Source organism: Triturus cristatus, chromosome 11 (genome assembly GCF_964204655.1).
Source record: "Triturus cristatus chromosome 11, aTriCri1.1, whole genome shotgun sequence".
Lineage (NCBI taxonomy): Eukaryota > Metazoa > Chordata > Amphibia > Caudata > Salamandridae > Triturus > Triturus cristatus.
In genome coordinates, this window is record NC_140594.1 from 1,176,496,010 (window position 1) to 1,177,649,442 (window position 1,153,433).

The window sequence follows — 1,153,433 nt, forward strand, 5'->3', positions numbered from 1 at the left end:
GTCGTGCGGCAAGCAAGGAAAGTGACTTTTTATTTTATATTTATTTTATAATATGAGGGAAGATGTGGCGAAACTACTTGAGTGGCCGACTTTGAAGCTGGGGAACTAAGTTGGAGTCTCGATGGCAGGGTCAACATCCTGTGATTCTGGGCAAATCCTTTCACGTTTCAAACTTGCAATGTTTGCTGCTTGCCACCGCCGATATTTATTTTCATCCGACATGCGCAGTGTCAAAGCTTGCCTCCTACTTTGTTAAAAGCTTTCCTCTTTACTGTTCCCCAATGCTTCTTTTTATAAACACCAAGAGAGGCTGTGGCATAACTACTTGAGCGGCTGACTTGGAAGCCGGGCAACCGGGTTCGAGTCTTGGCGTCGGCTCGACATCCTGTGATTCTGAGCTAATCACTTTCCTCATTCCTAAAAATGAACGAATGAATGAAATAAACTGGTGCTCATGTACAGCGCTCGAATACCTTTGGGTCGAGTTTGCGCTATATAAAATGACAAAGAAGCAAAATAACATAGGCGCCTTACATGTGGCGCACATGCATGCACCTACCCACCACCCATTTGCCAACCCGCCACTCTGAGTAGGTGCCAGGTGCCACTGAACAACCCCATCAACATCTGAACGGCTCCTTCCCTCCTGCAATTGAGAAAGGACTGGTAGAGCCTCCTGTTCAAAGAACATTACCTTCCCACGAGCGAGGAACCAATTTACAACTTGTCTCTTGGAAATGATGACGTGTCGCATCTCGGAGCTCTCAGCCTCTGTGCAGTGCTCCTGTGCCTCCAGCTAGGTTTGTGCTTTCCAAACACCAATCTATACCCAGATCGAAACAAAACTGATAAGAGGGGACAGTGGTCAGTGATGGCCAGAGCCTTCTGTTCTGTTTAATGCAGTGCTTAATTTGTGCCGGTGTTTTCTGTATTCCAGCAACAACACTTATTTCATAACACCAGCACATATTTAAGACAGTCCTCCACATGGTGGCACTAAGAACTATTAAATAAAACAAGCCATGAGCAAAGTGTTTAAAAATTACATATGCAAATTAAAATACAGGGTGATCAGGCCATTCTTACATCGTTAGATCACATAGTACAGTCCAATTGTCACATTTTTAATGGGACGAAGGTGTCACTGGCGATCAGCGGTGCTGGCAGGGATCTGAAGTGGCACAAGCAGCAGTGGCCTCCTGAGGGATGTCTTGGGGCCTGGCTCTTATTATTTAACCCATTAAGGTCGGAAGTTGGACCGTCATGGCAGGGCACCCAGCACCCATACCTGTTCATCAGCACAGAATTCTCTGGCAGTCTTCAGAAAGTAACTCGAGACCTGGCTTTTCGACGCAGACGCAGCAACCTCAGCACTCAGATACCCCTAGGGGTGATAGTGTTGCACTTTATAAATGATTGATTGATTAATGAAATTCCAAGCTCTTGTTTCGGGTCTCTCGTGATAGTCCTGGTCTGCAGGGCAACGGCTCGGTGCCATCGGGCATACACTCTTGCCCTCTAAATGTCCCAGTACTAGTCCCCGGCTCTTTCCAGATCGTCCACAGCACCACAATGTCTCGCACCTCTAGAGCAGCCATTGAGCCAATCACAGACCACACGGGCAAGAGCAAGGGTGTGGGCACATGTGCTCTGTTAACACTCTTTGGCCACCTTCCAAGTTTCAGCAGAACAACATGTCTGATCTTGGGCAAACACTAGCTTCCCCACTTACATCATTCAGGTTTCGAATGAAAGAACTTGCAGCTAGAGCGCCCAGTTTTAAATCTGTACTAATTTTTTATAGTTAAATACAGAAAGAAAACTTTTATTTTCCTGTCTGTATTTATTGGTAAATACAGAAAAATACAGAAAATAGGCCATCTTTGGATGATTTGTTTCTACTGTCCATCGTGAGTGCCAGGTCAGTAGCTGGAGAGTGAGTGGTGGGGATGCGCTTGAGGACCTTCCTGCTTCTTTTCACTTTTCTTTTGGTTCTGTCAGTACTCACCTTTGCCTGGCTGGGCCCCGGGCTAATGTACATGCCCCTGCTGCTCTGGGAGTGACCTTAGATCACCGGACATCGCCGCCACACCCTGGTGGGACTCGGAGCCCCAGGGTGCACCACAGCGCCCTTATTACCAACAGCTGCCGCTGGGGGAGGCGTGATCATCGCGCTATAAAGCGCTGCCTCGACCCCTGCGGCGTGGGACGCGTGTGGGTTGCGCCTGGTCAAAGCCCGGGCCAAGGGCGGGCCCGTCTGATCCCGTCAGAGGCAGTAAGAGGCTGCGCTGGGCCATCCCCCTATTATCTTGATCCTGAGACTGTCAATTGTTCATTTTGAGTTTTAGTCATTTTTTGGGGTAGGCTCTGTTTAAATTTGAATAAGCGTAAGGATCGAGGTGTTGTAGGGACCTTAGACGCCTTCCTTCTGAGGGCAGAATCAGCCCTCATAAATGAAATCAAATTAACCGAACGAAGATTGTCTTTAGAGCCCGTACCCTCACAGAGCAGACTCTCCCTGACGCCTGTATTCACGAACCGAGGGAGAGCACCCAGTAACGAGCCGTCCCCTATACTGATTGGCACCTCACCACAAGCTGTAATCAACCGAGATTGAGTCTTCCCCTCCCCTGGAATCTGAGGGAGTCCCTGGGGGGTCTAAAGTCCTTACTAGAGGGCAAAAGGCCAATTGTAGGGTAGATACTGGCGCTGAACCCCCAAAGAAAAAGAAAGGTAAAAAGACACAAAAACAGAGTAAACCAGCCCAGAATATAAATAGGAGAAAAGGGATCAGTCACCGACTCTGAGAGGGGCCCTCCATTATCTACAAAACAGAATGAGACGGCTAAGCTTGCAGATGGTATACTAGACGAGAATTTCTGGGGAAAGCTTGAGTTAATGAGGACAACTCTTTTGGAACCTGTCCTGCTGAAGGTGACTAATTTCGAAACTAGATTAGCAAAGGTGGAAGAGATGGTGAGCAGTCGACACCTAGCTACAACGGCACTCGGCTCCAAATTAAAAGAATGCTCTCCACCTGGTGGGGGAGCAGGTATGGCCTCCGGACCATCTCTGACCTCCAATTTAAATAAACAACTACATAGCAGGACTAACAATAATAACTCCAATGAAAACCTAGTATGTATTAGTCAACATCCTCCTGAAGTTGCTCGCCACGCTACAGCAACCCCTAATAACTTGCCTGGCTTAGCAGGGGAAGTAGAGACCATTAGAGAGACCGCTATGATGAATGGTGAAAATAGAGTTCAAGAGAGGGAGAAACACTTCTTAGAACATTTAGATCCCACTCATAATTCACGGCAGATCATAAATCTTCCTCCAGAAGCAACCCCGTACACAGTGGTTTTAACGAACGTTCCCCCTTGCTTATATAACGACTTCGAGCACTGGTCCACGCTAAAGAATAAGTCCCTCCATTTTCTAACTACAAAGATTGGTCTGACCAATCATCTGTTCTCAGATTTTAAAATGGCACGTAGGATTGGATGGGTAACCCTTTACCTAAATCACTCGTGGAGATTGTGTTGTTTTAACCTTTAGGTCACCCTTATTAGTACACACAATCTTGGAAAAGGGCATTAATGGACCTGTTAACCCGAATGCCATAAACATACTACCGCTGGGATATTTTTATAGACCATGCAAGTTTTTACAACATCAAGCCTATATGTCCGAGGGAGATAATTATATAGGAAGAAAGCAGTTTAGATACCCCATTCCAACTTATAACCGCTTTGATGCACTGAACTCCCTGGAAAATATTGATTGACTGGACCTCGGGAATGTTCTCGTACCTTCCAGCCATGTAAACAGGACTAAAGGAGGTACATTAGCAAGGGATAATTATAACTCCCCCTAAACCTGTACCTGAAAATACCAGAGACGAGGCTCGAGGACACATGGACTTGAATATGGAGCGTCGGGTCGATTCTCGGGATACCGTAGACCGCCACGGTTTACATATAGATCTATCTAATGATCTTTTCAAAAGCAGAGGAGACGAGGTACGAGGGCTTTTAGCCCCTGAACATAAAGTCACGATCGACTCTGTCGATCTCTACAATGCTCCATATCTATCCAGTCACACGCGGAAGGAATTGGAGGGGAGGTCAACTTACCCCAAAAACTGTACTGATGAGGGCAAATTTCTCTGTTCTAATATTGCATCATGGAACACAGCTGGGACTAGTTCTAAACTAAGTAACCAACTATGGTGGGACTTTATTACCAAGTTCGAAATTTTGTGTCTTCAAGAAACTTGGACCAAGGAAGAGATACATCTGAACGGATTTAGGACAAACCATACCCCAGCAGTTGAAGGACAGAGCGGTAGGCCTAAGGGTGGTCTGTGTACATATGTATCGAATACCCTGGAAATAAAGAAAGTCACGCTGTTTGCCAATGATGACTACCACCACCCAATTAAAATGGATGTGGACTCTACTTGTTCTATTGTTCTGGTTAAGTTTTATAATAATATACCGTCAGGAAAAGCGGGCACTGTCTTCACAAATATCACTGAAGTCCGCTAGTAGAGGAAAGTTAAAAGATATTATGGTCATTCTGGTAGGGGACTTTAAATGTACGCTATGTCCCAATGCTGGGGATAATCTATGTGGAGTCTTAAGAGAAGACGCGGTAGGCTCGTCACACTTTAGGCATACTGCCTTAGGCGAACTGTTTAATGACTAAATGAGCTATGTCCATCTCCTGCCCCTCTGCCATGGACGTTTAATGGGAGGGGACTTTGCTCTACGATTGACTACATACTTATATCAAGTAATTACGCACGTAGTCTTTGTTCTTTTTTGTTTCTGGAAATCCACTTAGTGATCATTTCCCACTTTGCCTGACGATCATACTGCCATCTAGCAGGAGGCTCAGAACCCATAACAACAATGATCAGCTGTTAGAAACTTTAGCTATCGGGAGCAGCAATGGCTACTCTCTTCGTTGGGCCTCGGCAGACCAAGAAAAACTGATCAATACAGTGGTAAAGAAATGTAAAATTGATTTAGAGCTTTGCCTGAGTGAAGAAGCTGTTCCTGAAAAGATTTTAGCTTCATTTCTGGGTATAACCACTGTAATAAATGAGTCCCCCACTAGAAGGAGGAAAAATAATGACCCACAACATGGGTGGTTCGACGTAAAATGCACCCAAGCACATTCCCGGTTAAAAAAAGAACTGCAGAAAATTCCTAGAAATGTCACTGCAATAAGGATCGACAGAGGGGCAAATAAACAGGCATTAAGGGGTAGAAAGGCTACAATGAAGGAGGAGGCTTGGGAGGCCCTTTATCTGGTCTCAGTAACTAAAGATAGTGCTGCATTTTGGAGGGCAATTAGGGCCCCCTTTTAAACTTGTGAGATGGGCCCGACAACTGAGATAGCTATAAATGAGGAACAGTGGATAAACCACTTTCCCCAGGTATATAAAGGCGAGGGTACCCCTCCCATGGATGACAATCTTCCCAGGAGATCCCCGGTATACTCTGTTCTTTGGAGCAAAGAGAACTAGGGTTTACCCTAGAGGAGGTGGAGGGGGCTCTCCACGCCAGTCAAAGTGGCAAGGCTCCTGGCCCAGACGGGGTCCCCGTTGATATATTTAAATCAAGCATCTCTATGTGGGGGCCCCTTCTGGTTCAGGTGCTTAATGCTAGCGGCAGCACTAATTTTTTACCTACCTGGGTAGTCTCCACTATTGTGCATATTTTTAAAAAGGGCGATAGGCACGATCCGGGATGCTATAGACCTATCTCCCTACTGGACGCAATAACGAAGGTGGTAGGTAGAGTCCTTCTCGAGCGCCTTCTGGATTGGGCTGAAGAGAACTCTGTCCTGTCAGACGTGCAATATGGCTTTCGTGCCGGGGTAGGGACTATAGAGCAGGGCATAAATCTTTCTCTTCCGGTGGGGAAATATACAAGGCCTGAGAAAGGTAACCTGTTCTTAGCATTTGTGGACCTCAAAGCCGCTTCTGACTGTGTGGTCCATAGTAAATTGTGGTCAACTTTAGAATTTATGGGGGTTGAATCAAACATTATTTATTTTCTTAAACGTTATTACTGTGATGCCAAGGCCCGTGTCCGTTATGGTGTGAGGGGAGAATGCTCAGAAGCCGTTCCGATTAGGAGCGGAGTCAGACAGGGTTGTGTCTTGGCTCCTTTCCTTTTCAACCTGTATATAAATAGACTAGGGGAGGCCCTTCTTAAGGATAACCAGGACTTTCCCCTAGTAGCAGACCGATCAATTCCAGCCCTCCTGTACGCGGACGACGCAGTATTGATGTCTCGTACCCAAGTAGGCCTTCAGCGTGTCTTGGATAGTTTTTCTCTCTTCATGAAAGACCTAAGCTTAAGAGTAAACTCATCCAAAACTTTTATTATGCGCTGTGGTGCTGGCATCAAGAAGCATAAGGATATGTTTGTGGCAGGGCAAAAGATCGGGGTCGCAAAGAAGTTCTCATATTTGGGTATACTTTTTGCCCATAATGATACCTGTGCTCAAGCAGTTTTAGCCAAAAGGTTGGTACTATTACGCACTACATCAGCCTTAACTACTTTTGCCAGAAAACTGAGAAAAAGACCCCCTGTAGAACTTCTAAAAATCTATAAAGCAAAGTGTGTTGCAGCGGCAATCTATGGGAGCGGGGTCTGGGGTTTTGCAGATCTACTCCCAATCCAGAGAGTTGAAAACTCTTTTTTAAGATATATTTTATGCTTACCGAAAGGTTCTTCTGAATGCGTCTGTCATGCCGAGTTAGGGCTTGCATTTATCTCTGATTTGATCAGGCTTGAACCTGTGCTTTTATGGCACAGACTGTGGTTAAAAGATGAGGCCAAATTAAACAGAGAAATTCTTTTAGATATTTTGAACCTGGACGGAGCAATGAGGATACCATGGCTAAGATATGTGTATAATTTTCAAAATGATCTTGGCCATACTGAGTTTTTTTACTGACCCTAGCACCCTTAAGCTTACATCAAGGAAAAAATTAAGGAAAGAGGGTATGCTGCTGCTAGACTTTAATAGAATAGCGTCTGAGATTTTAAAACGCACTGTTCTGAACAATGAGATGGTTTTAACTACTTTTAACATTCAACCTTATTTAACCTATGTACAAGGCGTTTATGACAGGTTTTTATTGATTCGTTTTAGGCTTGGAGTCTTCCACCGACTAGTCACTTTTCCTACAATTAATGACTGGTCTCATAATCTCCAAGCCTGCCCTTGTGATAATTCTTCCCCCACAGTCCACGATTCATTTTACCCTCTTCTGTAAATTCTATACGGCTGTAAGGCCTCTGTATTTATTGCCTATCCTTAAACAACAGGGGTTACGTCAATGTCAACCAGCCTTATTGGCTTTACAATTTTTAGAAAACGAACATACGGTTTTCAGGATATTGATTTTCCTGAAAAAAGTCTTGTTCCACAGGAAGCAATTGTCCGTGATCTAATAAACGGTGTCAAGAGCTTTTCTTAGGTTAATACTGTTTTAACCTTTTAATGCTGGAGTCTAAACTAATAAACGTGTGAATTTTTTTATTTTTTTTCGTATGAATTATAGTATTGTATTTTCATTGTGCTTTTATGATTGTCAGTATAAACAATCGAATAAAGCTTTCTTGACTTGAGTGGTGGGGGGATGAAAAAAAGCCAGTAGATTTCCAAACGAAGCTTCATGAAGTGCAGACCTACAGTCATTGATGCTATTTTACAACGGAAGTGTTTTCAGATAACCTGTTGCACAGTACACCACTGAAGCCTTTAGGACATTCACATGCGAGTATTCATTTATTAGTTAAATACATGTGGAAAAATACCCATTGCAGCTTCATTGATACAGTAAAAGACACACAAATGATGGATGGAATGCGGAACAAATCAAAGATTCACCACTAGTGATTTGCATATGGCTGGATTTAAACTGGAATGGCCTGGGGAGTTAAAGAAACAATGGATTTAGGCCCAGATGTCTGTACTGGGGTGAATAAATGACAATGTTCTGCGTTCTGTCCATCAATTCCTCTTTTTGCATTGGTCACGCTGAGTGGGATGGGTATGCCCAGAAGTGGGTTCCGTGCTCTCCATGCCACTGGAATCAAGCTAGCCTGGCTGATGAGGGATGATACCCCGAAACTGGTCTCAGGATGCTTGTTTCCAGTCCAGGGAGAACCTGGCCTGGCACTTCAGGCTGAACTGTTCCCAAGAGGGCGCAGGGTCAAAGTGGAATGGCATGGTGAGCAAACAAAACGATGGCTTTAGGCCCAGATCTCTGTACTGGGGAGAATGTTTGACATATCTCAGCATTCTGCCCATCAACTGTTCTTTTTTCATTTATACAGTAAACACAAAATGACAATGAATAAATACAGAAAAAATAAGCAAACAATAAATATGGATATATACAGACAAAAATCCTTTTTTTAAAAATACCATAAAACTGGGAGCCATACTCGCAACCTCCTTTAATTGGATACATGCCAATAGCCAAGAGAATGCATTTATCGAGAGTCGAGCATGTCAAAGGCGGGACATGGTGGCAATGGATGGGAGGAAATGTGGAGGCTGAAAACAGAGAGAGGAGCCCTTGATAGATGATGGCTAAAACACATTCCCATCTCCCTGGATTCTAGGAATTGTCCATGTTTCTTCCAAAGGGTGCGGACAGGAGAAGAAACAATATGAAAAGCGAAGTGAACTGACATGGGAGTCCTATTTACTGAAGGGGTGCAACATAAGTCACTCCGTAAAGAGATCATTTTCTTTGTAGCTAATTTTGTGCCATATTAATACCATGCATTAAAAATTCTGCAAAGCTAAAATATGCAGTGCAGAGGAATTCTGCGATTGTGAAAAGTTACCCAGCCATCATCCAAGCCACATCTTTTTGAAGGGCTGTGAAACAGCAGACACAACGCTTGTCTAAGTGGATCAAACTATGACGGTGAAGCGACAAATTTCTATTCTGAGAACCCCCCTCGTTGACACGCGTGGGTTATCACAGCCCAGGTGCTGCCTTCACTTCTGAACCAGAATGTCTGGATATCAAGGCAGAAATTTGTCTGAGTATATTTCTCGCTGAATATCTGAACATCCAGATCCTGTGGTGAGAAACCGTTGATATTGGCTTTCTTGAAGCACAACATGTCACGATTAAAAATGTCTTGCTTGGCACGGGAGACGAAACGCTGCATCTACACTAGAGTTCAGATTGCAGCTCAGCTGGTGATGACATCCATCATCGCTGAAATATATCTACCGACGTGAGACACCGATGTGTTTCGTTGGCTTCGCATTCACTGTCACCAACTATGAGTCAATAACAGGTCAAGCTGAGCCAATTCAGATCAATTTCCCAGCCTCAGAACTGGCAGCTCCGGGTGAAGTAAGAATATGATTTCAATTGTGTTTTTTTTTGTCCTAATCTTTTACTAAAGGACAGGAACAAAGAGTGCGATGAAGATGCCAATCTTATTTGTACTAGGAGAGAAACATAGGTCAGAATAGTTGTAACACCTTAGGTTGAAGTATGGTCCACATCCATTGTACTCAAGCACAAGCGTAACGTAGAACACGAGACGTTCTTGTTTACAGTGCAATACCGTCCCTGAAGCGGACTTAGGGCCTCATATAAATCTTGGCGGATGAGTTACTCCATTACACAACGCTGATGAATACCCCGTCCGCCGAAATATAAATCTCATAATGCAATTTATATTTCGGCAGATGGGATATCGGTCACCATAATGGGATTTATATTTCGGTGGACGGGATATCTGTCCCCGTTGTGACGGAGTAACCCGCCCGCCTAGATCTACATCAGGCCCTTAGAGTTGAATAATGTGAAAGAACAGCTCCTCAGTGCCCATCCCAGTCTAATAGATTTAACAACAGAAATACTAACTGCCTGTGGATCACGGAGCAAAGTGGCCAAAAAGTCGAGTGGCGCAAGCTCACAGAGTAGTGATAGGACTCAAAGGTTATCCCTTACTGTACACAAGTGTCTAGTCGCAGTCACATGGTTACTTCTAACAATGAGCACAAGTAGGGGCTGAGGCTGAGCTCATGGAAGCAAAAGAGAAGGTCTGCTAGATAGTAACATATCTAACTCGTTTTTGGCTCAGGAAATTCCTTGTGCCGTTTCACACCTCGGAAGTCAACATACAAAGGTGGCTCCATGTCAGACCAGCAATTCTTGTGTTCAGTGTTAGCTTCAGCAAGGAAACATGACTGAAGCAAGTTATAGTTATCCTACAAATAGTATATATGGTTCACATTTTCCAGATGCTAAAAGGAAATTCTTCATTTTCTGGAGCTATGCTGAACCCGCATGAGAATATCATTCTGAGAACAAAGAAGAAGGCAGAGCAGCCAATGGGATCTGCACAATTCGCTATCTGGGCCCAGGGAGCCGGAGGGGACCCCGGGAGATTATCAAAAGGAATGAATGGTTGTCAAACAACTCAAGGTTACTTCTGAGGCTCCAGAACTGGCAGAAGGATTTAAAACACACTGTACAGCATGGAGGCTTGTGACTTTAATGCTCTATTTTTAGATTAGATTAAACTTTTTCTGGTCCTAAAATATACACAAGGGCTTAACTGAATTACTAAAAATAGCACTTTTTGTACTACAGGAGAACTAAGCCATCAGTCTAGTTTAAATTCCGTCAGCTTTGTTGGCCTTTTGGAGTTTTTTTGGACTTCAAGAGTCCAAGAGGCTGCAGTATGCCCCTGATCATGACCATTGGTGTAGCTAGGCCTTGTGATACCCGTTTTGGGAAAAAGGGGGTGGTGATGGACAGAGTTTCTGAATGATGCAGAATACTCTTACCAAGTCAAGAGATCATGGTTTTAATCCATCACCATTTTTTAGCTCACTGCACCATCCCAGCTCAGAACCTGGCTACATGCAAATTAGTCTGTACCTGTCCCAGTGCATGATGGGAACAGGGCAAACCAAACTACCAAGCCAATTCTTATACTGGGAAGGAAACAAGTTTCCGGGGACCGGTTTCTGGCATCACAGCCTTCGTCGGCCCGGCTTGCCTGAATCCTGATGGTGCAATGAGCAAGGGACTCACGTCTGAGCATACCCTCCCACACTGAGTGTGGATAAAATCGATTTGGGAAAAAGGGGGTGGTGATGGACAGAGTTTCTGAATGATGCAGAATACTCTTACCAAGTCAAGAGATCATGGTTTTAATCCATCACCGTTTTTTAGCTCACTGCACCATCCCAGCTCAGAACCTGGCTACATGCAAATTAGTCTGTACCTGTCCCAGTGCATGATGGGAACAGGGCAAACTAAACTACCAAGCCAATTCTTATACTGGGAAGGAAACAAGTTTCCGGGGACCGGTTTCTGGCATCACAGCCTTTGTCGGCCCGGCTTGCCTGAATCCTGATGGTGCAATGAGCAAGGGACTCACGTCTGAGCATACCCTCCCACACTGAGTGTGGATAAAATCGATTTGGGAAAAAGGGGGTGGTGATGGACAGAGTTTCTGAATGATGCAGAATACTCTTACCAAGTCAAGAGATCATGGTTTTAATCCATCACCGTTTTTTAGCTCACTGCACCATCCCAGCTCAGAACCTGGCTACATGCAAATTAGTCTGTACCTGTCCCAGTGCATGATGGGAACAGGGCAAACCAAACTACCAAGCCAATTCTTATACTGGGAAGGAAACAAGTTTCCGGGGACCGGTTTCTGGCATCACAGCCTTCGTCGGCCCGGCTTGCCTGAATCCTGATGGTGCAATGAGCAAGGGACTCACGTCTGAGCATACCCTCCCACACTGAGTGTGGATAAAATCGATTTGGGAAAAAGGGGGTGGTGATGGACAGTTTCTGAATGATGCAGAATACTCTTACTGATACCCGTGGCGGTCCCTGCATTTGTCACCCGTGGAAGGCGAACCTAAGAGCAGGGGAGGGGCCGCTGCGCCCAGAACTCGTTCCGCGCCCCTCTTGCTACGCCACTGATCATGAATTGTACCATTGTGGATCCACTAGTAATGTGGAAATACATCAAATGCCCCACAAAAGATATCAAATGAGAAATCACCAAACCTGTGCATGACCAAGATTGTTTATGGGGTCAGGAATAAGCTAATGAATCTAATCGACCCAATATTGTTCAAAAGATTCATGTACCTGTAAAGACCTCCACATGCATGCTACCTGAACCCTGGAAATAGCGCGAGAAAGCTGAAAATTTGGGTGGGCATAAATCCCACAGGGGGACACATCATGGCAGACTAGAGATGTTCTGATCTGCATCGGTCTCTCTCGTGTTTAGACAGCAGCCGTGTATTCACATGAGCTGAGGTTTGGGTCATTGTTGACACAAATCTATATAAAAGAAAATTCAGCAGTAAGTATGATGCAGATGATGCACAGACCAGCTGAAACTGGACCCACACTCGGGTATGGATCACACAGTTCTCTGGTTTTGCCTTGAGACCACTCAGAATTCTAGGGCCTGGCATTATGTCAAATTAGTGCCGCACGTCCTCCAAGCTGACACTGAAAATGTCTGAGATCACCTCATCTCCGAATTCAGCGTCTGCACCCCAAATAATCATAGTTGGCAGGACCTCCTTTCATCATTTCTCTGAACTTCCAACACTGTGCCCAGGTGACTATTACCCTTGTGCGTCCACATCAGCATTATGCCTCTAGGCAGCAACACATCACTCCCGAATATCGACTTCATAGATACAGAATATTGCAGCAAGGCGTCTCCTGCATCTTAAGCACGAGGACCACAACTGTCAAGCTCTTGGTGTCCTGCACAGGCAACTTGAACCTAGAAGAGCCCAGTGGAATTTAAATGTGGCTCTGTTTGAAATGCTGCGTTTGATTCAGGACAAATAACAAATCTACCAACAGCACAACAAAGATGCTCCTGTGGGTGGGATAATCACAGAATTGGAGGAACGCATCAAATAGAAGCAAGGCAACTGAGAGTGCCATTAAATCCATCTAATCTTGAACAATGATTGGCTCTGTGGAGTATGGTATGCAATGCTGTCCACAATAGCATGGAACTTCGAGTTGAACCATGTCACTTCGCCTAATCCAAGTTTAGTGTAAATCCCTCTAGCATTGTTTGCTGTGACAGTTTTTGGATCTCTGGAAATTACCATGGTGTTTAAAACTTTTGGAAGCCTATCCGATCATTTTTCCCCCTTGATAGGTCTTTGCAAAGCTCTTTAGCATGGAGTAATTGTGGATATATTGGATTCAGAAAAGCTTCGTCAAGTTTCATCAAACGGAGCCAAAGTTATTTTAAAAAAATTACAATACATTGCTGTAGGAAGTGCGATGTAACCAAATCTTGAGTTTTGACGGTTACTCTAATTATGTCTACTTCTCCCGGCAATCAAAGGGTTAGTGTGGATTTTTATTCTGCGTCAAGACTAATAATCACACGTGTGCCCTGTTTCTGATGAAATTCTTCCTAAATGTTCTTAGACTGATACAATATTTCTTCGGTTTTAGGCTTGTTTTGGCACAATATATGGGACACACCTTTAGGATTTTGTTAATGCTGTAACACTTAATTGCATTTCAGTTGCCTCATGATGTCATCTGAAGCAAGTTATGGCAAACACAAATGTTTGTTTCTGTTGTCATGGTGAAAGCCCTGCAGCTGCCACTTGGACCGCACACAACCTCATCTAACACAACAGGCGTAGCACTGTGTATACAGATTCATACCGCAGTGTGTTTATTGAGAGAACTGGATGTCCTCTGTGCTGTGCAGACCAAACACTGGACACAGCATGCTTATTTCTGTTCTCATAAGAACGTGCCTGTTGAAGTCCAACCGAAGAGTCACAGTGGAGGCAGAATGACCTAGATACAAACTGTGGGTGGGGGGGGCTACAGTCCGCTGGGGGGCTAGAGTGCTTGAAGGAACACATCTTTAGGTCTGGAGTTAGCCAATAACTTTTGAATTTACTAAAATGTTATATACAATATAGTTGTAGAGGCTTTCAGCCAACTCTCTTCATTAATTAGTCTTTTGTGTCAATTCACATTGTTCTTCAACCCCCTACAGCACACGGCATGAGGCAATACGTCAGCCCGCATCCGCCGTGAGTACGCGAACTCTGCGCTTTCACATGAGACACGTTCACACACAACGTATTACCATTCAGTGCAGGCACTACAAAGGCGTATGAGTTTTTTCGGAACAATGCTTTTAACTAACGAACAAATCTTTGTATCTGCAGAGGACAGAACACGCGAGCAAAACAATTCTCACATGAAAGTTTAACATTAAAACTCAGAATGTTAAGACCTCTAATTATGCTAAGTTAGCACAACAGTTAAAGTGAACTGGACATTTGAATATAGGTGCACGCATATTCATAAGTACATGTGATGACTATTAGGTGAAACAAAATCATGGTTACATATAACTGTGCGTTACATCTTAAAACATTCATATATCTATGAACGAGAACTACATGTTTATGAGAAATCTTCAACATTAGTATGCAACCATTAAACAATTCTTATTATCCTAGTATGGAAAATGTCCTACATTTGAAACTCTATTGTTTATTAGAATATTAAACCACATGGAGCATAGCTTGCGCCACTCTGCACAAATCAGCGTAAATATGTGACGTGTAAGGGTGGAGCCAACATTAAGCTGCTCCACTGAGAAGAAGGGTTCAGCCATCGTATCATGAAATGCGTGTTCGTGAATGGCCTCCTCTCCGTGAGAATCGTGGGAGTGGGGCATCTTGAGTGTGCGTTGCTGAATTACTTTGATCAGAAGCCCTTCCCACTCTTCTTAGAGGAGACCCTCTCTGCTCCTGCCTCAAGAGTTACTCATGAACACATTCATTCTCAGCTACCTCGCTGAATCTGTTTGTTCCTACCTTTTAGAGGCTTTGCTTGCTGACACCTGCTTGACATCTCTCATGAATTCCCCCCCTTTTCCTTTTAGCTAGCATGGAAGGGAATTTCCATTCAGAGGAACTGAAAGTCAGGCAACGTGCTTATAACAACTTTAAATAGTCTGTCTTTGTTGCTATTTTGAATCACTTTGAATGATACTGACCAATTTATTGATATGAGGATCTTTGATTGATGACTACTTTTAAAGATCTGAGTTTGTAACTTTGCTGCTCTGCTAATAAATCTCCATGGTTTGCAAATCTTCCAGCCTCTGTCCTTCTTGTGTGGCCTCATGTGCTTCACTGGCATTGATGTATTTTTGTTTTCCTGATGTTAAACTTCAGCCCGGGTTAAAGGTCCAACCACGCGAGTGCAGCTTGTACTTGAGTTTGCACCAACCGTCTGCACAGTGCAAATCCCATCCCGCTGCAACAGGTTCACCAGTATATCTGAACTCTTATCTATAGTTACAGCCACCTAATGTGCCTGTTTATGTAAGCTGTGCTGCGAAGTTACCACTAAGGGGGTGGCGGGGAGGGTATTTAGAAGGGCTCACCTGTGGTGGATTTGGACTCAAAAGACCAAGTCAAAAGGTAAAGTTTTGGACCAGGACGAACCTGATTGGTGTATCTGACCCACACGATTGTGGTCCACCTGAAATTACGCCTAGATCCCAGAATACCACACCCATAGAGTAGCGTTTTCTCTTTCTACTTTTGGGGATATTTCTCTTAAATCTTTAAACCGTATTCTTCTGGTTCTCCGGATTGTCAGTTTTGTGTCATTCTGTTTATTAACCGCGACTCAATTTTTCTAATTCGGTTTGAGATTTCTTGTGCTCTGTTCTGTGCCTTTTGCGGTTTTGGCACTGCCTCCATTCTGCACTCATTGCCCTGAGTGAAGCCAGTCTGTTCTGAGCCACAGCTTCCAGGGGATTTGAGTTCATGGTAATTTGGTGATTTTGAGGTTTCACCCTGAGAAGGGCTGTGATCATTCCTTGAGGTGGGTAGTCACCCTGGCCTCCCTATGATGTTGTATATTACATTTATAGTCTCTTCCTCTGCAATAAGGAAGGAACACTAGCTGCAGCGTGTGCTGTGTGCATGTTACATGAAATAGTCGAGAGTCACACTCTGCCTAGGCGGGGTACAATTTCTGTAATGCTGCTGTACTTTCACATGGTGCTTGTTACGCGAAATTCTGGAATTTATGCTATTCATCCAAATCGCATAATTCCAACAATAATTTAGCACGAGCGCACATGTATAACGCAAATAAATGACAGGAAAGCGAGCAACTTATTTGCAGCACTTCTGTTTTTTTTTTTAGACTGAAACTCATATTCAGGTCTAAAATGGAGGCAAGGACACATTTCATGCTAAAATATAGCGCCAAATGCAAGTTTAGCACTTTACAGAATTTTGGGTAATTTTCCAGAAATTCCCCATGAATACAGAAAAGAAATTATGCAAATTCAACACAACAATAATTCTACCCACAATGCAGTACTAGCTGATCTGAGCCTTGCTTGTATTGTGTCTATAATGAAAAAAGTTACCATCTTTCCTGATACAAACATGCTTTCGGTGCTGCTTATGACTTCAGACGTCTAGGGTTACCAAGAGCTTTCCTCACTCCTGCAGGCGCTCCTATTAAGAAGAGATGCGATGTAAAGTGGTTGCTTGATGCTTTTCAGCTCCCAAGGAAGGCAGCAGTTGTTAAGTGTGCTGCACATCAATCTGCCCATGATGGAATGTCTAGGGAAAGGCTCTTCTTCATAGAGCTGCTGACAATGCAGCCCGACATCCCATTCTGATGTGCACCGGTCTGTATCCGAAACTATGGAACCCCTTATGTCTAGGCCTGGGCTAAATTTCCGTTCCGCTCGCGGAAATTGCGATAATTTGACATTTTCGCGTTCCGCGGAGAGCGTGAAAATGTCAAAATTTCCACATTCCGCAGCTTAGCGATAATTTGGTTCTTGCTCGCGCTGTAAAATAATACATTCTCTCGCGCGCAATCGCCTTACCTGAATCCCCGCGTTTTCCCGATCCGGTCGCGTTCTCCACGAGATGTTGGATTGTTGGTAGCCATTTGCGCTGTCTCGCGACAGTTCGCGCCCGCAGTAACGTCTTTCTTCTCGCGATCATGCACCGCGAGAAAAGTGAAAACAAGATGGCCGCGCCCGCGCGGAACCGCATGGGTAAGTTGGCGAGCCGCGACCGCGCAGAAAAAACCGCGAACGGGCGGGAAAAAAACTTCCGCATCTTCGCAATATTTCCGTGTGTTTGCGGAGATTTTTAACATATTATCGCGATAATTTGCGAAAGTCGCTTTCGCAAATTCCTCCCACCCCTACTTTTGTCCACATAAGAAGATGGTATCCCTACGGGAGCAGGCGCCAGAGAAAGGAAACATGATGTACCCATGGTAGAGGTGCCTCAGACATGTGGATTACACAGTTGGTAAAAGCACTAAAACACCCAGGCAGCCCATCTAGTGCTTAATTTGTAAAATAAAAACAGGTCCGGGACTTTCGTCAGGAGGCCACTGCAGCTCGCACCACACATTGCCCCCGCCAGCGCTGCCAATGACAGTAACAACACAACTACTGACCACCACACTCCTACAAGTACGACAATTCAGACTAATCCAGGCCCCCAAAGCTATAAGAATGGCTCGGGCAGCAGGTAATAGTCAGTTTTAATGTATACTGAACTAATAATTGACTGTTGTGGTCATCCCAGACCACGCCATCTTAGAGCAGGCCGCCGCCACCACCAGTGTTGACAATTAAGTGCCAGTGCCGAGCACCGGAAACCACCGGCTCAAATTAAGCACTGAGACCATCTTTATCCCCTTGGGTCGTTTCACACATAAAGATAGATTTAATTCAAATGTTTCTCTTCTGGCTATCCTTTGAGTTTGGTCTGCACGGTATCTGCAGGGGATTCTGAATGAGGTCTTTAGAATACTGAAAACAACCGATTCAATCCCTCAGCACCTTCCGTTCTCGGGAACAAGCTGCGTGGCCCACCAGGTCCACCAAAGCCTGCCATGACCTGGAGCCACTAAAGAACAAAACACATAGTCCTATCTGGATTTGATTAGGAAAACACACTATTTTAGAAAAACTTTCATGAATTGAAACACAAAAGATGGGGCTTTAGGAATTGCCTATTCTTCAAAAAGTTTTTTATTTGTTTGTTTTAAGCATTATTTCATTGTGTGATAAAGACAAACATTCCTAGTGCAAACATATATATACACGATATGAATAACAATCCAATACATTAACCGCACCCTAGACAATTTAAACATTCAATCTTCTACCATACTTGGCCAATCCATTCATACCCAAAACAACTGACTCATACTTGACTAAACTGAAAGGTCCTTAGACAACTACTCCTTATTGAACACAGATAGTTTATCCGTGTTGGACTTTTTAAGACAGTTAATTTCTTAATAGACACTTTAGACCCAAAGAAAACATCAAGAGCAGGACTTTTTATATGGAGTGTGTAAAGGACCGACTGGTCAACTGGTCTACGCGTTTCAAACCTCTGACATTATGAGGTTCTCATCAGGACCAATGTAATCTGAAAAGGAAATCAAAAAAAAAAAAGTTTGAATTACTACTCTAATCGGTAAAAACAGAACTTGAGCCGGCCTCCATTCTCGACCTGGCATACCCACCGGAAAAATATATGGTCTCAGCCTGCTTTAAATCCAAAGAATGTTTCAATCAGCTGGTGCCTGGAGCTGAAAATGACCAAATGTAACAGTAAACCTACTCGTCGGATTAATTCGTATCTAAATAAGACAGACACACAAGGACAGGACAACATACAGGAGGGTTGCTCACCCTGCGATTTTGGCTGGTCAACGAGTATGGCGGGCATATGTTCCCTTTGATTTTTTCGTGGTCGGGCTGTAAATGCTTCTACCAACAGAGGCTGTAAAGACAAAGCGAAGTCGGTGTCGGTTGCGCTTGGCTAATACTCTATAGCGCTGAGACGTAATTTTAAGCTACCCCCGTACGGGGAACCGGTGGTTCGTCGCCTACCTGGTAACGATTTCTTTGCGTCGTTCCCACCGTCCAACGAAGCCATACACAGGAACCGGGGGTTGATTCCGTAACCCGGAAGTGAATTTTGGATCTTTTGAAGAAAGGTAAAGCGCATGCCCAGGAATCATGGGATTTGTAGTTCTTTGCATTTCATCAAATACAATCTGGCCAAACAAGAGAAAGATGCTTTGCTTGCACTTAAAAATGACAGGTCAGTGGTAGTCAAACAAGCTGACAAAGGAGGAGCAGTGGTCATTTGGGACCTAAATAAATACAAAAAAGAAGCGCTACGTCAACTAGAGGACGCCAGTTGCTACCGTAAAATTGCAAGGGACCCAACCAAGGAGCTACAAATCCAACTTTTTCAAATCATCGAGGAAGGTCATACACAAGGATTCGTTGGCCCAAAGGAACGAATTTTTTTACAAAATAAGAATCCTAGGATACCAGTCTTTTATGTCATACCAAAACTACATAAAAGCGAAATAGACCCCCCTGGTAGACCAATCGTCTCAGGGTGTGAGTCGCTCATTGAACCAGTTGCACAATATATTGATTTCTTTCTAAAACCTTTCATTAACGACATTCCAGCCCACTTGAAAGACACCACAGCTTTCTTGAACCGAATAATAACAGTTCAATTTGATAACAAAAATCAACTAATGGTGACTCTAGACGTGGTGTCACTCTACACTCAGATTCCCCAAGACCAAGCACTAGAGACTCTAACATGGTTCCTTGAGAAAAGAGAATGACCAGTCCAGGTACCATCGGATTTCATTCTGAAGCTTGCAAAATTTGCACTATCGAAAAATTATTTTTCATTTGACTCAGATTTTTTCTTTCAAATCAAAGGCGTGGCGATGGGGTGTCCTTTCGCCCCAGAGCTAGCGGTGCTTTTTATGGGACTATACGAAAAGAATTTCATCTACGACAATAATCCATATTCGGCCAATATCTCGAACTATATGAGATATATAGACGATATCTTCCTAATTTGGACTGGATCCCAACAACAATTGGACGAATTCGTAGGATGGCTCAATGAGCGCACGAGAGACATCAAATTTAACTGTACGGCTTCAGATAAAACAATAACATTTTTAGATGTACAAGTAGAAAACCTATCTGGACAACTAGAGACCACACTCTTCAGGAAGCCTACCGATCGGAATAAGGCATTGCATTACACCAGCAATCATCCCCGGAGCTTAAAACAGAACTTACCGTTTGGGCAGTTCCTGCGGATCCGCAGAAATTGTTCACGGAAAGAGGAATATTTTTCACACGCCAACAAACTTAAAGACCGACTTCTTGAAAGAGGATACCCACGAAGACTACTCAAACATTCCCTAAAAAGAGCTTGGTGGACACCAAGGGAAACTTTATTGGTGAGTAAAAAGAGGAATACGGCCAACAGACCTGTTTGTGTAACCACATTCTGCCCTAATTCACATCAAATTCGCAAACTAGTCTTGTCGAATTGGCACCTGATCGACGGTCTACATAATGACTTTTCTACACCACCCCTATTTGCATTCAAAAAAGAAAAAAGCATAGCCAACTTCATTGTAAGAGCAGCTTTGCCCAAACAACAGCCCCCTACATTGAGAGGGCTACTAGCCCTGCCTCCAATCGTCGGGCATCACAGATGCGGGTCCTGCATTTGTTGTGATCAAACTGTGGAAGGTGATACGTTCACCTTTAGTAACATCTATTGGAAACATGAGGCTTTCACCAATTGTAGAACGAAAAATGTGATTTATGCAGTCACATGCCCATGTCCCAAATTGTACATAGGTAAGACCACCCAGGAAGTACGACAACGCATCATTCAGCACAAATCAAGGATCCGACGTAAAGTTGAAAACGCTCCATTGGTGAGTCATTGGACCATACTGAAACACCGCGAGGAAGACCTCAAGTGGACAGTTTTGTCCAAAATCGAGCTAGATCCACGAGGGGGTGACTTAGACAGTCGCCTGAGCCAAAGGGAGTCATTCCTAATCATGAAATTTAACACCACGACCAACGGCCTTAACGAAATAGCGGAGATATATAGACCACTCACGACGTGAGCATGACCTGTATACTTTTGACAGTTCATTTAATCGGGTTGCCAAATTCCTTTAAAGATATTTGTTTTCCCGGGCATTTCCTTTAATAAAAGATCTTTCCTACAAACAAGCAGTCCACAAAGTTGGTTCTATATTGGTCCATTCAGAATTTTTTATACCTCTCGTGATGAGTACATGATATAAAAATGAACCAAGTTTTTGTCCAAAGGGCTTGCTATCATCAACTCAATGCTAAACTACATTTCCCATCGTCACCATGCAAAGAACTACAAATCCCATGATTCCTGGGCATGCGCTTTACCTTTCTTCAAAAGATCCAAAATTCACTTCCGGGTTACGGAATCAACCCCCGGTTCCTGTGTATGGCTTCGTTGGACGGTGGGAACGACGCAAAGAAATCGTTACCAGGTAGGCGACGAACCACCGGTTCCCCGTACGGGGGTAGCTTAAAATTACGTCTCAGCGCTATAGAGTATTAGCCAAGCGCAACCGACACCGACTTCGCTTTGTCTTTACAGCCTCTGTTGGTAGAAGCATTTACAGCCCGACCACGAAAAAATCAAAGGGAACATATGCCCGCCATACTCGTTGACCAGCCAAAATCGCAGGGTGAGCAACCCTCCTGTATGTTGTCCTGTCCTTGTGTGTCTGTCTTATTTAGATACGAATTAATCCGACGAGTAGGTTTACTGTTACATTTGGTCATTTTCAGCTCCAGGCACCAGCTGATTGAAACATTCTTTGGATTTAAAGCAGGCTGAGACCATATATTTTTCCGGTGGGTATGCCAGGTCGAGAATGGAGGCCGGCTCAAGTTCTGTTTTTACCGATTAGAGTAGTAATTCAAACTTTTTTTTTTGATTTCCTTTTCAGATTACATTGGTCCTGATGAGAACCTCATAATGTCAGAGGTTTGAAACGCGTAGACCAGTTGACCAGTCGGTCCTTTACACACTCCATATAAAAAGTCCTGCCCTTGATGTTTTCTTTGGGTCTAAAGTGTCTATTAAGAAATTAACTGTCTTAAAAAGTCCAACACGGATAAACTATCTGTGTTCAATAAGGAGTAGTTGTCTAAGGACCTTTCAGTTTAGTCAAGTATGAGTCAGTTGTTTTGGGTATGAATGGATTGGCCAAGTATGGTAGAAGATTGAATGTTTAAATTGTCTAGGGTGCGGTTAATGTATTGGATTGTTATTCATATCGTGTATATATATGTTTGCACTAGGAATGTTTGTCTTTATCACACAATGAAATAATGCTTAAAACAAACAAATAAAAAACTTTTTGAAGAATAGGCAATTCCTAAAGCCCCATCTTTTGTGTTTCAATTCATGAAAGTTTTTCTAAAATAGTGTGTTTTCCTAATCAAATCCAGATAGGACTATGTGTTTTGTTCTTTAGTATTTCGGGCTCAGTCCTGCTGGTTTTTCGAGCCAAAGCCCTGTTTTGGTTTATGACCTGGAGCCAGGCGCATGGATTGATGTAATGATCCACCTGCAAAAGTCATTGCTTCAACCGAGAAGGCAAGGTCTGCAACAAATTCTTTTGATCACCACCACTGCCAGGTGCCAAGGACTGCTGGCCTGGATCCCAGCATGCACTGCAAGCTGCCTAAAGCGCCGAGATATGATGGCTCTGCTGACAGAGGAGCTCCTGTCCACAATGGCGCACCACAAACACACCATGAAGATGCAGTCCCTCCTCCTGCCCACAACTACAGCCTGTAACTCCAGTAGTGGGAAGCTCCACAGCAGCTGCTGGATCATTTGCTGTGTCAGTCCCTCTTTGCAGCGAGCCTGCTTGGTAGGTTCATCTTGTGGATGTTTCGGTGGAGATGGTGGTGGGCTCAAAGAAGTCAACCACCTTCTTGCTGATATACAAACAAGTTGTCCTTCCACGCGAGTCTTGCAAGTTACTCTATACTTGTGAGGTTCATCTGATGGCTGTATTGGTTAACATGGTGGTGGGCTCAAAGAAGTCAACCACCTGCTTGCCGCTATATAAACAAGTAGCCCTTTCCTCGTGAGTTACTCTATACTTGTGAGGTTCATCTGGTGGCTGTATCGGTGGAGATGGTGGTGGGCTCAGAAGTCAACCACCCGCTTGCCGCTATACAAACAAGTGGCTTTTTCCTCGCGCGTTACTCCATACTTGTGAGGTTCATCTGGTGGCTGTATTGGTGAACATGGTGGTGGGCTCAAAGAAGTCAACCCCGCTTGCCACTATACAAACAAGTGGTCCTTTCCTCACGAGATACTCTATACTTGTGAGGTTCATCTGGTGGCTGTATCGGTGGAGATGGTGGTGGGCTCAAAGAAGTCAACCACACGCTTGCCGCTATATAAACAAATAGTCCTTTCCTCACGAGTTACTCGCTACGTGTGAGGTTCATCTGGGGGCTGTATCGGTGGAGATGGTGGTGGGCTCAAAGAAGGCAACCACCTGCTTGCCACAATACAAGCAAGTGGTCCTTTCCTCGTGCGATACTCTATACATGTGAGGTTCATCTGGTGGATATCGGTGGAGAGGGTGGTGGGCTCAGGGAAATCAACAACCCGCTTGTCGCTATACAAACAAGTAGCTTTTGCCTCGCGCGTTACTGCATACGTGTGAGGTTCATCTGGGGGCTGTATCGGTGGGGATGGTGGTGGGCTCAAAGAAGTCAACCACCTGCTTGCCACTGTAGACAAGTAGTCCTTTCCTCTATACTTGTGAAACCTGGACATGAGACTTGGCTTGGCCCCCGCAGTATCTATACAGGATTTTGGGATGCCCAACACATATACCTTATCATACTTTCATAATCACGTTTTTACATCATTTCGTTCTCTAGTTCCCTTACTCATATTTACTTCTTTCATTTAGTATTCCCTCTGTTTTTTTTTTACTGTCATCCTTTCCTTCCACTTTTCTTTCAGGCAGTCTTTCTGCTGCAGCATGCCAAACATTGTGGTTGCCTTGGCTGATTTCGTGTAGAGATGGCCCATGGGCAGCAGAAATGTGAGAAACAGACCAGCTCTCAGCAGCCCAGCTGTTCAATCAATCAATCATTTGTAAAGCGCTACATACCCGCGAGGGTCTCAAGGCGCTTGGGGGGGCTGCTACTGACCGAACAGCCAGCTGTTAGCTCCCTCATGGGGCCGGGCCAATCCGGAGGCAGCGTCAGACCTGACACAGACCCAGGCTGGCTTAATCGAGATGTCTCCCAACGACCGAGAGCTGATTCGGAGAAGTCCGAATGCAACAATGGCACACTTACACATCTTTAGAATGGCACAAACAATTCTATTACAAATGGCAAACAACCATTGCAGCTATCGTAATCGCATTAGCAAAGCCAAATACTATGAAATGAAACACAAATCAATTCTTAACATTATAAAAACAACTTAAGAGAAGCCAGTTGTGTGCAGCTGGGGAGATCCGCCCGATTCCTGCACATCTCAGCAGCCTGGAAGCACCCGGCCTCACTTTGTTATCAGTCAAAGTGGTCCAAAGGTCAATAAGAATTCATCCTTCTAAGTCTCCTCTCAGCGCGGGTTTCTCCTCCCCAGCTACTGCCTAGAACTTGGCCTGCTCCTACTGTGGTGTTGTCATTTAAAAAACAAAAACACACAATTCTTGCTTCCCAAAGCAGGCTAAACATGGCATGTGCATATTGCTGCTAAATAAATATGTATCACATACAAATATCTGCTATAGAAACTGGGCAAAAAAGCCAGTTCTGATTCTGGCTCATCAATGCAAAGCCACAGAGATCCATCAGTTATGGTCACTTGCAGACACCGTCCCTCCCACTGCCCACAGTGTGGTTCTCTTGACAGCTCTTTTTTTTTTTTTGCAGCGTCGGCAAATTAGAGTTTTGAGCATGGCGGGCTGTGCGAGTGATGGTGTGTGTTGTATGTGGTGATGAGCACCACTGACATTATATGGGTTGTGTGCATGGGAGCCAGAACCAGAACTTAGTAACTGTGCGAATTTCATTGTTTTTTTAACAATGTCCTTAATTTCCAACTCCCACTCCGCCCTTGGCTGTGTGCAGCGCTGGCTGCCCACAGGGCTTAGACTGTGCCCTGCCCTACACCTAACCCGACGGGCGACCATCCCCTGCTGGCAAGCCTTTGGCCACAGGGCCAGGCCTGTGGCCAGTCCCTGCACTCAACCCACCACAGACGGTCTGGCCAGCAGGTGTTGGCCACAGGCCTGACTGGTGGCCAGTCCCTCATCCGAACCTGCCACAGGCCCCATCTGCGCACATCCTCTGGACAGAAACTGCACCCAACCGATTGTGGGGGTTAGCCAGAGTGGCCACACAACCCTCTGCAGGTAGCCAACCAGTGGGTCGCAAGCCTTCGCCCGCCATCAAGACCTCCGGGATGGGGTTGGCTCCTACACTTTGTTCTGATCTTTTATTTTTTATTTCTGGATCATATTTAGTCTTCATACCCCAAATCCAAGACATGCGGCTTCTTTTAAGGGTTCACAGTACCTGGGCAAGACATGCGGGGATTCGCCGAACCCCGACACGCGATATGGGCCTGGGTCGGCAGTACCTGCCTCAGACCCAGACTAGTGTCTGGGATCCACGGGACCTGTAAAGGTACTGTGGTTCCAGCAACAACATTTTTGTTTTAAATTAAATGTACTCCATGGGGCGGGACCCTCACTGTGGCCTGGAGGTCAGGATGTGTGCCTACCCTGCTCCTTTATGGGGTCTTTTACATCTTTATTCAGAGTATAAGGCCCATACCCTGCATCCTAAAACAGCTGCCGCAAATCACTCGGATCTGTGGTGTCACCTCTAGAACCGCAGATCTGAAAAGGGTGCAGGGAGACGAGGCTCTCTCGTCCAATGGGAACCCATGGATTTTTTTTTCTTCATTTCTGGACTTTCAGGAGATCTTTTAAAGCCCACTCTACAACATTTTTTCAACACTTACATCTCAATCTATGAACAGATTGATACCACACAAACAAAGCACACGTTCTGAGCCCTTTTGTGCCAATTTTTGTGTAAATCCTTTCAGCGTCTTGGGCTGCGGGTGCGAGCAAAATTCCACGAGAGCGGAAACGTAAAAAACACATTCTTCCCCACAACTGCCTTCAACTTTTTTTTGACTGCACAGATCTTTACGAAAATGAGTGAGCTGAATCTTACCTGATTAGGCAAAGATATCAAATTCTGTAAATCCATTCATCGGGTCAAACGTTATGGGCAACTTTAAAATAAACAAGCCTTTTCAATGGACATTACAGCTAATTTTTCTTTTGTCACCTTCAACGCACTGTGGTAATAACAGAATTTGAACTGTGAGCTGTAGTAATGTGTGGATCAGCGTTTATTTGTAGAGTGAATCAGCCTCTTTGCAATGACGTCAGTGGGGCTTCTAGGCGGTCTTGTTCGCGAGTGCGCGTAGTGGCTTTTGCACGATAAGCTAACCTGGCTGCCAGTGACGGCTCCTCCGTTATGGTGGAGGAGCGTCGCCCCACCGCTCGGAGCCAGCCGATGAAAAATAAAACATAATAAAGAAATTATCATTTTATTTTTCACTGACTGAGCAGAGTCCACCGAGTGGCCCAAGTCTAGGGCGGGGCCATCCTCTATGGACAGCAGCAGGGAGGAGGAGAGTTAGCGACTCTAAGTGCGCATGTCTGTTTGGCCGACTGCCTTAGGACAGCCAAACCGACATGCACACACACATTTCTCGAACCAGCGGTGTTGCACAGCCAGGTGGAGAAGAGACACAGGCTCCCTGTCCCTGAGCGAGCATCAAACCAGCCCTGTCAGACCAATCCCGGCGCTTCTCTCATGCTGGGTAATAGCATAGTGTGGCCCATGGACTGTCGGGAGCACAAACAATCTACCTACTCATGCAAGAAGCTGAACAATGGCAGCAGCAGGTAAGTACCTTTTTTTATTATTATTTCCCCCAGCAGTGCCCCACCACTTTTTATTGGCAGCAGCCGCCACTACTGGCTACACTAGACACTGCGGCTTTGCACGGGCTTTGCTGCATTCTCATTGTGTTCCTAGTTGCTTTGTTGTTCCTGAGTAACCGCTTTAGTGAGGCGGTCTGTACTGTTGCTCCTCTGTGATCTATGGTGCATTCCTTCATAAGTGATATGCAAGACAGTCGCGTGACATAGGGAAGTTTGACGGGCAGGAGGTGAGCTCAGGAGATTTAGAGAGTACGATCTCTTTCTTTGTTGCTAAATAAATTCAAGTGAATCTACGGTGGCCCGTGTGTTGCCGCCGTCTCCACAAAATTATTCGTCCACATTATTTCAGTTTCAAAATTCTGCTGAAAAACACCAAATCTCTTCCATTGTACAGCAGCAGAGCCTGGAAGAGGCAGGGATTACTGGCTCACATGAAAGGCATATTCTACCCATTTTAAAAAGCAATAGCAATTCATTGAGCTCTCTTGAATAAATACATTGGCTGGGCTGACCTGGAAAAATTGCATTGCCACCATCAAGGGCTGAAGTCAGTCCAACATTACATCACCACCGTCTACTCTGAAAAGCCCTGCGCGTGGAATTGTAATTTACAAGAGCCAGTCTCCTTCCAAACATCTCATGCCCTTGGGGAAAACTAATTTGTAGCTCAGTATAAAATAAAATGGATACAACCTGCCATGAACATGCAAAGTGTCAACTTTCTTCTAATTTTCTTTTACAGTAGAATGTCAGATGTTTAAATTATGAGCCTAAAGGCGTGGTTTGATTTATTAAGTTATAAAATTTGCAGCACGCTGCAACAATGCAGATGCGCACGCTTTCAAAGATGTTTTCTCTTACCTCCCCACTGTCTAACATTGAGGTGTGGAGGGTCACCATCTTTGTTACCCAACATGTAACAGTCTGAGAAAAATACATCAGTTGGGTGCCAATATTCCCAACAATTCTCTTCCTTCACCCCACACCCCATGTCATTTTAACAAACATAAAACACCACAAAGGGACATTTGCAGTCTAAAAAAGGACCAGCTTACTTGTGCCCCATTGGACTGAATCTCACTTGAGACCACAACACATCCACTTGCAGGAAACCTCATCCTCCTCAAATGGACCTCCATCACCCCCTCCTCAGGAACCTCCACTGACTTCCAATCCAGAAAAGATGCCAATTCAAGATACTGATACACGCTTACAAGGCCCTTCACGACCAAGAACCAGCATGCATTAACCACCACCTGAACTACCACCTACCCTCCAGACACCGGTGCTCTGCCTCACCTGCCCTCGCCCACATTCCCAGCATCCATTGAAGCCACAGTGGAGAAAGCTCCTTCTTCCACCTCGCCGCCACATCACGGAACAACCTTCCCCCTCCACCTGCGAACAGCATCCTCACTCACAGAATTCAGAAAGGTACTAAAGACCTGGCTTGTTTGACTGATCGCAGCAGGATCCTTGCGCCTTGATACCCTCATGGGTGATTAGCCATGCTCTACAAATCTGGATGGATTCCCCTTGCTGTGCTGGGTCCATGCAAAACCCCAGCTTAGGTACACAATAAACCTCAGGTTCTAAAATGCTGCATTGACCAGGTCTAGCTTAGTAATGGGACCCAATAGACTCTCTCTCCCAGTGGGCAGTTCCTGCAGTTCTCAGAATGACACCACACAGCAAAGCAGAGTTTCCATATGTTGATGGATGGTCCCCCAACTTTGCGATGTCTGATTTAAATGTCTTCAGTATGTAAGCCATCCACCCTAGGCTCCCTTTTCAACAGATACCTTTTCTTTATTTCCAAGAAAACACCTTTGGATATGGAATATGTTGTTCCTGTCCATTTTATATTCCAAATTTTGATATGCCAGAACCTATTAAATTTCAGAACTCTGCACCAAAGCTCTTTCCACCAGCCACCAGGAGGAGGTAGGAAGAGCGGGTCAAGCATTCTTGAATGTGCAGTAGTGAAACTGGATCAGAGCCCACTGGCCACCAAGGGCGATACGATGTGCTCTGTACGAGTGGCTTAGGCTGGAGCCAAAGCCTTGTACCAACAGTGCCTTTTCAACATTGGAGAGTTGTGAAATGATGCCAGAAGTTCAAGGGTGTCAGGACTTCTTTCACTACCTGTAAAGGATTCTTTTCCTAGACAACCATGGGCCTTTTCCAGGGAGTGGTTCTGCACAATGCATCCTTGGAAACAGGCAAGCTGACCTCTCTGCTGCAAGGCCTGAGCCACCAGACCCAGAAAGGCCTTCAGGGAGTGATAATTGCTCATCTTCTGGGTGCAACAGTGCAGTATCACCAAATCTAGAGGGGAATGGTAGTTGGACTCTTCCTACATCCATCCAATGGTGCAAGACCATGGATGCCCAGACTCAACCCTATGGTGCAGAGCAACATCTCTGCAGAATGTGAAGTCTGGGTTGCACTATCCATGACCTTTGATAAAAGAGCTAGTTGCAAAAGTCCTCAGCCACCTTGGAAGATATGGTTCTGTGATCCAATGTTTTCATCCTCCTGGGGGTTACTACCACCATTCCACATGGCCTATGAGGGTGAACTCCACATGTTAAGGCCCCTGGATTAGGTGTTGCACTGCCCATGCTGCACCCATTGAAAGACCCTGTACTTCTCTCTCCTGTCTTCCTCCTCTGACTGAAATCCAACATTTGGAGGATGGGGCCATTTTTGTTCTGCGTAAGGGACCGGTGGAACTTCAATGACCTCTTTGTGAGGACAGGGGCACCTACGACAAGCAAGAGCAGCTCTTGTACACAGGAAAATAAGAAGGTAGGATGCTGGCTGATGATCTGCTATGCTCTGGAACATTATTCGAATCAGATGCAGCAGCTTCTTCCGTCTTGTGAGGCTCACAGGAGAACCGGTTGTCAGTCAGTGCCAAACCTCCTTTTGTCACGAAGAGACATTCTACAGAATATACACTGAGAATAACGTTTTATGAAAACAAAACTCCTTTGGTAGTGGTCATGATGAGTATAATTGGGACTATAAAAACAAACAGAATAGTGACAACAACAATAGCTAATAAACAATGTTAGACAGAAATGCAGCATTATAATGGTATTTTTGGGTTTCAAAGCGTTTGTCCTTCAACCACTCCCTTCATGCTTCTAACTAAGTTATCTTAACACCAAATGGAGCTTGTCTGAGTTCTTCAGGTGTCCTTGCTTTTCATCTGCACACCTTGATGGAACAACAGAAATACTGTTCCACATGAAGACAGCTAGTGTCCCACCAGGCTGATGAGCATTGTCCGGAAGCCCAAAGGTCCCTGTTCATGGCCTTTCAAAAGGCGTTGAGGCTCATGCCCAAAACCATGCAGGTTGGTTTCTTTGTATTTAAATAAAATACTCTTCTCAGATTGTTTAGAAAATAATGGGGACTCTTATAAGTACAAACAACACAAAATGTAATATTTATTTACAATTGAAACATGGGCTTTCAAATAACTGAATATATGAAATGCAATGGGGGATACAAAAACAGATTTTATTTTCAATAGGTCACGGTAACCACGATTTTCTGGACACATCCGGCTTCCCACTGCTCAGCGTAGGTAGTGGTAGAGGAGAAGCTACTTAAAGTAAGCTCTATGCCATAGAGGTTCTAAAGTTGCTAAAAATTCTTGGTTAATAATTAATACAAGTCTAACTTCTTTTCTTTAGGAATAACATTCTATGGATAGTTTGTAATTATACATTTGAAGACTGAACTAAAGGTTCTCTTCCACTACCAACATCCAGAATTAAGGATTGACCAGTGGTTCCCCTAAAAAGAAGGCCTATGGTATTTCAGTGAGTTTGGAGTAGGGTCAGGCCTCTACATTTCCAGGGACAGCAGTACCAAAAAAAAAAGACTCTTATGATAAGTATATTCTGGAAAGTTGAGGAAGAAAGTGATCTTTTAAAGGGGACACTGCATTATCATCGCACTGCACTGACTTCATCATGCAGAGGTTCCAGATGGGGCGGGAAAGTGGGGGCTTGCTCCGGCCGCCAAAGGGCATGGGGCTATGAAGGGGTAGAGGTTATTTTTTGGTGGCTTAGGGTAATGGAGCTGTAGAGATTTTTGTGGAATTGCATGCCGTGTCTAGGTAGTGACAAACATCAACGACCACTGGGGACACCCATGCTGCCAGCAGAGTTTCACAGTACGCAGTGGTGAAGGAAGCTAAGGATGCGCCACTAGAACGTAAACATTGAAACAAACTAGTGCTTCGCTTGAAAGAGGGATACCAAGAAAATTGATGATTGACCAGGGAGTTCAAATGATAGATGACATTTGTAAATATTTCAAAGGTTTAGAATCAATTGAAAGAGAAACCCCAAGCGAAAGGATTTGGGGACTTATTTAAGTGAATTGCATTATAGTTTGCATCTTGCTCTGGAGGATTATCTGGTTTGGAAGAGGGTAATGTTGTGGTGCTGGAGATCCACGCTGCCTCCGGTCACTGGACCCCTCCACTTGTGCCATTGAGCCGTGGGCTTCCCTCTCTGTTCTAAGCCCTGCTTAGATGGGTGCAGCAGACTCAGGGATGCTACCTTGGGAGAGAAAGAGTACAAGGTGAAGAGATGCCAGCATGTGTGTACAGGAAGGCTTGCGTGGATGAGCAGTTTGTGACTGTGAAGGGCTAGGAATAGGCTATGTTTACCCGGAGGCAGGCGGGGCTGGGGGAAGGAGGTTTGACAAAGTGATTTGGGTGAGGTCACGAGTCCTGAGGAGTTGTGTTGAGGTGCAGGATGGTCTATATTGGAATAATTTGAGATTATTAATTAAGGTGGAAGTAAAAAACAAGTATGAAGAGAGGGCTGATAGAGAGAATGAGTGCAACAAGATCAGTCAATCAATCAAGGATTTATGGAGCGCAGTACTCACCCACGAGAGGGTTCGGGCAGCTCTGTGGTCCTCCAAAGACCCTGGTCTAGAGCAAACAAGAGCAAACTGAGCGGACTGGAAACTTGTGAGGATCATCGGAGTGGCTCGGAGATGGGCAGTGTAGACTACCAAGTCCGCAGCGGATATTTAAGTGGTTTGAGAGTCTTTTCCTTTTAATTTGGAAAAACAATCTAATTTGTAATCTGTGTAGTTTGTGTTACTGTCTTTTTGCCCCATTAGTTTTCTATTGTTATATATGGGAAGGTGGTGGATTAGGGTTTGGTCTGTGCTTTCTTTGTGAAACCATCTAAGGATGGGATTTCATCCACAAATCTAAGTTACTGCATGAATCCGGAGGCTACTGATGGCCAACCTGTAGATGGTCAGATGTGAGGCGGCATTTACTTCCATCCATCTGAAAATCTGTGTATTCTTTAATCAAATATTTGTAATATTCTTCTAAACTATTTAAAATTGTTTTATTACATGACAGTCCTAACTCCTCAGTCGTCTTACAAAACATAGTTGTAAACCAACAGTATTCTTGCAGAAATGACCCAGACAAACTCCTATCCTAAAAGCCGGTATGAGACACTATCAAGAATTTCTCTAAGGTAGTGCCCATCTTGAACATTGGTTTTTGTGACACTACTGGCGCTTTGTTGAAATAACTCTCGCCTAATGTAAAAATTATTGTAAAGCTGAAACTAGGGTTTGAGAATAGACCAATTGCTTCCATTCTGCTCCAACTACAGGCTTGTATATTTTCGTCCAAAGTACTGATAAAACTCTAAACCAATGTTATCACTTTGGATAAGCTGACTTTTTTTTTTTTTAAAGGATCTACCATACGAAATGGAAGTTAACTCATGTACAATGGAAGGAAGCATGCTGGTGCTCAACCATTCCCATCCTACCCTAGCAGGTTGAGTCTGAAGCTATCACCGATGTCAGTCTTGCATGGGTGAACTGAGAGTAGTGTAGCCTGTTCCCCACTGTGGCATGATCCACCCGTGCTGGGGAAGGCCTGGCAGGGAGGGCGAGGCGAAGAACACCTTTCTGAGAAAGTTAACAGAGCTATACCGTGGACCCCATAAGCTCGAGGACACGGAGGCCTCACGCTTAGGAAGAATCAGGTTTTAGAATAAAAATCACCCTGAACGACCATATAAGGATGCACTTTGGGACCCTGTATTCCAAATTTGATAAAAGTTTGCAGGCACTAGAAGTCCCTGTGGCCCTGAAGAGAAACCTTAATTCAACTCCTGCCGACCTCTGGAGATATTTATAGCATTAGGGAGAGACCTGCACTAACCTCTTACATAAATACAGCACAACCTTCGGGGGGGGGGGGGGGGGGTACTCAAGAAATCTTTGCTGATGCCTTGAGATGTTAGTTACTCATTAAGATTAGGCCAGTTGAATTTTGCAATTCTGTGGCAGGGGGGTTTTCCACATAATTATGGATCTGCAGCAGTTGCCACACAATCATCATCTTATACATAGTTATTAAATGTTAACAAAACAAAAAAACAGATGTGTTGCAGCGCAGTGGCAGGCCCCTCTCTGGTACTGAATGCTTTATTTAGGTTTTGTCGCGATATTAATGAGGAGACACCTTTGCCGACTCTACCATATAATTTGACCCTCTCTTGCTGCCTAAGGCCAGCGGCTCTATCTACAGGGAAAGAACTGAAGGAACTTTGGAAGTATCGCACTGAGGCTTCAGTATCTTACCAGGATATATACAAACCCAGGACGTATGGAAGCCATGCGGCCATGCGCTTGGACATTTAGTTGGAGGCTGTGGGATGGTGAGTTGGAGGCTGTGGGATGGTGAGTTGGAGGCTGTGGGATGGTGAGTTGGAGGCTGTGGGATGGTGAGTTCGGAGCCACTGGCTGGAGATGTGGGGGTGAATGAAGGTGAATTTGGTTACTCTGGAATAGTTAGTAGGGGCTCCTGGATGGTGAGTTTGGGGCCATGTGATGGTGAGCTGCCATTATAGGGTGGTGAGCTGGGCCTGTGTGCTATTGATTAGGAGGCAAAAGGAGAAAGCGACAAGTCTCCATCTGAATTGGGAAAGCAGGGGTCCCCAGCATAGATTAAAGTTTCCTGAAACATTAGCAGACACTCGTTGGAGGCGCTGTCCCTACCTGTTGGCTGTTTGCGAGGGCAGGCGGCTGTGTGACTCTTCTCCTCTCGCCGCGCTGGTGGTGTGTGTGGCGCTAGTACCGAGACGGGTACACCTAAACTACATCCCCCAGGCTCCTTTGCCCTCTGCCTGTGATCCCGGAAGCGGCATTTCGCGCCCGAAGGCGCCTTAAAAACAACTCCGCCCTCGGCAGAGCGGGTTTCCTGAAACATTAGCAGACACTCGTTGGAGGCGCTGTCCCTACCTGTTGGCTGTTTGCGAGGGCAGGCGGCTGTGTGACTCTTCTCCTCTCGCCGCGCTGGTGGTGTGTGTGGCGCTAGTACCGAGACGGGTACACCTAAACTACATCCCCCAGGCTCCTTTGCCCTCTGCCTGTGATCCCGGAAGCGGCATTTCGCGCCCGAAGGCGCCTTAAAAACAACTCCGCCCCCGCATCGCGGGACCGCGCGCGGGCGGCGCCGGGAGAAGCCCGGGACAAGGGCGGGACCGTCTGTGGCCGTCCGGGGCCGTAGGAGGCCGGACCGGGCCACATCTCTTGGTTCAGTTAACCCGCACTTTCATTTTTAATATTCTCTTTGGACTTTGACTGTTGTATTGGTTATGTGTACTTTGATGGCTTTACATACACTCACCGTATAAGGTTGGTTTGCATTGAGTTGGTCATTGTTGCATTGGAACGATAGTCATCATGGGGAAACGCAAGGCCCTACTTGTCCAACCGGATATAAGGCAAAATAATAATTCTTTACCAACTTTGACAGCTATTGACCTTATGCTTCAAAAGACAATTGGGGTAGTTGCATCCGCCATTGAGAGCACCGAAAGGCGCCTGTCACTTCCTGCAGGCCTGCCTCCGCCCCTGTCTGTCAATAATGCATCTATTTATACTACTTTGTCCCAGGATTCCTTAATAGTACCATCATTTATTGGTCTCCCAGTAACAAGACCACGACAAGAAATAAGGGATAGCGTAACACCTCAGCAGCAGACTGCTGGTGACCTTTTGTCTACCCAATCTAGGCTTTCCTTGTCTCCGGCCATATTTTCCTCAATAGATCCGCCTACGTCCCCACCTTTGCACGAGAACCCTATAGTACAGATGGGACTAGATTCACCCTTAGGTCCAATTTCCACTACTAGTTCAGTGCTTAGCATTAGTGATGACGTGCCACAAATGACAACTAGAGGCCAGAAGGCGAAGAGTAAGCAAAATTATTGTAACAAGGAAGGGCCGCAAACAATTAATGTTACAAAGAAGCGACCTATTAAATCCTGCAAAGTTGTTGGCGAAACTAAGGTGATACAAGGAAAAAGAAAAACGGGTAACAACAATACTTTAGCTGCCCCTTCCAATAGCTGTAAGAATAATCTGATATTAGGGGAGAACTTTTGGGGGAAAATGGAGGGCATGTTAACTACTCTAATTGCACCGCTCATGACAAAATTAACAAACATTGAATCTAGGGTCAATGACATGGAAATTCATGTAGCGGGAACTTCAAATACCCCAGTGGTTGACGCACCTTCTATTTTACCGACTGTGGCACCCCAAACATCCTCTCTAACCGTCCATGGCAATCCAGCGACAATATCAAAGAGGTTTGATGGTTCTACACAGAAGGAGGCCACTGGTATAAGTGACACTACTTCAGATGGTATAAACATCGTTGGACCCCCAATTCCAGCTCACAACGTAGACCCCACTAATGTAAGACCTGTTACAGACATTAATGAGACATCATCTACAGCTAGCTTACCTACGTTGAACCTTCCTCCTGAGGCCTGTCCCTATACTGTGGTACTAGTAAATGTTCCATCCCTTCCTCCAAATGCCTTTGAACATTGGTCAACATTGAGGAACAAGGCCCTTCACTATTTATCTACTAAATTTGGGTCGAATACAGCTCTCTTCTCAAATTTTAAAATGATAAGAAGAGTTCGCTGGCTAGGTCCGTCAGCCAAATCCCTGAGAGGAGACTGTGTGATTATATCTTTCCGGTCCCCTTTGCTGGTCAACCATATACTTGAAAAATGTTACACCGGCCACTTAGTGGCTGATTATGTCAATATCGTCCCCCTTGACTTTTTCTATGCCCCTTTACAACGGGAAAGACTGAGGGGTCATGGCCCTCATTTGTATAACCTGGGGTACCCCCAAGGGGAAAGATACAATATATCAACATTTAATCACTTTGATATTCTAAGTGGCCTAGATTGTAATGATTGACAGCAACCCCATTATTCCCAAAACATTCTAACTATTGTGGCAGAAGACAGCCGTGACCCTATGGATGATAATAAGGGAAATTTGGGGGCACCATGTAACTCATTAGACTCTGAGCACAATGTAGGTGGGTCGGTAGATTTGGACGTAGGACCTGGGGAGGGAATTGAGAATGGACTTATACTTTCCTCGCCAGATTCCACCATGACTCGGCCTGTTTGTCCCCCCCGAGGATCCCTTCCTTGCAGCATTTGTTCTTGGAACATTGCTGGTGTTAAATCTAAAATTGGTAACCCACTTTGGCAAGACTTCATTAAATTGCAAGATATTATTTGCTTGCAAGAAACATGGACCAAGGACCCGGTACACCTAAATGGGTTCAAAACATTTCATACCCCAGCGGTGGGTACCCAGCATGGCAGGGCCAAGGGGGGTTTGACGACCTATATCTCCAATAAGCTACATACTTTAAAGATTATGGAACCAGATATAGATTGTTATTTCCAGGCTTTAATAATAGTTTTGGATTTATCCTCTCCGATTGTATTGCTCAATTTATACAATAATATCCCCGCCAGGGAAGTCAATACTGTCTGTAAAAAGCTGGCCAATGTACTTCTTTCTCAGGAAAAAATCTTTGGTTTTAATTTGATTATACTGCTTGTGGGAGATTTCAATTGTACTTTATGTAACATGACGGCAGATAATAGATGTGGCTTAGGTAGTGAGGATGATGGTTTGAGCTTGTCCCATTTCAATCATTCAAGCCTGGGTGATCAATTGAATGAATTTATTGGTCAATTTGACTTGGCCTTCATAAACGAGGTGTGTTCAACACCATTTCCCCTTCCACCAACTTTTAATGGGCGAGGCTGTATTTCCACGATAGATTTTGCACTTATTACTAATAGGCATGCTCGTGCGATTGCTACCTTTGAGGTGTCCGATATTGCATTAAGCGACCACTTTCCTCTTTGTTTTTCCATTTTCATCCCAAAGTGGTCTGCTCCAAAAACTGCCTCTGATATAGATATATTATGGGAAAACCTTGCCATTGGTTCTACCAACGGCTTTACGCTTAAATGGGATAAGGTGGACCAATCTCATACGCTACAAAAGGTGCTTACCAACTGCGCTTCTGATTTTATTACATGCCTAACAGAGGATGCTCCCCCAGATAATATATTGGCTTCTTTTCTGTCAATATCTAATGAGATTAGATCCTCCTTAACACGACAACATAGACATAAAGTACAGAGGAATAGCTGGTTTAATTCCAGATGCACCAAAGCGTACTCCCTCTTAAAGAAGGCACTTCATAAACAACCCAGGTGTTCAGAAGATGTCCACAATCTGAGGCTGCAGTATAAACTCGCTATTAAAGATAGGAAAAAGGAGATAAGAAAGGATACGTGGGAAGCTTTGCACCAGGCCTCGCTATGCAACGATAGTGCAAGCTTTTGGAAGATCATCAGAAACCCCCTATTCAGAGAAGAGGCATGTCCCACCTTAGAAGTCGCAATCTCTGAGGTTGAGTGGATTGATCACTTTTCAAAAGTATACGAGGGGGACGGTACGTATTCCACCTCCTGTAACCCCTCTGATTATCCATCTTTGAGAGACATGCAGTTTTCTCTCCCCGAGGTTGAAAAAGCGATCCAAGCAAGTAAGGGGGGGAAGGCCCCCGGCCCAGACGGTGTGTCCATAGACGTATTTAAGGCAGTTATGTCATTGTGGGCACCCCTACTGGTTCAGGTGCTAAATGCTTGCTGTGCATCTAGCTTTTTATCCACTTGGGTGGAGTCCATAATTGTTCCTATCTACAAAAAAGGGGATCGTCATAAACCGGCCTGTTATAGACCTATTTCTCTTTTAGATTCATTTACAAAAATAGCGGGACGAATAATTCTGGACCGACTACTTCGATGGGCTGATGACAATTCTATCCTCTCTGACCTACAATACGGTTTCCGTACTGGATTAGGAACTGTGGAACAAGGCTTAAATTTTCTGATGTTAACAGGGAAATATACCAGAGCCAGGAGGGAGAATCTGTTTGTAGCCTTTGTCGATCTTTCAGCCACCTTTGATTGTGTGATTCATTCCAAACTGTGGATATTATTGGAACAACTTGGGGTTGAAGATAACATTATTTATTTTCTTAAATGTTTTTATAGTGAAGCTTCTGCATCTGTACGTTACGGCCAAAACGGGGAATGCACCGGTAAAATCCCAATCAGGAGTGGGGTCAGGCAAGGTTGTGTCCTGGCCCCTTTCCTTTTTAATTTGTATATAAATGGTTTGGAGAAAGCCCTGTGCAATACCAAATTTGATCCCCCCTATGTTGCTGGCCGTCCAATCCCGTTATTAATGTATGCGGATGACGCTGTATTGATGTCCCGCACTCAACTGGGACTACAGCGCGTGGTTGCTAGTTTTGCCCTCTTCATGTCAGAATTGGGCCTAAAAGTAAACATAGCAAAAACATTTATCATGCACTGTGGCAGAAGTGTAAAATCAAAGAAGCCTATTTTTATTGAAGGACAACGGTTGGTCTTTACTCAACAATTTTCCTACCTTGGCATCTTATTTACGCAGAAGGATTCTTGGGGCAAGGCATTGGTTGCAAAAAAACAGGCGATGATTCATTCGACAGCTGCTCTTAGGTCCTTCTCGGGGAAACTAGGTACTTGACCCCCCGCAGAGCTAATTAAAATTTATAAAGCTAAATGTTTATCTGGCGCCATGTATGGTAGCGGAATATGGGGGATAGTGGACCCGATCCCGCTCCAGGTTGTTGAGAATACCTTTTTGAAATTTATCCTCGCGGTTCCCAATAGTTCCTCTAGTTATAATTGTCACACAGAACTGGGTCTCTCTTTTATATCCGACCTTATTAAGCTAGAACCCGTACTGTTATGGCACAGGGTATGGTCAAAAGAAGAACCTAAGCTTAATAGAGATATTTTGTCAGATGTTATTAAGTCAGATGGATACATGAGGATACCATGGCTCAGATATGTACGTAATTTTCTATCTGATATGGGTAAATTAGAGTATTTTTTAAATCCGTTTACTACCTCAGCTATTTCCAGAAAGGATCTTAAAAAAGAATGCCTGACACACCTAGAATCCTTAAGATGTGCTGTGGAGGTTTTAAAACCAACCGTCCTTCAACATGAATTAGTTTTAACTACTTTTAATATTCAACCCTATTTGACTTATGTACCAAATAACTTTGACCGATTTTTACTTTGTCGTTTTAGATTTAATGTCTTTCACAGATTGGTCAGCTTTCCCACAATCAATGACTGGTCTCATGATTTGTCCCCATGCCCCTGTGATGAAACCTCTCCTCAAAGCACCATGCATGTTGTATTATTTTGTCGTTATTATATCCATGATAGGCGAACTATATTATTGCCCTTCCTAAAGATGATTGGACATCGTCAATGTCGCCGTGCACTGTATGAGATCCAATGTTTGGATAACCACCTTTGTGTTGCAACAGTCACTTCTTATTTGAAAAAAGTGTTTTTTATTAGAAAAAGGATGATCTTATAATGTATTTTACTGAATACCTTTGGGCATCATGCTCTTCTTAACCCAAGTTTTTATGACTTTCATGTATTGCTGTATTTTATTTATGTACACTTTTATGATTGTTTTTGCTTACAATCGAATAAAGTTTTTCTGATTCTGATTCTGATTAGGAGGCTATGTGATGGTGGGTACTGGTGCTTTGGGGCGGTGAGTTGGAGACTACTGGATAGTGTGAAGGGCTATACGATGGTGAACAGTGGGTCTATGAGATGGGGAATAGTGGGTCTATGTGATGGTGAGTTGGGGCATATGTGATGGTGAGTAGTGGTGCTATTGGATGGTAAGTTGGGGGCTATGTGATGGTGAGTAGTGGGTGTATGTGATAGTGAGTTGGGGCATATGTGATGGTGAGTATAAGTGCTGCTGGATGGTGAGTTTGGGGGCCAAGTGATAGTGAGCTGCCAATATATGGTGGTGAGTTGGGCCTATGTGATGTTGAGTAGGAGGCTATGTGATGGTGCATACTGAAGCTTTGGGGTGTGAGTGAAGACCATTGGATAGTGTGAGGGGCTATGTGATGGTGAATAGTGGGGCTATGTGATGGTGATTTGGGGAATATGGGATGGTGAGTAGTAGTGCTACTGGATAGTGCGAGGGGCAGTGTGATGGTCAGTACTGCCATTAGAAACTATGCCAGAAACAGACACCTTTAATAAAATACATTTAAAGCTGTGTAATGTGGTATCTATATGCAAATCCGACCTTAGAGGCGGAGGGGTTTCGCAAATAGATATTCATTAAAATTAATCTGCAACAAAGAGAAACTACTGGAATTGAAGTGTGGCATTTTCTTCTTGCTTTCTTAGACACTTTATTCATTAGCATCCTCTTGTGGGGACCCATGAAGAATGGATGGATAAAGGGAAGAAGGTGGAGAAAGCGTCAGTTGCATGTTAATCCCAGGTGAAGGAAAGGCAGGGGAGAGGCTTCCGGTGACTTCATTGGTCATTGATTTCCAGACGAGTCATAAATTGAATAATCGTTGATGTAGAATGAACAGTGCTGATCTCCAGCTTGCTTCAAGGACATTACATCTGTAAGCCTAAGATCAATCAATACAAAGGTCTAAACCAAATCAGACACCGAGTTATTGGGGTTGTTCAGATATTTGCAGCGACAGCAATTCAGTGACGGAGCCGTCTACCCAAAGTGTTATTACTTCACGCGAGCGGGCACTGCTGTGGCAAAGAGAAGAGAGGAACCAAAAAAGGAATCCGCAGCTTCCTCCCATCCAATGAGAGGCAGCAGCTTCTCCTGGTCAGTTCTTTTAGGCGTAAAGACTGGTGCTCGTAAAGCAAACCGCGATGCACGTGAGGTCACTGATCAGCAGCAGCTCTTGCTCAGGAGTGTCCTCCCTGAGGAACACACAATTTTAGCACTTTCACTTCTCATTATCATATTGGTGTTCGCCATCTGAGGAAATAACCAGATCAGGGAACTCGTATCACAGACCGCTTTTGGGGTCTCAGAGCAAAGACGCAGTGGTACTGAGGGGGCAGCTGGAAATCTCTCTCAGAACCTGGTTTCTCTGCAGATTTCCTGCACTTGATTGCTCACCTAGGACTCCAAAGAGTCGGTGGTTGGGTCGGGGACTCGATGCAGGCATCGAAGGACAGAGGACCTCTTTCTCTGGCCGAGCAGCTGCTGTCTCAATATGCACTGGTTTCACTAGATCTGAAAAGTACCTCCTAGGTTTCAACTCCTTGGGCTCACTGGTCCAGCACCATCTGCCCCCGGGTCTGTGTTGGAGTCCACCATTCTTAGCTTCCTGCGCAGGGTGGAGTGGATCCTCATCCTGGAAGGCCTTATTGGAGAGATCGACACTGGAAAAGTTACCAAGTGCAGAAACAATCAGAGCAGAACCAGTCATGCTCCCCGTGGAGCCAAGGCAAAGTCTAACATGTCATTCAAAAAGAAGAGGGATACAAACTCTTTGCCAACTCCACTGCTGAGTTCTGCCCAAATTCACGTCTCTGGACCCCTCCTCAAGTGCTCAGAAGAATCCTACTTATCCTTGAAGCCAAGCTTTCCATGCATAAGGTCAGCCACATAGAGGCTTCTGTACCGGGAAGGGTCTGGGGAAAGGAAGGCGGCTGGCACAGTGAGTTTTGGCAACCTACTGCCCATTGGTACAACCAAAGAACGCTCCACTATCCAGAGTCATCGGACTCCAGCAACTGATGGCGAAGATAAAAGAGGCAAACACTCAGTTCATGAAAGCAGAACAGACACGGGCACTACTACCCAACTGGCTTGCACAACATAGTGGGTTGCGGTGGGGGGTGGCGTGGTCAATGCAACGACCACGCAGCAGAGGTTGTTTCTTTGGTGCACGCCTTTCAGTGAATGGTGAGTGGGGTAACACAGCAAACACATTAGATGATGGACGGAGCGCTGAAACTTTTTAGACACTCACCCCGAGTCACAGATCTGGGTTGAATCCATCATCGTTCTTTAGCTCACTTTGCCACCCCAGTTCAGACACAGCTATATGCAAATCAGTCTTGACCCTGCACCTCATGGGAACAGTCCAGCCCGAAGTGCCAAGCCATGTCTTCCCTGGACCGGAAACAAGCATCCTGGGACCGGTTTTGGGCTAAAAACCCTCATCAGCCAGGTTAGCTTGAATCCAGTGGCAAAGTGGGAGAGGAGTTGGCCTAACAGGGCGCTCGACCTCAGACCTGGGGGAACTGGGTTTGAGTCTCGGTAATGACGCTAAACATCCAGTGATTCTGGGCAAATCACGTAATCTCCCCGTGCCTAACAAAAAATGAATGTGTGTCCTCATGTAACGTAACTGGTGCTATGTAAAGCACTATGATACCTGATTGGATTCGCGTAAAGCTTGCGCTATATTAAACACTGGAAAAAAAAAATAAGGAAGGGACCCAAGTCTGGACATAACCTGCCAACTTAGGGCAAACAAAGCAAATCCAGGGAGCTGGACAGATCGCTGAAATTTTTCAGACACTCACAGATCTGGGTTGAATCCATTATTGTTCTTTAGCTCACTTCGCCACCCCAGTTCAGACACAGCTATATGCTAATCAGTCTTGACTCTTTGCCTCATAGGAATAGTCCAGCCCGAACTGCCAAGCCATGTCTTCTCTAGACCGGAAACAAGCTTCCTAGGACCGGTTTCTGGGTAACACCCCTCATCAGCCAGGCTAGCTTGAATCCAATGGCAAAGTGAGCAAGGGACCCATGTCTGGGCATAACCTGCCAACTTAAGGCGAACAAAGCAAACACAAAGAGATGATGGACAGAGCGCTGAAAGTTTTCAGACACTCACCCCCAGTCACAGATGTGGGTTGAATTCACCATCGTTCTTTAGCTCACTTTGCCACCCCAGTTCAGACCCAGCCATATGCAAATCAGTCTTTTTTTTTTTTTTTTTTTTGAAACCGTTTATTGCAGTTTATAGAAGTTACAGGTATGGGCCTACAACCACCCGGCCGGCCGCTAGAGCATCAAAAGCATATTACATACATACAGCAAAAAACTTTCTCAGCGGTGCACAGTAGGAAGACAGGAGTGATCAATGGTGCAGGTCTCCAAGCTCCATGCCCACAGTACGGTTCCATTTTCTTAACGCAAAACAACGTAAACAAACCACAACCGCAAGGCAACCCTCAATCCAAAGTGACAACACGTGCTCCATAAGTGGGGGATCCAAACCAGCAGCAAAATTCTGAAGAGGGGGACGGGAGTAGATCAGGGACTGGGGGACCGCGCGCCCGCGGCCAAGGGAGGGGCGCCATCTAGGGAGACGGAGCCGGCGAGGCCGCCGGTAGCAGCGGCGGCTCACAAATACCCCCGCGGTAGGCGTTCCAGGGGCCCCAGAGTTTCATCCACGCCCCAGGCTTACCCCTCGCCACATACACCACCCTTTCACGAAACATACACCAATCCATATGCTCTTTCCAGGCCGACACCGCAGGGGGCCTCTGGGATCCCCACAATTGGGCAATATCACGCTTGGCTATCATGTATCCCAGAGTCACCCACCGCGCCTGCGGGACCGAGTAGTCATTTGGTTCCCAGACGTTCAGCAAGCATCTCCTCGCTTCAGGCAGCAGCGCGACACGCGTAACCATTCGTAGAACCTCATGCACACCACGCCAGAATCGCTCCACCTTCGGGCACTCCCACAGTATATGCATGAAAGTCGCCAACGCACCACAGCCACGCTTACACATTCCATCACCAGCAAAACCCATACGTAAAAGCCTTGGCCCCGTCACGTAGACCCGGTGAAGGATCTTGAGCTGGACGAAACGAAGGCGAGCCGGGATGGCCACCTCTTTCGGAGAGGCCACTGCGGAGATCCAATCCTCGTCGTCCAGCTCCAGCCCGTCGGCAACCCAAGCCTCGCGGAGACTAGTCAGCAGACACGATCTATCGTTAATCAATTTTTTGTATATGAGGGAGATTGTGCTGTCCGGGACATGGCCATCTAGCACTCTGTCCTCCAGGGGGGAAGACTCCGGAATGGATGCAACATCCGGGAAGACGGAGCCCAGCGCATGGCGGACCTGTAGGTACCGAAAGTACTCACTGCCCTGCAGCTGAAACTCCGCCTGCAGCGTCTCAAAAGTTTTGAATCCCCCCCTCGTCCAGAGATCTCCCACCGTGCTGATTCCGATCGTGTCCCACTTCTCGAAGCCCTTCGACGTCCACAGGGAGCCCAACCTCTCAGATGCATACAGCGGAGACGCTCGGGTCAAACGGTCCTTCCACCCCATAGCTGCATTAGCCGCGTGCCAGACACGCACCATGACACGCGTCGGTCCCGTCAAACGGGAGTCGGGCGCGCCAGAGTAGAGCGCTCGATTATAATCGCCACCGGGCAGAAGCGTCCTGTCCATCTCAAATGCCGGGTTCAAGGCGGGCCCGTAAAGGCCATGATTAATTGCAGCTAGTTGGGAGGCCCAGTAATACCGTTTGATGTCCGGGAGGGCGACCCCTCCATCGTACCACGGGAGCGTCAATTTAGCCAGAGCAATACGCGGCCTCCCGTCCCAGAACAGACGCCGCTGGAGGCCCTCCACCTCGCGAAAATAGCGTGCCGGGACCAGGTCCATGGTATTCTGGAGGGCGTAGAGGAAGCGCGGCAGGGACATCATTTTAAATAAGGCCACTCGGCCGAGCGGCGAGAGCGGCAGACGCCGCCAGCGCACCACGTCCTCCCTCAGACGCTGGAGGGGGGGCAACAAGTTCTGCTCATAGCGGGCCTCCGGGTCAAGAGTGATATATATACCCAGGTACCGGAAACCCTGGGAGGCAATCTGGATCGGACAATCCCGTGGCAAGACCGGGACCTCCCCGGAAAGCACATAGACACAGGATTTCGCCCAGTTGATGACCAGGCCTGAGTTGCGACCGAAGGAGCGCAAAACATCAACCAGGACGATCAGTGACTTGCGCGGGGAGGCGAGATACAAAAGGATATCGTCAGCATAGAGGGACACGCGGTCCTCATGCTCGGGGGTCCAGCGGAGACCACGGATAGAAGGGTGCCACCGCAACCACTCCGCCAGGGGCTCCATGGCCAGGGCGAACAGGAGAGGCGACAGGGGACAACCCTGTCGCGTGCCCCGCCCCAGCGCGAATGGGGCAGATACTCGCCCATTCACCACCACCTGCGCCAACGGGCCCGAATATAGCAATTTGACCCAGCTGACGAAACCCGGGCCGAACCCAAACTTCGCCAGCATCGCCCAGATATATGGCCATTCGAGCGTATCAAACGCCATGGTGGCGTCCAAGGACGCCAGGATGGCCGGCTCCCGCACAAATGGGACACGCGCGAGCACCCCGTGTAAGCGCCGCAGATTAAGCGCCCTGTTGCGGTGTGGTATAAAGCCCGATTGGTCTTGGTGGACCAAATCGCCCACCACGCCAACCAACCGGTTGGCCAACACCTTGGCGAGGATTTTGGGCTCCGCGTTCAGAAGCGAAATCGGCCTATAGGATGTGACCCGCTCACGGGGCTTCCCCTCCTTATGGATCACCACAATTGTAGCCAGACGCTGGTCCGGCGGGAGGGAGCCCTGCGAGTGGGCCGCAAGGAACATCGCGCGCAGGTGGGGCGCCAACACATCCGGGCGTAGCTTGTATAGCTCAATGGGAATACCATTGGGGCCCATGGCCTTGCCGGATGCAACCGAGCAAATAGCCGAGGCAATTTCGTCCGAGGTGGGCGGGGCATCCAGCGAATCCCTGTCCTCCACCGTAAGGGAGGGCAGTGCGATGTCCCGAAGCAAGGCATGGGAATCTTCCTCCGAGCAGGGAGAAACCGGGGAGTAGACTTCGCGGAAATAATCCGCGAAGCAGGAGACAATGGCTTCCGGCTCAGTGACGCACACACCATCCACGCTCTCAATCAGAGGCACCACGCGGCTCGCTCTTTCCCTCTTGTCCAACCACGCAATCAATTTGCCAGCCTTGTCACCCACATCATACAATCGCCCCTGCTGCTCTCTTCTGAGGCCCCTGGCCGCCTCCGCGACGAGGGCCCGATAGGCCGCCTGCTTTAAGTGCAAAGCATGCAACTTGGCGTCTGTTACCCCGCTCCCCAGGTCACCCTCCAGTTCTGCAATCTCGGCCTCAACCCGGGTCACCTCCTCCCGCTCGCGCCGCCGGGCATTGGAAATAAAGGAGAGGGCCTCCCCTCTAAGAACCACCTTGAAAGCCTCCCACAGGGAGATGGCAGACGGGACCGACCCCACATTCTCATCGAAATAGCGCTGTAAGGATTTGATCAAGTCGGCACGAATGGTGGGGTCGCGCAAATACCATGCATTGATCGGGGCCACTCTGCCATCCCCCCTCGGGAAGACATCGAAATGCAACAACAATGGGGAGTGGTCTGAGATACCCCGTGCCAAATGGCGCACCTCCCCCACCCTCCCTGCCTGGGCCGCCGGGACAAGGATGTAATCAAGCCGCGAGAGGCTACCATGGGCCCCCGAGTGGAAGGTGTACTGTTGCAATACGGGATGCTTTAAGCGCCAGCAATCCACCAGGCCCAGCGTGTCTAAAAGGCCGGGCAGCCACGCCTGTGCCCGGGGGAGGTCCCTAGGGGGATGGCGATCCATAGACCCAGAGGCAACCGCGTTAAAGTCCCCTCCAACCACCAACAGGCCACCCGGAAGGTCCAGAAGGAGGCGCCCCAGGTCCGCAAATGTAGTGGCTTGTAACCCAGGCGGGACGTACACTGATATAAAGATAAACACTCTACCCTCCATTCGCCCCACCAGAACAGTGTAGCGTCCCCTCTCATCATGGCGCACCTCGTCAATCTCCAACGGGAGCGAGTTCTTGACCATAATACCCACCCCCCGCGAGCCCGAAGTGAAGCCGGAGTGGGCCGCCAAACGATATCCCCGCCGATTCATTGCATGAAAGGTGTTACCTATAAGGTGTGTCTCCTGCAGGAAGACAACATCTGGAGAAATACGTTTTAAATACTGCAGGACCACACCACGCTTAATCCTATCCCCCAGGCCGTTAACATTCCATGACAACACAATCAAATCCCTACCCCCCATCATACGTAAAAACAATCGGTCGCCCCCCACCGAGCATCTTAAAAACAACAAAACAGTTGCGGGTTTGCCTTGCGGTGCTAACAAACAACACACCCCCCCCACCCCCCGGTCCCAACAGAACTCCCCCCTCCCTGCACCCCTGCATGAGCCCAGATAGCCCCCCCAAAGTGCAGTGTGCCTGTCGCCCCATAGCTAAGTACTAACTAGTCCCCCCGAGGAGGAGGGAAGCCCCCAGCAGACCCCACCCGACCTCCATGGGAGGGGAACATACGAAAGCAATATATGGTAAAGGAACAATATCCAGAGCAAGGCCTATACAGTCACCCCTCAATTCTGATCCGGCGGGCCCTCCCCGCCAGCCGCGCCCCCCCCACCCCGATCTCCAGGCAAAGTATCTAACCAGTCCCCAGCCACCTCGGGCCGGTCGAAGAAGTGCGTACGGCCATCCACCTCCACCCTCAGCTTAGCCGGAAAGAGCATTGAGTACTTGAGGTTTAGGTCCCTTAGGCGACGTTTAATACCAAGAAAGCTCTGTCGCTGCTTCTGGACCGCCGGAGTAAAGTCTGGGTAGAAGTGTACATCCATGTTATCCAGCCTGACCGGTCCCTGTTGCCTGGAGGTCTGGAGGATGGCGTCTCTGTCCCGGAAATTAAAAATCCGGGCAATAATAGGCCGCGGCGGTGCACCGGTCTTAGGGCGGCCCCCAGGGACCCGGTGGGCACGCTCCACCGCAAAAAGCTTACTCAGCCCCCGGGGCTGGAGATGGGTCAGGATCAGTTCTTCCACGAAGAGATCTGCCGCCTCCGCCTCTCGGCCCTCCGGCACACCAATAATGCGAACATTGTTCCTCCGGGCCCGACCCTCGGAATCCTCCAGTCGCCGGTCCATCAGGGCGCTCGCCTGGCCAAGCCGGCGCACCTCCTTCTGGAGGGCCACCACGTCCGTAGTGAGGCTCGTTGTGGTGTGGGCCAGGGAGTCAACTCGGTCGTTCGTTTTTGACAAGTCTGCCCTCACAAGGCCCACATCCACCAGGACCGAGTCAATTTTTTGCGCCAAGGTATCGAAACGCTGGTCCACTGAGGCCTTCATCTCTGCGATGGCGCCCATGACGTCCCGGAGGGTCAGATCCACCGGTTGGGCAGGCGCCTCCGTCGGGCCCACCAGGGATGACCGCGATGTCTCCGGAGAACCCTTCTGGAGCGTGTAGCGATCCATACTATTGGCCTGGTGCGCCGTGCCACGGCGGGTTGTCTTCATCTTCGCCCGGTCGCCATCTTGTTTGGTGGACATGCTGGCCCTTCCACCGCCGTGCCAAGATCTCCGAACGGGCCGCCACACCAAATCACGGGTGTCAGGGGGGGGGGCGGGGGCGACCACCGGGCCGCGGGTCAACCCACCGCCGGCGGGTCAGCCGGGCACCTGGACGAGGCAACACCACCGCACCCCGCTCCGCAGCCCGACCCCGCCTGAGGCAAGGAGGGCGCAAAAGCGAAAGTGAAAGTGCGGGGTACGCGAGTCGCCCAGCCCCGCTCGCCGCTGTTATTAACTTCGTCCCCGGATCGCCCCACTACTCCAATCCGGGGGGCCGGCTAGGAGAAGGCCGCAACCTTCAATCGATGCTCCCACCGGTGTTCGGGGTCCGATTCGAGCCCAAAAAACGGGTGGCGCCTCAGCTCGGGTTCACCGACACAGTCCCCTCGACAAGGACAGGATATCGCCAGGATTAATTCAGGAGGTCGCGGAGGTCCTCGGGAGCCTCGCACCTACGCGGCCATCTTGGTTGCGCGCTAGGCTCCTCCGCAAATCAGTCTTGACCCTGTGCCTCATGGGAACAGTCCCGCCTAAACTGCCAAGCCATGTCTTCCCCGGACCGGAAACAAGCATCCAGGGACCAATTTCTGGGTAACACCCCTCATCAGCCAGGCTAGCTTGAATCCAGTGGCAAAGTGAGCTAGGGACCCAAGTCTGGGCATACCCTGCCAACTTAGGGTGAACAAAGCAACAGAACCATGGTATAAAACAGCCCTTGTGAGGAACCGTTTGCTCACTAGCCTGGTTCTTTACTCATTCTCAAGGTCTGCCAGCACCAGGCAGGAGTGAGAGTTAACAGCTGTGGACAATGGGTCAAGAGCAGGTTGGACATAGTGATGAACTTACCTGAAACCATCCATCTCAACTCCCCCCTCAAGCCAGAAAGGTGGGCTGAGACTTGCTCTCCAGCAACCACTCATTGAGGCAGAAGAGCTTGTACACTTGGTGCACTGTACCAGTAACACAAAGCTCAGAAGGAGGTCGATGTCCAAGCTCAAACTGAGGCATTTCCCTGAAACTTTGCACCTGTTTGAGAGCGGAGACAGGGGAAGGAGTCCGGATTTATGCAACAGCACAAAAGATTCTCAAACAATGCAATGTTCGTATCCGGAGGTTCTCTGCCCCAGGATGGTGAACGAAGTCTTGTTCCTGGACCTTAACAACTAGATGAGAACAAGTCTTCAGACAATTGTGGAGAACATAGATGCACAAACCTGTGTATTCACTTTCCGGGGGATCATGACTATGTGTTGAGTATGACGACTGATGGATAGGTGTGAAGGGGGCATTGATAAGGTGCCTTGCCCCCTCACTCAATGACAAAGTCCTTCTAAAAGCACCCAGTTTCCCATATCCCATACTTACCTCTTGACTCCTTTTCTCAAAAAGGAAATAAGCACCTCCTTCTGCAGTAATATCACATTGTCAAAGTCAGATTTTGACACTGCTGTAGAGTCCAAAGGATATGTGCAGTGCATCGACGTGAAGGTGGAACCAGTTCAGGGAAACAGCTGCGCCCCTCAGCGTCCAGATGATCTCGGACAGGCCCTGAGGCGTGGTATTTAATCTATGATCTGGACTGTCCACTTCCTCTGGGTCCACCCTCTATAGGTGGCTAAGAATAACCTTTTGACTGATGATGTTGCCGAGAGGTCTACAGTAGTGGGAGCCGCTTCATCCACGACCATGAAGCGATCATCCACAAATGATACTAAGACAGATGGTGGACCCCGATGAGAGAAGCACCCGATCTGGCTCAGACTTAACAGATAATCCGATTCAATAAGGAACTAGAGTTGTCAAAGCCCCAGAGACCTTGAGTGTCATGTTACTAGAGGTGTCAGCTGTACCATGGGCCTTCATTGAGACATTCTGGTGGGTATGCAATAAAAAGCCAGAGTGAATGGCATTCGAGTATCCTGTTGATCCGACTCGCGTCTCTGGCATAGAGTTTCAGGTAAAGTAGAGGAAGAAGATGGAGAAAGCATCAGTTGCAGACTACAGAGCCTCATTGGCTGCGACAAGGGTCGGTGGGTAAGTTATGGGCCAATAAGAGCGCAATTCCAGCTTGTGCCTTGGACAATGTCAAGGGAGGTGTCTTTAGGGCTACTGCGGCACACTCTTTGTCCAAGGGGACTCATATTCCCTCAAATGAAGCATGTGAATTCCCGAGGGAGGCAGCAGACCTTCGGAATATCAGTCTGAATTCAATGAGAACAGCTAGGGGAAGCAACAGAAGAAATCAAGAGAACCACACAAACACAAGAATACCTGCACATGACTGTAGCAAGCAACTAGAAGGCATATCCACTCATATCAGAAAAGCAACAGGCCACAATCAGCCACTGCGAAGCGTGTTGTGGAGCCACTCCCTTGATGCAGGCCCCGAGAACAGAGCTGGAAAGTGTGCGTCTTAGACCCATAGATTAATCATGGTCGGCACCATCACGCATCGGGTCGCCCTTCCACAATCTCTTGCCCAGGGCCTGCAGAGTTAACAAGGGAGTTTAAGGGGTACTCAGAACCAAACATTGGGGTCAATGATTCTCACACACATTGCCAGAGGTCTGCTTTTGAGCTACCCCACATCAGAGCCTGGGCTTGAGTTTGGCACTTGGTGCGTCAAGGAAACCATCTCTTGGACAGCAGGCTAATTTAAATAGGCCCAGATCCTGAAAGTGAAGGGCCTCGGATGGTTGCATCAGGACCACAGAAGGCCTGCAGTGGGGACACAGTGCCAGAAACATGACACTGGTGGTAGAAGAAGGTGCGGTCGACACTGCTGCCACAGATTACTAACACTGCCCGTTCCCTTGAATTTGAGCTTAAGTCTTTGGGCAAGGTGCGGAACTTGCCCTTTGTCACTCAGGCACATTGATGGCAAGGATACAAGTTTGGCAAAGGCACAGAGTTAACAAAAGGGACTGCTCAAATGTGGACTACAAAGAATAGCTCCAGAGGGCAAAGATAAGATCAATCTAACAGTGCAAGGATCCAGTGATGGCATGACACAAAGATGGAAATGCAGTGTGCCGAACTAAGAGGGAAAAGGAACTGAATACAAAGTGCCAAGAGCCTTGCTATCAAAGTCATGTGTGTTACAAAGAACCATGCTCAGAGCTTCAGCTAGGCTCATCCCACTGCTAAAATAGTCTCTTTCACTTTTGAAAGTGCACCTCAGGGATTTGATGGACATATGAAACGGGAATGTCTTGTCCTTGCTATAAACCAAATAGATTTGGGTTCAGCTGAAGAAGTTGTTGTTGGGCTCCAGGTGGACTATGGTCAAAGGAGTTTGAAATGTAATGGTGTGAACGTCTGGACGGACACACACAACCCTTTGGTGGGAACCGACAAGCAATAGATCAAGGGTTCTTCGGTGACGGGAGAGGCTCTGTGGACTAAATGTCAAAAGACTAGGAACCAATCATTTATATCAACCTCAGAATCTTAGCAGTGCAGAATAGATTTCACAATTTACTTATACACAAAATGTATTTACTTATATCATCCACTAAAAGTCTAAAGATGATCTATGAGGATAATAAAAGAGAGAAAGGGTCAACAGAGGACTAGAATGTTCAAACTGGTCGATAGAAAACCCTTCGGTCCAGAGATCTGTGAAAAGTCAGCAGTGAATCTATATCGGTTATGACTTCACCTCTGTACTATGTATCTCCAGTAGTCAAGAATAAACACTACATTCAGAAAGAAACTCAACATGGGGCTTCACATGCATACCGACACAGCAGATGCCCTCACTGTATGAACTTACAGTGCGGGGTCTTTCATGTCTAAACCTTTTTGTATAAATAGTTTAGAAGAAGAGGTCACTGCCTCTTGTTTGCTGCTCTGCCCTGCTGGAGGGAAACAACTTTCTTACACTTTACTTAACTACTTGGCATTTTCATGGCAAGCAGCAGAAGGTAAAGGTAACCATGGGTCCTTCATCGCTAGATGACATGATATAAGACTGCTTTTATCTATCCCTCCATCGGTGTGTTGACCAGCACTCGGAGGAAAGGCAGGCAGAAAAAGCAGAGGTCCAGCCACATGCTGTGGTGTGTTGGGAGGCCAGGTGGAGAGGGAGTAAGATCAGCTTGGTGTTGAATGACTCTGGCCACATCACACACAGTGAGGCATTTAAAGGGGCAGCAACTTAGTGCGGCTTCATACTCTTACCAAGTTAATCTTACAAGAAGGGATGTTAAGCTCATCTTAGGTGGGGTCTTGTCGTTGGTACCCACCATAACCGCACCACTTCCAGGGACTTGAGCTTGCTGGGGGGTCTTAAGGGCCATCGCACAGCAGAAGGCCCTCACTGTACTCTTCTGTACCAGGTATGTATAAGGGAAGGTTTGCCGGCTGTAGCCTGTTCTGTGAGACACCGCTGTTAGTGGTCGTTATTGTGGGAGTAACTTAAGATTGAGGGTTTATTAGGAGACACGAACTGAAGGAACTGTTGTATGTAGTTGTTGGCAGGAACCATCCACTATTCCCTGATGATGCTACCAACTACCAGCTCACACTAACCTGCCCATCCCATTCCTCAGCAAGATCAAACTAGCAGTCTATCCTCAACACCAAGAGCACAATAATACCAACCATCTGGTACACAAGTAAGAATCGGGCTGCAGATCACACTGCGGCACCAAGACAGCTCCTTACCAATCACAGACGGCCCTCGTCCCTTCTATGCTACCAACAGCAGTTCATTCACATGGGGTTCTCCAGGCCCCAGAAGCTCCATACCACCTGCTGACTCCCACAGGGCTCCATCGTGTCATTTTTACTCTGCAAATCCCACCCCTTGGGGGCATACTCCCCAATAACGGCATAGACGTTCACCACGATGCCAACAGCACACAAATGTCCTTGAAAGCTTCCTCCAGTCCAGACATCCTAAGCCTCAAACACTGCCTGCACCACAACCAGACCTGGACGTCTAGCACCTGTGAGAAGCTCAAACCCGCGAGATACATTTCCTGCTCTTCATCAGGATCGAGCAAAACCTTTCCCTATTCTGGCTCAATGGCATGAACCTGGGTGGATTGTAATCTAGATTTTCACTCCGTGCCACGTCACTTGAATTCACCACTGGTACCGCCATCACCAACAAGGAGCGCGCCTCAAAGAAAAATCAAGCAGCCCGTATAAGCTTACTCAGCATTAGAACGGGAGGGTGGGCTGGTTGTATTTTTTCAGATCCTGGGAGACGCGTGCCACAGCGAGTAGGATGCCCCGTAGGGTGCAAGTGTGGCGTCTGGGCCGGGGGCAGTCCTACAGCTGCCCTCTGAAAGGAACGGCGTCACTTTCTGTAGTAGGCAGTTGGTACCAGGCGGTCTTGGTTTTCTTGCCAATATTTTCCTTGCGGGTCAGGTGGTCGTCTCAGCTGTTTATCCAAGTGACCCGGTGCCGTAACATAGCAACAGTCCAGTTTGCTTTCAGAACCCCCTCCAATCATCCACTTACTGTATCTTTGCCTTTGACCCCGTACAGCGCTCCGCTGCTTTTCAGCTACGTTCATGCTATACAAATAGAGCTTAGAAACACACAGGTGTGCGCGGGGGTATCGTGAAGGAGGGGAGAGGACAGGACCTGCTGATTGGTTCTCATATTGTAGCATGCTAAAATACGAAAAAGCAGAAAGGGGGCTGGCAGGAGTCTAGCACCGAGGTGGTGATGCGGGAACCAAGTACCAGCACGCTGGAGGAGGTTCATGGCTAGGATTTCTCTTTTAGAAGGAAAATGAAAACAAGAAATACCTGTAAATATATGTAAGGGACGCAAAATGCCCACACAGGTGTGAAGTTTGCATGCCAGTGGAGTTTGGCAAATGATGATGTCAGAGAACCAATGCTTTAAACCATAGGTACTTGTAAACATTTGCCCAGGGGTCACAAAGTTTGGTCTGTGGTGTGACCGAGGGCCGCATTGTGGTGGTAGGGGGTCCTGGGTGGATCACGATTGTGTAAGGCGGTTTTTAAAAAAAGTTAAATAAACAGCAGGCATTTATTTGCAGGTTAACTAAAGTTAAGTGGTGCCAGACACCACGCTATTTACTTAATTTAATCTGCAAATAAATGCTTGCCCTTTTGTTTTAAAAAAAAAAAATAATCTGAATATTAGTGCTCAGCAAGTAAACAGCAGTACATGCTCTTTGCTCACCAGGGGGGCCGCATGTAAAGGTCAAGAGGGTCGCAAGTGGCCCCCGGGCCGTACTTTGAGTATCACTGCTTTAAATGGACCGTGCCCTGCAATTGCAAAGGAAGAGGTTTAGAGACAGGAATCCATTGGTCCTTCGTGACCTCCGCCCTCAGGGTCATCAAGGGCGTAGCTACCATTGGTGGAGAGGCCCCTGGGCCCAGAGCCCTAAGAGGACCACTGAACCCTGACAATTGCTATATTTTACTACCCCAGCAGCAGTTAGAGGGTCCGTTTTCCTTGCTTGCACCAGGACCCATACTATCCTTGGCCACTACTGCTGAGGGTAGTGAAGTGGGAAGAGAGAAGCACTAATCCAATCTGGATCACCACAGCCTGAGTGATTTGCATGGTTGCATACACAGAAATGTCCTGCCTCGGGCAGAGTGCCCAAGCCCCCTCTGTAACAGATGACACCCGGTGAACACCCTTTGCCACCTTTAATGAGTGATGAAGTGTCCTGGTTGGGCAGGGGTGTACAAGGCCACGGCTGGATCCGGTCACCCCTCCAAGCCGCACTACACTCTGCTGCACTTCACACATCAGCTAAAAGCCAAACAGACATCAAAGCTAAGCCTGTATCCAGGGCTCCCTGAAAGGCGAAGTATTTTCCACATAAAACTGAACAAAACGTGAGCAGAACAAGAGACAGCAGGAATTTTAAATGTGTTGCACCCTGCCCTCAAGTACCCTCAGAAAACAAATGATGTACTTTATTAAACTTCTAAATTTAAAAGATATACTAACACTGGCAATGTATACAGCACATAACAAAAATGTGTTACTTGACAATTAAAATGTATTATATCATTTTTATTCAGCCGTAATCAGATCACCCTATGCAGTACAAGTAAGTCTTTGAAGTTTGTACCCGTCCTACTTTGATCAGTAATTGAACCTATGACCTAAAGTAGGCCTGGGCGGTGAACTTCGCGCCATTCACGGAGTTTTCTGCACTCTCCGCTTCGCGATGTGCAGCAGAGTATTTTCCCCCGCTCGCGAATGGTAAGTTCGCGAGCGCGAGCTGTCGCTCGGGTAGAATTTCTACCCGAGTGGCAGGAATACCAGCACAAACTGCAGTTCGCACTCCACTCCGCCACTCGTGGAACTTTGTGGAGTTTTTTTAAACTTCGCAGAGTTCCGCGTAGCAAAACTCTGCGAACTACGCCCAGGCCTGACCTAAAGATTACACCTGAAAGCCAAGTGCATTAACTCTGTGAGCAGTCCTCTAGAACTGAAACCGGTCACCCACAGATTACACAGAATGTTCTACAGCAGACACCTCACCTATTTTACCAGTACCGAAACATGTTGAATGCACCCACCACTGCAGCAGCTCTACTCTTAACGCCCCTTCTCCAAGCTAAGATACAGGCTGATGCACTGATACAGCAGGAAAGATAACTACCTCTGAATATAGCGCCTCAGAGTGTTAATAACCGCTGTAATGCTATTTCATTTAGCGGCCTCCAAAGGATGGATGGCTCAGCTGGGATTCAAGCTGGTGACCTGCACTTTACAGGAGAGAGGTCAGGCGCAACCATTAACACAATGAGCCATTGCAGCCTATATATGTAGGAATTAAGACAGCTCAGTCAGTTAATAATATATAGGCAACTTGAAAGTCACAGGTTCAAATCTTGTTAAAGATAACACAGCTTTTCATCCTCATAAGGTTGATATATGTCCCACTTTGGAGTTTGGAAATAACACCAGTTATCGACAGTGCCGCTTAATATCAAGATCATGGTAATGCTGGGTCTTACCGTTAGAACCAGGAAGTTCACTCATGTTCCTTTTGAGTGGAAGCTTCTGAAGATGTCTATTGATGTTTGGACGGCTTATGATACCTACGCTTTTCTTTGGGGAGTCAAATAAACTTGTTTTCCATTCACCTGGTGTTTGTGACGAGTGTTCTTTGCAGCAGAGTTTGGTGACAAGGAGTTGGGCGGGCGTCCACAGCTCTGAGGTAGTCCAGGAACCCATGGCGAGCAGTCGTTCAAGAAAATTAGGCCGCATCCCAACGCAATGTGAAAGCGCCCAAAATGTTTTCAATTTTGACTTTTACTTTTCTTATTATCACATGAGCAGCAACAGCTCAGCTCCTGCAGCGAGACATTGAGCGCGCCATCAGAAAAGCACGCGTGAGCTCCATACCACGAGCACCGCTTTCACAGGCAGAACAAGACACAAGTGCAACTCCAGGGACAACGAGTCAGCATCTGTTTGTTGAGACGCTAAGCATGTGCGGTACGAAGCCGCCATCTTGCATTGGGAATACGTTCACATGAATAGATTGATCAGCATGGTTCCGGTGATACACACCCATTACTAACAAGTTCTTGTCTATTTTCTTATCAGCATGCCAGAGGTGGTACGCACACCTTTTTCTAATGAAAATTCAACCATTTCGTCAACTTCGATATCCGCAGTGATGCGAACACTTTGTGCTGCAATGCAAGCCAAGTACTTTATTTGAGATCTTTTTTCCAGTTCTCTTTTGTTCTATATTCCTTCCTTCATATTTTGACTTTATTTCATTGTCATTATCTGTTTGTGCCTTGGATTCACACAGTGCTACAGTTACGCCACCTTTATTTCTATCTCAACCTGGACTACCATCAATAAAGTGGGAAGACTGGGTGGAAGTGTTCGAGAATTATAAAGAACTACATCGAAGCATTACATGGACAGGATTTTCGTCCTTCAATGAAAAGACTGTACAAAGTGTGGCTGTTAGCTTGCACGCATGTGTAGCGTAGCAGTGGTGTGCGTGATGAGAGTTCAGTAGACGTACTTACCGATAGGTTGGTAAATGTGGGCAATGAAAAACAAGACAAGGGGATGAAGTGTAGACCAAATGCGTAACTTGTGATAAATGGCAGGGAGGTAGAACATATGGTGGACTCCGGATCAATGTGCACTATTTTATGGAAAAAAATATTGAAACTTCAATCGGTGCATAATCACCTAAGAATATTTGCCCTGGAGGCTATCAAGGTTGTCAAGCATGTTTATGAATGCTAACATCAAGGATGCGCAAAGGAAGGTTAAAGGTAAGTCTATATAAAAGAAGATGGTCTACCCACCCTTGGATGGATGGATCAACATAATAGGCACTTTTTCTACAATCCTAGGGCTCCCAAGCAAATAATGGTGGTGGAAGATGTTACTTAGAAAGATGGCGGATGACATGATTAGTGGAGGCATAATTGAGCCAGTTTAAACTTCTAGATGGATTTCACCAGTGGTCATCGGTGAGAAGGCAGATGGCAGTTTGAGATTTTGTGTCGCTCTTAAGTTACTGAATCAAAACATCATCATAGGCCTATATCCTTTACCTAACTTTAATAAAATGATGTTGCTAAGATGTAACAGGTATTGTTTCAAAGCTTGATTTGTAAAATACTTACCAATAGATCAACTGACACGATGATTCAAAACCTCATACAGCGCACTTATAGTTAACACGTATGCCGTTAGGTGCATCAGTAGCAGCACGTGTTTTCCAGAGGATAATGGTCTAGGTGTTTCAGGGAGTGTCCAACATCTTCTATTTTCAGGATGATATTTTAGTATTTGGAGGGAGCAGTGATCAATGCAATATGGTACTTAGGCAAGCAGGGCTGGATTGGGAACAGCAACCAGCCCTGGCAGATTGCTGCTCGACCAACCCTGGGAGCGGGGGAGTGGGGGTGCTAGTAAGAAGGACCGCTCCCGCTTTTGTTACAGGGGGATGATATTGCAGCACTGCTGCAAAACCGGCCTCCGGTGACACAACCAGACCCCACGGACACAAAACTGGCCCCAACACCTCTGGCCCACCGGGGAAATGCCCGGTGCCCGCTATGACCAGTCGGGCCCTGTAGGCAAGTTTTACACAGACTATCAGAACCGTGTCTCACTCTTAGGCAAAATAAATATAAGTTATTGGCTGAAGAAGTTGAGCAGTTAGGCTACACAATTCCTGCTGAGGGAGTTCAACAAAAAGTGTATTTGTTAAGTGCCAACAAGATAGCTCCTTTGCCCGCCAACAAAGACCATTTTTATCAAGAGGTTTGCTGATAAGACAACTTGCCTCAGATCTTTGTTGAGGGAAGGTTTCAATTTGGTGTGGCGTGTTGAGCAACAGAGGTGTTTTGAGTCAACGAAAGAAGACCTCTGCAATGCGGGCATTCTAGCATCATTTGACACCAGATTGCAACAGATGCTTACTGTTGATGCCAGTGCTACGGGTGCAGATGTCCCGTCCCACAATCCAGGATTTTATATTGAAAGATCTCATCTTCACCCGATTTGTGGGCCCCTTGCCTTGAGGTTGCCTACCCGTACAGGAGGATTTAAGTATTATTAATATATATATAGAAGGGTTAGTGATTGGTGGGTCATCAAATATTGACAAGACTCCCCCTCCACCAAATAGACGATGAGGTTCTACAAACAAACTTCCCTCGATGTTCAAACGTAAGTCTTCAGCGTATCCTTCGTCTTCTATGTTACAAGCCCGCTTACTGATGCCGAAAGGCCTGCAAGGAATATTTGAAACAATAGAACTGAAAGATGATGTACTGAAAATGTGATCCGTTCATTTAGTAGCAATAGCATCAGAATTAACGCAAATACATCTTTGTAGTGTGACGGCCTGAAGCGAATTAAGAGGCCGAATTACAGATGAGGAGGTAAGGATACCTTACATCAGGATAGTGTTGTACTTGTTATAAAAGTTATATTTCATTAAGGAGGTTGTATAATTTAACTGGTGAACTTGGCCCTTTCTACAGGGTCCTCTCCAAACATTTCTCTCCTCTTATTTTTGCTGAATTTGTTTTCGGTGGCCTTAGGACTCTAGTGCTGGTTAGCAGTGGTAAAGTGCACAAAGTACTTGTGCTCGCTTCATAATACACGGTAGAATTGGCTTAGACCCAGTTGGCATATTTAATTTACAAGTCCATAGTGAAGTGGCACCACATGTGCCCAGGGAGTGTAAATTAAATGCTAATAGTGAGACTGCAGCACTTATTGTGCCATCCACTTAAGCAGCCCTTTAAACATGTCTCAGGCTTGCCATTGCAGAGCCAGTGTGTGCAGTTTCAAGCTGCCATGACGACCTGGCAAAATAAACCTTTTACCAGGCCAAAACCCTCCTTTTCAACACATATAAGCCGCCCTTAGGTTAGGAGCTAGACAGCCCAGAGGAGAGTGTGCAATGTATTTCAAGGTTGGACATGTACTTTTAAGTTTTACATGTCCTGGTAGTGAAAAACTCCTAAAATGGTTTTTCATACTGCAAGGCCTGTGGAAATTTAGCCTGCAAACTGAACATTATCTGCGCCATCTTGCCTCTCCCCAGCGCCACGCACAGCGAATGCACGGCCGCCATTTTAGGCACCCCACTCTCTCCCCGCTCACTCTCGATCGCCAGCGCTTTCCCCTGGCGCTGCGAGCATCCCCCGCGCGCCGGCCACCCCCGCTCTCTCATACAGGCCATAAACCCTCTCCTTCTGCGCGACCCTGCTACGGAACCACATCCGACCGACATCCCATACATGGTCATGCCTCTCCTTTGATAACCCCCTTCCTCTGCGCCCCATTGTCCGAACTGGTCCCAGGCCATCACCTAGCCCTGCGGATGCAGTTTATTGCCCCTACTGTAAGGGAAACACCCCGCATCAAAGGGATTACAGTAGATCAAAGCCCCTACCCCCTGAGACCCGGCCGGTTGCACACACCCCCGGGAATTAGCGGAATTCCCTGCTGCGCGATAGCCATCTCCCACTGCGGGTAGGGTGGGAACCTCTACTGTAACCATGTGTGGGATCGGATCTGAGCCGGGGCTTCAGGGGATGTTCTTTCATGCATCAAGAGAATCTCAAGAATGTACTATATGTAATAAAGCAATAAACCGGTGTATAAGAGACCAGGTCTCAGAGATGCAGTTAGAGCACCTCGTGACGATACCTTGCTGTCTGATCTGATGTGTTCTGCTCCGACGGAATAAAACTTTGTTTCCTGCCTTCCAGTCTCCGGCGCCTGCCTCTTTTATTGGTAAATTATCGAGTAGTATGAGAGGCGATTACCGCCGGGCAAATACTTGAAAGGTTATCGACTGAAACTGCCGCTACCATTTAACAGGCCCATCTTTCCCATAGGGTAACATTGGGATTACCTTATTTCATTTCATAAGTGTAAGTTCGAAATGGGAAGAGATAACCAGTTCATGTTTGGGGTCTCTGGAATCCTAATGTAAAATCCTAATTTATGGTGAAGTTGGATTTTAAGTTACAGATATCAAAATAGAAAGTTGGTGTTTTCTTACCTTATCCATTTGGTGCCTGCAGCCTGTCTCTGGTTAACATGACTGGGTGTGGGTGACAGTGGACTTTGTGTATTCCTCCTATGTAGCCACATACAATGGGGAGTTTAGGTGTGACTGGATGGGTCATCACTGGCAGGATGGAAGTGAGGAGCTGGGCCCAGCCCCACTTACACTTGGATAGGCTGTGTCCTGTCCTCACACAAAGGTCTGCATATCCCCTCTAGTTAGTCTGGAGCCAGGGTCAGGAAGAGGGCATCTGTGCACTTCAAAGGCATGTCTCTAGAAGCTTATCCTCGCTTCAAACTCACAACTGTGTATACATGTTGAACCTCAGACACCACCTCTCCAGTACACTGCTGGGCCTGTGGATACTCTGCCAGAAAGGAGGGCTGCTGAAAATACTGTCACTCTATTGGACTGCTGCACTGAATGACTGCAGCACTGCTGCTCTATTGCCTGGGTGAGAAGGACAGGACCTGCATCTCTTGAACCAAAACCCAGAGTTACTCCATGGGCTAGTTGGCTGGCCTCGTGATCAGATGTCTCAGGGACATAACAGGCTCCCAACAGCCTTGAACCCAGCCACCTGCACTCTGCCATCTGTGAGTTTTGCCCTCCCAAGTGGTGCCACCCCAGTCCTTGACCATTGGAAGTGGGGCTGAAGCAGCTTCTGCCCAGTCCTGCTGCAGTCCTCATCTGAACTCAAGCAGCATGAAGCCCTGCAATGCCTCACCGCTTACCTTCCAGTCTCATTGGAATTGATGCAGATCGACGCCAAGCCCCACCAGACAGCTGTCAGCTCATCGAAACAGACACTAAGCGAAGCACGGACTCACAAAGTTTGGCTGCACAGGTCCTCTTAACAGATGCAGAGGAATGCCAAACCTCGCAATGCCTCACCGCACAACTCCTCAGAACAGATGTAAAGCGATGCCAAGCGTCGTAAAGCCTTCCTACAGAGCTTTCTCGGAACGGATGCTGCATAGTCTTGCAACTCTGCACAGACATGCACCAGGATTTAAGGTATTTTTGTGCAGCAGACCTAGGTGGGCACTCCATCACAGTCGGCCTAAACTTGTGACTGTCCGGATCCGGCACGACCAGATAGCCACAGTTGGCACTTTGCGCTCTTAGGTGCTATTTTGATTGCAATCTTTAAAATTGCACATCTCCAGATCTACTGATTAGGTTTGTTTTATTTTGGTCTTGTTTTATTTATTAAAGAAAGGTTTGCTGTTCTAACTTGGTGTGGGATCCTTCTGCATCATGTTTTTCACTTTATTACTGTTTGAAGTGTTGCACAAATACTTTATACCAGGTGTCTCCGACCAGTCGATCGAGAGCTATCAGTAGCCCCCAGATACCTTGTCGGCACTGTGTAATCGCGAACTGCACCATGCACAGCACAAGCGGGCGCTGCTTCCTTTCTGCCACATGAGTAGATTTTTACTCGAGCAGCAGCTTTCTCAACGCGAATGGACAGTTTCTCAACGCGAGCGGTCGCGAGTATACACTAGCACTTGCAATGAGAAATCTCACCGGGAGGTTGATTTTCCACGCTCGCCAACTTGATGTAGACGATGGCGAATGAAGGAGAATCTCGCAGGGAGGTGGATTTTCCTCGCTCGCCAACTTAACGTTGACGAACGGGAGCGAGGAAAAAATCTCAGCGATAGGAGCAGAGTTCACTGCCCAAACTTAATGTTAATACATTTTTGCAATTCATGCAGGATAAGGAACAAATCAAGTTCAGATATTGTTTCATATAAAAGCAATAAAACATACAGTGAGTAAGATTGACAATATAATTAAGGGTATTTTGAGGGCAATTATAATTAAAGCAGTGAATGAGTCGTGGAATTCTAGTATTTTAGATGAGACCCATTTTGCCAGTCTGAGATCAGTTCGTGATTCATAGGGTAAATACAGCATTCGGAGTGAAGTTAATTAGGTTTCTAAATCTTCACATAACCTATTAGTACTTTCCTGGAACATACAGGATTCAGAAAATTAAAGGATATGGAATTTTTCAAGAAGAACTTCTTAAATTGTGTGAATATTTGTTTGTAGAAACACCCTTAATAGAGGTTTTCCCCCCACAAGTGCATAAATACACTTTCTGCAATAGTTCAGAACACGCTTAAGGCGTCCTGATGTCATCATCAACCATTGTGGGCCTGAAATGATGTACTATCTTTTAATATTAAATTCAATTGCAATTGTCTCTCTGCAATTCTTTTCAACCTATGGTGAAGTTGGATTTTAAGTTACAGATATCAAAATAGAAAGTTGGTGTTTTCACAAACTACTCTGGCGCACTAAAACATCTGCAACAGAAGTTTGAGATCCCAGTCAAAGGAGGATGGGGAGAGAAAATGAAATTCAGAGGCAGGGGGAGAAAAAGATGCACCAGAGAAAGCGTCTGGAGTTGTGCATAAGAGGTGGAAGGCTTGGAGAGCAGATATCTGCACTGAAGAGGGTAAGGGCAGCTGAAGCAGGGCATGGGAGGTTAACGTGTGGGCTCAACCTTTTCTCTCTGATTGGAGGGTAAACCATTCACCACTTCACTGGGCACAGACAAACCTCTTTGGGTAAACGCCCAACTTCCGACATACATCCGCAAGCAAAGATGTTGAAAGAGAAATAACTGGTGGATGTGAGTTGTGTGTGTCACCTCACAAGATAATACTAGGTGGTCATTTAGAGCGCCAACTTCTCATTTCCTACCGATTGGTGCCAAGGAGTCTTTTAGCCTTGCCCCGAGAAGACACTTACCCCAGCCCCGTTGGGCCTTGAGGATTCAACACAATTTACAAATTGCATTCATCTAAAATCAAAGGGTGAGATCCATCCACCCATCTATCCCCAACAAACCCTCTCAGATTCTGAGTCCCAAGTTTGGTACAAGACCAAAGAAGAGTGCAATCAACAAACAAAGTTCTCAGCCTGCCATGCTTCTTAGATCACTCGCCCACTCTCCACTGGCAAAGAGCTCTGGAAATCAAGCAGCATCGGACTTCTGGACTACTGTCTGCCCTATCCCAGCCACCCACCCCCGTTAAAGGTTTGAATTCACCAGAAACAGCTTCCCTGGTTCATTTGTCTCCAGATGAGCCACGGACTAAAAGTCTTTCAAATTCTGTACACTTTCCTGTAAATGCTTCAGTACGTTTTTTTTTTATATTAAAAAGTCACCGTAGATAGAGCAGATGATTGATTGGATTTTATGTTCAAGCGAACAGCCTTGCTATCATTAAAAATATTATTTAACAAAAGTAAAACCTCAGACCTCTGCTCCCCCTGTTCCCCACCAACCACTTCTCAACAAGGAACTCAGTCAGTTCCCAATACAAACACCAGAAGACATCAAGACTGAGCTCTGAATTGTGGGGTTCACCAGTAAATCTCTCTCATCGGGATGCCTTCAAGGGTTATCCATGAGGTTCCTTACTAACGTGGGGGGCTCAGGGGAAGAACAGCACGATAGGGGTGGCTCGAACCACAGATATGAAATAATTCACACAACAGCAGTCAAGGTACAACAAGCAGTTTAATAAACAATTCTAATTAGTAAAAAGGAAACTGTGACTCCTTTCAAAAGAAAAAGGCATACCATAATTGCATATTTTTGGATTTCCAATACAAAATAATCCTCACCAGTTAGAAAATGAAAGAGCATGAGAATGTACACATATTTCATATAATTGGATAATGCATAATAAGAATATAGAAATATAACAGGACTATAACAAGTTTCAGTCCCTCTGTAGTGTTTTGAAAAGGCACTGCATTGATACAATAAAACAATCACTTCCTATGCCAAAGAGATTTTAAAAATACAAAACGGTTATAGTTCAAACTACTTTCGGAATAAAAACGAATACATAATTTGAACAGAGCAAAGATAATGCATAAATCTTGGAAGAGGGTACGAGGAACCGTGCCTGCCATCAAAAACAACAAGTTGGAATGTTCTTGGAAATCCTGCTCTCCCATTGGTCGCCTTGGTGGGTGTGAGTTCCCAGGAAATTCCCCCCTGCAGCAGCTTGGCTCAGACCTGCTGTTTTTCATGGCAGAGCAGACTGTTTTCAAGGTAATAATAAAACCCTTCAGAGGGCTGACCAACGAGCTGGACTTAATGGGAGCAGAAAGGTTCCAATATTATCTGAGATGTGTTTATGAAGGCCGTAAAAGCCTCAGAACCTACTTAAGCTCAAACTTAATGACTCGGGTGTTGTCATTGCTTCAATCACACAAGTACTATTAATATGCGGATGCTCTATGAATATGTAAACAAGTTATCCTATGATCCATCGCCATCTTAGACATGTTACTGAGACATCAAATTTAGCTGAAGAAGGAAATGTCCTTTTTTTGGGCTACGCTTCCTTCCTGGCCCTGGGCCGCATCATTGGGTAACAAATAACGGAACATGAATTCCACAATATTAAAGGCAGTGGAACAAAATCATGTCTTTAAACTCCAGGACTGACAACCAAAATATTTTCTGTCTTACAAGGCGGATAAAAGAAATCTATTCTCCGCAGAAACCCGCAGCAATACAAAAATCAAAAGCTTTCACAGCAGCCCTCACGGAGAGTAGGAATGATTGTAAACGCGTTTGTCAATGAGGCCAGTCTTAAAGTTATGATACAAAGAATTCTACTACAAAGTAACTCCCTGAATTGTTGTGGGTGAAGAAGTGTGATGCACAGCCAATTGGCTCACGCTGTATTTGCATAGTAAGGTTCAATAACAAATATCAATAAATGTCCCAACCCCAACATGAGAATTGCTCAGCGTTGCTATGGAACACTACAAAGCTTCACCCGCTTGGGTGCTTGCGGCGAGGAAGGAGGACCGAGCCTGCAGAGATTCAAGAAGCTAAAGCTCCTTGAAGCCCACATGCCCACGGGCAGAGAAGCATCTCCGTGCCAGCCCAGGAGAACCCACATTTCAGAAGAAGTAGAGTCTGTGGAATTAACAAACAGATGTTCCCTCACTGTCCAATAGCAGGACGAGGGGACCTCCAAATGCAAGTATTAACTTCAAGAGCAGCTGTAAGGAAGTACCCTTCAGGAGAGACACTGAAAATGAATATGTTCTCAACATGCAAAGTATATATGCAAGGCATGTGAATGTTCTGGATCTGGGGACTTCCTTCCCAAAGGAGTCATCGCTGTCCTTCCGAAGGTACCACGGCCTTCCAAGCATCAGCTAGTGATGCATTTATCAAATAGGGAAACAGGAGCTGACAGGAGGGAGTCCCTGTGCCCCTGTTAGAAAGATGTGCCCGGCTCTTTGCCACCATCATTGGCATTCAATGACCGGACGCTCTCAGTGCTCAACTTTGGTAAAGAGTCTCTGAATGGGCACGCTTGATTGTCTTTCGCAAGTACCGTCACATACCGAAACACTTACTGTCATAGTAATCTGTATTATGACCCCTTCCAGCACCACTTGGGCACAGAGTCTTCTACTTCTTACCATAAAGCAAGTGACAGCACAAAAAGCACCGATCTGCCTACACCAAGCACTACATTTTCACCTAGGATTGTTTTGTTACGCAAAGAAACCAATAAACATACAAAAAGGTATAAATATTGACTGAAGCATTGAGTCTTTAGACCCACAAGAACCCTATACATCAGTTAGAAAGGCACTGTCATTTACTTAAAGTATTTTTAAATTCTACCCCAGGACATATCTGATTTATTTTGGAGGCAGCAGTTCCTATAGAGAAGTGGCAGGAAGGCGACAATAACAATAACGAACAGTCTACCAAATGCCCCACGGGACATCACGCCTACGGTGTGCAGTCACCTAGAAGGTAGAAAACAGACATCCTCACACCCTCCTTATGTAAAAAGAAAGAGGTAAGCTTTCTTTTTTTCTACAAAATGTATCTAGACATTTTCTGTCCCAGCTCTGGTGGAATTCGGTGCAGACCTCTGTCCAGGTCAGGCAACACAAACCCAGGCCAAGGTATTTTATTTAGTTGGGGGTTATCCTGCCCCACGGTGTTTACCCTCTCTGCTACCACCTCTAGAGCATTGGTTATATCCAGGACAGCAGCAGTGTGACCAAGAAATGTGTGGCGGGCTGTGATTGACTGGTGGAAACAGCACAAGTGTGAGCACTGAACACCAGCTGTCAGTCACCAGGTCGCAGAGGGCACATACACCAGTGCCCAAGACAAGGAAATGTAGAAAAGACAAGGATCATATATCCTCTACTGATACGGGTTTTGTGTTACACCAGCATCAGGAAAGTGTTGCCTCCACAAAAAAGAAACCTTCAACTGACTTTGGCAGATCTGTGGGCGATGCTTGAATCTTGACACAACTAAGCACGCTTTTCAGATGTACACAATTCAGCAAAGCAAGATAGGTAGTAATGTGTGGCGGACGTAAGAGTGCTCGGAGCTGGGTGATGCCAGAATCCACCATGGTGCTTCCTAGTTCAACGTGGAAACAAAACAGGCCCTCACTCCTGACTACAGAAAACCTGGTGCTCCCACGAGCAGCGCCAGCCGCCGTTCACCACAGTGCCCTCACAAACCACGGCGGTCTTATGTGAGGAGGTTGAGAAAGTCCCACGAAGTGGAAGCGTGAGAAATAACATCAAAAAGTAAACCTCACACCAGGTGCAGGTCTCCATGCTTAGGGTTGTGTTTCACTGCAGCACAGAAAGGGAACTATGACCTCACATTTCTCATGTAGAACTAGACATCCCAAGGCGTGGTACGTGGAAAATGTATTTTTCAGAGGCACATGGCAGCGTTGTACTCTGGTAAGGTGGAAAATAGCCTCCAGGTCCGCCTGGCAAGTACCCCAAAGTGGAAGATGGGTGCAACGTGACGCATCTCCAAGCGGTATACGGAAAGAAGCGTGCTTCAGTGCCCTGGTCTCCATTACACCCAGAGTCGTAGGTCGAAAGGAGAGTGCATTTATGTTGCATCACACAGAGCGACAAGCTGGTCAACGAGCAAAGTTCCACAAAAAACATCAACAAAGGAGCTGAGCACCTATGTCAATACATGTGACTTGCTGCTGCTATTTTTAGGTTACATTAAATGTTGGTTGCTGTACATATTTTCTTTCTATAGACCCTGCCCCTGGCTTCTAGATAGTGGTCATTTCCACAAACTCCCATTCTCCTCCTGCCACCAGGCACAAGTGTTGTGTAGAATGAAAGCCCCAGCACCCCGGCAGCACCCCAGCGCTGCACGATCTGTAGCCTTCCCAGAGCAGGAGCTCAGAAACCTGAAGCTGATTTTCGAACAAGAACTAGATGGAAAGGAATAGATTGGCCGATGCTAGACGCCCACTCAAAAAATGTAAAATACCCCCCCCCCCCCCTTGGTTGGCTCGGAGGCCCCAGAAACCACCATCACCAGCGGAATGGGAACATCTCACTTCCGAGCCTTGTCCATGTTAAGCAGTCAAAGCAAAGAAAACAGCAGATGAAAAGAAACACGAAAGTGTGAATGTTTGGGAATTAAAAGCATATGTCTGAATGCGCACACACTACTCGCAGCCTCTACTGTGGCAGTAGTGCCGAGGCAGCAGACATTCTACAAGGTGAGGAACGGGGCTTGCGGTTCGGTGCGCCACTCTTGGGCTAACCTTTTACTCACTGTGTGATTCAAGGCAAGTGCCCTATTGGAGGCATCTTGGAGGATAAGTTCCTAATGCATAACAGGGGTCAGAGTCGGCTCTTCGGTTTAGGAATGGAAGCCTCGCCCATCTTTAATAGCCAAACTGGGCATGAAGCCTGGCACTGCCCATGCCAACAGACTCTGAAATCTCACTTGACCCACCCAGCACGACTCCTTCAGCCGTGCATGGCTTGCACAACTTCGCGTGCTGCACTACAGGAGAGGGGCTGGTGCCCCCCTGCAAAGACCCAAGGATCATCAGTTTGTCACTCGTGAGAAGCGACAGCCACTTTCACTGCGAGCGCAGCTCTTGGTCATGGTGAGTCACTGACCGGAGTGGATGTGTAGCGCCAAAACACCACGTTTTGGGGACGAGAACCCAAGTGCATTCTTTAAAGGCATTCCTGAATTATAAAACAACAATATATAGACACCAGAGCAAGGCCCTGCCCCTTGGGGGCACCGGGGGCGCTGGCCATGTGTCCATTTCAGTAAAGTGGGCAGTCTGTGCAGACATGCCAAGCCAAGAACAAGCACGTATGAAGCATGGTCACCTACTGCACATGGCTCGAGGCGTGTGTAAACACAGACACAGCAGAGCAAGGCCCTGCTCCTTGGGGGCGCTGGGGGCGCTGGCCATGTGTCCATTTCAGTAAAGTGGACAGTCTGTGCAGACATGCCAAGAACAAGCACGTATGAAGCAGTGTCACCTACTGCACATGGCTCGAGGCGTGTGGAAACAAGACAACCCAAAATGTGTTGACTAGCAATCAGCGTGAAAAAAACAAACACGTGTGCTGCTCAAACAAGCGTCTGATCAACTGAGGTAAAGTAAAGGTAGGAATCGGAGTTTAGCACCATATAGAATGTTACAGAAAACAGACTGAAGAAAGAAATCAAAGCAAGCTAGTCTATGTTTTATAGAGGAAATTTAAAACACCAATTACTGGCAGATTTTTTAAAAACAGGTGGCTGATTAGGGCCTCCTCTCTGTCAGGTCAAAACTTAAAGAATTCTGACATCTTAATCGTGGCAACAAGACCCTGGTGGGCTCGGGGTCCATGAGATGTAGCGGGGTCATGCAGCCTCGTGGCGTTCCTGCTGGAGGTCACGAGGCACACATTGTGCATGAACGATGACGCGCTTCTAGCGCACCAAAAACGACCAAGCTCCGCTTGGCGCTTGGCAGAGAGAGAACTGCCCGCCCTGTTCCCAGCTCCGCCGCGCACGCAGTACCAAAAGCACAACAGCGTGAGATGTTTTTTTGTTTCTTGGCAGCTGCGGAGCCTGGTCAGCCCTTCATGGTCCGGCTCCAAGCCTGGAAGCCATGTGCTCGGCAGCAGGCTTTGAAGCGCTGCCTTTCTGGGAAATGTTAGTCAGACCTGCATTCCTCGCTAAGTCAAGTCAAAACTTACTGTCTCCCAGCAGCCCCCGCCCCCCTCGGGCCGCGCTGTGGCCTGAGCACGTCCGCGCTCTGCAGCATTACGCACACCGAACCGAGGAGCTAAAGGGGCTGGCTCCACGTGCCAAAGAAACAGGCTCCATCCAGCCAGGTGCCACCAGAAGGACAGCTCCAGCGCTTAGAGGTCTGTCCTGGGAATGTGAACACTATGGAGGTGCTCCAAGCCAGTCCGCCAGCTAAGAGCACAGCACCGCGCGGGAGTGAGCTCCAGGCGCGCTCCCGCCCCAAGGTGGCGCCTTCAGCCAAGATCACAAGATGTCAACCAACTGCAAACAGCACATCCTCTGTGTGCATACACGAGGGACGCTGTGCAGGAGCCAGGAATGCAAACACGGATTCGAAATAGACAAAATATTTATACACGCATCCGGGTCTGTCAAGGCACAGCGCGTCCTGTGCCACGAAAGCAGAACGTGCTCAGATGGGAGAGGCGAAGCTAACTGGAATTTGCTCCCACCTGTGAAGAGCAGAGCCGCAGACTGTTCCAGAGATGGGAGATTAGCAAGCGCTAAAATGCCTCGAAAGCCGCCATGGAAAAAAAAGCAAGCCAGGATGCGATCCAGCTGTGAGCTCCTGCAGCGGCTGGCCACACGCACTGTAGTGTGTGCGTGTCCCTGGCCGCGCCCCAGCCGTCCTAGCATGCTTCCAATTTAGAATTTCCAGTAACCGGTTTACTATGTTTTTTAACCCCTTCCAGCTAGTTTGCCAGTAAGTCTGCGGCTGAACCAAAACAAACGCCTCCTCACAGACTCCCTGGCCAGCCACCGAGGACCGCGCCTGCGATGCCGGCAGTAACCGCATCTCTGGTGCGTGCCGCAAGAGGACTATGGAAAGCTCGCGCGTACTGAAAACAAAGGGGGTTCTTTTCTTTGGCAATGCCTGCTCTCACTACCTCATGCTGGAGTGATGGGGTACTGCAGATGTACTGGCGTACTGAAGTTTGCACGACAGAGCAAGAATCGGGCAGGAGGAGCGCACGGGTCAAGCAGTGGGAGAGCAAAGGCCAAACACGGGAAACCATGGTCCGGGCAGCAGAAGATGGACGGGGCATCAGAACAGATCCATGGTCACATCAAGGTTGGACACTAAGGTGAGGAATACCACACTCCTCACCATTACGAACAGGAAAGACACCCCATAAACTGGTGGAGCAAATACTTCATCTTGTGACCCACTACCGTGGTCTGTTAGGAAGACACACAGAGTCAACTTGTGTGTCTAGGCATGTCAGACCTCCATGACTATCTGAAGTAAAGTCTTCTCTGAAGGCTTTGTGCTGCCAAGAAGCAAGGCCTTGGAGATCCACGCCACCTTTGCGTCTGCAAGTGGTTGGCGCCTCCAAAAGGAGAGAAAGTGGTAGCTTTACTGTGCCACCTAGTGGAGGTAGCAATTAACAGGAAAAGGAACAAAAATTGTTTTTTCGTGTGGGGAGTACTCCAGAGGCAATACAGCATTTTGCCTTGAACACCGAACATTCCTCAAGAGTTCTTGCACCCGCATCAGTCTCATGAACTCACCTTCAACTTTCCAAAGCCCAATATTGGCACATCAACGTCGAAGTAATTAAAGTGCAGTATAGCTGTGCAAATCATGCGAGACCAGGACCAAAGCTATAAAAAAAACCAGCCAAATTACAACAGCTTTTATAAATAGCAAAGTGGCTGAAAGATGAAAAAGTGGACAGGGCTGCTAGAAAACCATCACTTCTTTTGTGTTTAGTCCTACAGGAAAAAATGCAAAAAACGCTTTGTGATTCACAGAGATGGCGTCGGAAAATGAATGACAAGACCTGGTTTGGAAATCCCAGGGCATCTTGGGATAGGTCGGGTCCAGGCACCTAGTGGACATCACATGTGCAGGGCTTAAACTTCATACACAGTGACCAGACAGAAGCACTCACACCAAACCGCTTCCAAGCCCCAAAACAAGGCGCGGCAGAGAAAGAGAAGAAAGAAGGTGCTAACTCCAAAGAGTTTCATGAAACCGAGACCAAAAGCAAAACAAAAGATTCTCAGATTTGGAATTACCAATGACAAACTGTTAGTAAACATTTTTCAAGAAGACTGACAAACGGAGAACAAAAATGATATTGCTATTAACATTTCAAGCAATAAAGTTTAAAAAAAGTTTTTTCTGGCATCCTCTGATGTGTCTTCACCTCACACATTTATGGATCAACACCTCTATAAACTCTGACAAAGGAACCAGGCGCCCTTGCTGGGCTTCTATCTGACAATAAAGGAAATAGTCTGGTGCCCTAAAGATGGAGACAAGAGTGACAAATTTGAGATGACTGTCACCAGGAGAAGTCGCCAGCCAGCCAGAGTTCAGGGTCAACTCCGGTATGTACTCGGGACTGGTTCATCTTCACCCTCATTGCACTGTGGCAAAATGGAGGCATTTTAGAAGTCTAAGATCCAATTGGACAATAAGAGAAATTAAATGCAAGAAGATACTGAGGTGTTGTGTCGCTGCCTCAAAGCCCACTCGGGACACGCGCTAAACGAATTGTAGACGTAGCTCCAAAGGGGACAGCTACCTTTAAGTTGTGAAAGAGACCATAGCAGTCCAGGTAAGAGCTGTGAGCGTGGTCTCTATTTATGCAGATATTCTTACTTCATAAATATATATAAACTGAGGCCTAATCGCATTGGTGCAAGGAGAAGAAAAGCCAAAGGTGGATCAGAGTGAAGGCTTTGGACACGCTGCTGGCCATGAAGCATCTCGCTTACTGATTCGGAGACGTTAAAACCAGTGGACAGTGTCGACTCTCAGCACAGAGGATGACCAGCGTTATGGAGAAGCCCCAACTAGGCAGGGCACAGAATGTATGTGATAGTCGTGCGTCTTCTAGTAATACTCATTACTACATGCATGGTGGTCTTGCGTCTTCTACGAAGACGCATTACTACGTACATGGTGGTCTTGCTTCTTCTAGTAAGACACATTACTACGTACATGGTGGTCTTGCTTCTTCTAGTAAGACACATTACTACGTACATGGTGGTCTTGCTTCTTCTACTAAGACGCATTACTACATACGTGGTGGTAGTGCTCATTCGTGTTTGCTCTTGGATTTGATTTGTAGTGCTCATTTGTGTTCGCTCTTGGATTCTATGTGTAGCGTTCATTTGTGTTCGCTCTTGGATTCTATTTGTGGCACTCATTTGTGTTCGTTTTTGGTTTCTAGTTGTAGTGCTCACCCGTGCTCTTCTTCAGGTCTGTGTGTGTTTTAGTTTCCGCTGGTAGCGGCTCATTTTAGATCTATCTCCAAGTGTTCTTCAAATTCTCAACTTCAGGGTTGAATCTTAGGTTCAGCCAATAGTGTTAACTTCTTCTATGGTCTTTGCGTTGGTGTTTCCCTTTTAGGTCATATTCTGATAGCGGAGTCATCCCTTAGTGTGATATAGTCACAACTTAAGCTTTAAATTCCACCTGTAATATGTACATTTTTAGGCATTAGAGCTCTATTGATCTTTAAGCTCACAGCTTGTGTCCGATCTAAGCTCATCTTCTAGTCCTGGTGTTTTCTTTTAGTTTCACTGCTTAAAGTTTTACCCGTGTGTCCCCTAGGATTTTGCTTCTGAGAAGTACTTTATATATAAAAAAAACATACCTTCTCGCCCTAACTGCTTGGTGGAATTTGTAGCTCACGCCTGGAATGACTGATCTCAAGGCACCATATTGGAAGACTAAGCGAGTGGCTGAGAGACGTACATATTTTGATTAAATGCCCTTATACAGAAGTAACCCTGGTAAACATTCAGGCACTGCATACAAGAGGCAGAGGCCACATATTCAATCAGTGAAAGGTGAGTTTTGGGTGATCAGTCCGCACTGAAGAAGTCACTGTTTATAGGTCTTCAAAATACATGTAGTCCAAAAATAAAGCATTTGCCCGAAATCCTTCCTCTACAAGACAGGGGTTTACCAGCCAAGGTTAGCCTCGTCTGCTCCACACCCTACCCTACCTGCCGCTGAAGCTATGGATGATCCGTTTTTGAAACTTGGAAAATTGAGGGAGATGTTCCCCGACATAACTCTGATGCACGGTTCCAGAATGAATATGTTCCCTAAATATCTTTGGAAAAGCCTTGAAGGCAAAAGCGGGGGAGAACATCTGTGCAACCTGAAGATTAACTGAGGTAGCTAAAGATAGTGTTTCAGGAAAACAACTAGTAGGCTTTGTAGACTACAACCTACTTTGGTAAGTAGTAAAGATACTCTACAGACCACGCCCTACTCCACGAGAAGGGAAGGCACTCTACATACCACACCTCATTCTGCAGAGCAACAACACCACTACAGATCATGCCCTCCTCCAATGAGTAGGTAGGCACTCTACAGAACATACTCTATTCTGCAGAGCAGAAAAGATACTATGCGGACCTCGCCCCCTTTGCAGAGCAGCATATGCACCCTAGTACAATCGTGCCACGGTTAACCTAACAGTATCAACACAATTTATAAAATGGGTAATCATCAAAAAGCTACACAATAATCTGGGCACCTCTACAAGTAGAAACCCTTCACCCTTTCCAGAGCCACTCAACAGCATGCGGCGGAGGTGGCAAACACTCATAACCCACCACCTGACGATCATTCACCCTCTCTGGGGCTTTCACATATATGCACGTTCTTCCCCCCCAAAAAATAGAAAAATCAAGTAGCAAATTCATCTTGGAGATGGGTCTCTTGGAGCACAGCGCCAGACATCCATCACATTCCAAGGACGGTGGATGCTTTAAATAAGCGAAGCTACAGACAAGGGCAAAGCTAAAAAAAGAGACTAATGCGTTGTGAGCTACGTGTTACCAACACATGAGTCTTTCTATTATTTATAGGCGACCTCTCAAACCCCAACATGTCTGCCATTTTCTGGATCAGCCTGTGTTTGTGTACTTACATCTGCTTTGCATACGCCAATCAATTCACACTTTTGTACCAGAGGTATGCTTTAAAATAAGTTCAGAAATATCCATGTATCCATGTGAAGGTGATAAACGATGAAGAATACCTACAGGAAAGATGGGGGCCATTTCATGCACGTGTCATGTTCAATGACACAACCAGGGTTCTCGGCGCTTTAAGAGTCAAATGAATCAGATGACACTGGAGAAGAGCAGTTCAGAGGTGTGGCGATGGGACGTGAAGGGGCTGTGCGATGGTGGGAAGCCGAGGACCACATCTGAACACACCAGCCTCTCAGAGGTAGGATCACCCTGCCATATTATTGGGACCTCATGACTGCTCTGGATTGGGGAAGAAACCTGAAGACATTCAGCTTATTACTGGCAAAGTAAAGCAAATGATGCTGGCAGTGGCCTTTTACCACCCACTATCATTTATACACTAATACTGCATAGAAGAACATGGCTTCCTGTATAAATAAAGAATTTAGGGTTTGTGTTTCCTATTGTTGATGAATGTTTGTGAACTTGATCCACGAGCTTTCAAGAAGCGTTTTCTCTCAGTGGAAAGCTTACCGGCCATCGCTGCTAAACTAACGCATGGAAGCATCAAACATTAAAACCCATCGGCTCGTTGATATTTTCAATTATCACACACACGTAACACACGCATACAAACTCAACCACACTCACAAGTTAGTGTCCGATTGTTAGGCTAGATCAGTGAGTGGATTCCCAGATCACTCCACCAAGGATCCCTGCTCAGGTAGGTCCATAGCAGCATGCAGAAATGCACACTGGGTAACAGGAAAACGATGGGTCGCTACTGTCCGAGCAAGAACAATGATGACCGGAGGTCGACAAAGTACAAGTTCAATGTGTGCGGGGTCCAGGAAGATCCTCGTGCTCAACACTTGTACTGGCCACAATGGCCAACGCTCCAGCCATCTCACCTACCCTTTGGCACAACAAAAGAAAACTCCTTCGACTCCCACAACCAGCACTTCAACAACGCTCTTAGGAAAGAGAGGGGACGAGAATCATGCATCTACGACAACACCAACAAGTTATTGATGGCTATCAAAGCAAAATTACCCAATTCAGGACAATAATATACTCAATCTTAAGCCACACAAATTTCTGAAACTACCTGTGTTGTAAGTTTTGTCCCTGGAGTGTTACCAACATGTTATAAAAAAAATGCACATTTATGTCTGAAGGCCAACTGACAGGGTTACAAAGCACCAGTGAACTTTTAATGTCTTGACAGGCTAACTAGCATTTCATGCCGATGTGCAAAAACAGAAGGTTGTGACACTATAAAGGAAGGCCAAACCGGTGAGGACATTCAAGTTCCCGTATAATTCATATGAATACGATCAGAAAAAGTTAACTGTGCTTAGACAGGGAAAGGCATTTACGCGTGTGAAGACCCATCATAGAGTCTTTTGTGTTCTGTCTAGTGTGAGAAGGTGAACCTATCCTCAATGTGCTTCAAGTGGTCTATTAATAATTCTGCGTCATTTTCTAACTCAGTCCTCTTTGTCGTTCAGTACGAATGAAGGCCCAGAATAGGGGAGAAGTGACCAATACACAAAGATGTGCTTTCTTTTTAGCATGCAGACTTCGAAGTGGGCTCAGAGGTCAGTGCTGGCCTTGGCGGTCAAATCCCTGATTCGGGTCGAGTTGCAGGTCTTGCAAAGGATGTGTCCATCGAGGGGGTAGCAGCCCTGGTTGTCACCTTCAGACAGGAGGACTCTGCAGTCCTAAAAAAAAAAGAATAAAAAAAGGAAATCAGCAAAATTATGGAAAGTACGAAGGCCGACCATTCTAAAAGGTAGTTCAGAAAGGGGAGTCAAGCAGACTGGATGGCTTAGAAGGGGCAAGGAATGGTTGCTCATGGTAATAATAGTCCCCTAATTGAATTAACTTCCAGAACTGTGTAAGGATCCTCCTTGGGCACCTCTGTGCCGAAGAAGTCTGGTATACAACAGCAGAATTTCCTCTGAATGCCAAAAGTTGTCCTACTGGAGGCAAGATCTGGAACACCTTTTGGGCCTCAAATGACTGAAGGAGTCCTGAAGCACCAGAATAAGACATTTTTCTGTCCCTGTCTATTGACTCTTACGAAACACCCAACTTAAGCACCTTACCGAGGCTAAAGTCCGACTGATCCTCAAGGGTGCAGGCCCCTAGGTTCCCAAAGACCTTCCAGCAGCATCAGCTAAGACAACAGAGCGTGAAAACAGTGGCAAAGCCAAAGTCCATAGGTCAAAAACATTCACAGCTATAACTGGACCATTTACAGATAACTCACTTAGTGATGGAATTCAAGCGTATCCAATGGAGGTCGAAAATGAAATACTACGACTTAAAAAATGAGATGGTTTTCTGCAATTTCTTTAGGCTACTCTGAGCAAGAGGCTGGTGAAAAGAGCTCTTCATGAGGACACTGGCTCTTTTGCATTATTTTCAGTGTTCCATGTCAAAGACACGCTCTACCATTGAGCCAAGACTGGTCAGAAGCGGAGTCTTTTATCTCAGATAATGTATTGTTGCTCACAGTAATCGCATTTTAAGTAAACGTGCACGATCCTGCTCACCAGCCTTCCACTGCTCCTACTGAGATACAATGCAAGGAACAAGACTGAGTACAGGGTGGACGCCCTTCTGTTCTAGCACGCTTCTGTTCTACCAAGTTTCGGGAGGATCATAGGAACCGGCTGAGCTTATGTGATGAAGTTCAGTACCAAATGAGAGATGTATTTTCAGGTATTTTGGTTCCATTTAAATCTGAAGTATCATTGGCCAGTGTTAATACTTCTTAAGACCATAAGGGGAAGGGGATTAGGGAGATGAAACAGATCCGCTTTCTGCAAAAAACAACCAGCATAAAATTCAATTTTGTGCTTTTATGTTAAAAGACAAAGTTCACTGTAGTTAACTGGAACCATCCGCCACTGGTTGTTTTAATTAAACAGCTTCAAACCCCTAAAGATGAAGCAGAATTATAAATCCCTTAGGATGAACTTTTCATGTTAATGTCCCCTTAATAATCACATTTTTTATTTAATTGCTAGCCAAGATTTATATTTGAATACTTTTCTAATCAATTATTGTTGTAATGCAATAACCAATATTTAAATTGTGTTATTTTAGTGATGTTTTTATTTACTAGAGTATTATAATTCTAATATACGCCCGTATATAGATACGATTCTCCCATCACCCTACAATGATAGTTTGGCGAATGACTGAGTTACCACACTGGTACTTACCCCAAACGATTGAGTGATAGCAGCAGAGATGTGTATTTACATGAGGGCAGATGGACAAGATGTGCTGCTGTTAGATGGTTTACTGAGGCCGTTGAAAGTAAACAGCGCTATGAAAAGCTGAAGAGTCACAGGATGGATTGAAGCGCCAGACTACAACTGACGAGGTTCTTGCTTGATGGTTCCTGGCGGCATCAGCAAGGTCCCCTTCTTCAAATATGATTTTTATTAATTGCCAGGCATGGAAAGAGTGCTAGTGTTTTTCTTTTGCATGAATAGGCCCACCACCACCGCAGGTGAGGAGGAATTCAATCAGGGAATCTAGAATGCATTCCTTCCTTCGTGAATTATGTTCAGATATATGAACCATTAAGGGATTTCTACTACTAAGTGGAAAGAGTACGCTCTGATGTTGCACCCTCGGGCTCACTGAAGAGGGTGCTCAGAATTCTTCTGCCTTGTTATTTCAGCAGAGCATCTCATGAATCAACAGCTTCTGTGGTGGAGCAAGTGCCTCCATCCATACCTCTGTCACCAACAAGACATGTTTACACACTTCCAGCAGACTTGAGTAACTTACCGATGCAAGCTCAGCAAATAACCCAAACCCAAAGGCGTTATCTCGGTCTTCACAGTATTGGTGACAATCTCTACAACCCTAACCCAACCAATCCTGTCCCAGGCCACATTCCACGCAGAAACACAACCAGCGTCTTCACTCGCACCCTCCGTCCCAGGGTTTGGGCTTTTACTGCGTCCGACACAGACGTCCCTTTGTATGCGAAGGAAGACAAGCAAAGTGGAAAAATGATGCAAAACTGCAAAGGAAACTTACAATAAAGGTGAAATTTAAGGGACAAATAACCATAAACAGTGAGCAGCTTCCTTGTTGCTGGACAGACACAGGAAGGTGTAACAGACCAGCTGACAGGAAACTGCCCTTTCTGTAATCTTCACTCCGCCTGTCCAGTCCAGTCCAGTCCCTATGCTTGCCTTTGGGCCCAGGCCATGGTAGTCTTGTGCACATCAAGAGTTGGTTTAAAGATAAAGTTCAGACGAGGGAAACATCTTGGAGGAATCCAGGGATGAACTGTTGTCTCATGAAATTCAATGAGGAAACACCTGAAACGCTGAGGACTTCAGCATTTGCATAATGGGGGCTACCAGGTATTTCAATTGGACAGCAGTTGTAACTGGGCATTAGTAGGTATTATCCGAGAAGCACAGGAGATGCTCTGTGGGCAAGGGCATGGCTACAGAAAACCAGCAGTGAGCAAGGAGCATGGTAAGGAATAGCATATAGCTTTCAGTTCACAGTTTCCAAGATTTGGAAATGTTATAAAATAGTCTGAAGTTCTCCAGGTAGATCAACAAGAAAGCTGAAGAATGGGGGCATGCTACTTAGCAAAGTTCCAGCCAGGTGCAGCTTTTGGGGGCCCAGAAGGCAGCGTGGTTTGGCTTTCCCTGTTCTTGACCCTGCTATGGACCAGACCTCCTTTGGGTGTCCTGCAGATGGCATGTCATGGAAGCCTGAGTAAAGTTTTCAAGTCATATTGGTTTAATTCACTTTTTTTTAATGCAACTTTGCATTTATAGTGCCGAAAAACCTTTGGGCTACTCTCTCACTCCCTCATCAATCTGACATCAGTCAATGGGCCATGGGTCTAGGGGTCTTTGAGGGGGTCACTGATAAGGCCAGAGATGCTGGACAAAGATGGTTCCAACAAGGGAGACGCTGGCTGCCTGCAATCAATAGACTGCAGCGATCTGGGACTTCCTAGGTGGTCACTTTCATGGCCTGAGGAGCTGAACAAAGATGGTACGATCGAAGCAATGGGCAGCGGGTCTCAGGGGAGCTTCCAAGGTAGCCTTGCTGGGATTCCTGCAGTCAACGTGCAGCAAGTATATTGTAGGATTCAAGCAAGGGGACGCTGGATTGTCTGCAGTCAACGAGCCTTCTACGGATGTTGATTGCATGGCCAGAGATGCTGGAAAAAGACGATGTAATTCAAGCAACAGGGAGGCTAGACTGCGCACAGTCAGCAGGTCTCAGGATCTCCCAAGGTGGCCAAGCTGCGTTGCCTGAAGTCAGCTAGCGAGTCCTATGGTTTTCCATGGTAGTCACTTCCATGGCTTGAGATGGTATAACAGAAGCAACAAGGAGGATGGATTCTCTGCGATGTTTCCAGCAGCTTTCATCTGATCTCTGACTGAGAAGTGTCTGAATTCTCCTTCCATTTCCCCCTAGAAGGTGGATTCTGAATGTGGAGATGAACAATCCCGGGCAATGGTGGCAGTGAAGCCCTCCTCCCACCAACAGAAACCACCGCTTTGATCAACCTTATGTAGGCGACTCATGCACTATTGAGACAATGAACCGTCCGGCGTCTACTCGCTATGGGAGACAGGAGACTTTTGCCATATTGACTTGGACCCTTATCAGGGGTTTGGAGTGGATGACGTTTCGTGATTGCAGTGAGCCGACAACACCCCGTATCCAGAATGTTGGCTCTGATTAAAGGTTACAGTTGAACATTTACGCTGGGATTAAACAGGAGCTGGTTTTACGGTGTGGAGTAGTACTGTAATTGGGACTTCACACCAGGATCTATGTGAAGTTTTAGGTTGGCAGCTGATGCGTCAGAAGGACTGATTAATTATCATATTACGCTGTCTGCACAGATATCTCGCCCTGATGAAGTCGTCATTGCGATGAAACACGTGTTGGCTAAACTGGAACAAAGTTATTTTTTAAACAAAACTTTCTTAATGGTCAAGACCAAGTGCGACGTTTAAAGCCATAAGGCTGTATCATTGCATTTAGAACCCTGGCTCTGTTGTGGGTGTAGGGGGGGGCATCCCTCCTTGCTTGTGCACCGCATCACTTATTTACATACACCAAATTGAGTGTTGTCTTCTAGGTGAGTGCCAGGGAACCCAAAGGCACCGGTTTGAGTCATATGAGCTATCACAAGACCCTAACAATCCACCCCACAAAGGTAAACCGGTTTCTGTGAGGAATCCGTGGTACACCTTGGTAATGTAGCACAACCTGCAAGACTTTCCTCTGAGAAATGCATGTGGTATAAGATCTGGAAAGAACCACACCAGGTTAACTAACAAGACATTCCTCAGTAACAAAAAATGTAAAAAAACAACATCTGATGCATCGATCAAAAGTTAAAACAAAAATTAAAACTAGCTTGGGCAAGCATTGAAAAACAATGGTTTCAATGTTATTCTAGAGGAAATGCAAAAATAAATGTGTTTAAAAACTCAGGGTTCTCCGAGAAGTTGACCAAGACCTAACATCCTATGTGGCCAAACCACAATGAATGGGGCTGAACACAAGTTGGTGGTTGGTCCCGCACTTAGTTTTTACCTTTAGAATTGGAAACTTTTCTGGAGGAAACATGAGTTGGGCCAGGAAGACCTGAAGGCTGTAGCCAGAAAGGGCTATTCTGTGGTCACTTCAAACTCCATACAAATTCTAAGTGGGTAAAACATCAAACTTGACCCAAGCAAAATCTGGCTTTTCTATGGAGAGTTGGCAGGTTTCCACAGTCTCCAGACGGTGTATTCTGACACGGTCTAAACTTTTACCACAAGCTGTGGTAGCAGTACTACCTTTCTTCAAGACATTATCTTCAGACTTTAGAACACATCTCCCTGCTGTAGAGGGCTCCCCACAACTCTTTCTAGGGCCACAAGAAATGTTCAGAACCAAATTGCCAGCTCTAATTTTCCTCCACAGGGAACAGGTTCAAGTCCCTGGATCTCCTGTACCCTTCGTGCTCATGAAGGAAGTTCCACAGAGGGAAGCGGACCGCTCTGGTAGAACTTCATCCCATGTAGCCTGGTCCGTTAGTAAGGGACTGTTGCCACAGGTCCCCGAGAAAAAAGTTAGTTAGTGCGAGCAATGATTATAATAAATGATGTTTGGCTGCAAAAAAGGCGTTTGCCAACGCAGCAAGCAGTGCACTGGCCAGCGACTCCTCTGCATGAGGAGGGTCAAGCAGGCCTTGAGCATCAAAGGACATCTCATCAGAGCCAACACCTGAAGGCCTTGTGGACGGCGCTGAGCCACCTGGTCCAACAGACTTCTCTACCGATGCATCTCTTTAGTGAACCATCCCACTTCGCAGGCTTCTTGGAAAGTTCACTCAAGAATGTAGTGGAAGAGGAAACTAGAAAGGGTTTTAAGTTAAAGGCCAACTCGTGTCTAACAGACTTGAAAGTATTTAAGATCTCAGCACATAGGCGCTTGATCAAACGATGGGGGCAGGGGAGGCACTCGCACTGTGTCCCGATGAGGCAATGGGCTCATAAGCGAATGAGCCCAGAGCACACAGGTGGGTGATCAAACGATGGGTGCAGGGGAGACACTTGCACTGTGTACCGATGAGGCAATGGGCTCATAATCGAATGAGCCCAGAGCACACCGGTGGGTGATCAAACAATGGGTGCAGGGGAGGCACTCGCACTGTGTCCCGATGAGGCAATGGGGTCATAAGCGAATGAGCCCAGAGCACACAGGTGGGTGATCAAACGATGGGTGCAGGGGAGGCACTTGCACTGTGTCCCGATGAGGCAATGGGCTCATAATCGAATGAGCCCAGAGCACACCGGTGGGTGATCAAACGATGGGTGCAGGGGAGGCACTCGCACTGTGTCCCGATGAGGCAATGGGCTCATAATTGAATGAGCCCAGAGCACACCGGTGGGTGATCAAACGATGGGTGCAGGGGAGGCACTCGCACTGTGTCCCGATGAGGCAATGGGCTCATAATCGAATGAGCCCAGGGCACACCGGTGGGTGATCAAACGATGGGTGCAGGGGAGGCACTCGCACTGTGTCCCGATGAGGCAATGGGCTCATAATCGAATGAGCCCAGAGCACACCGGTGGTTGATCAAACGATGGGTGCAAGGGAGGCACTCGCACTGTGTCCCGATGAGACAATGGGCTCAATCGAAGCCCAGAGCACACCGGTGGTTGATTAAACAACGGGTGCAGGGGAAGAAACTAAGTTCGGAGCACACAAAGGTCTCAGTCACAAAATGCTGCCAGCACACACTCCACATAAATTGCATCTACCATGAAACACACACGCAGTCCTAGGCCGAGGAGTGCTCTGTCATTAAGCATGATCAGAAGTTTAATGAAGAATGTGTATAGGTTTAGTTCAGGAATTCAGGGTTATGAGGTCACATGTTTGAGTGTTTTTCCATTTTAAATCTGTAACTTGTAACTGAACTATTATTTACTATGTGTAATAAAGTATTGTATTGATTTGTATAAAAAGGTCTGTCTGCAAACAGGGATTTGACAAAAACCCCATAGGTCGCTTGAGCAGGGGGGAGGTGCAGTCCGTTGTGTTTTTCTCCCTCTCGCGACAGTTAGTAAATACTACTGTGCATTGCCAAGAAGAGTTTGTGTTTTTATTCCAGTCTTGGGAGATTTTGTCACCCTGCAAAGCAAACATGGACCAAATAAGCTGTAAAGAGGTAAAAAAGGAGTGTTGAGTTCAATACTGGCCTCCTACGCATAACAGGCGAGTGCCAGTTCCTCAGAAGCAGCAGGTCTAATGATGCAAATCACAGTTAGTACTTTTCAAATGTCTTTGTGGCCAACAGCGATTGCGTAGGTCCTAGTACAGCTATTCAGACACCGTTAATCAAAGCACCTCTGACTGCTGGAAGGCAATACTGGGCTTGCAACCTTTCCAAGTGTGTGATACAGTGCACAGTACCACATTAGCATATCACCAAACATAACTCTGTCCCCAAAAGTGGTAAAATTCAATTACACTAAAACATCGAAAGGAAGTTCTTTAATTAGTAAATACATTCCAAGGAAGACAGTCCAGAGATTTGAAAAGAATTTTCTAAGCAAGTGATGTGCTAAACAAGTGAGCAGCATCACACACAATACTTAAGTATGTGGTAGTAACAGTCTCATATTGGGTCACGAGGGGCACACTTACCTCACAGCGGTAACAATCAACGTGGAAGTCGCGGTCCAAGGCGACAATGCGAACGGTCTCCTCCTGGCCGGCGGCCGGCATGATGGCCTCCCTGCACACTGAGCACCTTGGTGCAAATTTTCTGAAAAGAAGCCACAAGTTTTGTTACACACTGAGACACGTCACACTTGTTGGCTGGCATCACCTGTAGTGCACAGTTAAGCATAGTATTGCATCACTGCAGACATTGAAATAACCTCACCCCAAACAGGGGCATTTACCCTTCCAAGGTGGGACTGGGTGATATGTTATGGCCCCGTTTCTTCCACACAACTCCCCAGGGTATCACTGGAGCTCTCCAGGGCACCTTCAACCCGCATCTTCGGAGCTCCTCCCTGACTGAGAAGTTATGGACAGAACAACATGTTCACTGTTGTCACCTACAAAGACTTACTTCAGAGTCCAGGAGAGACCACCACACACGGTAAGTATCAAAATGTCACATTAGCGACAACTATTAATAAACACGGACTTGCCTCACTTGGATAAAAGGGAATACACGCGATGTTCTATGCCTTGCGACCCCCAGTGCTCAGAACCGAGCCATTAATTCTATGGCTGTGCATTCATTTATGTGGTCAAAACAGTTAGAATTTCTATCAGAAACAACATACAAGAAGCAGAACAATCAGGGGCCAAAAACCAGTTTTGGTGGTCAACAAAGAATCAAAAATAAACTAGATTGAGGTGGATGCCCTGGGCATCATTGTGCAGGTGGACGAATGGCTAGAACAGACGTGTGTTGTACACATTCACACCACAGACTTCACTGGACAAGGGAATGGCACATAGTGACATGCATCAGGCGCGACTGACATTATACAGATGTGTTGGTTTTCAATAATGCATTTTATGTTTGTTATATGCTTTTAAGCTGGGTCTGGTGGCTCAGTGGACTAACGCATCCACTGTAGGGGCCTGTGTTCGCCCTCATGGTCACAGGTTCAAATCCCAGCAGGTCCACTCAGCCTTTCAACCATCTGAGTTTGATAAAATGAGTACCATTGAGTTGGGTAACAAACATCCGTTGTTCAGCGCCAAGATGCGTACAGGTGAATGTGCGCTTTACAAATACACATGTTATGTTATGGCAGCGTCTCCCCGCTGAAATAAAGTTTTATCTGATATTCAGACAGTGTTGGGGGTATTCTTGGTTTGGTTAAAGGGAAGTTTTGAAAAAGATGTTTTGAAATCAATTTGGAAAGAAATTACGTTGAGCTCGTGGATGTCAGGTAGGGGGAATAAATGCCAGAGGGACTGAGTGGAGGGAGTCTGGGAACTGGGTGGAGGGAGTCTGGGAGCTGGGTGGAGGGAGTCTGGGAACTGGGTGGAGGGAGTCTGGGAACTGGGTGGAGGGAGTCTGGGAACTGGGTGGAGGGAGTCTGGGAGCTGGGTGGAGGGAGTCTGGGAACTGGGTGGAGGGAGTCTGGGAACTGGGTGGAGGGGAGGGAGTCTGGGAACTGGGTGGAGGGGAGGGAGTCTGGGAACTGGGTGGAGGGGAGGGAGTCTGGGAACTGGGTGGAGGGGAGGAAGTCTGGGAACTGGGTGGAGGGGAGGAAGTCTGGGAACTGGGTGGAGGGGAGGGAGTCTGGGAACTGGGTGGAGGGGAGGGAGTCTGGGAACTGGGTGGAGGGGAGGGAGTCTGGGAACTGGGTGGAGGGAGTCTGGGAACTGGGTGGAGGGGAGGGAGTCTGGGAACTGGGTGGAGGGAGTCTGGGAGGCGGTCTGGGGATGATGCTACTTCTCTCAGTTTGGCATGTCTCCAGGACTGAGGGGTGAGATCAGAGGTCTCTGGTGGAACACCACCAATACATAAATCTATTGGAGCGATAGGCTCTTGACAGTCTTCCAAAGCCTTTCGGCCTTCAATCAATGGCAGGTTAATACAGACATGTCCTCCACGTGCTACTTCAACAAAGCGGGCCCTCCATCTGTAGGTTATGCTACGTTATGTTATGTTAACCCGACTTGTATAGTGCAACATCTGCCTCAGCAAAGAGGCACCCCGGCGCTGACAGCAGCAAGACATAGAAGCTAATGCCTAAGCCGGGGGGAAGAGATAGGTTTTGATATCCTTCCGAACATCAGATAGTTGTCCAGACAGCGGAGCTGGGCGGGGAGGGAATTCCAGAGTTTGGCCGCTAGGTTACAAAACAACCGTCCACCAGCACGTGTACATTTCACCCAAGGGACGTTAACCAGGCATTGCCCCAAGGAGCGCAGATGACGCAAGGGTGTATAAGGCACTAACAGATTGGGCAAAATACCCGGGGAAGAGAGCTTCAGAATTTTAAAGGCCAGGCAAAGGGCCTTGAATTCGATGTGCTTGGCCATAGGCAGCCAATGTAATCGTCGAATGGCACCGGTTGTCGGGCAGCTCGTAGGGAGCCCAAGCAGGGCTCTGGCTGCCGCATTTTGGGCCCTTTGCAGACGCATGACCTCTGCCTTATTTACCCCCAGGTAGAGTGAACTGGCATAGTCCAATCTAGACAGGATAGCCGCTTGGACAATCATTTGTCGGGTGGATGGGTCAAAGTACCCAGGCAGGGTTTTGAATCCCCACTAGCAGCACCTCAGATTTATTGGCATTGAGCTGGAGACAGTTGGTGGTCATCCATTTCGTGACTGTCACCAGACCACTCCCAAATTTGGGAGCGTCCCGAGGAGAGTCGTCTGAGTGATCCACCTGCGTGTCATCCGCTTAAGAGACAATGGAGAGACCCCAGTCCCTGGCCACCACAGCCAATGGTTGTACATACAGATTGAATAGTACAGGACTCAAAGCAGAGCCCTGTGGTACACCCTGACCCATAGACTGGACACGAGAAAGAAAAGGCGGGGCAGTAACCTGGAATGTTCTCTCAGAGAGGAACGAGCTTAACCACTCTAGAGCTGAACCAACGACACCGGCCTCCTCCAGACGATGTAGTAAAATCTGGTGGGAGACCGTATCAAACGCGGCACTAAGATCTAATAGTATCAGTGCCGCGGTGTTGCCAGCATCAAGAACGGACCGCAGATGTTCGGTCACAGCAAGTAGGGCGGTCTCCGTGCTGTGACCTGGGCGGAAACCATTCTGGAAGAAATCCAGGACATCGTGATTATCCAAGAACGCCATTAGAATGGAATTAATGAGTGCCGCTGCGATCTCAGCCGCCCAAGGTAAGAAAGAAATCAGACGGAAGTTTTCCAATTTGTCTGGGTCCAGTGAAAGTAGGGGGACCACCATTGCCTGCTTCCACAGCCTAGGAACCACAGCAGTGGGGAGAGAGGTATTAATCACCTGGCACAGAGGTGCCAAGAGTGCAGGCAGCGAGTTCATGAACTGGTCTGGCTTAAGGGGGTCTGCAGGATAGCCAGATTTAACTTTGCAGCATAGCAGACGAAGCTCATCCTGTGAAACCGAGGGAAAGGTCGTGAGAATATGGGTAGTAGGGGGTGTAAGAGTAGGGCTAGGACAGAGAGAGACCCGAGGGAAGGATTTATATATAGTTTCCACTTTCGTGACAAAAAAGGTAGCCAAGTCCTCACAGTGCTGCTTAGACGTGATCACAGACGACGTAGGGTTTTTCCGTAGTTTAAGATCATGAAGTATTTTGAAAACACACTTGGCTGGATTGCTGCTAGACTTAATATCATTAGCAATGTAGGCAGCCCATAGCCCGATGGTAGCTCTTAATAGCGGCCTGATAGCGTCTCTTAGCCGCCAGGTCGTAGTCCCTCCTCCAATCCCGCTCCAGTTTTTTAGAGGCTTTACGCATGGTGGCCAGTCTATCAGAGAACCAGGGGTTGAAGTTAGAGTTACGGCATTTTGACCATATGACGGGAATGAGAGAGTCCAATGTTCGAGTAATCCAGTCGCAAAGTATATTATATGCCACGTCTGGATCACTAGGTAGCTTAGGAGTTTCTAGGGCCAACAGGGCATGAAATTGCTCAAGGTTCAGTTTTTGCCATGAGCGCTTACGACAAGACTTCTGAGCAGCTCTATGCAGGGGTTCAGAGGTCGGAAAGGACACAGAAATGAGAAAGTGGTCAGACCAACAAACCGGGCTAGGTGTATTGAAAGTAAGGGAAGGGAGGTTGGACCAGCAAGTGACCTGCCGCATGAGTAGGACCTGCAACTAATTGAGTTAGTTGACAGGCGGCCAGGTCTGCGAGAAAACTACTGATTTCTGTATCTGTATGGCAGTCAAAGTGTAGGTTCAGGTCACCAAAGATGGTAAAGTTAGCTGTTCTCATTGCCAGGGCACTTGTGATTTCAATGAGTGCGGATTTAAACTCCTTGGCTGGTCTAGGAGGGCGGTAGACCAGCAGTCCTGACATAGCGTGGTTGGCGCTAAAGGAGATCGCGAAGCGTGCGCATTCGCAACCTGCCACGAGCTTTTTAACAAATGTGCAACCATAGCAGGATTTAAAAATGACACCGATACCGCCGTCTCTCCATATCCTATTCAAGATCAAAATACGGTAGCCAGGCGGAAGCGCTAGCCCTGGCTCCGCAACCATATGATCAGAGAGCCAGGTTTCCTTTAAGAAAAAGACACCAGGAGCTTCATCCTGTACTAAGCCATGTACATCCAAATAGTGTTTAGCCAGTGAACGGCAGTTGAGACTCAAAATTTGAATGAAAGGCCTAAGTGAAAGCAAGGGGAGTGGTGGAGGCAAACTTAGTATGGGAATTGAAGCCACAGCGGATGCAGCAACATGGCCCTTCCAGATGGCCAGTTACCGGCTGCCCACACGGGTTTACCGCTTTATTAATGGGCCATAGATCCTCCCTTGAATATGACAGAGCACAACGTTAGTCGCCGACAGCATGTCTGGCGATGTCCAGGCGCAGATGGGCTTGACTTTGGTGCGCTGCCTACGGGTCCGCTGTGCGCGTCCGCTGCGCTTAGGCGCCATTAGTTCTTACAGTAAGGAGGCTCACCAGAGAACTCGGGAGACTAGAGCGTCACCCAACAAAGATGGCGCCCTAAAGTGGGCCACAGGAAGTGAGGAGGATCGAGAGAAGTACCTTCTGACCGGCCGGACCCATTCCACACAATCAGCACAGCCGCTGCGGTGGACCGAGGGACAGGCGGCAGAAATACAGTTAAAACCAGAGGTGGGTCAAATTCAAGTAAAAACAAATTAAAATTACAAAAAGATAAAAACTATAAAATTCAGGCACGAGCTGCATGCCACTCAACTAGTGAAAAGCACAGTACAGCAGAACATTAGCAAGTGAGGAAACACGGCAGCAGCTCCTACCACGCGAGCCGGCCCCTAACTCTATGTCCTCGGTGTTGAATCTGTGGTACAGGATGGCTCTTTCTTGATCTTCTCTACAGTCACCTAGCAGGATCTCTCAACACCAGGGTAGACACACTCGACAGGTGTCATCTTGATGACTACAAGTGGTGTCTGATTCAGAAGGAGACGAAGGGCATCCTGGCACAGGGGCACGTCCTTGGTAGACATTTTTGATACTTTTGAAAACGTGTGGTGACCAACGTTTTGCGCTCTGAGATTTCCCTCTTTGGGTTCTCTAGGAGACAAGATTTGCCTCCGTCAGCATGCTTGATATGAGATACCGTGGGTACCGGAAACAAAAGTCCATTGGGTTGAGAACAGCTGATTCTGATGGCACCATACTGGGTTCAGAGAGTCTAGTACTCGGAACCCCTGACTCGGACCATACGCTATCCACTGTAGCGGTCTTTTTTTAAGTATATGGTATCCACATTGGCAGTGCTCATGAAGAACTACTCAGCAGTACTTTGCGAACAAGTACTACATAGAATTCCTAAAGGGAGCCATGTTTCCATCCTCCTCACTTCAGTCTCGGGGTCTCCATCCTAGAGACACAGCATGCAGGCAAGTAATAACCTTCCACTCTCTGGGGAAGCTATACTTATTCAAGTCAAAGTATGCTTTATTCGAATATCATTCATAAAAGCAAAAATACAATTACAATAACAATTTCATACAATGGTTAAAATAAGATTAAATTATGATCAATGATCAAATACAAAGCATACGTGTACAATTTTTGTCTTATTCATGACCCTATAATACGTACTGTTCTTTTGGCGGTAAGTAATTACATTTTAAAAACACACAAGATAAATAGTTTAGTAAAAGTGCTTATAGAACCATAATAGAAATGCAGAGAAAATGACATAGGACGCAGGAGAGAATAATCAAGAGACTAGCAGTCTCTCCCTAATCATGAGAATAATCAAACGACTAGCAGTCTCTGTCTAATTGACCACGCCCAGCCTAAATATTTTGCAGTGGCTACTGAAATCCATGGCAGAGTGCTGGTACATATAATACGCAGGGCCACATTACCACTGGTTGTTCCTAAGTTTTTACACATCGGGGACAGCCAGTTACGCCTTGGGACTGCGTAAAACTTACAGGCAAATAGAAAATGACCAATAGTTTCTTTGCTAGTGCCACAAGCAGGACATCCGTCACAAGAACCCCCTTCCCACTTAGATGTCAAGAATTTGAGGGGAAGTGCACCTGCTCTCAATTGGAAGAGAAGTTTTCTTTCCATGGGCCTTGTTATAATATCCCAATATGGTTCTAGATGAGGATACATCTTGGCCTCTATGAAATCTGCAGTCATAGAGCCAGCACTCGAACTATTCCAATGCCGGCGAGCAACCAACTCCCAGTAAATATTCTTTAAGGTGCTTTTAGATGGGAAGCTGGCTCTCGCCGGATCATCCCAGAGTGAGCACAAACCAAGCTCAGAGAGGGATGTCCTAAGTGATTTTAGCCATCCTATTTTGTGATAAACATCAGACCTTATAATGTCTAAAAAACCATCTGCATAATGAGAAAGGACAGGAGTCGTCCATAGCCTGCGCCAATACAGGATAGGGCGAAGTTGTACCAAGTCTGATATTGCTTTTCTACCCAGGTCATATTTAAGGGGCAACAGTGGGGTACTTTTAGGGACGCCTGTTATTGCCCGTAAAAATTTGTTCTCCGAGGATTGGAGAGCAGCAACCTTCTCAAAGCCCCAGAGCTCGGCACCATATAGAGCGGAGCCTAGAGCTTTTGCTTCATACACCTGTAAAGCAGGTTTTACAGGTTTGGTCAATGATTTTCTATGCTCTGTAGAAATAGTACCTGCCAATTGCCTGTGTCTAAGTGTAGCAATGTCAACATGATGCCGCCAATTCTTCTCGCTAGATATATGAATGCCCAAATATGTGAAGGTATTCACTACTTCTAGCGGGCGATCGTTTAATATGATTTTAGATTTAAAGCTACGGTGGGGGTTGAATATCATAAGCTTTGTTTTGGCAGTATTAACTTCTAATCCATACTCCCCACAAAATTGATCAAAAATAGACAAGGCACACTGCAATCCACTGGGGGTTTTAGATAGGATGAGCGTGTCATCTGCAAACATTAAAATAGGGATTTTAGTCCCAGCTAAAAAAGGAGCGTCCACTTGTGCAGAGGTCATGCGAGCAACAACATCATTGATATATAGGGTAAAAAGGACAGGAGCCATCGAACATCCCTGCCGGACTGCCCTCTCTACAGGGAAGTCCGTGGTTACAGAACTGAGTCCTCCCCACTGAATTCTGGCATAGTTGGATTCGTGTAGCCTCATTATCAAAGATAATAAATCACTAGGAAGACCCTGCTTATTTAGGGCCGTCCAAAGCTTAGATCGAGGGACAAGGTCGAAAGCGGCCCGTAGATCGACAAAGGCCGCATACAAGCTTCCTTTGCCCAGCACCACCGTCTTCCATTGTAGCAGGGTGAAACGGAAAACCTGATCCACCGTGCTTGTGGACCTTCGGAAGCCAGCCTGGAATGGTGAGAGAGCATTAGTCTCATTCACCCAATCCAGGAGCCTATTGACGATCACACGTCCCACGACCTTTTGAATGGTATCTATGAGGCTTATTGGCCTATAATTACCCGGAAGGGATCGATCGCCTTTCTTAAAAATAGGAATAATAATTGCACCCTGCCAGGATTTTGGTACCGCAGCACCCAGGGCAATAGCATTGATGAGAAGATGGATATACTGGCACCAGCGATCCTTGTCATTTACAAATAGGTCTGCTGGCACGCCATCAAGACCAGGGGCACGTCCGCAGGCAACCGTGTTCAGGGCCAGCATGATTTCAGCTATACAAAAGAGATTCACTTTGGGAAGGACTACACTGAACTCCTGGGTCATGTTATCATTATTTGGAACCGCGTACTGCTTTTTAAAGAACTTAATCCATTCTTCTTCAGGCACATTATTATGAGGGGACTCAGGAGAACCAGATTTTCCCCATCTGACAATGTGCCAAAATGACCGGAAGTCCCTACTGTCACTGGCTGCCTTTAACTCGATCCAGTGGTGTTCATCCCAAGCTTTTTTAGCCTTAGATATACTAGTTTTATAGTTCTTTCTAGCGGCTTGGATTAAGATAGATTGCCCACCCTTGATAGCTTCACCTAAGGCTAGTCGTGTTTCCCTACATTGTTCATTGTACCACTTAGCAGGCTTAGGGACTCTATTTCCTTTGTTTTTCACGGGTTTGAGGAAATACTCCTTGATTGCACAAAAGAGAGAGTTGTGTAATCCTTCAACCTTATCTAAGCCAGTGCTAAGTGGATTAAAGTGCTCTATAGCTGATATTGCTATGTCCACCTGACCATTGATCTCAGCAATGGCCTGGTGGTTAATTGCTACATTTTCCCACCTTAGTCTCCACATATCATGTGTGGGAACAATCCGTGGAGGAACGGTCACAGGAGAATATGGAGGTAAAATGGTATAAGACCACCATTTGTGGGTAGTACACAGGGGATTATGGTCGCTCTCGATCCTTCCTACAACCTCCATGTCACCAATCATAGGCCATAATTTTAAACTACATAACACATAATCAATTCTGTTGTGTCGGCCATTGTCAAATGTACTTGACCCATTCCTGTCGCTACTAGTCCTACCATTTAGGGCTCTTAAGCCCTTTTCATAGCATAAAGTATTTAGGCCAATAACATCAGCAGTCCACCTCAGAACCGGTGAAAGCTCTAGTTTAGGGACACCCCATTGTCGGTCCTTCTCATCTCCAAATAAGTCAGTCATTAATTAAGGGTTCAAATGTTCTATTAAAATCGCCCGCAATAAGAATATTGTTGTTTAAGGAATAGGTGTCGAGAAGACTAGTTAAAGCAACTAAAACATCAGACCCTCCCCCCCTTGTTACTCCGGACATAAATGTTATAGATATCCAATCTACCTAATTTATCTAAGTCCAATCTGATTAATTGAATGTCTTGATTTTTGGTATCAATGATTGTAATGACCAGCTTTAAACACTGGCGAACCCAAATTGTTAAGCCTCCCATGGGTCTACCCCTAGGGCCCTTTGAGGCTGGCACGGAGTAATTCAGATATCCCTGAACAAAACAGGGTTCACATGACCAAGTCTCCTGGAATATGCATAGACCGTAGTTATTAACAAAACAGATCCAGTCTACAGATTCCAGTTTGGAAGTCAGCCCGGCAATATTCCAGGACAATAGGCTCCCCGTAATTCCCTGGGAGTTATTAGGGCAATTAGCTGTTAATAAAGGATCGGGGACTTGCTTAGAACAAATGTCTGTAATTATTTCCGTTTGTTGGTTTCTAATCTTATTAATAAAAGGAGATGAGTCAAACAATGGCTCAGCAGGGCTCACTATCATGACCTGATTGTTGTTAAGTCAATCTACATCTTCAAGGTTAGCTAACACCTCAAAGCGATTTTCCGTCAAAAACGGAGCATTAGATTGAGTACTGGGTGAAGCCCCACGATGAAAGGTACTGACTGGCCTAGGTCTAGGGAAAAAATAAGTTAATTCCCAGGTAGTAATAGGGGACCTCCTGTAATTTGTGTGCCAGTTTAAGATGTGATTGACGGCTCTGGGGTCCCTAAAGTTAATCAAGATAATGTCTCCATTTATATTTTTTTTTGGTATATTACCCAGTCATGGTAAACGCCTAACATGTAAAATTTCCCCGTTAATGTACGAAGGGAGAGGACGGTTTTGTCCTAACCAATGAATGACCTTGTTTTTCAGTTGTGAATATCCCTCTATGGCATCATCCTTCAAAGTGGGAACACCCGCAAGCACCACTACAAGAGGGACCGCTTCTGGTGGAAGATTGATAGAAAGTGGTCCATGCAACTTGGCCGTAGGAACCAAGCAGCGACTCTTTCTATCAGCCATTGCAACCCCAAGTGATGGAGTGTTTCCTCCTCGGCAAGCTCCATCCTGATTTAACTGAATTGACTTGGGAATGTTAGATCTTCCTGCGTTGTTATTCGTTATGTTATTTGTACTACAGTCACCCTGTCTAACTATCTGATGTAAAGGTAGAGTAGAAGGTGAAACCGCAGGAACAGAAACAGAAGAGAGCAGCATTGTTATCTTTACAGGATTCATACATGGGTCTCCTTTGCCACTCATTAAAGATTCTACTTTTGCCAGCCTTTTTTCAATACTTTTTAAGCTGTCGACAATGGGAAGCATATGAGTTTTAAATAATTTGTCTATGTTGCCCATTAATTCCGCAATCGTGATATCATTTACGGAACAGGATACCGAGGTACCGGGGAGAAATATATCATTGGTGCCATGGATAGGGCCATTGTCAGTGCGAACCAGAATAGATTTATAGCTGGGTTTATTGTTATTTTTATTTTTATGAGCCTCAGAATCCAGCTTCCTCCTTTTCCTAGGTAATGGGCCTGATGGTTTAGGTGCCCCAGGGGAAGTAACATCTCGGGATGAGGGTGCCATTACTTGTGATTCATTCAATACAACTGGTTCACTAGTTACTTCAATAGGAGAAGATAAAATAGAAGAGGACAGATTTTTAGATGAGTCGACTATAATTGAGTTACCAGGAAGTGTTAAGATATCGATATTGTCCGGAAGATGCGAAATATCATGGTGAGGAAGGGCACTTTTGTCAGGTGAAGTTACTTCATGAAAAGAGTTTGAAATTAAAGACATATTTTTTATATGCTCTATAGAACTACGACGCCTCGCCCTTAATTCAGCAAGGGTAGTTTCACGATCTGACTCAGAATTAACTTTCCAAAAGTAACCATCGAGGGTTCCCTTATTAGAGTTACTGGTCATGATGGAGAAAGTGTTGGTACTCTACCCATGTAAATCAAATTTAAAAATACTTGGACGCAACAATAAAAGAAAGATATAATACACAAGCGTACAAAAGCCAGTAATGGCAGCAGCCGCACAAACAAAACAGTACCGCCAACAGTCAAGGGGGTAAGCCCGGCCCGGCCTCCTTCGACTCCTGAGGGCTACAGAGGGCCCGCCCTTTGCCCGGGCTTAGCCCGGCGCCGCCCGCGATGCGGGTGCCTCTACGATCTTTCATGCGCCTCCCTGGCGCCAAAGCGGCGTTGGCGGGTCCCCAGCCGCAAGGGATTGTGGGGGATGTAGTCTCGTCCCCGCTCCGCGGCTGCTGGTGGTGATGGCGGCGGCGGGGAACGAGAAAGCAGCAACAGAGGAAGAGTCTCGCTGTCTGAGGACAAATGCAATCCCCCTCAAGGCCAGTCTGCAAAGCAACACAGAGCCCGCTCCGCCGGTGCCTCTACGATCTTTTATGCGCCTCCCTGGCGCCAAAGCGGCGTCGGCGGGTCCCCAGCCACAAGGGATTGTGGGGGATGTAGTCTCGTCCCCGCTCCGCGGCCGCTGGTGGTGATGGCGGGGAACGAGAAAGCAGCAACAGAGGAAGAGTCTCGCTGTCTGAGGACAAATGCAATCCCCCTCAAGGCCAGTCCGCAAAGCACCCAAAACTATCAGTGCAAACAACTGGCGGGGGCTGAGTCTTTAAGTACACTATAGTTTTTTATTCAGTTATTTACTTGAAATGTCAATAATTTAAAGATCGGATCACAGCCATAATCCTGCAATATCTCAAATGATGGATTCCGAATATCTTTATCTGCTTCTTTACAGCCCACCCAATCTCTCGCGCCTATTCTATTTGGTGCCATGCCAACCCAGGGCCATCCAAAATAGATCCCACAGGCCCAAATACTCTGACTCACAACCCACAGAGTACCTGTTGGAAAACCACACTCCCACACTGAAAGGGTGGTGGTGATCTTCCGGACACACTGTGGTAGCTTGGCTCGAGTGGTCAGGAATCAGGCTCCGTGCTAAGCATACGCCATACCCAAACAATAACCATGCGTGCATCCGTTTCAAAAACGACTCTACACCATAAAAATTATGAAAATATCTTTCTTTATCTTCTTTTTCTCTTAGTTGCTGATTGGTTAAAATAAATAACAATCACAATATACAAACTTTAAATAGTGCAGGTCAAATAAATACTGGCTTAATGATTCAATAAATAGGGGTGATCATAAATACTGAAGGCATAAATAAAAGTGCAATACATCCAGGCAATTAAATATTCTGAGGCAATAAATACTGTAAACCAATAAATATTGTGCATCAATAAATACTGTGGACCAATAAATACAGTGAAGCAATAAATAGGTTAAATACAATAAATACATTGCCCCTAATAAATACTTAAAAGCTGACAGTGACACTCCTAGAATCAGATCACTTTTGAACTCCTAAGGGCTGATTTGGCCCAGGCACAGCTTGTGGGGTTGTGGAAGGCTTGGGGGTGTCTACTCCCTGGCTTGGACAAGGCTGAGGCCTAAACTGAGGTAGATCAAGGGGGGAATACCAGAGACCTGGCTCTCTCCCTCCACACAACTTCTCTAGATTAGTCCCAGCTCACCCCTGGCACAGTCAGGTTGGTTCCAGCACCTCCCTAGCCCCTTAGAGCAGTCTCTCAGGTCTCCACAGGGCCTTAGGCGCCCTCTACTCCACTTACTGCCCTTTTTCTGATGCTCCGACGCCGCTGGAGTCGTGTCGACGCCGTGAGGCGGTTCCAGTTCGATGTCGGCGGCCTCGGCACAATGTCAGTTCTTTGACGACGCCGGTAGGCGGCTCCGGTCTCGATGTCAGCGGCCTCGGTTCGATCTCGACCTCCGATTCGATGGCGTCGGGCAGTCTTTACTTGATGTCGACCTCGGGCGGCTCCGGTCCGATGGCGACCTCGGATTCGATGACGTCGGCCGGCCTTGGCTTGATGTCGACTTCCGGCGGCTCCGGAGTGCGATCTCCACTCCCGACCTCCGGTGCTCCTCTCCTTAGGTTTCCGGCGACTCCGGAGTGCGACCTCCACTCCCGACCTCCGGCACGATTCTCACAGGTTCCGGCGACTCCGGAGTGCGATCCTCACTCCCGACCTCCGGTACACCTCACCTCGGTCTCCGACGACTCCGGAGGGCGGACTTCACTCCTCCGATGACGCCGCTCACTCGACCTCTGGTGACTTCCTCCTCGACCTCTGGTATTCCTCACGACCTTTGACGGCGCCCTCTCTCGTCCTCTGGCGGCTCCGGGTACGACGTCCGCTTTCCAGTCGGCGCCGCTTCTCCACCTCGGGCTCCCGGTCTCAGGCTACTCGACGTCGGACTCCAGGGAAACCAGTTTCCAGGTCAGGATCTTGCTGTTCTCTGTTTCTAAGGCCTGTTCCTGCTGTCCAGGTCCTCAGGATGGTTTTTCTTGCTTCTTCCCACACAGGGCTCCAGGCTGGGCTCAGTCAGTAGGGACTAGTATCAAGGGTGGGTTTATGGACCCCACTCCAGGCACAAGTTTCCACCCCTGCTGCCTCACTCCTTCCTCCTTCAGGTTTCTGCTCCTCTCTCTTCACCAGTCAGGTGCCAACTGCCAGCTCCAACTGCCAACTCTCTGTCTTAGCTTCCCAACATTCTAAACCGCCTCCAACTGTCACAGGGTTCTGGAATGTTCTGGAAGGTGCTAGTAGGTTCCAGTGGATGCTGGTGATGTCACAGGTGGCCACCATTTTGTGCTCCAGGCCCTCAGACAGAAGTTTCAGGGGTAGCTAAAATGGCTCCCTGAATCTGCAGCAACACGAAAAAGTCTGGTGGTTCCCACAAAGGAAAAATTCAAACAGGGGTTTGAGGCAAAAGTGGGACAAAATAAATAATGATGAGGAGGGACCACCCAAAGGGCTGACAGGTCTAACACGCGTCCCCCCCAGCTGAAAGTGGGGAGAGCTACCCAACCCCTTGGGAGTTCTCATCACTAAGGCGGAAATACCTTGAGAGACCGTCTGCATTGGCGTGGTCCACTCCAGGCCGATGTTCCACCTGAAAGTCCATTCCCTGTAGGGAAATAGACCACCTCAACAACTTGGGATTCTCCCCCTTCATTTGCATCAGCCAACGAAGGGGTCTGTGGTCGGTCTGAACTAGGAAGTGCGAGCCAAACAGGTATGGCCGCAACTTCTTCAGAGCCCATACCACTGCAAAGGCTTCACGCTCTATTGCACTCCACTTCTGTTCCCTGGGAAGTAGTCTCCGGGATAGGAAGACCACGGGTTGATCCAGACCCTCTTCGTTGAGTTGCGATAACACTGCCCCAATGCCATGTTCTGATGCATCTGTCTGGACAATGAACTCCTTGGAAAAGTCTGGGGCCCTTAAGACCGGGGCCTCGCACATGGCTTTCTTCAATCTCTCAAAGGCTTGCTGACAAGCCTCCGTCCAGACTACCCGTCGAGGTTGTTTCTTGGACGTGAGCTCCGTGAGGGGGGCTACGATGGTACCGTACCCCTTCACGAAGCGGCGGTAGTATCCCGTGAGGCCCAAAAATGCTCGGACCTCAGTCTGTGTCTTGGGGGGTTCCCAGGCCATGATGGCCTCGATCTTCGCCTGGAGGGGTTGCACCGCTCCCCTACCCACCAAGTGTCCAAGGTACACTACCGACCCCTGCCCGATCTGGCACTTGCTGGCCTTGATCGTCAATCCAGCTTGTCTCAGGGCCTGGAGAACAGCTTGCAGGTGACGCAAGTGATCCTCCCAGCTGTTACTGAAGACGGCTATGTCATCCAGATAAGCAGCAGAGAAACTCTCCATTCCGGTGAGGATCTGGTTTACCAGGCGCTGAAACGTGGCAGGTGCGTTCTTGAGCCCAAAGGGCATCACACAGAACTGGTAGTGGCCATTGGGCGTGGAGAAGGCTGACCTTTCCCTTGCTCCATCAGTCAAAGAGATCTGCCAGTACCCAGAAGTAAGGTCAAAGGTACTTAGATATTGGGCAGCTCCCAGCCGGTCAATCAATTCATCCGCCCTAGGGATCGGATGAGCATCAGTTTTGGTCACTGAATTCAGTCCCCGATAGTCCACACAGAACCTCAGTTCTGGTTGGGCACCCGGTGGTGCAGCTTTTGGTACTAACACCACCGGACTGGACCAGGGGCTGCTAGAAGGTTCGATCACTCCTAGCTCCAGCATCTTAGTGACTTCACTATGAATGCTGGCCTTCACCTTGTCTGACATCCGGTAGATCTTGGACTTCACAGGTGGGCTGTCTCCTGTGTCCACGTCATAGACGCACAGGTGAGTCCTACCCGGGACAAGGGAGAACAACGAAGAGTACTGCCCCAGGACCTGGCGACAGTCCTCCTGCTGTTCAGGAGTTAGGGATGGGGAGAGAATCACTCCCTCCACCGACCCATCCTTCTCTTGAGACGCAAACAGATCAGGGAGAGGCTCGCTTTCCACGTCCTCTCCTCCGTCAGTCACCATCATCAAGATGACTTCGGGCCTCTCGTGGTGGGGTTTGAGGCGGTTGGCATGCAGCACCCGCAGGGGCTGACGAGGGGTCTTCAGGTCCACCAAGTAGGTAGCCTTACCCTTCTTCTCCAACACCTCAAAGGGTCCTGACCAGCGATCCTGGAGGGCACTAAGCTCTCCCGGTTCGATCACCCACACCTTCTGGCCAGGCTCCAACTCCACCGGGTGAGCATTGTGGTCATACCACGCCTTCATCACTGCTTGGCTGGCTTCCAAGTTGTCAGAAGCTTGCTTCCACAACTTAGCCATTTGGCTCCGGAAGGCCAGCATGTAGCTCACCACATCCTGGGGAAGCTTTCTGGGAGTTCTTTCCCATCCGTCTCTCACCAGGTTGAGAGGTCCACGTACAGGGTGCCCATACAGAAGCTCGAAGGGGCTGAAGCCCACTCCCTTCTGTGGCACTTCCCTGTAGGAAAAAAGTAAACAGGGTAGGAGGACGTCCCATTTCCTCCGCAGGCTTTCAGGCAGACTTCTGATCATGCCCTTCAAGGTTTTGTTAAACCTCTCCACCAGACCATTTGTCTGGGGGTGGTAAGGAGTGGTGAACCGGTATGTCACTCCACACTCCTTCCACATGGCCCGCATGTACGCTGACATGAAGTTGGTCCCCCTGTCGGACACAACTTCCTTGGGAAAACCCACTCGGGTAAAGATTCCCATCAGGGCCCTAGCCACAACAGGTGCCGTTATGGTCCTCAGAGGTATTGCCTCTGGGTACCGTGTGGCATGATCCACCAGAACCAGGATAAACCTGTGACCAGCTGTAGTCGGCGGATCTAATGGACCCACAATGTCGATGCCCACCCTTTCAAAGGGGGTGCTAACGACAGGAAGTGATTCCAGGGGAGCTTTCAGCTTCACCCCTGTTTTCCCACTAGCTTGGCAAGACACACATGTCCGGCAGTAGGTATCGGACGACACTTTCATCTGAGGCCAATAAAAGTGTGGGACAAGACGGGCGAAGGTCTTGTCTTGCCCCAGGTGTCCTGCCAATGGTATCTCGTGAGCCAACTCCAGAAGGAAGGCTCGATAACGTTGAGGAACTACCAAGGCTCGTGACAATCCATGTAGGGGTGCCTTGGGTTCACTGTAGAGGAGGCCATCCTCCCAGTAAACACTGTAGTTCCCTTCAACGTTCCCTGCTGCCTGGGCTTCGGCCTGTCGCCTCAGCCCCTCAAGGGTAGGGCACTCCCTCTGGCCCTGGCAGAATTCCTCCCTGGACGGGCCTCCCTCCACGTGCCACTCGGCCGGGATGCGTAGGTCCTCCAGGTTGGTAACGTCCCCCACCGCAGACTCCTGGTCCACCACCTCCGGTGGCCTATCCGTCCTACGGGGTGGGGACGCCGAGGCAGGCTCCTCCTGTCCTCGGTTCTTCCCTTGACTGGCAGCTGGCTGGGCCTTTGTTCCAGGCTCCAGCCGAAATGAACTCCCTCTTCGGGTAGTCGCGGACCTTGTGCTAACACAGGCCCAATCAGGTGTACCCAGCATCTCGGTGTGAGTCCGGTATTCCACCTCCTTCCAAGCGTTGTGCTCCATGTCATTCCCCAGCAGACAATCGACTGGCACGGCAGGGCTTACGGCAACTCGAAGTGAACCTGCAACCCTCCCCCATTCAAAGGGAACCTCGGCCACTGGATAGTGGCCTGTTCTGCCGTCAGCCATCGCGGCTGGGTGGAGTACATCGGGAATTACCTGCTCTGGAGACACCAGTTGGCTACGCACCATAGTCATACTGGCTCCTGTGTCTCTCAGAGCCTCCCCTCTTTGGCCGTTGATGGTGACCCACTGCCCATACTTTGCGGTATTTGCGGGCACCTGGATCTTAGGAACCATCTCCCGTTCTCCCAGGGACACTAAAGTGACACCCGCCCACTCCCTTCCCTTAGTTAAGGGCATCTCCTCCCCGAGCACTACACTAGCTACTCCGGGGGTCTTTCCTCCAGTGGGAGGGGGTGGTCGTTTCAAGCACTTCGGATCTCCTTTATAGTGTCCAACGCCACCGCACTCATAGCAATGGACAACCCTTGGCTGCTGACTCTGGCCAGGATTAGGGTTTCTGGATGGGTTAGCCCTAGGGGTGAATCCTGTTCCCTTCCCTTGGAAGTTATTTTGGGGGCCTTTGGAGAACTCCTTTTTCTTTTCCCCTCCCTCTTTCTTCTGGGGGGCGCCCTGTCCGGCCTTTTGAGTATCCCCTCCAGTCCCCCTTGTGGACACCCGGGTACTAGCCCAAATGTCCGCCTCCTCAGCAAGCTTCCGGGGACTGGTCAGCTTGCTATCCACCAGGTGTTGCCGCAGTTCAGGGAAACATTTCTCGAGCAGGTGTTCCTTCAGTACTAGGTCAAACAACCCCTCGTAGTTCCTCACTTCACTGCCCTGAATCCAACCTTCCAGTGCCTTCTTTGCATAGTCCATGAAGTCCACCCAATTCTGTGTGCCCAGTTTGTGACTACCCCTGAACTTCTGTCTGTACTTTTCGGGTGTTAGTCCAAACTTCCTTATGAGCGCCAGTTTCATGGTGGGGTAGTGGGTCTGCTCATCCTCTTCGAGGGCCAATAAAGCATCCCTACCAGCTGGAGGCATGTACTTGTACAATCCCCCTCCCCAGTACTTCTCTGGAACCCCATGGGCCCTCAACGAGACCTCATAGGCCGCTAGCCACTTGGCGATATCGTCGCCCACTCCATAGCTAGCTACTATGTCCTTTGGCAGGTATGGTTTAGGTTCCCTGGTGATCTCTTGGGTTTGGCTACCACCATTAGGAACAGGTTGTGCCCCGATTCTCAGGATCTGAAGATCTATTTCTTTCAGTCGTAATTCATGGGCCACCCTCTGCTCCTCCTCCAGCCTTGCTAAGTCCCATGTGAGCTGTCTTTTCTCCCTCCGGTCTGTTAACTCCACTTCAGACAAGCCACCGCTAGAGGCACTGCTGCCCTTCCTAGAAATGGTTCTGGGCCCCGCTGACAGGTTCCCCACCTCAGGTTGGTACATCTCAGCCCCCTCGGTGTCAGGCTCTCTATCCCTGTCCTCCTCCTCAGCCTTGCTTTCTCGGCGTGCCTCCCCCCAAGCCCTTAAGCTGGTTTGGAGTGCACCCTTCTTTGCTCCTGGGGGACAGTACACCCCCTCCCGCTGGCAAAACTCCCTGAGTTGGGCCACAGTGTACGTTTCTAGATTTTCTAGTACAAATTCCATCTCGCCCACTCAGGTTAGAGGACAGGTTTTGTGCAGTAACTATGCAGGGGGGTACCTTTAATAATACCTCCTCCCACCACCAGAGTAAATTTGGAAAAAAACAAAAACCCACAATTAGGAAGGCCGCTTTGAGAAAACTCCCGGTGTAGGCCTATGGACTACCCACAGTTATTGTTGAGTATACGTAGGCACAGCTCAATCCCACCACTGAACACCAATTTATGTTGGAAAACCACACTCCCACACTGAAAGGGTGGTGGTGGTCTTCCGGACACACTGTGGTAGCTTGGCTCGAGTGGTCAGGAATCAGGCTCCGTGCTAAGCATACGACATACCCAAACAATAACCATGCGTGCCTCCGTTCCAAAAACGACTCTACACCGTAAAAATTATGAAAATATCTTTCTTTATCTTCTTTTTCTCTTAGTTGCTGATTGGTTAAAATAAATAACAATCACAATATACAGACTTTAAATAGTGCAGGTCAAATAAATACTGGCTTAATGATTCAATAAATAGGGGTGATCATAAATACTGAAGGCATAAATAAAAGTGCAATACATACAGGCAATTAAATATTCTGAGGCAATAAATACTGTAAACCAATAAATATTGTGCATCAATAAATACTGTGGACCAATAAATACAGTGAAGCAATAAATAGGTTAAATACAATAAATACAGTGCCCCTAATAAATACTTAAAAGCTGACAGTGACACTCCTAGAATCAGATCACTTTTGAACTCCTAAGGGCTGATTTGGCCCAGGCACAGCTTGTGGGGTTGTGGAAGGCTTGGGGGTGTCTACTCCCTGGCTTGGACAAGGCTGAGGCCTAAACTGAGGTAGATCAAGGGGGGGAATACCAGAGACCTGGCTCTCTCCCTCCACACAACTTCTCTAGATTAGTCCCAGCTCACCCCTGGCACAGTCAGGTTGGTTCCAGCACCTCCCTAGCCCCTTAGAGCAGTCTCTCAGGTCTCCACAGGGCCTTAGGCGCCCTGTACTCCACTTACTGCCCTTTTTCTGATGCTCCGACGCCGCTGGAGTCGTGTCGACGCCGTGAGGCGGTTCCAGTTCGATGTCGGCGGCCTCGGCACAATGTCAGTTCTTTGACGACGCCGGTAGGCGGCTCCGGTCTCGATGTCAGCGGCCTCGGTTCGATCTCGACCTCCGATTCGATGGCGTCGGGCAGTCTTTACTCGATGTCGACCTCGGGCGGCTCCGGTCCGATGGCGACCTCGGATTCGATGACGTCGGCCGGCCTTGGCTTGATGTCGACTTCCGGCGGCTCCGGAGTGCGATCTCCACTCCCGACCTCCGGTGCTCCTCTCCTTAGGTTTCCGGCGACTCCGGAGTGCGACCTCCACTCCCGACCTCCGGCACGATTCTCACAGGTTCCGGCGACTCCGGAGTGCGATCCTCACTCCCGACCTCCGGTACACCTCACCTCGGTCTCCGACGACTCCGGAGGGCGGACTTCACTCCTCCGATGACGCCGCTCACTCGACCTCGGGTGACTTCCTCCTCGACCTCTGGTATTCCTCATGACCTCTGACGGCGCCCTCTCTCGACCTCTGGCGGCTCCGGGTACGACGTCCGCTTTCCAGTCGGCGCCGCTTCTCCACCTCGGGCTCCCGGTCTCAGGCTACTCGACGTCGGACTCCAGGGAAACCAGTTTCCAGGTCAGGATCTTGCTGTTCTCTGTTTCTAAGGCCTGTTCCTGCTGTCCAGGTCCTCAGGATGGTTTTTCTTGCTTCTTCCCACACAGGGCTCCAGGCTGGGCTCAGTCAGTAGGGACTAGTATCAAGGGTGGGTTTATGGACCCCACTCCAGGCACAAGTTTCCACCCCTGCTGCCTCACTCCTTCCTCCTTCAGGTTTCTGCTCCTCTCTCTTCACCAGTCAGGTGCCAACTGCCAGCTCCAACTGCCAACTCTCTGTCTTAGCTTCCCAACATTCTAAACCGCCTCCAACTGTCACAGGGTTCTGGAATGTTCTGGAAGGTGCTAGTAGGTTCCAGTGGATGCTGGTGATGTCACAGGTGGCCACCATTTTGTGCTCCAGGCCCTCAGACAGAAGTTTCAGGGGTAGCTAAAATGGCTCCCTGAATCTGCAGCAACACGAAAAAGTCTGGTGGTTCCCAAAAAGGAAAAATTCAAACAGGGTTTGAGGCAAAAGTGGGACAAAATAAATAATGATGAGGAGGGACCACCCAAAGGGCTGACAGGTCTAACAGTACCACTACACATGCGCGCCCCCACGGCATGCACTGCGCGCGCGTCCACGGCATGCACTGCGCGCGCGTCCACGGCATGCACTGCGCGCGCGTCCACGGCATGCACTGCGCGCGCGTCCACGGCATGCACTGCGCGCGCGTCCACGGCATGCACTGCGCGCGCGTCCACGGCATGCACTGCGCGCGCGTCCACGGCATGCACTGCGCGCGCACGGCATGCACTGCGCGCGCACGGCATGCACTGCGCGCGCACGGCATGCACTGCGCGCGCACGGCATGCACTGCGCGCGCACGGCATGCACTGCGCGCGCACGGCATGCACTGCGCGCGCGCACGACATGCACTGCGCGCGCGCACACGACATGCACTGCGCACGGCATGCACTGCGCACGGCATGCACTGCGCACGGCATGCACTGCGCACGGCATGCACTGCGCACGGCATGCACTGCGCACGCACGACATGCTCTGCGCACGCACGACATGCTCTGCGCACGCACGACATGCTCTGCGCACGCACGACATGCTCTGCGCACGCACGACATGCACAGAGGATACACTTGCAATGTTCTGTGCGTCATATAACAGCACAACTTTACATGATAGGGGCCGGTAGATTGAGCTCTCACTCACACAGAGAAAAGTGTCTGGTCACACTACAAATTTAAAAACACAGTTTGCTGCTGGCATCACTTTACGTGATGTAGCTGGGCGAAGGATGGTAATCCAGTGCCTGGTATGAGGCATGCTTGGTGCACCTCTTCAGATCACAGGTTCAAGGTCTCGCATAGTCTGGGACAGGGCTATGCCTCTGGACACAAAATACATTAGCCTGGGCAACAATAAAGTCAGGAACCCAGTTTCATAAACATTCAGGCCCTCCGGGCTGGGCTACATGCCCATTTCCAATGCAGTGGACATTCCGTTCCAACATGCTCCTTGCGAATAGCCAGGGGGGAAAAAATCTGGTGAGCTGAGAAGCATGCCAAGATTCTGGAAAAACTAGAGTGCATGAGAACTCATAACAGATTCTTTCCAAGTCTGCTGGAGACTGAAAAAGTTGGCAAAGGGGAGCAGCTACAGAAAAGCATTAAAAGGTCATGGAGCTTGTCTGATCTGCCACACAGCTTGGACTCCCTGGAACTGTGGGTTTACCGGAGTTTCTTCCAGAGTTTTGCAAAACCTTTGTTTTGAACGCCTCAAGGGGCCGCTTTACAGTTACGAAGGCAGAAAAGATGGTAGCGAGGGAGCAAAGCACCTGACCAATGAGTCCCGGCTCAGACTTCCATCACTCAAGTCCACCACATTTAAACTACCAGATGCTCTACTCCCATTCTGATTACATGCTCCGCCGACACCGTGCTCCCTTCGACAACGTGCTCCCTCCGACAACGTGCTCCCTCCGACAACGTGCTCCCTCCGACAACGTGCTCCCTCCGACACCGTGCTCCCGTGCTCCCTCCGACACCGTGCTCCCTCCGACACCGTGCTCCCTCCGACACCGTGCTCTACATTTCCAAAACTTCTGCCCCACACTGATCATCTGACTTCACACTTCATTTCCTGACTACCATTCTTCATGAAACAAATACCCTACTGCTCAAAGAATGCATTAAAAGTATCCCTACCTCCCAGAAGAGTGCACAGATGTTAGGAGTGAAAGTGATGCATGCATGTTTTAAGGTTAACTTCTTGCCAAACCGACAGAGCCCTCACACCTGTAGCATTGGTCAAACAAACCATAATGTGGCGCATCTGAGGAAGGCCTTCGATGGAGGACACCCAACTGCAGGAAATAGAGGAGCAGCTGGACAACGCACAGGGCAGGTGGGTGCAGCGCTCTTAGTCTTAAGCTCCTGGTAGTGGCATTTATGTGGGCACGGACACGAAGCTTGTTTTAATACAGCCCGTGGGTACTTGTTGGTACCTTTTCTGCCTCATAACCGACACAATGGGGGCTTGAAACTAGAGGGGGGTGCGCCACTGAAAGCATGAGCCTGGTGCCTGGTTCCGGCTCAACGCGAGGTCCTCTTGCACCTTGGAGGCCAGAAGGAGCAGAGCTTTCATCTGGGTTTTACTGGCCACCTCTATCTCTCCGACCTCTTCTCAGTGGCGGCTCCTCCACTATGGAGGAGGAGCGTCGCCTCGCCGTTTAGCAGCAGTGTAATAAAGAAAAACGGAATAACTTGCGCTTGTTATTTTATTTTTCCTTGCTTAAGCCATTTTTGGGGCAGGGCTTGGCTGTCATCACAGCCAGCTGGGGGTCAAACAGTCATGCGCACTTTGCATCTTACCCGCCAGGCTGTAAAGTACTTGTCCCTTGGTTCTCTATAGGCCAGTGTCATATGGGGGGGGGGGGGGGGGGGGGGGGGAGCGGTAATGCTTTCATGTTTAAAAACGACCACTTTTACAAAATGCCTCCAAGCGCAGTGATGTAAACTGGTGTACTAAAGTGACACTTCCGTGTGTGAAAGAAGTACACTTTTTACAATTTTGACTATATGTGATTTTTACATGATGTGCGCTGCATGATTCACACGCCAAATATTCCAATGGCCATGAACCCCCCCCCCCCCCCCCCCCCCCTTAGTGTTCATTTCTTGCCTCGTTCACCGCTCCTTCAAACGGTGCAGCTATTTCTTTACATTAAGGCGCACAATCAACACGTCACTGCTCACTCCGCAGGAAACTACTTCCAATAGTGAGACGACTTGAGCACCATTGGGTGGCTCTTACCTCAGCTGCAAGACACAATCTGTTCTAAGTGCACGCCGCGTGAGGTGCTGATATGCGAGTCCCGGAAGTGTTACTGGCAAGTATAGACCAAAAGGCGAGCAAGTAGTCCCCTGAAGGGCCTCCAAATCTATAGTCACCTGTAGCGATCTGTGATATAATAATCCACATTTGTAAAGTGCGAACAATCACCCGCAGGGGTCTCTAGGCGCTGGGGCCGTCGGGAAGATTAAGCAAGCTTTTGCCCAGAGTCACATGGTGCTGGGCTAATCTGCCGCCGGCACCAAGGATCGAGCCGTGATCCCCAGATTCCGGAGTCAGTCACCCTGGCCGCGGCGCCACACCTCTTGCAGCGATATAGGACCAGTGTGGCCCCAGGGTCACCGGTGCGCTGTTCCTGACTAGGCGGCTTGATATTCCCCGCCTTTGGAAGGAAGGTTAAGTTGTTCACAGACGGTGGGGAGGAGGGAACCGCGATGGTCGCCATTCCTGCATCCTGGTTTGGTTGCAGGATATTTCAAGACAATTAGCTGCGCTGATAGAAGATCAAAACAAGACTGCAAAGATGCCTCGAAAATTCGGATTGCCTATGATTTAAGGTGCCTGCAAGGGATTATGAGCTTTAAAAGAAAAGGCAAACTAGGGAGAGGATTTGCCCTAACGGCTGGAGCGGTCAACCTCGGAGCTGGGGAACTGGGTACGAGTCTCGGCGTCGGCTCAACATCCTGTGATTCTGGGCAATTCACTTAATTTCCCGTGCCTAACAAAAATGAATGTATCCGTCTGTAATGCATCTGGTGCTCATGTAAAGTGCTCTGATACCTTCTGGTCGAGTTCGCACTATATAAAACTAAATTAAAAATCTATAACATCCTGAAACATTTCATGGACAGCAAACAACGGACACGTGTGATCCTCTCCTACTGATGGCATCGAGCAAAGGATACAAGCTAGAGTCACCAGAGAAGGCATGTGGAAGAGTAGTAATGAAAGAGCAGTCTTGATTCTCAGCAACGCTCCCATCACTGAGCCGCCCATCTACAGAGACCGGTCCAGAAAGATTCAGAGAACCTTCTCATAGGGTCTACAGAGGCCTCGGCACAGTATCATCTCTTCACCTGTGGAGGCGGAAACTAGCACACAGGGCGGCCAGCAAGCCACTCCATCCAGGCCTGGATATCAGGAAATAAACGGGCTGGCACCTGGACACAAGTGGAGAAATGAGGAAATAGCACTACCCACTGAGGAGGCTGGCATCTGGACATAAGTGGAGACATGAGGGGGTAGCACTACCCGCTGAGGAGGCTGGCACCTGGACATAAGTGGAGACATGAGGGGGTAGCACTACCCTCTGAGGAGGCTGGCACCTGGACATAAGTGAAGACATGAGGGGGTAGCACTACCCGCTGAGGAGGTAGAGAAGGCATTTTACTCTAGCAAAACCAACAAAACCAGGAAACTGGTCATTAAAGGTATAGGACTGGAAGCCCGGGAAGAGGGGCTACTCATCCTCTCAACACTGCACAAGCTTGGTGGACGTCTTCAAAGACAAGACTGCAAAGATCTGAATGAACTCTCATACGATAAAGAGACCTCCCACTTGGACCCAGTGTCGCCTAAGAGTCGTCAAATCCTTGACGCTCGAGCGAGCTAACAAGGCGACTCAAAGCGGTCACCTCTTCCAAGCAAGCTGGGTCCACTGACAAGCACGCGGACACCTCCTTGGACACCGTGGGGATTATTGACCTATCCCAACCCCAAAGAATGGTCCCCAGTGTTCTACAACAAGGCACACTGAGCGCCAATGCTCATGCAAAGCCGCTGGAGTCTATACAACGCTGGCCCTTCTTAAACCTCGTCCAGAGAAAAATCACATAGGATGAAAGATGACAGAGAAGCAGCACTATTGCATATTAAGGAAAACCTCCTCTTGCGCCTCAAGTTCGATCCACTGGAAACGCCAACTCTGCGGCACCTCTCTTCAGCCTACGGTAGGGTGGGCATGAAACGAATGGAAAGACTCAAACAGTGGGGGGTGATCACTGGTAATGCTCTACAGTGACGTCACACTTTCTTCTCGCTTTCTAGCCAGCTCTTCAATTGACCCAACTACATCGTTGACTACCTTCTTCAAACATGGCTTTTCCAAAGACCCCTCCTCAGCCTGATTGTTGCTCCAAGCGAGCTAATTCCAGAAGTACGCTGAAGGCACAGACCTCCACATCTGCCTTGGTAAAATTATGGCACAGCAGCAAAAATTGAAAAAAAACTGCTTGATGCAAAATCAATACTGGATGAAGGAGAGCTGTTTACATTAAAGCAGGCTTGAAGGTCCTTGGTGGCGAACAGTCAGTAGTAAACCTTATATGCCACAGTCGGCCTGGGCACCAGCACCCCCGGGGCCTGCGCACCGGCACCCCCAGGGTCTGTGGCCCGGCACCCCCAGGGTCTGCGCCCCAGCACCCCCGGGGCCTGCGCCCCAGCACCCCCGGGGCCTGCGCCCCGGCACCCCCAGGGTCTGGGCCCTTGAACGCCACAGTCTGCCTGGGCCCACTGAGTTACATGCACTGCTGACAGCCATGATTCCCCCTTTAGCTGCGAGACTATGCAGCACAAGAACCTTCTCCCAGTCATCTTTAAAAAATATTACCAGAAATATCCACGCATACTACTGGAGAGGTGACAAAATGACGTTTGGCTAATTATGTGTCACACAATAAACATGAAAATATTTACTGTAAAAAATAATGCAAAATCTGGACTAAGACCTGCATTGGCATGGACCCCACCCTGTTCACTGGCAGTAAGCATGCTTACTTGGCTGCTAGTAAACGAGCAGAAGTCCTAATACACTCTGTTAATTTCCACTTACAAGAAAAGGAAAATGTTATTTACCCTGAAAGACTGTTACTCCTGCCTGCCATGTAGGGTTGGGTTCAGAAATTTGCAAGTTGTTTTCCTTCGAAGAATTCTTTTCAGTCACGAGATGTCCTGCGAGTTCTGCTTTAGCAGGAAAATCCAGATGGGCACTGACTCATGGTATATTGTTTTCCACAGCAGGTGAGAATGTTTATGGAGTGTCTTGTTAGCGTGGCATGATGTACTATGCATATTGTGCAGGGTTAACTAGTTAATAGGAGGGATCTGCCATTAGCACAGGCCTCAAGGGAAGACGGCGAGTGTGAATCTACAGAACTACATGCTATGAATGAACTAGTTACTTCCCTTCAGTAACATCTTTTCTGGTAGAGACTACCTACCCACCGATTATTCACCTTATGAATAGTCCCGTTTATAAGTCTGGATCCAGAAACTTTAGCACAGCAATTCCCTCTTGCACAGACAGGTGGCGGTGTTCTCTCTGCCTCGTGCCACTCCGTCCCACGAGAATGGGATGTCGGGACCAGTATGTATCCGCCACCTGCTCGTGCCGGTGTCACTTTCTTTCTGAACTCTGTCCGTGCCAACAGACATGGATCTCACAGAAATCAATATGAAACTTTTTGGGATGGAATCTTAGGATAGGACTTTACGAAGCCATACCACAGAAAGGGGAGAAGGAAGGGTAGGTGAAGAATTTGCAATCAGGCACTCTACCGGAAAAGGCATTACCGAAAGTATCGTGTTCTTCTGATAGACTTCTAACCGTAGACTGCACACCTTTTGAATAGAAGCATTACCTCCCCGGTGGTAGGTCTGTGCAAGGACTCAGACCAGGATATCCTGCAGCATAACTCTGGCAAAGTGCTTGTACCACTGAACCTGGCTATCCAGGCAGTAATGTTTGGCGAACGTGTGGAAGGACAGCCATGTAGCTGGCTTCTGTCGAAGACTGGCACACCGCGTGCCAGCAGCCTTTGCTTTGAGGAATGAGCAAACGAGGCATCTGGGGGCTGCTTATTGGCTAGTCCATAACAGATCTTAATACACAAGATGATCCATCTAGAGATGCTCCTTTTGGGTACGGACTTCCCCTTACATGCCCAAGAAAACCTGATAAGCAGTTGGTCATCCTGTTGAAATTCCCTGGTCCTCTTGATGTAAAAACTAGGGGCCTCTTAGGATCGAGGCGACGTAGCCCTTCCTTCTTTGATGGACGAGGTGGTGCATAGAATGTTGACATGGCAATGGACAATCCTAAATGATAGGGCGTCACTGCCTTGGTTAGGATTGCTGCTTTTGTTCCAAGGACTAATTTGTCTGGAAAAAAGGGAACAAATGTTGTAACAGAAGATGATGCTTGAAGTTCACTCACTTGCCTGTCAGAGGTTATTGCAACGAGGATACAGTTTTAAGCATGAGTTGGCAAAACGGTAACTGTGTATAGGCTCAAAAGGGAAGTACATAAAAAAGTCAATACAAGATTTAGTCCCCAGTGCAGCATTATAAAAGGAGTAGGTGTGAACATAAAGGTGAATGTCTTGGACTTATTAAGGCGGAGAATGGCTGGCCTTGATGAAGAGGAGTTGTAGTGCAGAAGTCAGGTGTGATTTCGGCACGTTGATGGAAAAAACCATTGAGTTTAATAGGTTGGGCATCGTCTGGCAGTGGTTAGAGACTGTTTGAGGTGACTCCGCCTTCAGTAACTAGTCTTCCAGGTATGGGAAGACTGGTGTTCCCAACCTCTGCAGATGGCAGCAACCACCACCATTGCTTTTGTGAACACCAGAGGTGCACTGGCTAAGCCAAAAGGGAGCACAACAAACTAAGTGCCCTTGACCTATAGGGGCAAGCGGTAGTCTGAGAAGTATAACCCTCTGAAGATCCTCCATGAAAACCCCGACTACTGGAATCCTGAATAGAGGTGAGTGTCCGTATGTATCAGGTATGTTTGCCTAATCTTCCTCATTATGTACAAGAGGCATAGGAGAGGAGGAAAAGCATAGAGAAAGATCCCTGACCAATTAATCCATACTGCAGTGTTGTGGGTACCTGGAGGTGAACTTTGGGCATTTTGAGTTCTCGAGGTGACAATTGGGTCTATTTGTGGGGTGTCTAAGGCTGGAAGTACAGTTTTAGGACATAAGGATGGAGTTCCCACTAGCGAACTTGTTGATGCATCCTGCTGAGCAGGGTCTGCAAAGCCGTTGTCCATCCGTGGAAGGTGTTCCTGCTAGGAGGTGTATGTTGTGGGCAATTGCCCAGTATCAAATCTCTAGAGCTAGCACTCCGAGCTGGAGAGAAAGGGTGTTGCCTTGTTTCAGTAGGTAAAACATGGTGATGGTGGTGTCTGTCTTGATGAGAACTGTCCTCCCTGGAATTATCTGGAAGACGGCTTTGATGGCTAACTGCATCACTAGCACATCTAGGTCATTGATGTGGGGGCCCTTGTGCCGAGGAGTCCACAAACATGTCATTCAGATGCACCCGCACCCTGTGAGAGACCGCTGTGGTGATGGCCACTTGCTGAATGGGGTCCGTGAAGGGCCTACCACAAATCAAATTGTTGCTGTTTCACTGATGGAGAGTGGCGAGTGCAGGCCTTCATCAACACTAGTTCTTCCCAGTAACCCTCCATCTATGACCACTGTCCCGTGAGGCACTCTCGTAGGAGGCGCATATGGAGCCGTGTGAGGTACAAAGGAGATGTATGATACCATCATCCCTAGAAGGCACATCATGGTTCTGAAGTTGAAACTTGGGCTGAAAAAGAGACAGCAGCTGCAGGAACGCCAGCACTGTTTGGTTGGTGTAGTATTCCCTGTGAATGTGTTCAATAGAGACTCCAAGAAGGGCTGGATCCGCAGAGGTTGGTGGTGGGTTTTGGAGGCATTTATTGTGTATCATAAGTTGTGGAGCAGGGAGATGGCTGTCTAAGTGCAGGCGAGGCATTGCTGTCTGCTGCCGCTATTGATCAGCTACTGGCTTTGCAGTTCAAGCTGGACTGTTCCTACTGGAGCAGGATCAAGACCGATTCGCATATGGCTGGATCCAAACTCAGGTGGCAGGGTGGTCAAAAGATCAACAGGTTGGAATGCTACCCGAGCGACTGCCAGTGGTTAGACTTCCTGAAAGCATACTCCCATCAACATTTGTGTGTTTGGTGTACCGGCACATGTGGCCAAGGGTATGCCCACACATGGGTCCTTGCTCACTGTGCCACTGTAACCAAGCTACACTCAACTGAACTGCCCCAATCAGGGTGAAACCAGTCCTGGGTTGCTTGTGTTCCAGTTTGGAAGGGACCTTGCATGGCAGTTCAGGCTGGTCTGCTCCTATTGGAGCAGGATCAAGACTGACTTGCATATGGCTGACTCCAATCTGAGGTGGCATGGTGGGCAAAAGAACAATGGGTTGGAATGCTACCCTGAGTGACCGCTTGTGGGTGGACTTCTTGCAAGCATTCTTTCCATTACCTTTTGTGTTTGATTTACAGCTAATTGCCGAGGCATGGGAACATGTCAGATCCTCACCTAAGCCACCCCTACCACAGGTGGGCCGCCACCACTGCTAAGAGCAGAGGCATGACGTCCTGCAGAGTAATCATATGCAAATGTTCCAGAGCTGATGACTCAAATATTAAACCGACTATCCTCATTTATGTGGGTTTTTGGTCTCTTTTGCTAAGAGTGACCTATTGCTGCTTCTTTTTTAAGTTTCACCCATTACTTGCTAATTTGATTCTAAGAATTCCTGGAAGAACTATTTTTTATTAATGCTTCATTACCATTGTTTTGGGGACACAGGGTGCCTCAGTTTTTGGTGCAACTGGAGTTACAGTTGGCAGAAAGTATAACTAACCACTCCTGCTTCACATGCCAAGGAGCAAGTAAGATTGTTTGTGGTAGAAACCCCAAGTTTGTTTGATGGTGGTAGACAAAATTGGTGGTTTGAGAGAACTGAGAGTATCTGAAAAAGTAGTTCTGAAACGTGCGTGAAAAGTCATAAGGGGAGAGTGGTGGGTTGGTCCCAGAAAACTGTAGACAAAATTGATTAACTTATCCATTGAGGGATGATTGGGCAGAAAACAAAGGCCCAGGTGAGAGAACAGTTTTGACGGCCGGGTGTCGACAGTCTAGCTGCAGGTGTGGTGAAACAAGGAGCATTGTGGGCAGCAATCAAATCTCAAGAGGTTAGATCCTCTTATCTCCAGTGCAGCTCCAAGAAGTACCTCCAGTGCAAATTAGAGCTTAACATGGTGGGTCCATTTGAGCAGCTTCTCACACAACCAGAGAAGGGTGTTCTGTTAATAGTAGAGTGTATGTCTAAATGGGTAACCACGAGGTATGCAAGTTCTGTGAATAGTAAATTTCAATCAATCAAGCAGTACTTGTATAGCACAACTTATCACTCGTGAGGGTATCCAGGTGCTAGGTTGCTGGGCTTAGTCAATAAGCCAGGTCTTGAGTGTCTTCCTGAAGTCCATCAGCAAGGGGAAGAGGAGTTGGCCTAATGGCTAGTGCGGTCGACCTCGAATCTGGGGAACCGGGTTAGAGTCTCGGCAATGACGCTGAACATCCTGTGATTCTGATCAAATCACTTAATCTCCCCGTGCCTAACAGAAATTATGAATGTGTCCTCATGTAACGCAACTGGTGCTATGTAAAGCGCTCCGATACCCGATAACGGGTTACGTTTGAGCTATATAAAACTCGTAAAAAAATAAAAAAGAGGTGGAGAGGTGGAGAGGGAGGGCATTTCAGGACTTGGCGACGAGGTGGGAGAAGGAGCGACTTTCGCTGTGGCTACAGCGGATGCGTTGCGTCTGTGCCAGGGCAAGGGAGGCGGAGCTGAGGTTTCTGGTTGGTTGGAAGTTCAGGCAGTGGTTCATGTATGCTGGTCCTTGGTCATGGAGGGCTTTGTGTGTCAGTAGTTTGAAGGGGCATCTTTTCTGGGCGGGGATCCAGTGGAGGTTCCTCAGGTGCTGGGGGATGTGGGTCAGTTTGGTTGATTTTGAATTTCTGAAGAATTAGTTTGGTAAGTGAAGGAAGACCAAAATCAATTGTCAAGGGTAATAGTGTCCAATTTGTGTCACGTGAGATGCAAGAGTTCTTCATGGGATTATCCATAACTGATCAGATGGAATGGTGGAAACAATGAACATAAGGGTCAAATCGTGTGCAGACAGCGCAGCTGAATTAAGGATGCCCTGTCTGGGAAACACAGTACCATGTCTAACAGTGCAACCCAGAAGTGAACTCTCCTAGGTTTGCAAGAAGGTTAGCTGGGTAAAGTTCTACCCAGTTTGGCTCAAGCATGGTGTAAGAAGGAAAGGACCTGAAAAATAGGGCAACGTCACAAAAAGGAGAGTTAATCAGCAGTGTGACAAGGTGTGGTATAACAATTGAAATTTGTCAAGCGTGGTGACTGGATGGTGGCAGATAATGTGGTGGTGAATAAAACAGACGTGGCTCACGCAGGCCAAGCCTCAGTGAACGGGTCATTTCATGAATGCTGATGTGAAGAATAATATGGTGGATTTGGATACCAGGGGAATGTTGAGCATATCCAGATGGATAAAGTGGCCATGATGACTCCAGGGACCGGCCAGCCTGGAAAAAGCCTATTTACAAGGATGAGTCCAAAAGAGTCCAAGAGAGCACTTGCAAGAGAAACCAAGCCAGCGGGGCTTCCAGGCAGACTTTTCAGATGAACGAGGTGGACATGGAGACACAGCTTATGTAAAGACTTTAGAACCAATACACATTAAAGACGCCCTTGAACGCGTTTGTAAGTCTTATGTTGTCATGTACATAGTCGCGTGTTGCACCATTTTCCAACCACAAAAATGTCCCCTTCCCCATCCCATTGTTGCCCTTTCCTCATGACAGGAGAGTCGAGCTACTTGTGTACCTTTTGTTTTTGGGATATGACATGTGGAGCTCATGATTAGACGGCATGCATTAATAAACACTTATCGTTCAACCGCCACCTAAAATGCCCTGCAGGAGACTCTGCTTGCTGCTACACCGGCTCAAGTGAAGGTGTTTTAGCCAGAACAATCAAATGAAAGAAAGGAAGACTTACTTATGAAAGTCCTCAATGCAGTGGATGTTTCCGGCAGCATCGACGGTGAAGGGGATGCCGTCTAGGCTGCGGTAGCACACCACACAGGTGAAGCAGCGAGGGTGGTAGGCCTTCCCAGTGGCTCGTAGGATCCGCTCCATGATGGGCTGCTCGCAGACCTTGCACTGCTCCAGTGTGCTCTGGAAGGAAAACAGAGCACGGTCCGTGAGACACCAAAAACAGATAGTAACTTGGAGTTACACCACCAGCATTGCTCCATGAAGTAAGCACCGATGGTGCTGACATAACATGGACAAGTGATCCCCAAAAATGAGATTAGCTTGAGTAACATGATCTGTGAGTAATCTACCATCTTTGGTGGACAAGCTCTCCTTATCTGGGGCTCATCGTACAACTGCAGCCAAGAGACTATCAGAGTGGAGACAAGGAACTGCAAAATAAATAAATAATAATCAGGGCACCAGGCCATCTCCATTTATTCACCCTGGTTCTGAAACATCAGAACTGTATAAAACCTGCTCCAAGTAAGGAAAGAGCTGAAGACACTCATCTTTGAAGAACACTAGATCATAACATAGAGGCAGTCCACTACACCCTCGGAAGCCTTCAATCCGTTGTAGTCCACTACACCCTCGGAAGCCTTCAATCCGTGGTAGTCCACTACACCCTCGGAAGCCTTCAATCCGTGGTAGTCCACTACACCCTCGGAAGCTTTCAATCCATTGTAGTCCACTACACCCTCGGAAGCCGTCAATCCGTGGTAGTCCACTACACCCTCGGAAGCCTTCAATACATGGCAGGCCATTGCACCCTCAGAAGCCTTCAATCTGTGGTAGTCCACTACACCATCCGAACCCTTCAATCTGTGGCAGTCAACTCCACCCTCGGAAGCCTTCAATCCGTGGCAGTCCACAACACACACTGATCCCTTCAATCCGTGGCAGTCAACTACACCCTCAGAAGCCTTCAGTTAGTGGCAGTACGCTACACCCTTGGAGCCCTTCAATCAGTGGTAGTCCACTATTCCCTCAGAACCCTTCAATCTATGGTAGTCCACTACACTCTCAGAACCCTTAAATCTGTGGTAGTCCACTACACCCTTGGAAGCCTTCAATCAGTGGTAGTCCACTTCATCCTGGAAACCCTTCAATCCGGGGTGGTTAACTACAGCCTCTGAACTCTTTAATCCGTGGTAGTGCACTACTTCCTCAGAACCCTTCAATCTGTGGTAGGCAACCACACCCTCGGAAGCCTTCAATCTGTGGGAGTCCACTACATCCTCAAAAGCCTTCAATGCATCATAGTGCACTACACCCTCGGAGGCCTTCAATCAATGGCAGTATACTACACTCTCGGAACCTTTCAATCAGTGGTAATCCACTACACCCTCAGAACCCTTCCATCACTGGGATTCCACTACACCCTTTGAAGCCTTCAATCAGTGGCAGTACACTACACCATTGGAACCCTTGAATCCGTGGTTGTCCACTACAGCCTCGGAACCCTTGATTCCGTGGCAGTCCACTACACCTTCAGAACCCTTCAATGAGTGGCAGTCCACTACACCCTCTGATGCCTTCAGTAAGTGGCAGTACACTACGCTCTCGGAACCCTTCAATCACTGGGAGTCCACTACACCCTTGGAACCCATGAATCTGTGACAGGCCACTAAACCCTCAGAAGCTTTCAATCACACATTGACAGTATTTTTGCCTTGGTCCCTGTACAGTTGTGTGTCTTGTAAATAGCTCAGGCACACAGATTACAATCCAGGCAGGGCGCACCCGCCTTTTGTGTTTTTGGAGAACAGGGGTACAGCTGAGTGGCAAGAGACACCGGTGTGCTCCATGAAAAGGGTTAATATGATTGAAAGGAAAGCCTCCATCATGCTAGGCCACGATTCACGCGTGCTCTTTAATCTCAGTTTTTTAAAATAAAACAAAAAGGGTTACCTCCCTCACCATCAATAGAGAACTCTTTCAGCCTCGGAAGTTCCTTCTATTAACTCCAGGTCTAATCAATGAATGTACGATGTCACTTTATATATATATATATGCGTTTTTACATGTACCAAATTTGAGTGAACACTTTATGTGAATTAAATCACTTTCTAATCAGTAGCATATCTTTCACTGTGTCAAAACGTTTTCTTTTTAGACAGTAAAAAAGCACTCTAAGGCTTTCATGTATCAACATGGAAGAATTCATGCATTGTTAGAAACACAATTTCAACATCTAAATCATAAATCAAAACTCTATTAATAGACACATTAAACTTTACAAACATGTCACAATCGCATAAGTTGATACTGTGAAAACAATCCTAAATCTTATATGTCCTACTCTGTATTTACATGTCGGGGACTATCAGCTTTTCGGCTCCACAGTAGTTCTTTTGTACGTAGTCCTAATGAGGTCAGAGAAATATAAATTGTTTTTTGTCTGTACTGATATTTTCAGATTAGGCAGTCAATTATTTTACTTTATACTTAAAGAAATTGACTCTTGGCCTCAAAGATTCAATGCCGACGCGTTTTGGCCCTCATGGTGAGACCATAGGATATTTCAAGCAGAAGGTCTTCATCAGGGCGGGAGAGACTTTTTGTAGGACACGAGGAATTCTTGAGCGCATGCAGGAAGTCTACCAGTAGTGATAGGGGAACTTATCCCGTGTGTGATGCTTTTCTTCTCGTCTCTTTAGTTGTCAGTCTTCTTTGCAGCCTTAATCTTATTCTTCTTCTGGGTGCAGCACGGCGCGTTCACGAAATTCGACGGCTTCCGTATCTTCAACTGGTTCCTGTGTTTGTTCGGCGGGGTCTTCTTTTGGCGCACAGTCGTGGTGGCTTTTGCACTCAAAGCACTTGGGGCCTCGTCAGGGCTGAAGCACCATAAAATGCCACGAGGCTAACTGTCAGTAGAAGCTTCCCTTATGAGACTTAAAAAGAGAGATTCTTCTTGGATTCTTTTCAGGGCTCAGCTGATTGTTTGCTGCTGTGCTGTTCCTTGTGCAAACTGCATTGTAGCGCACATGTCACTTTTTTTTTACATTTACTGCTCCAAGATGTGAACTCACCATCTTGGAAAGGAAAATGAAAAAATAAACATTACACAGCAGCAATGTCATCACGCATGCGCACTCACACATCGCATCTTTCTTCCCTGATGCTGTTCATCATTGGCAGAGAAACACTTATGCTGAAAGATATCAACAAAATCCATCAGAAAAGCTACTAGGTCCTCAGTCCCATTAGAAGGCCAAACCGACTGCATTTGCTAGTGGTTGTTTAACAAGAGATCCGCAGGTATCGTCAATCCTGTTCACACATACTGAAGCTCTAGAAAGCACGGTTTTTCCACAGAGGAATGTTTGGAAGATAGGCTGCTGCCAGAGGGCTGTAGGGGAAGATTCCAACAACATCTAGCCATCTCAGACATGGCCTAAGCAATAAGGCCTGGGCATTAATAAGCTAATAAAGCCAAAAGTAAGCCAGAGAATGAAAATTGATTTTAACATCTTTTTGTAAGAATTGCAATGATTTTAAGTAATTGTGCAATAAAATATATCTAATAATAATGTAAACTTTCAGCGCGATGTGCCTCTACCGATTACAGAATTGTGATCTCAGATAAATGTCCTGCGATGGAAGTGGAGCCAATTAAAAAAAAGTATGGGAATTGTGATGCTGCATGCAATGGGGGCGGGGTCAATAAGCGTGGGGGCAGGGTCAAAGTTGTGGCTAAAGAAAAACTATTCTGCAAGTTTTTTTTTTTTTCACTTCCAGGTAGCTACATATAAAATAGCGCACAGCATAAATTACTATAGGTCATTATGAAACCACTATTAGTTAATGCACTGCAGAGGTCTGGGTGTAACCAGAAGGCCACGGAATTAAATCTTTTTTGGTGCAGTGGAAAATAAGGACTTGAGTATTTTTTGGGCTATAAAGTCCCAGCCTGTGAGAGAAAGCACCTTGAATACGCAAGTCATTGTTTTAAATTCGCATTATACCCGGTGTAAGATAGGCTGCTACAAATTGAGCAAAAAGTAGGGGAACGGTTTTTCAGATATTTAAATAAGTATGGGCGCGTCGTGCCCCTCCAATCCCGCCCACTTCGACCACTGGATAAATCCCAATGTTCAGGACAAGGCAGACAGGGAATACCACAACATACTGTGCCTCCTGCGAAGGGGTTGCAAAACATGTTTACCAAGTTGTGACTCCAGGTCACAGGAGGTGCCAGAGGCCGGGTCACACCTTGAACTGAGGCTCCATGCGATGCCCTTAAAAATGGGCTTGGAGCTGCCCAAGTGGGTCCAGGAAAGAGAGCCCATGTGTAGACAGACCTTGCATCTCCTGCTGAGGGCCCTTGCAAGGATCCAGGCCCATTTGACCCAGGCCCTGACGTCATCACAAGCGCATGCTGCATTTCTTGTGCATGTGTACAGCACTGGAGCTGTGTATGAGGTCTCCGTGTTGGTGAAGAAAGGACACATCTTAATGCAGCCTTGAGTATCTCAAATGCAAGCCCAAAGCACACCAACAGGTCCTAGCTCAAGGAGATGCTATACACGTGTTGTCTTCGCAGGTGTGCTGCCACTACCGCTAGGCACTTGGCAAACACCCGTGGTGCTGTGGTGACTCCGAATGGGAGCACTTTGAATTGATAGTGTTGACCGTCCACTACAAATCGGAGAAACTTCCTGTGAGTGTTGTGAATGGGAATGTGGAAATAGGCGTCCTTGAGGTCTAGGGTGGCAAGGAAGTTCTGGGAGAGTAGGGGAAGTACCTGCTGGAGTGTGACCATGTGGAAATGGTCTGAGTGTATGTAGTGGTTTAGGGGTCAGAGGTCCAGGATGGACCTTAGAGTGTCCTCCCTTTTCGGTATGAGAAAATATAGGGAGTAAACTCCCATGTTTTGTTGGTGGGCAGGAACTGGTTCTATTGCACTCTTTTGTAGGAGGGAGATTACCTTCTGCTTTAGCAGTGACAAATGTTCCTGTGACATTGAGCGCTGTTTGGGTGGAATGTTTGGGGGGGTAGATGTTAGTTCGAGGCAGTAGCCTGACCGAATTTTCTGTGTCACCCATCTGTCTGAGGTGATGGTAGCCCAGACAGGAAGGAAATTGTGGAGTCCGCCCCCGACCAGAGTGGGATGGTCTGGGGGGAGTGGAGGGAAGTCATTGGGCGGGGGTGGAGTCAGAGCGGGAGGTGTTAGTTTTGCCTCTGCCTTTATTATTGTTACCCCTGTAGCCGCCTCTCTGGTAACCCCTAGTGAAGGTGGATTGGGTAGGGGCCCTATAGGAAGTGGAGGCGCTGTTGGAGGAGTAGCCTTTGGAGTTGCTTCTAAAGGAAGAGCGGCGAAAGGAGCGCCTGGGACCTTGTGACTGCAAGGCTCCCATAGATTTTGCCGTGTCGGTGTCCTTTTTCATTTTTTCAAGGGCAACGTCGACGTTGGGGCCAAACAGATGTTGCTCGTCAAAGGGGTGGTTGAGGATGGAACTTTGCACCTCGGGTTTGAAACCTGAAATTCGTAGCCAGGTATGCCTACGCAGGAGGACACTGGTGTTAATTGCCCTAGAGGCGGTGTCAGCTACATCGAGGGCGCAACAAATGGAGGTGTTGGTGATGGTTTTACCCTCCTGGATTAGCTCGTTGGCCCTATTCTTGTACTTGTCAGGGAGGTGTTGCATTATGGCTTCTAGTTCATCATAATGTGCCCTGTCATATCTTGCTAAAAGCGCTTGGGTGTTTGTAACGCTCCATATGTTGGCAGCCTGGGACACAGTTCGCTTGCCAGAGGCGTCCAGGAGTTTGGACTCCTTATCGGGTGGTGGAGCCTCACCTGATGCGTGGGAGTTTGCACGCTTTCTCGCATTGGCGACTACTAGGGAGTCTAGTGGTGCGGGGCCTGATGTAGGTGGGGTCTGTAGGGCAGCCTTATACTTTTTCTCAAAGCGAGGATTGATGACCCTGGTCTTTAAAGACCTCCGGTGCGTGCTTAAGCATGGGCAGAATGGAAGTGGCCCTCTGTGTAGTGTCAAAAGTATCTAGGAGGAAGTCCTCTTCCACGGGGTCTGTATGGAGATAAACTCCGTGGTAGAGTGCAGCCCTATGGAGCAGTTGGTTAAACCCCATTGTGTCTTCAGGAGGGGGGGCGGTCTTGAAGGGTAAAGGTTGTCCTGCGGGATGTTAGGGACGTCTGGGATGTTGTAGTCGTCCCATGGGTATGGGGAGCCTGTAGGAGTGGGGTCCCCTGTGGGCTGGTTATCCGGCCCGTCCCCTGTGTCGTCATAGACTTCGTCATCATCCTCATAAGGAGAGTGTGTGGGAGAATGATGTGGTGGGGGAGGCGGAGGAGGTAGAGGAGGAGGTGGAGGAGGAGGAGGTGGAGGAGGAGGAGGAGGAGGAGGTGGAGAAGGAGGTGGAGAAGGAGGTGGAGAAGGGGAGGGGGTGGAGGAGGGGGTGGAGGAGGGGGTGGAGGAGGGGGTGGAGGAGGGGGTGGAGGCAGTCTCAAAGGGGAGGTAGCAAAATCTCTTCTCTTTGGAGGTGGAGCTGGGGCAGGCTTGTCCAGCGGTCTCTTTTTGATGCTGAGCATCAAATGTCCAGTTTTAGGGTCCTTCACAAGTGTTTTTTGTAGTGGATCGGGCCGAAAAAGTTCATCTGTGGGGGGCCGATCCTTCGGTGCCAAATGTGTCAGAGCCGTAGGTTTCTTAGGCGTCGACTGGCCATCGGTTCGTTGTTTTGAACCGTGGGACTTCGAAATGTCGGTTTGTTTCCTTGGTTCCGAGATGACTTTTGGCTTCGAGGTGTGGGTTTCGATGGCCTTTGTTTTTTTGCTCGGCTCCGGGGATGGTGTCGGTACCGAGGAGCTAGTGCCAGTCTTCGGCGCCGAGTGCTTCCGTGTGGAGCTCGGCGCGGAGGAGGAAGAGGCCCGTCTTCTTTTTTGGTGCCGGTGAGTGTTTCTCGGCACCGACGGCAGGCTGGCTCGTGCCCGAGCCACCGGAAGGCTTGATGGGCTTCTTTACCGGGCACAAAATCGAGGTATGGGAAGCAGTGTCTTTGGTCGTGCCTAGGCCCGAGGGCGAAAGGTTGACCAAAGCCTTTTTTGATGTCGAGGGTGGGGGTTGATGTTAGTACTCACGCCCCTCTGTGCCAGAGTGATGTCCTCAACATCAGAGTCGTCGGTTTCGGAGGCGCAGATGAGGCCCTCTTCAGTGTGCTGCTCTTCCGGAACATCGACGCCTTCTCCGAAGATGTCATCGGGGATCGAAGTCGACGAGTGAGCCATTGTTCTCCTCACTCGTCGGTCCCGAATAGTCTTCTTCGAACAGAAGGATTTGCAAGCCGGACAGTCTCTTGTCTCGTGTTCAGGGGAGAGGCAGAGGTTGCACACCTCATGTAGATCGGTGTGGGGAAACTTCGACCCACATCGAGGACACTTTTTGAATGGCGTCCTTTCCATCAGCCAGGACAGGAGGCCAGGTAGGCCCAAAGACCTTCGTTGACGACCGGAATCGAAGACTTGGAAGATGAGTCGCGTCGAGTGTGGAGATCGCGATCGAAACAATACCGCAGAAAGGGAAAGGATTGCACACCGATCAGAAGAACTGAAACGGTTCAGAACCGGAGCGCGAACACCACATCCGAGCCCGATGGCAGAAAAAAACAATCTGAGGATGGAGCCGAAGCCCATGCGCAATACGATCCTAAGGAGGAGTCACAACTGCAACATCCGGGCCCAACACCAGATGGCGATCTATGCACAGTGTGTAATCTGCAGCTCATATGCCTCGAACAATCATTTCCACACAGAGTGGAATCTACTGATGTGTGCAAGCCTGTGTACACTGCAATACATTTACATTAAAGAGCAACCTTAAACTACCTTGAGTGCACTGACCATTAGAAGTGCAAGTTTCCACCATCCCATTCCTGTTTAAACGCTTGCTTTTATGCTACTACCAAAGTGCTCTGGAAGTGTTTCTTCCATCATCTCATTCCTGTACAAGTGTTTCTTCCCACCTTTGCACTTGACCCACCACCGATTCCAGTGGACATGCATATTCCTACCTCTTCATACCCGCCTAAGTGTTAGCTCCGTCACCCACTTCCCACAACCACCTTCTGGTAAAAATGATGCTCACCGCAATGCATCAATCCATCAAAGTGCTTGTTTCCTGAAACCAGTCCCAGAGGAAGTGCCTGTTTCTAGCAGCCAGTGCCATTGAACGTGCTTCCCCCATATACAAAGAAATAACCATATGAAGAAGAAATTCATACACCCCACCCTGGACAAACTTGAGCCAACCGCAGTCAGCGAGGGATGCCGTCTAGTAAGGCATGAGCTGAAGAGAATTCCATCAACTAAGCCTAAGGAGATACCCCCAATCAACACACAACCAACTGCAGAAACTAAGGCAGCGATAAGGTACCACGGTACCAACAGCACTGATGCCTGGCGGAGACCTTCTAAGCACTACATTCATCCTGTTAGCGCTTCATGTTTTAAGAGTAGGTGGCCTTTGTTGTACGGTCAGTGCGCCACCAGGTGATTATCTGCACTTCAGCGTAAAATGCTGCAGCGCTGCACAAGTAGGGAGGGAAATAAAAAGATATTACCTACTGGCGGTCGCCAGTAGGTAGTTATAGTTAGGACCTATTTTCCATAGGAAGAGCATTTTTTGTTTTCCCAATAACTTTGGCGCCAGTTGACGAATCTATGTGAATTTTTCAGAACTCGTGGGGCGCTCCGGTCAGCTCCGGTCTTAAAAGTTTCGGGGTGATTCAGCAAGCAGAGGCCGAGAAAAAAGGGGGTCCCAAAACGTGTTTTCTCCATGTTAATTCCCATGGGAAACTTTAGACACGGCTATAGCCCGAACTGCTGAACGAAATTACACCAAATTTGACAAAAAGGTAGCCCTTGAGCCAGAAAGAGACCTTTTTTTTTTTTAAATGGTGTAAATCCGTTCAGTAGTCCCTGAGAAATTCAAAAAATAGAGGTCGAAAAATCAATTTCCCATAGGAAACTTAAGACACGGTTACAGCCGAAACTGCTGAACGGAATTACACCAAATTTGGCAAAAAGGTAGGCCTTGGTTCAGAAAGAGACCTTTTTTTCAAATGATGAAAATCCATTCAGTAGTTGCAGAGAAGATCAAAAATAAAAGTTTACATATTTAGAGGCAAGGAGGATCAGCGCACCCTCCCGATCACAAGCTGAATTCCAATTGCCTGTCAACACTCCAAACCAGGAAGTGTTGGCAGCCATCTTGTGCCTCGGTAACCGAGGCACAAGAAAACAGGGAAACTGGTGCAAAACAACAAGAAAAGGGGGCAGGGTAGAAACACCCTGACCCCCTAGGCCTGCTCATGGCCCAAAAAAGCATTTTAGAAATAAAATAAAAAAAATCGGCAAAATGCGCAAAGGATCCGCGGATCCTACCATGAAAATAAAAAAAAACGAAGCGCGGGCTCGGTATTAATTAGCCCCCAGGTGGGCCAAGTCCCGGGGGCAATGTTTATATTGTGGAAGGGGGGGCCCACCAGCCCGGGGACCACCACCCCCCGGCGCTTGTTTTTTTTTCAAGTAAAGACCCTGTGTGGGGGAGCTCGAGCCCCCCACACGCCCCGGAGACCGCCACCTCCCCGGGGCACTAAGTATGTAAACTCGGGGGTTCGTCACAGACCCCTGAGCCCCTGGAACCACCTCCCCAAGGCTTTGCCAATGTTGGGAGCGGGGCAGCGCGGGCTCCCTCCTGGAGCCTGTGATGGCCCTGGGGACCACCACCCCCCAGGGCTGCCTCCTGCAGTGTCCCGAGGTGCCCACCCCCGGGACACTGCTGTTTGCTATGGCAGGGTAGGAGCATCGCGACTCCCGCCCTCCCATAGCAAACTGTGGTTTGTATTTTGGAAGAGACAGCAGGAAACCTGCTCTCTCTTCCAAAATACAAACCACATTGCTTTTCCACACAGGGAGCTGCAGGTCAGCAGCTCCCCATGTGCAAAAGCAATGCTGGCTCCCTCAGGAGGCGGGGAGCCGGCAGGGACTGTGGGGGCATTGGCGTCCCCAAAGGAGAGAGCCAGCCCCAGGGGATGGGGTCCCCGGGGCTAGAGTGAGTGCGTCATGAGTGATGTAATATGTGACGTCGTCAGCAGTGCATTGCGGGGGTGCGAATTATAGTTAGCTGAACTAACTACAACGGGGGAATTTCTCTGGTTTTGTATGAGTGAAATGACCAACTATAACTTACCCTAAAACCTATGTTTTTTTCAGTGAATTTCTAAGGTTTTTTAAATGCAAATTTCTAATTATAACGTGCCTGAAACCTATGTTTTTTTCAGTGAATATATATTGATAGATGTATATATATATATATATATATATATATATATATATAATGATAGGAAAGCAAAAAAGATCGTGGCATGGGGAGGAGGAGGAACTCTTTGCCCAACATTAAAAAAAAAGGATCAGCCCATGAAAGCGGATTCAAGTCCTGGATCAAGCCTGCTACCAAAGCCCCAACCAGGGCTCTGCCCTTCATGGAATAAACCCTGGTCACCTATGCAGGACGTCTGTGGAGCAGGACTAGGCAGGGTAAAACATACTTATTCTAGTCACAAGTAGATGGGCTGCAGGAAGCGTTCCCATCACAAGAGAAGCCCTGCTGAAGACCCTTCCGTTGATGGAGTCGCACAAAACATTTGACACAACACACAATTGAGCTAGTAGTTCGCTCAGTGCAACTGATGTTCATTTTTAAATTCTCTCAACGGCCCCTTTCGATAGTGAGACTGATGTGAACTGTAGTCTATAATGGAGTCATCATATATGCTAATTAGGACTCATTAGTACTAAGCAGCATCACATATTTCACAGCCGCTACAAACCTGCCTGTTGGACCTGTCAGCCCTAGGGTGGTCTCCCCATCTATTTTTGATCGTGCCTCATTTTTTCCACCCTCATTTTTATGTTGGACTTAGGTCTCCGGGCGCCTTTTCATTGCCAATCAGTGTTAAGGTGCAGGTGCTCCCTTCTCCCAAGATGGCTGCCACAGGCCCCTGCTACTGCGGAGTGGTCTTCATTAGTAGCACCCTAGCTGCCAGGAGCTGGTTGGGACCCCACAACAATGTTGCGACACCAGCCCGCCTTTTTTGTCCCATAGGTAGAATGGGGAAGCTCCTGGAATGTGCTGGAACCTTCTAGAAGGGAGGTGTGGTTTTTACTTTTGCCGCCTTGGATAGAGGTCACCTGACCTAGGGATACTTAACAGAGGGAGGGAACTTTTTCTAGTCAGTTGGCCAGTGGGGTAAAGCAGAGCTGGAGAATCCACGCAGGAGTTTTAGGCGGTAGGGCCTAGCCAGGGACTTATGCCTCTGAGAGTGACAGGATTTAGGTGCTGCCTCTTAAGTGAGTGAGGGATCCTGTAAAGCCCACTGATCTTGCCCAGCAGTAGGAGGACCCAGGGAACCTCTGCCCAGCCTGACTAGGAAGGACCTAGTCGCCAACTCAATCCCTACCCCCCAGGAACAGAACCCCCCAAGGGCGCCAGAGACATCTGCGCCATCAGGACTGAATGCCGAAACCTCATGTCCTGACTGCATGCTGAAACTGAATGCTGAAACCTCATGTCCTGACTGCATGCTGAAACTGAATGCTGAGACTTCATGTCAAACCTGAACACTGAAACCTTATACCAAAGCTGATTGCGGAACTGCTGGGGATCAACCAGGTACTAGCGCTGAGACCCCTGCGCTCCCTGACCTGGCCTGAGATCCCCTGCATCAACCCCCGTTGAGCGCGGAACACTCCTGCTTAATTTGACCCCCCCCCCCCTTTTGGCGCGGGGACCAGAGCGCGCTCACCGCGGCCCGGAGGCCTGAAGTGTGCCCCCTCATCGCGTCGAGGCCCGCGGAGAAGCCCGGGGCCCCGTCGCTGCCGTCGCAGCTGCTGGCGGAGGTGTGTGAGGCCGTGGCCTGTCCCCATCGCGGAAGGACTGACTGCGGAGTCCGGAGCTGGGTCGGACGCCTCCAGACGTCGAGATCAAGGTAAGCCCGGGAGGCTTGGGACGGACCTGGTGCGCCCCCTACAGACCGGGAGCCGCACCGCACCCTGAGATCCTGGTTCCCCTCCGTGGGAGTTCCCCCCGTTCACCCAAGACTTTGACACCCCTCCGAGGGATTGCCCCCCTTCATCCAAGACTGTCGAGTAGCGTTGTGCCCCACGAACTGCACAGAAGTACTTGAGGCTTGCTTATTACGAGTAGCGTTGTGCCCCACGAACTGCACAGAAGTACTTGAGGCTCGCTTATTACGAGTAGCGTTGTGCCCCACGAACTGCACAGAAGTGCCGGATGCTTGCCTATTACGAGTGGCGCTGTGTTGCAGGCTCTGCTCCGAAGTGTTCAATGCTAGTTATTACGAGTAGCGCTATGTTGCAGGCTCTGCTCCGAAGTGTTCAATGCTAGTTATTACGAGTAGCGCTATATTCATAGGCTCTGCTAACAAGGATTCAAGGCTTAATTAGTACGAGTAACGCTAGGTTCATAGGCTCTACTCAAAAGTGTGCAAGGCTTAGTTATCACGAGTAGCGCTGTGTTCTTAAGCTCTGTTCAAAGGTGTACACGGCCTGGTTGGCGCGTGTAGCGCGGTAATCGCCCACTGAGGCGCTACGATTCCCAGTCCGTACAGCGGATGGTAAGGTATACGAGTGTGGCCTAGGGCCTCAGAGGGAATTGCTGGGGAAAGGTCGCCAGGTACTGCCTACAGCACCGTTATGTATGAGTGGTGCAACAGATGCTAATCTATGTAATGAACTGCATTTACATCTAATGAACTATATTGACGTATAACTGAGTAGATAAACTTGAGTTGTTTACATAAACCCTACAGTGTGGCATCCCTTACTGTGTGCGTTCCCTGCTTCAGAGGATGTGTGTGTTGTATGGTCGCTTTACACATAAGCCTTTGGGTGCCCAGCCGCTCGAGTCACGTTACCCCCTTAGGGCTTGGTGACCCCAGGTCTTATACTGCCTATATTTCCCAATCCCTAGAAATGAGCAAGTTAAGCTGCAGCAACAAGCAACCAAAACTCTTCCAAATGTAGGACTCCATCATGAGACCTCTGTCTCAGCAGGTTCACACACCTGCAGCAGACACAAGTGTGCAGTGAGAGCAGAGGTAAGTCCACAGGCTCGCCATTTTGTTGGCTCTCACGAGAATGTCACCGCGGTCGGCGTTGTTAGGTTCGCCTTCCATTCTGCGGTTAGTCCCTAAAGTCAAAGCCTTTCCTGTTGGACTTTCTCAACACAGAAGCCTTCACTTATACAGAGGCACAAAGCGATCAATAACAGAGACCAAAGCATAACGACAACCTGAGAATGTGGACTGGCGCACTCAGCCCAAAAGCAGGAAAAAATAAAGACCTGGGAGCGAAGTGCGTATAAAACCATTCACTGGATCTGCATTAAGTTCAAAACAAAATTCAAACCAAGAGACCCATGCCAGAACCAGAACATATTGATCACCCAAGACAAACCACACTGGATGAGCGGGTACCATTAAGTATGGAGATGAAATGAACTAAAGGCCCATTTCAAGGACCTTAAGTTAAGAGTTTATAAAGAGGGCTACACAAACAGTTGTGATGGATAGCACAAGGGACAAGAATAGTTGACATCCACCTCTTGCTCTCACCGAATCCAAGAAGAATCACTCTTTTTAAGTCTTGCTTAGAGACAGCTTTGTCAAACTACCCATTATGTGCAGTACCAATACATATAAAGGGCTCTAGATCAGCCCATAACTTATCATTGGCTATCTTTCTGGTCAATCTCATTTGCTTACTTCTTATTCATTGGTTTGATTTCCTCTTCTTGTTTTTGTCAATCTACTTTAACATGGCTATTTAAGTTGTTCTGATTGGATGAATTGCGTCCTTCTGCTACTAACAACCAAGGGTTCAGTTTTTTGTTTTTCTGTAAACACTCTGTGGAGGTGCATGTGTTTTTCCATTCCTGTGTGTGCTTGCTCTCCTACACCTCTCTGTTCTCGCTCTGCTTTTTGTTCTCCCACTAGTACCTCTGTTACTCTACAGCCTCTCCACTCAACTGTTGTTTTTTATCCTACTAGCAGTTCCTTCATTGTTCTGCTACCCTTCCCTACTACTCCAGCCCTCTTTGTCCCCCAAGCCCTCAATATTGCTCACCTTGTGCATGTTCAACCCCACTGCTCTCCACTCCTTTGTTGCTTTTCTTTCCTCACCAACCCCTGTGTTGTTGAGTGAATGGGTCATGAACCTTGCAGCCATCTTGATGCAGGTTTTTTCTCAAAGAAAACATTCAAAGCTTTCCTCATGCACATCTGCACTCAACGCTCTGCCAGTCACTTTGAAATTTTGTATTTTTGACTATGCCTTAGAGACCATTTTTGGCAAAGCTCTCACGTTTAAAAGGCAAGACCTGTTAACTTTGCCAATGCTTGTTGAAATATGGAACCCAACCTTGTAAACGATTTGGAAAAAGCAGCAAGTAAGCTCTTAACACACTGTGCTATGTTACATCCCCAACAGTACAACAAGAGGTATCACAACAACTGCCTATGACTGCAGCCCAGAACCAGCCTTCACTACTGAGCGGTAGGCCTGGGCATAGTTCACGGAGTTGTGCTATATGGAGCGCCTCGAAGTGCCGAAAAACCTCTGCGGTGCTACGCGGAACTCCACGACTGGTGGATTCTTGTACGTTACGCTCTTCACGCTGATTTTTAGTGCCAGGAATTTCCCCCGCACCGTAAAATCAGAGCGAACGGCATCACGCGGAGCCTTGTTGTGGATTCAGTGCTGTCTGTCATGACGGCGAGCCTTCAATGAGCCCCATGTCAGAGCATATGGTGGACTCCCCCTGTGGTGGACTTGCATGTATTGAGAGCTTGGGTCCGTGCCCGCGAGTTGGTTGCTGCTACTGAGACAGCAGTACATCTTCCTGGCAGGTCCCCCCCGGCATGCCCCCGCAAGGCTCCTTCCTTCTGCCCCTCACGCACAGCTCGTTGGAGTCGGGGGTTGTTTTCTGGTCTGCATCAGCAGTGGATCAAAGGGGGGCTCTTTGTGTTCACCCCACCAGTAAAAACAAGTTTGAGCAGGCCTGACTCCAGCTTCCACTGCTCCTGAATATGAACTCTTCCTGTGAGCCAGCAAATCAATTCACCCAATGATGCTTTCCTTCCTCAGCGGTCGATGTCTCCGTTATCGCCTTTGGCTAAGGTGTTCGCAGGCTTCCTGCGCTTTTCTTGCTGGCCTGGGGCTGTCCTGGCCTAGAACAGCACCTCACTATGGACTGCTGTAGAGATTGTAGAGCCACTTTGGTTGCCTGCTTGTTCATCTTCCATGTCCACTGCATTCCCTGAAGCTTGAAACCCTATCCTCACCCAGGGGTGCACAAAGTAGGCCCCCCAAGTGCTGGGGAGCACTGCCTTTTGACAACTAAAAATATTAGTCTAGCCAATTTTTTTTTTCAAAGGTTCACGAGGGACCGGCAGCTTCCTCAACAATATAATTTTGCAAAAACTGTCACCAAACATTGACAAAGCCAAAAACGTTGGTGGATAATGTCAGACCTATTAATTTTGCCAAGGCTTTTAATTATATTTTTTCTTTCTTTCAAATATTATTTGGATTCACATCATTCACCCTCAACAAAAAGCTCCCTTCCTCATAAGTACCCTTTTGTCCCTTCAAACGTGTCAAGCAGCACACGTGCCACACCTTGTCTATTCTATAAAACTTGTAAAGTGCATGGCTACCTGGCACCCTCCCAGCACTAGAATCGACAACACTAGCTAAACTGCAATGCGGTGGGAGGGGGCAAACTCATGAACTGCGAAGTTTTCAGAGCCTTTCTGAAAGGAAGTTCTTGGTCCAGTCAACGTAAATCAATTGGTAAAGAGTTCCAAAGTTTCGGGGCCAGGTGGGCCACCGAAAGCCCGCCTCATCTTGGACGGTGGGCCGAGAGCGATCCAAGTAATCTACCAGGGATATAGGGAGTGGCTAAAGCTTTTAACAACACAAGGCTATTGTTATAAAACTGCACAGCTGCTCAAGCAAAGGCTAATGAAGTTTGCCCAAAGCCTTTCTGATAGACTGATGCCTTGGGATGTCCAAGAGGATGCGAGCAGCAGCATTTTGAACAACCAGCAGTCTTTTTAGCACATAACGGGGAGAACCAAGATCCAAAAATTGCCATCGTCAAGGCGTAAGATTATCAGAGCCTGAATAATCAGCCTTCTGAATGGGAACCGGAGAGGGTCGAGGGCCTTCCTGAGCACTCAAAGAATGCCGTAACAGCTTGCAGCAAGCTTTTGTGCTTGGCAGTCCACGTTGAGGTTGTCATTAAGCCAAACACCCAGGCTCTTTATCGTTCATTTAGGGCTTGGAAAGCTCTCAAGACAGGCCAAAATGTTGGCCCAGGGTTTCGGATACTGTTGTCCAGCAGCATGACCTCGGTATTGTCTTTGTTTAGTTATAGACAACAGTTTGCCATCCAGCTGGTCACTTCCTGTAGATAGAGGGCTAGCGGGGGTTGATTTGAGCGGAGTTCTGGAGAGATTGACGTAACTAGCTGGCTGTCATCAGCATAGGAAACTAGCGAAAACCCACAGCATCGCACAATTTCTGCCAGAGGGCGAATAAAGAGGTTGAAGAGGGTGGAGCTTAGGGCAGAACCATGAGGCCGCCCACAGATCATGGGAAGACTGTAAACGGACAGGTCTGACACTTGGAAGGCTCTACTCTCAAGAAAGAAGTGGGACAATTCAGGGTCTGACCTTCAATGCCTACGACAATGTAAATGTCAGATGGCTTACCAAACACTCTGTGCACTGCTTGTTAGCACAGGATATATTTTCACCTTGGCTCCCAAAGGAGACAATGATAGACCATCGACACAGTACTCATCTGTTGGCTTGACTGCTACATTCAGCAGGGGGTGGTATAGAAAGCAAGGTTTTCTTTTGCTGTAATTAGTAAGTTTGAGCAGTGAACTAGTTTTTTTCCTTGCTCATGTTAGTCAACGTACGTCAAGTTGGCGAGCAAGGAAAATCCAACGCCCGGCAAGATTTTTCCTCGTTCGCGATCATCAACATCAAGTTGGCGAGCGTGGGAAATCAACCTCCCTGCAGGATTTCGAAAACGCGGACGGTGAGATTTTTCATTGCGAGTGGTCGCGTATGCTCGCGACGAGAAACAGTCCGTTCGCATTGAGAAAGCTGCCGCTCGAGTTAAAATCTACTTGAGCAGCAGAAAGGAAGCAGCGCCCACTTGCGTTGTGCATGGTGCCGTTCGCGATGATTGCACAGTGCGGACAAGCACCTGGCACTGAAAATCACAGCGAACGGAATTTATCTAACAATTGGATTTATTGCTTGCTGCTGAACGCTATCTATGTTAAAGTCAGGAACCTGATGCAGCCCACTTGGTTGCCATCTTTGCAGGTCATCCTTTGCCTGAGAAGAACATGGGCCGATGGGCTATTTAATACTAAATGAGCAGAACCAGACTGTCCCAATCACTTAATATGCTAGCAGCTGCAAGATGGACAAATGTCCAGGGAGAAGATCTCCTCTTCATACCCTGGGGTGACATGAGTGCAGGCATCTACATGAAGCTGGCTGCCCCAAATGTCCTCTGGCTCATGCGGCTGATCTGCGCGTGCCCTAGACTTGAATGCCCTTTCCATTTTTTCAAAATGGGTGCCTTTAATAAAAAAAAAATTACAAAAATGCAAAGACTGTCCTGAATTACACATACAAACACCGAGTGTTGAACCTGCTTCTAAACTATCTGGGTAAAGCAGACAGCACACTGGAGCTACTCTACATGAGCCCCAGACTCTGACGACCAGACCTCCTGGCTTATGCTTGCTCTTGAAGCACTCACAGAGGTCCGCTTCATGCCCAGCGCCTCTGGAAAGGCAGGGCAGCTACTTCCCACCATTGTCCAGAGACTAATATCAAGAACCAGAGAAGGAGCAAAGAAAAAATTATTCTTTATGGGGCTCGTCTAGTCCACGTCCTCCTGCACTTGGGAGCAACTCCTGCGTTTTCAGATACTGAGGAGCTTTCCACCATAGCTCATTGCCTCAGTGTCCTCTGCTAGCTTGGAAGGAACCTACAGAATAAAGCACACATGGAGGAAGACAGGCCGAATTCATCTTATTTTCATCCAAAGCAGAAATGTTACCCCAGTGGTCAAGTGGAGAGCACAGCACTCCGGAAGAGGGTGCTTCTCTGGTGGTCTTCTAAATTACCTTCACCCCACCCACGACTAGAGCCGCTCTCCCTGCCAACAATGAGAGCCGCTCTCCCCACCCACAACTAGAGCCGTTCTCAGCATCCACAGCCTGCTCTCTGATGAGTGGAGAGCACAGCACTCTGGAAGAGGAGGCTTCTCTGGTCTTCTCCTACATTACCTTCACCCCACCCACGACTAGAGTCGCTCTCCCCGCCCACAACTACAGCCGCTCTCCCCACCCACAACTACAGCCGCTCTCTCCGTCCACAACTAGAGCTGCTCTCTGATGAGTGGAGAGCACAGGACTCTGGAAGAGGAGGCTTCTCTGGTGGTTTTCTACATTAACCTTCACCCCACCCACAACAACTAGAGCCGCTCTCCCCGCCCACAACTAGAGCAGCTCTCCTCGCCCACAACTAGAGCCGCTCTCCTCGCCCACAACTAGAGCCGCTCTCCCCGCCCACAACTAGAGCCGCTCTCCCCGCCCACAACTAGAGCCGCTCTCCCCGCCCACAACTAGAGCCGCTCTCCCCGCCCACAACTAGAGCCGCTCTCCCCGCCCACAACTAGAGCCGCTCTCCCCGCCCACAACTAGAGCCGCTCTCCCTGCCCACAACTAGAGCCGCTCTCCCTGCCCACGACTAGAGCCGCTCTCCCTGCCCACGACTAGAGCCGCTCTCCGCATCCACAGCCTGCTCTCTGATGAGTGGAGAGCACAGCACTCTGGAAGAGGAGGCTTCTCTGGTCTTCTTCTACATTACCTTCACCCCACCCACAACCCACAACTAGAGCCACTCTCCCCGCCCACAACTAGAGCCACTCTCCCCGCCCACAACTAGAGCCGCTCTCCTCGCCCACAACTAGAGCCGCTCTCCCCGACCACAACCAGAGCCGCTCTCAGCATCCACAGCCTGCTCTCTGATGAGTGGAGAGCACAGGACTCTGGAAGAGGAGGCTTCTCTGGTGGTTTTCTACATTAACCTTCACCCCACCCACAACAACTAGAGCCGCTCTCCCCGCCCACAACTAGAGCCGCTCTCCTCGCCCACAACTAGAGCCGCTCTCCCCGCCCACAACTAGAGCCGCTCTCCCCGCCCACAACTAGAGCCGCTCTCCCTGCCCACAACTAGAGCCGCTCTCCCTGCCCACAACTAGAGCCGCTCTCCGCATCCACAGCCTGCTCTCTGATGAGTGGAGAGCACAGCACTCTGGAAGAGGAGGCTTCTCTGGTCTTCTTCTACATTACCTTCACCCCACCCACAACCCACAACTAGAGCCACTCTCCCCGCCCACAACTAGAGCCACTCTCCCCGCCCACAACTAGAGCCGCTCTCCTCGCCCACAACTAGAGCCGCTCTCCCCGACCACAACCAGAGCCGCTCTCAGCATCCACAGCCTGCTCTCTGATGAGTGGAGAGCACAGCACTCTGGAAGAGGAGGCTTCTCTGGTCTTCTTCTACATTACCTTCACCCCACCCACGACTAGAGTCGCTCTCCCCGCCCACAACTACAGCCGCTCTCCCCACCCACAACTACAGCCGCCCTCTCCGTCCACAACTAGAGCTGCTCTCTGATGAGTGGAGAGCACAGGACTCTGGAAGAGGAGGCTTCTCTGGTGGTTTTCTACATTAACCTTCACCCCACCCACAACAACTAGAGCCGCTCTCCCCGCCCACAACTAGAGCCGCTCTCCCCGCCCACAACTAGAGCCGCTCTCCTCGCCCACAACTAGAGCCGCTCTCCTCGCCCACAACTAGAGCCGCTCTCCCCGCCCACAACTAGAGCCGCTCTCCCCGCCCACAACTAGAGCCGCTCTCCCCGCCCACAACTAGAGCCGCTCTCCCCGCCCACAACTAGAGCCGCTCTCCCCGCCCACAACTAGAGCCGCTCTCCCTGCCCACGACTAGAGCCGCTCTCCCTGCCCACGACTAGAGCCGCTCTCCGCATCCACAGCCTGCTCTCTGATGAGTGGAGAGCACAGCACTCTGGAAGAGGAGGCTTCTCTGGTCTTCTCCTACATTACCTTCACCCCACCCACGACTAGAGTCGCTCTCCCCGCCCACAACTACAGCCGCTCTCCCCACCCACAACTAGAGCCGTTCTCAGCATCCACAGCCTGCTCTCTGATGAGTGGAGAGCACAGCACTCTGGAAGAGGAGGCTTCTCTGGTCTTCTTCTACATTACCTTCACCCCACCCACAACCCACAACTAGAGCCACTCTCCCCGCCCACAACTAGAGCCACTCTCCCCGCCCACAACTAGAGCCGCTCTCCTCGCCCACAACTAGAGCCGCTCTCCCCGACCACAACCAGAGCCGCTCTCAGCATCCACAGCCTGCTCTCTGATGAGTGGAGAGCACAGCACTCTGGAAGAGGAGGCTTCTCTGGTCTTCTCCTACATTACCTTCACCCCACCCACGACTAGAGTCGCTCTCCCCGCCCACAACTACAGCCGCTCTCCCCACCCACAACTACAGCCGCTCTCTCCGTCCACAACTAGAGCTGCTCTCTGATGAGTGGAGAGCACAGGACTCTGGAAGAGGAGGCTTCTCTGGTGGTTTTCTACATTAACCTTCACCCCACCCACAACAACTAGAGCCGCTCTCCCCGCCCACAACTAGAGCCGCTCTCCTCGCCCACAACTAGAGCCGCTCTCCTCGCCCACAACTAGAGCCGCTCTCCTCGCCCACAACTAGAGCCGCTCTCCCCGCCCACAACTAGAGCTGCTCTCCCCGCCCACAACTAGAGCCGCTCTCCCCGCCCACAACTAGAGCCGCTCTCCCCGCCCACAACTAGAGCCGCTCTCCCCGCCCACAACTAGAGCCGCTCTCCCCGCCCACAACTAGAGCCGCTCTCCCCGCCCACAACTAGAGCCGCTCTCCCCGCCCACGACTAGAGCCGCTCTCCCTGCCCACGACTAGAGCCGCTCTCCCTGCCCACGACTAGAGCCGCTCTCCGCATCCACAGCCTGCTCTCTGATGAGTGGAGAGCACAGCACTCTGGAAGAGGAGGCTTCTCTGGTCTTCTCCTACATTACCTTCACCCCACCCACGACTAGAGTCGCTCTCCCCGCCCACAACTACAGCCGCTCTCCCCACCCACAACTAGAGCCGTTCTCAGCATCCACAGCCTGCTCTCTGATGAGTGGAGAGCACAGCACTCTGGAAGAGGAGGCTTCTCTGGTCTTCTTCTACATTACCTTCACCCCACCCACAACTAGAGCCTCTGCCAGTCACACTCTGTGCTCGGCTGAAAAGTGGGAGTCAAATAACGACTCTGTAGCTAAGCAGCTGTCCCATGGGGCTGCGACCGTGGGGTTCCAAGCAACACCAGAGACAGCCTGGGCATCACACTGGTCTATTACATGCCCCCTTGATCCCCTCGGGATGGGTAACAGTGAATAAAAGGGGTGTGTCCTACTGGAGAATTCTGAATGACATCAAATGGACAACAGGAACCACCAGTGGACAGAAAAGAAAACTAGTCCACGGCACACAAGCTAGCAGGCTGGGATGTCGAGAGAAGGGGATGAGAACGCCCTATGGGGAGTGTGACTGCTTTTAGTGTCGCCTGGGAAGAACAGTTTCAAGGTTTTTTTGGGACTTGGATAGTTTGGTTGCATCTTAAGGCATGAAGTGTTTCCACGCATAGATTCGCTCCGTTTTAAGGGCCTCTCTTGTAGTGAGTTCTCTCTGAATACGTACAGGCATTGTTAAGTTAGCATAACCACGTTAGATGTTAGAAAGCCATCTTTTTGCTTTTGCACACGGCACTACGTTTACATGTTATTTCTTAAAACAGACTGTTGACTCGAGACTTGCTTCACACAAGCGCGATCTGTTGCTACTATCCCAAGCTCTGCGCAGCGACCTTGGTCTGTACATGGTGTGACAAACAGTCTGGGGTATTACACAATGCATGTTTTTCACTCTAGGTTGATCGGCCCACTATTTAGCCATAACACACGCGCAGCTGCAAATGCCTGAAAATTAGTGCTTTTAGTATCACAGACATCATGTTTATTATTCAGACCGAAGACGAGCCTTCCTGCGAGAAGACTTCTGATGCTCCTGTGATGTGATTTCACTAAGCTGATCTTTGAGGTATGGGGTCCCCTATTCAAGCCTAAGAGACCTTCTATTAGCATAATAATAATATTAGCTTCTTAGTAAAGGGAAGGTGGTAGTATCCACTGTCATTATAATATGATCACCCCTTTTATATTCTATGGTATTGTAACTATGTTGCTGGTTTTGATATTAATCATTTGTCTGCTTGTATTAGCCAAAGTACTGCATCTTAGGACACGTGGTCTATAAAAATAAACCCCTTTTTATTTACAACGTGTCTCTGTTGATTATTGTTGTGGACTGATGTGAGAATAATATACGAACAGGTATTTCCGATTCCCACCATTCCTGAGTATGTACTGAGTCGCTTGTTCTGGGTTGTCTACACATTGGGACCGCCGAGCTAAATCTCGGATAACGAATGGGACACTTATGCTAGCCGGATACTGGGTTCTGGGTTCTGAGGTGAGTTTCTGGTACACCACAATTCACTGAGGTCCTGGGGTTCTTCGCATAGTTCTGTGTATCAGCAGAATCCCTGCAACATGGCGCACCTAACGTTTGGTCTATGAGTTGAAACGCCTTAGTAGTGCTTACATTTAGTCCACAGCACCCTCATTCTTGTTTCCGGATAACAAGTCTGACGGCTTTCAAACCTACCTAGTTCTATTGATATAGGTTCCTTCAAGCTTGATTATTAAAAAGGTTATTGAACCCTTGTGCTACTGAATAATTGAAGTGTAGCTGGTCCTTATGGCAATTAATATTGCGGCGCATAGCCGTGCGGCCCTGAAACGTCACTTGACGCAGTATGGGGTGCCGGACGCGGGCATGGACGTCATCTTTGTGGTGGGAGCCGATGCGGCTCACCCCTTTGAGTTGTTCTACTCTTGGGTGACGATTCCGGCAGTCAGTGGTAATGATAATACATTTCATTCTTACACTGCCACTGCCGTGCCTGCCGCCTATGCGCCTTATAGGACACAGGAGATACCAATATCTGCTTGGCAACATCAGATTTGGTTTAATGGCGCCCTCCCCCATGTGGTTATACCGCCGAGAATGGGCCCTTTATCGATTGCGGGGGCCACTTGGCCGGTACTAGCCGGATTTACGCCTCATCCCCGTTACCTCACGGTGACGGTGGATGAATTGCGTGTACTACACACTGCCCTTATAACAGTATATAGGGCGTTGGTGCAGTATGTGTCGCGCACTGTACAGGCGGGGGCGCCTGTTAGTGCGGGACAACCTAGTGATCGTCACGCGGTGGTCATTAGTCCTGTTATGGTCAATTCTGTTGTGGGCAAGCGCCCCCTCGCAAGGGATGATTATCCCTTTTGGCTTGCTGAAAAATTTGACCAAATAGAGGCGGTTTATCCGCATACAACTCCTGTGGAAAAACACAGGATCCTCACCATTAGTTTGCCTAAAGACTTAGTTCCCCATATAGATGACTGTGTATCCTGGGGTAAGATTTTTGCTGCGACGTACGCGCAGTGCTTCGGCACTCCGTCTATGTTACAGCTGCCCTCCATCATTAAACAGGTTCAAGAGGACCATGGAGCGGAGTCTGCGATAGAATTGGGGATGCGGCTCCTCGGAGATTTTGGCCTGGTGGCTACCATGATAATGGGAAACCTTAAGGGTGATGCGTTGCACTTTCAGGTTCGTAATGAACTGAAGAAGGTTGCTGAAGAGGACAAGCCGCAGGAATTTGCTAAAATAATCGCAGAAGCATATCGTGATTTGGGTCGTAGCTCTTTAGGAGTTAAGCCTGTGATCAGGAATCCGGATTCTAAACAGCAGGGTAAGGCAGGAACTTCTGGTAAGGATGAACGACCCTTTTTTCCAAAACAAAAGTGGCCGTTTAAACAACAGGGCAAGCAGCAGCAGAAACAGGGCTCTCGGCCTGCCTCTCCCGTACAGTCAAGTAGTGAACGCACTTATGATCTGCGAGATCGTGCTACTATTAAGTCTCCTGATAGATTTCAGGTTTCTGAACCGCGTTCTCCTCGTTCTTCACAGGAAACATCGGCTACACAGTCTGGTGGCGGAGGCGGTGGCAAAGGTCGGGGTGCTCCACAACAGCGTGACCAACCCCGACAGACTGAGGGTAAAGGCAAGCAGGACGAGTTTGCTCGACAAAGACCCCCGTTTCAGAAGAAGAAAGTGGCGGCTCTGACGGCAACTTATGCCTCAGATAGTGCGGACACAGCTTCAGAACCGGACATGGGCGCTGACGCTACTAGACAGCGCAGCGGAAATTACCATAGTCCGTCAAGCTCTGCGTCCATTTCTGGCGGCGACAGCAACTGATGTATTGGTTACTGTTGAAACAGCTGACACCAGAGTGGCTCCCCCTGATAGACTTTATGAAATAGTCTTGTTAATAGAGGGTGACATACAACGTACTATAAAAGGGATTTTTTGGGATAATCTGACCACCACCTATGATATCCTCCTAGCGGAGGCAGATTGGCCCCCGGCCTTCATTTTGGATGCTCCTAGAGGGGAGGAGAAAATCCTCCCGTCCTTTGCGCACACAGTGCCTAAGGACCAAGCTGAAATGTACGCTGGTGAGTGGGCGCTGGCGCTTGCGCCAGCGGTATATCGTACTCAGGTGGGTTGGGACCGGTTGTCCCCCTGCCATGAGATTCCATTGCGGTCTATGCCCCAGCCTCAGCCCCAATATCCCATGCGTCGTGAGGCTAGACCTCACGTCGCGGCGATCCTTGAACAATTGGAATATCAGGGTGTAATTGAAACATGTGTGTCCCCTATGAATAACCCTTTATTCACTGTGACGAAGCCTGACGGCTCGTACCGTTTAGTTTTGGATTACCGGCACCTAAACTCCCATTGCCGGACCTGCGCGGTACAAAATACACATAGCTCGGCTCTAGTCGACAGTCTCGTGCGTAAACGATTTAAAACGACACTTGACATTTCCAATGGCTTTTTTAGCCATAACCTGTCCACACTGAGTAGCCAGTGGACAGCGTTTACCTCGGGCGGTAAACAAAAACAGTTTACGAGATTAGCCATGGGCTACAAAAATAGCCCAGGCGTCTTTTCCGCTCGCGTGGTCTCTCTCTTAGAAAGAATAGATCCCGAGGCATACTCCTATGTTGACGATATCTACCTAACGGATGATGAGCTGTTGCCGCATCTGTCTCGAGTCGACAATATTGTAGTGAGTTTTGCTGACTATGGCTACAAATTCAATTTTGCGAAGTCTCACATCGCGGAATATACAGTGTTGTTTTTGGGCTACGAGCTCAATAATGAAGGAAAGGGGTTAGCTCCCCACTTTCTGGAGAAGTGCGCATGCTTGAGTGCGCCAACGACACTAAAGAAATTACAATCTCTACTGGGCTTTCTGAATTTCGGCCGTACGTACATTCCTGATTATGCCCAGCGTATCAAGCCGCTTTACGCCTTGGTACAACCCACATTTTCGAAGTCTAGCTGGCAGCTGGAACATTCTAAAATTCTACAGTCTTTACAGGCTGACCTTCTTGCTTCACAATATTTGCTGACACGTGATAACCGCACCAACCTGGTAATAAGAATAGTGCCAGGCGCCGTGGGTTTCACGTATTTGACGTTTAATGAGGGCGATACAGTCCCCATTGCGTACAAATCCCACTTGTACACCTCTGCTGAATTACGTTTTTCCGCGGTCGAAAAAGTTCTGACTGCTGTACAGATGGCGATCCTTAAAGAACGCGCACTGTCACATGGGAAACAGATTCTGGTTGTAACACCCTATCCCGCCTTAGAAGCGGTGACAAAGGCAAGTGTACCAAATTCTAAAGCTTTGCATCCTCGGTGGATACAATGGGCCACAACACTGACGTCGCCAGACGTCACCTACATCTTTGATGCCTCATTACAGACTCAAGAGTTCTTGCAGTATGAATTCGTTCATCCGGCTCCTCTGTCTTTGCGCCCGCTCGAAGAATACCATTGTGTCATATACACTGACGGGTCTGCGCAGCCCGCAATTGGATCAAAGCACGCCTACTCAGCGGCTTGCGCAATTGTCGTAGGTACTTTCGTAAATGGTGAATTCCAATCTGATGCAGTGCATACGCAGTCATTGGGCGATTGTACCGCGCAATTGGCGGAGCTTCGGGCTCTAGTGCTTGCACTGGAGTTTGCCGATCCCAGAGTCACTACACTAATTGTGAGTGACTCTTTCTACTGTGTCCAGTCCTATAATGACAATTTACACTTCTGGTCTCAGAATGACTATCGAGACACGAAAGGTGGCACAATTAAGCATAAAACGCTTTGGGTTCGAGTGGCAGACTTTAAAGCACGTCTCCCTCTCGTGAATGTTATTCACACTCTTGGTCACCAGAGACTTGGTGTCCATGCTGTCGGCAACAGCTTAGCTGACGAGGCAGCAAAAACAGCAGTGGCTACATACTTAGTGGCAGCAGTTACCAGATCAAAGAGTAAGATTGATGATGACATCTTGGCAGCTATTGCTGCTACAGAAAAGGGAGGCGATTACCCGAAGGGTTTTCCTTCTCGTTACATTTACCATTTAAGTCCTGATAATGTCCCATTAGTGAGGATTAACGACGTTGGTGACAGAATTATTCCCAACGCGGACTGCAGACCCGCACTGATTTTGGCTGCTCATGAGGGGTTGGCGTCTGCCCACGCCGGAGTGTCAGCCACTATATCTCTGCTACAACAACGTTACTGGTGGTTCGGTTTATATAAACAAGCGCGAGCTTATGTCCTTGATTGTGACATTTGCCAACAGATTAAACCTTCTACTGTTGCGCGCCCATCACAAACACAGTTGTACATTTCAAATAAACCATTTGGTTGCGTTTATTTGGATCACTGCGGTCCTTTTTCTTCAGATACTGCGTACAAGTACATCTTGGTTGCAGTAGATTCGTGCACACGTTTTCTGTGGGTATGGCCACAAAGGAGTGCCGACTCGCGGACTGTCATCAGGGATTTGCGTGTCTTTGTGGGAACTTTTGCGTGTGGTACCTTCCATTCTGATCAGGGCCCTGCGTTCGCCTCTAAGGCTTACAAGGAGGCTATGAGAAATTTGGGGGTCCTAGTCAAATTTTCGTCCCCCTACCGACCTGAGGGTAATAGTGTGGTGGAGCGAATGAACCGTGACTTAAAGCAATCATTGACAGCCCGTGTTTTAGGCACAGGCCGGAACTGGCTAGCCCATTTGTATAACGTTCAACGTGCACTTAATAATCTCCCTAGAAGGTCTCTGGGTGGGCGGACCCCGTACATGATGCTCTTCGGAATCAGAATGTTTGTACCAGACCTTGATGGTCTAGACATGGCGGCGTCGACCGCACCCTTTGACGTAGATGATCACTGTGCTGTTTTACAGACTCTGCAAGAAGCCAGAGACACTCTATCGAAGGAACACATGCCCTCCACATCTGAAGCTGAGGTTCAGATTCCGGTAGTCGGCTGGCTACCCCGAGTTGGTGATCTGGTCCGTGAGAAGGTGGAGAACAAGAAGGAGTTCGGCCCCTCTTATCGTGCACCAGTTCCAGTGCTTGGAGTGCAGGGTACAAGAACAGTCGTTTTACCTCCACTTCCTGGTCGCAAAGAAAACAGGTACATCTCTATTGACAATGTCAAACTTCAGCGAGTGGCCGATACTTCTTAGTGTGACTCCAGCAGTTTCATGCCAGACGATGCAAAGAAATTCAATGTTGACTCTTGCTTCTAACACCTTGCCTGATGTTGCCATCGAGATGCAATCGGTTACTGATCCCTTGTTGATACCATCGGCTGGTGGTTTGCCCGAAGAGACTGAGTATGCTTATCCTACACGTGGTCCCTCACCTGTTTTACAATCTACGGCGCTTGGACAGTCCCGTTTCTCCTTTGACACTAACTCATTGCCCTCAAGCCCCCCATCGAACATTGCAGTTTTTTTCAGCTGGTTTAAGAGACATTTTTTGATTGCCCCTTGGACATACATTTGGCTGTTGCTTTTCAGTGTTTTTTTGTTTATGTCCATTGGATTTGTAATAGTTTTTTTCCGTCTTGTGGATGGCCACTATCTGAGTGAGAGATCGACAATTAGACTTATCAATGGAACTTTGGCCCCCCACTCCTCGTCCCACATCATGAAGAGGGACCAGACTTTTGTGAATATTACTGCCTGGCCCGTCTTGGATGGAATCGCATGGGATGCTGTTAAATTCCAAATTCATGGGCCTACAGAGGTCATTAATGTTCCTAATGTATTTCGTGTTTCTATGGGTGATGTGGTTCGGCAGAACATACGTTCTGATGATTGGGATGTACACGCCATTGAATCACTGTTTTCTGATTTGAAATATTATGCCGCTTTTGATGCTGAAGATTTGTACGAAAATGCGGCTAATTATGCGGAACAGTATTGTTTTCAACATTATGGCAATCATTTCCTGCATAAAGCAAATACATTTAGAAATTTTGTAAATTTTACCCAATGGGAACACTGTCCTACTCCCGAATTCGGAAGTTCACAAACACTAGTTAACAAGTATTCATATTTTACCGATTTCAGTGTTTCCAACCCGGCAGCGTTTTATTTTAAGGTGCTGCCTGAGTCTGCCGCAAAGGTTAGACTGACACACACGAAGCTACTTTATTCTAAGTCCTTTATGGACGAGTTGTCAATCAAAGGTTATGATGTATGGAAGGCTACTATTGATCTAAAGTCAGTTTGGGGTTCCAAGCCGTGGCAGGTACAGGGTACAGAGGCTTTACATCGTGCCTGTCTTATACCAAATCATATTTTATTTTTAAATTCATCCATCTTCCAAACCACCTGTTTCGGATTGGCTACTTCTAAACAATTAAAGTCACCTTCTGTGCCAGATCTGGGCGCTTATCCCAATTGGGATAACCACACAGATCTGTCCCGCGCTGCTTTGCAATCCTTAATTTCAAATATATCTTTCAATATTTCAAAAGTTAATAGTGAGGGTTGGTTAGTTTGGCAAAGCAGTTCAGATATCTGTCAACGACGTTTTCTGGGACTGAAACCGGGGTATACTCAAGAACGTGTAGACCCTCGGTTTGAGTCGTCACATACTGTCACTACATACTCTGTGGGCAAGTTATGTCAATCTTGGCTGCGACATTCCACTTTGGCGTCTGTCAAGGATCACTTATCACAATTACATGACAGAATAGATTTGAATGATTTTGTTAAGGGTCCTGTGGGCGGCAGAACCAAAAGGTGGGCGTATGCTATTTACAACGAAGTCTGGAAGTTGTCACAGATTGAGGCGGCTTCCAGATTGAGAGCGATTGACCAAGCAAACATGGAAAAGGTTTTAGCCGTTATAGATAATAGCATTAGCACTCTCTCTTCTAGGATTTATACATTAGATAATATTGTTTCATCAGTTGTTGATATTGTGCATGATGATATGTCTGTGTTATATCATGGTCAAAACCAGTTGCGTTCTGTTATGCAGTTTGCATGGACGTTGCAAACGTTGAAGGCAGGGAAGGTCCCTTGGGACTATCTGAACACTACATCGTTATTCCTTCCCTTTAACCTTACTGACAAGCAGCGATTTATGTCCATGAAGGATGCTACATATTCATTATTACATATTGAAAAATTAGAACCGTTGCCCTTCTCAGTAGCGGAGATCAATTCGGCTACGTGGCTAGCACACGGATTGATAATTCTCCCTTTTGCGCTTTTTAAGTTTACATCTTGTATGAAACATTATGCTTTAGGTAGATATGAACCGCTGGGCACCGCTTTCATACATGAGGTTTGGTCCCTCCCCTTTACGTATAGATGTACTAGGGACGGAACTGAGGTTTATTTGAAAGGTGAGGAATGTACCACGTCACCAGACCATTCCTTAGTATGTAGGCACATTCAATTACACGGCGCATGCAATGTACAAGCCCCGAATTTGGCCTGCGTTCTGCGAGGTGTCCCAGTGCCTGTGATTACCCCCTCTTTTACGCTGCTTGCTAACGGTAGTTATTTGATTTTGAATAATGAAGCTTGCTGTGGGATGTTAGTGGGAATCCCATACATAGTAACTGTCTCGCAGAAAGTTGTCTGCTGCAATAATGTTCTCTTTCCACCCCCGCATGGGCGGCTGGATGTTTCTATCTGGCCTTCGATTCCAACCTTGAAAGCAGAGTTCAACAAGTTGAGCAGAATAAGAGCCTTATTGTCCCAAAAAGAGGTGTCTTTGACTTCCTCTCGTGAAACATTCGACCTTCACGTAGCTAATACGCGCACAGAGGTACAGGCGCTTCTGAATACTGACCTCCCCCTACATTTCGGCTCTTTGATCCAAACTATTTTCAATGCCTCGTCCACGACCGGCCTGGCTCATTTTTTTAAACTTGTGGGCTCGGGTCTCGTGACCTCTTTCCAAACTATTTTTGGTGTGGTTCCGGGCTTTTTTCATTCCCTTTTCTCGAGCATCTTTGGAGGTGTTCCGCTACTTCTGGCGCTAGTGGCAGGTGTGCTGCTTTTCCTTTTCATACTACGAAATGGCTGCTCCATCTGTGCCACTCGTGCACCTGTCCCGCCTGCAGCTTCTTCGGGATAGGATGCTTGACTTTTATGGAACTCTGCCATTGGCGACATTAAGCCTGGCGTATGGATTGTCCTTCCGGTATTGCTACTTCACCTGCGTGCAGCCTGTGCTACACTGCCTGGATTGCCCCTTTGAATGGCCTTTGGATTTGTGCTTGACCAGCCTGGTGTCTCCGGTGCCGGATTTCGATCGACTAATGAGGCCCTTAGTGTCTCACGAGTTGACCTGTTCTGGTGTCCGGATAATGGCTTGTGGAGCGGCACATGGGATCCTGGGTAATTGGGACATCTCTACAGCTGCCTACAACTTCTTGGCTATGAGCTATTTGGAGGAACATTCCGGGTGCCCTCTGATCGTGCTGGAAGCTCCGCTGATTGAAGAACACGTGTGTTCCTTCTCGTTGATGGATTGGATGGCTGAGACTTTCGCTGGCCCTGCAAATGATTTTTTGTTGGAAGCGGTTGCCACATATGCTGCCTATACATTCATGGATTGACTGAACTATCGTCCTTGGCGCCTGTCGCTCCTGGACTGCACCCTGCCGCGGCATGTACACTTTTTTATTTTTTCTCCCTGATGGTTGTTTTGAGTTTTTTTATTTTTTGAATATATTTTTTCCCGGACTCCACAGTATCCCCTGTTGCTTTTCAATTTTTTTCGTTTCAGACTTTAACTCATTCTGAACCCTTGAATTGGTTACGCCTTGTTCTGCTCTGACGAAACTGAACTCTGCGTTCTCTCTTTTCTTGCCTACTAAATAGTGCTTCGATCAAGGGGGCGTGTAGTGAGTTCTCTCTGAATACGTACAGGCATTGTTAAGTTAGCATAACCACGTTAGATGTTAGAAAGCCATCTTTTTGCTTTTGCACACGGCACTACGTTTACATGTTATTTCTTAAAACAGACTGTTGACTCGAGACTTGCTTCACACAAGCGCGATCTGTTGCTACTATCCCAAGCTCTGCGCAGCGACCTTGGTCTGTACATGGTGTGACAAACAGTCTGGGGTATTACACAATGCATGTTTTTCACTCTAGGTTGATCGGCCCACTATTTAGCCATAACACACGCGCAGCTGCAAATGCCTGAAAATTAGTGCTTTTAGTATCACAGACATCATGTTTATTATTCAGACCGAAGACGAGCCTTCCTGCGAGAAGACTTCTGATGCTCCTGTGATGTGATTTCACTAAGCTGATCTTTGAGGTATGGGGTCCCCTATTCAAGCCTAAGAGACCTTCTATTAGCATAATAATAATATTAGCTTCTTAGTAAAGGGAAGGTGGTAGTATCCACTGTCATTATAATATGATCACCCCTTTTATATTCTATGGTATTGTAACTATGTTGCTGGTTTTGATATTAATCATTTGTCTGCTTGTATTAGCCAAAGTACTGCATCTTAGGACACGTGGTCTATAAAAATAAACCCCTTTTTATTTACAACGTGTCTCTGTTGATTATTGTTGTGGACTGATGTGAGAATAATATACGAACAGGTATTTCCGATTCCCACCATTCCTGAGTATGTACTGAGTCGCTTGTTCTGGGTTGTCTACACATTGGGACCGCCGAGCTAAATCTCGGATAACGAATGGGACACTTATGCTAGCCGGATACTGGGTTCTGGGTTCTGAGGTGAGTTTCTGGTACACCACAATTCACTGAGGTCCTGGGGTTCTTCGCATAGTTCTGTGTATCAGCAGAATCCCTGCAACACTCTCGGTTTCTCAAGGTTTGGCAGATTCCAGAGAGATGCCTGCACTGAAGGTTTTCGGCGGAAAGCAGCTAGGGGTCCACTTCCGGCCCCAGCACTTTGTCCCTGGAGGAGTCCTACATTTTTCTGCAGGATTAAAAAAATAGAGATAAATGCCACTGAAAGGAGTGGCGTGTGCAAGTGTTCCCACACCTAGGCCTTCAGATTGGAACTGGATTTATATAGCGCTTACTACCTCTGACGAGGCGCTGAAGCTGCTGGCTCTGTATCGAGGGAGCATTTGCAGGTCTCAGAGAGGTGGCTGCATCTTTAGGCACCCAGAGGAACATCGGTCTGAAATGAGTCAGCGAGGCGCCTTGTTTCTGAAAGGTTGGAGCATTTTGTGGAGCGCCCCCGGACGCAGATGTCCACACACGGCCGCAGATGTCCACACACGGCGGCCGCAGCAGGTTATTGCCGCGGTATTTAAAGCTTTGCATTTAGGTAATGACCGTCCACAGAAAATGGGAAGCGAGCCGCCGGCGGCACGGCTGATTACCGCGCTCCCGCCTCGGAATATGTTTTCTCATTTGAAGAGAGTGAAATAATAGAGGGGCAGAAACGCCATCCACGGGGATGTTTGTGCAATTACCAGGAGAATGGCAGAAAATTGACCCATTTCCTCTAAAAAGATCCGTTTCATTTCGGAACAGTCCGTCCTCTCCTTAGGGCAGAGACTGATAGCCGCTCGCAGCCTTTCCTATTCCAATTAAATGTAGTGCAGGCTCACCAGACGAGGCGCAGACCCCTCCGAGGCGCAGACCCCTCCGAGGCTGTGCACTAGGAGTGCAAACTCCACCGACCCCTCCGAGGCTGTGCACCAGGCGTGCACCCTGCACAGTGCACAGTCCCCTCCGAGGCTGTGCACCAGGCGTCCGCTCTCCTGCCTGCACAGACCTCTCCGAGGCTGTGCACCAGGTGTGCACCCTTCACCCTGCACAGACCCCTCCGAGGCTGTGCACCCTGCACAGTCCCCTCCGAGGCTGTGCACCAGGCTTCCGCTCTCCTGCCTGCACAGACCCCTCCGAGGCTGTGCACCAGGCATCCGCCCTGCACAGACCCCCTCCCAGGCTGTGCACCAGGCGTGAACCCTCCACCCTGCACAGACCCCTCCGAGGCAGTGCACCAGGCGTCCGCTCTGCACAGACCCCTCCGAGGCTGTGCACCAGGCGTCCGCTCTCCTCCCTGCACAGACCCCTCCGAGGCTGTGCACCAGGCGTGCACCCTGCACAGACCCCTCCGAGGCTGTGCACCAGGCGTGCAACCTCCACAGACCCCTCCGAGGCTGTGCACTAGGCGTGAACCCTCCACCCTGCACAGACCCCTCCGAGGCTGTGCACCAGGTGTCCGCTCTGCACAGACCCCTCCGAGGCTGTGCACCAGGCGTCCGCCCTGCACAGACCCCTCCGAGGCTGTGCACCAGGCGTCCGCCCTGCACAGTCCCCTCCGAGGCTGTGCACCAGGCGTCCGCCCTGCACAGTCCCCTCCGAGGCTGTGCACCAGGCGTCCGCCCTGCACAGTCCCCTCCGAGGCTGTGCACCAGGCGTCCGCCCTGCACAGTCCCCTCCGAGGCTGTGCACCAGGCATCCGCCCTGCACAGTCCCCTCCGAGGCTGTGCACCAGGCGTCCGCCCTGCACAGTCCCCTCCATCGCTGTGCACCAGGCGTCCGCTCTCCTCCCTGCACAGACCCCTCCGAGGCTGTGCACCAGGCGTGCACCCTCCACAGACCCCTCTGAGGCTGTGCACCAGGCGTGCACCCTCCACAGACCCCTCCGAGGCTGTGAACTAGGCGTGAACCCTCCACCCTGCACAGACCCCTCCGAGGCTGTGCACCAGGTGTCCGCTCTGCACAGACCCCTCCGAGGCTGTGCACCAGGCGTCCGCCCTGCACAGTCCCCTCCGAGGCTGTGCAACAAGGCGACCGCCCTGCACAGACCCCTCCGAGGCTGTGCACCAGGCGTCTGCCCTGCACAGACCCCTCCGAGGCTGTGCACCAGGCGTGCACTCTCCACCCTGCACAGACCCCTCCGAGGCTGTGCACCAGGTGTGCACCCTCCACTGACCCCTTCGAGACTGTGAACCAGGTGTGCACCCTGCACAGACTCCTCCATGGCTGTGCACCAGGCGTCTGCCCTCGACCCTGCACAGACCCCTCGAGGGTGTGCACCAGGTGTCTGCCCTGCATAGACCCCTCCGAGGCGGTGCACCAGATGTGCACCCTCCACACTGCCCAGACCCCTCTGAGGCGGTGCACCAGGCATCCGCCCTCCACCCTGCACAGAACCCGCCGAGGCTGTGCACAAGGTGTATGCCCAGCACAGACCCCTCTAAGGCTAAGCAACAGGTGCCCGCCCTGCAACGACCCCTCCAAGGCTGTGCACCAGGTGTGCACCCTGCACAGACCCCTCTGAGGCGGTGCACCCCCCCACCCTACACAAACCCCTCCGAGGCTGTGCACCAGGTGTCTGCCCTGTACAGACCCCTCCGAAGCGGTGCACCAGGTGTGCACCCTCCACCCTGCTTAGACCTCTCCGAGGCGGTGAACCAGTCGTCCGCCCTTCACTGCTGTGCACCAGGTGTCCATTCTCTGCCCTGCACAGACCCCTCCGAGGCTGTGCATGAGGCGTCTGCTCTCCGCCCTGCACAGACCCCACCGAGGCTGTGCACCAGGTGTACGCCATGCACACACCCCTCTAAGGCTAAGCAACAGGTGCCTGCCCTTCAACAACCCCTCCGAGGCTGTGCACCAGGCGTGCACCCTACACAGACCACTTTGAGGCTGTACACCCTCCACCCTACCCATTCCCCTCCGAGGCTGTGCATCAGGCATCCGCCCTCCGCTATGCACAGACCCTGCCGAGGCGGTAAACCAGTCGTCTGACCTTCACTGCTGTGCACCAGGCGTTCATTCTCTGCCCTGCACAGACCCCTCCGAAGCTGTGCACGAGGCCTCTGCCCTCGGCCCTGCACAGATCCCTCCGAGGCAATGCACCAGGCGTCCGCCTTCCACCCTCAACCCTCAACCCTGTGGTTGGCTGGACGTTTTCACACATGTGAATATATGTTCCAAGAGAGATAATTAAGGATTGAACTGTTTTTTTTACAAAGATACATTGTCTTGGATCTTACTGGAAAGGAATATACAAATATCTTCCTGGTGCAGCATTCCACTCAAAGTATCACAAAACTCACCAGTACTGGAAATACAAACAAGGGATTCACTTTCAATAAACAGATACTGCGTGGGATAGTGATTGTGTGTGGCATGGGGATGCAGCGTGGGCTGGGCGTGCGGCAATTCTCCGCGTGGGACGGCGAGCTTCTGTCGGTACAGGGAGTCAGTATCAAAGCCAGGCTCCGCTGCTGAGCTGTCCAATGACTGTGGCATGGCTTCTCTTCTGCGGCGCGGGCTGGCCAGAGGCTACCTCCATGTTCAACCAATACCTGTCCGGCTGCCTGACCGTGTGCAGTGGCACTCAGTACTATGAGGGCCCTCCTATGCCATTATTACCACGAGGATGGCATAGGAGTCTGATCAGTGAGGTAAAGAGCTGGGAGAACAGGTTGGCTGCACAACTGCTGGCCTAAGATATGAATAGGCTTTCCTGTTTTCAATTTCTATTTTTGGTTAATTCTGGTGGGGTTTTTTCAGTGTTTTGAAATGATCTCAATACCTTAAAAAAAAAGTGGTTATCAGTGGTTGTACATTTTTGTGCCATTAGAAACAGAAACCGTGTTTTCCGGTGACTATGGAAAGTTGTGCTTTTATTATTACTTGCTTCTGTATTGATAGTGCACGTGTATAGACAGTGTACATGAAGTGTATACGAGGTTCAAATCCATTTTTACAAATCAAACTTATTGTTGTACACCGTACAATACCTCTCCAGTGAGTCTTGGGTTATGCACGCTCGCTCTTTCCTTCCCATGTAAACGGTTATCAGTGAAAAGGCCCTCTCAACATTAACACTTGAGACGTGCAACGCCAAAACAGCCAGTACACAATTTGGTAATTTTGGCCACTGAGATAGCTTTTCCTTCCAATACTAGTGCACCTGAAGATTGTGATTCTCTGGGACAGGATCTGCATCAAATTCTTTGAACTGGGCGTAGATGCCCTCAGGGTTATTGAAGCAGGCAAAAATGAAGCGGCACTTTTGAAAGTCCAGAGACAAATCCCCTTTCTGGAAGGGATCTATAACTTGTGCACAGTACTACAGTGAGGCTTCATTGACTTAAAATGCCACGGTTGGGGAAAGGACATTTCTATGCATCATTGCAAGCCCTTTCTCATACATTATAAAATAACATTTCCTAAATTGCTCCTCAACACATTTCTTTGCTTACTAAGTGGCAACCACTCTAACATTGAACATGTTGCAGTGCCAACGTCACTAAAAATGTTGCCCAGCCTACTCTCAAGGAGATATTTCAGATCTAAACTAATTATGCTGAACACTTAGAAGGCAGGATTGTTTTCAGACTCTAGTTTTTTATTATGTCCACTACAGCAGTCATGTTTTCCTGTAAAAATCTAAGAATACAGTAAAGTGTACTTTTCCATCAATAAGCAACCAAGAATCCTCACATTGTTGTCTTTGGTATAATTACTCAGCAAAACTTCTGTAAACGGTCGCCACATGGATGATATAGCATTCACGGGCTCTAGGACTAAGAACCATCCGCTAAATGACACAGTTGGGATGACTCTTTCTTTAATGCCACACAAAGCACAAAATGAGAAATATTTGCGTTTTAGTGCCGACGCATAACAAAACCGTGCACCACAATGGACTAGAAAGTCAATAGCATTCTTCATTAACTCGGAAGCTTGTAAGGATGCTTTCAGCATGCCATCTAGCAAGTGTCAATGATCTCCTACAGGGAAGCACTTCAGCATCGATTTTGACAGGTCATCACAGAACATTTTCTTATACGTAGCTGAATCACTGCAAATGCAAACAACATCTGTGTTGAACCTGGTAAGAACTTTAAGCATTCCAAGTGACGCTGCGTGCCAGGTTTCCCAAAGGTCTGGTGTCCTGTTTTCACCACTATCCCAGATGCTTGGTGAAAACTCTTTTCACATATACCTGTGACTACACTTTGCATTGCATCGAGTTTAAAGCCTGGGGTGTTTGGCAATTCACCTACTATCAATACTGACGCCATAGAAAAGGGGGCTGATGTGTCAAGGGGCTTGACCCATTCTTTGTGGGTGAATGTGATGGTGCATACTGAGAAAGATTCTTATGAAACCAGCCATTTTACCTATCAGTAAAAGAGTCAAACGCAGCCAAAACATAAAATATGATTATTTCCTGATTCTCTACAGTTTATAAAATAATCAAACAAGACCTAAAACATGCTTTTACACCCTGCATCTTTAGACTAAAGACCACAAAACTGAAAAAAGGAAGAAGAAACATTATTTTAGTGACACCCCTAAACAACAAATCTCAAGCAGAATAATGTTAGCCTAGTCTTTCTTGCGTCTGCCTTGTATAACAAAGATACATTGTACTGGCCCCTTCACGAAGAAATAACAAGCATTGGCATAGCCAATAGGTCTCACCTTTGGGACCTTATAAGTGTTTAGCCACGCAACAGTTGATGTTTTTGCACCAAGGATATTGTGCTGCATAACTAAATACTTATAAGGTCCCAAAGGCGAGACCTATTGGCTATGCCAATGCTTGTTTACTAGTAGGCTCTACTTAGGCATAGTAAAATCACTTGGGCACTTTACATACGGAGCGGTTCAATAAAGAGGTGAAATGAACTGAAATGATGTGAAATGTTTGAGAAGAAGCATACATATATATATATATTCTTGCACTGCACTTTAGTTTTTGGCACAGTATATTTTTAGGAATGCTTCTTCTTTCCCAAAGTTCTGAATATCTATGGGTTCCCTCAACCTTATTGTAGCTCAGGAAATGCAGTTTACTTTTTAATTGCTGGTGAAATAGAGATGTATGTATTTCAGCGCTTTAAGTTTTAAGTATGCAATGTGCAAAATGCAGACAAATGGATGGGGAATATATATACATATAGACACGCGCATTTTTTGTGGGGTATTTATTGTACTGCACTTTAGGTCAGTATGCCTTTATATGTTGAAACCCAGAATTTATATGAGGGTACATAAAGATCATCTGAGAATAGTTTGTGTAAAACCCGAACAATTGAAGATTGGTTAAAAGGGCATTCACCATATTTTGTGCTTTTTTAGGAGACACATTTTCGGGACTAAACGGAGCTGAATTATAACATGTTTAAGCGATGGGCAGGCTATGAGTGCATTTCAATTGTGAGCGCTGCCCACTGGGGGATCACACTTTAGATAAAACCCGATATTTCCTGTACCATGTTACCTCCTTCCAAACAGATAAAGAAGGGAAGTGGGCCCCTGTTAGTGGTTTAATTAACAATATTAAATGTAAATATAGGTTCAATCTATGCTCCAATTTTACACGACCCAGCCCTACTGGTAGAGTTGTATCAGACATTCTTGACCATCCCAGGGAAAGTGATTTAAGGGAGGATTTTATTTCCTTATGAATTCAGATCTAGATTATTCACCCGATACTCAAACAGAATGAGCTGTGAATAGCCAGAGTCTTGTCAGATTACATGAAGATTCTGAACTTTATGGATTTATGGCGAGAGAAATATCCGGACAGGCGTGAATATTCCTATATTTCGGGAAGGCATATATCTGTTGCAAGTGCAATAAAACATCCTTCTGTTTTTTAAACACACAGTAAAACAGCTTGCAAGCACCTCTGGAAATTCTACGTAGAGCACAACAAGGTCTTCAGATTGCCAGAAAATGATTCCAGCTCCCTGTAAAGGAAACTAAACAAGATTGGTTCACCGAGTAGCAAACATCGGTTCAATGGTTGGACAGCCTTTCAGATGAGCAGAGACCTTTCCGTTCAACCCCTGCTACCCCAAACAAGAATGTGGAAAGGAGCCCGAGTAAAGCCTACCCTAAAATGACAGGGGGAGGAGGGGGACTCATGGCTGAGCGGATCGCATAGTGTAAACATCACACATGGAAAATGAAGAAATTGAAGAACCACTAAAATGATTGCTCCATCCCCATTGAGAAGCTCCAAGAGAGTAAAATGTGTTAACAGACCAGAATCGCAACAAAAAAAACAAGTGCACCATGGGAAGAAAATGGACCACAGAGTGGACTGTATAGTTCGCCCACTGACCGTAGCAAGTCACCAGAGTTTCCCACCCCTCGTCAACAAAACCCTTCAGGTGAAAGTGACAGTGATTCTGGCCAGCCTGAACGAAGAAGGCAAGGTCAAAACAGTGAAGAGTCCTACAACGGTCTCGTCGTAATACCAGCAGTGGCAGCGAATAAGAGAATTGCAACAGGGAACATCGATAGAACAGAAACAGATTGCGACAGGAGAAAGACATGGTGGATTTAGCACCACAGTAGAAAGCGGTCTTGAGATGACAAAAAGAGAAAAACCAGGCTGATCCCAACTTCAGGCAGACCAGGCACTGATCCCGGTCAGAAGGAACTCCTTGACCCATCTGGTTTATCAGTCGACCAATTAAAGGAGAATCCATACACTGAGATATCGACTCAGGGGCTCCCTGTTCGCATCAGGCATTCCCATTGACCTTGGATCTTCCGTCAGAATAGATGCTCCCAAGGTTCTGATGGGGAGAGATCAGTCCTGTCTGAAGTCAATGCAAAGAAAGATATGATGCTTCTGATAGATCGTGTTCTGGTGGTCACGCTTCACAGCAGAGGAGAAATGGATCCAAAGACAGCCTGTTGGACGGAAAGTCTCCAGTGTCCACGAGCAGCCTAGATAAAAAGCACAATGTGTAGACAATAACAAGCATTGGCCCCGCGACTGTAAAAGTAACGCTGCGCGGCCGCGAAAGTCATTGCGATCATGGTGAAAGTGATTGCGATGACGCGCTCTGTGCTCAGCACACGGGGAAAAAGTGTAAGCATTGGCCGCGACCGGGAGTTGTGTGCGGCTGCGCAAAAATGAAATTAAAAAAACGCGAGTGGTGACGCGAGTGGTGCGCGCGCGCGCGACAGGAAAAAGTGCTGTGCACGTCATGCACGCGGCCTGACTCCTACAGCGACGACCGCGTACTGACGAGGCGCGCTGTTTCAAAGAAAATTACGGAACCCCAGTGAACCGCCCTGACCTTATTGCCGAACATTTGCTGGATTTGTCCCTTGAAACCTCTGGTGGTTCATTTTTGGACATTGAATGTCAAGGTTGATTTCAATCTACTGGACTCCAAGGCTGAATCCTTGAATTCACGTCGCCTATAACTGATAGGTTGCCCAGGCCCAGTCCTGATGAAGATCCGCAAGACCGAGGCAGTTTAATTTCCCTTATGGTCGCAAGTCGGATCGAAACGTCGACGCCCCTCTTTGAATCCAGTCTGTACCCGAAATATCCTCTTCAATGTGCTGAATCAGAATTAATTTCTGTGTTTGAACAATAGCCAAGGATCCTATGAAAGACATTGGGACAGACCATTTAGGACGGTGACTTGTAGCCGTGCCCTCTTGCCCCGACATATTCAATTTCGGATAAAATGTTGAAATATTCTTTCCTCTGATTTCCTTACACTTGAGCACCCTCTCCTTTTCACTGCACATCCCTTCTGGTGCAACCTCTCTTTTTTGATTAATTCATTTGTTTAAATATCACATGGATGGCACTCTTCCAATATATAATTGAATAAATACATGATGAATTCTCTTCCAGGTCGTTTGTCTTCTGTTTATTGTATTAATTCATCTAATGTTGTGGTTAACTCAACCATAAAATACGAAGCAATTTGATTAATTCATTCAGAATATAGGTCCAGGACCACTGTTTTTTGTAATATACATTACCCAGGTCCTTGACCATATTGGGTTACCCCGTCCTTTATAAAGATCACCCTTGAGCTCTGTAGGCATGGCACTCAGCCCTGGAGCTCCGCAGGCATGGCACTCAGCCCTGGAGCTCCGCAGGCATGGCACTCAGCCCTGGAGCTCTGCAGGCATGGCACTCAGCCCTGGAGCTCCATCCCAGTCTGAGGCACGACGTCACGAACGTCACAGGAAGGATAGATGCACATATAGGAGTATTTGAAATTAGAGAAACAGGCCAGGAGGCATTGTTTGCCAAGAGGGCCCTTGGGTACATCATGAATCCAGGAAGCCAAAGTGAGTTGCCAGTGCCAAACAGGTCCTGGTACGAGATGGAAATCCACTTGTCCAGCAGATTACCACCATGCCCCTTATAAGCTGCCTCTCCCCCTTGAGGGCCAGTAAATGCCCACGGGGCACATACATTTGATGACAAGTATCTGGTACCCACGCTGTGTCCCGCCTCGTAGCCAGTCAACGGTTCCACTTTGCTGTTTCAGTAAAGAACCACCTCTGAACACTAGAAGAGGCTCAACTCCCACTGCTTGAAGCCACCATGATTGAAGAACACAGGGGGTGCTTTCACTCGTGCAGAGCCAGGCCACGTCAGGAAGCCATCCTAACGCACAAGCCCCTTTCTGCACTTCTTGTCAATGTTGAGGCAGCTGCTGTCAGGAACCTAGTCCTCACCAGAATTACTTCACTTACCTATTGAGAGTCAGCAAAGTGGTATTCAGGTGGGTAACAAACTGCTACACGGAACTAGCTACACAAACTCGTTATGGTTCGGCATGCAAGTGTTTCTACTTCCTTACAATGCACTACTCTGGAGGGGGGGGTCACCATGAATATCCTATACTGGTTCCTCAGAGGATATACCATAATTGGTGGTATACAATCGCTCCTCTGCCGCTCCTGTGTGGACCCCTCAGAGGATCGTCTCAGAGGATATACTATAATTGGTGTTATACGGTCGCTCCTCTGCCGCTCCTGTGTGGACTTCTCAGAGGATATACTATGATTGGTGGTATACGGTCACTCCTCTGTGGACTCCTCAGAGGATTATACTATGACTGGTCGTATACGGTCGCTCCTCTGCAGCTCCTGTGTGGACTCCTCAGAGGATATACTATGACTGGTGGTATACGGTCGCTCCTCTGTGGACTCCTCAGAGGATATACTATGACTGGTCGTATACGGTCGCTCCTCTGCAGCTCCTGTGTGGACTCCTCAGAGGATATACTATGATTGGTGGTATATGGTCGCTCCTCTGCCGCTCCTGTGTGGACTCCTCAGAGGATATACTATGACTGGTGGTATACGGTCGCTCCTCTGTGGACTCCTCAGAGGATATACTATGATTGGTGGTAAACGGTCACTCCTCTGCGGCTCCTGAGTGGACTCCTCAGAGGATATACTATGACTGGTCGTATACGGTCACTCCTCTGCAGCTCCTGTGTGGACTCCTCAGAGGATATACTATGATTGGTGGTATACGGTCGCTCCTCTGCCGCTCCTGTGTGGACTCCTCAGAGGATATAATATGACTGGTGGTATACGGTCGCTCCTCTGTGGACTCCTCAGAGGATATACTATGATTGGTGGTAAACGGTCACTCCTCTGCGGCTCCTGAGTGGACTCCTCAGAGGATATACTATGATTGGTGGTAAACGGTCACTCCTCTGCGGCTCCTGTGTGGACTCCTCTGAGGATATACTATGACTGGTCGTATACGGTCGCTCCTCTGCGGACTCCTCAGAGGATATGCTATGATTGGTGGTATACGGTCACTCCTCTGCCGCTCCTGTGTGGATTGGTGGTATACTCTCACTCCTTTGCCGCTGCTGCGTGAACTACCCCAGAGCATGTACTTTAGCTGAGGGGAGGGTGCACCCCCTGAGGCTAGTCCCACTCATTCCTGGGCAGTTTCCTCTGCTCCACAGCCGATGTGGACTCTCCACAGAAGGCAGAGTTACATAAGCACAGTCTCATCTAGTCTTACGCTTGCTGCGCACAGTCATGAAAATGAGTGGATACGTGATGTCCACTGTGAAGAGGAATGAGCTGTCTGTACCATACGCGTGTGACACCAAAGCACAGCACAGATCACACTGGTCCCCGACACTTACTCACTCACTGCCCATCCTTAGAGCAGCGTCTCCCGCACACCCTGGGCCTTGCGCTGAGTCAAACCACCACCCATATAGGCCACATGACAGTGTCACTCTTGTATCCAAGCACTCACATGGTGCAGCGTCTACAAGCTCCTAGTCCGGGGCACCAAGCGCTTAGAAACTGATTGACTTACAATACAAGCTCGTCTCACTTAAAAGCGCCCACTGTAAACCAACTCCAACACCGACAAGACTTGGGCCTACTTCGGAATCCTTGAAATCCGGGAAAGAAGGTACCAGACTGGAAAAGCGCTGCGAGGCGATAGTAGCGGGGGAGCCCACGGTAAATAAATGGGACTCGTCTAATGTAAAAGCACAGCGCGCTGCTGACTGAGGCGAAGCGGAGACAGGCGGATTCGTCCAGACTCCAGAGGTGAAGGATGCGCGGCTAAAACCGCTGAGTAGGTAGAACTCTGAATGAAGCGAGAGGTAAAGAAGCTCTACTCCTAACGCTGAAGGCAGGGCGGCATCACTGCTGTCAGACCCCACTGGGCCCCAACACACCTCGCAGTGACCCCAGCATGTGAAGAAATGCAGCCGATAGTCTGCGAACACAGCTGCCCATCGCTCGGCCACTGGCAGGAACACTTGTGTGCATTTTATTCAATATGCCCAGCTCGCTGCTGCTTCAGACTGCCACTCTGCTGGTTCAATGCCTTGGCGCACGGGCCACTCTGGGCACTGCCCAGACCATACAAGGAGGCAACGTAAGCCTCAGCATTGACACCCTGGAGGTGGCGTGGGGCACACCAGCAGGGGCCTGTGGAGGGCAGGGGGACACACTGGGCGCTGCCCAGACCATACAAGGAGGCAAGAGAAACCTAAGCATTTACACCCTGAAGGTCATGTGTGCACCCCCAGCAGGGGCCTGTGAAGGGCAGCGGGCACACTGGGCACTGCCCAGACCATACAAGGAGGCAAGAGAAGCCTCAGCATTTATACCCTGAAGGTGGTGTGAGCACCCCCAGCAGGGGCCTGTGGAGGGCAGGTGGGCACACTGGGCACTGCCCAGACCATACAAGGAGGCAAGAGAAGACTCAGCATTTACACCCTGGAGGTGGTGTGGGCACACCAGCAGGGGCCTGGCTGTGGATGGCAGTGGGCACAGTGCGTAGAACAGGGAGGTACCCAAAGATTGTGGCACAGCTTAAGCCTCCCTGATGGAGGATGAATGAGTGACTGAATGGACAGTAAGACCGTGAAAATTACTACTCCTGGTCAGCAGCTTGCAGAGTGAGCGATAACGAGCTTGGGTCCACAGTCCGAGATGGGTCATCTTCTTGTCCGTTCCTTCTCACTCTCTAGCCTTAGGAGAGATGGACAGGATTCAAAAACCTGTAGGCACTCTCATTGGCCATTTCCACAATCTTTCACTACATCTACTGTGTAGACATCATACCAACACTGATGGACCTCTGTAGGCTCTCCGTGAGGGTCCGCGCCATCCTCAAAACCAGCGGCATCATTTACAAAGCCAACACGACCCGCACTCGCGCTTATCTTGCAGACACGCTCAACATCTCTGCTGGTTCGCGGCACACCCACAGCCAGGACACCAACCAACTGCGGAAGAAGTGTAAAAAAGAAAAAAATAAGGCAGCAGGATTTTCCAGGGATGCGCCCCGCATCTGAAATAACATCCCAAAGTCCATCAGGGACACGGCAATGCTGCGCCAGTTTTGAAAAGATATGAAGATTCACCTCTAGATCACAACGCATTAACCGTGCACAACCCAGCGCCCTCTGCTATCTCTTGTTCACTTTATGAACAGGTAACAGAAGAGAAAGCTGCCTTGGGAATGGTTAATGCATCCCCATGGAGTAACAGTTCATGCCTGCCTCCAAACCCAGTTACCTCTCCTAGCACTTGTTGACTGCGTGTTCTCCTGTGGCCCTCTCTGGCCGTTTGTCACTCTTGTGGTGGACACTCGCGTTCCACCACACCACTCATTTCTGCCGTGAAGATATCAGGTCGGTAGGGACACCACCGTCCTGTCCCAGGTCTCCACTTCAGAGAGCTGTGCTGTTTCACCACTACTGAACCTATGCACAAATGTGTTCGATGCCAATGGTTTATAGAAAAAAAAGGTGGCCTGGAAGATGGCATCGTGGAGGCAGGTACTCGTCATCACGCCCAGCCTTACAAACTGTGTAAAGAGAAACAAGTGCACCCAAAGGGATCGGTCAGGGACCTCGGGAACTAATATGTTACAGGAAACAATGGTCCCTGAAAGCAAAAAGGTTAGTAATACAATGAATATAGCCTTAATCGGTTCTATATTACAACCAGTGTCCAGCCGGACAAAGGCACCTTTAATATACAGAATTTAATTACAATAATCAAAGGAATGTAAGTTAAATCTCAGTGGGATACAAGCCTGTATCCTACAACTTACATATCGCAAGGAGAGCAAAGTGTGAAAACTACTTAGGCAATTTACATGGGTGTTTCAATCAGTAAATACTTCAGATAGTGAAACATCTGATACATACAAGGTCACCTTCACAGTAATTTATATACAATACATAGAGTGTGTAAGGTAGACAACTATGTCGACGGCGTTTCGATCCTTATCAAGAGGATATCGGATCATCATCAGGACTAATTAAATAAAATTGCCCGTACATAAATGCCTCGAGTATTAAAGTATATAAATGAACGACGTCGAGGGCAAGGAAGGATTTCCAGGAATGTCCCAGGTGTCGCGAGTTGGGCTCGAGGGAAAATATGCGGCGGGGATTAACATCCGGGGGTGAACATGGCCCACAGTAGGGAATCCGTCTCGTGCATTAGAGAGGAGAGTGTTCCGTTGGCCGCATCCAATCAGGAAGGTAAACACCCATGTAAATTGCCTAAGTAGTTTTCACACTTTGCTCTCTGTTGGACAGGCCCCACGAAGGGCTTGCTCCCTCCCCGCATGACAGGGCCCAAGCCCCGGCTCGCCAGGCGTGACCCACGAAAAGCACCCGCACCCCATCTCCCGACGGAACTCCTGCCCTCGGACCTCCATGTATCACGGGCCCCAGCCCCCACCGGCTCCCCCCGGCCGGGTCAAGCCGCCATCTTGGGCCCTGCACCACGAGGCCGCGTGGCCTCCACCCGACCCTAACCCTGGGCCTGGTCGGCCCCGACATCCCGGCACCACCATCCACCCAGGAGGTGAGCGGACCACTTGGCAGGTCAATGGGAGAACGAAGCGTCAAGGGCTCTCCCCCGCCAGGTGCCGATCGCCTCCAGCTCCCCCAGGCGCTGGCTCCACCCCCTGCTGGGTGTCTGGACACCTTCATCCCGGGCCCTCCGACCTCCAAGTGCGAGGGTCCGGACATCAAAGGGCGCCTGCCCTATAACTGGGGCAGCTCCGGAGCAGGAAGGCAGTTGTATCCTGGAGTCGAGAGACCCCGAGAGAACTCAGCCTTGACGGACTACTGGCGCTGCCGTAGCCCTATCTTGCGAACTATCGTCCTGCCTGCTGGCGCTGCCGCGGCCTTCTGCAACATCCATCCTCGTCGGGACCTGCTGGCGCTGCAGCGGCCCGTTGTAACGACCATCCTCACCGGGACCTGCTGGCGCTGCCGCGGACCGTACATCGACCATCTTCACCGGGACCTGCTGGCGCTGCCGCGGACCGTGTACCGACCATCTCTACCGGGACCTGCTGGCGCTGCCGCGGCCCGTACCAGCTAAACCACCAAGCTCGAGGATTGTGAGCTAATCATCATATCACCCGAACTACCAGACTGGTAAACAGACTGTCCCGCTACCCCTTTCCCTATCCTGAGAGACTTAAATCGAGGGGACCCCTGAGTCCAGACCTCCTTGTACCATTTCATCGTACCTTAAGAAGTGCATATAAAGAACGCTAAATCTTATCCTTGTGTGGCATCTGTCTGTGGGGGGGGGGGAAGTTATTTGTCTGTACGATCGCTGGAGACGGCTCTCCCCGGAGACCTCTCCCCCTGACCTCGGCCGACCCTCCCGGTCCGTCTAACATTGGTGGCCAGCGGCGCGATCCGAATCAACGCGTAATCGTACAGAGAGTAGCTCACCCCACGACAAAACCACGATGTCAGCCAAAGATAGCGGTTCCACTGAAAAATTCCAAATGGATAAGTTGGAAGAATATAGCCACCGCGAACTTAAACAATTCTGCATGGAACTAGGCATTGCTACCACCGGCCTGAGTACCAAAGATGATTTAAAGCACGCCCTTGAGTCGTGGACAGAAACTGGGATCGCCGGATCCTCCGACCAAAACAGTGTCGCACCAGAGGGGAACGCCACGGCTCCCGAGGAGCGGGGAACGGGCCTCTCGCAGGAGGAGATCCAAGAAAGAGAAAGAACCAGATTACACGAGTTGGAAATGGCACGACTCAAGATGGACGGTGAACTCAAGCTAGCCGAGCAGAAACTAAATTTAGAGCATATGCGGCTCCGAGAAGAACGAGAAGAAAAGCAGAGACAGAGAGAGCTTGAGGAAAAAAGAATAACACTCGAACACGAGCGCAAATTGGCGGAAATAGAACTTCGGAGACAGAATAAAGAGCCGGGGGTGCCTGAGCGACCGCACACCCCGGGGCCAACCGAGAAAAAAGTCCACATCCCCAAGGATGTTGTCCGAGAGTATGTCCGAGAAGACGACATACAACAGTGGTTCAAAGCCTACGAGATCGCCATGACCTCCCACCGGATTGACCGGAGTGATTGGGGAGCCGGACTATGGGGGAGGTTCATCAACGAAGGTCGCGATGCCCTATTGCAGCTCCCAGATCACCAGATGTCGTCCTACGACCACATGAAGGCTGCCCTCCTCACCCGCTACGGCCTCACACCCGAGATGTACCGCCAGAGGTTCAGAGATTGCACCCGGATCCCGGGTACAACTTGGGTGGAGTACGTTAACTATTTCAGCCGAGCCTTCGAGGGTTGGATCAAGGGGAACCATGTCACGACCTACGAACAACTCTTTAACCTTATGGTATGGGAACACCTGTCGAACAACTGTTTCGTCGAGCTCAGGCAGCACCTCCTCGACAGTAAATTGACTGACCCCCGGCAGCTCGCCGCCGAAGCTGACCGATGGGAAAGCACCCGGGTGGGCCGGAGAGGGCCACACGAACAAAACCGAAGCAACCAAGGCCAGCACCGTCCTCGGGGAGGAGGAGGAGGCCAGGGGCGAGGGAGAGACGCCCTACCGGCAACACCCGTGGCCAGCACCCCGCCTCCGGCCGGCCGGGGAAACCCCCCGATGCGTCCTGGGTTCCGAGCCAACGTCACGTGCCACCGATGCCAGCGAGTCGGCCACTACGCCAATGACCCGAGCTGCCCGCAGAACCAAACACCCAAGCCCCGCCAGGTACCTGCCGCCGCCCTGGGGGAAGAGCGATTATCAGAGGAACAGGAAGAGTATGAGCCGGTCCAGCAAGAGTGGGAGCCGGCCGCCATGGTCCTGGCGTGCCTAGGGGGAAAAGACATGGTCCCGCGGGCTCCCCTACCCGCTAACACCAGGAAATACGGTCAGTGGGTGACCATTAATGGACAGCGGGCCGAGGCCTTACGTGACACAGGCGCCAGTGTGACGGCCGTCCGCTGTCACCTGGTGAAGCCCGAGCAGATCCTGCCGAACATTCTCTGCCCCGTCCGCTCAGCCGACAATTCTGAAAGTCTGTGTCAAATGGCCTGCGTCCCATTCGAATGGGGAGGGGTCTCCGGCCTGTTGAAGGTGACGGTCCGGGATGATGCCCCCGTGGACTGCCTCCTGGGGAATGACCGAGAGTTCCCCGTGGGCCACCGTCGAGAGAAGAGAGCACCTGGGGATGCTGGGCCTCCCGGACTGGGCCTGCATAACCACCCGGTCCATGGCCGCCCGGGCCGTCCCCCGATCAGAAGACCCAGAATGGCCAGCACCTCCGCCCCCGGTCGCCCTAGTAGGAGACAACGACGAGGCCAACCCCACGGAACCGACGACCGAAGGAGACGCGCAACCCCCGGACTTTCCCGGCCTGGCTCAGTGGCATCAAGAAGGGGGGCCCACCCAGGAACAGTTCCGCCAGGAACAAAAGACCTGCCCCTCCCTCGAGGGACTCCGCCAACAAGCCAGCGCCCAGAGCGCAGGGGACTCCACCGGATCTCACTGGGTCTACTGGGATAACGACCTGCTATACAGCGAACAAAGAATCGCAGAGCTAGGGGCCGGTCGAGTGCTGGTGGTACCTCTCCGCTTCAGAGACTTCCTGCTCAACCTGGCCCACGATGTCCCCCTGGCTGGACACCTGGGCCAGGACAAAACTTACAGTCGCCTAGTGACCCACTTTTTCTGGCCGAAAATGAGGAACGACGTCCTGAACCACTGCCGGTCCTGCCCCACGTGCCAAGCCAGCGGGAAGAGTGGCCGTAAGCTGAAAGCCCCTCTGCAACCCTTCCCTGTGGTCACCACCCCGTTCGAGAGGGTAGGAATAGACATTGTGGGGCCCCTGGACCCCCGCACGGCACAAGGACACAGGTTCATCCTGGTACTGGTGGACCACGCCACCCGCTACCCCGAGGCGGTGCCCCTACGAACTGTGACAGCTCCGGTGGTTGGCCGGGCCCTAATGGGGATCTTCTCCCGGGTGGGCTTTCCCCGAGAAGTCGTCAGCGACCGAGGCACGAACTTCATCTCCAAATACATGAAGTCCCTCTGGCAACAATGCGGGGTCACCTACAGATTCACGACCCCATATCACCCCCAAGGGAACGGACTAGTGGAGCGTTTCAACCGCACTCTCAAGGGGATGATTGGGGGATTGGAAGAGCCCCTCCGTCGCCAGTGGGATGTACTACTCCCGTGCCTCCTCTTCGCCTACCGAGAAGTTCCCCAGAAGTCCCTTGGCTTTAGCCCTTTCGAACTCCTGTACGGGCACCCTGTGCGAGGGCCCCTCAGCCTAGTCAGGGAAGGTTGGGAGTTGGCCCCCCTAAAGACCCCTCCAGACGTCTTCAAATACCTCCTGGCCCTACGCAATCAGACCCGGCGCTTCAGGGAGATGGCCAAGGCGAACCTCGAGGCCAGCCAGGAAGACATGAAGAGATGGTATGATCACAATGCCTCCTCCGTCGAGTTCGAGCCTGGTCAACAAGTGTGGGTGATGTCCCCCACCGAACCATGTGCCTTGCAAGGTAAGTGGACGGGGCCCTTCAAAGTGGTCGAGCGCAAAAGCCCCGTCACTTACCTCATCGACATGGGGACCTCCCGGAACCCCCTTCGGGTCCTCCACACCAACAGACTCAAACCACACTTTGTGCGCTCAGAACTCAGCCTCCTGATGGCTACGGACAGTGGGGCAGAGGAAGACTCCGAACCCCTCCCGGATCTCCTGAAGACTCAGGAGAATGACGGTTCCGTGGACGGGGTCCGGCTCTCTGATGCCCTCACCCCGGAGCAACGCCAGGGCTGCCGGAACCTCCTGCGGCGGTTCGCTACACTGTTCTCCCTCACCCCCGGGGTCACCCCTTGGTGTTTGCACGACGTGGACACCGGGGACAGTCCCCCTATCCGGCACCGGGCCTACCGCGTACCAGATCGGGTACGGGCCTGCATCCAAGAGGAAGTGGCCAAAATGCTCACGATCGGGGTCATCGAGCCCTCGGACAGTCCCTGGGCCAGCCCGGTTGTATTAGTCCCCAAGGCCGCTGCCCCCGGCACCACACCTGAACTGAGATTCTGCGTCGACTACCGGGGCTTGAACGCTGTCACCCGGACCGACGCTCATCCTATCCCCCGAGCGGACGAACTGATCGACCGGCTGGGGGCCGCCCGCTACCTCAGTATCTTCGACCTAACAGCGGGCTACTGGCAGATGGGTCTCACACCCCGGGCTCAGGAACGGTCCGCCTTCTCTACCCCCGATGGCCACTACCACTTCAAGGTCATGCCCTTCGGCATGAAAAACGCCCCCGCCACGTTCCAACGCCTTGTGAACCAGGTCTTGGCGGGGCTCGAAGAGTTCAGCGCTGCCTACCTGGACGATATCGCTGTATACAGCCGCCACTGGTCCGACCACCTCCTCCACCTCCAAGAGGTCCTACAGGCCCTCCAGCGGGCCGGCCTCACAATTAAGGCCGGCAAATGCCAAATTGGCCAAGGGTCCGTGACCTACCTTGGGCACCAAGTGGGAAGCGGGCTGGTGGCCCCGCTGCAACTTAAGATTGCTGCCATCCAGTCCTGGCAGCCCCCCGTCACCCAGACCGAGGTCCGAGCCTTCTTGGGGCTCACCGGCTACTACCGGCGGTTCGTGAAGGACTACGGCAGCATCGTGGGGCCCCTCACGGGTCTCACGTCCAAAAACCAACCAAAACGGATTAACTGGACCCCCGATTGTCAAGCGGCCTTCGAGAAGCTGAAGGCCGCCCTGTGCACCGCCCCTGTGCTCCGGGCCCCCGATTACGGTCGGGAATTCGTGGTACAGACAGACGCCTCCGACCACGGCATCGGAGCGGTTCTTTCCCAATTGAACCCCGAAGGTCATGACCAGCCGGTGGCCTTCATCAGTCGACGTCTCCTGGCCCGAGAACAGCGCTGGAGCACCATCGAGAGGGAGGCCTTCGCAGTGGTGTGGGCCCTCAAAAAGCTCCGGCCCTATCTCTTCGGTACCCACTTCCGGGTACAAACCGACCATCGACCCCTGCAGTGGCTGATGCAGATGCGGGGGGAGAACCCAAAACTATTGCGCTGGTCCATTTCCCTACAGGGAATGGACTTCACCGTGGAGCACCGACCGGGCCAAGACCACGCCAACGCAGATGGCCTGTCACGCTTTTTCCGCCTCGACGAGGAGAGTCCCCAAGAAGATGGGTGACTCTCCCCGCCTTCAGCTGGGGGGACGCATGTTGGACAGGCCCCACGAAGGGCTTGCTCCCTCCCCCCAAGCCCCGGCTCGCCAGGCGTGACCCACGAAAAGCACCCGCACCCCATCTCCCGACGGAACTCCTGCCCTCGGACCTCCATGTATCACGGGCCCCAGCCCCCAGCCCCCACCGGCTCCCCCCGGCCGGGTCAAGCCGCCATCTTGGGCCCTGCACCACGAGGCCGCGTGGCCTCCACCCGACCCTAACCCTGGGCCTGGTCGGCCCCGACATCCCGGCACCACCATCCACCCAGGAGGTGAGCGGACCACTTGGCAGGTCAATGGGAGAACGAAGCGTCAAGGGCTCTCCCCCGCCAGGTGCCGATCGCCTCCAGCTCCCCCAGGCGCTGGCTCCACCCCCTGCTGGGTGTCTGGACACCTTCATCCCGGGCCCTCCGACCTCCAAGTGCGAGGGTCCGGACATCAAAGGGCGCCTGCCCTATAACTGGGGCAGCTCCGGAGCAGGAAGGCAGTTGTATCCTGGAGTCGAGAGACCCCGAGAGAACTCAGCCTTGACGGACTACTGGCGCTGCCGTAGCCCTATCTTGCGAACTATCGTCCTGCCTGCTGGCGCTGCCGCGGCCTTCTGCAACATCCATCCTCGTCGGGACCTGCTGGCGCTGCCGCGGCCCGTTGTAACGACCATCCTCACCGGGACCTGCTGGCGCTGCCGCGGACCGTACATCGACCATCTTCACCGGGACCTGCTGGCGCTGCCGCGGACCGTGTACCGACCATCTCTACCGGGACCTGCTGGCGCTGCCGCGGCCCATACCAGCTAAACCACCAAGCTCGAGGATTGTGAGCTAATCATCATATCACCCGAACTACCAGACTGGTAAACAGACTGTCCCGCTACCCCTTTCCCTATCCTGAGAGACTTAAATCGAGGGGACCCCTGAGTCCAGACCTCCTTGTACCATTTCATCGTACCTTAAGAAGTGCATATAAAGAACGCTAAATCTTATCCTTGTGTGGCATCTGTCTGTGGGGGGGGGAAGTTATTTGTCTGTACGATCGCTGGAGACGGCTCTCCCCGGAGACCTCTCCCCCTGACCTCGGCCGACCCTCCCGGTCCGTCTAACACTCTCCTTGCGATATGCAAGTTGTAGGATACAGGCTTGTATCCCACTGAGATTTAACTTACATTCCTTTGATTATTGTTATTAAATTCTGTAAATTAAAGGTGCCTTTGTCCGGCTGGACACTGGTTGTAATATAGAACCGATTAAGGCTATATTCATTGTATTACTAACCTTTTTGCTTTCAGGGACCATTGTTTCTTGTAACAGCCTTACAAACTGAGCATCTTTCACTGGACTCGTCACCATGCTAAGCTTCACAGCCTGAGCATCTTTCACTGGACTCGTTATCACGCTCAGCTTCACAGTTTGAGCATCTTTCACTGGACTCGTCACCATGCTAAGCTTCACAGCCTGAGCATCTTTCACTGGACTCGTTATCACGCTCAGCTTCACAGTTTGAGCATCTTTCACTGGACTCGTTGCCTTGCTCAGCTTGACAGTCTGAACATCTTTCAGTGGATTTGTTGCTGTGCTCAGTGCATTTCCCATAGTCCAGTCTACTCTTAACTAAAGCCTGTGCTACAGTTATATGTCAGTCCACAGGAATCCAGCAGAAGACTTTCCTCAGAAGTTTAAGTATGACAACACATTTACCACACAGCCTTGACTTGCTCCTACATGAATGAGTTGTCGTCGATGAAAACCTCCATATTTTTTGCCACTTTCTTGGGCTTGGGAGCTGAGCCTAGGGCAGTCGGCCACCAAGAGCAGTCCCAAATCTGGTGAGCACCCCCAAAGAGCCTTTAATTTCAGACAGTGTGCTCTCATCTAACTTGACACCTCCGTAAGACAACTAGTAAGATTCTCCCTTGTTTCCTGATTTTTTTCTGTCCTTCGAAATTACCAGTTGGGTGTCATTTGCGTAGGAGTAGATCTCAAATCCCCATTTCCTGACAGTTTTCATGATGGACGAGATGTACACATTGAAGATTATTGGGCTCAAAGAGGAGCCCTGAGGAACTCCGCCTTTGGACATACGGGGAAGCATCCTAAAAGTGTCTAATTGCACAAATTGGGTTCTCGTAAGTAGGAGCCGAACCATTTTAGGGCTTTGGAGAGAATCCCAATCTCAACGTTTCTTTTTATCAGTAGATGGTGGGAAACGGAATCAAATGTCTCTCGGACATCAGGTATCAGGAGTGCGACCCCACCCAGATCCACTTTGAATCTGATGTTGTCTAGTACGGCAAGGAGGTGGATTCTGTGCTGCTGTTAGCTCTAAATCCCTTTAGAGATGGGTCGAACAGGATGTTTTCAAGAAAGGCGCTGAGCGTTGAGTAGTCTTTCTAGAACTTTCGACTTGTAGGGAAGCAATGAGTTGGGTTGAAAGTTTGATAGGATTTTGACATCTATGCCCGATTATTTTTGCTAAGGGGAGAATTAACGCTGGCTACCAGGCATCAGGGCACACTGCGGTAGATAGGGATAGGTTGAAAATTTGTGTCAGAAGAGGGCTTAGTATGGGCGCCAGACAAGCGAAAAAGTGGCGATTCAGACTCAACTTCTGTCATCATTGTTTCTACTTTTTCTTCAGAGAAATTTGTGTAATTCCTTAGTTCTGAGCTACCTACCATTGTGGGGTTAAATTGTTCCCAGGGGATCTCTTCTAAATGGGGTTGTGTATAGGCCTGGGCTAAAATTTCGTTCCGTTCGCGGAAAGTGCGATAATTTGACATTTTCGCGTTCCGTGGAAAGCGCGAAAATGTCAAAATTTCCGCATTCCGCAGCTTGGCGATAATTTGTTTCTTGCTCGCGTTGTAAAATAATACATTCGCGCGCGATCGCCTTACCTGAATCCCTGCGTTCGCCGACAAGTTTTCTTGATCCGGTCGCGTTCTCCATGAGATGTTGTATTGTTTTTAGCCATTTGCGCTGTCTCGCGACAGTTCGCGCCCGCAGTGACGTCATGCGTCGCGCGAACACGTCTTTCTTCTCGCGATCATGCACCGCGAGACAACTGAAAACAAGATGGCCGTGCCCGCGAGCAACCACATGGGTAAGTTGGCGAGCCGCAACCATGCAGAAAACCTCGCGAACATGCGGGAAAAAAACTTCCGCATCTTCGCGATGTTTCCGCGTGTTTGCGATAATTTTTTACATTTTCGCAATAATTTGCGAAAGTGGATTTCGCAAATTCCGCCCACCCCTAGTTGTGTATCAAAGGTTGCATAAATATTGTCGATCTTATGGGTGAAGAAATTGCCTAGTTCTTCACAGCGAGTAGCTGAGGGTGTGATTACCTGCGATAAGCAGGCTGTTTGCGAGAGTTCTTTCACAATTTAAAAAAGCTCTTTAGAAGAACTGCCATTTTCTTCCAGTTGCTTAATGAAGTAATCTTTTTTGACCCCTTTGAGTGCTCAATGAGAGCTGTTCAGCGCTCTCAAATTTTTGACGATCCTTATTGCATTTGGAGTGCCTTCAGGCTTGCTGCAGCGATTTACATTTCCTCTTATTTTCAATTTCAACTCTAGCGAGTACCATTTTCACGTAGGCGGGCTTCACTGAGATTGTTTTTCTTTTAGTGGGGCGCAGTTACTCAAGGAGTTGGTGTTTGCGATGTTAGCCTTCTCTAGGCAAACATCGAGCGACGACCCCTGTTCGAGCGGCGAAAGGGACGAATTGGTTGAAAATGATTCAGTATTTCTTTTGCTCCAAGCTTTAGTGTGCCTTTTTAGGTCGAGGGACCATCCGGTCTGCCGAAGGCAGAACCGGAAGTCCGGAGATTTAATGTTTTGGAGAAGAGGGGCTTGAACCCGCCCCTCTTCTCTCCTCTTCTCCATTGGCTGGCCTCTTGAATGCTGGCCAGCCATTGGAGAAGAGGATCGTCTCTCCGAACAGGCCCCGTCCTTTTCGGATTCGGGGGCGTGTTTTTTGCTACTTTTCTCATTTTCTCCTCCAGCCAATGGCAAGAGGAGAGAAAAGAAAAACACGCCCCCGAATCCGAAAACGACGCTGCCTTTCTCCGAGGCATTTCTGCTTCGCCTCGGAGAAAGGCGGCGGTGTTAATGGCGTCCTTGTCTATATGCATCAGGTGATGGTCGCGTGCAAAAAGGAGCCATGGAGATATTTCCCCTGCAGATATTTTCGTGCCAGTTGCTTATTGCATATAGGGCCATACCTAATATAGCGCTTTAAAGCAGTTTCTAGGAAAATAAACCACTCGTACAAAGGGACGATCAGGCTGCGGGGTCAGGTGGCAGGGAGTGTAGTATAGCTTTGTAAATCACTAGCCCAGGCGGGTGCCCTGCGAAAAGAACTGTTACGACTCGACTGTCTGTTCGTTTATGGTAAAAGTGTTTCTAAGCGCTTCTCTCAAATCAACGATTATGTATTCACTTCCTGCAAGGCCGATTTAGCATTTCGTGTTCCAAAGGCGGACATAATAAGTAACAATAAATTGTTCAAATGTAGCACCTGTGGTTTAAAGTGATTCGAAGGCACACCGCTCTAACAAACGCTTTGTAAAGCAAAGTGCCATTAAAAAGAGTCACCAGAGAAGCAAGTACTAGGATGAATCGATCAGCGAATGAAAGGCTGTATATCTGTCCGCTGTAGTCTTCGAGTAACGTGTCTGGTCGAAATATACACCCCAGGCAGTGAACTCCATACAGGAGGCAGCTGACATGCGGTGTGGCCGCACAAAGCGCTTGATTTGTGAGAAGAGTGGCCAGCGCGCGACACTTGGATGAATGCATTTGCGCCCAATGATATTATAGAATGTCAAATGGATAAAAAAGGAGCCAATTAATAAACACATTAATGTGGGAATTATAAATACTCTGATCATGGGAGGGATGAAAGTCAAATCTGCTCGCGAAGGCACGGGGGAATGCCTCACGATTATTAGAATTCATCGGAAAAATTACATTAATTTTAAGATGTGAAAGACTCCTGCAATGGTCACGTGGAACCAATGAAACCCCTAAGTTGTGGGCTTCTTCCAGCCGCTTCAAGCAGACCCGGTATATCAAACTCAATATTTTATGTGGAGACCTGAATCCCTGCTGTGGAGACACGATGCACCCGAGTCCTGTACGGACCCTGGTGCAGGGGGACATTTTGCAAGTATCGCTCCGTCCACACACTGCACCTCGCCCGGGCGTGAATGTATTTATGATACACGTCCAATTGGATTATAGCATGTCAAATGTATAAAAGGGAACCGAAGTGTGTGTGTGTATATATATATATATATATATATATATATATATATATATATATATATATATATATATATACACACATATACATATATATATACATATACATATATACACACACACACTCTCTGCTCCCTGGGAGGACTGAAAAGCAAATGTGCCTCTAATGCACAGGGGAATGCCTCACATTTATGAGACATTGACTGACCTGTGAGCGCGAGCTCTGTCCTGCGAGGTCCTTCCTGTTGGGCTGTTTGTTCTGCGGCTGCACCTCGCGGAACCCGCTCCGCGGGTCCCGCTTCGCCCGTGTGCCTGGGCGCATCGTTGCTGATTCCTGACAGGGGAGCTGCCTGAATCTCGGGGAGCAGGGCTGCGAGCGCCAGGTGAGGATCAGGGACTCCATTGCCCAGGAGTCCCTGTGCTGCCATCATTTCCTGCACCTGGACGCTCTCCCTGCTGGCCACGCCCCCTAAGCACAGCTGAAAAGAGCCTGCTTGTCCCTAGCTCTTTGGGAGACATTGACTGACCTGTGAGCGCGAGCTCTGTCCTGCGAGGTCCTTCCTGTTGGGCTGTTTGTTCTGCGGCTGCACCTCGCGGAACACGCTCCGCGGGTCCCGCTTCGCCCGTGTGCCTGGGCGCATCGTTGCTGATTCCTGACAGGGGAGCTGCCTGAATCTCGGGGAGCAGGGCTGCGAGCGGCAGGTGAGGATCAGGGACTCCATTGCCCAGGAGTCCCTGTGCTGCCATCATTTCCTGCACCTGGACGCTCTCCCTGCTGGCCACGCCCCCTAAGCACAGCTGAAAAGAGCCTGCTTGTCCCTAGCTCTTTGGGAGACATTGACTGACCTGTGAGCGCGAGCTCTGTCCTGCGAGGTCCTTCCTGTTGGGCTGTTTGTTCTGCGGCTGCACCTCGCGGAACACGCTCCGCGGGTCCCGCTTCGCCCGTGTGCCTGGGCGCATCGTTGCTGATTCCGGACAGGGGAGCTGCCTGAATCTCGGGGAGCAGGGCTGCGAGCGGCAGGTGAGGATCAGGGACTCCATTGCCCAGGAGTCCCTGTGCTGCCATCATTTCCTGCACCTGGACGCTCTCCCTGCTGGCCACGCCCCCTAAGCACCCTCCCCCTATATCAGGTGCACCTTCTTCCGCGGCGCGGGAGCGCGCGGGAGGGCGCCGGGAGAAGCCCGGGACAAGGGCGGGACCGTCTGTGGCCGTCCGGGGCCGAAGGTGGCCGGGCTGGGCCTACCCTCTTGGATTGTGCTTCCGACCCCTGGTCTCTTACACTCGGTGGAGCCGCCCGCCGAGTTTAATTTATTGTGAACATTATGCCGTCCCCTGCAAGGGAGAGCACCCCACTAAAACCGGGTGGAGCAAAGAATAGGACTCTAGAGAATTATTTCTCCCGGGCAGTGGGGGAGGGGGACAAAGAGTGTAATCTGTCCAGGTTAAGGGCAGAACGGAGACGCTCAATATATAATATGAAAAACACGCCCCTCAGAGACCAACTTATTTTACCAAGGGAGGAGTTGTCCCGAATTGATGATGTCCCACTATTGCTGAGGGATTGCACTAACATGTCACCAGTTGAAGCCTTGAGTATAGCCCCAGAAATTAGTCCTAGCCCCCCAAGGGTGACCATTGATTTAGTGTCCCAACCCCCTCCGGCCCCTCCAGCCTCGAAGATTAGGAAAACTAAATCTAAGCCAACTAACACACAAGTAGCCTTTGGACCTCCTCCAAATAAACGCAGGAGGAAATCGAGGGGAGCTCAAGGAAAGAGCAAACCCAAGGTTCCACACTCGGATTTTGGGAAGTTTTTAAAAACCCCCACATTAGTAGAGAAACCATTGGTCGATTTACACCCTAAACCCATTGCTCATGAGGATCCAGCTCCTACTATGATAAAAGACACAGGAGTTGGTATTGCTAATATTCCCTTGTCTGTTGTCCCGCTGGGAAACCTAGAATTTTTGCTAAGGTCCCTGTTATTACCGATCAGCGAGAGTATTAAAAAGATTGAGATCAGACTAACCATTTTAGAGGCCACATTGGGCAGTCTGAAAACTCCAGCTGGCAGACAGGGAAGGCAATCAGAGTCCACTCCCTCCACTGTAGCCCCTAAGCAGTCGGCAAATAGTGTCGCTAATCCAGTCCCTCCACAAGCTGTGAATGTGGCACCCTCGCAACAACCCACAAGGCCAAAGCCTGCAATAGCTAAGCCCCCTAACACCAATATGCCCAACCCTCCTTTAGGATCTGTACCCCCGGCACAGCCGGTAGACAAGAGCACCCCGACCCCTTTAATGAAGCTCACCCTGAGACCACGCAGACCCAATTTACCTCCAGAGACCAATGCTTTTACTGTCGTTATGGCAGGTGTCCCCCACTTGAGGAAGGTGAAACGGAGGACTTTTGTGCCCTAAAAAGTAGGGTAATCAAGTGGTTAAACATAAATAGACCCCTCCCGACACACTTTAATAACGAAATTATAATGGTAAGAAGGGTACCATGGGTGGGAAGAACACAAAAATCCATTAAAGGGGACTGCATACTGGTGAGTTTTAGGGACACAGGAACGGTGTCCCATATATGTCAAGGGAAAAACAGATCTAGGGAATCCACCATCCAAACCCTCCATGTGTCGTTCTTTTTTCCCATCATCCCAGTCCTATCTCAGCAACCCCAAACTCATGACAACTGGGAGAGGGTTGGCAGGAGGGGGAGTCACCAGGCCTTTAACCCTAGGCCGTTTTTTGGCCGACCTGAACAACCCTTTTTTTCCTATAACCGGTTCCATTGCCTAAATGGCCTTGAAGGGGTCGATTGACAGACAGACAATGCCCCCCAGGGTTGTATAGAAATTGGAGGTACGGTAGAAAGACTGGAGGAGCAAAGATCCAAGGCTCAGCAAATCCAGGTGGTTGGTGAGGGGGAACCAAACTGCGTTGTGCCAAAGGAAATAGTTGTAGACAAGACAGGAGGGGGACATGGGCAGGGAATGCAAAGATCAATGTGGGAAAGAAGACCAAGGGCCCAGGGGGGTGCTGAATGGAGTGGAGAGGGTGTGAGACTTATCTCATGGAATATAGCGGGTATAGCGGGCAAATTCAACAATAAGGAATGGGTGGACTTCATTAGAACATTTCACATTATATGTGTACAGGAGACATGGGCTGTGGAGAATAACTACCATCTGCAGGGGTACAAGTGTTTTTTTGTTCCCGCCCGAAAATCTAGCTCAGGGAGAGCAATGGGCGGTTTGTCCATCTATGTAGATTTAGACCTGCCAGGCACCTGGTCCTTTCCAGACTGGTTTTCATATGGGATACAGGCGGTTCGGTTCCAGGGAAAGGGGTTACGTTTCTCTGTTTTTAACATATATAGCACCGAGTTAGAAAATAGCCACACCCCGGTATTAACTGAACTCGACCAAAGGTTAGGAAAAGAAATCATATCCCAGAATAAGGGACCGTCTGGTGGACTGCTTGTGGTGGGGGATTTTAATTGTCACCTTTGTCCGGCACTGGTCAAAAAGAACACAGATTGGGCGCAATGCCCAATTGAGAAGGGACCGCATTTTTCTCACTCGCCTACTGGGTCGGCTCTTAGGTTGCTTCGGTTTAAGTACGACCTAGAGCACACCATTAATATGGTAGACCCACAGTCGGATGGTACACTCCCACCAACTTTTAAGGGCAGGGGCTGCTCGTCTATTATAGATTATATCCTGGTCTCGAGATCCCTGGTTAATAAAGTAGTCAGTGTAGGGATAGACTGGAACACTTTCAGCGACCATAACCCGCTTGTTTTAATGCTCGCATATAGGGCGGGTATTGGCTCCAATGCCCATCGTTCAATCGTGGAGAGGGTCACCGATCAAGGCAGGAGACTGAAATGGTCCAAAATAGATGGGGCAAAGTTCTATAAAAACCTGAGCGATAAGGGTCTGCTGGCCATAAATGAATGTTTGGATCTGGAAGTCCAGGGACCAAGGTTATTAGAAGCATTTAACCATATTGCCAACCTGATAGACGGATTACTAAGGTCCAGTGCGCCCACGCGTAATCTGGTCAATCCCCGGTGGTTTGATAAAGATTGTTCCAAGGCACTGAGGGAACTGAAATGCTCCCTTAAGTCAAAACCACGAGATCCACAAGTAATCAGGGCATGCAGAGAAAAATATAAAAAAGAGACCAAAAGGAGGAAACTCACCCTGCAGGCAGAAGCTTGGGCAGATCTGAGAGAGGCAGGGGAAAGAAGGGACCTAGCGGGGTTCTGGAGAATCATCAATAAACCGACCTTTCAAGAAAATGATTCTCCGGAGATAGGGGCTAACATCCTCCCGGAGCAGTGGGTCACACACTTTAGGAGCCTGTATAACCATGAATCGGGTCCCCACGTAGAGTCATCAGTAACCCCAAGTCAGGCTCCTCCGGTAGTATTTACCCTTAAGGAGATCACGGCAGGGATGGAGAGTCTAACTAAGAATAAAGCCCCGGGCCCAGATGGAATTCCCCCTGACCTTTTTCTTAGTAATATAGATCTTTGGGCCCCACTGATGACCAGGGTCCTAAACACTGCTATCACCTGCGGTCTCCCTCCATCATGGTCTAAAGCGATCATTGTGCCAATCTTTGAAAAAGGGCAACAAGGACGACCCCAAGTGTTATCGGCCTATTTCCCTGATTGACGTCTCGGCTAAACTTCTGGGAAGGGCACTCCTGAACAGATTGTCCGAGTGGACCGAAGAGAACAACATCTTCTCGGACACTCAATATGGGTTAAGGTCAGGGAGGTCCACCAGCGACCAATGCCTGAACCTATATATGCTGACTGCCAAATATACTCTGGCCAGTAAGGAACCCATTTATATGGGATTCATGGACCTGGCAGCAGCATTCGATCACGTCAACAGAGGGAAGTTGTGGGACATGATGGCAGGGATGGGGATCGAGAGCGGCCTAATTACCATACTAAGAGAGCTGCATAGCGACACCACGGCTAGAGTTAGATTTAACAGGGAGGGAGGTTTGACAGACTCCTTTCCATGCAAAAGTGGAGTCAGACAAGGTTGTATTCTTGCCCCTTTTTTGTTCTCCCTTTACATTAATAATTTGGAACAGTTTCTTTTGGGCTTAAAGGCAGATTCCCTAAGGGTTGGGACGCGGCAAATCCCTGTCCTGCTTTACGCAGACGACGCGGTCTTGCTGGCGCGTACACCACGAAGCCTACAGATTCTGATAGATGGGTTCGTCAAGTTTATGAGCGATCTGGACTTATCTGTCAACCTAAGCAAATCTTACGTGCTCCTGGCAGGCAAAAAACCTTCCTCAAAATGTTCTTACACAATAGGTTCCCATTGTTTAGAGGTTAAAACGTTCTCCTATCTCGGAGTAACCTTTGATGGTGCTCTTCAATTTAACTCCTTGGTGGAAGAGCGCTGTAACAAAATGATTGCCTCTAACGGGGCAATAGCCGGATATGGCAGGAGGTTGGGCAGATGGAGTCCGGAACAGGTGATGAACCTGTACGGCTCCATAACATGCGCTAAAGTAAGCTATGGGGCAGAAGTTTGGGGCTTCGTGAATATCTCTAGAATTGACCAGGAAGAGAACAAACATCTGAAATCTATCCTGAGGGTACCACCCAGCACTGCTGGACTCATAGCTCACAGGGAGCTAGGGAGGCCATATCTGGTCGATTTGTTAAAACTTAGGCCAATTGTGGCGTGGGTAAAAATCTGGGTAAATCCAGACGCGCATCTAAGTAGAAAAATCTTACTGGACTGCCTAGGTAGGACCCACTGCATGCGCATCCCATGGCTCAAATATGTGAGAAACACTCTTGAGGAACTAGGGTTTGGAAACCTCTTCAAGAACCCCACCACCATTTCAGCACAGCACAAGAAACAAGTAGGGGAAATTTTCCTAGAGCGGAAAACCCAATGCCGTGCTCTGGCTGAAGGGGAAAAAAAGTCAATAAGGGCTCATACTTTGGTGAAGAGTGTGGAGGGTATGGAGCCCTACCTGTATCTTGTACACAATACACAGGACAGATTTCTTATGTGCCGTTTCAGACTGAGCCTACTTCCTTTTATGTTGGCCTCGCCAGCAGGTTTTACCATGTCAATCGAGCAGAAGGGACCCTGCGGCTGCGACAATCGGTCTCCGCAGGACTCCCTTCATTTTACTTTGCTCTGTCCCTATTATTCAATGCCCAGGCGTAGATTCCTAGTAGACATCCTAAAAAAGGCCCACCTGGAACATGCCAGAGATGCACTAATCTACTTGCAAAAAGCTTCTGACCCGCTAACCTTGTGTTGTGTTATGAATTTTATCAAGGTTGCGGTCCGGAGGATTAAAAGACTTGTGACTCCCTGTTTTAAATTTACAGCCTTGTATGTTAGTATTTTATTGTTATTTATGCACAAGGATCTTGACTAATATTTAATGCCGTTTTATCTATGTATATGTATGTGTGCTTTTATGGTGTTTTTTAATCACCGAATAAAGATTCTTGAATTGAATTGAATGTGAATTCATCAAAACATTAAAAAAAAAAGATGTGTATCTTGTATTAGTGACGTGGAACTAATGAAACCTTCAGGCTGTAGCGTGCTTCTAGGCGCTGCATGGGTTGAATCTCGAAATTATTTATTTCGCACAGCGCCTACCTCAACTACTCATCTACAAAATAGTACTATGCATCCAGAAAACTGCCCCTTCCCTAACCCCCTGCCTCGTTATCGTGAACTGCAGTGAAAAGCCAGTATCTGCGCTGTCGTGACATGATACATGCAGGGAACGTGGGCGAGCACAGCCCCATTCATCATAATTAAAAAGAAACGGCTCATTAAGTTACCCACTCATCCTTCACGCCTTCTTCAGGTCGCGGTTTTGACGCTCAAAGGCCGGTCACCGCTTTTATTTTCGATAGGGGTTCAGGGGGGCTGTATGCATCATGCTCATATCACAGCGCTACCCACACTAAACCCTCACACGTGTGCTCTTTGTTGAACCGGACCAAGCACATATTGTCATCGCCGTCATCATTTTCAATTTCTGCGCAGAACACGCGCTTTTTCCGGTTCTGTCCCATTTCAAAAAGCTGGAAGCTAAGAACATTATATATATATATATATATATATATATATATATATATATATATATATATATATATATATATATATATATATGTATATGTTGCCAATAAGTTAAGTTAGATGTCATTGGGTAAGGGTCGGGAGCACATCACATTTGCCATGCCATGAACGTACTACGACTGCCACGACTGTTGTTTTAAAGCACTTGGAAACAGCAGGACTGCACGAAGCGCTATTAATAGCATCGCCGAGATATCGTCTTGCACAGACTTTGGCAGTACACTGCGGGAACATACAGCACACGTGCCTACACGTGCAAACGCATCCTCACCTGGACGCAACAAATGCACGTGCAATGCCAGTCCGCGTGGCATGTACCATGCTGCCCCCTTCTTGAAAGTATGCATTTTCATTCATAACATAAAATACACGTCTGAAGCTTGGCCCTGACGAAGCGCACGTGCCTTAAACCTCGACAAAGGGGCAGTTTTCGCTCCGTTTGTACCCTGTGGGTGTGAGTGAAAAATACTTTATTTGTACTTCACAGCTCCTCGCACCACCACACACGTTATCAAGCATATGACACAGGGCTGTGCTGAGGAGGTCACAGGGGCAGCTGCGGGCACGGCTTGCACTAGTGTTTGTTAATTCCTGACCCTGTACGGTGCGCCTCGAAGCTCTTGCTTTCCAGGGTTCGTTCACTTCATCTTTCCAGATAAAAAAAAAAGCGGTTTCCGCTCTTTATATCGAAGATCCACAGGTCGTGGGGATAATTGATGAATCGTGGCCTCCTTCTTCGCGTCGATTGTGTCTCCTGCACAGCTCGCTGTCAAGTCATCGATAAACGTATCCATTCGTGTATCCATTTATCCAGTGACTCGCCCGGTGATGTCCATGTGTTTATTCTTGTGCTCCAGATGCAAGCATTCAGGACGGAGAGGCTTGAGGCGAGGTGCAGCGCCGGGAGGCCGAGGCCTTGGCAGTCGCTGCGCTTTACACCGTCCCTTGGATGCGGTGCGCTCCCCCCGGCTCTCTCAGAGGGCTCTGCCGGGGCCCTCCAGTTACAGGGAGCTGTGCCCCAATCAGTGCCCGGGGGAGTCCCAGGTGGCCCCCACCGAGGTCAGGGCAGGTCTGAAGCGGCCAGGAGATGGCATGGCCCCTGGGGCCACCGGTCCCAGGTCAGCAAGTTCACCCGTCGTGTCCCCCTACTGCCCCCTTTCTGGCAGCACCAGGCACCGTTCAGCCGTGGCTCTCCCTCACCGGCCATGGGGTGCGGCTCCCGTCTGTCCGCCCTCTGCTTTATTCGCCCCTATGCTCTCTCAGCCCCCACACACCCCTGCTCCTGGTCACTAGTCTGTTCACAGCCCCTCCTCCACTCTCACCTCTTCTCGAACTCTCCCCCCTCTGCCGACCTTCACACCCGCCGCTGCCCCCACTCCAGGATAACACCCTCTCCTACCTGCAGCGCCTCGGCTGTCTCCTCGGGTTCAGGTGTCCCTTCCCCGCCTCCACGCCTTCCCCTCTCGGCAGAGGGCGCTGCACAACCCGGGTCCACGTTCAACAAACTTAGTTCTACCTTCGCCCATATTCCAGGAACTCCTCATTCACCCGCCATTCACCCCTCTCTTGCCCATTCACCCCTCTCTTGCCCATTCACCACCTCCTGCCCATCACCGCTCTCCTGCCAGTAAACGCTCACCTGCCCATTCACCCACCTCCTGCCCATTCACCACTTCTCCTGCCCATCACAGCTCTCCTGCCCATTCACCGCTCTCCTGCCCATTCACCGCTCTCCTGCCCATTCACCGCTCTCCTGCCCATTCACCGCTCTCCTGCCCATTCACCGCTCTCCTGCCCATCACCGCTCTCCTGCCCATTCACCGCTCTCCTGCCCATTCACCGCTCTCCTGCCCATTCACCGCTCTCCTGCCCATTCACCGCTCTCCTGCCCATTCACCGCTCTCCTGCCCATTCACCGCTCTCCTGCCCATTCACCGCTCTCCTGCCCATTCACCGCTCTCCTGCCCATTCACCGCTCTCCTGCCCATTCACCGCTCTCCTGCCCATTCACCGCTCTCCTGCCCATTCACCGCTCTCCTGCCCATTCACCGCTCTCCTGCCCATTCACCGCTCTCCTGCCCATTCACCGCTCTCCTGCCCATTCACCGCTCTCCTGCCCATTCACCGCTCTCCTGCCCATTCACCGCTCTCCTGCCCATTCACCGCTCTCCTGCCCATTCACCGCTCTCCTGCCCATTCACCGCTCTCCTGCCCATTCACCGCTCTCCTGCCCATTCACCGCTCTCCTGCCCATTCACCGCTCTCCTGCCCATTCACCGCTCTCCTGCCCATTCACCGCTCTCCTGCCCATTCACCGCTCTCCTGCCCATTCACCGCTCTCCTGCCCATTCACCGCTCTCCTGCCCATTCACCGCTCTCCTGCCCATTCACCGCTCTCCTGCCCATTCACCGCTCTCCTGCCCATTCACCGCTCTCCTGCCCATTCACCGCTCTCCTGCCCATTCACCGCTCTCCTGCCCATTCACCGCTCTCCTGCCCATTCACCGCTCTCCTGCCCATTCACCGCTCTCCTGCCCATTCACCGCTCTCCTGCCCATTCACCGCTCTCCTGCCCATTCACCGCTCTCCTGCCCATTCACCGCTCTCCTGCCCATTCACCGCTCTCCTGCCCATTCACCGCTCTCCTGCCCATTCACCGCTCTCCTGCCCATTCACCGCTCTCCTGCCCATTCACCGCTCTCCTGCCCATTCACCGCTCTCCTGCCCATTCACCGCTCTCCTGCCCATTCACCGCTCTCCTGCCCATTCACCGCTCTCCTGCCCATTCACCGCTCTCCTGCCCATTCACCGCTCTCCTGCCCATTCACCGCTCTCCTGCCCATTCACCGCTCTCCTGCCCATTCACCGCTCTCCTGCCCATTCACCGCTCTCCTGCCCATTCACCGCTCTCCTGCCCATTCACCGCTCTCCTGCCCATTCACCGCTCTCCTGCCCATTCACCGCTCTCCTGCCCATTCACCGCTCTCCTGCCCATTCACCGCTCTCCTGCCCATTCACCGCTCTCCTGCCCATTCACCGCTCTCCTGCCCATCACCGCTCTCCTGCCCATCACCGCTCTCCTGCCCATCACCGCTCTCCTGCCCATCACCGCTCTCCTGCCCATCACCGCTCTCCTGCCCATCACCGCTCTCCTGCCCATCACCGCTCTCCTGCCCATCACCGCTCTCCTGCCCATCACCGCTCTCCTGCCCATCACCGCTCTCCTGCCCATCACCGCTCTCCTGCCCATCACCGCTCTCCTGCCCATCACCGCTCTCCTGCCCATCACCGCTCTCCTGCCCATCACCGCTCTCCTGCCCATCACCGCTCTCCTGCCCATCACCGCTCTCCTGCCCATCACCGCTCTCCTGCCCATCACCGCTCTCCTGCCCATCACCGCTCTCCTGCCCATCACCGCTCTCCTGCCCATTGACCCATCTCATGCCCATTGACCCATCTCATGCCCATTCCCCCCTCTCCAACCAGTAAACCCTCTCCTGCCCATTCACAGCTCTCCTGCCCATTCACCGCTCTCCTGCCCATTCACCGCTCTCCTGCCCATTCACCGCTCTCCTGCCCATTCACTGCTCTCCTGCCCATGACCGCTCTCCTGCCCATGACCGCTCTCCTGCCCATGACCGCTCTCCTGCCCATGACCGCTCTCCTGCCCATGACCGCTCTCCTGCCCATGACCGCTCTCCTGCCCATCACCGCTCTCCTGCCCATCACCGCTCTCCTGCCCATCACCGCTCTCCTGCCCATCACCGCTCTCCTGCCCATCACCGCTCTCCTGCCCATCACCGCTCTCCTGCCCATCACCGCTCTCCTGCCCATTGACCCATCTCATGCCCATTCCCCCCTCTCCAACCAGTAAACCCTCTCCTGCCCATTCACAGCTCTTTTGCTCATTCACCTCTCTCCTGCCCATTCACCGCTCCTCCTACCCACCACCGCTCTCCTGCCCATTGACCCCTCTCATGCCCATCCACCCCTCTCCTGCCCATCCACCCCTCTCCTGCCCATCCACCCCTCTCATGCCCATTCCCCCCTCTCCAACCAGTAAACCCTGTCCTGCCCATTCACCACCCTCCTACCCATCCACCACCCTCCTGCCCATCCACCACCCTCCTGCCCATCCACCCCTCTCCTGCCCATCCACCCCTCTCCTGCCCATCCACCCCTCTCCTGCCCATCCACCCCTCTCCTGCCCATCCACCCCTCTCCTGCCCATCCACCCCTCTCCTGCCCATCCACCCCTCTCCTGCCCATCCACCCCTCTCCTGCCATTCACCCCTCTCCTGCCCATTCACCCCCTCCTGCCCATTCACTGCTCTCCTGTCCATTCAACCCTCTCCTGTCCATTCAACCCTCTCCTGCCAGTAAACCCTCTCCTGCCCATTCACAAACTCTCTTGCCCATTCGCCCCTCCCCTGCCCATTCATCCCTCTCCTGCCCATTCACAAACTCTCTTGCCCATTCACAAACTCTCTTGCCCATTCATCCCTCTCCTGCCCATTCATCTCTCTCCTGCCCATTCATCCCTCTCCTGCCCATTCACCTCTCTCCTGCCCATTCACCTCTCTCCTGCCCATTCACCTCTCTCCTGCCCATTCACCTCTCTCCTGCCCATTCACCTCTCTCCTGCCCATTCACCTCTCTCCTGCCCATTCACCCCTCTCCTGCCCATTCACCCCTCTCCTGCCCATTCACCCCTCTCCTGCCCATTCACCCCTCTCTTGCCCATTCACCCCTCTCTTGCCCATTCACCCCTCTCTTGCCCATTCACCCCCCTCCTGCCCATTCACCCCCCTCCTGCCCATTCACCCCCCTCCTGCCCATTCACCCCCCTCCTGCCCATTATCTGCTCTCTTGCCCATTCACCACCTTCTGCCCATTCACCGCAATCCTGCTGATTTACCACTTCTCCTGCCCATCACCACTCTCCTGCCCATTCACAGCTCTTTTGCTCAATCACCTCTCTCCGGCCGAGAGTTGTGCTGTGTGTCCGGTTACTTTCATGCGAGCTCTTCCGAAGGTAGTTTGTGGCCCAAGGACTATAATGGCTGTAGTTTCTATGCCCTATAGAAAATGTAGCTGGATGGATGTCACTAGATGTACGTCAGGCGGCTCTGTGTTTTTTTTTTTAGAGAGCATGCAGTCCATAAAGCTGGAGCAACGAGCTGAATCCCCCGAGCCACGGCGAACCGAGCAGACCGAGTAAATACTGCAAGCTGCAGTCGAGGGATAACTGCGCCTAGCTCGACAGCTGCATGGCCTAACTTCGAGTGCAATGCCACATCCCCTCGTTAAAACTCACTGGAGAGGAATAGTCGTAATCTCAACAGTCAACGGGCAGGAAACGAGCGATCCTAGTGGAAAACGCCACAATTAGCGATATTAAGGGCCTAATTATCATGATTCGTGTAAATGTGTTTTACTCTTACAGTAGTCCTGGTTTACTCATGAATTTCAGGTATAAATCTGTCATTTGGGACCTCAGTAGAAATGCGTACTATCATGGAAGATTTTGTGTAGGAGTAAGTGTGCCCTTCTCTTGTAGTGCTGGTTTCAAGAGTGAACTAGGAGTGCTCTTGGCTTACTTCAGGCTCGCCTCCAAAATTCAAGAGTCCTACGAGAGTAAGCCACAGCATCATCTTTGTTACTCGGTCTAAGAGGGTTAAGATTGGATCCTGAAATTTGAATGACCGATTTCCCGGAGGCTCTTCGAAGGTTGCTAACAGCACTCCTGGACCTCTAAACTTACATGTCGTGAGAGAATCTGAGCTTGCTTTCGCCACACCTCCCGTCAGGCATGCTGGTGCCCTTCCAACAATTGATGAGTGAGCTTTTAGGTGTGCAGCTGCTGTCTGTGTTGAAGCCTGCTGTGCTCAGCCTTGTACTGCAGGTAAACGGAGTGCTCTTTCTAGAGTCTCTTCTATCTCCGAGTAGTACACTCGTGGTAAAGAGGTCAAGGTGCATATTTCTTGGCTTCTCTTTATCTCTACATTTTGCTTGATGTTTATTATTTTCAACTCTTCTCACTTGGGGCGTGCACTTACATTTCGTCACCTGAACTGAAAGGCTAACTAGAAGCAGAGCGGCATGTCTGCTACATATAAACATTGAGTAAAACATTAACTTCAACTGTGTGGCTCTGTGTGTGTGACTCTGTGTGTGTGTGTGGGGGTGGCTCTGTGTGGGGGTGGCTCTGTGTGTGTGGGTGGCTCTGTGTGTGTGGCTCTGTGGCTCTGTGTGTGTGTGTGTGGCTCTGTGTGTGTGGCTGTGTGTGGGTAGCTTTTTTTGTAGGTGGCTCTATGCGTGGTGGGTCTGTGTGTGTGGGTAACTCTGTGTGTGTGTGTCGGTGGCTCTGTGGGTGGCTCTATTTGTGTGTGGGTTGCTCTATGTGAGTGGCTCGGTGTGTGTGGGTGGCTTTGGGTGTGTGGCTCTGTGTGTGGGTGCAAATGCAATAGGTCACGCATTTGAGAGTGATTAACCAGTTCCCCGCTCATGACGGAACCACTCCGTCACGAGCCACGGGTGCGCTGTGCTCATGACGGAGTGGTTCCGTCATGCTGCGGCCGTTGGCGGCCGCTCCTCCCACGTGGCGCTAATTCCCCGCCTGTGCGGGCGATTAGCGCAGTGGGTGGAGTCATGACAGAACCACGCCGTCATGAGCACAGCTCACCCGTGACTCATGACAGCGTGGTTCCGTCATGAGCACAGCGGCGCCGTCAACCCCCCAAACCCCACCAGCGCTGCGGCGGAATTCGCGCCGCAGCGAAGGGGTTAAGCTATTGACATTGTAAATAACAATGCTGTTTCTTTAAATGTTTTAAAAACAAAAACAAACAAAAATAATGTCATGAGCAATGCCAATACCTTTAACTTTAACAATGCCGAGACCATTGCATTGTAAATGCTTGTTTGATTTAGTGAGAGTGAGAAACTACTCAATGAGCGGTCCGTCCAAAGTAAGGGATTAATGTTATAGATTGAGGGGGTTTCAATATTTGAAAGTAGTAGGTCCAATGGATAGCCTGTTAAGTGGGGAGGATCATAAGTCCGTTGTTTGAGCTGGACGATAGGCATATCGCTATCCAGTCGTCTGCAAAGCGGGTCCTCTAGGGTTTTCGTAATCAGTTGCTCCTGCTGGTTACACCCTCCCATTGGTTTCGTCTCCCTTGCGTTAATTTCTCAATATTGAAAAGCCCATAAAATGAGCAATGGACATTATTTTCCAATACTTTTTAATCATTTAACTAAGGTCCCAAATTGTTTTGAATTTGTGCGACCTTTATTACAAAGTTGTGAACTACAGGTCCAATATTTCACTGTCTGCCTCGATCAAGAGCAGAAAGCGTCCCATCCAGTCACAGCTTGTGATTTCATGACACCGGTATAATACCCTGATTGAAAGCAAAAAATATTGACTTTAAAATCTGGCAAATTTTTAATTTGTACTTTTCTGTTTTTTTCCATTTGATTTGTGCGATTTTGTATTATTTGACCTTCGTCTTGCTCCTGTCTTATCAGAATGATCTCCTTTTATCCATCTTCTTTCATCTTCCTGCTTTCACTCACATCTGAACGCACAAGATGATGGACGGAATGTTGCACATTGGCAAAACATTCACCCCCAGTCACAGATCTGGGTTTAATCCATCTTTATTTTGCTCACCACGCCACCCCAGTTCAGACATGGCCATATGCAAATCAGTCTTGACCCTGTGCCTCATGGGAACATTCCAGCCCGAACTGCCAAGCCATGTCTTCCCTGGACAAGAATCAAGCATCCTAGGACCGGTTTCGGGGTTTCACCCCTCCAGTGGCGTAGTGAGCACGGGACCCACGTCTGGGTATACCCTTACCACATAGAGCGAACAGCAAAACACACAAGATGATGGACGGAATGTTGCACATTGGCAAAACAGTCACCCCCAGTCATCATTGGCTGTAGTACAATTCTTTGCTCGTTACTTTTTTGTTTTTGAGAATTTGTCGTATACATCGTTTGAGGTACAGCGTCTCAGAAACTTCCATGTATTTTTGTCTGTGTGGGCACGAGGAAGTATTCCGTTGCTTTTCCATTCAGGGGTAATTAAGGACGTGAGCTCTGGTGCTTCTCTGCAGGAGCATGGGTTTGGTGATGAACCCAGGAGCTTCTACAGGTGAAATTGTATTGGTGTAACATGGAACACGTTCAGCGGCTTCACAAAGTGAGGGTGTTAGGAGACGATAGGGGACTTTCGAAGAATAATCCACAGGTCTCAGGTGCTCGACACAGGCATAGCATGGGGCCTGGTCTAATAGTAACTCTCGTAACCGGCCCAGCAGGGTCCACGCTAGTTGTATCAGAAGACCCTGTGTGGATGAGGTGGGATGAGAATTATTTGAAGGGAAAGGAGGGAATAGAGCCTTAAGAAGTGTATTTTATTAAAATATTTTACCAAACAAGCCTTCCAGACAATTGTTATGTATCAAACAGTCGTAAGTCATTCCTTATTCAAAAGGTAAGTATTCCTACTCATGGAGGCTCAAGAGACAGCCTTCAGATTATCCTGCGAGCAGTGGCGTAGCAAGGGGTGGGTGGTCCGCCCTGGACGGCACAAGTTTTGGGGGTGGCAGCCAAGGAGTCTAGCTATGCCACAACCTGAGAGCCTGTAGGAACTAACACTTCTGTCACCAGAGTGTTGTGCTGAAATAAAATGATTTCACATATGAGGGGGCAGATCACCAGGCAGCAGTACCTTATTAAGTCTGGGGCTTTAAAGTACCCGCAAACTTAGAATTACAAGTAACATGTTCTGAGGATATTTCAATTGAGAGTCTGGATTATTTGCTTCTATTGAATTTCACAGTGTTTAGTGACCGCACAAAGTTGATTTTCTGTACCTGAGGTTCCCTGTCATTCTCTAGCACCAGGTAGTCAAGGGCTGCCTGTCTGCAAGTACCCGTGGCTTCTGCTGGCTTAGTTACTAGACTTTGCCAGACCATGGTGAGGAGGGTTGCCTGTCAGAGCAGGGCTTGGGGTGGAGGTGGGGGACACCTTCTGACATCTTATAGACCTTATTGAAGCTCAGGCAGTGGGGTCTTGATGCTGGTGCTGGACAGAGATATGTCTGTCCTGGCAGCTTTTGTTGGAACGCGTTTAAAGACACTGGTCTTTAATGCTATTAACAGACTTTATTGTGCATGTGATCATTAAAGCCAGTCAGAAGTAATACCAGTATGCTCGGCTGTGTCTGTGTGTTGCCATTGCTGCCAGAAGAGGTTGGTAAGAGGTGCAGCGGAGGTCCAGGATGTCCCTCTTGGTGTCTTCTGGTATTACAGCCTCAGCGGTGACGCTGGAGGAGGCCAGCAGTTTGAAGAGGGCATCCTTCATGCTCCTGCTGCATGCATCTCCTGGGAGATTGGGGTTGACAAAGAGCTACTCTTGTAATTGGTTCCGGCAGACGTGGTTAACGCCGCTGTGCCTACCGCCCCGGCTGCCCCTCAACACTCGCTGGTTGGCGCTTTTCCTCCATTCAGTGAACTAGCTGATGCAGCCGCTGCCAACCCCCGCTGGAAGATCTGGATTGGGAGTCTGAACAACTACTTTGTTGCAACATGCGAAACAGATAACACCATCAAGAAGTCCCTCCTGCTTCACTACGCAGGTGAGATCTACAAGCTGTTCAAGCACCTGCCCAACACTGGGGCTGTGGCCGACTATGATGCAATGGTTGAAACGCTCAATGCACACTTCGACCCACAACTAAACCCAGACTATGAATGCTTGAAGGTTTGCCAAGCTCGCCGACGTGAGGGCGAGTCCATGGACACGTTCTACGCGTGTCTGCGTGAATGGGCTAGCACCAGCACAGCGGACGACCAACCAAAGGAAGTAAAGGCACAAAACATTCAGAGCTTAGGGAACAAGACTCTGAGGGGCGTCATCCTGCGACAGCCACTAGGATTCCCCTCCCCTTTCACAGTCAGGGGCCCCACTGCTGTCCTACATTGGTCCTTAGCAGAGTGGGGCCCGGATACGGACACCCATGCCCTGCACAGCCCCCATCCCAGGTGGAGTACCCCTGCTTCAGTACATGCAGCTGTGAGACCTTCCCCAGGGATCGTCAAAGGAGCGCTCTTTTAAAAGAGAGAATGCCAAGGGTTCAAGAACCCATGGCTACCGAGGCCTCTTGCGTCACTGGGCGCGAGGCGCGCTCCCTTTAAAGCCAGCCCGTCAGGGATGCTTCACGCTCAGCAGCGGACTCGTACATCTGAAACAAGGACAGCATTAAACACATCTCCATAATGGAAAGAAAAAAAGTGTTTAAACAGCAATAAAGGAGATTTAGTGCTATTAATAAAGAGCTGCCTAAAATCGTTGCGTTCCCATTGGAATAATGAATGGGGCGCTTCAGGACACGACGTGCAGGGGAAATGAAGCAAGGCTGCATCCGAGGTCCTTGGGCTTCCTCTGACCTCAGGCCGGGGTGAGAACGCAGCCCTTCTGTACTGAGGACACCCCGTGACCGACATTAAGGCCCCGAAAAAGAGCAGAAATTGTAAGTGCCCTGCAGTAATCGGCATGTTAAGGAGCAACACTTTGCTACCCCATCATGAGTGCAGGGTGGACGTGAGTGGACAGCATCCGATCACAGCATAAGTGCAGGGCAGACGTGAGTGGATGGCATCCCAGCACAGCATGAGCGAGGGATGGACGTGAGTCGACGGCACCCAACCACAGCATGAGTGAGGGGCAGATGTGAGTGGACAGCGTCCCACCATATCACAAGTACGGGCGGACGTGAGTGGATGGCGTCCCACCACAGCACGAGTGCAGGGTGGAAGTGAGTGGACGGCGTCCCACCACAGCACGAGGGCTGTGGCAGACGTAAGTCTATGGCATCCCACCACAGCACGAGTGGAGGGTGGATGCGAGTCTACGGCGTCCCACCACAGCACGAGTGGAGGGTGGACGTGAGTCTATGGCGTCCTACCACAGCACGAGTGCAGGGTGGATGTGAGTCGAAGGCGTCCCACCATAGCACGAGTGCAGGGTGGAAGTGAGTGGATAGCATCCTACCACAGCATGAGTGAGAGGCGCACACGAGTGGATGGCGTCCCACCACAGCACGAGTGCAGGGTAGACGTGAGTGAACGACGTCCTACCACAGCACGAGTGCAGGGTAGATGTGAGTGGACTGTGTCCCGCATGAGTGCAGGGCAGACAAGTGGACAGCGTCCCACCACAGCATGAGTGCAGGGCAGACATGAGTGGACGGCGTCCCACCACAGCATGAGTGAGGGGCAGATGTGAGTGGACGGCATCCCACCACAGTATGAGTGAGGGGCAGACAAGTTTGGACAGCATTCCACCACAGCACGAGAGCAGGACAGATGTGTGTGGATGGCGTCCCACCACAGCACGAGTGCAGGGCGGACATGAGTGGAAGGCGTCCCACCACAGCATGAGTGCGGGTCAGACATGAGTGTATGGCGTCCTACCACAGCACGAGTGCAGGGTGAACGTGAGTGCAGGGCAGATGTGAGTGCAGGGCGGACATGAGTGGATGGCGTCCTACCACAGCACGAGTGCGGACCGGACGTGAGTCGACGGCGTCCCACCACAGTAGGAGTGCAGCGTGGACGTGATTCGAAAGCGTCCCACCATAGCACGAGTGCAGGGTGAAAGTGAGTGGACGGCATCCTACCATAGCATGAGTGACAGGCGGACGTGAGTGGACGACATCCCACCATAGCACGAGGGCGGGGTGGACATGAGTGGATGGCGTCCCACCACAGCATGAGTGAGGGGCAGATGTGAGTGGACGGCATCCCACCACAGTATGAGTGAGAGGCAGACGTGAGTGGACGACATCCCACCATAGCACGAGGGCGGGGTGGACATGAGTGGATGGCATCCCACCACAGCACGAGTGCAGGGTGAACGTGAGTGCAGGGCGGACATGAGTGGACGGCGTCTCACAACAGCATGAGTACAGGGCGGACATGAGTGGAAGGCGTCCCACCACATCATGAGTGCGGGTCAGACATGAGTGTATGGCGTCTCACCACAACTTGAGTACAGGGCAGACATAAGTGGTGGGCGGACGCAAGTGAATGGCGTCTTACCACAGCATGAGTGCAGGGCAACCTTCTCTTCCCACATCTATCTCTCTACATCACCTATTTCCACTTCCCAGTAGACTGTTCTTTTCGGTCAGACTTAGTCCAGTACATTAGTGTGACCAAGGCCGGCTTTAGCGCTGGCGGTGCCTGGTGTGACAATCTGTTTTGGCGCCCCACTCCATGACCTCCTACTCAGATTACCTCACTACCACCCGGTAAAAGTGCCCCTCATCTCTCCATAGCCCCTCTAATTTAATTTGTTTTAAAGCACTGGTAAAGGCTGGCTTTACTAATCTACTCAGTTCTCCACATAAAATACAGATCTGTTCTTCGCAGCAGGCACATTAACCCTCTGCACTACTTTATGGTGAGTCAAAACTGCCACTAGACAAAAAAAAGTCTCTATCAAGCACATCACTCACAAGACTTATCTTGACATTTTTAATGCTGCTTGAAAGCTGGACATTCAAGGAACTCTGCAGCAGGTGCTTTTAAATCATACGTTATTTCTAAACACAGAGCCTCCCCTCTCCGTTCACTGCCCCCTCCAGGCCAGCGACCAGTGCAGTTGCACCGGTCGCACCACCCTAAAACTGGCCCTGAATGCGACCATAGCCTAATTCTCCTCAGGTCGCTAGTTATTTCACCCAATGTACCAATATGTATGACCAGACAAGAGTACATTTTGAATTTGGCAAATATCCCAACTCAGGAGATCCCATCTGGCCACACCATGACTCCCCTCTTCAAAGTTTGGTGTGTGCACATCTCACCAATTGCGCCCACGAAGCTATGACATTCTCTACCCTTGTTCTGCTGCCTCAAATGCAATTCTCTCATCCCCTACTCTCAGATTGTAACTGCGAACACGAATCTATCCTGTAATGGGAGACAACACCGACCTCTTGTACTGCCAACACGAATCTCTATCCTGTAATGGGAGACAACACTGACCTCCTGTATTGCGAACACAAATCTCTATCCTGTAATGGGAAATGACACCGACGACCTGTATTGTGAACACAAATCTATCCTGTAACGGGAGACAACACTGACCTCCTGTATTGTGAACACACATCTATCCTGTAATGGGAGACAACACTGACTTCCTGTATTGTTAACACAAATCTATCCTGTAATGGGAGACAACACTGACCTCCTGTATTGTGAACACGAATCTCTATCCTGTAATGGGAGACAACACTGACCTCCTGTATTGTGAACACGAATCTATCCTGTAATGGGAGACAGCACTGACCTCCTGTATTGTGAACACAAATCTATCCTGTAATGAGAAACAACACTGACCTCCTGTATTGTGAACACAAATCTATCCTGTAATGGGAGACAACACTGACCTCCTGTATTGTGAACACACATCTATCCTGTAATGGGAGACAACACTGACCTCCTGTATTGTGAACACAAATGTCTATCCTTTAAAGGGAGACAACACTGACCTCCTGTATTGTGAACATGAATCTATCCTGTAATGGGAGACAACACTGACCTCCTGTATTGTGAACACAAATCTCTATCCTTGAATGGGAGACAACACCGACCTCTTGTACTGCCAACACGAATCTCTATCCTGTAATGGGAGACAACACTGACCTCCTGTATTGTGAACACGAATCTATCCTGTAATGGGAGACAACACTGACCTCCTGTATTGTTAACACAAATCTATCCTGTAATGGGAGACAACACTGACCTCCTGTATTGTGAACACGAATCTCTATCCTGTAGTGGCAGACAACACTGACCTCCTGTATTGTGAACACAAATCTATCCTGTAATGAGAGACAACACTGACCTCCTGTATTGTGAACACGAATCTATCCTGTAATGGGAGACAACACTGACCTCCTGTATTGTGAACACACATCTATCCTGTAATGGGAGACAACACCAACCTTCTGTATTGTGAACACAAATCTATCCTGTAATGGGAGACAACACTGACCTCCTGTATTGTTAACACAAATCTATCCTGTAATGAGAGACAACACCGACCTCCTGTATTGTGAACACAAATGTCTATCCTTTAAAGGGAGACAACACTGACCTCCTGTATTGTGAACATGAATCTATTCTGTAATGGGAGACAACACTGACCTCCTGTATTGTTAACACAAATCTATCCTGTAAGGGGAGACAACACTCACCTTCTGTATTGTGAACAGGCAAGAAGCGGTCAGGCGGCGCACTGTGACCTATGTAAACGTGTGCCGTGGTGCAAACAGGAAGTGTGCCCTATGTGTAATAGGGCCCCTAGCAGGCACAGTTGATTTTCCTTTTTATGCAGTTTATATAGCATAAACTCAACCCAATAACAGGGGCATAACAGAGGCTCCTGCAGCCCCTGTGGCACAGAAAGGCCCCAACCGTCCAAAGGGACCCTAAACCTCGAAGGGGCCCCTAGGCTAATAAATATCTGTAAGATATGGGAGACTCGGGGAGGGGAAGGGACCCTCGTCATATTAGTGTCCTCATCATTGTGCGTTACGCCACTGACCCGTAGGTACTGGAGCGCTTTACACGAGCACCAGTTCCATTATACAAAGACACATTCATATTGTGTAAGCAGAGGGAGATGAAGCGATCTGCCCAGAATGACGGGGTGTTGACCCGCTGCTGAGACTCGAACCTGGTTCCTCGGCTCCAAAGTTGACAGCTCTGGTCTTTGCTCCACATCATTGTAGACTTCCTGAACGGCCATAATCTCTTAATTACCAAAAACATCTAAACTAACTTAAAGGTAACGATCCAGGTGAAGTGGTTCAGTCTTCGGACTGCGGACCAGGGTCTCACCACATTAACAGCAGTTGCACGTGAGTGTTGACTTGTTCCCTCCTGAGGAATCATCTCTTCCACAAGGGCCTGTGCTAGCGACTCCCTCCTCTGTAGGACTGCCGCCCACGCATTACTAAGACCAGACTCCATCCACCGTGCCCCTGCTCCTTCTTTCACTACTCACGATCCCACGCCGCTCGGCTCCCAAACCTCACTGAGCGCCAAGACACCCTGGACACTGAACCGTGTCCTAAGTGCTAGCTTCTGTTTCCTGAGTGTCACGGTACCTGGTTCCACATTTCAGAGGAAACACACTTATCCACTCCCTTCAAACCAGTCTATCCTTACGGAAGGCAGATTATAACTAGGGGTGGGCGGAATTTGTGAAATCCACATTCGCAAATTATCGCAAAAATGTTAAAAATTATCGCAAACACGCGGAAATTTCGCGAAGATGCGGAAGTTTTTTTCCCGCATGCGCGCGAGATTTTCTGCATGGTTGCGGCTCGCCAACTTACCCATGTGGTTGCTCGCAGGCGTGGCCATCTTGTTTTCAGTTGTCTCGCGTTGCATGATCGCGAGAAGAAAGACGTGATCGCGCGACGCATGACGTCACTGCGGGCGCGAACTGTCGCGAGACAGCGCAAATGGCTAAAAACAATACAACATCTCATGGAGAACGCGACCGGATCAAGAAAACTTGGCGGCGAACGCAGGGATTCAGGTAAGGCGATCGCGCGCGAGAATGTATTATTTTACAGCGCGAGCAAGAAACAAATTATCGCCAAGCTGCGGAATGCGGAAATTTATGAAATTTTTGCGCTTTCCGCGGAACGCGAAAATGTCAAATTATCGCAATTTCCGCGAACGGAACAAAATTTTAGCCCAGGCCTAATTATAACTGGGGGGGCATTCGCAAGTAAAGAGCTCACCGAGTCCCGTTTCCCATGACGTCACAAGTGCAGCACTTGGTGCGATCTCCCTCAATTAGCAAAAGAAAACCGTTTTTCTCCTTACTATAAACATTTTTTTTCCATCACCTACCCCACGCCCAGTCATAACTGGGGTCGTTTCACCTCTTCACTCACCATGTAATGAAAAGGTGAAAATACTGGGCGGATGGACGGGAACCAGCACGGCGACAAGGAGGAGTGAAACTCTACGCAATGAGGAGCCCCATGGCCAACACCAGACCTCCATAAGCATTGGCAAAGCCACCTGGAATGCCACTGACAGCCAGCCTTTGGCTTTGCCAATGCTTGCTTTGTTCCGTCATTGCCGAGCTGCCGAGCCTGTTCAGAACATAAACAAAAATTGCCTGAAGGGTAAAATATATTTTTTAGTCGTAAAAATTACAGACTGATAGAGGCCTCCAAAGTCCACAGAACGGCTGAGTGTGGACTGACGCATCGACCCCGGCTGTAGTGGGCAGAAGTAAAATGTGAATGTCTACAATAGACCAATGGCTGAAGAGCGCTGGCTGAAAAGACCTATAAACATAGATGTACCATTTTAGTAAAACCAAAAGGTCTTGTGTAAGGCCAGACCATAAAAGGATATTCCATTTGACAAAGAGGGCAGTAAACGCAGGGAAGGCGTCCCAGCAGGAGACGGAGGTGCCCGGGGGTGGGAGCAAAGACACAGGGCACTCGGCAGAAGATACCACTATTGTTAATCCTGGGGCATCTGATGGGCGAAGGGTCCACCGTGGACCACATCTGCCCTCCTTGGCAACCACGCCCATTCCTGGACCTTCCAGCTTCTGAATGCAGGTGACCGTCCACACCGGTGCCCCCTCCAAACACAATAAACCCCTCGCAGGCACTAGGGAGGCTCCCAGCCCCTGGTTGCTGCAGCCCTTCTGGCGAGCCTCCAGGAGTCTGCGAAGGGAGTCCTCAAGGGTGTCTCTAGGGCGCACCGCCTCTGAACGCACAGGACGTGCTGTGCTGGGTTTGTCACGCAATGTGTGACCTTGTGGTGCAGCCAGGCTTCTGACGGACACAAAGCAACGTCACTTTAAATGGTATCGTATGAACCTGGTGTTCCAGGGCATCAAGACGATCTTCCATTCCTTGCAGATGTGGAGAGTCCGGTGCAGTCTGCACCAGTCCCTAAGCTACACAGACACCAGAGCGGCAGAGAACTCACGCCCTAGTGCTGCACCACATCCGCCAGTACCCATGTAATAGCAAGGGCTGTGCAAGCATTACATGCATAAACATCACTCCCATTATTACACTTTTAATCATCTGTGCATCTCAAACCTAAGAAAACCTTAAATATCCTACCCTATCATGAAAGGGCACTTCCTTGGACCCGAGAGCTCCCCGCTTGCCAGGGCTGAGACAATCTTCAATGCAACCCAGAAGAGACCAAAACTCTGCTGGACAGGAGACTGGTTGACCCCCTCCTACGGGGTGGCCAGGAATTTGGGGGTGCTATTAAATGATCATTTATCCTCGAAAGCACACACCTATTCTGTGGTGAAATCTTGTTTCTGGATTCTAAAAAGGTTTAAAAAGTTTCTATATTTTCTGCCGCGGGATACTCAGAAATGAGTGGTGCAAGCGCGGATCGTCTCCAGGTGAGACTATTCTAAGGCTCTCTACTGGGGTTTAGCAGAGTATCTCTTACATCAGCTCCAAGTGGTACAGAATACTGCAGTCCGCCCCTTGTTCAAACTCAGGAGATGGCTTCCGGGTCTGGGCTCCGAAAGCAGCTGCCCTGGCGACCAGTGAGCAAAAGAAAGACATTTGAAGCCCTAACAATGGCTTACCAAGCTTCTCATGGAGCGGGTACCAAATATCAATGCCAGGAGTCGAGAACATTGCCCTTCAAGGGCCTGCGCTTGAGGGGTGCATGACTGCTGGGGGTTCCAAACTTCAAGAAAACGAATCTGGCGCTCCCCCTTTTCGGTTTGAGTGGCTATGATTTGGAATCTGCTCCCTCGTCAATTAGGAAATAATATGCCAATGAGACTTCCTTTCGGAAATTGTTAAAAATCCATTCATTGAGCCTATAACACGCTACACTACACCTGTAGATGCCTCAGCGACTGGACAGTCCCAAGGAGCCGCGCGCTTTAAAAATTCAGCCATTCATTCATGCAACTCCGACAGAGTCAACGGTTAACTCTTCAGACTACGAGACTTCGTGCCATTTAATAACAGCATCATGCAGCTTGGTTTTTATTACGGAAGCGCACTCGCTACTGTCCGATGATTACGTATCTTATAAGGCGGACTGCACAAACATAGGTTAAATCTACATGTGCAGTGTCAGTGGAAGGGACTGTGGAGGGAGCTAAATGAATCCAAAAATTATGAGAATATTTTCTTGCATCCCACTCTTTAATTCAGTACGTTTTCTGAATGGGCCCACATGACTGGTCCACAAGATGCGTTTCAACCCTTTGTGGACTTGATGGGGTCTTCATCAGGACTAGGTTTCAGTGTATAAATATTTTTCAAGACTGATAGAGCATCAATGAGTTTGCACACATTAATTTTATTGAGTTGGTAAGAACATGACCGAAATAATTGTATGTCTGCAGCTCGGCATGCAGGCTATCGGTCTGTTATCAGCGGAGCACATAAAAGCTGGACATAAATTTCTATATGTGACTAAATATGTAGCTACATGTCTTCAGTTATATTTGGACCATAACCAGAGTGTCCAGCTTGTGTCACTGGGAAACATGTTATCGCCCCTTCATTTATTTCTTTAATCATTTGTTTGATTATAGTGAAAAAGAAAGAATCCATGTTAAAGCTGGTACAAGAATGGTAGGCATGAGGGAGAGGATCAGTGACCCAACATCAGCGGATTAGGTTTTCCATGTAATTAAGTTCTTTTTTAATGGCTCGTCTCTAAAGATCAGTTTGTTTTCAAATTTGGATTAAAAAAAAATACTTCTATTTCATGCCATAGCCACCCCGTTACATGGCAGAAGTGATGATCTTGGATCATACAAAAGTTATTACAAAGGCAAATATTTGCCAATTGTATAAGGAACTGGTTGGACACACTAATATCTTGTGCACTTTTCAAGTCCAGTTCTGTCAGTTCAAGAGCTGGTTCTTGGAGACTCTTTGCACAGAGCATTTGGATGACCATGATTACCAATATCTGGGTTTCTCAGTCCTCGAGATCACCTTTAAAAGAATTGATGCCTTTCAGGAAGGCCACTGTTTTGATTTTTAATTTTTAAAAATATCTTTATTGGCATTTTGAACCAGCACATAAGACGTTATCACAGGAATTTTACGTAAACACTCGCTCTCCTCATCCCACTTCTCAACAGAATTAGCTGGTACTTCATTATCGTCTTCAACATAAATATTGTACTAATGATGAACAATACTTCTATTGCCCAAAAATAGCTTTTTGTTGTTAACCCCCTCCCCTCGTAACTAACCCTCCCTTACCACCCACTTCCGTGTCACGGTTCTAGCACCACATCTCTCCTGGAACCATCATTTGCCTATCGTGTCCCTTCACGTCTTACCCCACTGGTATTCATCTCTTTCCTACCGTCTGTAGAGTGATCTTAAGGGGCAGTGTCCGGGTCAGTGGTGTCTCAGGTGGTTGTATATCTTTCATGTCCATTAACATTGCCTCCCAAATTCGTAAATCGAGGAAGGCCACTGTTGCCAACATAAAGGTTTTCTAAAAGTGATGCTATAGTTAGATAATTGTTCTATTATGGATCCACATCCTGGTGGGTTCTTGAAGTCGGGAAGGACACAGATTACAGGCAATTCTTTCTGTGTGATATCTAGATACCCATAGTCCTTTCTCGACAACCATCCCTCAAGCAGAGTTTATTCAATAAGCTATTTAATAAGATTGAATATGTTCGATGGGGTCAGTCTGGATTTCTTGTAGCGCTGCATACTCAGTTGATCTTGTATCTCTGTGTTGTGCTCAGTGGTGCCCTGAATAATGAATTCTGTGCCTTTGTCTGAGGGTTTTATTGAGATGTTTTTAATCAAACTCAAGAAGGGCTTGAGCTTGGGGTCGGTGATAAATTAGAAAGGGTAAAACATCTATTCATTTCCAGTGTTTCCAATTGTTCAAATATATTTCCCTTTTGAACACCAGAACTTCTGGTGTCAGGAGATGGTTTGGTGGATTGAAGGAGGGCTTCATTCTTAAACCAGTTTCATCCTCTTTAAGATCAATTATTGTCTCAGAAAAAGATACAGAGATGAATTATAACAAAACAAATTCTATAGTTCTATGTTTGAAACCAGTTCGGTCAGAGTATAGCGATGGCGCAAAGGGTGTTTGTATCCCTGTGACACCCTCTACCACAGCCTCAATCTCTTAATTGAAAAAGGTTGATCCCTTCCTGATGGCTGCGATTGTCGCTGTCTGAGGGATAGCATTCTTGATTTGAACTGAAGATGCCGCTGAAAGACTGACGAAGCGTTTCCTTGGCCACCAATGGTGAGGACACAGCAAATATCTTATTTCCAGATCAGGGTTTGAGGTTTAGATCAGTTGTGAGTTAAGTATGAAATGGAGCTGCCAGTTATTAAAGGTAACTTTTGAAAAAGCTTTTTTATTTTTTAGTTTCATCAGGCACATTCAATCAAACTTAAGACACACTCTTAAAGACAAATGACCTGAGGAAAAAAACAGCAGTCTGGCACAATGCCCTGAAGTGGCAGGCCACTGAAAGCAGAACTAGACAGTTTTTAATGGATGGGTGACAGACTAGTCAACAGGAAACAGACCTAGATGAAAAGCAGCAGTCCTAAATGAAGTAGGGAAACATTTGTTTGGGTACAATCTGATGTACTCACTGGATTCAGGGCAATAATGAACCCACACAAAGAGGCAGAGGAGAATGTGTTACTCCTGCTCGGTGTTGCGTGCTAATGTGACCACCGCTGCGCCACGTGCAAAGTACAGACCTATAGGCTTCTCCTCCCCTCACCACAAAAAAACATTACTCAGCCATGAATTTGCACCTTCAGTAATGTTACCACTGCCTGGTCTCGGAGTGTGTCTCCAGACAACAAGGAAGAGTTTTTTACAGAACAATGGCGCTTACTACTTGACACTTAGCAACTACTTTAAAGAGTGATAGGGAAGGGACGGAGAAGCGATGGACAAGACTACTGCCCAGGGTGGGTGATACACACTGAACATATCCAAGTTCATGAAGGTGCGGTGAAGCAGAATGCATTTCTTTGTTTGTATTTTTTTATTGTAATGCACAAAAGACAGTTTTTTTTGTGCATGCCTTGTACGTTTTATTTCTAAAACCTGGACACATTTTAGAGAAATATTTTTGGGGAAAACAATTGCAATCTACAAAAGATTCCCTCGTCGTCTGCTCTCTGTGTGCTGTTCACAGCCTAATTATTTGAGAGGTCTCTAAACACTTGTGTAGGAGCTCAGGCTTGGTGGCATTCCTATCCCTGGTTCCTTGCCACAAGCATGGTCTAGGAGACATTTTTAAAAATAACAGCCCTACCAATCGTTGACTGTAATTTACAAGTACTTGTTTATGCAAGAGTTTAACCTAAAACTGGGAAATAAAAACCAGTAGGATCCCTTCCTACAAGGCCTGAAGCAGAACCAAATCAGATGGATTAAACAGCCGAAACGTGTTGCAACTTATAGTAAAGCTCACCGAGCTCTGTTCAGGACTGCTTTCTAGACATCCACGCCTCAATATTTTCCATCCGACTTCTGTTGCTACATGCAAAAAATAAAAGTTCTCTGATTTCACAAACAAAAGTATAGGAGTGATCCTGCTTTTACAGAGCTGGAAGCACATTCTAAGAAAATAAATCATTTTATAACTAAATGTGTTCTCTCGCCGTGTTGAGTCAAATACCTGCAGCTTATTTGGATGCGTCTCCTCATAAAGCCGAAGCATGACAACCATGCCTGTAGCTACTGTCCAGAGAGTCCGTGATGCCGAGGGCTACAGTGCAGGCCTGTGCAGCAATGAAACAACTAGTATTCATTACAATTCAAGTATCCGACTCTTGGTAATGTATCTTATGTTTGTATATAGGCGCTGTTATATGTGATGAGATTAAACTATTCTCACGGAGTATACTTCCCGATGTCTATCGTCTTGAAGTGTGTTTTTTTTTCGATTTAAAACCAATAAAATATGTTGAATCAATTTTTTTTTTTTTAAAGCAACCAGCTAGGATGATCACCAAAGGATCAGACAGGAGCATTAAGAATGCCAGAGAGGCTTCTACTGTTTTACTGAAGCTCTGTGTAGTATCTTTTCTTGAGCATGCAGGGGGTACTTTCTGTGATGCCGCAGAACGGAGCGTGAAGTATGAAAGCATAGGAGGATGGGCTCAAGGACCAGTGTGCACACAGGGTGAGAGCCTGCTAGGTGTGTACTGCTGTCGCTGGTGTCGTGACAAGACTTGATGACAGACCTCTTGGCCTATCATCTAATAAAGGAGTTATCTACACTAGACTGTATCAGAGATCAACTCCCCCCCCCCCACTCCATTGAGCATAACATTTTGGAGACATGTTGGAAAAGGGTACCTGTGGGTGTCCTGAGGGGAGACTGAGGCTGTGCTGACTTCGAGCCTAAGCCGAGGCTTACCCAGGCACACCCTGGATTCTTCAGACCATTGTCGACCTCACTGCAGGATGAGATGAGCCATTTAAAGAGGCTATATATATTGCAAATCTTCAGAGTGATGCCAGGGCTCACTGGGGGACATTCTAGCCTCATGGAGATGCAGGGGCCACCAGGCGCATTTCTGCGATGAGCCCAACCCTGGCATAGGCTGACCTCGCTGGGCCTTCTATCAACTCACTGAGGCTGAAGTGGGCGACTTTGTGACCAGAAGGATATAGCGGTCCATCGCTCACCTTTAGATCTGTAGACTAAGAGCATTAGAGCCCACCTCTAGCTGGAGGAGCATCTGGGAAGGGCTGGTAGACTATCACTCACCATGGGCAAAAGGAACTAAGAGTGATATACAGCAAGAGTGTAAACAAGGGCTTACATCACTGTGAATGGCTCATGGCAGTGTTAAAACGCGTGATTTAATTTTCCCAAAGGTAGGGTTGAATCTCTCTGGGGCGCACCTGCAGCCAGCCTGTGCACTCATGTTCAACTGCTGAAAGTTTTACAGATGATTTTTCGCTATTGTCAATCTCATATTCAAAAATCACATCACACACACACAACAAAATTTGTCTGCTTCCTCCTAATTAAGGTGAAATGTTCCTCCCAGAAGGCGAACTCAAAATGGTAATGCAAGCATATGGTCCTCTCAATCTTAAATGGAGGAAACGCAGTGTTTGCCAGTCTCTCCGAGCCTCGATTGGCCCCCTTGAAGAGCATCATACATCTTGCTGTGCGCTTCATCAAAGGCGTCTTGCAGTTCAATTGGATAACTGCTGCGTCTTTAACCCCAAACAGATCCCTACACCGTTCCTCATCCTCTTCACAGGAAGTGACATCCTACTCACGCGACTATCTGAAGACTGTCCCCAATCCCAAAGGCCAAGATCAAGAATTCAGGTCTTCATGTAACTGGCAGCAACAACATAAGCAAGAAAGAGAGGGTGGAATAGAATATGTCAGCCGCTCATGCTATGCTCAGGGGATCTGGCAATCCATCAAGTTAACTGGTGACAGCACTTCAGGAAGGTGCTCGAAATCCGCACTTCGAGTAAGACCTCACCAACATCCAACGAGGACTTCCATTGACATATGCGCCCAACAGTCCCCATAACCAGAGTGCACTGCCTCAAAAGCCTTCTTACCTGATCTACCTCAATGCCCCTTCCAGTAGTTCTAGCCTACAGCTCTTCCCCTGAATTGGTAGATCCCAGATGATTCACACCCAGGGCTGGTGCTTTAACACATAGGTACATTGGTTTTCGTGCCATAAGAAAGGGGCAAAAGGTTACAGTGAAAGGGCGCTTGGTGCACGTACATAATATGGCCAATAATGTACTTCCTCTGTTGCATGGACATGGCCAGGATGAAGCACAATGGCTATTTCAGTCAGGGTGCTGACGGGAGAAATTCAGGACACCGGGCTAGAGGGGTTTATTCTACACTCAGAGGTGAGCGTGCTTACGGCTGATGATGGTGGGCTTAGAAGGCACCCTTTATGGTGGCGAGCTGTTCCAGTGCAGATCGATTGTTCTGGTTTTTCAGTGTGGCTGCCATCAGTGAGTTTTGTGTTGGTGCAGATCTTTTTTTGAGCTACTCGAGGGGTGGTGACCTCTTGCAGGACAATGGAATGAGCAAATGAGTGTGTCTGTCAATCTATCTGTCTCTGGTGACAGCTCAGCAGTTTGCCGATGAGGCAGCCCTCGCCAGACCTATTTTTTTTTTTTTTTTTAAACCGTTTATTGCAATCTCAAGAATATACAAGTATGGGCCTACAACCTTTCGGCCGGCCGCTAGAATGACAGGAGCATATGACATACGTACAAAAACACTTGGCGTTGCAAAGGAGCAAAATAGGAGGTACAAGCGTCGTGGGCCACATCACTCTGACCCCACGAATACGGTTTCATTTTATACAAACAACACCAAAACCACACCCGCAAGGCAACCTGCAATCGAAAGTAACAGCACGTGCTCCCCGAGTGGGGGACCCCAGCCATCCACAGGAGTCTAAAGAGGGGAAGGGGAACAAATCGAGGACTGGGGGAATTCCGTGCTCAGGGCTAGGGAAAGGAGTCAACTAAGGGGACGGGGCTGGTGAGGCCGCAGGCAGCAGTGGTGGCGCGCAGATACCCCCGCGGTAGGCGTTCCAAGGGCCCCATACTTTCACCCATGCCCCAGGCTTACCCCTCGCCACATACACCACCTTTTCTCGGAACATGCACCAATCCATGTGTTCTTTCCAGGCCGACACCGCCGGGGGCCTCTGGGATCCCCACAGTTGAGCAATGTCACGCTTAGCTATCATATATCCCAGAGTCACCCATCGCGTCTGCGGAACCGAGTAGTCAGTTGGTTCCCACACATTCAGCAGGCATCTCCTCGCTTCAGGCAGCAGCTCGACATGCGTAACCACTCGCAGGACCAGACCTATTTTGTTGATGATGTATTTCTTGGTCGGTAAAGTAAATAAACTATTTACATCGGAGTGTGTCATGGATCCTTCATACGAAGCCACCACCCTAGCTTCAACACTCACATGTCTTATGTAGTCAAACATGGACAAGAAACAAAAGCAATTAGGAATGCAGGGGCGAAAAGTAGGCCTTGAGGAATTAAGATTTACCATGCAAGTCTAAACAAGAGATCATTCCAGTACCGGACTAATGAAGGGAAAGGAGACACGAGAACAGGATCAGAAAGTGTACAGAAGGGAAAAGCGGGGATCAGAGAGAATGGAAGAGAGAATGGAAGAGAGCCGGATCCGAGAGAACGGTAGAGAGCAGGACCCGAGCGAACGCAAGAGAGCAGGACCCGAGCGAACGCAAGAGAGCAGGACCCGAGCGAACGCAAGAGAGCAGGACCCGAGCGAAAGCAAGAGAGCAGGACCCGAGCGAAAGCAAGAGAGCAGGACCCGAGCGAAAGCAAGAGAGCAGGACCCGAGCGAAAGCAAGAGAGCAGGACCCGAGCGAAAGCAGGAGAGCAGGACCCGAGCGAACGCAAGAGATCAGGACCCGAGCGAACGCAAGAGAGCAGGACCCGAGAGAACGCAAGAGAGCAGGGCCCGAGAGAACGCAAGAGAGCAGGGCCCGAGAGAACGCAAGAGAGCAGGGCCCGAGAGAACGCAAGAGAGCAGGGCCCGAGAGAACGCAAGAGAGCAGGGCCCGAGAGAACGCAAGAGAGCAGGGCCCGAGAGAACGCAAGAGAGCAGGGCCCGAGAGAACGCAAGAGAGCAGGGCCCGAGAGAACGCAAGAGAGCAGGGCCCGAGAGAACGCAAGAGAGCAGGGCCCGAGAGAACGCAAGAGAGCAGGGCCCGAGAGAACGCAAGAGAGCAGGGCCCGAGAGAACGCAAGAGAGCAGGGCCCGAGCGAACGCAAGAGAGCAGGGCCCGAGCGAACGCAAGAGAGCAGGGCCCGAGCGAACGCAAGAGAGCAGGACCCGAGCGAACGCAAGAGAGCAGGACCCGAGCGAACGCAAGAGAGCAGGATCAGATCAGAGAGAACACAAGAGAGCAGGGCCCGAGCGAACGCAAGAGAGCAGGGCCCGAGCGAACGCAAGAGAGCAGGACCCGAGCGAACGCAAGAGAGCAGGATCAGATCAGAGAGAACACAAGAGAGCAGGATCAGATCAGAGAGAACACAAGAGAGCAGGATCAGATCAGAGAGAATGGAAGAGCATGAGATCAGAGAGTGGGAAGAAGAGATTAGAATCGTAGAATGGGGGAGAGCAGGATCTGAGAGTGGATAGAAGAGAAAAGAATGGAATCAAACAGTAGAGAGTAGAATAAGAGAATGGAAGAAAGCAGGATCAGAGAAGGCAGAGGTGAAGCGCAGGGGATCAGAGTGCAGAGGAGAGTAAAATCAGAGAAAGGGAGAGAGCGATATCCGAGAGCGGATAGAAGGGAAGACCGTGGGATCGGAGAGCAAAAAGAAGAGAGCAGGATCAGAGAGAAGGAAAGTCCAGAGTCTGAGAGAATGGAAGAGAGCCAGATCAAAGTGTGGAGAGAAAGGAAGAGAGCTGTCTCCGTCATATGCTTTTTCCCCACCTCTCTCTCCTGCTCCTCCAGTGCTCCCTTATCCCACAGTCCTTGGTTTAAATTTCTGGTTTTTATTAAAGTGTTTCCTGTCATATTGGATCAATAAATAAAGAAACAAAGCAAGTGGCCCCTGAGGGATTACTCTGGCATGCGTATCATTATACATAGGTGCTCCAGCGGAATGGCACAACGTTTATTTTGTGGGCGACGATTGTACAGCAGCGCCACAAGGCATTGGCAATCCCAATAATTCCCAAAAGCGAGACCTATTGGCTTTAAAGGAGAGGCTGGTGACTGCAGGAGGAAGCATTGACAGAAATGAAGGCAATAACTGCATAGGCCAACAGTGCAGCATCAACATAAATGCACAGTGCACCAGTAGAGAGCGCTGTGAACGTAGAGGGATGCACCCAACAAGAAAAAAAGGAGCAGTTTATGGGTTATCTTCAGCACACAGAGGACAGGGTTCGGTTTATTGGACGTTGCTAACAATGAACCACCAAGACTTAAGGAGGCTCTGGGGGGATGCCACGTGTGGCGAAGGAAGGACAGATAATGAAAAATGGTCACAAGCTTCCGAGGGTACCCCACATTGCCCCCTCATTGTATACTATGTAATCACAATCAAATTACTGACCACTATTAAACAAAGCAATACACCTGTCAGACTAGATGGCGCTAGAAAGCTAAGGAGGACAGAGAATAAGAAATGTTCTGAAGCTGAGCTCAGCATTTTCAACACAAACAGCACGTCTCTCTCAGACTGCTGAGTCAGCAGTAGGTAAGCTCACAGGAGTGAGTGAGAGGACAGCTTCAATCAGAAGGGAGTTCTGCTCTCTGTAGAGGTAGAAAAGAATAAAACCGCTCTGGCTATTGCACATCATCAATGCTGAGCTGTCTTCCGCTGCCTAGTGCAGACAGTACTGGAAGTGACAGGTACTGCCGAGGCAGTTTTATCAAGCGCATCCGCCTCACAGAGTACCGTAACCGTCTCAGCCAGCACCATTCAATATCAAATAAAATGGAATAAACAATTCACTGCATCCAAAAATCTGCTGACCTGGGTGTTTTACTCACGGGTCCCTCAGCGCATCTGCAAGACAATATACATTCCGTCCCTAGCCAAAAGAACTACCTTACATTATATATATTATCTACTGGCGGTCGCCAGCAGATAGTTATAGTTAGGACCGTGTTTCCATAGGAAATCTCAAAATTCTATTTTGAATAACTTTGGCGCCGGTTGACGAATCTTCGCGAAATTTTCAAAACTAATGGCGTGCTCCACTCAGCTTCTACCCGGGGGGATTCGTCAAGCGGGGGCCGAGAAAAAAGGGGGGTCCCAAAACGTGTTTTCCCCATGCATTTTCCCATAGGACCCTTAGTCGAAGGTACAGCCCGAACGGCTGAACAGAATTACTTGAAATTTGGCAGAGAGGTAGTCCTCAGGTCAGGGATGTGCCTTTTGCACATATGGAGTCAATCTGTTCAGTAGTTCCTGAGAAAATTGCATTTAAAAGCACATACATATCTATAGCCGCGCACCGTGTGCGCACCTTAACGTGCGCAAGCGTAATTCTGATTGGTTGTTACATGTCAGTCAACGTTCGAATCGGTCGAAATCAGGAAGTGTCGGCCGCCATTTTGTTTGTTTTCAGTGCGAGAGTGGAAAAGGAAGGTGGCCAACGTGAAAAGGGGGCAGGGTAGAGAGTTCCTGACTCCCTAGCTTTGTCAGGGGGTCCCTGAAGGACCCCGAAGGGAGAAAAAAACATTTAATTTTTTTTTCTTTTAAATCGCGGGGGTGCGCGCACCGTGCGCGCACGGTGAAAAACCATTAAAAAAAATGTTTTTAAATTTAATACGTAGTTTATTGTCAAATATATAAAAAAAATAATACATACATAACTTAGCATTTAAAAAACAGTACAAATTCACTTAAAAAACCATAGGTTTCACACGTTATAGTTAGGTGGATATTTCACTCGTAAAAAACCAAAGAAATTTCCCCGTTATAGTTATTTTAGATAACTATAATTCGCGCGACCGCCACTCCATCACAAGGATGTCATCATCAGTGATGTCAAGAGTGATGCCACTGACCATGTCATGAGTGATGTAATATGTGACGTAATGAGCAGTGGATTGCGGGCGCGCGAGTTATAGTTATCTGAAATAACTATAACGGGGGAATTTCATTGGTTTTTTACGAGTGAAATATCCACCTAACTATAACATGTGTGAAACCTATGGTTTTTTAAGTGAATATATATATATATATATATATATATATATACATATATATATATTCACTGATAAAAACATAGGTTTCAGGGACCTTGAAGTTAGAAATTAGCATTTAAAAATCCTTAGAAATTCAGACACAAAAACATAGGTTTCAGGGACATATATACTTAGAAGTTAGCATTTAAAAAACCTTTGAAATTCACTGAGAAATCTATAGGTTTCAGGGATGTTATAGTCAGAAATTTGCATTTAAAAAACCTTTGAAATTCACTGAAAAAACCACAGGTTTAAGGGACGTTATAATTAGTTGGACATTTCACTCGTACAAAACCAGACAAATTAGTTTGTTATAGTTAGTTGAGCTAACTATAACTCGCGCCCCGCTGATGGCATCACATATTACATCATTCATGACATGGTCACTGACATCACGGATGACATCACTGATTACATCATCCACGTGATAATCTGATGCACCTCCTTACACCCTAATATAACCTTTGATTCACCCACTCTAAAATACAGACTACCATTTTTGAAATCACAGACACACCAATACCTGTTACTACATACCCACTCACTGATTCATAGGTCTTTACACACATCCACTCATTCACCCCTACAGTCACTCATACAACATAATTATCAATGCCCCAGGGAGGTGGCGGTCCCCGGGGCAGTGTGGGAGGGGGCAGCAGCCCACCCCCATGCATTTTTTGATGAAAGCCCCGGGGAGGTGGCGGTCCTTGGGGCTTGGGGAGGCCTGCAAGGCCCCCGCACAAATAATAAAGCCCCGGGGAGGTGGCCATCCCTGGGGCTGCAGGGCCCCTCGCAGGGGCCACTACATAAATCATGAATGCCCCCAGGGCCTGGCCCACCCGGGGATCTTAAAAAAATGTAGCAATTTTCAGACGGAGCTGCACCGGGTGCGCCAATCCGGCTAAACTTTAAAAAAAAAAAATGCTTTTTTTGGCCCTGGGGGTCTCTGTGGGACCCCCTGACCAGGCCTAGGGGGTCAGAGTGTTTTTACCCTGCCCCTTTTCTTCAGTTTTATTGTCTCTCTCACCTTTTGTTTCTTCTCCCTCCTTAAATGGCCACCTGATAATAGTCAATAACTAGTGCCAAAAAGATTCCAACCTGGTGGGCCAGTCAACTGGATGGCCAGTAACAGCTTCATGTAAAAATGTGGAGCAGACCAGATTGTACGGAGTGGCGGTCTCCAGAATTTGTCTAGGAGAAGACACCTAGGGCATGGGAGATAAAATAAGAGACTGACATTGGTGCGGGTAAAGGGAGTGAATGAAACATAATCCATGCCAAAAGTCAAACCGAAACCGATAACATAGTAATGCAAAATGCATAAATATTCTAAAGTGTTGTCTGCATCTCAGGGGGTCGCTGATTCACTGGGCAATCTGGGAACCTGTGAGTCACATTAGTCCACACACCCTTGGGCCGAAGGAACTCATTGTGCAGGCTGTGCCACTGTAGTCAAAGTTGATGAGGTGGGGCATGTTAAATCTCAGATGATAGGACCTCTGCAACATGGTCAAGAGGGCCTCAGGAGCCGAGAAAACATTTCAGAATTGGAAGATATGACTCAAAAGCATCAGAGCCCAGTCAGCGATGCCATCCAATGAGCTACAATCAAGACCAGGAGATGAAGAGGGCAGCAGAAGACAGAACAACCTATCCTGTATGGAGTTCCCTGAAGGATCTGAATACCAAAAACAATTCCTAAAACAACGGCCAACAACTATCATTCACTGTGCGTCATAACTGAACGGGTCATTGGCTGTTGAGTGCAAAACCCCCAACCCAGGACCAGCACTTAAGTATATTGCCCTTTTCTTAAATTTTAAGACATGATTCAGAAAGAAGTTAGATTAAGGGACAAATTCTGATATATATATATATATATATATATATATATATCCAGATTATACACCAGCAAAAATCATATGAGCAAGTAAATCAGAAGCTTCGGGAAATAAACTTTAAATGTGTTTTACTTTTTCCTGCCAAACCAAAGGTGATATTCCAAATGAAAAACGTTTGTCTACGAAATCCAGATCAAGCTTGGTCTTGTGTAGAAGCAAGACACCCAGGTGGCTACAGGAGTCACTGGAATAAGTATCAACGCAAAACGGCAGAGGTGGCAAGACCAAAGGAAGAAAAATCAACCTGAAAAGAATGACCAAGACCTGGCACAATAAGCAACATACCCGAGACTCCTAGCTAAAGAAATGGTGATGCCCCGGGTGGGGGAATCATTTGACTCTGTACGTGCAAGAAGCTATTGAAGGATCATCAATTCGCACGTGACAGACCTACGACTATCTGGGCATTGAAGCACAATTGGTTGAGCAAGAGGAGCTATGAACTACAATTCCGATGTGGAAATCGCCTCAGGAATAATGTGATGTCGAAGCAATGAGAGATGCCAACAAACTTGAGACAGAGAATGTACGTTGTGATCGGTCCGAGTGCTGTTGTTCGGGGCTCAGCCGGGGAATGGGAGCTGGGAGCATGTTCTCCACCCAGACTGTAATGCAGCCTGGATGGAGAACATGCAAAGTGTGCATGAGTGTTTGGCTGGCCAAAGAGGGCTGGCCAAACATTCATGCTCCCTTGGAGTGGGCAAACCACTCCTCTCCTGCCCTGCTCTGTGAGCAGGGAAGACCCGCCCCACCCACAAAGCTGCCGCAGCATGGAAAAAGAAAATGATAACATCGCGTTATTATTTTATTTTTCCTTTCTTTGCAGTGCTGAAGGCGGTGGGGCGAAACTCCTCCGCCTTAGTGGAAGAGCCGCCCCTGGGGTCATGGCTATGAAGGACAGTGATTAAACTTAATAAATCTAGGCAATTTGAAGGGGGTTGAGGGAGGGAAGTATTGATAAAGGTGGCATGTAAAGGTTTTGTAGTGCCAATAGGTAGAGACACTGGAGTAGCAAATTCCTTGCCTACAAAGGTAGCTGGCAACCTCCCATAACGCCACGTTTAAAAACAAAGAATGACGACTATGACAAGGAAAACCCAGAGGAGCACCCAGCACAAACCATACGAGTCCGGTGACAAGGCATGCAAGCAAATTTACTGGTCAGCAAGTAAAGTATTAGAAGAAAAAACTATTGCAGCAGGTTTTGGTTGTGAGAAGCTGATGACAGACAGAACTGCAACAGCAGAAACATTCCTCAGCTACTATAGGAAATTGTATAGCAGGCAAACCCACACACTGGGGGAAACGGAGCACCCGCTAATAAAAGAGCTTCTGGTGCATCTGAGGATTCCCCCAAGTTAGATCCTTAACGGCAGAGGAGGTACTTTGGGCCATCGTGGAGAGGATGTCTGGGAGAGTCCAGGCCCGAATGGAATTCCAGGGAAGTTCTTTAAAGGTATGCCTCACTGGTACTGCCCACTTGCAGCCGTTCTTTTTGGATCCGGATCTTCATGCCATCTCCCTAGCACTCGATCTTCGTGGCACCACCATTTCCGTAATCCGAAAGCCACACACGCCGCCAAAAGACCGTTCCACTCACCATCTCATTTCCTTAAATTTAGGCTTGTATAGTTTAAACAGTTTTACAGACTTTATTATAATCTGCCCGGCTGCATCGTGTGGGTAAGGTTTCAAATCAAAATTGTTTAGACTGTAAAAATAAATAAAACAGTCCCTTTCCTATATACCACTCAATGTCTAGTCATTCAACACTACTGGAAGCCGAATCCACCGTGCTGTAGAGGGTGGTGTTTCAATCCAGCAAGTTTGACCCCAAGCTTGCTAGACGCCGTGTCATGGATAGATGGGAGGAACCCAGGAGCTTAAGTTTAGTCGCCATGGGCATCTTGGTGGATAGGAGACACTGCATGCCACTGGAGGAGCGATACACCCCCTACCTTCGAAAAGAGTTCGAGGATATGAATTTTTATGCCACAGCAGAGAAAACAGTATGTAAAGCAAGAGGATGCCTTGAGAAACATAAAAAGACACAAATTCTGCTGGGAACACTTCAGAATGACTCAACCCTCAGTATGAAGAGAAACTTGCCTTCCCTAATGTCACGTAACGTTTATGTAGAACCAGACAAAGTGATCACTGTTCTAATTGAATATGCTGAATACCTCGTGTCTGTTTTGTTGTCAAACAATAAAAAGTTCAATAAAAACAGCTAAAAACACAACGTTTTGTTCTCTACCAATCTTAGGATGCTCAAGTTCGAAATTTGTCGCGCAGCATGGAACTGAAGAAGGCACGATTCTCCGGAGCTACCTCACATGGCCTTGGCCACCAGTTATAAAAATAATATTAGGGGAACAAAGGCGGCACACATTTGAAAACATACGAGTCAACGCCCAATCGATCAAAGGAACTATTCAACGTCGTTAGTAAACTCAAGTGCCCCAAAGTTACTCCATTGGCCTTCTCGCCCTCGCTTTATTTCGCATATGATGGGCAAGGTTCACGCATGGGCCCTCTTGCAATGACTGCGATACAGACCCCACTTCTAGAGATCTTCATTCATGACTGGACCTCCCTGGAGCACTCAAGGAGTGCCATGCACCAGCCAGTGTCTCATGGAGCCGGCCGCCACACATTGCAGAGGGTCCCAAGCCTGCCAGCGGTATGAAGCTCTTCAGTCCATGTAACATGCGAGCTTCACGCTTTGTTCAGAAGTCTCCCGGGCCGTGGGCTTCTGTTGTAACTTGGACGTTAGTTGTGGCAAAACCTCTTTTAATGAAGCCCTCCTTGCGAATGGAGGAATTTGGCAATTTTCAATCAATTTCTTTAGTTGGACAGGACACTTGATACAGAATGCCAGAGGTGTCGTTCAGTGGGCTGTCTCAGCTGCTGGTGCAGGAGGACCTCTGATCCGCGGCAGAATGGTTCTTCCCCACTTATACTTTTAAAATATGGTCAGAGGCCAGAGAAGAGGTGTCCATCTTTGGTAGCATAGAATCGAGGCCATGGAACATGGACTTTCCAAGGGCTTCTATCTGCAGATGGTCGGCAGAAGTAGTGAGAAAAGTCATCCTAGGTTTAATCTTCTCTAAAACTGGATTTAGGTCGGAAGATGAACATGAGCTCTCTTGCACCAGAGAGTCCCATCAATAGTGCAGGAGCGCTGCAGCCCGGAAATGCAAGTGAGAACATTCGGGAGACTAGTAGACATGTTAATCCAGATGGGAAACCAGTTAGGCTCCCTTAAATAGCTCAACCATGTGCATTACTAAGCGGAGATGCCCAGTAGTCAACTACTGAGGAATAAGCAGATACTCCTGGTAGAACAAAACTAGTCTTTGTCCCTACTTCCATCCATACTCAGATTGGCCCTCTAAGAAATGTAAAACCCCAACAGTGGACGGCTTCCCGAGGAAGCCACAAGCAGACAAGATGCTACTGGTTGGGCCCCGCGCAGACGGGTGGACACCTTCCCCACACCAGAGTACCTATTTAAGAACGATCAATATCACTCGATTGAGACGGCTCAATACCAGCAGCGAGTGCCTTATAAGCACAACAAGAAATTGTCATTTAGTTAGATTTGAAAAGGAATTTGATTGATTGGTCTATTCCCGCCGACCAACCTTACTGTGAGAACTGGTGGAGTGACCGGCCACAGGGACCACGTGGAGCAAGGAAGATCGGGCATCATTTGTGTAACAGAAAAGAGGGCATTTGTTAGCTGTGCTGTGGAAACCAATTTAATATTTGAAATACATTCTCACCGAGTACATCAGTGGAAGAGAGGAATGAGCATAGCTGGAGGTTCACACGAGGATCCGAAAGGCACCCCATAACATTCTGCCATAGAGGGCTGTATTGTCAATGTGAGACAGTAAAAATTAATTAGAGACAAATAACTCAATTTTGCGCTCTTCTAATGCAGGGAGTTTACAGTCGAGCAGCCAAGAATTCACTCAGCATAATGAAGTGCATAAGTAAAAGCCTGAAATGACCAGCGTGATTACTGCAGTGTCCTGATGCGGAGACTCACCCAATGTGACCCCAAGTGACGGGGACACCGGCCGTCCGCACTCGCCAGCGGAGGCTACAGGCGTTTTATCGGAGTATGGCCGGAGCTCGCACATGCAGAAGCAATCTGTTACATTTGCGTCTACATTTTTTGCCAACAATTCGATCAATTATTAGAAGTTCTGGCAAAGACAACTTAAGAGGTCTCTCTGATCACTTTCTAAGGATGAAGGCCTCAGATACACAGTGCATCTGGGCCACTCGCACCGCTCTCCCTTTGTATCTAAAACACAAAAATGAATCTTGAAAAACTAAAAAAGAAAAACTGAAATTTGCTAGAGTTTAGTAAGTTAACTAGAACTTGTGCCCCCGTCATGCATTGCTCATGGCCTCACATATTAAATCACTCATGACATGTTAAATGACATCACTGGTGATAAACAAACCAATTTACTCTATGAACCACTAGTTCATGACAAACAAAGTAGGTTCAAAAGTGTCCACAAGCAAATACAGCACAGGTGGATTATGTGTACGTGCCCGAAATTGAAACCGTGCAGTCCTGTACGCAAGCCTGGTTCAGTATGGAAAAAGTTATATGGTGCATACTTTAGCTACCAGTGAAGTTTCAACTGTAAGCAGTACTTCATTTATACACGGTAACCAAGAGCAACTAGAGTGAGATGCAAACATAGGCTTCAATTAGCTTGGGGCTTGAATTCAAGGCCTGTTGCTAAAATCAGATGGAAAAGTGGGTCTGCATGGAGCTCGCCGAGTGCCTTTCAGTTTGAAAAGCGCATAGCAAACTGCCACGCTCATTGGATGGTGCCATAAGTAATGTCATCCATGATGCCATTAAACGCGTCAGGAAGCACGTAATATGTGGGGTCATAAGTGGTGCATGGTGGGTGCAGAAGCTCTACTTAGGTCAGTAAACTATGAATGGCGAAATTCAGATTTCTTCGGTTTTTAAACCTTTGTTTTTGTATTAATTCAAGACCTAACTATAATGTCACTCTAACCTTTGTTTTTCACCGAGTGGCTAGGATGTTTCTGGACACCCCCTGCCCCAAAGTGCTAGGGGGATCAGGGGATCCCAAAAACATTCCAGGAAGGAGCAAAGGTGGACATTTTTTTGGAACGGTTTGTGATCAAGTTATTAGCAAAATGAAAAACATATCTACATATGTGTGTATCTATCTATAAACACACATGTATATATACACACACACACACACAAACAGTGGGGGGTTTAGGAGTACAACTGGTCATGTAAAGTACTGACAGAGACAACGATTAAATATATTGCAAGGCTACAACAGACCGATCCGTTCTAAACAGAGTGCTTGTCCTTTTTGATAAAAAACACAAACCTTTTTTGTACATTTTGTCTCTATATGTTTGATTGGACTTTGATCAAAACCTCTTCTTGAAACATCTGTTGCTTCTGCTCACCTATTTGTACATAACCCCCTTTTCCTTCCACACAGAGGGAACAATGTATTTGTTGCAGTGTTATTCTCATCAGCATTAGCCAAAGCGTAGTGAATTTTGAGTAATGGTGGTAGACCTTGTAGACGAAGTGTGTAAGGAAGGATTTGTCCACCCCAGAGCAATCTACAACAGGGTCATTCATACTAGGGCGTTTGAACAGGACCCATTGGTCTGCAGTGCCAGGGTATCACGCGACAGACCTATGAAGGGGCATCAGTGCCGATGCGAGGTGCTCACCCAGATTAGCTAGGTGGTCCTTCGAGTAACTAGCCAGTGCGGTTTCAGCCCTTGGCAGCAATGAAGTCTGACTGGCAATTAAGGAAAAAGTTGCCTTATTACATGTTTTCCTAAGAAATGTTGTGTGATGTCAGTTTTCAAAGTGTTGCTCGCACGTTTCTGAAGAGAGAGACAAAGAAAAGTGGTTGGCTGGCACAGTGGCCCAGTGATGGTACTCACGATGTAGCATGGCTCGCAGAAGGCCTTCTTATCCAGGGCGTAGAAGGGATGCCCCCGCAGGTTGTTGTTGCAGGTCACACAAGTGAAGCAGTCCACATGGAAGACCTGGTCCATGGCTGTGCAGCCGGTGCCTTCTCCGACAACATTCTCCCCACAGCGGGAACAGCGCCCTGGAGGAAGGTAAAGTCAAGAGGCGCTCACTTACTGCGATGGCTTAGCCCATCTCTGAAATAATTACACATTGCACAACATTGCGCGTTCCCCATGCTGTACGCGGTAAAGCTGCTCTGCACTGTGTTCACTTCTACCCTGCAGAACACACAGGTTTGTTTATTTATTAACAATTGACGAGATCTTTGGATGCAATATCTTAAAATATCTTTATTGATTTATTTTGTATCTACCTGTTTTTTTCTTCAATATATCTCCTTACTCATTTAACATATTTCTGGCATGCTAATTAAATCATAATGAGTCATTCTTGGAGCCCATTTATTTTGCTATGGAATTTGGCATTTTGCCTTCTGTAGTGACAGAATAAAATCTGAGCTGGATATTCCCACGCTGAAGTTAAGCTCCAGCCATCTATAGCCTCCACTGCCGCGATGAGATTAAATATATTGTGCAGTTTCTCAGGTAAAGTGCCCTTCAGAGCCGGGTCGGATTGGGATTAGGCCGGGCAGTGCCAAAAAAAATGTGGCTCACATTTGCGGATCGGGAACTTTCATGAAAAATCATTTGGTTAGTTTCACTCATTTTTAGGGAAATGTTTGGTAACCTAATCTTTTAAAAGCCTATAGAATCAGTAAGATTGATGAAAACTAAAAGCACTGCATTTTGGCCATGTGGGCGAGGTGAAATAAAATTGCCAAATTACCACAATTACCACTGATCTGGCTACGGTTGCCACCTGGCTGTTTTTTGTTTTTTGACTGACATGGCCTTTATTTTAATTTGCTGGCTAGTGCGAAAATGAAGAAAACCACTGAAAGTCTGTATTTTTTCCTCTGATCAGTTTGTATTTTAAACAGTCAACGTAAGGTGAAAGCACCATAAGATGTGTTCTAAAGCTGCCTTAATCATCCGTGACTAACAACGAAACTAAACAAAAACAGAAAAGCCATAAAAGAATATGGATATTTTTATATAAATATTGCTGTCTAATTACCATGGTCTGGCCATTGCAGAATTTTACAAGTATAAATTGCTGTTTCTAATTTCTTTAAAAAAAAAAAAGTTTTATATGCTGTGACCTCAGCGCTAGGGAACTGGAACAATTTACATGAGTATCAGTTACACTACAGAAGATGAAATTCATTTTTAGGTTTTGCCTGCACAGCACGTGCTTGTGAAATCTATTGTTTTTAATTCAAACTTAAAGGGGGCTTACATCCCACCCCCTCTGTTTCCTCGCCTTTCATTGGTTCATGTGCTTGCCACTTTTCCTTTATTTCTATTGGCTGCAGCATATTTTCCTGCATTTACCAATGGTTGTTCCTCATCTGCTTCTCTTATCAGTTTCCCGTAGCCGCAATACTGATCACATCCGCTTTGGTTGAATCATTTGTTCATAAAGTTTTGCCTCTTTTACCTTGCAACAGATTTATATAGCAAAACGTATCCGGAGCGTTTTAGTGATTTGCCCAGAATCACAGGATGTTGCTCCCCCAGACTCGAACCGGGATCCCCAGCTCTGAAATCAGCAGCTCTGGTCGCTGCCCACATCCTCTCATCTCCCCTGATGTTTGCAGGGAGCTCATTCCTTTGTCCCCGACTCGGACCCAGCTCATTATCACATATGCAAAGTATTACCAATGCTTGTAATATATCGCGATCTCACTGGAAGGTATTCAAGCGCATGTTGTTTAATTTTAATCGTTTTTCAGCCTCCCTCCTGCTGCTGCTTGCCGTAGCGAGAAATTGAACCTTCGAGAGCCCCATAACTGCTTTTGTGCTTTTCCATTCAGGTTCGGATTCTACTTAATCTCCCCCTGGGTAAACAAGTTTACTTTCGGCTCGTTTGTTCGTGGCTGTCCAGATTTACTGTATGTTGCTTCATTCTTCACGCACAACACTATTTTCCAGTGTTAAAATAACATAAAATACATAATTTAATTATCCTCCATTTAAATAGCGCAAAATCTACATAGCTGTTTATAAACCTTGTACTAGATCGTTACATACTTTGCAAAACCACACACTTAAATGACACAAAGTAGTTCAAAAAGGCAACCTGCATTTGCGGAGGTTTTCGAACATCATCTCACCCGTAAGTGCTGCCTACTGGACATTCACAGTATTAACCCCCACAACTTGAAGTGCGGCTTTCAAGACTTCTTTTTTTAAAGCACATGGCGCCTTCAATTCAAAGTATAAGAGAGGATTTTCGTAATAGCATCAGTTTAACATTTGGTAATGTATAGCCATTTACACAGTTTACAGACCATTCAGTGTGAAGCATTTCATAACTTTTCTATGGTATGATAAGATGTCTTCCAAGGAAACAGCCTCCCACAAGGTAACACCAGCAACAATGCTTGCATTGCACTTTGAAGAGAAAGCCGAAAGGATATGGCATCGAAAGTATGTTTATTTACTTTGCTTCAAATAAGGCTGCCCGCATTTGCTGATGTTTTCCGACAATGACCCCAACTGTACCTGATGCCCCCAGGACATTTACAATATTAACCCCGCAACAGGGATTACTGCTTTCCGCACTTCTTTTTTAAAAGCTCTTACCGCCTTCATTTCAAAGTATTAGACACTATTTTAGATCTGGCATCAGTTTAACATTTGATAAAGTAGAGACATACTTAAAGTTAAAGGGTTATGACAAGGTTAATAAACTTTGTCGGATGCATTTAATTTTTGCTCACCAAGCTAATACAAACAAGCATTGGCATAGCCAATAGGTCCCGCCTTTCTGACCTTATAAGTGTTTAGCCATGCAACTGTTGCATAACTAAATACTTATAAGGTTCCAAAAGAGAGACCGATTGGCTATGCCAAGCGGCCGCGAAAGTGATCGCGATCAAACATCAAAGCGGCCGCAAAAGTGAAAGTAATCGCGGTCAAGCGCGGCGCCTGCGCACATGCACTGTAGCTCTAGGCTGGCCTGGTAGCACTTTTTGGAGCCCTCTCAAAAAGTCTCACCAGACCAGCGCATGCGCTGGGTCAGGCGAGACCTAAAAAGGGTATCATTAATCACATAGACAAATCCTATTGCATTTATCAATGCTTGTTACTTTAGGCATTGGGACAAAAAGTGATTTGCCCAGAATCACAGGAAGTTGAGCCGACGCCGGGACTGGAAACTGGTTTGCCACTTGCTAAGTCAGCAGGTTTGTCTGTAACACCACCTCCTCTCTATGGTAATAAAAGCATAATAAAGGTTGCCTCACAGCGCGGTCTATGCAAATACACACCAGGAAGCCTGGAAGGCTTCTCTTCCTTCACCCCATCCCCAGCACCATAGCCTCTGGGCAATGGAGGGCTGAGGAGGGGTCCAGAAAAAAGACACAGCTACTGCTGCTCCAGTGGGGGCTGAGATGTGAATGGCTCATAGCTAGAAAATGCTGCCCCAGCCATGCCCTTGCATACTCCTACCCTCCATTGCCTGAATGTGATGGCCTGGCAGGGGAGGGGAAGGGCCAATACACTGCTACTGGGCCAAGCCAGCCCCACGGGGTTAGAGGTCAAGGTAAGAATGGCCCAAAAAATGGAGCAATACCTGGCCCCCCAGTAAGGCCGATTGTCACACTTACCACCCTCCCTGCCCACCATCACTTGAAGTGCGATGGCCTGGCAATGCGGAACGAAACAGAGGCCCTTAAAAACATGGCTGACGTGTCACGCTTAGGCACTGGCCCTTTGGCCAATGCCCAACGGCCCACCTTCCCAATCCGACCCTGCTGCAGAGAGAGACACGCTGATGCACCCGTTGACATCCTTTACTGAGCACCCTGGTTCTTCTCTGAAGGGCTGGTCAGAGGAGAGAGCGCTGAAGGGCGCACTGTGATGACATCGGTACATGGGAAGAGACGGCGCTACCTATTCCCATCCAATAGGACGCAAGTAGAGCCCTGGAGTGATGCCGGCAGGAGACATGATGGACAAGGTCTTGCCTGAGAGAAAGATCTCCTTTGAAGCTCAGGCAGCTGGATTAGGCTGGCAGGAATGGGGCAGCCCTGCACAGAGGAAATAGGGACTTCACAATCTGATTTTATTTCAAGTGCCTACAAACTCTAGCAGACTATTTAAGTTGCAAATCATATGCGTAGGAAAGGAAAGGCATGCTGCTGTAAAACTAGGAGAAGAAAGTCTAAAAAGGCTATGAGGATTGGCTAGGCTTCCCTACCAAAGCTGCCTGGTTTACTCTTTCAAACGCCTCGCTACACCCATCACAAGGAGAACATCGATTTGCGCCTGAAGTCAGAAGGCACATTAGCCAGGTGCATTTGATAAATCCTGTCTGAATTTTACCATCCAACCTTTTACTCCGGTGCTGGTGCTGCCATGAATCTGGTGACCTAAAAGTTCAATAGGGTCAAAGCCCGATCACTGGAGCCCGCTTGGCCATGTGGCACTTCCCCCCGTGGCTGGCGCGTGAAGACGGTGGCAGAGCAGCCTGCTCTCTGCCTGCGGAAGACACTGGACCTGGAGGTGGAGCTGCCGGGACCACCAGGCAAATGGAACTCTGCGGTCAAGGGAGCAGCGCTGAGAGAACCAGGTAACCTTCCAGCCTGGTCATGAATGCCTACCGAGTCACGTGTGTCTAGAAAGAGACAACCTCTACGGCTTCGGCCTTCAGGTCTTTGCTGCTGTAAATATTTTGGATGGATGTCAGGGTTCCAGTCGACCGGTTACTCCATATATTCTGCCACAGAATCCATTGAACATTTCAGACCCTCACAAAGGCTTCAAGGTCTGAAGGTGCAAACTTCAACTGGATCAGCTAACCTTTGAGATCATGATCCCGCACATGTCCGCCACACGAGGCGATGGGGTCCCAGCCAACCTCATGGACGTCACTGTTTCCACAACCCGTACTGTACACCTATCTTTATTAAGTAAAAATGTTATGTTGCGCTAAGTAGCCCGTGAAAAATCAGCCAATGTCTCTGGAAAGATGGTCTGCTAAACCCCTTAGAATGCAGAAAGTACATTCAGAGGATATAGTCAAAATAGAACCACCTCCACCAGCTGTAAATAAGGGCAAGAGCTTGCTATAAGGAACGCAGATGAACAAGGGGAACTAATAAGAAAATCATATGCAGCTACAACACAAAATAGAAGTGATAAGTAGCAATTCCAGCCGCCTTTGGCCGGTAGAACTTTCAAGGTAGTTTATCGGCGTGGACTGTCCATGCTGCCCTCTACCGATGCTTGGGCAAGGAAGACATCAACAGAGTTTGCCCTCTGACATGTTGGTTGTCTTTTGATTGTATTTTTCTTTTTTATAACTAATGTCAAACTTGTAATCCTTCAGTGGCCCATGTATCACTTAAAAATACAACTTTAAATTAAGCTCCAATTTCCAGGCAGGTTCCACGGTTCAAATGAGGACCTCCATTATGGGCCGGCACATTTGACGCGAGCCTGGGCAGTTCAGCGCTGACCGAGCTGTACAGAAACAAGTCTGCATCAGTTGGGTGGCGCAGAATCAGCCAGCGCGGGTAATGCCATCTAATGTGTAATCCGGCCGTGGTGTTCATCGTACACCGTTTAGCGTTGTAAGATGCGACCACCATTGAATCACAGCCTTAGGGGCTTTCAAAGCAGCCTCGCGAAGAGCCCGGCCACGCCTCCTGTGAAGACTCATTTCACACCTTGTTATGTCCCAGTAATTGAAGCACTGGCTGTCTGTGCTTCATGGATTCATGTAGATTTATTTTTGCCCCAATAGTGATTCATAAGCGATGCTTAGAATATTGCATTATCACCTAGAACAGTGACACAAGGGCCACCACGAGTGCACGTCTACTGGCCCTTACTGATCTCTCCATTCTTTAAAAAAACAAATGAGTTCCCTTGCAGAAGAAAGGGCCAAAAGGCAGGCTAACCACAGACTGGAGCCCGTGCACAAGCACGAAAAGCACCAAGTGTGCCAAGGAGATTCCTAGCGATTCGCTTGATCACAAAAGTGCAACGTAACACATAGTAACATCCTGATCAGCTCAGAATAAGCTGATACAGTCTTCATGGTAGGAGACACCAGGCTGAAGGTCCAAATGAAACCTCCAAAAGGAGCGGATCACACACCTTTGGGATTTAGCATCACCTGAGTGACACCAGAACCTCTCTCATGGATACATGCCAGCACACACGTGTCTGGGGCCCTCTCAAGCAGGACGTCAGCACACAATTCTCTGGCACTCTCGTGTGCATCTCAATATCGTGCGCGCTTTGGAAAGACCTCCAGTATTGCTGGATTCCCAATCTGAACAGAGCTCCTCTCTGGTTCTACGGCTAACCCTCTCAATAAATGTCAAAGGTCTCCACTAGACTCAGTCACCTCCCCACCGAGGCAGAAAAGCAAACTCCACAAGGTAGAGCCTTGCATGGTCTCTTGCCCTCATCTCTTTTGGGATTCCGGCAGTGTAGTAGAGGGCTGGCTGCTTAGGAGGGCTCTTAATTTACAGCTTCTTATCGATCTCTTGACAGAAGAGACGAAGGCGACAATGGTGGCATTGAGAAGCAAAATAGATCCTTTACAGGTCACGCGCTGAAGTAAACTGCAAACATAACACTGCAGAAGAGGGCAATGTGTGTTGTACGAGGGCAACAACCCGCTTCATTCTACATTTTGCGGAGGCCATGATGAAAAGAAAAGGAACAGAGAAACGTTTACATTCTTTCAGTACACCACACCCACTCCTCAACTGGGATGGTGTGAAGTGGTTCCGAGGACAAACAGGAGCTGTAGGTAAAGACTAGGCGCACTTCCAGTTGCAAGGAAGCACAAATGAATCACGAGAGGGTCTCTCTTACAAACTGGAAGCATTAGCACCCCGACCAGAGGATTCCCATCCACCTGGGAAGGAACAAGAGCAGGTTAATCCGGCCTTTCAGCATACGTGGAAGACACACCGCATGGATGACACGAGCACTATGGCACACGCGTGAGAGGGACTAAAATGGTGCTAATGCTCCATCAATCAATTGCACGTTTGTAGAGCGCGTCAATTCGCCCCTGAGGGTCTCATGGGCTGGAGAGGGTGGCTGCTGTGTGGTGGTTTCATCACTTGACCAGTCTGGCCTTCAGCCCTTTCCCGAATTGCTGGAGCAACGGTGCGGCCCCGAGATGCAGGGGGAGGTTGTTCCATGCCTTGGCTGCCAGGTGCAAGAAGGATAGACGTGGCTCTCGAGACAGAACAGCTTCCTGTTCTTAGAAAGATGGAGCCCTTCTTTGCAGCTCTCGGTGTCTGTGCCTTTTATCCCTCGAGGTCACTGGGCTCCAAGAAGCCCTCGGTGCTATCCAAGCATCACCACGTGAGCGCGCACGCCTGCCACATCAGCCTTACGCGAGATCTGGACCCAAGACAAGCGTACTCCGGCTTGTGCCGATGAAAGCCGCTCTTTCACCCTCCACGGAGCGCCAGGCTCCAGGATAAGCTTCTGACACCCATCAGAATAAATTAAATACAACTTCATCCTATCACTAACATCCCTCTGGCTGCAACCGATGTGTTCCACGCCGACCTATCCTGGCTCCGCCCCACTGAAGGTTCAGGAAGAAATATTCGGCAGGACAGCAACACTTAAAATGCTTAAACGAACACGGACACTCAGCTGTACTCCCTTTAACCTGATGGATGAACCTGGCAGAGCCTGCCTCCTGCGTGGCACTGGCTGCTCCTGGGCACCCCTAGGACAGCACTCCTGTAAAAGATGCCAAACGGTGGAGGGCTCGAGCGGAAGGAGGGATCCTCCTCGGCACAGGAAAGGCTGCCTCGCGACACTATTTAATATCCTGTTCCCTCAAATAAAAAAAGTTATGTTGTTTTCAATGTAAGAAGCAGTCCCAAAAGTGACGCTTGAAATTTCGCCCAGAGGCAGGTCCAACTGTATAAACATCCCTGCACAACAGCTTTCAGCAAAAACCGCACCAGAAAGAAAATGCGCGCCCTGAATGAGCGCCACAGAGCTCCAGTCCCAGTGACCTTTAACTGCAATGTGTAGTGTGGGCTTCACGCCTTGCACTAAACACCAGTGACGCGCAATTGTTGGCATTCACTCATTTAATCTCCCGTCTGCTTTTTGAACATCCTTTTAATGGCATTTTATGGCGAACGGTGAGTTTATTAATGTGACATACCATTTTCTCGTGGCATTTATCCCAATGACACTTCCGGTGTCCTAATAACATGCCTTGTTTGCCAGGATACCTTTAACCTGCCTTTCCACCCCTGCCTCTTCCAGTCATTCAGGGACTCACCACTGGACCCTCTCAGCCCCATCTAGCCAAACACGTGCCTCATCTCTGGTACCACTAATCATGGATTTAAGTAATGAACCCTGGGGGGGGGGGGGGGGGAGGGGGGGCAATGCCTGGAGATGTCAAACAGAGCATCGTGCTTACAAAAGCGTCACAATGAAGCGTAGATCTAAAACTCAGAGGATGGTTGTCCGTCGCGTAAACAAATACGACTGTAGTTTGCTTAAGTCACAGACACGGACATCCAGAGCGGGCACAGGTCACGTTGGCCACCATTAGAGCCCTGGTTCACCCTCAGTGTTCGGATTCATCATTACCATGGTAACCTACTCACAGACAACGGGCTCCACCACCTACTCACAGACAACGGGCTCCACCACCTACTCACAGACAACAGGCTCCACCACCTACTCACAGACAACGGGCTCCACCACCTACTCCTACTCACAGACAACAGGCTCCACCACCTACTCACAGACAACAGGCTCCACCACCTACTCACAGACAACGGGCTCCACCACCTACTCAAAGACAACGGGCTCCACCACCTACTCACAGACAACAGGCTCCACCACCTACTCACAGACAACGGGCTCCACCACCTACTCCTACTCAACTCACAAACAACGGGCTCCACCACCTACTCCTACTCACAGACAACGGGCTCCACCACATACTCACAGACAACGGGCTCCACCACCTACTCACAGACAACGGGCTCCACCACCTACTCCTACTCACAGACAACAGGCTCCACCACCTACTCACAGACAACGGGCTCCACCACCTACTCCTACTCACAGACCTCGGGCTCCACCACCTACTCACAGACAACGGGCTCCACCACCTACTCACAGACAACAGGCTCCACAACGTGGCCGCTTTTTTCCTAAATGGTATCTCCATAGCAGGCCTTTCCCAAATTACTCCTGCACCTCCCGGCTACACCTCAGACCAAAACTCAAGTAGTTTCCATATAACCTCCACACCAAATATTGCCTCTGTGATCTGCTCTGGTCACTGCACAATCTGCCTCCACATACCCCTACGTACTACATTTAGAACTTAAGATTCACGGCTTCCTTGTAACTCCAGGACCAAAGGCAAACTTCACACAGCATCAAATCCTTTTTTGCACCAGGACTGCTAGTCTCCTACCTTTAGAAAACCCATCCAGACGCACTCTAGTCTCTACTACAATTTCAGATATCTTGCACCAAATTTCTACTTCAAAGAGGATTCGTTCACACAAGGAATCAGGGGACAGCTGGTAGCCTAACAGCCTTGGACTCATTAAAAAGTTGTTGAATGCAAGTTTAAGAATAAAATAAAGAACATAGACCACTCCCTCAGACTTGCAAGTGGACAAACGAGTGTTCCAAGAGCGCGGCGGTGCATCTTTGGGATACGTTACAGAAGATGCGCTCGCATTCTTTACTTTCATGAAAATTGATGCAACCCTATATCGTACAAGCTGGACTGGTCAGCAGGGTGAGCGCGGTTCACACATGCAACTTGCAACCCCTGTATTTCCACATCAGGCTTCGGCTGACAGGCATGAGGCCAACCCGATTCCCTCATGCAACTCCAGCTGTTATGGGTCTCCTTCAAGGTGGTCCTAGTGAGCATGAAGAGCTCGGCCCTTGGGTGCAATGTGCGCGTGCCGCTGAACCCAGCAGGAGAGGTGTCCGTGATCCCATGGAGCCAGGACTCTCTGGCACACTCATGGAACGCCGACACATCACAATGCTAGGAGCTGCCTGAACCACGTGAAGGTGTGATCCCCCGAGGGCCTTCAGCTGGTAGAAGGTAAGTGCCTCCGCCACAGGTCTTGACACCTGGATCAAGTCTGGACAAGTCTGACTGAAGGGGGGGGGGGGGAAGAGTCGCAGATCCTGCGCTTTCACTCTCCCAAGCATTGCCAGCATGCATGTCACTGCATGAGGAACCAGGCATTTATTTTCATTTTCCCTTGTATTAGAGCAAGTTCATACACAGTTTCTGAACTCCCAAAATGTGTCAAACTGGAGCAAACTCTACCTTAGCACCAGTAACACTGAGTTAGCTGAGCCTGTGATCTACGGTATCCCGGCGCACTCAGTTGCCAGTTCACGTCAGGTACACAGCTACGGTGAAGGCCCTTGCAGGGTGCACCACTGTGCATCAGGGATTCACCTGAACACCCAGGGTCCCAAATTGAGCCAGGAGCAGAAGGTGCGCCAGTTAATGTGGTTACGGTGCCAGCGATGGATGTTCCCTTCTACCATCTTTGAAGCCTGCGCTGTACGTGCGCTCACACATCCGTCAAGGGCAGTGTCGCTCTGCGTGCAAATGGGGGAAACATCCCCGCTGTAAGCAGGGCCACGAAGGTGTCTGCAGTCAGCTGAACTGGGAAATCAGTCTCCTCTCCCCTAGGGCACTGATTTTGGGCATTGGGGTTGGCAAGGAAATGATGACAACAATGTGTCAGTCAGTACCTCATCGCGTACTTGCTTGTACCAATGCAGTTTCTTTTCCATTTTCCTGTTTTACGCATTGTTTTGGCTAACAGTTAACTTTGCGATGTCATCGAGTAGTTTTTGTATTAATGTTTTGAGGCACCACATCTGTACAGAGAACGAATCAGCCACCATTGCTCCTGTCCTCAGCCGTTGAACCCAGAGTTAGAAGCAGATAAAGATATTAACAAGGGGAAACACAATTAGCAGTCATTAGTCAAAAGTTATTTTCCTGCCTGCTCGCGGAGCGGCAGAAGAAACTTTGGAAGCCGACCTGAGACAATGGTCGGAGATGGCGATGTGCGCCTTCGATTGATGAAGATGTGCAGCAGCATGGGACGAGGGCTATCGAGGGCTGAGAAAAACAAACCAGCTTCCAGGTCTCAAGGACATGAGAAGGCACTGCGCCATTGTCCAGCTCAGAGAGTTGGCCAACAAATGAAAATTTGGCAACTTCAAGAATCTACTGATCATCAATCAATTTCACTGATGTACGAACAGTACGAGTTTAAATACTAATATTGTAATGAGGAACTTAGTTCGGCTACAGATGGCATCAAACGTAGATCACATGAATGAAGTGATAATAAAGGGGCGTGTGCTCCAGGATACGTGCTAATAATGCTCAAAGCAAAAGAATGAGAACAGGAACAAACAGCAAGTTGTGGGATGGTTGAACAGCCTAGGTGTACAGATGTGGCAGTACAGGACACATCCTTAGCAGTCCCGTGTGTGTAGCACGATGTGCCCTAAGTAGAATCCCTATAAAAGACATTGTGAGCCCGCACACGCAGACAGAACACACTTAAAAAGTACATATGGTAAGCGAGGTGCACCACTGTTTGCAAACCCTGGTGCAGCAGGCGGGAGGTACTAGCAGGTTCTTCTATAATGCAACTCTAGATGGCAAACTGGCCAATGACTTGGGGTCGGTACATACCTTTTTTAGGGAAGGATACATTTGTTGAAGTTTGGAAGGGAAACTACAGCTCATGTAAATGTTTGACCATCGTGTATGTGGCCGTCGAGCAAACCATGAAATGTGAGCATCGGATCACATGAGGCCGAGATACATTGCTCAAAAGAGTTCGGGATTGTTGTGTCTACAACAAAAAAATGCTAGACCGACTCCTGACGCGGAACAACTTGTCGAACAGCAGTTTAGAGGGCACGGAGTTCACTGAAAAGTAGACCAAAGAGTTTTTCTAGAAGTTGAGTGCGCTGAAGGGGGTCGTATGCAGAAACAAGGTACACCAGTTGTATGTAAGGTGCACACGGCTCATCACCATATGCAGGAACCATTAGATAAGGATCTCAGAAAGGCCACTGCAAGTCTACAATCATCAGAAGGTAGAACCTGTGGTCTGGAACTCCAAGAAGGAGACCCTACCACCACCTAGGGAGATGGCTAACCTTGGCTGACGATTCCAGAGATGCGGTCATGTTAGGGGATGTACCGATACTTACTGTTTTGATATTATCTTCTGCATATTTACAAGCCGTCCCCTCAGGCTCTCCTCCAGCACGCGGCAGCCTTGATCTGCTGAAGGGTGAGCCTGGCATGCAGCCGGTGATGCTTAGGGCCCCAACACTGCAGATGACCAGAGGTTAGGGACAGCTGTCTTGAGATGAATTAGGAAAAGGTCAGGCTTTGTATGACCTGCTGAATGTTCAGAATATTAAAAGGACCATAAAAAAGGACCTGCACGAGTTACAGGAAGGTGAAGGTAACTCACCTGGAGACCTGAATGAAACCCAAAATCAATCAAGTTGATTGATGTGCAAAAAAAAAAAAATAGTGAAAGGAGAAGGACCCTTGGGCATCACAAGTGTGATTCCTACTAACCGTCAATGCAAAGCAGCTCTTTATTATCTTATTACAGGTTCCTTCTGACACCAGAAAGCGCATGTAGTGAGAAAGCGGTGTCACTACTCACTTGCATTACAAGCCCGCCCAGAGACAGCGTAACGTTTCCGTGTGGGTTTGCTGAACGGACTAACACATGGTAGGACGGATTCTAAATGAGTCCTTCTAGGCCTTCTTGGAAATAAATCCCTTGATTCGAGTCGAGCTATAGTCCTGTTTCTCTACTTCCAACCACAACAAAATTCCTACAAACGTAATTGCTGCAAATGAACCGCCCTCCATCATTCAACCTTGAATGAGCTCAGCTATCCTACAAGTACCTCTTACACCCGTCTCAACACTCACCTGGACCACCCCCCCCCCCAAAAAAAACCCTAACGCAGTCTTGTGCTGCAATACATATGTTGTTGACCTTCAGCAAAGAGACCAGAAGTGTGGTAACACTAATACTAAATGGAAATAAGTATTTAAATAAATACATTCTGGCTTTGCATTATTAACAGAATTGGAACAGATTAAGAAACCGTTCAAGGCAGAGGCATAAGAAAACCCACAGCCAGGTGGCTATTTTTGCGTGTAATCCTCAGATAGGTCTTGTTTCAGGTTCCGCCACGTGCACAATTCAGGGTGAAGCCACTCTTTGTCTGATGAGATCCCCGGCCCATCGAGTCTCCAGCAAACCCAAGCAGATGCAGTCCGAATGAGCCCCTTGGCAACCATCAGCCATTACCAGTATTACCGTCCTGGTTGGGTACTCTACGGTGGACAATCAGGCCTCAGGTACAGGCGGGATAGAGGCGCAGACGGGCGTTTCCAGAAGGTCCTAGGCTAAAGCAAGATTACAGGCAGAAGCAAATGCACTATTACACAAGAAGCGTGGGCTCGCCCTTACCAAAGTAATCCTCGGAGGGAGGGTGCTCCATGTCAAACAGCATCTTCTTGGTCAGACGTTCGAGCTCGTCCTCCGGTCGGGCTGCAGACGCAGGACCAGGAGTTGGGTAGCCGCCCTTGAAGGAAGAGAAGAGAGGACATTATAGACCTGTGAATGCGGTCCAGTAACCAGAAGACACAAAACAATGCCTACTGCCCGGGGATGAGGTCCAGGAAGCAGGTAACAGGTAGCAATGTCTACTGACGATGCAAAGACCCTTCAGATACCCAACAGGGCCTCCAACGTATTAATAGGCTACAGGGTGCTGTTCTAGGTATGCAAAGAATTATAAACGCAATTTCAAATTTCACTTCAAACTGTGTCAGATTCCATCAGGCTGGGTCTGAGTGAGCAGAAGAGAGGTTCATCAAAAACCCCAAATGATTGTCGAGTCTCTGACACAACAGGAAACAAGGCAGTCATATGAAATTATGAAACATCCTCTTGACTGCGGGCATGAGCTCGTACAGGCAAAATGGAATATATATGGAGTGCAATGTTTTTTTACAGACCACACGTCTTGGGGAATGACCCACGTCAGGTCCATGGGCTACAACGGCCTTGCCTCTCATTACCCTCAACACACATGCGGACTCTGCACAAACCATCCAGCATCCACCTGCAGGCACCCAGGCAGCGGACTGGAGTCTAGAGGGGTCTTCTTTGCAATGCACCCACCCCAGCACCACTCCATACAGAAACAAAACTCCTGGGCCCTTACTCCATGAGAGCACCACCTACCTGTGTGGACACGGCACACTGCCAGTGAGTAACGGTCAGGTGGGTAGGCGAGAAGGCTGGGCAAGTACTGGACAGACAATTTCTGCCCAATTCTGTTCGCTGGTGTAGGGGTCACTCGGGAACTGCTAGTGTCTCATAACCATGGGTTATTTAAGATATCTCCAAGGGAACCCATGAACCACAGCGGAAAAAAGAGAACATCTTCCGTACAAGAGCTCACAACTTTTTCCGGTAATAGTTGCATGATCTGTAATCTCTCTCACACACCCTTAAAACATGAGCACACAACACAAGCACTATCGGTGTAACACAACCAAACCATGTGTCTGAACATTAAGCACGTCACCCACCTCCCTAATAAGTCACACTACAACACTTCTACTGCCCAACATTCATGGACACCTAGAATCAATTCGGGGTGCAGTGGAAGAGTGGCTCAAGGATTTGAGGGGTCCACTGCACCCCAATTATTGTCTTACCACCACAGTTTGGAAAGGGACCTGTTTTACTTTCTGACAATATGGCCAGTGCCATCCATGTTATGCCACCGCTTCTGTTGGTGAGGACTTCAGCTCATTGGCAACCTTAATGCATAAAGGGGCAATAGCCCTGGGCAGCAGACATCTCTGCGGTTCTCTTTCCCAATCGACTGGTCCACAAATGTAAAGAGATGTCACATGCACCGCTATACAAAACACAGCCCAGCTATGGAAATGACCTCACCCTTGACGTGGAGTAATCCGACAACCCAAGGGACAACATTTGGATGTAAATTTAGGCAAAATTATTTAAATTTACTTATTTTTGGGCATACACATTTCACCCCTTTTAAGTCAAAGTTTTGCAGTCTCTGTTTGCAGCTTCACGAGTAATATTCTAAAGGCCTCTGATGTTACACGCTTACCTAGGCAAGCATCAGTGAAACATCAATGTGTTACTGCCAGGGAATAATCAGTACTTTATCATAATTGGATCATTCCAAAATGTTTATGGGATCAACAGTCTGTGGGTGTAAAAGTAAAATGCGATCTAAAGGCACTTAAAATAAAAAAATAACTTAAAATCATCATCAGCCATTTTATGATTGTCATTAAATTACCGTCAAACCAGTTTTATTGCCCGACCGCTTCGAGGTCTAGATCTCAAGTCCATTTAAAAAGTAATAACTTGCTTGGATTATACAAGTCCTACGTCTGCGTGCTGCTTCCTACACCCGCATGCTGCTTCCAACATCTGCGTGCTGCTTCCTACACCCACGTGCTGCTTCCTACAGGCCCGTGCTGCTGCCTACACCCGCGTGCTGCTGCCTACACCCGCGTGCTGCTGCCTACAGCCACGTGCTGCTTCCTACAGGCCCGTGCTGCTTCCTACAGGCCCGTGCTGCTGCCTACACCCGCGTGCTGCTGCCTACACCCGCGTGCTGCTGCCTACAGCCGCGTGCTGCTGCCTACAGCCGCGTGCTGCTTCCTACAGCCGCGTGCTGCTTCCTACAGCCGCGTGCTGCTTCCTACAGCCGCGTGCTGCTGCCTACAGCCGCGTGCTGCTGCCTACAGCCGCACGCTCCAGTCACACTCACTCGTGGAACAATTAAAGCGTGCATCCTGTGCTTGGCCAACGTCAGTCAACAAGAAGAAGTCAAGCAACAGAAGAGCAGCACTTGAATACCGCACCATCCGGGGCTAGAAAAAGGAACGCATCCTGTGCCTCGAGGTCTGGTGGTCAGAAAAAGAACACACCAGGACACAGGCTTGCAACTTCACTGACCGCTTAGAATCCTTGGAAGTAAGGATCATGGGAGGTGCAAGGACCTCAGTGGTCAGTGGGGATGGAGCGCGCGTCCACCAACCACATTATAAGCACTACCCTTGCACGTGAAAGAGCGGGGACCGCCTTGCATCTTTGGATGCTGCGCCTCTGAGCTAAGACATGCCACCCACTGGTCAGCGACATCTGAATACCCACGTCCGACCACTTTATGGCTGTACGTGTTGGAAATGTTTTCATGTGTTAAAGGCAGGAGGCCCAGAGAAAACCACTAGCAAAATATACACCTCGAGAATGGAAAAGAAAAAGTGGAATGTGTCTATTTACCTTATCGAAAAACAATGTAAGGAGGGCATGAGAACAACATGATTGCATTTGCCTTCTCATAAAGGTAACTGCAAATAAAAAGCATCAGGCAGGAAGGACCTAAATCAGACAGGAGATGAAAAGGAAAGCAAGCGAAACAAAAGCACGAAGCACATCTTTCTCCCACTGTTTGAAGGACCGCGAGAGGCTAGCATTATGCTATCCGATAGAGGCGAGATGCGACTCCATCTTACTGCGTGATCATAAGTGTGGGGATCTGTAGGAGAGCAGTTCGGACCGATCCAAAACTGTGCAGCTGAGTTCCCACAAATCAGCCAGGAGATGCTGGACATAAATGTAAGCCTCCAAGGGATAACTGCTTTTTACATTAAGGACTGAATAAAAACTATCTTTTCCATCATCGAACGTTACGACTTACTCGTCTCGCTCGCCACCGGCTACCTTTCCAATCTAGGTTACAGTCTGGCTTTTCTGCGCAGTCGTCAAGTGTAATTATGGTCTGGCACGTCAGTGTCCATGTTGTTCGACTATCAACAACACCAAGATCTGCTCCATATGTTCCACGTCTGTCACATCTCCTTCACTCGCCATGTGCTCCTTATGCCTTAGTACACCGACGCTTCGGAATGACATCCGTCTCTTCGAACATGGTGTCCGCAGCGCAACTGGGCTCTCTTCGTACTCGCGCTGCTGCCCAAGCAGTAGATACAGGAGATCCACTGAAGCCACATTTGGGTGGTTTGTGTCTTCCAATCCAAGGCTCCTTTCAGTGTTCCTCTCCCCATTAGCCTCAGCCAAGCACGAAAAGAACGGAGTACACAAAGGCACTGCCATCGATAGAGCGGAACTCACGAGTGGGATGGGTTGTCTCAAGCCCAAACAAAACTATGTGGCAAAAGAATTCGATGGCAGTCCACTCCGAGGCCACAATGTATGGTTTACATGTCGCTAAACTTGAAGGTGATGTGGTGACGCAGGAATACAAAGCAATCGCTACCCAATGCAAGGAATTAATACGCGGTCTAGACCAATACTGCAGTCATCACGCTAATATGATAGTTGACGCCACAAGACCTTCTCCCAGACGTACTCCAAAGACCACGCTTGAGTGGCAAACGGGAAGAATACTTCTTGCTGATGCCGTTGTGTTAACGGTGGTAAGTTGGCTCTGAAATGCGGGTACCATGTGAAGCCTCCAGACCTTGGAAAGTTGGCAAAGCGCCAAATCAGCACCAAAACGTCCGCATAGAAGACATGTAAAGCAATATCGGAAGGTAGAATCAGTAACAGGGGAAAGAGGACTCCCTCACACCACGCTCCATTAGATGCCGGCAGCTGCAGCATAAGTCCCCCACATCCATATTAGCAATGGCGTGGAAAATGACAATTTCAAATTAAAAAAAACCTGGAGAAGGAAAGGCCTTAGGCCATGAGAACTGGAAGTAACCACACATTTGAGCGATTCCTCCTTGGCTGTATAAAACAAGCATTTGCAATGCAATAGGTTTCGCATTGATGCGAGTTTGAGCTATTGACATTGCAAATAGCAATTCCTTTTATTTTTGTTTTTAAAACATAAATAAAAGGCATTGCCATTTACAATGCCATTAGCTTAAACTCGGGTAACTTGTTTTTGCTGGTGCTGCCGTTGATGCGGCCTTGGGGGGCTGTGCGCTTGATCTTCCGGATTTGCTGCTGGTCGCATCTTAGTGTGGATTTGAACATCTTTGTCTGCAGATCTTGGCGCACTCTCCGTGTGTGCTCCAGTTGCTTCCAGTGCCGTTTCGTCAGCCTGAGTAGGCGACAGTCATATAAACTTTCACTGGAGCACAAGCTACGGAATGCAAATGTTGCTTTGAAAGGCTGTGCACTTCAGCTGGCACTCGGTGTGTTAGCATCAGTGATAGTGAAAAATAATTTAAATCTGTTCTTTCCCATGTTGTCCAAGTACCTCTCACTGTAAATCAGTGACTGAGGAAATACATGAGTCTGTAACGGACAGTGTTTTGAGAATGCGATTACTATAACTTTGTATGTGCGTGAGTACAGATGTGTGTACACACACACACACACGTGCACAAACACCCTTCACGATTGCCCATTATAGATGGCTCCACCAATTATATTTGTGGCCAGTTGCATCTCCTTCCCCTGTCCCCAAGCCCCTAGAAATCACTTCGAGATACCACTGGGGCTGTAAACATCTGCGCAGTTTCAGGTCGAAATCCCACTGAGGTCTACTTTGCCTTTCATCCTTCGGAGGTCCATAAAACGAGTGCTCGGTCTTTTACGCGAGCGTAGCTCTGCAGCATCATTTGTAAAGCGCCTAGGCAATTTGGAAAGAGTGTTTTGTGGCCCGTGGGAGTTGAGTATTAATACAATGCCCGTGGGTATTGAAAAGTAGTATGGTGACTCGCACGTGCAGGGCCCTAGATTCCTTCCCGCTGGTCTTTATCTTAGCATGACATAAGTCGCCTAGCAGCTTCGTACAATACAGGTCACGGGTCCTAATGTTGGCAGGGCTGTTACAGCCTTTCATCCTTCCACTGTCATGTGGTTGCCATTTCGTTATGGAACAGCCTCCCTATTCTCTAAATGTGCAACCACATTCCGGTTTGGCGATTACTCCTCCGCCATCAGAGACGCACAAAGGAGCTGTCACATTCCGGACCCTAATGAGTCACTCAGGAAGAAGAGGGGGAGCAGTGAGAGCCCCCCGCCAGGAGATGCAAGCAGGGCTAATGTACACCCTGGCGGGGGCTGAAACCGCTCACTTTTGTGATGGGGCCAGTGCGTGTGTATTATGAGGGGTAGGGATGTAGGGGCATTGGGGGTTTACATAGCAGGTGTCGACTCCCCAAAAGATGATAATATGTAAAGAATAGGCTTTCTTTACTTTGGATAATACAACAACCCCCCCCCCCGCCACCACTCCCCCCCCCCCCCCCCCGACTCCTTTCACCCCAAATCTTTTATGTAGCGCTAGTTAGATGCCAGGGCCAAGGAGGAGGTCCAGCCGGGTTGGGAGGAGAGTGACGGGGTTGGGGGGGCAGTGGACTGTACTCCAACTGTTGCTGCTAGATGTAAACCTTTATTGTTTGATGGTCTGAAGTCAGTCAGGGACAGCAGAGCTCGTGTAATCTTAAACCGAGGCGGTCTTTCCACTTTGTGTTCACTGCGGTTAAACGCTCCCTGCTGACCCGGCTCATAACAGACCGTGGGACCCTGGCAGGGAGGCTGCATGAGGGTCTCTGCCCATGTCACTGTCTGACAGCAGCTCCAGGCCTTGTAAATGTGAAAGGCCACTCTACCTCCCAGGTTACTCATCACAATTGACAACAAGCCCTTGTGACGTAGCACGTAAGGATCAAGTGCGCCCGCCGTAAGGCGTGCCTTGCTCTGAGCATGGCGTATTTGTGGTATGGGTGTTTGAGTACGCAGCTGACAGTTGGGTCAGGTTCAGAGACCCGACTATAGCGGACCTAATGCTAGGGTGCAGGCCGGAGCAGTGGAGAGGGCTTGAGAGCAGTACCGGGGAAAGTCAGATCACTGTATTGGATCGAAGGAGGTAGCACCTGGGAAGTCTTCACAGCAGCGAGAAAAAGCAGACACACTACTGCCGCCGTTGTAGGGGCACTTGGACCCACAGCGCTGCCCGTCCCGGGATTTTAACAGCATCGTCCATATCTGCAGCGCCAATGTACAGGAGCCGGTAAGTGGGGCATGCTATACGTGTAAAGCGCGCCAAGTTTGGAGCACGCGTGCGCATTAAAAAAATAAAAAAATTGAATGAGGCTTGTGAGGACGGAAGGGGGACAAGAGATGTGCACATGATGTGTCTGTACGTGCGTGTTCACGGGCGCGTTCACAACCTCCAGTCACCTCTGCACGTGCCCATCGTCTGTCTCCCTTCCGAAGCAAGTCAGTAACAATAGATCTCACTAGCGACAGCGCTTTCGCGCTGCGTCGCCAGGCGAGACTTAAAGAATAAACAAAGGGCTTGATGTACAAGGGGCAAGTAAGAGATTTGAAAGGTACACTTTTATAGTCTTCTGCCACCAGAAAAACGTAAGCCCATTTTCAGTTTTTTTGAATTCTTGTAGCTGACCAAGTCATGAGCAGCACTATCTCTGGCTTCCCACACAGTGTGAAGTGCACTGTGAGTATATGTCCTGGTCCTTTCGCGCTTCGCATTGGATCTCGAAGACCGAGGTCTGGGCTACTGCACGGTCCTTGCACGTGACTATGTCAGAGTCCTCAGGATATAACAGCCGCCATCATTCTACCCCAGAGAAGACTGGGAATGTGCAAAGGCCATGACTGCCATACCATCACACTCAACACTCCGTTTGTTCTCTCTGCAGCACATTTCATCCGCAGACTAATTGTTCGAACTTGGACTTCTGCTTCCGGCTGCGCCTACCTTTGGTCCTCCCAGGGGTGATCTTGACTGGGATTACACTCATGTTCTGGGGGATTTAGGGATCCTTTTGCCTCTGTGGACGGGTCTTCTGAACTGCAGCAGATTACCAACCTGTCATATTGGTTTGGCAACCTTTGAGGGATTGTGATCAGTAGTACAGAACCTTCGGATATTTCCAGGATTCCCATGGTCCATATCGCTGAGCACCGTTTCACTGAAGTAATTTTGCTGAGCACTATCCTTGCCGTACACTTGTCGCAGAGAACAAGAGTAAACGGGCCAGCGTGTGGAAGCCGACAAACGGGTTCAATGGTGATCCCTGGTGCCAGCACCTAGCCAGTACTCCACCACTGTTGTGTTGCTGCTGGATTTCACTCGCACCTAAGTTCAGTCTCCAGGAGTTTTTGGAGGCCTTGGTGATTAGGTTCCACTCTCAGTTCACGGTTCATGGCACTGTGGATGCCCAGCACTCTGCCGCCATGCTTCTCTGCCCTGAAGCTGCTTAAAAATCCGATGCAAGTTTGACAAAGGATGCTTTTTACCACAAACTATACCACATTCCTTGAACCTTAGGACTGTGGCTCATCTCCTGCATAGCCTTCCAAGTACCACCTTAGATGTTTTACTCTCTGGCTCCTGGGCTTGGGTGGGTCTCAGTTAGGTCTTCGCGAGCACGTCGCCTGCCATCTGGCCCACGTTTTAAAGTGTTGGTTACGTCAACGAACCAGGAGATTCAAAAGTGTCATTTTAAACAAGTCCATTTTTATATAGCCAGATGGCAATCCTAGGACAGCACAAGGATGGGTCTTGTGACCTAACATTTAACCCATTTCAAGCATAAAAACACAGAATTGGCCATCAGGGGAAGGACTGCGTCCAACAAACGCCGGTGAGCATGGAGAATGCCTTCCTTCTGTCCCAGTGACGTTTCGGCTGTCTACAGTGTACAGCAAGCGGCTTCAACTTTCTAGCATTAGCCAAAATTTAGGCCATGTGACAAAAATATGTGAAAATCTGTTTTTAATGTAGGTTACCAGCTGCGTGACCGCAAAAACAGGAAGTCTTGTGGTCTGCATCAGTGGACGGCAGTTGAAGAATGCCTCGAAGAAAGGAAAACAGCGAGCGATTTACATTTTGAACCAAGAAGTGTGAGATTCTGGAACAAACAAATAAAACCACATCGGTTGCATGGTGATCTCTTTCTGTAATGTTCCCATACACTGAAGAGCACCCTTGATGAGAGCTGTGCAAAGAGAGGGAGAGAGATGAGACTTTCCTAGTTCACCTTGCGTGGTCACACTGCTGGAGAGGGCCACGCCGCAGTCTCAAAGGAGCAGGGACAGTAATTGTCGGGGGACACAACAGCAGGACTGAAGTCTGGAGCATTTGTTTGTACATTCCTGAAACTGAGATGAGAGTTCAGTCCTTTCCCAGCAAAATGTATTCCAAACGGAACAGTGTTGATTCTGGACTGAAAGAAAAAACATACATTTGCAGGCCAGGACACTGATGGGCATTGCCACCTGCTGAAGGACCTTGAAGAGTAAAATGGGCTTGAGATTGTTAAAACAGTACAAAAAAGTGATGAAACCGAACAGGCCATGTTTCAGCATCTGCCGACACCATCAGGCGTGCATGTCCTGGGTTTCGGAAGCAGCCTCTTGCTCTGTTGAGAACATGCTTCAAGCACTCAATGAGGTCACATGCGCTTAATAGCCATGTGCGCATGCTTCAAAGACCCATAATTGTTGGTAAATTTACAAATCTACTCACTGATCTCTCATCCAGAGTTTTGTGGAGGTCCCTAGGCTACAGCTCAGGGGTCTGCACAGTACTGTAGTGGAGGCCATCGCGAGCAGCGCTACAGCTCCCTGTCCATCGGTCATCGCAGGCGTATTTTAACGTGCCCACTGGCACGCCATGTAGAACGCTCCTGCAAGGATTTTGCACACTTTGTGCTCACTGTGACTGTTTAGCGCCCATCTAAACCCTGTCATCTGGCCTTATTTTCACACCCTTTTCTGACCCTGCTGCTCTTCCACTCTTTCTGGGTTTTTCTCAGCGACCATCACAAGTCTGAGAGCCCAGTTTTAGAAGAACACTATTCAGTCGTTACCACAATTCTCCTGTTGTCTTCCTTTGAAACAGGGTTCCCCAAAATTCCCTCTGGTGTTTCTTAGGTCAGGACATTGGCCGCTACCCCGACTTATGGCCCCTCCTATTTTGAGACTTGTATCCAGAGCCGATCATGCGAGGCATTCCCCTTTCTTTGTTACTTAGGAAAGGTTATAAAGGGTTTTTAGATAAAGCACAAAAAGAAAAGACGAAGCACAGACGGCAGTCCACATATAAGAAGTACATGTATGTGGTGTGATGACGACAGTGAAGAATACCACACACACCAGAACAAGATATTAACAGTGTAACTGACCAACACATAATAAAATCAATAACATCTTATGATAAACAAATTGATAAAAGATAGTAATAATCTCACACCTCCTAATCTGAAGAAGTCGTCATCCCAGGAGCGCTCCTTCTCAGGTAGTGCTCCTAAGATTTGCAAGGCACTCCCCAAGGAGGTCTGCCATAAACCCTCTTTTTCTTGCTTCAAACGGAACCTCAAATCTCTACTGCTCAACAACTACTTCAACATGCGCACAAGATGACCTACGTTTCCCGTAGACCCAACCTACCTCAACAGGATTCATCGTGATGGTCGCCCGACTCTTTCAGTCTCTAATCTGGTCTAAAGCCTTTACCCTGATGTCGCATTGTTACATGCTTGCTTGACTATTTGACCACCTAATGCTGTATTGTTCTATAACATTTTCTTTACCGCTGTTTTACCCCAATTCTACCTTTAGGAAATGAATTCACTTAACCTGTTAAGCGCTCCGATACCTTCGGGTCTAGCTAGCACTATATAAAACTCAAAAATAAATAAAATAGCAGAAAAGTACGTGTAATTGTTGACACAGTGGCTATGTACCATCAAAGTGGATGGGGGAGAAAGGACATATCGGGGTATGGAAAGTTGTGTCTAGTGTGTAGGTGGGGGAAGTGACCATAACAGTAAGATAGCGAATGCATCTTATCGACAAAGGAATCTAGCGAATTCCAGATTTTCTGGGCGATATTGAGGGGAAGCAGGAGCTTATTCTGAGAGGTGCGAGTGTTTCCTAGTTAAGTCATCCAAGCCCACCAGGAGTGATACAACATACGGTTGGTGGATATTCAATCTAACAGCACAACCTTCACTGGGGTTGTTAATAGGTCCAGAAGGGCCAGATCCAGGACCACTAGATCCAAACCAGAGCAAAGCGAATGCGGGCCAAAGGGGACTGTTGGGAAATCTAAGGTTACATTTATCGTAAATAAGCAGTTGAGCTGTTTTGTGATTTTGGACCTAAAACATCTTGAGAAATTTACATTTGAAAAAGTTGCCACAGACTTCACTACAGAACCAGTGGCATTCCTGCATCCCCTTTCTGACAGAATCCCACGAGGCACCCCGGGTACTTGATTCAAATAAGACGGGTAGCTGGGGTGGGTCTATGGAACAGCCTAGTTTCCACAAAGATATGTCTCAATAGATTTCCTGTTTTTGCAGAAATGTGACCTGTCCGCTTGGCAGGTTTGCAGAGCACTGATCACCACAAGGCTGCAGTCCTCCCAGTGTTGCATGAATTTACCAACACCATCCAAACGGCCCATGGACTCTGGGCCCTTCATCTACCTCTGCTGGTTTTGGATCCGTCAATGTGGCTCTGTGGATCGTTGCAGCTCATTTGATTGGTCTGCAATGCCCATTATAGGCGGTTGACATCAGGCAAGATATTCAGGACCTTTAACCCCTTCCCCACTCATGACGGAACCACTCCATCATGAGCCCCGGTCGCCGTGTGCTCATGACGGAGTGGTTCCGTCAGGCTGCGGCCGTTGGCGGCCGCGCCGCCCACGCGGCGCTAATTCCCCGCCTGTGCGGGCGATTAGCGCAGTGGGCGGAGTTATGACGGAACCACTCCGTCATGAGCACAGCTCAACCGTGGCTCATGACGGAGTGGCTCCGTCATGAGCACCGCGCCACCGCGCTGCCCCCAAACACCCCCCAGCGCTGCGGCGGAATTCCCGCCGCAGCGAAAGGGTTAAGAGAATGTTTATTTGTGGACGATCTCCGTCAGTCAATGTTTCGATTTGGGATGTGAATTTGCTAAGCAGGCATGAGGCTTCCGTAACCAGCTTTAATGGCAGACAGAGCTATTTTGATCAAGCGGATAGTCCTCAAGTTGTTGACATATTAAAAATATATGAAACGGAAACTGGCACCACATGCTACTTTCTCACTGGGTTGACATACTCCGTTGCTACCTTTACAATCTCCAAAGTGAGGGCATTTGCATTGTTGTGTAAATTGAGACCACCTTTGACTTGTGAACTTATCTATTACTGCCTGGCAAGAGTTCTGCTTGAATCCAAGGTGTACTCTACTGTATTGATCTTTCATTAAATATTTTCAGATTAACTTATTGATTCATTTATTACTATTGTGAGGGAAACAGCATTTACAACCCATGCTTTAGATCGCATGCCATTACAACACGGTGGTTACAATGACCACGTTGTTACAACGCAAACCATTACATCGCAAGTCGTTACAACGACTTGCTGTAGGGGGCAGACTGTGTTGGATTTACAAGCCGTGTTTTATGAAGCCGCGCAAGGATTCCTCACAGCTGCAGGTAACTCCTGAGAAATGTACAGATCACTAAAGATTCGTAGCTCCTCCTCCCACATCCGAGCATCCACTGTAGATGCAACGGATGGTTTATTGATGCGGTCATAGAACTCGCTCCTTGACCAGGGCATCAACCAAGGCGTTCAGCACTGCAACGTAAGAGTTACACGATTTACTGAGCGATCCAGTCTTCACCTACCCATGTGATCAGCACGACAGGAAGTCTATGTTTTACCTACTTTCTTCAAAGTACCACAAAAGAAAGTATCTCAGTAAACCACTTTTACTTATTTCAGCCAGGGAAAATTTAAAGTTTCTAAATACACAGGCAACAACTTTCGCTCTTAGATCTCGTAAGAGCCTGAAATGAGTCAGTGAAGCAGACTGAGGTTTGGTTGTGGTCTTGTTTCTGGTGGGTCACATCTCTCAAAGATAGAATGCGAAACAAACTACTTTTGTGCAGACACAATCTTACATTTTTATTTTAGGTTTTTGACACTCTCCCAACCAATTTCCAAAGGTGTGCTGAGCCTTTTGAGAATGTAAATAAGTTGTATTCCCTTAGCTGCTTCGTTTGTTGACACAGAGGAGCTCTCCTACAGTCGCATGAGAGCCTCTACGACCACCAGTTAATGTGCGTCACAGATGCATCACAGCATTGAGTGAAGACCATGGCCAGCCCCCTGAGCGCCCATGACGTGTGCAGAATCACACAGCCAAGGTGGCTGTCAACAGCCAAGCACAACTACATACCCACCCTACTGGCTCTCTGCTGACTCCAGGCTTAAGTTCAAAGTTGTATGCTGTCAAAGGGGCACTTGTGAACTAGCGTCCACCCTTCTCCTCTTCACAAGAGAGTCGAGCCACTTCTGTTGGGAAGCCTCTTCCCACTGACCAGGTCTCACGAATCCCAACCCCCGTTGGATCCCCTTCTGCTGTGCACCGCTGTCGTTAAAACCTTCTCTTAGAACCTCCCTAGACACCCTTTGGGGAGGGCTCAATTGCTTGGCAGGTTGGGTTGTCGATGCTGTGACTGGAATATGTTGGAGGAGGACTCTGGTCCACATTGTTAATGGTTTCATTGAATTTATCTTAGCAGCTGATGCTACTTCACAAACATTATGTGAATACCTTGTACTAAGAACGTTTCTTCTAGTCCAACAAAGCTGGAACCAAGTTACAAAAACATGCTAAAAACCATAAACAGATGCATAATCGAAGCATGGCAAAATCAGATCTCTTTACACAACAAGTGATTAGCACCGGTGCAAGTTAAGCATATGATACCCATACGATTATCTACTGAATGCTCATTTCACCGCATTATTGCACTGTGGTTGGTGGGTTCCACCCAGCAGATCAACTTGTACTCTCCTGATGAAGTCTTGTGTAATGTTGTTTTTACTGCAACATGGCTCATAAATAGGCTGACCCACTGCAAAACCGTCTTGTAAACGTATAGCCTGTCTGTTCATCTTTTGCTCACATCTTTCTGCACCACAGAATTCACTTCTCTGTACATCCATCAAGTTCGAATTGTCATACAATATAACCCTTTAATATAGAAACTATTTCATTATGTTTTGGTTAATTGTATTGTTTCGTTAACTCGCAGTTAATTTAATTATTTTCCTATATTCTTCCTGGTCGCAATGGTTACATTTTACAGACCACAAAAGTACCTCATTTTGAGGACATCCTCTGGGAACCACTGGTTAATATTCACTTATTCTGGATCAATGGAATGCAGGGTTGCCCATTTTTAGGATATGTTTTAATAAAGGGGGTGTGAATTTGAAAGCAAGAAGCCATATATTAAAACCTAGTGTTATACGAGCAAGTGAGCCGCAGGACAAACGTGAGGGACATGGCAGCGTATCCTGCAGCTTTACTGAAGCTCATCTCAGTGCGAAATATTAAAGGTAATAATTGTGTCATATATTGAATACCCACTCACCTAGGCTTACATCTTATATATACTTGGCAAGAAATCTCCCCAAGATGCTGTACTGCCCTTCTGACCCTTGTCCACCACAAACCTTTAAGAACATTCTTTTAACTACCACTGCTGCCACACCACACTAGTCAGAACAATCATCAATATTTCTTTAACAGGAGGCTTTCCAGAAGATTGAAAAAGGCATACATATACCCATTATTTAAGAAAACAAACCTGGACTCAAATGATCCCAACACCCACAGACCGATTATAAAGGGACCTTTCCTGGGCAAACTGATAGAAAGAGCAGCATTCACCCAGATGTCACAATTCATTCAAGATAACACCAGACTTTCAAAATTCCAAACATTCAATTCAGGAGGCAGCACAGAATACAGTTGACCAGAACAGGGTTGCTGCACTACTCCTCTGATCAATGAACTTCAGCCTCACAAGCTATAAGAACCAGATGATGACCCAAATACTTCTTAAACTAGAAAACCCCAACGACATTGGAAACTCAAAAATCTTTAGTTGCCGCCGAGCCGTTGATGAGTGGATGACAGAGGCATCTCAAACTGAATACGTCCAAAACTGAAATATGTACATGCGGCGTTCGGAAAAATTAATTAACCCCACACAAGATCCACGGATAACCATCTTCAGAAGACTACTCAAGAGTTCGCTCTTTCCTACATGTCCACCGTACCCAACAGCATATGCTTGTAATCATGTATAATTTGATTACCATATTTTCTTTTGTTTGTACAAATGTATATACTACTTATGGTTTAAAAATATATATAACAGATATTCTTATTGGTCTGCTAAACAAAATGTATATATTATATATGAGATATATATATATTGTAATGCTTAACATATAAATAGGCCACTGCATAGTTTACTTTACATGCACGTTATTTGCTTATATGCTTATTGGGCTCCGTTTTATTTTATCTATCAAAATGTGTAAATATGATCATAACAATTGTATCTATTTGTGCTTTATTACTTAGATATTGGGGGGGGGCGAATACAATTAAAATAAACAAATACAAATGTTATAAAACAAATTTATCAAAAAAGCAATACAAATAAATTCATGAGGTTTATGTACAGCAACACCTGAAATTCTGAGATTTTATATATTTATCCATGCATGTACATATGGGACTTTACTTAATGCAAATTTATATCTCTATTATGCATGTATACCTTTTTAATGTAGTTATGTATCACTTTACTTCCACTGTAGAAACACAAAAACACAGCTCTCTCCAATTCACTCTGTCTCGCATCCCATACCTCTTTCAATATATCCTCTACCTCACCCCAAACCTCATGTTACTACTATGATCTCCCAAATAACACTTTCTAGACTCTTCCCTTCTTTATCCTATTCAATCCCAGTAACGACTTGCATCTTCCACCGCTCCGTTTAACAACTTCTATTTCCTTATACTAATCCGCCACTAATCCACTTTGGGTTCCAGGGTAGCGTTCTACTCAACAGAAAGTGTTTCAACACCTTTTAAGGGGTAGTAGGCGCTATATAATTACAATTACTCAGACCATTTTCATTTCTGCCATGGTGAGCTTCTCCACGGGTCCCTCGTTGACCGTTTCGTCCGACAGTAACAGAACTATTGTTTGATTTTAAAAACTAATAGATTATTCAGGATTTGTTCCTAGAGCAATATTCGGTCATGAATCTTACACCATCTGCTATCGTATTTGGACGGCATCCATCTTTTTATGCCCTGAAGCACCGAAGGCTCAGATAAACCTGAAGAACGCATAGCAACCTTACCTCCTATGGCTTCAGAGGACAGCAAGACATGGGCCTAGAGCAACACTTCTGACCAGCCCTGGCCTGCTGAAAGTCCCTTCTGAAATATGCTAAGATCCCGGCCATGAGCTCACAGTTCTTTGATCGAACTTATTGTTTCTATGAGGTTTTTTAAATTGTTTGTTTAATACTCTTATGGAGACATAGTGCGTTTACGTTTGCTTTAACAAAATGAAATGGTGAGCCGAAGGAAGCGATAAGAGGGTAGAACACTGGTGGTCACAAGGTTTCTTGCGTTTGACAGCTCCACGCCTGAGCAGCTCGCCCAGCAGGGGCCTAGCAGTCATTGACGCAGCAGGTGCAGTGACACCTGGGCCCAGAGACCCGAGGGGCCCATTGAACCCTGGAAATTGCTTTATTTTACTCCCCAAACAGCAGTCACTGGGGCCATTTTCCTTGCTTGGACCAGGGCCCATGGAATCCTTGCTACGCTACTGTCACATGACTTAAGGTTTTTCTGTACATGCTGGGACTGCTAGTCCTGAGTGTAGGATAGCATCGACAGGACTACAAATTCCAAAAAGGAAAGCAAAAATCTTACATCTCCGTCCTTGCTGTAATCCCCAGTGCGTGCAGCACCTCGGAGCACACACTTCTGCTAGGCCTGGCTCTTTTGCTAATGATGAAAGGGAGTATTGCACTTATTTTCAGGGCCCAGCATGTGTGTGTGGGGGGGGGAGGGCAACAGGTTAGAAGAAAGGCAAGGCCATGAAGCCAAGGTCTAGTGATGCTGATGGGTGAAAGGGTATCCCATACAGTGAGACAAGGGGGGAGCAGGTCTGAAGCCTTGGCGCAGCATCCTGAGGCGTTACATTAATGGTCCATCAGTGCCTTAAAAGTGGTACCCGGAGAGTGAGAACTGCTGTTTCCGCGGAGACTGAGCGGGCGCCCAGGCGCCCACCTTAGAAGGAGACCATATCTAAAGGCTTGACAGTTTATGAAAGATTGAGTGACTGAAGCCCAATAATGTGAGTTTTGAGACCAGAACAAACTATGCTCCTTTGTTTCGGAGCAGTTACTGGACACTTAGGGATGTACTGCTTGTAACTTTGGGGCACTGAACTGAGCTCATCTGTGGCCGCCAATGAGAATCGGGCAAACACAGCACTGCTTGGTGTCTGCGCTCACACTGCAGCGCTGGGACCTGTAATCTCCATTACACTGACTCAGACTCTTTCGTTACAATCCTGGGGTCCTGCGCTTAATTTGTAAAAGAATGCATACCGGGCCAGATGTTTTGCTTGGAAGCCCATAGCTGGAACTGTTAAAGTTCAGGGTGCTTCACACCAGGTCAGCCTGGACTGGATTCCACCTCCTGCCTCTTTGATCAGCGATCAAACACTCCCCGCCTCTTTACCTTCCTCCTGTAGGTTCTTACTCATCTCTGGTTTCTCTCTTTGCCACGGTTTGTTCGTTTCTATTCCTATTACCCCCCCCCCCATTTGTATTGTTTTAATCTCTTGCTTTGAATTAAAATTAGTGGCGGTGGGCTCCCACCAGCTACCACCCGCTCAAATTCAACCCCGTCGGGAGCCCGCTCATCTGTGCTGCTGGGACAGCACAAAGCACTTTAGTGAGGTATTTCAAGGCCTAGGAGAGCAGCCTTTATCCAGAAGTGTCTCCTTGTCCTGGCTGTGTAGTCTTTCCACCACCTTTGTGCTGCATGTGTCCCTCCTTGTGGCGAGAACCTTCTGCCGCATGTTGGCTATGGACACCTGCGGCCTTGCGGCATCTGCGCACGGTTTGGCCAGGCAGTGTCACTAATGTGAGGTCAGCGCTGGAGGCAGAGGCTTGAGGATGAAGCATGAGGACAATCAGTCCAGACCATGGAGACAAACTCATTCAAGGGGTCATTCGCCCAGACCCCCCCCCCCCCCCCACCATCCTTCCCTGGTCCCCTGGGAGCTGTGCTGCACATGAACATGCCAGCTGACATAAAAACCTCTGGGCGAAAGCTTCCAGTTTTGTTTTGGAGACAGCCCATCACCCTTTCTTATTCTTCTTTTAATCCCCGATTCGTTTTCCTTTTTTCCTGGCTGTCTTGGTGTCCTGATCCAGTTGTCCCTGATCATCATAATTTCTGGATTCACGGGTGCCTAACCGTGACGCTTCTTCATATTATATTCGCTCCGCTGGTTAGTCCTGCCTAACCGCAGTGCTTCTCAGTATTGAGTGCTCGCTCTGCTGGTTAGTCCTACCTAACCGTGACGCTTCTTCATATTATCATATTCGCTCGGCTGGATAGCCCTACCTAACCATAATGCTTCTCAGTATTGCATGTTCGCCCAGCTGGTTAGTCCTACTTAACCGTGATGCTTCTCAGTATTGAGTGCTCGCTCGGATGGTTAGTCCTGCCTAACCGTGACGCTCCTCAGTATTGCGTGTTCGCTCGGCTGGTTAGTCCTACCTAAACGTGATGCTTCTCAGTATTGTGTATTCGCTCGGCTGGTTAGTCCTACCTAAACGTGATGCTTCTCGGTATTAGCATGTTCGCTCCGCTGGTTAGTCCTACCTAAACGTGATGCTTCTCAGTATTGCACGTTCGCTAGGCTGGTTAGTCCTACCTAAACGTGATGCTTCTCGGTATTGAGTGTTCGCTCTGCTGGTTAGTCCTACCTAACTGTGACGCTTCTTCATATTATCATATTCGCTTGGCTGGTTAGCCCTACCTAACCATGATGCTACTCAGTATTGCATGTTCGCTCGGCTGGTTAGTCCTGCCTAACCGTGACGCTCCTCAGTATTGCGTGTTCGCTCGGCTGGTTAGTCCTACCTAAGCTTGATGCTTCTCAGTATTGTGTATTCGCTCGGCTGGTTAGTCCTACCTAAACGTGATGCTTCTCGGTATTGGCATGTTCGCTCGGCTGGTTAGTCCTACCTAAACGTGATGCTTCTCATTATTGTGTGTTCGCTCTGCTGGTTAGTCCTGCCGAACCATGGTGCTTCTCAGTATTAGCATGCTCGTTCAGCTGGTTAATCCTGCCTAACCGTGGTGCTTCTCAGTATTACCATGCTCGTTTTGCTGGTTAGTCCTACCCAACCGTGATGCTTCTCAGTATTGGGTTTTCACTCCGCTGATTAGTCCTGCCTAACCTTGATGCTTCTCAGTATTGCGTGTTAGCTCTGCTGGTTAGTCCTGCCTAACCGTGGTGCTTCTCAGTATTGCGTGCTCGCTCCACTGGTTAGTCCTCCCTAACTGTAGTGCTTCTCAGTATTGCATGATCTCTCCGCTGGTTAGTCCTGCTTAACCGTGGCCCTTCTCAGTATTGAGTGTGTGCTTCGCGGTTAGTCCTGCCTAACCGTGGCCTCTCTCAGTATTGCGTTGCTCGCTCTGCTGGTTAGTCCTGTCTAACCGCGGTGCTTCCCTTTATTGGGTGATCGCTCTGCTGGTTAGTCCTGCCTAACCGTGGTGCTTCTCAGTATTGCGCGTTCGCTCTGCTGGTTAGTCCTGCCTAACCGTGGTGCTTCTCAGTATTGTGTGTTCGCTCCGCTGGTTAGTCCTGCTTAACTGTAGTGCTTCTCAGTATTGCGTGTTCACTGCTGGTTAGTCCTGCCTAACCGCGGTGCTTCTCAGTATTGCGTGCTCGCTCCGCTGGTCAGCCCTGCCTAACTGTGGTGCTTCTCAGTATTGCATGATCGCTCCGCTAGTTAGTCCTGCCTAACCGCGGTGCTTCTCAGTATTGCGTGTTTGCTCCACTGGTTATTCCTGCCTAACCGTGGCCCTTCTCAGTACTGAGTGTTCACTCCGCTGGTTAGTCCTGCTTAACTGTGGCCCTTCTCGGTATTGAGTGTACGCTTTGTGGTTAGTCCTGCCTAACCGTGGCCTCTCAGTATTGCGTTGCTCGCTCCGCTGGTTAGTCCTGCCTAACCGCGGTGCTTCTCACTAATGCGTGCTCACTCCGCTGGTTAGTCCTGCCTAACCGCGGTGCTTCCCTTTATTGGGTGATCGCTCTGCTGGTTAGTCCTGCCTAACCGCGGTGCTTCTCAGTATTGCGCATTTGCTCTGCTGGTTAATCCTGCCTAACCGTGGTGCTTCTCAGTATTGTGCGTTCGCTCCGCTGGTTAGTCCTGCTTAACTGTAGTGCTTCTCAGTATTGCGTGTTTGCTGCTGGTTAGTCCTGCCTAACCGCGGTGCTTCACAGTATTGCATGCTCGCTCCGCTGGTCAGTCTTGCCTAACTGTGGTGTTTCTCAGTTTTGCATGATCGCTCCGCTGGTTAGTCCTGCCTAACCGCGGTGCTTCCCTTTATTGACTTTATTGGGTGATCGCTCTGCTGGTTAGTCCTGCCTAACCACGGTGCTTCTCAGTATTATGCATTTGCTCCGCTGGTTAGTTCTCCCTAACCATGGTGCTTTTCAGTATTGCAATGTTGCTTGGCTGGTTAGTCTTGCCTAACGGTGCTGCTTCTCAATATTGCGTGCTCGCTCGGCTGGTTAGTCCTGCCTAACCGCGGTGCTTCTCAGTATTGCGCGTTCGCTCCGCTGGTTAGTCCTGCCTACCCGCGGTGCTTCTCAGTATTGTGCGTTCGCTCCACTAGTTAGTCCTGTCTAACCGTGGCCCTTATCAGTATTGCCTGCTCGCTATGCTGGTAGTCCTGCCTAACCATGGCCCTTCTCAGTATTGTGTTCTCGCTCATCTGGTTAAGTCCTGCCTAACTGTGGTGCTTCTCACTATTATGCGTTCGCTCCGCTGGTTTGTCCCGTCTACTTGCTACGGTCCCTTTGGACCTTTTCTTCTTTCAGTTATCTTTATGCGCACTCTCAGGCGTTTTCTGTGCTATGCAGGCTTTTTCCTCATTGGATAGAGGCCTCATTTTGCAGGGCCCCCTTAATTTAGCCAAGACAAAAGCTATCAAAAAAGAGTTTCTTTACCTTGGTATCTAAAGAAAACATCCAGTGATGTGACCACGGTCTCCTCCTCTTCACACTCGCCGTTCGGACTGAGGAGGAAGAGGAGCAGTTACTTCAATGCGAGTGACTTCAGGAACCCAAGCACTCTTCTCCCCGACCCTCTCGCATGAAGTCTCTGCTTGAACTTTCAGACGGTGTCCCCTCGTGCGAATGTTCTCTCGAAAGAGCAAGCTACTTCCATTAGGAGACTTGTTGCTGGAGTATGTTGTTCCTTCCCCTGGATTACCCAACCTCCTATCCGGCATCTACACTCAAGATAATGTTTCCTACTTGGTGTAGGCATGTAAGCGGTGTCTGTGTAGCAGGAGCCTAACCGGAAGGCGGGGGAGCGCTGCACATGTATGAAAGGAGGGATGTAATCACGCAGTAAGTGAAGGCAGGTCTGTGCTGGGTTCACGGTGGAGTGAACTACCCACTGAGTCATGGAATAGTGTCCTTCAGAGAAAGGGGTCTTCAGCTTCTTCCTGAAGTGCAGAGTAGAAGGGGGCCCTAATGGACACGGCCTGCCACTGCATATTCCAGTCATCTAGATGGAGAAGGCCTACTGACTACTTTTTTTTCTTCCTTGCACTGCTCAGGCCCCAGCCTAAGGGTGTCCTGACAGCGGGGGCACCGAGAGCCACCATGGATGGTGAGATGATACTTAAGAGGGGTTGCCAGTTATGATGGCTCTGTTGGAGCTGAGGTGGAGAAGTGAACTAAAGAACGATGATGGATTCAACCTAGATCTGGGGGTGAGCGTCTGAAAAGTTTCAGCGCTACGTCCACCATCTCTTTGTGTTTGCTCTGTAGAAGAAGCAGCTGGCCCTGGAGGTGGGGTGGGCTGACCAAGGATGCCAGTGGAGTTCCATTAGATGTGGGCATATAACATCAAGGCCCCGGTGAGGCGTGCTGTGGCACAGAAAGCATTCAAGTGGGGCAGTGGGGCATCTGCAAGGGTAGGGAGCAGAGCAGTGCAACAATCCTGTTGCGAGACACGAAGGGCATGAAGACCACTATGAAAGACAATTTCTAGGAGCATCAGTTGCACTTTCTTTTGAAAAACATCTTGAGTCAAGACACCTGTGTTTTCTTGGTGATGTGTCCCTTGATGGTGAGGACAGCGTGGAGCGTGAACCTGGGGGACTTGGCACTGATCGAATATGTGGCTTTCAACCTATCGGGATCATGAACCAGTCACAGCCAGAATTGGGCTAGTTTTGTTTGTTGTTGGCAACTGGTATGGGTGAAGGCCAGGCAGTGTTTGAGGCTTCGGATGTCTAGAGCACATCTGGTTCGCGCAGAGGTGTCACTGGCATATTAATGTATATTGGTGCCGCTATCAGTCAGGTACCCGGAAGAGGTTATGGATGATTGGCACAAGATGTGACTTTGGGGGGCTTCCATGTGATTGGGTCTGAAGGTGGCCCCGAGAATAAACCGGTGTCCGGTGGAAAGGTAGAGCTGAACGGTGGAAACCATATGAAAGAGCTGGGTCACCGAAGACTGCGAGGCGCATGGCGTGGCAAACAGCAGAGGGCACAGTGTCCTGTAGGGCATGAGGGTGAAACAGCAGCAAGCCTTTCTAGCCTCTTCACAGGACACATGATGCTCCCGGCTCAGCCAATAGAGAGGCGGGTGATCCGGGAGAGAGGCTCACATGAAAGGAATGACATAAGTTCGGTATTCACTGAGTGTCTGCAGGTTTACAGGGCAGTCAGAGGCCCATCCCTTGGTTTACACAATATACAGCGCTATCCTTCAGACACAGTATTTGAAATCACAAGTCCACTCGCGGCACTTCACGGTTCTGATTTCCATACAGGATAAAACTTTCAATGGACAGCGAAATTGCGACGTGGATTGAACATTTCAAGTAAAAAGGTTTATTGCTTGAATGAATAACCTATTCATTTTCAGCATGTGTAGAAATATTCAATTCTGCGCTATATAAGGGGCTCTTAGCCTCGCAGGCACACGAATGACCGCTCTTCTGCGAAAGCCACCGATTCAAGCGGCAGCACAGCTAGGCGAAGGGCAGCCATCTTTGACAGTTCACCACCAGGGGCACTGCCCACACTTGTGTTAAGACTTTAATAACCTGAGCATCAAACTCCGTCACTTCCAGGCTGGGTGTGTGTGTGTGTGTGTGTGTGTGTGTGTGTTGTGATGTCCAGCAGTCTTCTGGATGGATAAAGGAAGCAGGACCTCAAGTGTAGCTGTGAAATTGTGGAAAAAATATACTGCCTCTGAACACCTAGGTGGCAGGGTGGAGTCCGCACACTCCTAGTGCACCTTCGCTCAGGGGCGGTTCATGGTACAGTGCAGTCATGAAGACCCGACCCGTGGCAACAGTGTGGTGTCAGGAGATGAACGCAGTTTTGGACATGGTGTTGTGTAGTGTGCTGTATCCCCCATTTCCTGGCTGGGTGCCGATCCACTGCGCTCAGACCAATCACAAAAATACATTGCAGCATTGTGATAGGCTATCTGGCAGATGGAAGTTCGGGAGCTTCCTGCTGCTTCCTGCATCCTGGCACAGGACCAGAGTCAGGAAGAAGAGGACGGAAGAGAGGCGGCGGCTGGCCGGCAGTCATCACAGATAAGTAACTTTTTTGTCCCCCCCTGCCCCGCCTCACCACCCGGGTCCAATAGCAGCCGCTACTGTTAGTATTGTCATGTGAACAGTACTGGTATTGATTGTGTCCAATGAGCACTGCTCCCCATGGTTGTGTGTGGTGCTTTGTGATCAATGTTGGTGAACTACAGTATCGTACTTAGTGATGGCCGTGGTTGTGTGATGTGTCGTGTGAACAGTGCTGTTCATGGTGGCTTCTAGTGTCTTGTCATCGGTGCTGGTGAGATTTGGTTTCAGTGCAAGCCACAGTTGTGTATAGTTTCTTGTGATCAGTTCTTGCCATTGTGTGTTCAGTATTTTGCAGCCAATGGACTGCTGGCCATGGTTGTGTCTATTGTGTTGTGACCACTGCTTCCCATGGTGGTGTGCAATGTTTTGTGATTAATGTAGAATCCTGCACAGTGCTGATCATGGTTGTGTCTACTGTCATGTGATCGGTCTCGTCTAATCAATCAATCAGGATTTGTTGAGTGCGGCTACGTCAACCATGAGGGTCTCAAGGCACTGTCGGATAGCGCGGTCTGTTCTCCAATTGAACATCCATGGCACGAGGTGCTTCTCATGCCGTTTGTTATTCGAAACAAAATCTGCTAAATCACAAACCAGGTCCGCTCTTGTGCCATAACTGTTTTATTCAATGGGCGATGGTCTGAATCCATCAGCAGAGCCTACCAATTCACTCATTCAGCCCTGCACGGATGTCGAAACATCAACATATATCTCCTTATGTTCTTGGAGTATTTGTAAATCCGCAGTGTGCCATGTTGTACACACATGTATGCTTCAACAACGTGGCTTAAGAACTAAGGAGCATTTATGGTGTCTTTTGTATATATTTTAAATGTTTATGGACACACTTAAGCACTGTGTCGTATGCACTTTTTATGATTCACACTGTCATTTGCATTTACATTGGAGGAGAATACAAAGCAGCAACAGAAATTATATCAGTTCCATTGTATCTTTTTCTATGCAACCCAAATGAGAATTTACCATTAGGCAGCACAAACAATACATTCACTGTGCTTTAACCAGATTTACGTAAGAGATTACTACTTCACACAAACAGCCCCACGGTGAACCCTGCACAAGTAACTTATTCAGACCCTGGTCCTCGTGGGCATACAGGGTTGTCCTTGTGACACTATACACACAATACTTAAACAGCAATTAAACAAGAGCCAGAACAAGTTTAATAAAATACCGGGCCTTTGGGTTATTGATGCTATGTTCAACTGCACACTGGATCACCATACCTACCAAGCTTCTTATCCCATAACATCAGACACTGAGGATCACCATACCTACCAAGCTTCTTATCCCATAACAGACACCGAGGATCACCACACATACCGAGCTCCTTATCCCATAACATCAGACACCGAGGATCACCATACCTACCGAGCTTCTTATCCCATAACATCAGACACACTGAAGATCACCACACATACCGAGCTCCTTATCCCATAACAGACACCGAGGATCACCACACGTACCGAGCTCCTTATCCCATAACAGACACCGAGGATCACCATACGTACCGAGCTCCTTATCCCATAACAGACACCGAGGATCACCACACCTACCAAGCTTCTTATCCCATAACATCAGACACACTGAAGATCACCACACATACCGAGCTCCTTATCCCATAACAGACACCGAGGATCACCACACCTACCAAGCTTCTTATCCCATAACATCAGACACACTGAAGATCACCACATGCATCAAGCTTCTTATCCCATAACATCAGACACACTGAAGATCACCACACATACCGAGCTCCTTATCCCATAACAGACACCGAGGATCACCACACGTACCGAGCTCCTTATCCCATAACATCAGACACACTGAAGATCACCACACATACCGAGCTCCTTATCCCATAACAGACACCGAGGATCACCACACGTACCGAGCTCCTTATCCCATAACAGACACCGAGGATCACCACACATACCGAGCTTCTTATCCCATAACAGACACCGAGGATCACCACACGTACCGAGCTCCTTATCCCATAACAGACACCGAGGATCACCACACGTACCGAGCTCCTTATCCCATAACATCAGACACACTGAAGATCACCACACATACCGAGCTCCTTATCCCATAACAGACACCGAGGATCACCACACGTACCGAGCTCCTTATCCCATAACATCAGACACACTGAAGATCACCACACATACCGAGCTCCTTATCCCATAACAGACACCGAGGATCACCACACGTACCGAGCTCCTTATCCCATAACAGACACCGAGGATCACCACACATACCGAGCTTCTTATCCCATAACAGACACCGAGGATCACCACACGTACCGAGCTCCTTATCCCATAACAGACACCGAGGATCACCACACGTACCGAGCTCCTTATCCCATAACATCAGACACACTGAAGATCACCACACATACCGAGCTCCTTATCCCATAACAGACACCGAGGATCACCACACGTACCGAGCTCCTTATCCCATAACATCAGACACACTGAAGATCACCACACATACCGAGCTCCTTATCCCATAACAGACACCGAGGATCACCACACGTACCGAGCTCCTTATCCCATAACATCAGACACACTGAAGATCACCACACATACCGAGCTCCTTATCCCATAACAGACACCGAGGATCACCACACGTACCGAGCTCCTTATCCCATAACATCAGACACACTGAAGATCACCACACATACCGAGCTCCTTATCCCATAACAGACACCGAGGATCACCACACGTACCGAGCTCCTTATCCCATAACAGACACCGAGGATCACCATACGTACCGAGCTCCTTATCCCATAACATCAGACACACTGAAGATCACCACACGTACCGAGCTCCTTATCCCATAACATCAGACACACTGAAGATCACCACACATACCGAGCTCCTTATCCCATAACAGACACCGAGGATCACCACACCTACCAAGCTTCTTATCCCATAACATCAGACACACTGAAGATCACCACACATACCGAGCTCCTTATCCCATAACAGACACCGAGGATCACCACACGTACCGTGCTCCTTATCCCATAACAGACACCGAGGATCACCACACGTACCGTGCTCCTTATCCCATAACATCAGACACCGAGGATCACCATACCTACCAAGCTTCTTATCCCATAACATCAGACACACTGAAGATCACCACACATACCGAGCTCCTTATCCCATAACAGACACCGAGGATCACCACACGTACCGAGCTCCTTATCCCATAACATCAGACACACTGAAGATCACCACACATACCGAGCTCCTTATCCCATAACAGACACCGAGGATCACCACACGTACCGAGCTCCTTATCCCATAACATCAGACACACTGAAGATCACCACACATACCGAGCTCCTTATCCCATAACAGACACCGAGGATCACCACACGTACCGAGCTCCTTATCCCATAACATCAGACACACTGAAGATCACCACACATACCGAGCTCCTTATCCCATAACAGACACCGAGGATCACCACACGTACCGAGCTCCTTATCCCATAACATCAGACACCGAGGATCACTACACGTGCCGAGCTCCTTATCCCATAACATCAGACACACTGAAGATCACCACACATACCGAGCTCCTTATCCCATAACAGACACCGAGGATCACCACACGTACCGAGCTCCTTATCCCATAACATCAGACACACTGAAGATCACCACACATACCGAGCTCCTTATCCCATAACAGACACCGAGGATCACCACACGTACCGAGCTCCTTATCCCATAACAGACACCGAGGATCACCATACGTACCGAGCTCCTTATCCCATAACATCAGACACACTGAAGATCACCACACATACCGAGCTCCTTATCCCATAACAGACACCGAGGATCACCACACGTACCGAGCTCCTTATCCCATAACATCAGACACACTGAAGATCACCACACATACCGAGCTCCTTATCCCATAACAGACACCGAGGATCACCACACGTACCGAGCTCCTTATCCCATAACATCAGACACACTGAAGATCACCACACATACCGAGCTCCTTATCCCATAACAGACACCGAGGATCACCACACGTACCGAGCTCCTTATCCCATAACAGACACCGAGGATCACCATACGTACCGAGCTCCTTATCCCATAACATCAGACACACTGAAGATCACCACATGTACCGAGCTCCTTATCCCATAACATCAGACACACTGAAGATCACCACACATACCGAGCTCCTTATCCCATAACAGACACCGAGGATCACCACACCTACCAAGCTTCTTATCCCATAACATCAGACACACTGAAGATCACCACACATACCGAGCTCCTTATCCCATAACAGACACCGAGGATCACCACACGTACCGTGCTCCTTATCCCATAACAGACACCGAGGATCACCACACGTACCGTGCTCCTTATCCCATAACATCAGACACCGAGGATCACCATACCTACCAAGCTTCTTATCCCATAACATCAGACACACTGAAGATCACCACACATACCGAGCTCCTTATCCCATAACAGACACCGAGGATCACCACACGTACCGAGCTCCTTATCCCATAACATCAGACACACTGAAGATCACCACACATACCGAGCTCCTTATCCCATAACAGACACCGAGGATCACCACACGTACCGAGCTCCTTATCCCATAACATCAGACACACTGAAGATCACCACACATACCGAGCTCCTTATCCCATAACAGACACCGAGGATCACCACACGTACCGAGCTCCTTATCCCATAACATCAGACACACTGAAGATCACCACACATACCGAGCTCCTTATCCCATAACAGACACCGAGGATCACCACACGTACCGAGCTCCTTATCCCATAACAGACACCGAGGATCACCATACGTACCGAGCTCCTTATCCCATAACAGACACCGAGGATCACCACACGTACCGTGCTCCTTATCCCATAACAGACACCGAGGATCACCACACGTACCGTGCTCCTTATCCCATAACATCAGACACACTGAAGATCACCACATATACCGAGCTCCTTATCCCATAACAGACACCGAGGATCACCACACGTACCGAGCTCCTTATCCCATAACATCAGACACCGAGGATCACTACACGTGCCGAGCTCCTTATCCCATAACATCAGACACACTGAAGATCACCACACATACCGAGCTCCTTATCCCATAACAGACACCGAGGATCACCACACGTACCGAGCTCCTTATCCCATAACATCAGACACACTGAAGATCACCACACATACCGAGCTCCTTATCCCATAACAGACACCGAGGATCACCATACGTACCGAGCTCCTTATCCCATAACATCAGACACACTGAAGATCACCACACATACCGAGCTCCTTATCCCATAACAGACACCGAGGATCACCACACGTACCGAGCTCCTTATCCCATAACATCAGACACACTGAAGATCACCACACATACCGAGCTCCTTATCCCATAACAGACACCGAGGATCACCACACGTACCGAGCTCCTTATCCCATAACAGACACCGAGGATCACCATACGTACCGAGCTCCTTATCCCATAACATCAGACACACTGAAGATCACCACACGTACCGAGCTCCTTATCCCATAACATCAGACACACTGAAGATCACCACACATACCGAGCTCCTTATCCCATAACAGACACCGAGGATCACCACACCTACCAAGCTTCTTATCCCATAACATCAGACACACTGAAGATCACCACACATACCGAGCTCCTTATCCCATAACAGACACCGAGGATCACCACACGTACCGTGCTCCTTATCCCATAACAGACACCGAGGATCACCACACGTACCGTGCTCCTTATCCCATAACATCAGACACCGAGGATCAACATACCTACCAAGCTTCTTATCCCATAACATCAGACACACTGAAGATCACCACACATGCCGAGCTCCTTATCCCATAACAGACACCGAGGATCACCACACGTACCGAGCTCCTTATCCCATAACATCAGACACACTGAAGATCACCACACATACCGAGCTCCTTATCCCATAACAGACACCGAGGATCACCACACGTACCGAGCTCCTTATCCCATAACATCAGACACACTGAAGATCACCACACATACCGAGCTCCTTATCCCATAACAGACACCGAGGATCACCACACGTACCGAGCTCCTTATCCCATAACATCAGACACACTGAAGATCACCACACATACCGAGCTCCTTATCCCATAACAGACACCGAGGATCACCACACGTACCGAGCTCCTTATCCCATAACATCAGACACCGAGGATCACTACACGTGCCGAGCTCCTTATCCCATAACATCAGACACACTGAAGATCACCACACATACCGAGCTCCTTATCCCATAACAGACACCGAGGATCACCACACGTACCGAGCTCCTTATCCCATAACATCAGACACACTGAAGATCACCACACATACCGAGCTCCTTATCCCATAACAGACACCGAGGATCACCACACGTACCGAGCTCCTTATCCCATAACATCAGACACACTGAAGATCACCACACATACCGAGCTCCTTATCCCATAACAGACACCGAGGATCACCACACGTACTGAGCTTCTTATACCATACCATCAGACACCGAGGATCACCTTACGTACCGAGCTTCTTATACCATACCATCAGACACCGAGGATCACCACACGCACTGAGCTTCTTATCCCATAACATCAGACACTGAGGATCACCACATGCACCGAGCTTCTTATACCATAACATCAGAGACACCAATGATCACCTTACGTACCGAGCTCCTTATCCCATAACATCAGACACACTGAAGATCACCACACGTACCGAGCTCCTTATCCCATAACATCAGACACACTGAAGATCACCACACATACCGAGCTCCTTATCCCATAACAGACACCGAGGATCACCATACGTACCGAGCTCCTTATCCCATAACATCAGACACACTGAAGATCACCACACATACCGAGCTCCTTATCCCATAACAGACACCGAGGATCACCACACCTACCAAGCTTCTTATCCCATAACATCAGACACACTGAAGATCACCACACATACCGAGCTCCTTATCCCATAACAGACACCGAGGATCACCACACGTACCGTGCTCCTTATCCCATAACAGACACCGAGGATCACCACACGTACCGTGCTCCTTATCCCATAACATCAGACACCGAGGATCACCACACGTACCGAGCTCCTTATCCCATAACATCAGACACACTGAAGATCACCACACATACCGAGCTCCTTATCCCATAACAGACACCGAGGATCACCACACGTACCGAGCTCCTTATCCCATAACATCAGACACACTGAAGATCACCACACATACCGAGCTCCTTATCCCATAACAGACACCGAGGATCACCACACGTACCGAGCTCCTTATCCCATAACATCAGACACACTGAAGATCACCACACATACCGAGCTCCTTATCCCATAACAGACACCGAGGATCACCACACGTACCGAGCTCCTTATCCCATAACATCAGACACCGAGGATCACTACACGTGCCGAGCTCCTTATCCCATAACATCAGACACACTGAAGATCACCACACATACCGAGCTCCTTATCCCATAACAGACACCGAGGATCACCACACGTACCGAGCTCCTTATCCCATAACATCAGACACACTGAAGATCACCACACATACCGAGCTCCTTATCCCATAACAGACACCGAGGATCACCACACGTACCGAGCTCCTTATCCCATAACATCAGACACACTGAAGATCACCACACATACCGAGCTCCTTATCCCATAACAGACACCGAGGATCACCACACGTACTGAGCTTCTTATACCATACCATCAGACACCGAGGATCACCTTACGTACCGAGCTTCTTATACCATACCATCAGACACCGAGGATCACCACACGCACTGAGCTTCTTATCCCATATCAGACACTGAGGATCACCACATGCACCGAGCTTCTTATACCATAACATCAGAGACACCAATGATCACCTTACGTACCGAGCTCCTTATCCCATAACATCAAACACCGAGGATCACCACACGCACTGAGCTTCTTATCCCATAACAGACACCGAGGATCACCATACCTACCAAGCTTCTTATCCCATGACATCAGACACACTGAAGATCACCACACATACCGAGCTCCTTATACCATAACAGACACCGAGGATCACCATACGTACTGAGCTCCTTATACCATAACATCAGAGACACCAATGATCACCTTACGTACCGAGCTCCTTATCCCATAACATCAAACACCGAGGATCACCACACGCACTGAGCTTCTTATCCCATAACATCAGACACTGAGGATCACCACATGCACCGAGCTTCTTATACCATAACATCAGACACCGAGGATCACCACACGTACCGAGCTTCTTATCCCATAACATCAGACACCGAGGATCACCACATGCACCGAGCTTCTTATACCATAACATCAGACACCGAGGATCACCACATGCACCGAGCTTCTTATACCATAACATCAGACACAGAGGATAACCACACGTACCAAGCTTCTTATCCCTTAACATCAGACTTCGAGAATCACCTGCATTTCTAAACCAATCTCCAGATTTGATCACCATCCATCCTCATACCACCCTCGCCGCGACAGGCTCACAAAGCGCTAAGCCACCATCATTTGGTAGAGAAGAGCCTTACACATCTCAAACCTATCTCTACAGCGTCTGCTTCCACAGCAATGGGGTGCTGCGTGCTTACATTTAGCCAATTGTCGTCTCCTGGCAGTGGGGAAATGTAAGTGAAAGAGTCCATGGAACTACTGAAGAATCCAATCTCTCCATAGAACTTGGTTGGATATTTTTTTGACTCCCACTTTACCACTCCGGATCACACAAATTCGGTCAAGTAAGGTGTTTTTTATTTTATTTTAACAAACACTCTGTGCAGTTTGATATAAACGCGTTGGCCTGGGATTTAAGCACTAATATGCAGAATCTTGTGAATGCCCAATGAAGGTATAACAATGAAGAACATGAAAAAGTGAAGAAAAATATAGTAAAGGATGAATATTAGATATATGAAAACCTGCGTCTGTGGTGTTTACGTTACGCCATATGGTGATATATATATTCTATCTTCAATGCGCCACTTTTGATTAATTCCTTCTGCCGGAAAAAAGATGGACATGGACCACCATTCAATCGTGCTAGTGATTTTATTTCAGACTGGCCACCATAACGCGTTTTGGCCTGCCAACGCCTTGAGATTGGTGGATATAGATATATATATGGTATATGGGGTAAAGTAGCTCTACGAGAAGTCAGCCTCAGTTATCTACTCCCTCGCCTGTCATTAGTTTATGTCTGACACCAACATATGCTGCCGAGTCACTGAAACCAGAGTAGACAATCTCTCTGCACTCCTGTTTTCTGGCCCGGGTGGGAGTCCACCTCAAGCTGTTTTACCCTCTGTATGCCAATTAAACACACTACTGCACCCTGGCAACTCAAAATGCCCACTGATCACACACACCAGCAGAAGAGCAACACGTGTTCTATTCTGCGCGTTGGTTTCATAGCGGTGAAGGTTAATTTGAAAGAAATGGAATGGCAAATTGTACTTGTATAGTGCTTATTTTTTTATCATTTTATCACTTCAACCAGAGCGGGGCTTCAAACTTTAACCACGCATATCGCAAGAGATTCAAATGTGACTGCCCCACGTTTGACTTTGGTGCCAGTGTTACCTACTGCTAGTGACATCACCCCCACAGTCGCTGCACTCTTAGCTACAGCAACTGACAAGCCATCACATGCACACACATCCCTGCCAAGTACCACACATCAGGCGTTAGACCAACGCAATTCAGTGTGATGGTTCGCATCACTGTTCTGAAATGGAAAGTCACGCATTTATAGCGCCTCCCCGGCTGTCATGCTGGAGGGCTGTTAGCACCACTGTCAGGAAGCTGGCTGCAGCGCATTGTGTGCGCTGCTTGTGGCATGATTGGGGGGGGGGCTGGCTCAGGCAGGCTGTGGTTACAAAGTAACAAGAGTAGGTCATTGACCCATTCACGCCATTGAGATTCTCTGTGACATGATGTTGCATAACAGAGTGAGACAATCTGCAAAACAGCCAATGGCTACCTCTGAGAGGACCAGGGGAGGACAGACACACTGTGTGACTCAAACATTAGCGGGTCAGGACGGCGCGGCAGACTGTAGTTTAAATTCGGCCGCATGCCCCGCTGCTGCTAGCATTGGGTGTTTTTTACTCTCGCTGTGCATTACGTGACTCTGTTGACCCAAGGCTGTGGGCGGACCCGGACCACCGCGGTGGTGGTACCTACGTGCAGTCCAGCAGCCCGGAGCCCAGCAACCATAATTTCAGAATCTAGTGGGTGGCACTGCGAGCCGTCGACACTACTCCTGGACCGCAGCAGAGTCCGTTCAGGGGGAAGTCGTTCAGGCAAGCTTACTATTACACTTACTATAGCGTGCAATGTCAGTCACTGTATGGTACAGTGACTGACATTGCACGCTATAGTAAGTGCCACTAGTACCGCTACAATCATCCACTCAGTTGTGTAACGTGAAGACTCGGTTAGCATATATGTCTTAATTCACCACTTACTCAACACCTTAGTCTTCATAGTATTGTATTTATCTGAATTAACTTTACATCACGTTGAAAGCAGGTCGTGCCATGCCCTGTGAGTGAAACGGGAAGCGTTTCAATCACGGGGGAAACCAGGGGGTGCTTTTGCACCCACTTTCCAGTACCAGCCTTCCTTCAGCTCAGAGTGCAAGTGACTAGTAGTGCAGGTTCAGTGAGATGCATCATAAACTACCTGGCTGTAAAGTTAGTATTACAGGAGGCTGGGGACTGGACGGTAGACTGACAGGATATGAAGGAAAGTAAAGGGCAGTGTTGAGGGCCGGTGGTGCAGTGGGAGATCCCAGGGTCACTGAGGGACAGGGATGGAATAAATGAAGGTGACTCTCCTGAGGCTTGCCTGGTGCTGCAGCAGGCTGGGCAGCACTCCGAGTCGGCGAGTCAGCTGACTGTAGTAACCCAGTAATTATGATCATTTATTAGCAGGCAGCTGAGATCATCCGAGCTAGGGCCTCTCGCATCCTGTTTGGTACAGTCGTGTCCCACAGTGCTCTTCCATTTGTGGTGCTTTGCAGCAGTTATAAGATGATCTTAGAGTTTCCTGATGCTCAAATGGGTGTAATTTTTGATATCTGAATGTTTCCCTCATCTTTGCTTGAGAGAAAGTGTCACTCAGTGGTTGAATGTCACTCATGATTACAGTGAAATTATGAAAATGTCTCACATAAGCAATCTGAAACATTGGCAGCTATGCACTGACAGCCAGCGACTGACAAGCCATCACTAGCACACACAGCCACTGCACGCTAACCACCAGCGACCGGTAAGCCATCACTTCTACTCACAGCCACTGCATGCTTACCATCAGCCATTGACACAAGCCATCACGTGCACTCTCAGCCACTGCACACTTACCATCAGCCATTGACACAAGCCATCACTTGCACTCACAGCCACTGCACGCTTACCACCAGCCATTGACACAAGCCATCACATGCACTCACAGCAACTGAACACTTACCATCAGCGATTGACAAGTCATCACATGCACTCGCGGCCACATACACAAGCCATCACGAGCACTCACAGCCACTGCACGCTTACCATCAGCGACTGACAACATATCACTTGCACTCACAACCATCACATGGACTCCCCTCCACTGCATGCTTACCATCAGTGACTGGTAAGCCATCATGTGTACTCACATCAACTGAACACTTACCATCAGTGACTGACAAGCCATCACGTGCACTCTCAGCCACTGCACGCTTACCACCAGCCATTGACACAAGCCATCACTTGCACTCACAGCCACTGCACGCTTACCACCAGCCATTGACACAAGCCATCACTTGCACTCACAGCCACTGCACGCTTACCACCAGCCATTGACACAAGCCATCCCTTGCACTCTCAGCCACTGCACGCTTACCACCGGCCATTGACACAAGCCATCACTTGCACTCTCAGCCACTGCACGCTTACCACCAGCGACTGGTAAGCCATCACTTCTACTCACAGCCACTGCATGCTTACCATCAGCCATTGACACAAGCCATCACGTGCACTCACAGCCACTGCACGCTTACCATCAGCCATTGACACAAGCCATCACTTGCACTCACAGCCACTGCACGCTTACCACCAGCCATTGACACAAGCCATCACATGCACTTACAGCAACTGAACACTTACCATCAGCGATTGACAAGCCATCACATGCACTCACGGCCACATACACAAGCCATCACGAGCACTCACAGCCACTGCACACTTACCATCAGCGACTGACGAGATATCACTTGCACTCACAACCATCACATGCACTCCCCTCCACTGCATGCTTACCATCAGTGACTGACAAGCCAGCACATGCACTCACATCAACTGAACACTTACCATCAGCGACTGACAAGCCAACACATGCACTCACAGCCACATACACAAGCCATCACGTGCACTCTCAGCCACTGCACGCTTACCATCAGCGATTGACAATACACTAGCGTAGTTCCAGTGACGGCTTTTTTACCTAATCACACACAAACCACCATTAGTACTCACAGCCACTACACCTTTACTGAATGCTACTGGCAGAAACGTCCATGTGTACACCCAGGCACTGCATGGGTAACAACTGTGACTGAGCTAACACCCATCATAAGCACTTCGAAGCACTAATCTCTCACCAAATAATTTCTTTATACGAGTGTAAGAGTGCTTGACACTCTTGCACTCACAAAAGCCAAAACTGGAAAGGATCATGTCAATCTCCTAGTACTAAATCAGTCCACAGCAATAAACCACCCAGCACCACCTGAACAAACATGGAATCAGTGAAGGGATCTGGTACATGCCAATTGGGGGCTTACATGTAGTCCACCACTGCAAGTGCCAGAGTGATCTGCCTGGACAGCAGGACCACCGGCTGGAAGTGGCCTCCCACAAGCCTTCACTGGAGAGACAAGAAGCAAGGCTACTGGCCCCAGCCTTGAAAACATGGGCTGAAGGAGGCACTCCAGGGCTCTGGGCACACCCAGCAGCCCCACTGTAGATCTCTGCAGCCACCAGCATGAAGAGGCCTGCAGGGGAGGGTCATCACAGATACATTTTCAGTTTCCTAGGAGATCATGTGGGTTTACTGCATATTCACGCTGTGAGACTACTGCAATGAACACTCCTCGCAGTAGAGAGTCCCTCAACGCAGCGCGAGACAGTTTAAGATCTATTGTGCGAGACCCTTGCTGGTTAAATTTAGACACAAAGAACTTCTCCGATGGAGCATTTGAATCCTGGCCAAGCTGCTGGGATAATTTGAGTAACAACTACATGATCAGTGACCGCTTCCCCGTTAGAAGAGACATGCGCAATGGGCTGACAGGAGCAGGCTACACACCCTGGGGGCAGGACGGAGTCGGGATGAGTGCACTCGGAGGAGAGCTTTCTTATGCCTTCCCTGTCTGACCTCGTTCATGTTGGAAGATGCTCGAGGCCTGAGGGTGCAGGGAGGGGGCACCTTCCTCAAGGCAATGCCCCTTGTTCAGCAGATACATGCCATGGATGAGGGGGGGTAGCTTTGCTTGTAGCTTCAATCTCATGTTTCTTGGGGACTTTATATTGTTCCTTAAGGAGGCGCCATCAGCAGACGCCTTGGGACCCTGATGGATCCTTTGACCGGAAAGGGGGGGGGGAGGGGGAAGACACAAGAGGGGGTGGTAGAAAGACGTGACTGGGGAAGAGGCACTCACAGGTTATATTATTCTCTTTCGTTCTTTCTCTCGTTTGGTCTCATTCCAATATCCCATCTTCCTCTGCTCTAAGAGAACCCCAAATAGACCGGATTCTTCAGTACTTATTTACACACTTGTTGCTCTATAACCCCAGCAATTGGACATGTACCACATTTTTAAAAAACGTATTACGAAATGTTTAAAAAAACGTGCCAGATTTAAAGCTATTACACCGTGTTGTATCGGTGAGCGCCGTTCTTTCCGAGGTAGGTTTAAAGTGTGATGTATTTGCGTTGCCAAAGCCCCGTCCAGGGGCAGCTCCTTCATTGGAGCAGACGAGCGCCCTCCCAGACTTAAATGCCCCAAGAGAGGCCCCTGACACAAAAAATAATATGGTACTGAAGTTAATTCATTACCATTTTATTTTTGTCAACCCGTCCTAACTCGGGAAGGGGTGGGGCCTGCTGAGTGGCAGCAGTGGCGGGTTGCCTGTCCACATGCCGCATTAGCTGGCCATCATGACATGCACTATAAACCTCTCGTCCCAACTGTCTTAGTCCGCTGGGTAGAGCCTGCACAGGTATCTACTGTCCTCGCCAGCACCGAGAGAGGTCGCTCCCTCCAATCCTGGCGCTTATCTCATGCAGAGAGCAGCAGCAGGATTGGTCGAGGAGGTTAGCTGGGGTCCTGGAAGTGTTGTCGAGGGCCGGAGCGAGAAGGACGTCTCTGCGCGAGCAGGTAAGAGTTTTCTTAAATGTATTTAATGTATTTATGTTGTGCGCCCACCCGTCCAACCGGCATACTTGCCAGTCGCCACTGGCCCCATTCTTCCAGGGTGCGAAGGTGTCTACTCTGGGTGTTAATTAGGCCGGGCGAGCAGCTGCTAGCGCCAGTATTGGCGATTTTGTAAAGATCGTGGTGAACAGTGAGAAGACTGCAGCAAGGCCCCCCTCATATCAAGATGTAGCCAGGGCTCTAAGTGGACCGGGTCCTGCTGGGGCTCAGCACCGGCAGCTCTGAAATGCAGGTGCTGAGACGGGTCTCTATCCGGCTCTCCATTTTTCCCTCTCTCTCAGGGTGAAAAAAAATAGTCTTAACCCTGCAGCAGTGCCCCCCTTCACTGCCTTTCATGTAACTTCAAAGAGATTCGTTATAGTTCTTTCACAGTCTCATACTTTCATAAATATTATATACAACAGAGCCATAGTTGTTGCTTATTTATCTTATGCAGCTAACAACCATTGACAAAGCCAATAGTCCCGGCTTGCTGTAGGTGTAATGTTACTTTTATTATATATCTGGAGGCAATGACAGATGCCGCAAAATACCAGTTGAGCTGCACGCTATGGACAGACTGGACATATACATGTTTTTAAGCCACACCCTTAACTGCATCGACCACGCCCCTTTGAAAGACCCACCCCCCCCCCCCAGTTTTTTCATCCCACTTAAAGCCCTGCCTTCAGCTATCTAGAAATGGGTCCCTCTCATTTAGGAGACAGGAATCAAAAAATAAATGTTACAAGAAATGCTGCAATTGCCTGAAAATAACATTATCTTTCCAATGACTTATCAAGTTTGTCATTAAGAAATATCCACCTTAATTTGTGGTGCACCAGGACCTGAAGGAATTCAAAGGACTTGTGATGCACACGGTACTGGATGGTCAAAGCAACGTCACTCAAATACTCTTCTAGAATTAAAAAATTCTATACCATTACGGACAATAATAAACTAAACTATGAGAACATCTCAAACATCCTGTACCATTACTGAGAACACTAAACTAGACTCCGAGAACATCTCAAACATCCTGCACCGTCACGGACAACACTAAACTAGACTCAGAACATCTCAAACATCCTGCACCGTTATGGACAACACTAAACTAGACCAGGAGAACATCTCGAACATCCTGTACAGTTACTGACAGCAATAAACTGGACCAGGAGAACATCTCGAACAGCCTGTACCGTTATGGACGACAGTAAACTAGACTCAGAACATCTCAAACTGCCTGTGCCGTTATTGACAACACTAAACTAGACTCCGAGAACATCTCAAACATCCTGTACAGTTACTGTTAGAAATGGGATTTCTGGTTGGCTAAGGCTTGCGCCAAAGTCAGGCAGAAACCACCACTCTAGTCAGGGCAAGGAAGTTACACGCCAAAGATAACCCCTGCTCACCCCCTTGGTAGCTTGGCACGAGCAGACAGGCTTATCCCTGAGGCGATTTGCACCAAATGCCCCTGAGCCTCGCAGGCTCTAAACAACTATCTCCATCGCCGCTGGAGCCTTCACGGCTCTTGGACTAACTATGCCCACACAGCCCCTTTCACCAGGCTGGTAGCAGCCCCCACTCACCGGACTCTTTCTGGCGGGTCGTCTTCCTGCTCGGCCGACGACACGAGTGGAGCACACAGCGCTCCGACCTCGCTGGGCTGCGGGGCTCTCTTTCCGCTCACGAGAGCCCCGGAATGTCTTCTCTCCTGGGCTGGCCACTGGGGGGGGGGTTGCGGGGCTCCCTCACATGCCGGGAGCTCCGGCCGTAACACGCACCTCTCCGCCTCCCTCAGCTTCCGGTCCGCGATGAGGACCCGCCCACATCCAGGGCTTCACAGGCTGCTTCCGGGTCGCCGCGGGCAGCGCGGCGGCCCTGAGAGTTCCGGCGCCGTACCACGGGGCACACCGTTCTCCGGGCACACCATGCGGGGTGGGCACCCGCGGCGGGCACAGTATGCGGTGTGGGCTCCCGCACTGGAAATAATAATAAAATAAGCGGGGTAGGCACCCGCAAGGATCAAGCAAAACGGGGGAACCCCTACGTCGGGGTTCCCTCCTGGATTGTCGTAGCGCCGCGCTACGGGCTTCCAGGCAGGCGCTTTTCCGGGACAGCGCTTTCTTGATGCTGGGGGCCCCAATAGAGCGCTCCTAGCGCTATAAGTCCAGAAAAAGCGCTTTCAGGCGCTCAGGGATACAAATAAAGTGCTCCCAGCGCTTAGGAGGATAAAACACAGTCCAGCAAGGTCCTTCCCTGCATACAGCCAAGCAGGGGTGGGGGGGGGGGCAGGCTGGACCCAGAGCCAGCTCACTGGGCCTCCAGGCAGGGAGGTAATCCAAGTGGCGGTCCTCTGGTCCAGCAGCAGCAGCGCCCCTCAGGTAAGATCCTGGCAGAGAACAGTTTCTGTGGGGACACAGCCCCATTTTTATACAGGCAAACCCTTTGTTCTGGGTTCAGGGTGAGGGGGAAAACCAGTCGCAGCTGGTTGGGGAGCACCCTTGATGTGCTCAGCCCCTCACTCTATTCACTGGAAGGGCTAGGGTCGTCAGTCGCACTACAGGGGGCGGGGCCAGCATTGTGTTTGGAAAACCCTGTCCTATTCAGGACCCAGGTGGACTCCTCCCACCCATCTAGCTGCTGATCTCCCCATTCACCACTGGGTGACTCATCCTGACACTGGGGAATCCCTAGCCCGTCACATGACATGACCAGCCAATCACGCGACAGACACACTGCACACAGAAGTGCCCACTTCTAGAAGTGGCACTTCCACACTAGGTACATACACGCCGCACACATCATCGCGCAGCATTCACTCCCACGAGTCCGCACATACCAAACTCGGGCCTGCACACCCCACGCATCAGGAACTACTAGGGACACATACATTCCCCATGCATTCCTATGGGAGGGCAGGCCTATCTCACCACATGCACTCAGAGCCCGCACGCACTTTACCCTGGGACACAGGGAAAGTGCGCAGAAACCAAACAATCACCACACCAAGTCATCCGTAAAAAGAAAAAAGTTCAGGGGTGAACCTGCCAGAAGGGCCAAGTCCAACAGTTACTGACAGCAATAAACCAGGTCAAAAACATCTACAAAATTCTGTACCATTACGGACAATAATAAACTAAACTATGAGAACATCTCAAACATCCTGTACAGTTACTGACAGCAATAAACTAGACTCCGAGAACATCTCAAACATCCTGTACAGTTACTGACAGCAATAAACTAGGTTCAAAACATCTCAAACATCCTGCACCGTCACGGACAACACTAAACTAGACCAGGAGAACATCTCAAACACCCTGTACCGTTATGGACGACAGTAAACAAGACTCCGAACATCTCAAACATCCTGCACCGTTACTGACCACACTAAACGAGGATCAGAACATCTCAAACATACTGACGACACTAAACTACACCAGTAGAACTCAAACAACCTGCACTGTTACTGACACTAAACTAGACTCCAAGAACATCTCAAACATCCTGTACAGTTACTGACAGCAATAAACTAGACTCCGAGAACATCTCAAACATCCTGTACAGTTACTGACAGCAATAAACTAGGTTCAAAACATCTCAAACATCCTGCACCGTCACGGACAACACTAAACTAGACCAGGAGAACATCTCAAACACCCTGTACCGTTATGGACGACAGTAAACAAGACTCCGAACATCTCAAACATCCTGCACCGTTACTGACCACACTAAACGAGGATCAGAACATCTCAAACATACGGACGACACTAAACTACACCAGTAGAACTCAAACATCCTGTACCGTTACGGACAACACAAAACTAGACTCCTAGAACATCTCAAACATCCTGTACCATTACGGACAACAATAAACTAGGTCAATAGAACTCAAACATACTGTACCGTTATGGATGACACTAAACTAGACTCCGAATATCTCAAACATACTGCACCGTTACCAACAACACTAAACTACACAGTAGAACTCAAACATCCTGCACGGTTACTGACACTAAACTAGACTCCGAGAACATCCCAAACATTCTGTACCATTACTGACAACACTAAACTAGGTCAATAGAACTCAAACATCCTGTACCGTTACGGACGACACTAAACTACACCAGTAGAACGCAAACGCCCTGCACCAGTACTGACAACACTAAACTACACTCCAAGAATAATTCAAACGTACCATATTATTACTAACATTAAACCACACTGAGAGAAGCCCAACCAAGTGTTACTGAACCAGGAGTGACATTGTAATACACTCTGAAAACACGCCAAATGTACATCATGATGTACCCTGAGACACCTGAGTAGGAGAACCATTGCATACAATAAAATGAGGGTCTCAAGTCGCTGGCCTAAGAAATGCTCAGGGCCAAACTAAGATTAAATTAGGATTAAAAGTAGACAAGTCCAGTTTATATTTAAATTTAGGGAAAAAGACTTTTCAGGAAAAGGATCAAATAGGCAGATTGCATGGTCTATAGCAGGTTGGAGGTTCAATGGGTTTTACGTACGCCGGGTGCAGTGCGCAGCCTTGAAGCACCACCTGAAGTCAAATGGACCAGAACGAAGGATGTCCTTCCATCGTAGGCTGCCTCTGCTGGTGTCACTAGGAGGTAAAGCATGTCAGAGGGTAGTCCTAACGCAGGACAGGGCATCTAAAGGGACGATCACTAATGAAAAGATGGCTACTTCATCAAGAAACTCAGTCTTAAGGAGCAGCTCCTTGATAAATGGATAAAAATGTGAAACCATAGGGAGATTTAAGGAGCCCGACCTTGGTTCCAGTAGGAAGAGCTCGGGTTCTTTCGCCATTCACCTGCAGCCAACGTCAACTTATCCCGTCCTCCGTATCCCTCAGACAAGTGTAAGGGGCACACATGTGTGCAGACACCTCAACCTTAAGAGTAGATGTGGTCATCTGCATGTGACTAGAGTAGAAACCGGACTCCCAGCGGGGTCTATCCGTGGCAGCGCCAGGCCTGAAGGGCCACAATGATGATCGCGGTAGGCTAGCCCGGAATGAACCCGCTTTGACTTTATAACTTTAGAAAGAAACAAACCACTTAAAAGGAGTGTGTGACCACAGCCATGGTTTCTACCCAGTGATTTTATAGCGTCCGAACCACTGTTCTGGAAGGCGAGTAAGTACCGCCGACCTGGACACAATGCAGGTTCCATCGGATCAGCTGGACGGAAGCTTCACTGCTCGGATCTAGCAGCTGGTGGTGGAAGAGATGGGAGTCTACCAAGCCCAGACTCAGCACCAGTGTGCAGCTCTCAGGGGCAGCAGCAGCCAAGCAGATGAAACACTCACTTCTAGTGAGAGCTCACTGCTGACTGAAGGAAGGAGAAACATACCTTGGCATCGCTGCATTAATCCCCATGACATTTACGACCCATTAAACAGCGGCCTGTCTAAGGAGGAAGGGGGCCTTGTGTGGGCACAACATCATGCTGATGGTGTCATCATGATACACCACTGTGGAAGGAAGTCCAAACAACATCCTGACTTTATCAGACAGTCCCAAAAAGGAAGAAGATACTGAGCAGCAATAGATCTAGTGGGTACCAGAACAACACCCGCTGCACCCAGCTGGGCACCCTTTGATCCTCTCCGTCTAACCAAGAAGAACATAGAACAGTTCAGGAGAATGCCTTGTATGGAGACAGCACTGACGAAAATGCAGGATTTAGAGTCCGGAAATTTCAGACCAAAGCCCTTCTAGGAGCAATGATCAGGCAAGTGCTGAAGGATACAGAGGGTAAGACTGTCCTTTGAGAACCTCCAGCCCTTTACATCAGGGGGAGAGGGACTTCCAGCCAAAATCACTAGTGGCCGAAATGGCTTCAGAGGGTTCAAAGGGAGACGCTATAGAATGATGGCATGGTCGGAGGGCTCAATGCCAGAATCTCTGGTGAGGAGACATCTAAATGGCTTCAGAGCGTTCAAAAGAAGATGCTAGAGTCTAATGGGAGGGTCAGACTGCAAAATGCATGAATCTCTGGTGAGGAGACATCTGAACGGCTTCAGCATTAATGCAAGCTTCTCTCAAAGAAGATGTCCAGTGCAGCGACAGCCTTAATGCAAGCTTCCCTCAAAGAGATGCTCAGCGCAGCTGCAGCATTAATGGAAGCTTCCCGCAAAGAGATGTACAGCGCAGTGTCCCTCAATCATTTAGTTTGATTTTGATTGGAGGAACTGGATGGAGAGGCATGGTGGAGCTGTGGGGAGGTGGACGAGATGCAACAACGGTGGGAGGGATGTACGGATGGATGGACGAACTGATGGACAGAGGCCTCTGAAGGTAAAGGTGCAGGTGTCTGCCGGGTGGCTCTCCATCCGGACCGATCCTGTATCACAACTTCTTTCTGGAATGACGGGAGAAGGTTAATCCACACGGTGCTTGGTCTGACATGGAAGGGAGGAGGACGCACCGACTCTTGCTAGAAAGAAGTGGGCGCGGCTGCTGCCTGGCCTGAAAACACACGTCCTCCCTGCCAGGCACTAGGTGGCGGCTCTTTAGTTCCAGATGCAGGTTGAGGCCTGCGCCTTCAGAGGCGTCATCACTTCTTTAGGTTCTTCCTCTCGTTCTGACGTTTCACCACTTCGGAGCACAGATTCAGGCACACCACGGCTGTGTCTCTCTCCATTCTCACCTCCTTATTTGAAGCATCTTCCTCCACCAAGATTCCTGGCTCAGTGCCTCTTCTCTCTGGTTCCAAGTGTCTATGATTTGATCCCAAAAAGCTGCTTTCTTCCTGCTATCTATCTGGATCTCCACGGAAGCCATGATTCCCTGACCATCCGTGGATAAGTCGGCCTTGACCACTACCTCTTACTCAGGGCACACGTCGTATAAAAAGAAGTGGGGGGACTGACCAAGTCAGACACTATGCAAGTGACATCATGACGTGTGCCATGACATCACGATGTAGCACTTTAAAAGAAATAAAATAATGCTATTTAACTTATTTGTGTAAATACTGGGACAGACCACCCCATCTGACAGTCTTACAGTGTCTGTACTTATAAGCAGGGACAGAACAAAGGCAAAAGCTGCCTCCCTCAAGCACCTGTGAAGGGATAAGCTGTGTGCCTTTGTTTCCCCTCTGGTGCATTTACATTTGAGCATGAGGTTCTAGGACGCCGCCAGTCAGAATATTCAAACAAGCATTTGCAATACAATAGGTCTCCCAGTTACACGAGTTAAAGCTATTGGCATTGTAAAAGAATATGCCTTTTATTTAAGTTTTTAAAACTAAAACAAATATAAAAGGCATTGTTCTTTTCAACGTCAATAGCTCAAACTCACGTAAATGTGAGACCTATTGCATTGCAAATGCTGGTTTAAAAGATGTTCTCTGCCTGCACTAGTCTAGCCCTGCCCAAGGCACTTAATTTATCAAAAACGTAACTAGCAGGCCCCAGGGTATTTCACAAAAGGCCGTCCAGATTGCACACCACACCAGTGCTTCCAAGTGCCTGGACCACTGTTACCGTCAAACCATCACACTGCAACAGTTGTGACAATTTGGATTATTTCATGTCACAACAGCTGTAAAAATGGCCTGGACGAAGTATTGTCATCTTAATTCATACTGAAAGTTAAAATGCTTCAGATACACCACCTCGCAGAACTTGGGTGAACACGACTTCATTTGTGCCCCATTAGATCTGCTGTAGATGCGAGGGTGCCACCACCCGCATCCTTACTCTTTCCTAGTCACTCCCCCTTCAGCTGAGTTTCCGGCGGGAATGGCCATATTTCACGAGTGTGTTTACGTTTTTGCTTTGGAATTCTGCGAGCTGTGGCAGCGCTGCGAGCCCCGGAGTACGGAAGGCGAGCTGGCCGAACAGGTGAGGGCGCAGCACGGCATGCGGGCAGAGCATGCCTCTGGCTCAGCGGGGTTGGCAGCACCTGCGCAGGGCAGCGGGCCCGGCGCCGCGTTGTGTCACAGAGCTTTTCAAAAGTGATGCACGCTGCCTATAGGGCATCTCAGTTTCCCCGCACTGTGACCGAAGCTGCCAGGCACCATCCATAATAAAGAGGGCAGAGTTAGTGCGTGGAGGAGGAAGGAGAAATCTGAAAGAGGATGAGAGAGCGGGGGCTGTGATGAGACATGAGAGGCGGGGACGAGAGTGGGGGGCAGAGAGGAGCGGATGAGAAGATAAAGTGCTGGTCTGAGTTAATGAATGATGAGAGCTGGGGGTGGTGAGTTAACGGAGGTACGCCTTGTGGCGTGTTAAGAAACACAGGACGCCACCATCAAAGGTTCGCAGGTAATTTGATGTGACTGCTTCCAACACCGTCACCCTGAAACTATGCAGGAGAAAGCAGGCGAGCCTCCGATCTGTGTGCAACTGTTCTCCTTCGGCTTAAACAGCATCCGGAAAGGGATCTCCTTCTGCTTTTTCAACTACAACCCTTAACGTGGCAGTTTGGGATAGAGCCGATCTCCTGTGCCCCATCTTCTTGCTGACTTCGCGGTTACTGATGACAAGGTAATTCATACTCGTCAATCCGACAGATTTGTGAGGTAGGATATCACTTTTTTGGCAAACCCAAAGATTCCACTGATTCGAATGCCTTTGCGAAGCTGCAGGTTGAGTTGAAATCCAGCTCCCCGAGGAAGAGAGGGTCCCGGAAAGCAGGGTAGTATTGCATACTTTTCTGATGCTTCTGAAGTTACGGACTGACGTCACTACAGCACGAAGGAATGCTTGATGATGAGATGTGTAAACAAAGAGATAACTGGCTACAGCGCATTAACGTTCGGTCACTCAGTCATGGCATTGTTAAGAAACTGTCATCATTACGCTACCGCCCTGTCTCCTTTTCGGACTGGATCCTTTATTGCTTCACGGCTTGTTTACTAGAGATAATAACTTGCTTCACGACAGCCGTGAAGCAGACGATCCAGTCCGGATGGGGCAGACGAAAAGGGGAAAGGGCGGCAACAAAAAAGCATCCTTTTCAATGGGAAGCCAGCGTTTAGCATAAACGCTGACGCGACCCATTGAAAACGATGGGCGGGGCTTCAAGTCCCCTCCTGAAATCTACTCATGCACAACATCTCTCGTTGAGCTAGCAGCGCATGCGCTGCAACGCTAGGCAAGACCTAAAAAAGGAGGCCTGGTGGCCCCTTACCTTCGGCCTGGCTGGAGGTGGGAGAAAAAGCCCCCTCGCTTCCTGCACGTTGCTGCTGGAAATGGAAAGCAGACAATGTGCAGGGGCTGCTGAACCTGTCTCGGTGTCTTACACTGGGGCAAGTTCAGCATATTTCTATGGGGCCCAACTTCCTGGCAGAGGGGACGGGTCCACCCTGTGAAAATAGTGGGTGGACCCCCGACTTGTGCCCTGCTCTTACAGAATTGCTTTTTCGTCTGTGTCTTCCTGCGAGCTCCCCCCCCACAACCCCCCCCCCCCCCCCCCCTGCGAGCTCCCCCCCCCCTTCCATCAGCTTCAGCAAGTTACAGGCCGCACCAAGGGTCTGCCAGGCCCTCGATGGGCACGTGTAAGGTGGATTTGTAGCGTGCTGCTCCTCAGCTCCGAGGGTATCTAGGCGCTGCACTTCAGTGAAGAATAGCCCTGCAGGTCAAGGGCGAGGCCAGAGATCCCGCTCAGTTTGTTTCTTTTTACGGGAACGGACATTTTCCCGCCTATACAGGGTAAGGACTCATTTCTTAGCGCCTTGGTTCAGTCATGCCCTCCTGTTGGCGCTGCCTTGGATCGAACCCCAGGCCTCTAGTCCAGTCCCTTCAACACACCGGGCAGATATCCTGGCTCATCACTTGTACCTGATGTCACGGACCTTTAATCCACACTTGAGGTCCACCTGAGAGTTGAAAGTTAGCGCGAGTTTATTTTGCAAACTATTCACTCTTGAAGACGGAGAAACCGTCTCTGCCTGAAACTGCAGGAGATGGACCCCGGAACTCCCCCTTTCCTGTGGCTCAGCTGCACCGAACCAGCACAGACGCGGCAGCCCATATGAGCTCTCCGGGTGGTCGCTTTTGTATGCAATCATGTAGCAGGGATTCATACCGTGGGTGTAATGTATGTTCAAACTCAAGGGCTCGCTTCAGTCCCCTCTTGACTGGCTTGTTATAATTCCACATCCACAAGTCTCCCCAAAACGTCTCCAGAGGCGCTGCCCTGGGGTACGCCAGGGACCGTCTGAAGGCCACCTTACTCCTGCGTTCTGCCACCCGGCACATGGTTCCAGTTGGGTTCCTCACTGGCCGGTCCCCCAACTCCTAGCCACAAGCTGGGTCTGGTGGGTCAGTGGACTAAGCATCCACTGCAAGGGCCTGTGTTCGACCTCATGGTCACAGGTTCAAATCCCGGCGGGGTCCACTCAGCCTTTCATCCATTTGAGGTCGATAAAATGAGAACCATTGAGTTGGGTAACAAACATCTGCTATTCAGTGCCTTGAGACCCATGGGCGAGAAGTGCGCTTTACAAATATACGTATTATGTTATGTAGAGGGCTTTGGCACCATTCTAGCGACCAGTGACGCCTACTACAATTGTCAAAGCGCTGGTCTTTCTCCGTAGCCCTCAAGCGCTCTGAGGTATGTGACAGTGCCATGCAGGCGCTACAACAGACCGTATATAAATACCCATTAACAGAATGGTAATTTCAAAGTACCTTAAGCTCTGAACCATCTTAGTCTTTGTGAAACGACAGCGATGCACCGCGCGCAGACGCGCACATACACAGTTTTCTGCCAGCCACGACAGAGAACCCAATTGCAGTGCAGAGCCCGGTAGGCGTGGATGAAAATCACCTTCATTGTGCGCTGTGTACGGAGTGTACAGTCCCCGCCGGCCGATGACGCCGCCTTAATGCCGTGGCCTCCAGAACAGCGCGCTGTGACGAAAGCGTAACATGCTTTGAAAGGACTACGGTGTCAAGCATCCTTCACAACAAAAATACAAGACGCTGTTCACAAAAACCGGAGAGCGACTCTTGGAAACAGTAAATGAGGCTGGCTCGCTCCCCCGCGGAACCCATCAGCTCGATCACTAAATTAATGACTAGTTCTGCGCACCTAACAGAAGCGCCGTGAGCGCCTTGCTAGGCGCTGCATGGATTCGCTGTTTATGAAACGGCATTAAATGCCGCGGAAGATGCGCGCCTGAAGTGACGCAGGCTACAGCGGGGTGAGGAGTTGAGCCACGGCGGACTCAACGTGCGTGCAGGTATGGCAGCACCAGAGACACAAAGCACACACGCATGGCTGGTGTCCTTTATTTAAACTCTCTGGCCACGCCTGGCCAGAGAGTGATACAATGTGTGGGGGTTCTTCGGGACAGGGTCATCGGTCTAGCTAACCACTAGACAGCTACATCCCATCCCAAATCTGAGTTTAACGAAACGATCATCACAGTTCAACATGCAAATTCTGCAAGTCTCTGACCCGGCTTCGGGTTAGGCCGGAGATCATACCTTCGTTGTCTTACTCGTTGGCTGGCGGCTGGGCTGCTTGCCTCAGGGCATCCAGAGCTGGGTGTTGGTTCGTCTTCGGGGTCCGGGTGGGCTGTCGCTGCGTTTCTTCCACCTTCTTCGACGGGTGGAGGTGAGACTCTTCCTGGCAGGTGTCGCTACCTGCTGGTTGGTTGCCGGCCGGCCGGCACATCGATCTCTGGGGCTTGGACCCTTTAGAACCAGGACACATTCCGGGTGATTGTCTCGCCTCCCTTTTCCGCCGTGAGTCCATAGACCACGTTCATATGCCGCGCGGAATTTGCCTCTGCTCTGGCGGTTTCTCACCAACACTGTGTCCCCTTGCAGGATTACTCGGGGACGGGCCCTTCTCCGTCTATTGGCTTTGTCGTTGGTCGCTGATCTGCGAGCCTGCGTGTCTTCTGGGTCATAGGGTTCTGGTGCCCAGTTGTCAGCCATGGGCAGCGTGTCTCTCCTTGGTCCTGCCAGCATCAGCGACCACGGAGACCTCTGGATGGTGCAGTGCGGGGTGCTTCTGTGTTCTCGCAGGAATCTCTGAAATGCTGCTTCGGGATCTGTTTTGTCGGCCAGGGCGATACGGAACGCCTTGTTTAGGGTTCGCATACATCGTTCTACTCCGCCGTTTGCTTGGGGCCACTGAGGAGTAATACGATGGTGCTTTACCCCTCGCTGCTTCAGGAGTTCCTTGAACTCTCCCCCTTGGAACGGGGGTCCGTTGTCGGTCTTGACTTCTTGTGGCAGTCCAAACAGTGCCAATGCCTTTTCTAGGACTGGCTGCTAAATGGTTAAACGCCGTGGACGGAAGTATTTCTACAATGGGGTACTTGGTGTAGCTGTCAATGATGACGGCCGTCACTCTCCCATCTGGGAAGCTTCCAAAATCTTGACTCACCCATGACCATGGGGACGGGGGCGGTTCTTCGGTTATCATCGGTGCCGGAGCTTCCGGATTACTGGTGAGCTGGCATGCTCTGCAGTTCCTGACAATAGTCTCGACTGCTTCCTCTAGCCCGGGGAACCACACTTTCTCCCTCATTCAGGACTTCATCCTGTTGGTCCCTTGATGGCCTTCGTGTGCCAGGATAGTTGCCTGCTCCTGGAGATCCGCTGGCACTACGATTTGTGATCCCCTCAGTATTACTCCGCTGTCGGCACCGCTCAGTTCTTCTTGGATCCTCCAGATTTTACCTAATCGAGCTCGAGTGGTTTCGGTCCATCTGCTGACATAGTGTAGGAATAGTTCCCACAAACCTTTCTGCAGGGTTTCTACCACCCGCTGAAGGACTACGTCGGTCTCCATAGGTCTCTTGATTTCTTCGATGGTGAGGGCTTTGGGACAGGCCCACTGGGAGATCATATTTATGTAGTTTCCTCTGTGTTGTTCCTGTTCGGAGTCACAATCAGCTGGGCTTGAAGGGTGTCGCGAGAGGAAGTCGACCGGGTTCTTGGCTCCGGGTCTGTACACTAGATCTAGTTGGTAGTGCTGTAATTGTATGGCCTAGCGTTCAATTCGGGGTGGTGGATGTAGCAAGGTACCTTTGAACAGTGACAGTAACGGTTGGTGATCTGTCACGACACAGAACGGATGTCCGCTGAGGTAAAGATGAAAGTGGTTACATGCCCACTTGATGGCGAGTGCTTCTCGTTCAATTTGCGAGTATCTGGTTTCAGTCAGTGTAAGCGCCTTGCTCGCGAAGGATAGTGGGACCCATTTTCCGGGCTCTGCCTCTTGTGTTAGCAGTGCGCCTAGGCCGACGGGGCTGGTATCCACTATCAGTTCAGTTGACTTGGTGGTGTCAAAATATGCCATGGTTGTCTTCTCTTGCAACGCTGCCTTCACTTTACGAAACGAGTCTTCCTCCTTTTGGCCCCATGTCCACACAGCATCTTTTTTTTGTCAGTGCCCGCAGGGGCTCGGAGCTGGTGGCAAGGTCGGGAAGGAATCGTCCGCAGTATGTTGCCATACCTAGGAAGCTCTGCACTTCAGACGTTGGTTTGACAGACTTCTGGGGGTCCACCTTCACTCCTTTCTGGCTGAAGACGTAACCAAAGAAGTCGATGGACTTTTTGAAGAATTGGCACTTATCCTTGTGGTGGGTTACTCCATAATCAGCAAGTCTCTGGAGAGTGGCTCGCAGGTGCCGATGATGTTCCTCGATTGTTGCGGAGTGGATCAGAATGTCGTCGCTGACATTTAGTACTCCATGAAGGCCAGACAGTACTTTCACTGTATTTTGGAAGATTTCCGCCGCTGAGGAGATGCCAAAGTTTAACCGCTTGTAACGTCGGAGGCCCAGATGAGTAGAAAAAGTTGTGATGTACCGACTTTCTTTGGCTAGCTTCAGTTGGTGGTAACCAGCATTAAGATCCAACTTGGAAAACCACCGGGAACCATTGAGGTCTGCCAGGATGTCATCTACGGTGGGTGTGATATGTCTCTCCCGCTTGATGGCTTGGTTGGGCATGCGCATATCAATGCAAAGCCGGATATTTCCCGGCTGCTTGGGCTTCTCCACTATCACCATCGGTGACACCCATGTGGTTGGTCCGGTTACCTTTTCTATGACACCTTGTCGCTCCAGTTTATCTAATTCTTGTTCTACGAGCAGTCGGAGGTGGAAAGGTATTCGCCGGTGCCATAATGCTATGGACGCCACTGCCTTGTCGATATGGAGTATCACAGGTGGTCTTTTTATACTTCCTAGGTCTTTGAACAGCTGGGGAAACAGCTCTAGGATCTCTTCAGTCTGCAGTGTCCTCACCGCATTGGCAAAAGTCACGAGGCCCAAGTCATCAGCTGTGTGGCTCCCTACAAGTATGTCCACCTCCCGGTCAACCAAGTGGAACGTCATGATAATCTCATGACCCTCAGATTTCACCTGGACCGTCATCTTGCCTTTCAGGGGTAGCGGTGTTTGGCTGCCGTATGTGAAGATCTTCACATGTGACGGCAACAGTACTGGCTTCGGGTTCAGCCACTTGTATTGTTCAGCCGCTTGTATTGTTGGTACCCCATGACGTTTACGGACTTCCCTGTGTCGATGAGCGCAGTCACGGGGGATCCAGCAATCTCAATGGCGCAGGTTGGCTGGGGTCATCGTCTTCGCTTGAGGTCACTGGCAAACAAGATCATGTGACACTCCCCGTCTTCCTCAGTTGATGAATCCTCGAGATACTGCCTGTGCTGCATTGTCGGCCTACTTCCCTTCAGGGTTTCCGGTCCCTCAAATGTCAAGTGCCTGACTGCTTTCGACAGTGGTCTTCGGCCGGGGGCTCCTCTGTTCTTCATGCCTCCACGGCACACGCTTGGAAAATAATTGGGGATGTTGCATTTTGAGCATACTTAGCCTCGTGCTGGGCATTCTTCCGGCGCGTGTTCCTCTCTTCCACAGTACCCGCACTGCGATTTTCACGCGCTTCTGGGTGGCCTCAGGCTCCTCCGTTGCGCGCGTATTGCGTCCACTTTCTCAGTCTTCACCCGTCGCTGGCTGTACCCCTGGTTGGGTCAGGGCGGCGTCCATTGCTGTTGCCCTGACATCCGATAGGTCATGTGACTGTGCCAGCGCCAAAATGCCTTCCAGGGATATGCGCGGCTGCCGGAGGATGAGGGTCCGCAGGGTTTTGTTGTGGCACCCTTGGATTACCTGTGCTCGTACTTCTTTGACTTGGTCATCTTCGGTGCATGTGCTTGCTAAGTCTCGTGTGAAATGCATCCATCGACTCCCCTTCTCTTTGGCGTGCCTGACAGAGCTTGAAATGTTCGTAATCGGGGTTTAGCGGAGGGTCAAAGTGGGCATTTAGGGCCCTCACTGCCGCGTCGTAGTCTGTTGGTGGTCCCATGTTAGGGAGGTGCGCAAACAGTTCATATATCTCATCCCCTGCGAAGTGAAGTAGCAACGATCGCTTCACTGCTCCATCAGTTTCCCTCGTGGCGATGAAGTAGTTGTCTAACCGGCCAATCCAGACAGTCCACCTGGGGGACGCCGTAGATGGGTCGATCAGCTCGCTGAACGGGGGAAGTGCGCCAATCTGAGAGTGTTGAGCTACCTGTAGTGCCACAGGGGCCGCCGCCTGCGGAGCCGCTTGCTGAGCTGCTGGCGCTGCTGGGTTGGACATGTTTCTGGCAGGATGTGGGACTTCAGTGACACTGCCTTACCCCTCTGCTGATACATTTCTAAGTTTCTGGCCTGTGTAGCAGTTCAGTCTCGTGGGGCATGTAGTGGTGCTGGAAAAGCAGCTTGGGGCACCCCGGAGACGCTGTGGTGCAGTGTGGCACTCGGTGTGGAGGAACAGATAAGGCACTCTTGCTCCTTGTCGTGATAGAGGGCCTCAGCGTGTGCGCATGTGAGAATGTTCCTTTTCTCGCGCTCAAACCAGGAGGAGGGAGCGGGGCTTCGCGCCCGTGTTAATTGCCCTGTGCACGAGCTCCACCGGGAGAGGCCGGGCGCATCAGCGCTGCGGAGCGCGTCAGGCGCACGGGAGATTGCTGATAGCTGGAAGCGCTTCTTACCCCCACGGTGCTGCGGCTGCATGCGCCCGATGTAGCGCTCTCGAGATTAGCGCTGGAGTCCACATGACGCGGTCGGCAAGCTCAACCAGGCCGACGGGCCGGGAGCGTTTCACCGGGTGACTAGTGAGAACAGGCCACGTTGCGGGACCCATCCTCGTCGCCAATGTGGAGTTGAGCCACGGTGGACTCAAAGTGCGTGCAGGTATGGCAGCACCAGAGACACAAAGCACACACGCATGGCTGGTGTGAGCCGGAAGTCCCGTGCGACTCCGGCGCCTTTATTTAGGCTCTCTGGCCACGCCTGGCCAGAGAGTGATACAATGTGTGGGGGTTCTTCCGGACAGGGTAATCGGTCTAGCTAATCACTAGACCGCTACAAGGAGGGCCCCGGCGCACATGTCGGGCCTCGCCACCTCCGGCTGGCATCTCTCCTTCCTGCAGAACAGGGTGTACTCTGGAGATCACAGGCTGTGGAGAAGGAGAGTTATTCAAGAGCAGGTCAGCTTGCCTGCTGGCTCTGGGTTCCATCTCACTAGGGCCGCAAAGGGTTGTGCGCCTGGAGGCGCAGCGTGCACGCACGCAGCGCTGGGAGGACGGGGCCTGAAGAGTTGTCTGTGCAGGACATATTGGGGCCTCTGTGAGCCCATGAGAAGCTAGCAAGCGCCGGTAACACTGCGATGTAGAGCTTGCCACCTTTGGAGTAAGCAGGACGCACGGGCACAGCATCCTTTCATTTAACAATGCCTCTTACTTCCACAATTCCCCGGGGGACTCGCTCATGACCCTGGAAGGCAGGGGCACCAGTGTGCCCACTCTGTTCAGATGGAGGGAGGTAAGGTGGTCTCTGGCCCCGGCAGAAGGGCTCAGTCAATGGTCCACAAGACAGCAACGAACAGGGTGACCAGATTTCCAACACAAACCAGGTGCACACTTTGGAGGACTTTATTAAAGTCCCCAACTGCAGGTCCCAAATATCGGTGCAACTTAAGCAGTTCTTTAAATCTCACAAAGACACTCGGACATGGGATGTTGGTAAAAAAAATGACCATCCCTCAGGTCTCTCCATTGCCCTCTCCCACCAAACCCTCCTGCCAAGGATCACACAATCTCATGCTGGACTTCGCGGTGCAGCAGTGACCGGCTGAGCTGCTCAGACCTACCAGTGTACTGAAACCACAGCACGGTGTGCGTCTCTTACACGTCATTCAGCACACTGCTACGCGCTTACACTCATACCACGATAACCGCACCTGGATGCCATCACACAGAGGCTGAAAACAAAGACAACATCCTCTCCATCCAGACACCCTACAGGGTGTAGAAAACTAACCACATAAGCAAGCCCCTCAGCACCCCACAGAAGGGTAGTAAGTGCTATATAAATGCCGCAATACAATCGGTCAAGCGCTGGATGCCATCATTTGACTTTGTCAAGGCTTGCTTTATGCTGGCAGCGTTTTTGTAAATGTTTATGTTGGGGGTCACTGCTGGGCACTTGCCAATATAACAAAAAAAAAAAACTGTCTAAAAGCACACATTGTTTTGGTCTCACAAAGCACGTTGCCATAGTAGTCCCAGGGACTCGAGGGAACTATGTTGTGAGCGGATGTGCTTCTTGTGAAAAGGCAGAATGCCATCACTCAGTGAAGTCAGCCAATGGCAAAGGGGTGGACCTACTGTCCAATGCTGCACGGCATTGTGGGTGGAAGCAAAACATTCAAGGCAACCCCAGAGTGATGGATGAAGAGGGCTGGCTGAGGGCCCTTGTAAGTTTAATATACATTAAATTATTACCAAAATCAAAATGTATTTATAAAGTTTTCTATAGCGCGAACATGACACGTGAGGGTATCAGACCGCTTTACATTAGGGGATGAAAGAGAAAAGCAGGAGACATGAGAAAGTCAATAAAAATGACTCGGCTAATACTAGACCTAAAAACTGCAGCAGGCAATAGACAAGATTAAAAGTGGACACTAACCATGAACTAGGACTACACTGACATCCTACAGACATACGTGTCAGTCTATCTGGAAGATAAACACACAAAAATCATCGTTTGAGGTTCTGCCTGGAGCAGCGTAATTTAGACTCCACCCTCTACATATACTGTGCAAACGATATAATCTGTTTTCAACATGTGTCTTAACTCACAAACTTGGGTGTTTCACCTATATGCATTATTGCAGCTAAACCCTGCAGTGTGCATTTAGAAATCACATGTAGTTGTACTGGAGTGTCTAAATAACCCATGTATTTACATTTATTGTGTAGTCACACTATAACGATGACCGCTTGCTATCCTATGATCGACAATGTTAGAATGAGACTATTTTGTTTTTCGAGCTAACTTAGCTAGACTCTAGGCCTTAGCTGGGTGGTATCTTACAAAGTAAGAGAGTTACCCAGTTAGGCCAGAAGGGACTGGGTAAGAAAGTTACACAAAAAAAGATTCCCCTCTGTGCTTCAATTTATAGAAGTAGTGTCAACCAAATAGTAACCACTCAACCAAAACCTCTCTGTAAATAACTCATAACAAAAAACCTTTTATTCAAACACATTTATTACATAAAATTCATATTAAAACATATCATATTCCATAAGTACAGTTTTTGTATATATTATTAAAATATTGTTAAGAAACTAATGAAGATAAATTTGTTCTTATTCAATATTTTTTGGGAATTTTTTCGCATGAATTTCTAAAATCTTATCACCATGTATATATCAATCCTAATTCTTTAAAAACAATTGTGAACAATTATACACACAATTTAAACAATAATAAAACAGTTGTCTAAATACTAATCCACATTAAATAATACAAGTGTCAAATAATACAAGTGTCGACGAAGCGTTTCGGCGATTTTATCTCCGCCTTCTTCAGGACTTGTACATAATATATAATTCTTTGTCGTTATGAAACCCAATTAATCACTACTTTCATAGGTCAAATTAGATCCTGTGTGCCTATCATCCAGATTAGGGTACACGTCTTCTACCATAAGCCTTTCAATTATTATGATCCCCGATTTCTTTGATTGCCAGTCTCGTGTGAGTCTCGGGATGCCGAATCCCGAGTCGCACATGAGACCGACATTCAAAGATATGGGGATCATAATAATTGAAAGGGTATGATCACAGGCACCTCGGGACGAAGAAAAACGGAAATAACATAATGAATGCCCTTAATGAGCTGAATGTTTGTCAAAACCTATAAAAAACGACCATTGGCGTAGTACTGGGCAACTTATTATCTAACGGAAAAGTTTCCCAAAATACAAGTTACTCAATGGAAGGTACTGTTCTCTTAATAGATGGACACATTTGGATGTAACAGACTTATGGTAGAAGACGTGTACCCTAATCTGGATGATAGGCACGCAGGATCTAATTTGACCTATGAAAGTAGTGATTGATTAATTGGGTTTCATAACGACAAAAAATTATATATGATGTACAAGTCCTGAAGAAGGCGGAGATAAAATCGCCGAAACGCTGCGTCGACACTTGTATTATTTGACACTTGTATTATTTAATGTGGATTATTATTTATACAACTGTTTTTTATTGTTTAAAATGTGTATAATTGTTCACAATTGTTTTTAAAGAATTAGGATTGATATATACATGATAAGATTTTGGAAATTCATGCGAAAAAATTCCCCCAAAACATTGAATAAGAACAAATCGATCTTCATTCGTTTAACAATATTTTAATAATATATACAAAAACTGTACTTCTGTTTTAATATGAATTTTATGTAATCCCTTTGTTTGAATAAAAGGTTTTTAGTTATACAAGTTATTAACAGAGAGGTTTTGGTTCAGTGGTTACTATTTGATTGACACTACTTCTCTAAAATTAAGCACAGAGGGGAATCTTGTTTTGTGTAACTTAGCTGGGTGGTACAAATGTTAAAACTGCTACTATGATGCTTATTCCTCTCGTTACAGGCGCATCATCAAGTACCTCGTTAGCTAGAGAAAGAAATACTACACGTTCCCAAGGTGAAGGGCTTAGGGGCATTACATTGACGGTCCCCGGTCACGCTGGAACACAAGATCAAACCGAAGCAAGACTCGACACCGCAGTGACCGACATTGGGGCAAATAAATAACCCTGGTCCTGCCGAAGGGCCAAGTGGTATGACCAGCAGAAACCGAGACTGAGGCGAGTGGCCATATTGGCAAGGGAGAGTGACGCCAACTTTGTCGCTTGAACGCATACCACAAACTGTTGTAGAGGAAGCAGACAACAGCATTGCTTAGCCTCCCTAGCAGGTAGAAGGACCACTTTACACATACAAGCGGTGGACGAGGTACAAGGAGTGAAGATGATGGGAATACTGCACAGCGGTGCCCCCAATTACCGAAGGTCAGACCCCCCTCCCGGACATCTCGGTTGTTAGCAGATCTGTAAATTTCCGCATCTACAAATCAGGATGAGAACTATTACATGTTTTCCCACTAAAATAGAAGTGTACGTGTGTCGACTACACGCTAAGAAGGAAATTAAATTCTCTGGTAAATTCAGAGCTAAGTGGGCTGTTTTGCTGGGAACGTGGAAAAACAGATAAATTGACATGGCCCCATTGGCCTTTCAATGCAAATAGGACTACACAGGTTTAGCCTGCTCTAGTGGCTGGTAATTCACGTTTCCATAGAGATACCACGGCTCTAGCTCATAAAGATCAAATATAGCCTGGAGAGCTGTGATGCATGGGTCTCAGATAGCAAAGGGCTCCAAAGAGATGCTCGTCCGCTCTCTGTACTCTCAGCCGCTTCACCAACAGGATTATTTGTTACATTTAGTTCAGTTTACCTGCTCCGTGTGGGATATTTGCTCTTATCACAGCATTATTTATGTAGGTTATTGTTCCCGTTGTCGAGTTAGCACTGAGTGACATACATATTTTAATGTACGCTGATGACATTGTGATATTAGATCTCACACCGATTGGACTTCAAAGAAATTTAAATGCACTAAATTGCTACGCAAAAGAAAACATTCTAGTCCCAAACATCTTGAAAACCAAAATTGTATCTTTTACGGGGAAAAAACGACTCCAACCTTTCAATGGGAGCTTGGGAGGAAAACCACTGGAGTCCGTTAAAGAATACACCTATTCAGGTCGAATTTTTTCCCAAATGTTGCAGAACTCCTCCCATTTACATCACATAGGGTGAAAGCCAGATGCCCATATAGGGGCACTGCTGAGGCTAAACTCTTCTACCAGAAACATGCATTTCCAACCTTTGCTAGAGGTTTATCATATGAAAATCCCTCCCATCTTAACATATGCCTTGGAGTATATACATATTAAAACCGGACAATTTGCAAAAACAAGAGAAGGGAATCTTCTATGCAAACTGGTAAAAGTAAATCAAGCTGTTTCGGTCCAAACACTTTGCTCCGAGCTTTCCTCAGCTAGTACATATGCTAGGGCTATCTCGAATATAATGAGATGCGCAAATCCCCTTTTACATGCTGATCCTGGATCTTTAAGGTACATTTTAAAATTGGAAACTTTCGGAGATGGGTCGTCGTGATACAAGTTCAACAAGAATCTTTATATAGCTCTCAACCGGTCTCACTGCACAGTAACACTTTTACAAACTTTGACACCGGCACATCTGAAGCTCTTATTAAAGAATCTGACACCAAGAATAAGCTTTGACCTGGATGTAGAACATTGTATTCAATTTAAACACTCTTCACAATATGCAAAGAATATAGAATATAGATCCCCTGAGAAATACACTCCTTTTTCACTCGATCACAGGGTACGGTGCTGTATTCTTCCACTGAGGTTGGAAATCCTCCCTTTGAATATATACATAGCAAAGTGGAACAACTCTGAAAACACAACAGGGCTCTGTGACCTGTGTAAGGGAGGAACACAAGATCTACCCCATGTATTGCCAGTTTGCCCTAATCCAACTTTGGTAGATGCCCGGCGGCGGTATTTAAGGCCCATTAGTCTCAGATACAATGTCTCTTCTACACAAGAAATCACCACCTGAGGAGTTTCCCTGTTATCAATTGTATAAATTCTTAAAGAGCTTTTTAAAGTTTTGATGTCTTATGATAAATGTTTTAAATTTATAAATGATCAAAGCTGTTTTTAAGGGTATTACAATCAAAGTTTTAAAATTATGTCTGTGTATTTGTTGACCTCAGTAGGGGTCTACACCAAATAAATTTGATTTATTTTGAGTTAGAAATACCCTTGTTATCAGACTTCGACTTAACGTAAGTTTAAAGTCACGTTTAAAAATGGTAAATTTAAAATCCGCAAACTGAAAAAGTCCATATGGTAGTTGTAACAGCACCAAAGTTTAGTAACTGGAAATCAACCGTTTCGATCCGAGGCCACCGAAATCATCTGTGGAGTCCCACGAAGGATCATCACTCAGCCCCACCCTCTTCAACGTCTACATGAGACCTCTAGCCGCCATCGCACGCGAACACAACCTCAACATCATCTCCTACGCCGACGACACCCAGCTGATCCTCTCCTTCACCAGAGACCCGAACACCGCCAGAGACCAGCCTACACGAAGGGATGAAAGACGTCGCCGAGTGGATGAAGAACAGCCGCCTGAAACTGAACTCAGACAAGACGGAAGCCCTCATCCTGGGACCATCACCCTCCGCCTGGAACGACTCCTGGTGGCCCCCAGCCCTGGGCACCGCCCCCAAGCCAACAGACCACGCATGCAACCTGGGCTTCATCCTGGACTCCTCCCTCTCGATGACCAGACAAGTCAACGCCGTATCCTCATCATGCTTTCACACCCTTCGCATGCTTCGCAAGATCTTCCAATGGATCCCGACCGAAACCAGGAAGACGGTCACCCAGGCCCTCGTCACCAGCCGACTGGACTACGGAAACACCCTCTACGCCGGAACCACAGCCAAGCTACAGAAAAGACTCCAACGCATCCAGAACGCCTCCGCCCGACTCATTCTGGACATCCTCCGACGCAGCCACATCTCCGGCCACCTGAGGGACCTGCACTGGCTCCCCGTTGACAAGAGGATCACGTTCAGGCTCCTCACCCACGCACACAAGTCTCTCCACGACCTGGGCCCCAAGTACCTCAACGACCGCCTGACCTTCTACACACCCACCCGCCAGCTACGGTCTACCAGCCTCGCCCTCGCAACCGTACCACGCATCCGAAGAGCCACCGCCGGAGGCAGATCCTTCTCCTACCTGGCGGCCAAGACATGGAACTCCCTCCCCATCCACCTCCGGCTGACCCAGGACCCCCTCGCCTTCAGGAGACAACTCAAGACCTGGCTGTTCGAGCAGTAGCAGACCCCTTCCCCCAAGCGCCTTGAGACCCTTCCGGGTGAGTAGCGCGCTATACAAATGCTATGATTGATTGATTGAACTGGTGAGCATAACATGGAGGGAGAATAAAATGTGAATTCTGGCCAAGGCAGGGATGCGTGGTACTTGTGCCCACCCGTTGGATGGCAATGCCTCATGATACCTCCGGCAGCTTCTGGAGGGCACACAGCGCTGCTTGTTGCCCTCAGATAGGTCAAGGAGGTACCCGAAGCTGCACTAGTAACATCTGCTACCCCTGGGGGGAAGAGGGTTTAGCAACGCTGCTCCAATTCACTCTTCGCACACCTTGCAAACTGAGAATGGTCCAACTGCCTCCCGTTTTCCAACTTCAGGTGAGCAGTCAATGCCGCACTAGCAGCTCCTACAACCACCCAGGTGGGCTACAGACACTATCTATACCACCCCAATAACTCCTGGCATGCCAAGATTTGTATATTATAAGGCACCACCCCATCCTCACCACCAGAGGGAGGCAGTTAACCCTGTCACGGCACGCTCTGCCAGCCCCTGTCACGGCACGCTCCACCAGCCCCTGTCACGGCACGCTATGCTGGACTGGCACGCTCTGCTGGACCGGCATGACCCTGCCACGGCATGCTCCGCCACACCTGGCACGCTCTGCCATGGCACGCTCCGCCACGGCACGCTCCGCCACGGCACGCTCCGCCACGGCACAGTCCCCAGACATGGCACGGCACAGTCCCCAGATATGGCACGGCATTCTTCCCCAGACACGGCACGCTTTGCCAGACATGGCACGTCATGCTTCATCAGATACAGCACACTTCACCAGACATGGCACAGCACGCTTCGCCAAACATGGCACGGCACATTCCCCAGACCCAGCACGGCACAGTCCCCGGCACGGCACAGTCCCCAGACCCGGCACGGCACGGTCCCTTCCCCAGACATGGCACGGCACAGTCCCTTCCCCAGACATGGCACGGCACAGTCCCTTCCCCAGACATGGCACGGCACAGTCCCTTCCCCAGACATGGCACGGCACAGTCCCTTCCCCAGACATGGCACGGCACAGTCCCTTCCCCAGACATGGCACGGCACAGTCCCTTCCCCAGACATGGCATGCTTCCCCAGGCACGGTGCCCTCCACCAGACACCGCACGGCGTGCTCTGACCAGACACCGCACGGCGCGCTCCAACCAGACCCCGCACGGCGCGCTCCAACCAGACCCCGCACGGCGCGCTCCAACCAGACCCCGCACGGCGCGCTCCAACCAGACCCCGCACGGCGCACTCCAACCAGACACCGCACGGCGCACTCCAACCAGACACCGCACGGCGCACTCCAACCAGACACCGCACGGCGCACTCCAACCAGACACCGCACGGCGCACTCCAACCAGACACCGCACGGCGCACTCCAACCAGACACCGCACGGCGCACTCCAACCAGACACCGCACGGCGCACTCCAACCAGACACCGCACGGCGCACTCCAACCAGACACCGCACGGCGCACTCCAACCAGACACCGCACGGCGCACTCCAACCAGACACCGCACGGCCACTCCAACCAGACACCGCACGGCACACTCCGCCAGACACCGCACGGCGCACTCCGCCAGACATGGCACAGTCGGCACGGCCGCAGACATGGCACAGTCGGCACAGTCCCCAGACATGGCAAAGTTCCCATGGTCCCCATACATGGAAGGGTCCCCATGGTCCCCATACATGGAAGGGTCCCCACGGTCCCAAGATATGGAAGGGTCTGCACAGTACCTAGACCCGGACATGGCACCCGCCCCAGACCCGGCACAGGACAGTCCCCAGACCCGGCACATTCCCCAATTTTGGCACAGTCACCAGTACCGGCACGGCGCGCTCCGACCAGACCCCGCACCGCGCGCTCCGACCAGACCCCGCACCGCGCGCTCCGACCAGACCCCGCACCGCGCGCTCCGACCAGACCCCGCACCGCGCGCTCCGACCAGACCCCGCACCGCGCGCTCCGACCAGACCCCGCACCGCGCGCTCCGACCAGACCCCGCACCGCGCGCTCCGACCAGACCCCGCACCGCGCGCTCCGACCAGACCCCGCACGGCGCGCTCCGACCAGACCCCGCACGGCGCGCTCCGACCAGACCCCGCACGGCGCGCTCCGACCAGACCCCGCACGGCGCGCTCCGACCAGACCCCGCACGGCGCGCTCCGACCAGACCCCGCACGGCGCGCTCCGACCAGACCCCGCACGGCGCGCTCCGACCAGACCCCGCACGGCGCGCTCCGACCAGACCCCGCACGGCGCGCTCCGACCAGACCCCGCACGGCGCGCTCCGACCAGACCCCGCACGGCGCGCTCCGACCAGACCCCGCACGGCGCGCTCCGACCAGACCCCGCACGGCGCGCTCCGACCAGACCTCGCACGGCGCGCTCCGACCAGACCTCGCACGGCGCGCTCCGACCAGACCTCGCACGGCGCGCTCCGACCAGACCTCGCACGGCGCGCTCCGACCAGACCTCGCACGGCGCGCTCCGACCAGACCTCGCACGGCGCGCTCCGACCAGACCTCGCACGGCGCGCTCCGACCAGACCTCGCACGGCGCGCTCCGACCAGACCTCGCACGGCGCGCTCCGACCAGACCTCGCACGGCGCGCTCCGACCAGACCTCGCACGGCGCGCTCCGACCAGACCTCGCACGGCGCGCTCCGACCAGACCTCGCACGGCGCGCTCCGACCAGACCTCGCACGGCGCGCTCCGACCAGACCTCGCACGGCGCGCTCCGACCAGACCTCGCACGGCGCGCTCCGACCAGTCCCCGCACGGCGCGCTCCGACCAGACCCCGCACGGCGCGCTCCAACCAGACCCCGCACGGCGCGCTCCAACCAGACCCCGCACGGCGCGCTCCAACCAGACCCCGCACGGCGCGCTCCAACCAGACCCCGCACGGCGCGCTCCAACCAGACCCCGCACGGCGCGCTCCAACCAGACCCCGCACGGCGCGCTCCAACCAGACCCCGCACGGCGCGCTCCAACCAGACCCCGCATGGCGCGCTCCAACCAGACCCCGCACGGTGCGCTTTAACCAGACCCCCCACGGCGCCCTCCAACCAGACCCTGCACGGCGCGCTCCAACCAGACCCCGCACGGCACGCTCCAACCAGACCCCACACGGCGCGCTCCAACCAGACCCCACACGGCGCACTCTGCCAGACATGGCACCGTCAGCATGGTCCCCAGACATGGCACAGTTGGCACAGCCGCAGACATGGCACAGTCGGCACAGTCCACAGACATGGCAGGGTTCCCATGGTCCCCAGACATGGAAGGGTCCCCACAGTCCCAAGACATGGAAGGGTCAGCACAGTACCTAGACCCCGACACGGCACCGTCCCCAGACCCGGCACAGGACAGTCCCCAGACCCGGCACGATCCCCAATTTTGGCACAGTCACCAGAACCGGCACGGCATGCTCCGCCAGACGCGGCATGTCACGCTCCACCAGAGACGGCATGGCACGCTCCGCCAGACACGGCATGCTCTGCCAGATGCGGCACTGCACGCTCCGCCAGACCCGGCATGCTCCGCACGGCACGCTCCACCAGGCACGGGACAGTCCCCAGACCCAGCACAGCAGGGTCCCCACGCTCCCCAGACATGGCAGGGCACAGTTCCCAGACATGGCACTTCACAGTCCACAGGCACGGCACTCTTGCCAGTCCCCAGGCACAGTATACTCCGCCAGACCTGGCACTGCACGCTCCACCAGACCCGGCACAGCCGGGTCCCCAGTCCTGGCATGGCACAGTTCTGACGGTCCCCAGGCATAGTACGACAGTCCCCAACGTCCCCGGGCACGGCATGCTTGCCAGTCCCAGGCATGGCACGCTCCACCAAATATGGCACGCTCCACCAGACATGGCACTGCAAGCTCAACAGACCAGGCATGGCAGGGTTCCCAGTCCTGGCACGTCACAGTCCCCAGACATGGCATGGCACAGTCCCCAGACATGGCACAGTACTCTTGCCAGTCCCGGCACGGCACGCTCGCAAGTCACGGCACGCTCACAAGTCCCGGCGCGCTCGCCAGTCCCGGCACACTCGCCAGTCCCAGCACACTCGCCAGTCCCGGCACACTCGCCAGTCCCGGCACACTCGCCAGTCCCGGCACACTCGCCAGTCCCGGCACGGCACGCTCGCCAGTCCCGGCACGGCATGGCCCCCTCAGTCTTGGCACGGCCCCTCAGTCTTGGCACGGCCCCTCAGTCTTGGCACGGCCCCTCAGTCTTGGCACAACATGATCCTGCATCCTACCAGGGAAGCAAAGCTCCCGACAGTGCCACACTGAAGGCGCATCTTGGGTTTTTGCCTAAGAGACTTCTGCTTCTTAACGCCTTCACAATTTGATGCATTCCACTCGGACCTACTAGTTAGGCTTCATGGTACTTTAAATGTTAGATTATTCATGAACACAAAGGAAACAACAAATCTGTAAAATACACAGACTATTCTCAAGACCTTACCTTCACTTGCTGAACAGCCGGTGGTGCCTGGGGCGCCGGGAGAGGGTCTGTGATGTAGGTTTTCTTTGAGTTCGGTGATATATAAGACCCTGCAGGGATCTGCCCCATGGAGGGCACCGCAGAGAGATGAGACGGCTCTTGTTTCCAGGTAGCTTGGGGAGTGTAAGCAAGCTCAGATCCATTCCTTCCTCCGTAGCCTAAACTTCCTGAGTGGTAGGGGTCTTGGTAAGAAGCATGGCTTGGAGGTGGATAGCCATAACCAGGCTCGGAGTAACGCACCGGCTGGGGTGGGGCGTAGCCATAATCAGGCCCACGCTGCTGTGGGACGTTATTCTGGGCAGCGCCAGGGGGGCGTACCTGCTGTTGGCCGTATGGCTGGTTTGGATTGAGGTTGTACTGTGGTCCTGGCTGCGGGGCTGAGGGCACAAAGTGAGGACTGGGCTGTGCAGACTTCACCTGCACATTAAAGGTAGGCCGCGTGGGAGTGGACGCGGTTGTGTACGATGCAGGCACAGGCTGGGGTTGAGTTTTAGCTGGGCCTGTGAAAGCAGCAGGCGTCGGAGAAGGCTGAGAAGTGGTCTGAGGCTGTGGCTTAGCTGCAGACTTCTTGGTGGCCGTCAACGGAGGCTGGGTTGGGATGACCATTCTTTTATGTCCTGTAACAGGAGTCACTGCCGGAGGGGAGATCACCTGTAACCCGGTGGGGAATCCAGAACTCTGCAAAGGAAGGACATGAACTTTAAGAGCAGGGGTAAACAGATAATGCAACACTTACAGAAGCCAGTAATACATATATAGTTAAAGAGCTAAAGAAAATGCACATCAAAACAGGATATGGACATTCCATTGTGTACAATGAGCACGGAGTTGAACACCCAGCGTACGCCTTAGATGAACATGTGCAGGTGAGATCTCTTGAAGAACAGGCTCTGTCAAGCTTTACATTGCACCCTACAGCTCACGACACCGGCCACAGCCTAAATTCAACGTGAAGCTTCTTCAAAACCGAAAACTAAGAGCCTGCATCCTCAGTTGCCACATTTTATTCATTCATATTCGTGTTAAGTAGGTCTCTGGGTGTTGCCTCCGGTGGTTGCGAATCATCACCCCCTCTTTTCGGGTGTTATCCAGCCAGGATTGGGCTGTTCACTATGTGCTACCTGGAGGGATGAGGATGTCACAGGTGGGCACAGGCTGGCAGAAGGAGGAGCGCTCTGGTAACAATGGGCAAGGGAACAAGGACACGGGTGCAACACAACGTCACATCCGTGAATTCATGTTTGTACTAGAAGAATATAGTGTTTGGTCACTCATGAAACTATAAAACAATGGAATCATCGCATTGAAGTCAGTAGTACACGGGGCTCAAACAACTAAGTCATGGAAGTAGATGGTAAAATGTACCAGCTGGGCGCAGTCTCGTCTCATTGCTGTCTGGTGCACCCCCAGTTTATCTACCACAGATGTGCTCATGTTAGTCCAATGTGAACCCCCAGATCATAACATTACCAAGATATAAACAAATGTTAATCTTTGGCAGGGGCGACTTCTTCATCAGGGTGGAGGAGTGTTGCCCCACTAAATAAAAATGCCCCAGAGATTAAAAATAAAATGGGAATACAGTTAATGTATTGCCATTATATTTGTTGCTACTCCGCCCCGAGTCGAGCGTCAGGGCGGGGTGATTGCTGCCGAGTGGCAGCAGCAGGGAGTGGTGGTGAGCTGGGCACAAATTTAAAGTGCGGGTGTCACTTTGGCCGGCTGTCTTGCGATGGTCAGATATGCACACTTTAAACCTCTCCAGCCTAGCTGTATCAGACAGCTAGGTGGAGAGCAAGCACAGCCCTCCTGTGCCCAAGAAGCGCTGAGAACCCGCCCCATCCAATCCTGGCACTTCTCTCATGCTGGACAACATGCGTGCAGCGTCTGGAATGGTTAGGGGAGTTGGCTGGGGTCCGTACTGGACGGCAGAACGCACCAGAACCTGAGCGAGGACATGCATCAAGGCAAGTGAATGTTTTATTTTACTTTTTTTAATGAGCACCAAATCGCTGAGGTATTACATAAACATTTTCACGTTAAACATTTTACATTTAAAATGATAATGTATTACATTTCGCAATGTAGTTATTGTTCACTTTATTCATTACGTGCATGCCAATTTTCTCCGAGTAGGCACGCCACCCACACATTTGCCCACTTTCACCACTTTCAGCAGTTGGCAGCCGCCACTGATCGCGGGTAGAGGTTTTCTTCAAGGCGCTTACAAAAAAGATGGAGACGGACATCACTGTGAAGGGGAGTGGAGCAGGCACAGGGGAGGTCCTTACATTCTGACTGTATAACAGTAAATCCTACACGATGCATAAGTGACAAGTTATTAAAATGTTTCAGGTTTGTGCAAGTTCCACACTAAAGACAGCTACTAGGATAAGCGAGGCTGCAATTGGCTTGCTTCTCCCGCTACTGGGCGCCAGTGAAGATAATATAGCGCTTCAAACCACGCTCCTTCTGTGATCCATCTCTAAGCACATCGCAGCCTGGGGAAGCAATCTGAGCGCTTGTTCCAGAGTGCTGGAGAAGAGGAGGCCCACCGCTGGCCCTAGCGCCTAGACCCAGGTAAGCAGTCACTCGGCGCCTTCATGGGGTTCCACCTGTTGAATCAGGAGGCGCTGTAAGGGAACCCAAGCATGGTAGTAGCACTAATAGACCCCGGGGCTCATCACTCAGGAGCTGTGACAGACAGCAGTGACCCGACCGGATCCGGAAGCTGTTGTCAATGAGCTGGGTCCGGATCAGGGCCGGTACCAGTCACTTCACTCGTGCCACGGAGGCAGGCTCGGAATAGACTCTACCCGGATATTAGAGCTACGCATGCGCTGTAAGAATGTCAGCGGTAGCTGCCTGCGTGACTACCTGCACCAAAAACAAAATGAATAGAACCTATTCTTCACGGAACTTTTTATAGCGCAAGTCATCCCAACGTACAGTGTCGTGGAGCTTTATAGCACAGGTGTGATAGTAAAAAGGTGCACCCCCTATACTTTCAATGCTACATAAGACAATGAGGGTCACTAGGTGTAGGAGTCGCACAGCATCCTTACAGAGAGGCACAATATACTAAGAGCTTGGATTTGAGAAACCGGTCAGAACTCGAAGTATAACGCAGCGGCGGGGATCGCCTGCACTAATCAGTCTTTATCACTACCACTGGAACCAGTCAGAACTCGAAGCGTAACGCAGCGGCGGAGATCGCCTGCACTAATCAGTCTTTATCACTACCACTGGAACCATTCAGAACTCGAAGCGTAATGCAGCGGCGGGGATCGCCTGCACTAATCAGTCTTTATCACTACCACTGGAACAGGTCAGAACTCTATGCATAACGCAGCAGCGGGGATCGCCTGCACTAATCAGTCTTTATCACTACCACTGGAACCAGTCGGAACCAGTCAGAACTCGAAGCGTAACGCAGCGGCGGAGATCGCCTGCACTAATCAGTCTTTATCACTACCACTGGAACCATTCAGAACTCGAAGCGTAATGCAGCGGCGGGGATCGCCTGCACTAATCAGTCTTTATCACTACCACTGGAACAGGTCAGAACTCTATGCATAACGCAGCAGCGGGGATCGCCTGCACTAATCAGTCTTTATCACTACCACTGGAACCAGTCGGAACCAGTCAGAACTCAAAGCGTAACGCAGCGGAGGGGATCGCCTGCACTAATCAGTCTTTATCACTACCACTGGAACAGGTAAGAACTCGAAGCGTAACGCAGCGGCGGGGATCGCCTGCACTAATCAGTCTTTATCACTATCACTGGAACCAGTCGGAACCAGTCAGAACTTGATGCGTAGCGCAGCGGCAGGGATCGCCTGCACTAATCAATCTTTATCACTACCACTGGAACCAGTCAGAATTCAAAGCGTAATGCAGCGGCGGGGATCGCCTGCACTAATCAGTCTTTCTCACTACCACTGGAACCAGTCAGAACTCGAAGCGTAACACAGCGGCAGGGATCGCCTGCACTAATCAGTCTTTATCACTACCACTGGAACAGGTCAGAACTCTATGCATAACGCAGCGGCGGGGATCGCCTGCACTAATCAGTCTTTATCACTACCACTGGAACCAGTTGGAACCAGCCAGAACTCAAAACATAACGCAGCAGCGGGGATCGCCTGCACTAATCAGTCTTTATCCCTACCACTGGAACCAGTCAGAACTCAAAGCATAACACAGCGGCGGGGATCGCCTGCACTAATCAGTCTTAATCACTACCACTGGAACAGGTAAGAACTCGAAGCGTAATGCAGCGGAAGGGATCGACTGCACTAATCAGTCTTTATCACTACCACTGGAACCAGTTGGAACCAGTCAGAACTCAAAACGTAACGCAGCGGCGGGCATCACCTGCACTAATCAGTCTTTATCACTACCTCTGGAACCAGTCGGAACCAGTCAGAACTCGAAGCGTAACGCAGCGGCAGTGATCGCCTGCACTAAGCAGTGTTTATCACTAACACTGGAACCAGTCGGAACCAGTCAGAACTCGAAGCGTAACGCAGCGGAGGGGATCGCCTGCACTAATCAGTCTTTATCACTACCACTGGAACAGGTAAGAACTCGAAGCGTAACGCAGCGGCGGGAATCGCCTGCACTAATCAGTCTTTATCACTACCACTGGAACCAGTCAGAACTCGAAGCGTAACGCAGCGGCGGGGATCGCCTGCACTAATCAGTCTTTATCACTATCACTGGAACCAGTCTGAACCAGTCAGAACTTGAAGCGTAGCGCAGCGGCGGGGATCGCCTGCACTAATCAGTCTTTTCACTACCACTGGAACCAGTCAGAATTCAAAGCGTAACACAGCGGCAGGGATCGCCTGCACTAATCAGTCTTTATCACTACCACTGGAACAGGTCGGAACTCTATGCATAACGCAGCGGCGGGGATCGCCTGCACTAATCAGTCTTTATCACTACCACTGGAACCAGTCAGAACTCAAAGCATAACACAGCGGCGGGGATCGCCTGCACTAATCAGGCTTTATCACTACCACTGAAATCAGTTGGAACCAGTCAGAACTCGGAGCGTAACACAGCGGCAGGGATCGCCTGCACTAATCAGTCTTTATCAATACCACTGGAACAGGTCAGAACTCTATGCATAACGCAGCGGCGGGGATCGCCTGCACTAATCAGTCTTTATCACTATCACTGGAACCAGTTGGAACCAGTCAGAATTCAAAGCGTAACGCAGCGGCGGGGATCGCCTGCACAAATCAGTCTTTATCACTATCACTGGAACCAGTTGGAACCAGTCAGAACTCAAAGCGTAACGCAGCGGCGGGGATCGCCTGCACTAATCAGTCTTTATCACTACCACTTGAACAGGTAAGAACTCGAAGCGTAACGCAGCGGCGGGGATCGCCTGCACTAATCAGTCTTTATCACTACCACTGGAACCAGTCAGAACTCGAAGCGTAACGCAGCGGCAGGGATCGCCTGCACTAATCCATCTTTATCACTACCACTGGAACAGGTAAGAACTCGAAGCGTAACGCAGCGGTGGGAATCGCCTGCACTACTCAGTCTTTATCACTACCACTGAAACCAGTCGGAACCAGTCAGAACTCGAAGCGTAACGCAGCGGTGGGAATCGCGTGCACTAATCAGTGTATCACTACCCACATTAAGCTTTTTTGCAGCAATCAAGGAGGAAAAAGAAAACAAAAGGGTTCTGAACCCACGCCTTGAAGTGTGCATGAGGCTTCTTGGCGCTGCTCACTCAGCTTTATTAGAGGGACTGCAGATGATTAAGGGCTAGTAACAACCAAAGGATCTCTTTGCCAAAAGCAGTAACCCGCTGAGCTATCCACATAGGATGCAACTCTGTGACGCACACTGCACTTTTGTGCTTCGCAGGAGGCTCATTCACCCTCTGTGCTACTTTATGTTGAGCCAATACGGAGTCTGTTACTAAGAACACACATCTGGAGAAACTCCAAGAAGCCCCTTTCAGCTGAGAGTTATTATCCGTCCCCTGAAAGCTGCTGGGCTGCAGATCTGTGAAGCAGGAGCGTTAATCCGAGGTAACGTCACCGGTGCTCATGTACAGCGTTCCAATACCTTCGGGTCGAGTTCGCGGCGCTATATACATCTGCATTAAAATAAAACATTACATAAAAAAATAAAAAACACAGGACATTTTAAACCGTAGTCCGTGACCAATTTGGATAAGCTGGAACAGATTTCCGGTCAGGTGTGTCCTTAGTTGTTTCCAGGTCCTTTGCAGCAGAGTTTAAAAATGAATGCTCAGGTTGATGGTCAGGCCCCGCTTTGTATGGCCCCGCCCCTCTGCGTGTGCCAGGCTAAAAGCTTGATAACATGAGGGTGGGGGCGGCCCTTATACCGGAAGCTCACTTAAGAGAAACTAGGCAAGTAAAGAGAAAATTATAAGCATGTGGTTAGGGGGTGAAAATGGAAGGATTCGGGTAAAATGGCAAAATAAATGCAATTAAGAACTCGAAGCGTGTATTGGGAAATTCCCAGACTACGGCAACGTACAGAGGAAAGGCTGCTTGCCACTGTACATCTTTGGAGACCAGTCAGCTGAAGACCTCACACGGCTCCAGTTTTAGCACCCAGGCCTACTTCCTGTAAACGAAATCGGTTCCTCTTTTACCTCCTGGGGTTTCTTCTTTCTCAGCCCAAACCACAAACCAAACACTTCTACGAGAAACAAAACTTGAAAAAAGCGTTTTCTGGAAAGCATAAGTGTGTGAAAAAGGAAGGGCCGTGGTTCCCCAGCTGCCGAGAGGCTGCGACTGCGGGGAGGGCCCAGCGGCCCCGGTTCGGTTAAAGTCCGCGGAATTTCCAGCAATAAAACCCCCAAAGCAGGTTTCTTCAGCGCCCTCACTCCAGGCAGACGCCTGTGCCCGAGGCTAGTTATAAAGGCCAGGTGTGGCGACCATCACTGTCATTCACTCAGCCCCAGCCTTCGTTCGTGCATTCGATCATTCGATCATTCGTTCATTCATTCGATCATTCATTCATTCATTCGATCATTCATTCATTCGTTCATCTAATCCTAAACTCCTTTTACCAAGCTCCAGACTGGTGATGAGACAAACTCTCAGGTAGCTGGGAGAGGGCAGACGGACTCAAGGGGGCAGTCCTTGCAGCCAGGCGCAGCCAATAAGGTCTGGTTTCCATTTAGAGTCCCGGGTCAAACATTAGAAAAAGGCTTCCGGAGAGTAAAAGAGAAAGACCTACACAAATACATTCTGTATACAATGCATCCATCAGCTAAAGTTTACTGAGTTTGGATCAGACTACTGAGATGGCAGTGTTTAATTTGAGCCGGGGGTTTCCGGTGCTCACTATCGACACTTAATTGTCAACACCGGCACCTATGCCACTCTGCCACATGGTGGCACGGTTTGTCTAATTTGCAAATTAGCGCAACAGTTGTTAATTCATTTGATATACATAAAAATGACTAATGATTGCTGCTCAAGCCACTGTGATAGCTTTGCGGCCTGGGACAGTCTGAATGGTCCCATTTGTAGGACTGTGATGGTTTGTAGTTGTGTTGGTACCGTCACTGGCAGCGCTGGAAGGGGTGGTGGATGGTGGAGGTTGCAGTGGCCTCCTTAGGAGGGCTCTGGCACTTATTTACATACAAATTAAGCACTATGAGATGGTAATATAGTCCCGCGTGCATTGCAACGCGAGTACTTAATAGGAGAGACAGAATGATGCACCAAACACCCTATAGCGTAGGGAGACCTACTCCTCTGGGCGCAGCCAAGCCGTTCTAGGTCTACATCAAAGACTTGGTAACAAGTAATTCAGACAGCGGTCATATCAAGTCAGACTTCAAAGTAACAGTAATGCAGCCAGCGTCAACGGTGGCCAGTGGTTCCGATTTCACAGCCTTGGTCACAATATTTTATGGATACAACTGGGATTCAACGAACAAACACCATACAAATACAGAGGGCAGAGCTGATGGGATGCTTCAGTCCTTCCTGGAGAATCGCTCTTTGTGTCTTTGAGGGTGAAGCTGCATCAGAGCACATTCCTTTGCAGTGTGGAGCCCCCCAGGGATCATCTCTTAGCCCTACCATGTTTAATATCTACATGAGCTCCTTAGCTGAATTGGTGTATCCCCGGGGGATCCAAATTGTCACCTATGCAGATGACACACAGCTTGTGGTGTCTCTAAGCCAGAAAGGAAAACGAGAACCGGGTCTTGTATCTTGTTTGGGAAAGATTTCGGATTGGATGGACAAGTCATTTTTGAAGCTAAATGGAGCAAAAACTGAACTTATGCTTCTTGGGCATAATGTTCCCACCAGCATTGAAGCTTCTTGGCCCAGGTGTCTAGGCATGCCACCTGTACCAAAGACTAAGATTAAGAGCTTAGGAGTTTGGCTTGACTGCAAGCTCGATTTAAAAGAAGAGGCGTGTAAGGTGGCGTCTAGCTGCTATGGACAGATCAGGATGATCAGGAAGATTATTCCTCTTCTTCCTTTTGATGCTAGACGGGTGTCCGTCCAGGCGCTTATACTTTCGCGACTGGACTATGCAAATGCAGTGTACCTTGGTGCCCCTTTGGGTCTTTCAACAGGTTACAAATTGTCCAGACCTGTGCGGCCCGCCTACTTATGAACACTCCCAAACATAGTTCAGCTAAACCCGCATTGGCCGCCCTGCACTGGCGCCCGGTTCAGGCCAGGATAGGCTTTAAGGCCCTTTGCATTGCTCACTAGGCCATTGCTGGGAAGGGATCACCTTTGATTCAGTCGCTGGTCCAACTCTATGTTCCCAATAGGACGCTGCGATCTAAGCATAAAGATTTGCTCAGAGTGCCTATGATCAAGCGAGCTCGCTCCGGAGGTCGTCTATTTTCGTAGAACGTAGCTATGCTATGGAATCTCTTGCCTGAGCACATTCTAATGCGGATTCTAATTACTTTAGTTTTAGGAAACAGTGTAAGACCTTCCTTTTTCGCTGAGTTGTGCCTGCTGAATGAGGTGTCATGAGTAAGCGCTGGGATGCCTATTGGTAGCCATGCGCTATACAAATGCGTATTCATTCATTCATTCATTCATACAGAGTCTTGGGGTGAGTACTTTACAATCCGCAGCGGTCAGACCGTGTTTGCAGACAGGGCTCCCATCACACTGGTTGAAGTCGTTTGCCACTGGTGTCCATGAGTTCATCCTCCTATGAGGCTGCGAACTGGGCCAAATATATTCCTTTCCACACTGGACTCTCACGGGAGCCTGGGCGAGCAGCCACAGGCTTCTCTGGAAGCTAGTGCGGGAGGGCAAGAGCTCTGAGGTCAACAGGCAACCAAAAAAGCAAGCACTGTCCAACCCACTGCTGATGTTTTAAGTAAAAGAAAGTATTTAATCTTCTGTGTTAGTAAATACTACACATCCCAAAGGGGGTTTAGTTAGAGGGTTGTACACCGCTTACAGGACTCAATGAAATGTGGATCTCTCTGTGGTGCCGGTTTCCTCTCCCCTTCCCCTTGTGTGACTGCGGCAAAGGTTTGGAGGTGTGCATAGGCCAGGAATAGATGGAACAGATGCGGATCCCTAGTCAGTACCCCAAAGACTGACCCTTAGGTTGGCTAGAAACAGTTTTCCCCTGTTCGCATTCTGGCACCGTTTCCCAGTTTGGGCAGACACCGGGCAGCGTAACCTGCTCCGTGATGCTGGGGAGTCCCAGGAATGGGCTGGTGCGATAAGCGTCTTCAGCCTCTGGAGCTCTGGGGCAACAATGGGAGACCATTGTAGGTGGTCTAGGCCCCTTCGAGAGCAGGGCTACTGAGTATGTTGCTCGGCGGGCATCACAGCCTTCAGCAAATGCAGGTGGGCATTCTTCTTTGGCAGTGGTGGCGCTATGCCCGATACAGGTAGATGCCCAGCTTCAGCAGTTGTGGCCATGAAGGCCAATGCAGGCAGATGCTAATCTTCAGGAGACGCTGCATCGGCTCCTCACAGGTCGCAACAATAGGCCCACAGAGTTGATAGCGGGATCCCTGGGCTGCGCTGTGGACAACTGGGTGAATCCCTCTTTACACAGCGGACAGTGAAAGCTGGGTCATGAGACGAAGGACTCTGCAGTCTTCGGGGCAGGCCTGGTTCCAGCACAGCCTGTACAATGCTAGGCCTCTCCTCCTGGGCGGTCTCTGATCCCGGCACTCTGAATGCTCATGCTTCTAGGTGCTCTGGAAGACCCTGGGGTTCTCCAGCAAGCTACAGACTTCCAGTGACATCCCCTCTACTCTGGGAGACTGGCTGTCACACATACATCAACCCTGGTGTCCCAGCAGTACTTGGAGTACTCTCAGGGGCACCCCTTTCACTGGTCAAGAAGGTCTTGTAACATGAACAAAATGGTGTGCCAGGGAACCCATCTTTATACACAGTTTCCAGACAGATGTGGATCAAGTCTCCCAGCCTCAGAAATGGTTTGAGTTGGTTCGCATTCAAATGTCGCTGCCTGGCTGCTCTCCAAACAGCCTCGGTGCAGACTGACGGTTCCTACAAGAGGGGGCAATGGGGCTGGCTCGCAGCACGAGTGTCCACATCAGGGGACAGTGCTGTGTGACGTCTCTGCACCTAGATGCCGTCACCTCGCTAAAGCAGTCATCAGAGCCGACAAAAGGGCAAATCCAGCCTAGACATTACCTCAAATTCACCAACCGCAGTCACAGTGCCACCATCCCCAGATGGCAAAGTCCTAAGTTCAACATAACAGCAGACCTTAACACGAGAGGCGCCAGTAAACTGCACTCACACACACAGAGAAAAACCCCTGCTCACAGTATAAATTCACAAAACACTGCGCGGTTCGAGCACTACTTTATGTGATGGATCCAGGCAAGGACAGTAGTCAGCTGCCTACTATGAGGGCAGTGGGGTAAAGCACTTTCATTTCTGGGAGCTGGAGGGCGGTGTTCACTGAATTGTAGTGGAGATTGAAAATGATAGTGGGTACCGAATTAGGAGAAAGGAGTACCCCCAGGATGGTTCCCGGGAGGCCTACTGCATCCAAGTAGTGCTCCCAGTCAAAGATGTTCAAAGAAAGCTGCTTTTATGGCTGATGTGCATGCAGCTCCTTCAACTGACTGACTGACGTGGGCACACATCACCTCTAAGAGGTGGGCAGGTGTTGTATGCGCACATCTCCTTCAAGAGATAGATTGGCGCCTATGCACATCTCCTTTAAGAGATGGACTGGCGTCTACGCACACCTCCTTTAAGAGATAGATTGGCGTCTACGCACACCTCCTTTAAGAGATGGACTGGCGTCTACGTACAGCACCTTGAAGAGATGGACTGGCGTCTACGTACATCACCTTTAAGAGATGGACTGGCGTCTACGTACAGCACCTTGAAGAGATGGACTGGCGTCTACGTACATCACCTTTAAGAGATGGACTGGCGTCTACGTACAGCACCTTGAAGAGATGGACTGGCATCTACGTACAGCACCTTTAAGAGATGGACTGGCGTCTACGTACAGCACCTTGAAGAGATGGACTGGCGTCTACGTACAGCACCTTGAAGAGATGGACTGGCGTCTACGTACAGCACATTTAAGAGATGGACTGGCGTCTACGTACAGCACCTTTAAGAGATGGACTGGTGTCTACGTACAGCACCTTTAAGAGATGGACTGGCGTCTACGTACAGCACCTTTAAGAGATGGACTGGCGTCTACGTACAGCACCTTTAAGAGATGGACTGGCGTCTACGTACAGCACCTTTAAGAGATAGATTGGCGCCTATGCACACCTCCTTTAAGAGATGGATTGGCATCTACGTACAGCACCTTGAAGAGATGGACTGGCGTCTACGTACAGCACCTTTAAGAGATAGATTGGCGCCTATGCACACCTCCTTTAAGAGATGGACTGGTGTCTACGTACAGCACATTTAAGAGATGGACTGGTGTCTACGTACACCTCCTTTAAGAGATAGATTGGCGTCTACGCACACCTCCTTTAAGAGATAGATTGGCGTCTACGCACACCTCCTTGAAGAGATGGACTGGCATCTACGTACAGCACCTTTAAGAGATAGATTGGCGTCTACGCACACCTCCTTTAAGAGATAGATTGGCGTCTACGCACACCTCCTTTAAGAGATGGACTGGCGTCTACGTGCAGCACCTTGAAGAGATGGACTGGCGTCTACGTACAGCACCTTGAAGAGATGGACTGGCGTCTACGTACAGCACCTTGAAGAGATGGACTGGCGTCTACGTACAGCACCTTGAAGAGATGGACTGGCGTCTACGTACAGCACCTTTAAGAGATGGACTGGCGTCTACGTACAGCACCTTTAAGAGATGGACTGGCGTCTACGTACAGCACCTTTAAGAGATAGATTGGCGCCTATGCACACCTCCTTTAAGAGATGGATTGGCATCTACGTACAGCACCTTGAAGAGATGGACTGGCGTCTACGCACACCTCCTTGAAGAGATGGACTGGCGTCTACGTACAGCACCTTTAAGAGATAGATTGGCGCCTATGCACACCTCCTTTAAGAGATGGACTGGTGTCTACGTACAGCACATTTAAGAGATGGACTGGCGTCTACGTACAGCACATTTAAGAGATGGACTGGCGTCTACGTACAGCACCTTTAAGAGATGGACTGGTGTCTACGTACAGCACCTTTAAGAGATGGACTGGTGTCTACGTACAGCACCTTTAAGAGATGGACTGGCGTCTACGTACAGCACCTTTAAGAGATGGACTGGCGTCTACGTACAGCACCTTTAAGAGATGGACTGATGTCTACGTACAGCACATTTAAGAGATGGACTGGCGTCTATGTACAGCAACTTTAAGAGATGAATTGGTGTTGCATACACAGAGCTCTTACAACAGATTGATTGGTGTCTATGTACAGCACTGAGAGATGGATTGGCATCTACGTACAGCTCCTTTAAGAGACGGATTGGCGTCTACGTACAGCTCCTTTAAGAGACGGATTGGCGTCTACGTACAGCTCCTTTAAGAGACGGACTGGAGTCTACGTACAGTACCTTTAAGAGATGGATTGGCGTCTACGTACAGCTCCTTTAAGAGATGGCTTGGTGCCCACGTACAGATCCTTTAAGAAATGGATTGGTGTCTACGTACAGATCCTTTAAGAGATGGACTGGTATGGGTGTAAGAGTCCTTTAATAGACAGAATGGCGTGTAGACATGGCTCCTTTAAGAGTTGGACTGGTATGGGTATATGGCTCCTTTAATAGATAGACTGGCGTGTAGACACGGCTCTCTTAAGAGATAGACTTGTGTGGGTATATGGGTCCATTGATCGATTGAATGGTGTGGAGGCATGGCTCCATTAAGAGATGGACTGGTATGGGTATACGGGTCCTTTATGAGAACGACTGGCGTGTAGACAGCTCCTCTAAGAGTTGGACTGGTGTGGTCATATGGGTCCTTTGATAGAATGGCGTGTAGGTACAATTCTTTTAAGAACTGGACTTGCATGTAGGCATGGCTTCATTAAGAGATTGACTGGTATGGGTACACGGGCCCTTTAAGAGACGGACTGGTATGGGTATACGGAGGGTTAAGAGATGGATTGGTATGGGTATAAGGGTGCTTTAAGAGATAGACTGGTGTGTAGACACAGTTCCTTTAAGAGACTGGCGTGTAGACAACGCTCTTTTAAGAGATGTACTGGTACGGATATACAGGTCCTCCGAGACAGACTGGTAGCAACACATGGCTCCTTTAAGAAATAAAGTGGTATATGCACTGGGTCCATTTTGCTTTTTAATTCCTGGTGCTTCGTAATTTTCCAGTGAAATTTTGCATTGTGGACACATCCTGTCCCTCTGCCCTAACTAGTGTTCTAATAGCAATGAAATTTACCATTATATATATATATATATATATATATATATATATATATATATAACGGGCGCAATAAGATAGATTGTTTTTAAAGAGAAAGCACACTCAAAACCAATTGGGACTTTTATTTAGAGTGTCATCGGGTACATTTGACAGAACTGTGCACAAAACTGAAAGCATACACTGTGCTAAATAGTAAATCGGAGACACCGACAACTTTGCTTGAGCTGCCTATGCGACTCAAAGATCATTCGATAGCGATCACAATGTGCTTGGTGTCTAGTGTGGCGTCTCTTAGAGTTATATATACATACTAATGTCAAATGACCATTCCAGGGTTTTTATCTGTAAAATCAAATTTTCTACATCCAGCAAGGGATTCATTACAGGTTTTACTTACCGTTTACACCACACCGAGGTGGACATGATAGAGAGAAAAAGATTAGCAAAATCCAACTTCATAGGAGGCTGCTTCTTTATTATTCATATTCTTTTTTTTATTTAGTGGATTTTTTTTTATTTCGTCATTACAAGATCAGAGCATTTTTTTCTTTTGACTCTCCATTGTATTTCTCTCTATTTTATTAGAGGCTGCTGGACTTGAAGAGTTGTTCCCCAAATCTGCTGAAATCCCCATGAAGCCAAAGCTCTTGGTAGGATTGATCCCGAAACCTTCAAAAATTGGTTTTGGAGATTGCCCCCAGGTTTAGCTCAATATTGATGCTCTCAAGGATTGCCCGGGTCAGAAGAGTTCCCAGGTTTAGCTCAATATTGATGCTCTCAAGGATTGCCCGGGTCAGAAGAGTTCCCAGGTTTAGCTCAATATTGATGCTCTCAAGGATTGCCCGGGTCAGAAGAGTTCCCAGGTTTAGCTCAATATTGATGCTCTCAAGGATTGCCAGGGTCAGAACAGTTCCCAGGTTTAGCTCAATATTGATGCTCTCAAGGATTGCCTGGGTCAGAAGAGTTCCCAGGTTTAGCTCAATATTGATGCTCTCAAGGATTGCCCGGGTCAGAAGAATTCCCAGGTTTAGCTCAATATTGATGCTCTCAAGGATTGCCCGGGTCAGAAGAGCTCCCAGGTTTAGCTCAATATTGATGCTCTCAAGGATTGCCCGGGTCAGTAGAGTTCCCAGGTTTAGCTCAATATTGATGCTCTCAAGGATTGCCCGGGTCAGAAGAGTTCCCAGGTTTAGCTCAATATTGATGCTCTCAAGGATTGCCCGGGTCAGTAGAGTTCCCAGGTTTAGCTCAATATTGATGCTCTCAAGGATTGCCCGGGTCAGAAGAGTTCCCAGGTTTAGCTCAATATTGATGCTCTCAAGGATTGCCCGGGTCAGAAGAGTTCCCAGGTTTAGCTCAATATTGATGCTCTCAAGGATTGCCCGGGTCAGAAGAGTTCCCAGGTTTAGCTCAATATTGATGCTCTCAAGGATTGCCCGGGTCAGAAGAGTTCCCAGGTTTAGCTCAATATTGATGCTCTCAAGGATTGCCAGGGTCAGAACAGTTCCCAGGTTTAGCTCAATATTGATGCTCTCAAGGATTGCCTGGGTCAGAAGAGTTCCCAGGTTTAGCTCAATATTGATGCTCTCAAGGATTGCCCGGGTCAGAAGAATTCCCAGGTTTAGCTCAATATTGATGCTCTCAAGGATTGCCCGGGTCAGAAGAGCTCCCAGGTTTAGCTCAATATTGATGCTCTCAAGGATTGCCCGGGTCAGTAGAGTTCCCAGGTTTAGCTCAATATTGATGCTCTCAAGGATTGCCCGGGTCAGAAGAGTTCCCAGGTTTAGCTCAATATTGATGCTCTCAAGGATTGCCCAGGTCAGAAGAGTTCCCAGGTTTAGCTCAATATTGATGCTCTCAAGGATTGCCAGGGTCAGAACAGTTCCCAGGTTTAGCTCAATATTGATGCTCTCAAGGATTGCCTGGGTCAGAAGAGTTCCCAGGTTTAGCTCAATATTGATGCTCTCAAGGATTGCCCGGGTCAGAAGAGTTCCCAGGTTTAGCTCAATATTGATGCTCTCAAGGATTGCCCGGGTCAGAAGAGTTCCCAGGTTTAGCTCAATATTGATGCTCTCAAGGATTGCCCGGGTCAGAAGAGTGCCCAGGTTTAGCTCAATATTGATGCTCTCAAGGATTGCCCGGGTCAGAAGAGTTCCCAGGTTTAGCTCAATATTGATGCTCTCAAGGATTGCCCAGGTCAGAAGAGTTCCCAGGTTTAGCTCAATATTGATGCTCTCAAGGATTGCCAGGGTCAGAACAGTTCCCAGGTTTAGCTCAATATTGATGCTCTCAAGGATTGCCTGGGTCAGAAGAGTTCCCAGGTTTAGCTCAATATTGATGCTCTCAAGGATTGCCCGGGTCAGAAGAGTTCCCAGGTTTAGCTCAATATTGATGCTCTCAAGGATTGCCCGGGTCAGAAGAGTTCCCAGGTTTAGCTCAATATTGATGCTCTCAAGGATTGCCCGGGTCAGAAGAGTGCCCAGGTTTAGCTCAATATTGATGCTCTCAAGGATTGCCCGGGTCAGAAGAGCTCCCAGGTTTAGCTCAATATTGATGCTCTCAAGGATTGCCCGGGTCAGTAGAGTTCCCAGGTTTAGCTCAATATTGATGCTCTCAAGGATTGCCCGGGTCAGAAGAGTGCCCAGGTTTAGCTCAATATTGATGCTCTCAAGGATTGCCCGGGTCAGTAGAGTTCCCAGGTTTAGCTCAATATTGATGCTCTCAAGGATTGCCCGGGTCAGAAGAGCTCCCAGGTTTAGCTCAATATTGATGCTCTCAAGGATTGCCCGGGTCAGAAGAGTTCCCAGGTTTAGCTCAATATTGATGCTCTCGGGGATTGCCCGGGTCAGAAGAGCTCCCAGGTTTAGCTCAATATTGATGCTCTCAAGGATTGCCCAGGTCAGAAGAGTTCCCAGGTTTAGCTCCATATTGATGCTCTCAATTATCATGGAATTGCTCAGATTTTCTCAGATTTGCGACAAACCAGATACCGTAGCACCACTGGTTCCATATTTATTATGCAACAAGTGACCCTCCAAACAGGTACTAAGTACTCTGTAGCTGGGACCTGATGGTGAAGGATTTCAAGAGTAAGGGCAGAGTGGATAAGGATTGGTCTTGATCCATAAAGGTTTTTTAAGGGGGCCGGGATTGACTTTAATTCCACTGGACATTTTCCCGGGGGGCTGGAGCCCCTGGAGGCTGGTTTTGAAAGCAGTGGGACACTACTGGTGCCTACGTCACTCTCCCCAGTTCCCCCAAATTAATTGCAGCAGGCAGAGGGGTGGCTTCAAGAGGGCAGGAGGGAGAGAGGCGGAAAGAAAAATATTAGGGAGGAAAAAGGAGGAGGAAGAGAGACCAGATAGATGAAAGATCGAGATCGCGCTAGAGGACAAACGGACCGGTCTGGTGAGTGTATTTTTTGACAGGGCCGCTTTTGGATCCCCAGTCTGGCCCCACTTATTAATTCTCTTTACGATTCGGGCTAACACTGAATACATTGAGGACATCACACTTATAGTAGGAGGGGCTATTATTTGAGGTTGTGGCACATTATCACCAATGTCTAAGGATGACTATTTGTTTAGCACAGACACATTTTTCATTAAAAGTTAATCTCAAGTTCATATCTGCCAAACTTGATGGAAATGAAACATACAAAGGGTGCTGGGAGGATGCTTGTAATAAGATGAATCACAGGCAGTCGCTAGGGCCATATTGCAGCCCATCCTTCTTCCAACTCAGTTTGGATCCAGCCATATGCAAATTAATCTTGACCCTGCTCGAACAGTAACACTGAAGCCCAAACTGCGGGGCCAGGTCCTCCTCGAACGTGAAACCCAAGCTCCCCAAAACTGGTCGCACCCTGATTGGGGGTCTGCAGTCAAGAGTAGCTTGGTTTCAGTGGCACAGTAGGCACGGGACACACAACTGGGCATATCCGTGGCCACTTAGAGCATTCAGCCTATCGTTCTTTTGCCCACCATGCCACCTCAGTTTGGACCCAGCCATATGCAAATCAATCTTAATCCAGCTCCAATAGGAACAGTCCAGCCCAAACTGCCAGGCCAGCTCCTCCCTGGACCGGAACACAAGCAGCTTAAGACTGGTGCCGCTCTGATTTGGGCTCTTCAGTCAGGTGTAGTTTGGTTACAGTGAGCACAGCACCCGTGTCAGGTCTGGGGAGTTGGGTACAGCATCAAAACTGCCAGGCGAGCATCTCTACAGCATGGGAATCACAAACACAGTTTGCTGGGTGGATGAAGATTTTGAAAGGGAATGGAAAGGTGAAACATGGGCTTTGGCAAGTAAAGTCATTTTCTAGATCGAATAGGCCATGAAAAAACTCCCACCTGAGTTTACATTAAGTATCTGCTGGTCATAAATACACGGCTATTGAAATGGAACCACCGGTAGGAACCCAACCACGAAGACGTGTTGCCGGTGTCGCAAGCGAGAGGTCTCCTGTCACTAGTGTCTCTGGCCAAAGACCCTCGAAGACAACCCTCATAGTGAACGTCAACCAAGAAAGAGAGGGCATTGAGGTGGTTACAGAAATTGCACCATTTCTTGATCCTTTATCACATTCCGAGTACAGGGACATCCAGCAGGAACAGCGAAGCAGGGTGCCAGCCACCGACAACCTTCCAGGACCCAGATATCAAAGTTAGATCCGTCTTTGCATGCGGGATAAGGGGGGGGGTGCTGTAGAAGCCAACCTTACTTTTACAAGTGCCTGGAGGACTTCTGTGCACCCTTCAACCACATCTCTGCTTGTCTGAAGTTTGTCTTTGTTGCTTGCCTCAAATCAGAAGCTGCTCGGACCTCCATTCCTGGCCGCCGGTGAGTTATGTCATGCGGTGTGACAGAATAGGGATATCTCATTCAACAGCCATGAAAACTCCCAGCATGCTGCACTCCAACCAACCTCCATTTTGTGCTCCTGCTGGACACAGCTTCTTCATGAAGGCGAGTGATTGGTGCTAGCCCTTCCGCTGGTGGTCTTGTCACTGGCAGGCTAATTTAATACAAGCCCACCACTATAAACAGATCATTGATGACTGTGCGGTTACCATGGAAACTCCTCATTAGTGGTGGCCGAGGTATCATCGGCCTAATAAACAAACAGCAGCAGCGAGTACAAACAAGGGTCAAAATGACCGGAAGTGGAACCCGCACAGCAGTGACGAGCCCCAATGTAGGGGGCAGCTTACGCGGCACACACCAAGGAGCCCAGAATTCCCGCAGCACTCCTGATGGCATCCTTGGGGCAGAGCCCAAGGGTCATCAGCTACATGAACCGAAGGAGGCGGCTACCAGGAAGATGCTGAATTCAATACACCAATACACTTCCGTAATTGTGATATAAAGTCCTTCGCGACGTTAAAAAGGAAACACCACAAGAGAAGCCCCACGAAGATCCAAGCAAGATCAGATGGAATAATTCCAACCATATTCTTTGACAAAAAAACAGTTTTCTTTCAGTAAAGCAGGGCTAATTATGTCACTACTAAACATAAGGCCCCTCCTGGGAAGCGGGTGGGGCTGGGGGTCGTCGGGGCGCGCAACAACGTGGGATGGGTAGATCGGACATGCAACAATGCAGGAAGAGGGGGGAGTCAAACAACAATGCAGGAGGAGGGAGAGGGGGGGGGGAGTCAATGCAGGAGGAGGAGGAGTCAAACAACAATGCAGGAGGAGGGAGAGGGGGTGCCAGCAACAATGCAGGAGGAGGGAGAGGGGGAGTCAAGCAACAATGCAGGGAGAGGGGGAGTCAAGCAACAATGCAGGGAGAGGGGGAGTCAAACAACAATGCAGGAGGAGGGAGAGGGGGAGTCAATGCAGGAGGAGGAGTAGTCAAGCAACAATGCAGAAGGAGGGAGAGGGGGGTGCCAGCAACAATGCAGGAGGAGGGGGGAGTCAAGCAACAATGCAGGGAGAGGGGGAGTCAAACAACAATGCAGGAGGAGGGAGAGGGGGAGTAAAAAAAAATGCAGGAGGAGGGAGAGGGGGAGTCAATGCAGGAGGAGGAGGAGTCAAGCAACAATGCAGGAGGAGGGGGAGTCAAACAACAATACAGGAGGAGGGGGAGTCAAACAACAATGCAGGAGGAGGGAGAGGGGGGGGGGAGTCAAAAAACAATGCAGGAGAAGGGAGAGGGGGAGTCAAAAAACAATGCAGGAGAAGGGAGAGGGGGAGTCAAAAACCAATGCCGGAGAAGGGAGAGGGGGAGTCAAAAAACAATGCAGGAGGAGGGAGAGGGGGAGTCAATGCAGGAGGAGGAGGAGGAGTCAAGCAACAATGCAGGAGAAGGGAGAGGGGGAGTCAAACAACAATGCGGGAGAGGGGGAGTCAATGCAGGAGGAGGAGGAGTCAAGCAACAATGCAGGAGGAGGGAGAGGGGGAGTAAAAAACAATGCAGGAAAGGGGGAGTCAAAAAACAATGCAGGAGAGGGGGAGTCAAAAAACAATGCAGTAGGAGGGAGAGGGGGAGTCAATGCAGGAGGAGGAGGAGTCAAGCAACAATGCAGGAGGAGGGGGAGTCAAACAACAATGCAGGAGGAGGGAGAGGGGGAGTCAAACAACAATGCTGGAGGGGTAGAGGGGGAGTCATACAACAATGCAGGAGGAGGGAGAGGGGGAGTCAATGCAGGAGGAGGGAGAGGGGAAGTCAAACAACAAATCAGGAGGAGGGAGGGGGGAGTCAAACAACAAATCAGGAGGAGGGAGAGTGGGAGTCAAACAACAAATCAGGAGGAGGGAGAGTGGGAGTCAAACAATGCAGAAGGAGGGAGAGGGGGAGTCAAACAACAATGCAGATGGAGGGAGAGGGGGAGTCATACAACAATGCAGAAGGAGGGAGAGGGGGAGTCATACAACAATGCAGAAGGAGGGAGAGGGGGAGTCATACAACAATGCAGGAGGAGGGAGAGTGGGAGTCAAACAACAATGCAGAAGGAGGGGGGAGTCAAACAACAATGCAGGAGGAGGGAGAGGGGGGTGCAAGCAACAATGCAAGAGGAGGGAGAGGCGGAGTCAAGCAACAGAGCAGGAGGAGGGAGAGGGGGAGTCAAGCAACAATGCAGGAGGAGGAAAAGGGGGGTGTCAAACAACAATGCGGGAGAGGGGGAGTCAAACAACAATGCAGGAGGAGGGAGAGGGGGTGTCAAACAACAATGCAGGATGAGGGAGAGGGGGAGTCAAACAACAATGCAGGAGAAGGGAGAGAGGGAGTCAAACCACAATGCACGCGTGGGAAGAAGGCAGAGCCGGCTCTTCGGCTATGGCAGAAGAGCATTGTCCCCTACCCCCCAAAAAACATCAGGAAAGGAAAATATAATGGCACTAGTTTCATTCTTCCTTTCATGTCGAGTCTTGGGGCGGGCCCTGGTAGTGACAGGCACTGATGAGTGGTAGTGCACTCCCATCACTGCGCACGATGGTTTGGCCGGCCGTCTCAGACCGGCCAAACAATCATGCACAGTGAAAGCTCGAAGAAGGCAGCTGGGTTAGACAGAGCGGGCACAGACCCCCGGTCTGTCCTGGAGTGCAAATTGAGGGTGCTCGGGCCAATCCTGAAGCTGCTCTCTGCACAAGAGCAGGTTCTGGATTGGCTGCAGGGCAGGCTGGGAGCCTGTGCCTTCCTGAAGAGGAGTGCGACGCTGCCGGCTGAAAGGTACTTTTTTTGTTATTTTTTTATCCCCACCGCGCAATGACTAGTGCTCCTCTCCCACCCCCGCCAGGCGCCCCAGCATACTGGCCGCTCATGGAGGAAGGGGGTGCACGTGAAAGGAAAGAATGTACCCCTGAAGGTGGCGAACAGTGGAAAGACAATGAGCAATGGAAGCAGTACTTGTAGGGACATACACACTAGAAGGAAGTGAGGCCAGCTCTTGCTGACCAAGAAGAACCTACCGACTCTGCCCCGAAAAGCCTGTACCTTGCAGAATTTCTCACACAGGTCCTGCCATGCAGTTAAGTATATGTGTCAGGCGCTGATCTAGTGCACCTACCGAAACTGTAACCAGACCACAACTTCCAGAAAGCTTGGCGGTAGAGGGCGTGGCCTCCGCTATTTAGTACGGGAGAGGAGGACCAATCGGAGCGCGTAATCCTGTTCACTTGAATTCCGTTCGGTGGGTTCCGAACGAAACGAAGAACCGCTGAAGCTCGCCAGCGCGGGACGCTAGAGTAAGCGTTGCCGCGTTATTCCGAACCCAGAATTTACCAAGGGTGAAGGAGCACTCTTCACTCGCGGGACGCTGATGCCAAGCGTTGCCGCGTTACTTCGAACCTAGGATTTGCCAAAAGGTGTAGGAGCACTCTGTACTCGCGGGACGCTGAAGCCAAGCGTTACCGCGTTACTTCGAATCCAGGATTTGCCAAAGGTGAGGGACCAATCGCGGGACGCTGACGTAAGCGCCGCCGCGTTCCAGGAGTTCGGGACTGATATCTAAGCCTCGGACCAAAAGAGGCACTAGGAGCGGACACTTCCTCCCTGGCCGTGGAAGCCGGAGCGGTGCCATTCCCCGCCGGAGCCGCAGCCTGCCAATAGCAAGGTAGAGTCGTTCTAAGGAGGGGCTGCCTTGTGCGGGACATTTCTTGACTTCGACGAAGCCACCAGCCTGGTGTAATAGGGGGTGTGCGTGACTTTAACTCTACCTCACCTAAAGGGCTAAACAAGGGGGTCAGGGAAAGACTATAGTCACTGAGTCGTTTAGTATTGAAGTACTGCAGAACTATATCGGGTGCTACCACCTCAAAGGAGCCGTAAGTCAGGGGGAACAGAACCCAGAGAGCCATAACCAACCTGGGGTGTGTTAGATGAAAGGAGGAAGCCTCTTGTTGTAACTTGTGGCGATTTCGGCAAGGTTATTGGTGTTTGTTGTGTATGAGGTGACACATTGGGGAGACATAGTGAGACCTAATGAGAGTAGGTTGCCCAGTGTGGTTGTACTATGTATTATGATTTCCTTCTGTTACAGATATCCCATTCCCCGCTGTTCCCTTCCTAATTCCCCATCCCTCGCCTGATTGCCCTGGTACTCTGTGTTCACATTCAGAGCCGGGGACGTCGGGAGGTGGAACACTTGTACTTCATTCGCTCCCACAGAATCCACAGAGGATCGCGACAGAATTACGCGCCCAAGAATTATTTCTGTGTGTTCGAGTCAAGCACAAGTATGGCCTCCCTAGACGATGTATTGCAAGCCCTCCTGTTGGTCCAACAGGAATTGGCTGCCTCAAAGATAGAAGCAGCCGCCCTGAAGGATAGAGTAGAACGACAGGGGCGCAACCCGTTTGATGCCTCGCAGTCAATATCGCCTATACATGTGAATGTATCACCACCCATCCCCCTGGCGAGCCCGGAGAGGTTCTCGGGTGACCCCCTCAGGATCCAAACCTTCCTGACACAAATAGCTTTACATTTTTCATGCAAACCCGCTTCTTTCCCCACCAATCATTCGCGGGTAGCGTTTGCGATTTCTTATATGACGGGGGACGCTGCCAATTGGGCAGTTCCCTTGGTTAAATACGATGATCCCCTGTTATCCGATTGGAACGCCTTTAGAGACGAATTCGAGCGAGTGTTCGATAGAAGGGCCACCACGTTTTCGGCGGACAGAGAGTTATTGGGACTCAGACAGGGCAAACATGAGTTAGTGACATATCTGACCCAGTTCAACCGGCTCATAGCCAAGACGGCGTGGCCAGAGGAAAAGCGTATGTCCCTGTATTATCAGGGCTTACATGATGATATGAAGGACGTACTGGCGCAGATCGATCCGCAGCCTACTACTTATACAGACCTGATGAACCTCACGTTACGGTTAGACCACCGATTGGCTGAGCGGAAGGGAGAGAGGGTGTACGGCCACGTCGATAAAACGGAGAGAGGACCCAGGACCACAGGGGTATCTCCGGAGTCTCAGGCAGAACCCATGGAGGTGGGTGCGATCAGGGCCCCGTTATCTAAAGCCGAGAGAGAAAGTCGCCGACTCGCTGGTCTCTGCATGTATTGCGGGAAGAAAGGCCATTATGTTCGAGAGTGTCCGGTTAAACCCAAGAAGAGCGGGTATGCCGGGGCTAAGAAAGTGGCTGTGGCTTCGTTGCCGGCGTTGCCATCAGGTAGGCAAACCTCAGAAGTACTGGAGATGACAACCGAACCTCGGGTTATGCGGTTGCCTTCTTTGGCCGTGATAGAGTCGGTTGCATCCGAATCACACGTAGTGTTAACCATGCGATTGACCGCGGGCGCTAGCGAGCACGAGATAGGGGTGATGATTGATTCCGGGGCCACTGGGAACTTCGTGGATAGTGGGTTAGTACAGCGGCTAGGACTAAAACGCCTTCCGAGAACCAGTCCCGAGATAGTTTGGGCGGTGGATGGGAAGCCTCTTAAATCAGGGCCCATCACAGAAGTCACTGAATCTCTAACCCTGACCAAAGTAGGACTCCTGGGGGATCATGTGGAAAGGGTGGCCCTCAACATCATCGAGGCTCCGCAATACGAAGTGATATTGGGAATGCCGTGGCTGACAACCCATAACCCCACGATCGATTGGAAGCAGAAATCGGTGGAGTTCAACACCGAGTACTGTAGAGAGGAGTGCGCCACGGCGCATCGAACCCATCTTCTAGCCCTCACTCATGGTTTTCACCTCGGTACCGCAGCTGAGAAAGAGACGGTTCTCCCGGCGGCCTATGGCAAGTACAGGGAGGTGTTCAGCGAGAGTAAGGCGGAAACCTTGCCACCACACCGCGTTTATGACTGCCAAATTGACTTAATCCCAGGGGCAGTCATGCCGTCTTGTCGAGTATACGCCTTGTCAGAGCCGGAGACAGAACATTTACGACACTACTTAGACCATTACGTTGAGTTAGGGTTTATTAGACCTTCACGTTCTCCAGCGGCTTCACCCCTGTTCTTTATCAAGAAAGCCAATGGTGAATTACGAACGTGCATCGACTATAGAGTACTGAATAAAAACACAGTGCGCAACCGCTACCCTCTTCCTCTCATCCCAGTCTTACTAGACCAGGTGAAGGAGGCGTCCATTTACTCTCGCTTGGATTTGCGAGGGGCCTATCACCTGGTCCGGATAAGAGAAGGCGATGAGTGGAAGACGGCATTTAAGACGCGGTACGGGCTATTTGAGTACAGGGTGATGCCATTTGGGCTGTGCAACGCCCCAGCCGTGTTCCAATACTTCCTAGATGACGTTCTCAAGGAATATATTGATAAAACTGCAGTAGTATATATCGACGATATACTAATATATTCCTCAGACCCCAAAGAGCACATCACGCACGTGTCACAAATCCTACACATACTACAAGAGAACAATTTGTTTTGCAAGTTGAGCAAATGCGAATTCAACGTAGAAGAGGTAGAATTCCTGGGGGTGGTCTTGAGTCCGTTAGGGTTGAGTATGGCTGAGAGAAAGGTGGTTGCAGTGCAGGAGTGGCCTATACCGAAGAACGTGAGAGATGTGCAGTGTTTTCTGGGATTTTCTAATTATTATAGAAGGTTCATCTCTCACTTCTCGCAGCTCGTCTCGCCTATCACTCGTGTGCTACGCAAAGGACATCCGTTCTCTTGGTCTCAGGAGGCCATGCAGGCGTTCTGTGACTTAAAAAAGGCCTTCACTACTGCCCCAATCCTGCAACATCCTCGCTCAGATGTCCCATTCATAGTAGAAGCAGACGCTTCCGACATAGCGGTGGGGGCCGTGCTGTCACAGAGGGAAGCTCTAACAGGACAGTTGCATCCAGTGGCCTTTCTGTCCCGGAAACTGACTCCAGCAGAAACAAACTACACGATCGCCGAAAAGGAGCTCTTGGCCATCAGGAAGGCGTTTTAGGAATGGAGGCACTATCTGTGGGGGGCCAAACATCCGGTAACTGTTTTCACCGACCACCGGAATTTACAGTACCTAAAAACGGCCCGGCATCTCACGCAAAGGCAAATGCGATGGATGCTGTTTTTTGCTGGCTTCGAGTTCATCATCACGTATCGCCCTGGGTCAGAGAACAGGAAAGCGGATTCACTTTCACGACAAGACGGGGGGCAAGAACACCGCTCTGAAGTCATCGAGGCCATCATACCCCCAGAGAAGGTGATATGCGCGGTACGGGCAGACTCGTTTCTGGACTCCGTCAGAAAACACCGCACGTTAATGGATTGGCTCCGATGGGAGGAACAGGAGGCGGACAGGCGCATAAAAGGGGGTTTGCCCTTTTATCAGAATCGACTGTTCGTGCCTTCAATGGAGCTACAAAGGCAGGCCTTCGCATGGTGCCATGAGTCCCAGATAGCAGGACACCCCGGTTGTACGAAAACGCAGCACCTGATGCAACGACACTTTTGGTGGGAACACATGAACCAGGACATCCGTCTTTGGATACAGCAGTGCGCGGTATGCGCTCGAGCGAAAGGAGATCACTCGAAGGCTAAGGGCAAGCTGGTTCCTTTGCCGACTCCTGCGGGGCCCTGGCAAACCATAAGCATGGACTTTGTGGTGGGCCTACCGCTGGATCAGGGATGTGATGCGATTATGGTGGTGGTGGACAGTCTCACCAAAATGGGACATTTCGTCCCGTGCAGGAATCTACCCTCAGCCAGCCAAACAGCCCAGTTGTTGTTGTCTCACGTGGTGCGCTTGCATGGATTTCCAGGAGTCATAATCTCGGACAGAGGCCCGCAGTTTGTTGCCAGGTTCTGGAGAACATGGTGTAAGGCACTACAAGTGGAAGCGGCCACGTCCACAGGGTTCCATCCCCAGACGGATGGCCAGACCGAACGTCTGAATCAGACGCTGAAGACGTATCTCCGGTGCTATGCTACAGAGGCGAGTACGTCGTGGGTGTCGCTTCTCTGGTTAGCCGAATTCTCCTACAACAACGCGTGGCACAGCTCCACCAAGGAGTCCCCCTTTCGGGCTAACTACGGATATCATGCCAAGGTGCTCCCTTTATCCTTCCCTGCGGAGGTGCGCGATCAACCTGCCATTTCTGCTCATCTACAGGAGTTGAGTAGGCTGCAAGGCCGCTTGAAACTCAACCTGGATCGGGCCAAGCGGTTGTACAAGGCGTGGGCGGACCGGCATCGGCAGGATGGACCCCGGTATCAACCGGGCGACAGAGTGTGGTTATCCACGAAAAACCTCCGGTTCAAGCTGCGCAGCATCTTCCATCCTCGTTTCATAGGTCCGTATCTGGTGGTGCGTCGCGTGGGTGCCGTGGCGTACAGATTGGCGTTACCTGCCTCTTTGCGCATCCACCCGGTGTTCCACTGCAGTCTGCTAAAGCCGGCGCTGGGGGCTCGGAGGGTGGCCGCCCCGCCAGTGTTCAGAGATGGTCATTTGGAATATGAAGTACGTAAGGTGTTGGATTCCAGGTTCCGGAGGGGTCGTCTGTGGTACCTCATAGCCTGGAAGGGGTACACCGCTGAGGAGGACTCCTGGGTTCCGTCTTCGGATGTGCACGCCCCGACCGCGGTGCGGTTGTTTCACGCCCGTTTCCCGGACAAGCCTGATTCTAGGAGGCGCGCGGGAGGGGAGCATACTGTCAGGCGCTGATCTAGTGCGCCTACCGAAACTGTAACCAGACCACAACTTCCAGAAAGCTTGGCGGTAGAGGGCGTGGCCTCCGCTATTTAGTACGGGAGAGGAGGACCAATCGGAGCGCGTAATCCTGTTCACTTGAATTCCGTTCGGTGGGTTCCGAACGAAACGAAGAACCGCTGAAGCTCGCCAGCGCGGGACGCTAGAGTAAGCGTTGCCGCATTATTCCGAACCCAGAATTTACCAAGGGTGAAGGAGCACTCTTCACTCGCGGGACGCTGATGCCAAGCGTTGCCGCGTTACTTCGAACCTAGGATTTGCCAAAAGGTGTAGGAGCACTCTGTACTCGCGGGACGCTGAAGCCAAGCGTTACCGCGTTACTTCGAATCCAGGATTTGCCAAAGGTGAGGGACCAATCGCGGGACGCTGACGTAAGCGCCGCCGCGTTCCAGGAGTTCGGGACTGATATCTAAGCCTCGGACCAAAAGAGGCACTAGGAGCGGACACTTCCTCCCTGGCCGTGGAAGCCGGAGCGGTGCCATTCCCCGCCGGAGCCGCAGCCTGCCAATAGCAAGGTAGAGTCGTTCTAAGGAGGGGCTGCCTTGTGCGGGACATTTCTTGACTTCGACGAAGCCACCAGCCTGGTGTAATAGGGGGTGTGCATGACTTTAACTCTACCTCACCTAAAGGGCTAAACAAGGGGGTCAGGGAAAGACTATAGTCACTGAGTCGTTTAGTATTGAAGCACTGCAGAACTATATCGGGTGCTACCACCTCAAAGGAGCCGTAAGTCAGGGGGAACAGAACCCAGAGAGCCATAACCAACCTGGGGTGTGTTAGATGAAAGGAGGAAGCCTCTTGTTGTAACTTGTGGCGATTTCGGCAAGGTTATTGGTGTTTGTTGTGTATGAGGTGACACATTGGGGAGACATAGTGAGACCTAATGAGAGTAGGTTGCCCAGTGTGGTTGTACTATGTATTATGATTTCCTTCTGTTACAGATATCCCATTCCCCGCTGTTCCCTTCCTAATTCCCCATCCCTCGCCTGATTGCCCTGGTACTCTGTGTTCACATTCAGAGCCGGGGACGTCGGGAGGTGGAACTCTTGTACTTCATTCGCTCCCACAGAATCCACAGAGGATCGCGACAATATGAACCTTTACCATGCAGAACTTTAACAATCAGGGAAGTTTTTTTTTTTTTTTTTTTAAATACCATAATTGTATGTTACTTAAAAAAATATTATAGGGTTTTGGGATGGAAAGAGGTAAAGGACGGGGTCGGTGACAAGGGTTCAGGGGTGCGTAGAACTAAATGGCGGTGATGGTGACTTGAGGGTTCGGGTGGATAGAGGTAAAGGGAAGTGAAGGTGACTTAAGGGGGGAGGTGTTGGTAGAGTAAGGGGATGTGAGGGTGATTTGAGGGCACAAGGGTGGGTAAAGGGAATTCAGGGTGACTTGAGGGCGCAGGTGTGGGTATAGTAAGGGGAAGTGAGAATGACGTGAGGGCGCAAATGTGGTTGGAGGTAACGAGATGCGAGGGTGACTTGAAGGCGCAGGTGTGGGTAAAGGTAAGGGTGACTTGACGGCACAGGTGTGGATCGAGGTAATGAGATGTGAGGGTGACTTGAGGGTGCAGGTGTGGTTAGAGGTAAAGGGATGTGAGGATGACTTGAGGGCGCAGGTGTGGTTAGAGGTAAGGGGATTTGAGGGTGACTTGAGGGTGACTTGAGGTTGCAGGTGTGGGTAGAGGTAAGGGAAAGTGAGGGTGAATTGAGAGCGCAGGTGTGGGTAGAGGTAAGGGGAAGGGAGGGTTACTTAAGGGCTCAGGGGTGGGTAGAGGTAAGAGGAAGTGAGGGTGACCTGAGGGCTCAGGGGTGAGTATTATTGTACAATAAATGTCCTCGGTGTTGACTGACTGACACCCAATACATGACATTTTGTTTGATATATATTCGATCCGCATTGCGACATTGTTGATGACAGTATACGTTTACCCATGTTTCTGTCATCAGGCAGCTCCTGTTGCCACTAACACCATAACTCACGCCATGTTGCTGCGAAGTTCAGAAGTCTAGATTTTCGAGTACCAACATCGCCCACCTCCGTGAGCTCTAAATGTACCATCACTCCCAGCTCCACCTCTCAATTTGTGTGCTCCTCTGCCAGTAGCACCTTCAACTCTGTCCCCCTAACTGTACACAGGCGTCACATTGAACTCCACGTTTCAAGCAGGCCCCCCCCCCCCCACCACAAATCTTTTCTCCAGCATAAACAGAAAACTATCCAGCACGGTCATCACTCCACTTTGACTCTCCACCCAGTCTGCCAACACCATACCCACATACTCCTCCTATCTCCTCACGCTGCCTAGGTTGAAAAGTCATATTCCCCCCATTAGGCTTCAGTCAGATACTTTTAGGTGTTTGTGGTCCCATGTTGCTTCCCCACATGCACGTGCCAGAAGAAGCCAGGGCTGGTCAGGCTTTGTGTGAACATGTCAGTTTTGGTTCATCCCCCGTCCACCGCCAGCTGAAGGGACAGGCTCCATTCATCATAGGGAAGACGGCGCGTGCCAGCACTTTAATGTGATCAGAGAACATCCCTCTGGGTGGCGGGGCTGGCTCTTACCATGCCTGTGGCCTACGTGAACCTGTGCCGGGGAGAGCTCTACCAACACTAGCTTGTGCACGCCACAAGCTCCCCATTTCTCAAAGCAACTTCACAAGTTGCCTCATTGGTCACCGACACCAGTTGTCCGCCTGTGTTGGAAAAGGATTAGTATAGGTTAGAATATGGGAGCAGTGCTCACAGCCCTAGAACCATGAGTATTCACGCACATGAGCAAGTCATTCTTTTTAGACTGAGAGAACCAGACGGCGCAAGGTGTCGGGTTGGAAGAGACCTAGATCTTACAGTGGGCTTAAAGCCGGCCCATTAACCACCATTGGCTGGCTTCATTGTCTCTCATTTATTTGCTTCTTATTCGATTGATTGCCCTGTGTAGCTTTTGTTTAACCCTCCCCCAGAAGCATAGGCTCTTTACTTGTGACCCTCCACTGCTCACATTTAGGGAGCTGGCTTTTTCTCTTTAAGCACTCCACAACCGTGTATTTGTTTTCCAATTGCATTCCTCATATGCCTCTCTCTCATCCATCTTCTTTCAACCCACCCATGATGCTGCCTGGTTTCTTTTTTTGCTTAAGCACACTGTAAATGGGTGTGTTTTACATCTGTCTACCTTCTGTGCTTCACGCCTGCTCCCACCCCATGTTCTCTTCCTCTTCTCCCCCGTCCCTCCCTGTGCTGCTTTCCCCCTCTTCAACCCCCACCCTCTCCTCTGTTTACCTCACCCTCCCAGGTCCATTTTTATTCCTCTTGCATTGGCACATGCGCACTACAAATCTTTTTTACTTCCTGATCCAAGTGGAACCCTCATCTTGGATCAGTAAATACTATTAAAGCAAATAGCGCCTGCATCTTTCGACTGGCACACGCATTCCGCCACACATGCGTGGCAGTGGAATGATGCAACTGCCAGCACCGCCGAATGCAATCGACAAAACCACTGGGTTCCAAAGGCAAGTACTATTGGCTTTGGCCATGCTTGCGTCCAGAGGAGCTTTTAGCTTAGCTCGAAATAGAAAAGGAAAGTTGAGGATGGGGAAGAAGGAGCAACACAGGGCGCATGGGGTGCGGCGCGGTCACGAAAGTGAAAAGCCACAAGTGGGGTAGAAAGCAGGTTGAGGAAGCGATAGAGCACAGTGGTGTGTATTGGGCAGGAAGAAGCAACACAAGAGAGAAGGCATTCGAAAACGTGCACTCATACAGTTCTGAAAGACAAAGAAAAAAGTAGTTCCCTAAATGTGAGCAGTGGAAGGATACAAATCAGCCAACCAAAACAGTAACAAAGGAGCTATGCTCCAGGGGCGGGACAAACAAGAAGGAAAGCCACGAATAAGCATGGAGCAAATGAGAATGACAATGAAGCCAGCCAATAGTATGCAATGGGAGGGCTCTAAGCCCAGTAAGTTTCTGGTATATTCCATAAGAGGCTTTTGCCACCGATGAACTGTTAGGCGAGACCTAAAGCGAGGACATGGACGCATAACTTCTCGCCCTGGCGATGCGTGGCACTAACAAGAGACCTTGGGTTTGCGCAGCAGTCATCTGAAGCTAGCTTCCTGCACTCAAGAGATGCTGGCCAAGCTGGTACAGGGACCTGGATCGGGGACAGACCCTGCACTAGCCTTCACTCTTCGGAGTCACACTAAATGTGCATATCGTCATCTGTGACCATTACATGAATAGGTAACTTAACCTGCTATACTAACTGGAGCATAAACGCAGATGACTATGAACTTGAATTGATGTGATCATGCAGATCTCTGGATGGATCCTAGAGGCGTGAAAATCTAGATCTGCTCTTCTCCAATCGACTACGCTTCCTGTAGGCTCCACAGGGCCATGGCATGTCTCCCGCCGCAGGCTACGTCAGGCCGGCTGCACTTCACCATGCCAACCATTCGCACCTCAGCGAAAACTATTTCTTGTCCATCTCAACATTTAGAGCAAATCTCAGGCAGCAAGAGAGGCTGGCGACATCCTTGAAGCCGATTAAGGAGGAGTGTCGAGACAACACATTTATGATGCATTAGCTTTACAGCACTCCACTACCCAGGCCCATATTTATTCTTGTCAGGGCTAATAGGGACAGATGATTGCATAGAACTGCGGCACAGAGTGTTCCGCTGCAGCGCTTAGCTCACCACAGGCCACAATTCTGTGCATCCAGAGAAATACAGATCAATTCAGCCAAAGAGTCGGCGTCAAAGCACACCAGTCACCACTGACCATGCACAACTCCAAAGCAGCCCTGTGCTGGTCATTACACTTACAGACCCTGGCCGCTGCTCACCTGCTTCTCCACAGCCCCAGAAGGGTTTCCACAGAGAGCATCCTTACAAGATACCACTGAGGGAGGGGGCACTCCTGCCACTGCATCACTATTACCCAGCAGGTATGAATGGAAGAAAGCCCATGTATGCTTGGAAGCCTTGCTCCTCATGGACACAGATTCCTCATCTGTGGAATATCCCAGTGATTGGGTCTCCGGCGTCGCACTAGCATCACACTACACCGATGAGATGACACCACGCACATGTCCTTCAGTTCCTAGCATCATCCAGGTTAACTGGTTTATCGACAATCGTAGGCGTTGGTTGGGAGACGAGGCCAACTAAAATAGATCAGAACCAAAGGCTATGACCATTCGAACACCGAACACTGGACCCTCTGCAAAATGCCCATCTCTGATTGGCTTTGAAAGATTAGACAGCTAAACCAGCCAATGTGGATGGATGGATGGGCCTTGGGTAACCACAAAAAGCTGGACCGCAGACGTTCTACACATGGCGGGAGCCATGGCACTGACAGCAGGGAGTTTACCCTGCAAATCTGCAGATGCCGCCCTCTCAAGAAAGCACCAGAGGACACACTGCCTCTCGTAAAATGCGCCACTGTTCTCAGGTGAGGTCATGTAATCCGCCTCATAACATCCTCCGATGCCTGGCTCTAACGCTTCTAAGTTTCTCACTTGCAAGAGCTACTTATGTTCAATGAAAGTCCCCCCGAGCTACTATTATTAGTGTAGCACACATCAGACAAGATTACAGAGGTGACCACCCTATGCAATATTACAGAGGTGACCGCCCTTAGCAATATTACAGAGGTGACCACCCTATGCAAGATTACAGAGGTGACCACCCTATGCAAGATTACAGAGGTGACCACCCTATGCAAGATTACAGTGGTGACCACCCTATGCAAGATTACAGTGGTGACCACCCTATGCAAGATTACAGTGGTGACCACCCTATGCAAGATTACAGTGGTGACCACCCTATGCAAGATCCACCCTATGCAAGACTACAGTGGTGACCACCCTATGCAAGATTACAGTGGTGACCACCCTATGCAAGATTACAGTGGTGACCACCCTATGCAAGATTACAGTGGTGACCACCCTATGCAAGATTACAGAGGTGACCACCCTATGCAAGATTACAGAGGTGACCACCCTATGCAAGACTACCAGCCATGATCACCTCACTGCAGGACTGCCAGAAGTAATGGAAAAAAAGCTTTGTGAATTTGGAATGCCTCCACAACAGTAACACCAAAAATCCACAGCTGAAATGACTCTTGGCTCCAAGGTAATAATAGAAGTAATAGGTTTTCCATGACACCACCACAGGGAGACCCGACATCCACCGGACAGACACGGAAGAGACGTCAGCAAGGAATGGCCAACGCCAAGCAGTCGGGGGAGGGGTGTGTGTCTGTGTGTCTGTCTGTGTGTGTCTGTCTGACTGTGTAGCACTAGTGTGTACAGCACTAGTGATTCTGTACATGTTGCGCTTAATGTTGTAGGTTCATGTGTAGTGTTGCAGAGGCAGTCCTGTTATCGCAGTGTTGTGAGTTGTGTTGTAGTGGGTGTGGCTGTGCTGTTCTGCTTTGAGTGGTGCTTTCAGCCATAGGGCGCTGCACTAGTGAGTTTGTACATGTTGCGCTTAACGTTGTAGGTTGCCGTGTAGTGTTGCAGAGGCAGTCCTGTTATCGCAGCGTTGTGAGTTGTGTTGCAGTGGGTGTGGCTGTATTCTGCTTTGTTGTCCTTGCAGCCGTAGGGCGCTGTGCTAGTGACCCTATACATGTTGCGTTAAACGTTGTAGGTTGCCGTGTAGTGTTGCAGAGGCAGTCCTGTTATCGCAGTGTTGTGAGTTGTGTTGTAGTGGGTGCGGCTGTGTTCTGCTTTGAGTGGTGCTTGCAGCCGTAGGGTGCTGCACTAGTGACCCTATACATGTTGCGTTAAACGTTGTCGGTTGCCGTGTAGTGTTGCAGAGGCAGTCCTGTTATCGCAGCGTTGTGAGTTGTGTTGCAGTGCGGTGCGGCTGTGCTGTTCGCTGCCGGAGCCTTGGCTTCCCTGGGTGGCACCTGCCAGTCACTCCCCAGAAGGACGACGCCCGGTGTCACGAGTGTGGTGGCGTCTGTTGTGAACCCCTCTGTTGTGTAGTGCTCGTGGTAATGCCGGCGGCTTCCCCGCTGGCAGGGCGGACGCAGGGCACTTGTTACCCGGTGCTTCACTCGCCCCAGCGCGGAGTGAGCGTCACAAGAGTCAAGACGGCGGCCTCCTCCGAACAGGGAGGACAGAACATTTCAATAGTGTGTCCCCAGAAGCAAACTTCCGTTCTACACTGCGGCTTGGATACATTCCTACACAAACAATTATTGAATTCATCTATAGCATATTATATATATTTGTTTAAACTTCGGGCATTTAGCATGGTTCCCACCTCGATGCAACGAGCAGCGGAGTTCTGTTCAGATAAGGAGCGTCGGGAACAGCGAGTGCTGAATACGGAAGTGTCGCCTGACTGAGGCCCGACTGAGGACGAGTGACAGACAGCAGGGGGCGTGAACATTTAACTGGGACACCCCAGGCAGCATCCCCCGGCTTTTGGCAGCTTTCCTTTGCTCACTGTCCCAACACATAAAACAACGAAGGACGCATTAGCCCAGTTCCGGAGCTGTTTTCCACCGTAAACACAGCGCCTGGTTGGAAATCGCTCTCTGGCCCACCCCTGGGCGCCCCTCCGCTGAAGCCGCCGGTTTGAGGGGCCGCTCTCCCGCCTTTCCATCGTTTATGATTAAACGGAAAGCTGCTCGCTGCGGTGCCTGCATTTTTGTACAGCTGGCAAAATAAATGGGTTGGCGGCAGAGCTTAATTTGAGCCGGTGGCTTCTGTTCCTCGGCCCCGGCAATTAATTGTCAACAGTGGCACTTATGACAGTCTGCCACATAGTGGCGCTGTTTGTGTAATGAAGGGAAGCAGACAACAGTTGTTTACTAATTCACTAATGCCAGCAGCCGAAGCCATTCCTATAGCTGTGGGGGCGCGGACAGTCTTCTAGCAGTGTGACGGGTAGCAGTTGTGTGGGTAGAGTCATCAGCACCACTGGCAGTGCCAATGGGTGGTGCAAGCCACAGTGGCCTTGTGACGAGGGCCCTGGCACTTGAGTTTACAAATTAAGCACTGGTTGAAGGGCGCAAAGGAATGTTTTCAAATACGCGGCTGTTCCTCCAATAAAGAGGAGGAGCGTCGGCCGACAAGGAAAATAAAATGAACACCAATGTTATCATTGCGTTTTTCCCAAGCTGCTCCGTAGTGCGGGGCGAGGCGGGGCTGCGCCCAGGGCAGAGGGGGAGTGCGAGGCACTCTCCAGGTGCACGTGACGGTGACAGCAAAATAGTCAAACACTTTGCATGTTTTCCACCGGCTGTAGTGCACTGCCTGGGTGGAGAACATGCACAGGCATACATGCCAACATTTCAGAAGAGCAAAGTGTGAGACTAAAAAAAAAAAAAAAAAAAAAAAAAAAAAAAAATCGGGAGAATGGGGCCTTCAATCGGGTTTCTGTCATGTATGAGCCTTTGAAGTGGCTGCTGCAGGATCGGACATTTGAAAGCAAATCCACGTGTTTTTTTTATCACCTTTCAGAAGCATGGAGCGCAATGGCAGGCAGAGAAAGAGGGGGATGCAAGAGTTTGCACTGGCATGGCAGGTTGCGGTCAGTGCATACACCCCCCTCCCTCCCCCGTCAGCCCGGGCTGAAACAGCTTCCGGGCGCACACACAGCCGCCCCCCCCCCCCCTCCAGGACTTCACAGGTGTTTAAAAGACCATTCGGTTGTTAATGGGGCTTTGTCGGTTTTTCACTCCTTCTAGAGCCCCTGCATCGCCACTCTGACTATTGCTGGAAGAATTAGCACGTTACACAATACCAAGCCCTGTCAGCTGAAACCCCGAGGAATCGGGTTGTTGCTTGCAGGAATCGGGAGGCGGGAGACTAGCCTTGAAATCAGGCGTCTCCCGCCTGAATCGGGAGTGTTGGCATGTATGCACAGGCCCCCGGTCTCTGGTGCTCAGACCAATCAGGACACTCCTTAGCAGCGTCGTGATTGGCTAAGGGAGTCTGGAAGCCTGTGCGCTTCCCGCTCCCTCCGCTGTGGCAAGAAGGATGGAGGAGAGACGCCACCAGTACGATAAGTTTCTTTTTTTTATTTTTTTAACACCCCTCCTTCCGACCACTGTTGCCCCATAGCAGCCGCTACTGTTCCAAATATATGTGTTTTTAAAACAGTGAATTCCAGATACAGCTTCTTACATTCCCCTCCGCTCCCACATAAGAGGGCTGGAGAGCAGCTGGTCAGAGAGTGCGGGGAGTGGGTCTGGCCAGGCATGGGCTACACGCGGTGTCCACAGGTGGGACCTTTATTTCCAGTTGCAAATAAAACCATAAACTGGTGTTGGTGGCGGTCCGCGGGACCAGGCAGCCATGACAGCTCTGATGCCCTTTAAAGAACAGGACTCCCTGAATCCCGCAGTCCATCAGTGGCACAGGTGCTGGTAGCGGTCCGCGGGACCAGGCAGCCATGACAGCTCTGATGCCCTTTAAAGAACAGGACTCCCTGAATCCCGCAGTTCATCAGTGGGACGGGTGCTGGTGGCGGTCCGCGGGACCAGGCAGCCATGACCGCTCTGATGCCCTTTAAAGAACAGGACTCCCTGAATCCCAGAGTCCTTCACTGGGACGGGTGCTAGCGGAGGCCTGCGGGACCAGGCAGCCATGACCGCTCAGGGGACGGGTGCTGGCGGATGTCCGCGTGACCAGGCAGCCATGACCCCTCTGATGACCTTTGAAGAACAGACTCCCTGAATCTCAGTCCATCAGTGGCACGGGTGCTGGTGGCGGTCCATGGGACCAGGCGGCCATGACCCCTCTGATGACCCTTAAAGAACTGGACTTCCTGAACCCCAGAGTCCATCACTGGGACGGGTGCTGGTGGCGGTCCTCGGGACCAGGTGGCCATGACTGCTCTGATGCCCTTTAAAGAACAGGACTCCCTGAATCCCAGAGTCCTTCACTGGGACGGGTGCTAGCGGAGGTCTGCGGGACCAGGCAGCCATGACCGCTCTGGGGACGGGTGCTGGCGGAGGTCCGCGGGAACAAGCGGCCATGACCCCTCTGATGACCTTTAAAGAACAGACTCCCTGAATCCCAGAGTCCATCAGTGGGACGGGTGCTGGTGGCGGTCCACGGGACCAGGCGGCCATGACCCCTCTGATGCCCTTTAATGAGCAGGACTTCCTGAATCCCAGAGTCCATCACTGTGAAATCAGATCCATTCTTAATTGCACCTTCTGCAGAAGGGAGATGGCCGAAGGCTTCGTCTTTACAACCTTCCCAACAGTCGATGACCCTGATGCACGCACAAGTGCCATAGTTGTGCGTGGCCAACCTTCCCAACAGTCGATGACCCTGATGCACGCACAAGTGCCGTAGTTGTGCGTGGCCAACCTTCCCAACAGTCGATGACCCTGATGCACGCACAAGTGCCATAGTTGTGCGTGGCCAACCTTCCCAACAGTCGATGACCCTGATGCATGCACAAGTGCCGTAGTTGTGTGTGGCCAACCTTCCCAACAGTCGATGACCCTGATGCACGCACAAGTGCCGTAGTTGTGCGTGGCCAACCTTCCCAACAGTCGATGACCCTGATGCACGCACAAGTGCAGTAGTTGTGCGTGGCCAACCTTCCCAACAGTCGATGACCCTGATGCACGCACAAGTGCCGTAGTTGTGCGTGGCCAATCTTCCCAACAGTCGATGACCCTGATGCACGCACAAGTGCCGTAGTTGTGCGTGGCCAACCTTCCCAGCAGTCGATGATCCTGATGCACGTGCAAGTGCCGTAGTTGTGCGTGGCCAACCTTCCCAACAGTCGATGATCCTGATGCACGCACAAGTGCCGTAGTTGTGCGTGGCCAACCTTCCCAACAGTCGATGACCCTGATGCACGCACAAGTGCCGTAGTTGTGCGTGGCCAACCTTCTCAACAGTCGATGACCCTGATGCACGCACAAGTGCAGTAGTTGTGCGTGGCCAACCTTCCCAACAGTCGATGACCCTGATGCACGCACAAGTGCCGTAGTTGTGCGTGGCCAACCTTCCCAACAGTCGATGATCCTGATGCACGTGCAAGTGCCGTAGTTGTGCGTGGCCAACCTTCCCAACAGTCGATGATCCTGATGCACGCACAAGTGCCGTAGTTGTGCGTGGCCAACCTTCCCAACAGTCGATGACCCTGATGCACGTGCAAGTGCCGTAGTTGTGCGTGGCCAACCTTCCCAACCGTCGATGACCCTGATGCACGCACAAGTGCCGTAGTTGTGCGTGGCCAACCTTCCCAACAGTTGATGACCCTGATGCACGCACAAGTGGTTATACTTTTACTCCCGCTCTTTGCCACTAGAACGGCAATGCTCAGACACAAACACCATTCCCAAGTATTCGAACAAAGGGGTTCGAATAGTAAATCACCCCCTTCCCCAATACCTGGGCTGTCAATTAAGTGTTAGGGGAAGCACAGAAAAGCAGACCCTTCTGTGGGGCATGGACAGATGGGTGGATGGTTCGAACACTGAAAGTGCTCTACGCGCAGACCAATGAGCACTTGGCCTGGAGAATGAATTCGCGGCAGGCAGCTCGACAAGAACCAATGGAGAAGAAGAGAACAGAGGACGCTCCAATCCATGAATTCTGCCATGAAGGGCATTGCGTGGCGGGTGAGGCCAGGCTCCTACACCAGCCCCTGCAGTGTGCATTATAAGTGGGACAAGCTTTACCGCCGACCATGAACTCACCAAAGCATGCAGCAGAGTGCACCTTGAGTGCCAGTACAGGGGAGGCGCTGGTGCCTCGAGGGTGAGTGGCCCGTCAGAGACCGAGTGACGAGCAAACAGAGGAAAGGAAGCGATTCTTCATGTCAGCATACCAAGGAAATAGGGCGTCAGATCCTTCACTTGCAGAACATGCTGCGGGAGAGCAGTCGGGGTGTGAAAGAGGAGCATGGGCGTTCTTGGCTATACAACACTTTGCGGACAAGCTTCAGCCTCAGATGAGCACCATCACCCCAAACATGGGCTTTAATAGACTCCCACTCTCAGAACATTGCACTTAGATCATTTACTAGCACCAAATTATGCAGCAGAGTTGCCTAATTTATGTGGTTAGAAAGGACAAATTGTGCAGCATAACGTGGCACATTTTTTGATAGTATTACTTCGTTATTTAGAGATTTTTACAGATGGCGATACTGTCTGGGCAAGGATTCCACCTCAAATACTAGTTTAATACACAGTCTGGAAAAGGGTTATCAACATGCAGGTCAGACAATTCTCCTTCCACATGGACATTCAGGTCCTAAAGAGAACAATTATCCTACTTCCCTTGAACAACTCATACCTCCTTGGGGTACCTCAACCTTACCTTCTGGATAGTCTGAACGCAGTCGCCCGCAAAAAAAAAAGTTCATGCGTCTCCTAGGTTTGCGCTCCACTGCCTTCAACTGATGGGCTCCAACAAGTGAGGAGGGGGGCTTGCAGATGGTGCAACTACAGGTCTGAATCATGGTTGCATCTCCTGTGCTGTTGTCCCGTCCTTGACGCTCCCAGAAGACTTCTTTTTAAACCCTTATATTTAAAAAGGGGCATCAGTACATGTTGGGAGGCATCGGCTCTCTGCTTTACTTCCCTAGACATTCAAGTGCTTGCAAGGTCTGGAAAATATGTGAGACTCTTGGACAATCTGCTTTCACCCTCTCCTGCCCTACCAGTTCCTCCCCCCAAAAACTCATCACCAACTTAATTTGCACTTTGGCCTAGCGTCTCTGTACCAAATTATTTTATCCTTGGTTTTTGAAACCTGCATGTGATTACAATAGTAACTACAAGACTGCCTTGTCAGTAATATGTGTATGAATTTAAATTTGATGGTTTGCTTCGTTTTTGCTTTTAATGTGATAACAGCGCTTTAATGACATTTTATTGCAATGGATTTATTAACTGTGCCAATTTAATAAACTAAACTACTAGTTTAATAACCAAAATCTAGAAAAAAGAAACTGCAAGATTACCAGTTAACCTTTTCGGGGGCCCTTCCACTGTCTGCGAACACATGTATCCATGTTTTAGTCACATTTGATCCGTTTAAACTAAAAAAAAAAATGGGAGTAAAATCTGGAGATTATGCAGCAGATTATGTATTATGTGGCAAATACGGCAAATCCATAATGATGCGAAAACTGCGGCTGCAGAATGGCATGATTTCAGTGCCTGGGACTACGAGTAACTAAGCACGTGCGATGCCTTTGCAGGCTTGCGCTTATCTCAACACCTGCTGTGCACTCAAGGGCTGTGAATACTTCGACACAGACAGAAGCACACGGGCTGCTGCAGAGGAGAGCCCCGAAGTCAGCGAGGGACACAGAAGCACACGGGCGGCTGCAGAGGAGACCTCCGAAATCAGCGAGGGACACAGAAGCACACGGGCGGCTGCAGAGGAGACCTCCGAAGTCAGCGAGGGACACAGAAGCACACGGGCGGCTGCAGAGGAGACCTCCGAAGTCAGCGAGGGACACAGAAGCACACGGGCGGCTGCAGAGGAGACCTCCGAAATCAGCGAGGGACACAGAAGCACACGGGCTGCCGCAGAGGAGACCTCCGAAATCAGCGAGGGACACAGAAGCACACGGGCAGCTGCAGAGGAGACCTCCGAAATCAGCGAGGGACACAGAAGCACACGGGCTGCTGCAGAGGAGACCTCCGAAATCAGCGAGGGACACAGAAGCACACGGGCGGCTGCAGAGGAGACCCCCGAAATCAGCGAGGGACACAGAAGCACACGGGCTGCTGCAGAGGAGACCCCCGAAGTCAGCGAGGGACACAGAAGCACACGGGCGGCTGCAGAGGAGACCCCCGAAATCAGCGAGGGACACAGAAGCACACGGGCGGCTGCAGAGGAGACCTCCGAAATCAGCGAGGGACACAGAAGCACACGGGCGGCTGCAGAGGAGACCCCCGAAGTCAGCAAGGGACACAGAAGCACACGGGTTGCTGCAGAGGAGACCTCCGAAGTCAGCGAGGGACACAGAAGCACACGGGCGGCTGCAGAGGAGACCTCCGAAGTCAGCGAGGGACACAGAAGCACACAGGCGGCTGCAGAGGAGACCCCCGAAATCAGCGAGGGACACAGAAGCACACGGGCTGCTGCAGAGGAGACCTCCAAAGTCAGCGAGGGACACAGAAGCACACGGGCGGCTGCAGAGGAGACCTCCGAAGTCAGCGAGGGACACAGAAGCACACGGGCGGCTGCAGAGGAGACCCCCGAAATCAGCGAGGGACACAGAAGCACACGGGCGGCTGCAGAGGAGACCTCCGAAATCAGCAAGGGACACAGTCCATCTGGGCTTGTTGTTTTACTGTGTGTGTGGCTTGCTAACCCTGGTCCTCCGGAGGTTTCTCCTGGTGTAGAAACAGAAGTCCCAAGAAGCCCCGGCTGCAGGTGATGAAACGATGAACAAACTCGCCACATTAGGCATTTGCACAAAGGTAACCGGGCTTCAGAGTTTCACTGTATATAGGTCTGTAGCACGAGCGTCCGCTAAGGTTCTCAGGTGGGTATAATTTTAACGTCATCCACCCTCCGACTCTTTTTGACAATGTCAAAGCCGATCTTGAATTTTTTTTAAAGGGTAAGTGAAAAATCCACAGGGGGGGCAAGCACCCTCTACTTGCACCCCCTCCCCCCACCACCACCCCTGCAGAAGCAGTCTGTAGGTGAGAAGCCTGTCAGACCGTCCTCCTGGGGGCGGATGAGCCCAACGAGGGACACAGCTTGAATCATGGATAAACGAAGGGAGCCCTGGTGCCTCCAGGGTAAAGCTGCAGGTATTCCCACTCCAGGGCTGGATAGGGCAGCAGAGGAGAGGACACCGGACTAGCAAGGACTGAGCGCCTGCAGCAGACAACACCGGGCACTGCACCCACCAGCGCAACGAAACCGGCACACTGCAAACCAAATGACACAAACATGCGGGGATCACACAGAAAGGACTTCTGGCTTCCATTTGTGGGGAGACAAATGGTAGTGAAGCTATATGCAGTCCTTTTCTAGGGAAGTGTAATGTCCCAAAAGGATGCAGTAAATCGGAGGTAGTTACTACAGCTAGGACCACCACAGCTGCTGAGAGCTTGGAAGGATGCAGTAAATCTGAGGTAGCCAGTACAGCTGGGACTACCACCAGCCGCTGAGAGCTAAGAAGGATGCAGTAAATCTGAGGTAGCCAGTACAGCTGGGACCACCACCAGCCGCTGAGAGCTAAGAAGGATGCAGCCAGGCCCAGAGCCCAACAAAGTAGCAGCGGTAGGTTTGGAGGGTCAGAGATGCTGCAGGTGGCAGGCCCGTCAAGAAGAGTACAACAAGCATTGGCATAGCCAATAGGTCTCGCCTTTGGGACCTTTTAAGTGTTTAGCCATGCAACAGTTGCATAACTAAATACTTATAAGGTTCCAAAAGCGAGACCTATTGGCTATGCCAAGCAGCCGTGCGGCCGCGAAAGTGAAAGTAATTGCGGTCAAGCGCGGCGCACGCGCCCGCGCCCATGCACTGTTGCTCTAGGCTGGCCTGGTAGCACTTTTTGGAGCCCTCTCACCAGACCAGCGCATGCGCTGGGTCAGGCGAGACCTAAACATGAGGAATGGTTTCCGGTGCTGGCCCTGTAGCTGATGAGGAGCTCAGACAGCAGGAGGCGCAGTAGAGGCCAGAGGGAGGCTCCAGGTTCTTGCGAAAAGATCGAAAGTCGTATTGGTCCTATCAACTGCAGCAGCAGGCGGCCTCGCTGGGGTTAATGCAACCACCAGAACAAAGGCTGCAGGCAACCAGCAGTCTCCCAATACACAGCACTGCAGGGGTGCAGGTGCGAGTAGAAATGCACTGCCTCACAGGTCCTGGGCACAGAACAGTGAGCAGTGGCACAGAAGAGTCTGCAGGAGGCCATAACAACATGTCATGAATAATGCAGTTTGACGATGCATCTAAACGGGGCCACTCCTGGTCCCAAAGATGCAGCCGAGCATGGTTTGATTTGGACCTCTGGTTGCAGATGGGGCCGTCGGTACTCATTTTTGTGGACCAGGACTTCATTTTCATCATCAGATATCAATCTAGAACAAGAAAAAAAAGGAAGGAAGAGAAAGATGGGAGGAAGAGAAAGATGCAAACAGAGACAAAGGATGAAAAAGCAGCTGGAAGAGCGAGAGAAAGAAGCAGAGTGTGTCTGGTGAAAAGTGAAGGAGGCGTGAGGGGGCATCAAGATTAGTCAGCGGCACCAGTTCCAAGCTTCTAAGGGAAACATCTCTGGCCCTGGGTATCTGTTCTTTTACAAATGAACCACTGCCCCATCGAATGAATATCAGGAGTGTTCAGCTGTCACTTACTTGCCGAAGAGGTCTGTTAATCGAGGGGACCTCCTGCACAGTTGTACCCCAGCTCTACCACCAGTCGTCTCCCTACCGCACACTGACCCCTGGTACCAGCTGGAAGAGGGTCTCTCCTGCGAGCTGTATCCAGTGCGCAAGACATGAACCCCGGAGGACCAGGGACCCCCGCTTCCGACCCAAAGACTTGAGCATCATTTCCCTGTCACCCCACACTGCAGCGTTGGACTTGGGTGGAGTTGAAACCCATGTTATGTTCGGTTGGTGAGTTTAGGGTGTTGACTTTTATGCCATTATTCAGATTTTCCTCCAGCGAGTTCTCGCGCCTTGCGCCCAGGACTGCTAAGATAGGAGGACAAACGTCGTGCATATCTCAGAGACCTTGTACCACAATGTCTGGCACCGTTGCCCAGTTGGCCGGGATTGGTGAACAGTCTGTGGGAAGAGCGTTGTGAACTGTCTAGAAGCTGAGAATCCCAGCCTTGAAGCCAGCTCGATGGGTTCAACAGACCTAATGGAGTGGATCCATCATTTACCAAATGGAAACCAGCACAAAGGGGATGTACTTAACAGAGCAATCCTGGGCTCCTGAAGGAGCCGGGGCCTTCGTGCTACAGTGGGGCTATTTGTTTTCGCCGCATTACAACTGCCTGCGGGCGGGCCTTTGCATGAACAGAAGGGGTCTAGACCCCCCAAAGGTTTTGCTATTCTGCCAAACTTTCATATTCAGGAGCATGAGAGGACAGTCAACCGGCTAGAGTTGCAAGAGAGGCATCTAAGGGCAGTTCTTGCACTCGACAAGGATCAGTGTAATTATCTGCACCTTTCTTTGGTCTTGTACAAGTTCAAAGACCTCCTGGAATAGTCTTTTCACAGCCTCTTTGAGACACTAATTATTCAAGGGTGAGGTGAAAGCAGGAGAATGCTCTCCTTGTTCAAATGAAAACCATGGAACATTATCCAGAGAATGACAATGCGCACCCACCCCCCTCCCCTCCCCCTCCCCCCCCCTTCCATCTGAGATAATGTCAGTATCAAGTGGCCCCCGTGGACCAGGCTCCAACTGACCCAGGGTGGCCGGTGCAAGGTGGCACTTCGCTTGGATTCTACCTCCAAGGACAGGGGTTGCCAGCCACGTGGTGAGCGCCTAATCACAAACAGCTACTTCCGGTGTCTGCACAATGTGACAAAACCGGGCACATTCAGCACAGCATGCATCGGACGGCAGGGGTGCTGCAGCCCACCTCAGGGGTACCAACGGAGGCTGATGTGTGCATGCCACAAGTCTCAGATGCCCACGTGACCAGGCTGCCACGCAGGACGAGGAGTCCTCTCAATCCACATCTGCATCATATTCTTACCCAATCAAAAATCAATGTAATAACGCATCCGCCTCAAGTGTCATAAGACCCTCCCCCTTCTTTGCATCTTAAATGCTGATTGGCTCACGCCTGAACCCCATTTCATTCATCCTCTACACAATGCTAATGCTTCCCAGAAGGCTGGGACAAAGTGGACCTTTCCGCAAAGGACGGGCCATTTCTTGCTTCTGCTGTAAGGATCTGCGGAAAGCCGCTAAGCAGTAGCCTGGTAGCCATGTAGAGCCGGAAGCCAAGGGCTGGAGACAAGCCAACCTAGCAAGCAGGTCAAGAGAAGCACACATGCAGCCCCTTCCTGAAGCCAGTCAGGACTATCACAGATGGAGGGACACCCAACCTCAGACTGATAAAGGGTTTCCTGGGGAATACATCTAACAAGGTGCATTACATGTCGTGCAGGCCTGTCATGAGGCGATGCATGCACCGGACAACCTTGCTTCTCCAAAATCATTCCGCACATGATCCAAGTGCCGGACTGCTCTTTGAAAGTGATGAAGTAAAAAGTTCTGAACCATGACAGGCTAGGCTTCAAACTTTTACACATTAAAAGTAACGGAACAGAGACTCTGCTACCTATTTTGTGGATCACATTTAATCAGAAAAGCCTCAATAGGACAACACTGAATGTTACCAGTTACAAGTCCGTAGAGGTTTGCATTGCACAAAAGTAATGTCCGAAGGATGCTTGTAACCGCAGATTGCTCACCATTGGAATGTTCCCCAAGCACCAGAATGAATTTGGAAGTTCCCATAGGAGTTCTCCTGCACACCACTAGGTGGTGCTGTGCGGCTCTGCGCCGACTTCATTCTACCCCTAAAGTGCGTGAGCAGAGCCACATACAAGTACCATCCCTGGGGCCTCTCTCTTGCTCTGGGTCAAGCCTGATGAGGAAAAGGAAGTGTCGGTTCCCAACGATAAGAGCTGGTGAGCCCCATCTGCAGGCACCGGCTTAAATTAAGCACTGCCACCTCTCCGGCTCCATACTCTTCTTGGTTACGATTCTTACCATTGTTTACCACCCCTCTGAGATGGCAGTGGGGGTGATTTACCACATTATGATGACAGTTTATAAATGGATTTACAGCAGGCCAGAGGCATGATACTTCCCCTGATCCAGGGTTGATTTCCCCCCTTGGGCCGCCAACGAAAGAGTGCTTCCTTTGGGGCGGTCAGAGGTCCTCCTGAGGTCCTGGCCTACAACTCCCTTCTGTTGAAGTTAAGATAAACGCCCTTACAGAACTTCTGCAATTTGGGACGTTTTCCTCTGAGCCCTTACTCACACGTAGCCTTAACTGACGCTCTTGTGGGATCTTGGTCTAAGCCTTGCTCTTGCCCACCAGTGAACCAGCAGGTGGCCAGGCACCACAGACGAACAACTGGCACCCTGATCTTCTTAAGCCGCAGCCTACTGGTGGGACTTTGGTGGGCTAAGCTTCCACCAGAAAGGTGAATCCTAATTAATTCCCCACAAATCCCCTAGACAAAGTCAAAAAGGATTGAGGAGTTCGGGGAACAAATGTTCTGAGGTCAGTCAAGGCAGTTTACCTACTAGGCCATTGTATGCAGGCCCTCTAAGACAGGGACAGTGAAATCCTGTCAACAGTTCTGGAAAAGTTTAAGGCACCCTTGGCTCAAACCACTCAAAATGATCAGGATGCAGCCAAATATGTGAATGATGCTGGTCTGGGGCAAGCAATCAGCACTAGTGCGGTGCTCCACTGCCATGCATGGATGTAACCCACAGGTTATTCTTGAGGTGTGCAGGCATCCCTTAGGGATATGCCTTTTGATGGATCCCCACTGCTTGGCAAAAAAGCTGATTCTGCCTTAGAAAGCCGGACCACAGCATGTTCCCTGGTCCTTTAATCCCATGCCAGACAGTTTCATTCTCAGTTTCATCCCTTCTAAGGCTACTCCAGAGGATTGTAGGCAAAACCTGGCTGCTCCCAGTACTTTTGTTGCTGGGAAACAGGCAGGTAAGGCACAGGTCACGAGCGGCACAGATCTTCCCAGATCCCCCTCCCCCGCTGCATCAGCCTCCAAGCCACTTTACATTGCCCTTCGTGACATACAACCACCGAGCGGGGTTCATCGTTTTCTCCCAGGGTGGCAATCCATCCCATCATATCGATGGATCCTCCAGATAGTCGAGCAGGGCTATGCCCTCCTGTTCCTTTCTGACTCCTCACAGTGTGTTCCCACATCAGAGTGGAGCAGCTGTCATCTTACTGCAAGAGGTGTGAGCTCTACTATCCAAAAGGGCCATGGAGAGTTTTCAGGACCCAAAAATAGGGACAGGTTGTTGCTCCTAACTATTTCCTCATGCCGAAGAAGAATGAAGGGCTTCGGCCTGTTTTAGACCTTCGTCCCCTGATGCGTCCCCTGATGCGTTCATGCCGAAGTACAAATTCTAAATCCTCCCACTAGCGTAGACTAGTTCTGCCGGCCATGGATCAGAGTGACCGGATGGTAGCCTTGGACTTGCACGACACGCATGTTCATGTGCCAGTCCTCCAGACATTGCTTGCGGTTCAAGGTCGCCCATGAGATTCTTCGGTTTTCAGTGCTCCTGTGCAGCCTTAGTAGCTCCCCTCAGCTGTTCAAGAAAATGATGGTGGTTGCAGCCCATCTATCCGTTTTCTTCCGCTCAATGACCAGCTGTTGAGGGTGGCTCGCCACAGTGAGTTGTAGATCAGCTCCACACTATGTCAAACCTTCGGACATCAAGTCCCACCCTACTCCTGCGTATGGACTTCCTTCTATAAGAGCAGTCTTGGACATGGTGCAGGTCACTGCTTTTTTTTCTCCATTACAGCAAGCCAGGACTATTGAGCTATTGATCCCAATGTTTCCAATTCATTCCCCGAGTTCAGCTTTGTGATTTATTGGCCTGTCGGCTTCCAGCATCGTGTTTGTCCACTCGGCATATCTGTGCTCCGACGGTGATGACTGATGTGACACTTCGGAGCTGGGGAGGTCATACGGGAGAGGTAGAGATTGAAGGACTCTGGTATCTAATGGAAAGCTGCCTCCAGATCGGTCTGTTGGAGTTGCGGACCATTCACCTGACATTGAAGGCCTTCCAATCGTTCATCGGGGGGGGGGGGTTCGGTTATCACAAACACCACCACCACTTGGCGCTGCAACAAACAGGGCACAGTGGGGATACAGGATCCTCCGCCAGGAGGCTCGGCCCCTTTGGAGGTGGTTGGAATGTCACATCATCTCCTAGATTGCCACTAATAAGTACATGCAGTGTCCAAACATTTGGACGTTTGAGTTCTCCTCAAGATCTACCTTGGAGCTGCATTTCGGCTGCGTTGGAACATTGAGCTTCTGTATGGCTTCCCACCTCTGCCTCATGACCAGAGTTCTAAAGAAAATTAGACCGGGCAGGGTACAAAGTCATCCTACTTCCCCCAGATTGGGTCAGGAGAGTGAGGGACCCAGCACATTTGAGTATTTGCGTCCTGCCTCTGAACGGACTACAACTTTGGAAGGATCTTCTGTCGCAGCAGAAGTGCAGGGTTCCATCCCCGAATCTGCACAATCTACACTTCAGTGCTTGGAGCCTGAGCTGTGGCAGCTGATGGAGTTTGATATGCCAACCGAAGTTGTGGATGTTGTCCTGGCCGCCAGGAGTCCATCTACAAAGTCTAACAATGCTAGGACAAATTTGTGATCTGATGTGGAGTCTGCAGGACAGACCCTTTGCAACCAATCTGTGGGATATTTTGTTATTTAGTTTGGTCTTTGGTACAGCAAGGCCTTGTGGTGGGCACTCTGAAAATGTATTTATCGTACCTTTCAGCCTTTACTGGACCAACCATCCTTGTTTAAATGACCTGCTGTGATACGGTTTATTTAACATATGTTCCTTCCAAACCTTTTGTGATGCCACTTTAAGAACTTCATTTGGTTGTGACATTTGTCATGTGTACTCCCTTGGGCTGAGGCACAACTGCTTACTTAGTCTCCTGACACTAAATATGGCCTTTTTAGAAACGTTCACTTTGGCTCATCGTGTGAGCTCCAGGCTCCCTTGGTGCAACTGCCCTACACCATCTTTTTTCAGGACAAGCTGGTACTGAGGACTGTATTACCCTAAATCGAGACTTTGTTTCACGTTGGGCAATGTCACTCTCCCAGTGCCTTTTTTCCTGCTTCACCCCTTGAAAGAGGAGAGACTCCATCGGCTGGGCCCAAAAACGAGCTTCAAGGTTTTACATTCATTGGAAAAAGACCATCGGTTGAATGAATACCTTTTGTGGGGTTCCCTGGGATCAGAAAGATAAGATTATGCATGAAAGGACTCTGCTGAAGCGGATAGTAGTCCTTTACATTAAGATCTGCTACACATTGGCTGAAAAGCAGTCTATGGAAGGACCATTCCATCAGGGTCGAGGCTCCACCACTGTGTTGGCACACGGAGCGTCTGCTCTGGACATCAGAACGAAGCCAACACGGAGCAGCAAAGTGCCACCTAGAGGCACACGGAAGCACTGCTAGGGAAAACGTCTGGCTTCAGTTGAACGCATAGAAATATTCTAAAGGTGAGGAATCTGTGGTTAGATAGAGTATCCACCAGAGCGTTACTGAAGGTAAGCAACTTTTTCTTTTTGGAAATGCTTATGAAACAGATCTAGATAACAGTCGGCCCCGGAGAGAAGAGCTCAGATTGTTCTGGAAATGCTGCTCCCTGGGAGGGGGAGGCCAGGACTGCAGCCAAGAGCTCATTAGAGGGTTGCCTGTTTCCACAACAAAGACCTAACCCTGCCTTCTAACTCTACCACCTGCGACAGCAGGTCACACTTGCTGCTGACAGTGGTTCACTGCGCGTCGCAAAACAAAATTGGGATCACGGTTTGTGAGAAGGTAGCCCACTCTTGATAGGAGGTCACAGTTTGTGAGAAGGTGACCCACTCTTGATATGAGGTCACCGTTTGTGAGAAGGTGGCCCACTCTTGATATGAAGTCACCGTTTGTGAGAAGGTGGCCCACTCTTGATATGAGGTCACTTTGTGAGAAGGTGGCCCACTCTTGATAGGAGATCACTGTTTGTGAGAAGGTGGCCCACTCTTGATATGAGGTCACTTTGTGAGAAGGTGGCCCACTCTTGATATGAGGTCACCGTTTGTGAGAAGGTGGCCCACTCTTGATAGGAGATCACTGTTTGTGAGAAGGTGGCCCACTCTTGATATGAGGTCACTTTGTGAGAAGGTGGCCCACTCTTGATAGGAGATCACTGCTTGTGAGAAGGTGGCCCACTCTTGACATGAGGTCACCGTTTGTGAGAAGGTGGCCCACTCTTGATAGGAGATCACTTTGCGAGAAGGTGGCCCACTCTTGATAGGAGATCACTTTGCGAGAAGGTGGCCCACTCTTGATAGGAGATCACTGTTTGTGAGAAGGTGGCCCACTCTTTTGTTGAAATGAGATGCATGGATTATATTTCTGACAGTGAACAGCTTTGATAGTCTGGTCAATATTTCAAATATCAGTAACTGACTACAACCGAACTAGCATGCACTTAAACTGAAAAAAATGTTTGCACTTTCAAATGAAGCGCTGTGAAAGCTAAATGGCATGAAGATTTGTGGCGCTATGCTGCAGAAAAGTATCAAAGTAAGTGAGCAAACCTGCCCACCACTGTGCTCGTTTTTTCCGGGTGAGTATAGGATTCCTGAAAGTACATTTGTCCAGAAAAACAGGCACCATTTTTAATAAATCCACTAATTCAGTTTAAAAAATGAGTGTCAGTTTAAAAAAGCACTCTGTGCAGGTAACAGAATCATTCTACCATTGTTGCTGCTTTAGTACCATCGCTGCTCGTTTACTGAAATTTTATTTATGTGTTGCATTTTAGTCAGAACATTCTGGTTTTAAAAAATATCTTCGTGATTTTATTGCACTGTCGCATTGCTGTTTGCACTCTTCCCCCTTCCATCTTTTGTTCGCATTGCCTGCACCTTAAAATTAAGTTTGACAAAACTCACCGTTTGGGTGATTTCTCGCTGCTCTTTGCCCCGACCGCCATCTTGGGTGTGTACTCGCTTCTAGGACGACATTGGGGGCAGCGCTCTAGCGGTTACACAGAGTTCCTGCCACACGTTATTTAGGGGGCTAGTATGCGAGCGCGCAGCGCACGCGCGCAGCGTCGCGCCGGAGGAGCGCCAGAGGAAAGCCCGTCTGCGCCCGTCCGCGCTGAGGACGGGCTGCAGGTCGGGCTGAGCCAGGTGAAACCAGTGCCCTATACTAAGGTAATCTACTCATATGCTATGAAGGACTTGAGAGCTATGAAACCTATCCCGCTTTCCTGTCATCATAGGTTTACCCCAGAAAATTTCCGGGAAGGGTATCTCTGTGATGTATGTAGGCCTAATTTACCTATCATCCCCGATTCTAATCGTAAGGTCCAGATCCCTAGCCATTTGCCTAATGGGGACTCTGCTGAGAAGGGCTTTTTGATCAATGCCCGCTCTATAATTAAAAACAACATCTACTTTCACGATTTCGTGACTGTTAGGAATCCAGCATGGGTGTTCATTACGGAGACTTGGGCTACAGATACATCAGGACACGATCTCCTTCTGGCTATTCCAGAAAATTATGCCTTACAGAGACTAGACAGAGGTACACGTAGAGGTGGTGGCCTAGCTATTCTATATCGGTCGCATCTCACGTGTAGAATCAATGCTCTATCAAAATCCTCAGATCCTGTTGAGGCTCTCTACTTTTGTATTTCATCATCACCATCCTCATCGTTCTCAGGGATTTTGTTGTATAGGCCCCCCGGACAGAGATCACAGTTCAGCAACGACCTGTTTAGATTATTAGAACCTTATGCTGGTAAACCCCATTTTACCATCTTAGGGGACTTCAATTTTCATCTAGACGATACTAGATGTAAAGATACTATATCTCTCATAGACCCTCTAAAGGTCTGTGGCTTCATACAGTTGGTCATGGAACCAACACATAAAGCAGGTCATATACTTGATGCAATTTTCACTAATGATTCTCGGGTCATGACTGGCCCTCCGGAGCAACTAGCTTGGACGGATCATCTAGCAGTACCGATTGTACTTACCATCCCTAGTAAACAGTTCTTTAGGAGGATGGACTCCTCAAGAGAATGTAAACGGAACTATAAAAATATCTCAAATGAGTCCCTGGCCCCATTTTTTGGAATCCTTGCCCTGTCTCTGGACCCAGAAAAGGCTGCCACAGAACTTACTAACCACATACAGAGGGCCGTGGAGGTCTTAGCGCCAGCCACCCCTAGATATGTCGCGAGGCGAAAACCCTCTGCCCCGTGGTTTGGGGAACAACTTAGGCTTATGAGACAAGGATGTAGAAGACAAGAAAGACAGTGGAGGAGGACATGGGACACTAAGGATAGAAAGTTGTATAAAAGCTCCCTAAAAATCTATAAAACCGCAGTTGTCAAAGCCAAACAAGACCACTTCTCCAACATTACTACGTCCTTGACTTCATCGAGGGAACTTTTTAAAATTGTAGATTCCCTCTGCTCATTACAGTCACCTGATCCCATAACAGGCTCTCAGGAACTTTGTGACAATATCTCCAGCTTCTTCCATACGAAAATTGTAGATATTTCCATGCAACTGGACTCACAGATGAAACGACTGGGACCTCAAATAACCACTGAACTGTCAATTTTTGAAACATGGTCAAAGGATCCGGCTAAAACCTTGACTAATTTCCCTCCTGTCACTCTAGAAAATCTTAACCTCCTTCTGAATAGGACGAAGTCCTCGTCTCCTTTAGACCCGTGTCCGCTTAAAACTTTGAAGGAATGTAGTGAAACCCTTCTTCCCTACATCTTGGAGGTTATGAACCGCGCTCTTCAGCACGGTGTTTTTCCCTCGGCTTGGAAGAGGGCCATTGTCAGGCCTCTTTTGAAGAAACCTTCTTTAGATCCTGAAGTGTTAAAAAATTTTAGACCTATTTCCCTTCTTCCTGCCCCAGCCAAAATGCTTGAGATGCACTTGAACCATCACTTGTCGGCATTTTTGGACGATTCGGGATTCCTTGATCAGACTCAACATGGTTTTAGAAAACTCCACAGCACGGAGTCTGCACTCACTGTTGTGACTAACAACATCAGAATGAATGTAGATAAAGGCCATACCATGATGCTAGTATTACTGGATCTGACAGCTGCGTTTGACACCCTTTCTCCCTCAGTCTTAACATCGCGACTGAGGGAGTTGGGGGTGGAGGGGGCCGCCCTCGATCTTCTATCTTCCTTTCTTGAGGCTAGGGATCAAAGGGTCAAAATGGGCAAATATCTCTCCTCTGCAAAGTCTTTGCAATGTGGGGTGCCACAAGGGTCGGCCCTCAGCCCGACCCTATTCAACATTTACGTGGCACCTCTGGCTAGACTAGTAAGATCTCAGGGGATGGAAGTAGTGTCGTACGCAGATGACACTCAGATCATGGTGTCCCTGTCACAGTCTGTCAGCACCACAGCGCTCGGCTTCAGGAATTGCATGCAGTCGGTTGCCGACTGGATGACTCTCAATTCCTTGAAGCTGAACGGCGATAAGACCGAGGTGCTGATCTTTGGAAAGGACAGGGACGCCTGGTCCAGTGAATGGTGGCCGGCATCCCTAGGAACCTGTCCGACCCCGTCACAATCGGCAAGAAACTTGGGTGTCATCTTTGACGCTGAGCTAGCTATGAACCTACAGATTAATAGAACTGTGGCCACCTGCTGGGGAGTTCTAAAAATCCTTCGTAGAATAGCTCATTACTTATCACCACAGGCGAGAAAGCAAACAGTCGTAGCACTGGTTGGATCTCGCCTTGATTACTGCAATGCGCTGTATACGGAGATTAACAAGGGACTGTTACTCCGTCTGCAGGTAACCCAGAATGCAGCAGCAAGATTTGTCTTGGATCTGCCTCTCTCTGCCTCTGCCACATTAGCCAGGAAGACTCTTCATTGGTTGCCCATCGAACAACGCATCTCCTTCAAAGTTATCTGTTTAATTCATAAGGCTCTGACAGCAGACTTGGCCGATGGACTGGGATCTTTGCTGCTTAATTATGTACCCAGCAGATGCCTTAGATCCTCGCAACAAAACCTCCTGGTTATCCCCCGCATTAAGAAGACAAGATGGGGAGGTAGAGCTTTCGCATCGGTGGCTCCTAGATTATGGAATGCTCTTCCCTCTGAGCTTAAAACTATAGCATCTCTGCCCTCGTTTAAGAAAGCCCTTAAGACTTGGCTCTTCGGGAAAGCATACTACTAAACTGCGCATGGTGATTCAATTTATTATGTTAGGCGCCTTGATGCCCCTCGGGCCAAGTTTGCGCGTTATAAATCTATTTCATTTCATTTCATTTCATTAACCTAGCTATGAAGGAAGGGGGGCTGTGCATTACGCGTGGGGATGGGATGCAATCTACAGGCTCCTTTTCATCCAGTGGGAATTACACAAACACTTTACACACACTAAAGTCTCTAATGTTGCCACCATTAACAGCTACCATTTTCCAAAGTACACTCATTTCATCTCTGTAGGACACATTTCCGTTTTTAGTAAATACAATAATTTGCCCACAAATATCTGCAGGTGTTTCTGAAAACATACTAACGCGGTTTTCAAATAGCAGCCATTTGTCCTTAGGCGCTGGTTTCTTAGCGGCACACGGGGCAGGTAGAGCACCGTGTGTCCATGTAGAGCCTCTAAAGGTCTGGACACTCACATGCCCAGCTTCCTTGACTGTGAGCCAAAGCAACGCCTCATGGTCCAGGACATTGCATGGTAAGACCAGGTTCGTCCTTCGATGGAGCGCGTACCAAACACCTTCCCACTGTCCGAGCACACACATCACCTGGCACTGGTCTCACGGGCTCTATCTCAAGGGGTTCCTCGTGCAGCTTCAACCCCACACACCCTGTCTGCGGATCTCCTCTTCCCCTGCAGACACTAGGGTTAGGGGAGCACCGCAGCGCCGCCCGCAGGCAGGCCCACTGCATGGCTGCAGTCCGGTACGGGGGCGAGCTACAGGTAGCCACTCACTCAGTGATTCCAGTCTGCCTTCACAATTCTAGCCTCCGTATTTGCACAAATCGATTGAAAATGTCTGGAAACTGAAATGCTGCCACCTCAAGTGCTGAAAGCGCTCAGAGTCCACAGTGGAGCCTTGCTGCCACCCCGGCCACCCAGGCACAGAGTTCCATTCCTAACCCCCCCTCCCCCTCTCCCCCCACATGGCGGTACTTTTCAATATGCATTTACTCAGCAGTGAAAACAGTGAAGGGGGCACAAGGAGGGTGAGCAGAGCGAGGAGAGGGCAGAGCGAGCAGAGAGGGCAGAGCGAGCAGAGAGGGCAGAGCGAGCAGAGAGGGCAGAGCGAGCAGAGAGGGCAGAGCGAGCAGAGAGGGCAGAGAGGGCAGAGAGGGCAGAGAGGGCAGAGAGGGCAGAGAGGGCAGAGCGAGCAGAGAGGGCAGAGCGAGCAGAGAGGGCAGAGCGAGCAGGGGGGGGCAGAGCGAGCAGGGGGGGGCAGAGCGAGCAGGGGGGGGCAGAGCGAGCAGGGGGGGCAGAGCGAGCAGGGGGGGCAGAGCGAGCAGGGGGGGCAGAGCGAGCAGGGGGGGCAGAGCGAGCAGGGGGGGCAGAGCGAGCAGAGGGAAGAGGGCAGAGCGGGCAGAGCGAGCAGAGGGCAGAGCGAGCAGAGGGGCAGAGGGCAAAGCGAGCAGAGGGCAGAGCGAGCAGAGGGCAGAGAGGGCAGAGGTGGCTCCCACCCAACCCGCATGTTCAGCTATTCCAAGAGAACATCCGAAGTTCCATTAACCGCTAAACAGATCGCACAGTTCTGCATTCAAGCAAGTTCTTGAGTTCAGGTGAAACCTGCGACCATCCTGTTTACAGACGCCTTTCCACCGGTCACTTGATAGCTACCTGCCGCCCACCGTGATGGCAGACCCCGGAGTGCCTCAGATACTCACCGGAGTGCAGCTACACTTCTGCCAGGTGGTGGATCACCTCCAGTTTGCTTGCATGGACATGACTTTGATGTGATGATTAACAGTAAAAGGCGTCCTGCTGCCAGATAGTCTTCCCTCTCAGCAGTACATGACCCCACCCCCCCCTCCTCCAGCAGACCGGGAGTTTCTTCTCCAAAGTGAAGTGTTCACAGCCACCATGGCCGCATGCTACTCACGAGTGGACGGTAGCGCAGCAGGAAATACCGTCGCCAAGACTTTACAGCGATGGGCCTTTTACTCAAGACGAGTCCTGGGCGAGTGGGGCCGCTCCAGACTCCTCACTCAAGCAAGAGGTGAGGGCGCATCACGACAGCCCACCGTCGCCAAGACTTTACAGCGATGGGCCTTTTACTCAAGACGAGTCCTGGGCGAGTGGGGCAGCTCCAGACTCCTCACTCAAGGAAGAGGTGAGGGCGCATCACAACAGCCCACCATCGCCAAGACTTTACAGTGATGGGCCTTTTACTCAAGACGAGTCCTGGGCGAGTGGGGCCGCTCCAGACTCCTCACTCAAGGAAGAGGTGAGGGCGCATCACAACAGCCCACCGTCGCCAAGACTTTACAGCGATGGGCCTTTTACTCAAGACGAGTCCTGGGCGAGTGGGGCCGCTCCAGATTCCTCACTCAAGCATGAGGTGAGGGCGCATCATGACAGCCCTGCCTCCTCGTAAAGCACATCCCTCTAAACTGCGCAACATCACAGACCCACAACCCTCCACGCGGTGCAGCTCAGACATAGCTTTAAACGACTTGCTCCAGGCAAGCCTTGTTGTAGAGAGGGGACAATCTTTGGAGTAAATTACCTCACTATCTGGCAGAGACACTCCAAGAACCTCCACAATAGTCCCCAGCCACTGGCCTTCAGGAAACAAAGCCTTTACCTGTGCCTGTGCCCACGGGAACTGGGCTGTTTGCCCAATGGGCCCAACATCCAAGACGCTAATAGCTTGGGCTGCCCGGTGAGTTTCTCAGTGGTATCCAGAGGCACGTAAAATAGGGGTTGTCGCAGTCACCAGGCCCATCACAGAAAAGTCTCAACAACCTGCTCTTTCCTCCCTCTGGGGCCTGCCTCGAAGTACAACCAACAATCACCTCCTGATCAAAAACAGGACTGTGAAAAAAAAATAATACATATATATATATATATATATATATATATATACACACACACACACACACACACACACTCACAGTATAGTCAATTTGGTGAACAGCACACAAATCGGGGATAGCAGAGTTTGGTACATAACTAAACGCACTAAAGAGAAACTAAGAAAAAGTTACCTAAAGTATTTTGTGCACACTGAAGTGAAAAAGAAATACGATAATCAGTCCTGAGACAAATTACAGAGCCGGCCTGCGCTAAAAATGAATGGCCTCCTCTTTTCATCCAATGCTCTTAGATGCTGCAAGAGCTCGTGCTCTCATCAGCATCCTCTGTTTCCATAGAGATGCTCCGAACAATGGAGCCTGACAACAGTTTAAGTGATCCAGGGTTAATTTGTTAAAATGTGTAACTATTGTATCGAGGCACAGGCTGAAAAGGAAATTAAACAGTAGAAGAAAAAAAATGCACCAGCGAGATGGACTACAGGCAAAGGGGACTTTCTGCCATCCTTTGTGCCTCAAGCATAAGGTGCTTAGGGCTGATCCTGCGGCTGTGGGGCAGTAAACCGCACCACCACATTGTGGGGGATAGTAAATCACCTTGGGGAGGAGAGTTCTTCACTCCGCCCCATTTGTTCCTTATACAAGTTAACTTACTTCTATTACTTACATCTAACAATGGAGTGGTCCATGACACAGTGGACTTGATGTAGTGGGGTGCGGTGATCCTACAGGCGGTGCAGGGGTCCATCAGTTGACCGCACTCAACTCTGGGTGTGGTTACTTCCCTGGATTCCCACAGTTACAGCCCAGGCAGAGCTCCTGCAGCAATAGACCTCCTCCTTCACCAACAGTGAACCATAAAAGAAATTCTATTGTTCCTCTGCATGGCCCCAGCCGCTCTCGTGGACCACGGCAGCTCTAGCTCTCCTCGACCACGGCAGTTCTAGCTCTCCTCAACCACGGCAGTTCTAGCTCTCCTCAACCACGGCAGTTCTAGCTCTCCTCAACCACGGCAGTTCTAGCTCTCCTCAACCACGGCAGTTCTAGCTCTCCTCAACCACGGCAGTTCTAGCTCTCCTCAACCACGGCAGTTCTAGCTCTCCTCAACCACGGCAGTTCTAGCTCTCCTCAACCACGGCAGTTCTAGCTCTCCTCAACCACGGCAGTTCTAGCTCTCCTGGGCCCCAGCAGCTTCCCAGGATCCAGTCAGCTCTCCTGGACCCCGGCAGCTCTAGCTCTCCTGGACCCCGGCAGCTCAGGCTCTCCTGAACCCCGGCAGCTCTAGCTCTCCTGGACCCCGGCAGCTCTAGCTCTCCTGGACCCCGGCAGCTCTAGCTCTCCTGGACCCCGGCAGCTCTAGCTCTCCTGGACCCCGGCAGCTCTAGCTCTCCTGGACCCCGGCAGCTCTAGCTTTCCTGGACCCCGGCAGCTCTAGCTCTCCTGGACCCCGGCAGCTCTAGCTCTCCTGGACCCCGGCAGCTCTAGCTCTCCTGGACCCCGGCAGCTCTAGCTCTCCTGGACCCCGGCAGCTCTAGCTCTCCTGGACCCCGGCAGCTCTAGCTCTCCTGGACCCCGGCAGCTCTAGCTCTCCTGGACCCCGGCAGCTCTAGCTCTCCTGGACCCCGGCAGCTCTAGCTCTCCTGGACCCCGGCAGCTCTAGCTCTCCTGGACCCCGGCAGCTCTAGCTCTCCTGGACCCCGGCAGTTTTAGCTCTCCTGGACCCCGGCAGTTTTAGCTCTCCTGGACCCCGGCAGTTCTAGCTCTCCTGGACCCCGGCAGCTATAGCTTTCCAGGACCCCGGCAACTCTCCTGGACCCCAGCAGCTCTAGCTTTCCAGGACCCCAGCAGCTCTAGCTTTCCAGGACCCCAGCAGCTCTAGCTTTCCAGGACCCCGGCAACTCTCCTGTACCCCGGCAGCTCTAGCTTTCCAGGACCCCGGCAACTCTCCTGGACCCCAGCAGCTCTAGCTTTCCAGGACCCCAGCAGCTCTAGCTTTCCAGGACCCCAGCAGCTCTAGCTTTCCAGGACCCCGGCAACTCTCCTGTACCCCGGCAGCTCTAGCTTTCCAGGACCCCGGCAACTCTCCTGGACCCCGGCAGCTCTAGCTGTCCTGGACCCCTGCAGCTCTAGCTCTCCTGGACCCCGGCAGCTCTCCTGGACCCCGGCAGCTCTAGCACTCCTGGACACCGGCAGCCCTAGCACGCCTGGACCCCGGCAGCCCTAGCTCGCCTGGACACCGGCAGCCCTAGCTCGCCTGGACCCCGGCAGCCCTAGCTCGCCTGGACCCCGGCAGCCCTAGCTCGCCTGGACCCCGGCAGCTCTAGCTCGCCTGGACCCCGGCAGCTCTAGCTCGCCTGGACCCCGGCAGCTCTAGCTCGCCTGGACCCCGGCAGCTCTAGCTCGCCTGGACTCCGGCAGCTCTAGCTCGCCTGGACTCCGGCAGCTCTAGCTCGCCTGGACTCCGGCAGCTCTAGCTCGCCTGGACTCCGGCAGCTCTAGCTCGCCTGGACTCCGGCAGCTCTCCTGGAGTCCGGCAGCTCTCCTGGAGTCCGGCAGCTCTCCTGGAGTCCGGCAGCTCTCCTGGAGTCCGGCAGCTCTCCTGGAGTCCGGCAGCTCTCCTGGAGTCCGGCAGCTCTCCTGGAGTCCGGCAGCTCTCCTGGAGTCCGGCAGCTCTCCTGGAGTCCGGCAGCTCTCCTGGAGTCCGGCAGCTCTCTGGGTCCCCCGGCAGCTCTCTGGGTCCCCCGGCAGCTCTCTGGGTCCCCCGGCAGCTCTCTGGGTCCCCCAACAGCTCTCTGGGTCCCCCAACAGCTCTCTGGGTCCCCCAACAGCTCTCTGGGTCCCCCAACAGCTCTCTGGGTCCCCCAACAGCTCTCTGGGTCCCCCAACAGCTCTCTGGGTCCCCCAACAGCTCTCTGGGTCCCCCAACAGCTCTCTGGGTCCCCCAACTGCTCTCTGGGTCCCCCAACTGCTCTCTGGGTCCCCCAACTGCTCTCTGGGTCGCCCAACTGCTCTCTGGGTCGCCCAACTGCTCTCTGGGTCGCCCAACTGCTCTCTGGGTCGCCCAGCAGCTCTCCGGGGCCCAGCAGCTCTCCGGGGCCCAGCAGCTCTCCGGGGCCCCAGCAGCTCTCCGGGGCCCAGCAGCTCTCCGGGGCCCCAGCAGCTCTCCGGGGCCCAGCAGCTCTCCGGGGCCCAGCAGCCCTCCGGGGACCAGCAGCTCTCCGGGGCCCAGCAGCTCTCCGGGGACCAGCAGCTCTCCAGGGGCCCAGCAGCTCTCCAGGGGCCCAGCAGCTCTCCAGGGCCCCAGCAGCTCTCCGGGGCCCCAGCAGCTCTCCGGGGCCCCAGCAGCTCCCCGGGGCCCCAGCAGCTCCCCGGGGCCCCAGCAGCTCCCCGGGGCCCCAGCAGCTCCCCGGGCCCTTCACTCCTAGTTGAATATCTGGGACTGCACAGAAGAGCCTGGTCCTTCAGAAGCTTGAAGGTGGAGTCATGCTTCCAGTGATTGGGAACACAGAAGGGTAAGCTCTTCCCGGGTTCTCTAGTCCCAAACAAAGGGAGCAACGAGGCTGGACAATAAGTGGACTGATGGCCAAGCCCAGGAGCTGATGAAGGTCAGATGACAACAGTCTCAAAGGGCGAGTCCTACCGTGTCATCATTGACGAGGCTTGACTTACATCAAAGAACGCGGAGGGGCACATTCTTGTGATGAATCGACAATAGTCCTACTAAAGAGGGAGATGGGGAAGGCCAGCTTTGCCGACTCTGGATTCAACATGTCAAGCTGAAGCCACAGCTCCATTTTACACCGCTCTGGTACCCTTGTGCTGCAAAAACCACGCAAGTGTAATGTTTCTGCTTTACTGATTCATAGAGAGATGATACAGGTTTTAATCACTGCTGAAAAAGTAGATTTATTAATAAATATGCAATCCTGCAGTGCAGAATTGTTTTTTAATTTTACTCTACTGGGAGGCATTTCTAATTTTTCTCAAGCTCTGTCAGAGCGGAAACATCAGACCAGAATTAGCCAGATGTGGCACTTGAGATGCGGCTTGGATATTCCTGAATTTTTCACACCAACTATTCACAGAAAGACAAATTCACTACATCTGAAGCTTCAAATAGCTCCAGTGTGGCCTCCTTCAAATCTACCCCCTCCAGATGGAAGGCTTCGTCTCTGGACATTTGCACATGTGTGGTGGTCCTGTGCGTGCTGTCAGCCCTTGGAGAGGTGTCACACACTGATGAAACGCTGAACATTTGCACGTGTGGTGGTAAGGTGCGTACTATCAGCCCTAGTAGAAGTGTCCCACTTTGATGAAATGCTGGACATTTGCACATGTGTAGTGGTACAGTGCATGCTGTCAGCCCTTGGAGAAGTGTCACACGTTGATGAAATGCTGGCCATTTGCACGTGTGTGGTGGTACAGTGCATGCTGTCAGCCCTTGGAGAAGTGTCCCACGTTGATGAAATGCTGGCCATTTGCACGTGTGTGGGTGGTACAGTGCATGCTGTCAGCCCTTGGAGAAGTGTCCCATGTTGTAGGAGGCATGCTAAGTATATGGTGCTCATTTATGTAAGTGTAGCATCCTGCCCTAATCCAGACAACCCTTATGGTGATTTTAGTGGTCTTAGACAACTTTAGAAAGCTCTCTAAGTGGTAGCTGTGGAGAGCAGCCTTCAGGTTTAGTCCAGAAGGAATGTAAAGCAGCTTGTTTTACCAGTAATAATCATATAGTGTTAAGTGATAAAGAACCACACAGTGTAGTTATAAAAATATGTATTTATTATAAACACTCACTAACACATTTCAATATCTCCTACCCACAGTTCTAATCACAATACACACAATGCTTTGGAAACAGAACATGTAAATAGCACAAATACACAGTGGTCTCCCGGAGGAGACCAAACCATTTACTAATAAAGTGGAATGTGAACAAAGACCTAAGTTGAGACTGGACCCAGAAGACATAGAAGAGCCGGAGATCCAAGGAACCACCCAAGGTGAGTAGCAAGGAACCCCACAGAGGCCGTGGGCAGAGTGGGAACATGACCGCGTGCTCAATACAAGTCAGTTGCAGTTTTTAGGAAGGACCGCTCCCAGAGGTCCCTGAAGAAACACCATGGAAGATGAAAGCTTGGAGAGTCACCCCACCCATGGATATCCCAAGAACCAAGATAGCTACACCAGGGAAGTGGGGGGCATAGGTGCAAAGTGACATCGGAAACTGCCGTAGACCACAATGGTGGACTTCACTGAAGAAGGTGAAAGAGTCCGGTGGAACCAAGAGGTGGATTCAAGATGAGAGGTACCTGCAAGCAGAAGAGACAGTCTATGCCACTCAGGAGTGACCAAGAGGCACGGAAGACGAATGCCCACAGATGTCGGAGATGCAGGAGAGTTGATGGGGACATTGGAGCTGCAGAAGTGCAGACCAGGTGACGCTGTGGAAGACCCGGAGTCATTCACAAGCTGTCCGACGTCGGATGTCAAGATCCAGGGAGTCGGTGTCCGTCGGGAGCAGCAACAGGCCTTGGCAACGGCAACAAACATAGTATACAAAAAATGGTGCAGTGTCTGGACCAGCAAGGTACAAGTGACTCACCATGAGCAGGTAAGTCAGAGCAGGCTTGGAGCAAGCAGAAGAGCCCACTGGAGCCAACGAAGGCCCTCAAGAGGTCCCACGGACCAAAGGCACAGGAGTCGCAAGAGGACCTCAAGCAGCTCACCAATGATGCAGGCCCATGGGGCAGAGAATGCAGTGAGGATGAAGATCTTCATTGCAATAGATGTTTGAGGCTCAAGTTTCTTGGGGCCCGAAGATCTCTGGTGAATACAGTCAACAAACCTTGTCAACGGCAAGTCAACGCAGTCCACAGGGGTAATGCTCTAGGGGTTCTGACGAAGGCTACTGGCTTCACACTTGCTGTGAAGACAGTGCAGGCCTCGAGGGAGTTGCAGAACCACCTGTGTTGCTGAACCTTTCAGAGTCCGGAGGAGCTCCGGGACAGCAGACTGGTCAGCTTCATTGCGGTGCCTGCAGGGAAGGGACGGGACACCTTCACTTCAAGGGAGAATACTTCAGGTGTCTTGAATGTCCACAGGCCTGTAGAAGAACCTGTATGGAGCACAGGCACAGACAACTGACAGGACAACAAGACCAGGAGCCGCAGGAGTCTTCTCAGTTGCAGCCTCAGTTCCCAAAGTGAAGTCCAACAAAGTCCTCAGTGTCTAAACAGTTGAAGAGGTTTTGGATCTGAATCTTGTCCCACAACGAATCCAAGCAACCACCCGCAGGTAAGCCCTTAAGTACCCTAAGGAAAGGGTTGGGATGAATCAGGGGTCCCTACCACAGGAGGGACTGGACAGTGGGGAGGATACTCCCATGTCCATTGTCCAGTTTCACAACAGAATGGGAGCAAATGGCTCCCTGAACTGGTTCCATATGGAGTATGCAAGGAGGGCACCAAATGTGCCCTTCAACACAGTCTAGTGGCACTGGCAAGTGCCCGCACCCTGTCACAATACACTAAGTCCTGTCTGGGGGGTGGTCACACCTCCCTGTGACAGGAAATCTATTGTCCTGCATTCCCCTGCTCTAGCTTGGCTCAGCAGCAGGAGGGCAGAATCGTGTCTCTGGTAGACAGCAAGTGAAAATGTGGAAAAGGAGCACTCCGATTTTGAACTGGGTTAATATATTTGTTTTAAGATAAGGATTTTCTTACAAGGGTGCCGAGGTACTGAATCCGCTGTCACTGCGGATATATTAACATGGAGAGATGAAGTGGGAAAACCCACTTAGTGCCTCGCACTGTTCACTATTTGGGGAAATAACCCAAAGGTAACATCATGAAATTAAGTATAAATTCTTGATGAGTACTGTTAGACCTGTCTGCTTCTGAGAGTCCCCTCACACCATGATTTATTTTGTTGCCCCGTGCCTCCTAAAATTTGTCGCTTTTTATTTGTCTACCAGGACCTTTTTGTGTGTTGTCCCATGGGGCTAGATGCTCCTTGACGCTCAGTTGCTCACCAAGTTCCTGGCACCTATGTACAAGGCGCCTGACGGAACCGGTGGCATTACACACTGAGGTTGTCAACCCTAAAATGGTGGACATCATTGTCCCCTATGAGAGTGACTCCCATTGGAGTCCTTCTGACCTCTGACCCTTTGGAGGTTTTGGCGCACTCTGTGTAACCTGCAAACCGGACAGGAATCCCCTCAGAAGTTACAAGTACACAAAATGGCTGCCTTAGGAAGCCCAGTATGGTGGCTCCTAATGACCAAAAAGACACCTTGGAAGGGCCATGTCATTGACACAGCCAGGGAAGGTTCTAGAACCTTCTGGCTTGTGCTGGCACCCCAGGGCACTGGCTATAAAAGGCCCAGTCCCTGGCGGCCATGATGAGAAAAAGTGGAGAAGAGAAGAAACATAGAAGAGGACTTGACACCAGATTGACACCTGCCCTGTTCCCCCCCCCCCCCCCTGAGGCAGCTGATAGCGCAGGCAGAAGTACAGCCGAGGTTGTTGGCGTGGACCCTGACTGGCGTTCCAGTCAGAAGCGCGAGCAGTGACCTCTCGCCTTCAGCGCCTGGCCAGCGAGTGCCCAATTGCCCCTCAGAGACTTTGGCCATAGTTAGAGCCTCCCCGCCTCCCCCAGTGGTGAGATCGCGACTGCGACCCTTGACAGGGCCCCTTCAACTTATGTGCCTCCTGGCGGGCGTTCGGACGTCTCCGAACCCACCGCCGAAGCGCTGATCATGGACAGAAGGTGAGGTGCTGCGCTGGGGCGGGGAAAGGCTGGCCTTCATTTGGGCGAGAGTACCGTCTCTGCCCTGCCCGAGTGACTTGGGGACTGTTGTTGTGGGCGGGAGCCCCCCCGTGAGTGAGATCGGAGGGAGGATCGCGGAGCCCCTGGAACCCCCTCGCCCTTGGGAGAAGGGCCATACTGACTTGAGCGCTTACTGGCGCAGCTGAAGTGAGGTGGGACCGTCTCTTCCCCTGAAGTTGCCGCATTGTTCCGGGACTGAGGTGCGGCTCCAATTTTGAACTGTGCGCGCAGGTAGTTTGACCCCTCCGGCAGCCCGTTCAACGGTCTGAGGACTCGTGAACTAAAGCCGCCTTCGGAGACCCCGCCTGCGTTGACAGAAGCGCACAGACTCCTCCGGCCGCAGTAGTATTAAACCGGCTGGCCGCGGAGTGTAATTGCCGTAGTCATTGTATGTCTTTATCTTCCAGATACACGCGCAATATGCTTAAGTGCAACTAAAGGATTATCACGAGTATCTTGTGCCCAGAGAGCCCGAACCCGTGAACACTTCAAAAACTGTAAGAGCGCGCATTCCGCATTAAATGGCAATCTAAATGTGTTTACCCTGAAAGTGATTAATTGGTGGCAGCGATACCAGTATGACCCTGAGATATTTATGTGAAACGATCGGTATCTAACTTGCTATGCAACTGTGATGTTTTGCTGATATTTATTCCAAATGTATTGAATCCTGATATTTATCCAGTATATTTATTTATTAGAGTCCATCCATTTATTCCTACGCAACCAGTACACAGCTAATCAAACCCATGTAAGAAAGGTGAATGTGATTAACTAATTGAACTTCTTCCAACCCAGAGAACTTTTACATAAACGAAACGTATTTTTCAATAACAGTGGTGTGGTGTCCTTCTTTTTATGTGGTGTGCAGAGAGTTATTATTTGGTCATAGCCGGCTTAACACAACAGCCTTCTACCGCCTTGTCACTCAAGCCAAGCTACCCCCCTTTGTGCTGGGCTTGCCCATCGCAGGTCCAACATAAAATTGGTGGCAGTGGTTGGGATTACGAGCCGTGCTGTTGTGAACCTCATAATAATTCAGTGTGCATCACAGGTACACACCCGGAGTATTCTCCCAGCGGCCTTCTAATTCTGTGATTTTGTTTTTTTAAATTCTTTCCTGGAGGTGGGTGGAGGTGATCCTCAGAGAAAGTTCCTATCTTCATAACCTACTTCGGGGTGGTGGTCCACCCTTTCAACTGACAAAAATGGAATTCAAAATGTCAGAGCTGGAGACCTATACTGTGGCACAGCTCAGGGAGTTCTGTCAGGAAAGGGGAGTGTTCGTTAGGCGAGGAGCCAAGAGAGAGGAGCTCCGTACTAGTCTGCGAGCCTGGGTGGAAGCACACACTGAGGGAACGGTAGAGGAGGAGGAATCAGACAGGGAAACTGTCAGGGAGATGATTACAGAATGTCCCCTGGGGGTGGGTGCGATGTCTATCAGCCCCAAGGTAGCCTCACGGGAGGGCAGTAGTGTGTCATCAAGAGGGTTATCAGAAACCGAGTTAGCCGACAGGAGAGAGGAAAGACAGTTAAGGTGGGAGTTGGCCAAGCTGGAGATGGAAGGGAGGAGGATGGAACATGAGTTCAAGTTACGAGAACTCGACCTCAAGACCATTAACAATACTCCGGGGGGTGTCGAGTCCAAGGAAATTGCCAGGGAGCCCAGGCCCCATTTACCAAAGGACGTAGTCGCCAGTTCTTCCGCTGGGGATGACATAGCCAAGTGGCTGGCAGCCTATGAGGTCTCCTTAAGAGCCCATGGGATCCATGAGAAGCACTGGGGTGGTGGATTATACCGGTACATGCCTCCGACAGGAAGGGATGCCCTATTGGCCCTAGACCGGGAGGAACAGGTAGACTACCCCGCCATGAAGGTGGCGCTCATTAGGAAGTTTGGGTTGACCCCGGAGAAATACCGGCAAAGGTTTAGGGGTAGCCACAAGCTGAGCTCACAAAATTGGGTTGACTTCCTGGATTTTGCCAAGAAAGCCCTGGAAGGGTGGGTCCAAGGTAGTGAGGTGGAGGACTATCAAGGGTTGTATGACTTAATCCTCAAGGAGCATCTACTCGAGAAATGCCTTCCCAAGCTGAGGCAACACCTGGTAGACAGCAAACTTACTTGCCCCCGTAAGCTTGCTGAGGAGGCGGACATTTGGGCAAGTACCCGAGTGTCCACGAAGGGGACTGGAGGAGATTCTCAGAAGTCCGGACAGGGCGCTCCCCTAAGGAAAGAGGGGGGAGATAACAAGAAACAGGAGTTCTCCAAAGGCCCCCAAAATAACTTTAAGGGGAAAAACACCTTTTCCAACTCTAAGGCTAACCCGCAGAAGCACCCTAACGCTGGCCAGAGCCAGCAGCCAAGGGTTGTCCATTGCTTTGAGTGCGGTGGTATTGGACATTACAAAGGAGACCCGAAATGCCCAAAGAGACCACCCCCTCCCGCTGGAGGAAAGGCCCCAGGAGTCGCTAGTGTAGCGCTCGGGGAGGAGATGCCCTTAAGTGAGGGAAGGGAGTGGGCGGGAGTCACCTTAGTGTCCCTGGGTGATCGGGAGATGGTTCCAAAGATCCAGGTGCCCTCGAATACTACCAAGTATGGGCAGTGGGTCACCATCAATGGCCATAGAGGGGAAGCTCTGAGAGATACAGGAGCCAGTATGACTATGGTAAGGAGTCAACTGGTGTCCTCGGAGCAGGTGGTTCCGGGCGTACTTCATCCAGCCGCACTGGCTGACGGCAGAATGGGCCACTATCCTGTGGCCGAGGTTCCCTTTGAGTGGGGAGGGGTTGCAGGTCCACTTCGAGTCGCCGTAAGCCACACCGTGCCAGTCGATTGTTTGCTGGGCAATGATATGGAGCACAATGCTTGGAAGGAGGTGGAATACCGGACCCATTCGGAGATGCTGGGTACACCTGATTGGGCCTGTGTGAGTACCAGGTCGGCAACTGCTCGGGAGGAGAAGTCGCAGGGGTCGGAGTCTGGAACAATGGCCCACCCCGTAGCTGCTGATGAGGGAGCATGCCTCGACGTCCGTGCCCCGTGAGACGGATAGGCCACCTACGGAGGTGGACCCGGAGTCCACGGAGGAGGACATGGTTCCGTTGGAGAACTTACCTATCCCCGCTGATTGGCGAGTGGAGGGAGGTCCGTCCAGGGAGGAACTGAGCAGGGGACAAAGGGAATGTCCCACCCTCAAGGGTCTGAGGCAACAGGCTGAAGCCCAAGCAGCGGGTAACGAGTCTGGGAACTATTGTATTTACTGGGAGGATGGCCTCCTCTACAGTGAACCCAGGGCGCCAGTGCACGGATTGTCACGGGCCCTGGTAGTCCCACAGTGTTACCGAGCCTTCCTGTTAGAGTTGGCTCATGAGATTCCCTTGGCAGGACAATTGGGTCAGGACAAGACCTTTGCCAGGCTTGTCCCCCACTTTTATTGGCCTCGAATGAGGGTGGCGTCCGACGCATATTGTCGGTCGTGTGTGTCATGCCAAGCCAGTGGGAAAACAGGGACGAAGCTGAAGGCTCCCCTGGAACCACATCCCGTCGTTGGCACCCCCTTTGAAAGGATTGGCATCGACATTGCTGGGCCCTTAGATACACCGACAACATCCGGTCACAGGTTTATCCTGGTACTGGTGGATCATGCCACAAGGTATCCAGAGGCAATTCCTCTGAGAACCATCACTGCACCGGTGGTGGCAAAGGCCCTGATGGGGATCTTTACCCGAGTGGGTTTCCCCAAGGAAGTTGTGTCTGATAGGGGGACCAACTTCATGTCAGCATACATGCGGGCAATGTGGAAGGAGTGTGGAGTGACCTACCGGTTCACCACTCCTTATCACCCACAGGCCAATGGCCTTGTGGAAAGGTTCAACAAGACGTTGAAGGGTATGATCAGAAGTCTACCCGAAAGCCTGCAGAGGAAATGGGACGTCCTCCTACCCTGCTTACTTTTTTCCTACTGGGAAGTGCCACAGAAGGGAGTGGGCTTTAGCCCCTTCGAGCTTCTGTATGGGCACCCTGTACGTGGACCTCTCAGCCTGGTGAGGGACTCATGGGAAAAGTCTCCCCGGAAAGTTCCCCAGGACATGGTGAGCTATATGCTGACCTTCCGGAGCCAAATGGCTAAGTTGTGGAAGCAAGCTTCTGACAACTTGGAAGCCAGCCAGGCAGTGATGAAAGCGTGGTATGACCACAACGCTCACCCAGTGGAGCTGGAGCCTGGATAGAAGGTGTGGGTGATGGAACCGGGAGAGCTAAGCGCTCTTCAGGACCGTTGGACAGGCCCATATGAGGTATTGGAAAAGATGGGCAAGTCTACCTACCTGGTGGACGTCAAGACCCAAGGCATCCACGTCGGGTGCTGCATGCCAATCGCCTCAAGCCCCACTATGAGACGCCCGAAGTCATGTTGATCCTGGTGACTGATGGATCGGAGGAAGAGGACACTGAGCCTCTCCCCGACCTGTTGGCGTCTCAAGAAAAGGAGGGCCATTGGAGGGAGTGAAACTCTCACCATCCCTAACTCCGGAGCAGCAGGAGGAATGCCGCCAGGTCCTGGGGTCATTCTCTCCTCTGTTCTCCCTTGTCCCGGGTAAGACCCATCTGTGTGTTCATGACGTGGACACCGGCGACAGCCCACCTGTGAAGTCTAAGTCTTACCGGCTGTCGGACAAGGTGAAGGCAAGCATCCGAAGTGAAGTAGCTAAGATGCTGGAGCTCGGAGTTATTGAACCTTCAAATAGCCCTTGGTCGAGCCCGGTGGTTTTAGTTCCTAAAGCTGCACCACCTGGCACCACGCCAGAATTGCGATTCTGCGTGGACTATCGAGGACTTCATTCGGTCACGAAGACCGATGCTCATCCGATCCCTCGGGCGGATGAACTAATTGACCGGTTGGGAGCTGCCCAATATCTGAGTACCATTGACCTCACAGCAGGGTACTGGCAGATTCCTATGACTGGTGGAGCGAGGGAAAGGTCAGCCTTCTCCACACCTGATGGACACTACCAGTTCTGTGTGATGCCCTTTGGGCTCAAGAACGCTCCTGCAACCTTCCAGCGGCTGGTGAACATGATCCTCACTGGGAAGGAATCCGTCTCTGCTGCTTACCTTGACGACATTGCTGTCTTCAGTAGCAGTTGGGAGGATCACTTGCAGCACCTGCAAGACGTTCTCCAGGCCCTGGAACAAGCTGGTCTGACGATCAAGGCCAGCAAGTGTCAGATTGGGCAGGGGTCGGTGGTGTACTTAGGTCACTTGGTGGGCCGGGGAACGGTGCAACCCCTTCAGGCAAAGATTGAGGCAATCATGGCCTGGGAACCCCCCAAGACCCAGACTGAGGTCCGAGCCTTCCTGGGCCTCACAGGTTACTACAGACGGTTCGTGAAGGGGTATGGCACTATCGTGGCTCCCCTTACTGAACTCACGGCCAAGAAGCAACCCAGGAGAGTCATCTGGACCGAGGCTTGCCAACGAGCCTTCGACACTCTGAAACAGGCATTGTGCAACGCTCCAGTTTTGAAGGCTCCAGACTTCTCGAAGGAATTCATTGTCTAGACAGACGCATCCGACATTGGCATTGGGGCGGTGCTATCGCAACTCAATGAAGAGGGTCTGGATCAGCCCGTGATCTTCCTGTCACGGAGACTACTTCCCCGGGAACAGAGATGGAGTACCATTGAGCGGGAAGCCTTTGCAGTGGTCTGGGCACTGAAGAAGCTGCGACCATACCTGTTTGGTTCGCACTTCCTGGTTCAGACAGACCACCGACCCCTTCGTTGGCTCATGCAGATGAAGGGGGAAAACCCAAAACTGTTGAGGTGGTCTATCTCCCTACAGGGAATGGACTTTCGGGTGGAACATCGGCCCGGAGCTGACCACGCCAATGCAGACAGTCTCTCCAGGTATTTCCGCCTTAGTGTTGAGGACTCCCAAGGGGTTGGGTAGCTCTCCCCACTTTCAGCTGGGGGGGGGACGCGTGTTAGACCTGTCTGCTTCTGAGAGTCCCCTCACACCATGATTTATTTTGTTCCCCCGTGCCTCCTAAAATTTGTCGCTTTTTATTTGTCTACCAGGACCTTTTTGTGTGTTGTCCCATGGGGCTAGATGCTCCTTGACGCTCAGTTGCTCACCAAGTTCCTGGCACCTATGTACAAGGTGCCTGACGGAACCGGTGGCATTACACACTGAGGCTGTCAACCCTAAAATGGTGGACACCATTGTCCCCTATGAGAGTGACTCCCATTTGAGTCCTTCTGACCTCTGACCCTTTGGAGGTTTTGGCGCACTCTGTGTAACCTGCAAACCTGACAAGAATCCCCTCAGAAGTTACAAGTACACAAAATGGCTGCCTTAGGAAGCCCAGTATGGTGGCTCCTAATGACCAAAAAGACACCTTGGAATGGCCATGTCATTGACACAGCCAGGGAAGGTTCTAGAACCTTCTGGCTCGTGCTGGCACCCCAGGGCACTGGCTATAAAAGGCCCAGTCCCTGGCGGCCATGATGAGAAAAAGTGGAGAAGAGAAGAAACATAGAAGATTGACACCTGCCCTGTTCCCCCCCCCCTGAGGCAGCTGATAGCGCAGGCAGAAGTACAGCAGAGGTTGTTGGCGTGGACCCTGACTGGCGTTCCAGTCAGAAGCGCGAGCAGTGACCTCTCGCCTTCAGCGCCTGGCCAGCAAGTGCCCAATTGCCCCTCAGAGACTTTGGCCATAGTTAGAGCCTCCCCGCCTCCCCCAGTGGTGCGACTGCGACCCTTGACAGGGCCCCTTCAACTTATGTGCCTCCTGGCGGGCGTTCGGACGTCTCCGAACCCACCGCCGTCGAAGCGCTGATCGTGGACAGAAGGTGAGGTGCTGTGCTGCGCTGGGGCGGGGAAAGGCTGGCCTTCATTTGGGCGAGAGTACCGTCTCTGCCCTGCCCGAGTGACTTGGGGACTGTTGTTGTGGGCTGGAGCCCCCCCCATGAGTGAGATCGGAGGGAGGATCGCGGAGCCCCTGGAACCCCCCTTCGCCCTTGGGAGAAGGGCCATACTGACTGGAGCGCTTACTGGCGCAGCTAAAGTGAGGTGGGACCGTCTCTTCCCCTGAAGTTGCCGCATTGTTCCGGGACTGAGGTGCGGCTCCAATTTTGAACTGTGCGCGCAGGTAGTTTGACCCCTCCGGCAGCCCGTTCGACGGTCTGAGGACTCGTGAACTGAAGCCGCCTTCGGAGACCCCGCCTGCGTTGACAGAAGTGCACAGAGTCCTCCGGCCGCAGTAGTATTAAACCGGCTGGCCGCGGAGTGTAATTGCCGTAGTCATTGTATGTCTTTATCTTCCAGATACACGCGCAATATGCTTTAAGTGCAACTAAAGGATAATCACGAGTATCTTGTGCCCAGAGAGCCTGAACCCGCGAACACTTCAAAAACTGTAAGAGCGCGCATTCCGCATTAAATGGCAATCTAAATGTGTTTACCCTGAAAGTGATTAATTGGTGGCAGCGATACCAGTATGACCCTGAGATATTTATGTGAAACGATCGGTATCTAACTTGCTATGCAACTGTGATGTTTTGCTGATATTTATTCCAGTCATTGCTGATATTTATTCCAAATGTATTGAATCCTGATATTTATCCAGTATATTTATTTATTAGAGTCCATCCATTTATTCCTACGCAACCAGTACACAGCTAATCAAACCTATGTAAGAAAGGTGAATGTGATTAACTAATTGAACTTCTTCCAACCCAGAGAACTTTTACATAAACGAAACGTATTTTTCTATAACAGTGGTGTGGTGTCCTTCTTTTTATGTGGTGTGCAGGGAGTTATTATTTGGTCATAGCCGGCTTAACACAACAGCCTTCTACCGCCTTGTCACTCGAGCCAAGCTACCCCCCTTTGTGCTGGGCTTGCCCATCGCAGGTCCAACAAGTACCATAAAGCAAAAATATTTAATTATTCCAATGTTAATGCAATTTTCCGATTATTATTTTAACATTGATAATGAAACAATTCAGTTGTACATCATAGGTACACTAGGGGTCCCCAATGTGCACCCCTGTACAAACGCGAATAGCTTGTTCATTTCTCTTAGACGTCCCTCCTCTAAACGGACATGCGCCTCTAGATTCTGGGCGATCACCATCCCTCGGTGCCTTACACCTACAAGATATCTTTATCAGTTTATGCAGCTCTACTATTTCACTCCATGTGATCTAAGGTAAGCGCTTTTCAGCATGAAATGTACCACATTTTCGACTTCGCTGACGTCCCATGATACTGATTGCTACATTTCTACACAGATTTCTCTGAACCATTGTTTCTTTCATCGCTTTTGTCCCACTTCCGTTATTTGTCACATCGTGTTTCCTAGGTGATCGAGACAGCCTTATTGCCTCTATTCTATTACCGTGCTAACCATTTCTTTGCACCTTTTGGACTTTCGGCATCACCTATCTTTACAGTCATTCTTTCTATGTCTTACCACCACAATGGATGTTTTTTTCAAATACCTTTATCTTTCCAGTCTTTATTAAACCACAATATCTACTTTTCACTTTGGGTTCCGGGTTTTTCATTTTCCACTTTCCACTCTCCATCACCTTTCAACATTGTTCTCACCGTTTTGCCAACAGAAACTCTCAACAGTCACCGGCATGAATCCACGCATCTATTAACATCCACCTGAGCATCACCAATTTTACAGTGTTGTAAACCACATGAAATATTTACAATGTTTACATTTATTTTAGGTTGGCCCCTGACGAAAGGATTTTAAGGATCCCGAAATGCATTGGGCACTTTTACCAACGATATGACATCTTTGTATTGTTTTCAATGTTATTACTTCATGTTCAATGTTCTATGTTGAATGTACACTCAATTAAGATTGATTAATATGATGTACAACTGAATTGTTTCATTATCAATGTTAAAATAATGATCGGAAAATTGCGTTAACGTTGGAATAATTAAATATTTTTGCTTTATGGTACTCATCAAGAATTTATACTTAATTTCATGACGTTACCTTTGGGTTATTTCCCCAACTAGTTAACAGTGCGAGGCACTAAGTGGGTTTTCCCACTTCATCTCTCTGGTAGACAGCAGCCATAGTTTGTTGTCCGGGTCTGAAAGATTAGTACCAGGAGCACTGAGGGCCTCTCAGAGGGCCTGTAATCATACCTTGATTCCAACATGTTTGATACCAAACACAACAGGGTTCGTTACAGCCAGCTTAGAGTTTGATCATGCGTCATTACGCAATGGATCATAATGGCTAATGAATTTACAACCCAGGAGAATTGACTCTGTAGATTGTAGGGGTGCCCTGCTCATGCAGGGGCATCCTCACACTTATAACCAAGCACCCTGCCTTCAGGATTGAAAGGCCTGCCTTAGGGGTGACTTACAGGTTTTAAGTGCAGTGAACTCAGATATAAAGAAACATATCTGTCGTAAGTGGTGCTAGCACCAGCGTACACAGGCTACACTGGCAGGCCTGTAGTCACAATTTGAGTGGTTTCCCATGGGTGGCATAATATGTGCTTCAGCCCATTGGGGACCCCTAGGGTACCTATGCCCTGGGTACCTTAGGACCATCTACTAGGGACTTACAAGGGTACACCTGTAGCCAACCAGAGGTGTACCCAAGTACTCACCATGTCCAATTTAGGGAAGAAGCACAGACTGGGGTCCTGATTAGCAGGATCCCAGGCAGACGAGTCAGAAAAACATAGCAACACCAGGCAAAAAGTGGGGGTGACCAAGAAAGCAGATCCTACTTTCCTACACACGTTGATGAAATGCTGGACATTTGCACGTGTGTGGTGGTCCAGTGTGTGCTTTCAGTCCTTGCAGAAGTGTCCCACGGTGATGAAACACGAGCTTCACAAATATCTCCACCATGCACGCCAAGACCACAGTACAAGGGAAGCTACACGTAAACCGGTTTGAGCTCAGGACAGCGGGGGAACCTGATCTTTAAATCCCCTTAATTTTTCACATGGGTGTGAGGACTAAAAAGGGCACCAGGGACTTCTCTGTAACATTACTGCTGTGCACACGAATCCTCTACGCAGTCACATTCGCATAGCATAGGTAGTTTACGGAGAGAGCATTTCAGGACATATTTTACACACACAAGCATCACAGATTATCTTAAGGGCATGACAGTGTTGTGCAGTACTGACACCTTGCAGGGGTGAAAATCAACTGAAAGTTCTCACCTTCTGCAGCTGCCAAGGCCAATGCAGTGGAACGGATCTAAAGGTCAGCGTGTAATCCACACTGGGTTACACTGGGATCCATACAAGAGCTATCTAGGCACAGGGAAGGACAGTGTCCCTGGGCGAGCCCTTATGCCTCGCACGTAGGGGCTTCGGCAGGGTCAGGGAGACTGCTTCGGCATGTCCCCCAACAGATATAAAGGTCAGCGTGTAATCCACACTTTGTTACACTGGGGTCCATGCAAGAGCTATCTACTCCTCCAAACAGAAAGTTCTAACATGCAGACTGCCACAGGCCCTACGTTAAGCCCTACATCATTCCATCTCTTTATTTCACCATTGGCAACATTAATAGAGAAGTTTGAGCTGTTGCTAATGTCCTAGGGACAGATACTAGTATCAACAGCCGAGGACCTTACTTTGGCCAGAAAGTTGGATGAGCGCTCACACACAAACTGAAGCGCGATAACATTGACCTATAGTGCTCTGGTTCCTTCTCTATGACAAATGCACCTTATTGGTGGCCCACAGGTCCGGGTGCTGCACCTGTACCAGTTCCCACCGCAAAACAACAGGGAGAGACTATTGACTCTGATTTGAGCATGAATAAACATCTCCCTGGTACCAGCATCGTGCTTTCTATATCTATATTTACTATGGAAAGCCATTTCATTAGTACCTAAGCGGACTCCCCATGCAGTACTCCAGGCATTGATTTTATTGTGCCTGGACTTTTGTTAATTCCTTATATCTGGGACTTCTGCTAACCAACAGACGAAACTCCAACGAATGCAAAACTGGTCTGCTACGGTTATAACTGGTAGCAGGTAATACGATTCTGTGTCAACTGCATTCATGGAGTTGCACCGACTACCAATAAGCAAGAGAATACTCTTGAAAATAGCTTGCTGCATCGGGCTTTCTATCACACGGGCTCAGTTACAATCTCAGAGAAATTACAGCGATAAGTCCTTAGGAGACCAGAGAGATGGGAGAAGCTTTACTCCTCACTACTCCCAGTTTTAAATTAAAGATTAAGGGGGGGTAGAGCCTTTTTGGGACCGGCATCGAAGCTCTGGACCAGGCTCCCCATTTCTCTCAGGGCTGGACACAATCCCCGGGAATTCCTGAAATTGTTGAAAATGTAGCTGTTTAATAGGGCACAATGTATTTCACTTTTAAATTTAAAAAAGGGACATTCGTCAAACCCCATCCTTCTCCAAACAAGCAACAATCCTCTTCCTAATATTTCACCCCATGAACCAAGCCAACAGATTACGAGGTGTCTTCAGCATTGGCGCTACACCCGAGAGGGGGTGCGTACACAACTAGTGGTCTGCACTCAAAGGACTTTGCTAATGTCCAGGGGGTTGGGAAGCCAACTTGGAATACACTTTATCAGCTGAACATGCAGCAAAGAATACTGTGGTAGTAAGATAACTGTATCTGAGAGAAACTCCTTTAGACAAAAGGGTCTTGAGAAAACCACTGAATCTGCTGGGATATTCTTAGCTCTAAAAAAAAATTTAAAAAAGAGAGTACACCACATTTAACTGCCCCCCAAATATGGTGAAATTGCTACGGGTTGGTGTTCCCTCGGCCTCCAAAGAGAGGAGGTGGCAGCCCAATAACAAATCATTTGTATTTCAGGCCCCGAGCAGAGCATTCCTTAAGCTGCTGCTGAAGATAGGAGGTCAGCGAGACGATGGCAAACTTAAGAAAGAGAACCACTCTTATAAGGCCCAAGTTATTCCCCACTTAACTGTGACAGTGCCAACCACTGCCATACCTGAAACATGCACAAGTGGTGGTCGGCCATCTCCGCTGGCACATCCAGTGTTTGCAAGGAAAGGGTGAGCCATAGATGGACCTTCTGGAGTCATGGCCATTACAAGGTCGTCATACCTGGGTTTAGGGTAGTCCAGGGTGTCCACATCTTTGCAACAAAACACTTCAGGTTTTTTATTTTGAAATTATGAAGTAGAGGTTTATCTTTCTGAGTAAGTTTCATTCAGATGGGTCACAGTAGGAGACTCCATTGGGAAATGAGGCTTGGTTGGTGTTTGAGAGGAACACATCTGGCTCGCAGTTGGCAATGGTTTGCTCATTGTTTTAGAAGCGTTTCTCCAATTCCAACAACAGATTTCTCTGGTCCGAGGGCAAAGGACTGTACAGACATCTTACCTGGATGCTTGCATACCTGACAGGTATGAACAATAACCAGTAAAGATTGAATGACAGAACCATGCATGACTTTACAATGCGAGCAATACAACATATGCGTCGCTACCACACGTTCCTTTAGCACACAAGTTGTTATAGCAACTTGCCTTAGTGAAGCTCTGGACTTGAAATAGTATAATTTACAACTCCAACTCCAGCCTGTGTATAAGTAGGGAAGGTGTTGCACTTAGGATCCAACACCAGTCCAACATGTTCCCTAAGGCTAGTTGTTGTAAAGACTTGCGTGCTAACGGAACACAAGGTAACTACATGTTCGTTGTGGTGGCCGCGTTGTAAAGGCACTGTGTGGTTGTGACTGCATGGTAAAGGCTGTTTCCCTCTAGTAAAGAAGGTTTTTAGCATGGAGCCCAGCACTGTCGAAGCATGACAGAAAAAGGCACAAAAGGTGCTTAAGCGATACAGTAGCTGAAAGGGTAAAAGAGGGGTCAGGGACGCACCTACAGGTCAACTTTACTTTTACATTTAAACATACTGCTGCTTGGAAAACTGACATGAAGGACAAACTCAAACCCAATATTTTGCCTACTAAAGTTTACTCTCACCTGCGGGTTCCGGGGCTTGTATGGAGAGCTGCTTTCCAGGTCAGCCAGGATACTGGTCAGGGAGTCGATCTCTGCGTCCAAGCTCGACCGCCGCTGTTCGATGGTCTTGGCGCCAGGATTCACCTAGAAGCAGAACCAATCACAAGTGTTAGACAATAACATAAATTGACTTTCCTGATCTGCAAATTGGAGATATTGAACTAATTGCAGGTACTAACTATAACTTGGCCAAATCAGTTAATTCACTGGTTCTAAATACTATTAAGCCACGGCAGGTGCCCTGGTCAGGATACAACAAAGACAAGTTCAAATGCAGTGGAGTTCAGGATAAACCCCCTCACATGCCTTGAGGTTAATAACTTGCACACATGGGTCCAAGGCCACAACTTTAAACTCGGGGTGCATAAAGGAGCAAGAGGTGGCACACTGGAGGGCTCCATGGGGCAGAACACAGGCACAAAGAGGGGTTTGTGGCAGTGGGCAAGCGCAGGTTTGGGGAAGCCACCTTCGGTGGCGATTGTGGAAAGTGACTGAATTTGTGAAGCAAAGTCTAGGACACATTGGGCTTCTTAAGCCAGTAGTGTGAGTTGGGCCCCCAAACAGTGCACTTCCATATGCAGGGCCAAGAGGCTGGGAATAGAAGGACACTTGGGAATGAGAGGCAAGAGGACAGGTCCGGCACCGCGCTTCGCTTGACCTTACGATAAGGGTGAGCATCATGTCTAACACACATGTGGGAAAGATCCGGGACCAGGGGCAGTGTCCCGTTAGTCTAGACAGGGGTGGAGAGCGCTTCTGCACCACATGGCGCAGAGGTACATCACAGCAATAGCACTACACCCACCACAAGATGGCTGCATGCAGCACGGCGAGGGGTGGAGCTACTTCACACTCATCCAGCAGTGTTTTCAAATACCCCTGTTCAGGGAATGTTGATGAGAACCTATTTCGAACATAATTAGGGCTCCTAGTTTTATTTTGATTTTTTTGACATTTCAGTCCGTATATATCCATTTTTTTGGTGCCAATTATATCTTCATTTAGCCATATTTTTGTGGGTTTTGTTAACAAAAATGAAGCTGAAACTGGATTATTTTCACATTTAATCAATAAATATGACTCATGCTTGCACGCCTGCCAGGTTTCAGTAATGTAACATCAGCAGAAGATAAATCAATGCACTTCCATGAAAATATGCTAATTTCAGTATCAACCTTGAGCATATCTCCTGCTTTTTAAGCCTCTTTACTAAAACTCCTTTCTTGTTCAACACCTTGCCGATCAATCCACACCTATTGGCCTGGCAGTCGTTGCTGAGAGCATTTAGAAGCAGTCAAAAAGCAACCCCATTTCCATTTGTATCCACATTAAATACAGGCAAGCCAATAAATGGTTTTCTGTCTGTTTTTATCTGTAAAAATCAGTAAAAAAGGAAAACAGGGAGCCTTAAACATCATTAGGAACATGGATTTGGAGAGGCGGATGAGAGATTCCCCCTTCCTTGGGTAACCTCCTTATCCGCCTCAGCCCACAATCGGTGTGAAGGTGTCACAAGGAAGGCATGTCTGCTGCCCCCAGCGACGCGGCCATCGGGCTAGAAGCGTGCCCTTCGTGTGGCGGTTTGTTTACCGTCAGTTTAAAATGCCAGGGCTGTGGTGACAACAGGGCACGGTGGTAAGGTGCCAGGCACTGCAGCGCCCAGGGCAGCACATTCCGCCGTCTACTGAGCAAGGGAAAACTTAGCCGGGGCCAAGCAGCTGCTTGGGACGGTTTAGGTTACAAAGTTTGCTCATGATCGCTCATTTAAAACTATTTCAGGAACGTCGGGCGGGCTCCATTTGGAAACTCATAGCTGATGCTTGCGAACTAGCTGTGTGATCCTAGGCACCTCTCACAGGCTTCCTGTCAGCGGCTGGGGACGCTCAGGGCGCCACTCTCCAGCGAGGGTGCCTAATGCGAGAAGCTGCACCTCTCACCGTCTCAGGCAGCGGTCCGCCCTCCAGTAACAAAATATATCCAAAAGAAGCGGGCCCCACCCTCAAAGATTTTCACAATTATTCTATTAAACCGGCAATGTCTAAGCATGTCTAGACTTATTTCAACATTGCAGTTCAGTTCTGTTACCATTTTAAATACAGTCAAATACATGCTTCTCAAACATGATATTCTGGTCAGGCAGGCCCTGCTCACTTGTTAAAGTGTCCATAGTGTGATTATTAGAAATGGGGGGGGGGGGGGGGGTTCTGAAGAATATTTGGAGTCCCCTCCCTTTTGACACTTTCTCCCAGCCAGGATGTAAATGACAAACGATGCTAGTGACGGCCCATTACAGACCGGATTACTGCCGCTCATTTTTCCCACTGAAAACAAAGCGCTTATCACCATAATGCTTCTTTTGCCCCCCCCGCACCCTTCCTCCCCCCCCACCCCAGGATCACTTGAATCACCCCTAGGGGGTCCGCCCTCCAATTCTAAGACCCCTGGTCTCAGGACTTCTGGGAATGCATTATAAAGACACGCACAGGTCTGGGAGAACAGAAGCCACAGGTTAAACAGGCTCACTCCACAGGGGATCTGTTCCCCCAGCTTCGTTGACATCGAGCGCCGGGACTGTGAGCACCCCGTAGTCCGCAGGGCACAGTATGAGCATAAGAGTACAAAACAGCAATGGATAGAATGCTTGAATTAATCTCAGCCACTGGTTATCGCTCAGGGGTCAGTGGCTGAGATAATTCAAGCATTCCATTCATCTCTTTTTTGTATGATTTATGTGTTGCCCTAAGTGGGACGGGTATGCCCAGACGTGGATTCCGTGCACACTGGGTCACTTGAACCAAGCTGTACCCGGCTGATAATTCTCTAACTAGGACGAAACTGGTCCTGGGTTGCTGGTGTTCCAGTTAAGGGAGGATAGGGATTGACAGTTTGGGCTGCACTACACTTATTGGTGCAGGTCAATGCTGGTTTGCATATAGCTGGGCCCAAACCGAGGTGGCATGGCTGCTGGAGTGATTACCAGCGGCTGAGATTAATTCAAGCATTCCATACATAACTTTTGTATACATATTGTCACCCAAAGTGGGAAGGGTATGTCCACACTTGGTACCGTGCACACGGTCAGTGGAACCAAGCTGTACCTGGCTGATGAGCCCATGACTGGGGCAAAACCCGTTCTGGGTTTCTTGTGTTCTGGTGCAGGGAGAACCTGGCATTGGCAGTTCGAGCTTGACTGTTCCGATTGGAGCAGGGTCAAGACTGATTTGGATATAGCTGGGTCCAAACTGAGCTGACACGGTGTGCAAAAGAACGATGGACTGGGATGCGGTCCGAGTAATTATAAGCGGCTGAGATTAATTTGAGCATTCCATCCATCTCAACGCTATGTGCGGCTCATGTATAACTAAGACAGATGACCGAAGAGCCAGCACTGAGACCACCAGGATATAAATAGCAGACAACTAAGAAATAAGTGACATGTAAAAATGTATTGTTTATTTGCAGCATGGACCAAGTAATCATTTCCAAATGAGGCAAAGATTTGACCAATTCTTCAGAGCTCTTCCATCAATTACTTTTGAAATAATCTCTGGTGAAAACCAACTCGGTTTGTGGAAAAAAGACAAAATCATCATCTTCGAATGTGTGGTTAGATTGTGGTAAGCCAATCAGGGTTTGTGTCCTAAATACGACAAAAAAACAACATTCCTGAGAGGGCGGTGGAAGAGGGGTGAACATTTGAATTATTCACAAACTAAACTTGTTTTATCTCCTACCGACTATCCCAGAATATCAGCTTTGTCCACGTCTCCAGCCTCCTTCCTTCACACACTCCAAGACTATACACTCTGCAACAGTACATTCTTCTGCATGGACAGATGAATGTATTTCTGCATATCACAACTGTGCAGTCTATCCTTGATCTAGGGATTGCCCTACATACTCATCTGACAGATGAATGCAGCTACAGATGCTTATCGAGGCTCAGATACCCGTATTGCGGTCATCTCTGCATCGTTCTAGTTCACTTAGATTGTTGTCTCCAGTAGAATCGAACAAGATCAAAGGCGTGGAACGTACAAAAGGAGAAAATGCTCGCAGCTCTCTCTGCAGCAGAAAAGAATGACCAAAGACCATAAATACACAACAGCGACACCACAATGTACAGCCCAGAACCAAAGAAATGGCCGGCGATAAAGTGGACAGTTTCTAACGAAAACCTGCAAACCACTTGGCCAAGGCTTATGCTAACGAGGGGCTGTGTGCCTGGATTGTGGGTCTAGCCATGGACTCAAACAGCCAAACGAACAACTTACTCACGTTTAGTAAAGATCGGTCTGGTGGCTACCTTATCCAACCGCAGATTCCTCACCTTTAGAATATTCCTAAGGCACCAGACTGCACCCGGAAAATGTTCATAGCAGTGCTCCTGGGCACTGCTAGGTGGTGCCCTGCGGCTCATCATTAGCGTTGTTCCACCGTGAATGTGATGGAGCAGCTGTGTATATGCACCACACTTGTGCGCCCACGTAATTTTCCAGTTCACATTTTTCTAATCTCTTGGACTTTAAGCATAAAACAATTCGAGGTACCAGTGTGCAGATCTCCAATCTTTGGCCTTACTAGATGGCAAAGAGAGCCATTCCATAGAACGCAGTGGTGGCAGGGCAGTGAGGACTCTGCAGTTATAGTATCCACAAGAAAGAGGATAATCTAAGGTAAGTGACTTGTTTTTTAATAGATATTTCTAACTGCAGATTCCTCGCTTTTCGAATATATACATAAACTCTACTTCCGAAAGATGTAATGTCTGTGGAATGAGCCCAGACCACAAAGCTGTGCAGGACCAAACAGACAAAATGCCCATTCCATCGAACCTGGCTGTCAATGTAGAAGTACTTGCTTAACATGCATGCCAATGCCCAACATCACAGCATAAAACACCTCAAGGAACTTGAAGCCCAATGGAAATCTAGGACAGGCACCCGTGTGCCAACACATTGGTGGCAGCCTCGACTCTGGTGAAATTGGCTCTCATGACTTCTAGAGCCTGCTTTCTGGCCAATGCTTCTCAAAAAAAGAAGAAAATGAAGTGAAGGAACCAATACTATAACATTATTGCGGAGGAGTACCTTTAATTACTCCAGCGTATGGGGTCTGTATCCCTATGAATTAAGATTAGAATTAATCTATAATAAATCACATTAAAAAATCATTCCATGTCGCAACCATATTTAATTTCTTATATGATTTATGGTTAGGACTTTTCATTTTCTTTACACATTTTCAACACAACAATTTACATAAACATACAACATGTGTAAACATGTATACAAAATCTGTAACGTTTCTTAGGCCCCAATTCTTTGTAACAACCAGTGTCCGTACACACAATTCTGTTACGGTCCACTGTGAGGTAACCCTACTGTACAAAAGAGAGAAACACACAGTTCCACCTCTACATATTCCTTATATCTGTACAGAATAAGCTATCCGCCTCTTTAGTGATCAATGGGTTCCTCCTTATCTGGTGGTCTACGCGTTTCGACCCCTTTATTTGGGTCTCATCAGGACGGCAGTGTAAGGAAGACAAATGTAAGCTGCGGGCTGACCAAAACGGGCGCTCTTTATGTATGCCAGAGTTTCCACTACTTAGCTCACGATCCAGTTAACCTTAAAATGTCCTTTGTTATACGTGGAGAAAAACTAGGATGAGACTTGCTCTAGTAAGTCAGTACATACCGTGGTGAAAGTCCCAGGTCATAAATCTTTACAGAACACAGGGGAAATGAAGACCTTTCTTCCCCGTGGCCGCATGAATCCATATCTGGCCAATGCTGAGCATACTCTGCCTTGGCACGGAACGGCTTGACAGGATCCGACCAGGGTGCCCCTTCAGTTACACCAAGCAATAACAGACCCCACAGTTGATGTATGTTAAGTCGATTCAATGGCAGAGATGTTGCCTTCTTGAATATTTATGCCCCGAATGTGGACCAACAGGCCTTTTTCACTAGCCTGGCCCATTTATTACCATTAATGTCCTCTTATCGGAGGATAGTGGTGGATGACTGTGTTGCTAATTTGGCCCTGGACAGATCTCCAACCCCCCCCCCCCCCCCCCCTATGTGCAGCGCCGGTGCTTAAACTGGCAGAGGCTGCCAGCTTGTGGGCTACCCAGTGGAAAACTGCCAGTTGGAGAGCAAGGAACCCAGGTGCTCGTGAACACTACTTTTGTTCCAGACTACGTGCTTTTGGTCTACTGTTGTGGGGCATCATATGGGAAGATTGTTTTTGTGGAATACCTGGCGAGGACATATTCCTACCACGCCCCCCTTGCTGTGCTTCACGTGGTCTCTACACAGGCAGGGGGTTCTCACCTGGTGCTTGGATCCTACAATGCTCGAGAATCAGGCCTTCGGGTCCTCTTGGGTGAAAGGGGAACTAGTTATTGGCCGGATAATGCAGGAGTCTGTTTCTTCGCAGAGGGTGGAATGGAAGGCCATGAAGGTGGTGGTGGTGGTGGTTCGGGTTTCTGTATCTCTAGCACGATCAGTGTCTGTGCTCCGGTGCACTCCGCCATCCAGCGACAGGAGGCGGTGCATGATGCTCTTCCTCTGGATCTAGATAGGACTATGGTGGGCAGGGAATGCATCCTGCAAGAACGAGAGAAACTACTTGCCCTTGTAGAATGACTGCAGCACTTTGATTATAAAGCCTACATGACTGGGGCCCATGCCGAGAGGCAAGTCAGGCAAAATGGCTGCCTGGATTTTACAGAGCGAAGTGAGAGGGTAGGGACGTTTACTCCTCTGGAACAGGGGGGGGGGGGTGTCAATGAGGTGGATATGCTTTGCAGCCGACTCCTCACCAGTGGCCTACGACTCGGGAGTGGTGCCGCAATTCGCCGTGGAATTTACTGAGCAGGAAGTTCGGAGCACGATTAAAGAGATGGCGAAGATTCTGGGCTCGATCGCCTCCCCAGTAGAATTTATGGGATGTACGCTTCACACCTTGTTCCTAGATTGGTGACACTGTTTAATGATTACCGGGCACAGGGGGGTGCTCTCTCCTTCATTGCGCGAGGCCACAATTGTATCATTACCTAAGAAAGACAAAGACCCACTTCTCATGGACTCTTAGCATCCCTTTTCGATGCTTAATGCGGACTACAAGATACTGAGCAAGATGCTCTTGAACCGATGTCTACTGCTTATGTGCTCTCTGGTCCATCCTGATCGAACCGGCTTTATCTCTATTCATAGCACCATGTCTAACATCCGCCAGTTGCTATCGCCCTGGATCAGCGGGAGTGACTCCCACTGGACTCCCTAGTCATGTCCATAGATATCAGAAAAACATTTGACTCGCTCCGGTGGGAGTTCCTATATGCCACTTTACTTGGCATGGGTTGTAAATAGCCTTCCATTAAGTGGACAAGACTCCTCTACAGAGGCCCACTGGCTCAGGTTCGCACCGGTTCAGTGATCTCAGAGCAGTGTGCACTGTGGTGGGGTGATAAGACTAGAATGGCCATCATCAACATTGTTTGCCCTGGCTCGGGAACAATTTGGTCGGCCGATTCGACAGGGGGGGGCCATTATGGAGGCTTATCCCTTTCTTCAGATTGCCTTTATCTTTTATTGTACGCACATGACATGCCCCTATAGATGAGAGGCGGGATTGAGATCTGAGAGGAGCAATGTATACATTGATGGTGTTTGGTCCCTTCTCTGGGTTACAGATAAACTGGAGTAAATCCTGTGTCTATCCTCTCTGAGAAGGTCACGAGGGGAACAAGCCCGTACAGACTACCTCGACCCTACAGTGGGAGTGGGTGTCAATTTGCAGTTTGGAGGTGGCCATATATTATACTATGGATCTGTTCTATGAGGGCAATCTGTGCTGTGCTATAGCCACCTTGAGATGCTCAGTGGCTTTTTGGGCATTCCATACAGTCGGTGGGTGGCAGGGTAGCAATCTCCAAGATGGTAGTATTGCCTCGTATTCTCTATATCGTTCTTCTGTGAATAGAACAGTATCAGGATGACATAATAGGGATCCTCACGGTGTCTTGTAGTGCTGCAGACACTGCATTTGCCGTGGAGGAGAGTGGACTGGTAGAGCAAGATTTTGAACTTTACTACTTAGTGGCACAATTACAGTGGGTTACCCGCTGGACAGCTACCCTATGGGTTGGAGTGAGATGATGAGAGCGTGGCCTGCCTTCTCAGGATCTCTTGACCAGTATCTTGCTGAAACCTAGACCGTAATCGCTGGTCTGCAACGGGAACATACTAATTTGAACGGCATGCTTTGTTTGGGCTAGGTCGTTGTAACGAACATGCACTAAATTACCCTATTTATCCAAATAGATGTTACTGGTTAACCGATGCTTGGTACTATTGGTGGGTTAGTCACGACTCCACCGTTGAATGGAACGGGGGGATCACTATCTTGGGCAATTTATTTGTGGGAGGAGTTCTGTCTCTTCGCAGAATTACGGGAGATATATGACCTTTCAGTAGGAGAGTTTTTGCTCCATGGATCTCTGCAGCACGGGGCATGTGAGTGATGGGGTCATGGCACCGAGGAACTGCCGGATCACAACTGCCAGAGTTCAATTTTTCTTGTAACATGCCAGATGAAGGCGGTCACCTTGCTCTATAGAGCACTGCTGAAGGGAGCACAAATGGATCTGTGTGTGAGGCAGCATTGGGAGGAGGATTAGGGGATGCCACTGACTGACCAAAATTGAAGGCGGGTGCTTGAAGCCACCCCCAAAGTATCCAGGAATGCCCGCTTCAAGCTCACCAGTACTATTACCTTCACAGGGCATATCGTACTCCCTGGTGCCTTCATGCTATATTCCCAGGTATGACATTGACGTGCCCCGTTGTCTAGTGGAAGATGCAGACTTCTTGCACATGGTCTCGTCTTGCCTGTCATTGCCATCTTGTTGGTCCACCGCTGCTCCAGGTTGCCTGCCATGCCACCAAGTGAAACTTTGAGCTCACTCAGTTGTGCCTACTGGGTCTCCATACCCGTAGTGTGGCTCGTACGGTGACAGATTCATAGACTTGCCACTCTCTTGCTAGATGGTAGCTGACCTTGAGATCGCCCCGAGGCCCTAGAGTTGGTAAAATTGGCGGCTTGTGAGAGGGAGGCAATACAGAGGGAAAGGTGTAGAGGGGTACGCCAGATCCTGATACTGCCTGAGGGGGATGCTATACTAGTGACTTGCCCTAGACTGGGCTTGAATGGGCAGATTGTACAGCAGGAACCGCTGTCTGGGACCTCTCCTCTTCCCTCTGACTTGCAAGGAATGGCCACTGCCCTGCAGATCAGCTCTTAAACAGCTTAGTGTGTGATGCACCCGACTTAGGCTGAATGTATAGACGGACGACTGTATAGATTGCGGGCGGTCATGGACCTGAGCAGTTGATTTCCTCCCGTGGCCGAGCAGCAGGTACTTTTGCTATATCGCTGCCCCCTACTTGATGCGTAATTGCGTGTTCACCTTCATTCAATGTGGCCTGCTGCACGGATATATATTAATGTTCCTGTATTTCATATTTGCTCTTGTACCCCTTTTTGGTTCGTTAGGGTTTGTTTACATGCAAATAATAAAATATTTTTTTTTTTACAAATAGGGGTGATTGTGCACCTTTCGGTGTTGATCAAATGTGAGATGATACTGATGCACATTCGCTCTCTGTACTGAGTGTATCCAGGACTGCACAGTGCAGCGGCCTCAGACTGGAACTGCTTCCTAGGATCAATCCACTACAGGTCTTACACATGATGGGCATAAAACCTATAACAAAGAGCGCCAGATTAGACTCCAAGAAACCTTTACACTCCTCAGAGATCCAACACCGTTTATCCCCCTCCCTACTCAACTTCCCCCACGTAGACACTATAAGTACCACTCTGGCTAGAGACATGAACACAGACACCATGCCCACACACTCTACCGACACCGCACGCTCGCACTTCTCCACTTAGCTGCAATATCCACATTATTCACCACATACCAATCAGAGACTGGAACCAGACAGCAGAATGCCAACATAAATCATGGCAGCCTAGCACATGCCCTTGAGTACAACTACTCCTGAGCGGATGCATATCAGAATATTATCAAGGTGTAACCAAGCAATCAGCACATTCGGTTGGCACCGCCTCTCGATACATCCTACTCTGATCAACCAACCTTCTGGTCCAGTCGGACCTGAACAATAGTGCACACAATGACTCAAGAGAAGGTCTCAACCACTTGCAGGCGCGACTCACATGACTGGTGCTTACCTGCATCTTACTACGTTTCAGCCACTTGCTTCTGACCAGAGCACAACTCTTCTATCCACTTCCCAAAATGGAGAGCTAAATCGGCCATGTACTTCAGGTGATATTAAGTATGTAAACGAAACTTATCTCCATCTCCCAGAAGCATTTTCTAGCTAAGGTCTTGTCTCTTTTTCTCCCACTTAACTCTCAAATGATCGACCTATTCGCAAAGAGCCCCAAAAGTACCCCAAACCTCAATTCTCCTTAGATTCCTCCATGCTCATTACACCCAACGCATGCCACACACCCAAATACTCTGGTCACAGGTCCTGCAACACACACGTGTACTACCACGATCTCCAGAGCGAGACCTGAAACACAAAGATCAAACTGGCTGAGCAACCAGGGAGGAATCCTCTCCTCATCCAAGTGATCCATCTCCTGGATCACATTAAAGCCGCCCATCTGGACGCTGGGTGTGGGATCTCCAATGAAACTCCTATATCTGCGCTCAACAAAGGATGTGCGCTCACAGAAACCTATAGCGCCATGGCTCTAGAGCACCACAAGGGCGCAACATCCCCAAACTCAACAGAACAGAACAATGAGCTACCTTCATTCTCAAGTGATTAAAACATTGCACTTTCCACACAGGGAAAACTGTTTTAAATTAACACATGAAAATCTCGGACCCTCTTGAATTGAGCTGGTCAAGCCACTTCATTCCTGTCAAAATCCTTCCCTCAGCGCCCGTCCCTCGCGCAATACACAAAGGAGGAAACGCTAAAATCTAGAGGATGCGGCTGGGCTGGACCTTCGAAGTGGGTTCGAGCCTTGGCTCAATAGCGTGTGATTTTGGGCAACTCGTTTGATTGACCGCGCCAAGATATAAATAAATGCGCCCGTGTGCAACGTAACTGGTGACCTTGTAAAGCGCTCCACTACCTTCGTGCCGAGTTTGTGCTATATAGAGAGACCACAAACATTTTTACAAAAACCATTGACAAAGCCATCAAGTATGGCTTTCAAATGCTAAAATGTACAAACACAATGAAGCAGAAATGCACACACACCTTTTCTGCTGCGTTGGACAACCTCGCTTTCTGTGCATCCTCGTGTGTGGTTTATTTATTATTCACCAAGCATGACTGACCCTCTAGAGGAGAAGGGAAGGGATTTATATGTGGAGTTAAAAGCGGCTTCTCTGAACGAAGTCCATCTAGAGGGGATCGGAGAGGATTCTAGAAGGGTTCATTGGCAGGGATTAGGCCTACTGACTGGAGGACCGGGAGAGGGGCTGATCCACAAAGCAGCCACTGGAAGGTCTGAGGCTTGGTCGAGGCGGAGGGACCAGGCTGGTCTACCCTTGTTTCTACCCTCCATGTCCGCTTGATGAGGTGGAGGGTTCAATCAGGCTTCTCATCGAAGGAGAAGTTGACTATTCCATCCTGCTCCTCCGGCGTCAATCCCAAGACCTTGGGCCATGAAGACTGCTGCATGGAGTCCTGGAGGCCTCGTCAATGAAGACCCCGCACAGCAGCAGGTTCTGCTTCACGGCTTCCTTGCCCAGGAATGGTCATGTGTTCTATCCAGGCCCATTGTAGATTTTCCCTATGTTAGCCTAACCACGCACAGCACAGGCTGTATTCGCTTTGCACATGTTACTACATAAACACGTTTGCTTTTGTGCCACATTATATTCTCACACAGAACCTGCAGCTGGTTTCTCGTTCTGTTCTTTCCTGGGATTTAGTCTGAACAGCAGACAAGGTCAAATAACAATGTCCCTTGTTATTTTGTTATGATCAGGCACTCGCACCTAGACACAACACAGAGGTGCAGCTGTTATTTATGAACATGTGAACCTTGTCATATAGGTACACACATCAATGTTACAGAGAGGTTTTCTGAGAATAGGTCAGAGCGGTATATGAGATGTAGAACGTCCTTCTGTGTACGCCAACGTAAAGGGTCCACTAGTAATCCCAGAGATCTTTGCGGTATAATCAGTTTGCTTCTGTAGACAGAGAGGGGGATTAGGCTACTCTGTCTTATAATAGGACAGGGCTTTTCATAACCTATGGTTTGCGGACTATGCTGATGGTATTTTTGCTAGGCAGTTTTCTAACTGGGGAACGTACACTGCATTCTAGAGCACGATATTTTAAATAAACAATCCAATCTTCATTCCACTCTTTCATATCTTATTGTGGACGAGTGTGAGAGCGAAAGGGGGTGTCAGGAGTGTTATATTCTGGGGTGTCAATTTATTTGTCTCTCTGGGTAGGAGTAGGAAGGTAAGTGAGAAACGACAGCTAGTCGGACTCATGGTACTGAGGTGGTAGGTGACTCAGTCCTTAATTGCTGATGTGCTATGGTCTCAAGCATCGTTCTGTTCCTGAGCAGAATCCCTGTGACCGTATTCGCTTCATTTGAACGGGTACTCCTCCTGGAAGTAAGTCCGGGAGTAAGGCAGCATAATAGCCAACCGAGGTAGAGATGGAGAAGGTAAGTGCCAATGACAGCACTCGCTTGCAACAGGAAGAGACAGCCCCCCAGAGTCTTTCAGAATTTTGCCCCCTTTGTCTAATTGGGAGTGCACAGCTGTACCCTTCAGGAGCCTGCAATGAGCACCACAGACAGAGCCTGCGGATTTCAGACACACACAGGACGGCCCCTGGTTTTCCCAGTACTTGGTGTGAAGGCGTTGTGATTAGTCTCCACAAGTCCGAGCCTTCTTGCAGGTTTGCGGCTCGGGCCAGGCATCAGGTAAGGAGTGGTGTAGCTGCAGCAGCTAAGGAATATACGTCATTCTCAGTCAGGAGCACAGGTGTCGCAAAGGGCCCAGGCTCTAGAACCCTTGGTCATAATCGCAAGGCGGCGTCTGGTTGCTTGCAGGACCTCAGGGTCACTGTCACCTGCTGCAACTGAGTGTAAGAGTGTACACACAGGGCATGACCAGACTGCAGGACTGAAGCTGGGTCTGCAAATTGTGGGCATGAGATCCTTTGTGCACCTAAGGTTACAGGCGGGCACGCCACGTGCACCATAGATGCCAGGACGTCAAACAGCTGGTAAGGCAGGCGTGGCGAAATAAATGTCCAAGGAGCGCTTCTTACGCCATGGGAGTATTTCTACAAACCCACAACTAAAACCAGCGATTTATTAATCAGATCAGTGAGTTAGGATGGCCACCACTGAATTAAAGGCCACCATTTGAACAGTGTGGGGGGGAGGGGGATATTAGAAAAATTACAGAAGCAGCAATCCAGCCTCAGTGGGAGTGGTTACTAAGCGCAGGGCTTTAGTAACTATTCAATTGAAACTGATTTTACAAGAATCTACTTTTCAAAGTACTCCAGATACAAATACTACTATAGAAGAAGACAGATCCATGCCTGAGTAAAAATAAATCGATAAATGCCCAGATTTGTGGCGATTCTAATAGTAACAATACTCTTTAAAAAGCCACTGCTCAGGAAGTCTGGCATTATCTTCTGCTAAAGAAACATTTCCTTGTAGTTCAGATGGTCTCAGATTGAAAGCGGATGATAAAGGTGTGCAACAAAGGTGGCTAAGGGTAAAGACGCGGTGTGCCCACTACAGATGGGCAGACTGCAAACATATTGGCATCCATCTGTTTTTCAGTTTAGCTGCAGAGCACTTTTTTCCACTGAGGCAATAAAAATCCACTAGAAGGAAGAACCTGTAGTTGAGTTTCCTGGGTCTCTGAAACTGTATAGAAAGTTGTGGGCTACCCAGAAGCCAACCAGGGCGGCCTAGCATAGAGCTCCAACTTGAATGGTTGAATGTTGTCCAATGACATCAGACGAAACAGCAGGTTCCATCGTCACTTATGACTGGTGCACTTTCCATCCAATCAGCATGGATCTCTATATGTAGACCTTTCCAATCCACTCCTCACTGACTGTTCAGAATATGTGGGGCAACCGGCACAATCCTCAATTACTTTGCAGTTAAGGAAGCTATGGGCTGCCGTGCATCATTATTACTAAAGGGTTAAAAGCGGATATCAGATGCTGGCAGTACTTTGGATGCAAACTGTACAGGTCAGACGTTGTGGGCAATGGATTCGATGGAATAGAACCCTCCTGCTCAGGTGGAGAATAGCAGCGCGTTATAGAAGCCCAGCGCTCCATTCCAAGGAATCGTTCTGAAGAACGCTGTTGGTGTGAGAAGGGATTTCTCACTGTGACAATATATTCAAGGGTCATTCTAGGTGATGTTCGTTGATCCATGAGCGCGGGTCAAGGTAGCCTACATTTCTTGGGAGGCCACAGGTGACCGTGGTGTGCACAGGTCAGTAATGGGGTTGCATTGGTCCCTGTGACTTGTCTGTGGGCAGTGTGATACGGCCATCCTACACCAGACCATGTCTACCTAACGGACAGATGACCCATTACCTGTTACCATTTACCTGCCGTCATCAGTGGATGCCAAAAAAAAGACGAATCCTCAAATTGGAAAAGCTACATTTCATCCACCTCTGGTCCGGAGTACAGGGAGCGAGACTGAAAGAGGGCGTCTGGCTTCACTTTCTATCCACAACCACAAACAGTAGAGTGAAACAGACAAAAGCAGGGTCAGTCATGCCACTGGCTAGACCGAACATCTTTAATGCAAACATCAAAGCACTTTAGCGCTAAGTAAGCAACAGACACAAATGCGGATGCTGTGGCGTCAGATCTGAAGAGCCAGTCAGGTTACACAAGGCACATCACACCTCTGTACCGCCCAATCATGCCACAATCACAGACAAACTTGAGACAGACTTCAAGAGGGTTAAAAACAAAGAGACAGGTGCACTTTCTCGACAGAGAAGCCGCCAATGCTTCTAGGTAGCAGCAGAAAGGAAAAACTTTTCTGGCCTGCGGCTAAAATTTCACCTCTAAAAATGTCTCTCAGCGGAAGAGCAGACATGCCTAATGATGGCGTCGAATGGGACACAGCAGCACTGTACCGCGATAATGAAGTGGTAACAGGCAGAAACTAATTTAGAATGACAATACAAACGTGTCTGCCTCATTAGGGACTGAATAGAACAGCCTGTAACAGCACCAGGCTGAGAAGAAGGAAAGGGGCTCCTGCAGACGAGCAGCCACGCCTGTCACAGCCTGGATGAAGACGAGCAAGGCCTGGGCGAAGGCTGCCGCGGCGGGAGGCAGAGCACGCAAGGCCGGCAGGCCAAGCACCATCCCCACCACCAGAGAGAAATCACTGGAGGGACAACGGAAGCGCTGGGCTCAGTTAACAGCAGAGAATATTAAGGTCCATTGATGAAGTTATTTTTCAGTACGAGCAACCAGTGGGTTTATCTGTGATGAGGAGTGATATACATTGACAGTGAGCGCCTCCAGTGCCTCGAAGGCCTCCCTGAGCCCTGGGAGGAGGGGGGGGGGGGGGGGGGGGGAAAGTGATGAGTTATTGCTAATCCCAGTTTTGTCATCTGACCTACTAAATGCACATACAGATTTGCTGACGTTGCAACTCTTACACTTGAAATTCAGGACATCCCACAGCCCTGCTGAAGGCATGTTATGTTATTCTATGATATGTTGGATTGTAGAGTGCGCTAATCCCCCATGAGGGCTTCCAGGCGCTAGAGCAGGAGTAAGGCAAGAAGTCCCCGCTTGCTCATTCGAAGAGGCAGATCTTCAGATTCTTGCAGAACTCAAGAAGTGAGGTGGAGGCTCGCATGTGCGGAGGGACTTCAGTCCAAGTTTGGGTGTACTCTAGAATGACCATCCTCCCCCTATGCTCTGCGAATGACGGTGTGTGCTCCAGTGAGTTAGGCTGAGCGTAGGTTTCTGGTTGGCTGGTGGGATAGCACTCGGCTGTTCAGGTATGCTGCTCCGGTGTTGTGTCGGGTTCTGTATGTTTGCGTGAGGAGTTCGAACTGGCGGTCTTTGTGAAAAGGGAGCCTGCGGACGTCTCTGTGATGATGTGGGTGTGGCGTAGAAGGTTGAGGATGAGTCTTGTAGAAGCGTTCTGGATGGTCTGGAGTGTGTGTGAGCTGCTTGGAGATTTTGGTGTGGAGGGAGTTGTCGCAGTCAAATCTGCTAGTCATGAGTGCTTGCGTGACAGTTCATCTCGTGGGCTATGACAGCCAATTTAAGAGCTTTTGAGGCATGCATAGGATGTGGATGCAGGCAGAGCTCACTGCACGGACTCATGCCATCATGTTGAGCTTCTTGTCCAGGGTGAGCCTCAGAATTGTGGTACGGTTGGCTGGTGTTGGTCCTAGCCCAGTTGACCACAAGGTTGTGTTCCACATCGAGGTCTGGTTTCCAAAGAACAGTATTTCTGTCTTGCATGAGTTAAGTTTTAGGCAGTTGGTGCTCACCCATTCTGCCATTATGGTCATGCAGTTGGTAAAGTGGGTTCTGGTGGTGTTAGTGTTGTCTGTCATGGAGAAGACGAGTTGGGTGTAGTCAATGTATGAGATGATATTTATGCCCTGGGATCGGATGGCGTTCGCAAGAGGGGTCATGCAGATGCTTTAAATGGTAGGTCTGAGGGATGATTCCTGAGGGACTCCGCAGATCACGTTCTTAGATTCCAATGGGAAGGGTGGATGTCTGACTTTTTGGGTTCTTCCTGTGAGGAAGGAGCAGATCCGTTTGACTGCAGACCCTTGGATGCCGATTTTGTGGAATCTTCTCATGAGTATGCTGTGGGAGACTGTGCTGAATGCTGCAGAGATGTCGAGGGCAGCCATCTATTCAGGGTCTAGGATGGTCCGGATGTCATCGGCGGCTGCGATAAGGGTGGGCTGTGGTATTTTCTGAAACCAGATGGTGTTGTCCAGCATGTGGTGTAGATTGAGGTGGGGTGAGAGTTGCTTGTTGAGTGCCTGCTGTATCACTTTGGTTGGGTAGGGGAGCAGGGGGATGAGACCGAAGTTATTAAGATGGTTAGGGTTGGCCAACTATTTCTTGAGGAGGGCATTGACCGCAGCATGCTTCCAGTCTTCACGGAATGAGGCCGATGTGATGGAGATGTTGATTATGTGGGCGAGGGCGCTGTGTCCAGGTTGTAGATGTGAGCGCAGGGATCTGTACGGGCCCCTGGGTGGATGGGCCTCACGATCATGGCTCTCTCCCCTCTGGTTTAAATGTCTCATTCTTTTATGTGGTAGTCTTGGTTGGCGAGGGGCAGGCTGGCAGAGATTGCTAGGGCTTGTTTGTTATACAAAGTTGCTGCAGATGCTTGTGATTTTGCTACGAAAGAGTTTGATAGGTCGCTGCCGAGTTCTTTGAGGGGGTGGCGCTGTTGACAGAATCCAGGTTTGTGGTGACGTACTTGATGATCGATGAAATCTCCTTGCAGTGGTTGGCGCTCTCTTCCAAGGCATGAAATGAAAAGAAAAGGAGTAGACTTACACTAGTGTCGAACGACACGAATGTGGCCATTTGTTAATCCATCAAGATAAAGTCCACAAGGCTAACCCCCTTTCCATCACAGCCTTTTGCCTCCAACTTTGTGTTCACCCTCTCAGAATTAACCAGTTCCCAATTCTATGAAGGTCACTTGCTTATAATCTGGTTTATTATAGTAAGTATGTCTTAAATTGAGGTCAAAATGTAAACAGAAATCATCCCTCCAAAGTCATTCTTAGGTGCCACTAACTTCAGTGCACTTAACAGGGTTGGAAAATCATAACTAGGATAAGTCCTGTCCAAAAATGCACCATTTTAAAACCATGACCCTCATCGCATTCACGTTGAGAGATGAGTACAGACTCCCACCACATAATATCTCTGATGACAATCACATCGTCTTACCAGGCGTGGGGGTCACACATGGATAATTCTTCCAGCCAGTCAGAATAATGAAACGTAATGAAGGAGGGCGGAGAGAAAATAAAATGCACACTTTCCAATTCTAGAAATAAAGTTCCCCCTCCAGTAAATTGTTGAGAAGCTTTAGTATTTATTTTGATAGATTCATGAAACAAGACGGCGAAACCTCTACCACTTTCCCATATTCGGTCAGCACAGATAGTTTTGAATTTAACAGGTAGTAAGTCCTTGAAAAGTTAAATTGTGCCAACAAGATAACCATGTTTCTGTTGCAAACAATATCTGCAAATTTTCATCCTATGAACCGGCTTTAAATTCTGACTCTGTTGGTGACACCTGATCTCATATCACAGAGCTCAGATTTGAGTTACCCTCTAGCCTCTTGATTGTAGCTTCAGGAGTGGGATTTACAGCAGGAAGTCCTGTGTGCAGAACAGGCAAAATGCAAAAAGAACTATTGATGGACAGAATGCTGAACAATGTCAAACATTCACCCCAGAACAGAGAGCTTGGCCAAAATCCATCGTTCTTTTGATCCCCATGCCATTCCAGTTTAGACCCAGATATATGCAAATCAGTCTTGACCCTATGCCCAATGGGAACAGTCCAGCCCGAACTGCCAGGTCAGGTCCTCCCTGGACTGGAAACAAGCATCCTGGGACCGGTTTTGGCCCCTTATTTGGAAATGAGAATCAAGAAAACAGTATCTAGTAAAGGTGCGTATGGCAGCCGTGTCTCTGGTGAAGGAGGCTGCCGGCCCTCAGGAGGCTCCTCGCCATACAGAGGGCACTCCATCGCAATAGGGCCGTTTCTCAGCTGCTCTTCACTTCTTGCACTGGGGGATCTGACAGAGTTGCTAGTCTACTTGAGACTCAATAGTCCCATCTTTAAAAACAACTAAGGGCTCTATCTTTTCAGGTCCAAGCAATGAAGCCAATTCTCCTCCTTGAAAGGATGTAGCTGAAAGGAAAAAATAGGGAGAGTGATGCACTGACCCACATGAAGGCCAATAGCAATTTCGGAAAAAAGCATGCCCCAGCCCTCGGCAATACCTTATCCAGGACATAAGAACTGGTATACGGTAGCTGTACTGACAGCACCTGGAAGACACTGACTTGATTCGCAGAAGTAATCCCGGTAAGCAACAGGTCTAAGAGATAGCAGCCTCCAAAACAGGCACACATGGGTTCAAAGGGTGTGCACATCAAAAACGACAGGACCAAGTTACATCCTCACAGCGGCATAAGAAAAGGTGCAAGAGGCCAAATATATGCAAGCCCTATCAAAAAATTAAAACTGGCACCTAAATTAAGAGAGGGATCAGCAGGCAGATGCAGAAAGGCCAGAAGGGCTGATGAGGGAACTTTAACAGAGCCCACAGCAAGACCCTGAAGGCTAAAGACAGAACCAACAGAAGTGAATTCAGAAACCTTGGACTAAAGAGGATTGGCCCGACGATCCTCATGTTAGGCCACATCCTTTGCCAACGCCAAAAACACAAATGTTGTGGATGGGCGACAAGCAGGCAAAACACATCCACCTCCTCTGCAGACCAGCCAAACCCACTTCTTTATGCACAGAGATGCAGTTTGCAGAGGTTCTAGGAAGAATCTTGCCCTGTTTTTTGCACCGTTGGCCCGCGGAATAAGACGGGCACCAGAGCTTCCCTCTGAGCCTAGTCCAGGGCTATCAGGGCAAGCTGAGCCCAGGCTCTCTCAACCATCTTCAGAACTGTGGGAAGGCAGTGCCTAATTTGAGCAGGTGGTTTCCGGTGCTCGTCACTGGCACTTAATTGTCAGCACCGGCACTTATGACAGTCTACCACATGGCGGCACGGTTTGTTTTTCATTCAGAGACTACCACAACAATTGTTTAATAATTAAATATACTCTATGAATGACTAATACCTGCCGCCAAATCCATTTTTTAGCTTTGGGAGCCTGGAATTGTCAGAAATGTCACACTTGTTGGAGTGTGACGGGTGTTAGTTGTGTTGTTACTGTAACTGGCCGCACTGACCGTGGAAATGGGTGGTGCAAGCGAAGTGGCCCCCTGACCAGGGTCTAGCCACTTATTTCTTTACAAAGTAAGCACTATGGGAAGGAGAAGTGCAAATGCATAAAGGAGCCTATAGTCCAACGGAGGGTGAAAAGACTCTCCTAATGAGCAAACTCTAGGGTGCACAATACGCAACACGGAGTATTGTCAGTGGTGGCAAACAGATGAATAAGTCTTGCACCATCTCCGGATGTAGATGCCACTCACGGGCCACCAGATGTTCTGTGTCAGAGCTGATTTGTCCTGCTACTGAGAGAACCCGCTACGTGGCCGACCATATAGGTAATCCTTTGAAGGTCGATCCACCTCCAGAGCCTTAGCACCTCTTGGAGCAGCACACGCAGCCTCTTTCAGCACTACTTCTTGCAATACCACACGGGCTCAGGTTGTCTATTGGAACCTGAACATGTTTGCCTCTGATCAAGGACCTGCAGGATGGCAGACAACTCCAGGAATTTAGTAGGGTGCCTCTGCTCTGCTGGAGACCAGAGGCTTTTCATCTCCACCATGACCAGGTGACCGCATCTACCCTCCAAGCACAGATAATGCACCCATCATGCTTTCTTATAACACTTCCAAACTCTGGAACGCTCTGCCTCTACATCTTCGCACAGTCCCCATTCATATGGCATTTCGTAAGCAATTGAAGACCGCTCTGCTTCTCTAGTCCTCTGTCCCCTCCGTGTCAGCTCTTAGCGCTGGGACGCTTCCGGGTAGCCATGCGCTCTACAAACGTCCTTCCATTCCATTCCATCACCACTGCAAAATCTGGATGGAGGTGGGAAATACAGAGTCTGAAGCACATCAAGTCTGCCTCTTTCATCCTTCATTGTAGGTCCCGGACTGGCTCATACGAAATATGAATCCCCGCCCTGTTCTGTGCCAATTGAAGGCAAACATCCCATGGTGGCACTCGTGTGCCAATGGGGCTAGGGTATAAGCAGGATGCCAAGAAGCCGGAGAACCATCTAGGTAGGAACACTGGATTTAACTTGAAATATTTGGATCACATTAGAAAAGCCCCAGACTCACTGCAGTGGCAGAAATGTTTTGAAGACCGCCAGGTCAGACTAGCTCCTATAGAGGAAACCCTCTGCTTTCTCAGGAATGAGATTTCATTCTCTTCGTGAGAATCCAGGACAGGGGAATACTGAGACCATCGACTCTAGGTTGCCCATGACTGACAGCAGTGACCCCCCCCTTCAGCAGCCAGTCATGGAGGTATGGAAATACGTGTGCTGTCGGGCATGCGAAGGTGTGCCGCAATATTGCCGTCAGCTTTGTGAACAGTTGGAGGGCCAATGTAAGGCCACGGGGCAGAACATTAAATGGATAGTGCCTGGAACCCACCCTATAGAGGAAGAAGCACCTGTGGGGCTGAAGGACAGGCGCATGAAAATACACTTTCTGCAAATATGGGGACCGCATAAGAGAACCTGGACCAGAGACGGCAGCATCTTAAAGTCATCCTTCAGAGGGAAGGCATCAGGAAATGAAGACGCCTACGGGGCCTGCGTCAGCATTCAGTCTTTAGGCACCACAGGCTTGGAGTGCGCCAAGCTCTGGCCCTTCTACAGTTGAAGTGGACTCTTCCACTGAGACCAAGAAGAAGTGGAAGGGTCCACACCTGAACCTGCTCCATTTTGAGGGGGCTTTTATGTTTTTTTGCTTCCAACACTACTAGTTGACTACTCCTCTGACTGTAATATTTAATAAGCAAATTCAAACGGGCAGTACAGTGACCGATGGCAACAGCAGTGCCGATATCCAGGAAAGCAGGACATAGGATCCATTCAATTCGCTGGAGTGAGGAGGTGCTGAGACAAGGGAGCGCTGAGTCAATGCACACTCAAACAGATTTATTCAACAGAATTTACAAAAACCAACAATCTTTGTAGGCGAGATAGCTTTGTTCAAATACTAATATGGCTGATAACTCTTCTACATCACTTTTTAAAGTTGTGAATCACAGCTTTTCCCATCAAATAAAACCTCTAGAACTACTCTGCAAGTTCCTTTCTGAGCATTTTGAAAAGAAAATATGGACTATAAAACAAATTTTCGACCTCTAGATATCACCAGTGCAGGACAGGACGAGGCGAGGGAGTACTCCTCTTCCATGCGTTCTCGCTATTCTTGTGTGTTCACTTTCACTTCTGCAGACCTGGAAGTGATAAGCAAACATATTTCCCACTAAGCCCTCCCCCGTTAACCCAGTGCCCTATTCACGTCCTTTGTAGGGTGATCGGGACAACAGCGCCTCAATGGAATACACTCTGTAATGCAGGCATGACGCGGTGGCCACCAGCCTAGCCTGCACAGAATCACACAGTTGCACAAAAGGGCTCCCTGGTGAAAAGATGCATCAGGCGTGCACCTGGACAGTCAAACAGGAGGGGGTTACCTGCTTCGCTCTGGTAATCCTCTTACCTGCACATTAAACACGGGCATGTCGCTGGATGGTGGGGGAGGGTACGTGCCGGGAGGCGATGGAAAACTTCCGAAATCCTCCAGCGGAGGTGGAGGCGGCGGTGGAAAGAATTCACCTGAAACAGTAAGAAGAGAAGGTTAGCTCTGATTAGCGACAGATAAATAAAGCATGCAACACAAGGGCAAGCTGTGGTCTTACCGCACAGCGGCTCTGAGTGCTCAACATATGCGGTGAGAGCAGCAGGTTCATGCACATGTCCCCCTCCCTGACTAACACCTTTAGTGTTTGGAAGCAGTAGTTTCAGTTGTAAGTGCACTGAAGGCTGCTAACGCAGCGCTTTTCTGAAAGGAGCTTAGCCTCTGGGGCACCCACTGATGGTCAGTGCTGGCCGGTCACTCACACTGGTTTACCCTCTGGGGGGGGGGGCATGAAGAAAGGCAGGCTCCATGCCCCCACCCCCTCGATGAACACACAGCTGCTGCTCCACACTGTGGACGGACAACTAAACATCTTCAAAAAGCCTCAAACCTGCCCTGGGGTAAGCCTGGGCGGAGTTCCGGTTAGTGGAACTCTGAGAAGTGCAAAAATTCTGTCGCGCTATGTGGAGCTCTGCAAGCGGAGGAGTGCGTTAGATAAATGCCGTTTGCGGTGATTTTCAGTGCCAGGTGCTTGTCCATACTGTGCAATCATCGCAAACAGCACCATGCACAGTGCACGCAGATGCTGCTCCCTTCCTGCCGCTCCAATAGATTTTTACTCGAGCAGCAGCTTTCTCAACGCGAACGGACGGTTTTTCAATGCGAGCGGTCGCGAGCATACGTGACCACTTGCAATGAGAAATCTGACTGTGACCGTGTTGAGAAATCTCGCCAGGAGGTTAATTGTCCACGCTCGTACTCACCAACTTGATATTGATGATCGCGAACGAGGAAAAATCTCGGCAGGAGGTGGATTTTCCCCGCTCGCACTCGCCAACTTGACGTTGGTGAATGCAAGTGAGGGAAAAACTCCGCTACGCAGGACAGAGTTTTTTGAAAGTCCGCGACCTTCGCGAAACATGGAGTGCGGAAAACTCCGCCAGTGGACTTACCCTGGGGCAGGACCTGGACGCAGCTGCACGGACGTCATTTAGGGGTCGCTGGCGGTCACAGCTGTGACCCCTGCCTAGTCCGTTGCGACCCTTGGCGGTTAAAGCAGAGCCAAGTACGCAGGGGCAGCTCCACATTCTCTATTTTCATCACGTTTTCTTTACACCAATAGTGAATTCTATTTTATTATTCACTATTAGTTCAATGAAAAATGGAGCACTCGGCTGGAACTTTGGTGGAAGCTGTGCAAGTAAAAATGGTTTTAACTGTATGTTGTGTGCTTGCTTGAAGGTTCAAGAGTGTTTATGAGAGAGAGAGAGAGAGAGAGAGAGAGAGAGAGAGAGAGAGAGAGAGAGAGAGAGAGAGAGAGAGAAAAAGAGAGAAAGAGAGAGAGAGAGAGAGAGAGAGAGAGAGAGAGAGAGAGAGAGAGAGAGAGAAAAGAGAGAGAGAGAGAGAAAGAGAGAAAGAGAGAGAGAGAGAGAGAGAGAAAGAGAGAGAGAAAGAGAGAGAGAAAGAGAGAAAGAGAAAGAGAGAGAGAGAGAGAGAGAGAGAGAATACTTGTCAGTGAAAGTGCATGAGAGTCAGTGACAGTGAGTGATATTACGCATGACTGAGGCCCAGTTTTACTATTCTTTGACGCAAGGCAACGCTGCACCAAAGTTACTGCACTGCTTTACGTCAAAGATGAAAAATGCACCATATCTTCGAAGATGTGGTGTACTGCTGCTCTCACTGTGCACTTTTGGCAGCGATGCGCTGATGCACAAACCCTTGCAGCATAGTGTACATTCTCTAAAGCACAGGTTGTGTGCTGGAAGGGGTCCCTTCCAGTATAAGAACTATGCATTAGTGTCTTTCCTACTTTGCATGTGTGCTGTACAATGCAGCAAACAAGCAAAATTGATGACATTTCTCCTGGTTAGGCCTACCTCGAGAAGTCAAAAGATTTTAGTGTTAAATTCCTCTTCACCAATGTTTGTAGTTCGAGATGTGTGTCAAAACCCATGGGCAGTTGCATGGGAATGCCCACGCACCACCCACAGAATGCCCACGCACCACCCATAGAACGCCCACGCACCACCAATGGAACCCACAAGAAACACCCATGGAAAGCCCACTAGATGCACAATAATGAAAAGCAGCGCAAAGAGGAATTTTGTATCACTTTGGGATACTATCCACAGCAAATCGGAGTTTGCGTCCAATACTAAATGCCACCCTAAACCTTTGTGCCGAGGTTGCGTGCAAAGCTTTAGTAACATGGTCTGAGTGTCACTAAGTGTCAAAAGTATGAGTCACATTTAGAGTGCATGCAAGTGAGTGAGAATGAATAAGAATAGGAGCAAAGGTGTACAAGATTGAGTGTTATATTAGGGTCAAGTGGTATCCCTTCTTGGAAAAAAAATCAGGGTCAGGGGTCATATCTGGTCACTTCCTGTGAAGTCATGAAGGTCAAAAATTATATGATGACACTTCGTCTACCCCTTGCATTTAATACCCATGGGCAGCTGCAGGGCACAAACTCTTCACACATCTGCCAACATAGGTGCTAGAACTAGGGGCGCAGGAGGTGCTGCAGCCCCCCCCTCCCCTGGATGAAGTAACATTCAGATGGAGAGAGAGCATTAAAAAGGCCATTATGTGTCTTTCTTCAGCAGCATTAGCTGTGCTTTCACAGACAATCGAACGTGAATTAACTTCTTTAGGAAAACTGCTGCCAACTACAGCCACCCAAAAATATTAAAATTTTTTGTTGTGTGCGATTTTTTAGGTGGAGCCTGGGCAGCGCATGCGCTGCGGCGAGGCATGCAGTATTGGAGCATGGCTTTAAAGACTTGCCCACTCTCCGCCCATATTTGTCATTGGCTTGTGTCATTGTCCTTCATAAACGCTGGCTTGCAACATGATGTTAGGGTTGTTAGTCCCTCCTTGGTACCGCCTTGTCTGCATTTGTAACCTCTCATGGCGACTGGCACTTTTATTTCTTTTGTGACACAGTATGTCTTATTTAGTCTGTAAGCACTTTCTTTAATGGTTTTCTCCTACTGCAGCCACAACGTGCTTTCCTCGCTATGCGCGCTTTCACTGTCAAGCAGCCCCGTACTATGGCGCCCGCTTCTTTGAAGTGAAATAGGTCTCGCATTTACAAGAGTTTGAGCTATTGCCATTGTACATGACAATAGCTTAAACTCTCGCAAATGCGAGACCTATAGCATTGCAAATGCTTGTTCAACTTGAAAGTAGCGACACTCTCGCTGGAGGGCAGGAATGGGTGAAAGACGACAACAATATGTCAAAGATTTTCCAATACACATGTGAATAAAAAGTTTGTTTTACTAACTGAACTTTAAAGGATCTCCGACTGCCCCAGCGGCGTGCACGGTCCACACGAGACACTAACTCTTAATAGCACAGAAGATTTTACTGGAGGTGAAAGAACCCAGAGTGCATTATGATTGCTTCCTGTGAAGCGCATAAAGTAAAAACACTCTTAATGGTTTCTTACGGATACATCTGGTGTGTTCCCTGCTTAAGAAGCAGTTAAGGTGTTTTCAGACTCCTAATGCTGTGGTGTGACGTTAGGGCCAGCGCACCCTGAGTGATAACGTCAACAGTTTTCACCAGCCCACCCTCTGCAGCCACAAGGTACAAGAAGTCAAGACAGTCGAGGTAGGACATAAAGCGCTGGTGTGCAGTAGCTCAGCGCCTCAGGTTGTCAAGTTTGTTACCAATGACTTACGAATAAAAAGGGCTTTGTGGAAGGTGACGATTGAGGTATCTTAACCAGAAATGAGGCCCTGACAAGAGTGTGTGGGAGGGGGTACTTAGCGCATCAATGCTGCAGGGGGCATATCGAAGAGACACCATAGGGCCAGGAAGAAGTGAGGTGTCCCAGATGTTGCACAGGTTGGTGGCTGATAGCTCAAGGGAGACTTGAGCCGCCACGGAAGACACTTACACAGGACAAAACACCTGCACGGGCACACACCCCTGCATGGACCGACACCGCGCTGCACGGGCAGACGCAGACACCTGAACGACCTGCATGGACAGACGCAGAAACCTGCACGGTCAGACACTTGCAGGCTCAGATACCTTTACAGTTAGTTTTTTTAGGCAGGCTGTTAATGTTGCCACGCACTTTGTGAGAGCCCTTGGAACTGAATGGAGAGTAAAGGTGGCACCCTTACCCAGGCGTCAGATGGGTTATTCTCAAACGTCGGCCTCACAGGAGAGAAGGAAGCCTACAGACCCACTGAAGACCGTAGTTCAGAAGGGCAGACGCGCTGAACAGTGGTAGAGCAAACGCATGAGATAGCAGAGGACACATTGTCTCCTGTGTGTGTGGTGGTGGCGGTGGTGGGTGGGGTGGGATCCCAGTCCCTAACTCTGCGATCCATGGACGTGCAGACCCTGAAGAAAAGTAGACAAGTGCCCTCCCAGCACTGAAAATCCACAGGTCTTCCACAACCTACACACACTGAAGGAGCAGCAGCTATGACCCAATGTAACGGTCATCAATGTATTTGAGAAACCGTACAACCCTGCTGCTCTTGCAAGATTTAGAAGCGTGACCAGCAGAGGCCAGCGGCAGGTGGGCCACGCTGGCAAGCCCTGGCGGTCCACACAAGTCAGGAGTTAAGAAGCCCCTACACCACAGAGCACAGAGTGAGACACAGGAGGGAGCTCAGATGGGCAGCAAGGTGGATGCCCTCGTGTGTATCCTCCTGAACACTGATTAACAAACTACAATGTTGTAATCTGGGGGGGGACTTGTTTTCCCTTTTTATTACACTAAAAACCAAATCTTTCAGAAAACAATAATGCGACACAAGGAGATGAAACACTGCCAACAATGCACCGGGGGAAGGGGTGTGCTGCCAACAACGCACCAGGGGGGTGCTGCCAACAACGCACCAGGGGGGTGCTGCCAACAATGCACCAGGGGGGGCTGCAAACAATCGGTAACCCTGGGCGGTGATCTCCGCTCACGGAGTTTGAGGAGATTTCTGCACTCCACGTTACGCGGAGCTCGTGGAGTTCCGAAAAACTCTGCTCTGCTTCCCTCGCTGGTGCTCATCAACATCAAGTTGGTGAGCATGGAAAATTCACCTCCTGGCGAGATTTTTCCTCACTCACGATCGCCAATGTCAAGTTGGTGAGCGCAAGCATGGAAAATCATCCTCACGGCGAGATTTCTTAATGCGGGTGGCCGGACTTCTCATCTAGAGCGCTCGCGCGTGCACACATCCGCTCGCACTGAGAAACTGTCCGTTTGCATTGAGAAAGCTGCAGCTTGAGTAAAAAATCCACTTGAGCGGCAAAAAGGAAGTAGCGCCCAGTTGCGCTGTGCATGGTGCCATTTGCAATGACTGCACAGCGCGGATAAACACCTAGCACTGAAAATCACTGCGAATCGCATTTATTCAACGCCCTCTGCTGCTTGTGGAGCTCCACGTAGCGCGGCAGAGGTTTTTTTGCACTTTACGGAGTTCTGCGTAGCGGCACTCCGGGAACTTCACCAAGGCTTACCTATCAGTAATACGGTTCCTGGTGACAGCTCAGTATTTCACGGCACTGTCTGCAATGGGTTTCCACTTGACTTGCCAGGACACGGTTCAATATTTCATGGCACTATTAGTTATAGGGTTCCCTTACGGTGTGCCGCGGGCCTTCTCAATACTTCAGGGTGCTGATGAGTTTCAGTGCCTCTGCCAGGACGCTGCCCAGTATTTCAGGACACTGTCTGTAGTGGGTTCCCCGCCATATGCCAGGCAGCTCTCAGTATTGTACTGTGCCACCTATAATGGGGCTCCTCGGATGCTCTGATAGAGCTTTAGTGACCCCATAAGGATGCGGGTCAGTGTGCCCAGATGCTCCCGGCGCTTCTGTGCGCCTGCCAGGATTGTAATATTGTCAACAACAGCGGTTCTCATTGGACTTGTACATGTATTCATGATAAAGCAGAGGCAGAATAGAAAAAATTAATTTGTGATGGGATGTAGATAAAGAGCCATACAAACGGGTCTCATGTATCCAATAGCTTTTGTAATACCCAATATATATTTCTGAGACATACAAATAAAATGTACAAAGTGTCCCAAGTGAAAAGGAAGAAAACCATTTAATATATATATATATATATATAACTAATTACAGCCAAAACGTGGCTACAGCCGAAAAATGGCTTTACCAAGTGTACTACATGTAGGGCTTGCAAGTTCGGCACCAATACTACACATTATTTTCCCCCTTTTAGTCCAGACAAAATAGCCATTAGGGGCAATTTTACCTGCAAAACTGAGTTTGCGGTATATGTCTTGACATGCACCTGTGGACTAAGGTATGTAGGTAGTACGAAGTTGCAGGTGCATGTTAGGATATTACAGCATCTACGCGCCATCGTCAATAACGACAGCACGTATCCAGTGGCTCGCCATTTCAAATCGACGCATAACAATGATCTTAGTTGTCTAAATTATTATGTGGCAGCCGCCGTCCCCAAGTTACGTCGGGGTGGTGACCGTGAAAAAGCCCTCAGACAGTTGGAATCCAAACTCATTCTGGAACTTGATACTAAGTTCCCATCCGGTTTAAATAATACTGAGGATTTACACAACTTTCTATAAACTAGCACTTTAGAATTTCATGAATTTTTCAATATCCGTTTTAAGTCCGGTGTTTTTATATTCACATATATACTCTGTGTACATACATTCCATTCCCCTTTTTTTCGATTTTTTTATATGGTGTCTGTATATTTTTACTTCTCACATTTGGATCTTTTATGCTATGACATTTTTTGTATATGGCATATTCCAGTACAATGTGATAATTTGATATTTGCTGTTTTTAGATATACAAGCACCATAATAAGTTTAATACATTTCTTGTTATTTGCACAATCACACTCCTGCGTAATTTGCACATACTACAAATGCTTTGGGTGGTTCTTTCTTGTCAAGAACACAGTCCTAGAATTAGGACAGAATAGTGGCCCTTCTGCTGTTGTTGAAGACAGGCTTGGCAGCATTATTTGCAACAATATTATTATTAATATTATTGAATAGCCTTTTCAATGCTTTTAAAATATTTATACATATTTATATTTGTTTTATCTTTTGCCTTGTTACAGATGAAATGGGATTCATGAACTGTATCAATTGCCGTCTACATAACTCCACAGTGTCATGAGATTTAACTCTGGACTTTTCTTTGCTGTGTTTCTAAGAATATATCGAATAGAAATCTATAAGGATAACATATGTATTTTAATATGTTCTTCTGTTATGCGCTATACCTGAAATGTATTCTAATCAGCAAATATGTAGAACTAAGGGCACTCTTTGTAAAGAAATAGAATGAAAACAACTATCCAAATGTTAAAACGGAAGTATTTATATTGTATATACATAGTATTTTGTCTATGTCTATATGTGGTGCGTGGTCACATGGGTGTTGGCATCACGATTTAAAAATGGTCTAATTAACTTGCCTCGTTGATGTGAACAAGGGCGAGTGACGCCCGAAACGCGTCTTCAAGAGGACTAAACAGCTTCAATAAACAACTTGTTGCTTCAAATCGGTGGTTCGTGGTTCCTTGGTGTAAAAGGCTGGTGTAATGGACGCTGTTTACTGACCGAGGACCAGGTGTGCTTTGAGATATATATATATATATATACATCTCCTTTATTCGGAACGCGCAACAAACAAACTCGTTTCGGAGCTTGTCCTTCATCAGTGTTTGCAATTCTCAATCGTCAGCCACATGTTTTAAAGTATCATGGTTATAGGCATAGACACAAAGGAGGGGTAATGCTCGTAAAATACAAGCGCCATTTTGTAGTAGTGTTTCAATAGTAACATTAATGCCCAAATTTCATGTGTATATAAACCTTTAACAATTCATAGTATATACAACGAAGTTGCTTATCATATTGATATTCGTGAACATGATTAATGTACAATTGAAATCAATTAATCTCGCCGTGTATCGGCCTAAGGCAGTGTTCTTCAATCTGTGGGGCGCGCCCCCCAGCGGGGGTGCGCCACCATTCCAGGTGGGGGCACGCACTCCACACGAAAATCTGATGGCTGATATTCGGCCGTAATGGAGGTTTTGAAAACAGCGGGATGGCAACCCTCACACCTTCCGCCCTTGATGAGCTGTTAAGAGGTGCTTGAAGGTGACTGAGAGGGAGGGGCTTCAGCTTCAGGCGCAGGGGCATCTATTCAGATGCAAACAGCCCTGAATGTGTCTCTGCAATTTAGAGGGGCCTCACACATTCCCTTTCTGCCCAGGGCCCCAAACATCCTAGAACCGGCCCTGATTACCCCGAGGCAGCACGTGGTTCACTTCACAGAGCTTAATTACTGTCACTAAATTGTAAGCAAACCTCGGTTCTGCAAACATGCAGTCTATAATTGGAATTAAATAAAGAAATGGCACAATTGCACCCACACTGATTAAACAAAGTATGGAGGACAATCAGTTAAATCAGTTATCTTGGAGTATCTCCTTTAAGTACTGTACATCACAGTGGGGGATGGCAAAACTAACATTTTGGAAAGAGAGCCTGTCTTCTCGTTGTCTTGTCCAGGAGGGGGTGAGGAGCCCTACCCCTCCATGGAATACTTGAAAACTGCATGCCCACCCCTGTGCCCACCCTGGTGGATCCTGTCCAAGTCCTGGAATGGCTCCTGCAGCGAGGGTGAAGTTCTTGATGGGCCTCTTCTCAAAAAGGCTCAGCTCAAAATTAATATGAAAAGGTGGGCGAGTGAGTAAGTGAAGGGATGGGTGGATGGCTGGATGAATTATTGAAAGGGTGAATGGATGAATGAAAGATTTAATAGATGGAGAAAGAGAGGATGGATGGATTGATGAGTGAGTGGAAGGATGGATGAGAGAAAAGGTAAATAGCTGAATGTATGGGTGGAAGGGTGGATGGATGAGTGAAAGGATGGATGAGTGAAAGGATGGATGAGTGAAAGGATGGATGATGAGTGGGTGGATGATGAGTGAAATGTTGGATGGATTGATGAATTGATAAGTGCAAGGGTGAATGGATGGAAGGATGAGTGAAAGGGTGGATGTAAGGATGGATGAGTAAGTGAAAGGGAGGGTAGATGGACAAAAGGATGAATAGATGAGTGAAGGAGTGAAAGGATAGATGGATGAGAGAAAGGATGGATGAGTGATAGGGTCAATGGATGGATTAATGAGTGGATGAGTAGATGGATGGGTGGGTGGGTGGATGGATGGAAGGAAGGATGGCTAAGTGAAAGGGTCGATGGAGAGGGAAAGGGAGGATGGATGGATGACTGAAAGGGTGGAAGGATGAGTGACTGGGTGGATGGATGAGTAAGTGAAAGGATGGCTGGATGGGTGAAAGCGTAAATGGCTGGATGGATGAGTGAATGGATGGGTAGAAGAGTAAATGGATGAGTGTACAGAGGGATAGGGTGAAAGGGTGGATAGATGGATGATGGATGAGTGAAAGGATGGATGAAGGAATGGTTGAGTGAAATGATAGATGGAAGGATACGTGATGGATAGGTTTGCAAATGGTTGAATATGTTTGGATTTGGCTGGGCTTACTTGTATACTATGGCGTGACCTCCTCTGATGTGTCTGTAAAACATACCTATTGTCCTGAAGTTTTGTCCTGAATTTTGACCTTCTGTCCTGAATTTGTGTCCTAAATTTTGACCCTTCGTCCTGAATTTTTACACTCACCGTTGGCAGTAGCAAAAATCCATCCACAGATTGACCGTCTCTGTGGTGAAAAACAGGCACACCCGTCACATTAATGTTGGTGGTGTTATTATCAATCTGTCATGTGTAAAACAAAGCATCCTAGTAAAAACAATTTGCACACATTTTATCTTGGAACATTTTGTTTGTTTTGAGCTGTGTAATAAGCCTGTCATTAACCACACCCACTCACAAATCTACAGTTCACTAAACTCCCATTGCGTTGAACATTATTTGCCGGATATGGCCCGGGATATGCGGGTGGCAGTCAATTATGTAGTGTACTAGATTCCAGAAATTTCTGTCAGGTGGTGGGGGGGCCCGACATTTCAAAAAATTCAGTTGGGGGGGCTCAACCTACAAAAGTTTGAAGACCTCTGGCCTAAGGCAACCACTCTCCAGTGATTGCCTAATGCCCCTTTGAGCATTACGCCGTATATGGGCTTGTTTTTCAAATAAACATATTGCAGCACAAATAATAGAAGTGTCATTCAACTATATATTTAAAAATCATGGAATTCATTTAAAAACTGTTGGTCAACCTGCTGTCTAGGTCCCCAGATGTACTGTCAATTCTTCCCCACTATTTAACCCATATGCACCGAAGCAGGATTTATTAAGCGAAGGCACCGTCCTGGATTTCCAACGTGGGCAAAGGACTTCTTCCATATTTGGATGTTATTAATGCACATGGCGAACCACGGATATACAGGTAAGCCAAATGTGCAATATTTAACATTTAGACTCTAATCCAGGACAAGGCGAGGGGCGAATAGCAGCATTGAATACTTTCATTTGTGAGGGGGCACGGGTTCGTAGCTCCAGCTAAACACCAGGACATAATGGATATGTTTAGCGAGACAGCGCGCAGGGAGGCGGCAGCTGGAAAGTTTAAAAAGAATAAGTTGGTCACCACAAGTCTGGGAACAACAGAGACAGGTCATGTGACTAACACCCTACAAGCACAATTTAATAAGCTCGAGAGACTATATGAAGGAGAGATACGTAAATGGTGGGAGGCCACCTCACTCCAGAATTACATCGAGGTGGAGAGAGTGTCCAGAGGGCTACATATCTACACAGTACCTGCATATGAAAATCCAGATCCACTCCTCCTTGAATCCCAAAGTAGAGAAACTGACTTATTGACAGACAATGATCTGACCACCTTAGAGGTATTGGAAGAGCTGCGCCAAGAAATATCACTAGAAAACACTAATCAAAGCGGAAAAATGACACAGAGAACCAGGTGTTTGGGCATTGAACAAGAGGCACCAAAAAGTGTGCTTAAACCACCATCACAGTTTCTACCTCAAATGCCGTTGGATGCAATAGATACGTTCTCAGACGCAGTAATAAAGAATTAAATGAAATTTCGTGAGAAAAATAAAAAAGCTTCGAATTTAAAGAGGAATTTGACTGATTTGCAGAAAGCGGCAATCATGAATTTGGCAAAGGATGAGACTACAATTTGCAAGCCCTCGGATAAGGGAGGGAATATAGTTCTTATACCTAGAGAACAATATGTGGAAGAAGCCCTCCGACAGTTGAAAAATCATGATTGTTATGAACAACAAAAGAATAATATCAAATAGTATCCTGAACTATCAAACGTTAATAAATAAATGGCATGCAAAATCTATGTTGGACCTAGATGAGTATTTATTTTTAAGATCTATGAACATGCCAACATTCTACCATCTTCCGAAAGTGCATAAGGACTGTTTGAGACCACCAGGGAGACCTATTGTCTCCTCTTTAGGGAGTCTAACAGAGAATCTTTCGAGATTTATAGATCATTTTCTTTTTCAGTCAGTCTTACAATTGTCTTCTTACATTAAGGATACCACGACTTTATTAAGCACATTGAAGGAATACAGTGGCATCCATCATATTTGCTTATTGTATTGGATATTACAAGCTTGTACACCTGTATAAATCATGTGCAAAGTTTGAACGCTGTAAAATAGTTCTTACAGAAAAGACCATTGAAATGTGTGGAACATAATGGGATGCTACTTGAATTAATTGAGTTCTGTTTGTCGAGCAATATATTTCTCTTTCAGGGAGATCTATATAGGCAGGTATCTGGAACCGCGATGGGCACCTGCTTCGCTCCCAGCTATGAGAATTTATTCGTAGGCTGGTGGGAGGAGCAGGTGGCCTGGTCATTGACCAATGAAAATTGGACAAATGAAATAGTGGCATAGTACCGATACATCGACGATCTCTTCCTAATTTGGAAGGGATCGCAGATTAAAACAGAAGAGTTTGTGACACATTTGACCAGCAATAATGTGAATTTACGGTTTACAGGCGAGATAAGTTCAGTGGCAGTGAACTATCTTGACCTTAGGGTGACGATACAGGAAGGTAAATTAACAACAGCCCTTTATAGAAAACACACAGCAGGCAACGGTACATTGCATGCTACAAGCAGTCACCCATCAAAACTTAAAAATAGCATCCCCTATGGGGAATTTCTCAGGTTAAAACGCAACTGTTCAAGAGAATGCGATTTCAACTTGGCAGCAGAAGAAAGTCCTAATCGGTTTTTAATCAGAGGGTATCAAAAGGATCTCTTGGAAAACACTTTAAATAAAGTAAAACAAATACAGAGAGAGGGTTTATTTAATAAACCGATACAGAAAAAACAAGAAGAAAACTAATTTCGCTTGGTAACAACTTATTCAGAAGATGCAGACAGTCTTAAAAAGATTATGAAACGGAATTGGCATGTACTTAAGACTGATATAATAATTGGAGCGGATATTCCAAGAAATCCATTAATCACCTTTAAAAGAGCTCGCTCATTAAAGATAATCTGGTTCATAGTCATCTAGACAACTTATCTACAAGAAAGGGAACATTAAATGAGTTGAAGGGGTTTTTCCCATGTGGCAAGTGTAAGGCCTGTGCCTTCAGCAAACAAGTATTCACTTATGAAGTGCAAGGATTGATAACAGGAACGAGAATTAACAAATCCATGACCTGTCAAACTACTCATGCTATCTATTTCCTAAAATGCCCACGTGGCCTTCGGTATATAGGCAGCACCATACACTGTGTGAAAGTGCGGGTTTCGGAACATATGCGGGCCATAGCAAAAAAGGATTTTAATTATCCAGTTGCGAGGCACTTTGCTATTAAACATAAGAGTAATAGGGATCTATTACAATTTTTTAGCACTGATTGTGTCCCATGGAACATCAGAGGGGGAGATAGGGTGTTAAGGCTAAGAAGACTAGAGTCACGTTACATCATTGACCTCCAAACAAAGACCCCATATGGGTTAAATAGTGGGGAAGAATTGACAGTACATCTGGGGACCTAGACAGCAGGTTGACCAACAGTTTTTAAATGAATTCCATGATTTTTAAATATATAGTTGAATGACACTTCTATTATCTGTGCTACAATATGTTTATTTGAAATACAAGCCGATATACGGCGTAATGCTCAAGGGGGATTAGGCAATCACTGGAGAGTGGTTGCCTTAGGCTGATACACGGCGAGATTAATGGATTTCAATTGTACATTAATCATGTTCACAAATATCAATATGATAAGCGACTTCGTTGTATATACTATGAATTGTTAAAGGTTTATATAAACATGAAATTTGGGCATTAATGTTACTATTGAAACACTACTACAAAATGGCGCTTGTATTTTACGAGCATTACCCCTCCTTTGTGTCTAAGCCTAAAACCATGATGCTTTAAAACATGTGGCTGACGATTGAGAATTGCAAACACTGACGAAGGACATGCTCCGAAACGCGTTTGTTTGTTGCGCGTTCCGAATAAAGGATACTTGCTGCAATCTGACCCCGTGAGTGCTGGTTTCCTTGTATAAAGCAGGAATCGGTTGCAAAAAATTGTATCGCGGAGCATCGCCGCGATGGAGCACCACCCGTCTGAGGAGTGACTCGCTGTTTAACGGTGCACCGAAGCAGGATATATATATATATATATATATATATAAATAATACAGTGGATCTCGGTATACAAATCAGACAAAAAATGAAGAAAAAATGTTTCCAAAGCTTTAAACAAACGACCTAGACACGTATACATATGTCTATCAATCAACCCTTTTATCAAAGGGTCTAGTTATAAGGTTGACGAGGCACTATCGAGACGTTTCGACCCTCTATAGGATATGGGGTCTCATGAGGACCAGAGAATGAACGGGACACCTGGTGGAATTGAAGGAAACACAGGGTAGTGGAAGCCAGCACATGTGTTTACAAGGTTGGAGTCACTAGAGCCCTCAGGAGAGGGCTGGGGACACTTTAGACTGCGCTCTATAACACAAGGGCGCTTCCAGTGACCACAGAGGCAGGTCAAAATGAAAGGATACTGCCGGTTGTCACTCACTGTGCCAAGGTGCTACTGAATATGAGGGGGAGGAGCCAGCCGCTGTTGGACAAGGAAGCAAGCGTGCAGCACAAACACGCTTACCATGATGGAGCAAACAGGGTCCACTTCAGCTCCACGGGCAGCATCTGATGGCGGCCAAGGACATGTATGTGCAGCCTCTCAGTGCGCTGATACAGTTACAGCACATGATGATGTCATAAGGAATCCCGTACATCCATGCGTTGTGAACGTGTGGGTGTAACACAGGGGAATGGGCACTAATGTGCCACTGAGATGGGACCAAAGCTCGAAGATTAGCCATTACCCCCTCTGAATATTGTACATTTAAACTTTCTTTAAACTGAACTCTGGAGATTAGGGGTCACAAATGAGTCTCGGGCAGGGTCACCCCTCCACCCCTCGTACTCTACCTCTCCAGCCTCTGCATGCTCAAACAAAATCTGCCTCAGCGCACTGAAGCACAAGCGCTTTTCAAAACCTCAAAATAGACCAATTTAGTAGCCGAACCTACGAGTAAAATCTTTTCTTTACAACATTTTTAACTCCTGCTATGAAAAGCTACTCATCAGCGAAAGCGCTTCGGCTCCTTATCAGGGCAACTAAGCGCTGAATAAGCTACTATTTCTGACCATAAAAGTACCGGGTTTTGTTCAATAAATACAGCACTGCTGGTTACTTTATGTAAACCAAGTGTCCTGATGATGTCACTGGTGACACCTGACAACCATTCCTGCTTTTTCCACCTGATGTGCCATGAAATGAAATGAAGAATTTATAAAGCGCTACACAGTCCCAAGGGTATCAAGGCGCTAGATGGACAAACAGGCAGTGAAGTCGATTGGTAAAGTAAGTTACTAGAGCCAGGTCTTTAAGCGCTTCCTGAACTGTAACAAGTTGGGTTCATTTCCAAGGGAGGTAGGCAGGGAGTTCCAGGGTTTGGGGGTGGTATATGCAAAGCTTTTTCCTCCCCACTTCACTTTACGCATCTTGGGGACAATCAAGTTGCCACTGCCTGAGGCTCTCAGTGATCTAGCCTGGATGTAGGGCCTGAAGAGTTGCGACAATTGCCTGGGGCCTTTCCCGTGTGTAGCCTTGAACGCAATACATAGAGCTTTGACCTGGATGCGCTTCGTGATAGGTAGCCAGCGGAGCTCAGCCGGAGCTTTAGAGGCAGAGTCCGAGAGGGTAAGCCCAAGCAGACCTCTGGCAGCGGCATTCTGCGTCACCTGAAGTCTATGTATGCTGCACTTACTCGCGCTAGTGAGAAGGGCGTTGCAGTAGTCCAGCCTAGAGCCAACTAAGGCCATGATGTTTTCCTTAGTTCAAATTCAATGAACAGGAACACCTTTTTAGGATTTTAAGATTAAAAAACATGCAGCTGTAGTCTGATTGATCTGCGATTCAAAGGAGAGCTTGGAGTCGAAGAGGACACCAAGGTTTTTTTTACCTTGCTGGCAGGTGTTGGAGGAGAACCCATGTCATTTGACCACCAGCTGTCAGACCAGATACCTAGCGTCATGCCAAACAGCAGGACTTCTGTTTTTGATGTGTTTAGTTTCAAACAGGTAGCCTGCATCCAGTTCCCTATATGACCCATGCAGAAGCCGTATCCGGAGCCGGGATGTTGATGGACACAATAATCTGGGTCGTCAGCGTAGGGCACCAGTGAGAAACATAAGCCTCTTATCATCGGTTTGGCCAAGGGGGTGACGTACAGGTTAAAGAGAGTGGGGCTCAGGGACGAACCCTGAGGGACTTCACAAGGAAGCGAGACATCCAGGGACATGAATACACCATGAGCCAGTGACTGGGTCCATGAAGCTGTGCTCAGCACATAGCGCCTTTGGCCCGCTTGGCAAGCATCTTGCAGTAACTCTGTTAAATAAATATTTCTCTCCACTGTCTCTTCCAAGTAATGAACTGTATAAAACTTGGCGGGGCCCAGCTCCCTCCTAGCTGTTATTGTGAAAGACTCCTGCATGTTTCACATTTACAGACAATTTTGTAAAGTTGGTTGGAGCGCGTCCTCCCATTCCAAAACCACCCTTTGTTCCTTTTCAAATGTCAAAGGCATTATTCTCGGAGGCTAAATTGCACGAGAAACATAAAATAGAAAATGTAACATGCAGTGAGCAGGATTACCCTCAAGACGAGTGGACAGTCAAATACCACAAGAACACAGACCTAAAACCTGCCGCCGAGCAGTCTTAAGCTTCAGTTATTAATGTAAAGATATACACATTAATACCTCAAAAGACAGGCTGTTGATTGACAAGCGGAGTTAGTAGCGCTTTGAACAGTGCTATAACCACATCAAAAAGGCAACATGCCTGATGACGCAGCCTGTCGTGAGAATATTTAAATAGTAATTGGTACTCGTTGGACAATAAAAACCGCCTGGAGGGCATCTGAACCAGATTTAATCCAAATGCCTTTTTTTGACCCCAACACCGTTGCAGTGGGCACGGTTCTTAAAGGGGACTGAGGTGTGGCACTGAAATGACAAATCTGCTCATCCCTTTAAAGACAAATAGGTGAAGGGTGAAATGACTCCGCGCTGTTAATTAACCAGGGCCACATTCCACTCCATCGTTTCTTTGCCTATCATGCCACCTAAAACAGGAACTATGGATGGGCCAGTCGGCCTTGGTGGTGCAAAGGTAGGAGTAACAGCGCCCGCTCTGCCAGACCAGCCCCCCTTGAATGGGGCACAAGGAACACCTGACCAATTTAAGCCTCTTTGGGCCTCATCAGTGGGGTGCAGGTGGAGTCCTATGGCACAGTGACGTGGCTCCTATGTATGGGCAACACATGGATAAATTGCTGTTACTTTTCACTTGGGCAAGAATAGGTTGGTAAAATATACCTCAGGACCCTGAGACGCCCCACCGAGGCATGGAAAGCTGTACCTGTGCTGTTCAGGAGAAGTCGAGTTTGACTACACATGCTCTTCGAGTCCACCGTGCCAAAGCTACCTGGTGAGCCTGGAAGCACACGGTCTCTGGTGGCAGGAGTCCTCTGTGGTGGAGAAACTTCAGCCTTGGTGGAGGCTAGGAGATCCAAGCGGTAACTGAATACACGTCATCGAAGGGTTTCACTAGTCTAGGATTTGTCACAATGTCATCAAATGACGACTGCTTTTTAAAGCGTTTTATCCCCTTTAAAAACACAAACTGAAGTGTACAATTTGGAAAAAGTACAAGCTTGAACACACCATGGGCAGAAAAACAAAAAAGCTGCTGGAGCCACCCTCCATAACTTAACAGTCCAGCGGGCTGGTGGAAGGCAAAGAGGCATGCGAAGTGAGGCGTGCTGCTTTTAATCAAGGACCCACCACAGACACTGCTGCACTCTGGCCATCAAATACAAACTGATGGATGGAATGCTTGAATAAATCTCAGACACAAGCAATCGCTCGGGATCTCTGCACTTCTGCCAGTGCCACCATGAAAACTAGAGGTGGGCGAATAACTCCGCTCCACCGGTGGAGTTCGTGGAGTTTTGCCTACTCGGCGTTTCACTTGGAATGTGGAGTTCTCAGCAAAAATCCATCAATCGCTGTGTGGCAGGGCTTTACTCATGTGCAGCTTGCCACCGCTAAGTACGCAAGCGCAAATTTGTGTCCCTATCACATGTTAAGGTGCTGGAACGCCCCCGGCAAGATTTCTCAAGGTGGGCTGCCGTGGCAAGCCGCAATCGCTCCCTTTGAGAAAGCGGACGCTCAAGTACAAAATCTACTCGAGCGGCAAAAGAAGCAGCACCCTCTTATGCGCCGTGTGGTGCAGTTTGTGTTTCTTTTACAGCGCATAAGCAGCTCCCAGCGATAAAAATCAGCGCAATGTGCGGAATTTGGCACGCTTGTGGAACTCCACAGAATATCAGACTGTTTATGTAACTCAGCGGAATTCTGCAGAGTGAAACTCCGGGAGCTCCTCAAATCCCCAAGTTAAGCTTCCTCTGACCATTCTATGTTACTCCTGCTAAGTAAACTGATGAGATCAAAATTAAAGAGCCCTGCAGTCCAGTTTTCCTGCTCTAGAATAATAAAAAAAAAAAAAAAAACAGGATTATAATATTTTACAGGATTTGGCATTTATGATTTAAGAGTTGCATTCTAGAAACTGGGTGCGAGTGTATTTGAATGGGAATGAAATCTTATTTGAGAAAATCCCAGTGAAAAAGAGGTTATGGCAGTGGGGCGTTTTAGCCTTTCTATGTCAGACATTCCAAGTGTTTCCTTGAATACAAATTCACTCTCTCTGAAAAAAGATTATCTCTTATGTGGGAGGATTTCGAAAGAAAAGAGGAGCCCACAAGCAAAGGGACTGGGAACCATAAAGGACTTACAAAGTTCAAAAGTCTCCTGTTACAGATTAGTAGTGAATTAAGACTCATGTGATTGTCTTAAGTGCTCCCTTATATTTTTTGATTTGCTGCTTTTCAACTTTGATTAGTTTTAAATACATTTTGTATTGTGGTTTTCAAGCGATGCAGTATAATAAAGTTTTATTATGTAATGATTAGAAAACAATTTTTGACACAGGATACTCTAGTTTGGATGCAATTTTGTAAGAGGTGACATTGAAGATCTTACCAATTCTACATTATTGTGGTACTTAACTTTGTTTATATTGAGGGGGTAATTGAGGGCTCTATTTTGATGACCGGTATGACTGAGTAAATGACTATATAATTTGGACTGCGTTTAGGGGGGGGGGGGGGGAAGATTTTTCGATTTATGTAGGAGGATGGCTTAGACCTTATGCTCTACACCCATATGGGCTTATAAAGAAAGCCTGAAGCCCTCCATGAATATGGACCCGTCAGATTAACAATCTATGTAGGGAAGACTAAGACGCTGATCCTTACTAAGCGGGTAAGGGAGTTTGCCTGGTTTCTTAATGTGGGTTTATTCGAACGGATTAGTGTTTACAAATACCTTAGTCTTCATTTGCAGGTAAACATTTATTCCACAACAAATGTTCTTGAAAGGTTTGATATACGATTTTGTGGCCTCTCGGTGGAAGCCTATTGTAGGAAAACAAATGCCTCAAGCTCTTTATGGTGCAAAACTATTGCCCCGTGATACCACAGTAAATTGGGAACATCTTGAAAGTCTGTGTTCAAAAAAAGGTTTTGGGGCAATACTGCCAAACTCAAAGATGCGGGATGAAGGTAAGCGCTGGGCTTGCCTTCTTGTGACTTATTGGTGCAATCACATCACATGCTTTAAGGTTATTAAGCTCGTTGATTCGGAGTAAGGACAGTGATAACCTCTCAGTTATATCTTGGAGGGACACACTCAACTGGTCTGTTATTTCTTCACTTGTTATTTTAAAACTCACTAGTGACTGTAACTCAAGGTGTTTGATAACCGACAATTAGAAAACCACTCTCAATGGTAAAAAAAAAAAAAAAAAAAAACCTAAATAAAAACTTGTGAGTACATGTCAGACAGTCAAGCTAATGACAGAAACGAGCTGTCTTCTGAGAAGGCTGTGATGCATTCCTTTGACAACCCTCCATATTTCCAATTAAATCTGGACAAACAGCTGGCCTGCAGCAGCGTCTTTGCCTAATACAACCCCAATGTGTATCCTATTTTAAGCTTCTCCTGTTATATTTCATATCGGTACCCTAATACAGATCCAGGGAACATCATACACTTTCCATATATCATCTCCCCATTATTTCATATAAACGAGCCTTATAAGGACATAACTCCAAATAAGGACAGAATGCCTTATAGGGACATCATGCGTTAGGACTGCAGCCTTTTATGGACTAAACCTTTCACCTAGCTCCATGCCGAGGGTGGGTTGTTCCCAATTGATATTGCTTAGACGTCATCCTTACCACATATGAATAAATGATGAGTACACTCTCCAGGAGGTATACTTCACCTCTCCCATCGACGCACAAGGTTTAATCCCCAAAGTCATCCTCATACTGAACAATGGGTAACACACGTACATAGACTGTATAAATACAGCACCTCTTGCTACCAGAGAGCAGGAGGGAACCGAGACTTTACGGCCGACACACTGACCAGAGACGCTGCTGCTCCGACATGTCATCGCTCCAGCTGACAGTGGTCTGACGATCCCTTGCGGGGTGTCCAGTTCAAGTCCAGGACGAAGTCCCACACTATCACTATTCAGGTATGGGGGTTCAACTCCATCCTAGCAGGATTCTTGGCTCTTCGGCTTAGTCGCTCTTTTGCACCTACTTACATGCTAGGTACACCCAGAGGAGGTGTAGTAATATTCGTGATGGAGGGACATGAAGATTTCAAAACAGAGGGATTCTACTCATGGGTTATATTCCCAGCAGCCGATGCTGTAACAAAAACGTATTATTACATACATGATGACATTCAAGCGGTCTACACTCCTTTTGAGGAGACAGATTCCACGTACTTTCCAGGAATATATTTTCTGGTTTAATGGCGCCCTACCCCACATAAAAACAAGAGCAAGGCTTGGTCCTTTAGGGATTCCAAAAGCAACATGGCCGATATTAGCGACCTATGCACCACATCCAGACATTGACACAATGCCACAGGATGAACTACTTGTTCAACACAAAGAGTTGATAAAACTCTACAGAAACATGACACTTCGTCTTGAGGACACTCGCGGTCCAACCTACAGTAATTACACCTACTGCAGCTCCTACACAGAGCACAGGTACTAAAATTACTCCACAAACATTACACACGGTAATGGGCAAAGTGCCCACAAAACATGAACAAATTCCTTTCTGGGTAGCTCAGAAAATAACCCAGTTAGAAGCTTTATTCCCAAATACAACACCATTTGAAAAACACAGAATTTAACAATCTGCTTGCCCATGGGGATTACACCACAGTTAGAGGATGGCACCTCTTGGGGCACAGTCTTTGCTGCTGTATATACCAGAACACATGGTATTCATTCATTAGCAGTAATACCAGATTTATTAAGACAAATACAAAACGACTATGGAGCAGAACCTGCCCTGAACGTAGGGATGAAATTGTTAATCTATGACCAGGTATCAGCCATAATACCAGCTAACATTAAAGGGGAAGCAGCATCAGTGGCAATCCGCCAACGCCTAAGGGAGTTCTCTCCATTGGAACAGGAGAATGAACTACCCAAAATAATTGACACTGGATATGCAGAATTAGGCAGGGATGGTTTGGGGGAGAAAAGCTTTGAAACCTCAACTACAGGACAGTCCTGAAAAGGACACTTTTAAACAGACACCTACTTCTTCTAAAAAGAAGTTGGATAAAAAGAAAACTCTAAAGACAAGAGATCTCAGTGCTGAGGTAAGTCTCCTCAGCAGGAGCACTCTGAAAAGAGGTACAACCTTAGGAATAGAGACAATATTAGGAAACCTGACAGGTATCAGGATACTGATACACGTTCCTCTCGTTCCTTTCAGGGCTCGAAGAAAGGCTCCGAAAGAGAAGGATGGTCAGAACACAGAGGAGTGCACACGGTCCAGAGATAAGCAGCGCGCTCAAGACTCAAGACTCAAGATAAGCATAATCCAAAACCTCAATTTAAGAAAAAGAAAGTTGCTGGTCTGAAAATCAGACATGCCCAGAATTCTGAGGACACAACTTCTGAACGGGGAATGGGCTCTGACTATGTTAGACAGTGCGGTAGAAGTAACAATAGCTCGCCTGAACCTGAAGGAATTTCTGGTGCCTGCGGAGTTGAATGATTACATCACGGTGGAAACACCAAACAGCAGGGTGAGCGTCCCACATAAGTTATATGAAATAACACTTCGGCTGGAGGGGGACAAGCCCAGGAAAGTAAAAGCTCTTTTTTGGAAGAACTTATCTGGTTATGACATCCTGTTAGCAGAACAAGATTGGCCACCTGCATTCGTAATTGAGTGCCCTAAGGGAGAAAGTATAATTTTTCCTGCATTTTACAACTACGTTCCCGTTCACCTAAAACACGCATATACACCGGAGTGGGCAGTAGTCCAAGCTCCAGCATTGTACAAAAATCACACAGGGTGGGATGAGAACTCAACCTACCACGTGATCCCGTTAAAAATTTCACCTAATGCTCAAAGGCAATACCCAATAAAGCAAGAAGCTAAAAAACAAGTCAGGGAGATCTGAGATTAACTTGAATACCAAGGGGTCATTGAAAAATATACCTCACCAATGAACAATCCTTTGTTTCCCTTCTCTAAACCAGGCAATACATATTGTCTAGTATTAGATTATAGACATTTAAACTCATTCACAAAGACATTTGCTGTTCAAAATGCACACAGTGCTGCATTCATGAATAACATTGTGCGCAAAAAATAAAAAAAACACACTTGATATCTCAAATGGATTTTTCTGCTAAAATATAGCGCCTGAAAGCAGGTATCTGATGGCATTCAGTGCGTTAGGATCCCAACGACAATTCTGTCATCTAGCACAAGGTTATAAAAAACAGCCCAGTTGTATTTTCAGAAAGAGTAACAGAGTTTCTTCAAAAATTTGATGAAGCGTGGTCTTATGTAGAAGATATTTATCTGACAGACGACAACTTAGAGAGGCACTTGACCAGGGTAAGCACCATAATTGTGGGATTTGCCAGGGAGGGCTACACATTTACCTTTAAAAAAATCAAAAATACCCCACCTCAATGTCCTATTTTTGGGATATGAGCTGTCAAGTGAAGGCAAAAGTCTGGCAGCTAACTTTTTAGAAAAGTGTGCGCTGCTCAAACCTCCAAAATCATTTAAAAAGATACAATAAATACTAGGATTTCTAAATTTTGGCAGGACATACATTTTAGATTATCCACAAAGGGTAAAACCTTTCTATAGCTCAATAAAACCTGACTTTTCAGCCAGAGATTGGACACAAGAACATACTAATATTCTTTGCTTACTCCAGGAAGACATGATTGCTTCCAAACACTTACATACACGCGTAAACGTACGCCATTTAGTGATCCGAATAATTGCGGGTCAATGCGGGTACACTCATTTAACCTTTAATGAAGGAGAAACAGTACCAATCGCTTACAAATCACACCTGTACACAAATGCAGAAATGCGTTTCACTTCAACAGAAAAAATCCTGACAGCCGTTCAGACCGCTGTAGCAAGAGAAAGAGCACTGGCTCAGGGGAAACGCATCATTGTCGTGACTCCAGTACCAGCTTTAGACTCTGTTACAAAGGCCAGCATCCCAAATGCGAAATAGTTACATCCTAGGTGGATACAACGGGCTAATTCTCTTACTGCAGCAGACGTTGAAAACAGATTTGATCGCAGTTTAAAAACTCAGGCATTCCTGCAATATGAACAAGAATATCCTCTACCGAATGAAATCTTGCCCAGTATGAATATATTATATACACTGATGGATCTGCGCAACTGGCCTTAGGAAGTAAGCTACAACATTTTTCAGCGTGTGCAATCATTAAAGGTCGCATGTGTGGTGGCAAGTTCCATCCTAGTTGCACAAAAACACAATCTCTAGGAGACTGCACGGCTCAGTTGGCAGAATTAAAAGCACTAATACTTGCACTCGTAAATACGGATCACAAATTCCCCACACTAATCGTGTGTAATTCTTTTTACTGTGTACAGTCATACAATGAGTACTTATAACATTGAGAACAAAACGGGTTTAAAGACGCAAAAGGTGGCACAATTAAGCACAAAATACTATGGGACCATGTCGCGGAATTGAAATCTGAGCTACCAAGGACTCACGTGATCCATACGCTGAGTCATCAACGTGATGGCGTTCACGTTGAAGGGAATTAATGGACTGATGAAGCCGCAAAGGGGGCTGTACGCACAGCTTTCGTATCTGCGCTGACTCGTTCGAAAATGAGAATAGACGGAGATATAATGGTAGCTGTCAACGCATCACGCAAAGGCAGCACAGCAGTACCTAAAAAATTTCCACTCAAATACGTCTACAAGTTAGATGCACAAAACATTCCATATGCTCAGATTCCTGGAGTGGGGGATAGAGTAATACCAAATATGGATCGTAGGCAAGGTTTAATGCTAGCTGCACACAAGGGTTTGGGCTCTGCGCACACAGGCGTTACGGCGACTATTTATTTACTGAAACAGCGCTACTGGTGGCCAGCGTTCACTAAGTAAACTAAAGACTGTCTTGAAATGAGACATCTGCCAGCAGATGAAAGGCTCCACCGTTGCACGCCCGGCACAGACACCATTACTAAAATCTGAAACCTCTTGCATGTGTGTACTTGGACCACTGCAGCCCCTTACAAATGGACAGGGCTTACAGATATATCATGGTAGCAGTGGATTCATGCTCGAGATTCCTATGGGTATGGCCTCAGCGTTCAGCTGACGCTCGAACTGTTATAAAAGATTTGAGAGTCTTTATCAATACATACGCAGTTAGCATGTTAAACTCTGACCGCGGCCCTGCGTTTAGCTCTCGGGCTTACAAAGAGGCCATGGAAGGAATGGGTGTAGCATTGCGGTTCTCATCTCTATACCATCCTGAGGGAAATTCGGTTGTGGAGAGAAAAAAAATTAGACTTATAGCAATCTTTAACATCTAGGGTATTAGGCAAGGGCGGTAGTTGGGTCACATACCTGTATAGGGTACAGCGGGCATTAAATAACCAGCCAAGAAGCTCTCTAGGGGGTGTCACTCCATATGAAGTCCTCTTTGGGACACGAATGTGGGTACCTGATCTAGATTGTGAAGGCGCAGTGGTGGATGAAAAACCATTTGATATCCATGAACGCTTGGCTGTTTTACAGGATCTAAGAGTCCAGGACAAAACAAAGCAATGTCCATCTAAAGCAGACCACCACTGTAGAAATCAAGGTAGTCACGGCACGACCTGTCTGGATCCCAAAAGTCGGGGATCTGGTCAGAGAGATAATTGTGGACAAAAAGGAATTTGGACCCTCTTACAGAACACCTGTACCAATCCTTGCAGTACACGGAACAAGAACCGCGTCTTGCCGGAAAAAAGGAGAAAAGATTTGTCTCTATCGACTTAATCAAACAACACTATGTGGCCAATACTAAACAGTAGGCCTAGTGGGCTCCGATGTAGCAGACGCCATCCTCTAGCTACAATCCAAGAAGTTCAAACAGAAAGACTCATCACGTTTGAAGAGCCACCTGTAAGGAATAAAGGACTAAGCAACAATGCTATGGAACTTGTTCCACTTGAACCATTCAAAATCAAAATGAAAATCAGAATAATTCACAAGCTGCAATTAGACCTAATACAGACGTCTACATCAACATGCCTCGTCGAGAGGAAAATGACATTTCAACTAATCCCGATGCAATTCCAACAATTGATCGAACTGCTTCTGGCTACTTCATTCAAGCGAGCCGGAAACTACGCCAGCCAAAACACCATTCAAGCAAGAATTAAAGAACCTTCTTCTCTTTCTTCAGAAAACATACCTGGTATCACCTTGGATTGAACTCTGGGTAATTTCTAGGCTAATGTTTTTTCTTTTATGGCTAGGTTTGGTATTGACTTTTAGTATGCGTATTAATGGACATTATCTTCAACAAGATTCCACAACCCGAAAGGTCAACATCCTCCTAAAGCCACACATATCGTCACATCGTGAACGAAGAGACTTGTCATCAGTGAACATCACAGCTGTTCCTATCCCGGATGGTATAGTATGGGACAAGGTTGATTTCAACATATTAGGACCAACCAAACTTTTAAAAATTAATCACATTTAAAATCTCATTAAGTGATTTCATTACCTCCAGTACATTTTCTGATGATTGGGACACTGAAACAGTTAATAACATGTTATCTGATTTAGAGAAAACTGCTGCATTTTCTAATAATGAAATGTTAGAAGGTTCATCAGATTATAACAAATTTTACTGTTACCAACATCTTGGTAATCATTTCCTTCACAAATCCGTTTCACCTGAGAATGGATTTGAATACAATCAGTGGGAACATTGCCCAACACCACCAAAAAGTAGTTCACAAACTTTTGCACAGAAATTTGCATACTTTTCAGGGTTTAACATCACTGATCCAGCCTCATTCTATTATAAGTTTGCACCAACATTAGCACTGAAAATCATGCTAACAAACACTAAACAGATTTACTCTGCTTCATTTTTGGCCCAATTGTCTGAACAGGGTTTCGACGTATTGCAAGATGAAATCGACACAAAATCGATTTGGGGTTCAAGGGACTGGCAAGTCCAGGGTACAGAGGCACTATTTAGAGCATGCCTCATTCCACAGCAGATGATCTTTTTAAATGATACTGTGCAACAGACATCCTGTCTTGGAATAGCCAAGACAAAAGACATGAACTCTCCAAAGTTTCCTACACCAACACATGGGTGGCAGAATTCTTCTACAAAGGAAGGGGCAACAATTGATGATATATTGAAGTACAATAGAACAGACCCCAATTGGAAGGAGTGGGCGGTTTGGCCCTTAGACACAATCACATGTCATAAAAGGTTCCTGCACATCACCGAGGGACTCAATATGCATAGGTGGAGTAGCTATTATCTTTAACAAATGGCTAACAGTCACTAAGATAATGGCAGAGAACTTAGGAAACACAGATTTGCTGGCGGTTAAACTCTTATTGAAATCTTCATGCCTCTTACTCATGGTTGCCTACAGCCCGCCTAGAGCATCCCCTAGCTTTAAAGATCTCTTCTTAGAGGTTATCATGGACCTCCGCTGAAGGTACAAACGATTCCTAGTGGTGGGCGATTTTAACTACCACTGGGATGAAATACCAAAAGACCCTCCCGCTAGCCAATTCGAGTCAATGATGAGCTCGATGGAGCTTCATCAATTGGTTAACGGCCCTACCCATCTCAAAGGTCATACTATAGACCTTATTTGGACCTCGCAACCACGGCCAAGCATAATGGATATCAGCCCATGCGTCTGGTCCGACCACTCGCTAGTTAGCTGTTGGGTCCCGACTGGTAACCCACTGCCACAACCTACCCCAGAATGGAGGAAATTGAGGTGCTGGAACAAAATCGAGCCAGAGAAATTAGTGCACACTCTAATTAGGCTCTCAACCCCAGAACCCAAGCATGAACAAGGAAACCCTGACCCAGAGTGCGAAGCACTCGCGGACACTCTGTGTAAAGCCCTAGATCAAGTTGCACCAGAGCGAAGGGAAAAAATCACAGCCAAGGGAAAGGGAGCCCTGGGTTAATGAGACTCAGAGAAATGAAACAAAGCCTCCGCCTCGTTGAGAGGCAGTGGAGCAATATCTATGACACAACTAAACTAGCAATATATAAAAACCTGCTCACCTCTTATAAAAAAGCCATCCTAACTAGGAAAGCCGAATATTATGAGGCAAGAATTATGGAGGCGACAAACAAAAAGAAACGTTCCGAATACTAAAAGAACTTAGCCACAAAACTGAATTAAATCAGCAAGCGCGGCCATAGACTGCAATGCTTTCCAGTCCTTTTCTAAAAAAATTAGGGACATCCTCTCAGAGATCGAAAATACCCCTATCCTCCAGAGCCCCACATTGCTGCATCAGGCCCCTTCCCAGCCCCGGAAGCAACTCACAAACTTACCCTACCTGGACTCAGCCACCCTAACCTCACTAATGAACCGCACCAAATCGGGCTCACCCGCAGATCCCTGCCCCCGAGTATCTTTCGAATGGCCTTCCCAGCGATAGAAAGCCAGATCCTCAAGGTATTAAACCACTCCCAGAAGACGGGCTACTTACCATCAAACCTGAAAGAGGCCAGAGAAACCCCCCTGCTAAAAAAAAAACAGGAGCCGATGACACCTATCTAAAGAACTATAGGCTTATCTCCCAACTGCCATTTTTAGCAAAGGTCATAGAGCAACACGTTCTGAAAACACTTTCAGCCTTCCTGGAGGACAACCAGCTACTCCAATCACAACAGGTGGGCTTTCGAGCCCATCACAGCACGGAACTGGTGATGTTATCTGTACTCGATGACCTTAGAATAATGGGCGACAACAAAATTCCGAGTGCCCTGATTTTATTGGACCTATCAGTGGCATTCAACACGATCAGCCATAAACAACTACTGACCTGTATCTCGAACTTGGGCATAGTTGCGGAAGCATACAAATGGCTTGAATCATTTTTATCAGGTAGGTCACAGAGGACGCAGCTGGGGAAGCAGGTATCGGATAGGGGCTTTCTCACCTGCGGAGTCCCTCAGGGCTCTGCACTGTCCCCGCTCCTCTTTAATTTATACCTACAGCCCCTGGTAGCAGCCCTTGCCCGCATGGAATGCCATATCTTCAACTACGCGGATGACACTCATCTCATCCTTAGGACTGACAACTCTACCCACTCCCAGGAGTGGGCACAAAACATCCTAAGATTTATTGGGAACTGGATGACGACAAACTCACTAAAAATCAATCCATATAAAACAGAAATCATGGTGACTCCAACAAAAACAGCCCTTGGAATGATCTCTTATGGCCCCAAGACTTCCGTAACACCCCCACACCAGCACCAGTTGTGAAAAGTTTGGGCATTCAAATAGACTCCCAACTATTCATGGCCAACCAAGTCACCACAGTGGTCGGAACCTGTATAGGGCTTATGAGACTGCTGCGGAAGCTCGTCCCTATACTTTCAACATCATCCAGTCAGATGATTGTATCAGCCACAATTGTCTCCCGACTGGACTACAGGAATCCCTTTATATCGGCCTTCCCCAAAACCTCATCCACAAGCTATAAGTGGGGCTGAACGATGCAGCCAGAATGATATTCAGGCCCCCCTGCAGTGACCACGCCACCCCCCTCCTGTGTAAGCTACACTGGCTCCCTATCAAACAAAGAGCGAAGTTTAACCCCTTCTGTGCCCATGACGAGCTGGACTCGTCATGGGCCGCGGTTGCGCTGTGCCCATGACGAGTCCAGCTCGTCATGAACCCCGCCCGCTAATGGAACACCCGGCACAGGGCGGGGAAAGGGCGTGGCACACAAGGGGTTAAAGGCCTCTGTATTGCCCATAAAGCAATCTAAGCAAATGCCCCTACATACATTAAAGACCGCCTCAAGAACTACGTCCCAGGCTGTAGACTGAGATCATCGCAGGCTTGCCTACGGTCGATTCCACGATGTAAAACTGTATCCAAAGGTGACAGAGCCTTCTCTGTCCTTCTCCCACAACTTTGGAATCAGCTACCAGACCACCTTCGTATGGAACCGGCACTCCTCCCATTCAGGAAAAAACTCAGGACAGTCCTTTTTAAGGAGGCCTTGAATACTGTTTAACTATCCCTTCCCTCCGCTACCATTGACACGTCAGCCTACGGGCCTGGCTGCTCCCTCCTTTGAAGCGCTTAGAGACCGGTTGGTGATTTAGCGCTATACAAAAGTAAACTAACATAACATAACATAGGTCGGACCCACGTTATCTACAGAGAGAACATCCAGGGGTAGTGACATCCTATAGTGTTGGGAAGTTGTGCCTACAATGGCTAGAAACCTCAACACTTGCAGATGTGAAACAACACTTATCTTTACTCTCACAAGACATGGCTCTTAGGGACTTTTTACAAGGACCTAGGAAACAACGTCAAAAACGTTTCATATATGCAGGCATTTATGCTGCCTATAATGAAATCTGGAAGATTTCCCAACAAGAAGCCGCAGAGAGAATATGGGAAATAGACCGTATAAACTTAGAAAAAACTTTTCCTGTGGTGGATAATGGGTTAACAACTTTGACCTCCAGAGTATAATCATTGGCAACATTGTATCTTCTGCTATTGATATACTGGAACAGGAATTAGCCATATTACAACACGGCCAATCACAGTTACGTTCTATTATGTTATTAAGCTGGACGTTACAATCTTTGCGTGCCGGCCTTGTCCCTTGGCGTTTTATAAACAGTACATTCCTGTTTTCAGACTACAATCTAACTGATACACAGATAGAAACGGCACAAAGGGGAGCTAAATATACAATGCTGCAAATTGAAAAACTGGACAGACTACCATTTACAGTAGCTGAATTACCATCAACTGAGTGGCTAATCCATGGCCAAATCACTCTCCCTGTCACTACATTTCAGTTTCACTATTGCCTTGAGCAAAGGCAGGCAGGCAGATATGAAAAATTGGGTAAAGAATACATTAAGAAATTCTGGGATTTACCATATACATTGCGATGCCGGAGTAGGGATCGTGAAGTGTTTCTTAGTGGTACCAACTGCAAGAAGGTTTTAAGCGGTTCTCTCGTATGCCAAGATATCCTTTTGCACGGAGCCTGTAGCGGTTCAGGTTCGAATCTGTCTTGCCACATGAAAGGAACACCAGCTGTCGTATTATTGCCAGTGTTCGAGTTACTTTCGCATGGGAGTTACTTGATGCTGAACGATCAAGGTTGTTGTGGTATGCTTCCAGGCATCGCATATCTGGTCCCCGTGAACACCAGGGTTACTTGCTGTATGCAAGTATGGTTTCCTCCGACAAATACAGTCAGGGAGGCGCTAGTATGGCCTTCACAGAATGTTTCGTTGATATAGTTTGATGCTTTGAGCAGAATGAAAGCCATGCTTTTACAGAAAACTGTGCCACTGACCTCTGCTCGAGAAACCTTTGAACTTCAAGTTGCAAGGACCTCGAACGAGATACAGGTGCTAATTCGAACAAACTTCCCCCTACATTTCATAGAAATGGTGGGACGCATCTTTAACATGTCTGATACGAGTGGCATTATACACCTATTTAAGACCATATGGTCCAGATTCCTTATCACTTTCCAGACTACCCTCGGCGTTATTCCTAACTTCATACAATCCGTGTTTGAAAGTATTTTCGGGGGTCTACCTCCGATACTGCTCGCTGTAGCTGCAATCCTGATTATTGCCTACCTGCTGCACAATGGACGGACCATCCGCCAGCAAGATTGTGAAGGCTCTCCTAGAAAAACTAACGTAAGCGCATGGTACTGCATCTTGGTGCACCTCGCCTATGAGAACAAAGGGCTTCTTGGTTCTTATCCTTCAGTCCAGTCTTTGAGGACTGCATCGTACCTGTCTTCCGATGGCTGTTCTGCAGATGCGAATGTGAGTTGGACATCTGTCTGACACCTCTGACGGAGATGCCAGCGGACTTAGACTCCAAGCTGGAACCTTTGTGAGCCCATGCATGACTCTGTGCCCAGCGTATTTCTAGCTTGACGCATGCCTTCCTTGAGAGGCCGCAGGTGCCTTTCACGACTGAATTCAATTTCAGCTCCAGCAAGGACACCGAGGTTTCGAATCCAGTAGCAGAAGCCTACACACCAGCTACTGGCAACATCTATGCACACTTTACGTGCTATGCGAGGTATTGCAATGTTTGTCTCCTGCTGTAGCAGGCAGCGATAATATTATGTACGAACAATGGAAGTTACCCAAGAAATATTTTTACAACTCAGTCATGAGTTGGGATTTCTCTAGAAGAGATGCACGGCTTTCGGATACTTTATCAACAGTCAGCTCTCGCCTCACAGTTGAGGTTCGGCTTCTTATTTTGGGTGGGGTCGTCACGCGTTTGTGAAGCTCGCTACATGGGGATGCCCACGCCGGTGCAGTGTCAACAGGTGTGGTGCGGAGGAGACAGAGGGAGAATTGGTGCCTACTCGGGGTGACAAAGGGATGTTGCCTGAGTGATACATCCTAGAAGATGGCACTTACACTAGCAACAGTGTGGAGGAAGAGTGCCACGTACGCTAGTATTGGCACATAGAAAGAGAGCTACATACAGTGTACATTAGTACCGGTGTGGAGAAGAGTGCCCTACGTACAGTGTGTACATTAGTACCGGTGCGGAAGAAGAGAGCTACATACAGTGTACATTAGTAACTGTGTGGAGGAAGAGTGTCCGACGAACTCTGTGTACATTAGTAATGGCGCAGAGAAAGAGAGCTATATACAGTGTGCACGCTAGTAACGGTGTGGAGAAAGAGTGCCCTATGAACTGTGTGTACATTAGTAATGGCGCAGGGAAAGAGCTACATACAGTGTACATTAGTACAGGTGCGGAAGAAGAGAGCGCTACGTACAGTGTGTACATGAGAAAGGCAGTGGCCGGCCACACAGTCTTCGGGATAAGCAGCCATTGAGGCTAAAAGCACAAGACAAACAAGACAGAAGAAAGAGGAAGTTGAACAGGAAAAGAAGAAATCCTAGGATACACGTGGGACAAAGAGTGCCTGCTCCATGCAAATGCGGGATAGCAGCCTTGGGATCGCAGAGCTGCAACACATACATCAATACAGTCATTACAGAAGTGGCAGGGACACTTTCTGTAGAATGGAAGTGCCCCAAAGGCACAAATGCTTGCTGCCACCCCTCACCCCTGGAACATCTGTAATAAGCCCCCTATGGGCGATAAGAGCCTTAAGGGGCTGTGGAGAGCAAGCATGGAGGCCAAGTTAACTCTAAGCGCCGTTTGTGGTTCATTTGCAAGAATTATGCTCTGCTGTGCCTGTGCCAGGGGGGGGGGCACTCATGTTTGTGATGTACAGCGCAGAAGAAGATTAATTCTTTAACCGAAAGAGTGTTTAAAACACAGGGCAGCAAATTAGTTTTCAGCTGGAAAACAGGAGCAGTAAACAAGGCGGATGGAGCTGGAAGCCAGGCAGGTCGCGCTCCTGAAAATTGCTGCTAAGTACACAGAGGAGTCATTGAGATGCGCCCTCGAGCACGCTTACCACTTGTGATGGAAAGGAGAGCCCTGAAAACACACCAGGCACGTGCCCACACACATCCATGTGTTATTACCCATGTCTAAGTCCCATGGACAACCGAGCGGTGTCATTGGGAGCCTCTGCCATTCCCCCTCTCCTCAGGATCCTGTGTCTGGGACTGAAAGGACCGTCCAAGAGTCCTTCGCTCTTAAGAACCCATTAAGACCTGGTTCAAAGCTGCTGGATGGATCTAAAAGCTGCAGTCCAATACAATTATCATAGCTACATTAAAGTGGAAAGGGTTGTGACAACACTTTAATATCACGACAAATGTAAATATATGCACAGCAAAACTGGGAGTCAGAGTGAAAAATACTCAAATCAAAATATATAATAGAGAACAAATGAGATCAAAATAAAACAGGACACTGGGTACCTGGATGAATCTCAAGCAGATCGAAGCCATCACAGATTCAAGTGAAGCCATCAGACAGAAACCCAGACTGCGACTCCTGTAGCAGACGGACAACTCAAAAACTCCTGGTTCCAATCATGGCCCAGATTTCACATTCAAAGAAAGCACTGGCAGGAAAGCAAACACAGCTCTCTCCTGAAAAGATTCAAACCATCCACCCAGAAGCACATTTGAGCAACATTCAAAGCCCTGGACCTCTCCTGCCAGGATGAAGGTAGCACAGCCTTCATTAGACGGCCTTGAAAGGCATCCAGATCACCTCAAGCGAGGTGAAAATGTTGGATCACATCACTCGAGCGCCATCTTCAAGACCAGCTGCATCACCATGCAGCCCATAAATCAGATGTACCTGGCCAACCATTGCTGGTGGACTGGACATTACCAGACTGGAGATGAAAGAACCAAACCGAAGACGGGCGACCCCATCTTTGCACCCATGGTCTGGAATAACATCCAGACAATCAGAATGGGCCCAACCATCCTGCAATGGAGGAGGAAACTGAAAACTGATCTGGTTGAAAAGAACTAAAACTATCCCCCCCAACACTAGGGATGAGTCCATCCCTTGTAAATGACAGCTAGGCTTGCACTACACACATAGTACTCCACACAAACATACAACAGAGGATCACAATTCTGGTTACTTTGCTTTGGCTTTCACAAACCTTCAATGTTCACAATCTTACTGGCCGCGAAGAAAGAAAACAGCAGAAACAAAAACAGAGATGATCCTGATGCAGTCAGCCTTCACCTCTGCACAATGTCTCCTGGAGGACCGTGTCCAGAGTAAGAAAGGGCGGGGGTGTCTGTTTACCATCCGGTTTAAGGTAGGTGATTCTCTCTCCTCGTAAAATGCGGATATATTTCAAACTGCTCTGAGGATTATACGGTGTGTAGCACAGCATCTCTGCACTTGGAGGCGTGGAGAGTGGGTGTGGGTTGGTAAAACTAACCTTGGTCTTGAAGGGGCACAGCGGCTGTCTGACCTAAGGGGATGAAGAAGGTGTGGACAGACACCAAAGCTCATACAGGGATTCTGCAGGTCCTTCTCTACTTTCTTGATCTAGCTTGTGCACAGGACAAGCGGGGGACAGGATATCTGCATCCCACACCGGGTTGGGGAAGTTTCCCTGCTGAGAGGGGATTCTAGAGGCGCATCCTTCACACGTCTTCTGAAACACCTGGTTCCTATGTGACACTATGCAAAAAGAATTGATGGACAGAATGCAGAACAATGTCATACATTCACCCCACTACAGAGATCTGGGTCTAAATCCATCGTTTTTTAGGTCTCGCCTGCGAATGCAGCGTGCATGCGCTGCTGCGCCGAGATCTATTGTTGTTGCTTCTGTGTCCGGGGCCTGTGGAAGCGGGGTTGGTGTCCGCCCTGTCGGCATTAGGCCCCACCCACCCTGCTCAGACTTGCTCGCGCTTTTCAGGAAGCAAGTAAACACTTCACCATTCTATGCAAAGAGGAAGGGGCACAATTTAAATAACTCAGACATTCGGGGTAATATTTTGTTAGATGTTGGCACTGGTCTAGCGCACAATTAGTCACTAGTATGGCACCTATAGAGCCTTTGGGTATTTCGCGCTATGACTCTTCAAGGTGGCCGCCACAGCGACCAGCGAGTAAAACAGCATCTCGTCGCCTCTGCTGCTCACGGCTGCAGTTACCGTGAGGTAAACGGCTCATCCACCCCGTGACCTACTCACTAGAGTCCGAAGGTGAAGTTAACATGCCTTCGGAACCCCCCCACACTCTTACCTTCCATCTTCATTGACAACCCTCGAGAGCGAGGAACACACAACCGGAGCGGAAGCGATCTTTCCGCAGTAAATAGTGAAAGTGAAAACGCATACAATGTAATTCAATGCTCGACATGCATGTAGGGCTTCAATTGGCAGGACTTAAAGGAAACCCCTCCCAGGAAGAAACCGCGGCCCTCGCCTCAGGGCAGGAACCAAAGACTGCAACTCCCAGAAAGCATAAGCGCCACCTGTAGTTCACAAAAGTTCTAATTACTACAGAATGTCGGTTCTCCTCAGTTCCGGCGTGGTCAGCGTTGGTTCCCTCGGCGCGTGAGGTACCTGCAACCAGACCGGGCTTTCTTCGCCCACAGTACTTTGCCTTTTTAAGCTTATACTGGGAGGGGTAAAAACTGAAGAACATGTCCAGAATGAAAATGATTCTTTTCTAAAAGCATGGACTAGCTAAAGGTGTTACCCCTTGCCTCATGGGGACAGTCCAGCCCGAACCGCCAGGCCAAGTCCTCTCTGGACCAGAAACAAGCATCCTGGGACCGTTTTTGAGGTATCACCCCTCATCAGCCAGGACAGTCTGAATCCAGTGGCACAGCGAAGAAGGGGCCCACCCGATCAGACACTAGGCAGGTACAATCACAACTGGGTTAATGTTGTAGGAAGCAGGGAGTATTTAACTCTAACAAACCCGGGAGATCAAGTGGGAGAGGAATAAAGTTAATAATTAAGTTGTCAGTTTTTTTCTCTGCGAGAAGCAGTCTAGCCCCATCTTCCACCCACTGCTTAACAAAAGATGTTCACAACAATCCAAGGTGAATCCTCATGGCAGGTGAACCAAGACCGGACCATCTTCTGTGCGCACACATTTTGAAGCTCCTCATTATTACTGGGGAAACAACGCACACAAAGTCCAGAGCACACTCACCAGCCACATATGGGAGTCCAGTAGGTCTGTCAAACCAAGGTTGCTGAAGCAGCCAAAACTCCAGCCAGGCCCCAGGAGAAGGCGCCGAGAAGGCGACGCCTGGATATTAAAGAATGAGGCCACCAACGGAGGGGTCTCGAAGGAACACGAGATCTGCAGTTTGGGAAGAACTCTGTGAGAAGAGACACATGTTGCACACTGAAAATGTTACTTACCTTTAACCAACTGTTTGCGGCTTGCCCTGTTGTAGATTCACCTGCGACCCAAACCCAATTTTGGGTGGGAAGCGTAGGGTTTCTAATAGCTTTACCAACTGCTTATGTTTCCTAACTTCACAAGCAGATGCACCTACTCTGATGAAATAAATACTGAGTTTTCAAAGATGGAGCAGAAGTGCTGATGCGTTGTGTGTTTCCGCTACATGATCACGCATCCTTCTTAAAACGAGAACTCAATATTTGAAGTAAACAAGTTATAATATTCAGCATAACTGTTCACAGATTTGCTCTGGTCGAGTTATGTTCTTGGCATATCATGGTTACTCTGTGGTTTTCTATGGAAGAATGTGAGCCTCCCTGTAGTGAAGAATGATGTTTTTTAGGTCTATTTGTACAGCTATTTTTGTGATGTGGACCTCATGAAGCACTGTGGGTAAACTCAAATATAATATTGTCTGTGTGAAGGTCCCCGTGCATCTGTGCAGCTATACCTCAGCTCTATGTTTCTCTTTATCCAGAGTTTTCTGTCCATGTTCCAACCTTAAGGTGCTTTTTGGGGTCCATGGTCACAAAGATCTTCACAAACTGCAGCTCCTTCGAGGCCCCCTTAGTTGACCTCTTGATTGGAGTTCTGGCTGTTGCAGCAGCTTGATTTGGCTGTTAGGTCCCCAGTCTCCTGATTTCACCCTTGTGTGTTATACATCAAACCAATGCCCAGAGAGAGATGCCCAACGCCCAGAGAGAGAGGCCCAGCGCCCAGAGAGAGAGGCCCAGCGCCCAGAGAGAGAGGCCCAGCGCCCAAAGAGAGAGGCCCAGCGCCCAGAGAGAGAGGCCCAGCGCCCAGAGAGAGAGGCCCAGCGCCCAGAGAGAGAGGCCCAGCGCCCAGAGAGAGAGGCCCAACGCCCAGAGAGAGAGGCCCAACGCCCAGAGAGAGAGGCCCAACGCCCAGAGAGAGAGGCCCAACGCCCAGAGAGAGAGGCCCAAAGCCCAGAGAGAGAGGCCCAACGCCCAGAGAGAGAGGCCCAACGCCCATAGAGAGAGGCCCAACGCCCAGAGAGAGAGGCCCAACGCCCAGAGAGAGAGGCCCAACGCCCAGAGATGTCCAACGCCCAGAGATGTCCAACGCCCAGAGATGTCCAACGTCCAGAAATGCCGAATGGATGCCCAACGCCCAGAGATGCCCAACGCTAGAGTGCACTTTATTAGTTTTTATTTCAAGTGCTAAATAGTGCACGGAGGAAGCAGACATGTAGATTACAAGGGAACTCTCTGCACTGTATCAGGCGGCCACATTCCTGGAACACTCTGCTCTGTAGTAGATGGCCAAGCTTCTGCAGAACTCTGCTCTGTATCAGGCGGCCACACTTCTGCAGCACTCGGCTCTGTATCAGGCGGCCACACTTCCGCAACACTCGGCTCTGTATCAGGCGGCCACACTTCCGCAACACTCGGCTCTGTATCAGGTGGCCACACTTCCGCAACACTCTGCTCTGTATCAGGTGACTACATTTTGCAACACTCAGCTCTGTAACAGGCGGCAACACAACAGCACTCGCCCAGTTCAGGCAGCCAAACATCTACTCCGTTGACACAGCCACACATCTGCAACACTGGGCCCTGTTCAAGAGGCCACACATCTGCAACACTGGGCCCTGTTCAAGAGGCCACACATCTGCAACACTGGGCCCTGTTCAAGAGGCCACACATCTGCAACACTGGGCCCTGTTCAAGAGGCCACACATCTGCAACACTGGGCCCTGTTCAAGAGGCCACACATCTGCAACACTGGGCCCTGTTCAAGAGGCCACACATCTGCAACACTGGGCCCTGTTCAAGAGGCCACACATCTGCAACACTGGGCCCTGTTCAAGAGGCCACACATCTGCAACACTGGGTCCCAGTTTAGGCAGCCACATTTGCAGCACTGAACCCTGATCCAGACACGCTCATTCGTGATCAGGCGGCCATGCCGGAGTAAAGCGCCCCAGCCTGGTGGCAACAGTTGGAGTACCTGTCCTCCGCTCTGGTGGAGTGATGGGCTTGTTCAGATGGTCACATCAGGAATACTATGTGCATTTGTGGAGGCCTCAACTGAAGTAATGCATCTAGGACAGGAAACTCCTTTAGAATGTAAAGAGCAGACTGCACAGACCAGAAAATGGCGCCCAGAATGACGACTCTGTAAATCACTGGCCCCAGGATAAGGGGCTCAATGCTGTAAAGGTTAATGGGCAGTGGGCGGTGGCAAACAGAGCAGGAACAGCAGGACTCATTGGAAATCGTAATGGAAAGACCTCAATGGTGACATTCGTCTGTGGTAAAGCAAGATGCGGTCTATACGCACCATCAAACACAGAGGTATGCTCAGGATTAACACAAAAGCATTATTCACAAAATAATAGTGAATACTAGGCGCTACATCTACCACAAAAACATTGGCAAAGCCAATAGGTCTAGCTTTTCGTTGGGGAGAATATTTGGTAATAGTGGGACGGCTGAGGCTGTTTTGCACTCAGTTGCCCTGTAAGAAACCCCAAATGACGAACAGGTCATTGTGTGCTACAGAAATATAGAAGCTGAGAGTAGGGCCTCTTTGCTGAAAACACCGAAGTACCATAGACAAGTACCATCCCAGAAGAGGCTTATGAAAAGGAGTCAGAAGATTACATTTACACTCTGATTGGTGGTCTTAAATGAAAAATATAGCAAAATAAAGCTCAGCAGTTACTTCTGCTCGAACTGCTATCCAATGAGACCCCCCATTTAAGATGTTTACAAGCATCCGAAGGAAATTCGTATTGTAGGTGAAACACTATATGATGAAAATGTGGTACTCAAAACAGCAATTTAAAGAGCGTGTCATTAGGGATGTGTGTAGGGTGCAGGCGAGTGGGTCAGGACAGTCTTCCCCTGGCTCTATTAGTGGATGTTGCCTTCATGTGCAAAGCTACATCTGTCCCAAGGGTTTGGTATTTCACCCGCAGCGGCTCTTCCGCTATGGTGGAGGAGTGCCCGCCCCCTCCCAAAACATCAGGAAAGGAAAGATAAAACTAGACTGTTTTTATTTCTCCTTTCCTGCTGAGCCTTGAGGGCGGGGCCTGTGGGGGTGACAGCACTGAGGGGAGGGGTGGTGCACTCCCTTCACTGCGCGTGACACTTTGGCTGGCCTTCTCAGGCCGGACAAACCGTCACAGGCAGTGAAGCTCTCTCCAGCCCCAGCTGCATGGCTGGAGAGAGCAGCCACAGACTGCCAGTGTGTCCTGGAGCGCTAATTGAGGGTGCTCTGGCCAATCCTGAAGCTGCTCATGATTGGCCGCAGGGCATTCTGGGAGCCTGTGACTGAAGCAGAGGAGCTCGACATGCGACGCGGCCGGCTGAAAATACGTTTTTTTTAAATTATTATTATTTTTTTTAGCCCACTTTGCCCACCCTGCTACTCATCCCAAACACTGGCCTCTACTGTATTTCACTGCGATCCAACAGAAAGCGAGCCTACCACGCTCAGTCCAGTGGCTAAACAGTAAATGCTTGCCCCTGATGCAAGTGGAAAAAATATGTAAAAAAAACAAAAAGTGGGTTGAAAATAAGTAAACAAGAAGTATGTCAAAGTATAAATGGATGTAAATTGCTCACGAGCAGAAGGCACATTTTAAAAGGAAAGGTGATTTCTGAAAGGTGTTTTTACAATTACAATTTGGAAGTGATATACAAGTAGTATATAAAGTAGTAGCGCAAGGGTGCAAGCTCTAATAGGATGGGAATACCTTATTATAGAAGTGTTTGTCCCAAAGAAGTGGGATAAAGAGTGGTTGTCATTAAGTTAAAAAAGGTTATAGCTAGTAGAGAGCGCGTGGCATGTCTGCAAAGCATATGGTTATGGCAAGGCGGCTGTCCGTAATTAGAATTTTTGAGCTTTGGTTTTACTTTGTTTACAAAGAAACGTTTGAAAGCTGTTGACAACTCATGGTATTTGCCTGATGAAGCAAGAACACTTGTAGGCAAGGATATCTGCACAGTCATGGGTGTTACTTATAATTATGTAAAGTCATGGATTCCATAGTCCAATATGAACCAAGAAAACGTTGAAAATAAATATATGCAACAAAATGTTAAGGGCACCTTTCAATGCTCTTCGTGTTCTACCAGGGCATGCCCAAGTTGACTGCCACTAAGAGGACTACTTGATGCCCAATTAACATAACCTAAAGGGAACCTAATGGTAAGCTCCAAAGGAACCCAATGGTAAGCTCCAAAGGAACCCAATGGCAAGCTTCAAAGGAACCCAATGGCAAGCTACAAAGGAACCCAATGGCAAGCTTCAAAGGAACCCAATGGCAAGCTTCAAAGGAACCCAATGGCAAGCTTGAAAGGAACCCAATGGTAAGCTTGAAAGGAACCCAATGGCAAGCTTGAATGGAACCCAATAGCAAACTTGGCAGGAACCCCAATGGCAAGCTTGAAAGGAACCCAATGGCAAGCTTGAAAGGAACCCAATGGCAAGCTTGAAAGGAACCCAATGGCAAGCTTGAAAGGAACCCAATAGTAAACTTGAAAGGAACCCAATAGTAAGCTTGAAAGGAACCCAATGGTAAGCTTGAAAGGAACCCAATAGCAAACTTGAAAGGAACCCAATAGTAAGCTTGAAAGGAACCCAAAAGCAAGTTTGAAAGGAACCCAATGGTAAGCCTGAAAGGAACCCAATGGTAAGCAAGCTTGAAAGGAACCCAATGGCAAGCTTGAAAGGAACCCAATAGTAAACTTGAAAGGAACCCAATAGTAAGCTTGAAAGGAACCCAATGGTAAGCTTGAAAGGAACCCAATAGCAAACTTGAAAGGAACCCAATAGTAAGCTTGAAAGGAACCCAAAAGCAAGTTTGAAAGGAACCCAAAAGCAAGTTTGAAAGGAACCCAATGGTAAGCTTGAAAGGAACCCAATAGCAAGCTTGAAACGTAACTAAAAGCAAGCTTGAAAGGAACCCAATGGTAAGCTTGAAAGGAACTCAATGGTAAGCTTGAAAGGAACCCAATAGCAAGCTTGAAACGTAACTAAAAGCAAGCTTGAAAGGAACCCTATGGTAAGCTTGAAAGGAACTCAATGGTAAGCTTGAGAGGAACCCAATGGTAAGCTTGAGAGGAACCCAAAGACAAATTTGTAAAGAGCTTAACGGTAAGCTTCAATGGAACTCCAAGGCCCTGATAGACGACCCATCCAAGTGATGCCAAACCATTATAAACACATGGAATCTAAAGGCTGTAACAGGAAGGCAGAAGCGCACACTCTCTGTACTTCTTACTCTGTTTGGAACAGTTGATTACACAAGAACTACAAACACAAAGCTATCTACACCCACACCTAAAACGGACTAGGGGGAAAAACAGTTTTTACACAGGGTGCAATAAATGGGAAAGTAAATGTAGTCACTAAGCTACGTCAAGACAGAGCTATGCCATCTGTGCACAGACCATGAATGAAAAGGCAGAACGGTTAGGCTGTGTACACCATACCAGCAATTAAATGGGATGGGGCTCGGCCTCCTTCGGGAGACCACAAGGACAGTGGCTACTGTGCCTCAATTAAGGTGGTGGAAGTAGTTTGGCACTGCTGTCCTGGGGCCCATCCTACTTTCTTCTCTGCAAATTGGGTTAAGTGCAACGCTTTCCGCACTTGATTCTGAGCGTAGCATGGGTGAGTAGCCACAGGCTTCTCGGGGAGGTAGTGTATGGGCAAGAGCTCACATCTCAACACCTGTCCAAGGACAGGGCTTACCTTTTATGAAAAAAAAAAAATGAAGGACTTTAATCACACAGTATAACTAAATATTAAAGAATAAAGATGACATACAGGGTTGAAAACTACGTTGAGATAGTGGGAGGCTACAGTTCCCACTCACTGGTATCCTCCCGTCTGCTCCCTCTATGACTGAGCCCCCACACCTATAGTGCAACATACTATGGGTTTTAGGCAAGGATTAAAAGCGTGTGCAGAAAGCTTACTTCCTTTCACATAAGAACTATGACAACTTCAGTTCAATGGTTTTTCATCCTCCATGGCAAAATGTCTTAGCACTGCGGCAGCCCGGCCCTCTTTAAAAAATAAAATGAAATAATTATGATACTAATAAATCAAAGGATAGGGTGCAGGGTAGGGAACTTCATGAAGCACGGGCGAAGGAAGGGAGCGGAGCGAAAATAGTGCAATTTATTTATTTACGGTACTTGTAGAGCGCGACACATCCCTATGAGTTGGTGCACTGGACTTAACCCGTGAAGAGCCAGGTTTTTAGGCTCTTTCTGAACCTGACACGGTCGGAAGTGAGGCGCAAGTCCAAGGGCAGGAGGTTTCTATGAATCAATGGGCAGCTTCCAAGTGGGTAAAAGAGTGGCCGCCCATTCTGGCTTTTTTGGCATGTTTGACTTCAGCTAAAGCCAGATTAGCAGATCTCAGATCTTGTGAAGTTTTGCAGAATGTTACCTTTAAGTGTAGAATTGCAGGTCCGTCTTTGTAATTGATGAATCAAAAGTTGGTCGCACTCTGCTCGTCACACCAGCAAGTTGCCCCAAGGAACTGTGGTAAATGTAGTGGCGACGGCGAGTACGCCTATGCCACGATGTATGTAAAAAAGTATGTGTCGCATTAGCCATCCCTGCTTGTTGATCATCAGTTCAACAAGTACTTACTTGCACCCACTGGGGTGAACCACTCAAGAACTTCATGTACCAGCTTCCCTAGGGGCGACCCGGAGGAGGGGCTAGCGGAGTGCGGTCCATTGCGATTATTCCGTCTTTGTAATTGCTTTATGTACATGGCTCAAAAGTTTGAATTTGGAGCTTTTGTGCACTGGAAGCCAGTGTAGAGTTTTGAGGCATGCTGAAGCCGAGCTAAACCCATTTTTACTGCAGATGAGTTTAGCAGCCGCATTTTCTGTCACCCGAAGTCTGGTGAACAGGGAGTCTTCCTTATGCCAATCGACTCGTGATTAGAGCCTGCGCTACGGTTCTGCGCCAGTCTATGGGAATCCATAGAAATAGCATTGACTGCAATAAGGAAGGACGAAGGAAAAACCGAGAAAAAACTAGGGGTGGGCGGAATTTGCGGAATTAACCTTCGCAAATTATCGCGAGAATGTTTAAAATTATCGCAAACAAGCAGAAATATCGCAAAGATGCGGAAGTTTTTTTCCGGCATGTTCGCGAGATTTTCTGCATGGTTGCGGGTCGCCAACTTACCCATGTGGTTGCTTGCGGGCGCGGCCATCTTGTTTTGAGTTGTTCTCGCGGTGCATGATCGCGAGAAGAAAGACGTGATCGCGCGACGCATGACGTCACTGCGGGCGCGAACTGTCGCGAGACAGCGCAAATGGCTAAAAACAATACAACATCTCATGGAGAACGCGACCGGATCAAGAAAACTTGTCGGCGAACGCAGGGATTCAGGTAAGGCGATCGCGCGCGCGCGAGAATGTATCATTTTACAGCGCGAGCAAGAAACAAATTATCGCCAAGCTGCGGAAACCGGAATTTTTGACATTTTCGCGCTCTCCGCGGAACGCAAAAATGTCAAATTATCGCAATTTCCGCGAACGGAACGAAATTTTTGCCCAGGCCTAGAAAAAACACAAGGCACAGAGCAGGAAGCTTCTGATCACAGGGAAGGGAGAATTAAGGGCGTACGGAGTAAGGTAAAAAGCAAGGAGAGAGAGCACGGAAAATGCACTCCCACGGAGTGCTGAATTTAAAATGGAAAAGGTCCTGCCAATCACGCCGTGAAAGGAAACAGCGTATCCAGTCAGAACGCTGACAGACCAAAAAGATCTTGGATGGACAAATGCGTGAATAGACAGGAAATCCACCGAATCAAAAAGCAACAATTTTGACAGACAACAAAGCCATCCAATCATGAGTGAGGGGCTGAGCCAAAGCCCACTCTTTGAATTTGTATGTATTGAAAATAGGTGGAGCCAACAGACAGCTGAATCCGTCTGCAGCCGAGACCTAAAAAGCGAAAAGAATTAGTAACAAAACACATCGCTGACTGGTGAAGGTCTTAAAAGACGTGGCTTGCGGTGGAAACACATTTTTTTCAAAACCTTTTTGTTTCAGACTTTACTTTTAAAGACTAATACAGCGAGTGCTTTCGAGATCATGCACGCAGGAGCTCGGCCTTTAACAAGGCCAGATGCCCGCAGAAGAAAACCTACAGGGATTCACCATCCGATCCCACTTTCAGGCTCAATCCGTGCACGCACATCCCACCGACTTCGTCGCAGTACTAACAACCTTTAAAAAAAGTGAAATCACCGGTCATCTTCACAGACCAGCAAGTCTCAATCAGAAGGACATCCGGTCCAGCGCTTCACAGACACTCAAACGTGACACTAATATCACTCTGTATGATTAATACCTTAGAAAAGCCAATGAAGAGAGTCCAGTTTATTTTTGGAAAGTGTCTGTCTCTGCCTTGCACAATATGCTCGTTTCTTGGCACTTTTGAACCTTTGTAACTAGAAGCAAAATTATCTTCTGTTTAAATTAGTCAATCATGTAGCAGATCTGGAGTATATAATTACTAGAAAATGCATGCCCAGTGATTAAATATATGAAATATATACCCCTTTCACTATTCTCAAAAGCTCAAAGGTTGTTCCCTAATCTTGCAGGGACAAGGATGCTTAGCCATTTGATAGTTACACCCTGTAGGATTTCTGGTGTCCTTCCCAGGGTCAGTAGTGTGCATCCTGTCGAACCTGTGCCTTCCACCCAGTTGTCGATGTGGCGTTTTCTGCTATTCAGGAAGCAGCTTCATAGTGCATCCCATCACGGTGGAACCCTTGATGGTCAATCCCTTCTGATGGGCACCTGCCATGGAATCGTGGCTGCTGCGGTTACCAGTACCAGCTGAGGAGATGGTGCCAGTCCAGGTCTCCAACCGGCAGCCGTGGTCCACGGCCAGAGAGCGTACAAGATCTGTTTCAGGCTTTGAGCCTGTACCCTAAAACAGCAATCCAAAGCGGTTGAGACTGAGCCACAAGAACGGAAAAGAGGCACTAAATAAAACAAATGATGACCCTCACGTCCCACCAAAAGGACTATCCTCACCAGCCTTAGTGACAATGCAAAAGGTGCTTTTGCAGCCATTATGAAGTAAGGCTTGTACTGGGACAAGAGGCTCATCGGTGAACACAACCTACAAGGACAGATGGGGAGAGGATGTAGTCTTACGGCTAGAGTGGCCGGCCTTGAAGCTGGGAACCAGGTTGGAGTCTCGACAACGACGCTCAACATCTTGTGATTCTGGGCAAATCACTTAATCTCCACGTGCCTAACAAAAATGAATGTGTCCTCATGTAACGAAACAGGTGCTCATGTAAAGCGCTGATGCCCAATATCTTCGGGTCTCGTTGGCACTATATAAAACGCTAAAAAAAAAAAAAAGGATATCTGGTTCCACAAACCAAAGTTGTAAAGTCCAAGGCCACATGCAGAATGATCGGTCCTTAAAGGCATGGTGTAAGTGGATCAAATCCAGTTCACAAATTCATCTCTCTCTGTTCTGGGGAGTACCCAGAACCAGATAAATACATGTGTTTTCATACATGGTACTTGTGAACCGAGCCGGAAAACAGCAGAGTGTTCTATTGGGTCAAAGGCAAACAAGTGGCTGGAGGGGCAGCTGGGATCTGAGAGCGAAAGTGGATTGTTACTGCGTTGTGATGTAGTGTTCCCTCAAGAGGTGTGTCTTCAGCTCTTTCCAAAGTGGAGCAGTGATGTGTCTGTCCTAGGGGACATGGGGAATGTTATTTCAGATCCTGGGAGCATAGATTGAGAAAGCCTGTTGTCATGTGTTTTTTAGGTCTAGACTAGACAGCTCATGCACAGTCTCGAAGAGACTGCTTCATTCAATATGTGGGCATCAGCCCACCCATAGGCTTTCCATTTGCTGGCTAAATCATCCCTCTCCTATTCTTTCTCCACATGCGTCATGTGTCAGTCCTTTTCCTTGTTTAGCCCTCCCTGAGAGCATGGTCCTTATACTACTATCCATCCACTACCCCCATTTTAGAACAGCTTTAGGAACTACTTTTTTCTTTCATTAAGAGTACTTCACACACGCACTCATGTTTTCACAAGCAGTGAGCTCTGTTCCTGTAAACAGACCTGTAAATCTTGTTCTTATCTCGTCACATTTACTGTGCATTCAAAGACCGAGGTCAAATGTCAGACGCTGTTTTCCCAGGGTGCCCGTTTACTTTATTTCTTTCTACTCTGGTGTCAAAGTTCTGGTAGATATTTTTTTGCGGTTTATCACAATTATTTATGGAGACGATTAAACATTTCACTTGATGACTTGGAAGTTAACTGAACTAGAATATATTTTTACACCCTTTGGCATCCTTTTTCAAGTCTAGACAGCTTTTATATAGAAGAAATTCACTTATTTACCATACCAAAAACGTACTTGCACTCTTAAGTTGTGTGCTCTTGGCTAGAAGGCATTAACATTGACAAAGGCAATAGCCCTAACATCGCTGAGACCTACTGGCATCGCCAATGCTTGTTCTCTTTTGCTCTTCTTTGTCGCCAATCTGGTGATGTCCTGGCTGCAGGTGTCCATGGGCCACCTGTTAGCTTGTGAGTCTGATGGGTAGAGGTTCTGGCAGTGATGAATCGATGAAAGCCACTAATTGACCACTGTCGACATGAAAGAGGCAGGCGGAACAGACAAAGGAATCCGACTATATATCTTTTTTCCATGATGAATGAGACGAGGTGTTGCTGAAAACGGGACCACATGATATCAGCGTTGCAGAAACCAACCGACTCATGCTCGTCGAGCACACCAGAGCATCCGGGTCTTCTCCAGGGCCCCCTGGATCTCGAAAGTGAACTGCAGACACTTGGGAGATGACGTCACTTTGAAACTTTTGTAAATCAGTAGCTTAAAGAATGAGTCATAATGATGAGTTCTTTCAATGCTGGGTAAGAAAGTAAATGAGGAAAAGAAACAAAACTCTAGACTGAAGGAGGTGAACATGAACACGCGTGAACAAGATGTCAGACAGAAAGGCGAGGACCGAGTGAAGAACTAGGGATGCGTGGTTCTCAGCGTTAGAAAAAGAAAAAGACAAGACCTGCTGTCAAACAGGTGCAGAAGGATTCCTTAAGAAATACTAAGCATAGCAATGCAATGGGTTCCAGAAGCTTCTAGAATGTGTTCTGAAGCTTTATACAAAACACTGGAGCCAAAGAAAGGCGTACTCCTCGTATACTGTTGGTCCTATGGTATGCCCATGGTGGGTGACCTCTGCTACGCTGTTGCGGTCCCCTCCACCGAGCTCCCAGTGTATACCTCTGTACCCTCCACCAGGCTCCCAGTGTATACCTCTGCACCCTCCACCAGGCTCCCAGTGTATACCTCACTGCACCCTCCACCAGGCTCCCAGTGTATACCTCACTGCACCCTCCACCCGGCTCCCAGTGTATACCTCACTGCACCCTCCACCAGGCTCCAAGTGTATACCTCACTGCACCCTCCACCGAGCTCCCAGTGTATACCTCACTGCACCCTCCACCGAGCTCCCAGTGTATACCTCACTGCACCCTCCACCGGGCTCCCAGTGTATACCTCTGCACCCTCCACCAGGCTCCCAGTGTATACCTCTGTACCATCCACCGAGCTCCCAGTGTATACCTCTGTACCCTCCACCGAGCTCCCAGTGTATACCTCTGTACCATCCACCGAGCTCCCAGTGTATACCTCTGTACCCCCTACTGGGCTCCCAGTGTATACCTCACTGCACCCTCCAGCAGGCTCCCAGTGTATACCTCACTGCACCCTCCACAAGGCTCCCAGTGTATACCTCACTGCACCCTCCACCGGGCTCCCAGTGTATACCTCACTGCACCCTCCACCGGGCTCCCAGTGTATACCTCACTGCACCCTCCACAAGGCTCCCAGTGTATACCTCACTGCACCCTCCACCAGGCTCCCAGTTTATACCTCACTGCACCCTCCACCGGGCTCCCAGTGTATACCTCACTGCACCCTCCAGAAGGCTCCCAGTGTATACCTCACTGCACCCTCCACCAGGCTCCCAGTGTATACCTCACTGCACCCTCCACCGTGCTCCCAGTGTATACCTCACTGCACCCTCCACAAGGCTCCCAGTGTATACCTCACTGCACCCTCCACTGAGCTCCCAGTGTATACCTCACTGCACCCTCCACCGGGCTCCCAGTGTATACCTCACTGCACCCTCCACAAGGCTCCCAGTGTATACCTTCACTTTCGCGGCCACACGGCGGCTTTGCATGGCCAATAGGTCTCGCTTTTGGGACCTTATAAGTATTTAGTTATGCAACTGTTGCATGGCTAAACACTTCTAAAGTCCCAAAGGCGAGACCTATTGGCTATGCCAATGCTGGTTTTAATGAACATTTGGAAAAACAAAAAAAATAAGATTTGTCACAAAAAAAAAAAAAGTTCCTTTCTTTGGCATTCGAAGGCTTACACCTGAGCATTCACAGAAGAAGAGTACACAAAACCAATTGAAACTCGCTTTCGAGATGTGTGGTTTTAAGAGGGAAGTGGCTGGGTTGGACAATGGGGGGGGGGGGGGGTCCGGAATCTATGAAAGCCCAACCCTTTAAAAGAAACAAGAAAGCACAAGAAAAGAGTGACTCAGGAAGGAGGGGGACTTTAGTGGGACCGAATACATGGGATAAAGTACCCCTGCCGAACATTGTAAGGATACATATCATATAGAGAAACAAGACTGAAGGAGTTACCTTATAATGTCACAAAACACTGAAGTACTTTCCAATATTCTTTGTATGTATTTCGGGGGTATTTAACATCTTATAATACACGGTGACACTATAAGCTTTGCCACATACTAATTAAATCTAAAATGTCTTTCTTTTTCTTAATCACTGAATACAAGAAGAAGAATATCAAAATGTTTATTGCGAAAACAAACACATTAAAAAGAAAGTCATTTTTACAAAAAGATATTAGAATTAGTTTAATGTAAGAGGTTAAAAAAAATACAGCTGTCAGATGATGTAGAAACGTGCAAAGATTCTAACTTCCCTGTAATTACTATTAGCGTTGAAAAGAATTAACATTCCTATACACATCTCTTTTCTGCTAATCTCGTTCTTTTTGGTAAAACCTCAGATCTCCTTGTTTAAACTGCAGCAGCGATGATGCGCCTCGAGCTGCCTTTCAGCCTGGCTGCTGCCAGCAGGCACTGATGTCAGAAGACAACTGTAATGAGCAAGAACTACATCATTTCTTTATTACAGGTGACTAGAAACATGACAAACCGACAGTAATAAGGACATTGGAGACCGTATATGAAGGATGCCAGGAGCGGCGGCGGTGCACTGTCGAATGTCACATTAAACATCACCACCACAAGACCAAAGCCAATGAAACGGCGGATACCGCCGCGCGGGGGTTGACGAACCTTTCCCGATGGTGAGACTAGCCCTGGACAAGGTTACGCAACGTATCATTCTCGTGGGACACTAACATTACAATGCAAGGCCTGGTCGTTACAACGCTACAATCCTGGCACGGTCCACCCGGACGTTCATCCTCCCATTTACTGCCCTAAAAGAGAGAAAGACTGGGGCACAAAGGGACATCTAAAGGGGGGCTTTTATCACAGTGCGCTCCAGTGAACGCAGAGCCCTCTGGGTGAGGATGCTGAGTGCTTGTATGTGCACCTCCTGCCAGGCAGGGGCACGACATGTATCTTGAATCTTTCAGTGGTCTCAAGCCTACAGAAGAGATGCGGGCGAGCACAAAAGCCCCACACTGGATTTGACCACTGCGAGTCGTAAACATTGGCGCAATCTGCACGCGCTCCCATTCCTGGCCAACAAGGACCGGAGCAAGAATCTGAAATAGCCGAATGATGAGGAAACACACGGAACTGCACAAAGGGTCAAGGGGCTGCTGCAGGAACCAGTGAACTCAAGTAGATGAAAGCAGACTGCAGACGCGCCCCGACTTCCAAAGCTCCCCACCAGGGCCAAGAAGAACAGGTCCAGGCTGACAAAGCGCTATAAGGGAGACTGGATTATCAAATCCATGCTCCTCCCACTAAGCGGATGAACATAATATAACCATGAACACAAACAAGAGAAAGGTTAAAGCTGAGCAGCTGGAGAAAGAACAGATGGGCCGAGAAATGGAAGAGAGAAGCGCAACACGTGGGAGCTGAAAAACATGAGTGAGAACGCTGATAAACACATGCACAGTCATGGGCTTTTGAATGGAAAAGGTTAAGCAGCTGTGATCTAAAGTTTAGTGTATGGAAAGATGAAAATTGTAATGAAATTAATTCAAAACGTACAGGTTGTACATCATATTGGAGACGGGGAGGAGAAAGCAACAGAGGGGCAGCTGCAGAGAAAGATGAAAGGGCTGCGAAATAGAAACGTGTAGTGAGACAGGAGGCGGCTGAAAATCACACTTGGTAGAAAGCTAGAAAACACATGCACTCTTATGGAATGAGCTACCAAGAAGAAAAAAAAATAGTTCCCAAAAAAGCGAACAATGGTGGAGGCAGAGAAGAAGCCAAGCAGATTGTGAACCGGCTACACCCATGGGAGGGACCAACAAGACAGACCACGTAAAACAAAACCATCAAATCAAAAGCAAGGATATTTGAGTGACAAACCATATAGCCATTTGTAAGCAATGGGCAGAGTTGATTTGCAGGACCAGTCTAAAGATATCTCCAATAAGTACTTTGCAACCAGACAGCGCAGCTTCGATCAAAAGTGAAGGCAAGCCATTAAATAAGCAAGGAAGTGACATAAGCAAGACAGGAAACCAGCGGTAAGAGGTGGGGAGAGCCAAAGGCCAGGGAAAATATTAGCACTGTACACACTAGGTCTTCAACAACAATCAGCCAAATAAGTCTGTAAGGGCGAGCGAAAAAGGAGTGTGAATCTCCCCTGGGCCGCATGAAACTGCGGAACCTTACAATGAACGCAAAATTGCAAGTTACCACTGATGAGCACAAAAAACAATCTTCTTGTTTCCTAAATAATTTCCATCAGGTTCCAGTGTCAGGCTCGAGGCTAGATGTATTCGTTCATCTCATTTTAATACAATTTAAGTTATTGATTCAAGGGTCATCAAACAGCTGTGTTTAGCGTGCCATACCTTGCACAGCATACAATGTCGCTGCGAGCCCACAAGGCTGTCTCCAGAGTACAACTCTCTCCAGATTGAATAATTTAATGGTTTGTGATGACCGAATAAAGTTATGATGAGTACCTTAATTAAACCAACCTAACAAGACCTATTAGAATGACAGCAGAAGGGTAAATGGAGTTAGGGGAAGTTATACCACCTGGATCTTAGCAAAGCACTGATTATATTCAACGGAGCGACTTTGCATTCACCAGGCTCTCCATGCCATACCACCGACTTGGCGTTGAACTTAAGATATATATTCAAGCTATCGTTGGCACTACTTTTCCTGTAGCTTGGTCCCAACATAATGGCGGTGAGCGTCATCTGAACACCAATGGCTGAAATCAATATGGCGTCCACATATGAAGGAACATGCATGTACTGGCTGAACTCAATGTTACACAAGGGATGTGCTTTTACAATCGTCTACAGGGTGATGAATTTAGGCAACCATTTGGATTTATGTCATAGATGCAAACCAACACACAGGAAAAAGTGTGAGGGAATGACACAATGACCTTGGATCATAGAAATCCGTTGTGTCCATCACACCACTGCAGAAAAATGGTGCAGAGATAGTCAGAAAGAAGCTTTGTGCTGCACGGTACGGAGCGAAATGAGAATAATGTCCACTTAGACCATCAAGTAAATGTCTCCGAAGGATTGTTTTTGTTCTGGGTGTGTTGTCAAATTTGATCGCAAACCGTGTGTATCTGAGCAATTTGTCAGAGAAGATTAACCAGTTACTGGAACGGGTCTGCAAACTCATTCAGGAACTAGAATCAAACCACCATCAGGGCAATGGTCCTAAACAGATGAAAAAATGCAGATGTGGGCACTTTTAGTCAGAGCACCACATACCGACCTTTTTTAGTATATATTTTTGTCTTCATCTGCGCTTACAACTATTATTGACCCCAAAAGGTAAGGACCGCTCCCACTTCTAGTGAGGTGCATAGGCTGCCTTGCGATATCGAACGAACTCTAGGATTGTCCATCATTTATCTCCTCTTCAATGAATCAATGCGAGCAAATCATTTCCGCCATCGATAATTGAACTGGGCAGGCTGAAACAGGTCATTCAGAATGAAATTCTAGATGCGACGGCATGCCTACAGCCTTCTCTTTAGGAGCGGAGTAATGGCCGCCACCAAACACGGAGGAATTTGTTGTCCACATCAATAGTGGCCACAGTCATTCCCCAGATCACAGCCATTTCAGATTCCAACAGCCAAAGAGGCAGGAAACAAAGAGGTCGAATCAGCACTGGGAAGAATTTACTAGGGGTCTTTGGCGATCAGTGGTCTCTGGGAAGTATCCCAGCCGCACAAATATTGCGCTACAATTGAAAAAAAGTTGCTCCTTTTGACATTTGTCTCTTCTGGAGTAGCTAGGACGACCAGGCAAGGCTTGGCCTAGAAAGCTGTAAGGTCAACAGTTCAAACGTCAGGACACAACAAATAAAGAAAATATCCTGGCAGTGCTAGAACTTCAAGGAAGGCGACAACTTTAATTAAGGGAAGGAAAAGGGCCTACCCCTTTGGATAGGCCAAATTTTCCATGCTAGACATTAGGGTTCTAAATAATATCAAACCCACTCTTCAATGTTGTTCTTCGGGCCAGTGTTTGGCTGCTATCAAACTTGGACTTACTACAGTATTTGGAAACAGCTTGACCAACAGAAATCTAAGTGCTAAACAAAGAAATACAATTCATGTTTCAATATGGTACTTCCAATCATCTGTTTTGAGATGTCTGACTGCAAACTGTGCACTTTTGTGGGTTTGGTACCTCACAACTAGATTCCAGTGAAACAGGCCAAAGATTGTGCAGCCCAGAAGTCTCTAAACCAAATAACGCTCCTAAACCAGTAGGAGTAACTGATTGATTCTGGGTGCCAGTAGTATTAGTCTGCAGATCAATAGGCAGCCATCCAATAATCAGAGTTTTGTTGAAATGCAGTTCATCAAGCGCTACGTAACGACCCAACTGGTCTCCAGATTTCATTAAGTCGTACAATGGGAATAGATTGGTAAAATATCAGACTCTCTCTTGCAGGATTAATTTCACTAACCGGTCCAGAAAACTAAGACTCTGTGGTCATTCTTCGGAAAAATCACTCCTCTTGAAGACCACTGCCAAGACTCAACAATCCTCTCACTTCCCAGAATTTATTAACACTTTCCTCCTCAAAGACACTAGTTCTTCTATGATATCTTAACTGGACTAACTTGACCCATGTCCATATTTCACAAGCAACAGCTTTACACCGAGGAACTCCATATCTTTTGCCAGGTGTCAAACTTGCCCCAGCTGCATATGTCCCTGGAAAGGTGACCCAAAATGTTTAGAGTAGAAGACAACCTTCTACAACAGGTTCAGAACGTGCAGTAGAGAGACAACAACTCTATATTAAGAGATGATGCATTTCACATAGTAATAAAAGGTATCTTCGGTTTTGCACCCAGCAGGACCCATCGGCTCGCCTGAAAATCCTCAAAGGAAAGAATGGATAAGATTGTCATTTTTCCTAATCATGTCACATCATACCTCTAGGACTGACGCCAACGAATACAAATGGCAGATTCTCCTTCTAAGTCCTCTCTTCTACTATTTGCGATCTGCACATGGAACATCTTGCCTCTCCACTGAAACACTCCAACATTTCTCACCAGTGCATGATGAGGATACGACGCTGAATATGACAATGTCCTCCTATAATCACAGAGGAAACTCTGCAAAGGGCTTCTGGACCTTCTTGCAGCTGAGTTTATTCTGATTTCGCCACCAAACTTCTCCAGTCACAAAAGAAGAAACAGACAAGACTGTGCAGCTCTTCCACCGAGGAAAGCTTTACACTCCCATGATTTATCCGGTAAAGAATCTGAATCCCCCAAAATACATCCCCTCTCCGGCTAAAAATGAACAAATCCAGATTCCGGCTCATAACGAGGCATCTAAATTTTCACTTCTGAAGACGGACGCATGTGATTACACCCCTCATTTTACTGAGGTTGGATTACGGGAACTCCTTACTCTCACCAGTTCCAACCTTCACCTCTCTAAGAAGCTCCACGTCCTGATGCCGGGCTGGCCACCGGTGCCAGAAAGCCGAATCCCATCGATCCTATCCATCAACGGGTCCCCTTTCAAGAACTGTAGAATGTCCCAGCTCGCCCGCACTACCTAGAACAGTTCATGATCTAAAACCAAACTATCTTGCTAACAATCTGGTTATCTTGGGTGGTCACTACCACAGTCTTTGCTTCAATATGCCTTTCGAAATTCCATTCTAAAGAAAACACCTGCAGTCTTAAGCTAGTAATCTTCTCCACAAGTCACCAGGACAATGCCATCCTACAAGACTTTCAAAACCTGAACCCAAAGGCATGGAGTACCAACAACACTTGCTCCTGTAATTGATCCTTGAGTGTCGGAATTGGACCCAAACTCACTGAACTCACAGCGCTACCACCGTACCTCTGCATCTTTTGCCAGAAGTGTTCATTGCCCTATGATATTGATCATCTAAATTTGCAGTTTATACTTTTTGTTCTTGTAAACAGGACTGATAGCGTGTTCGATCACCGGTGGGGTTGCAGTTTTCTGCTCATGAAAAAGCTATGCGAGCTGGAGTTTGCGGCTGCTATTTTTAATAACGTGGTCAGTTCTGGAAACTTAAATTAAAAAATACTTTGCCTTCTCTAAAGTCTCGCTACCTGCCAACAATCTGCCCAATTGAAATCCAGTTACTTGCTCAGTCTGGCTACAGACCCTTTAGAGGCACAAGGAAATGACAGGGCTTTAAAAGGGTCACTCGTAATGAGGCCTCAATAAAAATGAACATCACATTGTTTGTGACTGGGTAGAAATGTATCTATTTAGGAAGGAAACGACCAATTAATTTCAAACAAAATAGATTTAGGACAAATCCTCCACTGAGAGAGTGCCTGCCTGCAAAAAAATATTTTCTCGTTTTGCAACAGCCTGTCTTCAAAAAGCAACCTATGAATGTACATTTGTTAAAGTCTCTGACTAGTGAGAGGCGAGCGCGATCTGGACGATGTTGGTTACTTAGTTACTTACAACAGGCAGCACAGCACCAGGTGAGGCACGGCCTGGTAGGCCTAATCATCAGTTAAAATAAAGGTGCGTAGCGCAGTCCAAGCAGCACCAGGTGAGGGCGAGGCAGGGCCTGGTCAGTTAATGAAGCTGCGCAGCAGCCTAACAGTGACAGAGTCGAGTCCCGAGTGAGTCAAGCCACCCAGACTCCCACAGTCCCACTCCCACTCTCAACTGAACGTACTGGTCCGGGGGACCGTCCGGGGTCCCACTCCCACAGTCCCACTCCCACTCTCAACTGAACGTACTGGTCCGGGGGACCGTCCGGGGTCCCACTCCCACAGTCCCACTCCCACTCTCAACTGAACGTACTGGTCCGGGGGACCGTCCGGGGTCCCACTCCCACAGTCCCACTCCCACTCTCAACTGAACGTACTGGTCCAGGGGACCGTCCGGGGTCCCACTCCCACAGTCCCACTCCCACTCTCAACTGAACGTACTGGTCCAGGGGACCGTCCGGGGTCCCACTCCCACAGTCCCACTCCCACTCTCAACTGAACGTACTGGTCCGGGGGACCGTCCGGGGTCCCACTCCCACAGTCAAGAAGACAGTGTGTTGCAGGGATGCCTGTGAGCCAAGAGAGTGCGACTGTTTAATTTATTCGATGTATATGTTGATTGATGATGGCGTGGCCATTATGATTATTCGATTCGACTGATCACTACTGATTATATGTTGATTGATGATGATGGCGTGGCCCGGTGGCCGCGGGCCCTTAGTTTGATGTTGCGGCTGGATTCAGTTTTGGTTTTACAAATCTGTGGGGGGGGGGTTGGGGCTGTGCACGGCAAGCAGCGTGTGCAGTTTTTTTTCAGATTGCAATGCACACGCATTCGCCTGCTTTGGCACACCCCAGCATACCCGGCCGCACGCCACGGCCTCACCTCTCACCACCGAGTCATGATCATTGCCATTCGGTTCAAGACTGAAAGAACCGCTCAGCGGCGTCGGTTCGGGTTCACTAAGTGAAGTGTAAGTGAAATTAAGTCTAAGTGTGAAACTGAAAGTAAGCCAGCAGCAAGAAGCGCAAACGGCGGGCCAGGCTGGACGATGTTGTTGCTTTGTTGGCGTTGAGGAGTAGCCCGGCGTAGGCTAGCGTAGCCACTGCCAGCAGTGGGTGAGTACTACTAGTACTGGCCACCAGTCTGACTCTGGCCAGTGCCGCCCGCCAGTAACCGCACCAGGTGAGGCAAGGCCTGTGTAAACTGTGGCAGCAGTAGGCCTAATCAGTTAGCCTAAGTAAGGCTGCAGCGGCAGCCTGCAGGCTGTGCAGTGCACTAATGCAGTCAGTTTGTGGGTGTGTGCGTGTCCCTGTCCCGGGCCGGCAGGCCGCCCGGCCCGAACCGACTGGTAACTTAAGTTTTAATTGACACACACACACTAACTGCACTGTTACTGAAAAGTAAGGTAGCGGGCGGCCGTAGCCGCCATGTGATGCCAGTGCCACCATGATCATGCCGCCCGTGGGTGGCAGTGGCGTGGTGGTGGTGGCCCATGCCAATTGCTTGCTGTTGCTTGCCAAACCAACCAACACTGCTTTTTGTTTGGGTGTGCAGAGTCATGCGTGCCTCCCTTCCACCCTCGGAATCCTCATCAGACAAAACACACAGACTGAGAGGACAGTGAAGGATAAATTAAGGTGTCAGCAGGCTGCGCAGGGTCCAGTCACCATTATACTGTGTGCATTCTAACTCGGCGACCTTGGTGGGACTTGGACTTGTGACTGGGCCGGGTGGGCCCAGTCACAAAGGTAAGCAGAGGGTTAACCCCCAGCACAGCCAGTATATTCTTGTTTTAAAAGCAGCTGCTGCCGAGTTCCTTCCTGGCCTCCAGTAATATTCAGGCATAAATTAAAATGTCAAGATAACTCTGGTGATTAATCGTCTTCATGGAGAGAGACAGGACTTTTGTCTAGGGGAAGTTGTGACTGCTTGTAAGGTAGTACAGATGGTTACTATACCTGCTGCAAAGAATGTTTACCATGCTGATCAAAAAGTGCATGTAATCATGTAAAGTAGGTCACTGTGTTACTGCTTCTGTCAGAGAGATCCTTTTGTTACGTGCTGTTTGTAAGTTAAAATCCTAACATAGAACAGCAAGCTATTAACTAGTCTGTCATCAAAGGGCTGCATGCAAACTGCAAGTTATATATTAGAGCTATATGGTTTTTTTTGCCCAATCTTTCATTAACCTAATCTTGCAAAAAGGGGTTCATTTGGGTAGAAATCAATTCTTATTGGAGAGAACCCCTAACAATGCTGTTATGTTTTAAATTCTGAATTTGCGCTTTTCCAGACGTAGAACTCAAACTATATTTCATTCAGTTTATCTGTGCAGGGTGTTTTGACAACATTTTGGTTTATTTTGCCACATAAGCTATGTAAAAATTGTACCTTTGAACTCACTCTGTTAAAAATGGCATACCCTGCCCCAGTATTGTCAATAAGCACATACAGCACTGAAATTGTCCCTTTTCAATGCATTAGTGATTTTAGCTAATTAATTCCAAAATTGTGCTTTAAATGCACTTTTGATCTAATCTTTTTAAAAATGTTCATAGGGCAGGGGATTGGGGAACCGCCTATCAAAACCTTACTATGAGGAAGGCTCCCTTGCAGAAATTCAGAGCAGGTATATATTACATCTGACGCTTAGCAGTGCCAGTTGGCGATGTGGGTGGAGCTAATATAGTAAGTGGGTGGAAGCAGTGGATGAAGTGGGTGGAGCCAGAGAAAAGTGGGTGTGGCCTCCGTCAAACATTTGAGCACATGCGCTTCATATTTTACAAATTAAGCACTGCATCAGGCTACTTTGGTTAGGCACATCAGGATAGGACTTGGATATTTAAAGATTGCTCAGTCAAAACCTATGGCTTTTGAGCAAATGTATGTGAAAAGTGTGCTTTTAACGGCAAGACCTAAAAAGGAATGATTGTTCGTTGTTAAGAGGCCCAAAGATCAGCACTCTTCACCAGGAAGAGAGCCAAGGAGGGTGTCTGGATCTATTCCTCTGTCCCCCCCCAGCCGCCGGAGCAAACCCCTCGTCCTTCTACAGGTCTGTGTTGGGGAAGCTTTCTGAACTTCCGGTGAAGAGGCTCTCCGAAGAAGAGCAATAGATAGGGTCTATGCTCCAAACGTGATGGCGAGATTTAAGAAAAGCCCCAGGGTTACCTGAAACTACAGCCACCTGAGGGTCAAAGGTTATGCGGCACTCCCACAGAGACAGCAGTAGTGAACAGAAAATGCATTAAAAAACAGACACGCTCAGAACATAACAAAAGTATGTTTTACTATGAGAATAAAAGGCATTGATAGTTTATCATATTTTTATTATAGTAGTTTAACCAAAATTCAAATATGCACAAATTAAAAAAAAAAAAGAATAAGAAAGATATTTTCAAATATTAGGTCTGTCTAGTGCTATCAATGTGTGTTTCCTGTGACTATCTAGTCTTGACTTCTGGTGTTCATCGTGGAGAAGAACAAGGGTCCCAGCCATCTTCTGAAAAGTGAGATCTGATGTAAATAGTCCCCATTCGATGCTGGCTAGTCGAGTTACATCATTTGTCCAGATACTGAGGCTAACATAACGGTCTCCTTTCCATTTATGAAGAATCAAATGAAAGTGCTCTGTAAGAAGGAAGGCCGCCTAAAACTCATGGTTCGCTAATCTGCAAATCCTGCACTTTTTGGGGAAAACATCTCCAGCTAACTCTTAGCGAGCCAGTTACAGCAGATGCAAAACTTGTGATTCTCCGTGAGGCTTCTAAGCGCCGCTCACAGGTCCTGTCAATGGTTGATGGGTTCAGAGACGGATCATATCTTGAAAAGGACACCTGCGTCATTCTTCAAATCGAGAAACTGGGGAAGGTAGACCCGATTTGGGAAAGGTCTCAACCACATCCGAGGGCAGAAGGATGGACGGTGAACGTGGTTATGGCCAGGGGTTTGTAATGTCCCCCATAAAGCTGCGCTCTTACAGTAACAGTTGGACTATTCATAAGACTGTCATTTCCGCTTGTAGCCAGGGGTTCGATGTTAATACCAGCATCCTTTCATGGTGTCACTGAGGTAGCCATGGACAAGCCCAAAGCTTCAGCACTGGACCTCTACTGAGAGGATCAGTGCCGGCAGCGGGGAGGCATGCTGGATACTTAAAGACTTCGGGTCACTCGGCCCTCCTACTATCTTTGGCTGCCTCCTCCGAGACCTCCAAAGGGCCAAAGGCCGTGACCTTCAGGGAACTCGGCTACAAACCAAAAGCTAGACACCTTGCATTTAAACACTAGGCTTGAATCTGAAAATACAATAAACGTTTCTATAGGTAAGAGGTCAAATCTGTAGGCTACTCATCATGGACGTAATATAGGGGTCGCATCTGCGACTCCTGGTTGTCCATTGCGACCCGTGGAACTGTTCTTGCAACCCTTAGACTGACAGGAGGAAAAACAGAGCAAAGGACAGAAGGGAAACGGGGTCCTAATGAACCTCTTTCTTTCTGTAACTCGCCAAGTCACCAAACACACAAGCTTTCGGTTTTCGACTAGTTCGGTCTGGCCACACACGCTTCAGTTAAGGAAAACACGGTTTTTCCAATTCTGTTCCCAGAGCAGCCTTGCTGGCGGCAGCATTGAGCTACCTGGGCATGGGCTTTCAAGGGTAAGGGTGAGGCACAGGTCCCCACTTGCAGGAAGAGTGAGTTTCAGGGATGTGCACTCTCGCTCGGGGACTGGTGAAAAGAGAGGCGGTCCTCGAGGCCAACTTAACTCTCTAAGCACCACAACGCCTTCTGTGACCTGCGACTCTTTCAATTCACTAACCTGGCAGGGAGGGTGCCATGAAGCAAAGTTACTTAGTGCCGATGCATTTCATTGAACAATAATCCACAAAATAATCATGATGGTTGAAATACAAGGGTTTAGTGATGCAGGCCAGTTGAGATCGTAGTAAGGAAAGCTTCAAGTCTCCTGCTGCGGTCAAAACATGAATTTAAGGATAGCGTCAAATGCGCTTCATGTCAAGGTGACTGTCCCAGTATTTATCAGATAATGAGATCTTGTTGTATGGTATTAGGCATGGGCGTAGTTCACGGAGGTTTGCTACGCGGAACTCCGTGAAGTTCCAAAACAACTCAGCGAAGTTCCGCGAGTGGCGGAGTGCAGTGCAAACTGCAGTTTGTGCTGGTATTTCTGCAGCTCGGTAGAAATTATACCCGAGTGGCAGCTCACACTAGCGAACCTACCATTTGCAAACTTACAGTTCGTGATCGCTGGCAGGGAAAAAACTCAGCTGCACATCGCGAAGCGGAGTTTTCTGCACTCCGCGAGTTCTGTGGAGTGCAGAGTGCAAAAAACTCCGCGAACGGAGAGAATTTCACTGTCCAGGCCTATATGGTATGCGATACCATGATCCAGCCTTGTTTTTTTTTTTTTATCCAACAGCCCTTTGAATATTGGCATTTGAAGTTTTCTTTATCTCATATTATTCATGAGGGGTAATGGTAAAAATCACAGCATGAAATGTATTTAATTAAAAGCAAGGACTGCTTGAAGGGGCAGATCCGCATTCCTTATTTTCTGCTCCTTTTTCTTTATACTAATAGTGAATAATATTTTATTTTACACTAATAGAGCAATAGAAAAAATGGAGAATGCTTTGGTGGCAGCTGTGATGAGCAAAACTGCCTTTAAATATATGTTGTGTGCTTGCTTGCGAAAAGTGTGTTGATTTAAGAGTGTGTTTGTACGTTTGAACATGTGTCTGCATGCGTAAGCATATGTCTGAGTGAAAGTGGGTCAGCAACAGATAATGTGTGAGACTGTGCGACTGCAAATGAGTAAGATTAAGCGTGAATGCAACGGAGTGAGGATGAATAAGTGTCAGGGTGGTGCAAGAGGATGTGAGTGAGAACGAGTGTGAGACGATGGTTGTGAGTGAGTGAATATATGTGAGACAGTGATAATATGATGCTTGCGAGTTTGTCATTGGTCTTGGCTTACTGAAGGTAATTACTGTCCTATAAAGACACCAAAGCCAAAATAGAGGCGATGGCGTGCTAGAGGGAACGCTTAGCATGACGGACAGATGTGGCAAGAGACTGGCACACTGCGGCTAACTGTTGCCATAAAGGACATTAAGGGTTCAATACTAGGTACAGTCATACAAGAGCTAATTCATCGTGTATAGGACACTCATGAAAAAATACTGACATACCTGAGGAAATGTTTGGCTTGTGGACACTGGTGGCAAAATGCCGGTGCTAGCACAATGGAGGCAACCTTGGCATAAAGGGGGACAGCCTGGCTCATGGGAGGGTGGCAACTATGACAAAATGTTTACCCTCACATACAAAAGCAGCTTTTGACATAAGGATCACCTATGGTATACGAGAAACAAATTGTAAAATTCTAGCACAGGCATATTTAATGTTATTTTTGGTCTGAGCGGTCACCCACAGTAAAATGCTGGCCCTGGCCTGATGGAAGCAGATGTTGACATATGGAGTGCATCAGTAGCACAATAAAAATAGGGTGAACTACTGGAGAATGTCGGTTTGTCAGTGGCTTGGCAAATCACAAAAGCAATTGTATATTTAATACGTGCTCTTTCTGCACCTAGGACATTTTAGAACATTTATGTGAAAATGGGCATTAAAATGCACTACATCACCCATTCTTCTGAATTAATTTTCCAGATAACAAACCCCTTGAAGAGGTCTGGCCTGCTCTCATCGCTCGCTCACCACCATTCGGGGACTTTCAGAGATCAACGCAGCGCACTATTTAAGGTGGCATCTAAAGCAGGTTTCTGTGTTCTGCTGGTCTAATAATCATGCAGTTATCATGAACTTCAGTGATGTCAGTGGTTGGGCTGTTAGGGTCATTTGATATGCCTTCCTGGGACAATTCAGGGTCAAGGTTCATATGCCGTCACTTCCTGTGATGCCATTAAGGTCAAAGGATAAGTGATGTCACTTCTGCTACCCCTGCCATTTTGGTGAATCGACGCCCAGGCTACTCATCCAACCTAGGAGACCTTATCCTGATTGCTTCTTGGAAGTCAAAGAAAGGAGAGACCAACAGATAACAAAAGAATTAAAAAGTCAAGTTCTCAAAGAGGAAGGGAACTGATGGGTGGCACCTGTGGTCTAGACTATCAGAAGCGACACCACTTCCCATTTCTTGCACACGACTTTAGGTGACCTTCTGAATGGGTTAATATCGCATTTCAATGCATCATATGCGAATGAATTGTGTAGCCCGCCGAAGGATTTTAAACCAACTTATAATGGGAGAGGTTGCCACTCCACAATTGACTATATCTTGATATCCTCCAGGTATTCAGAGCTTATTACCGACTGGGAGACACTGGACTGTGCTATCAGTGACCACTACCCACTAACGGCATCTATTAAAACAGTCATTACATCAAAGGACGATTTAAGGGTAAACCCGTCTTATACCCCGCCCATTACTTTGGGATGCACGATGGGACTTTACCTTAAATGGGACAAAGTGGTTCCTCCAGTGTTCCTTAATTCCCTGATTAACAATACCTATGAGCATATCCAGACATGTTTGTCCACGTCAGAAAGCCCACAGGCAATTAGAAATGCTTTCTCCATTATTTCAACGGAGATTAAGAACTTACTCTCTAGAGCACCAAAGAAAATTCCACAGAGCAGTATAGGCTGGTTTGATAGTTCCTGTACAAAGGCCCTGAAACATCTAAAAACAAGCCTGAATAATAAACCCCGTAACCAGCAGGAAATCAGGGATGCCAGACAAAAATACCGTGCAGCACGGGCGGCAAGAACCAAACAGTTAAAAGCAGAGGCATGGCAAGCGTTACAGGAAGCCTCCAACATTAGGGATAACACCGCCTTCTGGAAAGCTGTTAACGCACTTTCCTGAAGTGCACTCGGGATACCAAGCTTGAGATGGCTATACCCGCTGATATTTGGGTCGACCATTTTGGCACACTATATGATATAAGTGACCATATAGTCCCTACAGTTAGCTCGGATCCCCATTATAACCAAGATAAAGAGCTGAACGCTCCTTCTCTCTTTCCCTTAGACCTCACTTTTGACTGTACTGAGGTGCTTATGGCATTGACAGAAAGCCCCTCTGGGAAGGCTCCTGGCCCTGAATGTGTACCTATTGACGTTTTTAAAGCACAGTTGGACTTATGGGCCCCTCTGTTAACAAATGTCCTAAACTCCTTGAATAAAACAGGTTTTATAGACACATGGCCCGAAGCGGTCGTTGTTCCGATTTTTAAGAAAGTTGATAGGAACAACCCCTCTAACTACCGCCCTATTTCTTTGCTCGACTCCCTTATGAAAGTCGCAGGGCATATTATTTTAAATCGGATGCATGACTGGTTGGGTGAACAAGACATAATTTCAAATTTACAATATGGTTTCAGACAGGGCAGAGGCACTATTGAGCAAGGTCTAAATCTGACCCTTATTATTGCCAAATATACTCAGGCAAGAAAGGGGAATCTTTTCGTGACCTTTGTAGACCTCAGTTCTGCATTTGACTGCGTCAACCACGAGTTCCTCTGGGAATCCCTGGTCGAGATTGGCATTGAGCCCCCCATTCTCGCCTTTATTAAAGAGCTGTATAGGGGAGCATCAGCTCGTGTTAGATATGGCAGACAAGGAGAGTGCTCGGACAGGTTTTACATCAAAAGAGGTGTAAGTCAGGGCTGTATTTTGGCTCCCTTACTCTTCACTCTCTACATAAACTCAGTAGGCCAGTATCTTAATAGAAACTATCACGATTACCCCACCATAAATGGGAAACCCATACCCATATTACTTTACGCGGACGACGCAGCAATTATGTCACAGACCCGCATGGGCCTCCAAAGCGCAGTAAATGATTTTACAGAATTCATGTCACACCGAGGTTTAAAAATTAACGCATCAAAGACCTTTACCATGTCTTGTGGCCTAGGAATAGGGAAAAGAAAATGCTCCATTTTCATAAACGGTAGCAAGCTTGAAAGTGTTGATAGGTTCCCCTATTTGGGTATAACCTTCGAGAAGAAGGGCTCATGGCGTGCTGCCGCCCAAGCTAGAGGAGTTGCCTTTTCTAAAGCTATAGGAGCACTCATTAATTTCTCGAAAAAACTAGGGGGGCGGCCGATCATCCCCTTATCGCAGATCTATCGTGCCAAGTGTGTTTCTACAGGCATTTATGGATCTGCGATTTGGGGTATCGATCAGGCAGACCTCATACAACGCTCTGAGAACCGATTCCTACGTTACCTTTTGGCCACCCCACCTGGTACTTCTGTTTTTGTTATTCATAAAGAACTTGGTTTTACATATATTATGGACATGATAAAATCTGCGCCCATTATACTTTGGCATAAAGTGTGGACTACCCCTGAAACACACTTCAACAGGGAAATTATTACGGACTGTCTCAGCCTGAGCAACGCGGATCGATTCAAATGGCTGAACTACGTCAGAAATCTGCTACACGACATGGGACACCCAGAATTTTTCACTGATCCTGCCACGCTAAATAATATCCCTAGAGTGACCTTAAAACGATTGGCCATTAGCCACCTGGCAAATCGACGCTGGATCATTGAAAATACCAAGTATACTGTGATGGAGCATCAACTCTGCACTACTGCTGAAGGGATGCAACATTATCTTTCTGTAATTCCTTCTCCATTTTCCCGTATGCTCGTGACCCGTTTCCGCACTGACACTTTCTTCAGACTGTTGACATTCCCTAACCAGAACTGCTGGTCGAGAAATTTGGAGAAATGCCCATGTGATGGCCTGTCATCACAGTCCAATATCCACTGCATCCTATTTTGTAAATTTTATCAACTGTCAAGGGTCACTTATCTAAAACCGCTGCTCAAATCCTGGGGACTACATTCCTGCAGGGCAGCCTATCTTAAAATGAAAGCTTTAGATAGCCCTCTAGCAATTGCAGTGGTTTCTTTTTATTTAAAAAAGATCATAATGACCAGGGTTTCCATGCACCCATAAAAGAATATATTGCCTCTATGCCGTATATTTGACTGAATCTGATATGTTCACTATCACTCTTTTTAAACTTTTATCTCATTTTATGATGTTTTAATGTGTTTTTTATTGTACTTTTATGATAATGCTTTTGCATGTCGAATAAAGAATTTTGACTGACTGACTGATGGCTGCGAAGACACATAGAAAAATCAGTTCATAAGGAAATGTAGCTACAATCTATGCAGCCGACAGAGCTGAATGGACCATTAACACGTATATTAAGAAAAGGAATTAAAAATGAATAAATCTGTAAGAGTCCACTCGGACAGAAACCGATGGTCAGTGTGAAATGTCAGCCAGCACCAACTAACAATGAGGTCATGAAGTAATTTACTGAAAAAGAAAGCTGTGAAGAAAAACCTATGGACAGCCTATGGTTTATAGGCGGGGTAAGACAGTGCCGTACCACTCCAGATATGTCGTTGGTGGCTCTTGTGAGCGGTGGCGGCTAGGCAGCATACTGCTACATGCCGACTGTAGGCCTAAGCACTATGCTAGGTTTGCCACTCCAGGTGCGGTTTTTACTAATGAAATTTGCGATGAAGTAATAGATTACGGAAATTAAACCAGATTTCAATTTTTCACAATATCCGCTCAAGGTCTGTGCTTCTTCCAGTAAACTTTCTCCTCCTCAGGGATGTAGCAACAACACTTCAAGGTGCTCTACCGCAATAAGAGTTGTTTCTCAACAAGTCAGATGTTTCTCATTGTGACAGGAAAATTGAGCTTGAGCAAGAAGCGCAGAATTTCGGGTATCCCATTTTATACGTCCTTCATGAGAAACTAATTGTGCGTTTTGCAGAAGTCCAGAGGTCCATAAATAGTCTGCTTGGTAAAGGGGAGGAAGCGCCCAATGTCTCGCTTCCTGAGGTTACACACTGCTGACAGTCATGGAGACCACATTTATTGTGAGGCAAGAGGGGAAGAGCTTCCAGGAAAGACTAGATCAACAAGACACTCCTATCAAAAAAAGGGCATTGAGACATTAGAGTTCACAGCATTTCGAGGTGACACAGAAGTCATCATGCCACCGCCTAAATGCCTGCATTTGTTTATTCCTTGCAGTTTGTTGGGTTCAGTTTGTCTAATCACACTCAAATGTAAACACTCTTCATGGAGGCACAGGAGGCAGGCATGCTACGCAGATCTGCTCCTTGGCATGACGTGGGTGGGTGGAAGAGTGCCGAGATAGCCTGTCTTACATCAGGCGATCCTTGGAGAGCGCCCAATGCTGTGTCCTCAAAACAGAATTCCCTACTTCCATCTGAACCCTCACCGATCCCTTAAACTGCTGCAGGTAAGACTTTACCTCAAAACAGAAGGTCTCTGTTCTTTGAGTCACTGAAGTGTGGCCAGCCCTGGTGTGTCAATGAACATATAAAGAGGGAGTCTCAAAAGGGCACCATGGTTAAGGATGACGCTGTGGAGACTCTGATGAACGTATAATGAGATACGACAAATCCATCTTCACTGATCTACTCCATCAGGCCCCGGGCTGTGTGTTCTGGTTTTGTCCTCAAACCAAGAGTGGTCCGATCCCTCCTGACCAGGGAGGCAATGTATCTTGGGACATAATGTGAACTTAAGCAACAAACCGAAAAACCTAACAACCAGCAGATTGTAACTTCACCTCAATCATTCAATTTCTATCACTGCAGCTCAACGTTGCTGAAAGTCGTTGGACCGGTGGATAACAGGTGCTGCTTTATGTCCAACCCCTAAATCCACCCACAATGCTGACCACTGTGGAGAGCGTCCTGGACAGCAAAGGAGACATTGGCTGAACCGAAGCACCCCAAGAGCGTGACTTGGAAGCCATGGTTGAACACTAGCAAATAGGACATCACAAACGTTCTTATACAAAGAGAAACAGCTTCTGTGCATGCTCTTTAACGTTTAAATTCCATACACCTGCTGGTGGGATACACCATTAAAAAGACAACAAAAAAGATATCAAATCCGGATAAGTGGAATAGGCTCAAAGGAGACCAGCATAGACCTCAAAAATAGCTGTTCACTCTAAAAAACTTCAAAAATAGACCACAGACTCATTACTGAGCGCTCGAGAGTTTTCATGCAATGCAATGGCTTCATAATTCAGAACTAAACCTTAATCGCTTGGTTTAATCCTCGTGCATTGTGACAACACAAACAAACTGGTCTATTTTTTGTAATTGTTCAGCCGTCATCAATGATTTGCTTCCACAGGATGCAGCAGGGGCGATGGGTCAGCCCACCTCAGCCACCCACTCTCATCCCATGCGAGTGGATGCAGCAGAGGCGCTGGGTCAGCCCGCCTCAGTCACTGGCTCTCTTACACTGGGAGTGGATGCAGCAGAGGCACTGGGTCAGCCCGCCTCAGCCACTAGATCTCTTCCCATGCGAGTGGATGCAGCAGGGGCGATGGGTCAGCCCGCCTCAGCCACTGGCTCTCTTACACTGGGAGTGGATGCAGCAGGGGCGATGGGTCAGCCTGCCTCAGCCACTGTCTCTCTTACACTGCGAGTGGATGCAGCAGGGACGATGGGTCAGCCCATCTCAGTCACTGGCTCTCTTGCACTGCGAGTGGATGCAGCAGGGGCGATGGGTCAGCCTGCCTCAGCCACTGTCTCTTACACTGCGAGTGGATGCAGCAGGGACGATGGGTCAGCCCACCTCAGCCACCAGCTCTCTTGCACTGCGAGTGGATGCAGCAGGGGCAATGGGTCAGCCCACCTCAGCCACCATCTCTCTTGCACTGCGAGTGGATGCAGCAGGGGCAATGGGTCAGCCCACCTCAGCCACCAGCTCTCTTGCACTGCGAGTGGATGCAGCAGGGACAATGGGTCAGCCTGCCTCAGCCACTGGCTCTCTTACACTGCGAGTGGATGCAGCAGGGATGATGGGTCAGCCCGCCTCAGCCACTGGCTCTCTTGCACTGCGAGTGGATGCAGCAGGGGCAATGGGTCAGCCCACCTCAGCCACCATCTCTCTTGCACTGCGAGTGGATGCAGCAGGGGCAATGGGTCAGCCCACCTCAGCCACCAGCTCTCTTGCACTGCGAGTGGATGCAGCAGGGACAATGGGTCAGCCTGCCTCAGCCACCAGCTCTCTTACACTGCGAGTGGATGCAGCAGGGACGATGGGTCAGCTCGCCACTGGCTCTCTTGCACTGCGAGTGGATGCAGCAGGAGCAACGGGGGAGCCCGCCTCAGCCACTGGCTCTCTTACACTGCGAGTGGATGCAGCAGGGACGATGGATCAGCCCGCCTCAGCCACTGGCTCTCTTACACTGCGAGTGGATGCAGCAGGGGCAATGGGTCAGCCCACCTCAGCCACCAGCTCTCATACTGCGAGTGGATGCAGCTGGGGCGATGGGTCAACCCACCTCAGCCACTAGATCTCTTCCCATGCGAGTGGATGCAGCAGGGACGATGGGTCAGCCCGCCTCAGCCACTGGCTCGCTTACACTGGGAGTGGATGCAGCAGGGGCAATGGGTCAGCCAGCCCTCCTTGGCCACTGGTTCTCTTTCACTGCAAGTGGATGCAGCAGGGTCGATGGGTCAGCCCGCCCTCCTCAGCCACTGGATTTCTTGCACTGCGAGTGACCGAGGTTCCCTGATCATGCGCACATCCTTCTAATAAGAGCACCTAAGTGTAAGGGCTGGTGGGCCAGTACTTTACTCTGTCAGGGATTTCTCTTTTACAATAGTTATCTTTTTTTCATCCTTTTGCGTTACAATACTTCGTAGTAAAAGTAGTTTTCCTTACCCAGTAAGTTTAATATTTTCCCATGATACACATTAAAACTAAAAAGTGGCTCTATGCCTGTTCTAACCACACCCACTCAATTTAATATACTTTTTTTATTGCAAGCACAGTTACCAGGTTTAGGGAGCACCATTTTCTTTTTTTAAAATATTTACTCGCAATTTACATTTAAAAAATGTACCCACTGTGCCAAGGCCAGACCTACCGGCTTTGCCATTGCTTGTTAATGTTCGCACAGATCTGGGCCGTGTCTGAATGTTGAAGTAGAGGTGGTGGTTCATTCACAATCATGCCAGTTCTTGAATCTTCATGGCAGTTCTGGTTAATGTTCTGACAGATCTGGGGCGTTTCTGAAGCTTGAAGGGAGAGTGCTTGTTTACAAGAACCAATGAAGTCCTCCTCCAGTGGGGTCTAATTGCCCAGGCTGTTTCAGAAGTGCCTCCTTGCAACCCTGAATGAAGGGCTCTCCTTAGAGACAGGAGCTGTAAACAAGCTCTGTGCAGCAACCCGGACATGTTCCATCCTAATTAGGGCGAGGATCAAGCACCTCTAGGAGCTGACAACGCGTCCCCTGCGGAGAACAAGAAGGGCCTAGTGCCAATCGGTGAACATTAAGTGCCTAGAGTTCACAAGAGAACAAGAGGTACCTTATGTGAACAGTAAAGCCAGAAGTGCCCAAACCAGAGGCAGAATATGAACCGCCTGGAGTTCACTAGATAACAAGAAGTGCCCAAGGCAGCAACAGAACATGAAGCACCTAGAGTTCACGGGAGAACAAGAAGAGCCTAGAGTTCACAGGAGGACAAGAAACACCTATTGCCAACAGGAGACCAGAGTTGGCCTAGAAAAAACGAGAGACCATAAAGTGCATAGAGTTCTTGGAGAACAAGTGCCAAGAAGCACCTAGGGAACAGGAAGTGCCTAGAGCCAACAGTAGAATGTGAATTGCCCAGGGATTATGGATACAAAAGTAGGTGCCCGGCACCAACAAGTCCTCAAGGCCACTTCAGAGATATCTGACATGAGCTTAAAGTGATGGCTTGGGAACTACTATTTACAATGCCCGCATTACCACACAATACCTTTACAACGCATCTATTACTATGAATATGCCTTTAGCAGGCATGTCTTTAAAACCCAAACGCCTTTATCAGGCATGCCTTTTCAATAAAAATGTAAGTATTTTGCAGGGATAGACATTCACTGAAAAGAAAAAAATAATTCAAAGGTTGCAGGGCTGTTATAGTTAGGCTCAGATTTTACATGCACAAAAACCATAGAAATTCAGCAGTTATAGTTACCTGAGCTAAATATAACTTACACACCCACAATGCACTGCTTAATACCGCACATATTACATCACCCATGACATGTTCAGCGGCATCATTGATATCTCAAGTAACATCATGGATGAAATCATTCAGTGATTGTGAGCATTTAGGAGCGTTAAACATATATACCAAGCTACTACAGAAGTTAACTTAGTAAACTTTGTATACCATTAATGATTGATGCGATTTCTAACAGATTTTGTGAATGGTTGTGTGAGTGTCTGAACCTGTGGCTGCCTGAGTGGCTGAATGGGTGGGTGAGTGGCTGCCTGAGTGGCTGAATGGGTGGGTGAGTGGCTGCCTGAGTGGCTGAATGGGTGGGTGAGTGGCTGCCTGAGTGGCTGAATGGGTGGGTGAGTGGCTGCCTGAGTGGCTGAATGGGTGGGTGAGTGGCTGCCTGAGTGGCTGAATGGGTGGGTGAGTGGCTGCCTGAGTGGCTGAATGGGTGGGTGAGTGGCTGCCTGAGTGGCTGAATGGGTGGGTGAGTGGCTGCCTGAGTGGCGGTATGGGTGGGTGAGTGGCTGCCTGAGTGGCTGTATGGGTGAGTGAGTGGCTGTATGGGTGAGTGAGTGGCTGTATGGGTGAGTGAGTGGCTGTATGGGTGAGTGAGTGGCTGTATGGGTGAGTGAGTGGCTGTATGGGTGAGTGAGTGGCTGTATGGGTGAGTGAGTGGCTGTATGGGTGAGTGAGTGGCTGTATGGGTGAGTGAGTGGCTGTATGGGTGAGTGAGTGGCTGTATGGGTGAGTGAGTGGCTGTATGGGTGAGTGAGTGGCTGTATGGGTGAGTGAGTGGCTGTATGGGTGAGTGAGTGGCTGTATGGGTGAGTGAGTGGCTGTATGGGTGGGTGAGTGGCTGCCTGAGTGGCTGTATGGGTGAGTGAGTGGCTGTATGGGTGAGTGAGTGGCTGTATGGGTGAGTGAGTGGCTGTATGGGTGGGTGAGTGGCTGCCTGAGTGGCTGTATGGGTGAGTGAGTGGCTGTATGGGTGAGTGAGTGGCTGTATGGGTGAGTGAGTGGCTGTATGGGTGAGTGAGTGGCTGTATGGGTGAGTGAGTGGCTGTATGGGTGAGTGAGTGGCTGTATGGGTGAGTGAGTGGCTGTATGGGTGAGTGAGTGGCTGCCCGAGTGGCTGTATGGCTGCCCGAGTGGCTGTATGGCTGCCCGAGTGGCTGTATGGCTGCCCGAGTGGCTGTATGGCTGCCCGAGTGGCTGTATGGCTGCCCGAGTGGCTGTATGGCTGCCCGAGTGGCTGTATGGGTGAGTGAGTGGCTGCCCGAGTGGCTGTATGGCTGCCCGAGTGGCTGTATGGCTGCCCGAGTGGCTGTATGGCTGCCCGAGTGGCTGTATGGCTGCCCGAGTGGCTGTATGGGTGAGTGAGTGGCTGTATGGCTGCCCGAGTGGCTGTATGGCTGCCCGAGTGGCTGTATGGCTGCCCGAGTGGCTGTATGGCTGCCCGAGTGGCTGTATGGCTGCCCGAGTGGCTGTATGGCTGCCCGAGTGGCTGTATGGCTGCCCGAGTGGCTGTATGGCTGCCCGAGTGGCTGTATGGGTGAGTGAGTGGCTGTATGGGTGAGTGAGTGGCTGTATGGGTGAGTGAGCGAGTGGCTGTCTGAGTGAGTGAGCGAGTGGCTGTCTGAGTGAGTGAGCGAGTGGCTGTCTGAGTGAGTGAGCGAGTGGCTGTCTGAGTGAGTGAGCGAGTGGCTGTCTGAGTGAGTGAGCGAGTGGCTGTCTGAGTGGGTGAGTGAGTGAGCGAGTGGCTGTCTGAGTGGGTGAGTGAGTGAGCGAGTGGCTGTCTGAGTGGGTGAGTGAGCGAGCGAGTGGCTGCATGGGTGAGTGAGTGAGCGAGTGGCTGTCTGAGTGGGTGAGTGAGCGAGTGGCTGTCTGAGTGGGTGAGTGAGTGAGCGAGTGGCTGTCTGAGTGGGTGAGTGAGCGAGCGAGTGGCTGCATGGGTGAGTGAGCGAGCGAGTGGCTGTCTGAGTGGGTGAGTGAGCGAGCGAGTGGCTGCATGGGTGAGTGAGCGAGCGAGTGGCTGCATGGGTGAGTGAGCGAGTGGCTGCATGGGTGAGTGAGCGAGTGGCTGCATGGGTGAGTGAGCGAGTGGCTGCATGGGTGAGTGAGCGAGTGGCTGCATGGGTGAGTGAGCGAGTGGCTGCATGGGTGAGTGAGCGAGTGGCTGCATGGGTGAGTGAGCGAGTGGCTGCATGGGTGAGTGAGCGAGTGGCTGCATGGGTGAGTGAGCGAGTGGCTGCATGGGTGAGTGAGCGAGTGGCTGCATGGGTGGGTGAGCGAGTGGCTGTATGGGTGAGCGAGTGGCTGTATGGGTGAGCGAGTGGCTGTATGGGTGAGCGAGTGGCTGTATGGGTGAGCGAGTGGCTGTATGGGTGAGCGAGTGGCTGTATGGGTGAGCGAGTGGCTGTATGGGTGAGCGAGTGGCTGTATGGGTGAGCGAGTGGCTGTATGGGTGAGCGAGTGGCTACCTGAGTGGCTGTATGGGTGAGCGAGTGGCTGCCTGAGTGGCTGTATGGGTGAGTGAGTGGCTGCCTGAGTGGCTGTATGGGTGAGTGAGTGGCTGCCTGAGTGGCTATATGGGTGTGTGAGTGGCTGTATGGGTAAATAAGTGGGTAGGTGAGTGGCTATATGGGTAAATAAGTGGGTGGGTGAGTGGCTGTCTGGGTGGGTGGCTGTGTGGGTGAGTGGGTGAGTGGCTGTCTGGGTGGGTGGCTGTGTGGGTGAGTGGCTGTGTGGGTGAGTGGCTGTGTGGGTGAGTGGCTGTGTGGGTGAGTGGCTGTGTGGGTGAGTGGCTGTGTGGGTGAGTGGCTGTGTGGGTGAGTGGCTGTGTGGGTGAGTGGCTGTGTGGGTGAGTGGGTATGTGAATGGCTGTATCAGTGGCAGTGTGAGTCTATGGATGGGTGAATGGATGTGTGAGGGGCTGTATGGATGTACGAGTAGGTGTATGAGTGGCTGTATGGGTGACTGGTTAAGTGAGCTGGTGTGTGAGTGGCTCTTTTGGAGAAGGTCTATGTGAGTGACTAGGGGTGAGTGAGCGGGTATGTAAGTGGTTGAGTGGGTGTGTGAGTAGTTGTATTGGTGAGTTAATGGCTATGTTGTGAGACTATTAGTGAGTGACTGGCTGCATGAGAAGCTGTATGGTTGAATATGTGGGTGTGAGTTGTATGGGTGAGTGGGTGGCTGTGTGAGGTGTTGTATGGGGAGAGAGTGGTGGTGTGAGTAGCTCTGAGTGAATTTGTGGTTGTTTAAGTGGCTGTACGAGTGAGTATGTGGGTGTGTGAGTGGTTGTATGGCTATGTAAGTGTATGGGTCTGTGGATGTATATGTTAGTGGTTGTGTGTGAGTGGATGTCTGAGAGGTTGTATGGTGGTGTGAGTGGTTCTGTGGATGCTATCATTAGTGATGCAATCAGTGATGTCACTAACCATTTCACGAGTGGTGGAATATGTGAATCATAAGCAGTGCATTGCGGGGAATAAGTTATGGCTAGCTTAGGTAACTAACTGCTGAATTTCTATGGTCTTTAATGTGTGAAATCGGAGCCCAACTACAACGTCCCTGTAGCCTTTATTTTTTCAGTGAATTTCTACATTTTTTTAAAAATAATTTTATTTCCTAACTATAACACCCCTGTAACCTTTGTTTTTTTCAAAGAAATGTTAAAGTTTTTTTTAATTCTATTTTTTAACTTTTATCTAGACCCTTTGAGAGAGGGTGTGTGAGTGGGGGTGTGTGTGTCTGGATGGGTATATCTCTATGGGAATTAACAAACGAAATGCACTTTTATGACACTCCCTTTTTGTTGGCTACCGCTTGATGGATCACCCCAAAACTTTCCATGCACAACTAGACAAAGTGGGCAACTTTTTGGGAGAAAATTTTGTGAAGATTCGTCAAATGGTGCTAAAGTTATTAGCAAGTTATAAAACATTTTTCCTATGGGAACTAGGTCCTAACTATAACTACCTACTGGTGACCGTCAGTTGGTGAGATATATCTCTATCTCTCTATCTCATTACCTGGCAGGGTCAGTGCACAAAGCAGGGCACAAAAACCCTGAATATTATCTCCAACAGTCCTCCTTTCACAAAGCTCATATGCTGTTGCCTCGAAATGTAATATCTTAGACAAAGAACTAAAGTGACTTGGGATCCTGGACAGAGTTCAGCCGCGAACACTTACACCACAGTATTTATACAAATCAATTTTTGTACATCTCTCCTTTATTTCTTTCAATAGAATCAAGTAAATTATTGCATACAAGACAATTATTGTATAACGAATTAAAGTAATAACTCATCATCTTTCTTCACTTTCTATTCTTGTTTCTTCATCGTGAATAGGGTGCACCTCCTCCCCTCATTTTAAAAGTGCATTAGTGCGAACCAAAAGTTCAAAGTGAAGTAAAAACTAAAATTGTAATTCCAATACCATATCACTCAAGTAGGCCTACTAGAACAATTTTTGGGGGGTATATTCTATAACATACCTGGATGGCATTTCTATATTTAAATGCTAGTGAAAAAACAATATATACTTTTTTTTACTGACATACCTTTGGCACACTATGGCATAATGTACGCAGGGTATATTATATAACACTGCTAAATAGTATATCCATGATATAGGTATGGTATTTGAGTAGCAGCTATATTTTTACTTCAATTACTGGCTGCCATTGCCTCTGTATCTGGCCTGTGAGGCGGAGACACTCTGATTCCCTCTGTATCTGGCGTGTGAGAATGAGACACTATGGTGCCCTAGGTGTCTTGTCTGTGAGCACAAGATTCCGTGGTTCTCTCTGTGTCTGGTCTACGTGAAGGAGGGACTCTGCTTCATTGCATTTCTAACAACTTTGCTGGTTTCTTTGGTTCCTGGTCAGTGAGAATAACATTCTACAGTTCACTATGTGTCTGGTCTGTGAGAATCAGACTCTCTGGTTCCATGTGTGTCTGGTCTCTGAGAAGGAGACACTCTGGTCACCCTCTGCATCTATCTGAGAGAACAAGACTCAGTTTCCTCTGAATCTGGTCTTTGGAAATTAGACTCTGTTTCTCTCTGTTAGGTCTATTGGAAATACTCAGTTTTACTGCTTCAACAATATCTGTGGTTCCCTCTATGTCTGGTCTGTGAGATGAGAGTCCCTGGTTCCCTCTGTCTGATTTTTAAGAATGAAACTCTACAGTTCACTAAATGTCTGGTCTGTGAAAATGATACTCCTTGTTCCCTCTGTGTCTTTGAGAATGAGACTCTGCAGTTCCCGGTGTGTCTGGTCAGTGAAATTGAGACACTCTGGTTGACTGTGTCACAGACATCTCTTGTTCCCTCTGTACGTGGCAGGTGAGAATCACACTCCCTGGTTCCCGTGTGCCTTATCTGTAAGAATGAGTGTTAGAAGGTGGTTCTGACACTATGGGCCTCCCGGATTATTTGCTTTTTGAGCACCTAATTGTTGAGCTTTTACATAAGTTGGGACTCACCCACAGTGAACTCAAGATGCAAGAGACTGCATGGGGATTTTACTGGTGTCCCCCTGGCTTGACCAGGACACTGTGCAGCAGCTGGAGTAAGGGACACCGGGCAGGTTACATGCAGGCACATGCGTGTGCACACGTGTAGGGGCTGCGCAGGGGAGATTCCTAGAGTGTCCAGTCCGGGAGCAGCTACAAGATGAAGGGTGTGGCAGGACTTGTGCAGAATTGGGTAGTGACATGGAATAGGCTTTATACACTGGAAAGGAACATGCCAGGGAAAGTCAGTGTGTTTTACTGTGTTTTTAACTTCATTATTCCCCTATGGGGATGTGGAGCCCATGGGCTGGAGTAACTTCCATAAGGCCTACAGATTCCAGACACGCGCTAAGGTCCACTGTAGCGGATGTGAAAAGAAGTATTCTGCAGAGTCCAAAGTCATATTTGTACTGCTTTTGGGTCATACAGAACTGTCATATTTCTCTGAGCTAGCCATAACCAGATCCTGGCTGAGGGCTGACCTCAGCAGGATGGATTGATAACCTTTCTCTCACAAGCAAAGGCCTCCTCTCCAGGAAGAGAAGATGGGTGGGGCTACAGGCTCATCCATCACTGGGTGCAAGGCACCAGGCTGCACTAAGGAGGGAAGGCAGCGTGGGGGGAAGGGGCTTCAGTGGCCGGGGGGTTACCACCAGGACAAAGAAGACGGGAAAATGGGGCAGATCGGACCCCCAGGGGCTGATATATGGCCGTCGGAAGGTAGCTGACCTGTGACCCCAAAGAAGACTGACGACGAAGCGCGTGGGGCTCTGCTGCTGGTCTCTGAGATGCCCCCGGGGTGGGTCAGGTCCCCGGGAGCTGCCAGTCCCCGGGGACTGCCCCCAGAAGAAGGGAAGGCGGGGAGCGCTCCCCGTGAAAATGCCCTGCATGGGGTCCAGGAGCCCACCCTGGCTCTCACCGAAGAGGGAGGCGGGGGAGCGCCGTCAAGCCCCCCCACGAAGAGGTAAGCCGGGGAGCGCCGTAGCGCTCACGTGAAGCTGCTCCCGTGGGGTTCCAGCAGCCCACCCTGGCCCCCGCCAAAAAATGAAGACCCGTTGCGCTCCCCATGAAGGTTGGCAGGGGGGGCGGGACCCGGGAGCCCATCCCCGGGTCCCGAAGCTGGGGAGCGCCGTCGTGCTCCCCGTGAAGATGAGGAAGGCAAGGGTGCCAGGAGCCCACCCTGGCCCTTAGTGAGCAGTCGAAGACGGGGAGCTCAGGCGCGCTCCCCGTGAAGAGGAGGCAGGGGTCCGGGACCCCATCTGCAGGCCCTGAGGCTGGAGGGAGGCGGGGGAGTGCCGTCGCACTCCCTCGAGGTCCGCCGGGAACCTCCGTGACAAGAATGAAGGTGCAGAGCGGCTCCCCTGTAAAGGAGGCCAGACGCGGTCCCCGGGTGGGACCGGGGCCCCGGAGAAGAGCCGTGGTGCTCGGGGCCCGGATGGGACCGTGCCCCAGAAAAATCCAGGAGAGCGGCTGGGGGTGGGCTCCCCGAGCCGCAGGACACGCATCTGGGGGTCCGGTTGGGTACGGGTCCCCTACCGAGGCCCAGGAACGCAGCAAAGCCGCCAGCCTCACCAGCGCGGCTCTCCCAGGCACAGCGGGAGAGCCACTCATCTATTATGCAGGAAAAGGAGCTTAAGCACTTCATAATGCCTTGCAAGGCATGGGGAAAACACAGTTTTGGTGCTTGTGGTGGCCCCCAGAGGAGGGGGTCACCCTCATATGGGTGAAAGGTGCTGGGGGAGCTGCTGGAGAAGCGCAGTCTACCCCCAGCACGAGGAGGAGTCCCACCGGAAGTCTCATGGGGACTTGAGAAGAATAACCCCTCAAGGGCTCAGCAAGCATTTAACACCTTCTAGGATGGAACTTTTGTTGTACAGCTGAGGGTGTATTGAGAAGTGCATAATGTAGTGAAGGGCTGAGTTGGAGATGTCTGGAGAAGGGCATCCCCTGGAGGTGAAGATGGGTAATTGCACCAGAAATGCATTTACTAAGGGTTATTTCTTTTAGTGGGACTGAAGGTCACATGTGTAATGTGAAGTACTGGTGTAAGGTGATGTCATAAGCAAAGTGGGGTTATGTGGCCATACATTCCTGCTAGGGTGTCTGGCTGTATATGCGTAATCCTGTGATTTCATCTGTGATGCCTTTAGGGGCTGTAATTGCAATGCATTCTAATGATCCACAAATGTGCTGAGTACTGTCATTCTAAAGGGTGCTTAAACATGTATTCTTGCTGCTGTACTTAGGTGAAGACCCCAGACTGCTAGCCCTTAAGATATAGAGGTGCATACTTTATGGTCAGTAGGAAATGCTCAGTCAGGGTTATGTATCACCAAGGCAGGTGTACCCATTTTTAGGTCCTGTGACCCAGCGCATGCGCTGGTCTGGCGAGACTTATTGAGAGGGCTCCAAAAAGTGCTACCAGGCCAGCATAGAGCTACAGTGCATGTGCGCGGGCGCGCGCGCCGTGCTTTACCGCGATTACTTTTACTTTCATGTTTGATCGCGATCGCGATTACTTTCGCTTTGCATAGCCAATAGGTCTCGCTTTTGGGACCTTATAAGTATTTAGTTATGCAACTGTTGCATAGCTAAACACTTACAAGGTCCCAAAGGCGAGACCTATTGGCTATGCCAATGCTTGCTAATGCTTGTTGAGGTAATGGGGTGGGTCGCCACTGGGTTGGTGCCAGTGCGCAGGGCCCACGCCCCAGGTTATGTTCAACTAATTGCATTGGGAGCAAGATGATGTGCATACATGGGAGTGGTGGTACTAGACCTCACCCCCCCCCCCCCCCCCCGCGGGAGGGGTGGAGATTTTAAGCAATGCCACAAAGTAATTCCAACAGCTTATATATATTTTTTAATTGGTGCATAGTACTGAGTAGTGTGTGTGTGTGTGTGTGTGTGTGTGTAATAAATGTAGTCTTACTTTTATAAAGCAAAGTACAGACTGGACAATCATTATTGAGTGTTATTCTTGCGCCCCTGCAAATGGCCATTACTAGCCCACACCACCTCCCTTGAGTAAGCCTCAGACTGCTCTGCAACGCTACCCTCTGAGAGTCAGGCGCTACAATTGGCTGTGTGGTTCCCAGTGAAGGACAAATGTAGTCATGTTATTTGTGCAGGCCTCACAGATGCTGCCTCGTTTTCCAACAATGAGACTCTCTAATTTACTCTGTGCCTGGTCTGTGAGAATGGTGCTCTACAGTTCACTATGTGTCTGGTCTGTAAGAATGAGTTTCTATAGTTCTCTACCTCTTCTATCCCTCCCCTACCCTTCTCAATCCAAATACCTGACTAATATCCACCACTCAAATTACTTTCATATTTTCACCATACTAATTCAACACTAATCCTTTATGGATTCCGGAGTAGCGTGCTACTCGCCGAAAAAGCGCTTCAACACCTCATCAGGGGTAAGAAGCGCTATATAAATGCAAACCTTTTTCCCTCCTCTATCCTTCTGCTATCATTCTGAACCCAAATAACTGACTAACCTATCCACCACTCAAATTACTTTCATATTTCACTATACTGATGCAACACTAATCCTTTATGGGTTCCGGAGCAGCGTGCTACTCGCCGAAAAAGCGTTACGACACCTCGTCGGGGGCAGTAAGCGCTATATAATCACAATACAATACAATATGGATATTTCTATACCTTTGGGGCACTAAGACATGAATTAGTTGTAACATTGTTAATATAGCATTTGTGAATGAAATGTTCTCTTCTCTGGTTGCCACCATGTTTACTTAAGGCCACAGTAGGTTTCAGAGTTTATCTTTTTACAGTCACGTTATCCATTAACAGTTTTAGAGAATCCTGACCGAGCGAGGTGGTCTCCCAGCCGCTGGGGGGCAGCAAAGGAACAATACCACCATAAAGAGCAAAAGTGCTTTAAAATTATTAATTACTGTTCGGACATGGAAGAAAATGGAAAATATAAAACCTATAGTGGGTTTAAGTAAACATGTTGGCAACCAAAGAAGTGAAATGGTATATTTAGTGAATTTCAGCATTTGCATAACATTCGTTTCAGCTCCGCCTTCATTTTGCATGCCTTCGGGCAAACACTTCTTAAAGCAAGTCACTCTGGCAAATAGTACTACCGTACACCAACTTTATTCAGACAAATGGCACGTTTGGTTAAATAACCAATATTTTCAGAATAACGGCTTGTGAAGCTTGCACCGATTGATTATGTTTCTGCGTGAATAAGAGCTTCTATAGAACGGACACTCCTTGTCGATGTTGGCTTGAGGCGAGAAGCTTGTCTCACAAAACAGACAGACCATGACACATTTGGTACTGCGATAGGAATAAATCAGAGTTTGCTTCTGTGAACCATCAACATAAAAAAAACATTTAACGTCGAATGCAGATAAACGCCTGATTAACTAGACTACTGCAAGTACCCAAAGTGATCACTGTCCACGCACATTGCTTAGTGAGAGCAATCTTGTTGGTTTAGCGGGGCATGCTTGGGGTATCCAGGTCTCAGTGCCATGCATCTTTCCTTATCCTCGCCATGCTGCTCAGCCAGAGTGGGCGTGCTTCGTGGTGGATGAGTGTCAGTTGGGAGTATGGGCTGAGCAGCAAGGGAGCTGCTGCTGGTGGGGCTCGCATTATAATCTACAGGCTCACCTTAAGGTCTACAATAAACCTTCATCATCTATCTACACCTCGGCTACATGGACTTATTTACCATTACCACAATGCTCACGGCTAGAGGCACGCTCATTCTCGACATCTTCAACACCGTCAACGGTGACGTGTAGCAAAATGATGCACCTGCAAAATGCAGCAAACGCCACCTAAGAGTGGCACAGCCACCGAAATGAAAAGACCTTGACACAGCAAGGGTGCAAACAGTACAGTGAAAAGTGGTCCCAGTAAACAACACGTTTAGAAAATAGCACAATATACATACATTAGCATCAAACGGATATGAAAAAGGACAGCAAATTAAATCAATGATGGAACAGTGTTATTTAATCACACTGTCACAGTAGTACTGTTTATAAAAAACATCCTCAAATTCATACACGAGGTGCCCGGAAAAGAGGGAGAGGGTATTGTTGTGAAGGAAGTTTGGTGATTAGGCTAGGATGAAGTGATACGGGAGGGCAAGATCACTGTGCAAGAAGACAATCATAAATAGCATCACAAAAATGGCATATTATTCCGCCACAGTTTCACAAAATTATGTACACATTATAGTAGCCATCCTGGACAATAAACACAATAGAACAATCCTCCCAACACAGGAAAGTCGATGCCGTGTCTTTTCGCAATAAATTCTTTAATGACAGCTGATGATGTTAGACGAGTTTCGCCTGCCCAGCAGGCTTGCTCACATATATATATATATATATATATACACACACACATATATCCATATATACATATCCATCCTAATATGCACAGATACATATAAATGTTTGTGTTAGATTAATATATGTGTGTCTATATATCTATCTCTCAAAATATATATACTTACCTGAAAAATAATTACATTTTTGTTGTAAAGGCATGTGTGGTAAAGGCATTTGCTCGATAAAAAGTTGCACAGCAAGGCATGCGTGGTGAAGGCATATGTGTAATAATGGACTTGTACGCAAGGACATGCGTGGTAATGAAATGCGTGGTTCCATCATACATCAGATGGCTTTTCTGCTGCTGTAACTAAGACTCATGCTGTTTGCAAGGTAGATCAATGAAACCTACGCTATTCATTTGCGAAGCTGCAGCAGTTGATGAGAGCACAGCTGGTCAGTCTGATGTCTTCAGAAACAAAGCGGGCCTCACACTGGACGTCAAAGTCACCAGGAAGTTACAGGTATCCTTCACCCAGTATTGATGCCCTCCGAAACCATTCACCCTTGTCTGATGCCTTCAGATACCCACCACTGGTGCCCTCAGATACCCTTCACCCACCACTGGTGCCCTCAGATACTCTTCACCCACCACTGGCGCTCTCAGATACCCTTCACCCACCACTGGCGCCCTCAGATACACTTCACCCACCACTGGCGCCCTCAGATACACTTCACCCACCACTGGCGCCCTCAGATACACTTCACCCACCACTGACGCCCTCCAATTCCCTTCACCCACCACTGACGCTCTCAGAAATCATACACACACCACTGATGCACTTGGACACACTTCACACCCATGGATGCCTACAGATATCCTTCGCCAAGCCCTGATGCCCTCAGATACCTTTAACCCACCACGGATACCCTCAGATACCATCATACACCATGCTTGCCAAGGTATACTGTTGAACACCCAGCTGGTGAGCCTATAGCAGCTAGAATCAATGGAGGACTCCAAAAAACAAAACACAAGCATGACTGTGCACTGCGCGCGGGCAAACTTCGGACATTTTTTTTTGTGCGGACATACATTGTAACAACTGTAAAAGTTTGATAAACCAGGCGTATAAATAAAATCTGCATATACGAAAAAAAACTAATACTGAACAAATGAATCATAGTTAAGTGGATGGAAATTTGGGAATATTATAGGAGCCAGTCGTTTACGGTTGTGATTTGCACATAGCAACCTCTAGGGCAAAGACAACCTTGCCAAATATTAAAGGAACTGAAGATACCCTCTTGTTTTTTTGTTTTTTTTTTCCCCCAGAGCTAAGCAGCTGGACTGCCGAGGCCTTCAGAAAGTATCCGCTAGTGGGGTTCAGTCTGTAAGACTCAATGTGTGCGTGGGGTGTGTGGATATCCGCTGCTATCTGGGAAAACAGCACATCACAACAGAGATCTCCAATACTTGGAAGGAGTTTACTAAACAAAGTTGTGTGAAACTTTCAGCAAGTACTCATTCGGGATCGGATTTTGACAGTGCAGCGGTCAAACAGATTTAGTAGAAACAGTATTTACAGAAAGGGATTTGGGTTCGCCCACTCAACCATTTGCTTTCTTCAACCAGCCGATTTAAGCCAGTGGTTGAGACTATGCCAATCACTTCTTGGCTCAGCACAGTGGAGTGCTCATCTCGAAAATAATGCCCCTGGCTGCATCCTTCCACCTCTACTAAAGTGCTTGCATTGAAGTGCATGAGGAACCACTTTCATCTAATGTGCCAACGCTGCATGCATTAATACTTTTAACCCAGATCTGCTGGCTTTGCCAAGGCTTGTTTTCAGTTATCTGCTCAGTGAAAAGTTTTAGTTTGTCACATCCAGAAACATCAACATGGGCATCTTCCAAACATGGAATCAGACACCAGTGGAGCCTCCGGTTGTTTTTAAGACGGATGGCGAGCTGTGGCGGTAGACATCAAGTGGCGGTAAATCAGTTTGGTTTCTACGATTCACCGTTGACTCAATTCCTACTATTGTTCGAATCATTGGCCACCAATGCTTGGTCCCATCTCCTGGGCGTGGTGTCTGGTGGCCCATCTCTTGCTGCCTGACTCTGCAGCCTCTCGATGCTCAATGCATCGTGGTGTGAGAGGTCAGATGTCCACTCCTCGAACGTTTTCTTGGTCACATTTTGCAGCCTGTCCAGGGGTTGTACAGGCACAAAGGCAGCACCATTGATTACTGCAAGATTCATATTTTTTAGATATACTTAAACATTGAATTACATTAGGAGTGCAGGTTGTCTAACCCCTTTTCTAGTAATTTACTGCTCAGCCCCATTTTCGACAACCAGCACCCACCATGGATTTTGAGGACATCTCTCATTTAACCACAAACCAAGCGGAGACAAAAGGTTATTCTGCTGAAGAAGCAGCAAACATATACTCCCTTATTGATGAAACACGGGCATTCCAGGCCCCATCCGGTTCTACCAGCCAATTATTAAAGCAATTGCAATACACATTAAGGAGGGAAATCAACCAAAGACTCCATGCCAATACCATAAGGCAAAACGGATCCCTAGAGGGTTACGTATCGCACTCAGACCCATGTTGTTCAAATTTAACAAACCATTCATGAACAAGTGGTTTGCCATTCTGAACAAGTGCTCCTTAGACTTGATCTTATTGATTATCGAGGAACTGTCTGTCATACTAAAAGAATTGGAAACTGAGATCAAGGATTTAAAAGATGATCTTTCACAAAGATTATCCTCCGATGAATTACAGCAAACAATAAAAGATATAAATGATAAGCTTGATGAACATGCAAAAGAAGTTCACGATCGAAAACTGCGTAAGTTCAGACGAGATACAATCGACTACAAATTAGATGAGGTCTACACCTGGGCGGAGATGTACGCCCAAAGACGTACATTTAAAAAAACCTGATGCCTCGACCTCCGAAGAAAGTATTGCAACTGAGCAAGAAACACTTCCTACCCGCACCCCTCTTGCCTCCACAGCCACGGAGAGTATACCTTCCACAAGTGGCACAACTAAACAAACACCTTTTTTAGAACTGGGACGAACTTCCAATCACCCACCAGGAGGATTACCTGTAGACAGCACCGACGCACCAGGAGGGGACAAGGCTCCAAAAAAACCAACAACAAATGGAAGCCGTCGGAATCCCAGGCGGAATTAGTCATGAATATCTCCAATGTCAAGCTGAAACCCAATGAGCAAGCATTACTCAACAAAGGCATGTCCTTTGTCCCTACATATCGGACAAACGCACTTGAAACCGAGATCTCTTTATTTAAATTCACACGTAAAATTGAGATTACGGTGGTTCTTCCACCATATACTGCAAGATCAAACTAATGAACCTGTCGCAGATACAGCATCTCAAACGTTTAGACCTAAAAGCACCTTTATGGCACCGATCACCCACAAAGCCATCGATCTTTTTGAAATATTGGTTAAGAAAGATCTTGCACATATTCACCAAAGAGAAAGCAATAAGAGCAACCTAACCAAGAAGGAACAGGCTATACTTTTTAATTTAGCCTCTAATAAGCATTTAACCTTTCAACCAGCTGATAAGGGTGGTGCTTTAGTGGTCATGGATACCACATATTACGAAGCCAAAGTGGATCAACATGTCTCAGACACCGACACCTACATGCCTTTGGATACAGACCCTACTGACACTTTTCAGAGGACTCTTTCCCTCATTTTGACTAAAGCCAAAGATCTTAATTGGATCAATGAGAACACATATAAATTCCTCACCAATGATTACCCGAGAAGACCACATATATATATGCTTCCGAAGATGCATAAAGATATGGTGAACCCCCCTTTCCGCCCTATTGTGGCGGGGTGCGGGTCTTTGCACAAACCATTGGGTAAATTCATAGATTATTTCTTACAACCTTTGGTCCAAAAATGGGTGACATACGTACAGGACACCACTGACTGTCTAAACAAATTACAACACATTTCCCTACCCAGTACCGATAATGTGCTGTTAGGTACCATAGATGTCACGGTCTTGTACACCTCCATTCCACATGGTGAAGGGATTGAGGCAGTTGAATGGATGCTTCTCAGACATAATTATGAAGAATCCTTAAATATTTTTTTGTTAGAACTGCTTCACTTCAGCCTATATCACAGCTATTTTTCATGGAAAGAACAATTTTACCTACAGAACACTGGTACGTCTATGGGTTTTACCGGGGCACCCACGTACGCCAATATCTTCATGGCAAAGTTTGAGGAAACATATTTTGAACAACAAGGTGTGGACTGATCATCTACTTCTATACCTCCGGTACATTGATGATATTTTGATCCTATGGCGAGGTACACAAGAGTCTTTAGAGAATGCCATTTTAACTCTGAATGATGGTCATCCATACATAAAGTTCACATACACGATTAACTCTTCCATTATCAACTACCTGGATATTCAGATTGAGAAAAAAGGCTCCACCTTGACAACTCGCATCTTCAAAAAACCCACAGATAGGAACAATGCACTCCACTATCAGAGTTTTCACGCCCACACTCTGAAAAATCACTTACCCTTGTCTCAATTTATCAGGGTACGCAGAATCAGTTCGGATGATGCACAAGGAAAATCAGACACAGAGACTATGTTTCAACAATATCTAAAGAGAGGATATCCACCATCAGTTTTAGAAACTGCCAAATTGAAAGCATTTAGCATGGAGAGAGCACAGCTCCTCAAAAAAAACTGAAAAACCTGTTTCTACACGGGAAGTTTGTGTTCTAAAATACTCCACAGCCTCCACGGCAATTAAACGCAGCATCCTAAAAAGATGGGAAATTATAGAACAAGAACATGATTTCAAAGATGTTTTTTCTGCAACACCTATTTTTGCATTTTCTAGGTCTAAAAATATTAAAGAGATCCTAGCTAAGACAAACCAAGATTTGGTTACTTAAAAAAAAACAGGGATGCGTAATTGTTACAATTGGGAACACTGTTGGAATGTGATGGTTGGCGATACATTTACACATCCACACACGGGCAAATTAATTAAGCTTAAGCATTCTTCAGACTGTAACACTGCTATGGTTATATATGCCATCAAATGTCCCTGTGGATTGGTCTACGTTGGGCAGACAACCAGAAAAATAAAAGTAAGGGTAACTGAACACAAAAGTGCAATTCGTACAGCAAACACAAAATCGTGTTTAGCAGCACACTGGCATACCCATAAACATACCATACCTCAATTACAATTCACAGTGCTTGAACAAATGTCGTGTCCTGTACATGTTGACCCTAATAGACATTTGGCTCAAAGAGAGACTTTCTAAAAACTTTGATTCCTTGATGGCTTGAATGACAAAATTGAATTCATTCATTTTTTGTGATGAAATGTGGTTGCATAATGTCACAGGTTCTTGAATACCTCATATTGCGCAAACTATAGGCATTATATGTCCCTTTTCTTTTCCTGTATTTGTATAGAATGTTGTGCCTGAGCTATTATGTGTTCACAAAAAAACCCGTATACAGCATTGCAATGTTGAGGTTGATGTATTATTATGAATACTTTTGTGCTCAGTTCACTTCTTTAATTCACGGGGCATTTCAATGGTGTCTGTCCTCGCTTTCCATTAAGTTTAATAGCGAAGTACTCCTGACCCTTTCACATTGTTCTTGTTAGTCCTCTTTCTATGTTAGGCTCACAGGCCCGCTTGTCACATGGTTCGTCTTTTTAAACTGTCCCCGTTATGGCGCTCGCATAATGACACACCGTAGCTGGTAGAATTCTGAACCCCGCCAAGGCTCTGCACAACTATTCACATGCAGGTAATTAAGTGGTCGTATACGACTCATTCATTGCACTGTTTTGCCTGTAAGAGCGTTGATAAATCCGCATACTGATTACGCCCCGTGCGTTTTTTACACAGATGCTCAAAGGCTACTGCCGCAATGCACTTCCGTGTTGAGCGGTTTTTGTTGTAGATGCCACACATACAGCGGTTAAGTAAGTGGAAGTCTTTTGTTTCGGGTCTTCTTTCAAAACCTCACGACTTTTTGTTCACTAAATTGTCCGGTTACGTTTGGTCATACTCTTTTATTCTTTTTTCTTATGTCAGTTTTAGTACGGTTAAATCTACTCGTGTGCTGATATCATCAAGCACGTAAAGATGTTTGGAGGTGAGTTCTCCTATCCTGTTGAGCTCATCACTTTTGAGAGTAGGTGGGGTAATAGTAGTTTGCTCGCAGACGATCATTCTTTTACTTTTACTTAACGTTCACTTTGTTTTCGTTCTTTCGGTTTCGGTGTTCCTTCACTGTGCACTTTCATCTTTTGACACAGATAAATACATTAGCTGTACTACGTGAATCTCAGTTCTGCTCTGGCACACACCATCGTTCGTTTTATATTTGGACACGTTATTGGCTGGCAAAAATACTGGATGTTAATTGCCTAAACTATGTTATATATATAAAACATGATATATGCTCTGTTTACCTCACTTGTTTTGCATCTCCAAAGATGACAGTGGTGCAAATTATATGTATATATACTTTTACAGAATTCCCCTGATGAAGATCTCGACACCGAAATGCATTGGGAAACCATGATGTTTATGAAGATATACTATGCTTTTTGCATAAGAAAATAAAAGAAGAGTTTTTGACTTCAGCTTCACAGCCACTTCTGGTGTTATTGTTGAAGAACATGGATACGCATTAGCAATCACGACCTTATTGTTGATGCAGTTATTTTTCATTATTTTTCATTCTGGTTCACAACTGATTTATATGTAAAATTGGCTTGCTCCCCACACTGTCATTAAGTGTTGGTCTCTTTTGGGACAACTTACGTTTGTTTACAATCCATTCTCAATCTCAAGTACAGTTTATTGTTATCTATTGTTATTTTTGAAATTTACTTTTGACACTTAATTGCACCTTATAGGGCGGGTGGATAGTGCGCCTTTGCTCAAACTGTTTGAACGTTTTCTTGGTCACATTTTGCAGCCTGTCCAGGGGTTGTACAGGCACAAAGGCAGCACCATTGATTACTGCAAGATTCATATTTTTTAGATATACTTAAACATTGAATTACATTAGGAGTGCAGGTTGTCTAACCCCTTTTCTAGCACTCCTCGAAGAGTGCCATATAGGAGCCGGTCACCATGGGTACCAGGCACTTCCTTATCACAGGAACCCTACGGTGGGCCACCGCTCTGGTGGGAAGTGATGCAGCCGTGAACTGTGTCCCACGGCAGAATCAACACAATCTGCAGAAGAAGCCACGAGATCCAGAAGGTTTCCCTCTACAAAGCTGAAGACCTAAGGAGGACAAAAGAGTGAAACAGTGACTTTTATTATGAGCCATTCTTCCTCCTCTGCGGACATCTTGGGGGCGCTTCCTGTGGCGATCACTGTAGTCATTTCAAAGACTCAATTTCCAGCCCTTACAGGCCAACTTCTTTACTAGACCTGGAGGGGGAAACCGAATCTGGAGATTTTGGCTGACAAACTCTGAACCAATACGCATAAAATGATTCATCCATCGCAAACAGTTTGTGACTCGCAATTGGACAAACATAAGATGCGTCTCCATATAGAGTCCAAAAACCTTACAGAAAACGAATTAGCCTCTGCCGCTCGAACAAAAAAAAAACATTGACAACGTCTTGTGGTCATCAGAGGGATAACGCAGCATCCTCAGGTTGGCATCAGCTTCATGTGCACTGAGGGCTCTTTCACAGCATCCGGATAGCCATCATCAGGATGCCCGGGTTTGTTCATATTATTCAATGTAGAACAAACCCGTCCCAATCCATGAGTTCATTATATTTTCACCAGGAGCTCGGCCTTCAATACCACAGTTCTGAAAGTCATTGCACAATATTCCAGTGCATGTGGATTCAATTTAAACTAATTAAAATTATTGCGCCAAATATTCACTGCACACAGGGGATTGTAGATATGTTTGCATTAAATTGGAAACAAGATGGACTCAAATACTTTTGTTTTCTTTTTCTTTTCTTTTTAGCACTTGTAAGTCGCAATTAAATGATCACTAAAGTAAACAAAAAAGTGATGCATGGAATGCTAGAACTAATCTCAGTCACTGGCTAATTACTCAGGCCACAACACGACCCATCATTTTTTGCACACCAAGCATCCTTAGTTCAGATCTAGCCATATGCAAATCAGTCTTGATCCTGCTCCCCATGGGAACGGTCCAGTCCCAACTGCCAGGCCAGGTCCTCACAAACCCAGAATACAAGCAACCTAGGACCGGTTTTGCACTTATTAGGGCTCATCAGCTGGGTACAGTTTGGTTCCAGTGAATACATTGTGCATGGGGACCCACATCTGGGCATACCCGTCCCACTTACGGCAACACACTTAAGAAAACAAAAAGTGATGGATGGAATGCTTGACTTAATCTCAGCCACTAGGAATTACCCTAGCCGCATCCCAGTCCATCAGTATTTTGCCCACCACACTACGCCACTTCAGTTTGGACCCAGCCATATGCAAATCAGCCATGACCCTTCTGCAGCGGACACAGTCCTGGCCAGACAGTCAGGACAATAATAATTATTTTTATGTCAATCTGCTTAGGAGCCAGTTCTGATCGCTCAGAGCCAAAAGGAAAGTTTGACTGCATCAGTATAAAAAAGCAAAACTAAAGATGTTCAAAGAATTCCGATTTTGAGACACTTGCATTGCATTGTTAAGGTCATATTAAATGGTCTCAGGGGCAAAGGTCAGGTTTTGGACAATCTAGCACCGCATGATCAATACTGCATTGATTGACCCCAGGGGCAAAGGTTTGACTCTGAGATTCTCGGGTCCCACACTGTCCATGACTTGTGATGGGTGGGGCACAGGGCCTTTCTCTTCCCAGGGGCCACTGCGACCACTGAACACGGGGCTGGGTAATTCATGGTGACAGTGGAGAGTGCCTGTACTATGAAGAAAAGACCCTGGACTAAAACCCCAATAAAGCATGGCATAGGCCTTAAATTAAACCCTGCTCCTGCACAGTCAAAGAAGATAGAGAACCGTAAAATTTGGTATGACATTGAAGTTCACACCTTCATTCATCGCAGGAGGAGTATCCGGTCTAGGCTGCGAGCCTTAAGCAACTACTGAAACTTCATCTTGAGACCTCTGTGGAGGCCTCACTTCAGGAGCAGTGGCCTCAGGGCGAGGCTTCTTGGAGTAATGCTCAGGTTCCAGAACATCATCTGCTGACTGCTCTGGAGACAGTTCACCTCATCAGCAGGCAGGGTGTTCCAAGCATCCGGCCACAGGAAGCGGTACTAGTTAGTGGATCTAAACCAGAACCAACACATTAAAAACAAGGGACAGACAACTGAAGGCTTATCTGAAAAACAAGCAGTCCCTGGTTCTCCTCCAACGCGCCAGTAGCTGGTGGAAATTAATGAGCGAGACCACGAATCTGGTGCAGGGAGTTCTGTTCTCTGGTTGGACTTGCAAATACCCCTTTGATAAAGTCTTGATAAATACAGAACTCAAAGATCTCAGAGAAATTAATCAGAGAACTCCAGAAACTTGAGACTTTCTGCCATCTGAGAAACATAATCTGGTAGCAGCGAGACTGGACAACTTCCCTCTTTCCTTTGTGTTTGTCAGGTTGCTGTTTGTGAATAAAACGCATTATCAAGGTGGGTTCAGTCTGGCCACTGAATCTTTTGCAGGTGCCCTCGTCCCATTGTAGGCATCCTTGGAATGGGATCTGGTGTTTATCAGGTGAGGTCGCTTGGAAGTGCTGGAATCCAGTTTGTCTCTTACTAATCTAATGTTACCAGGGACCTGGAGGAAATAAGACAGCCTCCAAATAGCACCCCTTTGGGATACCAGCTGTACCTTATCTGGAGGAAGAGGGACATGCAGTACTCCAGTAACTAAGTAAAGATATCCAATACTAGCTGTCCCACCCCACCATTCCCCATCATAAAATGGTTTCTGTAACCTGTCTGGACTGGATCCCACACTCTAGTGTTCCACACAGATCTCCCGATGATCCAGATCTAACAGTAAAATACATGTTCTCCTTGAAGCTTGCATATGCTGAACGCAACTAGACCTACACTGTCAATACAAGCCTTGAAGCCATGTTAAAAACAAGCGTTGCCACGCAGATGTAATAGATGTTTGAGCCCATACAGTGCCAATCTGGGAGGGGAAAAAAAGTACCCTAAAATGGCGGCTGTGACTCTTGTTACGGGACAGACGGGCACTATCACCTTAGACACCAAGGCCGAGCCTTGAAGTCACCAGCTCAGAAATGTCTGCAAATGAGAGCGCGTCTGGATACTTCCAAAGAGTGCTACATCAATAAAGACAGTACAGATGAGAGGACACTGGGAAGTAATAGGAGACAACCCATGCCTCCTCCCAACAGAAAGTAACAAGCATTGGCCAAGCCAACAGCTCTCGCTCTTTGGCTTTGCAAGTGCATACCTGCTGACAAAGCACGGGCAAATGTTTTCTGTCGATGCTGCTCAGCACAAGCAAAAAGTAAGATTATTGCCAATACTTAAAAACATCTACCAAAAATAATACAGTACAATGGCTCTGAGTGCATGCATCTTCATGCAAGCATTTATACTTTCCAATTAAGTCTGGGAAAGTGATTTAGAGGTTCTGTATTTCTATTTAATCGCCTCGTCTGCTGCTTTTAAGGCGCAGAGACTGAACCCTTGATAAATGGGTTTGGTCTCAAGTTGCAATCTGATTCTCAATTGGGCTTATGTCTTCCTCATGAGGCGCATAACCATAAAATAATATGATTTAACAGGTGGAGACACGAACACGCATTCTCACTTCTCCCCTCTGTATCACAAGGATGACATCCTTTACATTTTGTATGAATTTTAAGAATAAATTAAACAAATGCCATTTTAGCCACTTGCCTTAGCTAGTACGTTAAACATTTGATGAGGAATTAGGAGGTTGAAAAATGACGTAATACATAATTATATGCAAGGAGGCCACTTGTTCTAATATAATGAATGCTTTTAAATGTCCTCTTTGTGCCTGGTTTTATTTTGTCTTATGTCAGCCTACAAAAAGCTGCATGGAAGCAGCAGACTACTTTACTGGAAATATATATTAATTGATCGGTGTATTTAAAACAAAAGACTTCCCAAAGAGAGGACTTGCTAAACTGAATGTTGTGTTTTATCCACACCATAATTCATCTATGATGCACGTTTGTTTATATTAACTAAAGAATTGGGAAAGGATTCCAAAATTTAAAAGGAATGAAACAGATGGTTACATGAATTATAAATTTATAATACATTTTGCAAACACAAATAGATGACGATGGAGCGCTGAGACGCTCACCCCCAGTCATACATCTGGGTGGAATCCATAATCGTTCTTTAGCTCACTTCACCACCCCAGTTCAGACCCAGCCATAGGCAAATCAGTCTGACCCTGTGCCTCATGGGAACAGTCCAGCCGAACTGCCAAGCCAGGTCTTCCTGGGACCGAAAATAACCATCCTGGGACAGGTTTCGGGGTTTCACCCCTCATCAGCCAGGCTATTTTGAATCCAGTGGCACAGTGAGCAAGGGACCTACATCTGGGCATACCCTGCTAACTTAGAGCAAACACAAACAGGTGAAGGACTGAGCGCAGAAACTTTTCAGAGTCTCCCCCAGTGACAGATCTGGGTTGAATCCAACATAGTTCTTTAGCTCACTTCACCACCCCAGTTCAGGCCCAGCCATATGCAAATCAGTTTTGACCCCGTTCTTCTTGTGTTTGCCTAAAATACGCTTTTCCAGCAAAATCGGTTTACATAGTAAGAGCCTACAATTTTTTTTCTGATTCTTTGTTAGCAGAGGGGTAACTGCTGTTGTGGAGTGCACCTGATGTTGGGCTACTCATCTCCTCTTTGTCCCTCATCTAGGCAGGAAAACTGAACATTACCTTCATGGTAACTCTGGTACTGAAGGACAATCTGGACGTACTTGGTTGTGAAGGTTGATTACGCTTTTGAGAATTAAAGAGATGCTGCAGGTACCATCCATGCTTATACCTATTGCTGTGGGTACACGCCCCCTCCAGTCAGCTTGATGGTCCACAGTTTAAGTCCCTCTGTTGGTACAAGCTTTACCTAGAAGTAATCTTGGTGTTTGCTACAGGAGAGCGGCTATGGCAACCAGCCTCTCCATGATGGTAACCTTAGTACTCCTACGTCCTGCTCGGTCTTATAGTCCAACTCTTGAGCAAGAAACATTAAGTGAGGAAAGACGATGGCAAGGGTCTGAGTAACGCATCAGGATGTCTTTAGTTGTTAACTCACACAGCTCTTGACCACCCCTTTTATTAGGTCTGCGCGGTGCAGATCCCTCCACAGCACAGATCTACACAAAGGTGTGAGAAACCCCAACATCTGCCACCAAACTTCCAACACAGCACGTCTGACGACCTTGCATACACCCATCATGGCCAGATATGCAGTGGAGCTGCCTATTACTGGGCACCCAATCACACTTCCCACCAGGCACTAATATCCAACAGATCACATTGAACACAACTACTAATATACATCCCACTGGCCCGAACACCACAGGGTCTGCTGCGGGGGAACCCAAAGGCATTAGTCAATGAAAAAAGTGCATGCCCCTCTCCATCCAATTTGCAGTGGACAGGTCTCTCAAAAATGAAGATAATTAAAGCAATTTGCAAAATCCATTCACCTTGGTGTTCAAACTCTAGAATAGTACATTCAAAGCTCAAAGAATGAGACCTCAGAAGGGGAATTGATGGACCTCGGATCCAGGTGTGTAGTCATGAGACCACTGAAAGCACAACAAGGCCCGGTGAGTGGCTGAAGAGCGCTATACAGATTGTGACCACTCAACAAGTTTCTCAGAGCCTGGGCGTGAAAAGGAACACTGATTTACAAATATCCTCACACAAATAACCAGCAAAGGTATGTGGCGCCGCCCAAGAAGCTGCAATGCCAATGGCCTTCCAGAGTCCAGATAAATATAACACCACCCGTGCTGGTAACACTACGGTTGCATGGATCACAACTCTTTACAAATGGAGTAATGACCCTTGCAGCCATGTTGAAAAAGACAACTACAAACAGGAGCTTCTAATGTGAATCTACTAGTATCCACCCCCTTCTAAGTGGCAAAGAGGCAGGAAGAGGTCTTGTTGATGCAGAAAGTTGAAGGCTGAGGTAGACCAAAGACTTGAAGAATCCACTCTGTCTTTAACTATTGAGACTGAGGGAAAAGTACAAGGAAGCAAAAATTCTTGTTCTGACACTATAATCCTGGAAATATAAAAGGTTTTTCACTGAAACATCACCATCTGGGAAAAGTCTAGAAAATTTAAAAAAATCAACATAATACAATACAATATAATATCATAGTATTATAATATCATAATATAATAATACAATAAAAATATATATAATACAATATAATAAAATAATATAATACAATAATAAAATAATACTAATACTGCGATATTATAATATAATTATAATGTAATACTAATAATAATAATAATAATAATAATAATAATATAATATGTATATAAGCAAGCAGTGAAATAGAGTTTTTTATTATCTGGAAGAGAATAAGGTCACAAGAGGCTGTTTGTGAAAAGCTGCTCTGGGTGACACAGATGTCACAACCAAACTGCAGCTCCACCGGGAGCAGGGCCATTAACCAGGTCCACCCATTTCTGAATTCAATAAAATGCATCTGGGAGCTTCAGAGACGGAAAGTGACTGGTCGAGCCTGTCCTTGCATGTGGAAGCGGCTACAAAACATACGCAACCACCTGGACATCCATCTCAGCCAAGCCTACCGTGAAGGACAAAACCTCAAGCAAGAAGGGGAGAGGCTTAGCCCCTCCCTCCACACTTTATGAGCATCTTTGCAGGCACTTCATCGTGCTGGGACTTCTTTGGCTTCCTTCCCATCTACTGACAACCTTTGAATTGAGCTTGGCCGAGCAAAGAGGGTACAGGACAGCCTGGTTCACAAATGGAAGGGAGAGGTAAAGGATCAGATACCTGGAGAAAACAAGGTATTTGTGGAGAGCTGAGGTGCTTCAGAGGGCAAGAAACGGAAAGGCCATGCTGGAACAGAGAACACGAGATCAATGCGAGTGTATATGCACTGGTAACTGAATGCATTCTGAGTAAGAGGATAACAAATCAGAGCTGGGGAGGTCATGAAGCCCATGGGTCAACTGTAAGTCACTGATCACACAATGACAGCAAGTCTCCATGAAAGCAGAACACACTGAGATACAGACTGACTAATGACACACTGCAAACGGTATGCATCCATCGGATCATACACAGGGAACAGTACGCATGAACAACAGCCGAGCACACGAGGTGCAGACTCACTGCTCACACACGGAATAGTAAGCATTATTGGATGCAGAGAATAACAAGGTAGACTCACTGATGAGACAGTGAGCGTCACTAGAGCACACAAACAGACACCCACTGATCATACACAGTGAACAGTAAATATCACTGGATGGAGAACACGCTGAACTACAGACTCTAATCCCAGTGAGCAAACAGCATGCATCCATGGAACCAAGCCAGCAGCATGCATCCATGGAGCGTGCATCCATGGAACCAAGCCAGCAGCGTGCATCCATGAAGCCAAGCGAGCAGCGTGCATCCATGAAGCCAAGCGAGCAGCGTGCATCCATGAAGCCAAGCGAGCAGCGTGCATCCATGGAGCCAAGCGAGCAGCGTGCACCCATGGAACCAAGCCAACAGCGTGCACCCATGGAACCAAGCCAACAGCATGCACCCATGGAACCAAGCCAACAGCGTGCCACCATGCCAGCAGCGTGCATCCATGGAACCATGCCAGCAGCGTGCATCCATGGAACCAAGCCAGCAGCGTGCATCCATGGAACCAAGCCAGCAGCGTGCATCCATGGAACCAAGCCAGCAGCGTGCATCCATGGAACCAAGCGAGCAGCGTGCATCCATGGAACCAAGCGAGCAGCGTGCATCCATGGAACCAAGCCAGCAGCGTGCATCCATGGAACCAAGCCAGCAGCGTGCATCCATGGAACCATGCAAACCGTGTGCATCCATGGAACCAAACCAGCAGCATGCATCCATGGAACCAAACCAGCAGCATGCAACCGTGGAACAAAGCAAACAGCGTGGAACCAAGCCAGCAGCGTGCAAACATGGAACCAAGCCAGCAGCGTGCAAACATGGAACCAAGCCAGCATTGTGCATCCATAAAACCAAGCCAGCAGCGTGCATCCATGAAACCAAGAAAGCAGCGTGCATCCATGAAACCGAGCTAGCAGCTTGCATCCATGGAACCAAGCCAGCAGCTTGCATCCATGGAACCAAGAAAGCAGCGTGCATCCATGAAACCGAGCTAGCAGCTTGCATCCATGGAACCAAGCTAGCAGCGTGCATCCATGGAGCCAAGCGAGCAGCGTGCATCCATGAAGCCAAGCGAGCAGCGTGCATCCATGAAGCCAAGCGAGCAGCGTGCATCCATGGAACCAAGCGAGCAGCGTGCACCCATGGAACCAAGCCAACAGTGTGCACCCATGGAACCAAGCCAACAGCGTGCACCCATGGAACCAAGCCAACAGCGTGCCACCATGCCAGCAGCGTGCATCCATGGAACCAAGCCAGCAGCTTGCATCCATGGAACCAAGCCAGCAGCTTGCATCCATGAAACCGAGCTAGCAGCGTGCATCGTTGGAACCAAGCTAGCAGCTTGCATCCATGAAATCGAGCTAGCAGCTTGCATCCATGGAACCAAGCAAACAGCATGCTTTGCTGCAAAGAGAGCCCACTAAAAACACCCCCTCTTCAGACACTGCCCTCACACCCGAGTACAAAGTTACACGAGTATTAACAAGCACAGGCCAGCCAGCTATCGAGACGAGGTAGCAACATACATTTTAATAAAACAAATATGCTACCTGACCAGAATAATGGAGTCGATTGCTCCATTAAATCGGAAGCGGTTAAATTGCAGTGGCAATCTCAACAAGCATTGGCAAAGCCAATAGCTGTGGCTTAGTCTGTAAGCCTTTTGGCTTTGTCAGGGTTAGTTTTGTTATGAGTTTTTAAAAACTTTTAGGGAGCTACTGGACCCTCACTAACAAATTAGGGGGGGAAAAAAAAAAGAACACTGGCGAGAAGCAAAAATATTTGTGGTCTCAAAAAGCACACACTGCAATAGTAGTCCTTGGCACTGACTGGAACTACTTTGTGGGTGGATGTGATCCTCGTGAAAGGGCTGAATGCCGTCACTCACACTGAAGTTAGCCAATGGCTGAAGTGGGCTTGCCTACTGCCCAGAATCTATCACGGAAGAAGAGAGCCTGATTAAAGCCCGTTTTAGTATATAGTAAACACAACTTTAGGAAAATCAAAATGTCTTAGCTAATGCCAGACCTAAAAATAAAAACATTAAAAAAAATATTTTCAAGACGTGCTCCAAGTCAATGCAAATTTTTGTCAAGTGACGACTATGTTGAGAAATGTGCCAACCCTAAGACATCTGACATGGAACTGATCCTTACTCCAACAAGATGAAAACTGAAACATCACTATGAAGAAACAAGGACATCGCTATGTGACGTGACGCAATGCCGTCAGCTCAAGGGGAATTCTGGGAGCATGCCAACTTTTCTTTTCCATAAAGGGCACAGCATCTTGTGCTTTTCTCTGGCACACTTCACAAGCCTCGCGCAAAGAGTAACAACGTTAACCTAAAGTGTGGGATTATCAGAAGACTTGGGTAACTACTAAAGATGAAATGAGTTATATCCATGGATGCCAGTCAGCGCTAACTCCATGCTACCGATGTCTGCTCATTCAAGCTGTTCAGACCAAGCGCTCCGTTTCAAACCTACCATGAAAGAAGGCAGTGAGAGGAAAATGTTTGAGATAAATTCATTAAATGATCAATGGTCGGTCTGTCATCCCAGGTGCATACTGTGCTGTTTTCTAAATGTACTTGATCCAACAGCAGGTCCTGCATCAGAGCTGTGATTACAGAGGAGCTGAAAGGACAAGCTGCTTATGTGCAGAGTAGCACAACAAACTCACGCCTCCTCGTCTGTCCAGGATCTTCAACAAGCGCCTTCATCAATGTGCTCAAGATAGATACAAGTGTGCATATTGAATAGTCATAACTGGGCCAATGTTCCTTTTTTTAAATCTCCGACCTTCTGCTCTCTCGACACCTCCCCTTGGAAGTGTAGAGAAGATGCTGGTCCTGTTAGTAGCTAAACCATCTGAGGTCTTGTACGGGTGGGGAGCACAGGGTGTGGTATGGGTTAAGAGTCATCCCCCTTTTGGCAGCTCTGGGAGGGTGGAAGTCAGCAGTGCAGAGTTGGCCGCCCCACTGGCAATCATGACGAGACCTTGGACATGGTCCTACCGGTCGCACCTCCTAGTGATGGCCGGCAGAGACACCTTCTCCTCTAATCTGGGCTTTTATTCTGCAGGGAACTACACTTAAAGTGCAAGTTACTTATTTTCACTGTTTACTGGTTTACATTCTAGATTGTAAAAACATTGGACAAAATAATCCACAAGACCAGGTTTGTTGTACAATGAGCGGTAACTAACCCTGGGTGTAGGACTACGCTACGCTCGCGTAGTTTGCATAGTTTGCGCAACTACGGCTATGTGAATTGTAGAGTAGAGGGCATTCTTTGCTTGCTCGCGGTCCTCAACGTCAAGTTGGCGACCGCGAGCGAGCAAAAGGACACCCGGCGAGACTTTCTCCTCGTTCGCGATCAGCAACATCAAGTTGCTGATCGCGAGCGTGGAAAATAAACCTCCCGGCGAGATTCTCAACGCAGGGAGGTCAGGTTTCTTATTGCGAGTGGTCGCGTATGCTCGCGACCACTCGCGATGAGAAACTACCAGTCCGTGTTGAGAAAACTGCTGCTCGTGTACAAATCTACTCGAGCGGCAGAAAACTACCACTTGCACTGTGCAAAATGCCATTTGCAATGATTGTACAGTGCGGACAAGCATCCAGCACAGTGCAATCAGTGCGAACAGCATTTTCCCTACCGCATTACGCAGCTCGCGTAGTGCGAAGTGCACTTCACGTAGCACTACTATGCAAACTACGCCCAGGGTTAGCGATAACCCGGGACCACTTCTGAAACCTAAAGGCTATAGAGGTCTCCAGAAGACGTCATCTGTTCCCACGGTTTCTCATCTGCTAGCTCAAATTTGAAGACATGCCACTGGCTGAAATCTGCTAGTTCTATTTAAAAAATAAATCCAGCCAACTCACCAAAGAAGCAATCACTGAAAAGAAACTTGTGAAAAGATTTTTAGAGTGAGATTAAATTTGACCAATACTAAAGGCAAGTGGCCTTTAGCGGCCACTCATGCACATAGAACAGGAGTGGTACTTCGGCAATCTCCCTCACATTTCCAATATGTCCTCTTGCTTCCTTGAAAGAAGTATCATTTACTGTGCGGTTTCCTGGTCCTCATCACCTTGGTCTTGATGGGAGATTCCGTACAAGGTGTCTTCAGAGTTCTGTGGTTTATTGCTGTGAAAGAAGTCAGCAGGGATCTGATCTGTGAGGGCTGAGTATCTAGCCACCATTACTCTGGATGGGGTACCAATAAAACAGTGACTGGAAGTAACCAAACTTGCATTAAAGCTCCCAGTCGACTGTATTTCTTACTGGCGTGGGATAGCTAACCTACATTGAAACTAACAATAGCCCATCATCCACCCCACGGACATCTTCAGCTGCTACAATAGCGAGGAGGTGGAGATACCCAATTCTTTCACCAGATAACACGGTTGCTGCAGGTTAAAATATAGGCATCTCTATATTCTGAATGTATAAACAGGTTCTCATCGTGTGTCCTCACAACACTGTGTTACTCCAAGATGCAATCAGTATGTATGATTTTTCATGCTCTGGGGACATACGTGCTCGTTCCTTAACAATCATGGTAGTTCTTGAATTCCTGAAAGTAACCTCCATCAGTGCACAGCCTGGTAGGATAGCCCCCCTCCCTGGTTCTGAATCTCCCCAGTTATAAGAAATCTGCCATTTATGCGTAGTCACCCCAGATGTTTGTTTTACTTCTGCTGGACCCTATATTTTTGCTGTCTGTACAACTCTGTTCACTTTCCGCTGCTCTCAAAGGATGAAGTCCTTGTGCTTCTCCTTTCAACACGGTGAAATTGGGATACTCCTAATAGGCATATTTAAATTACTGGTAAGTCCCGAGTAAATGGTGCCAAGGAGCACTAAGGGCCTGCAAGTTAAATGTGTAAAGTGGACAGCCGAACTTACTGGGTCATCCCCTATAGGACAGTGTAAAATAGGACTGGAAATGGGACTTTTAGAAAGTTACTTTTTCCTTGCCTAAAACCTTAGGTGGCCAATTTGCATTTGTTCTCCCATTACTTCTAGTCAGTAATTAGCATTTGAACAGGTGTGAACTGGAGGGAAATACCTCCCCGAAGCAAATAGGCTGACCTGAATGGCCAGAAATGGCGCTTCTGAATCAGACAGCATATGCAGAGAAATTCCTTTAAGATTAAAGTGTCAAATCAGACATGAATATCACATCCTGCTTGACAAGTCTGTTAGGGGTTTTCATATAAAACATGGGGCGCACTTCAAAGGGCAAAGACATGATGCTCCTTGTGTATCTACCGTCTGATTACTGAAAACCCTACTTTTTCTTCTACCAGACTTCTGTGTCTGGGTTTTTTGGGGGTCCCATGGCTGCTTCAAACAGGATGCTAGTGGTAAATGAGTTTGGTAACTAAGATTACCATAGTACACTCCCCTCATACAACCCAAGCCCCGAGAGCCCAGGTTTAGTTTAGCAGAAAACGTTTGCCATCTTGAAAACATCCAAAGTGGGTGGGGTTAGCCCTGGGAACTTCTACACATTTGGTTAGGGATTCCAAGGTGTCATTTCCACTCATGAGATTGTGCTAGGCATAAATGTGGCATCTCCAGGCAACCACTTAAGAACACTCCTGTACCTGAGAACAGAACCAGCTGTCCGACACCTGAGAAGAGCCTAAAAGACTGGACATGCTTTCCATCTTCTTGTGTACACAGGACAAAGGTGGACTTCAAGGGTCATTAGACTGAACTCCTGTTAAAGCTACAGGAACACAACATGCTACAAGATGCCTTTTCCGGCAACTGACCAAAGGCAACTTCACCTGGACTGGACTGTCATGCTGGCCTTTGCCTGCGATTCTCCAAGTGCCTACCTTATGGTCCCGGGGGCAGGGGAGGGGGGGGGTTAGAGGTGTACTTCTGAGGTGGAGGGGAACTTAAATGGCTAAAATCTGAAGGTAAACTATTTTGCCCAGGATGAACCTGGTTGGAGCATCCTACCCGTGACTCATCGCGGTCATAGTGAAATTGCGCTTAGGTCCTTTTCTACCACGACCATTGACTATCATTAGCACTTTGTGCTCCGTGGCACTATTTCTACATAGAAACCTTCAAAATGCATATCTCTGGTTCCTTCATTGGATACATGTCATGTTGCTTATCAAGTTTTACTCTTTTCTTATTCATTTTGGGATTTTTATTGTTTTCCAAATGATCTTTATTACTGTTTTTAGTACCCCATAAATATCTTACACATTGCCTCCTAGTTAAATCTGTCTGCTCTCTGCCAATAGCTACCAGGTGAATGAGCTCAGTGTTTAGTGAAGTGAGTAGTTCACCCTGACAAAGACTGTCATTAAAAATGAAGGTGGGTATTTATTTCACTCAACCTATAACCCAATCTCATACACCAGGGTGTACATCTTTCCTCTGTCTAGAGATGGTCTGCTTTCCTTCCTCCTCACGCAATGATAAAACAAATGTCATGAAGGGATGGGACGACCCAAAGTTCTGCTCATGGGATTGGTTCATCCTCATATGGCGTTTTTGTGGCTCTGCCCTCTTTAAAAACTAAACTACACCCCCTTCTCCTTGCCAGTAAATCATTATGTAAATTTGTTGCCTTTGGGCTGGCATCCTGGAGTAAGTTAGTGCAGTTTGCTCACGGCGAGGGAGGCTGGCCTGCTCTGCAACCAGGATCTACCATGAAATCATCCACCAGGGGCAACCTAGGGCTTGTTTCATGCAAACACATCCCAGCCTGAGCACACGGCAGTGCGGAGGTGTCTACTCGCAGTGGTCTTCTACAGCGGTGTGTGCACCAGATGTTGGCGGAACAGTTATGTAATGCTGTGTCACACTAAACTAGACTCACCATGTTCAAAAGCAACACTGGCAGTGAGGATGGGATTCCTAACCTACACGGAAGCTGACGGGATCCGCTCCAATACAAGCAAGCAATCTCATCAGGATAACAGTCATTATGAAGAACAACTTGTTCAGTGTACAGTCTGCCATCAGAAATGAACTGCTGCACAATTTGGTAGTCTGGAGTGTGACTTCACAGGTTTGCATGCCACACACCAGAGTTTGATATGGTTTTCGGGTGGCGGGCTACGTATGGATGGACATGGTCTGTTTGGGGCAAAAGCACAAGGGTGAGGGGCAGAGATGGCTAATTACCCAGTGAAAGGTGGGACCTTTTTACCATTTTCAGAATGTGTTGCAGGTTGAAGCAGAGGGCAGGTTAGAGGAAATGTGGGCTGCTGATTGTCTGTGATGTCTTTGCAATCTCGCTGTTCCCAAATGCCTCACTAATGCAATGCGTTCTACTCAAGGGAAGAACTAGGCATATGCCCAGTGTCTGTCGTTTCCAAAAATCAAGTACACATAACCAGATGCCGCCTCCCTAACATTAAAATCTTACTATCCGTGCCAGGACTGCTTCGGGGAGTGCCTCACTTTACTACAAGCATAACCCAACAAACAAAAGCTCTAATGCTGCAAACACCACACCTAAAGCACCTGTGAGCACCATCAGCAGTGACGGGAAACTACTTTTGATGGTCCTCAAGGTATAAATATGCATCATCTCTCAGGGTGCACTTCCGATGCCAATTCTGCACCGCATGCACATGAGAACGCGACCATCTCTGGCACCTTAACAATTGGACTACATATATGCAGCACTGCAGAGAAGTGGCAGGTCTCATATGGTCAGAAGATGGTGAGAGAGCAGGTACATCCAAAGTTTTGAGTCAGTGGACGATGGTGACACCAAGCAGTGTCGTTACCTAGGGTAATCCAGACTGTCTTACTGGACTCGACATTTTCAGTCCTGGGGTTTCGTTGTAGAGTTCAGTGCCTCCTGGAGGCTGAAGACTGCAGTTATCAGAAAAATGTCACAGATGGACTAACAAGTTTGATAACAAGTAATTGACAAAGTAAAGCCCCAAACTGTAAGCTTCACTTCCTGGTAACACTGAGCCATATGGTTCGTAGACAGTGCTTTACACTGGACAGAAGTGCTAGTGTGTAGAATGCATGCACAGTACAAGCTTCGGGGTTCAGTATCTGCAACTTGTTGTAGGTCCTGAAGCTACAGATAGTAGCGTTCAAGCAGGCAGGTTTAAGGGATGCATTGACCACCCCCGTCAAAAGTTTTAGGCCTCATACCATCCTCAACCACAGCAACTGCTCACCTTAAATTATTTTACACAACAGCACAGGAGAAGTAATGGTCCCATAATGTCAGCATTAACTGTAGGGCTGAACATCAACCAAGTGTACTACACACACACAAAGCCATACAGCAACTGGGTTTAATTTCTAGAACCACATCTGTAGGTGCCATGAGTGTGTTGCTCAGCTATTGGTTGGTGTGCTACTTCCTGAGATCCAGTAAGAATACTACAGCATTGCACAATCGTTAGGAGCAGGAGGCTATAAAGATTGAACATGAATGAGATATTCAAAGAAAGCCAAGGGTGAGAAAACCCTCATAGAAAAAACAGCATCAACGGAGAAAGAAGGCAAAACTGAGGAAAGACTAAGTTTCCCAGAACAAATTAAATACATGATGACAAACACAGCATCCGTTTTGGTCTGAGGTGTTGGGTACAACTCATGACCTCAATCTCTCTTTACCTTCTCAGTACATCGCCAGAACGGGGAACCCAGTGTTTGGCTCTGCTAGTTGGGTAGGGATCAATCATAGGAACGTTCAATATCAACAGTAGTCATACCACCGCTGTGCCTCCTACACTTTGCCCTGGACAATTAAAGCAAGTCTGGACACCAGTGTGGAGAAGGCCGCACTTACCATCGCCGTCCTCGGATTGTCCTTGCTTGTATGGATTGTACTTTGGCTTCGGTGCAACCACGGGTGCGAACTTCTTTGGTGTTTGCTGTGTGGAGATGGAGATGCTCGGCACCCCGAAAGAAGAGGTGGTCTCCATACGTGCAGTCACTTGACCCACTGGCTCTCCGGAATTCTTTGGTGGCAGCCATGATGGGTAAGACATGATTCACGCCTGCAAAGAGAACGTAATGTCATTAACAAACCACAACATAAGTTGATATTGCATAGTACTCTGATGGGGAACAAGACCGAGTAATTGGTAAATGCAGAAACATTTCAAGAAAGATGCAAAGTGTACTCCGCCAGTCTTTAAGGAATTGTTAAGGGATTTGTCAATGTTTACTTGGGAGTGCTAGGTAATGGAATAAACATACACGCTTGTATGTGAAGGAGCACATACACACCAAGCACTAGTAGAACCTTGGAATGCGGAGCGCTCCATTGAAGACCATGGGTAGCTTCAGGCTTATAACTGGTCTTCTAAGCCCCGAGCTCCAACATTACAATGTTTATCTCGTGTTTCTCCTTTTTCATTTAGAACATTCTACTCTTAGTGTCTGGAATGTTCTAATTGCCTTATAGCCATTCTGCCTCGGGCTACACAGTTAAAAGCCCTCTACCATTAAAGGCCCTCTCCTGCAACTGAAGCCTAGAACTCCGGTTCAGGGCCTTTAACAACTTGTATAGCCCTCAGGAGTGGGGGGCGGCTTAAGGCGCTATTACAACAGTGAGGAGGGGGAATACATCAAATGCAAACAATACCGTATCGATGGACTGTAAACAGCAACAGAACTATCAAAGCCGGCTGAATGTGAAGTGGAAAGACAGACTGGGTATATGTGCTGGATACTGGAGTTCCATTAGGAGACTAACATCTGTTGGCTTTAACGCTGATGTAGATTAACCACAACCTTGAATTAATTAAGAAGAATGAGCGTCTGTGACTCCAGAGCCCTTCCAATCCTGGGTTACAACAGAGGACGTCTGTTAGGACTCGCATGTGAACATACGCAGAAGTGCTTTTAGCGAGTGACGTCTGCAGAATCTACCAAATGATAGAGACTCAAAGATGTTCACACAACATCCCAGCCTGCCCTGCTTAATCCCAGAAGGCCGAAACGCAAATCTTAAATTTATAGCTTGTTTTTTAGAGAGCAGTTAAACCGCTCATAACTGCTTGAAATCATGACTGTCTGTGGCAGCACACAGCACTCATCACACTCATGTGCCGACGACTTTGGTCTACCTTGAGCAGACGCAAGAGATTTGCATGTTATGTAATAATGTAGAGACCCGCCTCGTCGCCATGACCCTACAGAAATGCCCTCCCTGTGCCTGCCTACAGCTCACATGCATGGTAGTCATCTTCTTTCAATTGTCAAAAACAAGCCACAGCGACTTTGCGCTGGGAGACTGGATTGTTGACTAAAAGTTAGTGCACCCTACATCTTAGAGCCACAGCCAGCTGCAAACCTGTCCTGAACAGAGACATTTCTTAAACTACTACAGTCTAGGGTGAGTCTGGCTCCCACAGAGTAATACAGCGGCTGGGCAGGACGCTACCCCTCTGCGTCCTCCCTCTCATCCCATGGTGGTTGGATCCATGTTTGGAATTTCAGAAGGTGGCGGCAAGCTCCATCGCCCCACCTCTGACTACCTTGTTGGGCCTTCTCATCAGTTCTGACGGCCACTGAGGTCTACTGAAGGAGTTAAATGCTCAATAATTCACGTTACTCTGGGTCTTTCGCATGGACTGGGATCAACGACCCATGAGCGCACCTGGTCAGGATACTTGTAGAAGTTTGCCCCAGTGGGGAAAATAAAAGCTTTAGATTATCTGGTGCTCTTCAAGCAGACTTGGCTGCTGGTCATAACCGAAGAGGGTTTCACAGCTTCAGAGCGACTCAGCCAAGCTTCTCGGTGAAAGAGGCTTTAAACACTGAAAAGCTTCAGATGGCTGAAGAGGCTGCAAGTGGCCGGAGTCTTGAACGTGTCCAACAGGCTTACATGGTCACTTCCTCTGCGAATCGTCTCTTAAATATAATTCTCAGCAGATAAGGTCTTTTGGCTGGAAGGCAGCTGCAGGCAGTCTGGAGGGAGATCTAAAGACATGAGCAACATTAACAGAAGTTTACTAGCAAGAACCTCGATGGCAGAAAAAGGTCCTCTGAGGAGGGTAAGTCCCTGCTGAAGGCCAAAGCAGCAGTCCGACTTGGCCCTTTAGTATGTGGGCTGGGCAATACCTGTGGGTGTCAGAGCGACAGAGAATGTCCAGCGGAACTGTGCCCTTCCATACCGGTTTAAAGAAGTTACTTTTAGGCACCTTTAAGATCTTCTACACATTATTAGACTTTGGACTATGTTCACAAATTACATCATCCTGCAAAACAGGACTGGTGTGAAATTCCAGCTGATTCCGCCATTTAAGGAGTAGCCCTAGAGGCAATAACCCCAGGCTTCAAGATCTGCTCAGGCCTTTCCCTGAGACTTCTGGAGGAATTATTTCTTTGCCCTGTCGTTGGAGGCACTCTGCAGCAGCCCTGTGCAGGCTTTCAGCAGGTCTGACAGAGTTTTGATCCCAAAAGACTGGAAGGACGGTCACTGTTTGTGGGGGTAGATGAGGAGAAGGCCCGTAGCGTCATGGAAGCAAACTACAGTCCTGAAGGGAACCGTGGCACAAAAGAAAGTACCAAGGCCACACGATCACATTCAGGGTGAGGGCGCACTGATTGATAAGGATGAAAAGGGGCATCGCTATGAACAACATGTGCAATTGCCAGCCTCTTCGGTATTCAATCGAAATCTCTTCAAAACTGTGCAAAGCTCACCAGAGTCCACCCCCAAGAGTCTGCCATACTGAAATGCGTCAAGACGAACGCCTGATGCGTGGTAATTGGCAGGGCGGGCGGGCTGTTAACTCAAACGATAGGAGTCGCATCTCCCCACAGAGGCACGCCTAGCTGCAAAGCATTGTGGGCAGATATTCACAGAATTGACCTCCCTATTGCTTCATTACTTGACCCAGTCTCATCAGAGCTGGCTCCAGGCGTAAAACAGTCCCCGCAGCCCCCACGGTGTGGGGGGTGGGGTCAACCTCCAGGGGGCCACCTTAGCACAATACTCTTGTCTCGAGGGAAAGTGAGTTGAGCCAGCCGCAAGAGTGGAGGCGGCCAAGTGCGCAGAGGGTCGAGACGGCCAAGTGCGCAGAGGGTCGAGACGGCCAAGTGCGCAGAGGGTCGAGACGGCCAAGTGCGCAGAGGGTCGAGACGGCCAAGTGCGCAGAGGGTCGAGACGGCCAAGTGCGCAGAGGGTCGAGACGGCCAAGTGCGCAGAGGGTCGAGACGGCCAAGTGCGCAGAGGGTCGAGACGGCCAAGTGCGCAGAGGGTCGAGACGGCCAAGTGCGCAGAGGGTCGAGACGGCCAAGTGCGCAGAGGGTCGAGACGGCCAAGCGCGCAGAGGGTCGAGACGGCCAAGCGCGCAGAGGGTCGAGACGGCCAAGCGCGCAGAGGGTCGAGACGGCCAAGCGCGCAGAGGGTCGAGACGGCCAAGCGCGCAGAGGGTCGAGACGGCCAAGCGCGCAGAGGGTCGAGGCGGCCAAGTGCGCAATGCTGCCTTCACTAAAATCATTGTTTCACTTGCGCTTGAGGAAGCAACATGAGGTGTAGAGTCAGACTATAAAAGTAAGCATCTATTTACGAGGTGTGCATGCTCATCTTTTGAGGACCACCACATGATGCTGGTCCAAAGTATGCATTGAGAGGTCATTCTATGACACAAGGAGGAAGGCATACTCTATGTCAACCGTAGTGATCAGATGCGAGGCCCAGCTAACACGGGAGGACAAGCCCACCAACCATGCTTGAACATGTATGGTTCCCAACCTATAGGCTGTCTGACCCAGGGGGGGTGTAGGTTGTCCCTAGAACGGTGATGGATTAAACCCAGATCTGTTGACTGGGTGAGAGTGTTTGATTGGTTCTGATGCTCCGTCCATCACCACCCCCTTTTGTTCCTCGCCCGGGCCGGACTGGGAACCAATAGAGCTCGGCGGCACCTCGGTGTGCCGCCGAGCTCTTTGCCAGGGCCGGTTTTCGGCCGATTTTGTTACAGGGCCGATTTTGCAGCTATGCTGCAAAAACGGCTCTGTTACAAAAACGGCCCCTGGGGGCCTAAAACCGGCCCCCACCCGTGCGGCGCACCGGGGGATTGCCCGGTGCCCGCTACGGCCAGTCCGGCCCTGTCCCTCGTGTCTGAGGGCTGTAGCCTTTTTCATACACTGCATAGACTAGTCGGCGCTGCTGGTCTGTGGTCTCAAGTCTGAGCAAGGGACATCCGTTTTACAGGAGCTGAGGAACGGGAGAGCAGTATTGTGGCACGGAGAGGAATGACTGAGCATTCAGAAATCTACACTTCCAGTTATGAAACATTAGGAACTTTGTAAACCTCCCACTGAAACACTCAATAGGGATCCGTTTTACTTTCAAGGACAGTTTAGCGTTCCTGTATTGCTACCAGAGCTTGTTGCAATGTATGGATAGATTGAGAATACCGTCAGATTACTGTCAAGAGGTCAGACAACTATAGTGGAAAAGAAAGCAATCAGCAAAAAGCAGGCACCTGGATCTCCAACAGACCTCACCAACAGGTAATTTCTTACCAGCAACCTGATGAGTAACAAAGGGAGGAGAGGAGGAAAGGTGAGCTTCAGGTATGTGGGAATGGGAGGACGGGACTGATGCTCCAAGCGACGGAAGATCACTGGGGGTGAGACTGGATGAGAAGGGGGAGGGATGTACTCACCAGGAGAAGGGATGCAGCACAAGGAGGAGGACCGGTTTATACATCTCTGGTGGACATTATCAACGGTCGTGAAATTACAGCGGAAGCCATGTGTCGCTGCCGCACTGTACTCTCTACGATGGGGTAAGGGAAGGCACATTAGGAGTGGTGGTGTGCGGAACTCAGAGTTCCACTCTGACGAGTAACATGAACTCCACAGAGTTCCATGAGCGAGCGGAATCGGCACTTTGTGCTGCTCGCTCGCATGCCAGATCAGCGCAACAAACACCACACCTCGAGCAAGATGGCGCTGCTTTTTGATGCCGCTTGATTAGCAGCTTTCTCTCTGCGAATGGTCGCGACCACCCACACAGAAAATCGCGCCTGGGGATGCCAGTTCTTGCTCAAACTCGCGTGAGAAAAAACTCTGCCACACGGAGGTTGGCGGAGTTTTGCCAGAACCTTGCGAACCGTGCGTAACACGGCGTGGGCAAGACTCCACCAATTGAGCGGAATTTATCTCCCACCCCCAATTAGGAGGTGATAGAGATATTCTCACGTGTGATCCATCAGTTGATCACTCGTTTACAAGCTTAGGTGATATTCAGTCACTCCCTTATTTGTTCAAGCTCCTGGATGAAGGTGGAGTATTATTTCGCAAATCGAATAGGAATTGATCCAAGTTGAAGAATTGCAGGTTTTCGAGGTAGAGTTTCGGAAAATAATGGAGATTGTTTCTTTAATTTAAAAACGAAATACTCTTAAATCAATCTTCTTTTGTGTTTTTTTTGCTGAATGCGAGATAAAGATTCTTTGGTCTCTATTACGGAAGAATGGCGTTAGAACCAGGGACGAGGCACGTTAATAGCAATGAACACCTCAGTTACTATAACCGTAGTAGCCAAGTATTTCGTACTGACTCCGAAAGATTCCTTGGAATGTGATGCCTTAAGGCTTTGAATGTTTAACTCCAGATCTGAAAGCAAATGTGGCATATTGTCCTGCAACGGCAGATTGCCGAATACTGCCCCGCAAGAGTTTCTCGGTTTAGTAACACGTGAGTGTAAGCTCATGCAGATTCAGATAACCATCGGAATTTTTTGTATTAGTCAGGAAGATTGGTGATGAGTGACATGAAAAAGTAAGTCCACTTTATAAAGTTTACTCTTTTTTAGGAATGATGATTGTCTAACACTTGATGATGTGAAATGGATACGGTCTTAAAATGGTGTAGTATTTTTAGATGTTGTTTTATACTCATTACCTATTCGATATTGAAGGAATTTGGATTCTTATTGTATTATGTATTATGTGTATTAAGCTGTTGTAGTCAAAGTGACGTTCTATAAAATGTTTCCTTGGAAATAAGTTATTATTCAACTAGTGATGACCTGCACTGAAAGGCTGTGGAAGAATGGGGCAGAACCCGGTTGATTTTCTCCAAGACGGTGGGAATCAGTCAAACTGCAGGGGATCGATGGACATGTGTCATGGACTTCCTCCTTGCAGGGTTTGGTGGACCCCTCTTCCAACAATGAGCCTTACTTACAATATATCACAAACACAGAGGTCCTGATGCGGAACATCTGCAGCCAAGCAATGTCCACCTCTGCTGTCTCGCTATCCTAAGCCAGAGAGGCCTCCTCCCTGGTGGATGGTGGAGTCCGTGGGTGACTAGACTAGGTAAGCAGGATTTGCTCACTAGCCTGACTTGGAAGCCAACACATGAATTACAAGTCTATAGCTTTTCCCCCGGGCTTGGTTCGAAAGCCAACTGGATCAGACCCAGCATATTCCATGAACGGCCAAATATGAGAAATCTAGCAAAATTCCAAGCCTGTTGGCACTTGCGAATACTGTGGACTCCACATTAAACACCTGCCAAATAAATGAGAGTTAGGACTCTGAATCGCTGGATTTAGAAGGATCGGCTACGACACACCAAGAGATTCCTTCTCCAACAATGCAAGTGGAACAGAACAAAAGGAGCCGAGGTCTCACGTTCCGCCTTCTTAACTCAAACTTCAATTGCAAGAGCGCAAAGATTTTTACTTGTCCTTCTGCAGAGGAGGGGGGGTAACCGCTACCTCACACCAGACAGGTTTCAAAAACAACCAACTTGCCTAATCTTATACTGAAATGATCTTTGATTGTGATCTGCCATCAACAAAGTCAATTCTCAAATTATTTATTTATTTCTGGCCCCGCGATCATTCTAAGATGCACAAACCACCTCTGCACGAGCGGTCTCTGGAAGCAGATGTCTGTCGGCCAGCAACAGCCCCTGTGCTCAAGCGTATTAAATCTGACCTGCAAAGACCATTACCAGCTGCATCAGCCTGAGGAGGCTTAAATGACTTAATGAAATTGTCGCTTTAAGATAAAAGGATGTCTCAAACCAATCCAAATTGAATTCACCCATGGGTCAGATGAGCCGCAAAGAGTATGAATCCACATGCACCGTTTCTTTAAAGATTCTGAACTCCTTATGCCTTTTATCAACGGTTGTTGCTTCAGTGTCATTTTAATCCAGACATGCATTATCTTTCTTACTAAGTTGGTTTGGGAATGTTACTGTTTGACATTTTCACCTTAATATATTTTGGATGCTGCCAAAATTCTTTCCATCTCATTTTCTCGTAGATATGTCTGTTGCTTTGAGCTACAGCTGACTGGGGTAACTCGGGGGTCCTCAGTGTAGCCTCCTATTCACTTCTGAGGACCAGGGTTACTCAACTTTGTAAGGGCTCAGTCCAGGCTCCTACCGCTGGTTACTAAGATCTCAAAAGCCTTTGGCACAAGTCTTCACCGAGGTGAGGTCTAAAAGTGGACTGGCTGCTAATCCTACACCTTGCGGTCCTGATGTGAAATGAAGGACTGGTGGGATTCAAGGTACGGTCACAGGGGGCGTCTATGGTCACAGATGCCACCACTGCCGCTTAATGGCCAACACCAGCTCTCCGTGGACAGTCCCACAAGCCCAGCAGGGATCAGTGATGGCAGAAGCGAATTGCTTCTTATATAAAAATGTTGCCAATTTTTAATTCATCACGTCACAGAAATATCCACAAATTTCAATTCTAAACGACTGTACGAACGGAAAGCCTGAGTTATGAGGTTTATCATTGCTAGTGTCAAAGATCAAACTCTGAAGGCCATGAAGAGGCTTTCATCTTTAGAGTCTGAGGGATGTGGGGGTAATGCAGGCTGCACACTGGAAACTTTAATCTGTTTATATAAATGGGAACATTTTTGAAAAATATGGAATGCCGTTTGGGGTGGAAGTGATTCAGCCTCGTGTCAAGTGTCGTAAGCGCGGTCACTGCTGCTTCGAGAAGTACAGCCAGTGTCCGTCGCAGTGTCCGTCGCAGTGTGCCCTGCCAAAGGAGAAAGGAAGTCATGGTGGAGGAGAAAACCTTGACCAAGACATCCTGAGGACAGAACTAACTCATTTGGAAAATTACCCAGTTGGGTCATGTGGTGCTGGTGGCAAATTCAGATCTAAGCTCAGAGATAAAATGCTGTCCAGCTCAGTGGGGCATGTTACCTCAAACTAAAACCAACTGGTCGTAATGGGAATTTATCCCGAAGCAGCACGTGCATTAATGCACTGAACTTTACCAGAGAGTTACCACAAGCCCTCTGTGACAGCCCACGATAACACAACACAAACGGTACACACAAAAAAGAAAAACAGACACCAGGAAGACTATGTTGTCTCTCAGACACTGGTGGGTCGCAGGATATTTGACATGTAGATCTGCGGATACCCCGTACTCAAATACTCCACGGAATCTGGGGAGTCAGTTATAGCTACTACTAGTGCACAACATAGGTCCTGTCCTTGCATGTGTGTACACGGTACATTTGCATGCACGTGGCAGTAGAACCTAGCTTTGAAAAACTTTATACCTTTTCTTCGGATATGAGTCAAGGAAATCTCATTTGTGAAGACATGTTCATGCTGGAAGAGTCTTTAAACTACATGCTCTGGGTTCACTGCTGTGGCTCGAGGTTGGTTCTCTACTACAACATCTCGCTGCTCTCGCAGTCCATTCTTCACAAATCAGCCTAGACACTCATGGCCAACATGACGTGCACCAGCAGTTGAATCTGCAGAAGCATCGCTGTAAAGACTTCCACCGATATCCATCTCAAGGACTGAGGCGGGGCGTCCAAAAACAGAGCCAAACCAAACAGGAACGCAACTGTTAGGTGAAGATTGCATTCTAATGCCTTGTTTTTTCAAGAACAGCTGTTTCTCGGCTTCTCGCCGCCTCCCATCAGCCGCACATCAAGGGATGGATTTCAGTCTGGCTCACAGATGCGAAAGGTTTGCAGATGGAGTTATGATAAACCAGCAGCCCTGGTTAGTATCCTTTAAGAACCCTTTCATCTGCCCCTCTCTGCTTCCAGAGCTGCTTCTTCTGGTAGCAGGTTGGGTTTGCCGGTTAAAGGACCTGATTTTGTCTCCGCTTGAGGCCAAGTTCAACAAAGCCGCTGGGCATCACTCGACGTCCTCCCGTTGCACCTCCACCATACGACTGACTTCTGAAGCTGGCTCTGCAACCATCAAGCACTGTGCACAACAGGACAGATGCTGGTGGTCCTCAACCAATAGCTGGACTTTATCAGTACACTGGGTGCTGGAGCAGCTCAAATAAAAAGGCCCAACACAAAAAAGGGATGCTCTATGTAGATTACGTGTTGCGTGGCAGCAAGGGCTCCATAACACAAGGGAGTGCTCAGTGTAGATTACATGTTGCGTGGCAGCAAGGGCTCCATAACACAAGGGGGTGCTCTGTGTACATTACATGTCACATGGAAGCAAGGGCTCCATAACACATAGGGATGCTCTGTGTACATCACATGTCACATGGGAGCAAGGATGCACAGCATCCAAATAAAGAAACATGTATGTGGAAATGGTAATAAGACTGCCAAGTAGTAACGAGAAGTGGTGCAGAAGGTTTGCACTGGACGTGTTGAACATGGTCACGTAACAGAAGGGGCTCCATCTTGGATCACCGCTCCAGAGCTCCAGCAGGTCATGATGCTTCCATGAAAGTTCACACCTGGTCCTCACTCTTCCCGAATCAGAAGTACCGCCCTGACCATTACAGGTGGAAACAGGAAGCTAAGATGACCCCAGCCCCAACTGCCCTTAATTCTCCATGTTGTGGCCCATCAGATAACCTGAAGCTGCAGGCATGAGCATGATAAGCTTCCAGTGCCTGTCCATGAATATGCAGGCACCAGTCTCTCTCAAGCTCTGACCCTTTCCTGTACCTGCCTCACATCAGTGTTTCGCTGTATCTTCAGCCTTTTGGTTACAGGTGTACTGGGATGGGGACTTTCGTGTCACTTGAAGGAAAAGGGAGGGGGGAGAGACCAAAGGCTACTTGTAGACTAGTCATTACAAAGATAAATTACTTTTAAAGCCAAGTTAGCATTGTTCTAGACTTAAAGTATTAAAGGGCATGAAAAACGAATAGAAACTTGGGTAATATTCTTGGCAGGAGATCAACCAAATTCTGACAGTCAGGACAAATTGATCGTTCACGCAGGAGCCGTCATCCATTGTCACAAAGTCTGTCTGACTGACCACATGGCTGCCTTAAAAAGGAGATTCAAGGGGCCATGGAGGTGAAACTCCCTCATTACTTACCTATGGAAGTACTCTGGAGAAAGGTACCAGTAACCATGTAGCACTGACCTATCATAAAGACCAGCAAATAAACTATGGAAGACTTCGAAGCCCAGTTTCACAGGGAAAGGCTCCGCATACGTAAAAGGAACATTTAGACTCAGGAGCCAGAACCCAATTCACATTCCCACCTAGTGACGGGGGATGAAGGTCAGGAGAGGTCTACTTCCACAGGGCACAAAACTGATCACTTGATCTTGCGTTGAGTTCTCAAAGATATTCCTGCACCAGCTGGATCATGTTCTGCTCTGTCCTCAGATAGCCTCCAATGGCCATTTCGTATAATTTATGTTAAAAAAAAGTAAGCATAGGTAGAGGACAGAGATGAAGCTGCAGGTCCTCTTGCAGAGAATGTTCAACTTTTACATTTTATTTGTGGTGGAAACACAAGAGAACTGCAACAACAAAACAGACAGCGGGAGGCTGCTTTGCGATGTGCTTGATCATACTGCCAAATAACTGAACAAATCACTCCGATATCCTGAGAACGAAGATGGACCCTTCATCTCACTCTATGGGACACAGATATCGGGTCTAAAGATCATGTACCTTAAACGGACTCCTTCCAGATTATGTTCCGGAAGAGACGGGCACACATGCCACAAGCGGTACCGGACGTGCTGGCGGAGGAAGACTGGGGCAGGAACCTAACTCCTCAGTCTCTAAACCATGTCTCCGTGTCTCATCTCCATTAGATCCAGCAAGTCTAGGAGCATGGAAGGATGAAGGGCATGTATGCTTGGACTGAAGGGGAGTGAATGAGTGAGTAAAAAAAGAAGTATGTTGTGCAGTGTATTAGCAGAAGAAGGAGATTCCAAGGGCAGATACCTACAGGTTTTGCTCTTTAATCTCAGCGTTTTCAAATACTAAAGCGAGTGAGTGAGTGGAGTGCGGTGTGAGTGAAAAGAAGGAAGAGGAAAGGTAGACAAGGGTGTAAGTAGGAATGAGCACAGGGAAGCATTTTACAGTAGAAGCCACCACCTTTCCAGTTTCCACTTACCTGGTGAGGAGACATTAGGCAGCCCTGGGTATGTCTCTGAACCTAAGTGACCAGTCAGTCACGCGTAGGAGATCCTTCCACAACATTGCAGAGTGAGCGACAGAAGTAGCAGACACCACTGTGTTAGGGGCTTCCAAGTTCTCCACAGTGCTTCAAGGAGGTGTGATGTAGGATATGAGATCGTATAGTAATCTGTACATTATAATATTACGGTCAAAGGGATTTGAGAAGCAAATGAGGAATTTGGAAGCAATACTCGTGGTTCGGCTGTTGAAGACCAGGAACGGTGGAAGGTGCAATTTTATCCAGCGAGTAGAGAAGCGGGAGTGGTCAGTGCCACAATAGGGGGTTAGGTGAAGAGCAGACGTATAACTAGTGGCGAGCATAAAGCACTGTAGACAAAATATTCATTACACTTCCAGAATGGAAGGACCCCCTCGATGAAGTTCTTTTTTTATTACACTAAATACTGTAATCTCTCACAAACAGCTCTGCCCTATTCAAGCCACATTTGACCTATCAATGCACTAACTTCCCTTTACTAACAAACAGACCCAGAGCTGCTTATCTCGGCTCACAATACCTTAACAAGAGCTGGGCGGCGGGAAACTACCCGTTGCTTCTGCGGCGCAGTTGTTACTTTGATATCCTGCATCAAGAGCTCTGTGCAGTAAATATATATAGATAGGTATATAGATATATAGATATACACACACACATACAAAAATATAAATATGCAGTACACGTTTTCAGCAAATCATCAAGTCAATATATGTGTCTTAATTACAATTCCTGTCTGGTCTGGGGACAAGCAAGAACATGATCTTTTGGGCTGTCCTTGTTTGATTTTCTCATCACTGGACAATTTTTAAACGTCACCACTCCACAGATCACAATAAGTTTGAAGGTTTGCGGTGCAGGGCAGGTACCAAGTGTGTCCTCTAACAGTTCTAGAACTAATGTCCTTTCTTCCCCACATTCTCCTTAACTTTAGGCTCTGCTGCCCTCATAAAGGCCATGCAGGTAACTGAACATCTCAGAATTTGGGGCACCAGAAAATGAGGTTTTGAAGACAAGACCCATATAGTTACAAGAGACGCGCACAGATGCATTTGGCACCTCCACAGATCTCAGTCCAGTTCCAGGAGCTGGCATGGCCCAGATCAGCCCACCTGAGCTCTCTAACCTCATGAGAGGTTTATCAGGTCTGTTTAAATGGATGACATTTAAAGGGAAGCAGCAAATCTTGAGCTGGATTATGGCTTCCATCGCAAACAGTGCACTTCCATCAAGATAGGACGATACTCCAGAACTTACTGGCAGAGGATAGAAGTCGGGACCACCTTGCAAAATACAAACGAGGACTGCCGCACCCCAGCAAGGATAGCATTGACGAACAACAATGCGAGAAACGACTGGCGCACGGCCAGAGGTGTTCAGGTAAGGGGGTGAAGCAACGACTGGCGCACGGCCAGAGGTGTTCGGGTAAGGGGGTGAAAGCAACGACTGGTGCACGGCCAGAGGTGTTCAGGTATGGGGGTGACAGCAACGACTGGCGCATGGCCAGAGATGTTCAGGTATGGGGGTGACAGCAACAACTGGTGCACAGCCAGAAGTGTTCAGGTAAGGGGGTGACAGCGATGACTGGTGCACAGCCAGAGGTGTTCAGGTATGGAGTGACAGCAATGTGGCACAAGATCAGAGGTGTTCAGGTAGGGAAGTGACAGCAACGACTGGCGCATGGCCAGAGGTGTTGAGGTATGGGTGACAGCAACGTCTTGTGCACGGCCAGAGGTGTTCAGGTATGGGGGTGACAGCAATGACTGGTGCACAGCCAGAGGTGTTCAGGTATGGGAGTGACAGCAATGACTGGTGCACAGCCAGAGGTGTTCAGGTATGGGGGTGACAGCAATGACTGGCGCACAGCCAGAGGTGTTCAGGTAAGGGGGTGACAGCAACGGCTAGTGCATGGCCAGAGGTGTTCAGGTATGGGGGAGGATAGCAATGACTGGTGCACGGCCAGAGTTGTTTAGGTATGGGGGTGACAGCAATGACTGGTGCACAGCCAGACGTGTTCAGGTAAGGGGGTGACAGCAACGTCTAGTGCACGGCCAGAGGTGTTCAGGTAAGGGAGTGACAGCAATGACTGGCGCACAGCCAGAGGTGTTCAGGTATGGGGGTGACAGCAATGACTGGTGTATTGCCAGAGGTGTTCAGGTAAGGGGGTGAGAGCAACGGTTTACTGTTTTTGAAGGGACGTAGAAGGAAGATGCTGAGATGCAACTCGAACTTATGGGATGAGGTGGAGAGATGGCATGAGGTGGAGAGCTGGCATGAGGTGGAGAGCTGGCATGAGGTGGAGAGATGGCATGAGGTGGAGAGATGGCATGAGGTGGAGAGATGGCATGAGGTGGAGAGATGGCATGAGGTGGAGAGATGGCATGAGGTGGAGAGATGGCATGAGGTGGAGAGATGGCATGAGGTGGAGAGATGGCATGAGGTGGAGAGATGGCATGAGGTGGAGAGATGGCATGAGGTGGAGAGATGGGATGAGGTGGAGAGATGGGATGAGGTGGAGAGATGGGATGAGGTGGAGAGATGGGATGAGGTGGAGAGATGGCTCGCGTCTGAATCCTAACCCCACTGATATGGAGCGATGAGCAAAACAGCCTGCTCGGGGTCACTCAGTCTGAGTGAGGTTGGTATATTGCTTTGCTTGTGGTAAGAGTTAAAGTTCAGTTTTGCTGGCATTCATCAGCAAAAAATATATTAAAATCTCTGCTGCTATCAAGGACTAATGAATGTCAAGACTGCAGCAGATACGGAGTGCATCGGTACCTAATGAGCAACGGGCTCACACTGAGAAAAGTGACACTACAAGGGAAACCCTTCCGCCTCTTTGGGGTTACAGCCTCCTAGTTCCCAAGTATTTAATACCATTTAGTTGGAAGAAACTGTAAACAATTGTTTGTACAAATCAATGGAGGTTTCAACAAAGATAAAAGCATCATACCAAGCAACTTACATTTCCTATTAAACTGGAGGTCAGCCTGATATTTGGAGGAATGCAAGAAGATTCCATTGTCACTGCAGAATCAATCAATCAATCCTCTTTTTTCGGACACAATACTATTAATAGCAGATTCAATCTTCGATATTCATTTAGTTGCTTTGTAAACTGCTGGCTTGTGACAGACGTCTCTTTGAAGTGTGGGTCCCACAGAAAGAAACAGTTATCACCAAGGACCAGCCCCCTGGCCAATCAATGCATCTACACTCAGGGGGCAGGACAGCTACCACCAAGGACCAGTCCCTCGGCCAATCAATGCATCTACACTCAGGGGGCAGGACAGCTACCACCAAGGACCAGTCCCTCGGCCAATCAATGCATCTACACTCAGGGGGCAGGACAGCTACCACCAAGGACCAGTCCCCTGGCCAATCAATGCATGTGCACACAGGAGCAGGAAGGTCGGAAACCTCCAGCTAGTTAAATTGGGCTTACTATTAGAAGTCCTACGTTGTTCAACGGGGACCTCTACCTACTTCCAAGGATTGTGGCCAAAAGAAGAGACAACTTAAGAGTCAAATGCACAACAACAAAAAATATAACCCAAACCACAATAATGAAAAAAAAGACTAGTCTCTGCATAAACACAACTCCAAAAGGATGAGAATAACACAAAAAATAGATTGGTAACGGCTTACATGAGGTAATCACGGTACCCACAAGAATCCAATCTCAAGGTACTATCACGCAACACAAGGACATATGTACTGAGCCATTTAAACAAAAACAAAAAAACTACATTCGCCTATTAAAAAATCATGGAGATGTGAGATCAAGAAAACAAAAACAAAGCCAGGGTGACAACACTCATCAAACTTAGTCCACTACTGCACAGCATGGTGACAAGCCCACCAGATGACCAGAGGGTGCAGCAGCATCCACAGGAAGCGATATGTGGAAATATGGATTTTTATGGTCAGTTATGTCCCCTATCTTGGACCCCAACGGTTTCATGTATAAACCATAAGTACATGTATGTTTCCTCCAGTTCCAGTTATGAAGACGCAAACACATGTGCGTTCACCGTCAACATGTCCTCTTTCAGATCCGCCATGAATGGGCCGGATATTCTATTCCTAAGTATGAAAGGCCACCGGCTTTATATGGTTCACTTATCCCATTTTACAGTTCAGACGAGTAGGCCCTGATTCTGCCATCAAGTCTTTTCTGCCTTCTGCCTCTGAAAGCTCCAGTCTGAGCTCGCATCTGTACCCATGAACTTTGTCCTACTCCCTGCGCGGCTAACGGTGCCTGACTCCAGCCTGGTGCCTGCCAAAAACTGTATTTCACCTTCAAGATTATCTGCTTTGCTCCGCTCCCTATCCAATACATTCCTGTCTAGTAGTTTAAGTAAACATTCTCCCAGCTACCGAGCAAAGGGCCCGGCTTCTCTGTCTTCATGCAAGTAATTAATAGCCCTATTACTATGGAAGATTTCTGCCCTCGCATCTAGTGTAGACACTTAGACGCTTGTACACGCACTAACGGACAGTATAGTCAGTATAGAATAAGATTCTATCCTAAGAGACCTTTCTTTCTGGATAACACAGTTCTTTAAACATAGGATATTAGATATGATTTGGGATTAGGTTGACATAACCCCAGACTTCTGTCTCCACATGTAGAGCTAAATGTCAAGTCCCCTTCACCCTCTAGTTACACGTCAATCACACGTCATGCTGCTGCGTGCGCATCTCTGCCAAGTATTTCTGCTGACATTGCGAAATTCTTTCATGGAACCACCCATTTATGACATCATATCTGATGACGTTCTTTAGTTACACCCACTTTAGTTACGCATGTATGTTCTTATCTTTGTTATCAACTGTTACGCCTCCGGCATCTGTTTCACTGTAATGCCTATTGTATATAAATGATTACTTGTCAATAAAGTGGGGTCCTTCACTTCCTGAGCCTTCGTGGTGATGGAATATGGAGTCCTCAATTCGAATTGATTTTGGAATAAAGCCCGTTCCGAACCTCTAATACCACGGATTCTGCCTCTTATTTTACTGAGCTATTATTATAGATTTTCCGCATCAAATTAAGTCCCGGTAATTAAATTATTTACCACAAATATGGCGCCCGAATAGGGACACTTTCTCATCTCACGCGCCGGAGGTGCGTTGCAGGCCCGGTCTCCTGTCACAGCTGGACGGACAACAACGCGTACCCACAGGATTTCCTGTATCTCCCTCCTGCCGAGCGGGGGTAACTGAGGCTGCGATCAACACCCAGACGAGGCGGTGAGAAGTGCGAAGTATCCCGACCAGAGCCTAGCTGAGAGAGCAAGATCCGAGGTATACAGAGGCCCACCAGTTCCGAAGTTCCGAAGTATCGAGTCAAGTCCAGTCCGAGTCCAGTTCAGTTCAGTTCCGAGGCCTTCCGTTCCGAGCTACCCGGTGAGTACCATTGTCGGGGAGGCGTTCTGACGTGCACATAGGTTGTGCCGGTCAAGACGGGTTTGGGTACACGAATCCGGTCTGCACTGTTTCAGCAGTGTATCTGTACTGTTTAGCAGTATATCAAGTATGTCTAGTATATGAAGTCAGAATTATCTAGTTAGTATCGAGTATTATGCTTAGTGAACGGCCATCGTTGTTGTTCATTAAATGTTAAATGTTTTAAATACGTTCTGCATATTGTGGTGTGAACGACTGTTCATTATTGTGTTTCGTTGTATTAAACGTGTTCAAAATTAGGTATCAGATCAGATCAGTTCTCAAAATGCCGCTCTTTTCGAAATTAAGACAGATCAAAACTAGAACAGGGGTACTCGAAGAAGCTGTTCCCATTCCTCCTAGGGACACTCCAGGGTACTTTAAACATGGCCTAGACGCCATATTATTTCTTGATTTATGGGTAGACTACACCAAGGAATTACCAGAAAGTCAGAGGTGGCCCGCAGCTGGGACCTGGGATGCAGATTGCATCGTGAAAGTAGAGGAAGAATTATGGAAAAAGAAAGCTAGACAATCACAGAAAGACGCCATTGAATTATGGCGTAAAGAATCGTATAGACGTACAGAAAAAGCACGTAGACAGGAAGAGAAGAGTAAGGAGAATTTAAATAAAGTTCGAGAAAATATATTAATTGAAGAAGGTACTCGAGTAAAAACAGAACAAGTAGACAGACAACGAAATGCCCTTATGAATGGTATGTATCCTCTCCTGGCCGAAGGATTACCTAAGGCTACTCCGGAGATACCAAAAGACTTGCCACCCCCATTGTTTCCGATAAAGGTACATCCCAAAGGGCATCCCAGGACCGCAGAAGATGTTTTTCTTTCCTCTTATTTAGACGACGCAGCTCCCGAGTATGCTAATGCTGCGCCACATAGACCGCCTGCAGAGGGGGTTCAACGCCAAGATCCTCTTCCGTCTGTACCTCCGCAACAGCAAACTCCGACACAAGTTCAGGCAAGCACATCTGCTTCGACATCTGTATCCACACCTATAGTTGCTATATCACGTTCGACGAATCCTTTCACATCCAGCACCCCAGGTGGGGCTACCGGAGGTACATCAAACATTTTTTCCACGCCACCCAGAGTAAATAAACTTTCCTTTCAAGAATTAGCCCACCAACGTACGCCCAAACTAGTAACTCCCAACACGCTCAAGGAACTTCTAATAGATTGTAGATATGACCCTGTGCCCGGAAAAGGGGACGAAATGATGCTAGCATCATTACGTATCCGACGAGCTGCTATATATTTAGGGAAGCTACCAGGAATGACTACACACTTAGAAAATATATATCACTTTGTCCAGTCAGGGCGAGATTCTGAGAGTATTAACAGAGCCATGGAGTACCAAAAAGTGGAAATACAGGGGGAACTGTTACGTTTCCTCATAAATTGTGTGATCAGAAATCAAGACCAACCAGGGGTAAATCCGAAAGAAATGCAAATTCTTACCACATGGAGTCAGAATATATCAGAGGGGAGACATGATAAACGATCATGTATAGTAGCTATGTGCCGAAAGATCCGCAAAGAAATAGAACGAATACACGAAGAAAGATTAGCAGTAGACGAACCTGAACAAACCGAAGACGAGGAAGAATTAGAACTGCCCACGGGACAGTTAGAAACCATGGCCTATATAGGTAGAGGAAGATCTTGCAATAATACTAGATGCTTCACTGATCCGATACGTCCGGTACGTCCAGATAATAGCAGAAATTTCCAAACTCCTATAATAAATATAAGGTCCCCCGAACATTCGTTCCAAGCCGCTGACAACCTACTCCGAGAACGAAGGGGTTATCATATACTCGATTCTATGGACGAACAAGAATTAGCCAGGTCAGCCGTTCATTGGGTTGATAGTCCCGGAAAATATAGTGATGATACATTAGCGCACACGTTTTTGAACCTCGCCCCAGATGAACAGCGTTTAGCTGGTATCTATATGATTCAACAACTCCTTATATTATATAAAAGCCAACACTCCGACCCTGGTCCCTTACCTGATATATTGACTAAATTACTCACGAATAAATGGAGAGGTTCAGGTACTGAGCTAATTAGAGAAATACTAGAATCCAGAAAGCAGTACATTCTTTTTGTATGTCCCGAACATGTTTCACTGCCCATCAAGGAAAGAACGACGTACTATATGGATAGACAGAATCCCTTACGCGAAGTGCACCCGATAAAAGGTGAGGACAATCAGTTTAAACGTGTGTTTGTATACACACCCATATCTAAAATAGAACTATTGGAAATGAAGAAGGTGGTACCCAGTCATGACAAAGACCCAGCGGGTTTCCACCGAGAAATTAAAGACATGTTACTCATGGGAGAGTATACCTACCCCGACATTATGACAATATTGAAGGTATTAATGCCTGCGGGCATTTATGAAAAACTCAAGGAAAAGGATTGGGAGGTGGGAGACCAGAAGATAGATTGGACAGCATTAGAAAACGAAGAAAAAGCTCGAGGTCCAGGTGCAGGGCTTGGGGAGAAGACCAAAACACTACCAGGTTTACTAGTACAGGTACTGCCACGTTTATTAACTACGAAAAAGGAAGACTGGGGTGCAATCTCAGCCTGCAAACAAAAACCAGACGAGGACACTAGTGATTTCTACGCTCGATTCGAAAAATGTTTTGGTATAAATAGTGGCATAAAAGCAAGTAGCGAGTCGTATCCACATCTGTTTGTGACAAAGTTAGTTGAAAATTCTTTGCCCCAAGTTAAGAATAGAGTATTGAAATTCGAGAGTACCTGGCAAGGTAACACTCCGTCACAAATGTTACAAATGCTACAGTACCATCACAATAGAATTAGAGAGGAACAAGAACATGAACAAAGACGCATGAAAGACACGAAAATGAAAATGCTAGTTTCCCAGACAGTTCCAGCTGATGGTCATAAAAAGGGTACGACACAGTCCAGTGTTTCAACAGGTCCTGTAAAAGGGACATGCAACTATTGTAAACAGCCAGGTCATTATGTACACGATTGTCCAGTTTTAAAACATAATATCGCCATAGGTAATACAAAAGAAAGACCACGGCCACCTAGACAGGATCAGAACCAACAAGGAGCCCCGCAGCATGCACAGTCCATGCCAGCTCCGCAACAGTCTCTGCCAGCTCCACCACCGCAGCCTATTGCTGCCACACAAACAACGACACGACAGATGTACCAGACCGCACAGTATGACTATCCTGATTATCAACGATACTCATGAAACAGCCTAGAGAGGGAAGTTGGCTTACCCCTTATTGAGGTCCCTGTAGATCAAGAAGGACCTTATGTACACAGTGAACTATTAGGCCAAGATAGAAAATTTTTACTTGATACAGGGGCAAGCCGAACAACAATAAAACGTAGTGAAGTTCCAGGGGCACCCCTCTCAGGCTCACAGAATATTTCCCTTGGCTTTTCAGGAAAACCTATCGTTAACGAAGTATCACAGCCTCTTCCCCTTACGATTGGTCCCTTGACACGAACTACAGATTTATTGCTTACTAAATCATGCCCAGAAAACTTGTTAGGTATAAAAACTTTGAAAGCTCTAGGAGCTATAATATGTTGTTCTCCGGAAGGAGTAAGATTGTTTTTACGTGATTTCAAAGGGCACTATGTGTCCCGAGACATGGATCACCGACTGCAGACTTTACCCACACATTTATGGGCAGAAGGCCCTACAGATGTTGGTTGCATGAACATTACACCATATCGAGTCACACTAAAAGCTGGAGTGGTACTACCACGAATGCGACAATACAAGTTACCACCAGATGCTGTAGTGGCTTTACTGCAAATCATTGACGAACTTATTACCCAAGGAGTGGTTGTGGAAACAGACTCCAATGTATGTAATTCACCGATAATTCCGATTCTTAAACGAACTGATCCAAAGGCCCCGCCAGTATATCGATTGGTTATTGATCTGCGCGAATTAAATAAATGTATTGTACCACAATACCCCGTAGTTCCAGACATTTCTTCATTACTGACAGCTATTGATTCCGAAGCAACATTCTTTACTGTAATTGATCTCAAGAATGCCTTTTTCAGCGTCCCAATAGATCCGGAAAGCCAATACTTGTTCGGATTTAGTTTAAATGGACGAAGCTTTAAATTCACACGCGCACCCCAAGGATTCACAGAAAGCCCCAGCATCTATAGCCAAGCACTGAAACGAGAACTTGACAGTATACACATGCCAGTCAACACTGCCCTGCTTCAATATGTCGATGATCTGCTGATCACCGCTAGAAGCGAACCTGAATGTGAAAAAGCCTCACTGACGGTTTTACATTTTTTGGCCGAAAAGGGGCACAAGGTGTCCCCTTCTAAGCTGCAATTCTGTGTCCAGCGAGTTGTTTACCTTGGTCACTCGCTGTCCAAGGAGGGAAGGCAGCTTACACCAGATCGCATCCAGTTAATTGCTAACATGCCAATACCCAAGACACAAAAGGAGGTGCGGGCTTTTATAGGCCTCACTTCATATTGTAGGCAGTGGATCCCTCAGTATGCATTTCTAGCAAAACCACTCATTCAGTTGACAACACAGGAGGCAGCCACATCGACTGTCCTCCCTTGGACACAGGAACATACACAAGCTTTTGAAAGCCTAAAGAAAGCTTTATGTCAAGCACCCGTTTTAGCAACACCATGTTACTACAAACATTTTACACTCTTTGTTACAGAACGCGAAGGTACTGCTTTGTCAGTACTCACTCAGGAACAAGCAGGATCACACAAACCGTGTGCTTATTTTTCTAGTACATTAGATCCAGTAGCTCAGGCTCTGCCTGCGTGCCTGAAATCAGTGGCAGCAACAGCTTTAGCAATTAGACAAAGCGATGCCATAGTGTTAGGACACCAATTGACAGTACAAGTACCACATGCAGTAGAGGTTCTCTTGAACCGCACACAGACACAACACTTGACTATAGCACGACTCACTGGTTACGAATTAACATTGTTTCAGCCACATATAGAAATCAGACGTTGTAGTACATTGAATCCTGCCACACTGTTACCAGTAAACGGAACAGACCCACTTGCACATGATTGTATTGAAGTTATCACTATCACAACGAAACCTAGACAAGACTTGACAGACGTCCCATTGTCAGATCCAGACCTGACGTTGTATGTAGATGGGTCATGTATGAGAACAAGTACAGGAGAGTTAGTGGCCGCGTATGCAGTCACAACAGATACTGAAGTTATTGAAACAAATCGCATAAATACCTTGTCCGCTCAAGTAGCAGAGCTCGTCGCTCTGACACAAGCCTGTATTCAAGCTACGAATAAAAAAGTCAACATATATACTGATTCACGTTATGCATTCGGAGTTGTACATGACTTCGGCGTGCTGTGGCGAGAGAGAGGTTATTTAACTTCTCACGGTACCCACATTCAGCACGGACCCCTTATTAATGCCTTACTAGATGCAATACATCTACCCACTGCAATATCAATTATGAAATGTAAAGCTCATACGAAAGTTACTGATATCATTTCCCAAGGCAATGATTTAGCTGACAGAACAGCTAAACAGACTGCTCAAATCCACACGTCTGACATGACAAAGACAATAGTTCCGACACCAACACATTGCATGACGGTTAAGGATCCCGCTCTTGACGTAATTGACATACAGACACATGCTACACCAGATGAAATAAAGAAATGGACTGAATTAGGAGGGACCCAAACGGATCAAGGATGGATGACGAAGGAAAAATCTGTGTGGTTCCTTCCTGATTCAATGGTCCAAGTTATCATTAACACTGTACATAGTCCAGCGCACCTAGGAGAAAAAGCTATGCTAGACAGCATTCAACACATTTGGTTCAACAAACATTTACGAGCAGCAGCTAAACAAAAAGTCCGTACCTGTATGATCTGTTGTCAGTTTAACCCAGGTAAAAGCATTCCCGTAGAACAGGGTGGATTTCAGCCTCCTGATCACTCTTTTGAAGTCCTCCAGATGGATTATATCCAGATGGAACGATGTCGAGGATTCAAATATGTTCTCGTAGTTGTCTGTGCTCTTTCCCGTTGGACAGAGGCATACCCGGTTTCAGATTACACTGCCCCGACGACTGCCAAACAGTTGGTTCGAGAATTCTTCCCACGATACGGTTTACCACGTGTTGTCTACTCAGATAACGGCCAGCCGTTCTCCTCCGAACTAATGAAACACGTTTCACTTTTGTTAGGCTATCAGTGGAGATTTCACTGTGTCCGACACCCCGAGGCAGCAGGTCTCGTGGAACGACATAATCAAACTCTGAAAATTAGATTGTCCAAAATATGTAGAGAGAAAGGTGTCGACTGGGTAGTAGCCTTACCAGTTGCACTCTTTTACATGAGAATGGTAGCGCACTCTCGAACAGGGCTATCCCCTTATGAGGTGGTCTTTGGTAGACCACCAAATATGTGGGGGACGCCTATACCACGAAAAATAACTGATGTTGACTGTAACATGCTGACAGATTACTTGGCTTCCTTGATGTCTGCACTACAATCTTGTCGTTCACAGGTAGCTGCAGCCTTTCCCGACAACACCGAGGTGAAACCCCATGACGTAATTCCAGGGGATTTGGTGTTAGTGAGGAATTTTGACCGGAAGTCCCAGCTGGATCCTAGGTGGAGATCGCCTCAACTCGTACTGTTAACAACGAGGACAGCCGTGAAGATCGAAGGTCGAAAAGGCTGGATACATTCAAGTCATATCAAGAAATTTCATGGACTACCGTCCGATGTAAATGACACACCTTGCGTGTCTTCACCGATTGACTCAAAGCTTCCTTTGGTTGAACTGAATGACAAAGAACAATACAGACTAAAATTAAGGTCTACCAAGTCAGACAATTTGATTGTTTAAGTCCTCTCCAAGGTGAATCGGTCGAATTTGTCCCTGACATGAATCCCCTAGACCTGAATAGAGAAAGACACCGAAGGAAGCGAATGAAACAACATGCGTACTATAAATCACTGCGTAGTCATTGCACAGTGACGTTATTAATTTTGTTTTTCTTATGTCTTTTAATAATAGCTGCAAGTATATTGTTGCACATATATCATCCTATTTCTAAACATGTTCATAATGTTACTGCTGAACATTCTTTTAGTGAACTTCCCCCGCATGAGTTGTCATATAGATTTGCGCTGCGCAACAACACTTTTATTAGTATGTTACATCATTCCCATCAGGTTAGCAATGCTACAAATTGTTGGATATGTGGCCGATTCCCTCCCTATCAGAACTATAAAGGAATTCTGCCTCTCTTCCCATACCCGTTCACACACAATGGCTCCTGTGGAGCATGGTTTAGTCTAATTAATTCCCAAGATTCGAATTCCGCAGTTTATCAAGACAACTGGGTATGGGGAAACCTGCACTTAGTTTTACTTAAAGTCTGCTACCCTGACAAGAAGGGACTTCCCAAAAGAACAGGAACTGATCTAGAAAATGAAGTATATGGATTAGGTAATTTCACGCTTAATCTCATGATCCTGAATGTCGCATCCGAACCTGCACCAATTTTGCCCGCTATGTCAGTATTTCCAGTTAAAGGTGAATTATGTATAAGAAAGAATGGCTCTATACACATGGGCCACAGTAAATGCACCACTGTAATAGAATTCAGTGATCAAGGCAAGTCTACATTTAGAGCTTCTCGCCATTCCTACTTTGTATGTGGTCAGACTGCATATATACGTTTGCCTCTAGATTGGGATGGTACCTGCTACATTGGATTCCTTTTGCCACCTGTTTTCCTAGCTCCTCCTGATTATCATAGAAATACTCATTTAGTACACAATAGAGAACGGAGAGATCTCCCAATAGTCGATTACACTGAGACAGCATGGGAAAAATACACAGATTTCAATAAAGGTCTCTTTCCCTATATAGGTACAGTTACCAATAGTAAGCTGATACGTAGATTAACCAGAACCCTTGAAGCAGTAGTGAACGAAACTATTTCCGCCTTAGGCAATTTAACAGAAGAGCAGTCTGCTATGCTGATTGTTGTGCTTCAAAATCGTCTTGTCCTTGACGTCATCCTGGCCGATAGGGGCGGAGCTTGTAGGGTCATCGGATCAAGCTGTTGCATTTTCATACCAGAAAATTCGCCATCTGTATATAAAGCCATAACTCGCCTTCATAAGATTGTAAGCCAGATACACCAGAATCCAGGCACCTGGACTTGGTCCAGTTGGTTTTGGAGTGTATTATCTACCTTTGGATGGAGGGTCCTATCCTTCCTAGGTATTGGCTTTCTCATACTATTCAGTTGCTGTTTATGCCTACAATGTGGACCAGCGATTTGTGGTCTGTGTGCCACCTCGTGTATCCCACATCCAAGTTTTCATTCAAGACTCCGGAAGAAGAAAGAAGAACAAATGATGCTATATGAACAGATCAACGGATTGATGAAGATTGATATCTCTTAAGGACAAGTAGGGGACAAGGAGGGAATGTGGAAATATGGATTTTTATGGTCAGTTATGTCCCCTATCTTGGACCCCAACGGTTTCATGTATAAACCATAAGTACATGTATGTTTCCTCCAGTTCCAGTTATGAAGACGCAAACACATGTGCGTTCACAGTCAACATGTCCTCTTTCAGATCCGCCATGAATGGGCCGGATATTCTATTCCTAAGTATGAAAGGCCACCGGCTTTATATGGTTCACTTTTCCCATTTTACAGTTCAGACGAGTAAGCCCTGATTCTGCCATCAAGTCTTTTCTGCCTTCTGCCTCTGAAAGCTCCAGTCTGAGCTCGCATCTGTACCCATGAACTTTGTCCTACTCCCTGCGCGGCTAACGGTGCCTGACTCCAGCCTGGTGCCTGCCAAAAACTGTATTTCACCTTCAAGATTATCTGCTTTGCTCCGCTCCCTATCCAATACATTCCTGTCTAGTAGTTTAAGTAAACATTCTCCCAGCTACCGAGCAAAGGGCCCGGCTTCTCTGTCTTCATGCAAGTAATTAATAGCCCTATTACTATGGAAGATTTCTGCCCTCGCATCTAGTGTAGACACTTAGACGCTTGTACACGCACTAACGGACAGTATAGTCAGTATAGAATAAGATTCTATCCTAAGAGACCTTTCTTTCTGGATAACACAGTTCTTTAAACTTAGGATATTAGATATGATTTGGGATTAGGTTGACATAACCCCAGACTTCTGTCTCCACATGTAGAGCTAAATGTCAAGTCCCCTTCATCCCCTAGTTACACGTCAATCACACGTCATGCTGCTGCGTGCGCATCTCTGCCAAGTATTTCTGCTGACATTGCGAAATTCTTTCATGGAACCACCCATTTATGACATCATATCTGATGACGTTCTTTAGTTACACCCACTTTAGTTACGCATGTATGTTCTTATCTTTGTTATCAACTGTTACGCCTCCGGCATCTGTTTCACTGTAATGCCTATTGTATATAAATGATTACTTGTCAATAAAGTGGGGTCCTTCACTTCCTGAGCCTTCGTGGTGATGGAATATGGAGTCCTCAATTCGAATTGATTTTGGAATAAAGCCCGTTCCGAACCTCTAATACCACGGATTCTGCCTCTTATTTTACTGAGCTATTATTATAGATTTTCCGCATCAAATTAAGTCCCGGTAATTAAATTATTTACCACAGATAACCTGTAGTGGTGCACAGAATTCACAAGGCAGAGTCTGCTAAAGAGCAGGCTCTACAGGAGGCAGAGCACTTGAGGTCAACTGTTGAGCTGGGACCATAGGAACACTTCAAAGAGGAATAGATAGCTGGATGTGCAGGTTTACGTAGACGTCAAAAGTGTTTCACAGAACTGCTGTAGAGTTGCCGAAACCAGGTGGGCACACTTGAAACTGTGCATGAGCGTAAGAGGGCTTGGAAATGCTGCACTGGTTCCGGAGGGCCGAGGGCATCCAGACACCTGCACCATGATGTGGGCTTCTGGGATAAAAGGACACATCACTACGAAGACTAACACTTTATCACATGACCAAGAGTTGTTTTCTACAGACAAACCAGATGACTCTACAAACCATCAAACACCGAGTTATCGAGAGGTCCTGGGTCCAATGCTGTGAAATGCACGGACCGCAGGCCCGGGTGCTGACGGAACTTTAGGAAACTACACATCTACAACTCAATGCAATGCAGCTCGAGGTGGCAACTGAATTTCAGATTGAGGCACATTCTTCGACCACCCTCACCACCAAAGCATGAAGTGCATCATTATAAAAAATCTCTTAAATGAAAACCAAATTACTTGGATTTTACGAGATGAAAGAAGGTCACTTAGCAATCCTTTACGTACTGTGTGGCTTCTCCATGGTAAAAATGGTCAACTTCAAGTGGCTCTCACCCGAAGCCAGAAAGACCGTCACCCACACTCTCATCACCAGCAGACTGGGCTATGGCAACACCGTCTATGCGGGAATCAACAAATCCCTGCTACAGAAACTCCAGACTACCCAGAACACCCCAGCCAGACTCGCCCTCAGCACCCCACGACATGAATACATGGCCCAACAGCTGTGAGACCTCCACTGTCTCCCCATCGCGAAGAGAGTGACCTTCAAGGTACTCACCCATGCCTAAAATCCATCCACAACATCGGACCCAAATACATCAACGAAAGAATCTCTTTTCATGCACCCAAAAGAAACCTCCGCTCCACCAACCCCGCCTTGGCAACAACCCCACGCATCTGCAGAAACGGAGCCGGGGGGAGAGCCTTCTCCTACGTCGCAGCCAAGGCCTGAAACGAGCTCCCAGCCAACATCAGACCCTCCCCTACTCTGCACACCTGTAGGAAGAGCCTCAAGACCTGGCTTTTTGGCCAACCATGAACTGCACTGACTCACCCCCAGCGCCTTAAGACCTTCACGGGTGAGTAGCGCGCTTTATAATCCCTTGATTCAACTTCTCTCTAATGTTAAACAAAATCGGCGACACCAAGAACTGCAGGAGATCCAGAAAAAGGTCTCTAATAAATGAGCTTAAGGCCGTATAAGAGGCCCTCATTTATATAGCCTGGAACTACACCTGCAGTTTCCATGGAGACAGAGGTCATGGTGCAGATTTCTCATGCATGGCAACAAGAGAATGTGGTGATGTCATTATGCCACAAAATATACTCAAACAAAAGGGCAAGCATCACAATTTATTGTCAACATGTAAAAGATATACCCACAAGTACACCCGGAAGAAAGACAATTAAGGGTGAATCTAAGAAAATGATAAACAAACGATAGGAAAAGACAAGTGAAAACACAACTGAAAGAAAGTAAGACACCTGCATTTAAATATATGATCACACTGATGTACCGACAATAGCAGGCATTGTGTTGACCTAGAAGGGTGTCACATTTGTAGGAAAATACATTGACAAAATGGATAAGCAAGCCTCCTGTAAGTGCCAATACGTTTTGTCTTTTTATCAACAGGGCCATGCTATTGGCTTTGCCAATGGCTGTTTGCAAAGCATGGTTTTTAAAAGTAAAATTAAACAACTTACAAAACGCTGGAGGAAAAGTCAACATATTTTAAGGTATTTCAAAACTGTATGCTGAATTCAACATTTTCAATCTTTTTACATGAGCAGGCTGATTGTTCAAATGCTTTTCACTCAGAAAAACTGAACAGAACTTTTAACAAATAAAAAGGAAAATGCTTGCCAATACCAAATTACTTTTTACAGGACTCAGAACAAAAACAGGCTCCTGCCATTTGGTCCTCTGCAGTATCCCACGTAGCAAATGTATGGACCTCTAGGAGAAGCTGCATTATCTTTTCAGTAATGCTAATTACACCTTGTGCCTTAAACGCCAGCTGAGAGACTGAACTTGCCGCCGCCCCACGCACAATAAAAGCCTTTGTGTGCCAAATTCTCAACTTCTATGCAATACCTGGAATGTTTTGTTATGTTATGTTAATTACATTTCTTAATCGTAACGGTTACCCGGAGGTGTCCTGGCGCAAAAAACTGCCTTCCGGTTGACGAGGTGTGTGTTGACCTAAGTAAAAAGCCAGGTTTTAAGTTCCTTCCTGAAAGTCAACAGCTCTGTGGTGTTCCTAAGGTGGAAAGGAAGCTTATTCCAGGCCCTGGAGGCACATGTAGTGAAACTTCTCCCCCCCCCCCCCCCCATTGGCTTTTTTAAATGGGGGTACAGCCACATATCTTGCTCCGGCCAATCAGAGTACTCTACTGGGGGTATACCATTTGAAGCACCGTTTTAGGTGGTCCGGGCCTCCTCTATGAAGACCGTGCATAATGATTTGAATTGGATCCGCTGTTTGACTGGGAGCCAATGTAGCTGTTTTATTCCTTTTTTGATTGAGACGAATTTTGAAGTCTTGCTGCTGCGTTTTGCACAAGTTGAAGCCTGTTTAGATGTTTCTTTTGGATCTTTAGGTATAGACGTTTACAATAGTCCACATGGGATAGGATTAATGAAGTGATCACTACCTTGTGGCTGTCTTCCGGAAGAAGGACATTGTTTTCCTTATCGTTCCAAGAAGATGGAAACTGGCAGAGACAACCGCATTTACCTGGTCTCCAAATGTCAGTTTGTCGTCAATTAAGACTCCCAGGTTTTTTGCTTTCCTAGATGCTTTAGATGAAACAAAAGGAAATGTCAAAGTCGGCTCTTTAGTCACACCCTGGCAAAAATATATCTGCAAGCGCTTTTAAAGACTAGGAGTAAGATTTGGGGAGCAACGCTAGCAATACCGTGGAGGCCTGCGGGGGTGGGAGGGGAATCAATAAAACGTACGCACTCTTAAGGAGTGCTGAATGAAAAAGAATAAAACGTAGTTACCTAAAAGTGAGCAGTGAAAAAATGCAAGTAAGGCAAGCAAAAGGATGATAAAGAGGCTAAGCTCCAGGGGCGGGACAAAACAGTGGGCAACACAAGCCGCTGAATAACAAGCAAGTAAATGACGCTGTCAACCAATGATTGGGCTTTAAGTCCACTGTGAGATCTCGTAAGCTCACAATAGGTATTTTTTAACCAGACAAATGCACGGTCTAGTAGGCTCAAACTAAAAAGGAAAAACAATGAAAAGAAAGAGGTCAAAGAAAGTGAGGATTTGAATTTATTTCCTGTTCCTGCAGGATACAACATTCCCAATCCGGGTGATCTCAAATGCCAAAAAGAAATGGTGTCAGTCCTCACTAAAGAGACACAGTTTAAAATCAACAAAGAGATGGGTTAGAACCTTTCTTTACTATGTTCGGATATTCTACAATACATTTTTTGTGTGATTGGGCTTGCCTCCAATGATGAAACCACATGGGTTTTTGTGAATATATGTAAATTAGAGAATAGATATTAAGAAGGAATAGGATTAAATTGGTCACTTTTATTCATCTGAGAACAATGACCGGTAAATTGGGCAAGTACTTGGTTTTATCCTGCATTCCGATACATACAGCGGGTCTGGTCTTAATAAGGATTTTTTTTGTTACTCAAACATCCTATGGAACAGATAAAACTACCAAGCACTCGTATGCAGACAAGAAGATATACTTAATCTAGAAGCAGAGACCTGCGCAAAAATAAAAAATAAAAATTACCATGTTTACAAACCAAATCCAGGCCTGCAAACGGTAGTAGTGGCTGGCTCATAACGACAGTAAATGCGGTTCCATTTAAAAGCCTGTGAAGATTTCTCCCTCCTGTTATTTTGTTTGTGGAAAGAATCAAAGCTGCACGTCAATTGTGGCGGGAAAGCAGAAGAAAGGTCTATGACGGACACTTCCGATGCTGCAGCTCTCCGGAGCCCGACTGCCCATTCTCAGAGCCGCCACTTATCTCTGAAGCGAAGGCAACAGTAATAGATTATCAGACGGGAACATTTTATTGCATACAGCCTGTGCTACTCGAGACATAAATGTGGAAATAGATTCTGAAATCAATGTGTGCTTAGTCAAAAGAAGGTTTTCTTTGCAGAATACAAATCCATGGGTTTCTCGGAAGATGGCAATACTTGGGTGGAAGAAGTCAAAGTCCCTTTTATGTAGCAATGCACAGCGAGAGACTGTCGCAAAATCTGGCCAGGCACGGCACCCAACCAAGAGGGGTAAGCCACAAGACCTGGCTAGGCACGGCACCCACCCAAGAGGCGTAAGCTCAAGACCTGGACAGACACGGCACCACCAAGAGGGGTAAGCCACAAGACCTGGCCAGGCAACGCACCCAACCAAGAGGGGTATGGCCACAAGACGTGGCCAGCCACTGCACCCACCCAAGAGGGGTAAGCCGCAAGACCTGGCCAGGCACGGCACTCCACCAAGAGGGGTAAGAAAGAAGACCTGGCAAGGCACTGCACCTACCCAAGAGGGGTAAGCCGCAAGACCTGGCCAGCCACTGCACCCACCCAAGAGGGGTAAGCCGCAAGACCTGGCCAGGCACGGCACTCCACCAAGAGGGGTAAGCCGCAAGACCTGGCCAGGCAACGCACCCAACCAAGAGGGGTATGGCCACAAGACGTGGCCAGGCACGGCACCACCAAGAGGGGTAAGGCCACAAGACGTGGCCAGGCATGGCACCCAACCGAGAGGGGTAATGCCTGGGCAGGCATGGCACCCAACCAAGATGGGTGAGCCGCACGACCTGAACAGGCACTGCACCCAACCAAGAGGGGTAAGGCCACAAGACGTGGCCAGGCACGGCACCCAACCAAGAGGGGTAAGGCCACAAGACGTGGCCAGGCACGGCACCCAACCAAGAGGGGTAAGGCCACAAGACGTGGCCAGGCACGGCACCCAACCAAGAGGGGTAAGGCCTGGGCAGGCACGGCACCCAACCAAGAGAGGTAAGGCCTGGACAGGCACTGCACCCAGCCAAGAGGGGCGTGCCAGAAGACCTGGCGTGGGGCCGGACCTTCTGCCCAAACCATCACAGGTGGCATGCAACTGCTGTGCAGACGGGTGTGCTCATAAAGTAGGACCTGGACTTCCTTTAAAATCTTAGTTTTTGGGAACTAGGAATCCCCGTTTGGAACGGAGAATCCCAGACAAGCATCGTGCCCAGGTAGGGCAAACACAGGGTAAGCTTCTCTGACAGATGTGGCACCTTTCAGGGGTTTCAATCCTGAATCCATATCCGGGATTCAGAAATAGGAAAAGAATAGGTCACAGAAGCTTGCCCTGTGTTTGTGATACCTGGGCACGAAGCAAGCCCTGGATTCGTGGACTGCTGACACCGAAGACCGCAGTAGGAGTCCACAGCAGCTGTCTTGGTATGGAGGACCCCGGCCACCATTCAAGATGTTGCACACATGTGATTCCAGAGACGGTGCCGTTGATCCTGGCCTCCATTAGAAAAAAAAACCATTTACTTCCTGAAATTGGCGCTGCAAGAGAACCTTCTCACTTGCGTCAGCCTAACACTTGGATTTGTGATGCCTACTTGGGAACTGTAGAAACTGCAATATTTTGTTTCCAGAATTTGAAGGAGTTCAGAATTCCTAACAGAACACATATATATAAAGGTTAACACATTCTTTAGAGCCCACTCTGCAAATACCTCAAAAAGTACTACAGGGTTTAGTTCAAACTAACAAAAGCACGCGTTCATGCCAAATTTAGTAAAATCAGTTCAAGTGGTAGCGGATGCAGGTGCAACCAACATTTCCAATGGGAGATAAGAAGGGTACATTTTCACCCCCATTTCCCCTGCATGGATCTTCAATCGGCACGTTGGACCTTAGATGAGCAGGTCTGCCAAAATTTGTGCAAATCCACCTAAAGGGTTAAACTTCTATACAAATCAAAAATGCCTTTTCAACAGAAAGAAAGTGTGATTGAACCAGAACTACAGGCACGGTGACCTCCCTATGTGATATGTATTGTCACTGGAAAAGTCAAAGGTTAAAGTGATATTATAGTTGGCTGAACATGTCAGTTAAAAAAACAAAAAAAACATTTAAAGTAGTAACTATAAGTTGCTCACTTGCCATGCACAGAGGTGTCATTAATGATGTCCTTTTAGAAGCCATCAGTGACGCTAGGAATGATATCATAGAACACGTCATCATGAGTAGCGTAACACGCGAGTTCTTAAGCAGTGCATGCGAGTGCACCAGTTATAGTTACTTCATTTAACAGTAAACGGTGACTTCCAGTGTTTTTTTTGGTTTAAAATGATATCTTGAAACTGTCACCAAACTATGTCACTTTAACCTTTCTCTTTTCAGTGAATGTCTAAGGCTTTCTTGATGGGAAAACGTATTACAACATTCATAATTATGAAGTCAGTTTGATCTTTGTATTTTTCCCCAGTGGATTTATTGCATTCTCTTTTTTTAACATGAAGATTTTGTTACCATACCCAACTATCCCAACGCCACACCGACTCCCAACCCTCGTCACGCATGACCTTGCAGCTGGACATTCAACTCCTGTAGGTGATCACCCGTGGTGCCTGGCCTTCAGCCGTGTGCAGCGTGCGCAGGGCCTTTCCTGTGGCGAGGTCCTACGCCCAACGCCTACCTGTAGGCCAACCCCTCGGTCACACTGCACCAGCGGACACCAGCTTACTTCATTGTGGTCTTTTTTTTGGTTCCACAGTAATTTGTCTTCACTCCTGCAAGATCTTCAGGTGGCATCAAGTACGCAAGTCCATGGCAATGCTTAAAACCAAACCCAAGGAGATGATGGACGGAGCGCCGAAACTTTTCAGACACTCGCCCCCAGTCACAGATCTGGGTTGAATCCATCATTGTTCTTTTGCTCACTTCACCACTCCAGTTCAGACACTGCTATATGCAAATCAGTCTGACCCTGTGCCTCATGGGAACAGTCCAGCCCAAACTGCCAAGCCATGTCTTCCCTGGACCGGAAACAAGCATCCTGGGACCGGTTTCAGGATAACAGCCCTCATCAGCCAGGCTAGCTTGAATACAGTGGCAAAGTGAGCGAGGGACGCACGTCTGGGCATACCCTGCCAATTTAGGGCGAAAAAAGCAAACACAAGGAGATGATGGGCGGAGCACGGAAACCTTTCAGACACTCAACCCCAGTCACAGATCCACTTTGGTCTCATGGGGGTCCTACGGGGTTTCAAGCAGATTCATCATGCAGCCCTGAAGTTGTCAGTGAATGGATCGTTTATTGCCCTTCATTTATTGCCGCCTTCTGTGATGATCTACTCAAAATTCAAATAACCAACGGAAACCTAAATGCCTGCCAAATTTTGTGTGGTCTCATCCAACTGTGCCAAATGTATAAATAATAAACACTTATTTGCCATTTCATACAGATTCAAACAGCTAATGCTGAAAATTAAAATGTTATTGGCCCTCACTTTTAATCCTTGAATGTTGCCCCTCTCCTTGATGGACTAGCCGACAATTAGACATATCAGTAGAAAACCAGTCTAAGGTCCTGCCAAATTTCGTGCAGCTTTGTTAAAATGCCAATGTAGGAAAGAAACACTTATTCACCTTTTTTAGTAGACACCCCACAATGGCTGTGCATGAACCAGAAAATATCAAAGAAGGGGCTAAAGGTGCCAGGTCTCTGCCAGATAGTGTGCCAATCTGTCAAAGGTATTAGTAAATCAAGTGTTTTGGCCACTCACTCTCTCTCTCTTCGCTCACCTCGCCCCCACACTCTCTGGATCTGCAATAAATCAAAAATACATGCACCATGTGTCACTTTCTAATTGTCTGACACGTATGAAGCAGATTCATACAATGGCAACATTATAAGCCAATTAAACTTTCATTGCCACCCCTTTTAAGCTTGCCTCACCCTCCTTGTTGCATTGGCACAAGACTGGTCATAGTGACATAGAAGCAAGCCTTCCAAGTTCATACAAACAGTCTGTGCCAAAGTCACTAATAATTGAACACTTCTGGTGCTCTTTTAACCCCTTCAGTGCCACGCCCTTTCCCCCTCCTGTGCCGGGCGTTTCATTAGTGGGTGGGGTTCATGACGAGATAGTCTCGTCATGGGCACAGCGCGACCGTGCTCCATGACGAGACTATCTCGTCATGGGCACAGAAGAGGTTAAATGCACCCCCCCCCCCCCGATTGACCTCTACAGATGTGATCAGGAGTAATCACAACATACCAAGTGTGCCACGTACATCAAAACTGCCAAAGTGAGAAGCAAATCAACAAATGGATTTCACCTCACAATACTTCAGTAATTACTTAAAGCACTTGCTCCAACCCATGCAAGACACACTTTGAGTAAAGCTCTACTGTTATGCAAAGTTTGGCATAAACTACCACTGGGAGCAAAATTCCCAAAGGACACTAAAATGGGAGAACACTTTCTGACCCATTTCCTTTTCATCTTTTTGACCCCAAGCATGGAAGTCAATGAAAGTTGGTGCACCAGACCTCAGTTGTGCAGTGTTTTAGAGAGAGAGCCAGGCTGGCCGTAGCAGGTACCGGCGTTGCCGTTTTCCTGGTGGGCCGGTTGGGTGGGCGCCGGTTTTGGACTGGAGGAGGCCATTTTGGTCACTGGGGGCCCATTTTGCAGCAGTGCGGCTAGATCTGCCCCCTGCTACAAAAGCGCAGCAGCTGGGTTTTCCACCAGCTCTTGGTGGGTAGAAAGATCTAGAACTGCCTTAGATTGCATCTGTCCTTCCCAAAGTACAGAAGACGTTTGCATTGCATTCATTGAAACATTCGGCTGCACTGCGTCTTGCGGAGTGCACCGGGGCCAGCCCTTCGTCCTTTCTTAAATGGCTATTTGTGCCCTTTAATGCAGGAGTAACTCAACGACATCTGACCAAAACTCAGACATGTAAATCCACTTCTCACCTGAGAACGACCTGAAATCTCAGGCAAACATCACCCAGCACTTTCTCCACGTCTGAGAGAACGCTTTCTCGTCCTAAATGGAATCTAGGTCAAGATATTGGTGCTGGGGTCACTCCAATTCAACAGCCCTGGAACTACAGGGGGCATCAGAAAGTTAGAAACTAAGAATACGCTCTGAATCAGACCGATTTCTAGCACACGCTGCGCATCAATCTTTACATGCAGCACAGACTCATCCCACTCCTGAGGCAACTCAGAGTGGCACCAAGAGGCCTACTGACGGCGCAGCACGGCTACTGTCAAGTCATCTTTACAGGCCCACCTACGCTGCACCGACACAAAACTATGGCTACATTTCACTAGCCCAGAGTCCCTCAAGCTGCGTGTTATTTTTGGCATGGGTTGAAGATAAAACGGTGCATTATGCAGAAGGAAGATCACTTCACACAGGATCAAAAATCAATCTTCCAACCGCCTGACACATGGCGCCGGCTCACTTAAAGTACAGGTCCAAGATCTGGAATTCTCTGGATCGGCACGGACTACAGAATCAACCCACGTTTTAAGAAACATCTCAAAACTAAACTGTTCAAATGGTTGATGACAGAAGTGCTGACTGTTGGACCTGGCTCTTTCTACAGGGATATCACCAGGCTTTTTGTCTTCCTCCACATGTTTTTCTGACCTTTTTGTTGGCTCTAGGACTCTGGGTTCTTGACCACTGCTAATGAGGGTTAAAGTGCATGAGCTCTCGCCTCCAAACTAGGCAGGATTTTTGTATATCCGTTTGGAATATTTGAAATGCTTAGAAGTCCCCCGTAAACTGGTATCCCATGTACTCGGAGCGTGTAAATTAAATGCTATTAGTGGGCCAGCAGCACTGCTTCTGCCGCCCATTGAAGTAGCCTTTTAAACTGGTCTCAGGCCTGCCACGCACTTTAGTGCCACTTTACTTTGGCATTTAAAACTACTTGCGAAGCCTTAAACTCCCCTGTTATTACACATAGGCCACCTCTAAGGTAGGCCATAGGGGTGTTGTGCAAGTAAAAGGTAGGACAAATAAAAGGTAGGACATGTGCCTTTATGTGTGGCATGACCTGGAAGTGAAAACATCCAATTTCTTTTTTTACTGCTGTGACACCTATTCCTCTCATAGGCTAGCATTGGAAATTCCCTTCTATACTTTTAAGTGGCATCTCCTGATGAGAAAGGAGTGATGTTGCCATGTTTGGCATGTTTAGAATAGTGGTGATAAATCCTGCTTACTGGTGTAGTTGTACTTTGCATTAATTTTTTTTCTTTTTAGAAATGCCACTTTTAGAAAGTGGGCATTTCTCTGTGCATTGCAGCCTGTCTCCAATACATGTCTGGACTGGATGCCAGCTACACTTTGTGCATACATTATAGATAGCCACAACACAGGAGGAGCTGAATGTGACAAGGGATACATCTGCATACGGAGTCTTCCTGGGCTGGGAGAGGTTATTCACACTCACATCTGAATAGGTTGCGTCCTGCCCTCACAAAAAGGGCTGATTTACCACCCTATTGATCATGTGGAGCCAGGGCTGGACTGAAAGGGATTGTTGTGCACTTCTAAGAGTTCCTCTGCAGATACCCCATCAAACAATGTTTTGATTACAAGTACTGGGGCTCTGAGGCCGTATTTGTTGACATTGCATGGCAATTGTAACCAGATGCTGCTGGCTCTACAAACTGCACATTGCCAGGGGACTGCTGTGCTGCCAGTAAGGACTGCCATATTGCTGTTTTGCTGTGTTGGTCAACTGCCTGCTGAGATACAGGAGGGACTGCCACTTTGCAAGTACCCTCTATGTGCTGGCCTGCTGCCCGCTACCTGTTTTGGTGCCCTACTAGTGTTCACCAAAGGCTTGTTTAATTGCCCCCATTCGGTCAGATTTTTAGTACCATAGATGACTCTGTACTGGGCTGATGACTATGAGAGTCTGAGTCCAGCAATTAAAACAAGGTTTAAACCAACCTGCGCTCATTCTGCGAGCACAGCACCTCGTGTTGCCTGATTTCACTTGTTCCTGGGATGATAGAGGCACGGGAGCTTTTACCAGGATGGAATGCCCTGGGTAGAGATACTGGCGCCGCATTGCCAACAAGGGGCTGTTAGGCTTATTTCCCTGTGTGGGTGGCAGTTTTAAGGGGCAAATATTGATGACTGGATTGGATTTCGAAACTCAGCACTGCGGCACCTAAGATTGTCCTCTTTCAGATTCCCAGGTGTGGTCTAAAATGTGATCTTGCTGCACAAGCACAGTGTGTTAACCCGGCGAGCTGCCTCTTCAGATAAAGTCACTATGGCAATCAGGGAAAAGAGTCTCATCCGACGGCCCTGCTGTGTCAATTCACCCCCGAGCCATGTCGTGTGAGACCAGCTAGGCAAAGCTGTGATCTTAGGAGGCGGGCCCCAGCCTGAGGTCAGACTCTGCTCCTGCCGGAGTCTTCTCCCCCAGCGCCACTCAGGAGTGACGAGTGACCGGGGCAGCCCCCCATTTTCAAAAGGTACTGTCTGCCTGTGGGTGCGCAGCACGCTCTGTTGGGCAGCGGAGTCTGCGAGCAGAAGGGAGAGGTCTCCTGCGTGCTCCATAAGAGTGTGCTGAGACAGATGTACCACACGTTCACAGGCTGCTGAATTCCAATAAAGGAAAGTGAAGGACTGAGCGAGGTTCCTGAGCTCCCCACAAACTTGTGTCTCCTCCTAAATTGGACTGAGCTTAGGGGGAATGGTTCTGGCACCAAACCGAGGAAGTTCATTGCTTTGGGGGCATTTCTTGGCTGTACCGTTCATGGTACAACAGAAGGGACATCCTTCAGTGGAAAAATTGCAGTACCTCGTATAGCAGGAGTGCAGGCGCTTCTATGCCCTCCGCATTATGCTTTATCATGTAAGCCCATAGAAATTACCGTAACCCTGCTAGTAGGAGCGCAGGTGTTTTTGCCCTATGTGTGCCTGTGATTCATGTGCTTTTCTTGCCATATAGGCTATGGTCTCTAAACATGCTGCATTACTTGTTGAGTATTTCTGAAGTATGTCATTTTTGGTCTTGCCATGTTCAGGACAACGAGTACTCTCTGAGTAACTGCATATTGTGCACAGTACGATTCATGTCGTTTTGGTCTGGTTTATGTACAATATAATATATATTTTTATATAACCTTGTGTGGAGTCTCTTGCGGTTTATTCATTGTGTTGCTGTTGTGTGTTGCACAAATGCTTTACACATTACCTCTGATAAGCCTGCCTGCTCTGCGCCAAGCTACTAGAGGGTGAGCAAAGCTTATCTTTGGTGTATAACTAACTTACCCTGACTGGTGGGCTCTGCCTGGCTTAGGAGCATACCCTAGCCAACCAGAAACCCCATTTCTAACACGGACCCTAAACAGTGTCCGCAGTAAAGTCCCATTTACTGACTGGATTAACTCTTAAATATTATATATTTTTTTCATCTTCAAATCTAAAGCCTTTGAAGTCATTACATCACGTGAGGCAAGCCACAGTGTACGTAACATCTAAATAGAGAAATAAATTGGAATTTCAATATATGCGCCAGGAAGCAGGTACAGTTAAGTTAGGCTTTTATCACCTTATAATGCTCATAAGGCTGACACTGTCCTTTCTGCCGAGGCCTCAAGTCATTCATCAAAACCTTTACAGCAAGGAGTAAGTGTTGTTCATCAGTGATTAGAAGCTTTAGCAGAACAAAGACTCCACCCACTGTATGCAGTGAGTTCTACCTCATGGGTATCTGGAGGTATCAGTTATGGTTGAGGCAGCTATGCAGGGGTCTGGTTGGTTCACAAAGATGCACAACGGAGTCCCAGAAGACCCCTGCTACCTCGGAGGTCAGGAATTCTCCAGGACAGCCCCCGGTGTTTGGGGCTCCCTCGGTCCTACTGTCTGCTCCCTACCAAGGTTTGAGAGTCTTCCTCCCCCAAATGTCCCCTCCACAAAAGCCTTAGTCTGGTGTAATATATTTAAATGTAATCTGGTATCTTAACAACCAGAAGATGCAAGTGACAAAGCAAGCAACGCTTTACAAGAGAATAAAAATAACACTCCGTATTCCCCATTAAACTCCCTTCCTGAGTGGGTGTATTTTATTCTAAAACTAATAAATCACATACGCATGAGTCAGACTCTGGCTAGAGAAGCATTTAAGTGACAAAAACAAAAGTAGTATGCTTACAGGGGTGGCGGAGGGGATTGGGGGATGAGAGGAGCAGATTCATTTAATGTTTCAATTTTGATAGGGCTCAAAGTCACCTACCCTTCAAAGTGCCCACCTTAGTCAAATAAAACAGAGTAGAGACGACCTTCAACTGAATTATGGTGGGCGGAAGCAGCTCTTTACAGGAACCAGCTGCTGATCATGGACAGCCTGAATACAGTGAGTTGCAGAAGAGATGGGCCGGCACAGGGACGGACAGGCCGCTCGCTCTACAGGGACGGACGACGGCCTGCTCGCTCTACAGGGACGGACGACGGCCTGCTCGCTCTACAGGGACGGACGACGGCCTGCTCGCTCTACAGGGACGGACGACGGCCTGCTCGCTCTACAGGGACGGACGACGGCCTGCTCGCTCTACAGGGACGGACGAGGGCCTGCTCGCTCTACAGGGACGGACGAGGGCCTGCTCGCTCTACAGGGACGGACGACGGCCTGCTCGCTCTACAGGGACGGACGACGGCCTGCTCGCTCTACAGGGACGGACGACGGCCTGCTCGCTCCACAGGGACGGACGACGGCCTGCTCGCTCCACAGGGACGGACGACGGCCTGCTCGCTCCACAGGGACGGACGACGGCCTGCTCGCTCCACAGGGACGGACGACGGCCTGCTCGCTCTCAGGCTCTACAGGGACGGACGAAGGCCTGCTCGCTCTACAGGGATGGATGGGCCATTTTACAGGAATTGCATTTGCTTACATTTTTCAAATACAGATTGTTCATACACTTTTCTATGGACTGAAGTGAACATCCTATAATGGATTCACCTTTTGACAAAGAGCCCAGTGCAGGCTTCTTAAACTAGTAGTGGCACCATGGTATTTCACAGCCAACACTCGATCAGGAATTATACGCATACATATTAGAACAGGCAAAGCAGAGACAGGGATTTGTCTAAAAGGCCAGTGCCATAGCATCCCACCACTAATTCTTAACCTGCTAATGCGGCTCCACAAGGGCAATTACGCACAGTTTAGATGGGGGTCCCAAGGCCAGCTCACAGAAAAGATCCAAGTAAACAGGGGAGTATGCCAGGGCTGCGTGTTGGCACCCACCCTGTTCTTTTTATATGTGAAGGGGGGGTTCAGCTTTTTGCAAGAAACTCCAGCCGATGCCCCGGCGGGAAACAAGGTACCATCTCTTGTTTGCAGACATATTGCTGTTCTCTCAAACTCCAGCTGGCCTGAAAAAACTACTGAACAGATTTCAGCTATTTTGTAACTCTCGGGGCTGGTCATAACCACAGCTAAGACAAAAATTTATGACATTCAATCCCCATAAACCGTTAAGAAATAACATCACCCTAGACACGATACACTTAGAGAGAGTCAGCACTTTTGACTATCTTGGGATACGACTCTCGGAAAAAATTCAGTGGAGACCCCACCTCGATAAAATGCTTCTGAATCACAAACGCGCCATCGGGGCACTGAGCAAAGAACATCACTCTTCATTAAGTAGACCGGTTTCCGCGGCACTCGTTTATGGCGCAAAGGCAGTCAGCTCGGCCCTTTATGGAGCCAAGCTTTGGGGTTTCGACAAAGTAGAAGAGAACAGCAGGCCAGAACATAAGTTCTTCAGGGACCTGATTATGTTACCCCGGGGTGTCCCTCCAATCCCCTTGACACATGACTTGGGCAGGCGCTCTTTTGGCGACTTGGCCAAACTCCGCCCATTGCTTTTTTGGCTCGCCTAAGGCATACCCCAGAACTCTCAAACTATGCAAAAGCATTTGCAGAAGTAAAGAACTTCGACACCAACCTGGGGGTCAAATGGATTTCCAATGTTAAGGCTTTAATGGTGACTCTTGGTCTCAAGGAATCCTGGGACACCCAAAACCCCCAGAGCAAGGCGGAGCTCAAACGCATCTATTGGGACTGGATAGATGCCAGAGATCTCAATAATTCAAATATGGGAAGGTTTACGGAAGAATTCTTCCAGCACAAACAATCTAGAAGCCTTGAACCATACTTGGATATAATCCAGATCCCAAGAGACAGAGCACTTTGTACCCAATTTAGATTTGGCTCACTCCCAGTCCACGAATTTACCGCGAAGTGTCGCCCTCCATATCAGACCACTGAAGAATGCCCTTGCTGTGGGGCATCGAGAGAGAGTGTCGCTCATCTTATGTTTGCTTGCCCAGGGTATGCAAATGCGAGGTCTAGATGGCTTGAGCCAATCTGCAAGCAACTAGGCACCCTCGATCATCGTGTTGCCCTGCGAATACTAAAATCTGATGCGAGAACCCTCTTTGCTTGCGGAGTCGCCAAGTTCCTAGGCTGTGCCTGGATTATCAGGCATAGAGCCATACAAAGGGCAATCTAATCTAACCTCACACGTTCCATGAGCAATACAGCTGAGCCTAAGATGAAGACCAATGCAAAGCAAATGCCCTGCTATGCACTGCCATTTGCACATAGTACATCAAATATTCTCATTTTTAAGTAAGGTTTTATCGCTTCTTAACCAAAACAAAATATTTTATTCATGATGAAATGTTTTTATATTCTGACTATTTTTAACTCATGTATTGTCATGCTTTAAAATATAAGCTTTAACTGAATAGACTGTATTTCTTTCCTCTTATACATTGAAGGATTGTCTGATGCTTTTATGATGCTTGCTATCGAAATAAAGCTATTTGACTTGACAGTGCCATAGCGGAGCTTGGGCGGCGTCCACCTGAACAGATTTTTAAATGGACGTACCAATTTCAGCCTCAACCTTGTCACATGGGCCCTAAACTACACAAAAGGAAGAAAACGTCTACCGTGAAAGTGTTGTAAAAACTTCAAAGCAACCCTGAGTGGAAACCAGTTGAAACTTTGAATGGCAAGAACAGCGGAAGAATTTCCTCAACTTTCCAAACAGACACATGCTCTACTTCTCCACTTGTTGGGAAATGTCACATTTGAGTTTCCCAGCAGATCCTAGCCAGAAGGCCTAAATAAAATATATGTGACCTTTCCGGAACTACCACCCAAGGTGCTATCCGGAGTGGATGCAGTGAGTCGAGACATTGAGCACTTCAATGCCCAGGAAGCTGGAGGTGCCACAATGGCATATAAAATAAGGCCTGAATGACTCCTTCTGGAAATCCAGTTTTGAATGCCAACACTCCAACAAATTACAACATCTAGCAATGGCGCAGAGATGGACAACATCTCGGTCCAAAGAAAAGTGAAAGTGTGGTAAGATTTCCCTGTTATGGCTCTACAAATGGCGCAATATGAACAGTTCTTATCCATGGAGAAGAAGCCGCTTTCCCTCACGTAGAGTGAGCTCTGGGTTTCCCTGGCAATGGCTTGCTTAAGAGTCGAAATATAATAAGACACCTGCCACTATCCATCATGGCATGGATTATTTAGAAGTAGCCAGTCATTGTTTTATATGCCCATCGTTTATAAATAGATTTGTTTTTTCTCATATCCCTGGTTTTGTCTACATACGTACCCTTCTAATATCTATGGGATGAAGAGCTCTCTATGCTGGTGTACTGAGTTGGGAAAGAAAGTCGGCAAGACAATTGTCTGAAAGGGAACTCAGACGCAACTTTAGGGAGGAATGATGGGTGTGTTCTTAAACCCACTCTACACTGAAGTGAACAACAGTGAATGGTTCTACTGCAGACAAAGCGTGCAACTCGCTGACCCTCCTAGCTGAAGTGCCTGTAAATAAAAAAGCAATTAACCATGAAAATTACTGCAAAGTGGCTCAATGGATAGGTTTAAAAGAAACAACCATTCATTTTGAAAGTGCCAAGTTAATTTCCCATGGTGGAGAGATATATGTAACAGGAGGGAAAAGTTTAACTCCCTCTAGAAAATTGTTAATGACAAACTTTAAAAAAGGACATTTGTGGTGAATTTCTATTTGCTGGACTAGCAGCTAGGTGGATGTTTATTGAAGAGATGTGTAGACTGGCTTGCCAAAATGCAGTAGGTAAGGAAGTAGCGCTTTTGACACAAAGAAGGGTCATGTTCTTTAGTGTGGCACCATAAGCAAAATCAATTCAGTTTTAGAGCAAGATCTCGGGGATGGCCGTTTTGCCTCTTAGTATGTCCATACAATCCTGAGGATGATTCAGGATTCTGCACCGACTAACCTCAGGAGCCAGGAAGCCCATTTCAGGGACGGGAGATTCAGATGTTGGACTGAACATGGAGCCTAGTCAAGAGATGTGGATTGCAAGGAAGTCTCTTGTGCTGTATGGGAAACCGATCTAAAAGGGCCAGGACTCATCACTGTCGCGACCAGTCTGCAGCAGTTAAGATTATTTGAACCTGCACAATTCGACAATTACTACTGAAATGAACTGAATCAGAGGAAAAGCGTCGGCAGATGGTGTTCACCAGTTGAACAAAGGGGCATTGCCTACTAAGTTCTGTTCTGGTGCTCTGAACAACAAAATCTTGGCACATTTGGTTTGGCTGTGGCAATTTAATCTAATTTTAGGGACATTCATTCTGTAAAGATGTTTTGTATGACTTACTCATTCAGGACCCATTTGTGATTTTCCTCGTGGTGTTAGCTGAGAAAATCCGCCCTTCGTGTTTTCGGTCCTTGGAATGCACATTGCTCTTCGAGAAATTCCTGTGGTCAAAGTCCAGTGTCAGACTATTTGAGCTTATTGGGATAGTTGTCTTGATCTTGTGTTAGAGTAATGCATGGTGTTGGTGTTGCCTGTTTGAAGCAGGATATTGTTCTAGTCGAGCAAAGGTAGAAAAGTCATGCGGGCTAGGAAAACCACCTTTGGCTCCAACAGGTTGATGTGGAACATTTTCTCTGTTTATTCAAAGACCCTGCATTGAGAGGTAATCCTGCCCCCCCCCCCCATCCTGTTAATGAAGCATGCATTACTGTGATTGGCCTCGGTTTTCTTTTGACAATATGCTCTTTGTAATAGATTCTAGTCTGTGTCTACCATGCCAGGGACTGTACCGCTTGCAGTCATAGACTACATCATCATCTCAACTCTCTTTTGAGACCACTGACCTTCAAGACCTTGTTTGAGAGGGTCTCAAAAATAATCTTGCATGTGAGGCTATATGAATGCAAGATGGCATCGAACCCGGTGGGAAGCTATTTGAAAAACTGTGGAATCTTTCTTCAGTTCACAGAATTCCTTCTCCAAATGATACAGGTTTTTGTGAGTCTATCTTTGCTCCCCAGTGCATTAGACTCATTTCGGAATGGATTCTTCCAGATTCATATTTAGACCTACTTTTTGTTGGAGATGTATCTCAAATTAAAAGTTTAGCTCAGCCTTTTGACAAGAGCCAGCTTTTATAAGACACTCACCTAGATATGGGTAAACTAATTCTGCTGTTATTAATGCGGGCTGCGACGACTGCCGTGCATTTTAGAATGTTCTTGGGGCAGAATTTAGTCTAAATGAAAAGACATATTAAAGTGGGCTTCCCTCACAAGGATCTCAAATATTTCCTTCGGTGCTTTGTGATGGGAATGTGAAGATTAGTGTCTTGTCGATATAAGTAACTGAGCCAATTGCTTCTTTTGAGGTGAGGACAATTTTCTCTTATAATGTACTTCTTGAAAAAAATACGGTGAAATTGGATTTGTTCCCCTCTTTTGAGGACTAGAACATATCTGGAGAATACATCTTTGTTTTCCTGATGTAATCAGACTTTTTTGATTGCTGTTTTGACCAACAGAATTTGTGATTCTTGTTCTAATACAGTTGTTAACTGGACATTGGTTTCGGTGGAATAGGCGGTGGAACTGCCTTGAAATAGGTAAAGTAGTCCCTTTGTATAATGTTCAGTACCCATTTGTCTGATGTTATTGTTTTTACTATACCGAGTGGGATGTCACCCCTCCCTCTACTAGAGTGAGCAACTATCAGCGGGGAGTGGCGGGGGATCAGAGATGAGAGATCTTGAGTTAGTGAGAGAACTATTTCCTCAGGTGATGTGCTTCAAGATGTCAGTGGTTTCCACTTTTGTAGAGGAGATGTTGACGGGGCCTTTGATATTTTCCTTGCAGGTGACAAGTCAACAGGCTGACAGGAGTTTCCATTATACCCTCAAATGGGATTATGTGGTGATAGGCTGATGCAGAAAGCAGGAAGGGAGCAGGGTCTGCAGACTTCGCTTGTTGTCAGCCAGGAGCAAGGGATGATGTCTCTTCCCTGAATCGATTCCTACGCGTCTTGAAATTTTGGGAAGCAGATGGAAGCAATTTGCCCCATCGACGTCGATCTGGTCAATGGAGAATGGTGGCTTGTCAGCAGTGACCTCTTCAACATAGACGGTGACTTTGATGGTGAACATACTGCTTTCAAAGCGATGTACGGTGGCGCCTTTTTGATGTCGAAGCCGATTGGTGTCGATGATGTGTGGATGTCGATCTCTCTGGAGAGCGAGGACGTTGGCACTGAGACTTCACATCATATGCCAACTCTGTCATTCCTCTGGGGTATCAAGAATTAGGTTATTTGTGCCTATTACTGCTCTCCTTTGACCTACCTCAGTGGTCTTTAGCAGTAGGTGTTAGAGTGAGGCAGGTCGAGATGCTGACTTCTCCAGTCTTGTCTTAATTTTTTCTTCCTCAACCCAAATGCTTCCAACAGGTCTCTCTCTCTTATGACTTCTCTATCTTTTAAGGTACTTTTAGACATTTTCCTGCTGATGTTTATTTATTTAAAGTTTTGTACAGCGCGAACATGACCCTCGCGGGTATCACAGTGCTTTTCATATGGGTTTGGAAGACATAGGTACATAGTTGGGGAGAAAAATAAAGCAATCTACAACAGAAACCAATTGTTTGCGGAAGACATCGGTAGATAGTTGTGGGAGGAGAGTAAAGCAATATACATCAGGGAGAAAGTAAAGCAATATACATCAGGAACAGAAAATGACAAATTGGCGGGCTACAATATGGCTGTAACAGAAGCCAGGGAGTTGCTAAATCAAAGCTTCTAGATCAGCGCAGTGTTCATCAGTAGAGCTTTCACTTCCCTTTCGAAGGCAACTGTTGTGGGAATCAGTCTTGTTTCCACAGGTAGGGAGGTCCAGATTCTCGGGGCAATGCCAGAGAATGTACGCTTGTAGGTTTCATTTTTTTTTTATTTCTACGACTTGAGGAGCAGTGTGCTGGTGCTCCTTGAGGGCCGGAAGCCGCCCGATAGTTTGAGCTTATTTGTCAGGTTGAGAAGGGTGTTGAAGTGTAGGGCTCTATGGGTCATAGAAGCAATTTTTAACTGGATCCTTACCTCAAATGGGAGCCAGTTGAGCGATTTCAGGTCCGGCGAGATGTGGTTGGATTTCTTGGAACCAGTGACGAGTCTAGTTGCAGGGGTTAAGCTGAGTTTCGGCAGTCCGCATAGAGTAGCGCTGCCGTATTCAGGTCTTGAGGTGACTAGTGCTTGCACTGTTGATTTGAAGTCATCTTGTGGAAGGTAGGGTTGAAGTTTTCTTAGGATGCTCAGTTGGAAGCGCGCTCCTTTGGAAGATGCTCTGATATGATCTTGCATGTTTAGGTCCTTATCTAATACAACTCCCAGGGATTTCGTGGAGTCAATGATGTGAGGTTTCGTAGATATTTCACAACAGTGGGGGTTTGCCTAGTGGGTGAGATGAGGAGGAATTCCGTTTTAAGGGCATTTAGTTTGAGATGGTTGGGGGTTAGCCGATTTAAGGTTTCGTGCAGGGTTCCGTTAAGTGACTGGAAATCTTCGGGTGAAGATACTTTCATGTACATTTGGGTGTCATCCACATACATGTGATATTGGATGTTGGATGCTTTGAAGATTACAGTCAGTGGTTCAATTAAAAGGTTGAAGAGCATGGGGGGGGGGGAGTGAGGACCCTTGGGGGACACCTAGCGTGCAGAAACTGGAGTTGGATAGGTTTTGATTGGATTTGACTCTTTGTGTTCTGTTGTTGAGAAAAGAGGCAAACCATTTTAGGACAGTGCCCGAGAGCCCCATCCTACATTCCAAGAGGTGAAGTAGGTTGTCATGTTTGACCGTGTCATATGCAGAGGAGAGATCGAGTAGTATTAGTAGGCAAGCTTCATTCTGGTCCAGCAGAGTGAGAGCATCGTCCACTATATGAGTGATAGCTGTCTCCATGCTGTGGCCAGAGCTGAAGCCCGATTGGAATTGGTCGAGAAGTTGGAATTGCTCAATGTGTTTGCGTAGTTGTTCATGTGCACAGTTGTTCATGTGCACATTTCTCAAGGAGTTTTGGCAGGGTAGGGATGTTTGTGATTGGTCGATAGTTATTCAGGTCTTCAGGGTCCGCCGTGGGTTTTTGGAGAATAGGGAGAACTAGGCCCACCTTCATGCAGTCTGGGATCTCACCTTGAAGAAGAGGGGCGTTGATGATCTTGGACCAGAGCGAGACTAGTGATCCTATAATTTCTTTAAAGAAGTTGGGGGAGGGGATCATTGAAGTGATTTGAGGGTTTCAGGGACGAGAGTGTGCGGAGGATGGCAGTGTCGTTGAGGCGTGTGAATTGGCTCCAAGAGGCATTGTTTTTGGGGGCGAGACAGGGCGGCGTAAGATGGGGTGAGGGTAAGGAGGAGTCAGATGTTGTATTCTGAAACAGAATGAGGCGCAGACAAACACACTGACACTTTGTGGGTGTGGCTACAGCCTTCATCCTTCTACATGACGGGCACTTTGAGGAGAGACTAAGAGAAGGCATTTTGACTGGAAATGCAGTCAAAATCTGAGAAAAGAAAAATGGTTTATGCAACAGAAGATGGTTAAAAAAAATAAGCCCACACACAACTTCGAGTGAAGCGAATAAAGTGGTTTTCCTGACAGGAAATTAAAGGTTAGGAATCGGAAAAAAATACCTGGTTCCGAAAAGCAACTACCAGTACAGTGCTCTGCATTGTCGAAGGGTTACCTCCCATGTTCTTAACGTGATGGGCCCCTTTTATCTGACCCCCGTCAGCCAAACAGAGTACCTTCATGTTCCACGTTAAAGGCATGCTTTTTTTGTTCTGTGCATGTGAATGCTGCAAACCAGTTCTGTGAATATAAATAGAAAATGTATTTGGAAAATGAATCTTTTGTCAGATAGATTTATTTAAACTTCATGGACAAAAGAGAATCTTTGATGCTGTTTCCATGGAAGAAAACTATGTAAAGAGGTGTTGTGGGATCCGCGCAGGCAGTGTGGAAGTGTGCTAGTGTTTAGGACCATCAATGAAGATCCTACAATGCATAAAATAATAATTCAAGGCACACATTGTGAAATGTTTCCACCCTGCAGGCTCCCGCAGGGTTCTGCACGACCCCCTCCCCGCCTCATAAAACTGGGACCAGCACATCTGTCTTAAAGGTCTCATCTTCTGAAACTAAATTATATATTAATCATTTGTCCAAAGTGGAGGCAGAAATGATATTTTTGTAGACACCAGATGAGTGACACATTCTGGCCCAAGCCGATCATCCCCTCCAAGGCAGCCTGCTGAGCACAGATGAGTCACTCAGACGTAATGTGCCTCTGTAGATGCAAAGGTAGTGGGTGGCGCAAGGCGACTGCTTTACGCAGTGACCCAACCAGTGGATCAACGGGATGGACTGTGCCACGGGTGCAGAGCCCGTCATTCTGTAATACACCTGCCACGCAGCATGGCTGGAATGCAGATCCGATCACCACTGCAAAGATGGCGATAAGAACCTCTTGTGTGAAGAGGAACGCACCTCTGCTCATCGTGTACATATATAAAAATATATTGCATACTTTTTTCATTCCCCTTGCAGCTATCAATAGAAGTCATTCCCCAAGGCTGAGCTGGCTGAAACAAGATGAGAAGCCGTAACCGTCAGGCTGTCCCCAGGAGATCACAGAAGAACATGAACCATGGAGCCAACCTGAAAGCCAAACATGCCACCTCAACGAGTCTGCTAATAAAACGGCTTATTAAGTTAGGGCATCTGCTGAAGAGATTAAGATGCAAACTCTCATTGTTCAACACTGGCAAGAAAGTTCAGGTGGTTAATGAACTTACAATGTGGATCCGGTGTAATCAGATACAGGTTTGAAAGGTCTAAATCACTGTAGAAGAACCTAGCGGGCTCACCGGATTTCTGCAAAATGCTGCAAGTAACCTGAAGGTCCTATGCTCATCTGATAGCACAGTGGGTTTGGCGATACTTGCACAGATGGTGATCCAATATGCAGATCCCAAATACTGATCCTCCTCTGTGGTTTAGAGTGTTACCCGCCTCATACAAGTATCTGCCATAACCAGCGTAAAGTGTTTTTCCTTGAAGGGCTAGGAAACTTTCTTACAACCATGTTTCCATAGGAAAAGCAGGTTTTGACTTGTATATATCATTGGCAAAGTTTGACGAATCTTCATGAAAATTTCCCAAAAATAGTCCCCCGGTGACTTGTTTTGCATAGAAAGTTTAGGGGTGATCTGTCAAGCGGGGCCATGAAAATGGGGGGGTGAAGGTAAAAAATGGGTGTTTCCCATGTTGATTCCCATAGGAGTTTTAAACACGACCACAGCCCAAACTGCTGGACTGAATGACTTCAAATTTGGCAGGAAGGTAGATTTTGGTTCGCAGAACACACTTTGATATCTGGTATAAATCTGTTCGGTCCCAGGATGCTTGTTTCTAGTCCCGGGAGGACCAGGCCTGTCAGTTCGGGCTAGACTGTTCCCATTGGGCACTGGGTCTAGACTGATTTGCGCATGGCTGGGAACAAACTGGAATGGCATGGTGGACAAAAAAAAAATGGATTTAGGTCCAGATCTCTGTACTGGGTGTGAATGTTTGACAATGTTTGGCCTTCCGTCCATCAATTGTTCTTTTTGAATTGGCCCAGGAGTAAGCAAAGAAAGGGACCCCTGTGGCTGCTATTGGCGTAGTATAATACAGCAATTATCTGGAGTCAAAGGGCCATTCAGAGCTGCGGGCCCCAGGGCCACTGCCCCTATTGTAGCTACAACCCAGCATGCAACAGCCTACCAGATGAGGCCTGTGCAGGTAAGAGCGGTGGGGCCGGGTGGGGGGTGGTGATTTCAACAGACGACAAAGAGGGAAATGTAATTATTTATTTAATTTTCCCTCGTGGACGTCTGTCGAATCCCCTGCAACCAGGCCCACCGCTCTCACCTGCGCGGGCCGCTCCTGCATTTACCCACCACTAGAAACTCGAAGATGAATTCCCCCACTCCCAAACTGTTTGTATAAAAATAACAGGACAACATGGGAGGCGTTCATGCCAAAGTTCATCTTGTAATTTCAAGAGGGAGTACACGGAAGTACCCCACCTCGCTCCAGTCTATGACAAATGGCTTCCGGTAGAAGAAAAGTTCAGGTTTTCTACATGAAAATATACAGGGGATGTGCACGCGTTGAAACTGTAAAAATAAAACTCCGTTACAACCAAAAAAAGAGTTAATTTTTCGGTACAGTAAGTTAGCATCACCGGGGGGCCCTTGCCTGATAATGCTCGGCATATGTAATAAAGTAACGTCGTGATGACACGGTGCCGCGCTTCCTGTCCCCCAAACATGCCCGGTGCACACGAGTAATTACTACTTGTAACCATCACTTCTGGGAACAAGGGATGAGCCAGTCTCGTTGCGTGTGCCACAAATGCAATTTGTAGTCGTGTAGGGTGGAAAATGTCACAAAACAAACTGCAGCTCTGTCGCCCGGAGGCGGCCCCGGGGCAGTGTGCTGTGCATTATTAATGTTTAATAACCTGACAGTGTTTCTCCGCCTGCGCTGCGGGACACTGAGGGAAAATGCACAAAAATACAGCATCGGCACAAGGCCCACGGAGCAGCGACCGAGCGCTTCCGGCCGGGGCTCGCGCGGGATTTATAGATTCTCACGTTTCTTTTTGTATTATTCATATTTTGCTTCCAGTGGAAACAGGACGTTGGAGCCGGTGTACTCCATGTTTAACGGATACATGTATTCTTAATACTATACGAAGACCTACATGACAGCACACCTCCACTGAACATACTGGCTTTACGTCACAAGCATGCGCACATCACCAGCTGCAGGTGCCCCACGTGATGCAACGGGAACCACCTGCATTTTTCCCTTCATTATTTGATTCCCCTCGTCGCAGTCGACCCAGACCTCAGCCAGGGTCCAGAAAAGATGGGCTTTACGAGGGTTTCCTTTTCTGGGCCTTACAGTGGCCAGAGCCATGAAGAGCAGCTGGTGGACACAAGCAGGGAGGGAAGGGGGCGTGGCCGCAGGCAGAAAGGTGCAGGAGTGAAGGGGGCGTGGCCACAGGCAGAAAAGTGCAGGCCTTAGTGTAGAAAGCCACTCGGCCTCTACTATAGAATGTAACACACTGAACATACATCCACCCACCCCTCGAGGCGGGCTCGCCTCAGGGTATAAATAAAGATGCGGAAGACCGCTCGGGGTCTTTCTGGTTACCCATACACCGAGTACCTGTGGTTCCTGTGTCCAACAAGCGTGGCCTGCCCCAGGTCACCACACTGGCGACGAGGACAGAAATCTCGCTGCGAGCCTTCAGCGAGCACCTGCTGTGGCCGCGGCATCAGCGGAGCCCATCGGCGACGCTCCTTCGCCCCTGGCGATCATCCGGTGCCTAGCTGCGCTCCCGGCAGTGGCGCCTCGGTCACCCAGCTCCTCCGCGCCTGCCCGCGTGTCTCCCTGTCCGTCGGAGACACGCTCCAGGGGCAGGGCGCGTTCTGATTACGTGCGGCTGGGGAGCGCTGTGCGCGCTGCGTGTCAGGCCGGCGGCCGCCGCTGATGAGCTTGGAAGGACCTCGCCTGCACGAGCCTGCCCTCCACGTGGCTGCCTGGGCGCCCCGCCCCCATCGTTGGAGGAGTGAGGCTGTCTCCCTGAGTGCTGTGGGGCCCAACCTGACTGGCTGATGATATCGTTGGAGGATCGTGGGTGTCTCCCCTCCAACAAGCATTGGCAGCAGCATGTTTCACACAGGCAACAAGCATTGGCCATGGCCCCTGCCCCACTGACTCCATCAAGCAGCTAACAAGCATTGGCGGCGGCAAGTGCCCCTCCTACTTCTGTGGGACCCATCTGGTCTGCCTGACTTCACCGCCGGGGTGTGAGTGTGTGGCCCCACCCCACCTGCTGCCAGGAGCCGACCGCAGAGAAGAGTACCCGGACCTTCGCACGGAGGGGGTGAGTGCACCGCCCTGCTCGCGCCACAGCCGTAGACCTCCTGCCTTCCCCGGCCCAGCTGCTCCTCATGTGCAAGGCGGCAAGCCCCCCTGTGACCTGCCAGCAAGCATGAGCGTCCTGCAGCAAGCAGGCAACAACGCCCATCCGGCCCCGCAGGCAGCCCAAGGAGGAGGGGGAAGGGCGAATGAGCCACGCCACAATCACGCGACAGTCAACCCACTCCCGCCCTTCAGCGAAATGGCGGATCCTGCCACCGCAGCCCCCAGATGGAGAGCGTGGGTCGGCCAGCTCAACAACTATTTCACGGGGACCCGTGAAACGGACGGTACAGTGAAGCGTTCCCTGCTAATCTTCTATGGGGGACCAGAGATATATGATCTATTCGAGACCCTCCCAAACACAGGCAACGCGGACAATTACGACGCAGCAGTAGCGGCTCTCAATCAGCATTTCGATCCGCAACTCAACCCGGAGTTCGAGAAGTTCAAGTTTCGGCGCTCCCTTCAGCTAGAGGATGAGTCCGTGGAAATGTTCCACGCGAGCCTACGTAAACTCGCGGCCACATGCGGGTTTGCCGACCAAAGGGAGGAGATAAGAAGCCAGATCATACTGGGATGCAAGTCGATCCTGCTCAGGAAGTCGATACTACGTCAGCCAGGGATCACCCTGGACCAGATCCTGGTGCTAGCCAGGTCACATGAACTCTCGGACGTCAGGGCTGAAGAGATGGCCGCAGCCCTCCACAAACCGGCCCCGGCACACAGCACCACGCGGCCTCCTCAGATCAAAGAGGAGCGCGTCGACGTGATCCGCAGGCGACCAGCTCCTGCACCGGCCAGGTCGAGACCGACACCTGGAGGGTCCTGCGGAAACTGCAGAGAAGATCATCCTCCAACGGCCACTTGCGGAGCGAAAGGGAGAGAGTGCTCCCGCTGCGGAAAATTGAACCATTATGCCAAGGTGTGTCGCAGTGGCCAATCACAATTTGCCCCGAGGAGACCGAGAGGGTTCACCCAAAGAGTCCGGCAACTGTCGGTAGCTGACTCGGACGAAGCAGGACAAGGAGCTACGCACCACCCGAATCTTGACCTGGAAGAAGAGGACGATGAGATTTACTATGTCTCGTTTGTGGGTCGGTCAGGGAGCCAGCGCAGGCCGCCGCCCATGTGCTCAGAGTGCTTGGTACCGACCTCCGGGCGCTCATAGACACTGGGGCAACCGTGAACGTCATGGACTCCCAGCAGTTCGAGGCACTGGCGCACCGACCCCCTCTGCTACCAACCAAAGCGAGAATATACGCCTATGGAGGCGTTGACCCCCTTCCCTTGAGAGGCACCTTCGAGACAACTGTCACCAGCGGTCCTCTCACCACCACGGCCAGATTCCATGTGACAGAAGGCAGGAAAGGCACCCATCTGAGCTGCCACACAGCTGAACATTTGGGGCTTGTGTTTTTCACAAATGAAGTGCATGAAGCACATGCCGAGGACATTATGAGGGAGTTCCCCGAACTCTTCACAGGATTGGGAAAGCTGAAAGGAAAACAGTTTCGGCTCCACATAGATCCCACAGTCAAACCGATAGCGCTGCAACACCAACGGGTACCATACAACCTGAGGCCCCAGGTCGAAGCAGAGTTGGCAAAGCTCGAAGCGCTGGACGTCATCGAGAAGGTCACCGGTCCCACGCCCTGGGTGTCCCCGCTTGTGGTCACTCCTAAGCCGAAACAACCGGGAGCGATTCGACTGTGCGTTGATATGAGGCTACCCAACGCTGCTGTCAAGAGAGAGCACCATGGATGCAACACCGACCATGGATGACATCGTGGCGGACCTTAATGGCGCCAAACGGTTCTCGAAACTGGATCTCAACGCAGGATATCACCAGCTGGAGCTAGAACCGAACAGCAGGTACATCACAACTTTCACTACACATGTGGGCCTCAGAAGGTATAAGAGACTCAGTTTTGGAGTATCTTCGGCGGCGGAGGTATTTCAGAACGCCATCAAGGAAACCCTGTCAGGCCTGACAGGGGTAATCAATCTAAGCGGCGATATCCTAGTCTTCTCATGTACACTAGAAGATCACCATGCCCAGTTGAGAGCGACACTCCAACGGCTCAAAGACCACGGCCTTACGCTACACAAGGAAAAGTGTGTGTTCTACCAAGAGTCAATCGACTTCTTTGGCTACACGTTCACGGGAGAAGGCCTCAAGGTGGACCCGAAGAAGGCGCTTGCCCTACGGTCGGCAAGTATCCCCAAGTCCCCCACCGAAGTGAGGAGCTTCCTCGGGATGGCAACGTACTGTGGGAGGTTCATCCCCAACCTGGCCACCCTGTCTGAACCCCTTCGCGTCCTGACCAGCCCTGGACGTGGACGACAGAGGCCAACGCAGCGTTCGTAAGGATCAAGGCGGCTTTGCAAGATAAAACAGTCATGGCGTACTTCCACCCCGGAAAGCCGACTGAACTCGGTGTGGACGCAAGTCCAGTGGGTCTGGGAGCCGTACTGTTACAGGAACACGAGAGAGGCACATGGAAACCGGTTGCCTATGCCAGCAGGGCGCTCTCCGATACGGAGACGAGGTACGCGCAAATTGAAAGAGGCCTTAGCGATAAAGTGGGCATGCCAACACTTTCACTTGTATTTATTTGGTCAGGACTTCAACGTCATCACGGACCATAAGCCTTTGGTCCCACTGTTTGGAGGCACCACCCGGCTCGCACCTCCCCGCATTGAACGGTGGGCCGTACAGCTGCAACAATACAGGTTCACAGTGCTCTTCCGCCCGGGGGCACACAACCCGGCGGACTACTTATCCCGGCACCCGGAGGACCTTCCCCCAGCGTGCGTCCCCACGGACGTGAAATACTCAGATGCCTACGTACAGATGATAGGTCGTGATGCTTGCCCTGATGCGGTAACCCTGGAAGAAGTTGGCCAAGCCACGGACAGTGACGAGACCCTGATCAAGGTCAAGAAAGCCCTGGCCTCCCACGACTGGAAGAGGTTTCTGGAGGGCAACCAGGTGCTCACAGAAGAGGAGAAGCACGCGCAGCAGCAGCTGTGGCAAGTTCGTCACGAGCTGAGCATTGGGGAGTGTGGTGTAGTCCTAAGAGGTCATCTTCTGGTTGTCCCACGAGCATTGCAAGGACGTTTCCTGCAACTGGCACGCGAAGGTCATCAGGGCATGGCAAAGACCAAGGCGCGTCTCAGGTACAAGGTCTGGTTTCCAGCCATGGACACAAAGGCGGAAGAGCTGGTACGGCGGTGCCGGGCATGCACGATCACAGGAGGTGACCCACCAGCGGCACTGGTCATTACCGAAGAGCCATGTTATCACCCATGGGCCAACGTGAGTGTGGACTTCCGTCCGGAAAGCTGCCGAAGGCAGATGCTAGTACTCGTGGATGTCTACACAAAATTCCCGGTGGTAGAAGTGGTGGAGTCCACGTCGTTCCAACACATACGGATGGCTCTGGAAAGGACTTTTGCTTTGCTAGGGAACCCTAAGGTAATCCGATCAGACAATGGGCCGCCCTTCCACGGCCAAGAGTTCAGAGAATACCTGGCGAGGCGAGCGATCAAACACCAGCAGATAACCCCTCTATGGCCACAGGCGAATGGGGACGTAGAGAGGCTGATGCGCACCCTGAACAGAGCCCTGCGCATTGCAGTGGAACAAGGTCAAGATGCGGAGATAGCTTTAACCATGTTCCTCGACGCATATCGACCCACGCCGCACTGCACGACGAAATGTGCACCGGCCCATCTCCTGTTCAAAGAAACCACGCGGGACGGGATACCGACCGATCCGTCCTGGAGTCCACCGGCACATGACAATGAAGCAGTGCAAGAGCGACGGGAGAAGACGAACAACAAAGCCAGCGAATACCGAAGAGCTCGAGAACACCACTTAGTGGCTGGAGACAGGGTGGTAGTCAAAGATCGGCACCCTGGCTGGAAATTCCGTACACCCTTCGAACCAGAGGTGTGGACTGTGCTGGCAACAAAAGGAACAATGGTCACGGCTAGACGAGGCGATGTGAGAGTGACAAGGAATGCGTCGTACTTCAAAAAGATTGACGGGGAACCAGCTGGAGAACAGGACAGCAAAGAAGCAGGGATGGAGGACGACGGTTTCCCAGACTGGTCGATCACCCCGGAGGGGGGATCCCCGAGGCGAAGTAAAGGTGGACAACAAGGCGAACCGGAGCAAACTGCAGACAGCCACCGGGAAAGCCGAGCTCGAGGAGAAGAGGCCGCTGCGAGGAACCTGGAGGGCAGAGGTGGTTCCAGCAGAGGAGCGGGCTCCCGGTTGCGAGGTAATCCTGCTCCAAGCCAAAGACTCAGAGACTTTATGTGCCCTTCGCCTTAAAGGAACACTGTAATGGTTGACATTAACCATAATGTTGAAGGGATGTAGAGAGCCACTCGGCCTCTACTATAGAATGTAACACACTGAACATACATCCACCCACCCCTCGAGGCGGGCTCGCCTCAGGGTATAAATAAAGATGCGGAAGACCGCTCGGGGTCTTTCCGGTTACCCATACACCGAGTACCTGTGGTTCCTGTGTCCAACAAGCGTGGCCTGCCCCAGGTCACCACACTTAGGGCACTGAGGCGGAGCGAACAGCCATACCCAGAAGATACAGAAACACGGGATTTGAAAGCATCACCGACAAGCAGTGGTCGATGTGGGCGGGATCGGTAGGGCACGACGTGCCCCTACTTCTCTAATTCTAAAGATTCCGTTCCCCTACTTTATTTTGAAAATGTGTCCCAGGACGCAAGAAATTGCCATTGCCTATAGATGAAGCTCGCGTTCCTGGCGTTGGTGACGGGGGGGCGGCAGAGAAGTAACAGGACTCTGTCTTTTCCTTCTTGCACAGAGAAGACAAAGACAGTGTCCACTTCTGCTCTGCCTCTTCAGCTGCCCCCCCCGCACTCTTTCCTTCTTCCCTCTCTTTCCGTCTAGCAGTTCTTCTTACTGAAAACAGTGACTTCAAGATGGGGTTCTCACTCACTTTCCTCTCCTTTCTTTTATTTGCTCCCCAGTGAAATGGATCCAAAAAAGAAAAACACCTTTGTTGGATATGTCGTATTTTTCTGACATTTTAATTCCAAAGTGCAGCATCGGGAATAAAAGGTTAAAAATATGAAAAATAGATAAATGACTAAAAGTAAGACAGAGTGGTAGCAAACTGGCCACATTGATTTTATTCACACCCAAACACATTAGCGCCACTTTTACAGAGTTTGCCAGTGAAGCTCTATTTTTGTTTTCTTGTCTTTGTTTTCCCTGGACTTGGAACTAGTGCACCAATCCTGGAGGCACTGGATGTGTGGATTGGAAAACAAAATGTGTACTGCGGCTCTGCGTCCAGGGATGTGGTCTTTTTACCATACTGCTTACGTTTTGTAAGGATATCAGCAATGGACATTGAAATGGGTCCATTCAAGGCCCTGTAGTAATGGCCTTAGCTTTTCAGGCAAAAGCACTCACTGATTTCTGAATAGCGAGTGTAAAAGCGTTAAGGTAACCATGTTGTTCCTGCTTAAATTCAAATGGTTTGCTAAATTTTTGATTCCCTATAAATGTTTGCTTTTTCCAGGATGTTGTTACTTTTTTTGTAGGCCGCATATTGCTCGTCTAGTGCATAATTTAAATTAAGCCGCATCCAGGTGTATATAGCCGGCAACAATTGGGTTGTAGTTGAAGGCAGTGTGAGTTTTTCTCAGTGGAGCAGTATCGTGTTCAGTGGGGGAGAGGATGTGGCACTATGGCCAGAGCTGCTCAATTTGGAACTGGTGAACCAGGTTCAGCCTTAATAACCAGTCCACCAGAACACTCTCCCGAGAGAGCACAATCCCATGCTAGACCTTAGAAGGCTTCGCAAGAGCTTATAAGCCCTGGTGTCTTAGCACCAGCAGGTGGACCCTGGCATGACAAGTGTAGGTTAACCTTCAAGGCTTGTCCACCACTATCCATACTGAAGTTCACCTCCAGTGTTGCGGGCAGGCCTATTAAGCAGCACACCCTAGAACAACAGTGACCCTGTCACTGAGGTCACAGGACCCTTGAGAAGGGCCAGCTCTAGGGCGGTGCAACCGGTGTGACTGCACCGGGTGTTGACTTTAGTTGGAGGCATCATGTTTGAAAGTATATTATGGTTTTAAAAGCGCTTGTTGCCTCCTTCCTGGCCTCCAGCAATTTTCAGCAACAATAAAAATGTCATGATGACTCTGGTGATTAATGTTCTTCCTAGAGAGAGATCAGAATTTTGTCTAGTGGAAATTTTGACTCATGGTAAAGTAGCTCAGAGTGTTAAAGTACCTGCTGCAAAGAACATGTAACATGCAGATCACAAAGTGCGCATAATGTAAATAGGTCAGCGGGCTACTGCTTTTGTCAGATAGATCCTTTTGTTACTTGCAGTTTATAAGTTAAAATCCTAACATAGAACAGTGAGCTATTAACTTTCATCTAAGAGCTGCATACAAACTGCAAGGTATAGATTAGATCGTTATGTTTTTCCCCCCAGTCTTTGATTATCCTAATGTTACAAAAAGTGTTCTTTTGAACAGAAATCAATTCTGATTATTAAAGAGAGCCCCCAATCATGGTATTACGTTTTAAATTCCGGCTATTGTGTTTCTCCAGACCAATCACTATAAAACTACACTGCCTACTAGTATGGTTGTCATGTGACTCCTACACCTTGTAGTCCTTCGTCATATGTAACTTTCTATACAGTGATTTACACACACATTGATTGTCTCTGTGTAGTGTGTGTGATGTTAAGTGCTCTGACACCCTACAACGGTATGAGTGGCACTGTAAATCAAATTAAATTCATCTGAGAGAGAGTGTGGATATGGAGATTTGAGGGGCACAGTTAAAGGGTGGCAGCGAGGGAATCCATGGCAGAGGTGGTCATTGGGGGGCACTAACAAACATTAATGCACAGGGCACCACCAGTGCTAAGGCCGGCCTTGCCCTTGAGGCCAGTCTGCCTCACCCATAGGTACCTCCATAGGCCATGTTTCAGCAGTAGTAGCTGCAACTCACCAGGGATTGGCGATGCAGGATGTGCACACAGTTTTCAAACTTCAGTCTCTGTTTCATTCACAAGCACTTTTAACATGTGCTGCCTGCTGTGGGACCACTGGAATTAATTATGCAGCAAGGGAGGAGAAAATTATGCCGCAGTGTTGACTAAATAATGCATAAAAAAAAAAAGGCTGCAGCGTAATGCAGTATATTTATTGATTTTATATTATTTTGACATGTGTACACATGCTAACAGTCTCTGGAAAGATTTTGCCTTATTAGTAGCAGTGTATCATACAAATGCAGCAGTGTGAAAGGTGATCAGTCAACCTTTGCAATAGGCCATCCACTCCGCAGCAATACACGTCACATTTTTCATTAACTTTTGATACTTTGAGCTACAAACAATTTATTAGTTCAAATGGTCAGATCATGCAGCAGATCTTGCATTATGAGGCAAATATGGCAGAGCCTTAATTATATGGAAACATTTGCAAACTAGGATATGTTGACATTCATGTTTGAACTGCTGTTGTGGAAAAAGGGAGAAGTGCTGATGACAAACTCCATGGCTTAACGTATTTGGGACATTCTGCGATTAGAAGCATATCCCACTTTGTGAATATATTTTAATGTTAATAACTCATTATAACCTTAAATAATCATGTGTATCCATTGGTTGATTAAACTGGACAGTAAAATGCCAAATACTAAAAATTGGAATGTTTGCGCATTCTGGCCACACCTCTGGACCCGCCCACTGATCCAATCCTTGGGTTATACCCGCCTTCTGACTCTCCGCCCACAGTTCCCCTACTTTTTTTCCCCTACTTCGACCACTGCCGACAACATGCAACTGACGAGGTCTGGTCCGGATCAGGGCACATCCTGTATCAGTGCCCAACAAAGCCACAGCCTTGGAGGCAGCTGCCAGTCAAGAGGAACCCTCCATCCAGATGCTTCTGTAAGAGCAAGACCCTGCAGGTGAGGGTTTGACCAGAAACACGTTTGGGACCATGTCCGTACAGGTGGAGGATAAAAGACTACCGCAGCATGGGCTGAAGCGAGCAAGACCAGGATGCCATAAAGCCATTTGACACAGAAGGGCCCCTAGTTCTTACTTCATTCTGCAACAGGACAGCTGCCGCTGGGAGGGGAAGGACCCCTAGAGCAACGTTCTTCAAACTTTTTGATGCTGCCCCCCCCCCGTATAAACCAAAAAAACATTGCCCTCCACCCAGATTTTTCTCAATTATGCTATTAAGTTTGCAAGGTTTACATATATCTAGACATATTTAAATATTCGTTATATTAAAACCTTTAAAAAATGTAAAAACATAATTGCCAAACATAATATTCCGATCGGACAGGTGTTACTACGTGCACAGGTATCCACAGTGTGATTGTTATAATTGGAAGTGCGGGGTTTGAAGAATATTTGGAGTCCCTTCCCTTTTGACACCTTCCCCCCCACCTGGTATAAATCACCAAAGATGTTAGTGATGGCCAATTACAGAGCAGCTTACAGCTGTTCATTTGCTTTCAGCCTAAAACCAAGCACTGCTATCGGCATGATGCTTCTTTTGACCAGAGCCTGGCGTCCCCCCTCTGGGATCAGTAAAGTTCAGTGGCGGGAGTGTTTTCAGGAAGCGTGCCTCATGGATTAAACCAGGTTTAAAATGCCAATTCCCAGATCCTCAAAAGAACCTTATGGAAGCTCATTCTCTGCTTGAAGCAGACCCTCAGATCTGAGACATTTCAGGAACATCCATGTCCTCTCCATGTTGACTGGGTCTGATTCTGTGGTGGCAACGAGTACTCGGGGAGGCTTTGTGCATAGGTAGAAATGGACAGGGGCGAAGACGCGTAGCACGGGTGAACGTGCCCTGGCTGCACACTCTTCAGTGTCCTTACACAGGATTGCAAAGCAGTCTCACAGGACAAACATGAATGACAAGTCCACTTTACTCACCCTGGTAGGAGATGTTGCCTCGAACGTAGAAGGACCAGCAGCCCGGTGTCGCTTGTGCACGGTCAGGCTCTGTGAGGTCTAAAAGTCAAACAGAAGAAACTAGGTTTTAAAGTTGGTGGTGGACACATGGTTGCCCAGCAGAGGTTTGATGACCCCAGCTAAACTAGGAACTTCAGCTAGGTAACATTACTGGGCGTGAAAATAAAAAATCAGATTTCAAAACATGACAAAACAGTTGATCAAACACAAGAAAAGAGTCGGGAGCAGTGTCAGGCTGCAGAGGGATCTGGTTGCTGGGAGCTTCCTTGGTGGCTGCTTCACCTGTGCCTCGCTTCCACGGGGACATTTTTACACCGCTGGCGGCTGGTCTGGAACAACTTTAGATGATTCAGCCATCGGGCACCAGGTTGAGCCAGCAGAAATGGGGGCAACAGCAAGATCCTTCAGAAAGTCATGCTTGGGGCACGTCGCACACAAATGAAGGCGCTGCACTGATGGCGCTGTAAAAATCAAAGAAACCCCGCGCCTGGCTGGGGGTCACAAGGGAAAGAAGTGACATCACAAGAAGGTGAGAAGAGATTACAGAAGGAAGAACCAGTAGCAAAATATGTGGTTCTACTGCTCCCTCTGGATAATTGCATCAGGGCCTGGAGACCACATCACCCGATGACACATCCAAGGTGGACCACAGAAGCAAACAAAATGTAGCAAGGGTATAAAAAAAGAAAAAAGACTAAAATAAAATCCTCACATCTACATCCTCCATCATAGGGAGTCCAAAATGTGGGGACAAAGACGCTGCATCACACAGTGACTGAAGGGCACAGGCGAAGAGACAATGTATTTTAGAAGGGGGTAAAAGGTGCAGGCAAAGAGATCATGCATAAAGTAATGGATACAGGGTGCTCATAAGGATTTGTATGGCGCACCTTAACACATGAGGAGATCTTGGAGCTATGCAGGGGCCTAGGATTGAGGGCGGTGGGGTTATTTGAAGAGACAGATCATCTTCTCGCAAAACTCAAGAGGAGAGACGGAGATGTGTTGGGAGGTTGTTCCACGCTTTAGGAGCAACGTAGAAGGCTGGACGATCAGTTCTGTTTCTGTGTATGCGTGGAATGTCTGCGAGAAGTCCGGCGGGGCGGAGGTGTCTGGAAGGTTGATGGAAGGAGATGCGGCTGTTTGGTGAGGCCGGGCTTGTGTTGCGCAGGGTTTTGTATGTGTGATTGAGATGTTTGAATTGTACACGTTTGTGTATTGAGAGACAGTGGACCTCCCTGAGGTGTGGTCTGAGCTGAGTTCGGCGTGCGAGGTTAAGGAGGAGTCTGGCTCCCACGTCCTGGATGGTTTGTAAACCATGTTCTGGATAGTGTGGGCGAAGAGACACCCCATTATAGGAGAACCATAAGTCGGGATCAAAGAGGCCTTGTATTAAAGAACGGGCAAAGCACGCAAACAAAGACAGTACTATAGGCAGGGCAAAGACACTGCTTTATACAATGGGTTAAAGACACAGGTAAAGAGACACAAAACTATGGGGGGACTAAGGGCAGGATCAAAGACTGCGTTTTAGAAGGGGTAAAGAACAGCAGAAGAGAGACTAACAAGCTACTTGCCACTGGCAATGCCCTTTCTGGTGCCCTCTCTAACCGCAGATTCCTCCCCATAGAAATTAACAAGGTGCCAGGCTAGATACACATAATTTCAAGAGCAGCGCCGCAGCACTAGGGCACGTGGCATCAAGCGGCCCCATGTTGGGTTCATACGGCCCCCGGCATGATGGAACAAAGTCCCATGAGCGCCACCCCCACATGCTGGTGTCAGTTACTTGACACTTTCCCCTACCTACGTCCCCAGACGAAGAGCGTAAAACAGTTACTGGCAACAACGGGCCGATCTCCACCGTCGAACCCTTTTAGATGTTAATGAGGATACCCAATGGAACGGGGCAGTGAGGAATCGGGTGTTAGATAGAGCAGCCACCAGAAACATTGCAGAAGGTAACTAGCCTGCTCTTCTGAGGGATACATCTAACCGCAGACTCCTCACCTTTAAAACAGAAACAAAGCAGCACCTGCCAAAGGTGGAGGTTCTGGGGATTGGACTCGGACCGAAATGTCCAACAGGACCCAGCGAGAAAAGTGACCGACTCATCGGACCTGGCTGTAAAGACAGTCGTGCCTCATTAGCATATGGACCGACGCCTGGGCGGACTGCACAGTTCAGAGCAGTCTCCAACAGCCGCCACCGCAGAACAAGAGCTGTCTCCCTAGGTACCAGAACGGAGTCTGAGAGGCAGGCCTGATTTTGAGCCCACTGTGGCCCCACATGTGCCAGCAGGCATTGTGAACAAGGAGGATGCATGAGGTTAAGAGTCCTAGAAACTTCCACTAGCCACACGGAGATCCAGGACAGAACCTGAATCACTGGGAACATATCCTGAAGGTCTCTGGCTCACTGCAGTGGAGGAAACTACTTGAGAGCCTTTATGCAGGGCACCGGTGAGACTTCAGCTTGTTGATGGTGAACCCTAACAATGCCAGGAGTTCGTCAGTTGATCGGAGTTGGCCTACAACTCACTTCTTTCCGTCGACCTTTAGCAGCCACTCATTGCGACACTGGAAGACATCTACTCCCACCCTCTGAAGATAGGTCAAAACGACCACCATCAATTCTGGGGTCACCCGAGGAATCAAGTTAAGGCCCAGGAGAAGTACAGCAAATTGAATGTGTCCCTGGCCCACCTTGATCCACCTGTAACACCTGTGCAACTGTAAGACAGGTACAAGGAGAACGTGTTTTATAAGCCCAAGGGCACTAACCAGTCCCCTAGGTCCTGAGAAGACAAGATCTGAGCCAGCTGGAGTATTCTGAATTGGTCATTCCACAGAAAGCATTCAGCAGGCAGAGTTCAATAACATGTTGGGGGCCCCATCCATTTCCGGGATGAGGATGTACTGTTAAGACCATCCCTCTCCTTTCTCAGAGTCTGGTACCATTCAATGGCAACTTTAGAGAGTAAGATATTTATCTCGTGCATCAGGATTGTCAAGTGCTCCTCTGAAATTTGTTCTGGTACGGGAGGAAGATTTAGCAGGGAGGAAACTGTAGTGGGAGGGCATGTAGGGTAGGGTCCAGCCTCGTTGAATGATCTGCATAGCACATCTGTCTGATGTAATGGATCGCATACCAAGGAGGAAATGCTGAATCCTTCCTCCCACCGGCCTGACATTGGCCGTTGAGAACAAATTAAAGCTGCTTGGTAGTCACTGCAGTTGGGGGGGGGGGGGGGGGGGGAGAAGAGGAATCGGTGACTTAACCCTGTTTCGTGTCTGCCGGTGTGACCCAGCAATGACTGGATTGTGTACTGCACCACTGACTGGGAAGGCTGATATGGCCTATAGGCTAGTCCCATGGCATGGCTTCTTAACTGAGGGGGAGTGGGGGGGGGGGGGTGAGTTTCTGACTGGCTGGAGACACCAACCCAAAAGAGCATACAGTGCCTTGACTGTCTTTATACCTCTCAAGCGCCAAGTCCAGTCCTCTTTCCCACCTAAAGATTCTGGACTCATAGAAGGGCATATCTATAAGGGACACCTGCACATCACCAGAAAATCCGCTGAACCTCATCCATGTGTCTTCGAAGAACACCACTGTGCCCACAGCCCTTCCAAGGCAATCGGTATTTTCCAAGCCTGTACTGATGACACGCTTTGATGCATCCTGTCCGTCATACATGTCTGAGCCAGAGAAGTTCCAAGCTCATCTGAAACTGCCAACAAGATCTCACTGATGTGTCAGAGAGCATGTGTATACCTGCACCGCAGACCAACGACCTTTATCAATCTAAGGGTCAGAGTTCCGGATGACATTTTTTATGAAAAGAATCAATCCCTTTGGACTCCCTATCCGAAGGAATTGTTGGTGCTGAAATTGAGCTCACTAGTAGAGGCCTGCACCACAAGGCTCTCTAGTTATGAAGCCCATATCATTGAGCCCAGGTCTATGTCACCAAGATACAAGTCAGCTGGCAGGAGAAGAACAAGGTTTGGACCATGTAGTCATCAAGGTTGTCAGTGAAGGGATCATTAAATGGTCGCAAAGCTCCAGCGAAGCCAATCCTTTTTGGGGGATTTTTGACTCCATGTAGGGCAGCTGCAGATCTAGTGCCTCGGCTGCCCTCTGGGGCACCGCTGCAAAGGAGGAGCGATCTTCTTTTGGTGGCCCATGCGGGTGTCAGATTCCATTTCAGAGGAGGCATCTAACATACTTGAATATGAGAGGAAGTTGGCGGTTTGTGGGAAAGGCCTTGTGACCGAAGCTGGGCCCGGGACTTTGAGTGGAAGCTGAGCCTGAATTTCAACCAGGACCTCTTGGGTTTGATGTCATGTTTTACTTCCTGGTCCCAGATCACTTTTGGGTGCATGAGGCCACACATGTGCCAAAAGTTAGTTGTGAGCAAAGGCCAGGCACATGCATTGCTGTGCAGGTGCACGACGCGCGTCATCGGCATCTTTGACGCAGTTTGAAGCCTCTAGCTCTCACAGGCCACCATGATTCACATTCAACTGGAAGCACATTTAGGAATTGTTGCAAGAATGACAAAAGCTTGGAGCCGAGCCCCGGATGTGGGGAGGGGGGGGGGCAAAGTGCTGAGATTCTCCAGATCCAGTCTGTCGCCTGTAGATCTTCTAAAGGCGAAGAATCTGTGGTCAGTAGTATTCATACATACTTTCATTGTGGAGGGGGTCCAGCCATACATGCATTATGGAAGGGGGTCCAGCCATACATGCATTATGGAAGGGGGTCCAGCCATACATGCATTATGGAAGGGGGTCCAGCCATACATGCACTGTGGAAGGGGGTCCAGCCATACATGCATTATGGAAGGGGGTCCATCCATACATGCACTGTGGAGGGGGTCCATCCATACATGCACTGTGGAAGGGGGTCCAGCCATACATGCATTATGGAAGGGGGTCCAGCCATACATGCATTATGGAAGGGGGTCCAGCCATACATGCACTGTGGAAGGGGGTCCAGCCATACATGCACTGTGGAAGGGGGTCCAGCCATACATGCACTGTGGAAGGGGGTCCAGCCATACATGCACTGTGGAAGGGGGTCCAGCCATACATGCACTGTGGAAGGGGGTCCAGCCATACATGCACTGTGGAAGGGGGTCCAGCCATACATGCACTGTGGAAGGGGGTCCAGCCATACATGCACTTTGGAAGGGGGTCCAGCCATACATGCACTGTGGAAGGGGGTCCAGCCATACATGCACTGTGGAAGGGGGTCCAGCCATACATGCACTGTGGAAGGGGGTCCAGCCATACATGCACTGTGGAAGGGGGTCCAGCCATACATGCATTATGGAAGGGGGTCCAGCCATACATGCATTATGGAAGGGGGTCCAGCCATACATGCATTATGGAAGGGGGTCCAGCCATACATGCATTATGGAAGGGGGTCCAGCCATACATGCATTGTGAAAGGGGTTCCAGCCATACATGCACTGTGGAAGGGGGTCCAGCCATACATGCATTATGGAAGGGGGTCCAGCCATACATGCATTATGGAAGGGGGTCCAGCCATACATGCATTATGGAAGGGGGTCCAGCCATACATGCATTATGGAAGGGGGTCCAGCCATACATGCATTATGGAAGGGGGTCCAGCCATACATGCATTGTGGAAGGGGGTCCAGCCATACATGCATTGTGGAAGGGGGTCCGTCCATACATGCATTGTGGAAGGGGGTCTGTCCATACATGCACTGTGGAAGGGGGTCCAGCCATACATGCACTGTGGAAGGGGGTCCAGCCATACATGCACTGTGGAAGGGGGTCCAGCCATACATGCACTGTGGAAGGGGGTCCAGCCATACATGCACTGTGGAAGGGGGTCCAGCCATACATGCACTGTGGAAGGGGGTCCAGCCATACATGCACTGTGGAAGGGGGTCCAGCCATACATGCACTGTGGAAGGGGGTCCAGCCATACATGCACTGTGGAAGGGGGTCCAGCCATACATGCACTGTGGAAGGGGGTCCAGCCATACATGCACTGTGGAAGGGGGTCCAGCCATACATGCACTGTGGAAGGGGGTCCAGCCATACATGCACTGTGGAAGGGGGTCCGTCCATACATGCACTGTGGAAGGGGGTCCGTCCATACATGCATTATGGAAGGGGGTCCAGCCATACATGCATTATGGAAGGGGGTCCAGCCATACATGCATTATGGAAGGGGGTCCAGCCATACATGCATTATGGAAGGGGGTCCAGCCATACATGCATTATGGAAGGGGGTCCAGCCATACATGCATTATGGAAGGGGGTCCAGCCATACATGCATTATGGAAGGGGGTCCAGCCATACATGCATTATGGAAGGGGGTCCAGCCATACATGCATTATGGAAGGGGGTCCAGCCATACATGCATTGTGGAAGGGGGTCCAGCCATACATGCATTGTGGAAGGGGGTCCAGCCATACATGCATTGTGGAAGGGGGTCCAGCCATACATGCATTGTGGAAGGGGGTCCGTCCATACATGCACTGTGGAAGGGGGTCCGTCCATACATGCACTGTGGAAGGGGGTCCGTCCATACATGCACTGTGGAAGGGGGTCCAGCCATACATGCACTGTGGAAGGGGGTCCAGCCATACATGCACTGTGGAAGGGGGTCCAGCCATACATGCACTGTGGAAGGGGGTCCAGCCATACATGCACTGTGGAAGGGGGTCCAGCCATACATGCACTGTGGAAGGGGGTCCAGCCATACATGCACTGTGGAAGGGGGTCCAGCCATACATGCACTGTGGAAGGGGGTCCGTCCATACATGCACTGTGGAAGGGGGTCCGTCCATACATGCATTATGGAAGGGGGTCCGTCCATACATGCACTGTGGAAGGGGGTCCGTCCATACATGCACTGTGGAAGGGGGTCCGTCCATACATGCACTGTGGAAGGGGGTCCATCCATACATGCACTGTGGAAGGGGGTCCATCCATACATGCACTGTGGAAGGGGGTCCATCCATACATGCACTGTGGAAGGGGGTCCATCCATACATGCACTGTGGAAGGGGGTCCATCCATACATGCACTGTGGAAGGGGGTCCATCCATACATGCACTGTGGAAGGGGGTCCATCCATACATGCACTGTGGAAGGGGGTCCATCCATACATGCACTGTGGAAGGGGGTCCATCCATACATGCACTGTGGAAGGGGGTCCATCCATACATGCACTGTGGAAGGGGGTCCATCCATACATGCACTGTGGAAGGGGGTCCATCCATACATGCACTGTGGAAGGGGTCCATCCATACATGCACTGTGGAAGGGGTCCATCCATACATGCACTGTGGAAGGGGGTCCAGCCATACATGCATTGTGGAGGGGGTCCGTCCATACATGCACTGTGGAAGGGGGTGCATCCATACATGCATTGTGGAGGGGGTCCGTCCATACATGCACTGTGGAGGGGGTCCGTCCATACATGCACTGTGGAGGGGGTCCATCCATACATGCACTGTGGAGGGGGTCCATCCATACATGCACTGTGGAGGGGGTCCATCCATACATGCACTGTGGAGGGGGTCCGTCCATACATGCACTGTGGAGGGGGTCCGTCCATACATGCACTGTGGAGGGGGTCCATCCATACATGCACTGTGGAAGGGGTCCATCCATACATGCACTGTGGAAGGGGTCCATCCATACATGCACTGTGGAAGGGGGTCCGTCCATACATGCATTATGGAAGGGGGTCCAGCCATACATGCATTATGGAAGGGGGTCCAGCCATACATGCACTATGGAAGGGGGTCCAGCCATACATGCACTGTGGAAGGGGGTCCAGCCATACATGCACTGTGGAAGGGGGTCCATCCATACATGCACTGTGGAAGGGGGTCCATCCATACATGCACTGTGGAAGGGGGTCCATCCATACATGCACTGTGGAAGGGGTCCATCCATACATGCACTGTGGAAGGGGTCCATCCATACATGCACTGTGGAAGGGGGTCCAGCCATACATGCACTATGGAAGGGGGTCCAGCCATACATGCATTGTGGAAGGGGGTCCAGCCATACATGCACTGTGGAGGGGGTCTGTCCATACATGCACTGTGGAGGGGGTCTGTCCATACATGCACTGTGAGAGGGGGTCCATCCATACATAATTTGTAAAGCGCACTACATATCCGTGAGGGTTTCAAGGCGCTGGGGGGGGGGGGGGGGGGGGGAGCTTCTGCTATTGGTCGAAGAGCCAGGTCTTGAGTTGTCAGCAGGTCTTCGGTTTGTCGTAGGTAGAGGGGGATGGTGTTCCAGGTCCTGGCGGCACGGTGGGAGAAGGACCTGCCTCCGGAGGGTGTTCTACAGATGCGCGGGACCGTGGCCAGGGCATGGTCAGCAGAGCAGAGTTTCCTGTTGGGTACGTAGATGGAGAGTCGGCTGTTGAGATAGGCTGGGCCGGTTTTGTGGAGTGCCTTGTGTGCGTGGATCAGGAGCTTGAAGGAGATTCTTTTGTCGACGGGGAGCCAGTGCAGGTTCTTCAGGTGGGGGGTGATGTGGTCGCGGCGCGGGACGTCGAGGATCAGGTGTGCCGAGGCGTTCTGGATTCTCTGTAGTCTGTTGATGAGCTTGGACGAGGCTCCGGTGTAGAGGGCGTTTCCGTAGTAGAGTCTGCTGCTGACCAGGGCCTGGGTGACTGTTTTCCTCGTGTTTGTCGGGATCCATCTGTAGATCTTGCGGAGCATGCGGAGGGTGTTGAGGCAGGTGGAGGAGACTGCGTTGACTTGTTTGGTCATGGTGAGTTTCGAGTCGAGGATGACTCCCAGGTTGCGTGTGTGGTCGGTGGGGGCCGGGAAGGACCCCAGAGATGTGGGCCACCAAGAGTCGTCCCATGCGGAGGGGTTGGACCAGAGGATGAGGATTTCCGTCTAGTCTGTGTTCAGTTTGAGGCGGCTGTCCTCCATCCAGTCTGCAATAGGAGGATCAAAGGTCGGGGACAAAGACATCACAGTACAGAAGGGGGAAAGACACCAGCAGAGAGAAACTGCAACAGAGGAGGGTGAAAACATGATGGAACGGAGATACTGCATTCCAGAAAGGGTAAAGGGCGCAGGTAAACAAAACACCATCACAGACGGGCAAAGAGGCGGCGATATTCAAGGCGGAAAGGACATGAGTGAAGCATGTTTTTATGAACTGGACACACGCAGCAGAAAAGAAACCGCGTCTTTCCATGAACTGCTGCTTTAGAAATGCTCTGGCCTCGCTGAACGCACGCGCCATTATTGCTTGTTCCTTAAATATATTCCCATTAAAGAATGTATGACTCCGCGGTTGCCTCACACCCCCACACGCCAGGACTCCCTCTCCTAATCGCAATACTTGAACACGAAGTGAAACCGAGGGCATTGATTCTGTGTTCAATGAAAGCCGCCGTGATTCTTAAACAGTCCTGCGCGTGCCAGGGCTCGGATAATGAATGTAAACAGCACCGTGCGAACGCCAAGCGGATGCCAACATTCCAATGAAAGGGTCGTGTGCAGTGCTCGTTTATAGGAGTCTGGTGGCTCGGTGGGTTCGTGCGCTCACTGCCGCGTATTTACACCCCCTGGGCCACTCCAGCGCCCATCCCCCCGAGCGCAAGAAACCGACGCCCATTGAGTGAGGTGACAAACACGTGTTACCTGTGGATAGCGCCAAGAGGCCCTTCCACAACACTAGAAACCGGTCTGGCTTTGGAGACTGCTCTCTCGGACTCGAGGGCTCGCGCCTGCGCAGCCCCGGTGGGTCATAGTGCATATACATACTACGAACATACATGTGCACACATGCTGCAGACGGTTCTAGCGCGCCACGCTCATGGATCAGACTGGCCTCAGAGGCAGCATCCTCCAATGGCGGGGCGAGGCCGCCAGGCCCCTGCGTGGCTTCATTGAAACCTTTATTGATTAACGAGCTTCAATATTGCAGTAAATAAAACCCGCGCGGAGAAGCGCATATATAACTCCTGTCTTATACAATAAAGTCCTGTCTCCAGCCTTCCAATTACACTGCGAGACGAAAACAAACCGACCCAGACATCACTGCGACCTTTCCATAAAGCCCCATAAAACCAAACGAGGGCCGCGCATCGGCCTCAAAATAGCTCCTTCAAATACCCCGAGCTCATAAACTAGCCCGGATGTTCCAGAACAGTCAGAAACAAAAGGTGTTAGGAAAGGATTTTAATCTTTAATATTGAAATTCAAAAAATACATCCTAGCAGCAAAGTTACTTTTTAATACTTGTGCAAGTGAACTCGATGTACTTGTTATCTTCTAAATTTAATCTGGTTGTCATGACAACAAGGCGAGAGATTGATGGACCTCCTCACGGCGCGCTGTACATTTAATTGTGCGCGCCTGCGAGTGACTCAGATGCTGCGCCAGTGGCCGGGTCGCCATGGTTACTGCTGGCTAATCCACGGACGGAAATTACCCACCTGTAATTACATTTCTGGGAAGGTGGCGCGTTCGCATGTTGTCACCCTGGTAGGGTGGCTGCTGCGCACCGTGCAGTGTCCAGGAGAGGTTACAGATGGATGATGGGTTGTAGGGGCCCAGAGAGCTGGAGACATCCCACCCTGGAAGGGAAGGCGGGCCCTGTTCCGAGGCAAGGATGGTCCGAAGGTAGCTTCCAGCAACCGGTACTAAACCCCACTATCCTATCCTGTCCCTACAGTTAATTCTTTAGTTCTATACATTTTTAGGTCTGGCATTTACATTCTGATTTTACTAAAGTTGTGCATATAATATACTTCTTCGTAGGCACCTGCAGCCAGCCCTCCTCCTCCACTGGTCTGAATTTGTGGCATTCAACATTTTACTCCCGCCCACAACAGCATCCTGCATGAGGGTATGGGGCCGCCCACTTCAGCTATTGGCTAACATCACTGTGAGTGGCGGCATTCTGCTCTTTCTCAAGGACCATATCTGCACATAAATAGTTCCTGCCATGCTGTGGACTAAAATGGCAATGCGTTTTTTGAGATCAAAAATATTTTTTGCTTTCAACCATTTATTTTTTATGTTGGTGAAGGCCTGGCCACTCCCTCAACAGACTTTTACAAAAATCATGGTAAAACAAACGCATCGAAAAATAATTCCCTAAAATGTGGTCACCTATTTACCTTGGCACCCCTGATGACTTCATAGTTCGTCTCAATGGCTATACATATATACACATATGTGTATGTGTATACTCACACACACACACACACACACACACTTTTTAACTTCTTCCCCTAAAGTGACTGGCTCAAAAGTAGAAGGGACGCTCTTCTGCCCCGACAGGCACTTTTGTCACTTGGTAGATTTGAATCCGTCTATCATTTTTATCGCATCAAAACAGAGGGGGGCTGGGAGCGATGAAGGTCCAGCATACGTGCTCCTTAATTTAGGACAATTAAGGGGGTATCCAGTTCTTAAAATAACTAGGGCAGTAACACAATGTCACCCCGGATATACAACAGGTTAGAGGAATATGAAAACATCTAGAGCAAGGGGCTTCACACACCCAGTTGTGTGGCATGCTTCATCATTTGCAAAAGAAACAATTCATGGACGGAATGCTTGACAATGCAAACGTTCACCCTCAGTCACAAGGATCTGGGTTTAATCCATCATTCCCTTGCTCACTTTGCAAAGGGATTCAAGCTAGCATGGCTGATGAAGGGTGTCACCCAGAAACCGGTCCCAGGAGGCTTGTTTCCGATTCAGGGAAGACCTGGCTTGGCAGTTCGGGCTGGACTGTTCCCATGAGGCCCAGGGTGAAGACTGATTTGCATACAGCTGGGTCTGAACTGAGGTGGCAAAGTGAGCTAAAGAATGAGGATTGATTCAACCCAGATCTGTGACTGGGGGTGAGTGTCTGAAAAGTTTCAACGCTCCGTCCATCATCTCCTTGTTTTTGCTTTGCTTCAACATTGGGCAGCTCCTCGCTGCAATGCCCAACGGGCACCCACAAGGGGGGTCTTTGCCAGAGATCTTTTTGAGAAGTGCCATGTCAAGAAGGATGTGAAACTGTCTACTATGTCAATTGGAAGGGAAAGTGAACATTAAAAATGACCAAGGGGCACCTAAAGCGTGTTTATTTTCGTGGTGGCCATGTCATTATTAAAGACAGAGGAAGGCAATGAAGGAAAATAAAGTTCCTTTGTGTTTAGGTTAAATCCGGGTCAACATGTTTCTTGACAAATATCATAAGGATCTACGGCAATTCATCAGGACCACCCTAAAAAAAAACTAACCCTGTGAAATAGTTGGCCCGTAGCAATGTGGAGAATAGTGCTAAAACCAAAAATCCACCTAATTTGTGCGGTTCAGTTAATACCCAATGTCAGACAGGGAACATTCGACCTCACTAAGATCGAACCTCTTAGGTATTACGGGTGTATTATGCCGTAGTGGTCAGCGTGGAATGATGTATGCAACCTACCCCCACCCGTAATCCACTTTTCATTATAATTTCTTTATCACCATGTCTAAACTTCCTTTCTCAAATACTTCTGCTTCCTCAACATGGCCCTCTGTAGGAGAGCGCCTCAGGGCTCACTTCTTTGTCTACTACTCTTTGTACATGTCGCTGTCTAGAGGTCTCATTCCTTCTTTTAATAACACCATTCTGTTGGCGACTACCGCATTGTCTTATTCAGGTCTGTCATTCTTTTCACCCTTGCTTTTGAGACTGCGGAATTACCTCAAAACCTCGAAATTAGACCCTCTAAAAATAACATTTATCAATTATTCGGTGTAAAAATAAGTATTTAGAAAAAGGAACACCCCAAATGTTAGTAACAAAAGGGTTTACGGGTTAAGGACATAGGGTTACAGTTTTGGTGAATAAGAATATTGAGATAGGAGGTTTAGGATTAAAGTTTAGGCGTGTAGATTTAAGAGGTATGGTTAGGAATACAGGGTTTCAAGGAACAGGGATAGGGCAAAGGGTTTAAAGCATTAGGGTATGAGGTTCAGGTATAGAGTTAAATGTATGGGGTTATTGGTTAAGAGCATAGGAGCTAAGCATATGGTATTGGGGGTTAAGGATTAGTGCTTTGGGATAAAGTTGTTATGGCAGAGGTTTAGAGGGATACAGCTATGGGTATAAGGCATAACCTATAGAGGCTAAAGGTATGGGGTTTTGGGTTAAGGGGACTGAGTATATGGTTATGGGTGTGGTTCAGTTTGGGGGTATAGGGCTGAGGGTATGAGATAAACAGTTATAGTTATGTGGGATAAGGTTAATGATGAGAGTAAACCACTAGGTAACAATTGTTTAGTGTCGCGGTTGGAAACATGTTTAAGAGTTATTGGCGATTGTTACACTTATTTGTAGTCTACCTGTTCAAAATAAAAAAAATATTCAAAGCTTTTCACAGTAACACCACTTAATTTATTTCAATGAAAAACTAACATTTCTGAGTGAAGCAATTAAAAGTGTTAAAAGAACTAATGACATGTCTCAGTTAAAAAAAAAAACAACAAAAAAAGAACTCAAGATAACACACTGACTGCTAGTCTGGCCACCAACCTTGGACCCACTTCAGAAAGCTGATAATTTATCCTTCAAGGGCAAGTTTTCTAATTTCATTCTTCCATCTGTCTATCTTTTCTACATCTCTCTATTCCCCATCCCCACCATATATTTCCTTCTCTTTATTTGCATCCAATCTTGGTGGTGTTTGTGAGAAGTTGGCCTGATGTATGATGTCACTAGTTCTAGTGTACACCTTATATCAGTCCAAATACCCTTATGGTGATTGGTTGTAAAGTCAACCTTATAGACCAGCTATCCTAGTGGTAGCATGGAGTGGACAAGAGCAGTCTTAGGCTAAACTCTGAATGGCATGTGAAGCCAGCTGTGATACCATATATAATCCCTTGAATACCAAATGAAAGGACACCACAACAGATATATATATAAAATAAAGTGTATTTATTCTAGTCAAACCCTCAGCACTCTTTATGAGACTAGAGGCAAGTACAACACAGTCTTATTTAAGCATACATTAAGTCACACAGGTAAGTAATACAGTTAGGCCCTAGGGGCCACGCAAACCATATACTAAGTAAGTGGTATAAGGACCACTGTCACGGAAATAGAATAGGCCTAGTCCTAGGGAATCGCTGGGGCTACACTACACTAGCGTTAGTTAGGAAGTGGGAGGCCCACGGGATTCATGTGCAGAGTGGAAACACTCACGCGTAATGCGTAAAAGTCAATAGCAATAGTACAGTTTAGAAAACGGTAGATTTAGGACACTTCCGGAGTAGCTAGGAAGTTGAGACTTGAAAACTAGACACTAGGATAGTCACTATCCTGATGAGCACCGGAGTACCCAAGTTACCTAGCCCACAGGCTGCGGGTGCATAGGGGTGAAGATGCGTCGGTTTTCGTCGTCGACTCCTATGGATGCCTGAAGAAAGATGCTGACAGGCAGTCAGTGAAGAGTGTCCGGTGGATCCCAAGGCTGGGATCAAGAAGAGAGGAAACCTGCAAGCAGAAGGGACAGAGTCAAGGTCACTAGCCAGTGACCACGTGGAACCCGGAAGGAACCAGGCGACGTCGTGAAGATTGCAGGTGAAGGTGAAGCTTGTTGCTGCAGCCACGAGGACCAGGGAACGTCGAGGACGACCAGGACCAGGAGGCGAGCTGTCCCACGAAGGCTCTTGCTGTCGGCGTCGAAGTTGGACTAGGACTCACCAAGCCTTGGCAAGCGGAACCCACGAAGAACGGAGGACTTGCTTCTGGTGCAGACCAGGAAGGTCTGGGGTGCTTCTTCTTTGCAGAGAAGCGGGAGCCAGTCTGGAGGAGCCAAACCAGCGCAGAAGATTTCAGGGTGCGTCGTCACAAAGGCCACTAGCCAGCGGGCAAGCGACCGGACAGACGCGGCAAGCAGGAAAATGCAGAAGGGCCCCACACAGGACTCGTGGAGTGTGGGGGGCTGATCTTCGGTGCAGATGGTGGTTGGGGCTTCTCAATACCCGGTGCACAACTTCGAGGGTGCCTCAGAAGCTGCGCTTTAAGTTACTAGCCACTTTTCCCAGGTAGCCGGTCCCACGTCGCTCGTCGCCTCCACGGATCTCAGCTCTGCTGTGGATGTGGATCAGGGTCAGAGAAGTCTGGAAGTCAAGGCTCTGGTCGGGCTCTGCAGTCGGTTCCTCGTAGAACGTGGGCAAAGCAAAGGGTAGTCTCTTGATGGTGCCTGTTTGCACAGGGTAGCCACTCCTTGGCCACAAGGGAGATTCTTCAGTCTTCTTCTTTCGTCGAATGTCGAAGGTCCAGAGTTTCTGTTCAAGTTGCAGGTTCAGGATAATCTAAAGTCTTGAGGCCCAACTCCCACTCTTATACTAATCTGGGGGGCTGGGATACCTGCTAGGTCACGCCTTATGGGTGGGACCTGGGAGGGGGTGGTTACACCCACTTCCCTTTGTCCAGTTTCGCGCCAGAGCTGGGGCTGGAGTGCCCCAGCACCGGTTTGAACTGGACTATGCAAGGAACACCTTGTGTGCCCCAGGCATGTCTCATTCCTTTCAGCCCACCCTGCCCCAATACACTAAAGGCTGTCTGGGGAGGTGCTAGCACCTCCCCAAGCAGGAAACCTATTGTCCAGGCCTCCCTGGCTGGGATCACTCCCAGCTGCAGGAGGTCAGACTTGTGTCGTGGCAGCAGCATCCATTTTGTGATGCTGAGGCTTTGGTCAGAGGCTAACAGTGAAGTATGATTTTAACATGTCTTTCCCTCTAGAAGGGGGGAATAATATCCTCATGTCCAGAAATGGCATGGGGGTATTATTTCACAGTGTTAGACACCTTACACGACATGTTTCGATAAAGCCAAACCATAGTTACCATAACCGTCTAAGATTATAAGGCACTTTAAGAGTATATGGTAGGCTATATCATTGAACAGCTATAAGGACATGGTTCCGAAAGCTGCAGACAGGCTCAGCTCATGCTAGAGCACCATCTCACATGTTACCAAGCACTCTGCCTCCAGGATTGTTAAGACCTGCCATAGGAGTGACTGATAGGTACACATGTGTCTATATATAAGGGTAGATATAGGCATACTATATCTAAGCAAGGGGTGATTACATGACCTTGCCCCAGCTGAGTGATCAGCCCGTTGTGTCTGATTGGAAGGCCAGACCAGGGGTGGCATAATACATGCTGCAGCCCCTGGGAGGCCTAGGGTACACCTATGCCCTGGGTACCTAGGGTACACTGTACAGGGTCCAATAAGGTGATCCTTACCAATTGGTTATGTACCTAGGGTACATGGAGTCCATTTTAAAGAGAGAGCAGACAGCCTGAGACCCTGAATGGCAGGATCTCAGGCCAACCAAGTCGAAAAACCAGCTAGACACTAGGCAAAAAGTTGGGGGTAACCATAGTCAGATATCCACCTTCCTACAGTGTTAAAAAAAAAAAAAAAAAAAAAAAACTTTTTTCACCTCACTTCTTGCATATAGCAAACGTTCCAACTTCTCAACCTTTTGCGTAATTCCCCTTACTCACCCTCCTCTAGCAGGTTTACATGCTGTCCATGCCTAAAGTTACTTGGCTTACTGTAGGTCACTCTAAATTCCCTATAATTTTAGTGGCCACTTTATTCTTCTACCCTTTTCAATCTCTAATGCAGTTGTCCACTCAAGTTTTTTTTAGTCCTGTTTATGGTCTTCAAATCTATACCATGGTCTTTCACCTTCTGAACAATTTACTACTTCTTTTGACACTTTGATTATCCTTTTCTAGTGGACCAAAGAACAGAAACCATGCATCCAGTCTAATATGCAACAATACTGAAGACGGTGCAACAAAAAAGGCACTTCTATCATTCTTGGGAGCCCGAATTGTCACCAAAACCTACTGGAAACTAGTCATGTGTTCAAGTAAATGGAGCTGTTCCTGGAGCAACAAAACTTTCTCTGGTGGTACTCTGATCGCGATTCTCCTAGGACAATAAAAGTCCCTATTGTTGTCCGCCTTAATCTTGCCACATCAGACTTTGAACAGACTGAGGTTTGCTAAGCCTAGGTTTGAGGTCTCCTCGCCTCAAAGATTCCTCAAATGAAATTCGCGCCATACATCTTCCGGGTACGCAAAGGAATGATCAGGGAACCAATAGCAGAGCTCAAAGTAAACCAAACAACAGCGTTCAACAGGCAAGCCAAAGAAATCCCTTCCAACAGGCTTGTTGGGTGCACAATTGTCTTTACCATAAATTAAGCAGCCAACGTTTACCTTGTTATAGAAGTTACCTACAGCTCTTAAGCACAGAGTTAATGTACAAAGGAACTACATTTAACTGATGTGGAGGTCTTCACAAAAGCAGGAGATTTTAGTAGATCTCAACATAATGTTTCCAAGCCAACAAAATAAGATGTTCCAGATTTTACTGCTGGAAAACAATATTCAAAAACATACTTGGAACTCAGTCAACAAGTACTGAAGCAGGGTTTGTGAACCATAAAACGCCCTGCAATATGCATTTAATTTTAGTCTGGCTACTTGTGAACTTTACTTGGCAGAAAAACGTGCCTTGTCAAATATTATGCAACAATAGAAATATGTTCTGCATGTGTGTGCCTGGCATCAATGTGGAAATCATTAGCATTCACAAAACACATACTTAAAGACTGGCACAACTAGGTATGTTAGGCGCCATCAGACGCCAAGGGTGTAAGATTAGTCCTTAGACTTCAAGCTGAATAAAACACGAATGGAAAGCCTCACCTGAGGGAACATCAACCCACGGCGTAGGACCAGAGGGTAGATCCCGATGCTTTCTACATTTACTTACTTGGACTTCCAAACTGTTTTGGAAGGACAGGAACTCAAAGTTGGACGCAGGACTGTGCAAGTTCTTCTCCAGTAACCTACAGGGAATCTCACAAAAATACAACAACAGTTCCTTCTTAAGGTGTGAATCTGGGGCTGCATTGAACAGAGACTGGAGCACGAAGCTCTGTTGCTTTCCAGCTAGGTTTGTACTATTTGACTAGCAATACATATCTATAGACTCCTGGAAAAACAAATCGTCGACACGGCTTCATCTTCAAGAAGGATTCCGCTGGTAAGAGTGTTACGCAAGATGTCTGCTACAGAGCTTGGGTTCAAATCCAGGTAAGTTGACTGGTCGCCATCCTTCGGATGTTAGTAAATAGGAAGGCCTTAGTTTGGCAGCAGTGGCGCGTCAGCTCTTTGAGGTTTGTGGTGTGCACTGGGGAGATGTTCAACATTCTTGAAGGTTTCCAGAAGCCCTAACGGACACAAGAGAATAATAATGCCCCCTTTTCATGGATGAACCCAGTGGCAGCAGGTCCACCCCTCAAGCCCAAGGGGGACTATTGCCGGTCTTGGCCTAGGGGCTGATATGAGGGGATGAGAAGAGGACCAAATCTTAAAGGAACAGTGACATTCAGCATGCGATTATCGGTCTAAAATGCCAGCATTGGTCCTGTGACAGCAGCCGGAGAAGAAACCTAAAGGAGCAGCGAACTGTGCATGCTGGACCTTCAACAGGTAGGAGGACTCAGGGTCCAATCCTCAGACTCATCACCTGGCACCCTCAGACCCAGGAACGAGGTCCATATCATAAGAGGCTCCGGCTCAAGAACCAGGATCCCTCCCCGAACACGAGGAGCCATGAATGAAGATCATCCTCCAACCAGATAACGTCAGAGAAACGAGGTTCATTATTCTAGCAGATTCCGACACAAGAAGAGCGTTCAGCATCTTAGTGTAGGACGACTCCAGAACAAGGCTCAATATCCAAGCGGATAATGACACATAAAAAGGTTCATTACCCTAGTACATGTTAACTCAGAAACTAAGCTCACTATAGCATTCGATAAAAGCAAAACAAAGTTCATTTACCTAGCACGTGATGACTCATTGTGTCTTAGAATTCACCAACCCACGCAGCGAAGCCACAGACATCACCCCGTCCCAAGACCTCTGCAACAAGCTCGGAACCTACTTCCACCTCAAGATCACAACACTCTACAACAACTTCACAGACCACCCACAAGACACCTCAACCAGTCGCCCGCTTCCCCAAGATACCAGCTAGCCCATCATCTTTAAATGGACACCAATCACTACCATGGACACCGCTGCAGACATGAAAGGCATCCACTCAGGGGCCCCCACCGACCCCTGCCCCCCGCACATCTACCACAGAGCCGCCTACACCATCGAGCCCCAACTGCAACACACCATCAACACCACCTTCAAAACAGGCACCTTCCCAGATGACTGGAAGTGCGGCGAAGTCAGGCCCCTGCTCAAGAAGCCTACGGCTGACCCCACCGACCTCAACAACTACCGGCTCATCTCACTTCTCCCCTTTGCAGCCAAAGTGGCAGACAAAACAGTCAACAGGGAGCTGACATGATTAATCGAAGAGCACGCCATCCTCGAACCGTCTCAATCCAGTTTCCAAGCCAACCCAGCACCGAGACCACCCTACTCGCTGCCACAGATGACAACCGCATCCTCCTCGACCTGTCTGCAGCCTTCGACACTGTCTCTCAACGCACACTAACCACCAGACTACACGACACAGGCATACAAGGAACTGCCCTAAACTGGATCTGCTCGTTCCTCACCGGAAGGAGCAAAAGGATCGGACTACTGCCCTTCCTCTCCTCCCCCACGGACATCACCTGAGGAGTCCCCTAGGGCTCATCTCTGAGCCCGACCCTCTTCAACATCTACATGGTCCCCGTCGCAGACAACGTCCGACAACACGGCATCAACATCGTATCCTACGCCGACGACACCCAACTCATCCTCTCCCTCATCAAATACCCCACCACCGCAAAACTCAACTTCCAGAGAGGAATGCAAGAAGTGGCAGTCTGGATGACCAACAGCTGCCTAAAACTCAACGCCGTGAAGACAGAAGTCCTCGTCATGGGAACCACCCCTTCAGCGTGGGACAACACCTAGTGGCCCACCGCCCTCGGAACCCCACCTACCCCCTCAGACCACACCAAGAACTTCGGCATCGTACTTGATTCTTCACTCACTATGAACCAACAAGTCAACGCCATCACCTCCAGCTGCTTCAACACCCTCCGCATCCTCCGAAAGACCTTCAAATGGCTCCCCCCGAATCGAGAAAAACAGTCACCCACGCACTCATCATCAGACTTGACTATGGCAACACACTCTACACCGGTATCAACAAATCCCTACTTCACAAACTATACAGAACACCGCGGCTAGCCCAGCACAAACACATCAGTCAACACCTGCGGCGACTCCACTGGCTCCCCGTGGAAAAATTAGTCAGCTTCAAAATCCTCACTCATGCCTACAAATGCCTGCACAACAACGGACCCAAATACCTCAACCATAGAATAAACTTCCATGTATCTAAAAGAAACCTGCGATCATCCAACCTCGCACTGGTGGAAATCCCACGCATCCACAGAGCCAGAGCAGGCGGAAGATCGTTCTCCCACATCGCAGCCAAGACCTGGAACAAGTTACCGGCAGACATAAGACGCACCCCCTCCCTGAACACCTTCAAGAAGACCCTCAAGACCTGGGTCTTTGGCTAAACGGAGCTGCATACCCCGCACCCCCCCCCCATGCCTTGAGACCCTTACAGTTGAGTAGCACGCTTACAATTCCCTGATTGATTGATTAGCACACAACTCTAGAACAAGGTTCATTATGCTAGCACATGACGACACAGGAACAACATTCAGTGTCTTAGCACACGACTCTAGAACAAGAGTCATTATTCTAGCACACGACACAGGAACAACGTTGTGTCTTAGCACAGGACTCTAGAACAAGGTTCATTATGCTAGCACATGAGAACAGAACACAGCCCTCATCCCCTAGGGAAATTACTCTGGAGCAAGGCTCATTCTATCCTAGCACATGACGAGTCAGGAACAAAGTCTGTTACGAAAGATATGATGACAAAGAAACAAGAATTATTATCCTAGTACGTTACAGCCAGGGTGAATGGAGTTATGCAATCTGCTGTGTGGCGATTTTTGCATATTTATGGATTTGCTGCATTTGCCACACAATCCATCATCTGCTGCATAATATGCAAATAAAATAAAAAAATGTTTCTAGCTCAAACGGATCAAAAGTTACAACAATATGGCAAGTCGGGTTCCTGTGCAACAGAATGCTTTTGAGAAGGGTTGACTGGTCACCTTTTAGTTGTTTCTTGCTGTATTTGGGTGTTAAATTGGTACTAATAAGGTGAAATCTTCTCAGAGACTGTTAACAGTGGTAAAAATGTCAAAATAATTAAGTAATACTATCAGTCACATAATTTTCCTTCTGTTGCTGCCTCACTTAGTCAAACAGACACATAATACGGTTCTCCTCTGTCACACAACTCCAGTGGCCCTGATATAACACAGGAGAACACGTTACTTCCCTACGATATAACACTTGATCTAGCCAAGACTATCTAACCACAGATTCCTCACCTTCTGAATATTTCTCATATCTTTTGGGGGGGGAATGCCAGACGAAAATGCCCCAACAGCAAATTTGCTTTGACAGGTCTGCAGATTCCTAGACTTGGGATGTTATTAATGGATAATGCCCAATTCACAGAACAGGGAGTATCCATGATGAATCTAGGGTTGGACAGAGGGTCTTCCAGAAAGAGCGCTACCAAAGGTAAGCGACTTATTCTTCCGACGGAGGCTTATAAGTTATAACTGCAGATTCCTGACCTTATGTAAAGATACAAAAGCAGCACCTTTCAGGAGGGTGGGGGATGTCTCTGAATTGGGCCAAACCAAGATGTCATAAAGTGATAAGCGAGCAAAAAGTCCTTATTAATGAAGATGGCTGTCCAGATAGTAGTGCTTTGTGAACGTTTGGAGCAATGTCCACATATCTGCCTGGCTCATGTCCAGGTGCAGAATTCTGCATACCAAAGCAGTGGCAGCAGCTTTGTCCCTGGGTCACTGGGCTCACAGACCTTCTGGAGGAAACCTTTTGTCCAAAGCATAGTACATCTTGATAAAAAAGTATCATCCAATGGGAGGTGGTCCTCCTCTACTCGGCCTTGCCTTTCTTTGCCCCAGCAAACCCCACAAAGCGCTGATAATCCAGCCCGCGCTGTTTGGTATAATTGAAAGCTCAGTGCACACTTTGAATTCAAGCAATGAAGTCTCTCTTCCTTGGAGGTGGAACATAGAACGCCAGCAGGGTTTTGACCGATGTGGAATGGTGACACAACTTTTGGTAAGAAGGATGCTTGAGAGTTAGAAGTCACAGCTGTGAAGCAGCTCGGAGGGAGTGCATCTCAAAAATGTGAGGGCCAAATTAAGGTCCCAATGAGGCATGACGAACGGAGAGGGAAGAAAACAAGTGTTGGAGACCTTTCAAACAAGCATTGGCATAGCCAATAGTCCTCGCCTTTGGGACCTTATAAGAATTTAGTTATGCAGCACAATATCCTTGGTGCAAATACATTAACTGTTGCATGGCTAAACACTTATAAAGTCCCAAAGGCGAGACCTATTGGCTATGACAATGCTCGTTTAGCCATGTTGTAGAGCAGCGAGGCTGCTGCTAAGCATGGCTAAAAATTATTTTAAAATCTTCTTGCATGATATTACTATTTTTCATAACGTATATAGCGCTTTTGTTTGAGTCACGCTGCTCTACAATATGGCTAAAAGGCATTGGCAAAGCCAATAGCTCTGACATAGGCATGATCTATTGGTTTTGCCAATCCTTGTTATGTGTTTTAGTAGCTCAGACGGCATTTTAATCAGCAGATTTGTCAAACACATTAATGTGTTTTCAAAATGCACGGACCGATTATGCACTGCAGAATGAAATTGATTTTCTAACATATGCCGTTCAATATGTAAGGATGAAATATATTTGAATGGTTTTAATTAACTGTGAATAAATTAGCACTGGGCAGTGAGCGAATGCTACATTCATGAAGTACTGCACGTACACTACAATCATTGATAATTCTTGTGCACCCCTTGCACTGGGTCTTGGGGGTACACTTTAGTTACTGGGCAGAGCGTGTACTCTACTCATAAAGCAGTAGGCGTCCACTGCAGTCACCGGACAATGCTCGTATGCACCTATTACTGAACTCACTGTCAGTCATTGCACATTCCGAATACTGGGCAACCCTTTAATCGAGGGACAATTAGGGCTCTGTGTGCTTGGCGCTGTGTGCGCTTCACTCGCTGTGCATTAAGTGTGCACTGGTAGCTGCTGGTGCGTGAACTCTATAATCGCTCGGTACACATATTCTGGCGCAGATCACCGGGCAGACTGTATATTTGGCAAAATTCAATGCTCAAGCCTTAATGTGGCAGAGATGTCCGGGTTGGGAGCGTGTTCAGGAAGCTAGGAAGGATCCTAACAGAAATAGTGACACACACTCCAAATACCTTCCGGAAGTGAGCTTCTCCCTCTGGACACGAAGAGCTCACGTCACTTCTTTGTTCCACTTGGGTACAAACCTGCCAGAAAGCAAAACCCTTATTACAGGTGGGTTTCGTAAAGTCCTTTTCTGGTAAGAAAGCGGATAATAAATTCCTGGGGAAGCGATTTCAGCCAAGAACCATAAAAGGCATCACTGACAATAGAGCATATGGTGGGTCTGATATGAGAATAATCCCCGCAAACTAACGAAATTGAATTTGGGAAGAGCACAAACAGAATGTAATGTGGCAGATACCGTTTAGAATAGAAAGGTTGTAAATCACAAGTGAAGGGCACTGGCAGATATTGACCGTACAATGTAAAGCGATGTCGGGTAGTGCACAGAATGTAAACAGGCTGCCATGGTGCATAGTACACAGACTCTCCTGAGTTAAGTGTTATTCACAGTGTAATGCGCCAGTGGTGTCTGATATTTGGTTCATATGAACAAGGAGGGCACATAGTTTACAGAATCTAAAGGTGTACCAGACCACATCCATTTTATTCAGAATTCGTCAAACAGGCCTTTGCGCAGAGAGGGGATAAATAAAACAAGCATTGGCCGCGCGGTCGTGAAAGTGACGCAGCCATGAAAGTGAAAGCGATCGCGCCTGTAAGGGTGCCCGCGAGTGATGCGCTTAATAAGCCATGACGGAAAGCCAGATGGCACCTGTGCGCGTAACTGCATGCGTAACCACAAGCTTTGGGCCACAAGCAAATGCATGTAGTCGGATTTTTAAAGCCCACTTACTAAATGTGTCGTCAGAACAGCGCATGCGCTGGCTCAGGTGAGACCTAAAAACGCATCACCATTGGTGACTTATACAATGAGGGCTGGTCCGTCAACCGTAAAAAAAGTTGAAAGAAGCCTAAGTACCCCTTAACTGAGCCCAAAGCAAAGCAGTGCTGGGCAAGAGACAAAACAGAACAGAACATCTGATAACTTGACCCCAAGGGGTCAATATGGCGAGTGCTGCAGCTTTGAATTTGTACCAACAGTGGTAGGCTATAACGGCACCGACTTAGCGAGAACAATGGGCACATCATCCTCTGGTAGTGATGGAGTCGGCATCAGCTTTGATGCTCAGGAAACCGGGGTGCAGCTGGAATGGGAGCCAGAGGAGGCCTAGATGTGAGTCTGGAGGGTCCAACTGGTGCAGAGGGCAAACCTGCTGGTGGTGCCCTAGATGAAGTTCGCAAAGGTGTGCGTTAGGGAGTCGTTAAGGATCCAAAGAGCCGGAGCATGGCCTCGCTAAACTCTTGAACTGCCTTGGTGTTGCAGACAGCCCCAGATACTCTGGGTGTGTGGGGACAAGCAGTGGGATAGGCACAGACTTCAGGAGCAAGATCAAGAGGCATGGTTGCACCTTTGTGCCTTGTGAGGAGTATGTGAGTGGCAGTAAGGGGTGACACCTGCTTGGATTATTTGTATTCTTCTCCGACTCACCAGAAAACTTGGAGACGGACTATGGCCAACCTCAGGAATGACTCCAGCGACTTCTGGACCGGGACCAACCCTTCTACTTGGACCAATCTCGTGGTGGTGTCTTCCGGTGTGCGGTGACAAAGTTTCACATCACGTTCTTTTATGGCATTCGTGTTCATCGATGCACAGTCGCAGCAGGCCTAGAGTCATTGGTCTACCCCAGGCATCACAGGCAAATGTGATAAGGATCTGTCACAGACATGTTTGCGACTGTCCTTCCAGGCGTTAAAATCAGTTTTCGGAGGTGACACTTCCCTTGCACTCTGGATTGTCAAATTTTAATACGAAAAATGGTACTAGTGAAAGAAATTAAGTAGCTCTAGATCTGCATCTGGTGGAGCAAAAAGAACTAACGTCAGCGTGCCTGTTAAGGCCCAGAAGTTAAATCCAGAGCTGAACAGTGCCCGGGGGCGCCACATGGAACCACCTATCGGCGTGCAGAGGGACTGCTGAAAAGTTTCCAAATTCAAAATGGCGCCTGGTGAGGAATCTGCAGTTAGGAGTCTCTATCAGAAACAACATTTATTATTTTAGTACATAAGGACTCGGGATCAAACTTCATTATCTTGGCATATGATGACTTGGAATCGGGTTAGCCATCATAGCATGCAATAAATTAGGAACAAAGTCTAGATAATGTCTGACACAAGTGAAATCTCGATCAAACTCCGGTATTAATCAATTAAAAAGTTAATTCAGTAGTCCTTATTTTCCAACGTTTGGTTTCTGGTTTCAATATATCTCTAGTTTTTCTTTTAAGCAATTCTTATAGGTTTGTGAGGCTGTAGACCGACTCACTATCAAACAGGTCTCAAACTGTAGTGAGGCCTGCCTCCACATAGGTTGTCAAGTCTTGGTTTGAGGTTGAGGCCTCTACAAAAGAGGCGACTGCGTGGTATTGTCTGTGCATGTGGTTGACCTACTTTAGAATATGTAAGAGTTTCCTTCAGGAATCCTAGGGCTTTTTGTGGAAGTAGCCATAGGTTTTGGGGCTTTGAGACACGAGGAGGAAAAGCTGAAGTGAGGCGTCCTTCTTGCATTTGACTGCGGGTGAAACCAGTTTCTTGTAAGTGGTGGTTCGACAGCCAATGCAGTTATGGCGGGAGGACATCATTTTGAAAGTCTGGTTCATTCAGGCCACCTCCAGGAGTCATTCGTTTAGGTCCTGTTTCCCAGATAAGGTCACTGAGGAGGGTATTTAGATTTCTAAAATTACTAAAATGAGATGGACTGGTATATTGACAAACTGATATAACTGATTAGGGAGCATCACCATTTTGGTGAGGGCAACCCTGCCGATCACTGACAACGGGACAGTGATCCAGAAGGAGATTTCAGATTTCAAGGACCTAATAACTTTCTGAAGATTACCCTCTACCAAGTCTAATTGTGTATAGTGCGCCTAGATATCGAGGTAGCGAAGTGTGGACAGGGCCCAGGGAATGACAGCTTCATCCAAAGTGGGCATGCTGGAGGTTGAGAATATTTGATCTTAAGGCCGGAGAGTTTCCCAAATATCATGGATGTTCACAAGGGAGTCCAGATTTATGTCGGAATCATGTATGCACATTAACATGTCATTTGCATCGAAGGAGACTCCATGTAACTTGTCCCCTAGGGGGACACCGAGGTATCACCAGAGAGGCACACATATTGGCCGCCAGTTCTTTCAGGGCCAAGGACAACAGGAGGGGAGACAAAGGGCTGCCCTGTCTGGCCCTCCTGCCAACCGCGGAGGAATAGAAGATGTGGCTGCCAGCTTTCACTCTAGCCGAGAGCCCCCTGCCAACTGCGGAGGAAAAGAAGATGCAGATGCCACCTTCTACCCTAGCAGAGGGACCCCTGCCAACCGCGGAGGTATAGAAGATATAGATGCCAGCTTTCACCCTAGCTGAGGGCCCCCCCTGCCAACCGCAGAGGAATAGAAGACGTGGCTGCCAGCTTTCACTCTAGCCGATGGCCCCCTGCCAACCACAGAGGAATAGAAGACGAGGCTGCCAGCTTTCACTCTAGCTGAGGGCCCCCTGCCAACCACAGAGGAATAGAAGACGTGGCTGCCAGCTTTCACTCTAGCCGAGGGCCCCCTGCCAACCACAGAGGAATAGAAGCTGGAGATGCCAGCTTTCACCCTAGATCTTGGTCTGACATCCACAAGACTGGTCCATTTTATCATTTGGGGGTCAAATCTGGATTTCTGTAATACAAAGGTCATGCACGACCATTTGAGGGTGTCAAAGACTTGTTCCAAATCCAAAGCCAAACATACAAAACATGTCCAACGATGAGTGGCCCCTTCCATCACATCAAAGTCTTCCCCGAATCTATCCGATGCTTAGAGGTACTTTGTCTGGATAAGGCCAGTTTGATCAGTATGGATGAAATGCCCAAGGATAAGAAGGATCCAATCTGCCAGGATTTTATCCAGGATTCTTTATTCTAAATTAAGGATGGAGACGGGGCGGTAAGCTAAGGGGTATTGGGAGTCTTCTTCAGGTTTCAAATTTGGGCAGACTAAGGCTTCATCTGAAGTGGGTAGGAGGGGGCCAGATGTTTTAGCTGTGCTATAAAGTTGAACCAGATGAGGAAAGAGGGAGTACCCAAATGCAGCAGAAGTCGATTGGCAAATCATCAGAGCCCGGTGTTTTTTCAAAACATCTTTAGTGGATGAAATATGTGTTTCATTTGTTTAGCTCAAAGAATATTTGAAGGCTCACATTCAGTCAAGACATTTATGCTCTATTAAGCAAGGAGAGGCTCCTACCCATTGGCAGGCTGAGTCACCATCAGAGGAGCGAGGCAGCGCCCCATTACGCTGCGAACCCTTCCGTTGTGTGACCACTGCACGCAAGTGCGTTGGCTGAAAATACAATTCTGGTGCCTCTCCAACCCAGGGTGGGGTGCTGGCAGGAGCCAGGAGGACAGCAAGGCTCATCATCTCTCCACCTCTATTAGTCACATTCAGAAGGTGAGCACAGGCCTCAGTGCCCCTTCACTTTCCCTGGTGTTCAGGCACAATTAAATCTAGAGGTTGGTCGGGTTTTGTGACTCCTGCCTTAAAACAGCAATATAAAACAGATAGTTTCAAGGTGCTCCATGCACAAATCCAAGTCCTGAAACTTCCCAGTTTGTCTAGATCTTCACAGGGTCCAACTCTTCCCTGACCAGAATAAAACCAAAACGGACTAAATACGAAAACTAGAGCAGAGATCTGGGGTGAGGGTCACTGCACTCCGGCACTCCACAGGAGCATCCGGCAGGAATATGCAATGGACGAGCAAGGAGCAGACATCTGGGGTGAGGGCCACTGCACTCAGGCTCTCCACAGGAGCATCCGGCAGGAATATGCAATGGACGAGCTAGAGCAGACATCTGGGGTGAGGGCCACTGCACTCAGGGTCTCTACAGGAGTTTCCGGCAGGGATATGCAACAAACTAGCTAGAGCAGACATCTGGGGTGAGGGCCACTGCACTCCGGCTCTCCACAGGGGCATCCGGCAGGGATATGCAACAAACGAGCTAGAGCAGACATCTGGGGTGAGGGCCACTGCACTCAGGCTCTCCACAGGGGCATCTGGCAGGGATATGCAACAAACGAGCTAGAGCAGACATCTGGGGTGAGGGCCACTGCACTCAGGCTCTCCACAGGGGCATCCGGCAGGGATATGCAACAAACGAGCTAGAGCAGACATCTGGGGTGAGGGCCACTGCACTCAGGCTCTCCACAGGGGCATCCGGCAGGGATATGCAACAAACGAGCTAGAGCAGACATCTGGGGTGAGGGCCACTGCACTCAGGCTCTCCACAGGGGCATCCGGCAGGAATCTGAAGTGGGCGAGCTGGCTGGGCAGAGCTGAAGGTAGCATTCTAAAATCTTTTCGACTTTATCCAAAGTACGTGGCCAGAAGGTTCCTACCCGAGAGTAAGTAGGGTTCACATGCACACCACACTCTCCTGGGAGGTCTGCTCCATGGCATCTCTATCCTGATGGGTGCCACCATCATAAGGCAAACACTGCAACTAAAAGAAGCTCAAACAAAGCTGGGGGACCATGCAGTGTGGGAACGGCCAATGCCAACGCAGCCCTGCTGCCAGTGGGTTTCCTCATCACTATATAGGTACTATCACCCTATTTCATATGAGTAAACTTAATCTAAAAATCACAGTGATAAGCAATGTTCCCCGAATGGAAGAGGTAGAAGGTCTAGTTCTCCGACACTACCTTACATAGGCAGTTTGCTCATACCTTTAGCTACAGTAGTGGCAAAGGTCTTACTCGCTAGGCCCTGTCCTGGGCTCATTTCGTCACCCATTCGGCAGTAAAGAATCTGTTCAGACCCCTGTCGAGGCAAACCACTGTGGAGACGTGAATGTGGACACTGTTGTGTAACAGGCGACCAGGACTTGCTGCCAAAATAAATGTAGTCTTTGTTTTGGGCAGGTACTAACTTTCTTTCTCCTTTGTCATGCTTCCTGCAGAGTCCATCACTGAGGCCCGCTCGGCTCAATGCTCTCCACGCCTCTTTGGTAACACTCATTCACTTCGCTTCAATGAGTTAGCAGGTGCTTCTGAAACATTCATGGGTATTGGTGTGATCTTACATCTACAAGAGCTGAAGTCAGAATCCAGGGGCTACTGGCAATTGAATAAACAGCATCTCTCTCAAACTTCATTTGAAGGCCTCCAATTTTGTTCTTCCACATTTTAGGCATAGTCTGTTTAGCATCCAAGCTAGATCTGTCTTCTAACCAGGTGACATAGGTCCATAATCAAGGTTTTACAGTTTGCTATTCAGATAATTTTATTAAACTAGTAAACAACATCCCCCTCTTCTTTTTTATATTTAAAACTATGAGAAGAAAATCTTCTTTAGAAATAGAAAAAACTTAATCTTGTCGGAATTATGGTAATTCTCCCCACACACTATTCAGAACTCTGGCACTTGGGCACAGACAGCGGGATCAAGGCTGCCAGTCAAAGCAACTTTGAATTCACAAAGTACAGATATCTGCAACCTTCTACATGACTAGCCATTTGGAAAAAAACAGACCGGGACACACAAGCATTTCTATACACGAAGGATGGGATACGATACATCTCAAATGGAGGGGATCAGGCATCTAAACCCTACTAGACTCAGGCAGATGACCACCAGATCCTACTGAACAGAGGAAACATCAGGAACTTTACTGTTCTGGTAAGAATCCCTATCCAGAGGCCCTGCTTATCCTCGTGTCTAGGAAGAGACCTGAACAATCACTCACAGGCCATAACATCTCACTACATGAGATGCAATGGTGCGGACTCAATACAAGCCCAAAGCCAGGCCAGAACTCTTCTCCACTTACATGAAATGATCCTCTCACACACTTTAAATGAGACACTCACTAGGGAAAGTTCTTCAAAATACCGGGAAATGTAGGCATAGACGAAGGCCACATTACGATCAAACAAAGATGACAGCCAACTGGAAAATGCCTGGAGTAGCCACAGAGACGCATTCCCCTCCTGAAGCAACCACAAAGCTACCTGGAAGACCGAGGGATCCCTGGCTTTACTCTGCCATGATGTTGATCTGACGGCACTCCTCATGCAATGACAAAACAAGAAGCAGCACATTCTCACACCTCTTCAATCTTCAGGAAAAGCAACCAGTTGCACAGCTCTGCAGGTCCACTTACCTCTCCTGTACCAGCAGAGGCACTTACTGCCAAGTTAAAGCTGGCACTTTAATGCCCTTAGGTACCCCTGGAATGCAATTAGTTTTTTCACCTCCTGTTGCGCCCTTTGGGCAGCAGCCGCTGTTCTCACTATGACAGATTAGTTTACTATTATGACAACAGTCAAAAAAAAGTTTTAGGGAATGTCTGCAGAAAAGGTAAGCTTAAATGCCTGGAGATATTGATTGGTGCAAATAATTACTGCAGCACCTGCTGCAGGTAATAACTCATTTTTCTTGCAAAAAAGGTACAACTATCGCCCCCTAGGGGTGGAACGCAGTAGCAGAGCTGGTGGCTGGGTGTTCGCTCCACAAAGTGGGACTCAAATACGATCATTTAGCATGCGCGGGGCTGATGTGGCTGATCCCCTATACAAATTAAGGTCTTAGGGAAGTCCTGCTTGTTGTATTGGACAGATAACTTGCGGTTAACTAGACCAGTAAAAGCACAAATGAAACTGCCCTGTCTTAAAAAGACCACAGAAACTCCGGTACGTGGCATTTCTAAGCATAAGAGATGCATTTATTTTATATCCGCAACACGAGTCTAATTGAACATCAGACTACCTGCCTTTGGAATCAATACATTGGCATCCCAGACCATACACACCTGGGGTTATCCATTTCCCATAAGACCTTGGCACAAGGCATTAACAGCTGGTGCATTCACTGACCACAGCCAGATCCACCAGAAGCTGGTACATGTTCTCTTTAGCAAAGAATGTTTTGAGGGCACCCATTAAGCTGACAAACTAGGACACACTTAAAGATGCTTTTCATAGCCGATTAACTGCTAACGCGGTAAAGGAAAAAAAATATTTTAAAGTGAGTAGCCAATAATACAATTTTTGATTGGCCCCTAATTACACGTGTGTCAAATGAGTTCCTGATGAACTCCAGAAAACTCTCCTGGATCTGCCGCCAAATGAAGAACACCCTGGGACACAGCAGCAAACTAAGCAGGAAAACACTTGAAAATTACTGGGACCTAGAAAATGCAAACATGAATATACACAATTAGGAATGACTAGGGCCAGGTGCCAAATGACCCACAGGAGAGAGCCATGGAATGTGTTATGGACCGCTGTGTGAGCCGGCGCTTCCCTGGAAGAGATCTCTGCAGAGCCGATGATCCCACTCCGGCCGCCTCCACTCCGAAGTATGCCCGATGCTCTTCCACATAACAAGTCAGGGCTCAAAGTCCAACTCGTGCCCTAGCGTGCACCCGGTGTCCCAAAATGCATCTACTAGACCTCAAGAGAAGAGGATCCCAGCACTCCTCCTCCCGAAAACTGGTTACCAATATCCTCTGGGACAGGGATCCTTAAACTGCGGTCCGAGGACCCATGTGGGTCCGCGAAGCCTACTCCGGGAGGGTCTGCGACGGCTTAACAAAACATATCTATTCAAATGAATGAATCAGAATTAATAAACAAACTAATGAAGCAAAATTAAAAATTTGAAAACGTTTTCTACCTTTGATTGTAAATTAAACAAAATATGTATATATTTGTTTTAAGTATACTTGTTGTTTTTTGTATTATTGTGTATTATTTTTATGCTGAAACCATAGACATCGCTGATCAGGGATCCACAGCTTTGCTTCCATGAATGACTCTGGGAGGGTCTCCATGTCCAGAAGGCCAACTCTTATGCCATGCACGGCAAAGGCTGGCAGCTTGTGGGGGTTGGCTACCTCCGGGTGGGTTGATTACAGGGCCTGGCCAACTCCTTGTGGGGTTGGCAGCCTGTGCAGGGGGGGTAGACACAGGGGCTAAGCACATGCCAGGCCTTGCGGCCATACTCCAGCTGTGTGTAGCGAGGGGGCTTGGTTGCCTCCGTGTAAACTTCTAGCCAAGCATGGCCAAAGGCTGTGCTCGGCGGTGGGTTGGCTTTATGTATGGTAATAAAATATTACTTTACATTCCAAAAACACTAAAAATTCACGGATATAAAACAAAGGATGAAGTAACATTCTAGCTAGACAAAATGTTCACTAACAATGTAATGTTTTAAACTCTAAAAATTCAGAAATTTACCAGTTACATTTATCTCAAGTAACTTACTTGTGCCCTCACCAGGCACGGCTGATTACCCCACATAATTACATCACTCATGACATTTTCTATGGCATCATTGATGATATCACTGCAACATTTGCAATTAAATTATTGATAAGAAAACTGTTCAAGGCAGGGGCGCTATTTATAGTAGAACATTACTTTAACCTTGGTTTTCTTTTAGTTGGAGAAAAAGCTAAAGCTGTCTCACAGCCAGACCTAAAAGGTGCTAGGTGACTCGCATCTAAGTTGTGGGTCTCCACCATCCCACCTACTCTCACAATACTACAGGAATCGGGGCTGAAGTAGAGTGTGGTCAATGGTCCCCTACTATATTTATCGGTCCGCTCTTATATCCCATCTTCCGCCTCGGTTACTTCACCCACTGCCCACCACTCGCCGTGAACCTGTAGTGATTCGCAAGCGGTTCTCCAATTCTGGGCTTAGGCTAACACGTTCAAGGTAATGCCAATGTGTGCTTTTTTCCTTCATTGGCAGCAGTTTTCTCACAACTTTATTTTAACGCAAGACTTGTACAGTAGTTTACTTGAAACACACTTCCTTTTAAACAAGTTTTAGACAGCAGTTTACTTAATCAGACTTCCTTTGAACAATTCGTGCACAGCAGGCAACTTTACACGTGTTTTTAACACAAGTCTGGCAATTTACTAAAGCAGACCTCTTAGTACTTTCTACCAGGTAGTGGCGCTTCCGCAAGTTGGGAATGAAGTAGTTTGCTCTTAGGTGTACTAAAGAGCTGGATGGCAGCATGTCGATTACACAGATTAAAAACTCCGATTAAACAGTAACAATTCACTACATTGTTAAGGGTAAGTACCAAAAGAGAAGCTATACATTTCTTGAAACCAATACCTCTCAACTGAACAACAACTGGAGGAACACTACAACAAAAACAAAGACCTCAAACTTAGGAAAGACTTTAACACCAGTGAAGAAACAACTCAACTATTCTGTGATGTGACCTGGCTAATAACTCATCCTATCAAGCACCCAAAGATGAGGACATTAGTCCATCAACTGATATGACATCCCTGTTCCATGTCCATGGACAATTCACAGTGTATCCTGGGTGAACCAGGATGACCAGAGGGTGACTGTACCCGATGGTCATTGGTATGAACCCACGTGATGAAGCTGTAGGTTCCCTCAAACTACGTTTCAATCGCCTCGTGGCAAAGCGCAGGATCATTATTTTTCCTTTTTGCATTAACCAGCAAAAAATCAAAGAGAACTCTTTCTCTTCAGACTGGACACCAGGAGGCAAGACCTTTTCATAACTGCATATGAACTACACATCTGAAAACCATTCAAGAGAAAAGAAAAAAATCAGCTTTCAATGTCCCTGCCAAGAGACTGACGACTCCAAGAAATGGCCAAAATGACTTCAAGATTAACATTCAATCTGGTTTATCGCACACAGGCGCAACTTTCACATGCTCTGACCTGAAGGAAAGAGGGCGTTGTTTGTCCCTAGGAATGGCAACAATTACCAGGCTACGGAACTACTTTGAATAAAACCGATCAATCCTCAGAGCCTAAAGGAAGTCGTGGAAGAGGAGCCAAGACTCTTTAAAGTCATTTCTTACATGCGTTATTGGTATGTCATGTGCAGCAGGTCCACAGATGCGCCGGCATCTGCAGTGGTAAACGCCACCTCTGAAGCAGAAGACAACTGCCTCTTTGTGGTCAGCAGTAGTAAAACACGCGTGACTGGTGGAACTGTTGCTAAAAGGCTGCTCTTAAGGTCAGAAAGGTCTTACAGGTATAAAAGGCCGTATCACCTGATAATAGATTTTTAACTTTGTTCCCCATATCAGAGTACCTTCTGGGTAAGTTGCAACTTACAAATCAGCCAGGACTCTTCCTCCTGTGCTAACAGGTTATGCATAGGGTACTTTGCTACATCAATTAGTGGGTCATAAAAGCACCAGTGCCAAAAATCTCAGGAGATGCTTAAAAATGAAGAGACTAGCTACAAGAGAGAAAGAGACCAGAAGACGGCGAAGAGGGCAGACACCACAGCTGGGACAGGTATAGGAGGCTGAGACCAAAAAACTTAAAAGTAGGTTTCAGAAGGAGCCAGAAGCCACGGAAGGTGGCCAAGGCAAAGGGTGCAGAAGGAGGAAAGGTGTGGACGAGGCCAAAGGAGGCATAGGCCACGGAGAGAGGCTGCGGTCAATGCCATAGAAGGAGGTAGTGTGGGGCCAAGGACACAGAATTAGGGCAAAGCCTCAGAAGGGGAAGATGGGCAGAGATCTCCAAAAGGAGGCAGGAGGGCCAAAAGAAGGAACCAAATAGCATAGGACAAAGTGAGGTTATGAGACCAATACCAATTGAGAGAGATCACAGAAGGAAGAGGCTAAGACCACAGGAATGACCGTGAGAAGCTCACTCCCGAAGAGGGATGGAGGCAGAAGATTGTGACCAAATGTGGAAATAGAGGAGAGGTCAGAAGTTAGGACGAGATAACAGGGCTAGGGGTGGGCGGAATTTGCGGAATTAACCTTCGCAAATTATCGCGAGAATGTTTAAAATTATCGCAAACAAGCAGAAATATCGCGAAGATGCGGAAGTTTTTTTCCGGCATGTTCGCGAGATTTTCTGCATGGTTGCGGGTCGCCAACTTACCCATGTGGTTGCTTGCGGGCGCGGCCATCTTGTTTTGAGTTGTTCTCGCGGTGCATGATCGCGAGAAGAAAGACGTGATCGCGCGACGCAAGACGTCACTGCGGGCGCGAACTGTCGCGAGACAGCGCAAATGGCTAAAAACAATACAACATCTCATGGAGAACGCGACCGGATCAAGAAAACTTGTCGGCGAACGCAGGGATTCAGGTAAGGCGATCGCGCGCGCGCGAGAATGTATCATTTTACAGCGCGAGCAAGAAACAAATTATCGCCAAGCTGCGGAAACCGGAATTTTTGACATTTTCGCGCTCTCCGCGGAACGCAAAAATGTCAAATTATCGCAATTTCCGCTAACGGAACGAAATTTTTGCCCAGGCCTAAACAGGGCATGCGGAGCCCATAGTGAGGATAGGATGCTATGAAGAGAGGCTAGTATGGAGCCATCTGGGCCTCCAAACACAAACAGACAGATTAACTGGAAACATTAGAGTCTCATAACTGTTGGGATACATTAACACTGTCATTTGACCCCACTCTCTGATCTTACACAAGCATTCACTGCAACTGTCTCACATTCCACGTCCTCGGCTCCGACACAGAGCCGAGGAGATGGTAATAGATGGTCTGAGTTGCTGCTCAGCACGGCACAGGAGCCGAGGAATATTGAACTGACCCTGGGATCCAGGAGGAAACCGTTCCAACGAAGGATATATACCTTACCCAAGACTCTTTTTCTGTAGAAAGATCTACAATCTCAGAAGACCACATTTATTTATCAAGCCCTGATGAAGTCCACGGAAGTTGGAAATTCACTGCAACTGTGCAATCACCCCAACGGCGCACAATCCCACTGAGCAGTCTTTGTCTGCTCTGGTCATGTGCTCCTTGCTGTCACTTCCTACTATAGGACCCGCCATATGCTCCTTGTTCTGAAGTGGCCTCCATTGACAGCACCATATCTGCCCCCTCCCAGATGATGTGATCAGGGGCTCCAGTATCACAGACCAGCCCTGAGGGAGACCTCTACGTGCTAATGAGCCCGGAGCCACCATCTTAAATCTGTCGCTACAACAGGGAGCCAGAAGGGGCGGCCAGGACTTTGGTGTTGTAGCTGTCACAAGCTTCTGCGGGAGATCTGGCTGGGAAACTCCACCGGCACTCCCCCCCCCCCTACTCGGGGTTCATAGAGGAGCGGATGGAACGAGCACTGAAGCTGTACGGACACTTGAATTTAGGCGGCTCTTGCCACATTTGCCAGCGGATTTAATCTCGTCTTGCTGTGGGGAGTACAGTGAGCGTTTATGGAAAAATCGAAGTATTTCAGCTTTGTTTACAAAGATGCAACACAATTTACCAGTACAACTATTTTTGGATAAAACAAGCTAAGGCTACAGTGCGATTGCACGTTCATCTGCAAACACATTTGCTATTTTTTAATACTAGCTAAACAGAAATCTCATTAGTGTTAATTATATTATTTGTTTCAAGAGATTTCAGAAGAACTAATCAGGCCCACGGGCATCCAGACTTTGAATAAAAACATCTAGTGCTAATTAGAATAAAGCCATGAAGTCCAGCAGTTTCATACAGTGTAATGGATAATAAATAGGTCGATGCTCGAACAAATACCTAGTTTAATGCTATATATTATCACTGCACATACAATGAATACAATCCATCTCATTTGTCATTTTCATCATGTGAGTGTTTAAGAAGCGGGGACAAGATGGCTAATGGGAACTAAATGAAGCAGGAATCTCTTCTCACTCCCCCCGCGTAGGCTCGCTCAGTGGGACCTTCCATGTAAAAGCCAAAGGTGGTAGGAAAAGAAATGTTGATAGGGAGCTTCTAGCTATCACTACAGACAAGTGACCATGACATCAATTTCCAGATAGCTCACTCTAGCCAGCTTCTAGTGATCACTACGAAGGGGCGGGCAGGATTTCAGTTTCTGGATAGCTCACTCTTGCTAGCTTCTACTGATCACTACTGACAAGCAAGCATGACATCAATTACCCGATAGCTCACTCCCGCTAGCTTCTAGCGATCACTACAGACAACCGAGCATGACATCAATTTCGAGATAGCTCACTCTGCCAAGCAAGTCCTGTGGTACACTTGGATGTTCACCTCGGCCCAGTCACATCCTCACTGCCTGTTTATAAGTTATGAGAAAAGACAGTGGTGATCCTGGCGAGGTAGAACCTAGACTCAAGCTTGCACACGCTCCTTGGCCACGGAGAAAACCTTTAATCAGGCCTCAATGTCCTGCTGCATTGAGAAAAAAGTAACGCTATAAAAGCAGGATTTCCTTCGGGCCCTACTTAGAATCTGACCAATAAGACCACGAGACAAAACCATGCCCATGATTACTTGTGTTCTCATGCAGAGGAAATGTGGCCAAGCAGCCCAGGCTGGACCATGCCTTTTCTGGTGGAGCAAAGAGGACAGTTGTATGATTGGTAATTGACTGTAGCAGCACAAGTATTATTGGAGACTAAATCAGGCATTCCATCCTTAATTTTTCTTGCTTTTTTCTTCAGTGGAAGCTACAATAAGCCCCAAAATACATATGTGAATGGTGAGCTGCGTCTCCTGCTGGAAGCACATCACTAACACCCTCTGATCTGCTAAAGCCAGGCTCTATTCCTAGCCGTCTGCGCTGCAGGTTTAGCGCAACTGCAGAGAAGGTGCGCCCGTGCTTCATCTATACTCTTATGGAAGACCTTGCTTAATCACGAGGCTATGACACCGCTTGCAGCTGCAGAGGCTACAGAGCTCCTTTGTAACAGAGATAAGGTCGCCTTGTAGGTGAATTCTTTTCTTTTTGCATTCTTAGACTAAAGAATGTTCAAGGAGAGATAAAGTATGAAGTGAAGGGACAGCAGGAGAGAAGAGGTGTTAAGAGGAAAAAGTACCTCGAGAAGTAGGTAGATTGAGAAGGACAGTGGTTAAGAGATACTTTAGTGTGTCTAGGAAGAACAGTAAAAACCTGGGTCAATGTGTGTGGAAAACAAAGGTCAGGTGGAATTGAAGCTGGGAGAGGAGGAAGAAGAGGAAGCAAGAGTACATACAACTTGCAGGAGATACTGTGAAATGATTGGAAAACATAAATAGTATTTATACTTCACCAGAAACTCTTGCAAGAGACTCGGTGAGTGAATCTTTGGTAGCACAGACTACACTAAAAACAAGCTTCTAATAAACCTCAGTCGAGAATCAAGAAGCAACCCAACAGATTGTTGGGGTGGGGGGTCTTTGAAGGCCGTCCAAGCAAAACTCCATTCCTAGAGTTATCCTGGTGAGGAAGACTTACAAATCAGCTTCTTCAATTTAAAATGCCCACAAGATCACTTTTCAAGTTTTTGTGATGTTCAAATGTTTTACTTTGCTGCAAAAAAGAAGGATGTTATGTTAGTTTGGGAGCAAAGGCAACACAAAATGAAAGACATGAAAAAGGTGGAGGCAAATTTGATTACTAATTAAAAGGTTGCGGTCTTTCACAAAAACAAAAGTGCAACCACAATTGTGTGTAAAAATAAAAACTCAAATCACTGGTTCCCTGTTTGTCAGGCAATGACCTACTTTAGCATTACAGTAAACCTGCCAATGAAAGGCTCGATACTCAATATCATGTCAAGCAATCGTCTATGATCGGACCTTCTTCACCAGGAAAACTGTGATTCTCACCAAAAGACTCCAAATGGTTCTTAGAGAGTTTCAGTTTCCAAAAGCACTTTGGTAGAAGAGCCGAAGTCTATTAGAAGTCACTAGAACTCTTTTCGAGTTCATGCACCTCTAACCGAAAAAGGCTCTTCAAAAGCAGGAAGTCTGAACTCTCAAGAAACCTCTCTAAGAACAGAGACCTAAAATTGTTTGCAATGATGAAATCTCAACCCAATAACTGCTCTCCTTCCGATACTTCCAGAACCAACACATTTGCACTGTTATAACCAAATTTACAAAAGTAGATAGGAATGTGTTGCCTCCCATAGCATCTCCTTAAAAAAGGCGGAACCACCTAAATATCCCTTCAACTGTTTCCTTAAGCCTTTCTTGCATCAAGCTCACTTCTGCTAGAGTTCTTACTCTCCAGTCTCTAAAATAAATCTCTGTAATCTGGTAAAAAAAATAAGCCCTTGTAGTATCCGGATGATACTCTGTATTTGAATGCCACAGGCATTCTTCAAGCCTTTCCTAACTGGTTGACCCTCACCAATTCCTTTCTTCAAAAAACTGTACCAATCTACCTCAAAGCAGCACACATCAAACCCCTCCTTTTACAAAACATCTACCCTCAACCGCCCCAAAGTTGAGAACTACCACTCCCATTTTGGCCTCCCCTTTCTAACTAACATTGAGATAAGTTACCTCTCAACTTATTACCGAAATATAGGAAAAATGACGTTCAAGGAATGTTTTTTCTTGGTTTTAGTGTAGATCACAGAATGGCATTGGCTACATTTATTGGGATAGACAAAATCTTACACGCCATCGAAGAAAGCCATGTGCTCTCATTTCCTTGGATGCAACTGTGGTGTTTGTCCAGGGGACTGAGGGCCTTCGATGTGATTCTCCGAAGCAGCATGGACCTGGAGGGAACAGTCCTGGAAAGGTTTCATCCTTAATCTCAACTCATTAATATGAGTATCTTCTCCGATCCCACCCCCAGTTTTAGTTAGAGCTTCACCTGGTCAGTCGCTGTTTGAAGTTTATGATGAACCACTGGGTGAGCTTCCAAAAGATGCTGACATCTCGTTTCAAGAGCCGGACGACAACCAAGCCGATCTCAAAGTGGGCTCCCCTGAATGCATCTTCAAAAACAAACCTTGCTTGCACTGCGCACACAAATGGATGGAACAACGCACCTAAAATGCAGTGTCTTACGGACTAAACTCCTCTTCCTCAGTCAAGAATCTGACACAGTAATGGATCTAATCTGGCTGAAAACTCTAAATTCTGCCAGCATCCTCCTCAAACTAGCAGCTACTGCCGAATCCAGGGACTTCCTTCTCGATGTGAACCTGAAGCTGAAAGAGCACACACGAGTCATGGCGAAGTCTGCTAGATTTCTTGTTCATGAACGCAAGAATTTAAATCACTTTCTGTCCCCTCGGGATCTGAAACTAGGATTTAAAACCACGGTAATCTCCTCAATGTGACTATGCACTTCATACTCACCGGCCTCCTGAGAAACGCAGTTGAAATATTAACAGCGGCTTCATGCAGCGGACGCATTTCTCTATAATAAAAAACTTGAATAAAATAGCCCAGCTCTTATCTATCTGAAATGGCTCCTGACTGATGCTTCAAGAGATCCGCTTTCCTCACAGACACTGCTTTGAACCTCCGCCTCCCCAAGGATAGCCACATCTGGAGACGCCTGCATACTATGTCTCAAAGGTATACGGTATCTCCACCCTCTTAAAACAATGCTTCACAGACCCTTCGCTAGCAAAACTCCCACAATCTGGAACACCTTCCCTCAACATATCAAGAACCTCCCTTCGTTTTTAAATGATAAAGTCGCTTGTTAAGAATTTGCTCCCTCGGAAACCTGTGCATCGACTGAGTCCTGCATCCCCTTCAGTCCAGCTCTGTGACCCAACCCCTGATTTCTGCCTTCCTCTCTCTACAATCTATTACCACTCTCTGAATGTTTTTGCTGCGGTAGAGATACATCTCTACCTCCAATCGCTTTATTACCCGCTTCCCCTTCAGCCCATCTAGACAATCCGGACCTATTTGTCTAGTTTATAGGTTTTTACTTTGCAGGGGTCAGTTTATGCTGGCATCACTTCTTTATTGCTTTGCTTGGTTGCTTTCCACCAAACAGTCCCAAGTGCAGCAACCATCCTCGCTCCTTGTCCTGAGGCTTCAGTGCTTAGATTCCTCGTGTACTCACTCCTTTGTGAGGGTGATTCTAAGACGCTTCAACCTTCCTGTACAAGCCGTCCACTCATTACCAAGACCACGTACTGCAATCTCTGTACTGGGGTGATGTTTGACATTGTTCTGCATTCTGTCCATCAATTGTTCTTTTTGGGTCTGAGACCAAAAAGCCCTGCAGGACCGAATGGGCAGCATATGCTTTCCATAGGACCCACCTGTGAACATGTATACAGACACCCATATCACAGCCTGCCAAATGTCGAGAACAGGCAGCCGCCTGTCAGCGCATTGGTAGGAGCCTTGGCTCGCTCTGGTGGAATGGGCCCTCAGTCCTTCTGAAGGCTGCGTCTTTGCCAAAGCTCAGGAGATCTTACTGGAGAGGACTATCCACCTAATAACATTTTCTGCACCGCCTGGACTTATGCCATAAAACCTCCCAAACAGCTGATTGCCCACCCAATGATTTTTGGTGCAACTGATGTTAAAGCTTAGGGATCTCTTGGGGTGGAACCAACGGGTTTTCTCCTCCTTCAAGGGCTGAGGCAGAGTGAAGAACGTTGGAAGAGTGATATATTGATCAACGTGAATAGGAGCCACAACGCATGGCAAAAGAAGCTATTTTGGGCATAAACCACGGTTTGCACATACCAATGGGGGAGTAGGGCTGCTACACCAGGACCAGGATCCTTAGCGGCCCCAACACACTGAAGTGTTCTCTGAAGAGGCCAAAGCGGGGTCACACATCTCTCACTGCTGCCTTCCAATGTAGACCAATACACGGTCACCCAATAAGCGTGTGCACCAACCAGGAGATGGGCTTGACACGTGTAGATGATTGAAGTAGGCACTTCCTCCCCTACTCATAAACATTTCCACAATATTCTTTGTGGTACTTTAAAATCTGTGTTAGGTTTCAGGTGACGGAATCTCAAGATGGGACCTGCGACTCTTCCCCTTTACAACACACGCTTGCAGGGAATGGATGAAGTCGGTATAGATTCCTCTGTGGTTGGATGGAAGCAGCGTACAGGCACATTAACGTGAGGGCTAGATCTCCCATGCACCACTAACTGCCTGTGGTGTGACAGGGCATATGGCACTCCTGCTACCCATTCACACCTATAGATAAAACAATGCACCTATACCTGGTAAAACGCAGGGGCACCTATACGTTTTCAGAAGACAGGGTAATTGGCCAATTCTGAGGTGGGTGTTAGAGGCCTGAGAATGCAATCTGAGCCATGGGGTTTGCATGCTGTCATGGCCCCTCGCTCACTAGTGACTGTATCAGGCCAGTGTGCACAAGTTGAAATAAGCATGGCATCTCACAGAAAGGAGCATCACAGACAGGGTTTCTCAGAAGGTCTCAACGCTGCCGTACAGCGGGCCACTAATCCTCAGTACACCAGTATCAAATGGTTTTATTTTACAGCGATTCCCTAACCATGTTGAGGAGCTTTGGCATTGGAAGCAGGTGCACTGATAGGGTATGGCATCGATACCGATCTTAATCGTGTACACCACATGGAAATGCCGTATGAAGCCAGATCTATACGGGACTGCGCTGCCCGCCAGCAATAAGGACGTAAATGCTTACGGTAAAGTGTTCCTTGCATTGCAACATTACACTTCCCTCAAGGGGTGCAGGCGAGCCGGGGTTGTAAACGAGCGCCCAACCTTCCGGTTCCAAGCGGTTGTCCACATAGCCCATAAATAGGTCTAATGGCCTCAATCCAGCGGTCGTCTCATCTGTATAGTAGGACTGTGTGAGGGACGATGTGGGGAGGGAGGTGGTTCACCTAAAACACCAACACAGGGACTCACTGATGAGGTAAAGAAGCGGACTTTATTGGCTCAATAAGCGTTCTTTGTTTTGACGTTCTGGATGAGGTCTGTTGCTCCAGGAGTCAGTGTCCGGTTTAAGGGTTCCTCTGTAGGGATCTTCTCTCCGTCCGGTTCTTCCGTAGGGACCGTCTCCTCCTCCTCCGTCCGTGACCCAGGGAAGAGATACAGAGGGACACAAAGGTGAGTAGGGTTGTAGGGACCAAGGGCGCTTTGAGGGGGGGAAAGGGTTGTGAGGGATCACCGGGGCTACCACCAACTTTTGTGACTCCTGTAACTCAGGTGAAGTAAGGAGGTGAACGTAGGTAGAGAAGGCTGGAGGGGGGGGGGGAGCGTGGTTGACCCACAGAAAAAGAATCCTCAACACTCAGGCTCCCCGTACTCCCGTGACCTCCCTCACCCTCTTCACTTCGTCCCTCCCCGTACTTGTGACAGACTCAAGATACGATCACGTACCTTTCCCAGCCACGCTCCTCCAGGAACGTGGCGGGGCGAGTAGCGTATCCGTTGGCCTCCTGGCTCCGTCGGCGCCGTCTCTCGGACTCCGCACTCTCCTTCAGTCGTCTCTCCTTCTCCACTGCTCACTCGTTCCTGCTCCGTCTCCTTCGCTCGGCTCTCCTCGCTTCCTCCGGCTTTCGCGTCCTTCTTCTCTTCCGGGTTCGTTTTACCAGGTCCCGGGCTCTCCGATTGGATGACGTGGTCTGACGTGCAGACAGTCGGCTCCTCCCCACGGGTTTCTCTGGTGGAGTTAAAGGGCCCGTACCAGTCCTGTGGCCAAGGCGTAAAGGAACAATCAGGCATCCCCTCGGGTTGTGTGTCAGAAGCCGTGCCCCCAGTGGTGCCCCCGTGACAGACTGTAATTAGTAAGAGCTGCGGCCCCTATCCATTATCGGGGTGCCTAGAAGGTGGAAAATCCCAATTAGTTACGCCCGCACTAAAGGGCGGTTCAAGGCTGCAGTATGATTGGTCTAGGAGTGTTTTTAGGGTGATCATGCATATCCACTTATAGTTCCTGAATGGTTACCTTTAGAGGGTAAGGCACTTTAAAAGTGTGAGTTCAGAGTAGATTCATGAGTGACAGATGTATGTCAGATCTTCAGACTAACCACTACCTATAGAGGAGGTTCAAGACATGTATTTTTATCTTATGCTGATATCTTTAAAATGTGGCAAGGAACCCTGCCCTAGGGACCTACGTGGAGCATCCCTTCCTTAAAAGAACTCCTCCTGTGCTCAAGCCATCTGCACGCTTGGAAAAAAAGTGAAGGTTTTTATACTAGACAATGGGAAGCTGTAAGGTTTGACTAACTATAACCCACAGGCAGCAGTAAAGTAACTATACATTATGGGTGCCGAGCCACTCAGTATTAAAAGCTATCCATTTCAGTTTCACATGGGGCTCTCTGGAAATCTTCACAACCCAAATGGCAAGAGGCAAGCCCTCTGGTTAGGGCCCGCCCACCAAGACACCTCCTGGTGGCTTCAAGTTGACATTCACTCCTTGGCTTCTTTCCTCCATGGAGCACGTGGCGCCATGTTGCCATCCTCATCCCCATGGGACAGGCATGCCACTTGACTTGCTACAGGGCAAGGAATATCCCAGTTTGCTCCTGAGTCAACTCAAAGCCTGGAAGGGCTCCTCCACTGGGCTAATTACTCATTTGCTGCAGGAAGGAGGCGGATGCTTCCTCGCCTGAGCACTGAGATGTGGCGGCCATTTCAGACCTCGGCTGAATCAGTCCCACAGAACAATCTAAATTTCACCTCAAGAGGATTGTGCTCAGCAAAGCCCTCCCCAAAGAACAACACATTTCAAAGAGTGCTTGTGGCTTGTCATTCGGACACACTTACTCTGGTTGTATTTCTAGTAACTAATAAGCTTTTATGCGGAATCCAGTTTCCTTCATGGAGCGGTCCTGTACTCTTTGGTACATAAGGGGTGTGCATGTTCTCATCAGTAACTCCTACTCTGTAGCTAGAGCTCACTTTAATTGCTATCTGTTGCTCTACAAGTATTTGTTTAACCCAAGCATCTGCTGTTGCTGTCTGCACTAAACGTAGCAATCCCACAAGTAAGTTAACACTTGAATGGTGGCGAGTCCATGAGCTGCAGACCCTGTACTACATTTGCAAATCCCTTTGTCCCAGAACACCTTGTAGTTACTTAATCAGCATTCAAACACAACATAGCCCTCAAACAACAGGTTGCCTTTGCAATATGTTTCACTTTATGTAAACAGGGTTACAGAGTTTAGCCATCCTACCTGCCAGAGGGACAGTTTTTATTGACGGCGTTGGCCTGGAGTAGCAGTGGCAGGATCGCTTCTTGTGGTACTTCCAAGTTAAAGTCATTGGAGAGCGCATCTAGTCCCAACAAGATATCGTGCCTTGAGGTACCACCTCTATGAACCCATGGGACAGCTTTTATGGACACCACTGGCCTGGAGTACAAGTAGCAGGTCAGCTTTCACGGTCCTCCCAAGTTAAAGTCATTGGAGAGAGCGTCTTCTGCCAACAAGATATCAGGCCTTTGAGTACTACATTATATTATTGGGGGAAATGCCTAAGGCAGTCCATCATTTTCCGGTCATCACTGGGCTATATGGATATTATGATACAAAGCAGAGGGTTACCGGTGTACTTTTGAGAACCACCGATGAAACAACATAACACACTCAACAAAACAAACCGAACAAAAACACAGTTCCAACTCGATGGCGCAAGGCACACATGCTCAACATAAAACACTTCTGTTGTGGAGTGCAATACAAAGGCAGCCTCAACAAGGATATCCTTTACAGTAGCACAAAGCGGGACATGCCGACTGCCGGATCTCAACGTAAGTGGGACACCTATTGCAGATCAGTCCGCGATTTACATAAAAATGTAAGCGACCTACATAAGTCCAATAGAACTCTTCTGTCATGCTGATGAGGACACTGTTAAAAGATGGAACTCTCTGTACTTTCCTGTTTGACAGATCTCCAATGCAGGGGACACAAGCATAAAAATATCTCAGCAAAACAGAGAAAAGACAACTTTTTTTTTTGATAAATAACGCAACAATCCTCGTGTTTTAAGGCTCTGTTTTGTTAGACTGGTGTCCCTGGTTAGTTGTATTCTTGTCAACACCACTGAACCGATGAGGTTTATTTCTATGTCTCCTTGATGTCTTATGGCTTCGAGAAGTTCAAGCAGGTGCTTTGACAGAAGAGGGACACAGACACCTTTATGATGCCTGCATTCCTCTAGCCCATCGGCTCTTTCTCGTTATCCTAATTCGCCCACTGACCCCCTCGGCCAAACAAAACATATGCAGCCAGTTCGGAACATATTGAATGGCTCAATGTATAGCCTTTTTGGATAAGGAAAGCTTCTGAGTGAAGAACTTTCCCCTTCCTTCCCAGTTACAACATACATTCATTTGAGGACAATCATTACCTTGACCATATTCTTCTATTAATTATTTCAAGCAATAATATTTGGAAATAACCACCTAACACTGAAAAAAGGCGGTGTTTCCCTGATAGACCCTGGCAATGATCGCCGTCTTCTGGTTGGGGTGGGGGAGGTGCAGGCCGGTAAATGTTGCTTCTCTGTATTAAATAGTGGACTCAAAAGCAGAAGACGAACTCAGAGGCCTGTGAGTCACACACACCCTAAGCATAGGAGTCAAGCAGGAGTATTGATTGAGGGAAAGATGAGGACTACGGTAAGATGATCCATCACTCACAGTGGAAAGACTGGGTGGTGGTTGGAGGTTCTCATATGCAGTCCATGTTTAGCTAATCGTGCATGCTGAACATTGTCACCCCCACCAGAAACTCATGAAGTCATGGGTTCCATATAGAACATGTTGGAGGGGGTCATCACGCTCCACAGGCAATTACAAATCATACTCCCCAAATTATCTTTTGTGGAATGTCCAACACTTCTCAGTTACAGGACATGCCTTAAACTACTAACTTGACGCAAGAAACCTGATTCAACTAATGCTGTCACCTGTAAGTGTTGGTACACACTTGCCGGAGTGTTCAATTGGCTAAAGTGGATGGGAAAGCTCCACCCCGGGGATCTTCAACCCAAGAGAGTCAGCGATGGTGGTCCGAGGGGGGCATATACCCTCAGCGGCTGAAGTACTGTGCTGTTGGTGCACCTGGGCTCACCTCACAGTAAAGAATAGGGGGCGTTGGTGACATGTCTGACGAGGCCACGGTCTTACCCTCAACACTTAACTTTTTTCATTATTTAAGGGGGAATATGGGAGTTTTCTTTGTATAAGAGGCACCCTGAACAATCTGGAAACATTTTGGCAGCCAATAATGAGGAGGTCTGCTCCATGGTCATCCTTGAAACTTCTCTGTAAAAGTGTTGCTACACTTCTAATTAGGTTCAGTTTATTCTATCAGGATGGAAATACAATTTATTGAATGGACAAGTGCCAATTCAAGGGAGTGAGCGAAAAGTAACCCGCTTTGGGTGGGAGAGCTCTCTGATTGTCAGTTGTCTGGAATTTGTGCAGTGTGCCACAGGTGCTAATGTGGCACTGCAGAGGCCTTGCCCTTGTGTGATGAATTTCACTGTAATGTATGGTGGGAAGGTGAATGTGTAGAAGGTATCCTACCTTTGAGGAGTAGAATTTGGGGCTTTAATCATGTGCAATGTGTTGCAACAGACTTGCTGCTGAATCTAGGTTTGAAGGAGTCACTTGAAGTAATCCGACTACACAGGTTGTGCATTAGATATACATCCCTTGAAAGTCTTAGGTAGGGACCTGCCAAGGATTATATAATGCTGTGCTGAGAGAGTTTCTATACCTTGAGAGATTTGAAAGGCGGTGCAGTTACTGGACTCCAGGAAGGACACGAAACCCTCTACCAATTGGGGTGGAGTAGTGGGGAGGGGTAGGTAGGTTTTCACTACTACAAGGAATGCTGAATTTTACAGATTCTGAATGTTAAATTCTGTAGTTTAAAAGCTTGGACTGAAAGAAAGGAAAATTTGAAGTACAATTTATAGACTCGAGGTATCTCAATCCAGAGTTTCGTCTCAGAGTGAGGATTACATCTATGCGCACTGCTGGTAGCTCAACCTGCTGTCTTTGCAGGAGATGGGGAGCAATGTGAGGCTCAGAAGAATATTTAACATGCCATTGACACCCAAAAAAGAGCTTGCATGTTGAATGGCTCCTTAAACTCCAAGAGGTTACCAACATTAAAGTCCAAAAACAGCTTCCCCATCCAGTAGTAAAAAGAAGAGCATCTCCAAGACAGCCATGTTTCTAGCACTGACTAGCAGGTATTAACCATAGTCAGATGACTTGTCCTGATGAAAGCCTACAAGTACCAACGGGGTCGAAACGTCAACAGCATCTCTCAGTTTAGGAGTTTTGGCTTCTGAAAAATGGCTGTGAAACATTTAGAGCGCTCACAATTACTCCTAGATGAAACAGGGATCATCTACAGAGTTGCGTTTTTATATGTATATACGTCACTTAATCATCTTTGTCAAACACTGCATCATCTGCCCTGCAGTCACAGATAAGGTTATAGTCTTGGAAACCTGAAAGTAAATTGTGTATGAAGAGAACACGTGATCAAATTCTCACAATAAAGGCCTGCTTGTATTGATTCGAGCTAACACTTATTCTGTCATTGACTTACGTATACACATTCAAATTGAAGTTGGTCATCGCTGAATGACCCCTTCAAAAGAGTCCTACGGGGCTCTGTAGAGTAGGGAAACCCTGGTCCTGTTGGGCTTATTCGGTCAGACTTTGGGATAAATATTAGAGGTGGGAGAGTTACTGAAAGCTCGAGCCAGGCTCAAGCCTGAAGCCTGGCTTTGTCTCAGCTCGAGGTCCTGCTAGAACTAGGGGTGGGCGGACTTTGCGAAATTAACTTTCGCAAATTATCGCGAAAATGTTTAAAATTATCGCAAAAAAGCGGAAATATCGCGAAGATGTAGAAGTTTTTTTCCCGCATGTTCGCGAGATTTTCTGCATGGTTGAGGGTCGCCAACTTACCCATGTGGTTGCTTGCGGGCGCGGCCATCTTGTTTTGAGTTGTCTCGCGGTGCATGATCGCGAGAAGAAAGACGTGATCGTGCGACGCATGACGTCACTGCGGGCGCGAACTATCGCGAGACAGCGCAAATGGCTAAAAACAATACAACATCTCATGGAGAACGCGACCGGATCAAGAAAACTTGTCGGCGAACGCAGGGATTCAGGTAAGGCGATCGCGCGCGAGAATGTATTATTTTACAGCGCGATCAAGAAACAAATTATCGCCAAGCTGCAGAAACCAGAAATTTTGACATTTTAGCGCTTTCCGCGGAACGCGAAAATGTCAAATTATCGCAATTTCCGCGAACGGAACAAAATTTTCGCCCAGGCCTAGCTAGAACCTCAAGCCCATAACGAGCCGAGCCTTCATGTGGCTTCGGCCTGCCTCCTTCCCTGTACCCGGGATGTGACTTTATGGCCAGAGCGGTCAGCTTTGAAACTGGGAAACCTGGGAGTGTGGGCAAATCAGTATCGTCAGGTCGAGTTCACCCTATATAAAGAGTACAGAAAAATGCAAAACAAAGGTAAAAACAAAGCTTTAACATGAGGTAAGACAAATGGATACCCATTTACGCGCTGATTTGTACAAAGTGAAACTAGAAAACATAGATTAATCGCAGCTTAAATTGTGTTACCTTAGACAAATATTTTATTTCACCAAAACTTTTTTCTTCACTATTGTGTATGAAAACACTTTCAAGTATGAGAGCTCAGAATACAAGGGTGTACAAAAACATTGTTTTGATTAAATGGACTAGAATGTTGCTCTATAATATTAAGGACCGCGTACAGGGTTAACATGGCAATTGTCGCGCCTCTTAGTTCACTAATGGTTCATATTTGAAAACTATCACTTTTAATAAAAGTACTTTTCAGTGCAGTGCAATAATGTGCTGTATTAATGTAAAAAATTCCTCGTTAAAGCAATAAACTTTTTTGAATTCTAAGGAGACTATCATATTGTATGTGTTTGCTGTATAAATTACAGAGCAATAATGTGGATTTTGCAGAGGCTCATTCGAGATATTGTGCGTTGTTCAAACAAGCACTGTACGAGCACCTACTCTTTTTACAAGCAACCTGTGAATTGAACAGTGTACTTCCCATAGCCAGATCCAAGATTCAGGAGGAGTATGTAAAACACTCGCTGCTGACATCTGGTGTGACCTTAAAAAGTTTGAATCCTGGAAGGGCCAGTTGAATCTTTTATCGTTATCAGGTGTATAGCGAGAGCAAATTTCAATGGAGTTGTCTGGTCATTGCATTTAATCTGCGTGTTATGGTTTGCATGCAGTTGTATGAATTTTAGATTGTGCTCCGAATGATAAGGTTCAAATTTAAGTGGAGTTTTTTGTTTTAATTTGTAAACATAGCTGTACTGTTTTCTAGTGAATTTCTCAGTTTTTTTCTAAATCCTGCACAGAGGTGTTACAACCAGTGAAAACTAAAACGTCACTTTAACCTTTGTTGTTTACAGTTATGCTTGGCCTTTTTAGGGCTCGCCTACGAAGCGTGTAAGCTCTGTTTAGGAGGGGACCTCTTGGACTCGCTCTGTACTTTCTTGGAAACTCATGCATGTTTTGCACTGTTTCCATCGAGTACTCGTGCATGCAGAGCATTTGCCTTGTGGGAGCGAGCAGCGGCGCCATCTGTTTGCAATTATCGCGCCTTGCTGCTCGCTCCCGCAAGGCAAACGCTCTGCATGCACGAGTACTCTAACTTTCTCGGCCGTGGGGCCGCGCTTCTCTTTCAGCACAAGACTCTGCCTCTCATTATGCTATTTTTTATAATTAACACCGAGTGTGAGGTTCTGTAATTATCGAGTCTGACTCCATTTTGTTCTGTGCCACCATTTTTTGTTGCCCTCACGTAGGCCTGTGAAGGTAGCCTGGCGAATAAAGTGGCCTGGCCTTCTTAGTTCATGTATACATTAACTAGGTTTCTTTTTGACTCTGAAATGAACTGTAAGAAACTGACCTCTGCACCTGAAACTGACCCCGCAAAGCCAATTTCCCTGATCGATCTTTGTCTGAGATTGCCAATCAATGTTTAGGATATCGTTAACTTTTAGTTTCCTTGCACATGCCTCATCTTGGTCAGCATCTGTTACCGTTTCTTTTTTTATGTTTCTTCATTACATGGGTTATGCTTTCAATTATAGGTTTGTCCGGCTTGTGGAGCTTGAATTTGGGACATTCCTAATAATTAACTTTTGGGTTGGGATACTGTAAATTGAGTTTTTGTTATGTGACACTTTGTTTGAAAATGTACCTTATTAGCTAGAATTTTGTGCAGTGGGTGTACATTTATAATGTCAATATTGGGTATAAAAGGAGACGTCTCGCCTTAGTAAAATGAGCAGTCTCCTTAGAATTTACACCGTGATGTATTTCTAGGATCACTGTTACTAGCTGCAGCTAATAAACTTGGTCTCTGATGCCATCCAGAAGTATTCCGTGTCTCTGTGTACCAAGACAGGTGAACTCGAAGATCTTAGGCGTGCCCCTGACGCCGCTGGGTTAAACCTAGGGATGGGCGGAATTTGCGAAAGTGACTTTCGCAAATTATCGCGAAAATGTTACAAATCTCCGCAAACACACGGAAATATCGCGAAGATGCGGAAGTTTTTTTTCCCGCCCGTTCGCGGTATTTTCTGCATGGTCGCGGCTCGCCAACTTACCCATGCGGTTGCTTGCGGGCGCGGCCATCTTGTTTTCACTCTTCTCGCAGTGCATGATCGCGAGAAGAAAGACGTGATCGCGCGACCAATGACATTACTGCGGGCGCGAACTGTCGCGAGACAGCGCAAATGGCTTCCAACATCTTGTGGAGAACGCGACTGGATCGGGAAAACTTGTCGGCGAACGCGGGGATTTAGGTAAGGCGATCGCGCGCGTGCGCTAGAATGTATTATTTTACAGCGCGAGCAAGAACCAAATTATCGCTAAGCTGCGGAATGCGGAAATTTTGACATTTTCGCGCTCTCCGCGGAACGCGAAAATGTCAAATTATCGCAATTTCCGCGAGCGGAACGGAAATTTAGCCCAGGCCTAGTTAAACCCCGGTTCTTCAAGTGCGTGGCTTTTACGTGGAGAAGCCGCATCTTACGCAGACTTAAGTGAATGAACGTAACTAGATGATGGGTACACTCTGGAATACTACTGAGTGAGACGAGACATTGCTTCTGCTTAAAAGAAAGCAGATGGGTATTGCAATCTAAACCCGAAATCCATATTGGAATTTAACAGTTTAATTTCTTAGAATATGTTGCAGACTCGAATAGAGTTTGTTGTTTACACCTCACACGACCTCAGTCGGATAGTGATGTATTTTAATGTTTGCACTATCTCGATAAGAGGTCAGGCCGTGACCTTCAGCCTAGGGCCCTGCAGCTCATGGAACCGAATCTTGTCAGACCCGGCGCAGCCTTTCATCCTTGCGAGCTCACAAAGAGGGTACCTACCATTCCATGGGATTTCAAGAGCGCGTTATCTGTGCGCGCCCTGAGACAAGGCAATTGGTGATGGGCGCTACAAACTTGTTTATAAAATTGATCGCTTGTTTCCAAAGACGATGTGTTTGTGTAGGTGTGTGGCGGTATGGGGGTCACGAGGATTCACCATGGGGCTATTCACTTCTTTTTTTAAATAGCTTTAAAGTAAAGTTTGATTATTTTTGTGCAGGCAACCGAGGGGTTTATTTTCTTCCAATTAATGGTTTTGAGTTTCTACTGGAGAACACACTCGGACACAGTTTTTCAGAGGCTGGCAATCTGGCACTGCCAAAAGGGATGGTCTGACAGATCAGAGTGTGGGATTTTTTGGGCTGCTTGGGGGTCTGGTTTGTGGCTTGGATGGACGGTTTTTACAGGTGGTCTCTCTTATATTCAGGCAATCTCACAAAACGCTGTGAACGTGTGCCCACACGTGTGTGTAAAGGCATACGTCATGGCCTGCAGGAGTGCTGATTGGGTTAAACGCTCGCAGCTGAGACTTGTGGCAGAGTGGTGGTCGCGCATCTGAATCTTGGCAAGACCGGTTTAGTCTTCTATTCGCTTAGCTTAATAAATTAAGCATCTTAAAATTGCTCATAATAATAGCTAACCAAGAGCATAAATACTGCAGAGGTTCGGTATAAACCTCGCATAAAAACAATATATTTTGACACAAGGGCAGATTTCTACACATCTGTTTCCACCTGCCCACAAACTGATCCACCATTGCACGTGAGCAGCTCAGCTGAGAAAAGAGCGTGCGCCGGGGCGCAACACTGGCAGCGTCCTAACAAATGGCACCGCAATAACACATCTTCCTGTGTTTTTATTTACATAGGCCCTAGGGGTATTGTGCAACTAGAAAGGAGTTTTTAACTTGTACTCTGTTAATGTACATATTTGCTGGTGGTTTTCCATTTGTATGTAATGATTTTGATATTGAACATTTCTGGCACGATGTGGAAAAAGTAAAGTGCAAAGCCCCAGATATTTTTTAGGAGACCACCATCTGCACTGCCGAATGCAAAGTTGTCAAATACCAAAACGGTCTCGTTTTGGTGCCAACCCAGCTTCTTTCTTTTTCCCGTTATTTATCCTTTTATTTGGCATTCGTGTAAATTATTTTTCATCCCAACATTCCACCTGCCTTCCTATCTCTTGTGGTAAATAAAATTCATTACCGGGACTTAATTTGATACAGAAACATAATAAAATAGCTCAGTAAAATAAGAGGCAGAATCCGTGGTATTAGAGGTTCGGAATGGGCTTTATTCCAATGGTCGATTATAATCGGTTGCTCCAAGTTCCATCACCACGGGGGTTCAGGAAGTGAAGTACATACTTTATTGACAAGAAATGATTTTTATAGAACATACATTACAATGAAGCAAATGCAGTAGGCGTAACAATTGATAAGGAAAATGACGATTCATATGCGTAACCGAAAATGGGTGTAATAAGGAGTAAAAAGGAACATAATTGGTTATGATGTCACATATAGGTGGATCTATAAGATAATACTTGGCATAGATGCGCGCGCAGCAGCATGACGTGTAATTGACGTGCAACTAGGGGGTGAAGGGGACTTGACATTTAGCTCTACATGTGGAGACAAAAAGTCTGGGGGGTCAAGTCAACCTAATCCCAAATCATATCTAACATCCTATGTTTAAAGAACTATGTTATCCACAAAAGAAGGACTCTCGGACAGAATCTATTCTATACTGACTGTGCGTGCGTGTACAAGCGTCTAAGTGTCTACACTGAATGCGAGGGGGCAGGAATATTCCATGGTAACGGGGCTATGAATTACTTGCATGAGGACAGAGAAGCCGAGCCTTTGCTCAGTAGCTGGAAGAATGTTTACTTAAACTGCTAGACAGGAACGCATCGGCTAAGGAGTGAAGCAGATAATTCGAAGGTGAAATACAGTTCTTGGCAGAGAATAGGCTGATGTCAGGCTTCGTGAGCCGCGCAGAGGATGAGACAAAGTTCATGGTCACAGATGCAGGCTCAGACTCGAGTTTTCAGAGGCAGAAGGCAAGAGGAGTTCGATGACAGAATCAGGGCCTACTTGCCTGGACTGTAAAATGGCATAAGTGAACCATACAAAGCCGGTGGCCTTTCATACTTAGGAATGGAATATCCGGCCTATTCATGGCGGATCTGACAGAGGACATGTTGACGGTGGACGCACATATATTTGCGTCTTCATAACTGGAACTGGAGGGAACATACATGTACTTGTGACATGCACATAGAACCGTTGGGGTCCAAGATAGGGGACATAACTGATCAGAAAAATCCATATTTCCACATTCCCTCCTTGTCCCCTACTTGCCCGTTAAGAGATATCAATCTTCATCAATCCATTGATCTGTTCATATAACATCATTTGTTCTTCTTTCTTCTTCCGTGACGAATGAAATCTTGGTGGTGGAATACACGATGTGGCACACAGACCACAAATCGCTGGTCCACATTGTAGACATAGACAGCAACTGAATAGTATGAGAAGGCCAATACCTAGGAAGGATAAAACTCTCCATCCCCAGGCTGATATCACACTCCAAAACCAACTGGACCAAGTCCAAGTGCCTGGGTTCTGGTGTATCTGGTTTACAATCTTATGAAGGCGAGTGATGGCTTTATATACAGATGGCGAATTTTCTGGTATGAATACGCAGCAGCTTGATCCGATGACCCTACAAGCTCCGCCCCTATCAGCTAGGATGACGTCAAGGACAAGACGATTTTGAAGCACAACAATCCGCATAGCAGACTGCTCTTCTGTTAAATTGCCTAAGGCGGAAATAGTCTCATTCACTACTGCTTCAAGGGTTCTAGTTAATCTACGTATCAGCTTACTATTAGTAACAGTATCTATATAGGGAAAGATGCCTTTATTAAAATCTACATACTTGTCCCATGCCGTCTCAGTATAATCGACAATGGGGAGATCTCTCCGCTCTCTATTGTGTACTAAATGAATATTTCTGTAATAATCAGGAGGAGCTAGGAAAACAGGTGGCAAAAGGAATGCAATGTAGCAGGTACCATCCCAATCTAGAGGTAGACGCATATATGCAGTCTGACCACATATAAAGTAGGAGTGGCGATAAGCTCTAAATGAAGATTTGCCTTGATCACTGAATTCTACTATAGTAGTGCATTTACTATGGCCCATATGTATGGAACCAACCTTTCTTACACACAATTCACCCTTCGCTGGGAATACTGACATGGTGGGTAAAACTAGTTCAACTTCGGATTCGACATTCAGAATCATGAGATTAGGTGTAAAATTACCTAATCCATATACTTCATTTTCTAGATCAGTTCCTGTTCTTTTGGGGCGACCCTCCTTGTCAGGGTAGCAGACCTTGAGTAAAACTAGGTTCAGGTTTCCCCATACCCAATGATCTTGGTAAACTGCTGTGTCTGAGTCTATGGAATTGATTAAACTAAACCATGCTCCACAGGAGCCATTATGTGTAAATGGGTGTGGAAAGAAAGGCAGGACTCCTTCATAATTCTGATAGGGAGGGAGTCGGCCACACACCCAACAATTAGTGGCATTACTAGTCTGATGGGAATGATGTAACATACTAATGAAAGTGTTATTGCGCAGCGCAAGTCTATAAGACAATTCATGCGGAGGTAAGTCACCAAAAGAATGTTCAGTAGTAACATTGTAAACGTTTCTGGCAATAGGGTAATATATGTGTAACAATATACTTGCAGTAATTATTAAAAGACTCAAGAAAAACAAGATTAATAATGTCACTATGCAGGGGCTACGCAGTGATTTACAGTACGCCTGTCGTTTCAACATTTTCCGGGTGATTTCTCTACTCAGGTCCAAGGGATACATGTCAGAGACAATTCAACCGCTTCACCTTGGAGAGGACTTAAACAATCAAATTGCTCGACTGGTTGGGCCTAAGCTTTAGTTTATAGTGTTCAGAGTTACTCTGTTCAACAAAAGGAAGTTTTGAGTCAATGGGTGAAGACACACGAGGTGGGGTATTCACATCGGCTGGTAGTCCATGAAATTTCTTGATATGACTTGAATGAATCCAGCCTTTTCTGCCTTCAATCTTCACGGCTGTTCTTGTGGTCAGCAGGACCAACTTGGGTGACTTCCACCTGGGCTCCAGCTGAGTCTTTCGGTCGAAATTCCTCACAAGGACGAGGTCCCCCGGAACTACGTAATGGGGTTTCACCTCAGTGTTGTCGGGAAAGGCTGCAGCTACCTGTGAACGACAAGATTGTAGTGCAGACATCAAGGAAGCCAAGTAATCTGTCAGCATATTACAGTCAATATCAGTTATTTTGCGTGGTATAGGCGTCCCCCACATATTTGGTGGTCTCCCAAAGATCACCTCATACGGGGATAGCCCTGTTCGAGAGTGTGCTACCATTCTCATGTAAAAGAGTGCAACTGGTAACGCTACTACCCAGTCGACACCTTTCTCTCTGCATATTTTGGACAATCTGATTTTCAGTATCTGGTTATGTCTTTCTACGAGACCTGCTGCCTCGGGGTGTCGGACACAGTGGAATTTCCACTGATATCCTAACAGAAGTGAAACATGTTTCATTAATTCGGATGAGAACGGCTGGCCGTTATCTGAGTGAACAACACGTGGTAAACCGTATCGTGGGAAGAATTCTCGAACCAACTGTTTGGCAGTAGTCGGGGCAGTGTAATCTGAAACCGGGTATGCCTCTGTCCAACGGGACAGAGCGCAGACAACTACGAGAACATATTTGAATCCTCTACATCGTTCCATCTGAATATAATCAATCTGGAGGACTTCAAAAGGGTGATTAGGAGGATGAAATCCACCCTGTTCTACGGGAACGCTTTTTCCTGGGTTGAACTGGCAACAAATCATACAGGTACGGACCTTTTGTTTGGCTGCTGCTCGCAAATGTTTATTGAACCAAATGTGTTGAATGCTGTCTAGCATAGCTTTTTCTCCGAGATGTGCTGGACTATGTATAGTGTTAACTATAACTTGGACCATCGAATCAGGAAGGAACCACACAGACTTTTCCTTCATCATCCATCCTTGGTCCGTTTGGATCCCTCCTAATTCAGTCCATTTCTTTATTTCGTCTGGTGTAGCATGTGTCTGTATGTCAATTACGTCAAGAGTAGGATCTTTAACTGTCATACAATGTGTCGGTATCGGGACTATTGTCTTTGTCATGTCGGGGGTTTGAGTTTGAGCAGTCTGTTTAGCTGTTCTGTCGGCTAGATCATTGCCTTGGGAAATGATATCAGTAACCTTCGTATGAGCCTTACATTTCATAATTGATATTGCAGTGGGTAGATGTATTGCATCTAATAAGGCATGAATGAGGGGTCCGTGCTGAATGTGGGCACCGTGGGAAGTTAAATAACCTCTCTCTCGCCACAGCACGCCGAAGTCATGTACAACTCCGAATGCATAACGTGAATCAGTGTATATGTTGACTTTTTTATTTGCGGCTTGAATACAGGCTTGTGTCAGAGCGATGAGCTCTGCGGCTTGAGCTGACAAAGTATTTATACGATTAGTTTCAATGACTTCAGTATCTGTGGTGACTGCGTAAGCAGCCACTAACTCTCCTGTATTTATTCTCATGCATGAACCATCTACATACAATGTCAGGTCTGGATCTGACAATGGGACATCGGTTAAGTCTTGTCTGGGTTTTGTCGTTATAGTAATAACTTCAATACAGTCATGAGCTAGTGGGTCTGTTCCGGTTACTGGCAACAGTGTGGCAGGATTCAATGTGTTACAGCGTCTGATTTCTATATGTGGCTGAAACAATGTAAGTTCGTACCCTGTAAGTCGCGCTATAGTCAAGTGTTGTGTTTGCGTTCTATTTACAAGAACCTCTACTGCGTGTGGTACTTGAACTGTCAATGGATGTCCTAACACTATGGCGTCGCTCTGTCTTATTGCTAAAGCTGTCGCTGCTACTGATTTTAGGCATGCAGGCAAAGCCTGAGCTACGGGATCTAATGTACTAGAAAAATAAGCACATGGTTTGTGTGCTCCTGCTTGTTCCTGTGTGAGTACTGACAAGGCAGTACCTTCGCGTTCTGTAACAAAGAGTGTAAACTGTTTTCTGTAACATGGCGTTGCTAAAACAGGTGCTTGACATAAAGCTTTCTTTAGGCTTTCAAAAGCTTGTGTATGTTCCTGAGTCCAAGGGAGAACAGTCGATGTGGCTGCCTCCTGTGTTGTCAACTGAATGAGTGGTTTTGCTAGAAATGCATACTGAGGGATCCACTGCCTGCAATATGAAGTGAGGCCTATGAAAGCCCGCACCTCCTTTTGTGTCTTGGGTATTGGCATGTTAGCTATTAACTGAATGCGGTCGGGTGTAAGCTGCCTTCCCTCCTTGGACAGCGAGTGTCCAAGATAAATAACTCGCTGGACACAGAATTGCAGCTTAGAAGGGGACACCTTGTGCCCCTTTTCGGCTAGAAATTGTAAAACTGTCAGTGATGCTTTTTCACATTCCGGTTCGCTTCTCGCGGTGATCAGCAGATCATCGACGTATTGGAGCAGAGCAGTGTTAACTGGCATGTGGATACTATCTAGTTCTCGTTTCAGTGCTTGGCTATAGATGCTGGGGCTTTCTGTAAATCCTTGAGGTGCGCGTGAGAATTTAAAGCTACGCCCATTTAAACTAAATCCGAACAAATATTGGCTTTCCGGATCTATTGGGACGCTGAAAAAGGCATTCTTGAGATCGATTACAGTAAAGAATGTCGCTTCGGAATCAATAGCTGTCAGTAATGACGAGATATCTGGGACCACAGGAAATTGTGGCACAATGCATTTGTTTAACTCGCGCAGATCAATAACCAATCGATAGACTGGCGGGGCCTTTGGATCTGTTCGTTTAAGAATCGGAATTATCGGTGAATTACATACATTGGAGTCTGTTTCCACAACTACTCCTTGGGCAATGAGCTCGTCAATGATTTGTAGTAAAGCCACTACAGCATCTGGTGGCAACTTGTATTGTCGCATTCGTGGTAGCACCACTCCTGCCTTTAATGTGACTCGATATGGTGTAATATTCATGCATCCAACATCAGTAGGGCCTTGTGCCCATAGATGTACAGGTAAAGTCTGCAGTCGGGGATCCATGTCTCTAGACACATAGTGACCTTTAAAATCACGTAAAAACAACCTTACTCCTTCCGGAGAACAACATATTATAGCTCCTAGTGCTTTCAGTGTTTTTATTCCTAACAGATTTTCTGGACATGATTTAGTAAGCAATAAATCTGTAGTTCGGGTCAGAGGTCCTATCGTAAGTGGAAGTGGCTGTGATACTTCATTAACAATAGGTTTTCCTGAAAAACCAAGGGAAATATTCTGAGAGCCTGAGAGGGGTGCCCCTGGAACTTCACTACGTTTTATAGTTGTTCGACTTGCCCCTGTATCAAGTAAAAATTTTCTATCTTGACCTAATAATTCACTATGTACATAAGGTCCTTCTTGATCTACTGGGATTTCAATAAGGGGTAAGTCAACTTCCCTCTCTAGGCTTTTTCATGCGTAACGCTGATACTCAGGATATTCATACTGTGCGGTCTGATACATTTGTCGTGTTGTTGTCTGTGTGGCAGCAACAGGCAACGGTGGTGCAGCTGGCACAAACTGTATTGGCTGTTGTGCGGCTGGCATGGCCTGTGCATGCTGCGGAGCTCCTTGTTCATTCTGATCTTGTCTGAGTGGCCGTGGTCTTTCTTGTGTTTTACCTATGGCGATATTATGTTTTAAAACTGGACAATCGTGTACGTAATGACCTGGCTTTTTACAATAATTGCATGTCCCTTTTACAGGTCCTGCTGAATCGGAATGTGTCATACCCTTTTTATGTCCTTCAGCTGGAACTGTCTGGGAAACTAGCATTTTCATTTTCGTGTCTTTCATGCGTCTGTGTTCATGTTCTTGTTCCTCTCTAATTCTATTGTGATGGTACTGTAACATTTGTAACATTTGTGATGGAGTGTTACCTTGCCAGGTACTCTCGAATTTTAATACTCTATTCTTTACTTGGGGCAGGGCATTTTCTACTAATTTTGTTACAAACAGATGCGGGTATGATTCGCTACTTGCTTTTAGGCCACTATTTATACCAAAACATTTTTCAAATCGGGCATAGTAATCACTAGTGTCTTCATCTTGCTTCTGCTTACAGGCTGAACCCCAATCTTCCTTTTTCGTAGTTAATAAACGTGGCAGTACCTGTACTAGTAAACCTGGTAGTGCTTTAGTTTTATCCCCAAGTCCTGCTCCTGCAGTTCGGGCCTTTTCTTCCGCTTCTAATACTGACCATTCTATCTTTTGGTCTCCTACCTCCCACTCTTTTTCCTTGAGTTTCTCATAAATACCAGCAGGCATCAATACCTTTAATATTGTCATAATGTCGGGATAGGTATACTCTCCCATGAGTAACATGTCTTTAATTTCTCGGTGAAAACCCGCTGGATCTTTGTCATGACTGGGTACCACTTTCTTCATTTGTAACAATTCTATTTTCGATATGGGCGTATATACAAATACGCGCTTAAACTCGTTGTCCTCGCCTTTTATTGGGTGCACTTCTCGTAAGGGATTCTGTCTATCCATGTAATACGTGGTTCTTTCCTTGACGGGTAATGAGACACGTTCTGAACATACAAAAAGAATATACTGCTTTCTTGATTCTAGAATTTCTTTAATTAATTTAGTACCTGAACCTCTCCATTTATTCATAAGCAATTCAGTCAATATGTCAGGTAAGGGACCAGGGTCCGAATGCTGACTCCGATATAGTATAATGAGTTGTTGAATCATATAAATCCCAGCTAACCTCTGTTCATCTGGGGTGAGATTCAAAAATGTGCGTGCTACTGTATCATCACTATATTTTCCGGGACTGTCCACCCAATGGACAGCTGCCCTGGCTAAATCTTGTTCATCCATAGAATCGAGAAAATGATAACCCCTTCGTTCTCGGAGTAGTTTGTCGGCGGTTTGGAACGAATGCTCGTTAGACCTTATATTAATTATAGGTATTTGGAAATTCCTGTTATTATCTGGACATATCGGACGTATCGAGTCAGTAAGACATCTATTACTATTACAAGATCTTCCTCTACCTACATAGGCTATGGTGTCCGACTGTCCCGCGGGCAGTCCTGACCCTTCCTCCTCGCTTTGTTCGAACTCGTCTACCGCTAATCTTTCTTCGTGTAGGCGTTCTATTTCTTTACGGATCTTTCGGCACATGGCTATTATACAATTTTTCTTATCATGTCTACCTTCTGATATATTCTGGCTCCATCTGGTAAGAATTTGCATTGCTTCCGGGTCTACCCCCGGTCGGTCTTGATTTCTGATCACACAATTTATGAGGAAACGTAACAGTTCCCCCTGTATCTCCACTTTCTGGTATTCCATAGCTCTGGTAACACATTCTGGATCTCGCCCTGTTTGGACAAAATGATATATTTTATCTAGATGCGCAGTCATTCCTGGTAACTTCCCTAAATACACTGCGGCTCGTCTGATACGCAATGATGCCAGGGTCATTTCGTCCTCTTTACCGGGCACAGGGTCATATCTACAATCTACAAGAAGTTCCTTAAGCGTACGGGCATTTATGAGTTTGGGTGTACGTGAATGTGCTGACTCTTGAAAAGTAAGTTTATTTATTCTGGGTGGCGTAGAAAAAATATTGGTAGCACCTCCCGTAGCCCCATCTGGGGTGTCGGGTGTGAAAGGATTCGTTGAACGTGACACAGCAACTATAGGTGTGGACACGGCTATAGAAGTAGCTGTAGGAACAGATGCAGAAACAGGTGTGCTTGCCGGAACTTGTGACTCGATCTGTTGCTGTAGGGATACGGGTACTGGATCTTGGCGTTGGACCTCCCTGGTATGCGGTCTATGTGGGGCGGAATTAGCATACTCGGGAGCTGCGTCATCTAAATATGAGGAAAGAAAAACATCTTCTGCGGTTCTAGGATGCCCCTTAGGATGTACCTTTATTGGGAATAATGGGGGTGGCAAATCTTTCGGTATCTCTGGAGTAGCCTTAGGTAATCCTTCGGCTAGAAGGGGATACATACCATTCATAAGGGCATTTCTTTGTCTATCTACTTGTTCTGATTTCACTCGGATACCTTCCTCAATTAATAGATTTTCTCGAACTTTATTTGAACTCTCTTTATTCTTTTCTTCCTGTCGGAGTGCTTTTTCTGTGCGTCTATGAGATTCTTTACGCCATAACTCAACGGCGTCTTTCTGTGACTGTCTGACTTTCCTTTTCCATAACTCTTCCTCGACTTTCATGATGCACTCTGCATCCCAGGTCCCCGCTGCGGGCCACCTCTGACTTTCTGGTAATTCCTTGGTATAGTCTACCCATAAATCAAGGAATAATATAGCGTCTAAGCCATGTTTGTTTGTGATACATGAAGTGCCCTGGAGTGTCCCTAGGAGGAATAGGGACGGCTTCTTCGAGTACCCCTTTTCTAGTAGTGATCTGTCTTAATTTCGAAAAGAGCGGCATATTGACAACTGATCCGATACTTAATCTTGAACACACTTAATACAAAAGCACAATAATGAACAACCATTCATACCACAATATGCAGGACGTTTAACACATTAAACATTAAACATTAAACATTTTTTTAACCTTTAAAATAACCAACAATGATGATCGTCTGCATAACTAATCACCAAGCATAATTCTTTGACAATAACTAGATACTTCGGAATACTTGATATACTGCTAAACAGTACATATACACTGCTAAAACAGTGCAGACCGGATTTGTGTACCCAAACCCGTCTTGACCGGCACAACCTATGTGCACGTCAGAAATGCATCCCCAGTAATGGTACTCACCGGGTAGCTTCGGAAACGGAAGGCCTCGGCAACTGAACTTGAACCGGACTGGACTCGACTCGACTCGTCGGAAACTGGACTCGACTTCGAACTGGTGGGCCTCTGTATACCTCGGATCTTGCTCTCTCAGCTAGGCTCTGGTCGGGATACTTCGCACTTCTCACTGCCTCGTCTGGGTGTTGATCGCAGCCTCAGTCGCCCCCGCTTGACCGGAGGGAGATACAGGAAATCCTGCTGGTACGCGTTATTGTCCGTCCAGCTGTGGCAGGAGACCGGGCCTGCAACTCACCGCCGGCGCGTGAGATGAGAAAGTGTCCCTGTTCGGGCGCCATTCATGTGGTAAATAAAATTCATTACCGGGACTTAATTTGATACAGAAACATAATAAAATAGCTCAGTAAAATAAGAGGCAGAATCCGTGGTATTAGAGGTTCGGAATGGGCTTTATTCCAATGGTCGATTATAATCGGTTGCTCCAAGTTCCATCACCACGGGGGTTCAGGAAGTGAAGTACATACTTTATTGACAAGAAATGATTTTTATAGAACATACATTACAATGAAGCAAATGCAGTAGGCGTAACAATTGATAAGGAAAATGACGATTCATATGCGTAACCGAAAATGGGTGTAATAAGGAGTAAAAAGGAACATAATTGGTTATGATGTCACATATAGGTGGATCTATAAGATAATACTTGGCATAGATGCGCGCGCAGCAGCATGACGTGTAATTGACGTGCAACTAGGGGGTGAAGGGGACTTGACATTTAGCTCTACATGTGGAGACAAAAAGTCTGGGGGGTCAAGTCAACCTAATCCCAAATCATATCTAACATCCTATGTTTAAAGAACTATGTTATCCACAAAAGAAGGACTCTCGGACAGAATCTATTCTATACTGACTGTGCGTGCGTGTACAAGCGTCTAAGTGTCTACACTGAATGCGAGGGGGCAGGAATATTCCATGGTAACGGGGCTATGAATTACTTGCATGAGGACAGAGAAGCCGAGCCTTTGCTCAGTAGCTGGAAGAATGTTTACTTAAACTGCTAGACAGGAACGCATCGGCTAAGGAGTGAAGCAGATAATTCGAAGGTGAAATACAGTTCTTGGCAGAGAATAGGCTGATGTCAGGCTTCGTGAGCCGCGCAGAGGATGAGACAAAGTTCATGGTCACAGATGCAGGCTCAGACTCGAGTTTTCAGAGGCAGAAGGCAAGAGGAGTTCGATGACAGAATCAGGGCCTACTTGCCTGGACTGTAAAATGGCATAAGTGAACCATACAAAGCCGGTGGCCTTTCATACTTAGGAATGGAATATCCGGCCTATTCATGGCGGATCTGACAGAGGACATGTTGACGGTGGACGCACATATATTTGCGTCTTCATAACTGGAACTGGAGGGAACATACATGTACTTGTGACATGCACATAGAACCGTTGGGGTCCAAGATAGGGGACATAACTGATCAGAAAAAACCATATTTCCACACTCTCCCGCCTTCTTCCTCACCAGTCTAATTTTCTGAGGGTGAAAAATAAGCCCATCCCACACAAAACAAGCATTGGCATAGCCAATAGGCCTCGCCTTGGGACCTTATAAATATTTAGTTATGCAGTACAATATCCTTGGTGCAACAACATCAACTGTTGCAAGGCTAAACACTTATAAGGTCCCAAAGGCAAGACCTATTGGCTATACCAATGCTTGTTTGATAATAGCCGACATCCAATAGTGTGTTGCACCCAATCCTGCAAGGGTGGTCAACGCCGCTGACCACAGCTTTCAGCATCTACAGGTGGGACTTACCATCTGCCAGCTCCCACACCCTGCCTCCCCGTAGGAGGGCTTTGGCCACAGTCAAGAGAAGGTGCGGAATTTGCAAGAAGTCCAGATTGGGAAGTGCGAATCCCATGAAAAAAATGAATTGGGATTCTAATTTTAATACCAAGGGTGTTCACAAGGGACCCCCCCACAGGGGTCTGGGGTCAGAGTAGGTTCATCCTGACTTCTTCTGACATTTTTCTTTAGGTTTTATCCCAACTCGTTGCTCTGCGTACCGTGCTGAGTAATGGCGGCCACAACAGAAGTCGTCCTGTTACAGAGATGGATTCGTGAATCAATGGATGAAGGGAGCAAAAGCTCCCTAGTCCAATGGGGTGCCTTTATCTTTTTTTAAATAGTCACAAATCCTCAGGGTTTTCATGAATCAATGGTCTAAGTGACGCTAAAATATAAGCTCTTTATGCCGAACAAGATCATCTTTTTAAACACTATTTTCACTTAGGTTAATGAACAATTTACACGAAATCCAACAAAAACACAATCTCCGAGTGAAATTCTACCTTTGTACCAAATTAGATACAATAAACTTCAGCCGAGCTTTCTGAATCAAAGAGCAAAGCATCCGGCTGGAACTAAAAAGGGAAATTACATTCACACACTGTGGGAATGTGCTACAATACAGAAATACTGGGAGAGGGCGGTACGTATGATGGAGGAGGCGTAGGGACAGCAGATACCATGCATCATCAAACTGATTTTATTGAACATTTGGGACCCCACGGACCTCAGTGCTAAGGAGAGAACGTGGGTGGCTTTGGGCTTCATGGTGGCCAAGCGCAATATTGCACGACTATGGAGAGCCCCGAACCCACCCAACATTGGCGACTGGGCTAAGGACATGGACTGGTGCATGGTGACGGAGGTGCCTATCTACGTCTCTAGAGGATGCCCAATGAAATGGTCTCAAATATGGGGGTCATGGAACACTTTTCGCGGAGATATAAGTGAACCACCCGGGAGCGGGGAGGAGGATGCTGTTGTAATGCTATAACGTGATTTTTTTAGGACATTTGGAATGTACTGTGCTATGAGCTATTGTTGCTGCATTCATGTGCTCTACAGACCCTTTGAGCATTGTGGTGCTTCGACTGTTTACATGCCTTTTTCAATAAAAAGTAAAACAACAACAAAAAAAAAAAAAAAAAAAAAGGGAAATTACACTTAGGGATGCTTTTTTCTTGGCTCTGGCTTGGTCGATCCACACAAAAATTCTGAGAAGAACCCAAACCGGATGTACTGTCATTTTTTTAAATGTCCTGTTTTCAGAGGCGTCAAAACTATTAAGAAACGATAAATGTTTTTTCTATGAAAACTCTGACCCGACCATACCTACAGTGACGCTATCACTGCTAGTGTACACATACATAACCACACAGGCATGAATGCATGCACGCCACAGCAGTGGAAAGAAAAGGGGCCAACACCACGTGTGATTTAGAACTAAACTGATAATGAACACTCACGTGTATTACTACAATGCAAAGATGCAATTCAAGTTTATTACCACCGGGCCATAAAATGTCATGAGAAAAACACTCTTTATTGCCTCAGATTGCATGCATCCATTACTTTAGACAGGACACCAACTTTCCAAAGGGTTAGGTGGGCTCTTCAATGTGATTTTACCTTATTGCACAAATGTAATCCCTCGAATCCTGTTCTTCGTTACATAACTTTTGCTAAAACAAACGCACATTAAAAGAATGCCATTGACAAACCTGCTATGCAGATGTGCAAAGAATGGTATGCAGTCCTTGTATGCAGATGTGCAAAGAATGGTATGCAGTCCTTGTATGCAGATGTGCAAAGAATGGTATGCAGTCCTTGTATGCAGATGTGCAAAGAATGGTATGCAATTTACTGCCATTGTTGAAGGGAGGGACATCATGACCCAGACCAGGCTTCTTCGCTTGTGAGTCAGACGCTCCCACACAACAGTGGTAAGAAATAGCTTATTGCACTCTACACTTCTGCGTGCATAATACACACATCAGCTGACATATCAGGGGGTGAGTGGGGTTGGGGGTACCGGAACATTGATATCCATCACATAATACCAATAGGAAACTTAGCTTTTCCACACAGAAAACTGCGAAAATGGAAATAGATCAAATTTAGCAAAAAAGAACTTTACGAAGAAAGCGGGCTTTTTGTGATTTGGTATTAATCCGTTCAACTGTTAAAATTTTTTGTTTGTATTTTTTTTTTAAAGATGCTCGGTTGGGCTTGAAGGGGTTACAAAGTTAGGAATATCTGAATGGTTGATACCATGGGACAAAAAATAAAAGCAGTAGGCCCCTCCGGCTGGTTTAAGGAACTTTCAGTGGCAGGGTACCCTGACCCCCTGGAACTTGTTAGGGGGGAACCCAGATGGACCCCCTCCATACCCCCAGGAACCAAAAGTAAAAAAAAAAAAAATCCCATGCTACGGGTATTGTGCTTCTCCCGCAAGTCCCAGATGGTCCTCCCATGAGGTACAGCAGCGCAGTTGCTCAAGTTCAGCTCCATGGTACGAGGTGATGCTTGAGTGCCAGTACTGTAAAGAACTGTAGGCTGGGTGCCCAAAGGGTGTGCACAGCCATAGGTGGGATTCTACAAGCCAAGGTCACTGCCTGCCCCTGGCAGGGCTGGGTGTGAGAACCCATTGTACCCGCAGTACGCAGTGGAGGAGAAGGATGAATATGATCAGAACCCCGCCAGAAATTCTGTAAAAAAAAAGGTTAGGTGCCGAAAAAAAGATAAAAACGAATGCTTAAAAAACAAAAAAGGATGAAATTTAGCAGGTGTAGTTTTCTGAGCTATCTATAAATTAAATTAAAATCAACTCCTGTCTCGAAGCCAACAAAAGTCACACTTTGGGTCCGGCAAGGCTCGATCCTCTCCCCGTCCCAATTCGATCTCTTCATGGAGCCCCTCACAATCATCTTAAAAAAAGCTGGAGTGAATTACCACCTTTAGGCTGATGACATCCAAATCTATTTCAAAATCAAGTCTCCCAGCGACATACGTCACCTCAATGCCACTCTAACCGAGATCCAAACTTGGGTCAACGCTAACCACTTAAAGCTCAACCCAGATAAAACGGAACTAATCCTATTCTCTCCAAAAAGCAACCATCGTCCAATCCAAGAGTGGCTCAAGAATCTGGTCGCACTAAACTGCCCCATCGTCCTATCCGACTCAGTTAAGTCTCTAGGCATCACCCTTGACAAGAACTTCTCTTTGGAGGCCCACATCAAAAACTCTGCAAAAAGTGCTCTTTTCTCTCTATAACACCTCAAGAAATTGAAACCTTTTCATCCCCATGATGACCTCAAGACAGTAGTCCAATTCCTAGTTCTCTCTAAAATCGACTACGGGAACGCCATCCTAACAGGGACTCCAAAAGCTCACCTAGCCCCTCTAAGGGCAGGGCTGAACATGGCCGCTCGACTCGTATCTGCAGTAAAAAGATTTGAACACATCACTCCAGCTCAACTCCCTCAACTGGCTTCACTCGGAAGGGAGGTGTATTTACATGCTGGCCTGCATCACACAAAAAACCCTTTACTCTCCGACCCCCAACTACCTGAACAACAAACGGGTAACAGCAGGTCAATCCAGAACGCTGAGAAGCTCCAACTCGCTCCTCTCAATACCGATCGTTTTCTGACAACGCTCCCAGGATATGGAACGCTCTCCCAAGAATCCTCAGATGCAAACCCTCCTTCTCCTGCTTCAAAAAGAACCTGAAACTCCATTTCCTTAACAAATACTTTCCTGACCAAAGTCATATAACCTAGACTTCAATATCCGAGTTTACTCCTTTCTTGACATTCAAGGATAGTTGGTGGTGACCGGACTGTGTAAACCACCTTATTTTTCATGCTGTATTTGCCTGCCTACTATGTATTGCAATTTCTGTCTGTTTTTATTACAGTGTGTATGTAAAGCGCTCTGATACCTACGGGGTAAGCTAGCGCTATATAAATCTTTTAAAATAAAAATAAAATATAAACTATGCTCCCCGTTTAATGCACTACTTACATCACTCATGATATGTTAAATGACATCATTAATAACATCACCGATGACCTAATACAATCACTGAGACACCATCGTATAGGATTATTGGACTTCATGTAATCCAACATGCTACACCTGTGGACAATTTTCTACTCCCCTCCTGGGAACACCCTCCTCACGATTTCACATGACCCGCAATTTAAAGTCAAACGGTTGAAGGGCATACATATGCAACAGAAAAGACACCTTCTGTAGTTTAGTAAAATATACACATTCCTGAGATGCCACAATGGTATGCAACCTTGGGGCCATGCTTACAACAACATTGTGAGATAAAGCATCTCTAAGTGGACATCCCTACATTCTACATTATTCAACAATATGCAATGCCTCAAAATCTTCAGTGAAGTTCTTGAAATGAACATGGATACCTTAAAAAGATCCTTGCTACATGCAATTTGCCCATATACTATATAACAACTATTTAACTAGGGCATGTGCCCAGATACCCGCTGGTGTATTATCTATGGTCAACAGATTTTTTAGTCTTTATCACAGATTTCTTGGAACAAGCTTTGGCTTTAAGCTTCAACTACTTTCAAACATACCGCTGCAACCCATATCAGTAGTAATAATTGCACACTAAACTTTAATGAGTTGCAAATGGTACATGATATAACATCAACATGCACAATCACACTTGCCTTCAAGACTTACAATATTTCTGTACTGTGTGGCTGAATGCCAAGTAAACTATGATATTATCAGTGATTCTGTCATTTGAGAGGTTCTCGGTGAAGCCATTAAACATCATGCGTAATGTAATATATGAGACTGTATGCAGTGCATGGTGGCGGTGTAAGTTCTACTTAGCTCAGATAACTGACTGGTGATGTTTTTTTCTTCCTTTTCTTAAACGTTCGTTTTTAATCTTATTCAAACACCTAACTAAACCCTCACTTTAACCTTTTTACAGATCTCATTACCATATCTAGCCCAACTGTGTCACTTTAACCTTCGACAGACAGAAAGATGGAGAGAGAGACAGATGTAGAGAAAAAGAGAGATAGAAACAGATATAGAGCTAGAGAGAGATGGAAAGAGATAGAGCTAGAGTGGGATAGAGAGACATACATAGATAAATAGATAGATAAATACTGAATGGGTAAATATGTAAGAAGCTTAGACTGCCATCAAGGGGTTCTGGCAACCTACGAGGGGAATGGCTGCGTGGTTCATAAATGTCATCTGAGCCCCAAGTTGGCAATAGAGGACCATATTACATGTTACTGGTAACATATTTGTAGGAAATACACATTTTCTGAATGGTAACCCTGGGTTTTTAGTCTTTGCTGGACCCTATTACTGTTTGCTGTCTTCAGGACTTTGAGTGTTACCCCTTCTAAACAATAGTTAAAGTGCCTGTACTTCCCAGTTTAGACATGGTTGAATTGGCCTATTCCTTACTGGTATACTTGACCTGCCCCAGGGCCCGGAAGCCAAGTGCCACTAGTGAACAGCAGCACCTACTGTGCCATCCACTACAGTGGCAATGAAAACATGGCTTCAGGCCTACCATGTGTAGCCTGACAGCTGCAGTGGTAACCCTGCAGTACGATTGGTCAAAATAACCCTTTTTGACAGCTACCTCCCTCAAAACTTTTAGTGAGTCAACCCTACGTAAACCTTGAATCCCTCAAGGTACGATGCATGTTACTTAAAAGTGGGACATATGGAATATGAATATTACCATTTCCCTACAGTGACATGGCTTGAATAACTATCTTCGCTGTGGCAGGTCTAGCTGGCCCATGTAGAAAACAAGAGTACAGATTAAAATACCAATACTGGATTTTGGGAATGGGACTAGCTAGAAAAATTGTTAAATAACAATTTTTATTATGCATTAAAAAAAACTATTTAATGGTGAAAGCAGATTTGTAATAAATATTATGCAAAAGTAACTTTTAGAAAGATATATTTTATCTGCTTGAACTGTCAGAAGGCTAATTAGCATAAACCTCTGCCAGCTCTCAGCCTGTGCTCATCCTTAAATAGCTGTGAAAAAGAGGTGAGATGCCTCCCTGGAGCAAACAAGAAGACTGACCTGAAGGAGGAGGCATGACTTCTCTGAAATCTATAGAATATACAGGATGGGGGTTGTTGGCCTCCTTTGACAGCACTGTGTCAAATCCTGCTTGAGTGATCTGTTGCACCACATGTAGCACTTGGAGGGAATTGAATAGGAGAGAACAGGATGGCAAGACAATGTCTGCATATTCACTGTCTAATTGCTGAAGGACCCTGCTTTTGTCCTAACAGATTTTTGTCCCTGGGTTTGTTGTGGGTACAATGTCCATCTCAAATTGGGTCTTAGAGTTAGATGTGGGAGGATACCACAACTGCTACAGTATACTCCTCCCACACTTGTAGCCCTCAGAGCCCAATGTTAATTATGGCCAAAGACATTACCATCTTGAAAATTCCTCGACACATGGCATTTTGGGCCTGTTTAGAGTAGGGCAGACCGGATCTGCTGTAAATAGGGTAATAGGTAATGGCCTGGAAAGATTTAGCCCATTGATTAGGCAAGAGCCAGAAATCAACCCAATCTGCTAGCTGGTGACAGGCATAAATGTGCCAGACAAGGCACCTACTTTAGAACACTTTCTGGACCTGCGGAAGATCATAAGAGGCCTGCACCTGCTGTCCGTGACATCGAAGGAGCCCTGAAGAACGGCACCTGCTCCCCTCTTGTATCCAGCACAAAGAATTGGACTCCAAGGGTCAGTTGGCTGATCAATGAAGCTTTCATAATTGCTATTGTCCAGAATATGTATGAACATATGTATTCAAAAGCTAAAATGGGGGCTGTACAACACTGGATGGAACCTGGTAGAAAAGGCATTACACCATGGAGAGGCGGGAGGGAGGGAGGGAGAACGAACCTGAGATTGGATGGTGAGGGAACCAAGGTGGTACAGAACGACTGATTCAAATATCAAACAGCCATTCGTAAGGGTAAACTAGAGTCTGGGAGCCCAGGAAAGGGGGCGACCATCAAAACATCAGAAGATCTAGGCAGCAGCTTTGTCAGTCCCAGAGTTTCTATACAGTCGACCATAGAATGCTGAAAATGAAACGCTGCTCCCTTAAGGGAAGCAGTCTCTCCTGTGTTCAACAATTGTCTGTACTGTTTGTTAATCAATACATTTCATTTTAGGATCCTTCTTCCTCTCAAATAAATTAAACTATTGTCACCGCCAGGGAGGCAGACTCTTTAGGTCTTTAATGAAGATTCCATTAAGAACGAGGGCTCCAAGTATCTTTTCCTTCATCATGCAGTCATTTTTCTCCGAAACAGTGACTAGAACATGGGGGTGGAGCCTAATTTGGTTAACCTTCTGAGGGACCTGCATCAGGATACCAAGGCCAACGTGAGATGGCTGCATTACAAGATCCAGGAACAGGCGCTCAAGGGCTCCACTGGCAGCTTGGCACAGAGTGGAATGCTATCCAAAGGAATTCGCTTTGGTCAGGATATTTTTAATTGCTGTGCATTAAAGTGGGTTTTGTTTCCTAAAAGTGGTATCAATAAAAGGTGTCCTGCGCTAAGTTTGCCTTCTTTTCAGCTTTCAGAAACCGTTGTTAAAAAAACAAAAAACTGTTTTTGTAATTTTCCAATTTTCTCAGTTGGAATCAATAATTCCAGTGAACTGTCTTCCCTTCAGACCCTATTCCAGGGAACAAGACATCATTTCTGGCCTCAATGGGAGGCTATGAGGAGGGAGCGGCCGGCTCTCCACTGGTCCTTCTGCCAAAACCACACTCAGAGGAATTCATATTCTCTCACTTGCCACAGGAATGGCTGCAGTGTAGGAGCTCTAGGACCCAGGGGCAGGAAGACTTGGATCCAGGGGAGGGGGCGTGGCCACTCACCAGGACAGAGCAGCCGACAACTCGTTCCGGTTAATAAAAAATAATCCTTGGCCCGAAGTACACATCAGATGTACTATAAACCCTGAGTGACACCTTCAATGAGATCGGTCTGGATCAGACAGGGACAGTGTGGCCCATTACATACAAATAAGAAACCCCGCCGTCCTCTGTGCAGCCGTCGCCTGTACCGAGGAAAGTCCATTAATTAACGACAGGGCCGCAGGTTCAAACCATGGCTTGGTCTTTTACTGGAGACTAACCAACCTCTCACTCAAGTGTGGACTGCCAGGGGCCTCTTGGAACTCCAGGTCCCTCTGCCAAGGGGCGTCCTGGCTCTGCCCTACCTCTCTGTGGTAACAGGTCTTTTGCCTTTGCGTTCACATCTGTAATAAAGCGCGGGTGCAAAAGCAAAGTGTCCTCATTTGCATGGAATCACGACACGATGCAAATGAGGAAATGCCTCCAGTAATCGCATCAGCGTGATTCATACTGTAGAAGGAGCCGTACACAAGCATGCGGTTCCCCTTCTATGCTACCAAAGTGTGAAGAGCAGGAGCGAATGCCTGTTGCGCCTCTGGGCACTTTCTATAATATGGGTCACCTGTGTTTAGGGCGCTTGCGGGCCCCTAAGGATACAGAGCAGACTGGAGGCAAACCCCTCCTATCATACTGTTTACACCACGGTGGGGGGTGCAGAGGCAGCCTGATGCCAAGATACACCATCCCCATCCCATAAAAAAAATCTCTGGGGTCAAGTGCATTCTGTCCCCCTGTGGACGGTATGATAAGACGTAACTTCCACGTGGGTTGGGGCGGAGGGGTATGGGGTGAGTCAAAAAGCCAACATGTCTGTCAAGTCTTGATCTACGCATTCTCAAGCGTGCATATCATGTTGGGGCCAGCAAGTGTATTTTCTTTTTATTAATGTCCAGCATTGGTGAACTAATTTTTTTGTCAAGTGCTGATGCTATTCAGTAGCGGTAACAAGCATTGATAAATCTAAAAACCAGCTAATGCCTTTCAAAAGTGAGAAGTATTGGCCTTTCCTCTGCTTGTTGCCTCTACCGCCAGCATGACTTCCCACAATAGGTAATTGACTGGTTTACTGCGAACTACAGTGTTCCCATTTAGGACGTTAGGCTACCATACTTCAAAGTTAGTCACATGGAACAGACATGATCCACTGGGTCCTACACAGATACCCTCCCTCGTAGAATGAAGAGTCATTGGTGATGATTGCGGAGTTGTGCATCGAGGATGCATGGATTCTAGACGCTGCAAAAGAACAGCAACCTCGCAGTTCGGCCCGTGACCCCCAACTTGATGAGTGCCTGCGGAGGGCTGGAGTAAAAAGCACAAGGTAGTCAGCAGGTACGAGGTGGAGTGAAAAGGCTGCTTTGGGTAGGGTGAAGCCCTTTGAGAGGGCTGCCTTTTGTCGAAGGGCAGCTCAAAGGGGTTTGGGAATTGGGAGACCATTCTGGAGCTATTCTACGGCTGTAGCCAAGGCTGCGGTGAAGTGCTCTTCACACAGCTTACCAATGGAGTCTACTGCAAATAAAGGCAGCCCCATCAATAAAGATCCCAAGGCATTGAAGGGATACCAGCGCCTTTTTATGCCAGTCAAAGCATCATTCGCAAAGCAGGAAGGTCCCTCCTGTAACACGTAAAGCTTGTATCACTTGATTTGTATTAGTGCCAAACGCAGTTACTGCGGTGCGCGCCTCTAGTTAACAGTGGTTCTTGCTACGCGAGCGGTGTGAGCCCTGATAATGTTTCAATTACATTTATGAAGCTCGGAGGGGGTAATGCAGGATCAAATGTGGCTATTACAATGATTGTGGTATGCGGTCCTTTTCTATTAAATGCCATACCTGCTTTTTGGGTGGTAAGGAACCCTTTTCCTGCATCACAGAGGCGTACACAGTGCTAAGCCCCTGGGAGGATGCTATATTTGTGTGCAAAATCCACAAAATTGCTCTTTTACCTGCAGCACGCAAGTGCTGTTGCTTGGCAACGATCTGTTGTATTTAAAAAAACAAAAAAGCACTTCTAAACAGGGCCTTTCAGAGATCTGGTAGATGAAGAACCTCTCCTCTGAGCCAGCCTAGAAGCACAGGTCACTTTTGCTCTGTAGCAGGAATCTCCGGCTTGGTTGATGGCCACGTGGCTCTGGCACAGCAGGCGATGGGGTCTGAAGCCATTGCTAACCCGCGTGGTGTCAGCGGCATGCAGACCACTCTGCTGGACATTCTGGTGAGCAGCGTCTCCTTGCTTTCTTAATTGTTACTCTTTAGATTGCGGTAAGCGGACTCCACTCACACGTTTGTGGAAATGAATGCAGACACATTGGTTTTGGAGCGTAGATCAGTAACTTTAACTGTGGGTAGGTTTCCAGATTGGAACCAAGGTCCAAGACCCAGTTGGGGGCAGCCCAAGGATGAGGACTAATGAGACACTATTTGCCTCACGTCAGTAGGTTACTGAAGTCATCCCCATCCGGGCGCGTGTGCCGCACTTACTACCCTCCCTAGAGAGGGGCTTACTGCCACATTCCTCTGTGACCTCAGCACACCAACTCAACAAGAAGCGAGGACCCACCAGACAGATCAGAAACTACCACCAGCACAGGTGAAATATCTCTACTATTCGGGGAACTGGAAGGCACTGGTCACTTGATGATTAAGTGCCGGTGCGGAGTACTGTAAAAATACGGCTCAAATTAAGCGCTGTTTACAGAGCCCGCAAATACAATCTGGCATGGTCCACAAGGAGGATGTAGGAGGCTGAAAGGCCAAGATGCCTCAGAACTGCTCTCAGAGAAGGCACGGTCAAGGCCGAAACTCCGGGATCATAGCCCAAGACTCATTGCAATGTAGGGAAGACCCTGAGCCGAACTCTATCCAGGACCGCTCAAAACAAAGGGAGCCTCTGCGAAGGAGCCTGGTGAGACTTTTGACTCGTTGATCGTGAACCCCATTGAGGCCAAGAGGTGCGCCATCATCTGAAGGTGATCGACGACTGACTGAGGCAAGCCCACCTTCAACAGTCCGTGATTGAAATAGATGAAAACTGGTGTCACTGACCTCTGAAGATGGGCATCGACCACCACCATTCATTGTGTTGCTGCCTATGCAGTGGCACTTGTGAAGCTGAAGAGGAGTAGGGCACACTTAAAACGCTCCTGTTCTACCTTGAACAGCAGGTGCCATTGGTGGGACTGCATGACAGGTGTGAAAATACACCCCCTGCAAGTCCAAGGACACCATCCAGTCACTTGGGGCCAGCACAGATGGAATCTGGGTTAACATGAGCATTGTAAAGCTGTCCTCCTGCAGGAAGGCATTCTGAGTGTGAAGGACAAAAATGGGCTGATGACCCCCCGCATCCTCCTTCGGTATGAGGAAACAGCGAGAGCAGCGACCCTCACCTATTTCAGAGTTGGGAGCCCACCTCATGGTTTCTTTGGAGAGCAAAACGTGCACCTCTTGCAACAGAAGGTACGTGCGCCCCTGAGATTCAGTCTCGTGTGGGGGTGGCGGGATTGGGCAAAGCAGAAAGGAAGGGTAAGGTAGAGCCATGCTCAACAATTTGGAAGAAGCATCTGTCAGACGTGATGGATCACCACCCACAGAGAGAAAGTTGGATTGCGTCTCCCGCTGGATGCCTGTCTGCTGCTAATGGTAAGCTCAAGCAGCTTGGCGGCTGTTGCCGCAGGGGAAGCCTGGTGCCCTCAATGGCATCCATGTTGTCTGCCAAATCCTTATCCCTGGCTGTGAAAGGACTGGGGTGATTGTAGCAGAGGCTGGTGAAACAGACACGGTCTATACGCCAGCCCCTAGAACAGCCTCTGAATTTCCACAACTGCGGTGGAAACTGTTTGGAAGTGGTCGAGAGAACCACAAACTGTGCCATGGCCCTACATTCCTTAAACAGTTCCAAATAAAGATCTGCTTCGTTGCCCTACAAACATGAGCCATCAACACATGCACGAGGGAGGCCTGTACGTCTCCTGTGGAGCTCTTCCACGCATGGTGGCCGAGCATCACACTAGTGCTAAACACCCTCACCAGACATTCAGTAGCATGAAGGCCAGCAAGAATAACTTATTTGGCTACAACTTGACCATCCTTAATGGTTTGTGTGAGTGAGACCCGAAGGTCTTAATGACAGCCTTCAAGATCTCACTGCCCGTTTCCGAGATGGAATGCGTGCACGTGCCCAACAAACAAACTGCGTTGATGGACCACAAGACCAGGCTGGCCAAATAGAACCTCTGTTTCTGGAGTCCCAAAATCATCTTCGACTCGCTATCTGGGAGAGTTGTGGGGAATGAGCTGGGGTTCACCTTATTGGTTGAAACCTGAACCAAAAAAAGTTTGGGAGTTCTGTGAGGAAGTCTGGGTTGACAGGCAATAGTCTGTGCCGTCTTGCCACCTGCATATTCATAGGTGGGCAAGAACAGGACTTGGATCAGGTGCCCAATGAGGTGTCAGCGAGCCTTATTGAACCAGATCAAGAGCTTCGATGTGGCTGGCAGGCTGAAGTATTTCCTTAAGCGCATCTCTCTCGACCTCGATGGAAGATTTGAAGGGTCGGGACCTCACCTGCACATCAAAGTACCAGTACAAGTGTGGCACTCTTCCATTTAAGGGCCAAACGATGAGCTCATTCCTGTATCCCACAGGCCTCTTATAAGTTGATGAATAATTGTTATAATTGGAGTGAATCACCCTCATGTGAACCATCATCATCGTAATCATCATCGTTATTTCTGGGTGGCGGCGGCAAGCTTTGATCAGAGTCTGAGCTAAACAGTCAATGGAAGTACCGAGGGCACATCCGTTCTAGAATTGAACAGACTTGGAATCAGGCTGATGGGGACAGGTGAGGCTTTTGTGATTATGAAGCAGACCCTGGAACCAGCACCGGATCCTCTTCCAATGATGTCAATACCAGCATCGACAATGGAAGGACTGGCACAAGTCTTGGCACCAGATTGGAAGTTTGTGCCGGAGTCAGTATGGAGAGCGCATCTGCCAGTGGAACTTGACTGACTGTCCCTGCACATCCTTGGAGGATAGATGGTACGTGGCCTCCTAAAAAGCTTCAATCTGCTGCGGTGTCACTAATAGCCCAGGCGATTCGGGACGCTCTGGGACCAACTGGGAAATCAGCTAATGCAAACTTTTCCGGTTTCAGTCTGGCGCGTGGGGGATATCTTAAAGGTGAGGAATCTGCAGTTAGAAGCATCCATTAGAATACCTCATTTCATCACTTTGGTACCCAATCGTATTCTCTCCTCAGCTGAAAGCGGGAATGCTTTGACACAGACTAACTGCTAGGATTTAGGTATTTGCAAACCAAGCAACATTTAACACTACTGCAACTCATCGAAGATCACAAAACAGGCACGGGGGCCACACAACCACAACACACACAAACCATAATGCCTGCTCACAATTCCAGTCCGCCGACATTCCAGTTTTTAATTTGCATGAATTATATTAACTATGTGCAGAATGAGTCCCCTTACTCACCAACTTCTAGTTCCTTCAAACTCCATAGACTGATCAAAGTTACCACAAACCAAGGCTTTACCACCTGCCAGACTGGAGTGCCCCCTTTCAACCACCCACGATTTTATTAAAAACAAAATACATTTCTCTTTCACCGTAGTTTACACGCGCACCAAAGCGGTCTTTGAGTCAGCTGCTATGGATAGCACACTGCTGGGGTTGAACTGCTGTTTACAGCCAGGGCTTCCTTGCGGTTCTGGAGCGGTCATTGTGCAAGGCTGCCCCGGGGGGTTGCGCAGCAGCCCCCCTAAAAGGGCGGCCGCCTTAGTGCCGCATGCAGGCACTGGGGGCAGCCGGTCTAGTCCCTGGGCTCAGCCAGGGAAGACGTCCGGCGAATGGTCACTTCTGGCGGTGGGGGAGGGGGCAAGGGTATTTAGGCTGTGCCCGCCCCTTCCTCGCCCTCTTGTCCCTCTCGTCGCGCCTACACTCGCATGGGCACTTCCTGGCTGGAGTGGCTTGGAATAGGTCTTGTTCTTCAGCCAGGCAAATGTATCATTGGACCGTCGCCTATTTTTAGGCAGGTTCAGTCATAAATCCACGGGGAGTTTAGAATGGATGGGGGCACATGTCGTGTTGGGGCATGATGGCCTCTGGTAGGGTATTGGTTAAGACTTGTTTTGGCTGGACCTGGGAGAAGCCCGGCAATAAGTGGCTTCTGGCTTCATCAGGCATGGTTTTATACACGCCGAGTCCACAGGGTGTTTGGAGGGAGATGGGGTGCACCTCTCTAGTTTAGGCATGGATCCTTTCCTGTGGACCGAGGGGAAGCTTTGGCTGCAGCAGGTTGTAAGGAAATAAGGCTACCTTAGTGGGGGGCCCTGGTAGTGACGGTGGCCACTCCCAAGGCTGTGGAGGAGTTACAGGGCGATCCAGAGTCTGCAGATACCAAGGGGTACTTCATGCAGCAGCACAGCGTGGTGCTAAGCCAGGATACCCAGGCATGTCTAGAGTGTCCCCTGGAAGAACTACGGCGCCCCGTTTAGTCCTACGGGCGGTTGTGGGTCTGAGCAACCGGGGGCTGCCAGCATACGCTCCGCCCACCTCTTTTGGGGGGGGGGGCGTGAGTAAGCACGTGGACTGGTGGTCCACGGATGGCCCCTCCCAAGGTTTGGTATGCACCATTCGGCGACTGCCATGGTGTAATTTAGGCTTATCAGACGGGCAGGCTGCTAAGGGTTGGCCTGCCCTGGGATCGGATCGCCCGTAAGATAACCCACCATGTTTGCATATTGGTTATGCTAATAAACCTGCAGCAATATTTCTCCACTTACAAAAAGTGTCGTGTGGTTTATTTATGTATTTACTATGTGTTATGTGACAACAGTTGCCGATATTGGCACTATGTTGTTGAGGCGACGCCGGGAGCCTGAGACAGAACAGAGAGGGCGCTGCTCCTACCTGCCAACTGGAATCAAACTGCCTCATTGATATGTAAAAAAATCCAATATCGTACACGTTCCCACTTTCCACTAAAGAGCATTACATGCAACGGTGGGACTTTACACTGAGCGGCCCACGAGTTCAAATCAAATATCTTTATTCAGCCAGTTCCAGCCACGAAAGAATACACGACACAAAGGCACATTATAACAGTCAAGATTAAAATTTAAAAACAAGAATTTTGTTATAATATTTAAAAAGTCTACAAAATGACATTCCCGACACATCTTTCTTTCTCTTAAGAGCAGCCGGGATAAATGATACAATGAACGCATGAGGGGTTGCATACGGACGTACACTGTACATATTACACACGTCACAGACAATGCTGTGAGGACATAACTCGACGAACAGAGGCGGCGGCTCCTTCCACGAGCCGGGCGGTTTCTCCTCACGCTTTCTACACTCGATTCTCTCCGTTACTTTATAACACAGTTTGCTTTTCAGACAGTATGCCTGTCTTCCACAGCTCTCTTCTCTTGGTGGGCCTGAGTACTGTGGCTCTGGGGCCTTCGACCCTCGTGACTCGGGCTGAGAGAAGGGTGTGTGGGGCTGAACCCCTCAGACCCATCACAGACCTCACCCACGTGCATCCAGGGCACCGACCGAGAGACGTGCCTGAATGTTCTCCGAGTGCAGCGGCTGTAGAGAGGGATGTGACAGCTCAGAGCTCTCGGAACGCCGTCTGCAGCCCCAGGGATTCAAAATACTATTTAAAGTCTAAACCCAGACAGGCGACAAGCACATGAGCCCGTCGGCACAAGTGTCCCGGGCTGTCCATAGCCTACGCTGGGACGGTGGCCCTTTGGACAAGGCTGGGACTCTAGCGCATAGCGAGAAGCGAGGCGCTACATGCATTCGCGAAACAGCCTTTACAACGCACTCATTAACGCAATGCCTTCACCATGCAAGAGAAGTATATTAAAGGGGGGGGGGGGGGGAGGGGAGAGAGAAAGCGAGAGAAAGAGAGAGAGAGAGAGAATCTAAATTTGTGTTTAGGGGTCGGTAAGGCTATAGAGTGGTAAGGGTATTGACCTTACATTCCTGACGTGTAGGTCTTCTGCCCCTCACTAATCTATCCTAATTAGAGGGTGCCATCTGGAGCCTGTGGGATTCTGCCACCTCACTCTGAGGATACGCAATACCACCCAAATCTCAAAAATGCCCTCCTTCCTTTGTGAAGGATCCACCACTTCTCTATGGTCCCAACTCTGGACATTGGCCAACTGGAGGGCATTCTTCATTCACTCTCTACCCAGCACCTGGCTTTCAAGCACTGCCTCCCACTGTGCCTCTCGCTTTAAGGGCTGTTCCCCATCGTTCCCTGGGCATTGGTTCCGTCTGAGGTGAATCTAGTGAGGGTGAATCTAGTGAGGGTGAATCTAGTGAGGGTGAATCTAGTGAGGGTGAATCTAGTGAGGGTGAATCTAGTGAGGGTGAATCTAGTGAGGGTGAATCTAGTGAGGGTGAATCTAGTGAGGGAGAATCTAGTGAGGGAGAATCTAGTGAGGGAGAATCTAGTGAGGGAGAATCTAGTGAGGGAGAATCTAGTGAGGGAGAATCTAGTGGGGGAGCACCTACAGAGATCTAGTGAGGGCAAACCTACAGAGGGCAAACCTACAGAGGGCAAACCTACAGAGGGCAAACCTACAGAGGGCGAACCTACAGAGGGCGAACCTACAGAGGGCGAACCTACAGAGGGCGAACCTACAGAGGGCGAACCTACAGAGGGCGAACCTACAGAGGGCGAACCTACTTGCCCTTACATGATCCGCATATCCCGTAGTGAAAGAACCGCCTCCTTTGAGTCAAGGCCTTGACTCCTGTTGTGAAGCCGCACCTTTTCTGGAGAACATGTTGGATGGGGTGAACACAGTCATACCAGGAGGATCACATATGTAGCAGCAGCAGCCTCCTTTCTCCAACTCAAATTATGGATGAAGCTGGCATGTTCCCCACTAGGGTGAATCCATTTCAGACATGACCTACAGTAAGATTATGGTCTTTCCCTGTGGCGAGGAGTACCTTAGAACAGACACGGGCTCTTGCTGGTACATCCCTCATTGCTGCTACCTAACTAGCAAAGTCTCCCACCCAGCCAATCCAATCTCAGTGCCGGCACAGTTTACGTTGGTCACCGCCAGAGAGAGGGTTTTCAGGGTCTCTACTTTTTGGAAACCATGCTACTGCAACTAAGGCGTTTACAAGAGCTCGTGTACATACATACATGCTATGTAGGTGAGAATAAATGCATGACAAAAAAATGATGCTATTGAGAAAAGCTTTGTTGGTAGAACTCTATCGCTTTGAACAATTTGCATTCAACTAGTGTGGTCTGACGGCGCTCAGATGGAAGATGCCCAACTTCTCTGCAGCTACAAGAACGGAGTCCGAGCTCTTACCTCGCTATTCGTCTAAAAGTGATTTCCTCATGTTCCATATTCACTCTCTGCAGCACATGCACAAATGGAGACAGACCTATGAGGCTGTAGTGAAACGCTGGTACATATTATACTGAAGGTGTTGAGTCGCGTAGTTTGCGAGTGCAAATATCCACGTGTACCGCGGTTTTAAAAGGGTCGCTGCTAATAGCAATGTTTGAGACCCCGGAGCCCTCAAGCCATGCCAGGGCCTGGCACAACATCATAGGGCACCAGGAGGGCTTTTAATAGGTTTTTTGGAGCTTCTTGGCATAGGAACTGAAACCTGAACTATCCCCGTTCATGACGACGATATCATCTACAGTACCTTCTTGGGCTTTCCATTCATGGCCATTCTGGACTCCTCCACCTTCAGTGTCCAGTGTCCATCTTCTCAGCTAGTAAATGGTTTTTTTTTTTTAGTAAAACTTATTCAGTTTGAGGTATAAATCAATAGAATCTGTAGGTTTCCCTAAAAAACAATGTCAATCAAGCAAGATTTATCAAGAGCATGGCCACTCAAAGATTGTCGCGGCGCTAGGACACAGTAGACCGCTAACGGCACAATCAAATGACTGAAAGCGGATTGGAACAGCTCTGCTTTAAGGGCACGCCTGAAGCCTCTTTCATCCTTCAGCACCCGCAAATCCAAAGGAAGGGAATTCCAAGCCAGAGTCGCAAGATATGAGAAAGACGTAGCACCCCATCTCCTTCTCCTGATTTGAGGTGCAACAGCCAGCCCTGCTCCAGAAGAGCGGAGGCTTCTTGTAGGGTGAGAATGGGTGAACCTAGCAGACAGGTACCGCAGAACCAACTGGTAGAAAGCTTGGTGGGCCAGTGTGAGACCTTTAAACAAAATTCTCTCCTTGTTGGACAGCCAGAAAAGTGCCTTAGAGTCAGGCGAATATGCGACATCCATTCATTCAAGAACATCCATGTGAGATTCCTAATCACATGGCAAGCAGAGGCCATGGCCCGAGGTCACCCAAAGAAGCACCCCTACATTCCGTTATACCTCAGAGCTTCTCTAGATGCACTACTGCTCCTAGCTGGACGGTACAGAAGAGGGTCAACTGGATGGAAATCACTCTTGGAACAATCCAAGAGGGTCAATGAAGGCCCAAGTGCTCGGACATTCCTCTCCAAGCGGAACAGAAGCAAAGAGCAATCGAAGGGAATCGCTTCCCATGTGCTGTAGGGTCCGGAGGCCTCTGCTCAGGATTCTGGACCACAAGAGAAGAGCCGCTTCGGAGCTTGATGCTAGTAAGACTGCTCCCCTTGATCAGAGTAAGTGACGTAGATCTCCATCGAAGGCTCGCCACTTCTACGTGGACAGGCTTCACGCCAGCTGAGGTGAAGCTCATTGAGACATGCAGAGTAACATTTTCACAAGCGAAGGAAGTCAACTTCCCAATGTGAGAAAAAAGAGACAACAGTGAAAGCTGGACAGCACAAACCCTCTCCGGGCAGACATCTGACTTCAGGCATGACAGCACCACTCTGAAAGATTGCAAGGACCACCATTCCAAAGCAGATAAACAAAGTGCATATGGTGCATGAGTCCATCATCCATCGAAAACGACATATGAAACCGCGACCACGAACTACAATGAGACCGTATCCCTTTTCCTGCAACCCCTGCCCTCAAACCAGGCAGAAAGCGGACAGTTATCCTGCATCTCGCCTTCACAGTTTTCATCAAAATGTTTTCTTGGTAATTAAAAAGGGCAGGTTTCCTGAATTTGAAATAAATGTACGCAAGAAGTGCATTTCCTTGGCCGGACGGTCTTGGTCAAGTCGCAGCTAGTGGCCAGTGGATAGGTTAACTTCCTTCAGAGTGGACGTCATGCCATCACACAGTGCTTCAAAGGCAGCGCCCACCCATGAATCACAGGTTACTTAGTGTCCGGCACTGCTAGGCAGACACTTGCACAACCGAAGGCATCAGAAGTCTTAACATTGAAACCAAGAACTCAAACTCTACGCAGGATGTCAAACCTGCCCTTCACTGGTACTAGACTAGAGCTGGAAGGCGAGCGTCGCTCTCACCGGCCAGGCACAAGCTTCACTGGTTCAACGCGGCACACAGTGCCTTATGTGCAATGCACAGGAAGCCATCAAGAAAACCATTCATCTGGAACACAAATTCGACTTCTAGATTATACTAAAAAAAAGCTTTGGATTCTTCTACTCAAAGACTAGGACAGACCTAGAAATCCACCAGGCTCCCTCTGGCGCTCGCAGCTGTGGAGCTCACGAGCACTTCTCATGCACCCACCTGAACACCATCCAACCTACAGAATGGACCTCGAGTCCGGGCTCTTCACGATCTGCAGCAGATTTACTTCACTAAGCAATATCCTGATAATGCACTTAGCGCCTGGAGGCTACCTGGGTGAATGAAGCTCTACAAGAAAGATAAACCGAACAGGAATCTTTCAAAAATGAGAACCGTCCGGAAAACCTTCAATCATTTAAACATGTGGGTAAAACATGCCGCTCTATTCAACATTTAATGACACAATCGCGCTTTTTAAAATTTAAATTAATAGAATGTAGCTGGTTTTGCTTTCTACACCTAGGTATTAAGGTACCCAGGATGGCCTCCGTGGCTGATTAGTCGCGCCAGCTGTCTCCAAAAATTGTCCAAGTGCCAAGGGGAGCTTACCAAGCGCCCCGTGAGCAGACTACCTTGTCCATCATTGAAACAAAGCGCATACAAGCCAACCAGGACATCCAAGCTCTGGGCGGAACCAATGATTAGGACTTTGTATTGTGCACACCATATTCTGGCATAACTGCACTCACTGGCTGGTTTCTGGGCTGAGCAGCAGAAGGTGGACGGTGGTGCCAAAATGCACAGCTGCACCAGAGGCTGCTCCCTGTGTCACTCTTACAAGAGCCGGAAGAGGAAGGGCGAGGCTGCAAGGACATCAGGACAAGTATCAGACCCTCTCACAAGGGAACAATGAAACCATGGGGGCAGAATGTCAGCCCCTCTCTTGGAGATGGTGGGACTGAATGTCAGCCCCTCTCTTGGAGATGGTGGGACTAAATGTCAGCCCCTCTAGTGAAGGGAGGGACACTGAAGGAATGTCACACTCTGGTGGAGACAGCAGATTGAATGAATGTAGCCCCTCTCTTGGAGACCATGAGACTGAATTCATGTCAGCCCCTCTCATGAAGGGAGTGACCGTGAAGGAATGTGAGCCCTCTTGTGAAGACAGTAGACTGAATGAATGTCAGCCCCTCTAGTGAAGGGAGGGACACTGAAGGAATATCACACTCTTGTGGAAACAGTAGATTGAATTCATGTCAGCCCCTCTCTTGGAGATGGTGGGATTGAATGTGAGCCCCTCTCTTGAAGGGAGCGATACCACAAATGTCAGGATTCTTGTAAAGAGGGGAGACACCGGATGAATGTCAGAAGAGAGTGCGACTGAATGCATGCCCGTTTCATGAGGGGAGGAGATGAATTATTATTATTATTATTATTATTATTATTATTATTATATCTATCTGTGAAGAGCATCTTTCACCTCAAAGGTATCCAGGTGCTGGCCTCATTAGAACAGGTCTACGTAGGCCAGACCCTCTCATAAGGACATGCGAAGGGAAGCCAGACCCTCTCATAAGGACATGCGAAGGGAAGCCAGACCCTCACATAAGGACATGAGAAGGGAAGCCAGACCCTCACTTAAGGACATGAGAAGGGAAGCCAGACCCTCACTTAAGGACATGAGAAGGGAAGCCAGACCCTCACTTAAGGACATGCGAAGGGAAGCCAGACCCTCACATAAGGACATGAGAAGGGAAGCCAGACCCTCACTTAAGGACATGCGAAGGGCAGCCAGACCCTCTCACAAGGACATGAGAAGGGAAGCCAGACCCTCACTTAAGGACATGCGAAGGGAAGCCAGACCCTCACTTAAGGACATGAGAAGGGAAGCCAGACCCTCACTGAAGGATATGAGAAGGGAAGCCAGACCCTCACATAAGGACATGAGAAGGGAAGCCAGACCCTCACTTAAGGACATGAGAAGGGAAGCCAGACCCTCACTTAAGGACATGAGAAGGGAAGCCAGACCCTCACATAAGGACATGAGAAGGGAAGCCAGACCCTCACTTAAGGACATGCGAAGGGAAGCCAGACCCTCACATAAGGACATGAGAAGGGAAGCCAGACCCTCACTTAAGGACATGCGAAGGGAAGCCAGACCCTCTCACAAGGACATGAGAAGGGAAGCCAGACCCTCACTTAAGGACATGCGAAGGGAAGCCAGACCCTCTCACAAGGACATGAGAAGGGAAGCCAGACCCTCACAAAAGGGCGTGCAAAGGGAAGCTAGACCCTCACATAAGGACATGAGAAGGGAAGCCAGACCCTCACAAAAGGGCGTGCAAAGGGAAGCCAGACCCTCACATAAGGACATGCGAAGGGAAGCCAGACCCTCACATAAGGACATGAGAAGGGAAGCCAGACCCTCACTTAAGGATATGCAAAGGAGAGCCAGACCCTCACTTAAGGACATGAAGGGAAGCCAGACCCTCACTTAAGGACATGAGAAGGGAAGCCAGACCCTCACATAAGGACATGAGAAGGGAAGCCAGACCCTCACATAAGGACATGCGAAGGGAAGCCAGACCCTCACAAAAGGGCGTGCAAAGGGAAGCCAGACCCTCACATAAGGATATGCAAAGGAGAGCCAGAGCCTCACTTAAGGACATGAGAAGGGAAGCCAGACCCTCACTTAAGGACATGCGAAGGGAAGCCAGACCCTCTCACAAGGACATGAGAAGGGAAGCCAGACCCTCACAAAAGGGCGTGCAAAGGGAAGCTAGACCCTCACATAAGGACATGAGAAGGGAAGCCAGACCCTCACAAAAGGGCGTGCAAAGGGAAGCCAGACCCTCACATAAGGACATGCGAAGGGAAGCCAGACCCTCACATAAGGACATGAGAAGGGAAGCCAGACCCTCACTTAAGGATATGCAAAGGAGAGCCAGACCCTCACTTAAGGACATGCGAAGGGAAGCCAGACCCTCACTTAAGGACATGAGAAGGGAAGCCAGACCCTCACATAAGGACATGAGAAGGGAAGCCAGACCCTCACATAAGGACATGCGAAGGGAAGCCAGACCCTCACAAAAGGGCGTGCAAAGGGAAGCCAGACCCTCACATAAGGATATGCAAAGGAGAGCCAGAGCCTCACTTAAGGACATGAGAAGGAAAGCCAGACCCTCACTTAAGGACATGAGAAGGGAAGCCAGACCCTCACTTAAGGACATGAGAAGGGAAGCCAGACCCTCACTTAAGGACATGAGAAGGGAAGCCAGATCCTCACTTAAGGACATGAGAAGGGAAGCCAGACCCTCACTTAAGGACATGAGAAGGGAAGCCAGACCCTCACTTAAGGACATGAGAAGGGAAGCCAGACCCTCACTTAAGGACATGAGAAGGGAAGCCAGACCCTCACTTAAGGACATGAGAAGGGAAGCCAGACCCTCACTGAAGGACATGAGAAGGGAAGCCAGACCCTCACTTAAGGACATGAGAAGGGAAGCCAGACCCTCACATAAGGACATGCGAAGGGAAGCCAGACCCTCACTTAAGGACATGAGAAGGGAAGCCAGACCCTCACTTAAGGACATGAGAAGGGAAGCCAGACCCTCACTTAAGGACATGAGAAGGGAAGCCAGACCCTCACTTAAGGACATGAGAAGGGAAGCCAGACCCTCACTTAAGGACATGAGAAGGGAAGCCAGACCCTCACATAAGGACATGCGAAGGGAAGCCAGACCCTCACATAAGGACATGAGAAGGGAAGCCAGACCCTCACTTAAGGGCATGCGAAGGGAAGCCAGACCCTCACACAAGGACATGAGAAGGGAAGCCAGACCCTCACATAAGGACATGAGAAGGGAAGCCAGACCCTCACATAAGGACATGAGAAGGGAAGCCAGACCCTCACATAAGGACATGAGAAGGGAAGCCAGACCCTCACTTAAGGACATGAGAAGGGAAGCCAGACCCTCACTTAAGGACATGAGAAGGGAAGCCAGACCCTCACTTAAGGACATGAGAAGGGAAGCCAGACCCTCACTTAAGGACATGAGAAGGGAAGCCAGACCCTCACTTAAGGACATGAGAAGGGAAGCCAGACCCTCATTAGGACATGCGAAGGGAAGCCAGACCCTCTCACAAGGACATGAGAAAGGAAGCCAGACCCTCACAAAAGGGCGTGCAAAGGGAAGCTAGACCCTCACATAAGGACATGAGAAGGGAAGCCAGACCCTCACAAAAGGGCGTGCAAAGGGAAGCCAGACCCTCACAAAAGGGCGTGCAAAGGGAAGCCAGACCCTCACAAAAGGGCGTGCAAAGGGAAGCCAGACCCTCACAAAAGGACATGCGAAGGGAAGCCAGACCCTCACAAAAGGGCGTGCAAAGGGAAGCCAGACCCTCACAAAAGGACATGCGAAGGGAAGCCAGACCCTCACAAAAGGACATGCGAAGGGAAGCCAGACCCTCACAAAAGCACGTGCAAAGGGAAGCCAGACCCTCACAAAAGGACATGCGAAGGGAAGCCAGACCCTTTCATAAGGACATGGGGAATTAAGTGAAGTGAGAACCTCCAAGGACAAAGGAGAATGGAAGGAGGCCAGACCCTCTCATACGGAGAGAAGAGACTGAATGGAAGCTAGCCCTACTCACAAGGACAGTGCAGACCTAATGGAAACCAGATCCTCGTAAAAGGTTGAGTTTAGCAAACACAACAATATGATGGACGGAGTGCTGATACTTTTTAACCACTCACCCCCAGTTACAGATCTGGGTTTAATCCATTGTTCTTTAGCTCACTTCACCACCCCTGTTTGGACCCAGCCATATGCAAATCCGTCTTGACCCTGCTCCCCATTGGAACAGTCCAGCCCAAACTTCCAGGCCAGGTCCTCCCTGGACCAGAAACAAGCATCCTAGGACCAGTTTCAGGGCATCACCCTTCATCAGCCAGGCTAGCTTGAATCCAATGGAACAGCAAGAAAGGGACTCACGTCTGGGCATACCCTTGGCCACTTAGGGTGAACGTAGACAACGCAACAAGATGATTGACAGATTGCTGAAACTTTTCTACCACTCACCCCCAATCACAGATCTGGGATTAATGCATTGTTCCTTTGCTCACTTCGCCACCCCAGTTTGTCAGCAGGACAGCGAGACTATGCACCACAAACTCTTTTATAAGGAAAACGGGGTGCTGGGGATAAGCTGAAAGCAGTGTTTGCTCACCAGGAACTGGCCGCTCAATACTTGCATAAGTTGATACAAGGCGGCCATTATGTGGGAGACCCACTGGCTGCCACTCGGACCAATGCTGTAACTTGTTAGAAAGTTACTGCCAGGTCAGGGCAAGATTGTACAGTCACATCCTTCCCGGATACTTGGCCCACTGTGCCAAGCCACGACCGCAATAACAAAACAGTGACAAGGCCAATAGGTCACGACTTTCAGTGGTGTAACTCGAGCTTGTGGCTTTACTAGTGCTTTTGCTGCTACCATTCAGCACTGGTAAAAAGGAAAAAAAAAGCTTGTTTGCAAATGCGGAACATCAGCAAAAACAGAACCCGCAGCATCTTGACAAATGGATACAAGCATCAGCACACACGAGCAGTCCTACGGAGGGCTGAACGGAAGAGGGGAAAAGTAGTTTCCTGAATGCAAGCAGCGGTAAGATGCACGTCACCCAATCACAGGGAGGGTAAAGAAGCTGTGCTCCTGGAGAAGGATGGACCCAAGAAAGGGACTGCACTGAATAAGAAGCAAGCAAAAAGACTGAAAAGAAACCCAACCAGTGATGGGCAATGGGCCGACCTTAAGCCCGTGCCAGAATAGGTATGTACACAATCTGTCTTCCCAAGGTCTCCTACAACCAGCAGGCCACCGCTGCACCTACTGTTTACACGTGGACGGACACTGGAAGCGAGCCCTGGGGTCTGTGCAGCCGCCGCCCTCGCCGCAGCGGACCTCAATGGCTGACACCAGTGTCCAGCTCTCCACTGCCGAAGGGAGGCCAGATCTGGAGTCAAAACACCAGCAAAAGAGGCATTTCCATCAGAGCTCCAAGGCCCGCAGCTATCGAGAGGCACAGAGGGATTTTATACAAATTCACAAATTGTACAACCAGGCTTAAATATGATCTCTACCTTTCTAAGAGTCCAACGCTGCCGGGGTCCACTGGAAGGGAATCTTCAGCAGGGTTCTCGGATTCTAGAGAAAGAAAATAATGAAGGACAACTGTAAATTCAGTCATTTGAAGAGATAATTCAAGCAGAAATGTTGAAAGCAACAAGGCGACTACAGCAACTGTCCAAATATTTCGCTTCAATCGAGGCCACGCCTTCAAATCACAACCAGTTCTGATTAACATTCAATGACTGTACACAACTGCAACCAAATCAGTTTAGAAAAAATAATTTTTCGCACTAACTATGGATGTGACGTTCGGAGGAAAGCAGTCTAAGGAGTGGCAGTAAGACCGGAATTCCACCACACTCGATGGGCTTCAGGGCCACAAAGAACAGCGCCGACTTGTGGCGAGAACTCAAAGTTACCACTGTAGAGCCCCGGCAACCATGCATGCCCTCTCCCCCCCTAAAGGAACTGGCTGTAGGTTGCCCCGCTCATACTTGTGTGTCACACTCACTCCCACTGGGCATCAGTCGGGCAGAGGGGGGCCGATCTGAGCTGGGACACAGATTTCAAGTGGAATTGGCTCTACAGTACACAATTATTTCTTCAGTTTCGTCACACAGCTGTTATTTCCAGCTATCAGGTCATGTTTGTCATGCCTGCATTAACAGCGAAGCGGTGTGCATTTTCTGACGCTCCTGTTAATGGCATCTGCAGGACAACTCCTTGGGCATCACTGTTTGGACACTTGTGAGAAGATGCTGGACTGAAGCTTGGGGGGGGGGGGGGTCGAAGCAAGTGTCCCCGCCACTTCTTTTCTTGTGAAGCTGTTGCCATGAGCTTGGTGTTACACAGGTGTATTACAGAGATAGCTTTATGCCATCCCAGCCTTTCAGCCATTGAACTGGATGTGTTGACTGGTCGTCCTGTCCGTGAGGGAGAGAATGAGCTGCGAGTTGTCGGCATAGGAGGACGATGAGGTTGTGAGAGTGGATGATGCTGGGTAGAGGGATCATGTATGCGTTGAAGAGGTCCAGCTCAGGAAGGGTCCTTGCTGAACTCCGCAGAAGGGGTCGCAAGCGTCCGGGGTGTACGGTGCCAGATTGACTGAGTGCTTCCAGCCAGGAAGGAGCAGATCCAAGGAGTGCGTGTCCCAGGATTCTGATGTCATGTACGAGTTTGATGGGGCGGGAGACAAATGCCATGGAGAGGTCCAGGAGGATCAAGGCCTGTGCGTCTCCTCCGCTGAGTCATGCAGCTCTCATCAGTGGCGACGATGAGGGCAGCTTCTGTGCTGTGGTTGGGTCTGAAACCAGACTGAGTGTTGTGGGGAGATGGTGGTCATTTAGGTGGTCAGTGAGGTGCCTGAGGATGATTTTCTCTCAGACCTTGGCTGTGAATGTTAGCAGGGTGATCGGTCTGTAGTGAGCAAGCACAGATTGGTCCGTAGAGTATTTCTTCAGCAGCGGGAGGACAGTGGCATGATTCCAGGCATCTGGGAAGGTTGCAGAAGAGGTGAAGGGATTCAGAATAGGTGTGAGCATGGCACTGATGGGTTGCAGTCCTCTGGAATAGGCATGGTGGGGGAGAGGTCAGAGGGGGACCGAGTGGATGGACTTCATGGTGGTGGCGGTTTCTTCTGGAGTGATGGCAGGCGGGGGGGGGGGGGGCAGCCTTGCACCAGACTGGCACTCACCGTATCCAGGCATGGAAAAGGGGTTTAGAGGAAACAGGAGGTAAGTGGCCCTACATCCCTCCACATACAGTTTAAGGCTCTCCTGAGGGGGTGGGGGGCCTTGTACCAGACTGGTGCTCACCGTACCCAGGCATGGAACAGGGGGGTTCAGAGGAAACAGGAGGTAAGCGACCCCGCATGCCTCCACATACACAGTTTAACGCTCTCCTGAGGTGGTGTGGGGGGGGCCTTGTACCGGACTGGTGCTCACAATGCCCACGCATGGGAGCAGAGGAAACCCTGTGTCCCGCCACATACAGAGTTTAAGGCTCTCCGGGTGGGGGCGGTCTTGTACCGGACTGAGCTCACCATGCCCAGGCATGGAGCAGAGGAAACCTTGTGTCACTCCACATACAGAGTTTAAGGCTCTCCCGGGGGTGGGGGGCAGCTTTGTACCAGACTGACATTCACTGTGCCCAGGCATGGAAAAGGGGTTTAGAGGAAACAGGAGGTAAGCGACCCCGCATGCCTAACACATACACAGTTTAAGGCTCTCGGGGGGGGGGGGGGGCTTGTATCAGACTGCTACTCCCAGTGCCCAGGCATGGAGAAGGGGTGCAGAGGAAACCCTGTGTCCCTCCACATACAGAGCTTCAGGCTCTCCCGGGGGGTGGGGCAGCCTTGTACCGGACTGTTGCTCACCATGCCCAGGCATGGGAGCAGAGGAAACCCTGTGTCCCTCCACATAGAGTTTAAGGCTCTCCCGGCCAGGGCCAGCAGGTGGCGTCCTTCCCACAACCCTGAGACGCGCAGGAGGCAGTGGTGGAATATGAATGACGTGTTCGAGGACAGAGTGTCCCAGCCTTCCCAGTAAGTGCGCAGTCAGTGAATCCGCCTGGGGTCCGCCGGGAGATGAAAGCGGCCTGCATCGTGTGGACAACACTCACAGCTGCGCCGGAGCTCGGCAGGAGTGAGGATGAGGAGGAGGGATGGTGTGTTTTTCCCTCTGAAAGCTGCAGGGCCCTGAGGAATGCAGAGTATGTCTGGTATTCAGCGGCTGCCTGCCGGCTCCGCTCTTCACCGTATAAGGAAGGCGCTGAGCCCTGCACAGCCGCACACAGGCCGGCCCTCCCGGCCCGGCCTTCACTGGAAGCCCCAGGCCCTCTAGGAACCCGGAGCAGGCTGGACGGGCAGCCGGGGACCTGTGCTGGAGAGGCCTCTGCGGTAAAGCGCCCCCCACCCCACAGTGTGACCTTTCATCCCATGTGAAGCTACCGGTGGTCATCCAATCCTTGGCCTCTCTGCAAACCGCACAGAGCAATGGTCGCGTGAACCAGTTGTGATTCCATGCAAATATGCAAGTAGAGTGGCACTCTATGTGATTTTAGTGCATACGTTTGAGCCACGCCCCTTTCAGGGACCCCCCACACACTTGTCATCCCACTTAAGCCCTGGGGCAGACTCCTGAGGCAGCCTGCGCCCTGTGGCTGGAGGGGAGCCAAGAAGTGGCAGTCACAGCGAGCTTCTTAAGCACAGTGTGACCTTGTACTCCGTCAGCTTCAGAGGGGGGCCTAGGGGGACAGAGCAGGCAACCCCGAGCGTTCAAGAGCCCTAGACGTGGAGGGCAGTTCCTGCATGCACACCGTGTCCTCGCCAGCTGTGGAAGGACTAAAGGGGAGCAGTGAGTCACACGCCACCTCTCAAGCACAGTGTGACCTTGTACTGCACTCCGTGAGCTTCAGAACAGCGATTCTGAGAGACAATTCAGACACGACAGCCTCCCGTGTTACCAATCCAAAGGCATTTTAATGCCGGATGAGAGAATCCAGTGTTGCTAGACCCGATATGCAACCGAGGAAACAGAAATCGCATTTACAGTATTTCTCGGCACAATATATACATGTTTAATACGGATAACAGCACGTGCGCATGTCCGTCGCTCGCTGCTCCACCCTTGCTGCCATGTAGCCATGAAGGACAAGTCACTGCCCCCTCAGCCTAAATTAATAAAACACGTTATACAACCGGAAATACGCTTAGAATCATATTTAGAATCGAAAGTAGTTCGCATTTCAGGAATTTAGTACAGGAAGCTGCTATCGCTAGGCACAGATGTAATCGCATGCTTTTTCATTTGTTATGAAGAAATGGACAGGTCACATGTGACGTGTGAGTCGCCGGTTCGACTGCCAGTCCCACAGGGAGCGTCAATGTCGCTGCGTTACTGACTCCACTTAAGTAACCTCGAGGCCACGTGCCTCAGCTCCAGAGATGCTCGAGTCGACGAATGACCCTGCCACACAGATCCTTGGATGACGTTCAGGCCATGTGTGCAGGTGTGACCCGGTGACGTCATTGGGCCGAGGGGCAGAAGAGACCCTCCTGAGAGCAATGGGTCCCGGTTAACTCCATGCGCTCTCTTCCTGCCACTAGGGGGCACACAGCTCAGGGAAACCCATGGCCTTCAGCTTATCCCCGTCCGGACTCGCAGCCTCCTGGCCTATATTCCGAACCTGCCTTTCATCTCATCCAGGAGGGGCTACGCAAGAGCCAAAACGCTGTTTCTCCCAAAGACTACATTCCCCACAAACTGTTTCCCGAGCTAGCACCATTTCGCAGTGCGTCCATGTTTCCCGAGCAGGCACCGTTTCCTTGTTTACTGAGCTAGCACCATTTAGCAGTGCTTCCATGTTTCCCGAGCTAGCACCGTTTAGCAAACCTTGTTTCCCGAGCTAGCACCGTTTAGCAGTCCTTGTTTCCTGAGCTAGCTCCGTTTAGCAGTGCTTCCTTGTTTCATGAGTTAGCACCTTTAGCAGTTCTTCCCTTCTTCCTGAGCTAGTACCATTTAGCAGTGTTTCCCTGTTTCCTGAGCTAGCACCGCTTAGCAGTGCTTCCGTGTTTCCTGAGCTAGCTCCGTTTAACAGTGCTTCCGTGTTTTCTAGGGTACCACAGCTTAGAAGTGCTTCAGTGTTCCCAGGGCTAGCACTGTTTAGCAGTCCTTCTAGGTTCTCTGAGCTCGCCTCGTTTAGCAGTGATCCGCGTTTCCTGAACTAGCACTGTTTAGCAGTGCTTCTCTGTTTCCCGAGCTAGCACCGTTTAGCAGTGCATCCAGGTCTTCTTAGCTAGTACCTTTTTGCACGGCTTCTTTGCTTCCTGAGCTAGCACTGTTTGCAATGCTCGTTTCTTGAGCTAGCACTGTTTAGCAACGTTTCCATGTTTCAAGAGCAAGTACCGTTTAGCAGGGATTCCTTGTTTTCTGAAAAAGCCCTATTTAACAGTGCTTCCTTGTTTCCGGAGCTAGCACCATTTAACAGTGCTTCCTTGTTTTCTTAGATAGCATTGTTTAGCAGAGCTTCCATATTTCCTACACTGGCACCTTTTAGCAGTGCTATGTTTTCTGAGAAGGCCCCATTTAGCACTGCATCCTTGTTTGAAGAGCTAGCACCGTTTAGCAGAGTTTCCTTGTTCCAAGAGTTAGCACAGTTTAGCAGTGCTTCCTTTTTTCTGACCTAACTGTTTAGCAGTGCTTCCTTGTTTCCAGAGCTAGCACCATTTAGCAGTGTTTTTATCTTTCCTTATCTAGCACCGTTTAGCAAAGTTTCTAGGTTTCCTGAGCTAGCACCGTTTAGCAGTGCGTCCTTGTTTTCTTAGAAAGCACAGTTTAGCAGTGCTCTTGTTTCCTAAGCACCGTTTAGCAGTACTATCTTGTTTGAGCTAGCAGTCATTAGCAGTTAGTCCTCGTTTTTTTGAGCTAGCACCATTTAGCAGTGCTTCATTGAGCTAGCACCATTTAGCATTGCTTCTTTGTTTTCTTATAAAGCACTGTTTAGCAGTGCTCTCTTGTTTCCTAGGTTAGCACTGTTTAGCAGTGCTTCCATGTTTTCTGAGCCAGCACCTTTAGCAGTGATTCCTTGTTTCCAGAGCTAGCACTGTTTAGCCATGCTTCCTTGTTTCCTAAGCTAGCACAGTTTAGCAGTGCTTCAGTGTTTCCTGAGCTAGCATCATTTAGCTATGCTTCCGTGTTTCCTGAGCTAGCACCGTTTAACAGTGCTTCCGTGTTTCCTGAGCTAGCATCATTTAGCTATGCTTCCGTGTTTTCTGAGCTAGCACCTTTAAGCAGCGCTTCCTTGTATTCTGAGCTAGCACTGTTTAGCTGTGTTTCCTGATCTAGCACCGTTTAGCAGTGCTTCAGTGTTTCCTTAGCTAGCACTGTTTAGCAGAGATTCCGTGTTTCCTGAGCTAGCACCTTTAAGAAGTGCCTCCTTGTATTCTGAGCTAGCACGGTTTAGCTGTGTTTTCTGATCTAGCATCGTTTAGCTGTTTCTCGTTTTTTCCTCAACTAGCACTATGTTATCCTGGTTTCCATGAGTCGAGAAGGCCGCTGCCAGGCAGAGTTATGCACAGCGCTGCAATGCTGCTGCAGACAGACCATGAGTCGAGAAGGCCGCTGCCAGGCAGAGTTATGCACAGCGCTGCAATGCTGTTGCAGACAGACCATGAGTCGAGAAGGCCGCTGCCAGGCAGGCAGAGTTATGCACAGCGCTGCAATGCTGCTGCAGACAGACCATGAGTCGAGAAGGCCGCTGCCAGGCAGTGTTATGCACAGCGCTGCAATGCTGTTGCAGACAGACCATGAGTCGAGAAGGCCGCTGCCAGGCAGAGTTATGCACAGCGTTGCAATGCTGCTGCAGACAGACCATGAGTCGAGAAGGCCGCTGCCAGGCAGGCAGAGTTATGCACCGTGCTGCAATGCTGGTGCAGACAGACCATGAGTCAATGAGGCCGCTGCCAGGCAGAGTTATGCACAGCGTTGCAATGCTGCTGCAGACAGACCATGAGTCGAGAAGGCCGCTGCCAGGCAGGCAGAGTTATGCACAGCGCTGCAATGCTGTTGCAGACAGACCATGAGTCAATGAGGCCGCTGCCAGGCAGAGTTATGCACAGCGTTGCAATGCTGCTGCAGACAGACCATGAGTCGAGAAGGCCGCTGCCAGGCAGGCAGAGTTATGCACAGCGCTGCAATGCTGCTGCAGACAGACCATGAGTCGAGAAGGCCGCTGCCAGGCAGAGTTATGCACAGCGCTGCAATGCTGTTGCAGACAGACCATGAGTCGAGAAGGCCGCTGCCAGGCAGGCAGAGTTATGCACAGCGCTGCAATGCTGCTGCAGACAGACCATGAGTCAATGAGGCCACTGCCAGGCAGAGTTATGCACAGCGCTGCAATGCTGCTGCAGACAGACCATGAGTCGAGAAGGCCGCTGCCAGGCAGGCAGAGTTATGCACAGCGCTGCAATGCTGCTGCAGACAGACCATGAGTCGAGAAGGCCGCTGCCAGGCAGAGTTATGCACAGCGCTGCAATGCTGCTGCAGACAGACCATGAGTCGAGAAGGCCGCTGCCAGGCAGGCAGAGTTATGCACAGCGCTGCAATGCTGCTGCTGCCAGACCATGAGTCGAGAAGGCCGCTGCCAGGCAGGCAGAGTTATGCACAGCGCTGCAATGCTGCTGCAGACAGACCATGAGTCGAGAAGGCCGCTGCCAGGCAGGCAGAGTTATGCACAGCGCTGCAATGCTGCTGCTGCCAGACCATGAGTCGAGAAGGCCGCTGCCAGGCAGAGTTATGCACAGCGTTGCAATGCTGCTGCAGACAGACCATGAGTCGAGAAGGCCGCTGCCAGGCAGGCAGAGTTATGCACAGCGCTGCAATGCTGTTGCAGACAGACCATGAGTCGAGAAGGCCGCTGCCAGGCAGAGTTATGCACAGCGCTGCAATGCTGTTGCAGACAGACCATGAGTCGAGAAGGCCGCTGCCAGGCAGAGTTATGCACAGCGCTGCAATGCTGCTGCAGACAGACCATGAGTCGAGAAGGCCGCTGCCAGGCAGGCAGAGTTATGCACAGCGCTGCAATGCTGTTGCAGACAGACCATGAGTCGAGAAGGCCGCTGCCAGGCAGGCAGAGTTATGCACAGCGCTGCAATGCTGCTGCAGACAGACCATGAGTCGAGAAGGCCGCTGCCAGGCAGGCAGAGTTATGCACAGCGCTGCAATGCTGCTGCAGACAGACCATGAGTCGAGAAGGCCGCTGCCAGGCAGGCAGAGTTATGCACAGCGCTGCAATGCTGCTGCAGACAGACCATGAGTCAAAGAAGCCGCTGCCAGGCAGAGTTATGCACAGCGCTGCAATGCTGCTGCAGACAGACCATGAGTCGAGAAGGCCGCTGCCAGGCAGAGTTATGCACAGCGCTGCAATGCTGCTGCAGACAGACCATGAGTCGAGAAGGCCGCTGCCAGGCAGGCAGAGTTATGCACAGCGCTGCAATGCTGTTGCAGACAGACCATGAGTCGAGAAGGCCGCTGCCAGGCAGGCAGAGTTATGCACAGCGCTGCAATGCTGCTGCAGACAGACCATGAGTCGAGAAGGCCGCTGCCAGGCAGGCAGAGTTATGCACAGCGCTGCAATGCTGCTGCAGACAGACCATGAGTCGAGAAGGCCGCTGCCAGGCAGGCAGAGTTATGCACAGCGCTGCAATGCTGCTGCAGACAGACCATGAGTCAAAGAAGCCGCTGCCAGGCAGAGTTATGCACAGCGCTGCAATGCTGCTGCAGACAGACCATGAGTCGAGAAGGCCGCTGCCAGGCAGGCAGAGTTATGCACAGCGCTGCAATGCTGTTGCAGACAGACCATGAGTCGAGAAGGCCGCTGCCAGGCAGGCAGAGTTATGCACAGCGCTGCAATGCTGCTGCTGCCAGACCATGAGTCGAGAAGGCCGCTGCCAGGCAGAGTTATACACAGCGCTGCAATGCTGTTGCAGACAGACCATGAGTCGAGAAGGCCGCTGCCAGGCAGAGTTATGCACAGCGCTGCAATGCTGTTGCAGACAGACCATGAGTCGAGAAGGCCGCTGCCAGGCAGAGTTATGCACAGCGCTGCAATGCTGCTGCAGACAGACCATGAGTCGAGAAGGCCGCTGCCAGGCAGGCAGAGTTATGCACAGCGCTGCAATGCTGCTGCAGACAGACCATGAGTCGAGAAGGCCGCTGCCAGGCAGAGTTATGCACAGCGCTGCAATGCTGCTGCAGACAGACCATGAGTCGAGAAGGCCGCTGCCAGGCAGGCAGAGTTATGCACAGCGCTGCAATGCTGTTGCAGACAGACCATGAGTCGAGAAGGCCGCTGCCAGGCAGAGTTATGCACAGCGCTGCAATGCTGTTGCAGACAGACCATGAGTCGAGAAGGCCGCTGCCAGGCAGAGTTATGCACAGCGCTGCAATGCTGCTGCAGACAGACCATGAGTCGAGATCGCTGCCAGGCAGTGTTATGCACAGCGCTGCAATGCTGCTGCAGACAGACCATGAGTCGAGAAGGCCGCTGCCAGGCAGAGTTATGCACAGCGCTGCAATGCTGCTGCAGACAGACCATGAGTCGAGAAGGCCGCTGCCAGGCAGTGTTATGCACAGCGCTGCAATGCTGGTGGAAAGAGACCATGAGTCAGGCAGGGTTATGCACAGCGCTGCAATGCTGGTGGAAAGAGACCATGAGTCAGGCAGGGTTATGCACAGCGCTGCAATGCTGGTGGAAAGAGACCATGAGTCAGGCAGGGTTATGCACAGCGCTGCAATGCTGCTGCAGACAGACCATGAGTCGAGAAGGCCGCTGCCAGGCAGTGTTATGCACAGCGCTGCAATGCTGTTGCAGACAGACCATGAGTCGAGAAGACCGCTGCCAGGCAGAGTTATGCACAGCGCTGCAATGCTGCTGCAGACAGACCATGAGTCGAGAAGGCCGCTGCCAGGCAGTGTTATGCACAGCGCTGCAATGCTGGTGGAAAGAGACCATGAGTCAGGCAGGGTTATGCACAGTGCTGCAATGCTGGTGGAAAGAGACCATGAGTCAGGCAGGGTTATGCACAGTGTTGCAATCATGGCCCCTCTTCACAATGGATGTAAGTGTCAGCGGAGCTTTTCATGGGACATCTGCAGCCAGGGAAGTGCAATGGATGCGCACAGCCTGGGCCGCCGAATGGACATCCATTCGGGGCCACCGGATGCTTAGGCCACCCCTGAGTTAAGGATGGTGCTAATTGCGACTTCAAAATATTACGGCAATGCGAGACGGAACAGGGGACGACTAGAAAAAGGCTACTCTGCACTTCATTGGCGACCCAGTGAGCACTGGAAGATTTTTCCGTAATGGTGGGGAATAGTGTGGCGCTCCACTGTCCAGGCTGCAGGACAGACACAAGGTGAGACCTCAAGGATAGGCATGTGCACGCTAGAGTAAGGACTAGAGCATATGAGGCCCAGAGCAGAACTAATGCATGACACTACTGTAGCAGGACTCTACTCTTGCTAACACTACACGGAATTGGACAACCGCAACTAACAAAACCACGTGCCGTGCAGCGGTTCCATTATTCTGAATCTACCATTAAACGAGAAGAAAAAACGTAACTGAACACATCATACTACATGAAACAGAAATTAGACATACTTTATGTCCGATATCCAATAATACAGTATTCATAAAATGAAATTAGAGCAAATACAAAAACGCTTTGTTTCCCTTGGTCACATTTTCACCAACCTTAAAAAAAAAAAAGCTGTTTGCCAATGCTTGTTTAAATGGTCTGTTGACCTAATGCTGCAGGATGGTTGAACAGATGTGCACGTCTCTTGAACAGGTCAGGCTGCCTGTTGGCTGCAGAGCTCCACTCAGAGCACACTTGAGTCTCCAATGCAGCAATTCTCATTGACTCCATCTTACAAGTTTGCCAATGCTTGTTTAAATGTCTGTTGACCTAATGCTGCAGCATGGTTGAACAGATGTGCTCGTCTCTTGAACAGGTCAGGCTGCCTGTTGGCTGCAGAGCTCCACTCAGAGCACACTAGAGTCTCCAATGCACCTCTGCTCATTGACTCCATCTTACAAGTTTGCCTTCAGGACTCCAGCTGCATTCATATTTGATGTGCTGTTTCCACAGCTCCAGAACAACTTAGTAAAAATGTATCATTTTCTCAAACTTAATGTGAAAAGCCAACATTTACCACAAGCTGGGTTTTTTGATTTTGCCATTGAATTTGTCTTGGGTTGGCCATGTGTGGAAAGTTGGCCAGAGGCCGTGAGCATGATGTGGGCATAGAATTTGCTAAAAAAGGAAGCATACATTTACTGGGAAAACCCAAAAGGTTAAAGTGACGTTCTAGTTAAGTATGGCAAGCGCTTACCAGGTATATGCACACCTCCGATATGATTAAAAAACACTGCAATTCACTGGAAAACCCAAAGGTTAAAGTGACATTCTAGTTAAGTATGGTAAGAGCTTATCAGGTATATGGGCACCTCCGATATGATTAATAAACACTGCAATTCACTGGAAAACCCAAAGGTTAAAGTGACATTCTAGTTAAGTATGGTAAGAGCTTATCAGGTATATGCACACCTCCGATATGATTAAAAAACACTGCAATTCACTGGAAAACCCAAAGGTTAAAGTGACGTTCTAGTTAAGTATGGTAAGAGCTTATCAGGTATATGGGCACCTCCGATATGATTAATAAACACTGCAATTCACTGGAAAACCCAAAGGTTAAAGTGACGTTCTAGTTAAGTATGGTAAGAGCTTATCAGGTATATGCACACCTCCGATATGATTACAAAACACTGCAATTCACTGGAAAACCCAAAGGTTAAAGTGACATTCTAGTTAAGTATGGTAAGAGCTTATCAGGTATATGCACACCTCCGATATGATTACAAAACACTGCAATTCACTGGAAAACCCAAAGGTTAAAGTGACATTCTAGTTAAGTATGGTAAGAGCTTATCAGGTATATGCACACCTCCGATATGATTAAAAAACACTGCAATTCACTGGAAAACCCAAAGGTTAAAGTGACGTTCTAGTTAAGTATGGTAAGAGCTTATCAGGTATATGGGCACCTCCGATATGATTAATAAACACTGCAATTCACTGGAAAACCCAAAGGTTAAAGTGACGTTCTAGTTAAGTATGGTAAGAGCTTATCAGGTATATGCACACCTCCGATATGATTACAAAACACTGCAATTCACTGGAAAACCCAAAGGTTAAAGGGACATGGGTATAGTTATAAAAAGTTAGCCTACATTAAACAACCCCAAAAATGCATTTAAAAAAAACCTTAATAGTTTTTATTAAACACACTACATATATTAAGATGAGCAGAGTGGCATATAACCTTCGATCCCTGCTTACATCCACTGTGTTAATGAAACCACCTCCAAGTGTGTCACCCCTACATTCTGCATTATTCAACAATGTGCAATGCCTCAAAACATTCAAGAAAAGTTCTGGAAATATTCATCCACACCTTATAAATATCTTCAGTACATAGACATTGTTTAAAGCACTGGGGCAACTATTTAACATGGGCACGTGCCCAGACTTCCACTGGTGGATAATCTATTGTCAACCGAGGCATTGGCCTTAAGCCACAGCTTACTTTCAAACATGCAATTGCAACCTAAATCAGGTGTGCTCAACCTTTTCCTTGTTTAACATGGGAGTACTACTTGCACCCCAAACTTTACTGTTCTGTAAATTGTGCGTGAAATAACTTTCAGCATGCACAACCACACTTGCCTCCATGGTTTACACGATTTCCATTCTATGCACCCTCGCAGGTAAACACAGTAATTCTATGCTGTATGTAACTACAGGCCCTTTACTACCCACTTTTTAAAACGATGCAGGGGCTTATTGGAATAATATGAATAACAATATCATAGTTGATGTCATTAGAGAGGTCACTTATGATGTCACTTAGCATGAGTGATGTATTATGTGAGGTCATTAGTACAGTATGCAAGTTATAGTTAGTTCACTAGATTGTAACTGGCAAATTAGTCTTCAGCTTAAAAAAAAATATTTATTCTCAAATCATTTCAAGACCTAACTAGGTCACAGATGTTCATATATACATACACACACACTTATCTATATCTATCTTGGGTGTAAAATTGGCAAACTCTAGATAATTTGTTAAAATATTCCAGAATGTTATGACACTTTCTGCCTTATCTTCCGCCAATTCATATCCAGTTAGCTCCTAACATTTAATCAGCACGCGCAATGCCACTCAACTGTGTGAATAATCAGCAATTAAAAACATAATGGCGGCTTGTCCCAGCCTATTCTCCCAGCTCCCGTGTTAGCGTCAACAGGGTCATTACTGGAAATATGCAGATCTTCTGCATGCGATGGCCACAGACTGGCGGGCCTAATCAAAGTTGGTTTAGAGACCGCAGCAATTTAGAACACGTCTGGCCTGTTACTCATTCGTACAGGTCACTATGTCTCAATCTTTAGAACGCATTAACAATCTCTCGAAATAGGGATTTTTAAACTAAAGAAATGTATGGTCCCAGCTCCAATTTACCCTTCTTGCTTTAGCTCTTGGGGCAAGTGGTGTTAAAACTCCTCCAGGCACAGAACGAGGGCAAGCATTTGAGGGATTTGAATGAAGATCTGGGCCTTCTTCAGGACTCAAACAGCACTGATGGGCATTAGGGCGCACCTAGAGCAAACACGCAAGGGAGGCAGGTGGCAGCCCTCTTAGGTTTGGTTTTGTGAGTGGCTCGAGAGGTGGATCACGGGTTACTGGGAAAAAAACAACTGGAAGAAAGATATGAAGCAATTAGAACGAACTTGGTTTTCCTGCGACTCAGTATAATGTTTAGAGATGCCTTTAATGCTGCCGCAAGAAGAGTGACATTCACACAAGTTCTGCTCTGACTGAGCCAGTGAAATACTACAACGCCCCCAAGTGATGGACAGAAGAAATGTGATGGACACCGAGGGTTATCAGTCTTCAGCATAAGGGAAAACTACTCCGGAGGACTGTGGGAGTGCTACGCTTTTATTCATTTGGCTCCACTTACCTTGGTTGCCATCATGGAGTCGGGCCGCACACTTTGCTGGAGTAGTCCGATTTTATTCACTACGTTCAAGTCACATTGGACTCCAGCTGGATCATGGACCCGGGCAGCACACAGCTCAAGTACTATGCTATTATTTACTCTACTCAAGTCACATTGGACTCCAGCTGGTAGTGGACCCGGCCAATACACAGATCAAGTACTATGCTATTTACTACTCTCAAGTCACATTGGACCCCAGCTGGATCATGGACCCGGCCAGCACACAGCTCGAGTACTATGCTATTATTTACTCTACTCAAGTCACAGTGGATCATGGATCTAGAATAACATTGCTCAAGCACTAAGCTTTGATTCATGCAATTCACGTCATCATGGATGCCACCACGTTCCAAGTCACCTGGACGCCAGCTGGATAGTGCAGCCAGCCGCACCTTGCTTGAGGACTACAGTTTAATTCACTTCATCCAAGTCACTTTGGAAGCCACCTGGAACATGGAAATAGACGTACACTGCCCAAGTACTTTGATTGTTCACCATAACATTGAAGTCACCTCGGCAGCTGGTTCATGGACCCTGCAGCACACTGGTAGAGTGCTACAGACACATTCATTTACAGCCTTTAAATCCCCTTGAGCACAAGCGGGATCATGGACTTGGCAGTAAATTGTTGGAGCACCAAGCTTTCATTCATTCTGCTCACATATCCTTGGAAGTCATCGGAATGATGGAAGAGGCAGCACATTGCTTGGGTACTATGCATTTACTCAGTTCAAGTCCCCTTGAACATCAGCTGGAACAGGGACCTGGCAGGATACTGGTTCAATGCTATGTTTTTGTTCACTTCAAATGGAGCCACCTCGAATGGTAGGTGGATCATGGATCCAGCAGCGCATTTACAAAGTACCACACGTTCCTCTTGGAAGCCAGCTGGATCATGCTACTGGCAGCACATGGTCGGCGTGCTGTGCATTTGTTCACTTCGTTCACGTCCCCGTAGAAGGTAGATGGTTCATAGAACATCGAGCACTACTCATTCACTACGTTCAGGTCACCTTGGATGCCAGCTAGACGATAGGACAGCAGCACCCTTATCGAGCTCCACGCTTTTACTGACTACATTCAAGTCGCTTTTGACCTTAGTTGTTCAAGTTACCCCTCTTAGATATTTCAACCTCGCTTCAATCCAGATACCCTGGCAAGGAGGCCCTTATTTTGACTCATCAGGTATACAGACGACACAGGAATGTTCTTTTGAGAGGCTAGATAGCTCACTGCCCCTTTCAAATCTTTCACAATCAACGGAGTAAAAACTATGGGTCCTGAACAACCAATATTCGAGTGAGCATCTAAGCCTGTGACTCTAGCCTGACAAAGGTTTGACTGCTCCACGAGCAGAGAATCTGTAAAACGCCATCTGCACTGATCACTCAATCCTCAACGTAGAGCATGAGAGATCTCAGACAGGCTGGCATAGCCCCCTTAACGAGTGTCGTATGAACAGTCCATTTGTATCAAAGCATCGTCAATGACCGCCTTCGGGTGCCAACAAGGAGTACTTCCACCATACATTTGAGGAGACTGAGGTTTCCAAATTATGAACCAGTGACTAATAAGATATTAGGGTGCACAGCCCAGCCCCTCTTTAGAGGGCTTTTTCTCCGGAATTGGGGTTCTATATTGCTAGAAGCATTTATTGCGGTTCCTGTTATGGCTGAGCCACAAACAACTGTCTGGTAGGCAAGGGAATTCATCTGGCTAAAGTGCAGTGACCTGACTAGTGGGCAAAGAGGTTTCTCTTAATGATGGCTGGAGGATGGATAAGAATGGATGGATGATGGACAGAGGAAGGGAAGGAGGGATGGAGGAAGGGAAGGAGGGATGGAGGAAGGGAAGGAGGGATGGACGCAGGAAGGAGGGATTGGGAGGTGGTCGTGGTGATGGAAGTGAGTGTACCCAAGCACCAAAAAAAGCCTGTGCGAAGCCTACATTTTTTCCAAGGATATCGACTGCCTATGCAGCAAACAACTAATGCAACAGTCTCTGGTGGAACACTCCAGGCCCACTGGGTCCTCACCATAGAGCACTATATGGGGGTTCATCAGTCATGCTTCAGGGTGATCCCCTGGTCCATACCTTTTGCCGCTGGATTCCAAGCATAGTGTAGCTCTCTGAAAGAAAACATTCCTAGGCTCATCGACTTAGCACACTTTTACTTAAAAACGATCTGGTCTATATGTGTGATGTCATGAGCTACGGTTGATACCTCCACTTGTGAGCAGGAGAATAAAATCTGTGTTTCACTACTTGCACTCAGACACACTGTTTACAGCACAGTGGAGATGTGTGCATTGTTTTGCAGATTGTGTACCCAAGGCTGTTGTAGGAATCTTTCAGAGGAGACATTTTTGCCTTCCCATTTGGTCCCTTTTTCTGGTATCAGACACCGCTACATCTTTATTCACCGGAACCAGGAGATGCTGTTTTAACCTTATGTTGTCTACGTCCCATGGGGTCTCCCTACTTGACCACACTCGTGCACTGAGAGGGAGCCTTCTGTATCCACCTGGATATGCGGAGAAGTAATCTTCTGTTCCTCACCATGAAGCACTGTGGCCAGGCCTCTCTCAGAGAAGGACTGCTCATAAGGGTGGGAGCAGGCAAGGTGATGACAATGTTCTCCAAAGACACCTCACAGTGAGAGTTCTTTACATCCTAGTTGGAGAGAGAGGGGGAACCATTACATTCAGGCTCGCTCTAGTGGCTACTGTGTTCAGCTGGGGTCACAGGCTCAGCCTGGAGGGGGCGGTTACTCTATTCGTTCCCACTGTGTGCCTTGGGCACAAAACAGGAAAGAAGGCCAAGTTCCAATCTACATTCCTGGCTCGTCGGTAGCAATGTCTCGGTGAAAACCCTAATATGCGTACCCTATGTTTGAAAATAATTTCATCTCTAAGTAGCTCTCAGTGAAATCTAGCTTTGAAAATAGAATGCGTTTGTCTGTTTTCCTGTAATTGAAAAACATGATCTCTCATTTGAAAAAAACAGCTCTGCCTGCGCTTTGAAAATAAGGAGAAAAATTGTCGCATTCTGTTATTTCATTTAAGTACAGCACCTTCCTGTACCTCGTCTGCTCGTCTCTTTCTGGAAGGTATGGTGAAGTGTATTCTTATTCCAAGTTTATGCAATTAAATACGAATAAACTAAATGACTTGTATCTTTCAGAAGAAAGTATTAGATTAAATTATCTCAGAAACCCTTAAAACAAAAACAGCTTCCTTAAAATAGAATCCCTGCTGGGACAGGGGTTTCACAGAAATTAAAGCAAAGGCATTCCACCACTATCCAATTTCTAAAGTTCCAAAGTTAGATTTCAGATTTTTTTTCTGCATGGTTTACCAGCATCTCACTTTTAACATGTTTTTAAACCTCTGCCCTGCGAATGGCAGTTCAAATCCTTTTCTGCCCACATACTGCCCACTCCACACTGGCGGTATACAATATTCCGGCCCCACCAAACTATAAAATGCACACTATAGCTCACGTTCCCTCATCCCCCCACACCAACATGCACTACAACCCGTAGCATGAAACCTGCACCTCAGCGGTCATCCCACAACATGAAAACAACCCTGGTAAAGGCGTGGAGAAAGCCAACACCCGTCCAGCCACACACCTGAAACAGAGCTGCCCGCTATCCTTGGAGTAAGCGCAACATATAGGGGTCATAAGCACTATACGGAGGTCACTATACAACATAACAGAGTGCATGGTGCTTCCATTACTGCATTTCACAGATGTGTCAGCTGGTTTCCTTTCTGATAAGGCTTTGTCTAATACCGTGCTCTAATCTAGCTCCTTACAGAATTAAAAGCCATGAATGTCCCTTCGCATCTAAATGGGGGAGAGAGAGAGGTCCGCCAGGAACTGCACAATATGCAACATGGAAACCCGGGGTCGAATCACGGCTTCCCTGATTGACCAACAGTAGGACCCTCAGCAATCCCTCAACTCCAGGGAGCCTGCTTTTCCTTGATCACCACATTTGAGACCACCTTGGACTAATTCAGCTCAGGATGTGTGCTATACCAAACCCAGGTAAACAGATCGAATATTGCTCCATCTTTTGTATCAATGTTGACCTTATATAGGGGCACACATGTTTCCACAGTCTTCAAAACGACCTCTTCTGATAAATGCTACTTAATGCAGTGATGTAATATAATGCACTAAAGTCAGGAACGTATGATAATGAAATACACTTTTTTGAATTCTGAAGACTCCTCTTCATATCTGTACTTGACATTTGTTGAATGGTGTGCACGCCAAATCTACGGGCTTGGTCAGTGGCTGGGCTGCTACAACAAAGCCAGACTATTGACCTGGCTCTGCCCTATTAACTCGCCACCGTGCTTACTGCTAGCAGAGACAGTCAGGCACGAAGGGTGTGTATTAAAAATGTATTAGATTGAACTTTCTATAAGTTTGTGTTGCACCTTGAATTTTAGACACCAATAAGTTGCCTTAATTATTTTTTAGAAGCAAAACTTTTTCGTCACAAACTTTTGCTGAGATTCTTCTCTTTCTTTTTAATTGTAGAGCCCTGGTATGTTCAGTCTACGCAGACATGTGACATAGCTGTAGTCTTGCTATAACTGACAGAACATGCGTCCTGACTGGACACAGTGGGATGCTCAGCAGAGCTCGGATACGAGAACGCAGGCATAATCTCACCTCACTGCTTGGCATCAAATGGGACTTGCAGATTTGTATACAGGGCAAGTAGATTTGTGAAGAATTCCTTCCCTTCAACAAGCAGACATTTTTTAAAAAGTGCCACACCCCTTACCCCTTTAAATTCCATTTATGTTCCCATGAAATCTCAACACTTCAATCTTTAGGTCCAGACTATAAACAGCTCTGACGGTCTAATCGGCCTCATGTAATAAAAAAACAAATAAAAAAATGCATATATACATAGAGGCTCTTTTGGTCAGTCCTCTTCATACATTGGCCTGTTGAACTGTCACTCACATTTAGCTTTAGCGCATCAGCGCACGCCGCGCGGTGCAGTGGGTCAGCCCACTTGAGCGATTGCACTGTGAGTGACGGCATTCTACCAAACCCCATGTCCTTATCCACCTAAAACATAGCATACTTCAAAGCCCGAAATGGTGTGCAATAACTTTGCAAAAGTTTATTTTGCTTGAATTAGTTATTCCTATTTAATTTGATCGACAAGGCATGCTTAAAAAAATATGTTCGGGTTACACTAATTACAGGCCAGCAGTACCTTCAATCCATGTCAACAAAAATCATATTTTCCTAGGATGTGCATTAAAATAAAATAAAACGTGGCAATGCCTTATCCAAGGACAGCTGCCTGGCAGGAAGCACGGTACAGGGTTATATCTTGCTTCATGCATTGCATAGTTTAGTGTCCCTGGCACTGGAAATTCTAGGACATGACAAGATGTTCAGAGTATCAGAGTGCAAACCATCATGGGTGGTAACACAGGCATTCCATGGCAGTCAAGCCAGAACCCGCTGTTAGACCCTCGCAATGACCAAGTGGGTTACTAGGACTCAAGCTGGCATGCCTAGTTACCTTACACGAACTATTGTCTCTGCACCCCTAGAATAGACAGTTTCTTTACCAACTGGTAGAATGTGCACTGAAGTCCTTTGGAGGGGGGTCAGTGGATAGAACTTTGGGTGTGGAGATGATTTTGTGCAGATGCATCAGGCCTCATAAATCTCAACACCGTTAACCACAACTTAAATCAATGCTACCCCTACACCGGCAGGTCTTGCTTGGAAGTGCGGCAACCAGAACCTCTGGGATTTGAACTGCAGGTCGAGCCTGAAAGTGCGGCAACCACAACCTCTGGGATTTGAACTGAGGGTCCTGCTTTGGAGTGCGGCAACCAGAACCTCTGGGATTTGAACTGCAGGTCGAGCCTGAAAGTGCGGCAACCACAACCTCTGGGATTTGAACTGAGGGTCCTGCTTTGGAGTGCGGCAACCACAACCTCTGGGATTTGAACTGAGGGTCCTGCTTTGGAGTGCGGCAACCACAACCTCTGGGATTTGAACTGAGGGTCCTGCTTTGGAGTGCGGCAACCAGAACCTCTGGTATTGAACTGCAGATCCTGATCTGAAGTGCAGCAACCAGACCCTCTCGGATTTGAACTGCAGGTCGAGCCTGAAAGTGCGGCAACTAGAAACTCTGGGATTTGAACTGAGGGTCCTGCTTTGAAGTGCGGCAACCCAAAACTCTGGGATTTGACCTCCAGGTTTTGCTTGGAAGTGCGGCAACCAGAACCTCTGGGATTTGAACTGCAGGTCCTGCTTGAAAGTGCGGCAACTAGACACTTCGGGATTGAACTGCAGGTCCTGCTTTGAAGTGCAGCAATTAGAACCTCTGGGTTTTAACTGCCGGTCCGGCTTTGAAGTGCGGCAACCAGAACCTCTGGGATTGAACTGCAGGTCCTGCTCTGAAGGGCGGCAACCAGAACCCCTGGGCTTTGAACAGACAGTAAACAACTGAGGCTTCTGCCAATGCTCTTTGTGCTACTTGAGGCCCAATGTCCCAAGCCGACCGACCGCAGAACCACCATCCACTGAATAACAGCCACAGGCCTTCACATATCACAACTCCCTGACGCAGCGTGGGGCAAACCCCGTCTTCGGATAGATCTTCCCAGATTCCTAGTGCCATTCTGGGATCTAGCCTCCCTTGTGAAAAGGAGCTTCTTTGCTGGCCACCATTGTTTCACAACCATCACTATTATGGATTTCACTGACCGTACCCAACCATCCAAGATCCAGTGATTCCCAAGAGCTGCAGATGTGCCCCAGATCACACGCGTTGCAATTAATCGCTACTCACCCAACTCTAGAATAACAAATACAATATACATTTGGAGAGAAAATTTGCTGGCTCAGACGTTTCATGGACACCCGGAATTATTACAAGTGTTCAACAGAGCGATGCCCTCTGCTGTGACCCCAATGGAATAGAAATAGAATTCAAGACTGCCCTACAGACTACACCGCACAATCACTGCAGGATCCTGGGAAAACCACTGCCTTCCTGCGTTTCGATTCCCATATCTACCACAATCTGAGCACCAATTACCCTTAAACCGGCTCAACACCAATATTAAGTGTGGTGCAAGACATCAATTCATTTATGTAGATGTTTTACAAAGTGCCAATTGTCATCTTCTAAAAACCTGGGAGACAGGCATAACTCTGGAGCGATAACTTTGGAATAAAACATTTGGCCCTGAGGGAATTTTAGCATCCAAGGTTAGAAAGTCATTTGTAAGTGGTGTGGTTATAAGAAAACCTTACCTTCAGTAATACTAGTTTTGGTGGCTACTCTAACTGCAGACTCCTCACCTATAGAACATCCGCAGGTGCTAGATTGGATCCGGGAGGTTGTCCAGCACAGCCACCTTTGCCACTGTAGGTAACGTCAAACTGCTATGCGTGGAGTCCTCTGCACCCCATAAGTGACATCTACAGCCGCATATAGATCCACCCAAGCATGCTGATGTCATGCTCTCGCTGGACTTCAATTTGCTCATGCCAGTGAGCAGATCTCTAAATTGAGAGCTTCGAATATGAAATAGAGCCAACTCCATAGAACAGGGAGGCAAGAGGGTCCAAGGATCTCACCCAAGTGTGACAACGGAGCACCACTCTAGTTCAGACTGCCAGGAGTAAACAGTCTGTCGTGTCTAGTCCTGACAGTATGACCTACTTGGCCACATACTGGCCATCTTAAATGGCCTGTGCCAAGTTTGAGAAAAGTGTTTCTAGAATTGCTGACAAGATTCCAGCAACCATGTTCAATAACGCATGACAGTACTTACCGAGCAAACAGCTGATGCGGACGGACCTATGGGCAAGGCTAGGTGAAGGAAACATCCTCTTCCCACATACCTCCATTCTTTTTGACATTACAATCTGGAGGCAGGTAGTAGATAAAGCAGGGTTAACCCCATTTATTTAAGTTGCCTCAGGAATCTGATACTGCGACAGGAAGGCAGGGTCTCCATTGGATAACCGGTCACAGATGGGCAGCAGGAGAGTTTAGCCTAAGTGCCCACAGGGTTTGGTTTTCAGCTCAACAGAAGGTCAGTACAAATCTAAGACTGAAGCTGCTAGTCTGATGACTACGGCAAGTGAGGCCGACACCCCTCATGGAATAGCCAGAGGGAGAACCAAGCCCAGTGTCAGAGGAAGTATCCAGCCCATTGGCCTCTTGTAGGGACTGTTAATTATCATCATCATTATATTGTGGGAAAAGTTAATCTCCGTCGTCATCATCACTAAAAGCTGGTTGACTGTTTTGAGTCTGATCTGGAATTTTGCACTAGAGGGTGGATCCTAGGCAAAGGTACGGTCTTATCAGAGTCAAAGAATACTAGGCCTGGGTGTATCAAAACTGTTCCAGGATGAGACTTTGGCCAAGGTTGAGACTGATTCAGTTCTGAGTCAGACAAGACGATGGGATCAGTATCCCTCCCTGGCATTGGGGCCGGCGTTGACACAGTAGAAGCTGATACAGATAGTGGTGCTGGTTATGAAGATAAAAGACACACAATTGATGGACAGAATGCAGAACAAATCAAAACATTCACCCCAGTCAAGAGATCTGGGTTACATCCATCATTCTTTTGCTCACCATGCCACCCCAGTTTAGACCTGGCCGTATGCAAATGAGTTGACCCTGTGCCTCATGGGAACAGTCCAGCCCGAACTGCCAAGCCAGGTCCTCACTGGACCGGAAACAAGCATCCTAGGACCGGTTTCGGGGTTTCACCCCTCTTCAGCCAGGTTAGCTTGATTGCAGTGGCAGAGTGAGCCCAGGTATGAAGGTAGCTCTGAAGCCTCAGCTGAACCTGATGCAGGTTCAGGAGGCACAGGTGCAGCCCAAGGAGGACCTGCTGGTGGTAACCCGAATGGAGGCCTCTGCAGATCCACTGGGCTTGGAAGGCACTCCAGGGGATCTGGCAGGGTGCAGAAGATTTGAAGCATGGTCTCCTTAAATACCTTCATCTCCTAAGGCATCACAGATAGCCACGGAAATTCGGACTGCATCAGAATAGGTGTGTAATTGAGTCTTCAGTAAGGGACCGCTGCAAGAATGCGGGGCACCCTGAGGTCGTCACAGCTTCTCAGAAGAGTGGCAAGGCTGGGAAGAGGCCCGCTTACACTTCTAGTGCTTCTTTTAAGAGTTGGACTTACCAGAAGGCTTGGACCGCAAAGATGACATGTTGCAGGAATGGGTCTATGTCCTCGATTAAAAGCGAGAGTGTGCCTTACGTGACATCCTGCGGTGATTGCCATCACACAGCTTGGCTTTGCATTGTCCGGTTGCCCTCATGTACATCAGGGCACCCTCTTTGAATGTCTTGGGAGTTGTAGCTTGAACCCAAATACCAGTTCTATTGTGGGGGATCGGTCCCAGGCATAACATTTGTGACAGTTCCTACAAGGCTTAAACCCTGTAGGTTTAGAAGGGGGCATGTTCTCGCGCACACTAGATTGAAATTTTGGTGAAACAACTTGTCAGCTGACGAGAAGTTAGGAGCTAGCTCCAGACAAGAGTTAGGCCTAATTGGTCAACTTGGGCGCAAATGATTTTTAACCCATTTTTTACCGTGCATATTGCAAGCTGGGGGCAGATTTGAATTGAATCCTACATTTTCATTTACCACCATCTAAAAGGTAGTGGTGCAGCAGAGAACAAAAAAGGTGCCATACCAGACTCAGACTACCTGTGCTTTTTATTCCTCTGTGGTAGAAAAAAAATAAACTGTGTGGTTAATCCCAGTGAAAGCTGCATTTTTACCACAGGATTTTATTTCCCACTTCAGAGTAGAGACTAAATGAGGTCCCAAGTCTAAGACAGCAGAGCAATGAAGGTGCCAACAGCTGGCGATGCACAAACCCACTGCTGGGTGACACCAGGGGTCAAAGGGAAGGGTGTGGTGGGAGGAATGCCCAGCCATTGAAAGGTCAACAGTTTGTGATGGCACACTCTTTGGCTCAGGTACACAACACATTTAGTACAAAAAGGAAATGAGGTGCAACTGGAGCATTCCCAATACATGGTCCAGAAGTATGGAACAAGCTTCATCATGCTCCACCTTCTCTCTGCCCACCACTCTCATCCACCTACCTGGCCCCAGTATGCCTGGGCCACCCGCCCCAGCCCCTGAATGCCAGGCTCATGTGACAGGTGTTTATAAAGCTGTGTGAAAGCCTGGGGGGCATGGTGGTTACACAAACACCACCCAACAAATCCAAGTCAGCGGAGGACTTTTCTAGCCCATGGCCTGTGACACAGAGTGAACACATCCTCTCTTTCAACGTATTTATTCGATGCTGAAGAGCAAACAAGCCTTGGAGCCCATCTGCTTCATTCGCGCGAGGCGCTCCTTCAGTCACACGAGGCGTTGTTCTGGAGATCATTTGTTGGTTCAAATGGCCGCTGGACGGGGAGGCATATCCAGACCAATTAGGGGCTAATGAAATGACCCTTATCGAGAGCGGGATCCCCGGGAGCGAGAGGCCAGAAAGCCCACGAAAATGCACACAAGCAATTGGTTGCGTGATTTGAAGCGACAAGTAAGGAAAAGAGGGGCGCGGCGGTTAAGTGGTCAAAAGCCAGGGCGCTGGACCTTTGCCACTGACTGACGAAGGCTGAAAGGGGGAGCTGACGCTGGTCAGGGAACCACAGGCAGCGTGCCATGACAGCACATCAAAGACGGGAGACAACCATCTCAACGCATGCGTTACAATGCATGCGTTAACATCGCATGCCATCACAACGCATGCGACGTTACGACACGTGTGTTCACTACGCATGCCATTATATCGCATGCGCTTTGACAACGCATGCTTTTAGAGTGCATGGGATGTGATGGCGTGCGGCTGGACACAGACAACGGGGAGACAACGCTGGAACGACGACGAGAGACAGGTAAGGACTCGTAGTGTTTTAGGGTTTTGGGTAGTTGATAGGGAGTGTAGTGGGGGTAGTGTTTGAGGCTTTAGGGATTAGGGTTTAGGGCTTAGGGTTGAGGAAGTAATATATGGTCGTGTTTTAGGCTTTAGGGCTTAGGGTTGAGGATGTCGTAGATGGTAGGGTTTTAGGCTTTAGGGTCTAGATATTAGGGCTTTGGGTTAATACTAGTGCAGGGTACTGTTTTTGGCTTTGGGCGTTCGGGCTTAGGGTTAATACTAGTGCAGGGTACTGTTTTTGGCTTTGGGCGTTGGGGCTTAGGGTTAATACTAGTGCAGGGTACTGTTTTTGGCTTTGGGCGTTTGGGCTTAGGGTTAATACTAGTGCAGGGTACTGTTTTTGGCTTTGGGCGTTAGGGCTTAGGGCTCATACTAGGACAGGGTACTGTTTTTGGCTTTGGGCGTTAGGGCTTAGGGCTCATACTAGGACAGGGTACGGTTTTGGGCTTTGGGCGTTCGGGCTTATGGTTAATAGTAGTATTGGGTACTGTTTCTGCCTTTCGGTGTCAGGGCTTAGGGTTGAGGTCGTAGTCTAGGGTCGTTTTATAGGCTGCAGTGCTTAGGGCTGACGGTTGAGGGTAGTGTGAGGAGGGCGTAGTGTGTTTGGTGGGTTGCTATATTAGTGTTACGGTGGCCATTAGGGAGATTTTTGCGATGTAATGGGATGCGTGGTATTTGTGTGCGTTGGGAAGGTATTTTGCATGCGTGTGAAGGGGGGATGCGATGCAATGGTTTGTGTGGTGAATGCATGCGGTTTAACAGTGCATGCAATGTAAAAAATGCGATGTCATGGCATGCGTTGTTTTGGTTTGCGTTGTATGAACATACATCCATCAAAGACACCTTTGAAAGCCCAATAGCCGAGGAAAGGAGCTGCTCAAACTGTGTCCTTGGGATGCCTCATGGAAGGGGCAAAGGTTGCAGGTGATTGACCAGCAGGGGTCAGTTGCTGACGGACATGGCACTCGCAGACCGGACCTAACAGCCGCCTACACAGATTTGTATTTATAAAGCGCAACATTCATCCCAAGGGACATCACGGCACTAGGAGAGCGTTATCCTGGTATGGGGAGGGTGGATGTGAACAGTTTTAGGTTGCGGCGTATGCTGGGATGTTAGGTGGCTTTGGCCATAATCTAGGAACAGTGACGTTTTTAATTTCTTCCTAAAGGACAGGTATTCGTCCGTTAGGTGTAGATCTAGTGTAAGTTCATTCCAGATATCAGTAGCAAGGGAAGCCTAGACGCCACAAACGCTAGGCACCTGCAGAAAGGGGTCGTGATGAAAAGGGGCTGTGTACTTAAGTAATACAAACCAACAAACGTGAACTGATTGTGTAGCAGGTATATTGAATAACCCACGGAGAGTGCATATGACCATTAAATTGTGATTTTTATGATCCATGTGTTATATGACGTAAATAGACTGCGGACGTTGTGGCTCCCCGGTTGTGGTGACTAAAACAAGGAGGGAGGGTGCATGGGTTTGGCCACAGGAGGAAGGGTGGTCGCTCGCACGTTTGGGAGGGGTTAGCGGTCAGCATTTTATCAGGAAAAAAGCGAAGGCACAACAGACTCCTGCTGCAGAGGGTACACTCGAAAAGCAAACATTTACATCTGAATTTCATACATTCACGTATGTGGAGAGATTCCTTTTAAGGTAATCCCCCATCTCCTCAAACTCCAGGACTTCCACTTCCGTATAAAGCCTTAAAATTCATCACATCCTGGCCAAACTGAGCTGGTGTGTGCTGACGAAAAACAGTCTTCAAAAGACCACAGGCAAGAAAGTAAACCGGACTGGACTGTCCTATGTAAAAAACGAGGCGACATTCACCGATTAGAGACATTCAACTTGACAAATGTCTTTCTAAGGAATTATGGTTTTTCCATTTTTGGTTGTAATAAAAGGTTTTCATCCGGCTAACCTCGATAGTTTACCAATAACTCTCTATGCTGTACATCAGTGGCCCTTCCTACATCTTCCCTCCACCTCTACCCGCTTCCACTCCGATTCCTCCGCCCCCTCCACCGGCAGTGAGTGCACTTCAGTCCTTTCCACTGCCCTGGTTAGGCCTCACCTACTGCCACGGTTCGCGGTTTGCTGTTGAGACATGTTGTGGGCAGTGGCGGATGGTGACATTTGAAAGTGGTGCGGCGTAAACTTTCTGTCGGAGTGCACCGTGGCGAGCGAGCGCAGCGAGCGAGCTCGACCACCTTAGAGGGGGTTCGGGGGGAAAAACTCCCCCCGAGAAAATTTTGAAAAAAAAGTGGGTAAAGGGTGCATTTTCAAGCAAATTTCAGAAGCACAGAGACTAGAGCTGCAAACACACATAGAGCCCACTGCAGAGGGTATGTTCTTAGGTGAAGTCCTGCTGAAACTAAAATGCATTAACATTATAATCTCAGTTTCCCCACTTAACAAAGAGAGTCTGACTAACGTTATGCCCACTTCGCCGGGCAATTATTAATACTGTCACTGGCTGCCCGCTCTCCTGTCCTTTGCCCATTAATTCTTTCACTGGCTGTTATTCCCCCTTTCCTCTATCCTAATGTTGGCTTGTATGTTAAAAACTACAAACCAACAGGTACATGGTACAGCATGAGGTATCTCAGATACCTCAATGGGCTTAACCCCCCCCCCCCCCCCCCCCCCCTTCCGTAGTGTGGCAGCCTGGGCTGAGACAGCTTCCCTGGCTACACACACACAGCCGCACCCGAGCACTTCACAGGTCTTTAAAAAGACCATTTATGTGTTAACGAGGCTTTGTTGCTTTTCACCCCTTCTTAGAGCCCCTGCATCTCCACTCTGCATATTGCTGGAAGAGTCAGCCCCTCCCCTCCCCGAAATTTTTCGTAGACCTCCCCCCCCCCCCCCGAAATTTGGCTCTAGTGTTGCACCTCTGCAGTAGACACTGATATTAAAAACCGAATTAAAGCGCAGCCCTCAAACTGGACTGCTGTTCTTGACGCCTTAAGGACGATGCAGTGAACCGTGGAAGCTAATGCAAGCAAATAATACGGAGCCGTCAACTGGGTATTAAAATGCAGCTATTATTGGGGGTGGGGAGGCAATTGGCCTCTCACAACGAAGAGCTCCGGGGCCGCTGCATTTGCGTCACTATTGATAGTTACGACCTTGTGAGTTCGATTCTTTACTGGGAGTGGCCAATTTAGCCCAGGGCCTCGAGAAGCCTTGAAAATATGCTTGTAAACAGGGCCGGTTATTGTTTCATATTTCCAGTTGCAATAGTCATACCAGCGCAGCCTTCGTCTTCCAGCTCATTAGCATAATTTCTGCAATGATTTTTGAGCACTGTCAGAACGCTCATGTAATGAGATCTAATTTATGCCAGAATGTTTCTCACTATGATCTTCAAATACGTCCACATCCAAACCAGCTGAGTGCATTGCCTAGTCAGGAGGTGGTAGTGGGACGGGGAGGGAGGAAGGAGGGGGTTAAAAAAAAGTTCACTTACCTGTCGGCTGCCTCCGTCCTCTCCCTGGTTCTCGGCCATCATTCATTCCCTATGAGGGCTCCTTAAACACACTCCGCTCGTGCTGCCAATTCTTACATTACTCGCTTTTCTTCATGTCCAGGCCCGCGTTGGCGCCTCTCTGCAACTGCCCCTTCAAACGATCCAGAACACCACGTCCCCGTGACGCAACCCGGCCCTCAGCCAATCCTGGCGCTGCAGCAGCGCCACTGATTGGCTGACGGCACAGCCTACTCCTCGCCCGCCGCCTGCCCATTTAGGAGACCGAGGGGCTCCTAATGGGCATGCGCAAGGCAGCAAAAATACAAGTACGCATGACTGGGCACGGAGTAAAAAATTAAGCTCCATGCCCACTCATGCGCACTTGTGCTGCCTTTCCCAAAGGCGTCCGACAATGATGTCAGTCAACATGACACCGGACCGCCCACGGTCCGACGTCATGCTGACTGACATTCACAGAGGGAGGACTCGGGAGCTGCGGTTGCGGACAGTCACAGAGGAGGGAGCTGCAGCTGCGGGCGCGGCGCGGGCGGGGGGGCTACGCCCCCACGCCCCAATGGACGCACCGCGCCTGGTTGTGGGCCACAGTAAGTCAGGCTGGGCTTAGGGCTGCCCCCTGATTACCCTAGTTGGGGTTTTAGCTGCTCTGATGCACTTGCTTCTTGTTCGATGGCTTTCCTCCTCTTCAGTTTGTTCAAACCCCTTCAGCACAGCTTCTTCGCCATCCTTTTGATTGGATGGTTTGCATCTTTCTGCTCCCTATATTCAGGGAACTACTTTTTTTCTCTCCACAGTCCATGGGAGTGCATGTGTTTTCCTGCTCACTCAATCGTTTGCCGCTTCCCCCTTCAAATATCCACCCTTGGTGTGCTCCGGGTTGCTCCATCCTCCACCCTCTGTCATGCTCATCCGCTGATTTTTACTTTTGTTTTCTTATTTCCTTCCTCGCCACACCCCCCTGCCTCAAGCTGTTCTGCTGCAAGGCCCTCCACCCTCAGGAATGCAGGCACTACACTGCCACTGTTCTGGGAAGCAGTCACCATCCGCCACGTCAAACCAGAGGCGTCCTAAACAGATCTACTGTGCGCTATAATAATGCACGAGCCAACATGAGGGTGAACATCTGTAACATTCACTCCAGCATTTGCACAACCTTCTTTCGTGGTTTGCGTCCAGCCATTACTGGACGCTTCCACCCCGTGCTGATCAGTTCTCCTTGAGGCGGTGCTCTAGCGCTAACCCAACAGTGGGCAGTCTGCTCTACTCTAGCGCCTAGCTAAGTACGCAATGAAGCACTATCTTCACATGCAAATAATGCGGTTTCTTTCTACAGTCTTGTATCCTCCAATGGAACTCTGTTTCACAAATCCATCCTCTATATTTTTTAAAGCGGCATGAAATCCAAAACGTGTTATTTACGTAAAACTTCTGCTGGTCTCTCTGCCTTGTTCCTCTTGCATGGCTCTCCTTCCTTCCCATCCTCTGCATGTCTCTTTTCTCTGGGAACAACATTCTCAATGTCACATGAATGTTTGTCTTAATCTCTATTAATGTATTTCTGCAAATTACCCAAAACTCACATCAAAGATCACAACCTCTCCTTTTTGGGAAACCGATAGCCCAGTAACCCAACACTACCAGCTCTCCTCTTGCTCATCTATGAACCCCACGAAACATCTGCATGAACTGAACTCCCACACCCGCCTTTTCCCTCCGATGATCCTGCTGGACTCCCGTTTCTTTAATCCACGACCGAGAACCAGGAGTGACTGCGCGGAAAGGGTTCGTTGAGCGCACTCGACTAATCCCAAAAGCTAACAGTAACCCACACTGGACTAACCACTAACTGTGGGTTCAGGAGCAGCGCGCTGCCCGCGTAAACCACTTCAACGCCTCATCAGTAGTAGTAAGCGCTATATAAATGCAATTGTGATTACTTCATGGCGGAAAACGAGAACTACATCTTACAAGAGGTCTGTTTCACCCTGTAGTAAACTGGGGTTAGAGTCACCTTGTATCACAGTTAGGAGGGGACTGGAGAAGACACTGTCTAGGGACATGTTATTTGGGAGTCTGGCCTGGATATTTTCACAAAACATTTACAGATATAAGGGCACGACCTGGAAGGCAAATGATACAGTTCTGAACAGAGGGATTTCACACAGAACAAGAGGGATGCAACGGACCGGTGTGGTTTGCGTTCCAATACCAGGAGGGACAGTGGGTATTGCGAAGTTGCGATTCAAGGTCCCCGATACAAATGGGGGGCTCTGCTGAAACGGGTGGGCTCATGTTGAAATAGTCGCCAACGCTCGCATGTCCAAGGCTTAGAAGAATGGGGACAGCTTTCCTTCGGGTTGGACTCCCGGAGACAAGGATGGCGGCCGGTTTAAAGAGGACGTCATGTTGAATGGGTTGGTCTTTCTTCCTTCTGACTCTCTGGATGGAGTTGTGGTGCCCACGCGGCTGGTGGCACAGGGTGATGGGCGTGGGGAGGTCACATCAGTGAGAATGATGAGACCTTGCAATCAGGGTTGTGAGGGTGGACAGGAATGTATGCATGGTACAGTTTTACCTGAGCTCATACGAATGCTGAATAGGTAACGTTTGGAGGTCTGAAGAGATTAAAACTCTCTCTTCAGACTCCTGTGCTTTTAACTGTGCGAGACCAGAATAAAGCTTTACACCTGGGAAGGGAGGCACCCGAAGGAGTTCCCGGTCTAACAAGCCACCCACCCTCCCATCCAGCAAGCGAGAAACCTGGGAACTCCAATCTCACCTTCGTTACACAACCTTTCATGTCGGGGGAATCACATTCCACTCCCACGGAAAATCCACCACCACCTTCACCCATCAGAGGTGTCATGAGCAGTAGCGATGGCGGCTGCGGACCACCACAAGTCCCTCAGGTCCATGATTGAGTACAGAGCAGGGGAGCCAGAAAGGGCTGGAGTTTACGCACACGTGCCCGATGGAGCTGGCTCTCAAGGCCCCCTGAGACTTCTGGTGCAGTACAGGATCAGATGGAAAACTTTGAGATATGGACAAAGTCTCTTAGGGATAGGCCACAGCTACCACCAGACTCTGGCACAATGTACACAGACGGGTCCAGCCCCATCCAAGCGGGCCTTCAAGCATCTCTGGCACCAAGGGAGATGGCTGAAGGGCAGGCTATGACTGGGGCTCTGTCACAGTGCCAGCCTACAACTCCCATCGGTGCCCATCTTTAGATCACACAATTATTGAAAATAAAATATTCAGGTGACCTTTCACTAAAGAAAGTGATGGAAGAATGCTTAATCGAGGAGCAGTTTTTCCATGGGGTGGACTTATTTTTTTATATAGCGCTTCATATCTTCTCTTATTTCTAAGTGCTATAAAGAAGTACCACGAAAGGATGAAGGCGAAGTCGGCCTTTCTAGGATTCAAATTAATGAGCTATCGATCACTGCATAGCTCAGCGGCGAGCGTTTAACTGTCAGCCGGAGTAAAAGAGCTGACGTGCCTGGGGTCTACAGGTAGCAGCGCATCTCGCCCTCGGACAAGTGGAGGAAAGTGTACACATTCCTGGACAGAGACGGCGGCTGTGAAGCGGGCCCAAGGGAGCTTGTTGGTGCGTCTTCATGAGCTCGGGCGGGACACGCAGCAGAGCAGCCTTGAAGAGCCGCTCTCCCGGCGGCAGGACCGGCGCACCCAGGCAGGAGAGCCGGAGGAGCGGCTTTGTTTAAACCCGACACGGAGGAAACATTCTTCGAAAGTCAAAACACTAAAGAAGATGTTAACGAGCACTTCGCCTATTCGGGGAGGGAAGAAACGACAGAAAGATTATCGAATGTTAACATGCGTGGAAACCACTGCAAAGGAAAAGGGAACTCTTGCTCGTCAAAACAGGCCGTGAGCTGCAAGCGGGTCTCGAGGAAAGAATCCGGAGACAAACATGAATTAGGGACATATAAAAGGGGTTCCCACCGCCGCCAAAGCCATTCCGGTACCCCAAAGCCATAATATCTCTGCGGTGCTTGGAGAACCGTGGGCGCAGAGATAAGGGAATAGAGCGCAGAGGACTGTGTGGGCGCATCCCATGCATCCAACCATGCGCCCACCCGAATCCTTCCATTCATCCAGCCATAATCCATGCGCCCACCCGAATCCTTCCATTCATCCAGCCATGATCCATGCGCCCACCCGAATCCTTCCATTCATCCAGCCATGATCCATGCGCCCACCCGAATCCTTCCATTCATCCAGCCATAATCCATGCGCCCACCCGAATACTTCCATTCATCCAGCCATAATCCATGCGCCCACCCGAATCTTCCATTCATCCAGCCATGATCCATGCGCCTACCCGAATCCTTCCATTCATCCAGCCATGATCCATGCGCCTACCCGAATCCTTCCATTCATCCAGCCATGATCAATGCGCCTACCCGAATCTTCCATTCATCCAGCCATGATCCATGCGCCTACCCGAATCCTTCCATTCATCCGCCCATGATCCATGCGCCTACCCGAATCCTTCCATTCATCCGGCCATGATCCATGCGCCTACCCGAATCCTTCCATTCATCTAGCCATGATCAATGCGCCTACCCGAATCTTCCATTCATCCAGCCATGATCCATGCGCCTACCCGAATCCTTCCATTCATCCGGCCATGATCCATGAGTCTACCCGAATCCTTCCATTCATCCAGCCATGATCCATGAGTCTACCCGAATCCTTCCATTCATCCGGCCATGATCCATGCGCCTACCCGAATCCTTCCATTCATCCAGCCTGATCCACACGCCTACCCGAATCCTGCCATTCATCCAGCCAGGATCCATGCGCCTACCCGAATCCTTCCATTCATCCGGCCAGGATCCATGCGCCTACCCGAATCTTTCCATTCATCCGGCCAGGATCCATGCGCCTACCCGAATCTTTCCATTCATCCGGCCAGGATCCATGCGCCTACCCGAATCCTTCCATTCATCCGGCCATGATCCATGCGCCTACCCAAATCCTTCCATTCATCCAGCCATAATCCACGCGCCTACCCGAATCCTTCCATTCATACTGCCATGATCCATGCGCCTACCCAAATCCTTTCATTCATCCGGCCATGATCCACGCGCCTACCCGAATCCTTCCATTCATCCAGCCAGGATCCATGCGCCTACCCGAATCCTTCCATTCATCCAGCCATGATCCACGCACCCACCCAAATCCTTCCATTCATCCGGCCATGATCCACGCGCCCACCCGAATCCTTCCATTCATCCAGCCATGATCCATGCGCCTACCCGAATCCTTCCATTCATCCGGCCATGATCCATGCGCCCACCCGAATCCTTCCATTCATCCAGCCATGATCCATGCGCCTACCCGAATCCTTCCATTCATCCAGCTATGATCCATGCGCCTACCCGAATCCTTTCCATTCATCCGGCCATGATCCATGCGCCTACCCGAATCCTTCCATTCATCCAGCCATGATCCACGCGCCTACCCGAATCCTTCCATTCATCCAGCCATGATCCACGCGCCTACCCGAATCCTTCCATTCATCCGGCCATGATCCATGCGCCTACCCGAATCCTTCCATTCATCCAGCCATGATCCACACGCCTACCCGAATCCTTTCATTCATCCAGCCATGATCCATGCGCTTACCCGAATCCTTCCATTCATCCAGCCATGATCCATGCGCCTACACGAATCCTTCCATTCATCCAGCCATGATCCATGTGCCTACCCGAATCTTCCATTCATGCAGCCATGATCCAAGCGCCTACCCGAATCTTTCCATTCATCCAGCCATGATCCATGCGCCTACCCGAATCCTTCCATTCATCCAGCCATGATCCATGCGCCTACCCAAATCCTTCCATTCATCCAGCCATGATCCATGCGCCTACCCAAATCCTTCCATTCATCCAGCCATGATCCATCTGTCCTTATCTCCCTCCCCGGGCCACATGCACCGTCTGGCCTCAGGGTGCAGAGGGCCCCACAGATACAACAATTCACCGAGCTCCCACATCTTGGTGCACTCAGCTCTTCCAAGATGACCAACACACACACCCCAAAACACACACGCACCCCCCAACCCCCCCCCCCCAATTCTACAGACTTTCGAACTGTCCTTTGCAGCTCTGCTCTCCCCACTCTCGACCTGGGGGTGAGTTGGAGGCCGAGGCGGCCGGCCCTTCCCTGCAACACCAGGAATGGTGCGTTGATGGACCTATGACGATGCCCTCTGGGCGAATACCTTAACTGTTCGTACTTACAGCGGTACCTGAGCAACCTTGGCCGATGCCCGGTGGAGCAGTCCTATGCAGCTATAGAGGAGTTTGGCTCAGGTTCACCCCCTCGGCTGGCACCTACCCAGCCGGACATCTGACACGGTTTTCCTCGTCTCCCCTGTAACTTGTAAACCGCTGATCGTCATGTAAAGCGCTCTAATACCTCCGGGTCTAGCCAGTGCTAGATAAAACTTTGCAAATAAATAAATAGGGACACTGTAGCTCTGAGCTCTGCTTGCAGATACAGCTTTAGAAAGCGCAGCTGCTCTTGGGGAGAGAGGAGGTGGTGCCCGACAGGATGCTGCAGTGGCACGGCCGGTGCGATCACCATGTGGTGGGGTGGTAGAGAGCAAGGCCCCGGGCTCCGTCGGTGCCCAGGGAGGAGTACAGGCGTGCCAGGCTTTGATGCATGGCCGAAAGGGCGAGGGGCCTCGATTGAGGGGCTTCAACCAGCGGACCTCAGAGCAGGGGCAGCCATGAGTACAGATGCCTGGGGGCACCTTGCAGGCACTGTGCACCAGCCTTGGGCAGACCGGCACGAGGTTCAGCGCCAGGCTGGTGGCACGGACAGACCTCAGACAGGTCAGTATGCCTGGAGTTCTACGAGGCACTGAGACTGAATCCAAGCGTCCTGTCACCAGGATCCCGTATGAGGTCGTCACTGCAGTGCCTTGAGGACAGGTTTCAGTTCTAAAAGCTGCTTTTCAAATAATTCTGGGCTCTCAGCTAGCTGGAGGGATCCCTTAAGAGCACACGTGTGTAGAAGCACTCCCCTGAGGGCCCACCAGAGAGGACAGTGGTAAACATGTGTGCAGGTTTGTCTGGCAGTTGCAAGTGGGGGTTAACCCCCTTAAGCTACTGCAATGTCTTCTTGCTGCCAGCAGTTATGTTACGTTAGTTTAATTTGTATAGCGCACATACGCCAGGCGGTTTCTTGGCGCGAAGGTAACTAACAGCAGATTTTATAAAAATACAGTTTAAAAAAAAAAAAAACAAGGATTGATAAAGCCAAAAGGCTGACGACCAACACCAGACCTACTCGCTTTGCCAATGCTTCTTGTTTTTGGCTCCAAGAACCACAATAGCATCAGGGAGGAGACAGGTGAGTCTTAAAGGTTGAGCAAGCGACAGTTTGGGACTTGACGAAATACAGCAGAGCTTTCCACAACCACATGTTTTGATCCCTTTGGAAAGTACAATGGCGCAGGAGACTAAAGAAAGCGGTTATACTATGCATAATAGGGCACTGCGTAATGACAGAGCCACCTACCGCAGGAATCAATGCAGGGGCGTAGCTTCCACTGGTGAAGCAGGTACAGCGCACCGGGACCCAAGGACCCCACTGAACCCGAGAGCTGTTGTATTTTATAATTCAAACAGCAGGTGGGGGGAGGGGGGGGGGGAGATGGGGGGGCATTTAGTGCAATGGACTGGAGGCCAGGACACAATGGCCATGCTGCTGAAGATCGCAAAGCTTCCTACAGTGGGCTTCGCCGCCGTGATCTGGTTGCAGCTGAAGCCGCCATACCACCCGTTTGCATTATTTGCAGCCTGGTGTCTGATGATACAAACAAGCAGGCCGATACCCCCTCTGAAGGGAAGAGTTCGGGGGGGGGGGGTCCAGGCTGGTAACCTACAGCTCTCTGGAGGTTTAAAACCATTCTTTCCTGTAAATCTTCCAGCTTTCTAATGTGCTTAGTCTGGGGCGCAGAGGCCAACATCTGTCTGTGCATTAGTCCTACTCTGGAACACGAATACAACAGGACTTCAAAGCCTTATCGAAATGCAGACAATGTACAAAACAATCAGGCAATGCTACAAAGCGTGAGCTTTCTTTGAAACCGGCAGAGAATTGCTCAGAACTGAGAACTCACGAGTGATGTCAGTTTTTGGGGAAAAGGGATTTCTTAAAATTACCCAACATGTGTGGACTTTTAACAAAAACAAATAGGGGCAAACTAAGGTGTCTACTGGCTGTGGTGCACTGGAGTGAGGCCAGACCTGTAAAGATAGAGGAAACAAGCATTGGGGCTGTCAACTTCTCTTCGCCGATCCACAGCAAGGCTGGGAGAGGGATCCACCTCTGATCTACGATCTACCTTACAGGAGGGTGGGTACCCTCTCGGTTTCCAGTCTAAGGCTGGAAGAGAAGTCTACTTTCTTTCACTCAACCTGCGGCTTGGAGCTATAACTCAGGTTCAGGGCCTTTAACCACCTGAATAGCCCTTGGCAGGGGGCTATAAGGCTATATTAGAACATCAGAATGTTGGGAGCTGCACTGAAGACAACGGAATGGCAGAGGGCCATTAATAACTTTTAGTGACCGTACATTCTACCCCAAAATTACAATACTCGCTTTTCTGCATTTATTTAGAACATTGGCCTCAGTTGATAGAATGTTCTAATAGTGTGAATGTTTTTCTGCCTCCGGCTATATATACTGCTTGTTGCAGAGACCCTATTGTGCATCCCGTTCAGTGAGCTATAAAAGTGAGTCCAATACAGGCAGCTACCATAAGAGTCCCCGATAGGTTTCCATTATTAGGTCAAGCCTGGGAGTGCATGAGCTGCTCTGTGAGGCATGCCGTACTGAGGTAGGGACTTGAAACGGCGCACACTCTTCGCCCACATTTTTCATTGGCTTGTGTCATTGTCCACTGTAAACGGTGACCGTTCATTGGTCAAATGGCTTAGTAGTCCCTCCTTAGTATTGCCTTGTCTCATTTTGTAACCTCCCATGGCGACCCCTGTTACATGTGTTGTTACTTGGTAGGCTTTAATTACAGCCTCCGAGCACTATTTTCTCAGATAGCTTAGTCGTGGCTGCTGTTGCAGGCAGGACACGCTCCTTGCTAATGCTTTTTTTACAATGCAATAGGTCTCACATTTGCAAGAGTTTAAGCTATTGGCACTGTAAATGACAATGCTTTTTGTTTTTGTTTTTAAAACACAAATAAAAGTCATTGTTATTTACAACGCCAATAGCTCAAACTCTCACAAATGCGAGACCTATTGCATTGCAAATGCTTGTTGTGAGCACTGCGGGTGTTAAAGAGACAGAGCTCCGCTCCAGTCAGCGGAGGCTGACGTCTTCATGGACAGAGCGCTACACACGCTTGTACAAATGCTTTCTGAACGCGAACACGCCACGTCTCAGCCTGGACACACTGTTCTATTATATTTCTCAGTTTTTTATCAATCCAATTACCCTGATATCTCGGAACAAAAAGTAGGCAGGAGAAAGGGAATAAAGAAGGTAATTGGCAATTAAGGGCCTACAGAAGACGAGGGCCATGTTCGCACGAACCCAGACGCAGTTGTCTGCTCTTGGAAGCCTTGGCGTGAATAGCGTCTGATTTCCCATCTTTTACTTCTGAAACCGAGGCCACTGCGCCAAAACAAAAGCCCCCGCCAACAAACCAAAAGCAGGAGCAGCAGCATACCCGCCAGGGTGAACCGGACATCAAACACAGGCAGCAGGATGCCTGCACAGCAGAGACATGGTTTGGGATACAACATTTTGTCATAAATGGATTACCAAATATTCAAGCTATTCATTTAGGAATGGAATAAGGAGCAGATGGGGTACAGAATTAACCTTCAACCTTTGGGGGATGCCAAATCAGATGTAATAATGGATCACAAAAAAGGGAATCATTCATTGGTTCTTAGATTTCTTGTGACAAGTTAGCCATCAGTTTTTTACCTTAGCATTTCTAAGCTTCTAGAATTAGGGTTCAATGAAGGTTCTACGGTTACTATTTCCTTAGAATCGCGATCCTCACCAGAGATATAGGTTTCTCTAGAAACGCCTCTGCACAAGGCTCGAGCTCTAAGCACACGTCTCCAAGCAGGCGAGGCCCAAGTGGTCACCACAATTATATGAACCTTCTCTACAAATCTTACTCCAACAGTCAGACACAACAGGGCACAGATTCACACAATCATAATACCTTCCTGTTGCACGCATTTGAAAGGATGCTTACTTATTAGCATTACTGGTGTGTAGCCAAATCTTTGAATATATCATGAAACCTTGAGATAAACTGACACCATGCTGAGTTACCTGTTTTTGGGACTGACACCAAGATCCTCAATAGGGTGTCCAGGGGCGCTTGGGTCAAATGTCTGATGGACCATCCTAAGAGAAATCTCAGATCAGTCTGTAGATACTGAAGGGAAGCGAAGACAACTAGAGCTACACTCACCAGAGCAAACCTAAAACAATCCCAAAAGCGAATCAAAGGAGGATACCAAAACCCAGATCTGACCCTGCCAGATCCCACCAAGGAAGGCATTCCAACTAGGCCCCAGAGACATGAGCACACTCATCATTTTTCCTAAGCAGAGTTTGGTAGACCATGGAAGCCAGGGTAGAAACAAGAGAGCAGGCAGCATTATGTGAGAGAATTATCCAAAAGCAGAGAGGCCCTCTGCGCAGAAAGCCCCTGTAAGACAGTGAGGTCAAAAACGTAATCCCTACCTATACTGGTGGGATTCAAACACCTGAGACATGATGAGAGGAATGCTTGCAGGTAGCCCTTAATTTGAGCCAGTGGTTTCCAGTGCGCTGCACAGCACTTATGACAGTCTGCCACATGGTGGTGCAGTTTGTCTAATTTAGAGTCAAGCACAGCAACAGTTGATTAACTCAATATGTAATAACAAGGACTAATACCTGCAGCCAAAGCCATTCTTAAAGCTTGGGCCTGGAATAGTCTGAATAATCTCATTTGTAGAAGTGTGATGGTTAGTAGCGGTGTTGATAGTGTAATTGGCAGCGCAGAGCGCGGCAATGGGCAGTGCAAGCGGAAGTGGCCCCCTAATGAGGGTCCTGGCACTTGTATTTTTACAAATTAAGCACTTGTTAGTCTAAGTCAGAAGGGAACAGAAGCAACCCCATATTGGTTTCACCCATTTAGGCCTTGCCAGTGAGGTATAGCTTGGATGCTAAGGTACAATGAGCAAGGGACCTAAAGTTTTGGCATACGTTTCCCCACTTAGGATAGTACAACAAACGCACAAAAGGTGACGGAAGGAATGTTTGCAAATAATCTAAACCACTGGCAGTCACTCAGGGTAGCATTTCAACAGGTCATTTTCAACCCATTGTGGCACTCTAGACAAAGGTTCTCCATATCCAAATGAGTATTGAACCTGGTCCTGAAGGGAAAAGCTCATCCCAAACTGCCAGACACAGAACGCCCTCTCCAGAAAGGAACACAAGCAGCCCTAGACTGCTGTCATCCATGGTGATGCCTCATCAGTGAGAAACCCAGACTGGCTTCAACCCGACGATGCCTCATCCGTGAGAGCACCAGACTGGCATCAGCACTGATGATGCCTCATCAGTGAGAGCCCCAGACTGGCGCCAGCCTGACGATGCCTCATCAGTGAGCACCCCAGGCTGGTGTCAGCAATGATGACGCCTCAGCAGTGAGAATCTCACACTGGTGTCAGCAATGACAACGCCTCCTCAGTGAGAACCCCAGACTGGCATCAGCCTGACGATGCCGCATCAGTGAGAACCACAGACTGGCATCAGCCTGATGAGGTTTCATCAGTGAGAATCCCAGACTGGTGTCAGACCGATGATGCCGACTGGCTTCAGCCCGATGACGCCGACTGGCTTCAGCCTGATGATGCTTTATCAGTGAGAACCCCAGACTGGTGTCAGCCTGACCACGCCTCATCAGTGAGAACCCCAGACTGGTTTCAGCTTGACCACGCCTCATCAGTGAGAACCCAAGACTGGTGTCATCCTGATGACGCCTCATCAGTGAGAATCCCAGACTGGTGTCAGCCTGACCACCCCTCATCAGTGAGAACACCAGACTGGTGCCAGTCTGACCACGCCTCATCAGTGAACTCCAGACTGGTGTCAGCACTGATGATGCCTCAGCAGTGAGAATCCCACGATGGTGTCAGCAATGACGACGCCTCATCAGCGAGAACCCCAGACTGATGTCAGCCTGATGATGCTTAATCAGTGAGAACCCTAGACTGGTTTCAGCATGACAATGCCCAATCAATGAGAACCCCAGATTGGTGTTAGCCTGACCACACCTCATCAGTGAAACCCCAGACTGGTTTCAGCCTGACGATGCCTCATCAATGAGAACACCAGATTGGTGTCAGCCCAACAACGCCTCATCAATAAGAACCCCAGACTGGTGTCAGCCTGACCACGCCTCATCAGTGAGAACCCCAGACTGGTTTCAGCCTGACGATGCCTCCTCAATGAGATCACCAGATTGGTGTCAGTCTGACCACGCCTCATCAGTGAGAACTCCAGACTGGTTAGGCAAAAGGGGGACAAGAGGGCTTTTATTCAAGGAGGTCCAGCATACATGCCCAGTACGTCATATGAAAAAGAAAAAGTATGCGGTTCCTCAGAAAAGAGAAGTAAAGGGAAAGGAAAGACCGTAAGAAAGAGGAATTCCTCTATTCGGAACTAGGGTCCTCACACACCCAGCAAGCTAGGTGTCATGCTTCATCATATGGACCTGCTCCTCGTCGGGCCGGCGCTGCAATGCCCGACGGGCACCCTAAAAAGGGGCTCTTTGGCGGAGATCTTCAGTTCCTGGCCGTATGATGCAGTGTGTGTGAGAGGGACCTAGCAGTGTAGATGTGAGTGCAGGGAAGTGAATTAAAACAAGTTAGAGGGTCCAAAAATAATTTTATTGGGAGTGGCTCTCTACCTGAATAAAAATGTGAAAACAGAATGGCAGCTAGCTGATGTTATGATTCAGCTTGGCTAGGCTCATCTGTGCTGGTCGACATGTTTCTTGCCCAATGGTCCTAGTGATCCGTGGCAATTCCTCAGGACCTAAACAAGCTGTCAAGAATCTACACAAGGCAGTAAGTGCAATAGTTACCTACTACCTGTTAAATGGGAACGGTCTCGCCATATGCCTAGGGAAACCCAAGATGGTATAGTACCATGCTCCTATCCGTGGCCGTGGCGCCACCTGGACACCAAGATTCTAGTGTTTCAGAGGTTGTTGCCAGTAGGGGGTATAAACCTACCCATGCGCCGCTCGACCCGGGAATCCAGGTGGCGCCACGGCCACGGATAGGAGCATGGTACTATACCATCTTGGGTTTCCCTAGGCATATGGCGAGACCGTTCCCATTTAACAGGTAGTAGGTAACTATTGCACTTACTGCCTTGTGTAGATTCTTGACAGCTTGTTTAGGTCCTGAGGAATTGCCACGGATCACTAGGACCATTGGGCAAGAGACATGTCGACCAGCACAGATGAGCCTAGCCAAGCTGAATCATAACATCAGCTAGCTGCCATTCTGTTTTCACATTTTTATTCAGGTAGAGAGCCACTCCCAATAAAATTATTTTTGGACCCTCTAACTTGTTTTAATTCACTTCCCTGCACTCACATCTACACTGCTAGGTCCCTCTCACACACACTGCATCATACGGCCAGGAACTGAAGATCTCCGCCAAAGAGCCCCTTTTTAGGGTGCCCGTCGGTCATTGCAGCGCCGGCCCGACGAGGAGCAGGTCCATATGATGAAGCATGACACCTAGCTTGCTGGGTGTGTGAGGACCCTAGTTCCGAATAGAGGAATTCCTCTTTCTTACGGTCTTTCCTTTCCCTTTACTTCTCTTTTCTGAGGAACCGCATACTTTTTCTTTTTCATATAACTCCAGACTGGTGTCAGCCTGACCACCCCTCATCAGTGAGAACCCCAAACTGGTGTCAGCACTGATGCCTCATCAGTGAGAAACAGACCGGTGTCAGCTTGGCGATGCCTCATCAGTGAGAACACCAGACTGGTGTCAGCCTGACGATGCCTCATCAGGGAGGTGTAACTTGGATAAAATACACAAGAGGGGACCTCGCCTAGAAGTTCCAAATTAAGTGTTCTCATGGGAGCAGAGTCAGGATTGATCTGCATAAGGCTGGCCTCTGTCTAGAGTCACACAGTGGGCGTATACTGATGGTTTGGGATACTAACCTGAGTGACTGTCACTGGTCGGACTATTGGCAAGCATCCTCCCATCACCTTTTGTGTACAGTCCGCAGGGTTACTATTTGTAGATCAGCCTGGAATTGCTCTAAACAGACATTCCTGCTCAGGGACAGGCCCTGGCAAATGCTCAGCATCGTAAGTGCAAAGAATTTTCATTGTCAACTATTAAAAAAATCATTTTAAAACAGATCAGGGCTAATCTTCCTCAATAATCTAATTTTAACCATTCCAGTGATTTGTCTAGTCAGGAACCTAATAGCCAGGCGAACTGCAGTTATGTCAGCAGATACAGGCTATTTGCAAATAACTAGGGGGGCACTAAGCCCAAATTAGAATTAATTCCTTTTTGGCTGCGTAAACAACGTGTTTCTGCCACACTCTACACCTCAGCGCATCTGAATGTAGCATTTAGCAGGTGTTACTATTGTCTGACCTTGCTTTGGCAGGATCGCCAACACATGACCTGTAGAACCCGTAAGCAGCAAGTTTTTAACTCACTGAGCCATCTAAATGGCTTAGTTTGTTGTCAACCTCCCCTGCCACGTGCACCAGACAGTAAGAAATTACCTACTTCAGCGCCTACTCTAGCATCTGTCACTACGGTCCATGTGGAACTCGGGCTTGTACTTGCAACCCAACGCACAGTTAAACACTACTGGAGAAAAGTCTCTTCTGATGGGCTCCACATTAGGTGCATCATTCTTTTTCCTGGAGGGAACCCCAAGTGTGCCTGGACCAGTGAACCCTTTAACTGCCTCTAATACAGTGCAAGTCAGCTCCATTAAAGGCGTTAACCAATCCTGTAGCAGGACTGCTGGCTACAGGACACAAGCCCTCCACCAAGACAGATCCTGTAGCAAGACTGATGACAGAGCCCAAACCACACAAGCCCACCACCAAGACAGATCCTGTAGCAAAACTGCTGGCGGAGCCCAAACCACACAAGCCCACCACCGAGACAGATCCCATAGCAAAACTGCTGGTGGAGCCCAAACCACACAAGCCCACCACCGAGACAGATCCTGTAGCAAGACTGCTGAAGGAGCCCAAACCACACAAGCCCACCACCGAGACAGATCCTGTAGCAAAACTGCTGGCGGAGCCCAAACCACACAAGCCCACCACCAAGACAGATCCTGTAGCAAAACTGCTGGCGGAGCCCAAACCACACAAGCCCACCACCAAGACAGATCCTGTAGCAAAACTGCTGGCGGAGCCCAAACCACACAAGCCCACCACCAAGACAGATCCTGTAGCAAGACTGCTGTAGCGGGATGAAGCTTCAGGCTTTAGCCAAAGAGGGCTTCACAAGGTCGGATACCACTTCTGAGAGGAGCCGCAGATCAGGATTTAGTGCTGCAGAGAAGAACGTAGCAGGAGCTGCCACAAAGTCAGGCTAACCCGTGATGCACCCTGGGTGGATCAGCAAGCAGGTAAGTCCCTGTCTCCTCAGTACCGAGGACACTTTTTGGCTGAAAATGTTTCTTTAAGCCCCAAGTTTTGGTTGTTGGCTGTTTGGAAGCTTTAACACCACTCCCAAGGGCACTGGACTGGGTGGACACCAGTTGGAGGTTAGGGCTCTCTTTAGGCAGGGTCCAAGTGCAAATTAAACGTTGCTGGAGCTTTTTGTGTCCCTGTAGTTCAGAACAGGAGGCCTTGGAGTCACTGTGTCTCAACAGCAAAGCAGATTTCAAGCAGCAGGACAGTCCTATGACCTATAGGGCAGGCCTTCCAGGTAACCCCCCCCCCTCCCCACACACACACACACACACACGTCCAGGAGTGAACTGGAGAGTGGGTCTGTGTGACCCATTTGTATACTCGGTGCCAGCTTTGAATTGCAAGAACCATTTAGCGTTCTCCTCCCTAACAGTAGGTTCTAGAATGTCCCTCTTCCCTGCCCAGGCTCCAAGGGGTCTGGGGTGACAAAAGACAATGTTAAGCTCTTTGTGAGTGTTATGAGGCAGCGCCTTTGAAATGTTAAGTGGGGCAGGGAGCAGCTCCACCTCTCCAGTCCTGGCAGGATGTTCTATCCTGCCAACATCTAGTCCCCCTTTGTGTATTCCTCCCAAACAGTTAGAAAAAGACCAACTCCCACTCTTACCACAATCATGTGGCCCAGGACACACAGGCTGCTATCACCAACCAGTTAGAACAAGAAAATGTAAGCTTTCCACAAGTTACATTTTCAAAATTGTAACTTAAAATCTGACTTAACCATTAAAGAGGGTTGCAAATCCCAATTCTTTAGAGACCAATCAGGACATTAACTCTTCCCAAACAAAAATTATCACATATTAAATGTAATAAGTTAACTCGGTGTTATCGTATTGGAGCTTTAGGCCCCACAATACTAGGAGATGTAAAAATTAAAACAACATGTCCACATTTTTAAACACAACGCACCCTGCCCTTTAGACTGTTTAGGGCCTAATTTAGGGGAGACATATAGGTACTAAAAAGTGAGCTTTAGGCATGGCACAAGGTTTATTTTGCCTGGTCGAATTGGCAGTTTAAAATAGCACACCAGCTGCAATGGCAGACCTGAGACATGTTTTAAAGAGCTACGTAAGTGGGTGGCACAATAAGTGCTGCAGGCCCACTAGTACAATTTGGTTTACAGGCCCTGGGTACATGTTGTATCACTTTACTATGGACTTATAAGTAAATGAACGTGCCAATCAGCAGTAGGTCAATCTTACCATGTTTTAAGTGAGCACAAGCACTTCAGCACTGGCTAGCAGTGGTAAAGAGCACAGGGTCCTAAAAGCCAACAAAAATGCATAAAAAAAATAACAGTGGTAAAGGCAAAATGTTTGATGGAGACCCTGCAGAGAGGGCCAAGTCCAACAACAAGAGGGGTTACGGATGGCATGAGAATCCCGTCAGATCAATTTAAGCTTACTTATTTTAAGACCTTATTAGCAGCGGGCAAAAGTCTGTGTGTTCAATAGCATGGTGGTTGTGCTGACACACCCAATATGACGCAATGACAGATCATGAACTCACTCAGGTTAATAAATAACATTTTTTATAATCCTACCTGACATCCAACCTCTCGATGGCGCACCACAGACAAGAGTAACAGACTCAAATTCCAGCTCGACCTACATCAATTGCACAGTCCTCCACAATCCGTCTCAATACCTCATTACAAACCCGGCGCAATGGATTATTCACTCCACACTATTGTGGTCAAAGTTTCTCTAACGCTATTGCAATTTGTGCAACCACTCTGACATGCCTTCCTGTAGGAGCATCCCGCTGGTCCTCATCGGTTTACACCGATTTCTTGCAAATGAAAACACACTGAAAACCAGTGGGACCGACCCAGAATTCGGCACTAAGGAACGGTCTCGCCATCCTTCCGCGACTCGCTGGCGCACCGGGATTGGTTACATATTGAGAGAGCAATCTTCAGGGCCTACTAGTTATGTAAATATTCCAGAAAATGTATCAGTGTCGACCACAGCAGAGGCATCCAGTGATGTCAGCACTAGACTGCTATGACTGCTGTTGAACTGGAGTTGAATTAGACTCAGAAGAAAGGCTGGGGAGAGACACACTAAGTACGGTTTAAGTTCCTCCAGCATCTAGAGGTTGAGGGCTGGAGCTGTATCTTTCTCGTGCCCTTCAACATGCCTTTAGGCAGTTAGTCCGTGTGGCAGCTCTTGAGTTTAGAACACCATCTTTAGCCTCTAGGAGACCAGGCAGAGGATGTGTCAGTGAATCAACTCCCTACCTTTTCAGCTGAGAGCTGAACCATGTGCTAAACAAACAATCTGCAGGTGAACTACCTGAAACCCACAATTAGCATTACCGAGGAATGCAGCCCTTTCCCCGGACATTCATGTAAGACAAGGCAGACAAGACTAAGAGCAAAGAATGACTAGTAAAATGGAATGCTTGTTGAGAATCAGGAACATATTTAGTGCTAGCTATAAAGTAGGGAAAGATGCGGACTCCTCCACGAAATGATTGACAGCCCAGGATGTATTTGGCTTTAGTTAAGCTTCGGTTTCGACGTCTCAAGGTGAAGGAACATATGAACGCGAGGTGGGATGCTCACGAGGTTTTAGGAGATGTTCCGTGTAGTGCTCATATTCTCGTGTGCGATACCAAGCGGCCGGTAGGCTGAACGTGTTACGTAGGGGAAACTTAAAATAGTCGAAGGAAGCATAACTGGGATGCTTCAGTGCTCACAAGCAAATCTTAGTCAACATAGTCTTAATGGTTTTCTCATCACCGCTTCAGTCCATTGCTTCACTTTTCAACCAGTTAACAAGAACCACAGGCTAGGGGTTTTGCAAAATCCTCCACATTTTGTAAAGCTACAAATATAATGCTTCATTTCAAAGATCATATTCCAAAATACACAACTGACAGACATGTTGTACATGTTCAATTTGTTCTCCCACTTTGTCACATCAGAAATAATCATCAGTCTGGAAAAACACAGTGAGCACAATGACGTCTTCACCCATTCGAACGCGAGGCAATAGTCTTGAAATCTATGTTCAGCTTTGGAATCCACCACTGGACATCTGCAAGTACAGCTGACTGGTCAAGAACTTGAGTTTGACAGACATGGACCTCTTGCTAGATCCAAAAAGCAAAGCCACTGCGCCTGCTCCCTCAGCAAAGCTGTGCAAAGATAGCCATAGTCCTTAACATTACAAATGTGCTACCAGGATGTACCTTGAGCTACCTCCGTACTTTCATTGGCAGAGAGCAGCTCTCAGAAGGCATTCTGACAGGACGGTCACTCCGAGCATGTACTCATGCATAGCCTGTTCTTGGGTGTGATAGGACAGAGGGCAGATCAGAAAATAAACTTTATGGGTCCAAACGTCCTCCATGTGGAAGCCTATCTGTACCAGCTCTCGCTTGCCATCAGAAAGGCAGGCGTCAGGAAGAGAGGCAACCTGGGGCTCCACAGCTGTTCTATGGCTAAACAGGAAGCTCTTCAGGCGAGCCTTGCAGCTCACTGGTTCCTGATGGAGACAGCTGGTTAGGTGTGATGCTTCCCAGGCACCTCCCCCCACACTCGTCTATCACGGCAGGTACAATCTGGACCCCCGTACACCTTGTTGGGATTTATCCTGCAAGAGACCAGTCCAGCCAAGCATCTCCCAACATTGGCAGGGGACGTCACAGCTCAGGTGGGCAGCATCCTTACCGTTCTAAAAAGAGGAGTCATCTGTAGTCCCCACACAGTGTTGAATCCTCCTTTTTGTAAGGAGGGAGATCAGTTAATGAACACTTACACAGAACTTAATGCGAACGCTGGGAGCCTCTGCAGGCCACTGACGGGGGCGGGCTTTGCCTGCAGGCTTCTGCGCCCACCTACATAAAGAAATACATTATAATCAGACATGTCCGAATGTCTCCTCTCAGCCCGCCTTCTCTGAGCTGTACATAATGATCCGCCGGCTCTGGTGACGTGGCCGTCCCCACGCTCAGAGTACAAGGGCGAGGGAGGGTAAGGCTGAGGGTACAAGGAGCTGTGCATCATTCATTCCATGACTGGTCTCCAAGGTTATTAGATGCAACATTACAATTTACTGGTGGCTTTTTTTATGGACAGGCAACGCAGTCTGAGTTTATTACAGCAGCATCCCTGAGCAGACAAGGTGAGCCTGGTCAGACACTCTTCCAAAGACAACACGTGGGCGTAAATATATGCATCACAGAGGACCATATACAACAGTGTCTGGCAGACCATTGCACAGACCGCTGCTCATCTCAGGCCCATCTCAGCAGCATGTATAACAAAATAAAAGCAAAGCAGACCATATGTGGTCCGACTTTTTCCAGTCCCATAAGTTTGTACCTTCTTCTGAGGGAAATAAAGAAAACTTTGAATTTGCTTTCGATATCTGAAAGTATATCAACTGTTTTCATGAAAATATAGTGCAAGCGGCTGGAGACAGTATTGACAGTATTGAGTTGATGGAGCTACAAGACTATATTATAATAACCTTACGCGGTTACACGGTACATGGCAAAAAGCGTAATTCTGTATTGGCATGACCACAGAGGATCTATTCACACCCAAATCAATGCTACTTCTCATCATGATCCAGTCCTGCTGGCATTTGAAACTATGGCATACAGGTGTCTGACACACCTACGAAGAACACGTTATTTATCTTCCGTAAAACTCTTTCTGGTAGATACTGTATCTAGCTGCAGAGTTCCAGACCTTCAGATCACTCCTCAGGCTGGATCTGGAAAATTTATCATCAATATTCTGGTGCGGCTCTGTGCCGCCTCTGTGCCGGCTCTGTACCGGCTCTGTACCAGACCAGAAATGACTGAGCGGAGCACCATATAAGCACCACCCCTGCATGCCAATGTCAGATTCTTGGGATTCTTTCCGCACCCTCAGACATGGAGCATAAAACAATTGTCGGTAACAGTAAGTAGATCTCTAACTAGAGTTTTTTTAAATGGAAAAAACAGGCCACGTTACACAACGGAGGTGGGAGGGCTGTAACAAATCTGTGGTTTGAGTGTCCACCAGGGAGAGGATTACCAAAGATAAGTAACTTGTTATTCTGATGGATAATTGTAACCGAAGATTCTTCATACTTAAAATAGATACCAAAGCAGTACCTCAAAAACGTGGAGGGTCTGTGGGGTGGAGTCAGAGCAACAAGTCTTAAAGGACGGAAGAAGCCAAAATGCCCATCCCGTCGGACCAGATGATCAAGTCAGTACCGTTTCACCAGCGTCTGCACCAACATCCACATCACAGCCTGGTAGATGTCAAAAACAGGCCCTCGCAAGCCAATGCAGTGGTGGCAGCTTTAGCCCTAGCGGAATGAAAACTTATTCCTCCCAGAGGCGGATTTTTGGCAAGTGCGTGACAGAGGCCTATTCACCACAACAGTCCTCTTCTGCACAGCCTTTGCTATCTTTGTCTCCGAGAATCACACAAAAAGCTGTGTGTCCACCTAGTGGTCATTGAACGATTGATGCAAATGACTAGGGTCCAATTGATTGAGTCTCTCCTCCTCGTTCAAGAACTAAAGAGGGACAAAGAATGCTTGGAGAGTGAAGATTGCCCAACATGGAAAGGATTCACAACTTTTGGCAAGAAAGCCACCTGAATCCTCAGTGCCAGTTTGTCTGGAACAAATATTGTGTAGGGCGAATGCCCAGATGGTGCCTGATGTCCTCTCACATGTCCAGCTGAAGTGATCGCAATGAGGAAGACCGTTTTTAAGGTCAGAAGATGCAATAAGCAGCTGTGCATTGCCTCAAAGGATGTACACATGAGAAAAGTCAAGAACAAGTGAAGGTCCCACTGCAGCATCACAAATGGTTTGGGAAACAGCATGTATATCAAACTTTAAAAATAAAAACACTAAAAAAAACACATTATAACAGGTGATTTAAACAAGGCAGTTAGTCCGGCAAATGCAGACAGCTAAACCGGCCAACAAATAACTTTTAGTACTGGGTCCACAGCAAGACATTGTGGGACTAAAGACAAAAATAATACAACATTCAACAGCCTGGCTTCTAAATAGTCTGTCTTGTGGACTCTATCTCAAGCTAGAAATTTGTCCCAGCCCAAGGGGTAAAGGATATTCGGGAAGGGTTAAAGACACTGAAAATCCTGAGGTCTGAAATGGCAAGAAGAAAAGGTGGTGTATGAAATGAGGAACAGAAGGCTAATGTACGTGGTGTAATGCCAAAACCTAAGAAACGTGGTAATTCACTCACCCAGGGTAACGAACCCCATCACATGGGATTCTCATCCCAAAGAAAAATCTCGAACTCTCAGGGGGCAGCAAGGCCCTCAACGAGAGATAAGAGCTTTTGTTTTGCTGTTTATGTAGTGCACCTAGAGGTGGAGTAAATCCACATGTAAACTGGGTATGAGTGTGGGGTGCAGTGCTGATGAAGTAGTAGTGCAATAGGAGTGTGTTTAAAACTAGTTACGGGACGGCCAGGAAAGACGCTGTCAGAAGATCAAAGATTTGAACGCCGCGGCTAATTAGCGTAGCGGTCGGACTAAGGGACCTTGAAAAGTGTCCATGATACTTGGTGTGTCTAAGATAGCTTGAGCTATAGTGTCGTCAAAAGTTAAACCAAGGCGTTCTGCCATGATTGTCAGAATGGCTATTTGGTGCAAACAAAGTGAAGTCAATCTCAACCAGGAAAATAGAAGGAAAGAACTCACAAGCTATCTTAGACACACCAAGTATCATGGACACTTTTCAAGGTCCCTTAGTCCGACCGCTACGCTAATTAGCCGCAGCGTTCAAATCTTTGATCTTCTGACAGCGTCTTTCGCTACCTGACAGCTGCACAACAGTCTCCATGGTTACTGCCACACGAGTGGCTGCAAACTTCTGATTGGTTCTCCCCCGTGCCGGCATGAGTAACCTTTTCCCTGATTGGTCCGCTTTTGCTGACATTTCTTTTCTTATTTCGCCTCCGCCCAACCCCGCGGGACCTCCGGCTGCAGGCTCATTCCAGCCCGGTTCCCCGACGGAGAGGTGAGAATTTTCTTGACGCTGGGCATAGACTGCCCTTTCCTTTATTCATTGTTCTATGATTGCGACCAACACCCCACCTTTCAGTGATAAGTTTGGGCTGTGATCGCGACATCCTTTTATACTTGTCTTTACAAGTTCATTTCACGAGCATACAGGAGGGCTTTTCCCCCCCCTGGCCTTTCCTGTTGCTAAGCTACCATCTTTGCACCTAACAGCCTTTCGTGCATACGCTGTTACTGTCAATCTCCCTCGCTTTTAGAGGACGTACTCTATTTCTACCACACTCGCTCATGATATGTAAGCTCTCCTTCCTTTAGCAGTCTTACATTTTTTGTTTTTCAGAGCGGTGTTCCTTCCTGAGCGGTCGCCAGGTGGAGGTCCACTTTCCACCCAGTTTACACGGGCGAGTGGTCATTGTTTTTAGTTTATACATTCCTGTTATTACTAAGCAATTATGACCCACTTACTTACACTGAGCCCTTTCTTTGTTTAGGTGATGTTTGTATCGTTGAGGAGACGCACACCCTACTAGCCAATTTGAGGGTGCCCTCTGTATCCTTTGTTACGTTATTTTTCATTTTTGCAGTAGCTTACAAGGTCCTGATGAAAGCCGAGCCAACCTAGGCGCCACGGCTGAAACATGTTGACCACCGTCTTGCATATTGCTCCATTGATTACATCGAATTAGTGGGGCTTTCACTTCTTTTAATCTAGCATCGGCACGGCAGTGTCCAAGAGAGTTTTCCTGGCCGTCCCGTAACTAGTTTTAAACACACTCCTATTGCACTACTACTTCATCAGCACTGCACCCCACACTCATACCCAGTTTACATGTGGATTTACTCCACCTCTAGGTGCACTACAAAAACAGCAAAACAAAAGCTCTTATCTCTCGTTGAGGGCCTTGCTGCCCCCTGAGAGTTCGAGATTTTTCTTTGGGATGAGAATCCCATGTGATGGGGTTCGTTACCCTGGGTGAGTGAATTACCACGTTTCTTAGGTTTTGGCATTACACCACGTACATTAGCCTTCTGTTCCTCATTTCATACACCACCTTTTCTTCTTGCCATTTCAGACCTCAGGATTTTCAGTGTCTTTAGTACTTTGTTTGGGGATCCAATCCTGCGCGGTCTTTAAACTTGTTCCCTTCGACCCTCCGGTATTTAACCGTTTTGTATTTAGTATTCGGGAAGGGTGCCTGGCAGCAAGGATTACATTCACAACTTCGGGTAGCAGATCAAACACAACCAACTGCAGCCACTCAATCTCCATGCATAGATAGTGTAGGTTGGGTTGAAGAACCCTGCCCCCGGCTGTTCTAAACCTGCCGCCAGCCGTTCTCACCCTGCCCCCAGCCGTTCTCACCCTGACCCCAGCCGTTCTCACCCTGCCCCCCAGCCGTTCTAACCCTGCCCCCCAGCCGTTCTAACCCTGCCCCCCAGCCGTTCTAACCCTGCCCCCCAGCCGTTCTAACCCTGCCCCCCAGCCGTTCTAACCCTGCCCCCCAGCCGTTCTAACCCTGCCCCCCAGCCGTTCTAACCCTGCCCCCCAGCCGTTCTAACCCTGCCCCCCAGCCGTTCTAACCCGGCCCCCCAGCCGTTCTAACCCGGCCCCCCAGCCGTTCTAACCCGGCCCCCCAGCCGTTCTAACCCGGCCCCCCAGCTGTTCTAACCCGGCCCCCCAGCTGTTCTAACCCGGCCCCCCAGCTGTTCTAACCCGGCCCCCCAGCTGTTCTAACCCGGCCCCCCAGCTGTTCTGACAGAAGGTCCTCTTGAAGTGGTAGCCTGATCCTACGACAGATGCTCATGCCCACAATTTTTCGGTACTACACTGTTGTGGCAGAATTCAGAGCCACAAGGATTATTTGGGCCCAGTTCCTGATCTTTTTTTAGAACTCCCGGCAGAAGAGAAAGGAGTCCAGGAGTCCGGGAGTCCGGGCTTTCATTACAGCCAGAAAGCATCTCCAAGCAAGTGGCTTCTGTTAAACGACAACTACCAAAACTTCTGAAACTGCCCGTTCTCAAAGGTGTCAAAAATATCTAGCCAGGGTTCTTCCAAATGCTGGAAGATGCCCTGTGACACCTCAGGATTTAGACACCATAGTGATCTTCCAGATGCCGCCAGCTGAACTCATCTGCCCTGGCATTCAAGGAACCCACCAGGTGGTTCTTAATCAGGGAAAAGTCTTGACGCTCCAACTATCTCTCGAGGCGCAGAGCCATTTGGCACAGGACCCAGAAACCTTGACCCCACTCCACCCTACATGTTGCAGTACCACATGGCAGGGGTGTTGCCCAAAAAAATCTGCACCAGACTCTCTCCTTAGTCGACGGCAGAAAGGCCCTCAGTGCCAGAAGACTGGTACCCAACTGTAAGAGATTAATATGGGTTTCCACCGGAGCCAAAAGTCTTCCGATTTCCACCTCCCCCAGATGAGATCCCTATCCCAGCAGTGACACATCCATCACCTCTGGGTGGAGAAAGGAGAGGGACCTGCCACCAGTCCAACTGCGGTCGAGCAGACAACATTACAGATCGGATGCAGTTTCTCCTGAAAGCTAAATGGCATCTGACGGGTGTCCTTGGTGCTGGGCTCACTGGAACTTCGAATTCCAATGCAGACCGCACACCTGCCATCTAGCATAGAGGACAAGAAGGATGCAGTAGGCTAAAATAACATGAAGCCTCAGGGCTGTTCTCCCTCAGTTCCAGGGCAGATGCTGAAATAGGAGGGTCATAGCCCAAATGTCCTGGACTCTTACAATGGAGGAAAGGCCATGACGTGTACCGTATTCAGGACGGCTCCAACAAAAGGAAGTCTTTGGAAAGGAGTAAAGTGCAACTTCCGCTCATTGGTCGTTAACAGCAATTATGAAAGAAGGGATTCCAGTCATGTGGAGGTGGTCTATGACTGACTTCGACAAGTCCGTCTTCAACAGCCAGTCATCAAGGTAGGGGATGATGGGTATCCCTGACCTAAGAAGATGGGAGCAAGCACCGCCATAATTTTCATTACCACTGATGGACACTGGTGAGGCCGAAAAGGAACACCACAAACTGAAAATGTTCCTACCCTACGTTGAACCACAGTCAAATGCTTGTGGGACTTAAAGAAAGGGTTTTAATTTAAAAAAATGTTTTTTTTAAAAAGTGTTTCTAGCGAGTCGAAGTACACCTTCCAGTTGCCCGGGTCAACGGCATTCTTCCAATCCAAGATGGACTGAATGCCTTCATCCTTCAGGTACTCCTCAGAGTTGCTCGGAGGTGTGGGCAGGAATCAGTGGAGCGGAATGAAAGGATAGGGAATAACCATACTTACAATTTGGAGGGCCCATCTAAGGGCGTGATGGACCGTTACCCTGGAAGAAATTGCTGGATCCTGTCTCCCACAGGATGGTTGTCCACTACAAATGGTAAGATACAGCTGTTTGGTAGGAGTAACCGCAGGGAAAGCGAACTGGGAGGACCGGCGACTGTGGTGGCCTGCACACTGCCTGCCAGACCTATATCCCCAGACTCGAATTGAGTGGGTGAGTGCAGCAGAGACTTAGGACACAGACATTGCCGATTAGCCAGCCCCCTAGATTAGCCTGGGAATTTCCTAAACTGCTAAGGGAACTGTTTGGCAGAGGTCCAGTGGCTCAAAGTGTGCCTGAGCCATCAAAAGGCATATCCATAAGAGAGGCCTGTATGTCTCCAAAGAATTCCGAGAAGCGCATTCACGCATGTGGCAGAGCATCACACTTGCGCCAACAGCCCTTCCCAGATCAGTAGTATGAAGCCCAGCACAAATCACCTATTTAGCAACATCTAGTTCATTCTCAATATTTGAGTCGGGGAGGTCCTATAATCTTCTGAACAGATCACTGGCCAAAACACAGAGGGCATGCATACATCAGGCCAATAAACAAACTCCATTGACCGATCACAGTGAGAGGCTAGCCAAAGAAAACATATGCTTTCCGCACGTCTCATTCCTTTCAGACTCCCCATCAGTGGGTGTCTTGCAGAAGGAATTGGGGTTTCACCTTGCTGGTTGAAAGTTGAATGACCGGACACTCTGGATAAGAATGTTTAGTGAGAAAATCGGGCTGCCACGTGCCTGTTTGTGAGGTCCGGCCACCTGCCAATTCACTGAAAGGCAAGAACAGGGCTTTGACCAGGTGCATTTAAAGGTGTCAGTGAGGGTTTCACTCAATGGAAGCGAGGGGCTCAACTTGTGGAAACGTGTAATATTTTACATTAGCATAAGCAACAGCCATTTTGGCTGCGGCTTCCATTTAGTTTCCTATGTAATTCTTTCGTCCTCTGCTGTTCGCCTTTTCACCCTGCTTGTGCCATCAACTTTAGTTGACCTCTTTGAACATGGGTCAGCAATGTACGTGCTGGGGGGGGTTTGCAGCTGCCGGTGCACCTGGTCTTAGAGGCTATCTATTGATAGCTTACTGCTGCCATAAGCAATCCTGCTCCCCCTCCCTATTTGCTGACCAAGTGGTCATCCATCTGTCCTTGTTTGCCAATAGCTATTTCTGTGTTTAAACTTGTTCTTTCCACATCTGTCCATATGCTTACATTGCAACAAAACTGTATACAAGGACGATGGTTTATGAGTTCAGTGTACTTCCTCATGCAGCACTCGAGAGTGGTGTTTGGATAGGGCCCCACTCATGAACGACTAATAAACTTGCTTTATTTTACTTCAACTCCAGTGCCGATCTCTATTTTGATGGTCTGCTGACCCTTGGACGAGAGGGTAACCCTGCACCAGTGTGCTCCTTAAAAGGTACATTTCCACAAACTGGCTTGTGCTGTAAATTTTCCATAAGAACATTTTTCTAAACCTCAAAAGAAGGCAGCATGAGGTCCTCTGGTCCCTCTGGTCCTCATCAAATTACTACTGCAAATGAAGCACTCTAATCCACTACTGGACCAAATGAGTAGTTGAACCTTCTATCTGGGGGGGGGGGGGGGGGTAATCGAGTCCACTGGCCACTTGTAAATCCATGTAAAAATTGTTAGCATCATAGGGGGGCATCACCCTGGGTGGTGGCAAGCCTTGGTCAGGATCAGAGCCAAGGAGATGATATAGGCTCAAGGCCACGCCTGTTCAAGTGGAGGCAGAAGATAGGAATCTGGTTGAATGCTGACTGGCAGCATATAAGTAATATTGTAGAGCGACATCTTTTGTGATTGTGCTGAATCGGTTCCGGTTAGAGATCTGAACTAGCACTGGACACTCCAGTGGAGTAGATACTGAGGTCGACAAAGGAGGGACCGAAGCAGGTTGTGAAGCAATGGTAGAAGGCTGTACCAGAGCTGGCCTGTGACAGCTCCAAGAGTCTCAGATGGCATTGAGAACAGATACGTCGGCAGTAACCGAACTGAGGGCCCCAGCGGATCCTGGGGGGCAGATGGAATGCCAGAGTGAGCTGAAAGACTTCCAAATATCCAGAACATAGCCTCCCTTAAAGGCATCGATCTGCTGCTGCATTGCCAATGGCTCAGGAACTCAGGACATATTAGGACCAACTGCAGCATCGGTTCGCAACGGAAGACCTTGAGGGAGACCGACTGATACCATAGTGCCTTAGCACCTCTTTAGCAAGAGAGTGGCTGGGTGGGGTTAAGATCAGCTCTGCCTTCTTGTGTTTACATATGGACTTCGACTTCCTGGAGTACTTCGATCGCAAAGTTGACCTGTTGCGGGAGAGAGTCCGCACACTCTTCTTGAATAGGGTCTTACTCGAGGTCTGTAGCTTTGTGTTTGGTGGTTTACAGTTTCACTTTTCGGTCACAGATCGCCTTCGGGTGTCTATGAGCGCCAACTTGTCACAGTACTTCAAGACATACCCAGAGCGGGAAAAAAAAAAAAAGACACCTTATGCAGCTCTGTGACGATATCTCCTTTTTTCAGCCGCAGCAGTGTTTGAAAATTGTAGTCTTAGAAGTAGACCTCGTTCCTTGGCAGACTGGAGGTCTTGTTTTAAGAGTCAGCGGAGCCCAACAAAAGTGGAAGAGGAGCTGTAAAATAGCACCTTAAGGCGCAGAAAGGACAAAAACGGACATCGGGTGCATCTTATATGGGGGCCCGCTTCATCACTTACAGGGCGGCACGGAGCATTACACCCCCTAGGGGAATGCGGGAGCATTGCTGAAAGGTTCAGAGCCAGTCTGGCGTCTGGGGAATATTCTACAGGTGAGTTATCTGTGGTTGAAGTATCCATCTGAAATGTACGTTTTCTATTCTAACTCCACGCCCACTTGCAACAATGGGATATGTTGTGCTAAGTACCAAAGTAAATATTTCTGCATCTCAGGTTAGAAAAAACACTCACAAATCCAAATTGGTTTATCCAGGACAGAGACGGCTTCAGTGATCACAGGTGTGGACCGGTCACATTGGTCTGACTGATGCGTGCAAGCGCACACAGATGCACAATCAACAATCCATGTTAAAACTGCAGGATGTATTCTGCAAACCAGTGATCCGGATTCACTGAGGTTTGAAGTTTAAGGAACTCATTCTATTGCAAAATCACTCCAGGATTCAACTGGCTTTTAATGATGAAACCAACCTGCTCGGTCTTATATGCCATTGTTTCAAGAGATGCTAAACATAACATGTGTATTTGTAAAGCGCACGTATCACCCAAGCTAGGGTCTCAAGGCGCTGAATAACAGATGTTTACTGTTACCCAACTCAATGGTACTCATTTTATGGACCTCAGATGGATGAAAGGCTGAGTGGACCCGCCGGGATTTGAACCTGTGACCATGAGGTCGACCACAGGCCCCTACAGTGGATGCATTAGTCCACTGAGCCACCAGACACGGCTAAAGAAACTGATAAACACAAGCTGGGGGCATTGCTCGTCGCACACACATTCTGGGGGATCCCAGAGAGGCATGGCATTTTATCTTGCAGCAAATTTAGAAACTAATGTTTGTAGATTTATTTTAACGAATTTTAAAACTGGAGGAATCCAGGTAACAAATACATCACGGTCAAGTTTTTCGAACGCTGCTAATAGGCATTATAGGTTTTTGTACTTGTGGCGCACTTGCGTGTCCTGACCTAGTTCACACGTCCATGCTTTTGCAACATGATCAGAATCAATGACCTTGTTTTATTCTCTTGACCCCTTATATTCGTCATCGATAATTTACATTTTTAAAACCTTATTATAGAAACGGTTTTCATTGTTATAATAAATGTAAATGAAGGCGGCTCACGGAGTGTGCGCGCGCGCGTCTCTCTCTCTCTTGACGATGCAGGTGTGAGCTGACCTCACGCCGCACGCGCAGCAACAGCTCTTTTTTTCCACTTGGTATTTACAAAAGAAGACTCTTTCCAAGAGCCGGATAGTGGTGAATATCTCCTTGTAAGGACTTAAAGGGTTCCATTTATTTATGGTGTTCTCTGCTCATCCCGATAAGCATGTGGGGGCAGCGGGGGGGGGGGGGGGCTGAGCTGCAGCAGACCTGTGCTTCAGGGCCTCAGACACCATCCGTGCGGGTGCCCTGGCTACGGCCTGCTATGGCATGTGCCCTGGGATAGGCAGCAGGTACTCTAGGGAGAGAACAGGGTCTCAGACACAAACCCTGTGGATGCCCTGGTGCCCAGTGTGCCATGGCTTGTGCCCATGGATGGGCACCTGCTACTCTAGGGAGGTGAGAGGGTCTCAGATTCACACCCAGCGGATGCCATGGAACCCATATTATGTGGCTGGTTCCCTCAGATGGGCAGGTGGTACACTACCCTAGGGATGCAAGACATTTGGACCCCGGCTAGAGCCCTATCACAGAAGCATAGCCTCACCTCAGGGCGGAGGCAGCTGAACACCACAGGCTGCCATCCACCAACCAGAGGTCAGCTAGAAACAGACGGTGCACTTGTTCAGTAATAGAACACACAAACCAGGCTCTTAGGGGTAATTTGCGGAGAAACCCTCACCTCATAAACCAGGACAGAGGTCGACAGATTGTAGCAATGGAGAAGCAAGGAGAACTAACAAGCAGGCACCAGACCTGTAGGAGGCGCTGCACCTCTCACTGAGCCCTCTTCACTCTCTGCCCGGCTATCTGCCCTACCCTGCACACCTCCTACAACATCATGCTCCTTATCGACATGTGTATTAGTAAAGCGCACATTCACCCAAGGGTATCTTGACGCTGAAAAACACGTTTATTGTTCCCCAACTCAATGGCACTCATTTTATCGACCTCAGCAGGATGAAAGGCTGCGTGGACCCACCAGGATTTGAACCTGTGACCATGATGTCGAACACTAGCCCCTACAGTGGATACATTAGTCCACTAAGCCACCAGACCAGGCTCTACCACTCATCTCCACCGCCTCCCCTCTCACTTCCTTCATACTCAACCCACCCTGGCTCTCCCTTTCACCGCTTCCTCCTTTCTTGTACTCCTCCTGCTCTCTCGTTCCGTTCTTGAATCCTTACGCTTCCTTTTCTCAAACTATCTTCTTCCCACATCATATCCTCTTATCCTATCCCCTTCCCGCATCCTCCTAACAGTCTGCGTTGCTCTCATTTGTCCCTTACTCCTTCTTTCGATCTTTGGTGGCCTCTTCCCGGTTTAATTCTACTCATTTCCCCTCACTCACCACTCCAATTCTCCTCTTGCTTTTCTCCACCCTCTTTTCTTACTCTCTTTACTTCTCTCCTCTTTGTCCATTTTCTTACACTGTGCTCTCATTTCTTTCACTTCCTACACTCAGCCCTAAATTCACTTTCTCATCAGAAAATATAAAAAAAAGTGATGGATTGAACACTTGAATTAATCTCAGCCACTGGCAATTACTCAGGCCGCATCCCACTCCATGGCAATTGGGCAAGATATGCAACCTCAGTTTTGACCAAGCCATATGCAACGCAGTCAATGGGAACAGTCCAAAGTGCCAGGTCCTCACTGAACCGTAACACAGAGAAACCAAGACCGGTTTTACCTCTGTTATGGGCTCATCAGCCGGGTTTAGCTTGGTTTCAGCAGCACAATGTGCATGGGACCCACTTCTGGGCATACCCGTCCCACTTAGGATGTCGCACTGAAGTATACAAAAACTGATGGATTGGACGATTGAATTCATCTCAGCCACTGGTAGTTACTACTACACATGACATGATAACATACAAAAGGCCATACTATGTAGAGTAATGTAAAGTCCCCACCTGGCGACTGTGCACCATAAGGCAACAGTTTCTCAATATATAAATTAAAACCGATATCAATTAAATGCAAACATATAAAATAAAATATAAAACTAAGTCAATTTTTAAATAAAAAAAATACATGAAAGAGGAAAGTCCTGACGCTCAGGCAGCCAACACCTTAATAAGAAGTTAGATTGAAGAGCCGGGTCTGCACCTCTCTAGGAATGCACAAGAGTAGAGTTCACTGCAGGCCAGAGAGGGAGATTCAAGGTTTGGAAGCAGGCACCAGAAATGAGCATCCTGCCCTCGAGCCAACTTCAAAGATGGAAGGATGCAGACTCTCTACAAACGCGAGTGAAGACGGATGCAGAAGGGGACCCTCGAAAGAGACATCCTGCGAAAGCAGGAAGGGATCCATGAAGGCGGCAGAGCATAATACAAGACTTTTAGAGATAAAGCGCCAGAGAAGAGAAGACTTTTCTGGAGACATTCAAGTTTCTTCTATCAAAAGAGAAGTCCGATAATGAGGTTTATGAGTTTGGACAAAAATGTGGCTGGAATACCTAGTTGAATGATATAGCTAAACCAAGTTGGGAGTGCACCTAAACATTTGCTATTGAGACCCACATAGAGCTATTTAAAAGGTAAATGACTAGGGAGGCAGCTCCGATGGAAAATACCAGGGGCAGTTTCTCTTCGTGGGCTTAAGAGCGTCGCCCCACTAGCAGCGGGCGCCGCGGTAAACACAGAATAATAATATAGTCATTACCACTTTATTATTGTGTGCTGCCAGCCATAGTGAGTGGATGGTGGGGGCGGGGCAGATTCCTGCAAACTGCAGGATAACGTAGGTGCTCAGGACGCATGTCAGATTGGCCGGCTACCTACAGCCGGCCAAAGTGACATGCGCACTTCAAAGCCAGCAATCCCAGCGCTGTAAAACATCCGAGGGATTGCAGGCAAATGTCCCAGCCTCAAAACGAGCACTGGGTTAACCTGCTCCAACCAATCCTGGAGCTCATTGGTTGGATATACGTTGCACAAAGAGGTAAGTCCTTCTTGCTCCTAGTCACCTCCAGGATCGGCGTGGGGAGAAGAGCATCGGTTTGGAGTACCCAGCGGCCGGCAGCATTTACCATTAATTAATGTTGCCAGCCGCCACTGTACGAAACACGGATTCATGACAGAGCAGAACTGAGAGGTCCAGCACTTCGTTGGAAGAAGCTACGCTAGGGCATGCAGCCAGACAGAGGTGCTTCCATTCAGCTGCAGTGATATTCCTTAGGAAGACCGTCCTCGACACTGAGTGGCCAGGCTAGCTGCCGCCCTGGTTGGGTGATTTAAAGAGACACCTGCTCAACAAAAGGCGGATTCCACTGAGCACATGGTGCAAAGGTCACCAACAGAAGCTGAAGGCAGACGCGAAGTTCAGCATGTTCCAAGGCTGAACACACCCTGATGTTGTAGGTGAGTGACTGCGAGGCAAGTCATCACCTGCCTTCACCTGCGAGTCCTGCTGTATGACAAGGCGAGTCCAAGGAGAACGTGCAGATGCCATTGGGAAGTTAAAACTGTACTCTCACCCCCACGCAGGAGCTGGTTACCATGAGGCATTCAGAACTACAACCATCAGGCGGCCGTGGACACCGTGAAGGCCGCACACTTCTGGCAAGACCACCAAATAAAATGTGCCAATACATTAAACGGAGGCATCGTGGCCTTTCTGTTTCTAAGCAAGGACAGGGAACAAACAAACATGAGTTCCGGCACTTAGAATGGGCCCCGTGTTGTATCTCTCAGCCTTACTAAGGATTACTGACCGCTTTACAATGACTGAAGCCTCACTCACACTACTCAACCTCCGATGTACGTTTGTTCGCACGGACTGTACATGAATAGGGTTTACCATTCCACAGACACAGTTTGTGTCCAAGGCACCCACAGTCTTCATCCTAATCTTCTTACAGAAGGCCTCACCAACAGCGGCAGCTGGCATGGATCGGGGGTGGTGGGGGTGTAGAGAAATAAAAATAAACTTACCTGTCACCGCGTCTCTCCTCTGTCATCTCTCTGCCGCTGGTTGGAACGGAAGCAGGAAGCCTACAGGTTCCCCTAAGCCAATCACAACGTTGCAGTTAGCAGCACTGTGATTGGTCTGAGTACCGTGGTTCTGTGCTCAGACTGGGAGCCTGGGCATGTTTTCCCCACAGGCTGTAATACACCGCCTGAGTGAGGAACATGCAAAGTGCACATGACTGGCCGGCCCGCCAAACAGTCATGTGCGCTTACAGAGTACCCCCCACTCCTCCCCCTGCTCTGTGAGCAGATAAGCCCAGCCCCACCTGCCTCGGCAGGGAAAAATAAAATGTTATAACATTGGAGTTATTTTATTTTTCCTTTTTTGCACTACTGAAAAGCAGCGGGGCAACGCTCCTCCGCCTTAGCGGAGGACCCGCCACTGCTCATTACAACCACAAGTTTTGACTGATCTCCCTTCCTTTTGCTCTCCACCAAGTTAAGAGCATTCTCTCAGTGGGTCTGTGCTGGGCCTGTGCGTGTGTGCATGTGTGTATGTGCGCGATGACGATGATGAGGTGGGGGGGGGGGGATATGCACTTAAGGATCCAGCGGTTACACTGCTTTGGGGGACTTCACCCGCCATGATCGCCAATATAGCCTCTTCCATGAGCACCAAGCCAAGAGCCTGGAAGCGGCTGAGTGAGCGCTACATGAGACGGATCCACTGCACCACTGCACTCACGCTGTACAGCACCGCGTCACTGAAGAGCCATGTACAAGTCCACGTCCTGCGCGAGACGGGACTCCCTGCACAAACACTTCTCATCCTAAGAAAACAAACTGAAAACACGACTCTGCCAACATTACAGCCCACACAGCCGTCAAAATCACAGCCAGGAAGTAACAATGGGAAAACAATAAAAGCAGCTGTGGTAGAAGTGCTCAAACAAGCCCTATTCGGCACCATCCAGGCATAGCCATAACACCTGTCCCTCTCCCAAGGATTTGGGGCAGTTCACCATCACCATGGCGCAGCACACTTTTGCCCATCCATTACATGTTACAAATATGTCACATTTCCTGACGCATGCGATAAACATGCACTTTGTTTGCCCTAATTGTGTTAATGTGAAGTGTTGCACGTGGCATCATAATAAAAGGGCATTCACTGCAGAATTAGAGAAATCCTGTATTCACTGTGGACCTTAATCACATTCATTTTCATATTAGATATCTGCAGAGGAACCGTCCTCATGCTATTTTGTTTATGAAATTGAAGAAAATCATCCTCACTTCACAAAAAATGTCATTATAAAGATTAAACTACTTTTATAATGCAGGTTTTTATATCTTCAATGACATTTGCTGATTAGCAAACTAAATGGAAACCATCTTATATGTAGAATGTGAAGTCACTTAAACCATAAAAAGTCTATGTAACGTGTGCATTAATACGTCATGTATTTGATTTAATTGGAGCTCCTAGTCATACTTACACATGGTTATTTTAAAGATGTACTGACTGCGGCATGTAATGTGAATCTAAAGCACTAACACGTATCTTCATTTGTTTTTAAATGTGCATAGGCGTGAAACATGTGCACCACTGAGACGATGCTTTAACTTGTCCTGAATAGGCCTGTACTGCACCAAGCTGTATACAATTTTGTTTTCCATCTCTGCTAACGTGACCTTTCTTGCGGATATTCACACACATTGTTAGTTTGAGAATAGATCCATTACTGTACTAGTGATCGAGAGAGCCGAGAAGAAGACCTTGACGAAAGAACACGGAGAGACAGAGCGTTAACTGAAAGGTCTATTCATCAATTTTTCTATCCAACTTGGTGTAAGAAGACAATGTTGTTCCCATGTGTGGTCTGGGATGTTTGGTAAATCTTGCAGTCGGTAACATGGGAATCTAAAACAATGGATCCCTGATGACACGTATTAAGGGGTGCTGCCCAGAGACTTTGCACGTTATAACTCACTGTTCACACCCCCTGGAGATTCAGATGCCTTTTCAGATTCTATGCAGACTGCTTTCCAGGTTCTCTTCAGACCCCTTCTAGACTTCTCCTATAGAGCACTTCCCTATGGACTTTGCGGTCTTGGACCTCTATGATTATTGGGTTCCCAAGTGTGGCTTAGGCTAACACGTTTCTGTGAAACAAAGAAGACTCTTGACCGAGCTTCTGAAATGATGACCCCTTCCATCCTACCTATTTTTCTCATTTTCCCATTTTTATTATTTTATTGTCCTGTGCCAATTTCTCCTTTATGGAACTTCTTGGATTTGAGACTCTTTAGATTTATAGAACCATCCTTTAGTTTGGACTTAGATTTGGGTAATCTCTACTGCGGATGTAGAGACCAGAGAACTTGAGGCTTTTCTCTGAATATCAAGTTCTTTTACTACTCTTCTGTATTGTGAATGAATGTCTTGTTTAATTGTTGTAGTCTGCCTCAATTTCTTTAGGAGGTTGGGATTTCCAGTTGTTACTTGGTACCTTTTTAGTATGGTGCTAATAGTGATTTAACTCAACGTGATTGTTAGCTTGTAATAAACCTTCACTATAGTTATGTATTTTAGGTCCTTATTGTGTAGTCAAATGGGTGACACTGTTAATTGAGATTGATTTGTGAAAGGCTAACTTTCCCCACCCCTCAGTACATATGAGAAAGGTCCACTGAAGCGCCAATGGTAACAGGGTAGGGCCCAGAAAACGCTGATCAAGTGCAAGGGTGATTTTAGAGAAAAAAGCATCTTACCTAAAATACTGCAGCACATTTTGCCAAAATATGAATAAAAAAAGCTATCGGACATATATGCTTTCTCAAAGATAAACAAATAAAATATTGCAGAATATCAGACTATAGCACAGTACCCATTAGCGACACTTCTACACTGCAGAAAATTAAGTGCCTATAAAGGGATGGTTTCACATACAAAAGAGTGGATGCAAAGCAGAACGACTAATGCCATGGTAGAGGGAGCAAATATCAGACATTTATTTCTCAGTAAATGCCAAGTGGTATCTTGTACCGAGAGGAATTTAGGTTTTATATTCTGCACCAGGATATAAGGCCCTCTGCTGCTCGTGTGCCTGTTAAGAGCTCCTTAAATTATTTTGGATGCCGTTAATGTAGAGCCAGCCTATGACGGATACTGCTCACATATACCAGAGTGCTGCTACACACGCCGGACTACTGGGTGTGATCACAGGCACGGCTCTCCAAGCCAGTGACTGCCTAGAGCAGGCCAGCATGCCAGGCTGCTTCACAGAGAGATGGCACTTGTGTCCAGGTTTACACCGCACACAGTAGTGGCTGCTGTCACCGAAGAGAGGCGGGTGGGTGGGCAAGATCACAAACAACAAAAGAGAGCAAAAGAAAAAATTAACTTACCTGCAGCCCGCCGCATCGCCGTCTTATGCTCCTCTCGCGGCTCCACTGCAGGGAGAGGCTCCCAGACTCCACTGCGGCCAATGCTGCTCGCATGGCTCCTCTGCAGGCAGAGGCTCCCAGACTCCACTGCGGCCAATGCTGCTCGCATGGCTCCACTGCAGGCAGAGGCTCCCAGACTCCACTGCGGCCAATGCTGCTCGCGTGGCTCCACTGCAGGCAGAGGCTCCCAGACTCCACTGCGGCCAATGCTGCTCGCGTGGCTCCACTGCAGGGAGAGGCTCCCAGACTCCACTGCGGCCAATGCTGCTCGCGTGGCTCCACTGCAGGGAGAGGCTCCCAGACTCCACTGCGGCCAATGCTGCTCGCGTGGCTCCACTGCAGGGAGAGGCTCCCAGACTCCACTGCGGCCAATGCTGCTCGCGTGGCTCCACTGCAGGGAGAGGCTCCCAGACTCCACTGCGGCCAATGCTGCTCGCGTGGCTCCACTGCAGGGAGAGGCTCCCAGACTCCACTGCGGCCAATGCTGCTCGCGTGGCTCCACTGCAGGGAGAGGCTCCCAGACTCCACTGCGGCCAATGCTGCTCGCGTGGCTCCACTGCAGGGAGAGGCTCCCAGACTCCACTGCGGCCAATGCTGCTCGCGTGGCTCCACTGCAGGGAGAGGCTCCCAGACTCCACTGCGGCCAATGCTGCTCGCGTGGCTCCACTGCAGGGAGAGGCTCCCAGACTCCACTGCGGCCAATGCTGCTCGCGTGGCTCCACTGCAGGGAGAGGCTCCCAGACTCCACTGCGGCCAATGCTGCTCGCGTGGCTCCACTGCAGGGAGAGGCTCCCAGACTCCACTGCGGCCAATGCTGCTCGCGTGGCTCCACTGCAGGGAGAGGCTCCCAGACTCCACTGCGGCCAATGCTGCTCGCGTGGCTCCACTGCAGGGAGAGGCTCCCAGACTCCACTGCGGCCAATGCTGCTCGCGTGGCTCCACTGCAGGGAGAGGCTCCCAGACTCCACTGCGGCCAATGCTGCTCGCGTGGCTCCACTGCAGGGAGAGGCTCCCAGACTCCACTGCGGCCAATGCTGCTCGCGTGGCTCCACTGCAGGGAGAGGCTCCCAGACTCCACTGCGGCCAATGCTGCTCGCGTGGCTCCACTGCAGGGAGAGGCTCCCAGACTCCACTGCGGCCAATGCTGCTCGCATGGCTCCACTGCAGGGAGAGGCTCCCAGGCTCCACTGCAGGTAGAGGCTCCCAGACTCCACTGCGGCCAATGCTCCTCTCGTGGCTCCACTGCAGGTAGAGGCTCCCAGACTCCACTGCAGCCAATGCTGCTCTCGTGGCTCCACTGCAGGGAGAGGCTCCCAGACTCCACTGCAGCCAATGCTGCTCTCGTGGCTCCACTGCAGGGAGAGGCTCCCAGACTCCACTGTGGCCAATGCTGCTCGCATGCATGAGACCAGCTTCAGGATTGGCCTGAGCGCCAATGACTTGCACGGCCAGGGAGACTGGGAACCTATGCTCTGCCGTCTCCAACCCAGCAGAGCAGCTTGGTTGGAACAGCGGCGTAGCTAGACCTACTGCCACCCATGGCGGACCCTCATATTGCCGCCCGGGACAGGTAAGGGGGGGATGGCGGCCGATGGATGACTTGTTCTGGGGGGAGCAGCTGGTAGGGCCGATGGACAAATTGTTCACGGGGGGATGATGGTAGTCAACAGGCACAATGTGCGCACCTCCGCTGCCCCCCAAAAAAGTGCCGCCCGCCCCTAGCAGCGCCACTGGGTTGGAGAGAGCTTCTGTGCACATAACGGTTTGGCCGGTCTGAGACGGCCGGCCTAACTGTCATGTGCACTGATAGCAGAGCAACCACACCCCGTCGTTGCCCGTCATCCACCTGGCCCCGCCTCCAAGAAACTCATGCAGGAAACAAAATACGATAATAAACCCAGGATTATTATCATTTAATTTTTCACGCTGCTGGCGGGGTGTGACACCTAGTGGAGGATCTGCCCCATACCTCACATTAGTATGGATACAATATTACAAGTCCCACTGTGATGCTGGTGTCCAACCTGTTCTGTAAAATGAAAAATAGAAAATGCCATCGCAGCTCCTACGTTGCCAAACATGAAAAGCCCACTTTACAAGCAGTGGCAATGCCAATCCCAAGGGCTGACCACAACTGTCACAAGAATCAGATTTCCTAGGAAGGTACAGCCCCACTTTTCATGCCACACTCCACGTTTCTCTGGTAAGTAAAGCACCAGTGATGCAAGCATGCGCGTTACCCTGCACTGTACTGCACCATGCCCAAATCACCATTAACAGTGTCATGCCCAATACATGAAGCCCCGCTGCAGTGCTCACTATGCAGATGGCTTCTTCTTCTGCTGCTGCTGCGGGGAGTCAGAATGGATCTACTGCTTGGTGCACTCATAGATGAAACCTGCAGTGCACATGTGCCAAGCACCACTTTACAGGCTGCTTGTTGTGGCCCACTAATACTATCTGCATGTAATGGGTGCTGTTTTTGTCAGGGAAAACATCTGCACCCTCCCAGGAGCAAAGAAAAACACCAGGCACAGCAGCTGCTCAGAAACAAAATGAAATGCATTTGTTGGTACCAATGCTTGTTGGAAGCTTTGATTCAGGAACAAGTGACACTTGCACAGCAAGGGGTCACATCCGCTTTCAGGATTTGATGATGGCAGCCCGCCCACCCTAAAAACTGGATCCTAGCTTTCAGGCACTGGGAAATACCAAGGTCCCCAGTTTGGCCATATCCATCGCGAGTCAGGTCAGCGGGTAGTAAAGGTTTACTGGACAGCTGAACTAGAACATATGAGGGTTCAAGCATCTGGGGAGATGTAGATATTGCAGTCCATAAAACACCTCAAAATGCAATCCTGCAGCTCACAGGATGCTTTGGTGTCTTTCCAAACCTGGATACAAAGTAAACACTACAGAAAAAGAGAAGTGAACTCTACTAAAGATGTTAGGAACACAAATACAGAACATGGGCGACAGGTTAACAGTCCTTCTAGATCATGTCAGAGGGGTATGGGGGCGGGGGGCAGGGTAGAAGGAACCAATAGGCCGATATGCAGAAAGCTTCATGTGCATCCAGTACACACTTCGTTCATTTGTTTTTGCACGTTTGCATAAGAGGCTAGAAAAATAATTTCCTGGATATTGAGAATGAAAGTTCAAATTCTATGAAGAATACAGAGCCTAGGATTATGCAAACGTGTCCTTTGTATTAAGCTCAGCTGCCACTTCAAAACCAAAATTTATTAGAATTAATGAAACTACATTTCCTATGGATCCATAAAATTAGAGAGGTCAAGTGAAACACATCAGCCAATCAATTCCTTAAAGAAAGGCTTCATTTCCTCTATTTCTCGCCAAGTTCAACTCATTATGCTGTTTCCCAAGGTCTAATGTCTTTGCTTTGAAACTAGCAACCAAAAAGGAAGCAACAATACTCAAAATATTCAGTGATGAACCCAGATCCAGACACCAATGTGCGCGTCGTCGGGAGGGAGGTTTTATAGTGATGAATTCTACCACTCGCTCAAGCTTTCCACACGAAGGAGGCGGCTAGAAACACGGACTGTCCAACAGCGCTTGTAATTTTACAGATCAGGGGACCCACAAAGAACTCATTCACTAACTTATGTGACGTGGACCTGCCCTTATGTTCTCGAATAAGACTCGGACACTCCTAAGAAAGTTCCAGATAAAATTAGAAATCATCCAGGCAATCTCCATGGTGGCGTGACCAGAACCACACTTGTCTCAAGCCATCACCCTAGTGATCCTTGTAAACTGAGGCCAGACCCGGATGCAGTGGCCGTGGATTCATTCTTACAGTATTGAGTGACAGACCAACTATGCCTTCCCCAAACTGAAATATTTTGGAATCCGGGTGTTGAGCCTGGAGGTAAAGAGGTCCGTCCCCCATTTGTCCGTAAGAGCCAAGAATATCCTTGAATCGAGGTTTCAGTGGTTCTAATCCTGCAGGTGTCTGGAATGGCAATAATCTGCAACACAGTTCTGTTTGCTCAAGACATACTCGTGACAGACATCTGTCTGTCCAATCAAAAGTGTCAAACATCCTTGGCCAGTTGCATAAGCATCCTTGATCGCTTTGGGTCTTGCAAAAGGAAATCGTATCTATCGAAGACCAGCATCTCTGTGCAACCTTAGTGCATCTGGCCATTCCCGGTACCTTAGTACCAACGGCCATTCCCGGAAGCACAAAACCACCTGACTGCAAAGGTCTGGTCATTCTCTGTTGACCAACGCACTCTGCCATCGTGCTACAAGAGGAGCCAGAGCAGCCCCATATACCGGCAGGACTGGGTCACGCAGTTCCCTGACCACACATACATCTCCTGATATCCGCGCATCCAGAAATCATACTAAGTGCAGCAGCAACACAACACGGTTTCCACCAGCAACAATAAAAATACACTGATGTGGGCTCAACCAAACTAATAATAAAGCTTTACTTGCACATGAACTCAGCTTGCTTAATTCTACCTCTGCCATGGTGTGATGTGGTGGAACGCTTTACCGAATGCTGCAGATGTGTGACAGATGCTCAGTCTCTTTGCACAGCTGGGAAAGGAAACACTGTCCACAGTGAAGTGATCTCACCAACGTTCACCTGTCTGAGGAGGGGCTCAGGGACATGTTGGCGCCAAGATTCTGAACATCTGAATGCAAAGAGGGTTTGGATCTTCTGTGCGTCTTGTGTTCTCTGCGCAATGTTCTAGTGTACTAGGACTGGGCAGGGTGTCCCACCACACCCGCCAAGAGGAAACCATGACTGGGCATGGTGTCCCACCACACCCGCCAAGAGGAAACCATGACGGGGCATGGTGTCCCAGCACACCAACCAAGAGGAAACCATGACGGGGCATGGTGTCCCAGCACCCGCCAAGAGGAAACCATGACTGGGCATGGTGTCCCAGCACACCCGCCAAGAGGAAACCATGACTGGGCATGGTGTCCCACCACACCCGCCAAGAGGAAACCATGACTGGGCATGGTGTCCCACCACACCCGCCAAGAGGAAACCATGACTGGGCATGGTGTCCCAGCACACCCGCCAAGAAGAAACCATGACGGGGCATGGTGTCCCAGCACACCCGCCAAGAAGAAACCATGACGGGGCATGGTGTCCCAGCACACCCGCCAAGAGGAAACCATGACGGGCATGGTGTCCCAGCACACCCGCCAAGAGGAAACCATGACGGGGCATGGTGTCCCAGCACACCCGCCAAGAGGAAACCATGACGGGGCATGGTGTCCCAGCACACCCGCCAAGAGGAAACCATGACTGGGCATCTTCGATGCCTTGAGATTCAAACCCAAACAGGGAGAGACTTGGCATTCAGTGACCCTGTGGAGTACAGGATTCCTCTGGCTCCAGGAATAACAGGCAACTACTGTTACATGGATTGCTAAATACCCCCGCAGTTCCCTAGGACCCAAGGAGTTAGTATGGTAATGGTAGTTTAGCGGCGGTATTACCTTACAAAGACTGGCATTTTACCTTTTGAGACAAACTGACATTAAATGGTTATGCTAACCTGGCAATATCACATCAATTGAGAGTAGAAAGGCAGCATTTCCATAAACTTGTAGTAAGTACTTTCTTTGCAGCAGCCACAGATGCCCGACCTCCCTGAGCCAGTCAACCCCATCATTTGCAATGCAGTCTGAACTACAGTCATGTGTATGAATAAAGTTTGGGTCACGGGCAACCTGACAAGTTTAAATCTGGGGTTATTCAACTAAATGACGTCACCCCAGCTTTAAGAGGAAGAGCAGCCATGGCACGAGTGCACAGGTGCATCCTTCCAGCACAAAGCAATGGGTGAGGGACGAGAAGAAGTAAGGCACCGCATATAGTGTCCACATGAAAGGCAACCATCAGTGTAGAACACAGGTCTGGGAGAAGGATAGCAAGTGGGATTTGAATTGTTATTGCACTGACTGAGTATTTTAAGGTCTTTTAGATCCTGATGAAGCTGGAGGAAATCAAATGGTTGTGAAGCTGGCGTAGTCTTCCTGTAACTGGACATGCTGCCAACCAACCATCAAGCAGCAGTACATGGAACTTCATTGTCATGAGCTGATTGGTTTGAGACTAGCAAATCACACAAGAAGACTGGAGAACACAGCAACACATGAGAGATGTCCGAGCGCCGTGTCCTCCTGCAGAGCAACGCTCAACAAAACCAAACTGCTAGACAGCTGGCAGAGAGACTCGCCATGCACAACACCGAACCCCATTTTTCAAAATCAGAATTGTATAGACCTGCATTGCAAATTAGTATTTGAAAACATACTATTCTGATCTAGAGGTAAAGTTATCCCATCTATTCAGACACTAGACCATGGCAATTCTTCAGTGGAACCCTAGCTTTAATTACCACATACACAACACCAGGGTTTTCACACACGTGAACTCACTGGCGCTCACTAGAGCTGCATCTCAGAAACATTAGGGACAGTATAAGCAGCACCAAATCCATGCCAGCACATGCCTAATAGCTGAGAGATCTGGGATGTATGGGGGAAGGCACTGCTCAACATAACCCACACTGGTCTTCACCTATCTGTGTCTACCACACCTTTCATCCACTAGAGATGAACTAAAGCAGCTCAGACTGGCACTGGGGGCCTCCAATTCATAAGAAACGAACACATTCACTAATTGAGTGGCCTCCCTTTGAGCTGGCGAGCTGTCCTCCTGCACCAGCAAATCCAATATGAAAACAACAAGGGAAAGAAGAATTATTTGGCTTCAGCATGCAACTTGCCCCGGACAGCGAAGTGTGCGTCCAAAGAGATCACGGTTGCCAAGAAGCCATCGCGGCTCTGTATATACAAATGTTCCTTGCCAAGGTCATGTACTGAACAGAAGTCCACTTTCGTTAATAGACTGCCCAATGCCATCCATCTATCTCTAGGGATCCCTGAAAAAGGCAACTTCTCTTGTTCCAGGGACTAAAATATGGGAACAGGTCTGCCATGCGGTTAGACAGACATGCGCCCCACAAATGCTACAAAGAAGTCCTATGCACTTCTACACAGCATGCATTAGAAATGAAAATAGCGTCTTAACAGATACCTTACTCGAGGATTTGCACAGTGAACACAACATGACTAATATGCAAGATGGTTTTAGATACCTTAAGCCGTGTCCACTGCTGGATGTGAGGCCCCCGTGATCTTTCATCAACATGCAATCACTCTTGTTATTATTATGCAATAAGATTTGTTAATATGATGGTACATTAGCAAGACAGGTCAAAACGGGAGGCAGCACAAAAAGAAATTGCATAAGAATGCAATTGTAAGGAGTGTAGAAATCAGATGCAAAATGTATATTTCTATGTATATATGTTGTTTTGGGTAATGTTGTAAATACTGAGTTCTTGTGGTTTATCTGGACGACGCACACATCAGTGAGACAAAACACATTGACCAGTATATCGTAAAAAGTTCCTAATACCTTGAAAGTTGAGAAAACTTGGATTGATTCAAAATGAACTGAGAGTACTGAAAAACGTTTACAAGAGTCCTACATTTTGGCCCACACTAGAAATTCTGAGACTACCTCTAGACGGACTTTAAACAATGGATTTTGAAGGAGGAACCTTTTGTTTAAAAAAAGTGCTTAAAAGCAGTACAAATTAACTGGAGCAGCTTTTGTACAATAAATGTTTTTGGAACGCTTGCATCCTTCTATTGAATTATAGACATGTGTAGGGACGTGAGACCTACAGAAGAAAAATGTATTCGTGTATGATGGAATGTTAATGCATCTGACCAGTCGTGAGCCGAGCCACTATTGCGTCCATTAAAGGCTGTGTATTTGTCCTTCTAAAGAACCCAACCCCCTTTTGCACTCTTGAATTATTAGACCAGATTCGCACAGGGTATTCGGCCTGTCCCCGATTTACCTTACATGCGAGGTGAACCTTTAGGGGTATCAACGTGTCAACCTTCAGTTACACACAGACCACTGCAGCAGAACTCAAACCAGAGAGATGGTAAACTCTTCACCAGCACTGCACTTAGATGTGCCTCTCTTCCATGCCTACGCTCAAACCCAGAACAAACAATAGCAGTCGTCGCTCGCACTCCAAGTCTCACTAAGAAGCTCCCGTCTTGGTCCTCAGTAGAACCATTCAGCTTCTGTAAGAGGGGTCTCTGTTGGAGACAGCGGGAGGCTGAGGTGGCCGGATGTCACGCCTCTAAAAGTGCTAGTGTTCTACTGAATCTACCCTAGGCATTTCGCCACTTACCGCACATGGTGCAAAAGGTACAGATATTGGGATTTCAAGAGCAAGGCCACGAGTTAGACCCATGACAGCAGGGGAGATCCAGGCTCGTTATTCAAGAGAGCCACTCCCCTTCAGGCAGAGGCCCAACAATAGCCATCTATGATAGGGTCTGGGCGGAGACATCCCAACCAATCAAAGCTGGATTAGCTTAGGACGACCTATCGTTGACTAAGCAGTAGCTGGCCAAGATGCCAGACAATGGAGTCATGACAACTTACCAGTTAGAACAGGTGCATGCTGGAAAGAGCAAAAATGTAGACATTTACAGAAAATAAACTTCTTACCAATATACTAGTGAATGAAAGAAATCTTGCGTGTACTGAGAGTCAACTTTGCAATTACAGGTACATTTTAGGTAACAAGATTCAAATTGTTGCAAATTTAAGGAGGAGATGACATTTTTAAGCAAATTAGAAAGTAGCGGGCCTGTGCCGGAATGCTAGTCAGCTGCACACCACTGAAAGGAGAAAACCTTTTACATGAACCACAAGTGGGGCTAAAGAAAGGAGCTGGACCTTCACTCCCAAACCTGCAAGACTCAAAGTCTGGGAGTCATCCCGCTACACTATGGAAGTCCGTACCCACTTCTACCAACAGCCGTGTCAAGTTTTCCAGGTCGATGTATTGCTCCAGTCCAGGTTTTTTTTTTCAATTAATTCTGGGACTTGTCTTGTTTATTCAATTGGAATACAAGACTACAAGTCCCAGAATTCAAAGGCGGAAAATGGACTGGAGCAGCACATTAGGCACGGAGGTGTTAAACTTGTCAGCTATGCACCAAACAAATACAATCCTGGCGACGAGGCCACAGTCCATTCACTCAAAAGGTGTGCACTGCGGAAAGGCCTGGCCTACTCACAGAAATCGACCTTTCTGCACAAGATGGAACATGCCTTGCCCCTACCTCGTGCACACAATCTTTAATTCAATTCATTCAGGCAAAGCACGGGCTCTGGCAATCGTTAAATACTCACTGCGAGCCCTGGTCGGTCTGCGTGGAGCTTCGCCTACGGGCAGACGAGGATCCTACGCGGCACGTAAGGGAAGAGACTTCGAGAGTCGGTAAAGCCTCGAAAAGCCAGCATGGGGGAGAAGGACATTAACTTTTCAGAAAAAGAATTCATATCCTGCTGCAAGCGAAGCCTGAGTCACCGCCCCTCCCCTTTCGATAGATCAGTGCATCGGGTAAACATTTCCAAATATGGAAAACCAGTCCAAAGAGGATGTCAAGAAAAGCGCCCTGGCTCCGCGCTTTTGGCACTCTGGAAAAAATGTGCCACTCTGGAGAGGGAAGGCAGTGCTGCGTGAATGATTAACCCTCGCGGATCAGAGCCAGCCCTGCAGCCATGCCTGCCCGCACATTCCTGGTGTGACCTGTGGCACGCTTCCGGTGCAGGCGGCACCCGCGCTGCCAGGATGGGCAAACACATGTGGCATGTGTGGGCTCAGTCTGCGACTCGGAGTCCAGACACGAGTGAAACATGCAGTGTTTACAAACATGCAATATTCTCGAAGACTTAACAGCGAGCCTGTGCTGGCATGTGACGATGGAAGAATGTCTCGGTGATATGACGTAACTTCGGGGTCAGGCAGCAACGCTCACCTTTCAGCGACCTTGGCTTTCCATCACTAGGGTACTTTACAGCGCAGCACACAGCGGCAGGGACAGCGCCCCCTCTAGGTCGGGGCGCGACACCTGCCCTGGCGCACCATCTCTGAACGCTGCTATTTAACAAGGGTGGGAGTGCTCACCTAATGTTTTTTGTTTCCTCAACACAACCTCCTTGCCACATACCCGCACATCTCCGACCAAGTGTAGAATTGCAGACTATGGTTAATACAATTAAGAGAAATAAAGTTTAAAAAGTTCATATAAACCCCCAGTCTGGCTTTGAACTGTTTTTTATCATTTATTTTTTATGGTCGATACTTATCTTATTGTAAGGTAGAGAAACATACAGCTTTTAAAAAGGTTTTACTGTTCCTTTAATAAAAATCACAAAAAAGGATAAAGAGACCCCCATAAAGTGAGAAAAAAGACAACTCCTGCCTGGAGGCAGTCAGGAATGTTCTGGGGCCCAAAATGCCCTGCGTTGCCAGTCAACACATCACTTCACTTTGCACACAGTGTAAGGCGCCCAGGACAGTCCAGTAATTCCTCCTTGAGTTTGCGCTCCAGGAGAGGTTTCCTCACTTCTGTGGTGTAGCAGTCCCTGAGAAGTCTGCGGAGTCCCTGCTCCTCAGCAGAAGAACCCACAACAACAAAGTCTCGCGCTCCCCTCTTTATACGGTTTCGCAGAGGGCGGATTCGTTTCTTCTTTGGAACCGTCTGGGTTTGTCCCCCTTTCTGATCCTGGGGAGGCCACTTTCCAGGCATGGCTTCTGTCTGTGAGCATGAACGGCCCAACAGGGCAGTCTGGAGGTGGTGGTCCGATCACAGAAGAACAACGAGGCAAGAGTAGCCTGAGCCCCGCTATATACGAGGACTCCTCACGGAGATCAAGAAGAGACCAGAATCTGTGCCCCTTCAAAGGACCCAACACCAGCTGCAGTCAGTCATTTACAACCCAATGCATCGGGAAGGACCCTGGCACCCCTAAGGAAAGCCAGACACCCCTTTCCTCACCACAGCGTCTGGTGTACCCCCGTCTCACCCAGGAGATGGCAGGACCGCATCACTCATGCCCAGCACGCTGTCACGTCTAGCACACACACACTTACAACGCAAGGGATATCACATCCAGGATTCTGGTTAACCGCGAGTAGCGGAGCATTAGATGTGCAGGCCCGCAAGCGTACGTTTGTGTCTCACAGGTAAAAAGTCTGTCACTAGAATTCACTACCACGGTCCACCGACACGCTCCAGGCGTCAAACCTACGCGAGGAACTGTGGTCCTGTCGTGATGAGGGGGCATCTTCTGCGCCCCTCCTGGTTCAGGACTAGGTCCAGAACCGATCGTTGTCTAAAGACCAGGCCTAGGACAATGTGCGCACATAGGATCCGCGAGTGGCGTGAGCAAAAAATCTAAATCGCAGGTATGTAATTCAGAAACACAGGGGAGGGGACATGAGTAATAAAAATATTTTTTAATATGTCAGATTCCTGAAATTAGTAATTTATCGAGTTATACCTAGGTGAACGCACGTGGAGAAGCGTTGGTCTTCATGTATTTAGAGGACTGTTTTCTCTTCTCCTATTATTCATTTTACAGGGGCCCTCTTTTAGTCAGAAGAGGGGACACGATTGTACATCATGCAGGGGACATTACCATCCCAACACAGTGAGATTTGTTAAGCTTTTAATAAAATAAATAAATAAATAAAGCATGCCATAGGATCCTGCACTTTTGCAAATCCAGCCCGTTTAATACACGAGCAGCTCAGCTCCTCCTCCTCAATAGAGCATTAACATATCTCGAATTTTAAACCAATCAGAAAGCTCACCACTGATCAACTTCAAATAGTGATGGTCATGATGGGGAAAGGAAGCATTTTACCATCCCACATAGTTACCAAATTACGAGAGGAAGACAAAACCGGACGGGGGTTTACTGGAGCATAGTACCGGAGAGGCGGCAGCAGTAGTAGCTCGGCTTCAGGGCCAGGCAACCCGAGGCCGCTGCAGCTCGTGACACAGGAGGGAGGAGGGAAGATGGTCCCAGAAAAACACACAGATCTGTGTAACGGGCAAATGAGTGAAATCAGAGTCCCTCTATACTTTATACCGTAAAAAGAAGTTTGAATAATGCATTCAGAAGTAAACAAAGTTTCCTGTCCACCATAATTTAAGCAAAAAAATGGCTATTCTTCGTAAAGTTAAAAAATCAATAAAAAAAAAACATTGATAAGTCGGAGGCATCTAGACCAGACAAGCGGCTCTTCAATATGTTAAGAGAAGAAAAATGAACTTGAAGGTCACTGATGGAAAACAGATGAAAATGTGTGAATTTCACGCATTCTCTCAAAACCATCACCGTTCAGAGAAGGCGCAAAACAACCGCTTTCTGGAAAGCAATCTCCCGAAGCTCCCCGAAGCCCAGCTTGAAATCTAGAGCGATAAATCTGCCCCATGAACTGCTCCAGGTCTCGGGGTCAGAGGGAAAGATCTACAGAAACACAAACTAATGGCAACGCCCGGCCCTTCTCTGGCCATATGACTGAGTCCATCCCCTAGGACAGGCTAACATTTGTAAAACCACCAGGTAAGGACTATATGGTTCATGTGCACGTCATCAGATACTACACAATATCAAATGACAGAGCCCATCACCCAAGACAGGCTAACATTTGTAAAACCACCAGGTAAGGACTATACGGTTCATGTGCACGTCATCAGATACTACACATTTTCAATTGACAGAGCCCATCACCTAAGAAAGGCTAACAATTGTAAAACCAGGTGAGGACTATATGGTTCATGTGCAGGTCATCAGATACTACGCTATATCAAATGACAGAGCCCATCACCTGAGACAGGTTAACATTTGTAAAACCACCAGGTAAGGACTACAAGGTTCATGTGCACGTCATCAGATGCTACACTATATCAAATGACAGAGCCCATCACCTAAGAAAGGCTAACAATTGTAAAACCACCAGGTAACGACTATCAGTCATGGTTCATGTACACGTCATCGGATGCTACACTATATCAAATGACAGAGCCCATCACCCAAGAAAGGCTAACATTTGTAAAACCAGGTAAGGACTATTAAACCAGATTGGTCGCACACTGCTACACCTACCAGGCGTGTTCCCCCAATGAAAATGGTCCCTGAAGGTCAGCGTCGGCGGATACACCTATGCTCGAGTGTGAATGCAAGTATGCGTGGCGTGTGCCATCCCTGGACACGTGTTTCGAGGTAGTTGCCTCTCGTCAGCAGGGAGTAGGAAAATATGTGGGGTTGCTGTGTAAGCTGCTAAAATCGTTATCAGGTCTAGTACCTCTCGTAGCGCGCAGGTGCGTAACCATGAGTCCGTCGACTCCACCGGCTCAAGGGAGCCTGAATATAAAGTTAAACCAGATTGGTCGCACACTGCTACACCTACCAGGCGTGTTCCCCCAATGAAAATGGTCCCTGAAGGTCAGCGTCGGCGGATACACCTATGCTCGAGTGTGAATGCAAGTATGCGTGGCGTGTGCCATCCCTGGACACGTGTTTCGAGGTAGTTGCCTCTCGTCAGCAGGGAGTAGGAAAATGTGTGGGGTTGCTGTGTAAGCTGCTAAAATCGTTATCAGGTCTAGTACCTCTCGTAGCGCGCAGGTGCGTAACCATGAGTCCGTCGACTCCACCGGCTCAAGGGAGCCTGAATATAAAGTTAAACCAGATTGGTCGCACACTGCTACACCTACCAGGCGTGTTCCCCCAATGAAAATGGTCCCTGAACAAGGCCTCCTTATCAGAGATGATATTATCCAATTTAGCTTGATCAGTTAGAGTAAGAATCTTAGATCTTATGCCAGGGAGAGGGTCAGAGGGAAGAGCACGGTAGTGTTCCCTGTTGTTGAGTTGGCGAAGTATTTCCATGTCATATTTAGTTTGATCTTGTATGACGATACCTCCCCCTTTATCTGCGGGCTTGATGATTAACTCTTTGTTTTTGCTAAGGCGATGGAGGGCCTGTTTCTCTTCCAACGATAGATTGTAAGGAACAAATTCATGTTGTGATTGAATGTTTTTCATTTCAAGCAGAATTCTTCTCTCGAAAGTGAGAACTTCAGGCGGCATTAGTACTGATGGAGGGTTGAAAGTGGATGGTAACTGAAAAGGGGAGCGAGTGTTGAGTTCCCGTGACGGTCTCTCCGAGAAGAATTGTTTCAATCTGATTCGTCTGAAGAATAGTAATAAATTCTCTTGAATCTCGAAAAAATTACTTCTGTCTGTAGGTACAAACGATAGTCCTTTACTAAGGAGATTGGTTTCATATGGCGTGAGATTATGCTTGGACAAGTTGAAAATGGGGAGTTCCATTGAAGAGTCAGTTATACTTAGTCCAGTCACCACTGGTAGAATTTTCTTCTGGTCTGGCGTTCTCCGGAGTATTGAAATTGGTTGTTGCCTCTCGACCGACCCCTGCCTCTCCCTCGGTTTGACTCTAAAAAACCAGCAGGAAGTAGGGGTTGTGGTCTTGGTGGTTGGTTTCTTTGGAGTCGTGAGGTACTGGGACCTTCTCCTGGACTAGAATCGTCAGCTGATGTATTTGAAGAATCAGAGAATTCCACTCCGACATATTTAATGTACCATTTGTTCTTTGTGCCCCTTCACCGCTGTACATACCACTTTATGTGTCACTTGCGCCGTCACAAAACTCCACGAGCACTTGTGCACAGTATTTTGTCGGTTACACTTTCACTAAGTGTCACGCAGTGCTTTTAACCTATATGATATGTACATATGACGTAATATGTCCATCATGTGTTGAAAAATACAACTCTTTCCGGCATTCTTGGTCTCCCTGTGTCTTCTCTGTATGGATTGATTCCTCCTATACTTCATGATACGGCTCATTTTTGAATAACTTGTCCTCCCAATGAATTCCACATTGAGACATTGTTGTTAGATACCATGTACTGCCCCAGTCTCACTGTGGTTTATGGGCTACCTCCTGTGGTCTGATACTGTCTATTTTTTTATTATAATCAAAACTGCTGCTTGGCGGCACGCCAAAATAGTGGTGTTCCACAAGCCTGGTAGGCCCCCCCGAACTGCATGCATCGTACCGTCCCATTTCCCTCCTTAATGTGGAGGCTAAGATCTTGGCGAAGGCCCTGGCGAATCGTTTACTGCCCCATATTACGTCCCTGATCCATCCGGATCAGGCCGGATTCATGCCCAACAGAGCGACGCGTCACAATATTGGACGGGCGCACGTCGCAATTGCGGTAGTGCAAAGATTGGGAGTATCGGCGGCTCTCTTGTTGGCGGATATGGATCGGGCCTTTGATTCTCTAAGTTGGCAGTACCTCTTCGCCCTGCTGCGGCGCCTGAACCTTGGGCCGAGATTCCTTTCGTACCTTCTGCTGCTGTATACAGACTTATCGGCTTCGGTGCGGTTGGCGGGGGCGATATCTGCCCAGTTTCCGGTAGGCCGGGGTACGCGTCAGGGCTGCCCCCTGTCCCCATACTTATTCGCGCTGGCGATTGAGCCATTGGCGGCGTGGGTCCGGGTTGACGCACAGGTGACCGGGTTTGAGTGGTCAGAGGGCTTGTCTGACCGCATCGCACTATATGCGGACGACGTGCTTTTCTTCTTGACAGACATAGATCGGACAGGGCCGCGGTTGCTACTGATTATGCAAATTTTTGGGGAGACCTCGGGTCTACACATGAATCCGCAGATATCGGCACTGTGGGTCCTGGGGGGTGAGGTTCATCGGAGGGGCTGGCGCGCGTCGGTTCAGTTGGCAGTGGGGGGAGCTTAAATATCTGGGGGTATTCCTGTCGGATGTTCCGGCTATTGCATGGGAGAGAAATATGGTCCCCGTATGGGACAGGGTGCGCGACGACGTTAAGCTGTGGGCGCGTATGCCACTGACAATATATGGTCGCTCGGCCATCTTCAAGATGGTCGCACTCCCCCGTCTGCTGTATCAGCTGCAGAATCACCCGTATGTTATTCCACCAAACTGATTCCGTCGAGTTAATGCAACCCTGGGACAATTTCTTTGGGAGGGAGGCGGGGTACGGGTGGCACTGCGAACATGCTTCCTCTCGGTGTATAGTGGCGGCGTGGCGCCGTCGGATATACTCTCCTGCTATCAGGCTTCCCATCTCCTCGTCCTTAATGAATGGTGGTATGGGGATAGAGTGATCCGGCATATGCGGTCGAGCGTCGGTTGATGGATTCATATACCCTACACACGATCTTATATGCGTCCCCCGTGCGCGCGGCGCTCCCGCCGGCGACTCGGGTTGTCTTCCACATATGGAGGCAGGCCCTGAGGCGGATGGGCTGGTGGAATAGGCTCACGATGGAGACCCCACTGTGGCATAATGGTCGTCTGCCCCGACTGGCTGCGCTGTCCAGCTTTGTGGGCTGGGACCTCATCGGTATATCTACGCTCGGGGACGTGGTGCGGGGTGCAACGCTGAAGTCCTTCCAGTGTCTGCGGGGAGAGTTCGGCATGCCCCCATCTCAGTTTCTCAAGTATCTGCAGTTCCGACATGCTATTGCCCCCTATTTGGAGGGCGTAGATGAATTAGCTGACTTTAACCCACTGGAGGCCAGGGTCTTCATGGGGGACCTCCGGGAGCGCAAGATTTCCCGAATATATCAGGCCTTGGTAATTCACGGGGCCCCGTCCCTGCAGACCCTTAGAGACCGGTGGGTGGAGGATGTGGGCCCATTGGATGACACGGACTGGACGGAGGCACTGGCGTCGCCTCGCGGGGCGGCGGTGGCGATGCGCCTCCACCTGATCCAAATTTAAATTCCTTCACAGGGTGTACTATACTAGGCAACGACTTTGGCGGGCGGGCCTGATCGCCTCCCCGGAGTGTCTCTGCTGTGGACATGGGGTGGGGGACTTCCTTCATACGGTGTGGTCTTGTCAGGGCCTCTCCCGCTTTTGGAGGGGGGTTCTTAGGTGCCTTACGGAAGTGTTGGGATGGTACATTCCATCGGAGCCTAAGTTGGTTCTTCTACATGTGATGGATGCAGTGGGGGGCAATATTTATAAGAGGCATCTGTTGTTATTAGGCCTGGTACTGGCGAAGAGAGATGTGGCCAGGGCATGGAAGGCGCCGGCGGCCCCCTCGATTAATGTATGGAAGAGGGGTCTGGACTTTAACATGGGTCTAGAGCTCCCGGGTGTTTGAGGCCAGGGGGTGCCCCCGTAAGCATTATAAAATCTGGAAGCGCTGGGCTGATTACAGGGGGATATTTCTGGAGCCGCCTGTGGTTGGGCGGGACGAACGGTGAGTGTGAGTGGTCTGTGGGGGCAGGTCTCTCGTGTGGAGCGATGCAGACGGTGGGTCCGCTAGGCGAATGGAGGGAGAGCATTATCTTCATTGCCAGCCATGGGTGGGTTAGCGGTCGGGGGTGGGTTCCGGGGGTTGGGGGGGGGGGCAGTTCAGATTTCGTGGGGCTATAGTTGGTTTGAAATGTCCTGCATTATTCTCAATATACAAAATGTCAAGACATTGTGATGTGCTAATGATTGGGCAGTGCTCTCTGGGTTACAGGGACCTGCATGTTATGTGTTCTTGATCAATAAAATATGTTTAAAAAAAAAAAACCTGCTGCTTGGTTATTTTCAAGTAAACTGTCTCTGGTAAGTTGTGTTTCCCAAGGTTGAGTTTTTTCTTTCTGTAACTGCAAGTGTTCTCATAGTACATGCCTTTCTCATTAGATCGAGTCCTTTTCCCACCTGTCTGGTGGGGAGGATGGGCAGACGACCTTGGGCAATAGATAGCCTGTGCCTGGCAGTATAATCGAAACTTATGTTCTGTACCCCCATTATATTACGACACCAGCTAATATTTTTTCATAGTAGGTGGGTCTTTGTGGACTCCTCAACATACATAATGCAATTGTATGCTTACGGGGTCCAGTCCCTCGACAGCCATCCCAGGAGGCTGGTCAGACTGGGCTCCGCTGCTGTGTGATCGATAAATAATCTGATTTTTATTCTCTACTGTCTGGCCGACTCTTCATTTGTAGGAAGGCAGAGAATGTGGTCGTGAGTGACCCAGGTGACCCTTTTCGGGTCACTTCCTTCATTTGTTATCCTAATTAACCAGACAAAACGCTCCACCAACTAAGAACGGCCATGCTATTTACGCGACCCCCAGCATCAAACTGGTTCGGAGGGAGACAGATGCAGTGTGACATCATTGATATCAGTGCAGAATAAAGACTTGCATATTCTGTTGGGGAGAGAGGCCCAAATAATATTGACACAACTGTACCATATTGAGTGACTCATCCCATAGTGGTTTAACAACAAGACTCTTCTTTTCCTAGATGATATACCCCAACCACTCTCTTAAAGTTTGTAACATTTGTGGCCCTGAAGAAGGTGGTCACAATTTGACAAATACCACCGAAATGTGAGTTAACCTGTCTGTGTAACACTCAGCCCACAACACTGTTACGAAGACTAAAAGATCTTTGTCCTTCGTATGACCATTATGTGTGCATTCTTGGCTGGGTATGATAACCTGTGTGGCATGAGTATGTGTTTGCGAGACGCTAGTATGTGTATGTGGTGTATCTATAGGGGTTATATATAAAAGATATCTTACTTGGATGAAATTGTTCATAAAGATTGCTACTCTTTATTAATGAAATGAATTCATGTAAAAAATGACAAATTAATAAACTATGAATATAATGTAGGTCTTAACTTTTTGATATAGGCAATGAAACAAATCATTTTTTTTGAAAAAATAAAAGTTTTGATAAAATAGCAACTTGTTTGTACTGTCTCTAATGTAAGTAGCCAATTGAGCTGGTTTAGCCCTGCAAAACAGAAATATAGGTCAATGGGAGTTTTTGAGATTCAACTAATCTGCATGAAACATATCAAAGAAAGTACAGCCTCTGATTACTTCACAGCAAGTTTCATTCAGATCTGTTATATAGTAAACAACGTTATGTTTAGAACGAAGAATTAGCAAACAGGAAGCGAAAGGGCATTGACTTTGCCTGCTCCCTAAAGCACCACAGATACAGGCTTCTTTGTTCTATAGCTGGGCGCAGTGGGTGCTTTATGGCTTCAGTGGCGATCTGAGGATTTTAATCCTCAGATCTGTACAGTTTTACAATGTGTTTACTTTTATTTATAAGAAAATTTAGCACAAACATGGTCCTAGGGTGTTACCAGCACTTTATCATATACAGAAGAAATTGCCATAGCAGAAGGCAGCTGTGCAGGAAATGAAAATCAAGCATATAGAAAACCTAAACCAAAGTAGAAGGGAAGGAGTATGGACATTTTCTAGGAAGCTGGTCTGGGTATCAATCACAATATGCAAAATACGTGTATATCAGAGAGGGGAAGGAATATCTATATTTATCTATATATCTCTCACTCTCTCACTCTCTCACTCTCTCTCCCCCCCCCCCCCCCCAGGGGCAGGTACTGGGAATCAGGACCGGACTGGCCGCACTGGGCATTTCCCCGGTGGGCTGCTAGGGTGGGGGCCGGTCTTGGGCCCCCTGGGGGCCGTTTTGTTACCGGGGGCCTTCAATATCGGCACCCTGTAACAAAATCAGCTGAAAACAGCCATAGCAAACAGCTCGCCGCACCTCCCTCGCCCCTCCTGGGGGCCAGCCAAGCAGTTTGCCAGGGCTGGTTTCGGTTCCCAGTCCCGCCCTGCTAGGAATTTAGGTTTTTAAGGGATCAGCAGGGAACTACCGCCCCTATGGTAGAGGAGCAGAACACATCCAAGTAAAAAGGAGAGGAGAGTCAGTGTTTCGGACATTCCCTCAGGACGCATGCGCGAGAAAAGACAAGAGTAGGGAAGACACTGAAAGGGGAAACAAAGGAAGTGTGGAGGTGACAAGAGAGAAGTGATGCTGGAGAAATACAGATGCAGAACAATTGATGGACAGAATTCAGAACAATGTCATACATTCATCCCAGTACAGAGATCTGGGCCTAAATCGATAGTTTTTTTGCTCCCCATGCCATTCCAGTTTTAATCCAGCCATATGCAAATCAGTCTTGACCCTACACCCAATGGGAACAGTCCAGCCTGAACTGCCAGGCCAGGTCCTCCCTGGACTGGAAACAAGCATACTAGGACTAGTTTTGGGGTATCACCCCTCATTAGCCAGAATAACTTGACTCCAGTGGCATGGAGAGCACAGGACCCACGTCTGGACATAACTGTCCCACTCGGGGTGACAAATGCAAAAAGAGCAATTGATGGACAGAACAATGTCATACATTCACCCCAGTACAGCGGTCTGGGCCTAAATCCATCTTTGTTTTGCTCCCCATGCCATTGCAGTTTGAAACCAGCCATATGCAAATCTGTCTTGACCCTACACCCAATGGGAACACTCTAGCCTGAACTGCCAGGCCAAGTCCTTCCTGGACTGAAAACAAGCATCCTAGGACTGGTTTCTGGGTTTCACCCCTCAGCAGCCAGGATAGCTTGACTCCATTGGAATGAGAGCACAGGACCCACGTCTGGGCATACCCGTCCGAGAAATAGACAGTGCAGTTAGCTAAAGATAGGCTGAAAATCACTTTTGACAAGTAAGAGCTCAAGTTTTTTATTTAACTAATCAAGAGATTTCATAGTGTGCAAGGCTGACGGGAGGAGAATGTGGGTTCTAGCCGCACTGCCTGTGAAAGATTGAGCCATCCCACACTATTCTGAAAGCATAATTTCCTAGGAATAGAGTTTCACCCTGCAGAGTGAACATTGGCAACCGGTCAAGATCAGCCCTATAGTCACGTATTGAGGTGTGGCTGAATGGATATAATTTTATTCAATGCTTAATGTCTCAAAGGAGATAGCTTCAATGGGGAGCTATTTAAGCAGGAGCAACAGAGTCTAATCTACACCTTCAAATAAAAAATAAAAAAACGAGCAGCTGTATGCATACCTTCAAGAGGCGAAAGCTGGCCTGTCATAAGAGATTTGATGTAGTCAATTCTGGACAACACCAAAGAATTGAAGCCTTGGACTGGGATGAACTGACTGACCCCCTATAAAAGTCACAAATGCAACCGTGCCCTTTTAGCCATGGTGTTGATATGAGATGAAGATTGAGACTTTTGTACGACTGACACCCAAAGATGTGTGCTATCAATGACAGCAGACCTGCAGATGAGACCTTCATATGAATCAATCCAGGGTTGGACAGGTGGATTGGAATGAGCCGGTAAAACGAGGAGGAACTCAGTCTTTAATGGGTTCAGTTTTAGATCCGTCTTGAATGGGTTCCGTTTCGGACAGCGGGCAGGCAGTCATCCACCCCTGTACATTCTTTAGAGCAAGAACTAGGTGTCAATAGAAAAGCAGTTGATCTCGGTCAGTGAATTTTGGGGGGGGGGAGGGGGATATGCAATGGAAGTATTACTTGTTAACTGTAGTGCCCCTGCAGCCAGGTATCGGGCTGATATATGTACTCTAACTTTCGACTAACATAATCACATGTTAGATACTCAGGGTCTTTCAAAGACTTTGCATCTTGGCCCCGAATATTAGCTAATTTTTGTAACAAATTAGAGCATTTTCAATCCTTCGGCCTGTGCTCTCAAGTCTGTAAACTACATTCACTAATTTTGTACATGAAGCCACAAAGTAACAAGCATTTGCAATGCAATAGGTTTCGCATTTGCGAGAGTTTGAGCTATTGGCATTGTAAATGACATTGCCTTTTATTTCTATGTTTTGGAAACGTGCAAACGGTGTGTAAACACGCACTTTGTACTTCTAGTCCTTGCTTACGAGAGGCACGGCTGGCAGTAAAAGAGACGCAGTTACTGCCAGCCGTGCTTCTCGTAAGCAAGGACTACAAGTACAAAGTGCGTGTTTAAAACCACTTGCAGGTTTTCAAAAGACATAAATAAAAGGCATTGTCATCTACAATACCAATAGCCCAAACTCTCACAAATGCGAGACCTATTGCATTGCAAATCCTTGTTGAGCTCAGAGACGAAGGCAGCAGTAGCAAAAGGAAGGCAGGGACTGACGCCAGGCCACGCATTTCAAAAGCAGGAAGGAGAAGGAGGCAGCTGCAGCCAAAACAGACCCGGATCTTTAAATGCACAGCAAATGGGGCAAGTTAAGAGCAAGATTTACAGCCCCGTTTACAACAGAGCCCTGTAAATTCTGAGCACTAGTGTTGAGTGCTCCAGATTCAATACTGCTTACCAGCTCTGAGTAACACATGTAACAGGGGCAGTCCTTGAAAATGGGCGGAGCTTTAAAGCCCATATCCTGAATACAGCATTTGTTACAGCGACGGCGCAAGCGCTGCCTAGGCGAGACCTAAAAAGGATTGTGTACGAGGCAGCTTATTTTCAACTGCTAATCGACTTTAAAAAGTCGATCACGAGGTCCTGGGACTTTGTACAATTCTGATCAAGCTAAACATACATTTCGTTTTTCAAACTGCAACAGAAAAGTAATATAATTGTAGTAAACTGGGAAAGCGCACAGTGGTGAAAAACCTAGAGTGTATGTGCATTTCGCTGCCATTGAGTCTCAACATTGACATCCCAATTTACTACAGGAGGATTTTGTATGCAGCCTTCCAAATATGAAGGCAAAATCCCCTATAAAAAGAAGAGACACGAGTTGTTTACAACATCAAGGTAACACGCCAGGGCCTTACTTTACCTCTAGAAATAAATTTAAGATACAAACACTATTTTCAGGCTTCCTTTGGAGGTGGATAAGAGCATCTGTATCTAACCGTGTATGGAATTTGAAGGGTTCTGCTTACAGGTCCAATCATTTAATAAACTATTTACTCGAGGATCGAGCAAAAGTGAAACAAACAGTGTTAATTTAAAGTTTAATGTATATTTTTTAAATATTGCAAATGTAATAAGTAAAATAATAAATGCAAATTAAGCACAAAATGGACTCCGATCAGATGTAGAAAGAGCCGCAGCTGCGCCGCCATCACATTAAGATTCAAGAAAGGTGTCCTCCTGCAGGAAGAGCACAGCCAGCACATGCACAGCTGCTCCCACAGGGGCTGGCTGAGGAGTTCAGCCTGAAACCCTGTGTTTCTCATGATCTGGAGAGCACGCGGGGAGCAGAGCAGCCCGCGGTGGCGGATCTCTGAACATAAATCTCACTTGCAAATTCAAGAACACACTTCAGAAAGAATCCTTTCAGGTTCAAGTAGAAGGGTAACTTAAAAAAAAAAAAAACACCCCCTTACAAACACGACCCCGCCAGTGTAGGAGAAGCCTCCTTTGGTATGTCCAAGAAGATACCATATGGGGTTTCCCTGCACAAGTCTTGCATGCAACACAAACCACAGTCCATCGAGGCCCTATAAAAGCCTCTCCTCCCCAAAGGGAGAGAACTGGGTGGACTCGAGGGAGAACACGCGTTTCCATACAAACTGAAGACTGAACCAGATGGACATGTTTATTGGTCGATGGGGATTGTTGGTTTCAGAGCTCCCACAATCCTGGCATCAGAGACTGAGGGCAGAAGCGCAATCAGAACCAGCCTCACAGCACTGGCCAGGCAGGGATCCTGGAACACCATATTCCATGAACTTCGGGAAAAGACCTATCCACTTCCTTAAAAGTGTTTATTTTTGGGGACACAGACTGTCCTTAGTATGGCTTTTACAGTAAAATACTTTCATGCCCACAAGTCACAAAGCAGTAACAAACAAACAGGATACAGAGTAAAATATGTAACATGGTTCGGTGCTTTCATTACTCAAGATGCAGAGGGATACAACTTGTATTTCACAGGGAACCGTGAAATATTGACAATATTGCACAGTTGCCTGTAACATACATGAATCATAATACCGGGACCCACACCATTCCCCAGAGCTTAAACACGGTCAGGGCTGCTAGGATTATCCCGCGCGAAGGACCAAATTACGCAGCAAAATCAACTGAATTAGGAAGAGAAAAGTGCCAATCCTGCCGCACATTCTGCTGCAGTATTTCTTATTCATCCGAGATAGAAACAACATTTTTTGTTGAAATCTTGAATCTAGGTGATACATAATGTGGCAAATGCACGGAATCCCTAATAACGCAGTTAAAGCTGCATCCACAGAATCACCTTCATGCACCAACTCTCACCATTGCTTTATTAACAAGGTATTCAAGAAAGGTGAGCATAGCCCAAACTTTCCAATTCCAATCAGTGCAATTGTTATCTGCACTTGGAAGAAAACAGGCACTCCCAAATATAAAACTTTATTATTGGGCAACAACCATTCTCTATAATTAACTCTCTTTTACAACAAGCCTACAGGTAGCTGTTTGGGAGCTATACCCACCCCAATAGAACGTATAATGGGTAGAGACGCATGGGGATGGATCTGGAGATTCCTAAACGATTCACACTACAAGAAAGTCCGCTTTAAGACACTCATTGCTGTGTTTAAAACCTCAAAGTCGATTCGTAAAATGTTAAGACTGGGTCGTTTGAACTATTACACTCCAATTTATAATAATCCTAACTTGCCAGAAATTTTTAATGGTTTAATAATTTAAAAATGGCAAGATAAAGGTCTACTAAAACTTAGTGACTTTTATTCCCTATCCGAGATAGTCTCTTTTCCAAACCTTAAAGATATGTATTGGACTGGAGAGATTTCTATAAGTACTTACAGGTACGCGATTTTTTGAGGAAAAAAGGTGGTGGCCCAGCTGGATTTATAAGTAATATTTTAATAGGTAATTTGGGAAAAAAAATCTAACTATTGGATTTCTATATAATTCTCTTAATTCACTAATGCCAGACGATTTGATATTGCGTGCTAGGAAATGGGAAGGGGAAATTGACATCTGGGAAGATTTATTTTTCCACTGAACCGAATTAGCACGGAGTCTGTTAATCCCGGCGCGACTACAAGCCCAGTATTATAAATCCTGCTTCTCATTATATTATACTCCGAAAAGGATCTCGAAATGGGGGACAGGGAAGGGGACCTTCTGTCCTAGATGTTCCTTGTACCAGGCAGATCTTAGTCACATGTTTGCTTCATGTAATAAATTAAGTAGCTTGAAACAAGAGATCGCACACTTTATAAAAGAAGTGCTTGGAAGGGACTTTGATCTCTCACCATCCCTGATCTGCCTTGGGGTGGATAAGGAGAGCCGTGGAAAACCGGGAGAACAATTGGTCTTTAGCTGCATGGTAATATATCGGCTTTGTCTAGCGCCAGCTTGGTTAGATCCATCCCCACCAGGATTTCATCAATGGTTAACACGATTAATATCCAACTAGAACTTTGAAAAAGCTATCTATGAGAATAGAGGGATGCATGCTAGAAGGAAAGGCTTACGGATATGGGAACCACTGGCTATATGGCTTGAGAGCTTAATAAATTTAATTTAATGAGTCAGATCTGTTAACATTACCTATATGAATTTTCATGTCCAACCCCGGGGATGGGAGGGTAGGGGAGGGGGGCGAAAAGTTTATTAAAAATTGTGCATGTTGTATAGCGTGAGATTTAATTTATATTCACTACATTAATATATGTCCTAATGTATATATGTCTGTATGTATGTAATACAGTATTCTAATAGTAATCAGGCACTAATAATAAAAAAAATAATAAAAAAAAATGGAAGAAAACAGGTTTCCAAGATACCTACACCAAAATAAACATGTAAAAATTAAAAACATAACAGGCAACATGTGGAGTGTGGTTTTAGAGTGACATCTTAGGTTCTGATGACATTTCCATACTCGACCTTCAGCATTGTGGTTTATGAGAATATATATATATATATATATATATACACACACACACATACATACACATATACACACACACATATATATATATATGTCCATATACAAAATAGCATAAGGAAAGGTGGAGAAAATACTGAAACAAGAAACAAGCAAAATAATATGTGAGAAGAGAAAGAACAAACTAAATACAAAAGATATGTATGAGAAAAATAATAACAAGATTGCAAAATGGAAAAAGCAAGAAGGTGCATGAATACGAGAGTAGAATAGCGTCTATCAGAAAGAGAAATGGAGAGGGAAAGAGTATAGAAACAAGATGACAGACGAAAGGAGAAAACAAAAACAGTGGGTTAGCGAGGGGCACACAGCCCCAGGCGGCAAGAATTTTGGGGGCAGTAGCCGCCCCGCTCTTACCTGCGGCACCCCCTAACGCCCCCCCCACTCTTAACCATTCAATCAAGCTGCCGCTGGCGGCAAACGCAGGGGCTGCCACAGGCAGCCTAAGGCCTAGCTACTCCACTGGAACGATAATCAAACACAAAAAAACTAAAGAAAAGAAACTGAAAGAGGGTACAGGAAACAGCAAAAATAATAAAATCAAGTAAGAACGAGTAAGAGGATGAAACAATATCAAATAGCTAAAATATAAAAAGTGCAAAGAAAGAATAGCGGAATAAACTAATAAACGGAAAATAATGTAAGAGAAGAGAATGAAAAAGGCAAAAAAAAGAAACCAGTATGGCGGCAACAGAACAAATGCAGTGAAGGCAACAGTTGACATCACATATAAACATGCAGGCGTCCCTAGAGATTGTAACAAATCGTGTTCCACAAGAACCTCATTTTGAAAGGTTACAGCAGCAACAGTTCAAAGTTAAACTTATCTGACCTCTCCAAACGTTCAAGTACTAAGCAGGAAGCAAGTTATTTTTTCAGATAAGAACTTGAGCATACCAGATTCCTATAGCAGATAAGATCCTGAACATACCAGATTCCTATAGCAGATAAGATCCTGGACATACCAGATTCCTATAGCAGATGAGATTCTGAGCATACCAGATTCCTATAGCAGATAAGATCCTGAACATACCAGATTCCTATAGCAGATAAGATCCTGAACATACCAGATTCCTATAGCAGATAAGATCCTGAACATGCCAGATTCCTATAGCAGATAAGATCCTGGACATACCAGATTCCTATAGCAGATGAGATTCTGAGCATACCAGATTCCTATAGCAGATAAGATCCTGAACATACCAGATTCCTATAGCAGATAAGATCCTGAACATACCAGATTCCTATAGCAGATAAGATCCTGAACATACCAGATTCCTACACCAGAAGAGATTCTGAGTATACCAAGTAGGATTTAAGCCTTTTAATCTTCTCTGTAGTAGAAGGACGTCCTAATAGGAGATGACCGGAGGCTTGACCTGGAGCTTTCTCTTTTGGATTCAGCCCAGACACAGACATCCTGCTGAAGAACACATCCCAGGGTGAGCCTAAATTCAGAGGACACTCGAGAATCAGACTCGCCTCCTGCATTCTTCTTTACAGAACCATGTTTATATTCGAAGGTCTGATGTGAGCATGCAGCATTACCACTACTATTCACACTTACTTTGGTATCAGGTTTTTGTTTAATAGTTATACTAAAGTACATCAAACAAGGAAAAATAATGGTCAACCGCAGAGCATGCAAACTCTGAGCTTTGTGGAGTTAGCACCATTTAAAAATATTTGATCTGGGCAGGTTTCAAAGAATTTAATTAGCCAAGTCCCTCAGGTACACAGATATGATGACTGCCTCTGTGCCATACACACACGGATGATGAATAACCATCTAAAACTCAACGCAGAAACAGATCATGACCTGTAGACATCAAAAGTACCAGCATACCGCCACAGAGTGCCTTCTACACAAGAACACTACGCTGCACCTTCCCATACCTTGCACACCAGCATAAACTGCAAATGATCCTCCCACTCGTAATCTTCAAGTTTGACTATACCAACAGTGTATACCTTGGTGGACCCACATTAATCATACGCAAATTATAACTCACCCAAAATTCAGCCGCAAGGTTTAGTCTCCGCCTTCATGCATGAGAACGCACATCCTCAGCACTGTAATAGCTCCAACGGCTATAGCTAGAAAGCCACTGTGCACAGGGCCTCCCAAGGAAACGGACTGCTATACCTACAAGTTACGTTCAAGAAATAGAAACCAAACAGGACACTGCCACAATAATCAGGCGTCAGCAGTAAAAATGTAACTCATACCTCTTAAATTCACATAAGATCCGTTAGAAGAGTTGCCCTTCCTGGCCCCATACAGCGAGAAAAAAACACAATCACCACCAAATAAATAGGCATGGTATACCTGAAGAGATGTGCACACATTGCTGGACAATGCAGAGGGCTTTAATATAGTGCACCACATATCTATACAATCTGACCACTTCTTTACATCTCAGAAATATAGTTGGATATGGGATAATTAAAATGGCCATCCAAACAGATTTCCCCACCTTTCTTTCCCTCCAACCATGCCAGCTCAAGACCACAAATATACACAAAATTCAGACCGGACAACCCAGTGCATTAACCAGCCAAGCCACTATATCTTGAGAAACACCATAAAGAGACCTGCAGAGCTGTTCAAATCTATCAATACACTGAAAACCATAAAACTCTGTCTGTTTCCCACACTCCCCAGCCACCACATTACTGTGACCCATAACACAATAACCGCACCTCGGTGGGCATCACGCATGACATGGAAACACTGCCAACATAGTATCAAAACAAAATGGACCGTGTACAACCCTTTCCGCAGTTGGCTCTCAGGGTAGATAGGGCAAGCACTCAAAGGCATCTTAGGCGGTAGGTAGGTGGGTGGGGGTGAGCTCAGAACTCAATCAACCAACAAACACAAGTTTGTTGTACAGGCCAGTGCTTGTTAATTCAGAAACAAAAGTATCTTTAGTCTAACAGGAGCACAGCACAAATCAACACAGCGTACAGTGTAGAGACTATGGCCACAACACGTCCGTGTGGAGCTTCATCTCCCGTTGTCTCATTTCATCCAACCTCCCTGGATGACTCCAGACCGAGTGTAGCAGAACCATGGATCGAACCTAAGGGAAGATTACTGGTGCCTCGCGAGTAAAAAGCACAATCCGGTCACATGTTTGCTTGTGTTCTTACCCCCAGTGATGTAGCAGGTAGGAATTCAGTTCTCTTGTGCAGAGTTAGCACCGAATCAGTGATATGACTTTAAAGCAGCAAGAAGCATGCAGCGGCAGCCACTCAGAGGCTGCAGACGAAGCCAGGAGCGCCCTTTATTGCACAAGGTCACCCGGACTGACACCCTGTCCAGCTATGACCCGGGTACATTTACAGTTCTGTATGGCTGATGAGATGAGGTAACCCCGGGTGGGCTGATGCAAGAACCTTGGGAGCTGTAGCTTAGAGTCCGGCGAACCTTGTGGCAGTTCCAGTCCTGATTGAGCCAGGCAAACCTCACAGCAGTTGCAGCCTTGACTGGGCTAAGAAAACCTCACAACAATTTTAGTCCCAATTAGACGAGCCAAACCTAACACAGTTATAGCGATTCTTGCGTTCTATCATGAGACAGCAAAACACCCTCTTCAACAGGGGTCACTCCTGTAGGAGAGTAGGATCTGCTTCTTATGGTTACCCCCACTTTTTAGTGATGTATCACTGTTTACGACTTAGTCGGACTAGTATCCTGCTATTCAGGACCCCAGTCTAGCTGCTTTTTCCTCTAAATCGATTGCATGTACTTTAGGTACACTCCAGATTGGATTCTAGGGTACCCTTATCAGTCCCTAGTATATGGTATACTATGTACCAGGGCCTAGGTACTCCAGAGTCCTCCCAGGTGCTGCAGCATGTATTGTGCCACCCCTGAGAGACCATTCAAACTGACACCACTGGTCTGCTACTGCAGCCCGTGTGAGGTGGTGCATAGGCCCCTTACTTAGATATAGGTTCACTATATCTATTCTAAAATCACCGCACATATAAACCTATCAGTCACCGCTAGGACAGGCCTTAACAATCCTGAAGGCAGGGTGCTGGGTGTTATGTGAGAGGGTGCCCATGCATGAGCAGAGCCCCTCTGCAGCCTTCGGAACCTATTTTCCGGGGTTGTTTGTGATGTAGCCAACCATCTATATTTAAGTGCATTATAACCTTGCAATTAAATGCTAACTTTAAAACGGCTGCTTAGAAACATGTCGCCTTTGGTGTCAAACACCTTGGAATCATACCTCCACACCAGTAACTGGTGTGGGAGGTATGATTCCACCCTTCTAGAGGGACTTATGTGACACACCGGGCTACCCGGTACCAGCTTTCTCGACCTGGGCATCACAAAATGGATGCTGCCAGCCACAGACACGAGTATACCCTCCTGCTGAGCCAAGCTCGAGCAGGGGAAGGCCTGACAATAGGTTTCCTGTCACAGGGAGGAGTGACCACCTCCCAGACAGGATTTAGTGTATTGGGGTTGGGTGAGTGCACGCAGAGTGCTTTGAAGTCTGCACCGGGGGCACATTTTGTGTCCCTGTGCATAGTCCAGCTCCAACCGGTTGCAGGAGCCATTTGCTTCTGCTCTGGGGTGAAACTGGACAAAGGACATGGGTGTAGCCACCCCTCTGTCCTGACCGTCCCATAGGTGGGTCCCCAGAGTTTGTCCCACCCCTTCCTACGTTGTAAAGTAGGAACCTCTGACTACAGGACTTTAGATTTTACCTGGACTAAACTCTGCTACAGAAATCAAGTACTTCGACGATCTACACTACGCTGGTTGACTGAAGAATCTCCCTTGGAGTAAAGCAGTTACTCCCCTGCAAGGCAGGCACCTTAAACACATCTGACTGGTTTGCATCTCCCTAACTCCTGAGGACTCAGACGATTTCTGCAACACAGGAGGTGTGTTCCCGAGCGTCCCGGAGGTCGATCAGTTCTCTCAGCAATCCTGAGACCCGTATCTCGCGTGGGGACCGTGCAACCCGAACCCCTGTGCATCGTGTACTTTTGCAGCAGCATATGCTTTTCGGCGATGCCGGAGGCTGTGCTTGGGCTACTTGTAGTCCTGACCCAGAGCAGTAATTTCACTGAAGATTTCTGGCCTACACTCCACGAGGGTTCTGTGGGCTGGTATTTTCTAATTCAGCTTGAGGTCCCTTCGCGATCCCTGGTCTGTTGACCTGTGGCTCCCTGTGAAGGTAACTGACTTTCAGTGGGCTTTCCTGGTTGCTCCAGACGTGATACTGACCCCCACAGCACTCGACATCTTTCATGGGATGGCTCACCTCTGGAATTTGGTCATCGTCATCTCCTGGTCCCCATGGCTGCAGAGTCAAGCACCGCATCATCTCACCTGAAGCACCGACATCGGTGGGCACTCGTCTATCGTGTCCCTGGTCACCCTGAAGTGACCCAGACTCTGTCCTCTCTGCTTTCAGATTCTTCTCACCTCAGATCCAGGTTTGGATTCCACTGGACACTTCATCTTCCCGGCAGCAGCACTTTTCTGCATCACGCTACTGAAAACGATGAATGTTTCCGACATCATTTGACCCCTATACACCCGGCTCCTCTGGGATAGGTAACACGGGTATCCTGGTACTCTCAAGGGTGCTGGCCTTAGAACCTTCTATGTTTGAAAGGGTTTGCGGAAAGTCCTCTCCGAAGTGTCCTTAATCTTTAAAATTCCAACCGCGACTTTCCCATAGGATTGTACAGAGCTCGCGCCTGTGTTCTCACACCGCACCAGTCCTTCGTGGGTCCCCGGTGTCACTACTTTGGGTGGTTTCTTGGGGTCCCAGCGATTCTACATGCTCTAGGCACTGTGTCTAGTCAAGTCGTGGTTGTTATACCACTTTCTTACTATATGGTTCGGCCTCCCCCTGGAGCCCGCTGTGTATTGTGCTATTTACTCTCATTCTAGTGATTTAATATTGTGTGCTTTGTGCTCTAATCTCATAAAGAGGTTAGTAGAGAGTTTTTAGTAATAAATACATATATTTTATATATCTCGTGTGTTTCTCATTTCATTTGGTCATTCAGGAGGTTCTGATCTGGTAAAACAAGCTGCTTTACATTCCTTCGAGACGTAGCCTGAAGGCTGCTCTCCACAGCTACCACTAGGATAGGTTTCAATAAAGGTGGTCTGTAACCTAATCATCAATAAGGGTTTTTTGGACTGGTACAAGGTGCCCAATTTAATTAGTGGACAGCATATACCAGGCCAACTTCTCACAACTCCTGCCTGTACTTTCCAACCATGTGCTTCCTATAGGTGCCCCTTCGACAAGGAACACAACAGCCTTTTCCCCTGGACATGTTCAGGCTTCTAGACACAAGACGACCCCCAGCTCATCTAACAGAATGTGCAGGTTTCGAGTGATGCCCTTTAACCTCTAAGAGGTGGCTGCCAGACAGTCACACAGCAGTCCTTTGAATACCCAGAAGAGCACACCCTTATTTGGTCATGAAACACTAGGATTTGGAACAAAGTGGGCTGGTTTGGGTCTGACCTTCCTATATATTTCCTAGACTGTGGTGCTTTTTTTTTTTAAGTGTCTTTCCCAGGCTGCTCTCAGGCAAATCATTTATGTAAAGTGATGTTTCTCACAGCAGGTAGCACTGGGGCTCCAAACTGGGGCATTCCCGCATGAGCAGAATGAAGTGTCAAGTTTCTGCACCGGACTGTCAGCCTGTCCAAAGCCATAACTAAGTAAAGACGAAAGGCTAGCCATGACCTAGAAAGGTACTCACTTTAAACATCAGAAAATACAGCCACATCCTTCACCCCTACCTTCTACCACATGGCAGTGCTCAGGAAGAACTAATCTGCAAACCCTTGCTAACAAAGATTTCAGGGATTCTTTTTTTTTTCTTTAATTTAGCCCCGTCTCAATCAACTTCGTTTCAGTGCCTGCTCCTCCATCTACCCCTAGGAATGCAGGCGATACACTTCCACCATCAGGGGAAGCGGTCTTCATCGTCCATCTTGTGGCATGGCAAGGTAGGGGCATTCAAAATGGATCCCACTAGTCTCTGTACTCAGACTCGCACATACAGAGTCATACTAGTACACACGCACTTGGTACATGTCGAGGCTGGTACTGCAGGTTCTGGGTATTCAGGCAGCAACAGAACTTTACACAAGACGAGCAGTAGGCGACACTAACTAAAAAACAAGTCTGGTTGGACTATCCAACTCAAAACATGGTATGCTACCATAATCCCTTACATGCTATAGTACAGTACAGGAAAAGTAGTCTGTGCATTATGAGGGTATGCTTAATGCACCCCTTCAGGTAACAGACAAGTCATGGACTCGAGTAGTCCGGGACAGCCCTAGGTCTCTGCACACATACTAGACGTGACACTGGGAGCAAAGGAAAAGTCCAGCTATCAGATTAACACGCAATCGGGCACTCTGGGCTGGGGGAACAAGTATTACAATGCAGGGGACACTTCCAGCAAGGAGGCATATTAAGTTTAAAAAGTAGCTTGAATGCATATACTAAACAGTATAAACCTGGACTTTAATTCAGATCAAGAATTAAATTAGTGCTTCTAATAACATCTTCTGAACAAACAGTATGTGTGTTCAATGTTTACATTTATGCACATTGGGAAGTCACATGCATCTCTGCTCCGCTTACAGCTGAAGTGGAATTAAGTTAACCAGATTACTTTACAGGCACTGCCAAGTCATTCACCAGAAAAATGCCTCTTGCCTTTCTTAACCTCACATAATGCTCCATCATGCCTTTCAATAACTAACACTAAGCATTACTTTGAAAATAATACATGTAACCTGTTGAAAGACTGCTGCCCCTAAACCAGGCTAAGTGGCATCTTGTATCGATGCACAACATCCGGAGTGAAAAGCAGTCAAACTAACGCTATCACGGTGACTATTCACTCCTGCTAGGTAGAGGATGAATCTAGTGTTGTAGTCTAGAAGCAGAGTTACATTTCGTTTTAAGGTCTAGAGAACAAGCATGGCTCTTCAAGAAAGAGTCACCGTCACTACATCGGAGGACACCGGTCAAGGGAGGCGAGATCCAGAAGGAATTCTGCGAACAAACACCTGATGGAAGAGGCTTCCGTTGGGCTCTTGGTGGGCTAGCACCTTCTCCCACACAGCCACCATAACATACAGCATTTGATACCAACGTATAGTTCAGAAGGTGCAACAGTAATTTAGGATAGAGCGGCTAATAGTAGAGTACACACTCAAAATTTAAAACTGAGATAGCAGATGTTTCTACCAAAAGTAGCAATCTTGGACATTACTGACGTATGATGGTGAATGGAACGAGCCTGCCTGCTGTGTATTCACGCCAGTAGGAGCCTCCGACTGAATTCTTAAATATCTAAACGATGCGTGTGATCAGCAGAAGCAGCTTGGACTGTACTTGTGAAAGGGACTGGCTCGGCCTTCCACGTGTGCGGCGGCATTAGTGTCTGCTGTGTTGGCAGACACAGGGGAAAGGAAATGTGGGAGAGGTGGGCAAGGAAGAAGGTCGAGACGGGCAAGGAAGAAGGTCGAGACGGGCGAGGAAGAAGGTCGAGACGGGCGAGGAAGAAGGTCGAGACGGGCGAGGAAGAAGGTCGAGACGGGCGAGGAAGAAGGTCGAGACGGGCGAGGAAGAAGGTCGAGACGGGCGAGGAAGAAGGTCGAGACGGGCGAGGAAGAAGGTCGAGACGGGCGAGGAAGAAGGTCGAGACGGGCGAGGAAGAAGGTCGAGACGGGCGAGGAAGAAGGTCGAGACGGGCGAGGAAGAAGGTCGAGACGGGCGAGGAAGAAGGTCGAGACGGGCGAGGAAGAAGGTCGAGACGGGCGAGGAAGAAGGTCGAGACGGGCGAGGAAGAAGGTCGAGACGGGCGAGGAAGAAGGTCGAGACGGGCGAGGAAGAAGGTCGAGACGGGCGAGGAAGAAGGTCGAGACGGGCGAGGAAGAAGGTCGAGACGGGCGAGGAAGAAGGTCGAGACGGGCGAGGAAGAAGGTCGAGACGGGCGAGGAAGAAGGTCGAGACGGGCGAGGAAGAAGGTCGAGACGGGCAAGGAAGAAGGGAGAGGTGGGCAAGGAAGAAGGGAGAGGTGGGCAAGGAAGACGGGAGAGGTGGGCAAGGAAGACGGGAGAGGTGGGCAAGGAAGACGGGAGAGGTGGGCAAGGAAGACGGGAGAGGTGGGCAAGGAAGACGGGAGAGGTGGGCAAGGAAGAAGGGAAAGGTGGGCAAGGGAGACTGGCGAGCAAGAAGGGAAAGGTGGGCAAGGAAGAAGGTCGAGACAGGCGAGGAAGAAGGGAGACGGCAACTGGGAAAAAGGAAAGTTCAAAACAGAGACAGTAAAGTGATAGGATTAAGTGAAGCAATGAGTGAGGGTACGAAGCAGCAACTGACTGCAGACGCATAGGACTGAATAAAATAGTCAGTCCCCAAAAATTCCCCAATTCGGCCTCAAATAATGAAATGTGCCAGAATACCATCCGTTTTAGTGCTCATGGTTATAACGCATGAACCACCTATTTCCATCTTTCTCCATTCAAGGCTGCCAAAGTTCCCCCATAGTTCTGCAGTAAAAACTACACTTTCGTACACTACTGCCTCCTGCAGGCTCCTCCGATCAGTTGGTATTTGTATATAAAGGCTTTTCACCGCAGTCTTCAAAAGGTTGCAACCCATGTTTACACTGTAGCTGGTTTACCCACCCGACCCCAAGTCCAGGGCAGCGGTGGTGGTGGTGCCTCTTGGTGTCCCCCTTCGTGAACGGATGATATAAGTGTTTCGGCTCTACAGAGATCAGAGAAAGCCAAGGGAAGGGGCCAAAGCCATCTAAAGAATTCAACCATGTTGCATTATTACTGCAACCATCTTCTGGCAGATATCACCATACAAGGTACAATCAAACATCAGTGGACTATTTCTACTGGACTGTACTCAAGACATCACATGTTGACTGTATTCATGACATCACATGATTTTCCAGCAGTAAGCTAACACATCAAGAGAAACAAATGTTTGCATTCTTAGGCACTGCCCACCCCCGCGTCAGCAGCTGTGCAAGAACAAAAAGCCTACGTAAGCACGATAACCGGAGGCAAAGGAGCTGGCAGACTCCAGCTGTTAAAACTGGTGCAGTGTTTACCTTCTACCCCTGCTCAGCAGCACATGAACCCGCTGCAATGAAGTGAAGCATGCATTGGTCTTCCTTCATCATCTCTCCGATTTGATGAAACCATATACACATTTGTTGGTCAATTAAAAGCATTTATTAAATATTTCGGATGACTTTAGTGCACAAAAAGCACAGGTTTAAAAAGGACTTGCTTCGAAGGAATGATGCTGTACCTTTGATTTATTTTCCATTATTTACAGATGTGAAATCATTCAGGTGAATTATGTTTTTCATCCCCCGACAGGCTTACCGTCATTTAGAAGGTAGGCTTGAGCCACATGCCGAGTCTCACCACTGACCTTTGTTTGACCAGGTTCCTCTTCAGGGAGGCAAACAAAACCTGAACATTTTAAGTGCAGAGAGGACCCGTTGTTAGCTGTCCCTTGGAGACAGCAGCTACAAAATCATCTTGCAAAATGTGCTTCTTAGCAATCATCAAATCCTCACCTTCTGAGCAACACGATTCAACATGATTCAACCGCCCCTTTTCTTTTTTGCTGAAGATGAAACAATTTACTCCAGTATTTTGCTTTCAATTAATACTTTCCTGAAAGGATCAACTGCAAGTGACTTCTGAAGCCAACATCTGCATCTGCCTCTGGAACAAGAAAGGACTGGTAGCTTCTAATCAAAATCTGTGGGATGCAAGCAAAGCTTACACGCGGGCAGGCACCGGAGGGACTCCAGAGGGAATTTGCAAGATAGGGACAGAAAGCCACAGGGAAGCCCATTAAAATACTCACAGGATCCGGGAGTCCCTCAGTATTGTCTCAAGCTCCCAGCAAAAAATACAAATTAATATAATTTCCATTTTTACCTCAAACGTTAAAGTAAATGCCCTGCCACTTCTTTAACTGCGATACTATAAAAGCGAGGGGAGGGCAGATAGGAGGCCGGCTGCACAGTTACAACAGTGTGAATCTTTATTGGCCATCCCAGCTCTCCATGACGAGTTGGCCAAACTCCTCATGCAACCACTAAATATCAGAAAAGGGAATTTGCAAACGTCTTCAGCGGTTTTCATCGCTCTAACAATTAAAGGAGCTCTTTGGCTAAAGCCAGCTTCCTAAATCACACCTGACCCGAGACATGAGAATCTTTGTACGGTTGTCAAACAACTGAGTCTGTTATTAAGGCGAAACACAATATGGCAACCAGGAAAACCCTAGCAATGGCTGGCATCTCAGCAGAGTTTACAGGATGGACAGACCTAGGCTGTTGCCCCCTCTATGAAGAGCATTCGATGACCCAGAGAGTACGGTCTTTTTGCACTCCGACTTCAGTAAGGCAATGATCTCATTTCTGCACCAGGAACGGGAATGGACCCGCTCCCAACGGATCTCCCTTATCTAGGGAAACTTTAAGGTCCTGATTGCAATACTGGTGTTCCGACTCGGCTTTGGGATTTCCTCTCAAATTTACTCGTAAAAGGCTGCTGTCACTCTGGGACAAAACATAAGCTCCCTCCAACACCATCGCTGGCAAGTGACGGACGAACTCCACTGTAAATTAATGTTTTCCATGGACCAGAGAAAGCTTTGAAGAGGTTGGAATCAGACGACCTATACAGCACCTTACCGAACAGAGAGCGCGCACTGGACCAGAATTAATCATCAGTGCAAAATAATCAATCATACACAACTCAGACCGCTGAAGTGAACTGTGGCAGATGCTTCTCTAATCGATTCCAAGTCAAGGGTGAGTCTCCAAGCTTGCAACCTGTTGCTCTTCCCCTACTAGCGCCTCAATTCTAGGACGCTGCCATAATTCAGTCACGAGACATTAGATGAACCACTCAAGAGGCATGAAACAGAAACTGATGCGTCATGCAGACTGATCTGCAGATAAATTCTTGCTCTGACAACGATCCCTGCACGACTACGGCTAATCTCAGAATGTTGCTCCTTCTGGACTACCACCATCTAGAGACATTCACAAAGGGTTTCCCCCTTGACATAAGTCCTAAAGCATCTTAACTATCTAGGCACGCTAGTCAATAGGCACTTACACAATCTGCAAGTTAAAATTCAGCTCCCGCTGGATGCTATTGCAGATTTGCTTGTCAAAACTTCCTGCTCTTAAGAGTTACAATTCATACGGTACAAATGAGTTGCTCCCAGGTTCAAATAGGCTTTTGGTGCGGTGTTCCTCAAGGTAGACAAGTCTCTTCTGCTACAAATAGAAAGATTGATTAAAAGATGTGTTTGCAGTGATACCAAACCTCAAGTCCAGGCATCTAAGCTACATGCTGAGACGACACTGTAGGGCCTCTGCCTCCTGCACATGGAATTATACTACAAGGCCTACAAACTTGCTACTACTGCACATGAATGTTTCTTCTCTGGCATATGGCTGGCCTCCACACTGCTGGTAATAACTCACTGCAGTGCGTGGATTGGTCCCAGTCAGGAATGGAACCCTTATAAGGCTTGCTGGGATAAGGAAAACTGAACTTTTGAGAACTTTCAGAATTAGTTCCATGTTTGGGACTCTCTGTGGTGTCAAAGTCTTACCCCTCATTAAAGGTCCTCTGGGACCTCAGGCCCCTCTTCCCCATCCCGAACTATCTCGGAACATGGAGTGAACCCGGGCATGATTCCCTGGATCATATGGCTGCTTGCTGGAAGTATTGATCAACAAGCTCACTAAAATAGTCGATACCACTTATTGCGTAGACCAGCGGACTCATCCAATGCTACTTCATGGGGACATCCTGAAGGTGACAAGTTTGACGATGTGCTATTTTAAAAGTCTGTTCGGCACTCGTTGCCTTGCTCCCTGTGGAGTGGGGGTATAGTGTCCATACTTCACAGTCAAAGTGGAACAATGTATATCGTTTAGCTTGTTGTATTTTCCAAATAATCCTTCCTTTGTTTTTTCTGCTTTATTAAAAAATAAATAAGGGTTAAAACCCATCTGTGGTGCATGAATATCACCAGCACTGCCTCAGTCCGACTATGGACCACATTTCATGCATACCTTACACGTCATCATTTTATTTCGGACCAATTTAAACACAGAAGAGAGACTAAAGCCAGAGCCAGCGAGATGGCTCACATAAGCACACTTGAGGCCCGCACATATACGAACCAAGGCACGGCAGGCTCAGCCCTCCGTCTGCTTAAAATGGATACTATATTAGGTAATCATAGGACCGGATATTTAAAGTGTGCACAAGTGGCAAAATAGCAGTAGGAAGTGTTACATAAACGTAAGATAAAAGGACAAAACTCAAGTTGTATGTGAATGCCACTTACCAGACAGCTACCCAGAAAACTCCTCTGCGTCTACTTTTTGGCACGTTTTAGTAAACGGTCACCCTGATGGTACCAGTCTTCGGAATGTTTGCCAGACCTGGAAGAAAGGCACAGTTGCTTCTGTTAGTCACGGATAGTTACTAAGAATACAAATTCTGGTCGGTTCACCTACATGCGTTACAAACCATTGCAACAAGGGTTAGTTAGAAAAGAAAATCGGCCAGATCTCTGCTTGGTGGATTTTTACACTATTTATCAATGCCTAATTTCAGAAATTCTAAGGCTATTCTCACACATTAAGTTTAAAAACAGCAGATGTTTCTAACCAGGAATAGTTGTGTGCATGGATGTAGTCCGATGAAGCAGCGATACAAATAGGCTGCACACTGCAACCAATTAATATACAAATGGGTACAAGGAGTTAGAGAGCGTGTACACCTGCATAGCATGCTCCTCATAAAAGCAAGCCTTTGATCCTCTGCAATCCTCCTGCACTGCACCAGCTGATGCCACCCAAAGTGGACATCTTCATGGAATGCATGAAAATCACCACGCGCTTCACCCAATTATTTCCTGCACTTCTGAACCAATATGGCCCTCTTTTCTGCCCGTTACTTCACCTTGTGGTAGGCATCGCACAAAGGCTAATACTGCCACCAACCCTTTGCCTCTGCCCGAGGCCCTCTTGGATTAGATTTAGAAAACTCTGCCCATGAAGCCTGCTAGAACCAACGGCTTCAAAAACAAGACGTGGAATGGGGGGGCTGAGCGAGAATCCTACGAAGCCAGCAAGAGGAGTCATCTTTGAGGGGTCAGCCTCTGCCTCACACAGCATAGTTTAAGGGGGGGGGGGGGTATTTCAAGGTCTACTGGAATTGTGCAGGAAGGGATAATGCACAAACATGAGCCACTGAACTTAGGGGCAGAGGTGCCAGCAGGAGTGACCCTCAGTGAACACGGCATCTAAAAAATGCACGCAGGAAGAAAGGGAGCACCCTGCATTGGCATCACGGCAACCGATACACTCAGCAACTATTTCTAAGCCGGCAGCTCGCTCGAAAGGTAGAGGAAGTCTACACTTTACAAGACCCTGGAGTCCCCGCTCTCAAATACCAGATGGCCAGTTCAGTTCACACTTTCCCTTCATCATGTGTGTGAAAGTCACGTGGTAGGGTGGTGCGGGGCTTGCCTGGGTCACCACCCTCTGTCACAGGCCAACTGAGGAGAAAACCAAACTCCATGCATAGAGTGCACAACGTCGACACACCAGCATACAGTGTTGGCCACTCGGATTCACCAACCCCAACCCTGGACCACCATTCATTTATCTGAAAACAAAAACTGCAGGACTTACCGCCACCTGCAAACTAAGGCTGGTCCAGGTGCAAACCCCAACGAGCACAGCATCAAAGTGCTGATGGGGTATAAAAACTGGGGGTCGGGAAGGCAGCAAGGGAAACCCCCCCAACCTCCTTTCCCCTAAACCACAGCAATATTAAAAAAACTGAATTACAGACTATGGAAAATAAGTGTGTCCAAGCGTTGGGGGTTAAAACGTGTTATAGCAAGGGACTTGCAGTGGAAGTGCCTGGCGATGACACAGGGCAAATGTCAGCAGGCCACGAAGATAACATTTCAGAGGCGTTGCAGACGTCAAGGGATCTGCGCATGGACACTTTTCTTCCCCATCTTAGCTGACCCTGGGTCGGGGTCTGGAAAGAAAGGTCAAAGATGCCGAGAGCCGATGCCTCGGTATGTTATGGGCCGGGACAGATGGCAGGACGTGCCCTACTTAAAGTGATAGGGGCGAGCACAGAAGAAAATCAAAAGAGGGAGGAGGGGGCGTGGTCAATTAAGACATTTCCAGCCAGTACAGCACTCTTGTCATGTGGGGTACGGCGGCCACTATACACACATGAAACCCTCGTCAGGGGAGCTGTGGGGAGGCAAGTGTTGTCAAACCATAACACATTCGTGGCTAGTACAGGGCTCCCATGGAGTGAGGTGGGCACCATAAAATGATGAAGTGTAGCCTAGCTGTGGGGAGGAGGGTGTTGGCAAGAAACGAGTGAGATATTCTGGCTAGTACAAGACGGCTATGATCTGGTGGGCCTGGTCAACATAGAAGGATGAACCCCCCTAAGGCGAGTTTTGGGTCCCATTGTGTCAACTAAAAGAGACAGATGTGTTGTTTAGAGTACCTGTTTTTTCAGAGATTCAACGTTGTTCAAAATATGGACAAGTCTTAAAAATACATACATGTAAATAATTATGTTATTTCAGACATCTTTACGCGCCTTGCACATGTAGGTCTGACACATTACTGTGACGCTACGTTTTTTGGTGCTGAAAGACCTTCTTTCAAGAATGGTGGCAAGCGACTTTTTCTGTGGGGGCTGTCAAGTCACAACTGGAGATTTACAAACGACCCACTGAGAAAAACCATATATTTGTTAAGAAAAAAAAGTGCAGTCAATGATTTGAGGTCTATGATGCTAGAGACTGTTTGTGTTAGACGCCCAGTCCTCGCGTGGGCCCACAGGTACTCCACACTAAAGGGAGTGATGGGGAGTTCTCAACTTGTCAGAATTGTTAGACTCCTCCGTAATCAAATCGTGGATCAAATTAAGTACTCTGAATTAGAGGAAAGAGTGAAGGATGGACGCTGAATCAGGTTATGTCAAGGCAGTGAGAGGATACAGAGAGGAATGAACTTAGAAAGAGAGAGGAGAAAAATAAATAAGGGTGAGCTTTAGCATGCAGCTGTAAGGAGGGTTGAAATATAAGGGCAGGCGTTAGGAATCTGGAGAGCAGGCAACATAAGAAAACCAGGAGGCTGGAGAAGGAGATTAGGAATAGAGAAAGATGAAAGCAAAGGAAAATAAAAAATAGAACAGACATAAAATGCACACAAAATATGGGATATTATTCGCTTTCCTGTTGTGATACGGATATCATATTGCACTTGAAGAAGAGGAAAGAGTAACGCATGAGGTCATTTCAAACGGTCTATGTTGTGGCGCATATTGGGGCATTCGAGGCATGTGGGCCTGAATCAGTCACTACCTGGTGGTTCCTATAATCCTTGCATTCTTCAGCAAGTTCTCAATCTCTTCAAGTTTGAGATCTTCAGGGACTGAAAGAAAAGAGCCTGACTGTGCGTAAATGCGCCACACAAGCGTTCACGTTATGACAGTCTCATGGATCACGGGTTCAGGTTGGAAGAGCATAGGTGGGATGTTAGGACTGGAACTGTTTGGCAAAGTAGCCTGCAAATAGCTTTCCCCAAAATGTTTTCTAAGTTAGGTGAAGGGCCTTCAAGAGAGTTTTCCCTGAAGACTGACTGTACAATAAAGGCCAGTGGAGCTAGCAGGCAAATCAGTCTCCAAGTCTCAGAAGTAAGCCTGGGCAAAGCACTACGCTAGGCTCGCGTAGTTCGCGAAGTTTGCGCTACTTCGCCCTATGCGAAGTTTGCGCTACTTCGCCCTACGCGAATTGCACGTAGCACAGTGCAAACACGCGTAGCGTAGTGCAGCGGTCATTTCTTGCTTGCTCGCGGTCCTCAACGTCAAGTTGACGACCGCGAGCAAGCAAAATGACATCCCGGTGAGACTTTTTCCTCGTTCGCGACCAGCCACATCAAGTTGCCGATCGCGAGCGTGGAAAATAAACCACCCGGCGAGATTCTCAACGCGGGGAGGTCAGGTTTCTCATTGCGAGTGGTCGCGTATGTTCGCGACCGCTCGTGATGAGAAACTACCAGTCCGCGTTGAGAAAGCTGCTGCTCGAGTAAAAATCTACAGCTCGTACTGTGCAAGATGCCGTTTTCAATGATTGTACAGTGCCAGATGCTTGTCCGCACTGTGCAATCATTGAAAACAGCATCTTGCACAGTGCGAACAGGGTACTACGCAGTTCGTGATGTGCTACGCGTAAGCTCGCGTAGTGCGAAGTGCACCTTGCGCAGCTACGCGTAGCTCTACTTCGCGAACTACGCCCAGGGTTACTCAGAAGTGATAGAGTAAATATGAACTGAGACATCTTTGTCCATCCCACTTACGTTTAACAATTGCTTACATCCCAAAAGCACAAGAATATAAACGAGCATTTGCAATGCAATAGGTCTCGCATTTACGCGAATCCGAGCTATTGACATTGCAAATAACAATGCCTTTTAGTTTTGTTTTTAAAACATAAATAAAAGGCATCGTCATTTACAATGCCAATAGCTTAAACTTGTGTAAATGCGAGACCTATTGCATCGTTAATGACCATGTCCACCTCTTTCCCATTTACTTCAGTCGCCCGCAAGCCTACACGAGGTGGATGAGCCCCTTTGCTGCCAACAAATCCACACTAAGCATGAAAACAATGTACTTCTGGCTAAAGCAGCAGTAAGGGAAGGGCCCGGTGAGAGGCACCACTGAGCTGGGTCACGGACGCCACTCCTCGGCAGCATCCTCGACAAGAGTTCAAGTCTTCCGACGCCATAGCTTCGGGGCGCTTTCATCGCCCTCTTCGCTGCGCTCTTAAAGCCCTGTGGTTACTGAGCAGCTCAACCTACATCAAGTATCAAGCAATCTAGGTTAAGGAATTGAGGGGGGAGGGCTGCAGGTGTGTGCAGGGAATTTGGAAGGGGGGGGGGGGGGAGGCAAATGAGAGAGGGGGATGTCAAATTCAAGCCCAGTCGGAACAAACGCTTCATGGTTCCCTTTGTGATCATAAAGGCCCCCAAATTCAAAGAGCTCTGTGGATAGGAAATGAATTCCAGAGCGCCCTTTCCTCTCTTCCGTCACTTCCTAAGCATGGTGGCTGCTTGGACTTCAGCAGATGCCTGGAAGGGCTCCAAGATTGCTGCTGGAAAGTCTTTGCAGCAAAAGTATGTGTTTTACAGGGAGGTGACTGGTACGCCCTCCACAGATACGGCTTATTAAACGTTAGTTTGATCTTTGACATCCTGGAAACAATTGTCCCTGATGACCGCAGAGAGACGGTTCATTCATGACTGCCCCCCCTTTGGAAATCTCAAGGGGAGCTCTGTCAGCCTTTGCGTTAGTGCTTGGGGAGACCCCGGTAATAGAGGATGTATGCAGTCACACCAGGGCTAGAGGGCACTGCTACCGAGATTGCAGTACTACAAGACCTACAGACACTTAAGGGTGAGCTCCTCGCTGCACTGACTAACACGAGGCACACAGTTGAACTTACATGCACAGGGGCCAAAGGGAGATTCTGATTTGATGGCAGTATTACAAGGCACGCAGGGGAGTTCCCTGCAGAACTTACTGTGCACAATACAGGCACAGGGGGTTATAAAGAGGCGGAGTTCCAGCCGAGGATACCCAACACAAGGCACAGATGGGGGTTTCTTCACAGCTCACTGTAACGGCACAAGACACACAAACAGAGGGTTGTAGGGAGAGCCTGTTGCAGATCTTGCTGCAACGGAAACAACAAACACAGGGAGATTCCGCCGGAGATTTATAATATGGCACACAGAGTGCTTCCTGAAGAAAAGAAAAAAAGTGCTCGCGATCGCGGAAAGGCAGCTGCTTGTTTATATTTGCATTGCGTTTTCACTTTAAGTGAAAGCATGATGCAAAAATAAACATGGGGCTGAGTGAAACAGATGTGTTTACACTTACAAGCCCCCTTGAGATAAGAAATTCCTTCACGACAGCTGTGAAGCTGACGACCCAGTCCAGATGGCCCGTCAAAAAGAGAGACAGGGCGGTAACTAAGAAGCATCCTTTTCAATGGTAAGCCAGCATTTAGCATAAACGCTAACGCGACCCAATGAAAATAATGGGCGGGGCTTCCAGTCTCCGGATCACATTAACTCTCGCAGAGTGTGCAGCGCATGCGCGCTGCCACGCTAAGCGAGACCTAAAAGCCATGATGCATAATGACCTTCTCATAGGTCTGGGGTTGGAGTCGTCCCTCAGAATCAAACAAGTCACCTGCTGCATGCGATAAGGAATACTGATATAGCACAAGAGGAGCATAGTCACTATAATTAAAACACCATCTTCTTTAGCTTTTAAATGTTACAAATCCTTCTCCTCTTACTGGCTAATGGAGTTTACCACGAGTGATCACAAAAGTAAAAAAAACTGAACAGGTTCAGGATGCCACATAGATGAGCCAAACATTGTTTTGATGGCCTTCCAGTGAATGCATTGAAGACGTTTTACAGCAAAAGGCACAAGATACCTTACAAAGAACTTATAGTGCAGAGCATTCAAAAGTCTGCTGGTCTTTATAAGTATTTCCACCACACACACGGCATGTTTCATCATATCAACCGCTTCATTGTGGGCATTTTGCCACCACAAATTCAAATAGAAAAGTTTATGAAGATGCTGTTTTTGTATCATTGATAGCGAGCGCCTCCTGTGCTAATGGAGAGAAGAACCATGGTGTTGGTCACTACCAACATCCATAACTGAGTCCCTTGAGATGTCCGACTGATTTCAAATCAAGAAACTCAACACCCAATGAACGGCAAATGCTCGTATCCAACAATGAGCCTCACGTTAGCAATTGGAAACAGGTATCCTCAAGGTTGGCGAATGCCAGTCAATCCCCTGCACTGCCAGCTCTCAGAACTTGTTTCAGGACAGCATCTTGAACTAGCCCTAAAAAATGAACAGATTCAAGAGGAGAAGGTCGAGGATGAGGGTCATCTTTGTGCTCCTTGGAACCAACAAGTAAATGGAGTAGAATCCAGGGCCCATTTCTTCCAGAGGCAGCATCTCTATGGCCCCTTGAATCAGCAGAAAAGTAGCCCTACCTCCAAAATGGAGGCATCCATCAGAAAGCGCACACGGGCAGCAGGAGGGAGGTCTGTAGGATAGGATGACAATGAGAAGGTATAGTAGAGGATTAAATAGAGGCAATCCTGCTGGATCACGGAGTCCTCTAAGCTACAGGAAAAATTGGTGCTTCTTCGCCCAAACAGAATGTTTTGGTGCAAGTGGGGGGGGGGGGGGGTGGGGGGGGAGAGAAATCAGAGGGGTTACAGGTAGAAGAGCCAGCAGATTATGACAACAAGGATTGCTCCCCTGCTGCAGCTGGGGGCAGCATCTCAATTAGTCCATGCCCAAAAGGAGTAGTGCATTTACCAAAGCATCTGGAGTGGCTACAAAGGTTGCTGCTGCCCTGTCTGTGGTGCCCTGGAGCAGCCTCAACATTTCTCGTTCTGTTGGTGGAACTGCTTTGCTGGGAAGACCAGGCTCAATGTGAGAGTTTTAGTGCTGCTGTTTATGAAGCGTTCTGAGGGGAGAAGTCAACCTTCTCCCCGAATAGCTGCTTGCCATCAGAGGGCATGTCCAAAGCCAAACTGCAGCTTTGACATCATCATATGAGTCATCACCTCTGAGCATGACAACGCAAAGCAACAGCCATGCCTATAGAGAACAGCATGGTGCGTACAGAATCGAAACCACGCTTCGCGATTTGTTTAGACACACCCAACTCATCATTGACCACATCTGAGAAGAGCCACATCATGTGGTCAGGGACACTGATGGAGGCCAGTTAGGCCTATTCATGGAGGGCACAGAGATAATGGCCCGAAGCAAGTCGGGTTGCAGAGGGTAAGACTGCTATAAGCAAAGACTTTACAGCCCATAGAGTGCAGTCTCGAAGACTCAAGGGCTAGGGGAACATGGAAAAATCATCTAGGTTCAGTTTCACAGCAGAAGCTTCAACTCCTAGACTAAGTATTTGACAAGAATTTTGGAATACACAGGTCAGGCTTGTACTATTGATTTGTCTTGTCTGTCCTCCGCAGAGAGTAAAATCAGTTACAATGCTTCTGCGGCTTTCCACACCACCAACATGAACAAAAAAACTTTCACTGAATGGAGGCCCCATAAGAGATAGCTCCTTCTGGAGAAGTTTCCAACCACCTGTATCTTGTAAACCCAGGTAAAGACCAGGGTCAAGCTTTGTAAGATGGAAAGTTAGCAACCTCAGACTCATTGTATTCTGTAGAGCCTTCAAGTTGGACCGGCATGACCAGGGCATCAGGGTCAAATCAGAAAAGTTCTTCCACCCAGCCAAATGTCTCAGCCCTAGAAAGAGGTTGCACCTAGGACTGACTCATCACCAGAATACTAAGGGTGGGGGGGAACTTGTGGAGTTGAATAAATACTCAGTGAGATTCCGCAGAGTTCCACCAATGGGCTGAACTATGCACGCAGCACAGCAATTCAGCACCAGTAATGTGAACAGCGCTGAAATATCAGCACAAGCGGCACCTTGCGGTGCACAAGAGCGCACAGCCATTCGAGTTGATTTTGCTGCTGCTCATCTAGTAAAGAAAATCTACTCAAGTGACAGCAAATCTACTTCAGCTCCAGCCCTCTGACCACCAGTGTTAGAAAATGGTGCCAGAGGACATCAAACTTAATTCGCAATTCCGAACACTCACAGCAAAAATATTTCCTCCAATTGCCTGGATGGAATGAAACATTCCACCAACTCCTACATAATACAACTTTAATTTCTCTTTTGCCACTCGGGTGATTTCAGCTGATCTGCAGGGCTTGCAAAGATGGCACTAAAACCAACTCACATGGTTGCACAGGTGTTGCAGACGGGGCTAAGTACACAGTGGAAGGAACTTCTTGATGGTGCCAATGCTTGAGCTTGCAGAGCCACAGAGCCGGTCGGAATCCCAGTCGGATCCACCAAACATGCAGCAACTTGTACACACTTGGGTGAGTGTCCCAGAGGCTAATACTACCGTCCTGAAACAATACAACATGCTTATCCAGAAGACTTTGAGCCAACAGAATCTGAAATTCCAATTTTAGCTTTTTTTACACCAGAATCAGCTCAAACTGCATATGGACTCCCAGCAGTACGCTAGGGAGAGAGAACATCTCCCTGAGGAGGAAGAAGATTTCTCTTTTGTCTGGAACTTTTTGCACAAAGATCTTCTGGGATATTGTTCACAGTTGGGGGACATCTCAAGGAGAAGGGGAACACTACTGTGTATCCCTGAATGCTTTCGCCAGAATTAACTTGGCTTTTAGCTCCTAGCTTGCCTAAAGGTGCATTAAGAACAGGAGTCCAGGCCAGATGGCTGTGTTCAGATCTAAGACTCTTCAAGCAGATGTCTTTTGGCTCAGACATCTCAGCAACAGGGTTTCATATTGAAATCGTAGAATCTGATCTAGTCACTGTTGAAAGCGGGTCAATTTTGCTGATGAAGCATAGAGAAAGGCTCTAGACCTTTGATGAGGTGTGAAAAAAGGAGGCGACACCAGTGTGCCAGTTTGCCACTTATATTTTCAGATGCAATCACATCCGAGGCAGACTGAGTCACAGCAGAGAGTGCATGGTGCCACTTGGCGATGATGGAGAGATATTGCTGTGGAAAAAGTTCCAGGGTCTAGTCTGGCACCTGGACAATATTCCTAAAATGACTAATTACAGAAATATGCATCATTCAGAATCTACCAGTATGCATTACTTACTTCCTCACCATCTTTGCAACACCACTGGAGCCCTTATCCTCTGCATAGGCACAGCACCATACATACATACACGTATACTCTGCATCAGCACAGCCTGCTAAGCCTTGACTAGCTGCTTGATCTGTCTGGTTCATGCATTGGACCCTCACACATATCACACACATAGGCCACCTTCTAAGCCCTGCATGAACCCACATTTAATCAACTCTACAATGAATCAATCAGCATTTGTAAAGCGCTACACGTCACCCGTGAGGGTATTCAGGAACTGGCAGGGTCCAGTTGATTAGCCAAATAGCTAGGTCTTCAGGGACTTCCTGAACTCTGGAAGAGAAGGGGAGGTGCATAGATGAAAGGATAGCTTGTTCCATGTCTTCACTGCTAGGTAGGAGAAGGAGCGAGCCTGCATCTGCTATGTCAGGTGAGGGGGGTGAGGGCTAGTGAAAGGGACATGGAGAGGTCTGGTGGGCTGACGGAAGTTCAGGTGGTGGTTGAAGTAGGCAAGTCAACAGTTGTGTAGGGGCTTGTATGCATGGGTCAGGAACTTCAACTAGCATCTTTTCTGAAGGTTCATCGAGGGAGATCCAGGACGAGTCTGGCTGCAGAATTCTGAATTGTCTGTGGTAGTAGTCAGAGGTGAGCTGTGCTCCCTGTGTAGAGAGTGTTGCAGTAGTCCAGTCGGCTGGAGATGGGTGGGCTTGTGCAAGGATACTTGGGGTAAACCACAGATGATTTTCTGGGATCAGAGGTGAGGCGGGGGCAGATTGTGTTCTTTCGGTGAGGAAAGAGGCGATTCATCTGCAAGCGGTTCGTTGGATGCCTATGTTGTGCAGTCTTGCGATGAGTGTGTGGTAGGAGACAGTATCAATGGCTGCAGAGAGGTCTAGGGGGAATCAGAGCAGCAGTCTATCCTTGGTAAAGTAGGGTTTAGATGCTGTCGGTAGCAACGATAAGGGCTGTCTCAGTATTGTGGTTGCTGCAGAATCTGGTTTGGAAGGAGTCGAGTGAGAGGTGCCATTCCAGATGTGAGGAGAATTGTTGGTTGATGGCTTTTTCAAATACTTTGGCCAGGAATGGGAGATTGGTCAGTAGATGTTGAGTTTGTTGGGGTCTGCCAATTGTTTTAGTAGGACGTTGAATTTTGCGTGTTTCCAGTACTCAGGGAAGGTAGCCATGGCATTTGAGGTGTTGATCACCGTGGCGAGTATGCAGCTGATTCCGGCTTCACCTAGGCTAAAGATGTTGTGAGGGCATGGGTAGGTTGGGGCCCCTGAGTGCATGATGGAGGCGGTGTCCTGTCGGGTGAGCAGGCTCCATTAGGTTAGTCGGATGTCTGTGCTTGTAGCGAGGTTGTTGGTTTGCTTCAAGACGTTTGTGGCCTTGGTCTGGGGTTTGAAGTGTCTGTAAATGTTGGTGATCTTGTCATCGAATAAGTTTGCAAGGCTGTTGCAGAGTTCCTGTGATGTGGTAAAGTGGTTTGTTGCAGCTGAAGGGTTGGAGAATTTGGACTATGTTGAAGAGTTCTTTAACAGTATTGGAGCTGGATTCGATGTGCAAAGTCGTCGTCTTCGATTCTCTCAACTGTCTGTGATAGAGGTTGAGGGCTGTCTCGAAGGCTGCCTTGTCAGTAGTGTCCTTGCTGATGCGCCATCTCCTTTCCAGTTGTTTCCAGTGTTGTTTAGCGGTTCTGAGGTCTTCAGTGTACATGCTAGTGCAAATGTGATGCACTTGTACATTCACCCAGCAACACAACTGGATCATCCCTATAGTACTTCAAAAGAGAACACTTTGCTCACAGGCTGCACCCCAAACAAAACCTCTCTCATCTACACAATGTACGCACCGTCGTACCACCAAGGGCTAGGGAACCTCGCTCAGGACCACACTAGTGGCAGAAACGTGCTACACACAGGGACTAAAATCATGCACCTTTCCATGACTGTACTGTACTGTATAAGTAGGGATCCCTTGTATCCACCCACACCCTTAGCATTGCTGCTCCTTTCCTATCTGAACCAGCCAAGCTGGACAGACTTTGAAAGCATTCAAACGCTGCCACGCCATTTACAAAAACAAAATACAGCCTCTACAAGTTCCCAAAATTACAGGCGCAAACAAAAAAAAAGCATCCCTGCAGGACCCAAGTGGAAGTCTATGCGGCAGCAACAGATCAGGTCAAACAAGCAATTTCCCCGCACAATTCACCTCGCGGCAATATTCACAGCAGCACAGCTTTGTCAGCAAATTACTGGTTTGGATGGCAGGTTTTTTAATAAACCCTCGAAGCTAGTGTATTAATAAAATACTAAAAAACGATCCGCTTGGCCTCCTGGTCCCGCTCATTTATGGAAAAAGAAAGGGAATTAATTTAAGAGAAAGTGCTTTCTTCTAGTAACTTTGGTGGCAGTTTAATAAGCAGTTCTGTAGCTGTCCCACAGAGCTGGCGCTTTCAGTTCACTCTGAGATATGGTATTGAAGTGGGCTCAAAATTAGTGGTGAAATGTCACAGTCTTAGGAAATTGTACTTTCAGACCGAAATAAAAAGTGTTGTCACATGACCCTAAGGGAAGACTGTATCCCAAACCAGTGCAGAGTGAATCAAGAGGTCCTGCATCACAAACACAGCTGAAGAGACACTTAACTCTGCACGGGTGGGATCTCGACTAAAACTATACACCCCCACGGATGTACAGGCTGTGGCCGGAGTGCGAGATCTCTCGCAATGGGGGTTTTTGAACTTTTCTTTGCCGTGACCCAGACCCAGAATGGAAGGACCAGCATGGCAACAATTCCAACAAAAGTCAAAAGCATCTGTAAGCTTCGGAGCCTTCTGATCCCATGGAAACGCTCAAGGTCATTGAGAAGACCGGTCCTTCCCAACAGGTACCACCATGGCATCTATTCCAATGTTAGATTAAGAGAAGCGGGGATGGTTATGGGTTCAGAAGAAAGTATTGGTAAGTAATTAAAGTAAGAGTTCAATTCTTAGAAAATTGTCTCATTCACGTCAGGGATACTGCCTGTGACCAACATTGACATATTTCATAAACGCAGGTAACAATCTGTACCCAGAACACGCTACAGGAACCCATCTGTAGACCCACTCCGGCCAGAACATACTCAACACATGCTACCATGATCCACCACCTTGCTGAGCTCCACACACGGGGGAGAGAAAAGAGACTTGAACTGATAAACATAAGATATAACCAGGGCCTCTGGAACTAGGAGATTGTGAGCTGCTGCAATTTTCGCATAATTATAGTTTTGCCTCCTTTGCCACATAATCCATCATCTGCTGGGTACTCTGCAGATTTTAACGGAAAAAAGTTTGCTGTTAGCTCAAACGTTTCAAATGTTGCTAAAAATGCAGCAACACATGTTGCCATGCAGTGTAAGGTGCTGGTCACCTCTCGGTTGCTTATTACAATTTTTGGGTGTTAAACTGATACTAAAGAGGTGAAACTAATGCCCAGACAGTGATACGTTCAAAATTCACAAAATAATGAAGTAATACCATCACAAAACGTGCTGCATAAGTTGCCTTTCTTGCCACATAATTTACCTAACCATGTAGAATAATTTAGCCCTCCACTACCACATAATTCAAGCGGCCCTGGATATAACCTATATTTTGGCAAACAGTTATTAAAATAAGCTGAAAGGCACAATAGCTTTTTTCAAAAAGTTGCTCGCCGGCATGGAATTCAGTGAATGGCAGGACCCCAAGAGAAGAGGGAGTTTACAGCACTGGGCCAGGTGGGTATAACGTAGACCCCGCTCTAGCGGTGTGATGGGGCCTTTATGTGAACCCACTCATTCGACATCTCACAGAAGATACAGAGATGTGATCGCAAAATTTCTGGCTAACTGCAGGTAACATCAACTCTAGTTAATCCAGGACACCATTTTTGGGCTAAAGATAAAATTACTTTTAGTATCTCACGTTTACTCTGAAAGCAGGTCCTACTTAGATGTCTGTTACAATCTGGTGCTCCTGGATGCCTTCTGCATCTGCCGCACACGGCGGCTGCCTTACCGTCCAGCAAGTCTGGGCCTAATATATCTTTGTGTTGAAAACCAAGAAGAACAAATGTAATCCTACAATAAAAGAGGCCTCACTTACACTATGGAACTCAAGGGGAAACCGGTATTAGGGGCCGAGCATGGCAAGTATAGAACTTTACTTGTACAAATAAAGAGCTTTCTCTGTAAAACAATGAGAGCTTCTGCATTCCCTGCACCTCAGCATGCTCCAGACATCTCCTGCTGCCAGATGGACCACCTGCAAACACTTTGGAGTAAAAACTGCTGCAGCCTTTCAGCATCAACAGGAGTCCGTACTCTGTGCAGCGCGGATGCTTCCAATATGCCACAACCCTTGGCTATTCACCAAGAGTTTAGATGCCCTTTGGGCTACCCAGTATGTCTACACCAGAAGATAAAGAAGGCAGAGAAAGTCATTCTGTTTTTGAAAAAAATGATCTTCTTCATAGTTAGCAACCGTATCTTATGTAACCCCTACTTACAAAAAAAGAAACATCTGTCTAAGGAGCATGGTCTAAAGATGACAAAGTTCCTCATTTGACTGTGGTGGTTGATGGGACCCTCAGTAACAAAGTGAACAAAATTATCGAACTTCATGGGGGTTGACATTGTACTACTGATTGGGCCATTAGCGCAAGACCCCCTTCAGACACTACTAGAGCGGTCAGGGATTCTCTCGCGCGCCCAGAGGGTTCTCATGTGACCAAGGCAAACAACTCTGATCTCTGGGTAAAGACAGATGTGCACAGAACACTGGTGGGGAGACAGAGCTCCAGGAAAGTGGATCTATTGTCAACAAGCCACGGGACCAGGCCTGGACCTTGAGAACCATGCTGTGGGGTCCTCAGCGGGGCAAGGCTTCAGAACAAGCAAGGACTATGCTGGAGAAAGTGTCCAAGGAGGAGTGCAGGAGATCAAGGCTGAATTGAGGTCACTTTGAATTAACCAGAGGCTTTCCCAACAATGTCGCTTTTTAAGAAACCTTGGGTGCCAGGCAGGGTTAGGTGGCGAGAGCAAATAGCAACATTGTGCTTAATAAGAGACAGATGAAAGAAATGAAGGGGCGAAATGACAACGTGGAGACCAGTGAGAAACCCAACAAATTCACAGTTGTGCTTCTTCTCGATGACACACTGGAGAAACTCCCATACATCAAACCCAAGGATTTGGGGATTTCTGCACAGAAACAGCAAAACACAGATCTAAAGCAGTGGCGATTGCAGGAGCAAAAAGATGGTGGTGTGAAAGGATTACGATGCAAGAGATCATGTTAAGAAGAAAGTGACCTTGCAGAAACATGGACTGACATATAGGGGTGGGCGGAATTTGCGAAATCCACTTTCGCAAATTATCGCGAAAATGTTTAAAATTATGGCAAACAAGCGGAAATATCGCGAAGATGCGGAATTTTTTTTCCTGCATGTTCACGAGATTTTCTGCATGGTTGGGGGTCGCCAACTTACCCATGTGGTTGCTCGCGGGCGCGGCCATCTTGTTTTGAGTTGTCTCGCGGTGCATGATCGCGAGAAGAAAGACGTGATCGCGCGACGCATGACGTCACTGCGGGCGCGAACTGTCGCGAGACAGCGCAAATGGCTAAAAACAATCCAACATCTCATGGAGAACGTGACCGGATCAAGAAAACTTGTCGGCGAATGCAGGGATTCAGGTAAGGCGATCGCGCGCGTGCGAGAATGTATTCTTTTACAGCGCGAGCAAGAAACAAATTATCGGCAAGCTGCGGAAAGCGGAAATTTTGACGTTTTCGCGCTCTCCGCGGAACGCGAAAATGTCAAATTAACGCAATTTCCGCAAACGGAACGAAATTTTTGCCCAGGCCTACTGACATATCAACATAAATAAATTCCCTTGTTTCCCGAGTCTAGCTCTGAAACGAAGGAAAGTCAAAGGGCCCCAATTGTCTTATAAAACATTCAGAGTAAGGTGATGGACTGGAAGATACCTGCAGACTTATCTTTACTAGAGCGGAGACACACATTATATGCGGCTTCTGAATGCCAGACATGAGAATTTACCATCTTCATTTAATCCAACAATCACCAGGTGTGACATAAGATTTTATTTTTTAAACAAAGGTCTGTGAAACCCGTGGCTGAACCGGATTTCCGTATATTGCAAATTCGGCAGCCCCAGCCCTCTTCTATGCAGTCTCCATCAATGTCCATCTCTTCCTTGGTCCCCACACCTTCTGTCCTTAAAGGGGGATGGATACTAAGACTACATGTATTTGCCTTACAACTGGTGCAAACAGAAAACAGAAGAGGTCAGGAAGTATTGTTTGTGATTTGATAAAGTGTTAAACATATATATAACTCTACACATTACATTTTTGTTTGACGACTTTAGCTCTTGCCAAATAGGAGAGGATTGATAATTACAACAAAATAGTCTTAAAACGAAATGTTGATACAACATTTCAGATTAGGAGGAATGGCACATCCATGCACAAATGAACGATGGAGATGCACGGATAGCACATATTCAATTTATTGCGAAACGAAAATCAGCATTGGTTAGAAATAAGACACAGAGCGGGTGGGAGCGTAACCCGGGATACAAAAACCACCATAAAACTGTAGCAGCACATGCACAGCATTGACAAATGATACACTTATGCACAGAAGCACCGCACCAATAAAACACTAAGGACCAGATGTATCAAAGGGTTTCACCCATTCTGTGCCTATGGGACAAAGCTTTACTACATGTGGCCCTAAACGCTTTAATAAAAAACACAGGGACAGAAGGGATGCAACTGAAATGTTTTGGGAACTGAAGAGAAGGGCATAATACAACATGGATCCCGGCACAGCAATTTGAAAAAAATATTTGAAAAGAAGTGTAAGCATCCTACAAAAACTACAATTGAGACTTTTATTGGGTAAAGAAATAAAAAGAAAGCAATAACGTATGCCCACAGATTCAGACATCTTTGAGCACTATGAATAAAATAAGTGGTTATAATCCAAAGCAGAAAATCCCTCTGGTGAGGACACATGAGGGATTTCCTTTTGCCAAAAACAGCCTCTGGAGCTGGGGAAGAACTTCCCCAGCACCCAAGGTTGTTTGTTTTCATTGAAATGACCACCAGCATGCCTGGTGCGCTGACGTCATTATTAAAGAAAACAGTGAAATGAGTCGATCGGCTCATTTCACTTTATCGGTGCTCGGGGGTTATCTCAGCCGAAGAGCTCCTGTAAGCCTTATCATTTTACAATTAAAGAGATCAACCTTTTAAGAGGAGGTTGAGTCTTTTATTCGCATAGACATGTCTACTCAAACAGAACCGTGGGTAAACTAAAAAAGAAAGAGTCCGCCAAGGCTCTAGACATCCTGGGAGCTATATCTAAGAAGAAATGTACTCAAGACTCCCAAGCGACAGCTAGAATGTCACTCAAGGATAAAAAAAGGATGCCCCAAAAATTGAGCTTTTTAAAAGGACAGCCTAAAAAAAAACGTGAACCACCTCTGGCCTCAGATCATTCTCTTACAGAACCAATCAGCGATTTGACCATAAGAAAACTAGCCCCCATTCTTATTCCATCCCCTGTAGCAATCATTTTCTCCCTTTGGCTGAGCAGACACAGACACTACCGGTCCCCGAGAGAAATGGAGAGTCTGACCCAGCAAGAATTTCTACGCCAATCTCCTCGGGTGACACAACACATCTCCTGCAGCAAATAAGAAAGCTTAGAAATGACTTGGGAGATCTTAAGGCAATGGTGGCATACCGCTTTACACTGCTTAATCAACCTAATACGAGTACAAACAACCTTAAAGAAAAAAGTAAGCTCTTCACACACACAGGTCCAACAGCCTCTGAATAAGGAATCAAGACTACTTGAGCCCAGAAATTTGGTATTACCAAAAGAGCCTACCCATGTGACAAAACTTACAGAGACACCCGGAGGGCATGGGGGACAGGAAATTGATAACAAGGTCTGGCTGGTGCGAACTATACCCTCTAGGCAGTTTGCTCCACACTTTAATGAGGAGTTTAGCTTTCAGTGTCCACCAGTACTGGCAAAAAAGTACTTCCCCTACAATTGGGGTCACTACCCCCAGTCCGTGGTTGTCCTATATTTCTGACAAAAATCCCTAAACTAAGGCAACCGAAGATCTATGAAGGGGAGGATGCCATAATAAATCAATCTATCTACTGGATACGGTGAGAGGCTGTCGCTCACTTATAAGGGAGGACATTTTAGGAGCCACAAGGCACCAACTTTGATAACATGGAGCTAGCTCTCCTAAAGAGAGAATAAGTTGACAACCTAGTAGAATAGCTAGACCTATAGCCGCCCGTAGCGGTCCCTGCATTTGCCGCCCAACGGGGAACACACATGTAAGAGCGGGGGGGGGGCACTGCCTCCAAAACTCATGTCTCCCGGGGCAGGACTGTTCATGTTGTAATATGCCAATGAAATCAAGCTATCCTGGCTGGAGAGGCGTGAAACCCCAAAACCGGTCCTAGGATGCTTGTTTCCAGTCCAGGGAGGACGTGGCTTGGCAGTTCGGGCTGGACTGTTCCCATAAGGCACAGGGTCAAAACTGATTTGCATATGGCTGGGTTCAAACTGGAACGGCATGGTGAGCAAAAAAACGATGGATTTAGACCCAGATCTCTGTACTGGGGTGAATGTATGACATTGTTCTGCATTCTGTCCATCAACTGTTGTTTTTGCATTGGTCACCCAGAGTGGGAAGGGTATGCCCAGACGTGGGTCCCGTGCTCTCCATGCCACTGGAATCAAGCTATCCTGGCTGAAGAGGGGTGAAACCCTGAAACCAGTCCTAGGATGCTTGTTTCCAGTCCAGGTTGGACCTGGCTTGGCAGTTCGGGCTGGACTGTTCCCATAAGGCACAGGGTCAAAACTGATTTGCATATGGCTGGGTTCAAACTGGAACGGCATGGTGAGCAAAAAAACGATGGATTTAGACCCAGATCTCTGTACTGGGGTGAATGTATGACATTGTTCTGCATTCTGTCCATCAACTGTTGTTTTTGCATGTTGTAATATAAACATGTCTTGCTGTACTATGTCAATTGAGGAAGACACTATGTTGCCAAGTAAATACATTCTGGGTAATAAAGTGGTCGTACCATTGTCAACCACAGCCAAAGCTATTTCTAAATTAACCCTATCAATCTCACGCAATCTCTCAGCAGCTTCCTGTTGAGAAAGCTTCCACAGCTCAATGTACATTCCAAGCAAAAAGTGCTTATGGCATGGGTTACGGGGACCTTATAAAGAATCCCTGAGATCCATGTCATCAGAAAGAAGGGACAAGCTTTGTTTCACCTGGGAGAGTGTGAAGGTTTTTAGCCAATCTAGGCATAACTTCCCAACACTATATGACGTCACCACCGACTGTTCGTCTACATATTTTTGATCATGCCTATTGATCCTAAACTGTTCGGTGTTACCCAAGATTCTAGATTGACACCCGTTTGTGCCCACAGGCCAAACCAACTATCCCTTCCAATTGGGGTCTGATGAATTGAAAGAACCATTTCATATCACGGTTTCTAGTGTATCCTCACTAAAGTGTGTAAAGAGCTGCCAATTCTCGAAACGTGAGAACGCGGGAGTACATGGTGCATTCAAATATTTTGTTTTGGCCATTCCCAGACATGAAGTGTGTTGCACTGTTTTGCTCAGGAAAATCATTTGATGTGGTATGAGGCATGTTCTAAATAAAGCCTCTGTTCCCTGAACCTGTCCATCTTTTGTCCCCATATACACTTTGTGTCTATCCTGTTTTACCAAAAGTCGAAACCCTGTATAGACAGTTGGGAAATAAAAAAAAGCAGAATACATCAGCTTGGTGTTTGTTAGCATATTTTTCTTTGCAGGTGTAGGTGCAAGCCTATAATAATATGAGGCCAGGTCTGAGGTTTCAAAACCTGAAAAAGACGTAAAGTTCTTTGCAAAAGTGTTTGAACTACCTTTTGGTGCTGTTGGGCAATGTCCCCATTGTGTGTGATTATAAACAGCACATGGGATACAAGCTTTCTGTAAAAAATGGTGAACATAATGTTGGTAACAGAACGTGTCCCAAAAATTACTTGTACCATCATACAATTCATCATTAGAAAATGCAGCTGATTGCTCTAAATCTGGAGGGGAAAAAGCACATTATGCACAGTATCAATGTCCCAATCATCAGAGAAAGTACTAGAGGTGATATCATTTAAAGAAATTTTGAACAAGTAAGGAATTTCAAAAGTTCAGTAGGAACATATACATCATATGATACCCTTTCCCATACAATTCCTTCAGGAACTGGAACTGCTGTAATGTTCGCCAGGGACAAGTTTCTTAGTTTCTTCACTGTGCAATGATGCATGTGGTTTAAGAACCATGATGCAAGTGGTTTAAGAACCAAGTTCACAAGTTGTACAAAATATATATATGCAGGCATATAATCAAGGCAGTAATCTGGCGTACTCCTACTATGCAAACGCTAGGCTAAGGGTACCTAGACTGTGTGTAGGTGTGGAGCCAAGAATCATCCAAGGGACGATCCAACCCCATTACCAGATGGGATAATGTAAAAGATCTCGTCTTGGTCATGAACTGGGCATCCCGCACGAGATGTCACACTGCTGCATGGTGATTCCTCAGCATGCAAGGACCCTCGGGGTCAGTGAGAGTACCTCTTCTACTAATCTATTGGGATGTTCAACTTTTATAGGAAACAGCCTTGCAATGTATGCATAGATTAGTGGTGTTATGGATATGCAGATAACCCTGTCGCCCGTGGATGAAGATAGTGATGACATTTGTACAAGGTTTGAAACAAGACCTTGTACATGATGTTCATGGTGTTGTGATAAGGTTGTGTGAAGCTAGATGTAAAAACAAGTTTAGTTTCAGAGAAACTAATCCAGATCTTTCTAATGAGCAAATTCTTACCGTAACCATTACAGAACTTCCACATTAGACTCGCCTAAATCCGCTTGCTTAAAGTAACAACCATGTTTTGCGAAGAACTAATTTCAATTGTTCATTACAGGTTCTGGTTTCCTCTGATGACATGGTTCCTCTAGACTTACATTATGTGAATGTGCTAAAGTATTTATCAAGAGAAGTGGCTGTGACAACTTTAAACTGTATTTTAATATGTCAATTTCTATACAGAATATTGTACTATAAAAGTTATGTCCTGTACTGTGAAGCACTCTGATACCCTACGGGGTCAAGTTCGCGCTATACAAAACACTGAATAAACAATTGTTGTGCATGTAAATGTGTGCAAAAGGTCGCAGCTAGAAATTTTATTTGTGAGGACAATGTAAGAAATAAGCTGCTTCGCTACATGGGCCTAACTTGGGCATATAACACCTGTTGCTATGCCACTGTGACAACCTAGTGGCCTTTGATGTGGTTGCCTCCTCCCGGTTTAAAACAGATATCGGTTTTAAATATAGGCATACGACCACTGGCCCAACTTTCCTACCGGAGAATCTCCCACCGAATGGTAGGCTGACCACCACTGTTCATCAATAACTACTCAATTTTGGGCCCCTTTTTAAATCTGGGCAATCAAGAGCAGAGTAAAGTTAATGTCTTGACTACCCCTAGTGTGCCCATTATTGAAATTGTTCCAGCTGAGACCACTTTTCCACCTTATGGTTTTATATTAGATGGTCCCACATCCCCCTTTTCCACAGACCTCTCCAATTCTGAAGGTTGCATTTGTGGCAGTCCTGTTATGCCATCTACTAATACTCAGGCTAGAGGCATGGTTTCCATAATTTCCTGGACCGTGGCAGGTTTCAAAACAAAAATATTCCTTCCCGATTGGAATAATTTCATAGAATCATATATCTGCCTGTTCCAGGAATCTTGGTGTATGGAGTCAGTCTTTCAATAGGAGTAATTAAATTGCTCAATTCCCGCTATACGTAGCTTTACTGGGAGGCAATCAGGAGGATTGCTAATATGGACTAGATTAGACTTGACTTGTAAAATCCAAAGTTTACATATTGACTGCCACAACATTTTAGTTATACAAATAGTGGCGGACAACTTGTGTTGCACAGATATTTATAATATTTATGCTAGAGGCATTAAGGGAGGCCTGAGGTCCAAAACTATCATAACTCTAGAACAGAGGTCTTCAAACTTTCTGATGCAGAGACCCCCTTGCTAAAAACGTTTAGGCGCAAGGACCCCCTCCTGACAAAAATCTCTAGAACTTGAGCCTCCTCATTATTGCCAACTATCGACAACCATAAACGCCTCTAATAACCACAGCAAATTATTTATACATAAATAAATTAAACCGTATTTAGCAAACTTAAAGGTCAGTGGTTGGGGGCGTGGTGAAAAGTGTGGCTTAAAACAAAGGGCCTCATTTATGAGGCACTGACGTAGGGCAGCGCCACAAGTCTTCTTGCAGCGCTGCCCTACGCCAATATGAAAGGGCAGGAATGCACCTTATTTATGAAATTTCCTGTTGGCACACAAATTGCTGCCTAGCGCCAACATGGGCTGGATGGTTTTTGTGCAGGAAGAGGCACTTTCCTGCACAAAAACAATCCTGAGAGGGGGTTTCCTCTTTCCATGTGTGCTGCAGAACGCAGCACACATGGAAAGAGGAAAAAAACGTGGAGAAATGAAACCATTTCCCCTCGTTACGCCTACTGTGGGGAGGCGTAAGGTCTGGCACTGCCCCAGGTTTACATGGTTTTGTAAATCTGGGGCAGTGTCAAAATTCATGGGCATTGTGTGGGAACAACCACCACAACTCCTATGGAATGCCTACTTGACAGAGTAAGGCAACGCAGCGACTTGCACGGTTTTGTCTTATGAGGCCATGCAGAGCCACGCAGGGTGACTTTGCCTCACCTCATAGATATGATTTATATGCTTGTGTCGCCGAAGCTAAAAAAATTGACACTTCAGTGACGCAAGCCTCTCATAAATCAGCCCTAACATATTTTGTTCCTTTTTAGGTCTTTCACCATCAGGTAGCTACAAATAAAATAATGGGTAGCTTAAAAGAAAAATAAATTTAAAAAGTTGTTACTCAGTGGGAAATGCACTATACAGTACATTATATAACCTCTATTATTTAATGCACTGCATAGGTCTGTGTGTAACCAGAGAGCCACAGAATTAAAATTGGTTGGTGCAGTGGAAAATAGTGACTTGAGTATTTTTTGTGCTTTGAGGTCACAGCCTGTGACAGAAAGCACTGTGAATGTGTAAGTCATTATTTTATACTTGCTTCCAAAATGTACATTAGTGTAATATCAGACTTTAAGTAATGCATTTATTTTTGCATAACTGTCCCTTAAGCACCTTTTCAGGGGTACTAAGCGCTGTGTAAATTCAGTTATCATTAAAAGCACACACTTCACAGCCCAGTTGCTAACCGCCACACAAAAAAAAATACATCTTTGCCATCACAATGCTTGAAGTGATTCCAGCAATTAAAGCCAGAACCACTCCCAGGCATCCTTTACATTTGCAGATTAACTCCTTGGGTACATTTGCACTTCATTCAGGCAAGCAGGCACCCTGGTCTGCCACGTTTTGCATTCCAGGCAGAAGTTAGGCCTGGAAATTCGCAACCCCCTTCCCAGGACTCCAGGCCCCCCCCCAGGGGTCGTGCCCCACAGATTGAAGACCTCTGCTTTAGAGGAACATTTAAACAAGCATTTGCAATGCAATAGGTCTCGCATTTACGCGCATTTGAGCTATTAGCATTGTAAATGACAATGTGTTTTATTTATGTTTTGGTTTTTAAAACATAAAAGGCATTGTCATTTATAATGCCAAACTCGCGTAAATGCAAGACCTATTATATTGCAAATGCTTGTTAAACGCGCCCTGAATTGTATCGGCCACGCCCCTATGAGAGACCCGCCAGTTTTTTCATCCCACTTAAAGCCCTGATGTTAATGCATAGTCTCTGACTGCAGTGCTTTTGGGCTGATTTACTGTTTCACCCTGAGAGCCGACTTCAAAGCAGGAATGTCGCTCTTCAGTTGAGCTGATTTTCTTTTCCCCTTGGGAACTGCGAAGGCTGGCCTTGAATTGCTGAGATAAATCAAGCACAGAGGGTGGAACGAAAAAAAAACCAGTGAAATATAAAATTAACACAACACTGGAGCCCCCGGCACTGAAGAAACAGGTCAGGAAGGATTTTTTTTCATAATTCAATATGTATGGAGTTAAATTAAGAGAGAAGGGAGAGTAAGAACGAAACTGAAAGGCAGAGGGAGGAAGTATTAAATATGCCAAAAGGCAGAGGGAGGAAGTACTAAATATGCCAGAAGAAGAACGACCGGCCCGTGCAGCGATTGAAGAAAAGCAAAGTGGGCCTGCTGGAGGAAATAAGGCTATGACAGCGTGCTGAGAGGAGCAGCGCGAGAGACCTCAGGCAGATGCTGTCCTTATAGTGTGAAGATAGGAGACGCGCTGTGGAAATAGGAGAGAGGAGGGACGAAGGAGAGAGGAAGCAAAGATAAGACGGACGGGTACTGCTCGCGCACGGAGCACATTAATGATATTTATAAAGGGAATGAGCAACAGCGGGTAAGCGAGAAACTAGTTTTATATAGCGCAAACTACACCTGAAGGTATCTGTGTGCTTATATGAGCACTAGTTGCGTTATCGACACGTTGGACGGCCCCGGCAGCGCCTGAGGGAGAAGGCGACAGGAGGTACGCAAACAAGCTGTCGCCATTGTGAAACAAGCAGGAAGTGGGATAAGGGAGGGGGTGGCAAATGGTGTGCACTTTGGCGGCCGCTTTGATGTTCACTGAGAACATCAAATCGGCCGCGAAATGATCACACAGGCTGCCAAATGGTGCGCGCTCCCGGCGAACACGCACTGTAGTTTGCACTTTCAAATCCCCCGTTTACAAAAGCTCTCGTGAGTGCAGCGCTAAAGCGCTGGCTCAGGCGAGACCTAAAAAGCACCAGAATAACTCACATTTGATGATAGCAGGGGATTTTAACACCACATATGAGCCCCTTGATAACGAGGATGCCAATTTGGCAGAGGAGGAAGAAGAGGCATGGGGCATACCGCAGTTTGATTTACCCCCTTAACAAAGATAAAAAGAGGCAACATTACAGCTTAATACATTGTCAATGGAATTTGGGCTAAGATCAACAAAGGATAGAAGTAAATTGGAAATGAAGGGGGCCAACTCCTTCAATAATTCTTTCCACTATAGTCACATAAACTTAATTCTAATTGACTTATAACTATATCCATAACTTAAAGATATGATGATTACTAAAAGGATCAAGAGTGACAACAATCAGTTGTGCCTTTTTCTAGAATATTTGTCCTAAGCTGGAAAATAAATCCCACACAACAGTTTGCACCAGGGATATACACCTGGTAAATGACATGCAACAAATCAAATGATCCCAGATAGTAGAGTACCCAGATATTGTATTTGCAATAAATGAAGATCTGCAAGCCTGTCTAGCAGAATTGTCTGAAAGCTCCTCTTGCGCATCAGGTATAGAGAAAGTCATTGATATCCATAAAACATTCTTTAAGAAAATGTTCTCTCATTATTCCAAACAGCTCTAGAAGGCGACCACCTGGAGCCAAAACCTTTTTTAACAGAGAGTTCAAACTATTACGTAGGCAGCTGGGTAAGGCATTGAGAATGAAGGACATGCTGCAGATCCACTTGGAAAAGAAGTCCTACAAACTGGCACAGACTAGGGCCAAAAGGGAATGGGACGATGGGAGGTGGCAGGACATACATTTGGCCTGTACCACTGAGGATTCGTTTAGGTTTTGGGCCCTCATCAAATGAGGAAGGGATGGCCGAGTGCCAATCGCACATAACTGTCTCCTCTGCTTGGGTCGACCATTTTTCCAATCTTTACTTGGCAAGCCCTCCCTACACTAAAGCGGTTGAAGAGCCAGGTGCCCCATGTAAAGATGACTTTTGTTTCATCTAACCTTTTATTTGAAACACTCGATGTCTCCCTTGCCTTGGATACCATTGCCAGAGGTAGGGCGCCAGGACCAGACTGCACACCAGCAGACATTTTCCTGCAGGATAGAGCCAACTGGTCCAGGAATATCCTTACCCCGTCAAACACCATTGTAAGCGGAAACCCAATACCAGACTCCTGGGAGAAAACTGAGGTCATACCTATGTATAAAAAAGGATGACAGATCCTTCTTGTGCATTTACAGGCCAATCAGTTTGATTGACAGTGTGCAAAAAAATCTTTGCATGCCTGGTTTTGGGCAAAATACAGAAGTAGATCACTGACAATGATCATATAATGTAAATGTAAACGTGGGTGTACTTGTAAAGCTCACTGTGACTCCAAGGAGTATCCTGGCGCTGAAGACTGCTGGGGAACCCGTCCTGGTTTTCCCTGTGAGATGGTCCCTTTCTGGGTATCTCCAAGGTGAAACCAGGCATCCCCGGCGTCTGTGGGGGGCCGTTGTAGAGATGAAGCAAGCTTAATGCCCAGAGTTGCCGAGTGTGTTCCCTGGTTAGAGTAGGCACCAAGGCGAGAATTATCGAGTCCGTTTGACCCTGGTCCACGACCCTGCCGCGTCGGGAATTGAACCCTGGTCCTGGGCCGTTCTCTGCTTACGGGTCTGCCGCCTCGAACTAGTGAGCCACACCACTATATATCATCTCTTCAGGCTGGTTTCCGTAAAACAATATCTACGGAGGACTCTAGGACGACACCTTTTTGATCTTTAAGACATCTAGCGGGTTTCAACACGCATTATCCCATTTTCTCCACATTCTCTACAGAATTCCTCAGGAGAGCAACTCCGCTAAGACCAAGCATATATTCCTTAAAAAACACACGTCGTTCAAGAGCAGACTAGAGCTGGGGGCATGCCACTTGAGTGAGTAGAAGTTTTCAACTACCTAGCTGTCACTCTATCCTCAACTCTCCCATGGAAACCCCAGGTAGATCTACGGAGTCTTAAACATAGGCAGATTACTGATGACATAGTAAAGGAACATAGTAGTTCCTTTAGTAAACCTATGGCCCCAGCACTGCAGATCAATGATGCCAAAGCAGTGATGTCAGCCCTATATGAATAAGAAGTGATGGTCATTTCAAACATATTGTCCCTAACCATATCGGAGAACAGGTTTCTGAGAAGCACCCTACTAAAACCCTCAAAGCTTGAGACGGGCAGGCACCCTTTAGCCGATAGCCTTGTTATTTTGGAGAAGGCTCTGTCCCCAACCAGAGCTAGCTCAGTATGCCATGGCCATGGCAATAAAGGATGTGATGGAGGCTGATAGGGTCCACTAAAGGGATTGGCTTTGGCATATTAAAAAGGTGTATACAGCTATAGGTCTGAGAACGCTTTGGGATAATCCATTTTACAAACCGACCTCAACAGCCGAGACGATAAAAAAAACCCACTACTGGCAATGGGTTGAACTAAGAGAGGCCTTGTGGACGCGTATTGCGAAGCCATTACTGTGCCATTATACAGACAATTATTCTTTAAATTCAGGGCTGGCACATTGCCCCTGAAAACATTCACAAATAACTGAGCTCTAGATGATGTTTTGTGCTCCAAATGTAAGGCCGGGCAGAGCAGGCAGAGTTGCTCTACGCGGAGCTCTACGGAGTTGGCCAAAAACTCTGTGGAGCTCCGCGCCTCCCACTCCCCCGCAATAAATATTTTTTAAAATAAAATGTACAATGAAAAGTAAAATGAAAGCGCACTTACCTTATCGCGGCGCCCCGGGGTGCCCTCCTCCTCCTCGCCATAATCCCGTAGGTCATGGTAGGACTGCGCAATCCTACCATGACGTATGTGTGACGTAGGGTATTACGGCGAGGAGGAGGAGGGCAGCCCGGGACGCCACGATAAGGTAAATGTGCTTTTATTTTACTTTCATTGTAAAATTTGTTTTAACAATATTTATTGCGGGGGGTGGGAGGCAGGAGGGTACGGGGCTGAACTCAGCTCCGCTGTGGAGTCATAAGTTTTGCAGGAACTTTGCGTCCCCCGCGGAACCAGGAGTATGCAAAATTCCACAAACTCCACCAGCGGAGCGGAGTTCGTGCCCAGGTTTACCCAAATGCCACAGTTGTGGGGAATCCATTGGCCTTGTTCGGTTTGACTGCCCCTGTTATGATGATCCCCGTCCGAAATTGATTAAATACATATACAGGCAACTGGGGACATAGATCAAACTCAACACTAGTCTATGCTTGTGCCATTGCCATATTTTATGGGACAGATGTGGGTAATAAGAGCCAGGGCCGTTGTTGCACTAGAATATGTATCCAAAACCACTGCCCTAACAATAACTGACCGGAGTCCAAATAATGCACACACTGAGATGCAACAGGGCCCGATAGATGTGCATCTCTTGCAATCTAAATATGAATTGCCAGAGCGTATGGATTGCAGGGCTATGTTTTTAAAGTCATCAAAATGAATTGCCAAACTGCAACCCACTATGTTGATATGGCAAAGTTTAACACTTGAGTGGAGTTGCACTTTAGATAGATAAGAATGCTTATCTTATTTTTTACACTGTATTAAACTTAGGGTAAATAGATATTTTTTATGGGTTTTATGAGCCAAGAATAAGTAAGAAAATCAATTCATGGATAAGAGAAGATTTTTTTGTATTAGTGTTTTTCAAACAACCTATTTTGGTATGCTGCAATGCCATGGCACTCATACCAGAACAAACCTGTACATATTTTATGAAATGCATTTTTTATTCTGTAATGTATTGTATGCTTTTATGACAATTTCTCGAAATAAAGCCTGATAACAGTGACAGATTTCAGGAAATTGAGGTTTGCAAGGCATTGTGGGTAACACACATCCTCATGAAATACACAAAAGCCACCCTATCCTGGATTGCCCTAGGTGTCTAGTATTCAAACATGTACAGGTTTGCTAGATTTCCCTAAGGTGCCGGCTGAGCTAGGACCCAAAATCCACAGCTACCCACTGTGCAAAAAACAGATCAGTTTTCAGTGGGAAAATGGGACACACCCATGTTGCGTTTTGGGCAGTTTCCTGTCGCAGGCACTTGGCTTTACCCACACAAGTGCGGTGCCATTTTCATCAGAGGACAGTAAAATGCTGGGTAGAAGGACAATTGTGGCTCCCCGCAAGATTCTAAAGTTTCCACCACAGAAATGTGAGGAAAATGTATTTATTTATTTAGCATTTTATAGAGCGCGAACGTGACCCGTTAGGGTATCAGAGCGCTTCACAGAGATATAGAGATTTCAGTTGAATAGGTGCAAGCAATCATATCTAACACTTGAGTGAAATAATACAATCAAAAGCAGGAAAAGAGCATATGCGCATGCAATAAAATCTGCCCCTGAAGGGTTACATCACATACAATTTTGCAATCAACTAAGCACCATAAAAGATACCATATTTTATAGTTACACTGGGCATCAGCCTCTGTAGGTTCTGAAGTCAGACTCTCTGAAAGAGGGATGTACAGATACCTATGAGCTTCCTTTCAAAAGTCTTGAGGGGCTAGCGGATTATGTCCCCGTAAGGAGCAGTTGATAATCGCTAAGCAAATGTTCGGTGTTTGCTCTGAAAGGAGTTATGGAAGGAATTTGCCCATTAGAACAATCTTAGCTTCCTTCTTGAATCTTGACGTAGTCGTTTTTTAGCAAAGTTTGAGGTCTGCAAGGGTTTTTGGGTGAAACAAACTGGTGAGAACCATGCAAGTTACCCCATCCTGGATTCTCTTGGGTGTCTAGTTTAGAAAAATTTAGAGGTTTGCTAGGTTTCTCTGGGTGATGGCTGAGCGCGTGCTCAAAACCTACAGCTGGGCACAAGGCCTACCCAAACAAGTGAGGTACCATTTTTATCAGAAGACATGGAGGAAAATTTGTTTTTTTAGCCAAAGTTTGAGGGTTGCAAGGGATTCTGGGTACCAGAACTTGATAACAGCCACACAAGTCACCCCATCCTGGATTCCTGTGGGTGTCTAGTTTTCAAAAATGTACAATTTTGCTAGGTTTCCTTGGGTGCTGGCTGAGCTAGGCCTAAAATCCACAGGTAGGTATTTTGCAAAAAAACAGGTCAGTTTTCCGTGGAAATATGTTGTGTCCATGTTGCGTTTTAGGGCCTTTCCTCGTCGGTACTAGCCTACCCACACAAGTGTGGTACTATTTTTATCGGAAGACTTAGGAAAATACGGAATAGTAGAAAAAGTGTTAATACTAATTGCATTTCTCTGCATTTGTGCCTTCCAAATGTAATCCAATGTGCAAGAAAGAAGAAATTTTTAGAAATGACCTCTAATTCACATGCTAGTATGGATACCCACAAAATCGGAGATCTGCAAATAACTACTGCTCCTAAACTCCATATCTTCTGCTCATTCTTGAAATACATGGGTTTCCGTGATACCCATTTTTTAACTTTCTATTTCACCTTATGAATTGCTCTCTATCCGGTGCACAAAGAAAAAACATTGCAAGGCGCAGCTCAGTTATTGGCCCCGGGTACCTTGAGTTCTTGGAAAACCCGCAAACCCTGTGTATCCCTGCAACCAGAAGGGTCTAGCATTTGTAATGGTATAACTCTGGGTCGCGGGGTCCCCCGGTTCGATTCCCGGCACCGGTGGTAGCTCAGCATCATGCGACTCTGGGCAATACCTCACTTAACCTCCCTGACAGCTCTCAGCACGCAACGTGGTCAGAGCCCTTTTAACCAACCTGCATAGCAGCTGACCTTATATTATAAAAGAAATCTTAAAGGCTGCAGCTCAAAACCCTTTTAAGCAGAGCACTGGTCTGTGGTGTGTCAACTAGGATTTCCAATTCAGTTAAAGGATACAGACACTTTCCCGATCAATCAACTGTCACTCCTCAGCGCCAATCAGCATCTCTTGAAGTAGCCAGCCAGACTGCCACGCTCTCCCTTCTTGTATCCCGTAGATATAGAGTCCTTCCAATAATGTTATATAAAAATGCCCCTCCGGGACTTCTGAGGGAGAACCGAAAGGATTACCCTATGCAGGTGACAAAACTTCCAGTTCAATCATGAATGTGTATTTTAAAGCAACTTCTCCTTTTTACTTATTTCGCTACATGAATCATCATCAGCTAAAATAAGTTGTGTTTAAAGGGTTGTCTGGTCTGCATCATGTTTGGGATGAAACCGGCAGACCGCATTACACACCAAGATTTCACAAGGGGGCCCTTCCGGGGAACAATCTGGCACTTCAACACATTTTTAGTCTCTCAACCATGCCAGTACACTTTGAAACTAAAACAGCTCAAGCCTTTTATTGATCTGCAAAATTAATTTCCACTTCCCCACCATGATTATTTGAACATCTTAAAATTAGTTGAATATGTCAATGTTAGGGAACCTGGGATCCTTCCACATTTAATTATGTTAATCGTTTCATAGCTGATTCAGTCCTCTCATTTAGTTTTTACAGTTTTATATCGGAGGTTTTCTTCTCAAATTGAGGATAGACACGGCTAAATTCACAGAATTGCTGGTCTGCCATGCAGATCAGGACATACTGGCGGCATCTTATAAGAGGATACCTTATCTCAGCAATGTTTACATTCGGACTTCGATACTGCGCACGCATTTGTACAGAACTCAATGAAACTCTTCAAAGTGTGATCGTCAGACAGGAGCCAGGTCCAGAAAGGAGGTGCTTTCTGTGGGGGCATCAGTTCCCAATTGAGTCCACTTGCGTGCTGCATGTCCAATACTCAAGTCCTACTGAGAGCGTGCTTCATACAATACCTCTTGGCTGCGGCATCAATATCCAATTCTAACCCTCAATAAACTATGCTGGGAATAATCCCAGTTTCAAGATAATTTCATCTTCTTCATCATCCTGATTTCTTAGCTGTAGATATTGTATTGCTGGGGTAATATTATCCCTCCCAAGTCCATTATTGGGTGCAAGTTTCTTTGTGCTGAAGAATGGGATTTATATAGCTCAGCTGCGGATTTAAGCAGGATAGCGAGAGTATTAATAAGGAGGGATTTACTAATGCTACACAGGAATCAAGATTATTTGAACTCTTAAACATCTTGCGCAAGCTTAATGGAGAAAGACCGGCTGATAGATTACATACTATGGATGATTTCCGAAGAACAGGGCTTTTGTAATATGCTGTTGCTGTTCAATAATATATATATATTTTTTTATAATTAGTATTACAGTGGGTCAGGCTCCATTAATGAATATCATGCAGCAGCAGGTACAAAGACCAGAGGGTCAAACGAAAATCTCAGTGCAAGAATCCCAACCAAATTTTGTGTAGGTTTTGAAAAATTACGCATTTCATTTCTCCAGGCTCTGACTTTAAAGAACGTATTTAATCAACCAACAAATTTACGGGTGGGTGTGTGTACACAATCATTTTGCTATTTTTTTGTAATCCTTCCGTCCTTCCCATGCCTTCTCCCTCTAACTCACCCCAAACTTTCTGACTCTGATCTCCCAAACACCCTTCTTAATCTTTCACTCCTCCTTTAGCCATCCCAGCCAACTATTAAGAACACACAACCACAACTTACAAAAAGCCTTGCTACTTCCCCTTTTCAAATCCACTCCAATCATTCTGTCCCTACCCCAAACTCTGCTAAAGTCACAGGAAATAAAGAGCACAATCCTAAAGCAATTAATGCACAAGGAAAAAAAAATCACTAACCTACTAATTAGTAATCTATTGTCCTGGACTAGCGTGCTAATCGCAACCAAAAAAAGCTTTAAAGTCCTCATCAGTGGTCATGATCTTCTCTATATACATATATTTACAACTAGAAATGATACACACCCCGATTCACAGGTAACCTAGGAAATGTAATTTGCCACTGTCCCGCAAAACCTTTTCAGACCCATTAAATTTTCAAAGCAGTCCAGAAGTACCCCTGAGAGGGAGATATGGATGCACACTAACACGTGTGTACCTGGAGACCCTCTAGTCTCCTGAAATTCATTTAGTAAATTCCCAATTGCGTTCAATCTGAAGAACTTTTGCATTCATTACTGTACAATATGTGCATTTATGTACGTGACATGTGAGGCGGTCATTGGGGTAGCAAGCGGCAGGCAGTCCTCCCCTGGCAGCATGAGTTATGGGGGGGGGCGGCTCCCCCCCATGATTTTATTTGCAACCGTAATCGGGGAAATCGCCAGCACCCCCCGCTCTTACATTCATATGCCACTGGAGGCTGTAGTACCACTCCACTTCAAAACGTGTTTTAAAGAACTTGTCCCATAAGCAAAATACCATTCCCAACTGGAAAAAATACTTCAAATCCAACTCCAGACTTCGGAAGTTTTCTGTATCCTTTTTTGACTCGTCACAAATTTCCTGGTATATACGCAGCAATAAGCACTCCATTCTTAGGAGCTCTGGAAAGGTTTGTGCGCACCAACAAACATGCACTTGTGGGCATTGCTGCCCTGAAACGCCGAACCCCAACCACTGGAAAGAGCTGTAATCACATGCATAAGTATATCTTTGTGGATCACAACCCAGGTTGTAAAGTGGATTTACACTCTTAAATCAAGCCATTTGCACATCTAACATGAACACAGGAGTGCAAATGACATTGAGAATTGGTTAAATCGCAAACCAGTGGATCCACACGAAAGCCTTTCTTGTAAAACCAAACGCAGATTTGAGCACTTTGGTCTGTGTGCTATCTGGGAGGAAGCCAACATTCCTATACACTACTCAAGTGGTGAAAGGATGGACACGAAAGAGCATGCTTTATTAAGTGTTGCAGAGATAATAAACCACGGCCTTCCTCACATGCTCAAGGGTTTTGTAGCGGTTGTATACTGAGTTTTGCAAAGGTTAAACACCTTTTGACAATGCACAACATCCGTTTCATGAGCTAGCAAAGGCTTTCTAGCTTGTAAAATGGGGTTGGCAACCCTTTCTGAATCCCAAACAGGTGGGGGTTACGGGTTGAAGCACCCTCCTATTCTTTTTGGAAGTCCCAAAGGATTGTATCCATGGTTTAAACCTTCAATGAGGGTCGGAAACTGTTGAATAGATACAACCTTCATGCTAATATGTTTGGGAATCACGTAGGTCGTTCCATGGGGAGGAGGGGTAGGGGGAAGGAGACTTACCTACTCTCTCCAAACTGTGTTTTTTTTTTTTAATGCATCACCCGTCTCTTTAATGGACATCTACTGCATACAAATAAAAAGTTCTGAACTACAGTCCTTTGCAGGGCACCACAACCTGTGTTCGCACCCATTCACAGGGAGTCACAAAATGGGACTTGCTGAATTAATCAACTATTTGCATTGCGACCGATTAGTAAACAAGTCATATCGCCAATTACACCCATAGTCGGTGTGAAAATTGCACACCAGGACCCAGGTGGAAAAACAGGAACCACTTTGGTGTTCACACTAGAATCGCTGTACATCTAGAACGACCTCACTCACGGCCAGCCTTTCCTCAAACAGCGACCCGGGTGAAACTAAATCTGGCACCCGTCCTAATCACCCTCCATTCTTTCCTCATCTGCCCCTGCTATTGGTGATCCAAGAAGGGGTGACTTTTTTAAGTCTCGCATGGGGCTAGCAGCGTGCATGCGCTGCCCTCGCCATGCGAGGGCTTCTTGGAATCAATACGGATTCCGAAGCTTTCAAAGGCTGACTTAAAGCTCCGCCCATCTTTTTCATTTGCTGGTGTCATCCTACATGCTAAACGCTGGCTCACGATTGAAAAGGAAGCTTTTTAGTCCCTCCTTGTTACCACCCTGTCCATTTTTGGCCCCGCCCACCGGGATTGGATCTCTCACTTACGGCGTTACACAGTCTCCTTCATTAGCTGGGACGCACTATATTTTACGCACAACGCAGACAGCTTGTTTAAAATACGCGTCGGCGTGCTCCAGTTGCCACCTCCCTCGGGCCAACAGCTTGTTTAAAATGCACGTCGGCGTGCTCCTGTTGCCACCTCCCTCGGGCCAGGGACGCTGTGTCCAGCCCTACTCCTCCCACTCTCCTCCCTCCCCACCCCCACCTCCAGACGTAATTGTTATTTGCCTTTCTTTATGGCATCAGGCTGTCATCTGTGTGAACATTTTCTACATGCTGTAAATGGTGCGAAATGTATATTTTAATGTCCCAAGTTTTTATACATGTTGCGTTATAAATTTCTGATATTTTTTCCCTTGAAATATTCAAGCAATTGTCGTTTGAGAAGTGATTTGTCTTCTAAGATGCATCTAGACCTTGCATCTCACCATAGTTTTAACAATTTACTGATGGAAAAATGTTGGGTGTGTGAAACGCTCCATGGTATATCCCATACAGCAGAATTGTAGTGCCTTTTAGGGATTGCGAGTGAACACCTGAGGTGGTTGGAAAACTATAGCCTGGTAATGTTAGGTGACAAGTAAAATGTGACTGTTCTACTCAAACCTTGCGTTATGCTGTCCTTGAACTGTCCATTAATGTCTGAGAAACAACTTTCATGAATAGGAAACACTCTTTGGTCACTAAGAGCCACAATAGTGGCAAAAAGGGTGGAAACGCGAATTACACAGCTTTATCTCTAGAGCGGATTAGAAGCGGTTGGTTGTCATTGCTTTGTTGTCATAGTCTCCTAGCCACCGCTAGGTCCCATCTTGTGTTAGTCTTCGTAAAGCGGTGCAGTAGGGATAACGATGTGCTTTAAATCGGTGCTAATATTGTTTTTCAATGGTATTTCCAAATTTTAGTTTGCGATTGTGTAAATGTAGGAGTCTTGCTTGTGAAAACAGAGGGTTGTGTTCATCCACGCGGTGTTGTGCTGCTTCTTCTTCGTTGCGGATTAAAGGAGAGGAATGGTTGAGGGCATTTACACTTAAAATCTCAATAACCTGGTCTAATTAAATTTAAGCAGATGGCAGAAGTTCCCAGTGTCCAAAGTACTGAAAACATCCACTCCCAGTTTAGTGAGGGGAGCTTCTCCGAGAAACCCAGAGCTGTTTGCTGAAACCTTCATGGAAAGGAAACCAAGTTTAGGCATTTTGAGAAAAAAAGAACCCAGAAAAGCTAGAGGTGTGAAAGAGAAAAATATTGGAGTTGTGAGTTCAAGCTTTTGAAAACTCGAAAATGTATGTCGTGCGTGTACTGACGAGTGTAGTATTGCAAACTCAGTCAACAGGCTGGTTTGCTCCACTGTATTAAGTGTTATCCCAGCTATAGGAGAACTCAAAGTACAATGGACTTGCAAAGAATGCATTTTTAATGTAAACTTAACTTTTTAAATTGAAAAAGCAACATATTTGCCATATGATCACATATTGACTTTCACTGGAGGCAAGCGACAAATCTTATTCCTGTTTGTACATATTTTAGCTGTCCTCCGCAGCCCCTGCTCAAAAATATACCTGCAAAAACTCAGACTTCACCAGTGTTGGGAAGTATCCTCTTACACCATGAATAATATCCTCCTTCTGTAGTGCTGCCATGATAACCATATTATTTATTTTTGGGGATCCCCCTACTTTCATAGACTTACTATTTGACCAGCATACACCGCTCTGACACTTCTTTATTATAACTTTTCAGCATGCTGCAGACTTCTGTACAGCACAGCTTAAAGACATGGGTAAAGTCAATATCTCGGGCTAAACACTTCTAAGGTCCCAAAAGCGAGCCCTTTTGGCTATGCCAATGCTTGTTGATCACAGGTCACGTCCTGGCTGAATACCTCAGAGTAGCGACTGTCCTGTGAATATACGTTTGCACTTTGACCCCTCACCTCAATCACCTATTCAGTCGCTAAACTGGAGGTGAGAGTCCCTGGGATGGGGCTGTGGGAGAAGGAAGGGGGACGGAGGTCTGGAATAAGAGATTTATTCAACTCAGGAAGTCCGCTATCTGTGCGCTCCTTCAGCTGTAGGCGCCCTGGGCGTGGGCCCAACTCGCCCATGCCAAACACTGGCCGTGGCCTCACTGCTGCACACTGAAAAGAACTGAATAAGAAAGTACATTTCATTATTAAAAAGAAAAGATGGCAGGGGGCAGAGAGTCAGAAATATCTTAATCCTGAAGGCAACAGTTTAGAGTTCCTTCCGGTACATTTCTGGCGATAAGAAAAGCCACAGACTCAGTGTGCCTGGGTTTTCTTTTCAGATTAATTTCCACTTCCTTGTTGCGAGACATAAAACCCGCTCGTTTCCAGCCTTGTGAAAGTGCTCTGCGGCTCTGAAATGCAGCCTCCAATTATCAAATTAGCTCTATTGACTAGCTGCCCACCTGCCGGCAGAAATAATCCAATGAAAAGCTAGGCAGGCGTGGGGAGAACTCGGCCCGCTGAATGCCAGCTCTACCAGGAGACATTTTCACTTTCTAAAGCTTCCAAATCCTATTATGGCTGGACTGTGTTTGGGTTCGTGGCCATCATTATCTCGGCCACTCGGTTTAGATTCACTTGACTTCGCCCAACATAGGATGCTTCAAGTAGTTTTATATATCCTTATAGCCTGCTGTTGTGACATATAACGGTAGTTAGAGGCCTAAACCAAAGTTAGGTAGGCCCGAGCCGCAGGCAATGGCCTCTAACAAGGGAGAGGGCCTTTAACAACAAGTATTGCCCGAGGAAGAAGTGGTACAAGACTATGAAACTATTAAGACCACTGAAGGCAGAATGTTCAAAACTAAAAAGGGAGAAACAAAGTCAGGCATTGGAATGTTGGGGCAGAAGGATTAGAACCCTCATTATTAGCCCTGAGCGCTTCCCTGTCTTCAATGGAGCTCCCAACATTTAAACATTTGGATATAGCTCACTCTCGGAGGCTATATCAGTTGTTAAAGGCCCTGAACCCTAGCTATAGCCTTGAGCCACAACCGAGGGCCTATAACGAGGGAGATGGCCTTTAACAACCGATAAAGCCCGAGGCAGAAGGGATATAAGGCTATTAGAACATTGGATTCAAGCTAGCCTGGCTGATGAGGACTGTTAGTCCGAAACTGGTCCCAGGATGCTTGTTTCCGGTCCAGGGAAGACATGGCTTGGCAGTTCAGGCTGGACTGTTCCCATGAGGCACAGGGTGAAGACTGATTTGCATATAGCTGTGTCTGAACTGGGGTGGCAAAGTGAGCTAAAGAATGATGATGGATTCAACCCAGATCTGTGACTGGGGGTGAGTGTTTGAAAAGTTTCAGCACTCCGTCCATCATCTCCTTGTGTTTTCTTTGTTCGCCCTAAGTTGGCAGGGTATGTCCAGACGTGGGTCCCTTGCTCACTTTGCCACTGGATTCAAGCTAGCCTGGCTGATGAGGACTGTTAGTCCGAAACAGGTCCCAAGATGCTTGTTTCCGGTCCAGGGAGGACATGGCTTGGAAATTCGGTCTGGACTGTTCCCATGAGGCACAGGGTCAAGACTGATTTGCATATAGCTGTGTCTGAACTGGGGTGGCAAAGTGAGCTAAAGAATGATAATGGATTCAACCCAGATCTGTGACTGGGGGTGAGTGTTTGAAAAGTTTCAGCACACCGTCCATCATCTCCTTGTGTTTGCTTTATTAGAACATTTCACCCACAAAGGGAAGATATTCAAAATTAAAAAGATAAAAACGTGACGACAAACATTGGAATGTTTAAGCTCGCCCGGAGGTACTCCACTGTCTTCAATGGAGCTCTCAACACTCAAATGTTCTAACTTGCATAACTTCCTCTTTCAGCTTCTTACACTTTTTTTGATAAACACATTTTTATTGATTTGTAAAAAGAATGCACCAGCCAATCAGTTCCACACCATAATAATATAGGATAACATACACGAATTTGCGCTACCCAGAATCCAGACACTAATAGAAACAAAATAGAATGAAATTGAATAATCCCTTTAAGACTAGATCTCCCCCCAACCATTTCCCCCAGACTCTACGATATTTCTTGGGGCACCCATGTGCCGCATTCATGACTTTCTCCTGTGTGACGCACCAGTCCACCCCAGTCCGTCATCGCCCCATACTCGGAGGTTCAGGGCATTTCCAGGAAGCCGCAATGTCTCTCTGGGCTACCACCACCAAAGCTGTAGTAAAAAAAAAAAAAAACCTTTTATTACGAGACCCATCCAACCCATCAGTGGTGCCCAGGATCGTGTGCTTTGGGTCATGGAGGATCTCCCACCCTAAGATTTCGGTGAGTTCTTCCTCGATGTTTCTCCAGAACCGCGCCAGGTGGGGGCAGGACCATTCTTAATGAAGGAAGTCAACTGGGTCTTGGCCACACCTGGTACAGGCTGAGGTCGGACTGAACCCCGCCCAAGAAAAGCGCCCCGGGATGAGGTACGCGGTGTGTAAGTAGTAGAGTTGCACCAAGCGCAGTCCAGCGGATGTGGTGACCGTTCTGGGGGCCATAAGGGCGTCACGCCAGTCCTCCTCTTCCAAGGGGCCCACCCAGTACTCCCATAAAGCACGCAGTCGGTCTAGGGAAGTAGGGGTATTGTTGATCACTGTGTACGATAAATGCGGAAAATGCCACCCTTACCCAGGTCCCCAAACATAATCTGAGCTTCTGGCGGGCTTTGATCAGGAAGCCGTGTACCTGCTGTAAGGTGTGTGTGTGTAGGGCGTGCCACAGTTGTAGATACCTATAGAATTTTGATTGGTGCAGGGAGTATCTGGTCTGAAGATCGTCGAAGGAGCGCATGTGGTCCCCCACCCATACATCCCCCAATTACGAAATACCTATAAGGTCCCAAGCCCCCCCCCCCCCAAGCCCTGAAGCTCATTAACCTCTTTGAGCCAAGTCCCGCGCCACAGGGGTGTACATTGGGTCAGAGTGTGTGTCCATTTAGTATGCCGCAGAGCGGCCCGCCAGGCCATTAACACAGAGCGCGTCACCACCATTAGACAGTAAGGAAATGGGGTCCCGTACAGCATGGATTGAATCTTGGCGAGGCCCAGCTCCCCCAGCTCGAGCCTTTAAGCCGGATCGGACCATCCTCCGTTGAACCAGTCATGTATGGAGAGAAGTTGGGTGGCTAGGTAATATAAAAAAAGGTGAGTCATTCCTAGACCCCGTCAAATGAGGAGATCCTACAGGTACTAAGCACCAATCGGGACCAACTTCTTCCCCACAGGAACTTGCTGGCCATGCTGTCCAGCTCACGGAACTAGATTCTGGGAAAACACGTTGGGGTGTTCTGAAGAATGTAGAGGGAGCGAGGAAGCACCATCATTTTAAAAAGGGCCACCCTCCCCATGGGGTTAAGGGGCAGTGATTGCCACTTCTGTAGGTCCACCTTGGCCCGTTTCCAATGGGGGGTGACATTGAGGGCCCAGCTGAGCTCGGGTAACAAGGTCACCCAGGTCCCCAGGTATTTGAAAGATTGACGGCGAAGAGGTATATCCGATTGCCAATCAAAGCATTCACGGGAGAGGTGGAGGGGAACCAGAACCGATTTGTCAGGATTCAACGGAAGGCCAGAGGCCCGTTCGAAGGATCGCAAAATACAGAGACAGTGTTGGCCGGGCCGGGAAGGGTCAGCTAAATAGATAAGGACATCGTCCGCGTAAAGGGCGATTTTGTCTGGCTCGGTGTTGGGTCATTCCCATTTCCGCACTTGTCCACATGACCGCATCAGGGACGCCAAGGGCTCAATCACCAGAGCAAAGAGCAGGGGGGGGGGGGGGGGGGAAAGAGGACAACCCTGCCTCGTCCCCCTGGGAATCGAGAAGGGCTCCGACAGAACCCCATTTACCAGGACACGATTCCGCGGGACGGCGTAAAGAACCTGGACCATGGCCTGGCAGAAGGGACAGAGTCCCATCTTGCCAAGAACATCCTGAAGAAACCCCCAGTCCACCGAATCAAAGGCCTTCTCAAAATCTACCAGGAGAATCGCTTGGTATGGGGTGAGGAGATGGCGGTGGGCCAAGGCGGAATGCAGTCTGCGAAGACAATGCCGGGTGCCGCACGAGGGCATGAATCCACATTGGTCGGGATGAACCAACATAGGCAGGTGGAGTTTGAGCAGCTGGGCGAGGATTGTGGCGAACAGTTTGACCTCAGTATTAATGATGGAAATAGGGCGATAGTCTGAGATTTAGGAAGAACCACAATGGTGGCCATGTCAGTCTCCAGAGGGAAGGAGTCTTTCTCCACTGCTTTGCGAAACAATTCAGCAAGGTGAGGGGTGAGAACGTCCCGATAGTGCGCGTAATATTCTTGAGGAAGGCCATCGGGCCCAGTGTCTTACCGGAGGAAACAAGAGCGATCGCTTCCCCAATCTCTTCACGGGTAAAGGGGCGATCTAGATCAGCTTGAGTTGCCGGGTCTACACTCAAAAGGCTGCCACACCCCACCTCCAGCAGGTCCGCGAGAGAAAGGGTTGGAGCTCGAGCCTCGTATAATTGGCGATAGTGGATGGCAAAGGCATGGGCCATCTGCAATGGGGCACGGCACATCGATCCATCTGGTGCCACAATCTCGGGAATTATATGGTTCGCCCTTGGGCACGTGGCAAGGCGGTGAAGGAGCCAGCTATTATTATCGCCCCAACCGTATACCCTAGCCACGGAGGAGCACCAAAGGAGTTTGTCTGCATCCAGTAACAGCTGCTTGATCTCTGACCGGAGCCGGGCTAGAAGTCTCGTATCGGAAGTGTCTGGGGATCGGGCAGAGCCACATTCAAGACGCAGAGCCTGCGCCTACCGCGAAGTAATTTGTTCCAATTGGGCTTGTCGCTGGAGCTTGAGTTGGCCCTTGGCAACCCCTCTAATAGTGGCCTTGCCCGCCTCCCACAGGTTACAAGGGGAGGAAACGGACCCCTCGTTAGAAAGAAAACATTGTTTAAGTTCCTGCCCCACCACCCTCCGAAAGTCCCTGTCCTGAAGGAACCAAGCATTTAGCCTCCATGTTTGCCAGATAGAGGCGGGGGGAGACCCGTGCAAATCATCACCGGGGAGTGGGCAGAGATACCTCTTGGAAGGAGTGAAACGCCCGGAATCAAAAGGCAATCCGTCGATTGGACGAAGATGTAGTTAATGCATGCCTGTGTGCGGTGCGCCACCGAAGTGTGTGTAAATTGTTTAGAATGCAGGTGCCATACGCGCCAGGCATCGCATAGACCCAATGATGCGGACCAAGTCATCAGCTGTTTTGCCAGCGCGATTCTACAAGGGGACGGGGGACCAGTCGTATCGAGGTCGGATGATGAGACTGCATTAAAATCGCCCCCGAGGAATGTGGGATCCAGAGGCAGGGATGCCAAGAGGTCAACCGATTTGGCTAGGGTCGCCGTCAGCATTGAGGGAGGAGAGTAAAGTGACACAAGATTGAGCGGGTTACCGTTTAGTGTGCTACTGAAGGCTACGAAAGTGACCTGGGCATCGAGAGTCGTCTGCACAGTCACAAGAAGAAGGGAGCGTTTCACCAAGATCGCCACCCCTCGGGAACCCCGAGTGAACCCCGAATGCCAAGTCCTGTCAAAGCCGTAACGCGCTAAGAAGGGGCAGTGATTACCCATCAGATGGGTTTCTGGTAAGAGTAAAATGTCCACCCCTAGGCGCTGTGCTACCGTAAAACACCCATGCGTTTGAAGCGGTCCAAGAGGCCATTAACGTTCCAGGACATGATGCGCAGGGAGGTGCCTATTAAAGGAGTGTCAGACATGGTAGCGGGTGTGGCAGTGTGACTATGAGTCCGAAAGGGCAGGTCTGATCTGCGTGTTTTGCCGGGTGCAAGTCAAGGGGTCTCGTGAGTGCTGGTGCAACAAAACTAAGAACAAAGAAAACAAAACTAACAAGAAACCAAATTAAACAGAAAAACACGGGACAACAGTCCCAAGCCCTCGTCCCCACCCTACACTTCAGGAACAGAAGCCTCTGTGACCCTAAAGATAAACAATTGAAACCGGACCAAACTACAATGCTGGGACAGTGAAAGCAAGGAGGACCCCTACTCATGACAGGATATACATAAACGAGTCCATTGGGAAAAAGAAAATAAGGTTAGTCTGAGTACAATCTCTGGCTGAGGAGCCATGCCCGGCAGGCAGGGACGGGATCAGGCAGTATCTCTCAGGAGCATCGGCCTATGCGAGAGTTCTGTATCTGGAAGATCAATAAGAGAAGGCCGGGGCAAAGCCCCTCCACATTCCAGGCGGCCGGAGGAGCCAGAGCACCTCCCGGCCGAAAACTCCCCAGAGAGTAGTATTTGTTGTCGGGGGTGGCCAGGCGGGGAGTCCGACCTGGCCCGTCTCGACCGGCGGCGCCTGCGGGGGCGGTGGCGTTGTGGCTGATGGGCGAATGGCGTGGGATGGGTGGGTCCACCACTTGCCCCCCCAGAGGTGAAGTCTGACCACCAGTCCACAGGGGGCGCTCCTCTGTTGCCCAGGCCCAGGCCTCGGTAGGAGAATCAAAAAACAAGGTTTTGTTAGCGAACACCACTCTCAGGCGTGCCGAAAAGAGGAGCCGGTATTGGATGTTGAGCGCCCTCAGTTTCTGCTTAACCTCGCTAAAGGACTGGCGTTGACCCTGGACCTCACGGGTGTAATCCGGTAAGATCATGATTGCATGGTTTTCGTAGTGAAGCCGCCGCTGCTTGCGAGCTTCAGCCAGGATGATGTCACTACCTTTGAAATTAAGAATCCGCATTATGACTGGTCGGGAAGGAGCGCCCGGCGGTGGTTTAGGGGCAAGGGATCTGTGGGCCCGCTCAATCGTGAACCAAGGGGAGAGGGAGCCCTCAGGGACCCATGATCGTATCCACTTGTCCAGGAAGTCCGCCGCGCAGCCCTGCTCCACTCCCTCCGGAAAGCACACCAGGTGGAGGTTGTTGCACCGAGACCTATTTTCCGCATCCTCCGCATGGCGATGTAACTCCTGGGTATGCAATTGGAGACCGGCCACCTGTCCCTTCAGTTGCTGGATGTCGTCCTCTACAGTGGAGATTCAGATCTCAGTCTCCTTGATCCGTTCTGTGGCATTTCGAAGGTCCTGTCTGATGAGTGTCATGTCCACTTACACCTCCGCAATCTTGCCCTCCACCGATGTTTGCGAAGCGTGGATGGCCTGTAGGATAGTAGATAAATCTGCGGACGGTGAAGGCACTTGCTCAGTGGGACCTCCGGTCGCCTCCACCTCCGAGGTGGTAAAGCGATCCATCTTGGTTTGGGTGGCAGGGGCCTTCGCCGACCTGTCAGTCCTGCAAATGTTGACACCTCCTGGAGTTGTAGGTTCCCAGCTTCCTCGCCGGTGGTCCCCGCAGCAGGGGGCAGTGGGCCCTTTCAGGAAGGCCAAAGTCAAGTGGAGGAAGTAGCTAAAATAAAGGAGAGGCACGATCAGGCCCGCCGCCACTCAATTCGGCCCCAGAATGCCAGGACAAGCCAAGAGCAGAGAAGCCATCATCTGACTCAACCCCTGCAGATCGTAGCTCCAGTGTACAACAATGTATGGAGGGAGGCTGATCCTGACCCCCAGTCCCAGAGCGACAACTAGGAGACCCAGGACACACAGGATGGGCGCCCACCATTGGAGGCCCTCGCTCTCTGCCGGGCGCCGCTCGACGATCGCGGCGGAGGGCCTCCGATGTCAAGGACATGGCCACAAAAAGAACGTGGTTGCGGTTTCAGGCAGGGGTGGAGCAGCTTCCAGATATGTGGCGAGACCGGGAGTGGCTCCCCCTGCCTATGTCAAGGAAGCGGCTGTAGGCCGGAGGGGTAGGCAGAGAGCTGACAGGTGCAATCAGGGGCCCTCCGCTGCTTGAGTTATGCGGCCGATGCCATCTCCAGGACTGCCCCCAGCCCAGGGATCACCGCCTGGCACAGTGTGCCCCTTCAGATTTTCTATAGGGCCTGGAGGAGCCGATTTAGATAATGCATGGTCCAGAGGGGAGAAGGGAAGAATCCGGGGCAGTCATACAGTGAGCGGGCCGCTCCAAACTGGTCCCCACTCCAGCCGGCTTCCCACGCGCCGGGAGGGCCCGATTCAACAGCCGATTCCACGGCTGTGCCGCCAGGAGAAATCAGGTCAGAAACGGAGAACAGGCCAGAGGGTTGGCAGCCAATGGAACCAGGATGCGGGAGGAAAAAGAACAGAGATGCCCACAGGCCGGCAATCCAAGGGGTAAATCCTCAGCTGGGAGGCCCCTTCCACCACCCCGACATCCGGGTATCAGGCCCCCTGCCGATCACGGGCTGCTCGTCTCTCAGTGGGCAGCAAGCACCGCCCATCAGCTTCCCCGCTGCCCAGCGCGGCCGCCAGCAGGGTGGGAAGGCACAAACGGGAACACGACCCAGGAGAATTCCGCAGCCCCAAGATAGACCAGGCCCGCACCCCCCCAGCTCCGACAGGGGGGACTAGTGGGGCAAGGGTAAAGGAGATGAGTACCGTCGTGGATCAGGCCTCCGGATCTAGAAGGGCCGCACGGTGCAAGTGAGGTGGCAGCCACCCTCCTCCAGCCCCCTCCGCTGTCCGATACGGCAGCCGAAGCCACAGCCAGGCCGCAAGGGAAGGCCGGAACACAGGCAGGGAACACCGTCCTTGGAGCAGGCCACCGGGACACCTCGCACCAGTTCCGCCTCTCCCTGCGTCAGCTGGGAGACCAGGAGACACGGGGGAGGGGGCAAACACCTCCCCAGGCCAGTAGACTCCCCCAGGCACCCAGCAGCCGATGTTAAGCCGGGCGGAGCACACCGATGGCAGCCCGGGCTGCAATCAAGAGGAAGGAGTCGCCATCTTGGCCACGAGGAACAGCTGGCCGGAACACAGCAGCGGGGAGACAAAACTCGAGGCTCCAGACATGCACAGTATCGCCTGAGATGCAGCAGTAAGTGAACTGCAGCATTCAGACCCAGATGGCTCAGTTAGGGGTAGGATTATGGGCGGATGGGAGTGGGAGCACTCAAAGTGCGTCCACCATCTTGGCTCACCAGGCCACGCCCCTTAGCTTCTTACACTTTTAAACCAAAAATAAAACACGGCTACTTTCAGGAAAAACTTTTTTTTTTTTTTTTTTTAAGAAAAAACAGTCTTGTATTTGGTCTGGAGTTTTTGGCTCTTCTATGCCCCATAAGTGGATCTGCTGCTGGAAAGTCTACTGTTTAGCTGTCAAGTAGGCCAATGTCATCTGCGACACCTCCATCAAGCCAGGCCAAGGGCACTTAAAAGCATCCCTTGAATGTTAGAGGTGAACCCACAAGCCTGAAAATGCAAAGCTCTGTAGACTAAATAGCTGGTACTCGCCAAAGGGTAACAGATAACAAGGACCACTTGACAACTATGGGTCCTTAGAAAGGAAATTTCTAGAGTCAAACATTCCATCTTTTCCCATGGATTTCATCACAACTTCCCAACTCGCTCCCCTCTTCAGGTCTTCATAACACTGTCTCCGGTGGAGGAGAGCATTTAGTAGGGCAGTACGCTCGCGAGGAGATTGCCAACCTATGCTCTGGACAAGGTAGAGGACAATCGTAAATTTGCTCCAAAAAGGTTACGCTGTTTGTATTTCTATAGCAAAGGAAGATTGTGAAAGACTGTGATAAAAGTTTTTAAAAAACAAGAATAAACTGCAGCCCCAGAAGGGCGTGCCAATTTGCAATAAAAAAACAAAGATGAACTGATGGAAAAAAACACAGTAGCATTACTAAAGCTAGTGCAGTATCAACTGAAAAAGTCAGGTTTGCCTTTCTTTCAAATAAATAAAAATACTTCCTAAGGAGGTGCCGGGGTAAATCCGAGAGCTGGCACGGAGTGGTTGACTTGAGAAGTCAGTATGTATGGTCAGTGATGCACTGGGAATAACCAGGGGCACCTTCTGTCATCAATGTAAAGTGTGTTGTGGTTCGGCACCCAACACATCGCTACCACATTTGGCGCAGTTCTGTTCCTATCTGGGATGACCTAGCTAGGGCAATATTCTGCAAGTTAAGTACTCACTTCGTGCATCTGTGAGTAACGGAAACTGAATTTTGGGAAAATTATCGTAGACATTCACCTTCGAAAGGCTATAAAATGAGTGCCCTTGAGTTAAGTTTGGCTTATTTCCACTGAAAAAACCTATCAATCCACATTATATAGGGAGTTTATAGCTCAGGAATGACCAACCTGAAAGTATCCATCCGGGGATCTAGAAAATCTTGAAATTAATCCCAAACTACCAGGTGAATGTCTAATGGCAGGGACAAAGGCAAACTTTCCCATTTTGAAAAGCTGCCAATGTTATACTGTTCTCTCCAACTGTGCACCGCTACTAGAGTTGCAATGTATGGAGTGAACGCCAAAATCCGTATTCTGCTATTGCTTTGACTTCAGCTAGTAGACCTTCCCTACAAATCAAATTTAGACCTGCTCAAATTCATAACTGGTTGAAGTACATAACTGTGGCTAGATTAAGTTTAGGCACCGACACATGAAGCCAAGCCTGGCTAGGCAAAGACAGGATCCTTCTCCTTTTAGCGCGTTTTGGAGGCATGATCAAGCATCTTGCCCAAAAATAGCAGAAGATACTGAGGTATGTTTTAGAGAATGGTCAAACACGCTGGATAAGATACAAGCATGACCTGGAGGTACTGAAACAGTATGTGGCTCAACCTACCAGCAGCACACCCACACTGCGGCTAACACGACCATGCTCATCTAGACTCTCAATGGAGAATGAATTTGTTTTTTAATCCACGCAACACAGAAAGCATAGTTAGAAAGGACCAAATAATTTACCACAATTGCACCACAGTACACAACAACCAGAAACATCCCCTCCATGACCACACACCACCTTATCAGAAAAGTTTAAAATGGATAAACAAGCAGCTAAATCCTTGAGGGTTCAGAGCCCATCAGGGATATATGGTTGGCAGTGGGACGTTTGAGTGAGCAAACAAGTCATTGTCCGTTATGCACCAGGTATTGGTTATCGGTGAAGAGTTATCATACTGCAGATAAGTGATACAGTGCACAAACCAAAGCCCAACACCTGCTAACAGTGGAACGTCACAAACCTTAGTGTAAAGTACCAAATAAAATAACGGAAGCTAGTGACAGCGGGGATGGACTAAGCTGTTTAGTGTAAGCAGAGGTAGATTACCATTAAGAATGAGTGCAAGTAACATCTGTAAGGGATGTGATTACAGACAAAGTTATAGAATTCTTTGAAAATCATTTTCAAGAAAATATTTTGAAAAACATCAGATAATGCGGCACAGTTATGCTCAGAGGAGAGGTGTACTTTTTTTTACTGTCATGTGTTACTGGGTACTTATAAAGCGCACAGTTACTCCATAGAGTGTCCCGGTGCTGAAAGGACCCTTAGACAGATAGTGTGCACAAAGACAGATAGACCTCATTCTAATGTTGGAAGAGCCAGGTTTTTAGTTTTCTCCTGAAGACAAGGAGATCCTACGCCTGTCTTAAAGAAAGCAGTAGGCTCTGGCCGCCGCATTCTGCACTACCTGCAGGCGCCCAAGTAAATAGTCCGGGAGGCCAATGTACAGGACATTGGCGTAGTCCAGCCTGGAGGTGATAAGGCCAGGACCACCGTCTTCCTGTGTTGGACAGGGAGCAAAGGAAGGAAATTCCTCAAACTTTTCAGTACCCCAAAGCATTTGCCAGCCACTGTTTGGACCTGGGACTTCATGGACATATCAGCGTCCAATTTGACCACAAGATTTTTCATGGTGGTCACTGAACTTGCCGGGGGAAGACTTATTCAGAGGCCACAATTGGCGCAATTCCTTGCCTGGGTTATGGCTGAAGAAGATAATCTCCGACTTTCCGGGATTACACATCAGTTGGTTCTGTCTGAACCAGGCAAATACCTTTGTCAGGCAGGCATTATTCTCACTTACTCCAAGCAAGGTGCCCTTCTCGCATGTGAACAACAGATGCGTGTCATCAAGGTAGTATATTATTTTTGCGCCATGATCTTCTACTAAGAGCGCAAGGGGGCCCATGTATTCATTAAACAGAGTGGGGCTCAAAATTGATCCCTGCGGGACTCCTACTTTCATAGGGGGTATGGGGATGCTGGGAGAAATATAAACCATTAAATGGCAGATTTGTACAATACACACGACAAAGGGCTGTCCAAAGAAGAAATAGGCTGGTTAAGGATAACTTGTAATATCCCAGTACCAGATTGCCTAGGAAGGAGATGGTTGAAGGAATGTTGTGAGTGTAAGGGATGAGAGGACCTTCAGCCACACGGCCAGTCCTTCCAAGTTAATCTGGGATATGAAGGAGAGTACCAACTTGTGCAATTTGTCTCCCAGTGTAGATGAAATAGGTAAAGTAATATGTGAAAAAAAGAACAGAGCACAAGAAAAACGTTGCTAAGAAATGCAAGGAGGAGTAAACAGTTTCAGGTTAGTAGTGAGATAAAGAATTGCAGATGGTACAAAAAGGACCATCAAGTATTCTAAGCTAATGGTTGGTGCTAGCATGGCGAGATTGTTGTGACATTAGAGGAGAGTTCAGTGTGGAATAAAGGAAGCGTTGTCAAGGAATGACTGGAAGGCAATGAAAGAATAGTGGCTGGTGGAAACGGTCATGAAGCGAAAAGGCATTGGGTCAAGTGATGTTCACTATATTTCTGGATTCTACTTGTACATTTCCAGTGCTACATATCAGCTGTCTTGGTGTGTGCTGATATGCAACTCCTTTGTGTTTATTTATTATGTTCTTTTGTCAACTTTATTTACATAAATGAGATACAGGTGTTTTCAGCACATGGTGTACACCTGAAGCGTAGTGTTAATTATTTGCTAAGAGCAAGCGTGCAGCAGTAAAATGGAAACCATATTCAATGAATGCACATGGGTGTTTCGAGATATTTTTTTACTTGTGCTCAGTTTCCTAGCATTCCCAGATTCTTATCGAAGTACAGAGTGTTGGTTATGCAGGGATATAGCTACGGCCTATTCATTCACAATTGCATTCAGTTTTTTAACAACAAGTTACTCAAGGCATTTTTCTTTTAGTTTGTAGACCTCCTTGGCTTTAGAAGCGAGGAGGCAGAGTGTGGAGTCCAGTGTCTTTCCTCTACTATCCTATTGCTGGTTTCCTGCTTCTAACATCTGGCTCTGGCTCTTGCATTAATACATGCGATCATTGGTGGTGTTGGTGAGAGACAGAAAATAGCACCTCTTCCATTGGATCCTGCATGTAAGGCAAGTACAGCCTTATAGCTGGCCTGGGTGATGGAATATGGTCATGGGCATGAGCGAAACCAGTGGGAGGAGCAAGATCTTAGATGAAGCCTCTAAATACGGACGTTTTTTGTTAGCTCGTGTATGTAGACGACCTGGTCGTGATGTATACCTAGATATCAAACATCATCGCTGAGCTTCCCATGAGGGCAAGTGGATGATGTACGTACTCCAAAGAACCTCCGTGAAAGGGGGATGGAGGGGTAGTGAGTAGGGGTGGGGGGAATATGCGTAGTCGCGCTACGCAAAGCTCCGCGAAACGGTAAAAAATCTCCACGAACACACAAAAGTTCTGCAAACACGCAGAATTGCTGGTTCCGCCCGTTTGCGATGCTTTTTTCCTGTTCACGAACACTGTTTGCGTGTTCGGGGAGAAATATCTTGCGAACACCCATTTTGAACAAACTAACAATTCTGCGAAGCCGCGGAATTTTTGGCAATTCCGCGTTTTCTGCGGAATGCAAAAGTACCCAACGGCCAGGCCTATTAGTGAGTAGAGAGGAATCGATCAAAGAAAATATTGATGAAAGGGGGGGGTGGAGTCATCATTCTCTGGCCTGAAAATGTGTAGTTGAGAGAGAGGTCTCAGGTGCAGGCATAAAAGGTCCCAAGGGTGGATTCTCTTACCACACCTATTTACTATTTGTGTATTTTGTCGTTTGGTATTCAACAGTTAGAAAGATAATCCAAATACCTGCTTGTTCTTTCTTGCTTGATTTTAACCCCTTCACCGTTGGGGCTTCTCCACCCCAGTGAAGACCGTTTTGTCCGGGATTCCTGCTAGGGGATAGCCATCCTGTGGTGATGCCAAGCCGGGATCTACTGGGCAGAGATCATTGGAAAGGGGATAACTCCCTCTACTCAAACAGTGCTCGTGGCTGGGATAGGCCCCCATAACCAGATGCAGTTTTAGTAAAATGAGCCGATCAGCTTGGCTTACTTTACCTTTTGTAGTAATGATGCCAGCATACCCTGAGAGCGGATCGTCATTAACCAAAGTAAAAAAATAAAGTGCTGGCCTGCTCGGGATGCTGTTCCTGAGCAGCCGGATCAGACAATGAAAAGGAAAAAAAAACATAAAAAGGCAATCCCTCCGATGCAAGCACCAGAGGACCCTCGTAAAGCCTCTGCGGTGTCATCAGCTGATGGGTGACAGACGCACCGAATGAGTTAACCTCGTTTCAAGACAAAATTTAAAGGCATATAAGTGACGTAGGAAAAAGTAAACATTGAAAACCATATTTATACACTTATCTGCTCTTTCTAGGCTACAAGGCAGAGACACAATGAGAGATGCAAGTTGAAAATCCATGTCTTAACGTTTCCCCCGCCCAAAAAAAAAAATATATATATATATTTTCAGTGTAAAGACAGAATTAGCGCAGTGTTCCAGGCATCCGTATACTAACAGCCTCCTTGGCAACACTTCCAAAACTCAGAAATGTCGAGATACGTAGAGGAGGAGGGTGAAGCCAGAAAAGGCCTATAAAAGGAAAACTGTTACTGAATAAAAGTAGGACCAAACTGTGACATATGCAGAGAGGGAGAGCTTACTTTTCAGTAAACAACAAAGTGCCCACGTGTGGCCATAGGCAGGAGGAAGATGAGGGAGACCAAGGAGGAGGAAAGCTGTGGCATTCTGCACTCATCACAGCTGGTTGGTCAGATACTGTGAAGGCCAATATAAAGAGAATTACAATAATCCAAGCACAAGTCAATCATGGCCTGGATCAGCACAAAGCGACGGCTTGCAGGAGGAAAGGGACGTTTCTATTTTGTTTCAAATACTCAGCCAATGAAAACAGTGGACACATGGAAGTATGGAGCAGAAGGAAATATATTTGCCAAAGTGGATGCTCAGGTTCTAGGCTGAAGTGCCCGAAATTCATTATGGCTTAGTTCAGGCAGCCCGCTTTCCTTATTCCACAGAGAAGTGGAACCGCTAACACCAAGTCCTTCGGTTTAGCTTAGGGCGGTTCGCTGTCAACCAACCTGCCACCAACGAAATGCGACAGCAAAAAACATCCAGCACTCTGAATATCCATGTGAAGGCAAATCTACTCAGTATTGCCTTTATAACTTTAAACAAGGTGGGCTAAAATGTGTCCTCCTGGCACTCAACACAACTGTGGAAGAAAAACAAGAAGGTGACCAAAGAACCGAGCAAGAGCAGTGATCTAACCAAGAGCTTCACCTCCGATACCAGCCGCAGGCAGCCTGGAGATCAGCCCTGCATGTGACACTGTATTCAAGTCAGTGGACAGATCCAGACATTTAGGGGCTGCAATGCCTCTTTGGTCCAGAAATATTCTTAAATCATTATTAACTGCTAGCCCGGCCACTTTAATTCTGTATAAAAGGCAAATACTGGAGTTCCGAGATCATTGCTTAGAGAAGAAAAAAAAAAGTACAAGAGTTGACTGAAACTGTATTGTACTCTCAGATACAGCTTATGGCCCCATGATGGTTAGAAGTTAACACAATGGCTGTCTGTGCAGAGAAAATAAAATACACGGTCACTAGAATAGTATCTCAAATTATTCCAATACCATGAGTACGCACACCAAGATCTCGAGTATTTAGCAGAGGTATGTAGCTTTTATCTATATTTAGGATAAAGATGTCAGGATTACCCAGAACGGCTGTGCCCTAATGTCCAAGAAAGCTCTGACAAATGTAAAATGCCCAATGATCAGCTAATATCCGCAGTGGAAAAAGAAAAGTCCATTTTGGAAGCTTCTAAGTCACATTGTTATGGAATGGAATTACATTTATAAAGCGCAATGGCTACCCGGAGACCTCCCAGCACTGCGGACTAATAAAAGGGAAGGATAGTGGAAGAAGATACAGAGCTAAAACAGCCAAGTTTTTAAGAGCTTGCAAAATGAAAGAAGATTGGGCTCTTACCGCAGTTGAAGTGAAGAGCATTCCAACCAATGGCACCATTATATGAAAAGGATCGCCCACCACATCTGACCCTCCTTATTTTGGGTTGAAGAGCAAAAAAAGAAGCAGATGACCGAAGATCTCTCTTCGGTTGGGAGGGAGTGATCAGAGATTGGAGAATGGGTGGGCCGTTCTTCCAAAAGGCTTTATGGACCAAACACATAGCCTTAAACTGGATCCTTTCCCTGATCGGCAACCAGTGCAAGCTCTTTAGTGCTTGTTTAGCGGTCTGTCGGCGAGGAATCTGAAGAAGTCTACGGGCGGCACAGTTCTGAATGATTTGGAGCTTGTCGATGGTATACTGCGGAGCTCCCAGATATAACGCATTTCCATAATCCAGGCGAGACAGGATCAAAGCTTGGACCATGATCCTTCTGGTGTGGAAAGGAAGGAGGAGAAGAACCTTACGAAGCATCCTTAGTAGCCCAAAGCAGGTTGCAGAAAGCTTTGCTGCCTGATGACTGAACGTGAGGGAGTGGTCAATCCAGATTCCAAGGCTCTTCATTTGATCTTTGGGGGTCAGGCCGGACCTAGGCAGTCTGGCCAAAGAGATGCCGGATTGAAGGCAGGGGAGTTACCCAGGAGCATAAGCTCCGTCTTGTCCCCATTAAGTTTAAGGCATGAGAGTTCCATCCATTTGGCAACCTCCTCTAGGCAGCAGCCTAGGGTGCTAGATGACCCCTCTGGGTGGTGAAGTGCCACAACAAGCTGAGTATCATCTGCATAGCTGATGATTTTTATGCCAAATGGATGGACAATCTCTGCCAAGGGTACTAAGTTTACAAGGCAATGACTGCGATTCTCTCAACATGGCTGGCACAGTTCAAACGGATGCCATTAAGCGGTCTAGTTGCTGAGGCCTCTAGATCTAGATTCCTACAATGCACATACACGATTTGCGTGCCGCGCACTTCAAATGGTTTTCTAGTCAGGAAAGTAGTGTCTGTTAGGCATACTGCTTGACTAAACTTGCGAGTGAATTTTGGAGTAAAGAGCAGTGTATCTCGACTGCGCATGAGTAGTCAATGCGGTAACTTTTCAGTCACCAGAGTAGCATCTCAGAGGAATTTGCGCCGACGCACTGTAAAGAATTAGGTTTGCCCTCATAGAGAACATTCCTGTAACCCACAGCAATTGCAGTGAGCTGTATTGTTTGCCTGAGCCTAGAAAACAAAGTAAGCGCTAATTTTTTTGACTATTTATGGAACTCTGTAAAGGACTGTATTTGGTGAAACTATTCTGTCAAAAGATGAAAGAAAGTAAAACTAAGTAGAGACGCTAAACTTCAGATAATTGCAGGTAAATAAACCTTAGCAGAAATCACCAAGTGTCATGCAGTAGCTTATTAGAGATTATTCAGTGTGTTATAATTTTTTGAAGATGCCTCTTCAAGAGTTTACCATACTAGAAGAGAGAGACCTGTGGTGAAAAGTGTACCAGTCACCTGTGGCAATCTCTCTCATCCACTTCCCCTTTCCCCCCTGCTAGGGTGTGTAACGGACAGTTATTGTCAGTGCCATGCAGTGATGGAGTGGTCTGAGGAATATTCTTCTGCTACTGTGGAAATCACCATCAGGTATCTGAGAGAGGATGGGCTGAAACTCTTGTACGTGTGTATTATGTAGAGTAGCAGATGTATGAGCCCATATACAAACATGTAACAGGAAGCCAATACAGCTGAAAGTCAGATCCATTCAGTCAACTCCTCGTCGCATACTTATAAGCCAGGCCAAGATGCAGGAGTTTCTTGAAGATTCAGATCCTGGGAATAGCTGTCCCATTTCGGTTTCAGACAAGCGTGGACCTCCAAAACACCTTCTGGAGACCAGGTCTGTTTTTTTCATACCTTTCAGTAATCAAGCAGCTATCCCTCCTGCATATAAAATTTTTCGCAGTGGTGGTTACAAGAAGGCAGGACAGTCTTCTGTTAGCGATATGCTCTTACAAAAACACCCTACTACAGTCACTAAAGAAGTCAGATCAAATCCAGAAAGGCAATGTAAAACAAACTGCATTTGTGTGTTTAAAACCAATTTCAAGTCCTGGAGAGGAATGATAGCAGGGGTAACAGTATGTCCAATGAGAAGGCTGGGCAGCATTAAAAGTAGTATGGAAATATTACAACAAGAAAGAGACTTGAATGGTGGACTGTTATTTCAGCGACTCCAAGACGATATACAGACACTGGAGAGGCCGGACTTGGCCCTGGGAAGTCCCGTTCTGCGTCCAGTGTTATTGCCTGGAGCACCAACCCTGTACATTCTCTATATTATCTTCATTTATCTAAGAACCTTGATAATAGGCTGGACCCTGCCCTGTGAACTTCCTGTGAACTTCCTGCTCTGCGCCCAGTGTACCTATCTGGAGCGCTCCTTTGTGTAATAATTCTTCATTACTCGCCTTATTTAAGCCCTGATGAAGTTCTCCATGTGAGAACGAAACGTGTTGGCTGAGTGTAATGCTTCCATATTGTGTGAATTAATTGATTTGAAAAAAAGACCCTTGAACCTTTATACTGATTTTCTGGACTTCATTCCCTGACGCACGCCCACCCTTCGCTTCTGCTAGTATGGAAATATTTTTTACTATGAATGGGGACATCAATAAAAAGGTTTGGAGAAGAAACTTCGTTTCCATGGTACTTCAGCAAGCATTCAAGTGATTTCCCAGGTGTCACCGATGATGTTTGAAATGAACAGCATGTTTCTTTGGAACTTGAGCAAAAATTCTTCAACTCAAGTTTCTTCTAAGTTAGTCAACTCCAGCCAATCTGGAGGGCTTCCCTTACTAAAGCATCATCAACACAAAGTACCAATGACAGCAATTCATATCATCGGATTCCAGCCTTGAATTTAGCATTCAAGACTTGATCCTAAAAATGCACCTTAATGAGGAAAAAGTTACGATTTGTGCTCATGTTGATGTTAAACATTTGCTTGGAAGGTGGCAATTTGGGATGTGGAAACCAAAAAAGCCTGCATGATGAGCTCCTACGTGGTCACAGACAAGAAAGATGCCTCAAAACATCACCAACTGGAGAACAAAAGGATGGCTAGTTACGGGGTCCTCACAACTTAACTGTTTTTAAAGATTTCTTGGAATGTTTAGGGAAGCTGAAAGGGGAGTTCAACGCACATTGAACTTGAAATGCAGAAGGACGCAGAAGTATTGAGGATTAACAGGTAAAGCTGCAGAATCTGATATACATACTGCCAAATTCATGGGCAGAAAACAACTTTCTTAATTACCATAACACTTAATTGTGGAGTTGTTTCATACAAGTTCGCTGCCAATTCAATCCATCACCTTAATAGAGCACCAACGGCGTGATGTATGAAATACCCATTTGGAAAAAGTGGTTGCAAAATGTGCAGTCACTTTTTGCGAATGGAAAATTATTTTTTGATCCAACCTATGTACTTAAAGATGGATTCACAAAATTCTGAATCGTAGTAGGTTGCAATCCAATCTAACTATTCAATATGCAAACGTAGGTCGCATACTGCAACTCAATAGGATTGGATGTCAAGCCATCATAGGGAGTGGAGATTGCTGGGGACAGCAGACCATATCTGTGATCACTTTTTAAATAAAGTAAATATAATTTTTTTTTTTTTTTAATGTTGCTAGTTTTTTTTTTTTTAATTGGGGACGCATTTAAAGAGGGTCTGGCTCAGGCAGGATGCTTACAAAGCTCTGCAGATGAAGTCACAGGTGTCAGATGTACGGTTTCACAAAAAATCTACAAGAGGGTCTGAGGGGGGACTAGTTTACAGACTACAATACCTTCAATCCCCAGAACATATCAACATACACTAACAGAAGGTCTTAAGTCCAAAGAGAAACAAAAACAAAACGCCGCATGATGCTGTATATGCTGCACCTCTCTTCAAAGAATTACTGCATCACTAGGCAGGGAGATTAAGAGTCTATCAGCCCACCCTTATTGGCGGAGCTTCGTCATATGAGACCCTAGGGGGTCAAAGTCAGGGCCCCTACACTCTCGAGCCACCCGGCTCTACTGGGTACCCGTCCCAATGATCCCCAAAGAGGAAAATCTCCTGCCAAAGTGTGCAACAATATTTCAAAGAATACAAAAAATGCAGTGCAATAACGTGACAGTGCTCTAAAAATGACTACGTGGTCAACAAATATATTTATTGTGAATTGACCAGGTGTCATATCTAAAAAACCAAATTTAGTCAAAAAAATATATACGACTAATTCCTGACTTGGTCTCTCACGGTCGACATGTTTCAGCCGATCTGGTTGTTTCACCCGGCTTTCTTCAGGACCTAATAGTAATGGTGTCGAAGGCTACGGCAGGATAAATTTGGTAAAAATGGTGTATATAACCAGTGCAACTCAAAATCAAAATATTGGTGATATAGTTATGTGGCCATTGCCACCCTACCAGACTAGCATAGTTTATGCTTTGTTTAGGTGTTGTCACCTCTTCTTCTTTCCTAAAAGAGAAGATAGTAGGGGTCAAAATAGTTTTGTAGGGTTAGCACAGAACAAAACAGCATCAGCGACTAATGTTTAATAGTGCCCTTCTCGCGCACTACATAATTTGAAGAATGGCCAACATGTGGTCCATAATACAAGAACATTCTCTTGGAAAATAAGGGATTGTAACTCACCCAACGTTCTTTTGGAGAAAAGCCTCACCTCACCCGGCAGATTGCTCGGTGTAGGAGGCACCGCTCTGTTAAAAAAATAAGGACACAAGAGGACGGGCTGTATACACATATACCGGTGCTCAAAGGTCCCTACATAAAAGTTAACAAAATAAACCAATCAACTCTTGACTCTAAAACACAAACACCAAATGAATGGCAACACCACTGTGCCATGCAAACGGTTTGACTTTTAGCCAGTTCTATTGCTAAACCTCTTGTACCATGATCAAAGTGAGGGTTATAGATATAGCCACCCTATGAAACGACACACCCACAGCAAGTACAATTAACAACACCTGACATTTTGGCGCCCGTTCTGACTGATCGGAGCGGCTATTTAAGGAGTCCATACCTTGCTGTCGATACCTCCCAGACTGCTCAGGGTCCAGCTCGAGGTCTCGACGGATAGGTAAGACACCTAGGAATGTGTGCCTTGATCCAGGGAGTTGTTTATCTTCGAACAGTTTAAATATTCGACCAGACACAGGCATGGGTCTGATTGTGGGTTAACTAAGAAATCCCTAGATGTAAATAATATGCATGTCGACTTGGTATGAATAGAGGGTGGTTCCATCATCTCTACTTCTATATCCCGATTAGTGAGCAGAGGGATGTATTTCTACACTGATGTGATTTCATAGGGTGGCTATATCTATAACCCTCACTTTGATCATGGTACATGAGGTTTAGCAATAGAACCGTTTGCATGGCACAGTGGTGTTGCCATTCATTTGGTGTTTGTGTTTTAGAGTCAAGAGTTGATTGGTTTATTTTGTTAACTTTTATGTAGGGACCTTTGAGCACCGGTATATGTGTATACAACCCGTCCTCTTGTGTCCTTATTTTTTAACAGAGCGGTGCCTCCTACACCAAGCAATCTGCCGGGTGAGGTGAGGCTTTTCTCCAAAAGAACGTTGGGTGAGTTACAATCCCTTATTTTCCAAGAGAATGTTCTTGTATTATGGACCACATGTTGGCCATTCTTCAAATTATGTAGTGCGCGAGAAGGGCACTATTAAACATTAGTCGCTGATGCTGTTTTGTTCTGTGCTAACCCTACAAAACTATTTTGACCCCTACTATCTTCTCTTTTAGGAAAGAAGAAGAGGTGACAACACCTAAACAAAGCATAAACTATGCTAGTCTGGTAGGGTGGCAATGGCCACATAACTATATCACCAATATTTTGATTTTGAGTTGCACTGGTTATATACACCATTTTTACCAAATTTATCCTGCAGTAGCCTTCGACACCATTACTATTAGGTCCTGAAGAAAGCCGGGTGAAACAACCAGATCGGCTGAAACATGTCGACCGTGAGAGACCAAGTCAGGAATTAGTCGTATATATTTTTTTGACTAAATTTGGTTTTTTAGATATGACACCTGGTCAATTCACAATAAATATATTTGTTGACCACGTAGTCATTTTTAGAGCACTGTCACGTTATTGCACTGCATTTTTTGTATTCTTTGAAATATTGTTGCACACTTTGGCAGGAGATTTTCCTCTTTGGGGATCATTGGGACGGGTACCCAGTAGAGCCGGGTGGCTCGAGAGTGTAGGGGCCCTGACTTTGACCCCCTAGGTTCTCATATGACAAAGCTCCGCCAATAAGGGTGGGCTGATAGACTCTTAATCTCCCTGCCTAGTGATGCAGTAATTCTTTGAAGAGAGGTGCAGCATATACAGCATCATGCGGCGTTTTGTTTTTGTTTCTCTTTGGACTTAAGACCAGGTCAGATGTACGGTGCCAGGCTGACTGACTGGGTCCTTCCAATCAGAAAGGAGCAGATCGATTGGCAAGCGTGCCCTTGGATTATAATGTTGTGTATGCATTGGATGAGGTTGGGAGACCATTTCAAATGCTACCGAAAGGTCTAGGAGGATGAGGGCCGCCATGTATTCTCCATCTAGAGTTATGTGGATATCATCCATGGTGGCAATTAGGGCAGTTTACATGCTATGGTTGGCTCTGAAACCAGACTGAGTGGTGTCAAGAAGTTGGTGGTCGCCAAGGTATTTGGTGAGGCATCAGTGATGATTTTCTCCAAGACCTTGTCTGGGAACGGTATCAGCAAGATCGTCCTGTAGTTGGTAAGCATTGACGGTTTATCCAGCAATTGGAAGACAGTTGCAGGTTTCCAAGCATCTGGGAGGGTCACAGAAGAGATGGAAGTGGTCAGAATGGGTGTGCGCTTGGCACTGATGGGGTGCAGTCCTCTGGAATAGGTGTTGTCGGGCCTGGGTCCCATTGGGCCTCCTGGTGGCTGGACTTCATGGTGACAACAGTTTCTTCTGTAGTGATGACAAGCTGGTTCTTTGGATAAGATCGGGTGGCATGGGGGGGCTGTCAGTACTGGTTGTGAATTGAAGTTGCTGTAAACGGTGGTGATTTTGTGACTGGAGATTGGTGCAGAGGTCCTGAAAGGGGAGGTGACCAAGTTGGAGGCAGCCACTGGCAAGATAAGATCCTTCACAATGATGAAGATTCCTTTCCTGTCATTTTTGAAAGCATCGATGTGATCCACCAGAGCTGTGCATTTGATAGTCTGGGTCATTTGATGGTAGTGTTTCAGAGCGTCTGCATTGTCCTGGCTCATTCTCCATTTGTGATCCGGTTATTCAATGTATCTATATTCCCTCTAGCCACCATCGCCCGCTCTCAAAATATCAACATCCTCATTCGGTTTCTCACAGACAAGACGCCCAGTACCCAGATCAAGTCTGCATGACTGGAATGGCCCACTAGATGAAAATCAACTGTCTGAAGCAGAACACCGACAAGTCCTAAATTGTGATCTTCTGAAAGAACACATCATAGTTGGGTTTCACCCGGTGGCCAACAGAGCCAGGACCGGAACCCACTCCCATTACCCTCGCCAAGAACCTCGGGATCATCATCGGAAGTAAACTCAACATGACCACCCAAGTCAATGACATCACTGCTTCATGCTGCTATGCCCTTAAGATGCTGTGGAAGAGTTGCAACTGGCAGTCAGCACCCGGAAAACCGTCACTCTCCCTAACCACAAGCAAGCTGGACTACGGGAGCACCTTCAGTGGTGGGATCAACCAAAACCTCACCAGGAGGACACAGGCCAATCAGAACTTGATGTCCGGAATCACTCTCAAACTCCTATGCTGTACTTACATCAGACCACACCACACCTGACGGAGCTCCATTGGCTCTCCACACACAATAAGGAACAATTCAAAAGCCTCACCCACACTCATGGCACAACATAACACTGGCCCAGCATACCTCAACAATCACATCTGCTTTCACAAGCCTTCCAGACACCTCCACTCGTCCATACTCCTAGCACACCTTCCACGAAAACGGAACAGATCTGGTGGTTGAGCCTTTCACATCACTCCTACAGCGTGGATTGCCCTGCTGATATGCATAAAAGACTCTTGCTCACTTCTTGAATTCCACAAGAAGTTGAAGACCTAGCTTTTTGAGTAGTCCCGCTAGTCCCTAGGTGTGGCTAGACTCACACCTGCTCAGCGCCAGGATACCCTCCCTGGTGACAGTGCTCTCTACAAATCTGCATAACTTAACATGCATTTAATTTTCTTTTTTGAGTTTGAGAGTTGGCAGTGGCGGTCACCTGCACCACACCATTCCATTGAACAAGGTTTTTTTCCCCTTCATTCACAGAGGTGAAGAGTCTCCGCCCTAGGAACCTCCTCCCAATTGTGAATGCTATCACCTCAACTCGGAGTCTGTAACTTTTCAATATCTTGTGACAGGATTTCAGTTGCAAAACACTGATGCATGCCATAACAAATTGATATTTTGAAGGGATGCCCAAAACACGTCCCTCTCCAAATAGCGATTTGTGATGCCTTTTAAACAATTCTAAAAGTCAGTAATCTGTTACTGAATCCAAAATGATGTTGGTGCATAAAAACATTTTGTTTTAAAACATTTTGCGGTCACAAACCCTGTGGTTTTGCACATTGCAGGATTTGCACACATCAGGTTCCTAGTTCCATATGGTTTTTCTTACAAGATTAAGGCCCCGTACAAATGTATGTTCCTATTTAGGGTTCCTCTTTGATGACCAGCTCAAATGGCGCCCCCTATTACAGAAAAAAAGGGGATCTGGCCAGGGTTAGTTCAGCAATTTTTAATTTTGCATCTAAAATAGGGAAGAAACCAACAGGAGCTATGCTGCGAGTGTATCAGGCCAAAAGCCTGGCCATAGCTTCTTATGGCAGTGAAATTTGGGGATACACTGTTGCAGAAACCTTACAGATAGCGGAAAATGACTTTTTGAAACGCTTACTATGTGTTCCCCCGTGGCACATCTAATTTAGCGGTCCACAAGGAACTGGGGGTTCCCTATTTAAGTGACGCACTTGCTTTGCGACCCCTGACTTTTTGGCTAAAATGTTGGTTAAATAAAGATCTTTCTCTCACCCACCTGATCCTAAGAGAATGCATGTCCCTGGACAACTCGGCTCGTATTCTGTGGCTGAGATATAGTAAAAAAAAGCTTTGATGGGTTAGGGCGGGGGGGGGGACTTATTTGCCAACCCTGATGTTATTACAAAGAAGGATTCGGGTTCAACCAAATTAGCCTTTTTGTCACTAAGGAATATGGAAAGGGAAGCCAAGGAGGTGTTGAAACCTAGCGTGCGGACGTATAAAATGCTTAAAACAACCCCCATGATGGAACCCTACCTCATGGGGTTTCTGTCCACACATGAGAAATTTTTGTTAACCAGGTTCCGGTTGAACTTTTTCACCTTTCGCTCACCAGACCCAAGGGTTTTAATAGAGGTCAAGAGCTAGCGCCCTGCGGCTGCGACGGACAGTCTCCGCAGGATACGCTGCACTTCCTGTTTTTATGTAAATTATATTAAATTCCGCGTAAACGCTTTCTGGTTCCTATTTTAAAAACAATGAATTTTAGACAGGCTCATCCGGCACTTGTGTACCTGCAATTACTGAAAGAGGACTGTATATTTTTTATAGTAGGGTTTTTAAAAGCCACTGTTAAATCTAGGAGTTATATGGATGTGTAAAGAGTGTTTCCTCTGGCTTTTTATTTATTTATTTCATGTAATTTCAACTGCTGTATTGGTTGTTATCTTAACTTATGCATTTTTATTTAAATTGTTTTATGTCAATGCAACTTTTATGGTTTGAAAGCAAAAACCGAATAAAGTTTCTCATTGATTGATTAATTAATGTGTGAAAAATGTGATCACAAATTCAACACCACCGTTTGTGTATACCCCTGAAATCTTATTATATCGCCGGGTTGATGAGAGATGCCTCGCATTAGAGTGCAATATTCTAGTCGGTATTCCAAGCAGAGCGCACGGACTTCTGAATAATGGAGCCTTTTCTCATTAAATAGTTCAACCACCATAGCTTTTTTTCCTTAATGAAAGTTGGAATGAGACAAAAGAGGGCATGGCCGAAAAGGTAAGACCTCATTTAACCAAGGACACTAGTCCAACAGCAAAGAATAGGAGCTAGATATTGGTCCCTCGTTACATATATAATTAAAATGTAATATCAGAGCAAGTTTAGACCCAAGTCAATGAAACGGTCTAAGGGTAACTCTTAAGAGATATTAGTAGTAGTTGCGTGCGCTTTTGTCCGGCTCAAGGGTGAAGGAGTGCGTTTCAGCAAGGCATCATTCTCAAGCCGTCCACTGAGAGTGTAGTGTGCAGAAACTGGCAAAATGTCTTGTTCTAATGCCCAGTAAATTCTGTTCAACAAAGTTTCAGGTGTTTTACTGTGACTCAGCCAAACACAGGGAAACTCACTATGAACATTACAGGTGTAAGGGAAAGTCCCATCAGAGGCCGCTGTAGTCACCTGTCCTCAACAACAGTCTACAGTTAAAGTGCCAGGTGTACTTGAAGGAGGATTTCAGTGGAAGTTCCTCATATCTTGACCTGCCGGGGATTGATGAAGCAATACTATATCCCAATTAGGGTGAGTCTCGTGTAGGCCTGGGCGGAAATTTCGTTCCGTTCGTGGAAATTGCGATAATTTGACATTTTCGCGTTCCGCGGAAAGCGCGAAAATGTAAAAATGTCCGCATTCCGCAGCTTAGCGATAATTTAGTTCTTGCTCGCGCTGTAAAATAATACATTCTCGCACGCGCGCGATCGCCTTACCTGAATCCCTGCGTTCGCCGACAAGTTTTCTTGATCCGGTCGCGTTCTCCATGAGAGGTTGTATTGTTTTCAGCCATTTGCGCTGTCTCGCGACAGTTCGCGCCCGCAGTGACGTCATGCGTCGCGCGATCACGTCTTTCTTCTCGCGAAGATGCACCGCGAGACAACTGCAAACAAGATGGCCGCGCCCGCGAGCAACCACATGGGTAAAGTTGGCGAGCCGCAACCATGCAGAAAATCTCGAACATGCGGGAAAAAGCTTCCGCATCTTCGCAATGTTTGCGATAATTTTTAACATTTTCGCGATAATTTGTGAAAGTGGATTTCTCAAATTCCGCCCACCCCTAGTCTCGTGCTATTTCTGCAGTTTTGGTTTTTTAATACACGGATGTCGTCAATACACACATGAGAAATAATGTGACCACTTCAATATTTGGCACCTGGTGTTTATATGCCTGTAAAGCCTCACCACTGTGTGCTGTGATTTAGACAAACAGGGAATAGGACAGCAGTGTTTCATACTTGTGATATTTGTTTGACATCATGCATTAATATGTGATTTTCTTTCCAAAATAGGTAGAACCAGTACTACCAGCCATTAGACAGAGTAAGTCATGGTGGCTTAAATCCTAAACATTAATTCATTATTGTTTTCCATTTCACCTTAGTGTAGATAGTTTTTTAACTTTAGGTTCTGACGAATCGCCTCTGGACTTGCAGAATTGCGAAGAAACATGTTGACCAACCACACGGAAGAGCGCCACACCTAAGACATTAACTTAGGATTGAGCCTTTCCTCTTTATTTTAATCAGGGTAGGAGACCCTACAATTAAAGATATTTTTGCTGGTACTCCCAACCCTGTTTCAACTCACATAAACATCACACACCACTCCGGACTTCAAACAGGAGGGGAAGTATAACAAGGGGTGCGGAAGGGACGGGAGGCAGAGAAGATCTGGACTGACAAGAGCCTGCTGACCTGGTCGCGGCTCGATCGCTCCCCGAACCGAAGAACGCTACCCGAACTCTGAACCACCTGAGCCCTGCTGACGCTGTCGCGGCTCCCCGAACTCTGAACCATCTGAGCCCTGCTGACGCTGTTGCAGCTCCCCGAACTCTGAACCATCTGAGCCCTGCTGACGCTGTCGCGGCTCCCTGAACTCTGAACCATCTGAGCCCTGCTGTCGCTGTCGCGGCTCCCCGAACTACGACCCTCCGGTGCCTGCTGAGTGACTCGCGGCCCTCTCCTCCAAGAGAATCAGCAGAGATTGCCGAGAGAAGCAACATCCCCTCAGCTCGAGGATTGAGAGCTGTGCGCCTGATACTCCGCAGAGACACTGACACAAAAGACTGACCCGCTACCCCTTTACCCCCATCACTAGATCGCCGCCGCTTGTGGCACTAATTCTACACCTGCCTTCCGGATCATAAAGATCCCTTACACCAACGATAAAACCTATTGTCTTACGAAGAACTACTGTGTGGTGTCCCTCTATCAGAAGAGAGTAAGCGCAGCGTGTGTGATCCTAGGTACGAGACCCTTCCAGGAAGGGCCTCCCCGTTCTTGCTCGGCCTAACTCTGGGAAGGTGGGTCTCCGGGTGGTCAGGAACGCATTCCGCAGCCTCCCGGTGAACGCCTTCCAACAGTGTGGGTGTGTGGTTGAGTGTGTGTTTGGATCATTGTTCATAGAGATAGGTATGTTGTGAAACAGACTGTTACAGACCAATGCTATGTGATTTTTTCATTTTCATTTGATGCATGTAAAACGTACGTATTTTGATTCGGTGGTACCAACCTTTCTGTGAGCATTTCTTTAATTTACTAACTGTGCTTGAAACGGAATTACCATGTTATGTAGCGGTCTCTCACTAGCGGCATACCACACATTCCTAATATTCCGTACATGCAGCAGCATTTTTCCCTGTGCCTACAGCGCCAGAGATCTTCGGTCTGAACTACATTTTTCTGGATTGCTAGAACAAACATTTTTTATGTAAAGCGGGTTGGTTTAAGCCACGAATACCGATTATCATGATCTACAGCACCGGAAATGTGTGTACTCACTAGTCAAGGATATATGGATCTTTTAAGTGCCATTACTGTACAATTCTAGTGTGTTATTTTTGAGAAATGGCCGTACTGGTCCATTAAAGACAATCGCTATGCCTATGTACCTGTTCTTTAAAGAACGATTGTTAAAAGGTCGTCAAATTGGTGTATTAAAGACTGACGTTATTGGTAATAAGTTCCAGCGCTGCACCATTGAGAAGAATGACATTAAATTGTGCCAATGCAGGTTCACTGAAGAGTGACTCTGCTGTTGAGATACGACTGCTGGTTTGCTAAATTATTGCTCAGAATAGTCTGTAAGCGCAACGGCGGGGGGAGGGGCGGAGGAAGGGAGCAAGCAAGAGGAAAGACGGATGGCGCTGAAGGCTGGCGGTTTGCTCACGTAAATGCAAGCTTGTCGCCAGCCAGCAGCACTTTGAAAACTCACCTACTAAAGTCTCTCCGAGTAGCGCATGCACGCTGACTCAGCGAGACCTAAAAATGGAGTGCTTCCGAACCACCTCCAAGTAACTCTAGTAAATATTACTAGAGGACAGCCATAGAGGGAGATCAGCCAGAAGCCTCCCCAGGGCTGACTGAGCTCTAACTTGCCCATCATCATTATCCACTTTTAGACTCTTCCATGCACTGCACTGAAGCACCCGCGGGCAGTGCTACACAACATTCAAGGCTTTCACACTCTATTTTATTTATTTAGAAGCTTATAAAGCGTGCAGCTACCCCCAACGTGGATGTCCCGGTGCTTGGACAGGCGAAGGATGTGAGTACACTCAGTAGCTGTAAGCACTCGAGAAGAGCCAGGTCTTAAGGTCACGTCGGAAGATAGATCCCGATTTGGTCAGCCGCAAGGGCAGAGGCAGGCTGTTCCAAGTTTTGGCGGAGAACACCGCAAAGGCTCTACCACCCACTTTTCTTTCTTGGAGCCCGGGTCTTCACAAATCTTTCTTGTCCAGATCTATTCCAGAACATGATCACCCTTTTCTGGGGTGACAGCAGCTCTCTTTGGACTCAGCATGTGATATTTTCTATTCTTCTGTTTTTTTCTAAGAGAGAGAGGTCACATTAGTTGTCACCAGCGGGTGCTGGAAAGCCAGCCCCCACTTCCCTCGAAGGCTGGACTTCAAAGCAGCAGATTACAGCCTTCAGTCTGCGCTTCCTAATTCTTGAGTCGCCTCGGGATAGCAACAATAGATGCAAATGGGATTCCCTCACAAGAAGGCTGCACTAATACGGTTTCTGACTTGCTGCCAACAACTCCTCACTTGCTATCTTGATTGAATAAAGTAACAACAGATTGTTATGCTGCTAAACTTAGTGTGGATTTTATCTAAAATCACTTGCTCAATGAAGACCAATACACAAACCAAAATGCAAATACTGTTAGCCACTCCGACAATAACAGCGCACAAAACAAACAACATTGACACACCGTCACAGTGTCAGTAAAATTCAGCACACATTAAACCAGGAGCAGAACATTAAACAATAGCCAGGATAAATGACACCAAGTACTATTAACACATAGAAGTCTTTATCATCACATTGTGAAATGTTACTTGAAGGAAGTGACCAGATTAGGGCCACCCGGGTCACTCGCCAGCCCCTCTCAGCATACAAACCAAAGATATTTATTAGAAGTACACCCAAGTGGAGTCCAGTCTGACCAGCCTCCTTTGATTGCTGCAGAGGAACTGACCTCAGACAACATGGTAAGGCATAAAGTACATTTCCAATACCCCTAAAGACAGGCCCAAACTGGAATTTTCCAGTCTGGTAGCTGGTGAAATAAAGGAGTTACAGAATGATGAAATACAATCCTGGGACCTGGTACACATTATCTTGCATTCAAGGTTATTCTGCCTGCCCCGCCGCTCTGAGTGGTGGGAGCAGGCCTATCTAGGCAGAAAGGTATGCAAAGATGAACACATTCTATTAATTAGCACAGAAAACTCAGCCTTGAAGAAATACACGCACAGAGGATACTTTGGCGGCTGCTTTTCAGAGAGGCAGACGCAAAGTGAGACAGAAGTTAGTTTCGATCATTGCTCAAAATGGCGGCTAAATCCAAATGGTGCAGCGAATGCCAACTTAAATACTTAAATCATACCGTGCAAGGTGAATTCGGCAAAAGCATTTTTCCAGTCCAACATACTAACATGACGTTCCTTAAAAACATGGTTTGAACATCCCAAAGCAGGCCTCGGACCTAGCTGCCTAAAAAAAAAAAATTTAAAAAAAAAAAAAATTGCTTGAAGAATCTTTGCCTGCGGTACTAAATAAAAAATATAAAGTATAGGAATACAACAAGTGCAATTATTATCCTAATGTCCACAGTCCGCAACGATTGGTAATGTATTATGCCATTCGTTTGTGAATAGCCTTGAAGATCGCTTTCCATTGTATCCCAGGAGCTTTGTGAAGGCTGTTTGGAATATTGATTCTTTAGTATTCCTCTGTGATGTCTTTTTAAGCTCCTCAAGAAGGACTTAGATCAGAAGAGTCAACAAGCAATGTTCAGGGATCACTAAAGCACTCAAAAGGATGAATGACAAACCATGTTTGGCCAAAAGTGGTAATACACAATCAAACATGAGAAGCATTATCTTCATGTCTCAGGAAGACAGACGGTAACACACTTTGGCAGCAGTAACCTGGAGGACCTCCGCTTTTCAAGACATAGAAAGCTGGACCTCACTGTAAACAAAAAGAAGCATTGGCATAGCCAAGAGGTCTCGCCTTTGGGACCTTTTAAGTGTTTAGCCATGCAACGGTTGATGCCACTTTAGAAGCAACACAGCCCACACTGCTCTTTAGCTTGTGGAAATTACACCAATTAAAAACTTCTGTCCCGGGATGGTGTTTATCAGGAATTGGGATTCCGGGAAAAGTCAGTATTGCCGTATAAGCGCTGGAGGTCGACCATTGTCCCTCTCAGCTGTAATCAGTACGTTTCTTACGTATTTTCTTGGCTGTAATTGGCCTCATAATTGTAGTAATCTCTTTAAAAGAGACGGTGGGTTTAATATTATAGAGGAGAAGGGAAGAAACCAAAGATTTGACTACTCTCTGTTAAGACGAAGATGACGAGGATTGTAGGAAAATTGGGTGTCCAGTCGCCTAATCCCACTTGGTTCATTAGTTTTAATGCCACAACAAACCGCCTATCCTACTCTAATTCTCAGAATACACCCGCCAACCCCCCCAAACAAAACAGGTCGACAAGTCATTAATTGATTGTTGTGTCAGCCAACTGAGGGAAAGTTAAAATAAATGGCTTCAGTTTTTGACATAAATGGCAAAGACTAAATAAAGCATGCGGTCTGCTGCAGAACACCGTACCGAGTCCGTGGAGGGGGAGGCTTGTAGCATGAAACTGAGCTAGCGAAAGGTGTCATTCCCTTGCTAAATGAGCCCTCCATGCAGCAGGTCTGTAATGAAGGGAGCGAACACAATATCCCTGAAATATACATTATTACGCTTTTCTCAAAGACTAACAACTGTTAGAGCCTGACTGACGCCAGTCAATTCTAACGCCACGTAAAGGCTAAAGTAAAGAGAGGCTTAGAGTGATGCCGACACATTCGCGCAGTACCTAGAACGAACTGGAAATGGCGGTATGCTCTGCACAGGACGTCACCCTGGATTTGGGAGGCCCCGGCATGAATGCAATATTCCTGTAATGTTCAGGGAAAAGGTACGATGTTTGTGACCGTTTGCATACCCATTTAAGAAATCATTTAAGTAAAACAAATTTTAAAAACGCAGGAAGTGGGTAACATGTTGAGGCCCGTATTCACTGTTTGGTATAGCACCTAAACCCCCCCTGCCCCCAATGCTGCTTCAATTCAGTAATGCTTATGAATTTATATTATTATAACACAGATGCCACTTTTTAACTTTAATCTGCTGGAGGGTGTGTAACTGATAAAGGACTCCTGAAAATTAGTCTGTCTGCATTTCCCGTACAGATGTGGCCTAGTCACAGTGAAGTAACATTAATAATCCCCTCTCTCTTTAGCCTCTCACAAGTATACACACGGACATGTCACGGCGCCAAATTAGACAAGCGCGGCCCCGCAGCCGCGAAAGTTAAAGCAACGCGCAGTAGTTACTTTGCGGGAGCGAGCAGCGGCAGGCGCGATAATTACAAACAGATGGCACCGCTGCTCGCACCCGCAAGGTAAACGCCACACATGCATGAGGGCTCATTGGGAACAGTGCAGTACACGCACGAGTTTCCCAAAAAGTCCTGAGCGATTCCAAGAGGTCCCTCCTAAGCAGCGCTTGTGCACTGTGTAGGCGAGACCTAAAAAATAAAAGGATGGATTTATTAAGGCTCGCATAGCGGATGCAAAATTCAATTCTCAGCTTCTCATTTCCGAAGTGGACTGAATGATAAGGGAGATTTTGCTGCCAGTGACATTTTGAGGAAGAAAAAGATTAATTGGTTGGCTTGTTGTTATCTTCAAACCAAGTAATCTTTACCAATCTGCAGCAAATCGCTGTCACGCACTTGTGCAAGGCACCATCATAGAAGGAATAGGTGATGGTTCAGACACCAGAGTGGTGTGTAGTGATGGTTGCACAGACTAAGGTCTGGAATGGGAGAAACACCTGTGAAAAAGAGTTGGACGCCAGCAGATCAGGCAGGGGCATATGGAAGAAGGATTCAGAGACATTAAACTGATGGAAAGATGTCTCATAAATGTCGCGTTACAAAGCGTCTGGCATACTTGTTTTCCACCATGTGTGGCCAAAGAGCAACACTTGAAAACATGAGCACACTGTTCTTTTCCTACAAGACATCTTCAAAAAAATCAAATCAAGGTGCAGACCAAGAGAGCTGGCTAACTGAGCCAGAAACATCTGTTATTGTCTGGACCTCTGGCTTTCTCGGTGGGTAGAATAACTCCCAGTGGTGGAGAGCTCAGTAGACGAGTGGAGGACACCACACAGATTCCATCAAGTGGAGGTTGGACCATCAGGCATTTTTGACATACTCTGACAGAAGTGGCACAGGGAGTGTCCATAGGTCTGTACACCTGGGTGTACAATTTGCATCCCTGTCCTAACATACAGCTCGCAGAACTACTGGACTATAGAAAGTATTGGATGCCTAGAAAGTGGACATCTTTTAAGTAAAGTGTGGAGCGTCATTCATTACTCCATGCCTTACTCCAATCGTAACGATCTGGATGATGTTATCCAAGAACAAGATGTGGACCCTACTGCTGTCTGAAAACAAACTGGCAACTTCTAACATTGATTAGGAAGCCAGTTACTCTAGTGCTTTCTCCACTTCTGGAGATGTGGTGAGACAGAAGACAGGTTTTCACATTTAGATTCTGAGTTGTTCCGGAAGGAGACTGGTTGCCAAAGCTTTATCAGTCACTTTATCAAATTATTTTAGAGTATCTGACAAAGTCTGAACTCTATTAAGAGACAGAGGGAAGGATTAGTCTAACCAAAGTCACAAGAAGAAACCGAAGTTGTACCTTTCTGGTTATATAGTTTGTTCTGTACAGTGTACACCATCAAAAGCCAATCCATTCATTTCAGTGACAGCATCAGCAGAATTAAAAACAACTCAGACTGTATTAAGGAAGAAATGGGGCTCCCTGCTTGGATGGTGAGGTTTGTTAAAAGGTTACTCTAAATAGGGGGAAGAGACACCCAAAAAACCAACATGCTGCATTGGGTAATATGGTCATTAACAGGAGCAGGGATACCAATGACGTGGAATTTACACATCAGGCTAGCATGTCACTTGTAAAGTATTAAACGTAACACTTCCCTTCATATCCTTAGTAGGAGACGGATATTCCTTCATCTATTCCAGGAAACTATAACAATGCTACATTATTTTACCTTTTTAGTAAGAATGTATACCTACGCTGAGAGGGAGTAGGAATACATAATTTTATAGCAACAGATGGGGTATAAAGTTTGACAGGAAATAACAATTTATTATGACCCACATCAACTCAGGTTCATATCAGGCACCTTAAACCCAGACTATGATTAATTGTCCTGCTTGCACGTTTATTTACTGATCATAGCGCCAGAACCCTATTGCCGAAATCACAAAAACTCAAGAAGAAAACCGTCAATCAAGCCTTCTCAGGTATAGCACCGAGGATTTGGAACTACCTCCCCCCTGAAGTCAGGAAGAATCCTTCCATTGTCCTCTTCAAAAAGGAAGTCAAAGTGCTCTTGATGAAGACATTTCTGCCTCTGACTGGCTATTCCATGGGGCACCGAGGTCACAGTCGCAGATCTGTGGCCCAGCTGACATGGTCACGAGAATCCCTTGGCTTTACATGACTGTGTATATTTGCTGTGTTAGTTCTGTATTTTTTGATTGTTTGTATTCCTCGATGTATAAACTGTAAAGCGCTCTGATATCCGCGGTGGTCATGTTTGCACTATAGAAAACTTTCTAAATAAATCATCTGAATAGCGACCTATGTCACAGTGACGACACACTACGATGGACAGGCTCCTTCAACAAGCATAGCTTAGGTAGTAGTATACTGCTAGAAGAGGTGACTGCTCTGGAATAAGCCACACTGTGTGTTCTTATACTGCTTTTAGTAAATAAAGACCTATGCTGTATTCAGCCAGCAGTTCTCTCACACACCAAGACATTCACAAGCACGTCTGCCCCCTCCTTCTGTGGAAATGTGTAATATTTTAATTAGCATAAGCAACAGCCATTTTGGCTGTGGTTTCCAGTTAGTTTGCTTCGTAATTCTTTCGTCCTCTGCTGATCGCCTTTTCACTCTGCTTGTGCCATCTATTTTAGTTGACCTCCTGACATGGCTAAGCAATGTACGTACTGGGGTTTGTAGCTGCCAGTGCACCTGGTCTTAGATGTTATCTGTTGACTGTTCCTGCTGTCATAAGCATTCCTGCTCCTCCTCCCAATTTGCTGACCACGTAGTTATCTATTTGCCCTTGTTTGCCGATAGCTATTTCTAAACTTGTTCTTTCCATTTCTTGCTTACATTGCAACAAAGCTGAATAGAAGGATGATGTTTTGTGAGTCCAGTGTACCTCCTCCTGCAACACTTGAGTGTTGTGTGGACGTGGTCCCACTCATGAGTGATTAATAAACGTGTTATTTTATCTCCAGTGCCAATCTCTTTTTGTTAGTGTTTGGACCCGTGGACAAGAGGGTGACCCTCCACCACGGGCTCACTTTTGGGTACATTTCCACACTTCCTTTTCTTTGCCAACGTGATGGTTGTGTGACATCAGAGCCATCTCTTCATTCACATGCTGTGAGAACGGCAGCCTGTACACTTCATTACAAGGTAAGGTGGGGTGGGATCACTAACCACAATACTCTGTCCTCTATTTGGCCCCAAACACAGACGCAGGACATTATACCACTTCACAATGCTGCTCTCTACAAGGATATATGATGTAGGTTTGTCACTTGAAAAGACCAAGACTACAAAAAGGTGCACGCAACATCTGCACATCTGACTTTATTTCATCAAAACTATAGTTCAACTGAGTGTCGGACAAAAACCCAAGGAGGAGTACCTCCACACCATCCTGTGCCTACGCTCACCACTCAGACATCTGTGGATTATCATCTCCACCAGAGCACTAATCGGAGGGAAAAAGAATACACATCAAGTGCACCTCAACTTGTAGCATGGGGAGGGGGACCAGACACAAAATGCAAATGGTAAATGGTGGCAGCCAATTGTAAAGTGAACAGTACAAAGATTTTTTTATTTTTTTTATTTACTGCACCCTGATGGAGCACCTGGTTATTGCTGATTGTGCATGGATTATGTACATAGGACCACTTCCTCTGGGTCCTACGTTTTTGAAGGGCCAGGGTGTGGGCTTCTATTGCTACTTAATTTATCGTGTGGCAGGTCCTGCCATCTCCACTTCCTCCATTCGAAGAACAGTGCTGCTGAGTATCTGGATTGGATCCACCAAAGATACAATGAATGAGAGAAGAGACATTTCCACTTCAACAGTTTCTAAAAGGTCAACCAATGGCGGACGAGAAGATGCACCTTTGCCAAGGAAGTCCAAGAGGAAGGTCACTTGAACATGTCCGAGACAAACGTGCTGTGTACTCAGTTGCCGCATCACATGTCCGGCTCAGGCAGGCTCTTACACCTCTAGTAAAAAAATCTCTGGTTGAGCACCATCCAGAAGGGATTCACAGCGGCTATATAGTAGGTGTCCTGACACACTGGACTGAGACACTACAAGTATGTCTGGTTGCCTGCATGCCAGGCAACTGCACTTCACCGAAAGATATGTACTTGAATGGTTCCCTCCAAATATCAGAGTACAGCTCAGCAGTGGACATACGAGCTGGCATGCCTCTGCCTTTATTGTGAGTAGACAGAGATGCCCTTCCTCCACTTTAAACTTGCCACTGGGCCCTATGGCTGTTCTCGGAGGAAACTACTGTGTTCAGCCCACTTTTGGAGTCCAAGCAGCCTGACAAGGATGGTCCCATCATCAACACTCACCCTTAAGACTGAACCCCTGCTTAAGCTAATTTCGGTGCATCAATAGACAGTCAGCATTCCAGATCTTCAATCGTGCGCACAGAACGGCATGTACTCCTAGTTACCTTATGTAGCTGCTCAATGTGGGACCAAGACATACGCCTTCCCATCAACACATGCCATCACGATCACTATTTAACGGTTACCTGTCGTGGACTTCCTAAAAATACATGATGCTTGATCAAGTAGGTGTGTACGGCCAATCATACTGCTCTCCGTATAGCCATTAACACTCGGCTATTCAACCTCGAAAATATTTTATCTGCGGATCCTCTGCGCCGGAACGCCTTGTGAAGTAGCTGCCAGTTTTATAAACTAGCTTCATTTATGAATAAATAAGCTTCATGTCCCAAGAGGTAAGTTAACTGCTCTATTTCCTTTACTCAAGTAGGTGAGTCATGCCATTCCAAGGAGGACCACTGCAATGCCCAGCCAGGGGGTTTAGTGAACAGGCATTACTTGGACACCAGGATCTGCAGAGCACGCCATTCAGCACAAGACGTGACAACGATGTAACTAAAAAAAAACAGCACCGAATTGTTTTAGATGTCAGAGTAAAACAGGTGGGTTTCAAATAAACACTATCTTAATTTAAAGAAGTGCACCAATACCGCTTTCGTTTCAAGTAACGAGAAACAGTACAGGCAGAAATAGAGTAAATGTACAAATATTAGTGTTTAGCAATGCAATTCAAGAGGGCGAAATTAGGAGGAGTTGTGTCTCGGTAAGATATTCACTTATTTAAATGTGGATGGAGGAGGGTGGTTTTGTGTTCCTTAACTTCCAGCCTCTTACGAAGATAAGTTCTTAATAATGACTTGTACTTAGGGAAGAAATGGCCATCTGAAAGGGGGTGCATTATTCCTATGTCCCTGGAGGAAGATATGTGTGCCGAAGTGGAGTATCACCAGCAGGTTCTGGGAGGTAAAGGCAGCCTTTTGATTCTAATGCAATATGATTAGGTGGTGTTCCTAGATGTCACAAGCATCACCAAATATCCCCTCCAATGTCTGAAGACTAGAAGTCAGAATACAAACCAGAGATATTGAAGGCGGCATGCAACTTTTTTTTTTTTTTTTTAAACACATTTTGCTCACTAACAAGCTCTAATATTGGCCCACGGTTAGCAAAACCACTAATGTTTCTTACAGGTTGTTGCAGTAAAAGCGACAGGCTAGAATGAGGATTGTTTGCCGTAGTGCAGGTATGAAAGGTGTGTGGGTGAAGAGGCAAGTGGTATCTTTCACCTGAAGAAAACCACAGGCAATAACTGAAATGCACAGGAAGAGTACAGGGCACAATTGTGTATTCACAGGCACAAATCTCACACACGAGTAGAGAGCGGTATAAACTGCTTCTCTGATAAACTCCACCTTATAGTAAACCTACACAGCATTCCACAAGCGCATGTTGAGGCGCACTCACAAACACTCATCTGGATTGGCCGTGTGCCTGTTGGTGTGATTTGTAGCTCTTCCAGGACTTCTAGTGACACAATATGGTCGGGCAATACGAGTGTCTCAAGGAGGCTTGGCAGGAGTTTGTATTTAAAAAATGGGCAAACGATTGTGCTCTGCGGGTAGGTGAGCTCGGAAGTGATATGTAGGGGAGGTACTGGGGAACTTTGGAGGACATATAGCCTCTCCAGTCAGTCGCCTGCCATTTTGGATGGTGGGCAGGAAGTCTAAAGTGTGAATCCCTCTATTGTAAGTGTAAAGGATGTTCCTGAGCAGTGTGGGGCTCCTGCGTCAAGTAACTGACGCTCACTCCCAAACGGTCCCTCGAGTTATGCAGCATGAATCTCTCTGGTGTTGCTGGGAGGGACAAGAGGTGTCTTGGTTTCAATGAGCCATGTCCAGATGGTGGGAGAGGAGCTCCCGCTGACCGCTGAGCATTAGTATCTAAAAGCAGAAGCTTGAATTGAAAAGCATTTAGCCAAGGAAGTCAGGAGCTGCCTGCTGATTGTGCCATCAAGCATCAGTCCTGGCAGAAGTAAAGAAACTTCAATTACCCACATTAGATCTTTCCTCCCTTGATGCAGCCATTTGGAAATATTGATCGTACATGTGCTCTCACTAGCCTATGATTTTCAGGCCCACATCTCCCCTTACAGGTTACAATTCCATACACATGCAGACAACGTTCACCTTCATACTTAAAACATCCACCGCTGGATTCTCAAGCTTCATTAGAACTGAATACACAAACCAAAAGCCTGACAACTGGCATTAGCATTGCGACTTATTTCCCATTGAAGCACCCGACAGTCGGAAGACGCCTCATCCCCAGCATAGAGCACAAGACCAGCCTATTATGCGAGTGTGAACCTGGGTAACCAGGAGTACGAAGAAGAACGGTTCACGTGGATGTGAGGCCTGTGGCTGTCTATGCAACGTATAGAACTGGTGGTACAATTGCTCCTCTCACAACACGAGGACACACAGGATATTTGTACAAGTGCGGGGTGTGGCTGTGAGTTGGGACATACTCAGCCACTATTATAGAATTGTATTGTTATACCAAAAAAAAGAAAAAAGAGATAGGTTAGAAAAATGTATACATGGGCACAGATTACCTCTAGAATTGTCTGGTTTCTGTACTCGAGACCATCAAACTGTGGGGCTCAATAGCACTTTGCCCTCAAGATAGAGGACAGGGCGAATGACCATTCATACAGACAATGCCTGCAAGCTGTATTATCCCATCTCTGACCAATAACTGGCCTGTGCATTTGTCACAATGACTTATTGTTATACGGTACAACTCCCAGATTTCCTTCCCGTAGCACTTCTACTTTGCCACGAGGAATGGAACTCGGCAGTGCTGGTACTATGACCCAGGGAAGAGATGTGTATGTGTGTTCCAGACTGCCATGAATCCCAGAAGCAGCAGCAATGCCAGTTTGGTTTGTTTCTATTGGGAGAATGTTATTGCTAGGTTAATTCAGTGTACTTTTCAAGCATGTTGAACAGCAAGTTAGGGTGTATTTCCATACCATGTGTGTGGTCTCGCCAGTGCCATGCACTTAAAAAAGAAATTATAGATAGATAATTACCTACTGGCGGTCGCCAGTAGGTAAATATAGTTAGGACCTATTTTCCATAGGAAATCCGCAACATTCTATTTGGAATAACGTTGGCGCCGATTGACGAATCTTCGCGAAATTTTCCAAACTTATGGCCAGCTCCGGTCCGCTCCTATCCTGAAAGTTTCGTGGTGATTCGTCAAGCAGGGGCCGAGAAAAAAGGGGGGTCCCAAAACGTATTTTCCCCATGCAATTTCCTGTAGGACCCGTTGACGCAGCTACAGCCCGAACTGCTGAACGGAATTACACCAAATTTGGCAAAGAGGTAGTCCTCAGTTCAGACTCGTGCCTTTTGCTTAAATGGTGTAAATCCGTTCAGTAGTTGCTGAGAAAATCAAAAGTAAAATCATAGATATATCTATGGCCTCGGAGGATCCGCGCACCCTCCCCGCACCCTGCCGTGCACGAGCTGTATTCTAATTGGCTGTCAACACTCCAGATCAGGAAGTGTTGGCAGCCATCTTGTGCCTCGGTAGAACCGAGGCACATGAAACCTATAAAACAAACGCGACAAACGCAACAAGGGGGCAGGGTAGAAACACCCTGATGCCTTCGGCCTGCTCAGGGGGTCCCACAAGGACCCCCGGGGTAAAAAAAAAAGCATTTAAAAAAAAAAAAAAAAAAAAAAAAAAAAAAAAAAACTCATCAGCGAGATTCGCGCACTCAGTGGGAATTTAGGTCGAAAATTCAAAAAAAGAAGCGCGGGGCCCCAACGCTTTTTTGGTAATTGGCCCCCGGGGGGGGGGGGCAAATCCCGAGGGCGGAATTAAAAAAGTGTGGGGGGGTCCCAATCCCCCCCCACACTGCCCCAGGGACCGCCACCCCCGGGGCTCGAAGATACTATATGCGGGGAGCTCATGGCCCCCTGCCGCCCCGGGGACCGCCACCCCCCGGGGCTTATTGAAAATGGGTAGGGGGGCTCGCAGCCCCCCAGCCCCGGGGACCACCACCCCCCAGGGCTTGAAATTATTTGGGATGGGGGGGCTCTCAGGACCCCCAGCCCCGAGGACCGCCACCCCCCGGGGCAACTTGTCAGTGTGGGAGAGGGGCCACGTGGCCCCCCTCCTGGAGTCTTGAATAGGCCCTGGGGATTGCCACCACCCTGGGCTGGCTCCTGCTGTGTCCCGGGGTGCCCACCCCCGGGACACTGTAGTTTGCAATGACAGGGAGGGAGCCTCGTGGCTCCCGCCCTGTCATTGCAAACTGCTTTGCTCCATTGAAGTGAAAGCAGGGAAACCTGCTCTCGCTTCAATGAAGCAAAGCGGATTGCTTTTTCACATGGGGAGCAGCAGGTTAGCTGCTCTGCATGTGGAAAAGCAATGCCGGCTCCCGCAGGATGCGGGGAGCTGGCTGGGACCGTGGGGGGATTGGGGACCCCCCATGGCCCTCAACAGAGGCCAGGCCCCGGGGATGGGTTCCCCGGGGACATAAGTGGCCCCACACCCCCAATAAATTTTTTTTACAAAAACACAATGGCCGGCCCCGGGGGATGGGGTCCCCGGGGCCTTAAAGTGTCCAGAGGAGGGGGGCTACGCAGCCCCCCCTCCATAAAAAAAGACCGGGATCGGGCCGGAGGCCACGCCCCTCCTTACACCACTCTGCAAACGCGCCCCCTGGCACGTTTGCAGAGGGGGAACTAATTCCGCTTGAATACTGGGAGTCCCTGGGGGCCAACTAGCCCACCAGGAACCTCCAGTATGCGCCAGGGGGCTGCATTGCAGAGAGGTGTAATGAGGCCACACCCCTTTTTATACCTCTCTGCAACGCAGCTCCGTGGCGCTTACTGGAGGTACCTGGTGGCCTAGTTGGCTGCTAGGGGACCTCAGAATTCAAGGGGACTTAATCCCCCAACTTAAAACACGCCACGGGGTGCATTTGCACAGTGGTGAAGGTAGGGGGCAGGGTCTGAGGTGATATGTGTGCAAACACACCCTGTGGCGCCTTTTAAGTTGGGGAATTAATTCCACTTCAATCCAGAGGTCCCCTAGGGGGCAACTAGCCCACCAGATATTCACACAGTTTAGTCACTATCCAATATATTTAGTGAGACACTATAAATTAGTCAAGTAAACAGTCAATCACACTGCTACTAAATCCTCCATCCAGATATTTATATATCCACTCATTCTTCAATGCAAATTGCTATATATATATATATATATAGAATACATATTTAAATAACGAACCAAACCACATTCTCTGGATGATGTCATCAGTGATGTCATTTGAGATGTCATCAGTGATGTCACTGATCATGTCATGAATGATGTAATATGTGACATCAGCAGTGGATTGCGGGCGCGCGAGATGTAGTTAGTGCAACTAACTATATTTGAGGAATTTCAATGGTTTTGTTCGAGTGAAATGTCCAGCTAACTATAACACCCCTAAAACCTATTGTTTTTTCAGTGAACTTCAAAGGTTTTTTAAATGCTAATTCCTAACTATATCAGGCCTGAAACCTATGGTTTTTTCAGTGAAATATATATATATATATACACATACACACACACACACACACACACATCTATATATATACCAACACACACACAGAATGTTTTGATTTTGTCGACTATAGCATACATCACGGGTCAATAGATTAACTCACTTCAGTCATTGCCTTGCACTATCAGTGGCTCTCTTTGCCTAATGGCATGTACACTTCCACCTAAAGCAAACTGCACTTTATTGCCAAGACTGGCAAACCAATACTTTATTTTGACAATGCCTCCTTTTTTACACACTTTCTGTTTTAACTGCTCTTTGGTGTTTAAATTAACAATTCAGGTGACAAAAATTTAAAGTCAATAGTGGATATGCTAGGTGCCCAAAAAAAACAAAAAACCCATTAAAAAAGCATGTTCTGCTCTTTTGGGCCCTCGTCACAAGTGTGAATGTAATCAATGAAGTGACCGGGATGAATGTGAAAATGGATTCCACGTAGAGGTGGTTAAAGAGTGGCAGGGCTAGAACAGTGGACGGATTGCCGCAAGCCTGCTCAACTATGAGTGAAGTCAAAACGTTTAAAGAAGGAGGGTAAGACGGGACCTACTTAGAGCGAAATTTATAAAGCTGAGTCATGGCCTTCAACACACTTACCTCCCTATATGGGAAGAGAATATAGCTCTACACTGCACACTAGCATTTAGTTTATTTGCTTAAGATTTAAAAAACAAAAACTTATTTAAAAAGTGTTGAGGTTAAGCAAATATGCTGAACATTAAGGAAATGAATGTTGATTGAAAATACAATTGGAGAAAAGGATGCAGGTGAGAAAATACAAAGCAATTTATTTGATCGAACAAGCATATGTAGCCATATACTTTAGAAGACATGCACGGAAACTTCTCTCAGTGGAAAGAGGTAGCCAGCGAGGTTCCACTTCGGGAAGGTGATACTGGTTTTTAGGTCAAGGAGAAGCAATCCATTGAAGAGATCTGAAGGGGAAAAGGCTTAGACCTTGAGGAAGGATTCTTTGAAATAAAAGTGTTTGAAGATTTGCTTAAACATCTGGAATGGCCGATTATGAGTCAACCAGTGTTCAAACTTAGTGTTGGTTATAAAGGACTGAGGAACACAAGGTTTCGGTTTCCCTTCAACTAATCATCACATTGTAAGAACTGCTGTCCTAGTTCAGTTCCATCTAATCAATTGGACCAAGTCACCCGAAGACAATCTCTCAATTGACAGGTCACAACTCGAAAAGATATGACACTGTGATAGGGTGAGAAAGGTCATGGGAAGCATTCTCGACTTAACCTCAGCCACCAGCAACTACTCATAGCAGCAAGACAAGGATGACCAGTTGTCCCGGATTTGACAGAACAGTTGAGGTTTTTAATCCTCCGTCTGGAAAAACTTCAGTACATTCGACACATGCCCCAGTCTTTAAAGCAGGTCAACCGACCATAAAATGAAGCAGGTTTGTATGTGTGTTATACTGCATAATTAATTAGCAGCCCCTAGCCAAAATCAATGTAAATAAGCATTGGCATAGCCAATAGGTCTCACTTTTGGGACCTTCTAAGTATTTAGTTATGCAGCACAATATCCTTGGTGCAACCACATCAACTGTTGCATGGCTAAACACTTATAAGGACCCAAAGGCGAGATCTATTGGCTATGCCAATGCTTGGTGTGGTTGTGTGTGTGGTTGGGTGCATGCGGTTGGTTGGGTGCGTGCGGTTGGGGGGGTGCGTGCGCGGTTGGGGGTGGTGCGTGCGCGGTTGGGGGTGGTGCGCGGTTGGGGGGGGTGCGCGGTTGGGGGGGGTGCGCGGTTGGGGGGGGTGCGCGGTCGGTTGGGGGGGGTGCGCGGTCGGTTGGGGGGGTGCGCGGTTGGGGGGGTGCGCGGTTGGGGGGGTGCGCGGTTGGGGGGGTGCGCGGTTGGGGGGGTGCGCGGTTGGGGGGGTGCGCGGTTGGGGGGGTGCGCGGTTGGGGGGTGCGCGGTTGGGGGGTGCGCGGTTGGGGGGTGCGCGGTTGGGGGGTGCGCGGTTGGGGGGGGTGCGCGGTTGGGGGGTGCGCGGTTGGGGGGGGGTGCGCGGTTGGGGGGGGTGTGCGCGGTTGGGCGGGTGTGCGCGGTTGGGCGGGTGGTTGGTTGGGTGGGTGGTTGGTTGGGCGGGTGGTTGGTTGGGCGGGTGGTTGGTTGGGCGGGTGGTTGGGGTTGTGTGTGGGGGGTTGTGTGTGGGGGGTTGTGTGTGGGGGGTTGTGTGTGGGGGGTTGTGTGTGGGGGGTTGTGTGTGGGGGGTTGTGAGTGTGTGTGTGGGGTTGTGAGTGTGTGTGTGGGGTTGTGAGTGTGTGTGTGGGGTTGTGAGTGTGTGTGTGGGGTTGTGAGTGTGTGTGTGGGGTTGTGAGTGTGTGTGTGTGGGGTTGTGAGTGTGTGTGTGGGGTTGTGTGTGTGTGGGGTTGTGAGTGTGTGTGTGTGGGGTTGTGTGTGTGTGTGTGTGTGTGTGGGGTTGTGTGTGTGTGGGGGGGTTGTGTGTGTGGGGGTGTTGGGTGTGGTTGTGTGTGTGTGGGGTTGTGTGTGTGTGTGTGGGGGGGGGTTGTGTGTGTGGGGGGGGGGTTGTGTGTGTGGGGGGGGGGTTGTGTGTGGGTGGGGGGGTTGTGTGGGGTTGTGTGTGTGGGGGGGTTGTGTGTGGGGGGGGGTTGTGTGTGGGGGGGTTGTGTGTGGGGGGGGGTTGTGTGTGGGGGGGGTGTGTGTGGGGGGGGTTGTGTGTGGGGGGGGTTGTGTGTGGGGGGGGTTGTGTGTGGGGGGGGTTGTGTGTGGGGGGGGTTGTGTGTGTGGGGGGTTGTGTGTGTGGGGGGTTGTGTGTGTGGGGGGTTGTGTGTGTGGGGGGTTGTGTGTGTGGGGGGTTGTGTGTGTGGGGGGTTGTGTGTGGGGGGGGGTTGTGTGTGGGGGGGGTTGTGTGTGGGGGGGGTTGTGTGTGGGGGGGGTTGTGTGTGTGGGGGGTTGTGTGTGTGGGGGGTTGTGTGTGTGGGGGGTTGTGTGTGTGGGGGGGGTTGTGTGTGGGGGGGGGGGTTGTGTGTGGGGGGTTGTGTGTGTGTGGGGTTGTGTGTGTGTGTGGGGGGTTGGGTGTGGTTGTGTGTGGGGGGGGTTGTGTGTGGGGGGGTTGTGTGTGGGGGGGGGTTGTGTGTGGGGGGGGTTGTGTGTGGGGGGGGGTTGTGTGTGGGGGGGGGTTGTGTGTGGGGGGGGGTTGTGTGTGGGGGGGGGTTGTGTGTGTGGGGGGGTTGTGTGTGGGGGGGGGTTGTGTGTGGGGGGGGGGTTGTGTGTGGGGGGGGGGGTTGTGTGTGGGGGGGGGGTTGTGTGTGTGGGGGGGTTGTGTGTGGGGAGGGTTGTGTGTGGGGGGGGGGTTGTGTGTGGGGGGGTTGTGTGTGGGGGGGGTTGTGTGTGGGGGGGGTTGTGTGTGTGTGGGGTTGTGTGTGTGTGGGGTTGTGTGTGTGTGGGGTTGTGTGGGGTTGTGTGAGTGTCGTGTGTGAGTGTCGTGTGTGAGTGTCGTGTGTGAGTGTCGTGTGTGAGTGTCGTGTGTGAGTGTCGTGTGTGAGTGTCGTGTGTGTGGTTGCGTGCGGTTGTGTGTGTGCGCGGTTGTGTGTGACAGTAATACTAAAAGCATCTCAAAATAAAGGAACACAAGCATCGAGTTTGTGGAAAGAGAAAGCACGTTGTAAGTCAAAACGGGCGCAGCAAGGCATTAACACAACAAACAAACAAGATCACTTAGCGAAGACTGAGTGCTAATAATGGATACACACAGCCCATCATCTTAAGAGTTCGATTGCATTCAATGTGCAATCAAAACTGCCCCCTCCTTGTGAGTTGCACCGCATATTTCATGAGTTGTAACTGCTGCACCCACCATAGCGCTTTGAGATCCAAAGCGCTACATAGGTCTAATCGATTAAAAGCACAGCATGTTGGCGACTGGTTAAAGAGAATGTGCCAGAAGTTTCCAGCTTCCTCATCATGTCCTCATGAAAGCGCCAATGAAAGGACTCCCTGAATGATGCAATGAACATGAAGCAGCCGCTGCGATCAGAAATAAACACTGTTAACGTTGTCCAGGTTCACAGTAATATTTCCTTAGTGTTCTTTAAGTCACAAAACAGTAATACTAAAAGCATCTCAAAATAAAGGAACACAAACATCGAGTTTGTGGAAAGAGAAAGCACATTGTAAGTCAAACGGGCGCAGCAATGCATTAACACAACATGTTCTTTGAACGAGAACATCAAAGGGGCGCCGCGAAAGTGATCGCGGGTGCTTAATGAGCATGACCAGGTTTGCCAGCATCTGCTCTTAAGCACGTGCACATGCACTGTAGCTCTAGGCTGGCCATGGAAGACTTTTTTTTCAGCCCTCACAAAAAGTCTCGCCAGACCTGCACATGCGCTGGGTCAGGCGAGACCTAAAAATAGGGTTTTGCACTCAAAACGTGCATTTAGATCCCCATAGGACCTCATTGACTGAGTTTTCTAAGTTCGTGATCAATGTCACTCAAGTCATTGTGTGCCCCTCGGTCAATGCAATATTGTAGTCCTACTTTTATGTTGTTGGTAAGAGCCAGTCCTTGGTTTTCAAGATCTAATCACCTTGTGCAACACTGACTAGTAAATGGCTGATCTCAGTCTACAACAGCACAATGGGCCAAAAACAATGGAACCCCATGTAATTCCCAGTGGCTTAGATTAATTTAAGAGTTCCAACCATATATTTTTGATGCTCCTAAAGATAAATATCGTAAAACTTATCAAAAGGCATTTGCTTATTGTGGTTCTGACCACATGGACAGCGCAGAGCTTTTACTGTAAACCATGCAGGAGAGAAGAACTATTCAAAAGAGACTGGCAGAATGTGGAGAAAATGTGGCATGCAAAGTGATTGAAAGAGGTATAGAAAAGAGGTTTAAAGGGGTGCTGCAGAAAAGGTGGATTCTACGAAGGTCTGCCTTTAAATGCCTCCTTGCACAGTCTAGAAAGAAAAAAAATTGCCAAACTACAAAAAGAGAAAAAACATTAAACAATCAGCCTTTTATTTTAAATAAGGATTACATTGCAATGTGAGGAGCCAGCGGAACATTGTATGGCATCCCATGTACTGCATACATATCAATAAACCTGATTCAGGTATGAGATTACCGATTTTTTAAGCCAAACATTGCTTCATGTTGACAGACCCCATCTGAAATCACCTCCGCTTCAATAGAAATCAATGTGAGAAATACATCCTCCCAATTCTTTTTTCAAGCTCCGACTTTCCTTTTCTAAAATACTGGCATATATGGTACAGAGTATTTTAAAACACTGGCACATTCCCAGAGTGAACCTGTTATTTATAATTATTTGTTTACGCTGAACCAACTTTTGTTGTAGTTTTATTTTTTTAAAGGCCTCTTGAAAGACCTTAGGGTAGAAGTTTTAGTGTGAAGTGGGGAAGTGAGGAACAGTGGGTCAACTGAGTGCAGCTTTCAGAGTCCCATAACACATTCCAGTGCATACTTGTAACTTTCCGAGCAGAGGGGCAGGGCGACACTTGTAACTTAACAGAGCATCACTGAAGGGAAGAAATAGGTACTTGTAACTTCCCAAGTTTACTGAGAGGCAGAGATAGATACATGTAACTTACCAAAGTTTACTGAGAGGCAGCGATAGATACTTGTAACTGCCCAAAGTGTTACTGAGAGGGAGGGATAAATACTTGTAACTTTCCAGTGTTACTCAGAGGCAGAGATAGATGCTTGTAACTTCCCAAAGTGTTACTGAGGGCAGAGTTTGAGACTTGTAACTTCACAAAGTGTTACTAAGGGCAGAGATTGATACTTGTAACTTCCCAAAGTGTTACTGAGGGCAGAGATTGATACTTGTAACTTCCCAAAGTGTTACTGAGGGCAGCGATTGATAATTGTTACTTCGCAAAGTGTTACTGAGGGCAGAGATTGATACTTGTAACTTCCCAAAGTGTTACTGAGGGCAGAGATTGATACTTGTAACTTCCCAAAGTACTTTGGGCAGAGATTGATACTTGTATTTTCCCAAAGTTTTACTGAGAGGCAGGGATAGAATTGTAACTTCGCAAAGTGTTACTGAGGGCAGAGATTGATACTTGTAACTTCCCAAAGTGTTACTGAGGGCAGAGATTGATACTTGTAACTTCCCAAAGTGTTACTGAGGGCAGAGATTGATAATTGTAACTTCGCAAAGTGTTACTGAGGGCAGAGATTGATACTTGTAACTTCCCAAAGTGTTACTGAGGGCAGAGATTGATACTTGTAACTTCCCAAAGTACTTTGGGCAGAGATTGATACTTGTATTTTCCCAAAGTTTTACTGAGAGGCAGGGATAGAATTGTAACTTCCCAAAGGGTTACTGAGGGCAGAGATTGAAACTTGTAACTTTGCAAAGTGTTACTGACGGCAGAGATTGATACTTGTAACTTCCCAAAGTGTTACTGAGGGCAGAGATTGATACTTGTAACTTTCCAAAGTTTCACTGAGGATAGAGATGGATACATGTATCTTCCCAGAATGTCAAAGAGGGCAGAGATATTAGTAACTTTCCAAAGTGTTACTGAGAGTGAGAGATAGATACTTGTAAATTCCCAAAGTTTCACTGAGGGTAGAGATGGATACATGTTTCATACCAAAATGTTGCTGGGAGCAGGAATAGATACTTGTAACTTCCCAAAGTTTACTCAGAGGCAGAGATAGATACTTTGAGAGCAGAGATAGATACTTGTAACTTCCCAAAAAGTTGCTGGGAGCAGGAATAGATACTTGTAACTTCCCAAAGTTTACTCAGAGGCAGATATAGATAGTACTTTGAGAGCAAAGATAGATACTTGTAACTTCCCAAAATGTTGCTGGGAGCAGTAATAGATACTTGTTACTTCCCAAAGTTTACTGAGAGGCAGAGATAGATACTTTGAGAGCAGAGATAGATACTTTGAGAGCAGAGATAGATACTTTGAGATCAGGAATAGATACTTGTTACTTCCCAAAGTTTACTGAGAGGCAGAGATAGATACTTTGAGATCAGGAATAGATACGTGTTACTTCCCAAAGTTTACTGAGAGGCAGAGATAGATACTTATGAGAGCAGGAACAGATACTTGTTACTTCCCAAAGTTTACTGAGAGGCAGAGATAGATACTTTGAGAGCAGGAATAGATACTTGTTACTTCCCAAAGTTTACTGAGAGGCAGAGATAGATACTTTGAGAGCAGGAATAGATACTTGTTACTTCCCAAAGTTTACTGAGAGGCAGAGATAGATACTTTGAGAGCAGGAATAGATACTTGTAACTTCCCGAAGTTTTACTGAGGTCAGGGAGCTGCAGTCCCACCCCCACGGCTTGCATTAGGGGGCAAAGGAATCGGTGCCTTGTTCTTTTAAATGAAACGGCCAGCCGCTGCTGCTTGCCGAGGGCACTGCAGAGCCACGCTACTACCAGGGCGGTGCTGCAAACAAGCACAGGCCCCTGCATGTCCCCCGGCTGCCCTTCCTCCCTCTAGGACCCTCTTCCTTCCGTGTACCGGCAGAGAGGGGGTGTGAAGAGGTGTCCCCATTCCCCCCGCCCCCGGCCAGCCCGCCGGGCCCCTCCCCGGGCCGCCGTCCTCTGTACCTGTGCGCGGCCGCCGGTGTCTGGCTCCAGCGGGGCGGCGGAGCAGCTGTTCCAGGAGCGTCAGCGGCGGGAGGGCGTGGCGCGGTGACGTCACCTATGAGCCAGCGTGGCGTCGCGAGCACCGGCGCGCGCATAGGCCCCTCTGTCACACTGGAATTCCGTGACGCCTTTCCCGTCTCCCGCCCTCTCCTGGGCGGTGGGAAGGACGCGTGGAAGAAGGCGGGGCCGAGGGGAGGAGCCTCGCTCTGACAGTTAGGTGAACGGTGTGGCAGGGCGTGTCCATGACGGGGCGCGGTGAGCCAGCCTATCCGAGAATGAGTTGCGCTAATTCCGCCGCCCCGCCCATGAGTCTGGCCAACCAATTGAAGGGCTAGGACACCTGAAAAGGTGCGCAAAACGCATTCTAGTAGGAGCTTGCGGCCTGTCTAATGCAAAATGCAAACTCAACCTCAACCCAAAGTTAAGTTCCAATAAAATGTGATCTCTTTACTGAACTTATGTTTGTGTATTCACAAGAGGCCCAGCAGATTCCACCTGAACGTATATAAGTATTCGCATTTGATAGTATTATTTAATTGCAACACTCAGGAAGCACCGATAGTAGCATTTCGTTGTAACACTCAGCGATGCTTGGACAGAGAGACTCCTGTGTCTCAACTCTCATATGGAGTTAAGCGAGCTGGTTTCAAAAGACTTTCCCTTGCTCAGCTCTGTCTTTCTTCTCCTGTCCCTCTCCCTTCACACTTTGTCATCTCTTTTTCACAAAAGAAATGTCTCCTTGTGCCAGTGGCATAGCTTAAAATGAAGATAGCACCTTGCAGAATGTGCCGTCCTGCCAAGTACCATGCATCAGGCGTTAGACTAACGCATTTTAGTTCTGGTGTCCGCATCATCACACTAAAATGCATTAGTCACGCGTAAGTGCAACTGCTGCAACTTACCATGAGATGCTGCAATTATAAACTAAAACAACCTTTGGGGAGAGGAGTTGGCCTAACGGCTAGGGCGCTCGACCTCGGACCTGGGGAACTGGGTTCGAGTCTCGGTAATGACGCTAAACATCCTGTGATTCTGGGCAAATCACTTAATCTCCCCGTGCCTAACAAAAAAAAAATGAATGTGTGTCCTCATGTAATGTAACTGATGCTATATAAAGTGCTCTGATACCTGATTGGATTCGGGCAAGTTCGCGCTATATTAAACTCTGCAAAAATAAAAAATAAAACTGCACTCTTATCGGCTTGTTGTGCTGCTACCTGCCACAGACCAAGCCTGGGCTAGTTAACACTGGATAGAGTAAAAATATACTTTTTTTTTTTTTAGTTTGCCTTGGAGCAGTGTGGATTATGTTCCTTTAATAAAATATATATTTTTTTAAATAGTGAGCCTGCAATCCTGCTTCTCTGGGCCACGTGGACCAGGAGACAGCATCACTGATAAACAACATGTGCTGGACCCAGCCTCACGTGAATCCGGCACATTCTATTATTTTTCCAAACACATAACACAGTTGAATGGCTCAAGCAGATCCTTCCTTTTTGCCCTGCTCACAGCCACCTAGACAAGGTGGCATGGCACCAGCCACAGTGTACTGTGTAGTAGGGGTGGTGGAGTGGGCACAGTGACAGGATATTTTTGTAGCGCCTCAGGGAGAGCAATCGCATAACTCTTCCCTTGCTCCAGTAGGAGTAAGGAAGGCAGTGGGGGCCAAAGTAAAGACTGTGGGGAATGGGGCACCAGCAGCTCTTGGTGAAAGCAGAGCAGGGCCGGCTTTAGTGCTGGTGGTGCCCTGTGCGACAATGTTTGTTGGTGCCCCCCCAATGACCACCCCACCACGGATTCTCTCACTAGCACCCTTTAACAGTGACCAAGTCTCCATAACCACACTCTCTCAGATGCATTGAATTAGTTATATAGCGCCACTCATACCAGTGTAGGGTGTCCGAGCACTTTGCATCACACACACATTACACAGAGACAATCAATCATAAGTGTGTAAATCAGTGTATAGGAAATGCTACATAAGCCAAAGGACTGAAAGTGTAGGAGTCACATGTCATCCATACTGGTAGGCAGTATAGTTCAAGAGTGCTTGGTGTGGAGAAGCACAAACTCAGAGTCGAAAAAGAAACAGCATAGTTGGGAGTTTCCTTTAATAATAAGAATTGATTTCTAGCCAAATTAACCCTTTTTGCAACATTAATCAATGGTCTAATAATGTATTCTTTGCAGTGTGCATGCAGTTCTAGGATGAAAGTTAATAGCTCACTCTTCTAAATTAGGACTTTAAGTTATAAATTGCAAGTAACAAAAGGATGTCTCTTTTGAAAGCAGTAACCTGCTGATCTGTTTACATCATACATACTCTGTAATCTACTGGGTACACATTCTTTGCAGCAGGCATATTAACCCTCTGCACTAACTTCACCTAAGTCAAAACCTCAACTATACAAAATTCTGATCTCTCTCCAGGAAGATAATTAATCACGCAAGTTATCTTGACATTTATGTGAGGCCTGGTAATTGCCGGGGAAAGAAACGCTGCAGCTGGTGCTTCAAAAGCACAATAAACTTTCAAACACGGCGCCCCCATGAAGCCAGCACCCGGTGTGGTGGCACCGATCGCACCGCCCTAAAGCCGGCCCTGAAGCAGAGTAGAAAGCTGCAGACTAGACAGAGGGTAAAACACAGAATTGGAAGGTAAACAGAGCATTGTTGGCACAAACTAGTGTGATTGTGATAGGTGATTTACTGTCTCAAAAGTGAGCAGCTGTGTGACTCTTCTGCAAGTTGTCTAATTTGTCCTCATCTTTCTCCGGGTCGTTTGAGTTTCTTTTATTTACTTTACGTGGCCTTCCTGCTTTTAGGGTTTCCACCTGGTCGCCTTGACTGGCATTTTAGTGATTCAGCCAGCATAAATATAAAAATAAATGAAAGCTGTTTTTTCTCTCCTTATAAGTACATACTTCAAAAGGGCAATGTAAAAAGAACGCACTTTAAAACGTCAGCCTGTCTGCTAATGCATCAGCATGGTGCTCCCTGTCCAGCCCACCCAAAGTAGTTGGAACACACTCTCAAGACAAGTGCTCAGCCTGGCACATACACTACCCAAGCACTTCTGGACTGCTAGTGTAGTCAGGTGAGTCACACACACACACACTCTCTCTGTGCACTGAAGTTCGCTTGCATGTGCATAAACCTACTAGACTGCCTTTTCAATGAGTTACACTGATAACCAGAGGCATGTTTTTTCTTTATATTTCAGATGCACAATCCCACACAGAGAATACATGTGTAGTACACACAGCGAAGTTGCCAGGCTTGCAACTAGTAAGCTTCTGTATTCTTATATGTACAAAAAATAATTTCAGAAATGCATTATGAAAACAGAAAGATGATTAAAGGACCACTTCTCTCCCCCTTGACCCTCTTGTAACTTACAGTTCTTCTTATTTGTACCTTAGAGTTCATCTTTAATGTTTGTAAAAGGTGTGTCCTTCTACTCGTGAGAATATGCCACTTTTAGATGTCACACACTTGGTCACTTAAGTCCACTCATAAGTGCCCTAAAATCATGGAAATGTCAGAAAGAAGCAATCTTAAAACTTAGCAGCAACGAGTGCCCTTCCATTTCTGGTGCTTTGCAGTAGTTTTAAGATCTTCTTAGAGTTTCTCATTGCTCAAATGGGTGTAATTTCTGATATCCATATGTTTCCCTCATCTTCATTGCTTGATTTTGCTCACAATAAAGTGTCACTCATAGTCGTTGAATGTCGCTCATAATGATATTGAAATTATGAAAATGTCACACATCAGCAATCTGAAACCTTGGGAGCTATGGATGTGGTGAGAGGCCCTTGAGATTTCCATACCTCACAGAAATGCATAGGCCATAGGCTGAATGGGGGACGCATGGAGAATGGGCCCATTGGGTGAGTGGGTCCCTTCTACACTGCAGGGGCCTGTATTATGCCTCTGCCTTGCCTGTCAGAAGTAGTGTTGCCACTTGACCAGCGTTTGCCAGCTCCGCCATGAAAAAGCAAGTTTTAGCGCTTTACCTTGTGAAAATTTCGGGATCCATAAACAGCTCTCAGATTAATTGAAATTCAGGACTGAGGCTGTGCCACAAATCAATACATTTAAATATTGTGAAGCGTATGAAGCTTCACAATGAGGACAAATCATGGTTAACTTTTCAAACTATAAAGGTTTATTAAAGGTTAAAAGTTTACTGAAGGCAACATCATCAAGTTAGTATCACTCAATAATTAATATATGTATGTATGAATTAATATGAAGTTTGAATCAAATCAAAGTCATAAAAGAAAGAGTTCCAGCTAGTATAAAGTCGCCTCAAAGGAAAAGGTTTAGGAAGTAAATCCTTCCATAAAGAGAGCGCCCAAAATCCTCAGCTCTGCTCTAAAATGCTTTAAAAACCTGTCAAAGGTTTGCTGAACTGTAATCTACTTTGCACTAGCTTAAATCACACAGTTCTAACATTTGCTTCACCTACATACAGTTCTCATGAACCATCCAATCAGGTGAAAGTGAAATGACACAAACAAGGACTCATTCGCTTCTCAGGATCGTCCACAATACAGCTTTTCTTTGCATCCTACAAACTTACACCATCTGCAGCAAAATGAGATACATAGACCAGCCTGTACTCTGCAGGTATCTGTGTGAATATGAAACCAATCATAACATTGCATGATTACCAATGAAAAGAAAACATTTCACATGCGAAAGAAAGCAAAAGGGCATCAGCTAATTAGAACTTCAGCTTCTTCTAGAAATAAATGCACTTGTGCCACAAAGCAAGATGGCAGCCAACGTTACCCATTTAAGTCACAGGCTTACATTAGCTATGGTCATGTTAAATGTGAATAAAACATAGTTAATAACATTTAAATGTTTATGTGCTAATGTTGAAATAATGCGAGAATATTTTGTGTAAAAACCACTACAAAAGTTGGCAACCGATGCTGGTGAAGTCTAATTAAATACAGGGCTCAGTATTTGCGCCCTCTGACACACTCACGATCGTCAGGAGCAGGCTGCACAAACCTGGCACTGACAGTTTCCTTCCTGGCCCATTGCAGCGGAACCCTGTTTCCGCCCAGCTTAGCAGTTGTCACCTTGATCTTTGCAAAGGGTGGATCACCTGCTAATTCGCTTCATTCTGGGTCAAAGAACTATGGCCGTGGGCAGGATTGTTCAGGTGCAGGACTGGGCAAACTGGAAGTTGGGCCAGTTAACAACCCAGGCGGCACAGGCTGGAAGCGCACACACAGTGAGTGGCCCTCGCCTCCACACCCAAGAGTGAGAGAGACACAGACGAGCAAGAGTAGGGACAAGGTGTAATTCCTTCCACTGCTTCTCATCTACAACCATCACCGTGAATTTCCTTCAGGTAAATTGCAGTCTGCAAGCCAGCAGTCTAAAGAGGATGGAAAGGAAGCAGTGGAGACTGCAAAATCAGCACAAATAAAAAAAAATCCCTGTTTCATCACCAGAAAATAAATAGCACCTGTAAATAGATAAGAGCTCCTTCTAGGTGCTATGATGTAGCTAGGTTTGCTAGAATGATCAGAAAGTGATTATTGGTCATCAGCTTCTGTTCATTCATTACATTTTACAGGATAGATAGCATTTAATAACACAAGGAGCTTTTGCTACCATTAGATCTCAGTTAATTTACTTCAGAGTTCCCCATACTTCCAGTTTCTGATGAGTGAATGGTGGGTGGGGAGAGGTGCTTTATTGTACGTTGACTCAGGTTTAAATTCAAGCAGAAAACTGTCATCATAGACCATGGAATAACCCACCCTTGTGTGATAACAAAAATGTTGTTCAAATAGAACCATTTTGTTAAGAACTTTACATGGAAGATTGATAAACAATCTCAACTAGATCCTTCACTGAACTTGGATAAGAGAATAATTTGGTTAACGGTTCTATGATTTGAACCTCTGACGGCCAGCTCAGACCCGAATCCCACCAGTGAGGGTTCATCCCACTGAGGTCTATTTGTGGAGGATGTCAGTGAAAAGTTCTGGAAATGTGAAGCACAGGAAGAACCATAATTATACGAATGATAAACTAATTCAGAGGAAAGGATCATGGAAGAAAGTGGAAGTTGAAAATCACGTGTTGCAGTCTACTTTTTGAGACTGATAGGCAGCTCTATCATCATCACCTTTAACTTTATTTCGATCACAGAGTCCTGAAAAAGCGCGCAGCATGAGTAAGTAAAAGCAGAAATATAAAAACATTGACAAATATGTTGAAAAGCCATACCATAAAAACAGTCTAACAGGTGCGGGGTACAACAAAGTAGAAGAGAATAAAGTGCTTCATGCAAGTAATTTCCTCCGCCTGAACCAGAGTGCGTACCAAAATCTCGAGAGGCCATAAACCATTACTCTTTGAGAGTCAGTACACAAGATTCTCGGCACTTCGAGGTAATGGCCCGGGCCTGCCAGTCTACACAATGGAAGTATCCATGTTTTCCTCTAAGATGAATAATACAGGCAAAAGAAAAGTAAATGAACAATGGATCCCGGGCAGGCATTACACACAGGGCACAGATCATCAGTAAAAGCAGGCGCGTAGCTAGGGGGGGGCGGTGGGGGCGGACCGCCCCAGGCGGCACTATATTTAGGGCGGCGGTCTTTATAATTTATTTAGGGACACAGTGTCACTAAATAAATTATAAAGTCCGCCGCGGCCGCAACGCGCGGCCGGGCGGCCCACTTTAGTGCAAGCAGCGCGTTGATGACCGTTAATCTGCCCGCGCCCCGCTCCAGGGCCGTCAATCTTGGAGAGCGCGCCAGCGCGACCAATGACGGCCCTGGGCTACATTTTTGCCCGGCCCTCGCGATGAGAACGTAGCGGTGACGCGTCACACGCGTCACCACTACGCACTCTCGTGAGGACCTGGCCTGGGGTAGTCTGCTCTGCTGCGTCCGTGGATAATTCAGTGCAGTAGTAGGTAAGAGAATGTGTTTATTTTCTTTAAAAAAAAATGCGCAGGTCCAGCAGGACAGGTTCTTCGTGTGCGCTTTATTTTAATAGTTTTTATCATTATCATGGCCGATGCAGGACAACAATAAGACAATAAAAAATGCCCCAATAATGCTGGTGATTAATGATCCTGTTGGAGAGCAATCATTTGTCTGTTAGTAGTTTTTAAATGCAGATGAACTGTATTTAATGTGGAAGCTCAGTGGGTTGCTGCCTTTGCCACAGAGATCCTTGTGTTACTTGCAGTTCAGAAGTTACAATCCTAACATAGGGCAGTGACCAATGAACTGTCACCAAAGAGCTGCATACAAACATGAATGGTATAGATTTGTTTTGTGATATAGTTAGAACTTCCTCAGTCTTTCATCATTCTAATGTTGCTAAAATGAGTATGTTTGGGCAGAGATACATTTTTGTTTCCTCAGACCAAACCCTCTCAAAATATACTGCCCACCAGTATGGATGACATGTGATTCCTACACCTTGTAATCCTCATTAGCTTATGTGACATTCCCTGTAGACTGATTTACATACTTGTATGATTCATTGTCTCTGTATAATGTGTTCGTGGTGTAAAGTGCTGACACACTACACTGATATGAGTAGCGCTGAACAACAAATGCATATGAGAGAGGGGCTACGGAGCGATGAGGGGCACTTGTGGAGGGTGGCAGTGAGGGAATCTGAGGAGGAGGTAGTTGGAGGGGCTGTGGAGCGATGAGGGGCACTGGTGGAGGGTGACTGCAGGGCTCGAGTCGGGGTACAAGGCGGGTGGATGGCGTCCCCTCACTTATTTTAACGGGAGCTCGATTACTGGAGCAAATGGAGCCACACATTTACTCTTTGGCCTCTCTGGGGCGAGATCGGAGCTCATTCAGAACGCTGCTCACGCGCTGGCTTCCCTGATGCAATGGCATCTAAGGGGTGAGCGAGGGGAGGCAATGAGTCTGATGGTGCAAGCCACCTTTCGTGACATCACTTGCTGTTGTGACGTCAGCGTCCCCCCACTTCTTTTTTTAGGACTTGTGTCCTGGGTGACAGTGAGGGAATCCGAGGAAGAGGTCATGGTGTGGAGGGGGAGCTAGGGTGAGATGAGGAGCACTGGTCGAGGGTGGTAGTGAGGGAGTCTGAGGAGGAGGTCATGAGGGGGAGAGGCTACAGAGAGATAAGGGGCACTGGTGGATGGTGGCAGTGAGGGAGTCCAAGGAGGGGGTCATGAGGGGGAGGGGCTATGGGGTGATGAGGGGCACTTGTGGCGTGAGGCAATCTGAGGAGGAGGTCACTAGGGGGGCCATGGAGGGATGAGGGGCACTGTTGGAAGGTGGTAGTAAAGGTATTTACGGAGAAAGAGGTTATTAGTGTGGCGCCAAAAAAGACTTTCGCATCAGCGCTAAAGCCGGCCCTGTCATGGCCTTTCTGTTTTTGTTTATTTAATTAGCAGTCGGGTCATAAGGGCTACTGTGGAACATACTTTAAAGTGCATGCTAATTATATTTACTGCTATTTTCAATGTTTTAAGTTTGAAGGTGATTTTACTAATGTTTTTACTGGGAAAAAGCAAAGTGGAGCCCGATGGTGCCTGATATGGGGCTGGGGCCCAAGGTCAGATGTGAGATAAGGTGCACTGGAGAGAGGAGTAGTGGATAATCAAGCCTGTAAGGGAGAGCGTTGCCGAGTCCGGGGTCAGGTGGAGGTAGTAATGAAGAGGGATTCTCCCTGAAGGCTCGCACAGAGGGAGCCTGTAAGGAAGCGCGCTGCAGAGTCTGGGGTCAGGTGGAGGTAGTAATGAAGAGGGATTCTCCCTGAAGGCTCGCACAGAGGGAGCCTGTAAGGGAGTGCGTTGCAGAGTCCGGAGTCAGGTAGAGGTAGTAATGAAGAGGGATTCTCCCTGAAGGCTCGCACAGAGGGAGCCTGTAAGGGAGCGCGCTGCAGCATCAGGGGTCAGGTGGAGGTAGTAATGAAGAGGGATTCTCCCTGAAGGCTTGCACAGAGGGAGCCTGTAAGGGAGTGCGTTGCAGAGTCCGGGGTCAGTTGGAGGTAGTAATGAAGAGGGATTCTCCCTGAAGGCTTGCACAGAGGGAGCCTGTAAGGGAGCGCGCTGCAGCATCAGGGGTCAGGTGGAGGTAGTAATGAAGAGGGATTCTCCCTGAAGGCTTGCACAGAGGGAGCCTGTAAGGGAGTGCGTTGCAGAGTCCGGGGTCAGTTGGAGGTAGTAATGAAGAGGGATTCTCCCTGAAGGCTTGCACAGAGGGAGCCTGTAAGGGAGCGCGCTGCAGCATCAGGGGTCAGGTGGAGGTAGTAATGAAGAGGGATTCTCCCTGAAGGCTTGCACAGAGGGAGCCTGTAAGGGAGCGCGCTGCAGCATCAGGGGTCAGGTGGAGGTAGTAATGAAGAGGGATTCTCCCTGAAGGCTTGCACAGAGGGAGCCTGTAAGGGAGTGCGTTGCAGAGTCCGGTGTCAGGTGGAGGTAGTAATGAAGAGGGATTCTCCCTGAAGGCTCGAACAGATGGAGCCTGAGTAGTATCACTTGCCTTGTACTCCCACCTCAGAAACCTCCTCTTCCCATCAAAGGAACATTACATGGAAAGTGATAATATTTAGAAAGAGATTTGGAAAAGAGTGAGTTTTACTGGTCCTTATAAGACTAAGAAGAGATGTATGGTCATTTAATGTCAGCTGTAGATGAAGGTTACATGAACAGTGTCATGTATGTGCATGTTTGCATTGTGTTGAGGGGATTACCAGGATATTGTTCACGCAGCTCTCTGATGGATGTCACATGCGGTTTTTCTGAGTCCCCAGATAGAGCATGCAGTCTGTGTGTTCTCTTTTGTACTGCCAGTCACGCTGTATTCAACTGTGTAGCCTTGGACCGTGTCATGTATGTGCATGTAAGTTGCATGATCAAGGTAACTATTAGCGGCGATACTACGTGTCTCTCGGACCTCTTTGAAGTGCAATCTGAGGGATAGCCCCGGGCGCCACATGCTCTAGCTACGCCACTGAGTAAAAGCCTTACATGACCACTTAGAACAGAACAGTTTGGTGGGTAACGTCTTATAGCGGGACTGTAGAAACAGTTTGTGTGCCAGAGGGGGGACAATTTCATCAGTGCTAGTCTCGAAACAGGGGGCAGCTTTAAAATTCAAGAAGACATTAGTCAGACTGGTTGAAGGTTTTGCCAGGCCCTTTACAAGTATAATTTCCCAACACATTTCTTTTAGCTTTGCCCTTGGCGTTTGGGCCATACTTTCCGGATTGGACCAGAATGCCTCCAGCCCCATCCTCCCTAGTAGCTCCCTTAAAGAGGTGAACCACCTGATCGATGTAGTGCTGGGAAATTTCAGAAGGTCTGACAAGGCCTCTCAAGAGGTTCCAAGTTCTTCCACTATCCACAGCCTCTACCAAAATATTACAAGCTTATAGTTCAACTTATGTACCAGCTGTCTGTGGGGAAGGTCCATGTAGAGGGGTATCAAAGGGGAGCTGGAGGGGAGATCTACCAGTGATCTTAAAAAACAATTTTCAAAGATTGTAAGGCAGGTTGAGTTGCCCATACTCCACAGCCCTGCACCATAAAGTACCCTCCCTAGGACCTTGATGTTGTAGATTTCAAGAGCTGGAGCAATCTGACGATTGATCTATGAATTTTGCTAATGTGGGCACACTGGTGGATTAGTTGTAACTCTGCTTTCTCAATATGGGCACCCCAGTGGTTCGAAGGAGTCAGACGGATACCTAAGTAGTCAAAGACTTCAGCTTGCTCCAGTTTGATACTACCAGTCATTACAGGTCTTTTGGACTATTTAGCTGTGCATCTATTAATAATCATGTACTTGGTTTTCGCCTCATTGAGAACCAGACTCCTCTCATCACAAAACCTTATAAAATCATTCAAAAGTTGTTGTAGACCCTGCGGGGATTTGGAAATTAAAAGAGTTTCATCGGCAAAGAGTAGCGCGGGCAGTCTTCTTGCACCGATTTTAGGGGCATCACAGCCATATCTATCTATAAAATCAACCACCCCATTGATAAAAAGAGTAAAAAGAGTGGGGGCTAACCCACATCCTTGTCTCACCCCTCGTTGGACTGGGAATGTTCCTGTTACTTGGTTGTTTCCCCCCCACCTAACCTGTGCTGAATAGGCAGCCCTATCTAAGTGCTCATCCAGATTATTTGAAATTGGAATTTTGGCCCTTATTTATGAAACGTTGAGCTGTAGAAACGGTGTTGATGTTGTTTTTTTTTAATGTGTTCACATGGAATTGTTGCCTAAAAAATCCTACAGAGCAGACCTTATATAAGCCTGGGTGGAGTTCGCGGAGTTCCGTGAAGTGCAAAAAAGACTCCGCTGCTCTACGCAGAGCTCCGCGAGCAATGGAGTGCATTAGATAAATGCCGTTCGGGGTAATTTCAGTGCCAGGAGCTTGTCTGCACTGTGCAATCATCGCGAACGGCACCATGCACAGCGCAAGCGGATCCTGTTACCTTTCTCCTGCTCAAGTAGATTTTTACTCAAACAGCAGCTTTCTCAACGCGAATGGACGGTTTCTCAACGCTAGCGGCCGTGACAATACACAACCACTCGAAATGAGAAATCTGACCGCCCGCATTAAGAAATCTCGCCGGGAGGTTGATTTTCCACACTCTTGGTCGCCAACTTGACATTGACAAACATGAGTGAGGAAAAAAACTTTGCTACGCGAAGCGGAGATTTTTGGAAACTCCGCGAGCTCTGCATAACGTGGAGTGCAGAAAACTCCACAAACTCCGCAAGCAGAGCAGAGTTCACCACCGAGACTTAACCTTATAGTACTGAATTATTACAAGTACCTCTTCATAACTGCTTGTAAATCATGTTTTTTAATCACTTTCTATTGAAAATGCTGCTGAAAAATGCACTATTTGGCCAAATTTTTTCGGTAATTTTCCTTGTGGGAGGACTGTCCATTAGGGTTTAGGCTCTTTTTGCTCTTTCCCTGACCATTCCAGATTTCACCAGTTGGTGCTTTGGCGAGTTAAGCAATTTATATCTAATTTGTCATCAATGTGATCAGAATTTTTTCTTCCAGCAAAGGTGGCAACCTTAGTCGAAAGTGATACCTATACAAAGCAGAAAACCTGCAAATGACAATCTCCTATATGAGATAATAACACATAATTGAGTGAGCTGTGCCTAAGCGCTAAATGCTATGATGAAAAGGACTTGTGCCTTATTGTGGCTCACTAATGTTATATTGTGCTTCAAGTAGAGTGCTGTCTCTTTTGGAAGTTGGGGAACTTGAAACCGGCCACACTAGATTATGGTAACACATGCAATTGTGATGGCTAAAAGTAAAGTTGTTATAATAAATCTCACCCGTGGCCGGAAGAGTCCAAGCTTGCACCATGAGTGGTGGGGTAGATTTACTTTGCCTGGCCTTATCATAACAACTGGCAATGTGAGGTGTTCTAGCTCTACATCTCAGCTTCACACACAATGGCCACACCAAGGAGAGACCACAAGTCCGACTCACTTAGAGTAAAGCTCACATATTTAGAAGTCAGGTTGAGCTCAAACTCACAGCCGGCAAATATCACACCTGGTGAGTAGGGCTTGAACCTGTCTCCATATCAGTGCTTAATTTGAGCCGGTGGTTTCCGGTGCTCAGCTCCGGCACTTAACTGCCAGCACCAGGGCTTATGACTGTCTGCCACATGGTAGTGGTGTCTGCCAATTTGGGTATGAGCACAACAACTACTGTTTATTATTTTAATTTCAATTATTTCCAATTATTAGTATTTGCCTCCATAGCCATGTTTATAGCTTTAGGGGCCTGTAATAGTATGAAGGGTCACACTTTTAAGAGGGTGATGATTAGTAGTAGGTTGGTGCTGTCGTTGGCAGCGCTGCCAGGGGCAGCGGATGGTGCAAGCTCTAGTGTCCTCCTGTCGAGAGCCCCGGCACTAAGTTTTTTTACAAATTAAGCACTGACACCTTCGTTCAGAGCGGTGCTGGTTGCTGGGCAGGTCCAATGAGCTGTAGCGGCTTCATGACGCAATACCATCTGACAGAAAGACCCACTACAGGCCCCTTCATTTAATTGAAGGAGACCCTTTAGCTACATAAGAGAGACCTTCACTTATTTTGTCACCATTTGTCCATCATAGTGAAGTTTTGGTAGCATGAAATTCATTTTGGATTCATATCCAAATTGGTTATCATTTTAATAATGCCCCTTTCTGTGTTGCGATTGATATCAAAGTATGAGTGACATCACTTCCTATGACGTCATCAAATATGCTAATCAGTTCTCACTTATAAGATTTTCAAAATGTGAAAGTTCTTCACAATTTATTTGAGCTGTTATTGAGGGAAGTGTTCTTGCCCCCTGACAATCATTGATGTTATTTAGGGGTTGCCATGGGTCGCAGCTGTTATGTTATAGATACTTTTAAAGTGTGCAAATACCTGGAGTCACTATCTCTGTTAAACTGGTTGAGAGAGAATCCCTTATTGATTACCAAAACCAAGGGTGTTATCAGTTTTCTGAAAGATAGCAGGTTAATCATGGATATAATGTGTGGAGATAAGGTATTCCATGCTTATCTCTGCCAATGACAAACCTTCTTCTGCCCCAGGAAGAATGTTGGACATTTTTGGCCCCAACGGAGTGGAGCACCCAACTTGGACAATACCGTGTAAAGCCACCTATCAGATATTTCGGGCCCATATCGTGCAGTGCTGTATAGGCAATACACCGGGCCTTAAAAGGAATCAGTTGCTTAATTGGTAACCAGTGTAATTTTCGTATAGCTTGGAATGGCGACTGAAATTTAGGGATCCCTCAAAGCAAGCGTGCAGTGGTGTTTGGAGCTTGACCATAAATTGCTGTTGCGTATTTAAGTAGAGACCACTCAATAGGCTATTTTAGATAGAACTAAGACTGTAACTACCATTTTTTTGTGAATGAGGTGGAATGTATGGAAGGATTTTTTTAATCCTTGATGTGTGAAAGAAGGAGGAGATGGCAGTGTTAACGTGATCACCGTAGGTGACCTTGTTGTCAACTACAACTCCCAGGTTCATTACCTTCCTAACTGGAGTCGAAAGAGTTCCTAGCTCATGCGGTCACCAAGAAGGCGACCAAAAAGAGACCTGATTGCCAAACAAGAGGACTTCTGTCTTCCCAGAGTTCAATTTTAGACAATTATTGTGGCCCCTGGCTTGCCCTTTGTGACCCCCGCCACTGCTTTTGTGACCCCTGGGCTCAGAGGCAGCAAAATCAGTGGCAAAAAGAGTGAGGCATGTCGGCCTATGACCGTCGGCGTGCCACCTTCATTTTGTCACTTTTTTATGACACTAATAATGAATACTATTCTGTTATATAACATTATTCACAATTAGTGTAATAAAAAAATGGAACACCATGAGCTGGAAGAAAACCTTCAGTAGCACATGTTGTATGGAAAATAAAATATTTTCATGTATGTGGTGTGCGGGCTTGTCAGTGAGAGTGTGTTTGTGTGCATGAGAGCATGTGTGTGTGTGAGTGTGTTTCTATGTTTGAGCATGTGTCTGTGTAAGTGAAAGTGAGTGGGAGTCAGTGACGGGTAGTTGTTGAGAGTCAATGACAGTGAGTGAGAATAAGTGAGATTGAGTTAAAGTGAGTATGAGTGAGTCAGAATGAGTGAGAATATGAGTGAGTGCACATGAGTTCGAAAGTGTCAGTGGGAGTGAATGTTACTGAGAAGGGAGAAAGAGTGAGTAAGAGTGTGTGAGAGTAATTGAGAGTGAGTTAAAATGATGGGGTGAGTGCAAGTGGGTATGAGTAAGTATGAATAATTCAGAGTAAGACCGAGTTAAAGAGTGAGTGAAAGATAGTGAATGAGAATGAATGAGGGCAAGTAAGTGATAATAAATCAAGGTCTGTGAGTGAGTAAATGTAAGTGGGCATGAATGAAAATGTGGTGTTGTGCTTGCTAGTCTGCCATTGGTCCTGCATTCTGGGTTTCTAGAGGCACATATGTAAAAACACTGTTCATGGCATACTGGGAGAAATTGTTAGCATGACAGGCACCTGTGAAAATACTGGTACTGGTATGCTGGAGGGAATTTGTGGCATAATGGGCACCCATGGAAAAATGCTAACACTGACACATGTGAGGAAATTGCTGGCATAGGGGGCACCCATGGCAAAATGCTGGTGCTAGCTCATTGGAAATACTTCTTGGCATAAGGGAGGAAATCCTTGGCAAATGAGAGGGGAGCACGAGATTACTAGAGGTAATTTGACATAAGGGTAGCCCAAGGTATATGAGGGCATTAATTGCAAAATACTGACACTAGCATATTGTAAGTAAGTTTTGGCATAACGGAGCCACCAATGGCCTCTGAGGGCACCTATGGCAAAATGATGACCCTCGCACGATGGAGGTGACTTTTGACACTTAGGGACATTGTCGGAAATTACAAAAGGTACAAGCCAAAGGCACCCAAAGTCATCTGCTCAATAAGACACAAGAGACTAGGAAGACAGAAGAAACCCACCAAAAATGTTGAATCTCTCAGTTAGAGTTTAGCATGCCATGAAAGGAGTCTCAAGATGGCCGGCTAGTGTTAAACACTAGGGGTGGGCGGAATTTGCGAAAGCGACTTTTGCAAATTATCGCGAAAATGTTTAAAATCTCTGCAAACATGCGGAAATATCGCGAAGATGCGGAAGTTTTTTTCCCGCCCGTTCGTGGTATTTTCTGCATGTTCGCGGCTCGCCAACTTACCCATGCGGTTGCTTGCGGGCGCGGCCATCTTGTTTTCACTCTTCTCGCGGTGCATGATCGCGAGAAGAAAGACGTGATCGCGCGACGCATGACGTCACTGCGGGCGCGAACTGTCGCGAGACAGCGCAAATGGCTAAAACAATACAACATCTCATGGAGAACGCAACCGGATAGGGAAAACTTGTCGGCGAACGCGGGGATTCAGGTAAGGCGATCGCGCGGGCGCGAGAATGTATTATTTTACAGCGCGAGCAAGAACCAAATTATCGCAAAGCTGCGGAATGCGGAAATTTTGACATTTCCGCGCTCTCCGCGGAACGCGGAAATGCTAAATTATCGCAAATTCCGCGAACGGAATGGAAATTTTGCCCAGGCCTATTAAACACTCTTACAAGTTGCTTTCTCTAATGAAATTCTCCCGAAGGTATAGTGTGAGAGGAACCAAAGGCAAGCACTGCCCGTCAAGCTTCACATTTCACTGAAGAATGTTCGCCAGGTAGTGTTTCTTCTTTGCGCGTGTGTCGGCTCCTCAGAAGCAGGGATTTAGGCTAGTGGTCGTCGTTGTGGAAGTCGTTTGGGCTGAATAAGGGAGCATTTCGTGAGTGTGTCGGACTGCCTTCGGTATTTTCAGAAAAGGGCAATTTAACTATACTTACCTCTTGGTATCTCCTGCGGAAGTGTTGCTTATGCTGCTGACTTGTTGAGATTGAGAACTTACTAGTCAGACATCAAATCCTCTCCTTGAAAGAAATCGTTGCTGGGCAGAGCTCAAAGATGGTTTGCCTACAGAAAAAAAAGAACAAGAGAAGTTCTATTACCGTCAAATTACGTGTTACCAGAACACCTCTACCCAAGTGGCATGTACTCTTGTACTCTCTCAGAAGACGCTTCTGGTTACGAAAGTACCCCCAAAAAATAACATAATACAGAATTGATATAATAATATGGTTGCAAGCGTTGTAGAGTAAAAAAGCTAGGAACTCTGTATGAGAATATATCAATGCTATTTAAGTAAGGGTGGAGTATTAAGAAAAACTTTAATCCAGCAATGAAATCTTACATATTTAAATTGTACACATAATAGAAGAGAAGGAAAAGTTTTTGTCTTAAGGGGCACATTAAATTGTAGAAATGTACTAAAGTGTTGTGTTAATTTGCAGTTCTAGAAGAGCACCGAGCAATAACAAAATCCAGAAGAGTGAAGATTAAAATAAAGAGGTGTAAGAAGAGCCCAGAAGAGCAAGACAAGGCAGTCTCTTCTGTCTCTGCCCATCGCCTTTCCCCTCTTGGAACACTCCTTAGTCTTCAGATACTCATTTGGAGACTGGTAGGCATCTGGGAGAGGCACTGGGGTTTCAGCATCATTCTGCTCCTGTGAAATCTGGGTACCATAGTGGATCCCTGACAGGCATCCATAGCACATTCTGAAAACAATGGCGTTGGCTCTGCAAGAGCGCCAGGGTTCATTGGATTGGCACACAATGAAAGGACTCAAATGAGTGCCCTTTCAGAGACTACAGCTTTATAGCAAGTTTTTCAGAAAATCGTGCTTTTCAAAATACCATTTGACCACATTTTTTTCAAACTTTCTCAGAAGGAATCCCCACCCTTCCCCAAGCAAACCTAGAAGAGCTCTGGGCTCACTACAGTTCAGGGTACGTATTACATCTCACCATTTGCAAAGATCATGTTCGCACCCTAATGTAGGAGATTTCTAAAATGGACATTTGTCTGTGTTGTGTTATTCTAATCATGACTTTATTACAGAATTTTAGCGATGTCAATTATTGCGATGGCTTCAGGGTTAAGGTCATGAGATATCAGGTCCTAGGGACATTCAGGGACAAAGATCATATGAGTTTACCCCCTGTGATGTCATTAAGGTCAAAGGGTGTGTGATGTCACTTCTGCTACCTCTTGCAATTTGGTGAATCGATGTCCATGGTGTTTGTAGCTCATCTCAGTTGACCTCAGGCTTGTGCTTACCACTTCATTCAATATCCTCGAGGAAGCTTTATCTCTACCCCCCATGGACTGTGTGACTGGAGCAACTTGATAATGTTGTCATTGCAGGCAAAGAGAATGACCACACTGAGTAAGTCTCTATCGAAAGAACAACGGTCATGAAGATGATTCCGTACGTGTCGGTTGTAATTCACTCACGTTGCATCGTACTGCACGGGTCGTACGCTTCCATGCCAGCATTGACAGCTTACTTCTGGTCCTAAGTGAAGGACTACTTCAAGTGTTTCACCGTCAGTGGGCCCAACAACCCCAGAATGAATGCATTAATGCCGATGATGTGAAGTGCCAAATCTTGCTAGGCCTGACAGCCTGACCGTCATCGATGCTGGGAGCTGTGATGTAATTCTCTATGATTCCACCCTCTAAAACAGGTATAGTATCATTTTAAGTTGAAGGTGTGTTTAGCCACGCCTATGAGAGATGGGGTACACTTAAAAACTGGAAAGTAGGCAGGTGTTCACAAACCTTGAACTGAGTGACACCCACTTTAAAAAAAAACAGCCATAGACATATTCCCTTCAAGAAAAAGTAATTTAATGTTTAAGTTTTGAAAGGGGAACAGCTCTCTTGGAAATAATTGGGGTGTGGGGCCAGGAGTTTTTCCACGAAACAAAAATACATTATGTGTGTACATCACAGTATTTATAGAGTGGCCACCAAGCTGGGGAGCAAAGGAGTGCTAAACAGTAGGTGAAAGCACACTGCATTGGTTCAAGATCATTTAGAATAGTTTCCATGTGGTGAATACAAGTGAACAAATGCACCAAGGCGCTTCTTCAATGAGATAATTACCCTGGCTCTAGTCTAGTCCAGAATGTGTAAATGTTTTTGTCTTCAAGTACGCTCGGGAAGGTGTAAAAGCCGCAGCTACAAAGGAGCCCTGATGAAATACTCTGCGAATGGAAGAGTCGGACATTTTCTCCAAACAGAGTAGTACCCCAAAAATAGCCCATTTCTGTCGTTTTTCTCCCAATTTTACACTTTAGTGCACCATCGGAGTGGTAGCATACATCTCAATAAATTTGCTTCAATATGTCAGTGTGGAAAATACATTCCCTTGACTATTTTCCAAAACCTCCCACTTGCCTCTCTAAGATGTTGGCATGTATGTGACAGACACCGGTGCAAATGAGGCTGAGGGCACAATGATAGCTGAACCTCATGAACTGCTGGCTGGACTTTGAGGATCTGGGTTGTAATCCCGGCTCCAGCTATTGACTGACACTCTTCTGATTCTGAGCAAATCACTTGCTCTCTCTGCATCTGAAACCTTAACTATATGAAATATAAGCATATAATATACTGGGCTCTATACACTGCCCAGCATACTCTGTGGCCCACAGCTTTGTTCAAGTCACATAAATACCATCAAAGCTTTATTTCGATAAAGAACATATCATAAAAGCATACAAATTTGTTATAAAAAATAAAGTAACTAAATACCAATATGTTTAGATGAAATAATAAAAAGCAGGATATATGTTGTTTTGAGGATTGGATTTGAATGCCATTTTTTAAATCGCAGCTCACCTAATTCTGCGCTAGCGGCTGAAACTAAAGGATGCTCGTAGAGCGCGGCGTGCACAGACCGATGACGCTCCTCTTGCGGCTTCGGGTCTCATCCACTTGTCTTTCAGCTGTTCTTGTTCCCGTGTCTAGGACCCTTTTGGAACAAGTCCTGCCCTCTCCAGCACCTGGGCCTCCCCAGTGAACAATGGCCTCTTACTGTACATGGAAGAATTCCAATTGGACACATCCTGCCTGCTCAGCCTCTCTGGAGCGTGGAAGGGATGAGTGAACAGGGGAAAGAAGCTTTTTAGGTCAAGTGCACTCCTAGAATATATTTTAGAGCTGTTGACATTTTCTCAAATGTATCTTGGCTCCTAAAACTCATTAGGTTTCGTGTTTTTCTTTTTTTTCTTCTCCAGCTGCTGCACTGCAAAGTCATTTTTTTTAGTAACTTTGTTGCCCAACATGAGGTCAGTAAAGAGTTCTGTGGAATTCCTGATTTAGCGGGAACATAGTTTCTGGCAGAATTAAGGATGACGGAGGATTTAGGAATTCCAAATTACCAGACCCTGTTTGGGAGCCACAGGGTGGTCCCCAGCCATGATGGTTGTAGTTGTTTACCACTGATGTCCTGGGACCGTTCTACTATGGCTTTGCAAACTGGCCCAAGTACAACTCTTTCCGCACATGACTCTCAGAGTAGTTTGGGGAGCAGTCACCATCTTATCAGAGAGGTAGTATTGGGGGAAAGAGCCAGGAACTCAAAAGCCAATCAACAGACACAGTAAGATAATGCCCAGCCTATTGCTATCTTTTAGAAAAAGAAAGTGCAACACAGTTTAGTCGATCCACTTGACATGGTTGTTGTACGTTACACTAAAAGCCAGGAGGTACCAGACTCGTCTTCCTTCCCCCATAGCAGTCTTCCCTTCCGCTGAGGCCGGGACTCATTTATTAACATCCACACTATGCTACGGTCCAGGTATGGACTGCAAATTAGTCTGAGTTGTTATGAATTCCGCAAGTAATAGAGTTCAAAATCTTACGTTGGCTGTCGTGCCCCAGAGTTTCAAGTGAGTGAAGCCTTTTCACCTTCGACTGCCTTAGTCTCTCTCGTTCCCTGGTGCAATTAGGCCCAGTGGGTATTTGTCATTGCTCAGCAGCTGTCCTGTTGGTCATCACATACCGGGGAGTTTGTTCCTGTATGCCTGTACGGGGATGTTCAGGGATGCTTACTGCAGTGTCTGCTGCGTGCAGGACAATCTCTGGTTCTGCCTCTGGTAAACTCTTGCGATGACACCTGTCCACAACAGTGGCAACCCTCCAGGTCAGCTGGGAACTGGTGCTTCAGCTTGGAATAGTTGTGTCCTCCTGGTCGAGACCTTTTCAGGTATCAGGGCCGCTGTGGTCCCTTGGCGAGGTTTGGGGCTTCACACCTTGCCAATGCTTCAGTCTTCCTGTTGTTGGTGGTACCAGTCACTCGGCCAGCTGCAGGCTGCTTTGCCATCTCAAGTTGACATACTCTGGTGCAGTCTTAGTTAGGGGTGGGCGGAATTTGCGGAATTAACCTTCGCAAATTATCGCGAGAATGTTTAAAATTATCGCAAACAAGCAGAAATATCGCGAAGATGCGGAAGTTTTTTTCCGGCATGTTCGCGAGATTTTCTGCATGGTTGCGGGTCGCCAACTTACCCATGTGGTTGCTTGCGGGCGCGGCCATCTTGTTTTGAGTTGTTCTCGCGGTGCATGATCGCGAGAAGAAAGACGTGATCGCGCGACGCATGACGTCACTGCGGGCGCGAACTGTCGCGAGACAGCGCAAATGGCTAAAAACAATACAACATCTCATGGAGAACGCGACCGGATCAAGAAAACTTGTCGGCGAACGCAGGGATTCAGGTAAGGCGATCGCGCGCGCGCGAGAATGTATCATTTTACAGCGCGATCAAGAAACAAATTATCGCCAAGCTGCGGAAACCGGAATTTTTGACATTTTCGCGCTCTCCGCGGAACGCAAAAATGTCAAATTATCGCAATTTCCGCGAACGGAACGAAATTTTTGCCCAGGCCTAGTCTTAGTTGCTGCTTCACAAACACTACACAAAGAGATTGGGGGCCCCTTTTTATCATGTGTTGCTCCTGGATCACTTTCTCAAATTTGTCAGCTTCCTCTCTGAGATTTCTGCCTGGGAACACAGTGGGCCTCTCTTTTCTAGACTGTCTTCTACAGGGCCAGGCACACTTCTTCCCTCTCTTAGTACGCAGACACCATTATAATTTTCTTCCGGCAGATCCTCAGTTCCTCCAGCAGAAAGTGCTGATTCACATCTGGAAGACTGACTATTAGTCAGACACTAGCCCTGAATATAGCAGCACTTTAGCACTTTACAAACTCTGTGGCGAACTCCAGTCCTTGGTAAGGAGGGATTTGGGACAGGAACAAAGTGTTTGTTTGAATCCCACTTTTAAACACATTTACCAGGGTTGTGGATTCACTATCTCAAAAGCTTTTGAGGTGGTTCTCTTTCAAGTGTCCATCTTAGGATGCTCTCTGGACACAACCTTTGTGAAGAGTGATGATTGTCGCAGCAGGTAGCGCTTGGCCTGGCTCCGCGCCCGCATGCCCAGAAGATGAGCGCAAGGACGCCTGAGGTCTCTGCATCGTATGCTCGTCAGCCTTCTGGAATCAGTAATCGGTGACAGACAAAAGGGCAATCCCACTCTGCATCCTACTGTCCACCAAATGGCAGTGCGCAGTAGGAACTAATCAACTGCCCCTGCTAACAAACTTTCATGGAATTTCGAAGCAATCCAAAATGTCAAAGATTTCATGGAATTTCAAAATCATAATTCAATTACAAAGTCATAACACACAGAGCCAAGACACTATCAGACAGCAGCCGAAGAAGTGTAAAAAAAGAAAAAAAACAAGGCAGCAAGCCTTTCCCAACCGTGCAACCAGGATCTGGACCAACATCCCCTTATCCATCAAGACTTTCCCACTGCAGCTTAAAGCTAGGAAAGCATTGTAGGTTCACCTATTTACAGAGCACACATCACAGTGCATTAACTGCCGACAACCCAGGTGCCTGGCCTGTCAATCATTAACTTTAGGCTTGTGTTTGACCCTGTACAGAGCTCCACTGCCGTCTGGTCAAGTTCGTCCTACAGAAATACCATATACAAACATACATGCATGCACGCATACATATACATACATACATACATATACCTTACACCTGCAGGGGACAGTGAACAGTAAACAATGACACACAACTTGCCACACATGCAGGTGTGCAAAAGGTTATGTCGTGTCCATGTGGGGTGTAGGCCCTCCAGTGTGGTGCAGCTGCGTTGAGTGTTTTCCCTCAGCTCTTGTGGCAACAATTGGCGGCCATTCTCTGAACTCACTGACACTTATTTAATCAAACCCAGAAGGATGCAGGCCTGAGTCAGTCCTGCCTGTGTGTGAACTGCTGAGGAGATGGCCTAACAGCTAGGGCGGTCGACCTTGAGTCTGGGGAACCGGGTTTAAGTCTCGGCAATGACGCTGAACATCCTGTGATTCTGGGCAAATCACTTAATCTCCATGTGCCTAACAAAAATGAATGTGTCCTCGTGTAACACAACTGGTGCTATGTAAAGCGCTGTGACTGATACCCGAAACCGGGTCAAGTTTGCGCTATATAAAAAAAGAAAAAATACACAGATCCCTGCAGCCAGCGCTCATGCCCCCAGGTAGCACAGCAGTGAGTGTGGGGAGAAAGCATCCGCCCAGATTTGCAGTTATGGACCTCCACCGCACCGGTCTGCGCCAGTGGCTGACCCCTAAAGGTGTGAAACATTTGACACCTTATGTGATTCAGAGATTGAGTGATGGAACCAGGGGCCGTTAGCAACCCTAGCTGGCCTTGCACGAGCTCGCACCTGCTGGCCCCCTTGACTTCCTGGCACAATATTCGCATACCCCTCAAGTGTCTATTTGTGGTACACGCTGGGTTGCGACCCTGAGCTCGCCTCGCCCCTGAGGCTAAGTGTGTAGGGTCCTGCTCGTTACTGGAGAGCCCAGCACTCTTTCCTCGGGTCACAGCCATGAAACACCATCACCCGCCACCCCGGGCGTCGGATATTGGGTTACCTTGGAGTGGAGCTCGGGTTAAACGACCGATATAACTTTCCTGTCAGAGCCGTTTGTCTACAGCAAACAAGGTCAACAAATAGACGTGTTAAGTGGGTTTGTGTGTCCTCTTCGAGCCTCAGCTTCTAAATCCCAATTAACGGAGTAAGTCAGCGAATGCGACCTTCCAGCCGTGCAGGGTGGAAACAGCGCAGCCAGGCCACGGTTCACGCCTCGTCGCCAGGCCGGGCTCAAGCCTCGGCGCCAGGCCACAGTTCACGCCTCGTCGCCAGGCCGGGGCTCAAGCCTCGTCGCCAGGCCACAGTTCACGCCTCGTCGCCATCTTGTGTGTCTCAGGCCCCTCTAGTGTCCTCTCTTATGATTATCCGAGACACAACTTTGGTAGTTTAAAGTAGCCAATGTCTGTGTGGGCCTTTCCTCTTTCATCCGGTCCCGACATTTAAAACGGGACACTTTACCTTCTGCGACTTGTTTGCCTAAAAAGCCACAAGTACTAAAAGTGTTGCAGTTGACAGGGAGCCACGTTCCACCTGTAACTTCAGTCTGTCCATATGGCTCCGTCTGTGATTGCTAAATATTTCTGAGGATTGTGTTTACAACCGGTGCTCTGTACGTTGTCTCAGAGTGCGTTGCCTAGGAGAAGTGGATGCAGACGCTACTCTAAAACTCCAACCACGGGTAACAAAAAAAATGGATACGTAATTAAATAAAAACATGCATTTCTTTGGCTGTAAAAAGAAGTTGGGCGCATTCTCACCTCTGACCCCGTGCCTCCCGGTAAATGTTCTTTTTTGACAGGGCGGGGTCACGGGGAAATAATGTTTGTAATAGGAGGGACTCCACGAAAACCTTTTCTTTCTCACAGCTTATTGAGATGCATTTCCTTCCCCCCAAAGCAGTTCAAACTGGTGAGCTCCAGTGGTTGGAGGAGGGCATAAGAAAGGTGTGGCAGCTGTGAGTTTGATTGACATCCGGGCGAGGTCAGCCACCGAGGGGCGGGACGAGAGACCTGGCTAAAAAGATCACAATATATTCTGCAACCGTTTTGCTAGCCTTTTACCTTCAGATAAATACATATAAAATATAATATTTGCATCTAAAATGGAAAATAAATGCAAGTAAAACTGGTCAATGCGCTCTTTTACCCTATGAAAACTAGATGGGTTAATGCACCCACTGCAGAACTGAATCCTGGTTGGCGCAGTGTGGGAAGAGCGCGACAAGGTCCCGGCCTGCGACTGAAAGCACTGTGAGTACGCCAGTCACTACTTTAAAACTGTAGTACACTATATGGTGTAGGCTGTAGAAAAATGCGCAGAGATATAGGGGGTTACTTACCTCTTGCACCGCCAGTGTGTCACTTTTAATATGCTAAAGAGTGACGTACCAGCAGCGCAAGGGGCTTGTAAATAAGCCCCTCAGTGTGTGAGACGAGACAATCACTTTCCAAGTAGTATGCAATCAAACTGTACCTATTGCACATCTGTTTTGTAAGTTTGCTTTAGAAGGGCACACTCCAGAACTCAGCTGATAACATCCCTACATTGCCTCTTAAAAAAGAATACATCTTTTTTACCAGGAAGCTTTTAATATTTCCATCAATAAAAGCCTATTCTAGCTCCCAAGCATCCGATAGATTTATTGATTAACCAATTCCACAAATGTTCATTTCTTTCAGATAGCAAACGTCTTGCAGTGAAGGCTAGTTTCTTCTTTAGGTGTTTTCTATCCCTTGACTTCACCGTGCATTAGACCCCCTTCCTTCTCTTTCAGCCAGAGGCACCTGAACATTAGCATTCACTGTCCTGGGACAGTTTCCTTTGAGCAAAGATGCTCGGAAATGATTTTGTAATATTAAAAAATGTTTGGGTGCAGTGGCATAGCAAGTGGGGGGGGGGGGGGGCGGGCGGGCGGCCCACCCCAGGCAGCAGGAGTTTTGGCGGCGGTGGCCACTGCCCCCTCTTACCTGCGGCCCACGCAGGAATCGCTAGCACCCTCCCACACCCGCTCTTCCATGAGGCCTCCGGGCGGCAAACGCACGGACCGCCACGGGCAGCACAATGTCAAGCTACGCCACTGCTCGGGAGCATCGTTCCCAATAGATCCCGCCCACTTCAACCACCGCTCAGTGTACTTCCCTCACCATGCATAAGAGGCCACCTACTTCAAAGGGGGTCATTGTTTACTACATAAGTACAACTTTGAATCTTTCAACTCAGAGTTGTAGCAGGTGCGGCTTTTGGAGCCCCGCCTCCTTTTTTGTCACTTTCAAACATTGCAAGGCTAGAACTGCAGGAACATGCAGAGTGTGGCGACATCTGGTGACGTGTGGAGGGTGACCTCATCCCAAACCTCTCTTCAGCAAGTGCTGTCATCTGGAGAGTTCACCAAAGGCTGTTGTTCTGGAAACAGGACAGACTGCCACTGGTCCACACTGAGGCCTTCGTATGGGAAGGCAGAGCATGAAATGGAAATGCACAAGCGCCAGCACTCACCATCCCAGAGTACCTTTTTGACACCTAGAAGTGCCAATGGTAGTATTGAACTCCTGCTGAGAAGTGCTGGTAGTCTCCCCTTAAAATGAAAGTGCAGGTACTCTGTACCTGACAGCACCTGCCCATTTAAAGCGCAGTGAGAAGGCACAGATTAGAGACCGACTGGATGATACTTGTAGTTAATGCAAAGTCTGCCGCAGGCATGGTGCGAAGAGCGGTGCATAAAAGTTAAAGCTGTACGGTCTGGAGGGGAGGATAGGACTCCACTAACATCATGCAGAGGCCGCACGAGATTGCCTTTGGGACCTCTGGGGCATGGCCGTGTTCTACTTAATCCGTAGGTGATATTTAGCATACCCTGGAAGCAAGGATAAATTCATCTCAAGATCTTTCAGAAAGTGAGCCATTGCTCCGTCGGAGGAGTTTGAGGATTTTTGCCCACTTGAAGTCCTGGCAAAACTCCACCAACCGCCACGTGGTAGAGATTTTATTCTCAAATGCGTCTTGGCAACTTAAAGTTGGCGAATGAGAGTTGGCATTGCATAGCGCGAATTTCAGGCTCTAGAACGGCACCCGGTGAGAGTTTCTCTATGTGGGCAGTCGCGGGCGGTCGTGAATGTTCACGGTAAGAAAGCTGCTGCTTGAGTAAAAAATCTCTTCGAGTGTCAGCAAAGAAGCAGCACAGTCTGGCGTGCCTCATGATGCGGGTGATGCTGATTTTACAGTGCAGAACAAGTTCCCGGTGCTAAAAATCAGCACTCGCAGAGCAACAAACTGATTTCTTCCCGCTAGCAGGACTCAGCGGAATCTTGTGGAGTAACTACACAGAATTCTGTGGAGTGAAACTTCCCAAGTTCCGCCCACCCCTATTTATTACGAATGTATATGCTGGGTGACTCATCATGGGCATAAGTAAATATGAATAGATCACCTCCGCACTTTAAGATCGGCACTGGCCTCTCACACCTACCTGTATCTCCTTCTGGATCTGCTGTGCCACCTTTAACTCAAGCACAGTAGTCTACTTGGCAGATACGGTTTTGATCCCCAGTAACTAACACACCAGATAAAGCAGTGATGGTGCCAGGCTTGAGACTAAGAAGTGCAGCATGCCTCCCTGCTACCACACACAGGGCCTGCAAGTCTATCCCAGAACGGATCAGCAAATTCCATACACCCTACATCTCTAGGAGGAACCTAAGACACTTCTTCAGGACCATTTTATCTGCAAGTAGCTACAAGTACTGCACTCTGTAAGCCTGTTTGGAAGTCTCTTGCCCCTTCTACATGTCCCTCAGAATATTACATTGATACACGCAGTGTTTTTTTCCATCCTGCACTGGGTCCGAAACGACACGGTTTGCACTTGTTTGAGCTATATGACACAACCTCTTCATGCTTGCACTCAAGGCTCGTCACTGAGTTCCGGTTAAGAAGAGGTGCACATTCAGTTCTGGTTACATGATCCATAAATGCTTCCAAGGCTAGGACCCTGGTCACCACTCCTAACACCTTCTCAGACACCTGAAGACTGAAAACATTTAGGTGCCGATTCCGATCCGGGTCGGAAGCACCGAGCCGGATCCGTAGTGTTTTCCGACCGAGCCGGAGTCCTGCAGTCCGACCGAGCTATTACGATGCGGCCGTATGCTGCCAGACTCGGTTCGGTCGGACTCCCGTAGAAGCCAATGGGAGCCGGTCGTACGACGCGTACATGGGCTCCCATTGACTGAATGGGTACGTCTCGCGCAAGGGCGCCCCTTACAGTGGGTACGCATTGGTGCTATCCACACCATACATGCCTGTGTTGGGGGGACCCTTGGGTCTCCCCCTATGTCCGAGTCGTAGGGCTGCGGGTGACAAGGGGTCCGACGCGGACCCCCATAGGCAAGCACCCGGACGTTTTGCGAGCCGGACACTCCGGCTCGCACAGGCTGTCCGACGCGTGCATCGTACTGGCTCGGTCGTAAATCGCATCCATTGCACGCCACGGTTAGCTTCCAACCGAGATGTACGGAGTGGTTCGGACCTGAGAATGAGTTGGTTGGTGAATTTCACGTAGCTCGCATTGTACTTGCTCGCTCGTACAGCTGTACGAGTTGGGCGGAAAACACGCGTACGGCTCGTAGTTTTTCCCGCTGGATCGCGTTCGGTGCCCTTCTGACCCGGATCCAAATCGGCTCCTATGTGGCACAACCTCCCCAACACAAGACTCAACCACCCGAAACTCATTATTTTTCTTCCCGAAACTCAAAAAGATGTCTAAATAATCTATGAAAAGGCGGATGACTCATAGCTTGTGACTTTCGTCTAGCCCACTGACACTGCGATGGACAGATATGGACATTCCGTTGCTATGAAGGTTCCTGGGCACTTCTTCTACAACAGTCGGTTACCCAAGACAAGTTGTACTACTGAATATCGGCCTACAAAATGATCTTGGATCGAATATCAAAGCAAAAAACATCGAAAGTTAAATGCATCTATGGAAGTGTAGATTTGCTCTCCTAATTTCACACCTACGAACCTCAAAGATATCCATATCGCCAAGGTACATATATGTGGAAATCTATACTTACCTGTTTATATTTTGGTTTGAATAATTGGTGTCGATATTCTGTGACATTGATATTCTGGTTTCGATGATCAGGAAACACCCCCTTAAGTTCTGTTATTGCCATCTTTGCTTTTCCGCGTTCATCAAAATTACATGGCAAAATTCGTCTAGGTAGACATTATGATGTACAACCCGCAAAGTGAAGTGGTGTATGGATTCACATCATAGACTGTATGCCATTCTACTGAACATTTCCCTTTTCTCCAGAGGTTAAGATATTTGCCTTACCACAGTGCTGTGAGACAAAATGTATGTGATACACAGTGCTGCATAACAGCTTGTAAATAAAAAAACAATTGATGTGAAAAATGGACCCGCTAATGTGTAAGTTTTGCTTTTCCCTCTTGCATCACCCTCCACATTTTGTCCAGATCTTTGTTGCTTCACTCCTAGCTTCATGCTTTATGAGTACAAATACGCAGGGACTTACACGTCATATTACCATCTCTGGCTGCTAAGGAGCGCAATCTAGTACTCTTAGAAATCTTCACCACATAACGTCATGTTGCAGGAACACCACCTTACTGCTGCTCGTAGCCCAGATGGCTGTCAAGCTGCTCACAGAAATGTGTCGGAAGCAGTAGTGAAATAACTAGTGACCCTGCAGTTCCCAAAACTACTATTTATAGGTTAGGCTGGTATTCTCCTGGAAATCTGGGCAACTTGCACGTGTCTAATGACATGAAATGAGGAATGTGAATTTTTTTTGCAACGTTGATTGGTAAGGTCAATGTGAAACAAATTCACGCCATTCAGGAAACATGAAATGGGGAATTTGCGTTTCAGTTATCCTGTTTGTTTATAGAAGTTGTGAAATTTAATATTTATTCTGGAGCTACATACCTCCTATGCACACTAAACCATGCAGGTCTCTGCCTGGAGTTACTCCTGTTTCACAATTGGCAATAGCTGCTCTTCTGCCACCACTTCTCACACTGAGAAGGTACATTCCAAACATAGATTTCCGCCTGGAAGCACGTTGGCTTCGTACATGGTTTTGCTGTTTTACCCCTACCGATGGTTTCAACAGTAAACAGTCTAAATATCGATTTTTTTTATTTCGACCTACAAGAATATCGAGTTGGAAATATCGTAGGGACATAATATCGAAGTCAAGAATATCGACGACTAGAATATCGACCTGAAGGTAAGAAATATTGTTTTTGTTAATATCGAAGTTAGTAATATCGATAGCAAAAATATTGATGTTACTAATATCGATATTAATATTAGTGTTATGTCTTTTAATATGTATTTAATATGTTTGTTTTTATATTTTCTGTTAATTATTGTACTAGTCTTAGAATATATGTATTACATTTTTAGAAGTTAGTAAAACATTTTTTAAGTAAATTGTGCGTTTTAGTACCGTAGCGGGTTGTGACTTTATTGGGGAATAGTGTGGGAAGTAATTTAATTATAGTAAATTAATTTTTTTTTTTTAGGAATTAGTAATTATTTGTAAATACATTTTGCATTTTAGTTCTGTACCGGGTAGTGGGTTTATAGGGTTATAGGGAAATAGGGTGGGAAGTAATTTAATTGTAATTAAGTAATTATTTATTTTAGTGTTGAGTTATTGATAATTAATTGATTGTTAATCAATTATTAACTGGTAATACCTTTTTAATAATTAATATTTTTTGGGGGAAATTAATTTATTGTTCATTAAGTAATAATTGGTCATTACATTTTTATGAATTATGATTTATTGGTATGTATCAATAATTAATTGTTAATTACTAAATGTATTTTCAATAATTATTGTTTTTTTGGTATTGAAAATTAATAATTTTGTATTTCATTTTATTATTTGGTTATATATTTTTAATAATTATTAATTAATTGTATTTATCAACACTTTAATTGTTAATTAATTACTAATTGGTAATTTTTGTAAGTAATTCTTTATTGGTAGTGCTAATTAATTTATTGTAATTTAATAATTAAATTACTATTTAAAAAAATATATTTAAATTATTAGTAAGTTACTTTAACCCCTACGCTATCCAACACTTTCCCTACTGTTGCACTCTCTGGAGTTCGAATAGTAATCATAACCCCTACGCTATCCAACACGTTCCCTACTTTTGCACTCTCTGGAGTTGGAATAGTCATTTTAACCCTTACGCTAGTCAACACTTTACCTACTGTTGCACCTTCTGTAGTTGGAATAGTCATTTTAACCCCTACGCTACCCAACACTTTCCCTACTGTTGCACCCTCTGGAGTTGGAATAGTAATTTTACCCCCAACGCTATCCAACACATTCCCTACTGTTGCACCCTCTGGAGTTGGAATAGTAATTTTAACCCCTATGCTATCCAACAGTTTCCCTACTGTTGCACCCTTTGGAGTTGGAATAATAATTTTTACTCCTACTCTATCCAACACTTTCCCTACTGTTGCACCCTCTGGAGTTGGAATAGTAATCTTAACCCCTACGCTATCCAACACTCTCCCTACAGTTGCGCCCTCTGGAGTTGGAATAGTAATTTTTACCCTTACGCTATCCAACACTTTCCCTACTGTTGCACCCTCTGGAGTTGGAATAGTAACCTTAACCTTTACGCTAGCCAACACTTTCCCTACTGTTGCACCCTCTGGAGTTGAAATAGTAATTTTTACCCCTACGCTATCCAACACTTTCCCTACTGTTGCACCCTCTGGAGTTGGAATAGTAACTTTAACGCCTACGCTATCCAACACTTTCCCTACTGTTGCACCCTCTGGAGTTGGAATAGTAATTTTTACCCCCACGCTATCCAATATTTACTGTTTTAGTTAATGTATTGTATAATTTATTAAAACATTTTTTTACAATTTGTTATATATAGTTTTTATATTTTTATTTTTTTACATGATATGCATTACTTATAATTTTAAACATATATTTAACTATGTTTATTTTAATTATATGTATTATTTATTTAATTATACATTATTTTTAAACATTTAAAAAAAAAAACGATATTTTTAACAACGATATTTTTGTCAACGATATTTTCCCCCCGATATTTTTGTACTTACCATAATGTAGATAGGACTTCGATATTTTTGACATCGATATTCCGCCTCCGATATTTTTGACGTCGATATTTTTGACGTCGATATTCTGTGAGACTTTCGTTTCCAACAGAAAGGATGGAATGGGTGTGCGGGTTGCTGTGGACCTGTGAGGAACATTCTGGTGAGTGAACAGGTTTTGCAACTTGTTCTTTGAGTGTGGGACCCCGAGTGCCACCTGGGAGGGTGGTTTTGCTTTGTTGTTCTGGGGTCCGACCAGGGAGGGAGAAGGACGCGTGTGGAGTGCAGAGACAAAGAACTTGCTTGAAAGTTCTCACACTCAGCTGTACTGACAATCTTCACAACACCCTTGGGGTCCATAGAGGAATCTGAGTCCACCTCCTGAGGAAGGCCTGCCTCTTGGAAGGTGCTGCCCTAATGGGTGAACCTTGCACTAGGAGTTAGAGGGGAAGATTTACAAGAACTGGCGCATCAATGCATATTAGCAGGGATGCGCGAGTTAAGATGCGACACGCAAATATACCCTTGCGCCACCACAGATGCGTCACATTTACAATGTGGTGCACCTTGGCGCAAGAATAGACAGATGCGTGTTGCAGCTTTTGTCGTAATGGCAGCGCATTGCTGGAGTTGTGTCACAAGCACGATGCAACTCCAGCAATGCTCAGGGGCAGCCTATACTTATTGTGCTGCGTCACTCCTTACGCCTGCTTCAAGCAGGCGTAAGGTTTTAAAGCAGTGGCATCATAAAAGTGACTCAGTGAAATCTTGTAGATTTCACTGCGTCACTTTTACGAGGCTTTCTTGCATCGGAAAGCCTACCCTGCATACATTAGAACTGACGCAGGTATAATGTAGCGCAGGGCTTTACAAAGTGACGCATCTCCCTAGATGCGTAACATTGTAAATATGTCGCAACGTGGTGCATTGTTTACGGCGCCGCTGCGTCACAAAAGTGGCGCGATGGCGGCGTAAAAGTGTTGCAAGGGGCTTGTAAATCTGCCCCAGAGTGCTGAAAAGTGACTGAGTGCTGCTCAGAGAGACTGCTGAAGACTTGCTTCTGTGGGACTGATTGTGGCAGGTGTTAAGAGGTTGATCTCCCTTCATGGATCCCCACCTGCCTGTGCTCTGGCCCTGGGGCGAAAACCCTCCATACAAAGCAGGTTTTAGTGGAAGTCGGAAGGTGTGCTGATGGAAGGAAAGATCTTCGAATACAAAAGGGATTTTTCCAATGACTCACAGAACATCTGCTGCATTAATATGTATTATGCATTGCCCGGGTACGTGCAAGCAACAATGGTTGCAGAGGTGGCGGCTTACAAGGCACAACAGATGTCCATCTTGGCATTCACATTCTCAATAATAATAGGAAAATAACATATCACAGAAGAGACTTGGGGAGCATGCACCGGTTCATGGGACCGCTGTCTGCACCGCTCAATGCGGGCAGGTATCACTCAGAGTGAACTCTGTGCAACACGGGCAGCTTCCACTTTGCGAATGAGTAACACCTCCCATTGTAGGATCCGGCTTAAGACACTAATGCATTTCTGAGTATAGATGGGGGGCAATAGAGGAGAGGCATTACCACCCCTTTTGCACTGCTGCTCATAAAGATTTGGAAGGTAGATAAAGTAAAATTATATTGTAATATTCTTACTTTTCGCTTTGTTGATTTGTTATTTGCAAAGGCTGCCACTTTGCACGGAGCTGACATTGCACCTTATATGTCGATTCTCTGAGAACTGTAACGTAAAGCATTGGTTAAGCAGCTCTGATAATACCTTGTGAGCTAAGTGAATATTAACTGGATACTGGTTGGCTGGCACCAAATGTTAGAATTCACCCAATTAACTTAATTTGTAATTAAAGGAGGCAAGGTGTTTCCACATTCAGACCCACCAGGCAGGCAGTCAGGACTTTAACTTACCGACAGACACAACCACTTGAGCAGTTAGTAACTTACTGCCAGACACAACCACTTGAGCAGCTAGTAACTTACTGCCAGACACAACCACTTGAGCAGTTAGTAACTTACTGCCAGACACAACCTCTTGAGCAGTTAGTAACTTACTGCCAGACACAACCACTTGAGCAGTTAGTAACTTACTGCCAGACACAACCTCTTGAGCAGTTAGTAACTTACTGCCAGACACAACCGCTTGAGCAGTTAGTAGCTTACTGCCAGACACAACCGCTTGAGCAGTTAGTAGCTTACTGCCAGACACAACCGCTTGAGCAGTTAGTAGCTTACCACCAGACACAACCGCTTGAGCAGTTAGTAGCTTACCGCCAGACACAACCACTTGAGCAGTTAGTAACTTACCGCCAGACACAACCACTTGAGCAGTTAACTATTGTTTTAAAGTTGGTCGATAATATGCTGGTTTAATAGAAATGAGATAAGACCAAGGCCGGTTGACCTCTGTTGTTTTGGAACTCTTGCTTGCCCCAGGATCTCCCTTTACAGCACAATATCTATCAGAAGAAAGTTTAACTAGTCCCTTGAGGGCCGGCTCCAGCCAGTACTCATGAAGCAAGGCCCATTGGGTAGGAAGTGCTGCCGTTTTCTACCAACACACACAAGATGATGGACGGTATGTTGCACAATGGCAAAACATTCACCCCCAGTCACAGATCTGGGTTTAATCCATCGTTATTTTGCTCACCACGCCACCCAGTTCATACATGGCCATATGCAAATCAGTCTTGACCCTGTGCCTCATGGGGACAGTCCAGCCCGAACTGCCAAGCCATGTCTTCCCTGGACTGGAAACAAGCTTCCTGGGACCGGGTTTTGGCTATCAGCCGTCATCAGCCAGGATAGCTTCACTCCAGTGGCGTAGTGAGCACGGGACACACGTCTGGTCATATCCTTCCCACATAGGGTGAACAGCAAAACACACAAGATGATGGACGGAATGTTGCACAATGGCAAAACATTCACCCCCAGCCACAGATCTGGGTTTAATCGATTGTTATTTTGCTCACCACGCCACCCCAGTTCAGACATGGCCATATGCAAATCAGTCTTGACCCTGTGCCTCATGGGAACAGTCCAGCCTGAACTGCCAGGCCATGTCTTCCCTGGACCATGAGGCACAGGGTCAGACTGATTGGCATATGGCCATGTCTGAACTGGGGTGGCAGAGTGGGCTAAAGAATGGTGGTGGATTAAACCCAGATCAGTTGACTGGGGGTGAGTGCTTGCAATGTTCAACACTCCGTCCATCATTTCCTTTGGTTTTGCTTTGTTCGCCATAAGTTGGCAGGGTATGCTCAGACGTGAGTCCCTTGCTCACTTTGCCACTGGATTCAAGCAAGCCTGGCTGAAGACAGCTGAAATGCCAGAAACCGGTCCTAGGAAGCTTGTTTCCGGTCCACGGAAGACATGGCTTGGCAGTTCGGGCTGGACTGTTCCCATGAGGCACAGGATCAGACTGATTTGCATATGGCCATGTCTGAACTGGGGTGGCAGAGTGGGCTAAAGAACGGTGGTGGATTAAACCCAGATGAGTTGACTGGGGGTGAGTGCTTGCAATGTTCAACACTCCGTCCATCATTTCCTTTGGTTTTGCTTTGTTCGCCATAAGTTGGCAGGGTATGCTCAGACGTGAGTCCCTTGCTCACTTTGCCACTGGATTCAAGCAAGCCTGGCTGAAGACGGCTGAAATGCCAGAAACCGGTCCTAGGAAGCTTGTTTCCGGTCCAGGGAAGACATGGCTTGGCAGTTCGGGCTGGACTGTTCCCATGAGGCACAGGGTCAGACTGATTTGCATATGGCCATGTCTGAACTGGGGTGGCAGAGTGGGCTAAAGAACGGTGGTGGATTAAACCCAGATCAGTTGACTGGGGGTGAGTGCTTGCAATGTTCAACACTCCGTCCATCATTTCCTTTGGTTTTGCTTAGTTCGCCATAAGTTGGCAGGGTATGCTCAGACGTGAGTCCCTTGCTCACTTTGCCACTGGATTCAAGCAAGCCTGGCTGAAGACGGCTGAAATGCCAGAAACCGGTCCTAGGAAGCTTGTTTCCGGCCCAGGGAAGACATGGCTTGGCAGTTCGGGCTGGACTGTTCCCATGAGGCACAGGGTCAGACTGATTTGCATATGGACAAGTCTGAACTGGGGTGGCAGAGTGGGCTAAAGAACGGTGGTGGATTAAACCCAGGTCAGTTGACTGGGGGTGAGTGCTTGCAATGTTCAACACTCCGTCCATCATTTCCTTTGGTTTTGCCTTGTTCGCCATAAGTTGGCAGGGTATGCTCAGACGTGAGTCCCTTGCTCATTTTGCCACTGGATTCAAGCACGCCTGGTTGAAGACGGCTGAAATGCCAGAAACCGGTCCTAGGAAGCTTGTTTCCGGTCCAGGGAAGATATGGCTTGGCAGTTCGGGCTGGACTGTTCCATGAGGCACAGGGTCAGACTGATTTCCATACGGCCATGTCTGAACTGGGGTGGCAGAGTGGGCTAAAGAACGGTGGTGGATTAAACCCAGATCAGTTGACTGGGGGTGGGTGCTTGCAATGTTCGACACTCCGTCCATCATTTCCTTTGGTTTTGCTCTGTTCGCCATAAGTTGGCAGTGTATGCTCAGACGTGAGTCCCTTGCTCACTTTGCCACTGGATTCAAGCAAGCCTCGTTGAAGATGGCTGAAATGCCAGAAACCGGTCCTAGGAAGCTTGTTTCCGGTCCAGGGAAGACATGGCTTGGCAGTTCGGGCTGGACTGTTCCCATGAGGCACAGGATCAGACTGATTTGCATATGGCCATGTCTGAACTGGGGTGGCAGAGTGGGCTAAAGAACGGTGGTGGATTAAACCCAGATCAGTTGACTGGGGGTGAGTGCTTGCAATGTTCAACACTCCGTCCATCATTTCCTTTGGTTTTGCTTTGTTCGCCATAAGTTGGCAGGGTATGCTCAGACGTGAGTCCCTTGCTCACTTTGCCACTTGATTCAAGCAAGCCTGGCTGAAGACGGCTGAAATGCCAGAAACCGGTCCTAGGAAGCTTGTTTCCGGTCCAGGGAAGACATGGCTTGGCAGTTCGGGCTGGACTGTTCCCATGAGGCACAGGGTCAGACTGATTTGCATATGGCCATGTCTGAACTGGGGTGGCAGAGTGGGCTAAAGAACGGTGGTGGATTAAACCCAGATCAGTTGACTGGGGGTGAGTGCTTGCAATGTTCAACACTCCGTCCATCATTTCCTTTGGTTTTGCTTAGTTTGCCATAAGTTGGCAGGGTATGCTCAGACATGAGTCCCTTGCTCACTTTGCCACTGGATTCAAGCAAGCCTGGCTGAAGACGGCTGAAATGCCAGAAACCGGTCCTAGGAAGCTTGTTTCCGGCCCAAGGAAGACATGGCTTGGCAGTTCGGGCTGGACTGTTCCCATGAGGCACAGGGTCAGACTGATTTGCATATGGACAAGTCTGAACTGGGGTGGCAGAGTGGGCTGAAGAACGGTGGTGGATTAAACCCAGGTCAGTTGACTGGGGGTGAGTGCTTGCAATGTTCAACACTCCGTCCATCATTTCCTTTGGTTTTGCCTTGTTCGCCATAAGTTGGCAGGGTATGCTCAGACGTGAGTCCCTTGCTCATTTTGCCACTGGATTCAAGCAAGCCTGATTGAAGACGGCTGAAATGCCAGAAACCGGTCCTAGGAAGCTTGTTTCCGGTCCAGGGAAGATATGGCTTGGCAGTTCGGGCTGGACTGTTCCCATGAGGCACAGGGTCAGACTGATTTGCATACGGCCATGTCTGAACTGGGGTGGCAGAGTGGGCTAAAGAACGGTGGTGGATTAAACCCAGATCAGTTGACTGGGGGTGAGTGCTTGCAATGTTCAACACTCCGTCCATCATTTCCTTTGGTTTTGCTTTGTTCGCCATAAGTTGGCAGGGTATGCTCAGACGTGAGTCCCTTTCTCACTTTGCCACTGGATTCAAGCAAGCCTGGCTGAAGACTGCTGAAATGCCAGAAACCGGTCCTAGGAAGCTTGTTTCCGGTCCAGGGAAGACATGGCTTGGCAGTTCGGGCTGGACTGTTCCCATGAGGCACAGGGTCAGACTGATTTGCATATGGCCATGTCTGAACTGGGGTGGCAGAGTGGGCTAAAGAACGGTGGTGGATAAAACCCAGATCAGTTGACTGGGGATGAGTGCTTGCAATGTTCAACACTCCGTCCATCATTTCCTTTGGTTTTGCTTTGTTCGCCATAAATTGGCAGGGTATGCTCAGACGTGAGTCCCTTGCTCACTTTGCCACTGGATTCAAGCAAGCCTGGTTGAAGACGGCTGAAATGCCAGAAACCGGTCCTAGGAAGCTTGTTTCCGGTCCAGGGAAGATATGGCTTGGCAGTTCGGGCTGGACTGTTCCCATGAGGCACAGGGTCAGACTGATTTGCATACGGCCATGTCTGAACTGGGGTGGCAGAGTGGGCTAAAGAACGGTGGTGGATTAAACCCAGATCAGTTGACTGGGGGTGGGTGCTTGCAATGTTCAACACTCCATCCATCATTTCCTTTGGTTTTGCTCTGTTCGCCATAAGTTGGCAGGGTATGCTCAGACGTGAGTCCCTTGCTCACTTTGCCACTGGATTCAAGCAAGCCTCGTTGAAGATGGCTGAAATGCCAATAACCGGTCCTAGGAAGCTTGTTTCCGGTCCAGGGAAGACATGGCTTGGCAGTTCGGGCTGGACTGTTCCCATGAGGCACAGGGTCAGACTGATTTGCATATGGCCATGTCTGAACTGGGGTGGCAGAGTGGGCTAAAGAACGGTGGTGGATTAAACCCAGATCAGTTGACTGGGGGTGAGTGCTTGCAATGTTCAACACTCCGTCCATCATTTCCTTTGGTTTTGCTTTGTTCGCCATAAGTTGGCAGGGTATGCTCAGACGTGAGTCCCTTTCTCACTTTGCCACTGGATTCAAGCAAGCCTGGCTGAAGACGGCTGAAATGCCAGAAACCGGTCCTAGGAAGCTTGTTTCCGGTCCAGGGAAGACATGGCTTGGCAGTTCGGGCTGGACTGTTCCCATGAGGCACAGGGTCAGACTGATTTGCATATGGCCATGTCTGAACTGGGGTGGCAGAGTGGGCTAAAGAACGGTGGTGGATAAAACCCAGATCAGTTGACTGGGGATGAGTGCTTGCAATGTTCAACACTCCGTCCATCATTTCCTTTGGTTTTGCTTTGTTCGCCATAAATTGGCAGGGTATGCTCAGACGTGAGTCCCTTGCTCACTTTGCCACTGGATTCAAGCAAGCCTGGCTGAAGACGGCTGAAATGCCAGAAACCGGTCCTAGGAAGCTTGTTTCCGGTCCTGGGAAGACATGGCTTGGCAGTTCGGGCTGGACTGTTCCCATGAGGCACAGGGTCAGACTGATTTGCATATGGCCATGTCTGAACTGCGGTGGCAGAGTGGGCTAAAGTACGGTGGTGGATTAAACCCAGATCAGTTGACTGGGGGTGAGTGCTTGCAATGTTCAACACTCCGTCCATCATTTCCTTTGGTTTTGCTTTGTTCGCCATAAGTTGGCAGGGTATGCTCAGACGTGAGTCCCTTGCTCACTTTGCCACTGGATTCAAGCAAGCCTCGTTGAAGATGGCTGAAATGCCAGAAACCGGTCCTAGGAAGCTTGTTTCCGGTCCAGGGAAGACATGGCTTGGCAGTTCGGGCTGGACTGTTCCCATGAGGCTGTCATGGCCTGTATTTCTCGTGGCTGTCGGACAACCGGTTACAAAACTACATTTCCCACAGCGCCCCGTTTCGCGAGCTCGCGGCTTGGGAAACCGTGCGTTTGCTGATTGGGCAGCTATTTAAGCCCCGCCCAGTCCAGGAAGCGGGGCTTGACAATCCTAATTCGTTCCAGCACGCCAGGCGGACGGTGCTTCCCCACCGGAGGTCGGGCGTGAAAGCTACGTTCCAGATTCACCCTGAGATCAAGCTGCTTCCAGGGAATTCGTTCAGTCCAGGATAGCGCCGGGCGGAAGGTGTTTCCCCGCCGGAGGTCGGGCGCTTGCTTCACACTTGACGACATCTCGATAGGAACAGGTAGGGCTCCTTGGGAGCACGAGACCCTTGGTTCCTCTCCGACAAACTTCCCTTAGGAGAACAGAGCGTGTTCGCTTTGTTACTAGGTACTTAGGCCCTTACACGCGTGCTTGAAAACGCGTAGTACAGCTTTCCAAACCCTCCGGCAGTAAGAGCTGCACATTTCACGCTGTGCCGATAACAGCGTTGACTCGTTTTGAGGAAACTCGGAATCCTAGATGCACGCTGTGAATTGAACAGCGTACCGGCTAGGAAAGACTTCAGTGGAGGACGACACGACTGGACACGCACCCGTACCGGTCACTCCTATCACTTAACTATTTCACTTCCTTGAGTACATTGGTGTCCAAGGAACTACAACATCCTTACCCCCACTCCTTGAGGTAAGCTGCGTGGGGAACTGATTGGGGTCCTCCCGAAAGAGGGTAGTAGGCATTGCAGGCCGGGGGACATATACTGTCTCTGATGCCTGCCTGTGCTCCCTTCTAGTTGGTGCGACCTTCCCCGATGCCCCGGCACATCAGAGGCTCGTCGAAAGATTCCATCGCACTGTCTTCAAGACCAGTTTCTTCACTCCCTTCTCTCCCGGTGGGGCGCCAGTTCCCAGAGTAGTTGTTTTCTCTCTGGGGGAAGCCGCGCTATCGGGAAGAAGGACCTTTTCTTCGAACATCGTCCCTGCTGTCTTCTAGTCAGGTTAGTGGTTTTTCAGGTAAGCTGCTAACACAGCCACGACAGAGGCACAGGGTCAGACTGATTTGCATATGGCCATGTCTGAGCTGGGGTGGCAGAGTGGGCTAAAGAACGGTGGTGGATTAAACCCAAATCTGTTGACTGGGGGTGAGTGCTTGCAATGTTCAACACTCCGTCCATCATTTCCTTTGGTTTTGCTTTGTTCGCCATAAGTTGGCAGGGTATGCTCAGACGTGAGTCCCTTTCTCACTTTGCCACTGGATTCAAGCAAGCCTGGCTGAAGACGGCTGAAATGCCAGAAACCGGTCCTAGGAAGCTTGTTTCCGGTCCAGGGAAGACATGGCTTGCCAGTTCGGGCTGGACTGTTCCCATGAGGCACAGGGTCAGACTGATTTGCATATGGCCATGTCTGAACTGGGGTGGCAGAGTGGGCTAAAGAACGGTGGTGGATAAAACCCAGATCAGTTGACTGGGGATGAGTGCTTGCAATGTTCAACACTCCGTCCATCATTTCCTTTGGTTTTGCTTTGTTCGCCATAAATTGGCAGGGTATGCTCAGACGTGAGTCCCTTGCTCACTTTGCCACTGGATTCAAGCAAGCCTGGCTGAAGACGGCTGAAATGCCAGAAACCGGTCCTAGGAAGCTTGTTTCCGGTCCTGGGAAGACATGGCTTGGCAGTTCGGGCTGGACTGTTCCCATGAGGCACAGGGTCAGACTGATTTGCATATGGCCATGTCTGAACTGCGGTGGCAGAGTGGGCTAAAGTACGGTGGTGGATTAAACCCAGATCAGTTGACTGGGGGTGAGTGCTTGCAATGTTCAACACTCCGTCCATCATTTCCTTTGGTTTTGCTTTGTTCGCCATAAGTTGGCAGGGTATGCTCAGACGTGAGTCCCTTGCTCACTTTGCCACTGGATTCAAGCAAGCCTCGTTGAAGATGGCTGAAATGCCAGAAACCGGTCCTAGGAAGCTTGTTTCCGGTCCAGGGAAGACATGGCTTGGCAGTTCGGGCTGGACTGTTCCCATGAGGCTGTCATGGCCTGTATTTCTCGTGGCTGTCGGACAACCGGTTACAAAACTACATTTCCCACAGCGCCCCGTTTCGCGAGCTCGCGGCTTGGGAAACCGTGCGTTTGCTGATTGGGCAGCTATTTAAGCCCCGCCCAGTCCAGGAAGCGGGGCTTGACAATCCTAATTCGTTCCAGCACGCCAGGCGGACGGTGCTTCCCCACCGGAGGTCGGGCGTGAAAGCTACGTTCCAGATTCACCCTGAGATCAAGCTGCTTCCAGGGAATTCGTTCAGTCCAGGATAGCGCCGGGCGGAAGGTGTTTCCCCGCCGGAGGTCGGGCGCTTGCTTCACACTTGACGACATCTCGATAGGAACAGGTAGGGCTCCTTGGGAGCACGAGACCCTTGGTTCCTCTCCGACAAACTTCCCTTAGGAGAACAGAGCGTGTTCGCTTTGTTACTAGGTACTTAGGCCCTTACACGCGTGCTTGAAAACGCGTAGTACAGCTTTCCAAACCCTCCGGCAGTAAGAGCTGCACATTTCACGCTGTGCCGATAACAGCGTTGACTCGTTTTGAGGAAACTCGGAATCCTAGATGCACGCTGTGAATTGAACAGCGTACCGGCTAGGAAAGACTTCAGTGGAGGACGACACGACTGGACACGCACCCGTACCGGTCACTCCTATCACTTAACTATTTCACTTCCTTGAGTACATTGGTGTCCAAGGAACTACAACATCCTTACCCCCACTCCTTGAGGTAAGCTGCGTGGGGAACTGATTGGGGTCCTCCCGAAAGAGGGTAGTAGGCATTGCAGGCCGGGGGACGTATACTGTCTCTGATGCCTGCCTGTGCTCCCTTCTAGTTGGTGCGACCTTCCCCGATGCCCCGGCACATCAGAGGCTCGTCGAAAGATTCCATCGCACTGTCTTCAAGACCAGTTTCTTCACTCCCTTCTCTCCCGGTGGGGCGCCAGTTCCCAGAGTAGTTGTTTTCTCTCTGGGGGAAGCCGCGCTATCGGGAAGAAGGACCTTTTCTTCGAACATCGTCCCTGCTGTCTTCTAGTCAGGTTAGTGGTTTTTCAGGTAAGCTGCTAACACAGCCACGACAGAGGCACAGGGTCAGACTGATTTGCATATGGCCATGTCTGAGCTGGGGTGGCAGAGTGGGCTAAAGAACGGTGGTGGATTAAACCCAAATCTGTTGACTGGGGGTGAGTGCTTGCAATGTTCAACACTCCGTCCATCATTTCCTTTGGTTTTGCTTTGTTCGCCATAAGTTGGCAGGGTATGCTCAGACGTGAGTCCCTTTCTCACTTTGCCACTGGATTCAAGCAAGCCTGGCTGAAGACGGCTGAAATGCCAGAAACCGGTCCTAGGAAGCTTGTTTCCGGTCCAGGGAAGACATGGCTTGGCAGTTCGGGCTGGACTGTTCCCATGAGGCACAGGGTCAGACTGATTTGCATATGGCCATGTCTGAACTGGGGTGGCAGAGTGGGCTAAAGAACGGTGGTGGATAAAACCCAGATCAGTTGACTGGGGATGAGTGCTTGCAATGTTCAACACTCCGTCCATCATTTCCTTTGGTTTTGCTTTGTTCGCCATAAATTGGCAGGGTATGCTCAGACGTGAGTCCCTTGCTCACTTTGCCACTGGATTCAAGCAAGCCTGGCTGAAGACGGCTGAAATGCCAGAAACCGGTCCTAGGAAGCTTGTTTCCGGTCCTGGGAAGACATGGCTTGGCAGTTCGGGCTGGACTGTTCCCATGAGGCACAGGGTCAGACTGATTTGCATATGGCCATGTCTGAACTTGGGGGGGCAGAGTGGGCTAAAGTACGGTGGTGGATTAAACCCAGATCAGTTGACTGGGGGTGAGTGCTTGCAATGTTCAACACTCCGTCCATCATTTCCTTTGGTTTTGCTTTGTTCGCCATAAGTTGGCAGGGTATGCTCAGACGTGAGTCCCTTGCTCACTTTGCCACTGGATTCAAGCAAGCCTCGTTGAAGATGGCTGAAATGCCAGAAACCGGTCCTAGGAAGCTTGTTTCCGGTCCAGGGAAGACATGGCTTGGCAGTTCGGGCTGGACTGTTCCCATGAGGCACAGGGTCAGACTGATTTGCATATGGCCATGTCTGAGCTGGGGTGGCAGAGTGGGCTAAAGAACGGTGGTGGATTAAACCCAAATCTGTTGACTGGGGGTGAGTGCTTGCAATGTTCAACACTCCGTCCATCATTTCCTTTGGTTTTGCTTTGTTCGCCATAAGTTGGCAGGGTATGCTCAGACGTGAGTCCCTTTCTCACTTTGCCACTGGATTCAAGCAAGCCTGGCTGAAGACGGCTGAAATGCCAGAAACCGGTCCTAGGAAGCTTGTTTCCGGTCCAGGGAAGACATGGCTTGGCAGTTCGGGCTGGACTGTTCCCATGAGGCACAGGGTCAGACTGATTTGCATATGGCCATGTCTGAACTGGGGTGGCAGAGTGGGCTAAAGAACGGTGGTGGATTAAACCCAGATCAGTTGAGTGGGGATGAGTGCTTGCAATGTTCAACACTCCGTCCATCATTTCCTTTGGTTTTGCTTTGTTCGCCATAAATTGGCAGGGTATGCTCAGACGTGAGTCCCTTGCTCACTTTGCCACTGGATTCAAGCAAGCCTGTCTGAAGACGGCTGAAATGCCAGAAACCGGTCCTAGGAAGCTTGTTTCCGGTCCTGGGAAGACATGGCTTGGCAGTTCGGGCTGGACTTTTCCCATGAGTCACAGGGTCAGACTGATTTACATATGGCCATGTCTGAACTGGGGTGGCAGAGTGGGCTAAAGAACGGTGGTGGTTTAAACCCTGATCAGTTGACTGGGGGTGAGTGCTTGCAATGTTCAACACTCCGTCCATCATTTCCTTTGGTTTTGCTTTGTTCGCCATAAGTTGGCAGGGTATGCTCAGATGTGAGTCCCTTGCTCACTTTGCCACTGGATTCAAGCAAGCCTGGCTGAAGACGGCTGAAATGCCAGAAACCGGTCCTAGGAAGCTTGTTTCCGGTCCACGGAAGACATGGCTTGGCAGTTCGGGCTGGACTGTTCCCATGAGGCAGAGGGTCAGACTGATTTGCACATGGCCATGTCTGAACTGGGGTGGCAGAGTGGGCTAAAGAACGGTGGTAGATTAAACCCAGATGAGTTGACTGGAGGTGAGTGCTTGCAATGTTCAACACTCCGTCCATCATTTCCTTTGGTTATGCTTTGTTCGCCATAAGTTGTCAGGGTATGCTCAGACGCGAGTCCCTTGCTCATTTTGCCACTGGATTCAAGCAAGCCTGGCTGAAGACGGCTGAAATGCCAGAAACCGGTCCTAGGAAGCTTGTTTCCGGTGCAGGGAAGACATGGCTTGGCAGTTCGGGCTGGACAGTTCCCATGAGGCACAGCGTCAGACTGATTAGCATATGGCCATGTCTGAACTGGGGTGGCAGAGTGGGCTAAAGAACGGTGGTGGATTAAACCCAGATCAGTTGACTGGGGGTGAGTGGTTGCAATGTTCAACACTCCGTCCATCATTTCCTTTGGTTTTGTTTTCTACCAACACAGCACCGCCTGCAATCGACACGTCCCCCCCGCCACCCGCTCACTCGGTTCCATTTGGAAAAAAAGCCTTGCAGGTACAGCATGGAAGGAATGCAGAAGAACTGTAAGGGTGTGAATCCGGACCGGACTTGCCGTAGCGGGCTTCGGGCATTTCCCCAGGAGGCTGTAAGGGTGGGGCCAGTTTTGCGGAGTTGGGGCTAGTTTTGTTACTGGGGCCGGTTTTGAAGTGGTGCTGCAACATCGGCCCCCAGCAACAAAAGCAGCAATGCTTCCCCACCCCCAGGCTAGTCTGACTGCTTTGGATTCCCAGTCCGGCCCTGGTGTGAATGAGCCGTGAAAACAAACGTGGCTCTTCCCGCGATGATCCTAACGCCAGTAGACGTACCACCTGCGACCCGTAACAGGGCTGCACCACTCAGAACTTGTGATCACAGCCACCGTACCTGGTAAAAAGCCCCCTGAGGACGGTAGACACCAGCATATGTGCAGCTATTTCTCACTCTCCTTTGCTTCACCACACTCAGAAGTGCAACTAACCTTTCATAGCAACATTTTAGGAGGGGTCTGTGCCAGACACATACAACCCTACAACACCTCTCATATTAACCACTGAATTCATACACCTTCTATTCATGCACTTGTACCATCTAGGCCTAGGCTTACTTTCTCTAACTCCAGTGCTTAATTTGTAAAAGAGTACATGCCAGGGCCCAAAGTTTTGCTCAGTAGCTCTTAATGATGGTTTTGCATGTCAGGTGCAGAATACCAAGGCTGTGTGGACTTGGTCGCCCCTCATGACTCTTTCATCCACCACCAGAAACTCCCTGCCCTTTTATCCTAATCATACAGGTTCCTGCTTTCTGCCTTTGTCAAATTATTTCCGTCTTCTTTTTCTCCTTCATGTGTTTATCCATCTCTTATTCGGGGCCAAAGTCTGATGAAGAAAAATAAGTGGTGTTCCCCAAAGATGAGAACATTTTAGCTGGGGGACAAGGTGCTGCAGTGGGAGACGGTGCAAGTTGTGGTGTTTGCATGGAGAGGGCGCATGTGTCAACTGCACTACCAGTTCTCTGATTGGCTGGGTGGGCTATGACAGAGTAGAATATTAAGTGTAGTGGCGAGTGGGAGGGTGGTTAAAAGTTAGATGGGGTGGTGTCAGAGGTCAGAACTGGAATAAAAGCTGCTTTATCAGATTCCATAGAGCCACTGGTCACAAACCACTTCGACAAAGCTTGCTTCAGGGACATGTGAGAGAGAATTGCATGCTTGTCGCATGAGCCAGACGGATGAAGCTGTTTTTCAACAAAAGGATAGAATGTATGTATGATTGAATGAATCCCTAGCTCTTGAGTGTTTGACTGCAATCTATTTGGCAAAACAATGGGGTCCTGAGCAGAGGAAGGGGTACGCACATTCACCCCACTTTTCACTGATACGGTGCTTGAGGTGACTGATTCTGCAATAGTTCCTCAGTGGAGTTTGCCGCCAGGGCTAACTACCGAGCATTGTGAAAAGGTCAGCCACAACAGATGGAGTTTCTGAAGAGGGGCACATCAACTGTGCCAAAAATGTAGCCTACAAGGGATGCCCCTTTGTAGCAAAGTGGTATAAAATATCCCTTCCTTTCCAGAGCTGGAAAGGGCGAAATATGGGCGATAAACGGGAAGTGAGTTGAAGGCGTGTGCCATGCCTGATGTGGTGCTATAATCCGAACAATAGTTCATGAGCCAAACTTTAAAAATAAAGTTTGTTGTGTTAAAATTTAGGAAAGAACCTAAAGGAAGAAAAGGAACAGAAGCTAGCTATATTCCACATGACCCATATACCAATGATTGTATAACAAAACTGATATTTAATATTATTTCAACAAAAACACATATTGCATATTACATACATTAATGGTGACACTCATACAGTTACACAGACAGTGTTATAATTATAAACAGTGACAGGTGTAAACAGGTGGGTAGTGGCTGAGGAAAGATCTAAACAACAGTGTTTCAAAACAAAACAAAAATACACAATACAACAATTGTGTCCTCTTTCATTTAGGCCACACTACAGGCGTCAACGATGTTTCGACCCAAGAGTACTTTAAGGGTCATCATCAGGACAAAAACATCATATTGAGGAGCGTCCACTGTTTTTCAAAAAAATCTAGGAATAAAATATATGTACATGGGTTCAGAAATAAACTATAACATTTTAAATTTTAGTTTAACTCCAAAAATGTGAAAAAAATCGAAAACGGTGACCCATACAAAGAGAAACCAGCTAATGCCTGATGTGGTGGCTTGTCAAAGAAAAGATGAGAAGGAGCTGGGATGAGTGGAGGACAGACAAAATGTCATGGGGATATGAAAGGGACTGAGGAAAAGATGAGGGTAGGGCAGAAAAAGGCAGACACAGATTTCTGTTCTCGGTAGTTGTGACACAGAAAGAAGGCACATAGGGGAGAGCCATATCCTGTTAAGAGTGTGAGTACTCTGGTACTGAACCTCCAGACAGAGGTACTTGTTCCTCGTGTGTGATGTTTTTTGGGACTGATCAGACATGGATTGCAGCAGATTGTTCAGAATGCTATGGGTGCTAAATACTGCAGGGCGTTCTGCACTTTCCCTCAGATCATCATGGAAAGAAGAGAAGAAAAGTGTTCCATCTTGAGACTTGGGGAAGTTCTACCACATCCAGAAGGAGGCACTGGGGTCTGTCACTCATCTATGGAGATTCAAGCTCTACATCCATTCGCTGGTCCTTCCATTAGGTGTTGGTGTTGCGGGGCCCCACTTAGTGAGGCACATATCTGCACCCACTCTTTCCATGATGTCTTTGTGCAAGTCGAAAGAAAACATCCTGAGGTGCTGTGCTCTCTTTCAACATCGTTGTAGAGGCTCTACACCACAGGACTGAGTCTTTTCAATAATTACGGTCATGAGACTGGACAGGTTGGCTTGTCTCTGCTGTGCGGTAGAGCCAAGCATTGAAGACCCAAAGACATCCTTCATAATCTTCGACACCCACCCTTCCATCCTTCTCGAAGCATGGGCTTGGAAAGGCCTCTCCTCTTAGTGAAATAGCCAAAATGCCCTGGATCGCCTTGGTCCGCCTTGTACTTTGCTCATGGTATGAGTGCTTATTTTTGACTTAGGATGGATTCCTGTAACATAACCCTGCTACACAGGCTGGATGAGCCTTCAGGGCACCCCATACACTTCTTCTTCTGACACACTCCTTCACCACCTAAACTGCACCAGAAGACCACGGGAAAGAGTTCAAGCACATCCCCTGGAAACTGGCCACAGAAAACTACTGTGTGAAGGAGGAGGGAAAACTGGAGGCAACAGAGGAGAAAGACGGTTTCCATTGTGCCGCCTGGCAAAGGTCCAGGATTTTTTCAAAGTTGGACCTTGGCAAAGTCTACAGGAGAGGAATCAAATGCTGTTAAGAGATCACTGGCTTCTTTGCAGCCTCTGAAGATGTCTGCAGGAAGTAGTGAGGCAGTCTGCTCCAACCTGTAGGTAACTAAATACCTCACTTGGGCGTACCCCATAGTAAAACAGAGGTCAATCATTTACAAGCTGTGAATTTTGCTGTTTTTAAACAATTTAAGGTGCTGCTCTTTGAAAATGATGGTATTATCAGTACATATTTTGTATTTTTCATGGTGAGAGCTATGTCAAAATGGTGGAGGAGAGTATGATCAGATGCTTACTCTCTTTAGTTGAGCTTTTTTTTAATTAATTTGACCAGCGCTCAGTTTTTTGGGGAGTCACTGGTTCAGGGCATCTACTGTTTCCAATGATAAACCTGGACCTGTAAGTAGTTATTTGTTTTATTTATTGTTTATGCAAAACTCATTTAGTTAAAAAATGGTTGTTTTAACTCAAAACAAATTCTATGTTTCACCGGTTGAAATAGAAGTGTAGGGTAGTTTCCCTCCCACTGACCATCAAAGATCTCACCTGGCTGCGAATCCCATGCTGCCGTCCCCCAAAATGGTGTCAGATGCCGAAGACCGAATGATGACGGCAGAGACCAAGTTCTAGAAAGAGAATGATTTTAATGCCAGCGTTGGCCCTTAGAGAATAGCAACCCCACACATGCACTCATTCTAATGCAAGAGGAAAGAGTTCCAGGCATGATGTCTTTGCAACTGGAAGCATACTCATTCCTGGACCGAGATCTGCTGTCTGGAGTCACGCAAGCACTCATAAACTCTCGGTCTCTCTTCCCTTCCTCCTGTGCGGTGGGGCCATGCTTTCATGCACCTCTACCCTTTACACTTGCATATTCTTCCTTTGTGTATAATCTGTAATTCAATGTGCCAGTGAGAGCAGAGAGGGACTGGGGCACACAACCCTCTCTACCCCTAAGAGCATCTGGCCAGTGCGCAGTAGTTAAGGCTTGACACCTACTCCAGCATAGTACCCATGAGTAAAGAAGATATTCAGTTTAGAGTGGATGGCAGGGAATGGCCAACTGTGCAGGATCACCAATAGTTGAAGGAGGACTACGTGACTTCTCAGGTCTAAGGGGCTGTGCCAGGCGAGGGCACAGACCCCATGCTGACAGCACCGCAGAAGCTCTGGGCATTTGAAGTTTAGTGTTGGTTTTTGCGTTCTACTTAGGGGTGGATGGAACTTGCAGAGTTCTACTCCGAGGAGTTCTGTGGAGTTAGCTAAAAACTCCGTGTGCAGCGGAATGCCACCCGGTCTTACCTTTAAAGCTTTGTCCTTCTCCTAACACCAAAAGGTCCTATCCTCCTTTGCTGTTTTCTAATTGTAGCTCATCATGTGGTGAACTGGCTGCCACACATTGGGCAGGGGGTGAGGGGTGGACTGGGGACACCGATTCTTCTGTTTTTTACGGAGAAGTCTGTGGCTGTCTTTGCATGTTCTTCTGATTACATTACCTCCATAGTACGTAGGGTTATATATGTAGGAGTTTATGTTCCTTCCTTCTGAACAGGTAATTAATCGACAAGGATAAATCCTTATTATCAAATGTTTCGCAGATAGCGGGCTATTATTCCATTTCCAGATCATGTGCCACTTAGTTAATCCATTTCACTCTTGGTTAATTTCTTAAGCTTTTATTGACAGTAAGGAAAACAGCCGACACGTGTTTCGCCCTGTGTGGCAGATCACGCCAGGGCTTTCTCAAGGCTAAACGCTTTCATCAATCTTATAATTAAGTCGCGGTGAACAGCAATAGCTAGAGATACATATCGCGGACCTTTGCCTAATCGGATTCACCCGAGGACTTCTGCAGACCCTTTCTTACTAAAATTTGGATGTTCAACTCTAGCTATTGAAATGCTGTTCACCGCGACTTAATTATAAGATTGATGAAAAATGTTTAGCCTTGAGAAAGCCCTGGCGTGATCTGCGACATATCCTTCTCGATTAATTACCTGTTCAAAAGGAAGGAACAGAAGCTCCTACATATATAACCCTACTTGACTTTGCGAAACTATCACGGTCCAGAGCTTCGAGCATAGTTCCTTCACCTTCTAACTCTTTAGGAATCATTATCTAAACCTAGGATCCCTGGACCGGTTGCTTTTGTTCGCACCTCCATAGTACGTGAAGCTGAGATTGGCCTGGAATACGAACTGAGGCAGGAAAAATGAAAAGAAAACCAGTTCTATTTGAATTCAAGTGAAAAGGTGAAGAGACATGGTTAAATTCAAGCATATTTTGTTTAAATATAGAAAACACATTAGTAATCAATTATAAAGCATCAATATACCTAGAAACATATTTCCAGAAAATATAGGAATTTGCATCATTATCAGATCTGAAATAACTAGACAAGAAAAACTGGCAGAGAATTCCGAAACCGCAGAGTTTTGCCTATAAAGATTTGAGGAGTTTAATTGTCTTCATGACCAAGTGAGTTATTAGCCCCTGGAAGAGTTGATTTTTATGGCTTCAGTTTCAAAGCTTGGGAGATCATGCAGCGGAAGAGCAAATTTTCCGAAGGGAGCGTTTACTATGATCATCGAGTGTTGTATGTTTATCATGGGCAGCAGAGCACAGGTTGAATCCGTTCAACAATGAAGCGTTCCCGCAGTCTAACCTCACTAGGGTCATAGAATGAATGGTGCCGATAAATTATCACAAGGGCAAAATATTTGCAATTTCCCCAACAAAGGACGATAGAAGGTATCTCAGGTTGCTCCTTATTTAAGTGGATTTTGAGATTAAGCACATACTTAAGGGGCACCTTAAGATTGTAGAAACTCAACAGGAGAGGGACAGTTCCTTTGTCTGTGAGGGCAGATAGTAATTCATTAAGTTGGAATTTACAAGAAACCGGAGGCTTCCTCACTGGCGATGACTATCTTTGGAAGACGCTCCAGTTGGGGTAGATGGTTCCCTTGGATTGACATTTAAATAAAAGCCTTTGAAGTTCATCTGACTTGAGGCCACTTGAACAGATTCAAACATCCCAGGGTTACAGATTTTCTCTTTTGTAATTTAAATAAACATGAGATATAGGAACATTTTTGCGCCTACCTACAGATTGATAATGATATTTAAAGGGTCAACTCAGGAAGAGGAAAAAGGCGCAGGATGGATTGACAAGTACTAGAGGAATGCCTTCATCTGGATAAACAGGTGCCCCGCACATGTACAACGTACTCTTCATACTTTTAAAATAGTGCTATCCATGGTAAGTGCAAAGCCTCACTGAAGAGTGGAACTCTCTCTCCCGCTGCCGCGGGAGTGCCGGCACCTTATATTTGGTGTGGCAGTGTCACCGTGTGGCTCATCCCCGGTAGTGTGCAGTTGCATCGATGAGCAGCATTCTTGGCATGAACCACCAACGCTGCTTGCCAAGATGGGTGGAGAAGATCTCTGAGTCGCAGTGCAGTGTGCTGGCATGGCTCCGGTGTCGTGCCTCTTTGGATGACTCCCATACCACCTTGTCATGGTGATAGGCCTCACAGTTTGTAGTAACATGGGGAGTGTTTATAGAATGCTTCGAGCCAGGGCCAGGGGAACCAACAGCTGGTGATTTGATGCTTTCAGAACCGATCTTGTAGATTTACAATGACTATTTCAAAGGAATGTCATCAATTTATTTGGCAACAACTGATTTTAGGAACATGTTTTTAGGATTTGATTAAGCACTCTTTGATTGATTAGCATAGTGATGTTACATCGAGTGAGCCACGGTTCGACTTGAACTCTGATCTTATGCCGACTGCCTCATGCGAAGACCTGCGGTTCAACAGGCGAAAACACACCACAGTCCAAAGAGCATTTGCACAGTGTAGTGTGTCTGCTTTTGAACCTGGATATTACTTTTCCAGTAAATAATGGAGAATAACTTGCAAAAGTGTGACTCATTTTGCACACAGTATTACTGCTGCCCAAAGGTTTGGCCATAGCCCTTTCTTAAGGTACGACCTAACATGTTAGAGAGGTCACTCTGTTCAACTCCCTCCGGCTATCTGCGATTACGGGATGGTGGCCTGCAAGGGACAGCAGACGTCAATCCCTGCAGTTACCTAAAAACTCTATGAGATTCGGCAAAGTTCTGTGAGTGGTGGAGTTCAGTACGTCGCACAACTTGTGCTGATTTTTAGCACCGGGAGGTTGTCATGGGCTGTAAAATCAGCATGAATGGTACCACGCGGCGCGCCAGAGGGTGCTGCTTCTTTCTGTGGCTCAAGTAGAATAGATTTTCTACTCGAGCAGCAGCTTTCTCAACACTGGCGGCAGCTTTCTCCACATGAGCGGTTGCAACCTACCACGCTGCCCTGCATTGAGAAATGTTGCGAGGAGGCCATCTAGTGCTCTACTATTTTCTCGTTTGCCAAATTAACGTTGGCAAGCTGCGCGCAAGAAAAATCTCCACCACGCAGCAGTTAGTGGACTGTTTCCGAAACTCTGAGTGGGCAAATCTCTTTGAACTCTGCTGGAGGAGCGGAGGTTACTGCCCCCACTAATTTACATACACTTATTGCAAACAGTTTAAACTTTTTTTTTTTTTAAACAGCCGGTGTCCCTTAAAGGGACAGGTACTGGTTTTGAAAAATAATGTTCTCCATTTAGGAAGATCAGGGGGCAGCATGCAGTGGTTCCTTCAACCACTTTCTACTCACCGAAATACCACCCGACACGATTCTCAAAGCGGAAGCTGTTTCAAAACGACAGCCTCCCTTCAGAATCTAGTGTCTCTCAAACTCCAATTTGTGTCTCGACATCTGATCAGTAATTTCCAACCATAATTGCTGTCACAGGCCACTGACATATTTCTTTATGAATTGCAATTAGGAGTGGATGCTGCTTCCACCTCCAATCCCTTCCCAGCAACAATTCATAAACAGTCACAAAAGGCTTTCCCAACCTTTAAAACGCATTTGATACATTGGGCCATATTTCCAAGGAAGTAATGCAGCACGGTGACGCAAGCCATTTGGCTGTGCCGTGCTGCGCTACTGCTGAAGCAAAAGGATGTGTCATATTTACAACAATATGGCATATCCCTGAGCTCTACCCTGCACTGGCACATAATTGGATGCAATGGGTCAATGCAGGCACCCTGGCACCATGGTGCATGGGTGCCTGCGTCGCGGAGACGATTGTTTTTGTGCAGGAAGGTACACCTTCCTGCACAAAAACAATCACGAGAAGTGTTTTTCACTTTCTATGTGTGCAGCAGAAAGCATCACGCGTAAAAAGAGGAAACAACGGGAAGAAATACAAGTATTTCTCCTTGTTGGGCCTCCTTACGCCTCCCTTGGGGAGCCGTAGGATTCTGACACATTTCCAGGTTTACGAAACATTATAAATCTGGGAAAGCAGCAGAATCCATAGGTGTTGCATGGGAACACTCACAGCAACACCCATGCAAAGTGCTCCGTGAAAAGGGGCCGTATTCACAACGACACGAAAAGCCACATAGGGTGGCTTTATTTGGCCTTGTAAATGTGGAGCAGCACACTGCACCGCTGGTGCATCACAAAAAGTGACGCATCGACGGAGCAAGTGGCTTGTAAATATGCCTCATTGTACCCAAACCTTTTGCAGTCACAAAGCACGTGATTTTGTAAATTGTAGGCACTGAGACCGCTAAATGCAATGATACATGCTGTCCTTCACTATAAATATTTTAGATTTTATACACTCTATATAAAGGTGAATACAAACTTATTTTGGTATGCATCAGTTACAGAAACTGCAAACAAAAAACGTTGTTTGATATGTTTTTCGGATTTGATCAACTTTAACTAATCGAAAAGAACATTTAAATATTTGGAAAGTGTTTCAAAAAGTAGAGAGTAGCAAAGCCTGAGAATAGGAGAGCGCCCCCTTCGCCTCTATTTTGCAACAGTTTAAGCACTGTTTATCTGCACATGTCATTTACACCATCCTGTGGCCTTTTCAGCACACTTTTGTGGGGTAGAACCAGAAAGGGATATTCATGACTAAGGTATTAAGGCACAAAAACTCCTGGGTGGAAGGAGGGAACTCTCTACAAATGAAAAACTATTTCGTTAACACCTTGGGAGTAAACGTCTATTTGCAGCAGTAGAATATTCCCTCGAGTAGCAATAAGTTGCATCATTAAAACCTATGAGGGATATGACTGCCTCAAGCTGAGCAGGAACACATAAGACATTATAAAAATGGCGTTACTCAATAAACGAGGCTAAACCAACAGTCCTCGGTGCGGGCAGGGGTCTGACTAGTCTATCCAACTGTCCTTCCCTGGTCAGCCAGACAGACCTACACTTGTGGTCTGAGAGAACTGGATTGATGGCGTGAAAGTCCTGGCATGGTTGGTCTGACAGACCTGGAATAATGGTTCGAGAGATCTGGACTGGTGGTGTGAGCAATCCCCGATGGTTGGGTGTGACAGTCCTGGAACGATGGGTATGAGAGTTCTGTACTGGTGACTGAGAGTTCTTTACCGGTGCTGTGGCAGTCCTGGACTGGTGGATCTGAGAGTTCTGTACTGGTGACTGAGAGTTCTTTACTGGTGCCGTGACAGTCCTGGAACGATCGGTATGAGAGTTCTGTACTGGTGACTGAGAGTTCTTTACCGGTGCTGTGGCAGTCCTGGACTGGTGGATCTGAGAGTTCTGTACTGGTGACTGAGAGTTCTTTACTGGTGCTGTGGCAGTCCTGAACTGGTGGATCTGAGAGTTCTGTACTGGTGACTGAGAGTTCTTTACCGGTGCTGTGGCAGTCCTGAACTGGTGGATCTGAGAGTTCTGTACTGGTGACTGAGAGTTCTTTACTGGTGCTGTGACAGTCCTGAACTGGCTGATCTGAGAGTTCTGTACTGGTGACTGAGAGTTCTTTACTGGTGCTGTGGCAGTCCTGGACTGGTGGATCTGAGAGTTCTGTACTGGTGACTGAGAGTTCTTTACTGGTGCTGTGACAGTCCTGGACTGGTGGATCTGAGAGTTCTGTACTGGTGACTGAAAGTTCTTTACTGGTGCTGTGGCAGTCCGGAACTGGTGGATCTGAGAGTTCTGTACTGGTGACTGAGAGTTCTTTACTGGTGCTGTGACAGTCCTGGACTGGTGGATCTGAGAGTTCTGTACTGGTGACTGAGAGTTCTTTACCGGTGCTGTGGCAGTCCTGAACTGGTGGATCTGAGAGTTCTGTACTGGTGACTGAAAGTTCTTTACTGGTGCTGTGGCAGTCCTGAACTGGTGGATCTGAGAGTTCTGTACTGGTGACTGAGAGTTCTTTACCGGTGCTGTGACAGTCCTGGAACGATGGGTATGAGAGTTCTGTACTGGTGACTGAGAGTTCTTTACTGGTGCTGTGGCAGTCCTGAACTGGTGGATCTGAGAGTTCTGTACTGGTGACTTAGAGTTCTTTACTGGTGCTGTGGCAGTCCGGAACTGGTGGATCTGAGAGTTCTGTACTGGTGACTGAGAGTTCTTTACTGGTGCTGTGGCAGTCCTGAACTGGTGGATCTGAGAGTTCTGTACTGGTGACTGAGAGTTCTTTACTGGTGCTGTGGCAGTCCTGAACTGGTGGATCTGAGAGTTCTCTACTGGTGACTGAGAGTTCTTTACTGGTGCTGTGACAGTCCTGAACTGGTGGATCTGAGAGTTCTGTACTGGTGACTGAGAGTTCTTTACTGGTGACTGAGAGTTCTTTACTGGTGCTGTGGCAGTCCGGAACTGGTGGATCTGAGAGTTCTGTACTGGTGACTGAGAGTTCTTTACTGGTGCTGTGACAGTCCTGAACTGGTGGATCTGAGAGTTCTGTACTGGTGACTGAGAGTTCTTTACTGGTGCTGTGACAGTCCTGGACTGGTGGATCTGAGAGTTCTCTACTGGTGACTGAGAGTTCTTTACTGGTGCTGTGACAGTCCTGGACTGGTGGATCTGAGAGTTCTGTACTGGTGACTGAGAGTTCTTTACCGGTGCTGTGGCAGTCCTGGACTGGTGGATCTGAGAGTTCTGTACTGGTGACTGAGAGTTCTTTACTGGTGCTGTGGCAGTCCTGAACTGGTGGATCTGAGAGTTCTGTTCTGGTGACTGAGAGTTCTTTACCGGTGCTGTGGCAGTCCTGAACTGGTGGATCTGAGAGTTCTGTACTGGTGACTTAGAGTTCTTTTCTGGTGCTGTGACAGTCCTGGAACGATGGGTATGAGAGTTCTGTATTGGTGACTGAGAGTTCTTTACTGGTGCTGTGACAGTCCTGGACTGGTGGATCTGAGAGTTCTGTACTGGTGACTGAGAGTTCTTTACTGGTGCTGTGGCAGTCCTGAACTGGTGGATCTGAGAGTTCTGTACTGGTGACTGAGAGTTCTTTACCGGTGCTGTGGCAGTCCTGAACTGGTGGATCTGAGAGTTCTGTACTGGTGACTGAGAGTTCTTTACTGGTGCTGTGACAGTCCTGAACTGGTGGATCTGAGAGTTCTGTACTGGTGACTGAGAGTTCCTTACTGGTGCTGTGACAGTCCTGGACTGGTGGATCTGAGAGTTCTGTACTGGTGACTGAGAGTTCTTTACTTGTGCTGTGGCAGTCCTGAACTGGTGGATCTGAGAGTTCTGTACTGTTGACTGAGAGTTCTTTACTGGTGCTGTGGCAGTCCTGAACTGGTGGATCTGAGAGTTCTGTACTGGTGACTGAGAGTTCTTTACCGGTGCTGTGGCAGTCCTGAACTGGTGGATCTGAGAGTTCTGTACTGGTGACTGAGAGTTCTTTACTGGTGCTGTGACAGTCCTGGACTGGTGGATCTGAGAGTTCTGTACTGGTGACTGAGAGTTCTTTACTGGTGACTGAGAGTTCTTTACTGGTGCTGTGGCAGTCCGGAACTGGTGGATCTGAGAGTTCTGTACTGGTGACTGAGAGTTCTTTACTGGTGCTGTGACAGTCCTGAACTGGTGGATCTGAGAGTTCTGTACTGTTGACTGAGAGTTCTTTACTGGTGCTGTGGCAGTCCTGAACTGGTGGATCTGAGAGTTCTGTACTGGTGACTGAGAGTTCTTTACCGGTGCTGTGGCAGTCCTGGACTGGTGGATCTGAGAGTTCTGTACTGGTGACTGAGAGTTCTTTACTGGTGCTGTGGCAGTCCTGGACTGGTGGATCTGAGAGTTCTGTACTGGTGACTGAGAGTTCTTTACTGGTGCTGTGACAGTCCTGAACTGGTGGATCTGAGAGTTCTGTACTGGTGACTGAGAGTTCTTTACCGGTGCTGTGGCAGTCCTGAACTGGTGGATCTGAGAGTTCTGTACTGGTGACTGAGAGTTCTTTACTGGTGCTGTGACAGTCCTGGACTGGTGGATCTGAGAGTTCTGTACTGGTGACTGAGAGTTCTTTACCGGTGCTGTGACAGTCCTGAACTTGTGGATCTGAGAGTTCTGTACTGGTGACTGAGAGTTCTTTACCGGTGCTGTGGCAGTCCTGAACTGGTGGATCTGAGAGTTCTGTACTGGTGATTGAGAGTTCTTTACCGGTGCTGTGGCAGTCCTGAACTGGTGGATCTGAGAGTTCTGTACTGGTGACTGAGAGTTCTTTACTGGTGCTGTGGCAGTCCTGGAACGATGGGTATAAGAGTTCTGTACTGGTGACTGAGAGTTCTTTACTGGTGCTGTGGCAGTCCTGAACTGGTGGATCTGAGAGTTCTCTACTGGTGACTGAGAGTTCTTTACTGGTGCTGTGACAGTCCTGGAACGATGGGTATGAGAGTTCTGTACTGGTGACTGAGAGTTCTTTACCGGTGCTGTGGCAGTCCTGAACTGGTGGATCTGAGAGTTCTGTACTGGTGACTGAGAGTTCTTTACTGGTGCTGTGGCAGTCCTGAACTGGTGGATCTGAGAGTTCTGTACTGGTGACTGAGAGTTCTTTACTGGTGCTGTGGCAGTCCTGAACTGGTGGATCTGAGAGTTCTGTATTGGTGACTTAGAGTTCTTTACTGGTGCTGTGGCAGTCCGGAACTGGTGGATCTGAGAGTTCTGTACTGTTGACTGAGAGTTCGTTACTGGTGCTGTGGCAGTCCTGAACTGGTGGATCTGAGAGTTCTGTACTGGTGACTGAGAGTTCCTTACTGGTGCTGTGACAGTCCTGGACTGGTGGATCTGAGAGTTCTGTACTGGTGACTGAGAGTTCTTTACTGGTGCTGTGGCAGTCCTGAACTGGTGGATCTGAGAGTTCTGTACTGGTGACTGAGAGTTCTTTACTGGTGCTGTGGCAGTCCTGGACTGGTGGATCTGAGAGTTCTGTACTGGTGACTGAGAGTTCTTTACCGGTGCTGTGACAGTCCTGAACTGGCTGATCTGAGAGTTCTGTACTGGTGACTGAGAGTTCTTTACTGGTGCTGTGGCAGTCCTGAACTGGTGGATCTGAGAGTTCTGTACTGGTGACTTAGAGTTCTTTACTGGTGCTGTGACAGTCCTGGAACGATGGGTATGAGAGTTCTGTACTGGTGACTGAGAGTTCTTTACTGGTGCTGTGACAGTCCTGAACTGGCTGATCTGAGAGTTCTGTACTGGTGACTGAGAGTTCTTTACTGGTGCTGTGGCAGTCCTGAACTGGTGGATCTGAGAGTTCTGTACTGGTGACTGAGAGTTCTTTACCGGTGCTGTGGCAGTCCTGAACTGGTGGATCTGAGAGTTCTGTACTGGTGACTGAGAGTTCTTTACTGGTGCTGTGGCAGTCCTGGAACGATGGGTATAAGAGTTCTGTACTGGTGACTGAGAGTTCTTTACTGGTGCTGTGGCAGTCCTGAACTGGTGGATCTGAGAGTTCTCTACTGGTGACTGAGAGTTCTTTACTGGTGCTGTGACAGTCCTGGAACGATGGGTATGAGCGTTCTGTACTGGTGACTGAGAGTTCTTTACCGGTGCTGTGGCAGTCCTGAACTGGTGGATCTGAGAGTTCTGTACTGGTGACTGAGAGTTCTTTACTGGTGCTGTGGCAGTCCTGAACTGGTGGATCTGAGAGTTCTGTACTGGTGACTGAGAGTTCTTTACTGGTGCTGTGGCAGTCCTGAACTGGTGGATCTGAGAGTTCTGTACTGGTGACTTAGAGTTCTTTACTGGTGCTGTGGCAGTCCGGAACTGGTGGATCTGAGAGTTCTGTACTGTTGACTGAGAGTTCGTTACTGGTGCTGTGGCAGTCCTGAACTGGTGGATCTGAGAGTTCTGTACTGGTGACTGAGAGTTCCTTACTGGTGCTGTGACAGTCCTGGACTGGTGGATCTGAGAGTTCTGTACTGGTGACTGAGAGTTCTTTACTGGTGCTGTGGCAGTCCTGAACTGGTGGATCTGAGAGTTCTGCACTGGTGACTGAGAGTTCTTTACTGGTGCTGTGGCAGTCCTGGACTGGTGGATCTGAGAGTTCTGTACTGGTGACTGAGAGTTCTTTACCGGTGCTGTGACAGTCCTGAACTGGCTGATCTGAGAGTTCTGTACTGGTGACTGAGAGTTCTTTACTGGTGCTGTGGCAGTCCTGAACTGGTGGATCTGAGAGTTCTGTACTGGTGACTTAGAGTTCTTTACTGGTGCTGTGACAGTCCTGGAACGATGGGTATGAGAGTTCTGTACTGGTGACTGAGAGTTCTTTACTGGTGCTGTGACAGTCCTGAACTGGCTGATCTGAGAGTTCTGTACTGGTGACTGAGAGTTCTTTACTGGTGCTGAGGCAGTCCTGAACTGGTGGATCTGAGAGTTCTGTACTGGTGACTGAGAGTTCTTTACCGGTGCTGTGGCAGTCCTGAACTGGTGGATCTGAGAGTTCTGTACTGGTGACTGAGAGTTCTTTACTGGTGCTGTGACAGTCCTGAACTGGCTGATCTGAGAGTTCTGTACTGGTGACTGAGAGTTCTTTACTGGTGCTGTGACAGTCCTGGACTGGTGGATCTGAGAGTTCTGTACTGGTGACTGAAAGTTCTTTACTGGTGCTGTGGCAGTCCGGAACTGGTGGATCTGAGAGTTCTGTACTGGTGACTGAGAGTTCTTTACTGGTGCTGTGACAGTCCTGGACTGGTGGATCTGAGAGTTCTGTACTGGTGACTGAGAGTTCTTTACCGGTGCTGTGGCAGTCCTGAACTGGTGGATCAGAGAGTTCTGTACTGGTGACTGAAAGTTCTTTACTGGTGCTGTGGCAGTCCTGAACTGGTGGATCTGAGAGTTCTGTACTGGTGACTGAGAGTTCTTTACCGGTGCTGTGACAGTCCTGGAACGATGGGTATGAGAGTTCTGTACTGGTGACTGAGAGTTCTTTACTGGTGCTGTGGCAGTCCTGAACTGGTGGATCTGAGAGTTCTGTACTGGTGACTTAGAGTTCTTTACTGGTGCTGTGGCAGTCCGGAACTGGTGGATCTGAGAGTTCTGTACTGGTGACTGAGAGTTCTTTACTGGTGCTGTGGCAGTCCGGAACTGGTGGATCTGAGAGTTCTGTACTGGTGACTGAGAGTTCTTTACTGGTGCTGTGGCAGTCCTGAACTGGTGGATCTGAGAGTTCTCTACTGGTGACTGAGAGTTCTTTACTGGTGCTGTGACAGTCCTGAACTGGTGGATCTGAGAGTTCTGTACTGGTGACTGAGAGTTCTTTACTGGTGACTGAGAGTTCTTTACTGGTGCTGTGGCAGTCCGGAACTGGTGGATCTGAGAGTTCTGTACTGGTGACTGAGAGTTCTTTACTGGTGCTGTGACAGTCCTGAACTGGTGGATCTGAGAGTTCTGTACTGGTGACTGAGAGTTCTTTACTGGTGCTGTGACAGTCCTGGACTGGTGGATCTGAGAGTTCTCTACTGGTGACTGAGAGTTCTTTACTGGTGCTGTGACAGTCCTGGACTGGTGGATCTGAGAGTTCTGTACTGGTGACTGAGAGTTCTTTACCGGTGCTGTGGCAGTCCTGGACTGGTGGATCTGAGAGTTCTGTACTGGTGACTGAGAGTTCTTTACTGGTGCTGTGGCAGTCCTGAACTGGTGGATCTGAGAGTTCTGTACTGGTGACTGAGAGTTCTTTACCGGTGCTGTGGCAGTCCTGAACTGGTGGATCTGAGAGTTCTGTACTGGTGACTTAGAGTTCTTTACTGGTGCTGTGACAGTCCTGGAACGATGGGTATGAGAGTTCTGTACTGGTGACTGAGAGTTCTTTACTGGTGCTGTGACAGTCCTGGACTGGTGGATCTGAGAGTTCTGTACTGGTGACTGAGAGTTCTTTACTGGTGCTGTGGCAGTCCTGAACTGGTGGATCTGAGAGTTCTGTACTGGTGACTGAGAGTTCTTTACCGGTGCTGTGGCAGTCCTGAACTGGTGGATCTGAGAGTTCTGTACTGGTGACTGAGAGTTCTTTACTGGTGCTGTGACAGTCCTGAACTGGTGGATCTGAGAGTTCTGTACTGGTGACTGAGAGTTCCTTACTGGTGCTGTGACAGTCCTGGACTGGTGGATCTGAGAGTTCTGTACTGGTGACTGAGAGTTCTTTACTGGTGCTGTGGCAGTCCTGAACTGGTGGATCTGAGAGTTCTGTACTGTTGACTGAGAGTTCTTTACTGGTGCTGTGGCAGTCCTGAACTGGTGGATCTGAGAGTTCTGTACTGGTGACTGAGAGTTCTTTACCGGTGCTGTGGCAGTCCTGAACTGGTGGATCTGAGAGTTCTGTACTGGTGACTGAGAGTTCTTTACTGGTGCTGTGACAGTCCTGGACTGGTGGATCTGAGAGTTCTGTACTGGTGACTGAGAGTTCTTTACTGGTGACTGAGAGTTCTTTACTGGTGCTGTGGCAGTCCGGAACTGGTGGATCTGAGAGTTCTGTACTGGTGACTGAGAGTTCTTTACTGGTGCTGTGACAGTCCTGAACTGGTGGATCTGAGAGTTCTGTACTGTTGACTGAGAGTTCTTTACTGGTGCTGTGGCAGTCCTGAACTGGTGGATCTGAGAGTTCTGTACTGGTGACTGAGAGTTCTTTACCGGTGCTGTGGCAGTCCTGGACTGGTGGATCTGAGAGTTCTGTACTGGTGACTGAGAGTTCTTTGCTGGTGCTGTGGCAGTCCTGGACTGGTGGATCTGAGAGTTCTGTACTGGTGACTGAGAGTTCTTTACTGGTGCTGTGACAGTCCTGAACTGGTGGATCTGAGAGTTCTGTACTGGTGACTGAGAGTTCTTTACCGGTGCTGTGGCAGTCCTGAACTGGTGGATCTGAGAGTTCTGTACTGGTGACTGAGAGTTCTTTACCGGTGCTGTGACAGTCCTGAACTTGTGGATCTGAGAGTTCTGTACTGGTGACTGAGAGTTCTTTACCGGTGCCGTGGCAGTCCTGAACTGGTGGATCTGAGAGTTCTGTACTGGTGACTGAGAGTTCTTTACCGGTGCTGTGGCAGTCCTGAACTGGTGGATCTGAGAGTTCTGTACTGGTGACTGAGAGTTCTTTACTGGTGCTGTGGCAGTCCTGGAACGATGGGTATGAGAGTTCTGTACTGGTGACTGAGAGTTCTTTACTGGTGCTGTGGCCGTCCTGAACTGGTGGATCTGAGAGTTCTCTACTGGTGACTGAGAGTTCTTTACTGGTGCTGTGACAGTCCTGGAACGATGGGTATGAGAGTTCTGTACTGGTGACTGAGAGTTCTTTACCGGTGCTGTGGCAGTCCTGAACTGGTGGATCTGAGAGTTCTGTACTGGTGACTGAGAGTTCTTTACTGGTGCTGTGGCAGTCCTGAACTGGTGGATCTGAGAGTTCTGTACTGGTGACTGAGAGTTCTTTACTGGTGCTGTGGCAGTCCTGAACTGGTGGATCTGAGAGTTCTGTACTGGTGACTTAGAGTTCTTTACTGGTGCTGTGGCAGTCCGGAACTGGTGGATCTGAGAGTTCTGTACTGTTGACTGAGAGTTCTTTACTGGTGCTGTGGCAGTCCTGAACTGGTGGATCTGAGAGTTCTGTACTGGTGACTGAGAGTTCCTTACTGGTGCTGTGACAGTCCTGGACTGGTGGATCTGAGAGTTCTGTACTGGTGACTGAGAGTTCTTTACTGGTGCTGTGGCAGTCCTGAACTGGTGGATCTGAGAGTTCTGTACTGGTGACTGAGAGTTCTTTACTGGTGCTGTGGCAGTCCTGGACTGGTGGATCTGAGAGTTCTGTACTGGTGACTGAGAGTTCTTTACCGGTGCTGTGACAGTCCTGAACTGGCTGATCTGAGAGTTCTGTACTGGTGACTGAGAGTTCTTTACTGGTGCTGTGGCAGTCCTGAACTGGTGGATCTGAGAGTTCTGTACTGGTGACTTAGAGTTCTTTACTGGTGCTGTGACAGTCCTGGAACGATGGGTATGAGAGTTCTGTACTGGTGACTGAGAGTTCTTTACTGGTGCTGTGGCAGTCCTGAACTGGTGGATCTGAGAGTTCTGTACTGGTGACTGAGAGTTCTTTACTGGTGCTGTGGCAGTCCTGAACTGGTGGATCTGAGAGTTCTGTACTGGTGACTGAGAGTTCTTTACTGGTGCTGTGGCAGTCCTGAACTGGTGGATCTGAGAGTTCTGTACTGGTGACTGAGAGTTCTTTACTGGTGCTGTGACAGTCCTGGAACGATGGGTATGAGAGTTCTGTACTGGTGACTGAGAGTTCTTTACTGGTGCTGTGACAGTCCTGGACTGGTGGATCTGAGAGTTCTGTACTGGTGACTGAAAGTTCTTTACTGGTGCTGTGGCAGTCCTGAACTGGTGGATCTGAGAGTTCTGTACTGGTGACTTAGAGTTCTTTACTGGTGCTGTGGCAGTCCGGAACTGGTGGATCTGAGAGTTCTGTACTGGTGACTGAGAGTTCTTTACCGGTGCTGTGGCAGTCCTGAACTGGTGGATCTGAGAGTTCTGTACTGGTGACTGAGAGTTCTTTACTGGTGCTGTGACAGTCCTGGAACGATGGGTATGAGAGTTCTGTACTGGTGACTGAGAGTTCTTTACTGGTGCTGTGACAGTCCTGGACTGGTGGATCTGAGAGTTCTGTACTGGTGACTGAGAGTTCTTTACTGGTGCTGTGGCAGTCCTGAACTGGTGGATCTGAGAGTTCTGTACTGGTGACTGAGAGTTCTTTACTGGTGCTGTGGCAGTCCTGAACTGGTGGATCTGAGAGTTCTGTACTGTTGACTGAGAGTTCTTTACTGGTGCTGTGGCAGTCCTGAACTGGTGGATCTGAGAGTTGTGTACTGATGGGGTTGAGTCCTCTGTATTGATGTTGTGGTAGTCCTGGATTGATAGGTCTGATAGTTCTGTACTGGTGGTGTGGCAACCCTGGATTCGTGGACCTGAGAGTTCTGTCCTGGTGGTGTGGCAACCCTTGATTGGTGGACCTGAGAGTTATGTACTGGTGGCGTGGCAGTCCTGGACTGGTGGGTCTGGGAGTTCTGTACTGTTGGTGTGACAGTCTTGGATCGGTGGTGTGATAGTTCTGGAATAGAGATGTAGAAATCTTGGCCTGTTGTGTGTGGTGTGAGAGATCGGGACTGGTGGTGTGGCCCTGGATTGTTGTGTCAAGAGTACTTTGCTGGCGGTGTTACTGCCTTGGATTATTGGTGTGATAGTCCTTGGCTGGCAGTGTGAAAGTGTTGGACTGTTGGGTGTGAGAGTTTGGGACTGGTGGGGCCATCAGACCAGGGCTTCAGTCTCTCGCCTTGTGTGGTTGACAATGATTAAATGAACCCCCTTGTAGTCAAGGATCTGTCAACCGTTCTTGTCACACTCAAGACCTTATGTGTCTCCTGCAAGGCTGTAACAACCAAGATACTTCTCTACCTTCCTGAAAAGAACCACCGTCAGGCTTCCAGGGCAATATGTGAGGTTGGGCACTGTCCTAATTAAAACCAAGAGGTGTGATAAGGGAAGGCCAGAAGAGGAGTCTTTTCAAGCTCAGCAGGCGGGATCAGAAACAGGATCCATCTGCAAGTCAATCTGTCTGCTTCTCTCCTTCAGTTCAAGAAGTTTCAGATAGTAAATCCCCTGAAGAAACATCCCATGTGTGGAAAGCCAAGAAGTACAAGGGTGGTCACCACAAACTTCCATTTGAAGCTGCAAAATAAATTTGAATGGCGCTGCAAGACTTTTGCATGTGTTTCAGGCAGAAATGTGCTCATTAGTTTTTAATTTGTCTGGAAAGCCGTCCTCGTGAAGACTAACAGCACCCGTTTACCACCTTCCTGCCCAGAGCTCAACCCAACTAACCGGTCAGAGGAGGACCCAGGCTCTGATTGTTACACTCTGGTGTGAGCTGTGTGTTCCCAGACTATCACTCATGTCAGTGTAATTCTTTGAAGGAAATTGAAAACTTTTTGTTTAATGAGAGGGATTCTGTTATGCCCTGCATAGGTTACTTATATTGTGTAGTTTTCTGTTCTCCTGCTGCTCAGCCAGTGTGTGTGTTTAGAGTAGAATGTTGGGAATACCGTGATGCACGGAAGATTGGGTGCCTGGTGAATGAGGAATGACCTTCAATAGGCTGAGCAGAAGGCAGGCTGCTCCTGGTGGGGCTGCTGTTGCATGGCACTAAGGGCTGACTACTAGACTGACCTACATCACCATCACCTGTCTACCTGGACTGCCTACCTGAAGCACTTGTATACTATCTTGATGTACTTGGGCCAGCTACTGAATAAAGGTACTTATGAACTCTACTCGGCTTCCAGCGTCTACTTGTGTTACAGGGCACAACAGGTTCCCTTTGAAGGAGCGGGTGGTCAGCTTGGACAGCACCTGGACTTGTGGATCGCGAGAAAGGCTCTGACGCCGCTGAGCATAGTTTCCTATGTAATAATACATCTGCGGTGTTATGAGCTCAGATGTGTCACTGAAGATGGGGGCCTCATATTGTCACTCCCCCGAGGAATCAAAAAATGTAAAGTTAACCTTGCGTATGCTTCTTGAATTAGCCCAATGAACAGAGGGGGGGTGGATTTATGGACGCCTCAGGAGACAGAAGGTCCCCATTGAAGGTTTTGCACCTGACCCTACATCTGGTTTGGACAATGTCTTGTGTATTTGGGATACAAATATCCATATTACACACAACATCCCTTTGTTGCCGTCTGTAAGGGCTTTTCAAGCTTATATCATGATAACATTTCCAACACTTACAGGCAATGCTAACTGCTGACAAACTGTGTTTCCGTCAGACCAAAACTACCCAACAATTCCAAGGCAATCCTCCAATTGATGCAGATCTGTCTCTCTGATTGTCCTAAATCAGGGCCCAACTGAGAGGTCAGGAATGCCTTTCAATTAAACACCAGGATCAAATGGGGGTCGGGGGGGGGGCGACGACTCAGATTATTTACACGTTCATTTGTTGACATTGTTGAGGCTAGAAAAACATTTGTTCTTACAGCTGCAGGAATTTAAAAGTTAGAGGATTAAGGGCCTTTCTAGATGTTTCAGAGGCCTTAGATTGGTAGTCATGTTTTTTTCTCTTTAAATGTGGCACCCCTAGTCATGGATTTATTATGGGCAAAGACAAGACTCAAAATCAGAACATATAAAAAAACACAGAAGTAGGGGAACTATTCACACCTGAAACGGACAACTTGTGATGTGTGCTTGTACCTCTCCACATCGTTTGCCAATTCCAGCTCAAATTATTTTCCCCCTGTCTAGCCGCTTTCCTCTAGAACGGCTAGACAAGAAGCAGGGGTGAAACGAAGAAGGATAGGGGCACTTGCGGAATGGGAATAGGGGCCCCTGAGTCTCCCATATATCATAGATATTCATTTGATTTGGGTGGAATGGGGCTCCTCTGAAGGGATTGGGGGCCCCTTAAGGATTGGGTGGGCCCCGTGTGTCTTAGGGGCTGCAGGGGCCTGCGTTACGCCCCTGACAAGAAGTGAAATGATGCAAGATGACAGGGTTACCAGCCCGGCCGATTTCCATGGTGCCCTCCCAGGTTCTGAGGCTGGTGCGGCACTCCTGTTTCGACATGTTGATAGTTGGCACTCCAGTCTTTCTTTTATCGTCCTGTGAACCCTCCACAATGCCCGTACTCCATCCTGTCAACAGTACTTATGTTCCTAAATGAATATGCACATAAGGAAGGTCTGACAATGAGAGGCACCATTGAATTAAATAAATATTGAATGACAAACTCCAGGAACAAGCAATATTAAATTGTACAACTACATTCTTCTAGGCTGTTTACTCGTGACTCACGCCAGGTTCATTCTGGGTGGTGCTTTCAAAGGTGCCCATTTAATTGTATTCCTGGCATCATGGTGCCCATGCCAGCAAATGCCTTGGCAGCGACATGCCCTAGAAACAAGTTTTTCTAGGGATGGAAGCCACTGGTGACGTCATTGAGCTGATCGGCTGCCATGAGAGTTCCTGGCAGCCCTTTCATCCCTGGATTACCGCCGTGCCATGCTAACAATCGGCCCATGCCCAGAAGCATCGAGAGCAAGAGCGGTGGGGCCGAAAACAAATCGAGTCGTCATTGTGCATGTTAGTTTTTAAGTGTGTGCTAATAGGGCCAAGCCCAACTCTTTAACAATCTTGGGCAACTTCTGCTCAAACGCTTGAAGGCTGGGGCGGGCACTACCTGCACAAATATGTGCCTTAACGGCTGCCAGTGCTTCGCATTTTAACCACGGTGTTGATCACTTATGGCGGGTCGTCATAATACTGTCAGCATCTAAGAGAGAAAATGTGTCTGGGCGTATCAACTCTCAGCCGACTCCCATGTTGGCAATCCTCCCTTGTCCGTTTTATCTGATGCGTCAGTGTGTGGCGCTCTGCACCGTTTGCTGTCTTTCTGGCTGGGTCAAGCCTTCTGCCCAGATACATTGTTTGGGAATTTGCTTCGATCAAGGTTGGCAAGGGCCATAGTATTCCGCTTATATGATTTGAATTTTATGTTTCAGGTCAAATAATACCCATCTATGAATTATAAATTGTTTATGGTGAATAACAATGGTTTGACCATGGCACTAGGCAGGCAGTAAAGAAGCCGGCCACCAGTAGAGCTCTCTGGGCCAAGTGCCACGGCTCTCTGTTTGCTTCGACTCCTACTCCTGGTTTCAAGAGTGGTGGGGCTGGGTTGGGGGTTGGGATTTGACAGGCCACCACGAGGGAATATGAAATAAATCGTTAATTTTCTCTCGTCGTCATCTGTTGAAATACCCCCCCCCATCCTGCTCCCCCCCCCCACTGCTCTTACCTGCGCTGGGAGCGGCTGGTCTGCTTGGGCCTTATATGTACTTCTGGCCAACTAAAAGTAAATCAACATTTTCACACAAGAACTAACACTATTGGCTGATGCTGAGCACTCCCGGGCTGTGCAGATTGGGGAAGTGAGGCAGAAGGAAGCTAATGTATTGTATTGTATTGTATTGTAATGGCATTTATAGAGCGCTGACGAGGTGTTGAAGCGCTTTTTCGGCGAGTAGCACGCTACACCGGGACCCATGGAGGATTAGTGTTGAATTAGTATAGTGAAAAATGAAAGTAATTTTTTAAGTGGTGGATAGGTTAGTCAGTTATTTGGATTCGGAAGGATAGCAGAAGGATAGAAGAGGAAAAAAGGTTTGTAGTTATATAGCGCTTGTTACCCCTGATGGGGTGTTGAAGCGCTTTTTTTGGCGAGTAGCACGCTACTCCGGAAACCCATAAAGGATTAGTTGTGAATTAGTACAGTGAAATATGAAAGTAATTTGAGTGGTGGATATTAGTCAGTTATTTGGAGTGAGAAGGAAAGCGGAGGGATAGAAGGGGAAGAAAGGTTTGCATTCATATAGCACCTGTTACCCCTGATGGGTGTTGAAACGCTTTTCTGGCGAGTAGCACGCTACTCCGGAACCCATAAAGGAATAGTGTTGAAAATTAGAATAGTGAAATATGGAGTTATTTGAGTGGTGGATATGCTATTCAGTTATTTGTATAGAGAAGGGTAGGCAGCGGGATAGAAGAGGGAAAGAGGTTTGTATTTGTATAGCGCTTGCTACCCCTGATGGGGTTTTGAAGCGCTTGCTACCCCTGATGGGGTTTTGAAGCGATTTTTTGTCGAGTAGCACACTACTCTGGAACTCATAAGGATTAGTGTTAAATTAGTATGGTGAAACATGAAAGTAATTTGAGTGATGGGTATGTTAGTCAGTTATTTGGATTGAGAAGGGTTAGACTCGATGAGGATCAAACAAACAACTTGGAGAATTGGGAAAGCGGAAGTTGGACTTTAGGTCTTCTGGTTCTGCTTCGAGGATGATAACCCACTGAAGAAAATCCCTTCCACTCAGGGACTTGCCCTCAGAAACATGCCAGGGCTCTAGGCTCCCACATGGAATCTGGGCACAGATGAGAAGATAGTTTATGACCAAAGTTTGACTTCTTTTCTGGAAGAATTTCATGAAAGGTAGAGCCATCATAGAAAGACAGATGGGCCCATTGCGGTTATGAAAGGTTGCATGGAGCTCTGTGCCCAGGATCCAATTAGTCCAATTTTTGTTGTAGAGGATTAAGGATTGTGCACCATTGCCACCTAACTTTTCGGTACACATGTACTGACCCTCACGTAGCAAAATATCTTTGCATGCCTACTGACAATCATGAGCCAAGAGTGTTTGAATGCCTACTTCCCTTTATGTGCCAAGACTCTTTGCATGCCTACTTCCCTTAATGTGTCAAGACTCTTGCATGCCTACTTCCCTTCATGTGCCAATAAATCTTTCATGCCTACTTACCTTCGTGTGCCAAGGATCTTTGCATGCCTACTTAACTTCATGTGCCAAAAAAGTCTGTAAATATCCCAATATGGTTATCCACTTCTGCATGATGTGAAAACTCCAAATTGTTATTGTTTTTATTCTTATTACTTTTTTGCTAAATGAATTTCAGTGACCAATTTCTCTTTTTGCCACAGAAAGGATATAAGTCTACGGTGAAAGGACCTAAAAAGCACATCATACCAAAGGAAAGAGAGGCCACATGTCATAAATCTAAAAATAAGCCCAGATGTGATCAGAAAGCCTGAGAATCAAGAGTCAATACTAGGCTTCATACGTGTGTTTCACATGTATTTTACAAGAGCCAATGTCTCTTTATCTACTGCTTGGATGATGAAAAGACCACAGTAGCTCATGAAAGAACCATTCTCCAGCAGGCAGATACCCACTTAGCCTGAAGCTGGGATGCTGGTTTCACACAGAACTTCCCACATATGATTCTGTTTTACTCACTTGCTGTGTTTGTTTCATGGGAAGCGGTGGGACTGAAGAAGCCAGGTTAGATCAAAAGTAGCTAGTTTTTAGGTCGAGCCTGGGCAGCGCATGCCCTGCTCTGTGAGGCATGCTGAATTCAGGTAGGGACTTGAAGCTCCACCTACTCTCCTCCCATCTTTTTCATTGGCTTGTGTCATTGCCCACTGTAAACTGTGCCTGTTCATTGGTCAATAGACACAGTAGTCCCTCCTTTGTACCATCTTGTCTCTCTTTGTAACCTCTTATCAGGACACCCCCTGTTACATGTGTTGTTACTTGGTAGGCTGAATTACAGCCTCCGAGCACTATTTTCTCTAAGGGTGGGCGTAGTTGGCGTACTACAGCTACGCCAACAGAGACCACATATATTTTTGGTAAATTAACAAGTATCTCTGTCTTTACATGCTAAAACACATATAGTCTTTTCACAAAAGCGAAAGTGTAAATTTAGCAAGCAGTGAGAGAGGTGATGCTTTTGGGATCCTCCAAACTCGTGAGGGACACCTAGTAACGACTAGTGGAACTGCAGCTTGATTCAATGCTTTTGCATTTGACACGTGAGGGACACCTAGTAACGACAAGTTGAACTGCAGCTCTTTGTAGAATTATTTTGATATTGGATACTATAATATTCACTGCCCACTGCTAATCTTGTCCCATAATGCTTTGCAGGGCCTTTGGTTGGGATTGTATTTTTACCCATAATAACTGTGCATGGGGTGGTCCTAAGAGGATGGGACCACCACTAAATCGTTCAGCATGATGTGCTCTTTGTGTTCAAGGCATCTGGTTGGTCCTCGCCCTAGGATAGGAGGGACCCCCAAATCATCACGTCTCTCATTGCCTACTATTTCAATTCAATTTCAAAGTTCAATTTTGAAAATTGGTTACATGCTTTTTAACCTGTAAATTTGCTTTGTCAATGCTGTCAACGCATGTGTGGGCGCAGTTTAGGAGCTGACTCGCTATGTAGCAAATCTGAGCCGAGTTCATTATTACTTTTTTATAGGTCTCGCATTTGCGAGAGTTTAAGCTATTGGCATTGTAAATGATTGTGCCTTTTATTTACCTGTTTAAATACAACACATAAATAAAAGGCATTGTTATTTACAATGCCAATAGCTCAAACTCTCAGAATTGCGAGACGTATTGCATTGCAAATGCTTGTTTTTTCAGTCAGAAGTGCTTCCCTATCCTGCCTTTCTTCGATCTCCATGTGATGAAAGTGTTAGTAACTCAAAATGCTGTGTTCACTCCCAAGGTTTTAAGTTTGAGAACAAAATTGGAAAAAAAACAATGGTAGGGCCTTCCACATGCAGATCGGCTTTTGAAAGACAAATATTTTTGTGACTTTGATTTCAAGCAGCAGGTTTGCACAGTGCCTAATAAAGGCTCTTTCCACTACAGCTCTTGAGCCACTCATGACCTTTGACCTCATGTTGATTGGCATCACTAGTAGCGGTGGGCGGAGTTGGCGGAGTGCCACTTCGTGGAATTCCACGGAGTTGGCTACAAACTCTGTGGAATTCCGCTCCGCTCCACCCCCTGCCACCTGACCCACCCCGAGCAGGCTTACCATCACGGCACTCCTCCGCATCCATGCCCTGCCCCGCCTGTCCTCCTCCTCATGGCTGTCTCTGTTTCCACTCCAGGCTCGCTCCCAGGCAAAACGAAACTCATGTTCTTCATCTTGGGAGAACTGCGCATGAGCGCATGCATGCGCAGTCGGCCGAGAGTGGCGTTGGGGGTTTAGTTTTGCCAGGGAGCGAGCCTGGAGTGGAGAGAAGACAGCCAGGAGGAGGAGGACAGCCGGGGCTGGGTACGGAAGCACAGGAGCGCCGTGACGGTAAGCCTGCTCGGGGTGGGTGGCGCTGTGGCAGGGCAAACTCCGCTACGCTACGGAGCCGGTGTTTTTTGCTGAACTCAGCACTCGCAGAGTGCGGAGTCATGAAAAATCCGCAAACTCTGTTTGCGTTGCGGAGTTGGATGGCCACGGTTAATCACTAGAGAGTGTTTCCTGCAGCTTTCAGTGCAGAATATGTCCTTAGTGCACCACTGACCAGGCCTCCTCGCCCATCCTCTCATAATAAAGAATACGGAAATACAAATGTTTGTTAACGAAAATTTGGTATAATACGTAGAGACGAAAAGAGAGCTCCAACAACTGCACGAGGTTCAGGACCACCAGAACGTATAACTCTGGACAATCCACAGAATTTGTTAACATAGGGATTTATGGATTCTGAAAAATGTCTGCTCATCCTCAGTCAGATGGTTGGAGGAGTGGCCAAACACCACCTTCGTGGTTATACTGCCCTCCTATTTTCAACATAGTTGGAGCCAGTAGGCTAACTTTCTAAGCTGTAATGCGGTGGCATACAGAATAGTGTGCACTGCATTACTGGGTGTAAAGTTTCTCTTGCCCACATCTGCATTTGAATTGGTTTCCTTGTGGGTTAATACCCGAATATGTGCATGTTTCCCTTGTACAGTTTGTTAATTTAAGTGAGCATCAGCGAGATAATATGATTAGTCATGTTACTCTTGCAGAAATGTGCGGATAACTTTGGTATTGTAGGATTGTGAAAATGGTGTTACGTGCGGGTTTGTATTCTACTCACCTATGCAGGACACCAGCATAGGGCTCTATTACTCAAATGTGCTCACACCATACATATCCATTATCACTAGGAACTGCTTCTGGGGTTGTTCAGTGCTTAGGATCATGCGGGGGCTGCCACTGTGCCTCTGTCTGCCACCAGTTGGCGGTCACCTTCTTACGTATTTTTTTATTTTAGGAGTTTTATATAGCCTGACATGCCTTCTCCCAAATCTGCTGATGGAGGTCATTTCATTATTGAACAGGGCCATCAGTTGTTTGGTGATGGTAACACCATCCCGTTTGGTTACATTTCCAGCCAGACTTTGTTCTTCTAAGTCACATGGTGACTCTTTGTTGGTCTCTTCCTGTCTTCTTCTTTCTTTCTTTCTTTTGGAGTTTTATATAGCGTGAACTTGACCCGAAGGTATCAGGTATCAGAGCGCTTTACATAAGCATCAGTTGCATTACACAAGGACACATTCATTTTTGTTAGGCACGAGGAGATTACAGTGATTTGCCCAGAATCACAGGATGTTAAGCGTCATTGCCGAGACTCGCACTCAGTTCTCCAGATTTTAGGTTGACCACCCAAGCTGTTAAACCACATCCTCTCCCCTTGACCTGCCTCCGGAAAATCTTTAACATCCTCGGCGAAGTGCCAAGTGACTTGGTCTCAGCCTGGTCCCCCTGCTGGACTCTTCCACAACCATGATGTCGTATCCAGCGTCATATCATTCAGAAGACAGAGGCTCATTGGTTCCTCGGCAGGGCTTTAAGTGGGATATAAAAACTAGGGGGTCTCTCCAAGGGGCGTGGTCAATGTAATTAAGGGCGTGGCTTAAAAACACCTAAGCCAAAAATCTCTGCTTAGCATAGTGTGCCGCCTAACTTGTATTTTGCTGTTTCTGTCATTACATCCACAATTATGAGACAACAAGTAACATCATACCTACAACATGCCAGGACTATTGGTTTTGTCAATGGTTGTTAGTTGCATAAGATAAATAAGCAGCAACTATGTCGTGTATATAATATTGAAAAAGATTCCACTTAAAGCCCCGGTGACACCACAACAATGTTGCTGCTCCCGAGTTTCAAAAACAGAAGGGAAATCCGGAGAGAAAATGACTCTCTTGAAAGGATTTTGCTTCTGAAGAACCGGGGTTTAACCCAGTGGCGTCAGGGACACGCCTAAGATCTTCGAGTTCACCTGTCTTGGTATACAGAGACACGGAATACTTCTGGATGGCATCAGAGACCAAGTTTATTAGCTGCAGCTAGTAACAGTGATCCTAGAAATACATCACGGTGTAAATTCTCAGGAGACTGCTCATTTTACTAAGGCGAGATGTCTCCTTTTATACCCAAAATTCACATTATAAATGTACACCCACTGCACAAAATTCTAGCCAATATGGTACATTTTCAAACAAAGTGTCACATAACAAAAACTCAATTTACAGTATCCCAACCCAAAAGTTAATTATTAGGAATGTCCCAAATTCAATCTCCACAAGCCAGACAAACCTATAATTGAAAGCATAACCCATGTAATAAAGAAACATAAAAAAAAAGAAACAGTAACAGATGCTGAACAAGATAAGGCATGTGCAAAGAAACTAAAAGTTAACGATGTCTTGAACATTGATTGGCAATCTCAGACAAAGATCGATCAGGGAAATTGGCTTTGCGGGGTCAGTTTCAGGTGCAGAGGTCAGTTTCTTACAGTTCATTTCAGAGTCAAAAAGAAACCTAGTTAATGTATACATGAACTAAGAAGGCCAGGCCACTTTATTCGCCAGGCTACCTTCACAGGCCTATGTGAGGGCAACACAAAATGGTGGCACAGAACAAAATGGAGTCAGACTCGAGAATTACCGAACCTCAGACCCTCCTTTTGCCATTACGTAGGCAATAACCTAAGACTCATGTTAATCTGAATCTAGGTCTATGTCGATATTCATTAGGTCATCAAGGTGTTGCTGTAGCATCATCTTATTATTCTCTACTTCTCTCGGGACAGGTCTCCGAACACACATAGTAGCACAAAGACTACAAATGGCGGGACCACCCTGGATGCAAAGACAACAAGAGAAAAGGATGGTTAAAACCATACCAAGGAATGTCAAAATCTTCCATCCCCATTTAGACAGCAGTCCCCAAAACCATCCTGTCAATGACCAGTCTCCTTCGTCTACATGGATAGACTCAGTGATTTTATACAACCTAGAGATGGCTTGGTACACTGTAGGGGCATTATCTGGTATGTAAACACAGCAACTGGATCCAATCAATTTACATACTCCTCCTCGATCTGCAAGTATGATGTCTAATACCATACGGTTCTGCAAAGTCATAAGACGGTCCGCTTGAAGCTCAGCTGTAACATTACTAAGAGCACCTGCTGTCTCATTAATAGTAGCTTCAACAACGCGGACAAGCTGTCGAATATGCCTACTATTGATCATAGGACCCCAAAAGGGCAAGAAGCCCTTGAAGAAATCTCCTACTTCGTGTGCTGCGGTATCTTCCTTATTGAAGACACCTCTACCATATCTAGTTCTATGATAGTCTGAAGCAGTAGTGTATGTAGGGGGAAGTAGAAACGCCACATAACACGTTCCTGAAAAATCAGGGGGCAACCATGTGTAGGCTCTGTCATGACAAACAAAATATGTGCCTTTAGCTGGCACAAACGGTGGAGAAGTCCGAGATGAATAGACATAGGTTTGAGCACACACACTCTTCCCTAGCTGAGCTTTCAGATTCCGACCATTACCTTGAAAACAAAAGTGGCCTCGGTGGGGTACAATCCAAATAGGGGGAGACCTTTTTCGTCTCTCCTTCTCTGTCAAACTGGTACACACAATTTAGCAGTCAAATCATGTAAGTAGTCAACCAACATAGGGTACTCAATATCACTGTACTTCTTAGGCCTCGGCAGACCCCAGACATTCGCCGGGCGTCCAAAAACAATCTCGTATGGGCTAAGTCCCACGCGAGAATGTACTGTCGTTCTCGTGGACAAAAGTGCCAATGGTAAGGCATCGGGCCATGTAAGACCAGAGCTCGCTTGCACCTTGGCCAACTTCAGCTTCAGAGTGCCATTATAGCACTCGACCAGGCCTGCTGACTGGGGGTGATTCGCAGCGTGAAATTTCTGTTTAATACCCAGACCTGCACATACTTTCTTCATAATCTGACCCACGAATTCACTTCCATTATCACTCCATACCATCCTCGGCAAGCCATATCTGGGAAAGAATTCTTTGAGCAAAACCTTGGCTGTAGACAAGACAGTATTATCCTTTAGGGGGTAGGCCTCTATCCATCTGGAAAAGGCACAAACAACCACAAGGACATACTTCAAGTTATTGCATCTTTCCATATGAATATAGTCTATCTGCAGCACCTCGAACGGATACGTTGGAGGAGCAAAATGACCCGCTGGAGTTGGGGTTCCCTTTCCAGTATTATGCATCAAGCAAATCATGCAGTGTTTAACCAAATTCTCAGCACACTTTGGAATTCCACCATTCTGCCATACAGGAGCCAACAACTTACATATCCATTTGAACTAATGTGAGGCAACCCATGAGCCATAGTAACCACCGGAAGCACATATGCATTCAGAAACAACCATCGCTGGTGCTCTGACAACTCAACCCAACAGCCTGTTGAATCCAACATTCCCGTACTCTCTCTCCACATACTCAATAGCTTCTGCCTGAATCATCTTCACACTTTCTGTTGTATCTTCTCACATTCCTCCTTCCACAACCCATCTGGCAGGACCTGCAACATACATCCGACTCGTCACATCTTTCGCCGTTTCTCTCGCTAATTCATCTGCAAACGCATTCCCTTGACCCACATCATCCGTAACCTTCTTATGCGCACTTCACTATGGCAATTTGGGTCGGCAAAGTAAGTGATTCAAGAAGTTCACTCACTAATTGTCCATGCTGAATTTTCGTACCATGGGAAGTAAGAAATCCTCTCTCTTTCCACAAGCGACCAAAACTGTGAGCCACGCCAAATGCATATTGACTATCAGTATAAACATTCACTCTCTTTCCTTTTGACAACACACACGCTCTAGTCAATGCTATCAACTGCGCTGCTTGCGCTGAATTCTGTGCAATACGTGCTGTTTCAACAATCGTGTGCAAAGTTGTGACAGCATATGCTGCAGTCGTCTCTCCATTCGGAAGCTTAAAGCACGAACCATCTACCCATAGGGTACCATCAGGATTCGAAAGAGGAGTCTCTTTCAGATCAACTCTACCCTTCGTTTCCTCCTCTGTCCGGAGAAAACAGTCATGCTGTTCCTGAGCATCTGTCTCTACAAAAATCGGCAACAATGTAGCTGGATTCAATGTGTTGCACCGCTTGATGTGCACATGGCTAGCCAAAAGCGTCAACTCATAACCTGACAAACGCGCACTGGTAAGATGTTGAGTCTTCGTTCTATTCAATAGGGTATCCACTGCATGTGTGACCATCACAATCAATGTATTATCCAATACCAAACCAGCAGACTGTCGGATAGAAACAGCCGCTGCCGCTGTAGCTCTTAGACAACTAGGCAACGCCCTAGCTACCGGATCTAAAGTAGCTGAAAAATACGCACATGGGCGCTGCTTGTCTCCAAATTGTTGCGTCAACACTGACAACGCACAACCTTCTCTCTCGTGTACATAAAGTGTAAAAGGTTTACTGTAGTCGGGGGTACCCAACACCGGAGCAGAACACAATGCATCATGCAATTCGGAAAAACTCTTCTGACATTCGTCAGACCAAGGAAGAGGGTGTGGTGTGTCCTTAAGAGTAAGTGCCAACAAAGGTTTCGCTAGCAAAGAAAAATTCGGAATCCACTGTCTACAATACGAGGTGATACCTAAGAAGGCACGCACCTCTCTCTGTGTGCATGGCACAGTCATTTGGGCAATCGCTTGAATACGCTCTGGGGTCAATCGCCTTCCCTCCTTCGACAAGAGATGACCTAAGTAGGTCACTTCTTGGCGGCAATACTGCAACTTCGAAGGTGACACTTTATGATGAAGGTCAGACAGGTGTCGCAACAAAGAAAGAGTAACTTCTTTACAAATCTCTTCATCATCAGCAGCAACCAATAGATCATCAACATACTGGATAAGAGTAACACCAGAAGGCAATGCAAGAGTATCAAGCTGAGTTTTCAAAGCCTGACTGTAAATGGGGGGACTCTCACAATAACCTTGAGGAGCGCGCTTAAACCGGAAACTGCGGCCTCCTAAAGAGAAGCCAAGAATATCCCTACTTTCCTCAGCAATCGGAATACTGAAGAAAGCGTTCTTCAGATCAATAACAGAAAACCAAGCAGCTGAGGCAGGGATCATAGTCAATAAAGCAGTAATGTCCGGGACAACAGGAAAATGTGGCACAACGATCTTATTGACCTCTCGAAGGTCGATCACAAACCGATACACAAGCGGCTGAGAAGAGTCAGTACGATTAAGGACAGACAGAACAGGACTGTTGCACACATTACCTCTCGTTTCTTCAACCACACCTTTCTCAACCAAATCATAGATAATCGCTAAAAGAGCTCTTTCGCCATCCCTGGAAATTTTGTACTGGGGAATGCGAGGTAATTTAGCATTCAACTTAAGGGTAACAACATAGGGTGGAATCTGCAAGAGACCAACATCATTTGGACCTGTAGCCCAAAGTGTATCAGGGAGAGAACGCAGTTCCAGTGGAAGGCGATTCTTAGACAGATACATCGGGGAAATCACTTTCTTACCCACCGTAAGATGTACTCCCGAAGGAGAACAATGTAATGTCGCATGCAATCTTTTCAACAAGTCCAAACCCAACAGATTCTCGCCACAGCCCGTCGTTAGAATAAGGGGAGCCTCCAATTCACAAGGACCAATAGAAAGGGGCAAAGGACAAGAAACCGGATTACGAACTGGGGCGCCAGAAAATCCTACTGAAACATTGGTCAAGCCAGACAAAGGTGCGCCGGGGAGTTTAGAGTGCATGATAGAACTCTTTGCTGCACCAGTATCCAAAAGAAAAGGTTCTGCCACACCTGATGTAATCACCTCAACATAAGGTCCACTCTGGTCTACTGGAACTGACACTACTCCCTCCCTTTGTCCATGGCTGTCCTAACTATCATTAAAACCAGCACTCTCACTTCCAACATAATAATCATCAGTGTAGTACTGAGCGGACTGGACGGTCGGAACATTCTGTCGGTCAAAATAATTCATAGAATTATGAGGGGAAAAGGAACGTTCATTCTGGGGAAACGTACCACGTCCCCTACCCCTAGGTACTTGTTGGAAACCACCACGACCTCTCAGACCAGACATACCATTCGCACGCAGTAGCAAGATCGGGCAACTATCCTTGAAGTGACCTTCTTCTTTACAATAAGCACACTGATTAGGGCCTAGCGGGAGTCGCGAAGCAAAAGACTCAGGCTTCTGCAACAGTTTCTGAAACTGTGGGGGTTGCTGAAACTGGGAAGGTTGCTGAAACTGACGCTGATTAGGGCGAGGCGGATAAGCCTGCTGCAGAAGAACTTTCGTTTTTAATTCTCTAGTCTTCTTCTCTACTTTATCCTTCTCATCTTTATCTCTATTCTCATAGTATTGTGCAGTAGCCAATATCTGAGCTGAAGAAGAAACAGCCCATGAACTCTCAGAGTCCTTTAACTTATTAGAAAGTTCAGAAAGTAAATTAAAAACAAACTTATCTACAAACAACCTCTGACCACCTTCTGTACTCATATCCTGACCACTATGATCAATGAATGTTTCCTCAAACCTAGTGAAGAAATCAGACACACTCTCGTCTTTCTTTTGTTTGCATGCTGCTAACTTGTCCCATTTCACCCGCAGAGGAGGCTTCATAGTTTTCATTAAATTAATAATCCTACCAGGTAGTTCTGCAACTAAGGGTTCAGGTTTGGCACCTCCTACCTGCCGACCATCTGCAGCAGTAATATTAACCCACGTATCTCCTAACTCTGGCGCGTGATCCTCGTGACGGATCTTCGCCCACAAGAGTTGAGGAACTACATTACCCATCAACATATCTATGTCAGCTAAATTCATAACACATGCATCAACTGTCTGAGACAACTCCTTATAATAACCAGCAGGATTTTTACGGGGGTCAGGCAAAGTCTGCTTAAGAGCCAGGACCTCAGCTCTCTTCCAAGGGACATGCACCCACACTCGCTGAAAATGAGCCGGTGCAGCCGCAATACCATGAGCGGCATCAGCCACAACTGCCTCTCTCCATACAGGGGGAACCTCTCTCATAGGATACTGCTTCACTTTTCTCCTAATAGAAGGGTCAGGTTCGAACAATGACTGAGGTGGAAGTCTAGGCCTAAAAGTGAGTAGTGTCTCTACCGCTTCCTCGGATGTATGTCGTTACAACGCACACTTTTACAACGCATGCACTTGCAATGCATTTTTTACAACGCAACATCCACTACAACGCATTCCATTACATCGCATGATACTACAACGCATGTTTAAAAACTACCTTTACAACGCATTCCATTACATCGCATACTACCTTTACGATGCATACCATTACAACGCATAATATTAAATTGCATTTAAGGTAAGTATTGGATAGTATAGGGGTAAAAATTACTATTCTAACTCCAGGGGGTGCAACAGTAGGGTAAGTGTTGGATTGCGTTGTAATGGTATGCGTTGTAAAGGTAGTATGCGATGTAATGGAATGCATTGTAAAGGTAGTTTTTAAACATGCGTTGTAGTGTCATGCGATGTAATGGAATGCGTTGTAGTGGATGTTGTGTTGTAAAAATTTTGTTGTAAGTGTAGTGCGTTGTAATAGTTGCGTTGTAAAGGTTGTTCACCGCTTCCTCAACGTCGGAACCAACTATCGTCCCTTTAGCAAATTCAGACTGAACATTAAGCAATTCCAGTGGAATTGAACCCAACTCATTATCTTCCCACTCCTGACGAAGGAAGGTACACATGACATCAAAAACATACCTTTGTTTTGGTGCCTCCCACTGTAGGAAGGTATCCATAACCACTTGTGGACTGTACTTGGAGGTATTCGAAACCCATCTACGAGCAAGGAGATCTAACACTGCCCCCTCTTCGGGACCAGGGAGCTGACTACGTCTCTGCTTACGTTCAGAAACAGGGGTCATATTCAGTGACCCAAAGAAAGGAGACAAAAGACTAGTGACAGTCTCAGTCATTCGTTGCCGAGCAGAAGCAGAAGAAGTTGACATGAGGACAGGAGACAAAGTGTTTTGAGGTGACAGAGACGTAGGGACAGAAATAAGAGAAGTCGAAGATAAAGGAGTGTAAGGCAAAGGAGTTTGAGGCAAGGCTGGTGGCAAGGCTGGCGGCCCTGGAGGGGGCTGCGCCGGGGGAGGAAGAACCACCTGTGAAGCAATGGGTGGCTGAACAACAACAGGGGGTTGAACGACAACAAGGGGTGCAACAACTGGAGGTAACGGAGGTGCAGTAGTACCCTGCACATAAGGGGGTGGTAATCTCAGTAAATGTGACATCAAAGGATCCTTTTCAGGGTCTACAGTCACATTTGAAAGGGGAGGTGGCAAAGCCGGGTAACATTTGTCAATGGCCATGCAATGTTGTCTATCTGACACTTCAATCGCACGATCTTCTTCATCTTCCTTAAACTGCCTAGCAGCTTGCATTACCAATATATTCCTTTCCTTCCTATCTCTCTTAGCTTGCTTAATTTCTCGCTGTTTGGCTTCCTTATGCCAAAGGCGGAAAGAGTCAAACATCGCCGGCCGGGCTTTCTTCTTAAATAGCACAACTTCTAGGTTATCTAAAACATCTGATTCAAAACACCATCTTCGCAACCAGTCCTTCGCAGCCGTCGGAAAGGGAAAGCCTCGCAGAAAAAAACCTTCGGTCCACGTCGACATGCAGGGGTCGATGAAGTGGCGGCCGTCCTCCAGAATTTCCTCACGGGGCTCCTCACAATCTTCGGGCTTGGACCAGTACCGCTGAAGTCGCCCCATGTTGGGCGCCAGTTGAAGAACCGGGGTTTAACCCAGCGGCGTCAGGGACACGCCTAAGATCTTCGAGTTCACCTGTCTTGGTATACAGAGACACGGAATACTTCTGGATGGCATCAGAGTCCAAGTTTATTAGCTGCAGCTAGCAACAGTGATCCTAGAAATACATCACGGTGTAAATTCTCAGGAGACTGCTCATTTTACTAAGGCGAGATGTCTCCTTTATACCCAATATTCACATTATAAATGTACACCCACTGCACAAAATTCTAGCCAATAAGGTACATTTTCAAACAAAGTGTCACATAACAAAAACTCAATTTACAGTATCCCAACCCAAAAGTTAATTATTAGGAATGTCCCAAATTCAATCTCCACAAGCCGGACAAACCTATAATTGAAAGCATAACCCATGTAATGAAGAAACATAAAAAAAAGAAACAGTAACAGATGCTGAACAAGATAAGGCATGTGCAAGGAAACTAAAAGTTAACGATGTCTTGAACATTGATTGACAATCTCAGACAAAGATCGATCAGGGAAATTGGCTTTGCGGGGTCAGTTTCAGGTGCAGAGGTCAGTTTCTTACAGTTCATTTCAGAGACAAAAAGAAACCTAGTTAATGTATACATGAACTAAGAAGGCCAGGACACTTTATTCGCCAGGCTACCTTCACAGGCCTACGTGAGGGCAACACAAAATGGTGGCACAGAACAAAATGGAGTCAGACTCGAGAATTACAGAACCTCACTTCCCCTAGAGCGCTCACCTGGAGTGACATCATGACGTAACTTCGTGAGAAGTGAGCACGCGCTCATCGATGTGCCGCTGTCACTGGAGTCCGGAACAAAACAGAGCCCGACAGAGACCCGTTTCGAGGCCCCCTTAAAAAAACTGCTGGTGCTCAGCAACAGTGAGACCCGGCCCACTTAAAGCCCTGCTCCTCGGTCTGACTAACAAAGCTTCCATGACTTCACACTGAAGGTCTCTTCATCAACTCCCATTTAGGAAGAGGATTTCCTTCAAACTATTGTGTAAAGCGAGCTCCACTCTTTTTGGTGAAGGTTCGCTCTAAGGGTGGGCGCAGTGCTCTGCTCCGCCTGCGGAGTGTGCGTAGTACTGCCCACTTTGCGCTTCGCAAAGTAGGCGAAGCAGGGGCAGACTACGCACACCCTGCGGCAGAGCAGAGTTGCCCGCCACCCGCCTCCCTCCCGCCCTCATTTTACAATTACTCAGAAACATTACATAAAGAAAATTACTTACCTGAGCTGCCGCGTCCCGGGGCTCCATCTTTCTGCTTCCTGGATAGCTTCTTCCTCACGAATGCGCAACGAGCTGGGGGATATGGGGTTTGCTCGGCAGCTCCGTCGGTCTTTCAGGATAGGAGTGCCACGAGCCTCTCAGCAGGCACAGGTGGTCTTAGGTTCTCGGGAGCCGCGACGGCGTCAGCAGGGCTCAGATGGTTCAGAGTTCGGGGAGCCGCAACAGCGTCAGCAGGGCTCAGATGGTTCGGAGTTCGGGGAGCCGCGACAGCGTCAGCAGGGCTCAGATGGTTCAGAGTTCGAGGAGCCGCGACAGCGTCAGCAGGGCTCAGGTGGTTCCGAGTTCGGGGAGCCGTGACAGCGTCAGCAGGGCGCAGATGGTTCAGAGTTCGGGGAGCCGCGACAGCGTCAGCAGTGCTCTCGTAGGTCCAGGTCTTCTCTGCCGCCTGTCCCATCAGCACCCCTTGTTATACTCCCCCTCCTCTTTGAAGTCCGGAGTCCTCGCAGAGAAGGGTCTTGGTGCCTGGGGGCAGCGCGTTGGGGTTTCCTGCCGCTTGGCCCTTTGATCTGTTCAGGTTGGTCTGGGCGGGACTCCAGACGCCCAGCATGCAAGGCGCCCGCTCACCGGGGGCCTGGTGGCCGATCGAAACCCTCCCTGGGGAGGAGATCAGAGGTGTGACAAAGACGGCGCCTCCCTGTCTTGCTTAGGGGGTTCCTCGCTCCTTTGGCCGGGCATGCGTGGTAGTGTCTAGGTTTGGCTGGGGGTCAGGCCAGTCATCGGGTGCATGGGGCCCTAGTGGCCGGAAGTCTGTGGTACCGGAGGATCAGGTGGGGTGCAGGGGTGGCTTGCTGGTCGGGAGGGCCCACGCCACGAGGCCGGTCTCACACGTGCCCCCCCAGCTGAAAGGCGGGGAGAACTACCCATCCACTTGGGGGTTCTCCTCGCTGAAGCGGAAGAATCGGGACAGGCCGTCAGCGTTGGCGTGGTCAGTCCCGGGGCGATGCTCCACAGTGAAGTCCATCCCCTGGAGGGAGATTGACCATCGTAGCAGTTTGGGGTTTTCTCCTCTCATTTGCATCAGCCACCGTAAGGGTCGATGATCCGTCTGAACTCGGAAGTGGGTTCCGAACAAGTAGGGCCGTAGCTTCTTGAGGGCCCAGACCACGGCGAAGGTCTCGCTCTCAACGGTGCTCCACCGTTGTTCCCGAGGGAGTAACCTTCGGCTGATGAAGGCTATGGGCTGATCTATGCCTTTGTCGTCGAACTGCGAGAGGACGGCCCCGATGCCGTGCTCCGAGGCGTCCGTTTGGACCACAAATTCTTGAGAGTAGTCGGGGGCTTTGAGTATCGGTGCAGTACAGATAGCGGTTTTCAAGGCGTCGAACGCTTCTTGGCACGGAGGTGTCCACTGTACTTTCTTCGGGTGCTTTTTGGAGGTTAACTCTGTGAGGGGGCCTGCGATGCTGCCATAGTTTTTAATAAACCTCCGGTAGTACCCGGTGAGGCCGAGGAAGGCCCGGACTTCTGTTTGGGTCGTGGGGGGTTCCCAGGACAAGATGGCGTCGATCTTCGGCTGGAGGGGGGCAACCTGCCCGCTTCCCACCTGGTGTCCCAGATAGACCACCGAGCCCTGTCCAATCTGACACTTGCTGGCTTTGATGGTCAGGCCTGCCTGGCGCAGGGCCGTCAGTACCTGTCGGAGGTGCTGGAGGTGTTCGGTCCATTGGGAGCTGAATACTGCGATGTCGTCTAGGTACGCTGCGCTGAACCCCCCTAGCCCGGCCAGGACCCGGTTCACCAGCCGCTGAAGGGTGGCCGGGGCATTTTTCATCCCAAAAGGCATGACTCTGAAGCGGTAGTGCCCATCCGGGGTGGAGAAGGCGGACCGCTCCTTGGCTCCCTCGGTGAGCGCAATTTGCCAGTATCCGCAGGTCAGGTCGAAGGTGCTGAGGTAGCGGGCAGCTCCGAGGCGGTCGATGAGCTCGTCTGCGCGGGGGATAGGGTGAGCGTCAGCCCGGGTGACCGCATTGAGCCCTCGGTAGTCCACACAGAACCTCAGCTCGGGGGCGGCACCAGGGGCGGCTGCTTTCGGGACCAGTACTACAGGGCTGGCCCATGGGCTGTCGGAGGGTTCGATCACTCCTAGGGCTAACATCTTGGCTACTTCCGTCTGGATGCAGGTCCGGACCCGGTCAGGGACTCGGTAGGCTCGGTGTCTTACCGGTGGGCTGTCTCCGGTGTCTACGTCGTGGACACACCAGTCGGTGACCCTGGGGGTGAGGGAGAAGAGGTCTGTGAATTGTCTCAATAGCTGGCGGCAGTCGTCGGACTGTTAGGGGGTGAGGGTGGATGACAGTTGCACCCCCTCTATGGAGCCATCCTTCTCTCCCGCACACAGGGGGTTCGGGAGGGGCTCTGTGTCTTCTCCAGTCCCATCGTCGGTGGCCAGGAGCAAACTCAGCTCCGTCCTCACGAAGTGGGGTTTGAGGCGGTTCACGTGAAGGACCCGGAGGGGGTTCCGAGGAGACTGAACATCAACTAGATACGTGACTTGACTCTTCCGCTCGACCACTTTGAAGGGTCCAGTCCATTTGTCTTGGAGTGCGCAGGGTTTCACCGGGGCCATGACCCAGACCTGTTGGCCGGGCTGGAATTCGACCAGCGTGGCATTCTGGTCATACCAGCGCTTCATCTCTTCTTGACTAGCCTCGAGGTTTGCCTCGGCGAGCTCCCGGAACTTCCGGGTCTGGTTGCGGAGCGCCAGGAGATAGCGGAATACATCGGAAGGAGTTCTGCGGGGAGCCGCTTCCCAGCCTTCTTTGACCAGGCTCAGGGGTCCCCGGACGGGGTGTCCGTAGAGTAGTTCGAATGGGCTGAACCCCAGGGATTTTTGGGGGACCTCTCGGTAGGCGAACAGGAGACAAGGGAGGAGGATGTCCCATTTCCGGCGAAGGGGTTCTTCGAGGCCCATGATCATTCCCTTCAGGGTCCGGTTAAATCGCTCAACTAGGCCATTTCCGTGGGGGTGGTATGGGGTGGTGAATTTGTATGACACCCCGCATTGCTGCCATAAGGACCTCATGTACTTGGAGATAAAGTTCGTGCCATGATCACTCACGACTTCTCACGGGAACCCCACGCGAGAGAAGATTCCCATCAAGGCCCGGCCCACCACGGGGGCTGTCATGGTGCGGAGGGGAATGGCCTCTGGGTAGCGGGTGGCATGGTCCACTAGGACGAGGATGAACTGGTGGCCCTGGGCGGTCCTGGGATCCAGGGGTCCCACGATGTCGATACCCACCCGCTCAAAGGGGGTACTAACAACGGGGAAGGGTTGTAGTGGAGCCTTGCGCTTCCCACCACTTTTTCTGCTGGGCTGGCACGTGAGACATGACTTGCAGTGGGCCTCTACATTAGCTCGCATTTTTGGCCAGTAGAAGTGGGTAACCAGGCGATGATAGGTTTTGTCTTGGCTTAAGTGCCCCGCCAGGGGTACCTCATGGGCTAGGTCTAGGAGGAAACCCCGGAAGCGCAGCGGTACCACTAGTGTCCGGGCCGATCCCAGCTCGGCCGACTTCTGTTCGCTGTACAGGAGGCCGTTTTCCCAATACACCCAGTGGGTTCCGGACTGGTCACCTGCTGCCTGGGCTTCGGCCTGCTGTCGGGGCCCAATGAGGGATGGGCAGATTGCTTGTTCCTTGCAGAATTCTTCTCGGGAGGGACCTCCCTCGCAGTGCCACTGGGCCATCTCGGGTAGGTCCCCGAGCACGGTCAATGGCTCGGGGCCTGGACGCATTGATCCGTCATTGGGAACGGGTTCTTCTTCCGGGAGAGGGTCGTCAGGCTCAGATGGCGCGTCCCGGTCCTCGGGGACGGCGCCTGGGTTCAGGGGCAAGTCCTCAACTCCCTCGAGGGAAGGCGATCGGGCAGACGTGGAGCGCGTGGTGGCGCATTCCTATTCGGGTAGGCCCATCATCTCCAGATGGGCTCTTCGTTCTACTTGTCCCCACAGGGAGCTCTCGAGGTCGGTGCCCAGGAGACAGTCTACTGGTTGGGAGGTTCGGACAGCCACTCTTAATTTTCCTGTGACTCCCCCCCATGCAAAAGGTACCAGGGCCATCCGGCAGAGGCTCTCGGAATTGTCCGATGATATGACTGGGCAGAAGGCGTCGGGCAGGATCTGGTCTTCGGAGACCAGGTGGCAGTGGACCGCCGTGACACTCGCCCCAGTGTCACGGAGGGCCACGACTTAGTGACCGTTGACCGTCACCTGTTGTCGGTATTTTTTCATGTTGGCGTGTAGGGGGGTTCCGGGAACCATCTCTCGGTTTCCTAGGGAGACCAGGGCCATGGCTGCTGGTTCCCACTCTTCGGCGTTTTCCATCTCTTCTCCGAGGGCCACGGAGGCCATTTGTCGGGCTGGAGGGGCGGTCGCTGTGGGTCGTTGGTACATGGGACACTGGGGGTCACTGGCATAGTGTCCGGTCTGCTGGCAGCGGAAACAGGTGATCTTGACGCGGGGTCCCTGCCTCACCAGGGGCCCTGCGCTGGCTGGAGGTGGGGCTGGAAAGTGCGGGGTTGGCTTCTGGGGGGGCTGTGCTGGAGGCCCGCCTGGGATTCCCTCGGTCTGCCTTGGTTCCCTCCGCCCCTCTGGCGGGGGGATCCCTGGTTGTGGCGGCTGTAGTCCCCCACGGGGCCCCGGGAGGCCCTGGTGTTCACCCATCGGTCAGCTTCAACCGCCAGTTTCCAAGGATCAGTGAGCTTGCTGTCCAGGAGGTGCTGGCGTAACTCCACAAAGCAATTTGCGGACAGGTGTTCCCATGCTATCAGGTCAAACAGTTCCTCAAAGGTGGAGACCTTGCTGCCATTGATCCACCCGTCCAAGGCCCTGCTGTAAAAGTTCATGTATTCTACCCACGTAGTACCGGGTATCTTTTTGCAGTCTCGAAACCGTTGCCGGTACATCTCGGGGGTGAGCCCATATCTGGCCAATAGGGCCTCTTTCATGTCGCAGTAGGAATTCAGTACCGTGGAGGGCAGTTCCAGCAGGGTATCTCTCCCCTCGCTCAGGAACCGGCCCCACAAGCCAGCCCCCCAATCCTTCTGTGGAACTCGGTGGGAGGTCATGGCGACTTCTTAGGCCTTGAACCACTGCTGGATGCCGTCGTTCTTGTAGTATTCCTTCACCACATCCTTGGGAATGTGGACCTTTGGTTCCACGGCGGGGGAGGTCGGTTGGTTTCCCGTGGTTCTGGAACCCTCACTCTTGGCCTTGAGCTCGATCTCTTTTAGGCTGCGTTCATGTTCTAGTTGAAGTTTTCTTTCTTCGTGTTCTCGCTGGCGTTTCTTTTCCTCGAGTTCCCCTTGTAGGCGTAATTGTTCTACGGCTAATTTTTTTCCGGCCAATTTTAGCTCTCCCTCTATTTTTAGTTTGGCTAGTTCTAGCTCGTGGTTGCGACCTCTCTCTCGGTCCACTAGTTCTTCCAGGGATAGGCCCCCCTCTGGGGCGTTGCTTCTTACCGGGACGCTTCGTGGTTCGTTTGGCGGCTCTCTTTCCCGGGCGTTTCCTTCGGTTTGGGGCAGGGAAGCTCCTGCCTCGACCCAGGTCTTCAACGCTTCCTGGAAATGTTCTTTGGTGCTTAATCCGGTGGTAGCGATCCCAAGGTCTTTGCAGAACTGTTTTAGTTCTCGATGCGTATCATCTTCCAACCGGTCCTCTCGGAACGTCGGGCTTGTGTTGGTTCCTGCGGTACTCATGGCTGTTTCTCCTTCCATCTTCTTTCGGTAGTGCGTCAGCCGTGTACTGTACGGTCTCTAGGCGTTGGCTCGGATCCCGTCATCTGCCACCAAATGTTGGAAGGGCATTTCTCCGGGAGGCTTCGGAATACGTTCCTGACCACCCTTTGACCCACCTCTCCCAGAGTTAGGCCGTGCACTGGCGGGGAGGCCCCTCCTGGAAGGGTCTTGTTCCTAGGATCATACACGCTGAGCTTACACTACTCGACAGAGGGACACCACACAGTAGTTCTTCGTAAACAGTATACTTTATCTCTGGTTTCTGGGGATCTTTATGGTCCGTGATACAGCTGTGGAATCAATATCACCACGTCGGCGGTTTCGTGAGGGGGTATGGGGGTAGCGGGACAGTCTTTAGGTTCAGTGTCTCTGCGGAATATCCTTCGCACAGCTCTTAATCCTCGAGCTGGGGGATATGGGGTTTGCTCTGCAGCTCCGTCGGTCTTTCAGGATAGGAGTGCCGCGAGCCTCTCAGCAGGCACAGGTGGTCTCAGGTTCTCGGGAGCCGCGACGGCGTCAGCAGGGCTCAGATGGTTCAGAGTTCGGGGAGCCGCGACAGCGTCAGCAGGGCTCAGATGGTTCAGAGTTCGGGGAGCCGCGACAGCGTCAGCAGGGCTCAGATGGTTCAGAGTTCGGGGAGCCGCGACAGCGTCAGCAGGGCTCAGATGGTTCGGAGTTCGGGGAGCCGCGACAGCGTCAGCAGGGCTCAGATGGTTCAGAGTTCCGGGAGCCGCAACAGCGTCAGCAGGGCTCAGATGGTTCGGAGTTCGGGGAGCCGCGACAGCGTCAGCAGGGCTCAGGTGGTTCGGAGATCGGGGAGCCGCGACAGCGTCAGCAGGGCTCAGATGGTTCAGAGTTCGGGGAGCCGCGACAGCGTCAGCAGGGCTCTCGTAGGTCCAGGTCTTCTCTGCCGCCTGTCCCATCAGCACCCCTTGTTATACTCCCCCTCCTCTTTGAAGTCCGGAGTGGGATTTCCTGCCGCTTGGCCCTTTGATCTGTTCAGGTTGGTCTGGGTGGGACTCCAGACGCCCAGAATGTGAGACGCCCGCTCACCGGGGGCCTGGTGGCCGATCGAAACCCTCCTTGGGGAGGAGATCAGAGGTGTGACAGAGACGGTGCCTCCCTGTCTTGCTTGGGGGTTCCTCGCTCCTTTGGCCGGGCATGCGTGGTAGTGTCTAGGTTTGGCTGGGGCTCCGGCCGGTCATCGGGTGCATGGGGCCCTAGTGGCCGGAAGTCTGTGGTACCGGAGGATCAGGTGGGGTGCAGGGGTGGCTTGCTGGTCGGAAGGGCCCACGCCACTAGGCCGGTCTCACACAAGGGTTGCATCAGGAGGTGCTCACACTTGCATGCCGCACACAAGGGTTGCATCAGGAGGTGCTCACACTTGCATGCTGCACACAAGGGTTGCATCAGGAGGTGCCCACACTTGCATGCTGCACACAAGGGTTGCATCAGGAGGTGCTCACACTTGCATGCTGCACACAAGGGTTGCATCAGGAGGTGTTCACACTTGCATGCCGCACACAAGGGTTGCATCAGGAGGAGCTCACACGTGCATGCTGCACACAAGGGTTGCATCAGGAGGTGTTCACACTTGCATGCTGCACACAAGGGTTGCATCAGGGGGTGCTCACACTTGCATGCTGCACACAAGGGTTGCATCAGGGGGTGCTCACACTTGCATGCTGCACACAAGGGTTGCATCAGGAGGTGCTCACACTTGCATGCTGCACACAAGGGTTGCATCAGGAGGTGCTCACACTTTCATGCTGCACACAAGGGTTGCATCAGGAGGTGCTCACACTTGCATGCTGCACACAAGGGATGCATCAGGAGGCACTCACACTTGCATGCTGCACACAAGGGTTACATCAGGAGGTACTCACACTTGCATGTTGCACACAAGTGTTGCATCAAGGCATGCTTACTTGCATGCTGTACACAAGGTTCACGTCTGGAAGTGCTCACACTAGGATTAATGCAAGCAAGGGTTGCGTCAGTGCATGTTCACACTTGCATGCTGCACACAAGGGTTGCATCAGAGCATGCTCACACTTCGATGCTGCACCCAAGGGATTCCTCAGAGCGTGCTAACACCTGCATGCTACACACAAAATTTACATCAGGGTGTGCTCACACCTGCATAGTGAACACAAAGGTTGCATCTGGGCGAGCTCACACTTGCATGCTACTTACAAGAGTTGTGTCTGGGTGTGCTCACGCTTTCATGCTGCACACAAGGGTTGCATCTGGGCATGCTCACATTTGCATGATGCACACAAGGGTCACATCTGGGCATGCTCACAATTTTATTCTGTACACAAGGGTCACCCCTGCGCGTGCTCACATCTGTACACTGCACACAAGGGTCACATCAGTGTGTGCTGCCACCTGCACACTGCACACAAGAGTCGTGTCAGGGAATGCTCACACCTCCAGGCTGCACAGAAGGGTCGCGTCAGTGCATGCTCACATCTGCACACTGCAGGAAAGAATTGTGTCTTGCCGTGCTCACACCTGCATGCAAGGATCACGTCAGGGTGTGCTCAAACTTGCAAACAAGGTCCACATGTGGACGTGCTCACAGTTGCATGCTACACACAAGAATCGGGTGCGGGCATGAGCACATTATATGGTGAACACAAGGGTTGTGTGTGGGTGTACTTATACTTGTATGCTACACACAAGGGGCTCAGCAGGGTATGCTCACACTTGTACTCTGCACACAAGTGTTACATGTGGGCAGGCTCACAAATGCACACTACAACCAAGGGTCAAGTCAGGGCAGGCTCACACTGACACCCTGCACACAAGGGTTGCATCAGGAGGTGCTCACATTTGCATGCCACACACAAGGGACGCATCAGGGTGTCCTAAAACTTGTATGCTGCACACAAGGGTCGTGCCAGTGTGTGCTCACACTTGCATATTGCACACAAGGGTTGCACTAGGGCGTGCTGCCTCACACTTGCATGCACATTTGCTGCTAATATTTAAGCTAAAAAATCTGCTGCATCTGCTGATTTCTGAAAGAGCACAGACACCACACACCTGGTTAGTGCTCTCAAGCGTGCACTGTGGTGCAACACCAATAGGGCCTGTTCTTTAGCTGACACTACGCCACTTTGGCGGCAGCCAAAGGCACTGAGCCACGGCTCAGAGCCTATGTGTCCACCATCTTTTTCCGTTTGGGCATCACAATCCCACAAATAGCGTTGGACAGGTGTTCATATCCGGTTCTTTGCGTTAATTGTGGATGCGCAGTTGTTTCAGTTTCTGACGCTAATTGTACAATGTTCATCTATTTGTCGTCCAGCCTCCCTGCCTCGCCTGTTTCCATCAACCCCCAGGAACGGTTCTAGGACTTTGCCACACAATGTGAGGTGACATTGTGATGTTTTAGAGGCATCCGCCCTCCCTTGCCCACTCCTGCCCCCCTCGCCACATCTGGTGGCGCTGCCCGTGCTCTGCCGAGTTCAGCGGCCCTGGCACTTGGGTCTCACACAGCTGTTTCTATGAATTGATGAGATATGAATACAGCTGTGCGTGCTGCTCACAAGTTTTTTCACCATATAGTGCCCCACACAGGGTAATTACACATAAAAGTGTAAAAAGGAATTGGAACCACAGCAATCTATGGTGCGTTAATTCTGCAGGTTTATTAATCATGCATATAATATGGAGTCCCCCTCCTTCCCCCCCTGCACGGATACAAGCCCAAGTCAGTGGTCGAAGTGGGGAAAAAAAGTAGGGGAACTGTGGGTGGAGAATCAGAGGGCGGGAATAACCCGAGAACTGGATCTGTGGGCGGAGTCAGAGGTGTGGGCAGACTGCATAAAACATTCCAATTTTTAGTATTGGGCATTTCACTGACCACTTACATCTTATTATGTTATTTAATTAAATCAATGGATACACATAATTATGTAAGTTTTTATATGAGTTATTGACATTAAAATACAATCACACAGTGGGAAATGTTTCCAATCACAGAATGTCCCAAACACGCCTAAAAGTGGAAGGACAAACCATTTGTCTGTGATCCATGGAGTCTCTGTCATCAGCACTTCTCCTCCCTTTTTCCACAAGCAGTTCAAACATGAATGGGAAAAATATCCTACTTTGCAAAAGTTTTCTATATAACAATGGCTCTGCCATATTTGCCACATAATACAACATCTGCCACATAATCTGGCAATTTTAACTAATAAATTGTTTGTAGCTCAAACGGATCAAAAGTTACTAAAAAATGTGACTTGTGTTGCTGCGAAGTGGACGGCCCTTTGCAAAGGTTGACTGATCACCTTTCTCACTGCTGCATTTGTATGTTATGCTGGTACTAAGAAGGCAAAATCTTTCCAGAGACTGTTGGCATGTGTAAAAATGTCAAAATAATAAAATGTCAGAAAATATAATGCATTATGTTGTAGCCTTTTTTTGCTGCATAATTTAGTCAACACTGTGGCGTAATTTTGTCTTCTTGTGCTGCATAATTCCAGTGGCCCCAAAGCAGTCAGCACATCTTAAAAGTGCTTTTGCATGAAGCAGAGAGAATGTGAAGTTTGCAAACGTAGTTTTGTGTGAGTGCAAATCCTGCATTGCCAATCCCTGGTGAGTTGCAGCTACTACTGCTGAAACAAGGCCAATGGAGGTACCAATGGGTGAGGTGGACTGGCCTCAAGGGCAGGGGCCTTAGCTCTGGTGGTGCCCTGTGCAACAATGTTTGTTGGTGCCCCCCAATGAGCACCTCCACCATGGATTTCCTCACTACCACCCTTTAACAGTGCCCCTCAAGTCTCCATAACCACACTCTCTCTCAGATGCATTTAATTTGATTTACAGCGCCACTCGTACCAGTGTAGGGGTTCAGAGCACTTTATATCACACACACTACATTGAGACAATCAATTATACGTGTGTAAATCACTGTATAGGAATTGTTACATAAGACAAATGACTAAAAGGTGTAGAAGCCACATGACAACCATAATAATAGGCGGTATTATAGTTTAATAGTGATTGGTCTGGACAAACACAAACTCAGAATTTAAAACATAATACCATGGTTGGGGGTTCTCTTTATTAATCAGAATTGATTTCTGTCCAAAAGAACATTAGGATAATCAAAGACTTGGGGGAGGAAACACAACGCTCTAATGTATACCTTGCAGTTTGATTGCAGCTCTTAGATGACAATAGCTCACTGTTCTATGTTAGGATTTTAGCTTCTAAACTGCTAATAACCAAAGATCTGTCTTACAAAATCAGTAACCCACTGACCTATTTACATTTGCACTTTGTGATCTGCATGGTACATGTTCTTTGCAGCAGACACATTAACCCTCTGTGCTACCTTACCATGAATCAAAACTTCCACTAGACAAAACTCCAATCTCTCTCTAGGAAGAACATTAATCGACGGAGTTATCATAACATTTCTATTGTTGCCGAAAATTGCTGGAGGCAACAAGCACTTTTAAAACTATATTATACTTGCCACCCAAAGTCAGCATCCGGTGCAAACACACGGGTCGCACCGCCCTAGAGCTGGCACTTCTCAAGGGTCCTCTGACCTTAGAGACAGAGTCCCTGTTGTTTTAGGGTGTGCTGCTTCATAAGCCTGTCTGCAAGACTGGAGGTGAACTTCAATATGGATTGTGGTGGACAGACCTCCAAGTTTAACCCACACTTGCCACCGCTAGGGTCCACCTGCTGGTGCTAAGACACCAGGGCTTCTATGGCCTTGCGAAGCCTTTTTAGGTCTTGCATGGGAATGTGCTCCCTCAGGAGAGTCGTCTGGTGGACTGGTCATGAAGGCTGAACCTGGTTCCCCAGTTCCAAATCCGCCAACTCTGACCATAGTGCCACATCCTCTCCCCCACTGAACACCATACTGCCACACTGAGAGAAACTCACACTGCCTTCAACTACAACCCAATTGTTCACCGCTATAAACACCTGGATGCGACTCAGTTCAAATTACGCACTAGACAAGAGCAATATGCTATCTAAAAAAACGTAACAACATCCTGAAAAAAGCAAACACTCATAGGAAATGCAAGATTAAGTAAAGCATGTGAAATGTAAGCAGGAACAACATGGATAACTTAACGCATTTGCACTCACTATTCAGAAATCAGCGAGTGCTTGTGCCTGAAAAGTTAAGGACATGACTACAGGGCCCGGAAGGGACCGCATCAATGTCCTTTGCTTATAGCCTTACAAAATGTAAGTAGAATGATTTAAAAAGACCACATCCATGAACACCGAGCCACGGTACGCATTTATTTCCCCCAATCCGACCATCAATCTGGCGTTGCAGTACCTGCAGGAATGGTGCACTTCCTCATTCAAGGAAAACACTGCTGTTCAGAGAAAAGATAAAACAAAAGTAGCGCTTCACTGGCAAACCCTGTAGAGTGGCGCTAATGTGTTTGTGTGAATAAAATCAATCTGGCCTCTTTGTGAACACTGTCTTGCTTTAGTTAGTTATTTATTTTCATAGCTGAACCTTTTATCTGTCTCCCTCCCGAGGTTGTACTTTGGAATAGAATAATGTCAGAAAAAGACAACATTTGCAGCAAAAGTATTTTTCTTTTTTAGGTCCATTTCACAAGGAAACAAATAAACGAAAGGAGGAAAGAGAGGCTGAGAACCGTTTCTTGAAGTCGCGGTTTTCAGTGAGGAGGAGCGAGACAGAAAGAGGGAGAAGAGGAGAAAAGGGAGGGGGGCAGCTGCCAGAGACAGAGCAGAAGTGGACACTGTCCTTGTCGTCTCTGGCGCAAGAAGGAAAAGACAGAGCCCTTTTCCTTCTTTGCCCACCGCCCGTCCCCGAACGGCGGGAACGCCGAGCCTTCTCTAACCGGCCTTGGCTATTTCTGCCGTCCTGGCCCGCATTATTAAAACAAAAAAAGTAGGGGCACGGATCTATTGAATTATAGAAGTTGGGGCACGCCGTGCCCTGCCGATACTGCCCACTTCGACCACTGGCCCAAGTCCACGGGAAGCTCTAATATGGATGTGCAGTTTTGTGCACAGACCACCACCGGCTGCAGTGTGCATCTCTGTTTCACCATGTGCACGCCTGTCTGTGTTTCACCATTTGCACGTGCGTCAGTGTTTCACCATTTGCACATGTGTCAGTGTTTCACCATGTGCTCGCCCGTCTCTGCTTCTCCGTATGCACGTGCGTCTCTGTTTCACCATGTGCACGCGCCTCTGTGTTTCACCATTTGCACGCGCTGTGGCTGCTGTGTCTTGGAGCTCTTCTCGCCGCGACTGTTGTAGGTGCTTCAGGCAGCGTCATGTGTTTTCGAGGTGCTGAGGCTAAGTCTGTCAACCCCTCTGAATGCCCATCTTTGTTTTACCCTCCTGAAATGGAGATGCTTTGTGTAAGTCTCAGCTGGTCTCAGTGAGAGGTGGTTGAATTGTGCTTTGTTGCATGAATGTTCACTGTGTTTGTTTGTGTTGAGCAGGTTGTATAATTGTAGGTTCCCAGCGGGGCTAAGATCACTAAAGGTAAGGTGACCAGATTCTAAAAACAAACAAGCATTGGCATAGCCAATAGGTCTCGCCTTTGGGACCTTATAAGTGTTTAGCCATGCAACAGTTGCATAACTAATCACTTATAAGGTCCCAAAAGCGAGACTTATTGGCTATGCCAATGCTTGTTTTAACTGCTGCAATCTATTGAAGCCTCACGGAGAACATCAAAGCGGCCGCAAAAGTGAAAGTAATTGCGGTAAAGTGCGACGCGTGCGCCAGCGCACATGCACTTTAGCTCTAGGCTGGTCTGGTAGCACTTTTTGGAGCCCTCACAAAATGTCTCGCCAGACCAGCGCATGCGCTGGGTCAGGCGAGACCTAAAAACGGGGTCAGGTCATAGACATAGAAGTAGGACTACGGCTTGCAGTAACCATTGACATAAAAGTAGGACTATTTGACAGCTGTCATAGACATAGAAAAGGACTACAATGACAGCTCCCTCCACAGACCGAGATGAAGCATTACAGACAGAAAGGGCATGTTGAAGCTTTCTTTTCGGCTGAGGAACGCCATGCTGCGTGAGTTTTTGGGTGTTTTGAGTAACCGAATTTTGAAAAAGCTTCACGTAATTCAATATTGTTTGGCATCATGAAGGCTTGAAATAGCTGAAGTTGGGTGGAAGGATTTCCTGAACAGGAGGCCCCAAAATATGTCTTGGCCAGAGCTCCAAAAGTCCATGAGATGGCAAAGGGCCATGTAACCAGAAATGCCACAACAATGGCACTGAGAACACATTGATACATGTCATTTTTGGAATTGCATTTGCATAGTGCGTCATTCACCGCTATCTATATTACCATACATCTACCTGCCCGCTTCCTAAACAATAACATTTTGCAAAAACCATGACAAAAAAAAAAATCCATTGGCAAAAGGCTGGCAGCTCTCAGATGCCAATGGCCAGAACATGTACATTTTCAGCTGCTCCCACTAAGACTGCACCACAGTTTTTTTTCCTGCTTTCGTACTGAATGGGGAGTTGTTGATTTAAGTGAGCCAAATCTGTGAAGTTACAGTCTGCGGCCATCCTCTCTAGCTCTCACATTATTACACCACTGCATTCCCTTTAGCAAACCAACACAAAAAGTTTCTGACCTACAGTAAACTCATTGACGTCAGTTCAATGTCTAGTGTTACTCTTCCACAGCGTGCAATATCCCGGCCCCTTACCTTCCTGTACTACACACTCCCACCAGAGAGGCATTGCTAATTGCTACCAACTGGACCAACTCTGTGAAGAATACTCAGTCCAGTGTCTCCAGTGAGCACGATGGGGCTCCGGAGTCAGGGGTAGCGACTCTTCACAGGAGTGGCACTCAGGGGAACAGCAGCAAGCTGGCCGTATTTAGAAGAATGCATCCTGATCAGTCAATTCTGCATAAGCATCCTGTTGGAAGGGGTTCTCCGGGGAGCTTCGGAATACGTTCCTGACCACCCTTTGACCCACCTCTCCCAGAGTTAGGCAGAGCAAGGGCGGGGAGGCCCTTCCTGGAAGGGTCTCGTACCTAGGATCGCACACACTGCGCTTGCACTCTCTGACAGAGGGACACCACACAGTAGTTCTTCGTAAGACAGTATACTTTATCCTAGATGTAAGGGACCTTTATGATCCGAAATGCAGGTACAGTGCCACAATCAGCGGCGATCTCGTGATGGGGGTATGGGGGTGGCGGGACAGTCTTTGAGTCAGTGTCTCTGCGGAGTATCCTGCGCACAGTTCTCAATCCTCGAGCTGGGGGATGTTGCTTCTCTCGGCAATCTCTGCTGATTCCCTTGGAGGAGAGTGCCGCGAGTCACTCAGCAGGCACAGGTGGTTCGGAGTTCGGGCAGACGCGACAGCGTCAGCAGGGCTCAGATGGTTCAGAGTTCGGAGAGCCGCGACAGTGTCAGCAGGGCTCAGATGGTTCAGAGTTCGGGGAGCCGCGACAGCGTCAGCAGGGCTCAGATGGTTCAGAGTTCGGGGAGCCGCAACAGCGTCAGCAGGGCTCAGATGGTTCAGAGGTCGGGTAGCGTTCTTCGGTTCGGGGAGCGATCGAGCCACGACCAGGTCAGCAGGCTCTCGTCAGTCCAGGTCTTCTCTGCCTCCCGTCCCTTCAGCACCCCTTGTTATACTCCCCCTCCTCTTTGAAGTCCGGAGTCCTCGCCGAGAGGGGTCTTGGTGCCTGGGGGCGGTGTGTCGGGACTTCCTGTCGCTCGGCCCTTTGATCCATTCAGGTGGGTCCGGGAGGGACTCCAGACACCCAGCAGGCGAGGCGCCCGCTCACCGGGGGCCTGGTGGCCGATCGAAACCTTTCTTGGGGAAGAGACCAGAGGTGTGACAGGGACGGCGCCTCCCGGTCTGGCTTGGGGGGTTTCTCTCTCCCTCGGCGGGGCTTGCGTGTTGGGGTCTGGCCGGCCATCGGGATGTTGGGCCATGGTGGCCGGAAGTCTGTGACATCGGGGATCGGTGCGGTTGCAGGGTGGCTTGCTGGTCGGGAGGGCCCACGCCACGAGGCCGGTCTCACACATCCCATGAATTTTTGGTAATTTGCATCCATTTTTAAATGTGAATTTGTGTATTGTTGAAAACCGTCACATCTTGGTATTTACATGCAAACAAGTATTTGCCTATTTGTGATCCAGAAATTAATGCATGCATTGTATACATATATGTACTTTCACAACATGACAACTAGTATATGTGTCTATGTGTGTGTGTGGATAGATAGATAGTTAGATAGATAGATAGATAGATAGATAGATAGATAGATAGATAGATAGATAGATAGATAGATAGATAGATAGATAGATAGATAGATAGATAGATAGATAGATAGATAGATAGATAGATAGATAGATAGATAGATAGAAAGATAGATAGATAGATAGATAGATGATAGATAGATAGATAGATAGATAGATAGATAGATAGATAGATAGATAGATAGATAGATAGATAGATAGATAGATAGATAGAAAGATAGAAAAATTCTCCTATGACATCACTTCCTGTTACAATAATGTGCATTGCCTATGCTAACCCATACTTTTTTCAGGATTCTGGTACATTCTGCAACAGACTTTATGTTTCTGAAATGGCTGCAAGGACTTTAATATGACTACAGCTTAGCATGCCAGGAGACATTCACCTTTGAGGGGCACCTCATTGTGGTCTAGTTTACGCCAGTACCAGCCATTTTTCGGTAACATCTGCATTCAAAGTCCCAAATTGTGTATTTTTACCAACTAACCAGTGCACTTAGGAGAGGATATTTCCCACCAGTTGTTTGGAGAAAATGCCAATTCAAGACTGGAGCAAACTTAACCATCACCAGAGAGAAATTCCACAGTAATCGGTGCAAATTTGCCCAAAGTTTGTTGAGCTGGCTTTAAGTGAGCACTTGCGGTCCATCCCTTCCCATTTTTCGTTCATTATTCTCTTATTACACACTTAAGGAAAACTGTCTAATTTCAAGTAAGTGGTATTTGGTATCCCAGTAATAACTAAGCAATTTCGGTGAGACTGCATAGTTAACAAAGGCACTTGATGCTGACCAATGGTTTCCTTTAGATGCTTGATGTCATTTTTTAAAAACATAAAATATGGTATAATTCAAGCATTCCACCCATCACTTTTTCCTCACTTAGAAACCCAAGTGTAATGGATTTGTCAATTCATGAGTCGAAGCGAAGTTGCACAACAACCTTGTGCCTGGTACCAGTCAGTGTGATTGTATATTCCCCATCTGTGTAGAGTGTCACACAGGACTTAATTACATCAGTGTTAGTGAACATAGGAAGAGCAGAGCAATGTGAAAGTAGATGAAAATGAAACTCAGAGGGATCTGTCTGGGTCGCCTTTACTATTGACTTGAGATATCTACTTACTTCTGAATTGTGCCTGAACATTTTCAATGCAGCCACAAGCAAAACAAAAATTCTCAATTGTAACTACATTTTTCGAATTCTGGAGAATCAGTGGCACTCAATATTAGCCTTGTTTTCCCATTGTTTTGAGAGTCACTCGCAGCAGGTACATAGAAAAGGGCAATCCCGAGACAAATGGTCTCTCGTCAAAGGATTTCCCTTCCTGCTACAGCGCTCACCTAAGTGACGTCACACGCTTTAAGCAGTGCAAAGAGAGCATGCATGCGCATGCTCAACCGGAAAAATAATATAAACCGGGACATTTCTATGTTTAGCCAGGACACTGTTGGAAAACTGGGACATTTCATTCACTTGGAGAAAAGTGTCGAACACTTCTCCAAAAACGGGTACCATCCGGGGAAAACCGGGACGTCTGGTCACCCTAACTAAGGGGGATTTTTAATCTCTGACATCTGGGCTTAATTTGCGCAGGTGTTTGGTGGTGGTGGGTACCAGTACCGGGAACGAGGACTTATTTTTTAATATCAGACTTTGACCCAGAGTAAGGGAGAGAATGGCAGAAAATTGATCAAGGAGGGTGAAGAGAAAGATAGAGGAACAGTGACAAAGACAAATCATGGACAAAAAAGACCCTTCAAGGGTGTGATAAATAGACAGGAAGTGTAAGGCGGTGGAAGAAAGAGGCACTAAACCTTGGTAGTCATGAGATAAAGAGACAGGAAGTCCAAGGCCTGGAAGGCAGAGGCATGAAGTGGAATCAACACCAAGCTTTGGTATTTGTCTGATAAAGAGAGAGGAGGTGTAGGGCGGAGAAAGAAGGAAGACTGAGGTGGAATCAAAGATTACACAGCCGTGGTATTCATGAGATAAAGAGATACAAAGGGTAGGGCGTTAGATGAAAGAGGCGTGAGGTGGAATCAAGACTAGACGCCCTTGATATTCATGAGCGAAAGATACAGGAAGTGTAGGGCGGTGGAAGAATGAGGCGGGAGGTGGAATCCACCCAAGCCAGCCGTGATATTCACAGGTTAAAGACACAGGAAGTGTAGAGTTGTGGAAGAAAGAGGCATGAGGTGGGATCAGGACTGGGAACCTCGGTATTGATGAGATCGTGAGACAGGAAGAGTAGGGTTGGAGAAGAAAGAGGAATGAGGTAGAATCAGGACCCGGCAGCCTCGGCATTCACAAGATAAAGAGACAGGAAGTGTAGGGCGGTGGAAGAAAGAGGCATGAGGTGGGATCAGGACTGGGAACCTCGGTAGTCATGAGTAAAGAGACAGGAAGTGTAGAACGTGGAAGAAAGAGGAATGAGGCAGAATCAGGACCAGGCAGCCTCAGTATTTATGAGATAAAGAGACAGGAAGTGTAGGGTGTTAGATGAAAGAAGCGTGAGGTGGGATCAAGAACACGCAGCCTTGGGATTCAGGGACCCTGGCTTGCACCAGTGCCAGAGTGGGCTCCTAAGAGCAGATGTGGGTCCCTGCACTGCACGGATCTGGGGGTGTTTCCCTGGAGAAGTTTGTGGACCGTGTGCAGGTTTGATGCAGTAGCCCTCATTGGCTGATGGCCAGTGTGGGATAGAACAGACAAGTTACTTTATTTGCATAGGCAAAAAGACCATTACAGTTCACAAAAGTAGATAGAATATAGGCATTCTGGTCACTGAAGTAGTGCTTTCTTGAATCACCTGCTCCTGAGTACTCTCCCTTGGGAGTGGACCACATGCGGGTTATTTCTGCCGCCCCCTGCTTATGTCTCCTTTACCCCCAAGGAAGGGTTGGGTCTGATATGTAGCTCTTTAGGGAGGTAGGGCTTCCCCGCTTTGTAGTGCCTGTAATTCCCCTCAGCCCCAGGGCACAGAGGAGCTATGATCTGGTGCCCTTGAGAAGCAGCTGCCATTGATTCCCACTTGCTGCTAGTCATGCCAGGGTGGCAGTGTTGGCGTGGGCTCCTCTGAATGTCTGGAGTTGTGATTTGGAGCTGCAGTGAGTCATTTTCTTCTAGCAAGTTCAAACCTACTCTGTCGGAGTTAATCCGTTTTCCCACGTCTGTCAGGGTGGAAGTGTTGAAATATTGCTCGGTTTTCGCTGTGGCCTGTGGTAAAATACCTGCACCGACTGGCCAGAGCACCTAACCCACAGTTATAAGTGCCTCCGTCTACTAGCATCTGGGCGGCACCTGTAACCAAAGGAGCCTGCACCCATTGGCACCAGTATTGTACCTGCACCAACTGCAGCCTGCACTTGGTTGCACCTGTATTGTACCTGCACCCGATGTATTCTGTACCCCTGGCACCTGTATTGTACCTGCACCCGATGTATCCTGCACCCACCGTGGCCTGTATTGTACCTGCACCGGATAAATGCTGCACCCACTGGCACCTGTATTATACCTGCAGCCAATGTATTCTGCACCCACTGGCACCTGTATTGTACCTGCACCCGATGTATCCTGCACATCCCGGTACCTTTGTAGTACCTGCACCGGATGTATGCTGCACCCACTAGCACCTGTATAGTAACCACACCTAATGTATCCTGCCCCCGCTGGCACCTGTATTGTACCTGCACCCGATGTATTCTGCACCCGCTGGCTTACATAAGTGTTTTTTGACCGTTCTTTAAAAATATTGTATTTGTTTGACACCATCCATCAATGTTTGTCTCTTTCTTAGATCTTTCCTGTTCATCAGCACCCAGGGGCAGACAGACAGGGAGTGGGCAGTCGGCGGGAGAACACCCCCACCAGGAGGACACCAACGAGGGCTCCTCTGCTGGCCCCAGTAAGTCTTCTTGTTTTTAATAATATTTCTTATTCCATAACTTTTACTGCACCATATTTTTCACGAACTATTGTTTCAGTTTCCCAATGCTATTTTTTACCAACAATTATCCTTCATTCTGTACGGTTTCAAACATCTTGCTATCCCTGCCTCTGCTATGATGACTCTCTGTACTACTACTACTATCAGTCTGTCTGTACTGTAGTAGCTAAGCTTGCCCAGTTGGCCACTCTTTATTTGAAAGGTTGTAACAAAACTCAGATTCACCAGTAGCTCTAGCCATTGAGTCCAGTCCTTTGGGTCGTCCTCTTGTACTACTTCTAGTCTTATTGATCTTGAGTCTTTGTTAATCTTGAGGCTTTGAAAATTCACAGCAACAAATGCCCAACCAGATTTATTACAATTTTGATATGATAGCCTATAGGACATACTTCTACTGTTGTAGGGATCTTGCACATACAGACCTTTGCACATGAAAATAGGATGTTGGTGATGGTAGGTTGGACCTTCCTCACACACCTCAATCAGAAATTCAGAACCCACCACAATCCCCTGCTCGACTATAGTACTGTCTTGTCATAACTATTAGGTCTCCGAACCCTCCCCCCAAGATACCCAACAAGTAGACAACCCAGAACATAACACACCCAACCTCTCAGTCGTGGAAGCAATGCACATGCACACCCTTCCTTTAATTTGCTCACTCGTGTAAGTCCACACCAAATACCACCAAGTCTATGTAAATTCAAAATGTTTATTTTGACTTGAGAAGCTCTGTACATTGTTCTATTATATAATGCAGCACCAATCGGAAAATCAATAACATTAAAACAATAAACATTGTTACACTTACTTACAGTTGGGAATTAAATCATGATAACTGAACAGTGGTGGAAGGCAGCACCACAGTCCCCTAGGAATTTAGTTTATATAAATTTATAAATGAAGATCTCTGAGTGAAGGGACCCCTCACCTTAGAAGAACCTAGTACTGGTAGTTGTTGCATCATTCATAAGCTCTGCAAAGCTCTGGTTCGTAGAAGGGAATCTTCCGTCTGTAATGCGAAAAATGAAATGGTGTGCGTTAGTATATTGCAACTTGCAAATTTCTCAGCTGTGCCAAAAAGTGTAGCATTTATGGATAAGCAATATGGACTAACAGTACACCAGTACTTCATAAAAAAGTGGTTTGTTAATGTTTTTGTTGACCGCTTGTACGCAGCGCGTACACAGTAGCAGTGTGAGGCAGGTCAGGTGGGCTCAAAGGTGTCTTATACAAAAAGCTGCATGGTAACGTCACATGCGCAAAAATAAAAGACACAAAGGTAAAATGGTTGCATGGCTCGGGCTAACTAAGCAAAGGCTAGAATGACCCTAGGGGGGACCATATATAACTATTAGTGTCTACTCTACTACTACCTGATTTGTACTAGTGATGTATGTTAGTATTAACTCATTTTTCAATCTTGCTACTGACCAATAGGGGGAGGTGTATATGACGCCTAATAAATGCGTAATGTTTTCTAGGCGCACTACCGACCACCATTGCCGGGGCCAGCGAAGGCGACGGGGAGGGAGAGGATGCGGCAGTTGCTGCAGATACTGACGATGGAGCGGTAGGGGGAGTGCCAGCACCAGTGGCGGGCGGTGGTAAGTTAGATTCATAATCCTTAACTATTGTTGACAGTACACTCACTGCAAGGGTGTACTGTATGTATTCTGTACTGTTGAGACTTAGGGCCCCATTAGGATGGCGGGCGGATTGCCCCCGCCGGGCCGGCGGTAGTCACCGCCTACCCCGCAGGGGCAAACCTCCCGCCATCCCTGTAGAAAAGAGTCAGACGCCCACATGTCGACCAGGCGGAAAAGGGTTCAATATGGTGGTGGTGTCTCTCTGAACACACCGCCAGCCATATAATCTGCATTTTGGAATGCCTTTGCGTGGCGGCATTGCCGGACGCCACGGAAAGGCATGCAGAGTATGCTTGGGGGCCCCCATGGAGGGTACCTATGCTATGGTACTCCCCTGCCTTTCAAAGCAAAACGTGAAAGGCTCCGCGTGGGGCCTGTCATGTTGTGCTTGGAAAAGCACAACATGTATTTTTAGCATTGCTTTCGGCACCGCCCACCAGAATGTTAAAAAAAACAGGATGGCCCGCCCCTGTGCCAGGCGTATCATCCTAATTGTCCCCACTGGACCCCCACCCTTTTTAGCGTGAGGATGGCGAGCGGACAAAGTCCGCCTGCCATCCGATGTCCTAAGTAAGTATGAGTTGTTGTGAACGTTTGAAGAGTGAACTAGACTAGACACCCTTTAATTGGCATAGGGGCGGGAGTATTGAGTAACCAATGGCCTCATCTATCTGATTTCAACTCCGCTTTGAAAGTTTTATGGAGAAGAGCACCTGGTGCACTGTTCAACTAAAAAGTGAAAGACGGGTGGAAGGAAGAAGGATGGGCGAGATTTAAAATGTTATGTACTACTGTGCTTTATAGTGCTACTCTACCATGCCACTATGTGTATAAATAATTAACTTGTCTTACTGTTTTTCTAAGAGTATATTTTACAATTGTCTTGTTTTTTTCTTTTTGATACACAGCTACTCCTAAAGTCAATCGGAAGGAGTTGGCCGCCAAGGCACGGCGTCGGAAGCTGGAGGCAATCCAGCAGGAATATCGGCGGCTGGTGGTCTTGGCAGAGGAGGAGGAGGAGACTGTAGCTGTACTTGAAGCCTCCTCCAGTGCCCCGGGCCCCAGCCACCGCCCTCCAGCGGTACGGCGCCGCCGTCTGGCGGCTGCAAAGCCATCTCTGGTGCCCCCCCACTGTGGCTGCAACTGCCGCGCCCTCAGACGCCGCATCACCCGTCTAGAGGAGCAGATGCGTGTCCTCCTGCAATCCCGCCCCACACCTTAGTTCCTGTCTTCTACCCCTTTTTTAGGTCTCGCCTGATCCAGCGCTTGCGCTGATCTGGCCGAGACATTTTGTATACAGGCTTTTCAAAGTGCTGCCGTGGCCTAAAGGTACAGTGCACGTGAACGTGCACGCGCGCAGCGCCATGTGTCTTTCCTCCGTAGCACGCACGCGATCGTAATCGCGATCACTTTCAATTTCGCGGCCGCGTCACTTTCGCTCCGCGTTGCCTGCGGGTGCCATCTTGCAGCCCGCCACGTCTTGGCTTTCCAGAAGGTGCCCCTCGGATGAGTGACTCTGCTTCCCCAGCCCCGCCTGCACTCCCACACGCCGACCCTCTGTCGTTAATGAGAGGAGACAAACTTTTCAGATATGTGCACCCAGTGGCGCCGCTTGGCGCTCCTTGGCCCAAAGTCCAACACCATTGTTAGTTTTACCCGCGCATTCATGCGTTTTCTCCGAAATCAGGGCTCCGTTTTGTGCCCCTGGGTGGACTGTATGGAGACCGCCCAGGCTCTGAAGGGGGTTGAGGCATTCTTCTGCTTTTGAGCGCGCTGAACCAACTTTGAGGGCAAATAGCAAATATTTGCATCCAAAAATTTCAAACGCATTAAAAAGGCATGTTAGGAATCACCTGTACCTAGTGTTCACACTCTCAACTATACGCTGTGCTTATACACTGTGACGTTCACTACACCATGTGTGAAGCACATCTTGGAACCTCTTGCACCCCCCAACACCTCCAGCTGAGCCCAAACTACACCCGACACTACCAACCAATCAGGTGCCAGGCTTCCGATGCAGTATAAACCCGTTTACTAGGAATTATGTTTCATCAAATACCTGTGAAAACAAATTTATTTTCCCTGACGAATAATGTCAACTCGAAGCGCGTAGGCAATGTAATGCAAGTGGAATTATTAAAACAAACTTTTAGAAATTAAGACTGAAACGAACCAAATAAAGCTGAGGAAATCTTTTTTTTCCCACAGAAGTGTGCACCGCCGCCAAGAAGAGTCTAATAGATATTCAAATTTCTACATAGATCACATGACTCCCTCCCGGATCACCTACGATCCGAAGTAATCCCGAGAGTAGACACCACGAGCCAAATTGCCTCTTGGCATGTGAACAACAGGTGCTATTGTTACCCGACTGCCAGCTCTATCAGAGTTATGGAAACAAACGAAATATGAAAGGGCATCGTGTTGACATCTAAAAAACTCTCCAAGGCAACCCTAAAATGCTAGACTCTATTATTGTACGCATTTCACTCGTGTCCTATAATGGCGGTTCGCGTGTGAGTGAGCGCCCGATGGGGCACTGATCACGGCTTCTGTTTTTCATTTCTCGAGACGCCCACATATCTTTCAGTGCTAGAAACTGTCAAAGCGGGCCCTTTTGCATACCAAAGAGAGATCTAGAAATCCCCATTGGTATTTATTAAGCAAGTCTGATTTTCACAGAGGGCACTGCAGAAAGTGCTTAAAACATACACCATCCCAGCTCCTCTGTTTCCAATTGAGCGAGAGGGCGAGCAGCACCGACCAATGACAACCGATATTGTGTGGGAAAGGGCACTTCAATGAACAGGTGTACATTACATTTTAACGGATTAATTCCCCAGGCAACCTTGCTGTACAAAACTATAACGCCTCACTTTATTCATCTACTTAACACCCTCCCCACCCCTACGTTGCACCCAGGGCTTTAAGTGGGAGGAAACAACTGGGGGGGGGGTCTCTCATAGGGGCGTGTCCAATGTAATTATGGGCGTGGCTTAAAACACGTAAGCTAAAAATCTGTTTAGGATAGTGTGCCGCCTGAATTGCATTTTGCTGTTTCTGCCATAGCATCCAGATATATGATTCAACCAGTCACATCATACATACAAGTCAGGACTATTGGCTTTGTCAATGGTTGTTAGTTGCATAAGATAAATAAGCAGCACTATGGCTTGCATATAATATTGAAAAAGCTTCCACTGAAAGCCCTGGTCACACCAAGGCGATGTTGCTGCTCCTGAGTTTAAAAAAAAAAAGCGAAATCCAGAGAGAAAATGACTCTCTTTATAGGATTTCCCTTCCTCCTAAAACACTCACCAGGCATGACGTCATGCCGTAACTTCTCCACTGGTGACAAGTGAGCTGTGTGAGCAGCGCACATCGATGTGCCTGCTGTCTGCACAGACTGCCTGTGCCAGGGCACAAACCAGAGCCCGATAGAGACCCGTTTTGAGGCCCCCTTTAAACAAGCATTGGCATAGCCAATAGGTATCGCTTTTGGGACCTTATAAGAATTTAGTTATGCAGCACAATATCCTTGGTGCAACAACATCAACTAAATAAAGATGCCTTGAAATTCTGTATTTTTCTTGTCTTGTTCGCTTCTGTTCAAAGACAGAGGTCAACTATGTCTTCTAACAAATTGCTGCTTACTTTTTAACCTGGGGTTTGTTTTGCAGTGAAAGAAAGAAAAGCAAAGTGAAATAAATGACAGTCTTGACCCATGGGATAAAGGCAGTGTCAAAGGATGTCATTATTATTTTTGTAATGTACAGGGAAACGTAAATACCTGTAAAAATGAACAGCACACGTTGCAACAAGCATTTGCAATGCAATAGGTCTCGCATTTATGCGAGTTTGAGCTATTGACGTTGCAAATGACAATGCCTTTTATTTATGTTTTAAAAACAAAAATAAAAGGCATTGTCATTTGCAATGTCAATAGCTCAAACTCGCGTAAATGCGAGACCTATTGCATTGCAAATGCTTGTTAATTCTTGTTTGGGTGGGTGGGAACTGGTTTGGGCGTTGGGTTTTTGCTTTTTGGACTAGTATTTTCTGGACTTTCCTACGGACATTGGTTGGGCTTAGGGAGGGGGGTGGGTCAGCTTTTGTGGGTTTTTAGTTTATTTTTGTTAGGGTCAATTAAATATATTTTTCTAAGTTACATGCAATGTTGTTAATGTTTTGTAGGTGGGGTTACTGTTTTACATCACACTGTTTCCTTGCTGGTGCAGGGCCGCCCATAGCCAGTGTTTGATTTAAATAATTGGCTGACTGTGTAAGACACAAACAGATAGATGCGACACCCCTCACTGATTGACTTGTCCTACTAGTACTTTCAGTCTCTCCTCTAGTCTATGCATTTGTTATCTGGACTCAAAGGGGTGTGTGAAATTGAATTCATTGAAAACATGTCCATTATTAATTCTGCCTCCCACAAACTTCTCTTACCTTTGCTTGATGTTTAACTTAGGCACAGCAATGGCTGCATGGGGAAGATGGTTTCCTTTTTCTAACATGCCATGATTGGGGTGGTGGTGGTAGTATAGTAGTAGTAGTAGACACTGGCAGGGCAGCAGCATTTGCAAAAAAAGAAAATGAGACAGTCATTCGCCTTTGAGAGATTGTTCGAGGAGTAGTAGAATGAAGTACAGTACAGAACTTACCGAGCAACAATAATATGCTAAAATATTTTACAACAAAACATAATGGTGGTTGGGATAGCCTACTAGACAGAGTTACAAACTATAGTTGTGTCGAGTCACTTGACGAGGCCTACAGCCTAACAGTTAGTGCTGTGTATGAGGAATGACAACAAACAAATCCAATCAATGCCGGCAATTAATGCTGAGGTATATGTTCCTTTGTTAAATAAAATCACCTCTAAAATATACTACTCATGGGTGGGCAAGCAGAAGTAGATCATCGCTCTGCCTTGAAATTGAAGTACTGTTGCTTTCGCCACATCCGCCCCAGCAAGCGTGTGATTAAGTATTGGTGTACATTTAATTTAGTCACACCTCGACAATAAGTCACACAGCCCGGGGGAAGAGGGTTAGGGTTTGGGGAAAGGTTTGACATTGAAAACCAGTATGCATGGACAAACAAATGACAATCTTTGAAGACTACCATATCCATATGTTAAGGGAGAAAAAGGAAATGCATGCATGATGATGAGAGACCCGGATTACATACACTTCTTGTTCTGTTGTTCCGGCCTTCATACTTTTACAGATAGCAAATAGAAATTTTAAATATTGGTAGGGAAGAATCGTAAACAGAAAGCAAACCTAATGATGATAATAACAACAACAAGAACACACTGTTGTAAAGCTTGTAGACAAAAAAATGATTCAAATTATTTAAAAGAAGATGAAAGTTGATACTGTTACTGTGTTATCCTGGTCAAAAATGTGGACTGGATTTGCATCTCGGCATTTCTCTTGGTCCTCTCGTCCATCAATCTTGGGTGTAGCCACTCGCCACAGCCCGGCTGGGAAAAAAATGTCGATTTATTGGTAAGGTAAGTGTGCATTGTAATATTTTCCCAAGTATAGGGCAAGGCCCGGCCTGTAATTGTAGATGGAAAAACAAAGGGGATATTGAGAAACAAAGTTGAAACAAATGCACAAGTTATGGTGTAGTGCAACAAGAACACTTTCCGAGGTGGCATGTATGCATCATCTCTACTCTAGTCTGTTTCCAGCATTGACCTTCAACAATAACAGGAGAGAGCAGGCCCACAGTGACAGGCCTGACGGCACGTTGCTTAGCAGTAGGACATCCTACGTTTAGACTTTAGAGTACTTTTTTTTTTTTAAAGAGTTGGGCAAAGGCAAAGCACATTATCCATTCCAAACATAGCATTTTACAGTTTAAGTTAGTAAATCAATGCACCGCAGTCATCCCACCGCTACACTCGACTCCACTTCTACACGTGTTTATCTTAAGGCTTTTAAGTTTAATGCCACTCATGAAACGTCCTCCTGACTTGTTATTATTCCATCAATCATCTCCGATACTTGTACTGACTGACTGTGAAGATCGGCCTGCAGTAGAAGTAAAATTGTTATTACACAACAAGAGTAGAAATATTATTGACTTGAGTCCCTCTTTAGTGTGTACAGTAAGATTACTAGTACACTTTGACTTCACTTCGTGCACAACAAACAAACAACGAAAACACAAACACCAATTGCTCAGAGTCAGGTGTCCAATGCATGCCATTAATTGTCATTACCTGTTCCTTCTCATCTTAAGTTAACGGGCCGTCTATTTCGCCATCATCATCGTGGACGGTGCTGTTGTCAATCATACTCAGTGCGCAGATTGAGTCCCATTCCTGTATTGAATTAAAAGCAATGTATCAAGCTGCAGGAGAAGTACAAATTTCTTATTTGCAAGAAGGGGAAAATTCACCTTGAGTTAAGTTTGCTGTGTACTGTAGAAAGATGATTAGTGCACAATGACATAACTTCATGCACAACAAACACCACTAAATCACTCAGTCTGCGATTCTGCGTCCAATGCATAGCATCAATCATTACTAGGGGTGGGCGGAATTTGCGAAATTCACTTTCGCAAATTATCACGAAAATGTTAAAAAAATCTTCGCAAACACGCGGAAATATCGCGAAGATATGGAAGTTTTTTTCCCGCCCGTTCGCGGTATTTTCTGCATGGTCGCGGCTCACCAACTTACCCATGTGGTTGCTCGTGATCGCGGCCATCTTGTTTTAACTTGTCTCGCGGTGCATGATCGCGAGAAAAAAGACGTGATCGCGTGACGAATGACGTAACTGTGGGCTCCAACTACCGCGAGACAGCGCAAATGGCTACAAACAATCCAACATCTCATGGAGAACACGACCGGATCGGGAAAACTTGTCGGCGAACGTGGGGATTCAGGTAAGGAGATCGCGCGCACGCGAGAATGTATTATTTTACAGCGCGAGCAAGCAAATAATTTCCGGTAAAATGCAGATTGCGGAAATTTTGACATTTTCACGCTCTCCGTGGAACGCGAAAATGTCAAATTATCGCAATTTCCGCGACCGGAACAGAATTTTAGCCCAGGCCTAATCATTACCTGTTCCATCTCATTTTCAGTTAATGGGCAGTCTCTCTCGGCTCTGAAAGGAGGATAGCTATAGTAGTCATCTGATTCATGCTCCACTTCTTTTGGCGGGACTAGGAAACTTTTAATTTTTTCTTCTATTTCCCATCATCCAATCATCATTCATGAGGGCAATGGATTTGGGCGGGAGATTCAGTATGATGGAGCGGAGGAGCTGGATTCAGAGGACTGTACTGTCAAATTGCAGACACCTGAAACTTGTATATTAAATAAGAAGAGTAGAAGACGGTGGTAATGGATTTGTTGTGATTCACAAGTTTGTAACCAGAACGACAGACACACAAATAAAGGGGGAAAAAAGGAAGGAAGACAGTAAGTGCAAGCCTAATTGTCAGGGAAGTATAGCTCGTCCTCAAACTCTGGGGGTTCAGCTAGTAGTAGGTAATCATGTGACACACTACTTCCGTCACCTGAGCCGCTGTCCTCATCTTCCTCCATTGCTTCATGTATTGTGTAATTCGGTGGTATGAAGTGCTGATTCATTTTGATCATTGTTAACCTCTCCACGTTTTTGGGCAAGAGACTGGTCCTTCTCAAAGTTACAATGGAAACAGCAGCACTGAAAACACGTTCGGAAGAGACACTTGCGACAGGGCAAGCCAGATAGCTTATCGCCAGCCTGCTGAGCAGTGGCCATTCAGACCTTTTCCTATACCAATACTGCAATGGGTTTTGATCAATGTACACCTCTGTTGGGTCATCCAGATAGGCCTGGACCATCCGCTCAATGTTCAGTGGTGCTGCTGGTAAGCTTTCGGGCTCTTTTCTCTGTGCATCAGCACTGTGCTTATTAATGCCTAACTGTACATACCAATTGTCTAACGATTCTACTGGGCTTAATGATCCAGTTATTGTTGCTGTTGTCGATAGTGATGGTGAGTGTTGTGATCCAAACGCACTGCCCTCAGCCGACGAAGTTGCACTTGATCCTGCATGCCCTGCTGCAGTACTTCTTGTGGGTTGATCTTGCGGGCTTTTAATTAGCAGCCGTTCGTTTTCCAACTTACTGGCTGCCTCAGCTATACAAGTTTTGTAGCGGGCAACATCAATCTCTGAAAAAGCCAAGAATGTCTTCAGTCCAAATTTTGCACGTGGATCCAGAATTGTGGCACAAATGTAATGTTCTTGTGACAAAATTTTATTTTCTATCCTTGTATTTTCAGCTAAGCGACGGGCTAAGCTCTCCACCAAGTCATAGGCTTCCCTTTTGTCCTCTACACCTTTGTATGATTCAAACACCTTCTTCAGCTGATGCTCTAGCATTTGCAATAATGGGATAGCTTGGCCCATTGTACAGTCCTCCTTGCTGACTTCACGTGTGAAGACCTCAAAAGGACAAAGCATCTCAGTCAGACATTTAATTAGGCTCCATTGCTCCATCTCAAGGTTCATGCCTTTAACAGTAGCATCCCCTCTTTTCCAGATATATTCATGGAGTGACCTGTACTGCTCATACAGACGATCAAGCATGTAATACGTTGAGTTTCAACGAGTTGCCACCTCCTGGATGAGTGCCTTGACTGGCATCCTATTTTCACGTTGGATGATCCTCAGCTGCTTCTGAGCTTTAAAAGAATGGCTGAAATGAGTGCATATTCTTCGGCAGATGGCCAGTAAGTTGCTAACTATGGGTTCTTTTTTCAGAAAGTCTTGAACTATAATTGTTTATGCAGTGCGCCAAACATGGAACCCTGAAATAGGAACCAAGATCAATGGCCTTAAGTACATTACTGCCATTGTCTGTGGCAACAAAACCAATACTAAGCCCTCTTAGGCGCAGCCATTCAAAAACCTTGCTGCAAAACTCTTGCAAAATGTTTACAGCCGTATGAGATTTCTCCATGGCAAACATGGCTACAGTTGCATGTTTCCGAGTACCTTTAAAATCGCAGCTGTGTCAACAACACCTCGTGCAGATAGCTTATCTCTAACCCCCACAAAAGAGACCCAGTGTGCAGTGATGCACATGTAATCTGTGGCTTGACAACTGGTCCACATGTCTGTTTTCAGGTGGATATTGTGAACAGCACTCTGCTGCAAAGCTTGTCCAACCAATTCCAGTACATCATGATGTAGTGCCGGAACAGCAATTCTTGCGAAATAGGACCGGCTGGGAACCTTCCATTTAGGGCAGATGGCTGACACAAATTCAAGGAAACCCACCCCTTCCACAAATGAAAAAGGAAGAAGGTCCAGCGCTAACATTTTAGCTACCTTCACATTGTACAACTGGGCCGTTGGGTGGTTGCGTTGGAACTGCCCCTCCAACCTAAGCATGCTCTCAATGGTAGGCTGGATTACTTTCCTTTGTGGTGCTGTTGTTTTCATTAACCCACTTAGGCTCAACGACACAGTTTGTCTCATTGCGGTACTCGGTCGCCTTGGTGTCTCAGCCTGACTCTGAGTATGGCTCTTACTGCGGTGCCACTCAGATGTTACTGAGGAGGATGTGGGCGGTACCACTGCACTACTGGGGACAGGGCTAGAAATGCCTCCCTCTTCTTCACCTTCCACCGCAATAATATCGCTCCCTGATTCTTCCTGACCAACTTCAACGGGTTGAGTTTTTCTACTTTCTTTTAACTGAAGTAGGTGATTCTCCCACACGATAGTGTGGTGTATTCTGAGATGACTTGCTTGGCCTCCGGTACCATAGTTTGTACCAAGCTTACCCCGCCTAACACCTTGTCGACAAATTGAGCATAAAGCAACGTTCTCCTCCTTGGTGCTAACAGAAAAGAAGTCCCAAACTGGGGAGGAGAACTTTCTGGCACTGCTGGATGTGCCACTTTCAATACCAGATGAACTGGCGGGTGTGCTTGGAATGTGACCCTGTGCAGCTACACTGTGACTTTTACTACCACTACCTACTGAGATGGTTGAGCTGGGTGTAGGTCCCTGCCGGGCCTTGGAAAATATGGCAGCTGGAGGTAGTGGTGGTGTAACCTGTGTTGGTGATATCCGTGCTACATCCCGCTCAGTAGCAGCCTTTCTGGATAGAGTGAGAATGTTGGTCTCCAATCCCTTTGGGGCGGGAGTGATGTGCGTGATGACTGGCTTGTCTTCATCAACATCACCCCCCTCTTCTACATCAACCTCCATAACTCTAAGTTTTTCTGGGACCTTCCTTTTCAGAAGCATTGTCTTGTGGCGTGCATCACTCTCAGACTGAGCTGGTGGATGCCAAGTGGCATCACGATCATCATAAGCGGGGCTTGAAGAAGAAGATGATGGACTAAGCCTCCTTTTCCTTGCTGGTGGTCTGGAAGACAATAGATCTTCTGAAACAGTGGTTTGACTTTGCTCCACTTTGTCTGTAGGAAGCTCGATTTCCTAAAATGCCCCTACGTCAGGAGCAACAACTACTATGGTGGGCTGCGGCGGCCGCTGCTGTTCTTGTTGTGGCTGCTGCTGTTCTTGTTGCGGCTGCACACTTATCTGCTGTTCTTGTTGCGGCTGCACACTTATCTGCTGAGTTTGCGCCTGCGTTGATTGTGTACTACTTTGCGATAATGACATTTCAACATCGCTGCTCATTAGTAGACTGGTTACCTCTGCGACACTAAATCCCTTGGGCCTAGGTTGGTGGGGATGGACCGCTGGTGCTGAGGTGCTGGTCCCAGCTTGGTTCCCGGACAACGCTGCTGCAGGCGTAACATTTTTGGTGCCAAAAAAAACATTGGCCGGCACACCACCAGTTGTGCTTAATGGCACTTCCTTTTTCTGTTCCTTCTTCTCACCAGCAACTTTCTTGGTACTGGACCTGGTACCTTTCTTTGGGGCCATCTTCTTCAGATGTCAGGCAGGATGCAGATGCACAACAAGTTCTGGTCACACGTGGACGTGATGTGCAGCAGGACTTCTGTCTGGCTGGCGGTACAACGGGTAGCCGGGTGATGCTGATTACACCTTCTCCTCTGTCTTTTGTGCACCTAAAAGCAAATAAGCCAGGAGAAGAACATCAGTGAAATGTTGCATTTGTTGTTGTGGTTCAGTTACTTACTACTGTACTAGTGCAAACAAAAGATATAGTCTAGCCATTTATGACTTTTTTTCAACAAGGGCTATGTTATACTACTGTGTACAGTCACACACTACACTCTCAGGAAGGATAGGAAAGTTAATAAGAACCACCAAAATAAAAATGTAATGGAAGTGGGGTGGACCCTATTTGCCATTAAATTATTTGAGCATCTCAGCATCCATGGAGCTGCTGCTGGCAAAGGGGGTGGATGGATGGAAGCAGTAAGCCAAATAGCCAATAGGAAAACCATGCAGGCCTATATGGCAAAAGTAGGACACTAATAACTCCCAACACAAAAAAGGCCACCAGCCACATGGACACTCACAAATCACAAACAAGCAGGGGACCTGGGAAACACCAGGAGCTGACAAAAGGCCTATAAATGCCAGGTAAAGGATGCATGCGAAAGCACACTGCTCTACCTTTTTAATGCAACAAAATGCAAATACGAACATTCACAGGCCCCAAAAAGGTCTGCAGGGTGCCTACATTGCACACCAACACACACCAGACACACACAACAAAAGCATATCTTTAAGACAACCAACATCAGAAAGCCCACCCCAAAAAAACACACTTCCCCAACTCAATCCAATGCCATCCATGCCCTAAATGATGTCTAAATTCAACAGACCACACTGAAAACAAAACACTTGATTAATAAAGCTGTGGCTACCTGCTCTGGTCCTACTGGATGAAAGCAGGCCTGTTGGCAGACAAGGCCAGGCAAGCTTGCAGGCCTAGGCTTCAAAATGGCCACCAGCCACATGGCCAGGCACAACAACATAAGAAAGCCCAACCCAAAAAAACACACTTCCCCAACTCAATCCAATGCCATCCATGCCCTAAATGATGTCTAAATTCAACAGACCACACAGAAAACAAAACACTTGATTAATAAAGCTGTGGCTACCTGCTCTGATCCTACTGGATGAAAGCAGGCCTGTTGGCAGACAAGGCCAGGCAAGCTTTCAGGCCTAGGCTTCAAAATGGGCACCAGCCACATGGCCAGGCCCAACAACATCAGAAAGCCCACCCCAAAAAAACATACTTCCCCAACTCAATCCAATGCCATCCATGCCCTAAATGATGTCTAAATTCAACAGACCACACAGAAAACACTTGATTAATAAAGCTGTGGCCACCTGCTCCGATCCTACTGGATGAAAGCAGGCCTGTTGGCAGACAAGGCCAGGCAAGCTTGCAGGCCTAGGCTTCAAAATGGCCACCAGCCACATGGCCAGGCCCAACTACATCAGACAGCCCACCCCAAAAAAACACACTTCCCCAACTCAATCCAATGCCATCCAGGCCCTAAATGATGCTTGAAAATGAAATACATTCAAAAAACACCAAAGGAACAGTTGCTTTATCATGCACACACCCATGAGGCCATGACTAGCTCGGGACTACTACTGACTACTACTACCCACAACATTTAAAAAAAAAAGGAATGATGATAGTTACCAAAAATAAATTGTAGTTACAACAACTGCAATGCCCCCAATCAAACAGACACAACAACCACTTACTTGTAAAATATCCAATTAAAAAATCCTCAAATCCAATTGCAATGATGCAGCAGACAAAAAGAGTGATCTTTCCAGCTCAAAATCCAAAGGCAGAATGAGCAGGAGATGGACAAAGCACTGGGAGGAGCCTGCTGGACAGGAACAGGAAGTTGGAGATTCTGTGGCACTTCCTCCCTCTCCCCACCTTTTTAAAAAAGGACTCCTTGCACAAAAAAGGACAGCCAAATGTCAATCTGAGGAGTTGTTTTCATTCAAAATCATCATTTGCAGAAGGTTTAATGCTGCTAGAGCTGATATTCTTCTCCAAATTGAAAATTTTACATGTTCGAGTTCTCGAGCTTCACATTACTTCCGCCGGATGTCGATGGCGTGTCCAAAATGACTTAATCACGTTCACTCGCTCCATGACGCGTTGGATATGACATGTTAGGGGTCTCTTTCCCCTTTTCGCGTTCGATTAGACGTGCCCGTGTCCTCACGCTCTCGCTCGCGGTGGAAAATGACGTGTTCGAGATCTCAATCTTCTCATACTCTCGCGGTGCATGATCGCGAGAAGAAAGACGTGATCGTGCGACAAATGACGTGATCGCGCAACAAATGACGTTAATGCGGGCGCGAACTGTCGCGAGACAGCGCAAAATGGCTACCAACAATCCAACATCTCGTGGAGAACGCGACCGGGTCGGGAAAACTTGTCGGCGAACGCGGGGATTCAGGTAAAGAGATCGCGCGCACGCGAAAATGTATTTTTTACAGCGCGAGCAAGAAAAAAAATACCTGTAAGATGCGGATTGCGGAAATTTTTACATTTTCGCGCTTTCCGCAGAACGCGAAAATGCCAAATTATCGCAATTTCCGTGAGCGGAACGGAATTTTGGCCCAGGCCTAGCAGATGGATAGCACACTACGTCGTGGAGGATTGAGTGTTCAATTGGAATGTGGCTAATGTGGGAAGCATTTTGTTGTTGAGTGGGAGTGACCAGAGTTATGCTCTTTTCTTGTCTCGGGTCACCGTGCCTGTGCGTGTCCCAGCAGGAAGAGGAGTGAGAGAGATAGAAAATAGGCACTTTACATTATTTCATAGCTGTGCCTGATTGAGAAAGTGTCTACCCCCATGGTCTACCAAGGATCAGCCAAAAGCATCAATGAGATGCAGACAATTTTGGCCGATATATTTCCTCAAAGTCACCCACAGGCATGCACAGGAGAACGACAGCCATAATAGAGTCACACTCTCTAAGGACTGCCAAGCAGCAAGTGAGCAGCGTCCCAAGGTACGACTTCATTGGGTTCATCCACGAGGGACAGAGTAGTCCATGGCATGGACATCCACAATCAGCTTGGATGTGATGAAATCTCAACCCAATGAATTCACAGATACTTCGAAGGAACCCCTATAGGCCCCACCGAGAAGCGGCCATGGTGAAGGTCAAGAGGTTCATTAACATCTCATTGGGCGTCAATAGAGCCCCCACAGGAGCAATGGAGGCTGAAAACACAAGCAAGGTGAGATTCAGGAATCCTGTGGAAGGAATGTATCTGGATTCATGAGAAACAGAGAGGGTAAGGGGGACGTTTAAGAGAGGAAGAAGGCAAAAAGTGCCAGCTTTCTGGCAGTGTGCCCTTCCTGGTCTTCACAGGGAAGTCACTATAAGAAGACAGCCATAGCCTCTCTGTCCTTCACCTGGACACTCAGTCCGGATGCTCTTGGATGATAGATGAAGTAGATGGAGTTAATGTCAATCATCAGACAGAGCAGTGAGAGGATGAATTAGAGGACAGGTGGTCTCATATACTAGGAATTGGCGCAGGGCAGAACCACAAGTCATTTTGCGGTGGAACTTCACAAAAAGTGATGTTCCTGCGGCTCACTGGGCTTACAAATAAGCCCCAGAGTCTCATGCAGCAAGTCAGGACAATTGGGCAACTCTAATGCCCTTCCCTCTGAAGGCAGACAGGGCGGAGTAGCCAATGGCTGCAGGAAATCTCATAATTACATTAAGTTTTAAAACTCACCTGCTAAGGGAAAAATAGCAGGGTAAGTGAGCAAAATCACACACAAACACTATGAAATGCACCATTTATTACACAAATGTCCAGCTTAACGTGCTCTATTGCAAACTTTGCTACAGTGGAAGTGGCACCCAAAAAACACCAGAAAAACTAAACAAGAAAAATGAAGACAGCAAGTGTGTTTACCATGTTTTGTCATCAGCATGGCACCCATGTTTGGGCATTTCTGTCACACTTAAGGTGTCACATTTAACATCAAACAGGAAAGGACTGCGGCCCAAGTGATTGTCAGCACTGAGACTCTTGCAAGCATTCCATCCATCCCCTGTTGTTATTTTAATGTGAAACCCAAAGTGCGATCACGCGGGGGTCTCATGCTCACGACATAAGGTCTAAGCTGCACCTCACTGTTGAAGCCTAACAAAGCTGGAAATGGTCTGGGGTTGCTTTTAGCTATTTATTTTAATTTTATTTATTTTAAGAGTTTTATAAAGTACAGACATGACCCATCCGAGTATCAGAGCGCTGAAGTTATAGTAACAAAGTAAATGGCAAACAGTTATAAGAGAGAACAGCAAGAACTTCAGAGCATCCATCTAGCAGGTTGAATCATGATCAGATATTATCAACATTAGAGTCATCCTGAGTCCCTCATCAGGGGTGTTAAGAGAGATGTTTGTTAATCCGACATATTTTCATTTCTATTTTGAAGGCGGTAGTCGAGGGGTTGGTTCTGATAGAGGGTGGCAATGAGTTCCATATTCTAGGGGCTAGGCCAGAGAATGCGCGGTTGTACGTTGTCTTTTTGTTGCACTTCTGCGGTTTCAGCCATAGTGAATTGGCGCTCCTCAGGGAGTGACTGCCCCTGACTGTTCAAGGTTATTGGCCAGGTAACTGGGAGTGTTGTGGTGCAGACCCTTATGTGTCAGGGGATCTATTTGCAGCTTGCATTACTCATAAGGCTCTAAATCACAACGCTCCCATTTGCTTGTGTTCCCAATGGGAGGGGACATGGCTTGGAAATTCAGGAAAACTTTCCGTATTGGAGCAGGACCAGCACTGATTTGCATATGGCTGCTCCCCATGTGGACAAAATACATATGGACTACAGTAGAGTTCTTCAAACTGTGGGGCGCGCCCCCCCCCCAGGGGGGGTGCGACACCATCTCAGGAGGGGCACGCACTCCACCCTTAAATCTCACTTTAGATGGTTTCCCGCTGTACCAATCGATGGGCCACGACCTGCCCATACTTTTGTATTTTTGAAAGAAAACCGGGAGCAATTTGCTTTCGGTTTCACAACACAGGAGGCACCCAGCCTCCCACCGCAGCTGGAACATTTCAGCGCTTGGAATTAACCAACCAGGAGGGTTAGTTTTTCAAAGAAAGGAGGCAAAGTTTCTCTTTAAATTGCGTAAATATGAGCATGCCATACACTCACAGTTTTATTTAAAAATTACAAAAGTGCATATGTAGTGTAGCCATTTTTCATGCTTGTTTAATACATCATGTACTCTGCAGGTTGGTTTGGCAACTTACTCCATAGTAATTCATATTTTGTACAGTTAATAACTGTTTCCTCCGAGCAGTTTGCTCTAAGCCATGGGTAAACAGCATTCAGTGGGCAGATGCTCAAATGGCTCAGAAATTATAATGGGGTGGGGGTGCACAACCTTGCACTTCCTCAAATTAACATGGGGTTTTACATAGGAAAGATTCGCCGAGCATAACTCCGAAACCACTAAATTAAAAGTCCATCAAATTTTAATGGCAAAGCAGCTTTTCGACCATTCAGTGTTCATTCAGTTCTTGGTTTGGTGAATTTTCACTCAGCTCTTTTGGAGATGTAAGCAAAAATGTAATTCTCCACGGCATGTGCCCGAATTATGTATAATGGATCTCTCCTCCGTGGACTACAGCATATTGCGAGTGACGAGGAGCAGGCATTTCACTGTTTGCAATTTACACCTGGTTGCAGTGAAAGCTGGTAGTTCCACTTCTCTTTGGTTTGTACAATCCTGTGGGCCCACTGGACTCGGACACCTGTCAGCTCTCCAAGTGCCCTATTTGTAATTGTGATCTGGGCACTAGGTCCACTCACTCCTCCACAGTTCACAGCACATGGTGGAGAACAATTTTAAGACAGATATTTCTGTATAATAGGCTGAAAACAAATGACTAAGCGGACAAATGAAGGGCAGTTGGCTAAAGCTACTGTCCAGTTTCACAGCCGAGGTTCCCTCACGTGACAGAGTGTAATCAATTAAGTGACTACCATTTTATTTTTACTAAGTGAATGGAATTCATGTGGAAATGGTGCTGGGAGTCTCAGAAGGCAAATACAAGAAAGTGAGAGCTATGAAGAAGGCCGTTCTCGTCAGTGACAAGGTTGACAGCCTTTCAGCATGTGGCCCTGAACCTAAATATTTGATACAATATTTGTTCTGCATTTACATGTACAGATTGTGCCATGCTCATTTTGTGCCAGCAGCAAATGGGCAGTTATGTGAATTGCAAGTGTGGCTAGTTCGTAAAATTTGCTGCTATCACATTTTGCTCCCAAATTAACGCTTCATCGTGATCCCGCAACAAAGTGCTTGGAAGGTTGGCTGTCTCCAGTCTTGCGAAAAGACGGAAGAGAGCATTTGATGATAGGAAATTTTGGCAGCCATCCCATGCCTGTGTCGAACGGAAGGCTTACTAGCAATGTACGCAACTCATGCCTTATATTTATTTCTTACTTTAGGACCTCTGTAATGCGCCACTTGTTGCCTGACTGAATGATGTCTGCACCTTATGTGGCATACACTTATATAGTAATACAATCGGAAGTATAAAGACAATGGACACAAATGACAATATGATTAACATTATGACTCGACTGCATCAGTAAAACCCTAGTAAAAACAATTTGCACACATTTTATCTCGAAAACTTTCGATTTGTACTGTGTAATAACCCTCTGTCATTTAAACACACCCACTCACAAACCTGCAGTTTACTAAACACTCTTACAGTGTTTAACATTATTTGCCGGATATGGCTTTAGATATGCGAATGGCGGTCGATTATGTAGTGTACCAGTGTCAGGTAGTGGGGGGGGGGCCTGACATCTAAAAAAATTCAGCTGGGGGGCTCAACCGAAAAAAGTTTGAAGACCTCTGGACTACAGTGTGCCCGAGCGATTGTAAATAGATGAAACCTTTGCAAGCACTCCACCTTTTGATGTTTTAATGTCATGCTCTAAGCTCATTGGGTATGCCCTGATGCATTTCCCTCGCTCACTGTGCTGTAAGAACCAATCACCTTTTGTTTTATTAATGTCATGGCCTAAGTGCGATGGGTACGCCCCAATGCTCACTTTGCATATGATCCAATCTGTATCTCACCAATCATGCAATCTATTCAGATGGAAGTGGCCTGGTAGTTCAGGATGGAGTTATCCTATTGGAGAAGGGCCATGGCTAATTTGCATATGGTTGCTCCCCATCTGAACTGGCACACTGGGGAAAAGCAGTGGACTGGAATTCGGTCCCAAGTGATCGAAGGTAGCAGAGACCTTTGCAAGCATCCCCCGCTACATGTTGTTATTGTTTTAGAAGCAACGTGAAGTCATCTAATGAAAGATACACTACAGTTATTTGTATATGAACACTTATATGTGTTGAAATGCATTTAAAATGAGGGTCTACATAGTCCAGCCGTAACCACCTGAGAAAAAATGAAGGAAAGAGATCACATCATTAGCAAATATAAATGATTGGCCACGATGGCGGTCGTTGAGCGTCCTTCGAGATTGCCTGCGACTCCTCCCAAAAGCCAAGGTGCCATCTTGTACAGAATAATGTATGTGAATAGTGACAGCAGCCTCCTTTGGAGGTTCATGGCTATAAGTAAAAGCCACCAGCATATCCTCCTCCTCTGGCAATATGTGTACACCTTGGTTGATGTTTTAGGTTGTGGTATTAATAACCAGCAAGGCACCAAACTCCTTCTGACATCAGGAGGGAGAATAGCTGAGGAGTATAATAGGTCTAAAGCCGGAGGTTGTATGATGAAATCTGGACCACAAAAATATAGCGATGGAAAGATATCGTAGTAAAAACAAGTACCACAAAAATACTGAATTTACATACTTATAAGGTAGAGTATAAAAATGTCATAGTAAAAAAAATGGTTGTCATAAACATTGTAGTCCAAATTATCAACAATATAATGGTAAGTATGTACATTTAATTGTAATTACTATTATTATAGTATAAAATAAAACGTGCATTATTTTTATGAAAATGAATATATTAAAAAAATATGCAACAGAAAAATAATTTAGATACATTAATGTATTAACTTAATTAGTTTTTAAATGTAACTTTAAAAAGTATTCATTACACAATCATTTTTAATATTAAATTATGAATTATAATCACCTTATTAAACATATAGAAACAATTCTTGGAAACATATAATAATTGTAATTATATTAAAGTGTATAACACCAAATAAACATACACATTCATTTATTTAAGCATATTAAACATTTTCCATCTATTCAAACATTATAAACAATATGCACAAATATGTGACACAAATGAATATTTTGAAAGTACTAAAAATAAAAATAGAATCAATAATAATACAAATCAAAACAAAAATGAATGTAAAATAAAATATTTTAAAATATATATTTTAAATGAAGAATGCCTAGTGCCCCAATTGACTCTTTTATGGCTGCTGAGCAATCATTTTCTGACTTTATTAGAGATTTTTCAGATTGTGAATGTATAGAGAGTGAACTCTTATTCATGGGAATATTAGTTAAAATTGTTGCCACTAACCACTGTGAAAAAAAAAGCAGTGGACCAACGTAGATCAGGAAATGGTGCCTCAATCTGTAGGCGCTGGGACACTTTAGTGGAAGTAGCCGTGAGCTTTATAATTTGTTTATTATTATTTATTAGACCCACTGTTGTCACCTGCACTCGGTAGCATCCTTTACTCCAGAAAAAACTCTCTTGGCTCCAACCGCAGAGTGGGCGTTGGAGCAACTTTAACAACAGAAAACAGCGCAGAGAATAGTGATGTCCTGAATGGTATTTGGACAAAATATCGGTAGCAAAACTTTTGTGGGAAGGAATATCGTGTCAAAAATACCGGGGATAAGAATATGTTGTATGTCATTTTCTAGGGGTAAGTAAAGTTTTACTATATATAACTACTCATTTGTGTACCTTGGAAATATACATACCTTCAAGGTGCGTAGGTGTGGAGTTAAGAATAATACATTTAACTTACCTATTTACACTTACCTTCTCGATATTCTGATTCTCGATATTTTTGGCGCAATATTCTGTTCACGCGATATTTGTGCTTCCGATATTCTGTCACTGATCCATTCTGAACATGAGCGCATCCACGACTTGTATTCCTCTGAAAGCTGCATGAACGTAGGTGAGTCTAAGGAGTTGTTTAACTATTGGCATGAAGGGCACAGCAAATAAAGAAGAAACATAGCTTCCAAGAAGAGAACCTTGAAGCAAACAAAAAAGGTGCACATGCCGGGAGAGCTGGGTGGTAAAATGAACGGAAATGAGAAACTTATCAACACAAAGGGCCAGATTTATGTTTCCTGGCGCATCTCTGCAAATCAGCAGGGATGCGCCAGGAAACATGCGGCATGCAAGTTTACCCTTGCGCCACCCATGATGCGCCGCATTTACAATGCGGCGCATCATGGCGTAGGAATAAACAGATGCGTGTCGCATCTGGGGCGTAAAGTTGGCGCAGTGCTGGAGTAGTGTTGCGTGCGACACACAACTCCAGCCCTCTTCCAACTTGCCCTATCTGTAACGTGGTGCGTCAAGCCTTACGCCTGCTTCAAGCAGGCGCTGGGTTTTGACGCATCAGCGTTGGAAAAGTGACTCAGTGAAATCTTGTAGATTTTACTGAGTTACTTTTCAGGGGCGTTTCTGTGATGGAATGCCCCCCCTGAGTAGAAACGCCCACATGAAACCTGACGCAGGTTTCATGTGGCGCAGGGCTTTACACCGTAAACGCATCTCCATAGATGCGTCACAATGTAAATAGGGTGCAACGTGGCGCAGGGTTTACGCCGCCGCTGCGTCACAAAAGTGACTCAACGGCGGCGTAAAAGTGGTGCAAGTCCAACATAAATCTGCCCAAAAGTTGCGAGGAAACAGGGTCTTCTCAATATGTTGTCCCAGCCGCTTGTGACCCAGAGGAGGACATGTGACCGCCTACTTAAGGCGATATTATTGATGCTTGGGTTTGGGACAGTGATCGATTCCTACTGTGAAAGGACACCCATAATGGTTAGGCTCAGCACAACTGCCAACATCCTGCAAATTACACACACCTGCACCGAAAGAAACCCTGCCATGCGCATATAATGCGCTGTGGCCCTCGCCTTCTGACTTCCACAGTCCGGTGTGTTCGAGACCTGCAATGCAGATGAGTCAAGTGTGACTACCGCGGTGTACCCTGTACGCAGTTGCTGACACTCTTTCACATTTAGGAGTCCAGATATAGTGATGCCGGTTAGATAATGGTCAGTCTCCCAGGAGACTGTGGGGACAAGCAAATATCACCTTTATATAACTACCACCTAGGTCTAACTCTAAACTTTTTATTTGTCAACATTTCCAAATGTAGATTTACACATGAGTGTAGACTTACATCCCTCCATGCCTCAACTCAGGGCGTGGAGCCCCCTACAACAGGATTTATAAATGCAAAGATATTGAGAGTAACTCTGCGCATATAGGTGGAAATCTCTGCCACCGCGCTGGAGATGTCCTTGTGGAAACTTACAGGGAAGATTATTAAACATTATTATTCTTTTAAAACAGTTATTAAAACTATTTGAATGTAAAATATAAATTTAAACTAATGTAAAATATTTCTTTTAAACTTAGAACTAATAAAATAAAATGTTACTGCACCTTAACTCATCAAATTGAATGCGCAATTTAAGAATTACTAATTGAAATATATTGAGCTCATTTAGAAAGATGTTGAAATAATAATGAAAAAAACTCACCCAACAATGTTTTATTAAAATTGACTAAAGTTTGTTACACGTTATGTTTTCAATGAATTTAAATGCTTTTACTTTTTCATTAATGAAGGTTTAAAAGTGTATCTTTTTTAATTAAATGTAATATTACATTACACGCACAGACTCTGGAAGCAGATTCCTTTGGGTGTGTGGCGCCTTGCTCCCTTGCCGAGGTTCAGGAAGGCTTTAACCTTAAGGGTTTAGCCCTAGTTTATACAGGTATCCCTCACCTTTCATAGACACCGTACCTCGAGTGCCGAGGGACCCTTACTCTGGGACAAATAACCACAAATAAATAAATAGATTTTGTTTTTTCAAGAAAGTCGAAAATATTGACTATTTAACATTAGGTCCCATGGGGTGTTATTTTATTTCACTGCCTCCATTAGGCACACACTCCATACGGGAGGGTGTTGAGGTACCTATGAGTGGCCATGTGTGGTGCTTGACGTACTCCAAGGATGGTCATGGCTGCACTTACACCTGTTTTGACATCTTTAGTGCTGTAGTAACTTTAGAAGTGTAGTTGGTGAACTGCATGCACGGTCCATCATCTCTACTACATTGACTACCAACGGGTACTGGTGCACGTTTAGAATTCTCCACAACCGTGCACATGCACAGATCTCCGCACAGAAAAGACTGTTGAGGGGCAGGTCTCCGCCAGTAGGTTTGTGACTAGCAGTTTGCATTATGTGATTAGCACGACTAAAGTATTACTTTGGGGAGAGGAGTTGGCCTAACGGCTAGGGCGGTCGATCTCAAATCTGGGGAACCGGGTTCGAGTCTTGGCAAGGACGCCAACATCCTGTGATTCTGGGCAAATCACTTAATTTCCCCGTGCCCAACAAAAATGAATGTGTCCTCATGTAACGCAACTGGTGCTCATGTAAAGTGCTGTGATACCCAATACCTTCGAGTCAAGATCATGCTATATAAAACTCCATAAAATAAATAAAAAACTGTACGTACTACAAAATGCAGTTTGTGAGTAGGCCCCATGTGTTCCAGATAGTCGTATTGTGTTTGCTCTCTGTTTACAGCCGGTACGTAGTTCCCGGACCAGTGTGGCCCTAGGGTGTGGTCGATGGTATGTTTCTATATTTTTTATTTCCAGGACTTTGATTGGTCATCCAGGGATCTCTGCTCACTCTTTTACTACTAGTGATGGGGAAGGGTGCCCTGGAAATGAGATGGGAGCCAGTGAGTGCATCATTTCGTCTTTGTAATTTCAGTTTAGAGTTGGTATTCTCGAGAGCAAGTAAGGCGGGTTCATTATAGCTGGTGTCTTGTCTACAACCCTGATGTTCATTATTGTATCAGTGTGGGTGATTGTACACACCTCCTGGGTCGAGCTGGGTAAAGATACGTCTGCTTGTAGACTCTCTGAGAAGTATATCTTTTTGCTTCGGTTTTGGTCCATCTGTATGCATTCCTAGTAGTGCTTTGCTGCTGTTGGTGTGCTTACATGAGTATTGTCTTCTGTTTTCATCTATTATATGCATCATTAAATAGCAGAAATGCTGCTGTGTGAGTGCTCACCACAGACCCGGGAAGGGAGAACCATGCATTGACTCTGCTTGGCCGCCACTCCTGTCCCATAATTGCATTTTTTGTGTCTTTTGTTCTGCGGAGATGTCTGAGTGAGATGTGTTCATGGCATTATCCAGCCTTGTCTGCGATTGATGGTTTGTGATCTGTAAGTTTGTTGGGTCCTCTGTTGAGGTTTCTGTGGCTGGTGTGGTGAGTTAGCAAGCTTCACATTATGTATGGGGTCGGGTTACTCCCCCGGGGAAATTGTGATAAAATTGATGACATATGATGCTCTTTCTATGCTTTACATTCTTCCTTCTGCCTTTATTCAACATTTCATTCCACTGATCCATCATCCTTCCACCCTTTCTTACTTCCATATTTCTTCCCTTCCATTTGTCTATCTTTCTTTCCTTGCTTCAGCTCTTGGATACCTACTTCCATTTTCTGCAGCAATCACAGCACCAAAACCGCCCTCATCGCTGCCACCGATGACATCAGGACCCTATTGGACAACGGCGAAACTGCGGCCCTCATCCTCCCGCACCTCTCGGCTGCCTTCGACACCGTCTGCCACCACACACTACGCACACGCCTCGACGATGCAGGGATCCGCGATAAAGTCTTGGACTGGATCACCTCCTTCCTCACCAACAGAACCCAGAGGGTCCGCCTTCCCCATTCTGATCTGAAGCCACCAGAATCACCTGCGGCGTACCCCAAGGATCCTCCCTCAGCCCGACCCTTTTTTAACATCTACATGGCACCACTCGCCAGCATCGCCCGATCACACGACCTCAACATCGTCTTGTACGCTGACGACACCCAACTGATCCTTTCACTCACCAAGGACCCGCCACCGCTAAAACCAACGTCCACAAATCCACAAAGGAATGAAGGCCGTCGCAGACTGGATGAAGAACAGTCACCTGAAATTTAACTCAGACAAGACAGAGGTCCTCATCCTCGGCTGCACCCCCTCCGCATGGGATGACTCTTGGTGGCCGGCAGCTCTGGGAGCCGCACTGCGACCCACAAACCACGCATGCAACCTGGGGTTCATCCTGGACTCATCGCGCTCAATGACCCAGCAAGTCAACGCCGTCTCCTCCTCCTGCTTCAACACCCTACGCCTGCTTCGCAAGATCTACAGATGGATCCCCACCAAAACCAGAACGGTCACCCAGGCCCTCGTCAGCAGCAGACTGGACTACAGCAACGCCCTCTACGCAGGAACCACGGCCAAACTCCAGAAAAGAATACAACGCATACAGAACGCCTCCGCACGCCTCATCCTCGACATCCCCTGACACACCCACATCACAGCCCACCTGAGAAACCTGCACTGGCTCCCAGTCAACAAGAGCATCATCTTCAAGCTCCTCACCCACGCTCACAAAGCACTCCACAACACCGGACCAGCATACCTCAACAAGCGACTCACCTTCTACACTCCAAACCGCCAGCTCCGCTCCACTGACCTCGCCCTCGCCACCGTTCCACGCATCCACAGGACAACCACCAGCAGCAGATCTTTTTCCTACCTCGCCGCCAAGACATGGAACACCCTCCCCACCCACCTGCGACAGACCCAGGACCTGCTGACCTTCACGAAACTTCTCAAGACCTGGCTGTTTGAGTAATAGCTGCACCTCACCCCCTCAGCACCTTGAGACCCTCACGGGTGATTAGTGCGCTCTACAAATGTTTGATTGATTGATTGAATGATTTTCTTCTTTTTTTACTTCTATCCTTCTGCCTTCTTCACATCCTTCCTTTCATTGTTCTATCTTTCATTTCTTCTTTTCTTCCATGCTTCCATCTTTGACTCAGTTGTCCCATCTTGCCTTCTAACACCCCCTCTTCTCTGCATTTCTTTACTTTCATCCTTCAACCATTCCATCTTTACTTAAGTCTTCATCCTTCTATCCTTCCTCCAGTCCTGGCATCTTTCCTCCCACCCTTTCACTTCTCTATCTTCACTTTAACCTCCATGTTCCCATCTACCCTTTCATCCTTCCTCCCTCCCTTTCGCCTCTCCATCTTCATTTTCACCTCCATCCTGCCTTCTACCCTTCCAACTTTCCTACCACCCTTCCTCTCCTCATCTTTACTTTCGCCTTCACCCTTCCATCCCTCCTCCTGTCTTTGCCTCTTTCCTACCACCCTTTCTTCTCTCAACATTTACTTTCATCTTTTTTTCCCTTTCATCTTCCTTTCATGCACTTTCTCCATTTGCACCTTTCACTTTTTACTTTGCCAGGTTTAGAATGTCTCATCTTCTCTTCTCTGGCACCCCTCAGCTCTGCCATGTATTACCTTCTATATGAAGGCCTGGGAGCCAAAGATCAAAGGTGGGAGGGGCCATTAATAATATTTCCTTGGGTCCAGTGTCGTCCACCACGGCCTTAGTTGTAAGTGCTTGTGTTAGGAGCATGTTTCAGGCTTCAGTGTGCACTCTGTCATATCTTAGCACTTTGAGTTGGCTAGAGAGGATGGTCTTCTTCAAAAACAGCAGTCTTGTGATTGGTGGGCTGCCTGTCGCCCCTCCTTCACACAGAGTAATTGACAAAGCGGAGCTCCAAAACATGGCCAATCACAAGGCAGCTATCCGTAAGTAGCTTGGTGAATATATGCACCTTGCTAAGGTGAAACCCCCACACTGTTAGTGAAGTTCTGTGTATGAGTGTTGGGGCTTTGATAGCGAAAGCCAAGGGAGACCCTATCTCCTGTCCCCAGACAGGCCCCTCCCCAACCAGTAGGGCTGGGTCGAGGAACTTCAGGTGAGCCGGAGGAGAGTACACCATTAGTCTAAGGATCACCAATGAGCCAAGGGGGCACGGGGAGGTCAGGACGTGAGGGGGTGTCAGCCAGTGACCACGTGCTGACCACGTGCTTGTCTGTCTTTATTTACAGGAGAGCAGACTTCTGTGTGTGTCTGGGCACACAATGCCTTAGGTACTGAAGGCACCCACTGGCATGGGGGTGCCCACAAGAGGCATGCATGTATATCCAGAAAAATATAGGTTGATGTTTGAACTCAGAAGAGCCCGAGTTTGTTTTAGGAATTTACAAGCCCAAATTTGAGGACAAATTGGTTCAGTTACTATAAAGGAAAAGCTGATCGTTGGGGCCGAAATGGGCGCTAGAAAGTGATACACCGATATTTGAGTGAAGGACAAAATAAGTTTAAAGAAACATATTGAGGTGTAATATGTTGGAATTTATAATTTTCTCTCCTGTCTAAATCGATTCTAGCTCACACTATGTGTTGAAGGATCTACCTTTAAGTGACAGGACAAGAGGTTGAAGGAAGTTGGAGGTACAAGTGATGGGTGATGCCCCTGTTCGACTGGCCTGTCTGGCGTGTGCACACTGCCACGCATACCGGCTTGAAGGACCAATGGCTGGACCAGGTTTTGGTCCTGTCATGGCCCAAAGGGCCAAAAAAGGTCCACACAGTGACCCTTGCAAGCTGGCCAATGGGCAGTGCCAGAGCTCCTGACATGCCAGTCCATCCCTGGTGATGCCTGGTACTGACTAAAAACAAATAGGTGGCTGCCTCAAATCGCATACTCAGATCATTTCAAATGCTGCTGACGCGCATGGCTCTTTGGGAAAAATGCATTGTTTGATCTGGTGAGATCCCTTGTTCTATTGAACCTTCCATGTTGACACTTTTTAAGAACTTCCTTGGGAACTGCTACATTCTGACGTGCGCCACCCCCTTCTGCCCCCTTTGAGGTGGGGTGGCGTGCACTTTGGACAGCTCCTTCACCCCCGCCTGTTTGAAAGGTTACCTGCCTCCTGTGAAGCAGTCCTTGTTTCGAAGTCTCCCATTGGTTTTGCTGCGTTCAATGGGGGTCTCAAGAGTCTGTCCAGAGGCTGAAGGCAGCCATGACTGGGGTCCTGTGTTATTTTTAAAGTCTCCATTTTATGATTTGGTGCCTGCGATCTCTAGGTCAGGATTAAAGTAATCGAGATTTTGGAGGCTTGGTTGATTTTGAAAAGGTTGGTTTGAGCTTTTGAGGTCGGTTTTAGACTGGTTGGAGTATGTGTTCCTTTTTTTATAAAAAAAAAATGTATACATGTTTTTACTGGACAAATATAGCCCTGTTGACTAATGATTTATGCTCTGGGCTGGGCAGGACCACCGGGATTCCCCTTAAGTCTGGGACATCTGAAGAAATGGCAGGGCAGAGGCAGACATTGGCATTGACATGAATTAGGACAGTATGTCCATCTGGACCCCCTGACACAACCCTTGCCTCCCCTGGTCTCAGGGGCCATGAAGGCAGCTCAGAAACAGGATGGAAATAGGACTCAGATATACTTTATTAAGTTTCCATACGTTGCCTTCTGAAGAACCAGAACCTTTTGGACCTGGCGGCGCAGGGTACGCCCTCTGTCTCCGGAGTTCACCTGCTTCGCTACACAGAGACACGGGACACTCTGTCGGCGTTAGAAGATTGGATTTATTTAGCTGCAGCTAGTACAGTTATCCTAGAAGTACACAAAGTAGGTTCTCAGGAGACTGCCACTTCACTCTGTGGCGCATCAGATTAAATACTATACAATACATAATTATTAACAAAACACACGCCCCAAGCATAGAAGAAGAGAGCCAATAGGGTAAGTGGAAAACAAAGCGGAACCAGTAAGGAAGGTTCGAAAATAGAAATATCAGATGACTCGAAGAGACCTCTCCCCCAACTGTGTTTGTCATCCCACCCCCGAACTAATTTATTAACAGATTATAACTGACTTGCAGGTGGTGAGATACGTTTGTGTGTATTGGAGGACAGTCATGACACAAGAGAATGCTAGCAGGAGACAGTGAAGGCCAGTCGATAAGATATGATCAGGAAAGAATAGTGTGAGCCTACAGATAGTTGAAACAGGGATTAGGAAAGCCAGACAAGGATTAGTGTACTCGGCTAGTCCAAACACCAGCTTCGCAAACAAGGCCGAGGACGTATTTCGACACCAAGCTACGGGAAAAGCAGAATAGACTTTGTTCGCCGTGCTGCCTGAGTGATGGCAACACAAAATGTCGGCGGGTTACAAAATGGCGGGTCGATTCGATCGTGATCGAAAATCGAAGTTCCTCAGACCCCCCTTTTGCCAGAACTCAGGCAAGATAGACTCACTGAGGAACTTCGATTTCCGATCACGATCGAATCGACCCGCCATTTTGTAACCCGCCGCCATTTTGTGTTGCCACCACTCAGGCAGCACGGCGAACGAAGTCTTTTCTGCTTTTCCCGTAGCTTGGTGTCAAAATTAGTCCTCGGCCTTGTTTGCGAGGCTGGTGTTTGGACTAGCCGAGTACACTAATCCGTGTCTGGCTTTTCTAATCCCTGTTTCAACTATCTGTAGGCTCACACTATTCTTTCCCGATCATATCTTATCGGCTGGTCTTCACTGTCTCCTGCTAGCATTCTCTTGTGTCATGCCCGTCCTCCAATACACACAAACGTATCTCACCACCTGCAAGTCAGTTGTAATCTGTTAATAAATTAAGTTCGGGGGTGGGATGACAAACACAGTTGGAGGAGAGGACTCTTCGAGTCATCTGATCTTTCTGTTTTCGAACCCTTCTTACTGGTTCCGCTTTGTTTTCCACTTACCCTATTGGCTCTTTTCTTCTTTGCTTGGGGCATGTGTTCTGTTAATAATTCTATATTGTATAGTATTTAATCTGATGCTCCACAGAATGAAGTGGCAGTCTCCTGAGAACCTACTTTGTGTACTTCAAGGATAACTGTACTAGCCGCAGCTAAATAAATCCAATCTTCTAACGCCGACAGAGTGTCCCGTGTCTCTGTGTATCAAAGCAGGTGAACCCAGGAGACGGAGAGCGTACCCTGCGCCGCCAGGCCCAAAAGGTTCTGGTTCTTCAATTGGCGCCCAATGTTGGGCGGCTTCAGTGGTACCGGTTCTGCTCGAAGGTCGTGAGGAACCTCGCAAGAAAATTCCAGAGGGTTCGCGAGCCACACTAAGCGACCCCTGTATGTCGAAAGTGGTCCGAAGGTCTTTTGCAGCGCGGTTACTCCTTCCTGACGGCTACTGGCGACAGCTATCCTGACTGCTGCCCTGCTTTGGCCCATTCCTTTGGTGATGTATGGTAAAGAGAGACGATAGACGGGCCTCTGTTGGTGGAAGAAGACGTCCTTAGTTAAGTTAAGTATTTTCGTGGGTCGCGCCCACAACTTTGGTTCTTTGTTTTGATGTCCTTAGGTATCATAGATTTAGTCATTGCAACGACTAAAGCCGAGGGTAAGTGCATTTGTGCTGCGTAAACTGAGTTTACTCCCTTGAAGTTTGTGAACAGTCCAGAGTCATTGTGAAATGTCTGGTCTGACTAAGTTTGGAAGAATTTGTTGTCTTGGTTGTAATGGGGACTCCCGACTTGAGGACTCTTGTCCGATTCCTTCGGTTGGAACTCCCACATATGAGCTCTACTCGAAACATGGTATCGGCCCCATTGCCTTTAACGAGACATGGACTCGATACACGAAGAAAGATGGTGTTCTTAAATGGCCAGAAAACGGTAGTTTTGATTCCGATGTGCTAGATAATTTAGAAACAGTTTTATTCAAAAGAAAAGCCCGGCCGGCAATGTTTGACTCTCTCCGCCTTTGGCGTAAGGAAGCCAAACAGAAAGAAATTAAACAAGCAAAACGAGATAGGAAAGCACAGGGTATGACGATTATACAGGCTGCCCAACAGTTCAAAAATGATGACATTTACAACGCGACTGAAATCTCAGAAAGACAACATCGTATGGCGATAGATAAATGCTATCCGGTGTTGCCTGTTTCTCCTTCTGATAACAAGAAAGATATAGAAGAAGATCCCCTAATGTCTCATTTATTGAGGTTGCCTCTGCCTTATGCGCAAAATGCTAATGTGCCTCAGCCGTTACAGCCTGCTCAGTTGCTGGTAGTACCTCTGCCGGTTCCGGTTCTTCAGCATCTGCCTCCTCCAGTACTACCGCCCTTGCCGGTATTACCAGTTTCTCAGCCATCATCTCCTTTGCCTTCTGCTCCTCCTGTAATTTCTAGTTCTTCTCTTGATAATTCTCCTAATATTCTGTCTCCAGTTCTGATGTCTAATTCACCATCTATGCGTAAGCGTCTCACAGATTCTGTCACCAGTATTTTATCTCCTTTCTTTGGAGCTCTTAATGCGTCTCCGGTTTTTGCTCGAAGACAATCACGTAGTCAGTTCCCAGATTCCGAGGAACGAGAGAAGCTAGATTCTCTTGCACGAAGATGGATCAAGAAGGGTCCACAATATAGTGTTTCAGATGTTATGCCTACCTTTTTGCAGTGGAATGCACCTACACAAAGGTATGTTTTTAATGTAATGTGCGACATTCTCATTAAAGAATGGGAAGATGTGAGTTCGAGTCCGATCTCACAAGATTTATTAGATGTCCAAACTGATTTTGAAAAAGGACTTATTGTAGGTTCCAAGGTTGAGGAAGCTGTAAGAACACTCATCTCTTACAGAACCTTATTGTTCTCTCAGATTTTTCTTGATTCTGATCCGTCGGTTAGACTGACGTCGAAAAATTATCCTATGAGAGAGGTTCCTCCAGTATGGAAAGAAAAGGTTCCAGCAGCAGGTGCTAATCCTCTTATTCCTGCTCACTTCCATCGTATATGGGTACATGTCCCTTGGAAGAGATCTGAAGTTTTGGCCCTTAAGCAGACTCTACCAGATCCTCGTAAGAACCCTGCAGGTTATTATAAAGAACTATCACAGACAATCGATGCTTGTATAATGAATCTAGCAGATATTGATATGTTAATGGGTAATGTAGTTCCACAGACAATATGGGCTAAGATTCGTAGAGAGGATCATGCACAGGAACTGGGTGCGACTTGGGATGTCATAGCTAATACAGATAGAGATCAAGTGGGTGGTGCAAAGCCTGACGCTTTGATTTCGGAACTTCCTGGTAGAATCATTACGTTAATGAAAACTATGATGCCTGCATTAAGAGTGAATTGGGATAAGCTAGCCGCATGTAAACAAAAAAAAAGATGAAAGTGTCTCTGATTTCTTTACTCGGTTCGAAGAGACATTCATCAATCATAGTGGTCAAAACATGGCTACCGAGGGTGGACAGCGATTATTCGTGGACAAATTTGTATTCAATTTGCTTCCCGAGCTGTCACACAAATTAAAGGATTCAGAAAGTTCTTGGGCTGTTTCTTCTTCTGCCCAGATATTGGCTACTGCACAATACTATGAGAATAGGGACAAAGAAGAAAAAGAAAAGCAAGAAAAGAAAACAAAAGATCTAAAAATGAAGGTTCTCTTACAGCAAGCTTATCCGCCACGTTATGTTCAGCCTCAAACTCAACAGCCACCGCAGTTTCAGAGATTGTATCAGAAACCTGAGCCATACACTTCGCGACCTTTGTTAGGTCCTAATCAATGTGCCTATTGTAAGGAAGAAGGTCATTTTAAGAGCAGTTGTCCGATTTTATTGCAGCGCAATGGAGCATCGTCTGCTCCACGAGGCCGTGCTGGCCTCCAGTCAGCAAACAGAGGTAGAGGTCGAGGCATGTTAACTCAAGAACAGCGTGCCCTTCCTTCTCCTAATTCCATGAACTACTTTGATCAGCAGAATGCGAGATCCACTCAATATTATAATGAGTAGGCCTAGGCAAAATTTCTGTTCCGTTCGCGGAATTTGCGATAATTTGGCATTTCCGCGTTCCGCGGAGAGGGCGGAAATGTCAAAATTTCCGCATTCCGCAGCTTTGCGATAATTTGGTTCTTGCTCGCGCTGTAAAATAATACATTCTCGCGCCCGCGCGATCGCCTTACCTGAATCCCCGCGTTCGCCGACAAGTTTTCCCGATCCGGTCGCGTTCTCCATGAGATGTTGTATTGTTTTAGCCATTTGCGCTGTCTCGCGACAGTTCGCGCCCGCAGTGACGTCATGCGTCGCGCGATCACGTCTTTCTTCTCGCGATCATGCACCGCGAGAAGAGTGAAAACAAGATGGCCGCGCCCGCAAGCGAACGCATGGGTAAGTTGGCGAGCCGCGAACACGCAGAAAATACCGCGAACGGGCGGGAAAAAAACATCCGCATCTTCGCGATATTTCCGCGTGTTTGCGGAGATTTTAAACATTTTCGCGATAATTTGCGAAAGTCGCTTTCGCAAATTCGGCCCATCCCTAATAATGAGGACCATTATGTTGAAGGCGAAAATGAGAGTCTTCATGCCAACTAGGACAGCCACGGACAAAGTAGAGGAGTTGTGCCAATCCCAGTAGATCAAAATGGCCCTTATGTCAACATCACTACAATGGGTGTATCAGAGCCATTTCTTCTAGATACTGGAGCAATGAGAAGTTCTATTATTCATTCTAAACTCCCTGGCGCACCTTTGTCCGGCTTAACGAATGTTTCTGTAGGATTTTCTGGCGCCCCTGTTCGCAACCCGGTTTCTTGTCCTTTGCCTATTTCAGTTGGTCCTTATGACTTGGAAGCTTCACTTCTGTTAACGAATGGTTGTGGTGAGAATCTGTTGGGTCTAGACCTATTGAAAAGGATGCATGCTACAATATATTGTTCTCCTTCAGGCGTACATCTCACTCTAGGTCAGAAGTTGATCTCCCCAATGTATCTGTCTAAAGATCAGTTTCCTCCTGAGTTGCTTTCTCTTCCGACAGCACTTTGGGCCACAGGTCCGAACGATGTGGGTTGTCTTGAGATACCGCCTTATGTTGTTACTCTCAAGCCCAATGTTGAATTACCACGTATTCCACAATATCGAATTTCTGCTGAAGGTGAAAAGGCGCTTTTAGAAATCATTCATGATCTCATTCGGAAGGGTGTGGTCGAAGAAACGAGAGGCAACACCTGCAATAGCCCTATTCTTCCTATTCTTAAACGTACTGATCCTTCTCAGCCTCCTGTGTATCGGTCTGTGATTGATGTGCGAGAAGTAAACAAAATTGTGATTCCACAATTTCCTGTTGTTCCAGATATCACTGCCTTGTTGGCTACGATACCTTCCACCGCGACTTGGTTCTCTGTTATTGATCTAAAGAATGCCTTCTTCAGTATTCCAATTGCAGAAGAGAGTAGGGACATTTTTGGTTTTTCTCTTGGAGGCCGAAGCTTCCGGTTTAAGCGCACACCCCAAGGGTACTGTGAAATTCCCTCCATTTACAGCCAAGCTTTGAAATGTCATCTTGATACTTTTCATTTGCCGACTGGTGCCGCTCTTATCCAATACATGGACGACTTGTTAGTCGCCGCTGACTCAGAAGATATCTGCAAAGATGTCACTGTTGCAATGCTACATCACTTATTTAAGCTGAATCACAAGGTTTCACCTTCCAAACTACAGTATGTTTGTCGAGAGGTTACCTACTTGGGTCATCTCCTATCAAAGGAGGGACGACGATTGACACCAGAACGAATTCAGGCGATTGCGCGAATGTCTGTACCATCCACACAAAGGGAAGTACGTGCTTTTCTGGGAATCACTTCTTATTGTAGACAGTGGATCCCTAACTTCTCTTTGATCGCCAAACCTCTGTTGGCACTCACTTTAAAAGATACGCCTCAGCCCCTTCCTTGGACTGAAGAGTGCCAAAAGAGTTTCACTGATTTACGTACTGCTCTGTGTTCTGCTCCTGTACTAGGTACCCCAGATTACACTAAGCTTTTTACGCTGTATGTTCACCAGAAAGAAGGTTGTGCATCATCAGTCTTAACACAGCAATTTGGAGATAGACAGCGACCATGTGCTTATTTTTCGGCTACGTTAGATCCCGTAGCTAAAGCATTGCCTAATTGTCTCAAAGCCACAGCAGCCGCAGTGATTTCTATCCGACAGTCCGCTGGAGTGGTGTTAGATAACACTCTCATTGTCATGGTGCCGCATGCAGTGGATACTTTGCTAAACAGAACGAAGACACAGCATCTCACGAGTGCACGTTTAACTGGTTACGGGCTGACGCTTTTGGCTAGTCACGTACACATCAAACGATGCAATACTCTGAATCCAGCTACCTTGTTGCCCCTTCCAAATGAGGAGAGTGTTGAAGATCAACATGACTGTTTCTTCCGTACTGAGGAAGAGACAAAAGGAAGAATTGATTTGAGAGACACACCGTTAGAGAATCCGGATGGGACTCTATGGGTGGATGGTTCTTGTTTTAAGATGCCTAATGGGGATACGGTTTCAGCCTATGCTGTAACTACCTTACATACGATTGTGGAAACTGCGCGTGTTAGACACAATTCAGCGCAAGCAGCAGAGTTGATAGCACTGACGAGAGCTTGTGTATTATCAAAAGGGAAGAGAGTAAACGTGTACACTGACAGCCAGTATGCCTTTGGTGTCGCGTTCAATTTTGGGCGTCTCTGGAGAGAGAGGGGTTACCTAACTTCACATGGCACTAAGATACAGCATGGTCAGTTAGTGACTGATCTCCTTGAGTCACTTACTTTACCTGTCCAAATAGCGATAGTGAAGTGTAGTGCTCACAAGAGAATAACGGATGATGTTGGACGAGGAAATGCATTTGCTGATGAAACAGCAAAGAAAACAGCGAGAGATTCAATGAGTCGAATGTATATGGCAGGTCCTGCAAATTGGGTCAGAGAGAGAGGAATGTGTGAGAATACAGTGGAAAGCGTGAAAACGATTCAGAAAGAGGTTACAGAAAGAGAGATAAGCAAGTGGAGAGAAAGTACGGGAATGTTAGATGAGATGGGTTGTTGGGTAGAATTGTCCGAACATCAACGATGGTTGTTACCAGATGCTTATGTACTCCCAGTGGTTACTATGGCTCATGGTCCAGCTCACCTTAGTGCAAAAGGTATTTGTAAACTGTTAGCTCCAGTTTGGCAGAATGAGAACATCCCTAAATGTGCAGACAACGTAGTAAAGCATTGTATTGTTTGTCTGATGTATAATCCAGGAAAGGGAACCCCCACTCCAGCAGGTCACTTTGCTCCTCCAACATACCCATTTGAAGTGTTGCAAATCGATTACATTCATATGGATCGATGCAACAACCTCAAATATGTTCTGGTGGTAGTATGTGCCTTTTCGAGATGGATAGAAGCATACCCTTTGAAAGACAACACGGCTTTATCCACAGCCTAGACCTAGACTCCTACCGTGACACTGCAACCTAAACAGAACACTACACAAGGAGAAGAAAATTTCAAATGTTCTTTTGTCTGGGTCGAAGATGGTAGCGCTCTTTCCCAGAAACACTTTGATCTAGAAACAATGTTCTTGGTTCAGTCGTATTAAAGCGACGATGCAATGGAATCGCTTCCTGTAAAATGTCGTCGTCCTCTTTCTCAGACAAAGTCCCATTCAGGTGTGCATCGCTAAAGGGCATGAATCGTGGAACTGTTTCGCCTTCGCAGTCACCAACCCCTCTGCGAACCCACTGATCGAAAGGCAAGGGCAAAGGTACTTTCTTGCAGTTCACACCGTGAATCCAATTTTTCTTTCCTTCAACTTTAATTGCTGCCCTCGTGGTAAGAAGGACCATTCGGGGCTCCAGCCATCTGGGCTCCAAATTCTTCTTCCTCTGAAAATCGCGGATGCAGACCCAGTCACCTGGACTGATGGAGTGACCTGGATCTGTGGAAGCCTCCGGCAAAGCACTCCGAACCTGTCGATGAAGGACATGCAATTTAGTTGTAAGGTCATGCAGATAGTCAATCAACATTGGGTAGGGCAAATCTGAGAACTTTTTAGGACGAGGTATTCCCCATACGTTGGCCGGACGGCCAAACACCACTTCGTAAGGGCTAAGTCCCAGATGAGAGTGTACTGCAGTTCTGGTGGATAGCAGAGCTAACGGCAAAGCATCAGGCCAATTAAGTCCCGTACTTGCTTGAATCTTCGCTAATTTTAACTTCAAGGTTCCATTGTAACATTCTACTAAACCCGCTGACTGTGGATGATTTGCCGCGTGGAACTTTTGCTTGATTCCAAGACCTGCACAAACTTTCTGCATGACTTGGCCAACAAATTCGCTCCCATTGTCACTCCAGACAATGCGCGGCAAACCAAACCTGGGAAAGAACTCTTTTAGTAGGATTTTAGCTGTAGACAAAGCTGTGTTATCTTTCAAAGGGTATGCTTCGATCCACCTCGAAAAGGCACATACTACCACCAGAACATATTTAAAGTTGTTGCATCGATCCATGTAAATGTAATCGATTTGCAACACTTCAAATGGGCATGTCGGAGGAGCAAAATGACCTGCTGGAGTGGGGGTTCCCTTTCCTGGATTGTACATCAGACAAACAATACAATGCTTTACAACGTTGTCTGCACATTTCGGGATATTTTCATTTTGCCAAACTGGGGCTAAAAGTTTACAAATGCCTTTTGCACTAAGGTGAGCTGGACCATGGGCCATAGTAACCACTGGAAATTCATAAGGATCTGGTAACAACCAACGTTGATGTTCGGATAATTCTACCCAACAACCCATCTCATCTATCATTCCCGTACTTTCTCTCCACTTGCTCAACTCTCTTTCTGTAGCCTCTTTCTGTATCGCTTTCACGCTTTCCACTGTATTCTCACACATTCCTCTCTCTCTGACCCAATTCGCAGGACCTGCCATATACATTTGACTCGTTGAATCTCTCGCTGTTTTCTTTGCTATTTCATCAGCAAATGCATTTCCTCGTCCAACATCATCCGTAATCATCTTGTGAGCACTACACTTCACTATCGCTATTTGGACAGGTAGAGTAAGAGACTCAAGGAGATCAGTCACTAACTGACCATGCTGTATCTTAGTGCCATGTGAAGTTAGGTAACCCCTCTCTGTCCAGAGACGCCCAAAACTGAACGCGACACCAAAGGCATACTGACTGTCAGTGTACACGTTCACTCTTTTCCCTTTCGATAATACACAAGCTCTCGTCAGTGCTATCAACTCTGCTGCTTGCGCTGAATTGTGTCTAACACGTGCAGTTTCCACAATCGTATGTAAGGTAGTTACAGCATAGGCTGAAACCGTATCTCCATTAGGCATCTTGAAACAAGATCCATCTACCCATAGGGTCCCATCCGGATTCTCTAGCGGCGTGTCTCTCAGGTCAATTCTCCCTTTTGTCTCTTCCTCAGTACGGAAGAAACAATCATGCTGATCCTTAACACTCTCCTCATTTGGAAGGGGCAACAAAGTAGCTGGATTCAGAGTATTGCATCGTTTGATGTGCACGTGACTAGCCAAAAGCGTCAGCTCGTAACCAGTTAAACGTGCACTCGTAAGATGCTGTGTCTTCGTTCTGTTTAGCAAAGTATCCACTGCATGCGGCACCATGACAATGAGAGTGTTATCTAACACCACTCCAGCGGACTGTCGGATAGAAATTGCTGCGGCTGCTGTGGCTTTGAGACAACTAGGCAATGCTTTAGCTACGGGATCTAACGTAGCCGAAAAATAAGCACATGGCCGCTGTGTATCTCCAAATTGCTGTGTCAAGACTGATAATGCACAACCTTCTCTCTCGTGAAGATATAGCGTAAAAGGCTTAGTGTAATCTGGGGTACCCAGTACAGGAGCAGAACACAGAGCAGTGCGTAAATCAGTGAAACTCTTTTGGCACTCTTCAGTCCAAGGAAGGGGCTGAGGCATATCTTTTAAAGTGAGAGCCAACAAAGGTTTGGCGATCAAAGAGAAGTTAGGGATCCACTGTCTACAATAAGAAGTGATACCCAGAAAAGCACGTACTTCCCTTTGTGTGGATGGTACAGACATTCGTGCAATCGCCTGAATTCATTCTAGTGTCAATCGTCGTCCCTCCTTTGATAGGAGATGACCCAAGTAGGTAACCTCTTGACAAACATACTGTAGTTTGGAAGGTGAAACCTTGTGATTCAGCTTAAACAAGTGATGTAACAGTGCAACAGTGACATCCTTGCAGATATCTTCTGAATCGGCGGCGACTAACAAGTTGTCCATATATTGGATAAGGGCAGCACCAGACGGCAAATGAAAAGTATCAAGATGACATTTCAAAGCTTGGCTGTAAATGGAGGGACTTTCACAGTACCCTTGGGGTGCGCGTTTAAATCGGAAGCTTCGGCCTCCAAGAGAAAAACCAAAAATGTCCCTACTGTCCTCTGCAATGGGAATACTAAAGAAGGCATTCTTTAGATCAATAACAGAAAACCAAGTCGCTGTGGAAGGTATCATAGTCAACAAGGCAGTGATATCTGGAACAACAGGAAATTGTGGAATCACAATTTTGTTTACTTCTCGCAGATAAATCAGAAACCGGTACACAGGAGGCTGAGAAGGATCAGTACGTTTAAGAACAGGAAGAATAGGACTATTGCATGTGTTACCTCTCGTTTCTTCAACCACATCCTTCCGAATAAGATCATGAATGATTTCCAAAAGCGCTTTTTCACCTTCAGCAGAAATTCTATATTGTGGGATACGTGGTAATTCAACATTGGGCTTGAGAGTGACAACATAAGGCGGTATCTCAAGACAACCCACATCGTTCGGACCCGTGGCCCAAAGTGCTGTCGGAAGAGAAAGCAACTCGGGAGGAAACTGATCTTTGGACAGATACATTGGGGAGATCAACTTCTGACCTAGAGTAAGATGTACACCTGAAGGAGAACAATATATCGTAGCATGCATCCTTTTCAATAGGTCTAGACCCAACAGATTCTCACCACAACCATTCGTTAATAGAAGTGGAGCTTCCAAGTTATAGGGACCAACTGAAATAGGCAAAGGACAAGAAAGCGGATTGCGAACAGGGGCGCCAGAGAATCCTACAGAAACATTTGTTAAGCCAGACAAAGGTGCCCCAGGGAGTTTAGAATGAATAATAGAACTTCTCATTGCTCCAGTATCTAGAAGAAATGGCTCTGATACACCCATTGTAGTAACGTTAACATAAGGGCCATTTTGATCTACTGGGATTGGCACAACTCCTCTACTTTGTCCATGGCTGTCCTTGTTAGTATGAAGACTCTCATTCTCGCTTTCAACATAATGGTCTTCATTATAATACTGAGTAGATCTCACATTCTGCTGGTCAAAGTAGTTCATGGAATTAGGAGAAGGAAGGGCACGCTGTTCTTGAGTCAGCACACCTCGACCTCTACCTCTGTTTGCTGACTGGAGGCCAGCACGACCTCGTGGAGCAGATAACGCTCCATTGTGCTGCAATAAAACCGGACAACTGCTCTTAAAATGACCTTCCTCCCTAAAATATGCACATTGATTAGGACCTAACAAAGGTCGCGGAATGTATGGCTCAGGTTTCTGATGCAATCTCTGAAACTGCGGTGGCTGCTGAGTCTGAGGTTGAACATAACGTGGGGGATAGGCTTGCTGTAAGAGAACCTTCGTTTTTAGATCTTTCGTCTTTTTCTCTTGCTTTTCTTTTTCTTCTTTGTCTCTATTCTCATAATATTGTGCAGTGGCCAATATCTGAGCAGAAGAGGAAACAGCCCAAGAACTTTCTGAATCCTTTAATTTGTGTGACAGCTCGGGAAGTAAGTTGAATACAAATTTGTCCACGAATAATCGCTGTCCACCCTCGGTAGCCCTGTCCTGACCACTGTGATCGATGAATGTCTCCTCGAAACGAGTAAAGAAATCAGAGACACTTTCATCTTTCTTTTGCTTGCATGCTGCTAGCTTATCCCAATTCACTCTCAATGCAGGCTTAATAGTTTTCATTAACGTAATGATTCTACCAGAAAGCCCTGAGATCAAGGCGTCAGGCTTTGCACCACCCACTTGGTCTCTATCTGTATCAGCTATAACATTCCAAGTAGCACCCAGTTCCTGTGCGTGATCCTCTCTACGAATCTTAGCCCATATTATCTGTGGGACTACATTACCCATTAACATATCAATATCTGCCAGATTCATAATACAAGCATCGATTGTCTGCGATAATTCTTTGTAATAACCTGCAGGGTTCTTACGAGGATCTGGTAGAGTCTGCTTAAGGGCCAAAACTTCAGATCTCTTCCATGGCACATGTACCCATATACGCTGAAAATTAGCTGGAATAGGTGCATTACCACCTACTCCCGCAACTGCCTCTTTCCAAACTGGAGGAACCTCTCTCATAGGGTAATTTTTCGATGTCAGTTTAACCAACGGATCGGAATCAAGAAAAATCTGAGAGAACAATAAGGTTCTATAAGAGATGAGTGTCCTTACAGCTTCCTCGACTTTGGAACCTACAATAAGTCCTTTTTCAAAATCGGCTTGGACATCTAACAAATCTTGTGAGATCGGACTCAAACTCACATCTTCCCATTCTTTAATGAGAATGTCGCACATTACATTAAAAACATACATTTGCGTAGGCGCATTCCATTGCAAAACGGTAGGCATAATATCAGACACACTATATTGTGGACCATTCTTGATCCATCTTCGTGCAAGAGAATCTAGCTTCTCTCGTTCCTCGAAATCTGGGAACTGACTACGAGATAGTCTTCGAGCAAAAGCCGGAGACGCATTAAGAGCTCCAAAGAAAGGAGATAGAATACTAGTGACAGAATCTGTGAGACGCTTACGCATAGACGGTGAATTAGACATTAGAACTGGAGACAGAATGTTAGGAGAATTATCAAGAGAAGGAGTAGAAATTACAGGAGGAGCAGAAGGCAAAGGAGAGCTAGGATCCGGAGATGAAGGCAAAGAAGTTGAGACTAATGGTAAAACCGGCAAGAGCGGTAATACTGGAGAAGGGAAATGCTGAAGAGCCGGAACCGGCGGCGGTACTATTAGCGGCTGAACAGGCTGTAACGGCTGAGGCACATTGGCATTTTGCGCATAGGGCGGAGGCAACCTCAATAAATGGGACATTAGAGGATCTTCTTCTATATCTTTCTTATTATCAGAAGGAGAAACAGGCAACACCGGATAGCATTTATCTATCGCCATATAATGTTGTCTTTCTGAAATTTCAGTCGCATTGTCAATTTCATCATTTTTGAACTGTTGGGCAGCCTGTATAATTGTCATACCCTGTGCTTTCCTATCTCGTTTTGCTTGTTTAATTTCTTTCTGTTTGGCTTCCTTACGCCAAAGGCAGAAAGAGTCAAACATTGCCGGCGGGGCTTTTCTTTTGAAAAAGAACTGCTTCCAAATTATCTAGCACATCAGGGTCAAAACTACTGTTTTCTGGCCATTTGAGAACACCATCTTTCTTCGTGTATCGAGTCCATGTCTCGTTAAAGGCAATAGGGCCGATACCATGTTTCGAATAGAGCTCATATGTGGGAGTTCCAACCGAAGGAATCGGACAAGAGTCCTCAAGTCGGGAGTCCCTATTACAACCAAGACAACAAATTCTTCCAAACTTAGTCAGACCAGGCAATTCGCAATGTCTCTGGACTGTTCACAAACTTCAAGGGAGTAAAACTCAGTTTACGCAGCACAAATGCACTTACCCTCGGCTTTAGTCTTTGCAATGACTAAATCTAAGATAAGGACATCAAACAAAGAACCAAAGTTGTGGGCGCGACCCACGAAAATACTTAGCTTAACTAAGGACGTCTTCTTCCACCAACAGAGACCCGTCTATCGTCTTGCTTTACCATATATCACCAAAGGATGGGCCAAAGCAGGGCGGCAGTCAGGGCAGCGGTTGTCAGTAGCCGTCAGGAAGGAGTAACCGCGCTGCAAAAGACCTTCAGACCACTTTCGACATACAGGGGCCGCTTAGTGTGGCTCGCGAACCCTCCGGAATTTTCTTGCGAGGTTCCTCACGACCTTCGAGCAGAACCGGTACCACTGAAGCCGCCCAACGTTGGGCACCAATTGAAGAACCAGAACCTTTTGGACCTGGCGGCGCAGGGTACGCCCTCTGTCTCCGGAGTTCACCTGCTTCGCTACACAGAGACACGGGACACTCTGTCGGCGTTAGAAGATTGGATTTATTTAGCTGCAGCTAGTACAGTTATCCTAGAAGTACACAAAGTAGGTTCTCAGGAGACTGCCACTTCACTCTGTGGTGCATCAGATTAAATACTATACAATACATAATTATTAACAAAACACACGCCCCAAGCATAGAAGAAGAGAGCCAATAGGGTAAGTGGAAAACAAAGCGGAACCAGTAAGGAAGGTTCGAAAATAGAAATATCAGATGACTCGAAGAGACCTCTCCCCCAACTGTGTTTGTCATCCCACCCCCGAACTAATTTATTAACAGATTATAACTGACTTGCAGGTGGTGAGATACGTTTGTGTGTATTGGAGGACAGTCATGACACAAGAGAATGCTAGCAGGAGACAGTGAAGGCCAGTCGATAAGATATGATCGGGAAAGAATAGTGTGAGCCTACAGATAGTTGAAACAGGGATTAGGAAAGCCAGACAAGGATTAGTGTACTCGGCTAGTCCAAACACAAGCTTCGCAAACAAGGCCGAGGACGTATTTCGGCACCAAGCTACGGGAAAAGCAGAATAGACTTCGTTCGCCGTGCTGCCTGAGTGATGGCAACACAAAATGGCGGCGGGTTACAAAATGGCGGGTCGATTTGATCGTGATCGAAAATCGAAGTTCCTCACTTCCGGCTGAGACAAAGGGTTAACTCTGTGATGTCATTGAGGCTCAAAGGGTGTGTGACATCACTTCATCTTCCCTTGCAATGGTGGCTGCTACCGGGAAGTAGCGTGGGGCGGGGTGAGGAGTGGGGGGGGGGGTAGAAAAAAAATCATAATCACTTAACTCCCGGCCTGCTGGCTGGCCGGCCGCCGCCTCTCCTACATCCTCTTCCTGGCTTCTGGGGGGAAAGAGGAAGCAGTAAGCACCAGGGCTCCCAATATTCCCACAGCCAATCACAATGCTGCAATGCAGCATTGTGATTGGTCTGAGTGCCATGTTTCGGCGCTCAGCCAGGGGCTGGAGGGGTGGACATGTTCTCCACTCAGGCTGTAATGTAGCCTGAGTGGAGAACATGCAAAGTGACGATGACTGTTTGGCGGGCCCGAGATTCATGCTCACATAGGGAGTGCAAACCACTCTTCCCCATGCTCTGAGAGCAGCCACGCCCATAAAAATGCAGCAAGAGGAGAAAATAAAAAGATAATAACCTCAAGTTATTATCATTCTTACTTTTCCTTTTTTTACACTGCAAAAAGCAGTGGGGCGACGCTCCTCCGCCTCAGTGGAGGAGCCACCACTGTTCCCTTGGCGTTCCGGTGAATTGACGCCTATAGAGTGAGTCAGTAATCAGCCACACACTAGCCTGACCGCTCAATGGCTCTACTCTTGCCTTGCCCAGCCCTGGGAACTTTCCACACTCTTCAGTCCATGTTTCTCTCCTAGGGTCTCTCTGGGCCGGCTTCCAGCAATCCATCAGCCACCATCGCTTGTGAAAACCGGTAGACTTCTACAGAAATGCAGGTCTCAGTGGATGTAACCAACACCAAGTGGGTTTATCCAGAAACCGAACTTAAGACTGTTCTGCAAAATTTTCGCCACTAATCCTTAAAGCAGGTTTTACAGTCCTTGAAATGGTGACCTCAACCTGGGTTATGTGTTGAGGAAAAGACAAATAAACAGAGAGGATTACAAGCCCCTCGTGGGAACATAGTTTACCTCACTTCTGAGATCGAGAATTTGTAATGCGATGTGGTATTTGTGAACTATGTGCCATGGTCGGCTAATCGCAGTCTTGCAGCTCAGAGCACGCGTCGTGCCCTTTCATGGGCCAGCCTGGTCACTTGAGGACACGAGGCCAGGATACTCTTTCCTCACATTGTTTCCTTTTGAAAAGTCTGTGTTGCTCCCAAAAACTCTGAGCTTTATCCTCTAAGCAGCTGCTAATACCTCATCTCTTTCTTGCCAAGTGGGCGAAAAACCGTAAGTGGAGCACCGCGTGGCTAGAAGGCTTATTACCAGGATTTCACCCAACATAGCCCGTATTACTCGCAGACCCTACTGACTGCAGCGCAAAAGTGCATGACCACAAAAGGAAATTTAGGAATGGGTTGGCATGCTGGGGAAGCGTAGAAGTAAACTGGAGTTTCCTGCTCGCCGCCGTATCAAGGGGTGATTGACCAGTGAGAGTGGGCCATCTCAGCTCTCCTAGCAAGTCATGGACTTGTCTAAGAGCCTCAAGGGGTGTTTGAAACGGTTGCCCAACCCGGTATGTGGACGAGTGAGGGCACATGTTTCTCACACGGGGATTCAAAGACATGACAGTGGGAAAGTGCCTGTAACAAGAGCAGGCATCACACCTGGGAAAGAATGCAGACAAACCTGGTCTGCGGATAATGCCAAGACAGACACAGTCAGCAATCCCTCTTGGGAGAGAACTCACTGAACCCATTGTTAATCCCAGTGCCTGCGTAGTAGGACAAAGAAGTAACCAAAAACTATGTTAATCGTCACTGGCGTAATGAGAACCCCTAGCTGTCAAGAGCAGGTTACCTAGACCCCGGGTGTACGGTCTTCTTAACGCATAGGGACTGCCTACTATCTCCAGTGACAATCCCAGATGTCAGATTGCAACTGGAAGTCTTGAAGTGCTCCAGAAAAAACATTTCCAGCAGGAAGGAAAAGAACAACACCAGAAAAACCTTCCAGCTGCCCAGGCCAAGCAGCAATGAAAAGAGCAAGGAGAAAAAAACAACTGGAGAAGGCTGAAGTTCCACACAAATCAGTGTATGAGCAATCAAGCAAACATAATTACCATGCAACTGAACTAAAAAAAGGACTTCCCTGTTATAGTGCCAACCAGGATGTGGAAGTGGTTCGGCCATCTTTGATTGGGATATAGGATAATACATTTAAAAAATCACAGCATAACATATGGTAATACAAGCAATTTAAAACATATGGTAATAAAAGGAATTTAAAGGAAAATACAGTATACAGTACAACAGTTCCTAAAATATACATATAACAGTGGTCTAAGGTGCTGTGGTAGTAGTTTTCTCCTGCATGCGGCGTTACCAACAAGGGAACAAGATGTTGCCACAGAATTGATCGCCCAGGCCTGAATTAGCTGAATCGCGTATGAAGGAAAACAAGATGAGGACGCCATGGTGCAATGAGACCAGAGGAAACTGAGGAGTGGGCAGGAGCCCACAGAAAAGATACACCACCTGTGGAGAGAACAATCCCTAACTCCAGCTCAGCTTAACTCAGATGACCTCTCCTTACACTTAGCGAGAGCTGCTTGGGCACAGCTTTGGTGCACGAGAGCCTCTATATCAGCTCTTCTCAATGGAGCCCTTCAGTGGAGCCCTCCAACCAACTCTGTGAGTGCTTTTGGTGCACAACTATGGATTAGAGAATCCCTAGCTCAGGTCTACTCCAGAGAGCCCGATCCTTCCCACACTGCGCACACCTATGGTGCATGTTGCTAAGGATGGTGGTGGACAAGGCATGCGTCCCCTGCGTGAAGGGTTGCACTGTCGCTGCAGAACATTAAAGATATTAGACAGTCTAGCACCCACCTGTCACTGAGCTCCTGGCCAAGAGGGTGCAGAGGCCAAGGATGGTGGTACAGGTTGGCTGACATCCTCCCTGTGGCACTGAGAGGTTAGGTTTTTCTCTCCTGGTGTTTACAGTAAACATGATTCCAGTACTCTTACCAAGTTGTCAAAAAGTCTCAAGCTTGCGTCTCTACCACTGTGCATGCATCATGATACCAGGGCCATTTATTTAGCTTTTAATTTACAGTTACAAGATGGCTGACGCCAAACTTGGAGTCGTAAATTAAAACAAAAATGTGCAAACGTGCATTAAAGCGTATGTAGTAGCCTGATAGAAAATTGTATCTGGCAAGCCCTTCAAAAAAGAAAAAAAAATATTTGTAAAAAAATAACATGACAAGGAGGGGCGGAAGTGGAACTCGGGAGCTGGTGAGGGAGGTGCAAGTCAACAAAGCGGAGAAAGCAATGGGGGACCAGGGGCCGGGGGCAGCAGCTGGTTGAAAAATACATGAAAAAATCTGATGCTGGATAGAGGAGAGAAGAAGGAAATGCGCACTCTCATGCCATGGAGTGCAGAATGAACAGAAAAAGTAGCTTCCTGAATGTAAGTAGCAGAATTAAACAAGTCATCCATTCAAGAGGATGGTAAGGAACATATGTTCCAGGGGAGGAACAACCCCCAGAAAAGGCAAGCCTTCAAAGAAGCAGGAAACCATTGAAACTGACAAGAGAACCAACCATTGAATGAATGAAATGCAGATTTGTAGAGTGCATCTTATCACCCATGATGGTATCCAGGCGCAGTCCGCTGGGCACGGGGAGATTACGTGATTTGCCCAAAATAACAGGATGTTGAGCCGAAGCCGTGACTCCAACCTGGACCCACAGCTCCGAAGACGGCAGCTCTGGTCATTGGACCACATCCTCCCCCTTGGTAAGGAAGGGGTTAACCCAAAGCCCACTTTAAGTATTGGTAGAGTACACAATAGGTCTTTGAGAAGAGAAAGCTAAAAGAAGGCACTTTAAAGGCCCCAGCCAGCATACCACTTGAAAGAACCCACGCCGTCGGAGCACTTTCTAACTTGTGCTGGAGACAGCGCAGCAATGTAATACAAAGCAGCGATTCAAGCTGCTGCTCTGCTGTCCACTGCCTGCACACTCCGACCTCTCATTGGAGGAGAGCCAGACACCCGCCCACTAGGGTGGGGCATGCTGTTCTGGGGGTGCTCTCTTCAGTAATAGGAAAGTGCACCAGCATTACAAAAAGTCGACCAAACGCTGTCCTTCATCCTGTGGTGCTTCCTGATGTGCCCCTTGGGAAGAACTTTAGTTCATACCTAAAAAATCCCATCAACCCTTGTACTCTTGATACCCAGTGTTTTAACTATTCTTTCATGATTGTGCACTTCTTCTAGGCAACTGAGTTTTGAGCAAACAAAGACTAAAGAAATTAATTGGTTCTCATCCCTGGGCTCCCTGCATTTTTTTCATTTTAATTTTTTACATTTACTTTCTTCTCTCAAAATCAAGTTTTTCTTCGGGAGGCATCATGTTTATCTTTAAATATAGATTTTGTTTGTTGTTCCATGGAGTGCCTTGTAAACCGTGAGTTCAATTTTGTGCTCTATATATTTAAAATAATAAACCTATGCGCGTAGGCTTCAGACTCACAGTGAAGATGGTCTGACTCCATCATCTCCACTCATTAACGATACAGTATGGGATCCCTTGGACCCCAGCCTGGACCAAACATGGTAATCGGAAGGTCACGAGTTCCCATCTTGGCAAGGTGGACTTTTATCTTTCCATGGGATGTTTCCATGGGGGGGAGCAAAGAGTTGCTATGAAACCCCAAGGAGTGAATAAGAGTCATGATTGTGCATGCTGTCAGGTGGTAGATCAGGAAGAGAAACTCTAGTGCTGCACTGCAAAGATTCTGAAGATAGGGTTATCACATTCAGCTGGGTCAGCAGAATATCTATGTGCTTTGTGACCATCATCATTCGAGAAAACCCGAATATCAACACAAGGGTCAGCGTCCTCAGCAGAGGTGGCTGCTCTGAGCACGCTGGGTGGTCAAGCCAGGCCTTCTCCTGAAACAGCTTCTGGTGATCCCACATTCCATAACGCGGCTGACCATTGCCATGGTCTGCTGAACTCCCTCTGTGTGGGGATATTTTAAGAAATGGCCTTACCACTCGGCGTGAACCAGGAAGAAACTCTGATACTTCCAAAGCTTCAGAAGAGAGAGCCACCACACTCACCTCATCTATGACTGAACCCAGCCTCATAAGGGTATCTGAGGCATTGATGAAGGGCACGTGATGTCATCTCAAACAAGTGGTAGCATAGTGACCTGCTGCATGACTCCCCTAGTGTGGAGAGGTCCTTTGCGTCTCAAGTACGGCCATGTCTCCATTTCCGGAGCTTCTGTGCAGTCTTAACATAGAACTACGTTAAGGCTACGCGATCTTGTTCCCAGTGACGTAGATACACGCACACTCTTACACCACCAAGAAAGCACATCATTCGGCCATTCATTTGTAATGTATGTCACCTTGCATCAGAGCGCTGCACTATCTCTTGACCTTTTCCTCAACGGCAACTGTGCGCACCATGTTTTTCTCCCACAATGAATAACCGCCTTGTCTGTCAAGTTTCAGGCGCCATGGCGTGACTAATCTGCAAGCTGCAACTCTTCCTGGGAATATTAAGAAAAACAACCTTGGGCAACTTTCTGTTGGGGAGAGAATTGTGTAAGCACTTTACCAGATTACTTAAATGAAATGCAAATGTTTACAACTGGGTGAAGAGGAGGCGTGTTACCTGCCTCGCTTATGGGGAAGTCAGTAACACCATCTAGTTGTTTTCGGTGATTTATGGTACTTAAATGAGTGAGCAATGATATGTCATCTTAATTAGTGGTTATAGTCTGTCTCATGAGACTAATCCAGCTAATGGGCACAGGGACAGGATGAGGAAATAGAAAGAGAATTCAGAAGATCCATAAACCACAGAGCAAGAAGAAGGCCAAAGCCTGCTGAGAAGCCATCCGCGAGAGCTCTCTCCGAAGAGGCCATCAACAAGCACTAGATGGCGTAAAACCACAGCGAAGCCACAGCACATTCCAATCATACTGTAAAAGGTGTTTTTATTGGGCATCATAAAATGAAGAATATTTAAAGAGGACATGGAAGACCTGGACCTAGGGTGCTTTCCAAGCCTTTGTTATTCCTTTTCAATTTGCCCATATTCTTCTCCTATTGTCTGCCTGTTCATATTAACTGAAATATCATTTTCCATGAAATTAGTCTTCATCTTTTTTTTTAAAGTTGCATATCTATTGTCTCAGAATGCGTCTCCTTTTTAATTCCAAGTCTGAATTTTTCTTAACAATTTTTCTACCTTTTCCTACTGAAGATATCTCTCATTTTCCTTTAAATGTGTCTTTTAAAAAAAAAAGTCTGGAGCTGCTTTTATTAAAGGCGTGCCTATCCTTTGCTTTCAAGTGTGTCTCTTCCATCGATCGTGCAATAGTCCATCCCACTCAGCCATTGCTGGATGGGAGGGGCCGTCCTGGTTCTCGTGTGTTTAGTTACGTCCCGTTTAGTGAGTATGCATCCAACCCGAACCAGAATGCGCTGTCCCCGAAAGCCATTCCATCCTGGAAATACTACCAGTAGAGCCATTTTGGGTTCTCAACTTATGAGGAAGCCTATAACCTCCTCTACTGTGGAAAGATGTATACCCCAGTATTGGTGGATAACCGACAATCCCAAATGGTGTGGATTCAGGTACCCATGGATTCTCCGCAAAGGAGGCAATCCAGACTCGTGACCCTTCCCATTTGCCATAATCTATGAGGTGTGTAGTAGACCCTGCGTAGGTATCTGAATTGAATCGGCCTTAGGTGTGCTGCGATCACTAGCTGTTTGTTCGCCATTTTGGCATTTACCCAATCTTCCTCGTCTAGCTCGCAGATGTCCGAGGTCCTTCTGTCTCTCAGGAGCCCCATAGAGTTGGGTATATTGATCACTAGGGTCTTGTACAGCCGTGATATCCCTTCCCCACCGATTTCCCCAATCGCGAGTTTGGGGTCCAGTGGATTGTATTCAGGGAGACGCGCAGATTCCCTTCCCATGTCTCAATTGGAAGCAGAGGAAGAACAGGATTGGTGCATATTGTATTCTGAGCTCAATTGGTCAAACGAGAGCACGTGTCCTTGCGCCCAGGCATCCCCCTTCATTTGCACTCTTGATATGAGGGAACTGTATTCTGTGTAACGTTCGGAGACAGAGCATTGTAGAGGGTCCACTCTCCACCACAACTTAACTAACATAACATATCATAACATTACGTGTATTTGCAAAGTGGACGTTCACCCAGAAGGGTGTCTTGGCGCTGAATAACAGATGATTAGTGGGACCTAATCTAATAAAGGCTGTGGTCAGATGAGCATCTATATCACGGCAGGACTGGAGACTAACAGCTGCGTTAGGGCACTATAGTCAAACAGAAGGATAACTAGTTAAGAAGCTTACAGGTTAATAAAAACACCCTACAGCTGGATCTGATCATTTAATTTGAGCACAGCACAAACTAAATTATATCTTAGTGGTTACAAATGATTTGCTGTAATTACTAGGCCTGGGCAGAGTTCCCAGAGTTCTGCATGACAAAAAAGCTCTGCGGAGTTCCACAAGCGGTGGAGTGCCGTGTGAACTGCCGTTCACGCTGATCTTCTCGCCGCTCGGCTAGAAATTCTACCTGAGCCTCAGTTTGCACTCGCCAACTTACTGTTAGCGAGTGTGAGCGGGGAAAAACTCCGCCGCACTATGCGGAGCAGAGTTTTCTGCACTCTGCGAGACCCGCGGAGTGCCGAGTGCAGAATATTCGGCAAACTCCGCGAACGGAGCGGAGTTCACCGTCAAGGCCTAATAATAACACAGCTTAATAGAAATGGCATTACCAACCTAAGACTGCGCCGGCCATTACTATGGTGCGTGCTTGCGACCTGTTGGTTACACTCTGATCTCTGCAGCAAATGCTCAACCCACTGAGATAGGCTTTCTCGTGATTAAGCGACATGAGCAAGAATACTTAAAGCACACAGAGACATTATGGAATTCAAAACGACAGTGCCCTCAAAATAAAAAGAAAGCAGCACATTTTGAAGGGAGAAGAAAAGGTACCAGAACATGGTGACCAAAACATTGTGTGACAGAAATATCATATCTCAAATATTGACATGAATATTGTGCCAGTGGAATTAATAATAGAAAATACACACCCATCGTGGCAAAGGTTTTGTAATGAATATTTAAGACACTACATTTCTGCCAACTGACGTCCAACCAGCCAGATTAAAGTGTGGAACACAAACAGTAGGGCAAAACCCTGTAGCTGTTTAAATAAAAATATTCTTGAATATTTAATATTTAATATTTAATAGCACGCCGGCCTCCAGGGGGCAGGCTTCTGTGAGCACTGCAAAGTCGGCTTAGTTCCACCCCAGTGCTGCCATTTCCCTTTTGTTTTATTATGGTTTATGTAGATGAGGTGCAACATTTCACAATATAAACATCTTAGATGAGGAAGTCTGACGTACTCAAGTTAACACTAACATTGGCACAGTTCCTGACACGCATAAAATGACAGGACAATATCAAGTTAAAATCTATCTATCTATCTATCTATCTATCTATCTATCTATCTATCTATCTATCTATCTATCTATCTATCTATCTATCTATCTATCTATCTGTCTGTCTGTCTGTCTGTCTGTCTGTCTGTCTGTCTGTCTGTCTGTCTGTCTGTCTGTCTGTCTGTCTGTCCGTCCGTCCGTCTCTCTCTCTCTCTATCTATCTATCTATCTATCTATCTATCTATCTATCTATCCATCCATCCATCCATCCATCCATCCATCCATCCATCCATCCATCCATCCATCCATCCATCCATCCATCCATCCATCCATCCATCCATCCATCCATCCATCCATCCATCCATCCATCTATCTATCTATCCATCCATCCATCTATCTATCTATCTATCTATCTATCTATCTATCTATCTATCTATCTATCTATCTATCTATCTATCTATCTATCTATCTATCTATCTATCTATCTATCTATCTATCTGTCTGTCTGTCTGTCTGTCTATCTATCTATCTATCTATCTATCTATCTTCAATTAATTTGAAGTGTCTTGGTTGTAAGCTCTGTGCTTTTCTTCCTCGACTATTGATCTGCTACCGACAGGGTAAACCGGGTGACTTTCAGCAACAAACTAAAAAATTGGGGCTTATCTCTTCTTCTCTGAGAGCAATACAACTCTTTATTCGGACAGCGTTGATATGTGCCATGACTGGAGATGGCTCTAAGGATGCAACCCGATTACCAGTCGATCATGGACTGAAGCAGGGGGGTGTGCTGGCCCCATTGTTATTTAATTTCTTTACGGCTATATGGGTCTCAGCCTAACTGGGCCGAGGCAAGTTTCCCATGAACCTGGTGGCCAAAGAGCTCCCCTGCTACGATATACTGATTATATAGTTATAATCAGAGCCATTGGAATCATACGGTTCTGTGGCTGCGTCTTTTCCCCTATAATTATAGATTTGCCACATTTGCCACATAACCCAGGATCTGCTGCATAATCTGTTGATTTTAACAAAAACATAGTTGTTAGCTCAAACGGATCAAAAGTTACTAAAACTTGGCAACATATGTTTGCAGGCAGTGGAAGGCCCTTTACAAAGCTTGACTGGCCATCTTTCAGTTGCTTGTTTCTGTATCAGGCTGTTAAACTGGTTCCAATGAGATGACAGTATTACTACTTGTAAAAAATTACTAAATAATGAAATACTATGAAAAAACGTGTCACGTTATTTGCATTTTGCAATAGGTTTAAATCAGGCATTAGGAGCCATCAATGCCTATAATGTGGCAAATAATTTAGTACTAAATATTGAAAAAACTAAAATAGTCCCCAGTGGAAGAGGAAAGAAAGAACATATTTCACTGGAGACTGAGAGCTCCCAGACCTGACACTTATATTTATTTAAAGGTGCGGCAGGAAGTAAGGGCAGGCGTTAAATCTTAACTATTTGCAGATTACTGAATATTGCATTTCTGACACACATTCTTAGAAAATTATATTTCGACCTACATTGCCCAACGCCATTTTCCTTCTTCACTGTCAATCTCAACCACGTAAAAGCCAATGCGCTTCGTTCCCAATCACATGTAATTTGGGGAAAAGTCGTTGAAAAGCTTTGTTACCATGTGTTGGCAGGCACAACATTCATATGAATTTGAAATTAGAATATCAGTAACTATACCTGTCGTGCATAAAATATGCATGGACTCTTGCTCTGAAGAAGTTCTGTTTTGAATGGGAACGAAACATGTTGGATGTTGGCAAACCCAGTTCACATGCAGGGATGGTCATTGTGTCAAAAAAGGACTGTGGAAGAAGTGGGTGTTATCTCAGACTGGGAGGGATACTATTTTATACACACAAGAGAAGATTCAAGATATTTTTTTTCAAAGAGATTTAGAGAAATATAGTACTCTTAAAAGAGTGCTTTTTACAAGTACCTTACGTAGTTCCTCAGTTCTTTACAGGATTCTGTAGGAGTAGCAACAAGGCATAACTTCATGAGCTTTAGATGTTTATTCTTGCCAAGAGATAACAGAAAGGAGCTCGAAGGAGGGAGACAACTTCGAATTGTCATCTCTAAGGAGCAAAACCAGAATCTATATATGTAAGATCTGATTCTGCCCGAATCATGAACGGAACGCGGTAGATTGTTGAAGCCACTTTTTGGGAATAAGGTGTGACGACTACTAATGAAGTAATATAGTGGAGTATGGCAGTTACAAGCTGGAAGATAATAGACAGAGCACATCTATTTTTAGATAATTTAATATGAGTTAAAAGATAACGAGGTAGAATAGAATCATCCTTCCCACAGTTGTCCAAACTACAAACCTTCTTTAGACTCTTTGAGCTAAGGGTGCTTGCAATATCACATTTACATTGGATGGTCACCGGGGCTCCCGGCTGGTCCTTAGAGTTCTAAAGTTCTTAGAAGTAAGTGATTGTGTCAGATATAGTATTCATTTTGATAAGGACTTCAGCTAGTTTAATGCAAGGCAGATGACAGTTTGTTAACTAGAGAAAACCAAGGTAGTATTTGTTATGAAGAATGTGATTTTTCCCCAAAATATTGTAATGATTGTAATTTTGTGCAATACATTACTTGGAATCCCATATGATGTCTTTGTTTTTATTCTACATGCAACCAGAGGGACTCTGTTTGTATCCTTTTGACTTCACAAAACTTACTGAGTGAGAATAACTGTAGGGAGAGACTAGGAAAAGTAAGGCATATCCTGCTAGGAGAATAAAACAGAATATACCGTCTGCATTTTACTTGATTACAACAGCTGCTTGTAATGCAACAAATCTAATACCTCAATATCTGAACCAACTCATTGTGTTAACATCTCTCTCCTACACTCCTTCCAAAATTATTCTTTCCCTAAAATATTATGAGTATTTGTAAAGCACACGTTCACCGCTAAGAGTATCTTGGCGCTGAATAAAAAAGGTTTATTGTTACGCAACTCAATGGTGCTCAGTTTATCAACCTCAGAAGGATGAAAGGCTGAGTGGACCCACTGGAGTTGGAACCTGTGACCACGAGGTCAAACACAGGCCTCTACAATGGACACATTAGTCCACTAAGCCATCAGGACTGGCTTGGACAATGCCACGCTCTGTGGTTATTACAGCTGCCTGAGTTGGCACTCTGAAAACATGGGATTCTGGGAGTAGGCTCCCGCTGAGGAATCAATGCCTGACAGCATGGCATACACAGACTTGGAGAAAGTAAGGAGGGGTATTCTGATAATTGGCATTATTACAGAGAGTTCAAAGTATGGCTGTGTGAAAAGTGAAATAGTGTTTCTATCATATTCGTATCCTCCTATGGAATATCGCGTTAGTAATCGCATGCGTAACCCAGACTTTATCAACAATTCTAGTCACACATGAATGTTGGTTAGTAGTTGTTTAAAGCTTCTAATGGCTCTGAATATATTTGCTAATTGTCATGGCTCTAACAGAGCCGGAAACTACGGGGCTTATTGGTGTACCTCTGCACATTTCCTAGCAGCGCCACTTGGCTTTCAGACTTGGCAAGCGAAAGCGGGATTTCAGGAGAATAAAGAGCCTACTATTGTATGTACAAATTATAACTTCTCATCAGAGACATCCATCACTTCCTCTGGGAGAAGATGCTGCCACCTGCACGTTAGATGCATTTCAGCTGAGAGGAACAAGTTTCTGTCACATGACTAGGCTCCATTGCCTTGTATTGAGAAAAAGATATGTATCCTGATTTGAATTTAATTATTCTTTTTAGCTCTTAGCTTCAACTGAACGTTTTTTGGTGAGAGCCCTGGCTAGTTGCTATGACAATTGTCTACTTGGCCATTAGGCTCCCCGACGCTTTGTATTTGGTTTTTAAGAGTCGTTTTACGGGAGGAGTACTCTTGGCAGGAGAGATCCCGCTATGACGCTGGATGAGGTGGACCTTGAAAGTTTGCAAGAAATTCTACTTGAGTGTTGGAGTCAAAAACAGCCAATACAGCATGGAAAAAAGAATACAGAAAGGGCATATGTCTAACTGGGGACTATGTAGGGTCTATTGTGAGTAGGGCCTCCTGGGTGTGCAGGTGCTGACGCTACATATTTTGCGTCTATTACATAGGGAGCGTACCCTCTAGCTCGTATACACTCAAACCTCCATAGGAGAGGTGTTCGAGCAACGTCAGTCCTGTCCAACAGTGATCGCACCTCCTTTTCCCGTGTTTCCTCTTCTCGCTCGGAAGATCCCAGGGTGTTTTTGTTCTCACCTCCTTGCTATATAATATTTCCCACTCCCCTTGTTCGATGATTACACAGCTTGCGCTTCCTCCTTCGCTTTGCTTGGCCTGGCACTCCCTTGGCAGACTCTTCTTTGCCCACAAGCTGGCACCCACACAAGCTTTCTTGGGTTTTCTATGCTTCTTGGCAGGACCTGATGCACAGGAAAATCCACAAAGGGCACTTCCTTCTCACCATGCCCGGCTCGCTCACTGTGGGTCCCTTGTGACACCGGTGGAGGAAGTTGGCACGGGCATAGGAGGCTCACGCGCACAAGAGGAGCAGTGTGCCACCCTCGGACAAGATGTTCCGCGTCAAAAGGGGCTTCTCTGTTTTGAAAATTTCACAACAGCTGATTGTGCGTAGTGAACATTTTGACATAATTCTCACATAGGCCTTCACAGGTGAATGAAGCGCTTTGACTGCAAGAAAGGTAAAGATCAATGTACCAAGATTTGCCTTGCATTAAAACACTCGGCCATGTTAGTGGTGATGAAGCTGCCATCCAAATCTTGTCTTTCCCATCCAAGTTCAAAGTTAGACGTGCAGCCTGGTACTTGCCGTATCATGCCCTGAGCCATAGAATGTGGTCGTATGTCATTCTGGGAAAATCTTACATGGGTATAGATTCTCCATGAAAACCTGAATGTACCCCCTTCTTTCTCATTTTCTCAGTCTGCTCTGTGTGTCCTGTTTGTGGGGCCCATTCTGGAGATCTACCAACCACTCTTTCCTTTCCTTCCCTCCCTAACCTTCCTCTTACACCAAAGGGTGCTCCCCACCTCCGCCTCAGCCATGTTTTTTCTTTATCCCCGTCCTCTGTCCTAGTGTTTTGATCTCTATGTGTCCCGCTTTGGGCCTCTGCTCCTGCCTGTACTCTTGTACCTCTATTCCTGCTTCTACTCTAGAAATGATCCCCTGTCTATACCGTGGCATCTCCAACCACCTATCCCATAGTACCTCAACAACAATCTATGCCTTTTTTCTGTTTACCTGTTTTCTTGTGCAGTTTTCTTGCACCCTTTTAATGATTTTTTTTCTGACCTTTCTTAACTTTTGTGAGGTAATGGATTTTCCTATTTTTGAAAATTCACCAACATTTAGTTTGCCTACTCCATGGCCATCATGTCTATCTTCCCCAGAAAAAGCCAGAGCTCTGGCCCACAGTGCTTAGTGTTAGTGCTCCTGAAGAAGGCCCTGGTTGCCAAGCAGGAGCCGCACAATCTGGTTTATCGCGTGTGGATAAAGTGCCGTTGGGCACTCAGTTTATTTGCACAGCCTCGTCTAGTAGGGCCTTCACCTGGTTCCTCCTATGCTACCTATTGTACTTTTACTGTCTCCTCGCGGCAACGCTAATTGTCCTCTTTGTACAACGCTCTGTTACCCGTTCTGGGTTTTGTTCGCGCTTTATAAAACTTTTCAAATAAATAAGTAAATTTGTGAAACAAGCACTTTGCTCCAATGATTTACTATATCTTACAAACTCGTCTGCTTCAAGGAATCTTTCCATCCTAGACAAAGTAATAGTTTGCTGCCCTCCCAACCCTCTCAGGTACTGAGGGGGATTCTTGCTCTTGAAGTGATAATCCAGCAAGGCCATCACATGAGCAACCAGTCTCCGGAGGAAAGAACACGCGAGAACACGCCAAGATCCAGCTCTCCTTGTGACCTCCCTTGTGAATCTGAGCCCACACCAGTGTCTGCTGGCATGATGAGGGAGCTGGTGACTCACCCGGCTGTGAGATGGAGGATAAACCTCTATTGGGAATTCCTCATCAGAAGGCTATCATGCCGGCAGAGGGACAGCACACATTTGTTAGTCAAGAGATAGCAGCAGGAACTGTGTGAGGTCCATGCTGGGCTTGGTCCCTGGCAGTGGGTCCCTACACCACTTCAGATGTTCGGCAGGAAAGTCACCTGCATTAGTCTCTGCTGGACTGAGATACCCCTCTGGGGGTGATTCATGCGCGTTATAAGTTAAATTAACATAACAGTAGTCAATCAGCCGGATCATGGTCTCTGAGTGGATAACTTGGAAGGGGACATTGCGCCATAGCAGACACTTGTATACTTGTTTTGGGTTATAAAAACCTGGCTTGGATAGAATTAAAAAAAAAAGAAGTAATCTTACACATGAAAAGTGGCACATACAAATAAAAATAGTCAGACTTATGTGAAGCTTGGCTTACAATGATTTTAAAATGGAATTTCTTAGTTTATTGCTCCAAAGTGGAATCACACAACAGTTAAGTTACAGGAAAAGGATTACATTATGAGCCACTGATCGCAGTACCTGTGGCATCTATGAGCTGCACCGCCCCTAGAGGGCTGGACTGTCGTCATCCCACGCAGTCCTGGCTGGCTGGAGAGTAGTGGCACGGGTGGGCTGCTATCCCACCACAGACTCTGGATGCCTCTCCTCACAACCAAGGCAGGGTTAAGGGAGGCTTGGAGGTTATTCTCTGGGAACAAAGAAAGATCCTTGCACTCAAGGGTCCCTCTGGTGCTGATCTGCAGAGACGAGGCGCCGACACCTACACGAGAGGTCCCTGGATGAGCTACTGCTCCAGGAGAAGAGAGGACCACCTTCATGGACGACCCTTCAACTGCTAGTCATCTCCAGGAGCTGTGCATGGACAGGGAAAGAGGACTGGCTGCTTGAACTAGGTTGGACTTATAATCAGGAGGTCTAGTGATCTCATAGAATCATTCCGGAGCAGAGGTAGAGGATCACTTAACCCACCCAATCCCGAAATAGGTGGTCTACGAAATGGACTGACTGCAATTTACTGAGATGAGAAAGAAGGTTTGGTGGTGCTCACGCTACCGTTGGATCGACAAGCATGCCTTTCCCTAAGAGTGGTTGTTCCTGTTGACCGTCACTCCATTAAGATGCCATACGATGGCCCTGCTGCCGATGGTTCTTTCTCTTGTTCTGCTGGTGAACCTGGAGTGAAGGCTTAAAGACAGCTGTTGTGGTTCCTGCAGGCTTGCCTCCCTGCCTTGAGTGCCCAACTGTGACTATATGCGGTATCCTGACTTCTATTCTGACCCTGACGTCAGGCGCTGCCTCTAAAGTTGTGCGTGGGCTTCAGACCCTGTGCTGGCATTCCATGTGTCTCAAAAGCATGTGCATGCTGGAGAATGTAGAAAATGTATGGCATTGAATTGTGTGTGAGTGCAGTGCTTAATTTCTGCTGGTGTGTTCCTGTGCTCGGCATCGCCATCCACATCACCACATGAGGGCGCTGTGTGTATATTTTGAAACAAAGTTCCTTAGTGGAGCGTTAAACTCTTTAGTATATCTTAAGGGAACGATAAAACTAGAACTCAAACCTACTGTTCAAAGTGGCGTGGGTCGTGCCAGCTGCAGTGGACCACTGTGAGATTTACCTTGGGCACCGCACTTCATTTTTTATGAATTCGGCACTGAGAGAGCCTGAGTAACACAGTCCAATGGGATTCACACTGGATACCCCTGACCTGTCCTAGGGTAATAAGGAAGCTCTGTACTGTGTTCCAGGCAGTGGAAATGTATTATTGCTCTTATGCCTTCAGCTGGAGGTAGGAGACACAGGCAGTGGTGGCAGTGAAGACCTGGCTGCTTTAGAGATTCTATGCGCCCTTTGGTTGGCAAGGAGCTGCTGGCCAGTCTTTCGGAGCACGGCCATTTGGTGGATGGTGGGGGGCGAGAGTGGGACGGCAGATTCTGTGATGAAAGGCGAAAAAGCCTTTCGGGAAGGCCAGCCGTGATGTCCTTCCCGGATTACTCCTTCACTTTGGGACGTTGTGGCAACTTCACACTTCTCTGAGGGTCTTTTTGTTTGAGTGCTCCTTGACACAGTGCTACCTGCCGTGTGAAGGATCACTCTACGCGACAGCCAAGGGAGGACACGTGGAAGGACGGCTATCACAAACCAGTTTTACAGTTTGAGACCGACGATCCACATCTCTTGAGTATGAGCTGCTTATAAGACTGTGACTCAAACCACCCCACTTGGTTCCAGCTCCACGTCTTTTACGACCAGGGAGGGAGTGTGCCACAAAGTGCTAAAAGGACTGCTGTGCAACCAGGGCTGGTGTCTGCTTGACAGTTAGTTTATCGGAGGTGAGAAGACATCACCGGAAGTGTTGTGTTTCTACTGGAGGCGCTGTGGACATGCCCTGAAGCTCCTAGAAGCCCTCTTGCCTGCCGATAGAGAGAAGGAGCAGGACACACTGTTTCTAGTTGCTAAATTCTTTAAATGTAAAGCCCCATCATGCCACTGAGGTCCAGGTGGCTACTTAGATGGATAAATTAATACTGGAGGGTCAGCGAGAGTGGGAGGCACACAATGCTGTGGGCATCCTCTGGCTAGTGGGTTCAAAGCACCAAGAGTGGCGTAGACGAGGTGGGAATACACTGCCCTGAAATGGCTGTCCTTCCAGGCGCATCCCCAAAGCAGTTTGTGCTGTTGTCTCCAGTCAGGCCTTACAGACTCAGCACACCCAGGATCTGCCTCCCTCTACCTCGCAGACACCCCGCGATCTGCCTTAGCAACAGCGGAGGAAGCTCATTCTCACACCTGGCGCCCAAGGCTTGGAAAGACCTTCACCCGCACCTCAGGACCACCTAATTTATCCATTAATTCAGGAAGGACTCAAAATCTGCCCGTTCGAATCAAGCAACTCCAGCCCCTTCGGACCCTCACAGGTGATTTGCTGCGCTTTACAAATCTGATTGACCGATTGACAGCAGGGTGGACTTTACAGTTCAACTGAGGATTCGTCTTACTTTCCTAAAGACCACCGTGAGGTTGGTAGACCGGATGATTCCATCTTTCTCCTACTCTGCTCTGGAAGAAGGATGTGATGTCACCAGGCCACGTGAACCCAGAGACCAGCAAGCAGCCCAAAACAAGCTGTCCGTCTGCAGCTCCAGCTGAGATCTAACAGTCCCTGCGGGCTCTAGATAACCAGGGTTTTTCCAGAGCCGTCTCTTATGTGGTGATCACTGGACATGCACCATCTCCCTGCATCAGCACCAGAGTGGGACTGAAATACCCGGTATCGTGCAAGGCCGGACTGGCCATACCAGACATAGGACATTTCCCTGGGAGGCCGGAAGGGTGGGAGCGTGCTTTTGTTACTGGGGGCTGGTTTTGTAGCAGCGTTGCAGTCTTAAAAGCACTGCAGAGTTCCTTGTACATCCAACAGTTTTCCGGCAACAATTAAAGTGCCAAGATAACTCGGGTTATTAATGTGCCTGCTGGACAGATGGAGGTAGTTGTGTCTCATCTCAGGTAGTGCAGAGGGTTAATACTCCTGCTGCAAAGAGTGTGCACTATGCAGATCACAAAACAGCATTTTATGTACATAGCTCAGTGGGTTACTGCTTTTCTCACCGAGAACTTTTTGATACTGTGCAGTACATCAGTTACAAACGTCATCTAGATTAGAAAGTTATGGTTTTTCCCCAAGTTTTTCATTATCCTAACTTAAAAAGTTTTATTTGGATAGAAATAAATTCTTGTTAGTAAAGTCAACCCTAACCACTGTGCTACGTTCTGAATCCCAAGTTTGTGCTTCCTCAGACCAGGGACTCTTAACAAATGCTACCAGCATGGATGACGTGTGAATTCCTACATCGTGTGGTCCACTTTGCCTTATGTAACAGTTTCTATTCAGTGCTTTACACACGGATGACTCGTTGTCTCTATGTATGTGTGATGTAAAGTTCTCTGACACCCGACACTGGTATGAGAGGCGCTATACAAGTGACATGCATGAGAGAGGAGCTATGGGGAGATGAGAGGCCCTGCTGGAGGGTGATAGGGAGGGAATCATTGAAGAGCCCCAACAAAGATTGCCGTATACTGGTGCACAGTAAGGCAGGGCTTTAAGTGGGCCGGGTCTCACCGGGTCTGAGCACCGGTGTTTTTTTTAAAGGGGGCCTCGAAACGAATCTCTGTCGGGCTCTGTTTTGTGCCCTGCCACAGGCGGCCCGTTTTTGCCCGGACTGCAGTGACCGCACTGCTTACTAGTGTAGAGTTACGGCATGACGTCATGCCAGGTGAGCATTGTAGGGGAAGGGAAATCCTTTAAAGTCAGTTCACGTTTGGGTCCCGTAGTCACGTCACGGCCAGTGTGGCCCATTCATTGTTTCAGAGACAAGTGTTTGCGGTGTATGGTACAGTCATGAAGAATATCCCGATGAGCCCGAAATGGGGCGAGACATGTCGATGATTGAAGAATCTCTTTCTGAGGCGTCTGTCTCCCTGTGTGAAGCAGAGTGTGGCTGCCGATAGATTTTACCATTATCTAGAACGTTTGCTTGGAACCACTAAGACTTAGAATGTATTTTCAAGCGCATATTTACATATTCAGATGTGCTGCTTACACTCAGCTTCTGGGGTGAAATAAATCCCCGGATGAAGGGTATGTTAGGTTATTCCAGGGGGCGGGGCGTGCTTCCCACTGCACTGCAGAGAGCAACTGCCCCCCTCTTCCCCTTACTTGCCCTATGCATGGGGTTGTTCAGTAAACATTAAAACCTGCTAATCTCTCTGTAACGTGCAGCCCGCCCTCGAAGCTGATAGGCTGTCCTGGTGGTCTGCAGAGCAGGCCCGACAGCAATAATATCACGGCAGAACAGCCTCATGATACCGGTAAACGTCTTAGCGATAAGCCGCCGAGCTTTCCCTCTCAGGCTCAAGGCTCGGAGCGCTGCTTACCTCAAGTGACCCGTGTCTGCAGGCGCTGTGCGGCGCCGTCCCTGTGGGAGGCGCTGTGTCGCCATGGCTGCCATTAATGTCGCATTTCATCCTTTACCGAGTGTTTAAGTAGGTAACCATAAAGACGTTTATACGTGCACACACGGGGTTCATATATGGGTTAAACATATGGGGTGCATATATGGTATTGTATATGATGTGCGCATATGGGGGGGATCTATGGTATTGTAAATGGTGTGCACATATGGGTTTCATATATGGTATGGTCTGTGGTGTGCACATATGGGTTGCATATATGGTATTGTATATGGTGTGCACATATGGGGTTCATATATGGTATATGGTGTGCACATATGGGGTGCATATATGGTATGGTCTATTGAGTGCACATGTGGTGTGCACATATGGGGTGTATATATGGTATTGTATATGGTGTGCACATATGGGGTGCATTTACATATGGGGTGCATATATAGTACTGTATATGGTGTTTACATATGGGGTGCATATATAGTATTGTATATGGTGTGCACATATTGGGGTGCACATGTGGGGTGCACATATGGTACTGTATATGGTGTGCACATATGGGGTGTATATATGGGGTTCATATATGGTATTGGTGTGCACATATGGGGTGCATATATGGTTTGGTCTATGGTGCGCACACATGGGCTGCACATTTGAGGTGCATATATGGTATGGCAATTGGTGTGCACATATGAGGGGCATATATGGTATTCTATATGGTGTGCACATATTGCGTGTACATATGGGGCGCATATATGGTATGGTATGTGGTGTTCACATAAGGGGCGCATATATGGTATGGTCTATGGTGTGCATATATGGGGTGCACATATGTGGTGCATATAGGGTATTGTATACGGTGTGCACATATGGTGTGTATATAGTATGGCATTTGGTGTTCACATAAGGGGTACATATAAGGTACTGTATCTTGTGTGCACATATTGCGTGCAGATATGGGGCGCATATATGGTATGGGTTATCATGTTCACATACGGGGCGCATATATGGTATGGGGTGCATAAATGGGGTGATATCTGTTCTTGGTGTGCACAGCCTCATACACTACCTGCTAGGCCCTCTCACATTCAGTGTCGACATCAGAAAGGCCGCAGCAAGGGGTTTGACTCTCAAAGCACTGAACATAGGAGGAGCCCGGTCACACAGGTGAAGGCACCAAACTCAGGAGTGACAGGCCTGGGTCTGAGCATCACCCAGAAACAGCTGCTGAACCAACCGCACTCTCTAACACTCCACCAACAGAGCACTGGAGGCCCTGCACAGGGAAAGGGGCAGCTCTCCACAGCACTAAAGTCAAGCTGAAGGCCCACTTAGGAGCAGTGCCTCACCTGTAAGAAACAAAATGTCGGACAACAGTGTTTGGAAGGAACCAGCGGCTTGGAAATGCTGGGGGTGCTGAATGCCGACACTTCCTAGTGTTGATTCCACCTCATGCTTCTTGCTTCCACCACCCTTTATTGCCTGTCTCTTTATCTCATGAATACCACCTCATGCTTCTCTCTTCCTCCACCCTATACTGCCTGTCTCTTTATCTCATGAATACCACCTCATGCTTCTCTTTTCCTCCACCCTATACTGCCTGTCTCTTTATCTCATGAATACCACCTCATGCTTCTCTCTTCCTCCACCCTATACTGCCTGTCTCTTTATCTCATGAATACCACCTCATGCTTCTCTCTTCCTCCACCCTATACTGCCTGTCTCTTTATCTCATGAATACCACCTCATGCTTCTCTCTTCCTCCACCCTATACTGCCTGTCTCTTTATCTCATGAATTCCATCTCATGCTTCTCTCTTCCTCACCATACACTACAGTCTCCTTATCTCATGAATACATCTCATGCTTCTCTCTTCCTCCACCCTATACTGCCTGTCTCTTTATCTCATGAATTCCATCTCTTGCCTCTCTCTTCCTCCACCCTACACTACAGTCTGCTTATCTCATGAATACATCTCATGCCTCTCTATTACTGCATCTTGCAGTTTCTTTATCTCATGAATGCTGAGACTGCCTGCTCCTGATTCCACCTCATAACTTTTTCTTCCTTGAACCCTACACTTTCTGTCTCTTTATCTCATGAATAACATCTTATGCCTCTTTCTCCCTTCACCCTGTACTACCGTCTCCTTATCTCATGAATGCCATCTCACGCCTCTCGCTTCCTCCACCTTACAGTTTCTTTATCTCATGAATGCCTGGCTGCCTGCTCCTGATTCCATCTCATGCCTCTCTCTTCCTCCACCATACACTACAGTCTCTTAATCTCATGAATGGAGAGGCTGTCTGTTCCTGATTCCACATCATGCCTCTTTCTTCCTTGAAACCTACACTTCTTGTCCCTTTATCTCATGAATCCAAGGCTGCCTGTTTTTGATTTCACCTTATGCCTCTTTCTTCGTTCACCCTACATTAGTCTCATTATCTTATGAATACCATCTCATGCCTCTCTCTTCCTCCACCTTATGTTTTCTTTATTTCATGAATGCTGAGACTGCCTGCTCCTGATTCCACCCCATGCCTCCTTCTCCCTTCACCCTACACTACAGTCTCCTTATCTCATGGATACTGAGACCGCCTGCTCCTGGTTCAAAGTCATGCCTCTTTCGTCACCCTACACTAGTCTCCTTATCCATTGAATACCATCTCTTGCCTCTCTCTTCCTCCACCTTGCAGTTTCTTTATCTCATGAATGCATAGGCTGACTGCTCCTGATTCCACCTCATGTATCTTTCTTCCTTGAACCCTACACTTCCAGTCTCTTTATTTCATGAATACCATCTCATGCCTCTTTCCCCTTCACACTATACTACAGTCTCCTTATCTCATGAATACCATCTCATGCCTCTCTCTTCCTCTACCTTACAGTTTCCTTATCTCATGAGTGACTAGGCTGCCTGCTCCTGATTTCATCTCATGCCTCTCTCTTCCTCCACCCTACACTACAGACTCTTAATCTCACTAATGCCAAGGCTGTCTGTTCCTGATTCCACACTATGCCTCTTTCTCTCTTCCCCTACACTACAGTCTCCTTATCTCATGAATACCATCTCATGCTTCTCTCTTCCTCCACCCTATACTACAGTCTTCTTATCTTATGGATACTGAGACGGCCTGCTCCTGAATCCACCTCATGCCTCTTTCTTCCTTGAACCCTACACTACCAGTCTCTTTATCTCATGAATACCAAGGCTCCCTGCTGCTGATTCCACCCCATGGCTCTTTCTTCCTTCACCCTACTCAAGTCTCCTTATCTCATGAATACCATCTCATGCCTCTCTCTTCCTCCACCTTACAGTTTCTATGTCTCATGAATGCTGAGGCGGTCTGCTCCTGATTCCACCCCACGGCTCTTTGTTCCTTCAACCTACACTAGTCTCCTTATCTCATGAATACCATCTCATGCCTCTCTCTTCCTCCACCTTACAGTTTCTTTATCTCATGAATGGCGAAGATATCTGCTCCTGATTCCACCTCGTGACTCTTTCTTCCTTCACCCTTCACCTCCTGTGTCTTTATCTCATGAATTCCATCTCATGCATCTCTCTTCCTCCACCTTACAGTTTCTTTTGCTTGTGAATGCTGAGGTGGTCTGCTCCTGATTCCACCCCATGCCTCTTTCTTCCTTCACCCTACACTAGTCTCCTTATCTCATGAATACCATCTCATGCCTTCCTCTTACTCCACCTTACAGTTTCTTTATCTCATGAATGCTGAGGCGGTCTGCTCCTGATTCTACCCCATGCCTCTTGCTTCCTTCCCTACACTAGTCTCCTCATCTCATTAATACCATCTCATGCCTCTCTCTTCCTCCACCTTACAGTTTCTTTATATCATGAATGTCGAGACTGCCTGCTCCTGATTCCACCTCATGCCTCTTTTTTCCTTCAACCTACACTTCCTGTCTCTTTACCTCATGAATAACATCTCATGCATCTCTCTTCCTCCACCTTACAGTTTCTGTATCTCATGAATGCTGAGGCTGTCTGCTCCTGATTCCACCTCATGCCTCTTTCTCCCTTCACCCTATGCCACAGGTTACTGATCGCATGAATACCATATCATGCCTCTCTCTTCATCCACCTTACAGTTTCTTTATCTCATGAATGCCGAGGCTGCATGCTCCTGATTCCACCTCATGACTCTTTCTTCCTTCACCCTACACTTCCAGTCTCTTTATCTCATGAATAACATCTCTTGCCTCTCTCTTCCTCCACCCTACACTACAGTCTCCTTATCTCATGAATACATCTCATGCCTCTCTATTCCTCCACCTTACAGTTTCTTTCTCTCATGAATGCTGAGGCTGCCTGCTCCTGATTCCACCTCATAACTTTTTCTTCCTTGAACCCTACACTTCCTGTCTCTTTATCTCATGAATAACATCTCATGTCTCTTTCTCCCTTCACCCTGTACTACCGCCTCCTTATCTCATGAATGCAATCTCATGCCTCTCGCTTCCTCCACCTTACAGTTTCTTTATCTCATGAATGCCTGTCTGTCTGCTCCTGATTCCATCTCATGCCTCTCTCTTCCTCCACCATACACTACAATCTCTTAATCTCATGAATGGAGAGGCTGTCTGTTCCTGATTCCACATCATGCCTCTTTCTTCCTTGAAACCTACACTTCCTGTCTCTTTATCTCATGAATCCAAGGCTGCCTGCTTCTGATTTCACCTTATGCCTCTTTCTTCGTTCACCCTACATTAGTCTTCTTATCTCATGAATACTATCTCATGCCACTCTCTTCCTCCACCTTATGTTTTCTTTATTTCATGAATGCTGAGACTGCCTGCTCCTGATTCCACCCCATGCCTCCTTCTCCCTTCACCCTACACTACAGTCTCCTTATCTCATGGATACTGAGACTGCCTGCTCCTGGTTCAATGTCATGCCTCTTTCGTCACCCTACACTAGCCTCCTTATCCATTCAATACCATCTCTTGCCTCTCTCTTCCTCCACCTTGCAGTTTCTTTATCTCATGAATGCATAGGCTGATTGCTCCTGATTCCACCTCATGTATCTTTCTTCCTTGAACCCTACACTTCCAGTCTCTTTATTTCATGAATACCATCTCATGCCTCGTTCCCCCTTCACCCTATACTACAGTCTCCTTATCTCATGAATACCATCTCATGCCTCTCTCTTCCTCTACCTTACAGTTTCCTTATCTCATGAGTGACTAGGCTGCCTGCTCCTGATTTCATCTCATGCCTCTCTCTTCCTCCACCCTACACTACAGACTCTTAATCTCACGAATGCCAAGGCTGTCAGTTCCTGATTCCACACTATGCCTCTTTCTCTCTTCCCCTACACTACAGTCTCCTTATCTCATGAATATAATCTCATGCTTCTCTCTTCCTCCACCCTATACTGCAGTCTTCTTATCTTATGGATACTGAGACGGCCTGCTCCTGAATCCACCTCATGCCTCTTTCTTCCTTGAACCCTGCACTTCCTGTCTCTTTATCTCATGAATACCAAAGCTCCCTGCTTCTGATTCTACCTCATGCCTCCTTCTTTCTTCACCCTACACTAGTCTCCTTCTCTCATGAATACCATCTCATGACTCTCTCTTCCTCCACCCTACACTACAGTCTCCTTATCTCATGGATTCTGAGATGACCTGTTCCTGAATCCACCTCATGCCACTTTCTTCATTGGACCCTACACTTCCTGTCTCTTTATCTCATGAATTCCAAGGCTGCCTACTCCTGATTCCACCTCATTACTTTTTCTTCCTTCACCCTACACTTCTGTCTCTTTATCTCATGAATGCTGAGGCTGTCTGCTCCTGATTCCACCCCATGGCTCTTTCTTCCTTCACCCTACTCTGGTCTCCTTATCTCATGAATACCATCTCATGCCTCTCTCTTCCTCCACCTTACAGTTTCCATGTCTCATGAATGCTGAGACGGTCTGCTCCTGATTCTACCCCATGCCTCTTTCTTCCTTCACCCTACACTAGTCTCCTCATCTCATTAATACCATCTCATGCCTCTCTCTTCCTCCACCTTACAGTTTCTTTATATCATGAATGTCGAGACTGCCTGCTCCTGATTCCACCTCATGCCTCTTTTTTCCTTCACCCTACACTTCCTGTCTCTTTATCTCATGAATAACATCTCATGCCTCTCTCTTCCTCCACCTTACAGTTTCTTTATCTCATGAATGCCGAGGCTGCCTGCTCCTGATTCCACCTCATGCCTCTTTTTTCCTTCACCCTACACTTCCTGTCTCTTTATCTCATGAATAACATCTCATGCATCTCTCTTCCTCCACCTTACAGTTTCTTTATATCATGAATGTCGAGACTGCCTGCTCCTGATTCCACCTCATGCCTCTTTTTTCCTTCACCCTACACTTCCTGTCTCTTTATCTCATGAATACCATCTCATGCATCTCTCTTCCTCCACCTTACAGTTTCTTTAGCTTGTGAATGCTGAGGTGGTCTGCTCCTGATTCCACCCCATGCCTCTTTCTTCCTTCACCCTACACTAGTCTCCTTATCTCATGAATACCATCTCATGCCTACCTCTTACTCCACCTTACAGTTTCTTTATCTCATGAATGCTGAGGCGGTCTGCTCCTGATTCTACCCCATGCCTCTTGCTTCCTTCCCTACACTAGTCTCCTCATCTCATTAATACCATCTCATGCCTCTCTCTTCCTCCACCTTACAGTTTCTTTATATCATGAATGCCGAGACTGCCTGCTCCTGATTCCACCTCATGCTTCTTTTTTCCTTCACCCTACACTTCCTGTCTCTTTATCTCATGAATAACATCTCATGCATCTCTCTTCCTCCACCTTACAGTTTCTTTATCTCATGAATGCCGAGGCTGTCTGCTCCTGATTCCACCTCATGCCTCTTTCTCCCTTCACCCTATGCCACAGGTTACTGATCGCATGAATACCATCTCATGCCTCTCTCTTCATCCACCTTACAGTTTCTTTATCTCATGAATGCAGAGGCTGCATGCTCCTGATTCCACCTCATGACTCTTTCTTCCTTCACCCTACACTTCCAGTCTCTTTCTCTCGCTCTTGCAGGTTTGCATGTCAGAATATCAAGTTTTTATTTTTATGGGGAGTTTGTATAGTAAACTAATTCGTACCTGCACACACATATACACGTCGTGACATTTATGCAGCTGATATTTTATTACAATTCTAAGGTAACAGAATATTTATTTAAGACTTGATCATCTGATACTATACTCTCTTGGAGGTTCTGTCTCAAGTGAGCCTTCTCCCTTTGTTGATGTTTATACTTTTATGTCTCTCTCTCTTTATCTGCCCTTCTCTCCTTTCCTCTGGGTTAAAGTCTCTTCATGACATTGGTCATGGCGTTGCAGAGTTCTGTCCTAGTAGGGGAGGGGTCTTCAGTGCAAGAGAGGATGAGTTGAGTGTCATCAGCGTAGGAAATTATGATGAGGTCATGGGATCTGACGATGTTGGCACGGAGGGTCATGTAGGTGTTGAACACTATGGTGCTGAGGGTTGATCCTTGGGGTGCACTGCATTTGATGTTCATGGGTTTGGAGGTGAAGGGAGACAGCCGGATGCTCTGTGTGCAACCTGTGCGGAAGGCGGCGATCCACCTGAGGGCCTTTTGCTGGCTGCTGATGTTGTGGAGTCTGTTGATGAGGGTGTAGTGGGATACGGTGTTGAATGCAGCAGAGGGTTAAGGAGGATCAGGGCTGAGGTCTCCCCGTGGTCGAGACAGGTTCTGATGTCGCCTGTGGCAGCGATCAGTGCGGTCTCCGTGCTGTGGTTGGCTCAGAATCCTGATTGAGCGGCGTCAAGCAGGTAGTTTTGTTCCAGGTATTCAGTGAGCTATTGGTCGACGGTCTTCTTGAGTACTTTGGAAGGTAAGGGAGCAATGAGATCAGTTAATAAGTTGTGAGTTCGCTAGGGTCGGAGGAGGGTTTTGTTAGGAGGGATCTGATCTCTCCCTGTTTCCATCTGTCTGGGAAGGCTGCTGTAGTGCTGGAGGTGTTGAGGATGCTGGTGAGTTCCATGCTGATTATTGGCTCAGAGGATGAATAGAGAGTGTGGGTAAGGGTCGCTGGGTGCTCTGGAATGGATGGATGATGTGATGGCTGCGGTGGTCGGAGTAGTAAATGGATGCCATGTGGTGATCATTCGACTGGTGTGCTCTGGTTGAGCCAGGCTGTTGAGGTTGAGAACAGTGCGTTGGGGGTCAAAGTTGATGTAGATGGTGGCAATCTTACTGTGGAAATAGTCTGAGAGGGTGTCACAGAGTTCTTGGGAGGGGTGGATTGTGTTCTCTGTGGCTGCTGGGTGGGAGAATTCCTTGGCGAGTTTGAATAGTTCTTATGTGTGGTGGCTGCTGTGTCGATGCGGGCTGAGATGGCTGCTCTCTTGGACTCCTTAATGCGCACGTGGTAGTTGCCGAGGGCTGCTTTGTGGGCGGCTCTGTCGGAGGACAGAATATGAACCTCCAGTTGCTCATACCACAATTCCAAACACCAAATGAAGATGCACAGAGCAGCTGTACGTCAGAGGATCACGCAGCAACATAAGCTGATTTAAGTATTGTATCGTCCCATTGGGTGTAGATTTTCCACCACTAATTCGAATGGGTTGATTATACTTAGGACGTGATATTTAAGTCAGACCATATTCTAACAACAATATTCTGATCCTGCACGTCACAGGAGACCGAATCTCATTAATGGCTTCACAAATGACATCACAGAAATGCCGCTTTGGGGCAATCAGTGACGTAGGCTTCATATGTCGGTGGGTCAGCCAGCAGGTGTAAGACAGATGGGTAGAGACCAGCAGAACCAGAAGAGCCCATTGGACCAGACTCGCTCCCGCGCATCCTAGATGTAGCCCAATGGGCATGCACGGTTGCGGAAATGTAGACACCCACAGGGAGAATGTTGGTGATGCCTGACTGGGTCACTGGGACACATTCCCTAGTGAGCAGAGGTTAGCCCTAGGATGCCTGAGGATATGGTGAAGTTGGACGATATGAAGTTAGCAACGAGAAGTGAGTAGCGCCACAAACCCCCAATAAGATAAATAACAAAACCTGTTAAGACCCCTCTGGAGGAAGGAATAGGCGTGATCCGGAGGGATTCCCTCAAAAGTGAGGGTCTGGGGATTCCTGACAAGGCACAAAGGCCGAATCTGGAATCAGTGGGCCCGTGTAGGGACTTTGTCTAGGGGTAGTACACACGCTTAGAGTGTTCAACTAACTACTCAGTCCGTCCCCCTGCGCTTCTCGCGTGGCCTTATGGTCTACCTGGGCCCATGGCTTCTGCCTACTGGGGAGTCTGGGTCCAGGGGATGGGTTCCTGGCCGGAAATGACGGAGACCGGGGGACTATCCAAGCACGTGCACTGGACAAATCTTTCATAGGATGCTGAGCTCATCTGTTGATCCTGAAACTTTTGAATATGCCACTGTTCCTTGCATAGCGCCCAGTTGCTACTGGTTTGGTTTCACAGCGCTGCTGTCTTGTCGGAGGAATTACATTACAGTGCTTGCTATGCAAAAGAAAGAGGCACTACCCCAATTACATCATCATGTCCCTGTCTGTCACATTCCTGGTCCCTTTGTCCAGTCTCAATTGGACACTATTCTGTTTGTATGTATAGTTAGTGCTGCGTGTTCCAGGCACTTCTAATACAACAGAAATGCTATTTTTCTAGCGCCCTGATGCGCCTTGAAGTTGGATCTGTGAGCTGCACCAACTTTGAAAGGTCTCTTGAAAATTAACTTATTGCCTTTAACTTGAGCACATCTGAAGGGAGGGGGTTCAGCCTTCCAGGATCCAATACTTTTAAATTATACACTATTGGAGCCTGGTGACCCCATCCCCAACCCTCCCGGCCTTTCAGAGTTAGCAGCTTGCTGGCAAATCTAATTTTTTGCAATAAATGCCGAAATGCCTCTGGCAGACAGACTGTCTTGTGCTGCCCGCACTGCTGGCTTTCATGGTAAGTATATAAGGTGGCGAAGCTCACACAGTTGTGTGTCTGAGAAAGGCTCCCTGTGTAGCCTGCACCTTGCAGTGGTTCGAAAGTCAGCTTTCATCCCGCTCAGGTCGATTCAACGAGTACTTTTAAGATATGAACTAGCGCCTTGGAATAAAAGCTCCTAGAGACAACAGTCTGTGGCAATTTATGTTGCGATGCAGCAGAAGCAGCGACGCTTCCGTGTCAGTGCTAAGAGCTGCTCGAGCGCCGACCAGGCTCGTCCGTCCTGGTGTCCCTGAGCACTAGTGAGTGCACACGATGCACAGCAGATGCCATCTGCGTGCACCAGGTGCCTAGAACCAGGCTCGTCTGTCCTGGTGTCCCTGAGCACTAGTGAATGCACACGAGGCACAACAGATGTCCATGTGTGTTCACCATGTGCTGAGAGCTGCTCGAGCGCCGACCATGCTCGTCCGTCCTGGTGTCCCTGAGCACTAGTGAGTGCACACGATGCACAGCAGATGCCATCTGCGTGCACAAGTTGCTGAGAACCAGGCTGCTCCATCCTGCTGTCCTTGATCACTAGTGAGTGCACACAAGGCACAGCAGATGCTGTCTGCGTGCACCAGGTGCCTAGAACCAGGCTCGTCTGTCCTGGTGTCCCTGAGCACTAGTGAATGCACACGAGGCACAGCAGGTGCCCATGTGAGTGTACCAGGTGCTGAGAGCTGCTCGAGCGCTGACCAGGGTCGTCCGTCCTGGTGTCCCTGAGCAGTAGTGAGTGCACACAATGCACAGCAGATGCCATCTGTGTGCACCAGGTGCTGAGAACCAGGCTGCTCCATCCTGCTGTCCTTGATCACTAGTGAGTGCACACGAGGCCCAGCAGATGTCACCTGCGTGCACCAGGTGCCTAGAACCAGGCTCGTCTGTCCTGCTGTCCCTGAGCACTAGTGAATGCACACGAGGCACAGCAGATGCCCAAGTGTGTGCACCATGTGCTGAGAGCTGCTCGAGCTCCGACCAGACTTGTTTGTCCATGTGTTGCTGAGAAGTAGTGAGTGCACATGATGCACAGCAGATGTCATCTGCGTGTACCAGGTGCTGAGAACCAGGCTGCTCCATCCTGCTGTCCTTGATCACTAGTGAGTGCACACGAGGCCCAGCAGATGCCGTCTGCGTGCACCAGGTGCCTAGAACCAGGCTCGTCCATCCTGGTGTCCCTGAGCACTAGTGAATGCACACAAGGCACAGCAGATGTCCATGTGTGTGCACCATGTGCTGAGAGCTGCTCGAGCGCTGACATGCTCGTCCGTCCTGGTGTCCCTGAGCACTAGTGAGTGCACACGATGCACAGCAGATGCCATCTGCGTGCTCCAGGTGCTGAGAACCAGGCTGCTCCATCCTGCTGTCCTTGATCACTAGTGAGTGCACACGAGGCCCAGCAGATGCCGTCTGCCTGCACTAGGTGCCTAGAACCAGGCTCGTATGTCCTGGTGTCCCTGAGCAGTAGTGAATGCACATGAGGCACAGCAGATGCCCATGTGTGCGCACCAGGTGCTGAGAGCTGCTCGAGCACTGACCAGACTCGTCCGTCCTGGTGTCCCTGAGCACTAGTGAATGCACATGAGGCACAGAAGATGCCCATGTGAGTGTACCAGGTGCTGAGAGCTGCTCGAGCGCTGACCAGGGTCGTCCGTCCTGGTGTCCCTGAGCAGTAGTGAGTGCACACAATGCACAGCAGATGCCATCTGCGTGTACCAGGTGCCTAGAACCAGGCTGCTCCACCCTGCTGTCCCTGAGCACTAGTGAGTGTACACAAGGCCCAGTAGATCCCATATGTGTGCACCAGGATCTGAGAAGAACTGCTTGAACACTGACCAGGCTTGTCCATCTTGCTGCCACTGATCACTAGTGATTGCACACGAGGCACAGCAGGTGCCAATTGTTTGCACCAGGTTTCGAGAATTGCTCGAGCACTCACCAGGCTGGTCCACCCTGCTGTCCCTGATCAATAGTGAGTGCACACAAGGCCCATTAGAGGCCACCTGCGTGCACCAGGTGCCTAGAACCAGGCTGGTCCGCCCTGCTGTCCTTGATCACTAGTGAGTGCACATGAGGCCCAGCAGATGCCGTATGCCTGCACTAAGTGCCTAGAACCAGGCTCATCTGTCCTGGTGTCCCTGAAAACTAGTGAATGCACATGAGGCACAGCAGATGTCCATGTGTGTGCACCAGGTGCTGAGAGCTGCTTGAGCACTGACCAGGCTCGTCCGTCCTGGTGTCCCCGAGCACTAGTGAATGCACACGAGACACAGCAGATGCCCATGTGAGTGCACCAGGTGCTGAGAGCTGCTCGTGCGCCAACCAGGCTCGTCCGTCCTGGTGTCCCTGAGCACTAGTGAGTGCACACGATGCACAGCAAATGCCATCTGCGTGTACCAGGTGCCTAGAACCAGGCTGCTCCACCCTGCTGTCCCTGAGCACTGCTGAGTGCACACCAAACACAGCAGATGCCGTCTGCCTGCACCAGAGGCTGAGAACCAGGCTGCTCCATCCTGCAGTCCCTGATCACTAGTGAGTGTACACAAGGCCCAGCAGATGCCATATGTGTGCACCAGGTGCTGAGAAAGAACTACTTGAGCACTGGCCAGGCTTGTCCATCTTGCTGTCACTGATCACTAGGGATTGCACACGAGGCCCAGCGGGTGCCAATTGTTTGCACCAGGTGTTGAGAATTGCTCGAGCACTCACTAGGCTGGTCCGCCCTGCTGTCCCTGATCAATAGTGATTCCACACAAGGCACCGCAGGTGCCATCTGCATGGGTGCAGAGAAGTGCTTGAGCAGTGACCAGGCTGGTCCATCCTGGTGTGCCTGTTCACTAGTGAGTGCACACGAGGTCTAGCAGATGCCATCTGCGTGCACCAGATGTCGACAACTGCTCTAGCACTGACCAGACTGGTCCGTCCTCCTGTCCCACTGTTGAGAACACACGAGGCACATCAGATGCCATCTGTATCCACCATGTTCTGAGAAAGAACTGCTCGAGCACTGACCATCCTGGTCCATCCTGCGCCCTGAGCACTAGTGAGTGCACACAAGCCACAGCAGATGCAATATGTGTGCACCAGGTGATGAGAAAGACCTGCTCGAGCAGTGACCAGCCTGGTCTAGCCTGCTGTCCCTGATCACTAGTGAGTGCACATGAGGCCCAGCAGACGCCATCTGCGTGCACCAGGTGCTGACAACTGCTCGAGCCCTGCCTAGGCTGGTTTATCCTGCTGTCTGATCACTAGTGAGTACACACAAGGCCCAGCAGATGCCATCTGCGTGCACCAGGTGCTGACAACTGCTCGAGCCCTGTCTAGGCTGGTCTATCCTGTTGTCTGATCACTAGTGAGTGCACACGAGGCACTGCAGTTTCCATCTGCGTGCACCAGGTGCTGACAAGTGCTCGAGCCCTGCCTAGGCTGGTCTATCCTGCTGTCCCAGATCACTAGTGAGTACACATGAGGCACTGCAGATGCCATCTGCACGCACCAGGTGGTAAGAACTGCTGGGCCCTGACTAGGTTCGTGTATTCTGCTGTCTGGTCACTAGTGAGTGCACACGAGGCACTGCAGATTCCATCTGCGTGAACCAGGTCGTACGAACTGCTGGGCCCTGACTAGGCTGGTCCATCCTGCTGTCTGATCACTAGTGAGTGCACACGAGTCCCAGCAGGTGCCCTCTGCGTGCACCAAGTGCGCTAGTGTGCTGCACGCCGCAGACAGCCTGCCTCCCTGCAGACCGATGCTGCCATTCTGGGAGGGAGGACCTCTCATTGGCTGCTCCGTAGAGACGCCCGGATACGTGCTCGTCACCATGGTAACCAGCCGGACAGGCTCATCGCCATGCAGGTCCAGTGGACCACGTAGACGTCCAAGCACTTCCCGGACGCCGCTGGATCCGAGGCTGCCCGCATATGATGCAGGAGTGGTCCTTGTGAGGGGCCCTGGGGGGCAGATGTGAAAATACCCACACAATAACAATTCTGCTGCGAACAACAGGACGTGATGTGTTTTATACACAGCATTCTCTCCAGGGGAAGGTGTGGGGGCTGCAGGTTTCTTTCACACCAAAGTTCGATTTCAAAGAACACAACACATTTGGCGATATATGTTCTTTAAAATGATATGTAGCATTAAATGGTGGCATTAAAAGCACAGTGAACAGGAAACATTGGGAATTTTCAGCAAATGTTTTGTCAACTGATGCTGTATTTATGTTACTGCCATAAAAGAGCAAAGCACAGAGACATTGCATCATTATATTAAAATGTGCGTCACAGCACATAAAAATGTAAGGGAAAATGCTTAAAGTATTAAAAGGCACCATTAAGAAAGGGGAGCACAGTAGAAACATCAACTGTATAAAAATATCTCTTTCCCCAGCACATTCCTCAGTCTAATAGCAGCCAATAAGAACTTCTGTACCATCGAACAGATGCATTCAGACTGTAATAACTGAAAATAAAATAAAGCTGGTCTGCACTTCCTGATCTGTAAGGACCCGAGCAGTGGTGAGAGACGTCTCTTCCCAGGTGGATCACACAGTGGACAAACCAGCCGGAAGTGTCCCATCAAGTGCTTGGATGGCCAGTCACAGGGGCAAATCTGAGTCGCAGTGGGCGTGGCTAGGGTAAGAGACTGAAAGGTAATATGCCAAATCTAAACCTAATCAGATAAAAACGCTGCTGATGGCGCGGTAGTGCATGCAAATAGGGCTCCATATTATCATTTGTTACTAAATTGTGATAAGCAGCCACATTCTTTTTAGGTCTCGCCTAGGCAGCGCTTTTGCTGTCTCTTCGAGACATGCTGTAGCCAGGATATGAAAGATGTGCTGGCAACCCTCTAGTATCAATCCGAGGAAGCCCACCATTCAATGTTATCACTCCAACCTGACAGGTGGCACCTACAAACTCTGGAGTTGTTTTATACATACATGAATACAAACAAAAATAGATCAATCTATATATAGACTGACACAAGGTTTCTGTGGTAATATTTCTTTTTTTCATATATTTTCATTCTCCCATAATCTTTTCGATATACAGGTAATAATCAAATAGATAACATAAGTGCAGGCGACGCGGTGCTCAAGTGTGACAAACATATATCAAAAACTGAACACATAAGAAGCACTATAAAAAGATTCACTGCTCTGTGTATTTACAAGGGGACTATATGTGTTTATCCTACTGCAACATGTAGGGAAATCATTGCTCAAAATGACCAGATGAAAACTTATGTCGACGTTTCCACCCCTGTCAAATCTCGGGGTCTCTTCATCCTGGGGAGGGATATCCCTGGTAAGTCTAGGATGATTGTGCAGCTAGACTGGAAACATCTAATAAACTTTGACTGATGACGGGTTTCTGTTTCCCCTTGTTTTGAATTATCCGCAGGTAATAAGTCAGACGACTATTGTCCTGAAGAGTCCCCAAGCTATGACAGGGGTCGAAACGTCGCCATAAGTTTTCATCCAGTCATTTTGAACAACTGTTACAGTGGCATTTATTATCTTCCAGAAGAGGGAGGAGTCATTCCTGTGGCAGTGTCTCTGTGACAGTGTTGGTGCCCCCTTGTCAGGGGCCTAGTGTCATTGTTGGTGTCCCTTGTAAGGGGCCCGGTGTCAGTGTTGGTGGCCCCTTGTAAGGGGCCCAGTGTCAGTGTTGGTGCCCCCTTGTCAGGCTCCCGGTGTCATTGTTGGTGCCCCCTTGTCAGGGGCCCGGTCCCATTGTTGGTGACCCTATGTCAGGGGCCCGGTGTCATTGTTGGTGCTCCTGTGGCAGTGAGCCAGTGACAGTGTTGGTGGCCCCTTGTCAGGGACCCAGTGACAGTGTCGGTGGCCCCTTGTCAGGGGCCCCATGTCAGTGTTGATGCCCACTTGTCAGGGGCCCGGTGTCAGTGTTGATGCCCCCTTGTCAGGGGCCTGGTGTCAGTGTTGGTGGCCCCTTGTCAGGGGCCCAGTGACAGTGTTGGTGGCCCCTTGTCAGGGGCCCCATGTCAGTGTTGATGCTCCCTTGTCAGGAGCACGGTGTCAGTGTTGGTGGCCCCTTGTCAGGGGCCCCATGTCAGTGTTGGTGGGCCCTTGTCAGGGGCCCTGTGTCTGTGTTGGTGCCCCCTTGTCAGGGGCTCGGTGTCAGTGTTGGTGCCCCCTTGTCAGGGGCCCCATGTCAGTGTTGGTGCCCCCTTGTCAGGGGCCCGGTGTCAGTGTTGGTGCCCCCTTGTCAGGAACCCGGTGTCAGTGTTGGTGCCCCCTTGTCAGGAGCCCGGTGTCAGTGTTGGTGCCCCCTTGTCAGGGGCCCGGTGTCATTGTTGGTGCTCCTGTGGCAGTGAGCCAGTGACAGTGTTGGTGGCCCCTTGTCAGGAGCAAGTGACAGTGTTGGTGGCCGCTTGTCAGGGGCCCCATGTCAGTGTTGACGCCCCCTTGTCAGGAGCCCGGTGTCAGTGTTGGTGCCCCCTTGTCAGGGGCCCGGTGTCAGTGTTGGTGCCCCCTTGTCAGGGGCCCGGTGTCAGTGTTGGTGGCCCCTTGTCAGGGGCCCAGTGACAGTGTTGGTGGCCCCTAGTCAGGGGCCCGGTGTCAGTGTTAGTGGCCCCTAGTCAGGGTCCCGGTGCCAGAGTTGTGGTGGCCCCTAGTCAGGGGTCCTGTGTCAGTGTTGGTGTCCCCTAGTCAGGGGCACGGTGTCATTGTTGGTGGCCCCTAGTCGGGAGCCCGGTGTCAGTGTTGGTGCCCCCTTGTAAGGGGGCCCGGTGTCAGTGTTGGTGGCCGCTTCTCAGGGGCCCGGTGTCATTGTTGGTGCTCCTGTGGCAGTGACAGTGTTGGTGGGCCCTTGTCAGGGGCCTGGTGTCAGTGTTGGTTCTCCTGTGGCAGTGAGCCAGTGAAAGTGTTGGTGTCTCCTTGTCAGGGGCCCCATGTCAATGTTGTTGCCCCCTTCTCAGGGGCCAGGTGTCGATGTTGGTGCTCCTGTGACAGAGGCCAGAGTCAGTGTTGGTGCCCCCTTGTCAGGGGCCTGGTGCCATTGTTGGTGGGCCCTTGTCAGGGACCCGGTGCCATTGTTGGTGGCACTTGTCAGGGGCCCAGTGTCAGTGTTGGTGGGCCCTTGTCAGGGGCCCTGTGTCAGTGTTGGTGGCCCTTGTCAGGGGCCCGGTGTCAGTGTTGGTGGCCCTTATCAGGGGCCCAGTGTCAGTGTTGGTGGGTTCTTGTCAGGGGCCCTGTGTCAGTGTTGGTGGCCCTTGTCAGGGGCCCGGTGTCAGTGTTGGTGGCCCTTGTCAGGGGCCCGGTGTCAGAGTAGGTGGGCCCATGTCAGGGGCCCGGTGCCATTTTTGGTGGGCCCTTGTCAGGGGCCCGGTGCCATTGTTGGTGGCCCTTGTCAGGGTCCCCGTTTCAGTGTTGGTGGGCCCTTGTCAGGGGCCCTGTGTCAGTGTTGGTGGGCTCTTGTCAGGGGCCCTGTGTCAGTGTTGATGGGCCCTTGTCAGGGGCCAGGTGTCAGTGTTGGTGGCCCTTGTCAGGGGCCCGGTGTCAGTGTTGGTGGGTCCTTGTCAGGGGCCCTGTGTCAGTGTTGGTGCCCCCTTGTCAGGGGCCCTGTGTCAGTGTTGGTGCCCCCTTGTCAGTGGCCCGGTGTCAGTGTTGGTGGCCCATGTCAGGGTCCCTGTGTCAGTGTTGATGGCCCTGGCCCTTGTCAGGGGCCCGGTGTCAGTGTTGGTGGGCCCTTGTCAGTGGCCCGGTGCCATTGTTGGTGGGCCCTTGTCAGGGGCCGGGTGTCAGTGTTGGTGGCCCTTGTCAGGGGCCCAGTGTCAGTGTTGGTGGGCCCTTGTCAGGGGCCCGGTGTCAGTGTTGGTGGCCCTTGTCAGGGGCCCCATGTCAGTGTTGGTGGCCCTTGTCAGGGACCCGGTGTCAGTGTTGGTGGGCCCTTGTCAGGGGCCCTGTGTCTGTGTTGGTGCCCCCTTGTCAGGGGCTCGGTGTCAGTGTTGGTGGGCCCTTGTCAGGGGCCCCATGTCATTGTTGGTGCCCCCTTGTCAGGGGCCCGGTGTCAGTGTTGGTGCCCCCTTGTCAGGAGCCCGGTGTCAGTGTTGGTGCCCCCTTGTCAGGGGCCCGGTGTCAGTGTTGGTGGCCCCTAGTCAGGGGCCCGGTGTCAGTGTTAGTGGCCCCTAGTCAGGGTCCCGGTGCCAGAGTTGTGGTGGCCCCTAGTCAGGGGTCCTGTGTCAGTGTTTGTGGCCCCTAGTCAGGGGTACGGTGTCAGTGTTGGTGGCCCCTAGCCAGGAGCCCGGTGTCAGTGTTGGTGCCCCCTTGTCAGGGGGCCCGGTGTCAGTGTTGGTGGCCGCTTCTCAGGGGCCCGGTGTCATTGTTGGTGCTCCTGTGGCAGTGACAGTGTTGGTGGGCCCTTGTCAGGGGCCTGGTGTCAGTGTTGGTTCTCCTGTGGCAGTGAGCCAGTGAAAGTGTTGGTGTCTCCTTGACAGGGGCCCCATGTCAATGTTGTTGCCCCCTTCTCAGGGGCCAGGTGTCGATGTTGGTGCTCCTGTGACAGAGGCCAGAGTCAGTGTTGATGGCCCTTGTCAGGGGCCCGGTGTCAGTGTTGGTGGGCCCTTGTCAGTGGCCCGGTGCCATTGTTGGTGGGCCCTTGTCAGGGACCCGGTGCCATTGTTGGTGGCCCTTGTCAAGGGCCCAGTGTCAGTGTTGGTGGGCCCTTGTCAAGGGCCCTTTGTCAGTGTTGGTGGCCCTTGTCAGGGGCCCGGTGTCAGTGTTGGTGGCCCTTGTCAGGGGCCCGGTGTCAGTGTTGGTGGGTTCTTGTCAGGGGCCCTGTGTCAGTGTTGATGGCCCTTGTCAGGGGCCCGGTGTCAGTGTTGGTGGCCCTTGTCAGGGGCCCGGTGTCAGAGTAGGTGGGCCCATGTCAGGGGCCCGGTGCCATTGTTGGTGGGCCCTTGTCAGGGGCCCTGTGCCATTGTTGGTGGCCCTTGTCAGGGGCCCCGTGTCAGTGTTGGTGGGCCCTTGTCAGGGGCCCTGTGTCAGTATTGGTGGCCCTTGTCAGGGGCCCTGTGTCAGTGTTGGTGGGTGTTGGAAAGGCGTTCGTCGGAGGGGGGTTCGATACACGTCTTGCCCACCCCTTTGACCCACCTCTCCCAAGTAGGCCGAACCAGGCGCGCGCACCCTGAGCTTACACTACGAACAGAGTGACACCACACGTATTCTTTGTAGGACGATAGGTTCTTTTATCGAAGGTTTCAAGGGATCTTTATGATCCAAGGTGCAAGTAGTACATCAGCGGCACAAGATACTACAAATCGGTGGTAAGGGAATGGGGGTAGCGGGACAGTCTTTGAAGGTAGTGTCTCTGCAAAGTACCCTGCGGGGATAGCTCACAATCCTCGAGCTGGAGGGTGTTGTTTCTCTGGGCGATCTCTTGCCAATTCGTCCTCGAGGGGAGCGCCGCGAGTCACTCAGCAGGCACAGGTAGTCGGAGTTCGGGAGCCGCGATCTCATCAGCAGGGCTCAGATGGTTCAATGGCTGGGGGCCGCGAGTCACTCAGCAGGCCCAGGTGGTTCAGAGTTCGGGAGCCGCGATCTCCTCAGCAGGGCTCGGATGGTTCAATGGCTGGGGGCCGCGAGTCACTCAGCAGGCCCAGGTGGTTCGGTATTCGGGAGCCGCGACAGCGTCAGCAGGCTTCGATGGTTCCAGGTCTTCTCTGCCATTCGTCCCTCCGGCACCCCCTATTATACTCCCCCTGCCCTTTGAAGTCCGGAGTCCTCGCAGAGAGGGGTCTTTGGTGACTGAGGGGGTTCGGCGGGATTTCCTGCCGCTCGTTTCTTTGGTCTTTTCAGGTGGGTCTGGGAGGGACCCCAGACGCTCGGAAGGCGAGGCGCCTGCTCCCCAGGGGCCTGGTGGCCGATCGAGTCCTCCCGGGGGAAGGCGATCCGAGGTGTGACTGGGCTGGCGCCTCTTGGTCTGGCTCGGGGGTTCCCGCTCCCTCGGTCGGACATGCGTGGTAGGGTGTCGAGTCTGTCGGGGACTCTGGCCGACCCTCGGGTCTGTGTGGCTGGGGCGGCCGGAGTCGGAGATGCCGTGTCTTGGGGGTGGTTGCAGGTTGGCTGGATGATCGGGAGGGCATACGCCGTGAGGCCGGTCTCACATGCGTCCCCCCCAGCTGAAAGGCGTGGAGAACTACCCATCCACTGGGGGGTTCTCCTCGCCGAAGCGGAAGAACCGGGACAGGCCGTCGGCGTTGGCATGATCCGTCCCGGGGCGATGCTCGACAGTGAAGTCCATCCCTTGGAGGGAGATTGACCATCGTAATAGCTAAGGGTTCTCTCCCCTCATCTGCATCAGCCACCGCAAGGGCCGGTGGTCCGTTTGCACTCGGAAGTGGGTTCCGAACAAATAGGGCCGTAGTTTCTTAAGGGCCCAGACTACGGCGAAGGTCTCTCGTTCTATGGTACTCCAACGTTGTTCTCGAGGCAGCAGCCTTCGGCTGATGAAGGCTATGGGCTGATCTATGCCCTTGTCGTTGAACTGCGAGAGGACGGCTCCGATGCCGTGTTCGGATGCGTCGGTCTGGACCACAAACTCTTGGGAGTAGTCGGGGGCCTTGAGTACTGGGGCGGTGCACATGGCGGTTTTCAAGGCGTCGAACGCCTGCTGGCACGGAGGGGTCCACTGCACCTTCTTCGGGAGATTTTTGGAGGTCAACTCTGTGAGAGGCCCTGCAAGGCTACCATAGTTTTTAATGAACCGCCGGTAGTATCCTGTGAGGCCCAGGAAGGCCCGGACTTCCGTCTGAGTGGTGGGGGGCTCCCAGGACTTGATGGTGTCGATCTTTGGTTGGAGGGGGGCGACCTGCCCGCTGCCCACCTGATGCCCCAGGTAGACCACGGAGCTTTGCCCGAGCTGGCATTTGCTGGCCTTCACTGTTAGGCCGGCTTGGCGCAGGGCCAGCAGTACTTGTCGGAGGAGCTGGAGATGCTCGTGCCATTGAGAGCTGAATACGGCTATGTCGTCAAGGTACGCCGCGCTGAACTCCTCGAGTCCGGCCAGGACCTTGTTTACCAACCGCTGGAAAGTGGCCGGGGCATTTTTCATCCCGAACGGCATGACCCTGAAGCGGTAGTGTCCATCGGGTGTGGAGAAGGCGGAGCGTTCTTTGGCTCCCTCCGTGAGCGCAATCTGCCAGTAACCGCAGGTCAGGTCGAAGGTGCTGAGGAAACGTGCGGCCCCAAGGCGGTCGATGAGCTCGTCGGCGCGGAGAATAGGGTGAGCGTCCGCTCGGGTGACCGCATTGAGCCCCCGGTAGTCCACACAGAATCTTAGTTCGGGGGCGACCCCAGGGGCGGCCGCTTTCGGGACCAGGACTACCGGGCTGGCCCAGGGGCTATCAGAGGGTTCGATCACTCCAAGGGTTAACATCTTCTGCACTTCGGTCTTGATACAGGTGCGGACCCGGTCAGGCACCCGGTAGGCTCGGTGTCTCACAGGTGGGCTGTCGCTGGTGTCTACGTCGTGGACACACCAGTCGGTGACCCTTGGGATGAGGGAGAAGAGGTCTGCAAATTGTCTGAGCAGCTGGCGACAGTCGTCGGACTGTTGGGGAGTGAGGGTGGTTGACAGCTTCACTCCCTCCACGGAACCATCCAGTTCCTTCACGCACAGGGGGTCGGGCAGGGGTTCAGTGTCTTCTTCCGTCCCATCATCGGTGGCCAGTAGCAAACTCAACTCCGTTCTCACAAAGTGGGGCTTGAGACGGTTCACGTGGAGAACCCGGAGGGGGTTCCGCGGGGACTGTACATCAATCAGGTACGTGACCTGACTCTTCCGCTTGATCACCTTGAAGGGGCCAGTCCATTTGTCCTGTAGGGCGCAGGGTTTCACCGGGGCCATGACCCAAACCTGCTGGCCCGGCTGGAACTCGACCAGAGTTGCGTTCTGGTCATACCAGCGCTTCATCTCTTCTTGGCTGGCCTCGAGGTTAGCCTCAGCGAGTTCTCTGAACTTCCGGGTCTGGTTGCGGAGCACCAGGATGTAGCGGAACACATCAGGGGGGGTCCCCCGGGGGCTTGTCTCCCAGCCCTCTTTGACCAGGCTCAGGGGCCCCCGGACGGGGTGTCCGTATAGTAGTTCAAATGGGCTGAACCCCAGGGACTTTTGGGGAACTTCCCAGTACGCGAACAGGAGGCAAGGGAGGAGGACGTCCCATCTTCGGCGCAGGGGCTCCTCGAGGCCCAGGATCATCCCCTTCAGGGTTCGGTTGAAGCGTTTCACCAGGCCGTTGCCCTGGGGGTGGTAGGGGGTCGTGAACTTATATGTTACTCCGCACTGCTGCCACAGGGACTTCATGTAGCGGGATATGAAGTTAGTTCCGCGATCACTCACAACCTCGCGAGGGAATCCGACACGGGAGAAGATCCCCATGAGAGCCCGGCCCACCACGGGAGCCGTCACGGTGTGGAGGGGAATGGCCTCGGGGTAGCGGGTGGCATGGTCCACCAGGACGAGGATGAATCTGTGGCCCTGGGCGGTCTTCGGATCCAGGGGTCCCACGATGTCGATGCCGACCCGCTCAAATGGAGTACTCACAACGGGAAAGGGTTGTAATGGAACCTTGCGCTTTCCGCCACTTTTCCCACTGCCCTGGCACGTGAGGCAGGATTTACAGTGGACTTCTACATTTGCTCGCATCTTGGGCCAATAGAAGTGGGTAACTAATCGCTGATATGTTTTGTCTTGGCCTAAGTGTCCTGCCAAGGGTACATCGTGGGCCAGGCCCAGGAGGAGGCTTCTGAAGCGCAGGGGTACCACCAGTACTCGGGCTGCGCCTAGCTCGGCTGACTTTTGTTCGCTGTATAGGAGGCCATTGTCCCAATAGACCCAGTGGGTTCCGGTCCGGTCACCGGCGCTCTGGGCTTCTGCTTGTTGTCGGAGTCCCACGAGGGAAGGGCAGGTGGCCTGTTCCTGGCAGAACTCTTCACGGGAGGGCCCTCCCTCACAGCGCCACTGGGCCATTTCGGGCAGTTCTCCGAGCTCAGTCAGTGCCTCAGGGGCGGAAGGCTCCGGCCCTTCTCCCGGGTTAGTGTCTTCTTCTCCCTCCGAAGGAGGGTTGTCCGTTTCTGGTAGGGTGTCCCGGTTCTCGGGGACAGTGTTCGGTGGGAGGGCCTCACCGCCCTCGGAGAGAGGCAATCGAGCGGTCATGGAGCGCGTGGTGGCGCAGACCCAATCGGGTAGGCCCATCATCCCGAGATGGGCTCTTCATTCCACTTGCCCCCACGGGGAACTCTCAAGGTCGTTGCCCAGGAGGCAGTCTACGGGCTGTGATGTTCGGACGGCTACCTTCAATTCTCCGGAGACTCCTCCCCACTCGAAAGGCACCAGAGCCATCTGGCAGAGGCTCTCGGAATTGTCGGAGGATATGACCGGACAGAGGGCACCGGGTAGGATCTGGTCTTCAGAGATTAGGTTGCAGTGGACCGCGGTGACACTTGCCCCGGTATCGCGGAGGCCCTCGACTCGGTGGCCGTTGATGGTCACCTGCTGTCGGTACTTCTTCATGTTGGCGGGCAAGGGTGTCCCGGGGACCATCTCTCGATCACCAAGGGAGACCAGGGCCATGGCAGCTGGTTCCCACTCTTCAGAGTCCTCTATCTCTTCCCCTAGGGCCACGGAGGCCATCTGCCGGGCCGGGGGGTTGGTCGTTGCGGTTCGTTGATACTGGGGACACTGGGGGTCATTGGCGTAGTGTCCGGGCTGCTGGCAGCGGAAGCAGGTGATCCTGGTTCGGGGCCCTAGCCGCCCCGGGGCTCCGGTGCTGGCTGGGGACGGGGCTGGACCTGCCGCTGGTGGGCTGCCGGGAGGGCTGTGCGGGGGCCCCCCTGGGAAGTCTCTCGGTCGGCCGTGGTTTCCTCCGCCCCTCGGGCGGGGGGGTCCTTGACTGTGGCGACCGTAGTCTCCCACGGGGCCTCGGGTGGCCCGGGTGTTCACCCAACGGTCAGCCTCGGCGGCCAGCTTTCGAGGGTCGGTGAGTTTACTGTCCAAGAGATGTTGGCGCAGCTCTACAAAGCAATTGGCCGCTAAATGTTCCCAGGCGATCAGATCAAACAGCTCTTCGAAGGTGGAGACCTTGCTGCCCTTGATCCACCCGTCCAAGGCCCGGCTGTAAAAGTTCACGTATTCTACCCATGTGGTGCCCGGTATCTTTTTGCAATCTCGGAACCGTTGCCGGTACATCTCGGGGGTGAGTCCATACCGGCCCACGAGGGCTTCTTTCATGTGGCTGTAGGAGTTCATGACCGTGGAGGGCAGATCCAGCAGGGTATCTCTTCCTTCGCTTAAGAACCGGCCCCACAGGCCAGCCCCCCAATCCTTCTGCGGGACTCGGTGAGAGGTCATGGCGACTTCGTAGGCCTTAAACCACTGCTGGATATCGTCGTTTTTGTAATACTCCTTTACCACATCCTTGGGGATGTGGACTTTGGCTTCCACGGTGGGAGCGGATGGTAGATTCCCGGAAGGTCGTGACTCTTCGCTTTTAGCCCTCAACTCGATCTCTTTCAGGCTGCGTTCATGTTCCAGCTGGAGTTTCTTTTCGTCGTGCTCTCTTTGGCGTCTCTTTTCCTCGAGTTCCCCTTGTAGCCGTAACTGCTCGACGGCTAACTTCTTCTCGGCCAGTTTTATTTCTCCCTCGATCTTCAGCTTGGCCAGTTCAAGTTCGTGGTTGCGGCTTCTCTCTCGGTCTGCTAGTTCCTCGGGGGACAGGTTCCCCTCTGGACGTTGTTTCTCACCGGGATGCTTTGTGGTTCATGGGCGGAGTCTCCTTCCGTTTGGGTCGGGGGCGCCCCCGTCTTGACCCAGGTCTTCAATACTTTCTGGAAGTCTTCCTTTGTGCTTAATCCGGTGGTAGCGATTCCAAGGTCTTTGCAAAATTGTTTTAATTCTCTATGCGTATAATAGTCCAATTGATCCTCTCGGAACGGTGAGCTCATTTCGGTACCTGCGGCACCCAGGGAGGTTTCTCCTTCCATCTCTGTTTGGTAGTGCGTCAGTCGTTCACTGCACGCTCTCTTTCGGTGTCGGCTCGGATCCCGTCGTCTGCCACCAAATGTTGGAAAGGCGTTCACGGGAGGGGGTTCGATACACGTCTTGCCCACCCCTTTGACCCACCTCTCCCAAGTAGGCCGAACCAGGCGCGCGCACCCTGAGCTTACACTACGAACAGAGTGACACCACACGTATTCTTTGTAGGACGATAGGTTCTTTTATCGAAGGTTTCAAGGGATCTTTATGATCCAAGGTGCAAGTAGTACATCAGCGGCACAAGATACTACAAATCGGTGGTAAGGGAATGGGGGTAGCGGGACAGTCTTTGAAGGTAGTGTCTCTGCAAAGTACCCTGCGGATAGCTCACAATCCTCGAGCTGGAGGGTGTTGTTTCTCTGGGCGATCTCTTGCCAATTCGTCCTCGAGGGGAGCGCCGCGAGTCACTCAGCAGGCACAGGTAGTCAGAGTTCGGGAGCCGCGATCTCATCAGCAGGGCTCAGATGGTTCAATGGCTGGGGGCCGCGAGTCACTCAGCAGGCCCAGGTGGTTCAGAGTTCGGGAGCCGCGATCTCGTCAGCAGGGCTCGGATGGTTCAATGGCTGGGGGCCGCGAGTCACTCAGCAGGCCCAGGTGGTTCGGTATTCGGGAGCCGCGACAGCGTCAGCAGGCTTCGATGGTTCCAGGTCTTCTCTGCCATTCGTCCCTCCGGCACCCCCTATTATACTCCCCGTGCCCTTTGAAGTCCGGAGTCCTCTCAGAGAAGGGTCTTTGGTGACTGAGGGGGTTCGGCGGGATTTCCTGCCACTCGTTTCTTTGGTCTTTTCAGGTGGGTCTGGGAGGGACCCCAGACGCTCGGCAGGCGAGGCGCCTGCTCCCCAGGGGCCTGGTGGCCGATCAAGTCCTCCCTGGGGAAGGCGATCCGAGGTGTGACTGGGATGGCGCCTCTTGGTCTGGCTCGGGGGTTCCCGCTCCCTCGGTCGGACATGCGTGGTAGGGTGTCGAGTCCGTCGGGGACTCTGGCCGGCCCTCGGGTCTGTGTGGCTGGGGCGGCCGGAGTCGGAGATGCCGTGTCTTGGGGGTGGTTGCAGGTTGGCTGGATGATCGGGAGGGCATACGCCGTGAGGCCGGTCTCACAGTGGGCTCTTGTCAGGGGCCCTGTGTCAGTGTTGGTGGGCCCTTGTCAGGGGCCAGGTGTCAGTGTTGGTGGCCCTTGTCAGGGGCCCGGTGTCAGTGTTGGTGCCCCCTTGTCAGTGGCCCGGTGTCAGTGTTGGTGGCCCTTTTCAGGGGCCCTGTGTCTGTGTTGGTGCCCCCTTGTCAGGGGCTCGGAGTCAGTGTTGGTGGGCCCTTGTCAGGGGCCCGGTGTTGGTGGCCCATGTCAGGGTCCCGGTGTCAGTGTTGATGGCCATCGTAATAGCTAAGGGTTCTCTCCCCTCATCTGCATCAGCCACCGCAAGGGCCGGTGGTCCGTTTGCACTCGGAAGTGGGTTCCGAACAAATAGGGCCGTAGTTTCTTAAGGGCCCAGACTACGGCGAAGGTCTCTCGTTCTATGGTACTCCAACGTTGTTCTCGAGGCAGCAGCCTTCGGCTGATGAAGGCTATGGGCTGATCTATGCCCTTGTCGTTGAACTGCGAGAGGACGGCTCCGATGCCGTGTTCGGATGCGTCGGTCTGGACCACAAACTCTTGGGAGTAGTCGGGGGCCTTGAGTACTGGGGCGGTGCACATGGCGGTTTTCAAGGCGTCGAACGCCTGCTGGCACGGAGGGGTCCACTGCACCTTCTTCGGGAGATTTTTGGAGGTCAACTCTGTGAGAGGCCCTGCAAGGCTACCATAGTTTTTAATGAACCGCCGGTAGTATCCTGTGAGGCCCAGGAAGGCCCGGACTTCCGTCTGAGTGGTGGGGGGCTCCCAGGACTTGATGGTGTCGATCTTTGGTTGGAGGGGGGCGACCTGCCCGCTGCCCACCTGATGCCCCAGGTAGACCACGGAGCTTTGCCCGAGCTGGCATTTGCTGGCCTTCACTGTTAGGCCGGCTTGGCGCAGGGCCAGCAGTACTTGTCGGAGGAGCTGGAGATGCTCGTGCCATTGAGAGCTGAATACGGCTATGTCGTCAAGGTACGCCGCGCTGAACTCCTCGAGTCCGGCCAGGACCTTGTTTACCAACCGCTGGAAAGTGGCCGGGGCATTTTTCATCCCGAACGGCATGACCCTGAAGCGGTAGTGTCCATCGGGTGTGGAGAAGGCGGAGCGTTCTTTGGCTCCCTCCGTGAGCGCAATCTGCCAGTAACCGCAGGTCAGGTCGAAGGTGCTGAGGAAACGTGCGGCCCCAAGGCGGTCGACCAGAGTTGCGTTCTGGTCATACCAGCGCTTCATCTCTTCTTGGCTGGCCTCGAGGTTAGCCTCAGCGAGTTCTCTGAACTTCCGGGTCTGGTTGCGGAGCACCAGGATGTAGCGGAACACATCAGGGGGGGTCCCCCGGGGGCTTGTCTCCCAGCCCTCTTTGACCAGGCTCAGGGGCCCCCGGACGGGGTGTCCGTATAGTAGTTCAAATGGGCTGAACCCCAGGGACTTTTGGGGAACTTCCCAGTACGCGAACAGGAGGCAAGGGAGGAGGACGTCCCATCTTCGGCGCAGGGGCTCCTCGAGGCCCAGGATCATCCCCTTCAGGGTTCGGTTGAAGCGTTTCACCAGGCCGTTGCCCTGGGGGTGGTAGGGGGTCGTGAACTTATATGTTACTCCGCACTGCTGCCACAGGGACTTCATGTAGCGGGATATGAAGTTAGTTCCGCGATCACTCACAACCTCGCGAGGGAATCCGACACGGGAGAAGATCCCCATGAGAGCCCGGCCCACCACGGGAGCCGTCACGGTGTGGAGGGGAATGGCCTCGGGGTAGCGGGTGGCATGGTCCACCAGGACGAGGATGAATCTGTGGCCCTGGGCGGTCTTCGGATCCAGGGGTCCCACGATGTCGATGCCGACCCGCTCAAATGGAGTACTCACAACGGGAAAGGGTTGTAATGGAACCTTGCGCTTTCCGCCACTTTTCCCACTGCCCTGGCACGTGAGGCAGGATTTACAGTGGACTTCTACATTTGCTCGCATCTTGGGCCAATAGAAGTGGGTAACTAATCGCTGATATGTTTTGTCTTGGCCTAAGTGTCCTGCCAAGGGTACATCGTGGGCCAGGCCCAGGAGGAGGCTTCTGAAGCGCAGGGGTACCACCAGTACTCGGGCTGCGCCTAGCTCGGCTGACTTTTGTTCGCTGTATAGGAGGCCATTGTCCCAATAGACCCAGTGGGTTCCGGTCCGGTCACCGGCGCTCTGGGCTTCTGCTTGTTGTCGGAGTCCCACGAGGGAAGGGCAGGTGGCCTGTTCCTGGCAGAACTCTTCACGGGAGGGCCCTCCCTCACAGCGCCACTGGGCCATTTCGGGCAGTTCTCCGAGCTCAGTCAGTGCCTCAGGGGCGGAAGGCTCCGGCCCTTCTCCCGGGTTAGTGTCTTCTTCTCCCTCCGAAGGAGGGTTGTCCGTTTCTGGTAGGGTGTCCCGGTTCTCGGGGACAGTGTTCGGTGGGAGGGCCTCACCGCCCTCGGAGAGAGGCAATCGAGCGGTCATGGAGCGCGTGGTGGCGCAGACCCAATCGGGTAGGCCCATCATCCCGAGATGGGCTCTTCATTCCACTTGCCCCCACGGGGAACTCTCAAGGTCGTTGCCCAGGAGGCAGTCTACGGGCTGTGATGTTCGGACGGCTACCTTCAATTCTCCGGAGACTCCTCCCCACTCGAAAGGCACCAGAGCCATCTGGCAGAGGCTCTCGGAATTGTCGGAGGATATGACCGGACAGAGGGCACCGGGTAGGATCTGGTCTTCAGAGATTAGGTTGCAGTGGACCGCGGTGACACTTGCCCCGGTATCGCGGAGGCCCTCGACTCGGTGGCCGTTGATGGTCACCTGCTGTCGGTACTTCTTCATGTTGGCGGGCAAGGGTGTCCCGGGGACCATCTCTCGATCACCAAGGGAGACCAGGGCCATGGCAGCTGGTTCCCACTCTTCAGAGTCCTCTATCTCTTCCCCTAGGGCCACGGAGGCCATCTGCCGGGCCGGGGGGTTGGTCGTTGCGGTTCGTTGATACTGGGGACACTGGGGGTCATTGGCGTAGTGTCCGGGCTGCTGGCAGCGGAAGCAGGTGATCCTGGTTCGGGGCCCTAGCCGCCCCGGGGCTCCGGTGCTGGCTGGGGACGGGGCTGGACCTGCCGCTGGTGGGCTGCCGGGAGGGCTGTGCGGGGGCCCCCCTGGGAAGTCTCTCGGTCGGCCGTGGTTTCCTCCGCCCCTCGGGCGGGGGGGTCCTTGACTGTGGCGACCGTAGTCTCCCACGGGGCCTCGGGTGGCCCGGGTGTTCACCCAACGGTCAGCCTCGGCGGCCAGCTTTCGAGGGTCGGTGAGTTTACTGTCCAAGAGATGTTGGCGCAGCTCTACAAAGCAATTGGCCGCTAAATGTTCCCAGGCGATCAGATCAAACAGCTCTTCGAAGGTGGAGACCTTGCTGCCCTTGATCCACCCGTCCAAGGCCCGGCTGTAAAAGTTCACGTATTCTACCCATGTGGTGCCCGGTATCTTTTTGCAATCTCGGAACCGTTGCCGGTACATCTCGGGGGTGAGTCCATACCGGCCCACGAGGGCTTCTTTCATGTGGCTGTAGGAGTTCATGACCGTGGAGGGCAGATCCAGCAGGGTATCTCTTCCTTCGCTTAAGAACCGGCCCCACAGGCCAGCCCCCCAATCCTTCTGCGGGACTCGGTGAGAGGTCATGGCGACTTCGTAGGCCTTAAACCACTGCTGGATATCGTCGTTTTTGTAATACTCCTTTACCACATCCTTGGGGATGTGGACTTTGGCTTCCACGGTGGGAGCGGATGGTAGATTCCCGGAAGGTCGTGACTCTTCGCTTTTAGCCCTCAACTCGATCTCTTTCAGGCTGCGTTCATGTTCCAGCTGGAGTTTCTTTTCGTCGTGCTCTCTTTGGCGTCTCTTTTCCTCGAGTTCCCCTTGTAGCCGTAACTGCTCGACGGCTAACTTCTTCTCGGCCAGTTTTATTTCTCCCTCGATCTTCAGCTTGGCCAGTTCAAGTTCGTGGTTGCGGCTTCTCTCTCGGTCTGCTAGTTCCTCGGGGGACAGGTTCCCCTCTGGACGTTGTTTCTCACCGGGATGCTTTGTGGTTCATGGGCGGAGTCTCCTTCCGTTTGGGTCGGGGGCGCCCCCGTCTCGACCCAGGTCTTCAATACTTTCTGGAAGTCTTCCTTTGTGCTTAATCCGGTGGTAGCGATTCCAAGGTCTTTGCAAAATTGTTTTAATTCTCTATGCGTATAATAGTCCAATTGATCCTCTCGGAACGGTGAGCTCATTTCGGTACCTGCGGCACCCAGGGAGGTTTCTCCTTCCATCTCTGTTTGGTAGTGCGTCAGTCGTTCACTGCACGCTCTCTTTCGGTGTCGGCTCGGATCCCGTCGTCTGCCACCAAATGTTGGAAAGGCGTTCACGGGAGGGGGTTCGATACACGTCTTGCCCACCCCTTTGACCCACCTCTCCCAAGTAGGCCGAACCAGGCGCGCGCACCCTGAGCTTACACTACGAACAGAGTGACACCACACGTATTCTTTGTAGGACGATAGGTTCTTTTATCGAAGGTTTCAAGGGATCTTTATGATCCAAGGTGCAAGTAGTACATCAGCGGCACAAGATACTACAAATCGGTGGTAAGGGAATGGGGGTAGCGGGACAGTCTTTGAAGGTAGTGTCTCTGCAAAGTACCCTGCGGATAGCTCACAATCCTCGAGCTGGAGGGTGTTGTTTCTCTGGGCGATCTCTTGCCAATTCGTCCTCGAGGGGAGCGCCGCGAGTCACTCAGCAGGCACAGGTAGTCAGAGTTCGGGAGCCGCGATCTCATCAGCAGGGCTCAGATGGTTCAATGGCTGGGGGCCGCGAGTCACTCAGCAGGCCCAGGTGGTTCAGAGTTCGGGAGCCGCGATCTCGTCAGCAGGGCTCGGATGGTTCAATGGCTGGGGGCCGCGAGTCACTCAGCAGGCCCAGGTGGTTCGGTATTCGGGAGCCGCGACAGCGTCAGCAGGCTTCGATGGTTCCAGGTCTTCTCTGCCATTCGTCCCTCCGGCACCCCCTATTATACTCCCCGTGCCCTTTGAAGTCCGGAGTCCTCTCAGAGAAGGGTCTTTGGTGACTGAGGGGGTTCGGCGGGATTTCCTGCCACTCGTTTCTTTGGTCTTTTCAGGTGGGTCTGGGAGGGACCCCAGACGCTCGGCAGGCGAGGCGCCTGCTCCCCAGGGGCCTGGTGGCCGATCAAGTCCTCCCTGGGGAAGGCGATCCGAGGTGTGACTGGGATGGCGCCTCTTGGTCTGGCTCGGGGGTTCCCGCTCCCTCGGTCGGACATGCGTGGTAGGGTGTCGAGTCCGTCGGGGACTCTGGCCGGCCCTCGGGTCTGTGTGGCTGGGGCGGCCGGAGTCGGAGATGCCGTGTCTTGGGGGTGGTTGCAGGTTGGCTGGATGATCGGGAGGGCATACGCCGTGAGGCCGGTCTCACAGTGGGCTCTTGTCAGGGGCCCTGTGTCAGTGTTGGTGGGCCCTTGTCAGGGGCCAGGTGTCAGTGTTGGTGGCCCTTGTCAGGGGCCCGGTGTCAGTGTTGGTGCCCCCTTGTCAGTGGCCCGGTGTCAGTGTTGGTGGCCCTTTTCAGGGGCCCTGTGTCTGTGTTGGTGCCCCCTTGTCAGGGGCTCGGAGTCAGTGTTGGTGGGCCCTTGTCAGGGGCCCGGTGTTGGTGGCCCATGTCAGGGTCCCGGTGTCAGTGTTGATGGCCCTTGTCAGGGGCCCGGTGTCAGTGTTGGTGGGCCCTTGTCAGTGGCCCGGTGCCATTGTTGGTGGGCCCTTGTCAGGGGCCGGATGTCAGTGTTGGTGGCCCTTGTCAGGGGCCCAGTGTCAGTGTTGGTGGGTCCTTGTCAGGGGCCCTGTGTCAGTGTTGGTGGCCCTTGTCAGGGGCCCGGTGTCAGTGTTGGTGGCCCTTGTCAGGGGCCCAGTGTCAGTGTTGGTGGGCCTTTGTCAGGGGCCCTGTGTCAGTGTTGGTGGCCCTTGTCAGGGGCCCGGTGTCAGTGTTGGTGGCCCTTGTCAGGGGCCCAGTGTCAGTGTTGGTGGGCCTTTGTCAGGGGCCCTGTGTCAGTGTTGGTGGCCCTTGTCAGGGGCCCGGTGTCAGTGTTGGTGGCCCTTGTCAGGGACCCGGTGTCAGTGTTGGTGGGCCCTTGTCAGGGGCCCTGTGTCTGTGTTGGTGCCCCCTTGTCAGGGGCTCGGTGTCAGTGTTGGTGGGCCCTTGTCAGGGGCGCCATGTCAGTGTTGGTACCCCCTTGTCAGGGGCCCGGTGTCAGTGTTGGTGCCCCCTTGTCAGGAGCCCGGTGTCAGTGTTGGTGCCCCCTTGTCAGGGGCCCGGTGTCAGTGTTGGTACCCCCTTGTCAGGGGCCCGGTGTCATTGTTGGTGCTCCTGTGTCAGTAAGCCAGTGACAGTGTTGGTGGCCCCTTGTCAGGGCAAGTGACAGTGTTTGTGGCCGCTTGTCAGGGGCCCCATGTCAGTGTTGGTGCCCCCTTGTCAGGGGCCCGATGTCAGTGTTGGTGGCCACTTGTCAGGGGCCCAGTGACAGTGTTGGTGGCCCCTAGTCAGGGTCCCGGTGCCAGAGTTGTGGTGGCCCCTAGTCAGGGGTCCTGTGTCAGTGTTGGTGGCCCCTAGTCAGGGGCACGGTGTCAGTGTTGGTGGCCCCTAGTCAGGAGCCCGGTGTCAGTGTTGGTGCTCCCTTGTCAGGGGGCCCGGTGTCAGTGTTGGTGGCCGCTTCTCAGGGGCCCGGTGTCATTGTTGGTGCTCCTGTGGCAGTGACAGTGTTGGTGGGCCCTTGTCAGGGGCCTGGTGTGAGTGTTGGTTCTCCTGTGGCAGTGAGCCAGTGAAAGTGTTGGTGTCTCCTTGTCAGGGGCCCCATGTCAATGTTGTTGCCCCCTTCTGAGGGGCCAGGTGTCGATGTTGGTGCTCCTTTGACAGAGGCCAGAGTCAGTGTTGGTGCCCCCTTGTCAGGGGCCTGGTGCCATTGTTGGTGGGCCGTTGTCAGAGACCCGGTGCCATTGTTGGTGGCCCTTGTCAGGGGCCCAGTGTCAGTGTTGGTGGGCCCTTGTCAGGGGCCCTGTGTCAGTGTTGGTGGCCCTTGTCAGGGGCCCGGTGTCAGTGTTGGTGGCCCTTGTCAGGGGCCCTGTGTCAGTGTTGGTGGCCCTTGTCAGGGGCCCGGTGTCAGTGTTGGTGGCCCTTGTCAGGGGCCCGGTGTCAGTGTTGGTGGCCCTTGTCAGGGGCCCGGTGTCAGAGTAGGTGGGCCCATGTCAGGGGCCCAGTGCCATTGTTGGTGGGCCCTTGTCAGGGGCCCGGTGCCATTGTTGGTGGCCCTTGTCAGGGGCCCGGTGTCAGAGTAGGTGGGCCCATGTCAGGGGCCCCGTGTCAGTGTTGGTGGGCCCTTGTCAGGGGCCCTGTGTCAGTGTTGGTGGGCTCTTGTCAGGGGCCAGGTGTCAGTGTTAGTGGCCCTTGTCAGGGGCCCGGTGTCAGTGTTGGTGGGTCCTTGTCAGGGGCCCTGTGTCAGTGTTGGTGCCCCCTTGTCAGTGGCCTGGTGTCAGTGTTGGTGGGCCCTTGTCAGGGGCCCTGTGTCAGTGTTGGTGGCCCTTGTCAGGGGCCCGGTGTCAGTGTTGGTGGCCCTTATCAGGGGCCCGGTGTCAGTGTTGGTGGGTTCTTGTCAGGGGCCCTGTGTCAGTGTTGGTGGCCCTTGTCAGGGGCCTGGTGTCAGAGTAGGTGGGCCCATGTCAGGGGCCCGGTGCCATTTTTGGTGGGCCCTTGTCAGGGGCCCTGTGTCAGTGTTGGTGGGCTCTTGTCAGGGGCCCTGTGTCAGTGTTGGTGGGTCCTTGTCAGGGGCCCTGTGTCAGTGTTGGTGCCCCCTTGTCAGTGGCCCGGTGTCAGTGTTGGTGGCCCTTTTTAGGGGCCCTGTGTCTGTGTTGGTGGCCCTTGTCAGGGGCCCGGTGTCAGTGTTGGTGGGCCCTTGTCAGGGGCCCTGTGTCTGTGTTGGTGCCCCCTTGTCAGGGGCTCGGAGTCAGTGTTGGTGGGCCCTTGTCAGGGGCCCTGTGTCTGTGTTGGTGGGCCCTTGTCAGGGGCCCGGTGTTGGTGGCCCATGTCATGGTCCCGGTGTCAGTGTTGATGGCCCTTGTCAGGGGCCCGGTGCCATTGTTGGTGGCCCTTGTCAGGGGCCCCGTGTCAGTGTTGGTGGGCCCTTGTCAGGGGCCCTGTGTCAGTGTTGGTGGCCCTTGTCAGGGGCCCTGTGTCAGTGTTGGTGGGCTCTTGTCAGGGGCCAGGTGTCAGTGTTAGTGGCCCTTGTCAGGGGCCCGGTGTCAGTGTTGGTGGGTCCTTGCCAGGGGCCCTGTGTCAGTGTTGGTGCCCCCTTGTCAGTGGCCCGGTGTCAGTGTTGGTGGCCCTTTTCAGGGGCCCTGTGTCTGTGTTGGTGGCCCTTGTCAGGGGCCCGGTGTCAGTGTTGGTGGGCCCTTGTCAGGGGCCCTGTGTCTGTGTTGGTGCCCCCTTGTCAGGGGCTCGGAGTCAGTGTTGGTGGGCCGTTGTCAGGGGCCCTCTGTCCATGTTGGTGGGCCCTTGTCAGGGGCCCGGTGTTGGTGGCCCATGTCAGGGTCCCGGTGTCAGTGTTGATGGCCCTTGTCAGGGGCCCGGTGTCAGTGTTGGTGGGCCCTTGTCAGTGGCCCGGTGCCATTGTTGGTGGGCCCTTGTCAGGGGCCGGGTGTCAGTGTTGGTGGCCCTTGTCAGGGGCCCAGTGTCAGTGTTGGTGGGCCCTTGTCAGGGGCCCTGTGTCAGTGTTGGTGGCCCTTGTCAGGGGCCCGGTGTCAGTGTTGGTGGCCCTTGTCAGGGGCCCGGTGTCAGTGTTGGTGGCCCTTGTCAAGGACCCGGTGTCAGTGTTGGTGGGCCCTTGTCAGGGGCCCTGTGTCTGTGTTGGTGCCCCCTTGTCAGGGTCTCGGTGTCAGTGTTGGTGGGCCCTTGTCAGGGGCCCTGTGTCTGTGTTGGTGGGCCCTTGTCAGGGGCCAGGTCTCAGCGTTGGTGGCCCTTGTCAGTGGCCCTGTGTCAGTGTTGGTGCCCCCTTGTCAGGGGCCCAGTGTCAGTGTTGGTGGCTCTTGTCAGGGGCCCGGTGTCTGTGTTGGTGGCCCTTGTCAGGGACCCGGTGTCAGTGTTGGTGGGCCCTTGTCAGGGGCCCTGTGTCTGTGTTGGTGGGCCCTTGTCAGGGGCCCGGTGTCAGTGTTGGTGGCCCTTGTCAGGGGCCTGGTGTCAGTGTTGGTGCCCCCTTGTCAGTGGCCCTGTGTCAGTGTTGGTGCCCCCTTGTCAGGGGCCCTGTGACAGTGTTTGTGGCCCTTGTCAGGGGCCGGGTGTCAGAGTTGGTGGCCCTTGTCAGGGGCCCGGTGTCAGTGTTGGTGGGTCCTTGTCAGGGGCCATGTGTCAGTGTTGGTGGCCCTTGTCAGGGGCCCGGTGTAAGTGTTGGTGGCCCTTGTCAGGGACCCGGTGTCAGTGTTGGTGGGCCCTTGTCAGGGGCCCTGTGTCTGTGTTGGTGGGCCCTTGTTAGGGGCCCGGTGTCAGTGTTGGTGGCCCTTGTCAGTGGCCCTGTGTCAGTGTTGGTGCCCCCTTGTCAGGGGCCCGGTGTCAGTGTTGGTGGCTCTCCTTAGGGGCCCTGTGTCTGTGTTGGTGGGCCCTGTGTCTGTGTTGGTGGGCCCTTGTCAGGTGCCCTGTGTCTGTGTTGGTGGGCCCTTGTTAGGGGCCCGGTGTCAGTGTTGGTGGCCCTTGTCAGTGGCCCTGTGTCAGTGTTGGTGCCCCCTTGTCAGGGGCCCGGTGTCAGTGTTGGTGGCTCTCTTTAGGGGCCCTGTGTCTGTGTTGGTGGGCCCTGTGTCTGTGTTGGTGGGCCCTTGTCAGTGGCCCTGTGTCAGTGTTGGTGCCCCCTTGTCAGGGGCCCGGTGTCAGTGTTGGTGGCTCTCTTTAGGGGCCCTGTGTCTGTGTTGGTGGGCCCTGTGTCTGTGTTGGTGGGCCCTTGTCAGGTGCCCTGTGTCTGTGTTGGTGGGCCCTTGTCAGGGGCCCGTTGTCAGTGTTGGTGGCCCTTGTCAGGGGCCCGGTGTCAGTGTTAGTGCCCCCTTGTCAGTGGCCCTGTGTCAGTGTTGGTGCCCCCTTGTCAGGGGCACTGTGACAGTGTTTGTGGCCCTTGTCAGGGGCCCGGTGTCAGTGTTGGTGGCCCTTGTCAGGGGCCCTGTGACAGTGTTTGTGGCCCTTGTCAGGGGCCCGGTGTCAGTGTTGGTGGCTCTTGTCAGGGGCCTGGTGTCAGTATTGGTGGGCCCTTGTCAGGGGCCCTGTGTCAGTGTTGGAGGCCCTTGTCAGGGGCCCGATGTGTTGGTGGGCCTTTGTCAGGGGCCCTGTGTCAGTGTTGGTGCCCCCTTGTCAGGGGCCCGGTGTCAGTGTCGGTGCCCCCTTGTCAGGGGCCCAGTGTCAGTGTTGGTGGCCCCTTATCAGGGGCCCAGTGACAGTGTTGGTGACCTCTAGTCAGGGGCCCGGTGTCTGTGTTAGTGGCCCCTAGTCAGGGTCCCGGTGCCAGAGTTGTGGTGGCCCCTAGTCAGGGGTCCTGTGCCAGTGTTGGTGGCCCCTAGTCAGGGGCAGGGTGTCAGTGTTGGTGGCCCCTAGTCAGGAGCCCGGTGTCAGTGTTGGTGCCCCCGGTGTCAGTGTTGGTGGACGCTTCTCAGGGGCCCGGTGTCATTGTTGGTGCTCCTGTGGCAGTGACAGTGTTGGTGGGCCCTTGTCAGGGGCCTGGTGTCTGTGTTGGTGGGCCCTTGTCAGGGGCCAGGTCTCAGCGTTGGTGGCCCTTGTCAGTGGCCCTGTGTCAGTGTTGGTGCCCCCTTGTCAGGGGCCCGGTGTCAGTGTTGGTGGCTCTTGTCAGGGGCCCGGTGTCTGTGTTGGTGGCCCTTGTCAGGGACCCGGTGTCAGTGTTGGTGGGCCCTTGTCAGGGGCCCTGTGTCTGTGTTGGTGGGCCCTTGTCAGGGGCCCGGTGTCAGTGTTGGTGGCCCTTGTCAGGGGCCTGGTGTCAGTGTTGGTGCCCCCTTGTCAGTGGCCCTGTGTCAGTGTTGGTGCCCCCTTGTCAGGGGCCTGTGACAGTGTTTGTGGCCCTTGTCAGGGGCCGGGTGTCAGAGTTGGTGGTCCTTGTCAGGGGCCCGGTGTCAGTGTTGGTGGGCCCTTGTCAGGGGCCCTGTGTCAGTGTTGGTGGCCCTTGTCAGGGGCCCGGTGTAAGTGTTGGTGGCCCTTGTCAGGGACCCGGTGTCAGTGTTGGTGGGCCCTTGTCAGGGGCCCTGTGTCTGTGTTGGTGGGCCCTTGTTAGGGGCCCGGTGTCAGTGTTGGTGGCCCTTGTCAGTGGCCCTGTGTCAGTGTTGGTGCCCCCTTGTCAGGGGCCCGGTGTCAGTGTTGGTGGCTCTCTTTAGGGGCCCTGTGTCTGTGTTGGTGGGCCCTGTGTCTGTGTTGGTGGGCCCTTGTCAGGTGCCCTGTGTCTGTGTTGGTGGGCCCTTGTGAGGGGCCCGTTGTCAGTGTTGGTGGCCCTTGTCAGGGGCCCGGTGTCAGTGTTAGTGCCCCCTTGTCAGTGGCCCTGTGTCAGTGTTGGTGCCCCCTTGTCAGGGGCACTGTGACAGTGTTTGTGGCCCTTGTCAGGGGCCCGGTGTCAGTGTTGGTGGGCCCTTGTCAGGGGCCCTGTGACAGTGTTTGTGGCCCTTGTCAGGGGCCCGGTGTCAGTGTTGGTGGCTCTTGTCAGGGGCCTGGTGTCAGTATTGGTGGGCCCTTGTCAGGGGCCCTGTGTCAGTGTTGGAGGCCCTTGTCAGGGGCCCGATGTGTTGGTGGGCCTTTGTCAGGGGCCCTGTGTCAGTGTTGGTGCCCCCTTGTCAGGGGCCCGGTGTCAGTGTCGGTGCCCCCTTGTCAGGGGCCCGGTGTCAGTGTTGGTGGCCCCTTATCAGGGGCCCAGTGACAGTGTTGGTGGCCTCTAGTCAGGGGCCCGGTGTCAGTGTTAGTGGCCCCTAGTCAGGGTCCCGGTGCCAGAGTTGTGGTGGCCCCTAGTCAGGGGTCCTGTGTCAGTGTTGGTGGCCCCTAGTCAGGGGCACGGTGTCAGTGTTGGTGGCCCCTAGTCAGGAGCCCGGTGTCAGTGTTGGTGCCCCCTTGTCAGGGGGCCCGGAGTCAGTGTTGGTGGACGCTTCTCAGGGGCCCGGTGTCATTGTTGGTGCTCCTGTGGCAGTGACAGTGTTGGTGGGCCCTTGTCAGGGGCCTGGTGTCAGTGTTGGTTCTCCTGTGGCAGTGAGCCAGTGAAAGTGTTGGTGTCTCCTTGTCAGGGGCCCCATGTCAATGTTGTTGCTCCCTTCTCAGGGGCCAGGTGTCGATGTTGGTGCTCCTGTGACAGAGGCCAGAGTCAGTGTTGGTGGGCCCTTGTCAGGGGCCTGGAGCCATTGTTGGTGGGCCCTTGTCAGGGACCCGGTGCCATTGTTGGTGGCCCTTGTCAGGGGCCCAGTGTCAGTGTTGGTGGGCCCTTGTCAGGGGCTCTGTGTCAGTGTTGGTGGGTTCTTGTCAGGGGCCCTGTGTCAGTGTTGGTGGCCCTTGTCAGGGGCCCGGTGTCAGTGTTGGTGGCCCTTGTCAGGGGCCCGGTGTCAGTGTTCGTGGCCCTTGTCAGGGGCCTGGTGTCAGTGTTGGTGCCCCCTTGTCAGTGGCCCTGTGTCAGTGTTGGTGCCCCCTTGTCAGGGGCCCTGTGACAGTGTATGTTGCCCTTGTCAGGGGCCGGGTGTCAGAGTTGGTGGCCCTTGTCAGGGGCCCGGTGTCAGTGTTGGTGGGCCCTTGTCAGGGGCCTGGTGTCAGTGTTGGTTCTCCTGTGGCAGTGAGCCAGTGAAAGTGTTGGTGTCTCCTTGTCAGGGGCCCCATGTCAATGTTGTTGCTCCCTTCTCAGGGGCCAGGTGTCGATGTTGGTGCTCCTGTGACAGAGGCCAGAGTCAGTGTTGGTGGGCCCTTGTCAGGGGCCTGGAGCCATTGTTGGTGGGCCCTTGTCAGGGACCCGGTGCCATTGTTGGTGGCCCTTGTCAGGGGCCCAGTGTCAGTGTTGGTGGGCCCTTGTCAGGGGCCCTGTGTCAGTGTTGGTGGGTTCTTGTCAGGGGCCCTGTGTCAGTGTTGGTGGCCCTTGTCAGGGGCCCGGTGTCAGTGTTGGTGGCCCTTGTCAGGGGCCCGGTGTCAGTGTTCGTGGCCCTTGTCAGGGGCCTGGTGTCAGTGTTGGTGCCCCCTTGTCAGTGGCCCTGTGTCAGTGTTGGTGCCCCCTTGTCAGGGGCCCTGTGACAGTGTATGTTGCCCTTGTCAGGGGCCGGGTGTCAGAGTTGGTGGCCCTTGTCAGGGGCCCGGTGTCAGTGTTGGTGGGCCCTTGTCAGGGGCCCTGTGTCAGTGTTGGTGGCCCTTGTCAGGGGCCCGGTGTAAGTGTTGGTGGCCCTTGTCAGGGACCCGGTGTCAGTGTTGGTGGGCCCTTGTCAGGGGCCCTGTGTCTGTGTTGGTGCCCCCTTGTCAGGGGTTCGGTGTCAGTGTTGGTGGGCCCTTGTCAGGGGCCCTGTGTCTGTGTTGGTGGGCCCTTGTCAGGGGCCCGGTGTCAGTGTTGGTGGCCCTTGTCAGTGGCCCGGTGTCAGTGTTGGTGGCTCTCTTTAGGGGCCCTGTGTCTTTGTTGGTGGGCCCTTGTCAGGGGCCGGGTGTCTGTGTTGGTGGCCCTTGTCAGGAACCCGGTGTCAGTGTTGGTGGGCCCTGTGTCTGTGTTGGTGGGCCCTTGTCAGGTGCCCTGTGTCTGTGTTGGTGGGCCCTTGTCAGGGGCCCATTGTCAGTGTTGGTGGCCCTTGTCAGGGGCCCGGTGTCAGTGTTAGTGCCCCCTTGTCAGTGGCCCTGTGTCAGTGTTGGTGCCCCCTTGTCAGGGGCCCTGTGACAGTGTTTGTGGCCCTTGTCAGGGGCCCGGTGTCAGTGTTGGTGGGCCCTTGTCAGGGGCCCTGTGACAGTGTTTGTGGCCCTTGTCAGGGGCCCGGTGTCAGTGTTGGTGGCTCTTGTCAGGGGCCTGGTGTCAGTATTGGTGGGCCCTTGTCAGGGGCCCTTTTAGTGTTGGTGGCCCTTGTCAGGGGCCCAATGTCAGTGTTGGTGGGCCTTTGTCAGGGGCCCTGTGTCAGTGTTGGTGCCCCCTTGTCAGGGGCCCGGTGTCAGTGTTGGTGCCCCCTTGTCAGGGACCCGGTGTCAGTGTTGGTTGCCCCTTGTCAGGGGCCCAGTGACAGTGTTGGTGGCCCCTAGTCAGGGGCCCGTTGTCAGTGTTAGTGGCCCCTAGTCAGGGTCCCGGTGCCAGAGTTGTGGTGGCCCCTAGTCAGGGGTCCTGTGTCAGTGTTGGTGGCCCCTAGTCAGGGGCACGGTGTAAGTGTTGGTGGCCCCTAGTCAGGAGCCCGGTGTCAGTGTTGGTGCCCCCTTGTCAGGGGGCCCGGTGTCAGTGTTGGTGGCCGCTTCTCAGGGGCCCGGTGTCATTGTTGGTGCTCCTGTGGCAGTGACAGTGTTGGTGGGCCCTTGTCAGGGGCCTGGTGTCAGTGTTGGTTCTCCTGTGGCAGTGAGCCAGTGAAAGTGTTGGTGTCTCCTTGTCAGGGGCCCCATGTCAATGTTGTTGCCCCCTTCTCAGGGGCCAGGTGTCGATTTGGTGCTCCTGTGACAGAGGCCAGAGTCAGTGTTGGTGCCCCCTTGTCATGGGCCTGGTGCCATTGTTGGTGGGCCCTTGTCAGGGACCCGGTGCCATTGTTGGTGGCCCTTGTCAGGGGCCCAGTGTCAGTGTTGGTGGGCCCTTGTCAGGGGCCCTGTGTCAGTGTTGGTGGCCCTTGTCAGGGGCCCGGTGTCAGTATTGGTGGCCCTTATCAGGGGCCCGGTGTCAGTGTTGGTGGGTTCTTGTCAGGGGCCCTGTGTCAGTGTTGGTGGCCCTTGTCAGGGGCCCTGTGTCAGTGTTGGTGGCCCATGTCAGGGGCCCAGTGCCATTTTTGGTGGGCCCATGTCAGGGGCCCGGTGCCATTTTTGGTGGGCCATTGTCAGGGGCCCGGTGCCATTTTTGGTGGCCCTTGTCAGGGGCCCCATGTCAGTGTTGGTGGGCCCTTGTCAGGGGCCCTGTGTCAGTGTTGGTGGCCCTTGTCAGGGGCCCTGTGTCAGTGTTGGTGGGCTCTTGTCAGGGGCCCTGTGTCAGTGTTGGTGGGCCCTTGTCAGGGGCCAGGTGTCAGTGTTGGTGGCCCTTGTCAGGGGCCCGGTGTCAGTGTTGGTGGGTCCTTGTCAGGGGCCCTGTGTCAGTGTTGGTGCCCCCTTGTCAGTGGCCCGGTGTCAGTGTTGGTCGCCCTTTTCAGGGGCCCTGTGTCTGTGTTGGTGGCCCTTGTCAGGGGCCCGGTGTGAGTGTTGGTGGGCCCTTGTCAGGGGCCCTGTGTCTGTGTTGGTGCCCCCTTGTCAGGGGCTCGGAGTCAGTGTTGGTGGGCCCTTGTCAGGGGCCCTGTGTCTGTGTTGGTGGGCCCTTGTCAGGGGCCCGGTGTTGGTGGCCCATGTCAGGGTCCCGGTGTCAGTGTTGATGGCCCTTGTCAGGGGCCCGGTGTCAGTGTTGGTGGGCCCTTGTCAGTGGCCCGGTGCCATTGTTGGTGGGCCCTTGTCAGGGGCCAGGTCTCAGCGTTGGTGGCCCTTGTCAGGGGCCCTGTGTCTGTGTTGGTGGGCCCTTGTCAGGGGCCCGGTGTCAGTGTTGGTGGCCCTTGTCAGGGGCCTGGTGTCTGTGTTGGTGGCCCTTGTCAGGGACCCGGTGTCAGTGTTGGTGGGCCCTTGTCAGGGGCCCTGTGTCTGTGTTGGTGGGCCCTTGTCAGGGGCCCGGTGTCAGTGTTGGTGGCCCTTGTCAGGGGCCTGGTGTCAGTGTTGGTGCCCCCTTGTCAGTGGCCCTGTGTCAGTGTTGGTGCCCCCTTGTCAGGGGCCCTGTGACAGTGTTTGTGGCCCTTGTCAGGGGCCGGGTGTCAGAGTTGGTGGCCCTTGTCAGGGGCCCGGTGTCAGTGTTGGTGGGCCCTTGTCAGGGGCCCTGTGTCAGTGTTGGTGGCCCTTGTCAGGGGCCCGGTGTAAGTGTTGGTGGCCCTTGTCAGGGACCCGGTGTCAGTGTTGGTGGGCCCTTGTCAGGGGCCCTGTGTCTGTGTTGGTGGGCCCTTGTTAGGGGCCCGGTGTCAGTGTTGGTGGCCCTTGTCAGTGGCCCTGTGTCAGTGTTGGTGCCCCCTTGTCAGGGGCCAGGTCTCAGCGTTGGTGGCCCTTGTCAGGGGCCCTGTGTCTGTGTTGGTGGGCCCTTGTCAGGGGCCCGGTGTCAGTGTTGGTGGCCCTTGTCAGGGGCCTGGTGTCTGTGTTGGTGGCCCTTGTCAGGGACCCGGTGTCAGTGTTGGTGGGCCCTTGTCAGGGGCCCTGTGTCTGTGTTGGTGGGCCCTTGTCAGGGGCCCGGTGTCAGTGTTGGTGGCCCTTGTCAGGGGCCTGGTGTCAGTGTTGGTGCCCCCTTGTCAGTGGCCCTGTGTCAGTGTTGGTGCCCCCTTGTCAGGGGCCCTGTGACAGTGTTTGTGGCCCTTGTCAGGGGCCGGGTGTCAGAGTTGGTGGCCCTTGTCAGGGGCCCGGTGTCAGTGTTGGTGGGCCCTTGTCAGGGGCCCTGTGTCAGTGTTGGTGGCCCTTGTCAGGGGCCCGGTGTAAGTGTTGGTGGCCCTTGTCAGGGACCCGGTGTCAGTGTTGGTGGGCCCTTGTCAGGGGCCCTGTGTCTGTGTTGGTGGGCCCTTGTTAGGGGCCCGGTGTCAGTGTTGGTGGCCCTTGTCAGTGGCCCTGTGTCAGTGTTGGTGCCCCCTTGTCAGGGGCCCGCTGTCAGTGTTGGTGGCTCACTTTAGGGGCCCTGTGTCTGTGTTGGTGGGCCCTTGTCAGGGGCTGGGTGTCTGTGTTGGTGGCCCTTGTCAGGAACCCGGTGTCAGTGTTGGTGGGCCCTGTGTCTGTGTTGGTGGGCCCTTGTCAGGTGCCCTGTGTCTGTGTTGGTGGGCCCTTGTCAGGGGCCCGTTGTCAGTGTTGGTGGCCCTTGTCAGGGGCCCGGTGTCAGTGTTAGTGCCCCCTTGTCAGTGGCCCTGTGTCAGTGTTGGTGCCCCCCTTGTCAGGGGCCCTGTGACAGTGTTTGTGGCCCTTGTCAGGGGCCCGGTGTCAGTGTTGGTGGCTCTTGTCAGGGGCCTGGTGTCAGTATTGGTGGGCCCTTGTCAGGGGCCCTGTGTCAGTGTTGGAGGCCCTTGTCAGGGGCCCGATGTGTTGGTGGGCCTTTGTCAGGGGCCCTGTGTCAGTGTTGGTGCCCCCTTGTCAGGGGCCCGGTGTCAGTGTCGGTGCCCCCTTGTCAGGGGCCCGGTGTCAGTGTTGGTGGCCCCTTATCAGGGGCCCAGTGACAGTGTTGGTGGCCTCTAGTCAGGGGCCCGGTGTCAGTGTTAGTGGCCCCTAGTCAGGGTCCCGGTGCCAGAGTTGTGGTGGCCCCTAGTCAGGGGTCCTGTGTCAGTGTTGGTGGCCCCTAGTCAGGGGCACGGTGTCAGTGTTGGTGGCCCCTAGTCAGGAGCCCGGTGTCAGTGTTGGTGCCCCCTTGTCAGGGGGCCCGGTGTCAGTGTTGGTGGATGCTTCTCAGGGGCCCGGTGTCATTGTTGGTGCTCCTGTGGCAGTGACAGTGTTGGTGGGCCCTTGTCAGGGGCCTGGTGTCAGTGTTGGTTCTCCTGTGGCAGTGAGCCAGTGAAAGTGTTGGTGTCTCCTTGTCAGGGGCCCCATGTCAATGTTGTTGCTCCCTTCTCAGGGGCCAGGTGTTGATGTTGGTGCTCCTGTGACAGAGGCCAGAGTCACTGTTGGTGGGCCCTTGTCAGGGGCCTGGAGCCATTGTTGGTGGGCCCTTGTCAGGGACCCGGTGCCATTGTTGGTGGCCCTTGTCAGGGGCCCAGTGTCAGTGTTGGTGGGCCCTTGTCAGGGGCCCTGTGTCAGTGTTGGTGGCCCTTGTCAGGGACCCGGTGTCAGTGTTGGTGGCCCTTGTCAGGGGCCCGGTGTCAGTGTTGGTGGGTTCTTGTCAGGGGCCCTGTGTCAGTGTTGGTGGCCCTTGTCAGGGGCCCGGTGTCAGTGTTGGTGGCCCTTGTCAGGGGCCCGGTGTCAGTGTTCGTGGCCCTTGTCAGGGGCCTGGTGTCAGTGTTGGTGCCCCCTTGTCAGTGGCCCTGTGTCAGTGTTGGTGCCCCCTTGTCAGGGGCCCTGTGACAGTGTATGTTGCCCTTGTCAGGGGCCGGGTGTCAGAGTTGGTGGCCCTTGTCAGGGGCCCGGTGTCAGTGTTGGTGGGCCCTTGTCAGGGGCCCTGTGTCAGTGTTGGTGGCCCTTGTCAGGGGCCCGGTGTAAGTGTTGGTGGCCCTTGTCAGGGACCCGGTGTCAGTGTTGGTGGGCCCTTGTCAGGGGCTCTGTGTCTGTGTTGGTGCCCCCTTGTCAGGGGTTCGGTGTCAGTGTTGGTGGGCCCTTGTCAGGGGCCCTGTATCTGTGTTGGTGGGCCCTTGTCAGGGGCCCGGTGTCAGTGTTGGTGGCCCTTGTCAGTGGCCCGGTGTCAGTGTTGGTGGCTCTCTTTAGGGGCCCTGTGTCTGTGTTGGTGGGCCCTTGTCAGGGGCCGGGTGTCTGTGTTGGTGGCCCTTGTCAGGAACCCGGTGTCAGTGTTGGTGGGCCCTGTGTCTGTGTTGGTGGGCCCTTGTCAGGTGCCCTGTGTCTGTGTTGGTGGGCCCTTGTCAGGGGCCCATTGTCAGTGTTGGTGGCCCTTGTCAGGGGCCCGGTGTCAGTGTTAGTGCCCCCTTGTCAGTGGCCCTGTGTCAGTGTTGGTGCCCCCTTGTCAGGGGCCCTGTGACAGTGTTTGTGGCCCTTGTCAGGGGCCCGGTGTCAGTGTTGGTGGGCCCTTGTCAGGGGCCCTGTGACAGTGTTTGTGGCCCTTGTCAGGGGCCCGGTGTCAGTGTTGGTGGCTCTTGTCAGGGGCCTGGTGTCAGTATTGGTGGGCCCTTGTCAGGGGCCCTTTTAGTGTTGGTGGCCCTTGTCAGGGGCCCGATGTCAGTGTTGGTGGGCCTTTGTCAGGGGCCCTGTGTCAGTGTTGGTGCCCCCTTGTCAGGGGCCCGGTGTCAGTGTTGGTGCCCCCTTGTCAGGGACCCGGTGTCAGTGTTGGTGGCCCCTTGTCAGGGGCCCAGTGACAGTGTTGGTGGCCCCTAGTCAGGGGCCCGGTGTCAGTGTTAGTGGCCTCTAGTCAGGGTCCCGGTGCCAGAGTTGTGGTGGCCCCTAGTCAGGGGTCCTGTGTCAGTGTTGGTGGCCCCTAGTCAGGGGCACGGTGTAAGTGTTGGTGGCCCCTAGTCAGGAGCCCGGTGTCAGTGTTGGTGCCCCCTTGTCAGGGGGCCCGGTGTCAGTGTTGGTGGCCGCTTCTCAGGGGCCCGGTGTCATTGTTGGTGCTCCTGTGGCAGTGACAGTGTTGGTGGGCCCTTGTCAGGGGCCTGGTGTCAGTGTTGGTTCTCCTGTGGCAGTGAGCCAGTGAAAGTGTTGGTGTCTCCTTGTCAGGGGCCCCATGTCAATGTTGTTGCCTCCTTCTCAGGGGCCAGGTGTCGATTTGGTGCTCCTGTGACAGAGGCCAGAGTCAGTGTTGGTGCCCCCTTGTCATGGGCCTGGTGCCATTGTTGGTGGGCCCTTGTCAGGGACCCGGTGCCATTGTTGGTGGCCCTTGTCAGGGGCCCAGTGTCAGTGTTGGTGGGCCCTTGTCAGGGGCCCTGTGTCAGTGTTGGTGGCCCTTGTCAGGGGCCCGGTGTCAGTGTTGGTGGCCCTTATCAGGGGCCCAGTGTCAGTGTTGGTGGGTTCTTGTCAGGGGCCCTGTGTCAGTGTTGGTGGCCCTTGTCAGGGGCCCTGTGTCAGTGTTGGTGGCCCATGTCAGGGGCCCAGTGCCATTTTTGGTGGGCCCATGTCAGGGGCCCGGTGCCATTTTTGGTGGGCCATTGTCAGGGGCCCGGTGCCATTTTTGGTGGCCCTTGTCAGGGGCCCCGTGTCAGTGTTGGTGGGCCCTTGTCAGGGGCCCTGTGTCAGTGTTGGTGGCCCTTGTCAGGGGCCCTGTGTCAGTGTTGGTGGGCTCTTGTCAGGGGCCCTGTGTCAGTGTTGGTGGGCCCTTGTCAGGGGCCAGGTGTCAGTGTTGGTGGCCCTTGTCAGGGGCCCGGTGTCAGTGTTGGTGGGTCCTTGTCAGGGGCCCTGTGTCAGTGTTGGTGCCCCCTTGTCAGGGGCCCGGTGTTGGTGGCCCATGTCAGGGTCCCGGTGTCAGTGTTGATGGCCCTTGTCAGGGGCCCGGTGTGAGTGTTGGTGGGCCCTTGTCAGGGGCCCTGTGTCTGTGTTGGTGCCCCCTTGTCAGGGGCTCGGAGTCAGTGTTGGTGGGCCCTTGTCAGGGGCCCTGTGTCTGTGTTGGTGGGCCCTTGTCAGGGGCCCGGTGTTGGTGGCCCATGTCAGGGTCCCGGTGTCAGTGTTGATGGCCCTTGTCAGGGGCCCGGTGTCAGTGTTGGTGGGCCCTTGTCAGTGGCCCGGTGCCATTGTTGGTGGGCCCTTGTCAGGGGCCGGGTGTCAGTGTTGGTGGCCCTTGTCAGGGGCCCAGTGTCAGTGCAGTGTTGGTGGGCCCTTGTCAGGGGCCCTGTGTCAGTGTTGGTGGCCCTTGTCAGGGGCTCGGTGTCAGTGTTGGTGGCCCTTGTCAGGGACCCGGTGTCAGTGTTGGTGGGCCCTTGTCAGGGGCCCTGTGTCTGTGTTGGTGCCCCCTTGTCAGGGGCTCGGTGTCAGTGTTGGGGGGCCCTTGTCAGGGGCCCCATGTCAGTGTTGGTGCCCCCTTGTCAGGGGCCCGGTGTCAGAGTTGGTGCCCCCTTGTCAGGAGCCCGGTCTCAGTGTTGGTGCCCCCTTGTCAGGGGCCCGGTGTCAGTGTTGGTGCCCCCTTGTCAGGGGCCCGGTGTCATTGTTGGTGCTCCTGTGGCAGTGAGCCAGTGACAGTGTTGGTGGCCCCTTGTCAGGGGCAAGTGACAGTGTTGGTGGCCGCTTGTCAGGGGCCCCATGTCAGTGTTGATGCCCCCTTGTCAGGAGCCCGGTGTCAGTGTTGGTGGCCCCTAGTCAGGGGTCCTGTGTCAGTGTTGGTGGCCCCTAGTCAGGGGCACGGTGTCAGTGTTGGTGGCCCCTAGTCAGGAGCCCGGTGTCGGTGTTGGTGCCCCCTTGTCAGGGGGCCCGGTGTCAGTGTTGGTGGCCGCTTCTCAGGGGCCCGATGTCATTGTTGGTGCTCCTGTGGCAGTGACAGTGTTGGTGGGCCCTTGTCAGGGGCCTGGTGTCAGTGTTGGTTCTCCTGTGGCAGTGAGCCAGTGAAAGTGTTGGTGTCTCCTTGTCAACGGCCCCATGTCAATGTTGTTGCCCCCTTCTCAGGGGCCAGGTGTCGATGTTGGTGCTCCTGTGACAGAGGCCAGAGTCAGTGTTGGTGCCCCCTTGTCATGGGCCTGGTGCCATTGTTGGTGGGCCCTTGTCAGTGACCCGGTGCCATTGTTGGTGGCCCTTGTCAGGGGCCCAGTGTCAGTGTTGGTGGGCCCTTGTCAGGGGCCCTGTGTCAGTGTTGGTGGCCCTTGTCAGGGGCCCGGTGTCAGTGTTGGTGACCCTTATCAGGGGCCCGGTGTCAGTGTTGGTGGGTTCTTGTCAGGGGCCCTGTGTCAGTGTTGGTGGCCCTTGTCAGGGGCCCGATGTCAGTGTTGGTGGCCCTTGTCAGGGGCCTGGTGTCAGAGTAGGTGGGCCCATGTCAAGGGCCCGGTGCCATTTTTGGTGGGCCCTTGTCAGGGGCCCGGTGCCATTGTTGGTGGCCCTTGTCAGGGGCCCCGTGTCAGTGTTCGTGGGCCCTTGTCAGGGGCCCTGTGTCAGTGTTGGTGGGCTCTTGTCAAGGTCCCTGTGTCAGTGTTGGTGGGTCCTTGTCATGGGCCCTGTGTCAGTGTTGGTGCCCCCTTGTCAGTGGCCTGGTGTCAGTGTTGGTGGCCCTTTTCAGGGGCCCTGTGTCTGTGTTGGTGGCCCTTGTCAGGGGCCCAGTGTCAGTGTTGGTGGGCCCTTGTCAGGGGCCGGGTGTCAGTGTTGGTGGGTCCTTGTCAGGGGCCCTGTGTCAGTGTTGGTGCCCCCTTGTCAGGGGCTCGGAGTCAGTGTTGGTGGGCCCTTGTCAGGGGCCCTGTGTCTGTGTTGGTGGGCCCTTGTCAGGGGCCCGGTGTTGGTGGCCCATGTCAGGGTCCCGGTGTCAGTGTTGATGGCCCTTGTCAGGGGCCCGGTGTCAGTGTTGGTGGGCCCTTGTCAGTGGGCCGGTGCCATTGTTGGTGGGCCCTTGTCAGGGGCTGGGTGTCAGTGTTGGTGGCCCTTGTCAGGGGCCCAGTGTCAGTGCAGTGTTGGTGGGCCCTTGTCAGGGGCCCTGTGTCAGTGATGGTGGCCCTTGTCAGGGGCCCGGTGTCAGTGTTGGTGGCCCTTGTCAGGGGCCCGGTGTCAGTGTTGGTGGCCCTTGTCAGGGACCCGGTGTCAGTGTTGGTGGGCCCTTGTCAGGGGCCCTGTGTCTGTGTTGGTGCCCCCTTGTCAGGGGCTCGGTGTCAGTGTTGATGGGCCCTTGTCAGGGGCCCCATGTCAGTGTTGGTGCCCCCTTGTCAGGGGCCCGGTGTCAGAGTTGGTGCCCCCTTGTCAGGAGCCCGGTGTCAGTGTTGGTGCCCCCTTGTCAGGGGCCCGGTGTCAGTGTTGGTGCCCCCTTGTCAGGGGCCCGGTGTCATTGTTGGTGCTCCTGTGGCAGTGAGCCAGTGACAGTGTTGGTGGCCCCTTGTCAGGGGCAAGTGACAGTGTTGGTGGCCGCTTGTCAGGGGCCCCATGTCAGTGTTGATGCCCCCTTGTCAGGAGCCCGGTGTCAGTGTTGGTGCCCCCTTGTCAGGGGCCCGGTGTCAGTGTTGGTGCCCCCTTGTCAGGGGCCCGGTGTCAGTGTTGGTGGCCCCTTGTCAGGGGCCCAGTGACAGTGTTGGTGGCCCCTAGTCAGGGGCCCGGTGTCAGTGTTAGTGGCCCCTAGTCAGGGTCCCGGTGCCAGAGTTGTGGTGGCCCCTAGTCAGGGGTCCTGTGTCAGTGTTGGTGGCCCCTAGTCAGGGGCACGGTGTCAGTGTTGGTGGCCCCTAGTCAGGAGCCCGGTGTCAGTGTTGGTGCCCCCTTGTCAGGGGGCCCGGTGTCAGTGTTGGTGGCCGCTTCTCAGGGGCCCGGTGTCATTGTTGGTGCTCCTGTGGCAGTGACAGTGTTGGTGGGCCCTTGTCAGGGGCCTGGTGTCAGTGTTGGTTCTCCTGTGGCAGTGAGCCAGTGAAAGTGTTGGTGTCTCCTTGACAGGGGCCCCATGTCAATGTTGTTGCCCCCTTCTCAGGGGCCAAGTGTCGATGTTGGTGCTCCTGTGACAGAGGCCAGAGTCAGTGTTGGTGCCCCCTTGTCAGGGGCCTGGTGCCATTGTTGGTGGGCTCTTGTCAGGGACCCGGTGCCATTGTTGGTGGCCCTTGTCGTGGGCCCAGTGTCAGTGTTGGTGGGCCCTTGTTAGGGGCCCTGTGTCAGTGTTGGTGGCCCTTGTCAGGGGCCCGGTGTCAGTGTTGGTGGCCCTTGTCAGGGGCCCGGTGTCAGTGTTGGTGGGTTCTTGTCAGGGGCCCTGTGTCAGTGTTGGTGGCCCTTGTCAGGGGCCCGGTGTCAGTGTTGGTGGCCCTTGTCAGGGGCCCGGTGTCAGAGTAGGTGGGCCCATGTCAGGGGCCCGGTGCTATTGTTGGTGGGCCCTTGTCAGGGGCCCCGTGCCATTGTTGGTGGCCCTTGTCAGGGGCCCCGTGTCAGTGTTGGTGGGCCCTTGTCAGGGGCCCTGTGTCAGTGTTGGTGGCCCTTGTCAGGTGCCCTGTGTCAGTGTTGGTGGGCTCTTGTCAGGGGCCCTGTGTCAGTGTTGGTGGGCCCTTGTCAGGGGCCAGGTGTCAGTGTTGGTGGCCCTTGTCAGGGGCCCGGTGTCAGTGTTGGTGGGTCCTTGTCAGGGGCCCTGTGTCAGTGTTGGTGCCCCCTTGTCAGTGGCCCGGTGTCAGTGTTGGTGGCCCTTTTCAGGGGCCCTGTGTCTGTGTTGGTGGCCCTTGTCAGGGGCCCTGTGTCTGTGTTGGTGCCCCCTTGTCAGGGGCTCGGAGTCAGTGTTGGTGGGCCCATGTCAGGGGCCCGGTGTTGGTGGCCCATGTCAGGGTCCCGGTGTCAGTGTTGATGGCCCTTGTCAGGGGTCCGGTGTCAGTGTTGGCGGGCCCTTGTCAGTGGCCCGGTGCCATTGTTGGTGGGCCCTTGTAAGGGGCCGGGTGTCAGTGTTGGTGGCCCTTGTCAGGGGCCCAGTGTCAGTGTTGGTGGGCCCTTGTCAGGGGCCCTGTGTCAGTGTTGGTGGCCCTTGTCAGGGGCCCGGTGTCAGTGTTGGTTGCCCTTGTCAGGGGCCCAGTGTCAGTGTTGGTGGGCCCTTGTCAGGGGCCCTGTGTCAGTGTTGGTGGCCCTTGTCAGGGGCCCGGTGTCAGTGTTGGTGGCCCTTGTCAGGGACCCAGTGTCAGTGTTGGTGGGCCCTTGTCAGGGGCCCTGTGTCTGTGTTGGTGCCCCCTTGTCAGGGGCTCGGTGTCAGTGTTGGTGGGCCCTTGTCAGGGGCCCCATGTCAGTGTTGGTGCCCCCTTGTCAGGGGCCCGGTGTCAGTGTTGGTGCCCCCTTGTCAGGGGCCCGGTGTCAGTGTTGGTGGCCCCTTGTCAGGGGCCCAGTGACAGTGTTGATGGCCCCTAGTCAGGGGCCCGGTGTCAGTGTTAGTGGCCCCTAGTCAGGGTCCCGCTGCCAGAGTTGTGATGGCCCCTAGTCAGGGGTCCTGTGTCAGTGTTGGTGGCCCCTAGTCAGGGGCACGGTGTCAGTGTTGGTGGCCCCTAGTCAGGAGCCCGGTGTCAGTGTTGGTGTCCCCTTGTCAGGGGGCCCGGTGTCAGTGTTGGTGGCCGCTTCTCAGGGGCCCGGTGTCATTGTTGGTGCTCCTGTGGCAGTGACAGTGTTGGTGGGCCCTTGTCAGGGGCCTGGTGTCAGTGTTGGTTCTCCTGTGGCAGTGAGCCAGTGAAAGTGTTGGTGTCTCCTTGTCAGGGGCCCCATGTCAATGTTGTTTCTCCGTTCTCAGGGGCCAGGTGTCGATGTTGGTGCCCCTGTGACAGAGGCCAGAGTCAGTGTTGGTGGGCCCTTGTCAGGGGCCTGGAGCCATTGTTGGTGGGCCCTTGTCAGGGACCCGGTGCCATTGTTGGTGGCCCTTGTCAGGGGCCCAGTGTCAGTGTTGGTGGGCCCTTGTCAGGGGCCCTGTGTCAGTGTTGGTGGCCCTTGTCAGGGGCCCGGTGTCAGTGTTGGTGGCCCTTGTCAGGGGCCCGGTGTCAGTGTTGGTGGGTTCTTGTCAGGGGCCCTGTGTCAGTGTTGGTGGACCTTGTCAGGGGCCCGGTGTCAGTGTTGGTGGCCCTTGTCAGGGGCCCGGTGTCAGAGTAGGTGCGCCCATGTCAGGGGCCCAGTGCCATTGTTGGTGGGCCCTTGTCAGGGGCCCGGTGCCATTGTTGGTGGCCCTTGTCTGGGGCCCTGTGTCAGTGTTGGTGGGCCCTTGTCAGGGGCCCTGTGTCAGTGTTGGTGGCCCTTGTCAGGGGCCCTGTGTCAGTGTTGGTGGGCTCTTGTCAGGGGCCCTGTGTCAGTGTTGGTGGGCCCTGGTCAGGGGCCAGGTGTCAGTGTTGGTGGCCCTTGTCAGGGGCCCGGTGTCAGTGTTGGTGGGTCCTTGTCAGGGGCCCTGTGTAAGTGTTGGTGCCCCCTTGTCAGTGGCCCGGTGTCAGTGTTGGTGGCCCTTTTCAGGGGCCCGGTGTTGGTGGCCCATGTCAGGGTCCCGGTGTCAGTGTTGATGGACCTTGTCAGGGGCCCGGTGTCAGTGTTGGTGGGCCCTTGTCAGTGGCCCGGTGCCATTGTTGGTGGGCCCTTGTCAGGGGCCGGGTGTCAGTGTTGGTGGCCCTTGTCAGGGGCCCAGTGTCAGTGTTGGTGGGCCCTTGTCAGGGGCCCTGTGTCAGTGTTGGTGGCCCTTGTCAGGGGCCCGGTGTCAGTGTTGGTGGCCCTTGTCAGGGACCCGGTGTCAGTGTTGGTGGGCCCTTGTCAGGGGCCCTGTGTCTGTGTTGGTGCCCCCTTGTCAGGGTCTCGGTGTCAGTGTTGGTGGCCCTTGTCAGGGGCCAGGTGTCAGTGTTGGTGGCCTTTGTCAGTGGCCCTGTGTTAGTGTTGGTTCCCCCATTGTCAGGGGCCCGGTGTCAGTGTTGGTGGCTCTTCTCAGGGGCCCGGTGTCTGTGTTGGTGGCCCTTGTCAGGGACCCGCTGTCAGTGTTGGTGGGCCCTTGTCAGGGGCCCCGTGTCTGTGTTGGTGGGCCCTTGTCAGGGGCCCTGTGTCTGTGTTGGTGGGCCCTTGTCAGGGGCCCGGTGTCAGTGTTGGTGGCCCTTGTCAGGGGCCTGGTGTCAGTGTTGGTGCCCCCTTGTCAGTGGCCCTGTGTCAGTGTTGGTGCCCCCTTGTCAGGGGCCCTGTGACAGTGTTTGTGGCCCTTGTCAGGGGCCGGGTGTCAGAGTTGGTGGCCCTTGTGAGGGGCCCGGTGTCAGTGTTGGTGGGCCCTTGTCAGGGGCCCTGTGTCAGTGTTGGTGGCCCTTGTCAGAGCCCGGTGTAAGTGTTGGTGGCCCTTGTCAGGGACCCGGTGTCAGTGTTGGTGGGCCCTTGTCAGGGGCCCTGTGTCTGTGTTGGTGCCCCCTTGTCAGGGGCTCGGTGTCAGTGTTGGTGGGCCCTTGTCAGGGGCCCTGTGTCTGTGTTGGTGGGCCCTTGTCAGGGGCCCGGTGTCAGTGTTGGTGGCCCTTGTCAGTGGCCTGTGTCAGTGTTGGTGCCCCCTTGTCAGGGGCCTGGTGTCAGTGTTGGTGGCTCTCTTTAGGGGCCCTGTGTCTGTGTTGGTGGGCCCTTGTCAGGGGCCGGGTGTCTGTGTTGGTGGCCCTTGTCAGGAACCCGGTGTCAGTGTTGGTGGGCCCTGTGTCTGTGTTGGTGGGCCCTTGTCAGGTGCCCTGTGTCTGTGTTGGTGGGCCCTTGTCAGGGGCCCGGTGTCAGTGTTGGTGGCCCTTGTCAGGGGCCCGGTGTCAGTGTTAGTGCACCCTTGTCAGTGGCCCTGTGTCAGTGTTGGTGCCCCCTTGTCAGGGGCCCTGTGACAGTGTTTGTGGCCCTTGTCAGGGGCCCGGTGTCAGTGTTGGTGGCTCTTGTCAGGGGCCTGGTGTCAGTATTGGTGGGCCCTTGTCAGGGGCCCTGTGACAGTGTTTGTGGCCCTTGTCAGGGGCCTGGTGTCAGTGTTGGTGGCTCTTGTCAGGGGCCTGGTGTCAGTATTGGTGGGCCCTTGTCAGGGGCCCTGTGTCAGTGTTGGTGGCCCTTGTCAGGGGCCCGGTGTCAGTGTTGGTGGGCCCTTGTCAGGGGTCCGGTATCAGTGTTGGTCGGCCCTTGTCAGGGACCTGGTGCCATTGTTGGTGGCCCTTGTCAGTGACCCTGTGTCAGTGTTGGTGGCCCTTGTCAGGGGCCCGGTGTCAGTGTTGGTCGGCCCTTGTCAGGGGCCCTGTGTCAGTATTGGTGGCCCTTGTCAGGGGCCCGGTGCCATTGTTGGTGGGCCCTTGTCAGTGGCCCTGTGTCAGTGTTGGTGCCCCTTTGTCAGTGGCCCTGTGTCAGTGTTGGTGCCCCCTTGTCAGGGGCCCTGTGTCAGTGTTGGTGGGCCCTTGTCAGTGGCCCGGTGCCATTGTTGGTGGGCCCTTGTCAGTGGCCCTTTGTCAGTGTTGGTGCCCCCTTGTCAGTGGCCCTGTGTCTGTGTTGGTGCCCCCTTGTCAGTGGCCCTGTGTCAGTGTTGGTGCCCCTTTGTCAGTGGCCCTGTGTCTGTGTTGGTGCCCCCTTGTCAGGGGCCCTGTGTCAGTGTTGGTGGCCCTTTGTCAGTTCTCTGGTGTGGTTGTGAGCCACCACCCACCGTGTCAGTGCTCCAGCCTTTGTGTCCCACATGATGTCATGTTTTCCTTATAAACTGCTTATTCTATGCTGAGTCTACTTACAAACATTGAGAGGGTGGATGGGGGGGGTGTGGATGGGGGGAGAGGGGCTACGGATAAAGGAGTGCTAATGATCTAATAATGGCCCTGGGTGATGAATATCTGATGAAGGATAGCTTGAGAACAGTTGTGAAGTTATGGGGCGGGTTTACTAAATGTTAGCACGCTGCAGAAACCAGAGTCGCTGCATTGTGTTGCACAAGGGGGAGAAAGCACAGCAGGTCCATATTTACCAACAAGCATTGACAAAACCAGGAGGTCTCGCCTTTGGGACCTATTGGCTTTGTCGATGCCTTTTAACCATGCTGTGCAGCATCAATAGGATGCTGGGCAGCATGGCAAAAATGTAAAAAACAAAACGCAATCATGCAGCCATGTCATTTTATACTTGCGTGTATGTTTTATCGTGTAAGTACACCTACAAAAGGATGAGGGAGTCATTTTTTTAATTTACTGACTAGAAATGGATCAGTAAATTAAAATTTTTTAAATAAATAGATGTAGCGCAAAAATGCTTTTAAGACAATTGGGCTGGCAGCCATGTGCTGGCTTGTTATCCACCTAAAATATAATAATAAAAAACCTGGGTGTAAAAGGGGGAGAAGGGTAATGGTAGTGGTAAGCTACAGGAAGTGAGAGGGCAGCAATTGGGAGTCGGAGGGTGGGGCAAAGAGGCAATGGAGAACGGGAGTGAGAGGGGAAAAGCAGCAGTCGAGGCAGAAGCACATGAGTGAGAAAGCAACTTGTGAAGAGGAAGGGAAGAAGCGCATGAAGGCGAGGGAGAGCAATGCAAAGTTTGGTGGATGGAGGAAAAGAAGTACATGAGACAGTTGGAAAACATATGCACTCTCACATTGTGCTTAAAAAAAAAATGTTGTTCCCAAAAGGTAAGCAGTGGAAGGACACAAGTAAAGAGGCTATGATGCAGGTGAAGGCACAAATACGGAAGAGAAAGGCAATCCCACACAAGTCCACCAATAAAAAGCCATCCATTAGGAGTGACAATAAAGCCAACCATTGGTAAGCAACAGGCGGGCTCTAAGCCCGCTGCATGCTCCCAATAGTTTCTTTGCAACCAAACAGCTTGCGATGTTTCACAGGTAACACCTAAAAAGTGCCTGCTACTTCTTTTTTCCCATGTGTTGGCTCAGAAACAACCTACCTAGCACCATGCAAACCTCTTTACACCATGGTGAGAAGGTGTGTGATGTCTAACATAGGTTTTATTCTGGAAGTATAGCCCTCAGTGCAATATCCTCAGCCCAGACAAATTGTGTAACATTCCAAACATTGGATATGTATTTTCTGTGAGGCGCAGCACACGTGCAATGTGTGAGACGTTAAGAGAAATGCAAATCATTTTGCTACTTTAGGGAGGCAATATTTTATTTATTTCAAGTATGATGTGGCTATCTTAGATGAACAGGATTTGCGTAAACAAAATGGGGTGCTTGTGCTGTAATGCTCGAATACCACCAATGCAATTCTGCCGAGAAGCAAGATGGTGCAAAGCACAATTTCCACCAAGAAAATGAAACCTTACAAGTGACCTTTTGTGCCGGAAAGAAAATCCCTTTCCCAGATGTTGTAGCAGCTGGGAGCAGCTGGGAGTGCTGGTAAATCTGCCTTAGCGATCTCCCTGGAGCGAGAGGCAGACACCCTCTTCACAGCGCGGGAGTGGGCCCGTAAACCATGCATTTCACTGATGTATACAATGCAGTGATTGCAGCGCTAGGATTCGCCTCTACATGCCTCTCCTTTGTGTAGCGACCAAGCAAGAGCGGTATCGATTCATTTTAAAATTGAAGAAAGGGTTTGGGGTTTGCTTCACAATGCAGAGCAGGTCTTTCACTCTGAGGTGTGTGCTGGGCATCTCTTGCAGTGAAGGAAGTGGTAATATGAGCGAAGCTAACTCTCTCCAGACCTTTCCACGTGAGCCCTGCCTGATACCAGGTCCATGTAGGGGTCCAAGCATTATTATAGGGGGGTCTGCTTCCCTCCAGGGCTCCCCGTGGTGACAGCCCTGGAATGAGTGAGTGAGGAGGATGGGAGATTATGGGAGGGGGGATGGAGGGGACGTAACTCCTCACCGAGAGAATTCCGAGAAGAATGGTACCCAATGGTGCATTTAAAAGCTGAAGCCAAAAATAATTACCCCGTGAGGGCAGTGACTTTGCAGGTAGTTTTTTTGTACCTCATTAAATATTGCACCCATCCATCAGTCCGTTAATCTGTCCATCCATTCGTCCGTCGTCACTACCTCTCCCTCCTTCCTTCTGTCATCACTTGTTCCATTTGTCCCCATACACACAGCTCTCTCATACTGTCCTCTTTCAGTGGCATTTAAGAGCTTCTGTTTGGACACTTGTCTCCAATTAAAGTGAGAGGAGCTGTAAACAATCATTTAAATGGATTATGTGGCGTTGAACTGTATGCTCCGCGCTAAAGCAGGTAAACAGAGAGGAGGGAGTGATGACGCCCCTGCAAAGCTTCCACCCAAACAGCCCGCACACGTACGGTCCGTAATAGAGGCTGGAGCAGAGCGTTCGCTGCAGGGGCCAGCGCAGTCAACAGCGATGGCCAGAGCCAGCCCTCCATCACTTCCATGTGGGAGCCTTGGGAGCCACTGCAGTGTCATCTACCTGCACGGGGAACAACCTTTACAACGCAACTTTTACAACGCACTACCATTACAACGCATTTTTTACAACGCATAATCCATTACAACGCATGACATTACAACGCATGACACTACAACGCATTTTTAAAAACTACCTTTACAACGCATTCCATTACAACGCATACTACCATTACAACGCATACCATTACAACGCATAATATTACACTATACTATCCAACACTTACCCTACTGATGCACCCCCTGGAGTTAGAATAGTAATTTTTACCCCTATACTATCCAACACTTACCCTACTGATGCACCCCCTGGAGTTAGAATAGTAATTTTTACCCCTATACTATCCAACACTTACCCTACTGATGCACCCTCTGGAGTTAGAATAGTAATTTTTACCCCTATACTATCCAACACTTACCCTACTGATGCACTCCCTGGAGTTAGAATAGTAATTTTTACCCCTATACTATCCAACACTTACCCTACTGATGCACCCCCTGGAGTTAGAATAGTAATTTTTACCCCTATACTATCCAACACTTACCCTACTGATGCACCCCCTGGAGTTAGAATAGTAATTTTTACCCCTATACTATCCAACACTTACCCTACTGATGCACCCCCTGGAGTTAGAATAGTAATTTTTACCCCTATACTATCCAACACTTACCCTACTGATGCACCCCCTGGAGTTAGAATAGTAATTTTTACCCCTATACTATCCAACACTTACCCTACTGTTGCACCCCCTGGAGTTAGAATAGTAATTTTTACCCCTATACTATCCAACACTTACCCTACTGTTGCACCCCCTGGAGTTAGAATAGTAATTTTTACCCCTATACTATCCAACACTTACCCTACTGTTGCACCCCCTGGAGTTAGAATAGTAATTTTTACCCCTATACTATCCAACACTTACCCTACTGATGCACCCCCTGGAGTTAGAATAGTAATTTTTACCCCTATACTATCCAACACTTACCCTACTGATGCACCCCCTGGAGTTAGAATAGTAATTTTTACCCCTATACTATCCAACACTTACCCTACTGATGCACCCCCTGGAGTTAGAATAGTAATTTTTACCCCTATACTATCCAACACTTACCCTACTGATGCACCCCCTGGAGTTAGAATAGTAATTTTTACCCCTATACTATCCAACACTTACCCTACTGTTGCACCCCCTGGAGTTAGAATAGTAATTTTTACCCCTATACTATCCAACACTTACCCTACTGTTGCACCCCTTGGAGTTAGAATAGTAATTTTTACCCCTATACTATCCAACACTTACCCTACTGTTGCACCCCCTGGAGTTAGAATAGTAATTTTTACCCCTATACTATCCAACACTTACCCTACTGTTGCACCCCCTGGAGTTAGAATAGTAATTTTTACCCCTATACTTCCAACACTTACCCTACTGTTGCACCCCCTGGAGTTAGAATAGTAATTTTTACCCCTATACTATCCAACACTTACCCTACTGTTGCACCCCCTGGAGTTAGAATAGTAATTTTTACCCCTATACTATCTAATACTTACCTTAAATGTAATTTAATATTATGCGTTGTAATGGTATGCGTTGTAAAGGTAGTATGCGTTGTAATGGTAGTGCGTTGTAAAGGTATTTTTTAAAAATGCGTTGTAGTGTCATGCGTTGTAATGTCATGCGTTGTAATGGATTATGCGTTGTAAAAAATGCGTTGTAAGTGCATGCGTTGTAAAAGTGTGCGTTGTAACGTCATACATCCACCTGCACATCTAGACAAAGCTGCAGCAGCTCCCACGTGGACTCCGAATGCTGTGTGCTCTGCCAGCCTCCCAGAGAGCACAGTACGACTTTCCATCCAGCCCGGACCAAATGCCGAGCGTGATGCAATGACACTGCACCACATGTCCACTCATCCTGAGCATGGGTGAAGGTGAGAGGGACCCAGGGGTCAGCTCTTGCATCTGGAGAGGGACGGGCGTCTTTGGTGCAGCTCAGTCGCCATCCACAGTGGGTGGTACCAGTGTGAACCCCATGAGGGTTCCACCAGGGGTGGTTCATTGGGCAACAACCTAAACCCCTGGCCTCAAGACACGACATCCCCGACTCCGGCCGCCCCAGCCACCCCCGATCCGCGGGCCAGCCAGAGGCCTGACCAACTCACCACCCTATCACGCATGTCCAACCAAGGAAGCGGGAGCCCTCAACACAGACCCAGAGGCGCCAGCCCAGTCACACCTCGGGTCGCCTTCCCCGGGAGGACTCAATCGGCCACCAGGCCCCTGGGGAGCAGGCGCCTCCCCTACCGAGCGTCTGGGGTCCCTCCCAGACCCACCTGAAAAGACCAAAGAAGTGAGCGGCAGGAAATCCCGCCGAACCCCCTCCGTCACCCCAGTCCCCCCTCTGCGAGCACTCCGGACTTCAAAGAACCAGCGGAGTATAACAAGGGGTGCCGGAGAAACAAAGAGAGAGAAGACCTGGAACCATCTGAGCCTGCAGACGCTGTCGCGGCTCCTGAACGCTGAAGTCAACTGGGCCTGCTGAGTGACTCGCGGCCTCTTGCTATTGAACCATCTGAGCCCTGCGGACGAGGTCGCGGCTCCCGAACACTGAACCCCCTAGGCCTGCTGAGTGACTCGCGGCCCCCAGCTATTAAATCATCTGAGCCCTGCTGACGGAATCGCTGCTCCTGAACTCCGACCACCTGTGCCTGCTGAGAGACTCGCGGCGCTCCCCTTGAGGACGACTCGGGAAGAGATCGCCCAGAGACACGACACCCTCCGGCTCGAGGATTGTGAGCTTCCGCAGGGTATTTCGCAGAGACACTATCTGGAAAGACTGTCCCGCTACCCCCATTCCCCACGACTGACTTGTGGTACGTTGTGCCACTGCTGTACTATTTGCCTTTTGGGTCATAAAGATCCCGTGAAATCATCGATAAAAGAACTTATCGTCCTACAAAGAATACGTGTGGTGTCCCTCTGTTCACAGTGCAGTTCAGGGTGTGCGCACCTGGTTCGGCTTACTTGGGAGAGGTGGGTCAAAGGGGTGGGCAAGACGTGTATCGAACCCCCTTCCGGCGAACGCCTTTCCAACATTTGGTGGCAGACGACGGGATCCGAGCCGACACCGAAAGAGAGCGTGCAGTGAACGACTGACGCACTACCAAACAGAGATGGAAGGAGAAACCCCCCTGGGTGCCGCAGGTACCGAAATAAGCTCACCGTTCCGAGAGGATCAATTGGACTATTACACGCATAGAGAACTCAAACAGTTTTGCAAAGACCTTGGCATCGCTACCACCGGACTAAGCACAAAGGAAGACTTCCAGAAAGTACTGAAAGCCTGGGTCGAGACGGGGGCGCCCCCGACCCAAACGGAAGAAGACTCTACCCATGAACAAACAAGCACCCCGGCGAGAAACAACGGGCCAGAGGGGAACCTGTCCTCCGAGGAACTAGCGGACCGAGAGAGAAGCCGCAACCACGAACTGGAACTGGCAAAACTAAAAATCGAGGGAGAGATAAAACTGGCAGAGAAGAAGTTAGCCGTCGAGCAGTTACGGCTACAAGGGGAACTCGAAGAGAAGAGACTCCAAAGGGAGCACGACGAAAAGAAACTCCAGCTAGAACATGAACGTGGCCTGAAGGAGATTGAGTGGCGGGCTAGACACGAAAAGTCACAGCCGCCCGGGAATCCACAGCCCGCTCCCGCCGGGGAAACCAAAGTACACATCCCCAAGGATGTGGTCAAGGAGTATTATAAGAACGATGATATCCAGCAGTGGTTTAAGGCCTACGAAGTCGCCATGACCTCTCACCGAGTCCCGCAGAAGGATTGGGGGGCTGGCCTATGGGGCCGGTTCTTAAGCGAAGGAAGGGACACTCTGCTCGATCTGCCCTCCACGGTCATGAACTCCTACAGCCACATGAAGGAAGCCCTCGTGGGCCGGTACGGACTCACCCCCGAAATGTACCGACAACGGTTCCGAGATTGCAAAAAGATACCGGGCACCACGTGGGTCGAATACGTGAACTTTTACAGCCGAGCCTTGGACGGGTGGATCAAGGGCAGCAAGGTCTCCACCTTCGAAGAACTGTTCGATCTGATCGCCTGGGAACATTTAGAGGCCAATTGCTTTATAGAACTGCGCCAGCATCTCCTAGACAGTAAACTCACCGACCCTCGGAAGCTGGCCGCTGAGGCTGATCGTTGGGTGAACACCCGGGCCACCCGGGGCCCCGTGGGGGACTACGGCAGCCACAGTCAGGGTCCCCCCCGCCAGAGGGGCGGAGGGAACCACGGCCGACCAAGAGACTTTGCCGGGGGGTCCTCCACCAGCCCCCCCAGCAGCCCACCAGCGGCGGGTTCGGCCCAGTCTCCAGCCAGCACCGGAGCCCCAGGACGACCAGGTCCACGAGCTAGGATCACCTGCTTCCGCTGCCAGCAGCCCGGACACTACGCCAATGACCCCCAGTGTCCCCAGTATCAGCGAACCACCACGACCAACCCCCCGACCCGGCAGCTGGCCTCCGTGGCTCTGGGGGAAGAAATGGAAGACTCCGAGGAATGGGAACCGGCGGCCATGGCCCTGGTCTCCCTTGGTGATCGAGAGATGGTCCCCGGGACACCCTTGCCCGCCAACACAGAAAAGTACCGACAGCGGGTGACCATCAACGGCCACCGAGTCGAGGGCCTTCGCGACACCGGGGCGAGTGTCACCGCGGTCCACCGCAGCCTAATTTCCGAAGACCAGATCCTAGCCGGAGCCCTCTGTCCGGTCGTATCCTCCGACAATTCTGAGAGCCTCTGCCAGATGGCCCTGGTGCCCTTCGAGTGGGGAGGGGTCTCCGGAGAACTGAAGGTAGCGGTCCGGACCTCGCAGCCCGTAGACTGCCTCCTGGGCAACGACCTGGAGAGTTCCCCGTGGGGGCAGGTAGAACGAAGAGCCCACCTGGAGATGATGGGCCTACCAGAATGGGTCTGCGCCACCACGCGCTCCATGACCGCACGAGTGGCCCCCTCCAAGGGCGGTGAAGCCCTCTTACCGAACACTTTCCACGAGAGCAGGGACCCCCCACCAGAAGCAGACAACCCTCCTCCCGAGGAAGAAGGAGACACTATCCCAGGGGAAGGACCGGAACCTTCCGCCCCAGAGGCCCCGATGGAACTCGAAGAACTGCCCGAGTTGGCCCAGTGGCACTGCGAAGGGGGGCCCTCCCGCGAAGAGTTCTGCCAGGAACAGACCACTTGCCCCTCCCTCGAGGGACTTAGACAACAAGCCGAAGCCCAGGTCGCCGGTGACCAAACCGGAACCCATTGGGTCTATTGGGACAATGGCCTCCTCTACAGCGAGCAAAAGTCCGCCGAGCTAGGCGCAGCACGAGTACTGGTGGTACCCCTGCGGTTCCGGAGCCTCCTCCTGGGCCTGGCCCACGATGTACCCTTGGCAGGCCACTTAGGCCAAGACAATACATATCAGCGATTGGTTACCCACTTCTATTGGCCCAAGATGCGAGCGAATGTAGAAGTACACTGCAAATCATGCCTCACGTGCCAGGGCAGTGGGAAGAGTGGCGGAAAACGCAAAGCTCCCTTACAACCGTTCCCCGTTGTGAGTACCCCGTTCGAGCGGGTCGGCATCGACATCGTGGGACCCCTGGATCCGAAGACCGCCCAGGGCCACAGATTCATCCTTGTCCTGGTGGACCATGCCACCCGCTACCCCGAGGTCATTCCCCTCCGCACCGTGACGGCTCCCGTGGTGGGCCGGGCTCTCATGGGGATCTTCTCCCGTGTCGGATTTCCCCGCGAGGTTGTGAGTGATCGCGGCACGAACTTTATATCCCGCTACATGAAGTCCCTGTGGCAGCAGTGCGGAGTCACGTATAAGTTCACGACCCCCTACCACCCCCAGGGCAACGGCCTGGTGGAACGCTTCAACCGAACTCTGAAGGGAATGATCCTGGGCCTCGAAGAGCCCCTGCGCCGGAAATGGGACGTCCTCCTCCCTTGCCTCCTATTCGCGTACCGGGAGGTTCCCCAAAAGTCTCTGGGATTCAGCCCCTTCGAACTGCTGTACGGACATCCCGTTCGAGGGCCCCTGAGCCTGGTCAAAGAGGGCTGGGAGACAAGCCCCCGGGGGACACCCCCGGATGTGTTCCGCTACATCCTGGCGCTCCGCAACCAGACGAGGAAGTTTAGAGAACTTGCAGAGGCTAACCTCGAGGCCAGCCAAGAAGAAATGAAGCGCTGGTATGACCAGAACGCAACCCTGGTCGAGTTCCAGCCGGGCCAGCAGGTTTGGGTCATGGCTCCGGTGAAACCCTGCGCCCTACAAGACAAATGGACTGGTCCATTCAAGGTGGTCGAACGGAAGAGCCAGGTCACGTATCTGGTCGACGTACAGTCCCCACGGAACCCCCTCCGGGTCCTCCACGTAAACCGTCTCAAGCCCCACTTCGTAAGGACAGAATTGAGTTTACTACTGGCCACCGATGAGGGGGCAGAAGAAGACACTGAACCCCTGCCCGATCTCCTGTGCACGAAAGAACTGGACGGTTCCGTGGAGGGTGTGAAACTGTCGGCCACCCTCACTCCCCAGCAGGCCGACGACTGCCGCCAGCTGCTCGGACAATTCGCAGACCTCTTCTCCCTCATTCCAAGGGTGACCGACTGGTGTGTCCACGACGTGGACACCGGCGACTGCCCGCCTGTGAGACACCGAGCCTACCGGGTGCCTGACCGGGTCCGCACCTGCATCAAGACCGAGGTACAGAAAATGCTCAACCTAGGGGTCATCGAGCCCTCCGACAGCCCCTGGGCCAGCCCGGTGGTTCTGGTCCCGAAGGCGGCCTCCCCAGGGGTCGCCCCCGAACTAAGATTCTGTGTAGACTATCGGGGGCTCAACGCGGTCACCCGTGCCGACGCTCACCCTATTCCCCGAGCCGACGAGCTCATCGACCGCCTGGGGGCCGCCCAGTTCCTCAGCACTTTCGACCTGACCTGCGGGTACTGGCAGATCGCTCTCACGGAAGGAGCGAAAGAGCGCTCTGCCTTCTCCACACCAGATGGCCACTACCGCTTCAGGGTCATGCCGTTCGGAATGAAAAACGCCCCAGCCACGTTCCAGCGGTTGGTGAACAAGGTCCTGGCCGGACTCAAGGAGTTCAGCGCAGCGTACCTTGACGACATTGCCGTATTCAGCTCTCAATGGCACGAGCATCTCCAGCACCTCCGACAAGTACTAATGGCCCTGCGCCAAGCAGGCCTGACAGTGAAAGCTGGCAAATGCCAGCTTGGACAAGGCTCCGTGGTCTACCTGGGGCATCAGGTGGGCAGCGGCCAGGTCGCCCCTCTCCAGCCGAAGATCGATGCCATCAAGTCCTGGGAGCCCCCCACCACGCAGACAGAGGTTCGGGCCTTCCTGGTCCTTACGGGGTACTACCGGAGGTTCATTAAAAATTATGGTAGTATCGCAGGGCCCCTCACAGAATTGACCTCCAAAAAGCTTCCGCAGAAGGTGCAGTGGACCCCCCAGTGCCAGCAGGCGTTCGACACCTTGAAAACCGCCATGTGCACCGCTCCCGTACTCAAGGCCCCCGACTACTCCCAAGAGTTCGTGGTCCAGACCGACGCATCCGAACATGGCATCGGGGCCGTGCTCTCGCAGTTCGACGACAAGGGCATTGATCAGCCCACAGCTTTCATCAGCCGAAGGCTGCTGCCGAGAGAGCAGCGTTGGAGTACTATAGAGCGAGAGGCCTTTGCCGTAGTCTGGGCCCTCAAGAAACTGCGGCCCTACTTGTTCGGAACCCATTTTCGAGTACAGACGGACCACCGGCCCTTGCAATGGCTAATGCGGATGAGGGGGGAGAACCCCAAGCTACTACGATGGTCCATCTCCCTCCAAGGGATGGATTTCACTGTCGAACATCTCCCCGGGACGGATCATGCCAACGCCGACGGCCTGTCCCGGTTCTTCCGCTTCGGCGAGGAGAACCCCCCAGTGGATGGGTAGTTCTCCACGCCTTTCAGCGGGGGGGGACGCGTGTGAGACCGGCCTCACGGCGTGGCCCTCTCCATCATCCAGCCAACCTGCAACCACCCTCAAGACACGACATCCCCGACTCCGGCCGCCCCAGCCACCCCCGATCCGCGGGCCGGCCAGAGGCCTGACCAACTCACCACCCTACCACGCATGTCCAACCAAGGAAGCGGGAGCCCTCAACACAGACCCAGAGGCGCCAGCCCAGTCACACCTCGGGTCGCCTTCCCCGGGAGGACTCAATCGGCCACCAGGCCCCTGGGGAGCAGGCGCCTCCCCTACCGAGCGTCTGGGGTCCCTCCCAGACCCACCTGAAAAGACCAAAGAAGTGAGCGGCAGGAAATCCCGCCGAACCCCCTCCGTCACCCCAGTCCCCCCTCTGCGAGCACTCCGGACTTCAAAGAACCAGCGGAGTATAACAAGGGGTGCCGGAGAAACAAAGAGAGAGAAGACCTGGAACCATCTGAGCCTGCAGACGCTGTCGCGGCTCCTGAACGCTGAAGTCAACTGGGCCTGCTGAGTGACTCGCGGCCTCTTGCTATTGAACCATCTGAGCCCTGCGGACGAGGTCGCGGCTCCCGAACACTGAACCCCCTAGGCCTGCTGAGTGACTCGCGGCCCCCAGCTATTAAATCATCTGAGCCCTGCTGACGGAATCGCGGCTCCTGAACTCCGACCACCTGTGCCTGCTGAGAGACTCGCGGCGCTCCCCTTGAGGACGACTCGGGAAGAGATCGCCCAGAGACACGACACCCTCCGGCTCGAGGGGTATTTCGCAGAGACACTATCTGGAAAGACTGTCCCGCTACCCCCATTCCCCACGACTGACTTGTGGTACGTTGTGCCACTGCTGTACTATTTGCCTTTTGGGTCATAAAGATCCCTTGAAATCATCGATAAAAGAACTTATCGTCCTACAAAGAATACGTGTGGTGTCCCTCTGTTCACAGTGCAGTTCAGGGTGTGCGCGCCTGGTTCGGCTTACTTGGGAGAGGTGGGTCAAAGGGGTGGGCAAGACGTGTATCGAACCCCCTTCCGGCGAACGCCTTTCCAACAGGAAGGTTGTGAACAGCTTTTAACATAACACTTTATTTGTATTTTGTAACTCACGTCACATCTGTTCTTCACATATCCTGTCAAGAAGCACTTTTCACACTCTATTTCATTTATCTATCATTTCAGTGGGTTCAATACATGCTTCTCTTATACCAATCAACGTGCAATTGTCATTGTTGTTTAGTTAGAATCCCATTGTTGAGGTACACTGTGTGCCTTTAACAGGCTGATGACAGTATTAATTATCCTAAGTTTTGAGTGTTATATTTGGAGCGGGAGCCTTGTTTAAGATACTCAGTAAGCCCACTCGTGATCCCCTTATGGCAAGGTCCCACTGTTAGTTAGCTGTCGATGGTGCTCACCCTCTGCTCCGCTATCACTGATCTCTGCTTTGTTGCTGCTGCGATCGGTGGTGGTCTAATGTCAGTCAGGGCAGTGAGTCTACGTAGCGTGTCCAGTCCTCCACAAGATTCCTCTAAAGCTCTCAAATCCTTTCTCACTTTATTAATTTTACTTTCTTCCTCTCCCAGCATATCACTCTGACATTTACTATGCAGATGGTGGAGTGGACTCTGGCAGTGAAGGTTGTCGCAGTCAACAAGATGACGTTACACTGGGTCTCACCCACGACACAACTGCCATCCCCCTCATGGCACAAATAAGTTATCTTTCACTTGGTTCTTTGTGTGCTCACACTTACATTGATGATGAAAGTAAACCAAGTGATTGGTGAACTGAGAGCTTTGTGAGAGGTGCCTCGAGAATGGGTGTTACCAGAGTGGTTCCAAAAGACAGGCAGTGGAGAGATGGATGGCCAAGAGTGTTGGGAAACTCCTGAGGAGCGTCTGTCTCAGGTGAGAAGGTGGAATGTACCAACAACAAGAGGGCGAAGTGTGAGAGGTCCCACCAGGAATGTTGGAGAGCTGCTGAGATACAACTTCCTCAGATACACTTCTCCGAGGACCGGCATCAAGGGAAGTGCAGGTTTATGCAGCATCATGTGGAGTAGTATTTGGGACATGTCCTTTCGGGATGGGGGACTCATCGTAAACCCATCATTGCTAGTGCTATCGAACAAGCACCAGCCTGAAAGCAAGGGTCAGACACTGACATTTGTGGCCAAGTATTAACGTTTTTAGTATGGTATGACACAAAAAGAGATCCACTCCTTTTCTTAATCGATCCATTGATCGATCGATCGATCCATCCATCCATCCATCCATCCATCCATCCATCCATCCATCCATCCACTGTTTCTTTTCGTCCATCCACTCCATCAATTTTTCATCTATTCACACTTTTGTCTATCCATCTATTCACCAATACTTCTTTCCAACCATCCACCCTTCCTTACATCCGTCCATCCAACCATCAATCCATCCATCCATCCATCCATCCATCCATCCATCCATCCATCCATCCATCCATCCATCCATCCATCCACTGTTTCTTTTCGTCCATCCCTCCATCAATCTTTCATCTATTCACCCTTTTGTCTATCCATCTATTCCCCAATACTTCTTTCCAACCACCCACCCTTCCTTCCATCGATCCATCGATCCATCGATCCATCCATCCATCCATCCATCCATCCATCCATTCTCTCTGTCATCGATCCACCCAGACTTTTCTCCATTCCTCCCTCATTTCCGTCTTTCATGTTCCTCGCCCCCCAACACCACCATACTCTTCTCTTGGAGAGACATTCTATCTGGACCAGTGTCTTCAATCAAAGTTAAAGGAGCGACAAATAACATTTTACAGGTGTAATGTAGCACACACTGCCACGTGGCACCCCCCGCACGCCTCCGCTGAAGCTGCTAAAGTGGGGACTCATGGAGTTCCTGAGGAAGATGAAACTCTGAGTCTCCGTCAAAAGAGCCAATGAGGGGTGTAAATTAATCCAAACAATTCTGCAGAAACTCCCATTGCGAAGCTCAGCAAGCTTCACGAGATGCTGAAAATCGGTCTGCGCATTGCTGATTATTACAGATTTAACATATTTTTTATTTTCTAGACCATGATGAAGGCAAATCTGTTCAAAGCCAACACAGGGCTGTGTAATAATCAATAGTGTAATAAGGTTAAGAAAAGCCTAGACTGGATGTTTGATTTCCATGTGAAATTCACCCGAATAGTGAAACCAGAAACTGTCCTTCGATTGGATATATTTAGTTGACTCGAGCCTGTGATTTTCATAGTAAGCTCTTATCTGAGAGGGACCGGGTTCCTTGAGCCAAATCCCCCATGCATGTGGCCTGCTCAATCCAATAGCGAGAGAATTTGTCAGGGATATTGTCTGAAAAAAGTGGAATATCCCAGATTGTCATAGGGTAAGAAAAAGCTGCAAGTCCCAATACTTTCGAGATTTCATACCAGGCTCTTACTAGAGTAGAGTTTTGAGTTTAACCTCTTCAAAGTAAAGGGGGCAGCTGATTTTGCTCAAAGTTCCACATCTTCAAAGGCAGGCAGTCTATAAAAGGATGTTAGATCCCCGCGGCATCGGTGTTCAAAGCCTGGCAAATACGACTCCCTAATAAAGCCCAGTGGTACCTTCTGAAATCTGGGAGTTCCAATGGACCTTCAGCAGTTGCCATGCACAGTTTCTTGTAAGCGGGCACTGGTTGTCCAGGGTGCCCAATAAAAGGTGTCACAATCCCTTGTAGGTTTTTTGAAGATAAATAACGGAATTGCACAACTCATGGTGAAGAAAAGATCCCAAAACACAGATGTAGACGGGCTACTTAAGCAAATTCTTCCAAGGATCGACAGAGGCAGATCCTGCCCCGTCCGTAAGAACTGTTTACTGTTAAAGGGCCACGGCGGGATGCTCATGGGAAGACATCATCAGCAATAATCTTTGTTGTAGGAACTAGAAAGTCTGCAGGGACAGCTTTAAATAATGGAACCTGTGGCTTATTGCAATTTAACTTGTTATAGCCTGAATACATGCTGGCATCAGCTTATGAGGATTTAACTGCAGGCGGGGTGCGTGATGGCGGCTCTTAACTAGGGCAGTATTATCCACAAGGCCAGAATTTTAACTGAGTTCTGTAAATGGCGGCACAGGGAAATAGTGCTTGAGTTTTTGGTGACATCACTGAAATGTTCAATACATAAACCAAGAGTGCCGGAAAGGATGGCGAACCCTGGCATGTAACTCATTCAATTTTTAACGACTTGGAGAATGAGTGATTCAGGGAAAGAGCTGTAACTGAGTGAGAGTACATGCCAATGAGTGGACGCCGTGAAGGTGGCATGAAGCATGTCAGGAGGTGTGGCTTACTGCATATGACTTGCCAGCAGTCCTCTCAGAGTGTTGGTGCTGTGTGCAGTGAGGCTTCTCATCTGTAAAGGAAGCACTAAGCAGTGGCACCCCAATGATGAACTACATTTCCCAGCAGGCCTAGAACTCTCCCAATGGGATTGCCATCTTGGATGTCTGGGTATAAGTTCCATTGTGGTCCACAGTATCTATCAGAACCAATGGTGAAACGGTATTGCTGCAGCCTGGACCTTGCTACATGGATCTAAGAGAACAGTTGCTTCCTTAGGAGTTGTTTGACGTCGAATGGAGATACAGAGACTCTGAAAATCAGGTCACGCTGAAAAATACCTTTGAACTATTCTGAACATTCGACTTGTACTTTGGTACAGACTGTAGGGTAGTTTTATTAAACTTGAAGTTTCTCTTGTGATGATCAGGCAGGGGTCTTAAGTCAGGACTATGTTGGGCTTCTTCTGTCTATGCGATTAGATTTTCCAGTTTTCAGTTTCTATTTGATGTAAATTTAGGTGGGGCTTTTTCAGTGTTTCCAATGTTTTTAAAAATTGTAAAAATCAGTGGTCATCAGTGTTTACTCTTCATAAAAAATCACATGGATGGTGTTTTTCTTTTGCTTACAGAGAACTTGGCTTTTATCTCATTCCTTCCTTTTCGCTTTCATTCCTATGTTTAATTCTTCGCTCTTTCTTTCCTACTCTTATTTCTCTTCCCTGTACCTTTCCATGTATTTGTTCTCTCAAGTAACTTGTCCTTTTTTCCCTCACCTACCAGCTTGTCCAATTTCTCAGCACTTAAACTCCTCTTTCCAGCAGTCCAGTCCCAACCTATGTGTAGAATGCAAATTAGTAGGGACTTGTTTGTATCCATTTAGATTCGATTGCGGCAAGTAAAAGGTTAATGTTGGACATTGATTGTGCCTTCCTGCTGCTCTGGTCTTCAGACTAACGACGAAGATTGACTGAATGAAGGTGCTCTACTTGGGACGTTTGATATATATTGTGGGTCACTAAGAGCTCCTTTTATCGCTATCCAGTGTCCCACTGACATGTTCTTTGTCTCCAGATACCAAGAAAGGGCTGGCTTAATACATGTGATAACACCGTCTCGATGGAGCGTGTTCCTGCTGAACATGGTCATAGGGGAGACGTCTGCCAAGGAATTAATGAGCAGAATGTAGGTCTATGGTCTTGCTGAGGTAGTAAAGAACCTTCATGCCCTGCAGGATGCCACCCTTCACACCATAGGTGAATTTTATTTAGCATTGTTGGCCGTGCCGGTGGCATTTTGTGTTTAGTTGAAAGCCAGTACAAGGACCGCTAAGAATCGATGTTACCAAGCATGGGGTCTTTATTAGAAAGCGGTGCAGGGTCTGTGCTGCTTTTAGGCTGTGTGCGAGATCTGCCCAAGGCACTCTACCTTTGTGGTCTGTGCAGCGTTCACAGTTCTAGTTCATTTTCTGTCTTGGAGAAAAGCGCAACGCAACGTGAACCCATCAAATCCATCACTCTAGTTTGTACCGGTGATTTTTGTCCAGCGCCCCATTTTCTTTCAGAACTGTAAGGAAATGGGATATTAGTTGGGGAGGATGTGAGTCCTAGAAGCAACTTCAGATGAAAAGCTGGAAGATTAATCTGGTGAGTTATGACAGCTGGACCCAAATATCATCATCAAAACTTGACAGTGTATAAACAGGAAGAAAGTAGGAAGATAACCAAAGCTGTGTTCCAGGAGTAAAGGGAGAAGAACTTAAGGGGTTATTAAGGGTATAGTGGTGGTGACCACCCTGCCAGGGTGTTTGAGATGATATCCTCCAACACCGTGGCTGATGGCTGCCCACCATATTTAGAGCTCTTCGCCCCCTACAGAGATTTCAGTGTACTCAGAAAAGACCCACTACAGCGGCTCCACCAAAGGCACTCTTAGCTCTGTAAGCTGCTACTTCGTTTCATGCAACCGGTCCAGAATTTGTTTTGCTTTCCATATACAAATTGGCAAAGTGGAGTTTGTTTTTGAAAAACAAAAACTTAATGGCCCTGACACCCTGGGAGAAAACTACTAGGGCCCGATTCACAAAGGGATTTACCTGTAGTAAAGTTACGAGTGTGAAGTCTTTGCACTCGTGGCGGAATCACCGCACTCAGGGCAGATTCTCAATAGAACTTGTGGTAGGCGGAATCTTCATACAGCACACTTCAGTGCCAAAAGTGTAGAGAGTCTGCACTTGTAACATTACTACACATGGGTCCCTTTGCAAAACCTCTTGTAAAAAAAACAAATTCCTAAAATGGGCTTAGAGACTGCCCATTACGTATCTTTACTAACCACTGGTTGACTCCCACGTCACTCTTGTTTCCCTTCTTCCTGTTGGTCAGTGCCGCCTCCAGCTTTCTGCTCAGCTTCACATCTTCATCCTTGCTATGGAGCTTGGACCAAGTACTGCATCTGGTGGCCAGTTCCCTTCTACTGGTCGCACACTTGTAACAAGGACTTGAAGTGCTTTACATGAGTGCCAGTTACATTACCCAAGGACACATTCTTTTTTACAGGCACATGGAGATTAAGTGATTTGCCCAGAGTCACAGGATGTTGAGCGCAGAGACTTTTTTTTTTTTTATCTGTTTATTCAGGTCAGCAAATCCATGACATTACAGTTATAGATACACAGAGCCCCCCGCAAAAGCAGGCAATATCCGAGCCAATCGATTACTGTAAATCAGCATGTATACAATGATCAGTTTTCATTTACACCCAAATACACTTTTACATAACCATAACCAAAACAACCACTGGTACAGATGGAAAGCAGCAGTACCCAAACAGTTCACTTTAGCAATTGAGGAGCGAAACCTGCAAAGGGAGCAACCCATATGAAGTTGCGCACAGCAGTAGCGATCATCCGTGTATATCGGACCCCAACACAGCGTAACATACGCGGGCTTCAGCTCTGTTGCATACGGACACAGGGACTAGCCGGTCGCGGCGTGCCACCCCACCCTCGACGAGGCCCCACCTCCACTCATCTGCGCACAGCCGGCCGCCGCCAGTTGTAAAATAGTCTAGAGCCCAACAGCATAGGCGATCACCTCCCCACCCCCAGCAACATCAACCCATGTCATCAGAAACCTCTCCAGACAAGGAACGTGTAGAGCTGGGGGAGCCAGCCCCCTCCCGGGCCCACTGCAAAAAGGGCTCCCAGATGTCCCTGGGACGGGAAGTGGCCGGCATCGACTCCCAATAGCATTCAAGTTGTGTATTACCATACGTCACATCTTTCACCCATTCCGTAAATTTAGGCAAGGATCTACGGCCCCAGCGCACCGCCACCTGCCGCTTAGCATATAGGAGCAATAGCGCATGTAATTTCCTAGTCTTTGGTGGGGTATTTTGAACATAACCCAGCAGCCCCAAATGTGGAGTCGGCGTATCGGTTCTATGGAGGATTTGATTAGTAGCAGTGAAGATGTTCAACCAGTATTCCTCCAGGCGTGGGCAGCTCCATGCCACATGCATAAAAGTAGCATTTTCGGCCCCACACTTCCAGCAGGTATCATCTTCCCTAAGACCCATACGATGCAACGATCTTGGTGTGCGATAGTACCTGTGTAAGAACTTAAAATGCACGAGGCGCAGCCTATAATTAGGCGATAGTTCCTTCAGTTGCCCACAACAAAAGGACCACTGCTCTTCAGACAAGGGGGCCTCCAACTCCGCGTTCCACGCATGCAGCGAGGAAGGCACAACGACAGGGACCTGCTCTTGCATACAGTTGTATAACCGGGACACAAGTTTTTTGGGAGATGCTTTCGAGAGTAAATTTTGTAATGCCTGGAGTTGTGGGGGCTCATCTGGGAATTGAGGCCATAGCGTTTTACAGGATTCTTTAAGCTTATGGAGAGTAAAAAGATCAGTGAAAGTCTCCGGTAAGTCAGTTTCGCCCTCCACAGGAACCCCGAAGGTACCACCTGGGTAAATGTCGGCGAAGGTGCGCAGAGTTTTCCCTCTAATCACGACGCCCCCCCCCCTGTCCTGCAGGCAAGGAAGCAATGGGTTGCCTCTCAGGGGAACAGCCGGCGCATACAGGAGAGGGAGACGTGCCCTCCTCCGCAGCTCTCGCCACGTCCAGCGAAGCAAGGCCACCGTGTCCACATCCCTAGAGGGGCGGGGTGACTTCTCGTATAATGCCACACTTAGGGGCAAAGGAGCCGCAACCGCCATCTCCACCGCAACATGCGGTTGGTAGGGAGTGGGGAAAACCCAGAAGTGCAGAAATTGTGCTTGCGCACACAGTGAGTATAGTGCCATATCTGGGGCCCCCAGTCCACCCTGCCTCAACGGGAGGGTGAGCAGCGCCCAGGAAGATCTCGCCTGGCCTCCAGCCCAAACCAGCGTCAGTAGCAGCGACCGCACCCGAGCGTGGAACTGCACCGTCAGGGGCAAAGGTAGATTTACAAATAGGTATAAAAACTTTGGAAGGACCACCATTTTTGCTAGGGCGATCCGTGCAACCAAAGACAGGGGGAGTTTATTCCAGAGTTCAATTTTCCCTTCCAGCCAGTCCACCGCCCTGCCGTAATTCAGCGTCCACAAGTCACTCAGGTTACGACTGATCCAGACCCCCAGGTATTTGACCCAGTCAGTTTCCCAGCGCAAGGGATAATCCGAGGTCACCTCCGAGGTGGCATCCGTCAAAGGGAACGCGACAGACTTGGACCAGTTAATAGCTACTCCTGCCAATCCCTCGAACCGGACGAACTCCCTCAGCAGTGGGTTCAGGTTCTCGGCGGGGTTAGTAACATACAGCGTCACATCATCTGCGTACAGGGAAATTAGCAAGCTGCGGGAGCTGAAGCTGATGCCCCGGGCCGTGTGGTGCTGGCGGACCCGAGCCGCCAGGGGCTCCATGGCAATGGCAAATAGCAGAGGGGACAAAGGGCATCCCTGCCTGGTCCCGCGAGAGATGCCAAATGGCTGGGAGATCAGCCCATTCACCCGCACCCGCGCTCTGGGAGCGGCGTACAGGGGCCGTATCAGGTTTATAAAGAGGGGACTAAATCCCATTCTGCCAAGAATCCGAAACAGGTAGGGCCATTCAAGCGAATCAAACGCTTTCGTGGCGTCCAAGAAAATGACCGCCGCCTGTATTGAGGGGTGTAAATAGTGCAGTACTGAAAATATCGTTCGTAAGTTGTGCGACGTGGCTCGGCCGGGGATAAACCCCGATTGATCGGGCAGCGCCACCATCGGTAACAAGGGCTGAAGCCTGTCTGTGATCAGTTTAGCGTAGATTTTAACGTCTACGTTAATGAGGGAGAGTGGACGGTATGAGTCCAGCAGCTGGCAATCTTTGTCCGGCTTCAGCAGCGTAATTATTAGTGCCTCCCGCATCGAGTCCGGCAGGGAGCCAGTCTCCTGGGCCTCAGCAAATACCGAGAGGAGCCTGGGGATCAGTTCGTCAACGTAAGTTTTATAAAAGGTGGTGGTCAGTCCGTCAGTGCGCGGGCATGCTTTTTATCACCTGCGCGACATCCCGGGCAGTGAACGGGACATCCATGTATCGACAGTGGTGGTCATTAAACCAGACAATGGCGATCGAGTCTAGGAAGGCATCTAGGGATCAACCAGTGCTACATTAAAATCCCCACCAAGAATAATAGTGGAACAATCTAGTAGCATGATCTGTGCCCATAGCTCCCTGAAGAAGTCAGGGTCATCCACATTAGGTCTGTACACCGCCGCCAACACCATCTCCCTCCCCTGTAGCACGCCATGGGTAATAACATATCGCCCCTCTTTGTCCAATAGAGTGTGGTGTTCCTTCCAGTCCAGCCCGGCCCTTATGAGTATGGCCACCCCTCTAGCATAATTAGAATAAACAGCGGAGTACACCCGTGCCCAACGTGAGTGCTTCAGCCTGAGCGAGGGTGTGGAGTTCACGTGCGTCTCCTGCAGAAAGCAGATATCTACCTTGTGCCGAGAGAGGTACCCCTGCATGAGCCGAGCCTTTTTGTAGTCCCCAAGTCCTCTAATGTTCCACGTCAATAACCTAACGTTTGCCATCCCATTAATCATGTTACGTCACATCACCTCCGCCCCCGCGCATATACTGCATCGCCGTCCTAATGTACAGCCTGTGCCCTGCATGTGGTAGCATCTTGGTAATCTGCGAAAAAACATAGCCATCGTACCAAAACATACAGAACGTTAACCAACCCAACTCCCCCCGCCGCCCCCCACCCTCACCAACCCCCCAATCAGGTTGTGACAGATCCCCCCCATGGACACGCAAAGCGTGTTTGCAACTTAAACCCACAAACAATGGGAGACACCCCATGGGGCGTGGTGCTCCAAGCGTACTCCCCTGCTTGCACAGGGTGGCTGCACTATAGTGGTCCCCGCATCACACCAGCATCACTCGCCTTGCCCAGGAGGTACAGTTCGGCAATTAAAGTACACATGCCAGGGGCAGGCACCTCACGTCTCTCCATAAACTGGAAACTGGGCCACAAGAGTAGCCGCGGGTGGGAAGGGATCGGCACCGCACTCACCAAGTACAATGCCCTACGCGGGTAGAACATGCCGCCTACTCACTCCTTGGTCAGTCATTGTCACTCAGGCGACCGTCTTCCACCTCCGCACGGGGCGACGTGCGTCTTGCCGCAGCACCTCCGAGCTGTTTAGCAAACTTCAACGCCGCCTTTGCCTCAGTGAAGTAGTGTGTGGTACCCTCGTGTGTCACCCTCAGCTTCGGTGGATATAACAGTGCATATGGGACGGTAGCCTGGAGTAGCAGCTTTTTAGCAGGTAGAAATTCCTTCCGGGCAGCCTGTACCGAAGGAGTGAAATCCGGGTAAAAGGAGATGTTATTCCCTTTATGTACGATTTTCCCCTTTTCACGAGCAAGGCGTAAGATGAGGTCCCTGTCCTGGAAATTCAGGATCTTAGCCAGGATAGGGCGCGGCGCCGCCCCCACCGGCGGCTTCTTCCCAAGCAATCTGTGCGCCCTTTCAACAGTGAACACCTGGGGGAGCGCCGGATCAAAGAGTTCGTGGAGCAGCTCTGACACATATAGTTCCATTTTGCCCGTGTTCGTCGTCTCTGGTATGCCCATGATACGGATGTTGGATCTACGGGACCTGGCCTCTAAATCATCAGTTTTGGCCTGAAGGAACTCCAGTTCTTTTTCCACTGACGTAAGGTGTTATTTGGTTTCGCGTCTGAACTCGCAGCATTCGGTGTGCTCATTCTCGAGGCTATCTAGCCTGGTTTCGTGCGAGTCCACTTGTTGCTTGACAGACTCCAACTGGGAGGCCATGGCGTCTAGCTTGGCATCAATGCTCTTTAGGCTCGACCGAACCTCCAGCATCAGAGCCCGGTATTCGCCCTCATGCCCCGTCCCCTGCGAGGAAGACTCCGCCGCCTCCTGGTCCGCCGCCTGTTGTTTAGCCTGGCGCTTTTGGTCAAAAGTGAGCCTGGACTGCTTCGCCTCATTCTTCCCCCCCATGGCGATGAGCCGGTCTCGGACACGTAAAAGGAGGTCTCTTCAAAGACAGCCAGGTATGGCCATATTCAGTTGGTGGCGCCGTAGGTTCCGGCCGCGACCCCCGAGGCCCCGCGACCTCCTCGCACTACCTCCACTCCTCCGTCACCAGACCAGCAGGGGCACAGCGCAAAGCCACAGGCGACACCGGGGCAGGCCAGGAGGACAGGTCCACAGAACCGCGCCGCCATAAGTTGGTCCCAATCGCCAGCCGGGTCGCCTCAGACTCCCCACCACAGGGCGTCGTGGGAACGGTTATCCGAGCAGCTGACAGCCCAAAGATCTCGCACCTGTGCCAGCTCGTGGAGCCTCAATGTTGCCGCCGCTCCGCCCGCCAGTGTCCACAGGAGTATCGGTTCCACGGCTCAGATGCCCTCCGGTCCTGCAAATCACATCCGCGTCCTCTGCCCGGCAACCTGCAGCTCATAGACGGGAGCGGCGCGGTTCACACAGACCTCTCCGTGACTCCATGCCGGTCCGTACACGATCTGTCCGCACACACCCCCACACACAGGGTTGAGCTAGGAGTGTCGCCACGCTGCCTCAGGCCAGGTCGAGTCCCCGCCAGGCACAGTCCCACCGCTACGGAGATTCAGCACCAGTGCCCCGAGTCACGCCAGTGGCTCCTCCGACGCGAGCCGCAGTCTACTCACACCGGCACAGGCGTTCACAGCATGGGTTTAGCAGCCGGGTACCCCACAGGCTCGTCTACGTCTAATCCGCAGCTTAGGGACAGGCGACGGCCAGCGGAGGCGAGCCAGCACCGCGCCGCCCCCTCACACAGACAATCCTGGGCTGCAACGCGCGCTCATCGGCCTCCTCGGCGCCAGCCGCCTCCGCAGGCCCTCCTCCAGCGGCCACCGACCTCCTCCGCGGCGAGTGTGTGGTAGCGTGGGCTCAGCTACAGTCCGGCTCCGTCAGACCACAGCATCGGCCAGCCTCGCGCCCGACTCTCGCGGTGATCTCAAAATGGCGCCCATGCCGCTCGGGTCTCCCCCTCCTCGGCCAGGTGCAGGCAGGCTCGGCAGCACTTCCCACAGCGCGGCGGGCGGAGCGCAGCGGCCAGGTCCCCGAGCAGATCCGCTCCAGCGGCCTCGTTTACCTCCTGTCCGCGCTCCACAGCTCGGAGTCCGCAGCCTCCCGCTCCGCTCCAGGCCCACACAGCCTCGGACCCCCGTAGCCGCACCCGTCCGCCTCCGACCTCCACGGCAGCGGGCTCACACCATAGGATCTGTGCGGGCAGGGCGCCCAGGGACACAGCTCAGCTCCTCGGTCTCCGGCAGCCACCAGAATCCCATCAGCAGTGCACTGAGCAACGCGGCGCCCTCCGGTATGTAAATCGGGGCACTGTGTGTGAGTAGGGCAGGATTTAAGAAGGATTAATGCGTGCAGCCGGCGGAGCTCGCTCACAGAGCGGCCATTTCGCTGCCCGGTTGGCCACGCCCCCTTTGAGCGCAGAGACTTGAACCTGGTTCACCAGCTCCAAAGTGAGCAGCTCTGGCTGTAACTCCACAGCCTCTGCATGCTCAGTGTTACAGCTAGCTACACTTTGACATGCTGGTAACTGCAACAGGCATTTGTTGAAGAATAACTGCATATTAAGTATAGGAAAAAATAATTTTACCTTGTTTGTACGTGCAAATCTAAAAGTAAAAAATGAACAGAGAAGGTGGTCTGGGCAGATGATATCGCTTCTTTTTAACTTTAAGCTATGTAGCAAAGCAGCCCGCACTGCTGTGAAACAATTAAAAAACACACTGACAATGCCAATAGATCTGGCATAGGCGAAACCTATTGGGACTGCCAATGCTTGTTTCCTGATAGGCACCGCCAGGCTTTCACTGACAGTCCTGAACACTAAAATAAGTATGACAGAATGTCTCCCCAAAAGCGGGTGAAGTATCTGTGGTACTTAGATGAAGACATGATATTAAGAGGGTAAAAGACAAATAAAAGGCAAGCTAAGGAGAAGACAATAAGGGGCCAAGGAGGGAGCATCCCTTACAATAGGGATATCTATGGGTTGAGAAAAGGTTAGTATTGAAAATATTACAAGCCATCAAGGGCATATTCTCAGAGACCCCCCTGTGCACTGGCTCAGCGTTGCCTTTTACAAATGTACCAACATTGTTGGACCCTCTGCAGTGCTCCACAGCTGCGCCTTCAATGCTCGAACCCTGAACGCATGTGTTTCCCAAAGAGTGTCAACATTCAAAATTCAAAGCATTTGGATAAAGAATAAAGAGAAGAAGCAGGATGAATATTCTTGTATCTCATGCATCAGGAGAGACGGTGGCCTTGCTTGCTCTTTTCATATATGCAAAATTTAGCAGAGTGCAGGACCACATAAGGGCTCCATGCAGCCACATTATACATCTTAAATAGAAGGAAATGAAGTTCAGCAGATTCTTGACTTGCTTCTTAGTTCACTACTGGTACTACGGCTTCCCCACTTTACCAAATCGTGTTATTTCACTTCACCAAATCATGTTATTTCACTTCACCAAATCGTGTTATTTCACTTTACCAAATTGTGTTATTTCACTTTACCAGATTGTGTCATTTCACTTTACCAGATTGTTTTATTTCACTTTACCAGATTGTGTCATTTCACTTTACCAAATGGTGTCATTTCACTTCACCAACTTGTGTCATTTCACTTCACCAACTTGTGCCATTTCACTTTACCAAATTGTGTCATTTCACTTTACCAAATTGTATTATTTCACTTTACCAACTTGTGTTATTTCACTTCACCAGATTGTTTTATTTCCCTTTACCAACTTGTGTCATTTCACTTTACCAACTTGTGTCATTTCACTTGACCAACTTGTGTCATTTCACTTTACCAAATTGTGTTATTTCACTTTATCAAATTGTGTTTTTTCACTTTACCAAATTGTGTCATTTCACTTTACCAGATTGTTTTATTTCGCTTTCCCTCCCTTTCCTTCATTATCACATATAGGAGGGCATTGGAATACATAACTTCAGGATTTATGCTGTACAAAACCCTCCCCTGTGTTTGATTTAATAAACTGTGATGTTGTCCACGTATAGTGGAAACTCCTTTCTTTAACTTCAATTAACCTTTAAATAAATGCCTCCCCGTTTATTTACAATCTTTTTAATGTTAGTGACGAGTCGAGGAAACACGGCTGCGGCCAGGCGGCCACATGTGAAGTTGAAGGGGGCTGCATGTAAAAGTCAGGAGGGATGCATGTAAAGGTCAGGAGGGATGCATGTAAATGTCAGGAGGGCTGCATGTAAAGGTCAGGAGGGCTGCATGTAAAGGTCAGGAGGGATGCATGTAAAGGTCAGAAGGGACGCATGTAAAGGTCAGAAGGGATGCATGTAAAGGTCAGAAGGGACACATGTAAAGGTCAGGAGATCAACATGTAAAGGTCTGGTGGGCCGCATGTAAAGGTCAGGAGGGACGCATGTAAAGGTCAGAAGGGATGCATGTAAAGGTCAGAAGGGACACATGTAAAGGTCAGGAGGGCCACATGTAAAGGTCTGATGGGCCGCATGTAAAGGTCAGGAGGGATGCATGTAAGGGTCAGGAGGGACACATGTAAAGGTCAGGAGGGATGCATGTAAATGTCAGAAGGAATGCATGTAAAGGTCATAAGGGACGCATATAAAGGTCAGGAGAGCAACATAAAAGGGTGAAGAGGGCCACATGTAAAGGTAAGGACGGACGCAAGTAAAGGTGAAGAGCGCTGCATGTAAAGGTCAGGAGGGCCATATGTAAAGGTCAGGAGGGATGCATGGAAAGGTCAGGAGGGATGCATGCACAGGTCAGGGGAGCAACATGTAAAGTTCAGGAGGGATGTATGTAAAGGTCAGAAAGGCTGCATGTAAAGGTCAGAGGAATGCATGTAAAGGTCAGGAGAGCTACATGTAAAGGCAAGGAGGTATGCATGTAAAGGTAAGGAGGGCTGCATGTAAAGGTCAGGGGAGCAACATGTAAAGTTCAGGAGGGATGTATGTAAAGGTCAGAAAGGCTGCATGTAAAGGTCAGAGGAATGCATGTAAAGGCCAGGAGAGCTACATGTAAAGGTAAGGAGGTATGCATGTAAAGGTCAGAGAAATGCATGTAAAGGTCAGATGAATGCATGTAAAGGTCAGGAGGGATGTATGTAAAGGTCAGGAGGGTTGCATGTAAAGGTCAGGAGAGCAACATGTAAGGGTGAAGAGGGCCACATGTAAAGGTAAGGACGGACGCAAGTAAAGGTGAAGAGCGCTGCATGTAAAGGTCAGGAGGGCCATATGTAAAGGTCAGGAGGGATGCATGTAAAGGTAAGGAGGGCTGCATGTAAAGGTCAGGGGAGCAACATGTAAAGTTCAGGAGGGATGTATGTAAAGATCAGAAAGGCTGCATGTAAAGGTCAGAGGAATGCATGTAAAGGTCAAGAGAGCTACATGTAAAGGTAAGGAGGTATGCATGTAAAGGTCAGAGAAATGCATGTAAAGGTCAGATGAATGCAGGTAAAGGTCAGGAGGGATGTATGTAAAGGTCAGGAGGGTTGCATGTAAAGGTCAGGTGGGCCGCATGTAAAGGTCAGGAGGGCCACATGTAAAGGTCCGGAGGGCCGCATGTCAAGGTCAGGAGGGATGCATGTAAATGTCAGGAGGGCCACATGTAAAGGTCTGGTGGGTCGCATGTAAAGGTCAGGAGAGCTACATGTAAAGGTGAAGAGGGCCGCATGTAAAGGTCAGGAGGTCCGCATGTATAGGTAAGGAGGGCCGCATGCAAAGGTCAGGAGGTCCGCATGTATAGGTAAGGAGGGCCGCATGCAAAGGTCAGGAGGTCCGCATGCAAAGGTCAGGAGGTCCGCATGCAAAGGTCAGGAGGTCTGCATGCAAAGGTCAGGAGGTCCACATGTAAAGGTCAGTAGGGCCACATTTAAAGTCAGGAGGGACACCGTAGGGATCTTTGGAGGTTTAAGTTCAAGGGGCTATCGAAGTGGTAATGATGGGTTCTCAGAAGAAATCTATGAAAAGATATAGGTTTGACTGTAGGGGGAGCTGGGTACAAGTTATGTACCTAAGGGGAGTGTGCTATGCTATAGGAAGGAATTGAAGGGAGGATTTAAGGAGGAATCCAAGATGCTTTGAGATCCTGGGAAGTAAAGAACTGGGGTTCAGGTCAGGTTCTAGGAAGGGATTTATTGAGTATCTCAGGATAGATATATTTAGTGGTCAAAGAAAGGATGACATACTGGGAGATACAATGCGTAGCTGGGACGATCGAGTTCTAGAAAAGAATGTATAGACAGACATAAGGAAGGAGCTAGGAAGGTTGAGGTATAGCTAGATAAAAGAGTAGGATTATGGCAGATTTGTGGATTAATTAATTGAGGGGTCTAGAGAGTGAGCTATTGAGGGAAAGAGGGAGTGATCTAATGAGAGGTATAGTGAGGGATCTAAGGAAAAATACAGAGAGGAATCAAGATGTAGAATTGGATTCAAGGAGTTATATACAGAGGGGTTTAGGGCGCAGTCAATAGTGGGGTCTAGGAATGGGAAAGATCTAGGAACACATCTATGGGGGTGGGTTATTGTGGGTTCAAGGGAGGGGTCTAAGAAAAGGTCAAGGGAGGTATTTCAAGGAGGTTTAGGGTACCACAAGGTCACACTAAGGAATAGAAACTGTCATCCCCCTCTGTACACTACTAAGGTTCTGGACGCTGATGTTAGACTGGTTTAGCTATCCACCCTCCATTGAGTACCAGAGTTCACAAACAAAGGGCATGGGCAAGTTACACAATGTTGATCTTCGCTATGCAAAGCATAAAGTCAACATCCACCACAGTCCCAAAAATAACTATAAGGATACATGATTAGATCAATAGCAATGAAACACGAGCTGATAAATGCAAGATCTGCCAACACACATAGTGTTGCTATCAACAATCTCAGCAGGAAGTGGGTTCTCAGGCTTCTTCTTATCACTGTGAACCTTGTCACTGTCCCCAGGATCAGGAAAGCCAGAAGCGGGGGTCGGCAATTCTCTTTTAATGCGGCCAAGCACTGGAACTCCCTCACTTCCCATCTACTTAAAGAAACCAACCGCCTAGCTTTCCATAAATTGCTAAAAACTTTGATATTCTCTTAGTTGGTGAAACTCCCTACTTCTGCTACTACCTGCGCTGGGATGCCCCCGGTTAGTCATGCGCTATACAAATGTCTTTTCATGTCACTGAAATGTTACTCATTGATTAGGCCCAGCACAGCTATCAATAGTCCCAGAAAACTTTGGGATAGCCAGGATGGACGGATCCAAAGAGCACGGTGGAGGTGTTGCTATAATTGATAGGCTGAGATTTTGACTACATTGGATCAATATTGACCAACATCATTAATTGAACCATCTGCTAATAAATGTTTCCAACTCTCTCAAGGAAAATTCTCTGATTGCCTTGTTGAATTGAGCCCCTGAGAAGGATAAGGGCTGTGAGACCATAATGCTCCACATCTAACATAAACACAAATTATAGTCATGGAGGATATCATTCTTTGGTTCAAGTATGTGGAATAAATTCATGGAACCCTTTTGAAGTACTCAATTTTGAGTAACATGCAAAGAGCATATCTTGGACTGTGCTCTAAGTCAACAGACCAAGGATAGAAAGTTTACTTTAAGAGCTTGACTGGTCTGATGACACAACTATCCCGGTTGATGTTGAATCCAATACGTCACATGTAAACATTAGAAAAAATACCTAAAGTGTCGACATCCAAAACATTTAACACATAATAGGTTGCAAGGACAGTAGGTAACAAATTCTCTGGCCACACCAGCAAGTATGCTCTTGAAAAGATGGATCGAGGAAGGACCAAGAAGAGTCGTCAACAGTTTCCCACAGACCTGACTCTTGAAAAGAAAGGTCAAGAGGGCTAAAAGGGTCAAACAAAGTAAATGTTGACATTCTTAATGAGATAAGAGGCAAACAAAAAATTAATTTAGGAGGTATAGTAAGCTTTCTTTGCAGGGAAAATTCAATGCGCTGGCTATTCTACTAGAGAATTGTGTTGGTTGTAATTAATTGGGAATCCAGGTCTAACTGGCAGCAAAGACCCACCTTCAGATGAAGGATGCCAGAACAGGTATGATTTATTGTTTAACACAATCTTAATCACTAGGCAGGTTACTAGTAATGCCACTGAAACTTCCAAACTTTATAAAAACTTCTGACCAAGCTCTGAGGCAGCCTGCAAGTGGGCAAGATCACTTCTCTTTTCGGGAGGTATCCATGGGTGAAATCAAACAGTCTGAGGTATGAATCCAACCACATGCCTTTGCCTGTTCAGCATTATTAATTCATGTAGCAAGGAATTGTGTTGGGTCATAGCACACTTTGCAGAAGAGTCCTTCAAAACAGGTTCTATGCCAACTGAATTCATAAGATTGTTATTAAAAAGAGATCTGGATTTGCCGGATTGTAAGAACACTTGCCTATTCTCCTTCACCATTTGTAAGGCCTATGGTCAACAATGCATAAATATAGATATATAAATAGAGTGTTTTTTGACTGTGACCATTTAAACCTTTAGCATCTTTGGATCACCTTCTTTCTGTTATTGGCTTGAGACTTTGCTAATCACATCTAAGATCAGCTCAAAGGAGCATTTCTCTCTCACTGTTGTGCTTTTGAGACTTGTGGGGCATTTTTCTTAAGAGATTATAATATATCATTTTAAGATGTTTACTTTGGTATTCATTTGTTTACATGTTGTATAGTTTCTTGAGCTAGGCATTCAATTTTAAATTTAGGGCAAAGTGTTTGTTGGGGGATTGGATGGGTAGTTTGTTAAATAAAATATTTAAAACATTAGATTAATGCATTATTGCATTGTGTTAATGTATTTTTACCAATATCTAATTGACAAATAGTATTTTATATAATTTTTAAAAACAATGTTATTCTTTTTACTGTGTTGAGTTGTATTTTGTGGGCTGATTGTGTTTACCTGTTATTAGTTTAACCTTTATTTGTATTACATTTTAAAAAGAAAAAAAATATTTGTAAATAATTATTTTGAGAAATACACAACTGTTTTATGTTTGTGTATTTTGTGGGTGAGTTTGAGGAACACTGTTTATTTGATTTTTTTTATTAATTTTACTAAATATTTTTATTATTTTATATAGTTAGAAAAAGACATTCAAATGTGTGTATTACATCAGTGTAGGGAGTGTGACCCCCTACATGTATGCTGTTTCCCAGGTGACTGCTAGATTGGAGTTAGATTACTAAGTATGACCCCACCAATGCATGCACTTTCCTTAATTTTTAAGTCTCGCATTAGCCAAGACCTTTTGATTTTACTAAAATTATGCCTATGATATATTTACTTATAGCGGTGTCAGCCATCCCTCTTCATCCACTGGTCTATTGTATATATGCAATGTTATTCCACCCTGAACATCATACAGCTATCTTCACTGGGGGGGAGCTTTGGGTGTGGATAAGCACTTTCGCAAGAGGCACATCAATACACAAAGCAGTTTGCTTAAGTGCCAGGGACTCCTATGGCAGTGCATGCTTTTTTTTAGACAAAAATGTATTTTTTTATTATTGTTAGGGAAGTTGTTAGGTCCTCTTCAAAGTTTTGCGAAACCATGGCAAAATAAAAACAAGCATTGGCATAGCCAAAAGGCAGATCTATTGAATTCATAAACGTTTGTTCTTAGATTGAAGTTAGACAATCAAATTAGGTCCCTCAATATATGCAGGTTCCCCAACATTTGTTATACTGGAATTAGAAAAGGAAATCTAACCCCGCCCCCCCCCCGAAATACGCACTGCTCCCAGTGTTTGTTAGATTGTAGTTAAAAAATGTAAAGATGCTGCATCTACTGCTAAATATACATACTTATATACATATTTATATATACATATATATATATATATATATATATATATATATATATATATATATATATATATATATATATTATCTACTGGCGGTCGCCGGTAGATAGTTATAGTTAGGACCGTGTTTCCATAGGAAATCCGCAACATTCTATTTGGAATAACTTTGGCGCCAGTTGACGAATCCTCGCGAAATTTTCAAAATAGGTGGGGCGCTCCGCTCCGCTCCTACCCTGAAAGTCTCGGGGGGATTCATCAAGCGGGGGCTGAGAAAAAAGGGGGGTCCCAAAACACGTTTTCCCCATGCAATTTTCCATAGGGACCTTTAGTCCAAGGTACAGCCCGTACGGCTGAACAGCATTACTTGAAATTTGGCAGAGAGGTAGTCCTCAGGTCAGGGAAGTGCCTTTTGCAGGTCTGGTGTCAATCTGTTCAGTAGTTCCTGAGAAAATCAAAAGTAAAATCATATATATATGTGGGCGGAGCCTAACCACACATCTCATCCTGAGATCTGATTGGCTGTCAGCACTTCATCCAAGAAGTGTTGGCAGCCATCTTGGGACCAATATACATGATAGCACCTCATTAAAAAGCATTGCAGTTAATAGAAGGTTTTAAGACTTTAGTTACATTATAAATCATTTGTTGATGGTACCATACTCATTTTAGGAATTGTGGTATGTTCTAAGGTGATTTTACCATGTGAAAAAGCCTTCTGCTGGGATATCATGATTGAGAGAAAAATATGTTTTCATGCTTTTCCCACAGAGGTTTGGAAGGTGATCTATAAGCTAAACTGAGAGCTTATTTTCTGTAAATTCACATTATCTTTCTCAGTCATGTGAGAATGAAGTCTGACATTCTCAGTAAAACATGTACATCCAACAAGGGCAGAGACTGTCAGTTGATTCCTTTGTGTTCTACTGCAGCTTCCCAGAGTGTTCCAAAGAACAACTAGAGCGCTAACAGTCCTACTTATGATAAACGTATGGCACACCTGAAGCCATCTTGGTTGTATTAAAGTGGTAACTCTTAAAACATTTAATTTAAAAAGGAACAAAATCAGGGGGTTCATTTTTCCATAAAAAGTATGATTAGTGCTGCAGAAAGAAAAATTAGGGCACATTTTGAGTGACTTCTCAAATCCTCTTCTATTTCATTAAAAAATTCTGACATGCAGACTGAAACATGCACTTTCAATACCAGCAGCAGTTTTCCCTGGTGAGCAGTAGCTTTACTACAGTGATTTAATGAGCAAAAAGAGTGCTAACATTCTGAATTTATGGCAAATCTGTGACACATCTGAATGCCTTCTTGATGGAATCAAAGTAAAAAAATGCAAGTATTTCCTACTGAGGAGACTGCAGTAAATGAGGAAATTAGGAAACTTCATAACAAATAAGTCTCCCAAGATGGCCACCAGAGACAAAAGAGCCCAAATGCAGCCCAAATATCACCCAGATGTAGCCCAAGTATAGCCCAATGACAGAATGTCCCAGAGTGTTCTTAAAAACAACTAGAGCGCTTACTATCTTCATTATGACAAAAGTATGGCACACCTGAAGCCATCTTGATTGGAATAAACTGGTAACACTTAAAACATTTAATTTAAAAAGGAACACAATGAGGGGGTTCATTTTGCCATAGAAATTATGATTAATGCTGATGAAAGAAAATGAGGGCACTTTTTGAGTGACTTCTCAAATCCTCTTCTATTTCATTAAAAAATTCTGACAAGCAGACTGAAACATGCACTTTTAATACCAGGAGCAGACTTCCATGGTGAACGGTAGTTTTACTACAGTGATCTAATGAGCAACTAGAGTGCTAACTTTCAGAATTTATGGCAAATGTGTGACATATCTGAATACCTTCATGATGGAATCAAAGTAAAAAACTGAAAGCATTTCCTACTGAGGAGACTGCAGTACATGAGGAAATTAGGAAACTTCATAACAAATAAATCTCCCAAGATGGCCACCGGAGACAAAAGAGCCAAAATGTAGCCCAAAATCACCCAGATGTAGCCCAAATATAGCCCAATGACAGAAGTGTGCAAAACACTTATTATTTTGTGTTTTTGCAGTGTTATATAGTGCAGACTTGTCAGGTATTGGAGTGCTTTACATGAGCATTGGTTACATCACACAAGAACAAATTCATTTTGGTTGTAGACATGGGGAGACTAAGTGATTTGACCAGAATCACAGAATGTCGAGCTGAAGCAGAAACTCCAACCTGGTTCCCCAGTTGCAAAGTCTGCAGTTCTGGAAGTAACACCACATCCTCTCCCCTAAGTGCAACATTTAATCAAGTGGTCAACTGGATAAAAAAACATAAAGATAACAAATAATTTAAAAGTGCTTTGTCGCTATTTGAAAACTCAGAAAATATGTCCTTATTTTAGTCTTTTAGAGCACTAACCATAATTTCGATGCCAATAAGACCTTCTCATATATGTAATTTCAAAAGGAAATGCTCTAGGTATTACAGTTTTGATTACATCAAGATGACGTCAGGCGTTCCACACTTTTGTAATAAATATAGAATGTTAGCAATCTAGTTGTTCATTAGGATACTGCTGAGAGGCAGAGGCCAGGGGCACGGACTCTGAAAATTGAAGGCAGGTAGGAGGGTGCAAAGGCAACAATTTAACCACACTGAGCAGGCAGGAAGGGCCGTGGCAGCACAACAGACTATGGAGGGCAGTGGCAAGGGGGGCAGGGGCAACAAACCAACAATACAGGACTTGCAAGAGAGGCTGTGGCAATGTAATAGACCATTGTGGGCAGAAGGAAGAGGCAATAGTAGTACAACCATACATGCCAACAGACCCGATTCAGCCAGAAAACGTCCCATGTTTTTAAGCTCAAATGGGCTTTATTTGATCTGTCTCCTGTCGACAATCTCCTCTTTTTCAATGTAACTCAAAGGGGAAAATCAATACCCCAGTTTTTTTTCAAAATATCCCTCTTACCAAGTTCAAAATGTTCGCAAGTATGGTACATTGGATCATGGAAGGAAATGGGGTAGGGACATGGACTTGGATAACAGACGACAGGAGGGACATGGAGAGGTGCACCAAACTGACCCTGCAGGGCAGGCATCAGGGTTTGCAGCAGCACAATACACCACACAGGGCATGCGGGACGGGAGTGCAGCACAACAATCCATAGAAAGCAAGAGGGAGGGGACAGGACCATGCACATGGACAACAGAGAACAGAGGGGCAAGAGGCAATGGTCGCTAGCTGACCATAATGGACAGACAGGAGAGAAAGCTGCAGCATAACAGACCATAAAGGGCAGGAGGGACGGATCAGGGGCATTACAATGGAACAGACAAGCCAGGAGGGAGGGAGTAGGGGTCTGCACATGTAAACAGAGGGCTGGGGGCAAGGGGGCAGGGCAGGAGCAGCAAGATAGCCATGGAGGTCAGGCAGGATGGGCACTAGAAGCAAGACACACCGTGAAGAGCAACAGTGAGACTGTGATGGCATACACACAGACCATGGAGGGAAGGTGGGAGGGGGTCAGGGGCAGCTAACTGACCACACAGGGAAGGTGGGAGGGGCCATGGCAGCACAGGAGACCATGCATGGAAAGTGGGAGGGTTAGTGGCAGCACAATGGCTATGATGGGCAAGAAGGAGGGTGCAGGGGCATGCACAAAGGACGGTGGAGGATAGAAGGGAGGGTCAGGGCCTGTGCACAGACAAGAAAGTTCAGGGGAAGGGGCCTCACAACAGACCGCACGGGGCAGGCAGGAGGAGCAGTTGCAGCACAGCAGACCAGGAAGGGCAGAAGGGTGTGGCAGTACAATGGACCATGTAGGACAGGAGGAAGGGGATAGGGGCATGTGGACAGGCAGGGTGGAGGTGGCAGGGACAGGTTACAGTCATCTGACAATGCTAGGCAGGTGGGAGGGGAGTGGCAGCTCAACAGAACACTCAGAGTAGATAGGAGTGGCAGGTCCATGGAACATGGTGGGCAAAAAGGATGGAGCAGGGGCATGCACAAAGACATCGGAGGGCAGGGGGAAGGAGAATAGGGGCAGCAAGCTAAGCACAGAGTTTAAGCAGGAGGTCAATGATGGGGCATAGAATTGGGCAATGGAGGGCAGGAGGAGTGGACTGGTACATCATACTAAATTGAGGGCAGTGGCAGCACACCAGACCATGCATGGCAGGAGGGAGGAGGCTAGTCCATGGATTCACACAACAGAGGATAGGGAGGAGGGGGATGGGGCAGCAAGCTAACTGTTCAGAGAAGGCGGGTATTAGGAACTTTATTGTTTTTAAAACGTGTCTGTGCGAACTACTTAAAATATGAACAAGTATGCAGCATAATCTCACTTTTATTTAGGAAGAAGAGGACGTTTGTGACTGTGACTCCGGGCTCACTTGGCAGAACACCCCCTGACCCTCCACCCCCTATCGCAAAATGTAATGCCCGTGAAAAGGGTAGGTGAACACAGTGTTATATAGAACATAGTCCTGAGAGCACGATTGAAAATGAAAACTAGATATAGTGTATGGTATAAACTATGCACCAAAAAGTGTGATATAAGATGAACCGGGCGTGAAATATAATATGCAATACATTGTGCGCAATGACAGATTCATTGGAGAGCGCGAGATAGCACAGGCACTAGCACGTGCTATGCGATATGCGCCTTGGAGTGTAATATGCACAGGGAAGTGTTGTGTAACCTAACTAGTCTCTAAAGTTGTAATATAAAATATGTGCTGGGGAGCGTAACGTTGCATATGCACTGTGACAAAGATATGGATCCCAGATTGTAATATGTATGGCATAGCACTGTGCGTTATAACATAGGCATCGAGGAAGGCACGTTAGATGGGGCAATATAACCCGTGCGAAGACAAGTGTGGCATGACATATTCATGGGGTGGTGTTACAGTGCACATGGGCTAGAGAGTGTCATAGCATATGCACTAGCTGGTGGAATACAACAAAGAGGTGTGTGGCACTCGACAGGCAATGGTGAGTGTAACACAGCATTGGGCTCTGCCAGGAGCGCGCTGTGACTCTCAAGTGATGTTCGTCCCCTTTCCAGAGAGTAAAATAAAAAGTATTACACATCAGTCAGTGGATGTGTGTTTTATTAACCGTGAGGGGGGTTTCTTGCATAGTTTTAGTCGAATTTTTGTTGAATCCCCTTTGAATGGCTTGGTGTGCATGTGTATTAAATGTGCCCTTCAATAGCTACCCATGTTTGTATAAATAAACGACAAGGGTGTCTACCGGGATTAGGCACGGTAGGGCATCAGACATGTCAGAGCTTCACTAGTGGTGTAAATACATTCCACATGGATTCATTGTATGCATAGTCGCCTTTTAATGAATATCACGCAAATCGTCATGGTGATAGGTACGTACGGTTTGTCCAGCATGTCCTAGGTGTGTCTATAACTATATATTTTTTTAAAATAATAAAAAACAGTGGCCGGCCCTGGGGATTGGGGTCAAAAAAATATAATTAGGAGACAGGCATTGGGGGATGGGGTCATCAGGGCCAATAAATTAGAATAAGAAGGGGAACCACACAGCCCCCCTTCTTAAAAAATTAAAATAAAAAAAAGACTGGCATCGTGCCGGAGGCCACGCCCCCTCCTTGCAGCACTCTGCAAACGCGCCCCCTGTCGAGTTGTAAGTTGGGGAATTAATTCCTCTTCAATACTGAGGGTCCCTGAGGGCCAACTAGCCCAACAGGCATCTCCAGTATGCGCCAGGGAGCTGCGCTGCAGACAGGTGTTCTGAGACCAAGCCCCTTTTTACACCTCTCTGCAACGCAGCTCTGTGGTGCTTACTGGAGGTACCTAGTGGTCTAGTTTGACCCTAGGGACCCTTAGGATTCAAGGGGACTTAATATCTCAACTTAGAACAGCCACAGGGCGCGTTTACACAGTGGTGAAGGGAGGGGACGGGGCCTGAGGTGACGTGTGCAAACACGCACTATGGCACGTTTTAAATTGGGGATATAATTTCCCTTCAATACTGAGGGCCCCTGGGGCCTAACTAGCCCACCAAGTGCTTCCAGTAAGCGCCACTGAGCTGCATTGCAGAGAGGTGGTCCAGGCCGTGCCACTTTTTACACCTCTCTGCAATGCAGCTCTGTGGCACTTACTGGAGGTACCTAGTGAGCTAGTTGGACCCTAAGGACCCTCAGGATTCAAATGAACTTAATCTCCCAACTAAAAACGAACACAGGGCGTGTTTACACAGTGGTGAAGGGAGGGGACGGGGCCTGGTTAACGTGTGCAAAAACGCCCTGTGGCCTTTTTTAAGAGGTAGTTTTAATCCCCCTGCCCTATTATATACTAGGGGCTTACAGAGGAGGTCATGCTAATCACAGGGGGACCCCAACGCATAATGTTTCCTAGTGTATGTAGGTGTTTTCACTGTATTCTAAGTGTCTTTTAACATAGCACTGGCTCTAGGACTGGTTATTCAGACTCAGTTACCACCAGTATCCGTCTGAAAACGTTGAGGGTACAGGATGATTTTGCAACAAGGATTCTTTCTGCTCTTCTTTTTGTTCTTTCTGCACGTTATCCTTCTTCCTGCACTTTTCTTCGTCTTTGAGGACTTCTGTTGCTTCTTTCTGCACATCTGTTTTTTTTCTTTCTGTGCATTTTTTCTTCTTTCTTCACATGTCCTATCTCTGTAGGCATAGTTAGAAATTAGCATTTAAAAAACCTTTGAAATTCACAGAAAAAACCATAGGTTTCAGGCACGTTATAGTTAGGAATTAGCATTTAAAAAACCTCAGAAATTCATTGAAAAAACCATAGGTTTCAGGGGTGTTATAGTTAGCTGGACTTTTCACTTGTACAAAACCATTGAAATTCCCCCGTTATAGTTAGTTCAGCTAACTATAACTCGTGCGCCCGCAATGCACTGCTGATGACGTCACATATTACATCACTCATGACATGGTCAGTGACATCACTCATGACATCACTGATGACATCTCAAATGACATCACTGTTGACATCACTGATGACATCATCCTTGTGATAGAGTGGCAGACCTCCTCTCACCCTAATATAACCTTTGATACACACATTCAAAAATAGAGACTAAAATTTTCAAAACAATGGACATACCAATACCAGTTACAACAACCTCTTCAGTAATTCTAAGATCCACATACACATCCACTCATTCACCAACAGTCCTATACAGTCACTCATACATGTACTCACTCATCATATGTACTCATACACCTATACATCCTGTTACACAATGCCACTCATCCATAGAGTTACTCACACACATAGTCACTCATGCTAATAAAGAATCAAACATACATTTACTTGCATATACAGTTATACACACACCGCCACACTTACTTCTAGGGAAACTTACACATACTTAGTCTTTTAAACAATCACTTATAGAAACACACACTTAAACATACAGGAACTCTTTCAATCTCTCACTCTCACATATACTCACTTATATACGCCAATAGTCACATATAATAGTTTAAAACATATGTAGTTACTCATAAAGACACTATTGAGACAGTCATTCACTCACTAACACACCCATACACACACTCATCCACCCATACAGTCCTGCACACATGCTGTCTTCAACACATACAAACAGTGAGTCACTCATTCATGCACCTATGCACTAAGTAATACCCCCCACCGAACCATGCAGACACTCAGACTGATACTCAAAAAACCAACTAATAACCTATATAGACACCCATGTAGCTACTCACCAACCCATGCAGCCACTTATACACAAAGTGAGAGACTGATACAGATATTTACATATTTAAACATTACTCACTAAGCCATGTATTCACTATGATACACTTAATCAGTCAGTTACACAATCAATTTTTCAAAAACAAATCATCCATTTAGACACTTATATACCCATTTATTCTTCCATCGACCAGAAAAACACACATTCACTGGATGATGTCATCAGTGATGTCATCAGTGATGTCATTTGAGATGTCATCAGTGATGTCATGAGTGATGTCACTGACCATGTCATGAGTGATATAATATGTGACGTCATCAGCAGTGCATTGCGGGCGCACGAGTTATAGTTAGCTGAACCAACTATAACGGGGGAATTTCAATGGTTTTGTACAAGTGAAAAGTCCAGCTAACTATAACACCCCTGAAACCTATGGTTTTTTCAATGAATTTATATATATATATATCATGGAAAACACTTTACCCTCGAGCAAAGACGTGCACAGCAGGTTGATTTTCTTTTATTTCTGCAGCAAACACAGAGAAATGACACTAGTTTGATCAGGCTAAACTCGTTATTTACAGCCTATGTCGGTATAAGTGTTTAAAAAAGGCATTTGCCCACATGCACTGTAGGTGTGTAGAGATATTGAACACGTTGTAAATCTTTGTATTGGAGAGTAACTCCGTGTGCAGGTGACAGTTGACTTGTGTTCATTATGTTCCACACAAGCTTTTGGTTCTGCAGAAAAAGCATTCAATCGGAGTAAGATTCTTAATACTAGATACTTACTTTTCTAAGCAGCCTTGACTTATTAGACAGAATCGTCTCTGCATGACAATTTCTGCTTAACATAGAAGACTGTGTGCGCCAGGTACTAAGTTATGTACACGCAATGATTTTACTTGTGAAGATGGGCTACCTGTAAAGCTTTCAACACTGTATTAAGGCTGCAGGTAGTATGATGTTTAGTACATTCAGATCTTGGTTATTTTAAGCAAACAGTGGTGTTTTTTACAACTGCTTTATAGAGTGTGCACTGTTTTTAGTAGATACTTTTCAATACTCTGTGGTGTATTTCTCATGAAAGTTTTACTGTTTGCAAACAGTGTGGTACAGAGTAAACTCTCTCCTTAGAGTTCTCTACTGATATCAAGTTCATTTCTTAATGTAGGTTCAATGGGTTTCTAGGGATTGATACCGATAAAATCTGTCTGTAGTAGGACATTTGTTTTTTAACTGACATTTCGAACTTTAGGAGATTGGATTTATGTGAACAGTTGTATACAATTTGAACACCGTACTCAATGAGGGCTTCCTATATATCTCTAGTTGACTATTAATGTAAACTATGCTACCTGTAAGGGGTATGGTATAGGGTCAGTGTTGCACATAATGTTTGTGTTAAACACCTACGGTAGTTGTATCTGTGATGGCACTAGTGATGCCTGATAGTTTCCTGAGCTATTTTGTACTCACTGACATGCTCTAATGCCATCTCCCTGGGTTGTTGTTTTTTGTATTAAAGGAGGGGCCCTTGGAACCCCATCCCCCAGGGCTGCTCCTTTAAATAAAGGGTAGGGAGTCACACCTGGCCCCCTCCTCAAGCTGATTTTGGCCCTGGGGACCAGAGTGATTATCAGGGGAGGGGGGGACATAGCTCCCCTCCCTGGGCTGATTTCCGCCCCAGGGACGACATCCCCCTGGGCCCCGTGTGATTATCAGGGGGGAGGGGGCTTGCAGCTTTCCTCCTCAGTCCAATTTTAGCCCTGGGGACACCACCCCCGGGGCCGGTGTGATTATCAGGGAGAAGGGGGTACATGGCAACCCTCTCCGGGTCGATTTCAGCCCCAGGAAACTCATCCCCCCCGGCCCGGCGTTATTATCAGGGGGTGGGGGCACATGGCCGCCTTCCCAAGGCCAATTTCAGCCCGGGATCCCATTCTCTGGGGCCCTAGTGTGCTTATTAGGGGGGAGCACGTGCCCCCTCCCAGAGTGATTTAAGCTCCAGGGAACCTATCTCCAAGGGCCCACAGTATTGTTAGGGGGAGGGGGGCACACAGCCCTTTCCTCTGGCCAATTTCAGCTCTGGAAACCCCAGTCCCTGTGGTGGTCCTGCTTTTTAGGGTGGCATGCAGCCCCCCTCCATGGCCGATTTTGTGGAGAAGTGTGGCTCAATGATTAGAGTGGCAGACCCTGATGCAGAGGTCTGGCCTGGGACCAGGGTTCAATTCCCGCCTCGGCGGGTCTTGGGCTCAATTTCCTCGGACCTGTTAATTCTCGCCTCAGTGCCTACTCTAATCATGGGTCCCACTCTGCAACTCTGGGCAATAGCTTGCTTAATCTCCACAACGGCTCCAACAGCGCTGGGATGCCTGGCTTCACCTTGGGGGTGCCCAGCAGTGGACATTTCACAGGGAAAAGCCAGGAAGGGTTCCCAGCCGTATGAGTACAGCGCCAGGACACCCTAGGGTAACAGTGCGCTATACAAGTACAACACATTTACATTTACATTTTGGCCCCGGGGAACCCATTCCCCAGGGACCAGCTTGCTTTCAAGGGGAGGGGGCTTGCGGCCTCTGTCCTCAGGCCGATTTTGACCCAGGCAACCCCATTCCCCAAGGTCCTCACAGTTAAAGGTGGATGCCCTGGTACCCACCCAGATCACACATCATAGTGTCGTTGGGGGCCATAGGGAGAGCCCCAAGGCCCCCGTGGACCAGGCTGGGTACCTCCATCCTGCAGGAACCAGCATTGCTCCCGCCCACAGAGAGCAGTTCCTAATGCTGCTCCCTTTGGGCGGGAGCAATATTTAGATGTGTGCCCCTGCCCGCATCACTGCATGCTGGGAAACAGATCTAAAGTCTGCTCCCAAAAGGTGAGAGCATTTTTGAAGCTCCTGCTGCTGGAAGTGGACTTGACGTTTGCTCCTGCTTGACATGAGTTTTGAAAATGATTGTGCCAAGTTAGATCAAACACAGGCATTCCTGCCCGTGCTGCTGCAGGAAGGGAAACTGCTATGTCCCAGTGTGGGCTCCCCAAGGCTCAGCATCTGAGCCAACCCAGGGGATGGGGTTCCTGGCCCATTATTAGCTTAGGGAGGAGGGCTGCATGACCCCCCTCTCTTAAACTAATCAACCCAGGGTGTGGGCTCCAGGGGGCATTTTGAGGCTCGGGGAGGGGGGGCGCACATCCTCCTTTACCATTATCTTACATTTCGACCCCTGGGGGTGGGCTCTCTGGGACCTTTTGAGTCTTAGGGAGGGGGGCTGCGCTGCCACCCTCCCCATACAAAGTATCTTTGGACCACAGGGTGGGCTTCCCAGGGCCTCTGATGGCTCTGGGAGGGAGGCTGCATGTCCCCCTCCTCCCTTATAATATGTTTGGCTTGGGGGTGGGCTACCGGAGCCTTTCATAACTCACGGAGGGGGGCTGTGCTTCCCCTCTCCTCATATAATCAGGTTTCAGACCTAGGAGTGGGCTCCCAGAGACTCTCAAGGATCGGGGAGGGAGGCCATGCAGGCCCCTTCCCCATCATGAATACAGCTCCTGGGTGAGCTCCATGGGGTTTATAGTTATTAAATGCGGCCTAGCTGCCATTTTGTTTTTTATTTTTCGATCCAGCAAGAGTTTTGCAGAACTGCAGCATTTTTTGCCAATTTTGTGTTAACAGGGTAACCCTACCCTGCCCCATCATACTAGTCTTTTTATGGCTGCAACAAAAACATTTCTCATGTTGCTGGCAGCCAATCAGAGTGCTCGCACTCGTGAGAGTCTGACTGCCGCAGGAGTGAAATAGCTCAAGCGAAATAAAACTCCCTGGGCCAATCAGAACTCCATATTTTTAAACTGGCACTTCCACGAGAGTCTCTCGAGACTCTCGCGGGACCCTCCGTCCATATATCTATATTTTTTTCCCTATATTTCTCAAAAACTACTGAATGGATTTACACCAAGCCACAAAAAACCTCAATCTACGGACCAAGATCTAGCTTCCTGCTGAATTTGTTGTAATTCGGTTCAGCAGCTATTGCTGTAGCCTATCTTAAAAAGTCTAATTAAAATGCATGGGGACTGTGCAATTTGGGACCCCCATTTTTTCTCACCCATGATAAATGGATCAACCCGACAGTTTCCACAAAGGAGCTGAGGTGGATGAACTTTGTTTGTGGAAAGTTTAGTGAAGATTCCTCAAACGGGGTCAAAGTTATTAGCAAACCAAAAAACACTCTTTCTATGGAAAAGCAGAGCTAACTACAATAGTGGTAACCACCACTACGTTCTGTGTGTGTATCTATATATATATATATTTTGATTAAAAGACCTCCCGACGTTCCCCCCGTGTGGCCTCTACTTCTTCCTTGTGGAGTGGAATGCTGTGGATACTGTTGCGCTGGCCAGAGGCGCATTAGAGACCCCGTTCCCTGAAGAAACCGGAGTATCACTGGCACCCGCTGCTAATGCAGCTTTCTCGTCGTCAAGGTATTGACATGACTTCGGTTCGCCTATGAGTGCACGCTATGCCAGCGGCTGCTGCGGATTGCAGTCCATTATTAATGGGGAGCCAGGTTTACTGATACCGGCTTACAGCCCTGCCAGCAAACGCACATCAAGGCTGGAGCGTTGGAGGGGACTCGAGAGCGATCTACGGAACACCATCACACAAGAACTCTTGAATTTTATCACTCGGCACCTTTCAGTTGCATTACCATTACCCACAGAGGTTTTATTTCAAAGGTCCCTCCCAGGCAACACTCACCCAGCTATACAGCATTCTGGGAGCTGTAGTTTACTATAGCGAAGTTGTGGACATGTGACCGTCGGTCAGCAGACTACCAACAATGGGAGTGACTTTGGGTAACTAAAGGTGAGGGTGGAGCCATATCTTGCTTACAGCTGCATCTGAGGAAGGCCTCACAGGCCGAAATGCATTATGCACATGCTGTTTTGATTAAAAGACCTCCCGACGTTCCCCCCGTGTGGCCTCTACTTCTTCCTTGTGGAGTGGAATGCTGTGGATATATATATATCTATATCTATATATATATATATATATATATCTATATATATATATATATATATATATATATATATATATATATATATATATATACATATATATATATATATATATATATATATACCACCAATCACGCTTTGTGGATAAAAACGGGTCTGACACATGCTTGGGTTGCAATTCAGAAATTTAATGCCGCCATACAGCACTTTTTCAGTAACGCGATGTCCTCTCTCACAGCTCCTGGCAGACGCGTTTCGGCGGATGCCTTCATCAATGCCGGTTGTATGCTGGAAAGTTAAAAAATAAAAGACTTTCGCAGGCAGTTCATTTAAAAAGCCAGGTGAGTAATCCCATTGGACATTGGATGTTATCATAGAAAGAGGACAAGGAAAGTTCCGTAAGTAAGTACTTTTCCCCTCTCTGAGTCCAAGGTTCCTCAAGTGCACCAATCACGCTTCAGGAGTAATGGACACTGGAATCGCGAGCCAGGTTCAGTAACCCGCTCGTGCATCCATTTGTGCACTGACCAAGTCAGCCCTCGAGCGCCATGCTCCTTGTAAGTTGCGCGATTCATGGCGGATTGCGTCGCTGAAGTGCAACTCATCAACAGTCCATCTGTTGCTCTTTCCCCAGTGCCTGCACCAATATCTAGGCTGGGGGGGCGCCTCATTGTGCAGTTCATGCACGGAGTCCACTGGGTTGCCGGCGATATGCGGAGCACCAAACCAAGAGGCGTGTCAGTTAAAGCGGAGCCGACCTCCGCCTCAAACATACCACCAATCCCGCTTTGTGGATAAAAACGGGTCTGACACATGCTTGGGTTGCAATTCAGAAATGTAATGCCGCCATACAGCACTTTTTCAGTAACGCGATGTCCTCTCTCACAGCTCCTGGCAGACGCGTTTCGGCGGATGCCTTCATCAATGCCGGTTGTATGCTGGAAAGTTCAAAAATAAAAGACTTTCGCGGGCAGTTCATTTAAAAAGCCAGGTGAGTAATCCCATTGGACCATGGATGTTATCATAGAAAGAGGACAAGGAAAGTTCCGTAAGTAAGTACTTTTCCCCTCTCTGAGTCCAAGGTTCCTCAAGTGCACCAATCACGCTTCAGGAGTAATGGACACTGGAATCGCGAGCCAGGTTCAGTAACCCGCTCGTGCATCCATTTGTGCACTGACCAAGTCAGCCCTCGAGCGCCATGCTCCTTGTAAGTTGCGCGATTCATGGCGGATTGCATCGCCGAAGTGCAACTCATCAACAGTCTGGTGCGCGGCTATAGATATGTATGTGCTTTTAACTGCAATTTTCTCAGGAACTACTGAACAGATAGACTCCATATATGCAAAAGGCACATCCTTGACCTGAGGACTACCTCTCTGCCAAATTTCAAGTAATTCTGTCCAGCCGTTCGGGCTGTACCTTCGACTAAAGGTCCTATGGGAAAATGCATGGGGAAAACGCGTTTTGGGACCCCCCTTTTTTCTCGGCCCCCGCTTGACGAATCCCCCCGAGACTTTCAGGGTAGGAGCTGAGCGGAGCGCCCCATTCGTTTTTAAAATTTCGCGAAGATTCGTCAACCGGCGCCAAAGTTATTCAAAATAGAATTTTGAGATTTCCTATGGAAACACGGTCCTAACTATAACTATCTACTGGCGACCACCAGTAGATAAGATATATATATATATATATATATTATCTACTGGCGGTCGCCAGTAGATAGTTATAGTTAGGACCGTGTTTCCATAGGAAATCTCAAAATTCTATTTTAACGCGCACGGTGAAAAACCTTAAAAAAAAACATAACTTAGCATTTAAAAAACCGTACAAATTCACTGAAAAAACCATAGGTTTCACACACGTTATAGTTAGGAATTAGCATTTAAAAAACCTTGCAAATTCACTTAAAAAACCATAGGTTTCACACACGTTATAGTTAGCTGGACATTTCACTCGTGAAAAACCATTGAAATTCCCCCGTTATAGTTAGTGCAGGCAACTATAACTCACATGACCGCAATCCTCTGCTGATGATGTTCGATATTACATCACTGATTACATATGTGTCTTTCTGAAAAATAAATATTTGTAAAATATGTATAGCTAAAGATTAATGGAAGAAGACATGGGTAAATAAGTGTTTAAATACAGTGATGTAATATCTGACGTCATCAGCAGAGGATTGCGGTCGCGTGAGTTATAGTTGCCTACACTAACTATAACGGGGGAATTTCATTGGTTTTTTACGAGGGAAATGTCCAGCTAACTATAACATGTGTGAAACCTATGGTTTTTTAAGTGAATATATATATATATATATATATATATATTTATATATAAACAAACATGTATACACTCGTACATATATATGCACACACATATTTATACACATACATATTATCTACTGGCGGTCGCCAGTAGATAGTTATAGTTAGGACCGAGTTCCCATAGGAAATCTGAAAATTCTATTTTGAATAACTTTGGCGCCGGTTGACTTATCTTTGTGAAATTTTTCAAAACTAATGGGGCGCTCCGCTCAGCTCCTACCCTGAAAGTCTCGGGGTGATTCGTCAAGAGGGGGCTGAGAAAAAGAGGGGTCCCAAAACGCGTTTTACCCATGCATTTTCCCATAGGACCTTTAGTCGAAGGTACAGCCCGAACGGCTGAACAGAATTATTTGAAATTTGGCAAAGCGGTAGTCCTCAGGTCAGGCATGTGCCTTTTGCATATATGGTGTCAAACTGTTCAGTAGTTCCTGAGAAAACTGCAGTTAAAAGTACATAAATATCTATATGCGCGCACCGTGCGCGCACCAAATGTGCGCGAGCGTAATTCTGATTGGTGGTTAGATGTCAGTCAACATTCCAATCGGTCAAAATCAGGAAGTGTCGGGCGCCATTTTGTGTGTGACAGTGAAAAAGAAAGGTCGAGAACGTGAAAAGGGGGCAGGGTAGAGAGTCCTGACCCCCTAGCCTTTGTCAGGGGGTCCCTGAAGGACCCCGAAGGGTGAAAAAAACATTTTATTTTTTTTCAAAATATCGCGGGGGTGCGCGCACGGTGCGCGCACCGTGAAAAACCCTTATAAACAGTTTAAAATGTTGGTTTTTTTTAAAGTTTATAGAAGATATTAACTATGCTGTTCAACTTTATCCAAATTCAAAAAAAAAGAGCTGAGCCATTCCATATTACAGGATACAGTCAATCTAAAACGATATACATAGGTAGTTTATTGTAAAATAAATATATAAAAAATATAATAATACATACATAAATTAGCATTTAAAAAACCTTACAAATTCACTAAAAAAAAATTTTTGGGAGAGAAAAAACATTATGGGAAAATTAAAACATCGGAAGAAAAAACAACTAGTGTACAAGTAAAGGATACTGAAGGCTTCTTGACACTATTAAATTTGGATGTAATGGAGGGAGAGGAAATCCCATTAAGTATGGCAGTTACACAAGGAGGAGCAGGTCTAAGCGGGATGAAATCGAAGTCCAAATTTTATCCTCAATTAACACCAGGAAACAAAATAGATCTGTTTCAAGAAGCGGTTATCCAAGACCTATACAAAATAAAGAGACCAGCATTTACCGACAATTTAACCAAGATGGAACGGGAAGCCCTACGGAACTTGACAATGGATGATCAGATTGAAATCAAAATGGCAGATAAGGGGGGAAACATAGTAATAATGGACAAAACAGCATATGTAGCGGAAGCACACCGCCAGCTAAGAAACACAAATTACTATGAAAAATTGAAAAAGAATCCCACCCTAGAAATTAAAGAAAAAGTTGATAACAGGCTTCAAGAATGGGCGGGACGGGAACTAATAAATGAAGATGAATGTAAATATCTAACAGTATCCCATCCAATCACAGCCACAATTTATTTCTTGCCAAAACTCCACAAGGATCACAAAAAACCACCGGGTAGACCTATCCTGTCAGCGAAAGGTTCATTGTTAGAACCAATGGCCAATTATATTGACTTCTTCTTAAACCCCTACGTAACCCAACTCAGCTCCTATATACAGGACACAACAGACCTGTTAAGACTACTGCAAAACACTCCCTGGCAGGACACATACCAACTAGTCACTATGGATGTTATATCCTTATATACAAACATTGAAAATGACATGGGCCTTGAGGCATGTGACTACTTTTTGAAGGAACGTAACATCGAATACAGTGAACACAACAAAATGCTCCTTGATATGTTATCAATATGCTTGAACAAAAATATCTTTGTTTTCGGAGATGAGGTGTATCGCCAGAGCAATGGGACTGCAATGGGATTTTCTTTTAGTCCCAGTTATGCCTGTTTAGCGATGGGATATTGGGAGAAAGAGGTTGCATGGTGTGAAAGTAATGACAGAATGGTGAATAAGGTCGTCAGTTGGAAACGGTTCATTGATGACCTATTCATCATCTGGGATGGCACGGAAATGGAATTCAAGGAATACTTCGAGTTACTAAATAACAGCAAAACAAATATAAAGTTTACATATGAGATCAGTAATGAAAGAGTGGTATTCCTTGATACGGAAATATACATCAAAAATGGCCACATACAAACAACTTTACACAGAAAAAGTACAGCAACCAATGCCACCTTGGAAGCAACAAGCTTCCATCAAAAAACCCTAATCTCAAGTATCCCTTATGGGGAGTTCTTGAGAATTCGGCGAATATGCAGTGAAGAAGATGAATGGCGAATACACGGTCAAAATACAATGGAAAGATTCAAAAAAAGAAAATATAATACCAACATAGTAAAAAAATGTTGGGAAACAGCAAACAGCAAAACGAGAGAGGATTGCCTATCCAGAAAATCAAAGAAAACAGAACCTGAGACCATCCGGTTAATAATGGATTATTCATTGGAAAGTAAACAAATAGTGAGCATCTTGAGAAAAAACTGGAAGATACTACAGTTGGATCCTACTGTGAAGGAAATAGTGGGAAAGCATCCGACGGTAACATACAGGAGAGCGAAGAATTTGAAGGACCATCTAATCCATAGCCATTTCAAAGGAAAAGAAAAGGAATCCACATGGCTGAAGACAAAAGGTTTCATAAAATGTCACATGTGTAAAGCCTGCCAAATTGCCCAACAGACAAAAAATATAAAAATGGCAAACAATAAGATCTGGGAGATTCGCCAATTAATAACGTGCAAAACGCAATATGTGATTTATGTGTTGGAATGTCCCTGCCCACTGAAGTATGTGGGGAGCACCATCTTTGAATTGAAAAAAAGAATATTGGAACACATAAGAGCCACAATACATAAGGATAAATCCAATGCGGTGGCAAAACAAATGGAACAAGCCCATCAAAGAGACTGGAAAAAATTGAAATACTATGGAATTGAGACCATTCCAAGGAAAGAACGTGGGGGAGATCGAGAAAGGCAATTGCGACAGAAGGAGTCACGGTACATCTTAAAATTACGAACATTATATCCGCACGGCCTTAATCAGTCAGAAGAGCTCTACATACATCTATATAAAAAAAGAAGAAATGAACATGAAAACTGTAAAATGTAAGAAAATGCAGTCAAGGGATGAAAACATCGAAGAACAAATCGAAAAAATGGTAACTAATGATCCAAAAGGACTCATCACTTATAAGATTAAACTCCACCAGAGGAGGTAAAGAGAAAAGATAAGCGTTCATGAAGAATAAGGTCGACTGGACTTTTCTTACCAAAAACAAAACATTAGAGTGTAAATAAATAAGAAGGACAGACATAACATTAAGAAACAATGGGTTTCAAAACTACATTCTCCAGAATGCAAAGGGGTGTTTGAAAACCACCAGGAAATGATGTAATTTCAATTGAACTTAAAGAGGGCGGGATCAAACAAACAGTTGATCGTGAGCAAGGTATCAGGAATACCGAAACGCATAGATCAGCTATTGCCTGTACCCCATGCAGTGAATTTATAAAGAAAATAAAGCGGACAAAAGGTTGTAAAGAGTGCATCCCGTTTTCTTTCCGGCTGGAGGGATTTTTGGTGGATTTAAAGCGGTGTGGTTCAACCGCAGGGATTCGCACCCACGAGGAGCGCTGCAATTACCCGGTAACTGGGAACCAGTGGAGTGTATATATATATATTTATATATATAAACAAACATGTATACACTCGTACATATATATGCACACACATATTTATACACATACATATTATCTACTGGCGGTCGCCAGTAGATAGTTATAGTTAGGACCGAGTTCCCATAGGAAATCTGAAAATTCTATTTTGAATAACTTTGGCGCCGGTTGACTTATCTTTGTGAAATTTTTCAAAACTAATGGGGCGCTCCGCTCAGCTCCTACCCTGAAAGTCTCGGGGTGATTTGTCAAGAGGGGGCTGAGAAAAAGGGGGGTCCCAAAACGCGTTTTCCCCATGCATTTTCCCATAGGACCTTTAGTCGAAGGTACAGCCCGAACGGCTGAACAGAATTATTTGAAATTTGGCAAAGCGGTAGTCCTCAGGTCAGGCATGTGCCTTTTGCATATATGGTGTCAAACTGTTCAGTAGTTCCTGAGAAAACTGCAGTTAAAAGTACATAAATATCTATATGCGCGCACCGTGCGCGCACCAAATGTGCGCGAGCGTAATTCTGATTGGTGGTTAGATGTCAGTCAACATTCCAATCGGTCAAAATCAGGAAGTGTCGGGCGCCATTTTGTGTGTGACAGTGAAAAAGAAAGGTCGAGAACGTGAAAAGGGGGCAGGGTAGAGAGTCCTGACCCCCTAGCCTTTGTCAGGGGGTCCCTGAAGGACCCCGAAGGGTGAAAAAAACATTTTATTTTTTTTCAAAAAATCGCGGGGGTCCGCGCACCGTGCGCGCACCGTGAAAAACCCTTATAAACAGTTTAAAATGTTGGTTTTTTTTTTACGTTTATAGAAGATATTAACTATGCTGTTCAACTTTATCCAAATTCAAAAAAAAAAGCTGAGCCATTCCATATTACAGGATACAGTCAATCTAAAACTATATACATAGGTAGTTTATTGTAAAATAAATATATAAAAAATATAATAATACATACATAAATTAGCATTTAAAAAACCTTACAAATTCACTAAAAAAAAAACATAGGTTTCACACACGTTATAGTTAGAAATTAGCATTTAAAAAACCTTGCAAATTCACTTAAAAAACCATAGGTTTCACACACGTTATTGTTAGGAATTAGCATTTAAAAAACCTTGCAAATTCACTGAAAAATCCATAGGTTTCACACATGTTATAGTTAGCTGGACATTTCACTGGTAAAAAACCATTGAAATTCCCCCGTTATAGTTAGTTCAGCTAAATATAACTCGCGCGACCGCAATCCACTGCTGATGACGTCACATATTACATCACTGTATTCACTAAGATACTGTTAATAAGTCAGTTATACAATTAATTTTACAAAAAAAAACATCCATTTAGACACTTATTTACCCATTTATTCTTCCATTAACCTTTAGATATACATATATAAAAAATATTTATTTTTCAGAAAGACACATATTCACTGGATGATGTCATCAGTGATGTCATTTGAGATGTCATCAGTGATGTCATGAGTGATGTCACTGACCATGTCATGAGTAATGTAACACAAGTTTTTTAACACAAATCTTTAACGCCTCTATTAATATATGCGGCCTTAATGACCCGGTCAAAAGTGTAGGATACGTGAGAACATTCGAATTCTGAGGGCAGATATTATCTGCCTTCAAGAAACTCATGTTCCAGCTACTAATAAACAAATAATAGATTTTGACGGGTTTCAATTAATTTCATGGACAAGGCAAGATGGTAAAACTAGAGGTGTTGCAATACTGGCACGCAAGGGACTGGCGTGTTTCACGCGATCTCTTTCAGATAAATATTGCAGATGGGTTATTGTACAATGCTCAATTGATAGCAATATGTTTACTTTATGCTCTGTTTACGGACCAGTATTGGATGACCCTGAACTCTTTGATTGGCTGACTGTAGAACTGGTTGGTTGGCCCTCTCCAATTGTACTATGTGGGGACTTTAATATTAATCTGAGCTGTGCGATATCCAATCACCCCGAATTGATATATCAAGGGCGGAAACCAAAAGTGTTTAAGTCTCTTCTGCATTTAAAAGAATTGCATGGCTTGGTTGATATATGGGCACAAATAGAAGGAAATGACCCGGGGTTTACTTACTTCTCTGCTCCCCACAGAACTCATGCACGACTGGATTACTTTTTTGTCTCTGGGAATATGGTTCAGGGCAGTAAGATCAGAAAATTTCCCAGAGTTATGTCTGATCATAACCCTCTGGTCCTTGAACTCAATATCAAATGTTCAAAACTAACATCTAGCTGGACTTTTAATAGGGCTCTGCTGAGTGATAAGTCCTATATAGATCATATGGTAAAATGGATTATCAGGTTTTTAGAGTACAATATGGGAAGCACCGGGGTTCAAAATGTTTGGGATACCCTTAAGGCAGGGATCAGGGGTGAAACGACGCAGTTTGGATGGGAGACTCAAAAGAAAGAGAGGAAAAAGATTAACGAGCTGTATGAAGAATTAAGGATAGCTGAGACTAATCTTGTTAAAATACTTTCCGATGGTGGGGTGGGTGAGTCAGCACAAACTACAATTGCAAGTGCTAAATCAGCTATTACCCAAATTTCATTTGCTAAATCTGCTGGTAGATATTTAGCTTGGAGGTCTAAACTCTACGAGTGTAGCGAAAAGGTTGGTCATATGCTAGCTGTCCGGGCTAAAGCAAATGAGTCATCAACACGGATTGCAGGAGTCTCAGATCCAGACATCGGTTTGGTAACTGATACAGGTGCAATTCTTCTGGCTTTTCAGAAATTCTATCAGAAGCTATACTCGGAAGATATAGAAGATAATTGTTGGACTCAATCTGAAACCGATAGCTATTTTAGGGAGGCTAAATTAAATAAATTGACCTCTTTAGATCAGGATATGTTGGCTGCCCCAATTCGGTCGGAAGAATTACAAGCTGCTATAGATTCACTTCCACCAGGTAAAGCTGTAGGCCCTGATTTTTTGCCTGGTGAATTTTATAAGGTTTTTCTAACTCAATTGGCTCCGATTATGCTGGTGATGTTTCACACAGTACAGAGTGGGAATATTCCTCCTGAATCCTGGAAAATGGCAAAGATTGCGATATTTTTAAAGAAAGGGAAAGTAGCAACAGATTTAGGGCCTATAGGCCTATTACTCTGATTAATAGCGACATCAAAATTCATTCTAAGATATTGGCAAATAGACTCGCATCAGTTATTAAAAAAATTGTTCGTCCCCAGCAACATGGTTTTGTGCCTGGACGGGAGACTATAGATCATATACGCCGGACAATTGCATTATTTGATTATACTAAGGTTACAGGAGACCCTATGGCTTTAATAGTGCTTGATGCTGAAAAGGCATTTGATAGGGTCTCCTGGCCTTTCTTATGGGCGGCTATGAAATATAATGGTATTGGTGAAGGATTTATAAGAGCTATCCAAACTATGTACAAAGATCCAACTGCCAGAATTGCATCAATGGGAACTCAGTCTGGGATAATTAATATATCACGGGGTACTAGGCAAGGATGCCCATGTTCCCCCCTGTTATTTGCCATTTATATTGATCCTTTAATTAGGACGATTTTGGCAGATTTAAAAATACAACCTGTACCGGCAAGAGGGGGGAACGTTAAAATCTTGGCGTACGCCGATGACCTGGCTATTATGACAACTGACTCTCGCTCTACCCTTCTGGAAATAAGTAATCTAACGAGGCAATTTGTCAATATTTCTGGCTATCATATGAACGAATCTAAAACGCAAATTGTCATTAATGAGAAAATTATATTAACCAACCCACGGATAACATCAAGTGCTAGATATTTAGGAATTGAAATAAGTTCTAAAATCCAGGATATAGTCGATATTAATTTGAAACCATTAATACAGAAAAACAAATTCGATTCACCAAGAATGAATAAGCTACATTTGACATTAATAGGGAGAAGTAATATCATTAAGATGATATTTCTGCCCAAAATCTTATATCGTTTTAGAGCAATTCCCTTAGATATAAATAAAATTTGGTTTCAGAAACTTGATCAGGTAGTTTCATGGTTTCTATGGGCGGGGCAACGCCCCAGAAGGGCTCTTAGATATATGACCTTACCCCGAGATAGGGGAGGGTGGGCTGTCCCGAACTTTCAAATTTATTATTGGGCAACTGCGTTGAAACAGATGGGGGAATTACTCAATTGGGGGAATGTCCAAGGTGGGGAAATATCAATTTATCATTTGATTTATGGGATAGAAGCCAGAGGACTTCTTATGCGACATATTGATTTTGCTTATTTTAAGAGGGTTAAGTTTAAGGTTTTGTTTGGTGCTTATAGGGTCTGGACTGTAGTTAGGAAAAAGGCTGGGATTGGGCGGCTGCATATTTATTCCCCTTTAGACAATAACATCTTACTCCCAGATATATTTCAAGATGTATATTTCAAACATTGGATTGAGAAAGGTATTTTTTGTATAGGGGATTTTTTTCTTGAAGCTGAGATACTCTCCTTTGAGGCTTTAAAGGAGAGATTCGGGATTAGGAATAATTTTTTCTTTAAGTATTTACAGATTAGGGATTTCTTTATTAAAAAAGTAACGTCTCGAAATAGAATTCCCCTATTGGATATGATCTTCGGGGGCCAAGCTACAACATCCTCGCTATATAAACTTTTAAATGGAAGAATGGGTGACGATTTAGCCAAACATTTTGCTAGATGGCAAACAGTTCTACAAGCTGGGCAGGGAGAATGTGAAGATTCCCTCATGTACAGCCAAACGGCATGTGTCTCTGCAAGTTTACAGGTACAATGCTATAAGACTTGGTGTAATTTATATATAACCCCGGCGCGTATTTATCGATGGGGGGGGTGTTCGGGGATACACTGTTCTCGGTGTGGGCTTCTGGCAGCAGATAGCACACATATGTTTGCTACCTGCACCAGTCTCTTTCAATTATTGATTAAAATCGAATCACGTTTAGAATCTATGTTAGGCTATCTAGTCCCACTGACCCCCCAGGTTATAATGTTAGGGATTTGTAATCAGGATATAGCGGAGGCCAATAGGAAGCTGGTTTATATTGCAATGGCTGTACTACGACTTTGTTTGGCTACTGTGTGGCTTGATCAGGACCCTCCTACGATACATATGTGGTTTAGTAAATTATTATTTTTTTATAATTGGGAGATTTCTGTGTTTAGGAGACGAGGAAGCCGGACAAGGGCTAAAGGGGAAAAGATATGGGAACCATTAACCAAGTGGTTAAATAAGGTTGAATAGTTATTGTGATGTAATGTACTCCTCTGTCTGTATGCTTATACTTTTCTTTTTTTATATATATTTTTTCTCTTCTTCCCTGTTGGATCCACCTGGGTGTGGGGTTTAAAAACAATTTTTAAATTTGGACATCGGATATGTTTTTTCTCAATGTATATTGTTTAACATTTATGTTGTGTCTCTGATGGCCTAATAAATATTTTTTTTAAAAAAAGAAAAAAACAAAAACAAAGGTTGAATGGACGTTATAGTTAGGTGAAAAAGTCTGTTAAAACTCACTGTTTTAAAAGAACAAAACTTCACCAGTTATAGCTATCTCAAGTAACTGTAACTCGTGACCTAAAGTAACTATATTGTGCTTCCTTGCCATGTGCTACTAATAACCTCACATATTACATCACTTATAACATGTCCTATAACATCATTGACAACATCACTCCAACATTTCAAATGCCATCATTGATGACAACACGGTGCATGGCAGGGGAGTGAGTTATATTTAATTAGCTTCAACTTTTAAAGATAACTGAATTTCACTGATATTAGGCATGGGTGGAGTTCGCGGAGTTCCGCAAGTGGCAAAAAACTCCGCCAAGCTATGTGGTATTCTGCGAGTGGTGGAGTGCGTTACCCCATGCCGTTCACGCTGATTTTTAGCACCAGGTCTCTGTAAAATCAGCGCAAATGGCATCCCGTACAGCGCATGAGGGCGCTGCTTCTTTCTGCTGCTCGAGTACATGTTCTACTTGAGTCGGCAGCTACCTCTTCCCGAACGGAAGGTTTCTCAACGCGAGCGGTAGCGGCCATCCGCGACTGCACCCGCTTTGAGAAATCTCGCTGGGAAACGGCCTAGCATTGGATTTACCTCACTCGCCAACTTACCATTGGCGAACGCAAGGAAGGAAAAAACTCCACTCCGCATAGGAACTCCGCGAGCTTAATGGAGCGCTGAGTGCGAAAAACTCTGCAAACTCCGCGAATGGAGCGTAGTTCACCACCCAGGTCTAGTTTATATATAAATTTTTTACCTAGGCAATGTTAATATTTTAGTACACAACATTTTTGTACTCAATATCCTTGCATTTTACATTACAAGTTGTAAAGTCAATATTTTGGACATCATTATTTTTATATTTTTGAGGCCGATATTCCATCATACAAACCACTCTCAAAGAAGGACTTAGAGTCTGAACAACTTAAGGTTAATTTGATTTTCCTTTTCCTCTGACATTGAATGCTTGAAAACCAACTACGCTTAAATAGAGAAAGGAGCTGAATTTTGATCTTAATCAATTGTTTATAGACGAGATTTTCTAGACACATGCACACTATAAAAGAATCAAATAAAGCATTATCCTGTAATGCAACAATAATAACCATCTTCTCATTTAAAGCAACAAACATGAACCTAAGGCCCTTGGAAACACCAGGGACGAGAGCACAACCCCAAACCAGGTGCAAACCAGATGTCAGCTCATTAGAAATGAAATCCAATGCACACGCAGCACCCTGCAAGCAGCTGCAGTCCACACCCTGCTTAAATAAGTCCCACTGCTGCTACAACATTCTCAGGAAGAATAGTGAAACAGCAGGCAGACCACAGCAGGAAGGAGGCTGGAGAAGACCTTAGAGAATACACAAGACTGAATGACATCATTGAAAAGGAGCCCACGACATGAGCTCACCTCACCTGCACATGGGCTAGCACTCAATCCCATCCCAGCCCTTACCATGAATGCAAACGTGGAATCATCCAGAAGGACTTTGAACCAAACCTGAAGATATACACCCGCACACTGCTCAAGTTAATGGTGGTTCTGAAATGATATGCACAGAGACCTTCAAGAATGCTGTGACAACAACCAACATATTGTCAGAACCCGCCTTCATGTACACCCTGAATTAAATCATGCATGCCTCTTAGGCCATGTAGACCAGCACTTAACATTCCTCATTGACCAACAGAAGCTGAGAGATTCGAAGTGTATACAAAAGCAAGGTCTCCGAATGTGGTTGTGGCCATCGACTGCACACACATACGAGTGGTATCCCTAACGGTCAAGTACAAGGTGTTTGCAATAACAAAATGCTACACACCTTCAATATTCAGTGGAAACCTTCAAGGCTGACCTTGAAACCTGCTTAGCTGCACGAGAGAAGGGTAATCTTCCAGGATAAGTCTCGATCCGTTTTTCTCTTTGAGTCCCACAAGGTCTCAGAGCGGCATTTTATGTAAAACCCACTATTTTCCTACATAGAATAAAAACAAATTGACGGGTGCTTCAGGTTCCCAGTCTAGCCCTGGGTTCTAGACTTGAGATTTGAAAGGTCCTAGACTTGATAAGATTGACAAAGCAGATCAATTTTGAGAACCAGCGGTTCAAACAATATTTACCACTTTCGAGAACCTGCAAGATTTATTTTGTATCAAACGCCACAGTAAACACTGAACATATGACCACTACTTACTTGCAAAATAAGTTTTATTACATCTCAAATCATGGCGGTTGAGTGTACTCACATGAGTGTGTTAATTATCAACACTTCTCCCTGTGTGCCAAGATTGAATTCTGGATCTCCGGGGCATGCACAGCCTCCTTTTGTTTGATCTAGGATGTTAATGCGCCATGAAGAAGGTGCTACTCTGTGAATAAGAAGCATGAAGTCTGCGATGCTTCACAGACGTAGGGCCTGAGTTATATCATTTTCCACCACAATGGCTGGGGTGGCCCAGTGCCTTATTTGTAAAAAAAATAAGTGCCAGGTCCCTCGTCAAGAGGACACTGCAGCTTGCACCATCCATTGCCCCTGCCAGTACTGTCAACAGCAGTATCAACACACTACTAACCATCACACTCTTAAAAGTGTGACAATTTATACTATTCCAGGCCCCCAAAGCTATAAGAGTAGCTTGGGTGGCACGCATTAGTCATTGCTAATGGTTATTGTATTAATAAACAGCTGTTATTGTGCTCATAGCTAAATTAGGCAGACAGCGCCACCATGTGGCAGACTGTTATCAGCGCCGGTGCTGACAATTAAGTGTTGGTGCCGAGCACTGGATACCACCGGCTCAAATTAAGCACTAGTACCACCCACCATATTAAGAGATCTTGCCAGCTCTACAGAGATTTCTGTGCCTTCACTGTGGCTCCTCTGAAGCCTCTGAAAGTTTGGTGAGTGGCCAACATGTTTCAGACGACTGTTTCCCAAAACAAACTCCCAGACTGGGAGTTTGTTTTTGAAAAGCAAACAGGAATGACCTTGACACCTTATGGTTTTTCTCCCAGGGTGGGGGAGTCATTTTTCTATTTTTTCTATTCGGGACAGCCACAGTTTCCCACCATGTAAAATCATATGCCTAGCTAATACTACAATTAACACTTTAGGAAAGTTGCATGGACATGGGAGTGTGAGAGGGTGGGGTGGAGAAAGTAAGAATTGAGATCCGGGGCATCATGAACCCCCCCACTCTACCAGCTACAGTGAGGGTGGGGTTCTTGATGGGCCTCTTCTGTCTGCAACTCGGCAGACAGAGGCTCACACATAGCGTGAATTTGCATGAGTAAAAGTACGGATGGATGTGTGAGCAAAAGGAGGGATAAGTGAAAGAATGGATTGATGAGTGAAAGAGAGGATGGATGGATAAAAGGGTGGATTGATGGATAAGTGAAAGAATGGACGGATGAACAAAAGGGAGGGTGGACGGATGGATGAATGAAAGAATGGATGGATGAATGAAAAGGTTTATGGATGATGAGAGAGAGTATGGATGCATGAGTGAGGGAAAGTATGGATAGCTGAGTGAAAGGGTGGATAGATGGGTAGAGTAAAAAGGTGGATGGATGCATGAAGTGAAAGGGTGGCTAGATAGATGAGGGAAAAGATGAATGGATGAATGAGTAAAAGGATGGATGATGGGGCATCAGGAACCCCCGACTTTAGCAACTACAGTGGGGTGAAATTCGTTATGGGCCTCTTCTGTCAGCAACTTGGCAGACAAAGGTGAGCAAGTGATAGAATGGATGGCTGGATGGATGGCTGGATGGATGGATGGATGGATGGATGGATGGATGGATGGATGGATGGGTGGATGGGTGGATAGATGTGAGTGGAAAGGTGGATGGATGGCTGAGTAAAAGGATGGATGAATAGATTGATGAATTAATTAAAGTAAGGGTGGATGTAAGGATGGATGAGTGAAAGGGTGGAAGGGTGGATGGATTAGTGAAAGGTTGGATGACTGACTGAAAGAGTGGCTAGATGGATGAGTGACAGGGAGGATAGATGGATGGAATAAAAGGGTAGCTGGATACATGTAGTGAAAGGGTGGATAGATGGATGATCTAAAGGATAGATGGATGGGTGAATGATTGAAAGGCTGGATGGCTGGATGGATGAAAGAAAGGGTCAATGGAAAGTATTGATGCATGAGTCAATGAAAGTATGGATGGTTGAGCGAAAGGATGGATGGATGGGTGGGTGGGTGGAGTAAAGGGGTGGATGGATTGACAAAGTGAAAGGGTGGATAGATGGATGAGTGGAAGGATGGATGGATAAGTAAAAAGATTAATGCTGTGCTGTCATGAACTCCCATCTTTAGTAGCTACAGCAGGGGCAAAATTCTTGATGGGCCTCTTCTGTTTGTAACTTGGCAGAGAAAGTTGAGTGAGTGATCTAATGGATAGTTGGATGTCAGTGGAAAGGTCGATGGAAGGGTGAGTGAAGAGATGGATGAATGAATAGATGGATGTAAGTATGGATAAGTGAAAACAACTGATGGGTGAGTGATAAGGATGGTGGGTGATTGGGTAAATGAAATAATGGATGGATGAGTAAAAGGGAGGATGGATGGGTAGATGGATGGATGGATGGATGATTGGATGGATGGGGGATGAATGTCTGGGTGAAAGGGTGTGTGGGTGGATGATGAGAGACAGAACGGATGGATGAGTAAGTGAAAGAATGGATTGATGAGTGAAAGAGAGGATGGATGGATAAAAGGGTGGATTGATGGATAACTGAAACAATGGATGGATGAACAAAAGGAACGGTGGACGGATGGATGAATGAAAGAATGGATGGATGAATGAAAAGGTTTATGGATGATGAGAGAGAGTATGGATGCATGAGTGAGGGAAAGTATGGATAGCTGAGTGAAAGGGTGGATAGATTGGTAGAGTAAAAAGGTGGATGGATGCATGAAGTGAAAGGGTGGCTAGATAGATGAGGGAAAAGATGAATGGATGAATGAGTAAAAGGATGGATGATGGGGCATCAGGAACCCCCGACTTTAGCATCTACAGCGGGGGTGAAATTCTTTATGGGCCTCTTCTGTCAGCAACTTGGCAGACAATGGTGAGCGAGTGATAGAATGGATGGCTGGATGGATGGATGGATGGATGGATGGATGGATGGATGGGTGGATGGGTGGATAGATGTGAGTGGAAAGGTGGATGGATGGCTGAGTAAAAGGATGGATAAATAGATTGATGAATTAATTAAAGCAAGGGTGGATGTAAGGATGGATGAGTGAAAGGGTGGAAGGGTGGATGGATTAGTGAAAGGTTGGATGACTGACTGAAAGAGTGGCTAGAGGGATGAGTGACAGGGAGGATAGATGGATGGAATAAAAGGGTAGATGGATCCATGTAGTGAAAGGGTGGATAGATGGATGATCTAAAGGATAGATGGATGGGTGAATGATTGAAAGGCTGGATGGCTGGATGGATGAAAGAAAGGGTCAATGGAAAGTATTGATGCATGAGTCAATGAAAGTATGGATGGTTGAGCGAAAGGATGGATGGATGGGTGGGTGGGTGGGTGGAGCAAAAGGGTGGATGGATTGACAAAGTGAAAGGGTGGATAGATAGATGAGTGGAAGGATGGATGGATAAGTAAAAAGATGAATGCTGTGCTGTCATGAACTCCCATCTTTAGTAGCTACAGCAGGGGCAAAATTCTTGATGGGCCTCTTCTGTTTGTAATTTGGCAGAGAAAGTTGAGTGAGTGATATAATGGATAGTAGGATGTCAGTGGAAAGGTCGATGGAAGGGTGAGTGAAGAGATGGATGAATGAATGGATGGATGTAAGTATGGATAAGTGAAAACAACTGATGGGTGAGTGATAAGGATGGTGGGTGGTTGGATGAATGAAATAATGGATGGATGAGTAAAAGGGAGGATGGGTGGGTAGATGGATGGATGGATGGATGGATGATTGGATGGATGGGGGATGAATGTCTGGGTGAAAGGGTGTGTGGGTGGATGATGAGAGACAGAACGGATGGATGAGTAAGTGAAAGGATGGCTGGATGAATGAGTGAAATGGAGGATGGACAATGAATTGAGAGAATGGATGGATGGATGAAAGAAAGGATGGATGGATGAGAGAAAGGATGAATTGATGAGTGAAAGGATGGATTGAGTGAAAGGTAGATTAGGGAAAGGAAGGGTGGATGAAAGGATGGCTAAAAGGATGGGTGGATGAATGAGTGAAAGAATGGATGTATGAGTGAAAGGGGTTGGATGAATGAAATAATGGATGGATGAGTAAAAGGGAGGATGGGTGGGTAGATGGATGGATGGATGGATGGATGATTGGATGGATGGGGGATGAATGTCTGGGTGAAAGGGTGTGTGGGTGGATGATGAGAGACAGAACGGATGGATGAGTAAGTGAAAGGATGGCTGGATTAATGAGTGAAATTGAGGATGGACAATGAATTGAGAGAATGGATGGATGGATGAAAGAAAGGATGGATGGATGAGAGAAAGGATGAATTGATGAGTGAAAGGATGGATTTAGTGAAAGGTAGATTAGGGAAAGGAAGGGTGGATGAAAGGATGGCTAAAAGGATGGGTGGATGAATGAGTGAAAGAATGGATGTATGAGTGAAAGGGGATGGATGGATGGATGGATGAAAGGGTGGTGGGATAATGAGTGAAAGTGTGGTTGGATGAGTGACTGACTGAATAGATGGAAGAGTGAAAGGGTAAATGGATGGATAAATGAGTGGATGGATGAGTGAATGGATGGGTGAAAGGGTAGATGGATTAGTGAAAGGATGGGTAACTGAGTACAAGGGTGGCTGGATGGATGAGTGAAAGGAGGATGGATGGATGGGGTGAAAGAGTGGATGGATGGAGGAGCTAAAGAATAGATGGATGAATGACTGAAAAGATGGATGGATGGGAAAAGGGCTGGATGGAGAGATGGATAGGTGGATGTTGGGATGGATGGACTTGGAGATGGATGATAGGTTTTGATCTGGATGAGCGGACACATAGAATAGTGAAAGACTGAGTGATGGATGAAAGAAAGAATGGATGGATGACAGAATGTAATGGTGAAATGGTAGACACCGGCAGATGCATGGAAGGATGAAAGGATGAATGGATAGATGATTGGATGAAACAGACAAAAAACCTCTTCTGGGTAGGATTGTGATGACTTGCTTCCTTTGCTTGGTGCCATAAGAGTTTTGGTTTGAAGTGTTACTTTTTTTTTTCTTTTTTTCTGGCTACTTCCTTACTTGGGATGTAGCTGCAGCTTGCTTGGGATGTAGCTGCAGCTACTCTATTGTCGGAGAAGCTAGCTTCCCTCAGGAAGGGTTTGCATTAAACATTCTCTCAATACTTCTCATGGATATAAAACTGTTGTGCTATCTGAAATTTAACAGACGTTCAAAGCTTTGCAAATTGCCACATAGCCATGGGTTTGTTCTCTGCAACGTCGTATGGAGGTTTGCAAAGATTGTCGCAGTCTCATTCATCCCTGCGTGCTGACAAACATCTCATCATGTGGAGCTAAGAGGAGAGCTCACTGTTCGTGTTGGAGAAACACAACCGGGGGGACTTAAATCAAGCACAAAGCATGATCGCACCCCCACAAGCATTCGAAGATAAACACATCTCACACAATAGCGGCGTTGTTTGTATGCACCTGAGGTGGTCTCTCTGGAGAAGAAGAAGTGATGTAGCGTGATAATGCTCGCCTGTGGTGAGGTCAACCAATGTACAGTGATGAAAACAAATAGAGGAGCATGCCAAGGAGATCCCAGAGAACAACGCGTAGAGCATCTCACTCCTTTCACCTGGTAGAGAGGAGAAAACATGATGTGCTGGGAAACATTGCTGAAAGGAAAGGGGGTGTACGCATCTTCTCCACGGAGGCAGACCACAAGTGAAGAGCAGGGGTAAATCCAGAGGCCTCTGCATGAGACATAGTAAAACCTAAGGCTACTGGCTTTATCAGAGCAGTATTTGCTAAAAATTATCAACAGGCATGAACAATCCATCATTAGCACATGTTTCTGCTTTCACAACCAGTGGATATGCAACCTCTCATGACCGCAAACACCAACCAATCCACCACTCCCTAGATCTTCCCACATGCAAGGCCCTGAGAGCTCTTGTAACAGAGCTCCTGCTGGGGTCACAAGTTCTTCCCCTATAAGACTTAGATTGCACCTTTCTTTATCTCGGCATGAGTAGTTGAGGGCACCCTGGTCTCCTCACAACAATCCAGTCAGATCCTCTGGGTGTCCCATGAACTCTGAGATGGTCATTGCTAAATATGCAACTATTGAAAAGGCTCTATTGCCTTATCCACCTGAGGGGTTTTGTTAGGTGCAGCTGCCTCGACTGGTGAACATATTATAATTCAGACCTCCAGCAGGATTAGGACACAAGTTCTTTGCACAGCTGCTTAGTCACCCAGCAGCTGGGCTGAAAACTCCACAGGGCTGGTTTCTTCTGTAGCGCTTGAGGTGCAGAAATCTTCTCCAGTGAGCAGAACTTCCTTTTCTACACTCTCTCTACAGCATTCCTAGCGTGGTCTTGCACAGGTTGCCTCCACCTAGAAGAAAGCCATCCACTAGACATCCTGGCTCTAGCGCTCAAGTGATTCCCATCCACCATGTTGGGTGGGTTCTGTCACTGGTCCATGAGACCACTGACACACTGACCTGGACACCTACCCAGTGTTCATCCTACTGCTGACACAGATGTGGATTCCCCAAATCAATCTCTGGACCAGATTTCAGGTAGTTAGTGGCATTTTATGAATTGGCCCCAGACTAGTCAGGCTAAGGCCTTTGTCACTTAAAATTCAGTTAAAAGATGGGATTTGGCTGGTAGTTCCCTGTTAGACATATTTACTTTATAAAGGGTTTTTGAGACATTGATACTCAACAATAAACGTCTACTCTGATTTTAGTTATGTCTTGGGTACTCAGCTACTAAATGAAATTTCCTGGGGTAAACCCTGAGATGTTTTATCTCTTACTCTATGGATTCCAGCCAGTAATCCAATTATGACTTATATGAGACCTCACACATTTTAGGGGATAAGTCCACCCTGGTTGTACCATCATACGATGATGAAGCGTGTCACTATTAGGTGGGTGAGGCGTCTACTCCAAAATGATTGGATTTCTCCCATGACTGTCTCCTCTGGCAAGTTAATGCTGGCTGTCCTTTTGTATTTGTGATTGTGTTTGGGAGAATGTAATTACGACCCCTTTGCATGATATATACAAGGTTTTTGAGCATTAATTGCTCGAAAACTACTTAGCAGATTTCCACCAAATCATAAAAAGCACTCTCTGTGGACCAATATCTAGCTTTCTGCCACATTTGGTGCAAATCTATTCAGCTCATTGGGCTGTATCTATGTCTAAAGTCACTGTGGAAAAATTATCTGGGAAACGTGTCATGGGAATCACCCTTTTTCTCGGCCTCCACTTGACAGATCGCCCTGAAACTTTCCATGCTCAAACTAGTCAAAAAAGAGCACCTTTTAGTAAAGCTTTGTAAAGATTCATCAAACTGCGCCAAAGTTATTAGCAAGACAAAAAAGGTATTTCCTATGGAAACACAATCAAAAGTATAACTACACAGTAGCGACTGAGGCCACTGTGTAATATATAAATGGTATAGAGCAGTCTACTGGTGAGGTAGATGGTCCCTAAAGCTGTATGTGAAAGCAAGTCTGAGACTATTTTTAGAGCAGTGGACAGGTAAAGTGTGAGACTCTTTAAAGCCAGGGCGGCAACTGTTTCTAGAGCTCCACATAGGCCTAGAGCTATATATAGAAGTGATTACATTTACATTTACATATGTGAGGCTGACATTTGGGACATGTGTAAGACTCTGTAGAGCAGTTGAGAAAGGCCTTCAATTGAGTGGTATGTAAGTTAATTGTAAGACTGTCCTCTATATATACAGATAGTTGAGATGTTACTGAGACTGTCTATTGAGCCAATAAATAGGTGAGCGGGGGAGGGGAACAGACGGGTGTTTTGAGACTGTCTCCACAGCTGCATGGTGGTGAAGTTTAAGACTATATCTCCAGTTGATTGAGTTACAAGTCTGTCTCTAGCGCTATAAACAGGAGATGGGCGGGACTACCTCATATTGTAGAGAGACAAGGTGTGAGACTTTCCTTACAGCTGTATGTAGCTGAAGCATGAGAGTGTTAAGAATGGTATGGGTGTGAGACGCAAGACAGTCTAATGCTGTGTGAGTGCTGAACCTGCTTTAAGTGACTTGTGAGAATACTGTTAAAGCTCTATGGAGCCGAAGTGTGAGACAGCCTTCAGGGCTCTTAAAAGGAGGTTGTGAGGCTGTCTGGTGATGTATATAGGCTCTCTCCAGGCCCAAAGGAGGCGAAGTGTGACACTGTTTACAGATGTACACAGGCTATTTCCAAGCCTTTATGGAGGGGAGTTGTGAGACTGCTTAGAGATGTACGCAGGTGCTCTCCAGGACTGTTAAAAAACGTGACTTGTTGTGAGACTGTCTAGAGATTTCCCTACTTCTCTTCAGGCCCAAAGGAGGTGAAATGTGAGACTGCCTGGAGATGTACACAGGCTCTCTCCAGGACTCTAAAGAGATGAGCTTTGAGACTTCCTAGAAGTGTACGGAGGCTCTCTCCAGGCCCATAGGAGGTGAGATGTGAGACTGTTTACAGATGTACATAGGCTATTTCCAAGACTCTATGGAGGGGAGTTGTGAGACTGCTTAGAGATGTACGCAGGTACTCTCCAGAACTGTTCAAAAGAAGTGACTTGTAAGACTGTCTAGAGATATCCCCACCTCTCTCCAGGCCCAAAGGAGGTGAAGTGTGAGACTGCTTGGAGATGTACGGAGGCTCTCTACAGGACTCAAAGTAGGTGAGATGTGAGACTGGCCAGATATGTATGGAGGTTCTGTCCAGAACTCTAAGGGGGTGAAAAAAGGGAGAGGGGCCCTACTCATCCAAGGGGACAGGGCACCAATAAAGACTTTAAGTCAAATTACAAATTCCCTTTGGATTTGTCTCTTGCAGATATAGCAGACTCTTATCACTCAATCTCTTACCATACCCCCGATAATACTAAGGTTCAATACCACAACAAACTGGTTTATATACAAGCATTGACTTTATTCATTAAATCTCTTTTCGAGACCAGATAAAAAACGATATGCATATGCATTCATATAAAAACTGACAATAGTCTTCTAATCCAATTCCCACTGTTGAAATACATAAAACAATAAATTATCATTCAGAATTCATCCTAATGATCTCTTTTGTTGTGAAAAAGGGTGATAAATGCTACAAATTTAAAAGACATTAATTCTACAAACAATAAATCATAAATGGGGAGAATAACACAGATAGTCATATTTGTTTTTTTACAATCACCAATATTCCTGGATCACTGTTCATTTTGTAGGGTATCAAAAGTGAATTAATGTCAACTGTAGTCTTCAGAGCTCTCCAGATATGGTGTCTAGTTATTCATCGACGCGTTTCGGTGGTTTCCCTGTATTTTAGGCCACCTTCTTCAGGACAATAATTTTTCTTGCATAGTGCAATTTAAAACTAGTCTTACTTTTAAATCTCTACACAACACATGCAATTGTGTCACTTGTTCTGATGATCATGCAGAATACCCCTCCATACCCACAGTGGGGGTGCAATGATTTGGTCCTGTAGTTTTTCTTATAACATGAATATTCTTCTTAAATCCTCCACTTTCCTTAATATGTCATGAGAGGGAAGCTCCTCAATGAAGCATATGGAAGCCTTGTATTATGTGGTCTTCACACAAGTCCTCGTTTCATTCGATTTCTTAATTTTAAAAACTTTTCTATTTCAGCGGGACGCGTCTATCGTCCTCTTTCTCACCTCATCTTGGGATCCCAAGATGAAGTGAGAAAGAGGATGACACATGCATCGCACCTCTGGGATTCAAAATATGTCTCGCCAACCGACCTGGGACAAAAAGAGGCGGTGGCGTAGCTATTATTTTCAGAGAACAACTAAGGCTAACATCCTCGGCCCCGACTACTATCCAGGGAATTGAAGGCCTCCACTTTTGCTTCCAGGTTAGCCCTCAGCTGTCACTCGCAGGACTGGTGATATATCGCCCCCCTGGCAGCACAGATGCCAACCTTTACAATTTACTGGATACGATTGTTCAGAGCTCCCTCCTCCACCCCCATTTCCTTGTGGTAGGAGACTTCAACATCCATATGGATAAGTCCGACTGTGCCATGGCAGAGATGCTCAGAGCAACACTAAATACTGCCAGTCTTAGACTGATAAATGAGGGCCCTACACATTCAGGGGGCCACACGATTGACCTCATTTTCTCTAATATGAAGAACGTGTTGCCTGAAGCACCACTCCCTCTGACATGGTCAGACCACTCTCTGGTCCCTTTTACACTAAACATGGTCTATGACACTTCTGCTTCAAGCAAATGTTACTTCTTGAAGAGACAATGGAAAAGGCTGACCCTAGACACTATGGGCCCTGTCCTAGCACAAACCACCCCTTCTTTGACCAATAATGCTAATACAGACGCCCAGATTCTTAATGAGTGGATCGGAAAGATGTTCTCTGCCATTGCTCCGGCTACACGAGCATTATCAAAGAGAGAATCCCCCTCAGCGCCCTGGTTTTCGCAGGACCTAAGGAAAGAGAAAGCAGCTTGCAAAAAGCTGGAAAGGTTATGGAGAGCAAACTACAGCCAGGAAGAAAGAACGATATATAAGGAGGCCTCCAAAAAACTGCGGAAAGCCATTAGGAAAGGTAAAAAACAATACTATGCGGACTCTATTTGTCAGGCAGAGCAGTCAGGCAAACAGATTTTTAAAGTAGTACAATCGTTTTTTAAGCCTAAGTGCATTGAGAGGGAGGTCGCACCGACAGCTACTCTCTGCGAGCAAATTTCCGAGTTCTTTGATCAAAAGATCAAAAAGGTGTATGAATCCTTTGGACCTGAAATAAACACGCTAAAACAGGACCTCGTGTTTAAAGACGCACCTAACGTGACCCTCACCCAGTTTATGACTATCCCTCTGAGCGAGGCAAGAGAAGAACTCACTCGATGCAAATCCGGCTCCCCTGACGACCCCTGCCCAGCAAAACTATGGAGCTCCATTGCTGAGTTTGTAGCACCTACACTACAACACATCTGGAATTCATCCATCTCCTCGGGTACATTTCCAGATGTTTGGAAACATGCCACTCTCCTCCCATTAAAAAAAAAACCCAATGGTGATCCAGAAGACCTTACTAATCTCCGCCCTATATCACTCTTAGCCGCCCCCGGGAAAATGCTAGAGAAAATCCTACAGCGCCAACTTAGCAAATTTGTAGAAACAAATAATGTACTACATGAGACACAGTCAGGCTTCCGTCCAGGCTTTAGTACGGAGACTGCGCTCATCGAGGTAGCTGAATCAATAAGGTGGTCGATGGATGCAGGCAACTCAGCAATGCTGGTACTCCTGGATCTGTCGGCCGCCTTCGACACGGTGGACCATGCCAGACTACTCAGCCGGCTGGCCGAGATAGGCATCCAGGACAAGGCGCTGGGATGGATTCACTCCTATCTGTCCGAGAGGACACAAAAGGTGGCACTAGGGACGATTTCCTCAGCCCCTAAGGCCCTTAGCTGTGGAGTCCCACAAGGGTCGGCCCTCAGCCCCCTTTTATTTAATATATACCTTGCGCCTCTCTTTACATTGATTGCCAACTGGGGTGTCAAGGCAATTTCTTATGCCGATGACACCCAGTTGGTATTTCCATACTCAGAGATGACGCAGGAGTCCTTTTCGAACTTCAAAGGATGCCTCCAAGATATCTCCCACTGGATGAACACGAATAAATTAAAACTGAATGCCAATAAGACCGAAGTGATCTTCTTCGGCAGAGGCCCCACCCCCGCCTCAGATTTTTGGTGGCCAACGGAGATGGGCCCAGCCCCCTCGCCCAGCCGCTCGGCAAAAAACCTTGGAGTTAGATGGGACGATAGTATGGCCTTCACCGCCCACATCCAACAAGTTGCCGGGTGCTGCTTCAGCAAACTTAGAAATCTCCGGAAAATCTTGAGATTCCTCCCGGAGAGTTGCCGGAAAACGGTTATCCACGCCACTGTCACATCTCGGCTGGACTACGCCAATGGACTTTACCTTGGCCAACCTAAATACCTGACGCAAAAACTCCAGGTAGTCCAAAATGCGGCTGCAAGACTGTTACTGCGAATTCCTCTCAGACAGTCAGTCTCTCCGCATCTTCGCTCTCTGCACTGGCTGCCAGTGACCAGCAGAATAAAATTCAAAGCACTCACGCTAGCATTTAGATCTCTGCATGGATCCTGCCCAGAATATCTGAAAAAACGCCTTCCAAGGTATGCCCAAACACGTGCACTTCGGTCCAACTGCCGTGTTCAGCTGGTTGTTCCACGATCGAGAAAGGCTCGACTAGGCGGCCGGACCTTCTCGGCAAACGTCACCTCTCTTTGGAACACCCTACCTCAAGAAATTCAACAGGCACCTTCTGAGCCTTGCTTCAAGAAATTACTGAAAACGTGGCTCTTCATTCATCCCCGCTAGCCTCTTTCCTTCTGCCTCTAGGTCAATTGTACTCCTCTAGCGCCGGGACACCTCCATTGCGAGGTAGCTGTTCGCGCTTTATAAAATGCAGTATTATTATTATTATTATTATTAAGTGAAAAGAGAACTTTTGTGAAGACCACGTAATTCCAGGCTCTCTGGGTGTTTGCTGCAGACCCAATACCTTAGCATGCACAGATGAAAGTTCAACATCTCAGGTGCTGTCACGATCTCTTCCCTGGAAAGATCCCTCTCCACGCGTGTTGTTACCTATTCGTGCATACCTATATGGCAGAAGTAGGTGATCCCAAACAACAGCTGCATTTGTGTGTCTTGTCTAGGTGCTGGGGCCTGACCAGAACATAATAACAATGTGCATTGTTATTTGACCTTATATACAGTGTGCAGACTAAATCTGAGGAAAGAACAGAACGTGAAAACAAAGTCAGGTTCTGTGTGAAAGTACAGTGTGGCACAAAGCAAAATACGTTTGTATAGTAACGTGCGCAAAGCAGAGGACAGTCTACAACATGCTCATGCAACATAGGGAAAACGACAATGGCCCTACACGGGACATGTAACAGACTGTCACCCAATCTGACTTGTCATTAAACACTGAATGTCTTTTTGTTCACAACTGGAGTGGACTGTAATGCTCCACTTTCTCTTTTATTTGTAGCACTTCCAAATTCTTTGAAAATGTGATAAAATCATTATCAATTGATTATATGTTGGACGTTGTGCTTATTGTTACCTATGACTCATTACTTGGAGAGGATTGATTGAAACTCTCTGAACTCTGCCAAAGGTCTTTGCTTAACAACTCCATGAGAACCATTGCTTACATGTTGGTAGTATAAAGGAAGCTTCAAAGGGTCAGTACCAAACACGTAGAGGGGACTGTGATGAGGTAACGCAATAATGATATTTGGACTGTGAAGGAAAAAGATCTTATAGTACCAGATGCTAAAACACAAACAGATGTTATCTTCATCAAACACTGAGCAATACCCACAGAAACTCTCTTTGAAAATATGGTGGATGAAGAACAATATGACAAATTAGAGAAGCTGCTGTTGTTCTGTGAGATGGCAATGGTGTAAAAGACTGATTACACATGATGGACAGAGTGTGGCTCAGATATTGTTTCTGAAGAGACCCTTGACCAAACCTCACTCAACGAAAGCTGAAAACTTTGAACATATAGTAAACAAAAAGTGGCATAATAAGGTAACAAAACAGAGGTGGCGGACCACATGTAACTCAATCTCAAAACGTATTAAAGAAAAGATAACATTCTCCCTGTAAGAAGAGATGGAGGGAATGTATGGCCATCAGAATCAGGGAGCTGGAATGCCACTGAAGCAAACAATGAGTTTCTGCCCTCAAGCAACGTCCACAACATGACCCGACAAAAGGTTGCAGTGACCACGCCAGCCATGGAGTCCAACAGGTAAATACATGAAGGGGGCCTCCAGATCTCCAATGGGAGCACAGAGCAAAAGGTGTTGGGTGCAAATGAAGCTCAAACTAATGTAGTGGTAGGAATGACCAGAAGAGAACACCTGGTGAGTAGAGGAAACATGTATGTAAACACTTACAGAGCAAAATGTCCCCAACGCTGGTCTAGATTTCATATGAAGTTGTTGTGCAATGTAAATAAAGCCGGCCATTGTAAAAATATTCTTTGTGAGTGTTATATTTCACTCATCCTTGCATTACAGATGATCACTCGCTGTCCTCTAAGACCTTGGTGAATGTTACATTCAAGACTCAGTATGAGTTGGGTTTAGAGCTTTAGATTTAAACAGAAAGACTTAAAATATATAATCAACAATTGCAACTGCGGACTCCCGGAACTGCACCTCCCCTCCTGCACACTTCCTTATCTTTAAAGAGTGATCCACTTCAGCCAAGGTGTCAGCCGCTCCTTGACACCTCCGCTTCAACAAGAATACTTAAAAGTAAACCTCAGAATGGTGCACTTAAGAAGAAGCCCAGCATTCTCTTTGTATATTAATGTTTTCCTTTATTGAAATGTTAATGTCTTTCCATAAAAGCAGCCAGCGTTACAGCCAACTTCATCAGGGCTGTGAACAATACATAAAAATTACGTTTTGAAATATACTAAATTGTGTGGACACACTGGCATGTTTGAAAGAAATTAGTAAATACGTGCCCACTGTGACTTCTGTAACCGAATAGTTAATGAACAAGAAATATAAGCTGATTGTCGTATATGTGTGTCTTTCTCTTTTCTCTTGCTGTTTTATCTGTGTTTCTTCCTTTAAGGTTGAGATATACTATGGTGTTTTTACAATAATCCATTTTTGAAATTTATGCTGCTTATGAATGTCAACGGTTTTAAATATATTTATTAGATTTTCATCTGTTTAGTGTTTTTATGGTAAATGCAATTTGATTGCTAAATTACTGTGCTGGTCATTTTTTTATTAACAAATATATATATATATATAATTTTTTAAACATATGTCATCATTTGGTACCGTAAAATTCAATCGGGGTTGAGGTCAATGAGGATTATTGCTTTGAGATTGGATGTGGAGGTGTGAATGTCTTAAAAGTGATTCATCCAAAGGGAATCCCATTTTTGGCCATTAAAAAAAAATACATAAAAAACATGTATAAGACACACAACATATACCAAATAACACCATATTGATGCACAATTCGACATAAATATAACAAGAACCACACATTAAAACAATCACGACCATCATATTGGTCCGCTGATAACCACACTATGCAAAATATACAAATATGGAGACCCCCATAAAATAGGGGAACACCATATTACACTGTGGGGCCGATTCACAGAACTAATCTGAGACAAAATCCTAAACTTACTACTTATGGTATTCACAGAATGCACTTACGACTACTAACATTACGTCTGCACTCGGGCTAGAATTTCCGCACCCAGAGCGGAATTTCCACACCTGGAGTGGAAAACCCACAATTGTGCCGGAATCTCTGCTTCTAGACCAGATAATCCACAATCTGGTGTTAATTGACTATATCGGATGCATGGTGGGGATGGTAGCCACTTGGACAGGTGACTAGCATTGAGGGAAATGCTCAACCGGCCAGAATGCGGGTATTCCGGCCTGGGAGCGGAGATTCCAGCACAAGTGCGGGATTTCCATTCTGGACGCAGAAATTCCACTCCGGGTGCGGAAATTCCGTCCCGAGTGCGGAAGTAAAGTTAGTAGTCGTAAGTGCATTCTGTGAATATCATAAGTAGTAAGTTTAGGATTTTGTCTCAGATTAGTTCTGTGAATCGGCCCCTGTGTTGTGACTGCTGATACATGATTGCCGGTCCATGATCAGAATTTGTGCCCAGATATCTTGAGAATGAGTATTCTCTTGACAATACACAAGTGTCCCACGCCATTAAATCCTTGTCATTCTATAATACATTTATAAAAACCTTTATAGGAGGTTTCCTATTTACCCAAGACCTGAATATACAGCAAATTATACATGGGAGATTGATTATTCGCAGTATTGTTTGCCCACATGCCATACTTAACTGTCTCCATCTCATATCCCACATACCAAAATATTGCATCACATGATGTGACGGCAAGAAATAAGACTTTAAATGCTTGCTTCATCTAGCACTGGCTAAGACGTTCTGCTGAGAGGTGCAAGGACTCGTCAACAAAGATTAAGGAAAGAAGATGCTACCTTTCATTGTAAAGGGAGATGTACGGTGACAGCCACATATGGTCATCAGCCATTGAATGCCTGAGGATTGTGTAGCAAGGAGAGCCCCCAGACTGGTTCTGTGCTTCTTTCACCAACTGAAAAAAAAGATGACCATGCAAATATTGCCATGCAGTAGTGCAATTAATAATGGTGGTTATGAATGCAAAAAGAAGAAATGATGGATGGGATGCTGAATAATGTCAAACACTCACTCCCAGTACAGAGACCTGGGTCTAAATCCATTTTTGTTTTGCCCACCATGCCATCTCAGTTTGCATACAGTCATATGCAAATTAGTCTTGACCCTGCTCCCCGTGGGAACAGTCCAGCCCAAACTACAAATGTCCATCACAAGTACAAGCTCTTCCTTTCAGTTTCAAGTCTGCACCAAGGACCTTTTTATGATGCTTGGTGGTCGTTGCAGCACACCTCAGAAGGTTGAAGATATTCATCTACCCCTGTCTAGACGATTGGCTGATCAAGGCGTCAACAAATTAGCAAGCGTGACAACATTACCAGATCGCTGTTGTCACCCTCAACCGATTAGAACTGCATCTAGTCACAAAAAATCGATTGACATTCCAGTTCGGTCCCTTCATTACCTGGGAGCTGTTATGGATAAGGAACAAACACGTCTTTCCTTCACAAGAGACACAGTTATATATCCTTCAGAAATTTCAAAATCTGAAGAAAACAGATTAACGAATAGCTAGGCACAAATCATCTCTCCTAGATTCAGTGTCATCCTACATCTTCCTGGTACCAAATGCGCAACTGAACACGAGACCTCTGCGACAATGTCTGGAGGGTCAATGGTAACAGCTCCCAGGAAAATAGGAAGACATACTGATGCTAACAACGCATGCAGAACAATCGCTCCGCTAGTCGTGTCGTCCAGAGAATCTTTCAAAATGAGTTTTCATCATGACAACCTACCACAGATGATAGTAACTGAGGGCCCATATCGAGTTGGGGTGCTCACATGAATCACTTTCAGATTCAAGACTCTTGGACGCCAAAGGAACAGATATTCCACCTCAACCTCGTAGAATTACGAGTGGTACATCAAGCTCTAAAGGATTTCCTTCTGTCCTTGAAGACGTATGCCCTCTTTGTCCAGACAGACAATATGACAACCATGCATTAACCGGGGTAGTAAGTGCTATATAAATGAAATTACAATGCAATACAATACATAACCCACACTAAAACCAATATAACACTCAGCAGTCAGACAACTGTAGCTCTTATAGGCTGCAAAACAATCCCCTTTTACTGCTTGACACTCTTACATTCACAAAAGACAGACTTGCTAAGGGTCATATCTATCACCTAGTGAAGTGTACCAGTCCACCGCAATAAATCACCTACAACTATCTGACCAGGCAAAGAATAACTCAAGAGATCTGTCACATGCCGCTGACCAATGGAGGACTTCAATTTACATCACTCCTGCAGGTCCTGACTAGCTACACACTGCAACCACTTCTTGACATCTCGCCATGATAATCAGATATGGGGTGACATTAACAAAGTCCATCCCAGCAGATCTCTGTCCTATGTCTTCCTCCAACCTCTGCCTGTTTAGAGCCATAAACTTTAAACAAAATATCTCAGAACGGACAAGCCAGTGCAGTAACCAGCTAAGTAGACTACGAACATATGAAATGCAAAAAATAGACCTGTAGAGCTGCTCAAAGCCTCCAGCTTAATGAGCACCATTTGCTGCGTGCCTATCTCTCACACTTCTACACCCATCGCACTGCTAAGCTATGAGTCCCATAACATGATAACTGCGCCTCGGTGGACCTCACACACGACTCAGAAACACTTCCCACACAGGATCAGAACAAAGACAACACACTTCCAGCCATGCACCCTACACAGAGTATTGTGCTAACCATGCAGGCAAGAGCTTCAGCACCCCCCATAGGGGTAGTCAGCGTAATATAAATGTTGAAACACAATACAATCAAATAGGCCTGGGCAGAGTTCACGGAGTTCCGCTACGTGGAACTCCGTGAAGTGACCCAAAAACTCTTCCGCGCTACGCGCAGTTCTTTAAGTGGTGGAGTGCGTTAGGTCACGCCGTTCACGTTGATTTTTAGCATTGGGTGTTTTGCCCGAACAGCTACTCGAGCCTCAGCTTCCTAAACATAAACGGACGGTTTCTCAACATGAGCGGTCGTGACCATTTGTGACCGCCTGCTTTGAGAAATCTCGATGGGAGGAGCGTTGGCTTTTCCTTGCTCACTCACACCAACTTATTGTTGGCCAGTGCAAGCGAGGAAAAAACTCTGCTCTGCTTCATGGGAGAGGAATTTTTCACAGCTCTGCAAGCTCCGTGGAGTGCGGAAACCTCCACAAACTCCGCGAACAGAGCGGAGTTCACCGCCCAGGCCTACAATCAAACTCCTCCTGCATGGTTCATCAAGCATGTGCACATCCAACCACTCATGCAGTCTCTACCTAACAGTGCATCCAATATGATAATTCGGCTGCAGTCTGCCACCTTTCGGACAAGGCATATATACTCTGCTGTGCAACAAGCTGTACATGGAACGAAGGCTGCAAGGCCACATGAGTGACCGAAGGCTCCTGTGGGAATACTGGGAACACAACCTAAAGGACATGCTCTGTGTTATAAGATACGTACTGAGGTCTATGACTTTTGATATTGGTCTCCACTCTTGATTTCTTTCTCGCTAGAATTGGGGGTCTCGATTTGGCAGAGGTAGGTACCTTCGTCCAAATAGGGACCCTTGCTTCTAGTCAGGGTAAGGGGCTACACTTCTAAAATAACCCCTGCTCACCCCCTTGGTAGCTTGGCACGAGCAGACAGGCTTATCTCAGAGGTAGTAAAGCATTTGTGAACACATACAGTAATACAGTGAAAACACTACAAAGGGACACCACAACAAAAATAAGTAATCTTTACTAGACTTAACACAAGACCAAACGACAAAAATCCACAATACTGTAATAAAAATAGACTTTAAAATGTTAGAAATAGCTTAGTTCAATGTAGATGGTAAATGCAACACTTTACTCTCAAAGTACCTTAGATGCGTCACGCAAAACGAGCAAAAGGGTCGCAGGGAAGTTGGTGCGCCGTTTCTTACACTCAGGGGAGTGGATGCATCGGTTCCTTACTGCTGCACAGGGGAGTTGAGGCTCGCTTCCTTACTGTGTGGAGAGTTGATGTGTCGTTTCTTACTGTGGCCCGGTGACAATGTGACAAAATGGTGCCTCGATGCAATGAGACGATCTGCTGTGATGTGAGAAAATGGCGTCCTTGATGCGATGCAACAACGTTGGATATGATGCGTGCACGCCCGACGGCTGTGCGCCGAACTCGGTAACTTCTGAGCCGGAACAGGCCCTGAGACACGCGTCTATGGTGATGTGACGGTGACCTCTGCAGCGGCAACACGCTTCTCCAGTGATGTGACATGCTTCTCCAGTGATGCGACAGCGAAGAGCTGCGGTGGCGCCACGCTTCTTCGGCGATGCAACGGCAACTGCTGCGGCGGCGACACGCTTCTCCTCGTTGCGTTGCGCTTCCAGCTCCCAGCGACACACAGTCTTCTCAGAGGGCCCAAACAACAGTAGGCACCTCTCTGCAGGTAGAATTCCCAGCAAGGGAATCCAGGGGAGCTGGTGGTGAAGTCTTGAATCCCTGAGACTTCAGGCAGGAGGCAAAAACACTTCAAGCCCTTGGAGATTCTTCTTCAAGATTATGAAAAGTTCACAAAAAAAGTCCTTTTCCCCTTTCCTTGGCAATGAAGTAACCACTGCAGGCCAACCCCAGAAATAGCAAAGCAGCACAGGGGCAGTCTCCTCCTTCAGCTTCTTTGGTTCTTCTCCTTGGCAAAGGTTTTGTCTTGATTCCCAGAAGTGATCTAAAGTTCTGGGGTCTGGGCACCAATATTTATAGCAGTAAATAATTTGTCCTCTGAAGGCCGAGGGTGTCAGTGCCCAGCTAAAACCGTTCTGTGCAGCTTCCTGGCAGGAGGTGGAGACAGCATTGTTTGAGAGCAGACCTGGCCCAGGTAGCTCAAAGGAAATCTCCTTCCCGTACTCTCTAAACTATGAGGGGTCAGGTCAGTAAAATGAAATCTCTGCCCACTACTCTCTATTCAATGCAGGTCCTATTCAGCCAAGCCCTGACCCATCAGACTGCTGGAGCCTAGCCATGGAATACACAAACCTAGCAGAGGCATGCTGGGTGGTTAGACAAGAAAATACCTACTTTCTAAAAGTGGTATTTTCAAACACAGAAGGTAAAAATCACCCTCAGTAAAATATGTATTTTAACATTCTGAGTTCAGGCATACTAAACTCAAATGTCTACCTTGTTCCCTGGGTCAGTTAGGATTATAAGATATTATAATCAAACTGCCCATTCTGGCCTATGGGAGCAGGTAGCCTTGCCATAGTAAAAAACGAAATTGGCTGTAATTCACTATCAGGATATGCCACACACATCAGGGCATGTTCTACCTTTTACGTACAATGCACCCTGCCCTTGGGCCTACCTTAGGGGTGACTAATATGTAGAAAAGGGAAGGTTTGGGGACTGGCAAGTGGGTGCACTTGCCAAGCCGACATGGCAGTTCCAGACTGCACACAGGCTCTGGAATGGCAGGCCTGAGCCACACTTTACAAGCTGCTTCTGTGGGTGGCACAACCAGTGCCGCAAGCCCACCAACAGCATTTGATTTACAGGCCCTGGGCACACATGGTGCACTGTACTAGGGTCTGACAAGTAAATCAAATTGCCAATCATGCAGTCACTAATCCATCACAACAATTTACAATAGGGAGCACTTGCACTTTGGCACTGAACAGCAGTGGCAAAGTGCCCAAAGCATTTAGACCAGCAAAGACATAGCAAAAATACAGGAGGCAACAGCAAAAAATGGAAGGGAAACCCACGCCAATGGTGCCAGGTCTAACATTTATCTAACTAAACATTGAACTCCTACACACATCTTTCTCTAATTGCCCACTTTTCCCCACTTCCATGCCTGCCCACCCTAACACTACCCAAACTTTTTTCATTGGTACTTCCTCCCACTGACAGCACGGAATGCTTCTCTCCATCCTCTGTGCCTCGTGTCTACTTTTAGACCAGCCTACACAGGTGGTCGCTCTGGGAAGGTGCAGTGGCCCTGAAATAAAGGCAGATTGTCTCACGATTGATTCCGGCTCTTTGAAGCACGCGCTTCACGCGCCTTTTCTTCCAGCTCCGCAGAGGTGACACACCTAGGGTGACTCACGCGCACTCCCTCCTCTCATCCCACCGACTTCCGTCTCCTCGAAGTAAACAACTTGTCGCACCCCATCAAAAGCCTCCTCGGCTGCGGAAATGTAATAACTCGGTTCTTCTCTAGCAACAACCGTAGCGAAAGCCCTGACTCACGGTGTACGTTGATTCTTTTTTCCCTGTATTTTCCCGCTCTTTTAGTTTCACTCTCTCCTTGGTTTCCCGGGACTTTCCTTCTTCGCCCCTTGACCTTACACCTGCCGCTCCGGTGAGCTGTGCATGTTCATGGCTTCTTGTCAATGAGGGAGGGGGGCTGGGAGCAGAGGGGGCCTTTCCTTGTGTGTCTCTTTCTATAAAACAGCCTTTATTACGATGGCACGACTCCCCCGCAGGTACGGATGTCTCAGCCCGAGATAAACTTCTGAGTCCAAATGCAAGGAGGGTCTGAATGGGGGTGAGGGTTTATTTTCAATGTTGACTTTGGTGGCAGCGTCGACGTAAGCGTCAGGCACTGTCTCAGGGAGCAGATCACACAAGCCTGCTGTGATTACAGAAGCCCTGTAGCACACCCCCAAAACAGGCAAGAGATACAAGGGTAAATCTGCCAGAGACGTTTTAAGGCATGGCCCTGGGCCCCAGCCTTCCAGGGGCCCCTGATAGAGTCCGCTCTGCTCTCCAGAGACTCCAGCCCTGAATAATTCTTAAACAGATTGTTTTAAATTCCGTTTTTCTTTAGTCGAATTTAATGAGGGTGATGGGTGGGAGTCTATAAAAGACATTGTGCAGAGAAATTTTTATGTTTTCAACACCATTCAACATCAATAAACAAAGATTATTTTAGATGAGCTCACATATGAAAAAATGGCAGAGGGGGTCACAAAGAGGAGTTGTAATAATATCAGAGAGCTGCTGCTGTGTTACAATATTGAAAACACTCTTCACTAGCCTTAAATATTTGATGTAAACATATTTATAAGGTGGCCCAGTATATCTCTGCTCTGTCAGTGACCTGGCCGAAGAGGGCATGAAAGAGCTGACCCTGGATCATACATTTAAAGCTGTTCTGTACAGGGGCCCCCAAAATTACTTTTGGCCCAGGGCCCCGGAAATCTTTAAGATGTCCCTGAAATCCGCCTCCTTTGTCCATTGAGCGGGTGCCTGCTGACGTCATGGATTTGGTCGTCATGATGTATCATCTGAAGCAAAAAGAATAGTACTGACCTGCAAGACGTCATCAGATGCTTTTGTGCTGAAGGTGTAGAGGTCAAATCCTCAGCCCTTCTCTGTAGCGCTCAGGTGTGACCTCCCAGTCTAAGCGCTAGGGCTCTGGGATCCTCTAGTGCTCGCACCATCTCAGCCCGGGTAAATAGAAATCTCTACTCTTCTTCAGAAACCTAAAATTTGCATAAAATATATCGAAACACAAGTACATCAGCCGGTAAGTGTCTAGCTGCATCACTGACTTGCTTCAGGTCACACAGTGTGGAGGTCACCATCACTGACCCCGAACCAGCCCTTCCGGTCACAGAAGCCCTCTCTGGGGAGAGCAGCGGTCTTCAATCTATGGACAGCACCCCCAATGCCCTGGTGAGAGGGTCTGAGACGTGTCTGTGAAAACCACGTGCATTTGAGCAGAATTATTCCGCTCATCTCAAGCTGTGACTGACATGTGATGTTCGAATGCTAAATATGTCGGTGTATATATACCTAATCCAATTGGAGTAGAGGGATGGCTGAAAGCCACTATAAGTCCCTTCCAAAAAAATGTCTGTATTAACCCTGGGTGGTGAACTCCGGTCTGTTTGCGGAGTTTGCAGAACTCCGCGAAATCCGCCCAGGCTTAGTCAGTATGGGGATGTTATTTTAAAAAAAAATCCCAGCGTTTTGTATGAGCATTTGCCGGGTTACTTGACATTTCTTAGGATCTATCTGTGAGGATTCGACACTGGTCCAAGGTATTTCACCGGAGGCCGTTACTGCCTAAAAACGC

The 1,153,433-nt window shown here is 48.1% G+C and overlaps 1 protein-coding gene, 1 long non-coding RNA gene and 1 pseudogene across 4 annotated transcripts; 2 read left to right on the top strand and 1 right to left on the bottom strand.

Annotated features, from left to right (window-relative positions):
• Positions 1-75,614: 75,614 nt before the first annotated feature.
• LOC146788667 (lipoma-preferred partner homolog) lies at positions 75,615-850,126 on the bottom strand. Of its 3 annotated transcripts, XM_085635893.1 has the most exons (13): positions 849,990-850,126; positions 762,702-762,798; positions 657,958-658,021; positions 566,881-566,958; positions 504,570-504,780; positions 399,673-399,788; positions 377,075-377,197; positions 298,850-299,566; positions 233,013-233,127; positions 219,319-219,488; positions 117,506-117,684; positions 84,618-84,738; positions 75,615-77,122 (listed from the first exon to the last, which is right to left on the bottom strand). In XM_085635893.1, the coding sequence occupies exons 5-13, from the start codon at positions 504,769-504,771 to the stop codon at positions 76,994-76,996; spliced, it is 1,872 nt and encodes a 623-aa protein (XP_085492019.1). In that variant the 5' UTR covers positions 504,772-504,780; positions 566,881-566,958; positions 657,958-658,021; positions 762,702-762,798; positions 849,990-850,126; the 3' UTR covers positions 75,615-76,993. The 3 variants fall into 3 exon arrangements, with proteins under 3 accessions (XP_085492019.1, XP_085492020.1, XP_085492021.1); XM_085635894.1 differs by lacking the exons at positions 762,702-762,798; positions 849,990-850,126 and adding an exon at positions 732,805-733,094; XM_085635895.1 differs by lacking the exons at positions 566,881-566,958; positions 657,958-658,021; positions 762,702-762,798; positions 849,990-850,126 and adding an exon at positions 553,540-553,674.
• Positions 156,959-192,707, top strand: LOC146788668 (band 4.1-like protein 4A; annotated as a pseudogene).
• LOC146788669 (uncharacterized) lies at positions 487,036-492,375 on the top strand. The gene is made up of 4 exons (XR_014970893.1): positions 487,036-487,156; positions 487,258-487,334; positions 487,447-487,507; positions 487,891-492,375. It is a non-coding gene; the product is annotated as an uncharacterized LOC146788669 (long non-coding RNA).
• Positions 850,127-1,153,433: the final 303,307 nt, after the last annotated feature.

Bases quoted from the DNA above. Each gene is read 5' to 3' on its own strand.
- LOC146788667 (XM_085635893.1), bottom strand. From the start codon at position 504,771: ATGTCTTACCCATCATGGCTGCCACCAAAGAATTCCGGAGAGCCAGTG. The intron at 233,128-298,849 runs GTAAGGTCTTGA...TCTTCCTTCAAG, and splicing joins CGGCTGTTCAGCAAGTGAAG to GGCGGCTACCCAACTCCTGG. The intron at 77,123-84,617 runs GTAAGTGTGCCC...TTTTTTTTTTAG, and splicing joins TTGATTGTTACCGCTGTGAG to GACTGCAGAGTCCTCCTGTC.